Source organism: Anastrepha ludens, chromosome 2 (assembly GCF_028408465.1).
Source record: "Anastrepha ludens isolate Willacy chromosome 2, idAnaLude1.1, whole genome shotgun sequence".
NCBI classification, from domain to species: domain Eukaryota; kingdom Metazoa; phylum Arthropoda; class Insecta; order Diptera; family Tephritidae; genus Anastrepha; species Anastrepha ludens.
This window is the reverse complement of record NC_071498.1, coordinates 181,672,283-182,796,410: the sequence shown is the minus strand read 5'-3', so window position 1 is coordinate 182,796,410 and position 1,124,128 is coordinate 181,672,283. Positions and strand designations below refer to the sequence as shown.

General features: G+C 36.5%; 56 protein-coding genes and 8 long non-coding RNA genes across 117 annotated transcripts; 26 read left to right on the top strand and 38 right to left on the bottom strand.

Annotated features, from left to right (window-relative positions):
* Nucleotides 1–12,754: 12,754 nt before the first annotated feature.
* LOC128856052 (retinol dehydrogenase 14) lies at nucleotides 12,755–28,076 on the bottom strand. Of its 2 annotated transcripts, XM_054091409.1 has the most exons (4): nucleotides 27,968–28,075; nucleotides 21,687–21,824; nucleotides 13,737–13,875; nucleotides 12,755–13,663 (listed from the first exon to the last, which is right to left on the bottom strand). In XM_054091409.1, exons 2-4 carry the CDS (start codon nucleotides 21,822–21,824, stop codon nucleotides 12,933–12,935), a joined length of 1,008 nt encoding a protein of 335 aa, XP_053947384.1. In that variant the 5' UTR covers nucleotides 27,968–28,075; the 3' UTR covers nucleotides 12,755–12,932. The 2 variants fall into 2 exon arrangements, with proteins under 2 accessions (XP_053947384.1, XP_053947385.1); XM_054091410.1 differs by lacking the exon at nucleotides 21,687–21,824 and having other exon boundaries at nucleotides 27,968–28,076.
* A 2,025-nt stretch (nucleotides 28,077–30,101) lies between these two features.
* LOC128856051 (uncharacterized) lies at nucleotides 30,102–33,661 on the bottom strand. The gene is made up of 5 exons (XM_054091408.1): nucleotides 33,440–33,661; nucleotides 33,237–33,377; nucleotides 33,054–33,184; nucleotides 32,761–32,950; nucleotides 30,102–32,667 (listed from the first exon to the last, which is right to left on the bottom strand). The coding sequence occupies exons 1-5, from the start codon at nucleotides 33,625–33,627 to the stop codon at nucleotides 30,351–30,353; spliced, it is 2,967 nt and encodes a 988-aa protein (XP_053947383.1). The 5' UTR covers nucleotides 33,628–33,661; the 3' UTR covers nucleotides 30,102–30,350.
* A 2,426-nt stretch (nucleotides 33,662–36,087) lies between these two features.
* LOC128856050 (V-type proton ATPase 116 kDa subunit a1-like) lies at nucleotides 36,088–39,363 on the bottom strand. 2 transcript variants are annotated; one of them, XM_054091407.1, is made up of 6 exons: nucleotides 39,245–39,363; nucleotides 39,026–39,180; nucleotides 37,073–38,938; nucleotides 36,764–37,010; nucleotides 36,519–36,690; nucleotides 36,088–36,460 (listed from the first exon to the last, which is right to left on the bottom strand). In XM_054091407.1, exons 2-6 carry the CDS (start codon nucleotides 39,140–39,142, stop codon nucleotides 36,367–36,369), a joined length of 2,496 nt encoding a protein of 831 aa, XP_053947382.1. In that variant the 5' UTR covers nucleotides 39,143–39,180; nucleotides 39,245–39,363; the 3' UTR covers nucleotides 36,088–36,366. The 2 variants fall into 2 exon arrangements, with proteins under 2 accessions (XP_053947382.1, XP_053947381.1); XM_054091406.1 differs by having other exon boundaries at nucleotides 39,026–39,161; nucleotides 39,245–39,362.
* Nucleotides 39,364–42,722: 3,359 nt separating this feature from the next.
* On the bottom strand, nucleotides 42,723–51,494 carry LOC128856049 (V-type proton ATPase 116 kDa subunit a 1-like). 2 transcript variants are annotated; one of them, XM_054091404.1, is made up of 6 exons: nucleotides 51,418–51,494; nucleotides 45,696–45,830; nucleotides 43,767–45,632; nucleotides 43,494–43,704; nucleotides 43,257–43,428; nucleotides 42,723–43,196 (listed from the first exon to the last, which is right to left on the bottom strand). In XM_054091404.1, exons 2-6 carry the CDS (start codon nucleotides 45,810–45,812, stop codon nucleotides 43,103–43,105), a joined length of 2,460 nt encoding a protein of 819 aa, XP_053947379.1. In that variant the 5' UTR covers nucleotides 45,813–45,830; nucleotides 51,418–51,494; the 3' UTR covers nucleotides 42,723–43,102. The 2 variants fall into 2 exon arrangements, with proteins under 2 accessions (XP_053947379.1, XP_053947380.1); XM_054091405.1 differs by having other exon boundaries at nucleotides 51,347–51,431.
* A 2,313-nt stretch (nucleotides 51,495–53,807) lies between these two features.
* On the bottom strand, nucleotides 53,808–70,183 carry LOC128856048 (V-type proton ATPase 116 kDa subunit a 1-like). Of its 2 annotated transcripts, none has more exons than XM_054091402.1 (6): nucleotides 70,035–70,183; nucleotides 56,938–57,083; nucleotides 54,904–56,790; nucleotides 54,613–54,838; nucleotides 54,359–54,530; nucleotides 53,808–54,282 (listed from the first exon to the last, which is right to left on the bottom strand). In XM_054091402.1, exons 2-6 carry the CDS (start codon nucleotides 57,052–57,054, stop codon nucleotides 54,189–54,191), a joined length of 2,496 nt encoding a protein of 831 aa, XP_053947377.1. In that variant the 5' UTR covers nucleotides 57,055–57,083; nucleotides 70,035–70,183; the 3' UTR covers nucleotides 53,808–54,188. The 2 variants fall into 2 exon arrangements, with proteins under 2 accessions (XP_053947377.1, XP_053947378.1); XM_054091403.1 differs by lacking the exon at nucleotides 70,035–70,183 and adding an exon at nucleotides 69,671–69,777.
* Nucleotides 70,184–83,642: 13,459 nt separating this feature from the next.
* On the bottom strand, nucleotides 83,643–88,820 carry LOC128856047 (CUE domain-containing protein 2). The gene is made up of 4 exons (XM_054091401.1): nucleotides 87,999–88,820; nucleotides 87,700–87,937; nucleotides 87,186–87,352; nucleotides 83,643–87,109 (listed from the first exon to the last, which is right to left on the bottom strand). The coding sequence occupies exons 1-4, from the start codon at nucleotides 88,310–88,312 to the stop codon at nucleotides 86,923–86,925; spliced, it is 906 nt and encodes a 301-aa protein (XP_053947376.1). The 5' UTR covers nucleotides 88,313–88,820; the 3' UTR covers nucleotides 83,643–86,922.
* Nucleotides 88,821–90,573: 1,753 nt separating this feature from the next.
* LOC128860825 (uncharacterized) lies at nucleotides 90,574–91,169 on the bottom strand. Its single transcript, XR_008454302.1, has 2 exons — nucleotides 90,840–91,169; nucleotides 90,574–90,774 (listed from the first exon to the last, which is right to left on the bottom strand). It is a non-coding gene; the product is annotated as an uncharacterized LOC128860825 (long non-coding RNA).
* Nucleotides 91,170–93,752: 2,583 nt separating this feature from the next.
* Nucleotides 93,753–94,490, top strand: LOC128856046 (uncharacterized). Its single transcript, XM_054091399.1, has 2 exons — nucleotides 93,753–94,104; nucleotides 94,165–94,490. The coding sequence occupies exons 1-2, from the start codon at nucleotides 93,986–93,988 to the stop codon at nucleotides 94,448–94,450; spliced, it is 405 nt and encodes a 134-aa protein (XP_053947374.1). The 5' UTR covers nucleotides 93,753–93,985; the 3' UTR covers nucleotides 94,451–94,490.
* A 980-nt stretch (nucleotides 94,491–95,470) lies between these two features.
* LOC128856045 (eukaryotic translation initiation factor 3 subunit A) lies at nucleotides 95,471–99,832 on the bottom strand. Its single transcript, XM_054091398.1, has 5 exons — nucleotides 99,638–99,832; nucleotides 98,238–99,322; nucleotides 97,391–98,179; nucleotides 95,860–97,327; nucleotides 95,471–95,808 (listed from the first exon to the last, which is right to left on the bottom strand). Exons 1-5 carry the CDS (start codon nucleotides 99,684–99,686, stop codon nucleotides 95,759–95,761), a joined length of 3,441 nt encoding a protein of 1,146 aa, XP_053947373.1. The 5' UTR covers nucleotides 99,687–99,832; the 3' UTR covers nucleotides 95,471–95,758.
* A 1,509-nt stretch (nucleotides 99,833–101,341) lies between these two features.
* On the top strand, nucleotides 101,342–103,865 carry LOC128856041 (tRNA (guanine(10)-N2)-methyltransferase homolog). Its single transcript, XM_054091395.1, has 7 exons — nucleotides 101,342–101,492; nucleotides 101,550–101,612; nucleotides 101,680–102,066; nucleotides 102,119–102,308; nucleotides 102,374–102,586; nucleotides 103,170–103,368; nucleotides 103,423–103,865. Exons 1-7 carry the CDS (start codon nucleotides 101,427–101,429, stop codon nucleotides 103,760–103,762), a joined length of 1,458 nt encoding a protein of 485 aa, XP_053947370.1. The 5' UTR covers nucleotides 101,342–101,426; the 3' UTR covers nucleotides 103,763–103,865.
* On the bottom strand, nucleotides 103,849–104,950 carry LOC128856042 (putative lipoyltransferase 2, mitochondrial). 2 transcript variants are annotated; one of them, XM_054091397.1, is made up of 2 exons: nucleotides 104,877–104,950; nucleotides 103,849–104,701 (listed from the first exon to the last, which is right to left on the bottom strand). In XM_054091397.1, exon 2 carries the CDS (start codon nucleotides 104,646–104,648, stop codon nucleotides 103,980–103,982), a length of 669 nt encoding a protein of 222 aa, XP_053947372.1. In that variant the 5' UTR covers nucleotides 104,649–104,701; nucleotides 104,877–104,950; the 3' UTR covers nucleotides 103,849–103,979. The 2 variants fall into 2 exon arrangements, with proteins under 2 accessions (XP_053947372.1, XP_053947371.1); XM_054091396.1 differs by having other exon boundaries at nucleotides 103,849–104,722; nucleotides 104,877–104,948.
* Nucleotides 104,951–105,059: 109 nt separating this feature from the next.
* LOC128856044 (uncharacterized) lies at nucleotides 105,060–107,130 on the top strand. Its single transcript, XR_008453784.1, has 4 exons — nucleotides 105,060–105,265; nucleotides 105,390–105,479; nucleotides 105,597–105,743; nucleotides 105,825–107,130. It is a non-coding gene; the product is annotated as an uncharacterized LOC128856044 (long non-coding RNA).
* Nucleotides 107,131–108,554: 1,424 nt separating this feature from the next.
* LOC128856039 (leucine-rich repeat protein soc-2 homolog) lies at nucleotides 108,555–119,776 on the top strand. The gene is made up of 4 exons (XM_054091394.1): nucleotides 108,555–108,708; nucleotides 114,203–114,765; nucleotides 114,829–115,402; nucleotides 115,485–119,776. The coding sequence occupies exons 2-4, from the start codon at nucleotides 114,357–114,359 to the stop codon at nucleotides 116,353–116,355; spliced, it is 1,854 nt and encodes a 617-aa protein (XP_053947369.1). The 5' UTR covers nucleotides 108,555–108,708; nucleotides 114,203–114,356; the 3' UTR covers nucleotides 116,356–119,776.
* Nucleotides 119,777–122,319: 2,543 nt separating this feature from the next.
* LOC128856040 (uncharacterized) lies at nucleotides 122,320–123,435 on the bottom strand. Its single transcript, XR_008453783.1, has 2 exons — nucleotides 123,337–123,435; nucleotides 122,320–123,248 (listed from the first exon to the last, which is right to left on the bottom strand). It is a non-coding gene; the product is annotated as an uncharacterized LOC128856040 (long non-coding RNA).
* A 7,151-nt stretch (nucleotides 123,436–130,586) lies between these two features.
* Nucleotides 130,587–133,231, bottom strand: LOC128860817 (putative flavin-containing monoamine oxidase AofH). The gene is made up of 3 exons (XM_054098578.1): nucleotides 132,424–133,231; nucleotides 132,148–132,330; nucleotides 130,587–132,090 (listed from the first exon to the last, which is right to left on the bottom strand). The coding sequence occupies exons 1-3, from the start codon at nucleotides 132,834–132,836 to the stop codon at nucleotides 131,226–131,228; spliced, it is 1,461 nt and encodes a 486-aa protein (XP_053954553.1). The 5' UTR covers nucleotides 132,837–133,231; the 3' UTR covers nucleotides 130,587–131,225.
* Nucleotides 133,232–135,561: 2,330 nt separating this feature from the next.
* On the bottom strand, nucleotides 135,562–138,651 carry LOC128856038 (organic cation transporter protein-like). The gene has a single exon (XM_054091393.1). It carries the CDS (start codon nucleotides 137,623–137,625, stop codon nucleotides 135,916–135,918), a length of 1,710 nt encoding a protein of 569 aa, XP_053947368.1. The 5' UTR covers nucleotides 137,626–138,651; the 3' UTR covers nucleotides 135,562–135,915.
* Nucleotides 138,652–146,481: 7,830 nt separating this feature from the next.
* On the bottom strand, nucleotides 146,482–148,634 carry LOC128856035 (uncharacterized). The gene is made up of 2 exons (XM_054091389.1): nucleotides 146,591–148,634; nucleotides 146,482–146,531 (listed from the first exon to the last, which is right to left on the bottom strand). Exon 1 carries the CDS (start codon nucleotides 148,141–148,143, stop codon nucleotides 146,731–146,733), a length of 1,413 nt encoding a protein of 470 aa, XP_053947364.1. The 5' UTR covers nucleotides 148,144–148,634; the 3' UTR covers nucleotides 146,482–146,531; nucleotides 146,591–146,730.
* Nucleotides 148,635–151,298: 2,664 nt separating this feature from the next.
* On the bottom strand, nucleotides 151,299–157,723 carry LOC128856034 (organic cation transporter protein-like). Its single transcript, XM_054091388.1, has one exon. It carries the CDS (start codon nucleotides 155,758–155,760, stop codon nucleotides 153,919–153,921), a length of 1,842 nt encoding a protein of 613 aa, XP_053947363.1. The 5' UTR covers nucleotides 155,761–157,723; the 3' UTR covers nucleotides 151,299–153,918.
* A 4,232-nt stretch (nucleotides 157,724–161,955) lies between these two features.
* LOC128856037 (ferrochelatase, mitochondrial-like) lies at nucleotides 161,956–165,143 on the top strand. Its single transcript, XM_054091392.1, has 6 exons — nucleotides 161,956–162,081; nucleotides 162,157–162,547; nucleotides 162,609–162,710; nucleotides 162,774–163,095; nucleotides 164,286–164,402; nucleotides 164,455–165,143. The coding sequence occupies exons 1-6, from the start codon at nucleotides 162,054–162,056 to the stop codon at nucleotides 164,647–164,649; spliced, it is 1,155 nt and encodes a 384-aa protein (XP_053947367.1). The 5' UTR covers nucleotides 161,956–162,053; the 3' UTR covers nucleotides 164,650–165,143.
* A 205-nt stretch (nucleotides 165,144–165,348) lies between these two features.
* LOC128856036 (ferrochelatase, mitochondrial) lies at nucleotides 165,349–167,179 on the top strand. Its single transcript, XM_054091391.1, has 6 exons — nucleotides 165,349–165,539; nucleotides 165,624–166,014; nucleotides 166,076–166,177; nucleotides 166,241–166,562; nucleotides 166,632–166,748; nucleotides 166,801–167,179. Exons 1-6 carry the CDS (start codon nucleotides 165,512–165,514, stop codon nucleotides 166,993–166,995), a joined length of 1,155 nt encoding a protein of 384 aa, XP_053947366.1. The 5' UTR covers nucleotides 165,349–165,511; the 3' UTR covers nucleotides 166,996–167,179.
* A 4,587-nt stretch (nucleotides 167,180–171,766) lies between these two features.
* LOC128856030 (solute carrier family 52, riboflavin transporter, member 3-A) lies at nucleotides 171,767–176,818 on the top strand. 2 transcript variants are annotated; one of them, XM_054091385.1, is made up of 6 exons: nucleotides 171,767–172,042; nucleotides 172,093–172,380; nucleotides 174,585–174,700; nucleotides 174,773–175,127; nucleotides 175,351–176,029; nucleotides 176,106–176,818. In XM_054091385.1, exons 2-6 carry the CDS (start codon nucleotides 172,115–172,117, stop codon nucleotides 176,304–176,306), a joined length of 1,617 nt encoding a protein of 538 aa, XP_053947360.1. In that variant the 5' UTR covers nucleotides 171,767–172,042; nucleotides 172,093–172,114; the 3' UTR covers nucleotides 176,307–176,818. The 2 variants fall into 2 exon arrangements, with proteins under 2 accessions (XP_053947360.1, XP_053947361.1); XM_054091386.1 differs by lacking the exons at nucleotides 171,767–172,042; nucleotides 172,093–172,380 and adding an exon at nucleotides 174,345–174,369.
* LOC128856033 (uncharacterized) lies at nucleotides 173,889–179,455 on the bottom strand. Its single transcript, XR_008453782.1, has 3 exons — nucleotides 179,295–179,455; nucleotides 174,494–174,592; nucleotides 173,889–174,324 (listed from the first exon to the last, which is right to left on the bottom strand). It is a non-coding gene; the product is annotated as an uncharacterized LOC128856033 (long non-coding RNA).
* LOC128856031 (uncharacterized) lies at nucleotides 177,118–178,496 on the bottom strand. The gene is made up of 2 exons (XM_054091387.1): nucleotides 178,341–178,496; nucleotides 177,118–178,231 (listed from the first exon to the last, which is right to left on the bottom strand). Exons 1-2 carry the CDS (start codon nucleotides 178,363–178,365, stop codon nucleotides 177,267–177,269), a joined length of 990 nt encoding a protein of 329 aa, XP_053947362.1. The 5' UTR covers nucleotides 178,366–178,496; the 3' UTR covers nucleotides 177,118–177,266.
* A 1,008-nt stretch (nucleotides 179,456–180,463) lies between the features above and the next one.
* LOC128856029 (uncharacterized protein DDB_G0287625) lies at nucleotides 180,464–212,925 on the top strand. Of its 6 annotated transcripts, none has more exons than XM_054091382.1 (12): nucleotides 180,464–180,908; nucleotides 183,705–183,830; nucleotides 183,900–184,120; nucleotides 184,186–184,490; nucleotides 187,704–187,884; nucleotides 188,190–188,456; nucleotides 188,520–188,797; nucleotides 188,867–188,997; nucleotides 189,178–189,703; nucleotides 189,799–190,248; nucleotides 190,312–190,410; nucleotides 211,060–212,925. In XM_054091382.1, the coding sequence occupies exons 4-12, from the start codon at nucleotides 184,262–184,264 to the stop codon at nucleotides 212,499–212,501; spliced, it is 3,603 nt and encodes a 1,200-aa protein (XP_053947357.1). In that variant the 5' UTR covers nucleotides 180,464–180,908; nucleotides 183,705–183,830; nucleotides 183,900–184,120; nucleotides 184,186–184,261; the 3' UTR covers nucleotides 212,502–212,925. The 6 variants fall into 6 exon arrangements, with proteins under 6 accessions (XP_053947357.1, XP_053947358.1, XP_053947355.1 ...); XM_054091383.1 differs by having other exon boundaries at nucleotides 183,679–183,830; XM_054091380.1 differs by having other exon boundaries at nucleotides 183,647–183,830; nucleotides 183,965–184,120.
* Nucleotides 190,748–193,938, bottom strand: LOC128861026 (uncharacterized). The gene is made up of 3 exons (XM_054098900.1): nucleotides 193,930–193,938; nucleotides 193,509–193,858; nucleotides 190,748–191,897 (listed from the first exon to the last, which is right to left on the bottom strand). The coding sequence occupies exons 1-3, from the start codon at nucleotides 193,936–193,938 to the stop codon at nucleotides 190,748–190,750; spliced, it is 1,509 nt and encodes a 502-aa protein (XP_053954875.1).
* LOC128861020 (uncharacterized) lies at nucleotides 197,407–201,798 on the bottom strand. Its single transcript, XM_054098887.1, has 2 exons — nucleotides 201,002–201,798; nucleotides 197,407–198,562 (listed from the first exon to the last, which is right to left on the bottom strand). The coding sequence occupies exons 1-2, from the start codon at nucleotides 201,796–201,798 to the stop codon at nucleotides 197,407–197,409; spliced, it is 1,953 nt and encodes a 650-aa protein (XP_053954862.1).
* Nucleotides 212,926–217,599: 4,674 nt separating the features above from the next.
* Nucleotides 217,600–224,721, bottom strand: LOC128856028 (bromodomain adjacent to zinc finger domain protein 1A). The gene is made up of 5 exons (XM_054091377.1): nucleotides 224,214–224,721; nucleotides 220,549–223,720; nucleotides 219,903–220,483; nucleotides 218,208–218,840; nucleotides 217,600–218,147 (listed from the first exon to the last, which is right to left on the bottom strand). The coding sequence occupies exons 1-5, from the start codon at nucleotides 224,333–224,335 to the stop codon at nucleotides 218,057–218,059; spliced, it is 4,599 nt and encodes a 1,532-aa protein (XP_053947352.1). The 5' UTR covers nucleotides 224,336–224,721; the 3' UTR covers nucleotides 217,600–218,056.
* Nucleotides 224,722–226,943: 2,222 nt separating this feature from the next.
* LOC128856026 (probable enoyl-CoA hydratase) lies at nucleotides 226,944–228,845 on the top strand. 6 transcript variants are annotated; one of them, XM_054091373.1, is made up of 3 exons: nucleotides 226,944–227,086; nucleotides 227,166–227,961; nucleotides 228,039–228,845. In XM_054091373.1, the coding sequence occupies exons 1-3, from the start codon at nucleotides 227,033–227,035 to the stop codon at nucleotides 228,167–228,169; spliced, it is 981 nt and encodes a 326-aa protein (XP_053947348.1). In that variant the 5' UTR covers nucleotides 226,944–227,032; the 3' UTR covers nucleotides 228,170–228,845. The 6 variants fall into 6 exon arrangements, with proteins under 6 accessions (XP_053947348.1, XP_053947347.1, XP_053947346.1 ...); XM_054091372.1 differs by having other exon boundaries at nucleotides 227,145–227,961; XM_054091371.1 differs by having other exon boundaries at nucleotides 227,142–227,961.
* Nucleotides 228,846–232,668: 3,823 nt separating this feature from the next.
* LOC128856024 (probable enoyl-CoA hydratase) lies at nucleotides 232,669–239,013 on the top strand. 2 transcript variants are annotated; one of them, XM_054091369.1, is made up of 3 exons: nucleotides 232,669–232,891; nucleotides 232,956–233,699; nucleotides 238,535–239,013. In XM_054091369.1, the coding sequence occupies exons 1-3, from the start codon at nucleotides 232,768–232,770 to the stop codon at nucleotides 238,720–238,722; spliced, it is 1,056 nt and encodes a 351-aa protein (XP_053947344.1). In that variant the 5' UTR covers nucleotides 232,669–232,767; the 3' UTR covers nucleotides 238,723–239,013. The 2 variants fall into 2 exon arrangements, with proteins under 2 accessions (XP_053947344.1, XP_053947343.1); XM_054091368.1 differs by having other exon boundaries at nucleotides 232,670–232,891; nucleotides 232,956–233,720; nucleotides 238,535–239,012.
* Nucleotides 239,014–241,169: 2,156 nt separating this feature from the next.
* On the bottom strand, nucleotides 241,170–284,822 carry LOC128856023 (acyl-CoA Delta-9 desaturase-like). Of its 6 annotated transcripts, XR_008453781.1 has the most exons (6): nucleotides 284,619–284,822; nucleotides 247,964–248,274; nucleotides 242,970–243,306; nucleotides 242,721–242,906; nucleotides 241,839–242,604; nucleotides 241,170–241,737 (listed from the first exon to the last, which is right to left on the bottom strand). XR_008453781.1 is itself a non-coding variant. In XM_054091362.1 (5 exons), exons 2-5 carry the CDS (start codon nucleotides 248,253–248,255, stop codon nucleotides 242,286–242,288), a joined length of 1,134 nt encoding a protein of 377 aa, XP_053947337.1. In that variant the 5' UTR covers nucleotides 248,256–248,274; nucleotides 284,619–284,822; the 3' UTR covers nucleotides 241,170–242,285. The 6 variants fall into 6 exon arrangements, 5 of the variants coding, with proteins under 5 accessions (XP_053947337.1, XP_053947339.1, XP_053947338.1 ...); XM_054091362.1 differs by having other exon boundaries at nucleotides 241,170–242,604; XM_054091364.1 differs by lacking the exon at nucleotides 284,619–284,822 and adding an exon at nucleotides 261,711–262,043 and having other exon boundaries at nucleotides 241,170–242,604.
* On the bottom strand, nucleotides 243,253–247,926 carry LOC128856025 (uncharacterized). The gene is made up of 2 exons (XM_054091370.1): nucleotides 245,388–247,926; nucleotides 243,253–245,310 (listed from the first exon to the last, which is right to left on the bottom strand). The coding sequence occupies exons 1-2, from the start codon at nucleotides 245,703–245,705 to the stop codon at nucleotides 244,597–244,599; spliced, it is 1,032 nt and encodes a 343-aa protein (XP_053947345.1). The 5' UTR covers nucleotides 245,706–247,926; the 3' UTR covers nucleotides 243,253–244,596.
* Nucleotides 284,823–286,695: 1,873 nt separating the features above from the next.
* On the top strand, nucleotides 286,696–290,034 carry LOC128856022 (uncharacterized). Its single transcript, XR_008453780.1, has 5 exons — nucleotides 286,696–286,831; nucleotides 286,956–286,998; nucleotides 287,057–287,828; nucleotides 289,609–289,847; nucleotides 289,919–290,034. It is a non-coding gene; the product is annotated as an uncharacterized LOC128856022 (long non-coding RNA).
* Nucleotides 290,035–290,264: 230 nt separating this feature from the next.
* Nucleotides 290,265–296,978, bottom strand: LOC128856018 (venom acid phosphatase Acph-1). The gene is made up of 7 exons (XM_054091359.1): nucleotides 296,562–296,978; nucleotides 296,252–296,347; nucleotides 294,747–294,935; nucleotides 294,631–294,684; nucleotides 292,605–292,742; nucleotides 290,537–290,938; nucleotides 290,265–290,472 (listed from the first exon to the last, which is right to left on the bottom strand). Exons 1-7 carry the CDS (start codon nucleotides 296,709–296,711, stop codon nucleotides 290,308–290,310), a joined length of 1,194 nt encoding a protein of 397 aa, XP_053947334.1. The 5' UTR covers nucleotides 296,712–296,978; the 3' UTR covers nucleotides 290,265–290,307.
* A 7,299-nt stretch (nucleotides 296,979–304,277) lies between these two features.
* Nucleotides 304,278–325,860, bottom strand: LOC128856017 (uncharacterized). 9 transcript variants are annotated; one of them, XM_054091357.1, is made up of 6 exons: nucleotides 312,808–312,938; nucleotides 312,693–312,719; nucleotides 310,152–310,291; nucleotides 307,540–307,655; nucleotides 306,978–307,188; nucleotides 304,279–306,623 (listed from the first exon to the last, which is right to left on the bottom strand). In XM_054091357.1, the coding sequence occupies exons 3-6, from the start codon at nucleotides 310,240–310,242 to the stop codon at nucleotides 305,989–305,991; spliced, it is 1,053 nt and encodes a 350-aa protein (XP_053947332.1). In that variant the 5' UTR covers nucleotides 310,243–310,291; nucleotides 312,693–312,719; nucleotides 312,808–312,938; the 3' UTR covers nucleotides 304,279–305,988. The 9 variants fall into 9 exon arrangements, with proteins under 9 accessions (XP_053947325.1, XP_053947332.1, XP_053947328.1 ...); XM_054091350.1 differs by lacking the exons at nucleotides 312,693–312,719; nucleotides 312,808–312,938 and adding an exon at nucleotides 312,075–312,427 and having other exon boundaries at nucleotides 304,278–306,623; XM_054091353.1 differs by lacking the exons at nucleotides 312,693–312,719; nucleotides 312,808–312,938 and adding an exon at nucleotides 325,770–325,860.
* On the top strand, nucleotides 320,915–324,598 carry LOC128856014 (fl(2)d-associated complex component). The gene is made up of 3 exons (XM_054091347.1): nucleotides 320,915–322,306; nucleotides 322,364–323,793; nucleotides 323,859–324,598. Exons 1-3 carry the CDS (start codon nucleotides 321,117–321,119, stop codon nucleotides 324,509–324,511), a joined length of 3,273 nt encoding a protein of 1,090 aa, XP_053947322.1. The 5' UTR covers nucleotides 320,915–321,116; the 3' UTR covers nucleotides 324,512–324,598.
* On the bottom strand, nucleotides 324,807–325,171 carry LOC128856020 (protein chibby homolog 1). The gene has a single exon (XM_054091361.1). It carries the CDS (start codon nucleotides 325,155–325,157, stop codon nucleotides 324,831–324,833), a length of 327 nt encoding a protein of 108 aa, XP_053947336.1. The 5' UTR covers nucleotides 325,158–325,171; the 3' UTR covers nucleotides 324,807–324,830.
* On the top strand, nucleotides 325,407–330,542 carry LOC128856016 (putative leucine-rich repeat-containing protein DDB_G0290503). The gene is made up of 10 exons (XM_054091348.1): nucleotides 325,407–325,485; nucleotides 325,569–325,641; nucleotides 325,811–326,002; nucleotides 326,065–326,178; nucleotides 327,531–327,687; nucleotides 329,005–329,384; nucleotides 329,443–329,583; nucleotides 329,659–329,723; nucleotides 329,776–329,841; nucleotides 330,348–330,542. Exons 1-10 carry the CDS (start codon nucleotides 325,442–325,444, stop codon nucleotides 330,391–330,393), a joined length of 1,278 nt encoding a protein of 425 aa, XP_053947323.1. The 5' UTR covers nucleotides 325,407–325,441; the 3' UTR covers nucleotides 330,394–330,542.
* Nucleotides 330,543–330,643: 101 nt separating this feature from the next.
* LOC128856019 (vacuolar-sorting protein SNF8) lies at nucleotides 330,644–332,611 on the bottom strand. The gene is made up of 4 exons (XM_054091360.1): nucleotides 332,121–332,611; nucleotides 331,179–331,308; nucleotides 330,973–331,119; nucleotides 330,644–330,913 (listed from the first exon to the last, which is right to left on the bottom strand). Exons 1-4 carry the CDS (start codon nucleotides 332,458–332,460, stop codon nucleotides 330,772–330,774), a joined length of 759 nt encoding a protein of 252 aa, XP_053947335.1. The 5' UTR covers nucleotides 332,461–332,611; the 3' UTR covers nucleotides 330,644–330,771.
* Nucleotides 332,612–337,551: 4,940 nt separating this feature from the next.
* Nucleotides 337,552–338,082, top strand: LOC128860809 (uncharacterized). Its single transcript, XM_054098567.1, has 2 exons — nucleotides 337,552–337,658; nucleotides 337,721–338,082. The coding sequence occupies exons 1-2, from the start codon at nucleotides 337,586–337,588 to the stop codon at nucleotides 338,002–338,004; spliced, it is 357 nt and encodes a 118-aa protein (XP_053954542.1). The 5' UTR covers nucleotides 337,552–337,585; the 3' UTR covers nucleotides 338,005–338,082.
* Nucleotides 338,083–351,676: 13,594 nt separating this feature from the next.
* Nucleotides 351,677–359,312, bottom strand: LOC128856013 (serine-arginine protein 55). Of its 2 annotated transcripts, none has more exons than XM_054091346.1 (9): nucleotides 359,175–359,312; nucleotides 358,823–358,968; nucleotides 358,616–358,686; nucleotides 358,455–358,559; nucleotides 356,088–356,169; nucleotides 353,152–353,225; nucleotides 352,787–353,086; nucleotides 352,574–352,729; nucleotides 351,677–352,306 (listed from the first exon to the last, which is right to left on the bottom strand). In XM_054091346.1, the coding sequence occupies exons 2-9, from the start codon at nucleotides 358,946–358,948 to the stop codon at nucleotides 352,201–352,203; spliced, it is 1,020 nt and encodes a 339-aa protein (XP_053947321.1). In that variant the 5' UTR covers nucleotides 358,949–358,968; nucleotides 359,175–359,312; the 3' UTR covers nucleotides 351,677–352,200. The 2 variants fall into 2 exon arrangements, with proteins under 2 accessions (XP_053947321.1, XP_053947320.1); XM_054091345.1 differs by having other exon boundaries at nucleotides 356,088–356,184; nucleotides 359,175–359,311.
* A 3,800-nt stretch (nucleotides 359,313–363,112) lies between these two features.
* LOC128856012 (heterogeneous nuclear ribonucleoprotein 87F-like) lies at nucleotides 363,113–365,844 on the top strand. Its single transcript, XM_054091344.1, has 5 exons — nucleotides 363,113–363,354; nucleotides 363,738–364,274; nucleotides 364,344–364,767; nucleotides 364,829–364,944; nucleotides 365,172–365,844. The coding sequence occupies exons 1-4, from the start codon at nucleotides 363,307–363,309 to the stop codon at nucleotides 364,933–364,935; spliced, it is 1,116 nt and encodes a 371-aa protein (XP_053947319.1). The 5' UTR covers nucleotides 363,113–363,306; the 3' UTR covers nucleotides 364,936–364,944; nucleotides 365,172–365,844.
* Nucleotides 365,845–369,191: 3,347 nt separating this feature from the next.
* On the bottom strand, nucleotides 369,192–370,225 carry LOC128860799 (non-structural maintenance of chromosomes element 1 homolog). The gene is made up of 3 exons (XM_054098554.1): nucleotides 369,980–370,225; nucleotides 369,447–369,922; nucleotides 369,192–369,395 (listed from the first exon to the last, which is right to left on the bottom strand). The coding sequence occupies exons 1-3, from the start codon at nucleotides 370,080–370,082 to the stop codon at nucleotides 369,279–369,281; spliced, it is 696 nt and encodes a 231-aa protein (XP_053954529.1). The 5' UTR covers nucleotides 370,083–370,225; the 3' UTR covers nucleotides 369,192–369,278.
* A 5,165-nt stretch (nucleotides 370,226–375,390) lies between these two features.
* LOC128856010 (cyclin-dependent kinase 20) lies at nucleotides 375,391–382,344 on the bottom strand. The gene is made up of 6 exons (XM_054091343.1): nucleotides 380,766–382,344; nucleotides 380,508–380,696; nucleotides 378,170–378,409; nucleotides 377,997–378,103; nucleotides 377,812–377,935; nucleotides 375,391–376,363 (listed from the first exon to the last, which is right to left on the bottom strand). Exons 1-6 carry the CDS (start codon nucleotides 380,964–380,966, stop codon nucleotides 376,337–376,339), a joined length of 888 nt encoding a protein of 295 aa, XP_053947318.1. The 5' UTR covers nucleotides 380,967–382,344; the 3' UTR covers nucleotides 375,391–376,336.
* A 99-nt stretch (nucleotides 382,345–382,443) lies between these two features.
* Nucleotides 382,444–400,757, top strand: LOC128856009 (gamma-aminobutyric acid type B receptor subunit 2). Of its 2 annotated transcripts, none has more exons than XM_054091342.1 (16): nucleotides 382,444–382,513; nucleotides 383,934–384,089; nucleotides 390,179–390,282; nucleotides 390,348–390,829; nucleotides 390,922–391,102; nucleotides 391,159–391,377; nucleotides 391,970–392,110; nucleotides 393,152–393,306; nucleotides 394,129–394,492; nucleotides 394,769–394,879; nucleotides 394,965–395,189; nucleotides 396,683–397,016; nucleotides 397,928–398,033; nucleotides 398,099–398,432; nucleotides 399,621–399,771; nucleotides 399,832–400,757. In XM_054091342.1, the coding sequence occupies exons 2-16, from the start codon at nucleotides 383,945–383,947 to the stop codon at nucleotides 400,434–400,436; spliced, it is 3,657 nt and encodes a 1,218-aa protein (XP_053947317.1). In that variant the 5' UTR covers nucleotides 382,444–382,513; nucleotides 383,934–383,944; the 3' UTR covers nucleotides 400,437–400,757. The 2 variants fall into 2 exon arrangements, with proteins under 2 accessions (XP_053947317.1, XP_053947316.1); XM_054091341.1 differs by having other exon boundaries at nucleotides 394,965–395,201.
* LOC128856011 (uncharacterized) lies at nucleotides 389,046–397,257 on the bottom strand. Its single transcript, XR_008453779.1, has 3 exons — nucleotides 397,126–397,257; nucleotides 394,189–394,351; nucleotides 389,046–389,120 (listed from the first exon to the last, which is right to left on the bottom strand). It is a non-coding gene; the product is annotated as an uncharacterized LOC128856011 (long non-coding RNA).
* A 2,533-nt stretch (nucleotides 400,758–403,290) lies between the features above and the next one.
* On the bottom strand, nucleotides 403,291–412,379 carry LOC128856007 (protein dispatched). Its single transcript, XM_054091338.1, has 12 exons — nucleotides 411,870–412,379; nucleotides 410,887–411,690; nucleotides 410,645–410,827; nucleotides 410,383–410,474; nucleotides 409,276–409,553; nucleotides 408,941–409,208; nucleotides 408,628–408,860; nucleotides 408,403–408,557; nucleotides 408,060–408,313; nucleotides 406,984–407,967; nucleotides 406,616–406,902; nucleotides 403,291–404,287 (listed from the first exon to the last, which is right to left on the bottom strand). Exons 1-11 carry the CDS (start codon nucleotides 412,005–412,007, stop codon nucleotides 406,638–406,640), a joined length of 3,654 nt encoding a protein of 1,217 aa, XP_053947313.1. The 5' UTR covers nucleotides 412,008–412,379; the 3' UTR covers nucleotides 403,291–404,287; nucleotides 406,616–406,637.
* LOC128856008 (uncharacterized) lies at nucleotides 409,600–410,376 on the top strand. The gene has a single exon (XM_054091339.1). The coding sequence runs from the start codon at nucleotides 409,665–409,667 to the stop codon at nucleotides 410,319–410,321; it is 657 nt and encodes a 218-aa protein (XP_053947314.1). The 5' UTR covers nucleotides 409,600–409,664; the 3' UTR covers nucleotides 410,322–410,376.
* A 1,129-nt stretch (nucleotides 412,380–413,508) lies between the features above and the next one.
* On the top strand, nucleotides 413,509–427,012 carry LOC128856005 (evolutionarily conserved signaling intermediate in Toll pathway, mitochondrial). Of its 3 annotated transcripts, none has more exons than XM_054091336.1 (3): nucleotides 413,509–414,569; nucleotides 414,662–414,984; nucleotides 426,927–427,012. In XM_054091336.1, exons 1-2 carry the CDS (start codon nucleotides 413,621–413,623, stop codon nucleotides 414,970–414,972), a joined length of 1,260 nt encoding a protein of 419 aa, XP_053947311.1. In that variant the 5' UTR covers nucleotides 413,509–413,620; the 3' UTR covers nucleotides 414,973–414,984; nucleotides 426,927–427,012. The 3 variants fall into 3 exon arrangements, with proteins under 3 accessions (XP_053947311.1, XP_053947312.1, XP_053947310.1); XM_054091337.1 differs by lacking the exon at nucleotides 426,927–427,012 and adding an exon at nucleotides 415,054–415,984; XM_054091335.1 differs by lacking the exon at nucleotides 426,927–427,012 and having other exon boundaries at nucleotides 414,662–415,047.
* Nucleotides 416,074–426,260, bottom strand: LOC128856002 (GTP-binding protein 2). 13 transcript variants are annotated; one of them, XM_054091332.1, is made up of 4 exons: nucleotides 426,150–426,250; nucleotides 417,391–418,137; nucleotides 416,484–417,314; nucleotides 416,074–416,413 (listed from the first exon to the last, which is right to left on the bottom strand). In XM_054091332.1, exons 2-4 carry the CDS (start codon nucleotides 418,132–418,134, stop codon nucleotides 416,144–416,146), a joined length of 1,845 nt encoding a protein of 614 aa, XP_053947307.1. In that variant the 5' UTR covers nucleotides 418,135–418,137; nucleotides 426,150–426,250; the 3' UTR covers nucleotides 416,074–416,143. The 13 variants fall into 13 exon arrangements, with proteins under 13 accessions (XP_053947307.1, XP_053947303.1, XP_053947306.1 ...); XM_054091328.1 differs by having other exon boundaries at nucleotides 425,965–426,236; XM_054091331.1 differs by having other exon boundaries at nucleotides 426,088–426,236.
* A 118-nt stretch (nucleotides 427,013–427,130) lies between the features above and the next one.
* On the bottom strand, nucleotides 427,131–430,402 carry LOC128856004 (protein VAC14 homolog). The gene is made up of 13 exons (XM_054091334.1): nucleotides 430,196–430,402; nucleotides 429,986–430,136; nucleotides 429,702–429,932; nucleotides 429,415–429,635; nucleotides 429,230–429,350; nucleotides 429,046–429,169; nucleotides 428,784–428,986; nucleotides 428,608–428,731; nucleotides 428,432–428,540; nucleotides 427,991–428,281; nucleotides 427,583–427,662; nucleotides 427,332–427,494; nucleotides 427,131–427,273 (listed from the first exon to the last, which is right to left on the bottom strand). Exons 1-13 carry the CDS (start codon nucleotides 430,291–430,293, stop codon nucleotides 427,135–427,137), a joined length of 2,055 nt encoding a protein of 684 aa, XP_053947309.1. The 5' UTR covers nucleotides 430,294–430,402; the 3' UTR covers nucleotides 427,131–427,134.
* Nucleotides 430,403–431,498: 1,096 nt separating this feature from the next.
* Nucleotides 431,499–435,395, bottom strand: LOC128856001 (DDB1- and CUL4-associated factor 10 homolog). Its single transcript, XM_054091319.1, has 6 exons — nucleotides 434,950–435,395; nucleotides 434,766–434,879; nucleotides 434,334–434,703; nucleotides 434,005–434,160; nucleotides 433,654–433,942; nucleotides 431,499–432,468 (listed from the first exon to the last, which is right to left on the bottom strand). The coding sequence occupies exons 1-6, from the start codon at nucleotides 435,144–435,146 to the stop codon at nucleotides 431,711–431,713; spliced, it is 1,884 nt and encodes a 627-aa protein (XP_053947294.1). The 5' UTR covers nucleotides 435,147–435,395; the 3' UTR covers nucleotides 431,499–431,710.
* A 1,707-nt stretch (nucleotides 435,396–437,102) lies between these two features.
* On the top strand, nucleotides 437,103–438,139 carry LOC128860791 (26S proteasome non-ATPase regulatory subunit 9). Its single transcript, XM_054098542.1, has 3 exons — nucleotides 437,103–437,321; nucleotides 437,413–437,748; nucleotides 437,814–438,139. The coding sequence occupies exons 1-3, from the start codon at nucleotides 437,214–437,216 to the stop codon at nucleotides 438,033–438,035; spliced, it is 666 nt and encodes a 221-aa protein (XP_053954517.1). The 5' UTR covers nucleotides 437,103–437,213; the 3' UTR covers nucleotides 438,036–438,139.
* Nucleotides 438,140–439,767: 1,628 nt separating this feature from the next.
* On the top strand, nucleotides 439,768–441,059 carry LOC128860784 (uncharacterized). Of its 2 annotated transcripts, none has more exons than XR_008454298.1 (3): nucleotides 439,768–439,959; nucleotides 440,034–440,193; nucleotides 440,326–441,059. It is a non-coding gene; the product is annotated as an uncharacterized LOC128860784 (long non-coding RNA). The 2 variants fall into 2 exon arrangements; XR_008454297.1 differs by having other exon boundaries at nucleotides 439,769–439,959; nucleotides 440,302–441,059.
* Nucleotides 441,060–446,880: 5,821 nt separating this feature from the next.
* Nucleotides 446,881–476,221, top strand: LOC128856000 (two pore potassium channel protein sup-9). The gene is made up of 6 exons (XM_054091318.1): nucleotides 446,881–447,649; nucleotides 458,382–458,664; nucleotides 460,038–460,228; nucleotides 462,488–462,675; nucleotides 467,997–468,157; nucleotides 468,320–476,221. The coding sequence occupies exons 1-6, from the start codon at nucleotides 447,523–447,525 to the stop codon at nucleotides 468,519–468,521; spliced, it is 1,152 nt and encodes a 383-aa protein (XP_053947293.1). The 5' UTR covers nucleotides 446,881–447,522; the 3' UTR covers nucleotides 468,522–476,221.
* Nucleotides 476,222–485,225: 9,004 nt separating this feature from the next.
* Nucleotides 485,226–487,871, top strand: LOC128855999 (G2/mitotic-specific cyclin-B3). The gene is made up of 2 exons (XM_054091317.1): nucleotides 485,226–485,334; nucleotides 485,400–487,871. The coding sequence occupies exon 2, from the start codon at nucleotides 485,523–485,525 to the stop codon at nucleotides 487,221–487,223; it is 1,701 nt and encodes a 566-aa protein (XP_053947292.1). The 5' UTR covers nucleotides 485,226–485,334; nucleotides 485,400–485,522; the 3' UTR covers nucleotides 487,224–487,871.
* Nucleotides 487,872–494,857: 6,986 nt separating this feature from the next.
* LOC128856015 (pupal cuticle protein Edg-91-like) lies at nucleotides 494,858–495,310 on the top strand. Its single transcript, XM_054091352.1, has one exon. It carries the CDS (start codon nucleotides 494,858–494,860, stop codon nucleotides 495,308–495,310), a length of 453 nt encoding a protein of 150 aa, XP_053947327.1.
* A 276-nt stretch (nucleotides 495,311–495,586) lies between these two features.
* Nucleotides 495,587–497,290, bottom strand: LOC128856006 (homeobox protein 2-like). Its single transcript, XM_054091340.1, has one exon. The coding sequence runs from the start codon at nucleotides 497,288–497,290 to the stop codon at nucleotides 495,587–495,589; it is 1,704 nt and encodes a 567-aa protein (XP_053947315.1).
* Nucleotides 497,291–505,390: 8,100 nt separating this feature from the next.
* Nucleotides 505,391–505,921, top strand: LOC128855997 (uncharacterized). Its single transcript, XM_054091316.1, has one exon. The coding sequence runs from the start codon at nucleotides 505,487–505,489 to the stop codon at nucleotides 505,793–505,795; it is 309 nt and encodes a 102-aa protein (XP_053947291.1). The 5' UTR covers nucleotides 505,391–505,486; the 3' UTR covers nucleotides 505,796–505,921.
* Nucleotides 505,922–520,061: 14,140 nt separating this feature from the next.
* Nucleotides 520,062–521,832, top strand: LOC128855998 (uncharacterized). Its single transcript, XR_008453778.1, has 2 exons — nucleotides 520,062–520,680; nucleotides 521,415–521,832. It is a non-coding gene; the product is annotated as an uncharacterized LOC128855998 (long non-coding RNA).
* Nucleotides 521,816–535,076, bottom strand: LOC128855996 (ectopic P granules protein 5 homolog). Of its 2 annotated transcripts, none has more exons than XM_054091313.1 (29): nucleotides 534,939–535,076; nucleotides 533,978–534,882; nucleotides 533,496–533,616; nucleotides 533,214–533,387; nucleotides 532,840–533,139; nucleotides 532,627–532,784; nucleotides 532,326–532,553; nucleotides 532,036–532,259; nucleotides 531,777–531,952; nucleotides 530,907–531,724; nucleotides 530,690–530,833; nucleotides 530,449–530,623; nucleotides 530,173–530,391; nucleotides 529,941–530,116; nucleotides 528,518–528,682; nucleotides 528,318–528,441; nucleotides 527,962–528,257; nucleotides 527,546–527,854; nucleotides 527,333–527,486; nucleotides 527,060–527,263; nucleotides 526,414–526,966; nucleotides 526,133–526,351; nucleotides 525,896–526,068; nucleotides 523,364–523,698; nucleotides 522,969–523,304; nucleotides 522,527–522,901; nucleotides 522,254–522,454; nucleotides 522,126–522,185; nucleotides 521,816–522,067 (listed from the first exon to the last, which is right to left on the bottom strand). In XM_054091313.1, exons 1-29 carry the CDS (start codon nucleotides 534,963–534,965, stop codon nucleotides 521,818–521,820), a joined length of 7,599 nt encoding a protein of 2,532 aa, XP_053947288.1. In that variant the 5' UTR covers nucleotides 534,966–535,076; the 3' UTR covers nucleotides 521,816–521,817. The 2 variants fall into 2 exon arrangements, with proteins under 2 accessions (XP_053947288.1, XP_053947290.1); XM_054091315.1 differs by having other exon boundaries at nucleotides 532,627–532,775.
* A 1,086-nt stretch (nucleotides 535,077–536,162) lies between these two features.
* LOC128860778 (trafficking protein particle complex subunit 1) lies at nucleotides 536,163–537,062 on the top strand. Its single transcript, XM_054098520.1, has 3 exons — nucleotides 536,163–536,346; nucleotides 536,401–536,543; nucleotides 536,626–537,062. Exons 1-3 carry the CDS (start codon nucleotides 536,248–536,250, stop codon nucleotides 536,819–536,821), a joined length of 438 nt encoding a protein of 145 aa, XP_053954495.1. The 5' UTR covers nucleotides 536,163–536,247; the 3' UTR covers nucleotides 536,822–537,062.
* Nucleotides 537,063–540,347: 3,285 nt separating this feature from the next.
* Nucleotides 540,348–718,858, bottom strand: LOC128855994 (sodium-coupled monocarboxylate transporter 1). 6 transcript variants are annotated; one of them, XM_054091309.1, is made up of 14 exons: nucleotides 718,170–718,858; nucleotides 698,101–698,427; nucleotides 634,756–635,149; nucleotides 590,510–590,769; nucleotides 588,010–588,157; nucleotides 556,807–556,981; nucleotides 553,872–553,914; nucleotides 553,670–553,762; nucleotides 545,019–545,178; nucleotides 544,716–544,934; nucleotides 544,121–544,394; nucleotides 543,798–543,908; nucleotides 543,595–543,722; nucleotides 540,348–542,959 (listed from the first exon to the last, which is right to left on the bottom strand). In XM_054091309.1, the coding sequence occupies exons 4-14, from the start codon at nucleotides 590,718–590,720 to the stop codon at nucleotides 542,473–542,475; spliced, it is 2,049 nt and encodes a 682-aa protein (XP_053947284.1). In that variant the 5' UTR covers nucleotides 590,721–590,769; nucleotides 634,756–635,149; nucleotides 698,101–698,427; nucleotides 718,170–718,858; the 3' UTR covers nucleotides 540,348–542,472. The 6 variants fall into 6 exon arrangements, with proteins under 6 accessions (XP_053947284.1, XP_053947285.1, XP_053947283.1 ...); XM_054091310.1 differs by having other exon boundaries at nucleotides 698,101–698,424; XM_054091308.1 differs by having other exon boundaries at nucleotides 718,174–718,858.
* A 2,142-nt stretch (nucleotides 718,859–721,000) lies between these two features.
* Nucleotides 721,001–721,971, bottom strand: LOC128856003 (uncharacterized). The gene is made up of 3 exons (XM_054091326.1): nucleotides 721,899–721,971; nucleotides 721,631–721,811; nucleotides 721,001–721,576 (listed from the first exon to the last, which is right to left on the bottom strand). Coding segments are annotated over exons 1-3 (759 nt in total). The 5' UTR covers nucleotides 721,901–721,971.
* A 91,929-nt stretch (nucleotides 721,972–813,900) lies between these two features.
* Nucleotides 813,901–829,702, bottom strand: LOC128855995 (putative tyramine receptor 2). Its single transcript, XM_054091314.1, has 3 exons — nucleotides 829,697–829,702; nucleotides 829,463–829,621; nucleotides 813,901–815,824 (listed from the first exon to the last, which is right to left on the bottom strand). The coding sequence occupies exons 1-3, from the start codon at nucleotides 829,700–829,702 to the stop codon at nucleotides 814,667–814,669; spliced, it is 1,323 nt and encodes a 440-aa protein (XP_053947289.1). The 3' UTR covers nucleotides 813,901–814,666.
* Between the last annotated feature and the right edge of the window lie 294,426 nt (nucleotides 829,703–1,124,128).

The window sequence follows — 1,124,128 nt, the reverse complement described above, 5'->3', positions numbered from 1 at the left end:
TTGCCGACGTTTTCATTCGCTGAAGACGTTGATGCGCGATCAGATCGGGGCAAATCGTCCACGATTTCTTGGCCCTTTGCAAAAGCCCTATACCACTCGTAGACCCGTGTTTTTTGATAAAGCACACTCGCCGTAGGCTTTCTGCAACATTAGGAACGATTCGGTATAAGAAATCCCGTTCAAAACCCAAATTGAAAACAAATTTTTTGTTGGATTTTTTTATCCATAGTGAAAATCGCAGAGCACACCTACGGATGACTGGTACAATTAACTGCCAAAAACAAGCTATCATTCAAGCAGATCACGCTCAAACTCTGCGACACTATAGAGGACAGCATTCCATCAAAAAAAAATTTATAACGCGCGCTTTTTAAATGAACAATTCCAGATATTTTTTTAGCAAAATATGTAAATTGTGCCTTCGTCATGCCGAAACGAATACATAACGATTTGACTTCTTCATATTAGTGTGTCATGCATTAGTCGAGTAAAAAAATGTGTTTCTAGTTTGCATTTTAATTTCACGAAATTTCAAAAATTTCAATTTTAAAGTATATCTCAACATAAAAATATAAGCAAAAGATCATTTCAAAACGCTTAGCGCCCGACAATGTTTTGCGCTTTGATTTTAGCAACTTTTATAAATAGGACAGAGAATGATTATGAGGAATTATTGCAGTTCACAGTTGTTTCACACAAATTCTGAGTTTTTCTGGCCAGTCAAATACTCGTATTAGTCGCCTTTAAAACTCAGCAAAAAAAATTGCGAAAATCTAAGCGATTTTTTTAGCCATTTTGCATTTATTATACCAAAATTCAACAAGCTACAAAACCGCTTAGACCAAATCTTCAAAAATTCTGATTAAAAAGTAAGTAAAGTAAAGTCATTTAACACTTTACAATACACATAAAGCTGTGTATTAATATGTTTTTATTATTACTAAAATAAGTAAAAATATGTACAACCATTTTCGATTTACACTTACCGACCAAGTATTAAAGAAAGCGCATGCAAACATATGTATGCATGCATGCACATCTGTATGTTTATAGGTAAGCAGTAAAATTCTCTCACAGGTCCTTTCACACTTACATTTGAATTTCGACGAAGTCATTTGAGCGTAAAGGTATTCTCTTGGTGATCGAACTACTCACGGTCGTAAACACGTACAAGTATGATAGTTACGTTGTCACCACGTATCAAGTTGCTTTGTGGGAATTGTTATTATTTTTTCAGCAAGTAACTACAAGAAATTAATTGACCGGTCAAAGTCTTGTATGCCGATACAAGCGTAACGTCACCAACAAATCACAGACCATCGGCAGGATCACTTTTTACAAGTACTTTGATTCTATATATATACGTATATGTATATGTATGTATGTGTGCATATTTATATAAGTTTATGCCTACACTCAAGAAATGAAAGGTTTGAATTGAACTTTTTTTTTTTCTGCATCGGCCAATTCCAGCTATAATTTTATTGGGTTGTTGCAAAGTCGAAAGTTTCATCACAACAATAGAATGCGATTTTGCTGGTTCAAATTTCGGCTGCTGGTTCAAAGCGACTAATTTACCATCTTCTGACCTTATATATCCTCAAAGAAAATAATCTAAAATCGCACGAACGAAATGGCCAATTTTTCAATCGGTTAATAAAGTACCCCAAGCTGTTATTCATTCTGGATGAATTGTGTTTCAGCAGTGGCCTGTGGATTATCATCGCGAGTAGAACCATGGCTTTCAAAATAAATTTCAACCTCACACCAAATGTAAAATCACCTATGCAAATGAAGACTAAACGGCGTTGAAGAACTTGCTAGAAAATTTTTCCAGTGCATATACTTTGAGTTGTCTTTTTTTTTTTGATATGTAATGGAAATCACTACTTTGTATTGTGCGACCATTTTTAGAACCAGTTTTAGGATGCATCGATATGCATTGCAGTATACGATTTACATGCTAACGACATGCAACAGACTAACAGCAGCAGCAGTAATATTTGCTTCTGATTGTCATAACGGATTAAAGTTGATGAGCTGATGGCTTGGGAATTTACAGTTTGCACTTTTTTCTTAGGCATATAAAGTAGGAGGTACATAAGTATCGATAACATTTCTTGGAAGTTAAACTTGGGAAAAAAAGCTTGCAACTTTTGTTTTGATTCTTCTTCTATTGACGGTGAAATGCGAAAAAAACTATTGAGTTTACTTAAATATTTAAGTATAACAATATGAGTCCTGTAAATACCTGTAAATATAGGTTAGCCCAGCGCAATAAGACCTATTCTCCAGCTCGATAGAGTTGGGGAAATTTAGTTCTCCATGTTGATAACTGCATAAGTCAACGTTCACATAACTGAAATAGTTCTCTTTGATTCAGTAGTTCACTTTTGTGTTCTATTATTCTTATTCTGCTGAACTATAGAGGATTTGTTATTGTACCAATTTTTTATTTTATTTGTAATAAGATCAACATTAACAAAAATATGAAAAGGGGATTGTTAACAATTCCGTTCCTTTTTGTACATATGCACACGTACATACACATACGTAGGAAAAAATTAATCGAAAAATTAACATAAATACTTGAAATGCTTAAAAGAAAAAATGCTCAAAATAGTTATCACGTTGGTCTCATATGAAGTTACATTACTGAGCAAAAAAAAGCTACGTTTTCTACTTTGCTTGATTTCAGCAGAGGTCTCATACTATAGGGTGGGACATGTAAAATTTGCCTTTTGAATCGGCTATAAAAAAAACTAATCAATATTTTTTCAAACTTTTTATTTTATTTTGAAGATTGAACATTGTCATTTATGAATGAAAAATAATATCGTTCAAATGACTGCCACGACTGGCTTTACAGTAGGCCATTCGATCAACCCAATTTTTAATCAATATTTTTTCAAACTTTTTATTTTATTTTGAAGATTGAACATTGTCATTTATGAATGAAAAATAATATCGTTCAAATGACTGCCACGACTGGCTTTACAGTAGGCCATTCGATCAACCCAATTTTTAATCAATATTTTTTCAAACTTTTTATTTTATTTTGAAGATTGAACATTGTCATTTATGAATGAAAAATAATATCGTTCAAATGACTGCCACGACTGGCTTTACAGTAGGCCATTCGATCAACCCAATTTTTAAAGCACATTTTCGATTGTTTGGGCTCTAATTTCATAAATGGCAACTTCGATTTCGTGTTTTAAAGCATCAATCGTCTCTGGATGGTTCGCATAGCATTTGTCCTTAACGGCTCCCCACAAAAAATAGTCCAACGGGCTTAAATCACAGCTCCGAGGCGGCCAATTGATATCGGAATTTCGGCTGATTATTCGATTTTCAAAAACGGTAGTCAAAAGTTCGAGTGTTGTCCTGTTGAAACCACATGTCGTCCATGTCATCCTCTTCAATTTTTGGAAACAACTCGTTGAGCATGTCACGGTAACGCTCGCCGTTTACTGTAACCGTGGCTCCTCGCTCCTCCTAGCCACCTATGTGAAAATCAGAAAAGAAGAAGAAGACTCACCACTTTGGAAATAGGTTTTCAATATTTCCCAATTTTGTTCAAGCGTATAGCGTCCCATTTCGTAAATGTCAAACCTTTAAGTAAATTAAGAACACATTTGACATGTCATTTGTCTTACCATTCTCAAAAAAATGGGTGGTTCAAAAAGCAAACGCTATATGGCCCACCCTTTATTAGTCACCAACAATAAACAACTTTTGGGATGATTATGATAGTTTAAAGTTAACCTCGTGCTGTTCTTTGTTTGCTCCTTTATGATGTGAGTTACAGAGTGTAAACAATGGAGGTCAAAAAAGAGAAAATTGGGCACATTATACAGTTTTTCTTTAATAAAGGCGAAAACGCAAGCCAGGTCGCAGAAATTGTGAAAGGACATAGTTTTAAACCAAATAATATTTTGGACCTCCCAGTCATAAACATCCCAAATATTTTTTATAGTTGGGACTGTTAAGAAAAAATAGCGTTTTCTTATCTCGACAAAAAGCTTCCGCGCGCTTGTAAGCAATACTCTGCACTGTCATTTAGCCCGTGCATCAGCTGCGCGAGCGGTCTAAAGTTGGTTACTCTTCGAGTGCCGAGCCCTGTATATATTCTGCTTTTCAAATTATTCAGATTCAAATTCAAATCCCAAGTGGCCTTGTTCGGGTCTATTCACCAATTTTCAGTTGTAAGCGCATCAGGTGTCAGCTGGGTCAATATTTTGTTGATCTAAAAACCGCAATTTTAATTGCTTCGATTAAGTCATAAGAACACATCGTCTCTTAAAGCCAGTTGGAATAAACGTGTAACCAGCAAACCCAATGGTTGCGAAGCAACGGTTGCAGCAACACCCTCTAAACATCATTGAGCCAACCAATTTCAGCATCCCCTCTTTAAAGGATTTCAACAGAACAATTAAGTAAATCAAACGTAATTGAGTACATTCGCAAACATTACAACCCAGAAAGGTAAATACTCGCATGAAAAGTAGAGGAAACCAATGAATGTACCGCGACACTTAAGCATAGCGAAGATTCGCTTTATGCTCGACTGAACTGTAGATACCTGTTATCGCACACACAGCCTTCGACACAGAATTTATGTGGCCAGATTAGGAAACACGTGGTTTTGTTTACAAGAAGGATTTTCAAGAGCGCTTATTTTTCGTAACTGAAATTATGAGCACAGAAAACAGCAAAGACACACAAAGTTGTCAATAAATAGTTCGCGCACTCATTCACAGCTGCATAAAATAGTATTAATTAGTGCAGTATACTCGTACATACATATTAATACACACATATTGCAATATATACATACATACATGTGGGCGAGCATACATATTTTCCTTAAAGTAGACACTCGTGCCTACTATTTTCCCATTTAATGCTAAAAATCAAAAAATCTAACAACCAACAATTGTCAATCTTCCACTCTCGTAAGCCGATGCCATCCCTTGCACTTCAGCACTCCTCGCCCAGAAACTATCCAATAGCAACATTTTCCCCAATTATAGAGGCTTCAAAAATCAATGAAATACTTTTCTGGCGGCATTGCTGGGGCTTCTTGCGGCCAACGTCGACAATCCGTCGTCTTTAACAACTTTTGCGCAAAACCAAAATGTACAAATTCACCAGTACATGCATGCATATCAATGTGTAAATGCAAATAGTAAACGGCAAATGGTGAATGGGGAATGGGGAATGGAAATAGAAAACACACAATAACTTGTGAATACAAGCCAAGCATAAAATTGTTTATGTGTGTGTGTGTGTTGTTGGCAATCACAAAACCGATGACATGAAAATGGCAAAATGGCAATGGCCATTGGTGACAATTGGTTCGATGCTTGGTGGACGACGACTTCATTGAACTTAACGCCCTTAATTAACCCGCCTTATTACAATTAAATGACTTTCTATTGACTAATGCTGATAGTGAGGAAATATATATGTGTATAATTACTACTACTTTCCGATTTCTCTCAAGGATTGCCTGCAGTACCGGTGTTAAATGATTCAAATCAGCTCTTTTGGTGATCAGTTCCTTTAGCCTTCAAAATTATAATAATTCCAATTCAAATTTCTTTACAAACTATTTGTAGTGTAACACCAGACATGCCAAGCATTCATACGAGTATATGCCTATATCTACCAACCGGTATTTTTGACCTGCACGTCTATTGAAATAAAATATTTATTATTTAGATTTACTGTTAATCAGGTTATTCATTTTTTTATTTTCTATTTACAGAATTTTTATACATTTTATGATGAATTTAACTAATAGTAATTTCATTTTTAGCTTTTATTAACACTATTTATGCAAAATGAAATTTTTTTAACGCACATTTCCCATAAATATACAAATTCCTTGCAACCAACACAGATATGTGTGGTTTTACTTTCCATTTTGACAGCATTTTCTTTTATAATTTTCAATTCTATCTATCCTCAGTAGTTCATTCAAGTTTTCTGGTTCGAATAAATTTTATAGTCCAGTAGAGAGTTATTCTGCTAATTGAAACAAAAACTCCTTCCTTTGTACAGAATCCAAGAATTATGTTAATTCCGTCATGTCGGAGATATTAAAAATTGCTTGTGAAGGCCATCTCCGAGATCCCGGCTTAACAGAGTATTTTTTAGCCATAACGGACATATATAACGGTTGGTATATCTAGGGTTAATTTGCAAATTAATAACTTCATATTTATACCCTTCATTTTGAAAGTGGCCTATTCCTACAAGATAGTTAAGGATTTGCAATTGAATCAATTAAAGAATATTTTTTTATTGTAAAGGGTGCTAAGTTTTGCACTAATCCTGGGCAAACTTGATTTTCTATTGCTTCAAATAACTTAAACCAGTTTCAAAATCATCTAACCAACATATAAATAATCCACACCAACGAAATATGAACTTTATTAGGTTCTTAAAATGTTTCTGAAAGATTAAAGGAATATAGCGAAGGTACCAATCATTTTATGTTTTTAAGTTTTCTGCTGACACTGGCTTCCTGGTTGAATACACATAATGAAAATAAATCAATATATTTTAGTTACGAATTAATTAGACTTTTTCTTTTAACTTAGACTATTTTCATAGTGAACAATAAATGACATTCACTTACTGTTGAAATAACAATCACTGCCCGCAACTTTATTTTCGACGTTCCCATGGCAATCGGCTCTACGTTACCGGAACGACTCAGAGCATTCTCCAGCAGCATTCCCCGACCATGTATGTGGAATGTTTATGCTGCTACAACAGTAACAACAACTTTATTTTCGACAATTTCGTAAAAATTGTAGTGAACACAAAAGGTGGCACAAAATTAATCACCCTATCGAAAAATTTATAATTTCTGCAACTCATGCCGTATGTCAATCATATTTGAGACTTGTAAACCAGACAGCTACAGTAAACAAACTGGCAAGCAATTGAGCGCGTAAAAAAGTTATTCAAAATTAAAATTGGGGGATTAATTAAGTTAAGGTAGGGTAGTTAATAAACACAATGTCAAATGAATAATAAACAAATTTACTTTCACATAGTCAGTTAGACGTCTATCAAAATTAATAGGCACATTTGTTAATTCCAATTATTTTTCATTATATTCATCATTTTCAATTTTTTTTTTTTTTGTACAAAAATGAAAATATTTCTTTATATTCTCTTTCCTATAGTCTTCCTTTCTTATATTGACCTATCCTTACTTAAAAAAAATAAATCTTAGTACAGTGTAGACCGCTTATGATGGCACTCCATTTTAGCCATCAAAGGCGTCTTTCATTTATCCATTAGTTCCTTAAAACGCTTTCTGTGTAGTGAATTTTTGCCTCGATCAAAAATTCGTGATGTATACTACCGTTGTACTCCACAAAACCAGTAAGCAACGCTCTCTTTTTGACTGCAAACGATATTGTTTTTTTTTTGTTTTGGTTCATTCGGAGCGCTCTACTCTCTCGACTGAGGTCTGGATTGCGTGCCGTGCTCGTTTCCAGTAATGATGTGTTTGATAAATTTTGAGTCGGAATTTTCGCCTTGGAAAACATGTATTTGGCTATATTAACGCAGTCCCTTTTTTGCATGAAATTCAGGTTCTTTGGACCAACTTTGCAGTAACACGTAAACCCACATCATCAATTGCAATGTCCTAAATGGATCCATAAGCAATGTTCAATGATGTTTTCATCAGTTTTCGATGTCGACGGCCTGCCACTACGTCCTTGACGGACTCACGATCTCTTATGAAGCGTTTATGCCACTGGTTTCCTTTGAATGTAAAATTTAATATTGGGTATGGGAATAAGTTTCCGCCCTCGTAAAAGAAGTGTCGCTGCTGATACTATTTTTGTGTTCGCTCTAGTAATATTCTGGTGATTTGAAGGTGTATATGTGAGGTCTCGATCACTGTAGCTGACATTCGTTTCAATAGTAAAGAACCTTTTTTATCTGACGTCAGAAATGTCTACGTTCGTCCCGAAAAAACAGCATTTGCGGGAAGTCATGCTTGATGATATGTTTAAAGAGTTGAATGTTGATAGATCAACCGTCGGTAAACGTTGGCACACAATATGAATGGTCCAGAAAGCAGGTAACTAAGAGAAGGAGAGGGATATCGAGAGACGTTTGGTGGCGTGTGAGATGCTTCTTGAACGGCAGAAAAGAAAAGGTTTTCTGCGTCGCATCATCACAGGCAATGAAAAATGGATCTATTAAGATAATCCTAAGCGTCGAACCAGGTGAACCAGGTCCATCGACAGCGATAAAAAATATTCATGCTTCAAAGGTTATGTTGTGCATCTGGTGGGATAAGAAGCGTATCATCTATTATGAACTTCTTAAACCATCTGCTACTCGTTTTACACCCCTGAATCCATTTTGAATGTAAAATTTAATACAAACGCATTTTTGCAAATTCAGAGCTATTTTTTGAATTCGTAAAAGTTTTAAAACCCATGCAGATGTAGATTTACTCAAGGCGAGGTAACTTTAAAAAAAGTCAAGCAATGGCGGTAAAAGCTTAGTAGGAAGTTAATCACTAATATGGAAACATAAAAACAAAAACCAAAACTCAAATCAGTTGACTTGGAACGTCACCAGGCGGTTGAACTTTTCGATCAAGTAGTAGTACCATTGAAATAATATAGTACAAATACTCATATTTGTAGTTGTACTAAATTATATAAGAGATTGTATTCATGATTCTGCGTCATTTTTACTCCCACTGAGCGCTTGCCTTCCATTGAGTAATGCACCACAGATTTTAGAATTGAAAGTTTTGAATCCTTTTTAGAAGTGGCTTTTATTTTTATAATCAGAGAATAACATTTTTCAAATAAGTTTTGTGTGAATTAAACCCCCACTGATTGAAATTTTTGAATTTAAATAAAATCATATACTTTGTTGTTATACTTTTTTACACTGATGGAGCGTAAGTACAGATACTTATATCAAATGCTCTGTTTTATGTTTTGAAGAAACAGAGTTAAATAAAAATAAACTAGCAATTAGAAAAACAAACACGTCTGTGTTAATATACTCTCATACGCACCATCTGTGCATCATAACCCGTTGGCTCATTGGCTCGTTGGCTACCAGTACGGAAGCAACGGAGAAGTATCAATGACCATTCCTAAGACACCCACAATCTGCCACTTAGCTGTGGTGACAGCTGGTCTACGCGCGCGTTGCTATTGAAAACAACGCATTCATGCCATTTTAAAACCGCAATATGTCCTGTACTTGATATGGTATTTCCTCGTTATCCACCTTCACTCGCAGGGCAATGTTATTTTGAAATACTCGGCGTGTCAAACTGGCACTTGGCAGCAAAGGCGAGCGGACATTGTGACAGTTGAAAAGAAATCGTGTAATGTCCATCGGCCGAACTAAGCAGGGATATTCGTCCAGCAATCGCGCTTCTTAAATTACACACTCAACGAAACTAAAAGCAATATGTCGTTGTGTTGTTCTTTATTACCAGGCGAGTACCCTTAAATTAAATGTAATGCGATACTTTCTCAACTGTGTTCTCAGGCGCAGAGGCGATGTAAGCAATCGATTGGTATTGAGGTTCATTATCCTGATGAGGCATTTATAACGTACACTTTCTACTGCAAAAAACCAGCCATTGCTTAACTGTTGGTAACTTGTATACAACATTCAAATGTCTTATTGATTATTATAAACTTTTTATTCATTCTCTCAAATCTCACCTGAAAAGGGTACATTAATGCATATCTAAAAGTAGCAAATGACACTCCTGCAGCGCATACATACACACATATGTTATGTATGTTGATCTTCATGAGAAAATTATTCATCCCGTGTAATTGTTGCCTTCGTGGTTGTTGAAGCTTAATCCCAGCAATCTTCATGTACCAACTACTTTATTATACAACATTCATCATTGACACCATAACACCAAACTACTAATTTAGTAATCCTTTACGGAAATATTAAATTTCAATTATACTCATCAAATTATTATCAACAACCAGCGTGGACGGCTAATATCAACAACAAATAAGAGCACAAGATTTGGCATAAGATTTACCCATACATGCATTTGTGTGTATGTATGTATGTGCATTGATGCAACTCACAGCATTTACTGATCTTATAAATACCGTTTGCCACGTGCCGTTACTGCTGCCTTATCGCTCTCTGCGGCATGTATGTATGTAAAGGTGTAAGTGTGTTTCAGTTATCATTATCAGCACTCTGTAATCTACCGCAATAAACGACGTGTTGAAAGAGGGCTGCGCATCGCTCTCACCCCTACGTTGGTCGACTTTTGCCAACCGGCAAATTGTGCAATTTTATCAGATTAAGTGCTCGTCCTTCTGTTTCATGTCTCATTTAATGTCCTCTAAGAATATCTGTCAGATTTCGGTTTGACTCACACCGAAGGGAAATATTTTTAATACATACAGACACAAGCAAGCGTATTTACATATTTTGGTGTAGCTGTTCAACAGGTAGGGGAATTTTACGTGGTCAAACATATTTATTTACATCGATCGAAATATGGTAAATGTTAGAAAACAGTTTTTCATAAGATCTGTATCTTTTTTGTTTTTTAGTGAGTCAATTTGAAATGCATGCAGGTGAAAAACATTGCAAAATATATTAGTTAAGGGAAAAAGAAATTCATTATTTTCCCGGTAGATGGCTGTAGAAATCGATATCTCGTAAAGTATCGATCAAAAAATTTAAGTTTATGCTCATTGTCAAAGTGACATTTCACACTTAAAACATATTTTGCTATTGTATTACATTTGTAACAGCCAATTACGTGCAATTTTGGTTTGTTCGATTCCGTTCAGGCATTTTTGATGTTAAAGAAAATATCGATAATGTCAAAAATGTTGATAAAATCACGGAAATAATCGAAGTTGACCCAGAAGCTGCGGATCGACCGAAATAATTTTAAACCATTTGCGGATTAAATAATGAATTTCTTTTTCCCCAAACTAATAACATAATATTGGTTTAGTAAATCACAAAAAATCATATTACTTACATATCACTTAAAAAGTCCATGTAAAGTCAGAGTGATGGCACTACTGCACGTATCGAGATTATATTTAGTTAATAACATCTCTTGGAAAAACACACACAAAGTTTCAGGCAGATCGATATATTTCTTTGTGTGTGGCATTCATTTCAATCGAGGAAGTTGAGTGGTTTTCCTTTTCCATCACAACTCACCAACTCACGCCTCAGCAGTTGTGGTTGCAAAATTAATGAAAATATTGTCCCAACTCGTTTCACATCCTCCCTTTTCGCCAGACTTGGCTTCCTCGGATCCCTCGGACTACTATTTGTTGTCCAATTTGAAGAAATGGCTGGCGGGAAAAAGATTTTACTCAAACGAGGAGGTGATTGCAGAAACAAATGGCTATTTTCCAGACTTGAAAAAAGCCTATTATTCGGAGGGGATCAACGCAAAAGAACAGTGTTGGGCGAAGTATATAAGCCTAAAAGGAGATTATGTCGAACAATAAAAAAGGTTTTGCCCATACAATTAAGTGGTTTCTTTTTGCATGGACTTTTCAAGCGACCCTTGTACATATGCATGTCTATTACGCAGCACTATATGGCCAGTGGGCTTCGATAATAAGCCGTGTTGAAGGATTAACAAACCTATGCATGTACAGGATGCAAACACGGTATATTGAGGCCCTACATATATATGTGGCTTTATCTTTCCGCAACCATTATTTGTCTTTGCTTCTTTTCAGATAAGACATTAAGGACTGCAACCTTACGCTTCATATTACTTAAAAATGAAGAGACATGCAGTTATCGTCGGCCTTTGATCAATTTACATCGATTAAGAAATCTATAATTTTCTTAAGAGAACCCGTTCATACGGTTCGCAAAAAATACGAGGAACGCCCTGACACTGTCCGATCTGCAAAATTTATTCACATTTGAGGTTTCTGAGGCTCTTATCCATCAAGTGGTCCATGAAGATCTCCGGTATAAATCCTACGTTATTCGCAGAAGGAAGTTCTGTCTGAGCAAACATGAAAGCAGTTATCCAATCAAAACGCTTTCTAAACAAAATTAAAAACCTTGAAGCGCCTTAGATTTTATGGTTTTTTCTGAATAAAAAAAATTGGATAAGGACCAAAAGATAAAACTAGCATTCGCCCTACAAACCTTTAGCGCTTTTTAGCGGTAGTTGTGCGGTAGTTGGTAAATTCACCAAATAACTTTATGGTAAAAAGCTCTAAGAATGGCGGAGTTATTGTGTAAAAATATGATGAATTACATTCGAGATCCTGATAACTAAAAATTAATTTCCTTTCATTTGATAAGCTAAGATAACTTTTATAAGTTTAATTTTGATTAAAACCACTTTGTATTTGTAGCTTCTTCATATCGTTACCATTATATATTATAATTGTATGCGTTTAATAAGTAAGGCAAAAACGAAAATTCCAACTTACCAACATTTCCAGCTCTCACATATTTCTCGAATGAAAATATTTTCAAAAGCAACCATATTAAGTGGCGCTGGCAGCACTATTCCTAGCTTTCATTCGTAACATTATTTTGCTACATTAACATTCTCTGTCCAAACTAACTCACAAAGCTAACAGCGAAATGTTAACGCACAAATTGCAAAGAACAGTCAGAGCTTTTCAGTTGCTTATATACTTACACACACAAATGTATACACATGCAAACAAATGTTAAAAGAAAACACGAAGCCAAGGGAATTGGCGCATTTCACTTGTGTTTCATTATTCCATCAATATTGCGTATTGCACACTATGAAGCTTAAATTATGAGTACATATTTGTATCTTATAGAAATGTATATTATTTCACTAAGGATTGCAAAAAATATAATATATATATGTTAGCCAAATTATTCAGTGCCTTTTGGCTTATTTAGATCTTTGGATCTTGTGGAGTCAACTTGGCAATCTTCAGCGACTCTTCCCACAATTTCCTACCCTTTTCCTCATCCATAGCCGCTGCACTTAGAGTAGACTCTTTGCAATCCATAAAGTACTTGCCCGACACATTAGCCACTTCGTCTGAGGTAGCCAGGTAAATTGTTGTTTGTGCACCTGCCTTGGGTGTCTTGAAAAATCCCTTCGTTATAGCCATCATAGGCAAATTGAGCGGGAAAGGTACATTCCGCCAGATGCCCGAATCAATCATTCCGGGATGCAAAAAGTTCACCGTCACACCGCTGCCCTCCAAGCGTTTGGCCAATTCGCGTGCAAAGTAGATGTTGGCGAATTTCGACACGTAGTACAAATAGGCAGCCGGGAATGAACCGATCGGATTGAGTTTATCCAAATTAACCGAAGCAAAGCGATATAATTCGGAAGCAACAATAACTATACGCGATGGTGCACTCCTCTTCAGAACATCGATTAGCAAATGGGTAAGTAAGAATGGACCATAATGATTGGTAGCCATGGTCAGCTCAATGCCATCTTCGCTGGTTTGTCCGCGGAATGCCAGCGCCATACCGGCGTTATGAATTAATACATCGATTTTCTGTTCATTCTTCACGATATCGGAGGCAAATTCACGTACCGATTTCTGTGAGCCCAAGTCCAATTTCTTAACAATCAATTTGTTGTTGCCAGTCTCTTTGGTGATTTCCTCTGGAAAGAGATATCGAAATGTATTTGATTTCAAAACTTATACACAGTTTTGTACATTCAATTACTCTACTACCTTTAACAGCGTTAGCCGTCTCCAGATTTCGGCAAGCCATAATGATGCGAGCTCCGCGCTTAGCCAGATCGCGTGCGGTTTCTTTGCCAATGCCACTGTTGGCGCCTGTGATAATGACGGTTTTTCCTTCCATTTTCGTCTGCAACAATTGAAAAAATGCAATTAAATATTTCAACAAATTCTGAAGAAAAATATAAATAACTGGACATTAAACTTAAAGTGGAGGATTAATAACAAAATACACTCTACGGGGACTTAAAGTACTCTCTAGTATTCTCTAGTTGCCTAGTACTTGATACATATATGGAATGAGGGAAGAGAGTAAGTAACAACACAGTCAAGGATAGGTGGCGCAGAGCTAACAGAACAATGCATCCACATGCGCCCACAAATTACATATCACAATTGCAACTAATGGGTTTAGTTGTGAAGAGTACAGTTTCTGTCCAAAGAACTACAAACAGTAATCGCGCCTTATAAAATGATATATAGTATACCATAAAGAGTAAGAGAGTAGAAAGCTAAGAGCTCCAAACCTGAAACTTAGAGATTCGATCTTAGAGTTTGTATTATTTTCTTATAGTCCATAATTCATTGAACATATACTGGAACTACCTGTGCATGATGTACCTACACATGTCCAAGAACATTACACTGTAACCTCGATATACCTTTGGATTTCCTCTCATTTGCGAAATGCCCCTTGGTTACTTGATTCCTATAAAAATTCCGATGCCTATCACACCCACTCCAATATTCAAATTATCTCCTTTTTTATAATGTCTATATGGGTTTTAAAGTTAATGACTTGTTTTCCAATAACAGGTATTATTGGTGAATGGATTGCGCTATCGTGAGATGATTAACTATTTTTTATGGCCGGAATTGGATAGTATTGATCTGGACAACGTTTATTTTCAACAAGGCGGCGCTACGTGCCACACAAGCAACGAAACCATTGATCTTTTACGGGAAAAGTTTCCGGACCGTGTTATCTCTCGAAGAGGTGATCACAATTGGCCACGGAGATCTTGTGATTTAACACTTTGGGACTTTTTTCTTTGGGGCCACTTGAAAGAGGAGGTCTACGCCAGCAGCCCAGGGTCGATTCAAGACCTCAAAGATGGAATTCGTGAGGCTTTCGAGGACATAGGGCAGCCACTTTGCAATTCGGTTATGGAAATTTCATGAAAAGGATATTGCCCTGTAAGCGAGATCGTGGTGGTCATTTGTCTGATGTTATTTTTCTCTATTAACGGCATACCTTCCTCTTGTAGTGAAATAAACATCAGATTATTTATATAAAAAAATAGCATTTTTCTTTGAATATAAAAATAACACCTCTTATTGGAAACCCCTTTACTAAAAGTAATAAATGTGTAAGAGTTCTCCATCAGTTTCCTTACTTTGCCGAATATTGCTAAATGTACCCACATAATTTCACATTCTTTAACTCCAATCAATTCCTACTTCTGCTACTACATACTATTGTACTATTTTTTAATATTTCATGTAATACCATCCCCAACTTCAACTTTCTTACAACCACTGCATTTTAATATCTACTGTAATTTTATTGTTAATTTTTTTAATCTAGAATTTAAATATGGAATAATATTCTTAAGTTCAATCATTGGAAAAATAACCTATGGCTTGAATAAATGGCAAGTTTCGTCAGAAAAAATACTTGTAATCGTCTAATTTTCAGGCCGACAGGGTAGCCTTAGCACTTAAACACCTCACAACTAATGGGCATAAGGCACGACACAAATTTCGTTACAAATTGCGCCAATGAATTTATTTATGTGTCTGATTACTTAATACATCATCTTCGGAGGGTATTGAAATATAAAGTCAAAATCAGTCAAATAACTCAAAAATTGAATTTTTCGTCACAAACGGAGACGGAATAAAAAATTCTCAGCTACCACTTCAAAATAAAAATACACCACCTTGATCAAAGAGTTCCGGGAACAAGCCAGGTGGCGCCATAAGTCAACTGATTTGAGTTCTGTTTCTTTTGTTAGGCTGCCACATCTGTGATTAACATTCCTACCAAAATTGTATCGCCATTGCTTGCCTTTTGTAAATATTACGCCGTCTTGAGTAAATCTAATCAAAAACGAGTTTGTACTAAATTTTACGTTAAAAGTGGATTCAGTGGAGCGAAAACCTTAGAAATGTTGGGAAACTGATTCGGTTATGATACCCTAGAGAAAACAGTGAAAGAAAAGTTTATCAATAACAGCAAATTAAACATTAGAGAGCTGACTTGAACATTGTTTGTTGATCTATTCAGGACATTGTAGCTAAAGACTTGCTGCAAAGTTAGTCCCAAGAAAAAAAGGACTGCGTTGATATCGGCAAAAATATGATTTCCAAGGATGAGTCCAATTCAACATTTATCAAACACATCATTACTGGAGACGAGTCGTGGGTTTGTGAGTACGACATGCAACCCACACGCAGACATCAGGCGAGTAAATGGAAAGCTCCGATTGAACCAAGACCAAAAACACGTCGTTTACAGTCAAAAACGTTATTGTACACCATGAATTTTCACCAAAAGGTCAGTCAGGTAATAAAGACTATTGTTTGGACGTTATGAGACGTTCGCACGAAGCAATACGCCAAAAAAGAAAACATTTGTGGGAAAACCACTCGCAGGTTTTGCACCATGATAACGCACCTTCGCATAGTGCCATCATTATCCGTGAATTTTTTACCAAGAACGAAACGAATACCATCCGCCATCGAATTCATCTGATATGGCTCCCTCCTTTTTTCTATTTGATGAAGTCAAAAAACCACTGCGAGGAACGTAGTTTAATATTTTATACGCCGAAAGGAAGTAATGAAAAAAATTGCGTGCAGCGTAGTACACATAACAGGAGTGAAACTTTCAAGGCAGAAAAAGAAGGAGAGAATGAGAGAGAGAGAGAGAGAGAAAGAATATACATATATCTAAATAAATTCACAATATTTGCAGAGAATACAAATAGACAAAATTTACAAAAAACGGAGAAGGGTCGACCGGTGTAGGTAAACGCCGGACACAAAAGGTGGCAACAACGCGCACTACTCCGAGCGTTTATCACCCGCACAAACGCAGCGGTTCCAGGACCGCAGCAACGGCACACATTACCCCAAGGTAATATTAATAAATCCGAGGCGGGAATGGATAGCACTTTATAGTACGCACAAGCACTAACCAGGAAACGGAAATAAGCGCCAAAAAGTAGGTCTAAAAAAAACGCCAAAAAAATTGGGACCAAAAAACGCTCTAAGCAGTAGACACCAAGGAAATATAACGCCAAAAAGTAGGCACCAAAAATATATTTCCTACAAGTTTGCACCAACAAAAAAGTGTCAAAAAGTAGGAAGTGCTATTTCTCAGTAGAAATTAGCAACCACAACGAAAAACTCAGGAAAAATAGCCTAAAGTGTATCAAAGATACATATATCTTTATGTATAAGGTGTAGATAGCTCTCTCTCTCCTTTTTCTCTCTCGCGGAACGAAAACGCCCACAACGTTGCATGGCCTTGAAATTTTACTCTCCATTCTCGCTCGTCTATCGACGCCTAAGAAGTTCCAATTCAAAAATCGGAGATGGCTCTGACGGTTAAATTGAAAATAGAGTGCCAGAAATGTTTCGAGAGCTGGATCAAACGCTAGCTTAAGTGCGCTGTAGTTGATGGAGAGGAAGGAATACTTTTTGTGGAATAAACTTGTATTTTGAATTTTCTAAATATATGGGAACTTTTTGATCAAGTTGGTATATTGTTTGCTTAAGGTTAAGCGCCACAGTAAGCCATTGCAAAACTCTCTGAATCATTGGCATCGTTATTTTGTTTTTTATTACACTTTTAAGCGCATATGCAATTATTAATCTTATTGTTATTTAATAGTAATTTTTAATTGCGCGACATATTAAAGTAAACTCAGCAAGTTTTCAATATCTCAGTGACAATTATATACAGTAATGAATTAAATAGTATACGGCTCTATTTGTACTAATATATTTTGCGAGAACAAATATGACTTAATGTAGTTACAAAAACTTCCCTGACGTCAGGTGGGGCAATCAGGTAAGTATAAACACACAAGCACACCCATGTACACTAGGGTGTCCCGTCAATGTATGAAATTTTTTATTTTTCAAGATATCCAAACGCAAGAGTTGTCAAAATTTGCGTAATTTTACACAGATTACGAATATCATAAGAAAATTTGAATTACATATTATCTTGAGGGCTCTACAGAACGTTAAAGTTTATTAAATCTTACATTTTTACAAGAATGAACCATATGCCGAAAATAAAACAAAAGTTAAATTCATAAGCTGGTTTATTATGCAAATTAGTGAACTACAGAACAATAAAATAAAATAAACGAAGTAAAGCGGTCAATTAATAAAAGAATCTTAATATTTAAAAAGATTTTTGTGCCCAAAATTTGGCATTTCTGCCCGAGATTGTAGCCTGGTTCTAATGAAACCATCTCTAGAGCTTGCGGCAGTTACACGTTGTGAGGCCTCTGTTACCAGTTTTACACACCTTTCCACTGATTGTGTATGACAAGGAAAGTCATCGATTTCCAAGACCTTATCTTTTGCCATGTTTTTTAGCTCCTCGTCTGAAATGTGACGAAGAACAGGGGGTGTTGTAGTTAGGCATTCGTCCCATAGAATCATTTCAGTGTAATCTCGGGCCGAGAAGTTAAGTTTTGGTGGCCTGAATATTCTGAGTTTTGTTGAAGATTCATTTTCTCTAGCTGTTATTATTTTCTGTAATGCCAGCTCCCGAATGTGATCCCTCTCATCAAATAACATACTGACAAGTAGGTTTTCTGGGTGCGCATAAAAGGCGTTTCTTTCGATAACAGGATGCACAACAGATTTCAAATTTTCTGGCAGAAATCGAGAGTACTGAGTCAATTGGTAAGTATGCTTCGCGCCATCCTTAAAAGAACTTTGTTGCTTGATAAGGAACCACATCGGGGCGTATGCTTTAACAACATAATTGACAAGCAGTTTCAAATTTTCTGTTGGATGAAGAGTACTTATATAAAGTCTGAGTATACGATTAGCAGTAGTAAGCCATCTCGAGTGCGCCATTTTTCCAGGTTGACGGTTTGCCAGCTCAGGAGCACATAAACCAGTTGATACAGCATTACTCATCTGATAAAGGTATTTTTGATCTGTACTAAGATCATCGATCACATTTCTCGGCAAGTCAGGCAAATTACCAGCCACCGCACAGAAAGACACGGGGGTTTTAGTTTCACAGCCAACTAATTGTTTTCCGATAGGTCCAGAATATTCTTTAGGCCCAGAAGTGGGACCATCTAAAGTAGAAAATAGATGACGAAGCGGTAATTCGTTAGCATGAAGTAAACAAACACACCATTGGAGTGGCCGTTTTAAATATTGCTCTAAATTTTGAATCACGCCACCCTTCCAACCGGTATTAGTTGCAGTTCCGTCACATCCCACGCAAATCAGGTCATCTAATTAACTTCCAACGTTGTCCTTCTAATAAAGTTGTGATCGAAATCTGAATTTCCTTCCCAGTCCCACGATTCGGCGTTGTGTGACCTAAATAAATTGATCCAGGTTCAGCCAAAACTGAGACGTGTTCTTCTAAAACTTCTTTGCGACGGTAGCGATTCCCTATTTTCTCATTTATCAGAGTCTTGTCCTTACGTCCATCAAAGTAAATGCTTTTTATAACGGTGCTTCCAATATCTTTTGAGGCTTCGGTCCGGGCTTTAGATACCGCTCTGTGGATCTTGTTTTTATCAATAACCAGAGTTAACTCTTTGGTAGAAACCAAGCCAACGTCTGCCAAAACCGCCGAAGTTACAGCCGCATCAGATCGCAACGATAAGCCGTATCTGTCACAGACTTTAGCCACGGTAGGCAACGGCAGTGTGTTTCGATTTGCCGTTGAAGTTGATGGCGCCTCTACTGAGGGCATGCTGGTCGATGATCCCTCTAATATCGGATTTATTTCCAGACAAGATTCACTCATCGCATCTTCATAACAGGCTGAGTCCGAATAGGTTTCTTGAGTAGAACAGAACTTTTTTGTTGCCCTTGTTGATTCTTCTATTTGTCTCTGCTGTCGTTTCATTAATCTAGTCGTTTCCTTCTTATCAATTCCGCCAATAGCCATTTTCCTGTAATTTCTCTGATCCAACATAAAATTTCTTTCATTGATGGGAACTTTTTTAGGTTTTAAACATGAACAAAATTTGAAAGAAGTGCATTTACAAGCAGCAACGTCGAAGAGTTTTTCTGATAACACTGAAAAACATTTCAGTTTATTTTCATAGCTATCACTTCTTTTGTTTTTGGGGTATCTTTTTAAATGGAGATATTTTTCGAAATGTTGTTTTTGTAATTGAATAATTCGTTCTTTTGTTACGATTGGAATCGAAGCTTTGGTCCAAATATCGCATATTTTTTCAGAAACAATCGCAAATGTATTTGAATTTGATGGATCTTTTCCATTGTACTTCAATTTTAGATCGTGTTTTACGAATAAAATATATTTAATGACGTCCTTTATGGTTGGTAGCTGTCGATCGCCAAGTTCTTCGTAAGGTCCCAATATAGCACAAGTAGTTTCACTACGCCTCAAACTCATTATTTAATCCACTTTTAAAAATAAAACAATCGCAACTGCACTTTAACGACACAAGAAACTGAGTGGCTTTGAAGAAAACACTCCCTAGTTAAGGTAAGAAACACTTCGAATTATGTTGAAAATTGAGGGTATTTGCAGGTTGAAACCTAGCAAAGATTTAGTGATTGGGAACTTGTCAATGCATGCGAATTAAAATATTATGTTTACATTATACTTGAATGTAATAAAAAAGTTAATATTTTTGTATATTCAATTCAGTTCAGCGAAATTAAAAAATGCGAAAAATTACAAAAAAAGGTAAAATATTCTAAAGTTTGAAGATCGGTAGAGACCTGAAGATATAATTTCATTTTTATTTAAAAATTCTTTTTGGAATCTACAATTAATTACACAAATTTTAAGAGGTCTTGCGTTTAGAAAAACTAAAAAAAAATATTTCGGGACATCCTAATGTACACATACTATATAGTATAATTTTATGTAAGCTTTTATGTAAGGTATAATGTAAGAATTTGGGGACTTACACTAAACGACAGCATGCATTTTGCGTCTCTTTTACGATTAATAAAAAGGTATATTAAAAATTTTTGTCGCGTGCAGAACTGGTTATCCCAGCCGGCGGCTTGAACTTGCCTAGGTGCTCGTGCAAGTGTGCACGGGTTATTAGGTTATATGTTTAGTCAGATATTGAGTTCCACGCGTGTCTTACCGGTATTTTTTTAATGCAAACAAAAGCTCATAACTTCATAAAATGACCTGGGGCTCAACGGCAAGTACGCAGTAATCACAGTCTTTACAACTCGCGTTTAGGTAATTGTAAGCAAATAATTAAAAAGGCCACACTTGTTTACATGTAATTATTAAAACACACATACATATGTGCATATATATATATAAGTATATCTCTGGACTTGTGACAAAGCCACTTACATCGAATTTGCCCTTTCTACCTCGCCAGCACTAATTTTCTGATGCTTAAAATATTAATCATTCACGGCAATTCAATGAAATTTCAATTAATATATAAATTTTTTTGTGAATGATCAGAAATTATTTATCTAAAAATAAGCACAACTAAAGGCAAATACTCAAATAAGTTGTCGTGTCAGAAGTGCACTGAAATATTATATAATTATGGAAGCGTGGAGCGAACTAAGACAGGTTAGCGGATGGACATTTGTGGTAGAGATTAGTGTGTTGAATAATGTATGCATAAATGCTTATCTACATATGTATGTATGTATGTTTATATGGAAAGGGTTGGGCCGAGAGGTGAGAAATAATATTTTAGCTGTTACCTCAGTGAAGCATCTGCCGGCTGTAATGCGCAAATAGAAACGAATGCTCAGCAGAGTGGCAATGATGGCCGAAAACAGGGCCAAGAGCAGAATGTCACGCAGATAGTCAGCGCTCGGTAACACACTCAACAAACCCATCTAAAATAATAGATATGTATGGAGGCGCGTAAGTTGTTATGTGAGAAAATCAGTTGATTATTATGTAACATATCAAATAGAGAAATGATAAATTTATAAACAAAGAAGAAGACAATAAAAACACGTTTGACTAAATATGCGACAAATACGCAAAATGCAAAAATTTTTGGCTTTTTTTTTTTGTTGAATTTAATAGCCTCGTACAAAAATAACATGAAAACAATGGCAATACAGTGTTGTCTCTCTTAAGCGGACACCTAAGACTTTGGGAACATTTGTTTTTATATTCTTTAAGATTTGTGGTATGTACTGGAAAAGTGTATTAAACTAGCCAGGAGTCAATGTTTTCGGCTGAATCAGTGGCTAAATGCGTTTAGATTAAAGCATTTTACCCAAAACTCAGCTTAAAAACCCAAAGCATTATTTTTCGCAATAAGCTGCGCAATCGACTAGTAGACTCGCACACGGTCAGGCAAATCTATAAATTCTGCTAAGGGTCGATGGGAAAGGTATTTACACTTATTTTTAATTATTATGTTTTTTTTTAATGAATGCAAGAATATTTAAATTTCAAGTCGATCGGAACCAAATTTACGTAGTTATGAGTATTGCGTCAGGTCAGATTTCTATGCTTCCTTGACTTTGAGGCGATCTTCTGAAACTTGTTATTTGAAGTCTATGCGCCTAACAATCTCTACTAAACCAGATGAGAATCTTTGCACAGTTGGTTGATTGGTTAAAGTGGTGATTCTTCCAGAATCCAACTAGCGCTTCCGCACCATTTTGTTGCCACATCCACGTTACCAAACTTGTTTAACGGTTATTCACAGCATGACTATATCCACTCTGTGCGCTTTAAGAACCTTATTAGGTTGTTGACGTCTAAGCCAGATAGTTGTTCGAGACTCTCGAACTGCGGTTGGCCCAGGGTTAACATTCTGACCTTCCATAGGGCAGGGCATTCACAGAGGAAATGGAAGACTGTTTCCTTTTTCTCCGGTTGTTTACAACTGTGACAGTAGGTATGTATTGTGAGAGATACCCATTTTGGCTGCTTGTTCTCCGATAGACCAAAAGCCAGTACTTCTGTGCATAATCCACCAGGTATTCATGTGACCTTTTTTTTAATAATTATTAGCCTTCCAAGTCTATGAAAAATTTAAAAATTATAAATTCTCTCAGAGATACCTCCAGAACCATCTGCTTTATTTAATAAATGCATTTTAATTTTTTGGCTTCTAATGATTATGTTGCGAGTTACGTACATACAAAAATTAATTTTTTTCGAAGCACCTCTGGAGAATCACTTGCTCAATTTTACTCTACAATGCAATTTAGAGAAATATATTTGTATTGCTTTATTTTGCATTATTATATAGAAATTTACTGAAATGAATTCTATCTTTTGTACTGTATTGGCAAAATACATTTATAAATCACGCGACAAAAAAGTTTAGAGATAATTAAACTGCATATTTATACTTTTTTCATACCGAAACAAAAATTATGATTACTGCAAATAAGACTGAGCTTAGCTAAATGTGCAACCATTTCATATGCAATTGAATTATTTAACATATTCAATAAACACTTACATTTGTCGTAAATTAATACGAAATCCATTTTCTTAAATATGCAGTAAAGCGCTGGATGCTGTTTGTACATTTCATTGTATGCCACTTTATTTTCACGAAAGATCTTAAAAAATGAACTTTGTTCAAAGTTGAAGCTAATGAAATGAACGGAGCAGAGGAAAAGTTAAAAAGAGTCAGAAAAAATATTTAACATATGAATTAATAAATCGTCTCTATGTTAGTGGAACACCTCGAGTCTTTAATTAAACTGTCTTGAGTTTTATCAGCAAGCGAAGTACAATATCTTATGCGAGTGTTTGCTTTTGAAGCAATACAGTTGTGTGTTTGTAGGTCAGGGCACTGCAAATGAATGCTGTTGAATTTATTTCATTAACTTATAATTTTAAGCTGCTTGGCATTGCAATTTCAAGAGAATATTGTCTTCCACACAAATAATAAAATAAATCCACAATACCCCCAAATAGGAGGAGTAGCTCGGCCAAACACAAGCCGAAGTGCACGCGCCAATTATTTATTTATTTATTTTAATAAAATAAATCCATGAGTTTTTTTTTATTTGAGTGCGATTATTTGATACATACATATGTATGTACAATGGATGTATACATTCTGTGAGAAAAACCAAATCGACAATAATCATGAAAACATGTCCATTTCTATAATTTAATTTCCGCCTTCAATAAGTGAAATATTTTACGTTTTTGAGATATGCTTCACTTAATTCATTTTATATATGTATACTCGTATATAAGTACATATTTTCCACTTGTTCCTAGGTTGATATGCTTTAATTAACTTCTGTGTTTGCATTGAAAATAGGTAAAAGCTACCTAAACTATAGGGTTTTGTAATAATTTCACTTGGTACCCATTTTGTAGTGCGTGCCTATTTATTTATTTTAATGAAATAACGAAAAATTTGAATTAAAAATTATTTTCGGTGGCAACCCTACTCATAAATATTTCTGCCTCCGTCTTTTTTAACTTGTGTACTAACAGAGGTGTTTTTTTTTTATTAAAAAATCCATTAAACATTTTAAAAATTATAGGAAGTGACAAATCTACTCATAAATATGTCTGTATTGTAACGTATTTCATTTGTGTATTTAATTTTTATTTTACTTTATTTTTAAACAGGTGGCAAACCTGTTCAAAAATGGGTCTGGAATAAAGCTTTCTCACTCATCTTTCGTTTGATACCAATATTACACTACAACAGCTGATTTTGCGTTGTCATTGTCAAAGTAGCGAACTTCTTTGCTTTGTTGCTTCGTTTGTTTGTTTACATTTCCATAGAAATTTTGACATTCAGTACACAAAATTGCAAAAACAGAATACATGTAAATGTTATTTTTGCTCTAGTGCCACGGCCTTTATAGATTCGCCTTGGTAGAAATACACTGCATGTCGAAGGACGACCGGACCCTACCGAGTGGTAGTCACCTACAAACCCATTCGACTACGGCGGCCTTCAATATTTATATTTTTATTTCAATTATTTCTTTATATTATATATTAACTCTATTTTTCTCTATTATCTATTCTATTTCGACGGAAAGCGCACAGTTTACGCTTTCCGAGACTTCACTATAATCTACAGTTTATGAGCGGAACCGGTTGAGATTTGTATCCAACAGAAAATAATATTTAACTTTATGCAAATATGTACACACATTCATACGCAGATATCAAAAATGCTGTGGGCACAAAATTGCCATTGAGAAGCAAATTGAAGAACATTTTTTAAATAAATTTGGTAATTTGTATAACCAGCGACTCCTAAGTGTTTAATACGCAGGTCGTTTGAATGGCATGAGCAAAATAAAAACTACTTAGTTACTTAGAGTAATCCTTTTTTTATTTTCGACATAGTCTCCTTTGAGGCTTATACACTTCGTTCAACGCTGTTCTAATGGATTTGTGTAGAAGAAATCCATTATTTTGCATTAACCCCTTCCGAATAATAGGATTTGTCCAAGTCTGAAAAATATCCATTCGCCTCATCTTTTGAATAAAATCTTTTTCCCGACAGCCATTTATTCAAATTAGCGAACAAATAGTAGTCCAAGAGATCTGAGGTAGCCAAGTCTGGCGAGTATTGAATATGTGAAACCCTATTTCCATTAATTTTGCGTCCACAACTGCTGAGTCGTGAGCTGGTCATAATGGAAATGAAAATCACTCACCTTCCTCGATTCAGATGAACGCCAAGCACCAAGAAATATACCGACCTGGCTGAAACTTGGTGTGTGTTCTTTCAAGAGACGCTAATAATTAAACATAGCCTCGATAAGCACTAGTAATACCATCTCTCTGACTTTGCACGGACTGTTCAAGCCCTCGTACATTTTTAGATAATTTCGTATTTTTCATAATTTTATACTTAAGGGGTAACACCACTGTAGAAATTTCAAAAAATTGATTTTTTTTTTATAAGCTTAAAAAATTCTTTGAACCTTTTAAAATACAGAACAAAATGTTTTATACGTTACCGAAGTTTATTTCATAAATATTTTAAGCTTTTAACCAAGCATTAGTGACTGCTACCTAACGACTTCTCCAAATTTCCAAACTTTAAACGCGTTTTTCTCAAAACACGTTTTCTGAAATTGGCACGCAGCATAACTCAAACCATTTTAAATATTTTTAATCAGGTTTTTCACTACGTCTGTATAATAACCTTCTTAAAAGAAGAGCGTAGGGGATTTTCGATAGATTAATTTAAACGATTGTTATAATTATTTAAGTGCCGTTTTTTTAGTCCAAAATAGAGTTTTTTCCTTCAAATGCTTGCTAATTCCAGAAAAATAAATATTTTTTAAATCCCCTACGTGTTTCTCTAGCTATTCTTATCTAGATTAAGAAAAAAAATGTTTCTTTGTTCCAGATTAAAATTGGCACCCTCTGTGCTGCGTGCCGCGGAGCTCCTTCAAGAGAAACCACATTACAAAAATGTTTCCAATGCCGCCATTTTGTAAAATTTTTCGATCAAACTTTGTAGTTTTGTATTTTAGTATATAAGTAATAACTTCCCAAATCAGAGTGATTGTTTTCCCTTTCCTTCTATACAAAAAAATTCTTTAAAAATCGTGTTCATTTTACGCGTGTACAGTGGTGTTACCCCTTAAATCTTTGCGTTCAAAATAGCGCACATAGGTCATTATAATTTTATTATTTTACTTTTTTCTATTAATTTTCATATGAAAATATTATATCAAATATACAGAACAAAGTTATAAATAAACATTTTTTTATTTCTATGTTGCAACACCTCTCAAAAAGAATCATATTAGCCAGAATAAGAATCAAATCTTCTAAACAATTCCTAGTCGTTTTATTGGTTCTCACGTTTTGAGTACCAGGCCGCCACTTCAGAGAATACTATTTAATTATGGTCAGCTTTGCAGTTAATTGCTGCTTAATCAGATTTGAAAACAAAATCTTTAAAATATGCATAAATTACATGCGCGTATGATACACACATACATACATATATCCATAAATCTTGCTGCTTTTACATTCATATTATTATTATTTTTAAGTCCAAAGTCTGTGTAAGGTGAAAGTTAATAATTTTAGTAAATGACAATAATTTAGTTTTTCTAAGTTAGTCGGCGTATTTAACTTTAAATTTAAATTAATGATCATTGAGCAAAAGCAACTAAAAACAAAAAAACTGTATACAAAGAGCGTACGCAACAGCACTTTCACCTTTTTATACAACGCAATGGCCGATATTATCCAACCGCTGCAGGTGAAATAGCGAAACAAAATAAATAAGTTAAATCTCACATTAATCAGATTTAAAGACGCTTTCGAAGAGAAGAGAACGCGTTGTACTTTCAGCAGAAGCATTAACTTTTATGAGCAAAGAATTTAAGTGCGGCCCAAAAGAACTCTATTATCGTTCACTTTTGTGCACCTTCTTCTTTCTACCACGTCATCAAAACGAGAAAATCAATGCCTTTGTTAAAATGCTGCCGCTACATTCTTATATGCATGTGCGCTCTATAAACGGAAGTATACTTACAAGCACGAAGTGTTAACAAACCTCCATACGTTTTTATGTCAGCTCAAGCTCGACAATTTTTTGCTACTAAGGCCCTAATTTTAATAAGCAGAAGTTAAGAGCTACTTTCGTAAAATATGTTTGTGCATACGCGTAGATATTTCTTCCATTGTTATGCCCGTGTGCTGTTGGGAAATCGCTATTGCTGCTCAATTCTTATTGCAAGCCACAACAAATTTTTCAATTTCTGTAAAAAAGAATTGCAACAGACCCTTCATATCGACACTACACAAATTCCATAGGACAGTATGTGCGCTTGAATGTTTATTGAACGCTATTTTCGTCTCTTGGGCACTGAAAACTTAAACTTTACACACACACTCACTAACTTGCCAACCAACCAACCAACCAGCCAACCACTTTTTCTTGCCCAATCAGCTTTTTTTCAGCATTCTGTGCATTTTTTACAAAAACTCAAATCATAGGTAAAATAATACATTCCCTACACCTTAAAATAATATTCGCTGTACTGGCACCTACCTTTTTATAAAACTAAAATTTTGCTTTAAAAACTGTTTATTTATATTTTATCAAACTCGCTCGCGCACAACCTTCGCCTTGAACGATTGACTTGAGACTGTTCGAAGTTGTTGTATCAGCTATCTTGAACTGATCGTCGTTTTGGTTTGCTGTCGGGAGTTGTTGCTACTCTTTCTTTAACCTAGCCACACTCACACTTTAATATATGTTTTATACAGGCAGGCGGTTATTAATGTACGGCTCTGCATCGAGCGCGCATTGCATTCGTGTATAATTTTATGTACTCCTTGTTTTGTTGCTACTTTCTCTCGATTGAAATAAATATTAACGCTGGTGAAACGTAAAAATGGAAACTAATAGCAACAACATGCTTAATATTTACTTCTCTATTTGAAACGAGAGATTGCTCAAGATTCCAGCTGAGAGGCTGTTGGCTGTTGTACAAAGTTTGTGTCTTAAGTCTTCTGTGTTTTGAAAAACAATGTCGTAAAGCACTACTCATTTATTTGTTTAGGGACTTTCTTTCTGTTTCGCTTCCAAATTCTGTTTCATGGTACAAAAAATCAGTGCTCTCTCTGATCGAGGTTTTTAAAAAATTTACTAACTTTGAGGGCACCTTTAGTGTCAGTTCTCTTAACCTCCATTTTTCCTAGTTTAAGATTCAATAAACTACTGTCAAATGCCTATTGTAACCCGCAATACTCAATATCATAATATTTATTTTTTATCGTTCCCACGCGAGTCGGTTCTGTGTTGCCGGAACACCCGAATTTATATCCGGCCAAGGACTGTCACTTCGCAGCATTACCCGTGAGTATGATTTTTATGCTGCTACAACAACAAGAATAACAGCAACCATAGGTTAGGACCAACTTACTTAGACCATACAGGACCGCACAGTGCGGCCGATTCCCAAAAAGCTGGCCAAAAGTCGAAAAAAAAGTTTCTAGATAGAGTTTTTTTGTCTTTGGGTTGGCTACAGTAATGCCTTGAGTAGTGAAAACCGTTCATAGCAACGTCCTGTACCCTAAGTATCCTCTGTATTTTCAGTCGCAACGTGGCCTTCGTTTGAGCATCGTATTACTGTCGATGAATAGTGAAAGTTGTACACATTTGAAAGATTTTGTAATGGAGTAAATTGAACAAAACCAAATGGAATCATCTTCGGAAGGTTAGTAAAATACGAGAAATCTTTAGTACATATAAATACCTCGACACAAAATTTTTAGCTGCAGCAATACGTAGATAAATTTTTTGCAATTTTTTTTATAAAATTTGAGTTTTCAAACTGTATAGTAATACAACGCCGTCATATGCTGCTTTGAAACCTATTAAAGGTTACTCAAAAAAGTAATGGTTACTGAATAAAACAAGATTCAGCTGCTACCACTTGCTAATCAGCGACCCCGAAAACATATAAATTTACATGCATCTTGATTATGTTCTTGAATATACGCTATTTCACGTGAGGGGGTGGATTTTCAAAATTTTAAGATCAAATTCGTAATCAGTGACCCCGACAACCCCCGAGTAAGAAATTTTGAATCAATTACTTAATTTTTTGAGTTTTGGCCAGCTTTTCGGGAATCGGCCGCACTGTGGACCGTGGTGATACCTCTATGCTGCACGGGAACTCCATTTAACTTCCTTCGTGGAACCATTTTGTGGTTCTTATGAGGCGTAGAATTGATCCCAACCCCACGCCAGACAGCTCAGAGAAGTAAAAAAGTATTTACCTAGACAACCTGCTCTGATTTTAGCTAGGGTTGGACTATTGCAAAGGAAGTGCTCAACTGTTTCTTCCTCATCTCTACAACTTCTGCAATATTCATGGGAGAAAGCTCCTAGTCTTGAGGAATGCCTGCCGAATAGCCATGACTGGTTAAACAAGCCACGACCTTCGAGATATTGTCCCTTGAGAGACTAAGCAGTTCCTTTGCCATTTTCTTGTTCTTCTAAACTCTGTTTTTCCTAGTAAAAAAAACTTTTTAAATCGGCTTTTGTCTAGATGAAAGTCGCTACGTTTTCTGTTTTCATCTCGAATTCTGGTACCGACCTACATACAAAGCACATTTAATAAATATTTCTAGGGCAAGTTGGTCAAGGTTGAAAATAATTGCATGCATTTCAGGTTTTATATTATATTTAACTTTTATTTTGTACACATTTTCAGCCAGATTGCCACACTCATGAAGACCTCTGCAACATAATAAATTATTTGCTTGATTAAAACGTCTTGGAAAAATAGCTTTTCTTCGTTTTTTGGTATTCGTGGCAACTCTCTCGATCATTATTTCTATCTTTTTTATAAGTAATCGTTTATTGACCTCGCTCTCTGCCTAATTTATGGTTTTCTATTTAAAAAATCACTTATTTTTACAGTTCAATTTCTCCTCCTTCCTCTCGTTCTTGGCTGACTATTATCCGGAACCATCTTTCCATCCTCTACAGGTTTTGTGATTGTATTGTACCATTCGTTTACATGCCGCGTTAGTATATCCACGAAGCTGTTTACTCTCTTTCTCATTGCTTTCAAATATCCATTCGAGTTGTTTTTTTGAGTATCATCCTCTAGTTGCAATCTATTCGAAGTTCGTTGCTCCGTATCCACCAACTGTTTCGGTGTTACACTGCCCAAAGGCAGCAAGTCTACATCCTTGGTGATCATATTCGAAGCCCAATCATCTTCTGACAGCTCATATCGCAACGCACGTGGGGAACGTCGTTTACGCAATGAACTCAAATTCCACCAAGGTGTTTCCGTCGTCGTATCAGCAGATCCCTCTAAACTCTTTTGCACGTCCACATCGCCCACCCTGCCGTGCTCACTGAAATAGTTTTCCAAATTTTCTGTCAAGTAATCGATGTATTTGTTACGTAACGATTTAATTTTCTTTAACATTTCGTCATCATTGTCTACGACCGTTTCACTAACTTTTTTTTTGCTAAAATTATTGTCGCTCTCTCTCTCATCTTTCTCTTCGTCTTCTTTCTTGTTGTCGCGCAAAAAAGAGCGGGCAAGTTCTTCTTGTGCGAGCAGAAAATCCTCCGCCAGCTGGCCAGCGGTCTGAAATTGCGCTGCTCCGACGTTTTCAACATCAGGATCTGCATTGTTTGTTATCGAAGTTTCATCGAGTGTGTTACTCTTGGTTGTTTTTTTGGTGAAGGGTTCAGGAAATAGTAGAGCGTTCCAACTCTTACCCTTCTTCGGTTTCGTTTGGTCTGAAGTTGGTAGTGGCAGTGCTTCGTAGAACTCAGTAGGTAGCAGACGCAAAGGTTTCATTTCGTTTCTAGTTTCTTTTCCATTTGTCCTGTGTATTTTCTTAGCTTCCGCTTTTCTCTTACCTCTCTCATCGGAGTTATTTAGATCTTCACCGTCAACATTAGTTATATGTCTCAAATGCACATCACCCTCCGGCACTCGTGCCGATTCGGGTTCACTTTCTGAACCCATTTTCTTAAAAAACTCCTCCTCGTCAAAATGTTCAGGATCGTATGAGGGTTTAGTTGATTTCTTTTCGGGTTTACGTATTTCTATAATTTTTTTAACTACAGGCGCTTTCTTCCTACCACCATTCGCCCCAAAGATAGCGCCAAAGTAATCATCGGTGCTACGAGTATTTCGCTTAAGTGAAAGCAAATCTTCCCGATCCTTCAGAGCTGTGTCGAGTAAATCCTTAATCCACTTGAGTGCAGTTAACCGTCTATACTCTAACACTTCTTCTCGTTTCTTAGGTGTCTTTTCCTCTAAGGAAAGTGGCTCAAAAAGTTTTGTTAGTGTCTGCGTGTGTTCACCTTTGTCTTCGAGCACAATATGCCTTGCACGATTTGAAAAAGTGGCATAGCGACGCCTACGATGGTCGTGTTTCATTGAAGCACTATGCAGGAGCGCCGTCTCGTGTATTAGCTGCTGCAACAGTTTGTCCGACGACGAAATGTGCCTCTTCATCACATTCACTTCATCCTCAGCCGACTCCTGATCCTGCTCCAAATCGTCAACATCGATCTCTGTGAACTGGCAATGCTCCAACTCAGCATTGGGCAGCACCCAAAAGCCGACAGATTTCGCCGGCGCATTCAACTGCATCGCCTTATTTGGACTCCTCGTCTTCACTTGTGGTTCCAATGTGGAATTTATAGTTAACTTTTCACTATTCAAATATGCGTTATTCTTTTTAAATGTTAGGATGTACTGCCAGTACTCTTCACCCGGTAGCTTTGAGTTTGACCTTACAGACACTTGTTTCGAATCATCATCATGATTGACAATCATGAAAGCCACACCTCCCGAAATTGAATTTGCACAATGTGTGTACAGCTTATTGGTACGAAGAAATATGGCGAAGGGACGAGCAGGGAAAACCCGTGAGCCCATCACTTTCTTGAAGAGCATTGTCACAAAGAAACTTGGACTAGAGTATTCCAAATCATCTTGATCTGTGCGACGGAAGACCGCATCAAAACCTGAGCTCGCCGCCTCTCCCAGCGTCTGTGCCCAACGCAGCGCATCGGTGATGATCTCCGCATTCGTTTTGCTAATGATGCTGGGGGTGCTACTCCTTTGTTTGGAGTTTTTGGCACGATCCTTAGGAGTGAAGTTCAACCAAACAGGAACCTTTTCAGAGAACATGGCACGTAAAATGCGATCGTGTTCATAGGCTGAGCCGATCAAGGGGTTTGACGTTGAAGGATCTGCGGGTCTGTGGGCATCAAATGTGATATGCAAAACAGTCAGTGTAGACAGTTTTTTATATAAAAGATGAAAGATTGTAAAAGTGTTTTTAAAAACTTACTGCAACCAGTTGAAGGCAGCACTAAAATCCTTAGATGACTCAATATAGCGTTTCACCTCATCACTAGTGCTGCCTAACGGAATTTCAGCGCCGGTTACTTCCCAGTCATCGACGTAAGGATTGAATGAATCCACCATCAAGTTTAAAGTATTTAAATCGTTGAGATATTCCGTGACACTTGGACCAAACTCTAGAAATAAAAATTGCTTAGAATTTGTTTTTTTGGTATTTCGGTGCTCAATTTGATCAAAATTTCAGAAATTCAAAATGTTCAGCTTGTGCTCACTTCTCACCTGTACCCAACTGCCATATGCAATCAGTAATACCCGTTAAATAAGAACTGTTTAATATCCTTAGGGACTCCATAGGGTCCCATTCGCCGTCATTATATGGCATTGGGATAATCATCGTCCAATTAACAGCACTGCGAAGTAAATCAAGTTTTAAGTTTGTTTTACGTTCATTTCCCCACTCACCTGGTCCAGCGATTGAAACCCTTCCATATAGTTTTTGTTGGATTTCGATATTTCGTTTCAGTATCCGGTATGAAGTTATAATCGCTAGCGAATTTGATGTAAGAACTGCCAAGCAGTGTGGCCATATGCGTTAAAGATTTCCTGTAGGGAAAATTCAGGCTTAAACTCATTTCTAAAAACCACTTTTTATTATACTGAAATACCTATTCGGGCCATCAAGCGCCCTATACAAATCCGCCGGCTCCACAGTAAAACTAACAAACTTTTCATTCACATCATTGAGCGGCCTATTCAGATTTACTTGTACAAATACTTCGGCGTACACGGAGGACACAATAATTGTGATTATTAAAGATATCACTCCCGAAATTGGGGTCTTAGGAAAAGTCATTTTCCTCAGATCTATTAACCGTGCGCTGCGAAGAGTAAATTTTGACTGGTTGTGAAACTTTCTGATAATGTTGCTAAATAAACTATTTTCATTAAAGAAAACAATTTATTTCGCTTACTTTGAAAATTTGAATTAATTCTTTTAGTTTTTTTCTTTTTATTTTCCAAAACAATGGTAGCTCCGGCCAGGTGTTTGCGTTTGTTCAAGTACTTTTGCTGACTCCAAAAATTCTTGAGATTAATGAATTGCTGATTTTGCAGTCGCATTTAGAAGTTCATGGAAATTTTCAAAGAAAGCAACTGTTAAAATAAATATTGTAGGTATATGCGTGTGCTTTTGTGTGTGCATGCAAATGTTAATATATGAGTACGGTTTTTAATACTTCTGAAGATTTACGTAGTACAATAAAGTTATGTGGCCGTCGTATCAAAGTAGGTTTGTGCGTGACCACAACTCAGTTGGGCCGGGGTTGAGACACACTGTGGATATAAAACAACAAATGATAGCAAAAGTTTACTTTTACTAAGGTTGCCCCTCGACAGGCAATTGCAGACATCCAACTGCATCTCTGCCATAGAAAATAGTAAAGCTTGTCGTAAAACCCATCTTCCATTTTCACTCAGAATTTAAAAAAAAAATTTCGGATAATTAGTTTTGTAGATCATTAAATTTAAGTATATTAAAGAGCAAGGTTAAAGTAAATCAAAAATTGAATTCGGTTTTTTTTGTTTTGGTCGCTTTCTCTATTTAACGCCTACGCCATTTTTTATATGGAAGAAAACACCAAACACCGTCAGCAGAAAAAATTGTCAAAAATCCACGCAGTTTTTGCACCACTTGAAATTACACTTTAATATACTAAAATTCATAGATCTATGGAACTGCATACCCGAAATTTTTCTGAATATTCTGATGAAAATTTGTCAAATTTTTACAAATTTTTCACAAAGTTCGAAACTTTGCTTCACATGGTTTTTGCTGTAGTGTGAACAATATTTTCATGAAAAAATAATCCAAATTGCAGAATAAATAAATATATAGTATTTTTCTTCTTTATTTGCTTATTCAATTTCGAGTGTTAGTGGTCATACAATAATTATTTGTACATTACAAATTTTTACTACTTACAGTAATTTAATTTAATTTACATTGTTCACATTACATGTCTCGATAAGAATCACGATTATTAGCCTTATTCCATAGTCCAGCTATGTCGCCAAGGTCTGAATAGTTCCTGATGTTACGCAACTACAAAAGCTGATTTCTGCCAACACGTCGTTTTCCTTCAATTTCGCACTGTAATATTAGTTTAGGCGAGTTTTAGCAAGTCGTTCAACCTTTTGTCAACAATATGCTTCAGGGATGAAACATATGCTGATCCTAGGCACATCTGTCGGGTCCTACAAAGAGCAGGACAGTGTATTATTAGTAGTATAAACTGTATATAGCTACCTGGCCAAGGTACGTCGTTTTGCAACGCTTGTCTGCAACGTAATACTTCCATATTAGAGACATGCTCCGTCCACGGAAAATTTAAAATTCGTCTAAACGCCCACATTACAAAAGCCGCAAGTCTGTTCATAGCAGCAACTTTCAGTGTCCAACATTCCACACAGCAAAGAAGAATAGACCACACGTAGCACTTTATAAAACGAATTTTGAGTTTGGTGTTAAAATCATGGCAGCTGAAGACTTTCTTAAATTTGCAGAAGGTGGATCTTGCCATTTTGTCAATATTGTCCTTTTTTCAGCTGATTCCTCCCAGTTTTCATTGCCTCAACAACCAACATAACTTGAAAATTTTTCTATCGCTTTGTCCTTTATAGTTAGTGTATCAGGAGTGATACAGGTTTCCTGCTGACGTGTTTTTTATGTTGAATTGCTGACTGCTATTGGTCACTTTGTTCAAAAATGTCTAATCTATGTACTGATGCGTTCCAAAGAGCTTCTAGGTAAACTTTTTCGGCGTATATATCAAAAAGAAGGGGTAACAATACACAGACGTAAGGCAGCTTCAACGATATTTATGTCTTTGGTATTTTGATCGCTTACTCTGACCTGTGCCATTAAAGGTTTTTTAAGCAACGTAATCCCTTGTCATCAATTCCAATAGTTTCCAAAATCTGAAAAAATATGTCGTGATGCACATTGACGAAAGCCTTTTCATAATCCGAGAAAAACTTATCAATAAATGGTGTACACTTTCTTTTGACGCTCACACTATATTATATAAATAAAGCTCAAAAGTCCTCGTTCCTATAGGCAATAAACTGCGATTTTTTAAGGTGATCCTTGGGGTGAACTTTTCACCAGCAAAATCATTCGCCCAGGAACAGATGAAAATCGCTTGGTGCCAAGACCGGATTATAAGTTGGAATTTAAGATTTTTTTAGATATTTGATTTTAATGTATTTCTGTTCAAAAACATCAAAAGTTTCGAATAAGATTTTCAATAATAACTATGAAGACATCACAAGCAATCTGCTTGTATTTAAATATTTATTAGTTACCAAGGCTTTCGGTTTAAAGTTAATATATATTACGATTATGGACCGAATCGGACCATAAATACGATTTCTATAAATTTCTCGGCACCAGCACCACCTAGCGGATTCAAGTGAACATAAATTAAAAACAAAAAACTTCTTTTCATTTATAGGTAAGATTTTGGGTACATCGATTTATCAATATTTGCAATTCTTCCGTTGCAGTTTTTCAAACATATTTTATTGGAGATGTTTAATCCTCATCGGTAGCTTCTAAGATGGCCTTAAAGCTGAATGGCAGAAAAGGATACCCAGTTCCGGCGTAGAATTTAGACATGAATTCAACCCTAAAATGTTAATTATCATCAATCAAACTCACTCGGTGTGAAAAATCATTTAAATTACCAATGCAAACGCAGAGTATGCAGAAAAGCAGAGAGACCTTCCATAAATATCATAATGGCTATGGTTAATAAAGCCCAAGCCCAGAAGATGATGTACACACCAATAGCACCAGGATAGCCCTTGAAATGGAGACCTTTCTGCATCACCATAAGCCATAGAACATAAGATAATTCTGAAACAGATCAAAAGATAGTGGAAACAGAAAGGTAAAAAATAAATGCTCAAGTAGGCAAATTAAAACTCACCCGCGTGCGCCAAAGACAGGGCCCACAAACGCAGATACGACGCTGTATGCGAGATGGTACTGAGGATATATTCAATTGTATGAATGCCCTGATGGATCCAAATTTCACTCATTGGTTCCTCCTCCTCCTCATCTTCGCCCTCGTGATGAGCATGCGGTAGAGGATCAGTGAGAGTTGCTTCAATAACAATGTCGCCTTCTTGAATCTCTATCTTTTCTACATAGGGCTCCTTAGATTTTGACTTTGCCTGTGTAATTGTTATGGTGAAATTTTGTTGAAAATACAATATGTTTTTCTATCATCACCTACCTTAAATAACCGTTCGCATTGAATGTACAGTGGTTTGCCAATCAGTAGCCATGGGATGCAGAACAATGCGACAATCCAGAAAACTCGCTCCACTGTTACCTGGCTATCGAACATATACATGTCACAACCAGATAATTGTGAGGATGCCTTGAACAGAATCATGTTAATAAAGTATATTAGAACCGAAGGAGCGCAACCTGCCGAATTCGGCTCATAATCGGTGGTCGCAGAATATTGCACCCATTTGTAGAACATCATGAACGACATATATCCGAACAACAGAATTAGGAAGAGGACTTGAGGAAGGAACTCCAGCAGGATATAAGCTTTTTTTTTGAAATATACCATATTCTCCACGGACAAACACACTCCGAAAACCATATGCAAAACACCGAAAATTATGGACAGTTTCATTTTGTAGGAGTTATAGAAAATGATTTTGTTTTCCGCCAGCTGCCAAATGGGATCCATACCCCATGGATAGGTGCCAATAGTAGCTACACTGGGATTGAGTGTCAGGTAAGTATTAGCCAGCACAGTAGAAGAATTGTAATGTATACGCCATTTTGAGCCAAATACATTCAACGATTTTGAAAAGGTGTCATTATAGGTGAAGCCGGTGTACATGGAGAAAAGACCGAGGAGCATGATAATATAGCGGCCGCCAAACATGATGCGCCAGATTTCACCACCCTTCTTTCGGAGCAATCGTTGTTCATCGATTACCATCCAGAAGCCAATCAAGAACATAATAAAGCCGTGCCCCAAATCTCCAAACATGACCGCAAAAAGAAAAGGGAAACTTATGCAAGTATAAAGAGCAGGATTGACTTCGCGATAAACGGCCATGCCGTACGCATCAATCAAATTTTGGAAGCCACGTGTGAATTTATTGGTACGATAAAAAGTGGGTGGGGTCTTCTTTGTTTCCAGTACTGTTAAAAATGAGCTCATACTGCTAACACCAACCGAACTTTTTGCAAGAGTTTGTTGCACCAATTCCAGATCCAAAGTCGGAACCCAACACTCGCCAATCAAACATTTGCCCGTCACATCCATATTAAAATAGTTCAGTGTATGGTAGATGGCCTTCATTTTTGTAATCTCAATAGACCAAATAGGCAGATGCTTGGCTATACCCGCCAATATACAATTACGTTGATCCTCTGTCTGCTTTAGCACCACCTTCAGATCATCCAAACGTGTTTGCACTCCCTTCAGCATGTCCTCGCGTTCCTCATGAATGTTCGGGCAAGGATATAGCGAAGCATGGAAGCCGGTACATACCTTTTTAATACGAGTATTCAGTTGCTCGCCCTGATAGAATACCACAAATGCCGTCTTATAAATCATATTGCCCGTGCGCGGGTCCTGCAGTGGCTCTTCGATATCAGCATGTTTCACTAAAATGTTGCCACGAGAAATACGCCACAACATGCGCTCGAAGGCGTACACACGTTGACGTGGAAGCACACCAGCTACGAAGCCCAAACGACCACGCTGCTCCCCGGTAAAAGTGCCACTGTTCGCGTGTTCTTCCATATTAATTACTGTTTGTTCGGTGAAAAATATTTGAGTCTTTTTGATCACTTCACAAAGTTCCGTGAGTTCCTGCAAATTGGACTTCAAATTAATGTCATTCTCCGACATCTCACGTATTTCGCATTCGGATTTCTCCAAATGGGCCTCCAACTCGGCTACCTCACGCGGATTCGGGGCACCAGGTATATCGTCATAGATATCTTTCATTTTAATTCCATCCGCTTCCAGTTCCCTAGTTATAAAACGGATTTGACGTTCCATTTCATCGCAGCGACGCACCTCAGTCACAAATTTACGCTGAAACGCAGTAACGTCCTCATTTAGCTGCAGATACGCAAGAACGCATTGACAATTAATATAAAGAATAGGTGCAGTTATATACAAATTTAAAAGTACTTTTGCTCAACCTACATCACGAAATTGTACGCAACCGATTTCACCCAAATCAGCCATGTTATTGTAGGCCGTTTCCGGTGCCAGGAAGATTTGACATAAAGTCATCTTTTCGCTGCGAAAGATGCTACCCATGTTTGTAAGATATATCTACCTGGTGGTAAGAAGATTTACTTTTAATTTTAATTATTTTTTTTATAAAGTTTGTTTCTTAGTAGCTTTCAATGTTCTACTCACTGTTGGGCAGCGTCGTGCGAAGTGATGAATTACCAGTAATATCCACTGCAACTGCCAAACTAGAACTGAAATGCCTTGAGTATATTTGTTCTATCGTGAAGTACTGCTTGTGGTCTGTCATATAGTTTTTGGGGTCATTTTAGACAGTGTGCCGCTAATCAATCAGTTGGCATTAAATCAAATTCCTTATCGCAAGATCTTTAAATGCAGGTGTAGGTATGTACATATACATAGGTATATATGCACTAATGTAAGTTACATATGAACATGTGGTCACTAAATAGAGTCACACAGCATAGCATAGCAGAACTGATGAAAATCAAACAAATTCACTTACAAGAATTTAACAGCACCAGTTGTCGAAAATCGCCGTGAATTGGCCATTTCAAAAGATGATTTGGCAGAGCTTATTTGCCGACAAAGGCTTAGATAGATGGTAGATGAAAAAGACCTGGATCATGAAAACACACCATCCCACAAGGCTATCACCTGAACAAACTTCTTGCTAAGAACTCGAATGAACATCGTCGAGCAAACAAAGTAGCTGACATTAATTTTTGGTGTCGGTTTTCACATAAAAGAGAATTCGAGCCAGAGAATTCGAACATATTTTGATGATTGGAATATTCATTCGTTGGCATGTGTTCATTAATTCCAAAGGAACCTACTTTGAAAGTGATGTAGGTACACTTCTATGTTGTCGTTCTCACGGCAGTAGGTTCTAAGTTACCGGAACGACCCGAATTTATATCCGGCCAAGGACTGTCACTGTCAAGGACTGTCACTCCCCGTATATATATGAGAAATGTTTATGCTGCTATTAAAACTTTTATTTTTTTTTTTTGGCAAAATGTGATCGTCCCTAAAGCTCCTTGCGAACTACACAGAAGAGGGAAATTATTAATAATTAAAAATTAGTTTTAGAGTAGAAGAATTTGAGAGCAAATTAAATCATTTGAAGGATTTTAGCTCAAGAGTATTAAGAACAAAATTACTTCATGATTCCGTTAGCTTCTTTGCGGAATTCTTAAATCAAAGAAGTGAAACACGAAGGAAGAATCAATTGGTTCCTGACGAATGTAGAATGCCAAATGTGTGAGAAAGAATACTTCTCCTGCTGTGTATCGATTCTAGACATGGTGGAGAGAATACAGAAAGTGGCGACATCCGCGAATCGCTATCTCACAATCAATGAATTTCACAGAATCACTTAACTTACTGACGTAGTTATTGTGCATTTATGTTCACTTTATTGTTGTGTTGCTTTTTTATTGTTATTAACGAGCAAATTTATCGTTTTTTGCCGTTCCCTTTCATTTAACCGAGAGAAGTAGAGATTAGAGAAAGAGAAAAATGTAGACTAAAGTGTTTGCCTATTGAAGAAAAGTGGAATTTAATAAAAAAATCGAAAGTGGAGAAAAGAACAAGAAAGTGGCTGAAAAATATGGCATCCTAGCAAGCACGGTTTCTTGAATTTTAAGGAATGAGGAAAGCAACCTTTAAAAGTGTGAACAAACCTATCCCAGAATGCCAGAGATTACTTCAGAACTTTGATTTTATATTTGCGAACGAATGAAACTACCACTGATGATCGCTTTAAGACTTTAAACAAATTATAATCTCTTCTCCCTGAAAACTCCAAAAGAAAGTAAGGCTTTCAGTCACTAATTTCAGAATAATTCAGTTCATTGTAATCGAAACATATGAACTTCGAATTAATATGTAAATATGTTTATTGTTTAAGATGAACTTTACATAACTGTACCATCTTGAACAAATTCTATAACGCGAACTTGTACTCGAGTTATAGAAGTTTGACTGTGTGACAAACAACTTGCAACTTAAAATGCTACTCTAGAGAACTTTCGAATGCACAATGAAAGAATGGAAAGAAATGTTTTGCCCACCTTGACATTTCGATGAAAGCCTTAAATACTACATAAGTATAACATTGGGTCTGTCACAAAATCTACCAGACGGATGCAAATTTAGGAAAACTTAAAAGGATTTGGTATTCAAAATAGTAGGAACTCTATAAAACACTTTACACCATCAGTAAGCATTCGCTCCCACGACAGTCGGTTCTACCTTCACGGAACGATGGACGTCGTCGGCCTTTGAATGTTTTCAATAACGCTTTTATGGTCAAATATAATGTTTCAAACCTTAAAAAGTATCACGGAGCTAAATTAGGCGTATATGGGAAGTGGTTTTTGGTAAAAAATCCGTTATTAAAGTTGAACAAGTAAAGCCGCGAGAGAACATAGCATTGACCGCTTGGCCATTCCATATAAGCCAATAAAGATTTCGACACTTTTTTATGAATTTACGAACAACTTCAACTTTTTTTCAGTTCACAGCAGATCGAAGATCGTCGTCTCCCATAATTTTCTCATTTTTTTAAATCGTTTAAACCACTCAAAAGTAGAGGTACGAGTTGAACACGTATCAGCTTTTAGAAGTTTTTAGGCTTTTTGCATCATTTAACGCGTCTGCCGTTACTGGTTGCTGAGATATGCAGGAAGTCCTGGAACTTTTGCGAGTACAAAAGGCAGTACAAATATTTTTCACAATAAATTTTTAAAAGTAAATTAGTAAAAAGTAAAAAAAATCTAAAAGGGCTTGAAGTAGAGTACAGGCATGGTTTGATTTGTATCTCAATTAAAATTCCTAGCTAAATTTCGATATAAACTTAATCCAAAACACAGTTTCCTTAATCCTTAACGGACTAATTTTTTCAATAACACTCATTCATAAAATAATTAAGCCATAATTAAGAAAAGAATTATCTTTATACGTTGATTGAAAAACATCGCTAATCCCGCTGATTGATTGACTGCCAAAAGTCGTGCAGGCGCAATGATAAGGCGGCTCATTAGAAAAGTGGACTATGCCGTCGAAATCCTCAGTCTTTACTAGGAGAATATTTTGTTAAGACGTCCAAGAGTAGCTGCTAGTGTTTTGTAAGGTAAGTTTCGAAGAAAAACACTTTTTTAAACAAGTTCCAAAAGTTCATGTAATAAGAAAGTGCTGAAAAAAGTTTGTGGAAAAAATTGCTATAAACTAACTCGCAATCTTGTAAGGCATTTGGATTTAGTTATATTGAAAGGTCATAGGTATTAATGAATGTTATATTGTTTGTAGAAACAAACGATTTTCTTTCCGGACTTTTTCTTTAGAGGGTTACAAAAAAATTTCAGATTTTGAACGTAAAATAGTAAGGTAATTTTGTGGGGCCCTTATGTGATTTCGACCAAGATTAAGTCACAGATTTTTTGCTTGATTTGCATAAGAATACTCCAATGAATTTACATATATGATATAAGCTTAAAGACTTTCTTAAGAATGGAAAATAAACAACATTTCTCAAATTTAACAGAAAAACGGGTATATAAACGAATTAATATTATATAATCTATAAACGTTAAGCGAAAACACAAGTCAAAAATATATGCAATAATGGGAAATCAAAAAAAAACAAGCACTTCAAATCGTTAGTAATTGTCTAATTTGGATTTAAATTTTACAATAAAAAATGTATTCCCTGGTTATTTTTTTATTATGTTATCTTATACAAGTTACTCGTGAATTTCGGAAATACCTCGGCAAGCCACTTAATTTATTATAAATTCTTCACTTTTACGTGTTAATTAAGGATTATTGCAGGTGTCTCATCTCACCGCGTAGTGTAAAAGCAGTATTAAATTTGCTGACTCTTTAAAAATATCTAATAGAAGAAGAGTCATTGAAGAGAAGAAGTAATAGTATTCATGATTTTATTGCAAGCCAATGTAAGATGACAAATTTATAGCCATCTGCCGCTGATACTTGAGAATATTTAAACAGCTGTAATAGGCCTTAATCGTCCTCATCACTCCGCAATAACAGTTTGAAACTGAATGGCATGAAGGCATATCCGGCGCCATAATAAAATTTACTCATAAATTCAACCCTAAAAAGATATCGTAACTTAAATACAGAAATATCTAGAGAATATATTGTAGAATCTTACCAATGTAAGCGCAAAGTGTGCAAAAAGGCCGACAAACCCTCCATCAAAATCATGATGGCGATTGTCAACAAAACCCAGGCACCAAAAATGAAGAACAAAGCGACCGCTGCTCCGTAGCCACCGAGTGTAAGGGCCTCCGAAAGCACCATATTCCACAGCACCTCAGAGAGTTCTACAGCACGATTTCAATACGAAATATGATAAACACGAAATAAGCATTTCGAGCGATTAACCTACCCGCATGCGCCAACGATAGAGCCCACAAACGCAAATAAGAAGCTGTATGCGAAATAGTGCTTAGGATGTACTCAATCATGTGTATAGCTTGGTGTATCCATATTTCGCTCATCGGCTCATCGTCTTCTTCATCATGTTCGCCTTCCTCTTGTCCGCCAGCTTCAATTTCTCCTTTACCCAAAGACGAGATACCCGCATGTTGCCGCTTAGCCTTTAAGAATCCAATAAAAGTATTCTAAAAGTTCTTTGCAATTCTTTATTTAGTAAACTCACTTTGAGTTTCCGCATAATCATTATATACAATGGCTTGCCCACCAGAATCCATGGAATGCAGATTACTGCCAATACAACAAAAATCCTTTCTAGCTGCGGCTGTGCATCAAACATGTACTCATCGCACCCTTCCAGCTGTGGGGAACTGCTGAATAGCATCATATTAATGAAATATATTAACACCGATGGTGCGCAGCCAGGTGAATCGGGTAGATAATCAGTTTTTGGCGAATATTTCACCCACTTGTAGAACATCATGAAGCACATGTATCCGAAGAGCAAAATCAAGAAAAGTATTTGTGGTACGAATTCCAAAAATATCAGCGCATACTTCTTGAAGTACATGAAGTTCACCACCGACAAGCAGACGCCAAAAATCATATGGGTCACACCAAGAATAATGGACATTTTCATTTTCAAGGTGTTGAGAAAAATAATTTTATTATCAGCCAATTGCCAAATGGGATCGACACCCAAAGGGTACGTTCCAATAGAGGCCACCGCTGGATCTAACTGTAAGGTGGGATTTTCCAGTACAGTGGTGGTGTTGTAGCGTACTCTCCAAGTAGAACCGAAAACATTGAGGGACTTTGAAAAAATGTCATTATACAGAAAACCTGTGTACATGGAGAAGAGTCCCAATAGCAAGATAATATAGCGACCGCCAAAAAATATATTCCAGATTTCACCGCCACGCTTGTGGCTTAAGCGTTTCTCATCCAAAACCATCCAGAGCGCAAATAAGAATATGCAGAAGCCGTGTCCCAAATCTCCAAACATAACCGCAAATAGGAAAGGGAATGTAATGCAACTATAGAGCGCTGGATTTACTTCACGGTAGTTGGCCATACCATAGGCGTCAATTAGATGCTGAAAACCGTTCGTGAACTTGTTGACACGATTAAAAGTCGGTGGCGACTTCATCGGTTCTAGTTCATTCATAAAAGCCGGCACTGTACTCCCGACCGAGGCCGAACCATCTGCGAGCGCCTGCATAACTTTTGCCAAGTCGTTCCTCGGCACCCAACCCTCACCTATAAGGCACTTCTTGGTCACGTCCACATTAAACATATTCAGCGTGTGGTATATGGCCTTCATTTTCTTCACCATCATCATCCAACGGGGTAAATTTGTAATAGTGTTCGAGAGCATTAAACGTCTGTGGTCAGCAGTTTGACTTATAACCAGTTTCAAATCTTCCAAGCGTGTCTTCACGCCCCGCAACATTTCTTCGCGTTCGCCATGATCCCCAGGGCAGGGGTAAAGTGAAGAACGAAAGCCATTGCAAATTTTCTTGATACGAGTATTCAACTGCTCGCCCTGATAGAATACCACAAACACTGTCTTATACACCTCAACACCGCTATGAGGGTCTAAAAGCGGTTCTTCCAAATCAGCGCGCTTCACATAGACATTCCCGCGTGAAATGCGCCACAACATGCGTTCGAAAGCGAACGAACGCTCACGATTTAGTACACCAGCCACAAAACCCAATTGACCACGTCCCTGCGGATTTGTCTCATCAGCGCCTAAATTCGACGAAGCATCCATGACATCTTGAAAGAAATGTTGTGTCTTTTCCAAAACCATGCGCAACTCGGTCAGTTCAGAGTAGTTCGACTTAAGATTTATGTTATTTTGGGCGAGCTCACGTATTTCGGTCTCCATTCTCTCCAAAGTGGCCTCGAGTTCACCAATTTCACGAGGACTCAGTGCACGTGGAAGATCATCGTCTATCAAATCCTTCATAATCACCCCATCCAACTTCAGTTCACTTTCAATATAATTCATCTGCCGCTCGAGCTCATCGCAACGCCCCACATCATTGACGTAACGTCGTTGGAAGGAATTGACAGCGTCATTCAACTGAAAATAGAGTTTTAAATTGGTGTGCCATTAAAAAAAATGTAGAACACAATGAAAACTCACATCACGAAATTGTACACAACCGATCTCGCCTAACTCGGAGACGGTGGCATAAGCAGCTTCCGGTTGAATAAATAATTGGCACAGGGCCATCTTTTCACTGCGAAACATATCCCCCATGGTGAAGATCTGCTAAACCTTAGAGAGAACGGAATGTGCATGCTTTACTACTTTATTACCTTCTTAACAAAAAATTTCAGTGACAAAAAAAATATTTCCACGGGCTATTTCCAAGAAAATGTGCGTAGTTTTAGAACAGTGCAATGCCTCTCAAATTCTCAAGTGTAATAGCTACTGTTTTTGCGATAATTATTTGGCTGGTTGATAAGTGGTTGGGTGGGTAGAGAAAAGTAAAGAAATATTATATATAGAAAAAATATCTGCCGTTAGGAGTCGGCTTAAAACTGTAAGTCCCTCCTTTTTGAGAAACAACAACAAAACGCACACCATAAATAGGAGGAGGAGGTCGGGCAAACTCGAAAGGATGTAAGCGCCAATTTTATATAAATATAATAAAATGACTCAACGAGTCGAGATTAGTCACATTTCTGTGAAAGAAATTATTGCAAGACTCAATCTAGTAATTTCGCCATCTTCCTTTATGTTCTTGTTATAATTCACACTTTGTTTGTTGTATAGTATATACTCACACTTTTTAAGGGTAGATAAATGACTGATGATGAATGATGATTCGTGATTAAACAGAAGAGGCTGACATACTAGAATAACTTAAGATTACTGATTACTAAGCACCATGGCTAAAACATAAAGGCAAATAAAGGTACCAAGACCTTTACAAAAAATGTTTTCCAAATTATTTTTCCACCATGTTTCCTTACTTAAGTAAAAAAAGTTACCAAAGTTAGAACATTTCGTGAATTAGAATTGCTTCACGTACGAAATGGTTCTAACTTGTGAGCAACTACTGTATTCCCATAACTCAGCAATATCTATAGATTCAAGTAGATACTTTTTTGTTGTCGACGACCCAAATTTGCCCCAGAGGGTCATAACTGGTGATGAATCGTGGATTTATGCTTATGACGTGGAAACTAATACTCAATCATCTCAATGGAAGCTGCCGCACGAACCAAGACCGAAAAAAGCACGCCAAGTTCGGTCAAATGTAAAAATTTGGCTTACCGTTTTCTTCGATTGCAGGGGCGTCCGCCCGGATTTGTGGAAGAACGTCATGATAACGCCCCTGCTCACACATCGTTGTTTGTGCGCGACTTTTTGGCCAAAAACAACACACTAATGATTCCACAGCCACTGTATTCCCCAGGTCTGGCCCCCTGTGACTTTTTCTTGTTCCCAAAACTGAAGAGGCCAATGAAAGGCCACCAAGAAAATGCGCCGACTTATTCCGCATGGTATGTTACTCGTAAGAGATTTCGGAGCATTCCTAGTTTAAGCTCCTAAGAAGCTGACAGAATAAGTATTCCAGCACTGTTTCGAACAATGGAATTAAATATGTATGAAATCAGAACAATATTTATTAGCCGCATACAGGTTGTGCCGTTTGACTTACTCACAACATTGAATTCCGGAATACCAACAAATTTAATAGACTTTAAACTAACTGCACTCTCCGAATATACTTATAATTTCAAAATGACAAAATAGGAAAAGCATTTTTTTCATAAAAATCATTTGCCGATAGGTGATGGCACTAAACTGTAAGACCAATACAACATCCTCCCCATGAGAGTCGATTCTGCGTTATCGGAGTGACCCGGACTTATATTAGGCCAAGGACTGTTACCCCAGCAACATACCCCATATATGTTATAACAACCAATACAACATTAAATAGAGGGAGAAGCTTGGCTAAAACACAAAACAGTTACATCTGCTCAAGTTAAAGTCCTTACATCTCTTCATTTCTGCGAAAAAGGGCTTAAGACCGGAACAAAAGTATACCAGGAGGATGATTAGAAGGCGTGGTGAAGCAGTTTAGCAGTACTCTCTTTAATGGAGAGCGTTGGATCTTACAGCAAGATTCCGCTCCAGCCCATAAGACAAAAAACAGTATTTTGGGAAGATTGGCCTTCGGCAAGCCTAGATTCTATTGGTGATCCATTGGACTACAGTTTGTGGTCAGAATTGAATAACATAACCTGTTGAATGCCTCACAGAAATTTGGAGAGTCTCATGGAAACCGTGTGTGCGAATGAAAATTAAATTTTTTTTTTTAATATTTACATGATTAAGTCAAACTAACTTCATTAAAAAAAGAGGTTGTCTGTAAAGTCGGTTTACTGACGATAGTTTAACGTGACAACGTCAGAAGAAAATACTGATGTAATGGTTGTAATTTTCAAAACAAAATTTTATTTTTATTGTTATTTGTTTGATAGATATGAAAAATTACGAAACATTTATCAAATTCATGAAAGATATCTTCAATTTCGAGTGTGCATCAGACGTTAATAAGTCAACAACACTAAGAAGCAACATCATCGATTTGCCTTTTTCAAGACACATTACACTCGAAACACCCTCTTTCATTTCCTACTTTTCCTATCATCGTCCTATTCTCAACAGAGAAATGGTTCATTACCATGCACACAGGAAGAAGGTATATGCGAATACAAATACATATGTGTATTTATTATATATACATATGCGCATATACATACATATATATGCTCACTCAAGTCGGAGAGAGCCAGATGTCGAACGGTGCCGAACGAGGGGGCCGATTGTGCTCTTTGTGTTCGTTCCGCGCTCTTACTTACAGTTCAAGCAAGGTAACGGCGCGTGAACAAGATAACGACGATTGAGCAAGATAACGACACATTTTTTCGTGCGTGCAGCCGGCTAAATCGAATTATAAGACTTTATCACGTCAAAAAGAGCTTTATAATAATTTCATATCTATAACGGACTTAACTTGTAGCAGAACTTATAGCAGGACTAAGTATGTATATTTACTTACATTCTCTATTGTAATCACCATTTTTATTTAAATTTAGAACTTTGACGTAATTTGCAAATTTGAATTCGTGTTTATTTTTACTTTGCGATCAGCTGTTTTCGTCGCATGCAAATTCTTACAAGTAAAAATTTATCCAGTAAAAACTTTCAACTTCCCTCAAAATGAAATGTCATTTTGCTCTCTCGCTTTCTTCAACTTTGCAAGTTTCTTGGACACATGAACACCAAAACTTGATAATTTGTAACAATTGCTCCAAATTAATTGCTTCATGAACAGACCTATTAATTTGGTAGTATTCGAAATTTGATTCCTGTAAATTTTTGATTTCTCTTACCTTACTATTCAATTTTATATAATAATATAATAGTGTAATAAATTGAAAAAAAGTTCCTGTTCATTGGCTTGGGTTAAAAATTTAAAATATATTATTTTCTCAATTCTTTTGTAATAAATATATATATATAATTGGCGCTTATGCCCTTTTTCGGAGTTTGGCCAAGCTCCTCCTTCTGATGTGCATACCGATGCTTTATCCACAAATGGACAGACCTACAGTTTTAAGCCGACTCTGAACGGCAGATATTCTTTATAAGGAGATTTTTCATGGCAGAAATACACTCAAAGGTTTGCCATTACCTTCCGAGGGGCGGCTGATATTAGACAAAACTTTTTCTATCATTTGGTTTTTCATACACGGAGATTCGAACCTACGAGTGGTAATCACGTACCAACCCATTCGGCTACGGCGACCGCATAGAGTAACAGACATGGCCGTTTGCTCATAACTACGATTCGATTGAACCGACTAACAGTTTTGTTGATTAAATAAAGATTAGAAAAATCGATATTTCGTTAATGGGAGAACAAGTGCTGATACATATAAAAACTTTCTCACTGCTCATTCCGTTTTTTTTCGCCACGATTAGAAATCGGGATCAGAAGATATTCAGCCAGCGTAGAGAGATGATTTCATTAAGGCTGCCTATTTTAATGTATTCCCACCTTTTTTATTCGTACAAAGTTATTGTTTAACAGTTGTCACTGTTTAGGAAAGGACATTAGCTCATAACTCCAGAACAATTAAGCCGTTGGCAAGCAGTCATGTTATTGAAAACACGTAAAAAGAAAAATGTCACCAAAGTATGTTCGATATACTCGTACATGTAACTAATGAATGTTCACAACACTTTTGAAATAAACTATACATTTTTTTCAAAATTACGAAATTCATTCATATGTACCATATGTAAAGGGTAGTTAAGTTTCAAAAGCCGGTGTTGATTTTTAATAAAATACAATTTTTTTAGGAAATTATTGTCATTTCTCTTTATTATGATAATATTGGTATGGCTCAATTACGTATAGAATAAAATATTGGCCAAATGGCCGCCGTGGCCTCGGCGGCACAACTCCATCCGATAATCCAAATTTTCGATGACGCTGAGGCGTAATGTGCCGAATTATCTCATCCTTTAGCTCTTAAATTGTTGCTGGCTTATCGACGTACACTTTTTCTTTCAAGTAACCCCAAAGAAAGAAGTCCAACGGTGTTGTTGTCGTTTAGGTGTGGTTCACATTCAACATCGGCCCTTGAAATTTAACCACCCTTTATATACACCCAACTCTCTTTTTACACAAATACATTTTTTGCACCTAATTTTTGTTCTTGCACGAATCTCAAAACAAAAAATGTTTTTCTAAACAAAACATAATTCCCAAAAGAATGCCTTATTAAGTAAAAAATGTTCGTGTAAGATTAAGTAAAGATTCGTTCATATATATGCATGTTTTTACATGATGCTTCTCGAACGTTGCAATAAGTACATTTTGCAACTAACCAAGTCCGACTGTGTATTAATATTTCATCGAAATATTTAGGCTACGTGTGGCTGGACAACAAGTATTGTACAAGGTGACTCAAAAGTAATCATCCAAATTTGTTTTTGAATCATTTTTTACTGGATAAAATGAGTAATTTTGAGTAATGAAATCTTTATTTCACCTTTACACACTTCAATTTACGAACACTTAGTCATTAATTTTGCGGCACCTCGTATAAACAACTCGTGAAAGCAAAAAACAGTCGTTAATAACAGACTTTGTTACAGCGAAAAAAAAACTAACAGAAACCGTTAATAATTTTAATTACTTCTTTTGCACGATTTTATGGGAAAATAATAAGTGTTTTTTCAACTTGCACGATTTTCTAAAGTTGGGGAACATAACCCCAAAATTGCCATGTGTCGCATGTTTTTTATGGGATTTTTTTCTTTGCATACTTTTCTAAGGAACGTATCTAGTAGAGAAAAAAATCGTTGGATGTAGCAGCATAAATGAGAAAATAAGCTTATCTGTAATATTCCAACCCTGCAAATCACATTTAATTTCTGCTTTTAGTATTCATTCATTACGACGATAATTGCAGCCAATTCTAACACCAAGTATTCGGACTACTTCTTGAAGCATATACGGGAGGATTTGATTATGCAATACATACGAATATAAGTAATACATACAATATGTACGTAGATAAATTAAGTTTTCACGATTGTGAAAATCATTTTCGAAATTTTGCAAACTCACAAAAATCAGAAATGTAGAGAAATTTTAGTGAATTGGATTAAATTCCTTACTCCCGTCAATAGAAATACTTGATTACCACTATTCAAATAACTCTGTGAATATTGTGCCTTGATTTAATGAATGGTCTTACCTTTCCTTCGAATATTTTAATTGAACTGTTTCATGGGATTTGGAAAAATATATAATTCATCAAAAACTTACTATTGAACTCAATCACTTCACTCTGCAAGGCAATTTTCAAATGGAAACTGTTGCAGCAAACACCTCTTCAGGGTAGCCAATGGACACTGAATTCATTTTCTGGACTTAACTTCGCATCTTAAATTCCAATTAAGGCAGTCACATTTCCGGCGAAATCAATCATGCCAAGGAATATTGGAAATTATCACGCATTATACATTTTCTCAAAGAAAATACCAAGAAAGTTAAACTTTGTGACGGACTGGTATAATTGAGTGCTGTCAAGGCGCCATTGGCCTTAAAATGTAATTATTGGAATATTGTAGAAGTAGATAATGCTCGACGAACGATATTTGACTTAGCGAAGCTTTGCCAAAAGGGGTTTGTTAGAAACACGTTATCATTTATCTTTGTATCTATCATACATATATATATGTATGTATCCTCTGTGGGTACCTCGATTTTATTTAAAATATCGGGTGTTTTTATGAGCTTGAGAACTTGGAATAGAAAACAGAAATATTTTTGGGATGAATTCTTTTTTATTAGAATTTCGTAGATAGGACACTCGGTCACCCTAAGGTCCATTGCGATACCTGCTTTTGATTTACATCCCCTAACTAAGTTGCTTACACCACTTTGATCTTTCTAAGAAGGTAACTGGTCCCTCCAGTGAGACATTTTGCAAATTTCCCAGGCTTCAAAGAAATAATCGCCAATTTCTTCTTCATCTCCACAACTCCTGCAGAAGGCATTGTGAGGTACTCCCATTCTACTTGCTAAGGTGCCAATAGTGCAGTGACCTATTGTACCACCTGTGAGAACGCTGGTAGCTGATCTGTTGAATCCATTCAACCATTTTGTTCTTTCAAGATTCAGTTTTGGCCAGAGCGTTTTAGGTACTCTACAGTTAGTAGTCAGAGACCACCTTCTATTGGTTTCGGCGATTACGATCAAGTCAATCGCAGTGTACAGTTCATTTAGAGGAATGCTATTGCCTCTACCTCTCGCTGAACATCAAGCTCAGGGCACACTCAACCGATCTATCATTTCCCTCCACCTCAAAGTAGCGGGGGCCCAACGAAATGTGGTGTTGTGTTGTTGGATAGGCGAGAGCGACCTCTTCATTCTTTTACAAAGGTTTCAAAGGTGACAATCCACTGATCCGAAGAAAGAGATAAATTGCTCACTGAAACGACGAGGCAGTAAATCCATTGTTTCACGGGCTGTATGGCACGCAGCGCCGTCTTGTTGCAACCAAATGTTATGGAGATCGCGGGCTTCATATTCAGGCATCAAAATATTGTTTATCATGACGCGATCAGTTATCCGTCATTAACTGTAAATTAGCGCCAGCCTCGTCTTTGAAGAAATATGGGCCGATGATTCCTCCAGCCCATAGACCGCACCAAACTGTTGCTTTCAATGGATGTAATGCTGCTCTTGAATGGCTTTGGGGACTCTTCAGCACAAATACGGCAATTTTACTTATTGGCGTAGCCATTAAGCCAAAAATGGGCTTCATCGCTGAACAAAATTCGGGTGCCAAAACGCGGATCTTCGACGAGTTTTTCAAGAGTCCAACGGCTGAAATTATGACGCTTTGGAAGATTTGCTGACTTCAAATCTTGGACTAACTGTATTTTACATGTTTCCAAACCAAGATCTTTGCGTAAAATCGCCCAAGTGGTGCAATAAGATAGGCCAAGTGTTGAGATCGGCGCCGAATCGATTCTTCCGGGTTCTTCTCATTTACAGCCTCAATATTCTCTTCTTTTCGGGATATAGGTAGTCTAATCGGTCGAATATCGTCCAATTGTGTAAAATTATACTCAATTTTGCAGTTGGTTTGCCGAATAGTGCGCTCGGTAGAACGGTTATGAACGCCATAAGTTGGCTTGAGATCGCGATGAACACTTCTCAGAGCGTCCTTTTAAGCCGACTCTGACACTTTTAAGCCGACTCCGAATGGCAGATATTTTTTATGAGAAGCTTTTTCATGGCAGAAATACACTCGAAGGTTTGCCATTGCCTGCCTAGGGGCGCACGGCATTAGAAAAAAACTATTTCTATCATTTTGCTGTTGCATGCGCGGAAATTCTTACTTATCAAACCATAATTATCATTATCAATAGTTGTCACACAGCTAAAAAAACACCCATTGTATCAAAGAGTAATCGATCACTGCATTGATTGATTGATAACAGTTTCTAAATATTGAAAACAAGTGGACAAGTGAAAAAATAAACGGAAAGATAAATTCAGTTTAATTTGTGAACTCTACTCAATAACACCATCAGAAACCATTTTGCTTACATTTTTCATTTATTAATTTTTTACTAGAAGTTCTATGTGCTCTACCAAATTTCTCTGGTGAGTTGATTTTAAGTTGAAATAAAAAACTACATCGATACTCTTTGCTTTATTCTCTTCTACAAACTTTATTAAACAATATTATCATACCGATGGACAGACACACCTACATAAATTATTCGCATTCTAATTTCGTAATATTATTATTACGAATATTATTTTGCGAATGCGAAACAGAAGGTTTATGTACGTAGTCATCACTTGAACAAACTAAAAGCATTTAAATAAAAACAAGTACTTCTGTACGTATAAGATCTGTAATAAACATAATGACACAGACAGACAAGAAAACCACAACGGTTTAAAACAAAAGAAAAACTAATTGGAAGGCACTTTAAGGTGTGGGAAGAGTACCACAATACTGATATCGCATAAAATTAAGCGAATACATAACAATTTTAGAGGACGCAACGTTTCGTTTATTCCTCCTCTTCGCCGTCTAATATTGCTTTGAAACTGAATGGTTGGAAGGCATAGCCCAAACCTTCATAGAACTTGCTCATGAATTCCACCCTGAAAGCAAAAACCAAAATAAATAAGTTAGGAATTAGCAAAATCGAAAATGCATTTCTTAGTCATTATCATTTACCAATGCAAACGCAGGGTGTGCAAGAAGGCCGAAAGACCCTCCATCATGACCAAGATGGCCAATGTGAACAAGGCCCAAGCGCCGAAGATGAAATACAAGGCAATAGCGCCTGTATAGCTCGAACTCTTCAGAGCCATCGCTAGAACCATGTTCCACAATACCTCGGACAGTTCTGCATAGAAATAAGAAAAACAAACATTAGTTTGGAAATACATGGATCGCGGCCGTTTAAGTAGACGTCAGAGGTCACTTACGTGCATGCGCCAACGATAGAGCCCACAAACGCAAATAGGAAGCCGTATGCGAAATTGTACTGAGCACGTATTCAATGGTGTGAATGGCCTGATGAATATAGATTTCACTCATGGGTTCTTCTTCGTGTTCGCCGCCGCTGTGATTGGCCTCATCGAGGCTTGTCGGTATCGGTGTTTCACCTTCGGCCAGTTCGATATTGCCAGTTAAATCGCCATTGTGTTTGACCTTTATGAGGAAAAGCGGAAAAATATTGCATATTATTTGAGATATTTTGCAAAAAATCCACTTACATGCACTTTGTTTTTGCGTGTGAATTTGATGAAGAGTGGCTTGCCCAATAACATCCAGGGAATGCACAGCAAACCGATATAGACGAATAATTGCTGAACGTTCGGTTGTGCCGGGAACATGTACTCATCGCAGCCATCTAATGGGGGCGTACTCTTGAATAACATCATGTTGATGAACATAATCAGAACAGATGGTGCGCATCCAGGAGTATCCGGTTGGAATGTGGCCTTTGGTGTGTATCTCAGCCATTTAAAGAACATCATGAACACCATGTATCCGAAGAGTAACAATAGGAAAAGAATTTGCGGGAGGAATTCCAGAAATATGCTGGAATAACGTTTGAAGTGCACAAAATTCACTACGGACATACAAACACCGAAGATCATGTGTGCCACTCCCACAATGATGGACAACTTCATTTTGTAGGTGTTGAGGAAAATAATCTTATTACCGGCTAATTGCCAAATCGGGTCCAAGCCAAGAGGATAGACTCCGTATGTGGTGTGATTTGGCGATAACTGTAATGTGGGATTTTCAAGTACTGTAGACGTGTTATATCGTACTTTCCAAGTTGATCCGAAGATATTCATCGATTTGGAGAATATGTCATTGTAGACAAAGCCAGTGTAGCACGAGAACAGACCCATCAATAATATGATGTAACGACCGCCGAAGAAAATATTCCAAATTTCACCGCCCTTCTTCCTTTGTAAGCTCTTCTCACACAATACCATCCAGCCGCCAAACAACGCCAAAATCAAGCCATGACCCAAATCACCGAACATAACAGCGAACAAGAATGGGAAAGTGATGCATGTGTACAAAGCTGGGTTAGCCTCACGGTAGGAGGCTACACCATAGGCATCAATCAAATTCTGGAAACCGCGTGTGAACTTGGTTGTACGATTGAATGTTGGCGGCTGTTCGTTAGTATCAATCACATTCAAGAACGATGGTATAGTACTGCCCACGGCAGCTGAGCCATCCGACAAGGCCTTCTGCACAACTGGCAGATCCTTGGTCGGCACCCAGCACTCGCCAATCAAGCACTTCTTCGTGACGTCCATGTTGAACAAGTTCAGTGTGTGATAGATGGCCTTCATCTTCTTAACCATAATTGACCAAGAAGGCAGGTTCTTGGATACGGTAGCCAACACACGACTACGATGGTCTTCGGTCTGGCTCAATACCAGCTTCAGATCTTCTAAACGTGTACGCACACCTTTTACCATCTCTTCGCGTTCGGTATGCGAACTAGGGCAAGGATACATGGACGCATGGAAGCCTGTACACACCTTCTTAATGCGATTCTTGAGCTGCTCACCTTGGAAGAATGCCACAAAGACGGTTTTATATATCGGATGACCGGTAGTGGGGTCCTTAAGTGGATCGTCCAAATCGGAACGTTTTAGAAAAACGTTACCACGGGAAATACGCCAAAGCATGCGCTCGAACGCAAATACACGCTCGCGATTGATCACGCCCGCAACGAAACCCAAGCGACCACGATTCTGTGGACCGACCTCCTCGACGGCATTCGGACCGCGATTGCTAGAATCCAAATTAAGCACTTCCTGATCGGAGAAGAAACCTTGTGTATTCTCGAGCACCTTACGCAATTCGGTCAATTCCAAGTAGTTTGACTTGAGATTAACTTCATTTTGGGCCAACTCGAGGATTTCATTTTCGGTTTTCTCCAAATGAGCCTCCAAATCAATGATTTCGCGTGGATTAGGGGCGCGTGGAATGTCGTCGAGAATGTCTTGCAAGACAATACCATCCTTCTTGATTTCCGCCTCAATGTAGCGTATTTTGCGTTCGAGTTCATCGCAACGGCGCACCTCGGTGACGAATTTACGCTGGAAAGCATTGACGCTGCTGTTCAGCTGGAAAGAAATAAAGATATCACTGTCAAGGGTATTTATAAAAAATGGATGACAAAACATTTCAATACATATATATACATACATGCGTATTTGTTAAATAATAATTATGACGTAAAAACAGATAGCAGCTCCTAGAGCAGTACTTACATCACGAAACTGCACACAGCCAGTCTCGCCCAATTCCGAGACAGAAGTGTAGGCAGCCTCCGGTTGTATAAACATTTGGCATAGCGCCATTTCCTCGCTGCGAAACATGTCCCCCATCTTGATAAAGATGTCTCGCCGCTATCCCACTGCAAAAAAAAATTTAAAAATTTAGAAAAAGAAGACAAAAATAAACTTAAATACGACAAATTAAAAGATGCCCCGAATGCCCAGACTATTTACATATATATTATACTTTTTGCAATACGTATTGGGTATACAAAAATATGTGCAGACCCAGACCTAAACAAAGAAACGTCGTGGCAGAAGAACTTTTTCTCTAATTTTTTCTATGCAAAAAACACATCCCGCTTAATAAAAGTGTATTTGTATTTATATGCACATTTAAAAATATTCACTTCTGAAGAATTTTAAATTTTTTTTATTTATTTCACACATCATAAATTTCCCTGTACTGCGTAGATCTGACCTAGACGGTCTGGGAAAGACAAAAAAAATGTATTTAAAAACGAATTTGTCTGTTGGCATCTGTTTTGGCATTTCATAAAATAAAATTCGCCATTAAAAGATTTAAGAAGTTCATCCGCTGAAATGTATCAAACGTAGTCAATGATTTTAATAGCGCTATATAAGGCTGAACCAGATGCCTGTACGATCGGTGCATGTGCAAGCACCGGTAAAATGTGAATGCCAATATTTCGCATGGCATAGAAAGGCTTACGTCAAGTACTGGTTCCAGCAACAACTCTTCAAATGCCTCAAATACTGAGATATGCATCTTAGACCTGTGTAAACCATCGTCATTCACAACCTGGTCCATTATATCTTGCATCGGATGATATCTTCTTAATTGCTCCAAGTAAACTTCTGTAAGTGCTAAGCTTACAAGTAAGCAACAACAACAACAAGTGTGCTCACATGCTCATATATCCTACTAAAAATAAAAACATTCGTTATTCGGGCGTTTACTGAATAAGGAAGCCGAAAACATTGAAGTAATAACATTGAATAATATATTAACATTTTTTTGCGCTAAAGGTTTTTTAAAAATTCCAGAGAAAAATAGTTTTAGTAATATTTTTCTGAAAAGGCCCAAATCAACCTGTACCATAAGGAGGGCTATTCAAATCGAGAAATTTGGGTGAAGAATAGAAATATCAGAGGCGGTGGTGCGCTCTTTTTTAAAAAAGGCAATAAAAACTGATTAACCGCCAGATAAACCAAATTAAAAAGGAAGCCACGAAATTTGTTTTTAAATTCGCCTCAAATAGAAGAAAGGTGGCAACCAGGCCATCGCACACATTTTACGCAACACAGATTACGTAAAACGGAAAAAACCAGTGTGCAAGCCTGTGTTGAAAACGCATCACAGACAAGTGCGTTTTGACTTCGCTCAAAATCAACATGCAGTGGAAACTGGGTGGGACAATGTTGTGTGGCCGCGTTATGATGTGGGCGTCATTCCCATCACGAGGAAAATCAAATATTAGCTTTGTGTCGAACAAAATGAATTTATGGACAAAATGCGAAAGGACACCAGTATAAGACTGTACCAGAGCTCAAATTGGCTATTAGGCTACAAGAAGCAATCGGCATCTAAGTTTCTCGAGCCGCAAATAATGGGCGAGCAGCAGGTAAATGTTATTAAAAATAACAAACATTTCTCTCCTGAGAGAAGCAAACAAATCTGCTATCCAATACCTTCATTTTTTACCATTATTTCTAAAGGTAGACTCACTCCGCAAAAATATTTATAAACTACCAAATGCCAAGCAAAACCAATTTTAATTATTAGTTTCATTGCTAACAGAAGTCAGTTTTTTATGGTTAGCAGTCCAGAATCGTTCTTGGCTTATTGATATTTGTTCACTCACAGCATCATGATCTGTCTGAGGTATGTTTGTTATGTACATAACATATATTGTAGAAACGCTAATTGCTAAGCTAATATATGTATACATATAATATATTGAAATACGCCGGGTGCTTCTCAAACAGAAAAAGCCAGAGCAAACACCACAGTTCAGCTTTAGAAGCTCGTATATCTCCGCGCTGGAATTATTGCGAAAGTATGCATTGTTTGTTAAATTTCACTGAATTTGGAATATTAGGTGAGTTGTGAACTCGTGTTATAACCCAGCAAGGAAAAATAGTGGTTATATACAATATTTCTGAAATCATCAGTTTGAGACTAGTCAAAATATGAAACAAATATCAATTCAATTCAATTTAAGCATTTTAAAAATTCTATTCTCATATGAAAAGTGTATACGAAATTTGATTTTTCTTAAAATAAATGAAACCTATTTCAGGTACAGCAATGGGTTAAAAGTTCAAAAATTGGTTCAAACTTACACTATAAGTAAATCCTAACAAAATGAGATAAGCTCTTTAAAAAAGATAATAAATAAATAAAATATGAGGTATTCACTTTAGGAACATAGATAAAATTAATTCAAGTTAAATTTTGCACTAATTTTTTATGTGTCTGGTTGCGGAGAAGATTTTTCTACGAATAAGTAGAGAATCAATTGCTTCAAGTGCCTGCAAAAGAAATTTAATGGTGGCAAAATAGTGAATATTACATTATTAGACAAGTATATATAAAAGTATTCGTACGTTAGCCGTTCCTCCAATTCTACTAACTTGTGATGTGAGGCTATATATGAAGTGGATAAGTTCATGCAAATATTGGCCTTTATTTGATAGACTTGGATATAGTGTTTTCCCAATACAAAAATGTATATTAAAATATAAATTTTTAATAAATTTACCAGTACCTATTTTTTTAACTAAACCTTAACTGTATTATATAAAACAATCAACTAATTTGCACATAAATTGATCATTTCACTACTGGTGTTATTCCAGTCAATGACGAACTAGTATGTTTTCTTCAATTTAATACCAGTGAGAACATAATTAGCAACCAACATCAGTGCTCGGCACATTGCACTCAGCTGATGTCACAGAACACCATTCAGCGATCATGTGAACAATAATGTGGAACTAACGAAGACACATACATACATACATATGTACATAACTCGTCGATCAATCACAATAGACAGGCAACGCCTTGAGAAGGCGCTCTCCAGCGTACATTTTGTTTTGCTTTATTATCTTTGTATCCATGTATTAGTGCGTGAAATGTTTACGATACAAACACATGCATAGATTGGAAAGATATATGAGTACTTGCGTAGTCTTAAATTTTATTTATTAAGAACTATTTCATTAAATTGGCACACATGGCTTCTCATTTTTTACAGGTTTCGAGCAGTAGTACGCACAATTACATATACGTAGGTGTCTTTGCATGTATGGAACTACTCGTGTTTGACCGCGTCGACAGCGATGCCAAAATGCAAACGCATGCTCAAAGTGTTTTGACTTTACGGCATTGATGACGCGTTCACGCCCCAGGCAAATTAAGCCCCATAGCGCTGTGTATACACACACATATACATACATATGTATGTATGTGCATAGTGTATGTGGTATTCTGAGGCCCAGTCATTCGATTTTTTGCGTAGACTAATCTTGCAAATTGTATGTATATACATATATATAAATTAATAAATAAATAAATATATGTTTATACAAATGCTGCGAATGAAATGACATTATTCCAATGGCAGTAGCACCAGAAATAGCAGCAAAGCCGCAACTTGCCATTAGATTGCTCGATTTTTTCGCATGACTGCAACTATTTTTACGTATATTTATACACACATAAGTATGTATGTACGCAGATAGCTCCCAGCAAACATAGGAACAAAAATCTTCTCCAAAGTTTGATAAACCCTTAGTTCTCTTGTTGAGTTTCATTTTCTCAAATCTTATTCCTCAGCTTGTGCTGAAGCTCAGGAATATTTGAAAAATCATTAGAAACATTCCCACAGCATTTACATTTTCCTTGGAATTTTAATTAATTAAAAAAGTTGCTGATATGTATTTTGGTTCGGCGCATACCTCAGTTGTTTATTTGCTTTCAACCCTTTACCGCATATGGGCCCATATATGGGATTGCAGTTTTGATTAAATTTTATTTCCAGATTAAGTATAAATAATTCAAATGCATCAAATGTTGTTCCACAAGTTTCTGCCATGATGCAGCTCCTCATAAAAAACCATTTGCCGTTTGGAGTCGGCTTAAAACTTTAGGTACCTCCATTTTTGGAACGACCATCAAATATAGGTATGTATAGGTATATAGGTATGTATAGGTAGGTGAAGGTTAAATATATATTTAGCAATAATAAAACACGAAAAAATTGTCTATAATTTTATGACATTTCGAAATAACCTCACTTTTGTGCAAGTGTGTGAAAAAGCAGAATTGAAGTGCAAGTGATTCGTTTTCGAAAAACGATAACAGAATAAAACGCAAATATTTCTTGACAAAAAAAATACTATTTTCATGGCATTGATATACTCATCTTTCTCGACGGATAATAATTTCGCCTTTTAACTGGTTTCTATAATTTATAACTAGTTTTTATATATGGTTCCTTGAAAAAAAAATAAAACTTTTTCATAATTTTTCTTTTTACATGTCTTTACTGATATTTTCATAAAGCAATTTCTCCCGTGAAACAGATTTTTTTCATTGCTAAGCAAATGTACATTTTGTTTAACTTATATCAACTTCATATCAATTAAATGTCGAAAATTAAATAAATTTGATATATAAAATATATACACATAATTACCTTTTAATCTAAATAATTCATTGAAAGTATTGAAGAAAATGAGAAATTAATAAATAAACAAAAGTGATTATTTTATTTGACACCAATCGCCGAAATCGCATTGAGGTCAAGGGGAGAATTACTAATTTCTTTAAAGTTGGGAACACTATAATCCACTTGATTTGATTTTTAATTTCGTAACTTTCATCCACTTGATGTATCGTAAAATACTAAAAATTCTTCGTGATACAGCCTCATTTTTAATAACAAATAAATAAAGTATGTGCAATCATTTACACGCATAGGCCAGCCACTCCAGCGTTGAAATCACAATTTCCGTTAAGTTCCATACATAAGAAATCCATTAAATAAGCCAGAGATAGCAGAGGCGATTATAAATTAATTTGGGATCCCACATACACACGCATATACCAGCAAACAATTGTTTTATGTATATGTGTGCTTATATGTACGTGCATAGTGTAGTTACCCTGCAGGGAAAATCTAAACTATGATAAAAACCCTATACTTCAGATACTGGTAATTGAAAGAAGTAATCATACTATTTCGCCATTGACTAGAATATGTTTCTTCTTCTTGATTGGCGCGATAATCGCTTAAACGATTTTGGCCGGGTCTAAAAAAGCGCGCCAGTCGTTTCTCTCTGAACGATGCCAGTTGGAAACACCAAGTAAAGCCGAGTCGTTCTCCACCTGATCTTTTCAACACAGAAGAGCACCAATTATAAAATGATCAATTTGTGTGCAAATTAGTTGACTTTTTTCAGATAGAAAAGTTTAAGTTTAGTTAAGAAAATCTACCAGTATCTACTGATAAATACATTTATTGGAAAACCCCTATATCCAAGTCTATCAAATAAAGGCAATTAAAGTTTTTTACAGGCACTTGAAGCAATTCATTCTCTACTTATTTGCAGAAAATCTTCTCAGCAACCAGACACATACAAATTAATTCGAAATTTAGCTAGCATTAATTTTATAAATGTACTGTAGTACAATAACATATTTATATTTTATTATATTATATTTTATTTCTTTATTAGTTCCTTTAAAAAAATTTTTTTTTTAATTTTTAATAATAGAACACAAACTGATTGACCTGAAAAGTGAATAGGCAATATTCTAGTTCACAACTAGTATTTTTCCTTACAGAGTATTTAAGAGGCATTTGTTGCGATAACATACAGTGACGATAGAAGATTGCGATAGACCTCAAAGCATACATATATTCGTATATATGTACATATGTCTGATACATGAAAAATTATTTTATAAGCGTACATACGAATACATTCGTACATGCAGTTTATCATTTATCAATTATTCCCATATACTGTGAGCAAGCATATAAACACATACATACATGCATTGGTGTGTAAAACAAACAAAGTTATTGCTGCTTTTGCTTAGCAAGCCTAGCAGTGAGTTGATCGCTGATCGCCTCCTCATTCAAGGCTGCGAAAATCAATTAAAACCCCGAATACAAATTATCGCAATAAATATGCGTACGTATGTATATAGTAGGTGCATATGTATGTGTGCATTATTTATTTTAATTTTTTCGCTAACGCAATTTCCGATTTTTATTCAACTCGCTCTACAACTCGTGCAGTGAAGTTATATAAGATCAGCTTTTTGCTTGTACGAGTACCGAGAGAATTCGAATATTTTCACATCACCTGCTATTATTTAGCACTTCGTGTGTTTAATTTGCACATTGCCAACAATAATAATTTCTATCACTACGTACATGTGTATGTACTTTTATACATATGTATGTATATAAAATGTATACATTTTTATGTGTTATATACAACATTTTAAGCTTTATTTACATTACTAGTCTAAATAATTATTTAAATTGACACCCAATCATGAACCTACAAAGTGGCTTCCTTGAACACCTTCAAATGCTTTTGTATTCAAACAAATTGAAACCAGCTCAACTTCACAACGTCAACTATACTAAATATAATCATTCGTTTTCTGGCAGTTCATGCTGGAAATTTGGCTGCTGGTCAACCAGTTCGCCAGCCAACACTCAATCTCCATCGCATCAAGCAACACTGTCTCATTGAACGTCGCCAAAATGAAATATCATTCTACCATACTTTCTCTGTGGAAGTATTTCCATGCATGTATGAATGTATGTATGTCCACATATTCCGGCTTGGCTCGTTTTTGGCGTCACAGTGTAAAAGTTCAGTATTGCGAGAGCTTTAGCTAAAACTTTACCTTTAAAAAAATGCATTAAATGTTTTATTATGCCAATATTTACCGAATTTCAAGATTTTAAGGTTTCCAAAAGCAGGCAGGGTAACATCTAGTGCTTTTCAAATAATGGGCCAGCGCGCATATCAAAATTCATTAAGTCAACTCATTTGGGTGCGGCATGAAACAAAAACAACAACAACAAAATAGCGCGAAAAATGTGAAACATGATGGTTACCACACCTGCAAACCACGTGAGGCGAATTTTTACAAATAAACGCTTAGCGACAAGCATTTCTACATATGTATATAATACTAAATACATACATACATATAAGTACATATCGAAATATGCGCATGGAAAGTGTTCAAAATGTTTGCTGTCTATTTTTTCCGAAAGTCTTCATTTAATCACTTATTCTATTAGTTCTAAGGTATAAGATACGCTAAGATAAGTAGCAAATAGTGTAAATTCTATTCATCAACCGCTTTGATATGTTCCCTTGGAATGAAATTCAATAATGACTTCTTTCGATGCCCCTTAACTGACCCTTTAGGGCTAAACCTGGCTGGCATTGCTTTAGATCTTTACACATAGCCATTCAAGGATGTTAAATCGGACTGATCTTATTGAAATTACATCTGGATACGTGCATATTTACACAGCGTGGCATACAATCACACGCATATATATGTTTGAACGTGTTATACAAAATTTCGCGTTCTCGGAAGCGAGCGTAAAAGTCAGGAATGAAATTGTATGCCCTCAAAACAACGCGGAAGAAATGTATATTCCTAATTTAATTCAAGGTCAGGTGTGTTAATACCCACTCAGCCACAGCCTTTTAATATTTAGCTTACGCGGAAGTATATGAACAGTGGTGGCTAAGTCGTGTGCAACTTTTGCCATATTAAAGAATAATTACATTTTTTTGTGTTTAATTTTGTAGAATATTGATTGAAAGTAAAATCATTTTATTTTGGTATGCGTAAATGTTTTCAAATTAACCCTTTTGTATCATTAGACGGAATAAACCACGAACAAAAACCCTCTCTGATCAGCAAGAACGGAATAGTCCAAAATAAACAATTCTTTTGTTAAAGTTTGAAGAAAATAAATATTACCAAAAATAAAATAAAAACCTGTAACACTCTTTTTCGTTAGAACAAACAGTAAACGTCTCGCCGATTTGGGGTGCATCGCGCATTTCCAGCGGTGATGCAAAACGGTTAAACAGAATCCATCCGTAGAAAAACAAATAATTCATTTTTTTTTTTTGTAACAAAACAACTTGAAAAGTATGCTAAACTAACTAAAAGTATGCTTTATAACAAAGCCATTACTTTTTATCACTGCTTCACATCATCTTGACATTTAAATTATCAATGGAGTTCAATGGCTGCCTCGTTAAATCATTTTGTTTTAATTGCAAATCCATTGATCTGGCTGAAACTTACGAGTATATCCCTAAGGTCATCAGTATCGTCCAAGAACAATGAGCCAAAGTATCTAAACCTAGTGGCATGGCACGCAGGACAATGACAGAGAAGAAGTCTGACAAACTCTTCCTCCTCCTCATTATTGCAGCTCCTGCCTTAGTTGAAATGAGGTGCATTCAATCTTTGAGCATGTCGACCTATGAGTGAGCGTCCAGTGGCAACGAAACAGTTTCTAAGATATTTTTTAGTGATATTGGTCCATAATTCCACTAATTTCATATAAAGGCCCAACTCGGCTTGCTGAAAGGCAGCCCCACACCAGTATACTACCAAACGACGTTACCCAAAACGACCCGGATTTATATCCCACCAAGGATAGTTCCTCCAGCAACATTCCCCGTACATGTATGGGGAATGCTTATGCTGCTACAACAACAACAACATGATGTTATCTCCATCGCCCTTTACTGTTTTCTTGCAATAACAAGGATCTATTAAATTAAATTCAGCCTCATCACTTAACAGAACAGTTTTGCAATTGCTAACTAACAAATACGCGGCCGCCATAGCCGAATGAATAGGTGCGAGACTACCATTCGGAGTACGAAGTTTCAAATCTCCGTGCATGAAATACTAAAAATTAAGACAAAGTTTTTGTAATAGCGGTCGCCCCTCGGCAGATAATGACAAACCTCCGAGTGTATTTCTGCCATGAAAAAGCTCCTCCTTCTCTGACGTTCGGAGTCGGCTTAACACTGTCGGTCCCTCTATTTGTGGAACAACGTCAAGATGCACGCCACAAATAGGAGGAAGAGCTCGGTCAAACACCTAAAAGAGGTGTAAGCGCCATTTATTTCTGCTTTTTTTATTTTTAACTAACCAATCCGGATGGGATTGAGCAAGTTTTAAACGCTTTAATTTGTTTTTTACAGATGTCATAGGTTTTTGTGTTGATTTCAATCTCGTAATGAAGCTTTTAACAGGCGCGTTCGGGCACTACTCGTCGATATTTGCAAATTTGCATCTTTAATGATGGCGATTCAATTTCCGGATCCTTTTTTTTGCCTGTTGTACTTTCAAGGTATCAGTCCATTAGCTAGTTTTGCGGGGGCTACCGTGGTCCATACGTTTTTTGAGTGGTTATAAAAAATGTTACTATGTCTATCTATGAATAAGGATGGATTTTGTTTAATTCGGAAACATTTGAAACTAAAATAATTTTACTTTCAATCGACATTGTACAAAATTAAAGTAAAAAAATGTGTCATTATTCTGTATTAGGTCAATAGTTGCCGTGATTTAGCCACCACTGTATGTGATTGCGTACAATGCGTATATACATATCGCTCATGTGTTGCTCGAGGGACGTAATCCAAAAAATTTTGTTCTAGATAAATATGCGGAAAATAGCACAAGCTCTTCTTTGATGCTATGTAGAAAATTCATGGCGATATCAATTAACAGTACATCATTTGATGAAAATAGGTATATACGTTTACTTTTACTCCGAACAGCAAATGGATTTTTCCATGAAGAGCTTTTTCATGGCAGAAAAACACTCAGCGGTTTACCAGTGCCTGTCGAGGGCCGGTCGCTATTAGAAAAAACTTTCTATCATTTCCTTTTTCATGCGCGGGCACTACCGAATAGTAGTCACGCACCAACCCATTTTGCTTCTGGTAGGGAATTGAAAACATTTTGAAGCCGTTTTTCTTGATATGTTTTTTAATTTGCGTCCTTACCGATTAATAATACACATACATATCTACATAAATGAATAAGAAACTTGCATTGCCAATTCGAAGGAAATGTACAATATATAACTATGACAAATAACCGCAGAATGCGCTTCTGGACAATCGAATTCATAAAACATAACTAAAATAAGCTTTCCAAGAAAGGAGAAAAAATTTGTTAAAACAAATTTATTATATAAAACAAATCCTACTTCATATTTAAATATTTTGTATACGATATTGTTAATATTATAATAACAGTGGGGCACATAAGAACAGCCACAACTACCAGCTTGTGGGGGTTTTATTCGCTTATTAGCTTATCTTATCTATCCAAAATTGCTCATTTTATGAAATAACTCATGTTATTTGTATGTACTGTATTTAGAGACAAAATAAGAATAAAATACTTAAGAGATAATTTAAAAATCTAATTTTAAAGATCCGTATGCATATATACTTATGTGCAGACATCATTGGCATAGCGATTTATGGGTGTTAAATTTGTACCCTAAAACTCTTCTCGCCAACTGGCTAACGCCTGGCTCACTGCCCTTGCAGCGAACGTTAACCTCTAAAAGAGCAAGCAAACACAATCACTACGCCTACATCTGCCACATACCCAGGCGCACACAAACAGTTTGCTAATGCAAAAACTAACGAGCCTTGCGAACCACACTGGAAAAAGGAAAAGCGTACAAAAAATAAAAAGACAAAATAAAACTTTGAGGGACCCCAAAATGCAGGCGGCAGCAACAGCACTGGGACGGGTATTCAGAGAACTTTCATTCTCTATCAATTATTGGCACCCAGCTGAAAGCCAGCAAACTCACGTACAAACAACATTTGCGATTATACTACACTTTTTTTTTTGCTATTAGCGAACACATAATTATTTATATGCTTGCAGAGAACTAGTTCTAAATTGCTGGTTTCGTGAATTTTTTGTAACTAAACTACTAAACTAAGTAGTGAAAAATGGATATATAGCCATAAAAAAAATAGCATTCAAATCATTTGCTTGGGACTGTGTGACGTCTAGTACAGGTCCAAAAGAGATTAGTTGCGAGCTAGTTGGAAGCGGTTTGATTTTCTGCAAGGAGTTAACCTATGTTTGTAATATACGTATATATGTATCTGCATATATATTTATGCATATTTCTATATGCAAACATAAGAACATACATATACAAATGCAGCCACCGAGACTTTGCATTGGAGAGCAGCTGTAAAGTCAAGTACAACCGGCTGAGAGCCAACAACTACCAGATCACCAGTATCCATTAGAACGCTCAAAAAGTTGCGAAAGGTTTCACAGTCACTCCCGGTGCAAAGGCATACGAGTACACATAAAAATACTAAAAAGTCACATGAACGGTAACATCTGAGCGCCGCCTATCGGCGCACGTCTGCTGGTCATAATTACGATGAGTGTGTAAAGCTCAGTAGCTGAATATCAGCTTGATTAGGCTGGTAGGAGAGCCACTTGGCGAAATGGAGTAACATTGGGAGTGTTATTGGATACATATGTGTATATGTATGATTATCTGTCACACGGCGACAATTTGCGACCTCACATGACTACATGACTATAGTAGTCTCGTAAGTAGCTGTTGTGTGAGACATCGAGAATATTTTTATGTATGTACATATATAGCACATATCCATATATACATATACATAGTTAGTGTGTTTGCTTAGTACATATATTAGTGCTTATAACCACCCGCTGATGTAAGTGACGATCACGTGCTACTAATTTTTCGGCAAATTGGCTGATTATTTTCTTATCAGCAGCCCGTTTTATCTTTTCTGATCTCATGACAACTCACGAATGGAATTCCATGAAAAACTATGTCATTCAATACTTACGAAAACCATAAAATTGTAGATAAAAGTGTTTTAGAAAATTTTTAAGATCGTTTCAAATTGTACTTTAGCGCATTTGCTTGGATATAAATTTAAAAAACATGCACACTTATTATATAAGTATATTACAATAATATTGTATTTACAACGTTTGCAGTATTAGGTGGGAAACACAAAGAGCGAACCACATTTACCTTCTTTATTAATTGGAAATACCATAAATGCGCAAATCTGAATTTTTGTGTATTTCTCTTGTTCTATGTAAAAATGTTCAATACATTATATGTACAAAGCCAAAACCCAAACATTTACAAAATTATCTTTCATTCTAAAAATAAGTTCAGAGTGACATAAAACACAACATGTCGCCTATGCTGTAATAAACGTGTAAGCCTGTTGAAACAAAAGGTCCATTCACAAACGCAAAGTATTATTTGATGAAGCACTGAAAGTTCGTTAAATTCGAAAATACGAGTACAAGAATCGCCTTGAAACGCACAGGTGGAAACTTTGCTACATTTTGCCATAAGCATTTCATCTTATCTGTCGTTAATTGTGCTCTAGTTCACATTAAATTAAATGATTTTTTACACTTGTTTGTTTTTCCTTTTTAACTTTTGCCTTATATCCATTATAGGCATATAACATTTCCAATTCTGTTATTTTTAACATACATATGAAACACACTGCCCGCGCACCACTCCGCAAGGGGAGTATTGACTTTGTAAATACTTAGTACACACACCTATAGATAAATAAGCGAATATTTCACTCAGGTTGTGTTGAATTTTGAGTTGAAGCTGATAGAGAATCGTCTGACTATTACACTTGCTGCCTCGTGGCCTCGTTAGACCAGGTCGATTGTTATTGGTTTGTTTATTCATTTGCTTACTTGTTTTGCTCAGTCACTGTGTGGCTGTTAGCTTTTTATTTTATTTTATTTTTTTGTTTCAAATGCACTAGCCGCTCCTGCATGGCTCAAATATACTAAATATTTTTCTGGTTTAACGATCGACTCTTTTGTTACTTGTGTACGTACATATGAATATAAATTTTACGTATTCTCATTCTAATTTATAGTATATTGTGGTATGGTCCACCTTGCTTACCGCTTCAATATTTTCAACGTACAAAAACACAAAAAAAATTTGTTGGTACACAAATTCTGTTTCCGACGACGTTATATTTAGAACTTGTCTCGTCGGTAATATAAAGACGTCTGCTCGTTCAATTTCTGCTCTCGCACTTTTTACCCCACTATGCAATCATCATAGGCAATTGAGTGCACAAGCTACAAAATGCCGCAGCCTGATGTTATCATGCTTACTAAGCACTGACTAAATACAGAGTTGCAAACTTTAGTAGTTAACTAATTAGACTTTTTTCTGATTAGAAAATTTAGTAGAAACTTTTTGTGGCATTTTTTTTTTTATTTTCTAAACATTGTACTTTTAATTTAATATATATATGAATGTATGCTCATTCTGCATAAAATCGTGTAGTATTTTGTTGAGTTACCAAGGGTAGTTCCTGTGAAGGCTTAACATAGAAGTTCACTAGAACTCGTCAAGTGCAGCACGATATTTCACAAATCCATGTTTACTATTAAAATTGGCCCAAATTCAGAATATCTATTATTTACTCCCACTAGGCGGTGCTGTAACATTCATTTATGGACCAATTTGTTTAATATTCAGAATGAGCATATAGATATTAGTTATCGATGGAGCGATAAGCACACTTCCAAAATACGGCAGAGTACATAGATACCAGGCACAAAAGCCAACATAACACACAAGTCCATTAATACTGTACATACATTAATCAATACAAAATTGTTAACTACGAGTATCCAATTGACTTTTTGAATGAAGACGAAGTTTACCGTGGTCACACATCCCAGTGTTTCTAGGGGCGGTTATGGTTACTTTTCAAAAGCCTTTGTACAATAATTTCGGTGTCTTTTGGGGCATAGTAGATACTACAAAATATATAACAGATCCATATACATATATAATGCGCGCTTACACCCTTTAGTGCGTGTTTGGTCAAGCTCCTTCTTCTATTTTTGTGGTGCGTCTGATGTTGTTTCACAAATGTAGAGACCCAAAGTTTTAAGCTAACTCCGAACGGCAAATATGTTTTGTGACGATCTTTTTGATGGCAGAAATACACTCGGAGGTTTGATCTTGCTTGCCGAGGGACGACCGCTGTTAGAAAAAACTTTTTCTATCATTTAGTGTTTCATGCACGCAGATTCGAACCGGTGCACTTAAAATAGAAGTAACGTGTCAATTTATTCGCCTATGGCGGCCGGTTTCCCATATAGTGCTTATTAAGTGGTTCTTATATCATAGGAAACTTGGGAAAAAACATTGGAAAAATCAGGTTGTTGCACATATAAGGGGGAGTCTTTGTTATCATAAGTCGGTAAATAAAAAATCAGTTTCAACTTATAGCCTTGGGATAGTCTGAGATTCCACAAACCAGTAAAGAAATTTGTGTTATTTCGGAAGTTCTCCTACTAAATACTCCACAATGAATAATAAATAAGTGTTTAGCTTAAGGCCACAGTAGCCATATTGTATTGTATGGTTAACTGTAAATACGATTGTCAATCTATAGATATATATAAAAAGAAGTTACATTTCCTTGGTAATCTTATAACTCAAGAACGGGCTCACCTATCCAAACCAAATTTTTAGGCTTTGTTTGGACTATTCAGTAGATGGTTTGTGTTTTAAAATTTTAAGAATCGGATACCAGGGTCTCGAGAAATAGGCCAAAACGTGAACCCGGGTAACCCTAGGATGTGTTTGTACAATATGGGTAGCAAATGGAAGATGTTGATGATTCTATAGTATAGAGTATTTTTGATGCTGCTCCGTGACTAGGGTCTCGAGATATCGCCCAAAATGTGGACCCCGATAACTTAAGGATGTGTTCGTACAATATGGGTAGCAAATGGGAGCTGTTGATGATTTCTATAGTATAGAGTATTTTTCATACCGTTCCGTGACTAGGGTCTCGAGATATAATCCATAACGTGGAACCGGGTAACCCTAGGATGTGTTTGTACAATATGGGTAGCAAATGGAAGCTGCTGATGATTCTATAGTATAGAGTATTTTTGATGCCGCTCCGTGGCTAGGGTCTCGAGATATTGCCCAAAATGTGGACCCCGATAACTTAAGGATGTGTTCGTACAATATGGGTAGTAAATGGAAGCTGTTGATGATTTCTATAGTATAGAGTATTTTTCATACCGTTCCGTGACTAGGGTCTCGAGATATAATCCAAACCGTGGACCCGGGTAACCCTAGGATGTGTTTGTACAATATGGGTAGCAAATGGAAGCTGCTGATGATTCTATAGTATAGAGTATTTTTGATGCCGCTCCATGGCTAGGGTCTCGAGATATCGCCCAAAATGTGGACCCCGATAACTTAAGGATGTGTTCGTACAATATGAGTAGCAAATGGAAGCTGTTGATGATTTCTATAGTATAGAGTATTTTTCATACCGTTCCGTGACTAGGGTCTCGAGATATAATCCAAAACGTGGAACCGGGTAACCCTAGGATGTGTTTGTACAATATGGGTAGCAAATGGAAGCTGCTGATGATTCTATAGTATAGAGTATTTTTAATGCCCCTCTTATGGATTTAATTGTGAAGTTATATGTATTTGTGGAGGTGCGTTGCCATATGTACTCCATCGAATGGCAGAAAAGGGGATTGCCGCACGCACATATACTAATTTGGCTGGTACATAAAATAACTCCGGATCAAATCGATAGCCTTATATCAGCTGAAATTCCTAACCACACTGCTGATCCTGGGTTATTTCAAGTTGTCGTTATATATTACATTTCCTTGGTAATCTTATAACTCAAGAACCGCCGAACCGATTGACACAAAAATTTTAGAGTTCTTTTCTATCTTTGAGGAGGTGGTTTGTGTGAAGTTTGATTGAAATCGGTGCAGCCGTTCCTGAGTTATGACATTTTATGTGAGTAATGGTTTCCTCTCATACGAAATGCCTGTATGGGAAAAACAATAACAAATACACAGCCGCTTATGAGCGTTTCTGTTGTACTGTTGTGGTTGTAAGTGTATTATGTTAATATTAATTTTGGGCGAAAATATAATAAAAACTGGAGCATTCAAGGAACTGGAAAAACCTTTTTAACTTTATTTATTTTAGCATAATTTATTTAGCGTAAAAAATTGAAATGGAAATTAAAGAATCAAAGTTTAATTACAAGTTTTTATCGGCTCTTTCACCTTACCTGTATATAGGTGACCACCACAATCAAATTTTAAAAAAGTACAGAAAAGGCTATTGTGACATCTTTAGAAAGTATGTTGAATGAAAAAAATCAACTAATTCAACTGTTTAAACATTTTACGAGTTCTATAAAGAAACTTAATATGAAAAATTTCTTGCGATGTAAAAAAAACATTTTATGTATGGTGGTGCGAAGCCCACTGGGTGATGCTAGTAAAAAATAAAAAAAAATTAAAAATAAGTGAGTTTAAATATGTGTACATTTTTTGTATATAGTGAAAAGTATTTCATTAGTAACCAAACAAAAGCCAATTGTTAAATGTATTTGCATTTAATAATAATTGAACGAGTGCAAACTTAATCTCAATTCAAGCGGAAAAAGCGAAAAGTAGTAGACTTTAATATATGTCAATTTATATAATATTAAAATAAAAAATTAAGTATATAAGTCAGAGTTACCTCTTTACAACAGAAACGGCAAATGTACGAAACAAAAACAAAACCGCTTAAGCACATCTATGGTATACCTATTTGCTAAAAAGTTAAAGTCAGGCTGCTTTTTGTGCTAGAAATCCCTAAAATTGCGGGATTGTTGGCAAATAGGTCCGAGGTTTCTGAAGCTTAATAAAGACTGATATCCCGGGTTCCGGCGATAGACATCGCTAGTATATGTATATAAACACAGAGAAAATAATGACAAAAAGTACCATTAATACCGCATACGATAATCTATGACTCTCCCATGGCTAATTGATGTGGCGAAGTGCATCATCATCATTTGGCGCTACAGCTCTCTGTGAGGTTTAGCCAGCCGCACAAAATGTCTCTATTTGACCCGATCCTTGACTGATTTCTTCCCGTCGTTGACCTTGAGTGTTAAGATCGTCTTCTAGTCCATCAATCTGTCTTGATCTTGATCTGCCTAGCTTCAATTATTTTTCGTTGAGTTCACATGGGGTCCATTCTCATAGTATAGCCGGTCCAGTTGTTGAGCTTTGTTGAACCAAACAACATTTTCTCCTTTCTAAGTTGATTCAGTTGTCTTTGATTTGAAGATTTGCCTCAAAGTGTATCTCTCAAATATGTGACGATGTTATGTGTCGGAAAACCTTTTTGTTGTTGTTGTTTGCGCGACTGGGAGACACTCAATGAGCGTCTAGCCGTTTAAATACCACAAATCTATATTCTTTTGATAGTTGAGCTGTAAATGCTACTTTCTATAGTATTTTCGTTGTGTATAGGAAGGGAAGAAGCCTAAAATTTCGGTATGATTATTGTAGAATAGTTTGCCAAAAGTTCGAAATAGTTGTCTTGATCAGCTCGGACAATTGCAGAGATAGTGACGAGGAGTTGCAAATAAGTGGGTTGTAGATAAGTGAGTTGAAAATAAGTGGAGGGGGAGCTCTCTAACAACTGTGGCACATATTGTTGTGTGGGATATTTAACCTCGCCGTGTGCTTCTCCACCTTCCAATGTGCTATGGTTAGCCTTGGGATGTTGAGTTGTCCACACCCGTGTCTTCCAGGACTTGGCACAGGTTGGTAGTGCCTTCCTTCGTCCACTTGCGTGCTATAATAGTGAGACTCTAGTTCCGTCTTAATCCAGCTGAAGGAACTTCTACTTGCTCCACTTTGGTCGAGCTTAAGGAAGATCTATCAAGTTCATCCGCTGATGCTGGGCAAGTTGAGTTTCTGAGTAGTGAATCCTTGTTGCATATGATTTGTCAGCACTGCATTTCTTCTGTTTTGACAAACTATTATGTGACCTTTTGCTCTTTTGCAGACCATTACTTCCACAACTACGGTTCCCCTCTCCGATCGCTCCTCTACTATGCCTTTCCAGTTTGTGATCCACATTTTTCTCAGTTCGACCTCATCAGCCCAGCGTTTACTTAGTCTCCCTCGACCTCTCTCCGTCCAATTGTGCGGAATTCAACCCAATGTATGAGTTGGCATATATTTTTTCAACCGATCAATAATCACGCCTTCTTCTTTTATGAAGTATTATCACCATTTTTGAGGTGTTAGGAATGATATTGAAAAAATAAATTACTGTATTAAAAGGATTTGGCAGCGGTCATTTTTAAGCATGCAGCAAATACATACTTATATCACCAAACTTCTTGCACTATTTAAATCCGAGGCTAAACCTAAGTTTTACAAAGAAATTTTACCTGTTTTAGGAGGCGTCAGTAGTCAAAAGGAAAAAGTTTTTCCAACTCAGCTTCTTACAACTCTCTGCTCATATTTGTAATATCTCAACAGAAATACACGATCTGACTCGGAATCCTTCATTCTGCTTTTATTTACGTTCAAATTACTCAAGAAATGAAAGCATCTTTATAAGCACTAAATGAATTTGTTTATGTTTCTTACAAGTAGATATAATTCCTCATTTAATAATATTTTTGTTATACAGATTTATACATACTTTGGCTAAAAAAATTGTATAAGTAAGCCACCTGATTTTCTGGTTTCTAAGTTTTATATTAGAAATTTGCATAACTCCAATCATACTTTGAATGAACAACAGGAATTCATGAGTTCGCTTTATGACCCGAGTCAAGCGCAACTTTTGAGTTGTAAGGCGTCGCTTGTTTATGGAGCGAACTCTCTCATGCAATTGCTATAACTCACACTCACTCATACAACTTGCACTCACACAATTCAGCACCGATGAGGCAAAGCGAAAAGGGTTATTACTTACTCAATAATTGCTGTGAAATTGGTTCTATGAATGGATACAATTTATTGCTTTGTGATGAGCACTTTCAGGCAAACTAAAAGATACTATAGTTAAAGGAAAACCACTTTAGTGCAATCACACTGAAATTTCATTAGCCATTGTTGTGCTGAATATCATTTGATCGTTTAGTTTCAACACATTTACTCTAATTTTACAATGGCAGCTTTATTTTACCGTGTGACAATTGTTGTTTTTTTCGCGAATTTTTACCTATAGCAAATTCCCAGTTTCGATAAATAACATAATTTTTTGTTAACACATATTCGTGCGGTAATTTTCTACACCAAATGCGTCCATTTTTTCTTACTATCATAGGAATGATAGAAACAACGCATCTTGTTAAAAATCATATATTTTTGAGTGACATTTTGTAAAATGATATAAAAAGAATTTGTCCTTATATAGGTTTTTAACTTCAAATTAAAGTTTTTTAACTTCAAATTAAAGTTTTTTTTTAAATAAAAATCAAAGTTAATGAAATATGATATGATAATTTATTATTATTTTCCAAATATGTTTATTTTGCTGATAATAAGGTTAAACACTTGTTTGAAGTTTAGCAATTGCAGTAATCACAAAATAAAACTTTTTTTGCAATCGCAGTAAATGCAAAGTCCTAAGTTTATGATAATGAACACCAATACATCACCTGAAGAAGTAACTGTTGAATATAATACATTATCGTCTAATAATGCAGGTCACAGAAGATTCTGATGATAGCAATTAAAAAATGAAGAGAACTTACCTATTCCTCGTTGCAGGAACCGAATGTTAAAACGAGTATTGACATTTGATAAAATGCTATAAAGAAGGTAAAGCAATAGCAGAGTCAGCAGAATTAGCTGGAATTAATAAAAGCACAGCCACTTCTATAATTAGAAGGTATAAGAAGGATAGACGTGAGATTATTGGTGGAAAAAGAATTGTTAAACTGAGCGATGAGATTTTAAACTATGTGGAGAAATCAACTGAAGGAAACCCATCAATTACTTTAAAAAAAAAAAACAATTTTTCTACAAATAAAAACGGCAACATGACCACAACAACGGTATTTAATACATGAAAAGCTTTAAAAATAACATTAAACACCGCCACAATCAACCTGGACCGTTTAAACTCTAAATCAACAATTGAACAACGCAAAAATTATGCACTAAATCTTTCACAAAATGCTCCACAAACACAGGAGAAAATAATTTTTATGGGTGGATGAATCCGGTTTCAACTATCATCTTCGCAGAAATAAAGCTCGATCGAGGATAAATACTTCAGCCCATGTAATAGTTCCAACAACAAGGAGAAGAAATGTTTCATTGATTTTAGCCATGAATTTAAATGGTATTGTACATTCTCAAATAATTTCTAACTCAACAGTAAATTTAAATGCTTTCATTACATTTCTTGATGGATTATTTAAGGGGTTATACCTATACCTTGTGAGCCCGGAAAAATGGACGATTGTCATAATTTTTTTTAAATATGTTTTAGAACTTTTATTCAAATGAGGCATATACATATCATACTGAAGGGTAACTCTCGAAGAATACATTTTGGTGTTTTTATTTTGAAATGTTATTATTTATTGTTGATATCGCCCCTCACCCGAAACGCCGTTTTTTAGAAGAGGCTTGCGGTGATCACGGTAGCGCATGAGCAGCTCAACTGAAATCAAAAAAATTAAATGATTATTGTAGAAAAATGTTTTTTAGTGAATCTGAACGGTTTATTTACCCAAAAAAAATTTTTCTCGATATGAAAACCGCTTTGCACCAACAAAAAACGATTTTTGAGGGGTTGAAAAATTAAAAAAAAAATTAAATCCAGCGAACTATGCAAATATCTATAAAAAGTGAACCGTTCAGATTCACGAGGTTGTAACTTCGAATAATTAAAAAAAAGTGAATGAAAATCGGTCAAATAGATTTTGATAAATAATGATCACCGCGGCGGTAATTTTCAAACAACACGATTTCGAGATAATCGCGTCTAAAGTTTTGCGTACACTTCATTTATGGATAAGGTTGCGCGCTTCCACGGTTTATAACTTTCCTACTAGTGCTCCGATCTTTATGATTTTTTGAATTTATATTTTTAAGAAGATGTACTTTTAGAATATGCCATAAAAAAATTGTCGATTTTTAAGTCCAACACAAGGTATATGTATATCCCCTTAATAAACTTGCTAAATGTAACATCTTAGAAGCATGGTTGGTTCTGGACAATGCCAGAATCCATAAAACTCGCGAAGTACACGAAAAGATTAGTGAGACTAATCAGACGTTAATTTTTCTGCCACCGTATTTCCCCATGTTAAATCCTATAGAAAAGGTATTTTCAAAAATAAAATTGTCTGCACGAAACTTGTTGACCGATCCACAAAATAATCAAAATTTGGTACAGATTATTGAAGACCACTGTTACTTCTACTGATTGCAACAATTATTACCACTGGCTGTAGGAGAACAACCGTTGCATTAAATGATTTGTCCAAATAGTTTTTTTTAACTTTTTTTGATTCTTATTCTTGTTAGTATCGATTTTTTATTGTAAATATTCAATATTACATTAATAAACTTTAATTTAAAATTAAAAATCTTTAATTTGAATTTAAAAAAAATTAATTTTAAATAAAAAAACTTAAATTTGCATTTAAAAAAATTAAATTTCAAATTAAAAAACTTTAATTTAAAGCTAAAAACCTATATATAAATTTTTATTTATTTATTTTTTTTTGCTTTCTGTAGTTAAAAAGAATTAAATTCACAAAAAAGGAGAAATCAATTACTGAAAAACACAATTACAATAATAAAAAACAGATTATTAGATGCAGTAAATTGCAATACTTCCGAATCTTCAATTTATAAATAATTAATAGTTCTTCAGCGAATGGCCCAGTATGAAGGGGAATGTTGCAAAAGTCACATACATGGCTAGATCTACTTTTTTTGTTGTGAACTCTAAAAATGAGAATTGAATTTATTTAAAATTAAGAGAACAAGAGTCAATTATTTTGTGTAATAACAACGAGTTTTCGTCATGTGGACAAATACGATATAATATGTATTCAGAAATATTTGCCGACCAATTTAATAAAAAATGATATTAATTCTTTTGTAGGCAAAACACAGAGTTTTCATTTAAACTCTCAAATTAATGCCGCTAACACAAAACATCGAGGTGCGTCATATCTTAATGAAAGGTACTTTTGGGTAACTGCAATTGACGATACGCTAATGCCAAGAAAAAAACGAGAAAAGCTTGTCTTGATATCAAATATGCTACATTATCTCATCGGTAGGCGTTCAAGCTTATCAATCCGCAGCAAATTACTTATTTACAAACAAACATTAAGACCGGTTTGGACTTACGGTATACAGATTTGGCGATGCGCTAGCCAAAAGTACAACACCTCTATCCAACATTTGCAAACCGAATCCTACGGAGCAGAGTAAACGCGCCATGCTATATAAGGAATAGCGATCTTCATCGTTATCTTGGTGACTGAAGTAACGACGCAATTTGCCATAGGTCACAAACACTGACTAAAAAATCATGTCAATAATACAGTATCCAGCTCAACGAAAAACCAGAGGGATCTACCATGCATGAGTAGCGCTCTTGCAGTATTCGGTATTCACAACAGTGGGTGAGGTCAAGAATATAATTTCCTTAAAATACCTCCGAATCGCGGAGAGACCAGACCTACAACCTCAAACAAACGTCAACATTGACACGGCAGTCACAACTGGCTTTTGGTGTGCCGCAGAACAACCAGCCAAAATGGGCATCCCTCACAACACACACTGTCACAGTTGTAAACAACCAGAGAAAAAGGAAACAGTCTTCCATTTCCTCTGTGAATGCCCTGCCCTATGGAAGGGTATAATGTCAACCCTGGGCAAACCGCTGTTCGAGAGTCTCGATAAACCGTCTGGCTTAAGTGTCAACAACGTAATAAGGTCCTGAACCGCACAGAATGGATATAGTCATGCTGTGAATAACCGTTAAGCAAGTTGGTAACGAGGATGTGGCAACAAAATGGTGTGGAAGCGCTAGTTGGATTCTGGATGAATCACCACTTAAACCAGTCAACCAGTCCTTTTATATAATATATACTAAGGCAATTGTACAACGATTCTAAACAATTGAAAATAATCATTAGTACAATAAAAAACAGAATTTAAGTTTCTTATTATTTATACATTTGAAAATATTTATGCAATGTTGGAATAAAACTTATTTACATATAAAATAGGGAAAATGAAAAATGTAAATAATATGTACTTGTACATTTTGATATTATTAAATACCTTAAATTCACAAAATTATCATTTTTCGTTTTCTTCTGAGATAACTCAAATAACTGGTGCTAATTTTTTCAGTTGAATGAAAACTTTCCACCCTCAGCATGAATTCGTAACAAAGCAAATGGTGGCTTGTTCGAATGCGGCAGGTTCAACGACTCATCGATATTCTCTCCAGCGGCATTTAGTAGCTTTCTCACCCATGCATGTGCTCACCTACGCTAATGGAGCTAATGAGTGCTGAACATTTTTGAGAGTGATTCATGGATAACTTAATCATGCACACAACCAGAAGTCTTATTTATAGATGCAAGCGTGTTGTATATAAGTACCAATGATTTGAAGCGTAGATTCGAAATATGATGTAAAGCCGACAGTAAATTAAACTTAGAGTCCAACTTTGGTCCGTAAGGCCAGCATATGATTTGCGGAATGACTAGAACTAAATTATATGGACTGTACTATCGATTTACACAAAACTTTCATGCATTTTTCTGAATTTTACGTGTGTTTTTTTGAAAAACTTTCCTATAACTCTTAAAAAATCACCCTTTGTATGTTAAATGGTTTATCTAAATTGAAACAAAGAAAGAGCAGAGCAAGAGAACCGAAAAGGCACAAGTCAGAAAAGCAAAATTTTAATCTATATGCGGATTACGATTTTTCTGAGTTGTATAAAAAAAGAAATAAAAATTATAACTATTTCTTTTAAGCAAGAAATAAAATGAAAATATAAATACTCAATATTATAAATCAGAAAATTACTTACCGTTAATTAATAATTGACTTTTTAATTATATTTTTAGCTTATATTTATTCAAATCGTCAAATGCAGCAGTTAATTGAGGGAAAGGAAGCGCCCCAATTTGCTCCTTAAAAGTAAAGCTCAAACATACTTCTACACATACCAAGGAAATGTTTTTTAACTGTTGCAACAAAAAAAGCTGCAGACCTTCATAAATGACTGCCTTAGAGCCATCCTGCGCAAATGTTGGCCCAATAACTGGGTGTCAAATGATGACTTCCTCACCCGAGGTAGGCAAAGACCAGTTGAAATAGAGAGCGTATGTGGAGATGGATTGGTTGGCTACTATCAGCAGAATGTCCTTACACTGGAGTCCACAAGGCTCACGCCATAGAGGTCGGCCCAAAGGATCGTGGAGTTGAAGCTTGAGCGTTAATTCACGACAGCTGACCACACGCTGATATGACCGCAAATAAAGCTTAAATCCAGGGATCGATCCCAATGAAATGTATAGCATGAACGCTGGCTGCAATTACGGTGGACCCAGACCTGGGTAAATAGAATTGGTCGTTCATGGATGCCGTTCTGCGCCCTCCCGAAGTAATGCAGAAAGTACTCCCGGCAAGGGCGTCTCCCCAAGAGAGGATGAATTATTTAAGCGGCCACACCACTCAACGCAGTAAACGAGGGTCGCTGTAAGGGCAAAGGCATTTTGAACCCTACTTCGGAAAAAAATCCCAATGGAATTTATTTGTTTCGGCAAATTGCACCCCCAGCTGACGCTAACAAATAATAACTGAGTGGCTATTTTATTAATATCGCGCAGTAAGAGGTTCTTACATCTCCCAGAACGTTTATCAGAAGACGATAATAATTTATGCACATACCAACTTGCAATAGTTACTTACTGAAAACTTAACTACAAATTCATTTAATTTACTAAATATGTTCATATTTGACGCAAAAAACATTAATTAATAATCGTCGATAAAATATTTGACAGTGGGTCGGTTCTACGTTACCAGAACGACCCGGATTTATATCCGGCCAAGGATTGCCACTCCAGCAGCATTCCCCGTACATGTAAAACAAATGTTTACCCTGCTGCAACAACAACGAAAATACCTAATACTTTTTATTAGCAAATTATGTTAAGGGGAGAGCCTGGTTTATAAGGTCAAAAAAATCAAATTTTTTTTTCGTTTTAAGCGATTCCTAATATATAATATTTCAGAATATTCACATAAAGTTACAGAGCCTAAGTCTCAATATGTCCGTAGATACAAAGCCAAAGGTAGGCGAGCGTTATGTAGTTATGCTGTGACCGGACAGCTATAGTACAAACTTTATCTTCTTTTCTCGAATTTTCATTTTTATGATTTCTTTGAATTGGCGTACATGAATGAAAAAAAAACTAATGAACCTTTTGAAATGAATCATAGCTTGTTCCCTTCAGTATTAAATTCTCTTCTATTTGAACTAACAAAATAGATAGTTTCCACGACAGTCGGTTCTACGTTACCGAAACGACCCGGATTTATATCTGGCCAAGGACTGTCACTCCAGCAGCATTCACCGTATGTAAGTATAGGGAATGTTTATGCTGCTACAACAACAACAACATTAAAAAAATCTTTCAAGATTTTTATACCAAGTTGAAGTGAATTTTTTTTTTTTTATAGAAAGGCATTTTTTTCTTTAAAACCTCCAAAAAGTTGAAATTTTGGAATTTCTCTCAGTTTTCTTAGTTCATCTAGAATAACAAATCATGATAATTAGAAATCCATTTGAATTTTTTGCTTTAGATAATAATTACGAGCTGTATCTTGTACGCTAGTTGGAAACTCCAGCGTTGCAGCGCTCCACTAATTTCTATGTTAAACATTTTTTTCAACTTATGTATTTTAACCAGTACAAATTTTTTTTATTCTTTTTACATGTTCATTAAAAGATAGAAAAAACTTTGCAGTGCTAAATTAATTTTTTCCTTAAAAAAAAATCGCAAGAGAAGCAATTTTTAGACCTCATAAACCAGGCTCCCCCCTTAACAAATGAATTTAACTTAATTACCGAAGCTTTAAATTTTTACATTTCTGGATATGTAAAGGTACGCCCCCACGTCTTTTTGACAGACGCGTAAAGGCACAATTAGAAGGAATTTATGTTGAAGTAAATGTTTAAGTAAAATGGTAAAGTAAATAGTTTTATATTAAAGTAAAAAATGTAGAAAAATAAATGCGTTAATAAATAACAAATCTTTGTTGAAATTTCTTTCGATTAAAATAAATGGTAACAATAGTGCTCCAGTAGTTTTAGAAGCGACGGTAAGTTTAACCAAACTATTTGTTGCTGGAAACTGACTTATTTGATAAGGTGAATTTATTTTAACACTTGCCCCTAATTCTTCCAAATCTTGATTTTTGTCGCTGATTTATTCACAGCTGTTACTTACCGATTTTTTCTTGTCAAAATGTAACAAAATTAAACCCCAATTTTATATGTAATACTCATTTTAATGTTGATAGTGAATTCATTGTTACTTTTTTTATTTTTGATGAACTGGTTCAAACATTTTGCTTTTTCTATAGCGAGTGGATAACTTTTTAGGTAGATTACTATATATGTATGTTTCCATTTTTATGTTTATGGTATTAGGCCAAAGTGTATTAATTTTCAATTGTGATGAAATTATACTAATATCACAATAAATATAAAAAACTTATTAAAAACTAAAGTTGCCTCCAAAATAAATATATGTGAACGCAATGTATGCCAATTTGGCAAGAATATAGCATGCAAGATAATAATTTATATAAATACATACATAAATGGTGGATGTGCAAAGATGGTGTGATTTGACAAATATATAATATCAATTCAAGTAGTATTTAACATCAATTTAAAGTTTCCAAAATGAGTCAAACTTTAATGTAAAACCAAGGCGATAGTGGCCGGCTTTTCTTAAGCCTTTTTTAATAAATTATGCATTCGTTTTCTAATGTCCCAATGCCTACGTACTCTTATACAAATTGTTATTGTACATACATATATACTACATATGGGTTTAGTAAATTATGTCTGTGAATTCGCTTTGATTCCAACTTAGATTTAGTCAACGATTGGATTTGTTTTAAAAAAAATAATGTGTAATTTTAAATATGCCAACTTGCAATTAAAAAAAAATAAAAATTTAAAATTCAATCAAATCCCCAAAAGAATGTAATTCTGTAGAAAGTGGGTAAATTGCCAAGGAAGCTCCTTTCTGTAGTAATAATAATAACTTGGAAGTGTTCCCATTTTTTATAATTTATGGCAAAAAAAAATTACATCTTTACTGAGCTAAAATATGTTGTGTTTACCATATATATTTCAAATAATTTATATTTAAAGAAATAAAACATGTGATTAAATATATGCCATTCGAACCGCATAAGCCTAACTTAACATAATTTAACGAAAATTTCGATTACATCAATAAAAATGAATGTAGATTGTACTGTTAGTAAATGAAAAGACTTTTAGGTGAATAAAACTTGTGCATAGTTGAATTTTTTAACTTAAAAACGCAACTTCTGGATATAGTATTTTTCATTGTTTATGTTTTCGTTTGTTCTAATACACTTTAATATGCCTACGTTAAGACTTTTTAGATTCATTTCACTACTTTGCTTGACTTGAGTTCGAGATAAATATGTATGTAATATGTATATAGGTAAGTTCGCATTTTATGTAGCTTACTAGGAATTACATTGAAGCACACTAAGTTACAACATTTAAATTTTAGTGAGTTTGGATTTTCATATATCGCTTGCAAAATGTAAATGCGTTTGCCATTAATTCATATTGTTAATTGAGGATTCTTGTGTGTTGCTGTTGTGTATGTGTAAGAATGGGTTGCATGGTAAACACTATATCGAAAATCCGCTTCACTTCACATTTCGTATTCGTTCAATTCTTCATTCAGCAGAAATGCCAGTTTGCATTTCTGTGCACCTAGATGTGAGACTAGTATATTTAGGATCATCGACTTTTCATTTATTTATTTTTGGCAACTGCTTTGATAACTGAGTTTCAACTTTTGGTACAAGTGTTGGAACATTTTCTCTAATAGCCGTTTTCTTTCAACCAAGCAGGCATTTTCATGTGCGTGTGCATACCACAATCATCATTTAGAAAAGCACTAAAACAAAGGTTTTTGAAATGATTCTAGACGTTCGTCCACAAAAAGAAAATTTTTTTTTCTGTATAAAAGCAGTGTAAACACACACAGAGCCTTTCTAAATGCTGACGACGGTATATAAAAAAAAGTACATGTTTTCGACGCATAACATAAAAGGCTTTACTTTTTTCTAGAGTAAAAACTAAAACAAAATAATTTTAATAAAACAGTTCAAACGTAAATTGTACGAATTATTGAATATGTATGGCATGTAATTCTCAAAACTGTCTTATATTTCATCTTCATTCTGAACTTTCATCCATATTTTCTTAGTAGTTCGATCATTCAATTCAAATACACATTAAAATACAGTATAAAATATTATTTTGAAGAATTACAATACTCGCGTTATAAACATAGATTAGGTAAATTCATAAGTCTATTTGAGCTCGTATGTCTTAAAGACGTGTCTTCCGGCCGTATTTTCTACCTACGATCAATTCTATACGAGTGGTGCGTAGGAAAATTAAACGCTGGCTTTAGGCAATTCTAATCCAAACGTAATTGAAGTGAAATGTAGCTCAAAACAGTTTAGTTTGAATTTTTTAAGATGCTAATTAAATATTTGTTATTACTTTGATTGACTTCTTTCCGCCTTCAAGTAATTACCAATTGCATTTCTGATATTATTTACCATTGCACTCGAAAGCCGTCATTTAATTAATCTTAGGCACCAAATGCATTGCCTTTTAAAAGTTATTTCTAATTTTGTATAACAAGACTCATGAAATTACACATAGTTTCGCGGATGGTTTGCTTTCTTTGTTGAGTGCACTTATCACTGTGCTACCTTGGCGCAAATCCATCAGCGGACCGACATCGTCATAATTTCCTATTAAATAGTAGTAGTAGCAAATATCGACAGTTGTAAAATCAACTTATTTCTCTTAACGAAATATTAACTCATAAAAATTTTAATTTAACACTAATTTGTTGTTCTTGTCGCTTTCCAAAAACAGTGTATATTACTAAATAATAATAAGTTCTTTGTAAAATCTTCCGCGCTGATTCACAACAAAAACTAAAAATTAAATTATAAATAATAAGACTAAGAATAAAAATGTCGAAAACATTTTCATGTTTCGCTTGCAAATTATTCGATGAAAATTGGCAGCGAAACGCAAAATCTTTATAGCTTTGATGTTTGGTGTACAACCAATACTCAATTATCTCAGCAGCACTTTTTGAAGTCAAAAAAGTTTCACATCTGGAGTTTACACTCGAAATACACTTGGCTTTAATGTACTCAGGTGCGAATACGGAAATGATACCGAATTCAAAATGGCATTTACATGTTGCCATGTTCTGTGGGATTAGTGGATTTAAATTGTTACCAACCCCACTCCTGTCTACTAAATAAAATTTTGTTGGCAACAGTGATGCTAAATTGATTTTAAGTATTGCTTCATTAACTTTCTGAATTTCTTTTGAGAACTTTACTGTTGCAGCTGTTGATTTGGTTAGTTTTGGAAGTGGTGTTGGTTGTTTTAGTGTTTTTTGCAGTGTTGACTCTTTCTTATGTGCAATTATTAGTGATATAGTGGTAATAATTAGATTCAAATTTTTTAATATCAAATGGTGATTCAAGCGATGAAGCTGCTGCTTGTTATCTCTTCCTTGTAGTTTTTCTTGTGGTGGTCCTAGCAGCTCCAACTTTTTTATGAAATACTTATAGCAGGATTTCAACAACTTTAGTTACGGTTGAAGTTGCTTTTTGGGTTTTTTTAACTCAGCTTCCTCGTCGCGCTTAACTTCAGTGTACCGTTCGCCTTTCAAAGAAACGATCTTGTTATCCCGATAGCGAACCAATTTTTTCGGTTCGAATTTCGGAACCATTGGCTTATATTCCCGCTGAGTGGCGTTTTTGTCAACGTACGAGTATCTGTAGTGAAGTAAAAAGTAGTGCTTTAGATCTAAAATGTTACCTTAAAAATTATAGGCATTCATCGCTTTTTAACCTCTCAATAATACGGTTTTTCAACTCGGCATCATCTACAACAATATTTTTGCGTCCAGAAATAGAAATAGACTTGTCAGTCAAACTCTGCCCAGTCTCTTGGCGATGTAACAAAATTTGTGTTGCGCTGTCTATATCTCCTTTAGCTATAGCAATGCAATGCTTCACCTAAGTAAAGATTTCGTATTTAAAATAATTCAGTTTAATTTTAGAATAAACGAAATATTATTTAATTATATCTTATAACATAATATTAGACTACAATTGGAAAGCATAATCATCAGAAGGCATTCCATAAAGATCGAATATTTCCAAAACACTAAATTAAGCCGATTACAGGACGGTGTAATTGCTTTTGTACTCGCAAAGATAATAGTATTAGAAAAATAGTTTCATTCGCGGTTTGAAAACCTTTCATTCCATTATTGAATCATCGCATTTGTTATTGAATGGAAAGTTATGAATAATTATCAATCAAATATCAAATAATCATGTATCTTCCACAGTTTATTTACCTCAACGTAAGCCGTGTCTGGAAACATTTCTTGTAAGACTTCAGCTTCGTCCAAATAATAATCGCAAGTCGAGCTATCAGTGGAACCACCGTCACTGGTCTCCGACAAATGCTGCGCACGTTTGGTGCCGACCCCACCCGCACAACAGCCATTCGAAGAGAACTCATCCTTCTCCGAAATGGAAGCATTACGAGCACGTAACTTCGACTCGGGTATGATGTCTGAAAGGCTTAGAGAACTGAATACAGAAATGAATTATAATTTAATTAATCTCTTCGAAAATCTAATTATAAACATACTTCAGCGATAAATTTACAGAATTGCGATTCCCTTGATTCTTTTCCATTTCATTCAATTCGCTTGCCAATTTGTAAATCCATTCGCAAATGATTCCTTGATCGATAGAAGAAAACTCGGCAAAATAGGCGCCCATCATTTCAACGAAACCATCTACATCGAAACAAGGGTCCTGTGAAGCTTCCTCCAAAATGGAAATAATATACTGCAAAACAATCTCGTCGACTACGCTGAAATCAGCCCCTGGAATGTGCGCGCTAACGAATTGCACCAGACTACGTTTTACCATTTCATGTTGTTTCTCCATGTTGGTCATTGTGAAACTATTTATTTCTGTGCGAAAAAACCTTTGCACTATTGAAATTGCAAAATGTATATATGAACCTCGAGCACTGCGACTTGTTTATTATTTTAAATTCTAAAGTTCTCGGGAAAGAACACAGTTTATGCCGAGATTTTCAAACAAGTCTGTATACCAAGAAATCAACGACGACGCCTGAAAATATCCCTTTCCTTTTTGTTTTTTTTTTTCTATCTGTGAGTTTCGTCGGCACGTCTTTCCGCTTCTGTACCTCCTTTCACCATTCGCTCCACAACTTCTTTATACACCGCTAACAATTTGTAACTTTCTTCTCATACAAGTTCAATTTTAATTAAAAACTTCGACTTTTCCCCTAAATCAACCCAAATTCACAAGAAAAACAAAAAAAGCTGTGTTAAAGATCTTTGGTACTTCCCAAAGAAGTTTATGAATTAATTTCGTTCTCTTTACGTTTTCCGCAACTAAACACAAATCGATAATAAAATCGCTAAACCATGGAAGTAGTTGTTGTGAGAAAAGTGCTGCCACATTCTTCAACTAATCGAATAGAAAGAGACTAATAGCAGAAAAGATAAATCTAGGAGGGATAAAATTTAACAAATTTGTCATAAACACAAGCCATTTATCATATCGTAAGCCTAAGTGGTTTAAAAGAGCATTTTAGTGGTAGAAGTATTAGAGAAATAGTTAAAACCAAAATTATAAGCAAGTTAAAGTTTTCAATTCAACAGACCATATAAGGCCTATCACAATCAGTGATGGTAAATGTAGGGAAAATTCCCTACATGTAGGGATTTTTGTCGAAAAATGTGGGTGTAGGGAAAAGAAGGACAGATTTTTTTAAATTCTGTAAATGTAGGGAATTTTCAAGATGGACAGAAACAATTTTTAAATAGCGGGGTAAAATTAAAAAAGTTCATTTAAAATAAAAATCCGCAGTAAGATTTCATGCCAGACTTCTTTTCCTTATGGCAGCATACTTTTAAAAGCGTTAATATGGCAACATTGCCGTTTTTTTCTTCGTTAACGCTAGAACGATTTTTTCTTTGCGCGGAAATTGTTAGTTGTCCCACGTTTTCTGGTGCTTTTCACTTTTGAAGTATGTTTACAATTATTTTAGTTTTGGCTTTTTTTATATTTAAAATGCATATATTTTACAGAAATGAGCTCCCCCTCTTCGACTGACTCTTCGGAGGACCAGGAAAAACAATGCAAGTATCGGAAACAAAAGTTCAATAACAAGTGGCTTGACGACGAAATTTTAGTGGCTAGTTTGAAGCTGTGGCTAACGAGCAAGTCTGATTAACAGAAGCACGCCGAAATAAAAATGCACCAAAAAATATGAAGGCAATTAAAAAGACATCTAAAATAAACAGCTTTTTTTAGAAAAAGCGAGTAAAGCAAATGGTTAAAAAATTTCGAAATAAGACTTAGCATGTTCTTCGCTGAGCATAATGTTGCGCTGCAAGTGGTGGACCATTTAATCCCACTCTTAAAAGAAATCGTGTCCGATTCTGAAATAATAAAAAACTCTGAGCTCGGAAGAAAGAAGTGCACCAACATAATAAAAAATGAATTGGCAAAAGAAGAAAAAGACAATTTAGTTAAAAAATTAAAAGTAAACAAATTTTCCATAATGATCGATGAGAGCACAGACATCGGACTCAATAAGCTTATGTGTCTCATGGTGAGATTTTTCGGCGAGGAAAGCGAGCGGCTTGTGGTTAAGCTGCTGGATCTAATTCCAATAAGAACTGAATGCACTGCAGAAGCTCTGTACGGAATTTTTAAAAAATCTTAAGCAAACAATTAAATTTTGACTTTGCAATTGGCTCATTATAGTGTAAACACAGGAGAAAAAAATGTAGGGAATTTCGTAGGGAAAATTTGTTGTAAGCGTAGGGAAAAGTAGGGAATTTTTTTGGGTTGTGTAGGGATTTTTCAAAAAACCATTTACCATCACTGATCACAATGCATCCATTGTGGCAACGCATACCACTGTGTAAAAGAGCAGCGGTACCACAATGAAAGTATTGCTGCATATATAAACAAAACAAAGAAGTCCTTGTCGTGAAAGCAAATAATATATTTCATTGAGTAAAAATAGGTTTTTGTTAGTTATGAAATGTATTACGTATGGTGTATAAAAGTAATGTGGCCGTATGGTGGTCGTAGACGGTGTATGCGAACACATTTTTTCAGGACAATATGGTTAAGTCCGGCTGTGCTCTTTCAAGCTTTTAAGGCTTACTACATTAATTTAAATTCCATTTATTTTTGAAATAATAAAATTTGATCTAGATTAGATTTGAAAATTTTAATTTAATATAATCAAAACACCACCGATAAAAATGTGCGCGGGCAGTTGTCATTTGCGCCGTACTTGCCGTACAGCAAAAACAGAAAGTCGCCAGGTTTTTTGCACTCCGACATGGCGTACGGCAAAAACACATAATCTATAAGACACAATATTTTTTTAACAACGAAAAGGTTTAAAGAGAAGAAGGCACACAATTTTTACCATTTAAATCATACCATAAATATGTATTTCCGGTTAGCCTAAACTCCACTTAACTTAGAAAACATAAAGAGCTGGAGGTTTTAGATTCCAATTTCAAGTGTCGTTCTAAATCATGATTCAATAATAAAAGGTTTGCTCAGTAAGCAGCTTTCTCATTCCCTCTTGCCAAATCGGCTCCCTTAGCAAGACACTGGGTTGCTAGCTCTAGAAACTTTGACTAAAAGTGGAGGAAAAGTAAAATTTGTAGAAAAAACATTTCATGTTCATATTTTCATATTGGCTGTGAGCACCCAACAATTAAAATAGCAAATATAATTGAAAATGAGGACATTTTAGTGCACCATGTTTGCAAAATGCGCTAAATTTATTGATTCCATCTCAGGGATGGAAATGAGGATGAAGAGCTTCAGCTTCCTCGTGAGACACGTGTAACACTGGCACAATTACGTTCTGGATATTGTTGCAGGTTAAACTCCTACCTATCCAGAATCGATCCCGACACACCAAACATATGTCCGGCATGTGAAGGCATCCCGCACGACACTAACCACCTTTTCACATGCCCCCTAAAACGGACTCATCTAACATCCCTCTCCCTCTGGACCCATCCCGTCAAAACAGCATGTTTCCTAAGCCTACCCCTAGATGAGCTAGACGATGACAGGTGATATACCCTACACTGGCGGGGCTACTATTACTGTTAACAAACAAACAAACAAGGAGGATATCACATTGACTTTTAGCATAAACTAACAATTTGATAAGCAACATATTTGTATGTCCCGAAAACACTGGATTAGACACAAAGTGTGGTCAATTCGATAGTAACAGATCTCGTCAGACAGTCTCTGTTGAAATCGAAAAGTGCAACTATGGCCCCTATTACATAGCATAGCATAGATAACTAGATGTGAAACTTATTCATTTTGAGAGAGAGCGCGCCCATGAGGACGTTTCAAAACTTGGCAGCACTCACACATTATGGGATTTTGAACAGCTGATAGGCGAAATGGCAGACTGCCAGAAGAAACGCGCCAAAAATAACAGACGAAAACAGTTCGTTTTTGCTTAATGGAGAAATGACGTGTTGAAATGTTTATAATTATTTGTCTTCAAATTAATTCAATTGATATGTAATAATTTGAATTTAAGTGAGTTTGTAGAATCCAAAGCTCGTTATATCCTTTTCGACTTCTACTTTTAATTAGTCTTATGTACATAATGTAATTTTATTGAAAACTGTGTGTTGGTTTATGTAAATTTGTATATACGTAAATATTCTATGGTTGAAAAGCGTAGGTAAGGGAACTGAATTTGTATTTGAGATATTTTACAAAAATTAAAGGTAATCTGCTTTAACTTATTCTATTCGTTGTTTGAGAATTTTTTTTTTGTTACCCAATTTCTGTGTTATATTAAAAAATCGCAATAAGTCATGTTTTTAAGTATAACTTATATTTTTCGCGTTCATTACTTTATTATTATTAAATTACTTTTGTATTTCAGTTTTAAATAATTTCATTTACATATAAATTTTTAAATTTTTTGCTTATTTATGTACATATTTCATACGGATTGTGCTTATTTTTAGTATATGTAGGTGTTTACGAGTGATATAAGGCTATTGGGCAACCGCACACTAAATACTAACCTCAATGGTGGCGTGGAAACTAAAAATTCCAGATCTTTGGTTCAAAAATACCCAATTCATGTTTCTACCGGTGTGGCAATATTGGGAAATGTTATAAAAACCAACCATTTGCTCTTCGCAATAAATTTAGTGCTTTTTTATACCGAAAATGCGAAAATTTAGAAGTTTCGTGTTTGTTTCTTTTTTTTTAATTTAAAGCTACCGAAACTTTAGGTTAACAAAAAACTGTATTATTATACAAAAGAAGTTTAAAAACGGCCACTCTGAGAAGATTTTAGTACTAAGGAAAATAAGTTGCATCTTATAAAATTTGATATTTTGAAAGTGTGAATTTAATTTTTTGCTCCTTTTAAGGTTATGCAAGAATATTACATGTCCCTCTCTCAACTCTTCTTAAGATTGAAAACCTTTTTACACATTTTAAAAGGCGTTTGAATTTACTGAATGCGGATTAAAACCATAGAGGTGTAATCGTTTCTTTCGGCCATCAATCCTTAGTGAGACGAGACAAAGGACATTAAGAGTTGCATTCATTGTAAAAATAAGCAACAAAATACCAGAAAATACTAAAGCATACGAAAGAAAATACTGACATTTTTACAAAAAGAGTACCTTATCTAGTTACATAAATTCAAATATAGCAAAAAAGTCGTTCCCTTAACAAAAGAGTCTCGCTTAACAAAAAAAACTCATAAATTAAATTGTACATAAGCATAACACATTTATTTAAAAAAACGCACATTTTAAAGACAATTTGTCACGCATACAAAGTTCTTTAAGTGATTCAATAAAAACTGGGTGTTTTATTTTTTTTTAATGGGCATTTTAGTGCGTTTTTATATCCAAAGCTAGGCAACACTGCAGTAGCGAGAGAGAGATTTGACTGCCGAAAGCAGAACACCAACAACACCTGCAATCGCGGGCAATGCCACCAGAAGTTAAAAAAAAGTAAAGCTAAATAAAACTGGGTGAATTATTTAAATAATTATTAAAAAATGTTTATTTTACAAAATTATAAACATTACATTTTAATTAGAACAGCAAGAAAAATGTCATGAAGAAAGAACTAAAACTCCGAGACAAAAAATAATAAAAATAACAAAAAAAAAAATGCTAAATCAAGTTACGAAAATGGTAATCTGGCCATACTGGAGCTAAAATCACGTAACTAGTTGTCAAATTCGCTGAGCGCAAAGTAACGGCACCACGATAGGCGCCATCTCATTATTCTTTCCATCATGATCTATGCCCTATTATGAGCAACATTCGATCTTCGACTGTAGTCGAAAGTGCTGATCGAACGAATTTTCATTTGGTATTATGGTGCTCATTCGTTGAAGAATAGGACTATTGTGAATTTCGATCGCTCGACGCATTTACAATAGATAATTTTTTCTCAGCTGATACAGCAAATCAAAATAAAAGAAAAACCGATTGTGTTGAAATTCTTTGCTAACATTATTTTTAAAAGGTAAAAAAAGTATTTTTTGTGAAAATGAGTACAACGGAGTTGTGGTTCGACGATTCATCGGACGATGAAAGATTAGTGGAACTAGCTAGAAGTAGGAAACAGTTGAGGGACGCATCCAACCACCTAGAAATGGCTTCCACTGAGTAAATTTAGAGCTTTCAAAATGTGTTGACGTACTTAATATTACTGAAATTTCCTTACAGATTTTTAAAAAACTTTAGATTATCTAAAGAGCCGTTTGTGAACCTACTGTCCAGTACAGAAAACCAGTTGCAGCAGTGCACCCGAGCCAAATTGATTCCAAATATTTTAAAGCTAGCCACAGTTCTGCGAGTTTGTGCTCAGGGATCGTACCAATTGAGTATTGGTAATGAAGGTATGCTAGGACTTGCTCAACCCAATGTGTACGATGATGCTGAAGATATTGAAGTGGAGTCAAATAACGGAGAATTAGAAAACATAAGAAATGAAATTTTGAGAATATTATAGAAAAATCTAAAAAGTATTAAATAGAAACCTTTACACCACACTTTCTGTTTTATTTTTGTTATAAATTTTCTTTATTCAATTATTCGTCATTCGAAAAAAATATGAAAATGTATTTCTATAAACACCACAAAAAAAACCATTATTAAACTTAATCCATTTTGCTGCCGTTCTCACTGGTGGTCCCAAGCAATTCAGCTCCGTTGTAAATTCCTCCCATTTTTTTGCTGCTCGAAGTTTGGGGCAAATCCCTTTTGCGAATTGTGGATTCGCCTTTCTAATTGTTGTTTGGTACTCACGACTTTCGCCCTGCATAATATTAACAAAATTAGTATATATTTATTATTTGGTTACTATAAAACCATAAATAATCGCAAACAACTTAAACTTTAACAAGTTTTCCCACTATACGCTACACGATCGAAAGCAAAATTGCATTCGACTCTAAATTCGGTAAACAACGAAAATTTCGATAGGGTTGCACCGCTCATAATACCAAATTGACATTCGATTTTCGATCTTCGACAACTAGCGAATATCGAATACAACTCATAATAGGGGCCTATATCTTGTCGGCCATCAAGGATCACGTCGCTGGTTTTCGAGTCAGAGATGCAAGTTTTCTTTTCCAGAAGATCCAGGAACGTATCAAAAACGGTAGTTTTCCAGCACTGTTAATCTGTTAAAAAAGCTAAGCTGATACTTTTCTGATGTTGGGCACCTTTTTTGTATAGGTCTTTAAAGATGAATATGCAAATAAAAATAGTGGTTATCTATAAATATATACTTGACAATTTCAATATTAACGGTAACTTACTATTCAAAATAACAAATAAAAGAAAGGGCAAACAAAAATTTTACGATACCAAGCAATGGAAAAGTATCAACTTGGTATTCACCACATCATTAGAAGCATTTACTTAAAAGTGCTTGAACCTTTCCTCTTTCTTCAATACGCAGGTATCTTCTAATATTATTATGCATTTCAATGATCGTGTTCCGTTCCAGTAATACAAATATAAGTTCATTTATATATTTATTGATAATTAAAGACTTTGCAAATATTTTGTATACCCTCATAGTATATTAAGGTTACAATACGTAGGGCAAGCGCAGCATTTGTTTATGCAGTTAACATTTTCGCAGAGTACATAAAAACGTCAATTATTAATAAAAAATATTTTTCCTTTACCGGCATTTGATATACAACATTCCAATTGTAATTTAGTTTTATTTTGGAATTACGTATGATTTTGAAATATTCAGTTTCACTCTGATCTCTACTTATTTTACAAAATGCCTAATTTCCATCTAACGGCGCCTTACGTTTGTCCATTCCCCATCATCGCCACTCTTGTTTTCTGTAATGAAAAAGTTAACAGGAATTCACTTATTAAAACTCAAATTCAAACCTTTTTCCTGTTGCTCGCGTTTAGGTGCGCTTCTTTCTTTATCTTCGCGCGCAGAAGGTCGTTCTGTTCTCCAATTTCCAGCATCTTTACCGCCGCCACCAATACCACGATCACGATCGCGTCGTTCACGATCGCCCCTATCCTCGCGACGTCGATTTTCACGATTATCACGATCGCGTTCGACACGGGGCGCGTCTCGCCAGTTACCGCCCCCTTCTCGATTTTCTCGATCATCACGCCTAGGAGCGCCGCTGGCTCCGCCACCTCCACGACGCCACTTATCACCTCCTTCGCGGCTATCGCGGCCATCTCGAATTTCACGATTATCGCGACCAGCACCTGAAGCAGCTGCACGTGGTGCTGCTGGGTCAGGCTCTCGACGCACACGCCAAGAGTCGGATGCGCCACCTTCCCCTTCTTTGCGCTCGGGTCGTTCCCCGCGCTCAGAACGTTCTCCACGTTCCGGACGCTCGCGACGCCATTCCGAGTTAGATGCATTACCACGTTCTACACGATCACCGCGTTCGACACGATCACTGCGTTCGACACGATCGCCACGGTCGATACGATCACCGCGTTCGATACGATCACCGCGCTCGATACGATCCCCACGTTCGATGCGATCACTACGTTCTGAACGATCACCCCGTTCGATGCGATCACTACGTTCGCCGCGATCACGTTCACCGCGCATGCGCCATTGGTCACGATCTTTTTCACCAGCCTTATCCCGATTTTGGTCACGATCAGTGAACTCCCGAGCTAAGCGTTCACGGTCTTCTTGAATACGGCGTTCAGCTTCCTCTTCCTTGGCGCGTTGTTTTTCATATTGAATGCGACGCTTCTCCTCTTCTGCCTCACGTTCCTTGCGCAACGCTTCGGCAATAACGCGTTCTTCTTCCTCTTTTACCCTACGGATTTCTTCCTCTTTGCGCAGGCGCTCTTCTTCTTTCTCACGCAGCCAATGACGACGACGTTCTTGTCGTCGCATTTCAGCGCGATGTGCTAACAAACGTTTACGTTCCTCTGCCAAAGCGACTTCAAACTTCTTCAGCTTTTCAATATACAGGGAAGCACGCTCCTTTTTAAGAGATTCAAGGAAGACATCTCGATCGTCATACATCCGTTTCAAGCGTTCTTGCTGGGCAACGGCGTCTTTGCGTTCAGTAATTGCATTCTCGATTCGTGTTTGTTCTTGAGCCTCCCAAAATCCTTTGTCTTTAACTTGTTTCTCGGCCAAATATTTTTCGAACAGTGGAATTTCCTCCATGCGCTTAGCACGTTCGAAGTAATCAATTTTTTTTTCTTGGGACTTAAGTTTAGACTGGAGCTCTTTGCGTTCGCGCTGAAGTTCTTCCGATTCTCTAGCTGCAATCTGCTCTGCATCCAACTTTTTAATACTTTCTTCATCCAATTTTGAAAGCATCTTTTTGCCGTGAGCTGTTTGTGAAATTTGCTGCATTTTATCCTAAAAAAAAATTGTTTGTTGCTATGAGATATATACACTCGAATGCATATAGTATATACCTACCTTTAAACTTTTAACCTTTATAGCCTCAATCTCATTTTGGTGACGTTTTCGTTCACGTTCTTCATTTTCCTGCTCCAACCGTTTTTGCTCGGCTAATTTCGCCTTGCGCGTCTCTTCTTCCAAACGACGTGCCTCTTCTTCTTCACGAGCATTGTTTTGCTTTTCTATGAACTCCTTGCGATCTTCGATAATCTTTTGACGTTGCAAAATCCGTTGATGTTCGCGATCCTTAATTTCATGGTAATGATACACCATCTGGGCACGCAATTTAGCACGTTGGTCCTTCTCCCGATTGGGATACACAACCGATACAGCCCGATTTAAAACCGTTGCCATATTCACTAACTGGGATCGAATTTGTTCGGAAGGCATTGATTGCAGCGTTGGACCATCGGGGTGATCTTCCCTCTGACTCTCGGTTAGATCAGTACCGAAATAAATGCATCGCATTTGATGATCAATACGAATTTGCATGTCATTGTGGCGCACAGATTCGACCAACAACTTCTCGAGCTCAAAGATATTACAGAAAGATGCTAATTGTAACAATCGGCAAAATTCAATACTCTGATAAACCTGTGAAATCTGTCTTATCAACCGCATGATGGTAACATCCTTTAAAGATTTAATGTACGGAGCCAGTAAATTGTTCTCTGGAGGAACACCTTCAATTACATCAATAATAGTTTGCACACGCTTGCACAAATTCAATGGATTGAAGTCAACTTCAAGCCAGTTATACAGATTCCTGAACTCTTCTGAAGCTAATTGTGGCACATTAAGTCGAACCTGTAACACAACTCAAAATTAATGGCTAATAATACTTAGATATTATTATCATACTCACAACTTCTTTAATTAATGACGCCCTGGTAGGGGGTTGTTGCAGACCGAGCAGCACAGCTAATTTTTGTGCCTTTTCAAGAGGACTCTTATCAGCCTCAATGAAACGATCGAATTCGGGATGTGCTGATGGCAGTGGTATTGACAGAGTTGCAATAAGAACATGAGAAGCCATTCGCTGCATGTCGTCCTTGGTTAAATTCTTTTTCAGTTCACGGGTCAACTGAAACAGCTTCAAAAGAGCTGCAGCATGGAAAAGCTGATTTCCAGCCTTAGAGAATACCATTGCTAATTTTTGATAATAATTTGCCATAGTTTTGGGAACGGGCGTTTTCTTCGATAAGGCCATAAGTCCATGAATATCTTCAATAGCTTTATAGGCCTCTTGCCATAACTCCATTTGAATAGCCGAGTCTAGTTGATAAAGCCTAGTATCCAAACACAATTGTTGAGTTTCAAGCTTAGTAATTGACACGCCAGTAGTTTGGGTAGTACTTTTACAAATATCTTCTAGATGTTTTCGCAACTTATCGCATAAACGGCGAAATTCACTTTTGCGGTTATACTTTAGACAAAACTGAAATGCCATACGAGCGATATCGTGGTATAGGCCTTCACAGTGTGTATTAAGACGCAACAATTCCAAACACTGGCAGTAGGATTCCCACAGAAACTTTACCCATGGCAATAGAATTGTACGATCGGAACGATCTTGCGCATCCTCGCCGCATACAGCGCTCATTAAAATGCTCTCCGGCGTAGCGATATTGTCCAGATCGTCTAATTCTAAAACAGCAACAGCTGCCGACGATTGAGCTTGTGCAGCTTCAGTATGTTCTTCAGCCATACGCAAATATCCACGAATAACATTTTCCAAAGAATTCACATTCACAAGCTGGAACATGTTGCGATATTGAAAGAGACCTTCTTTGGCAATGTGAGATTTTTTCAGCTCTACACATAAATATAAGTATTTGAACATCAAAGGTTCAATAATGGTCTCCGAGTAAGCATAATTCCAGCGCTTATTACGGAACACCTCCTGGAGAGTATCCAAAGCCCGCAACGGCTTTCCAACTTCGATGAATTCTAGATAAAAATATATTAAACCACATCATTTTTTTATTATCCATTTTCAATCATATTATTATTTATGTCTCATCATAAACGTATATGAGGAATGTTGCTACAGTGACAGTCCTTGGCTGGATATCAATCCGGGTCGTTCCGGTATAATAGGACTGTCTGCCGTGTGAACATATATGTGCATTCATGTATACATATTTTCTAATAATTGGGCTGTCCTCTTGATTTTGACAAATCAGCGCCTCGTCACCCCTACACTATGGCTGTGACGTCGATAAAAAAAATAAGCGTGGCTACTACCTTGCTACTAACACTTACCATTTGCTCTTTTCAGAGCATTTTCTGGACGTTGAGTGTAACGCGCCATAATTATTTGATATTATTTCCACAACTAACTTCTACAACTGCTAATTTTTAATAATATCGCAAAGAAGCTGACTTTTCCAACAAAAAAATTTGGGAAACTCGTCGGCCCGTTCTATACACCGTGGAAATTTCAGCAAAATGGCCGAGTGCTATTTATCGCAGGGTTGTAATACCTTAATGTAGGGTCTATACTATTCAACTTAGCATTCATCATCCGCAAACCTCAACTTTTTTCTTAGCTCATTTAACAGGCGACGCTAGCAAGTTAAATAACACTTACTCATTCCTGAGTATATATAAACAAGGAGTTTCACTTCAATTTGTTTTATTTTACATCAAGTGATGACGCCAATCAGTTATCAAAATAGCGAAAAATTCACCAGCTGTTTTTAGAAGGTGTAGGGTGTAGAGCATATGTATATACATATATCGAATCAGTATAATTATAATGAGCCCATGAGGAATTCCTGACAATATCAATTATTGATCAATATTTGGAGCAGGAATATATTGATCAACAACGAAGGAAAATATGGTATCAAGATTTTTATTTGAAAAGAGATGAATTTTCGCATATTAATATATGTACTAACATGTGCGGAACAAACGTTTTTTTACGAATTTTTATAGTCTTTTATTAAATATGATGGAGCTATTGTTTATAAAAAAAATATTTCAATGAGGAATTCTATGACCAATCTTCTGTTTGTACGATTTAGGGCATATGTACTCTTCTGCAGCCCCAAAATAACTGTAAAGTTTTTTCCCACATGCCTCAAAATCCAAAAATCTTAACAGCTTTCACCTTAACTTCAAGATTGTTTCTAATATGCCCATACACGAGTAACACTGACCGTAAAATTGCATGTTTGTAACTTAAGTTAAAAACAATGTTCCTTGTGTTTACCACACTTTAGTTTAAGAGTTTTATTAGTAATCCAGAAGTAACATATGAACCCAAGGCGAATCTATTAAAGGTGATATCAGTAGCCCAGCTTATTTTATTTTCTTTCGCTGTGTGAGAAATGAAATCGCACCATCATCGCATGTTTCTAGTTCCCATTGCATGTCGGCTGTTCAATGTAGTTCGTTCTTTTCTTTTTTTCTACTTTCTTTTGTCTTTATTCTTATATAAGGTCGTCTGGTGCAGCCAAAATGCGAATTGAGTACTGAAGGTGGCGCCATTAAACAACAGGTACTTTTCTCTGACGTCAGCTCTCTTCGCAATACAAAACAAACAAGAGTAGGAGAAACTACATGTTTGTGAAAATTCAGTGAATATGTAATATTGTAATTTGTGAGATTAAAACTAAACAAACTTATGCAAACGAAGTGCCGCGTGTTATATAGTTAAAGCACAAATGAACATAGAGCCTGCAAATGCAGTTTTTTGCGTTTTTATGCGGAAGACACCGTGGCTAGAAAGGATGTGTACGTGCGTATAATTTCTCGTGTTTGGTTGTTTCCATAGCTTTCGCATAATCTTCTCTTCACAAACAAGTAATTCCCTTCCTTTGTTTGTTTATGGATAGACTCTTACGACACGGCGAATTCGGAAGGCGGAATCTTCTTTTCCATCATTCTTGTATGGAAGGTACATTCCGAGTGGAGCGTGTTCCATCGATATCGATTGTTATTTTTCTCAATCGAATTTCGCGGTATTTATGACCGTATAGGGCCCGACTTAGACCAATTTTGAGGAGTGCTTCACAATACAAAAACATAAATATTATTTTCTACCATGACGAACAATTGGAAAAAATATATTTTGTGGTTTGCTCAAGAACATTTAGATTTTCGCTTTGCTGTGCGTTAGAATTTGCTAGGTTTGAAACAAAATTAACTAACATATATGTTCCTTTAGGAATTCGACTCAATCCTTAAGCTCTTCGGACTGAAGCATCGAATATCAGACACTAATTTACTGGTAAGTACTATTTTATCTAAGCGAAAAATGGATTTATATATACACATATATTTTCACTTGTTTACAGAAACCTTTTTGGATAGTCGAGTTTCCTAATGACGAAGCTGCTTTAAAGTTTGCATCCCGTTGTGTCAGCCTACGAAGTGTATATGAATTATGGTCTCATTCGAACACCCTGGAGGGCTTTCACGAAAAGTTGCAAAATTTCGTTAGAAATAATAAACAACTCATTGAGCCTTACAGCAAATGTACGTTTAAAATTGCTGTCGAAACCTATAATAAACATATTTCGCAGAAGGAAAAAGTGGAAAAAATAGAGACATTAGAATACCTGCCATTTCAAGGTGAAGTAGATCTGAAAACACCTCAAGAGGAATGGTGTTATATCGAGTTCTACGGTCTTGACCCAACGCAAGTTCCACTTGAACCCGATGAAGTGCTTTTCGGACGTTTGGTAATTAAATAGATGTATTTTTGTTGGATTTCTCTACGATTCTGTTTTTAAGATTGCTAATGGGCAGCGTGATCTCATTAAGTTGCTATCATTGAAAAAACGGAAGTTTATCGGAAATACCAGTATGGATGCACAACTAAGCCTGCTAATGGCAAATCAAGCACTGGTTAAAGAGGGCGATTTAATTTTTGATCCCTTTGTAGGTACGGGATCCTTGCTGGTGAGTGCCGCAAAATTTGGTGGTAGGTTTACAAATTGTTATGTTTTGGTTCTATTACATATTTTTGATACATACATATGTACATAGGTTATGTACTTGGTGCTGACATTGATTTTATGATGCTCCATGGACGTTCACGCCCAAGCCGCATAACACAAAAAATGCGTGAAAAAGATGAGGGAGTACGTTCCAATTTGGAACAATATGGATGTGGAGATCGATACATAGACGTTGTTGTATCAGATTTTTCCAAAACTCTTTGGCGCAAGGAGCTCAAATTCGATGCAATAATTACAGATCGTAAGTAAAATATTGGAATAGGATTTATTGTGCCTACTATATATCCTGTTTCGCAAAATTAACTGAAATTTGAAATTAACAGAAATGTCGAATTTCATTCACAAATTATTTTGAGAACTTGGAAATTAGTTCACTGTCATTGGTGTTTTTGTTTTTTTAAACGTAAATGAATGAATTAGTAATTTTTGGAGTGCTTTCACTGGCCTGAAATTGTAAGATATATTATGAAGTTAACCCCTTCGGTACGGATTAATTTGAGTAAATATTAGCATGTGGAACAGATTTAAATTTTGGTTGCTCGGAGTAGTCGTCAGCAGACGTCAAATGTACCCAAGGGGTTAATATACCTTTATACCAAACCGATATTGAGAATTGTCAAGACATTGAAAGTGCAAATAAATACGGGTTTGTTCATTTATCTATTATGTTTATAGATCTCCATATGTGTACTTTGTACTAAGCTTCCAGTTTTCGGGCTTTTCACATAATATTTTTAAATAATAATGGCGCGTCAATTTCGGACACCCTTTATATAATAGTGTAATAAGGATTAGTTGTTTACTATTATCTTTTTTCTATACAGCACCATATGGCATTCGTGAAGCTACTGAAAAGGTAGAGACGAAAAAGGCATTAAAGGAAAACACACGCACCAAGGATATGCCTCATTATCCGTCAACCTCACATTATGCGTTACAACATCTTTACGTTGATCTCCTTAATTTTTCGGCACAGCATTTGAAAGTGGGCGGCCGTTTAGTGTGTTGGCTGCCGTATCATCGGTTTGTCCTTATTCATAACGAAGTTAACAATATTAATTTTTTTTTTTATTATAGTGAAGACTACTGTAATGGCATGATTCCGCAACACAGTAGTCTAATGTTGGTAGCTAATTCGGATCAACCACTTTCAGGACTTACTTCACGTAGGTTGCTAACTTATGAAAAACTTGATGTGGCTCATACACAAGATGCTGGGCAGCTTGCATGCACATTCTCAAACTCGCTAGATTTTCGGGACCGTTATTTTAATAATGCCGTGGAATCCCGTTCAGAGAGACGTATTCGTAAAGCTGAGCTACGCGAACTTGGACGAATTGAGGCGCTTAAAAGAGGAAAAGTTATTGTTGATAGCAAAGAGTTAAAAAATAGTTTAAATAAATCACGATTTAGTTAATAACTAAATTTTAATAAGAAAGTAGGAATAAATAGAGATACTAGAATATTCAATCAGACATCATATGAGTAAGTAAATTTGTGGGATCTGTTTAGTGATCTTATAACACATTTCTTCAATTTATTTTTTGACATTTGGTACACTTTTGTTTTATTATAATATATGAATGAATACGTACACTTTTAAAAACCTTACTCTTATCTAGAACAAAATTAATTCAAGCCTCATCAAGCACTTTGCATTCAAAGTGTTCCATAAAACATTGAACAAACACACTCGCAGTTTCTTCTACAGAAACGTTTCTCTTCAGTTCCTGACTCAATGAAGTTACTCCTTTTCCTTCAATACCGCATGGGACAATATGCTCGAACCAGCGTAGATCTGTGCAGCAATTAAGACCAATACCGTGTGTGGTGACATACCGAGAGCCATGCACCCCTATAGCACAAATCTTGTTATTTCCTACCCATATGCCAGTGTCTGATGTAGTTGTTGCCTGCAGAACACCCATCTTTCGACAAGTGGCAATAACAGTCTCCTCCAATGTTGCAACATACCAGCGCATCTTAGGCTGGAATTGACGCAAATGTATTACAGGATATGCAACCAATTGACCCGGTCCATGAAAAGTGATCAGTCCGCCACGATTCGTTCGATAAAATTCAGCACCCAGTTTACGTAAACGTCGTTCATCGTCTTCGGAGTAATTCTTGGTACGAATGCCTATGGTATACACAGGGTTATGTTGCTGCAGTATAAGGTAATTGCGAAAGTTGGCCCAATCTTCGGCATTCTGTGCACTCAATTGTTTTTGTAGATTTAAGCCCGATAAGTATTTGTGCTGACCAGCGCGTACTACAGCAACGACAGGTATAATCTTTTTCATCACTGACCGTGTTAAAAGCGTCTACTACTACATTTTGTCAACTTGTAGTTGTGCTAAAAACGAATTTATATAAGCTAGCAATTATAAAAACATAATTTTCACGTGTTTTGTTTTTGCAATTTGGTGGTTCGAATGTCGAAATCAACTGATTATTATCCATGAATTCCATAATCTGAATGTTAACAAAGCATTATTTTGACATTCAAACCACCAACCAAAAAAACTAACCAGCTGTTTCAGTAAAACTTTTCCCGAATTCTCGATTGTCAAATTTCTTTTAATGCGAGGACGTCACAGTTGTTCTAGCATGATAATCAGCTGTTGAATACGGTAGTAGAATCGCTCCATTGTGAATAATATCTATTAACCCACATCTACATCTTCTACTGAATTGATTTTGACCCGTTTTCTCATGTGGCCAGTATGCTGTCTTAAAATTTCATTTTCAAAATGACGCCTATCAAATCAATGTATTTGCGCATGCAAATAGCGCGTTAAATATAACTGTCAAACTACGAAATGACACTTGATGTTAGTACAGTGAAATTCGCGGTCTCCACTTAACATTTTTGGAGCTCATTTTTATTACGGAGCTTTTTTAACATAATCTAAAGAAGGTGAAGATATGGGGTTACAAGAGATTCCTCCCACAACTCACCCTCAATATCAATAGTTTGAGAGCAATTATGCACGGCATTAAATTTATGTTTACTTATTTCTATTCCATGGCCGTTCTTCTAGGTGGGCCATGCAAATTAATTTTCCTTATAATTTCCTCCCAACGCTCCTCTACATTTTTTTCTATCCGATTCAAACACTGACTCTGGCCAGGTAAGTGTTTCTACCATATTTGTGATTTGATTGGAAAATGAAAATAAAACGAACAAAACTTATTTTAATTTAATTTCATTTATTTAATTTCACGGACCGGATTTGTATCCGGCCAAGGACTGACACTTCAGCAGCATTGGAGAATGTTTATGCTGCCACAACCACCACCTTTTAGTTCCATTTTGTTCTAAGGCTGCAAGGAGCCATAGCTGCGGCGAGGGAGTTTTATAAAAGGCAATAGATGGAGCCGAAAGCGCTTTAAAGGTAGGATTGTCATATCTCTAATAATTATTATAAAAAACAAAAATAAATTATATTTTGTGTTATTTCTATCTTTTAAAACAGGACATTTTGCAACACAAACTTTAATAGCAACACGCCAATGGAGGATAACTTGTTACATTCGACGTCGGTTGTTATTGTTGTTGTAGCAGTATCTTCGCCCTGACAGTGTAGTGTAATTACCGGTCGTCTTCGTCTAGTTCATCTAACGGTAGGCCCAGGAAACTGGCTGTTTCGACGGGTTGGGTCCAGAGGGAGAGGGGTGTTAGATGAGTGGGTTTGTTGGGGCATGTGAAAAGGTGGTTAGTGTCGTGCGGGGTGCTTTCACATGCTGGACATATGTTTAGTATGTCGGGGTCGATTCTGGATAGATAGGACTTTAACCTGCTACAATATCCAGAACGTAATTGTGCCAAGGTTACGCGGGACTCTCGGGGAAGCTGGAGCTCTTCGTCTGCGATGGGTGGTGTTTGGACTCCGATAACGGCATTCGGGGGTCGGGAGCTTAAGAAGGTGGTAAGGGTCTCCCGATGGATGTCGTCGGTCTTTGGGGCTTACTCTCATGAAGGGTATGAATTTCAGCGATCCATCGTTGAACACTCGCCATCCATCCCAGAAAACTCGTCATCACCATTAATTTGTCATGAAAAACAAACAACCTCCAGCACAACCACAAACAAAAGCAAAAGACAGAGGGATGCGAATTGTCTGGATACGCTATGTGATGCTCTTGGCAAGTGGTTGAAAAAAGATTAAACTCCTGCAACAATAAATAGCAATGCTGATTTGTTAAGGTATTGGACATCTACCTTATGAAGCATTCAGAAAATACCCAAGATCAACTTAAAGTACAAACTTTAAATTTAGTTTTAAGTGGTGGCAAAATGTGTGGATGTGATTTGTTTAACATTTCAATGGATTGTGAAAGTATATATGTAGGTGAAAGTTATATATTTAAATTTTTTACTTTAACATGTTAATATACAATTTATGAATTTATGAATTGCTATTTAATGTTTTTCATCTCAATATTTTAAAAAATGTTGTATGTATGGTATGAATTTGAATGAATTAATGAATTTTTATTTATTTTGAATGTATTTTGTAATGAAAATATCTCACTGGAATGAAAGGAATTTGAGTGGCTTTTTTATGTTTATAAAATAGAACGAACCAACATCCCTTTATACTCAACGAAATGTAATATTATATACAATATTAAATATATCAGAAGAACGAGAACATTTGTTCTTTTTTTTGATTGTATTCGGCAATACTTTCATTGTGAAACCACGGAACGTTTACACAGTCAAATACGTTGCCGCATCGGACCCATTGTGACAGACCTATTAGCAAGTTATCCCTTTATAACCAAAACTGTATTTAATTGACGTGAGTAGTTCAATAAATTTATGATAAATTAATAAAATTCCTTCTAGAATTATCAGAGTAACTTTGGCTGCTACGTCATAGTGGAATGGACAGCCCAATTGCGCCCGCTCATTTCCACGCTTTCAAATCAGGCGTTGTTCAGAGTATGGAATAAATTTCAAGAATGATAGAATATGAGATGACGTCAGTACAAAAAATAAACCATCAAGAAGAAGAGGAAGTATAATATAAGCGAATGTGAGTGGAAAGCCAAGAATATGAATTGCATCGTATACACAACTGCGTGTGTATACATTTGCACTCAAAAGTTTGTTTATCTTCTGTGCCGATATCTCTCAATAGTCTCGCCGAAAATAAAGTACCAGTTTTCGAAAGCACCACCTTCTGTACTCTCTCCATCGTTTTATATTATTGGCTTTCACTCACTTTCGCTTATTCTTCCTCTTCTTCTCGTGTGTTGATTTTTTGTTCTGATGTCACAGCACATGAGAAGGCACAATAATTCTATCATTTTTGTATCTAGATAGTAAATTACAGTTTTGACATTTATAGCGCATGCGTTCAACATATCTCGTCTCTCGAAACTTTGATACTTTTGTATGGGAATTTTCACATTCTCTAAAAATTTTGTAGACACAAGTTTTTCGTTAGCGGATAAGTGAAAGTGATTAGGTATATCAACCGTTCAAATGATAACCAAGAATATTGTGAATAATAATACATTTGTAGATTTCTTTTTCTCTTGAAACTAAAGTATGCATTAAAACACTGTAAATATTAAATACCAGAGGTACTGATTAGAAAGTGGCAATGATATTATCTGCAAGTCACAAGAGTTCTGAGTGTGTACAAAACGAAAAATCAATTATTGTGGGCAATTAAAAGAAAACTGCTATAGATGCAATCGAAGTGAATTTAAAATAAAATGTTTAACTAATTTATTGGTAATTATCGAATTCCGTTTATTATATTATACTCTTCATAACTTGTGAATTAAACAAACCAGGATAGCAACATAAAAAGTGAAAATACGAACCAAGCTTACGAGAGCGGATTGCCTAGCAAAATTATCCAATTCTAATAAGTCGTAGTAAATATTTTCTATTAAGCAAATTGAGAAAAAAGTAGAGAGAAGTATAATGGAGGTAATACTTTTAAATGAAAGTTCAACGTGATCTAATCATGGGGTATTTAAAAAAGTGTGCCAACAAGTTTGATGCAAGCAGATTTGAAATTTCCTAATTTTCATTTTTGAAAAATGAGCAGATTAAAAAAAAAATGTACTGTTTAATTGCCAAGTCTGCGTACTGGAAACGAATTTCATTGCTACCTGGCACTTTTTGTACCATTACATTGTAGATCTAATGAACTTATGTAGCAACCCTACATGAAAGACAGGAAGAGAAGTGTCAAAATAGTAGCACTGGCCAGAACTGAAGAATACTAACAAATATAATATCTGCAGTGTTTTATTTAAATAAGCTTGCGAAAATTGTACTAATTCTTTATGAACAAACTGTGCGAACTAGAAGTTTAAACAAACAACTAGATTTTGGTAAGATAAGAACAACAACGTAAGATATATTGCCGTAACACAAATTTATGCATCAGAAGTATGCAAGAAGTTTTACACTTTACATATAAACAATTATTCATATCTGCAAGGTGCAGTATGAATTGAAGATAGGCAAATTTTGCTGTGCGCTTTGCTTCTCGTGGTCTTTTATAGTTTTCTAAGGAATCTGTTGCTGATAACTTTCTTCAAATTGACGAATTGTGAAGTGTACACTCTCGTGAACTTCAAAGAGAGAAGCATTTTTATTGGTTCATAATGCATCATAGTTGGACACTGATGATGAACTTTCAGTCCAACTTGTGTGTTTGGCTGTGGTTAGGGAAAATGTTATATAGATGGCTCGCGTTTAGAAAAAGAAAGAATTATCTTCTAAATTCTAAAAGCGAAAAATCCTCCCTTGGGCACCGCCGGACACCTTAAAAATAAATTATATAAAGCACCTTAGAGGATAATAAATGGATTGTGAAAATACATTAATCGTTCCCATGACAGCCGGTTCTACTTACCGGAACGACTCGAGTTTTTCTCGACCAAGGGCTGCCGCCTAAATAAACTAGCCTTGTCTAGTGCGCTGAACCTTAACCCTCAACTATCGTCACTGGATTAGTTCCATGCAGCAGGCCTGATTCCAACCTCAGGGTTGGCATTGAGCCTAACCTTGTACTCGAAGTTTATTTCCGCTGTGTTTGCCAAAGACGGCTCCATCCAAACTCAATATATTAAAGGGTGTGTCCACACGGTATACGGCCACATGTTGCTCCCGACAGCCCGCAACCAACCAGCACCATAAATAGAACCTTCACGGTTCCACGGAGATCACCCGAACAACAACACTCCCCATCCCCAAAGTTCCCCTCAAAAAAGTTTTCTAATATCGTTTGCACTGTTGACTTAGCACGACCAACATTTTAAGCGATGGAATTTAAAGAATTTCCCCTCTTTTCTTAATCTTATTATTTGCTCGAATTTTCCCTAAAACTATATTTGAGACAACCGCAAACTTCGTCAATCGAAACAAAACTGAACTCTGAAGCAGCCTCATACAGATTTTTTTGGATAACATGCGATATTTGAGAGAATATCGCTCCTTCGTTGCGTAGGCTTACTTTCTGTGCTGCAATATATGTTACACACACGGACAAAATTATTCACACAATGCATACTTTTTGAATAAATAAGCTGTATCTTGGAAAAAATGAATATAATTGAAAAAGATATCCTAAGGAAAATCTACGTATTTGTTGTACATTTACAATTAACATAAACTTAACAAAACTTTACTCCATGAATAAAATATTAACAAAAATATTATGCAAAATTAAGTGGCCGTTTTCGGAAGGCGCCGCCTTCTGTATTCTGTACACTGTGGGTTTTTTTAGTTGACTGTTAAACCGCTTATTTGATTGCGAGGGATTTTACTGAAGAAGAAGGTTTGCTTGGTCTTGCTAGGTGACGCTGTGGCATTATGTTAAATTGTATGTTTGGTCCGATTCAGTCGTACCCAAAATATGTCTTACCTACATAAAAATAAATACAGGGTGGCTGATGAAAGCCGCTACCAAAAAAAAATTGAATAACTTTTTTTCTTTTTAAGTTATCTGTTCCATTTTTGTTTTAATTTGCAGATTGATCTTTAAAATTTATTAAAATGGATAACTGGGACACGCAAACAAGAATTTGGATAGTCCGCCGCTATCACGCACTGGAGTCCGTAGTTTTGGTACAGAGAGAGTACAGGCGGATGTTTGGCGGCGATCCCCCGAGCAGATGGACCATAATGAGACTGGTGAATAATTTTGCTGAGCAAGGAACAGTCGCAAGAAGGCCTTATCATCGAAACCCACCAGTTCGGACGGAGGAAACGATCGCTGCTGTAGCTGCAGCTATACAAAGCAATCCAAGGGTTTCAACAAGAAGCTTATCTGCTCAACTTGGTGTCAGCCGACAGTCTTTGCAAACAATAATGCACAAAGATTTAGACTTATTTCCCTACAAAATTCAAATGGTTAACAAACTGAATGCAGCAGACTTGCCGATTCGCTTGGAATTTTGCCAGAAGATCCCGCAAATGGTGGAAGAAGACCAACACATGTTAAACTGCCTTTTCATGTCTGATGAGGCCCATTTCGATTTAAACGGCAATGTGAACAAACAAAATTGTCGAATATGTAGTACTTCTAACCCACAGATACTCCACGAGACGGAATTGCATCCTCTTCGCGTGACAGTGTGGTGTGCGGTTTCTTCACGCTGTATTGTCGGGCCTTATTTTTTTTGAAGAAAGAAAATGGTCACACCGTTACGGTTACTGGAGACCGTTATTTGAAAATGAAAGAATTTTTCTATCCAGAACTACGCCGAAAGAGAATTCCTTTCAACTCTGTGTGTATGTGTGGTTTCAACAAGATGGGGCAACGTCTCACATAGCCCAGACTGTTATGACAGAGTTGCGACGAAAATTTCCCAATAAACTGATTTCAAGAAACTCCGAATTTCGTTGGCCCCCAAGGTCGCCTGACCTTACTTTTTCTTGTGGGGTTTATGTAAACAAGAAGTTTATAAAACAAAGCCAACAAATTTGGATGAACTAAAAGAATCCATTCGGGCAACAATTGCGGCTATTCCTGTCGCAACTCTCAAAGCAGCAATGAACAACTTTTTTACTAAGATGCCGCACTTGTGTCAACGAGCATGGGGGGCATTTAAATTCAATTATTTTTAAAACTAGTTAAGCTACATTTAATAAAATTTAATGACCTTCAACTTGAAAAAAAAAAAATAAATGAATTCCATACACTAAAAAAAAAGTTATTTGAGTTTCTTAATGTAGCAAAATTCATCAGCCACCCTGTATTTTGGAAAGAAATAGGGGTATATTCAGAAACGCATTATAAATGCGCAGTAATTGCAGCGCTGGCAGCACTGCCAATGTGACAAGTGTTGCAATTGATAGATTGGCAGTATTAAAATTTTTCCTGCAAATAATGCGCGACGTTCGATACAAAAATGGCGTTTTCGAACGCGATGCATTTGCAGTACTGTCATATTTGCATTTCTGAACGCATTGCCAACACTGCAAAAGTACGTTGCGCATTATAATGCGTTATTGAATATACCCTAGACCTAGATGAAACGATAAATCATATATATGAAACATACCTGTTAAATTTTCATTACGATTAGCAATCATACATTTTTTTGTGTGATTGGTTTGAAATATTCTAAGTTTCGTTAAATTTTCGAGAGGTTGAAGAGTAACTTACATACAGCACAAAATGTAATAGTTGTTATTGTGGTGTGCTTCATAACATCGACAAAGAGCGAATTATGAATTTCATGATAATGCTCTGTTGAAATTGTGTAAATTTGAATTCTTAATAAACGGATTCTAGTCTCTGACTCTTGCATAGTCAAAGAGAGACTATTCTAAAGTCTTATTCTGTTCGTACATGTTAACCCTAAATCAGATAGAATTTGCTTATTTATAAGGGAATCGCATTTTAGTCGTTTATTTATTACACTAATTTAGAGACAAAGAAACTAAAGCACCATGCCATCAAATTCCTATTTAAAATCGGTCACCGAGTCCGAAAGTCCACATAATATTTTTTTCTGCTATGCAGTTTTCGAGATATATCCTAATAACCCTTTTGAAACAAAAAAAAATGTTTCATACAAATTTCTAGTATCTGGTGAAACGTTAACTGATCAAAACAAGGTGATAAAATTCGCTCTTTTATTCCTAAAAAATTTTCATTCATATTAAACAATTTACAATTTAAAAAACGGGATTTTACATAGGATTTGAATGAGATTAAGTAAACAAATTATTAATTACACAGTCCAACAATTTTATAAAACTTTAATTCAACACGAGCTAATGTTAATAATTATGAAAGAGGATGTCTTTCACACCAACTTTGGTGACGACAGTACTAGTTCAGAGGACAAAAAAATTACCCTAAAGGAAAACTTTATTAGGGCTTTATTAGATGCCGTTGTGTTATACTGAATGAAAAACATTTCACTGTTTATTATGAAGCACTACTTATTTCGATTCGATGAACCCAATTATTCGGTGCATTTGCCATCCTAAGTGAGGTTTTATCATCTTTTGCGATATACCCTTAAATAGTTTTGGACTAAACACTTTACGGCCGAGCAATTGCATTTCACTCTTATGGATCTTAGGCTACAAGGGCGCAGACGGGAACGATGTAATTGATGAATTGGCTAGAAAGGGAGTGTACTGCTTTTAACATAATAGGGTCTGAGTGAGTCCTGGCGGTGGGACGAGATACCATAAGAAGAAATTTAAAAGAGGAAAGGCTACGGTGAGAGTATGCCGGGCAATGTCATAACATAACTCGGATATTTTGAGCTGCACAGAATTCATTTCATTTTTTTATTATCCAATAAACAATATAGCTACGGGCTATTTGATAAGTATGATACATATGTACATAACCATATAACAAATGTAAATAAAGAAATATTATAACAAGTAGCCACTTAAAATGAGCTTAAAAGTTAGTTTAGAAGAAGACAAATCCAATTCTAAGGAAAAATAATAAGAAATGAATTGAGATAGCAGTATTCTTAAAGTAGCATTCGTGCCATTAGAATTTTAGGCCCTATTTTTAGATACAATTGGGGCGCTTATCTCTAGATAGGTCTTTGCCCAAGTCTCTACCCCGATTTGCGGCGTGCATCTTGATGTTGTTTTGGTCTTCAGTATCTCTCTTCATAGAAGGATGAATATTCGAACCTACGTCTTCCGAGTGGTAGTCACGCCCCAATCCATTCGGCTGCAGCGGCCTATTGACACATAAGAAGAATAACTAGAATGAACACTTGACAGCCTGTATTCCCTTCAAAGGGGATAGTTGGCAACAGCGAAATGTAAAGACCATGTCGCTTTGTAAATCTCGCCTCGTCAGATACCTGAACGCTTGTCTGCGTCTTGCGCTGGCAAATCGTAGAGAATTCTGATAAACTTATTGCAGTCCACAGGTTTTTTCACACGCCCACCAAACCCACTCATCAAACACCCCTCTCCTTCTGGACCGAACCTGTTAGTATTGCTGCTGCAGCAACAATAACATCACAAACCCTACACTGAAGACCTCACAAGGCTGGATCCACTGGATCAAAAACGTGATTGGAAAGTAGACGTTTTTCAGAGGTTTTTCTAATCTCACTTCATAAAGTGCATTAGTACGGGTGACAAGGAATAACATAAGGATTTAAATTTGCCATTTGTACGATAGTCTGATTTATGTACTGGATGATCTGTAATGAAGTAAATTATTGATTATAGTTTGACTGAAAATTTTTCGACTTTCAATTTCAACAGTTTCCAAACTATATTAAATAGTGTATAGAACCATAAGGTTAGCAGACCTCAGAGCAATGGTTAAGCCTTCCAAACCTTACTAAATAATACTTGTTTTACTTGTTTCTTTGAATACAGCCTAACTGCAATTGCTGAATCATCGACCTTGATTCATTCTCAAGTCTACACACCAAATTTATATTGAAAAGAGGCAATCTACCTTATTGAACTTAAAAAGTTTGCAATTTTGGGCAATAAATTGTCGCCACCGATCGCTACGCTGGGAAAAATTATGAACTTGTGCTCTTCTGCTGGCGCGACTGCATCAACATCCTCTTTGGCATCGGTAGACGAAGCTACTATTGGCGGCCATTCAATCGCAAGCGGCAGAAGCGGCGGTGGAGGTGTCTTGACCACACATTGTTTCGGCAGCAGCAGCAATAGCAGCAGTAGCTGCGCCGCAGCTATAACGACGAGTCTCACAACTAACCAGACGCATAGCGGCAGTGGCAGTGCCTGTGGCGGCGGAGCCAGTAGCAGTAACGTTGGCAACAACAACGAAATGCCACCGGAAACACGTCCCAAGGTGGTGACAGTTAAACACCCCGAATCTAACAAACCTAAACCAACGACGAAGAAAAGTAAGCCTATACAAGCTGATCAGGATGTTGTTAAAGCACTTCAACGTTGTCGCGAAGAAGGTAAGCAGGTTTATCAAATATTTCGATGCGTACATTTATAGTAAATGGTTTTTCGTTATTAAGGCATTAAACGTTTGGATTTGAGTAAGTCGTCCGTCACAGTTATACCAACATCAGTGAAGGAGTGCATTCATCTCACAGAGCTTTACTTGTATAGCAACAAAATCAGTCAACTACCTACTGAAATAGGGTGTTTGATTAATTTAAAAACACTTGCATTAAACGAAAACTCATTAACTTCGCTGCCAGAGTCATTGCAAAATTGCAAGCAGCTTAAAGTGCTTGATTTGCGGCACAATAAGCTCGCTGAAATCCCCTCGGTCATATATCGCCTACGTTCGCTGACCACACTCTATCTGCGTTTCAATCGTATCATAGCCGTGGCAGCCGATATTCGCAACTTAACTAATTTGACAATGTTGAGTTTGCGGGAAAACAAAATTAGAGAGCTGGGTCCTGCGATTGGTGCATTGGTAAATTTGACTACTTTAGACGTGTCTCACAACCACCTGGAACATTTGCCCGAGGATATTGGTAAGTGTGTAAATTTAAGCGCACTGGATTTGCAGCACAACGAACTCCTGGATATACCAGAAACAATTGGCAACTTGAAATGTTTGGTACGTCTGGGCTTAAGGTGAGTAGAAGAGCGTGCATATTCAATATGTAGTACCTGTGCATCTATTTTTATTTCAATTTCAATTTTTTGGCGTTTTCAGATACAATCGCCTTTCCAGTATTCCAGCATCACTTAAAAATTGCAAATGTATGGACGAGTTTAATGTCGAGGGTAACGGTATAACGCAATTGCCTGACGGTCTCTTGGCTAGCCTTGGCGCCCTCACCAATATTACACTATCGCGCAACTCTTTCACCAGCTATCCGACCGGTGGGCCTGCACAGTTTACTAATGTGTACAGCATAAACCTTGAACATAATCGTATTGATAAAATACCATATGGCATATTCTCACGCGCCAAAGGTCTCACAAAACTCAATATGAAGGAGAATGTGCTTACTGCGTTACCACTAGACGTGGGCACTTGGGTCAATATGGTTGAACTTAATTTGGCAACAAATGCATTACAGAAGTTGCCCGATGACATAATGAACTTACAAAATCTTGAAATTTTGGTGCTGTCCAACAATATGCTCAAAAAGATTCCGAATACCATAGGTAATTTGCGTAAATTACGTATACTTGACTTGGAGGAGAATCGCATAGAGGTGCTCCCTAACGAAATTGGACTGTTGCATGAGTTGCAAAAGCTAATTTTACAAACAAATCAGATCTCGATATTACCGCGTAGCATTGGCCATCTAAGCAACCTGACACATTTGTCAGTGAGCGAAAATAATTTACAGTACCTGCCGGAAGAGATTGGCTCACTTGAAAACCTGGAAAATCTATATATCAATCAAAATCCTTGCTTAGAGAAGCTTCCCTACGAGCTGGCCCTCTGTCAAAACCTAAAATATCTAAATATTGACAAATGTCCTTTGAGTACTATACCACCCGATATACAAGCCGGGGGACCATCGCTGGTTCTTCAATGGCTGAAAATGCATTCCCCCTACAGGCAGATGTGAGTGAACAGTGGTGAAGATCCTGCCGCTCAGTGGCGTACACTTTATATGAGTAATGACTGCTACTTGGAGTTTGAATTAGAAGGGGAAGCAGAAACACACCGACACTAACAACGTCGGGCTTGGAAATGCACTATCAGTTGAGATGAATAGTTGAAAATGTTCGGTAGTGCATTTCCGACAATCGTTGGCAATGCAAACAAAAAGGAAAAACAAACCAAGGAATAACATAACGACTATTAAACGAAACATACAAACGACGAATATAGTGAGTAGTGCATTGCAACTGCAATGCTACCATTAAAAACGAATTGTAAACAATATTTTTGTTGTAAAAATTATGTTAAAATTGTGTGATGGTGAAACAAAAAAATAGCTTTAAAAATGCTTCAGAAATCGATTATTTAGTTGCATAAAGATGTATGTACATACATACATACATACATGACTACAAACGAACATACAAAATAAAATACAATTGTGTGAAAACATTAAAAAAGAGAAATTATGTTAAATGCTTATAAATGTTATGAAACGTGTTGCTGTTAATTAAAAAAAAAACAAGAACTTTACTGCCCAAATTATGTTACATATTAGATTGGAATGTTGGAGGAAGTATGCAAAACTAAATTTTCGAGATGACAGCTGAAAATTAAGATTGTTCGTACATATTTAGAGATACACAAATTTGCGGGCATAGTACTCGCTTGCTTGTGTATAGAACTATTTGTAATTTGGAATAAGAAGTTGTATTTGTCAAAAAATAAAGCAAAGATTCATGTTTTTTTTTTGTCAGCAAGCAGCTGAGAACTACCCTATTCATGAGGGTATTAGCGGCAAAAAATTACATGTAAACGTAAACATACATTGAAAAAATGTAATAATTATAAATGTAATAATGTGTGAAGTGTTCTGTACCACTAATTTTTGTATTCATGATGAAAATTTTATCTTATGCGCCTATATATACTAAATGTTCAAATCAAAATATCCATTTCATTTAAATTACTTCAAATCGACAAACCGAACACAAAAAATTCTAGTCAGTATTCATTCTAAGTTGTTGCGAAACCGCTTAACCGAAAGCATTCGAAATTTCCCTGGTTATTGATTAAATACAATTATTTTTTAATAAAATTTTATAATTTTAAAGGAAATGCCTACTTATTCGTAGTTATGTAAATTTTTCATAATTTAAAAACGTGAACTTGATAAAACAAATAGAGTTTAGTGATTATTATGTGCCCCTATTGAGTTCGTCGAAGCAAAGTTTTCTCCATATTTCGGGTTTTGAGGCATAAGAAGATTCAAATGTATATGTATTAAAAGAACTAGTATGATTTCAGTTATTATTTAAATTTTATACCAATTGACATCTCTCTGTTATGAAATTCCAGCATTTTTTACTGATTTAAGCTTGATTTTTCAATGCTTACCTTTTACCTTTTGTATAAATATTTATATTAAAATAAACATTTTATAAAGAAATAAACATTATACTTACATTTACGCATAATAAGTTTAAGTTTTTCATTCTTTTTGGACAGATATAAGCCGGTTTTTTTAGTTTTAATTTGCCAGCTGCATGGCATAAAACAGTTTTGCAGACCATGTCTTGAAAGCATAACTAAAATCTATAAACTAAGCGAAAACCAGCCGATTGATCTACTTTGGTGGGTTATTCGAAGGTAAACTGCTACGCTTTCAGTCTAACTGGTTTAGATTTAGCGATATTTACGCTGTATGCGTAACACGTTTAAAATTAGTCAAATCTCCTTGCTCATAATGATATGCAGTCTTTTGCTATACCATGATGCAGCATTTATGTGCCCAACGGATGAGGTGCAGAAAGTTAGAGAGTGTAATAATATTTGCTACTACACACATAAATTGATAAAAAAATGCCACCACTGATTTGATATGACTAGGGCAACCTGCTCGAGTATGTGTTTTTTCTTATACTCTATGTATTGCAAAATGCCTAAAATAGAATGTTAGTTGTAAAAAGACAAAGCGCTTTAGCCATTTTTGTTAGATCACATTTCCCAATAAATTAATTGGCATATTTTAGTAATAAATGCTAATTTAGTGCGTATTCAATATTTTTTTATATAGCATAGTAATTATTTTGAAAGGTTTTATTACTCGTAAGAGGTGCGTGCCTATGTATGAAAAAAAAAACAGCTAAGGGAGATACTGAGCTAAATCATGCACACTTAACCTTCGGTAGACACACCTACCTAAACGAAACACTGGGTAAATTTCACCCCAATTCATATTTTTTTTCCACAAATAGAGTTAAAGTTGTTTTTGTAAGTATTGAGGTAGTTAACGGTATATTTCTAGATGTTAGAAATAAGCAAACTACAGCCCATCAAATATTTGGGGGGATGACTCACACCTCAGTGTGTCTACCGAAGGTTGATTGTGAATATTCACAGGCACCTAGAGTTTTTGCCACTTTTTAGTGCTTCGGTTAGTATAGATGCACCATCTATGCAGATGTAAATTCCGGGAGCTTCAAAATAAATGAGATTTCAAACTACAGAGTATATATTTAAAAATATGATTTTTATGAGCAATTAATATTAATTTTTAAATACGATTTGCGAAAATACGTACAGATTTATGTTATATCCAATATTAAATAGTGAGAAAAAAATTTGCCCCGTTAAATCTGAAAACTGTTACTAGCTCAAGGGTGATAGATTTGTCACCAACACAATCTTAGTTTTTTCATAAACAAACCGCTTCGTAACATAATGTAGCTGATTCTGTCGAATTCGCTGAGAGCCGATTAATGGCCAGATCTTGGTCACATCTGTAAAAATGTTTTCACGAAGTTAGTAGCTGTTGCATTAAGAGCAACATTATTAAGTCTGAGGTAGATCATCTTATTTGAACAATTGTATTAAATTACTGCTTATTTTTTATGTATGAAAAGCATATTTGTTATTTTAATTATTTCAATTTTATAGCTAAGAAATTTTTTGCTGACATTGAAAATGTTTAAAAAATATGCAGAACTAAGTAAGAAAAAAAAAAACAAATTAGACGTATAAAATAATTAAACTCAAGCGCCAAGGAATTGTTTAAAAATATATTTATAAATTAGTTGTATTCTGTATAAGGGAGTTGTAAATCATAACTTAAAAATTCAATGTGCATGTAATTTTAGTGCGCAAGTGTAACTGAGTAGTGTTCGCGGTAAAGCGAGAATTGTAAACTAACCCGTGGTGCGTTGTATAAAGCCTGGATGATTTACACATACATTTGTAAATACATACACATATACATACATACATACGTACACATACATAATAAATATACTGCTTGCATGCATTTCAGAATTTATGTATATGAATTGAGTTTCTAATTGGTGTAAAATAACAATAAATGTCGTATTAATTGAACTAAAATGAAATGTGCGATTTATTTTATTTTTTATGTATTCAAAAATCTTTCGTTTTTATTATATTTGTATTTTTTTTTGCATTAAAACCTCACAATTTATTTGAAATAAAATAAAGTGCTCTAAATTAATCGATTGGCTTCCGTTCATTACTGCCGTCATTGAGAATTGGGCGTTTGGGATGGTGAGCAATTTAAAAGATACAGTCCGGTTCACTTGATTAGTTGCAATAATTTTTATGGAATAATGGAATGGAATAATGGTTATTGAAGCAACCGTTTTTGATCTGATAATTCAAGTTAAAACGTTACTTTGCTGGAAAATAAACATGCACCAAAATGTTATTCCACCTAACGGTATTTCGCAGGAGTAAAACTTCAGTAGTTGTAATACTGTGCTTGATTTATTGGCTCACTTGAATGAGGACCTAACCAAATAAAAGAATTATAACAAATATAGGAAATTTTGTGTTTTTACATTTATTATTTAAAGCTTAAAGTTTGTGCTGCCACTTTGTTTATAAATTACTTCATAAATACGTTGATGAATGGATTTGGATAGATTCTCCAGTATATACATATATGTATAATTGACGCGTACCCCCTCTTTGGGCGTTTGGTCGAGCTCCTCCTATTTGTGTTCCACAAATGGAGGGATCTACAGTTTCAAGCCGACTCCGAGCGGCAGATATTTTTTATGAGGAGCTTTTTCATGGCAGAAATAAACTCGAAGGTTTGCCATTGCCTGCCGAGGGGCGACCACTATTCAAAAACATTTTTTTTCTTCTTAATTTTGATCTTTCACCGAGATTCGAATCGACGTTCTCTCTGAGTTCCGAATGGCAGTCACGCACCAACCCATTCGTAAATTCTCTAGTATGCATAATGTAATTCCAGGTAGTTTTAGTGAGTCGAATTAAAGCATTTTCGCCTTCAAATTGTTTCCCATTCCATACCCCTTACGAACAAGCTCCATAGATTTTAAATAATAATCCGAACTGGCGAATACGGTGGCTATGATAAAGTTTCAACGTTTTGGGACGCAATCCATATACTTCAAGTGATGATTCCAAAAGATGATGATGATGAAAGGATGATTTCAACAGAGTTTTGTTGCTGTTGCCCATCATTTTGTAGTCTACAATTTTCAATTCGAACGTGCGCAAGTACGATATTACCATAACACCACCTTCACGGCTGGGAAGCCGGCTCAAGTACCTTTCCTCATTTTTTAAGTCATAGAAATTGCATACATCCGTACCATCCAGATTGAACTTCTTCTCTTCAGTAAATACTACTTTTTTCCATTCACCAGGAACGTTATTTGTAACAGAACTCCATGCCATGTGGTCCCTTGCAAAATCGAGGCGGCGTTCTTTGTGAAATTTATTCAAAAGTGTTTTTTGTTTTGTAATTTTTTATGGTGCAGATGTGACGTTTTGGAATAGTTCTTCGAACAGTGGATTCGCGGGCCGAAATATTTGCCATTTCTTTATGTTTTGCGATTGAATGGTCGGTATTTGATGCAACCCTAAGATTTTTTCCTTCAGTGTTAAAGCCATCACAGCTCTGCTATTGTAGTTCTTACCATAGGAGGCACCTTGTTTCACGCAACGATCCACAACAATTGGACTTCGACCAATCTTATTGGCCATTTGGCGATTCGAAAGCACTCTGAGGTCAACATATCGATTTGTCTTCTTTCGCGATCTGTTAAACATTTCTGCTTTCAGATTGAAGAAGTTTTCGGACTAAACACAACGAATGCCTAAAAAACCCGAGCACTTTTCACAGCTTTAATGCGCAAATAATATAGGCAAACTGAGTGTCTCTATTCATGTGAACCAATAAATCAAGCACAATATTACAGCTGCGAAATGCCGTTAGGAAGGTTCTAACCTTGAGCCACTAGATCAAATACGGTTGCTTTAATAACTAAATCATTGTCTCTAATCAAGTGAACCGTACTGTATATACTTATATGTATATATCTAGATGAACAAATTATGCAGGAGGTTCAGAGCATTGTAATATTGAATATCAGCACACACATATTTAGATTCGAGCGCATAACGGAAAAAAATTGTAAATATATTTATTTTGCTCATTAATACAGCCCCTATCAAACACTACTTCTACTGAAAAACGGGAACCTGGATTGTAATAAATAATACAATAAGTAATATGTAACTATTTGTATATGTATGTATGTAGGTTAATTTAATAAAAGAACAATTATAAAAAAGTATTAATGTACATATTGAAACATTTAAAAACAAGAAACGAAAAGCTAACTATGCATAATACAAATATCTGAGAGATTCGAGCATGCCTATGTAAATATGTACACATCGATATTTACTTATGTATTTATGCTCGTAACACATACTACTTCTCACGCATGTATGTACAACCGTACATATAAGAAACGATATTATAAATATTCTGAACCGCAAATAAGTATAATACCAATAAAACTATCATTTATGATCAAAAATGCCAAGCAAATGGTATGGGAGAATACGCACAGGAAAAAGAAACAAAAATATATGTACATACATATATATGTATTTTTTATTTGCATAGAAACATGAATAATTCAATCAGAAGTAACAAGCAAAAACAATAGCATTAATAAATAGATCATTTATCTCAGTCTATATGTATGTACATACTTGCATGCATCCAAATAAAATTTCAATTACACGCGGGCGACTGAGCTGGCCATTCCATAACCTCAATTTTGTTTGGGCGAAACCTATTTTTGGCCTTTCGACTCGGGTGTTTTGGATGATTATCCCGCTGGTAGACCCATTTTATTGGCATTTTGACACTGCAATATGCCAACATAACATTCTGTGTCATTTCCACATAAATACTGGTGTCCATTATGCCATTAATTTTGTGTATGGGGCTATAATATGCGAAACATCCCCATACCATTTTTTCTGAGCCCCCATGTTTAATGGTTTTTAAGGTGTATTGGGGCTGATTTTCGGTGCCAGGAGAACGTCTAACATATTGTCGTGAGCACGTGCCGCCATACAAAACAATTTGGACTCGTCATTCCATAAAATATTACGTCACATGTCAGCTGTTCAACTACCAAGTTTTCTTGCAAATTCCTAACGTTTTGCCCTGTGTTTCGTGTCCGGAGTAGCCTTTTTCGTGGGCTGCAAGTTGCTAATCCAGCTTTCCGTAGTCTTCTACATACAGTCACGCCAGAAACATTTAAGTTTACGTCTTTTTTAATTTGTATGGTTGACTTCATGGGATTCTCTTTGGAGCACCTTACAATTCTGCGATCGTCTTGCAGGGGAGTTCTTCGTTTTCCTCCTCTTTCTTCCGGCTTTTCCACAAATTTGATTGCATTTGAAATGATTTTTGCTGAACATGAAACAATACTTTATATTTCTGTGGAAGATCTGCTCTTAATTTCAAAATCTGCTTTCGTTGTTTTGTGGTGCAGTGTTTCGCTCGATCCACTATAGTAGAAACATGAAAAATATATGTATGCATGACACTCATCAAGAAAAAAAAAAATATATATAAATAAATATTAAAAAAATATACTTTTGTCTAAGTCTGTGCAATATTTTATTAAATTCTTTGTATACCCTTAAAAAACTGAAGGCACTACTATATATTTCAATGTTGCACTTAAAAACGTAACGACGCCAATAAAGAACCGTTATTTACGTAGTTGCCAAATTTATTCAGATAAACTACACGTCTGAAATCTCTTAACACTTCGTAGACATTTGGTATTAAATTTTTATTTTGTATGAATTATACGAAAAAAATAAATGACTTCCAAATTATTTTTTAAGGGTACTGCTATTTTCATGTTCACAACTGTGTGCACATTTTTCCACGCATACAAATAAAATTTCGATTAAGATTACGCATCCTGGAAAATGCACGCAGCAAATTCTTTGTTCACTAAAATGAATTGGACTGATCCGCCTGATGAGCTACTCAACTTTGACATATCAAACAATCAAATTATTTGCTTGTGCTAAATAAATTTTTTATACTTTCAAGAATACTTCAAAAGTATAACCGTTGAAAAAGCTGACGTCTTACTGTTTTTTTTTTTGACGGAAGTACCTTTTCAAAATTGGCTGAAATAATTCAATATTTCCCTATCTTATCGCTTGTGTTAATTAATAGTTTATATTATAAATAAACAAATAAATAAATAATTGTTATTGGTTCGATTCATATATTATGTTTTAAATTTTTAAGTTAACTGCTAATTTTTAACAATTACAAAATATCTATACTCTATCTTACAATTCCGCCAGAACGAATACGTTGCGGCTGTTCCGGCGAAGTATTTTACTCATGTAACGTATAAAAAGTGGAGAAGCGATGCTAAATAAAATAAAAGCAAAGAATTGACATAAAGTAAATCATTTCAGGGTGGCGTTTTGGAGGAAACAGTAGTTGTTAATTTGCCCAGTTTCATTAAGTTTAAATTCGATTTTTATTAAAATAAATCACAAAATTACATTCATTTAGCTGAGTAATCTCCTCACTTGTCATAGACCAAAGTGTGGGCGTTACGTAAGTGGCATTCCATACAAATTTATATAATCTACCTTATTAATAATGCTAGAGAGAGTCCTGCGACGTTGCATTCATGCATCTCCTTCAATAATTTGAAGCCAATGAGAAAAAAATATATTTTCCTTTTTCAAACAAACAAAAAGGGTTTCTGACGTGCTGTCTGTCTGCTTGATGGCACCAGTCGGTTGTCTACATAAAAATACACACGAATTATGTTTGGCTTTTAATTAATTCTATTTATTGTATTGCATCTATGAATAAGTTCATCCGACTTTTAATTCTACATTTTCAAACATGGATTTCCCATACCATAATATTTTTGTTTTTAATAATTAAAAACCCGCTATTAGACAAACCTTTTACTTTGAGGGTTCAGGCAATCGTACTTGTCTACGGCGACCGACCTTCGAATGCTATGGGAATATGTTATGAAATATATTATTGATTATCCTTGACAAAAATATATAAATCAGTACTTTTCAAAAAATGTAAAAGTAATTATTTTTAAGAAAATATGTAATAACTTTAATTTTTAAGAAAACAAGTAGGAAAGATAATTATTGATTACCACAAAAATTTGATCATAAACTTTATCATTAATTGACAAAAATACATATCTGTGTATTTATTTGCGCTTAAGGGTTTTATTGAAATTAAAAAATGAGAAAACGCAATAAGTGATAGCAGAAGAGTTAACTTTGCTGAATATTTCGGAGACCGCCAAATTTTCTCCACAACCTCAGTTTTTAAACTGTACCGATGGCCCAAAATTGTTTAATAATAGATGGATTTCTCCGAGCTTTGCACTTCGACCGCATGGTTTTTTGTGCCCTCTGCTCACCACAGTACTCAATTCCCTCCTTAAACTTAGGATAGAATGGAGTTGTAATGAGCGCATGCGCCTTTCTTCTGACTACAGTTGGTTGTCTCAACCTTCTGTGCGCTGTAGCGCAACATTCAAGGAGAAAGTGCATTGGAGTTTCCTGGGATTGGTCGCAGAAACGACAAGAATCAGTGGACTATATTCCGATTATGTGCAGATGACTACGCAGTCTGCAATGGTCTGTGGGAATGCCCGTGAGCATTCTCAGTTTATCCTTGGGGAGGGTAATGAGCCCTTTAAACCTCTTTTTGTTGTACACTTTCAATAAGAATTTCGCCTGGTATGGCCCCATAGTTTGGTGCCAGCAAATCTCCCTTAGCCTTAGCTCTTTACTCCTCTGCCTCTCCTTGATGGTGTGTTGTCCTATGGCAAGGACGAGCTCGGATCCTATTAATAGCGAGACCGCAGGATCTATCGCCAATGCGCCCGTTAATTCGTATCCAGTTGTACGTATAATATTAAAATATTTTGCTTTTTTCAGCCTATCCTCAGAGTTTCAGCACAATTTTTGTAAAAATAGAACTGATTCTATTATTCATTCCATTTACTGTATTCCACAGAGTCCTCTAGTAAAGTAGGAAAAGGTGATATACTCCATCTAAAGTGGGTGGATGTGTATTATAATGTGAATTTTTTTTTATATAAAAAAGACATAAACCGCTGCACTCATGTTATTTGCGTAGCAAATAAGTACGATTAACTCACCTGCTGCTTTACCATGAATACAATTCGTTATTTACTAGAAAAAGTTTTATTTCAAATAATTCTATTCCCTCTCTGACGTTGAATATTTCTTTAAGATCGTTTGAACCATGAATTAATAATTACATATATATGATGTAAAATCTCTAAATTTCACCCTGTGTCGGCTATCTTAAGCTACTTACTAAATCCTTGATGTCTTGGCCTTTTATTTCAGAGCAAATTCTAAAGAAGAACTACTTAAAAGCATAGAAATGGAAGCTTTTGCTAAAGATTTAGTGTATGTACATGAGATATTGGATTTAAATTTTTGTGCTCAGCTGTTTTGGATGATGAATTTTTATTTCTATGTCTATAATTTCGATCCGATATTTCATTTACTTTCAAATTTGCCATATTTGTTGTTAGTTAGTCAAACAAAGTTTTAGAGTTTGCGGATATTCTCGTATAATCTGATATTATTTGGTTTAGACCATTATCACTTAATATATTTTCAAGATTCTGTTTCTATAAATGGCTTTTCTCCTTGGGTGGTGGTTCCTCCATCACTTGGGAGTGGCCAGGACGATTCTGCTGCATATGGTTCAAGCCGCTCACAACTCGGGGGACTAGCCCAAGTATCCTCCGTTCGGGAGTGAGCCAATGTGAGAAGGCGAACCATTCCAGGATAGCTGGTTGTGCGCTGGGTTTGGAACCCGCCACTTAAAAATCCCCCCCAATGAAAACAAATGAAAACACAAACAAAGCCTCGGAAGAGAACTCACTTCACTGATGATGACCCCTGCAAACGATCTAAGGACTACGATTTGAGGGCATGCTCCTAAAATGTCCGGTCCCTTAATGGGGAAGGTGCCTCTGCCCGGATAGCTGATGTCCTCGTGAGAGTAAAGGCTGATATCACTGGCATTCAAGAGATGCGAAGGACGGGGCAAGTCAAGACCCTGCGTTTTCTACTACTGCTGCCATGTAAAGCAGCGCAAATTCGGTGTCGGACTCGACTCTCACTCCTGATCTCAGAAAGTACTGCCCAACAGACCGGCATGCACGAGCAAAGAAGCAACATTTCTCGTTCTCTACGTACCGCCGCCGAAGAAGAAATCGTGCTATTTTGAACTACGTAGGCAATTGAGTAGTAAAGTCCTTTCTCGACGAACAAAACTAACACTCTACAAGACTCTCATCATGCCCGTCCTGGCGTATGGTGCAAAGGCGTGGACGATGAGAGCAACGCTTGTAGTTTTTGAAAGAAAGATTCTGCGCAAGATTTTTGGATCTTTGCACGTTGGCAACGGCGAATATCGCAGGCGATGGAACGATGAGCTATATGAGCTTTACCACGGCATAGACATAGCGCAGTGAATAAAGATCCAGTGGCTACGTTGGCTGGGTCATGTATCCGAATGGATACAAACGCTCCGGCTCTGAAAGTATTCGATGCTGGTACAAGCTGGTGGTAGCAGAAGGTGGAGAAGGACTTGACTTCACTTGGTGTGTCCAATTGGCGCCGTTTAGCATGAGAAAGAAGCGACTGGCGCGCTTTGTTAAACTCGGCCATAATCGAGTAATCGGTTATCGCGTCAATTAAGAGAGAGAGAAACGGCTTTTCTTCCAATCTGCATTTAAATTCTCTGTGACTATGAATATCAGGGGATATTTCATATTCTCTTATTTCTCAGAAAAGCGTAGTACAGATGGAACCTATTTCTTCGTGTTCTATTTCGAAAACCCTTTGGCCCCATTACAATAGACGCAGAAAGTTCTGATCACTCCTCACCAGTCTACTTCTAAGCTCGTAGCTTTGTTTACTGGTCATTGGACGATCGCCACACACGCAGAAAACATAGGTTTACCATTTAATCTGCATTGTAGAAGCTGTGAGGACATTTTAGAGAAGCAGACTGTTGAGTATTTTCTCTGTGAATATCCGGGTCTGGCAGCTAGACGATTAAGTTCACTGACAGCTCCTTTCTTCGACAGACTGGGACAGTGCTCCAATCTAAGTCCCATCAACCTTCTCAATTACATCAACAGCTCTGGTTGGCTGTAGATATCTGCCCGTTGGAAGTCTCAATATGGTATCCAAACGGGGCTTTAGTACTACACTGCCCAAGTAGCACTGGTACTTCAACCATTTCACCTACCTACCTACACTATAATTTATTTCAAATAAATCTGCACTTACGTATTATTGACATCTACAAACGATTATATAGCCTTATATTATTGTTGTACTACTGAAATCGTGAATAGTTGCAATTTTTTTGATCTTTTAGTAATGTTTTTGCACCGCAAAATGCTCTCATACCTATATTTGATTAAAATATATATTATTTACATTCATACATGCTTACAATTTCGTGATTGATAGCAGATTCTATCTCATACACGTTCACGTCTGCACAAATTCAGTCACGCATGATTATAGAATGACCCAAGTTGTCCAAGTTCAAGTTCCTTTTCATAAAATGAAATAAATTAAGATTAGCAAAAATTAATTTTTTTTTCAACATACACTTATTATGATTTTATTAAACATCTATATTTTCATTATTTATGGACATGTAGCTGATTCGGCTGACTTCGCTGGTTTCTGTCTCTATTCCCGTCTGGCTCGTACGGTATTTGTCATAAGGCCTAGATTCTGAACCTCCTCATCCACATTTCAGGACTCCCCATAAAAAGCAGCAATAACATTTCAACGTTGCTCGAGTGTAGACGATTAATTTGCTTCCGCAGAAATATGATCCTGAATATCAGTCAAGACCTTGACTACGAGAGAGCTGTCAATGCCAAACTAAAATGGTACAAAATCAGCTTCACTTAAAATTCAGAAATATGTAAATGATATATAAAATTAAACTACTTTTGCTTTAATTTACTGTGAATAGTGAATTCTTCTTCTTCTTAATTGGCGCGATAACCGCTTACGCGATTTTGGCCGAGCTTAACAAAGCGCGCCAGTCGTTTCTTTCTCGTGCTAACCGGCGCCAGTTGGACACACCAAGTGAAGCCAAGTCCTTCTCCACCTGATCTTTCCAACGCAGAGGAGGCCTTCCTCTTCCTCTGCTACCACCAGCTGGTACCGCATCGAATACTTTCAAAGCCGGAGCGTTTGTATCCATTCGGACGACATGACCCAGCCAACGAAGCCGCTGGATCTTTATTCGCTGCGCTATGTCTATGTCGCCGTAAAGCTCATACAGCTCATCGTTCCATCGCCTGCGATATTCGCCGTTGCCAACGTGCAAAGGTCCAAAAATCTTACGCAGAATATTTCTCTCGAACACTCCAAGCGTCGCTTCATCGGATGTTGTCATCGTCCACGCTTCTGCGCCATACGTTAGGACGGGCATGATGAGAGTCTTGTAGAGTGTTAGTTTTGTTCGTCGAGAGAGGACTTTACTGCTCAGTTGCCTACTTAGTCCAAAGTAGCACTTGTTGGCAAGAGAGATTCTACGTTGGATTTCAAGGCTGACATTGTTATCGGTGTTAATGCTGGTTCCTAAATAAACGAAGTCTTTTACAACCTCAAAATTATAACTGTCAACAGTGACGTGAGTGCCGATACGCGAGTGCGCCGACTGTTTGTTTGAAGACAGGAGGTACCTCGTTTTGTCCTCGTTCACCACCAAGCCCATTCGCTTTGCCTCTTTATCCAGTTTGGAGAAGGCAGAACTCACAGCGCGGTTGTTAAGGCCGATGATGTCAATATCATCGGCATACGCCAACAATTGTACGCTCTTATAAAATATTGTGCCTGAGCGATTAAGTTCTGCGGCTCGTACGATGCTCTCCAACATCAGGTTAAAGAAGTCACACGACAGCGAGTCACCCTGTCTGAAACCTCGTTTGGTATCAAACGGCTCGGAGAGGTCCTTCCCAATTCTGACGGCGCTGCTGGTGTTGAGCAACGTCATCTTACATAGCCGTATTAGTTTTGCGGGGATACCAAATTCAGACATAGCGGCATACAGGTAACTCCTTTCCGTACTGTCGAATGCAGCTTTGAAGTCGACGAAAAGATGGTGTGTGTCGATTCTCCTTTCATGGGTCTTTTCCAAGATTTGGCGTATTGTGAATATTTGGTCGATGGTAGACTTTCCAGGTCTGTAGCCACACTGATAAGGTCCAATTAGTTGGTTGACGGTGGGCTTCAGCTTTTCACACAATACGCTCGCTAGAACCTTATAGGCGATATTTAGAAGACTAATCCCGCGGTAATTGGCACAAATTGCAGGATCGCCCTTCTTATGGATTGGGCAGAGCACACTTAAATTCCAATCGGCAGGCATGCTTTCATCCGACCATATTTTGCATAGGAGCTGATGCATGCACCTTACCAGCTCCTCGCCGCCATGTTTGAATAGCTCAGCCGGCAGTCCGTCGGCGCCCGCGGCTTTGTTGTTCTTTAGCCGTGATATTGCTATTCTCACCTCGTCATGGTCGGGTAACGGAACGATAATTCCGTCGTCAACGATTGGGGTATCGGGATCTTCACTTTCTCTATGACATGCGCAGCTGTCACTGTTTAACAGGTTCGAGAAGTGTTCCCTCAATAATTTAAGATTGCTCTGTACGTCAGTCACCAGATCACCGTCTTTGTTCTTACAGGAAAACGCCCCGGTCTTAAAACCTTCTGTAAGCCGCCGAACTTTCTGGTAGAATTTTCGGGCGTTGTTCCTATTGGCCAGCATCTCAAGCTCCTCGCACTCACGTATTTCGGCCTCATGTTTCTTCTGTCGGATAATACGTCTCTCTTCCTTTTTCAGCTCTCTGTAGCGATCCCACATGGCTCGCGAATAGTGAATTAGGCCACCAAATAAAACCCTGGCTACGTCCTGGGTAGATGCATTCCTAACCTAAACTAGCAACTTATTGATCTATTATAAATTTCCTAAAGAATATCACCCCAATTCCAACCATATCCGGACATCCACAGAAAAGGTGTTGGTGTGTTCCAGCATCTACCAGATTCAATCCGCATTCTATCTCATCCGGTACAGATACAGCCCCAATGCAGTTGATTATGATAGTTTTCGAAATAAAATAAAAAAAGGACATCCAAAAAAACTTTACCTGGCATGCAATGGTCTAGGTACCAGGCGAGCTGCTATGGAGCTCAGTACCAGATCCATATTTGTCTGCGCGCGTTTTCTCGTTTTGTGTAACAAGTACACATCTAGGGTAAAAAGTTAGGGATTGACCTCTTCAATATTTTCGGCCAGAAAACTTGAATGGAAATTTTAGTTAAATTATGATAAAATTTACAACCCAGAAGTTGATAATAAATAATTCTTGATAAGTTTTAACCAAATTTTTTATAGGCGAGTTGCAACGCTACAAGTACACTCGATGCATATAAAGAGTAGTAGCCCACATTATAGAGGTTGAGCCCACTCATCCACAATTGTAGCACTCCAATACTTTTAATGTTTGGGCAATTTTGACAATGTACATCGGCGACGTCCGTCCAGGTCACTGTCTGTGGTCTCACTATTAATAGCGCATTCATTGCAGCCCGCAGCCCACTTTGTACCGCACCACCCAGGAAGCCGCGATAGCAGGTGGACGCAGCAGCCGATGATGACCATATGACGCGATGCCAAGGCGTCGTGAGGGGCACATGCGCCAAATTACTTAATTCAAATGTGTGTTGATTGTAGCTATGCGGCCTTTTCATTTCGTCACCAAAGTTTTGTGCCAAAGCGTCCAAAACAATTGCACGCACCAATGCATCCATAGTATTATCATGAACCATCATGCCCACGTAGACGTTGGGACGGTATTCGTAGCCTAATATAAGCGGCTCAGTTTTTAGGAAATTGCCTGAGTAGCCGGCTTTCCGCCAGTGACCATCACTGTAACTAGCTATAAAGCTGGTCACGCTTTTCTCCGCTTTCAATTTATTGTTCATAACTTTGCGCAGCTCCACGGGCACTGGCGGTGCGATGTTGATCTGTTGTAAACAATTTAATGGAATTGCGAAGATAAGAGCATCGGTTGTGTGGATATCTTGTGTAGAGTCATGCACCTCAACATAGTCTTTGTAATGACATATAGATTTCACTCTTCGCGAGAGTAGAATTTCTGTATGTTGCAATCTTTGTGTGAGTGCCTTGAGTAGTTGCGTGCTGTCGAACTCTAGCAAAGTATTCGGGCATTCCAAGTAGCTAAAATGGGTCTATCTAATTTTGTTCTAAGCAACAAAAATGTTATATTGAGCTTACATATTGATTATATTTTGTAAGCCACCGCAACCATAACAAAGGCTCATGAATTCTTTGTAAGTGATATTAGTCGCCTTCGATCCGCAAACCAATTCCACTAGATTCGTCATAAATTTACGGGATTCATTGAAAAATAACCGGTTTTTTATATGTCTCTCCATTTTAGTTGAGTCTTTTCTTATGCTATAAGTATCCAATGAGGTTATCGAGGAAAGGTAAGTTGTGAATTTTAAATTGGAACGTTAGCTATCTATACACACAGACAATTGCGCTTACCTAAAGCGTCCTGGCTTGAAGAAGGGTGTCTTCAACTGCAATTCCTTTATGTAGCGTTGCAGTTCGTATTTGGCCAAATTTGCGGATACACTTTCATCCAGTTCCCAACAACGCGGCAATGTTTCATCTACAATTGTCCGCTGCCGCGTCGACACTCCCAATCGATGAAGCAACTGGTGCATATGTGTTTGTGACTCTTCTAACCATTTGGCGCCGATTTCACCCAGAGGTGATTGTAGCAAATTCCCACCAATGACAACATCTGCCTCCAGTATTCTGATTCGTAAAGAGGGATCTTTTTCCAAAAGCCGATATGCCGTCACCAATCCAGATATACCCGCACCCACTACTAAAACATCCACCTTTGGAGAGCGTTCAGGTGGTCCGAGTTGTATTTCACATTCAATTTCCATATTTTAGGCGAATTTTCAAATAAACTGTGACTTCTGTCAAAACTCTGTTAAAATTCACAATGAAAACGTGAAATACAAATCTGATAGATTGATGCCCACAAACGTAAATATCGTCGGTGATAATGAAAAACCGAGTTTGAACAATTTTAAAAACCGCATTTCTAAATTCCATAAAGTAGCTACTTGAGATCTAGTACCCGCAGGCTCCAAGCGTTGTTCTGCTCTTATTAGCACCATACCACGAGATCTGCCTTGCCAGTTACCGTGAAAACAATAATACCCTTCAGCTATTGTTATTGAAATGGCAGCAAAGTAATGAATCTTTAATGTGACTAGAGAGTGTCTGAAAAGGAGAAGGCGCCTCCTCGACGCATTCCAATATTATTTAGCTTAGCTTTACCTTTAGCTGCTCTTTGGCAGGCAGTAGAAAACCTTCGAGAGTATTTCTGCCTTGAAGAAGCTTCTCATAAAAAAACATCTTCCGTTCGGAGGCAGCATAAAATTCCCTCCATTTGTGACGCATACCACAAATTGGAGGAGGAGCTCGGCTAAGCTCCCAGTAAAGGATGTTTGCGCCAATTAAATTTACATATAATGTATAGAGATGAAGGGGCAGTCAAGGTAATCAAAGACTCGAAACCCAATTTATCAAGTCGCTTCCAGTTGTTTTACACGTATGCACTATCCGAGGATGTAACTTTCACTCGGATCACTAACTTTTTACACCAAAGCTCCGCCTACTCCTCCATATAAACAAAACGTTACAAGGCATCAGGAATAAATACAAGTATTTATTGGGAATGGGAAGCCATTCAAGAACAGCTATTACATCTAATGAAAGCAATCGATTGGTGCGGCCTCTGGGCTGGAGGAATAATCGGGCCATATTTCTTCAAAGACGAGTCTGACGCCAATGTAACAGTGAATGGCGAACCCTATCGCGCAGTGATAAACAACGTTTTGATGCCGGAAATTGAAGCCCGTGATCTCCAACAAGACCCCGCTGGTGTTACTTGCCATACAGCCCGTGAAACAATGGATTTACTACGTTGTCGTTTCGGTGAGCAATTTATCTCTCACTTCGGACCAGTGGGTTGGGCACCAAGATCTTGTGATATCACACCTTTGGACTTTTATTTGTGGGGGTATGTACCAGCTTCGATTGAGACGTTGTAAACCTACATTACTAAAGTTATACATGAGATACGGACCGAAGTCCTCCAGCAAGTCACTCAAAATTGAAAGGGATTACCTTTAAAAAATAAATGTCATGAATGGTTCTACTCAAAAATAATAAAGATTACCCACCCAATCAACTTTAATTTTAGTTGTTTTATTTCAATTTATAATCCGATACCTCTAAATTGATCACCCTTTATTAACTTCATAAAACAAACATAACTAACAGAGTACAACTAGACCCATATTTAGAATTGGCTAAAATAATTATTTGTACGCATTTAAAATGTAACAGCAAAGCATTGTAAAGCAGAGTCTTCTAATATTGAGCTGGCCCTGTTAGATACAAAACCTTCGGATGGCGCGTCGGATAAATTATAAGTTGTTCGATGTAAGGAAGTCTGCCTAGATTGATTTACTAAATTATGCAACCTTTTCTAAAATTTTCTATTTCGCTGTTATTAGTGACCCTGTGGGAATATTCGTTTAAATCTACTTCAAAAAAGTCTGTAGTTTTGGAAGATAGCTTCAAGCTCTGTCTTGAAAAAATTTGTTAGACAAATAACATAGTCTGACATAATCGTTTTCGAATTGATAAGTGACTGCCCAAGAAGGCGTTTACCACTGAAAGAATAATTGCAAAATATTAAAATACTATTATGATTCAAGACAAATAGCTGCCAACTGTATGCAGTGTAAAAAAATGCATACGATATCTAATAACAGTATCTCGTTAAATGAAATGTGTTTTACTTTTACTAAGGGCGGATAGTAAATTGAAAACTTTGAGGCCGTTTTTCTCGAATTTCGAGGTTTCTCAACTTTGCCGAGTTTCCAGTAAATCGAGTATGTACATATGTAGAAAAATAAATACTTGGAGTATTCGCTAGGGTGTCTTAAGTGTCGCATTGCGAATAATTCGTGGACGATACTTTTTTAAGTCGTATTCGATATTTGTCAAGAAGACAAGTGAACAATTTTACACCAAAATTCAAATTCTAGAAACTTATTATATATAACAACATATAGCAACATTTTTTTGGTGGAAATAATCGTCCGAATGAGTTGACAGTTGATAGAAAGAGGTCTATCATACCAAAAACTGCACGTTGCTACTGAGCGCAACGTTTTGCTGAACAACCTTTAACACCGATATCCCAACTTTCTCAACAATTAGACATTCAAGAATGGATTTTTGGCGGATTTTACCCGTAAACATGCTCATGGTGAGCTTTTAAATGATGACGTTTTTGTTTTACTCAGAGCCGTATTTTGAATAAAAATAATGAAACCTAAAGAATCTAAATTTTTACTTGTTTTACTTTAAAACAACAACTAGGTGCATCTTTTATATGGCCTTGTCGTCAGTTGATTAATTTGCACCTACCCGTTTTCGTTTGTGCACATCTGATGCCCAGTTGTATTTTTCTTGTGTCAACTTGTTCAGAAAACATGAGAGAAGGACAAAAGAGTGCAAAGGTCTTCAATATAGGGGCAGTCTGATATAAACACATAACGTGACGATAAGTAGCTCAATTCAAATGAATATCTTAAAACACAACACCAGAACAACTGGAAAATATTTATTTAGCTGGTCTATACTTATCTAAGGTGCAATTATTATGAATTTGAGCTTTGAATAACTTCAACAAGGAGAATTCAATTAGTTGAAACCTTTCAATGAAAACCTTATTACGGGCAAGGACCGACAACAAACCTTTTGGGTGTCGATGCATAGATTGCCAAATCAGTTAATTTTGCTTTGGACCATAGAAAACAATTTCCAGTTGTGAAAGTACTGCTTTTTTAATATAAAATTATACATTAAGTATTTCTATAAATTTCAAATCAACTTAACTAGTTCTAATAAAATAAACACAAGAAAACTTTTGCAATGCCATCATTTAGTTTTCCCGTTTGAAACGTAATTTGCTTTTTCTTGGGATACGATTCTTGTTAGCTCCTCACCACCACTTTCGACTACCTCATCTTTGAGAGTACGTTTTCCGAAAAGCTCACCATCTGCTATCGTTTCTGGCATTGGTTTGTTAAGCGTCTCCGGCAGCATTAAAGATAAAAGACCTGCAATGAAAGCCAAGGCACCACAAATCATTAAAGGCAAAGGACGCCATATTTCGCCCAGTAAATTTAAATAGGGTGCCAAAATGCCGCCTATACGTGCTACCATTGATGCGGCTCCTATGCCAACATTACGCACCACAGTTGGAAATTGCTCCGCTGAGAAAATATATATGGTTCCATACGATGCGGTAATGGCCAGTTTGCCTACCATAGCACAAAGTATAATGATCCAGTTTTTATCGACAGGCACAACTATGGTGAGCAGTAGGCTGACACCTGCGACAAGCATACAACCACAGAGAATTGTACGCCGGCCCCAGCGATTAAGTGTGAAGAGAAGGAATGAGTAGCCCGGTATTTCAACAGCTCCCGAAATCATAAAGTTAAGCAGTACATTGCCGCCGAGATTATTTGTGTTCCAAGATAGTCCATAGTAGACACCGCTGTTGACAAACCAATCGAAGAAAATTAGCAATGTTTTTCGTCGCAAATTTGGATATTTTAGAAGATCGAAGACAGTCGATGCCTTTTCATCTGCATTGTCGGCCGAGCTCTTCTCTATTTTCTCTCTCTCAGCCGCTTCATCAATAAGATTGTCATACACTTCGCTAGGTATGGTGACACGATTTATACGTGCCGCCTTTTCTATGACTACAATAGCCTCCTCTTTTCTACCCTTAGAGAGCAACCATCTGGCCGATTCCGGTATGACCCAATGATAGCACATGAACAGCAATCCTGGTAGAGTCAGCGCTATTTGTAACCAACGCCAATCGTGAATGAAGTAAGCAAAACCAGCAGTTAACATAAAACCAACTGAGAAGAACATTTGTACAGCTACTCCTGCGAATAGACGATATGAGGAGCCCACCATCTCCATAGCAATGACATACGCCACCAGAAAGACACCGGACGTCGTTGCACCCACAATCATACGAGATATTGTGTAGGTAAAGTACTCAGGAGCCACGCCAGCTATCACACCGAAGATAACCTGTATGACCAAAGAAGTGAAGAAAATCGGCTTGCGTCCATACTTGTCTGACATCTGGCCAAATATAATACTGCCTAACAACACGCCAAGCATGAAAAGGCTATCACTAGTGGCAGTTAATAAGCCACGACTGCATACCATGTCCCATTCAGTTACGGCGCTGTTCTCATATTTAGACCGGTCGTATACATAGTGATTGCATTTTACAGTGCCGTTCTCCGTGGCCGGCGAGGTAGCTGTTTGTAAATAGTCCACTGTATAATCCACATCATAGTATTCGCATCTCTGGTATTTGCCGGTAGCAGAGTCGAACGGATAAGTAAGATTCCAATGGTCTTTCGGAAAAGAGTCGTAAGTTGCATTCAATGCATTCTCAAATGGTAATAGACAGCGAAATTCTGGGCGCGCTAAAAGGAAGACACCAGCAAGCTTATGGAAGGCGCATGAAATGGCAGGTAAACAAAGTAGAAAATAAATTTGTTTCTGGTATTTGCCAAAATCGCCCAAATATGTGATGACGTCGTCGTAACCCATCCTAACGGCTTTTATATGTATCTATATGCGAAATCAGAGAATACCTCGCCCAACGAATCCAGCTAAAATCTAGCAAAGTATTGTGCTTAATTTCTTTGCCAATTTTGTTTTTATATATATTTTGTATGTGTCTGTGTGCGCACGTACGTGACACATGAACAATAGCGTGGTAGATGGTTCGTAAAGAAGTTGACCTTAAGACAACGCCGTTGGTTTAAATGACGGCAATTTGTAACTCGAAAACAAAAGTGTCTAATTCAACGAAGTAGAAAAGAGCTTCACTGAAATGTTTGCCTAAAGTAATGAAATGCTCTTCATTAGCCATTAGCGAAGAACAAATTGTATATGTAGATTTGTAGTTAATTGATTGCTTTTTGTCGCTTCTGTCATCAGCGCTCGGCCAGCAAAATGTTTGGCTTTGGTTATAAGTTTTAGTCTCCGTTAACTGTATAATGGAGCGCTTTATGGAGTAATGGTAACACCGCTTCTTATTCTGCTTACATAGCTTATTCCGTTTTTTTTATTTTCAGCCGAAAGTCAAAAAGGTCTTTGGTTTTTTATTTCTAAAAAAAATTCATGGTTCTGCTTCGTAGTTAATAATTCAGTTCTTAGCAACGAGTTATACATTTGTATGCATACAAGTGTGTGGTTATCGCATTGAATTCATTTCACGTTGCGTATACGTCACCACTCACACGTTCAAAGTCTATGCAACACATGCCGTTCATATATGCAATTATACTTCGCGCAAATAAATAATTACCAACTGTGCACGTTTAGTTTTTTAATAAAATTTTCTATTTTTTTAATTAGTATATTTGCTTTAGCTGACAATAAACAACAATGCCGTGTTATTTGATTAATTTCACATCGAAAAGTCTTGTACCAATATCAGGAATGAACTGAAGTGTTTCGAAATTATGACTTTATGGTTCCCGCGCGCCGTGTCAATCAAAATCACAAAACCCACAGCTATCCGAATGAAACCATTCGCGATCTCTGCCAACGGACTACTAACAGCAAGCTCTTTAAGTGAATCTCCAAAAGCCTTCTGATGCCGTTAAAGCATTTGAAGTCAACGCTGTGAGTCATTTTCTCACATTCAACGCCATACTCACTTCCGATGGCGGCAACGGATATCTGTGTTGCTCAGTGGTGGATGGCTGATTTACAATGCTAAGACAAATACTCTCAATCGCTCGGTGCGAACAGACAGCTGACAAAGTTCTGCTCAAAGTACTCAAAGTTTCGTCATTGCCATAAACAACAATTTCTCAAGCAAAACGTGATGCAATAAATAAATAAATAAATAAAAGCAAAGCAATAGCGTCATTATCTCTAATGCCGAATGCCTAATACCCTTCCCAAGCTCGCAAATTACATATACCCTAGACTAAAAATAATTTTTCAAAAATTCTGCTGTTACTATCATTATTTGAATTTAAAATCAATTCTTAATTTTAAAAGCTAAAGACGTGCATAAAGTACAAAATAAAAAATAATAATAAATGGAGATGCCGTTGTGAATATAAAAAACTAGAGAAATAATTGACTCGTACACTTCTATTAGATGTTTGGCTGAGCTCTTCCTCCTATTTGTGGCGTGTGTCTTGATGTTGTTTTACACGTTATGAATATAGTAAATGCTAAATTGCTGTTGGGATAAGAGTTATATATTTTAATTTCATAAAAAATTCATTGTAACTTTGTAATTAAAAACTCGATTCCTGATATTTCCGAAAATCTTGGTTATAGTTTGGTCTTTGTATGCCAAAAGGTCAACAATACTTTTCCGATTACTCTCAAATTAGGTTTTAAGAAGGCAAGGTTAAGCGCTTGAATTAGGCGCATGTTGTCTACTATAGAATAACGACACAATTTTGTAAAGTGTGACTTTAAAGCTGGAGGCAATCATAAAATTACTGAAGCTTACTTTTCAATAATAAAAGGGGAAAGCGACGGTATGAAACTCTGTTTATTTGCCTTAAGTTTACGCAACGTAAGATATGGTGGAACGGAACTCGGCTGATGGTAAACATTTGCGCCCGCACATCATTTAAGCAAATATTTTGTGGAGAAAATCACTGAATGTCGCAGGAGTCTATTTAGACCTTCCATGTTTCTCATACGATCAGTTATAAGTCGTTTGCTCACGGTTTGCTCAAGGCGCATTTATTGCAGGTGACGGCACCAGACCAACAATAACGTATTGTGCATAGAAATATCACGACAAAAGAAAGTGGAAAAGTAAAAGGAAAGGACGAACTATGAAATAAGTATACGAGTACAACGATAGTGCAAATGGAACGGCTTTTAGTCACCTCATTTTCTGCTGACATCCGGATGACCAGCTGGTTTACCGATACCACCTTTAATAGATTCGCCCTGGTTCTGCTACTCGTAACTACTCATACAGTTTTATGTCGCGTTGTAAAATAAAATAGTTTTTATTAGAATTTTTTTTAAGCAGAAACGCATTCTGTGACTTAACATTGCCTAGAGGGCCTAGTGTGTTAGAAAAAATTCTTCTATAATTTCAATTGCATGCTTTATGGTAAATCCGGTACCAAGCGAATCTTTGTTATTCGATTATGTTATGACAAACTATTTATGGATAGTTTATGAATTTAAGGAGCGGAACTAAGGTGACATCTAGTTTTAGCTAATTATACGATTAAACTTATATAACGAAGATTTAAGTTCGGAATCATAAAAAGTAAAATTGAGATTATAATGAGCGCTCAAGCAGTAATGCAAGCAGACAATATATATGTATATATATATATATTATATAATAGTATTATATAATAGTATTATATAATAGTATAATAGTATTATATAATAGGACTATGAATAAGTTCGTGCGGGTTTTTTTCGAAATTTGAAACTTTATTGACGTAAAATGGTTACAAATTTAATATTCAAAATATTGTCCATCGCTTACTACTACTTTTTCCCATCTTTCTGGCAATTCACGGATTCCCTTTGTGAACAATTCGGTCGGTTTTGCCGCAATCCACGAATCGATCCATTTTTTGACTTCATCGTAATTACGGAAGTGCTGGTCAGCCAGGCCATGTTGCATCGATCGGAAGAGATAGTAATCGGATGGCGCAAGGTCTGGACTATACGGCGGGTGGGGTAGGACATCCCATTTGAGCGTTTCTAAGTATGTTTTGACCACTTGTGCAACATGTGGCCGAGCATTGTCATGTTGCAAAATAACTTTGTCGTGTCTATCGGCGTTTTGCGGCCGTTTTTCTCGCAGTGCTCGGCTCAAACGCATCAATTGTCGTCGGTAGACATCCCCCGTAATCGTTTCATTCGGTTTCAGTAGCTCATAATACACAACACCCAGCTGGTCCCACCAGATACACAGCATAACCTTCAGGCCATGAATATTCTGCGCCGACGTCGATGTTGAAGCATGGCCAGGGTATCCATACGTTGCCCGACGTTTTGGATTGTCGTAATGGACCCACTTTTCATCGCCAGTCACAATTCGATGCAAAAAACCCTTTCTTTTGTGCCGTTGAAGCAGTTGTTCGCATGCCATAAAACGGCGTTCAACGTCTCTTGGCTTCAATTCATACGGCACCCAATGGCCTACCCTTTCGGATCATTCCCATGGCTTTTAAACGTTTGGAAATGGTTGATTGATCAACTCCCAAAGTTTTTGCAACCTCTTCTTGCGTTTGAGCCGGATCTTGATCGAGCAATTCCTCCAATTCGGTATCCATGAACTTTGGCGGCGCACCCTCGCGTTCTTCGTCTTCCAAGCCAAAATCACCACTTTTAAAGCGTGCAAACCACTTCTGGCACGTTCGCTCAGATAGAGCATGCTCACCATAAACTTCCACCAAGATACGATGACTTTCGGCTGCTTTTTTCTTCATATTAAAATAATGAAGAAGAATTCCTCGCAAAAACACATTATTTGGCACGAAATTCGACATTTTCAAGTGTGGTAAAAATATTGTTGTTTACGCTTCAAATAAAAAACTTATACTGACGTTTGTGCCTTACGACAGTAGCTCTCCAATGAATGTTTGGAAATGTGGATCGATGGAATAATAATCAAGTTACGCCATCTGTTGTAAAACCGCACGAACTTATTCATGGTCCTATTATATATATATATGCCCTTTATTGGGTGTTGGGCCGAACTCATCCTCTTATTTGCCGTGTGCGGTTTTATGGGGATCTTTTTCATAGCAGAAATACTTTCGTAGGTAAGCGGTTGCCTGCCGAGGGGCGTCCACTATTAAGAAAAAAACTTTTTCTATCATTTGGTATTTTATGCACGAATATTCGAACCTACGCACCTCCGAATGCTATTCACGCACCAACCCATTCGACTACGGCGGCAGCCTCATTTCATTTCATTAAGGGTATAGTACCCATAACTTGTAGCTACATTTTTAGCGCCAACGAAGTGATTTTCTTGTTGATAAAAGCCGGTTGTTGCCGCTACTGAGCCATATGAGCGTGAGTTGCCGAAATTGGCGAATTTTCACATTTCAACCGTTTACCATGTCATGTAATACACTGTTAAATACATAGCATACATATTGATATATATATAAAAATCCACTATGTACATATGTACATCATTATTAAGCAGGCAAATCGTTTAATGGTTTTAATACATAGTAGATACATACATATGCGTTTAGAACGTACTATACATACATACGTATTTACTCGCACATGAGGACGCGTGCTTATAATAAGCGGCTATGCATTAGCGCCAAGTATTAGTATTGAGTGCAGTACAATTAGCTATTGCATCAAAACAAACGAATTAATTTTTGTACTGCAGTTATGAATCTAATCTGAAGTCTGTAATATAAGAATATATCTACAAAGTAAAGCTACATCTACATATATTCTCAGTTCGATCCAGCTTGTTAGGGTTCGTTTAACTCTGGACCGTCATCCTTCGTAACAAAAATATTTAAGGGTCTCGTTTGCATGAGTGATGCCCAAATTTTGCCATTGCCCACTTCAAACGAAGTCAATTGCTCTATCCTCAATTTACTGTTTGATATTTAATTGAATGCTGTTGACAAGCATTGTGCCTGTATATGTATACGTTGAAATTGGAATAGTTTAATTACATAATATTGAGTATTTGCAAACTTTTTCTCAAGTGAGCTACAAATAATTTGAACTAATTGTAAACACGAGTATGAGAGTGGCAATTGACGATTGTGTGCATACTTTTTATGCGAGCCTTAACTCAATGAACAGGGTCTTTCAAATTCGAGTGTTTAAAACAGCGTCTCTTTTGGCAAATGTTAAGTAGAAAATCTACAATTTACTAAAATCAATTCGATTTAGTTCGAGAATTTAAACAAAAGGTACGAAAAAGATGGAGCTGTGGAAATTGCACAATCGCAAAATTATGGATATTTCGAGGCCAGGATAAAATATTTTATCAATAAATTGTAAACGACTAGTTTGGTACATGACAAAAACAGCAGTGCGTGTCCGTGTTACTGTTTTACTTAACGTCAACGAATTTCTATATCGAGATATGTTAACAACGAGTTTTCTTGTTTATTATTGATGGAATAGAATGGAATGAAACGATATGTGGTTTCAACAAGACGGTGTGACATGCCACACAGCCAGTAAACAATGATTTCACGATATTCGGCAGCGATTGGGGAGCCATTCGAACGATTTAAAGTCTTTGGACTATTTTCTGTTGACCTAATTACCCCATTTATACCTAAATTTCACTTCATTTTAATGATCAATAAATAATAATAATATAAATATAAACATTTCTAAGCAGCAAAAATAAATAAATAAATGTTATAACAAGTGTCTAACGAAAATATGATTGAAAGCTAGTTTAGGAGAGAGAAAATCAAATTCTATGGAGGAAGAACAAGATTTAATTTGTGATAGTACTTTCCTGTCATAGCATGGCATAGCACAACAAGAATATGTACATATGTACATTGAAAAACTTTAAAATAAATGTTAAGAGGAAGGTAAGGTCCATCAATATTACCCAAAAATAAGGTGTGCAAATTTCAGTGAGTAAAAACAGTAGAATTTACATCTGCAAGCATAAATTGTATGTAGACTCTCGACTATATTTACTTACTTCTTTTATATTTCTTCTGTAGTAAAACACAGATTTTAGATCAATATATTTATTCACAAACTTCTATTAATCAAACATTAATCAATATATGCAGCGAAATTTTGTCGCATCACCATTATACCTGTTGAAAATTGGATATGTACTTCGCTTGAAGGCGGCCGGTTTTACAATGAAAAATCTATCGTTCCATTCGCATAGTCAATGTCTTTTGTTGGGCATATTCAATGCACGGCGATCGCAGTCTCTTTGTTATGTAGAACTTGTTGTCTTTATTGGGCCGGTTATTCATTTTCCATATTCGGCCAACCTGCGCGCTAATACCTTCGTGGTTGTCAACCTTTTCAATAGTGTTGATGCTATTCATCTTTTTCATAATTATGTATGGGCCAAGATATTTCGGCTTTAGCTTTATCCCCATATAGCGTTCACTCAATGGCTACAAGCTCGCATATAGCATACTCGGGTTTGATCGCCGTCGATAACTTCATTACCCAATAATCCTTGTACTTCTCAATACTGTAGCAATGAGTATGCTACAGTACGTCTGTATGTTCCTTGGCGCATTCGCTGCTTAATTAAAGTTAGCGGTTCGCATGCATGCACTGTTGTTGGTCATTTGGTGTAATGTGACACTGTTTTACTTTGTTAAAGTAACGCCCTATGTAGTATTTATTTAAATGGAGTGGCTAACCAGTATATCGTTGTGGGGTTTAGTCTTTTATCTGTTGAAATTTATTTTAAGTTAGTGTGTTTGGAAATATACATACATATGCATTTTCTTAACAGTTTTCTTATCAATAATAGTCACAATGTATTTTGTTATTGTAATTACTAAGGTTTGACATTGACTGCCGAGTAGCGACCACTATTAGAAAAAGCTTTTCGTCTGTGTAACACGGGAATCTCAGTATTTATTCATCATCGGAACCGTTTAGACACTCTTATGAAGCCTCCTAGAGAATATTTTTTTTTTATCCCTAATCTGCAAGTTGGAACTCCAATATTGTATTTATTTTTAAGCAGTGGAAGACTAGTACCCCTTATGGCTAGCTCATCGGCCTTGCAATTTCCTTCAATATCTCTCCCGGGACCCATATAAGGCTGGCCTTGAAGACGATGCTAATATCATTTATAGCTGCCAGGCATTCCTGTGCAACCTTTGATCTTAGTATAACTGCCTCCATTGATTTGATGGCCGCCTGGCTATCCGAGAAGATACTTATCGTAGTTTTTGCTACGGCGTCTGAATTAAGTTACACAGTAACATTCTTTACCTATGGTTAAAATTTCGCTACAGTAGTCCGGAAGTCGGGCAGTTAGGCCTAATTGTTTTGAAAAAGTTTCATAGAATACTTTTTTTTTAGCTTGGATCCATCAGGGTAAAAATTTATTTTCCCTCTTCTTCATGGTCTTTGAGTTTATCACTCTCTTCTTGACGGTTTGTTAGTCTTGAAAAACCTGGCGAAGGTGGGTTTAGGGAAAGAGTAGTCGATTTCTTGATTATAACTACTAATAGTATTTAGTATAGAAGCGTGGCCAAACCGCTCGGTCTTCTATAGTATCAAGTCTAAGCGCTGAAACGGCGGATACGTGTTTTCCTACCAGGCAAGAGGAGTAGCACCTCGAGCACTCTATTTGGGTAGTCCTTAAAGCGCCGGTGATGCATAAAAACGCAGTTATTTTAATCTCGCTCAGCAGTTTCATATAACTTGCCTTTTGAGTTGATGGCCAACACACAAGTATTCCATAGCAGAATAGGCCGAACTACAGAAGTGTAAAGCCAATATGTTAATCCCCATTTGATTCCGACCGCTGTGTGCAATGCAATGTTGGCCTTTGAACCCTATTCTCAATATTAGGGTTTCACGTAGTTTCCTCTCTAATATAAGTCCTAAATATTTAACCTTCAACGGAATCTCTACACCCTTGAAAATTTGTGTGGCCTTGTTAGAGAGCAGAGTATCCATAAGCGAGTTGGGATACTTGCCTTTAAACGCAATCGTTAGCGTAAGCAATGACGTGGCAACCTCCTCGTTGTGTTGGGGAGAGCCTGCTGATTGGTATAATGCCCCGTAATGAGACCTAAAGATTCCTTACTTGAAGTGGTCCACGCATTTCCCTTACCCTTGAGATAGCCTTAGCTACATGGTGTCTTTGTAAGAATTCTTCTTAATCTGGCCGCTTCTGTAGTTTCTCCAATTACCTTACAATAATTTTGCCACGACTCGCGTTGCGCAGTTCAAACTGCTTTTTTGAAAATCCTTAAGTTAGCTTTGTAGGCTAACCAGTCTTCCGACCTTCTCGTGGCCTTGTCCAAATTGAATAGAGTCCTATTGGATTTTTGCAACGAGGTTATTTGTTTTTTCCACCAAGGTGGTTTTTTCTTTCCTTTGGCGTACAACCGGGCACCTAGCTTCTAAAGAACTATTCATGGCTTTCGTTACATGATTAACCAATCCGTGGGTATCTTTAATTTGTTGAATACTCTCCAGTCGGTTTTTCAGATGTTTCTAAACTCATTGGGGAAGCTTAAGATCAATAACAAATTCTATGTAATGATGGTCAGAGCAAAATTTTCTCTCAAGACTCGCAATCTCTTAACGTGAGTAGAAAAAAGGTCAAAAGCCAGGGTAAATCCAAAATTTCTGACCAAGTTTTTGCATCAAAAATCGGCTCTGAACTTAAATTCAAGACACTAAATTTATTTTCTAGAACTAAGTCCAATAATAACTCACCTCTGCCATTAATGTCGGGACTTCTCCGCCACCAAATCGCCGCTGCTAAGCTGTGGAAGCAAGAAGATGTTTTTATTATTTTTTGCTAGTATACGATAACGAATCTTACCCATGTGCTCACTGGCAATCAATTTAAAGCGCTTCACTCTCAAACCGCAAATTTTGTTGCCATTGATCCACGGCTCTTTGATGAGAGCTACATAATGTCCGCCGGCAGCCAAGCGGGCAGAAAGCTTCGCAGATGCGAGCCTAGAATAGCGGAGATTTATTTGGAGCAGTTTCACATGAATCTGCCCACTTAGTCTCCACCATGGGGGCGTCAACGTCTTCCTCAACGACCTCCTCACAATCGGCCTCGACAGAGAGAATATTATCTTCATTAAACAACGGTTCCACAAGCCTCTCTGAATCGGTCGAGTACTGGCTGCTGGATAACCGTTCTTCGTCACCGCTGTTCAAGTTAGATCTATCGCTCTCTTCACCAAGTTTTAGAGCTGGCTCATCATTTCGGTAAATCCGAACGGCTACGTCGACGAACCCAAATCGGACCTTCCATCCTTTTCCCGCCAGTGGGGCGAGTGTTTCGGCGTTGAGAAGCAACAACACCTGTCTTCTACCATCTACTGGCTCCTCAATCTTCCATACTTTCCAATTATGGGTTGGCAGGTCACCGTTGCAGGATTTAAATATCTGCTCTATTTTTTCCGGCTCCGCCGGCTTGGCAGGAATCCGTATTCGAGCTCTTGGTCTGCTTGGAATTTCTTCCTTGCTGATTGCTACGAGTTTGGCCCCCGGCCAAACCTCACCGACTTTACTGACGGCCACCCTGTAGAGCTGAGCTGACCTATTATCCTCACAAGCGATGAGCTTCGCCCTACCTTGGTACCAGCCGTTATCGTGACAGAGCGGAGGAGGTCCGGGGTTTTCCTCTAGAACCTGGAGATAGACTTCAGCAATAGCATCCTCAACCGACTTCCATTTCTCCTTGGGAATAGCCCCTTCCTCCTCTGCTCTGTCAACGATGCCCAGTACCTCACCGCCACTGTTTACCACTTCGCCAAATATCGGGTACTTATGGCCCCCTATTTTTGTTTTTTTGGCGACCCCTTCCTCTGTATGGTCAGGTGTACTTTGCCTTTTTGGAGCAGTATCCACCGGTTTTCCCGAGCTGGATACCACCCCCTTTGCCCATTCAACAGACCTGGCCTGTTCCACTGTTAACTGATTCGCTGGCACATCTCGTAACCTAGATAAGACCTTGATGGCCGCCTTCCTTTCGTAATAGGCCCGCTTCGAGGGACGGGCATGCTTACGCCCTCCCTCTTTACCTACATTTGCAACATGTTTTGAGCTGCCTGGTTTCTCAACAACAACCTGCTGGTTAATCCTTAAAGCAGGTGCCTCTCCCCACCCTCTGATAGATGTTGGGGTGGAATAGGGCATGTTTACCCTAGGCGGAGTTGACCCTATAACTCCTGCCGTAAAAAGGCTAAAGGCCGGTTTTCCCAGTCCTCCTCTCCACCTACCAGCCCTATCTCTGAAGGTCCATATTGCCCCTGACGGTGGTTTGACCACTGCCGTGCTCGAGGCCGAAGCCACCGCCGTCGGTTTTTTTGGAGGACCGCCCTCCATTTCGTTTCTTCTATTTAAATTTCTGTTCATTTGTGGTCCCACGAGTGTCGGACAAAAGAGGTCCACCTGCACAGAGGTCCGTGTGCACAGGTAAGGCTAGATAGAACCGGAGGTCGCCAGGTATCCGGAGCACTCCGTTCGCGACTGGGCTATTTTTTAAATCTGGGTCCCCAGCCAGGCTGAACCTCGGCACGGATCGTATTACACCTTGTTCCAACCCAGAGCTTTTTTAAGAGGTTTGCTCCTCCGATTGGTAGAATTTGGTCATCGTTCAAAAAGGCAGCCGGAATCATGGGAATGGAGTGAACTCGTTCAATACTGGAATGTACGTAAACGAACCCACTATCATCCATTGATAAGGTCTGATTAATGATTCGACTAAGCCCCCGCACCACGACAAGGTGCCTACCTTCGCGGAGGATGTGTAAGTAAACATGCAATAAATTATAAATTCTACGTGATTCATTTTGATTTCAATGAGAAAGGAAGAGCTAAATTCGCTCCGAAGCGAACTTCACATACGCGCACACATTTTAGTAAAACTTACTTTGGGCGGGTAAAATACCTATTTATGTTGAATCTAAATGAGGTGGGGAGCAATACTATTACCAAGTTCGGGCTAGTTTTATTGAGTCCTTATCAAGATGTACGCATTTATCCAAAACGGAGTGTGGCACCGCTCATTTTGCTAAAATGTTACTGGAGTCTTATTTTGTTTGGGTTCATCATTTATGCCCAATTTGAAAAATTTCGCATCATTTATAACATAGATATCAAGTTTTCTTCTTTTTTGAAAAATAATGTTATGGGGGCGTGGTTATAGACCGATTTTGCTCTTTTTCAATAACAACCTACCTTGAGTAAACAGTAATTTCATCAAAAAACAAAAACAAAACTTCACTTCAGCCAAGCAGAAAAAATATTCGTACATTGGAATATACGGTTAAACTATGCATATTTAATAAAAATAAGGTGTTAGTAACTTGTGGGATAACCTTTCCGCTCAAGTCGATGTGGTATGGAATGGACCAGTTTAGAAGTATCCTCTTTAGCAATTTTGCTCCATTCATTAATTATTACGTTTTTAAGCATTTCCTTCGAGGTTATACTGTACTTACTATATACATAAATGCTCAATGGGATAGAGCGTGCGAAATTGGTGATTTGTGTTATACTGTTGGGCGCTTTGTATCAGGCTAGCCTTTAAAATATTTAAATAAGAAAATTTATCCATTGTTGACTCTTTAAAAACAAGTTTTCCAACTCCTTGTGCCACCATGCACCCCCAGGCCATCATCCAATCAGTCGTTGTTCAGACGGCAACGAAGTGCCATTAGTTGATTTTTTTCGTTAAAACATTCCAAGTGACGTCAGCTCATCAACTGATTTTGTCAAATTTGCTCAGAGCCGAATAACGGTCTGTTACATAGCACACCTCTAAACACCTTTTTATCAAGATATATAATATATCTGGACTTTTTTATGCCATTACATACAACCGTTTTGTGAACACAATTATAATACCGTTGGGCACAAGTGCGCGGGTATAAAAAGAAACTCAAGCCTGAAATACCCTGTATAAGGCTTATAACGTTTGTTTAGTATTTTCTTGCTGCCATTCAACCTAATTGATGAACTAATTGTGGGCACATATTTTTATCAAGCAGTCACACATACTCGTCATGCTGGCTCTTAATTACTGCTCAATTACTGCTCCGTACATTAGTGCAACTACAGCCCATGCTAACAATTGATAGCAAAATTTAAAAAAATGTTCTTTTAATTTAACACAGGTAAATTTCTTTTATATGTTCATACAGTCTGTGGCAGAAAAAAGGAACCACGATTTTTCATGAAGTATAAAAGATATATCGCACCCTAATACAAAAGAGTCACAACTCTAAATTTTCCACACTCGAGCTTGATTTGTTTACAGTAGCACAGAAAACAAACTATGTGACATATCACGCTGAAATTTGCCATGTAAGCTTATAACAGTCCTACCAAAAAACAAAAAATTTATTTTTGCCATATGTCATCCGCGGACCGTTTTATTGATAACGTCTCGTTCATATTTGAGCAGAAGGTACATTTTGAGTTGTGACCCTTTTGTATTTAGGGTACGATGTATTTAAAATTTGTTTTACATACATGAAAGTATGCAAAAAGTCTCAATTACTCAATAAGCCGTGTAGTATCCATCGTTGGAGTATATCCTGACATCTTCTCGGCATGCTTTGAACCAGCTTTTCTGCGTAGCTCGTCGACCAACAGGACTAGATTTTGCGAAGTTGACGCACGAGTTACTTTAAGGTACTTGACCACCTTGGAAAGCTATATTAAAAAGTACAACATATTCAATAATTTTTTTTTCATGTTCTGTATAATATATTAAAATAAATTTTTTTTTAAATTTTTATTTAGAGCTTATATAATACAAAAAAAAATTGATTTATTAAAATTTCTTTTTTTAACATATATCCAGGAGGCGCCAAAGTCGAGGCCTGAAGAAAATCATGTCTTGCGGCGGACAGTTAATCTTAGAAATGGTAATTCTAAAACAAAAGAGAGAAACAAAATTTTCAAAAGGAAGGTTCCTTGCGTGAGAATTTACCACAAACTGACAAAAAAAAAAAATAATAAAAAAATGGCGGATGTTTGAAAAAAAGTTAAGAAAACACCCCTGTTTTTCACAATGTTATGCTTAAAAAGCAATACTTTATTAACTTTTTTTTTGCAAAATGTGGTAAATTGGCATACAAAACATCTTAAAAAATAAAACAAGACCAAAATCATTAAAATCGGCTAAGCAGTTTCGGAGATAAAGTGTCCGCCATTCGAAAAAAAGTAATTTCTGGAAAAACGCGTTTAAAGTTAAAACTTGCTATTTTCTTTCAGCTGAGTCAGCAAGTAATGAGTGCAGGATGCGCCTGTACATTTTCACTGATTTCACTTTGTTAGAATTCGAATTTAAAAAAACAGTTTCAGGTGATGATTTTTAAAAGTATAAGGATTGAAAAAATGTAAAAAAAAAAATTTTATTTTTTGAAACTTATAAGGTGGTCAAGTACCTTAAATCAAGATGCGTTTTCATAGCTCACCACACATTTTCAATGGGGTTGGCGGCTGGGGACTGGGAAGGCCAGTCCAATACTATGACGCCATTTTCTTGTTTTGTTGTTTTTCAATTTGTTTTTCTGCGAGCAGTGGTTTGACGAAATATATCTTGAAGTTACAAGAAAAAAACCGGATCTTTTCTTCTGACACAGACTGTACTTATTTATTTTACGGAAAAATATTTTATGTCATAAATAATTTTTATGCTATAAAAGAACAGAGGCTGTAATCATCTGCCAGCCACGGAAGCGTATGAATTAAATGAGCTTAAATAAAAATAACGGTACTATTAATAGGTCAAAGTCATGGCTATATGTAAGCATATGCATGTATGTGCGGAAGTATGTACCTGGTCTTTCCAGCTCAATTTTTTTTTTATTCAGAGTAATTGCACACATATTTTCAATGGGAATTCATAATCCTGTTATGTATGTATGTAGTAGACAGTCTACAATTTATGAATTATAAATTGTATTTTCCAAATGTCCCCAGGTTTACGTGTACTGATTCTTCTGGTGAAATTTTCGAGGGTATTTAGGCGCAATGGGGGTTCAGCTGAACTCTAACTTTGAGATGGCTCGACCAAAAATAGCCCAAAGACATTGAATCGGCCGATCTTGGGGCGCAAATTGCTGCAGAATACCGTTTGAAATAAATTGATTGCTCCATTGGCTATGTGGCGTGTTCGGTGCCGTATCGCCAATATCGGTACCGTTCGTAATAGACAAGCAAAGAAAAAATGTTGTTAACATATCTCGCATTTCCAATAATTTGCAAATTTAGCAAAAATAAATACATCTACTAACAACACGCTTAATGTAGCTCCTAAAAGGTTTTGTTATAATACAAATAATCCAAATGTGTACACGCAGTACCACCGATATGTAATACATAAGTAAATTTTTACGTATGAATTTATAACTTTAGGGTGATTCTTACTTGATACAACTTTTTTTTATTTTTTGTCACATGTCATACATGTGCGACAGAACAGAGCCAGCAGGGAGTACCAATGCGTGTGGGGCCGCATTAGAAGATGTTCAGTGACATTATTTATTACCATCATTTATATGCATAGGTATATGTATGAAATTGGTGCTTACACCCTTTTTGAGTGTTTGACCGAGCTCCTCCTCCTATTTAGGTGCTGCGTCTTGATGTTGTTCCACAAATGGAGGGACCTACAGTTTTAAGCTTTTTTCATGGCAGAAATACATTCGGAGGCTTGTCATTTCCTGCCGAGGGGCGACCCCTAAAAACTATTTCATTTTGATGTTTCATGCTTCACATTTGTATAACGGTTTTATTAATACAATTTCCATATAATACTAAAATTAGTAGGAGAACGAGCACTAGCTGCCAGAGCTTACTTATAACTAAATCAAGTGTTTCACAAATTTTCACTATAACTCTGTCTAAACAAATACAAAGAAATAATGTTTCTGATTTTAGCTGATTCATTGAAGCGAATGGTGAGTTGACTACTTTTCGAAAGATGAAAAGTAAGCAGCACCCTAATATACTTGTACTTGCATTTACAAATTTATGAATTTATATATGTATGTACTAATCTTGAAAATATTTTGTCTTCCTACGCACGGAATACGGTACTTACTTAAACAAATTTCCGGCTGAATAATTTTAATACTTTTTGATAAATGTGAAAAGGGCAGTTAGTACTCGTAATAGTCTGACTAACACTCTTAATGTTGTGTAAATAGTTATTTCGAGCATATTTTAATGAAAGACACGAAGTGTGAAGAGCTTAGGTACACATTTTAATGAAATTGGAGTCTCAAGTAGTGATTCGCAATTAAGTTTAAAAAATTAAGTGCTTTCCTGTTTTAGAAGATATTTAGTGCGATGTCAGTTTTTTATTGTATTGACTACTGTATTGCATTTTTTACCGTGACAACACATACTGTGTTCTGCCAGCATTTTATTCTTCGTCTCGTCCATAAAAATGAATCATTTCTTTGAAATTCTGAACTGCTCCAAGTCCTGAAGCAGGGAGGGCGCGACTCATGTACTAGATCTAATTGGTTCGAGTAAGAATATTTTTGGACACTTAGTCGACACATGATTTTCACTTTCTCTCCGATTGTAGAAAATCCGAGTCTGAGAATTCCCCACAAATGCAAGCCCCGAAATCCTTAAAAACGCAATTTGTTTTTTTCAGCTTCTGAATAAACTTTTATTTAGAAAAAAATCGATCGACTTAATTATTTTGCCACATGTGTAAATACTTATACCTTAAAGCATTAATTTTTAATAAAATGTAGCTATAGGCACCTACAAACATACATATGTCGACAATTTAATATATAATCTATTTCTTTTGCTTCGGTTTCAGACGCTACAGCAAACAAAAAAAGCTTTACTAATAAATAATCAAGTCAGCTGTGCATGTTTGACATGGGAAAAGTGTTTAATTCAATTCGACGTTCGTTTCTTTATATGGGTATTAAATAAACGACTTAAGAAGATCAATTGTGTATAGATATTTCTTCACATCGACGTGTACTATATGTATGCATACATATATATTTATATAGTATATCACAAAATTTATAATTTAGACAAACAAAGTTTACAAAATTACATATGTACATTTGTAAATAAGTATGTGCATTCAAATAATTTAATTTCACACCAGTCGTCTACTTATTTTAAAGCAAATTAAAAACGTTAATATTTTACGCAAATCTCGTTTTTGAATTGTTCATTTATAGATTGGTCACGATTTCCATTTAAAGGTATATTTTCATTTTCTATTGTATCTTGAACATGCATTTCTTTATCTTTACTCGCACTATTCTCTCCCTTACCAAAATTCTCTCCATCATCTATCGTTTCAAGTGTTGGTTTGTTGAGAGTTTCAGGTAGCAGCAGCGACAGAAGCCCACCCATAAATGCAGCACTTCCAAAGATAATAAGTGGCAGCGGTCGCCATACATTGCTTAACATATTGATGAAGGGGGCTAGTATGCCACCAATACGTGCCACCATCGAAGACGCACCTAGTCCAACATTTCTCACCACTGTAGGAAATTGCTCTGCTGAGAATATGTAAACAGTGCCATAAGAAGCGGTGATAGCAAGTTTTCCTATCATTGCCAGCACAATGATCAGCCAGTTCTCCTCTTTGGGTACTGCGATGGTCAGCAGCAATGCAAAACCGGCGACCAGCATACAGCCGCAGAGTATGGTGCGTCGTCCCCACCGATTGAGGGTGAAAAGTAGGAAAGTGAATGCTGGAATTTCAACAGCGCCGGATATAACAAAATTCAAGAGTATGTTGTCACCCAATGCATTTGTGTTCCAGGAAAGTCCATAGTAAGTGCCACTATTTACAAACCAATCAAAAAAAATTAATAGTGTTTTTCGGCGCAAATTTGGATAGCGCAATAAATCAAACACGGACACGGATTTAACAGGGGTCGTCGCAATGTCGTTTTCCAGAATTTTGGATTTCGTTTCTTCCATATTGCCATTATCATTTAATAAACGATCAGTTGTATCAAAATCTAAGTGCACTTTGTTAAAGCGAGCAGCTTTTTGTATGTTAGCAATTGCAGCTTCTTTTCGGTTATTCGATAACAACCAACGCGTCGACTCTGGTATAATCCAGTAGTAACCGAGAAACAAGAGCCCTGGAAGTGAGATGGCTATTTGCAGTGTACGCCATTGGTGAATGAAGTACGCGAAGGCAGCAGTTAACATAAAACCCACGGAGAAGAACATCATAAGAAACATACCGGCATATAAACGTTTTTTCGGCCCCACCATCTCCATGGCAATTACATAGGCAACAAGAAACACTCCAGACGTTGTGGTACCGATTATGAAGCGTGCAATTGTATAAGTCAGATAGTCCGGTGCAATGCCAGCTAATATGCCAAATGACACCTGAATCAGCAGTGATATAAAGAAGACTGGTTTGCGCCCACATTTGTCCGACAGTTGTCCAAAACCAATACTGCCAACCAACACTCCCAGCATGAATATCGCGTCACTGGTGGCGACCAAAAAATTCCGATCGCAAACCATATCCCATTCAGTGACGGCGCTGTTGGTTATTACCGAACGGTCGTAAACGTAGCTGCTGCATGGAACGGTGCCATTAATTGCAGAAATATTTTGCACCAATGATAGGAAACTTATATTAAATTCCTGATTGCTTGAATTAAACCTTTGATAGAGTCTATTATCAATATCAAAACGGCTGCAAGCCTCATAACGCCCTATTTTCTGGTCTGCTGTTTCCGCGGGGAACGATAAGCGCCACAGTGGCGCCGGTATTTCAAAGTCGGTTGCATTATAATGTTTATAATTGCTGTTATTTCCACCACCATCATTCATCTCATTCTCAAACGGAAGGAGGCAACGGAAGTTCGGTTTGGCAAAGATAAATGCACGTGACATTTTGTGAAAGGCGCAAGAGACTGCGGTAAGACCGAGCAGGAAGAATATAAGTCGTTGGTATTTACCAAAATCTCCCAAGTGCACAAGTACATCATCGTAACCCATTTTCGTGATATTTTATTAACATCCGCCTATCAGTTGCTGTCACGCTTTCTTCAAGAGCCAAAGAAAGTTCGTTTATGTTTTATATGCAATCAAATATTCTCAAAATCCGGCACTCTTTAAAATTTAGTGTTGAATGTTATTTGAGCGGTAGTTTTACGCTCTCTGTGTGGAGCGCTCCGTGCTTGTAAAGAATCTCACGTATAAAAAGTGATTCAACAACCACGCCACGGGCAGATTGTTGAGCGTCACTACGCAGACGAATCACCTCATTTTCGGTATGTGCTTGTGCAAAATTATGTTTACACACATGTACATACGTCACTTCTATAATATGCGTGTATGTGCTTGACCGATTCGTATGTGCTGGCGGGTTAATGGTCGGCCCAGTGGCAATAGATTTTCAATGGCAGATACGTATTCACGTGCGAACAGATCATTTTAATATATGTACGTATATTAAGCTTTAAAGCGGTAAAGCGGTAATTATACACTATGCCACTTATAAAGTTTAAATAGAATGCTGCAAGTTGGGTAACCGGATAACTGAGTGTTTGTGTTTCTACGTATGGATGTAAATAGCTCTGAATATTTTTGTTCTAACTTGTCACTTTTGTACTTCGTGTTAAGCTCTCGAGTACAAATATGTATGTCATTTGCCGGTATATACATATGTGGATATTTATTTATGTTAACTTTTGCAATTTGTCCTAAAAATATTAATTATCTCGCTCCACCTCAACTGTATTCATTTTTATAAACGCGCTTTAAGTTGCAGCTATGTGTGTATGTATGCAATAGACAAATGACTTTTAACAATTTTCAGAGTTCTGTTGTAAAGCAACCGCATATGTGCGGCCGTTTGCGTTTCACTGTAGCGATCTGGGTGGTTAGAACTCGAAAATGTGACTGACGAATTTTCGTTTACTTCGAATTTGTAGAGCGGTTAGATATGTATGAACATATGTGAATTCATTTGCGAATGTACAGAAACGTTGTCAATGGGCCATGAACACCACATGCCGAAATAAACTCAACAACACAGTATTATATGCTCGCATATATATGTATAGGTACATACAGACAATTTACCTTCCAGGGAGTAGTCAACATTGTTAATATCGTTGCTTGATTGCAAATTGTGTATTTGTAGAACGCTTTCACAGCAGTAATCATTTCTTTTGTTGGAATTGGAGCTCAAAACTCACCAGAGAGCGACATATTGCATAGCGCCAGCCAACTCATACATGTAACAAAGAGCTGCAATTTGATATACATACATACCAGATGTACATACAGGCAAAGCTAGGAGTTATGCCTTATTCGGCCTTTATAATATAACAACATTCACTCAATGACTGAAACCACCCTTGCCAGTTTCCAATTAGGAGAATACATCTATATATATGTATATATATACATATATAAAGACATACATAGGTATTTGCAAGAGAGCATTTTCAAGTGTTTACTTTCCTGTTGCTCAATATTTCGGCAATGTTACGTACAATTATATTTCATACAAATTCGTAGTGAGCTTTTAGGTAAAGAACATGTTTTTCATTTCGGACAATAACAGAGAGTTTTTATACTCACTATTTTATCATTATGGAGGGAGGTAAGCTATTTACACTTCATATTTTTTACTTTTTTAAAAGAATGCATGATATCTCCAGAATAATGTGTATTTCAAATCGTTCGGAGCAAAATTGGCGTAGGTATGGGTATTTGAGCAACCTCCTGCCAGGAATAACTCGAGTTACATACACCCTTTAACAAATACATTTGGATTTTTATTTTTTTTTTCATTTATACCGCAAAACCACTTTTTCGAGGCGAATCAGGAGATTCACTGCCATTCGCTCAATTTTAAATATATTGTACTGAAAATTTAAGTATTGTTGCATTATTCTACGAAAATTTGCTGAATAAACTAACAGTATCTGTATACTTATTTACTCCGAGTGGTATTTTTTTAGAGCATAATATTTACAGGAAGTTATCAGACAATTTCTTATCTGTTGAATCTGTTTTTAGAAAACTGGAACGTACAAACATACATACACGTAAAATATAAAAACTTTGTTATGACCCACGCACCCGAACTGTTGCGCAATGAGCTCTAGCTAATAATTTTTAATTTTACTTGATTACTAAAACAATTTTATTGAACATCAATTAAAATCCGTTAATTATATCAATTATCGTTTGAGGCGCACAGTATGTAAAATATCCAAATATGAATAAAACCGCAACCTGCTATCGAATTCATGAATTCTGGCTGTTACATCAAATGCAAATAACACATGAGCTGAAAAGTCCCGGCCTAACACATAGATATCACTAGTTTTATTGCATTCACCTATTTTTCAGTTAGTACTAACCTTAAAAAGACAACCGTTAAAATTTCATAATATTCCATTCATTAGTTCGAGAGTTATTGTGCTAAGAGTGACGCTACTTTTATTGTTTTCAAAACAATGGCTCAAAAAAAATTCCATATTTTAATTTTAGACTGCTTTTTGATGGGAAAAATGTCATGTGGCGGTAACCCCAGAAAACATAAAAAAAATTCTGTGCAAGGTGGGTGCCGCGTGTGATCACTTTCAAGACGACGCACCGTGTCGCAAGTCAACCAAAACAATGGCAAAACTACTCGAGTTGAACTTTGATTTGGCTTCCAGCGACTACTGGCTGTTCGGAGGCCTAAAGAAATGCTCGCCGGTAAGAAATTTCGCTCGTTCTACAAAATTGGTAGGTAAAGAGCTGCGCTGGAATGATTGCGTTGTTCTTGATGGAAAATACGTTCATAAGTAAATCTTGAATGAAAAAAAACGTGTCTTCTTTGTTAGGTCCGGGACTTCTCAGCCCATGTGTTATCCATACTCAATAAATTTTAATATTATAATAAAATTTCAAGTGCGGAAGAATGTAGCCTAAGCGAATTCATACAAGGTGGTAGCAGTATATAACCAACATTTTTAGGTATTCAGTTTTTGCAGTTTGGTGATTTAAATATCAATCCAGTAATCTTTTGTTACTTTCTACGAACTCCACAACTTTCAAAAAGAAAGTAAACAGAACAGATCTGCTACACTTTTAGCCGACTCCGAAAGGCAGATGGTTTTTATGAGGAGCTTTTTTATGGCAGAAATACAATCAGAGGTTTGCCATTGCCTATCGAGGAGCGACCATTATTAGATAAATCTTTTTCTATCATTTTGGGTTACATGCACAGAGATTTGAACCTACTCACATCCGAATGGCAGTCGCGCACCAAGCTACGCGTCTACGGCGGTCACTTTGGTATACAAACCATCAAAACCACGGCGAATTTATACAAGGTGAACTCACCAGCTCATCAACATTTACAATTTGTTTTTGCACTTATGTGAGTTGAAAGTTGAAATTTCAATCAGAATGGAATCAAATAAACAACGCAACAACGAAAAGCAGATCACTTCGACATTGTAACCACCAAATCGCAAGAAAAAAAAAAAAGAAATGAGGTTCTCTAGTAACAACACCTTTTATGGATTCGTTTTGGCCTAAAAGAAAGAAAAAAAGCAAATCAGTTGTTCTACTGCTACCACCTTATATGAATTCAATTTGAGGGTAGCACAGGTTTATTCAGCACCAATACCTAATCACCACGGCAGTGATGATACTAAGTACCCAATACAATTTAAACCATCCATCAAAACAATTAAACTCAATAAAAATTTATAAATAAACGACGCAAATTGGATTCAATCAGAACCGTTGAGCTCGCTTGGAAATAATTGAATATTAATAATTGTAACTTTTATGTATCTATTCAGATTGAATTCATATCTATTAATTTCCTTATTAATTCTATGAATCACTAATTTCGTACAGACTATTTAAGAATTAACCTTAAACTATGGCATCGAATTAAGGATATTAGTAAAAGTTGTTTTAGAGAAAGAAAAATCAGGGTTGATAGATGTTGAGATTTGAGATATTCTCAAATTACCCTGCCGGTAGAAGCATTGCGGACATAATTCGACTGGCATATTTCGTTCTAATATTATCAGCATAGAAAGGCAACGAGGCACAAGATGCCTCCGCAGACCATTAAAATTTATTATCTCCACAAGTCATAGACAGTCACGAACTCCTTAGATAATGCAAAACATAAAAGTATAGATAATATTAATCTTCTCTGGTTTAGCGATTTGAAATTGAGCACCAATAAACGTGCACTATGAAGGTATAGCTTCCGAGGAACGAAACGAACATTAAGTATGCTATTAATATGGGGCTGGGGCCTTCTGATTATTATTTCCATGGTGGTCAGTTCTACGTACTGGAATAATTAGGACTTTTCTCGATCAAGGGGTAACGCCCCAGTAAACTAGCCCTGTCCAGTGCACTGAATCTAATCCCAGTTTATCACCAATAGAGCAATTTTATGTAGCGAGGCTGCTCCAAATATTTCTCTCCAGGGCTGGCAATGAGCCTAATTCGGGCTGTCAAAAACAGTTCCCTCGAACTCAACGTAGGTTAGATGTAACCTGTGCAACTAGCAGTGCCGTCTTCAAACCTGCTCAGGTTTTAAGACTCACAGGGAGTGGACCATACAATTTGTGGCCACATGCTGCTCTCGACACCAGGCGTCTCTAGCCTCTATGACTTCTACTTCGCACAGTGTACCGGTGCCTTCGTTAGGTACCACAGTCGTAACTTCTAAAGCTCCTTGGAACGGAATACAACCTTACGCATATGCGAATGCATGCCCTTCGGTTGAAATTTAAGTGTACTATGCCCAATCCACCGCCGTAGACAAATGCGTTACTACGTGACTACCATTCGGCATTCGGATAACGTAGGCTCGAATCTCCGTAAAACACCAAAATGAAGAAAAACATTTTGCAAATAGTGGTAATCGCAAATCTCCGAGTAAATTTCTGACATGAAAAAAAGCTCCTCATAAAACAAATATCTACCTTTTGAGCCGAGCTCCGCCTCCTATTTGTGATGTGCGTCTTGAAGTTGTTTCACAAATGGAGGGACCTAGAGTTTTAAGCCGACTCCGAAAGATATATATATATCCATAAGAAGGGTGGTCCTGAAATCTGAGCCAACTAAAGCGAAATTCTTCTAAATATCGCATACAAGATTCTATCGAGCGTATTGTGCGAAAGACTGTAGCCCATCATCAACCAATTGATTGGACCTTGTTAGTGTGGCTTGGAAAATACCCATGAAAGGAGAATCGATACACAGCATTCTTTCGTCGATTTTACAGCCGCAAGCGATAGCATCAACCCCTTTTCATGCCGCGATGTTTGAATTCGCTATCCCCGCAAAACTAATACGCCGATGTAAGATGGCGTTGAGCAATACCAACTGCTTCGTCAGAATTGGGAAAGACTTCCCCCTACCATTTGATACCAAACGAAGTATCAGACAGAGTGACTCTTTGTCAAGAGATTTTTTTAAAAAAGATTATGCGAGCCGCAGAATGTAGTTGCTCAAGTACCATTTATTATAAGGGTGTACAATTTATGACACATTCAGATAATATTGACGTCATCGCTTAAGAATATATAAATATAAGGGAGAGAAATTACATACATACACTTTCTTGCCATGGCGCCATCGCCAAAACGAAAAACTGCATTTGGAGGTATTTTTATAATTCGTGCTTTCACTTTGTTTAATTTCAAAGTCACACTTTCAAATTCAAATACACTTCTCTCCCTTTCCTATGTTTATTCGCAGCACTGATCTTTGATTGGTTTAATAATCACGAAAAACTAAGTAGTGGTTTCTAGAAGGCACCACCTTCTGTAGTCAAAGACTATTCTCGAAAGATCTGGCCGATTTGTATTCTCATTTAAGTTGTCATCCTAAAGAAATTGCGAGGCGAATGTATTAAATAGAGAGTTGAATTCATAGATGACTTCGGTATTGCCACGGTGTACAGACAGTTTTATTACTGCAAAAGGATATACCTCAAAACATTAAATGCAATAGAAACCCACATTTTTCTAAACAGAATTTATTTGTCCAATTATTTGATTGGTGTGGAGAACCGTGTACGGCATAATTTTTTTCAGTTTAACGTCTAAACGAATTGCCACGAATTTAAATTTCGTGGAACTAATAAAGTATAAAAACTTACCAGCAATTTGAAAAGCCCAGTGTTTATTATCCGATCGGCCGATTGTATTTGATCGATGTGGTGCATTCTATTAGCTATTTAAATTTGACGCTACAAAATATAACTTTTTATATTTCCGGTACTTTGTGTCATAAGAATTGAGATCATGTTACTTAAAGGAAGGATATTAACATGTGAGTAAAACCCTTTTAACAGTAGATATTTATCTATGTGCAAATTGTTTATCTTGCCTCTTTTATCATGTGCAGTGAAACCTTTCACCTCACCTACATCGATGCGGTTTACTGCCACTGTTAGCAATCCTAAGACCGCTATTCTTATGTTAAATATGGGCGGACCACAGCATACGGATCAAGTACCTGAGTTCTTGTTACGAATTATGACTGATCGAGATATGATCCAGTTGCCTGTGCAAAGCCGTTTAGGCCCTTGGATTGCTCAGCGCCGAACACCCGAGGTACAGAAAAAGTATAAAGAAATTGGTGGTGGTTCACCTATTCTTAAATGGACGGAGTTACAAGGTGAATTAATGTGTAAAGATTTGGATCGTATTTCCCCGGAAACCGCGCCGCACAAACATTACGTGGGGTTTCGCTGTGTTAGCCCACTAACTGAAGATGCACTGAAGCAAATTGAAAAGTAAAGTAATGTAATTTAATTATTAAACATTTGAATTATATTTGTAAAATTTATTGTGCAGGGAAGCCCCCGAAAGAGTAGTATTGTTTTCCCAATATCCGCAATATAGTTGTGCAACCTCTGGATCCAGTTTTAATTCGATTTTTTACCACTACCGCCAACAGTTTGTATTCAGATGATACTTTGATGACGAACTTATTTTAGTAGTTACGCGTTTTTATTTCAGTTCCCTTCCAAAGAATTTAAAATTCAGCGTAATTGACCGTTGGTCGACACATCCTCTTTTGATAAAAACATTCGCTGAACGCATACGTGAAGAGTTAAATAAATTTTGTGAGACAAAACGCAAAGACGTCGTTATACTCTTCACAGCACATTCGCTGCCATTGAAAGTTGTGAATCGGGGTGATCCATATCCCTCCGAAGTTGGAGCTAGTGTGCATTTAGTCATGCAAGAACTAGGGAAATCGAATCCTTATATATTGGCCTGGCAATCGAAAGTGGGGCCCTTTCCCTGGCTTGCGCCATCTACTCGTGATACTTTAAAAGTAAAGATATTAACAGTTCATAAACTATTTATTACTAATAAAATATAAATTTTGGTAATTATATATATTACGTTATGGAGTATATGGAAAAATGTATCAAACAAAGTGAAGAAGAGTACCAGTATTGACCCTAGTATTAATAATCTGAAGGAGCAAAATTAAAATTTTTTTCGCTGAAAAGTTATTACCAAAAAAAAAACGTTTGTTGGGTGCTCTTTTCAATCACTAAATATGTACAGGAAAGTTAGTACACTTAGGGGTCAAACTTCACTTTCTCTTTACACAAGGTAATATATTTAAACTGTTATCCACCAAGACTCGGTAAATATGAACATTAACTTTGTACAATGTTTGTGACACGAACCAAAAATGAACTAAAAGAAGCTTGGTATTGCCATTATATTGAATTGTAGCGATAAGTAAATTTTTTTAAGATGTTAGCGGGTAAATTCTTAATATTGCGGAATTATATATTTACTAATATATTGGCGGTAAAATTTGGAATGGAGGCATATCTGAGACATAATATAAGATCACAAATTGGAAAATCAAAATAATAAAAAACTTTTTATAAAAAAGCGCCTATAAAATAATGTTTTACAGGATATATATAGGCAAATGAATATATTAGAAAAATATAAAAAAAGTGCCGCAGGCGATTTGGAATAAGAAATCGCGGGATTTGCCTTTATAACTCAATTATTCCGAAAATTATAAGTTTTGCAATTATTTGCCTTCAAAGCGTCCTCGGGAACTTCACTATAGTTTGGAATAATATATATTTTTCTAAACTTCACTTAAGTTGACAAAATATTCACTCACATGCGCGTTTTTACTTATTTTTATACTTGTATTCCAAACATTTCAATGAAAATTAAATTCATTGGAATTGACAGCAGTATTGTGTTGCCGGATGTCTGCAAATGAAAGAAAATATGATATATTGAGTATTTCAACGCCAACTCTTCGCTAAACTACACAACTTTAGCAATAAACTTCTTAAAAATTATATGACTTCGGAAGATTCGGGTTTCACTTTTAAGATGGGGATCTCAATGCCCTCTTAACATGCTTTTTATTCAAAGCGTGTTGCAGTATACTAAATATATCCCAAAATTACCAAAATATTGATAATTTTTTCCATGTACTCTATAAAGTATATAATCACTAAATTTATTTTACCTATTTAGGGTTATGTAAAACAAGGACTCAAAAAATTTATTTTGGTTCCAATCGCGTTTGTAAATGAGCATATTGAGACGTTGCATGAGCTGGACATCGAATATTGTGATGAATTGGCTAAAGAGGTAATAAAATTGTAAAGAAATTATGAACTTTGACAAACTTTATTTCTCATAGGTGGGTGTTGAGGAAATAAGACGTGCCGCTGCACCAAACGATCATCCACTTTTCATCAAAGCGTTAAGTTCAATTGTAGCAGAGCATTTAAAGGATGAGAAACCGGTGAACCCTAAATTTTTGATGCGCTGTCCAATGTGTGTTAATTCACGTTGCATGGAAAGTAAAAATTGGTATAGACATATTTGTGCTTAATCAACGTACATGCTTAGGTGCATTTGAAACGATATAACAAATGCATATCGGATTTTTAAGGAGTGTCTCATTATTGGTATAAGGGAATATTTAAATTGTCTTCAAATACTTAGTTATTGTTGATTTTGAAAAGGTTATAAAATATTTTAGAATGATGTTACGAATATAAACAAATTGTTTTAAGCAAAGTGGAAACACATGTAATTTAAGGCGGCTCTACGCCAGCGTTGCCAATATATGTTCATTTATACCAGTTGCTCCATCCATTCGCCACTTGCAACCGCTTAGCGAAAATAAGAGGCCTTTTGTAAAATAGTGAATTATATCAGTTGTATGAGGTATAACCATACTCGCATACTCGGTGAACCTTGTTCGATACATATGTTGTTGCTTTCGCATGCTTAAAATTACATGTATGTAAAATGTATTCATATATGTCCACAAAACGAAATAAAAGTAAAAGGCAAAAAGGATGTAAAAGGCTTTGGAAAGTTCTAAAAACATTAATTTGATTTATTGCGTTTCAATTGAGTTTATTTTAAAGAAAATAATGTATAAAGATGCAAATTGAACATTTTTTCCATTAACGTAAAAACGAACTGTTTCGTTATTTTTGGTGTCTTATATCTGGCAGCCCGCCATTTCGCTTATCAGCCGTTTATCAGGCCACGGAGTGACAATGCTGCCAAGTCTGGAATCCTGTTCCTAGGCGCGCTCTCACACAAAACGAGAGTTTTGCATATTTTTATTTATAATCTAGTATATGAATTCGTTTTGGTGCATTCTATTAGTTGTATAAATTTGACGCTACAAAATCTAACTTTTTGTATTTGCGGTACTTTGTGTTATAAAAATTGAGATTATGTTACTTAAAGGAAGGATATTAACATGTGAGTAAAATACTTTTTAACGAGGGTATATTTATTTGTGTGCGAATTGGTTACCTAAACTCCTGTATCTTTTGACATGTACAGCGAAACTATTCACCTCACCTACATCGATGCGGTTTACTGCCACTGTTAGCAATCCTAAGACCGCTATTCTTATGTTAAATATGGGCGGACCACAGCATACGGATCAAGTACCTGAGTTCTTGTTACGAATTATGACTGATCGAGATATGATCCAGTTGCCTGTGCAAAGCCGTTTAGGCCCTTGGATTGCTCAGCGCCGAACACCCGAGGTACAGAAAAAGTATAAAGAAATTGGTGGTGGTTCACCTATTCTTAAATGGACGGAGTTACAAGGTGAATTAATGTGTAAAGATTTGGATCGTATTTCCCCGGAAACCGCGCCGCACAAACATTACGTGGGGTTTCGCTATGTTAACCCACTCACTGAAGATACGCTGAAGCAAATTGAAAAGTAAAGTAATGTAATTTAATTATTAAACATTTGAATTATATTTGTAAAATTTATTGTGCAGGGAAGCCCCCGAAAGAGTAGTATTGTTTTCCCAATATCCGCAATATAGTTGTGCAACCTCTGGATCCAGTTTTAATTCGATTTTTTACCACTACCGCCAACAGTTTGTATTCAGATGATACTTTGATGACGAACTTATTTTAGTAGTTACGCGTTTTTTTTTCAGTTCCCTTCCAAATAATATAAAATTCAGCGTAATTGACCGTTGGTCGACACATCCTCTTTTGATAAAAACATTCGCTGAACGCATACGTGAGGAGTTAAATAAATTTTGTGAGACAAAACGCAAAGACGTCGTTATACTCTTCACAGCACATTCGCTGCCATTGAAAGCTGTGAATCGGGGTGATCCATATCCCTCCGAAGTGGGAGCTAGTGTGCATTTAGTCATGCAAGAACTAGGGAAATCGAATCCTTATATATTGGCGTGGCAATCGAAAGTGGGGCCCTTACCTTGGCTTGCCCCATCTACTGATGATACTATAAAAGTAAATACCTTAACAATTCATATACTATTTATGACTGTTTACAATACTAATTTTCCTTTACCTATTTAGGGTTATGTAAAACAAGGACGCAAAAATTTCATTTTGGTTCCAATCGCGTTTGTAAATGAGCATATTGAGACGTTGCATGAGCTGGACATCGAATATTGTGATGAATTGGCTAAAGAGGTAATAAAATTGTAAAGAAATTATGAACTTTGACAAACTTTATTTCTCATAGGTGGGTGTTGAGGAAATAAGACGTGCCGCTGCACCAAACGATCATCCACTTTTCATCAAAGCGTTAAGTTCAATTGTAGCAGAGCATTTAAAGGATGAGAAACCGGTGAACCCTAAATTTTTGATGCGCTGTCCAATGTGTGTTAATTCACGTTGCATGGAAAGTAAAAATTGGTATAGACATATTTGTGCTTAATCAACGTACATGCTTAGGTGCATTTGAAACGATATAACAATATGCACTATATGATTTTCAAGGAGTGTCACAAATATTGGTATAAGGGACTATTTAAATTGTCTTCAAATAATTAGTTGTTGCTGATTTGGAATGGTTATAAAATAATTGGAATGAACTTATTAAAAAAAAATGTTTTAATTAATTGCACAAAATATGTTTTCCCCAAGTGTTTTATGCTTAACCTCGAAAATTTGTTAAATTCTAGAGCCCAGTTTGTTTCCGGTAAGTTGATAATAAGTACCTACAAAAACGAAGCTGATGGCATAAAACAGTTTCCACACTGGAACTTAAACCAATCATCATTTATTTTGGAATTAGAGAAATTTCCTAAAGAAAGTACTAACAGTGCCACCTTTAAACAATCCTTCCTTAATATAATTGAACCATACCGGAAGAAAGGGTGGAATTTTTTATACACTGACGGTTCGAAAACCGGTTATAGCACTTCGTTTGCAGTTTTGAGAAGTAGTGGCACGCTAATTACCCGAGGAATCATTGACCAACATTGCTCAATATTTACAGCCGAAGCTTTAGCCTTAAAATTAGCTACCGATTACGCAAAAAAAAAAAGGGGAAATTTGTAATTTGTTCCGATAGCAAATCCGCAATCAATGCAATACGCAACATAGGCAACGCTAACAATATCGTATCCGAAATCAGAACGACATGTATTAAAAACAGCAATAAAATCCGAATCATGTGGGTACCAGGGCACAAAGGTCTAGAAGGAAACGAACTCGCAGACCGCGCTGCAGACGATACACAAGCTAAAATTTAGTATAATGTATATCGCTTTGGAAAAAACGGTAAAAAGGGGGTGATAGAGGGGTGTATCCCCATCTTAAAACTGAAAACAGAACCTGCCGGAGGCTTATAGTTTTTAAGTAATTTAATGTTAAAGTTCTATAATTTAGCGAAAAGTTGGTGTTGCCATACACCTGAAATGAAAACGAAGTTCGCACGCAGGGATGTTCAGTGGAAGGTTCATTGTAAAACTGCAGTATTTTTGCTGTAATTTAAAGTTGAGAAATAATTTTGAAAATAAAAACATACAACTCATTTAAACTTAAAAACAATGATATTAAGCGTATCACAAAAAATAATGAAGTAATTAAAATTAAATTAAATTAATTAACACAGTATTTTTGCGTGGAACTCCTTATCGCGTAGGCGGCCTTCGGCCGCGCTTCAAAAAAATAACCCTTATCAGTCCAACTCCGGCTACGCAATCCACAGTATTTTTGCGTAGAACTCCTTTTCGCGTGGGCGGCCTTCGGCCGCGCTTCAAAAAAAATAACCCTCATCAGTCCAACTCCGGCTACGCAATCCACAGTATTTTTGCGTAGAACTCCTTTTCGCGTGGGCGGCCTTCGGCCGCGCTTCAAAAAAATAACCCTCATCAGTCCAACTCCGGCTACGCAATCCACAGTATGTTTGCGTAGAACTCCTTTTCGCGTGGGCGGCCTTCGGCCGCGCTTCAAAAAAAAATAACCCTCATCAGTCCAACTCCGGCTACGCAATCCACAGTATGTTTGCGTAGAACTCCTTTTCGCGTGGGCGGCCTTCGGCCCTTGATAAACAAACTAAATGGCTTAATTATAATAATAAGTACACATTGATTAATAAACATGGAGAAAAAGCTATTTTCCCAAGCACATCTACTCGACAGCAAACACAAACATTCATTCGCCTTCGTATTGGCCATACTCACCTCACACATGAACACTTATTACAAAATTCACAACGTACAGCGTGCCCCTTTTGCAAGAGCACACTGTCCACAGAGCATATTTTAAACGACTGCAGTCAACTAAATGTCTTTCGACTAAAATTTTTCGGAACTATTTAACCCAGCACACTTCTAACTACTATAAACCTTGAAAACATGTCTAAATTTATAAACTATCTTAAAGCTTATAATATACTACATAAAATCTAAATAATTTTAAACTTTGTACTTAGATATTAAACACAATACATGTATATGTACATTTTACAGGATTAACAAAAACGCAATTTTAAAAGGGAGTCGAAGGCCTTGGCTGCTAGCACTCCTGTTAGTTATTAAGTATAATAATTGTATTATTGTACCTAATCATAATAAATAAATAAAAATACCTACAAAAACGAAACTGATGCATAAAACAGTTTCATATATTTTTCCAGTGTTTCATAGGTTTTCCACACTGATGTTAAGTCCAGTGATTTCATAATTTTCTCAATATACTTATCTATTACAGTTTCAAATGATTTGTAACATCCAAATTAACATAACAGATATATTATTTTTTAAGCAAAAGGGGTATTATTTTTACTGTGTTGTTCAGTATTTGTGGCCCTATTTCTCAGTGTCCACATTATATGGAGAGATTACTAAGGGAGAGATCATAGATAATTCATAACATATCTACACCTCCCATAGATTATGTTAAAAGAAAGTTCAGGTGAAGACTGTCAGTATACTGTTACAATAATAACAAGCGTGAGTTTCACTGCTAAAATATATCTGTTTTACTGAATATCTGGCATAGCTGTCTTAATATCTGCTGCCAGCTCGTAGTTTGACAATTCAATTTTCATTTTGCCGCACCATTTCTATTCGCGAATACATCAATTTGATTTGTTTGATGCCGTTTTGAAAAAGAAATGTTAAAACAGCAAGGTGTTCACATGAAACCGGACAAAGTCAAAACAGAAATTTGACAAACGTTAAAGCACATTTGTTGCAAGGTGTAGATATGGAGTAAGCTGATGGCAATTTTTCAATATTCACAGTGGTAGAACTAACCCGAAGAAAGCTTAAAGTACGTTCACATATGCATTAATTACCAATAAAAAAGAGGTTGTCTGTAAAGTCGGTTTACTGACGATAGTTTAACGTGATAACGTCATAAGAAAATACTAATTGAATGGTTGCATTTTTCAAAAGAAAATTTTTATTTTATTTGCTTGATAGATATTTTGTATGGATATAGAGAATGAGTTAACATTAACATAACATAATATACTTTAACATAACATAACATAACATAACATAATATAACATCACATAACATAACATAACATAACATAACATAACATAACATAAGATAACATAACATAACATAACATAGCATAACATAACATAACATAACATAACATAACACAACATAACATAACATAACATAACATGCTGTTCAAGCAAGGTAACGACGCATTTTTTGGTGCGTGCAGCTGGCTACATAGAATTATAAGACGTTATCACGTCAAAAAATAATAATAACATTAAAACAACAGGTATTATTAACAAACCTGGTTTTATTTTAAATTCTTCAAGTAAATCAAATTAATAATAATCAATAAGAAGGCATATGCAAATACAAATAAGTGAATTTATATATGTACATATGCGCATATACATACACATATACGCTCACTTAAGTAGGAGAGAGCAAGATGTGGAACGTTGCCGTTCGTTTGCTTTGTCGTTCGTTCCGCGCTTTCGCTTGCAGTTCATTCAAGGTAACGGCAATGAGCAAGGTAACGGCAATGAGCAAGGTAACACTAATGAGCAAGGTAACGACACATTTTTTCGTGCGTGCAGCCTGTGAAATCGAATTATAAGTCGTTATCACGTCAATATACAAAATTGATCTACCCGTTCACATATGGCAGATTACCTCCAACATTGGCAATCAGCTGTCAATATTGTTGTGAAAGGTTTTTCGTCATCGAAACTATTTTGGGAAAATATTTCGGTGTTTTGTATGTTTAATTATTATTAACCATGAGAAGGGAAGAAAAGGAGAAGGGATAGCTAATTTAATTGTGTAATTAGCTGCTAATAATAAGCTGTTGGGGAAATTCAGCTGACAGAGTCTGTTTAGTATTATGTTCTGCTAAAAGCCGACTTTTTTCAAGCTTGTACAAAACTTTTATATTACTTATTGCTGTCACCAGAGCAACTTTAATATTTCAACGTTCTGGCCAAGAAGAAAGAAAAAATGTACAAACTTGTTGCCACTGCCTGTTTAAAGTGCCTTAGTTGGGGCTATTTATGTGTTATCTGATCCAATTTCCTTTCTTCTCGATATAAAATGGAGTATCATACATAGGTAACTTACTGAAATAATTTGGCATAGAGTAATTTAATTTTATTTTATTTATATATGCTTGATCAATTTATTAATTGTCTGGGATAATTTAATTTGACAATATAATAACTTTAATTACACCGGGTATGTTATCGCACATATTGGCCAATTTGCTCGATCACGATTGTTGATTTAAATCCATTCTGGATTTATATAGTCATGGTGAATGTTGTATCCCTTACAACACCAGCAACAAATTTTCGAAAACTATTGTGATTGGAGGCAAATAAAAAAGAAGAACATTAATTTAATGCAGCTGTTTTTTGTTTATATTTTTTTTCATCCATGCTCCAAAGAGTTGTTCGGTTGCGAAACACTAATTGATTGCCCTCAAGAAATTTTAATTTGAGAGACATTTGTGGAGAAGCTTAAGGCAAGGCTTAATTGTAAACTGGAGGCATAGAGTTTTCGAAGAGAGCTAATTGATGCTTAATTTGAATTTTATTTGCATTTACAACTATGTAGAATAAATTGCCTCCAGCAAGTTACTGAATTGATTGATTTAATTCGAAATCGATCAAAGAAAGTCCATATATTAATTATTATTAACTACGTATAGTCTCTATTTTTATATTTAATCAAATTTTTTTTTCAGACGATCAGAAAAGCTTTGAACACAAATTCGTTTTTTTTTTTGCACAAATTCAAAGATTACATCACTGGTGCTGTATTGTCTCTGAAGATTTTTATATTCGACTGTCCACTTTTGCACAGATCAGCGTACTGAGTTTAGATAATTTGTTCCTGAAATTATAAGTTCCTACATACAACGACCAAGTATTAATCTTATCACCATCACGGTAAACAAAACGGTCATAAAGAGAGGTTATTCCAGCTTCAGCAAATCAAATTGGAGAGAAATTTTGATCCATGTATGTATGCAAAAGAATACTGCTGGCATTTTTGTTAACCATTATTGCAGTATTAGCTACAATCGCACTGGTATGAGTGAATATAACGATATAGTCAAGTCGACATATAGGCAGGAGTGGAGTGATCTTAGTGACTACCACGAACCAGAACAACTCTTGTCATCAGTAATACAATTACACCATTGCGGAAATGATAAAAGTGAGAGGGAAACTAAAAACACGAGGGGTTTTGGTGACGACGCAGCTCTTTCAGTGTGCTTGACATCGCAGTCGGAGAGGTTGGCGGTTTCGCGTTTGACTGGAGGCTATGATTTTGGCAGCAACTACTTATTAAACAGGTATGTGATTTTTTGTAGAATATTATTATATCAGTTTGCTTGCAGCACACTTTCTACTACATTATTCACTCAATTTATAGTCCACGAATATACTTAATATTGTATAATTCTTCGTAAGTAATATTTTGTTTATTAAACTGAAAAAGGCGATTTACGGTTTAAGCTGAAAGGAGTTTCTATCCCAAATTTGCTATGAGTGTATATGTATGTATGTATATAAATTGCATGAATTAGAATTAAAGTTTTATTAAAAATGTGTATGCGGCAGCTTGAGCTTTGATGTGAAGCTAAAAACTAAAAATTTAATTTCTAAAGCTTAGCTTTGCACTGCAACTTACGTTAGTAGTTTACTGCTAGCGCTGTGCCTTACCTGTTAGTGTGAGAACGGGAATTTGCCACGAGTGGACTTTTATTTAAGTTTAGATACCTCGCCCACCCCAAAAGTAGTGTTCAATTAACTAAATATTCCTCGAAATTCATACTGTTATAAAGTGCAGGAGCATCATTACTTGTTTTCGCGCTTTTTCTTTCTTTTAACAGCATACACCATTCTTAAGTCTTTAGGGATCGTATGGTTTAATCCTATGACAACAGAAAACGTGCTATTTCGAGAGATTGGGTCCAGAGGGAGAGGGATATTAGGTGAGTAGGTTTGATAGGGCATGTGAATACAAGGATGATAGATTTAAATTTAAAAATATTTTCACCATGATGTGAATAGGTGGTTAGGGTCGTACGGTGTGCCTTCTAGTGTGCTAGTTTAAACTAAATTTAAAGGGGAAAACATTATACAATTAACATATCCAAGTGAATTCCTCCTCCAGCTAATGAAATTTAAAAATAGTAGAAGCAAATATAAATACAAAAAACGACCCGTTGCCACGACAGTCGGTTCTACGTTACCGAAACGACCCGGATTTATATCCGGCCAAGGACTGTCACTCCAGCAGCATTCCCCGTATGTAAGTATGGGGAATGTTTATGCTGCTACAACAACAACAACAAAACGACCGGACAGCCGGTTCTACGTTACCGAAACGACCCGGATTTATATCCGGCCAAGGACTGTCACTCCAGCAACAATCCCCGTATGTAAATATGGGGAATGTTTATGCTGCTACAACAACAACAACAACAAAAAATTTATATCTTTCACTTCAGTGTTTCATATTTTTAATATTTCGGGGCATCAAATAAAAAAAAAATTATATCTTTCACTTCAGTGTTTCATATTTTTAATATTTCGGGACATCACGGCACTAATACAAAAGCTGGAATCCCAGGGTTGACATCCCTAACACGCGCGTACATCTACATATATAACATTTATGGCCTGCATAGAAAATGTCGTGCTGATATCACATAGTACATATACATACATACATATGGATGTACAGTAAAACCTCCCACAGCCTGACACTTACGGCTCCACAATTTCTACCCGATTTTGGGACTGAAGAGAAATACTTTAATGAAATATTTTTTTATATTAATTTTTTATGGCACTTTTTATTTATTCCTTGTTTATTACAAAATCAACAAGTCCTTATTTTCCTTCAAAATCTTTTTCAAAGACAATAGTGTTGATGTAGGAATGCCCTCTACCGAATAGAAGTTAGAAATTTCAATCGGCGTTCATTAGAGTTAAGCGTTAAACTTTTTTACCGTTGTTTTTACCTCCCATGTTTTATACCTATGCCTGTCTCTTTTCATCATTATCATTATCATAATCATTAATCTTCCAGTCATTGGAGTGTCCGGTAATAAAGGTGGAATTTGTTCTACAAGCACAACCTAAACCTTGGTTCCCGAATGTGTGTCCCTTTACGAGGGGTGTCCGCAAGTAGAGGATTCACTGTATAAGTATTATATACATATTTACACATTAATTTATTAATGACGATTATTGTGCGAGTGCTCCAAACTTCGGTTCTTGGTAAAGAACTGAAAATAAAAATGATTTTTTGGATTTCTTAAACAATTACTATGGTTGTTAATTTGTATTACATTAGAAATACATTTTTAAAGAGTTCATTTCTAAAAACATAATTTTATACATATTTATATGCATGCAGTTAAAACAAATATAAAACGCAATGGCTCTTAGCATTACCGTTCAGATTATAAATATCACGTGCAGATACTACACTTTTCCGTAAGCGTGATGAATCAAATTTAATTGAAGTCTGTTTGTTAATTTATAGAAACCCACCTAAAAAGAAATTCATAGAAAAGATGACGGATATAATAAAAAGTCGTAACTTCGTAGTGGATATATTGGCGATATTTTTTGGCATAGGCACATGGATTGGTGTAAACGGTAAGATTTATGAAATTAAGTATTATAATCGTAAATGTATTACAAGTAATGAAAAATCGTTTTTTTATATAGGCATTTTCATTGAAGTACCACTGCTGGTTAAGGAGGCACCAGAAAGTTGGAGTTTAGCTTCGTATCTTAGCGTTGCCGTGCAAATTGGGAACATAGGTCCGATAACGTATACTTTGATACAGCATTTCTCAAAGAGACGCATAAGTGACGCATTGTTTATTTATGTTATGCTGGTGGTAGGGACATTGTCGGCCTTATTCACCAGTTTTTTCTACAATAAAACATTGGTTTTATTTGGTGAGGAGCGCAGTTTAGCTTTGTATATTCTCAGCTTCTCATCCGCCCTCACGGCTTGTACAAGTTCGGTGCTCTTCATGCCCTACATGGGTCGTTTTAAGGAGATGTACTTAGTGACGTAAGTAAGAAATTAATTAATCAAGTTTGTTTCTAAATACTACCGTCATTTGTAAACCATCTTTCGAATGCTAAAATATTTTACTTTTGGAAATTAAAGAAGCGTTTCACTGCTTCGTAGTATTTGGACGTTAAATCATAGATGTTCATATACATATATCTAATATTTTCATTGTACTTACATATATGTATATTATATATTTTTTTTTTTTTGTTCCACTTAGTTATTTTGTAGGTGAGGGTTTAAGTGGACTGTTACCAAGTGTCGTATCACTTGTGCAAGGTATCGGCAGTGACTCCGTATGCGTCTTGGTGAATACCACCTCAACCGGCGAAGAGGTCTATGAGAAACAAACACTTCCTCCGCGTTTCGGTTCAATGGAGTTCTTCCTGATTATTTTTGCATTGTTTGTATGCAGTGTAATTGCATTTACTTTGCTGGATCGTCTTCAAATTTCGAAACGGGAATATGCTGTAGGCCAAATCGGCGTTGGAAACAATTACAAATATGAAGAGAATAAAACAACTAATGATATGAACAATGCAGCGATGAAAGAGACATCAGCCAATCCGGATAAGTCAATCCAAATTTCATCCAACGAATATGTTTTACTATTGCTGCTTATCGGCTGCTTGTCATTCTTTGCCAACGGCATGTTCAACTCCATACAATCCTACTCAAGTTTGCCTTATGGTAGCTCAGCTTACCACCTGTCAGTGACATTGAGTGTAATTGCCAATCCTTTGGCGTGCTTCTTAGCGATTTTTATACCTCATACAACGTTGCGGCCTATATATGTGTTGTGCTGTTTATGTGCTGCTTTAACTACGTATGTCTTTGTTACAGCTTGCATGAGTCCATCGCCGCCATTGCATGGCACATCTGCGGGATCCGTAATCGTAGTAAGTTATTTCAAGATAATAAATAAATCTGCATGTGATGACGTTTTATTAACAATGATTTCATTTTATATTTTAGATCATTAGCTGGGCTCTATTAATTGGTTTGGTGAGCTACACTAAGCTGTCGATTTCGTCGGTTATGCGCGCTCAGGGCGGTCGGTCGCTCGTTTGGACTGGCGGTCTGACACAGATTGGTGCTTTATTAGGTGCGGTGCTGATATTTATTTTAATAAACTATACAAACAGTTTTCAAGAAGCGGAGAGCAGTGATTGCTAAAATTCGTTAATGTGTATGCAATATTTAAGTATGTATGTATGTTCATGTACTTAAAGCCAAATGAATGAATGTTTTTATAGAAATGTACAAATTTTGTAATTTAATTTAATTTTAACTTTGAAAAAAAATTTTGTGAAAATATGTATTGTATGCTTCAGTTATACCTCAGTCGAACTTTTAGGTCACAAACTACATTTAGGATATCTGGTTTAGAAAATATGCATTTCATGATATTTGGATTAATTTATTACAATTAACGTATAAATAAAATTGCCACCTATGTAAAGTTTTGAAAGGAGAATGTTCTTTACTTCAAATCGAAAGGCGTATTTGAGGGCACTCAGAGGGTACCATTTCCAGGAGCTGGTGGTATTAGAAAAAAACTTTATTCTTTGTTTTTTATTTGTATTGAGAATCAATCTGCGATAATTGTTATTTAATAATGTTAAGAATATTTACATACCTATGTTTTTTCACGCTGAAACCTATTAAAAATAAAAAATACATTCATATATGCATATTTTTTTCTTTTCTTTCGTGAAACCGAAGTTTATAGTAGGTAAAACGTACTATAATAGTATTTGCTATCGTTGACAGATCACCTGGCTAATATTATCAATCTCTGAGTGCAAATGACTCATCATATCAAATTTTAAACGTATTCGAAGCTTTTGCATTTCAATATGGTGCTGTTTATAAAAAATGTATTTCTGAAGTCAACACATACGAGTTTTGAAGTTCTAAAACCGTACGTCGTAGACATTTTGCGCCACCTATTTTTAATTGATATTTTAAAACAAACAAATTCCTCGATATGTACATTTGGATTTTTCGAGCTTTTATTTCTAGTATTGTTAAATACATTTTGCAATGTTTCATATTTGTTATTTTCCATTAGTTATAACGTTAATTCACAACGCTCAACACTGGTTGGACATATCACTAGTAGCGTTTCTACCACTACTGATTTGCGGACGAAATCTTGTTTCTCTTCCGCTTCAGAGCAAGCAAATCATACTCACTATCGTCATTGTCCCCCTCGTAGCCAATTTCCAATGCGTTAACTCCATTGCTCTCATTTTTATACGTTTCTTGTTGGTAAACATTTTCTGTGGATTGATAGACATCCAAGCTCGTTACACTGCTACAACAGGAAGCATAGCAGGAGGATAATTCCGTTGGCTTATGTGGCAGACGATACGCTAGCTTCGCATTATTAAATATATTTATTCGATCTTTTATGTTGGAATTGCTATTTGTGGACATTTGTGTTCCAGTGGCCGTTATGTTAGATGGACTGGTGAATGAGACAGATGTATTAGTTAATTTTTCATAGCCGTGCGCTGTGTTGCTGCGGTCATTGTTAGCAATGGTGTTTATGATATCTAAACTGGGTTTCGGTGAAGCCAACAACTCGTCATTGGTGTTATCGATCTTCGCAACTGTTGTGCTCTCTCTTGTTATTGGGGGCTCAGTGTTCGGTTTGTCTACATTCGCAGATTGAGTAATAACATGTTCCAAGTGCGTACCGAGAAATGTATCGATTTTCTCGAGTGACTCTTTGGCGCGTTTGAAAAGCACAAGGCTCTCCTTAAGTACGTGGCTATCGTTTAGTTTTTCAAAATTTTGTAAAATCTTACGGATGTCTACTTTGCTTTCGATAGATATTGGTGCCTTTGTTGAGTTAGATTCTCTTGCAGTTTCGAACTCTTGTATAAGCTGTTTTATTTTGGCAGCATTGTGGTTGGGACTGACCCCACTGTTTTGTGGCAGCAATAGCTCGGAGGAGACTTCATCAATCTCTTTTATGATATCCACTGAATTTTGTATGACTTCATCATGTTGCACACGCAACTCCTTCAGTCTTTCTTTTAGATCGTTCAGATAAACTTCAACACGCTGAGTTTTGAGCGTCTCCTCGGATACTGTGAATCCATAAAGTAATTTTCAGGACACATATGTATATTCATATATAAGGACACATGTACATATATACTTTTAAGTATGTGAATATTATAATTAGTTAAAGCTTACAAAAAGGCATTCTAACGTTATCCATGGTTCCAAATCGGCAACAAAAAATTTTGAGCAATATAACCAAATAATTATCAAAGTTTGAATTTTTTTTCGTTATTTTAACTGAAATTATTTCGTAATTTTTTTTTTAATTTGAAAAGTTTTAAATCAGCACCTGAGACCAAATTTGTATATTGTACCGACAGTCGGTTATACGTTATGGGAAGGACCCGGATTTATATCCGGCCAATGATTGTCACTCCATCAGAATTCCCCAAACACGTATCGGGGCGTTTATGATGCTACAACAATAACAAAAACAAGAGCAACCAAATTTATAAATATTTTCGTTATTTTAACTGATTGCCCAAAGAGAAGATTTCGTCCCGTTTGCAAGTTATTGTTGCTGTCGCAGCCAGGGTTGGGCATAGTGTACTCAATAACTAATGCAGAATGCAGCGGATAGAAAAACACTGATCGATCCTCATCTTCAAGTTCATCTAATGGTAGGTCCAGGAAACGTGTTTTTCGACAGGCTGGGCCCAGAAGGAGAAGGGCTAAGTGAGTGGGTTTGAGAGGGCAAGTGGTGGTTAGTATCGCGTGGGACTCCTTCACATGCCGGACATATGTATATTAAGTATGTCGGGGTCGATTCTGAATAAATAGGACTTTACCCTGCTATAATATCCAATTCTACATACCGGGATGAATCGGGTTTCTCCCGACTAAGGACTACCGGCACATGTAAGACATATAATTCTATATTATCATGTTTATGCGAATGTTTCAAGGCGGTGTCTACTAATTATTACTAATATTACGGACTCGTCCATGCCCCGCAAAAAATTCCTACATATTTGTATTAATAATTATTAAGCCTCGCCAGATTCTGCATGGATACTGTATATAATATTAGTTATTAATATTCTAGTTAATTATTTATTATTGTTAAAACTAATTATTTTTTATTACGTTAAAAAACGTTTGTCTTCCTTTGAGGTGCTTAAGTATTCACAATATATTTTTTGTAATATATTTTTACTTTGAACTTTTAAAATGTCAAGTAATTTTACTACAGAAAAACTCAAGAAATCCAAAAAATACCTCGAATGAAATTGCCTCACCACGGCAAACATGCCACATACGAAACGTAAACAAAAATCAGCTGTTGAAACAACACAGTTGCATCTCTCTTTCTGGCCGTAGAGTCAGCTGATAAAACATAACTTTTCTCTCGTTTTAGCATTGCATTAAAACAACTCACAGTGGTTAGAAACATAAAAAATAGTTACACAAAAAAATTTTTGTTAATCATTCAAATACTTGTAGAATTCACTTTCTTCAAACTTCGGGCAATCGGTTAATGCTTCGACATTATCTGTTCTTCGATAAAAATATAATTTTGGTAAGAAATTTAACTAAAATACTTCGTATTCTCCCAAAGTGTAAGTTTTCCCAGCCAAGTTTTCAAGCCAATATTTGGCTCAGTCCTGAGTTAGAGTATTTTTAATATATTTAGAATTTACTTTCAACTTAGTTGGGCACAAAGTGAAAAATGCCCATTTAATACTTCGAAAAATCTATAAAAACATAATTATGTTTAATAAATATTAGAGAGAAAAGACGCTGCTACCTGCTAATTCTTTCAAGGTCAACTTTTTTACAATTTTCAACCCCAAATGAATTTATAAATTTGGGTGTTACTGCTGTAATAATTGCAGCAGTGTTTCTTTGTATGAGATAGCATCTCGTTCTGTCTCATAATTGTTGCAAGAATGCCACCGCCACGCGTTCTGTCAGTAAAATGTTGACAATTTGCTTATTGCGTAGTACAAAATTTTTCACCTCGGAGTAGAAATTGAAGAATAAAAGTAAGTTTTTATTTAAAAAATTGTACTTTGAAGTTTATCATTGTTTTTAAAATGAATGATCCACATTTTCAAACAACGCGTTCGGCGCGAAGTAACTTCTGCAATATTGTCGTGGCTAATCAGCTGGTCGCAATATTGCTGTAATTATTGTTTGCAGCGAACACAGCCGGAGTTTTTGCAAAGGCAAGTAAAAGATTTGCATAGTTAAAGTATGTCATGTCACCACTGTGCAATCAACAAATCCCAACAATCAAGTTGGCTCCACAGCTGAAGCGATTGCTGGCTAGCTGGTTTCGTCGTCGATGTTTGTATATATGCCGTTCCATTCTGTATTCTTTCTTAAACAGCTATTATTTTCGCAATTGTTCGTGGTTGGAGGAAAATGGAAGTCTGACCTGTCAAATCGTGGATAGCAAATAACTTTTTCGTCTTAATTAATAGTCAATCAGTGAAAAGTTGAGTATAACAATATATGTAGATTGCGGCAAATATAAAAAAACTTCGAGTAGTCAATCTACAATTACTGCGGTATCAAACGTCAGCAACGTAACTTTGAGAATTAAGCAGTGTTAAATATAATTATACGAATGGAAATCGCTATTTTTCTAACCGTGGAGAGTGAAGTAAAGTGAAAAAGTGAAAAACATGATACTGCCCCCAGGAAGACACGAAACTTAATGTGCAGCTACAAAAACAGGACTGAATTTTCCGAATAGTAAGTGCATAAGCTAGTCAAAATGTCGAGTAATCAATATAAAATTAGATAAATCGAGACTGCGAATTTTAATAGACATGTATGCAACTATTTGCATATGTATTTATATTTAAATATGTGTGTATATACCCGCAAATGTGTGCTGCAATAAGTCATACCTAGAAACATATATGTATATATGTGCGTATGTATGTATATATCTGTATATTTGAATTTATGTATGTATACTGTAAGTTGTGTTTCTGTTGCAGAGAGTGGATGATTCGAATACAGTACTCGTACAGAGGCCAGGATCAACAGCAACAATAGTCTACTTTGGCCGCCTTCACTCCACCTATGTATTCCCAAGTATACATACATATGTACATATGGACATATGTTTGTATACATGCATATACATATGTATATGCCATTCATTGTAATGTACATTCATTGCCCTATATTAAAGTTTATTTACTCAGTTTCTGGGCTGTAAGCCTATCAGTAGAATTGCGGTGAGAATAGCACTACCTGCCATCCATATGTTACCGCGATACGGATCGCTATGTTGCATTATAGCTTCAAACAAACGCACATATAGTACATATGTTGTCGGAACTCTTCTAAAACCAATACGAACTGATCAAAAACTTTCGATCAAAAACAACATCACTGATTTCCACATGGTTGAAATGTTTTAAAAAGAGGATTGAAGAATTATATATGTACATATATATAATTGTCGCGTACACCCTTTTTTGGTTGTTTGGCCGAGCTCCTCCTATTTGTGGTGTGCGTCTTGATGTTGTTCCACAAATGGAGGGAACTACAGTTTCAAGCCGACTCCGAACGGCAGATATTTTTATGAGGATTTTTTTCATGGCAGAAATACACTCGGAGGTTTGCCATTGCCTGCCGAGGGGCGACCGCTATTAGAAAAATGTTTTTCTTAATTTTTGGGTGTTTCACCGAGATTCGAACCTACGTTCTGTCTGTGAATTCCGATTGGTAGTCATGCACCAACCCATTCGGCTACGGCGGCCGACGGATTGAAGAATTGCGCACCTAGAATGGCGACTCTTATTATGTGTATTCAAATGGTTTTAAACTTCTCTTCTTGCAATAAAAGAAAAAAATATAAATTAAATAAACCTCGGCGTGGAATGGTTGATTTACACATATCACTATTAGGGATCATCGGAAGATGAACAATATCGTTCGCATACAAATGAGATGTTTAAGAATCGTGCTATGAGAAAGCTCGTTTTTTGCGATATGTTGTTCGTGTTAAATTGTACATCTGTCTACTTGACAATCATTCACATTCTCTGTAAAGCTGGCCACAAACAGGGCACAATTCCCAGCGATGTGTTACAGTTCGAGGAAAAACCCTCGTGCATGGCGAAGTGCGGGCACACCTCCCAAGTAATTGAAAGTTTTCATTTACCTGGGATTTGTTGTTAGTTTGTGGCATAGTTTGTGGATTTTCTCATTTTTTTACTGACTGTCGTCGAGGTAAGAGTAAGCGGAAAGAATTTATAGTGTTTCAAAAATGAACCATCATTACGGCAAATGAAAAATGAATTATTCAGAACACGTTTTTTCATTTTTTTCTTAATGCACATGTAAATACCATAACTACAAGAGCAGTCAACACCCCTCTCCCTCTGGACCCAAGCCGTCGAAACAGCAAGTTCCCTGGGCCTATCGTTAGATGAACTAGACGTAGACGACCGGTGATTTACACTGATCGGGCAAAGTTACTGCTACAACAACAACTGCAAGAGCAATCGCGTCATCCGGTTTTTTGTATCGCATGTTAACAGTACGACGATCGCAACGAAATGATATTTTATGGATATGTGTACGTATGTATGCTACGGACTAGGCAAAAATCGCTGGGAATTGTGCCCTGTTTATGGCCAGCTTTACGTCAGCAAATCAACTGATTGCTTCAAAATCGCTGAGATTTGACGTTAGCCACTCCTTCTGAGTTCTCTCCACCTGAAAGTATTCGTTGATCTCGCAAATTTTCTTTACCTTCTACTCGCAAGTGGATACTTCGTGGTTGCTCGGTTTTATTATTTCCAAAACTTCTTCGGGATCCGCAAGGCAGTTTATAACCCAGGCACTGAATCTTGGCCTATTGGCTCCCTTACCAGAGTATATAGATCAACTGACCATTGAAGGTACTACAAAACTTTATACCCAGAAAAATTGTAAAAATTCGTCTTAAATATTTGAAAGTTTTGATGAAATTGGGAAATATTCTGTACAAAGTTCAGTGGAATTCTTCCTCAATATGTTTTTAGTAATTTGACAATTTATAATGATTTTGAATAATATAAAAAACCTAAGTAGGTAAGATATTTGGTTAGCACAAGGACAGAGGGACTCTGGGACCTAGAATATTCTCTATCAATATCTTAAGACTCGCTTTGAGGGTCAAGAAGTCCATGGTAGCCGTATTTCCATCAGTAATTTTTCTTCTTCCTCTGCGTATCCAAGTTGGACATTCGCACTAGCAAATGTTATATTGAGCTTAGCCTTACGATTGTACGGTCATATTATTAATTATATCATCGAAATTGTGTCCGTTTGCCGCTCCTTCTGTTAGTTCACCTATTGTTTTGAGATTTGTAATTTTTTCCTACGTTCGTCCCTTGATGTTGTATCCAACACTATATATCTGTAAATATTACAATTATATCAGCCATTATCCTCTTAAAATAAATACTTAAGTACATATATCTCTAAAGATCTAGGCAAGGCTGCTCATTGTCCACTAAAGTTTTCATCCCTTTCTATCTCTTTGAGTATACCCACTCGGCGATCAGAGATCTAGCATTGGCCAGGTACTCAGCACAGTATTTGTATGCTTTCTTTCACTGTAGTTGAATAGTGCTGCAACAACAACAGTGTGGGGTGCAGGTTATGTGAATGGTATGTTATGTTTGTTAAAATATTGTTATTGGAATTAATATAATAAATTATATAATATTATTTTTACAGTATTTAAACTTCATCGGAATAATTCGTTCCTTTTCAATTATAATTTATTTTAAATTGATATTTAGCATGTTCATATGTACCCTAAAATTCCAAGCTAAGGACGTTTGACATATGTACATATGCAAGGACTCACATCCGTATATGCGTTTAATTAAAAACATTCACCTTTGCATCGCTCCGATAGTAGCTACAAATCTTGAATGGAATCTATGTATACATAGGTGGGATTATAATCGAATAAATTGAATAACTGCTTACAGCTTAATTTTTATTTCCATGCTTACAGCTTTATATGAGAATAAAGGGATTTCTTCTCAAAATATTGATCGGTCCAAAATAACGCAGAAGAAAAATTGTTCAATATGATGAAATCAACTCAAACAACGCATTGTAGCAGTGCAAATCTCTACTATCAACTATTGCAGCGAGAACTGAACTTGTGGCCTCAACGTAATCCCAGAATTTTTTCAGGGCATTTGTATACGGAGCGCTATCGAGTGGCAAGGAATTTATTCAAGACTGATTTGCGAGCTCACTATGGTTGCGTGAATGCAATCGAATTTTCGCATGGTGGAAAATATCTCGCATCAGGTAAAAATGATGTATATTTCGATAAATAACGTTTACTATAAATTGGCTTAGGCGTTTATTTCTCCGCCTTCTGACAAAATGTTGAGGAGTGAGAATGATTTTCTCATTCAAACACAATATATAAAATTCAAGCTCAAGATTAGCGTGTTTTCTTGGATTATCCAGTTCAGTGTCTGGGTCAACTCCCACGGGAACGATCCGAACAATGTTCAAAAAAGTTAGTAGCAATGCTATAGAACTTCTGTTTTGGATGCTATAGAACTTCTGTGTGGATGTATTCCTCACAACATATGCTGTTTGAAATATGACAACATTGAAGAAGAATGTTTAATAAAATATTAAGGGCCTGCAAATAATACATATTTTCAAGAAAACGATGTTTCAGCTGAGAATCGGCGTAATATACTTTTTCAAATGGTATCAATTTGGAGTTGTCGTTGCTGTTGTAACAGCATAAGCATTCCCCATATATGATTGGGGATTGCTGTTGGAGTGACAATATTTGGCCGGATATAAATCGGGGTCGTTCTGGTAAAGTAGGATGGTTTATGCCCAATGACGTAGCATTATTCTTATCTCTGAAATAAAAGCATATGTGTCGCCAGCTAATATAGAGGAATAAAAAGGGGTATTTTATTTCTTAATATTTCATATTGATAGTTTTAACTGAACAGACATTCAGAAGTAAGGCATTGTTGGTTAGTATTAACCCATTCAAGTCTAACGTTGCCTGAGAGCAACTTCGTATATTTATAGGGTTATCGGCAGCGTAATTTTTGTATTTTGTTTGATGAACCATAATGATCGCGGCAGTTATATGCGTCTGCGCTAAGAGGGATCAAATAGTCACTCATGTTAGACCTTTAGCAAGGAAATAAAAAAAAAAATTCAGCAGTGTTGGCGGATACTTTTTTTCAGAATTTACCAAGACGTTTTTGACGTGATAACGTCTTATAACTCGATTTAGCTGGCTGCACGCACGAAAAAATGTGTCGTTACCTTGCTCATTAGTGTTACCTTGCTCATTTGTCGTTACCTTGCTCATTGCTGTTACCTTGAATGAACTGCAAGCGAAAGCGCGGAACGAACAAAGCAAACGAACGGCAACGTTCGACATCTTGCTCTCTCCTACTTAAGTGAGCGTACATATATATGTATGTATATGCGCATATGTACATATATAAATTCAGCTGCTGCGTATTTGTATTTGCATATGCCTTCTTATTGATTATTATTAATTTGGTTTACTTGAAGAATTTAAAATAAAACCAAGTTTGTTAATAATACCTGTTGTTTTAATGTTATTATTATTAATTAAAAAATGTATGGTAATATTTACCACATACCTTATAAGATATGTTGTATACTATTTAATATATGTATATAAACATGCATATACAATTTCGCGCAATTTTCAAAAAGAACAAATCTATATGTAAAGATGCATACAAGTCATATGGCCATATCAAATATACGAATCTATTCCGTACGCAAGCAAATGTAAGCTAATGTGCTTGAACTGCAAGCGAGAGCGCGGAACGAACGACAAAGAGCACAATCGGCCCCCGCGTTCGGCAACGTTCGACATCTGGCTCTGTCCTACTTGAGTGAGCATATATATGTACGCATATGTATGTATATGCGCATTTGCATATAAATTCACATACTTGTATTTGCATATGCCTTCTTCCTATGTGCATGGTAATGAACCAATTCTCTGTTGAGAATAAACGATGATAGAAAAAATAGGAAATGAAAGGGAGTGTTTCAAGTGTAATGTGTCTTGAGAAAGTCAAATCGATGATGATGCCTCTAAGTGTTGTTGACTTATTAACGTCTGATGCACAATCGAAATTGAATTGTAACTTGACCTATTCCATTGCAATTCCATTTACCCCTCCTCTATATCCATACAAAATATCTATCAAGCAAATAAAATTAAAATTTTGTTTTGAAAATTGCAACCATTCCATCAATATTTTCTTATGACGTTGTCACGTTAAACTATCGTCAGTAAACCGACTTTACAGACAACCTCTTTTAAATATACATTTTTCCCCAAAAATTACAACAAAAATGATAAATGCTTATAGGAAATACAATAGTTTTCAGCAAACGTTGAATTAAATATTTACTCAATGAAATACTGTTGCGAGCAATTTTTGTACCACCCTTTCTCAATTTTGTGACACGTAACTTCCTATAGCACACAAAATATTGAGCGTGGCGACATGAAATTTTGAATAAATATAAGTAAAAAATTTTAAGCTCAGCAAAAAACAAACAAAAAACAAAATTTGGTTGGAAGGGTTAATGTGGAAAAGACAACACTTATAATAAATACTTACTTCAAAAAATAATACCTAAATAATAAATTAAGGAAGGAAGGGTAAATTTGGTCCGGATCAAACTTTATACCATATATCCGCGTACATTTAATAAAAGTGTTATTTGGGCTGGCTGTTAATTTTGGATACAAACTCTTAGTAACATTAAAGTTCTAGCAAATAAAAAGTGGGCAAGTTTAATTCGATCTCAATAATATAATATTTGTGACGTATCTTAATGAGGTGGGGATCAATACTTGTATCAAATTTGGGCGAGTTTTATTCAGTTGTTATCGCATTTACCCAAAAGTGGGCGTGTCACCAGTCATTTTTTTTTTTACTTTCCCTTGCATCGTATTTATTTTATAAAATTATTTTTCATCCAGGGTATTAGTAGAAACCACGGAGTACAGACATATCTTGAACAGCATTCTTTAAAATCCCATTAGGCATTCACAAATTCACGCCCCGTGAATAACGCCATCGGAAACCAATCATGACGGATCACATACGAAAAGCTTCGCCTGGCTCGTAAGATCCGTGTCACTCTATTAAAATTGTATTGTTGCAGGTTCCTGCGAACTCCTGCGATACTATAATAGCCGCCGATATACTCATGTGAAAAACCTCATCTTTACACTACCGATCTCTTCATACACCCACTTAAAAAAACTCATCTAATACGCCTCTCTCTTTGACCCCACCTTATCGAAACAGCTCGTTTCCTGGGCCATCGAAATGGAGTCGATGATTAAATTAAGTATGCAAAATAAAAAAAATTCTTGAAACATTATACCTATACTGGCTTTGAATGAGCCTATAAAAATATTATGCATTATGTACCGATGTAAATTGTTTGTCTTATAATATCCTTTATATTATGTAGGTGGGGACGACAAACGTGTTCTTATATGGGATGTTGAGAAAGCCATCGCCCATCATGGCCGGCCACGGGTGCTGCAAACGGAGCACACAAGCAATATATTTTGCTTAGGCTTTGAACGTTGCAATCGTCTTATCCTGTCCGGTGGCAATGATGATCTGGTTATAGCACATAACTTCGAAACGTAATATTGAGAGCGGCAATTTAATTATCGTCAAAACACACATCGCTCATTTGCTGCTAGAATTTTATAATCCAAAAAATCAAAATGTCGAAAAAAGGGCTGCAAATTTTTAATTTACTATGCCTTCCTAAGTTAAAGTAAAAAGATATTTTCATCTAAATAGGTACTGTTAATTGATAATGTCAAAGCTCAAAAAAGAGCTTATGGTATTATCTACATACTTATCTAAAATAACTGTTTTTGGATTATGACACCCTCGCAGCAAATGAGCGATAGATTTTAATATTTTGTCATTATTCTTTCAGTGGAAAACTTATGAACGTCTACAAACACAATAATCCTGTATATGGCTTATCTATCGATCCGAGAAGTGATAGTATTTTTGCAACAGCTTGCGAGGATGGCCAAATTTTGGTATTTGACCAACGTGTTGGCGCGGACGATCCTTTAGTGGTGGCTCAACAACAGACCTCATTTCATGCAGTGGAATTTCATCCTGCCGGTGGATATTTTTTAGTTACCGCTAATTCCAAAAAAGGTGCTGCCTTCTGGGATATACGCAAACCGCATCAGTATGTATTTGTATACATTTGAATGTGCACATTTAAATATCCTTTAATTTTTTTCTCTCATAGTCCTGTTATACAATATGGAGGTTATGTTGATGAGCCACCCAGTTGCATGAGTGCACGGTTTAATACGAATGGAAGTCTTATATTGGCACTCCGACGGCGTTTGCCACCCATCCTTTATAATACACAATCACCTGAACCAGTGTGTACATTTTTTCATGGAAATTATTATAACTCATGTACCATGAAAAGCTGCACATTTGCGGGGGAATACGATGAATTTGTGTTATCTGGTTCAGATGACTTCAATCTCTATGTGTGGCGTGTATCTGATGTGAATTGTAAGTGAACATTTTGGTGTCCGGCTAATTGTGTAAAAAATATCTCAAACTGAAAATATTTTTCTTCAGTGGAGAGAACTGATCAGTGGGTGGAGGGTACGCAAATGGTCCTGTATGGGCATCGTTCCATTGTAAATCAAGTACGTTACAACCGTCAAAAATGTCTGCTGGCCTCTTCGGGCGTTGAAAAGATTGTGAAGGTAAGTTATGCTTTTGTTAAAGAGAAAAATTTAATATAATAATATCTAACAGATTTAATACAATTAGAATGTATAGCTTGTAATGTATTTCAGCTATTTATAGTTTAATTAGTTTTTTATAGTTCAGTTCTTAAATGCGTTTTGTATATTTATTCTCGATTTTTCTTTTTATTTGTTTAGCTGTGGAGCCCTTTTGCGCAGAAGGAGTGGTCGGGTTCCTTACTTCAAGAAGCAACATGCCCTGAAAATCCGAGAGAATTGTATTCACCTCACAATTACACTTCAATGTCCACATCTCCACATAGTTGGTCGCATATGTCACATGACTACAGTAGTCGCAATACCAACGAAGATCCACGTATGATGGCGTTCTTTGATACACTAATCCAACAGGAAATCGAAGGCTGGAATGCGGACAGTTCAACAGACGCATCGCATAGTTCCGTCGGCACTCATTCATGCTCCAGTTCGAATGATAATTCAGATAGTAGTCCAGATGATGAAAGTGATGACGATGATGACGATGACGATGGTGGAGATGGTGTTAGTGTTGCCGTTAATGTCGGTGTGAATGAAGATGTCACAGGAATTGCCGAAGAAAATATTGTTGAAAGTAGTATTCCTAATGGAAATGTTGTAGTACGGGAACGTTCCACAAATCGGGCAAAGCGACGTTTCATTAGGGAATGTATGCAAGGTAATTCAAGTAAATACTCGTCCATATAGTGAGTTTTTATAGTATAGTAATTTATTTCCTATTTTACGATTAACTAATTTTATACATTTTTATAATTTTTGCAGAAATTAAACGTTGTCAATCAATATTAAGAAAAAAGTCCAAGCCTCAGCGTTTTGCCAACCGCATCGCCTACTTAATTGCCACAAAACGCAATCGCCTGCGACGCTTAGCAATAAAGGGAGCTTCCTTGGGTAATAGACGACCTTACAAAGTTGTCAAAGTACGTAACCATAGTTCTAGAAAACGCGATACAAGCTATAGTAAAACGATCCGTACACGGTCTCAAATCAAACGTCACCAGACGTCTCATCGCCAGAGTCTCAGCTTTTCACGCAGAAATAATATAACTACTGATCCAGGTGCGTCAAATGTGGCTATTGCGTCTACCTCGAGAGCAGCGGCATCTATCCAGGCACTGAGTAATATGAACTCAGAAGTAACAATGATACCAGCGAGTACAGGAAACAATCACCGTTATCAGCGTAGAAAATACAAAAGGCACTGTGTCTATGGTATGTTAAGTAGCACAAACTCTCAGCATAGACATGTTTTTAATTTCAAAATAATTTTTATAGATACATCATCAGATGATGGCAGAGAACTTTCAACGTCTGTTTCAGCTATTCCAAGTAACGCTCCTAGTACAAGCACTGGCATAACCACGACATTGAAAGGTGAGTACCAATTAAAATAAACACGACGTAAAACTCCTTCGCGTCTACCCCATCATGACAGTGTAGTTGTTGTTGTAACAGCATAAACATTCCCCATAAATGTTTGGGAATGTCATATTATCGTAGACTCATACGCTGTTTTCCCTTCGATTATCTGTAATTATCTAGTGGTAAAATTTTACTTGTGAAACAAAAGCAACACTTTTATAACTGCCCTAATACGATAGGAAAATATAACAAGTACGACAAACAAACTTGTGAAAATTAGGAATCAAAGGCATTTAAGCTAACTATTAAACTTATTCACTGTGTGAATCCACATTGTTTTTTATTCATCCTACGATTTCTGCGTATTCCATAAAAACCTATTTGGCTTACATTGCAGAATAAGTTCCAATAACAGCGCTACTGTTGATAATATACTGCCAAATAGAATTGTGTAGAAGGCCAACTGCAAATCATTTAGGGTTAGAACTTTCCATTTGTCTCCGATCTCCTCCTGGAACTCTGCAAAATTTCGCGATCTTATCTTTGCTTTGTATTTCATATCCCCAATCCAATGATCAATCAGTCCTGCGTGCACGATTTTCAGCAATAATATATTTATACTCTTTTCCAAAGGCGAGTTATTTGGAAATATGAAAGCTATGTGATAGTTCTTGGGGCATTCTGGTATTTTGTGAATTTTCTTCTTTATGAAGTAGTATATATCATCGAGCTCCAGCGAAGAAGCTCGAGTAACTGCCGCAAGTTTACCCCCTCTAGCCATTATGTCAATAAGACGCTCCTCCAGTTCGGCAACCAAAAGTAGTTTTTTTTCCAAATTTTGGTATATATAAGAGCTATGACCGTAAAAAAGGTCGTCTCTCATAGCGGCATGCTTTATATATATCCGTATATTCGCTTCGTCTAATTCCTTCATCGTATTAATGTCCTTGTAGTAAAGTGGGCGTATGTATACTGTTGCCAAACTAGATTCAAAAAGTGCTCCAAAAATCACACTCACCAAACAGAGCGAGACTATGAAGATGCGTTCTGAGATAAATGGTGGGTAACATACGATATTGACACGTACCCACATCACCCAAGTATCCAAATAAATGCGCATGTATTGTAGTATATGCTTCTGAGTTAGCTGGCGACGTTCCTGGGGCTGCAACGTTGGCAATTGTGAAATTAATGAATTACTTTCGATAGCGCCCAAATTTACATGCCTCAGCAGTATCCAAATAAAAGGACTGAGTAGTCCCACGATTATAAAAGAAACCCAAATGTCGAAATTTACAGCAAACAAAGGTAATATTGATTGGGGTATACGACTTGCTTTCTTCACATAACAACACAATTCGTCCATGTATACCGGAGCAGAAAATGCCAGTTTACGAGTCAAATAATCTTTGATGAAAAACCCAGTTAATATAATGTCGGTTTCAAAGCGTACTATTCGTCCAACAGCTCCACTGTAGCTCCCATTCTTGGTTCGAGCGCTGCAAGTAAAATAATAATCGATTTTTATTCACTGCATTGGTGCCCTTAATTTTTCGTAAAATAACAACAAATTCACGTTTCCTATATTTCTATATTGCGGCTGCTAGAGATCGAGTGTCATTACAACTTGTGCAATATTTGGAAATATACATACACTAGTCAAAAAAGTTAACGTTCTGGGCCAGTTTCATTGTTTTTTTTGTCTCCGAATGCTAAAAACCGCATGAAACTTTTTTAAACTTAATTGTCAAGACATGAAATTACTTAATATGATAGAATTATTGTCCCAGGTCATAAAAGAGCCACCTTCGCAGCTCGCGAATATCTCTCCAACACTTCTGACACCCGGATTCGTTTTTTTACACCGCTAAAAATTATGGATTGCCATTAATCATATCAGAACTTATGATTATAGGCGAATTCAAGTCTAGCTTCAATTCGGCTAGCCTATTTGGATATTTTAAATTCGAATCTTTACTCAAAATTTGTTGTCTTCTTTTCGTAACATTGGGAGAAAGTTCACATCTAATTTGGTTAGGGCTGGTGTTTTTATTATCTCTCTGTTACACCTGTCGTCAATCTTAGGCCTTGGATTAGTTCTTGTAATCTTTCCATAACCAGCAAGATTTTTCAATAAATTGTTGATGGTATTTTTATTTCGATTTACTTTTAGCGCTATTTTGGAAACTGAGACTCCCGATTCACTATAAGCTAGAATACTGGCACGCTCCTCGGTAGATAGCTGCATAGTTTCATAAAAAGTTATTTTCCCCGCGTGAAAATTATTTATTTGCCAATGGAAACTACTCAACTTACCTTAACGAATCTTTTGAATTGTGAAATGTGTATAAAAATATCACGCAATTTCCACAACAAGAAATAAAATCTTAACGAAAGTACTTATCTCTTACGACTATTTCCTTCAAGAAACTCAAATTCCAAGCTAAGTTCAAACGCACTTATTCCATTGCAAAGGAATTGAAGATTTATCAGATACAAGTTTGAAACCATTTGCATAAGAATAATTATAATTATGTTAATTTCATCGTCGACATAAAGTGAAGAAACATAGAGAACTTTTTACTTCACCTAATGAGAATGCATCCTATTTTTATTTAGGGATAAGTTCACATATCATGAAAAGTATAAAATTGTCCCATACATTTTTGTGAAATGCTACTGAAGTGACAGTACTTGACCGAGTACAAACCCGAGTCGTTCCGTACACAGAGATTGTGGCACGGTTAAGAGGGTAGCTTTATGAAACAGCTGTTGGTTAAAATTTTCTTAGTATAACAACTCGCACTCCAATTGCATTGCACTTCTGGTGGACTTTCGGCACAACCACTTTTTTGACTTTGATAGTTTAAATCAATAAATTCTAAATTTTCTAGGCTATTGAAATAAATTCTTTAACTATAACTTTAAATGCTTAGACAGACAGGTAGAAAGTACCAAGTCGCTTAAACACGTGTTGTGAAAAATCCACGGATATTATATTTTTTTGATATGCATCTCAAATGTCATACCGGGTGTAATTTAGCAAAATGTTCACTTCTAGATTTTCTGTTTGATCAACATTAATGGATTGACGGGCATTGTTAACATACCCAAAAAAATCATTATCGGGCCATTGTAGATCCATTGTGAAATTCATTTTTTGTGCTAACAAATCAGCTACTTTGCTATCAGCACCGGTAGTTCCAATTATTTTACTTGTCGTCTCGTTCGTAAAATGTTGGATATTCGAATACACAGAGCTAAAAATGTATGTTCGTAGCGGATAGCCATGGAGATTATGAAAAATACTCTCGTAACTTGAATCACTTAATCGAATCATTTCTCCATAGTGCGCGCCATTTTTCGGAAAAGGATTCAGAAATAAGCAGTCACTACTGGTATTGTCACTGTTATTTGGAATGATATAGTAAATTTGTATGGCGCCTTTTTCGGTCCACATCTGTCGAGCCAAATCCAGTAATTGTTATTTATTTGGTTGATCTAACAAAATATTAATCAAGATTCCCTTACGTGAGCCATATTTACTTAAATGCGTTGGCAAATTTTTACTGCTCACTACAAAAGCCCAATGCCGTTGATTGGCGTGAAAGTGAAGTTCTATTTGGCCCACACTCAGCTGTAGTGGACAAAACGACTGTTGTAAAAGTTGCTGTACGATGCTATTTTCAAAATATTGTGATTCAAATAAATGTAAATTGAGAAAGTCCACGCCACGCAGAAGCTCGCTAAAAGTGTTAAAACCAAGTTGAGTATTGTTCTTGTAAGAGCTCGCTTGAATTGTAACTAACTCCAAAAGCGGTTGAGTTTCTTGGTATTCTGCCATATTAAAAGCACAAAAACTTATCATTAAACACCGCTTTAAAAATTCTGACATTGCGCGTCCTTGTTGAAATTGAAATGAGCTCTCTCGTGTGCTAATGTCGTATTTATTGCAAAGTATTAATAATGCTGAACATACTCTTACATACATATCAGGTTGATGATAAGTGCGTGTTCCATAATCCAAGACACCCCCTATAATAACAGTGCTTGCACTAGAGAAGTTTTGCAAACAAATTTTTATGTTGACAATTAATTGACAGGATCTTTGTTTGCCTTTATACAATGTGTGTCAAGTGTCAACTCTTGTCAGAGGACTAATACTCCAAACTTAGCTGCATAGTTGTTATCAGACAATAAATGTCGGTTGCATTTTTACCACCCATAAACGCATATACTTAGGGTTTTGTCAGTCAGCTATTCACATACTCGATACTTGCGTATATTGATAAATGAATTGCGGACGCAGGTGGGCGGCTTTCTTACTGCCCATAATACGATAGCGATAGTATCAATTTAGCTTTACCTACACGTTTAATTACATTATTTTGGTATAGTGACAGTTGTTGGGCAAATCCAAAAAGATACGAAGGATATTTGAGCCTAAATTTTTGGTACATGCTTGTGTGTGGTGTGCCTGCAAAGGGTCCTGGTTATAACAGCTAATGCGGACATGAAACATGAAATTGATTAGTAGGTCTGCATATATATTTTTATTAATTTATCTTATATATAAAATAAAGTAAACTTTTTGTGTGTGTTCGCTAACCGGCCGTGTCTTTGCACCGAATTAAACCAAACTTACACACATTGTTAAGAAGGTATTGAAGATGGTTTCCGTACAGTTTGGATACCTCTTGGTGGATAGGGTTCGAGATATAGGTCAAAAAGTGGACCCGGGTAACCTTCGGATGTGTATGTACAATATGGATATCAAATTGAAGCTGTTGGTGAATGCTTTAGTATAGAGTATTTTTCATGCCGCTCCGTGACTGGGGTCTCGAGATATAGGTCAAAACGTGGACCCGGGTAACCTTTGGTTGTGTATGTACAATATGGGTATCAAATGAAAGCTGTTGATAAGTGCTTTAATACGGGGTAATTTTCATACCTATTGATGACTAGGGTCTCGAAATATATGCCAAAACGTGGACCCGCCGTGTCTTTGCACCGAATTAAACCAAACTTACACATATTGTTAAGTAAGTATTGAAAATGGGTTTCGTAAAGTTTGGTTGTAATTCGGAACACTGGCAACGGGTACAGCGTTCTTTTGAACCGGCCATAATGTCGTTTACTTTTTTAACGCTTGGGGCGGAACTGAACTGTCAAATTGACAGTGTGAGTTACAATGTGTCAATATTTCTTTCTTATTTGGATGCCATAAGGAGAAGACGTAAGGGCAAAGTGTAAAAATTGTTTGTGAATTTTTTTGGAGTGGATTTTGGAACAGTGAATAATTTCTTACGAAATTTGAGAATTTAATGTGAAATCCGAATGTTCAAATGAAATTATGTGTTCGTGGAAAAAAAAAATTTTTTCGTTTTTTTTTTTTAAATATAAATGGATATTGGTTAAAAAAGCTCCAATGCTTAATAAAACATATAAATTGAAACGAAAAATTCATGGATGATCAGGAAAAAAGACGATTGTTTCTTAGTTATTCATTTGCGTTGATTTGAAATTTAAAAACAATCTTCCTTTTTCCTGATTTTCAATTTATATTGTTTATGCCAAAGCGCTTGAATAAAGAATAAAGAAATATATAATATGAAAACCATATCTTTTCTGTTCTAAACCATATCTATTCTATTTTAGTGTGCCCAGCGAAGCGGGCCAGGTTTGCTAGTTATTTATATAAAATAGTTATTTATTTTTATTTAGTCTAGGAACAGAAGTTTCTTACCGACTAATTACAACGATACGTAAAAGAACTATCGAACATGATTTAAAACTTAAAAATAGATTATACTTGTAAACTACTTAGTCCTGCCATAAGTTCGGTTACAAGTTAAGCCCGTTATAGATATGAAATTATACCTCTTTTTTTAATTAAGTTAGTTTCATTTAATCATCTAAAGATTAAAAAAAATTCATTCGAAATGGTCAACATTTGTTTTTACGACCACACAAGTCTTCAAACGATTAGGACATTCAGCTACTGCAGCACCCATGGTTTCCATGGATATTGACGTCGTTCCTCGAACTAAAGATTGTTTGATACTCTGGCAAATTTCTGTGAGGTCTTCGACAGGCCTTGACACCCCTATTGAAACTAATACACATCAATTTAGACTACACTGCCATATGCAAATAAGTCTAATTTTAAAATGAATATTCTTGTATAGCTAAACTTAAGGGTTTCGGCTTTCACTCTCAATTTCTTAAGTGGTTAATTTCCTATCTTAATAATAGACTATGTGTCGTTCGACTCAATAATGTATCGTTGTTGTTGTTGTTGTTGTTGTTGTTGTTGTTGTTGTTGTAACAGCATAAACATTCCCCATACTTACATACGGGGAATGCTGCTGGAGCGACGGTCCTTGGCCGCATATTAATCCGGGTCGTTTCGGTAACGTAGAACCGATTGTCGTGGAAACGATAATGTATCGTCTTATTCTTTTGTTGCTTCATCTGGTGCCCACCAAGGTAGTGTCCTAGGTCCGTTACTATCTATTCTCTTTATTAACGATATTTCTTTCTCTTTTTCTATGTGCAATTTTCTTCTATACGCGGATGATCTGAAGATCTATTATGAAATTAAATGTCCAGAAGATTCAGCCACTCTCCAGCGTTGGTGTGTGCGTAATCGTTTGTTCCTCAACATTAGTAAATGCGACTATACCTCTTATGCGAAAGTTTTCAATATTGTTCCAACATCTTACTGCATCTCAAACTCGCCATTAAAGACAATTAGTGAATTAAAAGACCTGGGTGTTTATTTTAACTCTAAGCTCAATTTCACCCACATAATCTATATTCTTTCTAAATCGATCGCAATGTTAGCCTTTATTCGTCGAAATAGTTCGTTTTCTGATGCCTATACTCTTAAAGTATTGTAATTCGGTCCAGGTTAGAATACGCGGTATTCGTTTGGTGACCGTTTCGTTGATCCCATTCCGCCCTATCGCTCTCGTTGCTTATTAATAAATCTAATTTCTTTAGAGTCTAGGCGTGCTCTGTACACCTAGATGACTCATAAGATCTCCACATTTTGCTTATCCGTGGATGTCGGCGTTTTCTCAAACTGTTGAGACAAAACTCAGCGATGAGTGATAGAACAGCCAGTGTGTTGCCCATCAACACCACATAGAATGCTAACTGCAAATCGATAACTGTGAGCACTTTCAAAGTATTTGTGTCTTCGATATCCATGCCTTTTATCATTATATCGATGTCAACTTCAGTTTTCATATCGTTAATCCATTTTGTGATTAGTCCAGAAGAACAAAACGCCAGCAGCAAATTATTGATGGCTTTCTCCCAGGGCGCATTCTTTGGAATGACATAGGAAATGGTGTAAAATTTCGGACATTCAGGTACGACATAAACTTGTTTGGCCAAAATGAACTGTAATGATTCGAGCATTATTGAATTTTGCCGCGTGACACTTGCTTTTCCGCCATTGTTTGCAATATCCAATATAACGTCAGCGTTCCAGTCCTGTAGATGCACTAATTTTTTATTAAGACTTGCAAATAGTGGGGATGTTTCACTAAAAAACAGATCGTCAGCCATTGAGGAGTACTTGTATATGATTTTTAGATTACTTTCGTCTAATTCCTGCAAGGTGTTGATATCGTTATAATATAGTGGGCGTATGAATGCTGTAGCCAAACTGGACTCGAATATAGCGCCAAATATGACACTCACTAAGCACATTGATGCTATAAAGATGCGTTCCGAGTTGAATGGTGGATATCTTACAATATTGACGCGCACCCAAAGTACCCATGTGTCGATATAAATTCGGATGAATTGACACCATTGGCTTCGATCCAGTGGTGTGTCAGTACATTTTCTAATATTCAGACACAGATTTAGGCGACGAATGAGCCACCAAATAAGGCAACACATGAAAGCAGTGAGAAGGAAACCCAACCAAACGTCGATACCAACCGAAAACAGTGGCAGTATTGATTGAGGAATGCGTTGAGCTTTTGGCACATAAATACACAACTTATCATCATAAACCGCTACTGTAAAGTCCATGTAATCCGACACTAGATAATCCTTAATAAAGAAACCCGTGAAGCATAAGTCGACCTTATCTTCGATAATTGAACCGATTGCACCATTATATGTACCATCTTTTGCTCGTTCACTGTAAAATAGGAAAAGAAATTAAGTGTTCCGTGGGCATATATAATATGTATGTACAAGCATATAAAGGGTCTTTCAAAAGTGACGCCTTCATGTAGACAGATACACAATTGTACACGATAGAATAACGTTCAAATGATTCAAATATAATATATTGTCAAAATAGTCGATCTTTAAGAAGAACATATAGCAAAATTCGTAATTTTTTTGGTAGAAATAATCGCCCGAATAAGGTTCGCAAAAATTTTTGAAGAAACTCGTTCTGTCGAGAATAGAAAAAGAACTGGCAGACGAATCTGTAGACGTGCTCGTGATGAACATTTAAATTAAGTAATTTTTCACATATATGTAATCGTCAAGAGACGTATTTTGAATATAGGAATAAAGAAGTAATAAAAGGTCTTTCAGCCGTTATTACATAATTGACGATCATTTTACTGCAATGGCAAACCTCTGAATGAATTTCTGCCATAAAAAAGATTCTTATAAGAAACTACTGCAGGACATCGATACGCACATCACAATTTTGAGAAGAAGCTACAGTCTGGTTCACTTGGTTAGAGGCAATAATTTTTAGAGAAGAAAATGGTGATCTAGTAATCTAAGATCTTTTGATAATTCAAGTAAAGATTGTATTTCACTCAAAAATAAAGATGCATTAAAATATTATAACGGGTGATTTTTTAGCTATTATCTTTTTAAACAGTTGGTTTAAACAGCTGACGCAGCTTTGGTGTTTTGTTTCACTGTCAAACATCTTCAGTTTGCTCCTTAATTTAACCATGAATCGTTTAACAAACGAACACCGCTTGCAAATCATTGAATTGTATTATAAAAATGCGTGTTCTGTTAAGAAAGTTTATCGCGCGCTTCTTCCATTTTATGGTCAGTTAATCGACCCACTAAAGCGGCTGTTCGAGCTATTGTGACTAAATTTAGAACCAAATTTACATTATTGGACATCAAACCACCAACACGCCTACGTAGAGGGCGAACTGAAGAAAATATCTCAGCTGTATCGGCCAGTGTTAATGATGACCATCAATTATCGATTCATCGCCGTTTGCAGCAATTGGGCCTCTGTTACTCAACAACGTGGGAAATTTTGCGAAAGGATTTAGATATGAAGCCTTTCAAAATACAGTTGGTGCAACAATTTAAGCCGAACGACCTACCGCAACGCAGAATTTTTGGTGAATGCGCTCTTGGAAAGTTGCCCGAAGATCCACTTTTTTATCGAAAAATTGTGTTCAGCGACGAAGCTCATTTTTAGATCAATGATAACGTAAATAAGCAGAATTGTCGATTTTGAAGTAAAGTTCAGCCAGAAGACTTGCAAGAGCTACCAATGTATCCAGAAAAGGTCACAGTTTGGTGCGGTTTATGGGCTGGAGGTATCATTGGACCGTACTTCTTCAAAGATGCTGCGAATCGTAACGTAACTGTGAATGGTGAGCGCTACCGTGAAATGATATCCAACCTTTTTTTGCCCAAAATGCAAGAACTTGATTTGCATGACATGTGGTTTCAGCAAGACGGTGCCACATGCCACACAGCACGCGTAACAATGGACTTGTTGAGAGGCCAGTTCGGTGAACATTTTATTTCACGTTCGGGACGTGTCAATTGGCTACCCAGATCGTGCGATATAACGCCTTTAGATTATTTTTTGTGGGGCTACGTTAAAGCTCATGTCTATTCAGAAAAGTCTGCTTCAATTAACGCATTGGAGGACAACATTAAAGCATTTATATGTGAGATACCAGCCGAAACATTGAAAAGAGTATGCCAAAATTTCACCAAGCGGATGGACCAGTTGAAGCGCAGTCGCGGTCTTCAAACATTAAATTATATGCACTGTACTATTGATTTAAATAAAAATTGCATGCATTTTTCTGAATTTTATGAGTGCAGCTGTTACGCTGTGCTTGATTTATTGAATCACTGCGATGCAAGTTTTGGCCACACTTGAAATGTGTACAGGGGCATTACCCTGTTGAAAGATCCAATTAATAGGTCCAAATGCTTCACGAATGTCGGGAAAAGATGATTCCAACAGAGCTTTATAGCTGTTTCCTCGGGAGGCAATGGCAAACCTCCAAGTGTATTTCTACCATGAAAAAGCTCCTCATAAAAAACCCTTTGATGTTCGAAGTTGTCTTAAAACTGCGAAACAACATCAAGATGCATGCCACAAATAGGAGGAAGAGCTCGGCAAAACACTTAACAGAAGTGTACGCGCAAATTATTTATTTTATTTTTATATAAATTCAGTTCGGACCGAATTTTCTTACTTGTTTTATTTAAATTTATTTTCCTATCTTTCTCATCTGGTCATCCTATAGCTACTGCGAATGTGTTTGTAATATCAGATCTTATAACAAATGTATATGTGCTTAATTTGGATAAAAAAGAGTTTACTTGATGTATAATAACCTACCCGAAATAGTTAGGATCTGGATCTTGTAAGACCATTGTGAAATTCATTCGCTGCTGTAGGAGCTCTGCCACTCTACCATCCACCCCGTAAACGTCCTTTATTGATGGATTACTATTATTTATAAATGGGCGCGCATATACTGATTTAAAAATTTGTGTCCGCAAAGGATAGCCTTGCATATCGCGAAACAATACGCTTTCCAGCGGTTCGGTACTATTATTTCGAATAATTTTGCCATATTCTTGGCGGGTAGCATCATACTCGAATGGGTTGTAGTAAAAAATGCCTTCAAATGTAAGTAAGAAAGATTTGAAAGTCCTATACTTAACCCACAACGAATGGAAAACGTTACGCAACTGGGAGCGATTTTTCGGCAATCGAGTATCGGAAACGATGAAAAAAAACACACCCGCCCGATGCACAAGACTATGTGCGAGATCATGTAATTGTTGAAAATCGGTGGCAATAACGAAACTCTCACGTTCCTTATCTCGCGTTTCCAACGACTCTGTTTTATTTATTTGGTATGTGTCATAGGCTGTGATCATCACCGGCAGTAGACTACTCCGAAGAAACCATTGCACGTAAGGATTGGCGGCTTCGCTTTGTAAATACTTTGCACGTAACAACACATTGAGATAAGGTATCTGCGAGGTATATCTGTGAAGTTCTTCGCCGATTTGTATCAAATTAAAATCGTTGTTTGTTGTATTAGAAATCATACGAAAATGCCACTGCTCCTGAGCTTTTGCCACAATGTAACACATAGAAATCAGCAGGAATAAGTTATAAATCATGATTTACGATTTGAATGTTGTTTCCTCTTAAAAATACGAATGCGCCAAGTAACGAGAACAAGTAAGCAAGTACACTGTCAGGTTGTAAATTTTCTCTATCCTTTTATAAAGGCAAATTTATTGTGGTTTGCAATGTGCTTCACATGTTTGCACTTCTACCATTAGACATTTTCGTTTGCTACACTGAGTATGAGTATTGCTCTATAAACAAACAAACGAATGTTTTCTCAGAATGCTTTGGGGTAAATAAGGATGGCCTATTCGTAACATTCGGGGCCATACGAGTTTTCAAATATTCTACTTCGTGAGTGGCTTAATCCTCTTGAAGCAATTGTTTACAAATATTATATAACTATTTGTTGACACGTTGTTATGTTGATTCTTTGATTTATAAGCAACCGCTCATTGTGTTCCCATATTTACATGTGGACACGTGTAGCTACATAGGAGTTTCACTTTCCGTGGTAAATCAAATTCAATAACACAAATTTGTGGCCTATTTTTGCAGGTATGTGTGCATAAGCATTTGCACACATACACAACCTTGATGAAAAAGTTCCTGAAATATATTCAGAAAATTCCAAATACAAGTTTATTCCTCAAAGAAATCCCTATCAACGGCAACGCACTTAGGCCAGCATTTGATCCAGCTCTCAAAACTTTTCTGGCACTTTATTTTCGGTTTTTTGACTCGATCGAACAGAAATAAATCGTAGGGAGCCGCATCAGGTAAATCCGATGGCTATTCGAAGGTATTCGTTTCGTTCTTGGTCAAAAATTCATAGATAATAATGGCACTGTGCTACGGTGCGTTGTCGCGGTGCAAAATCCACGGGTGGTTTTCCCACAAATCTTTTCTTTTTTGGCGAATTGCTTCACGTAAACTAAATAATAGTCCTTATTAACTGTCTGGCCGATGGCCGCCGTAGCCGAATGGGTTCTGGTGTGTGTAGGCTCGAATCTCCGTACATGGAACACCAAAATGATAGAAAGGTTTTTTGTAATAGCGGTCGCCCCTCGGCATGCCTCCTCATAAAACCACTTGCCGTTAGGAGTCGGCTTAAATCTGTAAGTTTCTCTATTTGTCGAACAACATAAAGATGCACACCACAAATAGAAAGAGAAGCTCAGCTAAGCACCTATAAAGGGTGTAAGTGCCAATTTTTTTTTTTTTTTTAATATCTGACCTTCTGGCTAAAATTCGTGGTGTACAACACCGTTGTAATCCATAAAACCGTGAGCATCGCTTCCTTTTTTGATTAAAAACGACGTGGTTGTTTGCCTTGGTTAATTCGAAGCTATCCACTCACTCATCTGATGTCTGCGATTGCGTGTCATACTCATAAACCCACGTCTCATTTCCAAAAAGGAGTTTTATATGTTTTGGGTCGTCTTCGGCCTTGGAAATCATATCATTGGTGGCATCAAGACGGTCCCTTTTTTGCATGAATGTCAGGTTCTTTGGGGCCAACTTTACAGCAACACGGCGCAAACTCGAATCATGAACTACAATGTCTTGAAATGTTCTAGTCCTCTGCCAGCTCCCTAATGGTTAATCTGCGGTTACTGATCAACTTTGCTCTCACTTTCCGATGTTTTCATCGTAACGACGTAACTTTTATAAATGTCAAGTAATGACAAAAAGTTTGGAAGGAATGTTAGTCACAGATGTAACAAAAAAAATTAAATCAGTTGACTTAGAGCCTTACCTGGCGGTTGTTCCAGGAAATTTTTGAATGACGTGTTTGATTGCATATAATATGCCGCACGCAACTACGGCTGTTTTGTATAAAATGCTCTCATAAATATTAATATATAAAATAAGTAAATAGTTGTAAGTTTTCTTACAATACTTTATTTATAAAACGTGAGGGAATCTTAAAAATATACATTCATACATACATACATACTCGTATTCAGTTACATAACTACATACGAATAGAGTATATACATTCATTAGTGTCATAACTCAGAAAACCAAAATGATTGGAAAAATATCTCAAAGTTTCCAATTTTCTGTTTTCTATCTTAAAGTCTATCGATAGTATTAGTATCGATATATGTTTTTGGCTCGAAATTTATTGGCCTGACCTCCAGTACCCGTTGTAGTACTTTCCGTTCGTATCTCAGTTCTTATCACTCTAACATCGGCAGGAATAACTTACTAAAACGATCTCTAATTGAATGATGTCTGGAATAGTGCCACTACTACTCTCTTACTTTTCTATCCCGCGAATATTTTGTTAACCAGACCAGATACTCATCTATACGATAAGCGTGCAGCGGCCCGCAGGGAAAAATGGGACGCATTCATCAAATGTCCGGCCCACACTTCAATTATTTCATAAACTTCTAGGTAACTCATATTCCAATACGATCGATTAGATCAAATTCAAATTGTCTGAGCCGCCCGGCTTGCAGTTCTTCATGGAGGACCAGTAGGAAGCCGTACAATATTGAAAATATATAATCGAATTACTTACCAAGTTGGCATAAGGCAGAAACCTTCATTTAACGGTTTTCTTTCCTAAACTTAGTTATTTTCATAGCGTATAAATGTTATTCTCAAGGCAATGAGCGTTTTGCTTACGTAGTTCATATACGACTACGAAGTTGGGATGAAGTTTAGATAATCTCGTAGGTAATTTTGTTATTGTAGCAGTTCATCAAGCCTTGTCGGTACGGTGTAATCATCAGCCGTCAGCATCAATATCATTTATCGGTAGGCCCAAAGAAAAGAAAATTGTGTCGACGAGGTGGGAGAGGGGTGTTAGGTGAGCGGGATAGAAGCAGCACATGGATAGATAGTTAGTGTCGTGCAGAGTATCTTCACATGTTGAGCATATATCGGAGTCAATTCTGGATAGGTAGGAGCTTAACCTACTACAAGATTCTGAACGCAATTGTACCAAGATGGCGCGGGTCTCACAGCTGGAGCTGTTCATCTGCGATGGGTAGTGGTTGGACTCCGATGATGGCATTCGGGAGGCGGGAGTTTCGAAAGTGGTGAGATAATCCCGATGAATACCATTTAACACCTGTCTATAAACTGTTGGTTTCAGTAGGTGTTTGTAGTCCTTGATCAGACCTCTCTGTTGGTTGAGGTAGCTTCGAGAGATAAGATGTTGAAAAACAAGGGTGAAAGGACACCACCCTGCGGCACTCCTTGTTTGATCCTCCTCTATTTTGAGTTTTAATCCCGAAATATTACTGACGAGTGTCGACATACATATACAACTCTTCAGTCCCGGCCGGAAGATCGACTTCGGAATATGATTTAGTTCTGGTTAAGTTCGAGATTTATCTGCATGTTTATGGCGTTAAGTTGTATTGTATAGTGGTGATGTGCCCTTTGTTCAGGTGTTTAGTAAAGAATCGGAAGAAAAGCTTCAAGTGTCGTCACTATGGAGGGTTTCCCAGGTTTCAATGCTGAATGAGACCACTCTCTCTATTTTCCACTTGTCAAGGATGATGAGAATAGCTCAAATTTTTTAACATCAGCATGTTGATTCCCGTCGGGACCAATGGCTTTGGAAACTTTAGCTTTTCTGATGGCCACCTTGACATCTTCGCTGGAAAAAGTAAGCGGTGCTCTGTTGTTTGCCAGATTTTGCACCGTCTGGTAGCACGACGTTTAGATCTGTTGACCGAAGGATGCACTATACATTGTCGGCTAAAATAGTTCGGGCATCGCTTCGCGTCCGACGAAACAAGTCCACCAAAGGTGATTGATTGCCACTCTGTTATTATTAACTTCGTCGGGGTCGACAGCGACCTTACGGCGACAAGAGTCTCTTTACGCTAAAGATGGATAAGCAAATTGAGATCTTTTATCCGAGGATTTGCAAAAACATTCACGAAAAATGTGAAACGCGTTATCCTTATCATTCCTAACCAGTATGAGCCATTCAGAAACTTTAGGATATCCCTGATTTCCACAGTATTGAAGTCTTCCAAATTGAAAAATTACTTACCTAAAATGGTGAATCTTCGTGTGGATAGAGCAGGACAGTGGAAAAATCTGGGTCTGAATGTCCTGTCTAATACTCAGACCCAGATTTTTACACTGTCCTGCCTGCTCTATCCACATTAACTGAAATTAGTATGCTAAAACTGTACATAGTAGCTTACATATTGTATTTAATCCGTGTTATATTTGCAATTTTTAATATTTTAAACAAGTTCTTTTGCATTTAATAAATACTTACTTACTTAATTGGCCGTAACAGCCCATTACCGAGTTACATCCTGCCGAGTAATGTCTCGCCAGTTACTCACGCAAAGAGAAGTCAGACAAGAGAAAACAAGCCCTCCTTATCGACCGCCAATTAACGTCTCAAACAGCTTCTTCGCCGGAGCAGTTCCTTCTATAGTCGTCCCTAACCCAGCCACCTAGTCGCTGCAGGGTGGCTCGTTTGACTATGTCGATATCTCCGTAAAACCGTAACCGTCACCTACGCCAGCAGGGCCAAAAATCGTACGAAAACTCCAAGAGCGGCTGCATCTGATTGTTTGACTGTCCAGTTTTCATCGCCATAGAGAAACACCGGGATGATGAGCGTCTTGTGGAATGTTGTTTTTGTTCGTCGAAGAGGGCTTTCCTACTCAGATGCGCACTTAGCCCAAAGTAGCACCTGTTGGCAAGAATTATCCTTCGCTTGATTTCACGGCTGACATCGTTATTGCTGGCAATAGCGGTACCAAGATATATGAAGTGCTTGACCACATCGCATTTATAGTTTTTAACTTCGATCTGCGGTTCAAGATGCCGCGACTCACTGCAGGACGCCAGCATATACATATTTAGGTTTAACCCTCGTTTACCGGCAGACTCAATTGTGCCGAATCCTTTTCAATAGCGTAAAAGCGGCGACGATATCCCGCTTAGTCTGATGTCGATGTCATCAGCATACGCAAGGAGCTGGACACTTTTATAGAAAAACCTCCGTTTGGTTCCACCCCCGCGTTACGGACAAACTTGAAGAGATTTCATGGTAATGGGGGATATGACATGAAACCTCGAATGGTTTCAAAAGCTTTGGAGCTTTGTGTGCTGCTCAACGTCCTTCTGCCGTATCAGCTTAGCAGGGAATCCGAACTCAGGCACTATGCTATATAGTTTTATAATTAAACAGGCAAAAATAAGAGTTGTACGCCAACTGAAAATAAAAAGGGAATAGGAATGCCATATTGCTTTCTTCTTTTTTTAAAATGGATGTAGGAAAAATTTTCAAATTGAATTAATGAAATCGTTGTAGATGAATTCATATAACTACGCATTAATTAAAAAGATGATTAATAGTTGTAGACCACTGTATTCATCGGGTAAATGGCAAAAACCACAATGGTAATCGTAATGGATTGTTTGCATTCCGCCCAAGTTATTTGCCTTTGCGGCGCAAACAATCAAGAGGCGGTGGATCAAGGTGATTATGGTGTAAGTTTTCTTGCGATTTAGAACGTTTTGGCGTAATGTTAAGATTGGATACCGCCTTTTGACAAATATTTATTTGAGAAGTTGCGGAATGAGCTCATTTGTGTTAAAGCTGTAATTAGTAAATATCAGTGGAGAAGTCTATTGGTTCACCACTGTATATTTTATTTTTGTCCACTTTATGAAGCAGTTTAAATTAAGAAACCGAAAGAAAATCAACGCAAAAGCTGAAATTGTTTAAGAAAAACGTTAATTATTAAGATGCCCAAAAATGTTGGTAGCCTATTGCAAATTGCAATTTGTCTCGAATTTCCCGTGCCTTACACTTCGTACTAATGTAGATTGATTTCTATTAAAAAAAGAACAATCGGACGTAGACTAATACGGTGGTTATAAAACCAGCAGCCAAGCACTTTGCTTGTTTTCTTTTCGAAGTGTATCTGCCTTGATCGATGAAGAAATCTGCACTTTTCTGTAGTCATAACATTGCTAGAAATCAATCATAAACCACCAAATAGTTCTGAATTGGGTACAAAACGAAGTTCGAAAATGTAACAAAAAAAATTCATTTGGTGGAATTTCCAACTGTGAGCTGTGAAACATTTTGAAGTGAATGATTACTCATCATCATCATGACAATTACATCTCGGGGTGAGCCAGTGATCCTTTTCAATATCTCCCCAAACGTCTCGGTTCATTGCATCGCTCCTTCTAGTGTTTATGCGTATTCGTAGGTATTCTTGAGTACCATTAATCCATCTTGTAAGGGGTATTCCGCGTTTCTTTCTTCACATAAAAGTTGAAGATCTTTTTCTTTTCAGTTGTTCTTCTTCGTTGTTTTATCTTCTCCCATCAGCTTCTTTTAATGGACCAAATCAGTATCTTTTGCTCAAAGCATAAGTTACTATTGATCTTATTAGGCTCTTATAGATTTGCAGCTTACACGGCCATGAAAGCAGTTTGTTTTTGAGCAGTTTAAGATGTGTTACTTCTCTGTTGGAAGCTTGGATTCTATCGCTAACGTACTATATATTAGGTGGTCCGCTGTTCAGTTAAATTCAGTTATAAGTCACAATGTAAAAAAGAGTAAGAGTAATAAACAAAATTTATGTATTCAAAATTTAAATAACTTTTATATAATAATTGTTGTATATTTTTTATTTTATTTGTGTATTTAATAGGACTATGTATTAATAGGACTGATTAAGTCTTGTCGGCAGTATAGCCCTCTACCCTTTTGAGTAACGTAAAATCCTTCTAGGCTAACGATCTTCTATTTGTTAATTGTTTGGATCTTTAGTTTTTTCTGCATTTAGCTTTTGACGTTTCTTTAAAATGTGTTTCCGTGGTGTTCTGTAAATGCATCATCTTCATCTTGTAAGATCGTGGTTCTTTGCAATTTTCGTTAATCATTTCGGAAAACCAAATTGATTAGGTTTGATTATATTTGCGCATTGTACTTTCGCAGCCTTGACTGGTAAAAAGTAACTTGTGTGTTCTGGAATTTTCAGAATAAGTCTTATATTGATGTTTATTTATGCGTTTTGGCTTCAAAATTTTATTAGCACTAATGTTTTAGTGGTAGTTAAAATAAGGGTTTCCTTATCACTAAATTTTCAGTTTTTTAGTATTTTAACTATCCGCTTATTGATTAATTACTTAGTGCACTATGCCCATCCCTGATTTGTGGACGGCATTTTGGTTTTCTGTAGAAGCGAAGTTCGGCCGGACTAAAATATTTGTGCCACTCAATTTTGATTTATAAAAGCCGATATTTGGAAATGGATTATGTGGTCGAAGTATTTATTGCCTTATTACGCATTGAGACCCTGAAAAGGATCTTCACAGCCTATCTTGCACTTGGTTATATACCATCCCAATGGCGAGGTGTAAGAGTAGTATTTATTTCGAAACCAGGAAAAGACGATTATTCCCGAGCAAAAAGTTTTAGACCAATCAGTTTGACATCGTTCGTGTTGAAAATTCTAGAACGAGTGGTGGAGAAACATATTGCCGGGGTATTGCCGAGAAGTCCACTTAGTAGAAATCAAGACGCTTACCAGAGTGGAAAATCATGTGAATCAGTCTTACACGATCTTGTTAGAAAGATTGAAGCCGGGCTGGAAGCTGACGAATACACAATGGGCGTGTTCGTGGACATTGAGGGGCTTTTGATAATGCCACTTTCAGCTCAATATGTTCTTCTACCGAACGACACGGAGTTAATCAAGCCATTGTAAAATGGATATATTCCATGCTCTCTGAGAGGCTGTTAAGTGCTGGTGGGAACAGTGACGAACTAATCACCACCAGAGCCAAGCAAGGATGTCCCCAAGGGGGTGTTCTTTCTCCGCTGCTGTAGTGCTTGGTCGTAGACTCTCTAACAGCGGAGATGCAGGAACTCGGTTTTCTTGTCCAAGCATATGCGGACGATGTCTGTGCGCTAATATCAGATAAATCCCTGAGGAGGCTTTGCACGATAGTGGAGAGGATTCTGAACAAAATCGATGACTGGTGCATGAGACAAGGTCTTTCCGTTAATCCGAACAAAACAACCATTGTCTTGTTCACGAGAAAACGGAAAATAGACTCAGTCTTCCAACACTGAAAGGTGTAACACTTGTTCTTTCCGATAAAGTTACATATCTAGGAGTAATCTTGGATAAGAAGCTGACTTGGGAGACACACGTTTCACTGAAGGTGAATCGCGCATTAAGGATTTTTCAGCAATGCCGCAGAGCCTTTGGTAAAACCTGGAGTCTGAAACCTGCTGTGGTCCTATGGATATACACAGCACTTATCAGACCAATCATCATCAATGTAGGTTGCAAAGAAATGTATGTTTATGCATCACGGATGCTATGAGTAGAACCTCTGGTGATGCCCTAAATGCTATGTTTGATTTGCTCCCCCTGGATCTTAAGGTACAACAGGAAGCAATGTGTAGGCTCCATAAATATGGTTTCTGGCACGAAGACGGAACTTCGGGACACAGAGAACTCTTTAAATTGCTATCTGAGCAGTATCCACTGTTTTTGGCACCTAAAGACGACCTGATACCCACAGTTTCATTTGGAAGGAAATTTGATGTCATTGCTCACGCAATGGAGCAATCCAGAATGCATGCAGGGAGGTTTGACGTATATTTTCTTTACCGATGGGTCCAAGAATGAAATAGGGTCTGGAGCCGGATGGTACTTAAACGATAGTAATAAGTATCACTATGCTATGGGGAAAATGGCAACTGTTTTCCAAACGGAAGTTTTTGCCATCCTGAAAGTAGCCAAATGGATTATCGAGAGGAGATGGAGCGGGAAACAGATTGGAGTTTTCAGTGACAGTCAGGCTGCACTGAAGGCCCTGGAGAACGCGCACCAAAACTCAAAGATTGTTAAAGAAAGTAAGAAGAAGCTTAATTCTGTCGCAAGACGAAACAGGCTTGTACTTTTATGGGTTCCAGGGTACTCCGGTGTTCAAGGAAACGAAATTGCCGATGAATTGTCCAACTGAGGATCAGCGGTTCCCCCACAAGGGGACCCGATATCTCATTAGATTAAATGGTAAATTGAGGCGCCGATTTTCTCGATTTAGTAATTAAAATATTAAGCTATCACATCCTTCCAGCAAACGAGCGATATACAATATTGCATATGTACATACATAGCACACCTTTCCGCAAAGCTTCATAATTAAACAATTTCCATCCAAGTAAAAGTGTTTACGTATTTGAATACCAAGTACTCGTACAATATAGTAAAGTTACAAAATGTTTTCAAAATATTCGTTTAGCTTTGAAATGAATTTACTATTTAACTCTTTTATTTCAGACGACATTATTCGTTTACGACAACAGCAGCAACACATCATCGATTCTGACGAATACGAAGACGATAATGAGCCATCGTCATCTTCATCGGCACGGCAACGACGTGGGCAAAACGTAGTCGAGGTAGAGGTCGATCCAACCGTACAACCAACAAAAAAGTTGAATGGCGTGCGTCGAATCAATGACGCTGCCGTTATGGAGCGCAGTAATAATCGTAATGAATCGAATATTAATTCAGAACGTCTGATCAGTTTTAGCGTGGAACGTGTGATCAGTGGACACTCTCCCACCCAATTAGACTCTAGTTTGCAAATTAGCACTGAAAATCCGCAAATGTTATCCAGCGACTCATCTTCCGCGACACCAATCATAAATAATACTGTGTCTGGCGCAGTAGAAACAACTCAACTACCTCAAATGCAAAGCACAGAATCAATATACAATATTTGCAATATTAGTGATAGCAGTATCAACAACAACATCAACAATAACAATAATAACAGTAGCGGCAGCAGCATTAGTCAAATGGTCATACCAAATCGTCGACGCCGCGCACACCTGGCTCTTTTGGACAACTACTCGAGTCATTCGAATTCCAGACTTTCTAACAGTAGTTTTCCAGACGATGCAATCGAGTCGTCAACCTCATCTTCATGCTGTGTCAACGACGTGGGTTCTGGTGCGAACGAAAACGGTTCGAATGTCACCAATGGTGGCAATAGTGGCAATGACGATAGCAGGCATGTCACACACATTTATTCAACACCTCTGAAACGCCGAAGGATTGCTGTTGTCCCTACACGTGACGACGAGGCTGATTCTGATCCCGATGTCGATGTAAAGTGGAATCACCATAATAACAACAACAATATAGTGCATAATGATCATGACTATCCGATTAGTAGCAACAGAATCCGCAACGTCAACAGCAGCAACAATTTCCATCTCAACACAATTGAATCGAATGGAATATGTGAAGGTGCCGAAACATCAGATACGACTGATCCTCTCTTACAGAAATCGCATCATATCGGCATTAACAACGGCAGCACTAACAATAACAATGCTAGTCACCATAGTTATGAAGTAAACGGTGCGCAAAGTACCTTTTCAATGCACCAGCAAAATGTCACTTTATTGCTTCGTACGCCGGACAGCGGAATTAGTATAGGTGCCACTGTGACACCTGGGCAAGCGAGCATCATATGTCCCAATTCTAGTGATTCGACGACTAGTCATTGGCATCACAGTAACGGTGGTTTATCCAGCAGTGAAGGCGGCGCCACACCGACCAACAACAATGGAACTGTGAGCACTCATCGTATGTTGCCACTTTGTGACGAAAACGCGAATACGCCAATGGGATTGTTTCAGCAGAAAGTGGCACGTGTACGACGCAATTATCGCCAAAAATTTTGTGAAGAGTCTGATGAAAGTGATTAAATAGAACTGAACCAGAAATAGTTACAAAAAAGATTAACAAATAAACAAAAAATCATGAAATTTAATCGAAAAAAAAGATATGCCCAAACAAAAACTAAGAGTAGTAGAGACTAAGATTACCCTTTATTTTTATTCAACCACAGTTCGCTAGAAGCGTCTCACGTTTTCCAAGTACGCACATGGCGTCCTGAATTAAGCAAGATTACTTAACCTGTACTTTATCTGTAGACTATGCAGCAACTCATTAATATTTACTTACATACAAAAACATACTTATTGCATAAGAACAATTCAAAATTTATGACATTTTCTGTGAATACCTAAAATCGTATATACATACATACTTACAAAATCATTAAGCATTAGTGAATGCGTATTTCTATCAATAAAATATAACGATAAGTTCGTTCTATCAAAACAAAAATCTATATATGCATGCATTTCGGATATTTGTATTCCACATCTGATGGGTTTTTATTTTGTAAAGCTACACCTTTTCACTTCACCAGATCAATGATTATGCACACATCAATGCAGAAGTATTTAATATATACATACATATCTAGAACTCTATCCATGTAACGACGTTCAAAATAAGCAAAAAGGATAAACCGAGCTACACTTAAGAGACCGTACAAGAACTGTACTTAAACTACGATACTTCAGTACAAGTCTACTATAGCATTTATAAATTAGTACAACACACTACAACTTCTAAATAAGTTGTAAGGGTTTGTTGTTGCCATTGTGTAATGATGTAAAGTGTAGTGGTAGCAATGACGGTATTTTTCAGTGCGCAGACTTGGCAGTTGTACGGGCGAGCGCTATATTTTTTCGCATAAAATTGCCACCGAAAGCGTGCCGTCTCGTGATGAATTTCGCTGTTCCGTTTTCGTTTTCGCACGATTTTTGCACGTTTCAATTCGCAACGGCATGGAATCCAGAAGACGAAATCGCCATTTTTCCATTTTGAAATCACGAAGAAAGAAAGAATCATAAAAACATACGCAAAATCAAACGAAATTTTATTAACAAATAAAAGGGAAACACACTAAAAGAAATATAAACCCATCGATTCAAAACAAAAATGATTCAACACAATTTAAAAAATAAGACAATGTAAATCATAAAAAACCAGCAGCTACCGTAATAACGGTAGTCTGTACAGCACAGTTTTACGCCAAAATACAGTTTGATCTCACAAACGGAGGAGCACCCTGGCGTTTTGTGGATTTTCATCAAGCCATTTGAAAATTAGAAACAAAAGTTTGAAAAGTGCTATTATTTATTTTCGGCAGGCTCATCACCGTGGCCATGGTATCATAATAATCATTCTACAAATCAACATATATTGTGAGAAGTACAGCATGCGTTGCCTTAACAATTTTAATAACTTTCTGTGGAGTATAACAGGACAAAACAATTTCCAAACGTTTAAAGCGACTTTAAAGCAGTCCCATTATTCTTTCAACGATCTTACTAGTCTTGCATGTGTGAGAAAAATTTATACTAATTAAATTGAAAACAAAAGAATTATTAGCGATTTTCATATTGCGCCCTTCCAAACATGTTCGACTTCGGGCACTGTGTCCGCCCTAACATATTTAACGTTTCTTTTAAAATTCAAGACCCCGTCGTCCTATATGTTAAAGTGCAATATGTGAATCCTTTCCGATGAATCGTTGCAATCCTGCTTCCGCAAGGAATCTCAGTGTGGTTGCTAATTTCCCCTCAGCAGACATGGTTCATGCTTAAAGGGTTATATACAGTTAGAAGGCAAAAAAAAGCGAATTTTCCAGAATTTTTTCTAAGAAAACTTTTAAATTTATTGATCTAAAAATTTCTACACGTTTTTTTTTTTTTATTTTTTAACTGTATTTTAAGACTTATTATTAGTAAAAATACCTATATGGAAAGGAGCTACAGCTGATCTCCGGGAGCTCCTCTCAAAAAAGACGTTTTGCGGTGACCACTATGTCTTTGAACTGGATCCTCTGAAATTAAAAAACCAAACAGATTTTGTTAAAGCAATGTTAAATCTAGTATTTAATAGAAGGAATAAGTAAAATAATTTTTTTGTCAAAATGGCGGTTTCTAAAAAAAAAAACGATTTTTGACCAAATTTTCGGCCTTAAACTGTTTATAAAAAAAATATTTGTCGGTGAGAAAAAATCTTCGATGAAGTGCTAAAAAATATATATAAGAAGCTCGTTTTAAAATTTTTGACTAATCGGTTTATCCGTTTTCGAGTAATGTTGGTCACCGACTTTGAAAACACCATTTTTTGAAAAACGCGTTTAAAGTAGGTACTTTCTTGTAGTACTTTCAAGCACTCTGAAACGCCTTTTCAAATTTGCGTGTAACTTCGAAAATATTCACCGGATCGATATTAAATTTTCTGTATGTATTCTTAAATATACATATGTACATTAAGAAAAAAAATTAAAAAAAAATCGAGTTTTTGAAAATTCTAGCTGTATATAACCCCTTAAAGCCTTTATATCGTTTATAATCCTATGCAAAATAAAAACACCTGTAGTGCAAAACAAATCTGCGAAAAATTTCGTACTTCAATGTTGACAAGACAGCTTTGTATATGTACTTACACAGGCCCCGGAATCTCCAAAGCATTGGAGTCGTCTCTTAGAAGACGTTGCTCAACTTTCATCACATCCCAAACTAATTCGTGCTTAGTGCAATTTCGGTTTCTGAAAAAAATCGCGTGATCTCCAGCTCATGTCCGATAATCATTTTTTTCCTTCTGCACTTCTTCGTAAAATGTTTAGCCCACTTGAAGAATATTCTTTGAAATTTAAAATTAATTAAATAAAAAAAATATGTCTTACACATTTTAGAATTAAACACACAAACCATCGTACGGTTCTGGAACTGTACAATGAATAAAAAAACAAAACATTTAAATTAAATGAGTTACTGAAAAACTTAATACAAAATAAAAAAACAAGCTCGAAACTGCTATTTAAATATGTATATGTTTTTGTTCTATATGAATATTGATAAACTATAACTATTCATTGGTTTAAAATCAAAAATTAGTGCAAGGAAGAATGTGTCCGAACTATAATAATTGCCGCAGCATTACTTTTTCTGAGGTGGCATCACGTTCCGTCAAAAAAATTCCGCAACAATGCCAACGTTACGCATTCTGTTAGTAATATGTTGGAAAGCAGACAGCATTCACTAGCTAATCAAGTGCAAACAAGTTTTCACGGAATTCAAATAGAAGGGAAAGGTAAGTTTTTATTTAATAAATACTACTTTAAAGTTCAATGTTGTTAGCGCAAAATAAAGTTCAAAGTTATTGATTCGTAAAATTCCATATTTTCAAACAACGCGTTCGGCGCAAAACAACTTCTACATTAGGCCATCAAAAAAGTAACAGGGTTTCGGATGATAATCGGCTCTCAGCGAATTTGAAGAACTCAGCTGATTTGCAGACGTAATAAGGGCTATTGCAGCAGTTTTTTAGCAACACAGATGGACAAAAACTGAGATTGTTTTGATGATATACGAAAGAACTCAACGCAACCCTTGCCCCTGGTAGAGCCAAGGCTTAGACTTACCTTAGTCTTCATAGAAACCTAGAGCTCGTCCTCCTATTTGTGGCGTGCGTCACAAAAGGAGGGATCTAAGGTTTTAAGCCGACTCGGAACTGCAAATGGTTTTTTATGAGCTCTTTCATGGTAACAAAACCAAACGGAGGTTTGCCATCGCCTTTGCAGAGACGACCGCTATTAGAAAACATTTGTTCTACCATTTTGGTGTTTCAGGGAGATTTGAATCTATGTACTCCGAATGATAGTCACGCACCAACCTATTCGGTTACGGCGGCCGATATAGCAGCACGATTTTCTCACGGATCTCAATTTACGTAAAATACATAATTTAAGAACTTAAAACCTTTTCCAAGTTAAATTGAGTAGAAGCTAACCAGAAACATGTGATGCGTCTATGGTAGGTTGACCTAAGTTATGTAAAATTATGTCCAAGTCTTAGTTAACAAAGGTTTTACTTCGCTGCCGTCTGAAAACCGACTGATTGGAATTGTGCTGTCAAGTCTCCAATGACGTAACAGCCAAAGTTACCTTCACAATTTTGCTTTCACCTCAATTTTTGAACACACCTCGTATGCTTTGTAAAATATATAAAAATTAAAAAAAAAAAAACTTTTAAAACGAAAAAAAAAACTTCGAGTATATTTTAGAACAAGGCAATTTAACAAAAAGGAAATTATTAATTACTAATTCTATTGAGTGTTTTATAAATATAAAAAAAATAAAACCTTTCATATAAAACAAAAGAAACTTTCACTTTCTCACGGTGTTTTTAAAAAATTGGATTTTTATCAACACTTATGAGCACTTTGTTGCCTTAAAAATCGTGGTCACCCTACATGTCGTGATTTAGAAGTGAGTAAAAGAGAATACAAACAATATATAACAGGGCGAGTTCATATGAGCTAATGATAAAGTTCTTTCGAATTAAAAAATGCCGATCAAAACTGCGAAGTAAAACTGCAATGGAAATTTGTTTTATTTAACGAAAATTTGTTTTTATATAAACGAAATGCGACTGGGGCGGCATCCCTTAATCGGGAAAAACCCGAGTCATTCCGGTAACGTACAACCGGCTGCCATGGGAATGCTGAGCCATCTGTGACAGTTCGCTCCCCTTTCCGGATTGATCATGTCCGAGACAAGCACTTCGTGAGCAACTTGGCTATCTGAGTAAATTTAAATATTATTTTTTTAATAACGTTTAGTCAACATCATGTCAGCAGCTTATTCTATTGTCACTAGTTCATTCAGAAATCCGCTGCAGTGAGTGAATCACCAAATGACGCTTGCATCCCGAGTTGGTCAGCATCTACATATACTGCTCCCTAGTTTGGATCAATCAGTGTCGAACCAAATGGAATCATGTGAACATGCACTAAGTATAGAATATTTCGGTTCTGCCAGAATTGAGACACATTTTTATTTATAGAATTTTAACTTAGATCTCAAAAGGTTTATTTATTTTAGATATAAATATGCAAACTTATATGGTTCCAATAATTTAATAATAGACGTGAATATACTTGTCTTGTGGTAACGTGATAAAATTAGTTATTTTTTTATTTTTCAATTTGAAATTGTTCTTACTCTAGGCTTAAATACGAGTTTTCTTAAGCTTACAAAATTAATAGCTATTTTTTGCATTAGAGAAGCATTATGTGAATTTCTTAAAATTTTCTAAATGCTCGTAACATTTTAAATATATGAGACGGCTTTATCCGAGTGCTATTTACTTCGAATTTCGTATCTTAATTAAAATGAAAAACGAAACGTAAAAAGAAAACACTGTACGGGATTTAGCACTAAATGTATATAATAGCAGTAATAGATAACCAAAATATGCGTTTATAAGGATAATCATTTTTATAATGCAGACACTAATTAAAATTGCAGCAGAAAAGTTCACAAAACAATTTTTATATGAAAAACTCTAATTTAGCATTAACAGACATTGCCATTCTAAACTGATTTTTATATTTATTGAGAAGAATTCATGTCGCTGGGTTTAAATGGTAAATTTAGGCATTTACATTGCTCTATAACATACTTCTCCAACGTAGAACCAGCGCTGAAATGACAAACATTTTCAATACGGATATACTACTTTGAAATCCATTGCTTGACTTACTTGTAAATTTCATTGCCTTTTACATTGTATTCATCGCAATTTTGAAAAATCAATTGAATATCTTTCATTACTTCCTCATTCAGCTGGTACGCGCCCATATTAAGCTTTGACTTCACCTTTGCCAAATCCATTGGTGTTTTTATAATCTTGTGATAGTCCGGTACTTCTGCCTGCGAAACCGGGCGCGTAAACGGCCACGCATCTTCATGTTTCATTACATCATCGAGAAGCTGATATAAGGCGGCACTATTCAGTGGTAAATGGTCACCGGTACGACGAATTGAACGTCGTTGTGATGCCGATTTAGCTGCCTCGCGAGGGCTGCCGTGCCCATTCTGCTGCTGATAACCAGAATTACGTAAAGACGACCGTGACGGTCTTGTGCGTTTCACAAGCGGTTCGGAATCATCATCGTCGTCATCGTTTGAAGAGTCTAGAATATGCTTACTATTCCTTTTTATGCTCCTCGGCGAGCTTTTGTCGCTTCCGTTTACCGATTTACATTTTGGACATATGAAATTGTAACGAGGTGCTCTCTTCATATTGATGCACTCTAAATGGAAAGTTTCCTTGCAGCGTATACACATTAGATCACTTCCATCGTATGAGCAAACAACGCAAACATTGTCATCTCTGTTTGGAACAATAAAGTTAAAATTAAATTAAAACAAATGTTTAAATAGTGCAGATGACTCCCATGACTTTTATGACCGATCGGATTTGTAGAAGTAGTATGAATACTTGAATTATTATATAACATTTATAACTAAATAATCTCACAACTTTTAACAACTTGTGCTACATTCAGATATCATCACTTATTTTAATCTCTACTATTCAAGTTTTGATATTGGGTACGTCCCTTTATTGGATGCTTGAAGCATATTATTAGCATTAGCTTTGATAAGGAGTAGAAAATAATGATTCGAAATTCTAAACTTTACTATATCTAGTCTTTAAATTTAAATTTGGTTGTAATTTTTATTGAAAATCCTTAACTTACTCACCCAAAGACCCACCGACAAAAAAAATTAAATAAAATGATTTAACACATCTAAGAAGAGGACCAAAAAATATTCGTTATTACAGAAACATTGTAATGAAGAGTGTTAAAGTACTACTCGAACCCGATTCCAATTTAAATAAGTAAACATCACTATTGGAGACGCTATATATAAGTGCACACATTCTACGTGCTCATCCGCATTAGCGTTGCAATCCCACGGAAATTGGGATTTTTAACAAAGCCAACTGAAACAGACAGGAGTTATGCATTACCGGAGCGACGTTTCCACGACAGTCGGTTCTACGTTACCGAAACGACCCGGATTTATATCCGGCCAAGGACTGTACTCCAGCAGCATTCCCTGATACAACAACATTACCAGAGCGACCCGGATTGTCGCTCTAGCAGAATTCTCAAACATGTATGAGGAATATTTGCGCCGATACAAGAACAGCAGTCGTCCACATATTCCTATCACACGAAAATTGCTAACGATATACCATGTTGCGCATGACAACAACAGACGAAGCGATAGCCCTAACTACAGCGCTAGCGCAGAAACACTGGGAGCAACAATGACATTAGCTGAGAATTGAATAAACTACTCTCACACAATGGAAGAAATTAATTTTTGGAAAACAAAAAAAAAACTTGATTTATTTTTACTTAAGCAAGGTATAGCCACTTACTCCTCTTGTTCTGTGCCATCCTCAGATTTCTTCTTATCAGCCTCATCATCTTCAATATCTTCGCCTTTATCACTACCAATTTCTGCATCATCATCCAAGTTTTCACTATTATTTTCATCAGCGTCAGAATCACTATTGTCATCTTCATCACTGTCTTGCGCAGCCTCATCATTGTCATCTTCCAATGCTTCTTCGATTTCATTCGTTTGCAAAGGCTTACTACTGCGGCGTCCACTACTGCGTCCACGTTCGCCATCTTTAGTGCCATTTACCATACCGTCATCAATATTATCATCAATATTGAAAGTACGCTTCCGTCTTTGAGACGCCGATTTACTATTTTTTTCTTCGTTTTCGTTACGTATACCCAAACGTTTGACGCACCGTGCGCAGTACCAATTACCTTCAGGAACTGTCTTCATCTTAGGTTTCATACAGAACATGTGTGTGCCACCATTGCATTCATCACATAGCAACATTTTGTCTGGATCACTTCCTCTGCGACATACTTGGCACAGGGATTTGTTCGTGGAACGAGCCCACAAAATGCAATCATGCAGAATGTTCAAATGAAGGAATACCTGTGTTAGAGTGACAAAAAAAGTTAAAAAAAAGAAAGTGATGTCAAAAGAAATGATAAACTCACTTGTGAGAAACTTGTGCTCTCTACTAAGGACACCTCCCATTGTTTCAATCGAGCGAGACCCCATTTTATTTTACGTTCCAAAAATTCTTTATCCTTTACATCTTTTAAGGGTGCACCAAACGGCTCCTTAATGAAACGCCGTTCTATTGCCTGTTCTACCTGTAGTAGAGCATAGGCGCAATTCTGTACATTGGTTCGGATTGTGGGCGAATCATGTAAGGAGATAAGCTCATCACCACTGTCCTCCGAGTCAATCTCGATTGTGTCACCCAACACATCGCCGGGATCCTTAAAGGGTCTGGTTGCGTATTTTCCACCATCTTTTGCATCTACCTCAACATCATCTTCTGCATCGTCGTCAGCACCCTCATCGTCATCCCCCCCATCTATGGCGACTTTTGGGCCCAACTGCAATTTGACTTGTGGATCATATTGGTTTGATTGAAGGTCTGACCGCCATTTTTCCATATCCTTCACCTTTAACCGACCCAAATCACCCGTATAAATGTCGCTTTCGAATTGTATTATTCGATCAATCAGCGCCGCATGCATTACTTCGTTCAGATCCACGCCCTCGCCAAAACCAAAGTTCGCTTTACTATACTTTCGAGAAGTTTCAGACATCATTAACGATTTGAATTTACGAACTTGCTGGTTATCATCTAATGTAAGCAATTCTTCTGGACATTTTTTGCAATGGTTAACAATAAGTTGACGTAGAGTAGTTAGTTGCTCCTTTAATTGAGACTCACGCTCTCCTAATGGATTCAGTGCTGCAATAAGTGCATCGATATCTTCTTTTTCGTAGATATAAGTCCATCTCTGTCTGTCAGCGTTCCGTTCATCATGAACAATACAATTTCTCGGGTTGCCCGTACACATATATAATTGATATTGTGATGGAGATTCTTCGGCTTCGGATTCAATTACTTTCTCCTCACTCTTTGTATCGGGCTCGTTTCCTTCGGTAACATCTTTACCATTAGTGATACCATTTACTAGATGATTTTCTTTATCTTCCTTGTTTTCCTGGGACCCGCTGAGGGAGATTGTATTTTTCGGAGCCTTAGCAGCTTTATCGGCCTTAGCTGCTTCTTTATCTTCATCAGTATACATTTTCAACAAATATGCACGTATGTCCTTGCGATTTTTTGGCAAGTTTGCGATATTTGACTGTATAGAATTTCCTCCTAATACATTTTTGGGAGGATCACTTAAACAAGTGTCTAAAGCATCGGGTGCATGCTCCACAAAAATGCCTGGCATCGATTCCAATACGTAGTATTTGCGGTATGCACGATCCATGCCAAGATAGACAAGAAAATTAAATAAAGATGAATTGAATCCTTCTACCTGCTGCTCGTATTTTCGACGCTCACGTTCAGACTGTGCCAACAGCTCTGCAATTTTTTTATTCAATTTTTCTTCAAGCTGCTTTTTCTTTTCTTTGTTGCTTTTTATTTCATCTTCCATTAATTGCTGATGAAATTCATTAGTAATATTACGCTTCTGCGTTTGAACATTTGATAAACGCGTATTCTCCATCGTTGTTAATACTCGTAGCTCCATCCGAGTCGTGGACATTTGCTCCATGCGTTCTTCAATAAGATTTATGGGACTTGAGTAAGTCAATATCTGCCCCATCAGACAACGCGCAATACGCACAATGTCAGTAAATGGTAACTGATAGATAGTGTACAGCTTGAGAGAACGCAAAATATGTGGATATCGCATACGTAGCATAAGTCCAGGATCCTCTGAGGATGAATAACCATTCCGATACTTAATGCGCCATTTTTCCGCACGCTCTTTGACTATAGCTCCAGACGACAACAAATGCAAACGCAAAACTTCACTCAAAGTCATCGAATCTATTGGCAACTCGTTTATCTTGAAAGAGAAATGTCGCTTTGCATACTTATGAGCCCGGGCCGCTTCACTCATCGTTATTAAAGGTTCTCGATTTTTCAGCTCGGAACGCGCACGCAAATATTCAACGCTACAATCTTCCTCTTCTTCTTTCTGCATATCAAAAACAGTTCCCAGAAGTATCAGAATTATGTCCGACAGTGGTCCAGACACTTCACGAATACTAAAGGCACGAGACATTTCAAAAAAACTCAAATTTCCACGAAAAACTTCAATGCCTGACAATATGGTTGGGAAAGAATGAATGAATTCTCGAATCATGAATGCATCGCCGACTAGTTTAGCTGGAATATAAGTTTTAACAGGTCTATATAAGGGCAGTAAGCGTTGGTCTGTGCGCTCCAAGTCATCCGTCTTTGTAAGCAAAGCGTTACATTCGGCATTAACTCGTTCCACTAACTTCCGCTTCTCCTCTTTCTGTCGTTCCTGCTCAGCAATGCGTTTCAGTTTATCAGCCAATCTAGCTTCTTCTTCTTCAGCTTTTTGTGCCCGTTTTTTCTCTCGCCTAGCTTCTTCCTGCTCACTTAGTTTTCCATCGTTCTTTACATTATTTTCATTTTCAGTTTTCCCATCTTTAGCAAAATATTTATTCAATGTGGATTGCTTTTTACTGCCTGTATCTTGGGATGGACGTTTAATTTTTGCGGGTGTAAAATGTGGCATTTTGCCGATGAATATATTTTCGAAAGTGATACTTTGATTTGTCACATATTTTTGGTAAGACTCCGGTTTTGGTCGTAATATACCATCCACACGAGTTACATTATCTTTCACGAACATTTGCAGATTCTCTGTAGTGAACTCTTGTCGCTGACGACGGATATTTTCAAATGGTATAATTACTTCTGCCTCATTTTGTCCTTTCCGACGCAACTTGTACTGAAGTTTCTCAGTTTCTTCATACACGCCGTTGGCGGGAGGCGTGTTACTAGACGGCACAATACCTAACACTGTGTAGGCGTTATATGTAGAAGTTTTATGGCAGGCAGTTACTTCTTCATTGATAAAAAAACGCTTGCGCAGAAATTTGCATAAAATTACACAAAGTGTGTTCAATGAGGATTGCTTCGAGTTTTCAACAACTAGCATTACCGGTGCTCGAAGACAGTACTTAAATAGTTCCAGTTTCTTGCGCGCTCTTCGTTCACTACGTAATGCCTCTGCATAGGTGAGATTATCGCGACCAGTGGCTTCGCACTGCCAAACAGTGGAATTTATTACCATTACATGGCGGAAGTAGTCCCTGCAAAAATATACACAATTAGAAAACATTGAATTCGTTTACAGGAATAATAATACTCCGGATGGTTCACATGGCAAATCTTAAAAATACAAAATTTATCCGACACCAAGAACTTTGAATAAAATAACAAACCCTAAGTCCCATTATTTTTGGATAATGATATTTATTTTATCATATCCAAGTTATGGCTCAAATAGGGTTCGATCATGGCATATACTTGGCAACACTACACGCGTGCGTTGCTCGCGAATAAGTTCCCGCCAACCGCTTTCCGTAGCAGCTGGTTGGACGTTTTTGATTACATTCTCAATTACGCTTTAGCGTAAAATTTATTTGTCTTCTTTTAGTTCCCTGTTTCTTTTTGTAGCATCGTTTTACGCAAACCAATAGGGCAACGGCTAATACAAAAAAATGCGAAGCTTAAGAAAATGCAAAAAATTGGCCATCCCTCATCATGTCATTGAATTTATATAGCAATAATTATGATACTTACTCATAGTCGCGAAATATCTCCCTTGTTACTTCACAAAAGAAAACCTCGTCGTTGTCATGAAAAGTCTCGTTTCGATTACGGGATGGCATATTATCGAAGCCATCTCGTTTACAGATAGGCATTTTCCAAACAATTACAAGTGTATTTTATATGAATAATACAACGGTGCACTTTTGCGATTCTTTTTTGCAGCACAGAAATAGAGGAGTTTCGGCAAATTGCTCTAGCGAGTGTTGGTGGAATGGATGAAAGCCACAAACACTTTATACACGACGCGAATTTTCAAATTAACAGTCTGCGTATTCACAGCACTTCTCCACAATTCCTGCAGCATAAATATATTATCCGTAAACCCACTTCGTTTTATCTGATTATTTCACAAGTTATATTTAGCAAATTAATCAGAAATTTAAAGGAGTTTGCACTTTTCACGCGCCAATAAGATTTTTACTTCTTCTTCACGAGTTGGTTGTCTCACGCTTTTCACTTTTCACTTTTAGAACTCAAACATAGATAACACTCAGAGTTGCTCTGAACTTCTACGGAAAAGACATACAATAGAAACGTCAAGACTGTGTGGTAAGGCGAATTCATACAAAAGGTGACGTCTTCCTATAACAGTTACTTCATTTTTCGGGGGATTCACACGCCTGCCGTCAGACTTCTTTCCAATACATGACAAACAAAAAGACGAGAAATTACATGTTTGAGAAAATTCAGTGAATGTATTGGTAATATAGTGAATTGTGAGATTAAAACTAAACAAACTAATGAAAACAAAGTGTCGCGTGTTAAATTGTGAAAGCACAAATTAATATAAGGCCTCCAAATGCAGTTTGTTTGCGTTTTTTATGCGGAAGACGCCGTGGCAAGAAATTGTGTGTGTGCATAATCTAATCGTGCTTCGTAATTTCTATTGCTTCTGCCTACCCTTCCCATTCACAATCATTCCTTTTGGTAATAAAATGCGAAACTCTTTCATTTTGAGTGATAGCGCGCCCATGAACTCGTTTCAAAACTTAGCAGCATTCACACATCACGGGATGATGAACAGCTGATAAGCGAAATGGTGGGCTGCAAGAAAATATGCGTCAAAAATACCTATCAAAAACAGTTCGTTGGTGCCTAATGGAAAAATGACGGGATTGAAATCCTTATATCCTTTTCGGCTGTATACATGTAATTTTATTGAAAACTGTGTGTTGGTTTATGTCTATAAATATTACACGGTTGAAAAGCGTGGGAAAGGGTAATTGAATTTGAGTTTGAGATATTTTAGAAACATACTTTTGCTAACTATTTTTAAGTTATAAAAAATTAAAGGTTATCTGCTTTAACTTTTTCTATTTGTTGTTTCAGCATTTTATGTTTTTTTACCCACTTTTAGTTATGTTTTCGGGGTTCATTACTTTGCTATTATTATTATATTACTTTTGCATTTAAAATTTTAATACTTTCATTTAAATATCAATAATAGCTTATTTATGTATTTAATACTGATTGCGCTTATTTTTATTATATATATGTAGGTGTGTACGGGCAACTGGGCAACCTCAATAGTGGTGTGAAAACCAAAAATTCCCAATTTTTGTTAAAAAAATACCCACTCAATGTTTCTTCCGATGTGGCCTTGCTGACGAATGTTAAAAAATGCATATATTTTATACTTTTTCTATACTTACGACATAGCGAATTCGGAAGGCGCAACCATGTATTCTATCATTCTTGTCCAAATGCAATTTTTTTCGTTCTTATGCGGAAGACGTCTTGGCAAGAAAGTTTGTGCGGCTAGATAATTTCTTTTGCTTCGTAGTTTCTATTGCTGTCGCCTACTCTTCCTCTTCACAAACAAGTAATTCCCCTTCGTTTGTACCTCAATGTATGATAGAGTACAATGTTACTCCTGAAGGTTGCACCTTCCGAATTGGCTGGGTCATCAGACTCTGTAAATAAATAAACAAAAGAGAGCGCCATGTAAATGAAAACTCATTACCGTGTACTTACGACGGTACATTTTTCGTATACTTTGTTTATCTCACGGGAAACTGATGCTGAAAACAGTGAACACCGTAAACTCAATCCCGACGCAGCTGTTCCGATCAAACTTATGAGAACCCCATGTAAATGAAAAGTTTCTTCCTTCCGTATCGTAGTACCGTAGATTTTATTTCACGATTGTTAAAAAAATCCCGTAATATCGACTCAGCTGATTGCTCTCTCACCACACAGTGTTGCCAAGCAGTACATTTCGAAATTATTTACAAAATAAACTTAGAAAAATGATAATTTTTGTTAGAATAGCTTAAAAATACTGTTGAATAATGTTAATTATAGATAAATGAACTATTGCATCTGTTGGTTTTTGGCTTTGGTTTATTAAACAATGAAAAATTTTAATTGATAACGCGGATGTGTGAAAAAGTGTGTAAGCAAAAATATCAATGGCAACATTGTGTAGATACAACCAAACACATACACACACACAAACCGATGTATTGTGTAAATATGTAATTAAAAGAACGCAGTTGCTCTCGGGGGTGAGTTTTTGTGCACGGTAAGGGACTGCGGTAAGGGATTCCGTGCGGTCTTCACTGTTTTCAGCATGACACTATATACGGTAATGTTGGTGTATGTGGGCACTGTAATTCTATGATGTGCTGTTTGCTACAGGGTATGTACCCATTCGAAAAGATTACACTTTATCGAGTATGCTTTACTGATAAGCAATTATTGGTATCGGTCATCTCTACTCTCAGCTGAGTTTTGTTTAGGAAATTTTTAATTAATTGGTTCTTGTGGCTTTGCTTTCAAATGAAATAATGGCGAATATATTAAGACAATATAGATCTAATAGTTTGCAGAAGCTACTAGGCGTAAGTTTATAAATTTATATATAAATTTATTTTAAGGCTAACCTTACGATTAAAGCAGAATATATGTTTACGAAAAAAGCAATACTTTTCAACTGAAGCATCAGAAAACAACGGCAAAGCTGGACCCTTGGTATTAGTTGATAAGGATGACCATATCACGTTAATTGGTTTAAATCGACCAAATAATCGCAACTCCATTGACAATAAAACAGCGCGTTGTTTAAGTCAAGCCCTCGCCAGTTTTGAAGCGGACGAAACGTCGCCGGTGGCAGTGATTTATGGAATAGGAGGCTCTTTGTGCACAGGTCAAGATCTGACAGAATTAGAAGCGCGTTGCAAAAAAAGTGATTTTAACGAGAATTATAGTGCGCTATCTAATCATAATTTTTTACATAGGCATTCGAAAAAACCAATTATTTGTGGCATTAATGGTTATTGTGTGGCCGATGGGCTAGAATTGGCGATTTTTTGTGATCTTCGCATTATGGAGGACACTGCAGTGTTGGGATTTTTTGGCCGATGCATTGGGCTTAATCTAAAGTGTGGGGGAACAGCTAGGCTACCTGCTATAATAGGATATTCACGATCAATGGATTTGTTGTTAACGGGTCGGCGCGTGGGTGGCCAAGAGGCTCTTCAAATAGGGTTAGTAAATCGTCTAGTAGCTACAGGCACGGCGCTTGGGCAGGCAGTAAATTTAGCTTTTTCCATTGCGAAATTTCCTTTAAAAGCCCTTCAAAGAGATCGTAACAATTTATATACAAACCATTACGAACGGCGCAATGGTTTTTGCGCAGCGATAGGCCATGAAACTGTCCCAATTCATTCTAATATTGTAAAAGAAATTGGAGAAGGTGTAACAAGGTTCAAAAATTGTAAGTAATATTTATTTAGAATCCCATTAACCACGGTCAAATAGGTCCTTATGATACTTATTAAAGTTTTGTTTCAGCAAAAACAAATGGATCGAAGATAGAATCGTGGCAGGTAAAGCCGAAAGCTTTACAAACTTGGGAAAAAGAAGAAGAACTTCACGAGAAACGGTTTGCATCAAACGCAAATACGATTCAGAATAATTGCTGACTAAAATGCATAGCTACATTTTTCACTCAGTAGTCTTGGAATTGGTCCAAGTTACATTTCGGCTTACGAGTAAAATATAAGTATCTACCTATACTTTTGAAGCAAATATATAATATAATATAAAAATAATACACTTGTTGTTACCATAGAGAGGTTTCGAATTTTTCGAACAAATACTTGCAAGTATTTTACTATTAGTTAAAAAAAAAGAGTTTTAAAAAAATGTTTTCCTTTTTTTCTTCTAAAGGGAAAGTATGTATGTCCCGTTCCAAAATATGTACGTGGTAGCCAAATCATATGGTATATTTGTCCATGCATTTTTGGAGTTATAAAAAATTTAATTATATATAACGAAGGAGTTTGTTTGATTTAAAAACGTTATATAAAAGTACACATATCAAACCAAAATAATTCTACTTTCAACCAACATTGGACAAAATTGAACGAAAAAAGTATGTGATTATTCTATAACAGTGTAGTAGTTGTATATGATTTTTTTATTTATTTATTTTGTTTTATCATTACTTATTATTACTAGTCAAATTCTCATTGACGTTTACGACACCACGTTGTTTAAAAGACGTTTTGATTGTTACTGTAATATTTGTATAAAGGCAAAGTTTTTTAAATTAAACAGTTATTCAATTGTATGTGTACCAGTGTGTCCACCATTACAGTCAATGGCTTTGTGTATTCGAATTGGCGTAGATAATATTCGATAATCCTACGGCAGGTTTCTGTGGGAGTGGAACACCATAATTCTTTTTTATTTTTAAGAAGAATAATTTAAGAACCAACCCTTCTTATTTTTAAATGATTTCTTTCCGATTCGCTTTAAATCTCCCCAAAGGTTTTCAATGGCGTTTATTTCGGGTTGACTGGCTTGGTCAACCTATAATTTTAACATTTGTAGTATTTTGGGTCATTATCTTGCATAAAATGCCACGGAAGTGGCATATTCTCCTCAGGAAATGGTAGCATCTTTTCTTGAAGCATGGCCTTGTAAATAAATGTGTCCATTTTATTGGTTACTAGCTTTAACCCGCGGCTCCGCTCGCGTAGGAGTAGTTTTGAGGGATTTAGGATATGTATTGTATATAAAAGAATTACAAACGATAATTTCATAGAAAATTTTTTTTTATTAATAACCATAATATTACAATACCCGGCATCCGTTGCCATGCCTCGTTGAATAAAATCAAAACAACCAATCAGAAAAATATCAAGCAAAATTGTTTTTATTAATTTTCTATCTCAAACCGTTTTTGAACTTTGCATTTGGGTCATAGTTGAACAGCTTATGCGGATTATGAAGTCTGGAGTGTGCTATAAATAGTGGCATCCGTTGCTATGCCTCGTTGAATAAAATCAAAACAACCAATCAGAAAAATATCAAGCAAAATTGTTTTTATTAATTTTCTATCTCAAACCGTTTTTGAACTTTGCATTTGGGTCATAGTTGAACAGCTTATGCGGATTATGAAGTCTGGAGTGTGCTATAAATAGTGGCATCCGTTGCTATGCCTCGTTGAATAAAATCAAAACAACCAATCAGAAAAATATCAAGCAAAATTGTTTTTATTAATTTTCTATCTCAAACCGTTTTTGAACTTTGCATTTGGGTCATAGTTGAACAGCTTATGCGGATTATGAAGTCTAGAGTGTGCTATAAATAGTGGGAAATAGGAAAAAGTAAGATTTTGTAGATTAAATTTAAGCAAATATTCGATTATTAGTGACGAATAAGAGTGGTGGCGCGACGTGGGGGCTGAGGGAAGAGAGTTCCATCATAAACACATGCCTATAACCTTCATTGGGTGAAAATATGAATGTATAAAAATTTTTACGTCATTTGGTGTTGTCGTTTCGTAGTGTTGCGAGGACAACATACAGACATTCACCTTTATAGTATAGATGAGGTGAATAGAATTTGAGGGTGCTTCTCTCCATACCAAGAGAAGCATCATATTATCATGTTGCCGCTACCGCGATTGAGTTTTTTTTTTTTGTTTTTGTGAACCGCGGTGAGAACTTGTCCCTTTTAGGATGGCTGACATTTTGCACAGCATCATTTCCAAATAAATTTATTTTTGTTTCTTCGCTCCAAAGTATTTTGTACTATTTCTTCATACCCTCTGGTCCCCACCATGACTTGTGCTCTTGAGCTAAATTTTTTCCTCTTCGTTAAATTGCTTGTTTCAACAGAGGAACTTTACAGCTATTCTACCTGGAAGGTTCATGTTGTACAATCGACGCCGTATTGTTCTAGGTGTAATTCCAGCAGCAAAGGCCTCTTGGTACAAGGCACAATTAAGTTATCAGTAGTGTAAGTCGTTTTCTTTTTATCACCACGTAGTTCATGGATTTTTTGGGCTTAATGGCTTTTAGAACAAAATTTTTGGACCGTCCAAGTGACTCAGCGATATATTTGTACGATTTTTTTTTGTTTTTGAAGATTGACAATAAGCCACCGCTCCTCCGGCATCTTTGAAAGAAATTCATATTAATTATTATTTATTTATTTGTTATTAGTATTAACACCACTTTACATTTCTTACATTAATTTTTTTTTATTTAAAAATTGGAAAAGTAATGAATTACAATCACAATGATTTGAAAGCATTACATTAAATTATTTCTCTTATTCCTAATGAATTCTACACAATTTTTGTTCAAATACTATATATCTTGCTTTTTTATTTCCGTTGGTAATGCATTGTATAAGTTCAGGTCAATATAAATCATTGAATGTTGTGCTTTATAGCTCTGTCTATATCTAATTCTAAAGTCATTATCATTTCTATTTTTGCGAATTCTTATTTTGTTACTTCTTTTACGTAATCTATCCTATCCGCTAAATACAATAGTGCCTTTTTATTTTTAATTTTGTGAACTACCCTTATGGAAGTATATATGATCGTGGATATTCAAAATGTGGTTAATCTTGACATTATATATTTTTATTGCGGTCACTACATCTACTTTATTGCGAATTCTTCGAAAGTATGCTAATTTTTCACCAATCTTCTTGCATATACATATGTATATTCAATATCCTTAAATTTTAATTCCTTGTCAATAATTACTCCTAGATATTTGATTGTGTTAATTTTTTCAATTTTGTTGTTGTTTTGTTTTTGTCTTTTTTCATTTAATTTAAGTTTCATTTTTAACCATTTAGTGACCTCGTCTATATCAGCTAATATTCTATTTTTACATTCTTCCTCGCTTTCTCCTTCAGCATAAATCAGGGAGCCATCAGCATATAGTACTATTTTACATCTCTTTATAACCTTCTCCAAATCATTTATATACAAAGTAAATAGTATAGGTTCCAAAATTGATCCCCATATTCCGACAACTTACCATTTACTGTAGTTCTTTGGTGTCTATCTTCTAAGTATTCCTTAAACCACTTCTCATTTTTGTAACAAAATATTATATCTCTATCCCTCTTGAAATCTAAAAAAGCCAATAATTTTAATTTGTTTTTCACCGGTTTTCCATTCATCAATGATATAATTTATTGCTGTTTTATATGAATGATTTTTAGGAAACCCCGATAAAAGTTCATTAACTTCCAAATATTCTATTCATTCCAAACATTATATTCAAAATAAGTTGCTGTTTCACTGCGCTTTCCAAAGTCTTTTCAATAGTTTTTAATGTATTAATAGGCCTCAATTGTTCACCACTTTTTGCTTTATTTATTTTCTGGGCCGGAGTTATCATTCACTCTTTCAGTGAATTTGGAGGTACACCTCTCATTATTGACGTATTTACCACGACCAGCAGTAAGTGCTCCAGTTATCTGTTATCGTGCTCTTACTTATTCCAAGGAAATCTGGTTTATTTTCCACAGTTTTACACATATTATAAAGTTTACGCTTTTTATCTCTTCAACGTAATTTACATATTGTACATACTCAATTAACAGATTAATTTCTTCTATATATATGTACGTACATATTTATATATATATATACATATATAATTGGCGCGTACACCCTTTTTTGGAGTTTGGCCGAGCTCCTCCTCCTATTTGTGGTGTGTCTTGATGTTGTTCCATAAATGGAGGGACCTACAGTTTTAAATCGACTCCGAACGGTAGATATTTTTATGAGGAGCTTTTCCATGGCAGAAATACAGTCGGTGGTTAAAAATAGTTAGCAAAAAAGTAGGTTTGTATGATAAAATAACTCCAACTGAAAAGGTCACAACTTAAATCAATAGGATTACATAGTTACATGTATGCAAAATGTATCGAGTGAAGTGTGAAATTTGGCACACCCCAATCAATGTTTCTTCCAGTGTGGCATTACTGACGAATGTTATAAAAAATGCACATTTTGACAGCGCGCGCACAAGGAAGAGCTCGCATCTAGTCATCTATGGTTACTAATGCCCTTTGGCAACAAGGTAATTCGTGAATTATGTGCCGTGGGAACATAGCATAATTTTAAGCTTCTATGTTCAGTACTTCAAAGTCGATTTCTGTTTGTAATCTCTATTAGCACTACGGTTTCATAGATGACATAGTTTGCTACAAAAAGAGTTTGTTGTGATATCATAAGTTTATAACTTTAATAATTTGAGTTATGTTACGACAACTGGTTCAACATCTTAGCAAAAGGGGCGTTGTGGGAGCTCTCTCAGCCGACGTTAGAAATATAGGGGCAAGAAGTATTTACACTACAGATTGCCTGCAAAAAAATGAGAAAGGTGTGCCACCCCGTTTTCGAAGTGACATAAGATTTGTGTAAAAGCTATAATTTTTGTGTTTTAGGCGGACAAACTGCAACGGATATTATTGTTGACAAAGACAAGAATGTCACATTGATAGGCATAAATCGACCACATGTGCGAAATGCTATTAATGCTGCCACTGCCACACAACTTTGTGAGGCATTCAATGCTTTTGAGGCTGACGAAACATCACCTGTAGCAGTTTTGTACGGCATTGGTGGATCCTTTTGCGCTGGTTATGATATCCTAGAGCTTGGAAAAGATGGTGGAGAACAGGTTAGCATTGACATTTTAATGGCGCATGAAGGGTCAGTGGGGCCTACTCGGCGCCATATACAAAAGCCGGTAGTGTGCGGTATCAGCGGTTACTGTATAGCTAATGGATTGGAACTAGCATTAATGTGTGATCTGCGTGTAATGGAGGAAACAGCAGTACTTGGTTTCTTTAATCGACGTTTCGGAGTCCCTGTTATCGACGGTGGCACAGCGCGCTTACCTGCACTGATTGGTTTTTCCAGAGCATTGGATTTGATACTGACGGGACGGCAAGTTTGTGCCGACGAGGCACTCTCTATGGGTGTTGTTAACCGTGTTGTTCCACCCGGTCAGTCATTAATTAGGTCTGTAGAGTTGGCACAACAGCTGGCGAAATTTCCGCAACGTGCTCTTAATCACGATCGAAATTCGTTGTATTCAGCCGTTTTCGATGCAGCAAACTTTAATCAGGCGGTGCAAAATGAGATTATGTACACATCAAAAGAAATAATTGAGGAAATGCAGCAGGGTATTAAATGGTTTATACAAAGTAAGCAAGATATAAAATATAATATGGTATAATTGGCGCTTACACCCCTTTTTGGGTGTTTGGCCGAGCTCGCTCCTCCTCCTATTTGTGGGACGGATACTATAATGTTGTTTCAGAGACGCAGAGACCTACAGTATAAGTCCGAATGGCAAATGGTTTTTGTGAAGAACTTTTTCAGAGCAGAAATACACTTGCCGAGAGGTGACTGCTATTAGAAAGAACTTTTGCGCTTCCGAATGGCAGTCACACACCAGCCCTTTTGGCTACGGCGGCCGCCCTAAGTAAGATAATTCTTTAAATCGCTCATTTAATGCTATTATTTTACGTTGTCGATAAGTTTTCCAAAACACAGATTGCCATACTGGAGCGAAAATAAATTTACAGTTAACAGTTAAATGAGCGTTTTTTGAAGAAAAAGAACATCTTGGTCCTATGCTCCAATGGGAGAAACAGGAACTGATGCTGATGGAAGAACATCCTAAATTTTCTACGAAATGCAAATGCCTGAATCAATATGGAATTTGCCAATATTCGAGATTTGAAATTCTAAAATTAACTTTTATCTAAAGTCTGTTACAAATGAACCTAGTTGTGCTAGGAGTTAGAGGACAGTTATCGACAAAGTAAAAGATATTTCATAATAATAAGTGTAAGGAGACAACAATTTTATTTTAGTTGTGCAACTTTTAGCTTATTTTTGTTACCATGTATTTTTTAAACCGCAAAAAAAGAGCAGCTGATTGAAATCCCTGCATACTTATCTAAAAAAATATTTTTTTGTAGCGATGATATATACAATGAATCAAAAAAAAAATTATCCGGCAAAGAGTTTTGTCTTTGACTTGCATTGCCCATAAAGTCATTTAAGCTTTTAGATTGCAACCACAAGTATATACATATGTGTATTCCATTTCCATGGCAGCCGGTTCTACGTTACCGGAAAGACTCGGGTTTTTATTCCCGACCAAGGGCTGCCGCCCCAGTATACTAGCCCTGTCTAGTGTACCGTATTTTACCCCAAATCTTTCGTCACAGGAGCAACTCATTGCAGCCAGTTTGCTCCAAATACTTCTCTTCCGGGCTGGCGTCGAACCCAACCCCGGACCTGAAGTATTCTACTGCTGCATTTGCCACAAACGGCTCCACCCGAACTCCACCTCGGTTAGGTGTAACCAGTGCAACGGGTGGTGCCATCTTAAGACCTGCTCAGGCCTTAAGACACACAGGGAGCGGTCCACAAGGTATGTGGCCACGTGTTGCTCCCGCTCACAGGCGGCCCCCGCGTCTACGGCTACACTGCCCTCAGTGCCGGCACATCACGCTGCCGCCACTAACAACACCTCAACGGTAAGGAGCCCCCAAGAGCAACACAACTCCCTCTCCAACCCACAACCCTCCTGCTCCTACCCCAGTGCGGGGACAAACCAGCAGCTCTTGGTCCCCCGCACAGTCTGCTCCGTGTGTCAGACCGTAGTTCCTCGGAACTTGACAACTGTTCAATGCAATTCTTGCAGTGGCTGGTGTCATTTTCGGAGGTGCTCCGGCCTGCACACCACCCGTGAGAGGACACGCGACTACGTTGCCCCCTGCTGCAGAGCTCTGCACCCGCAACCGCCCCCAGTGGCGCGGCCATCAGACAACATCAGGCCACTACCCATTTTGCGGAACGCACAGCAGGACCAACGCAGACAACATCACGCATCCCTCACCCCCCGAATTACGACGACACTCCCGCGAAGCTTCAAGCTTCTGCAACTAAACTGCAACGGACTCACGAGCAAGATTGACGAGATAGTCGACTTCATGAGTCGGTTCGGAATCAAGATAGCTGCGGTCCAGGAGACAAAACTGCACGCTAGCTCCCCCCTGATTACCAGGGACGGCTACAATATGCACCGAAAGGACCGCGAGCGAGACAACGGTGGTGGCCTAGCGTTCATAGTACACCATTCAGTGCAGTATCGTCTTATTGACGAAGGCATCGACCGCAGGGACAGCACCTTAGAACGTCAAGGTATAGCTGTCCGTTCAGGCGATGCCGAGCTCAAAATATACAATATTTACATACCCCCTGTCACCTGCTACCCAGCAGGATATCTCCCCGATATTGGTGCGTTCATCAGGGGAGAAAACCGAATGGTAGTAGGTGACTTTAATGCGCATCACGATCTTTGGCATTCAAGCCTGCCAAATGATCGTAGGGGACAACTATTGGCAGAGCAGATAGACGATTCGACGTTCAGCACTGTACTATCGCTTGCAGACCTATGCTATCGCTTGCATCAGACCACTTGCCCATTATCATCTCGATCGAGAGACCTGCCGACTTTGTTTCCGCGGATCACCGGTCATACATAAACTTTAACAAAGCTGATTGGACCAGATTCGCGGAATTTACTGAGTACATCTTCGCAGCCCTACCCACTCCCACCGATGTGCGCGCAGGCGAACGCGCATTCCGCAAGGCGATTACAGCCGCCGCGGCTCGCTTCATACCTGCTGGACGGATCCGGGAATTACGTCCCAACTTCTCAGCCGAAGCAGTCGTTATGGCAAACGAGCGTGACCGCCTACGCCAGGCCGATCCCGGGGATCCTCGTATAAAGGATCTCAATTCGGAGGGTGGTCGCCTGGAACCAGTGATACGCAGTGGACGAAGCTCCAGACCTGCCAGAATACTGCCATCTGGACCGCGACAGGATGTCTCCTGATGTCCCCTATTCAACATTTGCATGACGAGGCGCACATGCTCCCTGTTAAGGAGCACAATAAAATGCTCGGCAAGCAGTTTCTGCTTGGGTGTCACCGTAGGCCTCACCCATGCAGACACCTGCTCGAGCCTGAGCCACCTCCCAGGCACATCAGGAGGCACTTCCTCAACTACGTGGACGAGATCCTAGACAAAACAGACAGACCACTCCAGGATCGGACAGTGTATAGACAGGCCATAAACGACATTCATCGGGAGACCCTTACCACCTTCTTAACACGTTCCCTGTCCCAATACAAAAATGCAAAATTGACCGACAAGTCCAACAGGGTTTTTTGAATAATTTGTTTTTTTTGTAGTCATAGGATAGCTTTAGTAATAATATTAATTAAAAAACAAAACACGGATGTAGGGTATTTCTACCTGAAACACATATGGTCCATGAGCGTAGAGGGACATTTTTGCTTCTGCACGTTCATGAAACACATGTGGTTCATATATCCCCTGACGCACATATGGCTCAGGAACGTATCAGTGCTTATCAGGCGCACGTTTACTGAACCATATGTGGCTCAGCGGACAGGGAACGTGTTAAGCTACCGACCCTCGAATGCCGTTATCGGAGTCCAACCACCACCAATTGCAGACGAAGAGCTCCAGCTTCCCCGAGAGTCCCGCGTAACCTTGGCACAATTACGTTCTGGATACTGTAGCAGGTTAAACTCCTACTTCCAGAATCGACCCCGACATACTAAACATATGTCCGGCATGTGAAGGCACCCCGCACTCATCTAACACCTCTCTCTCCATCTGGACCCAACCCGTCGAAACAGCCAGTTTCTTGGGCCTACCTTTAGATGAGCTAGACGAAGACGACCGGTAGTTACACTACACTGACAGGGCGAAGATACTGCTACAACAACAACAACATATGTGTATATATATATAAGATATATATATTTTTTTTATTTTGAATTATTCATTATATTGCTAGACGTGCAAAAAAATGTAGGCAACTGATCTTTTGAAGGCCATAAACCTGTACATTTGAGCTAGAAAGGCTTTAAATGCATTTATTTAGTAAGCAGCGTTATTTTTTTTCACTATTATTTTCGTGTTGTGATTGTGTGAGTTTTTTGCATTGTGTGTGACTTAAACTAATGGCTTTAAAGGTAAATTATTCAGTTTATGGTTAGTTTATTAAAATTTATCAAAAAAAGTCAAGGGGGGTACTAATAGATGCATATTGGCCCCAATATTAATAAACTGAAGGAGCGAAAGGATTTTTTGTTTTTCACCGTAAAAAGTTATTTGTATAAGGCTATAACTAATTATAAGCATTGCTCACAAAGTCCAGACTTTAATCCCATTGAGCAGATGTGGGCGTGTGGGCAAAGTGCGCGAGCGCCACGTAAATGTTTTTATGAATAGATACTGTAAAGTTCTTTGATCCTCGAAAAAGGAGCTATTTTTGGTTTTTTTTTGGAATTTTGGGTAATAAAATCAATTTTTTCTATATACTTATTGAGAGAGAATAGTATTTTACTTACTATTGTTTAAATTTTTAAGTTTAATATTGTTTTAGAGACAATGCATGTCAAAGACAAAACCCTTTGATGTACAAGTTTGTTTTTTGGTTCATAGTTGTTGTATATTATTATATTATATATATTGGGTTCCTCAGTGCAGTTTTCAGCTCGGTGCTATTTCCGACAAGAATTTCGTGCTTTAATTATGGCGGTTAATCACAATATTCCAAAAATTAATTCTGAAGACCTAGCCGCCGTAGCCGAATGGGTTGGCGCGTGATTGTCATTTGGTAGTTCCTAAATTATATTGTAGAAACAGTTTTTTTTTATTAGCGGTCGCCTATTGGCAAGCAATGGCAAACCTCCGAGTATATTTCTGCCATGAAAATTTTCCTGCCGTTCCGTTTGTGGAAAAATAGGAAGGCGCACATCACAAATAGAAGGAGTAGCTCGACCAAATACCCAACAAAGAGTGTAAACTCCAATTATATATACAAGTCGCCCAAATTCTATTTGTTATATGCATTTATTTAAATCAAGTTAAGAATGTAATTCCAATAAACGTTTACTTCCAGCATTTAAAACCGATACAACGCATTCGTGGTTAAAGCGTGAAAAGTCGATGGCGGACTGGGATGACAAACAATTGGCTGCTGCAGCTGAACAAAAAGAGGCCGAAAAGCAGGCAGCGGAAGCAGCGCGTATTGAGGATGAGAAAAAGTCGAAGGAGGCAAAACAGAAGTCCAGTGAAAAAAAAAAGTAGTGTAGGGAGTAATTGAAAGCATAAGGCATAAGAATTAATTGACAGCTTTAAAAGAAACCCTTACATTATGTTTGAGTCAAATTCTAAACCTTTATTCGTGTATGGTATATAATTTATTTGATTTATGCTACCTTCATATGTTATATATGTTAAAAGTGGACTGAATTAAATTAATTTCCTTAAACTCAAATATTAGTAAATAAATTTTTGCTTAATATTTTTATATGCACGTTCGCAATCAAATGTTCAACGTCGCGGGTACAGGGAACCTGTTAATTTTGAAGTATAGAAAAATAAACTTCATAAATTTTGACAAAAATAAGGTATTTTCAGTTAATATATATATATATATATATATATATATATATACCTATATAATTGGCGCGAACACCCTTTTTGGGTGTTTGGCCGAGCTCCTCCTCCTATTTGTGGTGTGCGCGTCTTGATGTTGTTCCACAAATGGAGGGAACTACAGTTTCAAGCCGACTCCGAACGGCAGATATTTTTATGAGAAGTTTTTTCATGGCAGAAATACACTCGGAGGTTTGCCATTGCCTGCCGAGGGGCGACCGCTATTAGAAAAATGTTTTTCTTAATTTTGGTGTTTCACCGAGATTCGAACCGACGTTCTCTCTGTGAATTGCGAATGGTAGTCACGCACCGACCCATTCGGCTACGGCGGCCGTCAGTTAATAGAAATAGAAATAATAAAATAGTTCTTATTTAAAACTAAAAATGTATACTAAACCTACAGTACTATGGAAAACTTATTTAGGGTAATTTGATCCCTCATAGTACTAAAAATAGTATGTACAGATGAATATATTTCAACACTCTTCAGTTACTCTAAAAATTACTGCGCAAACCACTAGAAATTACTAATTTAATTATTGAAAATTACTATGCAACATTTTTCTAATAGCGGTCGCCCCTCATGCAACTCAAGTTACTTTTTCTTGTGCAAACAAGAACCTGAGACGCCTCACAGGCACGTCAGGGGGCATCTCTCCAACTACTCTGACGAGATCCAGGGCATTTACAACTACTGCTACTACTAAGCTATTCACTCTAGTGTTGAAGCTTGCTTCTAACAAACTAAATTTGGACTGCCTCAAGGATGGAAAATTTATGGTGAATACCTGAGCCACTTGCGTTTTGCTGATGATATTGTGTTGATATCCGAAAGTGATGCGACAGAAATGATAATAGTAGTCGCAAGAAGCTGCAGGCAGCGTTGGCTTAAACATGAACGTGCAGAAAACACAGTTTATGACAAATTTAGTAGCAAATGGTAATCTTTCAATAAATGAAGGTGTTGAAGTGCAGCAGATTTTTAAATTACATATTATATTTCGTACAGGAAATTACAGTCGACAAAGATAACCAGACTCAGGAAATATCTAGAATGAGGGGCTTTTGGAAAGCCCAAAGAAATTTTTAAAAGTGATTTGCCTATATGCCTTAAAAGAAAGACTTATTTATGATCAGTGCGTTCTACCCGTTGGCTGCGAAACATCTACTCTTACGAAAAGTACTGTATAGAGATGGGATGTGGGTCGAAGAGCAATGGGAAGATCCATACTGGTCATAAATAGAAGACACAGAATTTCAAATGCAGCTCTGACAAACTCGAAAGTGTTACCAAAACAAAATGGAGATGGGCTGGCCACATAGCGCGCGCAGAAGACAAGCTCACAAAATGGAGCGACAAATTGGGTAAAAAGAGCACAAGTCAGAGAAAATTGGAAATCAATGGAAGAGGCCTATGTTCAAGTGGCCGCAAACGTCTGGATGATGATGATAATCTAGATTCTGTAAAATTCTGGTTCCAATATAAATAAATGAATGGCATCTGATATCACATCGGTAATCTGTCAGGCAACAAGTGCCGCACAACTGTCTGTACTACGCAAAGGGTCATTCCTTTAAAAATATATAGGGAATGGTTTATGCTGTTACAACAACGACAACCTCAACCAATTCAAATAAGCGTTGCTAAAAGATTAAATGAAATTGAATTTCGGATATGTATGCTCATCTTAATCGTAAACATTTTTGATTGTTGTAAAACTAGCGTGGGCCTGTGTCTGGTACAAGTTCGTGGTTTTCCTTTGATGCTTCGGCGACACGCTCATGCATTTGCAGTCCAACAGCTTATTTGTGTGCGTGTCGGGTGACACACGTACTTGCTTCGTGTCCCACATACTTGTTGTCGCTGCTGGACAGCAAATGCATGAGAGTGTCGCCGAAGCATAATACCGCTTCAACTCAAATTGCTTCAGTGATGTAGGGATACAGGGTTGCTGTTGTTGTAACCGCATTCCCACCGCTACATGCTAGCAGGAACTCTTTGCTGAGCGTTGTGTTATACTATAATGTAAACAAATTTGTTGTTTGGCATGCATACTTACCTTCGGTGTAAAAGCCCGCTTTAATAAAACCTTAAATTATGTTTGTTTTGTTTTGTATTTAAATTTGGTTCACATTGGCCAACATATTTATATGTAAATAAGGATAATGGAATCACTATAAGAATTTAAAAAATAGTCGTTTGTATTCTTTTAGTATTAACCAACAATTTATATGCAATAGTTTATATTTATTTTTAGAAATAACATATTTTATATAATATTATCTGTTTTCATTAATAAATACTAAGAACCCCATTTGTAGTATAATAAAGTTTCTAAATAGCGTGTATCGTGTGGTATTTAGCGTACTAATAGTAATGATTTGGACCACTGAATTTGGAATTAATAAAATTTATTAATATATAAATTTCATTGCAGTTAAGGTAGTTCATGGAACGGCTTAAGGTTTTTGGTTACAATGCTATCGGAATTAAGCCTGGTTTCTGAATTCATTTAGTTTACATTTTTCTCTTCTTTAGCCGAATTATCAATTCATTATGCATGCAATTTCAGCACTTATATTTATATTTGTATGATTGTATTTACATATTAACCTCCGGTGCTTACGCAAGTAGGTCCTTAGGTCAATGCGATCTTCACACACCTTGAAAACACATAAGTTAAATTAAAGAGATGTGGAAGAAAAAAATGTCTAACAGCACATAGGTATGTATAACATCGATAATTCATAAGACAATTACTCACAGATGTAATGGACTATATTGTGTTTGCGTACAATACACTGATCACTGATCACTTCACAAAGATTGGTTCAGTTAAGGTATTTGTTTACATTAGAAAACTTAAGTTGCAAATTAAGCTATTTAATGCCGTGCAATATATAAACTTTTGTTTGTGTCTGTTAGCCTTTGAATATCTAGAAATTTGCTATTAGATTGATTCCGGTACTCCACAGACTCAAATGATTCCATTTCATCATTTTTTAATGCATTCCAAATCGCTATGTACATACTTGCATTATTATTGCCAAGAAGGCAACTGACGACTTAGCAGTCGTTTTCCATTCTTTTCACTTGTAATTCACCCACCCACATTTTTCCAAAAATTTTTACCAATTCTCACATACACACACGATTACGTTCATCTGTTGATCTTCGCTGGATATTTATTTCTTTGTTCATCTTTTTTATTCTACTCATCTTTTCTGTGTGTGATCAACGCATCCGCCATTTCTTCTTTAGACTGATCCTGATCACCCCAGCCCCAAGTAGCATGTGAACCATCGCCTGTACGCTTGACACGTTTCTCGATAATGTCGTGAGACACCTGTTTTAAATCGTAGGCCCAGCCGATCTTGGCGAAGAAATCAATAAAAGCCGTGGTCAAATTCAGGGAATAATCGCCAAGTTCAGCTGTCTTGTAGTCCCATGGAAATACATGATGATAGTTGTGCCAGCCTTCACCGAAAGCAAAGAACGCGACCGATTTATTTTCTGATGGATTGATAAATCTGTATAAAAATGGAACATGCGTTACTTGAGAAGTCAGTTGTTATGTTTAAGTGAAAAGCAAAGTTGTATATATTTGGCTCCATAGTTTATGTTTCACATATGCAAATGTATTTACCTATCGTACGGTTTTCCGCCAAATTTATGGGCAGCGCTATTCACTAGCCAAGTTACATTTAAAGTGAAACACCAGCGGAACATAGCGACAACAAACCATGAATTAATAAAACTTTCATTCCATAAGTACATAGAAGTCAGGGTTGGCACCAAGAAGCATAATATTGGCATGAGAATCATGTAATATCTAAAAGATAAAAAGATACAAAATTAAGTTCCTATTTACTATTTATTTAAAAATTGTACTTACTTCTTCTGGAACATTAAAATGGGGTCGGCGCGCAAATCAGACAAATCCATACCTTTGCCTTTAGCTTTCACCTGAGGGTGTTTTTTACACAATAGCCAACCCATGTGGGAGAAGAAGAAGCCTCGTGTAGCATTATGTGGATCAGCATCAGTTTCCGAATATTTGTGATGTACACGATGGTCACGTGCCCAGTGGTATGCAGCATCCTGGAATGCGATTGTGTTGAAAATCATCAGAATCAGACGCAATGGCCATTTGGCCTTGTAGGCGCGATGAGCCCAGAGACGATGTGCACCCGCAGTTATACCCAGGCCAGAAATCACATATAAGGATATAGCTGTGAATAAAGTCAAATATAGAAATCTAAAATAATTTAATATTCAGAGCTCTTGACCGGACGCAGTATTTGTCCATATTGTATCTTTTCCAAAAAAATGTATGTTTCCAAGTATTGCTATTTGAAAGTTTGATGGATGAATCTAAACTCTAAGAGGTACACACTCAGTATTAAAGAACTTGTGAAGAGTCGTTCGAAATTTACTAAAACAAGTAAGAAAGTGCCAAATTCGGTCAGGACCGAACTTTATATACCCCCGCATGTTTAATCAAATCTAATTTGGGTTGGATGTTAATTATTGGAATCGGACTAACTCATAGACACTGAGAGTTATCGCTTGTAAAATCAAAGGGACGGATGGATATTTAGTCTTAACATATAAACGTTGGGCGGCGTGGTTTTTAGTCTGTTCATGTTTTAAAAAAACTAGGGGAAAATGAGAGAGCAAAATCCCATTTCATTTTGAGGGGAAGTTGCGAAGCAAGTGAGAAAATTTCTAAATGTAAATGGAAATGGTGATTAAAATGGAGAATGTAAGTAAATATTTATATTTTAGACAAACTTTATAAAGTTTATTTGAAGTCATATATTAAATAGAAATCGGCCAACGAACCACAGCCTCCAGTCGCCGTTACTGCAGTTTCCGAAATATAAATCGAAAGCAATGAAGGTATCTTCTGTGGTTTATGCTTGTACTTCTTGGATAATTTGGCAATATATGTGTGTTCTTCATCTGGCAGCGATGATGAAATGGAACCAATTATTGTGGACGAAAGGAAATCATGCGATGTTTTTTTTTAATTTAATACGAGGTAGCCCAACTGAGTTTTTTTTTACTTTTTGTGATTTTTCCCGCCAATAAGCTGTTAGTGAAATTTTCAAATTGTTACTGATTTTGCGTTCATATACTTTCTTGATATTTTTCTCTTTGAGAGTGGATTTTCGGAAATTAAGTTATTGGCAAGTTACTGGATAATATTTATATGAACAGACCTTATGTATAACAGAACAGCCAGCATGTCCTTTAATTGAAATAGTTTTAGAAAATGATAGAGTTGGAAAGTCCCATATGTTATTCGGTATTAAGAAACTACACTGGGAATTCAGTCCAAATACAAAAATAAAAATCTCATGCTGATTCCATGATTCTATTTAAACAAATGAAGCTTTTCCACTCATTTAATATTAATATCTATAAAATATTATCTTTCAATAGAAACTACTAGTCGTTGCTTTAGACAAATAACATGTTGAACTCGTTTTTTTTTTCAGTTAAACATTCACACACTATCACTTTATATAAGACTGCGTGTAATCAGGCAACTGAGATATAGACGACTTTCGTGAAGTAGCAGCAACCGTATTAAATGTGTTTATTGTCTGTCTGGACACACACGATTTTGACATTTGATTTTGATTAATTGTAGTTTTGCTTGAGGATGCTGCAGTCTTGTAATCAGAAGCTGACGTCGACAAGTCCTGTGTTTGAAGATCTCTTTCCTCATTTTCTTGCAGTTCATTTCTTCCATTTGTGCCTTTCATCTCCTCATTCTGCTCTTGTAACGGTGGTGTCTCGACTATTTTGCGAACATCCACAATGTTTTTTACAGATGTAATTTCAGATATCTCCAGCGATGGTGTGGGTGTCACATTAGCAAGCATAAAATCCAAGTCCATTCCAAGTGGGTATTGGTAGCCTCTGGAAGGACAACATTCCTGCAATTGTGTGTGTGGGTGATGTAGTGAATAGAGGTCTTGAAAAATCAGAGGTGTATCGATAGATGCATTTATATGGGACATTTGAGTGGTTGAGCGGTTATGTTTGTGTTGACGTACACGTGGCAGGTATGCCCAACGACCGGTGTGTCGCACCTTTTTATTATTTGTGCGCATGCGCTTGCGTGTGCGGTCGATGTCATCACCTGAAAGAGATTCCTCATCAGTACAAGCACGCCCACGTTTCGTATTGGGGTCCAAAGTACTTCGACTGCACCGCCGTGGATCCTAATCCCAAGAGATAAGAAAAGATGAGAATAGTATTCCTATAACCTTGAAGTGTAAACTTTGACGAATATGCTCACAGTGCCGCGAAACACTCGACGATCTGGAGTTATAGAATTAGGTTGTGCATTGGGGCTTGGTACGACAGCAGCGCAACGTCCAAGAGCATACCTATACGTGCCAAGTCGCTCAATCAATCCAACTTCGCTTAGGTTCTTTAATGACTTTTGCACAGCGCTCTCTAGATTCGGCACAGGTACTAAGTTTCGCATCTGATATTTGACTTGGTTTATTATATTTGAAGTGATGATGACCTGATGACGAGAACCGCCACTCAAAACACCCAATGCCTTCAATACATGCCGGTTCACTTTCTTAGGTATATTAAAATGATCCATCGCGCACACTTTTTTTTATAATTTCAATCTCGTTTTCTAATTCTACGGGCTAAGCGGCTACCTCGTTTAATATGAACTCTCAATAACTCGAGAGAATACACAAAAATTTTGCAAATATAAACTAAAAACAAAAACAAAAAATTTTTCAAACAACGCGAATACAATTTTTTTTTGGAATACAGAAAATAGAGATTATAAAAAATAAAATGCTAAATGAAACTTTTTGTATAAATATTCCAATGTCTGACTGAAATGTCAATTCAAACTTTGATTAAATGATATTTTTTATAATTTTTTTTTTGGAGTAGGTCAGATCGGAGTGCCTGCTGCTGGTAACAATGGCACACATTGGCCAAAAGTAACACACATTGGAGTAAGTTGTTTAGAACTACTAGTAGCCAATAAGTTTAATAAAACGGTTGCGTGTGAAATAACCTAGGACGGTAACTGTTATGCTTTTTTCATAAGAGTCAGTAAATATTGTTATTTTTCCAGAAATAACCTAGGACGGTAACTGTTATGCTTCTTTCAGAAGAATCAGTAAATAATGGCTATTTTTCCAACAAAAATAAAAGTCAAAATGTATCTGGCAAGTGCCAGCGACACAAGTCCAACAAAATTTCGGCTTCAGACGCCTTAAAAATGTTGCAGACAACCTATGGGGACTCTGCTCTATCGCGTGCACGTGTTTTCCAGTGGTACAAATCGTTCAAAGAGGGCCGTACATCGGTTGAAAACTTGCCTCATGAACGTCGTCCAGCAACATCAGTAAACGACGAAAACATCGGAAAAGTAAAGAAAATTATGGTTGAAAATCGCACAAATCGCAAAATCGGTTCAAGCTGAATATTATTTAGACGTTTTAAGGCGTTTGCGCGAGAACATTCGTCTTAAAAGGAAGGAATTGTGGGACAACAAGTCATGGTTCTTGCATCACGATAATGCACCAGCTTACACATCACGTCTTGTTCGCGATTATTTGAACAAAAATAATGTTAATATCGTTCCGCAAGCACCGTATTCGCCTGATATGGCTCCATGTGACTTTTTCCTGTTTCCCAAGCTCAAGTTGCCGCTCCGTGGAAAACATTTTCAGACAATTGAAGTCATAAAAGAGAATTCGAAGAACACACTCGAGCTTGACTTGTTTACAGTAGCACAGAAAACAAACTATGTGACATATCACGCTGAAATTTGCCATGTAAGCTTATAACAGTCCTACCAAAAAACAAAAATATATTTTTGCCATATGTCATCCGCGGACCGTTTTATTGATAACGTCTCGTTCATATTTGAGCAGAAGGTACTAACTTTAAGGGAGGGGTCTAGGGTTTGACTTTCAAAAAATCGATTTTTTGGAAATAGCTTTTTCTTATAGTAAATCATTTCAAAAATATTGTCCCAAAATTTCAGCTCAATCGGAGCAAAACTTTTGGAGTTATAGACGTTTTTGTCCCCACTCCTCTGCGACAGCTGCGAGCGTTTGGAGCGGAGCGTTACGCGTTTTTCTCGAAACCACTTTTTCAAAGTCCGTGACTATTAGAACTTCAACAATATTTAACCGATCCTTTTCAAATTTGGTATACAACTTCTATATATAAAATACCTCCCCCCCCACTGAGAGATTTTTCACTTTTTTGTTTTACATTAAGGGCGGTTTCCACTTATACAGCGAAAAAATCAGTGAAAATCGCTCTTTTTGCTTCAAAAACGCGCTGGCAACGTAAAAATTAAAAAAAAAAAATAGGAGCCAGTGGGGGGGAGGTTTTGGTGATAATTTAACCAAATAATTCTGTTTTTTTTATTTCAGGTGATTCTACAACTAGATACGATAGTCACCGCAAATCACCTTTTGGAAAAGGCGTTTTCGGAAAAGTTGCCTCACCGGCTTATTTCCCGATATTTTCTTACAAAAATTTAGTACAATATTGTTGAAATGATGCTTTATAATGTACAAAAAGTTTAAATACATTTTCACTATTCATATCTCTAAAGCAAAGTCTCAAAAATTCATTAAAAAAAATGCTCAAACCCTAGACCCCTCCCTTAAAGAACACACCGCACGGATGATCAGATTTTTGAAAATTAGGTTGACAGGATGCGCTACTGTGGAGTCAGCGGCGCCAACCAGATGAATAAAATCATGTTCCATAGATAATGGATAATTTTGAGTTGTGTTCCTTTTTTATAATCGTCACTTGTATTTGGACCAATACATAATGCAATGATCAATCACAAATGAGCCAAAAAATACTTACCAAACGCAATAGTTGGCCATTTGGCCGATGTCAACATAAGCCAAAGTCCATAAACTGCTGCCAAATGCACGTAGACGAATGCGATTATATTTCGCCAAACAAGTTTTAGTCTTCGTTTCTCAGCTTTCTTCAATTTTTCAATGTCCTTCACTAGGCCGCCATCATAGGTCTCGGCATCTTGTTCGAAGAGTACACCAGTAGAGTTATCAGTCAGAGTCTTTGAATCAGCACTGGCGTCCGTAACCAACGAATTGGTTATGGATTGTGTATTTGCTGTGGCGTTTGGTGGCATGATGTTATTGTTACTTTAGCTGCAATGAAAATTGAAACAAATTCAGAACTAAATCTTTGGTTTATTATTCGGTCAGTGATGCCAAAAGGGGGCCAAGATAAACGATTGAGTAGGACGTGCAAATAATGAAAATTTATTATTATATTATTGGTTGAGATCATGATTATCTCTCGAGAATGTGACGTAATTGACCACCAAAAACGTGCAATTTGTCCCGCTAAATTTTTTCATAGTAGATTTTCAGAAGTTTCAGGTCTCTCCAAATAAGCCGCAACCGACCGATCACCTCAAAGTCAACATAATCTACGTCACTGCTCAAATTCAGTGGGATCTATGCAGCAGTCATTGAAAACTGAACTCTTCAAATCCATGATTTTGCTTTATTTCATTTCGAACCGAGCTTCTTTTAAAACCTTATAGTTAAAATGAGGATTCATAGGGAAAATTTAATTTGGGACAGAAGCAGATGTCTAATTCTTAATGTCTAATGGACTCGTAATATGTATGCAATATATGTATTTTCTGAATAATTTCACTTTCGACATACAATACTTACAATCGCGATATATTATACACTTTTCCATATACATATACATACATATATACGTGTATATGTGTATGATTTTAGGAAATCAAATATGTACTTATGTAGCACGCAGAAAAAATCAATAACAATATGTCCTTGTGGAGGGGTGCTAAAGCAATGCCCTTCGATGCGATTTCGCCGCGTCCCCTGCGTTGATGGTCAGTGGAAGCCGGCTCCCTGGAAGCTGCTTTGACAAGGTAATAGACTAACTTAGTATGTGTGGGCTATTTGGTTATCAGAGCGGCGTTGGCGCAACATGCGTTTGTGGCCTATGTTGTTTTCATTCCGGTTATGAATGTTTTTGTTTTAATATCGTAGGTATTAAGGTTGTAAATTAGTTATATTGACAGTCTCAAAACTATATTTTTATTTATATATGTAATTAGACATTTTTCTGTAGTTACTACTGTTAAAAATTTCGAGAAGTTCAGCAAGAGCTGGAGTGAAAAGCTACAATGCTCTTAAAAAATCAAGTGAGATATTTTTTTTTATTGTATTGCAATTTACGGAAATATTTGTTCACCCGTAATTCACGATAAGCCCAAGTACTTTTAACATTTTCTAAATTTTTTTCTTCAAATCTCACATTCCTGGATAAAGTTCTCAATATTTACAGCACAGCAGCGGCTTTAGTGATGGTCGATTCTAACAATATTCCAAGTAACTTATAATTTCATTTGATCTTTAAATAAAGCAACATTTCTACTAAGCACAGTGGGAACCATTTTACCATATCTTTGTGATTATAGTTTCTTAATCGCGCAGGCTATGACCGAATAGGTGGAAGTTGTCAGGTATCAAACAATTTTTTTTTATTTAGCATGTTTTTTAAATTCTATTTTTATAATATAGGGTATTTATTTATACGAATTTTTTTTTTTGATCTGGCAACGTATGTATGAACACTTCCCTTGTGAGCAAAATACGGCACTTTGTAGTACGAAAAGTAAACTATTGTATTTAAGCCTGGAAGCAGACACATTTTCCTGCAGGGCGAATTTTAACATTTACTCAATTAAATCTTATGTGTTTTTGTTTTGTTAATAATATTTACATTGTTTTAGTTGATTAAAATTGGAGATATGTATGTCGATTTCCCCACAGTAGTAACAGTATTCTATATTTTTTTTATGGATTATCGCATTTTGCATATTACGTGTTTAAGCAATGACAAGTGACTCGAACCCACCGGTCACATAACTGTTAATTACTGCTACAAATTGTATTTTACAACTGAAGTTAATAGTCTTGGCAATTTCAAGAGGGAGGAAAGTTAATGACTACAACGGCACTTAATTTCACAACACTTTACTAGGTTCCGTATCCTCTGACACACATATTCACACGTATTGTTAAAGTATATTTCCATGAGTAATATGGTATAGCTTAAATTGTATTAAGGATTTTATGTGTCAGTCACATCAAATTTTATTAGGGAGGCAACTTCGTATTTCTACTACACCAATTAATGTTAAATTTACGAACCTAGTTGAAAATTAACTACGAAGAATTTATATATGAATTTCCCGTTTGTTTAATAATTTTGTCCAAACTCTTGTACAACGCTCCCAATGAACTCAGCGACTGGTTTGAAAAGTTAACTTGCGATTTCAAGTATTTGAGAGAGTACAATTGGTTAACGCGCTCTTTCTCCAACTCAGTGGCACCTGCAGGTGGGTGGCAGAGAATACCTAGAGAGTCAGGGAAACACTCTCAGTTGGCAAGTCACGTATTTTCAGGCGCCATTTCCCCAATGAATTACAGCTACACAAATGTTAAATATTGTTGCATATTTATATGTTTGCATCTTAAGGTCAAGGCCTTTCAACTTCGCATGTAAAACGAGTGCGAAATTTACTACATTTCTACAATACGACATACATATGTGTGTATGCAACAAACTTAACAGTGGCCAAACTACGAAGCGTGATATAGACGACAAATTCTGTAGGTATATCAATGGATTTGTTTTGCATTTAACGAATGTCTACTTGCTAGTCATTATATTAACCTTTAACTCATATAAAATTAACAGACTCCAACCTGATGTACGTACAGTCATACACTTATAAAATGAAAAAAGTATCGTTCCTTGGTCTTGAACAGAAAAGCACAAATCAATTGAACACGCAAGTCATTATGCGCAAAAGTCATAACTGTGGGAGAACAGGAATGTTTTTTCTCTGTTTTGTATACGAAATTGTAAAAGCCGGCAAACAAAAACTGATGAATATCCGAGGCAGAGTTGCTCTTTAAAAGAGTTTATATTTATAGAGAATTTGTATATATAAGACATTTTGTTCTCTTTAATATGCAGAAATCTACATATATAAAACATGAAATAAGAATTAAATGCCAAAGTTGTACGCTAATTACGATACGAAAAAGCACTCAATAACTTTTTACAATTGTTTAAAATTGTTAAATTAAATGTTCCATAAAAGGTGTACAATATTGAACAGAAACTACCCTTCTATAAATTACATTATACCGACCAACGAACAACTTGTTTAAATAACAATGGTTGCTGTATGAGCTTTATACGATTTTATTTTGCCATTACTTTTTTAAACGATTCTTAGTAAGTTATGCTATATGTGGACGTTATGTGTAATGCGCATGCCGTAGAAGTAGTGCTATGTGCTTTAGCATTGAATAAGACTGATACGTGGTAGTATTTTATTAACGTTAAGAACATTGAAAGTACTTCCGCATGCTACTATACTTTAGACTCCAAAGCACATTCTACGTATTAACCCATTTACGCTCGCTTTATCTTATGGGCTGCGATTGAACAAAGTGTTTCGAAAATTGGTCCAAAACGAATGCAAAAGTGTATTGATCCTCATGTTGAATATTTTAAAACACAATTAAATCGTTTTTAATCACTATTGCTAATTTTTAATTTGTTAGGTTAGAAATACCTATAAGTAGCAATGCTCAAAGTGCTACATCAGGCAATTATGCTTTTTATTTTGGAACATAGAAAACATCTTAAATATAGAATATTTATTTCTAATATTACGTCCATGATAAACAGCGTTATGCAATACTCGGCGGATAGTTTGGGTACTACATTGTTTTCCAATTCCACTTCAGATTTCAATTTGTGGACGCTTATCTTAGAATTTTTACTTATTTTGCGTATGATTACACTATTTTCACTGTCACTGAAGGCCTGTGGGTGGATCTTATTAGAGGTTTTTCCCGCACTTTTTTATATTTTTTACCATCTTTTGAATCGTAGCATGACTTTCATCTACGAAACGACCGTTTTCGCATAATGGTTTATTCTCTTTGTGATATTTTACTATCAAACTTTTCAAATCATCAGAAAGCTCATTCGTGTGCATATGAAAGAGTGTGCCAATATGCAAATGCTATGTGTAAAAACTTATGATTACATATTGGGAAACGCGTTCCAAAAACAGAGCTGGTATGGTTAACTGTGGGTATTAAGTATAATGAAACTAACATCTCTACCCGGAATATGAATATTAATAGAAAAATATCACGATAAATTATTAAAATTGTTTTAATAAAATTATGAATAAAATATGCCTTATATAAAAAAAACATAGTCAACATGCACAGTAATGTTAAATATATATATGCCCTTTTTCCTCATGATTGGTAATTGATTTCCATTCTTACCTGTTTAGCAACTACCTTACCTTAATTTTCGTGTAACTTGGTAACCCCAAAATCTGAACAAAAAAAAAATGCTCTCATAATAACGTCAAATAACCGGCGAATTGTGTAGAGCCGAATCATGCGATTCAGCCGTGAGAGCCAATGACGGTGTGAGCTTTCATGCACATGTTTATGCATACTAGAGATATCGATTCCAGAATCCCGGCATTTGTGTGTATATATACAATGGTTCAATAAAGAACTCGGACACCCAAGTGATATGGTTTTAAATAAAAAAAAAATATTTATTAAACTGCACATCTAATGCGTTTGTAGGTCACATTCATTTTCGTTCTTCAAGCGTATTTTTCAAAACAACAAAAAACATGAACAAAACTCAACTTATTCGCACATAGAAAATACCAACATAAAAACTTTGCAAAATACATGACAAAGAAGAACTCGAAAATATTCAAGAAAAAACAATATAAAGCATTCAGTCTTCTCGGCATGGATTCGACCAGTTTCTTGCATGTCAAAGGATCTATCTTCTCCCACTCTTCTTTAATAGCATATCTTAAGTTTTTCTTGTTTCTAATAACATGCTTTTTCAGTGGGATGTCTGGGGATTATGGAGATGTTTCAAGAACTTTAGGGCAGTTGTACATAAGCCATAGACGGACATCAAGTGCCTTATGCTTGGTATCGTTGTCTTGATAGTACTGGAAATTGCTCTTAATTTCTAACTTTACAGCACTTTGGACCAAATTTTCTTTCATAATTGTTAGGTATTGTTTGTGGTACATATCGCCGTTCATGAAGTACACATTTCCAGCACCAGCAACGGACATGCAACCCCATACCATTACCGACCCAACCCCATGTTTAACTGTCGAACGCAAGTTTTTTTTCTAGCAACTCTTCATTAGGTCTTCTCCCCACATATGATTGTCCATCTGACCTAAATATGTTAATCTTGCTTTCATCAGCAAATATTACATGCTTCCAGAACTCGAAATCCTTATCCCCATGACGCTTTGCGAATTTTATTCTCTTGTGCCGGTTAATCTCGTTGATGAAAGGTTTTTTCCGTGCAACTCTTCCATTATAATTATTCTTTCGCATCACTATGCGTATATTTTTGGGGTTGCAGTTAATATTAAGGTGTAGGGCGAATTCTGTTGCGAGCTTAGGAGCGCTCAAATTTCGGCTTTTCGACAACAGATTTGGTCGTCTCGATTTCTTCTTATTTGCACGGATTTTGTTTCTTTGAAACGTTTCATCACGTCGCATACAGTCGAACGGGGTCTATCTACTATTTCTGCGATTTCCAAACGGTTTTACCCTTTTCACGATGACCAATAATTAAATTTCTGACTTCAATTGAGCTTTGTCCACGCTGTCTACAAATGTTTATAATTTAGACTTTTATTCATCAAAACACGACTGATATTTTATTTTAATTTATTACGTTTGGTTCTTTCTTTTCACTATTCTACCCAGAGTAAATTAATGGTGGCATTCCCCGTTTTAAAGCGCCAAACTATCGCAATAATGCCAGATGTCCGACTTCTTTTTTGACAACAATTATGCGAATGCTGGATTACAAATTTTTTATAACAAGGAGGCAATAGATTTGTATATTATTATTATTATTTTTAGAATCTTATTTGAATACCCCATAGAAAAATATAAAAATAAAAATTATTTAACTTGCATTTCAAAAATTTGGAATTTAAAGCTGCATGCTATGTACATATGTGCATATACATACGTGTATACATATATAATAAAAAGTATAATATATTTAAAATCCATTTATTTATTACTTATTATATGGTAGGAGCTTGTATCATACAATATTGATGAATTTTTCGAGTTAAGTTGTTGCTAAATAATGACTATCTAAATACAGGGACTAGTCCCGAAAGATCCGGGATGGTAAAATTCGAAAAGTTAGCAACCCTAACGTATGTACGTACGTACATATAGTACACTGCTGTACCGTGAGCGTTGAAAGATGGTGGGCTAGAGGTTTGGGGAAGCTTCATATTGAAAGAAAAACAAAATCTATGCAATAGCAGATATGAGAGCAAAACGAAACTAGCAGGAACCACATGAAACCAAATCGGAGCGAAAAGTATAAAAAACAGCAAAATTGAATTGAATGTTTGCATGTATGTAAATGTACCTTAAATTGAGAGGGCAGATCGAAGAAATAGTAAAGCAATGATATTCGTATACATACATACATGCATGCGTATACATATATGCACGGAGGCCAAGTTCTATTGCTCTCTCCAACATGCGAATTGCATCATCTGTGTGTAGACTGTATATGTAAACCAGAGGAATCTATTTTAGTTCTGCATCAAGAATACAAATTAAAACGACTAAAACCATTTTTAATTTTGCAATCTACAACCTTGACAATGAATTCGTTTGTACTGCTCGATGCTGATATTGGAGAATTAGCAATTGTTGTTCAAAATTAGCGGAATTTACTTGCAGTAGGCAACAACACTATGAAATAGGTGAGGAACTTAATTTAATTACCTTTTATGAACTGATCACTAGAAGCGTTAATGTATGCAAATTTGTATGTACGAGTACATACATATGTATGTAGATAAGGGAACAAGCAAGACTTCGAAAGTTTCACTAACGTAGTTTAATTGTACATATGTACATATGTCTGACTGATGAAATTTATTTAGGATCATTTTATTTTGATGCAGACAACTCTTTCATACGTTGCTGGTTTTATGGCGAAATGTATAATCCCATAACAATTAAAGCCCTTAAGGCGAATATCGTCTGAACTAGTCGAGAGGTAGACCCAGAAACTATAAAGGTCATGAAAATTCGGTTATTGAAAGGGCGCGCAACTAAGAACAACCAGCCGATGCAATGAAAACTTATTTTATTTTTGTGTTTTTGTTTTAATATTTGTGTTTTTGTTTTAATAAATACTGAAAAATAAATTATTTTTGTTCCTCATTTTATTTTTTAAATTATTAAAAACAAAATCGAAATAAATAAACGTCAAATGTCGTGATTCCCTAAATAAGCGTTCTAAAACTTTTCCAAACTGTTCTTCAAATTTTTTCTAACAGCGAATTTATTGGTGTGCCGGTGAAAGACCAAAAGGGTCCGCAGAAGTATCACTTGAAGAAGAGAAGTGTTTTTTTCGAAGAAAGTCTAAAAGTGCGTAACACCCGAGATTATCTGAGGTTTCATTCTACAGGTTGGTTGAAACGTATTGAAAGCGTCACCTATTATTCAGTGGAGAAATCAAAATTTCCTAGGTACATATATCAAATGAATGAGTAATAGATATTTCACATTACATTGTAATTTAACAAAAAGCTGTGCAGCCGTATTTGGCAGAGTGTCCAGAAAATCATTGCGGAGATGGTACAAAATTATTGGAGGATCATTGGATAAAAAATTATTTCATTTAAAAATGCACAATTCTTCATTCCTGCTTTCTTACTTTTCTACGAATATGAAATACACTTTAGTGAAGCACTTTTGAACGCGTGATTGTTATGGAGCTCACACTCATCAACGTATCGTAGTCCCTTTCCGTTGCCCGTAGGATACACAAAATTGTGCAAAACTTATCCCGTAGAAAACAACTGCGCTCTTTTAATTACATATTTACACAATACATCAGTTTGTGTGTGGTTGTGTTTGGTTGTATCGACACAATGTTGCCATTGAGATTTTTGCATACGCACTTTTACACACATCCCCGTTATCAGTTACTATTTTTCATTGTATAATATGCCAAAGTCAAAAACCACCAAATGGAAATATTTATATCATTTATTTATAATTAACATTAATTCAACATTATTTTTAAGTTATTTTAATAAAAATTAAAATTTTTCTAAGTTTGTTTTGTAAATGATTTCGAAATGTACTGTTTGGCAACACTGTGTGGTGAGAGAGCAATCAGCTGACGCGATTCTACGGAAACATTCCACAATGCACGTCAAAGATCTACGATGCTACGGAACGAAACGGGGGGAGAATTCATTTACATAGGGCTCTCATTAGTTTCATAGTGTCAGCTGGCACGGGCGTACGTTTACGTTGATGAGTGTGACCACCATTAGGCAGCTATTGGGTAATGCCGTAGTTATAGGGTAACTGAACTGGTAGAAAAAAGGGAAAACGAATTGTTGATCTTTTTATTGATATGGATTTAAATATGTATGTGTCCAAACAAATTTTTGGCTTTATCTAAACAAAAACACTTTCAGCCATTGGGATATGCTATACATATACACAAGCATTTTTCTAAGCAGACGTGCGTATGATTGCACCATTTAAGTATTATTAAGCCATCATTATACTTATAGTTTCCCTCTGTAAACCGCTTGCCAAAGATCAAAGTTTAATAACTTAATTGGAATTACGAGTTTGTATCGAACTACTTACATGCAAATAGGGAACCAGTTTTTTTAATATTCAGTTCATAAATGCATAACTTTGCCACGTAGCTGTTGTTTGTAACAATACTAGTTCTAAAGTTAGTGTCGATACACTATTATTAAGCTATTTTTATAAGCATTTTTGAAAAATCTACAATTGACTAACTTTACGAGTTTCCTATACAGAGACTTTTCCCATAGCATACGTCATTTACAGTGTGAAAATAAACTTAAACAAATGTATTTAAGTAATTTTTATTTCCAATTCTTTCCATTTTAAATGAGTTGGCTCATGAAAATTGCCTATTGTACAACCACTTATAATAAAAGAACATAAAAACCTCATTAGACTACGATTATCCGCTTTTGTTTTTTAGCTGTATGCATTTCCAATTTCGCTTGACACATTTCAAATAGTTTTAGCACTAATCTTTGCTTGAGTCACTTGTTAACCCTTAACGGTCCGGAAGTATTTCCAATTTACTTCCCACCAGGACCAACTCCTTTTTATACTAAGAGAAGATGGAGATTTAATATTTTTATAAATTTATAGGAAAGAAAATATTTGTATTTTAGTGAAACATTTGTTAATATTTAGAGTAATTGAATATCAAGATGCTTTAAATTTTATATTTTTTAGATTATGATACGCTCAAAGCACTCTTGGATAGGAATCCTTGGCTTGAGAGGGTTTCTCTCTTGTCAAAGCTTTTCGATACGAGCATTCTGTGCAGTTTTTTTAGTTCCACTGCGAATGATCCATATCCATTCTCCAGCGCGTTAACTGCAAATACACTATAACGTGAAAATATGCATATGTATATACAAAAAGATACATAATAACGCAAGATAATAAAATTATATTTCCCGCCATAATCGCGGCATTAGATCCAATAAGTAGTATTGTCATGCCGCTCATAAAGCGGTCCGTTAAGGGTTAATATGTGTAATGAACCTGCATATGCACGTACTTACTTATAATAACACTACTACACACAGTAAATACCCCGTCATAGTGGGATCACATATCAATGAACTGCGGGAGAATACTTAATCGACAATACTATAAAATAATTAACCATATGGGAAATTTAATAGGAGTCGATTAGAGGTGAGGAACTATTTAAGTTAAATATGTATCTATGCACTAAAAAAGACTTTTAAATGTACACTGTGTCTGCAGTTCAAAGTTTTTAATTTGTATATACATATATATACGTACATATGTATATTCCAATGATTCCTCTGTGGAAATACAATGTGTATATTTTATTGGAAATATGTGCGTTTGTACGTATGTAAGTATGACGACAAATGTCGATCGCTTACCTAGCCAAACGCGAATTTAGTGCATTTACGAACGTTCACGTTTTTATTTGCATGTACTTATCATATTTACATATATGTTTTTGTGCGTATTTCTTTATAAGAAGGCAATTCGAGAAAGCTCTTAACGTATATCATTGAGCTAAGTTAGCTCTTGGTGACATTCTTCCCTCAGAGGGTGTCTGTAGAAATACTGTCAGGCCCATTCGGTCGTCGAACAACCGCATTAAATAGTGTTTGGTAACAGTGCCTATCATTGATCCAATGGGGGGGGGACGATTAAATTGTTTAGGTTTGAGCTGTCAGTATATGTAACAATAAAACTTCAGTCTCCCTGCCAGCCGGTTCTACGTTACCAGAACAAACCAATAGTAGAGATTTTATTAAACTAAATTAAGGCTCAAGTAATAGGAACATTTCGAGCATAAAGAGATTTTGAGAGACAAATGTAGAAGAACTCCGAACTACGCAGAGCTCTGGCCGGAATATTAAAGGAAATCCTCTGAAAAACCACCGGGCAGTCAACGGCACCACGGATCAAATCGAAAATTAAAGACAGAGATAGGATTATTCTCCTGTTCTGCAATGATTTTAAGTTAATCAATCAGCATGAAGCTTCATAGATAGGGATAGGATCCGAAAAGTGTAAATTACGCACCCGAAATGTAATGCAATTCTATCAGCATGGCACGTATCATAGGAGGCCAAATGCAGCATTCAAACGACGCATACAAAAGCTTCAACGTATAAGGGTCGGAGAAAGCGGAGCTATGACGCCTAACAAAAGCAAGCATGGCGTAAGATTTGGTAATCACTAGCAAAAGTAAGCTTCGAATCAAATATTACACGAGCCTTTCATTTTACTCACACGTGACAGGGGCGTGCTAGATATGTGATAGGAGGTGTCGATGACAGTGGCACGCTTAGAAAAGGTAATTCGCACACACTTATTTATGTTCAGCGATAGACGATTATTGATACACCAGTTACTGAAATTATCTAAATCCATTTGCATCAATTCAGAATCGAGAGAGCTAGTGATCGCCGAATAAATCTTAATGTAATCGTAGCTGCATTGCAGCTGGCTTGGAGTTTATCATGCAGATATTAGTACAAGCTCCAGGGATAATCGCTTGTTTGCTTTTGTTCTGGCAGCGGCTTACAGATGCCTGTTTCGACAGGGTAGAACGAAAGGGAGTGGAGCGTTAGATAACAGATCACTCGTGACAAAAATAGGCGCTACTCGTTGCCCCTTTCTATTTTGCTCCTAGATGTAGTGATACCGTAGAATAAAAGGAACTGAAAAGCCACCTGTGCGCGACTTAAACGACCAGCTTTTGCCACCAGCTTCTTTAGATCCGTTTCCAGTATACTCGTATGTTTCCCATTCTACTCTACGCTGCGCAGTGCGATGTTCTTTGGATATGAATTTTACTAGAAATGAAATTCTATTGAAGCCTGCTTTCAATTGAAAACTGATATTTTGAAACTTCATGAATGTTGTATACATAACCTTAAACCCTTTATCTATACTAATATTATAAAGAGGAAAACTTTGTTTGTAACGAATAGGCTCAAAAACTACTGGACCGATTTTAAAAATTCTTTCACCATTTGAAAACTACATTATCCAAGAGTAACATGGATTACATTTTATTTTGGAAAAAATAGGGTTCCGTAAGATATTTGGATTTTTCGGACACAAACTGAAAAAAATCTTATATATAAAATAAAGTCAACTTTTTGTGTGTGTTCGCTAACCGGCCGTGTCTGCACCGAATTAAACCAAACTTACACACATTGTTAAGAAGGTATTGAAGATGGTTTCCGTATAGTTTGGATACCTATTGGTGGATAGGGCTCGAGATATAGGTCAAAACGTGGACCCGGGTAACCTTTGGTTGTGTATGTACAATATGGGTATCAAATGAAAGCTGTTGATAAGTGCTTTAATACGGGGTAATTTTCATACCTATTGATGACTAGGGTCTCGAAATATATGCCAAAACGTGGACCCGCCGTGTCTTTGCACCGAAATAAACCAAACTTATGCACATTGTTAAGTAAGTATTGAAAATGGGTTTCGTAAAGTTTGGTTGTAATTCGGAGCAGTGGCAACGGGTACAGCGTTCTTTTGAGCCAGCCATAATGTCGCTTACTTTTTTAACGCTTGGGGCGGAACTGAACTGTCAAACTGACAGTGTGAGTTACAATGTGTCAATATTTCTTTCTGATTTGGATGCCATAAGGAAAAAACGTAAGTGCAACATGTAAAAATTGTTTGTGAATTTTTTTGGAGTGGATTTTGGAACAGTGAATAATTTCTTACGAAATTTGAGTATTTAATGTGAAATCCGAATGAAATTATGTGTTCGTGGAAAACACAATTTTTTTCGTTTTTTTTTTTTGAAAAATATAAATGGATAATGGTTAAAAAAGCTCCAATGCTTAATAAAACATATAAATTGAAACGAAAAATTCATGGATGATCAGGAAAAAAGACGATTGTTTATTCATATGCGTTGATTTGAAATTTAAAAACAATCTTCTTTTTTCCTGATTTTCAATTTATATTTTATATTTACTCAAAAACAAATAGAAAAACAAAAAATATTGTTTATGCCAAAGCGCTTGAATAAAGAATAAAGAAATAAATAATATGAAAACCATATATTTTCTGTTCTAAACCATATCTATTCTATTTTAGTGTGCCCAGCGAAGGGGGCCGGGTTTGCTAGTTCCTCATAAAAATAACATCACAAAGAGCCCCAACGGTCTTTTGCATGCTGGTGGAATTGTCAGGCTATTATCTTTTAATTCTAGTTATTCAAACAATTTAAGCCCTTCAACATTCAACATAAAAGATAAATAATTTGTGAATGCCTTCAAGGAGAATTAAGCGCCAAACAATGTACTTGACACAGCAAACACATATGCACACATAAATACTATACATAGTATGTGTGTGCCAATGTATACATTCATCTTTATGCATTCACATGTTTATTTAAATAATTTAAAATACCTTGAACTTTTTTTAGCGCGTTAATGAAGAATGAAAAACTATTAAGTATACATTTTTATGCACACACTTCTTTTCCTTGAATATTAATGAGAGGAAGATGCCGCAGACAAAACTGGTTACTGAAAAATTCAGTAATATATTAAACTATTATTGAAGAATTATGGTTAAGCACTCATGGTTCACTCGATTCAGGCGCATTGGTAAATAGTAAATCAGCCCGAAATTAAAATCGTGTTATGTTGTCGACAAAATATTGCATTTATTCTACTACTCTGTAGTTGTCAAAATTTCGTCTTCTTCTCTCAAACGGTTTTCCTATTACCCCACAAAACCACCGTACCTTTTTAACCTCAACCAAACGTACTTATTAGCGTTGAATTGATACTTTCATTATATTTTCTCCAAATATTCTTTTAGTTTGGATTTTCACAAGTTCTACTAACCTTTATTTAGTTTCCACTACGAAAATATCACACAATAGTATTTTTGTTTATTTTGTTCTCTTTTCAACAATCAAGCACTTATTTAAGCTTTAAAAAGCGCAAATACCAATGGATATTTATTTTCAAGTTAATTTTCGGTATGAATATTTTAATTGTTGCCTTTATATTACAATGTTATGCCGAAGAACAACACTACCGGCGTTTGAGTGCTATTCTGGAATGTTGGTGCCACCACAATCGCTAATCCGCAAGACGTTTGTCCCCTTTGCGATTTCTACTCGAACTGATCTTGTCGGCGCAGAGTTTGTACCTATAGGCAACAAAGAGCTTTGCGAGTGCTTAATAGATCTAGCGGCGTGTGTGTTCTCGCTTGCTTTAGGTGACTTCCCTTCTCTACATCCGCGCAGAATGAAGCGTTATATGTGAAATGAAATTCAGCAATGTTTAGTTTACTCAAGCAACAACAATACACACCAGGTTTGTATAGCAAAATGTACCTTAATAACATTCGATTTTAATGCCGTAACATGCTGTTATGGCGTTCCTTGAATTGTATTCCCTTATCGCATTGAAAAAATAAACGAATTAATACATATGTACATACATACATATGTATGTATGTTAGTATGAATGAATGTGTGCGAAATTTATACATATGTATGTGCCGACTAATCCAATTATTAGTTGCTATTCCGTAGTTTAAAATTTGCAAATATCATCACCAAGTTAATCGATGATCGTGTACTTAATCTTCAATTTTGCTAATTTTGTACTACATATATGTGTATTGTTGACGGTCAACGAGAACGAATGAAATGCGATACGCAATAAAAGTTGCATGTTTAATGTTAACAATCTTACAATTAATTCAAGGATGATTCACGCATATGGCAATAATTTTTTGGCGAACGCAATGAACTGCACGCACTATGCATTTGTATACATACATACATACATTTTGTATACAATATACATAAGTATATAAGCCAATTTGGAAATTACAAAAATTGTGATGAGCCTTTTAATGTTTTCCTGTAAGACCAAAATAACTGGTAACATAACAACAACAAAGACTTCGTGAAAAAATAAATGAGTACGTCTAAAATTTGACAGACGAATGATAAAAAAGCCAATTGCCAAAACCGTGAATACTGTCAAGCTAAATACATACTTTTTTCAGTATTCATTGAGACTTGCGCCTCAACAACGTTTACAAATTGTACAATAGTAATACGAAAATCGACGCTCTGTGAAAAATTTTCATCGCGCGCTCAGGCCAACTTATGGCAGCGATGAGGCCCATTTTCGGCTTACTGGCTACGTCAATAAGCAAAATTTTCGTAATTGGTCTGATGTGCAAGTCGAAGCCATTCAAGAACAGCCATTACATCCATTGAAAACAATCGTTTAGTGCTGCCTGTGGGCTGGAGGAATCATCGGCCTCCTACTTCTTCAAAGACGAGGCTGGCGGCAATTCAACAGTTAATGGCGAACGCTATCGCGCCATGATAAACGACTTTTTGATGCCGGAAATTGAAGCCCGTGATCTCCACAACATTTGGTTGCAACAAGACGGCGCTACGTGCCATACAGCCCGTGAAACAAGGGATTTACTGCCTCGTCTTTTCGGTGAGCAATTTATCTCTCGACTCGGTCCAGTGGGTTATCCACCAAGATCGTGTGATATCACACCTTTGGCCTTTTATTCATGGATTTTTGTGGATAAACCAGCTTAGATTGAGGTATTGGAAGCCAACATTAGAAAATACATTCGGAACTTTTTCAAGCCACTATTATTATTTTTCTATTACTTGGTGTTTCGTCGTCCAGGTTTCGAGCCTGGTAGCCACGCACTAACTTATGTATGTAAATGTGTCCGGATAAAAAACGATTGCGCCCACAAGTAGAGGTACTATATTCACTCGCATTTTTGTTGTTCTCGGACGCTCTTTTACTGAGTTAAAATAAAATATATGGCGGCCGCCGTAGCCGAATGAATTGTGAGTGCGTAATAATAGAAAAAGATGTTTCTAATAGCGGTCATCCCACGGCAGGCAATGACAAACCTCCGAATGTATTTCTGCCATGAAAAAGCTCCTCATAAAAACAGAGGGGACCCATTTGTGGAACAACATCAAGACACAAACCACAAACAGGAGAGGAGCTCGGCCAAAAGAAGTGTACGCGCCAATTATTTTTTATATCCTTTCCGAAATAAAATATATGCACGTAATATTGGTTCTTTGTTCAAAACTCATGTTTGACCGATGGCTTAAAAGTACAAATGTTATGAAATTTTATTACAGAGATATGTAAGAAGACAGTCCGGAAAGTTTTGCAACAGACTCTGTTTTTTGATTTTTAAATGTATTTTTTATTTTAGTTTGAGTTGGTAAATTGGACTTGATTGGGTTGGAATGATTTCTAATAGTCTAGAAACACTTTCTTACTTAGAAACACTACCATGAATTTTTTCCAGTGGGCTAAAAGGCAAATTTATAGATTTACATATTAGAATTCAATTTATGATAATATTGTATTATAAGAACGCATATATTCTCGCAATGTGAGACTGAGCTCAAAAGGCACTGGAAGTAGTTATAAACAACTTCCTCTTTTTTATATTATTTGTGTTATGTTGGGAATTAAATGCTTTGACTTTCAAATGATATTAGTACCTACTCATACATTTCAAGCGTCATTTGCTTTTCTTCCAAGTTCAATAAAAATTATAATATAGAAAATATGATCTTAGTGTTGTTATCTGTTAATGCTGACTCCTAATTTTTTTAACGTTTGACATTTGAGAAATACTGAATATTAAGTGCATAATAATATAATAATAAAAAACAATAATTTACTACAAGCCACTATACAAAAATTTCCTCAGCTCAATATATGCATATATACATACATACAGCGTGTACATACGTAATTTAGATGCATAAACAACTGGTTTCTTCCTCTTGATTAGTGATAAGCTTAAGCGCCTAGGTGATTTTGACCGATTATCTGCCAACCACTTGAATTTTATTGTATTTTTGGTATTTTAACAATGCAATAAGATACGACCAATTTATAAGCTCTCATAATATATGTACATATGTATTTGGTAATCAACATTGATAGATTGACGAAATTAATTAGAGGGAAGTTTTTCAAAAATTGCACTATTCTCTATCTTCTGGCTGCTTTAGATTATAACAACAAAACTATTATTTCTCATCACAACTTTTCCATAAACAAAAACTGTGTTCCATTTCATGTGAAATAATCTGGCAAAATCCATATAAAATCAAAGAAACGAAAAATGCCTTAAACTTCACAATAAATTTGCGCAGTTATACTCTGTTTACGCCGTTTTACTCTGTTTTTACTCATTTTTTTTTAATATTTGCCGTTTAAAATAGCGTTAAATTTTATTAGAACTTAAATTTACCAACAAACTATAAGAGCAAGGAAAGGTTTTTTGTCAAAACTAATTAATTTTATATAAAATAACTACTTTCCGACTCAGCTTTGTTGCGAACGTTCATTTCGTCTGTTGGTGCTATGGTATAGCCATAAACATACATACTTACACATGTACATAATACGAAAAGGCATATTTTGTTATGCTCATCAAATTAAAGGATTCGATCCATAAAAGCGCAATAAGGCTTTGCTTTTTCGTTCAATTCTTCAGATTTTTCCAGACATCGGAAATTACATCATAGTTTTCTAATACTGAAACCCCATAAGGTTTAACGATAATGCTTGCTATAATTTTAGGCGTCACCAATTATTTGATAGCGAATTTGATGAAACACACGAATTATTTTGTTTCAACACGATTTTCAATATTTTATGAATTATTCTTGACTCTCATAGAGCAAATAGAGTGAGATTTTTCGACACCTGTAGGAAGCGTTTAAATTAGTTCCAGGAAAAGTCTCTGAGACTTTGATTGATTTTGATTTTGCACTCACCGTTTATTAATTTATTACTTATAACATATTTAATGAATTGAAATGTATCAGCACGAAATTAATTCTTAAGTGAACCCTAAAAGAATTTTTTAATGTTGTTTTCATCTAATTCTCTTTTTACACGAATTTTTTGGGAAAGCGTCTATCTTGTAAAAAGATAATTAGGTATATTCCCCTTTTGATGTACTTAATCAAAGCAACAGGCGTTTTGGAAAACGCATATTGTAACACAAACTCAAAGGACAATTGGTGTTTTGAATAATAGTCACGCACCAACCCATTAGGGTAGTATTAAATTAATATGTTGTATTGTATTCCTTTTTGACAATAACAGCAATTCCTTTTTTAAAGTCTTTTTGAGGACGGATTGATTTTTTTGTTCGACTCTCTTTAAATAGAACCGACCGCAGGTTCTTAAAACAATACACATTGTGCGATTGCGCTGGCGTTTGAATGATAGGCGGGCGATTTCAAATGATCCAAAATAACTAAATACATTTGCCTATCCATATTCTTCTTGATTGGCGCGATAAACACTTACGCGATTTTGGCCGAGTTCAACAAAGAGCGCCAGTCGTTTCTTTCTCGTGGTAACCGGCTCCAGGTGACAACACCAAATAAAGCCAAGCCCTTCTCCACCTGATATTTCCAACGTAGAGTAGGCCTTTCTCTTCCTCTGCTACCACCAGCGCCGCATCGAATACTTCCATCCATTCGGACGATGTGACCCAGCTGATGTAGCAGCTGGATCTTTGTTCGCTCCACTATATACTTGATCCTGCCATAGGTTCTGTTACAAGTTATGTCTGTTATAGATATGAAATTATAACCCTTTTTTTTACTGGAATTAGTTTTATTTAATCATGTTAATATTAAAAAAAAGTTTACATTTTCATTCGAAATGGTCACAATTTGCTTTTACCAAAGCCTTCAAACGATTAGACCATCCAGCTATTGCAGCACGCATGGTTTCCATGGATGTTGACGTCGCTGTTCGAACCAAGGATTGTTTGAGACTCTCCAAATTCCTGTAGGGTCTTCGACAGGCCATGTTATCCAATTTTGACCACAAACTGTAGTTCAATTGATTCACATCTGTACTTCCAGACGGCCAATCTTCTGCGGCTATGAACCCTCTTGGACTGGAGCGGAATTTTTCTGGAAGATATAACGCATTTACATGACACTCCCCACCAAAACATTACGGAGGTTAGACAGTGGCCATACTGAACCCTTGGAACAACATTTTTTGCGTCTTTAGAAGTTTGAGTATAGATGTTGTCGTTTTGCTTATCCAAAACGCCACGGTCAACATTTAGAGGAAGTAATTAAAAAAAAAAATTCGCACTTGTCGCCTTTGTAATAGTTATTGAAATGAACTTTGGTCATTAGTAATTATTTTTTAATTTAGCTTTGAATTCGTAATTCTGCCATCGAACTGTAAGTTATATGTGAGTATATAAATATTTTACGTGCATGCTTTGATATGTTTTTACTTTATATTTTAGCTTAATATTGCCACAAATGAGTTTTTTAAATCAGTTTCTCTCATAATCAGTTTTAACGAAGCGAAATGAAAATTTTACTGTTAGACACAAGTTTGCTTGGTTAGTGATTGGATTAGGTTAGGTTGTAGCTGTTATCCACTACGGGACACGCGGGCTCATAGCCCATTGTGATGCCGTATGGGGTACTTGTCCTGATCTCCCTAATGCCAATGTGAACTTTTGAAAAACTCTGGAGTTTAAAGAACATCCTTTTGGCGTTTGTCGAACGCCAAACATATTTCCTGTAAAGGCAGATCAGTGAAAACTGAAGCATACTGTATATTGTGTCATTTTCTCAGAAATAGTTTACAGGGGGCGACATACTCGACATTGAGAGGGGTTTCAACAATGCCCTCTTGAAGGCAATCACTAGGTCTTTGGATAAACTGGGGATCGCAACCGACATTATTAGGGTTTCCTATAGAATGCTTAGCGGTAGAGCGGTCGTGGGGCGGCGCGCTTTCCTTCAGCAGATGAGTAGGCGCACTACTGCAAGGCGGTGTTCTCTTACCATGACTCAGGCTTGTGGGAGGAGCAGGAGACGAGAGGCTGCAGAACGGTTGCCTACGCGGATGACGTGACACTTATTGTTTGAGGGAAGTTTTTAGATACTCTGTATGAACTGATGCACGGCTACAAAAATATAGTGACCATGTATTGCGGCTCTTATTCTCTAGGAGAAAATACTATTGCAGAAATACGCAGAGCTCAACTCCCTCGGTTGGACGCTTCCGAAAGACAGATGGTTTTTTATGAAGAGCTTTTTCGTGGCAGAAATATACTCGGAGGTATGCCGTTGCCTACCGCAACTAAAGAAACCCTTTTCTATCATTTGATGTTAAATGTCCACTGTGGGTTTCGAGCCCGGGCTCTACCGAAGAGCAGACACGAACGGTACTAATATTAAGACCAAAACAGTATTAGTGTCGCAGCTTAATGAATAAACATTTTTATCAACAAGCAAAGCAGTGAAGTTTCTCTAGGCGAACAAAGCTCACTTTTAACACCTAACATCAGAATAAAGAAGTTACTCGAACGTAATTTAATACATCCGCAGTAATTTTATGGTAAATATGCAGTATCTATTCAATAAAATACGATACGAATCTACTATAAAATGTAACATTATTTACAAGAGTAAACTTTCGGAGGCCAACTCGAAAGGATGACAAAACAAATACAGGGTGGCTGATGAAAGCCCCTACCAAAAAAAAATTGAATAACTTTTTTTCTTTTTAAGTTATCTGTTCCATTTCTGTTTTAATTTGCAGATTGATCTTTAAAATTTATTGTATTAAAATGGATAACTGGGACACGCAAACAAGAATTTGGATAGTCCGCCGCTATCACGCACTAGAGTCCGTAGTTTTGGTACAGAGAGAGTACAGGCGGATGTTTGACGGCGATCCCCCGACAAGATGGACCATAATGAGACTGGTGAATAATTTTGCTGAGCAAGGAACAGTCGCAAGAAGGCCTTATCATCGAAACCCACCAGTTCGGACGGAGGGAACGATCGCTGCTGTAGCTGCAGCTATACAAAGCAATCCAAGGGTTTCAACAAGAAGCTTATCTGCTCAACTTGGTGTCAGCCGACAGTCTTTGCAAACAATAATGCACAAAGATTTAGACTTATTTCCCTACAAAATTCAAATGGTTAACAAACTGAATGCAGCAGACTTGCCGATTCGCTTGGAATTTTGCCAGAAGATCCTGCAAATGGTGGAAGAAGACCAAAACATGTTAAACTGCCTTTTCATGTCTGATGAGGCCCATTTCGATTTAAACGGCAATGTGAACAAACAAAATTGTCGAATATGGAGTACTTCTAACCCACAGATACTCCACGAGACGGAATTGCATCCTCTTCGCGTGACAGTGTGGTGTGCGGCTTCTTCACGCTGTATTGTCGGGCCTTATTTTTTTGAAGAAAATGGTCACACCGTTACGGTTACTGGAGACCGTTATTTGAAAATGCTGAAAGAATTTTTCTATCCAGAACTACGCCGAAAGAGAATTCCTTTCAACTCTGTGTGGTTTCAACAAGATGGGGCAACGTCTCACATAGCCCAGACTGTTATGACAGAGTTGCGACGAAAATTTCCCAATAAACTGATTTCAAGAAACTCCGAATTTCGTTGGCCCCCCCAGGTCGCCTGACCTTACTGCACCTGACTTTTTCTTGTGGGGTTTATGTAAACAAGAAGTTTATAAAACAAAGCCAACAAATTTGGATGAACTAAAACAATCCATTCGGGCAACAATTGCGGCTATTCCTGTCGCAACTCTCAAAGCAGCAATGAACAACTTTTTACTAAGATGCCGTACTTGTGTCAACGAGCATGGGGGGCATTTAAATTCAATTATTTTTAAAACTAGTTAAGCTACATTTAATAAAATTTAATGACCTTCAACTTGAAAAAAAAAATAAATGAATTCCATACACTAAAAAAAGTTATTTGAGTTTCTTAATGTAGCAAAATTCATCAGCCACCCTGTACATTGGCTGCGACGAAGATGCTCTTAGTGGACTCATCTGCACACCTTTTCCATTTTGGAGGAATGTAAGATTGTCGAAAGATTTTTGTATGTGGCCTTGTATCAAAACAATGAATTCCTTCTTATTTTTAAATTTTTAAATGATATCTTTACTGAAGAATTCCATCTTGAAGACGTAAAGGAGGTAACGTACATACGGAGAAGAAAGGGGAAATGTTTTAATACTGACTGTCTTCTTTTGATACTCAAAAATTCACCTTCAGTGATGATTTTGAGCTATATTTACGGTAAACAATACAATCCGACTAGTGCCTTGGGGTGAAGAACCAGAACAATGTTTTGGTGGCACCTCTAGAGTTTAAAGAACATCCATCATTATTATTCACCAGACATTTTTATGCAAAACGGTGCACCTAATTATTCATTCGGAGCAGTCGCGTGCACGAATAAGTAAATAAATATGTTAACTATACAAACAGATGTGAAAAGTGAATCGCGGAACATTGCCTTAGCAGACTTTACATCTTTGCATGCACTTGGTTCGATTCCATAGGTTTATACGTTGCGCGACAGCAAGGCCAGCAATGATTATCGCGAATATACATATATTTATTTTTTCTTATTAATCCACGGGCGGCCGCCGTAGCCGAATGGGTTGGTGCGTGATTACCATTCGGAATTCACAGAGAGAACGTCGGTTCGAATCTCGGTGAAACACCAAAATTAAGAAAAATATTTTTCTAATAGCGGTCGCCCCTCGGCAGGCAATGGCAAACTTCCGAGTGTATTTCTGCCATGAAAAAGCTCCTAATAAAAAATATCTGCCGTTCGGAGTCGGCTTGAAACTGTAGGTCCCTGGATTTGTGGAACAACATCAAGACGCACCCAAATAGAAGGAGGAGCTCGGCCAAACACCCAAAAAGGGTGTACGCGCCAATTTATATACAATATATATATATATATTATATATATATAATCCATTATTAACCCATATCTAACGGCTTATGCATTCCATCCATCGGTTTATACTTTACCGATATTTAAAAGTCACATTGAATTTCACAAAAACTCATTGACAGCCGTGTGTTGGTGCAGCCTGTTGAGTGTTATAACGTTCCGTAGTGGAGGTATAGTGGAGAAAGCGATACATTCTTCAGTACCACTGCGAGCGACTAAAAAAATATGTTCGGTTTATTAAGGCACACTCTGGTAGACCAACTATCCACAATACCGACGAAATGTGAAAATCGTTCCAATGCCAAGGAACTGCCTCATTTGCATAAGGCTGTCCTCACACAGATGTTTGATGTATGCGTGTCTTGACGCAAAATAACCTTTTGGGCCGAATTGACGACTGCGATTATTTGCTAAACATCACGAAATCGAGTAATTTTTGCAGCAGATGGTGACTGGCAATGAAAAAGGGGCCACGTAACAGAAAATTGTGAGAGGAACTTTGGCTGCCACGTCCCTTGGGGGTTTGGGACGATCATCTCACATGCATTCACACATTCGTCCAATCAGTCGTTATTCAGATAGCACCCAAATATCGTTAGTTGATGTCTTCGCATATCACCAACACAATCTCAGTTTTTTTGTAAACACATTCGAAGTGACGTGAGCCCATCAGCTGATTCCGTCAAATTTGCCGAATAACGGTCTGCTAAATAAAGGGTTTTCAAATAAGAGGTGCTATTTTGATATTCAAAGAAAACTGCTATTTTTTAATATATAAGTGATCGGATGTTTATTTCATTATAAAGAGGAATGTATGCCGCTAATAGTGGAAAACAACATCAGGCAAATGACCACCACGACCACGCTTGCAGGACAATGTCCTTTTCATGAAATTTTTCATAACCGAATTGCAAAGTGGCTGCCCTATGTCCTCGATAGCCTCACGAATTTCATCTTTAAGGCTTTGAATCGACCCTGGGCTGTTGGCGTAGACCTTCTCTTTAACGTGGCTCCAAAGAAAAAAGTCACAGGGTGTCAAATTACAAGATCTCGGCGGCCAATTGTGATCACCTCTTCGAGAGATAACACGGTCCGGAAACTTTTCCCGTAAAGATCGTTGCTTGTGTGGCACGTAGCGCCGTCTTGTTGAATATAAACGTTGTCCAGATCAATACCATCTAATTCCGGCCATAAAAAATACATGTTATTGGAAAACCCTTTAGCGAACCTCTAAAAATCGTTTTACCATGTCACGGAGTGCCCTTTGTGAGATGCAGAGATCTGCTCGGCAAATGAAATTATTCATAGTTACAGGCGGCCAGGAAGTGCGGAATAGCCTTAAACAGGCTAGTCAAGTTTTTTTTACTAATAGGGACGTGGACTTCTTCAATTGCGGAATTATGCAATTATCTTCAAAATGAACAAAAGTTATTTGATCTAAATCTAACTAAATTTCATCGTGCCTATAATATTATTAGTCTCCAATATATGTATATATTCCTTTAAAATTACATTTGTCCTTTTTCAAGCTCTTCCTCCAATGCGATCTTTATCTTTTGAATCCTGAAAATCGCAGGGGATTAAGACCGGTGAATACAGTGTGGACGCACTTAGTAAGTATTTTGGCCAAGTTTCCAATTTGACTTTGTCCTGCAACTTTCTGAAGCCACCTTTATCTGGCAGATAGTTTTATTTATTTATTTGTACGCTGGCGGACAGTGCACAGTTCCTCTTTTTTTCAAACAACCGAATAACAAAGAAACAACGCCTATAAATAATAATAAATACTAAGAAAACTTTTAAGTAATGTTTAGAGTATTATTAAACATTTCTAATAAAAAATCATATCGTTGGTTAAGAATTTAATATACAAATACACGCGGGTTTCAATCAACTCATATTTCTATGATCCACGTTGGCAATAATGTACATATGTACATATGTATGTATGTATGTACATATCTACAAGTACATGCACATATGTACATAATTATAAATATTTCCATGAGAGTAAGAGGTTGAACTACTGTAGATAACACAAGTCCTACGCCGTCCTAATTTAAGATTTAAACAGGGTATTTTTTTTGGAAGTGATTTCTATTGTCATTTCATTAGATTTTCTTGTTTCTTAAATATGATGTAGGTATATGTACAGTTGTCCACATAATAATAGGAGTGCCAGCATGGAAAATATTCCAGGCTAAATTTTCAATAAAAGAACGGTTTTATTCCCAATTTTTTTTTTTTCATGTAATAAATAACATAAGTTGTATTTCTCGTTCCGCAGTTCACATATTTCAATCAAAAGTAAACAAAAATTCAAATTTCAATTTAAGCAAAACGAATTAAAAAACAACGCTCCGGCTTTGAAAGAATTCGATACAGTACCGCAAGACAGATGGAGGTCTGTCTCATCGTGTGCCATTTCAAAAGCACTATGACCTCAATACGATATAAACAGAACGCTTAAGGTGATGGGAACCCCCCGCCATTCAATTTCCAAACTCATTGCGGTGATCACTGACCACTGGGTGATCGGCACTCAAGCGGAGAAGCTTGGAATTCCGTACAACCCCCATTGCAGAAGCTGTGGGGATCCTGCAGAGAAAGAGACTGTGGAACACTTTCTCTGCAGATGTACGGCTTTGGCGGCTGAGTGCTTGAGATTCCTCAGCGTCCCCTTTGGGGGTGACTTGATGAAATTCTCCAGCCTAGCTCCCTTTTCTCTCCTCCGCTACATCAACAGCACTGGATGGCTGTAGACGGTTTTATCTCCTCCCTTAATCCTTTCACAGGTAGTGGTCCACTTTATGGTATCAAAACGGCACGTAAGTGCTACTTGTAGCGTACCTGGGGTACTCTTACCATCTTACCTACCACCTGGTGGTGGCAGAGGAAAGATCACTTGGTGTGCCCAACTGGCGGCGATTAGCACGAGAAATAAACAACTGTCGCGCCAATCAAGAAGAATAATTTATATAATAAAAGCTCACTGTAAACTGTTAGCATCAAGGCTTTACCAAACAACACAAAAAAAGAGCAATACTTCGTTGAAGAGCCTCTACCTTTTAGCTGCATCACATTTTTGTGGCATAGAGTCTATGAGATCCTGACAAAGTTTTGATGAGCAACAGTTTTTTTAATGTCGGTGCACAAGTTTTCTATGCGGTTGCGCGGGACATTGAGCAAGCGAACGCATAACATCAATTTCGTTGACGCTAAACCATTATTTTGCGGCCTTGCCGATTTGTATGTTTGGGATTATTATCCTGCTGATATAGCGGCAATTTTCGTGGACTTCTTGGGAGTAATTTTTGTGGCGCTAAACGTCTACGCGCAGTTTCCGCACTAACTAGCACACTAAGTTCGTTGTTGATGATCCTAGCTGATGCAAGTGGATTACTTTTGCAGAAACGTATTATATTACAATCGTCTTTAGCGGATATTTTTTGTGCTTTCGTTCGCGAGTTTCATGCTTATTTTTATAATTTAGGGCACTTGCTACCATTTGAGCATAACATTAAATCTTGAATTTTTCTGGTATATTTCCATGTGTTTTTTTAGCTTTTGATCATTGCTTGCTTTTCCTCTTTACAGTGCTTTCCTCTAACCACTAGGATCAAAAACGTTAGCACCACTACTATTTTGTCTCAGAAAACAAGTACTTCTGCTCTAAGATAACTACCGCAGCCAAGAATCATAGATTTACCAGGTTTGCTCTTTAACTATGGTGAAAAACAAAATTGTGAGGGGAACTTCGGCTGACACGTTATTTGGGAGACTCAGTCGAATTCTGCACGATCGCTTCACATGTATTCACACACTCGCCCACTTGTTCAGATAGTAACGAAGCAATATGAGCGAAGACTGTGTTGATTTTTTTTTCGTATACCACTAACACAATCTTATCACCAGCCGAAATATGCACAATCAATTCACACATATTCACACATCGTCCAATCAGTTGTTGTTCAGACGGCAACGAAGTGTCATAGGTTGATTTTTTTTTTCGTATATCACCAACACAATCTCAGTTTTTTTTGTAAACACATCCCAAGTGACGTCAGCCCATCAGCTGATTCTGTCGAATTCGCTCAGAGCCGAAAAACGGTCTGCTAAGAGCACTCTAGAAATATTTTCACCAGGTACCGCAGCAATAAAATTTTGCTTCAGTCGTCTCGTTAGAAGCACTGCTATGGTGCAGCGTCACTTACATGTATTCCAAAAAAGCTAGGCTTTCGTGTACATTTTCTTGCCGCCACTTCTATTATTTTGTGACGGACTGTTGGTGCACACACGTACATATGTACTTCTCCACGTTTTTCTTTTACTTTGCTGATACATTCATATTTCGCATGAAATCACGCCATGACTTGAACGTTTTAATATACTCTTACCCACACACATATATGTTACATATTGAATAGGTATAGGCACGGAAAAAACACTGAGTCTCTATATAAACTATAGTTTCTTTCAAAAGTACACAAACTTATGAAATTTCTCCACATTTTTACTTTTAAAGTGTTTTATTTTAACTAAACTAAGTCATTAATTTATACGAAATTGGTAAGCTTTTAATTAATATAAGCAACAAAATTTAAATTTATTTTATTGTACTAGGTTGTTCAATAAATTGTACGGTTGGATAGGAGAAGTCCTTGCTACTAGCCCAATTTTTATTTTTTTTCATTGGTACCCTCTTCATGTCAACGTACATATGAGAAGTTTCATTTCAATCTGTCAATTCCGTGTTTGTTTACAAGTCATTTAGTATCGACGTACCAGAGTATTTTCTACAATGGAAGAAATCAAGTATCGTGCAGTGATTGAATTTTTTTTAGAAGGTTTAAAAGCAAAGGAAATTTATGAACGAATGTTGTAAGTGCATAAGGACTCTTCGCCATCAATTATTATAGTAGGAAAATGGGTTGCTGAATTTAAACGTGGTCGTACAAGCCTTGTGGATATACAGAAGAATTCTAAGAATACCCTGGACAGATAGAGTAATAAATGCTGAAGTATTGCGTAGAATTCAGCATGATCGACAATTACTAACCACCATAAAAAAAAGAAAAGCTGCGTATTTGGGTCATATTATGAGAAACGACAAATATCATGTACTTGAACTAATCCTGCAAGGAAAAATAGAAGGCAAACGAGGCATAGACAGAAAACAACTATCCTGGCTGAGAAATATAAGACATTGGACTGGAATCGGCAATGTAGGAACTTTATTGGAGACAGCGAGAAATCGAGACCTTTACCATGAAATTATAAAAAATTTATATTAAACGTAAAATATTTTTGTAATTCGATATTTAATTGTAATATATATTGTATAAATTGTATGATCGCCTATACTCGGAATCGAATTGGCAAATAAAGAAGAAGAAGTAGAAGCCTTGAAGATGATCCACGTCAAGGATGGCCAAAACCAACAACAACTCCAGAAATCCTAAAAAAAAAATACTGGGTTTCGTATTGGAAAATCGTCGATTGACTGAAAATGATTTGGTAGAAGCCCTAAGGATCTCATTCGGTAGGGTAAGCAATATTTTGACTGAAGTATTGGGTTTCAAAAAGCTGTGCGCCGTATTTGCTAGCAATGGAACAAAAACGCATTCGAATGCGACTTTCTCACAATTGAAGTTCGAATTGTTGGGACATCCGCTGTATTCACCAGATTTAACCCTTAGTCACTTCCATCTGTTTCCAGACCTTAAAAAATTCATGCGTGGAAAGAGTTTTTCTTCAAATGGTGAGCGTATTTTACAGCCCTTTCAGATTCTCAGTTCAGGGATGGAATTCATAAATTGGAATATCCTTGGAACAAGTGTATTGTTGTTCAGGGAGACTATATTCAATAATAAAGTGTAAAGAATGTAAAGTTTCTGGCGAGGTGCCACATCTGATCTGCTGTAGGTCCGCTACTCTGGGCTTTGAGTTAGCGCAGCAAAAATCGGAGCCAGCGTTAATAAGCAGCAAAAAATTGGGCGAGATCGTAAGTCGAGGGACACAAAATCCCCTCTAGACTAACTTTCAAGACACATATTGGATATGCAGTAGAGAAAGCTGAAAAAGTAGCAGCGCCGTAACCTTGGCGTATGGTGAACAGCGTAGGCTGTTGTACGGAAGCTATCATGCTTTTGTACGGTACACCCATCTGGTGCGGATAAAACCTCATGTGCACTCGAAATGAGATGATTGTACCGGCTCTGCGGTATAAGAGTGTGTAGCTCGTTCTGAACTACATCTGAGGAATCAGCGCTTATAATACTATCCTGGCTTTGCCCAGACGACATTAATGCAAGAGAGATGGCTGAATCCTCAAAAAATAAGGTGAGGAATTTGTCTATGAGTAATTCACCGAACGGACATTAGGCTTTTCGCTTAAAGGGATGAACTGAGCAATAAGGTGGGGAAGCCACTTAAGGTTAACAGCCTGCTGGATATTGTGCTTTAGTCAAAGTAAAACCGATCTGTTGTTTGCAATATGGAAAAGAAAACAATCACATGATAGTCATAATTACGTCATGCGGAGCTACTCCGCAAATCTTTGTTGAAAGGCAATAAGCCGGTCCCTCTCTGCACACACAGAAAAAAGATGGCAAGCGGGATAAGTTTTTAGTGCGGTGAGCTGGAAGGCAAGTCCCACATTTTGGGTTTCAATGCTTTGTGCCACCTCTACAAGCAAAAACAAACAAACAACAAAAAAGCAAACAAAACAGGAAAAAAACAAAATATTGATGAATCTGGGTTCGAAGCATATTGTGGGTATGAAAAAGTTTTTCTTAAAAACCACCTGTCGACTGTCCAAACATAAGTCGGCAAAAAACTGTAGGCCCCTTCATTTGTAGGCAAACGTCTCTTACGCATATCACCAACTGTGGCCGCATACCGCCAACCGAAGAAGAAGCTCGGTCAAATACCTAATGAACGCGCCTCTTATATATGATACATCAGGTGTTTTTTAAGAGCTTGAGAACTTATTGTAAAATGATAATACTAAACAGAAATATTGTTGGAGTGATTTCTTTTTATTATAATCTGGTAGAAAAAATTCATGGATATAATTTTTTGAATATGACATCCAACATACATACATACATTTGTATGTCCGCCGCGACTACGAGTTACATGGACCATTCGATCAGTCCTATAAATCGATTATTAAGCGCGCTATATGGGAAGATTCATCGTCTTGTTGGAACCGAATGTCGTCGATGCTTAGCTGATTAATTTTTTGAAACAAAAATTCAGTTGGTATAGCTCGATAGCAGTCGCTATTCACCATAACGGCAGCTAGTTCTTCATTGGACTAACTTCGCGAAAGAGTTTCAAGTTTCAAAGCAAATTTCCACAATTTGGAAGCGTTGTTTGGTGTTAAACGATTCATGATGACTTGTCAAACCTTACTGAACAGAAATGTCAACACAATTTGCCATTCTCGGCTGCCAAACCATGGTTACCGATATGCATGAGAACTGCAGCTAAAAACACGTAAACTCGTATACATATACAGTTGTTAGTTTGTCGAACTTGCAAGGTGTGCGAGTATGCAATGGTTTTCGAGCTCAGCAATTTTATTCCAGCTAAATTATTCTTAGTCACTTCACTTTTAATTTTTATTTATTTATCTGAAGATTTCTCAAACTTTTAATGTTCGCATTATATAATAGTTTTTTATTTTTATTATTGTATACTCGTATGGACAAGCTGAACAAAGTATGTAAATTTTACCGTTACATTGCTTTGTATTTTCTCATTTTCTTTTACGTTTTTACGTTCAATTTTGTTGTTGAATAGTATAATAGGCACTTGTAAATTAATAACAAATATTTGATTTTGCAAATCGCATTAAGTGCAGTTTAAAATACAAATATGTGTCTAGAAAAACTACATACATACAAACATACATACAGATATTGGCGGTGAAACATTTATTCGCGTAGGATCGAAATCAGTTCTTTTTGCATGACATTGAAGACACTTTTTAGCCTCCTTAGAATGATCCAACTTAGAGACCCTTGCCTCTATTGGAAAGGTGAATTTTTCACCAATAAAATCATACACCACAGACATGAACAGGTTGTAATCACTCAATGCGAGGCCCAGAGTATAAAAAGAATGCATAAGAACCCCTAAGCCAAGCTCTCGGAGCTTCTGGCTCGTCACTATCGATGTGTGCGACCTGACGTTGTACATTTTAAACACGGTTCTTCTCTCATTGGCCAAAACTGGCCGCTTCTGGTAAATTTCTTCCTCCAGACAGCCTGATTGTTGCGATACAGGCCTCAATTAAGAATGTGACCGCAGAAGAGAATCTCCTAATAGATGATTCCCGGCCAATAATATCATACGCACGGCACAACCAATTCAACGTTTCCGTTGACTCACGGACGATTTGGTTAGAATTCTGAAGCACTCCGGGCTTGACTTTTTTTATAGGGAAGTATTTTTATGGGTTAACTCTCCATAACACATAAACTCACACAACTATAAACTCATCCTAATACATATGTATGCTTTACCATGAACACATGAGGTGGGATTAATTCCAATTGAATTTAAAAATAATGTGACTAAATAATGGCTCGATAGTTATATTTTCCACATATGAATGCTACGCCCCATTATACATATACATATGCTCATCCCCAAATAACTTGTATGATCAGGTTCACTTTATTCGGAAAAAAGTATTATTACTTACTATTAAGCATACCACGCAACATGATGCCAGCAAAATTGTTTCACACCAACTTAAAATGCACATATCATTTAAAGTTGAGCGAAAACTGGCAGTTCGTTAAAATTGACAAACCATCGTGAATTCTAGATTTTCACAAATCGCTTGATGTTGTTTAATTAAAAATATCTACTTTCAAAACTTAAAATCAACCGTTTCTTTATTTTGTGTATAGCGGAGAACTCAGCAGCCACCATAAAAAGGACGAAAACACAATTGAATAATGAAGAGAGGAAAAATGACTAGTTACGGTTAAACAATTTCCATGTATTTGAGACAAGCAGCGAAAGGATCACAGCAACCGAAATGCACTATCGAGCGCTTTGTACAAAACCGCCCATATCGTCGGTAAACCTTGTAACTTGTATGTCTATAGTGCATTTAGTTTACGCAATGCCAACATTACAGAGGAATCTTGCAAAGCAGCGTGGAAGAGCATCAGAGACAGCAAGCGGTTCTTTGCTAGCAAAGCAAACAAATTGGGAAATGCGTGCGGAGGATCTCAACTTCAAGAGTGAAGTGCCTGAGTCCGAATACTCCGAAAACATGCCGTTTTTCAGCGAAGAGCAAGCAAATCTTTATATTTTGTTTGTGCCAATATACACGTATGCTAATCTGATTAATATAGAACATTTTCAAGCATGGATAGTCCAAAAGCAGACACCAGTATCGTTCATACCCGGCTATAATTATGTAGGGTTTAATATAAGCTTCGACATTTTTTAACATAAACAACTTAATGCATGGTTTTCCCATTCTATTTTCAGGCGTCGATACCTAGTACATCCGCAACACGCTCCAACAGTTCTAATGCCACTCTGCAATCTGCAGCAGAAAATTGTGGAACAAATGAACATTGAATTGGAATTAAGAAAAACCGAGATGGCTCCAAATTCCAAAATGCCCAAGAGGCTTAAGCAGCACTTCTGGAATAATTGCCGAAAAGCAGAGAAAATATGTTGGGTGTAAAATTCACGCAGTAGTAGTAATGAAATTTAATTATATTTATTTTTATTTAGTTTGACTTCATTTTAATTTATCTCATTATGATTTATTTGATTGTAACAGAATTTAATTTATATTTATTTACTTTATTTCATTTAAATTAAATTTATTTTTTATTTATTTTCTGCCTGGGTTTTTCAATAAGAGCGGGTAGATGTTGAAATGGAATAAAATGGCGTTTGCTATGTGGCACGTAGCGCCGTCCTGCTGGAACCACATGTCGTTTAGGTCCATATGGGCCATAAGAAATTGGAAGGGCCACCACGTATACCGAAAAATGGGCGCAATGCGCGCAACGTTTGCCATGATGATTTGGCATAAACAACTGAATAATAAACAAAAGATTTGACAGATGTCACCAAAACAAAATGGCTGCCACAGGGCGCCAAAATCGACCCGCACCAATTGAAAAACCATTTATAAACATAAGCGAAATCAAAGAGAAAATTAATGAATTAAAACTTATTTCGATTGGGATTTTATATTTTGCTTTAAATTTAAAGAACGACCAAATAAATGTGAATTTGGGCATCTTCATCTAACGTTGTTGACATCTTGCTGTCTCCAAAAGTAACAAAATACTGATAAATGTAGTAAAACCTGTTAAAAAGCATGCAATTAGTTATATTATTATATTTAATTCACTTTTCTCACCCAAATTTGCCAATTGCTTCTGGGGCGATACTCATAACTTCGTTTGTTTTCATTTGTATAATTTTCTTTCCTAACAACATTTCACAACAAATAAAATGCATGTTGCTGGCGAAATATCACGGCTGTGAACTTAGTACTAGCCTTTAGAGGGTAATCAATAAACATAGAAAATATTTAGTACAATATTTATTTTTTTTTTTGTTGAAATTTTCAAATTTCTGGGCTCGGGGTTTGAGAAGCGCTTTAAAAAGTTCTTCGTCGAAACGGCACGAACATGCTAAAGGAGAGTGCGATGATTTAGCCTTTAGAAAGGAAGAAGCTGAACAAATTTACAATAAGAAAAATATTTTTGTAATGGTCACACCTAAAAAGGCAAAATCAAATGCTTTCAAGCATGAAAAAAGTTCGCATTTCCACCTGCCATTGACCCGATTTACACGAGGAGACATCTGGAAGGGTAACATTTTGTTCAAGGGCGAAGGACGGTCGGGGAAGAGAGAAGGGATTTTGTCTCCCGTACTCGGCGACACGCTTTGCTCTTCTTATTCGTATTTCTTATCTTAAAGCAATTTTTGACAGTTGCTTCATTCGTTTTCTTCTTTTGTGGAAGAAAGTTCTAAGTTATGTGTTGGTTTTCAATCAAACAGAAGATAATAAGGATGGCAAACATCCGAACGCTGCTTGGGAAATGCACGATTATTTTTGCTAGTAAAGTAGGTATAATTTAAAATAGGTATGGGACATGTTTATGTTGATTTCTAATTTTTCCCTGCATTTCTAGATACTCAAGTTAATTTTAAGTTAATTATTTACATATGAAGTATTTTTAATTTAATTTTTTTTATTCAAGTATAAGAATTTATAAATATATTTCAATAAAAAAACAACAAATTATTTATTATTTAACCAGTTTGCATTTTTCATTCATATATTTAAGAAACTGTTGTCGAACGCTCTCTGCTTTACATGTAAGCGCGTGCTAGAATACATCCGAACCAGACGATGCTAAAGTATTAAATGTCAAAATGTCGCGAAAACATTTTTGCCCGTGTGTGTGCGAATGAAACATCAAAAGAGAATTTCCAGTGTCTCCCTTCCAGATGTCTCCTCGTGTAAATCGGGACATTGCGAGAGAGATAAAATCTATTTTTAAGAACACACCCAAAACTTAATGGTATGCTTGGCCCAAATCTGACAACGTTGTATTCACAACAATTTTAAAATAAATATATAAATTATTGCATTATCAAATGAATTGGCGATACTTTTGGCTTGGCACCATGGATTTGTGTTTTACTACTACCAGTCCACTTTCTTATTATTTAAGAGCACGCGACAGTCGCTCGCCGCGTGTGCAGTTTGGATTTTTTTACTTTCGTAGATAAGACGAACCGAAGAATAAAAATAAAAATATTTATTCAGAGAAATATTATTAATGACTACGGGAATAAAGTTCTAGAACTACCTGAAAAAAGTATACAGATGATGAAATAATACGCAATAATTTTAAGCTGCAAGTATTGTTTTTGTTCTAATACAGGTACTTTTGGCAACGAAACACCGTTGAACTGTTAACTGTATTTTGTACTTTAAGATGACTTTGTACGCTTTTAGACCTGGTCGAGAATAACACAAACAATGTTCCACATTTTCCTATACCTATTCTTTATTTGTTGTTAAAAAAAACTGTTTTTCGGTACTTGCTGCGTTAAAAAACCGATAGTTTCGCTTTTTTTGCTCAATTAAAATTTTGAGACGCTTTTATAAAGTGTAAGCTTTTGAAGGTTGCAATCAAGAAAACACTAAAATTTTGTCTTTTTTACACTTTTACAACTTTGAAGATTATTTAATTTTCATTTTTGTAATTTTATTGTGAAAGTAGTTATATGTACACTTTCGAAATACATATGTAATCTCGAATAAAACTAGCGTTATTCCAAATGAAATTTCTATCTACCTAATAATACCTTCTGCTCAAATATGAACGAGACGTTATCAATAAAACGGTCCGCGGATGACATATGGCAAAAATAAATTTTTTGTTTTTTGGTAGGACTGTTATAAGCTTACATGGCAAATTTCAGCATGATATGTCACATAGTTTGTTTTCTGTACTACTGTAAACAAGTCAAGCTCGAGTGTGTTCTTGTAATACAGTCCAGTAACACCGAGAAATTTAACGTTGAAAAAGTAAATACACGGCTCAACTATATTTTAAAGCTAAACCATTATCAGTAAGAGATGTATAGTCGAATTTCAAGCACCGGTTCAATGATATTTATTGTTGTATTACATATCGAAAAACCAACTATTGGTCCTTAGGTCTATTTGATCCTGGTTCAGGTAAACTTAACCTACATATCGAAAACATTATTAAATATGTGATCATTCCACTACCATTCCATTTACTAATCTAGCACCATTTCATTTGACAAAAGTTTCCCATTCAATTTTACCACTTAAACTGCAGTTCATTGGTTTACAGTGTTTCTTTAATATGGATAAAATCTTGTTTCTGCAATAGAAATTGATTTGTAGAAATTGAAAACTGCTAGATCTTTGCAGCAGGGAATAAAAACTGAACTTCTCGAATCCACGCCACCATGTCACGCCACGGCGGACATTTGTACGATGTCATATTTCATACATAATAACATGCAAGGTACTTTCAAATAAAAATCTCGTTAAAATTTTTTTGATAAAATTCCAAATATTTTATGAGTCCATGTATAATATTAGAAGAGCCCTTTTTAAGTGGTTCATTCATTTAGTTATCATGCTAGTAAGAGTTTAAAAAAATTCGTCTGTTTTGTTCTTCACCACATTAAATTTTTCTTCGCTTTTACGCTCATTATAAATTTGAAATAATTCAAAGAAGAATTGCACAGTCAGCTATATTTATTTTTGATTGGATTGGTGAATATACATATATTGATTGCTCTGATCTATTTGAGTATATAGGTTTCAATTCCCATAGAAGTTTGTTTTTCAAACACCTTTTCATCTTAATGCTGTCAAAGCAAATTATTCTCCATTTAAAATTTTCCGCTACTCATTAGCATCTAATAACCTCCCGGGGCGGATTAATATTAATTTTCTTTACCACGATCTTTATTCAATTTCTTGCGTATTGTAATCTGTTAATAAATGTCTGAATAAGTTTGAATTAAATTTATAAAAAGCGTTGTACATATGTACAAGGAAAATAAATTAAATGTGAAACGAGTCGTACTTTAATAGGGAAGCAGTTATTTGCACAAAGCATGATTTTAAACTTGGTCTAATGTTTTTTTAATAACGCTATTTATGCGGTCCGAAAATCTCCTTTATGAATGCAAGCTGTCGTTGGCGTCGTGAAAATTACAGATACATTGAACCATGATAAGGCTCAGAAAAGATGGTAATATATAGTCGGCACTATTTATTGTAAGCCCCAAAAAACAGTTAGTTTTTTGAAACTCAAAATTCTTGTTTGCTACGAATTTTAATGAATTCCCTTTTTTTTTTGTATTTGCGATTGGCTTACCCAGACTCGCAGAATTTAAGTTTGGATTTGATCCTTCAGTTTTGTTAAGCTCCAGCCTCTAGTCTTTAGGACTCGATTCCCGTAAGTAATAAATTGTTGTTTTCGACTATTATTACAATTTGTGCTTCCAAAATAACAAGATAACTCCGTTGCTTACAAATGAACAAAACCAAAACTTCCTGCAATTCCCGTTCAAAAGAAACAAATAAACATCTGATTTTATATAATTACCTTTTTGCCGACAGGACTCAGGCGTTGCCATATATCTTAACATTTATTATTTACAGGTGAGTTTTAAATATCTGCATATGGATAGTTGTTCTCTTAGCGGATCCATACAAGGTGATATCAGTAGAATAGATTCCCGTTGGTTATTCTCCCTCAAGGAGAAAATTTTCGAAATTATAGGCGTGTTTTTAGTAGAATGTTTGTTGTTTTAATTTAAAAGTTTGAAACGGAAAATATTCAGAAATTGAACGTAATAAATTATCGTATGTGCTGGGTACTAATTTTCGTTACTTTCTTTATCCTAGTTTTGCCCTTAGTATGACGAGGGATATATACGAGTTCTCTGGACATTAACTAATTCCTCCACCGGCATTAACTATTGTAATTTGTTTCTATCTATTTATTATTTTACAACAACAACATACAAAATATGAACTTGATCATTCATATTTTGTTGCTTTTGTAAACAAGTATTATCAGAAAATTACCATGCAATATGGATGACGAATGACAAGTATGAATAAAATATATCTATATAAGTGTTTTTTTTTATTTCACGCTTTAAAACAAGATCAAAACCTGATTCAAATTAACAATATTTTGATTAATGTCGAGTTTAGTAAGCTAAATACTTTAAGTTGTGAATGCCTTTTAATATTTTTATATAGCATATGTAACTTTAATTGTTAAATTACTGCTTACTCTTAGAAGGGTCTTCAGTAAATCTTCAATCTGGGAAATCCGCTAACCAAAGGGAGTCTTATCGCTCGAAAGCCTCCGTTCCCCAATGATGAAGTCACCCGAGATCCTTCTATTTCCGTTCTTTACGAAACACCTGGCCCCGCTACACATTTGCATGATTTCCGCAGCGTGCAGAGTACCACCACATCACTCACTGCCGTAAACACATATGATGGCTTGTACCCGCTTAAGTACCCGCGCAATTTTGGCTCAATAACGTTCTGGATACTGGAGCTGGTACTCACGAACAGAAGCAGTCGGTTTTTTTTGGATTGACTTTCATTAAAAGTTTAATAGCATATGTTGGAAAGCTTTTTTCAGTTTAGGTACCGATGAAAGTACTTCCCTGGTTTTCACTGATTTGAATTATGATACTGGCAAGCATTTTAAATCACCAATTTATATTATAAATAATTCGCAAATTTATTTTGTATATTATTCGTTTTTCGTGTTTTGGGTTTTTTTAATCAAAAACTTAGCAACACTGATTGCGTTGAAATTCATATAAAGTCACGGTGTTTTGTTATTCTTGATATAAAGATAATTAGGCGTCTTATTTAAAGCAAATTCGTAGAAGGCGAGTTCCCAAGAACAACAATATTTACAATTTGCAATTTAGTTGGTAATCAAAACGAATATAAACAAACAAATATGACAATAACCTAGAAGCAGGTCATTTGGCATAGCAACCAGGCAATCGCAAGAAAAAATATCAACTTGCTTTACCGAATTCTCCTCGTTCGAATTCGTCATGTCTTATTCTTTTATTTCTAAACATCCATTTTTAAGTATAAACTTCGGCTACTTTCGGCTCAAGGGCCCAAGTAATAAACAGGTAACGACTTTTTAAAATCCAGAATTCTTTTTCATATTTTTATCGGTGCAGAATAGGCCTGTTAAATTTAGTTTAAACATCCGTTATTACAAGGATGAATTAGAATTAATTCCATCAAGTAATACCACAGTCTGGCAACAATGCTTATGCAGGGTGTCAATAAGCAGCTGATACGAAACACAAGGTGACACAAATTCAAGCGAATGCAATATAGTGCTTTTTCACATAAAAGGCGAACTGTTTGCGCCCAACAATGCAAATGATAATCAACAGTTTAACATGACAAACGTAAATTAAATTGGACAAAATTTGTTAATATCTAGATTTGTAATGATTATCAGAAGTCTCGTGATTTGAACAACAAAATAATCATATCTTTGAACAATATACGTTTTAATTCGAAAGAAAGGTAATTCAATATAATTTTTAATGAAATTACATCTAAATTATATTAATTGGGGAATTAATGGGGGGAAAAAAATCTTTTCATGTAACTTTTTGTCGTATTTTTCATAAACATGCTATTTTCTCAGAAACTTACACAAAAGCTTAAGAAGTATTTACATCAAAAGAAAGGTATTTTAATTGTTTTCCAATGATGTACTCGGTTTTTTAATATCTCCTCTATTTTTAGTTTTCGCATAAAGTACTGTTGTAATCAGCATATAAAATTCTATCGAACCCTATTTCTGGTTGTTAGCTGACTGAAATTTAATTATATACATATGTATGTACATTTACTCTTGAGCGCTCAAGATAAAAATCGAAAATGCAATATTTTTGTATTTATTGGTAACGTTGTAGTTCCGAGCATCAACCCCCAAATTATTTTAAATAGAAATAATTTTTTTTATGAAGAAGATTACTGGTATTACCACTTAAATTAGTTGGAAAGTGAATATATTGTTTCACAATGTCTTTGACAACATATGTATATGTATATCCACTCTCGGAAGACCTATGTTAATCCATGAACGATTTTTGGAGAGCGTTTACTTGCAATAAAATTTAATACATATACCTCGATTAGCAGTAAAAACATGTAAATGAAGTTATTTGATGACAAACTCCACATGCACGTAATTTTCACATAATTGAAAGATGCGAAAGTCAAAACAAAGCAGATTGGGCAAAGTTTTACTGCCTTCTAACTTTTTAGCAAAAATTTTAGTTTCTATGATTTTTAATACTTTTTCTTTAGAATTTGTTCTGAAGTAAATATGATCTGGAAGGGGACCGCGCTAGCTTCGTTATTCGTGCGCGTTATTCACATGGGGAAAACGTTTTCAGAGGTGTGGCCAAGACCAGACCGTTAATTGGCTCTCAGCGATTTTCAAGTAATCAACTGATTGGCTGACGCAACCGGAGTCATGACTGCGAGGCAATATTGGAGCGATTTCGTACAGGTAAACACTATCTTTTGGAGTGATGAAGCCCATTTTCAATTAAATGGAAGTGTAAATAAACAAAATTGCGGTTACTGATTACCTATTATATAGGGTTTTTCAGTAAGAGCGCTTCAACTTTTGAACTTTTTTGAATAAAACACAAACGGTTTGACTTTTTTAACTAATTTGGGTTTTATTATCGAGTTTGAACATATACATTGAAGTATGAAATTCGATTTCTTTTGCATGACCACCGCGTGTACGTTTTACGAAGTCCAATCGTTGAACCCAATTTTCGACCACTCTTTTGTATAAATCGCCGAAATTCCAGCAATTTCGCGTTCAATATTGGCTCTGAGCTCACAAATCGTCGCCGGCTTGTTACTGTAGACCAATGACATCACATAACCCCAAAACGGGACGGCTTGTTAAATGGACCGTAAAATGGCCGTAATGCTCTTAAAGTAGCAGCAACAGAACGATTATTTTCATAAAAAATTTGCACGATTTGCAATCGTTGCTCAAGTGTGTAGCGTTCCATGATGAAATGTATACTAATGAAGTTTACAAATGACAAGCGAAAAATAAAAAATATTGCGTCGTTCGCCCTCCCTATCGGAAAAAAGTTGAAGCGCACCTATTGAATAACCCTATATATAGGGTGGTTAAGTTTCAAGGGCCGGTATTGATTTTGAATAAAATACAATTTTTTTAAGAAATTATTGTCATTTCTCTTTATTATGATAATATTGGTATGACTGAATTACGTATGGAACAAAATATCGGCCAATGACCGCCTCGGCCTCGGCGGCGCACCTCCATCCGATGGCCCACATTTTCGATGACGCTGAGACATTGAGGTTCTATGCCGTTATTGTGCCGAATTATCTCATCCTTTAGCTCTTGAATTGTTGCTGGCTTATCGACGTACACCTTTTCTTTCAAATAACCCCAAAGAAAGAAGTCCAACGGTGTCGTTGACGTTTAGGTGTGGTTCACATTCAACATCGGCCCTTGAAATTTAACCACTCTTTAAAAAAAAAAAAAATAAATAATTGGCGCGTACACTTCTGTTAGGTGTTTGGCCGAGCTCCTCCTCCTATTTGTGGTGTGCGTCTTGATGTTGTTCCACAAATGGAGGGACCTACAGTTTCAAGCCGACTCCGAACGGCAGATATTTTTTATGAGGAGCTTTTTCATGGCAGAAATACACTCGGAGGTTTGCCATTGCCTGCCGAGGGGCGACCGCTATTAGAAAAATGTTTTTTTTTTTTTTTTTTTTTTTTACTCACTATTAAAACATCTGCAGCCACTTTACTGTCAAAAAGTTTGGTGTGCATTCTGTTTTTTTTTTAACTATTATTTAAATGGCGAGTTAAAAAGCTACAAAACGCCGTGGTAGTTAACCGTCTGTGAGATCACTATTTGAGTTTATATAGACCAGCTTAACGGTGTATCTCGACAAGGAACTGCACTTGTCTGTACCGTTATTACGGTAGCTCCTTATTTTTATTTTTAGGGTTATATTATATTATAAAAATTAGTTGAATGGCTGGTTTCACATTTCTTTCGTGAATTTCGTTTTCATTTATTAATTGAAATTTCTTTTGATTATTGAATATTTTTATCTTGTATGAGCTCGGCTTGGAAATTAATTAATTTCGGCAAACATTTTCTTTTTTTTTAATTCGGCTTTCTTTAGGCATGACTTCGAGTTTAAATTCATTTTAACATGAAACTTTTCTTATATTGGCGAATTTTTTCATTTCACTTTCTTTACATATAAAAAAATAAGCAGTGGAAAAATTATACCATACATTTTTGAAAATCGTCGAGCAAGCAATCTCTGTGGGCAGTATCTCTTATTGGTGTATGTTGAGCGACATGGTTTCAGGAAGATTGCGCCACGCCGCACACGACCGGAGTGACCATGGCGATACTGCGTGATTTCTTCCATAACAAACTGATAAGCCGTTTCCCCACACAGGTCGTATGATCTTACCCCTATGGACGTTTTTCTGTGGGTGTTTTTCAAAAGTAAAGTCTATGAAACAAACCCAGCGACTAACTCAGCACTAAAACAAAATATCGTTCATTTTTTATTTTAGCTTTCAATTCCTAATTCTGCCACCGGACACTTCGTACAACGAAGTCATACGGATGAAAAGAGTACAAAAAGATTGAATACCTATTAGCACTATGAAAGAAAAAATAGAGGAAGCGTCTAGGAAATTATTGCAATACTTATTAAAGTTATCAAGCAAACCTCATGCTTTATCATTCTTATTACTGCCCTAGAAAGATTGAGCACAGACGAATTGTATGAGATACGATATTAAATAGATTTCCTATATTGTAACCTTTTACAACGTAGCATTATAACTAAATTTTAAATAATCATTTACACAAGTCTTTCGGAAGATTCACTTTCAGCATGAGAATTATTTCCACATATTTACAATCGTATATGTATATGCATATAATTTGTTTTTCAATTCTATGTTTTGCATTCTGTCTTAGGATTTTCGCACGTGTCATCGTAATTGTCCAAAAGAAGATTATTTATGGAATTACTGAATTGTGTGAGCGAGCAAGGCGCGCTACAGTTCGGTATATGGATTTCTTTTGGAAACTTGTCGTCACTGTTATAGTAATATACGATCTATTAGAGAAAAAGATGATCATTAAATTATTTATGCACATTTATAAAATATTGTCAAACTCACCTTCACTTCGAAATCTTCCTTAAACAAAGAACTATGATGCAGTTCGAAAGATAGTGCAGAAGCATAGCTTGGTAAGGTATCAGTCTGATCCAGAATATTCAAAGTATTCATAATATTCACCAATGTAATATCGTGGCCAGAATACAAGAATATTTTACGATCGGGATTCAAATTCTTTCTCCGCTTGTTCTCCATCTTTTTAATTATCTCGGCTAAGAAAGCACCACCCTTTACTTTTTTCATTAGATTCGACTCAGTATAAAGTGAGTAACTGCGTGCCGCTAGTGCTTCCAGTTTATCTGGATAGATGTTTTCCGTCCAGTCAGGTAATACCAGACCTGCTTCAGATTCGACTTTCAATGTAGTGTAAAGCATTTCGACATCCATTAGCGTAGAAATATTCTACGTAAATGCATTGAAATCAAATAGAAATTTACAAAACATACACATGCATACACATACATATATATTATATAATAGAGATATTTGACTCCTCTACATTATTGCTCTATAAAAAAATGCGAACATGAATGTACTGCTAATAACGGCATAATCCATTTTAAGGGATTCTTAAGTGCTTCAGCTATGCACTATCGAGCTGTTTTAATCAGCATAAAGATGTGTGTAGGCTCGCATTCACTCAAATGCGCCATTTTTGCACTAATTTTTTATACTTATTACGGCTGCGCAAACTAAAAAGAGTAAGACGATAAGCTGAACAGTTTATCTATTTATTTTTATTTTTTTCAAGAGCACAGAGCAAGTCACGATAATAAAACACGGTGGAGAGAATTCAGAAGGTGTGATCAACATCAGACTGTTAACCGGCTCTTAACGATTTTGAAGGGATCAGCTGATTTGCTGAGTTAACAGGGTTTGTCTACGACAAAACTAAGATTGTGTTTTTGATATTAGATATACATAGTTAACCACAAATGCAGCACAGATAGTGAATAACTTAAGGTAATATACTTTGATATTGTGATTGACAGCAATTTCAGCTGTTGTTCTAACTGCATTTTACAAATGATATACAACGCTGTGCGTTTTCTATTCCAAACTACAATATAAGCTGCTGGGTAGGTGCGTCTGCCAACAAATTAGCACCGCTAAACCCTGCAGAGGATTCCATTAGAAAAATATTTATTTACTTGCCTAAAATTCTCGCGAGCTCTAAAATTATTGTAGAACTTTTAAATTCTTCCTCTAAGAAATTTATACTTTTATAAGTTTTTAAAAATATTGTGATAAGAACTTATTACATACAAAGCCATTGTTCCATTAAATACTACTTGAGGACCAATCCTACAAACTTTTGGCTCCAGTTCCTGTCATTGCCAACACATTGTCGTAACTTCTACACTTTTGTGTGATGTAATCTATTTAACAGTCTTCCTTCTAGTATTCGTACCATAAGAAACATCCTCATAAAAAATATCTGCCGTTCGGCGTCGGCTTGAAACTGTACTATAGGTCCCTCCATTTGTGGAACAACATCAAGACGTACTCCACAAATAGGAGGAGGAGCTCGGCCAAACACCCAAAAAAGGGATTTACGCGCCAATTATATATATATAAGAAACCTAGGAGAATTTCTCCTGCAAGTGAAAGCGCTTTCAGTGGATCTTAATTACCATGAAATCGAAATCTTGCTAAAATCAGTCATTTAATTAATTATTAGTTAACGAGTAATTCAATAAGTTATTTGGTAACTATATTTCTTATCTATTTTGGTTTGCCGAGTTAATCATTTATAGTCGACGACTGACCCCTTTTGTTCATGTTGGTATATATGTACATTATTCTTGTCAAGTCACACGTCACTCATAATTGCAACTACATTTGTATGTATTTCTATGTAGAAGTGACATTTAAAACGTATGGCTCTGTTTTCAACCCGAGGCTCATATAGAATACCCTAACTGGTGATATCATTTTGGTGTTGTAATTCCCACTCTCTGCTTACATTTCGCATGCCAGTCCCAACAAAAAGTTAAACCTTTGCAGGGTTATTACAATGTTAAACTGTAATTAAGTACATGTAAATACATTGGCTAACAATACACACCTTGCCTGAATGTTTTGTGAGCAATTTGAACAGTTCCGTATTTTCTTCGTTAAGCTGCCGCAATTCGGGTGGTGGATTCTTATACAATTTTTGCAGAATTGTGTCATATTTCGCACATGGTTTCTTCTGCGCCAAGAGCTGCATAGAAGGTAAGAAATAAGTTAATGTAATTAAACGAGTAAAAAAATGTAGATGGTAATTTTTTTTTTCTCTTTAGATATATGTATACATATGTATTTATGCATGTCTAAATGAGACAGAAGTAGTCTAGGTTATAATCATACAAGAACAACTGATTTGTTGTCCCCAGAGCCCAAAAGTATGGTATTAGAATTTTGTTCACATAACAGGCGGATGTAAAAACATAAAAGAATCAAGCTAAATAATTATAAGCATATTTATACCAAAATGCTCAAAATAATGATCGGAGTCGATTCTGCCAAGTGGCTGAATATTCAAAATTTTTAGATTAAAATTTCGCAAATACAGTGCACTCGCGATAACTCGAACTAATTAAAACAGGCGCTGTTCGATTTATCGAATTTGTTCGACTTATCAATTGAGTGTGCTATGTTAAAAAAACAGTCATCCATATCGATTTTTTTCAATTAAATTTATTTATTTATTTACATATGGATATGAACATGAATATGTTTAAAATAATTAATTCGTTTCAATATTTTTCATCAAATATTTGGCAGTCTTTGTGTCAGTTACACAAAAAAAGTCAGCTTTAACAGAAAAGTTAGGCCGAAAAGAAAGTTGTAATGTGTGTTTGTCTTTTCTTGCCTGCAGCAATGTTGAATATGACTTTTTCACGCAACAATTGAAGAGTGTTAACCTTTGCGGGGCTTACTTGTTCAGTTGTGGCCCACTGAATTACCTTATTGATAGAGCTAACTGCCTCCTCAGATGATATCCGCTCACATGTCTCAGTTGTGTTGTTAAACTCAGACTCAGAATCACTAGTTTCAATTATTACTTCTGTGTCGGTAAATTCGGCACCATCATTCCATTTGTTAACATCATAAAGCGTAAATTCGAGCTGTAAATTATGTTTTCCATGTTATGTTCTTTCAAGATGAGTCCACTTATTGGGTAATTCTTTTTTCTTTGGGACAGAAACCATTTGTATAAAGCGGCTTTCATTTTAGGAAACTCAGAAGCTTTTAAAGTTCTCCTCTTCCCAGGACCCAAAAACGTGTTGTTTACTGCTTTTAAAATTGCCTTGTCTTTCTTTTTTATAAGACTTATGGTGGACTTGGCTACCCCATATTCCTTCGCTAGAGAAGTAACACTACATCCACGTTTAATTTTGTTAAGGACTTCAGCCCTCTCTTTTAATGTTAAACACTTCAACCTTTTACGATCCATTACTGACGTGCACTGATATACTACAAATGTCAAATTTAAAGCAATTTGGTCAATGCAAGATGTTGTTCCCAGAAAACTAACGGGATATTAACGCCGAAATATTCATATGGACAATACACTAGTATACATATAATTTATATACATATACTATTACATATGTATGTATGTACAAAATGTACATGTTTGAAAAGAATGTGTGTACAAATAAATTTGTTTTTTTGTTCGAGTTATAGCGCTTTTTTATTGTTCGAGTTACAAAGAAGTCAATAGGGGAAAAAATGTGTTCGAGTTAGCACGTCGTTCGACTTAGCGGCTATTCGAGTTACCGCGAGTGCACTGTATTTGCAAATTGTTTATCTTTGCCATGTTAAAAAGTTTGCATAAAAATTGAATTTATTTTATTAGAAAAAGAGAGGAAAATAGATTTTTGATGTTTATTTATTTTTTTTTTTGCTCAAGGCCAATCAGTAAAAGTCTGTGAGCGAATTCTGGATAAGCAAAGTCAAAGTATAGTATTTCCCAAAGCGTTGAAATAGCGTACCCACTTAAAATATGTAGTATAAAAAAAGGCACACAGCAAAGCGGGCAGGTGTTTGCTAGCGTATTTGTAAGGTGTATAAATATTGGCCAATACGGAAAGCCAAAAACTTACTATGTCTTCACTGCGGGGTATTACATTTACGGCTGCCGGCTGCCAAGCGATCGGCTAAATGTAAAGAGAGAAATTTTTAAATAAACCATAATTCACTTTGCTTTGTAGTCACTCACCAAAATGTTATTGTGGTCCAGCGGTGGTATAAAGCCTGCTAAAACACTCTGCGCACTCATAATACAGCGCTCAGCCGCTGAGCTAAGTGTGAGCACCTGCTGCTGCGTATAGATACCGTTGGGCGGTAATAGACGATAGTAACGCATGCGCAAATTTTTCCCCAGATTATAAGCCTGCTGACTGCCTTTCTAAAAGGATTTATAAATATTTATTCATATATGTATGTATTTATATACATTAGGGTGCATTACTCTTTTGTTTTATAAATAAAACTGGTTTTTGAAATAATTTTTTTCAAAAAATTACCTCAAATGATAGATAGTTGACGCTTAAAAGGCCAAAATAATAAATAAAATAAAATAGTATTAAAACTTTCCATTTTTCTAAATAGTTTTAGTTTTTGGAGCAAATTTTTTTTAAATTTATTTGTTAAAAACAAAGATTTTTCTAAATCTTACATACTTAAAAGCTTACGGAAATCTTAAATACTGAAGCCTTAAATTATAATGGCGTACAGTCATAGTCGAAAATAAGGCGGTTCTATATTTGGTAAACAGGTTTAAGAGAAGCCATGGTTTATTTAAACTCGGCCAAAATCGCGCAAGTGGTTATCGCGGCAATCAAGAAGATAGTTTATTTTAATCATAGTCGAATTAGTACCTGTTATTTAGCTCAGAACCGGGTTTAGATTTAAAACCACCACAAAAATCAAATGAAATTTACGAATGTATGTGCACCTAATAAAAATGTTACATTTTCAGTTGAAAGAGATTTTAATATAATAAACCATGAAAGATTGGTAAGAGACCCTAATCCATTTGAGTAAAATGAAAATGCTTTTTATCAACAAACCAATATTTTCAAAAATCAACGCAAATTCGAGCCACTTTAAATTGGCACTTTACTGTACCTAAATTTAATGGGCTATAAAACTGCTTACCACATATTTTTATGAAAATCCCATTTAAAAATTTGTAAATTTTTAAGAAAATCTTTTACATTCTTCAAAATGTGAAACTTTAAATTATGATTTTGTTTTATATATTTTTAATATTTATATTTATATTTATTTACATTTAATATTTTTATGATTTATATTTATGTCGCGTTGTCATTATCGTAAACATAGGTGTGCATCAAAATTAAATACACAACTTTAATCGAAATTTAATGATTGCTTTTTGCTATTCTGCCGTTTTTAATTTTCAAAGTTAACAACAAAACTAAAATATTTGAATGTTAACTTATATGTATGTTTGTATGTCAGATGACACTAAATGTAATAGACTTGTATCAAAACTGGTTCTTACTAAAACAAAATAGGTACTAAATTGACTATGATAGTAAAGAAAATAAACCCAGTTCTAAATTTTTAGTTCTACTTTAACTTAACCTGGGTTTAAAGCCGAACTTTGATTAAGCGCCAATAAATTGTATTATTCTGGTCGAAACCACGCAACATTTTTTGGTGAAGTACCCCAATATATTTGAATGAATTTCTTACCTGTGTCAAGGCCCCCAGACCATACGACCAGTCATGCAGGGCATGCGGATCGGTGGGGTAAAAGGAACTTGGCGTCTTCTCACCATGCCGAAAGACCTATTAATAGAAAGCACAGCCGTAACACACTTTATTGCTTATATACATATGCACATAGGTTTGTTGGAATGTACATTAGTGCGATATTGTGTTCATCTATCTGTTATCTTTGGATCATTAAGCTAAATTATCACACTTTTTTATTGACATTGGCATGTAAATATTTACGAACGCATGAAAACAATCTTATTTGTTCAAAGTGATGAAAACTTACAATGGAGATCATTCTTAAATTTCGCAAGCCCTGTTCATCGTTGTTATCGCCGAAAACGAAATATGCCATCATAACGGTGCAGAGCGCACCACCTAAAATAATAACCGATATTTTGGTGCTGCGTCTCGACTGACAATCAATGTTGACCATCTTGATGGATGGGTGATTTTTTAATTTGAATTTTATTCAAACGTGTATGCCACAAATTTTATGCAATCACACTTTTCTTACTACAACATGTTTTTTTAAATCCAAAAATAATAAATGGGCCTATCTACATACATATGTTCATACTCGTATGTATAAATATGTTGTACTCATACACTTGTATATTATTTTGCGTTATCGTTTTTCTTATTTATATGTCTGAATATATCTCATGAGATTTGTATTTCACGCGGCGACCGCAAAAAATTGACTGATTTGCCTGAGTGCAGGAAAAGTGAATTCATAGAAGTCGAGTTCGCTAGAGCAACAACATTTACATGTATTTTATTTTTGTGATTTGGATTGTTCAAATTTCAATGAGAATGTTAACCAAGAATGATAGAATATAAGCAATAATTGTTGCGTCTTCCGAATCAGCTGAGACATCATCTCTTCAACTAAACAAACAAAAGAGAAAGAAAGGGAAATTACTTGTTTGTGAAGAAGAAAAAGCGAAAGCAATAGAAACGAAACAAATACAAGAATTATACATAAACACTCACATTTTCTTGCTACGGCGCCACCGGCATAAAAATGCAAAAAAAACTGCATTTGGAGGTATTTTTATAATTCGTACTTCCCCAATTTCATACGCTGCATTTCGTTTGATTAGTTTGCTTAATTAAAAAGTCACAAATCTTCAAATTGCCATATTAACAAGCCATTCACTGAATATTTACAACAAGTAATTTCTCTTTATCTTGTTAGCTATCATTCTTGCATGTGCATAATACCATCGTAATTTTTACTAGATGTGGCAACTCATTCGATCGGTATTGCTGCCAGACGTTTCGTGAATATTCATGTTCAATGAATGCATGCATTTCATATTAAAAAAAGTTAAACGAATTACATGAAACACACAGTGGAAACAGTTACTAATTCTTTGAAACCCAAAATCTGCCAAAACTCAGGGCTTGTCTTTCGGGCAAACATGTTATATATTAAATGGACATACAATTTTACGCTACTTCCGAATGGCAAACGGCTTTTTTATGAGCAACATTTCTATGGCAGCAATACACTCGGTTTGCCATCGCCGACAACACCCTTAGATAAAAGTTTTTTTTTCGAATAAAAATAAAGAATCAAATGAAAAAGAAAATTTTCTCAACCCAGCAAATTGAAACACACCATCTTTTGGTGGCTTCTAAACCGTTCCCTTACAATGTCATAAGTAATATTGGTGTCCACGAGAAATTCGCATATTGAACGTTCAAAGACGTAAGCTATAAAATTAATTTTTAATTTATTTTTTTCTATTTAAGCTACTTTCCATAATACCTTTTTCTCAGATAAATTTAACATCTTTTCGTGGAAACCATTCTTTCAACTGGGCCGCAAGAAAGCATGGGTACATTATATTTGATAACAACAGGCTGCTTCAATGACTTCATCTATTATTTAAACAGATTGTTAGAAAGTTTAGAATTTTTTTTTATTATTTATGCAAAAATATTATTTTTGAAGATTTTGTGAGCATAATTTCTCAAATCAGTGCTAAAGTTTTGCAACAACTTCTCTCAATTCTCTCTCTAAATTAATTTCTGGCCTGGTCGTGGCAATAGCAAAAAAGCCACTCTCACACCAGTCATAGTATTGAAAGTAGGATATTTGGAATACTTTGCTTCGCAATTAAAATAATCTCTTTGTTTAATCACAGTTTTAGACTTGAATCGCATGGTAGTTCTAACGGTCCTTACCAAGTACAGATTGGAATGGAGTCGATTAAAATGGCTCTTTCCCAGTCGTATTGATCAAGATTTCTTTGAAAAATTTAGTATTTGATGTCGATTACTTTTGGATTAATATCATTTGCAATCTTTCCTTGTTCTAACTCTTTTTTGCTTTTGCACCATGCCAACGTTTTTTTTTTTTTTTTTTTTTTTTTTTTTGTCGGGACAGACTGGCAAGTATATCACTCAGACACAATTAAGTCCTTTGTACTGCCGGATTCCCTTTTTAATTTTCTTTAAATCTACTCGACCTCCGCAGACATCTGAGTAGGTCTTGTGGTGCCAAGGAGCCAAGGTGGTCGCTTCTACTCATCAGACCACATAAAGTGGTCCGCCGTCTCATCCTCCTCTCCACATGCTGGGCAGAGTGCACTGTCTGCGATGCCCACCTTTTCCATGTGCCTTGCCCATAGAAAGTGGCTCGTCATCAGTCCAACCAGCCTCCTACAGTCGCCTCTGTTTAGTGACAGGAGGAACTGTGACAGTCGGTCGGACATGACAGGTAACATAACTTTTTTTGTCCATCTGCAGCTTCTTTCAGCCTGCCAAGCACAATTGTGGGTTAGAGTAACCCGTTTGTTAACCGTGGTTTTGATGGCTGCAGAAGGCAGTGACAGAATGGGCTCCGGGCCAAGGAAGTTGGTCTCAGAGCCCATTCTGGCTAAAGAGTCATATATCTCGTTGCCCACGAAAACCACATGTCTAGGGACCCATGTTAGCATCAAGCTATTACCAACGTCTACTGAAACTTTTTTCTGTTGCTATTTATTAATATTTATTTGTTTAAGGCCTTTTAAGCAGCTGCGATGAAGGTCAAGCAAGGCACAGCTTGAAACCCCCAGGCATAAACAATAAGTGAGAGTGCTTTTCTACTCCTTCCGTTCTCGCGGCAGTTGGTTCTACGCTATCGGAATGACCCGGATTTACAAATATCCGACCCAGGACTGCGACTCAAGCACCATCCGATAAATATCTATGGGGAAAGTTTATGATGATACAACAACAACAACAGTTATTTCCTTCAATAGCTGGTCTCCTTGCTGCTTTTGTCTAGTGATCTCCTTACGTATAGTATCAAACACAAAACTTTTTAATTTAATACAAATCTCTTAGTAAACATCGACAATGGTTACATTCAATAAAGTGTTCAAAAATATACAGACAATGCAGTGAAATAAATCAATATAAGTTACTTTTCACGCTAATTCTTTCTTTGTAACTACAGTTTCTGTGTCAGCGGGCTCTTCCACATAATAACCATGCTCGGCTATATCGGCTTCCACTTGTGGGTCGACCACACATTTTTTGTCAGAACTAACCTTTTGAGAGTCCCCCGGGAGTTCCTCTTCCGATTCTTCAACATCATTTTCATTTTCAATACGTTCCCGTTTTCGTGGACTGATAGCCTCACTCTCATCTTCTTCAGCGACTACCTCGCAGTCATGCTCATCAAAATAGGTGGGTATATGGTAAACAATATCCGTGTCGACCGTATTGTTTAGAAACTGCATCTGATGTTCAAAATCACTGAGATAATAAACTATCCCGTATGTATCCACCACATAAGTGGCTGTGTTGCAGGCTGCCGTCCATTGAGGGGCATATTCGTGCAGATAGGCGCATGTGTAGGGTATGACATGTGGCACCGCTTGTGGCACACAATAACACCCAGGCCGATAATATTCTGATTCGTATTCTTCAATGCTGGGATATGGTGCAACCGAGTGTAAAAAAGCCATCGATTTTCGATTGGCGTTCCGTTTCCTTGACATTTCACCCGACTTGACGACTTTCAAACCTAGGCTTCCAACTGTTCGGGCGCCTCTATTGGCTCCAATTGATTAGCGACGTTGATGCAAATGCGTAAATAAAAAATATGCACTTGAAATTGGCGCATCAAATAGAAATTTAAATAGATTTCCAATATCATCAAGCGGCAAGGTAATAATTCCTTATATATACGTGCATATATGCATATATATACTTATAAAATAGATAATATTTGAATAATTGACAAGGATAGAAAAAATTTTGAACTTGTCCGCTAAAAATTTTGATTTTTGAAAAACTTCAGCAATGCTACTCTCGAATTGATATTTTTTATGTTTTGATAGTTTGATTTTAAAGGCACTACCCAACAAACTATTTCATTTGGTATATATACAATAAGCGTCCAAAGAGAGTTAATATAGAAATATTTTTTTTTAAATATATTCAACATTAACTAAATTTGATTAAAATTTTCCATAAATGCTTACACGTCATAGTGAAAACATTTTTAGAGGTGTGCTTTGTGGCATAACGTTATTCGGCTCTCAGCGAATTTGACAGAATCAGCTGATGGGCTGACGTTACTTTTAAATGTGTTTAAAAAAAATGAGATTGTGTTGGTGGCGTCAACACAAAAATCAACCAATGGCACTTGGTTGCCGTCTGAACAACGACTGATTGGACGAGTTCTCGCTCATGTTGCGAGTGTGTGATACATGTAAAAAGATCGTGCAGAATTCAGCTGAATCCTCCAAGTGACGTAGGAGCCCAAGTCCCCTCACAATTTTCTTTAACACCATAGTTAGAGGGCAAACCTGGTATATCTATCGTCCTTGGTTACACGTGGATCTTTGTTAGACTACGTGGAAACTATTTTTCTCACTTTCATTGTATTATTTCGGTTGGCGCATCCATTAGAAATTTTTTAATTTACAATTTAAGAAATTATTTTTATAGAGCTAGCCCATATAAGATAAATGTTAACTAACTGAAAACAAGTCTCAAATTCAAACTAGCACTTTATTATACTGAAATGCAATGGCCCTAATGCTTTGGATTCTGATTAAATGTTGGAAATTGTGATTAAAATGTTTGAAATTTCGATGAAAATTTTTTGAATTCTTTGTTTTTTTTAATTTACACAAAGTTTGATACTTGGATTTATATTGATTTTGCAGGGGAATGAACTATATTTTCAAAAAAATAATGGTTAAAATTAGATAAGGAATTTCCAAAACGTGTCAGTAAGTCCTTGTGTTATAATTATTAAGCGCACTGTATCGCCACACAGGGAGAAAAGTGATATTTCCATACATTATGTATCTATATATAAAGGGTTTTTCAATAAGGGCGGGTAGATGTTGAAATCGTCAATAGTGGCGTTTGCTGTGTGGCACGTAGCGCCGTCCTTCTGGAACCACATGTCGTCTAGGTCCATATGGTTCAATATGGGTCATAAGAAAATGGTTATCATGGTTGTGTAGCGCTCACGGTTGACGGTGGCCGCCTCACTAACGTCGTTGTCAAAAAAATACGGACCAATGACGCCGCCGGCCCAAAATCCACACCAAACGGTAACTTTTTGAGGATGCATTATCACCTGCTGAACCTCGTGTGGATTGGTGTCGTCCCATATACGGCAATTTTGTTTGTTAACACAGCCATTCATCCAAAAATGCGCCTCGTCACTAAAGATGATTTTTCGCCCAAAACTGGGGTTCTCTTCCAAACGATTCGAAGCCCAATCAGCGAACAAACGGCGTTGCCTATGGTCATCAACTTTGAGCTCCTGGGTCAGTTGGATCTTGTACAGGTGTAGGCCCAAGTCCCGACGCAAAATTCTCCAAGTTGAAGTCTGCGAAAGTCCAAGTTTTTGTGCACGGCGAGGAATAGACTGCCTCGGGTTCTGCTGTACACTTTCACGGACCGCGGCAATGTTCTCGGCTGATCTTGCGTTCCTTGTACGTACGGGTGTTGGCTGATTGTTTACTGACCCGGTCGTTTCAAATTTGGCCACCAAACGTTGAAGAGTCGACGTTGAAGGGCCACCACGTCTACCGAAAAATGGGCGCAATGCGCGCAACGTTTGCGTTAATGAACACTCATTTTGATAATAAAGTTTTATCATTTGAACGTGTTGTTCAATCGTGTAACTTGCCATGATGATTTGGCATAAATAACTGAATAATAAACAAAAGATTTGACAGATGTCACCAAAACAAAATGGCTGCCACAGGGCGCCAAAATCGACCCGCACCAATTGAAAACCCCTTTATAAGTTCTTTCAAAAAACGGTACCTTTTTTTATAACATCTTTGACATTTGTAAAGTATACAGTCATACGAAAGAGGCCTTAATATTTCATACAAGAAACGGATTCATCATAAATTAAGTTGACTAAAACAAACTTTCAACATACTTACACCTTACTTTGTTACGTTTTTCTCACGTAAGTTTGGAGTTTTTAACCTCAAGGCACGATTATTCTTATATTACTAACTACTTGCGCTTCGGCCTATAATGTATTCCATCGCGCCTTCGTGGAGCCTATCCTACTTCTTCTCCCTATTTTAGCTCTTTGTTGATTGCTAGCTCATTGTAAATCGTGAATTGAATCGTGATTACATTTAGCTAAATGGATTCTTTTTGGTATTTTACGTAGTTTTAAATCAGTCAATAAACCAATTTGATTTGAAGTTCCTACTAGACTTCCGCACCCTATATTTGGAAGGAATCGGGCTGAGATTGAGAAAATGTCCATCCTTCGCACGCATGATGACAAGACCGTTTGCAAATAAATTATGCACTTTCAAAATGCTGGTATCCCGCAAAAAATTTTAAATAGTATACCTTTTATTCTTATCATAATTACAACTGGTTTCCACACTCATTTAGGTGTGTCTCATGATTCAATGATAAAAGGTTTGCTCAGTAAGCAGCTTTCTCGTTCTCTCTTGACAAATCGGCTCCCTTAGCAAGGCATTGGGTTGCTAGCTCTAGAAATTTTGAAAGAAAGTGGAGGAAAAGTAAAATTTGTAGAAAAAGCATTTCATTTTCAAAATGGTCTGCTTACGAGCAGCCACTCGCTCAAGAGTTTTTATCGGTATGTTCAGGACTATGGTAGTATGACATGGAATACATACCGCTTAAGTTAGGGCATGATAGACTATTTGACATAATCCAAGATCGATGAGTGGAGAATTTACAAAGCTTTATTTCTTGTGATATGTTGATTTAGAAGGAATTCATGTTTTGCTAGCATTTCCCAAAGAATTACGACAGGGAGAATAATTGGATAGTCCCGACGCGACCGATAGCATTGCATACTTCATTATAAAAAGTTAGGATTGACGAAGCTTGTTTCCAAAGAGACCACCTTACCATGAATGAATGAAGTGTCCAGAGGAGGCTTAGCAGAGCACAGTACCAGAATGAAAAAGCTACTTATAAAAAACCATCTGCCAGAACCGTCTTAAAACTGTAGGTCCTTGCATTTGTGGAACAACATCAAGACACGCGCTTCAAATAGGAGAAGGAATTCGGCCAAACACCTAACATAATTGTGCGTGCCAATTACTTATTTATTTTTAACAAAATAGTTTCATATTGGCGAAGCTTCGCAACTTCGCGATCGCTTTTAAATTTAATAATAAATTCACAAAATAAAATCTTGGATTAAGTGAAATAATTTCTTGTTTTAATATTTGACGCAATTTCCGCTTATAACTTCTGTTTGTACCGTTATTTACATTCAAATATTAATTAAAATTAATTTTTTAAAGCGTTCGCAATTTGTTTCCATTTAAGCAAGAAAATACTTTTTTGCTACCATTTTTACCAAAAAGGATTTAATTTGTTCCACTTTATTCACATTTTTAAATACAACCTTTTGTAAGGGAGTGTCAAAAATCGAATGTCACTAGTGAGCAAACCTTTAATTATTGAATCATGGGTGTGTCTCAGTCCCACTCTTAGAAAATAAAAATATTGAAAGAATTTAATTTTTTATTATTTTGCTTTTATTTGGCATCTGTCTTGCTCTCTTGTGTGCGTAGACAAGCCAGGTTTGGTTTATTAAATGCTACTACGATTTTTTCACTATACTCACTAGAACACTACACGCACTGGTCATCGAAAAATCCCCACAGCTGATATCACCTGATTCCAGTACGCTCTTTTATGTAACTGGCTAAATTTCCTAAAAAATCGTACCAAAAAATTTCGTACAAATTCAGATATTTCTGAATAAGAAAGCATTATTATAGCTAATAAATATATTAAAGATATTTGTTATTGTAAATTTTTCAAGTCCAAGATATTATTTTGTATTTTTTTTGTCGATATTCTATGGTTTTTAAGGGGGCCTCTTATCAGTCGGCTTCAAAAAATCGATTTTTTTACTGCAATCAATAGATATATTATAGGAGAATATGCCCTCAAAATTTCATAGCGGAACTCAAAGTGATTTCGGAGTTACAGGCCTGTTAACCGTCCCTCGTGTGAGTATACTGTCTACCTTCTGAAAACTTTGAAACACGTTTTCTCAAAACCATGTTTTTGAAAATGGCGTGTAAGATTAAAAAAAGCGACGAAAGTTATCATTTCAAACCGATAATCTATATAAAGATAATTAAAATGCCCAACTAATTAACTAACAAAATACAAAAAAAAAAAATCATTTTTTAATGTTATTTAACACCTTTTTGAAAAAAACACTTTTTTCAATAAATAATTGTGTGTTCATTTTTTCATATTTTGATACAAGAGTAGTCTTTTATATGAGGGAAAGCCTTCTGAATAAGACAATATTTTTCTTTTATGTTTCAGGTGAAAACTACGACCGCAATCTTACACACCGTTTTACTATCGCGCAACGAGAAGCTGTGCGAGGTCCCTCATATGTCCGCCATTTTGTTTTTTTATTTATGTTAACAAATTGTTTATTACTCTTCAATCATGTCTTCAAATAAATGCAAAAGATTATTCCTGTGTGTCGCTTTTTTCGCCTCGAAAAAAAAATTGAGAAAAAAATCTTTTTTCGAAGCCACTGATAAGAGGCCCCCTTAATGCTACCATAAAAATTCTAATTTGGCATAGCAACCCCGCCAATACGCTCAAGCAAAAATACCAAGCACTCACACTATTACACACCTAGGCGCCTGCCAAATTCACACCTGTGGCTGTTAAAAACATAGGAAGAGGGTTTTTACTTGTATATCTGTATACATACATTCATTTGCTTACAATGACAGTTAACAGTTTGGTTCAAATATACTTAAGTACATACACAATTATTCTAAACTTAAATCAAACTATTTTTATAAGCGTATCTGCCTTAGTTTTCCAACAATTAGCCAATAGTCAATAACCAAAATTAATCTAAGTTTTAAAAATGTGTCTTGGCCGGTATTTTAATATACCGGAACGAATGGCCATACATATGGATTGTATTTACATATTTATGTATGTAGAACTGAAAGTGGAAAGGCTAAAAGCTAAAAATAATCAGAAACACAGTTTTTACAAGTGATGAATAGCAGAAACAAAAATTTTTACTTCCACCAAGGGAAATCTGAATCTGGGATAAATTCATAGGCAATGCTATTTCAGCTAATAAAAACTAGTAACTTAACTAGAATTAAGTAGAATTACATTAAATATTATATCCTTATGTAGTTCAAACCTATACGCGGCTTCACACTTTTCACATATTATTATACTCTCAAAATACAATTGTCACGCTCCGTGAATTCATCAGCACAGCCGCGTAATTCCCTTTTGGATCCCGCACCTGCCAGACGTCGCTTGTAAGCCAAATAGCTTAGCCAGACCATAAGCGGAAACATCGCCAACCCTAATGGCATCAAAAATAGCATCCAAAACTCGCGTGGATCCGTATAAGCTTCCTCGTTGGCGTCATAGTCCGACCAATATTCAATATTCGCCTGGTTATCAACTTGCAAGTACGCCTCGCGTATCTTATAGCCATAATAACTAAAAGCTACACAAGCATAATAGCCCTCATCTTGCAGACGCACGCCGTTCAGGATCAATTTACTGAGATATACCTCGTCCCCAACATGTTTCTCTTGCGCCGTGTGTATTAATTCGTAGGTATGTCCGTTGTAGTTGACAATGTGAGCATTGAAGTTATCGTTGAATACACCTAAACCAATGCCGGCAGCAGATTCCAAACCAGTGGGATTTGACGTGGATTTGCGACGAAACCACTTTATGGTCGGGTGTTCCTCGCTTTGCACACGGCACTGGAACACTGCTTGGGCACCAACAATTGCGGTTTTATTCAAAGGATAAGCATCAATTAATTTTGGTATAGCCAAAATTTTATCTGCAAAGAAGAATATTCACTTAGATACGTATTCACTTAGTAACGTTTAGTGGAAAAATTTGTTCTCCAATAGTTGTTAGCTCAACAAATTTGCAAAATCCAAAATTACAAAAAAATAAAAAGTAAAATAAAATTTGCTAATAGGTACAAAAGTAATTGACTAATAGGTGGTAAATATAAAGCTATTCGTCAATTCATCAATGGGGGAACGCCTGAATATATCAATCGGTAACATTTTCAGGCATTGGAGAACAGTATTTTTAATTTAGAAAAAGATGGGCTATGTTAATATACCTACAATGTACAAATGTATACCATATGTACATGTGTATGAGTATGGCAGTGTCCACTTACTTTTCACATTTAAATGATAAATTCTAACTAGATGAATATCAATTGCTTGACCAGATCTGTACTCTAATGGCACCATACTGCATTTATATAAGCCAGAATACTCTTCGGTGACATTGAGGAGTAACAAGTCAGACTTGCAAAAGTTCTCTTCACAAGGTAGCTGCATCCAATCGTGACATCTGCCACCGCCTACTGTTTTTTCTCGACATTGCTGCAAACATAATTAAATTATTGACTTCGATAAGAGATATTTTACAAGCAGTCGCATCCTGTGATTCCTATGAACACATGTATGTACATATACATACATGCACTACAACTCCATACATGCAAGGAGGCGCAAAATTAGCCACCCTATCGAAAGGTGTATAATTTTTTCTAATGGTGAACTAGACAGCTGCAGTGTACAAACGGACAAGCAATGGGTCGTATACAGGTCAAAATTAAGATTTCCATCACTCAAAATCTTTTTTTTTTATTTAGTACAAAAAATTATTAAAAAACACCACTTTGCGCCACCTTGCATTCTAGATATTTAAATTACGTGCAAGTGCATACCCACCTTAAAAAACCAATAGATTTTTGTGTCAGCCTCAATTTTCTCGTTTACCAAGCCTTTGATATCACATTGTAGTAAAATATTATATCCAGCCTCTTGCTGTATGAACTCAGTATTGTCTACAAAAATTTTAAATTAATTTAAAAACATATATAATATTACTTTTTACATCTAATTTTTTTCCATTCATAACTTTATAATGAATATTTCGTTCAAAAATAGTGTCAAACAAGAATGACGAAAATTTCAAAAAATCCAGGACCGAAAATAAATAAAGGCCCGTGCGCACGGGGCGGTTTGCAGGGTTCAAACCCCCGGAGAGCAGCCTTGCTTAACCCCTAAAACTGTCCGAAAGGGTTGTCTCAGCTGTCCGTCCCCCATTGTAGGATCTTTTCATTATATTAGTTAGCTCTGGTGAGATACCGCGAGCTTCTCTTCTAAGCGCTCAAAGGCTTTAACATAGTCGATAAAGGTCGTGTCGTGTGTAAGTAGAGTAGCATTGAGCTCCACAGATTGTTCGATGATGATGCGCATTTTACTGATATGATCTATACACGAGTGATTACGACGAAAGCCGGCTAGGTTTTTTGCAATAGTGGCATCAAGGTGTCTACTACTCGAGTAAGTTTGGCCCACTGCTAATATTAGAACATTTATAAAATGTCTGAACTGTAAATCAATTAATTTTCGAAAAAAAGGATATTTGCCATTTATTGAGAGGCAAAATTTATGTATATATGTACTTATAGATATGTACTTTTATTCACTAAGTGCAATTGTGCAACGCTTCTAAAAATGTATAAGAATCGTTAATAAAAAAAATTAGTATTTTCATACTGGGTAATCAAAATCATATAACTCATGTCCAAACAAATAATCGTATAAAACTGGATGCCCTTAAAATAGTACACAAAACTCCATGATTAGTATTTTTTGGTTAATCCTTTCGCCTTTATTTCAGCATCTAAACATCTTGGATAGATTCTACCAAATTTTATGCCTGGTGAAATATTGAAACATTCCTATTTTTCAACGAGCACTAAATCTAGTGTAAATCTAGTAAATCACCAAATTGGTAACTATTATGGCTAGATGTTTCGCGAGAGTTCATGATTCGTCACAATTTGTATCTACAAAAGTATCGCCTTCATTTATTATTTTGGTATTACTTAGGTAAGTTGGCGATAAACTCAACACACACACCACAAATTTGGTTTTGTATTTACATATAGAATTATTTTAGATACAAGATTTATAACCTTTTCATTTGACGTCGTACGTCAATTATATTTCACACTGGTGTACTACAGGGTCCGGCACTCGAAGTGTAACCAACTTCAGACCGCACGAGCATCAGCTGTCTGCTAGTTGGCTAAATGACAGTCCAGATTTTTGTTTACAAGCGCGCGGAAGCATTTTGCCGAGAGTAAACGGAAAAAAGATAATCAGTAATGGATTTCAAACGTAATAGTGTGATTGCATTATATTTGTGCGAAGTGCCAATCAAATGACAAAAGAACTGAAAATATCTGACCGTAGCATACGCCGAATACTGAAAAATGGTATCAAAGTCAAGCCTTACAAAATCCAAAAGGCGCATGATCTCACACCAAAGCAGCAACAAGTCAGACTTGAAAGAGCAAAGGAGAAGAACAAAGTTGCCGAAAGCAGTTAGTTTTCGAACGTTGTGTTTTCTAACGAATTTTTTTTTCAATTGAGCAATAGGGTTTTTTTGACCAACCGTTCATATGAGAATTTGAATCATCGATTGGCCACCAGGCGACAGCACCCGCCAGATGTACTGGTTTGGGCCGCTGCAACCCCAAAAGGGCGCTCTCCAATAGTTTTCATTGAAAGTAGTCTGGAGGGTGCTTTCAAACCGTGGGTAGACAAATATTTCGGTGGCAGACCATGGACATTTCAACAGGGCTCACAACACAGAAATTACTATTGGAATAACGCAGCACATTAGCGATGCAGTCACAGATCCGTAGCAGCGCACTGAGTGCATTATACTTAGCGGTAGGTCAGTTTCTTTGTTCGGTTAGATGTCCTGGTAATCAGGAGCCAATACAAAAGTACGTGCGCCACCACTCGTAGTAAGCTGCAGTGAAAAATCACACCACCATATATCACCGTTTTATTTTTCGTTTTCGTCACTCACCCTTCTCTGTCATCGCCCACCTACTGCTAATAGTTTTTAGATATATTCATTCTTCGCTTGACCGCGTAACGCACCTGTGCTTTTAATTCCAATTAACGCTTCTAGCTCCAACAGTGGTCATATCGAGCAAAAGTAAATTGATTCTGAATATTATATTGTATTATTTTCACACATTTTTTACTTTGAATTGAATAAAAGTAATTTTCCAAACTCTATTTATGGCCTTTTTAATTGGTTGCAATTCGAGTGCCGGACCCTGTAGACAGCTGCAGTTTACAAACAGACGAGCAATGGGGGCTTAAAGGTCAAAATAAAGATCACTCAAAATTATTTTATTTATTTAGTAAAAAAGTTATTCAAAAGCAAAATTGGATGATGGAATTGGATGAAACTTGATAATATATATGTAGTATAAACTCAGTTTAAAAAAATATTTTTTTTATCCACTTACCTGAGTAGTCCAAATATAAGCCATAAGTTTTTGTAAACGCCGCTGGTATCAAAATTGCTATTAAATACCAAAATAGTTCACTAAAATCCATGGCACACTCCCTACTGATGGCAATTATCCAAAATGGAAATCGTTTTATGCTGAAAAATTTGTACTTCATTATGATCTGATTTTCTTAGTAAAGGCACTTATTTATTCTCAAATTTTAGCACTTATTAACTTTCTTAAAACCCTAGCAGAATGAAATTAACTTTTATTGTACATACAAGTATACATACAATACATATTTTTAGTTATAAGGACATACATATTATATATGGATACGTATGCGCATGCATATGTATTATATATGAAAACGGTACGTTATTTGAATGCTATTTGTATTTATTTGCCAAGTGTATTGCTTGAACGCATATTTATAAATAATAGCATGAAATTCCAATGCTACCAGAGTAAGTCGTACGAGTTCATGCCAAATAACGCCTCCACGGATATCTCTAAATACATAGTTGTCAACAAAAACTATAAGCGCCTGCACTCGGACTCTGCAACCGCGCAACTGCGATAAAATATTTTTTTTAATTTCGCACAACTAAATAGTTGCAGCACTTACATACATACTTACATCATACTTACGTATGATAAAGCTTTTTACGATCGCATTCGCTTTTTATCTTTTTGGTATCAAACTTTCCTTGCGCCACTTGAAGAACTTCAATTTGATTCGGACATAATGTATGCGGACGTACATATATGCTAGAACTTGGTGCAGAAAACGACTAAGTTTATCCGATAAAGTTAACCGTAATCACTCCATCAGAAGAACATATGTAAATAGATTATGGATCTTGAACTTCCTGATATCTAACACTTTTTATCGCACGCAATCATTGCAGCGCCTCTTTAACATTTCAATACACTTTTGTAGATCGAATTTCTTACCGGCGAGATTTTTTTTTAGTTCTGCGAACAGCCAGTGGTCGCTGGCCAAATCTGGCGGATACGGTGGATGTGGGAAGATCAATTCATGTAGTTTTTCCATTGTTTTGATTGACTTGTAACACGTTGCGTGGTCTTAATGACACAAAACAGTGAGCAAATGCGAACCCCACTTTGAACAGAGCTTGATGCAATAGGTGGATGCAATAAAGCTTTAATTGGCGCGCACATTTTTTTGGTGTTTAGCCGAGCTCCTTCTCTGATTTGTGTTGTGAGTTTTTTCTGTTGTTCCCCAAATGAAGAGGCGTACAGGCAGGAATATACTCGGAAGTTTGCCAAAGACCAATAGTAGTTACGCACAAGTCCGTTCGGCGGTCCGGCCGCCGGCACCAAATTACATTCCTCACATAAACGTTAGAAAATCCAAGACTCTTTTACCTTTCGTGCTTCTTCGTGCTAAACTAACAAGACAGAGACCCTATCCTCTCGGATTGTAATTGGATGCGTGTATGTAATAAAATAACCTATTTTTAGGGAAAATAAATGTAAAGGAATTGCCATTAATAAATGGACAGTAATTAAATTCAGAGTTTTAAGCTGACTCCGAACGGCTGACTGACATAGCGCGACCGCTATTAGAAAAGACTTTGTCTATTATTTGATGTTTCATGCCCGGAGATTCGAACCTGGGAACTTCCGAATGTTAGTCAAGCCACAACCCAATCGGTTACGGCGACCACATATATACTTATACATACATATTTATTTGTAAACTTGATGTTTGCAAAATATTCATGAACGACTTTATTTTTGAATTGAAAGTTTACTCAAATTTTCACATTCTCGTTTTTGGTTTCAGTTGCAAGTTTTTCCGAGTAACGGGAGCAATAATGTATGCGCGCGTTATTCGTATTTATTTACTTATATTATATATATTATATTCGTATATTATTTACTAAAAAAACATAATATTTCGATGCTCACAAGTACAAGTATATTGGGTGTTCAAGTAAGACCGCTGATTTTGAGTTTGTCACTATTTTCTGGATTGAACAAGGTAATTGTTTAACAGCTCGCATGTTCACACAAGGGGTTTATTTATTGTGAATTGCAATGGCCTGTCATGGAAAGACACTTTGAAAACTCAATACCGGAACGATGAGTTTCCGAAGACGGCTCAAACCATTCATATTTCAAAACACAGCCTTCGACGAATGCGCCATTGATTACATTGAACCTATAGTACTGGCACTGGTACATTGTGTTCTATACATAATCTACATGTATACTGCCTTTATTACAATAAAAACATAAGAGTTTTTAAAATAAACACTGTGTGTTCTTCCAAATTGCAAACTCGGCTGTCTTGATGGGACACCCTATAGTAAATTTGTTAAACATTTTCACACACCGTTTTGCGCCCGATTTACTTAGTTGTTTGTTTACGAGCAACGTTGTGTTTCTTGCTTGCCTGTGCAGAAATCTGAAGGTGCATAAGTATGTACATGCATTGGACATTCGGCAATAAGTTAACGAATTGACTATGACCGTGAAGTTAAACTCAAATGATTAATTACTTTTCACGCCACTTTGTTTATTTACCCGCCGATTTGTTGATGATTTGTTTTACTATAGAAAATTCAAAACCAAAATAATTTAAAATTTAAAAAAGCTTTTAGTTCTTTTGTAATTTGAAAGCACTTTTAAAATTACATACGTATATGCTCCACACTCATTCTATATTACTATATTACATAGAATGCTTTTAATGAGTCTTTTCGAAACGAATTTGGTAAGACAAATACGCTCGGCTACAAATTTATGTGTTTCAAAAATACCATATGTATGCATACGTACAAAATACTGTTACGAATATGTTATGTTTTTATCGAAATAAAGCATCTCAGAATAATTCCTCTGAGTTCGATCACAGGGCTGTTAAATAAAGAGTCACAAACTAATGGCAACAGAACTTGCTTGCTCGTGTCAACAACTTCACTTATCTGGGAAATGATTTCATAATACACTGCGTAAGCCAGTGGCCGACATAAGTACCTAGGATGGGGCTGGATTAAAACCCACAAGGATTGAGCCGCTAGGGACCACGTAAAGGTTCTTAGCCTTAATGAGGAGACGAATTGAATTACAATTAAAAATTAACGTATCTCTCTTATGGACTCAAATTTAGACGAAAGCAAGAAGTAGACAACATTGGCGGACGAGCCACGCCAACTTTTTGTTTTTTTAAGAGATGAGGAGTCCACCTAATATAAATTATAAAACCTTACCTAAATGCTAATATTTTAAGGTATAAGTAAAGAAAAAGTACTGATTGGCTTGAAAAAAAAAATCTACTTCGATAGAACTTTTTCGTCGTTTTTAAAATGAGTGAAATTGTTTGACTTTCGATAGATCGATATTTCCATAAATAGTGAAAATTTGTACTACAAAATCGCGTGATTTCGCTCGGACAAAAATTTTCGCCTGAGACGCTTATTTGTTTTTAAATACATACTTATCAAGTTTATGATAAAACCACTTTTCATAAATATTATGAATTATAAAACCTTAGTTAAATGCTTGCTAGGTTAACAGTTGCAGTATACATTTCTCTTTAACAATATTTCAATTTGGAACAACAAGTTTGTATTAAATTTTGTGTTAAAAATGGATTTAACGGTACGTAATCCTTAGAAATGATGGGAAACTGTTTCGGTAATGATACTCTAAAGATAACAGATGTTTGCGAGTAGCATGAACGCTTCAGAAGAAATGACGAATGTAGTCGCAGGCCGTTTGCATCGAAAACTGATGAAAACATCAATAAAGTGAGAGAAAATTTGATCAATAACCGCAAACTAATCATCAGAGAGCAGACAAAAGACTTCAACATTGCTTATGGATCAGGAAATTGCAGTTAATGATTTGGGTTTGCGCCGTGTTGCTGCAAGATTGGTCCCAAAGGACATGAATTACATGCAAGAACTGACATAACTCCTAGGCTGAATCCGACCCAACATTCATCAAGAGCATCTTTACTGGAGACGAGACGGGGGCTTATGAGTACGACACACAATCCAGCCATGGTAAGAAGAGAGAACCACACAAAAAAAATTCCCGATATTTTCAGTCAAAAAAGAAAGCGATGTGCCACGAATTTTTGCCAGAAGGTCAAACAGCTAATAACGACTATTATGTGGGTGTTATGATATGTTTACGTGAAACGATTCGCCATAGAAGAAAGAATTTGTGCATTCCGATAACGCAGCGTCGCACGGTGCCATCATAATCTGTGAATTCTTGGCCAAGAACGAAGCGAATACCATCCAACATCCATCGAATTCATTGCGATTTTTTTGTTTGATCGAATCAAAAAACTACTACGGAGAACGCGTTTTAACAGCCGAAAAGAAGTAATGGAGAAATCGAAGACGGCTCTGGTGTTTATACCGAAAAAAAGTTCCAGAAATTTTTCGAGAGCTGGATAAATCGCTGGCATATGGTAAGTGCGTTGCAGTTGATAGGGAACTTTTTGAAGACGATAATATCACTTTCACAGATATGTATGTATGTAATTTCTTGTTTCTCGAGAATGACGTAAATGGTAAATATTAGTATGCATTGTTCACATGAAGTTCCACACGAATTCAATCTGGGTCATTATATATTAAAAGTACTTTCTCTAGCAAACCAAAAGTATTTTTCATACACACACAACTTCAAGCCCACAATTAACGTACACTATGCACATTTTCGCTTCATCACAGTAATATACTTATGTATGTACATACATATGTACAAATATACATATTTATGTTTGTTCAACTGGCACATATGGTAACCCAACTAAATTACTGTATATTATACGGATTACAGTATAGTTGAATGATTAGAAGAACTACCAATTACATATAAGTCATTTACGCACCAGCATTAGTCGAAGATTAAATGCTCTATGATTCAGAATTTGAAATTTTATTTTCATTTCTTTTCACTGAATCCCTTCGTACAGCAGCAGATTTTATTAAAGTACACAAGAAAGCACTTTATCCCACAATTGCTCCGTAGTTAATGCGCTGATAAAACGGAAAAATCAAAATTAAAAATACCCCCGAACCCAGCCGTTCGCGCATAAATTACACATCTACTTTCAGCATTGGAAACATTCACACGCTTACAAAATATTTCTGAACTAAAACAAAAATTTCATAAAAATCCTATAGGTACCCCTTAAATTTACCACACCATTGACAAATATCAAAGATAAGTAATTGCAAAATAAATGTATACAATTACTTTTTTGTGTGTAAAAGTTAGTAATAGTTGTAGCATAGCGATATGCATTACCGGCACCTCAAATGGCTAAGACGAACGTTGAATGGCAAATCGGTGTGCAAGGAGGAGCGCACTCATAGTATACGTTTTACACGCACTACAAGTGTTGGCAGTTTGATAGAACAAACAAAATCGTAATCAGCACATACAGTAGGCTGTCAACAACTCGATACGAAGGCACCGTGTACGGTGTACAGAATACAGAAGGTGACGCCTTCCGAAAGCCGCTATTATACTTTTGGCGAATTTGACAATTGAGTGTTGTCAGTACAATAGTAAACAAACCTGTGCAAATGTATTCAAATTATTAACTGTCTTGGAACTAGACCAACAACAAAGTGGATAAGTAGTAAAACAAAACCGTTATTCGTCATTTCATCCTGTGTTGACATCCTAATGTACAAAAAAGCTAACGAGACAAATTCAAGGCAAATCACGTTCACACTCCTCATGGACTCTTTCCCTCCAGCAACATTGACACTCGTTGCCAAATACCACAAACTGATCGAGCCAAACACTTAGTTGTTGTTTTTGATTGTTGACTTACGTGGCGCTCCCACATATTCCTAAAACGAAAGCTTCTTGGGTTAAGACTTCGTTCACTATACTGGCTACTAGCTCAAAGTTCAGCAGTATCACTGGAGAATAAAATGCTTCTATATAAGTCAATACTTAAACCTATATGGACCTATGGAATACAAATATGGGGCTCAGCTTCAAACTCAAATCTTGAAATCTTACAAAGATTTCAGTCGAAAGTGCTACGCATGTGTGCCAATGCACCTTGACCTAAGGGTTCTAACTATACGTGAGGAAACTAGTTTTATTAGTCGCATATACAACAGTTGGCTTGCAACTCATCCAAATCCTCGCGCATCCAAAACGCCAACATTCGACGTAGGTTAAAAAAACATGTACCTATTGGCCTGCCATAAAGATTTTAATAAAAAAATAAAAGTAATATAATTCGATAATTCAAATAAGTCAAATAACGTAAATATTGTTTTTTAATGTAATGTAATGATCTCCGAAGGGAGTTCTTACTCATGCTATTTTCTTAGAATGTATAATCAAATGTAATACTGAATGTTTTGGATTGACAGATAGTATTTAATAAATGGAGATAAAAAAAAATTTTGTAGTGACGGCACTCAATTGTAAAATTCGCCAAAAATAAAGTAGCGGTTTCCGGAAGACACCACCTTCTGTATTCTCGACACTGCGAGTTCGCTAAAGCAACAGCGATATTTGCACCCAACACTTCTTTTACACAGTAGATGCGTTCCTTAGAAATACGTGCAAAAAAAATCGTGTGAAAGAATTCATGCGACATATGAAAACTTTTAGAAATCTTGTATGATGAAAAAACTCTCAATAGTTTCTCAAAAAACCGTGCAAAAGAAGTAATAATGAAATACCGTCGACGAATTGCCCAACTCTCTTTTTATATAAAACACTGCCACTAGCCTTCAATGAACCTTTTCTTCCATTGATTTAAAAGAAGCTTCTTGTCTTCCTCGATTTCTATAAAATCCAAAGCAGCATGCGCAATATAAAATAAATTGTCTTTATCACGTTTTTCCTATAGAGAATTTCGTCAAATAAAAAAGTATTAAATGACTGAGTTAACATTGCCATATTCACCTTTCTAAATTGATAACTTTTCACACCTATTTTATTTTTGGACTCAAAAGAATAGGAATTATTAAAAAGGTCCTCATAAACACGCCTTTACATTATACAATTTTTCGCAGAGCACGTTTTTATGACCAAAGGAACTTTTCTGGGGGAATCTTGCATTGTAAAACAAAGTTGCAAAATAAGGTCAGCCTTATTAAGTTATTCTCTTGTTATAAACTCACATATATAGATTTTTGTTGCATGCGCGAAAATTAATTTAAGAAATGTTTTCTTATAGCAATCGGCCGTTCAATACCGTATAAAATGTAGTAATTCCCATTTGTAGAACAACAATTGATGTAAATAGGAGAAGAACCTATTTTATGGTCTAATATTTAATATTTTTAATTACAAGTATAATTAATAAATAGAGGTATTTTTTATATCAAAATATTTCTTAAAATGTTAACTTGTTTGGAACTTTCTAAAATCCTCTGTTGATCTGAGTTAATTTGTGTAATCAATTGCAAGTAAAAGTCCACAGTAGACTACAAATACAACATTTCAACACATACTCGTACATACAATAAACAAACGCTTATAATGCAAATATACATAAGTAAATGTAAAAATGCGCAACGCCATGACTACCAAAATTATTATACTTATATTTTATCGAAGCATTTTACTACGAGTACCATAAATGATTTTTGGTGGCTTATCAGTTTATTATCAATGGAACTAGTAGCAAAGGCCTCAATAGCAGCAAAATATAAGGGCACTGTGGCTAATGGTAACATTGGGTCAGTAGCAATGGCTGTTATCTTAACTATTCGAAACTGAGTTATGTGCACGTCAGTCGCAAAATGACAATTATAAATTAATGAAATGGGGCATTGACAAAACGTAGTCGAACCAATGTTACAACCTCAAAAATATTTGCCTGCCAAAATTTTGCTAAAGAAATTTACTAAGCCTACAATACATAACACCTTGATCAAAAAGTTTCTGGATATATTCAGAAACTTCAAAATACAAGTTTATTTCTTAAAAGTGATATTATCGTCTTCAAAGTGTTCCCCATCAACTGCAACGCTCTTACCATATACCAGCGTTTTGTCCAGCTCTCGATACATTTCTACAACTCTATTTTCGGTATAAACAACAGAACCGTCTTCGACTTCTCCATTACTTTTTTGGCTGTTAAAACGCGTTCTCCGAAGTAGTTTTTTGATTCGATCAAACAGAAAAAAAAATGCAGGGAACCATATCAGGAGAATTTGGTAGGTATTCGTTTCGTTTTTATCCTAAAACTCACAGATAATAATGGCGCTGTACGACGTTACGTTGTCATGGTGCAAAATCCACAAATCCAAGTAATGTTCCTTATTAACGGTTAGACCTTCTTGTAATCCATAAAAACCGTGAGTATCGCTTTCTTTATTGATTGAAAACGACGTGGCTCTTTTGGTCTTGGTTCAGCCGGAGCTCCACTCACTCGCCTGATATTTCGATTGCGTGTCGTAGTCATAAACCCACATCTCGTATCCAGTAATAATGCGTTTGATGTATGCTGGGTCGGATTCAGTCTTAAAAATCATGTCTTTGGCGACAAAGAAACGCCCTTCCTTTGTGCATTCATTGCAGCAACACGGTGCAAACCCAAATCATTAACTACAATGTGCTAAACGAAATCTTTAGCAATGTTTAAGTATTTTTCCTGCTCTCTGATGGTTAATTTGCGGTTATTTCAACTTTTCTTCACTATATTGATGTTTCCATCAGTTTTTGATGTCGACGAAGTGCTACTATGTTCGTCATTCCCGATGGACTCAAAATCTCTTCTGAAACGTTCATGCCACTTTAAAGTATCATTACCGAAACAGTTTCCCAACATTTCTAAGGCTTTTGGTGCCTTTGAATGTATTTTTAATGCAATATTTAATACAAGCATCGAAGCTCTAAAATTCTGCGGAAACATTTTATATACAGACAAAAGTAAATTTGAAATATTTGCTGCAAAAAGCATCCAAAACTTTGGCGAGCAAAGAATGACGCTGTTCTCGACAAGTGTGTTACAAAAACTCGGAAGATGCTCGGCTTTGGTGCGGAACTTTATGGAGGGAGTCGGTAGCCTAGTTTTCATTGAGTCAATAATAAGTAAAATAGACTATTGAAATTTTCGATCCAAAGCATACACCCAAAATTGTTAAAGAATAGTTATTATTCCAAACTCCAAACACCCTTGATCACCCTCGCAGTCGCCAAACTTAGACCTATCGAGAATCTGTGGGGCCATCTTGTTAGAAAAACCAGACAGAGGACGATTTCCAACAAGGACAACTTAAATGAACCTTTAACTAAATAAATGAGAAATTTAGTGAAAGTGATGCCTAGAAGATTAAGTGAGCTTAGTCGCTTGAAAACTTGGAAACTTAAGGTGCATTCACGATGTAGAGAATACAAAAGGTTGCGCTTTCCGAAAACCGTTACTTTATTTTTGGCGAATTTGACAATTGAGTGTCGGCAATACAGAAAATAAACAAACTTTTCTGTACAAATGTATGCACGTGTAGATAAATGTGCGCACGATTTTCTCTATATTCTTGGCTTCCACTCTTTCACTTACTCTTCCTCTTACTTTTGTTTGTTTATTTTCTGTACTGACGTCAAAACGCTTGGGAAGGTGTAATCTTATCATTCTTGAGGTGTACTTGTTATTTAGCAGCCAATGTTTGGCGAATTGCCGTCTGATCTTCCTCAAAGAGATAAATAATATTCAAAATTGTAAGCAAACAGAAAACCAGTAGAAATTTCCAAATTGCACTGCTAGCTGGTAGTTGCTTAAAGTACGTTCACATAGCCATTAATTACCAATAAATCCACAAAATTAATCTACCCGTTCACATATGGCAGGTTACCTGCAAAATTGACAATCAGCTATCAATACTGTTGTGAATGGTTTTTCTTCATAGAAATTATATTGGTGGAGTTTTTCGGTGTTTTTGGTTTGTTTAATCATTATTAACAATATGAATAAAAGACAAGGAGAAGGAATAGTTAATTTAATTGCTGAATTGGCTGCTAATATTAAACAGTTGAAGAAAGTCCGTAAAGGACGTTTACTGAGGTTTCAAAAAATTATGGCATACGAAATTCGATATTACATTTTATAATAATAATAAGAGGACACACGCTTTTTTCTGTTATATAAGTGCACAGTTAATAATACCTAACAAATATTTTATTAGAATTATATCTACAAGCCTGTATTCTCCAGCATCTCCGGCATCCATTTTATTTAGTTTTTACTTTGACGTTTTTCTTTACACTCGCAAAAGTAATGATTTATTACACATAAAATACAGGGTTCTATGTCAAAAAGTATGGTTATTATCTAGGATTATTTTATAATCTAAGATTATGGGAGAGAAATTTTCTACGGAAAATCTCGCTTTTTAATTACGGATTGGGAGTTAAGCACGAAAAAGTAGATCATCTACTTATACGTGAACGTATTATAAGGGACAACAATACGTCGATCAGTGTGCGCACTATAACGAGCTCTTTCTTGCTGTCATCAAGGCTACATTTTTTTTTTGTGTTTTGGTATCTGGTTAACTATTGTTGCTAGTCAGGTCGCGAAACTTCAGCGTTTATAAATATATTTATTTTTTATGGCGTTTCGAAATTGGCTGGTACCACAAAATAGAATTAGACGTAGTTTATTGTCTAATGTATGTCATGTAATTGTCAGTATGTAGAAAGGCCTTAAGGTTTTGGGAACATTAGTTCCAGTGCTACCAGACCTTTTGTACTTAGTGTTTAAGCGAATCGGTTAATTTTATATTACAATTCGGTCAATCTGGCAAACAAGTGTTACACGAAAAATAAAGTCGCCTGCGTAAATACAAGACAGATTTTTTCATTTATTTGGAGTTGGCGTTATAGCTCTTAAGTTGGCCAAATAACTCTTCAATCTTTCCTCAGAAACATTGAAACAACCTAAACCACAAAAAAAGGAATACAAGACAGTACAATTTGTAATAATTTATCATTTGCATAGGAAACATGGATAAGCGATCTAAAGAGTCGCTGCGGCGTTATAAGAAATCCAGGCAACAATCCAGTTCTGATAGTTCCAGCAGCTCTGAGTCTGATTCTTCTGGAAGTTCATATTCAAGTTCAGACAGCGAACGGCATCGACGAAAAAAGGCTCGCCAAACTACTGCTGGCACGTCACGTCGTTCCAGTAGCTCTTCTACAGAAGAACGAAGAAAGCGGGAAAAGCGTGAGCATTGCCAAAAAAAGCTTGAGGCCAAACGTATTCATCTAAAACGCAAATTAAAAGAAGCTAAATTAAAGAAAAGGGCCGCTGCCGCCGCTGCAGCTTTAAGCGGTCACATCGGCCACAGATCGCTTTCACCCACCACACAGGCGAAATTGAAAAAACTTGCAGAACGTAAGCATCAACGTGCTGCAAGCAAAGAACGAAGGGAACGTGAACGTGAAAAACATCGCGCTGCTGTTGCAAGAGAAAGGGAACGTGAGCGGGACCATCATCGCACAGGGTCGCGTTCACCTACCAAAATAACGAAAATTCGTATTCACCAGGACATAAAACGCCAGAAGAGCCCACCTCGAATGCATCATACGATGATGTCACGCGAGAAGATTATAATTCAGACTCGAACTCGAGAACGAACACCTTCGCCCACAGCTGAGCGACAACGGCATGATCACAAAATGCGACATGAAGAGTTGGTAAGAGAACGAGAAAGACGAGATCGTGAACGGGAACGTGCTGAACGTGAAGCTGCACGCGATAAAGAGCGGGCTGAGGCTTTGGCACGCTGTCAAGAACGCCAACGTGAAAGGGAACGTTTGGCTAGGGAAAAACTACGAAGGGAGGAGGAGGAAAAAAAATATGTTGGGATAAGTGGTGAACGTGGAGAACGATTATTGCCACGACCCGCAGAAAGAGAACTGGCTATGGCAGCATCTCGTGGTTATAATAGTCGTGAGCGGTCCTTGGAAGCTATTGAGAGATCCCGTCATATGTCAAAACGTGAATTAGATGCCTATGAAAGAGAACGAGAATATATGGAAGCCGAAAGACGTACTTTGCTTAACCGGGACGATTTGCGACGTGAACGTGAATATTTACCTGTACGGCGACGCGAATTGAGCCCAGTAGGTGAACATTACTCTGCACGATTGAGGGACCCAAGGGATGTTTACCCCGAGGAAGATCGGGATAGGTATGTATAATAACATGCCTCAACTATTTATTTTAACATAAACTCCATTTCTCTAAGGGTTTACAACCGAGCTTATATTGAAGAAGCGCATCATGGACGAGAGCGAGAGAACGCTTGGCCCCGCGAAATACGAGAACGAGAAATTCATGATTTACGCGAAGCTAGAGACCAACGAGATAACCGGGATCCTCGCAATTTTCGAGAAATGGAGCCCGAGCTTATTTACCCTGATGAAAGAGAGCGGTTGATTAGGAATAGAGAACGTGTGCGCGAGGAATGGAAAGGTGAATGGGATGCTAGCAGGGAACAGGAGTGGAATGACACTCCTCCAATAACTGGACGTGGCGGTTTTGTAGGTGGTCCGAAAAGGAACGCAGCCATAATAGGTGGCGGCCCTAATTCAGGGCCTCCAAAACTGGCACCACGTGAACAGCGAGCCCTCTCAGAGCCTGATTGGGATACAGATGAGGTACAGAAAAATGTAGTACCTAATATAAGTAAGGCAGATGGATCTAGTTTTGGTATAAGTTCGGGACAACGCGATACATGGGGGGATCATGATCATCTGGAGATACCACCAAAACGTGAGAAAGCAATAGCACCTCCTCGCCAGGAAGGATTAGATCGGCGTTGGCAAAATGAATGGCGCGAAGATGAAGAAACCATGCAACGGGTTGGCAGCGGTGGTAGCGGAGGAAATGTAACCGCATCCCTACATCACCATCGCAGCGAGCGTGGCGGACGAAATTTTCGAAGAGGAGGTGGTGGCGCAGTGGGCCAAGACCACGCAGATCGGAATGCGCAAGGACTCAGAATGCATCCACCACCTCTAATGACACTGCCCGTTCAACCGCCCGTAGCAGGTTTTCTTGGCGGTAACCCAAGATTTCCCAACAAAAGCAAAATGACTTATACAAATCCAAACCTAATTAAGAAACAGCATGCTGCGGTCGCAGCCGCAAAAGCAGCTGCCCAAGCAAGTGCTGTAGCAGCGGCGAGCACAGCTGTTGCAGCCGCTAAAGCAGCAGCGCAAAGTGCTGCAAATGCCACCACAAATCCAAGCATACTGGGGCAAGCTACCAATCTAATACGACAACAAAATGAACCATTTATTATTGATGATAAGCCGGAATCTGGTGAGCTTTTGCACGAGACTGATGGTAATAAAAAATTGGATGGGGCCACTTTTAAAAAGTGTGATAACTTCTCAGTACTAGCCAATCCCATAGTCAATGACGGAAGAGCCAGTGGTGAGCTAAGTGAAATTAGCGATAGCGATGATGATATTCTCAACAAAGGGGAGAAAAAGTCTCGAACAGAAACAGATGACGACTCCACCATGAAAGTTGATGGTATTTCGGAACAAGAGGATTTTATGCGCGCGAATGACGACGCTGGTATTGTGGATGACAAGCATGATGATGATGAAATGCTCGATTTTGAAGAAATTTCAGACGGAGAACTGGAGGAAGATTCTCGAAACAAAGGTTCGTATAGTGTCTTCTTATATGCACATTTTTAAATACTTATATCCGCAATTTATTTTTTGCAGGAGTTGGCGATGCCTTAGGTGTTGACTGGGCCTCTCTAATTGCAGAGACGAAGCTTCAAGCTGAGAATGCTGCTCCTGGAGCAACCGAACAACTAACTACAGCAAAACAGAAGTGGCAACCACATCGTATTATTCTAGAAATGGGAATTTCGCTGTGTATGGCAGGAGAAGACTACGCTCAACAATTATTAAATGAATCTAAGCAGAAGCTGGCCGAAGAATTAAAAGAAATAAACCAAAAAACCACTTTGGGTAGTGACACCGATTTAAAAACAAGCGATGTGGCTGAAAGCAAAGGTGGTACCAAAGAGGATCTAAAAAATACTAATTCTACTCCCAATATAAAAGAGGAAACGGTCCCACAAAAGTCGGTGGATGAAATAGACGACATTTCGTTTAACTTAGAGCGTTTGCAGTCACTAGCTTGTTTGCAGGTAGGCGAGCGTATGCAGCGTTTGGAACGACAGAAGCTAATATTAAATGCTTGTGGTGCACATAGTCGTGCTCTAAGCGCTCGGCAAGACTTAAAATTACGTAGGCAGATGTGCAATTTACCGGCACGCGAGTATGGCTTCTCGCTCCCTGTGCCTATTAATGCCAAAATCAAAGCAAGGGCTTTGGCGGCTTTTCAACGCACATTAGAAGTTAAATAAAATATTATAATCGTATACATACATACATATGTCAGCAAAATTGTGTTTTTCGGTATAAAATAAAGTTCAAAATATAATAAACTCAAATTTATGTTTAACATTTACAATCGACTAGACAGTAACGATCAAATCAGAAACATTATTCGCCAGTCCATTCATGGTATACCTGCTGTCATCAAACTGCTCCTATTCACTCACCTCCTAATACATACATGCATATGTAGACGCCGAATACATACTTACGTGTGGTAAATGATGATACTGAAACAATATTTGTAACTCTTATATACCATACGGGTAAAAAAAACAACAACAAAATTTATTTATCTCTCGACTTAAGAGCATTCAATTCATTTGTTTGCTCAGCCAACAGGTCCAAGAAGATTTCCATTTTTAAATTGCACATATTGTTCTCTTCTTCAAGAGTTTTCAAACGCCGATTCAAGCGCACGATGTTATCAGTGTCCGATTTACGCGTAGAATGTATCCAAATACCATCGGCGAAGCGCAACTCTTTATTGCCCAAATTAAGTGAAATATTTTGAAAATCATCTATGTCCTCACTTATGGCCGGACAGCTAATATTACAGCGGGCCGAGCGAGCTGGTATGGGTTTTGATTCAAATTTTTTCATAAAAAGCGGCATGACTTATTGTAAAATGTGACGAATTATTACTAACTATTTACTCACTAGTAAAGTTAGAATGTATACCGCAGTACGTTACCATAACGACGCAGTTAGGAAAAATCAAAACAGTCGCTCCTTTAGGGTTGATTATGTTTATGGTTCAACCTGGGTAGGTAGAGGCTTTGTCCCCACAGACGGAATAAGGAAGTCGTTTGCCTAAGTTCTTAATCGCGTATAAACATTCGAATGATAATCAAAGTACTTCCTCGCTTTTCCAAACTTTTTTATTTGCATGCACCAGAATGCCGCATGGTAAAAATGATGTTGCGGCATTGGACGAGTATCTGTAAGTAATGGATCCATACATTTATTGAACGTCAATTTCAATTGAAACACCTTTTTTAGTGATTGTCATATATAATGTTTCAGGCATTTAGCGGAAATCAAGACTACCTGTGAAAATTTAATCAGTCAAACACAAACTGACTTGGAGCTTTTTAAGGTATGTATGTCAAACACGACGCTGTGATATCAATACACTACGATTAATACCATTTTTGTGTTCCTTCAACAAACAGACATACATACATATGCATATATGAGTGCGTTTTAATTACATTTTTCTCTTACCATTTTAACCTGACAAATGCAATCGTGGATCCTGCATGCAGAATGAGCAACATCAATTAAGAAACAAAATCGAGGAAATATTGGTTGAGAATCAAACAATAAACACTAAACTGGACGTTCTTAAAACAAACACTAATAAAATAACGGAGGACTCCAGAGATGATGCCACGAGGGAAAGATTTACGAACGACGCGTTATTGAATGTTAAAAAGCAAATTGACTCTTTAGAAACGGTATGTTAAGATTAAGGAACCGTTATATGTACTAACGCACTGACGTACGATTATCGTTTCAGGAAAACCGTGAATTGCGATCACTAAATGATATCTCACAAAAAACAATACAAAATCTCAAAAATGAAATACAAAATTATAGAAATCATTTATGCAAATCAAGCAACGTTACTGAGGTAAGCACAAGAAATTGCCATTTTATCTGTTTATAATAACGAGTTAGCGTGGAATATCAACCATTTCTTTATTTTTTTGACCCATACTAATTAATGTCGATTGCTTTACATACATACCTGTATTTATGTGTTTACTAAAGTATGGATGGTGTATACGTGCGTAAGTTCCTACCTCGTACATGTATATGTAAGATTACCAATCCAGAGATGTAGTTAATGTTTTCTTCATACGATTGTTATATATATATAATTGGCGCGTACACCCCTTTTGGGTCTTCATGTTGTTCCACAAATGGAGGGACCTACAGTTTCAAGCCGACTCCGAATGGCGGATATTTTATGAGGAGCTTTCTCATGGCAGAAATACACTCGGAGGTTTGCCCGAGGGGCGATCGCTATTAGAAAAATGTTTTTCTTAATTTTGCTGTTTCACCGAGATTCGAACCAACGTTCTCTCTGTAAATTCTGAATGGTAATCACGCACCAACCCATTCGGCTCCGGCGGCCGCCGTTTTATCTTATCAAAATACAGAAATTTAACTCACAAAACAAAAATCTAACCAATTTCGCTCTATATTTTGTTTATTAAATTATTATTTTTTAAATTGTTCCAACACACATGAGGTCTTCATCTTGGCCTTCTACACGAGCAGGCACTGCATCGGCTACTTTAACGGTTGTAGGGTTCGCATCCATTTGCACAACATGACATAGCCAGCGAAGCCGCTGCTCTATATCCATGTCACAGAAAAACTTATACAAATAGTTGGCTCATCGGCCAAACGTTTTTATCTGACGCTCTGAATTACGCGATCTTAAAATGTATCCATCAATTGTAGATATAGCATTAGTCCAATTTACTCTTCAGATTTCAGGTAATTTCTCACTCGATATTAGCTATGAAGCTACATGTAAAGAATAAACTAGAAAAAATAATGTTTGTAAGTTTGTGCAGTAAGTGGACTCTACAGCAAACTAAACATGAAAAGTTCTTGCCTGCCGAGGGGCGACCGCTATTAGAAAAAATATTTTCAAACTTTCTATAATTTTGCTGTTTCGTGCACCATAAAACCAGAAATGCATAATATAATGGGTCCTTCAAAAGTGACGCCTAGTTTTTTATCTCCAAAGGGGTTTCGAGAGACTTTGTTATTAAGCCTTTTAAAAAATGAATGCAACAACAAAAAATTAATATAATAAGCTTAAAGAAGGAATTTCTTAATATTATTTCCTCGCTGGATGCATACTTTTATATTTGTATTATATGTTAATACACGCACGTACATACACATGAATGTAAATCACAGTAAGAAGAAAAATTGTTGACAAATATTTGTATACTCGTATTTCAGATCAAGCAAAAATATTACACTACCATGAAATTGCTCGAAAGTACCATCCAAACACAAGATACCGAAATTAAAAAACAATCTCGAATCATCGAAAAACTATTACAGCAAAAGAAACAGCTGAACGATCACATTGAAAACCTCGAAAAAACTTTGGAAGGTATGCTGATCGGCCAATGCCAATTATTATTGTTGATTATTTAATACGTAAGTTGGATATTATATGGAGATTAGTTATATAAGTGTATATTGCGAGCCTTGGTAATCCTAAAAATCACAACAGGCGCCTCAGGCGGTCTAAAACAGTTTTCAATGGGCACGGAAGTAAGAGTTTACTTCCGCAGTTGCAGTTGCAATTAAACACCATTTATGTAAATATATATGTATATATTTATGTCAATATGTACATACAGACCGGTTTGAGGTCGGTACAGTACCACTTGTTTGTGAGGTGCGTTATACCACAAAAATGCGTGCTGTTTCTCTCTCACTGAATGAAGCAAGTGATTTGACAAATAGTTCAGAAGCTTTAGACTGGTCAAAACACTGCCATTCGGACAGCGACGGGATGTCTACTGATGTCCCCACTTCAACGCCTACACGACGAGGCTCAGATGCTCACTGTGAAGGAGCACAACAAACTGTTTAGCAAGCAGTTTCTGTTAGGGTGCTACCGTAGGTCCCACCCATGCAGACACATGCTTGACCCCGAACCGCCTCCCAGCCAGGTCAGGAGGCACCTCAACAATTACGCCGACGAGATCCAAGACAAAACTGATCGACAATTACTGGGCCAGACAATGTACAGACAGACAATAAACGACATTCATCGGGAGACACTTACCACCTTCTCAAGCTCCCGGCCCCGAATGCCGTTCATCCATTGCAGACGAAGACCTCCAGCTTCCCCGAGAGGCCGCGTAAGCTTGGCACAATTACGTTCTGGACACTGTAGCAGGTTAAACTCCTACTTTTCCAGAATTGATTCGACATACTAAACATGTGCCCAGCATGTGAGGGCACCCCGCACGACACTAACCACCTTTTCACATACCCTATCAAACCCACTCATTGAACACCCCTCTCCCTCTGAACCCAACCTGTCGAAACAGCTCGTTTCCTGGGCCTACCGTTAGATGAGCGAGACGAAGACGACCGGTGATTTACACTACACTAACAGGGTTAAGTATACTGCTACAACAACAACAATAACAACGAATGGTTCAGACGTATACAGATGGTATACATGATAAATCACAATATTTCCAAAAACAATAAATACTTTTTTCAGTAACAAATTACTATATTACTAAACGTAGAAGATTTTTATGTAACATTTCATGATTATGGAACGATTTCGCGTCCAACTCCTGCGGGACAAATTTTATAATTTTCTTTGTTCTTTTATATTATGCGATATTTTTACCGGCTTATTACGATTAATTAATTATACTAAGATTTGTTTTCTCCTTAAAAGAAAAAGCGCGCTCTTTAAGTAATGAAGTTACCACTGCCACAATAGAAAAACTCAAAGCCAAACTTAATGAATCAACACGTCAAACGAAGGAATTACAAATATCACTAAAAATGGCAAAAAGTGCAATTGAAGAACGCTACGAGCGGGAAAAATGTGCCCTGCAAAAGGTGCAAGAAGCCTTGTCGATCGCTGAAGCAGCAGTGGCAGATAAAGAAGATGCACAGAAGCGGGAGCAAGTTGTCAAAGAGGAATGCGATAATTTGGCATCTACCATTGGTCAAGTGATGGACGAAGCGGCGAAAAAGGTAGAAAAGGATATGGAAGACTTGCGTAGGAAATTTTGTGAAAAAGAGCGCTTCCTATTAGAAACCCAAATGCAGGTAAATTGCAAAGACCATAAAAAGAGTTATCGTTTGACTACTTGTGATTTATAACCAGATGAAGGAGGAAATCCAACAGCAGAAGAAAATAAATCAAATTCTGGAGACACGCTGCAATAGGCTCCAGCAAAAACACAAATCCAGTATGGAGGAGATCGAAATACTAACGCAACAATTGGAGAGTGCTGTTAAAGCGTTGGTACGTTAATGACAACATGCATTAAAAATTAATAATGCTCACGAAATATTTATTGATTTCATTGATTTTTTAAAGGATGAAATGGAGGTGAAAATAAGCAACCAAGATTGTTTACTCAAAGAACAAAAATTATTAATGAGGTAATGAGTTAAATATTATTGTTAAAGCAAGACATTAATGTTTATTATCCAGACGTGCTGAGGAAACTGAGCAAGAAATACAACATTATGTTCAAACAAATCGGAAACTGAAAGAAAAGTAAGCGTTCAAAAATTAATTAGCAGCCCCTATTGCCCTATCCTCTTTTGTTATACATTTATATTTCATATTATACTATTTTCATATTATATTTAGTGAATTCCTTGTATTAAATTGCAACAAATTTGAGAAACTGTAATATATGTATTGAAGTGTATATTTATAAAATATACATATGCGTCCAATTGTTTAACGCAATTGAAAATTTATGCAAACGCAGCGTTAAGCCACGAATTTCATTTATGAATGCAGAATATAAATATATTTTAGCGTTGTCACATCCTCAAACCTCACAACAAAAATACAGACAATTGTCAGCAATTAAGCTTTCGGATTTACTTGAGCATACATAATTAGGGCTACTGTTATTCTTGTAACAATTGTTATTACGGTGAGTTCTGAAATTGCGTAGGAATAGGGCTGTCAATACAATACCACATACATATACTAAGTTATTTTAGTAAAGTGAATATGAAACATAATAAACAAAATAACTGTATTTTTAGGTACCGAAATGCACTGTCTGATTTAATAAACAAAATTGAAATTTAAATCTATATCTACAAACTCAAAATGCGAAACTTAAGGCTGAAAATCAGGATATTTAATCATAAAAGCACCGACGATGATTAATATAAGTACCACTCACCTAACACCCCTCCCCCTCTGGACCCAACCCGTCGAAACAGCATGTTTCCTGAGCCGTGATGATTGGTATCTACACCACACTGGCAGGGCTTAAAGAACTGCTACAACAACATTATATTGCTAACAAATTTGTACGTCTGCAAAAAAACGTGTCTTTGGTTGTGATTCATTATACTTATGTTTTAGTAGTATTGTAATAATCCATATTTTTTTATACGTATTAAAATATATAAAATAAATGTTACATGTACATATACACTTATGAGCATTTGGAGGCATGCTTCACAAATCAGACGCATGTGCATATCGACCGGGAAATAAACTTGGAAACCAGTAACTATATTCTCCATTTTGTTCGTCTATCCAACACAAGCCTTCACTTATTGTTTTATCAAGCGCCTGTTTAGCTCGAAATTCATTCCATCTGTAGGTCAAACATTTAACTTTAGAAATTTAGAAAAGGAGGGAACTTTTTAACCTTACCCGAGCTGCTCAATAATCATTTGAAGGGTTACGTAGCCCTTTTCTGTATTAGAAGCAGCCGTCAGTATTTTGGATTCTTCCATACTCAACTCCCCTGGTATCGATTGCACCATGTATTTTCCTTTAGCTACTTTATGAACCACAAATCTGTTAAAGTTTAGATTATGGTTATTTAATTCAAATAATATGCATCAGAAAACACTTACCCATTTCCAAAAATGCTTAACTTTTTTGCGGCCATTAAAATGTCTTCATCCGTTATTTCCTGATGTACTGAACTTTGACCACGAGCAGCTATGAGACGCCTACGTAACTCACTCAACCCCATTAAACCTCCTTTAAAAACCGAATAGTTTAGAATTATTACTCACTTTTCAGTATTTCCCACATAAATGTACTTAAGATCATTAAAAACAGGATACCATTAATAAAAATATCCACATCATTATAGCATCCAGTCTTTACTCTTTTGTTTTAGTTTTTCAATCTAGGACGTGGTTAGGAAACAATCGACAACAGCAATATTACATTTTTGAGTCCCGGTTAAATACAAAATTCAATGAAACCATATAATTTTCAGCGTTTGGAATTTATTACTAAGCCTAATTAGTCCCTTTTCTTCTCAATTCTATGATTTTAACATGGGTTCCAGCCAAAATACGTTCTCTAACTTTGAATGTTACACAAAGTTGAGGTGTTGCTGACAAGTAAAATTTTGATACGATGCCGATGCAGATCAAAACATATACATATGTACATATTTATTGTAGGTATGTGAAGTTGCCGCTAAAAACATAAAGCACTGCCTTTAATAACATGCTGCTGCAGCAGATATTGAAACCATTATAAGGATCCGAGTTTTGTTTTCAAATATAATTAATCACTTCATTAGCTTCTACGAAAAATGTTTTAGACAAGCAGTGCCCCTGCAATTTCTCAAATTAAAGCGATTGGTTTATCAATTCAGAAACTGAATTGCAAATCGCACCAAGGAATGAATTTTTCAGTCCCCAAGTACTGTTGGTTTGTTGGTGAGTGAAGCATTTAGGAAAAGGAACCAAATATTTAGGTTTAACAAGTCAAATTTGAGTTTTTTAATATACTTAATCAAGATTATTTTGCTCTTTAAATTCGTTATGTGTATGTACCGGTTTTATGATTCGCTGCCAAGCATACTTCCACTACCTGTACACCCAATTCGTAATAAAAATCGCCCATTCCAAGGACACTCCAAAAGCCCTTGCCAGTAGCAAGTGGATCGACTCCGATAGCTGCACACATTTCCTGGAACTGTTTACGAAACTGAGAGTTTTTCCGGATATCTTGCTTGTGCTTAACAGCGAATTCCTCTAGTTTAATACGAAATACTTCCATTTGTTTAGACATTTGCTCAAACTGCGATTCCTGTATATCAGTACCCTTGTTCTTGTACTTTTCAGCAGCTAACTGTTGCTGTTGAATAGCACCTAGACCCGCACGTCGACGCATATTTACAATAAACTCTGTATTAACTCCGATTTAAATTCTATTTATTATGACTACCATATATTTACTTCAGCCAAAATAATTACATTTTATTTTATGGAACTCAAGGCATTATTGTAAGTTGGTTGCAAGGCAAATTCATATGTGGATCCATAGTATTCTCATGTGGATATGTGGTCCATAGTATTCTCAGTAAAATCAAAGGCGAATTAAAACCATAGGTGGTGCCTTGCCAAAACAATGAATTTCTTTTTCACGATTTGACAAGTCTGACGTATGCTCCCTTTCCAATACAAAACAAACAAACAGAGGATAAATAACAAGTTTGTGAAAATTCAGTGTATGGCCTGTTAATATTGGGACTTATGAGATTTAAGTTAATTTATGAAAACAAAAAAATATTAAGCCTCCAAATGCAGTTTGTTTGCTGAAGACGTCGTGGCAAGAAAGTATGTGTGTGTGCTTATAATTTCTTGTGTTTGGTTGTTTTTATTGCTTTCGCTCTTCACAAATAATTGATTCCCCTTCCTTTTGTTTACCATGTTTATTCATGGGCTCTGACGACACAGAGAATTCGGATCATTTATGTCATCCTTGATCATGCACCATGCAGAGAACGTTAATAGCAAGGCAGATCTAATCTAGGTAGAGGCAACATTATTTAAATTAGAATTAATGGAACTCTGCCTCGCGTATAAGAAAGCGAAGACGGAAATCGTTACAGGAGTTCCACAATGGGCCAAACGGAGGTCATCTTTTTCTTCTTCTTAATTGGCGCGATAACCGCTTAAGCGATTTTGGCCGAGCTTAACAAAGCGCGGCAGTCGTTTCTTTCTCGTGCTAACCGGCGCCAATTGGACACACCAAGAGAAGCCAAGTCTTTCTCCGTCTGATCTTTCCAACGCAGAGGAGACCTTCCTCTACCACCACCAGCTGGTACCGCATCGAATACTTTCAGAGCCGGAGCGTTTGTATCCATTCGGACGATGTGACCCAGCCAACGTAGCCGCTGGATTTAAATTCTCTGCACTATGTATATGCCGTCGTAAAGCTCATACAGCTCATCGTTCCATCGTCTGCGATATTCGCCGTGGACAACGTGCAAAGGTCCAAAAATCTTACGCAGAATCTTTCTCTCAAACACTCCAAGCGTCACTTCATCGGATGTTGTCATCGTCCACGCTTCTGCGCCATACGAAAGGACGGGCATGATGAGAGTCTTGTAGAGTGTTAGTTTTGTTCGTCGAGAGAGGGCTTTACTACTTAATTGCCTACTTGGTTGGAGGATGGTTCCATATGTAGAAGTCCACGCAAGTAGGGAAAGTTACTGATCGCCATTCACTTGGGAGTGGCCAGGACGATTCTTCTGCATATGGTTCAAGCAGCTCACAATTCCCGGGATTAGCCCAAGTATCCTCTGGGTAGCTTCCGAACACCCGCTCGGTAGTGAGCGAAAGTGAGAAGGCTAGGATAGCTGGTTGTGCGCTGGGTTTGGGACCCGCCACTTAAAAATCCCCCCCAATGAAAGCCTCGGATGAGAACGGAAGTCACCTTTGTATTACTAAAACATTGGAGAAGATTAAGGAAGAATCAGTTGCCGAAAGGATTCGAAATTGCGCGCAGTGTATGATAACGAAATGTTCAAAGGGGAGAAGTCCTGGAAGATTACAGCAGTACAATACGGCTTTTCCATTTGAGCAAGTGGTCATGGATGAGGAGGGTCCGTTTCCAACAAGTGACTCCGTTGGCTCGTTGTTATGTACTTCCTCAGTAAGTGGCCAGAAGTGTATGCTCTACTAACCAACTTTGTACTTATTTATAATCCGCAAAGAAAGACAGGGGCTTCTCCAAAACTGCAAGCGTCCTTGGGAGGAATTAGTAATAGTTTACCTGGAGAGATTGGCTCTATTTGGATCGAACGATTTGTTATCTAATCGGGACGGTAAAAAACACGAGGGCAAAAACACGAAAATTCACGAAACGACTGGCAACAAAACCGAGCAAGGCGAATTTATAAATCCACGTTGATACCGAGCGAACGAGATACTATAGACAGAAGTTGCCAGAAAATAAGATTTGCTACATCTAGAAATTACAATAGTTATTAAGCACATGTACATACATATATAATCGGGGGTGCATGCGCACAAAGTAATCAGCCTTAAATTTAGCGTGAGAACGTGTAAGCGTAAAGTAAAGTGATTAACCTGTTAACTTGGTATGACGAAATATTTCGTCATACATAAAAGCCTTCTGCAATGGGCATGACAAAATTGTTCGTCATGGAAATTAATCGTAATATATTGAACGCATTACGTTCTACGTTGTTCTTATCTATTAAATCTTAAAGTGGTTATATATATTGAATACATATGAATTATAAAATATTTTATCAAAATAAATAAAAACCATAAGTTAAAAACGATATTCCTTTATTATTTGAGGTGTGATATTACTTATCGCTGCGAAGAAAAAGTCCCTATTCTGAAACGAGTTGAGCAATAGCTAATTCCCCGGTTAACAGGTTAAGCATTGAAATTAAATAATGCAAGCAAATTGTATCTAACGGCAACACTTGTGAATTTTACTTAGCAATCCAATGGTCGGAACTCAGCGTAATTATAGAGATACAGTGAATCACAGCTTATTTGAAAAAAAAGTATGAAAAAATCAAATATATTTTATAGTGTTTCCATTACAGAAAAAAATTATATATATTTTTTATTATTAAATAATATGTTTAATTTAATAACAAAACATATTTCTTCATAAGAAAGATATGACAAATTAAAATAATTCAGTTACAGTTTTGAGGTCACAGCTTAAATGATGCACTTAATTAAAAGTATTCAAAAAACATAAACACATTAATATATCGATTTAATGATTACTAATACTTAGTGGGGTATCCCTTTTTATTCAGAACAGCTTTTAATCGGGAGTTCATAGTGCCTGTTTCAGTCCAGAAGCATTAGAAATATTGTGATTTCTTATTTTATTTTCCAGCACTGACCACATGTGGGCAGTTCCAGATAAGCCAAGATTTTACAATACCAGACGTATGCTTGGGATCGTTGTCTTGGTAGAACTTAAACGAATCCCTAATGCCTATTTTATCCGCACTTTGTACTAAATTATCTTTTAGCAGATCCAGATACATCGTTTTATTAATGTTTCCTTCGATAAATGTTAAATTTCCGACGCCTGAATATGACATGCGACCCCATACCATCAGACTGCCCCAGCCGTGTTTAACTGTAGAGCGCAAATTACATGGTTGAAGCGCAGTGTTTGGTTTTCTCAAAACGCAGGACTTCCCATCTGACCTGTAAAGGTTACATTTGCTTTTATCCGCAAAAACAACGGACTTCCAGAACGAAATGTCTTTGTTCTATTCTTTGTTTTCTATTACGAGCATTAATCAACGGCTTATTTTGGGATGTCCTTCCATGAAAATTTTCTTCGCGCAGAGCTCTACAAACAGTTTCAGGATTACAGATCTTGCCTAATATTTTTCGACTTCGTTCGTTAATTTTGGAACGCTTAAATCGGGTTTTTGTTTAACTTTGCGAACAATCCACCTCTTATCTGCATCATTAAATATTTTATTTGGCGCAGATCTGCCCTTATCTTCTGTACTGTTTTCGTGGCGAAACCATTCTATAATGTGCTGGAGAATTGAGGAACTAATAGCAACAATTTCTGCGATTTTTCGTTAGCTTTTGCCCTCTTTATAATGACGAATAACGTCTTCCTTTTTTCAAGTGAGGTCCATTTTCCCATTTTAAAAAATTAATATTTTTTCAACTTTTCTTTGTAAAAATTTTTTGAGAATGCCTTAAGACGCTAAGCTAAAATACATTTCACCGTTATTGCAGTCTCAAAGAAAATATAAAATACACTGCATATTTTAAGCTGTGACCATAATTTGATGAGAAAACTAAATATTTGTTTCTATATTTTTTGAGCAAGCATTGTTTTTGATATTGTTCTTTCTGCAGTGGTAAACAGTTTACGTTACGTATACATTTTTTTATTAAATTTAATAAACATCGAGTCAATTTTTTTTTTCTAAAAAAGTATTACCTGTAAAGTATAGTAAACGTAACAACCTCAGTGCCACCGCGACTAACGTATCATGCTATTGTGGCTGAGCCTATTAATGTACCTATTTTTTTCAGCACTTTCTGATAAAAAAAATTGTGTTGTCCCGCATATAAACGTATTTGGCATTGTTGGAATGATTGAGAAATAAAAAATTGTAATCTTACTCTTAGTCTTAATTCAGCCGCAAATATCAAAGCTATGAAAAAAAAATTGATTTTCGCGTTCAGCGTGCTCTATTTCATATTTTTGTCATTGTGAGATAGTACCCGTCGTTCCTCGAATTTTAAAGAATAATCTGATTGGGTACCGTAACACGAGGATAATAGATTTTAAGGTTTGCTTGATAGGTATGGGGGGAAAAAAATGTCGAGGGAGCTTTGGATATGTTGGACGTGTGAAATGGTCGTGCGGAATTCGCCTGAAGAATCCCCCATGACGGGGCAGGCGAAGTTCTCCTCACAATTTTCTTTTGCACCATAGTTATTGTCCAAACCTTGTAAATCCATCATCAGTGGCAGTCGAAGTTACTCGCTAAATTTCGTTTTTTGCTGTAAGTGATGGATAATTTTTTGGCGTTAACCAGCACCTGCTTTCAAAAATTAGGAATAACTATTAAAAATTTGTGTTAACGAAAACGACTAATTACTATTTCTACGGCAACAACGCGCCGGATGCCAACTAATGTTAAACATGTTTTTAACTTTGAACTCGATATTTTTAACTTGATTATCCAAAATGTATTTTATGTAGTAAATGGCTTACTAGAAATTTAAAAAACTGTTAAAAAAGAACGAAATATTTTAACAACCATCAATTACCATTTACTTACATAATGAAATGATTGATAAATTTAATTTATTTACATATTGTCAAGTGGGCCGACAATATCCTATCGCTTTTTTCGTTCCAATGTCTTAATGCATTTTCTATGTAATTACATGTGTACTTGGTACAAACTATTTCAACTTTTGTATGATGTTTGAGCTGAAAACATATATAAATAGTGCATTATTTTGCAGTTATGAGTGAAATCAGTTTTTGTCATCAGTATTTTGAGCAACGTAAAGCCGTTATGAAAGGAAATATTTGTAAAGGTAAGGAAAATACCACGAAGTACAGAGTATGTATTTTATATGCTCTTTATTTTCGTCCAAAGTCCTTCTCTTGGTAGTTTTGTTGGTGGCTACCGCCACAGCACTTTTAATATCTGGAAATGGGCGACCTAGTTGTACCACTCAAGAAGAAATCAATATTCGTATATTCCGTAATAACTGGGACCCTACTTCCTATTGGAAATGTGAAGAGCTTAATGCAGCGCCCGTACTCGAGAGATGTCCAGAGCAAATGGCTTATTTAGATGGTGTCAAAAACTGTGTTGATTGGGCGGAATGGCATTGGGAAGAACCAACTGATTCTTTGATCATCGAAAATCAATTATAATTTTAAATTTGTTGATGTGAAATTCGTATATGAAATAAAAAAGCGATTTCGAAATATAAAAGTTTAAACTGCACCATATATGCATGTAATTTTGCGCACATTTAAAATGCTTATTGTCGGGTTTAGTATAATGCCGCAGGGGCAATTTTAGGCAAAATAAAACGATTTATTTAAAGAAACTTGGTGGAGATGTTAAGGAATGGTTCTTAAACAACATTTATAACTCCCAATATTCCGGGAATGATAGTTTTGCACCTATGTATTTGTTCTCAAAGTTCCTTTTACAATTTCATTTTTTTTTAGCGCATTAGAATATATTTTTTTATAAACTTCACTTAAATTCACAAAATATACAGTCACATGTGTGTTTTCCCTGGTTTTCATACTTGTATTTATAATCATAGATAATTTATAATATTTCAATGAAAATGAAATGCACATGCATTTATGAATATCATCACATTCCAATTTTAAACGAGAATAACAACTCATTGGAATTGACAACAATATTGTGTTGCCGGATGCCTGCAAATGAAAATACGAAATATTCAAGTAGTTATTTGACATACGTCCGGCTCTCATCGGTTGTTGTTGTTGTTGTAGCAGCATAAACATTCTCCATACTTACATACGATGAATGCTGCTGGAGTGACAGTCCTTGGCCGGATATAAATCCGGGTCGTTTCGGTAACGTAGAACCGACTGTCGTGGAAACGACGTGGGGGAGGGAGGCTCTCATCGGTCATCTGGAGTAGTTCACTTCTGACATACCTATGAGATGACTCAGCTTCCGGCAGAAGACTGTCGGGGTGGCTCATGCTGCAGCAGCCCATCAGAAACTGCTTGCTGAGCACGGGACTTATTGTACCACTGTGTTCCATGGTTAGGTTAGGTAGGTTGCCCATAGAGTGGGCCCACTTGGACGAAAGCCGTTTGGTTCATCCTTTGTGATACCATTGCAAGGGGAAAAGAGGTGAAGGAAAAAGGACAAAAGGGAAAGGGGTGGGGAGGTTTGAGTGTTTGTGGACTATGAACGGTGACTAGTCTGCGGTTGTGTTAGCCTCTTTATGCTGCTGATGAAGTTCATCAGATTTTTCTTATTAAGACCTGCTATATCAGCAGGCATAGAAAAGAAGTGTGAACCAAGATGCTTGAATCTTAGACCCGCGAGCGCTGGACAGCTAATGAGCAGGTGCTGAGATGATTCCACCTCATCCTCCATACAGCTGACGCAAAAAGGACTCGAAGTAATTCCGAGTCTCACAGCATGTATACCCCGCGGGCAGTGCCCCGTGAGGATACCCACGAAATTTGAGAGATGAGATTTTGTCATCCTCAGAATATCCCTCGAACGCCTCCATGTTCCATGACTTTTAAAGTATTGTGTTCGATGTGGAGTTCTAGGTTCGAAGGTATTGCGTTCTAGTACCGTTGGGTTATTGTTGTCAAATATTGAAAGCTTTGTTTAACTAAATATAGTATTTATTATTATTTCATTATACTTTAATTTGCTTTCGAATGTTTTTTTTTTTTAACAAAAGGGATATGCTTCACGTTTCTTATGGATACAAGTTTAAAAACTAAATCTAAGTAAAGCTAACAAAAATTAAAAACTAAAAATAAAGCATGAATATTCAAAGGTACATTTCAAACAATTTTCTTAAGTAAAAAAATTCTATACATATGCATCAAAACATATTTATTTGTTTAGCATTATATATGTACTAGCGTATCCTCGCCCGCTTCGCTAGGCGATAAATTCAATGATTTGCTGAAAGAGAATAAAATTAATACGAAACAAAGCAAATTCTTTGATACAATTTCACTTTATTGTAACACTTTTTGGTAGACAACGTTTTTGGTTTTTCAATTTTTCGCGTAAATGAATAATGACGATGGTTTGCCTACTCGTGCGAAAGCTACATACATACAATTGTACATGAGAAAAAATTGTGTATTCTAAATTAATACCGCACATTTGTAGAGACTGTCCTTGCGCCTTATGAATTGTCATAGTGAAGGCAAGGCGAATAGGGAACTGCAAACGTTTGAAATCGAATGGTAAATCCGTCGGAATCAGTGGAATTCTGGGTATCAATGCAACTATGTCACCAGGTATTTGATCCAAAATAGCTGCATTTATATCATTGATGTCCTTATTTTTCCCAGCTAAAATTACTCTTTCGCTGAGCCAATCATGGTTTTTGTAATGTTGAACTATGTTTGGAAATACACTCTGTATCAATGCCTCTTTAGACTGTGCAAAAGTGCAGAAATTTTTAGGCAATGTAATCATTCCTGTTGGATCGACAGACATTTGGCCATGTCCGATTTTCAGTAATTGGTGTGAAAATTCAGCTGCTGACGGATCGTTCTGTAGTTGAACACGTACGTTTGTAGCAAATGTAAGCGTGTTTATATGTCTCAATAAATACAATGATTTTAAGCATGCATTGATTTCATCTGCAGCCGTAAATTTGGGGATCACAGGTAAGGTTTGCCTGAAATCTCCAGCCAATAAAATCATGGCACCTCCAAAGACTGTTTGGCTCTTCCTCGTAGATCTTTCAAAGTTCTATCAAGTGCTTCCAATGGTTTCTTGTGTGCCATAGTACACTCGTCCCATACGATGAGCTCACATACTTTAAGAACTTTTGCCATTCCAGATCTTTTCGAAATATTACATGTTGGTGTTTCATTTACCTGCATATTCAAAGGCAACTTTAATGCAGAATGTGCTGTGCGACCGCCTTCAAGTAGTGTAGCCGAAATTCCGGAAATAGCGAGTGCCAATGCAACGTTATTATCCGATCGAATTGTTGCTAATATCAATGAAATCAAAAAGGTCTTTCCTGTTCCCGCAGGAGCATCCAAGAAAAACAATCCACCAGTTCCATGGCTAACATTATTCATGATTGTATCACCAACAGCAACATAGGTCATTCAATTTCGTTAAATTTGATGTTACAAATGTGTTTAGTTCATTACAATCATAATGGTATTCACGCTCCAGTTGTCGATTGAGAACTTCGGATTGTGTTTTCGTTTCGTGATGAACAATCTCCATCTTTGACTCGTTGTTCGTTGAATTTTCATCTGAAGCAACAATCACATGGTCCTCATCGATTTGGAGTCCCATGTCTTCAAACACGCTCATATCGTTGGAGTTATCTGAAATTTAATATATGTATTCATGTGTTCATCCTCTTCGGTAAATAAATCCACAACTTTATTTAAATCTGCCATTCCGAAAATGTATTGTTATTTTTTTCAATTCGTATCAATCTGGGAACAATGTATTCTATTGTAATCTTATCGATGTACGTATCGATACTCTCAGAGAATTTGACAGAAGTTGTTTTTGGGTTTTCGTCAAACGAGGCAAGGATAATAGATTTACCAAGGTTTGCCAGACAAGAAACAGTTATTCGGCTCTTAGAGAATTTGACAGAAGTTGTTTTTGGGTTTTCGTCAAACGAGGCAAGGATGATAGATTTACCAGGTCTGCTTGACACTGCAAAAACAAAAAAAACAAATTTTTTCTGCCACATCACATGGGGAAAGATATAAAGTGATGTGCTCTGGTGTGCGGTATTCGTAAACAAACCGTTTGAACATTTCCTTTGTTCTTACAAAATGTATATCTCGTTTGACGTAAACCCAAAACAACTTCTGTCAAATTCTCTGAGAGGCGAATATGTAACTGTTTTCTTGTCTGGCAAACCTTGGTAAATCTATCATCCTTGCCTCGTTTGACGAAAACCCAAAAACAACTTCTGTCAAATTCTCTGAGAGCCGAATAACTGTTTCTTGTCTGGCAAACCTTGGTAAATCTATTATCCTTGCCGAAATAAGAAGTACATATGTATTATACGTTTTAAAGCTGCCGTCGCGATCAGCTCTCTAAGGGTGCGAGCAGAGTGAGCGCTGATGCCGAGCGGAGCCGAGCCGAGCTTATTGACGCTTATTTTCATGCGAGAAGAAAATTTGTATATAAGGGTGCGACCAGAGTGAACGCTGATGCCGAGCGGAGCGAGCCGAGCTTATTGACGCTTATTTTCATGCGAGAAGAAAATTTGTATATAACACAGAGAATGCAAGAATCAGCGCTGAAATTCTGTTTATTCCATGTGTTTTGCTCTTATGTCATTTAGTTTTGTTGTTCATTTGTGTTTATAAAATTGCTGTACGGTAATGGATTCATTTGATGAAGAGTATTTTGCTTCTCCTAGTGTGATTAATGCAATTATTAACACAAAAGAGTTTGGAAAACATCCAATTACACTAAAAAGGAATGAATTTGGTGAATTTCATCATTTATATAATGATTTAAGAAAATATCCAGCTAAATTTCAACAATATACCCGAATGAAAATTGAAACATTTGATTACATTCTGGCCGGGAAAAATTTCACATATTATTTGATCGATACCCATTTATTTTTATTGTTAAACTATTAAAAAACACAACTGCACTCTAAAAAGTAAACATCAACAATGCAAAAAAGCGCCTAAAACGTTTTGAAACTGTTTTCTCGCACTCATCGGCTTTGCTCTCTGCTCTTGCAGAGAACGTTAAATATAGAGAATTCTCACGAGCTACGAATAGTGTGAATTGTCAAAAATGAAGTGAAACCGCGAACACTATTTCACCTCGCTTAACTCGACAGCGGGGAAGTTCTTAACAGAGCTGATTACAGTGAATTATATACAAGTACATTGGCTCTGCTCAGTTTTTGGTTTCTGTATGAAATCAAATTGACGAATGCCGACGGCATTTTGCAAGGCATTTGCTTGTGTATTTTTATGTTCGCTTGATAAACGAAATTTATTCAATCTACATATATTTTCAAACAAATACAACCAAATAAAGATTTAAAATCAAAGTAACTTTAATGTTTGTTGCTTTAATTTTAAAAGAAGAATTTAAACAAAATACATTATAAAACGACCTCACATTTTGTTGTGTGCGTTTTAGTAAATTTGATGAAAATTTTTACTAATTTTTCGAGTCGAAATTAATTTTAGACAAGAATTCAAAGAGCATATTGGTATATTGATGAATATATGTATATGTACATATATCAATATATGTATATATACATATATTTTGTTAGTTATATTTGTGCAAAAGTTCAATTGCATCTTCAATTCTTATAGTGTTACAAATGTATCTGCACACCCACTGCAGCAACAATGACCTATCTCACGACGCATTGCCTTATCATATTTATGTGCATTTGAATATGCATTTTTTGTTCCTTTGCCAAACGAAATTTTTTTCAATTTACATATGTATGTACATATATTACAGGGAATAATTCATATATGTATGCATTTTATAGATAGTACAAAACTTTGAAAATTTAAAATAAATAAAAGAAAACTTCAAAGGAACGTATTTTCATACATACATATATGGGACAACTAAGTTCTATTGCATCTTTAATAAATATAGTGTTGCACGCATATGTATGCACTGAAGCAACATGACCTACCTCACGAGCATCAATTCAATAATTAGGGTGTAAATATTCGAATGATCGAATTCCTGCAAATGCTAAAACAACTTCTTCTGCATATGCATCGACGCATGTGCATGTGCGTATGTATATGCACACTTGATCCCTAACTATATCTATATATCAATCAATCGATCAAATCAAAAAATTCTGTATACAAAACGCTTCATTACATTTTCATTACCAGGCACACAGGAAGATGACATATGCAAATATAAATATGTGAATTGAATTCAACCAAAACAATGCTTATTAATATACACATATGCATGTACATACAACCACACACACAGGGCACTGACTTTATTCCTCAAAATGCGTATGTCGTTCAAAGCTAAAATTCTATGCCTAGCGACTACAAGAACAAAATGCAGTCTTAGGCGCAGGCGTAGCGGCCATCATTCTAGTTGACATAGCGCTGAACAGTCGCGGCGGCGCCGAACAGTTTCAACTATTGTACTGTGCAACAAAAACTCATCATCAAAAAATTCATTGATAAATTCGAGCTCATAGTTCTAAGAGCAAGTACTTTCATTCATAAAACGAGCCGCCCATATGCCAATTTTCTCGACAATTCGAAAATAGTCAATATTGGAATATTTCGCGTAGAATTATTTGCCAATTTTGATAAATCTTCAATTTTTGTCAAGTCGAGTGCCCGCGGCTTCGTACATATGTATGCATCAATATATGTACGTAAATATGTGTATATGTACAATGCTGTGCCTATGAATATGCGCTGCGCCATGAGTGCGCGCTGGATTTCTTGCGAAGTTTTACCGTTTTATCTTGAGCTGTGGCTGGTGAGCACACATACACACAGCATATACATATGCGCAAATGTATATAAATTCACAAATTTACATTTGCATATGCCATCTTCCTGTGCGCCTAGTAATGAAGCGTTTTCTATAGAGGATTTTGATTCAGTTGGAAGGGATTCAACAAAGTTTTACAGACACCAGACAGACAGACATAACATATGTATATAATTTTGGATGATTTGGAAAATTCAAATATATAGGTCATATCAAAAAGCTACCTAACATTCTATGCTTCTAATCACCAACAAATCCTTATCGACTGCTGCTAAATTTACATAATTCAGCCCCTTACTGTTAACTTTGGTGAAAAATGTGGCTGTGGTGAAATTGTCTTCGCGAGACGAGTACCCCTCGAAATTCCATACGTTCCTGTCATTGAGACTTCTCTATACATTAACGTTCTCTGACACAAGCTTATTTGTATTGACTTGTATGTAATCAGTTTTATCGCACTGACAATCTCGGCTCGGCTTTCAGCGCTCACTCTGATCGCACCCTAACAGCCGGTTTGTACTTCGACCCCTTCCAACAGAGATGCAACGCCAACTGTAAAAATTTCGTGAATATATTAAGCGAACCCATTTTCACTTTTGGTGTTTCTTTTCGAGTGCTTTTAAGAGTCTAGAACAAGATGGAAGTCCTGAAAAATGGTTTCCTAAAATTTTTGGCAAAGTGCCCGTCGCAGCAGTCGTTACGTTGTTCTTAATGGTCCACGGCAATACTACTGTTTCCGTGGCGCCGCAATTTAATGGCGGATTCTTATAGAACTCGACAAAAGAAAACGAAATGAAGGAGTCAAATTTTTGGCAGCGTTTCAAAAAAATAACCCTCATCAGTCCAACTCCGGCTACGCAATCCACCGTATTTTTGCGTAGAACTCCTTTTCGCGTGGGTTGGCGAAAGTTCCAAAGTTTCTTTGTGTGAAGTTCCAAAGGGCATTTTGAAGGCAAATAATTATGAAATTATTATTTCCCGAATAGTTTGGAGTTATAAAGAGTGTTCCTTAACACCTCACTAACATCTCCAGCAAGTTTCATTAATAAAGACATAATAGTTTACCAAAAATTGCCCAATATATGTACATTATTCTAAATTCCAGCCTTTTTTTTTTATTCAATATCTCGAAAACTAAGCGAGATATCAAAAAATTTTACTCTCTCATTTCGTTTTCTTTTGTCGAGTTCTATAAGAATCCGCCCTAAGATTGCGGCGCAACGGAAACAGCAGAATCCCCTAGTCCATTTAGTTATGTACAGTGGCTCACAGCTTATTTCGTGTGGCTGTATGTTAAACTAAAGAATTGTAAACTTATTTTTATTTGATTTATTTTAAAAAAAATTTAAATGCACAATCAAAGATAAATTATTTCTAATTACAAACATGTATAAATGCATTCAAATTTTTTCTTCTTTAGTAGAATATTTACAACAAAAACAGAATACTAGGTAAATTGACGTCACAGCTTATTTCGTGTGTTCACTTTTACCGTTATCGGCGCCAGTAAACCGGTTAGCAATTATAAGAAATTTGTTTTGCATAGTATATTAGATTATATCCTTATTTAGTTTACACATTGAAAGTAGTCGGTTGTCCAGCTTAATTTAAAAATACCGTGATGGGTCGTCGTACGTCGATTGAAAGGCGCGAACTAGTGATTACGCATTACAAAAATGGAAAGTCGAAGATAAAAATTGCTCAAATTGTAAATTTGAGTACTTCCACAGTACAGTACATTATTCAACGCTTTTCTCGTGAAAAAAGAGTGGTTGACAAAGGCCGCCAAGCTCCAAACAAAATTTTTACAGAAGCTGATGAAAGGTGGATATTAAGAAAAATTAAAAAAGACCCACGAATTAGTGCGCCAGCTTTGACAAAAGAGGTTGAAAAAGTACTTGGTAAGTCATGTAATCCTGAAACAATAAGAAGAATTCTGCGCAAAGCTGATTTCCATGGTCGTACAGCTCGAAACAAACCGTTTGTTAATGAGCGTAACAGAAGATTAAAGGTGGAGTTTGCCGAAAACCATGTTAATAAAGACCAAACATTTTGGAATAACGTTATTTTCGCCGACGAAAGCAAATTCAACCTCTTTGGTTCCGATGGAAAGTCTTTCGTTTGGCGTAAGCCCAACGCGGAGCTGGACCCGAAGAATCTGCGTGGTACAGTAAAACACGGTGGGGGCCATGTAATGGTTTGGGGCTGCATGTCAACAGCTGGTGTCGGAAACTTGGTTTTTATCGACGAAATTATGGATGAAACAGTTTATTTGAATTTATTAAAAAATAATTTACTACAAAGTGCTGAAAAATTAGGCATTCGGGACAGGTTCAGGTTCTATCAGGGCAATGATCCGAAGCATAAGTCGGAATTAGTGCAACGGTGGCTTATATGGAATTGCCCTCATGTGGTAAAAACGCCAGCACAATCACCTGTTCTCATTGTAATTGATAATTTATGGAATATTCTGGATCAAAAAATTAGAAAACATAACATAAGCAACAACCAAGATCTAAAAACAGCATTGCAAGTGGAGTGGGAGAAAATATCTCCTGAATACACTGGAAAACTTGTTAGCTCCATGCAATCCCGGTTAAAAGCTGTATTAAAATAAAAAGGCTACCTCTACAAAATATTAGATTAGTAAAAACTTAATAAATTTAAAAAAAAAAATCATGTTTTTTCTAGTTTGGTTAAGCACACGAAATAAGGTGTGACGTGGATTTACTTATAATTTTGATTTTGCTGTAAATAATATATATTACTTAAGAAGAAATAATTTAAGTTTATTTATGTATGTTTGTAACAAGAAATAATTTATCTTTGAATGTACGTTTAAGTTTTTTTTCTAAATAAAGTTTATACAAAAATATTAAACTTTTTTATTTTGATAAACGGGCACACGAAATAGCTGTGAGCCACTGTATATGTTATCGCAAGTTCGCAGCTTCAGTATCGGGCGCACTATCATCCGTTTCATAGTTTTCGCTGCTACTCTAGTCTCAATACCTTCACTGTACCTTATTTCTTTAGAAGCTGTGCGACTGACACATGGCCGAAGGTTTGTTTGCAACGTTACTCCATTCAAATAGCATGTTCACAATTTGTTCACTCTTCCTTTTCAATTTTTTTTTATTAATTTGTCAATAGTTTTGAGTAGTTAACCCTGGATGACCAAATATTTGTCTAATATTCTAACATATTCCCGTCCCACCACCTTACTAACAGATCTTTGTTTGAAATAAAAAAGGAAATATAAACATATACTTTTTCTTAATTTGTAGTTTGTGAGACGAATGGTTAGTGACATAGTAACATTCACACAACTTTTCACGAACTCGTTTTACTTATGTTTGATGGTAGTGGTGAGTGATACAGCATGCCGCACAATTAATTGATAACTCTGACACTTATTACAATAGCGTTATTCGGGTGTTTTTCTTATCATTCTCCGGCCTCAAAAATACGTTCACATATGCGGTGATTAGCAATAAACCCATAAAAATTAATCTACCCGTTCACATTAAATGCAAAATTAACAATCAGCTGATAAGGCTGGTTTGGGCGGTTTTTCTTATTAGAAATTATTTTGGTGGAACATTTTATTGTTTTTGATTTGCCTATAGAAGCAATAGTTAATTTAATTGAGCAATTTACTAGTAATAGACCGTTGGAGGAAATCCGTAAACGACGTCTACCGAAGTTGTCTAAAAATTTTATTAGAATTATGTCTACAAACCTCGTTTCTTTGTCACCATTTTATTTAGCTTTTGCTTTTACGTTTCTCCTTACATTTGTAATAATTATCGATAACACAGAAAATACAGGGTTGTACAGCAAAAAGTATATTTATAATACGAGATTATTTTATATTCTCGGATTTTGGGAGAAATTGTGTACGGGCAACACCGGTTTTACATTACAGATCGCGAGTTAAGCTCGAAAAAGTAGATAATCTAGTTATATGTGAACCTATAGGGTTTTTTAATAACAGGTGTTATTTTGATATTCAAAGAAAAATGCTGTTTTTTGATATAAATGATCGGATGTTTATTTCATTATAAAGGTATGCCGTTAATAGTGGAAAATAACATCAGGCTAATTACCAACACGACCACGCTTACAGCACATCCTTTTCATGAAATTTTCCATAACCGAATTGGAAAATGGCTGCCCTCTGCCCTCTGCAACATAACTCCACCCTCTGAACCCTAACGACCTTCAATCCACGTGCGAGGGCCGATCAAACAGCTTTTGGGCCCCCCACAGTCTGTTACGCGTCATACCAGAGTACTTCGAAACCTGGTATTAGTCAAATGCAAACCTTGCGATGGCTGGGGTATAATCAGAAACGCATTATAAATACGCAGTAATTGCAGCGCTGGCAGCACTGCCAATGTGACAAGTGTTGCAATTGATAGATTGGCAGTATTAAAATTTTTCCTGCAAATAATGCGCGACGTTTGATACAAAAATGGCGTTTTGGAACGCGATGCATTTACAGTACTGCCATATTTGCATTTTTGAACGCATTGCCAACATTGCAAAAGTACGTTGCGCATTATAATGCGTTATTGAATATACCCCTGGTTGGACTTTCGGAGATGTTCTGGCCTGCGCACCGTTCGAGATTGGACACGTGACTACGTTGTCTCCCTCTGAAGAGCTCTGCACTCGTAATCGCCCAGCTTGGCGCACCTGCTTACCACTATCAGTAACAAAGTCGCAACATTGCGACTCTAATTGAATAATTTACTCACTTTTCGCATAGCTTAATATGGACCTTAACAAAATATAACGACTTTTACGTGTTGCTCAGACGAATAACTTTGTTATCATTTCTTACTATAGTTCTCAGGATATTCGGGTACTGTTAATGTTACCGAAACACTCCAGACTTACATCCTACGAAAGAGTGTGACTTCAGTTGATTATATTAGAGCGACGACTGTTATGTTGTTGTTGTTGTTTTAACAGCATAGTTAGCCCTGTCAGTGTAGGTATATCATCTGTCGTCTTCGTCTAGCTCATCTAGGGGTAGGCACAGGAAACATGCTGTTTCGACAGGTTGGGTCCAGAGGGAGAGGGGGGTTAGATGAGTCTGATTAAGGGGGCATGTGAAGAGGTGGTTAGTGTCGTGCGGCATACCTTCACATGCCGGACATGTGTTTGGTATGTCGGGGTCAATTCTGGATAAGTAGGAGTTTAACCTGCTACAATATCCAGAACGTAATTGTGCCAATGTTACACGAGTCTCACGGGGAAGCTGGAGCTCTTCATCTGCAATGGGTGGTGGTTGGACTCCGATTACGGCATTCACGGGACGGGAGTTCATGAAGGTGGTAACGGTCTCCCGGTGAATGTCGTTTATTGACTGTCTGAATACTGTCCGGTCCAGTAGGTCTCGGTCAGTTTTGTCCTGGAGTTCGTCAGCGTAGTCGAGGAGGTGTCTCCTGACGTGCCTGGGAGGCGGCTCAGGCTCAAGCAGGTGTCTGCAGGGGTGAAACCTGCGGTAACACCCCAGCAGGAACTGCTTGCTGAGCAATTTGTTGTGCTCCGCGACTGGGAGCATTTGTGCCTCGTTGTGCAGGTGTTGTATGGGTGACATCAGGAGGCACCCGGTCGCTGTCCGAATGGCGATATTCTGACATGTCTGAAGCTTTATCCACTGCGAATCACTAGTACCAGGCGACCAGACAGGCGCAGCATAGTTTAGAACCGGCCGGCCAATTGCCTTAAATGTCGAAAGCAACAGTTCTTTGTCCTTGCCCCAAGTGCTGCCGGCCAGCGATTTGAGGACCTTGTTGTGATTTTGGACTTTAGTGGCAATTGCGGTTGTGTGCGCAGAGAAGGAGAGCAAGCTGTCAAAGGTTACACCCAAAATTTTGGGGTTATTCACAGTCGGAATTGGTGTGTCGTCGACTTTTACCTTAAGGGACAGCTTGACCTCCTTTGTCCAGGTGGTGAAAAGGGTCGCCGTGGACTTGGTGGGGGAAAGTTGGAGATTCCTCGCAGTGAAAAAGCGAGAAAGGTCGGTGAGGTAGTTGTTCACTTTGGAACACAGGCCATCGATGTCATTGCCCGACGCCATTATCGTGCAATCGTCAGCGTATGAGATCAGGGAAACTCCCGCTGGTGGTTGGGGGAGCTTCGAGATGTAGAAGCTAAAAAGCAAGGGTGAAAGGACACCACCCTGCGGTACGCCTTGCTTAATCTTCCTCTGCTTTGACATTTGATCTCGAAAAATCACTGACGAGTGCCGACCGCTCAGGTAGTTCGCGGACCACCTCTTCAGCCCTGGCGGGAGTGTCGACTGATAAATATCATCTAGTAGCGTGGAATGGCTGACTGTATCGAAAGCCTTCTTTAGGTCCAACGCTACTAGGACAGTCCTCTCGCAGGGGCGGTTTTGGTTAAGCCCGCGATTTATCTGGGCGTTTATGGCGGCGAGTGCCGTGGTGGTGCTGTGCACTCGTCGGAATCCGTGCTGATGTGGGGCTGGGGCCAGGTGGGTCGTGAAGAGTGGGAGTAGGAGGGTTTCAAGTGTCTTCACTACTGGGGAAAGGAGAGTTATCGGCCGATAAGACTCCCCTTGGTTGGCGGGTTTCCCAGGTTTCAATAGTGGGACCACTCTTCCTGCTTTCCACTTGTCAGGGATGATGAGAGTGGCCACAGACAAATTGAAGACCCTTGTGAGGTATACTACTTCCAGGGGTCCCAGATGCTTCAGCATCAGCGCGTTAAGTCCGTCAGGGCCAATGGCTTTCGATGATTTCGACTTGTTGATGGCCCCCTGAACCTCATCACCGGAGAAAGTAAGTGGCGCACTGTCGTTCGTCAGTTTGTGCAGCCTTCTGGTAACACGACGTTTGGTTCTGTCGCCCGGAGGATGCAGTGTAAACAGCCAGCTAAAATAGCTCGCGCATCTCTTCGGGTCCGACGAAGTACAACCGTTGAAGGTGATAGCCACCTTGTCGTTGTGTTTCGTCGGGTTCGACAGGGACCTAACGGTGGACCAGAGCTTACTCACTCCGGAGGTGAGATTACAAGTCTTCAGGTGATCAACCCATTTAGTCCGCTTATGTTGATTTACCAGTTGCCGGATCTCCAAATTGAGATCCCTTATGCGGGGATCCCCGGGATCGGCCTGGCGTAGGTGGTCACGCTCGTTTTGCTAAACTGGCTGCTTCTGCTGGGAAGTGAGGACGGATGTCCTTATAACATCCAGCTGGGATGAAGCGGCTGTTATAATCAATGCAGCCATTACAAATTGGCCGTTAAAATCCAAACAGTTTATTGTTGGAAATTTCTACAGAAAGCAATGTTCAATTATATTCAAAAGAAATTTATTAAGTTATATATTTTTCCCATAGTATTATTACATAGAATTAGAGAATTTTATTTCATATAAAAAAACATTGTTGTCAATGCCGATTGCTTTTATACCATGGTCTTACATAACAGAGGAATGCGTACATATGTATCAATTAGGCGCCTTTAATCTAATCCGGGTAAACAAATTTAATTATTTCGAACTTCATTTTAGAAATATCTCATCTGATCTACGTGAAGGTTAACAAATTAATTTGCTCGCATTATTTTATACACATCGAGTACCAACTAAACGGCGAAATTATTAATTTCAAGCAATATTTGGTTTATATTTTTTTAAATAAACCGAAGTAATAAATTACAATTACAGTTTAGTTTATTTTAATATTTTATGTGGCAAACTACATATACATAATTTCATACATAAACGTTACATACTCATAGTTGAAAAGTTTAGTAAAGGTTGTCGGGTGAAGGGGAATAATAATAGTAGTGGTTACTTGAAAATGTTAAAAGTATGTCTAATCGTCCATACTCTCATTTCTGTCAGGTGAGGCATTTCCATTTTTTGGAGAAGCTGACCGCGAACGGGAACGTGATTTGTTGTCCGGTGATGCGGAGCGGTCGCTGAAACGTCACGAACATAAAAAATGTTAAAATTAGCAGGGATGTTTCTTTAGAATTTTGAAAAAGGTAGTGGCACAAGTTAGATTAATTTAACCAAAGTAGTACTCGAAATTAAATGCTTTTCATAAGATTTATTTATCGGTTTAAAAGGACAGCAATCCAAAATAAACGAAAATAAGATAAAAATAGTAATAAGAAAAGCGAAATAGAATAAAAACAAATTAATTGAATCGTTAAGTGCGTAAACAAATCGGCGTAAATACTTACCGTGAACGAGAATCTCTCCGTGACTTAGATCGAGAGCGGGAGCGTGACTCGCGTTTTGAATTTGACCGAGAACGTGAACGCGAATCACGTTTAGGAGAGCGTGAACGCGAGTGAGACCGTGACTTAGATTTAGACTTTGATAGCTCTCTTGATTTGCTATAAATAAGATTAAAATGTAATAATAATTATCAACTTTAATAATAATATACTTACTTAGAGCGAGACCGCGAACGTGATTTTACTGGAGATTTAGACTTTGAACGTGCCCCACGTGATTTGGAGCGACTGCGAGACTTTGAGCGTGAGCGCGATGATCGGCGGGACCTGGAGCGTGAACGTCTGCGAGAGCGAGACCGCGAACGAGAACTTGACGAACGAGACCTACCGCGCCCTCCACCACTACGTCCGCCACGGCGATCTTCAACCAAACGTATACGACGGCCATTCAACTCAGTATCGTCCAACTTCTCAATAGCAGTCTTCATATCCGATAATGAAGCGAATTCCACAACACTGTTAAGATGGAACAAAACGGAAAACTATAAAACGGGAAAAATTATTTTTCTTGTATTTTGTACCCTTCATTGCGTCGCTGCTTGTGTGCATCCGCGTAGGTAACTTCTCCAGCTTGTCTCATATAGTCTTTCAAATCCTGCGCACCAACAATTGATCAATTTTTTCAATACCGGAAAGGGAAATACAAGAAAAATCCATTTAATAAATCATTTTAAATTATTGTTTTTTTTTTCAGGAAAAGTATATTTAATAATTTGCTGAAGTGTATTTTCAGCGAGTGTTGTAGTGGTTGGAAGTTGAGTCCGCTACTCCCCGTTCACATGCCAACCATAATGATGATGAGACAGGATCAACCACTCCTTCATTCTCACTCTGTAAAATAGGCAACTTCGTAAGTCAGTTGGAGGCATACACATCTCCCTCTTTGGCCATGGTTTAATTCCAGTAACAACACTCGTCTTCGTAAACCTTAGAACTTCAGCAAATTACACTTGATCTCATCATGTCCAAAGAAATACTGAACAGATAAGAACAAAATGTTTTAAAGTGAAATTTTTGCTCTTAAGTATAACACTATAGCATATATAAAATAATACGATAAAAGTATTGCAATCTTACTTAATATCATTTGAACAAAGTCGCTTTTTGTCAGTAATACTTTCACTGTATATCAAATGTATTTGTGACCTCTCAGTGACCTCAATATAAAGCGTGATTTACGTCGACAGCGGTTGGATATGTCGGATATATTGCGTGCGTATAGGACCCTCAGATGTGTATTCAACTTTTCTCAAATGTGTACAATGGCATTCCGGCAATTTGCCACTAATTAAATTCGCAAGTCGAAAAGTCAAGTCGCTTAACAAAAGTTACATCCAATGGATACGTCAACGCATGCATCTTGTCTACCAGAACACCAGACCAAATCAAGTTGTCATCTTTCGTGAAATTATGTACAATATGCTTATCTCACGTTGACATTCTGGGTAGTAAATATACTATACAGGCGATAACCGTCAAATCGAATCAATTTAGTACTTCTTGAAGAGAAGCATCTGAACATGGAGACTGCAAGTGCGCAGGCCATTCATGCGCATAATCGGTATAAAAAAGACCTCCGGTGATCATTAATGTAAGTGCACTTCGCTGCATCGTTGATCATGCAAACAGAACAACCCAATTTACAGAGGGCTTAAATCTAGGCCGTCATAAGACATCAGAAACCAGTTTTGGCCGTTTGTGAAATTATTTGTTCTTCTACTGTAAATAAAGGGAAATGAGTTCACACCTCCGGATCAGAGGCATGATGTTACATTCTCCTGACTGCCACCACCCGCCAGCATCGCATAAAGTTTGACATGTTGGTTGGCTGATACTTTCTACGGTCCCTTATCGCCAGAAAGAACTATCGGTGAGCCGGCTAGGTACGGTTCAGTCGACGACATCGATGTTCTACATTAAGTACCACCTAAGCAGTAGAGTAGTTAGGACATCTTTTGCACATCGCTACATTTGGACAAGGAACAGACACAATAGCCATAGCCAGAGCATACAGAAGCCTGCAAGCACCATTATTTTACTGAAGCCATCAGAAGCGTCATCAAGAGCATCAGAAGCGTCAAAAAAGCACCACATCGCACACCATTCGTAATCGCAATCGGTTTGAAGCTTCGTCCGACGCACGTTCTTGGTTGGTACGAGACTCTGGGATTATTTGCAATCGCTATTCGCTATAAGGAATTCGACAATTCTAAAATTAAATCATTTTTAATACATTTTACGTTCTTAATAATATGTACCTAATTTTAAAAACCGAACGCATTTAGTTTGTCAATCTAACATTTTCATCTACATCGCATCAAACTATACGAATGTCACACTGGCAGAAAAAAATGTTAAATTGAATTCTTTGCGTTTAGTGTCCGCTTCTTCAGCTCAAGTGCGTTCATTAGGTTGCTCTGACATCTGCCACGAATCTTGTGCCTTTTATTTTATATTATAGCTGAATTATTAACCCTATTTCATTTGTGCTTCATCATTTTGGCTAATTTTGTTATTTAAGTGTTTAGATGTTTTTTATTCCTTGTTCGAAGCCCAGAAACCTTATCAGATGAAAATCATTTCCATATTCGCTTTTGCACTCGTTCGCGTAAAACAAAAAATATCATGACCAGCTCACGAAACGGATGAATGTAAGCAATCTACCTCCAACAATCGAATTTTTCGTCCCTTCATATCATTTAGTGTCGGTCTCTTTTCAGAATGGGAATTGTAATGTGATTTTTACGATCGGGATGAGTTCATTTATTTCTCTCTGCATTGGCCGTATCACTTATCACTGCCTTTGAGTGGATGAGGTCGCACGAGCTTTCAGGCGAGCGACTGAGCGGAGAATTAGGTTTGTGCTCATAAACTGGTCTCATGAACTCTTCTCAAATTAAGCCTCTTAACTTCATCATTCAACCAAGGTGATGATCTGTCAACCCATTAGTGGCATTTCTTTCGTATAGAAAAAATAATTTATCGGATAACACCGGTCAATTAGGCATTCATAAACATACGAACTAGTTGATGAAAATACAATTTATTTTAAATGTAGGTAAACAAAAAAGTAAATTCTAAATACGCAAAGGTTGTTAATAAAAAAAATTAAATCAAACGAAAAAAAGGCCTCTAATCCTCTCGATCTCAAAAATTCATTAAAACGTTATTAACAGTAATATGTATATTTTAATATATTTAAATATTTTTTTATAACATTATAACGTTTTAATGAAACCACCCGACGTCCGTTTCCAAACCGTTATTTAGCAACTAACTTAAAGCTACAGTTAATGTCCCTTACTTGAATAAACGCTAGGTTAATAGAAATAAATCTGACACACTTTGTCCCAAATACGTAAATATTTTTATATAAAGAATAGGTTACGGCGAAAACAAAAAATCAGTTCAGAACTCTTAAACTTTTGTTGATTTTTTTTTTTAATTATCGACATACCTGCCAACTCACGCGGCTTGACAAATTCTCCACAATCAGGCGGTACTCGGTACGTAGCGGCGGCCCATAACGAGAAGATGATCTGGAATTTTTGTTTCTGGTGAATAATTCAATGAATATATAATTAGTGGTGACACTGCTGCTATTACTAGACATGTATTTTTTTCTGTTAATATCGACATTTTTAGTGTTATTGACGAATTGTACTAAAAATGTGTATATAACAAAAGGCAAACAAATTGATTAACTGAGCTTATAAGTGAATATGTAGTTACTAAACTTTATACTTTAAGCACTCCGTTATAAGTCACAGAAATGTTCTTAAAATATTTTTCAAAATTATATTGTATACATACATATATATGTGTATATGGGTGATATAATTATATATATATTCTAACTTCAGTAAGGCACCGTTTGCATTTCTCAGTGGTGGTGTGGGAACTAATTTCCAATTTTTCTTTAAAGAATTCGTAACAATTAAATTTCTCCATGTGTCCCATAAGCTGGATAAATATAAATCTGCCCTGATAAGAGAAAAATATTTTATACTGAACTTAGTGATATTAAAAAAAGTACTGTTTTTTGTTTCTTAACTCGCTTGACCAACCTTTTTATGGTTTTGTCCGTTTTCTTTCCCCAAAAAATTTTATTTTTGAGTTTAATTTCTATTTAAAAACATCTGTGATTTATAACGGAAATATAAGTAAATTATATAAGAAAATTCATGTCAATGCAGTATCAGTGTCTCGTAAGTAATGAAGAAACCAATGGTGGAGATAATATAGAACAGAACCAGGAAGTTTGCATTTCGATCTAAAGATCATTTGTGGCGTCTACATATCACAATACCTCATCCAAACCCCCTTCCCACAGTAAAACTAAGATGGAGTTGGGTTGGACTGAGCGAATGTTCCTACTTCTCGCTATGGCATCGCATTCGATAAGGTATAATGGAGTTTCCCGGGATTGATCGCAGACACCACACGGTTTGGTAGAGAATGGCTGCGTAATCTGGTTTATCTGGACGAGGTTTATGAGATTCGTAAATCGCTTCCACATACATTTTGTTACTACCCCAAATATGACTTATTTTCCAGGTCATGCTTTTACCCATTTCAGAAATGCAAACAGCAAAATTCCAAAATACTTATAAAAACATGCACTCAAATTTTAATGTAATTCTAGCAATAATCTACTTTGTGGGTTACATAGAAAAATGTATCAAAAAAGTGTTAATTTTTTATTCGGTACTCAAACACGGTACTCATATCTTTTAACAATTATATATACATATATATTTTTACACCGCAAATAGGAGCTCGACCAAACAATTATGCGCCTTGATGTTCCACAAATGGAGGGACCTAAAGTTTCAAGCTGACTTCAAACGGCAGATATTTTTATGAGGATGGAAGAAATACCCTCGGAGGTTTTGCCATTGCCTGCCGAGGGGGCGACCTCTATTAGAAAAACTTTTATTTGATATTCATGCACGGAGATTCGATACTACGTTCTCTCCGAATACCGTGGTAGTCATGCACCTACCAACGCCTACAAGGGCCGAATTAATTGAGTTATTGCCAACATTTTCCAGGTTTTTACAGAAAATACAGTTAAATAATGTTACCATGTGTAATAGAAAACAGCACCATTTTTTTAACAACTCTTACAATTAATCCCCTTATCTGGGTTCATGGGTACAGGAATATAGAGGGAAATGAAATTGGCGACGAGCTTGCCAGGAAGGGGGCGACAGAACCAGTTTCAGCTGTCTCCCTCGCAGACATCGGTGTCCCTTTGTCCGTTGTTAAAGGGAAACTACATAATTTCTTTCTAAGAAAAGCGCAAGACAGATGGAGGTCTGTCTCATCGTGCGTTATTTCAAAAACACTATGGCCCCAATACGATAGAAACAGAACGCTTAAGGTGATGGGAATCGCCCGCCATTAATTTCCAAACTGATTGTGGTGCTCACTGGTCACTGGGTGAACATTTTCTCTGCAAATGTCCGGCTCTGGCGGCTAGGCGCTTGAGATTCCTTAGTGTGCCCTTTGGGGATGACTTCAAGAAATTCTCCAGCCTTTTCTTTCTCCTCCACTACACCAACAGCACTGGATGGCTGGAGAAGGTTTTCTCTTCCCAATAATTTTTCTTTGTACTGGTTATAAGCCACATTATGGTATCAAAACGGCACGTAAGTGCTACTTGAAGTGTGCCTGTGGCACTTTTGCCATTTTACCTACCCTACCCTTACAATTAATAATACGCGTATTAATCGACTTTTTTTATAAAATTTTCCCCCCATATGCTCCACAACGTAGATAATTACCGCAATTCGTTCTTATAATCCAAAATAACGCTTACTTGTCATTATAACGACCACCTCCACCACGGCGACCTCCGTATCGATCATCATATCGGTCTCTATGACTGCCACGAGCTGTACCTCTTGCCGGTTCAACAACCACTCTGTAAGATGGAAGGAGTAAAGACTTAGCCGACAATTGTAACTACAAAAGAAATACCTTTCCCCTAGTAACTCTTTCCCATTTAGCTCATAAACTGCATCGTCCGCATCTCTGTAGTCTTCAAATTCCTGAAAATCAAGTTTAATTTAAAACCAAATTTAAGAGCTTTTCTACGTCGGCGCAGATAACAAGGCTTTCCTTGGTATACATGATAGCCAACCTCAATATTGATTTTAACTCAATTACAAAATATTTAATACTTACAACGAAGCCATAGCCATTCTTTATTAAGATATCGCGCGTTCGTCCATAACCTTTAAAAAACCGCTCCAAATCTCTTTCACGAACTCCATACGGTAATCCACCGACATAAACTCTTGAGCCGACCATTATTCTGTACGTATTTCGTTCTGTTTTATAACAAAAATTATGGTACACACATTACTTCAATTTTTATACACAAGTCATCACAATAGGCAGTTTGTAGAAAAATTAAACACATTAAGCAAATATAATCCAAAATGGCGTCATGATGGGAAAATTGCAACAAGCGGATATATGTTCGATATTGTAAAATTCCAAACAAAAACATGTATACTACAATTCCTCAATTTACCTTTAAACAGGCGTTAATCAAATGGTGTTACAATTTCTTTAACTCCACTTATATATATTTATTACTCCGTCCTGCAAAAGAAAAACACAATCAAGCTATTCGGCGACTCAAACGGAAATAATTATTTTTCCACTGAACGGGGTGTATTTGTAAAATGGCGGCTTTTCGCTTGGGTTCATAGTTGCCACTTAATCAAAATTACTAATGCAGGTCACAGACGGTAAGCCAATCGAAACAATCGGTTGATATTTCAACAGATTAATACGTATGCTACAGCAGTTGGTAAACACTTCGAAAAGTTTAGAATTTTTTTTGCAACTTACTTTGACGCTTCGAAGTAGTTACATGAGCGGACAAATGGTAACATTAAGCTAAATATTGTTACGAATTTTCTTACGTTAAAATTCCAAGAACCACTCACAATAACTCCTCTGAGTTCCATCACAATATTGTCAAACAAAATTAAAAAATTATGGTAACATGCTTGCTTTACTTTATTTCCAACACCTTACTTTATATGTACACGATCTCTTTAAAACTGAACCACTCCATTATTTTTCGTTTGTACTCTTCCACGTTTAACTTACTGCCCAATACTACATGCACATGCAACAAGGTTTATACACATGTGCTTAAAACTATCGTAATTTTTAGATCTGGCTGCTCATATCTCGTGGCGAGTTCTGTTGTTATAGCAGCTAACTTAACCCCGTCTGTGCGACGTAGTCAACTGTCGTTTTCGTCTAACTCATCTAACGGTAGCCCAGAAAACGTGCTCTGTCTCGATATCTGCTGTTGCCATCGTTCGCTATTGTTGCCACTCGGTTCGCGAAACTTAGGAATTACAACAATATTTATGAAGAACTCATAGATTCGCTTAAAAGCCAGCCATCACTGCGAAAAAATAATAGCGAAGATTATAGAGACAGAAATATATTATTAAAATCGTGGTAAATTTGATTAGAAGAGTATAAAAAAGTACACAAAAACCCTAATATAGAAATTGTGAAAAAACTCTTCCTATCGCCCCTTTTCAAGCCCAAATAAATATCACAAATGACAACAATTTTCTTACCGCATTCCATGATCTAAATTCGTCGACATGTCCACACGTGTTCTAATAAGCCTAATTAAAAAGCTTTAATATAGATATAGTTTTTGAAGAGGTTTGTAGTCCGAGGGAGTGGGTGGAATATTTGTCAAGAGTTTGAAGTCCTCGTAGCTTTGCCCTGCGGCAAGATATCTTAAAGTAGCGGATAATCTCTCGCTTGGCAAATCACGTCACGCATTGATATATATTTTTTAAATTGCAGGCGTTACCGATTCGAGAATGTATACATACATATGTAAAATTTTGACGTGATAACGTCTTATAATTCGATTTAGCCGGCTGCACGCACGAAAAAATGTGTCGTTACCTTGCTCATTTGTCGTTACCTTGCTCATTGTCGTTACCTTGAATGAAGTGCAAGCGAAAGCGCGGAACGAACGACAAAGCAAGCAAAGCAAACGAACGGCAACGTTCGACATCTTGCTCTATCCTACTTAAGTGAGCGTATATATGTATGTATATGCGCATATGTATATAAATTGACATACTTGTATTTGCATATGCCTTCTTACTGTGTGCATGGTAATGAACCATTTCTCTCTTGAGAATAGGACGATGATAGAAAAAGTAGAAAATGAAAGGGAGTGTTTCGAGTGTAAAGTGTCTTGAAAAAGGCAAATCGATGATGGTGTTGTTGACTTATTAACGTCTGATGCACAATCGAAATTGAAGATATCTTTCATGAATTTGATAAATGTTTCGTCATTTTTCACGTTTGTGTAAATGTAACTTGACCTATTCCATTGCAATTCCATTTACCTCCTCCTCTATATCCATACAAAATATCTATCAAACAAATAAAATTAAAATTTTGTTTTGAAAATTGCAACCATTCCATCAATATTTTCTTATGACGTTGTCACGGTAAACTATCGTCAGTAAACCGACTTTACAGACAACCTCTTTTTTTTTATAATATCTAGAACCCTACAATTCAATTTGATTTAGTAGTTTTACATGGTATCTTTCTTATTCTTTTATCAGTCAAGCATTTACATGTCTGTGTTGACAGTTATGATTTCGAGGTTGTAAAAGACTTCGTTTATTTAGAGTATTAACACCTATAAACAATGTCAGCCTGTAAATCCAACGTAGAATCTCTCTTGCCAACAAGTGCTACTTGGACTAAGTAGGCAACTGAGAAGTCAAGCCCTCGCTCGATGTACAAAGCTAACACTCTACAATGCTCTCATCATTTTCGACCTAACGTATGGCGCAGAAGCTTGGACGATGACAATATCCGATGAGTCGTCCCTTGGAGTGTTTGAGAGAAAGATTCTGCTGAAGATTTTTGGGCCTTTGCATATTGGGCGAGTACCGCAGGCGATGGAACAATAAGCTACATGAGCTTACGACGATATAGACATAGCGCGTCGAGTAAAGATCCAGCGGCTTCGTTGGCTGGGTTATGCAGTCCAAATAGATACAAACGCTCCAGCTTTGAAAGTATTCGATGCGGTACCAGCTGGTGGTAGCAGAGGAAGAGGAAGGCCTCCTCTGCGTTGGGAAGATCAGGTGGAGAAGGACTTGACTTCACTTGGTGTATCCACCTGGCGCCGGTTAGCATGAGAAAGAAACGACTGGCGCTCTTTGTTAAATTCGGCCAAAATCACATAAGCGGTTATCGCGACAATTAAGAAAAAGAAGAAGTATAGCTTTATTAAACGCGGTTATTATTTTTTATATAAATTTTGGTAACTTAATTATGCATAATTTGCACATTTTCCAACTTACAGCTTTCGCTGACACAGCGTTCATTGTCACAAGCAATCAATAATGATAGAATGCAAGATTGCACCATCCCAAGAGCCTTGACGGCTGTACAGGCAAGAAATAAAAAAATTAAATTCAATAAGATAATCAAAGTAATTATGGTATGCTGTTAGAGAATGTAAAAATCGAATTTTTGAATTCCATTTTAAAAAGAATACAATTAACTACGAATGGATTGGTGCGTAACAACTATTCGGAAGTGCACAGGTTCCAATCTCCGAGCATGAAATACCAAATGATAGAAAAGGTTTTTCTACAAAAACATCACCCGGTCGGATTCATTTGATTGTAAGTTCCGCAAGAAACAGCGTAAAAAAAACAGCATAAAAAAAGCTACCAGTTCTATAGTAAAACTATAGATACGTTTCAAGTGCTAAGAACCGCATAAATCTGAAATAATGTAATAAAATCGCATAAAAAAGGGTACTAGTCCCATATTATTACTATAGATACGTTCCATAGACCGCATGAATCTGAAATAATTAAATAAAATCGCATAAACGAAAAATTTTATTTTTGAAAATTATATCTTTTTTTAAGAAACGTCAGAATCGAAAAATAAACTTACATCGTCAGAAATAGAATCAGACAATATCCGCATGTTGCGCGTTCGTTTAGGATTTGGCGTAAAATCATTTTCGTCACTTGAGGAAACGTACACGTCTGATCTAGATGGTTTGCAGGCGGTTCCATACTTGTAGGGTTAGCATTTGTGATGTAATCTGTGATGAGTTTTAGCTTAGCTGGTTTAGAATCTTGTTTATACAACTCCCGATAGGTCATGCATTTTTTTATTTTTTTAAAAGCCGCACTATTTCAAAACCGCCTAAAAACAGAATCTACTGTATTCCACTTTTTAACATTTACGTTCTTAAGTTCTTTGTATCGATTTGTTCACTCGTACGACTTGCAACCAACTCTGATATTCGATTAACTAATTCATGAGTAAGTCTTTCCGTCTAAGGGATACCTTAAAAAGCATTTAAAAAAGGGAAGGTGGCAACGCAGGCGATATTGCTTTCGAAATATTTCCAACAGTACCGGCGAGGTCGTGTTTCCTTCTATCTTGATTGCGTCGCCATTTTCGCAAACTACTACCACAGTATCGATTGGGTACGCATCAAGTGTGATTAAAATATTGTGCTTATAGTATTAAATTATATAGTTAGTAGTTGCGATTGCAATTTTAAAAACAGTTTCAGAAGATTTATTTCCAAGTACCCGGTAAGCAAAGAAATTTTGAGAGAAATGGCTGATGTGGAGAATGGAAACTCGAACGGCAATTACAACGACGAGGTAACTTAGTTTCTAATTTTATATTTCATTTTATGTATTTAATATAGCATTAGGTTTATTAACTATTGATTTTTAAAAAAAATTATTAAAATAAAGTTTGACATTCTCACGGGAGGTTTCAAAATGCCGCGTCATTTATAAGCATCACATGGGCAAACAAAATGGCGGACGCTATACGCTATCATAACGGCTTCGTGGTTTCTTTTAGTAATAATTTTTGTTTTAAAACTAAATTTAATTGGTTTGGTTTAATAAGGAATTTCAATAACGTGCTAAATACGCTATCCATTTTATTTTAAGTGTATTCATAAAATTAAAAGAACATTTTGTTTAATTTACACGCTTTACTTAAACATGGACTTTTTTTCTTTGTAAATTTACAGCCTATCACTGAACCTGAACAATTAAGAAAGCTTTTCATTGGTGGTTTAGATTACCGCACCACTGACGATGGCTTGAAAGCCCATTTTGAAAAATGGGGCAATATCGTGGACGTGGTTGTAATGAAGGATCCCAAAACAAAACGTTCGCGGGGTTTCGGCTTCATTACTTATTCTCAGTCTTACATGATTGACAATGCCCAAAACGCTCGTCCTCATAAAATTGATGGACGTACAGTGGAACCGAAGCGTGCCGTACCACGCCAAGACATTGATAGTCCAAATGCAGGCGCAACTGTTAAGAAATTGTTTGTTGGTGGTCTTCGCGACGACCATGATGAAGAGTGTTTGCGAGAATACTTCAAGTCATACGGTAACATTGTCGGAATAAATATTGTTGCAGACAAGGAAACTGGAAAGAAACGTGGATTCGCATTTATAGAATTTGATGACTATGATCCCGTGGACAAAATTATTTTGCAAAAGAATCATACCATAAAAAATAAAGTCCTCGATGTAAAGAAAGCTATCGCCAAACAGGCAAGTTTTTAAATAACTATATGAAAAAAAATCCTAAATATATATATTTGATAATGAATTTTAATGTAGGATATGGAACGCCAAGGAGGTGGTGGTGGAGGCGGTGGACGTGGTCAGGGTGGCCGAGGCGGCGGTCGTGGTGGAGAACGTAATAATCAAGGATGGGGTGGAAATAACAGACAGAACGGTGGAAATTGGGGCGGAAATAGTTTTGGAAACAGTGGTAACTTTGGAGGAAACCAAGGTGGCCCTGGCGGACCTGGTAGCTGGAATAGTCAGCCAACTCCTTGGAATAACCAGGCTGGTAACGAAGGAGGTTGGAATAATGGTGGCGGATTTGGTGGTCCTGGCAATAGCGCCAATAATGGATGGAATGGAAACAACGGTGGGGGTAATTTTGGTAGTGATTACCAACAAAGTTACGGAGGTGGTCCACAAAGGGGTAACAACTTTGGGAATAACCGCTCAGCTCCCTATAATCAATACAACAAAGGTAAAAAGTGGCATCGTACAACTTAATTAAATAATTTTGACTAAAATAAAATAAATTAAAGGAGGTAATCCCGGCGGTGGCCAAAGTGGCGGTTTTGGCGGTAATAATTATAACAGCGGTGGAGGCCCCAGTGGTGGCAATATGGGAGGAGGAAACCGAAGATATTAAACTTGCGAGGTATGAAGTTTTCCCATTCATTATGTTTAGTTATAGTTACTATCGTACATAATAGCATCGGTTGTATTACTTTATTTGAAGTTTCTTAATGTTTATTTCACCAGTAGCAATTTTTATGCAATTGTTTTTGGTTTTCGAATAATAGCGGCAATCTATTGCTACCTAAATATAGTTATAAGTATATACTAAACTAATTTAATTACAATAATTTTTCTTTTTAAAAATAGGTAAAGTACATAGTACAATACAATTTCAATCAGAGACAGACAGGCAGTCTAGGCACAGGCAGGCAGGCAGGAAGAGAAATGAAATCAGATGAAATAAACAAATATTGCAGACAACTGCAGTTCAACCGCTAAACTATTATCTACATTTGTGTAGGCAAAAAAGGAAGTTTATACAGATAAATTAATAATTTTAATTCATATTCACACGAGTACAAAGGAAACAGAAAAGCCGAACCTTGTAGTGAACGTATTTATTTTTAATGTTATCGAATGCATATATAGCACACATGGCTATAGAATATCCCATAAACGAAAAAGTACGCATATTTCGTACATTTGATTATCTTCGTAATCTGTGTATTTAAATACCTGTCTTAACTTTCAACTGTCTAATTATTTTACTTGTAAGAGACATTTATAAGTTTTCATAAAAGCATTTAATAATTAAAAGTATTAAATATAATACAAAATAACTTTGAGCCAATTTAGATAAAAATGAACATCATGAATAACTAGATCTACTTGACATAAACAAAATGAGTTACCCCTATAAATCTAGTAATAGTTTTAAATTATAAACAAAACGCTTGTGGAAGCAGTGTAATAAATTTATGTAAGCCTGAAAAAAATAAGGAAGACTTCTTTTCAAAAAATTGTATCGCATTATAACAGATTTTCCAAGCATTTTAAATTGGTATTACAAAAATAAGAAATTATCGATACAACTATTCCTTCGATTGAACATCATGAACAGCAAAATAACAACGAATCTAAGGTAGCGCAGTGACAGCAAGCCATACTACCCAGTCTTACAAATGAACCACAGCAATAAGCAAAGGGCTTTTAAAACCTAGTTTGAGTTAAAGCACCACATTAAATTTGCAACAAGTATCCTTAGATAAACGCTTTCAAGAGTTACTAATCATTATATCCGTATTTTTTACAAGATTTGATGTGCAGTGTGCGCATGTTGCTACAGGATTATCAAAAAATTGCGGTTACTGTGACACTTCCGGAGTCTGGCATTTATGGAGGATACCGCAATGCATTCTACGTATCGAGTACTATATAAGGGGTTTGCATTTACACCAAAGGTAGGTAGTAGATTTAAACATTGTGGGCTTGGTCGAGCTGCAGTTATAACCGCTGTGTTGCACGATTTTTTTTTTTTTTATTTCTTTTAAGTATCACGGCCGATGAACAATTCTGGCAACTAACTTTGCCAAAGGTATAGCGTTCTAACAGTCAGAAATTCTGTTATTGTTGCGCGCATTCTATTAAATAAATCGGCATCATAAAAATTTATTATAAATATATTATCAAGGAAAATATTTAAAGAAAACTCAGTGTATGAGAAAAGTATCCGTTTAGCATTTGCAACAGTGCTGCAATACTACCGTTTTATTCCGTACCTCGAACAAGCCCATTAACTCTCATGTATTTTATGAATAAAGAATTAAAAAAAAGTCGAATTTGTGTTTTGTTTTACGACATATTTACATAAGCTGCAATTAGCAAAATATTAGAAGTTTTCTTTTAAGATGCTCTGCTTGGTGCTGGATCGACTATGCTCAATTTTCTATTAGAGTTCCAATAGATTATGCATGTCATCGACCTGACGGTGCTATGCTTTTTTTGATTAGAAAAATTAAGTAATCTCTGGGCTGCCTGGCTGCTGGTCAAAAATTACAAAATGGTATAGTAAAAATTGCAGCTCTAACAATGCCTCCAGAAGGCTTGTGATTTAAGAATATTGTGTATTCGAATGCCATAATTTGTATCTGCTGTAAATTGCTGTCTGGTCTGTGAATGACCTGATATAGCTATCAAGAGGCGGAAGGTGCTGACGATCAAATTTATGACAAAAGGGATTAACTTGATGAATTTTCGGCTTATTTAAGGGTTGAGATTGGGGATATACGCGCAGATTCTGTAATTCCGAGGGAATTTTTCATATTTTTTCATTTCATCTTATTTAATTACACTATGGCTTTAACAACCATTTTTCAAATTAAATTAAGAGTCCAATGTTTCAATGTTCTGTCTGAATCACATCTCATAGACTAGACAAAATAGGGTATAGAATTAAAATTAAATTAATTTATTGCTCAATCTAATAAAAAAAGAATTTGAACGAACCTTTTTGCGAAGAGAACTAAGTCTTTAATCTTTGAAACATTGAACTCATTAGAGATTTCAAAGATTGGAGTGAAGGAGAAACAGTCCACTTTGGAGCATTAACATATAAAAGAATGGAAACGCAAAGATTTGTGAGGAGCATAGAAAACTGTCTGGTCAAGAAGATTAGGACAATCAGTGCCACCAGAGATTGGATCAAAGGAAAACGGTGAAGACTGGTTAGTTCTTCCAGTGCCGTGAGACTAATAAACTTACGTGTACTATAAGATGGAAGGTGCTCATACAAATTAACACTTTATCGACCGGGGATTTTTGCTATGAACCTGTTACCGGGGGATATTTTTATAGTTTTTAGCTCGTTTTAGTCAAATATGATTATTTCATATATGACGCCAATTGGCGTCCCCGGTCGATAACGTTAGTTTTGGTTAGGACACCAATTGGCGTGCCCGGTCGTTAAAGTGTTAAGAGGTTGAATAATAACACGAATGCTATTTTTTGCACTTTTTCGATTCTGCTTGCCAATTTTGAGCAAACTAATGTATTAGAAAGATGATGCAGAAACTTCGACGATGACAATATCCGAGGGGGCATCCCTTGGAGTGTTTCAGAGAAAGGTTTTTGGACCTTTGTTCGTTGTACGAATATCGCAGGCGGTGGAAAAATGAGCTTTACGTTGATGTAGACAGAGTACAGCAAATAAAAATCCAGAGATATTTTATATGTATATGGGGGTGCCAGTACTTCTCAAATACGGACCGGTTCACTTGATTAGAGGCACACATTTTTATGGGAGAAAATGGTTATTAAAGAAACAATTTGATCTAGTAATCCGTGGTTATCTGATAATTCAAGTGAAAACAGTGCTTTGCTCGAAAATAAAGATGTATCAGAATATTATATTATTCCATCCAACTGTACTTACCAGCAGTAAAATTTCACCAGATGTGATACTCTGCTTGATTTATTTGTTCACTTGAATAGAGGCACTAACCAAATAAGAAAAAATTATAAATACAGGATTTTGTTTTTACATTTATAATTTAAAGCTTAATAGTTCGGCTGTCACCTTGTTTATAAATTACTTTGTAAACACGTTGATGAATAGATTTGTACAAATTCTCCAGATAGCCTTATGCAATTTCAGACTAGGCCTATTTAGTGATTCGAATTAAAGCATTTTTGTCTTTGAATTGTTGCCCATTCTCATAGACCTTACGAGCAAGCTCTATAGATTTTTAATAATGTTCAGATCTGGGAGATATGATGGCTATGCTAAAGATTGAACATTTTAGGACGCAATCCAGGTTTTAGCCACACTTGAAGTGTGTACAGGTGCATTATCCTGTTGAGAGATCCAATTAATAGGTTCAAATGTTTCACGAATTTCGGTGGAAAAGATGATTTCAACGGAGCTTTATAGCTGTTTCCCGTCATTTTGAAGTCTATAGTCACTTGCTGGCGCTTTGCGGAAAGAAAATACCTACATTAACATAAAGCAATTTATTTTCTCGTATACTCTTTTTTTTTAGTTAGATGCCGTCTACTCACTATCTATTATTGCAAAACAAAAACACGAAATCACCATAACTAAAATTTTATGCACCAATTCGAACTTACAGTTTATGTACAATTTCCAACACACAGTACAAACAATTAACAATAATCTCAAACCCGGGACTTGGCTTTTGGTGGAAGCCACAAGTCTTTTGAACTGTATTTCGTAGCTGGGTATTGTTCCTACTAAAAATGAGAAATGGGTCAGGACTGAACTTTCTCAATTAAGTCAATGTTCACCGATTTAATGTAAATGCGGAATTTTTCAGTGGAATTTATAGAGAACTGGCGCGATTGCGTCGAAGATTCTAAAACGGTAAACAGTTTTTGTTTTAAACATTTATTAACAGGGATAAGTAAATTTCACACAACTTTATAAAAAACGCAACTAATAAATAGATACTCAGTTTCCTAAATCAACGGTGTGCTCCAAACTCGACTGCAAGAGGGACAATTTGAGTTTCGCTTTAGAAATGTCTTTATACACTCCTTGTGAATTTTTACGTCACACATCGAACATTTTATATCCTGCATATAATTAAATTAGTTTTCGTTTATAAATATATTTACATTTCTTACCCATAAAACAATCTTTTTGCAAAGTGGACAGTCTTTGACATATTCTGAGTAATGTGTTTTTAGATGGCTTGCATATTCCACTAACATACGTGGACCAAAATATATTTTATCATCGATTTTCAAAAAGTATCCCTGATCAGTCCATTTTTTTATTAGATTTTGGATGCGGGTCTTTGACAATTGCTTCTTCGCAGTTGGCGTAAGATTCGGGAGATTGTAAATTTCTACCCACGATATTCCGTAATCTCCTTGGGGAGCTATTGCTTCGACTAATTTGGCAAAATACATCTGATCTGCTTCACTATAATGGCGCTGGAACTTGCTGGCCGACGTTTCGAATGTAAGACCAAAAACCAAAAACTCCTCACCCAGTAAGGGATGATTTACAAAATTTAACTCTTGATTCAATTCTTTTAAGTCGTCATTTATTTCCATTACTAATTTTTTAAGATCTTGGAGTACATTGTCGGCGCCATCTATAACAACACAGTGTAAATTGCATACGAAAAGTGGGCTTAAAATTGTGTACTAACATGCTTGACCAATTGGCGTTAGGACATTGCCAATTTGCTCCGTGCTTAAGCATCCATGGTTAATGCACGTTTGCAGGAAGGCTGTTTTCACTTCACTCCGCATTCCGAACAATATTTACTTCCTTATAACTATTCTCCGTTACAAATATATTTCTGGATGACTGAATAAAATTGTACAATTCAGAAATACGCCGAGGGTGGGGTAAATGATTATTAAGCGGTATAAACAATCCCAAAAATAACAATAAATATGAAGTTGCCACATCGCTAAGTATAAATACTAAAATATTAGGTAAAACTCGCGGTGTACAGAATACAGAAAACAACAGTTTCCGACGATTGGTACATTTTTTTCGCGATTTTGGCAACAAATGACCACAGAGCTGCAAACAAAACAAACAGAAGAAAGACAAGTGGCTGGAATTTAGAACAATGTATATTTGGGAATTTTTGGCAAACTATAATGTTTTTTTTAATGAAACTTGGTGGAGATGTTAGTGAGGTGTTAAGGAACACTCTTTATAACTTTAAATTATTCGGGAAATAATAATTTTTTAATTATTTGCATTCAAAATGCCCTCGGGAACTTCACTATAATTTGCCACATTACACTATATTTTTTAACATTTCACTAAAATTCACCAAATATACACTCACACGCGTGTTTTTACTGATTTTTATGCTAATATTCTAGTTATTTCTATTAAAATTAAGGGCAAATTCATTTGCCCATGCAATCACTTTCCAGTTCTACGCAAAAATACTGAGTTAATTAATTTAATTTAATTTTAATTTCTTTATTATTTTTTTATTTGAAAATTGGAAAAGTAATGAATTACAATCACAATGAATTAAAAAGCATTAGCGACTAGGCCATCAGCTTTCCTTTATTATTTTTTGTGATACGCTTAATATCATTGTTTTTAAGTTTAAATGCGTTGTATGTTTTTATTTTCAAAAATATTTCTCAACTTTAAATTACAGCAAAAAAATACTGCAGTTTTTCAATGAACCGTCCACCGAACATCCCTGCGTGCGAACTTCGTTTTCATTTCAGGTGTATGGCAACACCAACTTTTCGCTAAATTAGAGAACTTTAACATTAAATTACTTAAAAACTATAAGCCTCCGGCAGGTTCTGTTTTCAGTTTTAAGATGGGGATACACCCCTCTATCACCCCCTTTTAACCGTTTTTTTCAAAGCGATATACATTATACTAAAGTTTTCCCCTAAAAGTATATTCACATACTATATACATTAGTTTCCAATAAATCCACAAAAATAATCTTCCTGTTTTTCAACATAGAAATTATTTTGACTGCTAATAATAAACAGTTGGAGGAAATCAGTAAGCGACGTATACTGAGGTTTCAAAAAATTATGGTAGCAATACTCATTCGAAATTCTATATTACTTTTTATAATAAGTGATAAGAAGACACTTGCTCTTTTTCTGTTGTATGAATACATAGTTTATAATACCTAATAAACATTTTATTAGAATTATGTCTACACACCTGTTTTCTTTGCGGCATCCATTTTATAGCTTCCGCGCACGCTCATGCATACATGTCCAGCAGCTTATGTGTGTGCGTGTCGGGTGCATGACACTTGCCCGCAAACGTTCATGCAAAAAATGTCATGCGCCATTTGAATTGAGTGTTCGTAGCGTGCGCATGTAAATATGTCGCCTTCGGAAGATGATTTGCTGCTGCTTGTAACTGTAGCAGTTTCACTTGAATTTCTTCCGCACACTTATTCATCTCGAATGTCAGCACAAACTAAAACACTACTGCATGTCATGCAGACTGCGACACGGTCATGTAAAGCGAAAAAAACTAACATTTTTGATTTTCATCACTCAAAAGCCGACAACAAGTATGTGTGACACAAAGCAAGTACGTGTGTCATCTGACACGCACACATATAAGCTGCGGGACATGCATGCATGAGCGTGTGCCGAAGGTATTATTTAGTTTTTACTTTGACGTTTTTTCGTGTATACGCGTAAAAATAATGATCTATTACACAGAAAACACAGGGTTGTGTGTCAAAAAGTATGGTTCAAGGTGGATTTAATAAGGTGACAGCATTCACCCAGCTGAATTTTTCGCCGTAGGTATGGCTTACGTCAAAATGATATGCTTTGTTTGTATGTATTGGTATGTTTACATTCGTATGTTTACATTTGCTTGCTGATTTTGACATGATGCTTGCACCAAACGCAACAACAAATACATGTAGGGTTTTACTTATATGTGTTTGCTGTCACCTGTAATAAATTCGCCTTGGTATGGTTATTATCTTGGATTATTTTATCTCAGATTTTGGGAGAGAAATTTTGTATGGGAAATCTCGTTTTTTAATTACGGATTGGGAGTTAAGCACGAAAAAGTAGATCATCTACTTACATGTGAACGTATTATAAATTAAATGGACGCCAGCAAAGAAAATAAGTCTGGAAACATAATTATAATAAAATTTTTTTTAAAATTATTAATTATGGATTAATTTTACAGAAAAAAGCGTGTGTTCATAAACGTTTTGTCCGCTTATTATTTATTATAAAATGTTAGAATACAATTTCCCATGCGTATTGTGGCCATAATTGTTTTCAACCTCGGTAAACGTCGCTTACTGATTTCCTCCAACTGTTTATTATTAACAGTCAATTGCGCAATTAATATAAATAAGCTATTTCTTGTCTTTGTCTTTTCTTCATATCGTTAATAATAATTAAAAAATACAAAAACACCGAAATATTAAACCTTTCACATCCGTATTGACAGCTGATTGTTAATTTTGCAGGTAATCTGCCATATGTGAAGGGGTAGATTAATTTTTGTGGATTTATTGCTAATTACTGCATATGTGAACCTACTTTTAGTTAATTACCAAGGGCTTTGGGTTACTGTGTCCAAATGTGTGAAACGATTCAAAAATTTTAACACACACTTGAAGTCAATAGTCCAAACATTAATTTAAATTCAAATGATAAAACATTTCTGTATACTAATTTATTAAAAAACTCAGTTAGAAAAATGAATTTTTGTAAATTTCGGAAATAGGCATACATTTATTACTCTTATTGGTTGGGGTTAAGTATAATGTCACATGGGTAATTTTTGGGCAAATATAATGATTTATTTAATGAAACTTGGTGGAGATGTTGGGTAGTTCCTGAACAACCTTTATAACGGCTGGAGTTTAGAACAGTGCCGATCTTGGAATTTCTGGCAAACTATAATGTTTTTTTTAATGAAACTTGGTGGAGATGTTAGTGAGGTGTTAAGGAACACTCTTTATAACTTTAAATTAATCGGGAAATAATAATTTTTTAATTATTTACATTCAAAATGCCCTTGGGAACATCAGTATAATTTGCCACATTACACTCTATATTTTTTAACATTTCACTATAAATCACCAAATATACACTCACACGCGTGTTTGTACCGATTTTTATGCTAATATTCTAATTATATCTATTAAAATTAAATGCAAATTCATTTGCCTATGCAATCACATTCCAATTTTAAGCGCGAACAAGAAGAAGATTGGAATTACAACAGTATGGTGTTGCCGGATGCCTGCAAATGAAAACAAAAATTAAGTACTTGAGTTTAGTGTTAATGATGGGAATGGGGGTTATTGTGCCTGCTTACTACATACACGCATATGACGTTTTAATTTTGGGTTCAATGGTTTTAACACGGAAAGGAGTTTTACGCAAAAATACTGTGGATTGCGTAGCCGGAGTTGGACTGATGAGGGTTATTTTTTTGAAGCGCGGCCGAAGGCCGCCCACGCAAAAAGGAGTTCTACGCAAAAATACTGTGGATTGCGTAGCCGGAGTTGGACTGATGAGGGTTATTTTTTTGAAGAGCGGCCGAAGGCCGCCCACGCGAAAAGGAGTTCTACGCAAAAATACTGTGGATTGCGTAGCCGGAGTTGGACTGATGAGGGTTATTTTTTTGAAGAGCGGCCGAAGGCCGCCCACGCGAAAAGGAGTTCTACGCAAAAATACTGTGGATTGCGTAGCCGGAGTTGGACTGATGAGGGTTATTTTTTTGAAGCGCGGCCGAAGGCCGCCCACGCGAAAAGGAGTTCTACGCAAAAATACTGTGGATTGCGTAGCCGGAGTTGGACTGATGAGGGTTATTTTTTTGAAGCGCGGCCGAAGGCCGCCCACGCGAAAAGGAGTTCTACGCAAAAATACTGTGGATTGCGTAGCCGGAGTTGGACTGATGAGGGTAACAAATTTACAAAAACCCTCCTAGTCGACGCTCCTGTAAAATTCAAAGGAACCTGCGTATGTATACGCGATAAAGAGTTCCACGCAAAAATACTGTGTTAATTAATTTAATTTAATTTTAATTACTTTATTATTTTTTGTGATACGCTTAATATCATTGTTTTTAAGTTTAAATGAGTTGTATGTTTTTATTTTCAAATTCATTTCTCAACTTTAAATTACAGCAAAAAATACTGCAGTTTTACAATGAACCTTCCACTGAACATCCCTGCGTGCGAACTTCGCTTTCATTTCAGGTGTATGGCAACACCAACTTTTCGCTAAATTATAGAACTTTAACATTAAATTACTTAAAAACTATAAGCCTCCGGCAGGTTCTGTTTTCAGTTTTAAGATGAGGATACACCCCTCTATCACCCCCTTTTTACCGTTTTTTCCAAAGCGATCGGCACTATACTAAATTCTAGCCTTTATAACTCCCAATATTCCGGAAATGATAGTTTGCAATTATTTGTCTTCAAAGTGCCTTCGGGAACTTCACTACAGTTTGGCAAATTATAATATACATAATTTCTTCTCAGCTTCACTTCAATTCATAAAATATAAGTTCTATGCAAAAATACTTTGAATGGCGTAGCCGGAGTTGGACTGATTAGGGTTATTTTCTTGAAGCGCAGCCGAATGCCGCCCAAGCGGAAGGATGTTCTATTCATTCTCACGACAGTCGGTTCTACGTAACCGGGATGACCCTGGCATTATTCTCCATATGTACATATGCGTAACGTATGCGGAATGTTTATGCTGCTACAACAAAAACCACGAGGAGCTCTTTGTAAAGTTTATCGAGCAATACAATACACTCATAAACCGTACTTTTTGGTTTTTAATTACTTTATTTTTTTGTGATACCTTTTGTATCATTCTTTTTAAGTTTCGATGAGTTATATGTGTGTATAACGTTTTTTCCATATAAAACAATGTTATGTTTCTCAATTCTAAAGTAAAGCAAAAAATACTGTAGTTGTACAAATATCCATCCAGTGAACGTAAGAAATTATTTACATATACATGTATCAATTATTTAAATAATTATAATTGGCAGTTTCCACATGTTTTCGTTTACTCTTCCTCTTCACAAACAACTAAACTAACTTCCTTTTGCTTGTTTTTTCGCAGTAGTGACATCACGGCGGATTGGGAAGCTGCTATCTTAGTAAAAACTTTTACATGTATTTTGTTTTTATAAAAAGTGATTCTTATTCACGGTATACAGAATTCTAAAGGTGGCGCCTTCCGAAAAGCTCGACTCTATTTTTCGCTATTTTGACAACCAGTTGACGTCATCATGTCAAATAAACAAACGAACAAAAGAAAGAAAACGTACTTGCTTGAAAGTATTCAATGAAGGACTTGCTAATATTGTGATGTTAAGGTTTTTGAACTTAAATTAAACAAACTAATAAAAATGAAGTTCCGCGTATAAAATTTGGAAGCACTAATTATAAAAAAATACTTCCAAATGTACTTTTTTTGCGTTTTTGTTTTTCGATGAGACCGACCTTTGCATGTGCAGCTATTTAACTTTACTATGTCGTAGAATAGACGTGAGAAGAATGAAAAAAAAACATTTTTCAGGTCAAATAAGAACCACCCTAATATAATAGTTATACGACGTTCGCCGAATTGATTGACATTTGTTTTTTATTTGAATAAAAAGTACCATTGGGTTCTCAAAATATGTGCATATATATTTTTTTTTTTGTAGTTTTTGTTTACTAGTTATGTTCCTACATATACTTTAATTAAGGCGGTCTACAATTTTTTTTACTTTTTTATGTAATTATTTTTAGTTCTTAACTTAAATTATTATTTGACTCTAACTTAGTTTGTTATGATCACTTAAAGTTTATGATTCAAGTTCAGTTCTAAACTAGCGCTTTGTAAAAAGGTAGCATTGCTGTTAATAGTCCACAAATAAGCTTCATTGGCTAAGGAATCAGTGTATAGTAATATGTCGAATACAATTGAATATCCACACTCGGCTACACTAATTTTAAAAGTTTTTGGTTAATCAGTGCCCATGGAATCCGTCTCCTTTGAGCTCATTGGAAATAGTCATGATTTAATGCCTGAAACCCAAAAAAATTATATGTAAATATATATAAAGGACATACATATTTAATGACAGCTAAAACAAATTCCGCTGCTGAAAATAGCTGAAGGTTTTAAACTCATGAAATTTCTGAATATTTTCTTTTTAATATAATAATGTACTTGAAGTGTTTTGCTTCAAAAAGAAAAGGGTGTTAGATACATAAATGTATGGAGAATGTTTATGCTGCTACAACAACACCACTTTTTCTACTTAATCTCTTAATAATTCTAAAGTATTACTATTTACAGCATGATTCCAATGAACCTATGTACAGGGTGTTTTGTCCATATTTGATGCATGAGAACTATGAATAATTTAGTGAAAAAAGCATCACTTCCGATTTCCTTCGATTAAAATTTTACTTGATATAATACAATTTATTGGGTTGACTGTAATGTGACCGTAACAATATCAAGAAGATGTCACCATTTTCAGTGATGCCTTTGGGCCCTTTTTTCTGAATTTTTTACATGTTTTGAAAAACCTCATTTCTGAGGATATGACGTTGATTTTCCTTTCCTGAATATTGACCCTCATAAAGTCGAGTGTTTAAGGTTTATTAGTGTACAGTTTTCACTTTATAAACCCTACAGGAAAGAGTCCGGCACTGGGGAATTTTTTTTAAGTAAATTCATCGACTGCCACGCCGTATGGCATTTACACAATCCAGCTGGAACCTCGATTTTCAACCCGCATTTTCCTCGTTGAATGACTGCGAAAATTCGGTGATCATGGACCGATATCAGTCAACATTGGCAACTAATGTATGGCCTTTGTCATCCTCGAAAATGGCCCCCTAGTGTTCGTAGCGCCGTTGAGTAAATGTAACTCAATAGATAAGTTGCATTTGTTGTAATATACAATAGTATACAATATTATCAGACTCTTCAGTACCGCCACGACTAACGAATCATGACATTTCGTCTGCGCCTATGAATGTATTTTGTTTTTGTAGTCACGAGGCTTAGAAATTGTATGGATTTTATACTATGTGTGTTAACATACAAAACTTAAATAAATAAAAACTACAAAAATAAAAAAAATCGACTCTAAATCATTTTTTTTGGTGTTTCAATTTTGAAAAGACAGCAAATCTTGTGCATAAAGCATCAAATTGGCAACTATGCCACTGAAGGCGGCTGCGGTAATTTCGCCGATACACACATTGAGTTAAATTGCACGGCACAGATATTTCTAAAAAGTTATTGAAGAAGCAAGTTGAGGCGCAAGTGTTAAATTTTTTTAAAGTTCTCATGTATCAAGTATAGATGGAGCACTCAGTACATGTACATATTTATAGGTATATTTCTATTTAACTTTTTTAGGTCTTCCAAGACGTTTCAAATGAGTACAGCTTTCAATGTAATTCATACCAGTAATTATTTTTTATGCATTGTACATATGCATATCATATTTACGTACCTCTGTGGCAGTTAGGCGATTCTTCGGATTGTAGACAACTAGGTTCGATACCAAATTGATTTCGACTGCATGCGTGCAACTAGGAAATAGGTTATCCCAATGAACTCCAACCGCATTTGGGAACCTTAAAAATAAATTCCATTTAAAAGGTATTTTTTTATTGCAAAATAAATATTCAAAGTTACCGTATTTTGTTATAATCCGGTAATGAAGTAAGATCTGGCCACTCATTGAGCCTTGGGTTGCCTAATGTCCTTATAACAAGAGCCAATTGTTCGATATCGGTTGCACCCTAAATTCAAATATATTTTTAACTGAAAGTAAGTATGGCTTAACCGTTATAATAATGCTTGGTTACAGGAAACAATGGAACTCCCCGAAGCATTTCAGCGAAAACACAACCGGCTGCCCACATGTCAACAGCTGGACCATACTTTTGACTTCCCCAAAGTATTTCTGGTGCTCTATACCACCGCGTAGACACTTGAGGTGAATATAACTTATTTTCTTCTTTTGGAAAATACAAACGCGCCAAACCGAAATCAGCTATTTTAAGAGTTTCGTCTTCGCTTATGAGCATATTGGCTGGTTTTATATCCTGTAAATTAGAATGTAATTAGAATGAAAATTCAGATTTTTTTGAAGCTACTTAATACTTTCATTTTTTGAAATTTGCTTAGGAAAACCCAGTGTCTAACTGAAACATTCTGGTTTTTTCTATTGTAATAATATGGTAAATGGGCATAGAAAACTATGTATTATATTGGTAATGTTATGAGGAGAAAGAAGGCAAAAAAGGAGGAGCTGGAGGCATAAACTATTTCACAAAAATGTTCCCCGTTCCTATATTTCCAAGTTCACACAGTTTCCTATGCCAACTTGCCATAAGTATACGCAAAAGGGGTAAACAAGTTAAATTTTGTGGATGCATAAATAGCAACTGTTATTTTTACACACCGGTATATGATACCATTTTTGGCTTAGAGGACATTATCTCGAAAATTTGAGAAAAGAACTTTTGGCGCCACTTTCCAGTAGTACTAAAAAAAATGATTTTGTTGCTTACAATTTCAGTACGTCACTCGCACCTTATTTGATACGATACGATTTTTGCGAAAATGAAAAAAAAGAGTATGCATGAATCTTATTTATTTGCTTTATTTCATTTCGCAACATAAAATGCAAAAAAGTGTCCACTCATTCTATTGTAATGCAAAAAAAAAAAAAAAAGATACACAGAGAATTCACGACGCAGCTTAAAGTGTTGTGGAATGTAGAACATTTTACGAAAACATCGTATCTGTATGAAATAAGGTGTGAGTAACTGTATGTACGAGTATGTATAAATATTTTATTTCATTTTTTTTTTTTATTGTAGTATAATATGAAGTTAATGTGATTTTAACAGATGAACCTTCATTTATTAATAAACAATTAAATTGTTTTAATAATTGTTATATAGTTTTTGTATACTTAAAAATAATTCGGCTCGATTCGGTTTCGGTCGAGCATTGATGAAATTGACTGAAGTTTGCTTCATTTGGACTTCGACCTGGGCCCCGAAAAGTGATGTTCATTCGATCTCTAATAAATTAGCAATAAGTAAAGTAGTTATAAAGAAAGGTTTGCATTGCCTGCCGAGGGGCGACTGCCATTAAAAAACAACGTTTTGGTGTTTCATGCACGGAGACTCGAACTTGTGCACTTCAGAATGATAGTTACGCATCAGCCATTCGGCTACGGCGGCCGCCAATATTAATATAGTATGTATATATGTATGTATACTATATATATGAACGTATGTATACGATATATGAATATGTATGAATGATGTTCCTTTTTCTTTTTAGCATATCAATGAGGCCAATGGAGATAATACAACAGCGTCAAGCAATTGCAGTGTAATTTTATCCTGGAGGCCTAATTCTTCCGATACCTATGTATACGAAAGGCGATGCTCAACGAAATGTATCTACTTATATTTTAATGCAAAGTACGGCAGAAGAGTCCGAAAGTCTTGTATTCTAAAGAGTAAAGGAAGGTGGACAAAATAATTATACAAGCAATTACTTTAATTTCAGTTTAAAATAAAGCAAAGATTTGATATACATATAACATACATATTACACTTAGGTAGTTAATAAGTTGCGCTATTTGTCTTATTTGCTCTATTTTGCTATCAGGATAGTTGTATTAAGCGTCCGCCTTAGCCAAGTGGGCTTCGGCGTGACTACCATTTGATAGAGTTATGCTCGTTTTCGAAATTCACAGTGGGTAAGAAATTCGAAATGAAAAAGGTTTCTTTTTAATAGCGGTCACCCCTTGACAGTCAATGGCAATGCTTCATTTTCTGTCATGAAAAAGCACAATAAAAACCATCTGTCGTGCGGAGGCGACATACAACTTTAGACCATTCTATATATATATTTGTATTAGGACATTTTTAAAGTGAAAGGTGTGAACACACTATTTCATGTACTACTATTTTTATAGCCAGCACTATTCCTGCAAATATAGTACACCTTTCAGAGTTGTATTGTGAGATAAAAATTTTGCTTGTGAAACAAAAATAACTCTTTTACAAAGGTCCTAATACAATAGCATTATAGAACAGATACGACAAACAGCACAACCTGTGAACTCCCTAACGATCTAAGAGCCAGCGCGGACTTGTGCCAAAGGTCAAATTCACTTACTCTATGCATTATACCGATGTTGTGCAAATATTCGATTCCCTTAAGCATCATTAGTGCGAATTTTCGTATTTGTTGTCTACTTAGTGGATTCATTTCGTTCCTCAATTTTCCGTATAAGGTTTCAGGCATGTATTCGAGTACCAAGGCCAGCCCGGTTAAGTCTGGATATATATCAATAATTGATACTATCTGAAGTTTGAAAATATACATGTGTATATATGTATGTAAGTATGTATATATAAATATTCGTAGTCTTACATATTCCGATTGGCATAACTGCAGTGTTTTGATTTCTCGCAAAGTATTCAGAGAAATGTTGCCGAATTTATTCTTCAGCGCTATTTTCTTAATAGCCACAGGTTCTTGCCGTTGCAGATCCATTGCTTTGAAAACATAGCCATGCACTCCTTCGCCAATCTTTTCCAGCATTTTATAACGACTTGGTGCATAGTCTTCCATTCTTTAAGATACATTGAGAAATGTACAACGGCTGTTTTTTACGGGGGTCCTTTTGCTGTTGACAACTTTTTATGAATGCTACCACGGCAACCTTTTAGCAATTTTCATATGCTTGGCATATTGTGGATGTATGCCTATACACCTTTTAACAAACATATACATATTTATATATATAATCCATATCCATTCAACCCCTCAATAAAATCAACTCAATTTCTATGTATGTACGAGTATATGTTGAGGAATTCAAAATGAATGTGAATTGAGTGGTAAATATAGTTTTTTCGATCTTTATATGCCCAACGAATTTTTTTAGATAAATTTAATAATATAATTTATAATTCTTATTTTTTATTATTTTTATATTTTTTTTATTATTTTTATAATTTTTATTTTATTTCATTTTTTATAATTTAAAATTTTTTGTTTTTCAATTATATGATTGGTTTACTGTTATGCATTTTTGACGTGTACCACGAGTACATACGGTACGATACGTTGATTTTCGATTCATTCATTGTAAATTGATTCCTTTGTGGTCCATATCTACATACTTACATATGTCGATTACATTCGAATATTTTTTATTTATGTATTTGCCCAAAATCACATAAGTTTTACAGATTATTAATAACTTTATAATTACCAACCACGCCCGCCACAGTGGCCGGATGGGTTGCTGCATGACTACATACTTTCCGGAAGTGCGTAGGTTCGAGTCTGAGTGCATGAAACATCCAATGATAGAAAAAGTTGTTTCTAATAGCTGCCGCCCCTTGGCAAACATCCGGGTATATTTCTGCCATGAAAGAGCTCCTCATAAAAAATATTTGCCGTTCGAAGTCGGCTTAAAACTATAGGTTCTTCCATTTGTGAAGCAACATCAAGACGCATACCACAAATAGGAGGGAGGAGCTCGGAGAAACACCTTACAGACGTGTACACACCAATTATTTATTTATGGGCGAAGTGAGATAGTATTGTGAAGAGGACGAAAGCCAAACAGGTAGTCTTCCAAAACTCAATGTTCAATAGCACTGATTTAATTCTATCTAGCAAGAATTAACGCAGTAGTTTGCTGATGTTGGATAGAAATATTATTGGGCGATAGAGCCAGGATTTGCTTCGTTTTAAAAATTGTTTTATTTTATGGTTTAACTATGGCTTTCTGAATATAAAAACAACAACGTACATATGTTGAAGTGTTTTTCAGTTCGTTTTTATAAAATCTCTTTAAAATATAATTACCCTATACTTGAAAGTGCCTAATACCACCTTTTAATCTTTAAATTCTGAACTTCTAAGAGACTGAGTTAATAGCAAAATAAATTGTATATAATACAAAAATATTATTTTATACAACAGGTTGTGTAATAAGTGAATTTCTAAATGTCAAAATCCTGCGCATGCGTTTTCCACGACAGAATATCCTTGTCGATGGCTGTCAGATGAAAAGTATACACACATTTTCATTTATCCGTCATGTAGTAAAGTTTCCTTCGAAGTAAAATGTTAAAATTGCTAGATTTTCTTAAACAAAATAAATTGTGAGTGAACCTGTTTAAAGAGTATCTGAGCCTAATGTTAATTTTTTAAACCAAATATGATTTTTTTGTGTTTTAAATGGCAAAACATGCACATACGTATGTAAAGATCTCAAAAAGGCTTAATTTATATAATTTACCCCATTGCAACTTTTCTGAAAATTTTTTAAAGGATAAGGTTATAAAAATATATAAATATACATACACATGCACATATAATAATAACATTTATTTATTTCCTTACAAATGTGAAATAATAATACAATTATTCTTACATGTAAAAAAAGGAGCACTGGCTGCCAGGACCTTCAGCTCGATATATAATATCATAATAATAATGCATAACTGAGAAGAGCAATAGATATTTAGCATAGAAACTAAATGAAAACAATAATTGAGAAAGTGCCAGCTGGTAATTCTGTTTGCGGTTCACTTTAATGGTAAAACTAACATATTTATTTACAGTATTGGCCATTGTAAGATATACACTTTTACTATTTCTCAGGTAATTTGTGCAAGTCTTGTCTTTCTTAAAAAACGAGGTGTTGCATGTTTTGTGTTCCATCAATGTATACCTATACATATGTAAGTGGTAATTGAATGGAGCTAAGTCTAGTGAATGAGCCACAAGAGCAGTGTTTCTTTATAATGTGTGGACAGTCATATCCGAAATGTTTCACGTTTGCTCTACACAACCACAAAACCTGCAGTTCGTTTCATCATCATTAACATATTATGAATTTATAGAAAAATGTAGATGAAGAAATCCATTTTTGATAGAACGAATGTCGGAGCTGAATTTTATTTCAACAAAATCACTAGAAGACTGTACAACAAGTAAAAAATACCGTGGTAAATCTGTATCTTGGCTGTGAATATAATGGTTGAGATTCTTGAAAAATTAACCTTATAAAATGTTCTATAAAACTTCTTCAGATGATTCTAAATTCCGTGTTTTGGATCTTTCACCTATAAGAGGAATACCAAAAATATACGGAAAAGTTAAGATACTTTCACTAAACACCGCTACTAGACCAGTTGGTTCTTTTCCTTGTTCACTCCACTCGGGATCATAGATTCCACTCGACAAGACTCAGCCTTGCGTTGGTTTCGTTAATCTATTTTGATTTCTGGCAGAGTAGGTGATTAATTAATTAAAGATTAGTTAGTTAAAGTTTCAAATAAAACATATATTTATTTATTGTTGGCCATTTATGGCGGCATTCAGTTAATTTTGAAATTGGTCTAAGTCAATTCCAACTTTTAAAATAACATCTTCGTATAAAAATTAGGACTATTCTCATTAAAATTGTCGCATAATATAAAAATATAAAATACACCTGCAATTGTAAAGGATGTATAATAATATAAATAAAATGTTTACTTGAAATATGTATGTATGTCTCTATATTAATTTTTTAAGGGCTTACGAAAATGACATGGAAGAATAAGACGTTGTACGCTTGTTTGTGTCTCTTAGGATTGATATATTTTAGTAATGGAAGAACTGCGAAGCGTTCGGATGTTTATATTGCTGGCTTCTTTCCATACGGGGATGGTGTGGAAAACTCCGATACAGGTAATTGAAATCGACTTCAACTAGAATAGCGTGGCAACCTTAGAACGTCGAGCAAGTGAACATTTAAGCGAATAATTAAACATTTTAAAATCACTGTGTCTAAAGTGAAAAAATTTCACAAAGTTTGTACTAATTCGAATGGTGAAAGAATCCTCATTCGGTAGTGTGTGAAGTTTGGTGAAAATATCGAATAGACAAGCATTTCTTGCTGTTTTAATCATTTGGCGCTTGAAGTGAAGCAGATACAACAACAACAAAATAAATAATTAAATCAACAAAGAAGAAAGCAGCTGAGTCACAAAACGCAGTTACTTTCTGAACTCAGCCAGCTTAATAAGCTCGGCCTAAAAATATGCAAAAGTTTTGTGAACTCCTGCACATTATAGTTAATTAGAGTGGCCGGATAAAGTTATCAGCGAATAAATAAAATCAAACAATTGTTCATATATTACTACAAAAAAAAAAAAAAAACAAAAAAACAAAAAAAAAAAAAAAAACAAATATATAGTGAAAAGTGGAGCATATGTCTTCTCAAGAGGAGACTACTAGGCTCAGTACGAACGGCAGAAATGCATATATATTTCTAAATTCCCAAGAATTGCAAAAAAATCAAAGTGATACGAATATCAATAAAAATTATTTAACGGTAAAACCAGCTAGAACACGCTCTTGTTCTCCCGCGTTACTGTTATGTGAAAAAGAAACAGAATTACAATCAACGCACGAAATCATGCAAAAACAGTGTTTGGACATTACACAAATCAATGGGAATAAAAACACACAAACAACTACAACAACGGTGTCTAAAAATAAAGAAATAAATATACAGCAAAAAACAGAGAAGAGCATAACAAGTGAGAAATTAAGTATCGATAATACCAATAAATCAAAGGGTGCAATACCAAAGGTTCAATCTGGTATACTACGTTACATCAACATAAATAAAAGAAATCTAAGCCCTGAAAAACAAGTTCCAACTATGAAAAAACAAAAGGTAGTCGAAGGCAGTACCAATAATAATAGCAACAGGTTTGCTATTTTAAGTGAAGACAACAATGATAAAGTTGTAGATGTGAATGAAAATAAAAAATCACTTAAACCACCGCCAATATTCCTTCGTGAACATAGTTCTAATAATTTGGTGAAACAAATTATTGATACAGTTGGGAAAAATAATTTCCACATTGTTCCGATAAGAAAAGGTCATATCCATGAAACTAAAATAGTCATATACAACGAGGTTGACTATAGGAAAATTTCGAAACTATTGGAGGAAAGCAATAAAAATTTTTATACTTACCAATTGAAAAGTAGCAAGGGACTTTCAGTTGTTTTTAAAGGTATTGAGCACACTGTGGACTCCAAAGAAATCAAAGAGGCCCTGGAAGAGCTCGGGTATAAAACCAAGAGCGTCGTTAACATTTTTAACAAAAATAAAATTCCACAACCAATGTTCAAGGTTGAGTTGGAGCCTGACACAAGGAAGTTGAAAGGGAATGAAACGCATCCCATTTATTCCTTGAGATATTTATTAAATCGAAGAATACACGTGGAGGAGCCCCTCAAGCGTAATGGGCCTGTACAGTGCGGAAATTGCCAAGAATTTGGCCATACAAAGAATTACTGTACACTACCTGTAGTGTGTGTTGCATGTGGTAATCAGCATGGTTCTAACGAATGCACTGCAGCTAAAGAAGGCCTAAGTAGAAAATGCGGAAACTGCGGTGGTGATCACACTGCAAACTATCGAGGGTGCCCCGTTTATAAAGACTTGTTGAAAAGGTTAAACGAGAGAAAGCAGCAAGCGAGAGGAGAAATTGTTGAATTTAGAAACACAGAAGTAGCAACATCTACCAGACCTACAAGCGTTACAGTTTCTGGTATCGGAGGAAAAATTCAGCAACAAAATCAAGAAATTCCACTCCAGTCAGGAGCCATCTCATATGCCAATATTGTAAAATCAGGTACCCAACAAGCTAGTGCTCCCCAGAATTTTGGAGGTTTGGAGGGTATAATGTATACACTCACCCAAAATATGAACGCTTTTAACCAGAATATTACCAGCATTATGTCTTCCATGCAAAATACTCTTCAAGAGCTTGTGAGAACGCAGAACCAAATGCTTCAAATACTATTGGCAAAGAAATGAGTTATTTAAAAATGGCTTTTTGGAACGCAAATGGTTTAAACCAAAATAAAATAGAAGTTTGCCATTTTTTACAAAAAAATGGTATTGACATAATGTTGATATCTGAGACTCATCTCACAAATAGATATAATTTTAATATTCCTGGATATATGTTCCATTTTACAAATCACCCCGATGGTAAAGCACATGGCGGTACAGGCATCCTAATAAAGAATAGAATACGACACTACGTTTTAGATGCATTTGCAAAAGACTATCTGCAGGCAATATCCATTCACCTTGAGGTCGGATATGGTGATTTAACAATTAGCTCAGTTTATTGTCCACCAAGATTTGCTGTTACAAAAGAGCAGTTTGAGGAATATTTTAGCAGATTGGGGAAACGTTTTCTAGCTTGTGGAGACTATAATGCAAAACACACGTATTGGGGCTCTCGATTAGTGAATCCCAAAGGTAGGCAGTTATATAAGACTTTAATTGATCGAAAAAACGAATTGGATGTCATATCTCCCGGACATCCCACCTATTGGCCCTCTGATCCTAAAAAAGTTCCTGACCTCATAGATTTTGCTATATCGAGAAATATAAATCGAAACTCAGTCACTACAGAAACGTCGTATGATTTATCATCAGATCATTCCCCAGTAATATTAACCTATTACGCTAATATACCTGGCTCTGCAATTGACTCTAAATATAAAACAAACTGGTTGAAGTACAAAAAATTTATTAGCAGCCACATTAACACAAATCCTGTAGTTCATAGCGAGGCTGAAATTGAAAAATCTGTTGATGACTTCACGTTTGTGATGACATCAGCTTTAGATCACTCTAAATACCAATTAAGTCCAAAATTTGCCACAAATGTTTCCAACTCTGAAATTGAAGGACTACTACTGGAAAAAAGAAGGTTAAGAAGAGAATGGCAACAAAACAGATCCCCTGGTGCTAAGCAAAGGCTGTCTGCTGCAAATAGAAAACTGCGATGTGCACTTCACTTGGACGAAGATCGTAAAAACAAAAACTATATTGAGAGCTTATCCAATACAAAGCACACAAATTTTTCTATATGGAAAGCAGCTAAGACCATTAAGACGCCAGTAGAAGTACAAAGCCCCCTAAGAAAATCTGACGGTACATGGGCTCGTAGCGCTGAAGATAAAGCGTCGATATTCGCCGATCATCTGAGTAATGTTTTCCAACCAAATTCTTCTGCAAATGAACAAATACTAGAAGAAAGTAGTGGCAACGCATCGTTAAACTCAGAACCAATCAACATAGCTCCTGAAGATATTCAGGCAGTTATTAACAAAAATCTTAAGGTGAAAAAGGCGCCAGGTTATGACGCAATAACACCATTAATGATAAAAAATATACCACAAGTCGCTATAATTGTGCTGTCTGTAATATTTAATGCAATCATCGAGGTAGGCATTTTTCCAAAGAGCTGGAAAACGTCTTTAATAATAATGATTCCTAAGCCGGGCAAAGACTTAAATGTGCCATCGTCCTATCGACCAATCAGTTTGTTGCCGTGTTTGTCAAAATTATTTGAAAAAGTTTTGAGAAACAAAATGATGCCGATTTTAAACGAACGTAATATAATCCCTCCACATCAGTTTGGTTTTCGAGAACAACATGGGACAATCGAGCAAGTAAATCGGTTAACTGCGGAAATAAGAAAATGTTTTGAACTTAAAAAATACTGTTCAGCAATTTTTATAGATGTGGCACAGGCATTTGACAAAGTTTGGCATGAGGGTCTCATACATAAAATAAAACGCTGTTTGCCACCTATTACACACAAAGTTCTGGAGTCGTACTTAACAAACAGACAATTCAGAGTAAAATGCAACGATTATGTGTCTCATGAATATGAAATTGAAGCTGGTGTCCCTCAAGGCAGTGTACTAGGCCCAATTTTGTATTTAATTTATACTTCTGATCTGCCCGAGTGCGATAGTTTGACTATATCTACATTCGCTGACGACACCGCTGTGCTTAGTTCTCAAAATGATCCGTCTCTGGCATCTGGAGAGCTAAATAAATATCTCAGACTTTTAGAAAAGTGGCTGAAAAAATGGAGAATAAAAGTGAACGAAATAAAAAGTAAACATGTCACATTTTCGCTTAGAAGAGGAGACTGTCCCTCGGTTACCCTTAACAACGTATGCATACCACAGTCTGATCACGTCACATACCTTGGCGTTCACCTAGATAGGCGTTTAACATGGAGACGCCACATCGAGGCAAAGCGGCTTAATATGAGAATCAAAGCTTCAAACCTTCACTGGCTAATTAATGAGCAATCAAGATTGAGCCTTGACTGTAAAGTCCTCTTGTACAAGGCAATTTTGAAACCAATTTGGACTTATGGAATCCAATTGTGGGGAACGGCCAGCAGTTCCAGTATCGATCTTATACAGAGAGCACAGTCGAAAATTTTAAGAACCATAACTGGAGCGCCGTGGTATATAAGAAACGACAACATCCATAGGGACCTAGATGTACCGATGGTGAAGGAAGTATTCAAAAAAGTTCGTGAAAACTATCAGTTGAAATTGCAAGATCACCCGAACCCGTTCGCACGTCAACTCCTGAGTACGCAACATACGACCAGGCTTCGAAGAAATGACCTACCACCCCGATGAGTAGAGGGCCATTTGATAATTATTTATTGTAGAAAATGAGATAAAATAAAATTTTTCTTTTTAGTTCTAAGATTTGAATACTTATTGTGAGGCCTTTGAAAAGGCAGATTCAATAAACAAATAAAACGTTAAAAAAAAAAAAAAAAAAAAAAAAAAAGGTAATTGAAATAAAAATTATTTGTATGTATAGCATTTCGAGTGCTTCTTTATTAAACCAGTAACCAGCTAAGCCTAGAAATTGTTAAAAATTAATATAAATGTTTTCAAATATATCTAAAACTGAAGTTAAAAGTTACAAGAGACTTACTCTATGCACTTATGTCACATATTTACAGGCACATAAGTAAAGAATGTCTATAATACATATGTGGGCGCATTCAGGTTGCTCAATAAGTTTTGCTCTTCGATAAGAGCGGGCGTTGCTACTTGCCTAATTTTTTTATATTTTTTTCAAAGCAAAGGAAATGTATGAAAAAATGTAGAAAGTGTATAAGTAGTACGGTAGAAAGATGGGTTGCTGAATTTAAACGTAGTCGTACAAGCCTTGAAGACGATCCACGTCAAGGACGCCGAAAAACAGCAGCAACACCAGAAAGCGTAGAAAAAAATCCAGCATATCGTATTGGAAAATCGTCGCTAACAATGGAACAAACACACATTCGAATGCGAATTTCTCAGCAACATTTAGAGTGTTTTCGAAAGGATAAAATGGATTTATATCAAAATAAGAGGCTAAAGAGTGGGGTTTTTGGGATGCGAAAGATTCGTGAAAAAGATCCAGTTTGCAAAAGAACAAAACAAATTTTATATCAGGACAATGCAGCATGTCATAAGAGCGTTTTGACAATGACTATGAGCCATGAATTAAATTTCGGAGCATCTACCTTATTCACCAGGTTTGAACCCTAACGGCTTCTACCTGTTTCTAGACCTAAAAAAAATTCATGCGTGGAAAGCGTTTTTCATCAAATGATGAGGTCATAACAGTTGTGGAAGCATATTTTGCAGCCCTTCCAGATTCTCACTTCAGGAACGGAATTCTAAAATTGGAATCTCGTTTCAACAAGTTCATTGATGTTTAGGGAGACTATGCTGAATAATAAAGTGCATTTCAAACCATAAAATTGTGTTTTTCTCATCGAACCGAAAAACTTATTGAACAACCTTGATTTTTTTCTGATTTTATTTAATATGAGTAGTTCTTTTTTTTGAATATGCTGTACTATATAATGAACAGATATGTATTTTTAAGCTATTTTGTTTATTTTTTGTTATTTCCTCACACTAAGGACGTGGAGTAATGCCTAGCGTTAAATTGGCGCTTTCTCATGTGAACGAACACCCTACAATTTTGGTTAATTACCGGCTACACATGTGGTGGAATGACACCGAGGTAACTCCATATATATGTAGTATTTGATATTTTTTTGCTAAAATAATTTTTTTACGATTTTGCAGTGCAATGCAGCCGTTGGGGTCAAGTCTTTTTTCGATATGATGCATTCTGGCCCAAATAAGTTAATGCTCTTCGGTGCTGCCTGCACGCATGTTACCGATCCCATAGCAAAGGCCAGCAAGCATTGGCACCTCACGCAACTGTCTTACGCCGATACACATCCCATGTTTACGAAGGATGCATTTCCCAACTTTTTTCGTGTCGTTCCATCGGAGAATGCTTTTAATGCACCACGTCTAGCTTTGCTAAAGGAATTCAATTGGACGCGGGTAGGCACTTTGTACCAGAATGAACCGCGTTACTCGTTACCACATAATCATATGGTGGCCGATCTGGATTCTATGCAGCTAGAAGTAGTCGAAACACAAAGTTTCGTCAATGACGTCAACGAACCACTGAAGAAATTGCGGGAAAAGGATGTTCGCATTATTTTGGGCAATTTTAATGAACATTATGCGCGGAAAGTTTTTTGTGAAGCTTATAGGTAAGAAAGAGGGAAAGCCCCATATACATATGTATGCATGTAAGTATGTACATACGACTACTAAATCTTGTAATCTTTTTGATTTGCCTTAGACTGGAAATGTTTGGTCGTGCTTATCAGTGGCTAATAATGGCCACCTATTCGACTGAGTGGTGGAATGCAACACTCGACACTGAGTGCACTGTGGATGAGATTTCAATCGCACTAGAAGGAACAATACTCGTAGACTTGTTGCCTTTGTCGACCAGTGGCGATATAACCATTGCTGGAATTGTAAATTCCCCCTAACATTCAATAGAGGTTCTATTAAATTTTATTTTAAAATTTAGACACCCGATGAGTATCTTTCGGAATATGACAGCTTGCGAGGCACCGAGTACTCCCGCTTTCATGGATACACTTATGATGGAATCTGGGCAGCTGCTCTCGCTATTCAATATGTCGCTCAAAAGCGTGAAGATTTCCTAACGCACTTCGATTATCGTGTAAAAGATTGGGAGCTTGTCTTTCTGGAAGCACTTAGGAACACTTCATTTGAAGGAGTTACGGTAAGGCCGATCAGAAGACTGAGGAGCGATATAAAAGTTTCGGTATCCTTTAAAAAGCAGTTAGTAAAAAAAATGATGTTTTTTTAATTAATTTTAATTTTTTAATTATTAATAGATTTTGGCATTTGTAGAAAATTAAGCATATTTTTTAATTTCAATCCGTAACACAGAGAGTTAAAACTTGATTCGGAACTAGTAACTTCTTTATCTATTTTTGTATTGCATAAAGTCAATAATTTCAATGTAATTAGTTACGTTGCCAATAATGGAACGTCCATTAGGCTTGGTTTTCTTGGATGGTTTTAGTTTCGGACTTTTGTTCTGTTGTTCCCTCCTAATTTTAATTGGAAGCAAGCAATGGAATTGAGGAATGAGGATTGAATTGAATTGGTTTTCGTTTTTTTTTTTTAATTCAGTTTTAAAAGTATTGAAATTTTTCGGAATATCGAGTTTTTCATATCTTTCGGTTTGAGATGGGTACGGGAATACGAATTACATAGGTGTCCCAGTCGAGAGAAAGCAATACATTAGCACTAAAAGTTGCATGTTTTCAACATTACTATAAGTCTACTTTCTTTTTATCAATTCTTAGGGTCCCGTACGATTTTACAACAATGAACGCAAGGCCAACATTCTAATTAACCAATTCCAATTGGGTCAAGCAGAGAAGATCGGTGAATATCACTCGCAATTAAGTCATTTGGATTTAACGCTGGGAAAACCAGTGAGATGGGTAAGCTATTGAAAATGAAAAATTCTGTACAGAGTAACAGCATATACATATGTGTTTGAAGGTATGTGTGATTGACATGAGTTAGTTCCGGAGCAAGGAATATTTTTAAGCATTTTTTTAATAATTATTAATTATTAAAAATAAAATAAAAAGCTCTCATACCTGGTTTATTAAGTTAAAAACCCTGAGCTAATCGATTGGCTTAGTAGATTTGGAGTTATGGCGTACACAGGACTCCTCGCCATTAAATTTCCAAACTCGCTGTGTTTACCGCTCATTGGACGATTGGTACTCAGGCAGGAAAACTAGACTTACTTATCTGCCCGTTGGAGGTCTCAAAATGATATCGAAACGGCGCTTTAGTGCTAATTTGGGAGTGCCAGCTGGTACTTCTGCCATTTCGCCTACCTACCTACCTACCTAAACGGATTTAAAAAATAATGCTTTCATAAAAAGGCTTTAAGATTGAGCAGATATAAAATCTCGGCATGGAGCACAACTTCGTCAATTTTGCTCCGATCGACTTGAAAACTTTCACAATATTTTTGAGATATTTATAGTCTTGAAAATAACAAAAACAAAGTTTTTATACCTTAACCTCCTTCAAATTAAGGAAATGACCCCACGAGATGTGAATTAAGTACATCACTGAGTAGTTAGCGTTGAATTCAAAACTTTAAGAGGAAACTTGGGTTGAAATGTAAAAATAGAACATATACAAAATCTTTACGACTTGACCAAATTAAATTTAAAGTCGAGGCCTAACCAATACCCAAAGGCCGGATCAATCCCGCCTATAAATAAGTCTATCCAAATAATAACTAATTGAAATCAAATAATTAATATTAATTAGAAAGGTTTAGTTTATTAATAAGAATGGACCCAAATTAGCTTAAACCAAATTGCAGCCGAAACAAAACTGTGATAACCTTTTTTCTCATAGACTCTATTTTGATGTCCGTTACACAAGTAGCAATTAATGTTCGTCAATGTGTGCTTTATTTGCTTAAGTATTGAATTGTATATTTGTACATTATTTAGGTAGGGAAAACTCCTCCCAAGGATCGTACGTTAATCTACATTGAGCACAGCCAGGTGAACCTAACCATCTACATAGTATCAGCCAGTGCATCTGTGTTTGGTATCATAGTGGCCTGCGTCTTTTTGGCTTTCAATATAAAGTATCGAAATCAAAGGTAAGTTCAAATTCAAACATTTATGTTCTTATATACATATATTTACATACTTAAATATATGTATATTAAGATGTCTCAGAAGCTACGGTTTTCCATGGGAATTATAAAATTAATTTTTTAATACCAAACTATAATATTTCGGAAAATTTTTAAGATTTACGTAAGCTGAACCGGTTTGAAAATATCTTAAAAACCAAGTTTCTATGAATAAAATTAGTTTTTTTTCAAAAAATTAAATCAAGTAAAGAAGAGTTTAATCTTAAAAACTGCATGCAAATGTTTAAAAATTTTATCAACGGAATTAAAATATTAATATAGGACAACGACAAAGTTACTGTTTACGCTGAAGCCATCATTGAGCCTTTATAAGGTTCTAAAAAAGAGTGCATATACGAGTATACCATAAAATTGTAAAAAGTATGAAGTCTGTTCGAAACGTACTCTTACTTATTTACTTATACTTATGTGGCCTGATCAAGGATCACAACCCGTTACCGGAATAAGGTCAAAACGTATGTTACTCTAAGATACAAAAATTTGTTTTCTTGACCTCCTTTATATTCTATTAAATTGCAATCAGATAAATGATTTTCAACGAATAATTACAAAGCAAGGCGCCAAAACGGAAACAGTGTTGTCGGCCATATATACTTATAGTAATTAAATTTATAAGTTTTTCTTTTGTTTTCAAATAAGGGAGTCGATTTGTGAAGTGGGCGCGTTAGAGCTGCTTACTAACCTTTAATGGTTGAATCGTGTATCTGTACTGTAGATCACTTTGTGATTATTTATGTTTATTTTTGTTTATGTTTATTATTGCAGATATATAAAAATGTCAAGTCCACATCTTAACAATCTCATAATAATTGGATGCATGCTCACCTATATGAGCGTAATTTTTTTGGGCTTAGACACCACATTGAGTAGTGTGGCAGCATTTCCCTTCATATGCACAGCGAGAGCCTGGATACTTATGGCAGGATTCAGCCTGGCATTTGGTGCGATGTTTTCGAAAACTTGGCGCGTACATTCCATATTTACCGATCTGAAGTTAAATAAAAAAGTAATAAAGGACTATCAGTTGTTTATGGTTGTGGGTATTTTATTGGTAATTGATGTTGCCATTATAACGACGTGGCAAGTGGCCGATCCATTCTATCGCGATACCAAACAATTAGAGCCAAGGGTAATAAGTAATGTGAACATTTGGTATTGGCCCATAATTACAGAGATATACTTACATATGTATGCATGTAAATATAGCTAAAGATAATGTTTATAAGTTATAAAATGTGCATATTAATATGGAATATGCTTTTTACTAAATTTGGAGTAAACTTTGACTAAACAAGTAATTATGCGCCAATGCATTATTATATGTATATTTACCGACATAAAAAATTAAAAAAATTAAAAATTAAAAATTAATTTACTTCGAAAATGCTTGTCCTCACAAATTTAGCATCATGAGTCAATGGATGATGTATTGGTTATACCAGAAAATGAATACTGCCAATCAGAGCATATGACGATATTTGTTAGCATAATATATGCCTATAAGGGCCTATTATTGGTAAGATTTCTTCCATGACGATTTTATTTTAATTTAATGATACTCGTATTTGAAATAACAAATAACTTTTATTATGGTTTTTAAGGTTTTTGGTGCTTTCCTTGCTTGGGAGACGCGTCATGTCTCAATTCCCGCCTTAAATGATTCAAAACATATTGGATTTTCTGTTTATAACGTCTTCATCACGTGCATCGCCGGCGCCGCCATTTCGTTGGTTCTCTCCGACCGCAAGGATTTAGTTTTTGTCTTACTCTCATTTTTTATAATTTTTTGTACGACAGCAACTTTATGTTTGGTGTTCGTACCGAAAGTAAGACTGGTAGTAAGGAAGTTTTGTAGTTTTTGTAGCTGTTTTTTATGTACAAATTTTAGATTTAAATAATATGTAAAAAAAAATTATGAATAGCCTGAGGAAAATATGTGCTATACACATGTAGATTTGTAAGAAAAAATTCCATATTTAATAATACATTGCAGTGCAATTAAAAACTACAGTTGTATTTACACCGAACCAAAAAATCTTGACTGTGATAAAAATATTTCTAAAATGGTTTTACGGGCTGTGAACTTTTTTCATAGGTATTTCATTGTCCCATGGTCACAGACCTAATATCGATCTAAACTAGAAAGGAATAACTGCATGTATACAATTTAAAATATACTTTAGTTAATTTTTTAGCTTATGAATTTCTGTAGCTTTTTTTGTGCTTTCGCACTTACGCGACCGCCATGTACTGCGTGGATTGGGGGACCTCAGTGGGACTCTCTTTCTCTTCTTGGGAGACTCCCTTCCCGGAACTACTTTCTGCATTACATCGGGAGGACCCAGAACGACGTACATGAAATGGACCAGTTCTATTCACAGTCATCCGTGTCCACCGTATTTGTAGCCAGCTTGATGCTATAGGCTCGTCTTCCTATGTCTTTATCTGTGCCGCGTTTGCGTGTATTGGCCACAATTGGTTCCTGCGTCCAGGGTCCTCTCCTTTTGATAAGAACTTCTGTAGTTGAGTATATTTGTGCGCGCCTACCATTCGGTTAGTCCCGGGTTCAATACCCTACCTGGATATGAAACTTAAAAAGATAGAAAAGTTCTAACCAATATCGGTCGGCTCTTGGCAGACAATGACAAAACTCCTAGCACATTTCTGCCATGAACAAGCTTCTCATGCCGTTTGGATACTTCATAGAACTGTAGGCTCCTTCATTTGTTGAACAACGTCAAGACGCACACTCACAATGGGAAACGTTCGGCTAAACACCTAGCCATTTTCCGATCTTGATCAGCGATCAAGTTTTCGAATTTGGTCATCAACGGATCCGGAAATAGTTTTGCTATGGTTAAGTAATTATATTCAAAAACTTGAAATTAGTGCATTACTGGAGATATTCTTATTATTTTTTAAGAGTTTTTTGGGCTCTTGATATTCTTGGAATGCAGTTAGATCATTTGTATGTGAGCTATAGTCAAATTTTTATGCCAACAATAGTGGAAGTTGATTTTTTCTCTTGGATACAAGAACTCCTATTTTAGATCTCGGTGTAAACATTGCTTAATATTTTTGGTGTATAGCACTTATTTTCATCAATTTATATGTGTGTTGTTTCAAATTCGTTTCGTCGACTGAATTCTCGCTTAACATTATTCTATCGCTTTTGCTTCATGTGTTGATTACTATTATTTGCCTAGTTACAACAATTTCAAAACTTTCAATCTTTATATCCGCAAACAACCCGTTGTATATGCACTGTTACGATTAAAAAAAATTCTGAAATTATTTTCCTTTTCGCTTGGCTATATAGTTGGTTGAACTGAAGCGTAATCCACAAGGTGTCGTTGATAAGCGTGTGCGCGCTACTTTGCGTCCAATGTCAAAGAATCGACGAGATTCCTCCGTCTGTGAATTGGAACAACGTCTGCGTGATGTGAAAAATACAAATTGTCGTTTCCGAAAAATTCTTATGGAGAAAGAAAATGAGCTGCAAGCTCTTATACGAAGACTCGGCCCAGAAGCGCGTAAGTGGATTGACGGCGTCACATGCACGGGTAGTATCGGCGGTGACACTGAGCCCATTCTGAACGAAGCAGCTCGATTGTCGGCCCCACCAGTGCGTCGAGAAATGCCCAGTACAACAGGTAACTATTATTTGGTAATTAATATTGGAATGAATGGAGAATAATTGTAACTTACATACCTATATATCTGGCCCGAACAAATTAAGTCGATTTGGCACTTTCAACTTACCAAACACTAAATAGCTGAGTTCAATAGTTAAATCACGCAAGCTTTAGCCATTACAATTTTTTGTATACAAATATTAAATATTTCTGTGAAAGCAAACCCTGACTTTAGTCAGAAAAACTGTTTTGTCAACCAGCTCACATACTTACAGTTAGAATCAAAAATTTGTACTCGGTGCCTACTTGTAAAGGGTGTTTCAAAAGAGACGCCTAGATGTCATTAGTGAATAATTCTATACGGTACTTTTTATGTGAGCTTTAACATTTGCTCATTTCTAATACTATCCATTTCTATGCCAACGTCGATATGAGTACCGAGTTACTCCGTTGCACAAGCGTATGGGCGAAAGGAATTACCAGCATGGCTGGTATGTCCAATTAAATAATTCACTCTTTGAAAGTGCGGCCGCCGTGGTCGAATGGTTGGTGCGTAATTACCTTTCGGAAGTGCGTAGGTTCGAATATCCGTACATGAAACACCGAAATGATAGAAAAAGTTTTTCTAATAGTAGTCGCCCCTCGATAGGCAATGGCAAAACCTCCGACTGCATTTCTGCCATGAAAAGGCTACTCATAAAAAAACCATCTGCCGTTCAGAGTCGATCCCTCCATTTGTGGAACGACATCAGGACGCACGCCACAAATAGGAGGATGAGCTCGGTTAAGCACCCTAAAAGGATGTTACCACCAATTAGGTATATATATGTGCATATATATATTACGAATATTTACCTATAGATTGCATTCGATATTTACTTTTCTATTAAACTACATTATGAATCACTAATATTTATTTGGGTTGACAGAAGTAACCGAGCTGACATCGGTGGACAGTGTGACTTCTACGCATGTGGAAATGGATTGTTCTATGGTATCAGTACAATCCACTACAATCGCCCCATCATTACCACCGTAAGTATTTGTTTATGTGAAGGCTCTGGAAGGCTGGAACAAATTCTCATGAGACGTTTATTTAGCAAAAAAAAGTCCATGAAGTCGTTAACTCAAATGCAGGATGGTGTGATTCAATCTGTCGGCTCCGTCGCCGGATCCCATTCACATCAGAAGCAATCACAAATTCAGTCAATTCAGCCAATTCAACAGCAACTACAACAACAACTGCAACAACAACAACCACCATTACAGGCAGTAAAACATGACGATCTCACTTATCGACGACCGGTAGAAAAACGAAACTCTGTTTCGGCTCAAACCGATCCCATTCCGCCTATAAAAAGATCTGAGTGCAATAACATAAAACGAAGTGATGAATCACAGCTTCGGGAGCGTCGACAATCGGTAGCATCTAAGGTAAGAAGTGTGGGGTAGATTATTATGTAATTGTACCAATTCATAGTTACATGGAAAAGTAGCCAAAGTTAACATGAATACATCCCGCATAACGACAATTTTCAAATTTCGTGAATAATTTAAATTGGTTAAAATTCAAGGCGAATATATTAGGGTGGTGTTGGTAAATCAGCTGATTTGTTTTTTTTTTTTTTCTTTCGCTGTGTCCATGTAGCTGTCAGCACAGAATAAAACAAAGCGAACTAATTTTTCTGTTTTCTATTTCGCCAATACCTTGACGTAACAATCAAACGTATAAAACATTGTTGTTTGTCTAGTGCCACGACCTTCAATAAATGCGCCTTGTTAAAATAAGGAAAAAATTGCTCACATTTAAATTTGAGGAAATATTTTCAAAAATAATGAAGAAACGTAGAAAAAATTTTAATTGCCGTCCGTCCGCGCCCCTCTATGTAACTCATGCATAGAATATAATAACTCATATTAAATGATATACATATTTTTAAATTTCCAATTTTCTGCCGCCGTAGCCGAATGGGTTGATGCGTGACAATCATTCGTAAGTGCTCGGATTCGAAATACGCTGTGGGTAGAAAATGCCGAAATTATAGAAAATATTTTTTCTAATAGCGATCGCCCTCGGTGGGTAATGGTAAACTTCCGAGTATATTTCTGCCATGAAAAAAGCTCTTCATAAAAAACCATCTGCCTTTCTGAGGCGGCGTAAACTGTAGGTCCCTCCATTTGTGGAATAACATCAAGACGCACGCCACAAATCGAAGGAGGATCTCGGCCTAACAATCAACAAGGAATGTAAGCGCCAAGGCATTTGTTGCTCAATTCCATTTGTGGAATAACATCAAGACGCACGCCACAAATCGAAGGAGGATCTCGGCCTAACAATCAACAAGGAATGTAAGCGCCAAGGCATTTGTTGCTCAATTTTATATAATTTTTCCAAATAATTTTAGAGTTATAAATATCGTCCTTATATGACTTCAGTCCCGCCCGAATTTAAGATACTTCTTTAGAAATATTCATGAAAGGGTATATTTTCATAATTTTATATATACTTAATAGATTTAATAAATATAGGAGAGGACAGTGGATTTCACTTTAATATGAAATTTATTATGTTTAAGTTTAAGTATGAGTTCTTGGCTCAAAAAAATTTTTGTTTTGTTACAGCACTACGATAGTGGTAGTCAGACCATAACGGCAAATGCAAAGTATTCCCACAATCATAAAAATTCGTCAACAAACATTTCAAATTCAAATACAGATTTGAACGGTACTTGTCCACATGGTCCGTATCCGAAAAGCAATAACATCATTAAGAGTGAGTAAATGAGCAGTCTCCTAATATTTACATCATATTTTAAAATCACTTTTTTTTAAGCTCCGACAGCATCAGAAAATCGCCGTGGAACCAATGCGCTAAAATCCAACTTTGTAGTCTCTCAAAGCGATTTATGGGACACTCATACACTGTCACATGCCAAGCAGCATTCGCGTCAGTCACCACGTAACTACGCGAGTCCCCAACGTTGCTCGGAGCACAGCCATATCATACCTTATGACCAGACTACATCGCCCATACAGCGTTCAGTGTCGGAAAAGAATCGTAATAAACATCGCCATAAACCGCAGAAGGGTACAGTATGCCAAAGCGAGACTGATAGCGAGAGAGAGCGTGAACCAACACCCCCAACCACTCAGTGCATTCAGCAGCGTAAACTCAACAAGATGAATATACAACATGCTGCTCATCATCATTCCTCGCCTAATGTGGCCCCTGAGAAGCAACGTAAGCACCGAAATAAAGTGGAATCGTCGATCTATGGTGCCAGTTCCGAGACGGAATTATTGGATGGCGAAACGGCAATATTGCCCATATTCCGGAAGTTACTAACTGAAAAGAGTCCTAACTATCGTGGTCGCAATGTTGTGGGCCAGAGCTGCCCGAACATATCCATCAAATGCGATATTGTGGAATATCTTTAAAACGACGGGACGAATGGGTTAATCAATGTCACCAAATTGTCGCGAATAGTGATCTGTAGAAGTCGATTTTAAATGTAATTTAACTCGGCCATGCAGGAGCAAAAATGGTTTGACGAAAAACTAATACGTTTTAAAAACAAAAAATATTTTGAATCTGCCTACTCACATACGACGATTGTACTAATATAATATATGCGATATAATTAAATAATAAATAAAATTACATTTAACTTCACTTTTTTCCTTGCTTGGGTTGTTTTCAAAATTGTATATAAGTAAATACATATGTGAATATGTACGTGCGTATACCTAAAATAAAGATTTGAATAGTCGTGCACAAATTTTATACTGTTAAAGCAGTGGATTAATTTTTATTTTGTTCGGAAGTTTAGTTTATCAAATTTAGCTGTATTATGCCATGCGACTTCTTTTACCGTGACATAGATCTTTTTCCAGGTGCTTGTTGCAGCAGTTCAATCATCGTCAGCCTCATCTAACAGTATGCCCAGGAAACTTACTATCTCGACCGGGTTGGACGAGAGGGAAAGGAGTCTAGATGAGTAGGTTTAAGGGAACACGTGAATAGGTGGTTAGTGTCGTGAGGGTATGTACCTTCAAATGCCGGACACACTTTAGGTACAGCTGCCAGCAAAAGGTAGTCCGTATTTGCATCGTTTGAATTTGTTTGATGAGGCGTTCCATGAGAAATAACTTCGCATCTCTCAGTAAAGCAAAGTTATTGCAAATGAATCACTTGCGTATATCTCGAAGAAGTTTGTCAACGGTATTGCTGGTGATGTTTCAGCTCTCTGTGATGCTTTTGCTGTCGTAAAATATACTCGTTGTCCGTTTTCATGGGCACAGCTAAATGGATCACAGAGGATGGAATTCGTGTATAGGAAATGAAAAATGCTCCAAACCGCCTCATTGTTACTGGCAAGCCTTCCCATCTGGTGGAGATGCCATTCCACTTCCTTTTGTAACATACTTATAGACATGCTTTATGAATTTCACAAAATTGGGGTGCTCAACATTCCAAAATTGACCTTTTATTTAACTTTTAAGGTATCGTTCTGCCGTTATGCCCTACAGAGCGAAGACGATATAGGGGGTAACTATCATTACTTACAACTGTGTCACCCACCAAAGCACGCAGAGCATAATTAGAATTAGAAGATCAACCAGCAACTATAACAGCATAACAGAGCACTGTGATTGCCGCACGGTCAACGAACCGTGTGCTTCGTCACTATTTTGACCGTTTCGGAATCAGGGATTTCTGACAAATGAAAGCGAAAATTTCATCCATCCGTCCAATCACCAGTAACGCAATTAATTCACAAAATTGTGATCCAAAGTGGTGTTCCACAAGTTGCAGCTTCATCTTCAATAGGTATGGCGACATGCTGTTTAGTAGATGGATGTTGGTGCGCAGGTGCGTGATGCGTTAAATTAGCTGCTGACGCTGCACATCCTTGGTGTGGACGTTCGTATCGCTGGCTACTCTGAGCGGCATGGTGCAACCTGAGTTCATACTCATGACAACTTGTGGTGCTAGGATAACCGACTCGAAGGATCAGGTCTTTACCAACAAACAAAAATTGTTGGAATAAATATCACAAAGCGCATCTCAGGTCCCGCTGTTATGCAGTTATCACGATATAAGAGTGATAAATGAAGAGAACGTTGCCAGGTGATAAGAAGGGGGCGCCTTATACCGCACCGCTGTGCAATGCTGCTGAGCCCTTCTCCGTTCTTTCCATTCCCACAGATCGCGCGTTAGCGAACGCGCTTTCCTCAAAGTGATCACAGCTGTTTACACCTGTTGGACAGCTCAAGGAAATTCGTTCTAATTTCTCAGCAGAAGCAGACATTTTAGAAAACGAGCGTAACCGCATTCGTCAAGTCGATCCCGGGGTTTTCGGATAAAGCAGCTGGTAAATCAACATAAGCGGGCCAAATGGGTTGAACATCTGAAGTCCTGTAACTTCACCTCTGGTTCACCGTAAAATCTAATACGACTACACACAACGGCATCCGATAATTGGGAGATGTGTTGTGCGAGTCTTTGGATAATTTATATTGCACTATTCCCCAGAACCAATCGTCCTGTTACCAGATGGTTGCACAACCTATTAAATAACATTGCAACTCTTGCTTCACCATCGGCAAGAGTCAGGACTTCAGAAGAAGTCAAAAGCTTCCAAAGCCATTGTTGTAATCACGTTGATGTTGGAAAACATGCGTCCAACGGCATAAAACAATCGACTCTCCCAAGGTGTGAAAAGGTGGTCCCCAAAACACCTGTGTGGTCGACGCGCATTAGTAGCATTTCGAAATCAAATCGGTAAACAGGAGAGGATAAAGTAAGGGGTCTCTTGCTTTTCAACTTCTATATTTCGCAGCTTCCTCAACCACCAGTAAGTGCAACCAAAATATATGTAACAATTTGTGAGTGAATTTGACAGAGCTGTCGTAGCAAAAATTTTACCAATTTTAATTCGTTTGCTTTTATTTTTTGGAATAATAGTCCCTTAAAAGGGAGCCGTACTGAGTTAACAATCTCGTCTTATTTAATACACCTTGAATGTTTCTTACACCTTACTAAGGTCCAAATTATAAACCGCAAGAATTCTATTTGTTTTTTTTTTATATATAATGGCATTGGTGTTATACTAGATATCGTTCCGCAGATTTTGATATCAGATCGTGTTTTGGTGTTTCAACCCCACAGTGGGTTTCGAGCACGGGCCCTACCGCATACCAGTTACGCAGACACCCATTTAGTTACGGCGGCCATACATTCATAGATAGATGCCTGGTTTACTAAAATAATTCGAATGATTTTGCTCAATTTAAATGAACACTATCTTTATTAAAAATTTTCATTATTACATACATATACATAAGTACATAAATTCTGGATTATATTCAATTATCGGTAATTCAACTTTTATCTTTTATCATATCACAGTTAACTTATTATAATCCGTTTATTATTTGTTTCTTTTGACAGTGGAAGTACATTGAACTTAAACTCTTAACTTAGCTATATACGTAGATATTTCTTAAACTTTCTATATTCGCATATATTAATATTATATATTGTAAACATACTATTGACTTTTGCACCTTTTGTTCACAACATTCCTTAGTCTTGATCATGTGATTTATATGTGTCTGGCCATTAACATCAAAATATTAGTTGTACGTAAGGTTTCATGCACATATAGGAATGTATTCATAGCGTATAAGTGTAGGTTTGTTAGATAGATTGAATAACCTAATCCAACAATTGCTTGATTTGAAATTATCCCTAATTAATACCATCAGATATTTATACATTTTACATAAAAAACGCTTATTCAACTTACATTAAAATATCTATGCTTTTTCTCCTATGTGCATCTGCACAAGGCTTTATAATTAACAACATACCTACATATATTGTATAATGTATCTATATGAACATGCACATGCACTTTATACATACATACATACATGTATATACCTATGCTTACTAGAAGTACATATGGATATCATTGTAAATACTATAATTTGTGGTGTACAATATATTTTCACTTTGCAGGTTTCCCATTTATTACAATTACAGCCACACCAGGTGATTTTTATTTACATTAGAAATGTTTAATAAATAAGTGTACATATCAACACCAAAATGCACCAAATCGAAAAAGTATTTTTAACAATTTCAGGCAGCCAATACTAAGATACCCCAGCACACGTTTCCACGACAGTCGTTTCTACGTTGCCGGAACGACCCGGATTTATATCCGGCCAAGGACTTTCACTAGATCAGCATTCCCGTACATGTATGGGGAATGTTTATGCTGCTACAACAAAAACATTAAAAATATTGGCAGAGTGTTTGCGAATTTTGATACTATATGTATGTAAAAATATTGTAATATAGAAAAATGCAACAACAATTAAGAATGATATACTACATACATATCTTTCGTATAAAAAACTTAAACAAATAATAAAAAAGAGCTACAAGCTACCTCAGCAAGTGATTAAGAAGGCGCTGTGACACTCACAACAAATATACTTGAATTAGCAGAAACAGGTAAACAAATAGCTGTATGACATCGAAAATGCTTAATTTTAATTTTTTTGTATTTCATATACCTATCTAGTTAAAATATTTGATGCATTTACGACACTTAATTCTCCAGTACTTAACAATATGGCTATACTCTGATTATTATTAGTTAGCTAACCATAAATTTTGTTTCGTTCATGTTGGCATGTGTCTGCAATAATTCAATAATGAACTCAGCAATAGTAGACTAATAGATACAATACGGGCGCAATAACATTAATATTAGGTTGTCATAATAAATATTTTTTTTTTGTAATATATACCTATATACTTAATTAATTGCATAACCATGATAAATTCTAGTAACTACTATGTAAAATTTATACGTAATAGTATATACAGTGGTTCAAACGTCTAATCGTACATGCAGAGGGCTCATCTTAAATATTAGTTTTAAAAGAGAAAATTTGCTTAATTTAAAATAATATACACTGATTTTATTTCATAATAACCTAATTTATTTCGTCATATACAAAAGTTTTAAGTTTTCACAACCATTTCTTAAAAAAAACAAAAACAAACAAAACAAAAGAAATTCATGTCCAAACGAATAATCGTACATAAGTAGACGTCGACTGGATACCGTTATCCTATAAGCATTTTTTTCAAATTGCGTTTTGCACTGGACTATAAATAAATTCTTATTTAGTTATCCAGATTGCTTTAAGTGATAAACTTAATCGGTACGTAATGGCACCTTCAGGAAAACAGACAACGGTAGAAGAACGAAAATTAATAATTAAATTGCACGAATCGGGAAAAACTTTTAGAGAAATCGCAGTTTTAGTAAATAGAGCTCATTCTACCGTGCAATATATCATTAAAAGATATAAAAATGACCTCTCTATTGTAAATAAAAGTCGTGTTGGCCAAGGCAAGAAGCTAAGTGACCGCGATGAACGTTTGATTTTAAGGGAAGTGAAAAAAAAATGCTTTTGTAACAGCAGTAGAAATTAACAGAGCGTTAAAAGAAAAGACTGATAAGATAGTTTGTGATGAGACAATCCGAAATGTTTTGAAAAGAAACAATTATCATGGCAGAATATCACGAAAAAAGCCATACATAAGTCCTAAAAACAAAAAAGCTCGCATGAAATTTGCTACAGACTATATTACAAAAGATATTAACTTCTGGAAAACGGTAAAAATAAAATAAAATTTAAATTATTGGCACTAAATTTCTTTTTTGACAGGTATTATTCACAGACGAAAGTAAATTTAATTTAAAAGGGTCCGATGGAAAGTGCTACGTATGGCGAAAACCCAATGCAGAATTTGATTGTAAAAATACAAAGCCTACTGTGAAACACGGTGGTGGATCAGTGATGGTGTGGGGGTGTGTTTCGAGTTCAGGTGTTGGAAATATTGATTTTATTGAAGGCAATATGGATAAATACAAGTATTTAGATATTTTAAAAAATAATGTGAAGCAAAGTGCCGAGCGTTTGGGGATAATAGACAATTTTGCTTTCTACCAGGACAACGATCCGAAACATACATCAATGGTTGCGAGGATGTGGCTTATTTATAATTGTCCAAAACTACTCCAAACCCCCGCACAATCACCTGATCTTAACGTAATTGAGCATGTATGGGAGGAATTGTCTAGAAGATTAAAGGACAAAGTCTTTCGAAATGTTAATGAGTTGAAAGAAACTCTACGAACTGAGTGGTATAATATTTCACCAGAAGTATGTAAAAACTTAGTAGAATCGATGCCAAAACGGTTGAGTGCTGTGCTTAAAGCTAAAGGACTCTCTACTAAGTATTAATTTTAAAAATATTTAGTTTGAGAGCATAAATTCAGTATTGTACGATTATTCGTTTGGACATGAATTTCTTTTGTTTTGTTTGTTTTTGGTTTTTTTTAAGAAAACGTTGTGAAAACTTAAAACTTTCGTATATGACGAAATAAATTAAGTTATTATGAAATAAAATCAGTGTATATTATTTTTAATTAAACAAATTTTCTCTTTCAAAACTAATATTGAAGATGAGCCCTCTGCATGTACGATTAGACGTTTGAACCACTGTACATATGTATGCACTTTACCAAAAATAGTTGTGTAGGCATCTTAGTTTGTAGCATGTAACTCAGACATTGAACTTTCAACAGACGGACCCTTGTGATCAACTATGGATGATATATCAAGTTTATTATTGAAAGAGTGCTCGAAATCAGCACTGAGGGGATGAGAACTTTCAGTACCAGAAATCGTTTTAATTAAGGAACTTGATGTGAGCGACTCAAGTTCGTGTGTTTCCGAATTAATGAGCTCGCCGATTGCCGAGCTCGATGGTGTAAGCAATTGCTCGCTGGCAATAACTTGGCTTTGTTTCCTAGAAACGTTTGTAAGTACCAAAATTAATAAATTATTCAGATGTACATGTGGTTTGCGGCATGCCTCTGTAAACGCTTACCTTTCATAATACTTATTGCCACTAGTTGACGATCCTTTACTTATTAACGGGTAATTGAACTGCATGAAACCATATTGCGGCCCGGCTGTTTTCAGAAGACTCATTAGAAAAAACGTTCCGAATAACCAACTGACAACCATCACAATAACTAAAAACAAACCGATCTGTATGTACGGCAGTACGTTGGAAGCTAGCATTAAAGCACCAGCAACACCTGTAGTGATTGCGGCCATCGATGTTGGACCCACAATCCGTGATAAGGTAAATTGGCTAGCGGCCCGACGTTCTCTCGTCGGCGACATTCGGTAGTGTATACCGTAGTGTAAACTAAAATCTACCGCTAATCCAATCGCAGTACTCACGGTTATACTTTCCAGCACATTTAGCTTCCACCCGAGTAGTATTAGTATGGATACTGTCGTAAAGATTGTGAGCAAGACAGTTACAACAGCATACAGCGATACCAAAACGTTCAAGGTGACCAGTAGCAAAACAACTAGCGAAGCACTCATTGCCACAGTAATCGCCACTAAGGTATCGTGACTCAGCGTGCCTTGTGTGTCGAAGAATTTAAGTTCGCTCGTAAACCAGCCGCCCTGCATTTCGGGCGGTGCTGAGTTCAACTCATCCCTTAGCCACTGCTCAACAGTTTCAACAAATGTTTTCACTTCTTTGTAAGCCGTTGTGTAGGCGACATTCGATTCGAATTCGATCACTAAAGCTTTCACTTTTGGTGGAGGCAGCGTACTAATTTGCGAAACATTGTTTGTTGCATCCTCGTGATGGCCATGTGACATATCAATGGTTTGCTTCTCCGCCAAGAATCTTGGTCCAGCAACACCTGGTGTATAATATTTGCGCGGTGTGGCGTAGAGCAAGGACATACTTTCTGGCAAGCAAATGTCGAAAACTTGGGGCTCAAAGGGAAACTTTGATACATCGCAACATGGTGTGCGGTCATTATTGTCCATTCCATCTATGCACCTGGAATTGTTCAATTAATATATATATATAATATCGATAGTATTCGTAGTAGGAGTTATTATATATGTATGCTATTAACTCATAGAACTCACATGCGATCCATTAATGAAATAAAATTTTCAATGAAACAATTTGATAGCAATAAACCAAAAGTAACTTCATAAAATGGTTGTAGTCTTATTTTTTTGCAAAAATTTAACAGCCAAATTTGTGCAGCCTTCGTAGATATATTAAAAGTATTGTCATAATATAAGTTTCCACGGGAAAATGGATCAGTATAGTCTCCATCATCGACCGCTTGAATGCCCCACACGAAGCGTAGTGGTAATTTAAAATTTTCATAGGCCTTGAAATTATAAAAATAATTAAAGTTACTATTACCAAGACACATACTTATATTTTATCTGTATGTAGGTATAATTGAATCATGCTTACCGACATTGATTTCTCAAACCAGAATTCATTTTTCATTTTGCTATTATAAATTTCAAATGGATGTTTACTTGCGAACAATTGAAAATGCGAGGTCTCTGGCAACTGTAGACCTGGCGCGTATAATACAATAACTGAACTAAATAGTCCTATCGCGCCTACAAAGAGAAATCGTAAAACATCGGAATAAATATGTTTGTATATATTTGATCTGCAATTCTATATTACCGAATGAACAAATCCATATTGTAGCATAATTCATCACAGCCCTTGTAATAAATGATTCAAGAAGATGACTGGACTTTGTAATTGACTTATTGAACATGAGCAGAAACTTCTGCAAGGGAAGTTTGCTATTGCAGGCCGTACAGGCAGACAAGCGTTCCATTATGCAGACGACTGCAGGTAGCCAAGTTATCATAAGCAAATAATTGGTAATAGCTACAGTTCCAGCAAATACACTGCAAGTTTAAGAAAAAACAACTAATTTTAAAATACTGCTTGACGCCAAGTTATCGTATCCATAGATACATAAACATACCCAAAGCATTTAATAGCCGTAATGGAACTGGTGTACGACGCAAAGAATGCGGTAGCAGTTGTTAGTGAAGACACAAACATAGACAATGCTGAATGATGAAATGTGGACGCCATTAAGCTTTGCAATGTCTCTGTATGTTCATTTCCACCATCGGCAACTGACGTGGCGGTATGAGACGCGATTGTTGCTTTTGTAGATTTTGTAAAACGTTCTGCTATAACGCATTGCCAAATTTTCACAAATAGAAACGCATTATCAGCTCCTATGCCTTAAATTAAATAGAAGTAATTTAGTAGGTAATCTGTAATTTGGATATGACATTAAAGAAATGCTACCTATGATTACAACCACAGCAAGCAAATTCATATATGGAAAGAATGCCATCTTGAATACAAGAGTATAGACGAAATAGGCTAAGCCCAACGAAAAGATCACTGCCACACAGACCATCAATGTTATAAATAGCGAAGTTGTATACAGCCAAATACAAGTCATAACGAAAACTCCGCCCAACGACACCAACCAAACATCTGTGAGCAAAGACTCGTTAAAAAGTTCATTTTCGAGTCCCAAATCCATCGACATAACTTGCACAAGTTCATTTTTCAAATCACTGAAAATGAAAACAAACATAAAATTAAGCTATAAATTTCGTTTATTTATTTTTTGAAAGAATACATCAAAAGAAAATCGTCTTTCCTCTTCTATATTCTTTTATTGTAAAATGTTCGAATGCTGCGGAAGCTATCTTACCACATACAAGCGTAACTATAGAGCAAGGAAATCCCCTTTCATTAGAACGAATGCGAAAATCGAACAGTGTGATGAGCCGCTCATCAGCAATCATTTTTGGTACCCCCTACAGGTAAATGGGTCACAAGTGAAAAGCAAAATATGGCCCAAAACAAAATTCGGCGTAGAAGAATACAGAGATTTTGTGAGCCGTTTGGAAAAATGCAAGAAGGAATTGTATAAAATGAATTTTCGATGTCCTGTTGTGGATACTAAATTAATAGAACAAATGTTAAGGGATTTAGAAAAGAGCACCTACATGGTTACTTACTCTCCAAATTGTTTTGAGTCACGAAAGGAGTCCCGACGTTTTTTAAGAAATGCACATGAAAAAAGCAATATGAAATATTATGAAACCACTTACGGTACATATTACAACCGCGTTAAAGAATTGGATCGTTTTAAGGATGCACTCTATGCTGTTATTTTCAAACCCGAAAGGAAGGATTGGCAGAATGAATTGAATAAATTGTTTTTAACGGGTGTCACTATATATCAAACTAGCTATGATATTCCTGCTATAGAACAAGCGAAAAAGAAAAAAATGAGGGATGGACCTATAGATCGTTATACTAATAGGCGTTATTGATCAAAACGAGTAAATAACGTGGCATATCTGCATTCTTGAGTAGAGGATGCTATGTACTTACGTATCTTCCCATTCATGGAACAACGGCAGGATTTTTGATGTATAAGCCACAGGTACAAATATCATTGCATATTTCAAAAATACGGTTGTGTCCTGATTAAAAATTATGTTAAAAATAAACAAATATATAGAACATTAAATATTGAATACGCTAAGAAGAAAATTTTTAAATTTATCAACTTTTTTTTTATCAAACTTTATGTTTTAGCAAGTATTGTATTTACTTAATTTCTTAATATAATATAATATATTTATATACTTACATTCATTCGTATGAAGTTGACGTCAGTCAAATAATGTAAAATATTGAAAACAATGTTGCCGCGTGTGCATTCGGCTGGAGCTGTACACGGGCTGAATTCGCTGCAGTCGTTACTCAACTTCAAATCATGATAGTACTCGAAACACATCACCAATAAATTTTGAAGCATAACGACGTCCTCAGTCTGAAATAAAATCAAAACTTGTACATGTTCTGCCATTAAGTGAGTAACGTAATCCATACATTCAAATCAAAACAGGAACTCTTATTGACTAGCAGTGCAGCATAATTGGGTAATGACCATGGCCGACAACAAGTGTCAGTGAGTTCTTCTCTCTGACAAAATTCACCATAACTTGGTATAGCAAGAATTTGATTCTGTAATTGACACATTGCTAGCAGTCCATTAAGGTCGAAAAGTGAATCCGTGGCATTAGGTCCAATACGCTCAACAACGAAATGAGAGTAATCCTTAGATGGCGAATCACAAAAATAACCTTCCACATGTGGACCATCTAGACCCCAAGAGGGTGGCATTGGGGCCTGTTTGAGTATGTTCCAGGTACTCTTTTTAGTTTGAACCTTTTCGCGGTGGTAGTCCTCGTCGACGGACGTCGTATTACGTCCATACTCAAAATGTTCGCTTCTATTCGACTGCTCCATGGATGACAAGGAGTCATTCGTAATTTCATAATCACGAAAAACACCGCTATCACCATTCCATTGAGTTGGTAAAAGGTCGCTTCCATTATTTTTTCGAGTTGTTATATTGAATCGGTTCTTCAGAAATAAAACCTTTTTACTTAAATGTAATTCTTTATTTTTGTGTTGTTTCGGATTTTTTGGTTTTCTTTGATTCTTGCGCTTATGTGCTCGATTGTGGAGTTGATGCTTGCGCTTCTTATTCATGTGGTGATGATTAATGGTATTGTAATGGCGCAAATCATTTGGGTCGGTCACAAGGCTGCCAAATGGGCCTGTTTCCTGTATCAGGTTATTCCAGGCGGTTAGACGCTTTCCTAATACTGTACCCCGTGTTTCAAAGCCCTACAAGAAATTTAAATAATACCGAAGTCAATAAATTTTATATGCTTTCAGTATTGTTTTTGTTGGAGTTTTATATCTACTTTATTTGATTCAAGATATACAAAAATCGTTCAAATTCCCTTACAAACGTTACATTTTTCGTTAAATATATATAAGTTAGGTAATAATGGCGCGCATACCAATGTGGGATCACTAAAATCCGGTGCTGTGTTCATGGTCAAGGACACTGTGATGCAAGCTGTACACAAAACGGCTACGGCCAGGACCATTAGATAAGGCCGCCGCACCAAGAAGTTGTAATACCAAAGCATGTGCATAACCACAGTATAAACCGCAGACAAATACAATTTTCACTCACGACTAGTCCATAGGATTTCTTATATTGCATTTACATCCTTTTTTACATATTTATATGTTAATCATATTGTCATTCATAGTTTCATGTAAATTTTTTCTGAACCTTTTTTCTCCAAATATCCCTCTTAGCTTTCCATTTGTTTCTACTAATTATAAGTTTTATATATCACGACCGTTTACACGCACTTATGGCCTCATACACTTTTCAATAAGTTTAGATGTGTATATAACATTTGCAAATTTATATGAAAATACAACAAAAAACAAAACGACTACAGGTATTTACTAAGCAAATAATGCGAGGACAATAAGCACTGCCCATATCCTCTATTCCTTTTTTATTAATAAACAATTTGAAAAAGTGCAACACTGATTTTTTGCCTCTATGTTTTACTATTACACGCTGTCCCCACGAGATATATATAATTGTTTGTTTTTCATTAATTCTTATATAGAATTCCTAGCTATTGCAATAATAATGTATTAATAATAAAATTTTTCCTTTGTTATTCGTTACGTAGTACTTTTTTAAGCCCATATTCTGTTGTATTAAACTTTCTTTCGACCTATGCTTTTTCTCCCTAAAGGGTTTATCAGATAAATGAGCAAATAACAGAAAAATCATAATATTAAAGACTATTTATTGAAGTATGTGGCAGATAAAACTGTTAAATTTTTTTAGATTACCGCGTAAGCAGGTATGTATTATGCGTGGTGTTGTTTGCTGTACTTTTCGGCAATTAATGTCTTTAAAGGCATGACCCAGAAGTGAGGTGAAGTTACTGACATCAACTTATTAACATTTCTCTAAGTGCCTCTTGTAATTTGGAAAACTGAACTGAAGTCCTAATCGCTTGTTTATGACCTCCCTGTGTCTCGACGTGCGAACGCTGATAGCATGCAAATCTCATACGATATAATGCTCATCGTAGAGCTTATGTCATGAGATTCATCGCATGCCACTTTGGTGTTTTGACAGCTATGTTTTTATGTACACGAAGTCTTTAAGGTGCGGGCCCACTGTCTTTCATTTAATTTCATTTGTTTTAGCTGCATTTGTGTGTTATGAATACTATGTATTGAGAAGACCTACATGGTTAATAAATACTTTGATCCCGAAGTGTGATCCAAAGATTGCACTATTTATTGATCCTGTAGGTTTCGGCTTACTGTAGTAGAATATTCCGCTAAGCGGCTAAAACCATACATAGAAATTTTTCACTTGGCGAGCAATGGAATTATTTAATTTTTTTCTTATTTGCTAAAGTAATAATAAAAATTACTCCATGTTTACTTCAATGGAATTATTTATTCTTATTTGCTAAAGTATTAATAAAAATTACTCCATGTTTACTTCACAAACGATGGCACAGGTAATTTTGATATTTATGTTTAAAATTTTTTTGTTTTGGTTTTTATAGTGTACAGGAACAAACCTATTATAACAACTCTGATTTTACTCAGCTGATTGCTCGAAATTGCTCCCAAAAGCCTGGTAAGCTGTCTGAAGCAAAAGCCGGGTTATTTAATCGTATTGTAAGTGATATTTATAAATGGATATTTTATAGTAGTGATGCTGCGTCAACTTTCAAATTTACTTAGAGGGCAATTAAAAAGTAATGGTAACTCCTTCAAGATTTTTACTGCCACATCGTGCATGGAATGTAGCCGTGGATTTTATTGCACAAAAGCTACGAATGGAGGTGATGGACAAAGTAACAGCAATACTAGTGGAGATGGGGAAAAGCAGAAAATACGTAAACCCCCGCTACCAGCAGTTCAAAATCCTTTCGCCAACGTAACAAACAAAACTAGAGAGTCGTACCTGGTTATGTTGGAACTATTCACTGAGCGTGACGTTCACCGTCGCAATCATGTTGAGTTTATATATGCTGCTCTCCGCAATATGGCTGATTTTGGTGTGGAACACGATATAGAAGTGTATAAAGCTCTAATCAACGTTATGCCCAAAGGAAAGTTTATACCCAACAATGTTTTTCAAGCTGAATTCATGCATTACCCCAAGCAACAGCAGTGCATAATAGATTTGTTAGAACAAATGGAAGATTTGGGTGTAATTCCTGATTACGAAATGGAGGCTATGCTGCTGAATATATTTGGACGTCGAGGGCATCCGTTACGAAAGTACTGGCGTATGATGTACTGGATGCCCAAGTTTAAGAATTTATCGCCATGGCCGCTACCTAACCCAGTTCCAGATGATACACTGGAGATTGCTAAGATAGCCATAGAACGGATGTGCACAGTCGATGTACGGTCAAAGGTTTCGCTATACGAAACTAAAACTGTGAAAGATGCCATTGATGACACTTGGATTGTAAGTGGAATGAGCGTGGAGCAGTCTCAGCTCTTACGTGTTCATGAGCGCCACAAAGCCATCTACATAGAAGGCCCGTTTTTGATTTGGTTGCGAAATCGCTCTATTAACTACTTTACTTTACGTGCTGATCCAGATCCAGATTTCCTACAGAGTCTACAAGAAGATCAAGAAGATACAGATGGTAAGTAAACATTTACTTATAAAAATATGTAAGTTATATCCTTAAACTTTACGACTTGTTTGAGCTATTTGCTGACATTCTGCTATTATTAGATGTTTCAAAATTAGGGACGCCTTTCTTTGGCACAGCGATGCCACGACCTCAGAATCAAGTTGGTAAACACCGTTCAGTTCATCAGCAAGAAGACGGTACAATATTCGCCATATGCGCCACGGGTACTTCAACCAAAGATTCGTTACTATCCTGGATACGATTGCTGGAGATTAACGGAAACCCAGCGTTGGGGGAAATACCAGTACTATTTAGGTTTACATCTGCTGTCGCGGCGAGAGCAATTGAGATAGAGAGTCCAATGAAATCAGACAAAGACAACGAAAGTCCAAGCAAAACAGTTTCCGATTAATCAGTCAAATAGGTAGATACAACCCATATCCTGTAAACTAAAATATTATTATTGAGTATAATAAACATATAAAATCTGTAGGATATCATCTTCCATTTTTTATTGGATAGTACTTTCACACATCAGAAAATCAGTAGTAAATAATCTGAACTTCCAGCTCACCAGCACGTGAGGAATTTTTTAAAAAGGACTTTTAAGTTTAAGTATTACCATAATGATTATAAAGCATTTGGAACCAAATGGAATATGAATGAAATTTATTTTTTTATTTACACTTATCCTTTTTCAAGCATATAAGAAATGCTTTTAAAAGATTAAACCTAAACATTCGTGAAGGTTTTCTCTTAGCCTCAGCTTTTAGTAAGCAATGGGAAAATTCCTCGTATAATCTATAGCTTTTAAATCGGAAATAGTAAAGCTGATCTAAAGGAATATATTCTCAAGATTTCTCATATATTTTATTATATTTATTTCTCGCATTATTTTATATGGTAATCGTATGTCCGTTATTTATTCCGATCCTAAAGGATTTCTGACGTGCACTACGCTTATTTGGGTTTTGTCTCACGTGTGATTAAAAAAACTAAATTTGTCGCACTATGTATTAGAATAAGCAAAAGAATTAACAAAAAGCACTGCATCCTGTCATATATACATATTACACTTAAATAGCATTTACAAGAGTTGGCTTTCTGTGAACACGCAATTTATTACCTTATATAAATCCATAAACAATTAAGGACTTTTAAATATTGAGAGCTCAACGATAGAACGCGGAATAAATTTAACACTCATATTAAAATACATATTGAATACATATGCAGATTCTCGTTAATGAGGTATCTGTTCATCAAATCTAATTTTATGAGAATTTTCAAGGATAACACTCTTTGTATATGTGTTTGGAGACGGTTAATCACAGTAGTATTGTTTCATATATGCATATGCAGTATATACGAATATTGCACAGATAAGTAATTTTAACTATGGCTATGACTAGAATTCATATTTCTACAAAGTCAAGAGAGCTAATTCACAAAGTGAATTCACGTTGAATCATAGATTATAAAAACGTATTTATGTATATGATAGTACTTTAAATAAAGTTAAGTATAATATTTATTAAATCTCGCAATTAAGTAGTTTAGTTAATTTACATTTTTACGCAATTTTACCCGGCGGATTTGTTGAGAGGAAATACTTTCGTTACTACACCAATTCCTTTACTTGTGCCCTCGCGAAATAGCATACGCATGCCTGGTCGTACATATTCAGGATGTCCAAAGAATTGGAACAAAACTGAAGCGCTGTCATTGGTGCCCATCTTTTCACGCTCTTCGATCGCTCGTATAATTGCTGTTTGACGAATACTGCCTATATGTATAGTGGTCTGGAAACCTACGTAAATTGCGGTCGCATGAAACAGGACGGACACTTCAGCCTAACAAAAAAACGGCCAAAATTCAACCCATTCGGTACTATTAGGATGCACAGTGAATTTAATATCTCACCTGGAATAAAAGTGTGCCGAATGGTTCGTCGTCAGGATCACCAGTATCGGCCAACAGTGCCATACCACTTCTAAGCTGAGGAAGATACTGATTGGGAGTGAAAGATAGAGAAGCGCTTTGGCCCGCACGCACTACACGGCACGGTGCCTTGTTTCGATGAATTGTATGTACATTAACGGAATGAAAGCTTCCGTCTGGCAAGGGACCAATTTTCATCTGCATATTTTCTGTGAGCACGCCTTTTACTAGCAAGCCACCAACTACAGGACCAACTTCGGTTACTCGAAAAATTTCGTCTATGTGAAATTCACTCGACTCTTGTTCTAAACGCTCTTTTTCAAGATTACTTATACTCGGCGATAGAACGTAGAGAAATTTTGTAACAAGATTGAGTCCAGCACCAGTAACGTTTGAAACGCAAAATATCGGTACAACGTTTTCCGAGACCTGATTTGATGCTGCCGAGATAGCTTCATCTGCATTTGTAATTATAAATGGCACCTTTCGGCATCCTACCGAAGTAAGAAGTTGGCGCAGCTCCTGCACTGTTTGATCCGGACTAGTAATATCCGTCTTGGTGACCACGATAAAGAAGGGCATATCCAAAGCGCGGACAATAGAGAGATGTTCCTTGCTAGTGCCGGTACATCCGCTTCCAGCAGATACGACCAACATAGCGTAGTGGGGTGAATAGCCTAATAGTGCCTGCACTGTTGTTCGCATATAGCGTCTATGACCTGCCAAATCCATAAATGTGACCAACTTTGTAGAGCGATCGCTAATTTCCTCGGCTGTCATCATTTCATTGTATTTGTAGTTGATAATTGTACCCTATTATTGAAGGAAAGTTAAAAAAAATTGTATTGACTAATTGCAACTAGAATTTTAGACTGAAATTTCATGTTACCTCCGAATCGAATCCAAGAGTCTCGTGTGATATGCTTGAAGTGCGACCCGATTGAATTTCGTGCATATGTCTAAACATAATAAGCCGAGCCAAGCCACGCCCATTGTCAAATTCGCCCTGTGTAAGCACACCTAGCAGTGTGGATTTGCCAGCCTCGGCGCCACCCAGCACTGCAACTCGAATCTCAATATTATGTTGATCGTCAGGTATTTTGCGAACTAAAACCTCAGCCACCGATCGACGTGTAGCAACATACTTTCGTCGTAAAACTGAGGTACTGGCGCCTAACTTTTGGGCCATTTGTTTAAGTGTGCTCAGTGAAGCGTTCATATCCTTTTCGTTAAGTCCGTGTAGATGCCCGGAGTCAGATACGCCTATTTCGTAAACTGCTTCACCATTACCTTCCCGAAGTCTCCATTTCATTTGTGTAACAAGGTGTTCAAAGCGATGCTTAGATGGACTGATTAGTTTTAGTTTGTACTCAATATTTCCTAATTGCGGTTCGGGTGGCAAAATACCACGATCGAAATCAATAATAATTTTGTTATTCTGCATATCTAATTCTCCTTCGCTGCTACTGCCACTCCCGCAATCACTGCCCTTTTTATGTGAGCTTACTTTTGATTTTCCCACGGACTTGCGATTTTTTGCTTCACTTCTCCGAGTTGGACGGTTGTTATTTGTTTTGTCGATATCATGAATTCCCTCATCGGGATCGAAGAGACTTAAGAGTCCACAATCCATGCTCTGTAGAACAATTGAAGTTATCATTAGTAATGTAAAGATCGAGGAATTGTGGTTGACCAATTAAATAAGCATTCTGAAAAATTTACTGATTGGTACGATTTGAGGGTAAGAGGCATTAGTGGCTTCAACTTTTTCACTATTGGAGATGAAACCAGCATTACTGTTAATATCGAACGTTACAGGTAAATGATTTGCAACTGCCTGGGTTCTCAAATCAAACTAATCCCCTAAGTGCTAAATACCTCCTGTAAGGAATTACCGGTGGAGGTAACCGAAATATCTAAAGAACTGAAAGTTAACGATTATTTTTGTTTTACTTTTCTTACTAAAATTTTCTTCAAAATTTTTTTTTTGAATTTGGTATTCTATCTAAAAATTAAGTGGGTCATGATTCAAAGCTACGGCTGTAAAAATGGTAGTTTCCCCATCCTAAATACTCGTTTATTTTAATTCAAGCTTAGTATTTTCACTACTAATGAAAAAAGCATTTTAGCTAAATACTTTTATAAGACAAAATTATTTAGCTTCTTAAAAAGTAACTCACGCTTAGTTTTTTTAAAGTTTATTTTATTTTTTATTCCTATCTACCCTTAATAAGTTATGTCCTATTACATATTTTAGAAAAAAGTGCTTCAGTTTTGCACAATCCTTTACATATTTCTTCAATCGGCGCATACATTATTTGCTAGGTGCTGTTGAGAAGCCTTTCTTGTAGAAATACTCTCGGAAGCAGGCTTGTAATTGAATGTCAATGATCGAAAAAAATGTTTCAGCTATGGCGAACGCCGTTGGGCAGGGGTCCGAAAATAGTTTTATTTTTTCCTTTAAATTTATTTTTCGACACTTTGACTATATTCTATTCTTTTGTTCTATTACTGGTGAAAACAAATATTTAACAGTAGCAATCTTATTGTTGTTGTTGCAACATTCCCCATAGATTTTGTAGAATGCTTTTCGAGTGCGCAAATTGAAACACAAAACTTGAACGCACAGTAACGTAGACCCGATTGCAGCGAGAACACTTCGGCACAGCCCAAAAAAATAGACAATTTTTTTCCGCTTAATTTATTTTTGACTCGTATACTTTTTTCAACAGCAGAATAGCAGAAAAAATCTATCTTAAATGTTGTTCACATATGCATGTGTCCATGAACTTGATTTAAAAGCAAAACACTGGATATACGAAAGAGCGCTTTTACCAAATTCTTACCGCCTGATATTTTACGGTGATTGTTTTTCTTTATGCCAGCTATGCGCACACAAATATTATGCACATTATAAAACATTCGTATGCAATATGTAATCTTTTGCTTTCATGGATGAACATGATTTGGTTCACAAAATTTCGCGATTTGCAACAACAAAAAACAAAAGTACATAAATGTCGAAAACTGATTTCAGTCACTTTGATGACCTTGACTGTGTTGGGCTTGTTTATGTTTAAAGCGAAGCATACCACTATTCTGCTTTTCTTTGAATTTCAAACTACATATCCGCTTGAACTACATACTGTATATGTACGTGTGCTTAATTTTCCTTCTTTCAATCGGCCAATAAATATATATACAAATATTTTTTGCCTTTATCTCTCGTTCAATTTAGTCTAACAGTATATCTTAAGAGGAAGCGCTTATGTTTGTTTTCAAGAAACTCTTACTCGTATAACTAAAAATCGATTTATTGCAACACTGCTGTAAAACCAACGACTGCAAACAAGACAATGTTAAGCGGTGAAAAAATTCATACATACATAACTAACGGGTGTTTTCTTAAAGTGATTTCTTTTCTTGGAAAGAAATCTTTCATCTCTTCATATGTCGATATTACGAAAATATTAGCAATCGCAATATGGAAACATAATATTAGAACAAGAAAAATTCAACACTTTCACAAATTATATATTTAATATAATAATAAATAAATATATATATATATATATATATATATATATCAATATCAAAAAATAGAGGAATGTGGTCATCAATATATATATATATATATTTCTTATTTGATGATATACATATATATATGTATATTGAAGACCACATTCCTCTTATTTTTGATTTCATTTACAATGGTTTTGTTGATATTTGCATTTTCTCCTCTCTCTGATTTAGTGGACACTTTTTCCCTTCAAAAGCTTTTTTTTTTGTTCGTTAAGGTTCTTAATTAAAAACAATTCGTTTGTTCATTATATGCGATTTTCGTATAATCGAATACAGTAATTTTTTATTAACGAGGTTTACTTGGACAGAACTAAAAAAATTTGATTATTCGATATTTTTCAAGTAAAGGACGTTCAAAAAAAAAAAGTGCACAAAAATATCCCTTTTTTCTACGAATTCCTAGCTGGAGCAGCAATTTTTTTTTTGCTAAGAGATTTCATAATCGGTACACAGATTAGTACGTTTTTAGTTCGATATTATAACAGAGGAAGAAAAAATGACAGCAAAGTTGTTTTGCCTTAAATGAATATTAAGCGAAAAAACTCAAAAATATTTTAATTTTTAAAATAATTCTTCAGCAAACGCTTTGGATTCTTTCAAAATCACGACGAAATTTTGTAAAACTTTCATCATTGGGCCCAGGAAACATGCTGTTTCGACAGGTTGGGTCCAGAGGGAGAGGGGTGTTAGATGAGTCGGTTTTAGGGGGCATGTGAAGAGGTGGTTAGTTTCGTGCGGGGTACCTTCACATGCCGGAATAAGTATACTAGCCCTGTCTAGTGAACTGCATAATTTCGAGCTCTGCAGCTTTGCCTAAGTTCGACGAAAGTTGAACAGTTGAGCAGGAGCTATCGCACTCGTCCTCAGTTCAGCTCCAATGTCATGCGAAAACGTAATAATTTATTTATTTATTTAACAAACGCCAATCGGCAATATACATACAAATAAAAAGAGGGTACAGAAACAGAATTTATAGAGGGCTGGTTAGTAATACAATGATAAAGAAAATGGGCCAGAAGGTTCTTGAGAAAAATCTATAGGATGATATTTTTGGCATTTCGCAGAAAAGTATCGTAGGTTCCACCATAGAAGTCGAGAACACCATGAAGTGAGTTGACACTGATGGCTATTCTATTGCACGGGCCGTGATAGACGTAGCTTTTGTAAGTAGCGACTGTTTTCAGTAGACGACTATTCCTAAGAGTGAGACCAGCCGGGGCAAGATCGAAGGAGCTGCGTACTTCCGGGGCATCAATAATACCATTTACCACTTTATAGAAGAACGCCAGATCAGTTATGCGTCGGCGAGCCCGCAGACTGTTGATGTTGTACCGAATGTAGATATCTTCTGTAGTTGAAGCGGTTGATGATGAATGTCGGAAGGCTAAGGTCTTGCAGAGCTTACGCTGCACTCTTTCAAGTCTAGTAATGCCTGCTTCAGTGTATGGAGACCAGATTATGGATCCGTACTCCAGTATTGGAAGAACTTGAGTTTTGAAAAGACAAATCAGGGAGTAGGGATTCTTGAAGTCCTTACTATTCCTAGTTATAAAACCGAGTATCTTAAAAGCTCTCTGAGTTATTCCGTCTATATGCTTGTGGAAAGTTAGTTTTGTGTCAATCGTGACACCGAGGTCTTTGATGTCATCCACCTCCCTTATTTTATCACCATTGAGTGTGTACACTGCAGGTAAGGGAGTGCGCGATCTCGAGAAGCACATCACAGCACAATTTTTAAAGTTGAGATCCAGTTTGTTCCTTGCACACCAGCCAGAGAGATTATCGACGTCCTGTTGTAGTAGATGACTATCCAGCACACTAGTGATTGATCGATAAACTTTAAGATCGTCTGCAAAGAGTAGGTATTCCGAGTTGAAGTCGTTACCAATATCATTCACGAATATGCTGAAAAGAATCGGACCGAGGTGAGAACCTTGCGGAACACCCGAGTTAGCCACATATTCATCGGATAGGTGGCCATCCACTTTGACCTGCAGGTGCCTACCAGCTAGATATGACCTAAGCCAGTCTAACGCTTTGCCGCAGACGCCATATTTCCTGAGCTTGTATAGCAAGATGTCATGGTCAACTCGATCGAACGCTTTTCTGAAGTCAGTATAGATGCTATGAACACAGGTGTTGGTATTCAGTGAGTTCAGTAGATAGTTGGTGTAGGCGAAAAGGTTAGTTGACGTTGAACGGCTACTAATAAAACCATGCTGTCTTGTGGTAATGATTGGATCAAAAGCAGCAGAGAGTTTTGGTAGGATCAGCTTTTCAAAAAGTTTAGCCAAGGCCGACTGAATGCAGATTGGCCGATAATTCGTGACTGTATTCTTTGGACCTTCTTTATGAATGGGGCTGATGTACGAGAGTTTCCAGTCTGTAGGAAAAACACCACACTGCAGAGACGATTGGAAAATGTGTGTCAGCGGTTCACAGAGGCCATTGGCGCAGTTCTTAAGAAAGGCATTCGGTAGGCCATCAGGTCCCGCACCTTTACTAGGATCTACGGAGTTCAGTTGCTTGAAGACATTGTCAAAGGTAACCTCAAAGTCATTTAGGTTTACCGATTGCGTGTAAGGGTGTGAGTGTGCTAGGGTTACGCTATCGTCAGACACCGGTGCATATATGCTTTTAAAGAACTGTGCAAATAAGTTACTGATCTCTACGCCACTTGATGCTGATTGATTATCCCAGACCATGGATGCTGGAATGTCACTGTTTCCTCGCTTCTTATCCTTGATATACTTCCAGAACGCCTTGGTATCACCTTTCAGTGACCCTTCTACCCTATCAACATACGCATTATAACACTTGTTGCAGAGATTTTTGCACTCTTGCCTCAGGTTACTAAAGAGTGTGTAGTTTCGCCTGGTTTTCTGTTTTTTATACTGTGCGTGCGCTGCTTTTTTCAGGATGATTTTCTCAGTTAATTCCCTAGAAAACCAAGGTGGAGATCTACTGGGTTTGCTGAAGTAAACCGGCACGAATTGGGTAACACCTTCCTGAATAATGTTGTAGAGCCAACGCAGTTTATCATCAACAGATTTTTGCTGGTATAAATCTGTCCAATTGGTTCTCATAAAAAAGACATTCAAGCTGACATAGTCCGCCTTCTTGAAAGCATAGTTAGGGATACCGACCGGTGTTAAGCTAGGCTGTAAGTTGAGCTGACAGGCTAGGGCCGGGTGATACTTGTCCTCAGGAACCAGAGCAACAGTTCCATACGGGATTGTGTCAGTGTTGCTGAAGCCAAAAGTCGAGTAAGTTTCCCTGCTCATTGAATACACGATTGCATTGCTTGCATCCGGATGTAGAGTAGCTGTCGTATAACAATCTCGTGCATTCATTTCTGGGTGAGCTACTTGCCATGTTGAAGTCACCAAGGACCAATAGACTGGCATTCTGGAAGCTATCGGAAAGAAAAGAAATAGCAGATAAGTGCGTGTGATAGGCTTCGTACGTGGTATGTGGCGGTATATAGACACAGCCTAAAATAAGATTGCCATTGTTAATCTTAATTTTAATAAAGAGTTCCTCAATATTGTTTTCCTTGATTCGAATCGATTCTACTTGAATGTGCCGTTTTGTAGCTATGAGCACATCTCCACCACGCTGACAACCACTCGTTGCCTGGTTACGATCTCTGCGATAGATGTTGTAAGTGGGGTCCAGTACTTCACCGTCATGTATAGCGGGCTGTAGCCAGGTTTCGGTGATGCAGATGATATCGTAGTGACTAATTGACGTGGCTTTGAGAAATTCACAGAGTTTTGTGCGTAGACCGCGAACATTCTGGTAGTAGACGGTGAGATTTGTCACTTTCCTCCTCCTCTCTGATCGAACGAAAATTCTTTGTTACTATTTTCGGTATGCCATTCACATATTTTATTGTCTTGCTCAAATCACCATTCTTCTCAAGGGAGGCAAGGTCAGATCGTAAGCTCTTCAGATATTCCTGCTGTGTTGGAGTGAGATCCGGTTTGAAAGATATCGTGGTGTTACCATCAGCTGGCTTACCTTTGAGTAAGGTGATTGCATCCGTTGCAGTTGGGGTCACTACAAGTAGTGGACGGGAACGACCTGGTGTGTGTCGTCCCAGTCTACGAAGTTTTAGACCAGTTGAGTCACAAGATAACTCTGGTGGCAGGATAGATGACAGACTTGATCTATCATCCTCCAGCCGCTCCTTTCCAGTTGCTTTAGATGATTCAGGGACGTTGAACGCAATGACATTAGCCTCGCGGCGTTTACGTTCGCTCAGCTCTACGAAAACTGCTTCATTGGATGCCGGTAAGCTCACATGGGAGTTAATCTTATTCTCGACTAACGTTAACCTGTCATCAATTTTTGAGCATTTATTGGAGAGGTTAACATTTTGTTGGGACAGCTTACTAACCTCTGCTCTGATGTCTACCAGATTGCTTGTAATTTCGGACCTAAAGGCCTCAAATTTTTGCTCATACTGCTTGGTGAAACGCACAAAGTGTTTATCCAGCAGACTATCGAGATTGCCCATCGGATCCCGTATGTCGTCCTCCTCTAATAGATCGTCGAACGTGCGGACGCAACCTCACTTTCGCACGGATAGCAATGCCAGGCTGCTTCACCTTTCTTAATACGGTTTGCCAGATTCCTAAAATCAGCGGTTGAGAGATTGGTACATTTATGATGAAACCAGAGACGACAATCTGTGCATTGAATACTAGATGTTCCCTCGCGGACAATTACGGAGCATGAATATATGTGAAATATATGTGACAAAAAAAGGCAAGCGAGAGAGTTAAAAAAAAATGCCTCGTTAAAATGAAACCAACTCTATTTGCTAGAACGGAAAACTACAGTATACCGTTGACAAACATAGTATGTACATAGCTGTTCAAGCAGTATGTTGTTTAAAATATTTACAAAGCATTTTTGCGAAAACAACCTTTATAATTATTTATGTATATACATATATGTAATTGGCGCGTACACCCTTTTTGGGTGTTTGCCCGAGCTCCCGCTCCTATTTGTGGTGTGTGTCTTGATGTTGTTCCTTATTTACCTCACCTTAAATAGATGGGTACCTAATTAATGTGTATATCGCTCGTTTGCTGGAAGAACGTTATAGCTCAAAATACCAAATATTCGAGAGATATCGCTTCAGAATTATTAGATATTTTAATACTTTGTGTGTAAATCTACCACTTTGTTTTGGAATCTGCAATTTTTAGGCCGACTACAAAGTTTACAATCAGTTACTTATCTAAACAATTTGTTTGTAGATTATGCACCTCTTGGTCATCTATGCCTCTTGCAGTAACGATTTGAGGTTCCATGCACTTGGCGTCAACTATGTACATATGTACGTATATGTTGCATACATATGTATGTATTTCATCATATTTTGGCATTTTGACAAACAAGAGAACTCAAAACAAACACATATGTATGTATATATATTCATTTTTATAGCTATTTCTCAAAAATGCTTTTCTTTTATTTTGATTAAGATTCGCGTCTTTCTTTTACTACAATATTTAATAGAATTGTTATTGTGCATCTGTTAAAGAAGCGTTGACGTTTGTTTTATCTCGGGCCAATTTTCCTTAGGCAAACAAAGAAATCTTAAACAATGCATAAAATACTCAGTCATTGCACAATATAACATAATTTGGTTTTCTATTAGCATACCTTTCGAAATTTCTTCATACTATAGTTTCATAGATTATTTCATTTTAAAACAACTGAGTAAACTTATTTTACAAGAGGAAATAAAATAAAAAAATACTACAATTTATTGAGAAAGTTTGGACCAGATAAATTCTCTGAACCCATGAACGGGAGCAATAGATTTTTCAGGCCGCAGTGCTAAATCCCCAAATAATACTAATACCGTTTAACGATTGTCAAATGTCTGACGCAATTTCGATCCAAAACTAGCTTAATTTCGTGAAATTTTGCAATAACATTCACATCATTGTGGGTTTTAAATTTTTGTAATGATTTAAACACGCACAAATTATATATAAACGGCTTTATAAAACTTTATATTGTCATTTGAGTATTTCTATATTTTACTTTGTATTTAATCTGTACAACGAAGAACTTTTATTTATTTCCCACAAACTGACGTAAAACTATTTCTTGAAAACGCGTCAACAAATAGCAGAGTTTCCCAGTTTACTTTTCTTTCATTGCAGGGTTTCATTCGGACCCTGTAAGGCAGACTTCACACGACGCAATTTGTTTACGATAATGCTGCTATATCCTAATAACAACCACCGAATTGTGCAAAATTCATTAACGGAATAGTTTATGATAGATGTGATGGTTGACAAATAATTCGTTTTTCAGAACATCAAAACTGAATTTACTCGGCCATTTATATTCACTTTCTCTGCGATTCTAGAACCTACCTTTGTATCTAATCTGCCATTGACATTTTCACTGGTACCACTTTTATTGAGTGATATTTTAAGAATTTATGCTTGTACATGTGAAAGCAGCAATGAAAATATAAATTTCGGAATTTTATCATTGGGAAAGCATACACAAATGGTCACGGATTTCAAGAATATTTATAAGTCAGTATCATATAGTAAACTAATTCGACGGGTGGACCCCGGCGAAGAACTGCCACTTCAGCAGCATTCCTTGTATATGCATGGATAAAAACTAATTCGCCTGATTTTGATAACAATTAACATTTGTGTATATTTTTCTAACTTACGAATTTTGGATAAATATATAAAAATTGTAAACCACAAGACTGTAATCTTAATAATTACTATTGTTTAGTCTGAATAGTAAAAACATATGCACACACACTATTTAAATAAGTATTTGTTTTTGCAGTATTTAATGGAATGATGTATGTACTGATGCGCGTAACTTACACTTTTACAAACATTAATCAACAGTATTAATATGGTACATATATATTGGTTTATAATTAATATTTCTGCAAGATTTGTTCTTAATCAATGACGCAAAGTAAGTATTCCTACAATAAAATTTGTTTCCAAAAAAACTATATGATTTAAAAATAATATCTTATTTCTTCTTAATTTTCCTCAGGTAGAATGATATTCCGTCTCTGTTGAATCCGTAATGCCCGTTGAGATTCTTGAACCTTCTTAAAATGTTGCAACAAGTTTTCAAAATTGATTTTGCTTTTATACTGCAGTGAATTCTTTTCATCGCTGTTAAAAAATATTGCATTAAAAAAAGCTAAAACGGTACTTAAAATTACAAACTTACATTGGCGTTTGACCCCAATAGTTGGGTACACATTGCAAGCGATTCTTTAATAAGTTGAAAGCATCCGTTTGGGGTAACAGCATGAGAACACCAAATAGCGCGTGTGCCAGGTGCTGCGCATCTGCAGAGTTATTTGCTTTTGAAACCAACGTGAGACGTAAGGCTGTTGAATGTAAAATATATTATAAAGGTATATGGGTGGTAGTAGAAATATTAAACAAACATATAAATATGTGAATCTTATTTCTTACGTGCAAAAATCGGCGATTCTATAAGCTGTACTAATTTGTCTAATTCGCTCAGTAGTTCCAAAGTTATTTCCACATCACCGCTGAAAATATACCATAATTACACTATATAACAATTTTAAATTTAAAATTTACATAAACGATGGAGAGATAAAAAAAAAAATTCGTTTCGTTCTGGTGGTGCTGAACAGACTGTTGTGCTTGTCTCTGACTACATAAATAGTCTGGATAAATTTTTCCAAATCAATCGTATCTTCTGTAATTATCTTTTCTTCGAGAATCTGTAGCAGTTAAGTATGAGGGCTACTAGAACAAACCCACATTATATTCCCAGGGAGTTTCTCCGGAAATATTTGGATCTTGACCGAAGTATACTAGAATAGCTTTAGAAAGTTATATATGATTACTTACAACAGTACTACAAGTTGTGAAACATGTTGATAATTTTGCGCCAGCAGGCATAGAGATAGTGTGGAGACAGGACAGTGGGCCCAACTCTTATAAAGACATTTAAATAAATCCGCTGAATGTTCATTTGTAATGTCTCGTAAAGAATTCCGTAGTTCAAAGAGCTCGGGTGATGTCAACAATATCATGTTAAGTAAGCGTACCATTGTCGAGGCAAATTTAGTAACTTCTTCATCAATAATTTCGGCGAAGGTACGATAGATATACTCCGCATTCAGCAATACGCATAATTGCCTGCAATAAAGAATCACGTGAAACTATTTACATGGATATTTTTAAAACACCTCAATGCAAAGCAAAAATCGCCTCTTTTTTTAGATCGTTAAACGACCAATGTAATTTCACATTAAAAGCCGCTGTTGCTTCGTATCAATCAGAATCTACCTAATTATAAGACTTGCACGATTGTCCAAAAACTTCTTTTCCTCGCCAAATAAGTTGATCAAACTTAGGAGGAATTTACGATAGTGCGCTTTATTGAAGTCACTGGAGTCTAATATGGATGAATATATTTAATTATAGAATGGTTTGTCTTGTAGGAGTTCGCTCAATGCACCTACCTTTACTATAAGTTGAATTTAAAATTTCCGCTAACACCGATAAGCACTGAAGTACAACCTCGTCCGAATTGTCCGATAATATGCCTAGCAAGTTAGTACTCAAATTGTTTGCATGCGGTGACATCTAAATAGCAAGAACTCAATATATAGCTGAACAGAGAGAAGGGTGCACATACCTCGTTGGGAAAATGTGTAAATAGATGGTGAATCCATTTTAGCACGGCAACTTTTGTATGCACCGAGTTATGTGTCAAATACTGCGAAAGCACTTCCATGACAGAACGTAAATCTATTTTCTCAATATTTTTCGACTTGTGTTCTTTAGCTGATATTAATAACATTATCGAGGTATTGACAGAAACTGCACACTCCTTGATATCTGTAAAATTTAATGATAAGAAGAAATGAACAGTGTAAATACCACATTTGAATAGCTACTCTTCTTAGATTCAACGTTGTATTCCAGACACGGTAAAATTGCAGTAAATATCCCGCTGGCATAAGGCAATACATTTGGTCCAAATATTTGAACGAATTCGCGTATCCAGGTTATAGCAATTGACTGAAGTTGGATAGTAAGCATTTATTTATCACGTAAATTAAAACAATGTATTGTAGTTACTTTTATAAGTTCATTAGGCGACTGTGCATGAATAATTAGAATATTTATTGTATCCTCCATCCGCACAGAAGTCGAGTCGATTCTAATGGATTTCAGAAACTGGCTTAGCGTTGTTTCGCACCTATAAGAATATGATGTGATAACAAAGCATTCATATAAGGGGAATGCTAACAGAAATTATATACATGCGTTGAATTTCTAGGGTGTTGTCCTCCAACATTGTAAAAAGTCCATCTAAAATGTCTGTTAAATAAATAACCATATTTATTTCGGGAACTGCGTTCAAAATCGATATCCACGATATAACGTATTGTCTAGCAAATGAATTTGTTGCGTAAACGCGTTCTTTTAGAAGTGGTATAAATGCCTCCAAATTAAACGTCTGCGAAGATTCAGTGACAATATCCTAGATAATATTCGGAGAGCAGATTATTTATATTTTATCCATTATTTCTTTCTTTTAGAAAATTACCTTTAGCAAGCGATCCAGCAACTCACTGCCATCCTTTACCATTTGATCAGAATCAGCTACCAACCGTGATAATGCAGAAAATAATTCTGGAAAGAAAGGTATGATAGCTGCTCTCGCTACTTTAACTACATTGTATAAAGATTCGCAGGCGAAATAGCGCACCCGAACATCTGGGTCACTAAGGCAGTTCAGAATAGGTGTAACCAATTCACTCACATAACGCTCCGAATCCTATAAATTAAAAATATCCGTGTAAAATTTATATTGGTACCTCAATGACTCACCTTTCCCAGTCCAAGGCTGGTTGCTGCTAAACCGATTAATCCGCCCTTACGTCGGTTAGGGTCTCGGGACGTCGCGAAATCATTTGAAAGTACTTCTATCAATTTTCGTATCTGTACAGAGTTCTTCTTCATATTAAATTCCGTCACCATCCTGCAAGAGTTCTTCATTTATTTAACAATTCTTGTTCCTAGGGAGCAACTTCAAAATACTTTTCTATTTCCTGTGAGGCTACTTTACGCTTTTCGTAAGCCTTGTCCGCCAGTGCCTTGGCGCAGCTTTCGCTTAAAGGGGCGTATGGGGATTCCATTTCTTACCGCAATGAATACTTTATTATTTCCACTGTCTCTTTGGAGATATCAAACGGAACTTAATCCCATAGAAATGTCATCAATCCAAAATATAATCGCTGTTGTCAAATAACAATGCTTTGTTGTTGGGTTGTCTTATCGATATATCGATATTGCCGATATTTTTTATTTTTGGTTGATGTGTGGGTTCAACGACACAAATAATCTGCACAAACTAAAATTCATGCAGAAATTATGTACTATATCCAATAAATCCATGGTTGAAATAGATAAATTTACGTCAATTTTCGTGAATGAAAAAACATACGAACGAATAGCTAATTACAGTGACGAAATTCGTGTAAATTTTGCTCTTGTTTGGTTTCTTTAGAAGTTTGAGGAAAAATTGTAAACAATTTTCATATAAGTGCTTTATAATATTAATTATCATAATGATTGGCGCTTACACCATTTGTTGAGTGGTTGATGATACAAATTTAAATATTTTATTAAAGTATAGTAAAATAGCACCTGTAATTAGCTTACAGCGTTACCATTCTTTGCACCAATTTTACATACATACATACGTATAATACCCACCTACCCTTAATATGAGCAATTCAGTACTCGCTAATTGTGCATTTTATGGTGGTAGGTTCCGTGGTAGGGCCCTTGTTCGAAACCTATTATGGGACAGAAAAGGTTTTTTTTTCTTCTTCTTAGTTATTTGCACACATTATTTAAAAATAACATTTTACTAAACTAGCCTAAAGCCACAGTAGACATGCTATAAGCGTATTGTTAACATATAACTGTTAAGCTCATGTATGAAGTCTGTATTGCTGTACGGAAGTGAAACATTGCTGGTCTCCAACACCATCACACAGAGGCTACAATCTTTCGTCAACAAATGCCTCCGCATCATATGTAGAATATTCTGACCGAACACCATTGCTTAGAAAACCACCAGATAGGAAGGGGCTTGGCATTAGATGAAGACGACCAGCAGTGGCTAGTTCCATTGTTGTGTTTGTAGCAGCATAAATATTTCCTATACATATACGAGGAATGCTGCTGAAGTAACAGTTCTTGGCCGGATATAAATCCGGGTCGTTCCGGTAACGTAGAACCGACTGTCGTATTAACCGCTTCAAGCTACTGATGAATTTCACGAGGTGTGTGACTATGTAAGTATTTATTAATTATAAAAATGAGGAAATAAGAGAACACTGGTATTTTGTATTAAAGTTATTTGTGTTTTATTCATTTGGAACAAATGCAAGCCCATGAAGGTCCTTCTTGTTCAAAGCGCATTCAACAGTTTATAATACAAGTCCTATCTTAGAAAAAAAACTAGTTCGTATTTTTATTCTCATTTTGTAATTAAATAACCAATGCATTATATATGTTTTGGATACTTTTTAGAATATGAATTCTTCAAAGATTTGGCTGATACCAGACTATTTTACCACTGCGACAACCTGTTACTAATAGTGGTTCCCGAGGGCTGAATCTCGAACTTAAAACTATTTCTGAGTGAGCTCTCATGGTAAGAATCTCTGACAATGGCTGCGATTTTCTATCTGAACTTGAAACATTTTGCGGATATGGATAAATTGAGCAATCGTCAGAGAATCCCAGCAGTCGCACTCCTGTCGCAAATGGTGAGCAAATGATGCGACCATCTGATGAAAAACATGGTTCCTTTATGAATGTTTTCTCTTTGTTCAATTCTTTTATGTAATGGGTCAACTTTTTTGGGTTTTGAAAGATTTTTCTATCGGAATGATTTCCGGTTTGTCTTGATGATGCTGTTGATGATAATGATACAGGCGACAAGGGACGGTGTCTGCTCCTTAAACGGTGATTAGGCGGTGAGTCATCACTTGAAGTACTACTTTCGTCGCTGCTCGCATTTACTGTGGCACCACGGAGCAATCTAAATCCAGAATTTCTAGACATAGGCAATGAGGTAGTGGAATCTCTATTGGGTGCTGCTGCAGGCAGTACACCGCTGCTTATTGCATACACAAAATTGTAAAGATTAGTTGAATTCGTTTCGCGTTCTCTGTTCTGCCGCAAAGCTCGGTCACGCATAGTGACCTCGGCGGCCCAAATATCGGGAACAAATACAGGCATTCCACCGCTACCCGATGCCGCATCAACTTCTGCCGTTGCAAACTGAGTAACAGGATCTGGAACGTAAATTTAGTACTTTATTTTTTATTTAAATCATTTTTGTGTATTACAGTTGTAATAAAAGTAAAGTAGTGCCTAAGTTTGAGGTGAACCGAATTTTATAGATCCATGTATGTTTTTGGTTTCGGCTAGTGCGTGTATAAAGTGCACTCCCCGAAATTATTACAAAGGCACCACATATTGACGAGTTTTGACTATTTACTTACATTTTTTGAAATAATTTTTTTTTATAAAAATATACATATATAGTTCAATCTATAACTAAGACCATAATAATGCAAGTTTTAAACTTTGCACAAGATTTAAAAAAATTGGCCAAATGTTCAACAAAAGTAAAAAAAAAATTGGGTACGCAGTTGTTGTTGTTGTTGTAGCAGCATACACATTCCCCATACATATGTTCCGGCAAGTCTGGAGCTTTATCCACTGCGTGTCACTAGTTCCAGGCGACCAGACAAGACCAGCATTGTCAGCAATTGCCTTAAATGTCGATTTCAACAATTCTTTGTCTTTGCCCCAAGTGCTGTCGGCAAGCGATTTGATGACCTTGTTACGATTTTGGACTTTAGTTGCAATTGCGGTTGTGTGCGCACAGAAGGAGAGCACACTGTCGAAAGTTGCACCCAAAATTTTGGGATTGTTAACACTTTCAATCATTCCCATTGAAGGACGTATTTTAATTCTGCTTCTATATCGAGAAAGATGTGCCGGGTGAATTCTTTAAAGACAACACCTTTTTGCTCCTAGAAATGATCGCTTGGAGCACAGAGCTGTTGTCGTCGTAGCAGCATAAATATTTCTCATACTTGTTTGCAGTGACAGTGCTTAGCCGGATATAAATCTGGGTCGTTCCGATAACGTAGAACCGATTGTCGTGGGAACGTGGAGGTGTATACTGGCTTACTTTTTGATCTGAAGTCTAGGCACCGTTCGACTTCTAGATGCAGTTTGCAATCGGGGATTTTCCCCGAATTTTCCCAAAACTACTTTCAGGGCTTCAAATGGACCTTTTCAAGAGTTTAAAGGCTTCTAATAAAAATAACAAGACCCAGTTCATTTAGCTAGATAAAAGAGCATCCCTTCTTACGCTGCAGAGATTTTGTACATAGGCAGAAATAGCGTAACATTTTTTTTCTTAATTAACAACTTCTGTATCCTATTATATGAGAGCTACTACTTACCTGTAAGATTTGATCGAGGACCACGCAACCTACGATTAACATTTAACAATACATCCTCTGTGTTTTCTCGACTACTGCTTGCTGGTTGACTTTGATCTGCTTCGCCTTCACCTTTATTTGTAGCAGGGGATCGTTTACGTTTTCGTCTATTAATGTCACTTTCATTAATTTTCTTTTCAATTTCAGTAATGTCTTCAGATTCTTCCTCCAAATCATGCACTGTCAACCATTCTGTTGCGCCATCATAACTTATATTCCGGCTAAGGAAACAATGTCCCTTCGGATGTACCTTAATTTAATAATAACAAATAAGAAATATTTTATAATCGTACTATCTAATATATAATATACCTCCAATGCCAAAATAACCTCAGCATCATTCTCTTCTGGAAAATCTGTAACCAATTCAACTCTGTTCTTTTTCTGCTTTTTCGAAAATACATGATCAAACTTGGCTGCTTGAGGTATATACTGTTTGCCCATCTGCATCAGCCTATATATTATAGGCTTTTAAAAATCAAAGCAAAAATATATATAAATATTGGATTATATGTATATCCAAGAACGCATATTCAATAATGAAAGTGCTATAGTCACTACTCGAATAAAAACATGTATCTCTACATCATGCCTCCAAACTAAATTCATCGTTTCTATGACATGAAAAGAGCATTACTTACACGAAAGCCACACAAATCTTTGTGTAAGGTTGTTAAGTCTAAATCGTGTATGATCATGAGATATCCGCCTGTCGTACACAAAACAAGCTTTGAACAATCAGGTGATATGCGACATCGCATTAAGCCACTTGTATGGAAAACTTTTTGGTATATCAGTCCTTGTTCAGTATATGAATTAATATCCCATGTAAAAATACTTCCATCGAATGCAGATGTTACCAGCAGATTATCTTTTTTTGAGTATTCTATGCTTTTCACCCAATTCGAATGCCCTTGAAGGCTGCGCATCTTCGTTTTCATGAAGCGTAAATCCCAAAGAGCGATAGTCGTATCATCGGAGCACGTGGCAAAATGCTTACTGTCAAGGAATCTGTAAAGTTAAATCAATATGCACATATTATAACCATTTAATTCAATGCCTGATCGTCTTACTTGATGCAGTTCACATTTGATGTATGCGCCTCCATGATTCTCTGTGTAGATTGTCTGCTGACGACATCGAACAGTACGATTGCCTTTTTTTCACAAGCGGCAACCAATAAATTCCTTTTTAAACGAACACAATAAATAAATTAAGAATCTTTTGTGACATGACTCAACATATTCACACACACACCCTTCTGGAGAGAATTCCAAGTTGAATACGCCGCCAACGTTTACTGTTAAAGGACTATTATTGGATTTATTATATTTGTCATTCCATTGGTATAAAGGTCGCATTGATTTATATATGCGGCGCATAATAAAATCCTGATCGCCATGACTTCTTAGGATCCCATTTTCCCGTCGCAAAAGCCAACTATGAAAACTCATTCTAGATAGTGTTTCTATTCACTCTTCACAATATTTGCAATGTTTACACGTTTTATATATTGTTTAAAGCCGTACTTGATCAGCTGGAGCTGTGTGCAATGTACACACAAGTCACAAGGCCCAAAAAAACCTTTCTTTGATATTTTTGTAAGCAGTCGAAAACACAATTTTTAAATATACAATGCTTCTTCTTTTTCTAGTGTACACGCAAATTAATGGTACTCATGATGTCGACGCTCACCGATGTTACTGTAGTCTCTGCCTGTTGTCCGTGAAATTTGTGCCCGTAGAAAACATCTGTTTTCTTTTGATTGCTTATTTACACAATACATCGGTTTGTGTGGGTTTGGATTTGGTTATATCGACACAATGTTGCTATTCATACATAATTTTACACACATCCGCGTTATCAGTTACAATTTTTCATTGCATAATAAACCAAAGTCAAAAACCAACTAACAAATAGGTCGTTTATCTATAACTAACATTATTCAACATCGTTTTTGAATTATTTTCATAAACATTTTAATTTTTATAATTTTATTTCGTTAATGATTTCAAAATGTACTATTTGGCAACACTGTATGGTGAGAGACCAATCAGCTGACACGTGTTTCAGAAACAATACAATTTTTTTTAAAATGACGTAAATGTACGTTCCGTGTTATGGTGCTCACACTCATCAACCTGAACGGTCGCCCGTATCAGATGACACGATGAAACTAATGAGAGCCCTATGTAAATGAATTCTCCCCCCGTTTCGTTCCGTAGCATCGTAGATCTTTGACGTGCATTGTGGAATGTTTCCGTAGAATCGCGTCAGCTGATTGCTCTCTCACCACACAGTATTGCCAAACAGTACATTTCGAAATTATTTACAAAACAAACTTGGAATAATTTTAATTTTTATTAAAATAACTTAAAAACAATGTTTTATATTAATTATAGATAAATTAATTATTTGCTTTTGGTGGTTTTTGACTTTGGCATATTATACATTGAAATGTTTTTATTGAAAGCGCAGATGTGTGTAAAAGTATGTATGCAAAAATATGAATGGTAATATTGTGTCGCTACAACCAAACACAAGCCCACACAAACCGATGTATTGTGTAAATATGTTACCAAAGAAAGCTACAGTTTTCTACGGGCACAAGTTTTGCTCAATTTTGTGTATCTTACGGCAACAGACAGGGATTACGCGTGGATGTGGACACCATAAAAGTCACGGTGTACAGAATATAGAAGGTGGTGCCTTCCGAAACCCACTACTTTTTTCTTCGCGATTTCCACAACCGATAACGTCATCTCTTCAACTAAACACGCATAGAGAAGAAAAGTTACTTGATTGTAAATATTCAATGAATTTGTTAAATTCTGAAAGCTCGAATTATAACAATACCTGGAAAGGCGGTTTTTGCCGATGATGCCGTGGCACGAAGCTAGTACTTTATCTAAGAAGAAGGTGCGAAATTAACCTATTTGAAAATAAGCTTACCTGTCATTTGATACAAAACGCTATATTTTTAAGCTAAAATTTGGAAAACACTCTTTGACTCCGTCCGTAGAAGTTCGAACGACGGGTTTCAGGAAAATCAGAGCATAATACTGTTGTCGAACTTCCTAAACAAATCATATATCAAATAAAAGGTAATTTTAGATACTTGTAGAATGATGCTGAGTTCATAAAAATCGCCTCAGTACTTTACGAAATATACGTATTTGATGTTTTGAAATTTCTTTTCTTCGTTCATATTATTTATTTGCTAGATTCTTGAAATTTAAATGTTATCCTTCAAATCAGAAGAACGTCGCTATTCTGCATTTGTTCCATTAGAAGTCGAAACAGGTTTAAATATCAATCACAAGGGATTTTTTGATAAAAAAATTTAAATTAATTTTTTTATTGTGAATATATACAAAGCTTTTGGAATACTAACTGTCAAAAACATATGGCATTAACAAAAATGTATTGTCATTTATTAGATTGGAAATGCAAATCTTTATATTTTTGTAAATACGACATTTACTCTAAAACTAAACGGACGAACATTTATTTGTATTAAAATGGTTGTGCCGATGCCAAACCCAACCAAAGACTTGGTTCTTAAACTTATGGCCGAAAAGGAGATGCTCGAATCCAGAATATCGGAATATGGTAATATTTTAGCGAGTGTAAGTTCTTATTTCACATACAGCATCATTTGTATATATTGTATTATATGTATATGCACAATTGTGTTAATCGAGCAGTTTGCTTTTGTAGAATAACAATGTTGGAATGCAAGGACCTTTGTTGGACGCTGATGGCTTTCCGCGGAGTGATATTGATGTTTGCCAAGTGCGGCAAGCGCGCCAACAAATAATTTGCCTACAAAATGACCATAAAGCGTTGATGAAGGAAATAGAAAAAAATATGCATAAGTTGCACGCAGAAGCAGCGGAAGAACAGTCACAAAGCTTGTCACACAAAGCAGCTGGGATGCACTTGGAAGATGATAATGAATTGTCCAATACTAACAGTGAACACAGTGTTTTGCCAACAGCGCAAGTTATAGTCAAAGTGAATATGATAAGTCGTGGCTCGCCGGCTGAAGAAGCTGTAAGCTGTTAATAAGTTTATACTGGTATTAAGGCAACAAATAAAATAATTTAATTTTTACACAGGGTATTCAAGTTGGTGATGAGATATTGAAATTTGGCACAGTTAACTCCAGGAACTTTCAAAAGGATCTTAGCCAAATCGGCGACATTGTACGCCACATGCAAAATCAGAGAATTCCATTGAAAGTACAGCGTGCAGGTCAACACTTGGATCTAATACTAATACCTAAAACATGGAGCGGCCGCGGACTTCTGGGATGTAATATTGTATTACCAGATGCTTAAATGGCTGCTAATACCTGTTTTGCATTACTGAAATTCTATGATATTAAACAATTTATATAAAACTCAAATGCTTATAATATATGAATTCAAATATTTACAAGCAATGGGATTGTTTGGTTGATTGCTCTAAATTCAATATTCTAACTAAATAATGAATTTTAAGATGAATATACGTGCCCTTTTAATGTTTTTAGCGGCTGGAAAATTTGATAGTTTTGAAACTAAGTTCAGGGTTAAAGCAATGACCTCGTTTCATTTCATGAAAATTGATGTCAGTTAAAAGCTTGAACTTTTAACCTTAAATTAATTTAACATTAACTTAACCTTTGAAAAAACGATAACGAAATGTAGAACAATTCAAGAGAATTTCGGTTAAACCACTTGAACATTATTCATAGCTTGTAGGATTTTAATACATAATTTGCAATTGTAGATAGATTAATGAATATGCAAATAGAGGTGTGGACTTCAACCTCTTCTATTTTTCGTTATGGCATCATCTTTGAGGGCATAAGTCGCAGAATCGACAGTAAGAATACTTTTGCGCATTCTTGGCTTGTCTTTATGAAGGTTTATGAGCTGTGTTTGAACTACTACCCATTCACACTTTAAATATCCATCCAAATAATCCATCTTAATAAAATTTGAATTACAGTGCACTCGCGGTAACTCGAATAGCCGCTAAGTCGAACGACGTGCTAACTCGAACACATTTTTTCCCCTATTGACTTCTTTGTAACTCGAACAATAAAAAAGCACTATAACTCGAACAAAAAAACAAATTTATTTGTACACACATTCTTTTCAAACATGTACATTTTGTACATAGATACATATGTAATAGTATATGTATATAAATTATATGTATACTAGTGTATTGTCCATATGAATATTTCGGGGTTAATATCCCGTTAGTTTTCTGGGAACAACATCTTGCATTGACCAAATTGCTTTAAATTTGTCATTTGTAGTATATCAGTGCACGTGAGTAATGGATCGTAAAAGGTTGAAGTGTTTAACATTAAAAGAGAGGGCTGAAGTCCTTAACAAAATTAAACGTGGACGTAGTGTTACTTCTCTAGCGAAGGAATATGGGGTAGCCAAGTCCACCATAAGTCTTATAAAAAAGAAAGATAAGGCAATTTATGGCTTGCACTAACGCTACCGGCAACCATAAGCTTAAACTTCTCGTTATTGACAAAGCAAGAAATCCTCGTGTTTTCAAAAATTTTAACTGTCCGGTGGAGTACAAAAATTCCAAATCAGCCTGGATGACTTCGGCGATTTTCAAAGACTGGTTTCATAATTCGTTCGTGCCGCAGGTAAAATCCAGATTCATTAAAACAATTTTTTTAACCAAGTTAAATGACTTTAATATTTAGGTAAGAAAAAAATTGAAAGATGGGGATTACCTGAGAAGGCTCTTCTTCTAATTGATAATGCCCCATCACATCCCAACGAAATCGAATTAAAGTCCGAGGATGGTTTAATTTTAACTATGTTTATGCCGCCGAATGTGACACCATTGATCCAACCAATGGACCAAAACGTAATTCGTATAACGAAACTATACCACAGAAATTTTCTACTGGCTTCCATTTTCAACAATCGATCGAAAAATCGATATCGATGACTGTTTTTTTAACATAGCACACTCAATTGATAAGTCGAACAAATTCGATAAATCGAATTAATTAGTTCGAGTTATCGCGAGTGCACTGTATATGAAAATTCAAAATTTATTGATCCAAAGCGAACTTGAAACTGAAAGTCAAGAAATTTATTTGGACAATAAATTAAATATTCTACAGATACAACACGAATTGCAGCACTGACGAATTGCAAAATTTATGCGAAGAAATTTATGAATTGCTCTAAGCGATTGTGTCAACTTCGTCTAAAAGGATCAACCTCCTTCAAAAAGGTAGACATTAATTCGAAATTTTTCCAAAATCTCATTTCAAAATCTCTTATCGATGTGTACCTATTGTTTTGCAGATGAGGTTGTGCCAAGGCGTAGCGGGCAAGTGTCGCTCGAGGATCTTTGTAATAGATGGGCATGGGTTTTAATTGTATGTCCAATCCGCATACGAGTAATGGCACGGAGAGGTATGCTTGGATCGCACACTGGCCTCTTTCTGCTCGGGTTGATTGCAGAGTAAATAATTTGTTTTATTACTAGTCCACAAAAAATACTCAAAATAATTAATTAAATTCATTTCATTAATTATTTCATTTTATCGATGCTTACGCCGCATATGACCAGTTATGTGTTTTTTATTTCCGGCAGTGTTCACTGCTCAAAAAATTTGCTACGTTTACAATTATCTGAGATGGCGGAGAGTATTTGGGGGATGAAAAATCATTTGACAGATTGCGCTCACATTCAATTCAGCTTTTGCTTTTGCTGAATTGATGGTGCTCTTCGAGAAATCAAACATCAGCATCAACAACAACAACCGCATTAGCAACGTATAATAGCAGTGAAGAAGAGTGGGGTATGCTGTGCTCACAGGATGCAAAATATAATATATCCGTTTTAGTAATTTTGAGGGGCCCAAGCGCGTGCATTTCTTACGAGGCAACAGCGATAGTGGACGCGATGTGACACGACGACAAGATAACTTCATATATTTAACAAAAATTATACATAAAAGGATATTAAGAAAACATATAAGGAAAAAATGATTTTGCAATAGTGAGCAATATAACTTTTGGCGTGCGTACCTACGTATATGTGCTGCCAAACTTTACGTTTATATATGTATACATGAATGTGCTGTGCTTGTAAAATTCAAGTCGAGTGAAATAAGAAAAATCGAAGTGAAAATTACATACCATAGCCTATTCGGGATGCGAGGAAAAAATTAATGAAGTAATATTTCAACCTCGGAGTGCTTTTAATTTGTTATAAACTTAAAAATAAACTAAATCTACAATAGATATTTCTTTAATCTGAAGAACCAGTTAGGAAATATTGTGGAAGAATAGCAACTGTAATGAGTGATTGTGTGTATGCACTTAAATATAAGTATGTAAATATAATACATCTGTCCAAATGTATGCTCACACACACATATTCCCGAGCTTAAAAATTTCGTGCATTGCACACGTTTGTGTACCGTTAAACTCCAAAGACTTCTTCAGAGAATTGAAACAATACTAATAGATACCTACAGAGAATTTAAAGTAAATATTTTGGGATTTTCTCAAAGCTCGACTTGATCAATGTTCAGGAACGTCTGTTGCATGCATGCATACGTACGAGTTTATAATCATGTGCTTAGAAACATTGTAGTGCTCTTAATTTAAAAAGGATAATAAACTCAATGACAGCAAAGTCTTCAAATTTAGACTCTACCAATGTTAAGCGTCAAGAGGGAAGAAAAAATCAATGCACATTAACGTTGCGAGTTGGCTTTTCTTTTGCCTCTTTTCGGTATCATAAAAAGTTCTACTTGTTGATACCTGTAACAGTATTTATATACTTTCGGCACCGATCTTGATCGACTTATGAATTTTTATTTTATTCCATGCTGGGTTTATTCCCCCGGTTAACTTCCCGAAACCTGAACAACTGAAGTTGTGGGTGATGGATACGAATCGCCCTTTTGGCTAAGTCCTTATATTTTCACGTCTTGTTGTTTTCCATTCTGATTAGTTGAGCATAGGAGTATCTTAAAGCGCGTCCAAGTTGCATTTGCAAATATTTGGCCGCAATATTTTAAAGCTACATTATTATGGGTTTGTTATCTTGTATCGAGACGCGTCCTTAGCAAATGAAGAATTATATAGTTGGTTGGTTAGTTGGTTGTAGTTCTACCCAAGTGACTATTCGTTAATCAATTAGCACATTGGTCGTCACATTGCGTTTATCGTGTAAATTAATGCCCGTTAGATGGCCTACCATATATTTTTGGAGCATCCTATGCCATATGAAGAAATATTGAATTTTCTCCCTACCTTCTCAGCAACAGCTGGGGTAGGATTCGTTGAAAGGAAATCCCCATCTTGTAAGGCACTTTCCTGACGGATAATGTCCCGTGGTACTTACTACAACCTAAACACCAAAGGCCTTTTCCTCTTTACCACGTTTCAACGCCTGCCCAACGCTTCTAGGCAGTTCAGTTTTTGAATTAGGCATTCCAGTGCTCCGACCAGATGGCAGTTTTATCCATACAATTCATTTTGCATTGCTAGACTATACACACCTGATCTGTAATTGGCGCGTACTTCCTGTTAGGTGTTTAGCACTGCTTCTTCTCCCATCAGAGTTGTGCGTCTTGATGTTGTCCTTAGAATGAGGCGTCTTACCAACATACGGAGATAGGGCATGTCAAACATGCTCACGGATGGCTCGAAGTTGGACAGAAGATTTGGTGGGGCAGTATTCTGAGAGAAGCTTCCAATCAAGCTCAAATTTAGGCTTCCGAACCACTGTAGTGTTTTCCAAGCGAAGGTAGTCGTTACTAAAGAAACAGTAGATTGGTTGCTTACTTCTGTAATTAAGCACATTAATATCTACTCCGCCAGCCAAGCGGCAATTAGGGCATTGGGCTTGTTATTTGTTCGTTCGAAATTAGTCCGGGAATGCTTGACTTCTCTTTCGATTGCATCCGAATACTTCGATATTATGCTCATCTGGTTTCCCGGTCACAACGACATAGAGGGAAACTGCTGCCCTGATGAGCTGGCTAGACAGGGGACCTTGGAGACGGTTTCATCTCAAAAACGGGAGGATTGGAGTTCCCTTGGGAACCTCGAAAGATGGCCTTCGCGAAAACTTACCGAGTGCTGGCTGGACTAGTGCGCAAACGTGCAAAGTCCTTCTAAGGCTAACTGAGCTGAAGCACTTGAATTTGGTAACTATCCTTATTGGACATTTTCCGTTAGGTGCACATGTGGCGAAACTTGGGATTGCTTCAAGTACTTTCTGGAAAAACTATCTGGAGATGAGAATACTCTCAGCACGCTAGGTGAGATACCCTGCTCTTGTAGGACAAAAATTTAGACATCTGGGCTCTCACCCGTGAATATTGCGAACATAATTAGCCTTTTCCAACAGACGAATTTTGAGTATTTGACCTAGTGGGCCTCATCGCATGGGCAACCATTTTTCCTATCATATCCCTCAGTTTTATACCGCCTCTGGATGTTTTGTTTTATTAATGCCTACCAAGGGCGGCCACATTATTTCATGCCCACATTAGTCTTCGAAAATCGCTAACCGCAAAGAATTATTGCAGTAGATATTCTAGTTAATAGAACTCTTTAACTATCAATACATATTGATGATCTATTTCTGCTAGTAAGCCTATCGCTTGGAAGATGTGGTTTACCAGCCGTTGTGATTGAATGGCTTTAAGTTTTTATCTCATCAATGCAGAGAGCATCCAGCAGTTCCTACTTTCTGTATTGGATGGAAAACGTACTTGAAAGCACACGTCCAAATTTAGGTTGGTTACCAAGATTACAAGACACTAATATAAATATACAATATGAATATACGGGTGGTATGCAAATAACATGGTATAATATTTTGTGTAAGCAAATTTAAATGAGAAATTAAGTAAAAATTAAAAACTTCAAGGCAACAAATGAAAAGATGGAGCATTAAAATAAGCTTCGAATAGATTGGTGAATGTACATACATACATAATAGAATGCTGCTTATTACTTTATGCTCTAATAAATACATATGCACATATGTATGTATGTGTTGATACCAAATCATGCAAATACAGTTCGCTAAAATGTTACTGAGCGTATGGATTTCGCTCTCGCATGCAGAGATAAGAGAGCAGATTTTCATCATTTGTTCAGCCACTGACTTTTCAGCAAGTACTTGTACATGATGCAACTGTCGCTGTGAGTCCTTTGCTCGAAGACGCGATAAAGTTTATAAGTATGCCTAATGGAGTACTTGTGTATTTATGCGGCTATAGCGAAGTAAAATCAGAAGGGAAGGCTGGCAGATGGGCAACGGTAGATAAGTGCTTAAGTTGTTGGAAACATGTGCAATTGAATTAGTGATATTTTCTCAAGAATTCCCGTAATTCTGATACTTGACAAAACAAAAGCAATAACAAGCAAGTGGATTGTTTATAACAAAGAAAAAACTCACAACGCGTGCATAGTGCGACTGAAAATATGCATATGTACATACGTACATTTATGCATGTGTATACATTAAGAAAAGGTCCTGGGAAATAACTTGTCTTAAAATAGGCAATTACAAGGTTAATTATACACAAATACACCTTTTTACGTATGCTTGTATGTATATATGCATGCATGTTCCCAACTACTTACATGTCGCCGATAGAAATAGAAACTATTTTTGTTTTGTTCTATAAATTAAAAAGTTAAGAAATACAACAAAAAATAAAAATAAAAATAGGGCAAGTGCATATGTATATGTATGTCTGAACATACTTGTAAACTTACAGTGAAACACAAGACTTGTGGTACTAGCGAAACGCCGATGTCCTCGTGTATAATTTCGTCACAGCAGTTGCGTCGTCGTAATTGAACTGGTCCACGACCGTTTGTTGGCAAGGATACGTCAATTTGGCGATGGCGGTACGGTGCTGTGTTACCAAGATGAACAACAGTGAAACTGTCACTAAAAACCCACAAAGGAACTCATACCTGTGCTGAAACTTTACGGTAGTGTTGTTCGTGATTGGAAGCATTGCCGCTAAGGTGAGCGCCAATACCAACATTCATAAGGGGTTTTTAAAGATGTGGCGTGCATTTGTGTACTTACATACTTGCCAACCGCGTGCGCGCTTAAAAATAACACAAGGTCGCCACAGAGTGCTGGCGTAAATGATTTTAGTAGCGGTCCGAGCGTTAGACATTAGAACCTACTGAGATAACAAATGAGATCTAATATTTTTTTAATGAAACCGAAACTCAAGTTACAGTTAACTTCTATTGATACTAGAAAGTTAAGAGCTTGAAACTTTTTTAATTTTATAGCGCCGAGTTAGCTTCTTTTTTTATTATTGCCTGCTTATTTTGATGGAATAAATGGATTATTTAAAAAATATTTCGTCGCCCTTATACCAGAAGAGTTCATGTGCAAATTTTCTTATTTCGAGTTAATGGGTCAAGTCAGATTAACCTTTGAATGTTCCAAAAAGCAAGAAGACCATGGGTACGAAGAATTTAAAAATAACATTTTATATCAGAAACTAAACCTTCTAATTATTTGTGAGTAATAAACATTAAAATTTGATTTCACAAATTTTTAATTTTTATACATTCATGTTTAATGCGGAGCACGATATTTTCTATTAAATGAGAACGCTTGACTTCCACCCAAATCTATTAAACGTCGTAGCAGTAGGCCAGCTAATTTGATTTTTTTCTTTCGCGTGTACATTCGGATGTCAGCACGAAATTGAATTACGAACAAAACGTTTACTCACATTCAAATTAGTAATTTGAAATTTTGTAATGAATTCAATTTCCAAAGTTTTTATGAACATTTTAAAATAATTTCAATATGACAAATAAGATGATTTTTTTCTATTTTACCTTCACAAAAAAAATCACTTCTTTTTTTCTACTTTGACGTGACATTCTAATATAAAAAATGTTGTTGTTGGCCTGGTGCCACCACCTTTAATGATTTCGCCTTGCTTTCACCATCTCTATGAAATTGCAGGGAAAGTTTAATTTTTAGAAAAAATATTTCATTTGCAAAAGAGTGTGCTTATGAGCAACAATTCGCTTAAGGGTTTGTATCGGTGTGTCCAGAACGTTAATGCCAGCGCCGACTTCAAGAAGTTTTTTTTCAAAACAAGAATGTATTAATTAAAAATTTACACAAATCAATTGGACATAAAAAAAGACCTAATGCCTCACAGTTGGTGATTTTGTGTTCCATAGATTCCTCTTCATCACAGCAGAACTTGCATGATCTTGTGTTAAAGTGTAAGTGCTCCACAGAGTAATCTGAGGCCCTTTTTATCTAGGGTTAGAGCAGATTTTGCTCTTTGGCATTGAAGTTCAAAGACTTTTTATAGTGATTAAGGCCGCTTGTGCCGTTCCAATATTCCCTGATTTTTGTTTGCAACCATTTTTTGGTTTCCTGTTTTATATTATTTTTGTTAAAACCGAAAAATGGGGTTGTTCGAATAAATGGCCTTCTGCACCTTTTTTGGCATACAAGTCTGCCTTCTCGCTTCCTTTGTGTCCCTTATATCCTGGTACCTAAATCAGTGAGATCTGATTATGAATGGCCAGTTTGTTGTGTACCGTGTACCGCATTGGTACACTCTATTAGGACTTTCACTTGAATGTTAAGCTATTCAAAACTTTGAGAATCTATTGGCTGTCCGAAAGTATTTCATTACAATCGATATTACTTCTAAGCCGAACCGTGTCAATGTTCTGCTACATTAGGATCCTCCGAATTGCCATTGTAAATGCACCTCTGAGTGCCAGAATAATGAGTAAAATCAAAATGGCCGCCATATAAAATTGAACGCTTCTATCTTTAGTGGAAAAGCTTGATTCCAAATGTCTTCGTCTGAATCCCTAGATACAGCCATAAGAAGTGTTGAATCGACTCCTTGTCTTCTTCACGTTGATGCATTGCCAATGATTACGACTTCTATTTATAAGAACTCTTTTTCAATTATAAGCACAGCCCGCAAGATTGGTCCGTAAATAAGTTTTCTGGAAGTATATTCGTACGTACCCGTCGACTTTCAGCAGAAGCATTAATATTTACAAGGGTACCAGATAAGAATAATAGGAAAAGAAATTTAGATTAAACAAAATTGGTATGAGATATCAAATAGATACCTGCTTTATTCGTTACTTGATTAATTCAAAATTTTCTCGAATAATTCAACCCAACACCAAAATAAGAAAATACTTTCTTTTGTTTTAGAAAAAAAAAAAATAATACAAAAATAAAATTAATAAAGGTTTACAAGTGAGATGCTAAGACAAACGTGCGGATGGACAGATTGACGGATGGGCATGGCTACAGTGAGATTTATTTGGTCATTTCGGTATATTTGTTGGATTAAAAAACAGCAAAGTGCTCATTTGAAACATTTTAAGAAACAAATAAATGCAAAATAATCATCGCGTTACTATCATTGAAACGGATATCACTCAAAATACCTAAAATATGCATTCAAGACTTTGTGTGAAAAGTTCAATGTCGATGTGTCGAACAATATCTGTGCCGATAATTAACTCGGATTCACTGCTCGAGAATCAGACTGTTGCAAACAGTTTCGTATGAATTATATAAAATGATAAAAACCTATTCAGTATGGACTAAGGTGAACACTTACCTATACTTACAAATCGATATTTACTAAGGCCGTTGAATCCTGTTGGCTTTGAGCGCCTTGACGTCGATTCGCAATGCATTTTCAGTATTCCATTATAAGCTATAAGAATTCATTACAATCGCAATGATAAAGAAATTAAAAACAAAACTCCGCCTAAATGAAGAATGAAGAAACAAAATGTCCGCACGATATCTTTGATCGTGTGCACATTTACATATTTACTAGTTGGTGCTGCAGTATTTGACTCACTCGAATCGGAAACGGAAAAGCGGCGCTGGGAAGCACTGCAAGGTGAGTACTTACACTCATAGACATGAATATGTTTATGTGAAGGCGCCTAACTCTTGGCATGCATACACACATAAATGCATATGTACATGCATACGAGTATATCGGTAAAAAGGGCAACACAAGTGGCCCACTTTCGTAAGCGCATTAAATAAAGTATAAGAAAACGTTTACACTTGTATAGACACTTGTGCTTGTGCTTAGGTGCTCTCATGCATGATAGGGTTACGGATATAGCGTCACACATTTAAATTGGCGTACTACATACATATACATATATATGTTGTATATGTGTGCAGTATGTTTGTGTACATTAATCTGCATACGTTGTGCAATAGTAGCTTAATGTTTGTTTTTCTTTGAAGCAGAGTTGACGTCAATTGACAATAAATATTGATGACAATTACCCACAGTGAAGTGAGTAATAATTGGCTTGCAGCGGAGAAGGGAATCACGTTTGGAGATTAGAAGTTTGTTTTGTGTATCAAATTTATACGAACATTAATATTTTGTGCTTTCGAGGGGTATTATGCATACGTATTTTATATTTTACTAGCAAACCCGGCCCCCTTCGCTGGGCACACTAAAATGGAATAGATATGGTTTAGAACAGAAAATATATGATTTTCATATTATCTATTTCTTTATTCTTTTTTCAAGCGCTTTGGCATAAACAATATTTTTTGTTTTTCTATTTGTTTTTGAGTAAATATAAAATATAAATTGAAAATCAGGAAAAAAGAAGATTGTTTTTAAATTTCAAATCAACGCATATGAATAAACAATCGTCTTTTTTCCTGATCATCCATGAATTTTTCGTTTCAATTTATATGTTTTATTAAGCATTGGAGCTTTTTTAACCATTATCCATTTATATTTTTCAAAAAAAAAAAAAACGAAAACAATTTTTTTTTCCACGAACACATAATTTCATTCGGATTTCACATTAAATTCTCAAATTTCACAAACAATTTTTACATGTTGCACTTACGTTTTTTTCCATATGGCATCCAAATCAGAAAGAAATATTGACACATTGTAACTCACCCTGTCAGTTTGAGAGTTCAGTTCCGCCCCAAGCGTTAAAAAAGTAAGCGACATTATGGCTGGTTCAAAAGAACGCTGTACCCGTTGCCAGTGCTCCGAATTACAACCAAACTTTACGAAACCCATTTTCAATACTTACTTAACAATGTGCGTAAGTTTGGTTTAATTCGGTGCAAATACACGGCGGGTCCACGTTTTGGCATATATTTCGAGACCCTAGTCATGAATAGGTATGAAAATTACCCCGTATTAAAGCACTTATCAACAGCTTTCATTTGATACCCATATTGTACATACACGTCCGAAGGTTACCCGGGTCCACGTTTTGACCTATATCTCGAGACCCTATCTACCAATAGGTATTCAAACTATACGGAAATCATCTTCAATACCTACTTAACAATGTGTGTAAGTTTGGTTTAATTCGGTTCAAAGACACGGCGGGTCCACGTTTTGGCATATATTTCGAGACCCTAGTCATCAATAGGTATGAAAATTACCCCGTATTAAAGCACTTATCAACAGCTTTCATTTGATATCCATATTGTACAAACACATTCTAGGGTCGACGTTTTGGTCTCTATCTCGAGACCCTAGTCACGGAGCGGATGGAGATACTCTGAACTAAAGCATTCACCTACAGCTTCCATTTGATACCCATATTGTACATACACATCCGAAGGTTACCCGGGTCCACGTTTTGACCTATATCTCGAGCTTTATTTCCAAAATAAAATATAATCCATGTTACTCGTGGATGATGTAGCTTTCGAATGGTGAAAGAATTTTTAAAATCGGTCCAGTAGTTTTTGAGCCTATTCATTACAACCAAACAAACAAACAAACAAAGTTTTCCTCTTTATAATATTAGTATAGATGAGAAATTCGGACCAGGATTCGGAAAGAATCTTTTCATATGTTATTCGTTGTTTTTGAAGTGAAACTTCTTATGCGTCGAAGGACGTGCGAGAATAGAGAGTAAAATTTTAAGGCCATGTAACGTTTTGGGCATTTTCGTTCCGCAAGAGAGAAAAAAACATATAACGTAGAGGAAAAGGAGAGAGATACCTTATATACATATATCTTAGATACACTTTAGGCTATTTTTCCCGAGTTTTTCGTTGTGGTTGCTAATTTCTAGTGAGAAATAACACTGCCTACTTTTTGGCGCTCGTTTGTTGGTGCAAACTTGTAGGAAATATATTTTTGGTGCCTACTTTTTGGCGTTATATTTCCTTCGTGCCTACCGTTTGGGGCGTTTTTTGGTCTTAATTTTTTTGGCGTTATTTTTTGTGCCTACTTTTTGGCGCTTAGTTCCGTTTTCTGGCTAGTGCTTGTGCGTACTATAAAGTGCTATCCATTCCGGCGTCGGATTTATTGGTATTGCCTTGCGGTAATTTGTGCCGTTGCTGCGGTCCTGGAATCGCTGCGTTTGTGCGGGTGATAAACGCTAGGAGTAGTGCGCGTTGTTGCCACCTTTTGTGTCCGGCGTTTACCTACACCAGTCGACCCTTCTCCGTTTTTTGTAAATTTTGTCTAATTGTATTATCTGCAAATGTTGTGAATTTATTTAGATATATATTCTTCCTCTCTCTCTCCCTCTCATTCTCTCTCCGCTCTCTCCCTCTTTCTTTGTGTGCCTTGAAAGTTTCACTTCTGTTATGTGTACACGCACTTTTGTTTTAATAAAAGTATTAGTTAAATTAAGTTTGGTTTATAAAACACAGAATTTGGGTATAAACACAGCCGCCCGTATAAAGCACAGCGAAATTTACTTAAGGCATTATCCGCGTCATAAAGACAAATATGTAGCTCTATTTTCCAATTATTTTTAAGAAAAATATGAATATGGTAATGCAGGTATTGTAAAGAAATAAAAACGGGTGTATTTCTTAAAGAAAAGTCACAGCTGAGCTGCAAAAAGTGAGTATTTTGATGAAAAATATTCAGTATAATGCCGCACGCTTTGACTGTCCTTCCGGAGGCTTATAGTTTTTAAGTAATTTGTTGCTAAAAGTGTGTAAATTTAGCGAAAGGTTATGTTGCCAGGCATCTCATAAAGGCCGTATGCTGGTAGAATTTTACAGGGCCGTTGACGAGAAGGGAATTTTTAAATTGGTAGAATTTTTGCGTGGATCAAGTTTCCGCGTAGACGGCCTTCGGCTGCGCTCCAAAGAAATAACCGTTTTAAATAAAAACATTATTTGTATGCGTGCCGTATCATCACCATCATCAACACTGAACTGAAATAAATCATTTTTGTTAGTATTTTTATTTTCATTTGCAGGCATCCGGCAACACAGTAGTGTTGTCAATTCCGATGAATTGTTATTCTCGTTTAAAATGGTGATAAATGCATTTGCATTTCAAAACAAGTAAAACACGCGTGTGAATATTTAAGTATATAGTGAATATCACAGGCACTTTGAAACCAAAAAATTGCAGAACCATTATTTCCGGAATATTGAGTGTCATAAAGAAATTGAAGAATAGTGTGCATAGATTGTTACAACCATCTAATGGATCGGGAAAATAAAATATGTGAATCTATGCCATTCGGTATGCCAATGAGTTGGACTAATATTGACTTGGACGAACCTTGGACTAAACTAATTCTATCAAATTGCTGCGCTTCTAAAAGTAAAGGAACCACATTGAGAAAAATGGAAAGAACATCATTCGGTGTTCCAAGTTCCGAACCACAGGGCTCAAAAAATGCATGCAAATAAATAACAATGTAAAGAAGCTCACTCAGATGTTCAGGATCATTCCTGCTATCCTCCATATCCCCGCTTTCCTTAAGCTAATCAAATACCACCGCATCATTCGGAAGTCATTCCTATACCAAAAATGCCGTAATGTTTTGAGACAGGATATCGAAATCTTCACCAAAAAAAAGAAACAAAGATCTAGAGTCAAATGAGTGAACGATTCTAAGTTTTTTAGCACTGCCTGCTCAATATTAGTCGAGTCGACTACGATCTAAAACATACATATAACTAACGTATACGAAATATCATTGGCAATGCAGAGTTAAATAAAATTCCAATTTTTTTAGAGCTACAACTAACTCTTCCGATACACAGTAAAACATGAAGATATTACAATGGAATATCAACGGTCTCATTAATAATTTTCCTGATCTTAGTATACTAATAAACGAGTTTTCTCCTGAAATTATTTGCCTACAAGAAACGCATATTCCACATAATAAATCTGCTTACTCACCACTAAAATATGTTAGTTACTATTACAATAGTCCAAACAACAACACTTGCAAACAAGGTGTTGCCCTATTGGTAAAAAAATCCCTCTTTCACAAATTCATCCCTATAGTATCCGATATTCAATCTCTAGCAATTGAAGTAGATGTAGGCTTCAAAATTACTGTGATTTCATGTTATATCCCACCTCACCAAGTTTTTAGCAGCAAAGACCTAATCCACATTCTAAACTCTTTCTCCACGCCTTTGATCTTGTTGGGTGATTTTAATGGATGGAGTCCCCTTTGGGGATCATCCTCCACCAACAATAGAGGAAAAATTATTGAAGACGTCGTTCTCGCAAAAAACCTCATCATCCTTAAGGATTGTTCCCCGACCCACTTTTCCACCCACAAGACTTTCTCCCACCCTGACATTTCCCTCGCCTCCGCATCCATAGCACCAAGATTAACAACTAAAACATTAGATGACTTACACAATAGTGATCATTTCCCCATAATAACTTCCGTTTCTTTACCTCAAAGTTATCAGGTTAAGCCTAAGCCAAAATTCAATACGGAAAAGGCGAACTGGGAAGCTTTCAATGCCACGTTGGTATCCTTAGCACACAACATACCAGTCTCTACCAACGTAAATAAAGAAGCTGCGGCAATCAAATCTCTCATTCGGTCAGCTGCCAATGTTTCAATTCCACAGACCAGTACTAAAAAATATACAGCCAGACTTCCTTTCTGGTCTAACTTGCTCTCCATCCTAAGGAAAAATAAGCAGACCTCATGGACTCAATTTAAAAGAAACAGGACGGACGAGAACTTCATTGCGTATAAGAGACACAATGCCCTATTCCGGCGTGAGTTGAAGTCTTGCAAAAGACAAGCACTAGAAACTCTCACAGCTAAAATTACACCACAGTCCAACCCGAAAAAAATTTGGGCTGACATAAGAACTCTCACTGTCTCTTCCCAACCTAACCATATCCCATTTATTCATTTCCCAGTAGGGCCAGTTTATTCCTCACAAGAGATAGTTGAAAAATTCGCAGGCCCCTGGTCAAACTACTCCCACAGCTCAAACTTTCACCCCGACTTCAAGAGAAGAAAAGTCAATATAAGCGCTTTTAAATACCATAACCCCTCCCCTTCCTCCGATAGTGTAGCAATAGATTCACCATTCACAATAGAAGAATTCGATTTAACGCTTTCTTCTCTGAAGGGTAAGACTCCCGGTGGTGATAGAATTAACTACGCGATATTAAAAAATATTCCTTCCTTCTTAAAATCCCGACTCGTTAACCTATACAACTCAATATTTAGTCAAGGATTATTCCCTCAAGCGTGGAAAACTGCCGCAATTATCCCCATCCCCAAACCTAATAAACCCAACTCCCTCATATCTAGTTATAGACCTATATCCCTTCTCCCTTGCATGTCAGAAGTTCTAGAGAAAATGACTTCCCGGCGAATCATCTGGTTTGCCCAAAAAAATAACCTACTTAGCCCACACCAGTCTGCGTTTCAAAAAGGACTTGGTGTAATAGATCCGCTTCTAATATTTGATCATTTCGCTAACTCAGCACTTGCCGATAGAAACCATGTATCTGTGCTTAGCTTAGATTTTGAAAAGGCATACGATCGAATAGGCTCTCACAATGTATTGGAAGAGCTAAATCGCTGGAAGATTGGGGAAAAAATATATAATACTATCAAATCGTACTTATGCAATCGCAAATTTTATGTTCGTGCTAACAACCATGAATCCCAAATCCTTCCCCTCTTTAATGGTATTCCTCAAGGATCACCTCTATCTGTCATTTTGTTCATCATAGCTTTTAATGCAGTTAACTCTATAATATCCAAACATCTGCATGTCGAACACTTCATTCACGCAGATGATATGGTAATTTTTTCAAATACCAAAAATTTATCAGAAGTTAAAAGTACATTTAGCGGTATCCTTGCGGACCTCGAAGTTTGGTCGCAAGCTTCGGGAGCCAGTATTTCTATGAATAAAAGTTCTACATTCCATATATGTCGCAAGCATAAATGCATATTCCCACCTATATCCTTCTCCAATACCTTAATCCCCCACACCAGCACACTTAAAATATTAGGCATTATCTTTGATAAGCGACTAACTTATAAGCAACATTGTGAATACGTTAGGTTAAGCCTATTATCTAGACTAAACATAGTTAAATACTTATCCTCAAAGCACTGTTTGATACATACAAATACATTATTAAGTATCACTAAATCTCTAATCTTATCTAAAATTGACTTCGGACTGGTTATATACGGACACTGCGCTAAAACTCATCTAAAGCGCCTAGAAGCACCTTACCATGCTGCAGTCAGGAGAAGCATCAGAGCCTTCCCCACTTCCCCCATAACCGTTACCTTAGCGGAAGCTGGACTTCCCACCATTACGGAAAGGGTGGCCAACAATACAAGGACAAGTATTTTGAAGATAATTCAATGTAGAAACAGACTTTTGTTTAAACACATCAACTGGAGTACTCAAAAATTAAACAGAAAGGGCCGGGAATCAACAATCTCCATCATTCTAAAAGAAGCCGAAAAACTGGATATCATTGCTCAGCCAGTACTTGTAGAACCTGCAATACATCCACCGTGGGTCGTTCCCAACTCGATGATTTTGAACAATCTATCCAAACATTTAAAAGATTCCACTAATACAAACGAATACAACCAGACTTTTCTCGAAACCATTTCCCCATTAAAGAAAGATTGGGAGATCATTTTTACCGACGGTTCAAAAACCGACACCTGCACATCGTTTGCAGTGACAAACGCAGAAGGTGTTACCATCTGTGCCGGAATTTTGCCAAGATTCACTTCAATATTTACAGCTGAAGCAGCTGCGTTACTTGAAGCAGTAATCTTTGCCGCCCAGAAATGTAGCAAGCACTTAATTTGCACCGATAGCAAATCCTCAATCGAAGCTATCTTAAACCCCACAAATGACACCCCGTTGATAACAAAAATCCGCAATATAATTTCAATACACACAGGTGCAATCAAAATTATGTGGGTTCCTGGGCACTCTGGGATAAATGGTAACGAAAAAGCTGACAAGAGAGCGAAAGAGGCGAATAAGGAACCTCTACACACATTTAACTATATCACTTGCAATGACATAAAGATACTAGCGAAAGAACTTGCCGCAGATAATGCAGCAACTAAATGGAACACTTATCAGCATCCTTATAAAAACTTTAACCCCTTTGGGGAAAAAAATACATACCCTCCGTCTGCATTATGTCACCAAGCAAAAACCTTTACTCGACTGAGAATCGGTCACACACTCATGACACATGCCCACCTGCTCAGCGGTTCACCGAAGCCTACATGCCCTTTTTGTGGCTCCAACGAATTTACTACACTTCACCTGATAGATACTTGTCCTTCCCTACAAAATATCAGAACGTCCTTTTTCTCAAGCATCAAACCATCGGAACTCCTCAAACAGACAACGGTATGCAATTTAAATAAGATTTGTGATTATGTATCTAGATGTAAGTTAAGGCTATAAGATACGCTGTCATTTTTTATTATACTAATAGCCGAAGGCCATAGTAGCCAGTGCTTTAGCTCTTTAAGTGGAATAGTTATTTATAATTGTTACTCTTTTAATAAATAAAATAAATAAATAAATTTACTCAAATACGCCTTTTTATTAACAGTTAATTTTTTAAGATAAATATATTTTTGCAAGGATATTTATTACTAATAGGCTACTTACGAAAATATGGACACTAAGAAAATTCTGAACAATGAACCCTTTTCCAATGCACAAAAAATGCAATTACCGACACAGGTATCAGTCAAGAATGATAGAGAAAGAGATTGCGCCTTCCGAATTCGCTGTGTCCTAAAAGAGCAAGAATAGACCAACAAAAGAAAGGGGAAGAAGAAGAATAGGCGAAAGCAATGGAAACAACCAAACACGAGAAATTATATGCACACACGCATACTTTTTAGTCACGGCGTCTTCCGCATGTAAACGCGAAAACTGCATTAGGAGGCTTTATATTCCTTTGTGCTTTAACAATTTAGGACGCGGCAATTCGTTTGCATTATATTGTTTAGTTTTAATCTCACAAATCACAATATTAGCAAGCTATTCACTGAATTTTTACAAGCATGTAATATCTCCTCCTTTTGTTTGTTTTGACCTCAGACTTGTCAAAATTGTGAAAAAATAAAGTAACTGTTCTGTTAAAGTGCCACCGCCTTGAATATCAGCTCTGTGCATTCGCAACCTAAAGGTCAATAAAACGAATAAAAAATGTTGCATATCTTAAGGGGAACTGGGGATCTAACTCTCTAGCGACCTCACAAATGCAATGTTTCGCAAATTTTTCCAAAAAAGGTTTGAAAACATCATACTGTGTATGGTTCTGTTTTAAATAAAACATGTAAATATTTATATGCTTTAGTTTCAGGTTTCCCTATTTTTATTCAAAATACCTCTCTTAACAATTATATGTACAAAATGACAGGATTTAAATACTTTATACTTCTATTCTAACTATGTATTTATGTATATGTGTTGGCTATTTAAACTGGACTTCAACCTAATTTTTTTACATGTCACGCAAGCAATTACTCAGAAGGTTTTAAATGAGGAATAACATATACATATATGTATATTTCTTTAAGTTCAGATACAGGGTGCGTACGGTATTTGAGCACTACTTGAGAGTTATTGAAATTTCGCGAATTTTTTGGATTCTTATTAGTTTTACGCTCAATTACGCCCCAAAACATGTCGTTTCTCGCCCACAACACCTAAAACATAACAGCGACTGGAAACTTCGAGTGTATGACAACAGGATTGGAACATAGCAATTTGTCATTCTTGTGATTTCTGCGGTTGGTCTTATGGTCTTGGTCAAAATTTTTTCCATCAGAAGAAACCCATAACATCTCAGGCGCTTCAGATTGTTTAATTTTGTTTAGAAGGCGTTTTGATCGGATAACTTGTCGTGTTTGCTGCGACAGAAACTGTTTTCGGCGCATATACAATATACAGTATTGGGCAAAACTGTAGCACTCCCCTAGTGCATTTTCTGCAATTACTGGCTTTTTCAAAACAATGAGATCAGAGATAAAAATTTGATGCGTTTTATTTTTGCTTATACATTCCTTTTTAATAAAATAACATACTTGTGACCATTATTTTTATTTCAAAAGTTTAACTAAAATAGTTCATTGTCGTCAATAATTCAATGGACAAAACTAAGGCACCCCTTTATAGTGTAAACCAATACGTTTATATGCTAATATTTTGTAGAAAATCCCTTATTTTGCATAACTGCAGCGCATCTTTTAGACATTTTATTAAGTTATCAGTAACATCTTGCAATAAGCCTTCCATACTCCTTTTACAGCTTCAAACAGTTCGTCCTTGGTCTGGTCTTACCCTATTAATTTTTATACTAACTTTAAAACGTCTATGCCATTACGTCGCAACAAAGTTTTACATCTGTTAGACGTATGGTCAATAGCATATCCTCTTCAGCGGATGGCAGCAACACGCTTTGTAAATTGTCGCTGTATATGCACCGGCTCATTATTCCTATAGTTCGATGAATTGGTCCGATACCTTGTAGAGAATAACAACCCCATACCATTATGTTACCACCACCGTATTTGGTAGTTGCATTGCAACACTTAGGGTTGAGTCCATGCCCTTTCGGTCTTCTCACATGCCTTAGATCAACGGAATCTTTTATGTTGTACTTCGATTCATCCAAGAATAAAACAGTCTTCCACCGAAGATGAGCTTTCGCAGAGTTTAGTCTGGCTTTTCTATTTTTTGTTGAAACCACCTACTGAGCAACCGTCTTTCAACTGCTCGCCTTTTAATTGTTCGTTCATAAACTGACTGATTTGTTGATCCAATATTTTGAACTCATTCTATGTCGACATATGTAAACTATTTTTCCCCATCACTGATTATATTGTCATTAAAACTTTAAAATCACGTGTTCCTTGCCATTTATTTGGCGCGTACACCCTTTTAGGTGTTTGGCTTAGCTCCTCCTCCTATTTGTGGTGTGCGTCTTGATGTTGTTCCACAAATGGGGGCACCTAAATTTTTCATGGCAGAAATATACTCAGAGGTTTGACATTGCCTGCCGAGGGGCGACCGCTATTAGAAAAAACGTTTTCTTCATTTTGGGTATTTCACCGAGATTCGAACCTACGCTCTCTCTGAATTCCGAATGGTAATCACGCACCAACCCATTCGGCTACAGCGGCGGACATTTTTACTAGTCTATAAATTATATTATTTCTATACTACAAAAACAACATTCTGTACATAAGTATAAGAATAAGTCAAAAAAACAAATACCCACTTAAAAGTGCAATTATTAAAAACTAAATAAAATAGTAATCCTTTTGAAATTTAATTGAATTTCATTTGTATTTTTACAGCTGTCGAAGATATGATAATACGAAAATACAATATTACCCAAGAGGATTTCAAAGTGATGGAGACTGTTGTGCTCAAATCAGAACCACATAAGGCTGGCCAACAATGGAAGTTTACTGGTGCGTTTTATTATGCCACAACAGTGTTGACCACCATCGGTTACGGCCACTCAACGCCAAGCACAATCGGTGGCAAACTCTTCACAATGTGCTATGCGATTGTGGGAATACCACTGGGTCTTGTGATGTTCCAAAGTATTGGAGAAAGAGTGAATAGACTGAGCAGGTTAATTGAATATTTATTACTTTCAATGTCTCTAAATATAAGTATATATATGAGGTTTGTTAAAAAAATGTGACTTCAAGTTTTGCGGGCCACGTGTATGTGGTGTTGGGTTTTCGATTTTGGTGTTTTTTGCTATGTAAGAGTTTCATATGGCAAAATAATTAATTTTGTTGATAAGTGTGCAGAACGGTTGTGAACCTCTAAACTGGTGGAACAAAGCAGGAGTGGCCATACCACTTTGAGCGAAAACCATAACGTTACCTTAATCTGGGTCCCGGTGCATCGGTACATCGGTACATTGAAGTAAACGAAAAGCAGACGAACTGGCAAAAGGAGGATCTGCCATGGGTAACATTCTTGCTGCAAGATTGCAATCTCCTCCTACTCAATTCTCAATCTCTGGATATAGTCGTGTAGGAATAACACGTGTAACTTGTTGGTAGCGAGGATGCGGCAAAAAAATGGTGCGGAAGCGCTAATTGGATTATTGGTGAATCACCACTTAAACCAACCACCCAACCAAGCAGAAATGACCACCAGTTCCCGTTTGCTGTAAACAAAATCAATCTAATTAGATTTTTAGGGAGGCACATAGAATTTTTTTTTTTTCGAGTTATCGATCTTTTTAGTTTTGGCTTTTTTTCAGCTCACGAGCGATGTGTTAACATTATCAGCATTGTTGTATTTTTAAATAATTTTTGACAGACATACTTGGGTTCTCGTACACAAACGTACATATGTGGAGTACATCTAGTGGATCGAGTATTCTTCGCCTAGTTGTCTGTTGCACCTTTAAACTAGTAGTACGAAAATCGCTACCAGTTGTCACAGCTCCAACATAAATGTACCCTTAGGTGAGCTTCGGTGTTTTTGACGACTCTTTGCTATCGACAAATTTCACCTATTTTTAATTAAAGACAGCACTGAAACTATGCCTAAGCCATGTATTTACCAGATTTTGGCCTCCTACGATTTTCCTGTTCTTAAATCTGCAAACAGACTTGAATGGACTGAGATTGGCACGATTAAGGAGAGAAAACGCGCATCCTCGAGATGCGCATGCTCCCAAGGACTTGCCATGTAGGCATATCAGAACAGCGTTGAGAAAATATATATTGACGAATAAATAAATATTTTTCGAGAAAAATAAAAGGTCACCTTTTTTTGTACAAGCCTCGTGTCTATTATACGTCATACATATATATTATCTTTAATAATTTTACTAATATACATTATTATTATACAATATTAGTCTAAAATGCGCAAAGAATTAATTGTGAAATTATTTGAATTTATTTTCTTCGGTTATTCATTCAACGCATGGCTTTCATCGACCATCTGCGCATGCACTTTTTCGTCTTGATCCACTATAGCTATGTTATACAAGCAGTGAAGAAGTCACTACGTTGTAAACGAACTGCAGCTTCTGAAGTAGATTTAATATGCGTTGTGACAACGCTGAGCTCTCTAACGATAGCTGGTGGTGCTGCAGCCTTTTCACGCTACGAAGGTTGGAGCTATTTCGATTCAGTATATTACTGTTTTATTACTTTAACTACAATAGGTGAGTAAGATAAAAAGTGAACACATTTATTTTTATTTTAAATACATTCAGTTTGTCAAGAAAATGTTTCAGCGTACTAAAATATTCACGTAATTTGCACCTCTCTAATTAACACAATCGCTATTTATTGAATTTGGACAGTCTTTCAAGATTATTCTATTAACTTACGTAGTTATCAATTTCGTAACGGTAAACTTTTTTAACTCACCAAAGTAAGCAAAACAAAAGAAAAAATAAAAAATAACAAAACAAAAAAAATGTTTCTCTCAGCGGTCAAGAAAGTATTTTTACATACATATCTATTTTCGGCTTCGTTTGATAAGACGATTTTCCGTTATACCATTTTCTCATTGAGATATTACACACTCGTCACAATGGGTTCATTGCGTCCGTTGAGGCAAGGAATTTGATTGACAGCAAAATATATTAGGTGTATTTGAGTTGAAAGCGCCACATACGTACCGTACGTCATGATGGAATGCACAAAAACTGGCAACTTTCTACTTTTACCGTACGGGAAGTGCGACGAAAATGAGAACTGTTTATAGGAGAATAATTTTGTATCGCGCAAATTTTTATCGATGTTTTTTGTATTATATCAAATCAAATGCAGAAAATAAAGGAATATAAATTAATTGAGCCAATTCAAATGCACTATTATATTTTCAATAAAGCTTGAAAGGGTAGGGAAAAGTATAGGTTTAACCAAATAGTCCTAGAAAATGAATGTGCGTCCCGATCTCGAAGTTGTGATCACACCCACCGTCTACGACTACCATAAATTCTACTTCAATAAGCATTAAAAAAAAATCTGTTTTTGTTTATATACGTCATGTCAGGCAAATGCGTTCCCGCAACGGACCCATTGTGACAGCCCCATTAGTCATCAATCAGTCATAAAGTGATCGTGAGAGTGATTTCTTGATCAACATATCAATTCGTACGTAAATATAAAGAACGCAAAAATAGCTGGAAAACGACATCGTTTGAGGGGATTCAGTTGGTCCATTACAATTATACAACAGGAAAAGTTTGCAACAGCTATCAGAAATGTTTTATTTCACCCGACAAACTATTTAATCAAAAAAGTATTGGCACACTCGAAAAATCAAAGTTCTCAGTGCTATAACTTTTCTTCTAATGAAAGTATAAAAAAATAGAAAAGGGTAGTTTCTAAATGTACTAATTTATTACGTGTTTGAAAAAAAAAAATTATTTCGACTTAGATTTACAAGCCTTGAAAAGTAAAATAAGACACAAATTCACATCAAAAAAGTATTGCCATTTATATGGCTTTCGTCAAATCTTTTGTGCAGCATCTGACTCAAATAAATTGAATTTTGATTCATCTCTAAATATGGTGGTGCTCCAAAAAGGGTCGGGCTTATTTAAATGCTGTTTAGCAAATTCTAGCCTCTTTTTCTTATTTACCTCGAAATGAAGGGATTGCGGGGAGAAACCCTTCCATGATACCCAGCCTTATATAGGGTGTTCCGAACAGTTTGCGGGTTGAAATTGATTTCAAATAAATTTTGCAGGGTCTCGCACAATTTGACAGCCGAAGTTTGTGCAACCGCGGACACAACAATTCACTCCAGTCGTTCGGTTAATTTTTTTGGGCGACCAGATCTTCTCTCCGAGGCTATTTTGCCAGTATTGCAATAATGCATAACGACGTTTCGAACGCTGGACCATGATTTATCGACAAGTTTGCCAATTTCGCGATAGGTTTTTTTTTTCTAAATACAGTTTTGTCATTAATTGACATAGTTCTGGGGAAACGCCCATTTTGGTCTATAACCTTTGAAATCGCGATCAAAAGTGATTGCGGCCATATGCAATTCCTAAAACGTACGAATAAGTAAAAAAGCGAGAGTGAAAATAACGGGAGTTCACCGTTATGACGCCAAAAGCATAACCTAACATGAAGAATGTGCCAATACTTTTTTGATGTGAATTTGTGCCTTATTTTACCTTCCAAGGTTTAGCTTGTAAACCTATGTTGATATAATTTGTTTTGTTCAGATACATAATAAATAAATACATTTAGAAAATACCGTTTTCTATTTTTTTATACTTTCATTAGAAGAAAAGTTACAACACTGAGAACTTTGATTTTTCGAGTGTGCCAACACTTTTTTGACTAACTGTAGATAAGCACATAAGAACATACGTAATTCGGCAAGTCAAGGCAAATTCATACGAATAGCCTTGACCGTTTTTGAAACTTAATATTAAATTTCGTATTTCATTTGTTAGGTTTTGGAGATATGGTTGCTTTACAAAAGGATAATGCACTTAATAACAAACCGCAATACGTAATGTTCGCACTGATATTCATATTGTTCGGTTTAGCAATTGTTGCCGCCTCGCTGAATTTGCTAGTGTTGCGGTTTGTTACAATGAATACGGAGGACGAGCGAAGGGACGAAGCTCAAGCCATGCAGGTATTGCATTCTAAATTCTTGTGTGTAAAATACTATTAAAGCTGAACGAAGCTGATTTAAATGCTTTCATTATAATTTATTCTCGTATTTATTATTAATTTAATGCTTTAATTGTCTTGTCATGCCTTTGTGTCTTTTTACGTAAGTTTTATTGTATGATGCATAGATATGCCTTTTATTGTTGTCTATAAGTAGTTGCATTCAAGTAAAATTATACCACTTTAAAAAACTTTGTCAAAATATCGCTTAGCTTCATTTATTCAACAAATTTATCTTATTCGGAAGAGTTGACATTATTGCACTCATCTTATTCGAAATAGTGTGACTCGCAGCTGCCAAATCGCAGTCGCTCTTTGACCAGGTTGAGTAAGAGCATATCACTCGATCGCTTCAGAACGGCATAACTAAAATGATTCGAGTGAATTGGTTTCAAAGTTTTCAATTTACTATATGACCACAAGTAAAAGGAGACATCATCTAATGAGATACAGTCAATAGATATCGCCATAAATTTCTTTCGCAGCGTACAAGCCATACAAATTAACTTATATAAAAACATTCATTGCATGGGGATCAAATCTCGAAAATACAAGCAGCTCTCGAGTGAGACAGCCAAAAAATTTATTTATTTTTACGAACGGTCGAAAACCAATATATGTACCTTGCGATCCGAAGGCGTTATGATACAATAATTTATCTTTTAAGCTTAAGGCCATAGCAGTCACAGCTCTTACCTAGGCTATAATTTTAAAATTATTACACTTAGGTCAAAAAAAAAACCTTGTCTTAACGGCAAAGCAGCGTATGCCTTGTATTTGCAAGAAAACACTTTTCACACAAAAAATATGTGGTAGCCCTTAAAAAATTTTTTAACTAAAAATATAAAAAAAGAATTTAATTAAAAATATAAAATATAAAAAATTTTTTTTGCTCAAACATATCTGCCCCGGCAATCAGACAACAGTCACTGGTTCGTAAGAGTCCATGAGTAGCTGCAAATTGTTGCCTGAAAACCGGAAATATAGTAATTTTCAATGCACGATTTATGAGCTTATAAGTACATAGACATTTACATATTTACGTACGCTAGATCTTAACTTTTTACATTGGTTTTACATTTTTATAATAATTTGTAGAATACAACTGAGTTTGCTACTTTTTTATTATATTGTATATTACATTTTTCGAAAACCTTTGAAAATTAATATGTATTTAGTATCTTACAATAATTATTAATGCTTTTTATTTAAAATTGAATGAATGTCTAACTTAATTTTTATTATCCCCAAAAAGCGCTCTTCCAAGTAACCATTCAAGAATTGAAATACTTCCAACACTTTTTTGAGTAACAAAATTTCTCTCATGCGCCGAATCAATATACGAATTAAAATTTGGCACTTAATCGCATGCCATTGCTTAAACAAGTTCCGATCTAGACTTATTTAATAACTCTTTTAAGAAATATAATATTTTTTATGAAATAATAGTTCGAATTTGCACACTTTGCCTTTGAAACTAAAATTTTGTATATCACTGTGAAAATCTCGCCTAAAGTTCCGAACTTTTTTTTAAATTCCAATTAAAATGATAATAAATGGTAAAATAAATTTGTTTTCTTTTGATTTTCTTTACAAAAATATTGGGCAACGAACAATACAATAGTTTATGACCAAGTCCAATATTTGGACAAAAGAGGTGATTGCAGTATTCCAATTAAAAATTTGTTTAAACGTATCAAAAACATATAAAGACAATATTTGCAAATACTTAAAAATACTTAAACCAGAGACTCAAAACCACTTACCTCAACTTTAAAGTGAAAAAACTGAAAAATCTATATATCTGTTCTGGAACTAACTATTTTAACTTCAAAAACACTAGCAAAAGCTCGCACTCACCACTATTACTTGGTTATTTGTAAAATACAACCACATATTTTATGATCTTCAAGCGGGGAGTACAAAGAAACGTCGAAACAAAATTTAATAGTAATCTCTTTTTCCATATAAAGCAAAACTATTTTTCTGAAATTTGTTGTTCACACATCGATCACAGGTTGCTAAATAAAAGAAGGCAATGATGAAAATTAACAAAACATTTTACATACAAAATTTAATGAGCATATTTTTTGGAATATTTTAACTTAATATTTATTACCATCGTTGGTAAATTTGACCCTTTTTTTTAATATGAAAAATATTAAATTTCTAGGGTCGTTGAAGGATTAAAATGTTGCAGAAAAATATGCCTCGAAAAATTTCAGTACGAACTTTCAGGTAAAAAAGGTGCGCGACAACGGACAAGAAAAAAACATTGATTTGTTTCCAACACTGTTGGACCTTTCGTACTCACGATCTTCTTCAATAAGTACATACACCTACCTTTTTTTAGTAGATAAGCTTCTTAAAAAAACGTGCAAAAACAAAAAAAAATCGTGCTAAAGTATACACGCGACATATAGTAAATTTGGGAATATGTTCCACAACTTTAAAAAATCGTGTAATATGAAAAAACTCTAAATGTTTTCCCAACAGAACGTGCAAAAAAAGTCATTATTACTTCCATATTACCATATTACCTAAGCACTCGTATTTATTAAAAATTGAAATTGAAATTAGGGGAAAAATCAACTTTTCCACTATTCATCGCTACTTGATTACAAGCGTGGACGGACTGGACCAAAAAAGCAATCAGTAGATGCCATATGTCAGATAATAAGTCAGATATGTCCAGCCCATCTGTCGGGCTTTATTCAAATCATTAAATCATTTTCGTTGTAATAAAGTCTGTTATTAACGACTATTTTTTGATTTCTAGAGCTGTTTTTACATGGTGGCGCAAAATTAGTCACCCAGCAGAAAATTTATAATTTTTGCAAATGACGTCGTACGTCAGTCATATTTGACACTCGTGAACTAGACAGCTGTAGTATATAAACAAACAAAATAAACAAACAAAGGAGCGCGTAAAGGTCAAATAAAGATTTCCATCACTCAAAATAATTTTTTTATGCAGTAAAAAATGATTCGAAAACAAAATTGGATGATTCATTTTGCGACACCTTTGTACAATACTTATCCGACTGTATTGACTTGGTAGTGCTAAAATGTACTCGAACTTATTGCATCGCTTTTGAAGAAACATATGAACACAAGTATGTATGTATCTTTACTTAGGTTAGGTAAGGTATATCTGGCTGATCTGAATAGATCTCACATATACCATAGTTCGTGATACATGTCTTGGCGAGTTTTAATAAATAGTTTAAACTTTTGTCAGCAATATCCTTCAGAGATGAGAAGTATACCGATCCCATGCAGTTGCACGAGTTCTGCTTAGAGCAGGACAGTGGCAAAGGAGGTGTTCTAACGTACCCCTTTAGCTGCGTGATATGGAGGGAGCCAATGTCTCGTCTGTACTCCAACCAATATTTTGCATTCCTTTCTTGGTAGTTGGTTGTTTTCGTGTTGCAAGTTCGTAGCATTATTTTGGCAATCCTGTGGGAGGTCGAGGCTTCCCATATAGACTGTGCCTCCAGAGTTAGTTCCTCGCCTAGTTCCGCCTTCAAAACTGAGAGTGAGGGGTATATGTTCGACGTACTCATCCTAGGCGAGTGGGTGCCTGCCTTGGCAAGCTCATCAACTCCCTCATTCCCTCTATTCTCTTGTGCCCTGGTACCCATCCGTCCATTTTCCATCTACAGTGTTGCAAGCATTCCGAGCTAGTCATAACAGGTATTACTGCTTTAATAGCAGCTTCACTGTCGATAAAGAAGAACGCCAATTCTGCTGCTCTGGTTACATCATAGATTTCAGCTTGAAATATGCTGCAATGATTAGGAAGCCTGGAAGACTTTTGGAGCTCAGACTGCGGGCAGAAGACAGCCTACTCCTTCCGTAATTTTGGATCCATCTGCAAATTGTTTGCATGGTAATCGGGTTCTAAGCCCTTCTAATGGGTCTTCCAATAATAGGTATTATGCGCTGAATGGATTGCGCTATCGAGAGATGATTAACGATGTTTTATGGTCTGGACAACGCTTTTATTGATTTTTATTGATCTGGACAACGTTTATTTTCAACAAGACGGCGCTACGTGCCACACAAGCAACGAAACCATTGATCTTTTACGGGAAAAGTTTCCGGACCATGTTATCTCTCGAAGAGGTGATCACAATTGGCCACCGAGATCTTGTGCTTTAACACCTTGTGGCTTTTTTCTTTGGGGCCACGTGAAAGAGAAGGTCTACGCCAACAGCCCAGGGTCGATTCAAGACCTCAAAGATGAAATTCGCGAGGCTATCGAGGACATAGGCCAGCTACTTTGCAATTTGATTATGGAAAATTTCATGAAAAGGATGTTGTCCTGTAAACGTGGTCGTGGTGGCCATTTCGACTATTATTTTCCACTATTAACGGCATACCTTCCTCTTTATAATGAAATAAACATCCGATCATTTATATTAAAAAATAGCATTTTCCTTTGAATATCAAAATAACACCTCTTATTGGAAAATCCTTTATTACAAAAGCAGGCCTCTTGCCAAAGTTTACTTGTGGAATAACGTTTATGTCCTGTGTGTTACTATGACCAAAAAGCCTTTGTGAGAATTGTCTAGTCATCAGGATCTTTATTTAATTTGTCTCATCTTTTTATTTAATAAGGCATTATTTTAGAAAGGTATATGTTTAGAAAAACATTTTTTGTTTTGAGATTCGTGAAAGAACGAAAATTTCTTGTAAAAAATTAAAAAATGTCCTTATTTCGTATAAAAAAAGGTATGTGTACATATGCTTTTCCTTTACGAGTGTTAAAAGTTCTGGACTTAAGTGTTTGTGTTATAATTAGTATTTCTTTATTTTGATTCGGCGAGACTGGGGCTGGATTAGCCAAAATCGTTAGTATTCGAAAATTCAATTTGTTTTCTTTCAATTCGTGTTTTCGTGGTGGTCACGTACAAGCGCATTCGGCTCTTGATGACGATGACCTCCACGAACGAACACAATACAAACGCTTATGTGAATCCTTGTTATTTTTCCCTAGTCGTGCCTAATTACTGTTTAAAAAAAATAAATTGAGTAATTAATTCATGAGTCCCAATTTGTGTAGCTTTGCTCCAAATAATAATGTGATTGATGTGTGAGTGATTGTAATTGCCTTTGTATTCCCTGGCTAAAAAAAAACACGCTTTACATTTAAGCAAACAAAAACTTGTTTACTACTTTTATTTTCCTGCAATGCCAAACATACTTACATATTATATAGCTGTACATTTAAAAATTTACTTTACTAATAGTTTCACTTTTGGGTAAATTTTGCAGGCTCTACAAGTTGCCGTTAAATTGGAGGGCGACGTCATTACAGCCAATGGATCCATCTTAAGTGGATACGAGGGCCATGAGGTTCAGTCAAATAGTAGTTTATCAACTACATCCATGTGTTCATGTAGCTGTGCACGTTTTAGTGCAAATCGTCATAAAAAGTGAGTTCACAAGGTTCCAGTTGCTAATATATGAGCTTTTATTCATTTTTTAACACTTGCTTGTGCGAGTAGAATTTATTGGAAAAATATTGCACGAAAAATAGTGAATTTCCTTTTCAAATTTTGTGTTAATTCTCTTTCTATTTACATTGAATTTGAAAGGCAACAATTTAAAGCGCGTCGTTCGCCCTCGCACATACGTCATTTATTGCCGGAAGTTGTACCGATGCAGGATCTAAGTTACGACACACACAGCCTGAATACGGACGGACTCGATATCGTGGATACATCCTCAGGCTCGCCTTCGAAACCGCACAGACAATTACTCAAACGCAATGTCTCACTACTCTCTTTTCGTATTTAAAATACAATTGCTATTAATTCAAGTTATTTAAGTATCAAAAGTCTTATGTAGTTATATATACATATATATAGGTATGCTTAAATACAATAATTTATAATTCGCTGGTAAATAAAGCTTTTCAAATCGTATTATTGTATACTAAGTCCATGTGTGTGTGCACAGATGCATACATGCGTATGTATGTATGTGTGTGGTGTACATACACATTTATGAATGGTCGTTGAGGCGACCTTAATTTATTGTAGAATTTACTATTATAAAATATGGTAGTCTCTTGATTTTTTCTTGTTTGCAAATATGTATGTATGTAAATAGATTCGAAAAATTATATGAAATAATTTATTACTTAGTAGGTAGATAGGTATTAAAGCTTAGCGAACGCCTATCCATTTATAGAATATCTTCGCGTAATATACAAATAGTATTTGAGCTTGTTACAGTCGTTTAATTCAAATCCCTTTTATTTATCTCCTAGGTCCAAACCAAAAATCGGTTTTTACGCTTTTCCATACCAGCCACGATCCATATATACGAGGCTCGTTTGAAGCATCCGTGCAAAAATAATAACTACTTAATTGTTTGCGGCTGCCATAGCAGAATGGCTTGGTGCGTGACTATCATTCGGGAGTTCGTAGGGTCGAAACTCCGTGCATGAAACAGCAAAATGAAAAATAATTTTTTAATAGCGTTTGCCCTTCGGCAGGCAATGGTAAACTTCCGAGCGTGTTTCTGCCACGAAAAAGCTTCTCATAAAAAACCATTTGATGTTCGGAGTTGCCTTAAAACTTTCATTTCATTTGTGGAACAATATAAAGTCTCACGCCACAAATAGGAGGAGGAGCTCGGCCAAACGTCTAATAGAAGTGTATGAGCCAATTATTTATTTATTTTAAACATTTTTTTAATTTTTGGGCATGCGCTCCTTTAAAGTTTATACACTTCTTTTAATGTTGTTTTAGTTTCTCGATCCCTTCCGAATAATAGGATTTGTCCAAGTCTGAAAAATAGCCATTCGTTTCTGCAATCACTTACACGATGGAATAAAATCTTGTTTCCGCCAGCCATTTCTTCAAATTGGGGAACAAATAATAGTTCGAGGGGGTCAAGTTAGGAAAATAAGGGGATGGTGTGTGCTGGCAAGATGAAAAAGGGAAATCACGACTTCCTCGATTCAAACGGAGCTAAACACAAAGAAATATACCGATCTGACTCAAACTTGATGTGTTCTTCCAAGAGATGCTACTAACGAAACGTAATCTCGATGCCAGTAGTGCCATCTCTCTCACTTTGCGCTGACTTTTCAAACGAACCAGAATGTTAACAAAACAGATCACTTTGATCACACCTCGTACTTCATTGCTTTTTAGTATTGCATATATATAAGTGATTTATTTTCATTTATAAAAAATCACAAAATGTAAATTTTTTTTCAGTTGAGCTACCTCGTATTAAATAAAAACAAAAATAAAGCGAATAAAATACAAAATAATGAGCTTAGGCGTCACATGATTTCGTTTTGTTCAGAATAATTTGTTCCATTTCATCATCGCTGTCAGGTGAAGAACATTCCATTAGCCATTGTATTGTTGTGGCGATCACAGCTTTCTTCATATTTTCCTTGCTTTCGTCTATCCATGGATATCTTACGATTGTCAACTTAGTTAATAGCATCGAAGTACAAGTGTAGTACTCCAAAGATACCTTCAATGCTTTCGATTTGTATTTCGGAAACTGCAGTAACGGTGACTGGCGGCTGTGGTTCATTGGCCGATTTCAATTTAATATTTTAAATAAACTTAATAAAGTTTATCTAAAATATATTTACTTATATTCTCCATTTTAATCACCATTTTTATTTACATTTAGAGCTTTGACTCAATTCGCAAAATTGAATTCGTGTTTATTTTTACTTTGCCATCAGCTGTTTTTTTCACTTGCAAATTCGTACAAGTAAAAATTTATCCAATAAAAACTTGCAACTTACCCTCAAAATGAAATGCCATTTTGCTCACTCACTTTCCCCTACATTGCAAGTTTTTAGGATACATGAACAGCAAAACTCGATAGTTTGTAACAATTGTTACACATTATTTGTTTCATGACAAAATTGAAGTCATGATCAATCAGCTGATTATAGAATTTGTGCGAGATACAGATCTGCATTTTACATGTTGCGCATTTTATGAAATCTTATATACCAGATATATAGTACATTTAACTAAAACATCGCATAAATCGGTTTAGTGTTAAAATATCGTCAGATAAATTAAGACTGGTCCAAATTGATCTAAGTGAAAATTTTTCAAACCTGTTGAGTAACAAAAGCACCGTGAAAGTCTTGGCCGCATTATAACATAAATTATAATCATATAACACAAATGTAACTGATAGGCTGATTTCATGTTAATTATACTCATAAGGTTGCTTCGGATATAAATTTGTAGAAGAGCATAAATGAAAGAAGCGCATTATATTATATAATTACTACAAAAGCACTCGATAAAAGCAATTGAAAAACCAATAAATGGACTTGCAATTAAGCGGATTTTACTGAATTTCCGCTGGTAGTAGATGATAAGAGATTAAAACTTTTCCACTTCATCACCTAGTTAATGGAAATTATTCTTACATTTATACAATTATTGGTCATCTTTTTTTAAATCAAAGTTTTAATAATATGGTGTTAACACGTAGTATATAAGTATGAATGAATGAGTTTTCTCAAGGCTTGGTTTGTTCTTTTATCAATCAGCCTTTACATTTTGTTCCTTATCTTTTGTATCGTTACGCATTTAAGGAAAACGTAATTGGTTAAGTATACAAATGTATCTAATTGCAAATCACATTCTTCTCATCAACCATTAACAAGTTTAACTAACATCTACACTTCCACGTACATATATTGTACATATGTATATGTATACATAGCATATCTACGCCAGTCACGATGTATTTGTAGCGAATGTGAAAGAATTAGCTGATTTGCTGACGTTACGGGGGTTGTGCCAGCGATTTGGCTACAGCAGAAGTCGACACACACTGAGATTGTGTTGACGATATACGAAAAAAGTCAACGCAGTCATTCCACATGTTAACTCGCTGCCGTCTGAACAATGGATTACTAGAAGCGAAATTCGTTATCTCGTGAGAGCTCTGTGCAAATGTGCTTTTTTGTAACTTTAGCCAGTGATGGCACAGCCTATGTTTATAAACAAAAGAAATAATTATAAAGAAAGTATTGTAATAATTTTAATTTAACATAAAAAAGCTGGTGCAAAACAAACAAAAGAATAAGTTGAAGCAGAATAAAAATAGAAATAACAATTAACAAACGAGCTTCTGGGCGCGAACACACTTAAAAAGAGAGTCATCTATTTTTCCATGGTTCAGACAGAAATGAAGTAAATTTTTTCTAAAATGAACAACACAATCTCACTTTCTGGCGGTCTGACAGCTGCCATTTGATTTATTATATATATATAATTGGCGCTTACGCCATTTTTGGGTGTTAGGCCGAGCTCCTCCTCCTATTTGAGACGTGCATCTTGATGTTGTTCCACAAATGGAGGGACCTACAGGGGAGGGACCGAATCCGATCGGCAAATATTTTCTATGAGGAGCTTTTTTTCAAAAATACACTCGGGGTTTTGCCATTGCCTGCTGGGAGCGATCGCTATTAGAAAAAACCTTTTCTTCCTGTTGGTATTTCTTCCGAATGGTAGTCACGCACCAACTCATTCGGCTACGGCAGCCGATTTATTCCAGCGCAAAAGCTGATCCCTTCAAATTCGCTGAGAGCCGATTAACGGCTCCATATTGGCAATATCTTTGCATTCTGTACATTATATGGTTTTTTTTAAACTGTTGTGCTCGCACCAGGTGAAAGTGTGGCGTTTGTACGAGTATCCCCTACAAAAAGTGGGAGTGAGCCTTGTTCAGCAATTTCTTTTTCAAAATTCAAAATAGTTGTACAAAACTTTAATCGTTCTAGCTTTTTAAATTTAATATATGTACATACAATATTTTATTATATTACATTAGATATATAATTTGTGTATGTGTGTATGGATTTGTTTTGCTCTATTCTCATATGAATAATGAGCCGATATTTTTTTCGCGAAAAGAAAACACCATTAGTTTGCATTGTGGAATTTAATGTCGCTTTCCTGAATTATAATTATTCAATACATTAGATATTATTTTGTAATCATACGAGTGTTTTTTACGGGAAAGTGCGAGGTGCAGGGACTCCTCGTTCAGCGTACCGAGCATTTGAAAGAAAAAACAGTAGGGGCTTGGTCGCCACATAACATTGCCGCCAACAGCAGACGTAAAGTGGTCACCAAATCATTTGCAACGATTGCTCTATTCTTCGCACTTTTGTTTAATATTTGTTTTTGTTAAACCAAATTCCTTTCTTATAATAAGTATAATAAGTAATTTCATTTTTTATAACAACTTGAAAAATGTGTGGTCTAATCCATTATTTTTGTGTAAAATTTTTGTGCATATGGCTTAAAAATGTTTTATAGTCGATGGTATTTAGCTCCTGGCCAATGCTACGACTGCTAACATACCGGCCAACTTCTATTATTTCTGTGATTTTATCGATATTTTCTTTAGCATCAAAAATGCCTGAACGAAATCGACGAAACCAAAATTGCATGTAATTACCTGTTACGGTATAGGCACCATAATCACCATTCACAGTTTCTTGCATTTTCGCTTTCATCAAAGAAAAACTATAAAATGTACCAAATTTCTCTTTATTGACTTTCATTGTTAACACCCTGTAATTCGCAACTGAATGGAACAAACAAAAAATAGCCAAGAGAATTTCTTTAGTGTGAAATGTCACCTTGACAATGAGCATACACTTCAAATGGTTTGATCGATACATACTTTACGAGATATCGATCAATACAGCCATCTACCGAGAAAATAAAGGATGTCTTTTTCCCCAAGCTAATGTAATAAGTAGAGAAATTGTAAAACTACCAACACTGCCAATCTCATAACCTGATAATTAATTCCCTGCCCTGAATATTCTATATGTCTAACGTAGTACCTAAACATAATTTAAGCCCTAACCTCATCATTGTCATAATTTAAAATGCCGGTAGTAGGTTTAGTTCCCAAGAAGACGCCAGTGTTTGTTTTTCAAACTCTTTAGTTGATTGGTTTTTCCCCACAAATAACTAATTTTACATAGAAATTTTGAGAAATAGAAATACGTATCTTCCGTTAATTCCGTGATACCCGCATTTTCAGCATCTAAAACTCCTAGGCTTGGGCCTTCTTGATCCCGGAATTCGAATATTGTTTATTTCAATGCGAAATCAATTTCAAGTCTTTCTTTTAGTACTTTTTGCTTTCACTTACAAAATACAAATACTGTTTCATTTATTTTTTTTCGCGCACTAAATCCACATGCAGATATAAAATTTAAAAATTATAAATTCTTACCGACAGTAAAAATTCCAGTGCTCTGTAGAATTGTTTTCGTTTTTGTAATTAATTATGTCATCCAAATTGCAATGAACGTTAGAGCTTCCGTATTTCAGTTAGGATAACGCGAATACTATTTATGTGCTGAAAAATGCTCTGCCTCGGGTATGCTATTTTTTTTTTTTGCACCTTCCAAAGCAATATCAAATATCCGCGTAGGTTTCTGCCTTGGAAAGCTTCCAATAAAAACCATTTGCCGGTGCAGAACTGAAGGGACATTCTTAAAGAAATACCTGTTAAGCATAGTACATACAATTATTATTATTACTTTTAATTTATCATTGTTTAAATTATTTGAATGAATTTTGAGGACAAATATTTGTCGACAATATTTACGTCTTAGGTTTTTAAATCAGAATTTTAACAAAACGATGCTCAGCTGATTTAATTATGCGTCTTTATTATTGTCTTATTTACTTAGTTCGGAAAGATTGCATGTAAAATGCACACATACATACATATGTATAGGTATGAATATAAGTAGTATTTATTCCATTATTACTTAAACATGCCTGGCTTTATTTTGTGTTTCTTGTTTGAAAGAATATGGAATCTTTTCATCTACATATTTCATAACTAAGCACTAAAAGGTAAACATTCATGGGAATAATATACATACATACATATGTAATATAATTTATACATCCTCAATCATATCATTTAAGGAGAAAAAGTTACCTTCAAATAACCTTATTACCTACAACATATACACAGTGCATGCGCACGCATGCAAATACTACAGTTTTACCTAAATATAATCCATTTGTCATGTAGTTCTTCCTTAAGGTTTGTCAGATATCGAATTTATTTATTCGAAATTCATATACATACATACATACCAACATACTATATTAGTAAGTGTTATGAACATATACATATGTATATAATGTATATGTATGCCCATGCCAACAGCTTGCTTTTGTTTATAGTTTTTTTTAACATTTTCATCTTTACCAATTTTTGAACCATTAGGAATTTATATTTTTTTAATTTATGTAGCTTAAGTCCTACAAATTACGCTAAGTAGATATGAAAACGTTATTTGTACTTATATGAATATATTTGTGAACTTTGGACAAAACTACTATTTAACTGTAGCAGGCCACTAGGATTTTCATAACGTTTTATATACGAGTACATATATATTCAAGAATATATTAGTTTGGGCGAAAAGATATTCATTATTTTCTCGGTAGATGGCTGTAATGATTTATATCTCGTAGAGTATCGGTCAAACAATTTAAAGCTCGTTGTCGAGGAGGACAGTTTTTCTTTGATGAAGGCGAAAATGTAAGCCAGTCTGAAATTGTGAATGGTGTTTATGGTGCCGATACTGTAACAGCTCATTGCGTGCAATTTTAATTTCGTCGAATCCGTTCAGGTATTTTTGATGTTAAAGAAAATGTGGATAATGCCGAAAACGTCAATAAAATAACAGAAATAATCGAAGTTGGCCGTAGTAGTATTCGTAGTAGCCGTATCATCGCCCAGAAGCTAAAGATCGACCATAAAACAGTTTTAAATCATTTGCGCAAAAGTTTTACGTTTAATGGATTTATTTTTCCCCAAACTAATCTATTCACATATGAACATCCATTGATTTCTTGGAAACGTCACTAACCATTCGAATGAAAGCTTTCATTTACTCAGATGATGTTTTACTTTTTGAGGTTATCTTTGTGTTGTTTAAAAGCCATGAAATATCATATTTGAGTGCCATATTAAAAGCATTTCTTGCATCTTTAATTCAGACATATTTTTGAATAGGCGTGGCGTGTAATTTTTAAAATAATTTTTTTCATTTAATTAGTAATTTAAAAACTTAATATATGAAATACCGTTGTAAATACCAGATGTAAGATGTTATAGCAACATTAGCTGGAGAGGCGTGGCTCCAAACGCGAAAGCCGTCGAGCAAAACTTAGCCGCCCACCTACTTACATACAACATTACTACTTTAAATAATCCTTCTGAAACCAGCTCTTCAGTGATTAACAGATATAAAATGAGCATAAGTTGTTTTGTTCAAAGTCCGCAGATATATATTTGTCACTACAGCCCATTTGGACCTAGTTATTGTATACTATATGCATTTAGAATTGTAATGCGGTACTCGCAAATGAAAAACAAGTTTTTTTCTTATTTTTAAAATAAGTATTAAAATCCGTTGAAAGACTTTGTAATATAAAGAAACTCGAAAATAAAAATAAATTTACAAATATGATAAAATACTCATACATTGTTTGATCTTCTATCCTTCGACTACTTGCGATATCCACCAGAAGTTTTAAGTTTTATTTAAAAAGCTGCTGAGGATGCAAGAATGGTGGAATGAAGTGGAAAACTGAGCCTAACTTTGCCATCACCAGTTAAATTCACTGATAATACTTGTTTACAGAAAAAAAAAACAAAAAACAAAAACAATAACCAGACCATCTAAGGGTGCGACCAGAGTGAACGCTGATGCCGAGCGGAGCCGAGCCGAGCTTATTGACGCTTATTTTCATGCGAGAAGAAAATTTGTATATAACACAGTGAATGCGAGAATCAGCGCTGAAATTCTGTTTATTCCATGTGTTTTGCTCTTATGTCATTTAATTTTGTTGTTCATTTGTGTTTATAAAATTGCTGTACACTGTAATGGATTCATCTGATGAAGAGTATTTTGCTTCTCCTAGTGTGATTAATGCAATTATTAACACAAAAGAAAACATCCAATTACACTAAAAAGGAATGAATTTGGTGAATTTCATCATTTATATAATGATTTAAGAAAATATCCAGCTAAATTAGGATATGCAAAATTAGGTGTGAAAAATTTCAAGTCGATCAGATTTTTAGAAGCCAGTGAAAATTAAGCTCAAAGATTCCGTTACATACATACATACATACATACATATGTACATATAACCCGACCTAATAAAAGTGTGTTAAAAACACAACTGCACTCTAAAAAGTAAACATCAACAATCCAAAAAAGCGAGCAAAACGCTTTGAAACTGTTTTCTCGCACTCTTCGGCTTTGCTCTCTGCTCTTGTCGGCGCTCACTGTGTTATACACAAGCTTATTTGTATTGACTTGTATGTAATCAGTTTTATCGCACTGACAATCTCGGCTCGGCTTTCAGCGCTCACTCTGGTCGCACCCTAACTACCATGTAAAATCAGTCGGCTGAGATTGAAAATCCGTATAATTTTTTTCTGTTATGTAGTTTTCGAGATATCGTCAGATAACGGGTTTGTATTAAATGAAGTTAAAATAAGAAAAAAAGGTAGATGTAAGTCCACTACACGATCAAAACAAGTAGGGTTTCTCATTTCCCGTCACATAATGATTCCCGGGAAACGAGAATATTTCGAAAATATTCCCGGGATTCCCGGGAAAATCGAGTTTTTATATTTACTAATTAAAATAAATTTATTAATTTAAAAACAATTAAAAAATTCATTTTCACATATTTTATTCATATTCACAAAACAAAAAAATTCATATTTATTCAAATTCATAAAACAAAAAAAAAGTTATTTATTAGAAGAGTTTTTAAAATGAGTTCTGAGACAAACTAGCGCATTAACTGAATTGTCGTTGAGTCTTGTCCTAATTTTGGTGACAAAAAGGCCAGCAGTCGAAAATACTCTTTCACTTTCCACTGAAGTTGGTTTAATGCAAAGAAGAGCATCTAAGAGCATTTTCAAATTTTTGGTTAACTTTCCACTAGCTTCAAATAAATTAAATTCTTTTAATATAGTCTTATATTCTGTATCTCCAGTACTTTGTTTTTTGGCGCTCATACTATTTATAGCACTTTCAAGCTTTCGTTTCAAAACATTCGCGGGCATTTCTGCTTCTATATTGTTTTCCGTTTCGGAAATCAATACGCTTTCTTCATTTTCAAGTACAGTGGTGTCTTCAAGGATATTAACTGGAAATAGGCGGTGTAACAATTCTTTAGATAATTTAACCATTTCAGACTTCGACGACATTTCAAAAAACATATCATCTTGATTGGAGTACAATAAACTTGAATTATTTAGGTACTTTACCAATGAAATTAAAATTTTGGATCTTCGAGTTGTCATACGGAATTTAAAATTTTGTAATAATTCTCGAGATATTGAATTATCTAACGCATTTAACGTTTCTATTAGGAACGATAGTATTCCCTCACTCTTTATTAAATCCATATCACGTCGACATAATGCATCGGACGCTAATTTTACTGGACGTAAACAAGTAATTAATGTGCTTACAATTTGGAACAGCTGATCTTCCTTTTCAAGTAGATGTGTAGCATTAACTTCGCATAGACTTTTTTTAATCGGAATTCTTATTTGCTCAAATCTTTCCAACATATCTAATAAGCTATTCCACCTTGTCGTACAGTCTAATGATAGGTTTAATTCTTTACCATATTCTAATTTGACATTTTGCTGAAGAATTGTGTTACGTACTGGCGATTTTCTGAAAAATGATGCTATCTTGCGGATTTGTTTTATTGCATCCTGGATATGAGGTTTTAGATCTTTGAATTTAAGGTCACTTATATTTGTATCATGTTCATATGACATCCCTTCAAATGTTGTATTTTCGTCTTTGTCAAGACAATCATAATTATCAATGTCGCTATCATCATCTGAATCTAATAATTGGTCTACTTGGTGCTGCTGATTTTTTTGCAATAATAATTCTGTCTTAGTAGAACCAAAAAGGGTATCCAGAACAGCCAAATGAATCCCATGTGTGTAGCATTGTAAATGGAAGGCAGGAGCTAACTTTCCAAATTTCACCATAACGGCTGCTCCATCAGTTATGATTGCAATAATATCTGTAGATAAATTCAAGTTAAATTCCTTTAACCGCTCATTAACTAAATCTAATGTTTTTTCAGCTCCACAACTTCCTTCAATTCTTATTAATCCCAAATTTTCAAATATCCCACCATTGGACATAACATTGATATTCATGTATCTACGATTACGGCTGCTTGTCCACTCATCTACAGTTAAGCAAAATTTTTGATTTGCATTTAGAATAGTTGAAAATCTATATTTAAGTTTTGATTTAACTTCGGCATAATAGTTGAATATAAGATTCATTATGTGTGAAGGATTTTTAGGAAGAAAATATCCTTTCGCACAAATAGATTCACGAATGAACGTACTTTTCGAAATAACATTGATGGAAATTCCATCTACAGCTGCTAGTTTTGCAAGAATTTCTTCCAATGATTGTTTCTTTACATATTTTAAAATGGAATTTTGATTTCCTGAAATTGATTTATCAGATTTGTCCGGCGATGAAGTACTTGGAGCGTCGAATTTATTGTTCTTGGTAACCAAATCTATTCCATGTTGGATTTGCATATGACGATTTATTCCACTTGTGGAACCTCCCTTTCTCATAATCACTTGATTACATTTATTGCATTTTGCTTTGTCCTTATTAGTAGAATCAATGGTAAAATAAAATCTCCAATTTCTTTCTGACGACATTCGTATTTTTTAATAACCCTTTAATTTTAATATTTAAAATATCAGTGGAATAATAACTAATTGTTATTAAAATTCAATTAAACTTACTTTAATTCACAAAGAAATCTTTTAACCACTTTTAATATATAACTTTTTAAAATATAAAAAGTAAAGACACCCAAACGCTATGACTTTTCAAATATTTGTGTTGCACAGCTGTATAATCACGAAAACAAGAAAGTCAATGCTTGCTTAGCTTACTTTGTTTTTGAATATTTTTAAATAAAAAAAGTAATTTGAATTTTTCATTTTAAATGATAATAAATGTTAAATAATCCCGGGAATTTACGTTTTTTTTTCGGGAAATCGGGAATAGATATTTTTGCGGATTACCCGGGATATCGGGAACGGGAAATCCCGGGAGAGAAACCCTAAAAACAAGTAATACATCAAATTAAATGCAATTGAATGTTCTAAATTTCTCATACTTCATTCTTTAATAAAATCGAATGTTTTTAAGACATTTACAAAATTAATAAAATAAGGAATTATATAAGAAAACGCCATTTATTTCTTTTTTAAAACTAACACAACTAGAAAAATTTTAAGTTATAAATGCAAGAATGCAAACCCATGAGAATAAAAGTAATTCGCGTTTGCATTCACCATACTTAGCCTAAGATTACTAAAGTTAAGAGCTGATTGAACTAACATATGAAGTTTACACATATTTCGTAGAACAGTTTTTCTCTTACTTCGTTCGATCGTTTAATCTCAGTTGCCGATGTTATCTTATTGTATGCAGCAATATCATTGCCGAAAGTGTTGTTGTTTTGTAATTACGAAGCACGTGTTAGTCGATTCGACTAATAATTAACGTTTATGTAACTTCATTTATGTAGCCCTCTTTTTGGCAACATTTTGTTATCGAGTTGGAGGTAAAGAGCTTGTGTTTTTTTTGTGCTTTTGGTAGTACAGGTTGGAAACATCAGTTCCAAAAAAGCTTAACCTACGATTTTATTATAACAAAGTGCAGTCGTTTATATGTGTCATCTATATGAGCGAGTGCAATAAAGGAGTTGAAGCCTGGAACAACTGCTCTTGAAATTAAAAACATTTAAACTCATTTATCTTAATACAAATTAGAGGTATACATGTACAATGCATAATATATGTATTTAAATAATCACCCTGTCGGAGGATTTATAGCTTTTGCAAATGGCGTCGTACGTTGGCCATGTTTGCATTGTGAACTAGACAGCTGCAGTATGCAAACATATAAGTGATGATTCTAAATCTAAAATTGAAGATCTCTCGAAATTAGTCAACATAACAATATTTCTTATTATTTAAAATTCTTTGCCAGTTTGCCAATACGAGCATTTGGCGTGTCATGAATTTTTGTTGTAGTGAGTGCGCGTAGCTCCGTATATATGTATCTATGTATGCACCCAAGGATGATAGATTACCAGGTCTGGCTTTCAGCTAAGGTGAAAAACGTTACCGGATATTTGGCAAGGATGATAGATTACCAGGTATTGTCATCCAATCAGTCGTTGTTCAGACGACAACATGAGCGTGAATTGTGTTGATTTTTTTCGTATACACCAACACAATCTCAATTTTTCGTAAACAAACCGTTGTCATGACGCCAGTTACGTCCATGATAAAAATAATTCAGAATTTATGGCTAAGATCAGACCGTTTACCGGCTTTCAGCGAATTTAAAAGAATCAGCTGATGGGCTGCCGTCACAAAAACGAATCACGTAATCTCTTTTATACAAGGTGGCGCAAAAGTAACCGTGCGATGTTTTTGGCTGTAATTAAAAAAAAAAAAAAGAAAAACTTTGATTCTTCTTGTGGATTATTTTTATTAGGTCTTTTAATTTTTTTTTACATCAAGTCGAGAATATGATGCCATGTAAATGGCCGCCGCCATAGTTGATTGCCATTTGAGCCCTTTTTATGGTATTTTCCATCACTTTGGCCAAAACTTCCGGCGATAGGTCCTCACATTCTTGACGGATATTGTCTTTAAGAGCTGCAAGAGTCTGATGCTTGTTGACATAAACCCGCGACTTCAAAAAGCCCCACAAAAAGAAGTCTGGAGCGGACAACGGGAGATTAGGCGCCCGGGAAATGCATCTTCAGCATATCGGTTGTGGCACGTGCAGTGTGTCCAAAGTCACCGACCGATTATTGGTCAAATAAATAGTCAGCAATATTCCGCGTTCTGTAGCAGTGTAGCGTAATACTGTTTATTAACGTGTATTTCGCATGTGTTTACTACACAAATGTCAAAACAGAACTGACATTAGGGGCCAATCGCAAAATTTATAGCATTTTCTGATAGGAGGATGTCTTTAGCGCCACCTGTTATCTTCAGATATGAAGAATGAGGTGAAGAAGAAGTTGGCCCAGAACAAAACTGGGTTCGAGGACTCTTTTTCAAACCACAAATTACGCCGACAGAGGAAACTACAGTCCGCATTTAAAATCGAAAAGCAGGTAACATGCGTTTCTGGCCTTCCGTTTGGTGCGGATAGCGGCGATGTTGAAAATAATGAGGAAATTTAGATGTTATGCCATCGACATCAAAACGAGCAACAGATTCTTTAAACCTGAGCAATATTTCAAAAAGAGGTTATTACTTTTTATTGAGGTCATTACTATCATGTTGTGATAGATGGAGGTTTTAGATGTATGTATGATCCGAGGACCCAATATCGACTCGGATCATTTCCTTGTTGCAGCCAAACTACGTACACGCCTCTGTGCAGCAAAAAACGTACATCTAACTATGCAAAGAATGTTCGACACCGAAAAGCTGCAGTCGCAACAGACAGCCAGAAGATTCGCCACTCGACTCCCACTCTTGCTCTCAGAGAGTACTGCCCAACAATCCGGTATGCACGAGCAGTGGAGCAACATTTCCCGATCTCTATGTACCGCCGTCGAAGAAGAAATCGGATTCCGGCGAGCCCGAAAAAACATTTGGTACGACGAGGAAGAAAGAAAAGATGCTGCCTATAGAGCCACGCTGCGATCGGTCGTAATGCGAGCCATGTGGGATCGCTATCGCCGAAATACGTGAGTGCGAGTAGCTTGAGCTGCTGGTTAATAGGAACAACGCCTGAAAATTCTACCAGGCTTACAGAAGGTTTTAAGACCGTGGCGTTTTCCTGTAAGAACAAAGGTGGCGACTGACATCCAGAGCATACTTAAATTATGGAGGGAACACTTCTCGAACCTGTTAAACAGTGACAGCTGCACATGTCACAGAGAATGTGATGATCCCGATACCGCAATCGATGACGAGAGAACTGCCGTTATCCGATACCCGACCATGACGAGGTCAGAATAGCGTTAATGCGGCTAAAACCTAACGACGAAGCCGCGTGCGCCGACGGACTGCCGGCTGAGCTATTTAAACATGGCGGCGAGGAGCTGGTAAGGTGGATGCATCAACTTTTATGCAAAATATGGTCGGATGAAAGCATACCTGCCGATTAATATTTAAGTGTGCTCTGCCCAATCCATAAGAAGGGTGATCCTGCAATCTGTGGCAATTATCGCCGAATTAATCTTCTAAATATCGCCTATAAGGTTCTAGCGAGAGTATTGTGAGAAAGACTCAAGCCCACCATCAACCAACTCAGTGTGGCGTTAGATGGGGAAAGTCTACCATCGACCAAATATTCACAATACGCCAAATCTTGGGAAAGGCCCATGAAAGTAGAATCGACACACACCATCCTTTCGTCGACTTCGAAGCTGCATTCGACAGTACGAAAAAGAGTTACTTATATGCCGCGAATTCTGAATTTGGTATCCCCACAAAACTAATACGACTGTGTAAGGTGACGTTCTTCAATACCAGCAGCGTCGTCAGATTTAGGAAGGACCTCTCCGAGCCCTTTGATACCAAACGAGGTTTCAGACGGGTGATTCACTGCCGTGTGATTTCTTTAACCTGATGTTGGATAGGATCGTACGAGCCGCAGAACTTAATCGCTCAGGCATAATATTTTATAAGAGTGTAAAATTGTTGGCGTATGCCAATGATATTGACATCATCGGCCTTAACAAACGCGCTGTTAGTTCTGCCTTTTCCAAACTTAATAAAGAGGCAAAGTGAATGGGTCTGGTGGTAAACGAGGGTAAAACGAAGTACCTCCTGTCATCAAACAAACCGTCGGCGGTCTCGCGTATCGGCCCCCAAGTCACTGTTGACAGTTATAATTTCGAGGTTGTAAGAGAAACCAACGTTTATTTAGAAACCAACATAAACACCGACGCTCAAGCAATTTTGGCCGAGCTTAATAATGGGCGCCAGGTGACATCAGGTGACACCAGTTTCTTCTTCACCTGGTCTTTCCAATGCAGAGGATACCTTCCTCTTCATCTGTTACCACCAGCTGGTATCATATCGATTGATTTCAGAGCTGGATCTTTACTCGTTGCGCTATGTCTATGTCATCTAAAGCTCATACAGCTCATCGTTCCATCGTCTGCGATATTCGCCGTCGCCAACGTGCAAAATGTCCAAAAATCTTGCGCAGAATCTTTCTCTCAAACACTCCAAGCGTCGCTTCATCGGCTGTTGTCTCCGTCCAAGCTTCTGCGCCATATGTTAGGACGGGCATGATAAGAGTCTTGTAGAGTGTTAGTTTTGTTCGTCGACAGAGAACTTTACTGCTCAGTTGCCTACTTAGTCCAAAGGAGCACTTGTTAGCAAGTGAGATTCTACGTTGGATTTCAATTGTTATCGGGGTTAATGCTGGTTCGTAAATAAACGAAGTCTCTTATAACCTCGAAATCATAACTGTCACCAGTGACGTGGGAGCCGATACGCGAGTGCGCCGACTGCTTATTTGATGACAGGAGGTACCTCGTTTTATGTTCTGAATTTTACATACATTTGTTGTGAAAATAGTTTCTGTTCTCCGTTTGTCACTGCTGTGGTCCCTTAATATTTTTCGTTTTACTTTGTCGAAATTTCCCCCTCCATTTGGAAAATGTAAGCACCTATTTTTATAATTACGAGCAGAAAACAGTGATTATTGTATGCCGAAATGGACAAAAAAAATGTTTGGACTATAGTCAAGAATTGTGTGTTTTTGAAACTGGTTATCTATTTGAACACAATAACACGAAATCTTTAGGTTAGGGCTGGATTGCGGAAGTTGGGTCCAAGACGTATCTGCAGAAGGTGATGTGATTAGAGTACAGTAGATTCTGTTTTTATGCGGTATATACGTTCCGCAAAAAACAGCATAAAAAAAGCTACCAGTTCTATAGTAAAACTATAGATACGTTTCAATAAATAAAATCGAATAAAAAAGGGTACTAGTCCCATATTATAACTATATATACGTTCCATATCTGAAATAATTAAATAAATCCGCACTATTTCAAAACCGCATAAGAACAGAATCTACTGTAGTTGATTTCCACTTCTTCCATTCGCCTTTAATTTAGGAATTCCAGTGAATGGAATCACCAAAAGTTGTTGTTGTGTTGTAAATGTGCGACAAGCTAATTTTATGTACTTGTCATTCACTCCATTCGTCTCTTCTCTCGTTTGACATTTATAATTTTAAAAAATGTTGTTGCTCGAATTCTACCACCTTCCATTATTCTATTTTCTTTCACAGGATTGCAGTTTGCTCAATTTTGAAGACAGAATACAACTCTGCATTTAAAGAATCACAACCAATATCTGTATGTGTAGCTTCCATGCAAATGCATATTTGTGTCTTTGAGAACGCCGTTAAGCGTAGAGCGGCATAATTTCTATCCAGGTGTTTTTGAAATTGATCTATTGTTTGGTGAGTGGTGTTTGGTGTTTTAAATTATTTCTGTTCGAAATGTAAAAGTTTCCTTTTTTTGTTAGAAAATTGCGAAAAAGACATCTGAAATTTTTTGAACTGGGTGGAAATCGAAAAAAGCAGCCGCGGAAGTAAATAGTTCTGAATTGAGACGCTTATTACAGGACGAAAACAACACGCAGAGTAAAATGGCGCCAACAAAGAATACCCGTGCATCCACTAAACAGGCTGCAACGACAACAGTGTCCACATTATTGCCACTAACAAGAAAAGGACTCACTCGGCGGACTGCCATAAATGTCGATGATCAAAATGTGGGTATAACACAGACGCGCGGCAAACGTAAAGCCGAACATAGTCCTGCCAAGAATGATAAAACCAAACGCTCGGCGCTTGGTAACCTCACGAATAATGTAAAATTAATGACAATGACGACGAAGACTGTCCATTCCGAGGATGACACTAAGCAAAGCACACATTTTACGAAGAGGAAGGAAAATCAATCAATCGGAACAAAGACGCAAGTGCTCAAAGAATCTCGTAACACAATAGGGAATACTGATGTTAGTACGCTTCAAAATCCACCGACGAAAATCGCAACAAGAGCAACAACACGAAATGCGAATGCTGTTAATACTTCATATAAAAATGTTTTGGAAGAAACAGGTAACAAATTAGCAATACCAAGTGTAAGTACCTTAATAGCTACGTCGTCCGTGAAATCTCGGAAATCGGATCAAGCCCAAATATTGCCTCCGCTTCCTGCGGCTCCAGTTGTAGCAGCCGTGGCAACAAAGCAATCACAGTCTAATAAGCCAGTAAGACGCATTTCTAATGAATTCAACAAGACTGAAGAAAGTTTGTACATGTCGGCGTTGGAGGATATTTCTAGTTGTGAGTCGATGCGCCTATCTAGTAATTTCGAAGCAGCTAAGCGAAGGTCGGCCCTATTATTACAAGAGAAGAGCAAGTCCGAAGGTGTACCAGTTGATGAAATTAGTGAAAAGCCACCGCCTGCAACAATACCGAAAGGCGTGGAAGATTTCGACAAAGAAAATTGGAATGACATATACCAAGTGTCACAATATGCCATGGATATTTTTAATTATTTGAAATCTCGCGAGGCGGAGTTTCCTATAACTGATTATATGGTAAAACAAATACATTTGACCAAGTGGATGCGAACATTGCTCGTAGACTGGATGGTTGAGGTGCAAGAAACTTTCGAGCTGAATCATGAAACGCTTTATTTGTCAATAAAAATAGTTGATCTGTTTTTGTGTCGTGCTGTTATCAACAAGGATGTGCTGCAGTTGCTTGGTGCAGCTGCGCTCTTTATTGCATGTAAGTTCGATGAACGTACTCCACCACTGATTGAAGATTTTCTTTACATTTGCGATGGGGCGTACAAACATGATGAGCTTACCAAAATGGAAATGACTACACTACGCACTATCAACTATGATCTAGGCATACCATTGTCGTATAGATTTTTGCGACGATACGCTCGTTGCGGGAAAGTCCCAATGCAAACGCTAACGTTAGCACGTTATATTTTGGAGATGTCACTCATGGATTATGCTGTTATTCAATTTAGTGATTCGAAAATGGCATGCGCAACTTTGTTCATGGCTTTGCGCTTACATGGCGATAAAAAACCGTGGACACAGACGTTCGAATACTACACCGGATATATATTGACTGATTTTGCCGAAATAGTACCCATACTAAATGCTGGTTTGCATCGTAAACCAAAAGTGAGGACAATACGCAGTAAATACTCGCACAAGATTTTCCATGAAGTGGCCAAAGTCCCGCTACTCACAACGGAAGAACTATTCGAGAACAATTTAGACCTGAATATTAGCATAAAAATTGAGGATTCCTGAAATTTATTATATTTAAAAGATAAGCCAATTAACGAAATGAATCTAGCTAAATTAAAAGAATACAACCATTCATTAACCTGCCAACATCCAGTCGAGCACATACATACTAAACGCACACATTATATCATACCTCATCAACGTCAGGCGTAATGCTTTTAAGTTTAAGTGACCATAGATGTTAAATTAGTCTATATTTTTTTAATGTTAAAGATATTTTCATAAAGCAACATAATCTTCGTTTATTTGATAAACATGTTTCATATACAATTTGTAATTTGCATTTCATTTATAATTTCCAAACGGATAAATTGTACCGGCCAGAATGGACTGCATTGCTACAAATCTGCCTAAAGTTGCCTAAGTCACATTAATTACGCAGACGCGTGTTTAGCAGTGTAATTGAAGCATTCTTCAAGCTATACATCGGTAGTGCTTTTGATTGCACGGCTCAGCTAGCAAGAGCACAATGTGACACCGGCGCCGTGAAATATAAAAAAATGTAAATTAAGGACGTATATTTGAAATGATACTGAATACGCTTACAAATGCGATTACCTTAATCAGATCTAACATAATTCAATTTTGTCAAACTACCCTTTACTATTTTCTATGCCAATTTTAATAAAGAATCAAGTAACTAGAACGAAATTGTGTCCTTCTAAGCATTTATTTTGTGCTTGATAAAGAAATACTTGTGTTATAAGTTTTGAATGTATGTTTTGTTAAATTTACCGTTCGTTGTATGTTACGCTTAGAAGCCTTCGCTTGTTTATGTTCTACATTTTTAATAAAGTTATGTGTCAAATACAAGAGTAGCACCTTTTATATATGTATGTTTGTACATTGCGCTTTACATGTACATCTGTCATACATATTTAGTTTACCTTCAGCCGTTAACACTAACAACCGGTGTAGCTCAAGGCGAATTTAGTTTCTCTATCATTGTTGTGTGTGTTGTAGTAGCATGGATCGTCTTTTTAATTTGTGGTGGTGTTTAGATGTTTGTGCCCATCTCTGTTAGTTTGATCTGATTTTAGCAGTGGCTTGCATTTGTTGTATTTGTATAATTTTTGTACATGTCGTAATTCGCATCTCCTTTGCAGCAGCTGCAAACCATTCCATTTTCTATATGTCGCATATTGAGGGAAATACTAAGGTTGCAGACAAGGCGTATCTATTCATATTCATTACAATAGATTCGCCTTGGTTGCAGACAGAGTGGGAGCGAAGTCGACAAACAGTGCCGTAGTAAACGTATGAGGGCAAGCGAAGCCGAACACAAAGACAGAGTATTTGCTGATACAACAACAACAACAACAAAGACGAAGACGTTGACTAAGCGGCCAGCTTGAAACTATTCGGTATTGTTTTCAAAGACGAATCGCTTGCTGCAGTTTACATTTCATTTAATTACTTGCCACTGTTGGGGCAGGTAACAGCTGCACTAATTATTACCATTACTCTAGTTTGTAAAAACTAAGCATTTTTTGATATTGTCCAGTGTCGCTAGCCTGTTTTTTCAAGAGTTTCAATCCTTTGTTGTTGTCGCATTATCACTCGCCTACCTGCTAAAATGTGTGCACATGAATAATTTTGCAAGTAGCGCTCCGGCCGAATAGCGGAGCAATTTCAATTCCTGGTAATAACAATTAAAATGGATTCGTCTTTAGATGAGCAATTATTTCTAAATGAAAACATTTTTTTAAAGGTAAAACTAAAAGAAAAAAAGCAATTCACGAAATAAATTTGTCTAGGAAAACTTTTGGAGAATTTCCCTTGTGGGTAGAGTTACGGCAAGATGAACGGAAATTTTTCCGACTATTTAGAAATTTCAATACATTTGATTACATTTTGCCAAATTTTAGCCTTTTTTTGAAATATAATGCACAAATTTTAATGAAACTCCAATCATGGCCGCTGAAAGATTATTTGTGACCTAAGGTATGTGAATATCCAAATGGGAAATGTTTACTTATTTGGTTGTTGTAGCAGCATAAAAATTCCCCATACACGTGCAGAGAATGCTGCTGGAGTGACAGTCCTTGGCCGGATATAAATTCGGGTCGTTCCGGTAACGTAGAATCGACTGTCGGTGGTCACTTGTTGGCAGTTGGCGGAGGGGGAAGATGTGTAAAACTTTAAGAAAAATAACCCTGTGGACCGATTTGAAAAAGAGACAGGAACTCATTCACAGTATTTATTTTAAACGAAGGTAGTTTTTATTTTTTTTAACTTAATTGTCATTAATACATTGTTCTTGAAAAATAGGAATATCGTCTGAAACCTTTTGTACTTGGTCTCGTGGATTCCATGAAATCTGCGTTAGTTTCGACTCCTGGATGACTGGCGCTTAATTTTATACCTGCGTTCTGTGAACTGCACGCAACCTCACCTCAAAAGTTCTTATGCTGTTTTCAATGTCGTGATTTCCCTTTCTACCTTCATCGTTCGATGTTTTATAGATATGCATATCTATGTATACCGTTGTTGTCATCTTTCGCTTCAATATAATTAAATTCTTTAAATGGGTTTTGCTGAGTCAGATTCTCCGTCGACTTGTGACAATTTAGCTGCTCTCTAATAAAGAGCACTGAAGTAAAATGCACCCACTGAGCCTGGATCACCTCAAGTTCAGGTACAATTTTTTTTAGCCTGGGCTCTGTTGGACGATTATAAATAAAATATCCACAATTTTTTGCGTTTCGCAGTTTTCACAGAATTCACATTTTCATAGTGGATTTTAATTACTTTTATCTCACTCTCGAGCGAAATTGAATATTTTGTAAATAAAAAACTGCTAATTTTCTGCTCAACACAGAACTGTGTTAACTGACAAAACAAAATACTGCTAAAAAGGAAACTCCAACTTGGAACACCCTGTGCACAAATATTTATACATATAAGTTTGTAATGCATGTAAAGGGGTCTTCCAAAGAGCTCTTTATTGGGGGTTTCGTTATGTCTCGGGTATGCTTACTCGGTAAAACTTTCTAAGTGTGAACGGCCATTTGCTCTTCTTTCTCGTCAAAATGATAATGAATCTTGAAAATAAATTTACAGATGAATTGTGTCCAGCCGGTGTTTCAATTAATATTGAAAACAACAAACAATAAAGTAGTTTGCAAAGAAAAGTATAACAAATGTATTTTAAAGAATTACACAGATTGAAGGTAACTTCCACGTTTTGAGCGAATACGAATATTTAGTGGATAAAGTACTTGACGAATTCAACGACGATTTATATGGGGAAAATAAGAGTCGCCGAACTATTATCAAAGCGCGCCACAATCGATTTGCTGCCACGAGGATATTTTAACGCATTTAGATGGCAATCGCTTTTGAAATACACTACAACTGTAAAATTTAAATAAATTTATGATACAAAAAATACTCGTACACTTAACTATTCTTACTCATTATTTGTATGTCTATGTTAAGTGCAAATAACCACTCCGGATGTGCATTTCAAGATCTTAGAAGGGAAAACAGGAAGAGACTTAATTCCTACAATTTTTTTGGCACTATTTTCAATTCGTGTGCATTAGCTTAGAAAATATTGTTATTTCACTTATTGATGTGCCTAAAAATCGCCATACGAATCGAAACAAGTAAAGTTGGTTTTAGAAAAGTTTTCACTTTTTATCTCGTGAAATAGCTACCAAAATCCATATACATTTCTTGGCCGGAAAATATGCGTGAAATTTCTTAATAATTTCCGAACAAAGTTGCACCAGAGAATGTTAATGAAATTAGATCTTCAATTTAGAACTAAAAAAACTCATTCAACATTTGCGCCTTCTCATTCCATTAACATTCTCTGGTTGCACTCTTTTCAGCCGCACTCTGAAAAAGCTCTCAACATAAAACAAATAAATAATTGGCGCGTACACTTCTGTTAGGTGGCGTGCGTCTTGAAGTTGTTCCCCAAATGGAGAGACCTATAGTTTAAGACCGACTCAGAACGACAATGGTTCTATATAAGGAGCTTTTTCATCGCAGAAAGACAATACACTCGCAGGTTTGCCATTGCCTGTCGACCGCTATCAGAAAAAACTTTCGCTTAATAACTTTGCTTTAATAGAGGAAAATGTAAATAATGGAAATAACTAGAGAATGTAAATACCATTAGCATCGCGTTCGGTCATGTTCGGCCATAAAATTTCATTTCTGTTTCGATTCGGCTTCGGCCAAGTAAGAGCAGAACTGCGGCGGATACTTCTGTAAATTTTTTCGTTTAGAAATTGTATTAACTTTCAGTTTTTGTAAATAGCATTTTTTGAAAACTTCTATACCAGTTTAAAATTTTATTGCAAATTATTTTAAATTGCTTTGAAATATCTGTGCTTCTTCAGAGCTGCAAGTTTACTCTAGACGATGAGCTAATGCCTTTACAATACAATATAAAATTAGTCAACTTTGAGTCTTGAATAATTACTATAAGCACACATGTAAAAATAATATTGTTGTTGTTATTTTTATAAGTAAAGGGCCTTTCAAAAATGACGCCAGTAGGGATGTAGTAGTGAATAACACCTAGACGGTGTCTTTTTTACAACTCCTTTGACATTTGCAGATGCACAATTAATCAATTGCGATTGAAATTTATTTATAAAGTCATTGCGTGTTTATTACTTGGCCCTTGGGTCGGCTGAAATTAGTTAAAGCTGGGCACGGCCTTAAAAGTCTATATTCGTCGTATAAAATCTCAAATAAGAGAAATTAATTTTCATCGCCTTAATATAAATTACCATCCTTTCTGCAACCACTATGCAAGCGGCAGAAACTGCTATCAAATATTCACGGGAAATATAATTAAGTTTTTAATATAACAATAATTATTACCATGGAACATTGAACCGGTAGTAGAAATAAAGCAGCTGATATTATTTGTTTCTTTTTATTTGTGCTGCGAATTGTTATATTTTGTTTAAATTATTCTAAACTGTCAATCTTTGCGAAAATTCTATCCAAAAAAAAAAAAACAAATGCGAAATGTTAGCGAAAGAAAACTCAGCAGTTCTTCCTCTGTACTTTAATATTGTATAAGTACATTAATTTGATTTACTTTTTCTCACTTTAGGTCGGCTCATGTAACAATTCTCCAGTAACTTAATTTCCGAGAATTCCCTCTCAAAGAGAAAAATATCAAAAAATTTACAATACATGAACGCAAAACCAGTAACAATTTGCTAGAACAGCTGATTAAATTGTTGGCGGGACAAATCACAAAAATTAAAGTAAAAAAGATTTCAATTGAGCTACCTCGTATTAAATTACACAAAAAAAAAATTAAAATACCAAAAAAATTGCTCATAGAATGCAAAATAACGTGCTTAGCATCACATAATTTTATTTTGCGCACAATAATTTGTTCCTTTCCCAACGCTTCCATTAGCAATTGTATTGTTGTGGCAATCTTGGAACTGCAACATCCTTTTAAAATGAAATGTCACTTTGCTCTCTCACTTCCTCCGGATACATGAACACCAAAACTTGATAATTTGAAATAATTGTTACAAATTATTTGCTTCACCAACAGACCTTTTATTTCAAGTACCAACAGACCTTAATTTTTTACCCAATTCACACAGTTGGAACTGTAAAAAGTGCAGAATTCAGTTGTTTCGAATTTCGAATTTCCTACTCCCAATATTTGGATGAAAAATCCTCTCCCCCGGGAATAGGTACGCGAGAATATATAATTTAAAACTCCTGCTGTTTAAATGGAGTTATTTATAGAAAACAACAAGTTAAAAATGCTAGAAAAAAGGTCAAGTTAGCATGCAGAATGAGTTAAAATTATTTTAAATCCTATTCTACTGATATCATCTTATTTTTTTACATCATGGAGTTAATGGAGTAGAGATGGAGATTTCCGGTGATTCCGACATCATCAGCACCTTTCGACACTACAGTTCCTTGTGAGCTGTGACCTGCTGCACGTGGCACCTTCATACATCTCGATCGCTTGCGACTGTTTTCCAATTCCTTGTCGCAAGCTTATTGATGTCCTTCTCTAGTTTGTCGGCCCATCTTGTTCACGGTCTTCCTCTTGCTCTAGTGTTGAACGGTCTGACTTCTACAATTTTCTTCTGCGCTCTCGTACCGTCCATTCTTGTTATATGACCCAGCCATCTCAATCGGTACGCTTTGATAAAACTTGTAATATTTTCCCATTTATAAGCTGGTCTTGCTCGACGTTCCACCTTATACGCCACTCACAGTGATTTTTGATTGTCTCAAAAAAATTTCCGAGTATTTTTCGTTCGAAAGTTTGCAGTTTTGCTTTATCTGCTTGAATTAGCGTCCACGATTCAGCTCCATAGCGTAAGGCTAAACTAATGATTGTTTCGTACAGAATCAATTTGTCGGCTTAGTAGTTTCGATTTGAAGAGCTTCATTAGTGAGGCTTACGAACTGTTAGCTGCTTGGATTCTCTCATCAATGGTGAGAACAAAAATAAAAAAAATAAATAAATAAAAACAATTGTGGCAATTCCTCGAATGTTGACCATGTCTGACAGAAAAAAAAAGCGTTTCTATTGGAATATTCCCATATTTCCAGTTACAGTTGTTTGAGACTCTACCACCTATCCTAAAAACGACTCCTTTTGACTTGGCAGAGGGTGTCTCCGCCAATAGGACCAAATCGTCAGCATACATTCGTGTTTACAATTTATATGCCTACTTTTAGTGTTTCGGTGACGTAGAACCGACTGTCATTGAGATCGTTTAGGTATAGTGATAAAAGTCAGGACTTGCCGGATGCCCTGATTTACAGCAAAAGTATCTGAAATTTTGCCATTAAACCAAACCCGGATATAAAGCAAGCCGACCATCGCAAGCTTGTAAAATGTCATGTTACGTGGAACAGTGTCGAAAGCGCAAGCAAAATCGACGAAAAAGACAAATGTTTTCTTCTTTTATACTTCCTTTTATTTTCGCGTCGCTGCAATTCTACGAGTACCAGCTGCAATTTCAATATCCGTGAAGGTTTTGGATATGGCGTGGATGTTTTTATCCCCTTGTCCTACTCCAGTTTTAATTCTGACTCCGACATGGTACATCGAAATATGATTTAGTGGCTGTGGTGGCTTTGACCAATATTATAAATCCCATCTAGCAAAATATTTATTTAACAATTTTTAACTATGCACTTATGTATGTATGCGTGTCTCAGAAGTAGAAGACTATTCCCAATATTGTTAATGCACATAAATATGAAATTTAATAATAATTGGCTCACCAAATTTGCCAAATAACTAAATAAATGCATATAAGTACATATTTATTTATACATATAAGCACACATTATTGTATTTTTGTTTACTATCGCCATTGGATTTATCCTTGAGCAAGTAATCATTCAAGCAAAAAAAGGGAATTATATTATCAGTGAAATGTCTACTTGAGCTTATCTCGGGTAATTCCAAATAAATATTTTGAGTTCATACGTATGCATATGTGTATATATACATTTTTCGAAAAAGTACAATATATACATATATAATCTTACATTTATTTATATAAAAGCTCAATGAATTGAAATACATCAGTTTATTGGATGCTGTGCTTTGATTCACTATAAAATAAATTAATTGAAGTTTATAGACACACAGAAGTAATATTGACAATATGAAGACTACCGTTACTTTTATATTTATTGCTGCTATTACCACTTTGACATCTGCACGCCCCACATTCGACAAAATTGCCGAAGCTTTGCTGGAAGTTGTTGACCCCAATCCATACCCGAGATATCCGTCAGGATCCGCCAACTACCAACAGGGTTACCATCAACACCATCATGATCATCATTATTATGGCAATGGCGCCCAACCAGACGGTTACTATCAACAGCCTCATGGGGGCTATTATCCCGCCCAAGTCTCATATGTGCAAGGACCAGGACCCTATGCACCCGGACATTACCCTCAACAGCATTATCCACAGGGGCACTATGCACATGGAAATTACGGCGGCAACGGCTATGTACATCCTGAACCGGCTTTATCGGTGGGCATTACTGCTGGCTATGAGCCATCAGGATATGCGCGGCATCACTCATATAAACAACATGGCTATTAGGCTATTAGCGGTATTGACAACACACTTTTTTGAAAATTACGAAGTCACTATTTTATTTAAAATTTTCACATTAAAAAATATTAGTAGAAATCATTTAAACACAAATTTTTCATAAATGGTATTAATCAAACTTAGTTTAATAAAAGTATGTATTTGTATTGGAATTTACTTGTTTATTTGAGAGCTGCGTGCGGAGTGTAATTTTTATTTTATGTTTTCAATTCGCAGCCGTTGCTGTTTACGGTTATCAGTTAAGAGTTTCAAAGCTATTTTTTTCTAGCGTCTTCTTATATCTATAAGTTGTTGTGCGCTAGAAGTTGTTGTTGTAGGATATAGCAAATCTGGAAATATGATCGCACCCTTTTTAATGAGCTCGTTTAATGCTGGGCTGATAGTTGGAGCCCGTATAGCAGAACTGGGCGTTACAATAGACTGAGTTGTGCTTGTTGAGCTCGTACTTGGCGTCGACGAAATATTTTCATCGGTTTGTGACTTGATCACGTTTTGCGTGCCAATCTGTGCTGAAGTACTGACTGCGGGTACTCTTTGAGTGGACATTTTGTTTGGAATACTTGTCGTGGGATTGAAGGGAAAGTTCGGCATAAATGGCATGAATGGATCAGGTGTGCGATCCGGTGAGGGCTCGGAAGGAGTCTGTATAGGGAAATTTGGTATGAAAGGATTTGATGCTACAACAGGTGTGTATGGGTTTTGCATGGCATAACCGGGATTCGTAGGCTTGGGTGTAATAGTGTGTAGCCAAGGATTTTGTGTCGATTCGTTATTCGGTACTAATGGGATTTGATTCGAAGGATTTGGTAAGCTATGATTTTGGAAAAACGGATTTTGCATAAAAGTGGGTAGTTTAAAGAATTTTTCTGCAGATGAGGTTTCGACATTCTGGTTTCTGAGAGGTTGATATTGTAAAAAGGGGTTATTGGAGACACTTCTTCGAAAATGTAACGTACTCATATCACCGGTAGCTAATCGCGGCGATTTGGTTGTGGGTGGCACATGATTTGCTATGAAATTAGATACTGTATTAATATTTAGTAGTTTCGTATTCTGTGGAATGGGTTGCTGGACGGGTGTAGATGTTGATGGCAGCGTATTTTGTATGCCTGCAATCGATTTCAGAGGAAGTCCTTTTTGGTCGGCGGGTGTTGATGCTGTAGTTGTCATTGTTGCAGTTGTTGCTGATGCCTTTTTAGTCGTCGTTGCCGTTGCGGTGTCTTTGATGGCGAGTTTTGGGATGCTACGTGGCGCACTGTTGGCATCGCCATTGATATTTTTAGCAACATTACTGGTGTTAATATTATTTGTTTTGCTCATTGTGAAGTTGTTGTGATAATTATTTTTAATATTGCTGTTATTTTGATTGTTTTCATGCACAATCCCAAACTGATCGTAGTGTCCCTGAACCCCTCGATGTTTATTGTCATTCCTTTTATTACTTCCATTGCTTCTATCAATATGATAGTTTACGTTGTGGTTGTTATTGTTATTATATTGCCGATTAAGCTTGTAATTTGGCTGGTGTTGGTGGCTCATGTGTTGTTCTGCTGGGCCAGTTTGCTGATTATTTTTTGGCATCTGCCGATTATTAGCTATAATTGTTTTTACTGCTTGTGGTCGTTGTTTTTGCTGATGCTGTTGACATTGATGATGTTTTATGTCAAGTTTTTGTTGCTGTTGTTGATCTTGATGATGCTGTTGCCGGCTGGAATGCGGCTGTACCATTCTACCATTTGTAGAGCCGTGCAGAAAGTGCGCACCAAAAAATGGAACTGCTGGTTTCTGATAATTTTCTAAATCACCAAAATCCCTGCCGCCTGACTTGAATTGTGACCGCTGCGATCGCTGGGAATGCTCTAAATCCTTATCAGCAGTGTGCTCTGCACTGAACGATCGCTCCAATACTCCATTGCAATAGTAAATTTGAGCGAACGCACTAACAACAAATACTAGTACACATTTCATTTCGAATTATACCGAAATATCTAAAGAATTCTCATTTCTCACTTGAATGTGTGTCTAAAATTTACGAATACGTACGAAAAGATGATGTGCATATATCTGCGCTCCGTCTTAAACTGGTCGATTGAATTGTAAAAGACGACCAACAACTCATCTCTGCTTCTGAGCATTCTAAAACGCCACCAAAAAAAAAAAAAGAAAAAATGGTTGATCAAGACTGACATTATTAGTATTGATAATCATAAATAATTATCGCTAAAAGAGACCTTTAACGATGCCACTCAAAACCGGATTTCAATGCAATTCATTTTTGCTTTACTTTTTAGAGCCCATTTTTATGGCCAGCAAAATAGCGGAACAATTCTCTTTACATACATACATGTACTTACATATTGCTCGATTGCTGAAAGAATGTCACAACTCAAAAAACCAAAAATTCGAGAAAAACCGCTTAAAAATTTTCGATTTGTTATGCCTCCCTAAGTAAAAGTAAAGACACATTCTCATCTAAAGAGATACTGTTAATTGATGCCGCCATTTACAGCCTAAAAGAAGAGTCTTACTTATCTATGTTTCTATGTCGGTTGGATGTAATAGCATGGAGAAATCGAGATAGGTTGCCACATCTGTGGTTAGCATACGAAAATTTGATCGCCGTTGCATGACATTTGTAAAAGTCACGCCATCTGGATTAAATCTATTTACCTCTGCACGTGTATTCTATTTTTTACAGCTATAAACAATTTCAACAACGAATTTGTATTAAATTTTGCGTTAAAAATGGATTAAATGGTGCGAAAACCTTAGTAATGTTAGGAACCTGTTTCGGTATTGATACTCTAAAGAAAACAGGCGTTTACGAGTGGCATGGACGCTTCAAAGAGATCATGAGTTCATGGAGGATGGCAAACGTAGCTGCAGGCCATCGACATCAAAAACTGATAAAAACATCAATAAAGAGAAAGAAAAGTAACCGTAAATTCATTCATCCATGAGAAAGTTGGGAAAGGACTTGAACATTGCTTATGGACCCGTTCAGGACATTGTATTTAATTATTTGGGTGTTCGCCGTGCAGCTGCAAAGTTGGTCCCAAGGGACCTGAATTTCATACAAAAAAGGGACCGCATTGATATCGTCAAAGACATTATTTCCAAGGCTAAATCCGACCCAAGATCCATCAATCGCATCATTACTGGAGACGAGACGTGGGTTTATAAATACGACATGCAATCCAGACATCAGACGCGTGAGTAGAGAGCTTCGAAGAAACCAATACCAAGAAAACCACGTTGTTTTCAGTCATAAAAGAAAGCGATGTTTATGATTTTAAGGGTTAAAACTGTATTGTACCCTACGCATTTTTGCCAGAAAGCCAGACAGTTAATAAGGACAGATATTTGGACGTTATCGGACGTTTATGTAAAGCAATTGACCTTAAAAAGAGGCAGGATGTGTGGCAAAACAACTCCTGGATTTTGCACCATGATGACGCATCTTCGCACAGTGCCATCGTTATCGGTGAATTTTTGACCAAGAACGAAACGAAGACCATCCAACAGCCATCGAATTCAGAAATGTTTCGAAAGCTGGGTTAAACGCTGGCATAAGTGCGTTGTACGAGTAGTTGATGGGGAGTGCTTTGAAGGTCACTTTTGAGGAATAAAATTGTATTTTGAATTTTCTGAACATACTCCGGGTATTTTTCGATAAGGTTGGTAAATGAATGGTAAAAGGAATACGAGGCAAGTAACATTTTGAAAAATGAGCTGCGCCACGCCCACTTTTGGATAAATGGGTGTATCTAGATGCGCTCAGTAAAACCCGACCAAACTTGGTACATGTATTGCTCTCCACCTCTTTTAGAGCCCCCAAAAATATTGTTGAGATGAGATAAAAACCTCGGTTACTCTTCTACTTATGTAATAAAGTATTATTTTAAGATTAGATTTCCGTTTATCAATTTAATGCTATAAAATTATAACTCTCATTGACTATGAGATTGTTTCATTCCAAAAATGAAGTGCTAGCACAAAGTAAATATTACTAATTCGGTCCGGACCGAATTTAGCCTTACTTGTTTTGTTACCACATATCTGTATATCTACTTTAGACAAAAGTTCAAAATAAAAATTGAACAAAACTATAAAATTTTTTATGAGCGGCTAGAATTTATTGTTTCTAAAGCAAACTCTGCTGATGTCAACTAAGTTGCTTTGCAAAAGATCAACAAATATTTGTGTTGATGTCCATCACTGTGTACTTATTACTTAGCTGAAAAGGGAATTTTTTATTTAAATTTTTATTCAAACATTCGTTGTGCTCAATCAGTAAAACATCATTTATTGATTATTACATAGACACAGGCAAAATAAAAAAATCAAGGGGTATGCATTTTATCATTGGAAATGATTTAGCGCTCGAAAATATGCAAAGGCGACACACCATAAAAATCGTTACTCAAGTAAAATAAGTCAATCTATCAAACACTAAAACCTGATAACTACCAAAATTTAATTTTTGGTTTGACCATGTAGAATTTTAGAACGCGGAATTTTCAAAATGTGTAGAATTTTGAATGCGTGAAATGGAGTCTTGGACATAGGTTGCATTGTTGAATACATTCATAATTGTCAGATGTATAGTTTTTATATTAGTTTTATTTAGTATTTTACAGTTTCGATAATTACATGCGTCAGATAATTGCGAAAATTCCATCGCAGCATTATATGCCTATTTGGTATGGAAACCAATATGTGAACATTTACGGAGGATCATTTGGATACATTCCAAATAGGTTTTTAAATTGATTCAACCTATACAGATTTTTCTAAGACTTTTGATAGGGTACCTCACCCAATATTAATAGCTAAACTTGAGTGTTTCGGTTTTCATTCTCAATTTCTTAAGCGGTTTATTTCCAATCGACTTGATAATGTATCGGCTTTTCTGTTGTTGCTTCGTCTGGTGTACCTCCAGCTAGTGTCCTAGGTCTGCTACTATTTATCCTCTTCATTAACGGTGTTTCCTTCTGTTTTGGCTGTTCTGTTTTGTGCAATTTACTTCTATACGCGGGTGATCTGAAATCTATTATGAAATTGATTCAGCCACTCTCCAGCGTCAGTTGAATAACTTATATAGTTGGTGTGTGCGTAACCATTTATTTGTTCCTTAACATTAATAAATGTCAATATACGTCGTATGCGAAAGTTTTTAATAATCCTCCCACAGCTTACTACATCTCAAACTCGCCGCTAAAGACAATTAGTGAATTAAAAGATCTGGGAGTTTATTTTGACTCCAAGCTCAACTTCACCACCCACATAAACTATATATCTTTTTAAATCGTTCACAATGTTAGCCTTTATTCGTCGCAGTCGTTCTTCGTTTTCAGATCCCTATACTCCCAAGTTAGAATATGCGGTATTCGTTTAGAGACCATTTTCATGTAGTTTATATTAATAGATTAGAGTCTGTTCAGAGAGCTTTTGTGCGTTTTGCTTTGCGCTTGATGAAATTCGTTGTTTTCACTCCTTCGTATCGCTCTTGTTGCTTATTAATAAATCTAAAGTCCTTAGAGTCTAGGCGTGTTCTGTTGTCGATGTGTTTTGTCTTTGATATTTGTGCGGGTTCAATAGATTGTCCGTATGTGCTCAAAAAAATTAATTTTAAAGTTCCCTTACGCGTTTTCCGTTGTAATGAATTTTTTTTTGTTGGTATTGCTAAAACTGTTTATGGAATGAATGCCCCCTTTAGAAGGACGCTAGCTCAACTTAATGCGTATTCCTCTTTCTTAGTCATAGATTTCTCTTACTCTAAGCGTACTTTTAAGAAGTTACTTTTAAGACTCTTGTCATATGGTTTTTGTTTTTGTATCTATCTAAAGGGTTTTCCAATAACAGGTGTTATTTTGAATAGCCCGCTATTTCGGTAGATGTCACTTTTGAAGCTGTCATTTTTTGATAATTGACAAGTAAATAAAAATGGAGCGAAACGCGCCTAAACAACGCAATAAAATTATTACAATTCACTATTAAAATGGTGAAACTTTGGCAGAGACAGTTCGTAAAACTCGAACATTTTTGGGTCATCACGTTGGGTCCTTCTTGCACCTTGTTGGACCGCAATACAGAAATTGGTGAACAAATTCGAGCTTTTGGGACAAGTTAGTGATATGAAGAATAAAACCCGTGCACGTCGCTCAAGAAGAGCCGAACATATTGCTGTTGTAGCCGAAAGTGTTGAAGAAAACCCAGGTTTGTCCATTCCTCGTCGATCCTTGGAATTAGGCATTCCACAAACGTCATTACACCGTATTTTGCATAAAGATTTGGGTCTTAAGGCTTATAAAGTCCTGTTAACACAAGAACTCAAGCCGGCCGATCATCATCAACGTCGTTTTTTGCTGATTGCGTTGTTGGTATGCATGAAAATGATCCGGAATTCCATCGATAAATGATCTTCATTTCTGATGAGGCCCGATTCCAGAGGCTTCGTCAACAAGCAAAATTGTCGGATCTGGGGCTTAGAAAATCAAAGAGTTATTGTTGAAAAGCCTCTCTATCCTCAACGTGTGACTGTTTGGTGCGGTTTATGGTCCGACGGAGTCATTGTTCTGTTTCTTACTTTTTCGAAAATGAACAGTTAGGGTGAACGGATTGCGTTATCGAGAGATGATTAATGATTTTTTTGGCCGGAATTGGATGGTATTGATCTAGATAACGTTTATTTTCAACAAAACAGCGCTACGTGCCACACGGAACAACACCTCTTATTGGGAGACCCTTTATCTCATAGACTGCTTGCAATTATATTTATTTTAGTGATGAGTTTTCGGCTATAAGCTTGATTTTTAGAGCTAGAGGCGGCTTACTACAGCTTAATGCGGGAAACCTTACTAATGCTACATCGTGAACTTGTACTGTTTGTGTAAAGTGTTTTGGTGAGAAAGTTTTGGATCTACCTCAGGTTTTAAATATCTTAAGAGGAAATAACTATTTTGTTCTTTATAAACACATTGGTTTTTTAGGTATAGAGAACTAATTCTGAATGGATTTACTTTGTTTCAAATTGAAGTGCTATGCAGACATACTACCGCAAATGTTAAATGAATATGATGTTATTAAATAAAAAAATATACTGGAGAAATACGAATACAGAATAAACAATAATCAAATTTAATTTCATTCCATTTAATATTAATTTTGTTAGTTACTTAGAGTAATAAACTATTTTGTAATAATATTCTAATTTACTCATCTATGCATTAATTAAACAAAAACAAAAACATGGAAATAACCACCATTCTTATCAATTTCAACTTCGATATCCTAAGTATCAGCCCATACACGCACACGTACACACATATTACATCTATTCTCACACTACCTATTTTGTGTGCCTTGCGTATTAATTTTGACATGTCAGACTTTAGATCTGTCATAAAGCTAAATAACTAAGAATATCTTTATTTACGCCATATGAATGAGATAATTTGTTTTCAGCCACATTTGTTTGCCACTTAAATACAATATATAAAAATTCATTCATAAATACTAAATTTATGTAAGCGTTTTTGTACCGCATCTTTCTGGCTTTTAAGCTGTGCGTGTGTTGGGTGTGAAAAAGTTAGGTTTCTGGAGGTAGCATACCTAACGTCTTGAAATATAGCCTACAAATGTGAGTTTGAGTAATAATGAACGTGCGCGAGTCAATAAACTCTGAGGAAAACCGCAAAGCGACGTTTAAATTCAAATACAGTCTGCCTAATACAAGCGTAACTTTGAAACTATTTGACCAATTCGATTGTAACAAACTGCATTGTACGGGCTAATAGCTTCACCACCATTAGCTTCACATCTTCGAATCATAATTTGGGTTAATTTCTACGCAAGCTGTGGAACTAATCGTCTCCAAATCAGAGGAATTTGCCCTTTGAGTTTTTGTAAAATCAAAACATCCAAATTAAACATCTTTACAGCTTAGTATAATAATGCTTTTTGATAAATTTTATTCATTAAAACAGATTGTAGGGTTTGTATAGGTCAAACATTTCACGTATCACTACAACCCATACAGGCCATTGGAAAGTAGGGGATCAGGCAGCTAGACTCAACCTTCCCTTTATTTCCATCTGCAGAAGCTGTCAAGCGGAAGGGGTGAAGGGAAGTCTTTTCCACTACCTATGTGAATGTCCAGGGCTAGTTAGGGCACGTCTTCGCTCCTTCGGTAAGCCTTTTTTACAGCAAATTAATGAGATCTCAGACATCGAGATAAATAATTTGCTGCTATACTTGGCTCTCACTAAATGGATCTGACTTAGAACAAAAAAAAACATCATCACACGAGGACAGTGGTAGTAAAACGGTGCTGGTCACTAATTAGAATTATTTCAGTGGAAATACTCAACCACTTCAACAACAACAACAACACAAAAAAAAATTGCCTGACTTCATGCTGACTTTAACAACTTACTAAATACCTTAAAACTTAAAAAATTAGAAATGAATAGTTGCTCTTTTTGAAGTGCATCATTTAAGCTGTGGCGTATATTTTGGACTTCTTGTGTTATGAAATATTGGCGCGATAACCGCTTACGAGATTTTGGCCAAGTTTAACAAAGCGCGCAAGTCGTTTCTTTGTCGTGCTAACCGGCGCCAGTTGGACACACCAAGCGAAGCCAAGTTCTTCTCCACCTGATCTTTCCAACGCAGATGAGGCCTTCCTCTTCCTCTGCTATGCGAAACCAGCATAATACCTTCAGTTTCGGATCTTTATTCGTTGCGCAATGTCTATGTCGTCGTAAAGCTCATACAGCTCATTGTTCCATCGTCTGCGATATTCGTCGTCACCAACGTGCAAAAGTCCAAAAATCTTCCGCAGAGTCTTTCTCTCAAACACTCCAAGCTTCTGCGCCATACGTTAGGACGGGCATAATGAGAGTCTTGTAGAGTGTTAGTTTTGTTCGTCGAGAGAGGGCTTTACTACTCAATTACCTACTTAGTCCAAAGTAGCAATTGTCGGCAAGAGAGAAATATAGAACAAGAGATGAAGTATAGAGTACTTTACAAAAAAAATTGTATCTGTATCAAATAAGGTGTGCTTGACTGTATGTACATTTGCACACATTCTTTTTTTTATTTAAGGCAGGTACATACATACATACATACATCGAAGAGATGCTACAATCTGGTATGAGTGTACGCATGTCGAATAGAAGTGAGTGTGAAAATGGAATTTGTAAAAATTAAGATAATCGAAAAGAAGTGAGTACTGAACAATTGAAAGGCGGATCACCTGTCGGTAATGTGCTCAGGCTTCCGTTCAATTGAGGTAGTGCGCAAGCGCAACTACTTGGCTGGTTTAATTCAGTAAGAAATGCCAAGAAGAACAGCAGCAGAAGGGCATTCGATTTTTTCCTTTCAAGTTTGTCGTTTGCAGTCGTTACGGCTCACGTGATTAGAATATATATTATGGATTGTATTGATGGTAGGTTCGGGATGATTAATTCTACAAACAACAGCAACAATGCGCAAAATATAACTTTTCGAATCGTGAACGGCGCGAGGGAGTGGGTTTAATTGGCTAAAAGACATGCAGCTAATGGGACGCGTCCACAATGCTCGCAATGCTGCTTACCTAGGTGATTTTTTATCTCATATATTTTTATTCTATTTATTCGTATTCAAATTGGCTGGGCTGTGGTCAGTTGTTAAGAGTTGGCAAAATGCCACATAAAACAAAAAAGCACACGCTTGCGTGTTGAAACGTCGCTTTGGAAAAATATATACATACATAAGTATGTATGTTTGTATGTAGAAATGTGCACAAATAGTTTTTGTGGATTCCGTCGCCAGAACCAGCAGCATTAACCAATTATGGAAAATATGTGACTCCAGACACATTTTTGTAAATTGTAATTTTTGAATAGCTTATTTTTCCTTTACGTACACATACATACATACATACTCGTACATACTCATTTACACTTCTACAATATTTAAAGTGTGCAATAAAAGCCAACAGTGAAAAATACAGAAATAACCGCGTAAGTTATTATCGCTATGCGGCGGCAATTTCTTGATACCCATATAAATAAGCTGCAAATTTATACGTTGGCCGATAGTTGAGAAGCTGCTGTGATCTTGAAAAGTACTATTGCGAGCAGGTTGCTACACTAAGGCAAAAATACGCAAATAAATATGAGATTCGAGTTGTTTACATTTGTGCTGGTGTTATTGGTGTGTGTTGCGGAAATTTGTTCCGGATATTCAAGGCCTTTTGCGGAGGCTTTTAGCGGTTATCAAGGGGTCGGCAGCTATTACGGTAATAATCAGGGCTACTACGGCGGCCCTCACAGTGCAGGCGCTTACTATGGACGTGATAGGCGTGGTAGCAATCGTCGTTCCGGTCGAACGTACAGTGACATTGCGCGTGTTGTAAATCCACAGCCGTATGCCTTTGTTGGTGCGAGACCTTTTCCTGGACAACCGTTCAACCCTATTGGATAGCCGTGGACATGCAATGAAGTTTAAATTAAGGGATTTTGTGATGTGATATGAAAAATAAATATTTTAGTAATAATAAAAAGTGCATAAAAAAGTAGAAGGAATAAAACGCAGTTTTATGTAAAAATGTGACCGTTTTTATTATTAAACAGACAAACAAAAAATGCAAAACTCAAATTCGTACATATTCAAAATTGGTGTTCCTTAAATAATTAAGAAAACATATTTTAAATTCGATTTAATATTTGGTAGGATATCCTTTCCGTTTTAAAACTGCTTTAAGGCGACAGTTCTTGTGGATTCCATAAGTTTTTCCGTAAGATTTGGAGATATTTTTGTCCATTCTACCCTAAACATTCTTTTCAGGTCCTGAATGTTCCTTACTAATAATTTCTAAAGGGTTTGTGAAAAATTTACCACAAATTCTCTATAGGGTTCAAATCAATTCTTTGTGGTGGTGTTTTTAAATATTTTGGGCAATTATATACTATCCGGATATGGGTATTCAACGCGGTGTGCTTAGGATCATCATCTTGCTGAAAGATATAATTGTGTTCCGATCCCAAATTTTTAACACTTCGGGGTAGATTTGGTTTCATAAAACCAATATATTGCTTTACCTTCATAATTCCATTCATAAAGTGTAGTCTCCCTACACCCGAGGCACTAAAACATCCCCAGGCCATCACCGATGATAACCGTGCTTAAATGTGGGTCTGAGATTGCGTCAACATAAAATAGTGTTAGATTTTCTCCATCTAAATCCGATTTTTTGAATCTACTTATAATTTCGCACTGTTTGAGTGGTAACACTAATCTCGAACCGCGATTGTAAATTTGCAACAAGCTTTAAAGCACTTAAGTAGGTAAGATCTTTTGTAATGTCCCATCGATTAAGAGATTGCATTCGCCAATTAAGGAACAACCTGTTCTGATTTCTTACTTTTTTATTGATTCGCCCGGAATTTTTATGTATTTTACTATTGACTGAATGTCGGTGTGTTTTTTTTTAATTTATAGCGGATTTTTTTTCTCAATTTACAAAGTATACCTACTTGTTGATGAATAAGTTTAGATATCAGAAGTATGAAATTATTATGCAATGCATATTTATTCATATTAAGGAAGTCTGTACGAATATAACTTTTGCATACTGTATGCATACATATATAAGTAGGTATAATAATAGTTGCCTTATTAAAAATTGTAATTTTTTTAATTTCGTCAGGTTTCTATTATCATTTCTAGAATTTTTGTAACATCCATTCTGCACTGTATTCAATTTAAATGTTTACTTTTTGCCTAATGACAGCAGCTCATAATGTGTTACGAGGGTTACTAAAGCTTTAAAATAAAGAAGTAGGTAGGTAGGTAGGTGAAATGGTTGAAGTGCCAGTTTTGCCTTCCTCAAGTAGCACTAAAGCGCCGTTTTGATACCATTATGAGACCTCCAACAGGCAGATATCTACAGCCAGCCAGAGCTGTTGATATAATGGAGAAGATTGATGGGGTTTAGGTTGAAGCACTAACCCAGGCTGTGGAAGAAAGGAGCGCCTAGTGACCTCAATCGTCTAAGTGCTAAACCCGGACATTTACAGAGAAATTGCTCAACAGTCTCCTTCTCTGTAAGGCCCCCACAGCTTCTGCAATGGGGGTCAAATGGTAGGCCAAGCTTTTCCGTGTGTGTGCCGATCGTCCAGTGACCGGTAAACATGTGATACTACGAGTTTGGAAATTGATTGGCGAGGAGTTCAAAGGACTTTCTTAGTTCTCCGTATATCGTATTGGGGCCAAAGGGTTTTCGAAATAGCACGTGAAGAAATGAAACTTTATCTTTTCCGCGCTTTCCTGAGAAATAATTTGTGCAGTTCCCCTTTAACAACTTTCAGGGGGATGCCGATGGCCGGGTAGGAGGTCTCTGAGGTCAATTCAGTCCCCTTCCTCATCAGAAATTTTATTTTCCTCTATGTTCCTATGTCCTGGAATCCAGACAAGTAATAGAATTGAATGCGTCACTTTGTCAAATGCCTTCAAGAAGCCTGTATAAATGTAATCGATTTGGAGTCCTTTGGACAGCGGCGACATATAGAATTCAAAAAACAGCAAGATTAGTAGCTGTGGAGTGACCAAAGCCAAACCCACGTTATGCAGGATTGATTAAAACCTCACCGCAAATACATCTTGTCCTTTACAATGCACTCGAAAAGTGTTGAGCTGCTTGACAGTTTGTAAAATCGGTCTAGAGTTGCGAACCTCTTAACGCTCACTTGTGAAAAATGGTGTGATGGTAGCAATTTTCCATTAATTCAGAAAAATACTAGAGGATAAGGATTTATTGAAGATAATGCCAAGAGAAATTGCTAAAGCCGGACAGTTTTTGAGCAAGATTGCCGAGAGCCCGTCAACATTTGCCCCTTTGGTAATGTCTTCAGATGAAATATGGTATGCAAGATGCCAAAATTAAGAAATGAAGATATTTCAGAAGAAAAGTCTGAGGGTTCCTCAGTGTTAGAAACTTAATTCGACTTCGGATTAGATTTAATCTTCATGAGTTCGTAATTTCACTATCGTAAAAATTGTTGGACAGTGATGCCAAATATTTTCACAGAATATAAACAGGAGTCGATGTGCTTTTTTTGCTGCGGCTACTATTACTTTCAAATAACCGTCGAACGTTGATCCGCCTTCAACAACAAAATGTTCGAGATCTGTTGTTTGTTTATGACGAATATATTTTTACCCGGCTTATTTTGACGCCTAATTATATTCTATACAAATTCACGCATACTTAAAAAAAAAAAAATTAAATAAACCAGTTCGCGAAGTTCATAAAGGGAAGTGTTGAAGAAGACGCCGAAATATCGTTCTCAACTGGTTGGCCTGGCTACGTGCCTATAAAATACAGATCGTGCAAGAATTGAAGCGTCGCATTTTTGCTGATTGGGCTCATTAGATTATTTATCACACTACAATAAAAAAAAATAACTCAAACAATATTTCTGTTTTGTATTACACTGTGCGGCAGTGATTTTATACTTTTATGGAGACCTAGTACAACTTGTAGGTATAGTAAAACTAAGAAAAATGGTATAGGAGAAATTTCCAATACACCCCCAAAATCTCGTTTTATGGCCATAAAACCGTTTTTCAGTAGGTTGATGTAAAGAATCACTCCTAACTTCGCCAATTTCCATCCGATTTCGAATTAGTTTTTTTAGTTCGAAAGAACAAAAACAAGCCTTTTTGACAGTGTGTTGACAATTTTTCTGAAATGACAACTGACGAGACTGTAGGCGGAAGTATTTGGAATTTTTTTTATTTTTTCTCTATTTTTTCAACTTTGACATAATTTTTACGATATTATCCGATATTGAGGATTTTTTTAGTACACTACTGTTATAGTAAATTTAATTTTTTAATTTTGCGTCGAATGAGCTATATTTGACTGTAATTGAATTAAAATTAATAGAGTTGTGTGAATTTTAAGATTTTTTTTTTTTTACTAATTTGGTATGTAAGTATAACTTACGCTAAATGTTGATGCGTTATTATAGATACGTAATATTTATTGGAGTATATATGTACTGTACTGCATACAACAGAACTGGTTAAAATTTACGAAAATATCTGACATATTATCACACATTTTTTTTTTTCAATAGAAATATGAAAAAGCTCCCAAGTGTACCATAGTTCACACTGTACATTGATTAACAAAAGAAGTTTGTTATTATAATTTAACCTTATCAAAACGTCAAAGTTTTATTGTTTGTTTCATTGAAATTCAAGACATATAAATCAAAACGTTGCCAGAAAAGTCGAATTTCTCAATATTCTCCGATGATGTGGCATCATCAGCCTTATCATAAACCAGATGATTGTTATTTTTATAAAACGGACGTAAACGGTCATCATTATAAAGCTCGAAAGCACATAAAGTATGCTGATGTTGCAACTGTTAAGAACCCCGTAGTCTTGGACGATATGATTGACTCAACTGCAGGAACTGAAGAAAGTTTAACTCATTGCTGATGATGATCAAACTGATAACAATAAACTTGATGATGAAGAGTACTTTCCGTCTGGTTCTAAGTCTTCAGAACGACACATTGTATCAAAGTTAAGTGCGTAAGTTATACCTACATACCAAATTAGTAAAAAAAAAAAAAATCTTAAAACCCACACAACTCTATTAATTTTAATTCAATTACAGTCAAATATAGCTCATTCGACGCAAAATTAAAAAATTAAATTTACTATAACAGTAGTGTACTAAAAAAATCCTCAATATCGGATAATATCGTAAAAATTATGTCAAAGTTGAAAAAATAGAGAAAAAATAAAAAAAATTCCAAATACTTCCGCCTACAGTCTCGTCAGTTGTCATTTCAGAAAAATTGTCAACACACTGTCAAAAAGGCTTGTTTTTGTTCTTTCGAACTAAAAAAACTAATTCGAAATCGGATGGAAATTGGCGAAGTTAGGAGTGATTCTTCACATCAACCTACTGAAAAACGGTTTTATGGCCATAAAATGAGATTTTGGGGGTGTATTGGAAATTTCTCCTATACCATTTTTCTTAGTTTTACTATACCTACAAGTTGTACTAGGTCTCCATAAAAGTAATATATATTTAATTTTGTTTTTTTGTCACACAGTGTTATCAGTTTAAGTTCTAAAGCTCTTAAAAAACAGCTCAATAAAGAGTTTAGCCTTTACTGAATTTATGGCCATGATCACTGAGATATAGTATGCAATTATTCCAGTTAGCGTTTTGTATTCCCAAACTGTAGGTAAACTGAAATAAAAAAGCAATTAAGAACAGCTATAAAATTTTTTAGCAAATTTGGATCATAACACAATTAAATAGAAATGAGTGAAAACAATAAAGAAAATGTTTCATTCGCCCGATCAAAAAATCTATTAAATGCAAAAACGAATCAGCACATGTACTTAAATATATATACTTTTCTCATTCCCAAAGGACACTGATTCGTATTGTGATTTAAATAAATTATAGTATTTTACATGCTGGAAGTGCTGGCTAAATGACACCTCGTGGCTTTTCCTAAAATTTATACGCTGAATAACCGATACCATCCATTTTTCAACGTATTTAAAGGGTGATTTTTTAAGAGCTATAGGAAAGTTTTTCAAAAAACACACGTAAAATTCAAAAAAATGCATGAAATTTTTATTTAAATCGATAGTACAGTCCATATAATTAAGGGGTTAGGTGGGTTTCAAAAGCTCAAAATAGGTACATTTTTATGAATTTTTTTTTATTTAATCAACAGAATATTTCATTCCATCAATTTAACACATAAAAGGTTCATATTTTATAAGTAGTTTGTGAAATTTTCATTGAAAAATTTTGAAAATTAAGGCGTGGACACGTCGTCTCCTATGACCCCTCAAAAAAAAGTTCTCTCGGCGTAGTCAGGATAACTCATGACAGATTCATCTGAAATTCAAAAACAAAAAATTTTCTGTTAGTAGATGTTTCAAACTCGTGCTTGGACGAAGGAAAAAAAAAAACAAAAATTGCATTTTTGGCGGCGTTGAAAACAAAAAACCCTTATTTTGAGTAGAATTGGCACCCTTCATGCCCTTGAAAAATTACTTGGAATAGAAAAAAAAAAAATTCCTTCGTTCAAGCACGAGATAATGTTATTTTGAAGAAGTGTGCAAAATTTGAAAGAGATCGGTTCATAAGTTTTCGAGAAATCGTGACTACCGATTTCAAAAATGTAGTTTCAAGAAAAACGCGATTGAAGATTGCTAATAGCTAAGCAGCTGCCTCGATATACCTGCCAATCCAAAGGCTATATCTCTTAGAATATAACTCGGATCGTTTTAAAATTTTAAAGGAATATTCTCAACATATTCAATTATGAGATCAGCAAAAAAAAAAAAAAATTCGATTTTTTGAAATTTTGAAACCCACCTAACCCCTTAAATGTTTGAAGATTATTTCATGCAAATGTTGACCGCGACTGCGCTTCAAATGGTCCATCCGCTTAGTCCGATTTTGGAACACTCTTTCCAATGTTTCGGCCGGTATCTCACATATAAATGCTTTAATGTTGTATTCCAATGCGTTAATTGAAGCAGGCTTATCTGAATAGACATGAGCTTTAACATAGCCCCACAAAAAATAATCTAAAGGCGTTATATCGCACGATCTGGATGGCCAATTGACAGGTCCCGAACGTGAAATAAAATGTTCGCCGAACTCGCCTCTTAACAAGTCCATTGTTACGCGTGCTGTGAAACCACATGCCATGCAAGTCAAGCTCTTGCATTTTGGGCAAACAAAAGTTGGATATGATTTCACGGTAGCGCTCACCATTCACAGTTACGTTACGATTCGCAGCATCTTTTGAAGAAGCACGGTCCAATGATACCTCCAGCCCATAAACCGCACCAAACTGTGACCTTTTCTGGATACATTGGTAGCTCTTGCAATTCTTTTGGCTGATCTTCACTCCAAAATCGACAATTCGGCTTATTTGCGTACCCAGTGATCGCTGAACACAATTTTCTTAGTTTTGTTTTGTTTCCTATGTACATAAGTACACTTGAAAGTCTTATTACCAGCAAAAGCTAAAATATGGGGGCCCGGCGATTTGCTTATGTATTCTTTGTGAATTACCACATCAACGAAACGTGCGATGAATGTTACGAAATGTTGCGGTCCGTTAAGTGGTAAAAAACTAAATCAGAGTAAAAATAAATGAATTAACAACCAGAGTGTTTACAAATTGTTAGCGAAGAACGCAACAAGAAAAATATTTGTGTTTAACCACCAAATTCGGTAATTGTCTCTGTTAGTAATGACTTAAAAATAATGGCATGGCCGTTCATACAAATGGGCAATGGCTAAATACTAAGTTCCGCAAATATTCAGATTAAATGCATTTGAAGCAGCATGCACACATACACGCATATGCGCATTTACAAACAAACATATCCAAGCAGGAAAATTCACCAGCATCGAGTTGGTGCATTTCCAGGGAGTTTGGAGCCGTGACTAGTTAGCGTAACTTCTCTTTTCCATAAAACAACTGGTGGATTTTACATGTTTTCCAATTTAATATCCAAACCAGTGGTAAATTCGAAACATTTTATTTGTATATGAGGAACCAGCTCACTTTGCTACTGCTGTCGCAATGGTTGATAGAGTGGAGCCTTGGCGTACCATTCGTACCATTCAACTTAGGACGTTCGATTAATGTAAATATTTAGTGACTAGCAAACCCGGCCTCTTCGCTGGGCACACTAAAATAGAATAGATATGGCTTGGAACAGAAAATATATGGTTTTCATATTATTTATTTCTTTATTCTTTATTCAAGCGCTTTGGTATAAACAATATTTTTTGTTTTTCTATTTGTTTTTGAGTAAATATAAAATATAAATTGAAAATCAGGAAAAAAGAAGATTGTTTTTAAATTTCAAATCAACGCATATGAATAACTAAGAAGCAATCGTCTTTTTTCCTGATCATCCATGAATTTTTCGTTTCAATTTATATGTTTTATTAAGCATTGGAGCTTTTTTAACCATTATCCATTTATATTTTTCAAAAAAAAAAACGAAACAAATTTTTTTTTCCACGAACACATAATTTCATTCGGATTTCACATTACATTCTCAAATTTCGTAAGAAATTATTCACTGTTCCAAAATCCACTCCAAAAAAATTCACAAACAATTTTTACATGTTGCACTTACGTTTTTTCCTTATGGCATCCAAATCAGAAAGAAATATTGACACATTGTAACTCACACTGTCAATTTGACAGTTCAGTTCCGCCCCAAGCGTTAAAAAAGTAAGCGACATTATGGCTGGTTCAAAAGAACGCTGTACCCGTTGCCAGTGCTCCGAATTACAACCAAACTTTACGAAACCCATTTTCAATACTTACTTAACAATGTGTGTAAGTTTGGTTTAATTCGGTGCAAAGACACGGCGGGTCCACGTTTTGGCATATATTTCGAGACCCTAGTCATCAATAGGTATGAAAATTACCCCGTATTAAAGCACTTATCAACAGCTTTCATTTGATACCCATATTGTACATACACAACCAAAGGTTACCCGGGTCCACGTTTTGACCTATATCTCGAGATCCCAGTCACGGAGCGGCATGAAAAATACTCTGTACTAAAGCATTCACCAACAGCTTCAATTTGATACCCATATTGTACATACACATCCTAAGGTTACCCTAGTCCACGTTTTGACCTATATCTCGAGACCCTATCCACCAATAGGTATCCAAACTATACGGAAACCATCTTCAATACCTTCTTAACAATGTGTGTAAGTTTGGTTTAATTCGGTGCAGACACGGCCGGTTAGCGAACACACACAAAAAGTTGACTTTATTTTATATATAAGATTTTTTTCAGTTTGTGTCCGAAAAATCCAAATATCTTACGGAACCCTATTTTTTTCCAAAATAAAATGTAATCCATGTTACTCTTGGATAATGTAGTTTTCGAATGGTGAAAAAATTTTTAAAATCGGTCCAGTAGTTTTTGAGCCTATTCGTTACAACCAAACAAACAAACAAACAAACAAAGTTTTCCTCTTTATAATATTAGTATAGATGGAATACAAAATTATTTTATTTTGTGGATTTACGTAGAAATTTATCTGAATTTCACTGAGAGCCTTAGCCGAGACCTCTCAACCGAGTACTCTCGCGATATTCAACCAATTTTAATTTGGGTTTCGGATTTTTAATTTTAATAACACATATAATATAAGAAAATCGCTCATTGAAACACAAATACTGGCATGGTTCGTCATTGGGAAAATAGTACTGGTGTTGACCCAGACTTTGTTCAGGTTTCAACCACAGGGTAAATATAGCCTTCAACTTAATGGTGCTGTGAAATGCTAATCGGTGCTTTGGCTTAGTGGTAGGTATCCATGCAGAAGTGTCTTGATAAACGTTACTTTTGATACTTCCTGCAGCTACTTATACATACCACCTGGATCAAAAAATTTCCAGAACAACCGCCAGGAAACACTCTAAGTTCATTGCTTTGATCTATGTTTTTTTGCTAGGTTGCCACATCTGTGATTAACATTCCTAGCAAAATTAAATGACCAATTACCACAAATTTAATCAATAACCGCAAATTAATCATCACAGAGCTGGCAGACCACTTGAAAATTGCTTATGGATCCGTTCAGGACATTGTAGTTAATGATTTCGGTTTGCGCCGTGCTGCTGCAAATTTGGTCCCAAGGGACCTGAATTTCATACAAAAAAGGGACCGCATTGATTTCGTCCAAGACATGATTTCCAAGGCTAAATCCGACCGAGCTTTCAAACGCATCATTACTGGCGACGAGACGTGGGTTTATCAGTATGACACGCAATCCAGACAATAGGTGAGGGAGTGGAGAGATCCGTATAACCTAAGACCAAAAAAATCACGTCGTTTTCAGTCAAAAGCGGTGCTCATTGTTTTTATGGATTACAATGGTATTGTACAGCACGGGGTTTTGCCAGCAGGCCAGACAGTTAATTAGGACAGATATTTGGACGTTATCGGACGTTTACGTGAATAAATTCGCCAAAAGGAAAGGGTTTGTGGGAAAACGATTTGTGGATTTTTCAACATGATGACACATCTTCGCACAGTGTCATCATTATCCGAGAATTTTGGACCAAGAACGAAACGAAGACCATCCAACAGCCATCGAATTCACCTGATATTGGCTCCCTACGATTTTTTTCTGTTTGAGTGAGTTAAAAAAGCACTACGGGGAACGCGTTTTTGCAGCCGAAAGGAAGTAAATTTGAAATCCAAGACGGCTCTGAGGACTATACCGAAAACTGAGTTTCAGAAATGTTTCGAAAGCTGGATCAAAAGCTGGCAGAAGTGCGTTGCAGTTGATGAAGAGTACTTTGAAGGTCACTTTTGAGGAATAAATTTGCGTTTTGAATTTTCTGCATGTACTCCGGGAATTTTTAGATCAAAGCATCCACTTTAATAATTCGTAGATGGGCAAATTTTAAAAATCCGTTCCGGAAATATTTCCAGTTTTCTTCCCACCAGGTTCAAGTAATTTTTAATACCAAGAGAAACTGTGCACTCAATATTTTGATAAATATGCAGGAAAGAAAATATTTATAAGTATATTTTAGTGAAGCTTTTATTAATACATTTCTAGAGGAATGGAAAAAATATATTTTATTTCTTATATTCTATGGAAAAAAAGTTTTTCATTTTATATTCTTTGAGGGTATGATAATCTTTTAAGTTTGATATCTGTGGCATAAGAGTGAAATATCGCAAAAAAATCTGGTTTCTCGTCTTCTCCCCGAAGCATTTCGTTACAGACATTCTATGTAGTCTTTTTTAGTTTAACTGCGAATGATGTGAAGCTCCCATCTACTCCCCTTTTTCAGCTTTCACGCATCCTTGAGGTACAGAAAATGCCAAATGAAACCAAATTTGGAGAAGTGAGCTGACACAATGCTTTGCATGTTAATTGAAAATATAATATCACAACAGTAAAAGTAATAAAAATAATGAAAATTATGTTATATTTCCCGCCAGACATGGGACGTAGTAAGTGACATTGATATACCGTTAATATGGCGAGGTTCGTTTGAAAAAGAAAGCAGGCAATGGCTAACCTCCGAGTGTATTTTTGCCATGAAAAAGCTCCTCATAAAAAATTTCTGCCGTTCGGAGTCAGCTTGAAAGTGTAGGTCCCTCTATTTGTGGAACAACATCTAGACGCACACCCAGGCCCGACGAGAGGGGGGGGATCGGGTACTTTTTCCCCAGGGCCCGGAGTTTTCAGAGGGGCCCGGACTCGAGATTATACGTATTTATATGAATTAGACATCATTTGAAAGGGCCCGCATTTGCAATTTTCCCCCGGGGCCCGGATTTTCCCCCGGGCCCGGATATGCTCTCTACGGCCCTGCGCACACCACAAATAGAATGAGGAACTCGGCCAAACACCCAAGGAGGGTGTACGCACCAATTAAATTATATATATATATATATATATACCATATATAGTATAAAGGGCAGAACTCACTATTAAACCATCAACAGCCACTTCACAGTCCCAAAGTGACGGTTGGATGTGTATTGTCTGGCAGTGGAATAATTCGACCATATTTTTTTTTAAATCGTCGAGGGCAAGCTATTTCTGGGGACGGTGTCTTTTATTAGTGTATGCTGAATGATTATTTTTTACCAATAAAGAGAGAATATCCTTCCTTCAGTACAGTGGTTTCAGTAAGATGGCGCCCCGCCGCATGCATTCAGAGAGATCGTAGCGATACTGCGTAATTTCTTCCCTAACAAACTGATAAGCCGTGTCGGTGGAATATTCTGGTTATACATGTTGCCCGATCTTACCCCTATGGACTTTTTGCTGTGGAGGTGCCCCAGAATTAAAGTCTATCAAACAAACTCAGCGACCATCTCAGCACTAAAAGAACGCGAACGATAGCGAGGTTAAAGGCATCGCTACATCACTTCTCATCACCGTGCGACGTAACAGCCAAAATTCAGAGCAAATAATTAAAAAATAAAAAAGTCCACACTTGTCTCCTTTCTAATAGTTATTGAAATAAAATTGTATTATGAGTAATTCTCTTTTAATTTAGCTTTTAATCTAGACATTTTACATAACAATATTTAACTATTTCATTTTTGAAGTGGATTTCGAAAGTATTTATTTATTTTTATAACAAACCAAACTTACTCTATTTTTCCGCTATTTATGAAAAAAAAAAATTATTTATTTAAAGTGATTTAGAAAAAAAACAATTAAAAAAAGATCTTATATTCGGCACTGCCGCAAATTTTTTTTCACATATTAACAAAATAGAAGATAAAATAAAAGTGCATGACTATTTTTATGTTAATATTTGGTGTGACCACCTGCAGCATCTATTATCGATTGTAACCCCCTGGACATTGATGCAATTGGACAACGTATTAAGTTGTTTTTGTTTGTAGGACACATATTACAACTTCCTTTTGAAATGTGACAATAGGCTTTCAATTTAGATGGGCTTTGGGGAGGAGCATCTAGAAATTTTGAGCATTATCTTGGCATAATTTCAATAACAATTTATTTGGATTTTCTACATCAATGAGTCCAAATTTTGGCACACTTTTATTTTTTATTATTTTATTATTTATTTTTGTCGCATCACAAAAAACAAAAACATCCTAATATTCCACTGAGTGCGAAAAGTACGTTTTTTTTCTTGCATTTCTTGATGAAAATTTGAGTTTTAAGAGAACCCCTCGGACTGTTTCGTGACCTTCTTTCGTATCCTGAATGTCTTTTAAATCTGTGGCTAACATTCTAAAGCTGCACTGCGATTTTTCGTCTATCTGTTTTACTATTGACCTTCCCATCCTTGGTGTGAGCGTTTTTGCCTGCCACAGGAGTGTTTAGAATTAAAACGATCTTCGTTTTCTGTGCAATTCGTAATGTTGTACACCGTCCTTGCATTAATAGAAAGGATTTTAGCAATTTGATTTGCGGATTTACATTTATTACAATAAACCAATTGTATACTACAATAATTTCACCCGCACGATAACCCGGCATTATTGCAAAAACTTTTTTTATTGAGCAATATGAATCACTCAATCAACTACTTGACCCATCAGCTCTAAATGCAGCAGCTACCAAAAAAAGTACAAAAGAAAACATGGCTAGCGTTAAGCTTCTGGTGTTTTTTATGTTTCTCGGAATTGAGACAACGCAGAATGTGACGCATTTTGGGCTTCGTTGTTGTTTTTGCATATTGCACGTTCAAATAACTATTTTTCTTTACAGGATAAAATAGAAGACTTTAGCAAAATGTTCTGCTACAAAAAAAAAAAAAAAAAATTGAAGTAATATCCAATAATTGAATCTACTAAGGACGTAATAATACTTCACAATATTTCATTGGGAAAAGGAATATGAGACATGTCCTTTTAAGGGGGGCATCTTATCAGTGGCTTCAAAAAAGGTGTTTTTCACAATTTTTTTTCGAGGCGAAAAAAGCGACACTCAGGAATACTCTTTTTCATTTATTTTAAGGCATGATTGAAGAGTAATAAACAATTTTTTAACATAAATAAAAAAAACAAAATGGCGGACATATGAGGGATCTCGCACAACTTCTCGTTACGCGCTAGTAAAACGGCGTGTAAGATTGCGGTCGTAGTTTTCCTCTGAAACGAAAGAGAAAAATATTGTCTTATTCAGAAGGCTTTCCCGCATATAATAGACTACTCTTGTATAAAAATATGAAAAAATGAACACACAATTAATTATTGAAAAAAGTGCTTTTTTTTCAAAAAGGTTTTAAATAACATTAAAAAATTATTTTATTTTTGTATTTTGTCAGTTAATTAGTTGCGCATTTTAATTATCTTTATATAGATTATCGGTTTGAAATGATAACTTTCGTCGTTTTTTTAATCTTACACGCCAGTTTCAAAAACATGGTTTTGAGAAAACGTGTTTCAAAGTTTTCAGAAGGTAGACAGTATACTCACACGAGGGACGGTACACAGGCCCGTAACTCCGAAATCAAATCTTGAATTCCGCTATAAAATTTTGAGGGCATATTCTCCTATAATATATCTATCGATTGTAGTAAAAAAAATCGATTTTTTGAAGCCGACTGATAAGAGGCCCCCTTTAAGGAATTTTGTTTAAGAGGACGGTCAAAGCAGTTTGAATGGCTTCAATTGGGTGATCGATATATTCAGCGTTTGTCAGCAATTATACGCATTATGCAGATAGTTATCGAATGACTAAACATTCCCAAGGCGTATAAAGATTAGCCTTGGAATATCCTAATGGCAAGCCAGCGTCACATTCGCAAAACTTTCACAATATTAGTTGTTAATGTATGAGTGTACACCTGATGCAAATTAAAACAGGTAGTAAAATTCATACCATCCACTTACATCTAATCTGGGCTGATTGAAAACAAGTAGCACAAATGCTACTTTCCCATAAAAATTATAAAAAAGGGGGAAAAATATGCTGATCCACTAATTTTCTCATTTTACTAAAACGAGAGAGGTTTTTCGACCAAAATTTGAAATTTCTCTATTTTCATAACAAAAATAGTCAGAGTATAAATTTTAGTAATGAAATTATTAGAGTGATTGCTTATCCATACTCGCCATCTGTTATTTATCATCCACAATTTTTAGTACAATTTTTTTATTTATCTTTTTAGAGCCATCCTCACTTGTTAATGCTACAGTGCGGGATAATAACACGACAAGTGATAGTTAATTTTATGAACGTGCGGAGAATAATTAAAAGATTAAAAGACGAACGTGACAAACGGAAAGAGTGAATGGCATAAATCAGAACAGAGAAGCATAGGAGGTATTTACTCCTATGCATTAACGTGCGTAGAGTCTTAATTTTTCTTAAGTGCAAAACACACGCACGAGAGTATAATTAAAACGGTACTACTACTGGCAAAAAATAAAATAAAATAAAACAGACCTTTTTGAGAGCGAAAAACTAGTGCAAGTTTAAGGCTAAACAATCGGCGTGTGGTTAAACATTAAAATTATGTGATGAGATCATGAGAGCATACTTTGTGGAAAAGGGTATTAGGATGTCCAGAATGTTGGAATACAATATTGCGAACCACCTCCTACGCACCTCCAAAATAATGTCATCCATATGACCGATGAGAGCCAGACATATATCAGACTACTTTTTGACTCGAAGAGCTACACAGATTGGCTTTAAACGACATTCACAGAATCTTTAACCGCCTGTACTCGCGAAATGCCGTTATCGGAGTCCAATGTGCATCGATATTAGACAAGAGCTTCAACTGCTTTGTGCGACCCTGGTACATCTGCTTTCTGTATACTGTTTTAGACTAAACTCTCTCCTGTTCAGAACTGACAACGACATATACATATATAAGGTCTCGCTTTATGCGCACCAATTTTATGCGATTTTGAACTTGTGCGGTTTGTATTTTATTTAAAAATTTCTCGGACAATCATCGCAAAGTTTAATTACTGGTTACATTGCAAGACAAGCAAAGCCTTTTTATGCGAATTTTTTATATGCGCTTCTTGGATGGTATTGACCTGGACAACGTTTATTTTCCACAAGACGGCGCTACGTGCCACACAAGCAACGAAACCAATGATCTTTTACGGAAAAAGTTTCCGGACCGTGTTATCTCTCGAAGAGGTGATCACAATTGGCCACCGAGATCTTGTGATTTAACACCTTGTGACTTTTTCTTTGGTGTCACGTGGCAGAGAAGCTTTACGCCAAGAACCCAGGGTCGATTCAAGACCTCAAAGATGGAACTCGTGAGGCTATCGAGGACATACGGTAGCCACCTTGCAATTCGGTTATGGAAAATTTCATGAAAAGGATATTGTCCTGTAAGCGTGGTCGTGGTGGTCATTTGCCTGATGTTATTTTCCACTATTAACGGCATACCTTCCTGTTTATAATGAAATAAACATTCGATCATTTATATTAAAAAATAGCATTTTCCTTTGAATATCAAAATAACACCTCTTATTGGAAAATCTTTATATCTGAAGTTTACATCCTTTTTAGGTGTGCGTCTCCAATAGGGGTGTGCGTCTTGATGTTATTCCACAAATGGAGAGACCTACCGTTTTAAGCCGACTCTGAACGACAAATGGTTTTTGTGAGGAGCAGAAATACCCTCGGAGGTTTGCCATTGCCTGCCTATGAGCGACCGCTATTAGAATAAAGCTTTTTTGTTACTTTTAGTTCATTTTCTTATTTATTTATGAAAAATATGTATATGTGGCTTTTGTAATAATATACTAATATAGTTTGAATAACTATATATTAATTAGGATATTGAAAAAGATATATTGTATGAATTTATGTAATTTATGAGTTTATGTATAAGTAAGTATGAAAAATATTTGTATAAGCAAACTCCCCCACATTTTACTTTATAAAAAGCTTAACCGTAAAAATATAGAGTTCAAGTAAACCTAGACTCAAATTCCCATAATTCAGAAGCAGTCGCAAGAAAATCATTTTTATAAAACACGCCAATGAGCCGGGAAATTAATTGCGGCACGTCACGTAAAGAGGGAGTGCTTTCGTCCTTGATAATGCCGATAGCCGTAACTATTTGTGGTTTGATATCAGCGAATTTTTTATTAGCTAACAACACAGTTAACTCGTGCAAAGAGAACTCAAATTCGTCACTTGTATATGGACCAGTGGAACTGTAAACAAAATACAGGATGTGGGAATTAAATTTTAGTTAATAAATTAGCAAATTACCTCGTATGTGGAAATAAGGAATACAAAACACACGCCAAGCAACGAGCAAGTGCTTTGCGCCTGCAAAGAACAATAACAACAATATTGTTTTAGTTTCAAGTCTCCCCAAAAATCAACATCGAACATACTTATTCGTCACAAAATCATTCTTCAAACCAATTGCGCCAAGCAACGTATCACCCCAACCCTCAGTTTGCGTTGACGTCAGGCACATGTAGGAGGCAAACATCATTAACACCTTCCTGGCAGTGGCTGTCTCACAGAGAAGCTGGCAGCCGCGCGAAATAGCCGCACCCCAGACTAAAGCTAAGCGTGGCTCCGTGAATGGACTAAATAGGGAAGATTGAATTTCATGCGGTACATAAAAACAATGGTAAAATTCAAAGTTGTGGCGTACTCACTCAGTCTTCAAGCCTTCCAGCAGTTGACATACGTCTTGCAAAAAAGTGATTTTATCACTAGAGTTTGTAATCTGGTCAATTTTGTAAAGGAAAAAAATATGCAGGGTGAAGTAGAATGGACCGCGCATGATGGGCATCATATCCATTTTCACAACAGATGTTTGTAGTATCTGCCACAGTGCTTTCCAGGTTGGTGTGTGCCAATCTTTTGATTCTGCTGATGAGCGGAAATAATGCGAGATGGTTGACTCTAAAAGTGGATATACGCCAGTAACAAACGTCTTCATGTGCCCAATAGCGTTAAGAGTGCTGCAGAGCAGGAAATTGCCAGTGTCACACTGCGCCTGCCATTGAATGATTGTATCCACAAAATTGCTAAAAATAGGAGCAGAACTTTGTTAAAATCAACTATCCGATTAGTGGGCAGCACTTGGGTATTTACTTGGAAACCTCTACGCTCTGCGTTTGCATAGGCACCATTATTTCCACCATCAGATTCAAGGCTTCGCGTTTCTGTTCGTCAATGGACTTTACGCCGCCAGTGGCGCGTATAGACTTGTCCATTGTGTTGATCAGGTCGGTGAAGGCGTTATTGAAGGCATTTATACCCTCCTTTGTGCCCAATAGCTTGTGGTTCTTCGCCGCGGTGAGACACAACAAACGCACGTAATTGCGTGTGTAGAGTATGCGCTTCGCTGTTGCGTAATGTATGGGCTGCATAATGGCTTGCCAAGACGTGGCTTGCTCGGGCATCATGGCACAGCTGAGACGGAGTAAGCTGAAGTAAAAACAAAACATCTTAAGCTTTGATTTAACTTTAACTGTACAAAAATTTACTCCAAGACGGCTCTATCGGCGTAGTTCGTTTCAGTTGGTATTTGTAGTATGATTGGATAATCAACTGCGGTTACGAACCACTTGAAGAGATCCTCCAACTCCGCATAATTCACCATATACCACGGATACTTGATGGCGTCCTCCAATATTTTGCTAGTATTTATGTTTATGTGTATATTCGGTTCGAAAGACATTTTCACAAAAACCGTAAAGAGTCGCGAAATAACTGACGATTGCGTGTTGGCCGGTATTGTTGGAAAAGTCTCCTCAAACCAGGCGTTCCAATTGATGCGTATGAAGATGTGTCCCAACATAGCATGAGTGCAGGGTAAGAACTAGAAATGAGCGAAGACGCAAATGAAAAAATATATACAGGCATGTATGTACATATGTATGTATGTATGTATATAATAAATATAAATTCAATATGGGAAATTAAGTGCCCATTCACCACCAGTGCAGACGTAAAGCAAGGCCTGCCGCCCTTTCTCTTCCACATCGTCCTAGACGACGTCATGAAGCAATTGACCCTGCAGAAAAAGAGGCACCGGATGGAGTCTCACCAGACATCTTGTGGATCTGGACCGATGACATCTGCTTCCTCTATCACAAACTCACTGACTGGAGGTGAGCATCGTCAAGACGAAGGCTATGAGAGCAAGTCATATAATCGTTCCCGGTGGAATTTGTCGAAAGCTTCTGCTACCTCGGCTGTACAATCATGGCAAATGGCGGAGAAGACTAAGATGTCAACTGCAGGCTAAACAAAGCAAGGGCGGCGTTCGGGCGAATGCATAGATTATGGGCGAGTTCGCAAATCTTCAGGCGCTCTAAACTGCAAATATTAAGCTCATGTAGAACATGCCTGGTTTCTAACACCCACACACAGGGGCTATACAGTCTTTCGTCAACAAGTGCCCCCACATCATATGTAAAATATTCTGGCAGAATAGCATCAGCAACGATGCGTTTACATTTCCATGGAAGTCGGTTCTACGTTACCGAAATTACTCGGGGTTTTCCCGACCCCGTAAACTAGCCCTGTCTAGTGCACCGTACCTTATCCCTTATCTGTCGACACAGAAGCAGACCTATGCAGCAAGTCTGCTCGAAATACTCCTCTTCAGAGCTGGCAACGAACCCAATCCTGGATCCGAAGTTTCCTACTGCTGCGTTTGCCCAAAACGTCTCCACCCGAACTCTACATTTGTTAGGAGTAACAAGAGCGACGAGTGGTGCCGTCTTAAGATCTGCTCAGGCCTTAAGACGCACATATTTGGGTACATGTTGCTCCCGGCATCTGGCGTCATCAACCACTGTGCTGGCACTGCCATCCACCACCATAAACCAAACCTCGACGGTTGTTAGGAGCTTAAGCATGTGAAGGCACCCCGCACGATACCTACTCACCTAACACCCCCTTCCCTCTGGACCCAACCTGTCGAAACAGCTAGTTTCCTGGCCCTACCGTTAGATGAGCTAGACGAAGACGACCGGTAACTACATTGCACTGACAGAGTTTAGTAAGCTGTTATAACGGGCTGTGGATATCAATGAATGCGGAAGCCATTCTATGGCAAATCAAACGTAGAAAGTGGTGATGGATGGATCACACACGCTTAGAAAACCACCAGAAGCATCACGAGAATGACACTGGACTCGAACCCACAAGGGAGCGAGGTGTAAAAAAGCAACCCAGAACCATGTACGATGTCCTGTCGAGGCTCTATGCTCCCGAATGGAGTGGACAAGAAAAAAAATTAAATAAGTGCTATATATAAAATTTCTTTGGACATGTGGACATCATGGATTTTATGCATTTGCATAGTCGAGATATTTAGAAAAATCATAGCTACAAAAAATCAATTTATCAAAAGCGGTTTCCTATGTATTTCCAAGCAGTTCTGATATAACTTTTCGTGAAAATAAAAGTGTTTTTTTGTAAAAAAAAAAATGATCACATAATAAATCATCAGTAAGATCTATCGAGGCAAGTAATTTTATTATCTCCAAAACGTACATTTTACCGATTAAAATCGGGGTTTAATGCTACCGAAACTCCTCTGCTATGTATGAAGCCAACCCGAAGGAGTTATCAATTTTATACTATGGTGCGCAAAATTTAATCAAATTAAGGGAACATGAAATTTCATCTTTTTATGTGCCCTTTCTCACAGGTTTCCTTGATAGAGTTTGACACATTTTCAAAATTTTGCATGCACTTATATTAGAATTAAAATATTTTACTTAACCCAATACTTATTTAGATTAGATTATATGCTTTAAGAGGCTTGCACTTCGACCTCATGGTCTTTTGTGCCCTCTACTCAACATTCCAAACCATTCTTTTGTGCCCTCTACTCATCACAGTACCTCATCCTCACCTTATTTCGAGATATGAATTCAAGCTAATTCAGAAAAAAAATTTGTTGGCTCCCATTGTTGTTGCTAAAAAATAGGCATTTGCCTAGATGTTCTAGTAATTATGTAAATCTTCGTAATATCTTCTAAATGACTGTTACCCATACATACTTTTTGTAAATTCTCACGAAACAAATCTATTTGTGCAGGTTGCGGCTTAAATCGCTCCCAGGGTAATGCACCCATACCCTCGTGTATATTCACATAAACATGAAAATCGATGTTCGGAATAGCGAAGTAATGCACGTACCAACCGAACATGCGCGTAAGGATCACATGCGAAACTGTAAGGTATTAAAAATTAAAAACAAGTTCGGGTAACTGACTGCATCACACAATAACTCTTACTTGGCAGATTCTCCAGCACGAAACTGAAAATGTCTATTAAGGACTTGATCATGACTTTGCTTTTGGGCGCATGCTGTTCACTCCAAGGCGACAATGCTTTATCTTTTACCGTCAGTTGGCGGATCCAGTTTGCTGAGAATTTTTGTAAAGCATCTTCAGTGTATGGTACTAGCCATGGCGAATAAAGTTCAATAATTGATTCGAAAACAACATCGCTTACTGTAAAGAACAATTGATGACAATGAATTACTTATTTATTTTATTTACTGCTGAATGCTTACTCTGATCCGCCAGCAAATCTTGAAACGTGCAAATCGCTGTAACAATGACGACATGCCCAATACATGAAAACCACATGGCAAGTGGATTACAGTAGTCCTTATGCTTCGGATATAGTCCGTGCAGGCCATGGTGCAATCTCTCTTTCTGGAAGTGACGCGCGAAGAGCAGCACAGTATCTGTCGCGCCTTTTAGGTTGAAAAGGTTTTGCCGGCGTGCAAAATCAATTGAAATGTCCACTACCTCAGCGCTTTTGGTGTTAGCTGACATGGTTTTACAGTTGAAGCGTGCGAGCAGCGAGTTTAGCAAGTCCAGCAGCACAATTGGCATTAATTTCTGCTCTGAAATTCTATCCAAAACCATTTGCAATACTTCGCCGTAATGTTGGGGGAAATCATAATCGAAGATGCGCACCAAATGGCGTCGAAACTGATCCTGAAGAAGGCTGGAGTCGGGCTGAGACCAACATTCCAAACCTTGCAATACCAGCTGCAATAGCTCGTTAATATCGCTAAGTTTTGGTTGTGAGTTTTCAAGCCATGTTACCAAGTCAAACTATAGAATGCAGAAAAATATGTAGATAAATGCTGGGTTATTAAACGAAAAGAGCATACAAATAAATGTGCAATAAAAATGATTAGTATTTACTTTCGACAACAACACAAAAAGTATTTTTTTATCACAGCGTTTTAAATACGATTCAACCAGGAATTTGTACATTTGCAGGAATTTTTGCGGTGCCGTTCGGAAGGGGACAAATGCAGCTGCCAGCTGCTTTATGAGATTGGGGTGTTTCAGTGCAAGCTCCAGTATACTGAGACCCTCGTTGTCTTGGTTTTCATGCATGAAAATCTGTATGTAAAAAGAAATGCATTGCAACAACAATATATGTTTACGTTCCATGCGAAAACTGCTGCTTACGTTAAGCTCATACAAGAGCTGACTATATAAGTCGTTGGTTGGTTGGAATTTGATTGTAACGTCAGTAAGATTTTCCACAACAGCATAGAAAAAATGTATGCCTGTGTTGGTGACAACAGTGGTGTGCTGTACCGAATTGGATGCAATCAAGATGCTGAAAGTATAAACTCGTATAGATAAATATTAAGAAGTTAAAGAAGTTCTGTGCATTACCGCATAATGCCGCTCAACTGCTCTACACAACGCGCGAATTCTTCCACATTCAGTTTAAGCATTCCGTTTATAATCTTGTCGTGACGTTCTATGTATTTACTTATCTTTCCTGAGACCTCGTTGTCCATGCGTATTTGTTCAAGTGTTGTAATGATGCGCGCTGGACTGCTGCATTGCCGTTTGAAAAGCAGGGAATTGCAGTTTTTAAATTTCACTTCCTCATAAGGCACCATTTTGTACAAATTCAAAACCATATCTAAGTAGTTTCGGTTTAGCGAATTCAGTTCACTGGTTTCGTAATGAAATTTGCTGGAATAAATAGAAAAGTATTGAACTTGTAATGATTGCATTGACTTTATGATTTCAGGAAATTAAAGAAATTCGGTACTTAGGTTTCTTTAATTATCACATCTTACTTTGCCATGCTGTTAAGTGTTTTTAACATCGCTTTAAGTTCTATGAACGTAGACTTTGTTATTTGACTTGGAATGCTAACGACGGACTTCGTATATTGAGGCGCCTCTACCCGCATATCGTACGAAGTTAAGAGTTGTTTGATGCGCTCGGTTGGTTCAACGTGCACCTTGGGTGGCAATGGTGTGCGGAGGTGTTTGATCGACTTGGAACGATGACATTTTCGTGCCCACTGCTGGGATTGATACTTTTGTTGTTTTCGTATATCGGGCAAATAGAGAAATTCTGTCCAATGTGACTGCGGATAAATTAAATAGGTTTTGTAGTATTCAAGAATTTTGGTGGATAAACTACATACCGTATTGCCGTTTAATATTTCCCGCAGCTTTGAATTGTTATACTGTGGTGGAAAATTGCAATCATCTTTCGTATGCTGATTTATGGCCGTTTCATGCAGCCACAGGTCATACGATTTCATTATCCTAAATTAGTAGCGTTAATACACTTTTAAGCTAATGTTTATAAATGTTGACACTTATTTTTAGTTTTGAAACTTACTTCGAGCAATCACTGTAGAATATGCTTAAACTTTCTTCAGCTGCGCGCTTAGTTGCTTCGTTAGTGTAGAAAGCATCAGCTGCCTTTAGATTGGTGCTAACTTTCTTCATTAGGGGTACGTTGAAGTCATAAAATTTGTCTGAAACGCCGTAAACGCCTCCAAAACTGTAAGGAATAAAAGAAATATATAAAATACAATTAATTAAATAAATATAACATTAAATTTATTTAAAAAAATATAAAACAAAATTAATTTAAACAAAAATAAAATAAAATTAGTTAAAAAAAAAACAATTAAACAATAATAAAAATAATTAAAAAAAAAAAAAAAACAATATATAAAAATAAATCCATTATTTTCTCGATAAATGGCTGTAGTGATCGACATCTCGCAAAGTACCGATCAACAACTTAAAGTTTATGCTCATTTCTAAGGTGACATTTTACATTAAAATAGTTCGTTTGCTATTTTTTGTTTCTTCCATTCAGGTGTGAGTTACAGGGTACTAACAATGGAAGTCAGCAAAGAGTAAATTCGGTACATTTTAGTTTTTCTTTGATAAAGGCGAAAATGCAAGTCAGGTCGCTGAAGTTGTGAATGGTGGTTATGGTGCCGATACTGTAACTGTAGCTAATTACGTGCAATCTCGGGTTCGTCGATGCCGTTAAGGCATTTTTGATGTTAAAGAAAATGTCGACGAAATCACAGATATAATCGAAGTTGACCGGCATGTTAGTAGTCGTAGCATCGGCCAGGAGCTAAAGACTGATCATAAAACAGTCTTAAACTATTTGCGCAAATATTTTACGTAAAAATAATGGATTCCTTTTTCCCCAAACGGACGAGCTTCTGTTCCTATTTATGGTGCGCGTATGATGTTTTTCCGCAAATGGAGGGACCTGCAGTTTTAATCCGTTTGACACCATTTTTAAAGCCTTCGGTTGGGCACTCGGGCCTGGCTTTTTTCGTCCTGTTCGAGGATCATTTTTAAAAGGTTATATCCATAAATCGATAGAAAATTAAATTTTTGGAAACCACCTGGAAACTCAAGTCCTTAGCTATAACAGAAATTGTTAAATTCCCGTCCAAAGTCGAAAAAGCCTGGCCAGACCCGGGTGGCCAATGGAGGGTTAAGTCCAAAGTCGAAAAAGCTTTGCCAGACCCGGGTGGCCAATGGAGGGTTAAGTCCAAATGCTTTTTTACAAGAAGCTTTTTTCATGGCAGAAATACATTCGGAGGTTTGTCATTGTCTGTCACGGAGCGACCACCATTACAAACATTTTTCTATCATTGGTGTTGCGTGCCCGGGGATTCCCACCTGTGCGCTTTCGAATGTGAGAGTCCCGCATCCACCCATTCAGCTACTGCCGCCGCCATAAAGTAATAGCAAATAAAATATTATAAGAATAAAATATTATTCACCTGTATTCATCGCATTCCAATGGCACTCTGCTTAAATAGAGTTCAAAAAACTTCTGGCATATAATTGGAAATACAGGGTGACTAATATCCATGCCTGCGATAACATTCGCATATTTGTATATCACAAGCATTTGCGCCGGAAACGGGTTGGACATTTTCAGCAATGTTGAAGTTTTCTGTTTAAAGAGAGCAAATAAAACTTAGGTTCCAATATAAAAAAAATCACATTTACCTTCAACGCAGTCTCCAAAGTACCTTTACTATTGCTAATAGCTAATTGCCGTAAAAATTCCGGCCAAAAATGCGCTTCCTGGGTTTTGAATTCAATCTCCAGCAGCACCAGCGCTAGCCAGCCATGAAGCGGTGAGACTGTTGGCACGCGTAATTGCACGGAGCCGAAAAGTGTTTTTAGAGTCGACATCTTACTGATGCCCTTCCATTCATCACAGCCCTTTGTGAAATATCCACATCATTAAATATTACTCGCAACCATGTAAATGTTGCTTACCTTGAAATAGTTGTGAAAGAAATCCACTGCTTGATAGCGTGCGTCCGAGAACTGGTAAGCAATGCGCAAAATCATGTCGAGCAGGTAGACCACGCTTGTGTTTTGCCAATTGGGCAGAGCGGTAAGCAAATTCAACCAAGCGTTTATCAAATTCATAGGTGTGGACAGACCGTAACTGCGAGGATGGTAGCAAAGAAGTTATACGGCATATTTGTAATGAAAAAACTTATTGAACACTCACTCAGTGTAGCTCGTTATTTGATGGTGAATCATGTTGTCGAGCAGTGCTAGCACAGGCCCAATTGAGTTTGGGTAAATTATGTCTTTTGCCATTTTCAAATAAGTGCGATCAGCAGTCAGTAGAGAATTCAATACAGCATGAAAGCTAAAATGTTGCAAATAAATATAAAAACGTGATACGAAAGAAAAATAATTTTTTGCTTCTTTGCTTAACTCACTTTTCACAGTTTGCTAAAGTTTCTGGCGATTCCAAAAATAGCGGAACTATTAATTCTATGCAGCGTATTACCGCGGCATGACGATAATCGTTCAAAAGTGACTTCAACAGCTCTAAACCTTTCTGGCAAATCAGAGGTATCGTATGCCCATGCAGGCTAACGAGAATGGCAACATATACAGCAAGTGGCCTATTCTCAGTGACACCTTGATAAATTATCTCGATATGTTGCAATTCCGGCACAAACATTAGGGCCTCCATAGGATTGCGTAGCGCGCGCTTTATGGCTTCAGTGCCTTGATCCATCAGATGTAGGCGTAGCAGCGACACCATCGTCCAACACCAGGTTGTGAACTGTTCTTTTGTGGATTGTGAAAAATCAATAAGATTGGAAACTTGCCGTACACTTTCGGATATACCAGATAAACCAATTATTTCGGGTGCATGTTTGTTCAGTGATTCAGTGATCAGGCACGCCATGCGCACATGTATGTTATGCGGCAGAAAGAGGCGCCCGTCGTAATCGAAACCCCAATTCAAGTGGCTTAAGACAATGCGCGCAAGCATATTTTCTTCCGATGTATAGTCGAAATGAAGTAGCCAATTTGACAGAATTTCAAAGCTATCCATGCCCGGTTTCCAGTTCTCCAAAGGCAGTGACTTGATCAGATATTTACTATTTTCAATTTCATTGAAACGTATTTTCAGTTGCAATAAGAGGCATGTAATTAGATCTTCATAGGAAAGAGTTAGATTGACGAGCATATCGCGCGCAGTTTTATAACAAATTTCGCGAGTGTTGGCGTTTACGAAACCAATCTAAAAATATATTTTTATAATAAATTATATAATGAAAATAAATCAGACTTACATTAAAGATGTGGATACATATGGTTTTTATCAAATCCCAATCCTTGGCTCTATCCCGTTCGTTGGCCATTTCAAAAAAGGCTTGCAGCAGATAATACAAATCTTCAGCGGATGAGTCTGCATTAGCAACACTGAATTTTTTCCAGAAATCCGGCGTGTTTATAAGCTCACTATAGTCTACAAGTATTACAACAATTTAACGCGGATTAAAAAGCCAAGGAGATTATGTAGACTAAAATTTTTGTTCGGTAGTATGGTACCTGTTTGATTTGTCGTTAACTCCGTTGAAAAACCGACATTTAGGTAATAAAATATTTGCCAAGCAATTTCTGAATCGAGCGAGTGGAAAGGTAGCGATGAAAAATATTGCCAAGTGGCCAAATTGCGAGCTCGATAAATGTAGCTGCACGCTTTGAAGAGCAGTGTATTCAATTCCACAGAAATGCGTTCGCATGTTCTTACATCCTTTGGGATTTCGTTGTGCCTGCAAAGTTGAAACTCCTAGCCATCAATGTGATCTTAATAATTATTGGTAGCATAAGTTTCTTACATGAATAGCTCATAATAATCGGTGCTGTATTGAAGCGTATGCCTTATGAGGCGTCCCAAACGCTTTGCTAGCTGCTTGTAACGCTCCGTATTATATGTCAACATACCTTCACCGAAAATATCCACTAGTCTGGAAAAAAATGTTATAACGCGCAGGACGTCATTGGCCAGTATGAGATCCGTGGAAACAATATAGTCATTCAGGAATTTTTCAATTTTCAATGCGGAACTAAAATATGTGTTGAAATTATCTATATTAACAAAAGCTACAAAACTGAATTCCAGGTAGAATTTATACTCACACAAACATTTTCTCAAATGGTATTTGATTTAGCAGTGCGATTAAATCACTCTCTTTTAGGCCCACGCACTCACCATTTGCATTGTGACTATCCTCACCATCTGAGTCTACGAGTATCCAGCGTTCTTCACGCGCAGGATCCGAAATTTCCTTGTGAGACTTTAAAAATGTTATAAATTGTAATAGGCAACTTTATCTGAAGGTGAAATCTAACCTTTTCGAAGTCTTTTAGATATTCATTTCGTTTTTTTACGGGCAAAAGTAATATTTGCAATGTCGCAATACAGTGATTCATTTCTGGCGAATCGAGATCTAATGGCTTCTCCCTGTCTAGCGAACCGGTTGCTGTGCTGGCGCCACAAGGAATTTGAAAGAACTTTGTTGCCCAATCGCCCACACCATTTGGACAGCGTAGAATGTTGAAAAGTAAAAACCAGTGATCTTCTTTAGTTGCAATGAGCAGATGTAGAGCCACCAGCTTGTGAAGCCATATTTTTAAATCGGTCGAAAATTCCTAAAACAGTACACACGATTTTTTCGTAGTTTTTTATTCATTATGCCGTTAACATTAAAACGGTATATAAAAACCTTATTTGGACTCAGTTTGCGCATGAAATTAAACAAAATCGATATAGAGCGTCTTAGGTGTGCCATATAGGGAATGACAGAGGCATCGAACACCTTTTGTAAAGTAATTTTTTCCCTCTGTGCAAGCATAACCAGACAATCGGGTGAAATTATATCGTCAATAATTTGATCAATCTGCAAAAGGGTATACATTTTTAATGCCCATAATGTGTAGGTCAATGCACAGCTATTTATGCTCTCATGTTATGTAAAATATTTAAATTTTAAATTTGTTTAACACACCTTTACTTTAGTAATTTTTGCTGCTATTAAATTTGTTGTGTATGTGTTGCAGACCAAATCGTAGAGATTATTCAACGCTGCCGAAGTGGTCTCCAAATTTTTGCCATCTACTTGAGCAACTCTGGAAAAAATTAAAATGCATATATTCAAAGTAAGCAACATTGATTTGCGGAGTCACATGAAAATAATTTTGCAAAGAATTTAGTTAGAAATATATCTAAATTTCTAGATTAGAACATTTTATTTATACGAGTATAATAAACGTAACCCTTCATTTAGAGTACCTAAGTACTTTCATTTGAAACTGATTTGCTTTATAATATTTAGTAGAATTTTCAAAAATATTTAAAAACAAACAAATAAAGAGATACACTTAAAACACCAAGGAAACGCGATCGTCTTATCACAAATTCTTCACAACCCAATTATTTAAAGTTTTATCCACATGCACATTTATATCTATTTTTGTGGTAAGAACTCACTTGTATGTAACAGACTCCTTCACTGTAACTTTATCGCCACATGCCGCTGAAAAAGTCTTTGTGATGGGGACCTCAATCCAAATTTGTGACTGTGACTCTGTCACACATTTTCGTGCTTTTTCTACATCATAAAAATTCATTGCGAGTTTACTTTGCAGGTTGTAGTACTCAAGAAGCGCTGCATAAAGTGGATCATTTTCGTAAGTCTCCAGTAGGGAGTTCATGAGAAAATCCAATTCAAACTGTTTAACTAAATCTAATTCAGCACAATAATAGAGTTGTTTTTGTTGTTCCGCTGTAAATGGTAACAATTGACTGTTGGTGAAGTAATATTTTGGTGATGTGGTTCTTTTGGTTTGATAAACCACTTTCGACTTAGTTTCTACCAGTTGCAATGGCATAAGATTTGGATATTGGAGGAGCGGCAGATTTTTTTCTGGCCCAACAGGTGCTGTTGCATTTGTGTTTACATCTGCTGGTGGTGCAGTCGGAGTTTGCGGCACCTCTTCTACAGGTGAAGGTATTGCTGCAGCAATCCCCTGGATTAATGCGTTTACTTGGGCATGTTCTTTCGCTAGCGGCACCTCCTCTACAGGTGAAGGTACTGCCGCGGCAATCCCTCGGTCTGATGCTCTTGCCTGGGCAAGCTCTTCAGCCAGCGATAGCTGCCCTGGTGACTTCTCGCCTGATATTATAGTATCTTCAGTTGGCTCGACATAATCAGATGCAATGGAGCATTCTTGGCATACAATATCATGTGTGCTTGTAGTTGCAAATTGATCAAAGTCCACATTTGACGTGTTTTCGCTTGCTGCCCTGTCCGTTACTTCCACCCATGGGATGTCGATCTCAGCTTGAGGCACGGTGTTCGCATTTTTATGTTTTACTTTAGATTTCTTTGTTCTCTGTAATTTTTTATACTTTATAGGCGTGTTTAAAATAATAGAATTTTCAAATTTACCTCTTTAGTTTTTTCCAACGTAGCCATCTCAATATAAGTTTCTTTATCTACATGCAACTTTTGTAATATTTTTCTACGCCTCAATCGAAAAGAAAAAATTCGCTAATAAAGCGAAAATCCCCTAATAATAAATAAAAATATAAAAAACATCAACTTCGATCAGCTGGTTGTCAAAATACATATTGTTACCAGGTTTTTCTGAATGGAATTTGAAATAGCAGTAGGGATGCTCATTTATGGAAAGCAGTTCAACATTTGTGTTGAGGGATATTCATTAACATGGAGCTCTAGTTAATAGATTGTATCAACTGACGTGAAACCAGTGTTGCCGTTTTGATTAGGTTTAACCAAAGATGGTTATTTGTTTTTCTTTACAAGCATTTCGGTTTTTATGTATCTAAAGTGGGTACTGTACATACTTCGTGCAAATGCATAGTTGAAATTGTTTAATTGCATCTTGAAATTGGATATTTTCATTTCACTCTTTCAATATCAGAAGTGATTGACAATTACTTTTAAATTTGGGAAACTGAACCGCCATAAATGTATAAAATAATGCATATGTGTTTGATACAACTTAATTTTTTTGTTGTTAAAATTCACTTCACAATATGCTTAAATAAATATTTATTTGTTGGTAACTTTTTTTCAACAAAGTTTGGTAATTTTTCGATTCACCACTGCATGGAATGTTTTTACGTCAACCGGCTGCCCGTCCACATAAAAATTACGCGATGCGTTGACTTTGCATCATTCGGACATCTCACTTAGAATATAATGACATGTACGGGACTGAAATCAACGGAGTGTGCTTTCTCTTAATTATCTGTGTAAAATGAATGAGGATGGTGTGGATGGTAAGGATTTGTTCGTCCTAAGTTCATGAGACTATTACGCCACGGACAGTTGTTTGTTGACAAAAATTGGAGGCTCTAAAAGCGAAAGTAAGTTTTAAATTGAAGAAAAATTTAAATTACTTACAAAAATTAGCGATTTGGTTGGGGGATTTATTTATGAGATACGCTGACATGATTTTCGGGGTGCTTAAGTCAAAATATTCTTCAAGATTTTTGAATAGAAGGCAGAAGTATCGTTTTTATAAAAAAAGTGAAGTTTTTGCATTTAATTAGTTGGGTGGGAGCATTAGCCTTAAGCTGTATTGCACTATTAACTTTCTGTTCAAATTGTGTATAGCATGGCAGCACTGGTAAAACAGCTGAGAATTGCAGTTCAACTTGACACTTATCAACGTAAACAAAATTGAAGTTGTTTAGTTTTTGGTAACAATTTTCTTTTATTACAGTAAACTATGACTATATATCATTTATACATTTTCGATAAATTCGGCAATATGCTGTACTACGCAGAATGGAACCGCACGAAAAAGTCTGGTGTTAGCAGAGAAGAGGTTGCTGCGAAAGCTTTTAAGTAAATTTCTTTTATTGAAATGTTTCTTTTGCAGGAAGCTAAACTCACGTATGGCATGCTTTTTTCAATTAAATCCTTTGTGAGTAAAATATCACCTCATGATCCTCGCGAGGGATTTCTCTACTACAAAACTAACAGATATGCCCTTCACTATTTGGAGACGCCCTCTGGTCTAAAGTAAGTGAGAATTAATATCTCCTGAGTTATATACTTATGTATGAGTACATTTATTTATCCCCAAATTTGCTGTTCTTTTTAGATTTGTGCTGTACACCGACACTGCTGCACTGAATGTAAAGGAACTGTTGCAGCAGTTGTACAGTAAAGTGTGGGTAGAGTATGTCGTGCGCGATCCACTGTGGTCACCTGGCACTCCCGTGACATCGGAACTGTTTCAAACAAAGTTAGATGAGTTTATAAAGCAGTCATCCCTCTACGGCATTCGTAATATTTGAAAGGAGTTTTCTTATATCTCCATATCCGTTACCAAGAGTATAGTAGAAGAGTATTTGCTAAATGTGCTGATAATTAAGACTGTTATATATTTTTTCATACATTGCTCATATTTGTATGTATCAAGCAGCTTTAATTACCGAGTGAAGATGTTGTAAGAGATATTTTTGTTTCAATTCGAGCTCTTTCTGTCAGATTAATTACTTATTTCTTGAATTAAAAAATTAATTGATTAAAAATTAATCGGTACAAATTATCATTTAACAATTAGTTCTTCATTTCGAAGGACTGGATATCCATATTTTGTGTTCCCTCAATGATATGCCACAGCCTTTTTGCGAAAAAGGCGATCCTCACATATTTAGTTGATTTAAAAATACCACATACTCCTAATAAATGCTAGAATCCATTCTTCGCTCAAACAGCTTAAGAAATATTTCTATTTTATTAATGGCGTAAAATGCAGTTTCACTCGAGCATATAAGCTTTACTAATTTTAGCATTTTTCACGAATTTTAGCATTTTTATAATGCAGACTTCCGAACTAAAGCAAGTATTGTTCGGGCAGTTCACCTGCTTGACTTTTTTTTTTATATACCATATAAGCAGATTACCCCCTCTATAAAGTGTGTAAATTTAGTTGCAAAATACTATACATATATTATTTCCTTCTAAGTTAATTTGCTTGTGCTTAATGTAAATGGGTCTTCTTATTTCTTAGTTTGTTCTAGTCTGTATATAGTCTGTACTGCAAAATAAAAGTTAAATGAATAAATGAGTGAATAGGTAGAAAAGTTTAGTAACAAACGTTTCTGTTCTCACTTAATGATTTTTTACCACGAAGTAACTGAAAAAGATGTAGCCCCTACGACGCTTTTAATTGGACCATGCTTTGTACTGCAGATTTATGTAAAATAAATAAATTAAAAAATACAAATAAGTATTTCAAATATTCTCTTACAGTTTCAACAATTCAATGACGTGTTGATTGCTGTTGTTAAATAGAAAATTTACAATTCACTCAGGAATAGTCTGAAAATAGGGAATAGGAATAGTCTGAAATAAAATTGGGGAATATGGCGCTAGAGTGTGCACATTTTTTATACCCGCGCGCATTTGTGCATAAGTTTATTATATTTTTTCCTATATAACGGTTGTATGTAACGTGATAAAGGAATTCAGATATATAAAGATATATTTACGCATACATACATAAATATGTATACACCAAGAGACTAAGAATGCCGAGCCTATAACAGGAGAAAAAATTAATATATTGCAATGGAACCCATATTACTCTTGGCCAAAAATGGGTCAAATCAATCAACCATGCCTATCTCTCATTTTCTCAGAAATAAACGACATATCTCTGTTACTGTCCCGTTCAATCGGTTAGCGGTAATAATTTGTGTGGAAAAACATGATTATTAAAGCACCGTAGTAATCTAACGTTTGTTGATAATTCAAGTGAAGACTGCACTTTGCTAGAAAATAAAGATGCATGAAAATATTATTTCATCTAACGGTATTTCGCAGCAGTGAAACTTCAGCAGCTGTATTATTTACCTACTTTGCTTGATTTATTAGTTCACTTGAATAGAGGCACTAACCAAATATATATTGTATATATATGTATATAATTGGCGCGTACACCCTTTTTGTGTGTTTGGCCGAAGCTCCTCCTCCTATTTGTGGTGTGCGTCTTGATGTTGTTCCACAAATGGAGGGACCTACAGTTTCAAGCCGATTCCGAACCGAAGATATTTTTATAAGGAGCTTTTTCATGGCAGAAATACACTTGGAGGCTTGCCATTGCCTGCCGAGGGGCGACCGCTATTAGAAAAAACTTTTCCGAGATTTCACCGAGATTGGTTCGAAACGTTCTCTCTCTGAAATCCGAATTCTCCAGATAGCCCAATGAAATTTCCGACCAGGCGGTTTTAATGATTCGAATTAAAGCAATTTTCTGTTCAAATTGTTGCCCATTCTCTTAAACCTTACAAGAAAATCATCACCATAGATTTTCAATAATGTTCCGATCTGAGGAATACAGTGGCAATGCTAAGGTTTCAACGTTTTGGGACGCAATCTAAGCTTTGACCACAAATGAAGTGTGTACAGGTGCATTATCCTGTTGAAAGATTCAATTTATAGGTCTATATGTCCGTATGAGTAAATGTGAATAAACGAATCTCGAGAAAAGCTGATTTCAACACAGCTTGATAACTGTTTGTCATTTTTTAGTCTACAATTTTCAGTTTGAATTCGTCAAAGTACGTAGGTAGGTGAAATGGTTGAAGTGCCCGTCTGGCACTCCTCAAGTAGCACTAAAGCGCCGTTTTGATACCATTATGTGACCTCCCTCGGACAGAGAAAATGCTCTACAGTCTCTTTTTCTGAAAGGTTGTTGTTGTTGTTGTATCAGTAACTTTGCCCGGCCAGTTTAGTGTAATCATCGCTCGTCTTCGTCTAGCTCATCTAACGGTAGGCCCAGGAAATAAACTGTTTCGACAGGTTGGGTCCAGAGGGGAGGTGTTCTAGATGACTGGGTTTGATGGGGCATGTGAAAAGGTGGACATATGTTTAGTATGTCGGGGTCGATTCTGGATAAGTAGGAGTTTAACCTGCTACAGTATCCAGAACGTAATTGTGCCAAGGTTACGTGGGACTCTCAGGGAAGTTGGAGCTCTTCGTCAGCGATTGGTGGTGGTTGGACTCCGATAACGGTATTCGGGGGTCGGGAGCTTAAGAAGGTGGTAATGGTCTCCCGATGAATGTCGTTTATGGTCTGTCTGTACACTGTCCGATCCAGTAGCTGTCTGTCTGTTTTGTCTAGGATCTCGTCCGCATAATTGAGGAAATGCCTCCTGACGGGCCTGGGAGGTGGCTCAGGCTCAAGCAGGTGTCTGCATGGGTAAGACCTGCGGTAACACCCTAGCAGAAACTGCCTGCTGAGCAGTTTGTTATGCTCCTTCACAGGCAGCATGTAGGCCTCGTCGTGTAAAGGTCCCCACAGCTTCTGCAATGGGGATTAAATGGTAACCCTAGCTTTTCTGCGTGTGTGCCGATCGTCCAGTGACCGATTAACACAGCTACGAGCTTGGAAATTGAATGGCGAGGAGTCCGAATGACTTTCTGAGACTTTCGTATATCGTATTGGGGTCAAAGGGTTTTCGAAATAGTACATGAAGAAATGGAACTCCACCTTTTCTGCGCTTTCCTGGGAAAAAGTATGATATTGCTCTCCATACCATAACACCACCTTCATGGCTTTGATATCGAGTCAAGTACCTTTCCTCCTTTCTTACGTCATGGAAATAGTAATTGTATCCATCCGGCTCATCCAGATTGAACTTCTTTTTGTCACTAAATACTACTTTTTTTAAATTTCTTTAAAGTTGGCTCTTTTTGTTTGCTTCAGCTGCGGCGCTTTTAGAATAGCCCTTCGAACGGTGGATTTGCTGGCTATAACATTTGCCATTTTTTTAATTTTTGCTGTCGAGCGGTGGAAATAATACTCCATTCGCACTAATTTCCTCATTTCTTAAATGAATTCCAATTCCTTTTATTTATTCTTCAAATCAGGCTTTGCCTTACAACTTAATTTATTTACTTGAGTATGATTTTTTTTAATACATAAGCTTCATGTACTTATATACCTATATATATGTATTTATAGTAATATTTGTCTTTGCAATTCATATATGCGTAAATTTGTATGTGTGCACATGTATACATATGTACTTAAAGTCCTTCAAAAAATGTACAAATGACTTTTGTTTAAGGATAAAAAAATAATATACATTTTATTTCCGAAATCTTATTTCTAATGCATGAATACATACTTACATGGTATATATGTATAACGGTTTATATAATATTAATAAATAACCATATTCGGATTGCATGTATGTTTGTATGCATGTCTGTATTTACATTACGGCGGGTCAATTTGTAACGAATTATTTTGTTCGACATCGTTCTAAGAAAGAAAGCCCAATAATGCAATGCCAATTTCGATCACCACAAATTCAGAGACATGCTACATTTGCGCTCACAAAACTAAGTCACTTAATCTATTTACAATTTTCGCAATAAATTTTTTTTTTTTGATTTTTGATACAAAAAATCTTATAAATAAAAGTTTCAACTTACTGCGAAATTTAGAAATTAAACAAATTTCAAGAAATTGTCATCAACATTTGTTTTATCTCATACAAACTTTTAGAAAACTTTTTCAATTCTAATACAATAAAGTGAACATTCAAAACCGCTTAACAATCGCATTGATATTGGATATTTTTTTATACACGATGTTGGGAATTTTCTTCCATATAAAGCTCGTCATCGTATGCAACGAAAAAAATGTATTTTGGACATATAGTTTTCCATTTAAAGAATCGCAAGATCGCGCTACAAAGTAAATTGTATTTTTATATATTTTTTAATCTTATTTTTTATCGAACCATTCTTCATTTTAAATCGACCAAAAGCCTGCAGAAAATCACAAGAAAAAAAAAAACTTTTAATAGTTAGCGCCATCTTGAGGTTTTTGAAATAAAAATTTTATATACAAAGTAAATTCTTCGTAACAAAAAACTCTTTTTTAATCTAATTTTTTATCGAAGCATTTTTCATTTAATTTAAATCGAACCACGCAAAAAAATCACAAGAAAAAAATTTTAATAGTTAGCGCCAAAAATTTATATACAAAGTAAATTCTTCGTAACAAAAAAATTCCAAGTACAATTTTGTATTAAACAAAAAAACAAAACAAAAAAAAAAAAAAAGTAACTGTCATAGTACTAAAGTAAATATTAGTCTCCATATTAGCTTCCTATTAATTAAATATAAAAATAAAATATATAATTGGCGCTTACACCCTTTTTTGGGTGTTTGGCCGAGCTTCTCCTCCTATTTGTCGCGTGTGTGTTGGTATTGTTCCACAAATGGAGGGACTTACAGTTTTAAGCCGACTTCGAAAGGCAGATATTTTTATGCGGAGCTTTTTTATGACAGAAATACACTCGGAGGTGTGCCATTGCCTGCCGAGGGGTGAGCTTCCTTTAAAATTTTCGGGGCTCAAAAGTGGCTTTAGAGCTATGGTCTAGTGGTTTTTTTTCTTATTCTATGCATAATCTGAATTTGCTAGGAATGATGTTAAAAAAATTGATCCGCCCTAATGAATTTACATATGAACATATTAAATTGTTTTTACTCCGATAATACTTATGAACGTTTAACTACATAATTAAATGTATATGTAGTGAGCATGTACATACATACATATATATGTATGTAGTTTGAATTGCTCAGTATATGTAGGTAGTCAATTTAATTAATGATCACAGTGTCTTCATCATCGTTTCGCACACTTATCGCCATCCATTTAAAATGACTTAGCTAACTAAGTTTTTAAACATACGTTTGCATTCAAATATTTTATGGTATTTGTAGTACAAATGTAGAATTACGACTAACAGTTAGTTTAGAATCTTTTAAGTTATTTGTAACTTTCAGACTTAACCATTACTAACACTAAAGTTCGTATATTAGCGAAGGCCAAAATTAATTAAGGTATTAAGTAAATTTGCTTAAGTCGCTATGATGTGAATATCAATGGTCACACACTCAGTGCGTTCGTTTTAGTATATCACACCGATTCCTTTTCTTTGAACTGACGGTAGGTGCCATTCTCGCCGCCACTGGGGGGTGTATACAATTCGGCCGCCCTTGCCAGGTTGCCGGTGGCTATGCAACGGTCAGCAGTGTTGTCATTTTTGTGGTCACTTTGTCCGTTGGTAAACATAACCTCTATTGGGTTGTGCTTCTGTTTTTCATTGGTGGTGCCTATGATGGCGTTGGCGTCATTTTGAACATCAAATCCGTGATTTACGTTTGCACCTTTTCCTTTATCCACCGTTGTCAAATCGCTGGTGGCCTCACCTATTATGTACGGTTTATCACCGGGAAAACTTTCGCACCAACGCAATATGACTGGATGCAAGAGTTTGGCGTCGTAAGCATCCTTTGGATCGCGTGTGAGGTAGCTGATTATAATGCCAACACCGACAGTAATTACAGCTCCGAGCAAACTGTAGTACATGTAGCTCACGGAGTAGAAGGTCTCCAATGGGGTGCTGCAGAGAATGGAAGAATTAGTAGTTGGAAAAGTATTTATTTATTATGAAGTAATTTAAAACTTAAACTTAAATAAAATGTTTTATGAAAAAGGTTCCTAATATGGTTTCCTATTGAAAATAATGTAATAGGAAATAAGAAGGGAACAAAAAATAAATGTTAATTACTTCAAATTTTCCATAATTTCCACAATGGCTTAATGAAAAAAGTTTTCCAATAGACGTTTCCGATCTTTACAGCCTATTTGATTTTTTTCTTATTCGAAATAAGGCCACTAATGTTGGGTTTGGTTGCTGAAAATTGATTTCATCTATATAGAGATTTAAACGGGTTCTTGAAGGGTATATGGAATATATGCATCACGCAATACTTTTGCAGCTTAACACTTGGTTGTATTTATTTCGGTAGCCCCACGGAAAGGACACGCTTTTTAAAAAATGGTAAATGGATTTTACTCTTATATTTATATTCAAGGAAATAGGAAACGTTTAATAACTTATTAGGAATTATTTACTTTTTAAATGCCTAACTTTGCCTTCTTGCTTTAACTGAGATAACTAAAGCGCTTTTGCTTAAAATCGAACATTTTTAAAATAAAACTAAAAGCTAAAACTAAAACACTTTTTTCTATTACCGTTCAGGTGCTACGATGGTTTGCTGTAGAGGTGCAGTATCGTTGACAAGCGAATGCGAAAGTAGCCACGCTGCTCCGAGTTCATTAGGTTTTGTGATTGATTGTGAGAAAGTTGTGTTTGTGCAGCCCTAAATTACAGAAACAATCCAATTATATTAGCATTCACATAAATTTGTTGTTTCAATCTGCTTTTTGAATTTTACCTCTGTGGATGTGGGCAGGAAAGGATTCTGACCACTCTTGTCGACTGTAGCGCTGCCAGTGATAATCCAAAGCACGAAAGCGCAAGACGAAATCATGCCAGCTGAAGTACCCTATGTTTACGAAGAAAAATGAAAAAACAAAAAAATATATAAAAATAAAATTAAAATAAAATTAAAATAAAATTTTAATAAAATTACTGTCACATCGCGCTTTGCACACTTATTAAAATCAATGCTAATGGACGAGTACACATTGCGCGTCAAATCGTTGCCGCATCCACAACGCACTAGGCACTTTGATTTTTGGATAACAAGTTAATTACCTTCCAATTAGCAATCGGCACCAACATAGCCAGCATAAAGCAGCCCAATAATGGACCAGATGTGGCCGAAAATGCCAATAACGATGATTCAATTACTCCCGACAGTAGGCCTACGCCAAAAGCGACACCCATGATGATTAAGCCACAAATAACGGTTATGACTTTGAGGATGAAAAGCTGTTGCTTATCGCTGAGCCCCTTGAATTGTGGCAGTTGTGAGATGAAATCCTCCCAGCAAACGGTGGCTAATGAATTTAAATTCGAGACCATCATGCTGTTGGACAGTAGTGCAGTGAGAATGGAGCGCGAAGTTGGCCATCAATTAATTGGTGAGGAAGACGTAGTTGGTACAGGCCAATACATATAAACAAAATATAGAGGAAGTAGAGTAAGAAATTAAAGTGAGGTACAATGTGATTAAGTGCTCATAAATTGCCACTAAATGTGGAGTAATTAAAAAACAATTAATGTTAGCAGCCGCGAATCAACAGCCAAATAATAGGCGCGCAGTGAGTGTAGCATTCGAACTGGGATACTTATCTGCACCAATAAATATGTGGTTGTACTAATTTTGAATGAATATGAATATACGCACCACAAGGCCCCATTGAAGAGCATTGCCATGAAGATGCCCACGAAGCCGGGAATCACCGCCAATTGATCCTCCACAAAGAAGGGTAAAATCTCATCGGGTTTACGTATATAGCCCTCAGCGTAGGGATCACAGTTCACATAGGTTGCATAGATAACCATGCCCGATATCCAGGAGAGTGAAAAGAATACAAAGACGATGGGTATATTTGTCATCATTACCCTGAAAAGACAAAAAAAATGAGTATGAGTTATGAGTAGTGAACAGTGAAAGGAGTAGCGCCCAGCCACTGCCCTGGCTACTTACCGGCGCACCTGACTCATGGACTTCAGCGAGACGTATCGTTGCATGAAGTTCTGCTGACAGCCAAATTGTGACAAAGACATGAATAACTGACCCAGCCAGGCGGAGAGCGTGTCCACACGCACAGTCATATCGCCAGAGACGCTGAAGAATTTTAAACGACCTGTTGATGGAAAAGAAGGTAATAGTTGTTATCAGATACTTGAAGGAACACCAAAGATTTATATTTAAGAGTAATAAACTGCGAGTAATAAACAAGTTTTCTATAAGAATTCAGGGTTAATTAGAATAATTCTATTATTGAAGGTTAATTATTGTAGAATAATTCTATTATATTAAGGGCACATCAATTCCAAATGTTTGGCTACACCACTTTGAATGGCTAATAGAACGCCTCGGGAAAAATGAGTACGATGTGAAGAAACGCACGCACTATTCACACAGATAGGTGTTCGAGGGGATGAAGATAACAAAGTAACCTTAATCTACGTCCAAGAAAGGCCAGATGACGTTGTTCAATACCAGCAGCTCTATCAGAATTGGGAGGTACTTCTGCCGTTTGATACCAAACAAAGTTTCAGACAGGGTGACTCGCTGTGGTGAGACTTCTTTAACCTGATGCTGGAAAAGATCGTGCGAGCCACGTAACTTAATCGCAGGCACTACTTTTTATAAGAGCGTACAATTGCTGGCATCATCGGTCTTAACAAGCCTAGTTCTGACTTATCGAAGCGAAAGCGAATGTGTCTGGTGTTGATCGAGGACAAAACAAAGCCAGCGTTCTCACGTATCGGCACCCACGTCACTGTTGACAGTTATGATTTTGAGGTTGTAAGAGACTTCGTTTATTTAGGAACCAGCATTAACATCGATAAAAATGTCAGCCTAAATAAGTCCTACTTTAGACTAAGTAATCAATTGCCTAGTAAAGTCCTCTCTCGACGAACAAAAGTAACACTTTATAATACTCTCATCATGGCCGTCCTATCACAGAGAGCAGAAACTTGTTCGATGATAATATCCAATGAGGCGCCCATTGGAGTGTTTGAGAGAAAGATGGCGACGAATATCGCAGGCGATGGAACAATGAGCTGTATGAGCTTTACGATGACATAGGCATTGCCCAACTAATAAAGATCCAACAGCTGAGTTATGTCGTCCAAATGGATACAAACGCTCCGGCTCGATGCGGTACCACCTGCCGGTGGCAGAACAATAAAAATCCCTCCACTGCGTTGGAAAGATCAGAGGCCGAAGGGCTTGGCTTTACTTGGTCTCTTCAACTGGCGCCGGTTAGCACGAGAAAGAAAAGACTGACGCACATTGTTAAACTCCGTCAGAATCGCTTAAGCGGTTATCGCGCCAATCAAGAAGAAGAAGAATGATTTTGCTCAACAAACAAGATTTGGGCACGAATTGTGTTCCTTAACCGGGGGTGCACTGCATCGTTATTCCAAGCTATTTGGCATACATTTCTAATTATAAAAAATCTTCAATGCCCCTTACGAGTCAGATGAATATTTTACGTGTCCACAGAACTCTGATTTTTTGCACTAATTCTTTGCTTCATGTGATAAAATGACCTTTGTTGTGAATTTTATGCAAAATTTAGTGAAACGTTTAAAAAACTCCCACCTTCCCCGTTTGCAAACTTGGATTGAGGGCCACTGTATGCAGATGCCTACGTGTTTTTATTTTACTTTTGTTAATTTTATGTTCTTCTATTTTGCCTACCGAGAAGCTATGTCTGGTTGTTAGTCATTGTGTGATGGACAGCCCATACGTGCTACTATTTGAGGCAAGTGTCCAGCATAAACAAATATCCTTGCCACAAGTTGATATCTATTTATTGTGGCACACACATAAAGCTGCAACCAAGCATGGCGTCTAGTTGCCCACATTTGAGTTATTTCACACGAATCGGATATGAGGCGGCGTGTGTGTATGTATGTGTGTATCTCTCATTCAACAGATATTAGTTGACCAAACATAACCATCTATCGAAATTAGAACGTAAGCAAAAGTGCTCTTCCAAAGAGCAGAATAAGCAAAAAAATTATTGTAACAAACGTAAAATTGCAAGAAGCTTAAACATCAGCTGAGTTTGTACACAAAAATTTTAGTTTTTTGTTGTTAAATTCTTAGTTTTATCGTTTTTTACTATGTTAGGTTAGGTTAGGTTCGAATGGTTGCCCATAGAGAGGACACACTTGGACGAGAATCAAAAATCCGTCCTTCGTGATACCATTGGAAAGGAGATAACAAGGCTTCACAATCGAAAGTGAAGTCACACATTCCTTAAGGGGGGATTCTACTGTAAAAATCAAATTTTCATGGATTTTGTTTTCATACTTGTATTAATTTAATTAGTAAAAAAAAGTTTAGGGTTACATAAACACAGGTCTTGAGTGTACAAAAAAATTTTTTAAATTTATTTTCATTTCAAAATGGCAGCTGTACAGCCGCTCCCCCGAAACGCCTTTTGAAATCTGCCCACACTGTCGCGCATTTAAAAAAAATCTGAAATGAAAAAAACCAAATTTTTTTTATTATATATCATTATTTTTAGTTGTTAAGCCTATTACTTGCAAAAAAAAAAATTTTTTGTAAAATTTTTGAAGTTTTTTAAAAAATCGACATTTTTTTGTTGTCATTTTGTTATTAAAAAAGGGGTTATAAATAATAAATTTTTTCCCACCATAGCTTTAAAAACTAGTAAATATTGTTAAAAATATACTATCAAAGTTTGAGCTTGATATGTTAATTTTTCACGGAGCTGTGATGTGGGCAATTTTGAAAACGTGGTTTCGAGAAAAACACGCTTAAACAATTTTTCATACTTACAGCATATGACCGTAAACCGCTCGAGCGCTCAGTTTATACCTGCTTTGCTAAAACTTTTATAACTTGAAAACTATTCAAGATTTCTTTTTAAGATTTTCATGGAACATTCTGGAGTTGTTTCTGAGTATGTTTCAACAAAAAGTAAAAAATCGATTTTTTTTAAGTTTTACAGTAGAGGCCCCCCTTAACCAGTTTCGAGTGCCCCATCATCAGCAACCAATCAGCTGCTCCTTTAATTGCCGCTACCTCTGCTTGGAATACACTGCAGTGGTCCGGTAACCTGAACTTGAGCCTGGGAACTCCTTGCCAACCTTTCTCCCCAGTTTTGGACTATAAGTTGCACATTTCACACCAGGCCAGATTCTATAAAAGTAGACTTGTTTGTTCACCTAAAGTTTATTCAAATGCTTTCAGATATATGTTTTCGCAATGTATAATTTTTTCTGGCCTTTTCTCTTCCGTCGAAATGCCACTTTTTGTCTGATGGATAATTTTTTGTCTTTAACGAGCACTTACGTGCAAAAATATGGAAAAAATATTACAAATTTTTGTTTCCCGAACAAGGCTATTGGTTCAATTTGTTTCCCCTCTGTCCCAAGTTCAGCACAGAATAGCACAATCTTTTCGTTCTTACGACTCATCACGTTCGCCCCCACCTGAACTCTGTTTGCTTTACGTATTTACATTCTCACTTTGCCTTTTACCCGATTTTCGTGGTTAAATTATAATAAAATAAGTGCAAAATCGGTTTTGTACATTTTAGTCTCACCGCAAACATTCACTTGTGTGTATGTCTGTTTGTATTTGTTTGCACACGAACCTTACCCATTTGTACTCGCCCGTACACATCGTCTGCCACTTGTATGTATTTAGTGTTGGCCTTTGGACGGATCTACGGTTTGAGTGTTGGATATGAGTGGCACTTTCTGAGGCAGCAAAAACAACTGTATCAGCAGCTTAAGGATGATAAGGTTTGAATGGATAATAAGGCATAAAATGAATGATTTGTCAGAATGTCTGAGCTTGTTGCTAGCTTTATTGTTGTTGCTGCTTTTGTAGGCCTGCAGGATATTGCCTTCAAAATTGTCTCCCATTTAAATAGTAGGCGGCTAAAAGGCACATATGTATGTACTTCATATCGGTGTTTATATGTATGTACATACATGCGCATATATACGAGAATAAACGACAAACTTCGTCACGAGATAAGAAAAATGAATTGGAGTTACTGGAGTTTCTTTGCATAAATAAGTAATTTAAATAAATAAATACTGCGCTGTCATCTTTTTAAAACGCAACAAATTAATACCACTCCATATTTTCCAATGATTTGTGTTTTATTAGGAAGAGTTAACCTTTCAATTAAGTATTGAATATAATTTAATTCAAATAGTTATCTCGATCGGCCCCGTCCCACAACAGTCGCTTCTACGTAACCGGAACGACCAGGATTTATATCTGGCCAAGGACTGTCACTTCAGTAGTATCCCCATATAAGGGTTATGACTCTACCCCACGTGTGGCTCGGCCTATATTCACCTTGAATGTTTGACTGATTTCTGGTTTATCCATTTCACATCGATCGATAAAAACAACCTGTCATAATAACTGTAACCGCAGCTTCAATACCACCGTGGCTTATGAACATCGCCCTGATGGCTGAAAACACGATTAGTGCCCAGTGATGTAGATTGTGTGGTAGCCTGGGCTGGGTTTTGTTAAAGCAAATTCTGTTCATATCTTAAATTTTTTCCCATAAAAAGAAAATATTTGGAAAATTTGCTTAAGCGATCCATTTGGTACGGCGGACGTATTTGACTGACTTCCAGCCACTTTTTTGAGGGAGAAATAGTTGATTGTTATTATTATTAATTTATTTAGGCAAAATAGATGCCCTTGTGGGTCTAAGTGTTTGTAGTAGTGTGTTAGTATGTTGTTGTTAGATTTTCGCAGAAAATGTCTTTTAAATTAGAATAAGTTTCATAATTTTCAATATTGTAAGTAAACATATTTTTGTTTTTATCTTGCAAAATGTTGGATGGAAGAGCAGGAAATCCTACAAATTTTATTTTTCTTGTAAGTAGTTTCACTTGCACTCTCTGCTCCAAAAACATAACTCCTTAAAAAACATATGGCATTGAGTTTATATTCCGGATGCAAATTTACGAGTGACACAAACAATTTCAATCGGTTGAACAAATGTTTAGTATCGACGATATCGATGCCTTAGATGTCAAAGAAATCGTCTCCAAAAACTAAGAAAATAGAATTGAGGATTCCACAGAAAACTGTGTATTATATTTCGACTGAGTATTTAATTCTTCGTAAGCCAAGAGTTGTGAATGAATTTTTAAAATTAATTCCTTTCACTATTCATAATATTTGCCTGATTTAGTACCCTCCGGCTATTATCCACTCCTGACATTAATTGAAAGAATCCATTCAAGCCGCTGTGATCACTCTCCTAAACAGCATTCTTTAAACGGCTGTAGATAGGTAGATCGCTTGAGAGATAGCTCATTTTATAACTTGGAAAAGCGTGCTGAACTGTGTATCAAAGAAGGTGGTGAACATAGTTTTTCGTAAAAAATATTTGGCGCAAAACATACAAGAGTTGTTTGTATTTCCTAAAAATACGGTTTTTTTTGGCATAGAAGTTGTATATTTAAATACATACAAAAAATATTAAATACTTCGTAAAAAGTCACTTATACGCCGCGTTGCCCATAATAATAGATTTCTATCTGCTTTCCAAGCGCAAGCATTTTAATTCATTTATTAATTATTCTTTTATAAGTTATTCTTTGGTAAGTTAGGAGCTCGTAGTGCCAGTACGTACGTAAGGCAATTACTTGACTCTAAATATTAAATCAAGTGTTTGAGCGTCCTAATCACAAGCGACAATCGCGCTAGAGAGCATTCAGGACCGAATAATTGCTGCAAATAAAACGTACTTTGGCCATATGCACCTATTCAAATCGAAGATGCTATCTGGGCTTGCAAACTGGGTATATCTAAAACAATAGTGAGACCGTCTTGCTACATATGGCTCGGAAATGTGGTCCGTGACAGCATCCGAAGACGAACCTCTCAGAGTCTTTGAGAGAGTATATGGCACCAGGCTAAATGAAAAATGTGATTATATAATACGAACCATTTCGAGGAGTTACTCCAATTTATGTTTAGGAAATTGTCAAATTCATCAAAGCGCCAAGGCTAAGTTAGATAGGACATGTTCAAATAATAGAAGTCACGCGTGCTCAAAAACTAATAATGCTGCACAAACCTATGATAACGAGAAGTAAAGGTCGTCCGCATAGGCGACTAATGGATTGCTTAGAAGAGGACCTACGAACGCTCGAAGTAGCCTACTGGAAATATCTAGCAAGAGACAGAGAGGCCTGGGGAAATATCTTATAGAAGGCTAAGACCTACCCCGGGTTGTAATGCGAAATGGTGAAGGTGGAATATTAATACATATACATGAGGATGTCCCACAAACAAAAATAATATTTCTTGATGTTACGCACCCTGAATTTTTTCTATGGCCAAAAAAAGAATCACTGGAATGAATTCACTCTCCGTATATTTTGTGTGAAACATTTGGAGATCGATATTACTTGATCTCTACTTTCTACTTCCCTTCACGAACGCCTATATGTGATACCCTAGGTTTTATTAAAGAAATAAAATAAATTTAAATGTTTGTTATAGTGATCCAAAAAATTCATCAAAATTTAAAAAGATATTAAAAATTAAAGAAAAATATATTAGTCTCCTTTCTTTACATAATTTTTTTGGCATTATAATCGGTTTTGTGCAATTTCTACATACAAAATAAATATTGGAAAAATGCATAGCACCAGTAAAAATCAAAATTATTAAACATCAGCGTAAAGTTTTCGTAACTTTTTTGTATAAATGTTACTCTAACAAAAAATGTCGATCTAACGAAAAAAAAAAAAAAAATAGCTCAAATTAGTTGACTTAGAGCGTCACCTGGTGGTTGTTTGACCACAGTGGTACTTCAGAGTAAAGCAAGTGGCGCCGAAGTCCTTACCAATTTATTAGTTGATAGTGTAAATTGCTTGCTGCTCCTAGTTAAGCAATCGTTGCCAACATAACCTAAAAATCGAAACCTAGGATTTAATGATGGGTTAAGACTTTAATGCGTCATACAACTGGCAGGATTTGTAAAGCTTATTATTTATGAACACACATCGAGTCGTTGAACGCTAATATTTCTGGGTGTGGTTATCACTGCGGTGCACAATGCATTTGGGCAACGGTGGATGATTTTGAGAATTCCACGCGGGCTGGCGAGAGTTTTTTGTTTGCCAATAAATTAAGGTACTATTTTTTTTATTTTTCATATTTTTATTTCACTCCGACGACATCGTGCTGCTTTATTGGCACTCACTTATTTCGAACAGTACGCAGCCACATCAGCATGCAGCATCGTGATTGATAGGGCAACGCATTCATCATAATGTATATTCACATTCAATATAAAAAAATTGAGTCACTTATTCATGACGGAGTCGTTTTTAGGCCGCTGGCAAGAGGAGATTGAGGATTGAGTTGAAGTCTATGAGCAATGGAACGAAAATTATATGCGAAAGAGATTATCAGAGCAAACAAAAATTCCATTCGAGCTCTCAATAAACAAAAGGGTCCCTGTGGAAGTTTCGTAGGCGTGAATGAGTTCGTGTGCAATTTTCACAGAGTTTGTGTATCAACAAAGGCTTCACACTCCAATAAATATATTTTTACTATAGTTTACTAAGTAAACCATTTAATGATATGGGCTTAATGCTAACTTTCGTTTCAAATATTGTACAATAAATAGCTCAATATTATAATATGTACGTAGGTACATATATATAATACGAATATTTATTATTTATGGGTTGAAGGGTGTCAACAAATTACTAGAAAAAGATAGGAGAATTGACGAGTTATTTCAATCATGAGTTATAAAAAAAAGAAAGAAAACTGTAATTCGAAATTTCAGGATAAAAAGTTAAGGGAATGGGCGAAATACTATATATGTAAAATTAAGTATTTTTAATAAATAAACAAATATTATATTTCTAATAAAAACTAAAATATTTTTAACAGAATATCTTTAATATTAAAATATTAAACACCATTTTAAAAAATTTTAATTAAATGAAATAACTTTAATGTATTAGATAAAAGAAATAATAAAAACATTAAAATCTTAATAAGATTTAAATTAAAGAAATACTTTTAGTAAATAAATGAAAGGCGTATTTCTAATAAATATGAATATAAAATAAAATAAATAAGAAATAAAAAAAGATATTTAAATAAAAAAAAATATTAAGGACATTTTTTGCTAATTGAAGAAAAAAAACACTAGATTGTTATTAAAAATAAAAAGATTGTGAGAAAAAATATATTTTTAATAAAATAAAAATATTACAATACAAAAATATATATTTAAAAAAAGCTATATTTTTACTAAACAAATATTATTAAAAAATATTAAAAATTTTGGATTTAAAAAATATAATATTTTAGTAAAAATAAAAATAAAGTTAATATCAAAATACTAAAACAAATGTTATATTTTCAGTACGAATGAAAATAAAATACATATACAAGTAATAGATTTTCGAAACAAAAATTAAAATACATATGCAACTATTCAGCTAGGAGAAGGCCCTACAGAATGTTACCAAAAATTAAATTACCTCAATATTTCCATTGAAGTTCGATTAAGTATCAATTTTAAATGGTAAACAAAATATTTGCATTAATACATATTTTCATAATTAACTCACCATGATCTCGATTCACTTCGTAAACGTGTTGCGCGCCACCACTCGCCATGAGACCTTTCACAATAACTGCTAATGTCACCACAATCACCGTTGCTATTGGTGAAGAACGGAAAAATAGAAATAAAGTGAGAAAAAAATTGATTAGTTAATTGTATCGCTGGTAGTGGAGTATATTTTGCCATTGCGGCAGGTAAATACTCACCCGTTTGTATGACATCAGCGTTGATTGCTGCCTTTAGCCCACCCTGTTGTTATGGGGAGTGTAGAAAAATAGAAGAAAGATAAATTGAAGTGGTGCATAGGATTCTAATAGAAATCATATTTTGCCAGCACATGTATGTATATATGTATGCACGCGTAAATGTGTACAAATCTCGCATTGAATTTATTACATTATTATTTACGTTCACACGCTCGAACACCCATCCAGGAGATGGACAGAAATGGGGAGAAATGGGCAATCAATTTCATCCTTAGCAGCAGTGAAAACAAATGAAAGAGCAAAAAAAAAAAAAACAATATTCAACTTCAAATTGATCAATAGCAAACGGGAGGTGTAAGATGGGATAGGTATTCCTATAGAGAATTTATCTGCATAAAAAGGTAGTCACAGCTGACTATTCTGCACAAAGATTCTAATTTTCTTTATTTCAAACAACATAGGTAGTTCAACAAGCAAATATTTCTTAGAAAAATTATTTCAAGAATTCTGTGGCTGATTGCATTTTATTTTTGGTTTATCGTATTGAAAAATTAGTCATCCAATTTGTTTTTCAATAACTTTTATATACACATATATATATAATTGGCGCGTACACCCTTTTTTGGGTATTTGGCCGAGCTCCTCCTCCTATTTGTGATGTGCGTCTTGATGTTGTTCCACAAATGGAGGGACCTACAGTTTCAAGCCGACTCCGAACGGCAGATATTTTTATGAGGAGCTTTTTCATGGCAGAAATACTCATACACTCGGAGGTTTGCCATTGCCTGCCGAGGGCGACCGCTATCAGAAAAATGTTTTTCTTAATTTTGGTGTTTCACCGAGATTCGAACCTACGCTCTCTCTGTGTATTCCATATGATCACGCACCAACCCATTCTGCTACGGCGGCCGCCTACTTTATACTAAATAAAAACTTTTCTACTAAATGAAAAAAGAAGTGGTTTTGAGTAATGCAAATCCAAAGCTAATACTTATACAACTGCACTTTAGACTGACGGATCCAAGATGGATTGCGGCGTCGGCGCCGGTGTATATTTGAATTACCTCTAGACTTTTAAGTCTTTTCGCCTTAGCTTTATAGTCACCTACAAACAATTCAAAAACAGTCACTCAGTGTAAAGAAGAAATTAATGCTTTAGCGCGCCCGACAGACATCACTCTCATCTGTGTACGATAGGAACATAGAAGAAAATGAGAAAGCTGATGAACTGGCAAGACAGGAGGCATCCTTTAATGAATCCGAAGCGGTAGAAATAAGCTGTTCCCAAGGCGTGCGCAAAAGGGAGGTCTTCTCGCTATTCCAGAAGTTGACCGTTGACAGATACCCAAAATAATAATATAATAAATAAACGTGACCGAATTTCAAAAAATCGAGAACTGACGAATTGTTGAGAAACACACAAGCAGAAATATTCAGAATTACGTCAACAATAACCGGCCACTGACCTTTGGGGGACCCTGCCGGGAAGAGGGGGTGGCCTTACAACGATAGATGCAGTGTGACATCGGGTGCTCTACGACATCGTATGCTTTGCGAGTTCTCGATGGTCAACTTAAAAGAAATTGCAGAAAACAAAATAGAAGGCACAGGCAGATTCATAGTCAAATCAAGATGGTTCGACTGATAAAAAAACAGGGGCTCTACACCCAGGCATCTTTCGTGCTAATTGAGTCTGGGCTGTGTCACTCAGACAACACCTCCACTATGAATTCAAATCCTAATTTGGACCTGTACTGTACCTGTCTAGTTCATAAGTGTCAAATATGATTGACATACGACGCCATTTGCAAAAATTATGTATTTGCCGAGGTACCTGATGGGGATACCAGAGAGAAGGGTAGGCTTACTATTTTCGTGAATTAAAATGTTAAATTAATTTTTAAAACTTTCAAAGGGTTAAATGAAGGTAAAGTTCTTGGGTGAATGAGGAGTGAGGGGCAAATACTTCTAAATATTATTTTATACTTAGAATCAGTTTTTCAAGGCAGTTAATGGAATGCGGTTTATTTGAAAGCAGTGGCAGTTGTTCAGGCTGCGCTTCTCCGTTTTCTGGCATTGCTTTACAAGTAAAGGTTAGAAAGCCTTCGAGCGAACGTTTTTACGAAACGCTCAAAGTGAGTTCGGAAGTAACTATTTTGCTTAAAAAAAGAGAGGATTTTGAATCCTTTCAGTATGTATAAGCCATAGGGATGGAGTACCCTATAGCGGAAGTGGTGCAAGAACTTTCCTGGTATGGTGAAGTCCTGCAATCACACTTGGAAGACTCTCCCGAAATACTATGGGCCTACATTGCAGTGAATGGCACCAGCTGTGAGTATTGCAAATAAAAAAAAAATCTGGGACAATAATAAAAAGTTAAAAAATGTTATTTGCTTGTAAAAAATTATTTGTACGCCCATACACTTGTAAAAAATCCGCAATATTTTTATACTAAAACTTTCTCCATATACGAATCTTTATTGCATTGAAAGCAAATTCAAATTGAATATGCCATAACTGCAATGCAATGGGTTAATTACTGCGGGTGCTGGGAGTGAAGCGCTTAATTAAAACAATTTCCGTATGGACATAGCAGCGAAAGAAGTGTTAATGTATGCGCACATACATACGCGTTGTTTGACAACATTTTATCAATCTATTTGTGGGTGGCGTTAGCGGTGGTCAACCGCTTGAATGCCGCAAATAAAAAAACCTATAAAAGAAACGTATAATAAAATGTAGAAACACTTTCCAAGTGGATTAAAACGGCAGTAAAAACTGTAAATCGGTTTATTTATGCGCAAAGCGATAAAATAATGGCACACATATTCACACCAACACTCACACACGCGTGCTTTTATACGAATATTTGTGTTTTTCGTTTGTGTGTTTTTGGCTTTTGTTTTTATTTTAAATTTGCCCCTGTTGAACTTACCATGATGGTGAAAAATATGCAAATCACAGCCATGCCCACAATGGATGCCCAATAGGGAATGCCAATTACGGTCGACAACGCGACGCTGGGAGTGTAAACGGTAATGCCCAGATTGCATATTTGCCTCACAATGTAGGTAGCGGAAGCCAGGCAGCGCACCAGTCGACTCTTAAATCTAAAAGCAGAAATGAGAAAAAGAGAATGAAATTTTTTATTTTGATTCAAAAGTTTATGGATATTGCAGTGATTGCAATAAATTGTTAATGGTGTTTTTTGCGTATAACGCAGCCTTAATTAAATTAAATTCAATGAGTAAATGTATTTGTGGTGGAAAGTCCCAAAGGGCGAGGGTAAGAGCAATAGGTTCAGCCTTGTGAATCTGCAAATTAAAGGCTTAAATAAATTTAAGTTTTTACAGATTTTTTTTGTTTTTGTTTTGGTTTTGCGCTACTGTAGCTATATATTTTTTTATTATCCTCAATTTTTTCACGACTTTAAACTCGTGGCATACCATTGGTTGCTTGAAGTCCGACATTTCCTCGCTTTTACTGCTGTTCTAGTGATTTTTTTTTACTATTTTTAGGTTGTTGCACTTTTTTCAATTTATTTTAGTGCTTTCACCTATTTTTCCTGGCCAACGGAACACCTAGCGCGCTTTTTTACGACGGTACATTTTGCTTTTTTACGCGCCACTTCACTGCGCTCTTGATTCTTTTAATTAAACAACAACAGTTGCAACAAGAGCGTCATAACTCTAGAATGGTAATGCGCACTCGAACTATGCTAAGTGTGTAAAAGTTTTTACGAGCGTATACACGCACATACCTACACACATAATTACTTGCAAGTGTTTCACAGTTGTGAAAATATTCCATAAATGAATAAACATGAACAATTAGTGGAGCTCGATATCGAACAAATTTAAATTTAATAACTGAAAAAGGAAGAAAGCGCTGCGGCAAAAGTGAATCTATACATACAGGGAACCGGAATAATATAAAATATATACAAATATTTGATATGGTAGAGCTCTTAACTCTGCTCTAGAGTTGACGAAATTGTGAATGAAGTACAGGGTCTCGCAGATTATAGATGGAGATACCAGACGAAATGCAAAATCAGCAGGACGTTATGGCCCACCTACAACCTCAAACAATCGTCGACATTGATAAACATGAAACGACGGGACGCCTGTAGACTAACGGCATTAATAACTGGCTTCTGGTCTATCGGAGAACAAACTGCCAAAATGGGCATCCCTCACAACACATCCTGTAATAGCTGTAAACAACCGGAGAAAAAGGAAACAATCTTCCATTTTCTCTGTGAATGCCCTGCCCTATAGAAGGACAGAATGTTAACCATGGGCAAACCGATGTTCGAGACTCTCGAGCAACTGTCTGGCTTAGACTGGCAACCAGCAGGGTCTTTCAGAAGACGCGTTGTTGTTAAAAAAAAATTGAAAATTTAGATTCTTTCAGGTTTCACTATTGTTGCCCAAAATACGGCTCTTAATAATTATATGTGAAAAATAACTTAGTTTAAATGTCCACCTCGAGCCCGTCTACAGGCTGTCATACGGGAATTAAAATTTCCAAGGACTCGCTCAAATATTATCGCATTGCGTTCAGCAATCTCGGTCCGAGCGTTGTGTTTTAGCTCTGTAATCGTTATTGGCTTATTCATTTTTTAAATTTACAATTTACTTTACTTTTCAAAAACCCCCGGTTGTTGGAGGGACTTCAACCCGCCCCTTATCATTTTAATGCAAATATTGTTTTTTTTATTTTAAAAATGTATATACGCATATACTAACATACGAGTATTTGGGTTTCGCAATGGCTTGTGCAAAGCAAAGTCTTAAATTATTACAGATATTGCTACTTTCGTTTCTTTACAGCCCTAAATTTCCATACTACAGTCTAAAAAACATACCTGTTTCTCAAAAGTCCGCCATTTTGTTATTAAAAAAAAAATTTCGCAATTTATTTTCTTAAAAAAAAATTCCAAAAAAATATCTATGAAAAATGAGTATTTGACCAGACCTTAACCCATTCAAGTGCGAATTTACACGAAAGTAATATCGCGTGTTAATGAATGTTTGTGCGATGAACCATGATGATAATGAAAGGTAATCAAATAGTAATTAATTTTAGAATTATTTAACAAAGTTATTTTAATAGACTAAAAAATCAAAAATTGCTAACCAAATTTTTCCCAGAATTCAGTTAAACGTTTTTGAAAATGTATTTGTAATGTAAATGTAAAAAAAAAATTGATTGCTTCAAAAAAATTTTTTACAAACACATTTTTAAAGCGCCCACACGGACGGATTGGGTGTATCGGAAATACACTACAAGACACTTTTAAAATAAATATGAAACAATTAGATACTTTTTGTACTAATTTATTTATTCATTTACATAGTACACCTAGAAATACACGATTTCTTACAGACTACATAAAACTAACAGTTTTTGTAAAATATCCATGATTGTTGTTCCTATTTCGTAACTATTTAAAAAACTTAATGAGTGATGATTTCAAATTATATTTAGATAGCGATAAATCTAAAGCCAAAGAACTTGTAAGCCCAGTTATTCCCTGCTTGGCAACTTTCGCTAATCTGTTTATTTTTGAGCATACGAAAGATTGATTTTAACACCCCAGTTGGTATTTTTTTTGTATATTTTGTGTGGATCCACACACAAGTTTAAGCCGTGTCAGCTCCCGTAGCCGAATGGATTTGTGCATGACTTCCTTAGGTCTGATTCTTCGTGCGCATGAAACACCAAATTATAAGAAAGTTTTGTTTTTAATAGCGGCTGCGCATAATAAGACGCAACCACAAATTGCAAGTGCTGAGCCTTTTCCCCCTGATTGTTGGATAGCCTTTTGTGTTCGACTCATAAGAATTGGCTACCAAACTTGCTAGCTTATCGTTAGCTTTACAGCTGTACAAAGTCTACGTTTCTAGAATCCAAAGCTTTGTTCATCCTCTGCATGAAGTACTCTAGATTTTTTGCTTATATCAAAATTTATAAAAAAAAACATAAGTTGAATAGAGCAACAGCGCTTTTACGCAGTCAACTCGAAAAAGAGGCTGGAGAGTGGTGCGAATATTTGCTGTTTGCTTAGCCCCACCTACAGATTTCTTAAAATGTCAAAATAATATTTGTTGCCATGTTAAATAGTTGCGAACCAATGCTAGGATTTATGTTGTTTGGCATTATTCAGCATTAGTGCTTTATAGTTACTCACGCATGCGGCCATGGGCAACTTTGTAAGCACATACATACATATGCAGAGGGATAACAGTCGCATATGCGTAAATGCGTAAATGCAACGCAGGTTGCGATTTCGTGGAAAACTAAACGCCTGCAAAGCGCTGTGCATAGTAAAGTGGTAGCACACACGAAAGTACGCGATGCATGCAACCGGCCAAACCATAACCGAACTGCGTTTGTGGTACGCGGTGACAATGTAGAGCGATGGCTGCGGATACGCACGGAACATTCGGGGTTTTTCGGTAAACTTACCGCGGCGCCCATAACCGAAAACATAGCAGTGCTGCAGGATATAAACCCTTGAGTGCTTTGGTGCGCTCACGCTTCAGTAAACGCCATTAAATGTGCAAATACATGCCACTTTACAGTTTGCTCTGTGCGTTGCACTCGAATAGTGGCACTACTAGCCGCAAATACACGCAATAATCTGCTTTTATATCTTCACGTGCTCGCAATTTCAGTGTAGGTGCACTAAAAATTCTTACTTTTTTGTTGACTCGATCCACTTGCGAGTAATTTATTTGCTTCTTTGACAATTAAACATTTCATGCGCTGCGTGGAAACTTGCATACCCACTGCGGTTTTGCGAATAAATTATACTTTTCTCTGTGCAATGGCTACTGGTTTACTTCTACCAAATATATATAAGTATAATAAACTCCCTTAATATGCAATTGTGTACATGTATGTGTGCAAGAGAGTAATAAACCAAATATGCACCTGCACTTATACATATGTATGTTTGTATGTTAATATATTTTATATAAGAAATAAGCAATAAATTGTCCGGGTCTGCTTGTCTTTTGCCATTTAATCAAATATCCGTTTGCTGTCAATGCGTGAATGCACATAAAATGCAACGAAATGAAACTGCATCCTCCTCGTCGCATCTGCGTCGATGCTCTGCTGCTGGTGTGTGAGTGCCCACGTTCTTTTTTACAGCTGTGCTGGTGTAGTTTAATTTATGATATCACTTTAATATACCCACATGCTGATGCATAAGTAAGCGCACCTGTATGGGCATTAAAGTTTTTCTGAGTATTAAAATGAGTAGAAACGCTTTTGATTGGATAGACTAAAATATCACTTTCGAACACCAAAATGAATAACATTTTGTGAAGTCTTTAAATCAAGAATATTGCAATAAAGCTGATGATACTTTTTGGGCGGCTTCAAGCTAAACGTTAAGGTAGATAGTGAAATTCAGGGAAATAACTGTAAACTGTAGTAAATCTAAACCCACAAGTACGAAGTATATTCCTACCTACAAAATACTCAGAAGTGACATTATGGCCTTCAAAGTACTCTTCAACAACTGCAACGCACTTGAGCCAATGTTTCTCTCGAAACATTTCTGGAACTCTATTTTCGCTATAGCCATCAGAGCCGTCTCCGACTTTGCCCTTACTTCTTTTCGGTTCTTAAAATTGGTGTAGTGGGTTTTTGTCTCGATCAAACAGAAAAAAATCGCAGAGAACCGTATCAGGTGAATTCGATGGTTGTTGGGTGGTATTCGTTTCGTTCTTGCTCCAAAATTAACGGATCATGATGACACTGTGTGATCGTGCGTTGTCATGGTGCAAAATCCACGAGTTGCGTCTAATAACGCCCAAATAATCATAATAATCATCATAGCATTACACTCGGGCTGAACTATGGGTTTCGTTACAATTCGCCTCCGCCTCCACGTCACTCGGTAATTAGCTGTTCATTTGATACCAGATATGCCCATAGCTTCAAAGTCGCCCTCTCGCATCTCTCCATCTTTTAATCGGCTGGTCTCTTCATCAGCCACCCAAATAATAATCCTTTTTATCAGTTAGACTTTCTTACAAAAATTCGTGGTGTACAATGCCGTTATAATCCAAAAAAAGAATGTGCCCGCTCTCGTTTTTGACCGAAAATGACGTGGTTATTTGGTCTTTATTCTTTCGGAGCTCTCCATTCACTCATCTGATGTCTGGATTACGTGTCGTACTCATAAACTCCCGTCTCGTATCCAGCAATGATGCGTTTGATGAAAGTTGGGTCGGATTCAGCGTAGGAAATCACGTCTTTGGAGATATCAATACGGCCCCTCTTTTGCATGAAATTTAGTTCCTTTTGGTTTCAGGTTCAACACGGCAATCCCAAATATTTAACTATATTGTCCCGAACGGATCCGTAAGCAATTTTTAAGTTCTCTGGTTCTGATTAATTTGGGGATTTTGACCAACTATTTCCAACTAATGTGTCCATCAATTTTTGATGGCGACGGCCTGCCATACGGTCGTCATCCTCGATGGACTCACGATCTCTTCTGAAGGGTTCATGCCACTCATAAACGGCTGTTTGCCTTAGAGTGTCATTACCGAAACAGTTTCCTAACATTTCTAAAGTTATCGCGCGTTTAAATCCATTAAAAAAATTTAATACAAATTCCTTGTGGCAATCTTAAATTCATTTTTAGAACTGTAAAAAATCGGCATAACTTGTAATGGCGATACAACTTTGGTGAGAATATTAATCACAGATGTGGCAATTTAACAAAAACAAAAAAAGAATTCAAACCAGTTGACTTAGATCGACATCTGACGGCTGTTCCGGGAACTTTTTGATCAAGCCTGCCTTATGGATGCAGCGGCTTTCAGGCTGAATTGATAGTAGTAAGAGGACCACTAGTTGTCTAAAAATCTACAATTTACACTGACAGTAAAGTCGCCATTACATTTTTACAAAAAACCACCTATCTATCTGGTCTAACAGCTACCTATAAAATATAGAATTTATTTACAAGAAAGGATATTTCTCAGGAAAAATACTTTTAATATTAAAACTAAAGTCAAATTTAAATATTTGTAACATATCTTCTTTGATACATACACATATACACGTATACACAGAATTCAAAATAAAGTTTAACAAAAAACAAAAAAAAATACTCATCGAAGATGGTTTTTGCATAAGAAAAGACTCTGAATGAGTTCGCCATAGTGACAACCAAACTGCGCTTCAGTTGTGCACATAATAAAATATACAAATTTATTCTTCGGAATTTTTGTATCAAGATTTATTAATTTCAATATTTTCATGCAAATAAGACCATGCAAACAAATCTGGAGTAATTAGATTTTGATCACAAAGCTCGAAGAAAAAGCTTACATCGCTAAATCGAACTGAGTTTCTTTCCCTTCGCTCAGTAAAATAAATATAAATAAATTGGCGTATGCAATTCTGTTAAGTGCTTGCCCTAGACGTGCATTTTGATATTGTTTCACAAAATGGCAAATCCGAAGATCAAATGGATTTTTATGAGGATCTTTTTCATGGCACAAATACACTTGGCGGTTTGCCTGCAAAGGGGTGACCGCTTTAAAAAAAAACATTTTCTATTATTTGTTGTTTCATGCATGGAGATTCGAGTCTACGCACTCCCGAATGGTAGTCCTGTATCAACCCTTTCGGCTACCGCAGCCGCCTTCCCTTCGCTCAAAAGCCGTTATAAAAAGAGGAAGCTGTCTGCCTGTTGAATATTGCCTCTGGACCTTCGACGCCTCGCTTTAGCTTCAATGGAAATACTTCATTGCTTGACTAGCGGACCTAAAGTCGTTCTTTGAAGTAAAATTTCGGCTAAAAGTGTGTTATCAATATCCATATCCATGTGTTTAGACAAGCTCAATCATGGTTTACTTATTTGATGATTCGCCCAATTCGGCATTTCATTTAGTGAGTAAAACGTACGCACGTTCGAGTAAATTTAATGAGCATGTCAGCCACAATAATCAATCATTCAGAAGACACAAATTCGTCAAGTGAGCCCCAACTTATGCTGCACGAATATCAGAAAGCTAGTTAACACACAACCACACACACGCGCAGCAACCAGTCTATTAAATTATTGGTGGTTCATAAATACTGGTGCGGCTGCTTGCATTTGCATGGTGTGTGGGTATGTATGTAGATGTGTGTAAAACAGCACTTATTCGTATTTTTCCACCAACCGACCGCAATTGACAAACTGTTACCGAACGCCTTCGCGCCACACCGTCCCTTTTCGGTCAGGATTTTTATAAACAAACACATCTGCATACTGGTACGTACATACAAATGTTTGCTGTGGTGAGCGTTGAGTGGCTGTCGGCGGCTTGTTTTCATTTTAATTTTTCCTTCTGCATTTCGTAATTTGTTGTTGTCATAAATGGTGTAAATGTAGGAAAGTGTGCATGTGTGCGGCTGTAAAAATGCAGTTACACTTGTTGTGCGTACTTTACGCTTTACTGGCGCTGGTGGGTGGCACAACTGACAAGTGGCGGGTTTTTGGCGGATATGTTTACAGAAATACGCTGAGGCGAGTGTAAATGTATGCTAGTATGTGAACATGTAAATGAGCAAGCAAGTACCCACACACACGCAAACATGCACAGAATAAATGCCTATGCAAATCGATGAGGTGATCATAAATTGCAGACATTGTCTCCGGCATTTTGCAATTCGTTGTGGTAAATTTCTTCGCTTTTTTTATTATCATTTTCCAATTTCGCCGCATCCATCAGATGCACATTTAATATTGGCATATTTGTTGGCATGCCACTTTCGCACTCACCATCATTAATAAATGCTATCAATTTGTACACTCACGCCCCTGCGTGTTCGTATGTTTGAGGATGTTAAGAAATGTTCGGCCGCGAACGCAGCGTGTAATAATTTGTTTACGACCACAGACAGTTCACCGCAAAATGCGCAACGCACAGCGCATCGCACACACATGCAAGCAGCACTTCTACCAGTTGAGAGCAGACGCACTTGAGACCAGAATACTCACGCACGCATTTAGCCATTTCGTATGTGAAAAAGCAAATACGCATTAAACACATAGCATCGCATATGGTGCCGTTAAATACCGTAATGATAAATTTTAATCTACATTAAGCCACGTTTTAAATTTTAATTTCATACGCTCATGCCCAAGTGTAGCGATCAAGAGCAGGAAGTACCATAAGTGCTGAAAAGCGCATCATTGTATTGGACAGCGCATGTGTGTCATAGAGACGCCAATCTTTCCGGAAATATTGGATGCTGGGTTTCGGGATATTTTTACAGTAATTTTGAAATCCCGAGCTTCGTCCCGCGACTCTCCTTGAGACATATTTTTTTAATATGAGTAAAACTTCAATAATTGAAAGCATTTAAAAATACCATGAAATAAAATCATTTGAAATTGAAAAAAAATTGATATTAAAGACCACATTTTTATTAAGACTGTATGACCATTGATTGAGTTGACGTATTTGTAAATTTATTTATTTCTTTAATTTATTTGTAAATACTAAAGGTGCTGTTTTCAATTCAAATTACATTATAATTCATTCAAATTGCATAACAATTCAAATTATAATTCAATTTACACTAAGAATTAAAAAGCTTTTTTTTAATCAAAGTTTGTAATAAATCAGTTTACATTTTTTCAAATCGTTACTTAATATTATTTTGATATAATTTGGCTATATAAGATTACACGCTTACTATAATCAAAAATACCAGTATTCCGGAATTGGCGTCCCTAGTACCGATTAAGAGTCATATGGACAAGCAGAGCCACAGACATTCATGTCGATGTTCGCGTTTTTTCCATAATGCTTGTGCAAGATAATTAAAGTTTTGTTGGCGGCTCGCTAAATCATTATATGCAAATATGTTATGTACATACTTACACATATGCAATTTTTTACTAATATATATCGAACAACATGTCATATGAGTTACGTTAATAGATAATATTCAGTGATAAATGAGTTAAAGGGTCTTTCAAAAGTGGCGGTACCTCTTGTTATGCCATCTTTAACATTTGTCAAGTAGACAGATGTGCCATTTTACACGATAGAGCAACGCGTTAAAACTATTGAAACTTATAATAGTATGAAAATGGGCGATCTTTTAGAATAACATAACGGAAAATTAGCGATGTTTTGGAAATAATCGTCCGAATGCACCGAAAACTGAAAGATGGGTGAAACAATTTTAAGAAATTGGTGCTGTCGAGACTAGCAAAAGGACTGGCAGAGCAAAAACTGGACGTTCTTTTGAGAATATTGCTGCTGTAGCACAAAGTGTGGCAGAACAACCTTCAACATAGATATAGTATCTCGAAGTTCTCAACAATTAAGCAGGCATGAATCGGATTTTACTTGCAGACGTGCACGTGGTGTAATTGTTAATTGCTGTTTGAATGAAAATAGTGAAACCTGAAAGAATCTAAATTTGTATAGGTTTTATTTTAAAACGACATCTAGGAGCGTCTGTTGAAGAACCCTTTATTTCTTTATTGTATTTATTTAATATATTTATTTATTTAAGGCAATAGTGACAACCTTACTGACTAGACTTACAGGGTTGCATAACAAAAACTTAAGAAAATAAATTAAATAGATAATTTATTTGACAAATAATAAAACTCAACTGGTGGCTTAAACAGATACCTTGGCATCACAAAATCAAGATCAAGTCTTCTAGGAAGTCGATAAAACTCTTTGAGTGCTCTTACTGGAGCGACATTAAGATTAATTAGATCTGGAACTTCAATATGGATTATAAGAGCGAAATTGTCTGATATAAACATTGAAGCTTATTTGGCCGAGTAGATCACAATATCCCATATTATATCGCATATAAGCATTAAGATTTGAACAAATCGTCGGATCTTAGGTGATAAAAGATTGATAAGCATATACCTAGCACTGTAGGATGGCAAGGGACTAACAAAGTGTAAAGGTTGAAGAGCAAAACGTACAAACTTGCGTTGAGGTGGTCCTTCAATTCTGTGCCTTCGGAATAACAGAGTTATTCCGGATAATGAATGTGAAAGAAGAATCAAAAATAACACCAAGATCACGAAGTTTATTTACTGAGACCAGAGTTACACTTAAAACATAATAAGTTGAGGAAAGTTCATGGACTTGGACAATGTCATGTGATAATACTTACTAGTATTTGCATTGTAAAGCCCAATAATTCAGAGCACTCAAGTCTTTCCGTAATAACAATGTATCCGATAGAGATTCGATTCTGCGAAAAAATTTCAATTCGTCTTCGTAGAGTAAATATGTACATAGAATACTTTAAACAACCGCCAACGTCATTAATGAAGAGCACAAACCAGATGAGATCAAGAATGTTACCTTTGGTGGTCCAGAAGCTGATACATTTGTATGGGATTTAGTATTCCCAATTTCAATAAGTTATATTGTATTTAATATTGAGCATCGCTGTTTGGGGAAATTTACTGTCACTTAGTCCAGCTTTTGAGTTTAGCGGTTGATTTTCGATGGAACTATAGAGGAGTCAGAGCAGAGTGTAAGACATTTTTGAAAAATAATAAAAATAATAATCACTCATTTCCAAGCTAACAAAATCTTATTATTCGGTATAGATGAGGAGTTTTCGACTTGTTTGAGGCTGCCAACGTACTCGAGGATTAAACTAAAAAAAACATTTCCAGTCGTTGAGAAAATCAAGCTTTATTATCTATAAAAATATTAAACTTACTTATTCATTAGCAATAAATTTGGTTTTTTTTTCTATTTTTCCTTCGCTTTGAAGACACACTCACCTCTTATGCAGCCATGGAAATATCTTTACGCATTGCTTTAAATAAAATCAAACCATTGGCTATGAACAATTTACAAAAATTTAACTTCCAGTCATAAAAAGCTATTCAGATCTTAAAAGTTAATATATAGGAATGAAATCCTAGCAAACGAGGGCAATTATCTGAATCAATGACTTCACTATGGTTTCCACGCAAATTCGTCTACAATCTGCATACTTAGATATGTACAAATATACAAATAAGATGAAGAAGCGCTACAGAAGTACCCACTTGGCCCTTAAGAGTGTGCTTAAGAAAACGGAAAGTGCGTAGATAACAACAGCGAGCAAAAATAAAATTAGGGGTTGATCAAAGGTCGTACCCGCAACACCCGCAACTTGCAGAAAGCGTCTGTGCAAGGCATTGTGTGTGTGAATGCTGCTAGGTTGAAGTTCGAGGTACTTCAGAACGCTTTTATCGCACTTGCAAGAGTTCGCCATCACCTACACAACGCACACACACACACGCCGTATATAAATGGCGCACACTTCCGCTACCAGGTGTTTGGCCCAGCTGCTTCTTCATTGAGTGGTGTGCGTCTTCATGTTTCCTTGTCTCTAAATGGCAAATGAGTGCTATGAAAAGATTTTTCATTGCAAAATACGCTCGGAGGCTTGTCATTGCGTACCGAGGGGCGATTACAATAAGAAAACACTTTTTTACCAATTTGATGTTTCATGCCCGCAGTGGGTATCGAGCCCAGTATTAACTGAATGGTTGGCCCGATGAATACAATTCGGCTGTGACAGCCACACACACACACACACACACCCATACATACACACACAAACGGTGAAAGCATGCAGGAAGACATATGTATGTATTTTGGCAAACACTTTGAAATGATAGTATTTCTAACCGTTGAGGGGAACTAACGTGTCTGAAACTTTATTTGCGTGTGAATATGTGCATGTTTAAGGTGCTTTGCGGCACTGTCGCGAAAATGAATTACAGCTCTAAAAGAGCTTATTGCGAATTTAACCTCAAGGACCAATGAGCGTTTCTATGGTTATGGCTCCTTGAGGGCCGATTAAAGTGTAGTTTGTATGAAATCTCGACTCGATAAGCAGATTTCTTTCCAGTTCACGCAGAAGGAGAGTTAGTTCGTGTGCATATTATCTATGTGAGTGCTGCCAATGAGTATACCACTGCCATGCAAACGTCATTGGAAACGATTGCACTTTGTAGTTGCTAACTGGAACCGCTTCCCAATTTACTGAGTATTTAGATGTGTTTGTGGAAAATCTATAGAGATATCACTTAAAGTGCGTTCTGTATTTGCCCGAGCGTCTTTGCATCAAATGAAGTATTCTGCAGGTTGCCTGACAATGAGGTGCTGTTTAAATGGAAATGCTTGGTTGTCGATAATTTATTAAATCAAATAATTATTGTATTGTTAAATGGCATTTTATTCTATTTAAGCATATCTTTTATGGAAAATTCTCAGATGGGAATAAAGTAAATGAGTACCTGACGAAAGCAATAATAAAAGCCGTGAAAAGAAAAGCTCATGAAAATAATAATGGAATGGGCTCGTAAACAATTCTAGGAAATTATTCATAATAACTAATTGTATGTATGACCCATTGGGTTATCCTAAAATTAAAACCCTGTGGTACGCCAACTTCTATTAAATTGCCTGATAAAAAAATAATAAAAATAATAATTTGGCTTTATTGCCCTTCAAAGCACATTCTCTTTCATGATCAATACGCGTTTTAATGAATTCAAATCATTTGACATCATTTTTCCATTCTGACTCAAAAGCTACCGGCTTCTTCTGCCACAACACGTGACAGAAATGGGGATGCTGAGGGAGGCCTGCGGCGAACACGAAATAGAACGACTTTATTCTTGGTTGCAGCAAAGTCGCTTCAATTAGCGCAAAACTTAAAGAAACTCGCCTTCGCTAGTACGGCCATGTTAGAGAAGACCACAGGACCAAGCAGTGCGGCAAGTGTTGCAAGGCAAAAATGTGTAAAATTTCGAAAATCGAAGACTGGAATACAATAATATGATTGGGCATCTATAAGTACACGGGCATCTCGTATATAAAGCACAACGCCAAGACAATACAAAAATGTGGTTTCAATAAACTTTGACCAGGCTGATTTCGGCAGTTAATGAGTTTCATTCACATTGTACAGTCATGTGGTGGACCAAAGGTAGCTTAAAGCAGCCAGTGGCAATGTTTGCTGCACTCTCAATGAACTATGATAACACGTGAAAGAAAAATTCATGAAATTACTGCATACCAAAACTTGATCGCTTTATATCATCTAGAAAAAATGTAAGGCTAGAAGCGAGAGGTAACAGAAATGGTTGAATATTTTGAGCAATTGTATACTTTTAATATTTACATTAGAAGTAACTTAATTCTGCATGTATTTTTGTGTAGTGAAGTTTGTACAGAAAACTTAGATCTGCCTAATACACTTCAAAAGGCTGAATCGCGAATCTTCAAGATACGCGGCATTAGCATCGAAGAAGTGAACGAATTCTGCTATCTCAGAAGCATCGTCAACAAAACCGGCAGGTCAGCAGCTAACATACGCAATCGACTAGCGGAAGGTCATGCTGTACGAGTATTTGGTATGTTATAAAAAGTTTGTAGATCTTCATATAATATATATCCAGGCGTACGAAACTAAGAGTCTTTGTGTAGAACGTGGAGTTTGTCATTCTGTATGCATGCGAAACATAGCACACTCATTCCTTGACTGTTGGGAGCGTTTTCTCGATATTCGTCGTCGAAAATGGAAATGGATTGGGCATACATTTCGATAGTCTCAAGGCGATATTGCAAAAGCAGCCTTAGACTGGCACCACAAAGGAAGTCGCAGGTGCGGGAGACAATCCATTACGTGGAGGCAATTAGTTGAAGCAGAAGCGCTACAAGCAGGCCGCCCATGGAGGTAAATACAATGCCTTGCGTTAAATAAACCTAACTTTCACCTGTTTCTTGTGGCCCTTTGTTCCTCCCAGAAACCATGAGAAATATATATAATACACTTCACATTGTTATGAAAGATTTTTGAAACGCCGCGCCTGGATGTTGCATTAAAATAAAACAGTTTAAATTCTTTAGATTCAGCTTTCATTTCATTTTATTCAAAAAAATTCTCTTAGCAATTATATGTGAAAAACGACAACATTCAAATGTCAATTCCTTGCGCGTCTACAGGAAACACCCGATTCATGAATTCCTAATTGTTGGGATCGTCGATATATCGATGTTGAAGGTTGTTCACCAACACTCTGCGCTATAGCATTGGAAAAATTTGCATAGTTTCTACCACTAAAATATTATAAGAAAAAATTGGTCACTCAATTCACTCACCATTGGAGACGCTCTAGACGGATGCGAGTGCCATATAAAGACAAAAAAGTATGAAATAAAAGAAGATAAAATTCGTCATTGGCTGAGAGTGCATATATAAGTGTGTGCTATTGACTGGAAGACATTTATAAAAACGGAAGCAAGTGTCAAAAATATTCAGGTTGGCTCTCGCCGCTTTTACTTTATGCTATTTTGCCGTCATAGTTCCGAAGATTTTCTATTCGCCATTAACATTTATTGTTTTACGAGCACACAATGTCAAGCCAGCTAACCTTTGCCATGTTAATGCCATGAACATTCACCAATTAGTTTTTTTTTCCTTTTGTTATCCAAACTGTGAAATATGCTGAATATTTTAGTTTAGCTGACTGCTTATGCAAATGACATGACTGCTAGAGCGCGTCATAACTTTTCACAAATTCTAAAGTTGAAACAATGTGTCAAAAAATGGAAAATGTATAAAAAGCGAAGCTTTTACCTAGCCACTCAGTATTCATAATTTATTTATATGTATACGAAAGTATATGAAACGTAGCTGCCACCAAAAACTGTGACATTAATCTAAAAATTAAAATTAAAAAAAGAATATAAATGACAGAAACGATTGCGTTGAGCACGGCAATCAAAGCGAATAGTGCGCGCACCTAATGAAATTATAGGCACGCAAATTGCTTACCTTAAGTGGCGCCATGAATGGCTCAGAGAGGAAGCTTCGTTAAGCAGTTATGCGTTGTGTGAAAAAAATTTATTCGCGCAGTTAGATTTTTGCGGAAATGGCACGCACCCACGAGTCAGAAAGTCATCAGCGTGCCAGATGTACGGATCACACATACCCACACACATAGCGAGATGAGATGCCGAGTGCGTTAATGCCACATGCCAAAGGACAATCAAAGTTGCGTGAGCCTACACACATACATGTACTATTCTATATATGTGCTATGTAATGGTTGTTTTTTTATGAGTATAGAACTTATTTTCAAAAACAAAAAAGAGTACAACAAAGTAATTAGCAGCTTACATTCTTAATAATATCGCGCCTGTGGTCTCCTTCCCTGCCACTTCTGAAGCCCATCCAGTTGACCCACTATTGCCCTATCTTTCCAAAATAATCGGCCTTATGTCGCTTATAATATGCAGAATGTTTGCTTCTTAGTCCTCAGTCAAAGCAGTGGCCAGACACGCATCCACCAATTATTCCAAAAGAGTCATACCAAATGACTTAGAAGCCCATTGATAAACTAATTTCTTGAAATATTGTAATCATTGTAAGGCATATGACACGAACTTGCTGGAATCGCTTAGTACTTAGGCGATTGGTATTGTGTTGATTTAAATTTAAGTTCTGAAAAAGTATGGACCAATGATGTCTCCGGCATGTGAACTGCACCAATTATTAAATTTTTTCGAGTAAATATCATTTACCGTCGTTTAATTTTTAGCCTGTTTTAGCGAACGCACGTCACAAACGGGTACAGAAGTTTCAACCAAGAACCTCTCCAAAGCCTTTAACATTGTAGACAGGTAAACGGAGCTGTAGAGAATGCCATGCAATCCACAAATTTTTATCCTTGATTACGTTGACCTCTCTTAAGGGGGGAAAAAGCTTCAAGATTATTATCGAAAAAGAATGATGGCGTGAGGGGTTTAGCTCCAAACACAGTTTACTTAACCTTTGGGCGAATGGTTCTAAAATGACTAGTGGAGCCAGCGCTAGGATATATTGTGGAGAGTTAGAACTAAACAAGCCATATAAGCTTCCACATCGCTGCAGTGTATTGCAGGCTGAGTTTTTCGCATTTCGAAAGGCAGCAAACGTGGCTTGTGATATTACTGGGACCAACTCCAAGGCTAACTTTTACAAAGATAACAGACAGCCATTAAATCAACTACATCGTCCAAGATCGTTAGTCAAAGCAGGGGGCAGTAGGATGGTTGGTAGCTTGCAATACGAATATTATGCAAGGAACTAGACAAAAACCTGATCAGAAAATTTAGGACAAGATGGGAGAGCTTGTCTACTTTTACTTGATTTATAGTATACTATCACTAACACGAAGAAGTTGCAGAACTATGATAGGCCTGCTGACGGGACGTAGCCGGTAGCCTGTAGCAGCGTATGCTTACAAGTTAGGACTCTCGGATGCAAGGATTGCGGGAAAGCAGGAAATGTAAAGAGCAGGGCTCAAGGGAAACTGTAGAACTGTAGAATACTCTGAATATATCTGGGAGCCCTACAGTTTGATGTATTGGAAGACATCTCAACAGTGGGCTTGAAATGTCTCCTTAAATTAGCAATAGAAACAGGCACCAAGCGGGTGGATTACTTCAAACCACAAAACACATAGCTAATGAACTCCATCTAGTATCGCTTTGGACCAAACCGCTATATGAGTGATTACAAGTAAAACAGGTTCATCTAATCTAACCCACCTACCTAAAATGGTAGAAGGCGCAGAAAATTGGAAACTTATTTAAATAGACAGATTTGATTAACCAAGAGACTAACTTTCATCTTCTTATCTAATTAGAAGATGAGCCGATTGCACTGGCTTTAAAACTGGTGACCCTGGACGCAGGGAGAGTAGAAGAGACAATTTTTATCAAAACGCCTACTTGGATCTTTTCTGTATTCGATAAAATGTTACTGCAGTTCCGGAGCAGAGGAAGAGGAGGACACACCACTCGACGCAGCAGACGACGGCCGCTGTAAGTGCAAAGGTATTTTAAACTTAACCTCACCGCCACAAAAAACAAAAGCAAAAAAAAAAAACGAGATAAAGTTGGCCTCTTCGTTACGTACAGTATGAACCTGTTTTGAAGGAATATTATCCACAAGAGTACAAGAATGTAAATTGAACTTTTATGCGTGTATATCTGAAATTTTGAAATTGAGCAGATATTTCCAAAATATGCGATTGCTTTGGCAATTGATTGCCACATTTACTTCACCAAAGTGTAAAAGAGAACACCCGTTATAAGCACATGTAATTTTGTATATCTGTCAGAAAGCTGCGCGTTCGTCACTCACAAGTACACCGTTTGGCAGTTGTTATTCAATGGGCGTGGTAATGCTCATATGGCGTGCAGCGAATCATCAGCTCATCACCTCATCAGCCCGACGAGCAAATAAGTCAACACAATTGAATTGTGAGGAACTGTGGCGCACTGTACAACTGCAAGATGACAAATCTGCTGGTCAGTCATACACTTGTACATATGTATATATGTATATGCACCATTTTATGTGTATGATAACAGATAAGTTGTGGTAATAAATCATAAGAAATCGTGTTGTAAACTTCTTTCATTGAAAGCTTGTAAATTGACGGAATACTAAGAAGAGTTTGCCACGAAGCATCAAAAAAAAAATAATAATAATAATAAAAATAAAACACGAATATACTCGCATACATCTGCACATGTACGTACTCATACATAAGTAGAAATTCTATGTCATCTGGTGAAAATCTTCTCCAATTACGCTAAGTAGAATATTTCATTGCTCTGCTTTCAGCTTTCAGCTTTGTTTTTTGTTTTTGTTGACCTCACCTCTACAACGGGAATGAGTAATGCCAGAAGATGTATTAAGAGACACAATAGTTGTGCTGCTCTTCATTGTTCAAATAATTTTAGTGTCAGCATTTTAGCTTTTGAGGGATAAGATGCGCAAAGGTGATTTACTTCCGAAATTGTAGTTTACTCGAAATTGTTTTTCCTTTTGATTTTGCGCTTTTTTAATTTTATGTCTTGAGTTTTCGTATCCTGGGGTGTGATTGATATGCAAGCTGGGTTTTCTGGGTATTTTCTAGCTGAAGAATTACAATTGGGAAGTAAGTTGACCTTCTGGAGGCTTCCAGGTTAAAAATTCATTTGAGTTTGAGATCAAAATTGCTTTGCGTTTTGTTAGTAATTGATATTTCAATTATTTCATTACTAAACAAATAGTTATGGAACATTTTTTATTTCCTAGTAAATAAAAATAACCTGGGGCTAAACAATTACGGAAGTCTAAAAACCAAAAAGAAAAGAATAAATAAATTTGAGCTATTTTTATATTTACTAAAAATTCTCAGAAAGAAAATTTAATAAAACTCAGTTTTATCAGTATGCACGTGTGTGCTTGTAGTTTTTCACTTTGTAAATGGGTTCATCAATTTTAATTAATTTTGTTTCTGTACCTAGCTGTATGAGCTACATAAAGCAAATATTGTATAAATCATAGGTTAGGTAAGGTGGAAGCGGTTGTCCATGTGGGATACACTCAGGCTCGTAGCCCATTGTGATGCCACGTGGGGAGCTTGTCCTTTTCTCTACTAAAACAGTATATCCTTTCCAAAAAATGTGAATATCCCTGATTTCCACAGTACTGAGATCTTCCAACTCATTAAAAAATTGTCCACCCAAATGGTCTTCCTCGGCTCTTTTTCTTCCTCCTCTAGACAGCTTCTGCAGAAGTGATGTGTTTGCACGCCTATCCTCTAGGCATGCCTGCCGATGAGGCAGTTCCCGTTATAACGGAAATCATTGGGCTAAGGCTGTGCTTGTTTTGGCTTAGCAAAAATTCTGTGCGTTTAGCATTGAGATTCGGCCACAAGTGTCGGGCGATTCTACAGGTGGTTTCATTGCGCCATCTTTCGGTCACTGCTCTTATAATTTCCTCAAAATAAGTAACAGTCAAATCTGTGAAGTTGTCTGTGCTGTTGTCTGTGTATTCATCAGTCAACTTGGTACCCGAATTTCGCTACTACGCTGGCGCTACAGTTACCCTCATTGTTGCAGTGGCCAGAAATTCATGTTACCTTTAGATGAAGTGACTCCGCCATCTCACTAAGAGGTGTGTACCTTGGAGGTTGTCGATTGTTTTGTGAGGGATTTTATCGCCACCTGGCTATCAGTGCATATTTAGATATCTTTTGCAAGAATCGCATCACTCTGTATTTTAGTCGTGGTTCACACAGTTTTGGGCCGTCTTCGAAGGCGAGATGGTTTTATGAGGAGCTTGACATGAAATATACTCAGAGGCTTGCCATTGCCTGACCGAAGGGCGACAGCTATTAGAAAAAAATTCAACTATTATTTAGTATTTCATGCCCGGGATTTCGAACCCGTGTACTTCCGAATGGTTGTCACACATCAAAGCATTCGGCTATAGTGGCTGCAAAGTTCGGATTCTCTCATTTCGTTACCATAGACATTTTTGTAAATATCAGTGCCAAGTATGTATGCGCATATATTTGTGTAAGTATGTATTTGTGTATAAACTTAAGGTAAATACCTATATTATGTTACTGCTTCTATGCTTTTACTTCGTTAATTGTCAACTTATTCCACTGCCTTTGTGAACGTTCCTGCCCATGACAGCGATGAGCAAAGCCAGTCGCCTGAGAGCTTCACAAGTAAATGGCCTGTATTGCTTATTGCAAATATGTCAAATCATATGGCAAAGCACAAAGGAATGCAAAACTAATATGCAAACACACACTCACACACGCACACAAACTTGTCAAACAACCAAAGCATTACAGATTAATAATACGAAGTCGCCCGCATCCAAACGCCAACGAATAGGAATCAAAGTGACATGCCATGATATTTGCATAGATATGTTACACATAGACACACAATTTTGGCCAGATAATGAACATTTCGATATTCTCGCAAAATAAAGTAATAATAGAAAATAGTAGCGAAATGATAAGTCAACGCCAAATGGCAACATGTCAAGATTTACAAAACTGGGAAGTGGGAGGCGTGTGGCGATCGAAGCAGGCATCAATGTCTTCAAATGCATATGTGGGTGGGCTAACAAAGGAAAAAGAGCAAATCTGGTTGTATGAATGTCTGTGCGTTATTTGACAGACACGGGGTGTTTATTTGTTTTGGTGTTAATAAGGTTTGAGTACAGCCATCCCTGTGCGTGTGCAGTTGTATTGCTGACATTAACAAGATGTTGTAATAGAATTCGGCTTGAGGCAGCGCCATTTATCATTACATACATCTAGCAGGGCGACTGTCTTTGCCACCCGAGATCGACTCTTCGATTTTTTCAATTTCATTAGCAGATTATGAAAATGTACGTGGTGGATTATCTTGCTATAAGAGCCAAGCTTCCTTGAGTTTTATATTTTCTTTGTTATTAAAAGGAAAAAAAACTAGAATGGATTTCTGCTCACCAACAAGTTATGGGGGTTTTTAGAGCATTGGGAGAAATGTCAATCAACATAACACATTTCCTGCTATTGTACCCATGACTTGTTTATTAATTTTATTCTGTAATAAAAAATAACATTTTATAATAACATTTCTTAAGAATAAATAAAGCTTCAGAACCATTCTTTATGCTCTCTTTAAACTTCTTATTGATTGCGTAAATTTTGAAGCCTAATATATGAGCAGCAAACAAATTGCGCCAGTTTTAGTGCATATGCGCTTCATTTTAAAAATAAAAAGTCTGAATTTTTGTTCCGAAAATAATGAGGAAAAACATTTCAAGCAACAAGAAACAAAAATTGTTCGGCTTCGAATAATTTTAAGTCTATTAATATTTATTTAATTTAATATCTACCAATAACCCTAAATATATATTACACTTACTTCTATAATTGACACTTACTTCTCTTTGTGGGTGGTTTTTTCCCACTTCCGGTGTGCATCCTGATGTTGCTACAAAAACAGAGGGATCTACAGTTTTGTGGCGTCTCCTAACGGCATCTGGGTTTATATGAGGCGCAGAAGTACACTGCCAAGTTTGCCATGTCTGTCAAGGGGCCCGCTATTAGAAACAACTTTTTCTATTATTCCATGTTCGAATCTTTGAACCTGCGCACTACTGAACGATAGTCACTCACTTTTTCATTCGCAGCCCCTACAGCGGCCATCAAAACTATGCTTACCATAAGAAAAAAAACTGATTCACAACAGCATCGACCAACATTCCAATGGTGAACCGAAAGTAGCGGTACACCAACACAACATTTGAATTCTAGCATTTAGTTTACTGACCATTTCGCTTCTATAATTCCGAGGCCACTTAAAAATTAAAAAAAAAAAACCTGTTACCTTGCATTTGTTCACCGTTGCGTATAAGCAACATTTTAGCACATGAAAATGCCTAAATAACTCATACGCCCCATGGTGGCACGCCCGAAGCGCATTGTTTTATCAATTATTTTTGCAAACCAAATCAACACAATAATAAATCTCGCAAAATTAATGTTATCGTGTGCGCCATCCACCAATCTCTAGTGGGCAATAAAGTTAAAGCAGATTTGGCAATTTTTCGCTTAGGTTTACTTTTAACTGAGTTTGTGTTGCTGTTGTAGTTATCAGCGGACACTGTGGTAGAGCCAGCAGCTTAACTGCCCCTCTCATTTGTCGGCCATTTGCGGCATTTGTTACCATCATCTTTTATCAATGGAAATACAAAACAAATTTGATTCTATGATGCCCCAAATGTGGCAATTTTCTACAGCACATTTTTTTCTGGCTACACTTAATACATACATACATACATAAATCTTTGAAATATAATGCAGAGGGAAGATAAGTTGAAAAGCCTGCATAAGCGGGTGTAATGTATTACACCTTCTGTGCATGCAGGCAGAGAAGGGGCGAATGCTCTGGGCATTTCAGGCTAAAAACAGCAATTTTGCTTAAGCGGCTGTTGCTGCGAATATTTATCAAGAGCTGTGAATTGATTCATACAATAATATCTTTAGTTTTAGGGCGAGCATTATTTTGAGCCGCCTACAATTTATAATATTTTCTTTCTTTTTCTATTTTCTCGGACTTTCGGCATGCCAAAGCAATTCTGAAGTCAAGGCGGGAACAGAGCAACTTTGTCAGAGAATACTTTAAACATTTGAAGTATAAAGTTTCAAAGCGTTTTTTCAATCAAAATAGTACCCAATGATTACAGCGCATTTATAAATACTTTCGAATCATAGTTACAAGTGTTGTTGGCATTTGCCCATTGAGCTTTAGTGATTTGTTAATGTTTTCCTCAACTCCCTCAGGTGTTGAAACAAGACACCAAATATTTCATTTCTAAATCATTTTTTTTTCTTTCACTGCGCTTACCGCCGCTCCTATCTATGCAATGTTATACAACCCTGGGTTGGTGTCTATATGAGTATGTCCGCTCATGCATGTGTGTGTGTGTGTTTCTCCGCTCTTGCCTTTTTGCTAAAGTTTTGCAGCTTGTGTGGGAATTGACGCAATGTCTTTCCTTGTGGGAGAATGGGAATTGGTTGGATTAAAAAACTATTTGCGCTTATCCATAAAATATATACATAGACACAATTTAAATACGTACAAATGTATGTTCTATATGCACTTATAAAAATTGTTTATGATCCACTTGGACGCGCCACCTGTATTTTCAGCTGGTTTCATATTTTGTGTCTTAAATAATTTAAAATAAATTTCCTTTCCTTCTTTGCTTGTTGCTTGATTTCTTGGATTTTTAAAGCCAATACTGTACAGCAATGTTTGCTATTGCGGAATATTTGTACCTCCTAAAAGTATGTTGCATAAACGTGAATTGCTCTCGCATCAACACGTCGGAACATCTACGCGCATCTTTTTAATTTATATTTCCAACAGATCCAAATTTTCGCTTAATGATCAACAGCCAGAAGGACTTGAATGCTTTAAAAAATATTCAAATGCAAGTAATACCATTTACAATGTCTTCATAATCAAATTACAGTTTTTCCAAAAACCCTATTATAGCCCTGTCACAAAAATAATTTCATATACTAATTTTCTATTTCGAATGGGTTTAGTACAAACTGACACCAACTATTCAATAAAAGCGTAATAAGAATAATTAATTTGGGCTTACAAAATTAAATCTGGTTATAGGAAAAATGCGAAGAATATTATTTACGAGGGGGCTAACAAAAGTTCGGTAAGTTGAAAAATTTAAATTAAAAAAATTTTAAAATGCCATTAGTTTTGTTACAGTCTTACGATACTTCATTTAAAATTTCAAAAAAATCAATTGGAATGGAGACGAGAAAACGTAAAATAATTGATGTAGTGGCAGTAGGAATTCCGCCAGAGGCAGAGGAATACTCAATACTATGCGGCTTTCGACGTCAACTCAAGCAAATGGAAATTTGTGACGAGTTCAAAGCTGCATATAAAACCGACACCCCATATCTTAGGACTATTTGTAAGTAATATCAGATACTCCAGACGGCACATTTTTATGAGGAGGATTAGTCTCAAGAAGGATGCCCAAAATCTCCGACTGACGAGTTAAATGTGGTCCTGGTGAAGCGAAAAATTGACGGAGACCCATGAATGACACAGGAAATGATAACCGTATAGGAATTGGGCTTGAATGCCATGCCAGTTTTGAATGAAAGTCAGAAAGAAGTTGGAGTAAATTTTGCTTAATATTTTTGAGAAAACTCGAAAACGAATAGACTAGCAACTTTAGTATGATTGTAGCATATGACTAAGCTTGGCGTTTTAGGTATGGCTTGGAACCCAAACAGTTATCTATGGTATGGAGCCAGAAAGGAGCAAATCGTGCTGTGAAAGCCTTCACCAGAGCAAAAATTCTTGCAGCTATTCCGTTAGATTCTACTCAGATAGTAATTGCCAAATGATATACTGAAAACTGCTGAAATGATAAGTAACTTCATAGCGCTTTCTGGCTTTGTTTCCACCGCCATTTTATCTGGTTATTTCCAAACATGAAAAAAAATCTTGAGAAAAAGTTTTTGGTAGCAATGAAGAGATAGTTGATGCGGTTAGATTAGATTTGTGGGGGTTGGGCAAGTCCAAGAACTCAGTCAGGAAGACCATTATACTACACCCGGATAGATTATTGAGAAAGAAATGGAGGGACAGGATAGATACAGTATGGGTGGTAAGATCACAGGCGTTGTGCCTTGTGATTACTCCCGTCAGTACTTTCTACTGCGTTTTTTCGCTAATTTCCATTTTGGTTCTTTCACAAAGCACTTGGGTACTCTGCAGGGTCTAACTCAGTAATGCGGCAATATCCAGGCACTTATTTGTATGTTTCAATACTGTTCAGTTTTGCCTTATATTCATCGACTAATTTTGCAGGCTGACTGTCACTAAGTTCAATACTACTACTCCGCTACTTTTTCTCAATTAGCCAATTCGCTACATTCAAGATGGCATAGACTACCGTTAAGCATACCGTAGCCATCTGTCCTGTAGCGTAGGAGTACTTAGTGTCTTCATCTAAGTAACAGCCAGATCCACTACCATCACTGGTTTTGGATCCGTCGGTGTAGAAATTTTAGTAGAAATAAATCTCTGCTAATAGGTGCTCTGGACTTAACCATTGATCTCTATCTGAGTTTAAAACATCCTCCTAACGAAGCAAACATAAGGCACCCGATTGTCAGCTGCTATCGAGAACAGTGAGCACTGCTCCGACAACTGGTGGCTTATCTGACAGTGACGAGTGTTCTCTTTATTTTCCCAGACTCTATTTATTTTGAGTCTGAACGCCGCCTTCATCACTTTCTTTCGAATTTGAAAGCGGCTAATGCTGAATTTAAGTCGCGATTTTGAAGACTGTCTCCAACAGTGGATTTACAGATTAAAGAACGCATTGAAATTAATGGTGATTATATGGAGGAGATAAAAATAATGAAAATTAAAAATTTAACGCAAACAATGCATCCTTTCTTCAACCCAATTTACGGAACTTTTGTTAGTACCCTCGTATATATACAAAATCCATTTACGCAATAATGCAGAGGTCTAATAATATTTAAGCTTCAAATGAATTAATTAAAGTTTTCCAAAAATCTAAATATCTGGATTGAATACATATGCATGCTTAATGTGTGTGTAGGGGCGGCGGATGTGGAGGAAGGATTAAATATATAAATATATTTTAATAATAACTAACGCCATTATGAATATTACGCTTTTATTAGAGGTATTTGCAGTCACTTTGTTGCAATAAATATGTATGTCACGCATCGAATAAAAATTGTGCTTTTTTATATAAGTGAACATACAAATGCCGGAACACTTAATCAGATATAATGTAAGTGTATGTGGGCATTTAAAGGCTTACGCCAATTAATACATACATAAGCACATACGAGAAGATAAGCGTCATCGGCATATAGAGATATATGAATATATTTGCCTTAAACAATTTTGTTGTCGAATAAACAAAAGTGCAACCAAACCGAAATCACCCCAAGCACTCGAGCACAAACGCATACCAGTGTGAGGACACACACATAGGCTTTTGTTGTGTTTACTTGTATATGTGGGCGTGCGTATGCATTCTATGCATGAAGGTCTATGGAGGCCTATGGAGCGGAAGTGAAGCGCGAAACGAGTGCGGAAATTGACGCTTTAAGCCATTAATGTCAATTTAAGCGCATATAATTGAATATTTTCGCAGCTAGCAGAGAGATATTAATAATAACACAGTCAGCGTGTGAAAGCGAGTTACGTGAAGTATATGAGTGCGGAGTGTTTAGCTGCCAAATAGCGATGATGTAGATGTGCTCCAGTTGATTGATTGCACACCCTGAGATGTGGGTGTTTCGCACACGATTTCGCCACGCGCATTGCAATATACTGTTTGATTTTTTCTTTACCTTTTAGTCCCTTTTGTTTATAAAAAACTTTGTAAAGTGTATATCAATACATATTTATGTATGCATGCGCTAATATTGATGAGGTGTACTTAATCAGCCACAAGTATTGTGTTCGGCATGCCTGACGTAGTGCAAAAGAAACATGCCGCTCAAAGTGGTATTTAAATTAGCGCTCAGCTGTATCATTTGTGGTGTACCACGCAGCATATAATTTATTTAGATTGCGTTTTTTATGTATGTTAAATATACCTGCGTATGTATGTACGTACTAAGTCTTTGTTGCTCCTTGCGGCATACATTTAAATTTCGACGTCTCTCGCTGGAGTACTTAAGAAATGTTTTATGAGATCAACAAAATCCATTTTTTTTTGCTTCAATCGATTCCTTATTTATAATATAAATAAAGTTACATAGTCTGATTCTCAATGTCTCCGCGGATGAAAGTTAAAAGGAGACCAGTGCTAAGTAGATAGCGAGCTTATCGAACACTTTAAGGCTCGTTTTCTCGAATTTTCAGTTTTATTTTTTTCTCTGAATCTGCTCATTTTAGAATAAATATGACTTGTTTTCTCCAGTGCAAAAATATCTTCCATTTCGACTATATATTTTTTTATTTACGATTCTTATTCAATTTAACTTGTTTTCGAGAAAAATTCAGCCGAAGCAAACTGAATGCTGCCCTGTGGACACGATTCGTTAGTCGTAAAAAGTCAAATAAATCGATAAGAAACACTGTTTTGAGACAGTCTTAAGCAGGCTACGGTGACCGCCAAATGGGTCGGTGCGTAACTATCATTCGTCATGAAGAGAGAACGTAGGTTCGAATCTCGGTGAAAGGCCAAAATGAAACAACAGTTTTTTCTAATAGTGGTCGCCCCTCGGCAGGCAATGGCAAACCTCCGAGTGTATTTCTGCCATGAAAAAGCTCCTCATAAAAAAATATCTGCCGTTCAGAGTCGGTTTGAAACTCTAGGTCTCTCCATTTTGTGGAACAACATCAAGACGCACGCCACAGATAGGAGGAGGAGCTCGGCCAAACCCCTAAAAGAGGTGTACGTGGCAATTATATACATATATATAGTATATAAAGCAGACATCCTCCCTTCTTAGTCGAATCACTTAATAAAGTGATATTGAAGGAATTGAAATGCAAATGTTTCTTTAAAATACAAGGTGGTCACGCTTGTCATTGGCTGTCGTTTGCATATCGCAGCTGTGAAGTGTCAAATATGAATGACGTACAACGCCATTTGCAAATATTATAAATAGGGTGATTAATTTTGCGCCACCTTGCAGAAACTTTTGCCGAAATTTTACCAAATTTCTGTACATTAGAGAATATTGGAAATTGGTCAACAAAAAAAATCACGGTTTGTAGGATTTCTTATTTAAATATTTATATTTTAGAATTTGAAACAATGATTCCAGAACTCATTTCCAATTTCATATCATTGAGATTTCCTGCGTCAACAAATGTCACCATTTGGTGCGAATTGACGTCACACGAGCACCATGTAATAGAGTCCCAAAATCTGCCTAGATAATTAAAGACATATAATAAAAGGGCCCAATTCAACAAAATCCTCTCATTATTTAGCCAGATGGAACATGGGCAAGACGAGTGCTGAGAAAGCGGACTGCTTTGCTAAACATCTCTCTCAATTTTTTTTTCCCAACTCAGACGAGCACCACATATATCCAACTCAAAGTTTCTTCACTCTTAGATGAAGCTCTCCAAATGGATTTGCCAATAAGGAAGTGGTCTGCCTGCCTCATCAATGGTATCAATATCCCACAATCTAAGTAAAACACAGCAAAACTAGGTATTTAGGCATCGATATGGACTCAAAACTCAACTGGAAAACTCATATTCTCGACAAAGGAAAAGCTTTGGGTTAAAAACTTACTTTTCTCAACTGCTTACTAAACAAAAAATCTTGTTTGTCACTGTATAACAAAATTCTCCCGTATAAGACCATTCTCAAACCCATTTGGCCATACGATATCCAGCTATAGGATACTGCAATCAACTAAAATATTAAAATACTACAGAGATTTCAGTCCTCAGGATGATAATAAATTGCTCGGGGTATGTTTCCAATGCCCACATCCACAGGAATATCAAAATAGCGACGGTTTAAGGGGAAATAAAAACACAACAATCCGCCATAAAAGGAGATTATTCTTGCACCCAAATACTTTGGAATTAAGGCTAATGAGAGACGATAGTCTTTACAAGAGGCTTACAAGGAAAACCTCGCTCGAATTACTTTACAAAGCTTATATTTTTGTTGGCGATCACTGCATGCATCCGCATGCATTAATCATAAGAAATTTAGTTGTCTGTCATAATTTTTTTTTTCATTTTACGACTGAATTAATATTATTTTAAAATAAGTTTTCAAGTATTGTAGATGTTTATTAGCAGCAATAAATGGAGTAAAAAACATGTCGACAGCAGACTGCGACTCTTCATTTATGGGTCGTGAAGAATCTGAGTTAACTAGACGAATGTGAAACGCGCTAACCAAATGACTCTCATACAGATCAGGAAGCAATATTTGACCTTGTATGTACGTATGGATTACATGTTGCGATCCGTAAAAACTTCAAGTTGGTTCAGAATGAAGTTTGAATAATATTTCCTTTCCGCTACATTGCGCTGAAGCTGTGAACACAGCCAATCTACTACTTTCAGCTAGTCTAGGTGATGTATCGAAAAACCGCCGACATCCACAAACACCCTACACTGTTCACTAGTGGTGGGACTATTCGAATAAAAATTATTCGCATAATAAAATCTTTTATTCGAGAGGTATTCGTAATTCGAATAATATTTATTCGAATTTTTTATTCGTTTATTCGAATAATACTATTCGAATACCTCACTATTCGAATACCTCACTATTCGAATACCTTACTATTCGAATACCTTACTATTCGAATATCTTACTATTCGAATACATCACTATTCGAATACTTCACTATTCGAATATTTTTGGTATTTACTTAGATTAGCGGACTACTAATCGGTTTCTGTACAAGTGCATGTGCCTATGTATGTAAATTCAAAAACCACGCAAAGGCTTACATTAAATGAAAATACTACCTACTTTTTATTGTGTCGGCGTCTAAACACAAGAATTGTTACGAGGGAAAACCAAATATTTTTTTAGACACGCTCTGATGTTTTTATGCACATTTAGTTATGCACATACATATAAGTATGTATACCTGTCGATGTTATATCAAGAACAATACCAAAGAAATCTTATCATATTAGCTAATTGAAACATGAAGTGGTCAAATCAAAAAATCACAATGTTCAAAAATCGAGAAAAACTGATTAGCACCATGAGAAGGGCCAATGTAATTTTTATATTTTTAAAAGCATTTTCTCCCTGATATAAATGAATATATAGTGAGGTATTCGAATAGTAAGGTATTCGAATAGTAAAGTATTCGAATAGTGAGGTATTCGAATAGTAAGGTATTCGAATAGTGAGGTATTCGAATAATGAACTATTCGAATTATTTGAAACGAATAGTATTATTCGTTTTATTCGAATAATGTTTATTCGAATATTATTCGAAAATAATCCCACTCCTACTGTTCACCGTTCAACTGCAGATGTGTTTAGTAAAACTGTATGAAATAGAATCCATTCGTAAAATGAGCCTTCACTTCGGAGCATGGCTACCAACAATTCTATCTGGCCATTTAATTTCAATTCCAAATGGTAATGCGAACGACGAATGCGATTTGTACTGTGTCAGAGTGACGGTGACGAGTCGACAATTAATTAAATGTACACTAAACACGCAAACATTTGATAACAAATTTGTTAACTAATTTTCAATGCGAAAGCAATTCAGTGACAATTTTATGTATTTCGCTCTACACAAATTAACAAACTCATCCACTCAGATAAAGAACAACATGCGCCGATAGAAAGGACCTGCGCCAGTTTGCCACTGGTCAGAACTGGTGTTGGTACCGAAGACGGAGAGTGGAGAGTGTTTGTTGCCTGCTCACTTAATGATATTTAAATGTACGCACAAAATAATTTAAAATTTGTCAAATGTTTGTGTGTTTGTTTTCCTGTTTACTTGGGTTGCACAAACAGCGCTCCTCTGGTACTCCTGCGTGCACTGGCTGTTAGTGTCCGCGCTTTTCTTGCGCTTAATTAAAAGTTGTCGCCAGCACATTTGAAGGTTTTGTTAGCGCGTTGAATGCTAGTTGCTTGGAAAGAACGCAGTGTATTAACCAGAAGCTGTGCACAACAACAAAAACACACACACACACAAACACAAATAGGTAGTATAGCGTGACTGTGCCAGCTGACATTTAAAACTTGGACTATGAAAAATTTAAGAAAATTTAGAAAAACCTCTACCGGTAACAAAATTCGAGTAACAAGAATGGCTATGGTGTGAATGCCTATAATCATCTGGGCCACGTTTTCGATATTTTCTTAAAAATCAGAGATGTAGTCCTTTTTGAACTCAAAATAGTGGAAGAAAACGTATCGTAAGATAGATGCTGTGTTTTCGAAATTTATGCAAGGAAAAAGGTTTTGGAATAATAATTCCTAGAGATAATTCCTAGAGAGTCCAAATTATAAAGGAGGATTGTTCCATGTGTAGAAGTCCACTTAAGTGGAGAAAGGCCCTGATTGGCTTTCACTTGGGAGTGGCTAAGACGACTCTTCTGCATACAGTCCAAGTAGCTCATAATTTCCGGTTTCGGCCAAGAATCCTTTAGCAAGCTTCCGAAAATTCGTTTGAGAGTGCGCCAATGTCGGAAGGCAAAGCAACCCAGATTGTCTGGTTGTGCGCTAGGTTTGTGAACCGCCCCGTAAAAATCATCCCGCAATGAAAAACAGCACTCCCACTACCAAGTATATAAAACAGTACAAATACGTAACTGCACGCTACAGATCAAACGAATATATTCTTTGTAAAGATATTTTTAAATATATGAGCCATAAATGCAAATTTAAGGGGATGCAACTGAAGTGACAACGTCTGCATAAACTCGAACCGTTCTGGTACTGGATGCCTGAATTTCGAACTGGGAACAAACTTAGTTACATACTTTGGACTACTTTCGTAACACCCTATATCCACATAATTTGTCAATTTAGTTTGCTTGTCTCTAATGAGTTTTGCTGAAATATTCAATTTTGCAGTAATTTGTAATTAAAGGCAGGTAGAAATCCGATTGCTTTCCGACGCCGATTGGTGCAGCTGTTCCCACGTCCACCAATGGAATTGATTACGCTCATGATGCTATGAAAATAGTTAAGAATTAAAGAAAAAAATACAACTTACCTTAAATCTATATACTGGTAGACGGACGTTATGCCCAGATTAAAATAAACTGGCACAAAAACGAAGCACACAATGGGATACGCGCTGACCATTCCGTAGATAATCTCCCACATTGCCGAGCCGCGGTAGAACAGCTCACTGGGATAACCTGTAAGCAATGAGTGTTAGTATATAAGTTACTTAAAAAAAAAAAAACAAAAAAAAAATGAAAAATTAAATTATTTTGTTTTTAATTTCTTAGTACGGCCGAAGGCCACCGTGGCTAGCGCTGCGAGACGTACTGTATTTGTAGAATATTTAATTGATTGTGCAAATAAATAAAAATAAAGAATTAAATAAACAATAATAAATAACTTCGTAGTAGAAGAGAAATTTGTTGTAGTAGTAGGTGGTGTAAATGTAAAATTAAATTTACAAGGTGGTAGCCAAGAGTCGAGCAGTTACTTTATTTGCATAATTTGCATGTAATCTCTTGAAGTCCGTACAAGCGTATTTTGGTTGGCTAAATTTCAACTTTTTTATCAGCAGTGGCACTTCTAACTTGGGTGGAGAGAAATGTAGTTACTCAAAAGGTACTTAGCTCAACAAGCTCAACAAATCACCGGATTAACATGAATGTGTAGTAGGTAGCGCCGACTGCCTCGAGTGCGCGAAAGCCCAGAAAACTTCGGTTGTGCTAACGCAAGATTCAGATAGTGGGGGGAGGGCGCACGGATATGCAAACAGCGATCTCATATTTCCGTACGTGAATTGTCTCATAGTTGGCGTTATTCAGCAGCTAAAATTTACACTTAAGCAAACAAGTAGCGTAGACCTTTTTTTTCATTAGAGTAGACATAATAAATGGCAAAATAAAACAGTGAAGAAAATATTTTGTTTAGCTAATGATTATTATTTACATATACGCTTTTTTCTTTCTTAAAAAAACGTTAAAATCAATTTCGTTATGAGTATTTGTTTTGCTCCACTTAAAAGGGGTCCCGCATTCTTCCATTTCCCTTGTAAGATACATGCCAGTGAGATTATTTAAGCCATTAGCCAGAAAAAAGAGATTATAAAGGATTTCAGCTATTTAATACTACGTCCCGAGAATATAAAGTATGAGAATAATATGAATGTTAAGTTGTTCAAAAAGTCTTGCGGTTCAAAAAGAGTGGTCGTTGCTTTTAGTCCAAATTATTTCTGTTTTGTTGGTAAACTCTTCGTATTAAGGTACGGGAAGTTTCATTTCAATTTTTGAATTTATTTTTTGTTTACAAGCCCTTTATTATCGACGACTTTAAAATCAAGTATCAGCAGCGATTGAATTTTTATTTTTGGAAGGTTTAAAATCAAAGGGAATTTATGAACGAATGTTGAAGGTGTATAAGGGCTTTTCGCCATCCATTAGAAGAGTAAATAGATGGGTTGCTGTATTTAGATGTGGTCGTACAAGCCTTGAAGACGTTCCACGTCAAGGACGTCCAAAAACAGCAACAACAGCGGACATCATAGAAAAAACACAGGCAAATCGTCGAGTGACTGAAAGAGATTTCGTAGTAGCCCTGGGCATCTCATTGGGTAGTGTAAGCAACATTTTATCTGAAGCATTTACTTTCAGGAAGCAGTGGGCACAATGAGCGCCGCATTCGCCAACAATGCAACAAAAACACATTCGAATGCGACTTTCTTAGCAACATTTAGTGCGTTTTCCAAAGGATTAAGTGGATTTGTGAGTAGACCCATTACTACGAATGAGAGTTTTTTGGGACGCGAAAGGAATTTTGATTGTGGATTACTTGCAAACTTGTAAAACAGTTAATTCAGATTGTAACATTTTAGACCAGCTGTAGGAAAAATTCGTGAAAAAGACCCAGTTTGAAAAGAAAAAAATTCTTTTCCATCAGGGCAACGCACCGAGTCACAAGAGTATTTTGCCAATAGCTAAAAATCATGAACTAAAGTGTGAATTGCTGAATCATTCACTGTATTCACAAAATTTGGCCCCCAGCGATTTCCATATGTTTCCAAAGCTAAAAAAACTCAAGCGTGGAAATCGATTTTGATCAAATGATGAAGTCACAACAGCTGTGCAGCCCTTACAGATGCTCACTTCAGGGACGGGAAGTTAACCCTTTGCAAGATACTTATTTTGAGTTCTTAAAAGACATAAAGGGGGTAAAATATTTCCTTATATTAATTTTCGACAGCCTAATTTGGGGTAAATTCCAATTTTCATCGAACAAACCCTTTTTAAGATATCTCAGCATCAAAAATACAATTAGAATTATGATTTAATACTCCTTCTTGGCCAAGATAGAGGCTTGATGTTAACTTAAGCCAAACAAATATTGGCCGTACACCAAAGCGGCCGAAGTACTTTGCTTTAAAGCATCATGAGTTAAATTCCTTAAATCCATATTGATGGGCAATACCCAGGTGCCTCCATCTCAAAATATAAAAGGCACACCTCGAAAGCTGTATTTTGTTATTTTGCTATTAACTGTAGTATAAAACTTACCCAGTACCGTGCGTACGCCCAGCGTGCCACGTGCAATTGATAACATAATTGCCACAATGGATATGCCACCTGTGGCAAAAACATAATCAGCCTTGCTGCGTTCTTTTTTCTTGCCAAAAATCCGTTTCCAAAGTGGGCCAAAGACGGTAATTAGAATGAATAATACAAACATGAAGTAGTCCCAACCAAGTGTATGTAGCTCTTTAGCCATTTTTGTTGTTGTTGTTGCTTTCGGTTTGTTGCTTTAATAATTATAGGAACTGTAAGAGAAAAAAAGAAGAGAAATTAATACTAGGATGTGGGATATTAAGAAAACAAAGCAAATGTATTTATTATAAAATTAAAGTTGTTGTTACACCTACAATGTGCGTATGTATGTATGAGAAATTGGAACGGCCAAAATCAGGATCTGCAGCTAAAGTGGATGGTTTGGAGCCTATCAAAAATTATGGGATTAAGTAATTCATAAATAATAAAAAATAACAGAAGACTTCTAAAATTGAACGGATTTATGTCTGAGTTGAAACGGCATTCCAAAATTTTTTAAAAATTCTAATTAGTTCCTGATGAACTGAGGTCCAAAGAAGGTAATGTTAATGCCGATAGCCACCCAGCAGATAAGATTGCAAACATCCAGTGGCATTGCTATAAATCGTATGGTTGATTAATTCAAGAGTTTCTCTCAGCAAGGAGGCTAAGAGTAGATTCCTTAGGTTGCCTGTTATACTCTTGAATAGATGGGACCTAGTTCCGCTGAGCCAACACTTTGATATGTGTGATGTAAAAGTTAGTTGCCCTTCCTTCGCGAGGTTAAGATTCAAAAATTTGCTTCTACTTTATTAAAACTTCAAAAGAGCTATGAGAGGTGGATATTAGTCGCATGTGGAGCTATGTACTCTACTTATGGTGAAGCCACCCCTAACCTATTCATCAGCACAAATTAACATTTAATTTACAACCATTATCGCTAAATATACCTCTACATGCATATTTTTAACCTACGAAATTTAAAAGCTTGAGTATTTCGAATTTTTCCTACGAACTAATAAATGTAAGTAAATTTTTTAGTTAGTGTAGAATGGTCCTTTATCGTTACCGCATTTAAATTCTCATATTTCCTTACTATTACCTCCATTTGTAGCTATATTCATGCCTGTAACTACTTAATCCCTTTTGTACGCTAAAAATGTGTGACCTTACGGGCACAATATGAGTTTTTTGCTGGCTGCTCTATCAGCATCGGACACAACCATTAAGTAAACCAACTAAACGTAGCAAAATGAACTAAGCTTTTAATGCTATAAAAACCTGCATATTGTAGGATAAAATGGACATATTTGTGAAAATTACACTCACAGTATAAGAAAGGAGTTGGAGCTGAATCGGTTGGGTCCAATAGTTAAGTAAAATTTAAAAGCCAAAGCGTGCTTGTAATACCAGATAAAATAGAAAAGCGTGAGGTAAATTTGAATTAATTTTTTGCTGCATATAAAATCAATTAAGTAGTGTTTACTATGGGAGTGTTTGATGTTAACATTTATGCACACAGTGAATACAGTGCGTATGAGTAACATTATGGATTACTAATGTGAGGCTATGTGGAGTTGTAAGACTAGGCGTATGAGTGACTAAGACTTTAGTTAGTTTTCACTCGTTTTCTAGTTGGAATGTAATCTTTTTAGCAAAAATAATATTGCTTCCATGCCTAATTGCAAAAATATATTGTAGTTCAATGCGTTTAAGCTGTCGATCAAACACGAGTTCACAAACACGAACAAGACTTGTTATTGCGTGTGTAATTGTGTATTGCGCAGCGACACGAGCTAATATTTTCAGAATATTAAGCATTGTGCCTCACTTGAATACTTATGCTTCGATACTTATGCTAGGTATTTTATTTAAGTTATTTAAATTGAAACGTTTTTCCGTAGATTCTACTGATTGAAAAACTTCTCAGTCGACAGTGCTCGTATGAATTGCAGATCATAAAAGTAAAAAATAAATAATTGACGCGTACACTTCTCTTAGGCGTTTGGCGAAGCTCCTCCTCCACATATTTATGGCGTGCGCCTTGATGGTGTTTTACAAATGAAGGAACCTAAAGTTTTAAGCCGACTCCGATCGGAGAAGCTTTTCAAGGTGGAAATACTCTCGGAGGTTTTCCATTTTTCTATCATTTTGGTGTTCATGCACGGAGATTCGAATATATGCACTCCCGAATGATAGCCTCGCACAAATATAACAAGCTTATTCTTTACAAATCTGTGCTCAAAGCTGTCTGGATTTATGGAATCAAACTATGGGGCACAGCATCAAATTTAAACTTCATAATTCTGTTCCTTTTCAGTTCAAGACTCCACGCACTCTGGCAAATATGTATTTCACGGGTTACAGATATTTTCCACAGTTAATATTATAGAAAAACTAAATGTCAAAGAATTCTTGGTATTTTTAAACTCAGCCTAAAAATCTTCATCTCACAATTTGTATCCTAGGCTATTACTTACAAACATCAGCTATTTCAGTGCCGACTTGTCTGTTTATGCTATAAGTCTGATCTTTCCGTACAAGAGGAGGGCTCCTTAATCTAATTGGCCTTTTAAAGAATTAACTTCTACCGCTTGTCCAGTCTGTAACTTGGATGTCCCAGAGAGTATCCAGCACGTTATTGGTACCTGTCCTGTCTGTCCAACTGACAACTTCCGTGATAGTCGTACATTCTGTTATTTTTTATTATATCATTGCAATGGTTTGAATTTAGTATGAAAATTTAGTATACATATGAGTATAAATATACAATACATATGAGTAAAATTGTGAATTGCAACTAAGTTTTTTATTTTTTTCACTGTTGTTTTATGTACTTATGTATGTATGCTTGTCAATATGACTGTTTTCACCTCAAGTACATAATACATCACAAACGCATAAATGATTGATCGTTTCAACAAATAAGGTAAACTCAATTAGTGAATTCAAAACTTGTATTTCTAAAAAGCGTTAAAAGTTCTACTAGGTTTTGCGCCAATTTGCATTCATTCTGAGAACTGCAGATGGCATAAAGTTTATATTTTTTAAGTTTAGTTCCTTTTAAATCATGTTGCTGATTCTTTGGCTTCCCATATCTTCCCTTTGTATTAGCTACAGGAAAACTTTCATTTTAGCCCTTTTACGTGTGCTCAAAAAACAACAAAAAACAGTCAGTTATACCTGTATAAGTTGGCGTACACAAATACTATGTCACAAGGTTTTGTTGACACATGGCTCATGCACGAACATTCTGTATAAAAGGTATCCAGGTAGGTATATAAATTGGCAAACGCTTTTTTTGAGGCTGAGTAGTACGAATTTGCCTTTCGCTGAATTGATATTTTTATATATGCATGTAAACTTGAATATTCCTTCTGCTCCATAGAGAAGGGCCCAACAAAACTCTTAAATATTTCCCTAATCAATGACATTATTTTTATTTAGTTCCAATTTAATTACCATAATTTTATTTCCTTCTCTAGCTGTGGGTTCGATGGCTTGCTTTGTAATATCTTGAGCTGGTTTTCTAAGCGGGGGACCAATCAAATTGAATTTTATTTTCAGAACATTGGTTTTGATGAATCATAGTCAATTCACACAGCCTGTTTGCTGGATATATCGTCCCCTTTCTATGTTAACATCGTAATTTAATTTTTTTCGAAATTGAGGTTTTTAGTAAAAAACTCTCAATAACACTCCTCTTACGTAAAACAAAACATACAATGTTCATAATGATTATAGAATTTTTTTATAGAGCGTTTCGATTTTTCTCGTATCTACATGTTCGAATTCAAAAACCTCGTATCTATTATAAGCATCGTATCAAATAAGTTATATCTTTTCATAGAAGTTAAGTAACTCTAAACATTTTTATCGATTTACTGAAAATTATGATTTTGTAGATACGAAGTTAACACAGGCGTTGTAGTTTCTGGCCACCTTATCGTTAGTATACGCCTAACGATTTGTAAAAGATTGCACGCTGTTTTAGAGACATTGTTGTGTTCCACTTAGTATACTCGGGCCGATTCGAGTTTGCGTACCATGTCGTCATAGTTGTGCACAAAGAGGCAAATATCATCGGCCTAATCGAGGTAATTTACAATTTTGACGATTTCGGTGTAGTCAGGGGCTATGTCTATCTGGGATCCAGCATCAACATAGACAAAAACGTCAGTCAAGAGATACAGTGAAGAATAACTTTTGCCAACAGGAGCTTCTACGGGTAGGGTAGGCAATTGAAAAGCAGGGCCCTCTCTTGACGCATGAAAAAAACGCTCTATCAATCACTTATCCTCCCGATCTTACCGTATGGCGCTGAGTCCTGGATACAGTTATTAAAAGCTTTCGAGAGAAAAATTCTTCGCAAGACCCATGGTCCGATTTGCGCGAATAATGCCTACCGAATAACGTGAATAAGCTTTATCTAATACTTTCCTGTGCTTATTAAAGCTATAATACAACTTCTGTATAATAAAACATAGAGGATATCAGTTCTAGTCCACTTGCGATGGAGGTGGATTTGATTAGTCGTGGGCATACTCATATGTATTTGGCCTTTACTTTCGTATCAGCTTAGCTTGAATGCAACGCAAATGATTGTAGTGCAAATTGGAGAAACGTTTGTTTATCTACACAATTGCAATACTTTTAGCACAGAATGTAAGTGAAAATTAAACATTTGCAATGTTTCCGTAGTCACCGCATGCTAGAATGGCAAGCCGGGTAATACGAGTAATCCTTCATTTTCAGTTTTCCCTTAACATATTTCTAGTAGACTCTGGCCAATTTTGCTTCGTAAGCAATCAGCCAGGCTAAGTTTTTATTTATTAGTTTCGTCCCTTTATCTAAACTCTATTTTGTTTGTGGTTAGCAGAAATTCGTGTCAGTGACATAGAAAGTGGTGCAACACAAATAAATAATCTTCTTTGTCATTGTCAACTTTTGTAGGTACAAAGGATGTACAATTTCGGGATTTTACTGATTGCGAGATTTTACTGATTTCGAGATTTTCGGGATCGCATTTTGTAATCCCAGCTGTTTTAGAAAAAAAGTTGTTGCAACCGGTTTCCGTGCGGAATTGTTGTCTGTCTCCCATTGGCGGCGGATTGGGGAAGGCTCGACATTATGCAAGGTAAATGGGAAATAAAATATCACTCGAGGATGAAAACAGGCAAACATCTGCTTGGAGGAGCGGATAGTTTATCTATTACCAAGTTAGAGTACCTAAAACACAATATGCCATCAAATCGTCAAGCAACCAGCCTAGGATAACAAAACCAATTCAATCGTCATTTGGTTGCCGTACAAGAACAAAGGTCGGACTTGGAATGACAAAATACCTAGAGATAACGATAATATCGCAAATAGTACAAATGAATGCGAGGCTTCAGAAAGTCGAACGTGAATTGATGCGATATGGTATCAGAATTATTTGCTTAGTGAAGCGCGATGAACCGGCTCTGGTAAATTTCTATCTGCTGCCATACAGTCCTACTATACTCTTGCAAGATCTCCGGTAGTAGACACAAATTGGAAGTTGGCGTCCTGTTTAACAATGAAGCTAGACTGGGCCTAATATCATGGACACCAGTGCCAGGCAGGATTATATGGACGCTTTTTAAGTCTCGATCTGATTGGCCGATTTTTTTTATACGATTTGTGTTTCTACCTCGAAAATGGTAAGAAGCTTTGGGTGATGATATTTGGAAATGATATACTCGTAAACTAAGCCTCCCTTGAATTGCGATTCCTCAGGCCACAGAATATTCGAGCGAACTTCCTCCACAAAATGTTAGTCTCGGTATGTTCTAAACACTTTATCCGATTTGTTTCTGAAATCCACGGCTTCTTTCTTTGCATACATTTAAACCAGCTTTCAGAACTCTTCTTCTAGCTGTTCGAGCACTAACGGATTTTCTAATTTTTTCCGACAGAGCAACTGCAAGGGTTGAAGAGGACTTTTTACGATCCTTGGGAGAGTCGCTTATAAGATTTCGGTCTTCCTGTACACTAGTGAGGCGTTTTCCACTTTTCACTTTCCACTTCTTCATCCACTTTTTGATTTATTATGGAGGGATTTTGTGCCAATAGCTTAAGAGCATATTCGACTAAGTACCGCGCACTGGTTATTTAGACGTGCTCCTCCTCCTACTTGTGGCGTGTATTTTTTCTGTTTTCCCACTAATGGAAGGACCTACAGTTTTATGCCGACTCTGAATCGCAGATAGCTTTTTAGAAGGAGCTTTTCCATGACAGAAATGCGCTCGGAGGTTTCCATTGCCTGCCGAGGGACAAGCGCTATAAGAAAAAACTATTTCTATCATTTGGTGTTTCACACACGCAGATTCGAGCCTACGCGCTTCCGAATGGTAGTCATGTACCAACCCATTCGGCGCCGGTGGCCGAACTCTCGTATATACCTTCTGCTTAAATATGAACGAGACTTTATCAATCCGCGGATGACATATTTTTTGTTAGATGGTAGGACTGTTATAAGCTATAAAAGCCTTACAACTCAATCAATGTTGCAAAGAGTGTTTTTTCTCCCAAAAAGACAGAGTTTTGTGACGAGATTTTATACTCCATAATTCGGGATTGATATCCCTCGTAGGTGTATATGTAACTACTTATGTAATGCTTATGCATGGATTCGTTAGATATCGCAAACGTTCTGTGCTGCTTGAATACTCTGCTGTTGTAAAATAGTTGTGAGTTATTGCAACCACCTGCAGACATTTGTGTTCACTTTCTGTTGCACCAATAAAAGTTTTTCTGCCCGCTTTATCAATGCAATTTGTATTGTTTTTACCGAAAATAAAGTACGAGTAAAAGTTATATTTGCTTGCAAACAATGTTCGCTAAAGTTTTGGTGCATTTTTTTCTGTTTGTAAAAGTAAGTCAAGTTCAGTTTCACGATGTAAAATTTTGTACCAACTACATTTTAACTTCTACAGCATCTTTTGATATTTGATTTCGAAATTTGTGTTAATACTGAGTAGGCGAGAACTTTGCACTCGATTATTAAAGTTTCTAATGCGTGCATTTCAACTTGGCATTCTGGCATTCTATTAAATCGATTATTTTCATTTATTAGTAGGTGGCTGAGTCTTAAGCTCTTACATAAAAAATTAAAAAAAAAATTTGAGCGGAAAACAAATAAAATATTGTGCGCCTTGCAGTATGCTAAGGTAAAGTAGTGTCAAATAACTTAAAGCAGGCTGTGGTTATTTAAACTCAAACAAAAGAAAAACAAATAGTTTGAATAAGTGGCCACAGCATAAAGCTATCACTTCCTGACAACGCTAATAAAAATATCCAAACCACAACTACTTGTACTAAAAATAAATTTCCCAATTTTCCGAGAACATGCAAAGTGCAAGCCAATGTAAGCCAACTAGTAGGCCAACTTGTAGAGAAACCTAAAAGAGACCACAAACAGCGATGCAGAAATCTACTTGTAAATCACACGAATCGTCGCGGCCCGTGATTTGGCCTGCAGTGATAACCGACAAATTGAATATGCCGCTCTTGGCACACGAGCACACGAGCTGAGTCGGCTGGACTGACGGCAACTTAGAAGCAAGCACTTTTTGTTGCTGTTTGAAGCAGTTGTTTGTTTTGCCTGTCGGTTGGCTGGCTGGTTGACTGTATGGTTGGATGCCGTCCAACAGTGGCATCAAGGTGCCAGCCTAGAACGTGAAGCATCTGCATTTAGCACACTTTGCTATGGCTGCTTGCTGCCACATCAAAATTTTCTGGGCCAAAACTCGACTACCTATCTACTCATCTATTTCAACTTTTGAACCATAACCGACCACCTTGAATGCTTGCCACATGCTGTGCGGCATGCTATTGTTCTAATGTACATATTTATGTTTGGGCGTGAGCCTGCCAAGCGGCAGCATTTGCGTTTCTCATTCAACATTTACTTCTATTCTTTCTACGAATATTCTATTGTATTCAGATTTTTGGCAGAAAAAAATTCAAAGCATAAGTCCTCAACAAGACTTGTGTAATTGAATTACTTTTTTGCTGCACTTCACTCCTCGTTCCCCACCACTTTCCTTTCACTGCTCTTCATTTTTTTTAAGTTCTGTTTAGGTTTTAATCGATTTGCTTTGCCATTGCAATAAGGAGAACAATACAAGAATTAAAGAAAAAAAACCTGAAGAGTACTGCATTTCCAAATCCTGGGCAAACGAGCTGCCAAAGAGTTTATAGTACTTTTCCCATTGTGGTCAACTCTTTAGTTTGTGTTAGATTGCAGCAATTCATGCACGTGTAGCTGTGAAGGGGAAGAGGGGCAATCGTTGAATGTTTACTAGATAATGGCATGGCTCGACTGCCTGCTAACTGCTTCCTATTGCTGCTGCTGTAGGTCATTTCACAATTTTTCCACACTCATACGCAAGCAAACATAAACCTATTCATGTATTTGCACACATACGCAAGTGCTGGTTTCCAATGGCTCGCAGTTTTCAACAAAAAATGTACGCAAAGCAAGGAGTCCTGTCCGACAAATGAAATGCCACTTGACATTGGTGCTGCAGGAAAAAGTTTTGACATTTGTCTCAAATGTATTTGATTAATAGAAATAAGCCAAATTAATGGTGTACGAGTACTTGGTACGCAAATGTGGTTGAAAAGTGAAAAGCAAAGCTACTAGAGTTAACTATTTTGTGTTCATGCCATAAAATTCACTAAATTGACATATTTTACCACTTAAAGTTGGTACTACCTAGGCTTAAGTATAGACTGGGCTCTTTGATGCTCGACACAAAAATTTGCGATGAAAGTATAGAACTTTATTTCTGAAGTGTACTTCAAAGTATGAAAAGAAATACTTCAAGGTAGAGAACGATAGATGGTGTACCGAGCTTTTCTCTAAAACTGACAATTATACTCGACACCTTGGTAAACGCTCAGGCCCACGAACTACAGGCGCTCGACTTCCATTGAAGACTTGAAGAGGTTCTCCTGTTTCTGAAATTTTTGTTGCAATAGTCTGGTAGTCGAACGGATAGTTTCAGTCATAATTCCTTCGAAAATACTCCATAGCCAACCCCCCTCTCCATGGCCTTGGTGTCTGCCACTCCCTTCTTGACGGTATACTTGTCTTGAAGAGCCTTTCGAAGGTGAGCTTAAGGATAGAATAGTCGGAGACTGCAAAATAGAAGCGTAGCCAAACCACCGGTCTTTCCATAGCGCCATACTTTTACTATACAGACCAGATTTCCCATTGAATTCGTAGCCCATTATGGTATAAAAAATCTGACCAAAATTTGCAAGAATATTCTTAAATTTTATTTTCTTCGTTGTATTGCGTATGAGAAGGTTTAAAATATCTAAATCATCCTCAAAGCTGCCGTCGCTGCAATGGTATGTTTGCAGACTAAAAAACTCCCCCTCGTTTGGAACCGTCGCTCACCCTGGGACCGCTCTCGCATTACTTCAGAGTGGCGTTTTAGCTTCATCACTTACTAGAATATGTCTCCTCTATTTAACGATATCAAAGAAAATTCTCGAGCTTTTTCAACTTTTGCGTGAGGAAGAACCTTCGGAAAGGAGGTATTTTTCTATGAAGAGGAATGAAAATATCTCCCCATGCAACATAAATTCTTGGCACCATTTCCAATTTGATAATAATTGCAGATAAATTTTCAAGATTTTAGAGATCACTGTATACCGCCCGAACATGTATGTACAGTTTATTTGGAGCTCTCGATGACGCAACCATTTTCAGAAAAGCAGTACAATGTAAGCATTCTAAATTTTTGTATATTTATAAGGGAGGTCTTAGGGCTCTAAAAGTAAATTTTCATTGATTATAACTGAAAATCTTAATATGATCATATTTTTTTTGTAATAAAAAAATATCTAAATATTCAGCCGATAAGCTTTGATGTCCTGGCCTCGCTGCAATGTAATGGAAGAAATTTTCATTGTAATGAGCAAAAATAAAAAGAAACATAAACAAAAACATGCGCATGGAAATTTGTTTTCCATTGCGCTTGTATTTGAAGGCATTTTAGTGAAACCTGCACCAAAAATATTATGCGGTCAACTGCGAAAGGTGAAGTGCTTTATATCTACCCGAGCTTTACTTCTGCTTCACTTTTTTGCTTCCAGAAAACAATTAATAATTAAACAGCTGCCATTAGGGAATACCAAAGTGCTTAGCCAAGTTATCAGCCAATGAGCAGCATAACCTATGCTGAGGTGGCCAGCTAAATTGCCATGAACAGCTCATCCTGTATGCAAGGTGGCAAGTGGTAAATTGCCACAGAAGGGTGCAAGAAATTACAGCTGTAACAAACCGGAAAGCATTTGAATAAAACATACAGAGAGTGAAATTATTGGAAAATTGCAATACAGCAAAAAAAGAAAAGCATTTCCAAAAGTGCTGTTAAGCATCTATTTGAAACGTTCGCTGGCACTTTTCAGGACATTATTATGCCGCTACTTATAGTTTTTGTTGCATGGTGAGAAAAACACATAAGCCAGTAGATAAATACATATATAAGAAGAAGAATAAGTAGAAGGAGTATTTATAACTAATTAGCATGCGGATGGATGGTTGGCTGGTTTTTAAAAAGCGGCTGAAATTACAATAAAGCCGCTAAGTTCAATCAACTCAGGTAGGGAGCTACGCAGTCAGAGGTGTTCTGGTGCATTGAAATTTGGTTATATTATTCATAGAAATATTGAACATTGTATTGAAAGAGTATTAAGGTATTTTGAAATACTGTTTTCTTCCTACCAATTTCCCCTCTCTCTCTGACGCTCTATGTATAGATATATATTGAAATTTACAAATACATACTAAAGCGGACTAATTAGTTGCTTGCTAAGTAGTATTAGCCAACTTTAAAACTTCCTCAACTTTTTCTACTTATATGCAGACGCACATACATACATACTTACAATACAACACTTTAAACTTTTATGCCAAAAAAATAAACTGAGTTTATTTTCACTTTACCCTAACACCAGTTGTTTGGTTTTTGTTGGTCTTTAAGTTTCAATTGGTTTCATTTATTTTCAAGCGCATAAAGTTTTCTTTCCGCTCGCCATTCACTATCCGCGTTGGCCATATTCCTTGCCAATGTTCGGAGCGCTTTTATTGCCACATTATTGCCTTGCATGGCGTGTCGCAAGTTTGTGACGCAGCTATTACCAGAGCCAATGCGGCAACTGCAACAGCGGCTGCTGCCTTGTTCTTTAACGGTACACTTCGGAGGAGTGGCAGTGGGTAGCGTGTCCTTGCACACCACGTAGCCAACTATGTGTTGCTATATTTCTTATAACTACCACCACCGCCATGACCACTGCAAAATATAGTAAAGCCATTCTTTTGTGCGAAATTCTGGTAATTTATTTTGCGTTTTGGCTTAAAGAGTAAAGTGAGAAATTGCTAATGTTGCACAAGTTTTGTTTAGTTAAAATTAATTTCTAGCGTACGCGTTCTACAACTAAGAACAATAGGCAGCCGGAAAGGGGTTTTGTGAGCGTGGCGGAGGTCAGTACCACCCGTGCCGGCTCCCTTGTCGAATGAGCGATGTGCGCGGAAATTGCAGAATGCATACGGAATTAAGCAATGGTTAGCGTAGCGGAGACATGCCACAAGCGTTTTGCGATAGTGTAATGGGCTTAGGAAGCATGAAAAATGTGAGTATTTTTTGTGTGTGTTGGTGTTTTGTTTTGTGTAATTTAAAATTGTGGTTCATGAGAAATGTTAACTGCCAGTAAAATTTGTATTTATGTGCTTGAAATGGTTGTGGCAAGACACCCGGTTCAAAAGTTGTTTAGTTATTTGTGCAGCAATAAAAAAAAACATAAAAATATTAGTTTCGGGGAAAATAAATCCAATCGATTATTTCTGTGATGTCATTGACATTTTCGACATTATCGACATTTCCGTTAATATCAGAAATATCTGAACGAAATCGACGAAACCAAAACTGCACGTAATTAGCTGTTACAGTATCGGCATCATAGACACCATTCACAGTTTCAGCGGCCTAGCTTGCATTTTCGCCTTTATCAAAGAAAAAAGTTAAAATGTTCCGAATTTTCTCTCTGTTGACTTTCATTGTTAGCACCCTGTAACTCACAACTGAATAGAACAAACAAAAAAATAGCAAAAATAATTTGTTTTAGTGTGAAATGTCGCCTTGAAAACGAGAATAGGCTTTAAAATTGTTTCATCGATAGTTTACGAGGATGTCTTTCCCCCCAAACTAATATTTCTTATATCCGTTATGTATATATCCTATATAGGGTGCATTTTTAATATGTAAATTGTTGTAAAACAGGGTTACCCTAAACTAAAGATGACGAAAAAGCAGAAGAGTTTCCCTTAAAAAATTGTTTTGCATTTCGGTGCCACTTCACCCGTGAGTTTGGCAAAGGCCACACCCCCAAAAAGAAATGAACAGAAAATTAAAAGGATTTGCGTTCGAACTGTAATCCAAGCTGTAACACCACCGCAACGGTGCCACAGAAAGTTCCTGCACTGAGTGACTGCAAATTTTAGTAGGAAAGCGTAAAAAACATTTGAGTTTTCGAAATGTAGGTAGAGCCTATGTTGTGGCACACATATATTCACATACCTATAAACTATCGCATGCTTATTAACTATAAACGTTGAAATGACAAAACCGCTGAAACCCAACCGCAAGCTGGCGGGCTTTTGGGAGAGCTTCAAATTAAATGATTTCATCAAGTCAACACGTACTGTCAGTCAGGCAAGTGAATAATTTCGCAAGTATTTATTGATTCCCCGCAGGAAAAGTGGTTGATTCCCGTTTGCGTGTGCACCTTTCATGTATTTTTCAACGAGTTGGGTAAGATATATGAAGATAAATCTATGTTGTTCTAAAACAGTTGAAATAAGCCCGTTTTGTGGTATTGAGGTGCAATTTTCCACAAGAGCTTAGATTTGAATAAAGGCATTCCGTATGGGGTATATAGTTAGTCCTAATGAATTACGAGACTATAATAAAATTTAATACTTTTTTTCTATATTCATTTATTTACGCTTTTTGAACTCAAATATTTTACACTTTACAGTGTTGTTATAAAAAAATAGTAGAGCTACAAATCAGCGATTCTCTTGCATTTTTTAATTCAATAAAAGGTGGAAATCCGGATGTTCGACCCCTTTTACTGTCCAAGTTGCAATGATAACTTCAAAATACTCCATCTTTATATAGAAGCTATTTATATTTACAGTAGAATAGGATTCAATAATTGTTCGTTTTGTTTATGCAGCGACTGCAGTTAGTCTACTGTAATTATTCTTTGTGTGCTGGGATATACAGAATGCCCAATTTGCATTTATATCCACATACGTGTCAACAATTTTGAAGAGGCAACACCACCAAATAATACTTTCGGTGTGTACTCAAGCAACAAAGTATGACCTGCTCGTTTTGTTCTGCATTCAATAGATAAATTCTGTTATTGCATTTCTTCATATGCCTGTGCAAACAAACATTACCAACTACAAACTTCATTCATGTGCATCAGTGCACTTCCTCTGGCTTCAATTTACCAATACTGCCCCAGGCCCTCAGCCGCAGCCTACTGCTGACAACGTCATCATTAATTATTACAAGTAGCCCTCGAACTTGCATTGATTATATATTTGTATGTACACTTAACGTAGTTCCATGGCTACCTGACTAAATGTTATTCAGACACACTAATTGATTCAGTTATGTTACTATTCGTAAGCGTATGCCATTTGTTATGATATGATATATCCCAAACCAATTCTTCCAACAAACTACAAATCGAAGCAAATTTTGAAACCTTCCTCCTTCTGCATATATCATAAATATCAAATCATAAAAATCGATATGCATTTTTTTATATTTTATCCGCTAGCACCATTACTTTCAACCATAGCCCAACGAAGGTATTAGAACAAACGATTCGATATTTTCTACTTTTTATTAATATTATATATTTATATTATATTATTTTGTAAAAAAAGAAATTCGATATTTTCTAGGTAGACGGTTGAAGTGGTCGATATCTCGCAAAGCATCGATCAAACAGTTTAAGGTTTATCCTCCTTGTTAAGGTGGAATTTTACTAACTAAAAATTTCGTTTGCTATTTTTTGTTTGTTCCATTCAGTTTTGGGTTACAGGGTACTAACAATGGAAGTCAACAAAGAGTAAATTCGGTAAATTTTAGTTTTTCTTTGATAAAGGCGAAAATGCAAGCTACGCCTCTAAAACTGTGAATGGTGTTTCTGGTGCCGATGGTGTAACAGCTAATTATGTGCAATTTTGGTTTCGTAGATTTCGTTCAGATATTTCTAATATTAACGAAAATGTCAATAAAATAGTCATAGTACCGCCCGGGAGCTAAATATCGACCATAAAACAGTTTTAAGCAATTTGTGCAAAAATAATGAATTTCTGTTTTTCCAAAAAAGTATTTATTTAGCAACAATAAAAATGCAACCAAAAAAAATTTTGCTATGTGCAAATGAGTGAAAGAGCAGCATTGAAGTGCTAAATGTAAGTACATTTTGTTAAAACAAATATTTTTATGAAGTCGATATTCTCATTTTTCTTGTTGGATAATAGTTTTTCCGCTTTTCAACAGTTTTCTATAATTTACAACTAGTTTTATTTATGCTTCCGTAGAAGAAACCGGAATATAAAACTCTTTCATTATTTTTCATTTAATATGCCTTAATTAAATGAGGCTATTTCCAATTTTTGTTCAACGCTTTATTAATTCATATAGTAAACGGTTAAGCTTAATATAAAGTGCATGAAAAGCAAAAAATAAAAAAAAAGTTATTATGAAGCAGCTCCCCATTTTCATACAACTGTTGCAGGTGTGCCCTTATGACCTGCATGGTGCATGACCAGCGCCATCAGTTTCACCTCATCTTTTGTCACCTTATTCAATAAAAAGCAGCGACTTCTATATTTCCCTGCCATTTTCTTCTGCCATTATCTGGAAAAAAACATATGTTTTCTGTTGTTCTTTGGCACATTGCCTCTTCTTAAAGCAAATATCGAGTTAAATTGTTCCCTTTGGCTGTGCAACACTAACACCAGCAAACCCATCATCGTCGTATATTTTTGCGTTCACGTTTTCACCTAAATGCTGTGCTGCCCATCCTCCAGTTCCACGCCGCGGCGTAATTGCGTCAGTTACGCTGGCGTCTGGAGTGTTGCCAGCCAGAATGCGTCATGGTGCGCCAGGACACCAGCGCCGCCACTAGAGCACTGTAGTGCGCACAGCGCTTTTATACATACAAATACACGCACATATATGTGTACACGTATACGAAATATGAAATACAAACACACGGGTAGTTCGTTGGCAAATTGTTGGCCGGCCTTGCCAATGCAGAAATTAGAATTTATTGTCTGGATTAAAATGAAATTAATGTAGTGCAAGGATATCCGCTGCCAGTCGCTTGAGTACAAGTTGAATGCTGTTGCAATGTTAAGTGAATATTTGTTACTATTCGAGCAAGGCGATGAGTGGCAAAGATTGATTTATCGGTATACTTAGTTATTGTATTTGCATTAAGAAATGTACAGATACGCGCACACTTAAATGGACAGAGTAAACATTTTAAAGCTTTCCGGCTGTGTAGTTTTAAGCCCGGTTCTTAAAGGATTGAAATATTTAAGTTATGGCAGCAGAAGAGGAAGAATTAGAGACAATAAATGGCGAAATGAAAGTTCGAACCGAAGTTGGAATTGGATTCGGTGAAAAGTGGGATGAATAAATAATTTATTTTCAAACAAACAGAAACACACAGAACATCTCGCGATATTATGAACTGATGTCCATAAGAATTTGAATTGTAAAAAATTAGCTTAAGTTGACCCTGTCTTTCTACATCTTTTTAATGGCGTAAGTTTATAAAATAGGCGCGTACACCCTTTGCTGGATGTTTAGTAGGTCCCTCCTCCAATAATTAAATAAATAAATTCATAAAAGGAGTGGCTTTCAGTTTTATGCGAAGATTTATGAGAAGATTGCGTTCCGAGGAGCGACCACTATTAAAAAATAAAAAAGACCTTCATTGAGATTTGAAGTCTCCTGCCAATAGTGAGCTTTGAATCTGAGGCAATCGAATTTCAGATACACACAAATTCAACCGGCTACAATGATTGCTGTGTTTTCGGTTAATGCGGTTGAAACTTTTTTTCAGCGATATATATAAAATAATATATAGTAATGCTTTGTTTAAGCAATATTTTTCTAAATTCTCATTGAAAAATATTGCAAATTGTGTGTGAGTGACAGTGAATCTTAGGATGCACCACGAAAAAAAGTTCCTTTGCAGAATAAAACATAACTCCCAACAGAATTTTTTAAAACATTGGCTAATTTGTTACTGTAAGGTTAATACGAATTAAAAATAAATAATGGTTTGGCATGTTTTTAGTGGACGTCAAAACTGTCAGTCTTGATATAGTAGACTTCATATTAAGTTTCAGAAAAACGGTTTGGAATCGGTAGAGAAATCCAACGGACCCCAAAAGACTTATAGCTTCGCCAGTTTTGCTCAGATCGATCTGAAATTTAATAAAAATGTTTCTAAGAACTCATAGTCTATTAGAAAAAAGTAAAAACTGTGCAAATAAAGCTTAAGTAACTTACTACTCCTAGGACGTCAGCCAGTGCTTCCTATAAATCTTATATTTAGACTATCAACTAAAGTTTAGAATCTGGCCCGAGTCCCAAGGAAGGTATGCTTCAGAGCTTATCCTATAACGCCAGGCAGCTATTCCCCGTAAATCTTAAATTTAGACTAACAACCAAAATTTAGAATGAGGACCGAGTCTCTAGGAAGACATGCCTTGAGAGCTTATCGTGGGATGCCATCCATCTACTTCCCGTAGATCTGAAGTCTAGACTATCAACTAAAATTTAGAATCTGGAACTAATATCTAACGTTAAACTTGCGTTGAAATATGGGCAAACACTGGTGAAGAAGGCTAACCAGAATATACCACAATTCCCTTAGCGTTTACCATAGGCTAAAGAGGTACATGGGATAACCGCATGATAAATGAACTTGAATGGCAAGCTATGGCCATTCAGTTTCATACTAAAAAAACGCCTTAAGATGCCTGCAAACAATCTGATGAAAGCTCGATGCTTCGAAGGCATCGAAAGTCATTACTTAAGTGTGCATCTCTGAAAGATGAGTAGATAACTACCATCATTGAAGCTGTTATAAAGCATTGCGTGCTGGAAAGCAAGGCAAGAAGCCTAGTATTGGTTTCTAGGACCACCTTTTCTAGCCTATCTTAATCAAGTGGGGACTACCACCTTTAAATGCTTGGTGAAATTCATGAGAGACACTAGATGCTTCAACAAGGGATGCAAATAAATAAGTAAACTAATCTAAACTGTCTAACAGCGATGAGTCTCAATTCTTGGCCTAAGTTGCCTGCTAAAAAATTAAAAAATAAATCACAGATAGTAAATTTATCTTCAATTTTGCTCAATGCTCGGGCGCTGCAGTTATTTTGATGAAATATTATAGTATATAAATCTATTGAATATTCTAGCGAATTTTACTTGAATCATTTTAAAGAAGCTCTTTGAAAGAATTTTGTTTGCTTCATCTTTTCACGGCGACATCGCCAGTAGCATTCAACGTTTTATATTTTAAGGAGTGTCAGCAAATTCAGCGAAATTTGTCGTTGCTACAAAATTTGCTAATGAGTTGCAGTGATGCCATTAAAACTGTCAGTTGGCGCAAGACGATTGTGCGAGTGCACCAACACGAATGTTACAAGCAAATACAACGAAAACTTGTAGTTGCTTGCAAGCAAGTGGTTTTATATCAAAACTACAACAACAATAACAAACAAGGATAGCAACAATGAGGTAAGCAACTTCAGCGTAAAAAGTAAAACTGAAACTAAAACAACAGGCGCCCGCTTGTCTGTTCAAATTTCACACTTCACAACAATACAAGTTGTGGCAGTAGCAGCCAAAGCAATTGCAACCGACTGTTTAATGTACGTAACATTTTGTGTAAGTATTCGTATTTATTTAAATTGCACGAAATATTCTGAAGACCAAGTTGTTACGATCATTAGATTATGTGGCAACACTTGCTGCTGGTGCTGCTTTTGCTGTCGGATGTGAGTAGGGAAAACTCAGTAACACTGACAGTGGTGCACAACACCTCATACACACTAATACACATAAAGTATAAGAGCGAACCACACTAATAACATAATTGCGACAGCTTGCTGCAAGAGTGGCTACTACAGTCAAATTGCCAGCAGCATTAACAGCATCATCAGCAGCAGTTAGAGAATGGGAATGGGTACGACAAAAGTTCTCGCTGCTGACAATGTCAACAGGCAGTAACAAGCAGATAACTTATTATTCTTGTTGCATTCCCCTTACAATAGCCTTGGCTTATGAGCTACGAGTGAGTACGATGTACTTTGCTTGACATTAGTGTCACTTACAAGCTTTTTGCCATCATCATTCCGATCTGCAAATGACTATGTCAAAATTTTTGTTAGCTGCTTGTAAGAGTATGATTGGCCCTCCTCTCTGACCTCCGAACAAAATTCATTATAATTTGTTTCCCATTAGTTGAACAAACTATTTTCTAATTATTTGTTATATGTAGGTGCGTATGAGAAATTGCGATGACGCATGCAGTTGTATGGAGTTGTTAATGCAGCTTTACAGTTGCCACATTTCATCATTTCCTGTACATAAATTCTGTTCGGCTTCTTGCTTTCCATTGTAGTTTATAAGCATTTCCGTGCGAATTGTGTAAAGGAGAAAATACATACATGTAATAATTTCACATATGCTCATTAGGGAGACCCAAAAATTTTGTTTCCTAATGCTTCGCGTACTACTGTCGCCAACAAATAAGTCACTAAATTTTTTTGAATATTTATCCATGCAGGCAATGCTTTAAAAATTACCGCACAATGAATTTTTTCGTAAATTTGGCATAAAATTGGCAAATTTGGCACAAAACTCTGTTTTAATTAAAACAAAAAAAAAACTTGAACTATTTTTTAAAGTGACCTTGCAAAATTTAAAATATGTTAAGATGGCCCTTAAAGATTTTTTTTCTTGTTCTACGTTACTTTAATCCTTAAATTTAACTGTAACATTAAAAATTACCACTGAATTCCCAAAGGGAAAAATTAACTTTCCCGTAATTTTTATGTAATGTTTTTACAGCGCGATACTTAATCTCCTCTTTGAATTTCCCTTCACAAATGGCCAAAAAGTTACATCCTATGCTTTAATTAGAAAACATAGCTTGAAAACCCCCTGAAACTTAAAAAATGTTAAAAATTAAAAATATTTTTAGTGCGCATCATTTCGGTAAATTACAAATAACACATCGGTCAATAAGTCCCGAGCCTGGCCTCTAGATGGCGCCACTAATACCATATCGATTTTGTTATTTAATAGTGCTAACCTCTAAAAGTGTACTGTCAAAATTTCAAGACATTCGGTTTATTATTTACCAAGTTGCAGTGCTTTAAGTGACGTTACTTTTGCTATTTTTAAAAACAATGAATTCAATGCAATTTCGTGTGCTGATTTATCATTGTTTTCTATGAAAAAAATACCGTTGAAGCATAGCAATGGCTCGGTAAACGTTATCCAGACTCTGCTCCATCGGAAACAACAATCAAACGTTGGTGTGCCGTACAGACACCGATGATGCTGAACGTCCTGGTCGTCCAAATGAGGCAGTTACTCCAGAAAATATTGAAAAAACCCTCAAAATCTCCATGGGTAATCGCAAAGTGAAGTTGCAAGAGATAGCTGACATCCTGAAGATATCAAAAGGCAGTGCGTCCACTGTTTTGCACGAACATTTGAGTATGAAAAAGCTGTTGTCGAAATGGGTGCCGCGATTGCTCACGCCGGAACAAAAACAACAACGAATTGATGATTCAAATCGCTCTTTGGACATTATTAAGCGGGATAAGTCTGAATTTTTTCGTCGATGTGTGACAATGGATGAAACATGGATCTACCACTAATTAATTAATTCTGATTATTACTGTGAATTATTGGAACAATTGAATCGCAGAAATACGGCCCCACATGAAGAAGAAAAAAATTCTCTTTCACCAAGACAATGCACCCTGTCGCAAATCGATGAAAACGATAGTCAAATTGAATGAATTACGTTTCGAATTGCTTCCCCACTCACTGTATAGTCCAGATTTGGCCCCCAGCGACTACTGGCTGTTTTCAGACCTCAAAAAAATACTCCAGGGAATGAAATGTCAATCAAATAAGGAAGTTATCGCTAAAACTGAAGCGTATTTTGAGGCCAAAGATAGATGTTCCACAAAACAGGCATAGAAAAGCTACAAACTCGTTGGAATGAAGAATTTTTGAAAATAAATGTTATTTTCTTATCCAGACCCGGGACTTATTGACCGATGTGTTAAAACAAAAAAAAAGTCCCGCGTTTTTCGACATAGAACCAATTCAGGGATTTCATGTGTATGAAAAGCAAAATTTGGTTTTGAGCCTAATGCACATAAATATAAGTACTGCAACTCGAGCAGTGAATACAAACCTAAGGGACTGAGTTCGAACTGTGAGTAAAATTTGGCTGATGCGATCATTTTCTAGCGTTATTCCCTGTCACCCATTTACTTAGAAGCAACGAATATAAGTTCTTAGAGTGCTCCGAGAGACTCCAATTATTTCTGAAAGAGCTTGCAAGCTTCCAGTCTCCACGGAACTCTTCGCACATTTACCTGTACTGTCCGCATACAGCAAATGCTCAAAAACTTGAACTTAAACTTAACTTGAAAGTTCTCTGAATTAGCAATTATTTATTAAAGGATTCCAGTGGCGAAAATTTCTAAATACTTCTATGATATTTCAAAGCTTCTCTTTTAACACGTCTGCTTAATCGTCAAGTTTGTGTATACTTGCAAGAGTAAGGGGAAAACGACTCTTCCTACAAGTATTTTTTCTGTATTTTAGAGACATGCCGCAATGCAAGCGTCAGAAAAAACGTCAATCACCACTAACGTTAAGAGTAGCACGGCTTTTTTGCTTTGTGGCTTTACTGTCACGCACAGTTAGTTGAAAAATAAATAAGAAAATAAATCATTGGCGCCTCTCCTATTGGTGGTTGCCGGACGGCAAATGGTTTTTATGAGGGGTTTTTTCATGGAAGAAATACACTCGGCGCTTTGCCATTGACTGCCGAGAGTCAACCGCTATTAGAAAAAACTTTTTCCATCATTTTGCTGTTTCATGCACGGAGATTTGGGCCCACGCACTCCCGAATGGAAGTCTCACATCAACCCGTTCGGCTACGGCAGCCGCCAAATTTTTCGAGTTTTCCCAAACCTAAAGAAATTTTTGTAAGGGGAATTTGAAATAATAAATACAAAATGTTGAGTTTTTTATTTGACTTCTTTTTGCACTTATATTTTAGAAGTTTTTTTTAATGTGTGCATAACTGCTTAAAGTTCAAAGACGAACCACAAAAAAAAATATTTCTGAGATAACTCATATGAATTTCTTGAGTTTGGTTTCCAAATTTTGTAGTTGCAATTTTAGTAAATTAACGTACGTAAATGAAAAATATTTTGTACACATAAATTATTAAATTCCGCAATTTCAAAGAAGCATGTTTTAAGTACATAATAAAAAAATATTTAAGCATTAAAAATTGAACTGCGTTTCTTTAAGTTATAATTTTTTTAATTCTTTAACTGACATATTAAATTTTACTTTACTTAATTTTTTTATTATGGAATCCAGTCCGAAAAAAACAATTTGTCCAGAAGAAATTGCTTGAAGTTTTTAAATCAAACTTTATATTTATGTTCGTTGAAAGTTGTGCGTAAAATTCTGACAAATTGTTTATCCGTCACCATTAATTCTGAGAAAGCTGGAATTGGTCTGTTTGAAAAGGTTTAAAACACAGAATTGGGTTTCCGAAAGTAAATAGGCGTATGTAAAATTTTGATTGTTCCCTAAATTTTCTTACATCTAAAATTGAGTTAAGTCCTGCTTTGGAATAATGCTGAAATCAATACCACTGAAATTAATGCCTTTTAAAAAATTATAGGAAATGGAATGCTGTGAAAAATGTTATTAAAAGTGACAATGAAACTGACTTGTTTTCTATATCATAGGTACATGTTTTGCAATTCTTGTGTATCAACATTCTATGTACATTAATTATTAACTACATCTTCATCTTTATCGCATTCTCATCTACATCTGCGTCTTTGTCTTCATCTGAGTCTTCTTTTCATCACCATTTTCCACTGCTTTTTTAATTTATATCCATTGTATCGAGGTAAAACTTTGTCCTTGCGCCACAATACCGCAACGCTCTTAAACTCCTACTAACTATCCCCCATATTTCTTCTCTTTAGCAGCCTCATTCTGCAGTTAAACTCTTTTTATTTACTAATTCAATTAAAGTTTTAATTTTGCATCGATGATGCGTCCCAATATCGTTTAATGTGTTGACCGAAGCATCAACTCTTTTTTATTGTTCCTACCTCCGTTAGTGGCGTACCAAACTTGCCAGGGTATCGCGTTGAAGTGTTGAGCGCTCAGGCCCATCATTGCGGATGAGTAACCAGTAGTTTTCCTTTGCTCGACTTTAATTTTCCTAGTAGCAAAAAACTTTGTAAGAAATTGTTGCTGTGGCAAAGACTAGCAACACAACCAGCAACATAACAATCGGCGGTATCGTCATAAACTTAAGCATCATTCATTTACTTCAAGTTGCTCGGTTGTTGGATGGCTGTCGGTGGGTCGTTTGTTTGCTTGCTTGGCTGTTCAAGTTAATTGAAAGTGGCTGCTTCTGTGTTCAGGTAAATTACGGTTGGCTGACAAGCTGACAATTGCGGGTGGAAGAGAGGAATATTTACACTCACTTTGACAAAAGAATGCATGAAATGACACAAAATATGTCAACAATGTTGCAACAATTAACACAATTCTCAGCTCTTTACGCATAAACTTTAAAATTTTCAAGGACTCGAAATCACATCATTAAATTCGTGCAATCAAATTAAGATTCTAACTTAGCTATGTTGCAGCGCTCCCTCTATATAACATATATATATATATATGTATGTATGTACGAGCCCATACAAATATAGCTTGCATCTGAATGAGTAGGTATGCATTTTTCATGCCACCCATTTTGTGTATCCGTAAATTAAAAATTTTCTTAATTGAATTAAAAGCAGCTCAATGACTGGGCACGAATGCAAAATGTTGCAGCTCGTTCAACGTGTTGTTACTTGTTGCCAACTGGCTGTGTATGTGTATAGGTGCGTGTGTGAGTCTGACTGCAATGGCTATATAGATGCCTAGCACCGAGAAAGCTTTCAAGGTTGAGCTTCGTTTCAGAGATGAGGAAGGGGTTGTGCGTCTATCTGGTACTGAGTGGTGAAAATTAAAAATATTCCCCCACAGAATGTCCGTATCGAAAAGGTTGGGGAGTGAAGGAAGTTTCATATTGGAACGCTATAAATAAGGATTGATTTCTTTAGGGTAGCATAGACAATTGAATTGCTCGGCGCTCCAAGAATACAATGAATTTTAGTAAAATGGCAATACAAAAGTGATTCCTGTGTAAAAGAAAAAATTTATTTGGATTATAGTATAGTGAGAATGTTCAAAAAATTATTCCAAAGCAAGAGCAATAAAATTTATTTGCATTTTTGCATTTATAGAAAAAATAGAATTTCTTGCGTCTATTGGAAAGTTTTAACGACCTGTGCGTGAACCTCAATGCCACAAATTTAATTTAAGGCAATTTGTTTTGTTTTTTTCTTTTTGTGCTCATACAAAGCTCGCATTTGTTTCAAATACAACTCACTAATCGGGCTATTCATATTTTAGTTGTAGCTTTTTTTAATCCCCTAGGAATAGTTACGGAAAAGTGTCTTTAAAAATATTGGTTTCAAACCATCTGTCCGAGCGAATTATAAAAAAATAGTGGTTTTAATATTCGAGTTAATTATAATGAAATTAAACCACAAAATAATTATGGAAATTGTGAAAAAGCGCACGCACACACAACACCAACACGAAACACATAAAATACTTGACACGTACGTGCGGTGCAAATAAATGGTTTTGCGATTAAAAGCAAATATTATTTTTAGCAAAACAATATCGCGTGAATTTGTATTAATCAATTTCCAGAAATAGTAGAGAAGAGGGGCACAAAGAATGAAAAACAAAAATAATTAACAAAAAATTTAATTATGCATTAGCAGAAATGTGTTGGGAATATTTATGCTTTTGTGGCATTACAACTGTGGCCTTCACTTTTTGTATGAAAACTAGGACGGGACGTTAGATTTTACTAAGCTGCAATGGATCGAGCTGTGGTGTGCAAAATGTGAGATACCATCGAAATTCGAGATTAAATCGTAGAAAATAGAGATAAAAATAAAATAGTAGAATTTTGAAAAGTAAAAATAATTCGGTTTCCTTTCATTTCTTCCGGTAAAAGCGATTCAATTTTGCGCCTCAAATTTGGGGCTGGAATATATTTACTCTGTTGTACATATACTTTGTTGTACTCAGTAGCAATGTAAACATATATATCTGTGTAAAAGTAACAAATTTTACTTTAGAGAAAATTGTTGGATTACACTACAAAATATTGCTATACGAAATTTCATACCATAAATATCATTCAAGTCTCATCAAAACTCTTGTTTTATATTACTGGATATTTCTGGACCTCTATTATTAGGAAGCGTCCAGAGTTTTTTCATTAGAATCGTTTGCGTGGTCATCCCCAATTATTTTTTGGAAAAAATCCTTAACTACGTGAGTTAAAACCAAAAATAAATATTTGGATTAACAATTTTTTTATTCTTATGTGGAGTTCAGTTTGTGGTTCTTGGAAACACTTTTGATTAAATAATAATAAATATTTGTATATCTTTGGATTAACAATTTCTTTATTCTTATGCGGAATTTAGTTTGTGGTTCTTGGAAACACTTTTGATTAAATAATAATAAATATTTTTATATTATGCGAGTAAACGCGTCACATTGACTGCTCCATCGTTAAGGCAAAGTATGTACGAGAGAGTAGTGGGCAACACAATAACAAATCAGCAGACATGGAAATCCATGGAGAAAAAAATTCAAGAGTTGTGGCAAAGATCAGAGCGTTAACCGGCTCTGACGTCACCAAGGTTATTTGTTTACGGAAAAACTAAGATTGGTTGCCGACTGAACAAGATTGGAGGCATGTGCAAATGATAGGCAGAATTCAGTTGCCGAGTCCCCGGTGACGTGGCAATCGAAATTGTCCGCACAATTTTGTTTTACAAAATAGCCAATTGGCCAATGATGATTGGCCCATGGTGAAATGATTTTAAAGGAGAGTTCTTTAACGTACCTCTGAGCGAATTGGACAGAATCAGTTGATGGGCTGTCGTCACTTGGGGTATGTTAACAAAAAAAATTAGATTGTGTTGGTAATATACGAAAAAAAAAATTCATCAATGACACACTTGACGAGTGTGTGAATATGCGTGAATTAATTGTGCAAATTTCGGCTGGCGATAAGATTGTGTTAGTGATATACGAAAAAAAATCATTACAATCTTCGCTTATGTTGCTTCATTGCTACCTGAATAAGGCCTGATTGGACATTCGGCTGCCGAATCCCGAAGTGACGTGACAGTCAAAGTTCCCCTCATAATTTTCTTTTTTGCTATAGCTGAAGCACAAACTTTGTAATCGAATCTTTCTTCGGCTTAGCCAGGTAATATATCAAGTGCTCTCCTTAATAGAAATCAGTGGGCACACCATATGTTAATTTTGCATCTTTGCGTTGCCTGCTTATTCCCGCTTAGTGGAGTTCGGTATAAAAAGAGAACAACACACAAGCAAGAATTTTCTGATAAAAATGCTTCTTTTATCTTCGAATAGGAAATAATTGGTATATTTGATCAATGCACAGAAGTAGTAAATATTTCGAAGTGTTTTAGTAAAAAAAAAAACAGCATTCCAATAATTGAGTCAATTTTGTTTTGTTATAGTTTCAAAGTTATTTTTATGATTTTTTCACATATTTTGGCTTGTAGACACGCCACTTCTGTAAGTTTAAGCAGTTTATACTTAGCAAAACTTTTCAAGCGGAACCAGCTTTAAAATAAAAAAATCTTGTACTAATCGGATTATTCTGTGTATTGTCATTTGCGTACATACATACTTTGCGGCTTTATTTTATCAGGCATAGAGACGTGGATAGAGTTTGTTTTTGTTTTATGCATTAATCTATTAAATAAAAAATAATTTGAACTTTTTTAAGTAAGCAATTTTATTTATTTTACCCTTAGATGTTCATGAGGAATGAATTCTGTACTGTGAGAAAAATATTTATTTGCCGATCTTCAGAGCCTCCTGAGAGTTACACTTTCTAAAAAACGGGCAGATTTGCTAACTTATTCATGCGACTGTTAAATCTACAGAAGAAACGTTTGTGCTTTAGAGCATTGCAATGCATTTTCATTAAGGGATCTTTCATTTCGGAGTCGGAATTGGCACGATTAGATTTACCTATCTGATGCTTAGGGATAGAATTGCCATGGTATTGTCATGTTAATGAATCGTCTTGGGCAGTAAAAGAGTCAGATGTTACGCTGATTGATTAAATGACGAGAGTAGAAAGAGTTTCATTAATATGGAACAGTTTCTGTAGACATTGCAGGTACATTTCTGCCGCCACTGACGAGAACATTTTCTATTTTGAGAACTTCCAGGTGAGCAGAAAATTATTTCAGGTTTACAGTTTTCTTTAACATATTTGCTTAAATTGAAACAGGTAAATATATAAATTAACCCATCCTAATCAGTGTACGAGTTGTTAAATATTGTACTATAAATAAATAATATAAATAATAAAATAAAAAATAAAACAATGTAATTTTTCAAGTTTTTGTGCCATTCACATTGACTGCTAATTTAGAAGAACTGAGTTTGTAACTATGTTGTATATTTTTTAATATTTTTAGTTGCTGAAAAACTGTGGAAAATAAGGCTTTTATTTAAATATAAAATTTATGCATACTGACGTTTTTACGCAGCGCTGCAATTCAAAGTCTGACAAAATTTTTAAATTGCATCTACCACAAATCCCAAAAGCCAATGACATGTGGAATTGTATCAGCTTTATAAACATATGTATGTATGTAGCTACATATCTATACACTTGTCTATAACTGTGTGATAAGCGTGTGAGCGATTCGTGAGCAGTAGAAGGCTAAAGGTTAACATCCTAAAAAAACGTGCTGTCTCTGCATTCATCGATAAATTTTTTGTTGATTGATTTCGCAACTGAGTGCATAAAAAGAACGAAATAAAACACGGTGAATATGAAAGCAAGCACAAATGAGAAAAATAGGTATTTATTTTAGGAAACTGAACAAAAAGTGCTAAAGCCAATTTTCATGCAAATCGTATTAGTTGCGCTCGCTGACAACTTGGCTTAGTTGGAGAAACAGCAGTTGGCAAGAGCAAAAAATAAACAAAATCAGCCAATTCAGTGCAATGAGAAATTGCGTGCAAACAATAAAAGGTTACAAAATATTATCACTTCAGCTAAAAAGTAGAAAGTTTACAAAACAAAGCGCACTCAGCATTGTTCTATTCGTACAAAAGAAAAACGAGTTCTTAAGTCTAGACTTTTTCGGGCATTAAGGTATTTTTTGCATAATTTGGCAAACATTTTCTACGTTCCATATTTTATTTTGAATGATAAAAAGTTTACTCACATTAAAATGTAGCATTAAAATACACAAGACATGAATGTCATTGCCTCTTAAAAGGTGCCTCCGATTGTCGCTGTTGTGGTAGTAGGAGGCTCAGTGCTCGTGCGATGTAATTGTTGAAGGCGTTTCAGTGCTCTATTGAAGAATGGTATGCATATTGGGTATGCCATTTCCATTTATTTACTATATATGGAGCGCACTATTTACCGTTGCATATACAGAAATAGGAGTACAGGAATTTACTTATAGTGCAGAGTTTCTTTTTAATTGAATTAAGTTTCTGTATTGCATTCTCACCGATTTAAGGTATGGCATCGCACATTAACATTCAAAGTACGAGTATCTATATGTAGATGTAATAAACGAAATTTAGAATAGGAAAATATGAAATAAGAAAAGAAATTATGAAAGCTCTGGTTTATAGAAGAAATACGAAGAGGAGTAGAACTGTGAATTATAGGAAATTTCCAAAGCATTCAGGCAGTATGAGCTATTATATATATATATATACATATATATATTCATACATATATGTAATAGGTGGTTGAAGGTGCAGCCTACTCCAGTCTGGAGAAGGAAGTAGAGAAACTGAGTCTTGCGGTGAACGAGAGTACTTTACCTGTAGGTAATTGAAAAACGAAAACAACGTCTTTGTATACGGCACAGAAGCTTGGTAGATGAAGCTAACTGATGAGAGAGCACTAGGAGCGTTCGAGAGAAAAATTGTCCTAAAAACCGTTGGCCCGTTTCTTAAGTTTCAGCTCTTAGGTTAAGTTTCAGTTTGTCCAGATATTATTTTCTCCATATTTTTAATTTTTATTAATCTATAGTTTATGTCAGATTCCGTTGCAATTACGCTTACAATAGCAAATTAATAGCAAATTAATAGAAAAAAGTGGCATCAAGATCTTGAATCCATATTCATTTTCCTCGCTCATTTCCATTACAAAATAGCAACTCCTTTTGATATTTTACCAGTCCTTCTTTGAATTATAAAATTTTTCTACCAAAAATATTAATTGAACGGTTATGCTAAAGTATTTCTGTGTACTAAAAATATTATTCTCCTTCTATTCTCTCTGAAACTGTCCAATTTCAACGTGAAATAACTGACAAAACATCTGAGCCTATGAAGCGTGACTTTTGCTACGTAACCATAAAAGGATTATTCAAAAGCCATTTTAGGAAATCTTGAAAAGGAATTCAAGTCAACTTCACACTTTTTGTATACAGGTTTCTCTATTTAACGCACATGGGTACATTTTATTGTACATTTCATTTTCTGCACTTTATTACAGATGCAACATTAGGCTTAAGCCCAATTATTCTTATTCAATTCGCAAAATCGAGCCAGTGGAGGTTTTGTCATTGCATGATGAGGAAAAGTAGATTATTTGCTTCCAAAGCAGAAAATGAGCTCGCAGCTATTCGATTACTAACCAATTTGCCACCCACAAACACACTCCGTTACGGTGGTGATTGCTTGGTTACTTTACTACTACAAATTAACAATAAACACCTGATGCCTCTTTTCTACTCATTCTCCTTTTGCATTACTTTCTACATCACGTGTTTTGTTCATGCGTTGGCCGACGGTCGCTTCGAATTACCTCTTTAGTTAATTGGACAAATGAATTGTTTGGCCAAATGGTCTATTATGTGTTCCAATTAAACTGCCTGCAGCCATTTCGGGTTGACCAATGAAGTTATTTGCTAGTCGATAGTTGTCGTGGCTTTCTATTGAATGTCGATGCAAGAATTGCTTGGAGCACAGGTGCACTTCTTTGTATAATTTATATATATTAGTTCACTCAAATTTGGGCAAATATTGTATTTAAGGAATATTTAAATACTTGTTTATTCCATTCATCTTTTACCTGAAAATGGTAACAAATAAGTAAAATTGCGCATTTCTTGCACGCTAGTTTTTTAGTTACAGTTTACACCTTTACTACAAACTGCACATGACCATGCACATAAAATACATCTTTCGAATACTCACTCAATTATCACCCTTGTGCTCTGTGGACTGGCCCGATCGTGGCCGGGTCAACTACGACATTTATTGTGGGTGTTCATGACTGGGTTAAAAATGATTCAATCTGGGTAAATAACACCAAATAACACCAATAATTAGAGAATAAAGTTCAAATCAGACAAAAACGGTATTGCGCTATCATTATTATTACCCTGTAAGAAATTGAACCATACATTTTTCACTTCTATTTCAAAGATGATTGAAAGCAAAGCAATGACAAATGAGATTTCTGTTTTCAACTAGCAACGACAAAATTTCTAAAATGTTGACGATATAAAAACTATTTATTTATTTTTTTGTTGAGAAGTGCTGCAGAATTTCCGCTGTTCCCTAAAAATGTATTTATTTGCAGGTTTTCCAGCAGGGCTTAAATCAATTACTGAATTAGTCACTCGCTCTTAGCGCACGGCATTAACAATTCCATAGGTGCAAAGGAACAATTATTTACATACATCCAAACGATGGGTGTAATAATATTAGATAATTGTGAATAATGAATACCAATGCTGGCTTAACACACACACACACACAGTTACGAATAGCCTATACACGTCCATTGCACCAATCACAGCTACACCGCCTAAATTGCTACATTGGCGCATTGCACAGCTAAACAAAATAATTATTTTTTCTTATGCCTAGTTTTTAATAGGATTCCTGTTTTATGACTTTTCACACGTCAGGTATCCGATTGAAAAGTTTGTACGTATCTAAAGAAATTCATGAGTACGAAGTACAACATCTTCAGAATTTCCGAAAATATTTAATAATTTGCGCCTATTAAAATTTCTTTAATCCGACCAACAACCTATATGCAAATAGCTACATAAAATTATATTTAATATAGCGGACATAACTTTGGCATTTGGTTGAGCTTCTCCTCCAATTTGTGATGTGCGTATTAATATTGCCCTTTAAATGAGAGAATTTAGAGTTACATGCAGCATATAGCTTTATCGGGCGCAGTCTTGTGGATTTTCTCCATGTAACACCTACTCCACATTTTTTTATATGGAAGAAAACACCCAACATCGTCTGCAGAAAAAATGGTAAAAAATCAACGGGATTTTTGAACCACTTGAAACTTACACTTTGTGCATAGAATTCAATGTTCTACAGAACTGCATACGCGAAATTTTTCTAAAAATTCTAAGTAAAAAGAAACTTGATGGTTACTAATTTTTATAAATTCTATTCAAAGTTCGAAACTTTGGTTTATGTGGTTTTTGTTATAGTATGAATTACAAAATATTAAAAAAAAAAACTAAACTTACAAAATAAATAAATACATAAATAGTCCATATGTCGTGTACACCTTCTTTTGAAGCTGACAGTGTAAGCTGCCCCTGAACGGCAGATGTATTTTTGTGAGAAACTTATCTTCAAACTAACTCTTCAAAATATACCCACAGTCAACGGCAATTTCTCTTGTCTGAGTTCTTGGCCATAGTAACATCAGGCAAAACGACAGAGTAGACGATTATCTAGGGAACTTTTCTGTAGGTAAAAATATACCCCTATTTCCTTGAACTAGCAAAATAGAATTAATCGAATTGCCAAATTATGATCAAATAATTTGAAAAAGAGGTCAACGGATCTGCTAAATACTATGGCAAATAATAATACAATATATTTGAAATTGTAGCATTGGTTACTAGCCTGCTGCAAGGAAAGTCTGCTGAACCTTTTAGCTGGACATGAGTGTTCGTTTGATAACTAGGATTAGTGTAGAAAGTTTTGCATTGAAGCAGAAGTCATACAATATTTGACATCAAGTGTATGAGGTTTATGCAAAACCTATGGCGAATTTTTATTTTTCTCCAAATACATTGATTTATTACTTAAAATATATATATTTTGCCCCTCATGTCAGTCCCCTGAAATATAACACCTTGTGGGAACGCTTTTTCCAATTCTCGAATTACCTTTGACCAAAAATAGCTTTGCTATGGCCTGAGCTTTTCCAATGAGCTCTTCTCTGTTGTTTCTTTCTTTTGTCACTGGGGAAATCCTAAAACAGCTCCCACCAACTACTCTGACTAAACTAACCAAAATTACGAATGCTATATTTAAATTGAAGCAAATTCCTATACATTGGATAACTGCCCAGATGATCATGTTCAACAAGCCAGGAAAGCCAGCACACGATGTATAAGTATATGGGTCTATATCACTTGTACCCTACCCCTAGTTTATAAAAACTATTAGAAGCATTACTTGGCAAATTTCTTGCCTTAACAAAGTTATTGATCAGAGGAACTTGATACCAGCGCATCAATTTGGATTTCGGGCAAAGCATCCAACAATCGATCAAGTCCACAGGCTAACTCAAGTTATGAGAAATGCCTTCGAAAAGAAAAAAGTGTGCTCTGTTGTTTTCTTATATGTATCCAAGGAGTTCGATAAGGTATGTCGCGGTGGCCTTCTCAACAAACTAAAAGAGAATTAAATACGACGACACGTATTCTAACCTGAAAAAAAATAAATTGGTGTCCTACAGGGTAGCGCTTTGGGACCCATAATTTACATAATTTTCACACGCGATTTGCCTACCGGTCAGAACTGCGGCACAGCAACGTTTGCAGACGACATCGCTATCTTTCCAGTTGGAAATACACAGATTGAGTTAATCGCAAATCTCCAAAACATTTAAACAGAATCGTACAATTAACTGAAAAAAGCAAAGAAATGCTAAAACCAATTTAGACGTATGTGATCCAACTATGGGGTTGCTCAAGTGCCAGCATCATACTTCAAACTAGAGATCCAGAATAAATGAATGCGATCTCGACAAATGCCCTATCTCATATGAATAGGCTATCTCGTCACGTCAAAAATAAATTTTGCGAATGGTGTAGAACGTCAATCATAATTGACACTTGTGTACTAGACATTGTGGTATACAGCAGACAAGCATTGTAGCGCGTAAATGTCAAAATAAAGATTTTCAATTATTGCATTACATTAAAATCGTAAAAGCATTAAATTCAGGTAGAATAGTGTAATTTTCAATTGAGAAACTGTTGTGAAATGCAGTGGAAATATTTGAGGCTATTATAGTAATTGCGCGTGCCATGGAGGCGTGGGAATAGTACGTCAATGCACAAATGAACACAGGCATACCTACAACTACAAGACATATGTACATATTTACAATTAGATGTATGCATCCGTCTAAATGCGAGTTTACATAAAATAATACAAATCCTGCTGTATGCCACAGGTATCATTTGTTGTGGTTTTACTCATTCTGGTGTAGCAGACTGCAATTATTATTATTACAATAAATACAAATGGCTGTTGTTATTGTTGCAAGCAGCATTAATGTCGAAATATTGCATGTGGCTAGTATTTGGCGTCGGTTAGCGTTCAAATCAATTGCCGGCGTAAATGTTGCTGCCATTAATTCATTTCAGACGTATATTGAATTTTGTTCGATGGTTGCGGCCATCTCGCTAATTAGGTTTGAGTGGTGGTGGGCAGCGAGCCGATGTGCGCTTGAACGTACTTGTATGTGTGTGTGTCTACTTATGTGTAAAACTTCATTCATGAATTCGCAGGCTAATATGCGGCGTATGGTGAGTTTTGCATAAATTACAAATTTCTAATTGAAAACGAGTACGCTTAGGTATTCACACACACACAGCGACATGCACAAACAATGACATCGCAGTCATAAGGCAATCACTGTTTGTGTTAGCAGGTGAGTAATGCAATCCATTTAAGTGTGTGTGTGTTTGTGTGTTATATTAATGTTAATAATGCTTTATAAAATATAACTGGTTTACGCATTCCTGTAGCTGAAATGCATTTAGGCGAGGAGTTGTTGTGATTTGGTTACGCCAGTACCGTATTAATGTATCGGATGTTTTCTTAGCTGCGTGAGAACTATGGATATCGATAACTATGCTTTGACAGCTGAGAATCGCAAACTGGAATCATCAGGAATTGTTTAACGGCAGGACAACGCTTTCAAATTGTGGACATTTTTTTAAAAAAAAAAAAAGAAAAATCTGTTCCCGAAGTTCATAGAGAGCAGGTGGCATAATCGGCCCTTATTTCTTTCGAAATGAGGAAGTAGCTACCGTTACGGTGAATGGCGATCGCTATCGAGACATTATAACTGAATTTTTATTTCCAAAATTAATCAGATAAACCTCGACGACATTTGGTTCCAACAGGACAGCGCAACTTCCCATACACCGCGCTTAACAGTCGCTTTACTTCAAGATTCAAGCCACCACTGAGCCATACGGAAAGATTTATTGGAAAAAACATTTGCTTTCATTTGAAAGTAAATATTAACTACACAGATCATTTAATCAGTAAAGAAAAGTTATCGCCTGCGCCCACAGCTTTGCTCCTCACTGCGTTGGGGGTGTTTGTCTCTGCTAAGGGATCGGAATAGTCAACCTTAAGGGGTAACACCACTCTACACGCGTAAAATAAACACGATTTTTAAAGAATTTTTTTTGTGTAGAAAGAAAAGGAAAACAATCACTCTGATTTGGGAAGTTATTACTTATATACTAAAATACAAAACTACAAAGTTTGATCGAAAAATTTTACAAAATGGCGGCATTGGAGACTTTTTTGTAATGTGGTTTCTCTTGAAGGAACTCCGCGGCACGCAACACAGAGGGTGCAAATTTTAATCTGGAACAAGGAAATTTTTTTTTTTTAATCTAGATAAGAATATCTAGAGAAACACGTAGGGGATTTAAAAAATATTTATTTTTGTCGAATTAGCAAGCATTTGAAGGAAAATACTCTATTTTGGACTAAAAAAACGGCACTTAAATAATTATAACAATCGTTTAAATTAATCTATCGAAAATCCCCTACGCTCTTCTCTTAAGAAGGTTATTATACAGACGTAGTGAAAAACCTGATTAAAAATATTTAAAATTGTTTGAGTTATGCTGCGTGCCAATTGCAGAAAACGTGTTTTGAGAAAAACGCGTTTAAAGTTTGGAAATTTGGAGAAATCGTTAGGTAGCAGTCACTAATGCTTGGTTAAAAGCTTAAAATATTTATGAAATAAACTTCGGTAACGTATAAAACATTTTGTTCTGTATTTTAAAAGGTTCAAAGAATTTTTTAAGCTTATAAAAAAAAAATTTTTTTTGAAATTTCTACAGTGGTGTTACCCCTTAAGGGGTTTGTTTGCTTCCATTTAAGAAAATATTGAAACAGCTGTTTTGTTCTACAAATATTTGCACATGTTTTTCTATGTGCAATACTTGTTTATAAATTAGGGTGGTCCAGAAAAAGTCGGAAGGCAGAATATTTCAAGCGACACCACTTATAACTATTTTATGTAAATATTATAAAATGATGAGATGAAAAATGTTATGTCGTGCATTGCTTTATACTCAAATTAGTCTATTAATTAACGATACTTTCATTTTCATTTTTTTTTTTTTAATTTTCCGAGTTTTTGAGTATACATCGAGTTGCAATTGCGTTCGTATACAGTTTACTTTTGTGTATCTTTCAAATCGGTTCAGTATTTCTGAATTCTTGAAACCTTATTTGGCAAGAAATTTATCAATAATTTTATCGAACTGAAGCTCTACAAAAATTGAATGGTAACAAAATGGTAAAATTAAAAATATTGTTTCCATTTTTTGTATTGCATTATTGCGATCTAAATTTCTCGGTTGATTAATTCTATTTGGAGACGTTGCTATTATTTGAATTGAACGAGTTCAAAAAGTTATTTTTAAGTGGTTCTCGCTCCTCTGAATTTCTCTGATCCTGTCCCTTCATATAAACCTCGTTTACTTCTCATTAATCTTTAGCTATTTAGAAAGGATAAGATCGATTTTGCCGCTCACTTTTTTATTTAACATTATCAGGTGAGAGATAAACTGTCACTCTTTTCTAGAAATTGTTAACTTTTCGGTCCCTAACAAGGCCTTACGTAATAGATATCCGCTCCATTTGAATAGGTGCAGAACAAATTATGCCTGCAATACTCCTTTTGCTCGCTCTCTTCATAAAAGAACCTGAATTTGTACATGTTTTATTTTAAAACAACATCTAGACGTGCCCTTTAAAACACCCTTTACAAACCATCAGAAATAATTCGCTTTATTTTTTATTGTTTCTTTATTTTCGAAATCTTTCATGAATACCAAACTATTTCGAACGGTGTTGTGCGACAAAAGTTCTACTACCTGGATGTGTGCATTGCGTTGAGTGAGCCAGGCACTCGACCGCTAGTCAGATGCATTTATCATACTTATAAGTCATTAATTAAATTGTATTTCGAAAATGTTGTGTTAGTGCAGTATTGTTTTGACTGATTGTGACTCAAGTTGAATTAATCCTATTTAGCTGAGATGGAATGGTTGGCAGTAGTGCGGTGCGGAGGAGAGTTTGCTTTGTATTCATTCCGCAGTGCAGGTGGGGCGAATTAGAGAATTTGTGGCTGCTTAACGGAACTGTAATTATAATATGAAGATAAAGTGAAATGCATGATTTGTTGATGTCGCAAAAAGGGCACTAAGCTCGAGACAATTTACTTAATTTAGAAAATAGTAACGATGAAGTATTATACAGAAGTGCCACAGCTTTGATCTTGAGCTCTATTAAAGTCAAATACGTTTAGTGTAATCCGCTGCTATTATGAACTACTCATATTGATATATATATGTGTATGTGTGTGCTGAGAATTTTGTTTCTGATGGACTAATTGAGAATAATAAGGAGTATTAGCTAGGGATGAATACCTTAATATTTGCCTAAGAGTGTGTATGTTTAGTTTGCACACAATAGATCATAATTTTGAAAGTTTCTATTTCATCCGGAATAATAGCTTAAGGAAATTCTATTTTGTTTGTTTACTATAATTAAAAAAAATCCAAACAATTGAGGGAATTAGCACAAGGGATTCAATGAACTTTATCAAATCGCTAGCAACTGTTGATATCGCATATCAATGAAGGCCTTGTCGATGAATTTATTTCAACACACTGAATAAACAATTACGACTTATATTTAACTTCGGACTAAATTGGTGCTTTTGTAGTAAATCGCATATATAGATTTCTAAACAATCATTAGCGAGTATTATACGAAACTAAAACCTATGTGAAAATGGAAAGTGCAAAACAGGCTGAATTAGTAGTTGTTTTGTTAAATAGGCTAGCGCGTGAATGTCTCAGTTTGTGTTGCTGTGTTTAATATATTACTTAAATTTCTTGTCTTTCAGAAAACTCGAACCGATTTCGTTTTTTAAATACATCAAACTCCTTTTGAGTAGTAATAATAAAGGGTGATCAGATTGGAGGCACTTTTTCGAATAGGGGTTTTGACAGATTACCCGAGACTACTGTCAATACATAATTTCTCAGTATTTATTAACATTTCATTATGGAGAGACCTTCGTCGACGTTTACAAATCGTGCATTTGTATTACGAAAATTGACGCTCTGTGAAAGGTGTTGCCCGCGCGCTCAGGCCTGAAATTTGCTCAGCGATGAGGTCCATTTTTAACTTAATGGCTACGTCAATAAACAAAATGCCCGTATTTGGACTGAGGAGCAGCCCGAAACCATTCATGAACAGGCATTACAACCATTGAAAATAATATTTGGAGCTGCCGATGGGCTAAAGGTAGCATTGGTCCATATTTCTTCAATGACGAGAAACAGAGAATGGCGAACGCTATCGCGCCAGGATAAACTCGCCATGACCTTTTGATGCCGGAAATTGAAGCTCGAGATCTCCAAAATATTTGGTTGCAACAAAAACGCGCTAGTTGCCATGCAGCCCGTGATGAAGCAATGGATTTACTGCGTCGTCGTTTCGGTGAGCAATTAATCTCTCGTCTCGGATCAGTGATTTGGCCACCAAGATCGTGTGATATCACACTTTTGGAATTTTATTTGTGGGGCTATGTAAAGTCTAAATGCTTTGTAGATAAACCGGCTTCGATTGAGGAATTGGAAGCCAAAATTACTGAAGATATTCACGAGATACCGACCGATCTCCAGCGAGTTATTCAAAATTAGTGTATAATGACCGAATCGCGTCGCAGTTGCAATCAACATTTCAAAGGGGTTATCATTAAAGAATAAATGTCAGCAAAGGTTCTACACAAAAATAATAAAGATTGCCCAAATAATTCGAATTTTCGCTGTTTTATTTGAATTTGAATTCCGAAGCGTCTAAATGCATGACCCTTTAGTAGGTTTTAATTATATTTTTTTCAAAAAAACACTTTTTCGGTTTCGGTGGCAGGGAATTTTATTCGCGCGAACTAAGCAAACTTAAAATATATTAAGTGGATTCGCGTGAATGAGGTGGTTTTAGTGTACAGCTTTTATTCGCGCATATTTAGCCTTCTATGAACTTTTAATTTGCTTGCGCCTTTACTACTTTAAAAAGAAAAGAAAAGTGAAATATTTTGATTGGAAATTTCGCTTTTAAGACGCACTAAAATATACGACATACACGGTGGAGAAGTTCGCGGATAAACCACCAAGGGTTAAGTTAATCAATTTTAGTTCTGTTTTTATTTTTTTGTTAGTGTTAGTTACATATGTGACTATTCCTACCAAAATTTAAAATATAAAAATAAATTAAATTTTGCGTTAAAAATGAGTTCGTTAGCGCGAAATCGCAATGAGTTCCTTGCGGCATATCACATCATGCATTGGTTATGATTATAGTCGCAATAGGTCCAATTTCCACGAGTAGTTTGCTACCTTTTGAGAAACTGGCGAAGAACTTAAAGAGGTTTCATCTAATCCCATGATGTTCCAGTTTATACAAAAGTACTGCGCAGTTCACCTTGTCGAAGTCTTTCGAAACGTCTGTAAAAATTGAGTCTAAGTGAGAACAACCACGCACTTACTTTTAGATTTGTAGCTGAAATGGGATTAGAGCAGGTCAACCCGCTGGGGAAAAATCCATGCTGGCAATGAGATATAACCTTATTTATATGATCGAGTAACTTAGCCATAGTGCTGTGGCCTATAGTTACATACAGACGTCGTTCCTGATTTATATACTGGTTCAATCGAGCAAAGTTTCCATGAGCCGATGAAAGTTCCACTATTTAAAAACATTCTGAAAATCAATAACAAGAGGAGCTGAGAACATGATGAGAACTCCTCACTATGTGATCTAGCGCTGGGCTTAAGTTTAGAAATCGCTTGAAGCACATCATTATTATCAGCCTGAAAGGAGGCTGGTAGTTTGCAAGGGTGAAGCTGGGAAGGTAGGAAATAATGTGGTGTTTTAACTTTCATCGAGCGAATAAGTCACATGGGCATTATCAGAAATACTTCCATCATATTCTAAGCTAGCAGGAAAACTAGTAGTTTTCTTTCGGTGTAAATAAAATGCCAGAAGCTATGGCAGAAGCTCGTTTAAATAGATAGCACTACTTTGTGAATAAAAAATTGTGAAAGGAGTTGACCTCCATCGTCGTCTTAACACTCTTAAAGCCGGCACAGAAACATCCGTTTAAGTAACAAAATTATAAAATTTAAAGCTAATAACCAAAGCTTTAGGATACAAAGTATTCTTTGAGATTAGAGTGTTACACTCCGTACAAGTAGTTTCAGCAAAGCGATATAATATATACTTATATATAAGTGGCCTTATGGCAAGAAGTAGTGTTACGGAAGGTAGGAAGGTAAGTTTGCTCTCGGATGCTTATCGGATAATTTATTAGAAGTCTAATTAAATTATTTGAGTGGTGGACTCTATGCAATATATGCGCATTTAATGGTCCCCCATCCAAGTACTACCCGCGCCCGACGCTGCTTAATTTCGGTGATCGGACGAGAACCGATGTTTTCAGCGCGGTATGGAACTGGGTCAGGATGAGGTACTATGATGAGCAGAGGGCACAAAGAACCATGAGGTCGAGTAATCTAATCTAATCTACATTTTACGGCAAGCAACCAAACTATGCAGTTGATAAAAATTTTATTATTGACTGAGAAATTTCAATGCATTGAGCTGTGTGAGTATCGCTGGGAAGGCTTAGAACGCTACTTAAGGCCAAATATTTGATTAGCTGGCTTGAATTATTCTTTGCACCATTATTAGTGGGAAAATGAGTGCTCTTCTGGAAAAAGCGGATAAAGTGGAATAAAAAATATGGCTTAATTTGCATTTCGTGTACTCAAGTGATTTATTTGAATTTATTTGCATAAACTGTATTAAAATTTTTAATTGCACTACAGGCTGAGACTGATGATACATAATGGAAACGTGATGTTGACAAATTAAGTCGGTAGTTTATGAAACGGCAAGTGTGCATATTTTATAGTTTCATTTATTTGTCTATAGTTTAGATTATTTTTCCATATTCACGCTATGGCGTTGAGCAGGTGTGCCTTTGCATTTATGAATTCATTACATCCTATTATTATTTATTTAAATGATAACTGTACAATGTTGAAATACTGTTGCACAACAAATCTTTGCGCTAATCTCAGGCAGTTTGCCTATTCAGTAATTTCTCATGGCAAAAAGTGGAAATTTATTTTCATTTGTCTAGCCGACTTGAAGTAAAGCCAGTTTGCGTAAACAAATATTGCACGATCATAAAATTAAAATTTGAATAGATTTTAAAATTACTTCATATTTTTTGCTCAATACATGCACGATTTTATAATTAATATTTGTAAAACAGAAATTAATCTAAGTCTTTCTCAATGAATATTTAAAGGGTGTGCCAACGGCTGGTCACTTTTCGAACCTTTTTTTCTCACTAACTGCTATTTGACGCCCATACAAGGGCCGATATATCATACTTGGGGAATGTTTATGACATATGGAAAATTTATTATGGAAGTACTTTATGTGTTGCTGTAATGCGCGCGCCCAAGTGAAATCCGTTAACTGGAATATATTTATGTTAATTTAATTAATTTCTTGATTTAATTTTTTGTCGCCAGTATTCAGAATGTGGAGGTGTTTACAGTCATTTCAAGCCTTAAGCTTTAAATGCAAGATTTTGTATGAGGTTTGTTTTAGCTGTGTGCGAACTATCGATATCGATAACTATGGTTTGATAGCTGAGAATGGCAAACTATGTTGACATTTCTGTTCAGTAAGGTTTGGCAAGTCATCATCTAAATTGTGGAAATATACTTTGAAAAAATAAATCTATTCGCGAAGTTGATAGAGCAAAGTGTTGAAGAAAGCGCCGAAGTGTTGATTCGTCGTCATATTAAACTCATTGGCCTTTGTCTTTCAACTACGTTGAACATTTTACGTGAAGATCTGGGCCTACGTATTTATAAAATATGGCTCGTGCTAGAATTGAATCAAGTGACGAAATAGAAAACTGTACTAAAAATCGTATCTGTATCAAATAAGGTGCGGAACGAATAGAATAGAAAACAATGGAAAGAATAGGAAGAATTTAAAAAGAAGTATTTGCCGAGGTAAACCACCAACTACGTATAATTTACTTCACACTGTGAGAATTTACGAAAAATTATTCAGTTAATATACGACAGAAAAGCGTTCGTTTGGTCTGTTAAATCAAGCATATTGTTGTGGTTGTCTTGAGCCCCGTGATTATCAACCCACCACAAGCCCCAGAAGTTAACAGTAGCCGCGCTTACCAGAGGCAAGTGCTTCAGAAAATTCCCTGCATTTTCGCTTAATGAAATATTAGAAATAAAAATAATAATATAATAAAAATATGGCTCAGAAATTGAATGCAGATGACACTTGTCAATTTTGCTTTGTTATTACTTTGATATTACTTCTCCGTATGAGTTGTGAAGCATCACGTAAATGACGGCAATTTTGCTCAAAAAATCATAGTTTCAAGGTAATCACATTTTCATCTCTCTTCGGATACATTTCCAAGTAAAAGTACCGTGATTTCGCTTAGTCATAGAAAAGCCAGTTCTTGTCATACAAAACTTTGATACTAAACTTATCCACCTGCGTAGTAGCATAAATTGTTGTTATGCATACGTCCAGGCCAGCCCTAGCGCCCTTATGAAATAGTTAATTCATGCTTACTACGACGCGTTGATTAACCTTTTCAACTGGTCGAGAGAATGTAAGCGAATAGAATAATTTTTATCTGAATGTATTAACTATTAATTGATTGAGGTTATTTGATTCGGTGTGCCGATTGCTCACCTCAGACCAAATTACTCGCTCTATGTTTTAAAAATAATTAATACCATTTAAAAAATTATTGAAGTATTAAATATTCGTATAGGTAAGTTAGAAAATCTCCCATAGTGTCTGAGTAGACCAATAAATTAAATTACAACAACAATTATTTAGTCGAGCAACTTGATTTGTTAGACTGTTCGGTCGAGTCATTGGCTATGAAAAAATGATATAAATTTGCATTATTTACCATGTATTTGTAAATACCTAGAACTGGCCTTCTGCTGACAGAATGAAAGAAGACATCGCATACAAATTAATGTAAAAATAGTTAGTCAATTGCTTTATTTCATCCTTGAAGATTTAACTACGTGGCTATCACGAATGGATAGTTGTATGACCGTAAAGGTTACCCTTCATTTTCCGTATTCAATTAGTCCTCTCTAAATCTTTGCGTAAGTCTCTTTGCCCTAAGGATCTTATTAATTGTGAAACTATGAGTATTTCCACTTGCATATGGAATGCAGTAGTTGCGGATTATTATTATTTTCTAGCGCGCCGGCTGGGGACGCAAAATGCCAAAATAATTATTAACTTTCATTGGCACCGATTCCTGGCATTCAGTTTTGTTTGCGGCCATGTCAGCGAGACGTCAGATGTCGTGAATTTATCGTGCAGGCTTCTTCTCCAAGATTCTTCGGTCGACCTCTACGCTGCGAACCTTGTGTATTCCAGTATGAGAACATTCTGCTGATGTCAGTCGCAAGTTTTCGCAAAGTACGACCAGTACATCTCCATTTATACTCGTGAATCGCAATTTCAACTGGTATTGGCCTACATCGGGTGAGGAGCTCACCATTTGACACCCAGTAATCGATTATTGAATTTTAGTATAATGAAGCGCAATTTGAAGTGCAAGTCGGCAAATACTAAAATTATTTGCTTATTTACTGCATTTTGAGATTTAACAAAAGGTGCACACTCTGTCATTCTTTTAAAGGGTTTTTCAATGTAGATGTTGAAATGGAATAAAATGGCGTTTGCTGTGTGGCACGTAGCGCCGACCTGCTTGAACCATATGTCGTCTAGGTCCATATGGTTCAATATGGGCCATAAGAAATTGGAAGGGCCACCACGTCTACCGAAAAATGGCTGCCACAGGGCGCCAAAATCGACCCGCGCCAATTGAAAAACCCTTTATTTTATAAGAGGCGAAACACTGATTTACCTACGTCTACTTCTTTCCGGACTTGGTATTATATAAATACATGTCTTAGTAATGTGTAGATTTTCAATTAGAAAAATTCAAGAAATCCACCACACAATTTCTATGGTACTAAAACACAAAAGTAGGTGCATACAGGGTTTGATTGAAAAGTAATGAGCCTTCCCGCGCGGAGCGTCTGCCAAGCGATCAACCAAATCGGCTGGTGGGGAAAATGATCGTTGGACCTTCCCCTCCCACTAGAAACCGGTCCCAGTTCGCTGGGAACAGCGGTGCAGTCAACATCGGTCCGCGCGTGAAAACTGTTTTAAAAGTGTGTTAGGATTTTGCAGTGGCGATCGTTGGAGCAACGTTACTCGATCAAATTTTGCGTAAAGCTAAACAAAATGAGTACCGAAACCATTAGGCCACTCAAGGAGGCTTACGGGGGTCAATCTCTGTCCAGTGCCCAGGTAAAACGGTGGCACAAGTCGTTCAAGGAAGGCCGGGAGTACGTCGAAGACGAACAACGATCTGGAAGGCATTCGACGACGCAAACAGACGGCTTCCTCTGCACGTCTGCATTGACCAAGATTGGGGTTCCGGTGCTTCCCCCCCCCCTCCCTACAGGCCAGACCTGTAAGCCAAAAGGTTTAATAAAACTGCTTAAAATATTACTTTTCTCATTATTTGCTCATTACTTTTCAATCAAACCCTGTATATGGATTCATATGTGTGTAAGTTGTAAGCATAGAAATATTATTTTTTCTACTCTGACGTGCAAATTTCGTCGCTGACTCTTCTTGACTGCTGATAAGACTAGCTGAGCTATCATCAGCTTTAAGTCAATTCAAACAGCTGGGTCAACACTCGTTAGCAGTAGCGTAAAGGAGAAAGCGAAAGGGTGTTTACTTTGTGACCGTGAAAAATGAAAAATTTACTTACATTTACTAAGCAAACGTATACAATCATTTAAAAGGTGTCATAAATCTTGTGTTCCAATTTGATTATTTTGCGACGCGTTTGTGTAAATTATATTTTAGTGGCATACTCCGACTTACCCTTTAACACGTAACGATATCCGTTGTAATTTGATTATGGCTGATCTGCTTACGTTCGATAATGAAGTTGTTGTTTTTATAAACTTTTTCTGTGTCTTTGTAGTGGAAGTGTAGTTTCATGAGAGTGCATCAAAATATATACGACTATACATATAAATATTTTACGTATGTATTAAGGTAGCTTTCGTTGTTCTTCTCACACTGATTCCTCTGGCTTAATTGCTTAACTTTGTTCTTGTGTTGTAGTAAATTGTCTAATATGCCGTCGCTTAATAGTTAATTTAATCAATTTATATAATATTAATAGCATACAAATTGTGAGATTTCTTCCTTTAGCCAGTTTCGTCACTTTAATGACTTTCAATAAATAGTTTGCGTTTATTCGTTATGGAACCTGTAATTAGAGAAATAAAAAATAGTTTGTAAGTTTAAGGCTTTTGTATTCTCAGAAATTAAGGTATGAATTTAATGAAAAAGAATTTCGCGAAAAATTTTCCCCAGCAATTGTAGGCATTTAATTGATGTATGATGTAAAAGTTTTGGGGCTTCCCCATAACTATCGTAGTTGGATTAGCATTTAGATGGACTTTGAAAACTTTGAAGTTTGAACCGAATATATTATAGTACTTATGAGGTTTTAGTACTTAATAGTGATTGATTTCTAAATTTCTAGTTTGGTTAGTTTTCTAGTGAGCGGCTTGATTTTGTAGTCCAAATTCGAAGGTCATTTGAAAATTCATTGCAAAAATAAAAACTGCCACCAGCTATTTCTTCAAATTGTGAAGCGAATAACAGCCCGAGCGAGCCAAGTCTGGAGAATAAGGGAGATGTAAAACGAGATGGAGCCCTATTTCCATTTTGCGACCACAACTGCTGCGGCGTGAGCTGCTGCGTTGTCGTGATGGAAAATAACTCGAAAATAACTCGACTTCTTCGTTTCAAACACAAAGAAATACAGTAATCTGGCTGAAATATGATGTGTGTTTTTCTGAGAGGTGTTGCTAACTAAACATAACCTCGATACGCGCCAGTAGTGCCATCTCTCTGACTTTGCACGGACTTTTCAAGCGACCCTCGAAATTCGATGGCGAAATTTCATAATTTCAACGATCGCATGCTCATGAACTTTACTGTTATAAATATGTAAGCCATTGTAGTATAATTACAAAACTATTCCATAAATAAAAAATAAATAATTGGCGCGTACACTTCTGTTAGGTGTTTGGCCGAGCTCCTCCTCCTATTTGTGGTGTGCGTCTTGATGTTGTTCCACAAATGGAGGGACCTACAGTTTCAAGCCGACTCCGAACGGCAGATATTTTTATGAGGAGCTTTTTCATGGCAGAAATACACTCGGAGGTTTGCCATTGCCTGCCGAGGGGCGACCGCTATTAGAAAAATGTTTTTTTTTTTTTTACTAATTTTGCCTTCACCGAGATTCGAACTAACGACCTCTCGGTGAATTCCGAATGGTAATCACGCACCAACCCATTCGGCTACGGCGGCCGCTATTCCATACCTATTGAAAAACTCATTACAAATGTAAAGTATATATCAAGCTCAATTATGTTGGTTTGCTACAAAAAACTGCTATATGAAAAAAGTGGCAATAGAGGCTTAAAGTTGTAGCATTTTTTAGCTTCTGCTCGCTTTTTAGTTCAGTATAAAAATAACGCAAAATTTTCGATAAAAACCAAACTTTCGTTTTTCGCTTATCTTGATGTGAAATTAAAAACAAATTCTCTAACAACCGGAAATATGTTACAAACGAAAGGCACAATGACAAATTAGAATGGAAATTCCACGAAGATAATATTATGACTGGTACAAATTGCCTGGCAAATGCAATTTAATTCTATTGGAAATAGAATTTGTTTTTCATTGAGATTATGATTAAAAAAGTAATATTATTAATGAATACAAAGTTGTATAATCGGGGGGAAAAAATTGTTGAGCAATCATCAAAATAAAGTTTACAAATTTGTGAGTAGCAATAGATTTTGCAATTGTTTAAGTTTGACAGAATACATAGATTAATGCACCTACACATGCATATAAATGAGTGAAAATATAATATCGGACATGAACAATTAGTGCGAGTATGAAATAATTATATTTGATTGCGCAAATATTGTCAACAAAAAGACATTCTAATTGTTCGTGTAAAGCTGAACTATCAAAATATTGTAATAAATCAACAAATGAATATTCATGCAAAGAAAGATTGAAAGGTGCATTATTGCGGGATGTCTAAAATGCAAAATTTCAAATGATAATTGTGCATATGTATATAGTTACAATACACACATACACACATACATATATGCAGTATGCCTTTGTGCGACTGTTTGTCAGGTGCAGCTTCCATTGAAACGTTACGGGCAAGAATGACTGTGCAGATATTTAGTGATTCTTTACGCCCCCGGCAAAGATAGTCACTGCAACAATTATCTTAAATATGTAAATATGTGTATGTGTACCGACGTAGATATGCATGTTACTGTCATTAGTTGTTGTGTTTACAATTGTCTTGACTGTCTTTGCTCTACGTCGTCACTTGTCTGACAATATGACGTGATCATATGAGCTATGCTTCTACCGCATACAAGTTTATGTATGTTGATACAACTACAACAACTACAACAATAATGCGTGCAAAAACATGCACTGGTAATTTACAGTTATGAAAAGAGCACTTTCTCTACACACTTGCACACACACATGGGAAAGGCTATGCTATCAGTGACAGCAGCAGCTTGACAGAAATTGAAACAGATATTTGCGCTCTACGCCGAAGTGGCCATAAATACTTGTAATTTACCCCGTAGGCATCAATAACTCATAGCCAGTTGAGTTATTCGATTCAAGTGAAATTTCATAATTGACATTTATGTATTTCTAATTAGATCGCTTTTAGAGCATTGTGCAAATTCTTGCTTTTGTTTACGAATAGATAAATGGACAAAATACCTTTTGTTTAATGGAACTGAAATATCTCGATTTGCAGCTTTCTGCCAGAAGCTGTGCCAAGTATTTATTGAAATTTAAAATTATTGGCATCTTACGTCGATTGAACTCAAATGGAGTTTGCATAACACAACAATGCCTAAATTCCTGTAGTGAACCAAAGGACAAAAGCAGTTCCAGTTAGTTACAAATTAGAAATTTTCTCAAGAGAATTTTTAAAATGCATTAAAAATACATTCGTGGAGTTTTTTGCTTGAACAGAGAAGGTTATTAAAATTTGAAAATTGCATGATTTTTGGCTGAGTATTCATTTGAAAAACTGTATAACCCTAGTTCGGTTGAAGCTAGAATCTAATTTCCTATAAAATTTTGAAACTAAGAAAATTAAGTAGTAGAACCAAAATAATTTTTATAAAAACTAGAACAAAAAAATAACAAATGTTTAACATTTAATTTGTTTATAGTAGCAGCAAGTTTTTAATATTTTTGAAGTGAAGCTTCTTAGGCGTTGATGGACGAGCGATAATGGAGAGGAAAATTTCAAGGCCATGCAACGTTTTGGGCATTTTCGTTCTGCGAAAGAGAAAAAAGATATAACGTAGAGGAAAAGAAGAGCCTTATATGTATCTTAGATACACTTTAGGCTATTCACGTCTCCCTTTTGTGCGGTCCTTCGTTTTTTCTCCCACTCCTAATGTTCTAGTCTAAGTCGCACGACGTTACTTATACATTATATACAAGGCTTTAGAATATAACAGAGAGAGAAAGAGAGCGACGCGTAAACGTACAACACTAACGCCATATTACTATAGTATAGTGAAAGAGAGCAACTTATTGTTAGAATAGAATGGATAGTATTGCGCATGCGCGTATCTTGTCTATGCACGTTAGACTCTATAGACGCTATATGTGCGCACGTCTCTAGTTAGAATACGACATATCGTATTGGGCGATTTTTCGCCAAAGAAGAAAGGGGGAAAACAACTCCTAGATTTTGCACCATGACAATGCACCGTCGCACAATGCTATCATTATCGTCGAATTTTTGCTGAAAATGAAACGAATACAAGCGAATTCAGTTGGGCGATTTTTTTCTATTTGATCGAGTCAAAGAATCAATGCGGAGAACGCGGAGTAATGGAAAAACCGAGGACGGCTTGATGGCTGTACTGAAAATAGAGTTCCAGAAATGTTTCGAGAGCTGTATCAAACGTTGGTATAAGTGCATTGCAGTTGATGAGGACTACTTTTAAGGTGATAATATAACTTTTGAGGACTAAACTTGTATTTTGAATATTCTGAATATATTTCGCAATTTTTTTTATCAAGCTCTGCTTCCAACACTATTTATTTATTTCTTTATTTATCTCAGTCCACAGGGATATACCTATCTTCAAGCCTAGTATAATTAGTTAAATGTAATTAATATTGCTACTGATAATAGAGAAAACAAAATTTAATGGGAAGTAGATGCTTTTATTATAAAGTCTTCTACCATAAACTCTTCTATTATGACTGTAGGTCTAACAATTTCCGTCTTCCGATACATATTCTAGATATCTTCTGGCTATATTCGATACCACTTCTCTCTGAGGCAATGTAAGGTGACTTCTTCTGATGAAACCGATCATTGCGAATGCTTTGCACCTAAACACAGTTCTCTTAAGAAATCTGAAATTATATTAGGCTGCGTTGACCATCTGAGCATTTCTTTCAGCCACACCAGACCCAAATTTTTATGCTGCTTCTCGAGAAGGCATCACATTCAAGAAGCATGTGTGTTGGTGGCCATTGGACCATAATCCAACCCAATTTTTGATAAAGTAAGTAAATCGGCATGGGCTTAGAAAACATATTTTTGTTACGATGGGTCAACCTGCTGTGTTGTTGGTTTAAAGTAATTCTACGTATTTCTGTCTTTGGGGTATTTGAAGACACCATTATATATATATATATATAATTGGCGCGTATACCCTTTTTGGGTGTTTGGCCGAGCTCCTCCTCCTATTTGTGGTGTGCGTCTTGATGTTGTTCCACAAATGGAGGGACCTACAGTTTCAAGTCGACTCCGAACGGCAGATATTTTTATGAGGAGCTTTTTCATGGCAGAAATACTCATACACTCGGAGGTTTGCCATTGCCTGCCGAGGGGCGACCGAGGAAAAAAAAAACGACATTTGCCAGAGACCGATGTTTGTCTTGTGCAACAGGACTTCAATAGTCTTGTCATTGAATATTACCAATGCTTCCACATTTCTATTTTTGGGTCTAAAGAAGGCGGCTTGTGGCTCTGATTTCCAACACCAGCAAGCGCTGTCAAACATTTTGAATTGTATTCATTAGGATCGCTTGATGTATTGCTATAGCCATGAAGTTCACTGAAAAGTGTACAAGCGATTTTGATATATAACAATGATTTTTTCATTAATATTTTTGTAATATGCTGATATGGATGGGAATTTTTCTTAGCGCTTGGCTGAGCACTTATGAAATTGGTACAAACTCTCCAAGCCACACTTGGGCGAAAGCAATTTTTTTGAGTTAAATTCCTTGTATTTATATTTATATTAACATGATCGCAAAAAGAAATTAAAAAAATAAGTTTTAAGCTTTATTTTTTTAAGAGAATCGTAAAATGAAATAGCTTTCATTTTATTTGTGCCTACTTAAAGACTATTTCTTAAATAGCAATAAAAAACGAATGATATTAATTCCTCTGGAAATACTCTATGAAGAAAATTGGGCGTCACTTTTTTCGATTGAAATTTAGCAGGTAAGAATAATGAATATATTTCTATTAAAAATAGGCGTTAGACAAGTGCAAAGAGATACAGTCGACTCCAGAATTACTTTTGATACCTATACATTTTTAATTCACTCCTTCTGTCGGTAGGAGTTGTTGTGTTGTAAATTGTAAGTGGTTTCGTTTTGCTTAGTAAAAAAAAATTTAATGGTTTATATGTTGGAAAAATAACGATTTAGATGATGATTTAGAAGGCAAGAAGATAATTGAAAAATATTCCACTAAGAACTGTGAGTATAAAATAAAATTATTTCAACAATGAAGAAGTGTACAAGGTAATCAAAAGGTTCGTTTACGAGAAGTTGGTTATTAATCTTCACCTTCTGAGTTTCTCACTTCAAATCATCTTTTCTAACCTATGCACTACTGCAATATTTAGCTCGTGGGCTTCCAATGCCTACATTTATCTACATATTGGCGTTATGGTAAGATCATACTAAATACCAAGCAACATGAATGAAATGCGGTCGAAGGTTTCCACTCCACTGCCCTGTGTAGATTTGTATTGGCAGCAAAGGTATTTAAATAAACATGAATTAAGCCTTACAGTCGTGTAAAAACTATTATATTTACCATCACATTTGCATACTCACGCCTAATTAAAACTGTTTGTGAACTAGTTTTATTTGCTTTGGAAATTACAAATTTATGATAACAAGCCAACCCGTTTTATTTACCTAAAAGTCGACAAAATGTTTGATTTCAATTATTTCCTCCAATATTTTTTATTTCATTTTGAATTCATAATTGTGCAGAGGTTACACAAAAATGAAATGGTTCATCTATATTTAAATTAAAATTTGTTTTTTAGTAAAAAGTCTACTTTTTACACACAAGCAAGCCCAATGAAAAAGCTTAAATGTAAAAATATTTACTGAAGTATAAAAAAAGCTTATTGATTAAAAAAAAAAAATAAATCGGTTTTCGAAAATGCCTAAGGCATGATATTTTGTAGCTTTAAAAAGATATAATACTGAATTTACTAAATATTAATATTTTTTTCGCATTTGCTGTTGCTATAATAATTCAAAGGCAAGGAGTTTTGTGGAGTGAAAAATTCGCTCGCTTCCTTTTTAAGGAACATTATTCAGCTTCTGACCCAAGATAAAGCGACTTCCCCGATTTTGCTATCTTTTCATAGAGTACTCATCATGTTTAGTGTCTACTCTCTCTCTCTACATACATTTATGATTCAGAGGATACACATGCCGACTCCACATGCATATATATTCGCATATTTTTAGCCTTAGATTACAAGACTCAGAAGCAAAAATTTGTTTGGTAGCCGGTCAAGGTAGCTCTGATAAAAATGAATGAAGCTTTAAGAAAATGTAAGGATTTCAAAAGAATACGAGTATTTTCACTAAGAAAGCTCGGGTTAGATTCGATTCGATTGGTATGCTAAGCAGAGCTTTCAATATAAGATTTTTATATCTGGTGTATCTCTAAATTTATTTGTTTTTTTTTATTAGAAATATATTTATGAATAATTATATTACAATACGAAAGGCACTAGAAGCTGAGATTATCGGTCTAAAATAATACTAACGATTTTTTGCTTAATTAAAAAAAAAAAATTTGAATAAAATAAAATTGGTATCAAATCAATAAAAAAAATTATAAAAGACAAATTTGTCCAATTTGATATATAAAGTCATAAATATTTGACATATTTTTTAGAGAAATATCTTTTAATAAATCTGAAGGTTCCCTGCCTTTAAAGATGTTGTTGCTGCCTCTAAATTTATTACAGCTCTTTATAATGAATAGGTGGGAAATAACAAAATATGTTTTGTGGTGGTGTCTGCCATCAGCAGCCATACACTTCCTTTTATGAATTTTAGTATTTGTTGTATTTCAAACTTTTTTCCAGAGTCACTTTGTTAATGGGTATGAGTAAATACACTGCAGTGTCAACATTATAAAAGTATGATATTTAGAGGAAAAAATATCGTAATTCAACTGATGAATATATTTTGACAAAGGGCTTTTTATATAACTCAACCAAGTTTTAAACAAAGGATTGTTTTAACGTTAGCAATCATTAAAAGCAAATTTTTAGTTACAGTTCACGCTTTTCTACTAAGAAAAAGTCGACTATTGTGGCACACTATTTTATTTGAACTTTAATATCGCAGTATAACGATGACGTACCCAGCTGGTTTACTTACTCGAATGCGTACAAAAATAAGTTGGCTTGTGATAACATTTTTCAAATAAGCAACTGAAATATTTCGAAGAGGGAGGTAGGTAGGTAGGTCAAATGGCAAGAGTGCCACAGGCACACTTCAAGTAGCACTTACGTGCCGTTTTGATACCATAATGTAGCTTAAGCGTTTTGTTACTTTCGTATTGGGGCCATTGTGTTTTCGAAATAGCACACGATCAGACAGATCTCTATCTGTCTTGCCCTTTTCTTAGAAAGAAATTGTGTAGATTCCCTTTAACAACGGACAAAGGGACAACGATGCCTGAGAGAGGGACAGCTTAAACCGGTTCTGTCGACCCCTTCCTGGCAAGATCGTCGTCAATTTCATTTCCCCTCTATATTCCTGCGATCTTGAAGCATTTTGCATGCCTGCAGGATCGCGAAGATCTCTGCTTGAAAAACACTGCTCGTTTCCGACAGTTTAAAGCAGACTGAAATGCTGGCTGATTTAGGGAAACCAGATTCCATTTTGGAACCGTCTGTGAAAACAGAGGTACCTATATCCGTGCCGACTCTCACCTCCTTCCAGTCTAGCCTGCCCGGAAAGATATCCCTAGCACAACCTTCAAATCACAGTTTGCGGATGGAGAGATCAGTGCGAAGAATAGAGAAGGATGGGAGATCTGCTTCAACATGCTACTATGTCCTACAGGAAATTGTCTCCAGAGGCCAAGCTTCTTCAACCTGATAGCGCTCTGAGCAGCAATGGATTTAACCTGCAGATCCACAGGAAGTAAGTGCAGAATAACGTTGAGCGCAGCAGTGGGACATGTTCTACAAGCACCAGTGATGCCCACACATGCAGTGATGCCCCATATTGCAAAATTGGCAGAACCTCAAAGAGTTATATCCAAAGTACGTTACGTGGCTTGAGACCCCATTTTTTGCCGAACATAGATTTACAGGCGTAGAAAGCAATACCGGCCTGATCGAAGAGGGAAAGAAGAGATAATTTTGAGATATTTTTGCACACGTTTTCATAAAAATTATGAACTCAACATGGACTTTTGTGGGCCGTTACCAAGAAGAAATATTTTTTTATTGAGTTTTCATTGCGACGTTACAAAATATTTTAAATTAACGAGCAATTTGCAGTGAGTTTGTATAAAACGAAATAGTTTTGGGATACTCGTTTCTTTGGTTTGTTTTTTGAATTGCCCAGGTCTTGTAGCTTTTTGCGCTTAAGCCTTCTTCTCCATTTATTTGTGGCAGCAAGGATGGAGGTGGTAGCAAGGATGGAGGCCGTGTTTATTTAGTCCCTCTTTATGAGAATTGGCTATCTTCTTTATTTTGTCTGGAGCTGAATCAAGAAAAATCGAGACCAAAGATGGGCTGCCACTTTTTATAGAATACATTTTTCGATGTCTATGTTACATAACCTATATCAAATATCAATAATTTCGAAATTACTTTCTATATTTTCAAGCTCAAATAATTTTTGGCACTTAAGTATTCAGACACATAAAAAAAATTGCTAAATTTAGTAGTTTGCTAAATTTTGTAGTTTAAAGATCTCAAAATGGTAAGGAAACGGCGCTTTAGTGCTACTTGGTTGGTACCAAGTGTAGTCAAAAGTCAATTCTAACTTTCATAGTCGAGTTAGAGTTGATAAAGACAAAGTGTTTTTTGTTTACATTTAAGGGTGTTATTTATTTCGCTCCGACTGTGACTTCATTCTGACTATGCAACTATTTCCTTATTCAGCTCACACGTCTTGCTCACCTGACGCATTTTATGGGCTTTACTGGGTGGTAAAGTGCACCCAGTGGGCAATTACTTTAAAATCTCACAGATTTTTTCTATTTAATTTGATCTACATAGCTGGCATCCTGAGCACTTTACAACCGCTTAAATGAATCTAACATATTTTCCACTTATCGGTAAATGTTCCTGAACAACTCCTTTTCAGAGCTGAAGGATAGGCTAGCACAGTTCTCGCTCCTGTTACTAAGAAGTCTGCTCTTTCACTGGTTTTCATGCCATTTCATGCAGAAAAGCAGGAGAAATGCAATTTTCTTGCGTTGTTACAAAAATATTTAAAAGATTTCTCTGGAGAAAGTAATACTGTCTGTTTTTATAATCAAAAATACGTTATTTTTGAAATTGCACCCCTCTGTGATGCTTAAAATACTTTTAAGGGCTATATATTTATAAAAAATGAATTTATAAAAAATATAAATTTGAAATACTTACATTCCGTAACTAAGTATGTATGTGTGTAATTCCTGACGTTGGAAAAAAACGTCTACTTAATTTTCATATATAGATATGTAAGCATATAAAACAAAAACACTTTAGCCTCTGACGTATTCGAGTTAAATAAAAATCAAAAACAAAAAACAGAAATTATTTTGTTATGGGTATTATTTTACTTTAAAACTTTGCACCAGAATTTGAATCACATAAATTCGCTTTTCAAATAGCACACACAGTGAGAGCGTGACCCACTGTACTGTAATTCTTAAAATATGATATTTTACGTTCGCGTCGCGTCACTCACGACCGGGCGGCAATCTTTAAATAAATGCCAAAACTAAATGCTTTATTAATTTTATATAGCGCCAGCCATACATCCGATTAGATATACTGGTACACATGCACGGATAAATACAGCAGCACTCGCACACACCCGCACTTTACACTCATGCGTCGATCCGTTGAACCGTTGGTCGGCCGATGCTAATAGGCCAGCAGCAAGTTCAGGCATTGAAATCGCCTCGGAAGAAACGCTTAATTTTACGAGTATTTTTCTTCCCGCTCGCTTTTGATTTGATGCTCAGTGTTGTTTTTTGTAATTTCTTGGAATTAAGTACCTAGTATTTTGAGCAGTCGCTAGTATTGGTGTTGTTGGCTTCTTCGTTTACGTGCGCTCATATGTACGTGTGTATGTAAGCACTTTAAGCCGCGAGTAAATAACTCTTTTCACGCTCTTTATTTGAACTACTGAGGTGATGTGCCACTCACCGAGGTGTTGATACGTCTGTCCGGCGATGTTGGGATCTGATAAAATTACGTAGGACTAAATACGAAAATTACTCTAAGCTATGTGAGTGTGTGTGTATACCACAAGTGTTGCTGCAAGGGCTGCTTGTTGCCTATTGTCGAGTTTTCGAAAAAAAAAACAAATATTTTGTTAACATTGAGACTGCAGGGGCTATAAACTGGTAGACATATATGAGCGATACGTGCATTAGCGTGAATAATATAATATTTATATAAAATTTGAATAAATAAAGATCGTAAGTAGCTTTTTAATTTTAATGACATCGAAAAATGTGCACAGACATATCAAAAACTAGATTTACTTTGTAAATGGTGATCTGATTGGAGGCCCTTTTTTCAATAGGGTTTTTTTTGACAGATCACGCATGACTACTGTCAAACTAAATACATAATATAATTATTTTCAGTGTCCATGGATATTTCATTACGGAAAGAATTTCGCCCAAACAACACTTACAAATCGTACAAATGTATTACGAAAATTGAAGCTGTGAGAAAAGTGTGCATCGCGCGTTCAGGCCAATTGGTGCATGGTGATGAGACCGATTTGGGCTTAATGACTACGTCAGTAAGCAAAATTGCCACATTTTGGGCTAGAGGGCAACACAAACCCATTCAAGGTTGGAGGAATAATCGGCCCATATTTCTTCAAAGACGAGATTGGCGCCAAAGTAACAGTGAATGGCGAACGCTATCGCGCCAGGATAAACTCGCCATGACTTTCTGATGCCGGAAATTGAAGGCCGTGATCTCTACAACATTGGAATAACAAGACGGCGCTGCCGGCCATACAGTCCGCGAAACAATGGATTTACTGCGTCGTCGTTTCGGTGGGCAATTAATCTCTCGTTCGGACCAGTGGTTTGGCCAGCAAGATCGTGTGATATCACACCTTCGACTTTTATTTATGGGTTTATGTAAAGTCTAAATGCTTTGTTCATAAACCTGCTTCGATTGAGGCATTGGAAGCCAACATCACTGAAGTTAGTCACGAAATACCCAGCACTGTCCTCCAGCGCAGTTGGCATGAATTTACTTTATTTTTTCTATATGAGTTTTTAGTTGTAAAGTTTTCAGTTTAAAAAGGTAAGTAAAAGTATTTTGTAACTTAAAATTAACAGTTAAATTATAAACTATGATTTTTTGTTTTTTAAACGTGCTAAATATTTTTTTTTATTTTATTACGATTCCTCGAAAAAATATTTTTATCACCCAACCAACAAAAAAAAAAAAAAAAAATGTGGGTTCCACATTTAACGCGATTACGCTACAGACCATTTTTCCGAGAAATATTACGCTGAGCATTTTAAAACATATTTTTATAGTCAAGAAATTGGAATTCGCCATGTGCTTACAATTTATTTCACTCTGTAAACATATCCCAGTCTGAATGCTTCTTACCAGTTGAGGTTGAAATGTGCCACGAAAATATGGACCATTAAATTGTATCACAGACTTTTAATACAAATAATTTAGATTAACTTGCTTCATTAGCCTACCTCAATGTCAGCAATTATTATGACTTATATGAAATGGGTACTCGACTAGGTTTGTGTGCCTGCTAACCTTTTGGGATCATCTTTTAGGTTCATCATTGCTTTATCATCACAGCCATAAAGTGGTAGGAATTCCTTTTGTTCTAGTTCTACTAATGTAACGAACTATTTTTTATTGACATTCTCTTTTGGCCTTGTCTTTCAAGTCGACAATGATTCGAAAAGTTTCTTTCTATTTTCAAGAGAGATCTCCCCTTGGGGAATCAAGTGCACTTCTATTATGAAACAACTTCTTTTTAAGGCTTCCTGCTATTCAGCAATCATCATATGACTGTAGAAAATTTACATACATAACAAATATACGCTAAAGAGGACGTTGAACTTTAAACAAACAGTCTATACATTTCTATTCATCCCCAAACTGTGACTTGTGAACACCTACACGCAGTTGTATCCAGTTTGGCTCTTATTCAGTACACTCTTACATATATTTATATTTATTTGAAATGAGTTAGAGTTTGGTCTGCTATAAATCAAGGCTCCTGAAGGACAATATGCTTTTTTCTAATATTTATATATCTACTTTTGTTTTGTTAATGCGCCTTACCGGAATTTTCCATGAGTTTGAGTGTTATGCAGATGTAAGAGAATTAATCAGAAACTGAATTTAGTTATGCCATTTTAGAGAAAACCTGATCTGATCGAAAGAAAAGTTATCTAGAGGAACTAATTGAAAAATGGGAAATGAGAATATACTTGAATTATGTAGGTAAACAAGAAATAAGCAATTGAAGGTTAAACAACAAACAAACAAAAAGCCGAGAAAAAAATAGTTTGGATATACCAGTGTATTTGTGCTTCGGAGTAATTGCTCCGCAATTAAGTTAGGCGAGCACTACAAAACATATTTAATTGTCAATAAACTAAGAGCTGCCCTATAACTGAGCCAGCGAAATAGGCGCCGCAGTTGAATGAGTGAATTACTGGTCGGAAAGTTGGTTTGACTGCTGACTGCTTAGCTGAGACTCATTCATAAATGCATATTTGTTTATTTACTTATACATACACACGCACAGCGGGTAGTGCTTGTGTTGGTTGAAGTGGTGCTTGAGAATTTTTATTTGAAATCAATTGAGTTATAGTTATGAATTCGACGCTCATAAATAAATAACCAAATAAATTGAGAAAAATGCTAACCGACTTATTAGTAAACAATAAAAAGCTTTGGAATATTTTATGAAATTGGATTTACATAAATTCTTCTGTTATTCAATAGTTTGCCTAGGTCAAAAACATATGCAAATGCTTACTAGCAATAATTCTAATATCCCCACTTCAGATTTTTGGTTTCGTGTATATGAAATCTTAGAGAACTTAGTGAGGCGAATATTTCGGTATCGACTTCGGGACTGCATTTACTTCAAAGTAAAAAAAAATGTTAAATTTTAATGAGCAAACGAAGAAATGTTCCATGCATTATGTATGCCAAAATTTCGGGATTCAATTTTCTTTAAACTAGCAAATTTTTGATAATTTAATAGACAAAGGGAGCATTTTAGAAAGAAAATTAAATTGAATTGCATTCGTTAAGTGGTGTAATACGAGTACATGCGTTCAAACCGCTCATTTACTTCAATAGGTCTTAACTCAAGAAACCCAAATTTCGAAAAGAACGGCTGTAAGTTTTCAATTTATTTTGATTCTCAGTGTAAAAGTAAATACTTATTTTCATCAAATGTTACTGTTAATAGATATCGCCCTGAATTTTTGCAAAACCTAAAAGAAGTGCTGTGGCCATTTCTGCATACTCATCTAAAAAAAAAAATTGTTATGACACTATTGAAGTAAATGAGCGATATGTGAAATAAATCGATAGAATTCATCCGAAGCCATCAAAAAAAAAAAAACTTCCATATAAAATGTATTGGGTCAATATTTGTTAGGTCTATTAAAATAATTATTATTATTTGCTAGAGCACCGGCCAGGGACGCAAAGTGCAACAATCTTTGCGTCAATTGAATCTTATACGGGAATAAATGCAAATCAATGCGGATAATTCGTTGTAAAGTGGTCCGAGCAATGCCCAACTGCTGATAACGGCGATTTTGGGATATCCTTGGCGATGTCTCAACATTGGCCCGTACAAGAGCAATATTCTCATCCGATCGCCGCATGGCCGGTTTTGATTTGACCTATTTGGATTACAAAGAGATGCTCGACGCCAATCGAAAACCTTTCGTACAAACGTTTAATGGTGTTCTTAGAAGGCGCACTTTTCACATTATTTAATTTTTTATACGCACGTTGAGTTTTCATAATTGACTTATTTTGTTGAATGTAAATTTCAACAATTTGGGAGCGCTCGCGTGGCGTGTACTGTTCCATAGTAAAAATCTGCTTGGACTGACGCTTCCAACGCGGTATGTCATTAAGCGATCTGACGTCTCTGTCAAAAGATACAAGGTTGCCAGATGGGTCCGTCGAATATACGTTGCATTGGGGTCGGTTTGTAGCTTTCAATTTTATCAGTGACCACGTGAGCGAATCGTCAACAGTCGTGATTTCATTTAATAGGCCTCGCCCTGTGATCCTTTTGATCGTTCCCTACGACGAGAGCCTTGTGGGTTCTAGTCCAACGACCGATTTAAAAAATGCAATATCCAGAAAAAAGCATTTGAACTTTTGTTTGCTCCAAAACTAAAAATATGCATTTGTATTTAGACATTTTTTTCATCCTAATCTTAAGTATATGCAATTTTTAGAAAAAAAGTTTCCTACGGCGACTCAATGCCTAAGTTTTTCATAATTTGACTCCAAAACTTTGTTTGCAGATCTAGTAGATGTTTGTAATTCTTTTCTGCTTTAACTAGTCTGACTCGCGATGAAACTTTCGGTCCAAACATGAATCTGACGAGCCAGGCTCGTGTACAGATAGTCGGATCAAACATAAATATCACGAGCCTAGGTCGTGATTGAATGTTAGTTTTTATCTGTACGCCACCAGAGTTAGTCTCGAGTCTCATAATTGCTGTTACAAAATAGTTTATATTATTCTGATCTGTTTGCCACGCATTGACGCGTAAAACTTGAGCCCGAGTTTCGTCCAGGTAAATGGCACCGCAAGCAGTTAAGGTGATTTTTTTTGCCATACAACTCTGTGCAAAATATATATTATATCCTATTTTATGCTAAATAAAAGCTTTATCTAGAAATTTCTTCCACCTGAGACTAAAATTTTCACTACCAGAAAAAAATATAAATAAATATATGAACTGAATATAAAAAGTATTGAAATATCTTCAAACTTGTCTAATCATTTACCTTTTGCCTGGCATTTCGGTACTAATTAAAATATTTTTAAATATTTTTAAATACAAATTTTATTAATTGGACGCCACAATAGGATGCTTAACGACTTTTTATGGTATAGTATAGCGAATTGTTACTGCATTCGTCTTTGGATTCGAATTATTCTTCTTCTGGCTTGGAATTAGATAATGTAGGCTTTCACGCAGCTCTATTAAAATATCGGTGTTCAATTATTTTTCAAAGTTAAAAATTTCCGTTACTAAATTTATGTACCTATTAGGTGCGCAACTAAGTTCCCGCTGTTTGTCAATAGATGCCGCCAGCAGTGTGTGCTAGTCGATTCTAATATAACCTAAACGTCATAAACCAAGCTTAGACATATGGTAAACAAACTGCTTCGACTTCGACGCTGATTGCGCACATATCTCGTAAGAGGGTGCTGGGGGATGGTTGATGACCCAGGGCTCATCTCACCGCTGCTGCCACCGGCTTATTGTCAGCAATCATTCAGCTGTTTTTTGTACTGGTGTGGGCAGCGCTCCTTGCCAGTTATAGAGCCGATACATTTCATCTGCCAAGAGGTCCAGAAGTATCTTTCTAGCTATTACGCAGAATGCACCATTCGCCACCATTCTATACGCGCAAGCTTCACGCAGCGCTCCTTGCCTGTATGGCTGGGTGACTTCCCTGAAACAAAGTCTTGTGTCGATCCCCAAGATATTTGATCGCCTTTTTCGAGATTATACCTCAAGGCTCAGTTCAAAGGACTTTTGCCCTCCAGCACTTTTTGGAACTGCTTCGGTTTTGTGGCTAAATTTCGAGGCTAAATCTAACATAGCCTCGTTAAGCCATCGTTTAGTATGGAATTACAATTTTACAAAATATTCTACTTGAAGTTGCATGACTTTTGCTATTGTAATGCACAATATTTAAATTTTTTAATACTAAAAACAATAAATTCTGAATGCAACATATATTAAACTTCGCACATTCTTCATAGTTTGCAGAGATTTCTGTAAAATGCCCACTAAAATATGCACCACCAGCATTTCAGCTCGGACATTTCAGATACTCATAGAAGTATGAAGAAACATTTTCACCTAACCCTGTGGTGCTCCTCACGATGTTGACAATATCACCAGTGCGACAGAAAGCCGGTAGCAAATTTTGAAAAAATTAAATGTGTTTTAAAAACATGAATTACGTACTTATACAGGGTGGCTGATGAAAGCCGCTACCAAAAAAAAATTGAATAACTTTTTTTATTTTTAAGTTATCTGTTCCATTTTTGTTTTAATTTGCAGATTGATCTTTAAAATTTATTAAAATGGGTACTGGGACACGCAAACAAGAATTTGGATAGTCCGCCCCTATCACGCACTGGAATCCGTAGTTTTCGTACAGAGAGAGTACAGGCGGATGTTTGGCGGCGATCCCCCGAGCAGATGGACCATAATGAGACTGGTGAATAATTTTGCTGAGCAAGGAACAGTCGCAAGAAGGCCTTATCATCGAAACCCACCAGTTCGGACGGAGGAAACGATCGCTGCTGTAGCTGCAGCTATACAAAGCAATCCAAGGTTTTCAACAAGAAGCTTATCTGCTCAACTTGGTGTCAGCCGACAGTCTTTGCAAACAATAATGCACAAAGATTTAGACTTATTTCCCTACAAAATTCAAATGGTTAACAAACTGAATGCAGCAGACTTGCCGATTCGCTTGGAATTTTGCCAGAAGATCCTGCAAATGGTGGAAGAAGACCAAAACATGTTAAACTGCCTTTTCATGTCTGATGAGGCCCATTTCGATTTAAACGGCAATGTGAACAAACAAAATTGTCGAATATGGAGTACTTCTAACCCACAGATACTCCACGAGACGGAATTGCATCCTCTTCGCGTGACAGTGTGGTGTGCGGTTTCTTCACGCTGTATTGTCGGGCCTTATTTTTTTGAAGAAAATGGTCACACCCTTACGGTTACTGGAGACCGTTATTTGAAAATGCTGAAAGAATTTTTCTATCCAGAACTACGCCGAAAGAGAATTCCTTTCAACTCTGTGTGTCTGTGTGGTTTCAACAAGATGGGGCAACGTCTCACATAGCCCAGACTGTTATGACAGAGTTGCGACGAAAATTTCCCAATAAACTGATTTCAAGAAACTCCGAATTTCGTTGGCCCCCCAGGCCGCCTGACTTTTTCTTGTGGAGTTTATGTAAACAAGAAGTTTATAAAACAAAGCCAACAAATTTGGATGAACTAAAACAATCCATTCGGGCAACAATTGCGGCTATTCCTGTCGCAACTCTCAAAGCAGCAATGAACAACTTTTTACTAAGATGCCGCACTTGTGTCTACGAGCATGGGGGGCATTTAAATTCAATTATTTTTAAAACTAGTTAAGCTACATTTAATAAAATTTAATGACCTTCAACTTGAAAAAAAAAAAATAAATGAATTCCATACACTAAAAAAAGTTATTTGAGTTTCTTAATGTAGCAAAATTCATCAGCCACCCTGTATATAGAAAACCATGTGCTTTCCTGATATGTTAATTTATCGGCAAAATATTGTTTTATTGTCTGTACGCAACTAAAAGTTCCAAAATGCGCAATATCAGGTCAGTGTTAGAAGTGTTTACACAACCTTGTTCGCAATTTATCTAACAACTCATTTTAAAATATCGGCGTGTGTCTGTGTTTTCTGTTTGGGAAAACTAAAAAATGCAAAGAATTTCAAAAAATAGTTTTTTATGAGCACATAAATTTCAAACCGAAATTCGAGCTGCTATTAATTCTCTGTTCTGTTTCATTTTCTAGATGCCAAGTACAAAATAAATAATATTACAAATGACTATAAATAGAATTGATACGTCTGTGATTTGGATATAAAGGCGTTTTTAACTCAAGTGGTTATCGCCATAATCTAAGACTGCGTCTGTTTATCTGCCTGTTTACAGAAAGTATTATAGGCTGTATGAGGAATGTGAAAGGGAGCCACGAAATAATATCCACCTAAAACTACCTATTTTTAACATTTTCATCTGCATGGTTTTAGGGGCGTCGCAGTTTACTACTGAGATATGAAATACCTGCAACAGTTTTATGTGAAATACTGCGTGACTGATTTCTCTGCAACTTACTAACTCTCTGCTTCCTTCTCATTCTCCTATGAGAATGAATTGTGACTTTAGCGAATTTATACGTCTTTAAGTATATTAAAAAATAATTGGTTTATATTTTGCGCTCAATTATAAAAGTACAATAAAATAATAATGAAAATGGATTTAGTGTATTCTAAATTTTCTCCTCGAAAGTCAATACAATTCTGCACTCGCTTGAATAAAATTTCAGATCACCTTTGCCACTCAGAAGTGAGCTGTTTTAAGGCTTCCACAGCTTTTTCAGGCCTTGAAAAACGTTGATCTCGAATTTGGTTTTTGATGTTCGGGATCAATTATTATTAGGTGTCAAATCAGGGCTGTAGGGGGGTTGACCCAATAATTTGATCTTTTGGATGCTCAAACACTCTCTCGTGTCAGCCGATATGTTAGAGTTCGAATTGTCTCGTAGAAGAATGGTTCGTCTTTGGCGGTTGATTTTCCATAATTTTCGGAAAACTTCTGACAAAGAAATTATGTACCATTCAGAATTGAGACTTTTAAGTTTCTTTAGTGGTACAGTTGCAATATTACCAGATTTTCTGAAAGAACACGCCACCATTTTCGTTGAAGTGCTTCTTCTGCGAACAATTTTTGTTGGATGAAGCTCGTAGAAGCTTGTCATTTGCTGTTTCGCTTACGGCTCATATGCATAGATCCAAGAGTCGTTACCTGTTACGATGCCAGATGGTAGACGTGCTTTAAACACCCACGGCTAAAGTTTTCCATCATTTCTTTACACGAGCCCTTTTTTGGACATTTGCTAAGCTATGATGTATCCAACGAGAATAAATCTTCTTGACGACCAAATGTTCAATCAATATTGAATTTATGTCAGTCCCACTAATGCCTAAGTATATCTCTATATCGCGATATGTCACATGACAATCTTGCGTTATTAATTGATGGAGAGCACCGATTGTTTTTGGTACAACAACCAGTTTTGGACGGTCGCTTTTTCCAGTTGTTGAAAGTGGTGGGTCAACGTAAAAAGTTGCTGTCTGTTGATCAATGCATTCCTGTCTCTCGGTAATCGACGTCGAAAATCGTAATAAATCATCGCATGAAAATTTTTACGAGTTAATTCGATCTTTTGGGTGAGATCAATTTTTTATCCTACTAAAAAAAATAATAAAAAAACAATAAAGCTCTTAAGTGAAAATGTTATATGTAAGTCTATGCTAAAAGATATCAAACTTTTCGATAAAAATGCCGAATTACAGTACATCATACGTATTGCTGCGACAATAACAGAAGTGACAATTATCAAAGGCAACAAAAACGGCTTACCGCGGAAATAAGTTATTGTTCAGTAGAGATTTAGGAAATGCTCAATTGAGGTGCGCCAGGGAAGATAAGAATAAATATTCTTTACTACAATCCCCTCTCCTAAATACAAGCCCAAGAAAAATTAACGCTTGCTGAGCATTGGTCGGGATTAGCAGTTACACATACAATGCTTAAAATCCTGTTAGATTTGAACCTCAGTGAAAACCCTAATATGGAACATCTTCAAGTACAATGATAAAGCCAGGCGAATGAGGCAAAAGCTGGAGGGCCAGAAATTGGTTTCGATTCTGTTGAAACTTTGACATTTTTTTTCATTTATTCATTTATTAAATACTATGTGTCATAAAATAACATTCAGTATTACATATAATTAAAATGTTTTAAAGATGACCCGTGTAAGAACTCCCAATAGAGTCCTTTATTTAAAGTCTACATTTTAAATCTTTGTGGCAGATCGGTAGGCCTAAAAGTTTTAAGTATGCGTGAGACGTTGGTTTGGTGCGAATGGTTTGACGCCCGAGTATTTGAATGGTGAGCAAGGCGGTTGTTATATAAGATAAGATTAGGTGTTGCCAATTCCTTCACGTACCGATAGCAGACAAACCATGGCTCGTTGGAACACATGCGCCACTGTTTTCATTGGAACGTCTGTATGATGTCAAGATTTGATTTTGAAGCTGAACACTCAGGTTTACACTCCGTACATCCACATCGCTTTCAGTATTGCTTTATATATGAGTAGCTTGTTGTCCAGCGAAAGCTCTGATTTATGGCCAGGTAGCGAATAAAGGGAAATAAGTTTTATTTCAAGCTGCTTCCGCTTTGAAAATATTTGATCGATACCCTTTTGGGGTATCTCGCAGTTGCTAAGATGCACTGGGCACTCTTTGGCTTTTATACGCCATTTGTTAAGCCATGTGCTAAGGGTTTCAAGGTTTTATAGTGCTGTAGAAATTTTAGTGCTGTATCACAAAACGCCTGAATACGAGGTTGTGTTCAAATAAAGCTTGGACTAACAACTCGCATGCCAATGAAATATTCTAAACTTTTAACTTCAGTTGTGTTTTGTTAAATGGGTCTCGATGATGTTCATGTTTGATCAGCCAATATTAAGTTTTGCTGTGTTTGCAACTTTTTCCTCTTATTCACACAATGTGACGGCTTCCAAAACACAAACTTTTCTGCGACGTTTTCACTTTTATTAAAAGCAGCTCGAACTTTAAATTCAAGAAGCTGTTTCAAGCCATTACATATACATATACATACATCGCTTTGCTCATCACATGCGATTTATTGCTATTCTAACTTGGCTTTGCCATAAATTTAATTAAAATAATTGCAATCCGTAGAAGAATTCTCGTCACGTTGCATTACCGGATTTCATCGTGTTTCGCGTTGCCAAAAAACTCTCGTCTGGCATTAAGCAAAAAAAGACACTACGAATTTATTTATTAAACGAAAAATTGTTAATAATTACTTCAATGAAGAGAGAAGTCCATAAATCAGCTCAGATTTCATATTAAAAATAACAACGAAATAAAAATGTGAATCTTTTCAGTGGCTACCGCAGAGCTGCATAAATAAAAAGGCGAGATTTAGTTTGTTTTGCTCTCTTTAAAAAATGGCAATCATGAGAAACCTCATGTACTTCCATGTATTAAGATAACTTACTGCTCTTAATCTTTGAACAATTATAGTAATAATATAAAGTTTTTTGTGGAAAATTTTACCGTTTTATTTCGTCATATATATTTTATTACTTCTAAAGAAATCGCTTCACTTGCAAACAAACTAAATTTGAGTTCAGTTATTTGTGCTGGCGTCAACCCAAAGAACAGCTGATAAAATAGTCAAAGATGCAAATGTTTGCCACAACTAAGTGTTCAAGTGTTTCTACCTGAATTTATTTGCACTTTCTTTAAATTTCAGTCTATTTTTGGGCTATAAAGCCTGGAAACCTGAAATTTACGTCATTTGTATGGAAACGTGAGTAATTTACCGGATTAGAGCAAATTATGTGAATTATTCTTGATTTATGTTTACTGGATTAAATTTTGACTAGAACTAGACGTATTTCGCTGCTTTTGATCAGCTTCGAAAGTGCAGCCAGCGTTGTTACGTCAGTAAACTGGTGTAAACCAGAAAACAGACTTACGTGCGGTTTTAGGGCGACAAACATTTCAAGATAAGGAGTTGTTAAGTAGTTTTCCGAAAGTACAAAAAATAATACTAATAATAACACTTGGACCATTTCATCTGTTTGATTAGCCTTATAAAGTACTTCGGTTATTGCTTTTTTCGTGCAGGCTGAGTTGAGGTAGCAGGCTGGTCCGTAGAAGGTAACGCTTGTTGCCTCAAACTTTCCACTGGATACAACTAATTTATTTATTTATTTATTTGAGCCAATGAATATAATAATTTCTTATAGGCTAAGTGCACATTTTTAATGTTAAGAGGCATTAAAAAAAGTATAAATAAATTACACAGGCCGACAAAATTTAACCAACATTCAGACCCAGAAACCAGACTATATATTTCCGAAGGTTTATGATGCGCTGAATCCAAATCTGGCCTCAGAATTGCTCTATTAGTTTGAGTTTTCGAGATATCCTAACCTAAAAGTGTAAAAAACCCCATTTTTGCCCATATTTGAGGTTATGTAGCCTTGCAGATGTTTTCTTTCACCAAAATTAAAGGATGGCATCTTTAAATACAATCCTTCTTTTTTCAAATGGCGTTTTGTTTGCTCAAATATCATTTTTTTTCGCAGAGATATCGCATTTTGAAATTTTCATGTTTCGAAATTTTCCTACACCTGAAAATCGATTAAGATAACATAGACATGATATATTCGATTACTAATTTTCTTGAATTGAGTCTTATTTTTCTTAAAATTTTGTCTCACACCATAAGTGTGCTGACTCACCACATCCCTACACTATCTAACCTTTGGGTACCGAGTCACACACAGCCCTAACCCCTAGAAACCACCCCTATCATACCGCGAGCAGGCTAACCCACATAACCGCAAGCAGGCTTTCCCACAAACTCCAAATTTACATACTATTAATCCATATATTTCAGGCCCTCAAACCCAAGAAAATTAGTAAGCGACTATATCATGTCTATGTTATCTTAATCGATTTTCAGGTGTAGGAAAATTTCGAAACATGAAAATTTCAAAATGCGATATCTCTGCGAAAAAAAATGATATTTGAGCAAACAAAACGCCATTTGAAAAAAGAAGGATTGTATTTAAAGATGCCATCCTTTAATTTTGGTGAAAGAAAACATCTGCAAGGCTACATAACCTCAAATATGGGCAAAAATGGGGTTTTTTGCACTTTTAGGTTAGGATATCTCGAAAACTCAAACTAATAAATTAATTTTAGTTATCAATCCGAATTTTGCATGGACAGAGAAGCAGATATTAGTTTAAATTATTTCGGATACTTTTCCTTGTAGACTAGTGTTATTTATAATAAATATACAAAGAATTGAATAGATGAACATCAATAGAAAGAGATTGAAATACCAACATAGAAAGCTCCGAACTACGACGAGAGGATTATTTTGCTGGTCTGCAATGATTTTAAACTAATCAATAAGCATTGCGTTTCAAAGGTAGGCATAGGATCCGAGAGGCGTAAATTACGCAACGCAAAAATGATGAAAACTTTCTGGACTCGTTCAATTCTAGAGGCACGGTACGTATAATTCGGATACCACATTGAGGATGCATACTTAAATTTGGAACGCCGTATACAAAAGCTTCAGTGTATATGGGTCAGAGAAATCGGAGCTATAATGCTCAACAGAAGCAAGAATAGTGTAAGATTTGGTTATAATAAAATTTATATGACTAGCGAAAGTAAGTTTCGAATCAAATACTACACCCATTCATTAATTTCACTTACACGTGACAGAGGCGTTCTAGATATATGATAAGAGGTGTCAATGGCAGTGGCACGCAAAGAAAAGATAATTTGGAAACACTTATTTATGTTTAGCTATCAACGTTTATTGATACACCAGTCACTAAAATTACACTGTGCTACAAAAAAAAAAAACGAAATACACCTGACAAATTACACACTGTAGTTTGTTTATATGGTCGAATAATGCATACAAATATTTTTGTTATATTTTTTGTACCCTCCAATTTTTATTTATTTATAAAAAACCGTTTTTTCAGACTTTGCGCGGTAATCTACGGATATCTCAGTCACTTTTTCACCGATTTTCAATATTTTATATGTTTTAAAAATGATATTGTCAATTTATTATCTAAATCAATTTGCATTGTTTCAGAATCGAGAGAGCTAGTGATCACCGAATACATCTTAACATCATCTGCATAAAGAAGGAATATTTTTGATAAGCAAAAACAGAAACAAGCGTGCCCATAATACTACTTTGCGGAACCCCAGGGCAAGCAACGAAAGGAAGAGATCTAACATATGACACAAAATCCTGATTCCTTCACAAATACAAACAACCCAATATTTTTTAGTAATCAAATTGTGGTATTCGCCTTCTGTTTCGATACTCCTTTTAAACAAGTTAACAATGCCGTTTCTAAGGGTATTTTTTAGTTTAGACACAGAAGCTTCAATTGATTCATTGCGCTTTGCTCTTGTCGCCAAATGCAGTGACGGAAATAAATAAAAGTCGCAGATAACTCAGCAAGTTTGAATCCTTTTGAGTACAGTTAATTATATCTATCTCTGCACTCGCACAACACTCAATTTGATTGATTTGTTGTAGTCTGTCAGTTTGTGAGGCACAAATCTTGCATTGAGCTTAGGAATATCCATAACAATTGAACAATTGTTCAATTTTAATTATTGTATTAGTGTTTATTCATAAGTCAGGCATTCGATTAGAATTAGGTTAGGTTAGGTTAGCCTGGTTGGCATTAAGCCACGCATAGACCTTTTGATCCCTAGCGATACCAGATGGAGACCGACCTCTATGAATACCTAAAGTAGACATCATGTAGGATGGCAGCGCTTTTGGCGAATCTAAGTAGGGCTGGGAGCTCCGCTTTTGAGACGTCTTCCAGACCCTCTAATAGTGGGGCTTCCAGGTATCTTAGTCGCGTTTTTAATAATGCCGGACAAACGCACAGACGGTGTTCTAAAGTTTCCTCAACATCCTCTCTGCATTTCCTGCATTTGTCCGTGTTAGCAACCCCTATCTTGTAGCATGTGCAACCAATAGATTATTACCTGTTAGCATACCTATGATAGTTCTGCAGTCCTTTCGCGAGAGCGGAAGTACGAATTGAGTCAGTTTTTTGTCGTTAGTTTTACACATAAATTTTGCTGTTTTGCATGTGGTCAGATTAGTCCACCTAGCTTCCACTTGCCATTTCATGTGGTCGTCCATTTCATTGTATATTGTATTTAGCGGTTTTGGTATGTCGTTCTCTTGCTCAAAAGGTAGTCTAACAGCACTTTTTGCTATCTCATCTACCCAGTAGATATGCAGCTTACTGTGTGCGGCTAGCCTTTCTATGGCCTCCCTGTTCCGTCGAACATTTTGTGACTTAATACAATATGAACTTATTGCTTTTGTTGCTGCTTGACTATCCACGTATATATTAATTGAAGAGTTCTTTCTTGTTATAGTGTAGGCTAGCTTTGCGGCTTTCCCCACAGCAAAAACTTCCGCTGGGAAAATACTGCTGTGCCACAAAAATGGTTCCTCATAAAAAACTGCTTTTCAGTAGAGTTTTAAAACTACAGGATAAACAGCAATACATAGAATACGATTTGAAAAAGTGGTTTGGCATAAGATAGATTAGCTCAAGGTCTTTTGTGCCCTCTACTCATCACAGTAACTCATCCATTCTCTTATTAAACTTAAGGCGGCAGTTGGCCGAGACGTTTCAGCTTTCTTCGCGCTATAGCGTTGCGTTCAATGAGAAGGTATGTTGAGGTCTTCGGAGATTGGTCGCAGGAATGACAAGAGTCAGTGGACCATACACCTATCCTGGGTTTTGAGTTTTCTAAACTCCTTTTGGTTATGCTCCGTCTGATTGTCGCTCAGAACGGCAATTCGCTCATTCCAGAAGTTCTTGTCTAAATTTTTCTCTGAACATAGACAGATAGCATACACGTCCGCTTGGCACAGAGCGCTTGGTTCTAGGGTCATATATTCCAGCGCCTATTCCTTCGAGCCATCTATGGATCAATGCATGGTAAACTCTTGGAGTTTCTTTTCCAAATGCAAGTGTACTCCAGCTTACTTTGTTGTCCAGTTCAATTTTGAGCATCTTTTCAAATTTAATGACTTTAGCGATATCATCCCTGGTTACTGAGCAAGTGGGAGCTGCAGACTCAGCAAATCCATGTTCACTTCTTCTTTACCGAAACTTTCTCTAGTAATATTCAACAGGGTACGCTTGGCTTATTGCTGAAGTTATGTGAAGCGGTGTCAGCTCAAGACTCACCACCATCGCCGTGGTGCACACGCGTTTTAAGCGCTGAAGCTTAGTTAGTGCTGGCCCCACTGACGAGAGAGCAACCAATCAATCGCTTCAGCACTAGGTTTACTGAAGGATCGATTGCCTGCCTTTTAGCTATTCTGCGATGTGACCTTCTCAATGAAATGAACTAAAGATTTCTAGTTGTACTACTTTTTTACTAATGCGTAACACTAAACTGAGGTTTCTACTTTATAATAAATTATTTATTTTCGGAATTTTTTAAAATCATTAAATTCACCAACTATCATAACAGATGTCAATTGAAATATAGTGTCATATTTTTATTTCTATTTATTATTTCGTCAAATTTGCTGAGAATTTATGCTCTAAATTAACACGCGTAGTTTATGTGGAAACTTATCAAAGCAGTTATTTCTATGTTGAGTTGTTCTGAGCACATAAATAAAGTTGTTATTAATGTTTATGTCGTTTTACTTATTCAAATTAAAAATATCAGCGTTGTTTACCCCTTCAGAGATAAGAAGAAAGTTAGCTGTTCAGCAAATTTTGACTCACTTTTCATATTCTGTGCAAATATTATGTAAACTTGACATAGTTTCGGCTCACAAAATTGATGTTGCGTTCACCAATGTTATATGTTATGAAGAATTCTGGATTGGAGCTCCAAGTGTTGTGCTTTTATTAGGTTACATATCTGAATCGTCTCATCCCTGCATTCAAGTGAGTCCCGTATACGTTGACGATTGAGGCTATGAAATGCGTTTTCAAACTCTACAAAGAAGAATTCATTGCTCAACCCAAAAAAAAAAAACTTTATCCCTCCAATCCTTACTTCCGCACAAAAGTCAGCGCATTACTTTCATGGTGGATGCTAAAACAAGCAAAAAACAAAGAAAAATACAAATATTGCATCAGTGGCGCCAGCAAAAGGAAGCGGGCAATCGCGGTAATAGCCCAGACACACCAAAATGTCTTCCTTCTGACAGAAAAATGTGAAGCACAGATGGCACTCTAAACAGTTGGAAGGTGTTGTTCCTAAGCAACGACAGGTGGGTATGCCACTATTTAGGACTGATAGCAGCAGGCTAATCACCTACCCTGCGAGAAAGCAAAATAGAGTAACGAAACCAACGCAAAACTGAGTTTTGTCGAGGCCCTATGATCCCGAGTGGAGTGAACAAGGGAAAAAAACAAATATGGTGGTGGTGATGGAGGTGTTGTCTGAGAGACACACTCCAGACCCAATTAGCACAAAAAATGCCGTTTTGATACACCACCTTTAGAGACACTACTTTTTATCAGTCCAACCGTCTTGCTTTGACTGTGAGTCCGCCTATGTAGTTTATTTTTCTCTGAAATTTCTTTCAAGTTACCATCGAGAATTTCTCCAGGATTCTGTATCGTCATGCACCCAGACTTGGACACTCACAAAGATAGGGAAATACTATTTCCCTAGATTCTTCTAGATTGCAGCTTCTGCATCTATCGTTGTAAGGCCACCCCCTCTTCCCGGAATAGCCTCCCAAAGGTCAGTGACCGCTTATTTCTACCGGTCGGATTCGTTAAAGGATTGCCCCCTGTCTTGTCAGTTTATCAGCTTTCTCATTTTCTTCTATATTTCTATGGTCAGGTATCCAGATGAGAGTGATGTCTCTCCTGTGCACTAAAGTATTAAGTTCTTCTTTGCATTGTCTCACAATTTTTGAATTGGTTATAGGCAACTTTAAAGCAAAAATGGCTGCTTAACTGTCTGAAAAATGAATACTTCCGACGCAAGCATTCCTTAGCCCCAGAACATCTGCTACTATTCCAATTCCACAGGCGAAATTACTTGGAAGTTTCGAGGTCTTTCCGATATGGGTTAGCATTCCAAAAACCACCCCAGTTCTATATAGTTGCTTCATTTATGGATACAGATGTACCTGGAGCCTACGATTCTTCGCTGACAAATGCTTATACTTCTGCTCAAATATGAACGATACTTTATCAATAAAACGGTCCGCGGATGGCATATGGCAAAAATAAATTTTTTGTTTTATGGTAGGACTGTTATAATCTTACATGCCAAATTTCAGCGTGATATGTCACATAGTTTGTTTTCTGTGCTACTGTAAACAAGTGAAGCTTGAGTGTGTTTTTCGAATTTAACGATGGAAATTCAAGTTGAACAAAGAATTTGTTTGAAATTTTGTTATTCCAACAAAATTTCGGCTTCAGACGCCTTAAAAATGTAGCAGACAACCTATGGGGACTCTGCTCTATCGCGTGCACGTGTTTTTCAGTGGTACAAATCGTTCAAAGAGGGCCGTACATCGGTTGAAAACTTGCCTCATGAACCACGCCCAAGTAGCTCAAAAATTAAGGTTATGCTGACGGTTTTTTTCGATTACGAATGTGTGGTGCACTCGGAGGTCCTTCCGCAAGGCCGATCGGTTAACGCTGAATATTATTTAGACGTTTTAAAGCGTTTGCACGAGAACATTCGTCTTAAAAGGAAGGAATTGTGGGACAACAAGTCATGGTTCTTGCATCACGATAATGCACCAGCTCACACATCACGTCTTGTTCGCGATTATTTGAACAAAAATAATGTTAGTATCGTTCCGCAAGCACCGTATTCGCCTGATATGGCTCCATGTGACTTTTTCCTGTTTCCCAAGCTCAAGTTGCCGCTCCGTGGAAAACATTTTGAGACAATTGAAGTCGTAAAAGAGAATTCGAAGAAGGAACTGAAATCCATACCGAAATCGGTCTTCCAGAAATGCTATGATGATTGGAAAAACGTTGGCATATGTGTATCGCCTCCAATGGTGATTACTTTGAAGGAGATAAAACAAAAATTGAACAATAATTAACCGTTTGTGTTTTATTAAATCTGTCTCGTTCATATTTGAGCAGAAGGTATTTCGAAAAAAATTAAGATGTACGTGAGCTCATCCAATTTGAAATACTTCCTAAAATTGATTTTTTTGTAAATAAATTTATTATTAAAATATTTTTTAGAAAAATGTATTCATTTTAATGTAATGTTTATTACACGAAAGAGTATTTTAATAGAATTTATGGTAGTCGTAGACGGTGGAGGCGACCATAACTCCGAAATCTGGACGCACATTCATTTTTAGGCTGTCACCCGTGTCAGAAGTGCGATTCTTTACCATTTGCCACGAATTCTAAAAATTCACAAAGAATCTATTTAAATGAACTACGCTTTTAATACCCGAGTGAGAAAGCATGAAAAAAATCTCTATAAGGCCTCTGCGAACATTAAAATTATGCTTTTAGTCATAATTTTTAGTCTGAGAGTGGTGAAAAAGAGAAAATTTTCACTATCACTGTTCATATTTACACAAATTTTGTATTTTAAATTTAGCAGCGATGACACATAGATAAGTGCCTTTTTTGTATCACGTCGCTCGACACTTGAATCTCTGTCATTTCACTCATGAGATAAATGCAATTATCTTGGCACGCTTGTATGCTTAATATATTTAAACTGCCCATATTTATTTATTCCCATGTGAATAGATAAGCCTTAACAGCTCACACATTTTCTAACGAAAAATGGACAGGTGTAGGCAAATAATAATATTTACTCTAAATCATGGCATGTACGTGTATGCAAACAACATCAACAGTTTTGCTGTCGCTAAGTAATTGCATGACTCAGTTCGTTGAAGATTTTAGAAAATACCCTTAAAAGCCACAGCATCTATAAATATTTTGTATGCGTAGAGATGAACTCTTTAAGGTAATTAACACTTAGATTTTTTTTAAATTGATTTATTGAAGCTGAGCCGTAAGTGCTACATAACTCCATAAAGTGCACTTAACAGCCTTTTAAATTATTCATCGATATTAGTAGAGGGAGTGCTGCATTTATAGTGCAGTAGTTGGTGGTGCATAGCTGAATTTTTGACATGCAAGGGTGCCTTCAAATGGAAAATAAAACTTATGGGTTTCATACAAATGTTTCATAAATGTTTTTTTGCTCTATTAAATTTTTTTCATAAAGTGTTAAGTCTCATAAAATTTGATTTTTTTGAAAAGGAATGCGCATTCTTAAGTACGAATATATGTGCATGTATGTATGTATAAAGTGGCGCAAAATTACAATAATCACCCAATTATGTATTTGAATAACTTTACATTCGTCAATAAAATCTCCTGTAGATAATGACTTGTTGCATATCAACAGGAGAGGATAGGAAAGCGAACTGGTTGTTTAATAAAGAAATAAAAAGAAAAGAGTACGCCACCTTCCCTAGTATTTTTAGAATAATATGCAACTCTCATTAGCTCCGTTTGGGGTATCTGGCAATTTGGAAATTCAGGAAATCGGCACCACTACTTCCGAATGAAACCAAATTTGATAAACTCCTGTGATTAAGGGGTTGAAGTTAGTATTTTCAAAAAATCGATTTTTTTTAATTTTTTTCCTTAATATATCGTTCCGGTGAATATTTTTGAAGTTACACGCAAATTTGAAAAGGCGTTTCAGGGTGCTTGAAAGTACAAGGCAAACTTTAAACGCGTTTTTCAAAAAATGGTGTTTTCAAAGTCGGTGACCAACATTACTCGAAAACGGCCAAACCGACTAGTCACAAATTTTAACACGACTAGACTTAAGATTTACTTTAACGAAATCTGTGTGGTTTTTTTATTTCAGAGAATCCAGTTCAGAGATATAGTGGGCAGTGCAAAACATCTTTTTTGAGAGGAGCTCCCGGAGATCAACTCTAGCTCCTTTCCAAATAAATATTTTTACTAATGCTAAGTCTTGGAATACAGTTAAAAGATGACATAATGTATGCACAAATTCTTAGATCAATAAATTTAAAAGTAGTCTCAGAAAAAATTCTGGAAAATTCACGGCGTGGCTGGGCCAACTGAACATATTTTTTATATTACAAAATATACCAGAATAGCCTTACAAAACTAAAAATAACTTTTTCATGTATCGGTTTTTGTAAAAACCATGCCCGTTTTTTTAACGAAATTCAAAATTTTGTAAAACAAAAACTTGTCGAAAAATTGCTTACAAATAACTTTGTACAATACATCGAACAATCAATCCATACATGTAATGTCAGTGCATGTCAGCAGTTGTTCGAGTTCTAGAAGTAATTTTAAAATCATTTGTTTTTATAATTCTCATGCATTTTTTCAGCGCAGTATTTATTGTAGATAACTCTCGATCCCAATTGGGTAATGAAGAAATTTAATTAGACCACGTAAGCATTCTATAGGGTTTTCTAATAACATTTTTGGGTCATCGTGAAGCGCCTTGACGGACCGCAATACAGAAATTGGTGAAAAAATTCGAGCTGTTGGGACAAGTTAGTGATGTGAAGAATAAAACCCGTGCACGTCGCTCAAGAACAGCTGAAAATATTGCTGCTGGAGCCAAAAGTGTTGAAGAAAACCCAGGTTTGTCCATTCATCGTGTTTCTTTGGAATCAGGCATTCCACAAACGTCATTACACCGTATTTTGCATAAAGATTTGGGTCTTAAGGCTTATAAAGTCCAGCTAACACAAGAACTCAAGCCGGTCGATCATCAACAACGTCATGTCGCTGATTGGGTCGTTGAAATGCATGAAATGCACGAAAAATCATCCGAGTTCCACCTCGGTGGCTTCGTCAACTAGCAAAGAAAATCCAAGAGTTATTGTTGAAAAGCATCTCTATCCTCAACGTGTGACTGTTTGGTGCGGCTTATAGTCCGGCGGAGTCATTGGACCTTACTTTTTTGAAAATGAAGCTGGAGCAACAGTTACGGTGAATGGATTCCGCTATTGAGAGATGATTAATGATTCTTTATGGCCCGAATTGGACGGTATTGATCTGGACAACGTTTATTTTCAGCAAGAAGGCGCTACGTGCCACACCCGCAAGTAAACCCGCATAACAATGTCGTTTATTTTTGCTTAGTCAGTCTCACTACAACGTCAATTCAGAATATTTATTCAAGCTCCCAAAGGACATAATATGAACATTGACACCGTAAATTGGATAGTCAAGATTTTTCACAAATATCTCAATAGCGCAATTAATTCTTTTTCCAGCGTTGCTCTCACCGTTGCATAATTTTTTCATTCCTTTTTCAGTTCTTTCCTGTTTGGTGTAGGAATACGTACGAGTGCGAGTATGCAGTTACATAGATCGGTTTATCGATTACTTAATAGCAACCACAATTGATGGCAATCTGCATTTTTCGGTTACTTTGTTGTGGATTTAATGAAGCTTTTGTTTACTTGCTGCTCTTCCCAGTTAGAAAAACATGAATTTTGCTTTTCCAGCAACAGCTCACTGCCACCCTAGCTACATATTTCTTCGCTTTCACTTTTTCCCTGCTTCTTCAATTACTCTGCTTTGCTTCACCGACGTACATCCAGCGGTGCTGCTTTCATTTTATCCTTCCTATTTCTTTTCTACAATTCCTTCTACGCTGTTGCTACTAAATAAGTAAATGTAACTATAACTACAACATAAATTGCTATGTTATTTTCAATTTTACTCAGCTCGTTCATTCTATGAATTTGTGGTAATCAATGGTTACCACCAAAAAGTGTTGTTGATTTGGATTCTTATGCGCTTTGCAATTTATAGCCAATCACTTTAAAATATGCAATACAAGTGGAATTAAGAGCAAACAGTCCAAATAGCTGAGCGAAAATAATTTCGTATTCTATTAAAGACTAACACGACTTTCCACAAGAAGTGGAGAGTTCTGTAAAGACATGGATTGCTTATTAAAAAAACAAATTATTATTTAGCAAAATAGTCTCATTAAAAAAGAAACACCCTCCTTTAAAGCAAATCTATGAAGGAAATCGTATCAGAACAGGTAGAAGATTAGCTTTTGAGGAATTTCTATTCTGGTTTCTCGACGCTGAAAAGTTACATCGGGTATTTTTTTAAGATATTGAGAACTTAAAATTACAATATTAAACATTGTTTAAATGATTTTTTTATTATAATCCGGTAGATAAATTCGTTGCATTTATTTTTTGAATATAATATCCGGCGTATGTCCACCGCATCTACGAATGCCGTTGATGTTTAGCTGATTCTTTTTTGGAAACAAACATTTAGTCAGCAAGGGTCAACGGCAGCTCCTTCCTCATTTGGAAAGAAATAAGAAGCGATGATGCTGCCAATGATCTATGCACTTCGCGAAAAGATGTTTCTTTTTTTCAAAGTAAATGGCCACAATGTGGAAGCATTATTCTGACGTTAAACGATTCATGATGACTTGCCAAACTTTACTGAACAGAAAGCTAGGAAGCCAGATTACGCAAGACGGTGGTGCAAATCAAGATGTTGAGAGTAGAATAAGGGAAGCAAAGAGCACTTTTGGCACTCTAAAGTGGTACGCATATTTCGAAGTAGACCCAACGGCGCACTTCAAAAGTGAAATCGGTTTTGCGTTATGAGAGCGAAACATGACCCATGTTAGCAGAAAGCATAAGAAAACTTCACACATTGGTCAATCGATGTCTCAGAGTCATTCATTCGTATGTGGTGGGTACCAAACGACGAATCGCTCAGGCACAGTAAACAGCAACCAAGCCATTTGAACCAATTGAATTATCATCACTGTTTCCTTGAATCCCCAGTAAGACACAGGGCACCAACAACACCTACGCACCATCTCGTCCGGCTACTAGCTAACGCCTTCACTTACTCCAGTTTAGCCCGAGTTGAACCGTCTCGCGATCCACAGTTCTTTTCCAGGTTTCCTTGGCCTGCCCGGCGCTCTTCTTCTCGCTGTGAGTGGATTGAATATAAGGGGTACATCCCTCACTGAATCAGCCAACATTTTTTAAGTATGCCAATATTCAACGCTAGTCTGCTCACATTTATTTATATTTCACCCACATTACACAAAACTGTGTCACGTAATATGCTACATATTTACGTATGCACGAATTTGTATGCAAATCTGCAGGCGACCTCCTTAAACTCCTCACCAACGTCGCTTACTGGTTTCGTTACTTTCGTACTCGGAGTCAAAAGTTCATTATCCTTACTTTCAAATCAATTTCAGCATTCCACAGTCAACATGCCACTCAATTGTGCCACATTATTGTTGCTGTTGTTTTCTTTACATTACGTTCTTAGGTAATCATAAAAATCGACTTAGAGTAGCATCGAAATGGCAACAGAAACCAAATTGACAGTAAATTTACCCACTCTCCCGCTCAAAGTGAAATGAAATCAAGTCAAAATCAAATTTTTGTAGTCAACTGAATGCCGAAAAAAAAAATTTAAGAGAATAAAAAAAAAAAACGAAAAGCAAACGCCGCCATTCCATTCCATTTCATTCAATTGCAGTGGATTGCATGTTTGAGTGTTCGTGGAGTGAGTCGAAGGCACCCTGTAGGGAAAAATATCAGTTCAGAGCAAAGAGTTTGTCTATACTCAAGTGCTTTAAGGTTAGTGTCAGTGTAGTTGGAGCCAGTGATGGTTTGTTATTAATTAGTACAAAAGTCAATCATAATTATATAAATCTTCTTCTTAATTGGCTGCGATATTCGCCGTTGCAAAGGTCCAACAATTTTCCGCAGAATCTTTCTCTGAAACACTCGAGGCGACGCTTCATCGGATTTTGTCATCGTCCACGCTTCTGCGCCATACGTTAGGACGGACATGATGAGAGCCTTGTAGAGTGTTAGTTTTGTTCGCCGAGAGAGGACTTTACTGCTCAGTTGCCTACTCAGTCCAAAGTAGCACTTGTTGACAAGAGAGATTCTGCGTTGGATTTCAAGGCTGACATTGTTATCGGTGTTAATGCTGGTTCCTAAATAAACGAAGTCTTTTATATCCTCGAAATCATGATGTCAATATCATCGGCTTACGCCAACGCTCTTATAAAATGTTGTGCCTGAGCGATTAAGTTCTGCGGCTCGTACGATCTTATCCAACATCAGGTTAAAGAAGTCACACGACACCGAGTCACCCTGTCTCAAAAGACTCGGAGAGGTCCTTCCCAATTCTGACGGCGCTGCTGCTTTTGAGCAACGTCATAACCGTATTAGTTTTGCGGGGATACCAAATTCAGACATCGCGGCATACAGGAAACTCCTTTTCCTACTGACGAATGCGGCTTTGAAGTCGATGAAAAGATGGTGTGTGTCGATTTTCCTTTCATGGGTTTTTTCAAAGATTTCCATGAAGTTAGGGAACTGAAATTTGACACGAATGCATTATTTGAGGTGCCTGACAGTTCCCACTAAACTGAAATTTCCAAATGGCTTCTATCCGGATCCACAAAATCTAAGATAATGAAATTTGATACAGTTATGCAAATTACCATTACCGCCTATGCTAAAAGTAAACCAGAAGTACCAAAAAAGTACAATTTAACAAAATACAAAATTGTGCCATCTAAGAAGTGAAAGAAAGGGAAGTGAGTCGAAAACAAAATATGTTTGGATTTAGTTTGGCAAACAAAAATATTTGCTCATTAGCGAAAGACGATTTTATTTCACTCGTGACACTAGACACTCTTAATACAAATACACTATTCTACCTAGAACGCAAAACAAATACATTTTTTCTTAATGGGATTGAGTAAACAAATTCGAGCACTAAAGTGCGTAATTTCTTCGAGACAGAAACCTTTACCTGTTTTGCTAAGATCAATAAAGTAGAGTGTAAACAAGTGAGCCCCGTACGGATATACAACTCCACTCAACTTCATCCAAGTGAAGACTACACCCAATTGCACTAGTAAACAAGTCAATTCCATCCATCCACAATTCCATCAAAATCAGATAGATGCGTCGTTGATATGAGTAGAGTATTTTGCTGTGCATTATTGAATTGAGCTTCAGTTGAACTTAATGACATCGCCAAGTCGCACGTATTTTACGTAATCACAAACTTTGAAAATATACTAATTGTAGTGTAGTTTTTTATACATCACTGAAGCAAAAAATAGTTCACTTAAACTTGCTTTTCCTCTAAATAAAAAATACACTGTACCAAACCAGGAACAGGCAGGCCTACGTGTACCACCAAATAAATTCCCGTAAAATAAATTTCAAAAAAGTGCATTTTTTCCTTCCTTAGCATGGAAATATTTTAATTTTAGAATTTATTAAATTTATTCACATTACTAACAAAATCCAGCATTCGTTGCTCCGATTCACATTTTTCTCTTGTTGAGTAGTCCGAAAATTGTTTTTCCATATTACAGTCGCTTGAAGGACTTCAGCCAATTTGAACTTTACTTTAAATGCACTATTTCTCAACTACTTGCCGCTGATACTTCATCAACTTTAGTGACACCGCATGGAAATATCTATAATTTTTTGTATGTTTTTTTATTTTATTTTCAATGAAGCCACAGTAATAAATTTTATTTCTCCTGCCATAAATATTTACGTTACGTGCTTAGATTTTTTAAGGTTTCCGCTATTTAGGCTAGATAATAACTTAATTTCGCTGCATACTCTCGATTCATTCATTCAACTTTTCCTTATGGCGCTGCCAATCCGTTTTGAAGGGGAGAGAGTTCAAGCTATAGGCGGATTACTCGTACAATTTTTATTAGCCACCAAGCGATGCGGACTGTCAGCAGTGACTGCCATTGACAATCATAGTCACGGAGTAATAGGCCTGTCATAATGGGTTTGTTGCGGTAACGAATTTGACTGAGAGCAAAATAGAATTCAGAATTGCAAGACTATATTAGTACACTATACTATATGAGTATACTAGGTTGTTCAATGAGTTTTGCGGTTCAATAAAACAACATAATTTTATGGTTTAAAATACACTTTGAAATTCATTTGTTCCAACGAGATTTCACTGCAGTTGTGACCTAATCATTTGATGAAAAACGCCTTCCACGCAACAATTTTTTAGGTCTGGAAGCAGATGGCCACATTCAATGGAAAGTCAAGAATACGGTGAATGCTCCAACAATTCTAACTTTAATTCATGGATTTTAGCCATTGTTGAAATGCGCCTGTGACTCCGTGCATTGCCCTGATGGAAAATTATTTTTTTCCTTTTGCAAACTGGGCCTTTTTTCTCGAACTTTTTCCGTCAGCTGCTCCAAAAAGTTACAGTAATATTCAGAATTCATTGTTTTACCAGTTTGGAAGTGTTAGCTGCCCTGATACTAATATTTATTTATTTAAAAAAAATTGAAATTTCAATTTTTCAAACTGCTCCGAAATATCAAAAGAATTAATTTAATTGAGAAGGCGTTAGTGTAAACTAGCATAGCATTCAGGGTTCCTTGTTCTTCTGTTTAAAACATCAATTTTTTTTCATTCACAATAGATATTGACTGCCATTTTGCGGCAATGTTGCAATCGAAAATTCCCCTAATCCGCTTAAATTATGAGAGTTGGGTCTAGTTGTCAATTCACATTTGTTGTACTTGATTCCTGAGATATTTTCGAATAAAGTCGTTAATCCCGATTAATACCACCGTATGTCTAGTCTATAAGGGCCAAACAAAAATAACATAGCTTCTTCTGTCCCTACAAGGTGTCTTCTATATACATTTGCGCGCTCTTTTACTGGCCGAATATAAAAAATGTATAACGGAATATGCTTAAAAAGTCGACGAGGTACAAGCGGCAGCTATCTTAAATTCTATCGGAATCGAGTTGATGGCTGCGCAATAAATTACCAACCTTATTGGCAAAAATTCACTTGTGAAAGTGCTCTTCCCACCACCTGCATAGATGAGTTCACGAGTTCATAGTTTATTTGTTGTCGCAGCGCATGTAAGTACGTGAAAGGTATTGCAACTACCCTACAGAGAAAACCTGAGTTAATTGTCGGAATTTCTGGTTCGGAATTAGTGCCATCAGTACCTTTGCTAGTCAACGATGCAAGTAACGATAACCGGCTTCAGAGTGTCACGGCATCAGAGTTGATAAATATACGAAAGCGCGAGTAAGGTGACAATTTTTTTAGTAGGCATATTTTCTCAAATTTAACACCAAACTACCAAAAATTTTAGTAGTGCCTACTAGATCACATCTGTTAAATCTAGCACTGGCATTCAATTAAGGAAAGGGCTCCAACGGCCGAAATTTCATGCTTCGTAGGACAGCACCGTGTAAGGGACACCATTTGCTTATATGGAAAAGGAACGGATTACGAGTTCGTTATCGATATAAAGTAACTACAAACACACCACTTCGGTTGATTTTCCTGCCGTATATGTATCTATCCACATATGTCTGAGTGCGTATGTGCACTTGTGTGTAAAATATTGTCTGATTTGCCAGCCATTTAAGTATGTCACAGTTTAATGGAATTTGCACAGTAAGTTCGCGTGTTTTTCTCGTGACGTTACGGAATTTTATTGCACATTCGCGTTAGCACAAAGTATTACGCGATAACAGTTTTTTATTGGTGGGTATAGGGAAGAGGGTACAATTAGCTGGTTACTAGGTTTCACTCGAAAAGTGTAGCCGTTTCACAATCAGACTTAAAAGTATGGCGCTGTGGAAGACCCGGCGGTTCGGCCGCGCTTCTGTACTATATACTATGAACAGTTATAATCAAGAAATCGACTATTCTCTCCTTAAACCCACTTTCAAAAGGCTCTTCAAGTCTAACATCCCGTCAAGAAGAGAGTGACAAACTCAAAGAGCATGGAGAAGAGGGGGAATAAATTTGTACAGGAATGGAGCCAAGCTAGAAAACAATGCAGACTGTCGAGTTTGTTTCTAAAGAATATGAACTACTTTAGCGTCTACGTAACAGTTTACCTTAACACACACGCCGTAACAAAAACTACGATAAATATCTGCTCGGATTGCCGGGCGGCCATCAAATCAATGGAGGAAGTTATACTAAAATCAAAGGTTGTTCAAGATTGCCTGGCAGCTCTAAATGAAATCAGCACCGTCTTCAAAGTCAGTCGTATATGGATTCCGGGGCATAGAGATACTGAAGGAAATTGCAAGGCCGATGAGCTAGCCAGAAGGGGTACTAATCTTCCACTTCTTAAAAGCAGAGACAATATTGGGATTCTTATGGCAACTTGCAAATTAAGGATACAAAAATAATATTCTCTACGAGGCCAATAGAGATAGGTCATGGAGAGAATAAAATACGTGTGTTAGAATAAGGCTAATTTGGTCGCAAATAGATAAGAAAAGATTAGGAGAATTGATCAACCTCTCAAGAGAGAACATCTCTGAGGTCGTGGCTTGTGTCACCGGTCGTTGGCTTTAGATAGGCACTCTTCAAGGCTGGGAGTATTTTCTTATGAAATCTGCTGAAGGTGTAGAGACGAGGAGGAGGGAGAAACAGTAAAACACTTCCTCTGTAACTCCCAGCCTTAACTAGGCGCAGAGCAATGTTATTAGGAAAACATTCTCTGGACTCTCTTGCGAAACTATCCGGTGTTGGGATAAAACCCACCTACGCTTTATAAGAGCGAATAATGGTTCCATGATAAATAAATGCTTAGGTTTCCGTGTTACACAGTGGCACCACAACGGACCTGCAGTGTTTAAATGACTAAACCTAACCCAACCTAATGCTTGACAATACAATTAACGCAAAACTACCCTAGAAATGGAAGGGCGTGGGATAATAATAATTTTATAATCCCCAGAAATTTATGTAGATAATACATTGCCCATTAAGTACTGCTGAAATCTCTATTTAAAATTTCTGTTCTTCGGTAATTAGAGTACAAATGAGTTAAAACCTTTCAACAGTGCACATATACCAAATGGCTCTGCCAAGTTTTGTGTTTAATTTCCGAGTAGCGTCACCACAAGAGCTTGCGCAAGAGCTTCTGACATCAAAGTTTGTATTTAGGCCTCCAGATAATAATAGCATTGCCGATATTTGATGGAGGTGATGACGTTTTTTTAAACTGCGTATGCAATATTTTGCTAAGTACTACAAATCGACTTCTTAATCCACAAATGCGGCCACAAAAGAGTGATTTCACTGTGGTGTTGCTTCATGCGCCTCAAGGCTGGCCCTCTGGCAACGCGAACATTGACTTCTTATTTATTCGCGTCAAATCTTTGCGGCTGTGAGCTTTGCTATTTTTGCGTTTTTATTTACTCAGCTTTTTTTATTCGCTTATCCCACTAACTCACTTTCACTCAGCGCTATTTCTATGTTGTTGCTTCCTGCGCTTGTTGAATTTCCATAAAATTATTATTTAATACCAACAATAATAACCAAGTGAATACCTTTCAATTATCATCCATAATTGTTTTATTTATGGGCTCCTTTTTTTGTCAATTTCATTGCTGAGCTGATAATAGAAAATTGATGTAAAAATTGCGCAAATACGCAGTTATCTTTAGGCTTCAAGCCAGGCTTTGCTCGCTATTTTTATCATAGCAAGCGTGCGTGCATGCCGCGTGATTGGAAGCTCTCCCCTATTAAAAATGTGGGTGCGTATGTACATATTTATATGTATATGCAAATGTGCGAAATAATAAAAGTTTCTCTTTGCGAACATATTTTAGCGATGATGTGGATTTCTATGCTTTTGCCGGTCGTTAAATTATCGCTGACCGCACGCAAAGAGTGCAGAAATATCAGTAAAAAATTTATATTTAGACATACATACAAATGTACATAAAAAATAAGAAATATGTAAATTAATCGCTCAGAACGCCCCTAAAATCGCTTGTATTCCTTCACTTAAAAGTGTTAATAAAAATTAAAAATAAAAAAATAACTACGATAGACTAGAGAACAGATTAACAGAAATAATCTCCCGATTGGCTTGACTTTGTTGGTTTGGAGCGAAATAAACTAATTAGCTTAGAATTCTGATTCATGCAAATCTTGCTATTGCGGTATTTTATTACTTATTTATTTGCATTTCAGAACATTTGCTTTTGGTGTCATGTGATTGTGATTTGCATATCAAATTTTTAGCGCCATGGATGGGAAAAAATTAAAAAAACTGATTTGGTCTTTTCGGGATTATTTGATGTCGAATTTATTAAAATATTAATAGAAACAAGTACCAAGTACCGTTGATATAATGAAGAAGATTGATTGGATTTAGATTGACGCACTACCCCAGGCTGTCGAAGAAAGGAGCTCCAGTGACCTCAATCGTCTAGCTGCCAAACCCGGACATTTACAGAGAAAATGCTCTACAGTCTCCTTCTCTGAAAGTTCCCCACAGCTTCTGCAATAGGGGTTAAATTGTAACCTTGGATTTTCCGCGAGTGTGCCGATCGTCCAGTGATCGGTAAACATATGATACTACGAGTTTGGAAATTGAGTCCAAAAGAGTGTCCTTCATATTTCGTATTGGGGCCAAAGGGTTTTCGAAATAGAACATGAAGAAATGGAGCTCCATCTTTTCTGCGCTTTCCTGAGAAATAATTTGTGCAGTTCCCCTTTACCAACTGTCAGGGAGATGCCGATGACGGCTAAGAGGTCTCTGAGGCCATTTCAATCCCCTTCCTGGCAAGCTCATCAGCAATTTCATTTCCCTCTATGTTCCTATATCCTTGAACCCAGATCAGAGAAATGTTACCTGCACACCCAGGAAATTTGATCTCTTTGCATTTTGCGCGCCTGCAGGATCGCAAAGACTTCTGCTCGAAAAACACTAGCAATGTTCGGCAGTTTAACGGAGATAGATAAATTGGCTGGTTTAGAGAAAACCCCTGCTTCGAGTCCCGATTCCATCTTGGATCCGTCAGTGAAGACAGAGGTGCAAGCTTTGATGCAGATTTTGCCTTCGTTCCAATCCTGCCTATTTGGAAAGATTGCTCTAGCACGACCCTCAAACTCTAGTTTGCGGATAGAGAGACCTGTTCGAAGTTCGGAGAAATACGGTGTTAACTGCCCGAAAATCCTACCATGTCCCTTGAGAGATTGTCTCCAGAGGCCAATCTCCTTTAACCTGATTGCACTTCGCCCTGCTATGGAAATGACGGAAAAGTCGATGGGAAGTAAGTGCAAAAGGACATTCAGGGCAGCAATGGGGCAAGTTTTACATGCTCCGTTGATGCCAATGCATGCAGACTTTTGCACCCTCCACAGTTTATTGATGTTATAGCCCTTCCGAAGAGCTTATTTGGTACTCGGCGCGTACTTTAAATGAAATGTGAGTGGGGGTAGAATCCCCCACACTTCTTCTGTGTTGTCGAATATCTTTTTTTGTTTATTATTTTGTCGATTTCCTCTTGGAACACTAGCTTGATATTGATATCCTTTAGATTATCGGTATTCCATGTCTTCCTTTTCGAACTTTTGGTTTTGGGTACTTTTGAGAGTTTTTCACGAAAGTTAGCTTTTACTAAGACAGCGTCGCAGCTTGATCCTCTGGGGCTTTTCACGTTAGTTATATTACTTTTTCCTCTGGTGATGATGTGGACGGAATCACTTTGATTTGCATTATAGGTTCCTGGTGTTTCTTTATGAATCGTCTCATGCGGAAACACGATGAAGTAGAGGTTGCGCAATTACATAGCCGTTTGCCATTTTCGGTTGTTTCCTTATATAGCGATTATGTGCCAGCTGCGCGTGACGTAAAACTTTCTGCACCTATCTTAGGGTTTACGTCCCCTAATGCGACAATAGGGTCGTATTTGCTTCATTTAGTAATAATGTCTTGCAAAGCAGGATAAGTGTCTTTGCCATCTTCGTTTGCGTCCTGTATCCGTGCGGACGCCGATACAAGCGTTACGTTGCTGAATGCTAATTTTATTCTTAGTTTGCATAACCTATCATTAAGTGGTTCGAGTCCCAGAAATTTGTCTTTCATTCGTATACTCATCCAAAAACTAACGAGGTTCCTTCCAGCTTTGTTTTTTTGCCGCTGTAAAATAGTAATCCATTGAATGTCATTGAAAATTTAACAAAAAGTTGACGGGAGTTCTCGGCTTTACATTTTCGCGTATTGTAGAATATAACCGAACCAGTTGGCCGATTGTTTAAAAAATTAGTTAAAAAATATCAAAAATCAGGGGTTCATGAACTAGAGAAATGTAAAAAGAAGCAAAGAAGTAAAGATCTAAAGCAACGAATGTTGCCGAAGTCAATTGTGCCCGTGTGACCGCAAATGAAACGTCAAAATAGAATTTCCAGTGTGTTCCTTCCAGATATCTCTGTGTGCCAATCAGGACTAACTAACGGACATTTCAATGACGATTTATTCTACAATTACACTTTTGAATAAAGTCAAAACCTTTGAAAAATGTTGAGTGGTGTTTTGATAGCATTTTTAAAAGCACCCCAGCCGATGGCCTACCCTTTATACTTTCATGCAATCAAACTCACTCTGTATATACGTCAATGAAAGATTAATTTAATTGTTATGGCTGTGTAGGCGAAACAAAAGCAAAAGTAAATTATATAGTTTTTGTTATTGGCATTGGCTGTTTTGATTTATCTGAAACAAATGTCGTGCTTGTTGCACATGAACATCAATTAAGTTGATAAAAATTTGCTGAAGTCTTGATTGATAATGAGATGTGCCAGACATTTTTACATCACAAAGAATCGTTTATACATTTAAATTATTGAATCGAGGCTCTCTTGGATTGATCTCCGAAATTTCAATTGAGCGACGCTTCTGGGAAAGCAGATGACGGATAAATTTATTGCATGGTAAATTTACAGAAATATGTAAATCTGCGTAAAAAAGAAATTTATAATGGAAATAAAGGGATAACTAATTAAGTGAATTTAGTAAAATTTATTTAGAGCGCATTTATGCTGATTTCTGTTTATTTTGTTCGATTGATAAGGGCCACTCAAGCATGCAAATGTGCGGGCAGTTACAAGAACCGTATGCATGAATGTGTGTATGTATGTATGCATATATGTATGTATGTTTGTATGTATGCATGTATGCATGTATGTATGTATGTTTGCATGTTTGCATGTATGTATGTATGTATGTATGTTTGCATGTATGCATGTATGCATGTATGCATGTATGCATGTATACCTACTAACACATCCTCTAAACTCTTGCGCCTATCTTCAGCCAAAAGTGTCTGCTTGTTTTCTATAAAACACATAATTTGATAAGCTCAGCTTTGTCACGTGCTCAACTCTGTATGTACCCGCATTTCATGACTGACAATGGGTTGTTATGGTTGTATTTATACCCAATAGAGCTTTTGATTTCATGTGGTTTGCTGCTTTGCGGCTCTTGCATTTCATGTGTACTTCTGCTAATGGTGGACAGAGAGCCATCGGTTGTTGGTTTGCGTGCTTGAGGTCATTATTGGGTTTGCAAATACCCACACACACATACATTCATATATGTATGTGTATGTAAATGCGCGATTGATGGGAATGCTCCATAATTATATGGGGCGAACTGGGCAAGACCTTACCAAAAAGTACGAAAGAGAAGAAATTTTACTTATTGCAATGGAGATAAAAGCGTGAATTGACTTTGGTGCACAAATACAATGCAATTTCAAATTAACTGAAATTTAGAGCGGAATATCATCTTGGAAATTTATCCTACATACTATACATATTCATGCGTATGCACATATGTTTAAACATACGTATGAGCGTGCGAATGAGTAAATAAAAACCTATAGATTCGCATGCTATTAATAAATGTCTGTCCACAGTTGTTTCAATAAAACATTGTGTTCTTAAAGTAAACAAGTAAGTATATCCAACTTTTTATTTACACGGTAGATGACGTTCCTTAGAAAAGCGTGCAAAAAATAATTGTGCAAAAAAAATACATTTGGGGATATATTTCCCAATAAAATAAATAATATAATTTTAAAACTTTCAGTTAAGTATTCATAAAACAGAAACAATAAGTGTTTATTAAGAAATAAAAAAAAATAAAAATAATGTGCAGTGAAAATACAATTCATAAAACAGAAAACATTTAAAAATTGTTAGAAAAAAGGAAAAAATTGAAGTTAGGAAAAAAATGAATAAACTGGACCAAAAATGCCATCATCAGTAGATACCATATGTCAGATATGTCCAGCGATTATTTATGGTTTTTTCGTTCGTACAAAATCTTGGTTGGTTCTAAAATGCATGGATGTACGTATAGGTATTTCCTTCTGTTACTTTTCCCCGGAGTTTTTATTGAAGACTGGAAATTAACTTACATTACGGCTATTCTTAAAAGCGGCAATAAAAATAATATTGGAAATTATAGGCCGATTTCTAAACTATGTACAGTTTCGAAATTATTTGAGTATATAGTCAAAGACAAAATATACTAGTACTTTGCTGATAAACATTTTGTTATGTCCCATTCAACATGGGTTTATTGCGGGCAGATCTACATTAACAAATATATCTGTCTTTACGGAGGAATATTGGGAAACATTTCAAAGAGGTTTCCAAATGGATGCAATCCATCCAGATTTCTCTAAGGCTTTTGATAAAGTATCTCACCCAATATTAGTTGCTAAACTTGAGCGTTTCGGCTTTCACTCTCAATTTTTTAAGTGGTTAATTTCATATCTCAATAATAGGCTCTGTGCCGTTCGACTTGATAGTGTATCGTTTTATTCTTTATTGCCTGATCGGGTGTTCCCCAAGGTAGTGTCCTAGGTCTGCTACTATTTATCCTCTTCATTAACAATGTTTGCTCATGTTTTGCTGATGATCTGAAGATCTATTATGAAATTAAATGTCCCGAAGATTAAGCCACTCCCCAGCGTTAGTTGAATAACTTATATAATTGATGTCTGCGTAATCGTTGGTTCCGTAGCATTAATAAATGCTACTTTACTTCGTATGCGAAAGTTTTTAATAATGCTCCAACAGCTTACTACATCTCAAACTCGCCGCTAAAGACAATTAGTGAATTAAAAGACCTGGGAGTTTATTTTGTCTCCAAGCTCAGTTTCACCACCCACATAAACTATATTTTTTCTAAATCGTTGGCAATGTAAGCCTTTATTCGTCGCAATAGTTCTTCGTTTTCAGATCCCTATACTCCCAAACTGTTGTACTCGTCCTTAGTTCGGTTCATGTTAGGATACGTTGTTTTCGTTTAGAGACCGTTCCATGTAGTCTATATTAATAGATTAGAGTCTGTTCAGAGACCTTTTGTGCGCTTTGCTCTGCGCTTGATGAAATTCGTTGTTTCCACTCCGTCGTATCGCTCTCGTTGCTTATTAATAAATCTAAAGTCCTTTTTCTTGTTTTGAGATTCGTAAATAAACGCACAATGACTGCAGTTGAGCGCTGTTAAGGCTGTTCCCAATTTATCTTCAAAGGCGCGGCAATTTTTTGAAGGTGTCATAGGTTAAGTGGTTTCCAAACAAATTGCCAGTGGAGATGAAGAATTAATTGTTCAGCCAATCACAGTTGATGCGGAAGAGGTAGTTCGCTCGCCTGATTCGGCAAAGAGAGCACAAGAACGACTCACTGACATGTACTCCAGTGCGTCTTCGTAAAATTCATCGACGTCAAATAGTCTTCGGTTTATTTTATTGTTCACATGCATGACTATTTCGTTCAATTCATTGAATTCTACAGCGGGATCTACTCAATGTTAAGCCAGTTTTTCTATTTCGGTATTCTTTGCTAAAAGAATAAATGAATCATAACGTACCTGAACGTAGTAGTATAAACCTATCAACGCCGTATTCGTGACAAGTATTCCTCTCTAAAATGGTGTTGGACTGGTTTTCATTGGGGTAATAGGGTTTGGCCATTTCAATGGGGGTTGAAACCATTTCGTTTAATATATAAATCTGATTTTTAATTTCGGAGCCAAATGGATTCTTGAGAGCGGTGTACGTAATAATTTCGAGTTTTGTATTTAGGGTATCAAATACTTCTTTAACTGCATACGTCGTGCAAACTACGAGTAGTGAAATAACTGCGTCTTTGTGCTGCCAATTTAACTTTTTGGCGGTTAACATTCGTAACGGTCAAAAGTTCTTCCGATAGCTCAAACTCAATCGTTAAGTCCTTAAGTGCTTTTGCGCGGCATTTGTTTTTTTAAATTTTTTTTTTCTATTGTTTAAAAAAATTTGTTTTCAAAACTTCCACAACTAAAGAATAATTTCATTCCGGTTAATACTAATGACACTAAATAAAAATTTCAACCAATAGTCCAGTCAAAAGAAGATTTAACTTAGTAATTTTAGGAGTATGCGAGTTTATGGTTTTATTATGTAAAGCCCATCCCTGTGAACTTAAGTTTGAGTTTTCGGGGTCGGGGGTTGTGTCCCGCAGCCGCCATCTTGGAAATAAAGGTGCAACTGGTTTTTGCGATTATCTCGTGAATTTCGAAAGTTACGAAAATTTTATAAATTGCTTTTTTGTAGATAATAATATTATCTACAACTTTCATCCAAAACTTTTTATTGTAATATAAAATTAATAATAAAAAAGTTATAAACAAAATTACGCGAAAAATTAAGGGATGAATTGTTTTAAAGCGTAATAACTTTTTTTTTATTGATTTTATGGAAAATATACATCAGAGCTTTTTTATAGAGCATTCTTTTGTGAACATTTTTGTCTATTAGTTTTTTCCGCTATCTTTATTTAGGCGTATGATTTTGAGCTGCTAAGCGGAGCAACCAATACATTAGCGAAGCGCGTCCATGATTACACAGGCCGACAAAATTTAACCAACATTCAGACCCAGAAACCAGACTCTATATTTCCGCAGGTTTATGATGCGCTGAATCCAAATCTGGCCTCAGAATTGCTCTATCAGCTCTGGTTTTCGAGATATCCTAACCTAAAAGTGCAAAAAACACAATTTTTGCCCATATTTGAGGTTATGTAGCCTTGCAGATGTTTTCTTTCACCAAAATTAAAGGATGGCATCTTTAAATACAAGCCTTCTTTTTTCAAATGGCGTTTTGCTTGCTCAAATATCATTCTTTTTCCCAGAGATATAGCATTTTGAAATTTTCATGTTTCGAAATTTTCCTACACCTGAAAATCGATTAAGATAACATAGACATGATATATTCGATTACTAATTTTCTTGAATTGAGTCTTATTTTTCTTAAAATTTTGTCTCACACCATAAGTGTGCTGACTCACCACATCCCTACACTACCTAACCTTTGGGTACCGAGTCACACACAGCCCTAACCCCTAGAAACCACCCCTATCATACCGCGAGCAGGCTAACCCACTTAACCGCAAGCAGGCTTACCCACAAACTCCAAATTTACATACTATTAATCCATATATTTCAGGCCCTCAAACCCAAGAAAATTAGTAATCGACTATATCATGTCTATGTTATCTTAATCGATTTTCAGGTGTAGGAAAATTTCGAAACATGAAAATTTCAAAATGCTATATCTCTGGGAAAAAGAATGATATTTGAGCAAGCAAAACGCCATTTGAAAAAAGAAGGCTTGTATTTAAAGATGCCATCCTTTAATTTTGGTGAAAGAAAACATCTGCAAGGCTACATAACCTCAAATATGGGCAAAAATTGTGTTTTTTGCACTTTTAGGTTAGGATATCTCGAAAACCAGAGCTGATAGAGCAATTCTGAGGCCAGATTTGGATTCAGCGCATCATAAACCTGCGGAAATATATAGTCTGGTTTCTGGGTCTGAATGTTGGTTAAATTTTGTCGGCCTGTGTAATCATGGACGCGCTTCGCTAATGTATTGGTTGCTCCGCTTAGCAGCTCAAAATCATACGACTAAATAAAGATAGCGGAAAAAACTTATAGACAAAAATGTTCACAAAAGAATGCTCTATAAAAAAGCTCTGATGTATATTTTCCATAAAATCAATAAAAAAAAGTTATTACGCTTTAAAACAATTCATCCCTTAATTTTTCGCGTAATTTTGTTTATAACTTTTTTATTATTAATTTTACAATAAAAAGTTTTGAATGAAAGTTGTAGATAATATTATTATACTAATACTAGATAATACTATTATCTACAAAAAAGCAAAAACCAGTTGCACCCTTATTTCCAAAATGGCGGCTGCGGGACACAACCCCCGACCCCGAAAACTCAAATTTAAGTTCACAGTGATGGGTTTTACATAATAAAACCATAAACTCGCATACACCTAAAATTACTTAGTTGGCTATTTTTTTGTCTCTTTTGACTGGACTACAATACTTTCAATCGAATTGTCAGATAAGCATATTTACATTTGTTATTTTGCCTACATGGCTCACTGTATACACTGTGATTCATATAATCGCCAACGAATAAATGTTTTAAATTCTAAGTTTGAAATTATAAATGACTATAGCATAAAGTTGGCACATAATTTTCTGCAGCTAAGTAATAATAATAATAATTTTAGTATCTGTAATATCTGCCTAATGGCCGACACTTCAACCTAAAGGATAATTTGTGTCCTGCTACATGTTTTAGAAGTAGTTGATACTAGTCCTATTGACTGGCACGACTATTATTAACTGTACTTCATCTGTAATGCGATTCACTAACACATTTTAACGATATTCGCATTCCTCAATCACAATTTCAACGATTTTGCTATTCGATAATCGATTTTATAACGAACATCGATAAGACAAAATCAGCGGTTTGGTTAACACCATCGACTATAAACGGCAACAATTTTTTTGTAGTTAAATTAAACGAGCAACCAAGAATTAGTAGTTTGAATTAAAACTGTGAAACTTATTAAAACCACGCGTATATGTCGCGTTCGAGTATTTGGCTTATGACTTATCGCGTCGAGAGGAGGTAGTGAGGCCTCACACAGTGAATAGATGTTTGCTCCGGGGTGTGAGCAATCCTTGCGATTAATGTTGAAGGGAAGTTCCAACAACTATTCCTTTTCATTCTTCTTTTACAGAGGACCTAATTTCTCAGCTTGATGGTCATCGTTGAGGTTCCAGAATAAGAGCTATTCTGACTGAATAACCTTGAAGCTAATTGTAAATTCTGGCTTTATATTACTAGGTTCTAGCTGCACTGCCCGTAGTTGAGCAATGGGGAATATCCATGAGCCAGTCGTCCGTTAACCGTAGCATACATCGCGTAACAAATGCGATCAACCGTTTCATGTTTCGCGCAAAGGTGAAGTTTCCAATGACCTAAGTGGAGCGGCAAGCTCCAAAGAAAATTTAGATTGGGTGGCTCGTCTGTGGCGCGGTTCTTTTAAGAGTCGTCGATGATATCCTAAAGCAATACGCGTGTAAAAAGTATTGCGTAAATATTCATTTCAAATAAACAATTGCTTTTTACTTTGTGCAAATATCGAATCGTTAAAAGTTAGTGAATCGCACTACTGCTTCTATTTGCTCTAGATGTTCTCTGCCTCAGGCTGGAAATTGGGTGAATGCCAAATTCTTTCAGTAAATTAACCGCCTTGTGGACAAATATCAGAATATATGCAACATAAGCATTCTTGACTTCATTCGGATCCATTTGATCTAGTTTAAAGATGTGCGCTCTTGTCTTGTTCTTGCAGTTAGCGATGAATATCGTTATCTTTTTCAACAATGTACTTAACGAATTTTGTCGCTAAGGGTGTTTGTGTGATTAGCAAATTCATTACTGTAAGCCACAAACGTCGCTCTTAAACAATAAAGATTCTCGACCTCCAGTAATTTGAGAATCGACCTATAGAAATCTCTAAGTTTAGTTAAGAAAATAACAACCAGCAGAGCGTTTGCTTGTCTGAAAGTTAACTTTAACAAATGTGCATAGGTATGGACTATGTATAAAAAAAAAAAAAAAAATAATTGGCGCGTACACTTCTGTTAGGTGTTTGGCCGAGCTCCTCCTATTTGTGGTGTGCGTCTTGATGTTGTTCCACAAATGGAGGGACCTACAGTTTCAAGCCGACTCCGAACGGCAGATATTTTTATGAGGAGCTTTTTCATGGCAGAAATACACTCGGAGGTTTGCCATTGCCTGCCGAGGGGTGACCGCTATTAGAAAAATGTTTTTATTAATCTTGCTTTCACCGAGATTCGAACCAACGACCTCTCTGTGAATTCCGAATGGTAATCACGCACCAACCCATTCGGCTACGGTGGACTATGTATATATGTATTTAATATATGAATTTGAGCACGCTCTTGTACATCACACTAAAGTAGGTCCAAATTTATATCGGAATTCTATATTTATTTATTAAGTCTAAAATTCGTTTGTCCAACATATTAGCAAAATTTATCAGCACGCTCAAAGATAATACTTCATTCTCATACAAATATAAGTAGACATGACTTAAGAGTAAACAAACATACATACGCATGCATGCGCACTGAAAAGTGTTGACCCTGTGTTCATAAGCAAGTGAAATATATTTATAGCTTTTCAATTTTAACTGTAAATTTATTTACATTTACACTCGCACACAAATCAGTTATGTACACACACACACACACACACACAATGACACTAAAGCTTTGATTCTCATACTTAACGATTAGCTACAAAAAGCACGTCACAAATAAACGTCAGCAGCTCGCGTTTAAGTCAACTCATTTGAAATTTCCTAATGGGAAAATAATTGCAAGTCATTAAACGTATGCAAACACACACACATATACATATGTACATACCACAAAATCTGTAGGCCATAAAAATTTTGCGACGCACTCATGCAACATGCCCCATGCCACACATACGTTATGTGCAACGTATGGACGACGCCACTCAGCACTGGAATAGCATTAAATTTATTAAAATGCCAATGCGTTTGCTGTCAGTCGAAGTGGTCACGTGATCAGCAATGACAGCGGAGGCTGCCGAACGACTGGTTGGCTGTCTGGTCATCCTCTCAGTTCTGTAGGTTTATCTTGCATGTGCGTAAGTGTGCATTTGCCACTTAAGGTATGTGTGTGTGTAGGTATGTATGTAGGACCACAAACGCAAGGTGCAGATTGGTGTGGATTACGTCGCGGCTTTGCAGGAAGTTGATACTCTTTTACTTGTTGGTAGTTAGATGTGGTTGTGTTCAAGGGGGATAAGGGGTATGATGCACTCGTATGTGTAATATATAAACAGTTCTTGTTTATTTCGGGCGCAATGAAATTTGCATGAATTCGCATTCAACATTCACGCACATGAATGGATAAGAAGCATAGGAAGACAACAGTTTCGGCCAGTGAGACAAATTTTGTTGGGATGGCATACAAATAGATAGTGGGCAGTGGGATCACCATTCGAGATTCTTTTAGGATTGCGCGTTTTACGACTCAGCTCTCTAACGCCGGAGGTAGCACCAATCGAACGTGTTTTACGAGCTTATTGACGATCAATATTTTTTCAGCCAATACATTCACAGATTGGTTAGCCTTACAAGGGAAAAACATTTTCTTGATGGTATAAAACTGGCTTCAATGGAGAGTTGTGAAAATGGGCTGACTATTTTTTTGTCTTTATTTTTATTATTTTTTTACCAATAGTCGGCTGGTTCTACGTTACGAGAGTCACCTGTATTTAAATACGGCCAAGGCCTGTCACTTCAGCTGCATATCTGTTCCCCACAGTTTTATGCTGTTACAACGACAATAACTACAACAGCACTTCTTCACTCGCAGAATTGTGATTCTATTGACTTTTTTTGTAATCCAAATCGGATAGCTCAATACATTAAATCTTTTTAAGTTAACACTAAGCGAGACTGTTTTTGGAGTTTTAGAAATTCCTTTGCAGGACGATGGTGTCGGGCAGTCATATCAGAACTTCCAACCTTGAGTTGGATCTTCCTTTTGATTGAAAAATTAAATTTTCATTTTTGTGACCAAACTAGTTTCGAAAATTAGGAATTAACTTTCAAATATCAATCAGGCAGCTGAAGTAAATTTCAGTGGTAATTTTCGCGTAAAATATCTTGACCCATTATTATCACTATAAGCCTTCGAGATTTAACTTACGTCGCAGAGGCGCAAGTCCCACAGTACGGCTTTCAAAGCTTTGTGCCACCTACAACAACAAAAAAGGAGATATGTATGGAATGTTTCAGTCGCTCATTTCCTGCTGGGACATATACCAATTTCTTTCCAGCAAATACTTACTTAAGGCACCTTTGTGTGCCATAAGGATATTTTGCATGCTGGTAAGTGTATTTACATACATACATACAGACATATGTGCGTGAACATTCTGCACCACTGCGCTAAGTACTTGGAATGTGCCACAAGTGCTGACACGAAGTTAAGTCGCTCTTACCAAGCAAATATGCAGGCAAGTAAACACCCAATTCACAATCAAACTAATCGCATACGTGGCGTAAGCATCTAACCGATCAGCCTACACCCCCCTCCTTAGTCAATCCGCAATGCGACGATACTTAAAATCAAAATTTATGCTCGACTGAGTTGCAACTGTCGAATGCCAAGCAAATGCGGCAGGTAGATGATAATATGCAATGAGAAGAAGACTGGCTAATGCCCAAAGAGCAACTTGTAAGGGACAACATCAAACCCATTGCATGTGGCTCTTGCCGGTGTCACCAATGCAAGCGGTGCCACCGCACTGTATGGTTGAGTGATTTTGGATGCGAGTTCCATAGTCGGTAACGACAAAAGTGGTATTTGCCTAACGCAAATGGGAAAGAGCATTGAAGAGGTTGGCTGAGTCGAAGCAGTGGCAGATGGAGAGGAGCTGAGTGGGAAGCCAAGCAAAAGGAGCTCGTCGATGCAGTGAAAAAATTAACTGACGCCGTTTGGTTTGCGCCCCAATGCGGCACAATGGGTAAAGATGCTGCCTGCTGCACTGAGTAGCAGCTTGTTGGCTGCATGCTTCGATTGCGGGTGTTGTGGACGAATTGGGCTGTGGCTGGTTGTCAGATGAATTTAGTTGCGGCAGGGAAAGATAGCCGAGAATTGATGCTGCAATAAATGCGGCGGATTCTCAATCAAGTAGATGGGAAATATGCAATTTCCTATTGATACTGCCGCAATCAATGCCCGACCGCCCATTCGACTGTGCGCTGCTGGTAAGCTGTGAGAATTGTTAGGCTTATTGTTGCAGGTGTTGGCTATGCAGGGGCTGTTGTTGCAATTGCGTGTGTCGTTAAAGCAACAAATCGGATTTAAAGCTACAAACTAGCAAACGCATGCGAATACGTACATATGCACGTATGCATATATATATGTACATATGTATGTGTGTGGCTATGCTCATATGCGCAGTTTATTTCATTCGGGCGCATTCGTATGTATGTATGCATGCATGCCTGCGTTCACGTGAGCTGACGCGCGCCCATAAATACACAGCATATGACTTATTTATGTTCGCAATCGCATGTATGTGTGCACATAAGTGTGGATGTATGCTGTATGCTGATACCAACAGTGGAACCGGTTCACCACGGTCATTATTTGTCGATTGTTTACAACTTTTTTTTGTTCTTCTTTTTTTTTGTAATACATTTTGAGCTTCACACATTGTCTGCTCTTCCATTTTCTCCTTTTCATTTTTTGTTGCTGTACGGCTGTTGCTGCATTTTTATGCGTTTGTGGCTTACGCTATTTTTAGCCTCGATCAACAACAGTTCGCTATTTAAGTGTTGCAAGGCGCCTCTCTGCCTTCGTCAACTCCCCGCAACTTTCTTTTCGCTGCCCCTGCCCAAACTGCATGCGCCGACTGTGGCTGGTCGCTCTTCGCTCGCTTTGTACAATTTGCAAGTTGCAGATTGCCGGTGGTCACTACATCGTCGGCACACAAGCACATTCGTCCTTGAGAAACGTGCACAATTTCTGCGGCCGTAAACCAAAACAAGTCTGTAGAGGCGTGGTAAAAATGATAACAAAAATTTTAGCTAAAAATAACGACCACTAGAACTAAGACGGCAGTCGACTGTTACTGTTGCTGTTTCTATAACTGTTGTTGTTGATGTTGCTGGTGGTGCCGATGAGCCGGTACAAATTATTCGCTCGCGCCGCTCACTAACGCTCACTCCTTCCTCCCTTTGCCACTCTCAGCGGCCGATGGATTTTTTTATGCCATTTCATGCGATAACTCGAATGTGCGAGTGTTGTATGCTTATGTGCATGTGTATGTGCATGTGTGATTGGATGTGTGCATGCTTGTGCGCTTAAACTATTCTTGTTGACCATCAAAGTGCGCTGTGGTTATTTTTAAACTTTCGCACAACATGCAACAGCCTATCATTACGTACCTACTCGTACGCTGTATTCATGATTCTTTTTGACACACAAACAAAATTCGCATGCAATTGGCGTGTTCATCATCTTTTCGGCTTAGCTGCATCTATATAAGTACTTAATTACATACATACATACATACACACCTATGCCTGCACACAAGTGAAGATGATTGTCTCATTTTATGTTAATACTTAAGGTTGCTGTTGAACCTTGTGTGCCTTTTATTTGTATGTATGCATGCATATATGTTAGTGGAATACTCAATTATAATGATTTGTGTGTGTGTATGCATTATGGAATGCATTTCATTAAAATTACAAATAAGGTTTTTTACTCAATAGTACACTTCTTCACGCCGGCAAAGTACAAAGAAAAATAAAAAATTAACTCTGGCAGGTGAGTAGAAAATTCTTTACAGAGAGTTTAATTACCGGCATCTCAAAACAGCTAATATTTTATCTTTTGGATGTAAAGGGGAAAAATTAGGTAGAAATTGAGATCCGTATTAAGTCTTTGCCTCTATGGAAGGGTTTATTAAAACATTATTTATTTATGTTATTTATTAACGACGTAGGGGTATTTGAATACTACAAAAACAGAGTTCACTCCAAACGTCATATCGCGAAAACTATAATAGCTGTCTCACTGATTTTTCTTCTTAAGAAAATGTGATATAATTTATTCTTTCTGTAAAAAGCTATGAAATTTCGAACGCTTTTGCCGTTTTATTTTATCCAATATGGTGAATGGAAAAAAAATTGAAAACCTCTTTGCTCATTCGTAAAAATTTAACAGTTAGTAAAATACGAGTAGTAGTTAGAAGTTCGGAATCAGTTTATCTGTAGCATTTTCTAAACACAGCAGGAACCACAACTCGATCATGCTAATGAATTGGAAGTCTTGGTCTTATGTCTTAGTGGGGGTATTTAAGTAACTATAGCTGCATCAAAACTATTCATTAGCAACGACCAACCCCATTTCTTGCCACGTATCGTCGTAGCATTGAAGAGGCGGTCAGCTTGCACTTTTTTAAGCTTTTATTTGTCTGCATGATAAAGTAGCGAACTATGCTTTTGATATAGATAATTTATTTTCCCAGTTGACTCTTATGATTTTCCCTAATCTGCTCAGTTTTCATTCCTAAATTTCGGTAAATGGCTTCTCACTACTGAAAACATCTTTCCATCCCAGACTGATGTGGGCGGCCTTTCGGTAGTTCTCTTTAAGAAGTGTTCCATCATTGAAACTCCGCTAAAAAAAACATTTAATAACTCACTTGCCGGAGGAATGTTCGCTGATGATGGGAAAGTGACAACAGTTCCTTAAATCTTTAAAAGTGGCAATAAGAATGATGTCCGTAACTATAGACCAAAATCAAAGGTGCCCACTACTTTCGAAATCGAAACTATTAATAAAGAAAAATTGTACTTTGCTACCAAATGCCTAACTTCTTCCACCAGCATTGTTTTGTAAAGGTAGGTCCACTGTTTCACCCTGGCTGTCAGTGAATATTACATTGAAACATTTTCGTGTGGATTACATCTATACTGATTTCTCCAAGGCCTTTGACATGGTGTCACATAGAATTCTTTGTACACTGGGTCCTCTTGGCTTTCACTCGGTTTTCCTTTTATGGCTAAAATCTTATCTAATACGAAGGAATTGCCTCGTTGCAATTGAAGCTGAATCTTCTGCCCCTTTCATTACCACTTCTGGGGTACCTCAAGGTAGGGTTTTGGGCGCCCTACTATTCGTCTTATTTATAAATGATATTAGCAGATGCTTTTCATTTGCCAGTCATCTATTAAATGCAGACCAATTAAAAATGTTTGCCTGGGTGCACGTATTCATGCTCCTCTTTAGATTTTAAAAAATATTTTCAAGTCCTTTACTCTAAATTTCGTGATATTCCACAATCGTCTTAAATCTCTAATAATGCCCTCCAATCGGTAAATGAGCCCAAAGGTCTTGCAGTAATTTTTGATTCTAATTTTTCTTTCTCAAGGTATATCAATCGTGTGCTTTATTAAAAGTAATAATTCAAACTTCTCAGACCCTTACACGATGAAATTACAGTTTACCACGATTGTTTGATCCAGGTTGGAATGCTTCATTTATTTGGAGAACTTATCACCAGTTATCACTAGAATTCAAGGCGCGCAAAATATGTTTCTCAAATTTTTCTTTAAAAATTTCTGTCCCCTTTCCTTCCTATAGATCCCGCTTGGTTTAATAATGCCCTTAAGTGCAGAAAGCTGATTCTGTCGCTTTTTCTTTTGTGTTTAATTTAATTCAAGGTGACACTGATTGTGCGTTTCTTTTAGAACGCATCAACTTTCTTATTCCGGCGAGAACTTTACGAAGCTTTTACGGTTTTTATCCGAAGATATTGAACACAATTTCGAATCCAATGCATCTATTGCTCTGACTCTTCGCGAAAGGGTCTTGAACTTCATAGCGTTAGATTTTACAATTATTAAAAATTAATTGCCTTCTTTGTTGCATTATTTAATTCGCAAATATAATGGTTATTGTTATGATTACGTTCTATTTTAGTTTTAGCTCCTTTTATTTGCAATTTTATTAGGAAATTAGTTATATTCGCATTAAAGCAATAGTCAGCAAGAACTTTTGTGTTTTTTTTTATACTAAATGAAATAAATTCTGTCCAAAAAGTACCGGGAATTGTTCAATAAAACACAAAATAATTGTTGAGGCTCCATTCGAGGTAATAGTCCACTCATCAAAGCTCTTTCATCGAATTCTCCTTAATGGTCTCTATCGACTTAAAGCGGCGTCGCGGAGTGACAATTTAAGTTTTGGGAAAAGGAAAAAGTCAGATAGAAAAGGAAGCTAAATGCGGTGAATACGGTGGTTGTTCGATGATATTTGTCCAGTTTTTGGTCAAAAAAGTGTCCACAATATCAGCCTTGAGAGACGGTGCGTTATGATGGTGCAAGGTCCATGAGTTTACTTTCCACAAATCGGGCCATTTCCTACGCACATTCTCTCTCAAATGTCGCATAACTTAATATAATAATTTGGAACGAATTCCGAGGGCACAACACTATGATAATCAAGGAGTAGACTGAATTTCACTTTTGACCGACTTTGACTATGCCCACGTCTCATGACCTGTTGTGATGCGTTGGGGCCGAAAAACTTGCTCGAGTATGTCTTCAGCCCCCTTCTTTCGATGAATTTGTTTAAAGAAATTCAACTTCCTTGGAACGAGTCGAGCAGCCACGCGTCTCCGTCCCAATTGATGGTGTAAAATGTTGTGAGACACGCTAAGGTCACGGGCTACCTCCATCAAACTTAAATGATGGTTTTCCACCACCATTTCCTTGACTTTATCGACGTTTTCATCCATTGAAGACGTTGATGGGGGACCAGATCGGGGCAAATCTTCCACGACTTCTCGACCCTCTGCAAAAACCACTCGTAGGCCCTTGTTTCTCATTCAAAACACAAATTCTTTGTTCGATATTGTTATCCATAGTGAAAATCGATGAGCACACTTGCGGTTGACTGATATAATTAAATGCCAAAAACAAGATAACTGACAGATCAGGCTCAAATTCTGCCACACTATAGAGGACAGTTGCACCAACATTCCAGCAAAAAAAGATTTGGACTCATGTGTAACGCGCGCTTTTTAAATGAACAATTCCTGTTATTTTTTTGACAGAATGTATATAAATTAATAATGTCAATGCTATGAACAAATTTCTAACCAAGACACACAGACTTTTCTTTTACCCGAATTTAAAATACCACTTCAAAAAATGTTTTTGTTTTTTACTAATACCCATTATTTTTTTGACTGTATGTATACAACACAAGCACATTTCTCCTAAAGGCTTCTGATTAGAAACGAAGATGATGAAATCGATTGATGTGCCCTAAATGAGTTGGATAATGAATCATTGCAATAAAAGGAGAAGTGACTGCATTTCCTTTAAAAAAAACAAGACCTGTTCCTTTTTTTGCCTTATACGAGCACTTACTCATTCCAAATGCTTAAACAGTTAAATTGATCAACGCGAGTCGATAATCTTAAATACGACGTTAACTGTAAATTTTTTATAAAACAAATATGCATTATTCAATTATGTGATATGTCACATATTAAGTAACTGGTTCATATTTATTCACACGCATTAATTGCCATATGGGTAAATACTTAACAGTTTCATGACTGAATGCGGCAAAAGGAGCGCAGCTTCGAATTCATGATTACTCTTCCCCTTATATTTTGGATTATGGCGCAGTATTTAAGGCCGATATGAATAAAGATTTTTTATTTCGAGATGAGTGAAAATGTTAAATATAAAATAAAGTTATATAAAATCTTCCTAATGAAAGGTAATCGCTTATGGTAATGAGCAAAAACTAAGAAAATATTATTCTATACCAAATTACGGCACTAATTGTTGTAAAAAATAGCAATTAAATTACCAAATCAGTGGCGTAACTAATTGAAATCTATAAGGTCAAACATTTTATTAATCGCTGTTCATGTGCGCCATACTCGTGCAATTACTTATACGTACATATTTTTTTATGCAGTTGCGTACAGTAAAACCCTATGGGCAAAACGTTAGGTAATTACAATAGTTCAGCCGATGTTTTAGCTAAACTCCACCATTTGTTTAGTGCCATAATAGGAGCTATCGGTATTTGCCAAACCAATGCTTTTGGCTGTCCTATAGCTGTATACCAAACGTAAATTAAGGAGAGTTGATTCTCAGGGTCTTATGCTGGTCTGCATACCATTCCTGAGTGATGCTGTTATCGATTGCTCCGAAAGATTCAAGTTTTACTGAAGACACCCACAATGTGAAAATTCTTTAAAGGAATCGCTGTGTAGCGATAATATCATCTATGGGTGAAGGTCTTCAAGTTTGGTATACAAACAGCTTAGAGATGCTTAATACCTTGGAAGTCGGCCTATAATAACGAGCATAATTTTTCTTCCGCTTTTTAAAAACAATTGATGATTGTTAACTTTCATTCATTTAAGAAAGTGCTTGCAGATAAATATTTACTGGAAAAAACCTCAAAGGGAATTGCCAACGCCAAACAATTCTTGAGCAAGATAGCCGAAAGACCGTCAGATGAGATGTGCAAATTGCCAAAATTTAGGAATGGAGGTATAGCGGATGAAAGGTTATCTCTCATGAACCGAGACATAATTTGACCTAAAAAAATCTGCAAATAAGTTAACTGCTTCCTTGGCCGAATATAAATCCGGGTCGTTCTGTTTACGTAGAACCGACTGTCGTGGGAACGGTAGGTGTTGCTGCTGTAGTGTTCTGTTGAAATAATTCTAATTTGCGATTAACGCCATTTTACTACCACTGTTCTCGATTAATGTTGTTGTTGATGTGATAACGTCTTTTAATTCGATGTAGCTGGCTGCACGCACCAAAGCATGCGTCGTTATCTTGCTCATGCGTCGTTACTTTGCTTGAACTGCAAGCGAGAGCGCTGAACGAACGACAAAGAGGCACAATCGGCCCCCGCGTTCGGCAACGTTCGACATCTGGCTCTGTCCTACTTGAGTGAGCATATATATGTATGTATATGCGCATATGTAGGTATATAAATTCACATACTTGTATTTGCATATGCCTTCTTCCTGTGTTCATGGTAATGAACCATTTCTCTGTTGAGAATAGGACGATGATAGGAAAAGTAGGAAAGGAAAGGGAGTGTTTCGAGTGTAATGTGTCTTGATAAAGTCAAATCGATGATGGTGCCTTTTAGTGTTGTTGACTTATTAACGTCTGATGCACAATCGAAATTGAACATATCTTTCATGAATTTGATAAATGTTTCGTCATTTTTCACGTTTGTGTATATGTAACTTGACCTATTCCATTGCGATTCCATTTACCTCCTTTTCTATATCCATACAAAATATCTACCAAACAAATAAAATTAAAATTTTCTTTTGAAATATGCAACCATTCCACCAGTATTTTCTTACGACGTTGTCACGTTAAACTATCGCCAGTAAACCGACTTTACAGACAACCTCGTTTTTTTTTTTGTTTACTTGAATCAAATCCATTTCATGGGATCCAAGGATATCAGCAACGTTTTTATCTCTGTGTCTGAGATTTCATTATTTTGCTGTAGGAAAGGCTTACCGAAAGAGCGAAGTCTTGCTGTGGCTAGACCTAGAAATTCGCATAAGTACTGACTTTCTTTCCCTCAACCTGACAGCTTCGGCAGATGAGATTGAAAGAGTTGACCTGTAAGGGTTGCAGTGATAAGTGAAATGCATGGGCGAGAGCTTCTTAACAGATAATTCGCCCTCTGGATGCTGTACGATGGTTCTGTTTTTTTGTTGTTGTAGTGTATGTAGTTAACTCCTTCACTCTTTCTTAGGAGTGTGAAGCAATGGATGTTTTTATTGTGTTGAATGGGGTAGCAACTGCCATGGCGTCTGTTGTGGCTAGTGCTGAACGTTTTCTTGTTAGCTCATCTGTTATCTGCTATCTACTATCTTCTATATTCCTATGACCGGAAACCCATATCTGAGTAGTTTGAAGCCAATGACCAAGCAATTCTAGTTCCTCTCTACACTATAAAACTGTAAGTAGTTGGGATGAAACGGAAATGGAATCTAAGGTCTTGCTGACTGCTTAATTACAAGAAGTGATATAATAGTTACTCTTGCACAAATTTCTTTGCAATGTTGTAGTGCTTTGTATGCTCTCTGATTGCTAATAGTTGTGCCTAGATCACGCTAGCATAGTTAGCAAGTCGAATGGATTTGGATAATTTGAACGACTCCGAATAGAGGCCAGCTCTTACACCACAGTTCATCTTAGAACCGTCAGTGTTCAATGTAAACCTCAATGTCGAATCTACCAATCACCTTCCCTATCCTCCATTCGGATCCCGGTGGGAAACGTACTGTAAAGTCTTTCTTTAAGCTAAGGTCGGAGATTGTGAACTCTGATTTGTTTTTGAGCAGCGAGGGTCTCTGTTGGAGGATCTTGCTGTGACCGTATAATCTTGTTGTCCAGCTTCCTATGACTGTGAGTATCATCGCGCTGCATGTAGCGATTGTGTTTATGGATCGGCATGTGTACTTTTCATTTTACATCATTTTCATTTATCATCAAACATCACCGAAACCGGGATACTCGAACTCGACTTTTCTGTTTCAAAACGATTTCTGATTAGCTCTGATGTTCCCCTCAGTGCTAAGAATATAGTTTTTGAAAAGCGGTTTATCTAAGCAACTTAATTTCTTTCTGACCAAAATTCCAGAAAAGTCTGCTAAGTCTGACAGCCTACAGTAACCACACTTATGTATGTAAAACGACATAGAGGGTCGTGGGTGGCTGAAAAGCTCTTCTGAACCAATTGGGTCCTCACAACAAGATATCACTGTTTGTTGTTTTGGGGAGTTGTAAGAGCAGTCTGAAAATACTAAAAATGCAAACTCTACTGTCTAGAGCTGACTGTTTATTTTTAGGGTAGGGGTGATAAAGTTATATATTTAATTAATTTCAAATACTTCAAATACTATCATGATTAGCTAATTAAAATGGAAATTAAATTGTATAAAATATTCAGGGAATTGCCTGCTTATCACTTACCTGTTGTTGTTGTTTTTTTCAAATTATCAGTTCAAATGGGCAGCGAAGCGGGACAGGCTATCGATAAAATGTTGGCGGCTCTGAGAGGCACAGCGTGAATGCAAATCAAAACGTTTTTACTTTACACTACTGTGTGAATTCTTAACACTTCTTTGAGTTTGAAAATGTTGTTAAATTCCTTTAATTCGCAGTTTTTATTTTATTACTCTCGACACTTTTTCTTCACGCTGTTCGTCATAGCATTTCGTTTTTGCTTTTATATTTTGGATATTATTTTTTTTGCGTTCTTCAAACGTGCGATATATTTCAAGATCTCACAAATTGCTGCTGAAAAAAAAAAATATCTCGATTAATGAAATTCTCAACGGAGTTGCTGCTTTTGCTGATACAAATATGTGAATAATTATCGTAGCAATATTTAATGAAACCCAGCATATCGCCAATAAAAAAAGTAGCCATTATTCCTAGATTGAATGCGAATGTCTTGAAAGTGTGTCGCATGTGGCTGGAAGCGGTGACAATAGCAGAGAATGCCAGAATGGAGGTGTGAAATCGAAATACACACTTATTTATGTATATAAAAGCGCGTGAGCGCTATAAAATTAAGCAAACACAATAATTTTGTATTGGCTGAAATAATTTACAGGTCTGAAATGGCATTATAGTGACTTTTCACCTTGTCCCTTAAGGTGATTTTTTCTGATTTTATAATTTCATTTAAACCATTTATTTATTTATTTCATTCTGCTGAAGTGTTTTTTTTGAAGTCTTCGTAGAATAATTTACAATAAAACTACCAACAGTTCATTTCTACCCAACCGTTCATATTCTCCGGTGCGATATTTAGTGGGCAAAATAAAAAAAAATTAAAGAAAAGTTTTAAATAAAATTAAACATATTTCATTGTAATATTGCAATGCACATAAGATATACATCTATTTATTTATTTTTTATTCTTCTTCTTCTTGATTGACGCGATAACCGCTTACGAGATTTTAGCCGATTTTTTAGTTTAACAAAGCGCGCCAGTCGTTTCTTTCTCGTGCTAACCGGCACCAGTTGGACACACCAAGTGAAGCCAAGTCTTTCTCCACCTGATCTTTCCAACGCAGAGTAGGGCTTCTTCTTCCGCTGCTACCACCAGCTGGTACCACATCGAGTACTTTCAGAACCAGATCGTGTGTATCCATTCGGACGACATAATTTCATCCAACAGGTCAGCTGGATCTTTTTTCGTTGCGCAATGTCTATGTCGTCGAAAAACTCATACAGCTCATCGTTCCATCGCCTACGATATTCGTCGTCGCCAACCTGCAAAGGCTCAAACATCTTCCGCATAATTTTTTTCTCAAATACTCCAAGGGACGCCTCATCGAATCTCGTCTTCGCCCAAGCTTCGGCGCAATACAATAGGACGGGCATAATGAGAGACTTATAAAGTGTTAGATTTGTTCGTCGAGTGAGGACTGTACTACTCAAGAATCTACTTAGTCGGATTCGAAGTACGTCAAAAACCGATAAGAAAGTATTGTGCCTTCCAACGCTTCCAAACTCATCGCATTTTCTACAATCAATGTTCTCTTTATTACCAATTTTTGTTTCTCCAGTCTTAAGTTTGGTCCATATTTTGTTATTAAAACGGCTTATCAAAACCAGTAAAACCATCAATGAACAATATTTACCTATGTGGTGTGCAATGGAGAGAATTTCGATTATCTTTCAGCAAAAAAATGGGCACAGTCTCTTAAGAGTTAATTTGGTACAGCCTATTTCGTGACTTGTCTCAAACTAGTGCAAATTTGCTGCAGAGTGACACAGTTGGTGTTCGGTTTTACACTGGCAGTGTTGCCATCTAAACTGTTTATGTGTGATTGCTACAAAAAAAAATCTCCTCACACATGAGGACAGTAGTCTAGTGACATCACCGTCGATTCTGATGTTGACAGTTGCTAGCACTGGGCATATAGCGAGAGCCAGTGCCGGGCTCTGAAAAATGAGTTCGGCACTAATTTTTTGCTACACAACGTAGTTCGTTTTACTGCAGGGATATGCTTGCTTACTTAGTGGTGTTGATATTTTCCGCATGCTTACATAGGTGTATGAGTGAAGCAAGTTCTCAGTGACTTTTGCTCTTTTTTTTGTTAATTTATAATGCAATGTTTTTATTCAAACTGAGTTTTTGTTTTCCATAAACTTTCGATGTAGAACAAGCTGAGTAAACAGGGGAAGTACTCAAAGGTGGATTAGAAAAAATGTTTGCTTTTCGCGGGTTATCAATTGCAGAAAATGTTATGCCGATTACTGTACAATTAAAAGCCTTTTTTAACACAGAATAAGGTTAATATTCTATAAATTCAAGCTTTGGAAAAGTTTTAAAGAAATTCTTATTAATTAAATAAAGAACTGCACTGCTAGGGAACAAAACAGAAGCTTAAACAAAAGAGATTGACATCCGTTCTTGGGTATTTATTTGAAATTAGGTGGTTTTATATTTAATAAATATGAAAACTGAGTATTTCACAATTAAAAATATTTATATTTATTTATATTTGGTAGAAAATAAAATGTAATTATTTTTGATTTTCATTCTATAGTTATTCGGAAGACGAGCGGGTATACCGAAAAATGTTTATAATAAGGGTAAGAAATGCCAACTTCCTGCGATGATTTAGTAAGAACTAAAGTATAGTCCCCAAATAGATTAGACAGGTTAGCTTAACCCTTTATTGCTTGAATTACCATTTTTTAATTATCAATAAGATATATTAAAAGATAAATAATGAAAACGTTAGATATTTTGGTTTCTTTTTTACGGAACCTCAAATAAGAGTTAATTGTAAAGTACAGAAAACAGGGGAGAAGCGGAAAAGCGGAAAAAGGACCATCCGTCGAGTAAATTGAGTAAATCGACTGAATGAAAATAATTTTTTTTTTGCCAGAAGGTATTTACATTTTACTCTGTTATCGTTTTTTGAACATGCATCACTCGCACTTCAATTCTGCTTTTTCACCCACTTCCACAAAAGTGAGGTCATTTCGAAATGTCATAAAATCAATTTGTTTATTATTGCTAAATATGCATTGAATGGATTAAAATAGTTTGAATTATTTTATAGTACTTAATTTGGAAATGAAATTGAATTAAAAGTGCCGTACCGTATATGGGCCCATATGCGGTAAAGGGTTAAGGCTTGTAAAATTTCTTCAAGGTTTTTTGGTTTGAGTGACCCTCAAATGCCTGGCATAAACTACACGTGGCATGTGGTGTAAATGTATTTGAATATTTAAAGAGTCTTCCACGTGGCAATGCTATTCAAATACAAGATTTTGGTCAAAAGAAAAAAACAAAAATTCTCACATAATGGAAAATTTTGTCTCACCAACTGCGTCAGACGTTTTACACGTCCTATTAGTGTACGTTCCCAGTTTTCTTCTCAAGTGTTAGGGGTAAAATATGTGTTGACAATTGTCACATCTCTATTAATTTGCACACTTAACATTTGCTTTGTAAATACTACATTTTCTTTCTTCCCTTTGCGCCAGCTTTGTCGGAAGCAATGAAATATGCAATTTAATCATCATGAATTGGCGACAAAGTGCAATGTGCGGCGCCATTAAAGGAACGCCAAAAGAGTAAAAACATAAATAGCTAAAGTAAAAGCAAAACAAAAAAGCAAATAAAACGGAAAATGCAAATGAAAAGTCAACAAAGAATAAGGAAAAGGTGCAAGCGACAATTAACATCTTCAGCGACAGCTTGAGAGACTTGTTTTATGAAATAAATAACTAAGTAGCGTGCGTGTGTGCGTGTGTGTGTAGGTGTGCGTGTGTGAGCTGGGTCAGCTGTTTGTGTGTTTACGGGGTAATAAAGAAAAACGTTGCCTTTCGCTGATATTATTGTGCGATTTTTTCATATTTTTTGTATAGCATTAAAAAAAATTTTTTTTTTCGTATTCTTAGCTATAATTTAAAGTGAGCGCACGAGACGACAAAGATCTGCTGGCAGACAGCCAGCTACTATTTGTAAGCACATACATGCGCACATGTCTATATATATGTAAGTAAGTGTATGAGCATCCCGTGCCTACACGCTGAACAGCCACGTGAATTTTCACACAAAGCAACTGAGACAATTTTTAGTATTTTCATTTTTTTTCAGATGAGTTTGCTTTCATTGAAAGTGAATTTTGGGATGCTAATAGTTCGGGTGTATTAAATTCGCAATTTCCAATGCTAAATAATTACAATTTTTAATAAAATTCGGAAATTTTTTTAAAGAAAATTCCTTTCCATGAATCTTCAAAGCAATTTTTCGCGTTGGGTATTGAAAGATTTCCGAATTCAGAGCCTATAAAAGTCTGTATACCTGTCTGATTTTGACACCTTCTTTCGGTGGGTATTAAGGCGAATGTTTATGGCGTGCACAACTTATGGCGAGTAAGTAACGGGTGTTTTGTTTTAGACATATGAGATTTACAGTAAAATGCCTTTGACATTCCTTTCAGTATTATTCAGAATATTACCATGCAAACTGAAGGACGCTTACAATTCGCGAAAATAAATGGAAAATTGCAGCTTCTTGAGCTAAACTTAAGTATCGACTATCGTAATTATCTTATCTTATCGAAGTATCGTAAGTTATCTCCATTGGGGAGAGGTTTATTTTTCATAGGAACCGAAAGAAGAAAGACAAATTTCATTAACTGCCCAAAAAGATGCGGGAGTTGCCTTTATGCCACTGGTGTCATTGGATTCTACTTTTTCAAAACGGCATTTTTTTGTTTGGTTGGAGCCCAAGTTACGGTTACTGGTCAATGGTGGCAGATATATGCAAAATATGCGCGAGTTTTTGACTACTTACAATAACGTCAACCACAGGCTATGCAGTTTGATATATTGGAATTACTTTTTGTGTGAGTATGTCAAGTCATTGGCTAACGCTAAGGCTGGTGACTGCCAAGCCACTATTAGGAGCGTTAGTGGCAAGACACGACGGGAGTGGTTAAAAAAAAGCGATGCAGTCGATGTAACAAATATTTAGAAAATATTCAATTCTCAATAAATTTGCCAGCCATGTCCCCATTCCACCAACTCTTTTGTGTCTAATTTAAAAAAGTCCAATGCTTCTAAAAAAGCCCTCCTTATATTTACCCAATAAATCGTAAGTTTGTTTCTGTAATTTTGCCAAAAATCGCCACGGCCAAGGCGCTTAATGATGATGCTTCTGTTTTTAATTTTGTCTGTGATTCAAGAGTAGGTCTGGCACAGAAATACGTCGCAATTCTTTTGCTAAGGTTTGAATGGGGTCGTTGCTTGGCGGTAAGCGTGTACAGTTGGCTTTGTAAACGAACGAAAAATGATGTGGTGATGTAAGAATTTTTTTCAATTTTTGTTCGCATTTTTCTTTTCCTGTAATACCTACAAATTTTCTTAATTTAGAATTTTCTAATTTGCCTACAGTGCTCTCTTTCTCTCTCTCTCTTTGTCTTCCTCCCTCTCGTGGCTCCCTCCCTTGCTTTTTGCTGATATATGCTTTTGTAAAATTTTTTTTAATTCGATTATTCGATTCAGCGATTAATTTTAAATTTAAAAACAATTTTTTTAGGTGCATTAATAGTATAAATAAAAGTGTCACATGACTTTGTTATTCGCAATGTTAATATAATATATTGCTGGAAATCAATTGAGTTTTTTGCTTGTTTTGGCCACTTGAAAAAAAGTATTTCGCAATAAATACTTTTATAATATTTGCTGATTTAATCAAATGCAGTTGCTCATTAGATTTTATGAAATTAACTAATTTTGTTTTTGCGTTACTTAATATTTCAATTACAGAAATGCCTCTTCGGCGTTTAGTTGTGTTACATTTTTACACATTTTTCTGCGCCTCAGCATGCGAAACTCCAATTATTTTTAATAGGTGCGCATTTTGTCACTTTCGTTCGTACCCCATCTGCATTTGTAGTCACAGCTGAAGTGTGAATGAATCACATTTTTGCAGTTGTGTAAGTAATTAGGGTTTCATGTTAGCAATACATTACCTTAGTTGAAAGAAAAGCATTTGAAGAAAAAAAGTTCAACAATGGCATTCATGTAAGTTGTTTATCTAGTTTTGTGAAAAATAACTGTTCCCTGTTGCACTGCCACTCAATTTACAATAATTAATATTCAGATAGTTTTATTGCGCCTCCATTAGAATATTTGATCATCCAATGATTTAGTAACAAAATTGGAAATGGAACAAAAGTCCCGTGGCTAACAAAGAAAAACCATTATTTTGGTTGAAATCAGCATTATTCATCAACGTAATTCCCATCAAGAACAACGCAATCATTCCAGCACCGCTCCAACATTTCAGAACCACTTCGTAGAACGATTTACCTTTTGTCTTAAAAGAGACCTCAGTTTCAGCGATAATCTCTTCATTCGAGCGAATAGCCAATAGTCGCCATTGTTTTGATTGGCTTGTGACACGGTGCGTCTTGATGAAACAAAACAGTGAGCAATCGCGGCACCCACTTTGAACAGACCTTTCTAAAATGCTCATGAAATAGGTATAAAGCCAACACGAAAAAGAAGTTTTTTGATATCTTCACAATGCTAGTCAACTCACGCAACTTTACATTTCGATCATTCAAAACGATTTTTTTGGTGTTTTCTGGTATTGTCGCCTCATTAGAACGTCCACTGCGTTGTGCATAATTGTATTGTTATTTCTGATGGAGATTTCAAGCCATTGAAAAACGCTTTCCACGCATGCATTTTTTTTAGGTCTGGAAGCAAATGGAAACCAAATGTGGTGGATACGGTAGATGCTCCAACAATTCGAACATTAATTCATAGATTTTAGCCATTGTTAAAATGCTGTCATAAGGCTTTACGGATGAAAAAGATTTTTTCTTTTGCAAAGTGGGTCCTTCACACGAATTTTTTCCTTCAGCGGGTCTAAAAGATTACAATAATATTCAGATTTTTTGTTTTACCAGTTGGCAAGTAATTCACACAGAAATTCCTTTCGTATCCCAAAAAACTGATGCTAACACCTTCTTGGCTGATTTCTGGGCACGAACTCTTTTCGGAGTCGAAGAACCAAGCTCACACCACTCTTTAGCCTCTTCTTTTGATTTAGTATCATGGTGATAGACCCAAGTCTCATCCATAGTGATGATTTGACGCATAAAATTCACTTTATCATTTCGAAAACGCTCTAAATGTTGCTACTGTGTTGCACACAGCTTTCTGAAACCCAATACTTCAGTCAAAATATTGCTTACACTGCCTAATCTAGTCACCTCATCTCTTCTTCTACTAAATTTCTTTCATTCACTTGTCGATTTTCCGATACAATATTCTGTATTTTTTCTACGGTTTCTGGTGTTTTTTCTATGTTTGAACGTCCTTGACGTGGAACGTCTTCAAGACTTGTACGACCACTTTTAAATTTAGCAACCAATCTTTCTATGGGACTAATTGATGGCGAAAAGTCCTTATAGACTTTGAACATTCGTTCATAAATTTTCTTTGCTTTTAAACCTTCCAAAAATACAAATTCAATCACTGCGCTATACTTAATTTTTTCCATTGTAACAAATACGTCGATACAGACCGGCTTGTAAACAAAGAACGAATTGGGATACGTCCATATGAAGAGTGTACCAATATAACAAATGTAGGCTAGTAGCAACGCCTTGCCTTATGGAACCACATGATTTATTGAACAACCTAGTCCACAGTTTGCACATCAAATACAGAGCATAACTTTAGCAGCAGTTCTCTTTGGCTGTGACGAACCATATCTATCACTTGCCACGTAACAATACAGAATGAAAACCAATTTTTTTTTTTTGCTTTCAACTTACACAGATTTTCAATTTTCTGTCAATTGTATAAAATATTTAGTACCACTTTAAGGGGCAGGGGTGAGGTTGTAGCGTTGAAAAAGGAATGCTTTAAGAATTGGTTTTGCGACACAGGCAGTGTTAGATTATTCAGTCAATAGTGAAAATTGAGCGAATGCCAGTGAATCTCCAGGGACATTTATTAAAAATGGTGTTTCTCGAAGTATTCCTGTGACGATTTGCTACTTGATTTTTAAACTTCTCATACCACTTGGAAGCCCAGAATTTTTAAGATTAATAATTATTGAAGCAAATGAAAGAGCTAATGTGGACCGTTGCTTAATCATATCTAGAAATAATATGCATAATTTCAAAACAATTGGGTGAGTAGACTATGAAATTGGAACTTTCAAAACACGCTTTAGTGTCCAGCAGGCATAGAATCGTATAACTTCCTAAATTTTGCTCCAGGCAACTTGAAATTTTTGCAAAATATTCTTGAGACAAAAGAATGTTTAATTATCTTAACCTTCCGCTTAACAAATTTCCACTAGATGGACCGGTGTCATAGTTACGTAACAGCCCTTCAAAATACATCAGCTTCCAAGTTACATAACTACAATCAATACTTGCAATGCCATATTTTACAAATGAGAAGTTTAACAGCCAATAAAGAATTTAAATTCAATAGTATTTCAATAATATTTTTACAGCTGAAAGCTCTAAGGCCACCAGCGAATAATAAGCGAATAAAAGCGAATAAGTGGCAGATCTTGAGATGCCGCGAACAAAGATGAACTAAGTAAAAAAGAATGTTGCAATTTATTGAGAAATTAAGTAAAATTATTGTTAGAATAAAAAAGAGACAAAAAAATTTATATGTGAACTCGATTGAATATTTCATATTGAATAATGCAAAGCAAAAGATTTCTACCCAGGCTTAAAAAAATTGTAGAACTTACATTGTGTGGCAATAGGAGTAATAAAAAAGCAAGAATCCATATTTACAATAGTTATTACACTTACATGCATGTAATTACATAGCAAAAGCATAACAAAAATGTTGAAAAGTTTTTCCATAAAACTAAGTAGGTTTCCATTTTAGTAGTTTCAATAAAATTTTAGCATAAAACCAATCAGAGTTTTTATATGAACTGGGCGTTTACTGAGTTTAAGAAGCTACGAATGCAAATGAGCTTAAGAAAAACTGATGTAATACATTTTTTCTTTACTGATTTTAAATATATATAAATATTTTTAAATAAATAACACAAAAAAAAAAAAATTATAATAATAATGAGAAAACTCGCTAGAAATACCGAGTGGCTCATCTGGCCCATGGGTCGCCACGGCTCTTTGGTTGTGAAGGTGCGTCTCTTTAGTTCCAAACGCAAATATTATTTATTTTATAAAAAAAAAAAAAAATTTAAAAAAAGATTTAAATTTTTTACTTAAGTAATAATATATATGTATTATATAACTTATTGTAAAAAACTTTGCTTTTTATATGAATAAATAGATTTGTTTTCTTATGAATAAATATATAACTTTTTTTTTTTAGATTTCCATTTATTTCATACAATCTGTCATAACAATAACAATAAGTACTATTTTTACCTACAATTTTAAGAAGAATAACTTAGAGTAAGAACTCCCGGGGAATTCGTTACTTAATAATTAACTTCACATAACATATATATTATACAACTTTCTAACTTTCGCATTTACGTATATTACGTTTCAAATTTTTGCATTAAATCGTTAGGCTGACATTTTTTTAATCTTGAAGAGTAGTTTATCTTGGAAAGTTTATTTGCTCGGTTATTCGGATGAGTGGCAAGTCGGTTGTTATATCTCTGGCTGAGGTTGTTTATTTCTTCGAAAACTGTCGTAACTTTTAGGTCACGGTGCAATATCTGGTTTCGTACAAACCATGGCACACATGCGGAGCACCTTTGACGGAAATCTTTGCATAATTTCTAAATTTGATTTTGCAGCTGAGCCCCATAATTGAACACCATACGTCCGTATCGGTTTCAGAAAAGATTTGTAGATAAGCACCTTATTGTCTAATGTAAGTGCTGAATTGTACCCGATTAACCAGTGTAGTGATCGCAATTTCAGTCAAAGTTGCTTTCGCTTTAAAAATATATGCGATCGCCAAGTAAGACGCCGGTCTAATGGAATACCTAAATATTTGGCATTATCTGTTTGTGGTATTGGAACGCTGTTAAGAGATACGGCAGGACATGAGCCGTTTCGAAGTGTGAATGTTATCTGCGCCGATTTGCTTTCATTAGCTTTTATGCGCCATTTTTTCATCCAGTCGCTAACACGGTTAAGGTTTTCTTGTAGATGATCAGAAGGAATTGAGGGAAGGGTACCCCAGGCTATGACGACATTATCATCTGCGTAAGTGGTTGTATATGTGTTCTTTGATAGTGGCAGTTCTGCCGTGAACAAAGTGTACAAGACGGAGCCTACAACACATCCTTGTGGTACACCTGTTCTACTTTAAAAAGAAAATGTCTATTTTGCAAGTATGATTTTAAGAGCATATAACAGTTGTGCGGTAAACCCTGCTTAAGCTTGTATAGCAGGCCTTCATGCCAGACTTTATCGAAGGCTTGCATTATATCTAAAAATGCTGTTGTACAGTATTGCTTTTTTCTCAAGTGCTTGTTTAGCGAAATCATACACACAATTAACTTGCTCTGTAGGGGAGTGATACTTACGAACACCAAATTGGTGCGCTGGAATAAGACTCCTTTGCGCAATTATTGGATTTATCCTTTTTAAAAGCAGTTTAGCAGAAGAGTTTAGAGGCAACAGGCAATAAACGTATTGGCCTGTAATTGGAGACCGCGTTCCGGGTCTTCCCTGGCTTTTGTATAAGGATGATTTCAGCAACTTTCCACTGAGTTGGGAAATATTCATGTCTGATTATCCCGTTAAATATAATGGTGAGGAATTTGTATCCACATAAGGACAGTTCTTTTAAAACCTTACTAGTTATTAGATCCTAGCGCCATTATTCATATTATATTTACATTAATATTAATATTTTGACGCGATCATTACGCGGACGCGCATTTCCGGCGTAAAGGTCCACCCAGCGCTTTGAATGCAGTTGTTGAAAATCTCTACGGCCGTGTCGATTTTAGTGGAATATTTAGGCACAGTGAATCCTCGACCAGTTCTTTAAAGTATTCCCAATTTGCCATTTTATTGTGCAGCTTTGGTGGAGTTTCCATTTTTTGAAAACAAGAGTTTATTGTTAACAGCAAAGGAGAGTGGTCTGATGAGAGATCTAGACATGTGTCTTTGGGGACCTGATTTTTAGATACACCTTTGCATATGCAAAACTCTATAAGATCCGGTGTTTTATTTGAGTCACTAGGCCAGTAAGTGGGTTGTCCTGTCGAGACGTGGAATAATTTATTGGCCTGCATTGCTCTGAGAAGTTCGCGCCCTCTTGGAGTTACTAAGCGTGAGTCCCATTGCGGATGTTTCGCATTGTAGTGGCTACCTGCTAGAAATCTAGGTCTCAACGATTATGCGGTTACTATTTATTGATGACATAAAAAAAATTGCATGTACTGTAAAACTTTGGAATTTTGTACTTTCTAGGCGCCCATCTATTTCAGTTTAAAATTTCAAAACGAAAAGCGATCCATGCTGTAAATGTCTAAGCGTAAACAAAATTTCGGTCTCATCAGTAATGTTGTTTTAGCCGTTAAAGAAAAAAAAATTTCTACTTAAAATTTGAAATATTAGTTGGATCTCTGCTGGCTGCATTACTTTTTTGTCCAAAAAAATTCAGAGAGACTGTGCGGTGGAAAAGATTGATTTTTATACAACAACTTTTTATTACCACTCAAAACATAAGTAAACTTTACTAAACATATACGAGTATAATTAATTCATTGGTTTAGCGACACTATTTGTTATGCCAACACTCGCTCGGCCGGGCAGAAAACACAACTTGACTTGAGAAATTACGTAGTCAAGTCGCTCTTTTATTCAATGCACTAATTAACAGCACACAGCTACGCAGTGAGCTAGCTTTCTGCCTTCGGTATTTACATGTGGCGCTGAGCTGGCGCTAAGCAAGCGGTTGGCGGCTGGCTAGAGTACGAACGTTAGGCACTCGTGAGAAACATAGGCAGGCAAAAGTTTGCAGCAATCAACAAATAAAAACAGATTAATATTCAAAATAAAACAATAATATATTCAATTGCTTAAGCTTAACAACAACTAATGGAAAAGTCTGAATATTCACATAATATTACGGTACTTGCTTCCCTTAGTTTCTCATTCTGGCTTAGGTGCTAACAACAATTTCAGAGAACACGACACTCGGAGTGTTCGAGAGAAAGATTCTTTGCATTCGCATGTTGGCGACAGAGAATGCCGTGGATGGGGAAACGGAGCGCTGAATAAATTTTATGTAGTCGTCGACATACACTGAAGAGCAAAACTGTAACAAAATGTAATACTTTCTATTTCAACACATTTTTTTTTAGACATGTTTTAACAAATCAAATATTTTTTTTGCATAACTTTATTGGCATGTATGTACTCTCTCTCTCAAACCGGTTTGGTGTCAATGCAACAACAACAACACTAGTAGCAAGCAATAATGCAAATAAAGACAAATGTTACAGTTTTGCACTCAACCCATTTTTTATTTTTTACAATAAATAAAATAAATATTAATAAGATGTCCAATATCCTTTGGATTTTTTCAGCTCGTGGATACGATTGGGCATACTTCGTGTATACCTCAAGACAAAGTCAGTCGGAATAGCATCCCATACATCGCGTGTTCGCTCCCACAGCTCATTAACTCCACTGGGCGGACTTGAATATTCGGCAAGCTTCGATTTTACATGACTCCATAAATTTTCGATTGGGTTCATGTCCGGTGATTGTGGAGGCCACTTCAAGTTACGAAATTTTTGGCGTTGCATCCAATTTCGTACAACATGTGCGGTGTGCTTAGGGTCATTGTCTTGCTGAAAAATTACTTTTTCAGCAGCAAGACCCATACTTTCCACTACACCCGGCAGATTTTGTTGCAATATGGCCAGGTATTCCTCTTTCCGCATTATACCGTCTATTCGTACTAAAGGACCCACACCATTTTTGGAAATGCAGCCCCACACCATAATGGAGCCACCACCATGTTTTACTGTCTGCTTGATGTGATGTGGCTGGACTGCATTTGGGTCTTTAACCCAATACCAGGCCCGACCATCTGACTGAAATCGATTGATTTTGGTTTCATCAGACCAAATAACCTGCAATCGTTTTGAAATTTTATGAAAAAAGGTCTTTTATAATCCATTTATAAAGACGTACCTGATCCCAATCTTCAACTGTCCAGCTTTGGTGAGCCGCAACAAAATCCCGCCTCAACCGCACATGTCTTTTTGTCAGCATTGGCTTGGTTTTCTTCTCCGCTGCCTTTAGCCCCAGTTTTGACAGGCTGCGCCTGGCTGTCCACTGACTGGCATCAATATCCAGCATCTTTAGTGCTTCTTTGGGAGTGACCGCCTTGCTGCTTGTTACCAAATTTGCCAGATGGCGGGCATCGCGGTCGCTTATGTTCCTTAGCCGGCCTCCTTTGTTACTGGGAACAGCGTCTGGTACATTTTTCCGCAGCCTTTGCACAGCCATGTGGCTCACTTCGAATTTTTTAGCTATTTTTCTTAACTCGCCCTTCTTCAGCAAATCAATTATTTGGCGTTGTACTTCCCGATTTAACATTTTGTCTTATTCATGGTCACGTTTATAATAATTAAAAATCCACCAAATATATAATTACGAGAAAAATAACGGAAAATTTGAAAATTAAGAGTGAGTGCAAAACTGTAACATTTGTCTTTATTTGCATTATTGCTTGCTACTAGTGTTGTTGTTGTTGCATTGACACCAAACCGGTTTGAGAGAGAGAGTACATACATGCCAATAAAGTTATGCAAAAAAAATATTTGATTTGTTAAAACATGTCTAAAAAAAAATGTGTTGAAATAGAAAGTATTACATTTTGTTACTGTTTTGCTCTTCAGTGTAGGTGAACGTTTATGAAGGCCATTTCTATTTAAAATAAAACATGTAAAATTGTAGATTCTCTCAGGTTTCACTATTTTTATTAAAAATACGGCTGTTAACAATTATAGGTATATCAAAAACGGCATAAGTCCACCATGCGCACGTCTGTAGCTGAAATCCACCAAACAGTCGATTCATGAATGCCCAATTGTTGAGAACGTCCAGATATTGAAGTTGAAGGTTGTTCAGCAACGCTTTGTGCTACAGTAGCAATATTCTCAGCAGATGGTTCAGTTTTTAGTTTGCTAATCCTTTTTCTATCCTCGACAGAACCAGTTTCTTTAAATTTTTTCCCTAACCTTTGAATTTCCGACACATTCGGAGAATTATTCCCAGCAAAAAATCACAATTGTGCACATTGTGTTTTTAAAAATCGACCACTTTCATATAATTGCAACGCGTTGTTCTGCCGTTTAAAATTCTACATTTTCCTACATGCGTGACAAATGTCGAAGATGGCGTAGAAAAGATATCGTCTAGGAATTATTCACAACTAACATCCAGGGGTCATTTTTGAAATACCCTTTATAATTATTAGTAACCATTTCTTCGCTGCTTTGGTCAGAAAGTGACATATCAGGATCGAGTAGATAATAATACGGGTTTGTTTGCTCTTTCGTGTCAGCTCAAAAACAATATTTCAATAGCAGATAAATTATTTGATTTGTCACTTATCAGGCACGTGACATTGCTGCGTCGCATGTTTAGGCCGCATTAATGGAATCAGTGAATTGAAAGAGAGAAAACAGCGAAAAGGCAGCTCTCAAAAATATATACTAAGCATATCGATAACTGAAATAAATTCTAACACGAAATAAATACTAATAACATTATAAACAACAACAAAAGCAACAAACTTGACGGTAGAAAATTGATGCTGCTGCGGGCTTATCACTAATCTGGCTTTAGAGCGCCGCGTGATCGAGTTCGCTTTTTATGCCGCCGCTGATTGTTCGATATTCGTACTTGTACTATGTATTTTTCTATTCACATATATTATACTTATAGGTATACATGAAGTTATGCCGGCTAGTTAGTTCAGTGTTCATTCAAGAAAATATTAACGCTTAGAAAAGAGTTAGGTTAGGTTAGGTTGACTGCCCCGACAAAAAGGAGGGAGACACAACTAAACAGCTGATAAGGAAACTACCCATTGCGATACAGTTTGGAAGCAAGAAAGGGAAGAAGGGAATAAAAGGATCGTGATAAAAACCAAATGTTGAATAATATTGAAAATATATGTAAATTGAAGAAGGTTCTGTATGCTGCTGCAGACACCCATGCCTGAGTGCTTTATTTTGCTTTAGTTACTTGATATCGCTTTGCTAACTTTTCATTTACGAAATTCAAAACTTGTTTTTTTTCACATAATGCAAATATGAAACAATTGCAAAGTTATAGTAGATAAAAAAAAGTGTGTCGGAACTGCACGTTTTTGAGGCTATTTTATTTTATTTTTTCTTATTAAGTATTCATTGCGATTAGTTATAAAATATTTAAAACTAAGGAGCAATTTGTAGCGAGTTTGTCTAAAATAAATTAGTATTGGGATGCTCCACTTAAATATTGTGGAAATAATTAAACGAGTTTTTTGTTTTGTTTTAATTGACCAGGTCTTGTGGCTTTTTCTTAAACCTTCTTTTTCATTTATTTGTGTCAGCAACGCTCGGGGCCTCTGTGTGTATGAATTTATTCAGTCTCTCTTTATGAAAATTGGCTATCTTCTTTATTGTGTCTGGAACTGAATCATGAGCGAGCTCACGTTCGAGATCAGAGCGATGTATATACCAAGGACACAGCGGCACTTTTTAACCTTTTATTCTGAAACCTTTGGCTTAGTTGAATATTGCTTTGGATGAAACAACCCCATATCTGACCGCCGTAAGTCCATGCACAAAAATAAAAAAACGTTTTTCTCGAGCAAATTTTTTTTCCAGAACACGGATGATTAAAGAATATTATTCTTTCACTTTTACACATGGCATTCTGAACTAATTACAGTGGCTCTTCCAGTACTTCCTTTCTTCTTTTTTTCTATTTTCATCGAAAAAAGGGACTATTTCCGCACCTATCGAGGAACAAAATTTTACCTGCAAATACTTGTAATAATTTATTTGATTTTATTTTGCTTTAAACAATATAATACATGGAATTCGGAAATAGGGGTCCAAACACCAAAACTTCGGCTGGACCCCAGCAACTTTTTATACTGGCTGGCACTCCGGAGGCAATGGCAATACTTTGCAATGTATTTGACTATTAAACCGATTTAATCTCCGTAAGTGTGTCGAAACTTTCATTTCTTTGAACCACATGGAATTCATATCAGACATTATAGGTGAAGAAACTGAGAATAATTCGATTTGACATTGCTTCATAAGCCTTTGTTATTAAAAGATGAAGCTATTACTAGTTTCGCTTAAAGAAATTTTATTCCTGAACACTTTACGGCTTCACATAGCAATCGCGCTTGGAACATATTTTAGTGGTTTCCCACGCAGATGACGGAGCGACATCGGCCTGCTTGCTTCGGCATCACATCCATCTTCGACCCGATAGTGAGATGGGAGATGACTTTTATATTAGATATTTTACTTTTCTTAGCCGCTTTTAGGGAAATATGTCTGAAAATTCTTAACAGAGTTTAGATGGGCTTCTTTATTGCATAGTGATATTTTTACGTCCGAAGATCTCGAAAGTCAGCATATCATAAATTTAAATTTTAAATAATATTTGGTACAGTACATTTCCAATAACAGGTGTTATGAATGAATGGATTGCGCTATCGAGAGATGATTAACATTTTTTTATGGGCGGAATTGGATAGTATTGATCTGGAGAACGTTTATTTTCAATAAGACGGCGCTACGTGCCACACAAGCAACGAATCTATTGATCTTTTACGGGAAAAGAGGGGATCACAATTGGCCACCGAGATCTTATGATTTAACACCTTGTGACTTTTTTCTTTGGGGCCACGTGAAAGAGAAGGTATACGCCAACAGCCAAGGGTCGATTCATGACCTCAAAGATGGAAATTGTGAGGCTATCGATGACATAGGGCAGCCACTTTGCAATTCTGTTATGGAAAATTTCATGAAAAGGATGTTGCCCTGTAAGCGTGGTCGTGGTGGTCATTTGCCTGATGTTATTTTCCACTTTTAACGGCATACCTTCCTCTTTATAATGAAATAAACATCCGATCATTTATATTTGTTCTTATTGGAAAACCCTTTATATTTATATCGCTTCGAAGTTTTTTCTTGGCAGCATTGAAAATAGTCTGTTTCTTGGCTTGCTGCTATTTCGCATATCGGTGAATGTTCAGATTTTATGTTGCCTCCGCACGACAGATACGTTCTTTCCAGGATCTTTCTCTTTTCTACCTCTTGGCTGCCCACTATACACACATAAATATGTAAAAAATATTATATCAGTTTTCGCTGTCAGTACTGGGCTCACATGACCTCGCTACTGAATGGATTACAAACGAAGGCTGATTTGCTAGATGGATTTAGCTGATGCGTCTGCTGTTATTTACTTCTACTAGTCTAAGAATACAAATACTAGAGAGAATTTGGATTCTTTGTGGCTCCAAACTTCTTCTTTACTTCTCTTTTGTTTATTTTATTTATTAAAAATAAAATTATGAATAATTATATCACATTACCAAAGGCGCTACTAGCTAAAGTAGGCTACATACGACGAACATTGATTTTCGGCGACCGGCTCGCGCACATGTTCGTCGTTTGTGGTGTGATGCGCGAGCCTTATATTGAAAACAAAAACAACTAGATACATATCGTATTTTGCGTTGATGCTTGAAAAGTGCACATCGGCAAAAAATACAAGTTTGAGCCAAAAATTAATAGTGCAGTTATGTAAAGAAGTGCCAAAAAAATGAGCTAGAATTATGGCAACTATAAAAAAGTACGAGAAAACAGAGCATGGGAAGATTAAATGGCTTTAGTGCAGAAACAATTTTTGAACATGGGCTGGGGGGAAATATTGAATAGATGAAGTCCCGTCGCTTTGACAACAAGGACAACAATAGCAGGCATTACCAATTCGAGCATGTAGCTATAAGTCTGAACGTCCATATGCAAAAAATTATTCTAATTTCTAGAATCCGACGATACAAGACGATTTAATAGATATTTCTCCTTCTTCCATTAGCCAATCATTTACCCATATTTTTCTGAGTTTTGCTCTCTTTCCTTTTTTATTTTTAAACAGGCATAAATAACAAACATTGCAACCGCATCATCCCCGTTATGGCTATCCATCTGTACGCTATCGGCAGAAAATCACATATGAGCCGCTTGCCGTCTGTGACAAAATAAAACGAGCAGGTTCGTCGTCTGTAATCTACTAAAGACTGTTGCCCATACAATTGTTTACATATCCATGCTCCTGACAAAAGAAAAACTACGAGCTAACTACTTCAACTTCTGACTAAAAGACTAGTCAAGGTATTACAAGCTGACCAAATTCTGCAAAAGTCTTCACTAAAACTATACAATCTGACACGTAAGGGAACGTTTTATAATCCGATCATGAATCCGTTGGAATTCAAAAGAAAAAAACCAGTGAGATACGTTTTGCTATTCCGCAGGCACAGATGTAAAGTGGCTCCTGAGAAAAGTGAGCAAAAGTATCATCAAAAAAATCATTTTCTTCTACTTTTTCTTATCCTAGCGATACTCATTAAACAATTATGGATATTCATAATAGATGAGTCGTGATGAAAGACATACAGAAAGTACAAGTGCTTGTCAATAAGTGCTGTCGCCAAATCATGAAAATCTTTTGGCCCAATAAAATAACAAAAAACAGCCTGTGGCATTTGATACTACAGCAACCGATCAGTAAAGAAATTGTAAAACGTAAGTGGAATTCGATCGCTCATACGCTACGCAAGCCACCCGATGAAATCGCTAGACGAGCCATTACATGGAACCCATAAGGCAGCAGACGTAGAGGAAAACTAGCTCTTACCTAGAGAAGGCTGCTGGAAATCGAAATGGAGAGTCTCCAGCCAAGTTGGAACGAGATGCAAACTCATTCAGGCGACAAAACAGTTTGGAAAAAAATTGTTACGGCCCCGTGCTCTTTAACGGAACGATAGGAACTTTTATTTATTTATTTATTAATAATGAAATATAATTAAATATAAATAACTATATTACAAAAAAGAGGCACTAGCTACTAAGACTTTTTAAATTAAAGGCTGATTTCGGAAAGTACTTTACGTGACTTTACAATTAAACAAATAAATAAATAATTGGCGCATACACTTCTGTTAGGTGTTTGTGCTGTGCGTGTTAATGTTTTTTCACAAATCGAGTGACCTACAGTTTTAAGCCGGCTCCGAACGGCACATTGTTTTTATGAGGAGCGGCCGCCGCAACCGAATGGGTTGGTGCGTGAGTATCATTCGGGGGTGCAGGCAATGGCAAACCTCCGAGTGTATTTCTGCCATGAAAAATCTCCTTATAATTACTTTCTTTTTTAAACTGCAGTTTGAATGGCTTGCTAAAAGCACTTTTTTGCCAAGTCCGACAACTTTTAAATATTGTTTTATTTTCGAAACAAAGTTAAATTTGACTTGCAATGCAAAAAACTGTTCTGTCCAAAGTATACTCATAAGTATGAAAGTAACTGAAAGGGCACAATTTTATTTATATTGGAAACACTTTGTATGCAAACACATTTTATTATTAACCTTTAGTGGTATTTATGTTTTAGTGTCAAATTAACACCAGAATAAGAAAAAAAATTGTAAAAAAAATCCAGCGCAACAAAAACGAAAGGGAAGCTCGAAAGCAAGGTGTCTTAATCATTAATTGTAATTAAAATATTAATTAATCATACTAATTTCGAATATGTGAAAAAAGCCGGCTAACACCTTGGATCAAAACAGAAGAAACGGAAGAATCGTCAAACATGAATTTTGGAGGACGGTATTGCCATATCAAGGCTGCTCAAGCTGTGAACTTATATGAATGGATATTATTTACATATTTGGATTGGTTCTTGTAGTTTTTTTCACACATTTTCCACTTCATACGAGTATATTAGAAAATATTGCTATTACTTTTATTTCATACATACATACATAACTTGGATTATTCAATATTTAGCTCCAATGCACCATAATTTGTACGAATGTTTTGACATTTAAGTTTTATAACGGAAAAGTACTTTTTACACGCACACACATGCACATAATATTAAAAACAAGTTCACCACTTTTAAAGCAAGCTTTTCAATTATTTTCACACATTTTTGAGTTTTCCCAGCAATTTTGTAAGCTACACACATACATATGTACTTATATAGTAGCTCGAAGTGTTACGATTGTAGCGCGTCTCGCAGCGTTTCACAAACTAACCGCACAATGTTGGCACAATTCGCGATTTGACCGAAGCGTGCAAACTACGCCGCGCTTCAAGCGTTGTGTCGAGATTTGGCTTGTACTTAGTGAAGTGAACAATAGCCAGCACCAATAGCACTGAATAACCAACTTGCGGCAGCGCCAAAGGTTCAAATTTGACTACATATGTAGCTGATCGGATCGTTTTAGCTGAGATCTGACCACAGCGGAGAGCGAATCATTGCTATCATTGGTACTTGATTGTTTGTCTACATACACACAAACATACAAACATGCTTGTTGTTGCTGATGCTGTGCATGCCTTTTTGTAGTGCTCCCGCTGCGCATTTCGTTCGCCTGTTCATTTTTGAATTCCTCCTTCGGCTATGACGAGCTTTTATGGATGGATGTCCGCACAACGGGAAGGTTCGTCCGATCTTTTGGGTAGGTTATGCATGGCTTCGTTCGTTTATTTCAGTTTGTTTTCGCTGATGTTTGCTCATCTATTTTTCTTCTGCATAGTTTTTTGCTTGCTTGTTGACTGCTGTTGGTACTTTGTTGCTATATATGTATGTTTGTATGTATATATGTACATATATATACTACAATATTTACATATGTTGCAATGCGTTTTTTCTCTTTGGTCTTGTCTCTCGCATTCGTTGATGATGATTATTTCTTTCGCTCATCGGGCGCCAACTCTCCAACTCACTCAATCGGCACTCATTGGTTATGTGTTTTGTTTTGTTTTTATTTCGCTCGTTTGTAGTTTTTTTGCCGATCGTTCTTGCACTTGACCACTTTCTTGGCGAAGCGCGATGCCACTGCTGCCGCAGGCAGTGCTGCAATAATTTGAATGACTGAGACTACTGACCGGTAGGAATTTTTAAGCTTGGTGATATTTTATCGAAATAAGCGTCTTATCAGACTATTGGAAAATGTGGTCAATCTTAACAAAACAAACAGATTTTTGCATAGTGACCATAAAATGTGGTTTATTCGCGGAATAAAATTAAATTTTTTTTATAAATTTACACAAATAACAAGCAATTTTTAGTTGATAAAAATCGAAAAGAAATACTATCAGGCATGTTCTGAAAATCGCGCGATTTCAATTCGGATCCGAAATGGCAATCCGTACGATTTTGTTTTGGGTGTTCTGTAATTCGTCCGATTTCATTTAAATTCGAATTTAAGTTCGAAACAGCTGATTTCTCTTTGGCAATTAAACAAACCAAATGACAAAGAATTCGTTGGCAAAAAATACGAAATAATTTCAAAATAAACGGATTTAATTAAAAAATTATCATGTTTTTTATGGCAGCTTATGTGTTAAACGAACAGGAGCAAGATTACCAAAGTAGAATAGATAGGCGGCGTTTAAGAGCCCATTCGAATCCTCTCAGTGCACCGGATTCTACGTAAGATTAGAAATGGTTATACTTTGTGGCATTCATTAAGTTTTTCTACTTTAGATTTGTTTCCAACTATCGCCTAAACAAGTACGCTTTTTTAGAAGTGCTGAATGAAGTAAAATCTTTCGTCAAGGAAACGTCCATACCTATTTTATTAAAGCTGGCAGCAAGTCTTAGGTTTTTCGCAGAAGGTTCCTATCAACGTTCCGTCGGAAAGGATACAGATATTGCTATGGGTAGAAGCACAGTCTCAAAAATATTATCCGAAATGATCAATGCTTTGGAAAATGTTCTGTGCCCTAAGTGGATTAAGCTGAAAATGTCTGAAGAGGATTCTAGAAAATCAAAACTTCATTTTGTAGAAAAATTCGGTATTCCAGAAGTAATAGGGTGTATTGATGGAACACATGTGGCTCTGATTAAACCTTTTGAGAACGAGCGTCTATTTTTTAACCGAAAAGGATTTTTTAGCATAAACGCAATGATTGTAAGAATGAATTTAAATCGTGTTTCTAAAATTTAAAATTTACTGCCTTTATTTTACAGATTTGTGATATTGATATGATAATAAGAGCAGTAGATGCAACTCGGCCTGGTGCAAGCCATGACGCTTTCGTATTTAGTATGAGCAGTGCAAAACACTATTACCTATCGCAGTATGAAGCTGGTGACCGAGGGTCTTGGCTACTGGGAGATTCTGGTTTTGGTATAGAGCCATTTCTACTGACTCCATATAGAAACCCAGGCCCAAGATCAGCAGAACACAGATTTAACCAGCAGCATGCAAAAGCACGTAACATCGTTGAGCGTGTTATAGGAGTATTAAAAAGTCGGTTTCGTTGTTTGAAAACTACCCTGCCATATACGCCGCAAAAGGTAGTGAAGATAATAAATGTTTGTTGCGCACTACATAACATATGTAGGAGTAATCAAATAGATGACATTGAAACAGAAACCGTATTAGAAAACAATCCCATTGATGAGGAAATTGCTGAAAATGAGGGAAACAGTAGTTTATATAGTGTTGGCAGATATATTAGAGACTCTATTGCTAGAAATTTAATATTATGAAACATAAAATTTATTCATATTAAAAGTAAATACATATATACATAACAGTTCAATAAGATTCTTTTATATTTATTTTTCAGTCTCTATCTCAAGCATTTTAGTTTTACAATAATATTAACTGTTTCCTGTTGCAACTGCTCCATTTTGAGGTAATGTCTTTGCTTTTGCTCTATACTTTGAGTCTTCAAGCGATTTTGCTCTGCCAGCAATTCATTTTGTTTCTCAACAGCACGACAAAGTCGTCGAATCTCTTCCCTTTCATCTTCCTGCGATTTTGCAATCTTGTGTTGGTTTTCGCAAATGTTATCTAAAGTGGTGAATATTTTCTCCATACAACTAGATTGCGTTGCCATACACGACTGAAGGCTGTCCTGCGGTGACACTCGTGGCCTTTTTGCAGCTCTCGGGGTAGCCACCGCTTCCCTACTTGTTTGGGGACGTTCTTCCTCAGATTCGATAGCGCTATTATTTTCTTCTGTCCCAAAGCTTCTAGAATGGCTTATGCCCTCAACGGCTGCAAAAATTCCACAAGTTCTTGCAACACATTCTTCGTTGCTCGTCAGTACATGCTTATTAAAGTGTCCACCTCCTGTTGCCCTCGATTCTAGATTGTTATGGGAAACCTTTTTCCGAATGCACCCCTTCCAGTCAGACCATATCTTGAAAAAAGACAACTCAAAAATATTTATTTTAATATTTGACTAAATACTTACTTTTTTCCATCCATTAACATCTTTTTGGGGCGGCCCTTCTGCATTTAGCAGCGTCGTTAGCTCTTTCCACTTTTCCTCAACAGCAACTCTGTCGCCCTTCGAAAAATTCTTCGCCAAATCTGGATGAGATTCCATAAACTCGACTAAAATTAGCTCTTGCTTGGAGTTCTTGTGTTTTCCCCTAAAAGTTTTTGAATAAGTTTTAAATATTTTAAATAAACACTTTTATTTACATAAATATATGCAGTTATTTTGAGTAAATACTCACATTTTGATAAATTTATTTCAACAAACAGTTTATAAGAATGTCACAAACCGCTAACGTTTAAGTTGCCGAAAATAAAACTGGAAAATTTTAGCGATTTCGATTTCCAGAACAGGGTGAAAAAACGATTTGCTGATGTTCGAAAAAAAACGAAAACGGAACGATTTACAGAACATGTCAAACGATTTGAAAACGGAAAATGCGAAAATATTGCCCGAAAACGATTTGCAGAACATGCCTGTATATTTCCTTTCCGTCCTTGTCAAACTATAGAAACAAAAAGTATGTTAGTTTCTGTTAGTGATTAAATTTCTTCAATTACGAAACAAAATTATGGAAATGATTCGCTTATAACAAATAATTTCGTATGAAAAAATTCTGAGTTTAAATTTTGAAAACATCGGTCAAACCCATGATGGACTTTGCTCTCAACAAATTTGTCAATGAGTGACGTCGTACTACCACCAGTATGGCCAGATTATCATTTTCGTAATTTGGTTTGGCTTTTTTTTATTATTCAGTCCCGAAGTTTTAGTTCTTTCTTCATGACATTTTTCTAACCTGTTCTAATTAAAATACAATATAATATTTATAATTTTGTAAAATGTAAACATTTTTTTAAATTTAGTTGAATAATTCTCTCAGTGTTATTTAGTTTTACTTTTCTAACATCTGGTCGCATCGCCCACGATTGCTGTTATTGTTGGTGTTCTTCTCCTTTCAGCGGTCAAATCACTCTCTCGCTGCTGCAGTGTTGCCTAGCTTTGGATATAAAAACGCACTAAAATGCCCATTTAAAGAAAATAAAATACAAAATTTTTATTGAATTACTTAAAGAACTCTGTATGCGCGAAAACTGTGTTTAAACTGTGCGTTATGTTAAATAAATGTGTTATGGTTCTTACAAATTTAATTTATGAGTTTTTCGTTAAGAAAGACTCGTTTGTTAAGAGAACGACGTTTTTGCTATATTCGAGGTTAGGTAACATGATGTGGTACTCTTTTTGTAAAAATGTCGTTATGGCTTCTTCAGTATTTTTTGGCATTCTGTTTTACTATGAATACACCTCTTAATGCCCTGTGTCCCACTAAGGATTGATGACCGGAAAATGAGTACACCTCTATGGTTTTAATTCGCATTCAATAAATTCAAACGCTTTTTAAAATGTGTGAAAGGGTATTCAATGTTAAGAATAGTTGAGAGAAGAAGGTTTAATATTCTAACATAACCTTAAAAAGAACAAAAAATTAAACTTTATAAGAACCAACAAATTTTCATTAACCCTAAAATCTTCTCAGACTGAAACTTAAAAATGTTCGGATTTTGGGTATAAAAAACACTAAATTTATTGGTGATGGGCGCAATCTTGTTTCAATCATTCTTGAGTCAAACCTACTAGCCACGGTTGACATAATGCAATTGATTGTGGATATCGCGGCCCGCCTACCAGCTCTCGGGAGTTTGTCAGAGTCCGCTATTTAGCTGTCGGAAGCGTAGAATTCTATTTTACAAGGCCCATCTTCTTCATTATCGTTACTCAATAAGGGCTTTGGAGGAGGGTTGCCTCTTATCTTTTGCGCTCAGTAACGAAAAGACTGTAAAACATTAATGAAAGTGGCTTTATGTTGTTTAAAATATTTTTCTTGAAAGTCAATACAATTCTGCTCTCGCTTGAATACATTTTGGAAACACATTTGCCACTCAGAAGTGGATATCACCAACGCGAGCTGTTTAAAATATTATGTATATGTAATTTAATGCTAAAAATACCAAACTTTTCGATAGAAATATCGAAATATGCAAGGGCGAAAAATATAAAAAGCAGCCCTCGCATAAAAAAATATTCTAAGACGCTAAAAAACGACAGCAACTGTCTAGAAGGTCTTGGAAAATTGAGAAAGCGTGAGTATGCTGCCAGACTGGTCAGGCTGCCGAGTTCCATAAATAATGCGAATGTATAACGTTTCTATTAATTTTTTTAATAAAAATATCGAATCACACGCCCATCACACGTAGGATTGCAAAGGAGAAAAGTATAAAATGCAACTTTTGCAGCAACATAAACTGCTGGTCGAATTTGGGTCTAAAACTATTTTTTGGGACTAGGGGATATTCATAGCCAATTGACTACATTTTTGCTTCTGCCAAATTCATTGAGAGCGGATTGGCGGTTTGCTGACGCGGCCTTCTTTTGTATTATCTCCACCGAGCAAAGTTGTCGCAGCTATGGATCAGGAACGACGATAACGACAGTTAGGCGTATATTTTGTAGTGCGCACATAATTGAGCCACTTTTTTATTTATTTGTTGGTTGAAATTAAAGATATAGATTTGGGCTATTTGTAGTTTCAGTACGATGAACCCTTACTTATACTCATCAAATATTCAGCATTTAAGGCACTCATGGACTCCAATATCTGATTTGCCTTCCGTATTTTTTGTAGGGTTTCGTTAAAGATCCATGTAACCAAATGATTCAGGAGCTGCTATACGGAGAACGCAGAAAACATTCATACCCTTCGAGGCAAAAACCAACAATAAAGTGTTTAAAACGTGGTTTGACAGGTGGGTGCTGCGGTACCGCCTTATGAATGAAATCGTATTTGTATAATAATTGAAAGTTTTTTTAATTTCTATTTGTAATAAAAACAAGCCATTATACACCATAAGTAATTTATTTTTGTTTAATTTGTCTAAATACGCTCTATTTTACCGTAATTGTACCGGAATCAGACAATTAAAATACTTTTCCGTTCCGGATGTTGTTTCAGAGAAATTCAAGTAGTTTAATAAAATAGTTATGAAGAAAGTGTTGAAACAGTTGATTATGTAATTTGAGCAAGTTTTTTCACTTAAAAAACCTGCGGGTGGGAGACAATTGGGGAAATTAGCTGTTCTAATTTTGTGGGCACCCAATCGTAACAAAGTTTTTTCATATAAAAATGTATACATATTTTTTTGCTGTATTTAATATCAAATATTTTATTTAAACATAAGTCCATACATATAAAATTACATATATATATATTTTTTTCCCCCCTACATCAATCATATCTACACCTGACATACTGACATGTAGTACATTTTTAACACTTAGTTAGGAAAATTATAAAATATATTTCATCATGGCCAGTGCCAAGACGAATACAGGGATTACATTTTAGGACAGCAATTACATTTTACAGGGTTTGATTGAAAATAAATGAGCCTTCCCGCGCGGAGCGTCTGTCAAGCGATCAATTGAATCGGCTGGTGGGGGAAAATGATCGTTGGACCTTCCCCTTCCAATAGAAACCGGCCCCAGTTCGCTGGCAACAGCGGTACGCGCGTGAAAGCTGTTTTAAAAGTGTGTTTGGATTTTGCAGTGGCGAAAATGCAGCGATCGTTGGAGCAACGTCAAAACCATGCTGATCATCTTTTTCGCCTCTCGAGGCATCGTCCACATGGAGTTTGTACCTCCAGGAAGCACTGTAAACGCGGCATTTTAGGAAGAAGTGCTCCATCGGCTGAAAAACCGCGTCGCCCGGGTTCGGCCCGACCTCGTCAACAATTGGACCCTTCCTCACGACAATGCACTGGCGCACACCGCCTTCCTCTGCACCTCTGCATTGGCCAAGATGGAGGTTCCGGTGCTTCCCCCCCTCCCTACCACCCAAATCTATGCCCTCCGGACTTCTTCTTGTTCCCGCGCATGAAAAGAAAGCTGAAAGGGAGGCGTTTCGACTCCATCGAGGCGATCCAAAAAACTGTGACAGCCGAATTGAACGCAATTCCGGCGGATGAGTTTAAAAAATGTTTCCTGCAGTGGAAGGACCGCTATCAACGGTGTATTGACGCTCAAGGGTCCTATTTTGAAGAATATTAGTTGTATAAGCCAAAAGGTTTCATAAAACTGCTTAAAAAAAATAAGGCTCATTACTTTTCAATCAAACCCTTTATACAGAACAGTTATTTTAGCATCCAAAAATTCATATTTAATTTAATAGGTCCATTGGTCGGTTTCTCTTCAGACGTCGTGAAGTTCTTCTTTCAAGTTGTGAGAGTGTATTGACTTCTTTGTTTTTGTGTTGGTTTATTTCGTTAAAATATCTTGCTGATATCGCTTTTATCTTTTTTTGTTTACCTGTCGGACATTGTTATTATACGTAAGATTTTTGATTGCTATCGTTGTACTTTGTTTATGTGAGTTCTTTTGTCAGATCCCCACATTTGAAGTCCGTACGTCCAGATTGGTTTACTGACCGCCTTGTATACTAAAAGTTTGTTGAAATTACTGAGCTTAGAACTTCTACCTACTAGCCAATGCAATTGTTGAAATTTTTCCTTTATTTGTTTTATTTTCTTTTTGGTGTGATCTTTCCAAGTTAATTTTGAGTCCAGATTGATTCCAAGATATTTTGCAGATGTTTCAATTAGTATATTTGTATTATTAGGTAGCTTAATCGGCATAGCAGCAACCTCTGTTCCTGTCATAAATATTTCTTGTAGAGATTTGTCCCCATTCACTTTTAAACTCCATTTGTCAAACCCCTTCTTTACATTGTTGGTATACATCTGTAATTTTGTTGTTGCGGCAGAGAGGTTTTTGTCAGATGACAATAAAATTGTGTCGTCTGCAAATGTTGCTATAGTTGAATTAGTTGATGTTTTTCGTGTCACGTATTGGGCTAATTCTGTCACGTAAAATATTTTCTCCAATTTTAGATACAGTCGGAAGTAGGCTTATAGGTCGATATGAAGTTAAAGCTGTTGGGTTTTTACCCCGGTTTTGGTCGCGCAATGATTTTTGCGACTTTCCATACTATTGGGAAGTATTGCAAGCGAATCATTGCATTAAACACGTTTCTAAGGAACATGTAAGCCTGAATTGGTAGCTCCGTAAGTGCTTTGCCTGTCAGCATATCATATCCGGGTGCTTTTTTATGTTTACTTCGAGTTTTGATACATTATACCACTTCTTGAGTGCTTGTTTTTCTTATTTTTGTGATGGTATCAGTATTAACATTACTAATCATGTCAATTTGTTTATGTTCATCGTTCGATGGGACATTTTCAAAATAATTTCCCAACGTCGCTGTTTTTTCATCATTTGTAAATATATATATATAAATATATATGTATACATGTACATACATATACGAGGTAGCACTGACATTGATATATTTTTAGATATTGTTATGCTTCCTTCTGTATCGCACAGTTGTTAAGATGCGAATTTAAATTGAAAATTGTGTAAAACCGCGTAACATTCATTTAGAAATTAGCTTCAACAGGGCTATGTGTTCTGTTTGCGCAATCTGATGGCAGAGTGCGGGCCCCACATTGTGCTGCTTTTTGCCGTTTATGTTGATACCTGTACGCTACGGATTGTTTATTGCTGTAGCAAATTTGAGGCGCTATGCTTTTCAGATATTTTTTCATTATCCCTCGTCACGATTTTTATTTTATGCACTCCGTGCGGAGTGCTATTATATTTACTTCCCAATGTATTTAAGCACTGCTGATAATTTCAAATATATATTTTTTATGAAACGGAGTTCTAAATAACTCATATCCATATGCAGTTATATATTTAAATATGTACGAGTACGTACTAAGCATAAATAGTTCCGCATTATTTCCTAAATGATTGCCGAGCAGCTCTAAGAGTTCGTTTATTGAAAATGAGTTTTACAGCAGGTTTTAGAGCAAAACATGTGAATATCGAGTAACTCAAGCCTCGAAGATGCTTTTCCGGGCTGAGGTTGATGGCGAGCAGTAGGCCCCGCGCCAAGGCGCACAATTGATCAAATATTCCATCTCTTGTGTACAAGTTCGGTACTCGAGATATATGTAAGTCAACTTGGCAATATCAAATTACCGCTTACGACCTGAGATTTTAACCAAGAGCGACAGAATCAAAATTTACGCAGCTTTAAGGGTTAAGGGGTAGTCAGAGGCCCGAAAAAATGATGATTTTCAATAATTTTTTCTTGCTAGTCTATTGCTTTATTTTAGAAAAATAAAAACATAGCATTAATACATCATGTTTCGACTTGACTTAAGCAAAATTTCAAAAAAAACATTAATAATTGTAAGTGTTACCGGTGTTTGTGTGGAGCCAGTTTTTCCAGAAGTTCCTTGCGGTGATCATCACAAGTCGTTGAATACTCATCTAAAATCAATCGGACAAAAGAAATTAGTTTTATTAATAGATCTTGAGCCTGATCGAAGCTTTTGGTTTTTTCAAAATTAACAATATGGCGACCTCAGGAAATATTTTTCAGATTTTCGAAATTAAAAAAAAAATCCCTAGATCAAGCTCGAGTTTTTTTAAGTTTTTCAAAAGCAGTATACATTTTATTGTTTTTAAGTTACGGTGATCACCAGTTCAAAAAACATGGTTTTGAGGAAAACGTATTTAAAGTTTTTGTGGCTTATCCGGAGCGCCCGAGCGCCCTTTGTGAATTGTTGAATACCTCGAAAAGTATTTGTCGGATTCACTTCAAATTTTCACACAATATTTTTAAGTTACTATACTTTAAGAAAATGCTAAAATTTTTTTTGAAAATTCTGACTACCCCTAACCCCTTAAGTGGAATTTCACGTAATACGAGAAACTTGTCGCACCACTTAATAAAACATTCAACTCACCAACGAATCAACGACGGAGACGTGCAGCTGGCACAATCATTTTGGTGCACTTTGAAAGGGTGCTTCATGCGCCCTGCCGTGGTGCAGTTAAATTTTCCACTCAATGTTTCTGTAAATGCACTAAATGGCAGCAGGCAGCAGGCGGCAGGTGGCAGGAATGCGCTGACGGTACTTGTTGGCTGCTGTAAGGTATTGCCGTAGCACGCACATTTAACCCCGGCACACTCCCACACACACGACTACATATGCACATACAAAGTCTCACCCTTGCAAATGCGATAAAAACCTCTCACCTCTTAGACGCTTTGTTGCGCTACTTGAGCCGAATTGTTTTTACTTTTGTGCATAATTTGAAAAAGTGGTGGCGTAATTGCGATTTAATTACCGCAGCAAAGGTAAATCATCTCATTTAAGTCTCGTCAAGTATTTGTGTGGCTGCGTGTGTGTGAGTGTGGGTATTTGTGTGCGCTTATGCCAAGCGATTACCACAATTACACAATTTCGAGTAATGCACAAAAAATGAACAACTACAACAACAAGAATAACAACAAAGTACAGATTAACACTCAACAGCTTACCACAGCCGCAGTAAGTAATGGAAAATGCAGTTTCATTCATACAATAAATTCGTTTTAGTTGGATTTTTTTTTTATTTTTTATAGAATTTCCTCTGTGTTGCTCACTTCCGGCAATAATTTCCACAGCGAAGTGGCAAAAGTTTTGCATTAAATGCAAACATATTGTAAAACATTTCATAACATTGTGGGCCGTGCGGGTGCGTGGCAGCGAGCGGGCGTAGGTTCTTGTTGAGCTGAACTTAGCAGTGTTGATAGTGGCAGCTGCGGTTTGGCCAACAAACGGGATTGTGAAAGTATTCTGTTTATCCTTTTTGTTGTTGTTGCTGGCATTTACATTTGCTTATATGCAGTGGATGAGCGGATTGTCGGCAATGGCGGCAATAACTGTCGTGGTTTTGCCAGACTGCAATTTCTTTTCATACAACTATACAGTTACCGTTATCAACACCAGCATCATCCGGGAGTACTTTTAGCGCCGTTGGCTGTTTGCATGTATGTATGTATGCACGTACATAGCCTGAATACATGCAGACATTTTTGATTTGGTCGATAGGAAATTTTGAAACGCAAACAGAAATTTCAGTTTTCCAAAATCTGCCTTACATTTTTGCAGTCTCTCTAGCAGTTTTTTTATAGGCTTATAATTTCCTTTATTTAAAATGCGTAAATCTAAGTAAATAAGGTTACCTTAGAATACTATCCTGTATTTTTGCCTAAGACTATGCCTATGAGTATTTTGACGTCGGTTTCATCTCGTGAGAAAACCTACTTGAGATAGGAATTTTTCGCAGGAGCCAATTCTACAACATCTAGCTCATGGAGAATCGGTACTGTAGAATATACTTCCAAAAAAATCTTTAAATGCAAACCATTCAAAAATGTTTTTTACATTTTTGATAATTGTAGGATATATCCAGCCGTTGTACTTTGGCATTAGTAAGCATTTTTAACGAGGGCCGCAGTGGACTTCTTTAATTTAGCTCAGCCACAAAAGTTCTAAATAAATAATTGGTACGCCAGAAAATATGCAGCTCGAGTTTGAAAAATTGGCCATATATGTGAAGGAAGTAATGTTTATCAACAGGTGATATACAGCAATGCATATTTTTAGGCTCACCTTATTTTGTTTTTTTTTGAAAAATGTTAACTATTCTATTTTAAATATTTGAAGTTCAAAATTTTTAGCAAGCAATTTTAATTCGCAATTAATATTTGTGATGCTTTACATGTCGGGTGTTTTTATAAGAGCTTGTGAATTTAAAATGATAAAGAAAACAGAAATATTGTTGGAATTATTTATTTTTATTATAATCTGGTAGAAAATGTCACGGAATTTACTTTTTCTTTCAATATGATATCTGACCGCGACTACGAGTTGCATGGTCCGAATTTGAATAATAAATCTAAATGAGCCTTATCAGGAAACTGCGACGCAAACGCATGTACGAGCTTTATTTTATAGGCACGTCAGCCAAGAATCTTATGTAAAATTTTCCACATAGTCGAAGGACAATAAGTTGAGAACGATGACAAATCGAGAAATCTCTTTGCTCTTGGTGGCTCCTAAAACACTCAGGCTAAAAAGCCCATTGTATTTGAGCTCTGGAAAGAGGGAAGTTAATCAAGGAAGGAAGGAGAAAAGTATCAGAGAAAGAAATAGGAAGAATAGAGATAAAGGTAGTTAGTCCTGGAGAATTTTCCAGATTCTTTGGCAAATCTGTAAACATCCTCCAGTTTTAGAGAAAGAATATTACTCATTCTAACGACATCGGAACCCAAAACTCGTAGCCTTGCTCTAGCAAAGGCAGGACACTCACAGAGAAAGTGCTCAGTGTTATCCGCCTCCTCCAAGCAAGACAAGCACATTGGGTCCTCAATGATTCCAATGGTGGCCATATGTTGACCCCATGGCTTGTGTCCTGAAAAAATACCGACCACCAACCGAACCTGGTTTCTTCCAAGTTTTCGAAGAAAGTTCGAGAGTTTTCTGTTCAGGCTTGTCACAAAACACTTTCCAGTTCTGCAGTCTTCTAGACCAAACCATCGCTCTTTATGTAGGTATATTGCATATTTCCGTTAACAGATTTATTTTCTTTTTATTTCAATGTAAATTTTGAGCGATTCATGATCACTTGACTGCCCTTTTTGCCCCAGTTGCTCGAATACAGTTGAGAGCATAGAACATGTGGCCTTCCACTGCAAACGTGTCAGTGAAGAGCGAGCAGTTCTGGAAAAGACCTTCGAACATCCGCCATCTCATACAAGATTTATCCGGGATATGTGCTCGACCATCGCTAAATGGGATGCCGTAGAAACGTTCGCGGCTGCAGTCGTGATGAGCCTCTACCACATTGGCTGGATGTGGGAAGCCCAAAAGCAACAGCAGCAGTTGCAACTGCAGTAGCAAGAAGCAGAAAGATGTACTAAGCGCCTGAGTCGAACACTCACTACAGAATCAAACAGACGACAAGAGTAGTGTGTGAATATCGGACTAATGCACATTCTCCGATGCTCTATTTGAACGCAGTGGGCGTTGATACTATCGGTGGCGCAAAGTCTGCATACGCTCACAGGAGTGGAACCTAGACGCAGGAACCTGGAACCAGGAACGCGGTTCCATCTTGAAAAAATACTAACGCGGTTCGGGGATGGAAATCAGCCGAGGAGGTGGAATGTTATATTGTTAGTGGGAGCATACCCCACATACCATTGGTGGACATTGGACGACACCTTCGACATTTTGATTTCAACCTCCTTAGCACAAAAAAAAAAAAACAAAAAACAGAAACAAAAAGGTTGATTAACTTAGGCCTGAATAGTTCCGTTGTGATACCACAAGGTTGCCCTTTACATTTCTGAGTCTTTTTTGCACCAACCTGTGGATTTAATTAATTTTGTTAATTTTGGCAACCCTTTTTGTAAGACCTCTTCAATGCTGTCAAGGAAGTCGAATCCGAGCTTGGACGACCATTTTCTGTATAGAGCAATGCATGTACGCAGAAGGTGTCCCACGGTTTCCCTTCTTCAATATCTTGAGAGCTCAAATGACTTCGACAAAAGTCATTATGTTGTATCTCCAGTTTATTTGCATGCCTTCCAAAGCATTACATTTTTAAACAAAGCCACAGATAGTGTCGGCAGTAAGAAATTACATTTAGCACAGAATTCATTTTTAACAATTCTCACAAATTTTTGTACGCCAAAAAGTTAGAAACAACTTGCAAAAATAGAATAATTTATCCAGCTCGCTCAAACTACGAATAATTTTTAATTTCGCAAACTAATTTACATTTCCTGCAAACGATTCCTGCACACACTCCTACCTGAAAGTAACTTGGCTAAATCCTCATCTGTTGTGGAAATCATAACCGCATGTTGCTTGTTGCAAATTCGTGCAAACTTTAGCGGATCAAAAACACAGAATCAGTAATTGGGGAATACCAACAAAAACGTTTACTATAAAGTAGTAAACTATGAGGGAAACAAATATCCAAAGCAAGTAAGAGCAACAACTTTGCAACAGTAGCAGAACAGCAGAACTATGAGAGAGAGAGGCAAACGAGAGTAACAGGCGAAAATGTGTATATGCATGTACAAGGTGTGTTCAAAAAGCATTGCGAATTTTGTGTTTTTTCAAAAATTATTTATTTATTCATTCATATTCATTTTGTCCCCTTCAAAGTAATCCCCATGAGATATTATGCACTTGTGCCAACGTTTTTTCCAATCTTCGAAGCACTTCACAAAATCATTTTTTTTATCTTGTACAGTTCCTCCTTCCATGCCGTCTTTATCTCGTCAATCGTAGTGTAGTGTCGTCCTTTCGTGGGCTTCTTCAGTTTCGGCAAGAAGAAAAAGTCACACGGGGCCAGATCTGGGGAATAGGGTGGCTGTGGCGTCATTAGTGTGTTGTTGTTAGCCAAAAAGTCGCGTACAAGCAACAATGTGTGAGCAGGGGCGTTATCGTGATGCAAGAGTCAATTTTTGTTCTTCCACAAATCTGGGCATTTTTGGCGGATAGCTCAGCGAAAATTACACATAACTTGCAGGTAATATTCCTTATTGGCCGTTTTACCCTGTGGCAAGAACTTATGATGCACAACGCCCCTGCATTTGAAGAAAACGGTAGGCAAAACCTTCACATTCGACCGAACTTGGCGCGCTTTTTTCGGTCTTGGTTCGTGCGGCAGCTTCCATTGAGATGATTGAGCTTTGGTTTCTACGTCATAACTATAAACCCACGATTCGTCACCAGTTATGACACTCTGGAGCAAATTTGGGTCGTCGCGGACAGAGTCAAACATCTCATTAGCAATGTTCATGCGATGCTGCTTTTGGTCGAAATAGAGCAGTTTTGGTACGAATTTTGCGGCGACCCGTCTCATGCCCAAATCATTGAAAAAATCGAATGGCACGAGCCAATCGATATGTCTAGGTCCTCAGCAACTTCTCCAATGGTGATTCAACGATTGGCCAATACCATTTTCTTTACTTCATCAATTTTTTGTCTGTTGTTGAAGCGCTCGGGCGTCCGGCACGCTTTTCGCCGTTCACATCTTCTCGGCTTTCTGAGAACATTTTGTACCACCGATAAACTTTGCTTTGGTCCTAAGCTTAGCTTAGCTTCTCCATATGACACAGTCAACATTCGGAATGCATCCACTTACTTAATTTCGTTTTTCGCACAAAATTTGATACAGGTTCTTTGATTCATCTTATTTGAACAGGTAAAAATCGAAGACGAGCCGAAACACGTGCAAGCAAAGCAGCTGTCAACAATTAACTGAACATTCAAAATGGCCGAACTCGTCGTCGTCGGCATGAGTGAGAGACATAAGTACCAATATATCGGCACAAAAAAATCGGAATTCGAATATACGTTACCAGCGAAAATTCAAAAATCGCGATACTTTTTGAACACACCTCGTATGTACGTAGGGTTTGTGGCTTCGATAACACTCGCACTTACAATATTTGTTGATTTTAAGTTTAGCAAATTTTATGTCAAATGTTCCATAATTAGTTGCATCCACAGGATAAACTTATAACGAGCGGAGAATACATCAAATACAAACATCAACGTTGCGCAGATGTGGGTGCACTTTGCTGGCTTTTGTGAGCAGAAAGGAAATATTCGTCGCAGTTGAGTAAATTCAGAGACAGGTGATTTCCTTTGATTGAGTACCGTAACGTAAATAAAATAGATGCAGTGGGAAAAGATAAATATTTGTGGACATGGTTGGTAGCCTGCAAGCTATCAAGGCGAATATTGCATATTTCCCTTTCGGAGAACGAAGATAAGTTAACTTCGGTTCTAGCGGCGAATCGGACTATCTGAAGACTGTACTGGGACACCTTTAGTTTGTACCCCTCCAATACTCAGCAAACATTCCCGAATGAAGAGGAAGGGATGTGGATTTAAATATGAAATTATTTTTGCTTTTCGCTATCAACTCCTTTAAGCTTAACTCGTCGCCTGTTGTGTGGAACGAAAAAAACGCTTAAGTTTCAAAAAAAGTTAATATTGAATGGAATTAACTTACGGACCAGCCTATAGCTTCACCTGATGGTAAGCTAACATATTCAGTGTGGTTTCGCTCAGTTTTTGCGCCGTTATTATAAAAGCCAGTCACTTTAAATTTCATAGAGTGTTTTTTCGCCTTCGTTCCTACGTTACCTGCAACTGTTTTGTTTACAAGAAGCTGGCATTTTGCGGTGATTAGAAGAGAAAAACGAGGTCAAATTTATTTATGGGACAATTCTATGAAGAATAATTGATAATTTAAAGCATTTCATAATGTTTTCCGTAGAAAGTGGCAGTGAAAGTTCCCAGGCTGGCACTCTCAACTTTGGATAACAACATCGCCGCATAAAAATCTTCCACAAATTATTGAATTTTACAATCTTACAAAGGTGGTAAATCTAACTAAATGTAAACAGTAGCCCAGGTGGTCATTCCGTAAATTTTTTTCAATGCTTGATATTGGTTGTACAAAAAAGTAATCATTGAAGACGTATTACGGAAAAAAATATAGACCTCGACACAGTACCACAAAGGGAAGCCTCACTGACAGAGAGATGAGAGAAGATGAGCTTATAGCAGGAAGCTGGCTACAAATATGGAGAACGCAGACGTGGGTGAATAGAACTGGACCATTTCATGGACGCAGTTCTAGGCCCTCCCGAAGTAAGGAAGAACGTAATTCCAGGAAGGGAGCTTTCAAAGAAGGGGAGCAGGAATTGTTTTGGTGGCCACACCATTCAACGCAGTAGACGATTGTCCCGGTAAGTGCGAAGGCATTTTGAATCTTACCTCACCCAGCAAAAAAATAAAAAAATAAATGCTCATCTCATATGAGACACTTCGCATATGGAGTAGATTTTCATTAAGTCTTTGGTATTTTCCTTAAATGAAACCCATCTTGCTCGCCGAAGCACAATTAAAACATTGCGTCGAGGGTTACGGTTTCACATTCAGCGTTCAACGCAATGCTCTCACGAAGAAGAAAATATCCCAGAACCAGAAGGAAAACAGCGTAGATATGAATTCGAATTTTGTCCTCAGAATTTAGACATAAAATATACAAAAACGTGTGCGCTTTCAAACAATTTTTTTTTTCAAGCCACTGCTAAAAAATTTTTGTGGAATGTTTGAGTACAGATAATGAAGGGTATGAGGGTTAAAAAAAGAGCATTAATATGCTTTGGAAAAATAGTAGATGAGACGTTTGAGGAAACTCAGAAGAGAGTGCCACAATAGCGAAAATTGGTAAAACAATACGTTATACAAAGAGGGGGCTCCTCTTTTTTCAATACAACCAAATCTCTCAACTACTGAATCTGTGGAACTCACTGATAGTCGAGTAGAGGCATGATGCAAAGAATAATGAGATGGCGCCCATCGTGGTCCCGTTACTTTGCGCTCAGCGAATTTGACAACTAGTTACGTGATTTTAGCTCCAGTATGGCCAGATTACCATTTTCGTAACTCGATTTATCATTTTTTTTTTTGTTATTTTTATTATTTTGTGTCTCGGAGTTTTAGTTCTTTCTTCATGACATTTTTCTAGTTGTTCTAATTAAAATGTCATGTTTATAATTTTGTAAAATATACATTTTTTAATAATTATTTAAACAATTCACACAGTTTTATTTAGCTTTACTTTTTTTTAACATCTGGTGGCATTGCCCGCGAGTGCAGGTGTTGTTGGTGTTCTTCTGCTTTCGGCAGTCAAATCTCTCTCTCGCTACTGCAGTGTTGCCTAGCTTTGGATATAAAAACGCATTAAAATGCCTATTCAAAGAAAATAAACCAACAAATTTTTATTGAATCACTTAAAGAACTTTGTATGCGAGACAAATTGTCTTTAGAATGTGCGTTTTTTTTAAATAAATGTTTTATGCTTATGTACAATTTAATTTATGAGTTTTTTTTGTTAAGCGAGACTCTTTTGTTAAGGGAACGACTTATTTGCTATATTTGAGGTTATGTAACTAGATAAGGTACTCTTTTTGTAAAAATGTCAGTATGGTTTCTTTAGTATTTTCTGGTATTTTGTTGTTTATTTTTACAATGAATATAACTCTTAATGCCCTATGTCTCACTAAGGATTGATGACCGGAAGAAACGATTACACCTCTATGGTTTTAATTCGCATTCAATAAATATTCAAAGGCTTTTTAAAATGTGTAAAAAGGCTTTCAATCTTAAGAAGAGTTGAGAGAGGGGCATTTAATATTTTTGCATAACCTTAAATGGAGCCAAAAATTAAATTTGCACTTTCAAATTATCAAATTTTATAAGAGTAAAAAAATTTTCATTAGCACTAAAATCTTCTCAGAGTGGCCTTTTTTAAACTTCTTTTGTATAATAATACAGTTTTTTTTCAACTTAAGTCTCGGTAGCCTTAAATTAAAAACAAAAAGAAACAAACACCAAACTTAAAAATTGTCGCATTTTCGGTATAAAAAAGCACTAAATTTATTGCGAAGAGCAAATGGTTGGCAATACTGCACAACTCTGCAAACGTGACGTCACGTACGCTCTGATGGGCGCAATCTTCTTTCTATCATTCTTGCTAGTTACGTGATTTTAGCTCCAGTATGGCCAGATTACTATTTTCGTAACTTGATTTAGCATTTTTTTTTTGTTATTTTTATTATTTTTTGTCTCGGAGTTTTAGTTCTTTCTTCATGACATTTTTCTAGCTGTTCTAATTAAAATGTCATGTTTATAATTTTGTAAAATATACATTTTTTAATAATTATTTGAATAATTCACTCAGTTTTATTTAGCTTTACTTTTTTTTAACATCTGGTGGCATTGCCCGCGATTGCCGGTATTGTTGGTGTTCTTCTGCTTTCGGCAGTCAAATCTCTCTCTCGCTACTGCAGAGTTGCCTAGCTTTGGATATAAAAACGCACTAAATGCCCATTTAAAGAAAATAAAACACGAAATTTTATTGTGTTAAGAACTTTGTATGCGTGACAAATTGTCTGTAGAATGTGCGTTTTTTTTAAATAAATGTGTTATGCTTATGTACAATTTAATTTATGATTTTTTTTTTGTTAATCGAAATTCTTTTGTTAAGGGAACGACTTTTTTGCTATATTTGAAGTTATGTAACTAGATAAGGTACTCTTTTTGTAAAAATGTCAGTATGGTTTCTTTAGTATTTTCTGGTATTTTGTTGCTTATTTTTACTATGAATACACCTCTTGATGCTCTATGTCTCACTAAGGATTGATGACCGGAAGAAACGATTACACCTCTATGGTTTCAATTCGCATTCAATAAATTCAAAGGCTTTTTAAAATGTGTAAAAAGGTTTTCAATCTTAAGAAGAGTTGAGAGAGGGGCATTTAATATTTTTGCATAGCCTTAAATGGAGCCAAAAATTAAATCTGCACTTTCAAATTATCAAATTTTATAAGAGTAAAAAAATTTTCATTAGCACTAAAATCTTCTCAGAGTGGCCTTTTCTAAACTTCTTTTGTATAATAATACCGTTTTTTTTCAACCTAAAGTCTCGGTAGCCTTAAATTAAAAACAAAAAGACACAAACACCAAACTTAAAAATTGTCGCATTTTCGGTATAAAAAAACACTAAATTTATTGCGAAGAGCAAATGGTTGGCAATACTGCACAACTCTGCAAACGTGACGTCACGTACGCTCTGATGGGCGCAATCTTCTTTCTATCATTCTTGGAGTAGAGGCACTGTTTAGTTTAAGCTCCAGTAACACTCCGGCTCATAAATTCATGCCGTTTGTCGTTACACAGGCGTAGAACTCGCGGTACTTATCTTAAATGGAACTTAAAATACTAAGGTGATCATCGAGGATATTCAAAATGGTTCTAGCTTCAATCTTTTGTTTTTCTATTAAGCAATGACTATATATACATAGATTCTTACAGGCTAATTTGATATATTTTAAGGTTAATGGAATTAAAAGAAGGAAATTATTGTACAATTGAAATAATCATAATAAATATTGAAAAATTGCAATGGGCGATCTTTTAAAAATGAAAAAGGCCGTTAAGGCATTAGTAATAGGAGCATTTCGAGCATAAAGAGATTTTGAGAGACCGACACAAAAAAAATTCGGAACAACGAAGAGCTCTGGCCAGAGCACTGAACAGTCAACAGCATCACGAATTAAATCAATCATATTTGGCATTTGTTTATTTTGAGTGCTGATCGTGAAAAATATGTCTCTACTTTTTCCACTATGCTTGAGAGCACTGCCTCAACCAGTTAGGCTGATAGCTGATAGTCTGCGATTGATTCTAAACTTTGCTGTTTTTCCTAGGCATAGTAAGGGTCCCTGAGGCGTTTTTTCTTGCCAAGTGAGAGACTTAATCGCGACACGAAGATCAGTTTTCTTTTCAGTTGAGGGCTTTTCCTCAACTCGCCAAATAGTACTAAAAAATTCCTCAAATCTCACAAAATGCTTGTACATTCCACACAAACCACAAAGTAGAAATATTTTTGTAAATAACTAACCGCAGGGCGGCGTCCTCTCGGCTCTTCTTTGGCTAGTAGCTATTGATGGAGCTTTAACTAGCTTGAACAGGGGTGGGGTAAAGTTGGTAGCATATGCCAATGACTTGGTTCTAATGGTCTCAGGTCCCTTCCAGTAATGGCTGACATTTTGGAAGGTGCACTGGCTACACTCAATTTTTGGGCTGTCAGTTGCGGTCTCAGAGTCAACTCTGATAAAACGGAGTTGATGCTATTCACCAGGAATTAGAAGCCTCCACCTCTTAAGCTTCCAAAACTAAACAACCAGTGTCTTACACTCGCATCGGAAGTCAAGTATCTTGATGTAATACTTGACCCCAAGCTCCACTGGAAGCTGCACATAGAAAATCGAGTTAAGAAGGCCAGTATATTTCCTTCTACGCCTGTAAATTTATGTGCGGCAAAAAATGGGGTCTCTAGCCGCGTGTCGTACTTTGAATGCACAACTTAGTGGTTCTGCCAATTTTGGCATATGGTTGCCTAGTTTGGTGGGGGGTAGCTCTTCAGAAGGGCTACAACACCACTAAAGAGAGTGGACAGAACTGCATGTGTGTGCGTCACTGGTGATTGTAGAACATGTCCCACTGCTGCGCTCAACGTTATTCTGCACTTACTTCCTGTGGATCTGCAAGTAAAATCTATTGCTGCTCAGAGCGCTATTAGGTTTAAGCAGATTGGCCTCAGGAGACAATTTCATGTAGGACATAGTAGCATCTTGAAGCAGATCTCCCCTTCCTTCTTTGTTTTTCGCACTGATCTCTCCATCCGCAACTGGGTTTTGAGGGTTGTGCGAGGACTATCTTTCCGAGCAGGCATCCAATCTTGCGTGCACGGATATAGGTACCTCTGTTTTCACTGACTGATCCAAGATGGAATCTGGAGTGGGAGCGGGTCAGCCAGCATTTCCGTACCCTTTAAACTGCCGGAAACGAGCAGCGTTTTTCAAGCAGAGGTCGTAACGATCCTGCAAGCATCCAAAATGCTTCGTGATCACTGTTGGAAGAGAGACATTAATATTTTTTACGATAGTCAATATGCGATCAACGCTTCGTCGTCACCGTATTGCAGCTCTCTTCTGGTGAACGCCTGTAAAAAGGAACTCAAACGACTCAAAGGTGCAGGAAACATTTCCCTTATTTGTGTTACTGGGCACAGGAATATAGAGGGAAATGAAATTGCCAATGAGCTTGCCAGGAAGGGGTCGACAGAACTGGTTTCAGTTGTCCCCTTCTCAGACTTCGGTGTCCCCTTGACCGCTGTTAAAGGGAAACTACACAATTTCTTTCTAAAAAAAGCGCAATACAGATGGATTTCTGTCTCATCGTGTGCTATTTCGAAAACACTATGGCCTCAATAAGATATAAACAGAAAACAGAACGTTTAAGGTGATGGGAATCAATTTCCAAACTCATTGCCGTGTCCACTGGTCACTGGGTAATCGGTACTCATGCGGAGAAGCTTGGAGTTCCGTACAACCCCTTTTGCAGAAGCTCTGGGGATCCTACAGAAAAAGAGACTGTTGTACACTTTCTCTGCAAATGTTCAGCGCTGGTGGCTTGGCGCTTGAGATTCCTTAGCGTGCCCTTTGGGGATGACTTGAAAAAATTGTCCAGCCTAGATCCCTTTTCTCTCATCCACTCCATCAACAGCACCGGATGGCTGCAGAGGGTTTTCTCTTCCCTAAATTTTTCTTTTCTTAGGTAGTGGTCCACATTATGGTATCAAAACGGCACGTAAGTGCTACTTGAAGTGTGCACGGGCTACTCTTGCCATTTACCTACCTACCTACCTACCTACTTTGTTTATATTGACGATCTCCAAAGAAAGGCATATTTCTGAAATTTGTATGTAACAAAAAGTTTAGGCAGGTAATCAAAGTTGAGCGTAATAATAAAAAAAATATTAAGGATAAACTTTTTTCCCCTCCTCGTATTTGTTTGGCAACTATTCCCTTTATTTACACGCATAGTAATAAATTCGATGAAATCTTTGTCTTTCGATAGAATTTTGTGATCGTGTATTTAAAATAGAAGTGATTCCGTACAGGTATTTCGTTTGAAATGGAAAGTATTCGTTTGGTGACTTCATGATTTCATTATTATCATACAAAAGAAGTGGTGAAAAATTCGATTTATTTTTGGATTTGTTGTGATTGACTGAATTTACTCATTCTCTTGCAATTTTGGCAACTTTTCACAATCGATCGGTTTGCTAGTTTGCGTATGTGTGTATGTGCTGACGTGTGCAAGTTTTGGGAAAATAATACAAAACAAAAAAAGAAACAAGAATTGAATAAAATTAAAAAAAAAATTAAATAAAAAAGAAAAACCATTAAAATTGATTTTCTTCCTTCGGATTCATTATCATCCTGGTTTATAGGTGTATAATTAATTCTTCGCTTATCCTTTCACCTGTCAAACCTTTAAGTAAATTTCTGCCCATAAATAACCAGAAAAGTGTATAATAACTCTTCATTTCTTCCCGGTGTGACAAATTCAAGTTGTAAGATAGCAACTTAGTTTAAATATTTCATGTTTATGCTTTATAATATTATGCCTTCGCCAAGGTTCGGCACGGTGGACTACTCCATAAGCTAAAGATCTTACTTCCAAGGGACTTGTCGGGCAATTTATCTTCATATCTAAGCAATGATACGAGGTGTGTTCAAAAAATAAGGTGAATTTTCAAATTCCGCGGGCTACATACTTTCGACTTTCAATTATTATTTTTGTTATGCTGGTAAACTCGTCTCGAAAATATGTTCACGGGTTTAGCAATAAAGCATCTTTAGTTTGTTTGTGAGAGGCATAAATAAGATAAGTGTTTTGCGTGTTCGGCGATTTTCTGCTATCGAAAAAATGGATCAAAGAAGTAGAATCAAATTTTGTGTAAAAAATGGAATTAGGGCATTAAGTACTCAAAAATACTTCAAATGTTGACAGTGGCATTCGATGAGTGTACTCTGAGTCAAAAAAATGTTCTCAAATGGTGCAAGCTTTTCAAAGAAGGTCGAGAAGATGTGAATGACGACGCTCGCTCTGGACGCCCCAGCATATGAACAACCGATGAAAATGTTGAAGAAGTGAAGAAAATTGTTAAGAGAATCGTCGAATCATAATCAGAGAAGTTGCTGAGGATGTCGGCATATCGGCTGACTAATGCCATGCAATCTTTTCGAAAATTTTGTGCATGAAGTGTGTGGCAGCGAAGTTCGTTCCAGATTTGCTTAAAAGCGTCATAATTGAGGACGAATCATGGCATATGGTTATGACATCGAAACCAAAGCTCAATCGTTCCAATGGAAGAGTTCAGGAGAGTAAAGTTCGATGAAATGTGAAAGTTTTGCTCACTGTTTTCTTCGATTACCATGCCTTAGTGCACAGGAGTTCTTACCATAAGCTTGTACGGTAAATAAGAAGTGTTACCTTGAAGTTGTGTGCCGTTTGCGTGAAGCAATATGAAAAAATGCCCGGAACTGTGGAAAAAAAATTCATCATGATAATGCACCTGCTCCCTAATTTTTGCTTGTGGGAGATTATTTGGCCAAAAACAAGACCGTTATCATGCCTCAACCATCGTATTCACCAGATTTGACCCCCTATAACTTTTTTCTGTTCCCAAGATTGAAGAGACGCAGAAAGGATGGCGTTTTGCGAAGATTGAGGAGATGAAAACCGAATCGCTGAGCGAGCTCAAGGACATACTTACATACTCGTAACTCAGGGTCAAGCGCGGTTGCACTTATTCATGCCTTAATCCAATAAATGCCGGAGTTCCACAAGGAAGTATCAATGTGGATGAGACACAGTCCACTTGTAAGCTCCTTTGAAAAAATCATTGAATGGACTGGGAAGTGGAGTATAAAACTCAACGACACTAAATTAATCAGTGTAGATTTAACCAACAAAGAAATCCAATATCGGCCCGTTTACATCTCAGGCACGAAAATTCGCCACTGCAACACTGCGAAGTACTTAGGAATGACGTTTGACGCAAAACTCTGCTCGAAGGGGGACATTAAAATAAAACATGCAGAATTAAACTTTGAAATGCATGAATTCAGGAAGAAGTTCACCTCTTTCCGTTCAAAATAAACTTTCAATTTATAACCAGGCATTTAAGCCCGTGTGAGCTTATGGCATACAACCAGTGATAAATAATCAAAATTCAACGGTTTCAAAGCTAGTTTATAAAAAGCGCGAGGAACATTGAGTTACTTCGTGACCTCAAGTACCTGAAGTTGCTGCAGCTCAAACCAAAAGGCTCGAAAAACATACTTTGACTTCCCAAACCAGGTCAACAATACCGGAGGCTTAAACGAAAAAGCGTCAGGATCTTGTTCCCGAAATTTGAACAGATATAAATTTCTGTCTGCTGTTTTCCAGTATATTCATGTATTTTTTGTAATTACTGTCGCGTTCTTATTAATAGATTCCAATTGGCCGCCGTAGCCGAATGGGTTGGTGCGTGATTACCATTCGGGTTTCACAGAGAGATCGTTGGTTCGAATCTCGGTGAAAGCAAAATTAATAAAAACATTTTTCTAATAGCGGTTGCCCCTCGGCAGGCAATGGCAAACCTCCGAGTGTATTTCTGCCATGAAAAAGCTCCTCATAAAAATATCTGTCGTTCGGAGTCGGCTTGAAACTGTAGGTCCCTCCATTTGTGCAACAACATCAACACGCACACCTCAAATAGGAGGAGGAGCTCCGCCAAGCACCTAACAGAAGTGTACGCGCCAATTATTTATTTTTTTTAATTGAATATATAATAAGAATTCACAACAATTCAATAAAAAAATAAAAAAATTAGAGAAACCATCTGGGTTGAAGAATGGCACTTTTTAAATATTTTTCTTAAATAATATGCTTTTAAGAGGTTCTATTGGGAAATTTGGATATTACAGAGTTTGGTAATGTGTATAATACAGTCTGTGCCAGAAAAAAGGAACCGCGATCATTCATGAAGTAAACAAAATATATATTTAATAATTTTTTACATGATATTACATATGTACAAAACTACGAGTCGCAATTACTCAATATACTCGTTGTCGAGTATCTTCTTCATGCTTTGAGCCAGCTTTTCTGCGTAGCTCGTCGACAAGCAGGACTAGATTTTGCAAACTTGACGCACGAGTTGCCTTAAATCGTAGACTGGATTTTCTGCAAGATGTGTTTTCATAGTTCCCCACACATTTTTTCCCAATGAGGTTGACGTCTGGGGACTGGGAAGGCCAGTCCAATACTGTGACGCCATTTTCTTGTTATGTTGTTTCTCTATGTGTTTTTCTGAGAGTAGTAGTTCTGACGATGTGGGACGGTAGGATATGTGCGCCTCCTTCAGTTGTCGTTCTATGGTGTTGATACTTACATCTAACAAGAACTGATCGTGCTTGGCGTAGTCCCGCTTAAAAAGTTGGACGATCACTTTATCCTAACTTTTTGTCGTCACTCGCTTCAAGCCGCGCTCGGAAAAGTCATCAACATTTTTGTACACTTTGTACCGCTGATTCTACATCACAACAAACTTTTTTTATTTTTTAATCACTTTTGCAGCCGCAGCGTAGGATAATTTCGGCCTTTTCGAATGCGTGCAAAAAATGCCGCCCCGAAACTATTCGCGTACTTTTTACTCATTTTTGTTTGGTTGCGTTTACGGAAAAGTTTTGAACGACACTAACCTGAGTTAGAACTGGCGTCGTAGCGCTTGAGTGGGACTTTTATGCAGCAAAAAGCAGAAAGAAATATATCTTGAAGATTCAAGAAAAAACCGGTTCTTTTCTTCTGACACAGACTGACATCTTTAAGTATATAATATACTGTGAGCGTCAAAAGAAAGTGCACACTGCATATGGATCAGTTGTGACTATTTATTTATTTATTTTGTAATTCCAATAAGTTTTTTTTAACATATATTTCATACTACAACAAAACCCATATAAAGCAAAGTTTGTAACTTTATATAAAATTTGTAAAAACTCGGCAAATTTTCTTAAAAGTTTCAAAATTTTAATTCAGAAATTTCAGAAAATTTGTGGTTATGTATTTTTATATATCATTGAATTTTAAATAATAAAGTTCAGGTTTCAAGTCGCTCAAAAATTACGTTGATTTTTGACAATTTTTTCTGCTGACGGTGTTGGGTGTTTTCTTCCATATAAAGAAAATGTGAAATGTGAAGAAAATGCATTAAATGGAGAGCTATGAAATTTAAGAGCTGTAAGAAATTTGAAATTTTTTGGGAAATTCTGAGTAAAAAGTTTGAAATTTTGTTGAAAATTTGCAGAATTCTTACAAATTTTATAAAAAGTTCGAGACATTGCTGTATATGTTTTTTTCTTGCAGCTTAAACTATACGTTTATAAAAATAAAAACTAATTAAAATTATAAAATAAATAAATAGTCAAAACTTTCATTTGTCGTTCACTGTATATATTCGAGTCTTATTGTTGTAGTATTGCATAGAACTTCAACTCATTTTGAGAAAAAAAGGTGCTCAATATAAAAATATAAAGCGTGATATAAAATCTACATTTGCATGAACGTATTAATGTCATGCGAGAATTGTATGTATGCAAGGTGATTAAATGTACAGCCTGAAAGTAGGCAACATAAATTGTACAACTAAATTTATTTATATGCCACACTTTATTCGCATGCGTGATCTCATGCGTGGTTTATTTGCGATGCAGGGCAGTGTTCCCTTCACGCTTGGCTATACTTTGGGAAATTTGGTTGCCTGTAATAAATGCATATAGTATGTATGTACAGTTAGTAACAGAAGTAAGTATACACGGGACACGTTTTCAATTTTCCCTCAATCGATTCCTTCAAACAACCTAAGTTATAACAAAATTGTGTTTTATTTACATGAATGAAATACAAAAATCATATTTAATCCAAATAATGACAAAATTTTAAAAGGGAACAAAATTATAGCTTTTTATCTTAAACTTTATTAAAATTCTTGTCTCAAAAATAAGTATACAGTTCATCATATTATTAATCCTAGTATTTGGTAGGATAACCATTAGATTTTACAATCGCTTTAAGTCGTGATGGCATTGATTTCACCAAGTTTTCAGTTACAGCTGGTGGTATTTTATTCCAGCCACTTTGAAGGACGTTTTTAAGTTGCCCCTTATTTCTGATCGGATGTTTACATATTTGCCGCTTTAAATGTTCCCATAAACGTTCGATTGGGTTGGTATTCGAGGACTGTGGCGGTGTTTTCAGCTGTTTTCGCACATTGTATAACAGCTACTCTCGTACAATGTTAGATGTGTGCTTGGGGTCATTATCCTGCTGGAAGATAAACGTTCCTCCAAGGCCTAATTTCTTAGCGCTTTCTTTTAAATTATTTTTCAAAATATTTAAATAACCATATCGGTCCATAATATTTTCGATAAATACCAAGTTTCCAACCCTGTTTGCAGCCATACATCCCCAAACCATCATAGAGCCCCCTCCATGCTTCACAGTGCCCGTCATATTGTTTGGATCCAATTCCGCGTTAACTTTTCTCCAACCTTTTTCACGGCCATCAGATCCACAGATACTGAACTTACACTCATCAGAAAATATGACTTGGTTCCAAAACGTTTGGTCATATTTTGCATGATCTTTTGCAAATGGAATCCGTTTACTCCGATTGACACTACTCACGAAAGGCTTTTTCCTAACATTGCACCCATGATAACTAGCATTATGCAAAACCCGGCGAATAGTTTGGGTGATAAATTGTTTTCCAGGCTCATTTTCAACTTCAGATTTCAATTTGGGGACACTTATTTTGGGGTTTTTTCCTGATTTTCCGTACGACTAAGCTTTTTTCTCTGGGACTTAAGAGCGGGGACGCCCACAACGCTCTTTATTAGTGGTGCTTCCTGCACTTTTATATTTATTCACAATCTTTTGAACTGTAGCAAAACTCCGATTTCTCGCAATGATTTATGTTCCTTGTGATATTTTATAATCAGGTTTTTTAAATGATCAGACGGCTCTTTTCCTCTTGGTGCCATTACTAAAAATGTCGCAAAAATTAATCAATACAAAACGTACTTCCCTTAATTTTTATACTCTCTTTAATTATTTCCTTTTAATAGCTTTAACTTTTTTAATCAATACGTAAAAATAAATGTTATGCTAACTGAACAATCGTTTGCTGTATGCTAACTTTTGTGACATAAATTTCGCTGGCATCAAAGACAAAGCAAAGCGTGGATAACGGTGCCTAAAATTTACAGCTAAATTAAGGCGCATATGAAAGCTTATCCCAGTACACAAACATTTTGATTACATATTAAAGAAAACAGCGTCAAACAATTCCATATAGGTACTTATTTATATCCTGTATACTTATTTATGTTACTAATTGTAAACTTGAAGTTTGGCTGCTCCCGAAAAAAATTTTAGGAAGAATCTGCACAAAATAAAGTTCCATAGATACATAAACATTTGAGCTCACTTCCGATTGTAGTATCAGGTTGGTGTGCAGTGCTCCAGCTAGTGTTGCAAGCTATCGATGGTGTGACTTCATTTATTTATAATTTAAGAAAAACGCGAGAAATTAAAACTTAATTATTTTATAAAAATTCATTTGTATTTTTTGCGGCGCTCTAAAAACGCTGAAGTTAATTAAAAAGAGTTGTGACAAAGTTAAGTAATAACGCGTTAGAGTTTTTGAAAGAGATAAGGTAAACATATTTTTTTAAAGCAATGTCACGATTTTTTAGTAAAATTTGGGTAATTTGCTCAAAACATTCGCAGTTTTTTTTATACCTATGTATATAAATAACTTCAGTCTCATCAACGATGTTTTTTTGTGTGTGGCTATACTTGCCAAATCGCCGCTTCCTTGTGAACTAAGTAACTGCAGCTAAACAGACAAGCAATGAAGCGCGTAAAGGTCACAATAAAGAATTCCATTACTCTAAACCATTTTTATTTATTTAGTAAAAGTTATTAAACAAGGGTGATTAATTTTGCGCCATCTGTGGTAACTTTCATTCTTGCTGAAAATGAAAATTATCATCCGCGGAATCAGAATATTTCACATTTTAAGTTCTCACATTCACTTGGCAACCCTTGCCATATTATTTCTGTTGCATTGGCTTTGCGAAAAATCAATAATAAATACGTCATAGCTTCCTTGCGCTGCTATACATAGATACACACACACACACATATGCAATTACACACGCACTGCGGCTTCGTATGCAAATGAAATGCGTTGCTGTCATCCTTCGGGAATCACTTTTGTTCCTCACTGACAGTCCCAACCGGCGAATATTCGCTGTTGTTTTCTTCCATCTGCACATAAACATAAAATACGCACATTCCTTGCTGAATATTTTAAATTTATATTCGCATAACTTCACTTTTCAATGCACTTCTTAGTATTTTTGATTTAACTTTCGATTTCATTGTCGAATTGTCGTTGTGAATGTCGCTGCTTGCCGACGAATTCGCACTGTTGTATACATTCACCCACTGACCTGACCTTGAAATTGTATGCCTGGTTGCCAAGGGCATATCAATATAATTTAATTTTTTAAGTATGTAGTGCCTTCCAATTTATCATTTAAATGACTTTTTATCGCTTGAAAATTATTATCGATTTGTTGTTTTTATTGAATATTTTGCCGATAATCCTACATTCAGAATTTTTGGTATTCACCACTTTGACATACATTCTGTCAAAAAAAATATAGGAAATTGCTCATTTAGAAAGCACGCGTGTCACATACATTTTGTCAAAATGGTACCGGGAATTGATCAATAAAACGCAAAATGATTTTTTAATCATCAAAATTTATTTTGTCGCCTTCAGAATAGGCTACCAACGATTAGTCCAGTCATCAAAGCACCTGAAGAGATCTCCTTCGTATTCTCCTTAATGGCCTCTATCGACTCAAAGCGGCGTCCGCGGAGTGGCAATTTAAGTTTTGGGGAAAAGAAAAAAGTCGTTGGGGGCTAAATCCGGTAAATACGGTGGTTGTTCGATGATATTTGTCGAGTTTTTGGTCAATAAAGTGTTCACAATATGAACCTTGTGAGACAGTGCGTTATGATGGTGTAAGATCCATGAGTTTTCTTTCCACAAATTGGGCCGTTTCTTACGCACATTCTCTCTCAAACGTCGCATAACCTCCAAATAATATTCGTTAGTTGGAACGAATTCCGAGTGCACAACACCATGATAATCAAAGAAAACGAGTAGCAATGGCTTTCACTTTTGACCGACTTTGACGTGGTTTTTTAGGTTTCGACTCATGTGGATAGCGCCATTCAGCCGCCTGTTTGCATGTCAGACTCATATACCCAAGTCTCATCACCTGTTATGAGGCACTTGATAAACGAATTCGGGCGAATGGGTCCGAACTCACTTGCTCGAGCATGTCTTCAGCCACCTTCTTCCGATGAATTTGTTTAAAGAAATTCAACTTTCTTGGAACTAGTCGAGCAGCCACGCGTCTCCATCCCAATTGATGGTGTAAAATGTTGTGAGACACACTAAGGTCATGAGCTACTCCCTCAAACTTAAATGATGGTTTTCCATCACCATTTCCCTGACTTTGTCGACGTTTTCATCCGTTGAAAACGTTGATGGGCGAACAGATCTCGGCAGATCTTCCACGACTTCTCGGCCTTATACCACTTGTATACCCGTGTTTTTGATAAAGCACACTCACCATATTCTTTCCGCAACATTTTCAACGATTCGGCACACGAAATCCCGTTCAAAACACAAATTCGATTTTTCCACTACTTCCTTTCGGCTGTTAAAACGCCGTGTTTGGTATTCGCTTCGTTATTGTTCAAAAATGTACGAATAACGATGGCATTGTGTGACGGTGCGCTGTAATGGCGCAAAATCCTCGAGTTATTTTTCCACAAATCCTGTTTTTTGCGAATTGCTTCACGTAAACGCCTCATAACGCCCAAACGCCTTATTAATGGCCTTCTGGCAAAGATTCGAGGTATACAAATAGCATTTTAATCCATAAAAACCGTTACCATCCCTTTTTCCACTCAAAACGACGTGGTTTTCTTGGTCTTGGTTCATTCGGAGCCTCTATTCACTCACTTGGCGTCTGCATTGCGTATCGAACTCATAAATCGACGTCTCGTTTTTAGTAATGATGATTTTGGTGAATGTTGGTTCGCCTGATGAATGTTCAGCCTTGGAAATCATATCTTTGGCAATATCAACGCGGTTCCTTTTTTCCATGAAATTCAGGTCCTTTTGGTTTCAGGTCTAACTTTGTAGCAACTCGGCGTAAGCCCAAATCATTAACGAATGAATGAATGCATCCATAAGAAATGTTCAAGTCCTCTACCAGCTCTCTGATGGTTAATTTGCGGTTACTGATGCAAACAATTTTATCAGCATCTGACCGAAGGTTACAAGTTCAGAGTATCTTCTTGTTGAGATGAAAATGGGATACAAAGCTGACACTAAGATTATGGAGGGAACATTTCTCTAAACTACTGCCTGGCGATGATGTTGTATTGAAGAAAAGCGACCCTACTATATGCGGCAACTATAGGGGGATCAGTCTTATCGCCATAAGGTTCTGTCGAGCGTCGAGCGAGTCCTATCATCGCTTGGTGTAACAAATTGGAGAAGGCGCGCGCAAAGCTAAGACGCAGCAAACTATTTGAGCAAGTCGAAGCCGTTCATAAATAAATGGGTGTATTGGTATGCCGAAGTTAAAAAGATCGGATGAGATCCAAAATATAGACTTCTACGAAGCGGGATCCGAAGATCATTGAATTGTTTATGACTAAGCCGAAGTTATGAAGCTGAAGCAGTTTTAAGGAAAAAAATATTAGTGGTGTCAAATACACAATTCGATGACGGCGAGACTTGTAGCCGTCGGCCCTAACCGGTCTAATAGTAACGGGTTATGATCCTTGATCAGGCTGTAGAAGGTTTTCTCTGCCCTAAATTTTTTTCGTGGGTAGTGGTCCACATCATGGTGTCAAAACGGCACGTAAGTGCTACTTGAAGTGTGTCTGGGGTACTCTAGCCAGATAACTTACCTACCTACTTACCAGTATCTGAAGTCTCGGCGTGTTTCTATATATGTGACTTACCTTTTTTCTGAGTGAGTGAAAATGGACGACAATGAAACGATACACACACATACACATTATAACATGTATAGATTTTAAATAAAGTTTGCTTTATTATTATTTTTAATTATATGTTCTAGGTAAATTTAAGGTTTTACTTGTAGTTATTAGTGAGAATAAATTTTAAAACATTTCTTGTCTTAGTGTTTTTCTTTTGTTTTTTTTTTGAACATTTCACTTGTATGCATGTGCGCTTGTGTTTCACTTGCATTGCGATTACACACACATACTTACATAAAATATTGAAATATTTGCATCTCAGTGATTAGTGTTTCCTTCTTTAATTTCATATGTTTTTGTAGTTCGTACATTTTAAAAACGAATATTCATGTACGCTTAGTTGGAGTATTCTTTGTTCTTCTTGATTTTCGGCCTTTATTTTTGTAAATAATCTACAACTTAATACATAACATTTTTATTGTCCATGGCTTGTGGACACGCTTAGCTACTTACGACTGCATTTAACTTTCTAAAAAGAATTTGTGTTGCAATTTTTTGGGTTTTATAATTTTTTAGGAAAACTAGGTTTTTGTATGTATGTACGTACTTAAACTCAACAAGAATTAGAAACTAGTTGGGCGCATTTACAGTGTATATTGTTTACTTTCGTTTACTTATCTACCGAAGTTGGTTTTGTTTTAGTTGATTACATTTATTATAATATTTGAGTTTGTTTTGTGTTTGCGAGAACTTCACTTTTCATGAATAATGATATTTTTGCTAATACTAGTGGATGTTTATGTGCATGATTTTGTTGGTTGTTGGGTGTTTTCTTGAAAATGTGTCGATATATAATGCAATGGATGCTTATTTTGATTGTGATTTCTCTTCACTAATGCTAATCGTATGTATGTGGATGTGCGCGTTTTTAGCCCAAAATGGCGTTCCCCTCCGCTTACGAGTCCCTCTGATTGCATATAAAATAATGTTAGTGGATTGTTTTTTCTTTTGCTTTTTTTCTTATTGCATTCTATGATTGGGCGTAAAAATGTTAGCTGCACACACATTTGCAAAACGGCCAAAGTAAAAGAAAAGCTTCCTGCTGCTCTTTACTCTATTTTATAATCAGGCACCTGCTTCTAAATAAATGACGCTTAAGAATTATTACCATTTTCCTCTTATGCATTGCATTTTTCTGGTAATTTCTACTGGTAATCGCGATAAGTTTTTGGTTCATTTGCTTCTAGTATCACGTAGTATAAACTTTTTGAAGTGAAACTTCTTAGGCGCCGATGGACGAGCGAGAATGGAGAGTAAAATTTCAAGGCCATGCAACGTTTTGGGCATTTTCGTTCCGCGAGAAAGAAAAAAGATGTAACTTAGAGGAAAAGGAGAGAGAGCTATACCTTATATATATTGTAGATACACTTTAAGCTATTTGGCCCGAGTTTTTCCTTGTGGTTGCTAATTTCTAGTGAGAAATAACACTGCCTACTTTTTGGCGCTTGTTTGTTGGTGCAAACTTGGGGGAAATATATTTTTGGTGCCTACTTTTTGGCGTTATATTTCCTTGGTGCCTACTGTTTGGAACGTTTTTTGGTCAACATTTTTTGGCGTTTTGTTGGTGCCTACTTTTTGGCGCTTATTGCCGTTTGCTGGTTATTGCTTGTACGTACTATAAAGTGCTATCGATTCCGGCGTCAGATTTATTAGTATTGCCTTGTGGTAATTTGTGCCATTGCTGCGGTCCTGGAGAAGGAGCGTTGTTGCCACGGTTTGTGTCCGGCGTTTACCTACACCGGTCGACCCTTCTCCGTTTTTGTAAAATTTGTCTATTTGTATTCTCTGCAAATGTTGTGAATTTATTTTGGTATATATTTCTTCTCTCCCTCTTTCTTTGTCTGTCTTGAAAGTTTCGGAAGCGGAAGTAAGCTGGACGCAGCCAATTTGCCATGATTTTGTAGGCGCTGTTTTAGAGCTATGGAAAATCGTTTTGCCACTTCAGTGACAGTTAACATGCGAAGATCACCTTTTTCTGCAGATGTTCTATGACAGTTTTATACTTTAGCTTTCACAACCCCAGAATTGGATGTCGTAGGTCCAGAAAGGCTTTAAAATTTGTTTCTAAATAAGTAATTTGTTGAAAGTTTATCATTTGGCGCGCCATCCTATTAGGTAATGAATTTTTTTGGGTTTCAAATCGAGCTCGTTTCTTTTTTACGTGCGCTTTCCATTGCAGCTTTGCATCAAGTTAATACCTTGACAATTATTGGTGCATTGTTTAGCTTGATCCTCCACTTTTTGGCTCAGGAGGCAACCTGATTCACAACATCTTGAAGCTCAGTAGCAGCACCTTCAATTGTACGAGTATTGCGCACTGCAAGTAGCGCAGTATCATCCACAAATATTACAGTTACACACTGGTTTGCCGATGGTAGGCCTTGTGTGTAGAGGAGATGCAGCAGAGGATATAAGGTGCGCCCTTGTTGTACGCCGGCGTTTATGTTTTTTAAGGCAGAATAGGCATTTTCATATTTAACGCAAAAGTGCCAGTCATCGAGATATTATTATCGAAAGCACCCCGCCTTGTGCTGGCAGCATCGAATTCCGCTTTTGGAGTAGCCTTGCGTGCCAGACCTTGTCAAATGCTACTGACACGTCGAGACAAATGGCGGAACATACGTTCATCTCTTACATAGCATTTTCGATGGAGCTTACAACGCAGTGAATTTGGTCGATTGTTCAGCCAACGCTGGCCTGACCACATAAATGGGAGCGTTGTCTTGTTCAGATTGTCAGCTTAACAACTTGCTTGTCCAACGAGTCATATGTGATTCACGAGAACGTTTTAAAATATGTTCCTGAGTCATATGTTACTCATTTCTCTGTACAGTAACCAAAATAATATATAAATCAGACCATCACAGATACAACCTAGGCTTTCTGTACAAGCGATTTCTTCTTTCTTCTTTTTTATTTTTTATTTTCCATTCCATGGACTGTCAAGCTGTAATTTCTTCTCATCAGAAAATCTAAAATCGAGAGAGTAAAATCCAAAGCAAACTTTTGTGTCTCTCTATATTGGCTGATGTTAGCAAAGGCTTGTTCATAATTCTTTTGTATGCCAAGTATTAGCAACTCCTTTAAATTTGGTGAACTCGTCTTACTTCTAGGCTTAAATCATTAATTTTCAGTCTTTGTTTGCCGCGCAGACTTCAATCTATTGAAAGCATTACAAATTGAACGCCATTTTTGGGTTGTTGGTGCGGTTGATGGTCGGTCGATAGGTTTATTTTTTCTATAAATTTCACGAGAAATTTCACTAAGAAAACGTCACCCAATTTGGTTTCCGGTATTCATTGCTTTGTCAAACTGACAGTTGGAAATCCATGCGTTGAAGATCTAATAAAAACTGCGCTATAATTATTGTAAAACGGCACTACTGGGATCCAGAAAACATACCATTTAACGGTGCATTATATGAACGTATATTACAACAATGTAAACAGCAACGTTTAGGGTACACGAAAAAGTGATTGTGACTAAAGTTAGTTCCCATATCCAATAAGCAATAAGAGGAAAAATTAAAATAAATCTATAATAGTTAATATATATATATATATATAATTGGCGCGTACACCCTTTTTTGGGTGTTTGGCCGAGCTCCTCCTCGTATTTGTGGTGTGCGTCTAGATGTTGTTCCACAAATGGAGGGACCTACAGTTTCAAGCCGACTCCGAACGGCAGATATTTTTATGAGGAGCTTTTTCATGGCAGAAATGCACTCGGAGGTTTGCATTGACTGCCGAGGGGCGACCGCTATTAGACAAATGTTTTTCTTAATTTTGGAGTTTCACCGAGATTCGAACCAACGTTCTCTCTGTGAATTCTGAATGGAAGTAATAGTTAATAATTTATTATTAATTTATATACTTTGAAGTAGCTGCTAATAGTTGATTATAAAATAGACTAAAAAGCAGCACGAAATCTTTATTTTATTTGACTTTTCGAAAAGTGTTTGTGCGGCTGAAATTTTTTGCCCGGTGTGCGCTGGGTTTTGGTTTTCGAAAAGTTGGAACCATTAGTTGGATTTTCTTTTCGTGAATTGTATTCCAGCAACTACTATTTAACTAGATGTAGTTATACTCATATGCTGCTGATGATTTTCGACTCTAATATCTATGTGTGTGTGTGTGTTTGGTGCCTGCAGTGTCGGCATACGTTTATTCTATTTTAGGTTTATTTTTTAGTTGAATACCTCTTTGAATGCATTTGCAATAGTTTCTTCTCTCTTTGTTGTAAACATATACATATACAAATGTGTACGTAACTATTACTTGTATGTAAGTATACTTTTTGCCGCCTAAGGCTCGGTGTTTTTTAGTACATGAATATGCAATTAATGAATAATTATTCTGGTAAATTTTTAACCACTCGTATTTATATATATATAAATATTTATAATTTCTTGTATGCTGTAGCGTACGACTTATTTTTAATTTTTTTAAATAAAAAACTTTATTTAATTATATAAATTCACATTACTTAACGGTAATAACTTGTCTACATTTTCTCTACGTAGTATCTAAAAATCAATTCTTGGTGGCTTCAATTTTAGCTTACGCTTAATGTACAGGTTCAGAACTTCTTCTTGCATGCTGCTCCCTCTCTCCCTCTCCCTCTGCCTCTCTCTGGCTTCACTATTTGGCAGCATATACCCTAAATTATTATTTTTGTTTTTAATTTTCACTTTAACTATTGATTGTTGAACTAAACTTACGGCGCCTTAGCGCTTTCTAGTAGGTATTTTTTGCTAGAATCATTCTACTACAAATACTTTGCTTTAACCGCTAAACGAATTTCCTCGCATTGTTCTAATTGTATGGTTTTATGCGATAATCTCAATAAATTTACTATAATCAAAGAAGAGCAGGGAAAAGTATATGGTACATCTGTAGATTTTTACATTTATTATAATTTTTTCACTTTATTTTGTCTTAACTACCTTTTAATTAGCTAGAAGTTGGTTTTTACGTTTTATGTGTGTATGTGTATATATAATTTTTAATTTTATTAGAAGACGTCTTCTACTTCTTACTTCACTATACGTACCTCATTTCTCAACGTTTGTTGCACAGTGGTGTTGTCTACTTAAAAAATGTGTAACATTTAGAATTTTGATTTCATTTGTTTGCTTAATACTTGACTTGTACATCGTAAAACTGAATGCCTATTGTAACATTTTCTACATACATACAGCTAAATGTTGTTGTTATTGTTGTTATTGTTATCTTGTATGCATTAGTTCTATTAAAGTATTCAATATTTTCTATACATTTTTTCTTTTGTGTTTTTTGTTTTCCGTTTTCTGTCAATTCGTATTTGTCAATTTTGTAGTGTTTTATTTGTTTTCATGTCTGCACCACTACAACAACTACAAAACCAAGAAATCCATTTTGTTTATTGAATTGCGCTTGACGTTAAGTGATTGGCGTTTTTTATGGTGAAAACAAGACGATAAGGGGGCTCAAATTTATCGTGTTGACCACCTTTCAAAAACAGCAACAAAAACAAAAAAAAAATTATATTCATTTCAGTGATTATTACGCTGTAGTTACGCATTTAATTTGTTGTGAATTTTCACTAGTTTTATTTCACAAATACTATAATTATTTGTAGGAAACCGTTTTATATGTGCATCATTAATTTTTGTATTTCTAAAAATCGTTAAATAATTATTATAATAACTAAATGGAATACATAAAAAACAAAAAAAAATATATATTAATTTTGTATAGTCATGCAAACATATGTATGTATGTTGGTTGAGAAACTTATAGCACCATTAAATATTCGTTGTACGTTAGGCAAATTCGCAAATGCTTTGCTAATTCAAAACAAAAAAAAATATTAATTAAAAAAATTAATTAAAAGAAATAAAAGAATAAATAAATAAACAAATTAAGAAAAAATAAATAAATTAAGAAACAGCAATAAATAAGTAAACAAAGATATTCCAAAAAACAAAAAAATAAATAAACTAAAAAATATATACAAACTTTATGGTACTAAAACTAATAGGAAATTTTATTGAAAACAGAAAAAATAAATAGCATAAAAATAAATGAAAAAATTAAACAGAAAACAAATAAATTAATAAAAAAAGAAGATTCAAAACAATAAGAAAAAAAAAAATAAATTAATCGAATTGGACTAATTAATTAAAAATAATAAAACAATAAAAAAAAAATAAAAAAAATATACAAAAAAAAGGAAAATAGTGCGGCAATAGAAAACAATTCTGGTTGCTTGCATTCACTTGTGTACAAAGAGTGGTTAAATTTCAAGGGCCGATGTTGAGTGTGAACACACCTAAACGTCAAGTTCTTTTCTGCATTTGATTTGACATTTTTCAATTTCAGACTAACTCAGTTTGAACCATGGAAAGATACATAATCGAGCAACGCGTTAAAGTTATTCAGGCATATTATGAAAACGGACGTTGAAATCAAAATTCATATCGCGCACTTCGTGTAGAAAATCATCTTCAGTGATGAGGCACATTTTCACCTCAGTGGCTTCGTCAATAAGCAGAATTGCCGCATTTGGTCGAATGATAATCCAACAGTGATTGCCGAAAAACCAATGCACCCACAAAGAGTGACTGTTTGGTGCGGTTTATCGGTCGGCGACATCATTGGGCCGAATTTTTTCCAAAATGAGGCCGGTCAGGCAGTTACTGTGAATAGTGTTCGCTAGTGGATAGTGTTCGTGAGATGATAACGAACCTTTTATGGCCCGAATTGGAAGATATGGATCTGGACGATATGTGGTTTCGACAGGACGGTGCAACTTGTCACACAGCTAACGAAACAATGGCTCTTTTGCGCGAAAAATTTGATGGCCGAATAATCTCACGTCGCGGCGATGTCAACTGGCCGCCAAGATCATGTGATTTGACACCGTTGTACTTCTTTCTTTGGGGTTATTTGAAAGAAAAGCTGTACGTCGATAAGCCAGCAAAGAGCTAAAGGATGAGATAAATCGGCCCATGATCGGCATAAAACCTCAATTATGCCTCAGCGTCATCGAAAATTTGGACCATCGGATGGAGGTGTGTCGTCGAGGCCGCGCAGGCCATTTGGCCAATATTTTGTTCCATACGTAAGTGAGCCATACCAATATGAACATAATAAAGAGAAATGACAATAATTTCCTAAAAAAATTGTATTTTATTCAAAATCAACACCGGCCCTTGAAACTTAACCACCCTTTATATATATATATATATATAATTGGTGCTTACACCCTGTTTGGGTGTGTGGCCGCGCTCCTCATCCTATTTGTGGCGTGCGTTTTGATGCTGTTCCACAAATGGAGGGACCTACAGCAGTTTCAAGCCGACTCCGAACGGCAGATATTTTTCTTTTTATTAGGAGCTTTTTCATGGCAGAAATACACTCGGAGGTTTGCTTTTGCCTCTGAGCACATTTGACAGAACCAGCTGATGAGTTGACGTAAGAGGGGGTGTGTTTACAAAACCACTGAGATTGTGTTAGTAATATACGAAAATGTCACTTCATTGCTATCTGAACAACGGCTTATTGAACGAGTGGGTAAGTGCATGCGAAAAGAGTGTGCTGCCGAGTCCCCTGTAATGTGGCAGCCGAAGTTCCCCACAAAATTTTCTTTTTCACCATAGTTAGTAAGCAATACTTCATCCTTTGTTAATAGCCAATAGCCTTTCAGATCTTTTGATTTTAATTATCAATTCATTTAATTCAAAGAAAATCATATACGAACAGCTTCCAAATTATAGCATAGGCGCAAAGTCTAATTTTCCACAATTCCGTACTGCAAAATGTTAACAGTTTATACTGTGTACCAAAACGCATCCGAAAATTTATTGAAATTGGATTTATTTATTATCACTGGAGTGATGAATGCGTCCCTTCCCATCAAAGTTGATGTTCTGCTTGTTTTTGGTAGTGGTTGCAGTTTTAAAAATGCAAATTTGCGAGTAAGTTAATTATTATTAAATAAAATTTGTATATTAAATTATTCTCTAGCGAAAGGAAGTGCACGCTTGACCCAAAGAAGCCTTTTCTTAATACAAAGTGGCACTAAATTAAATTATATAATTTTGGCAAATGTCGTTGTGCGCCACTCATATTAGCTACTTGTGAACTAACAGCTACAGCGTACAAGTAGTCAACGCGTAAGGGACAAAATAAAGATTTCTGTTACTCAAACTCATTTCTTTATTTAGTAAAAAAGTTAATCCATATATATAATATATATAATATTAAACCTACATTGGCATGTGAAATTTCCTTTACCTGTATTAAAATTCTTATTACCGCAGTTCGCATTTTAATCTTAAGGAATAATTTTTTAACTATGAAAGTTTCTGACCGAAAGTCCTTCGAAAAACTTGCGAATTACTTGCGGGAGATTTCAGCTCCAAACTTCGATTAAGATTATATGAAAGTTATTAAGAAAATTTGAAACTTTTGCTGGCGGTTTCAAATTAAATTGTGATTGAGATTCCACGGAAGCTAAGGATGATGATAGATTACCAGGCAAGGATGATAGATTACCCGGTTTGGCTTTCAGCTATGGTGATAAACGAAATTCAGTGCGTAACTTCGACTGCCACGTCACCAGGTACTCGATAACAGCATTTTTCCCGATCATTCCACGCATGCACACACTCTTTCAATCAGTCGTTGTTCAGATGGCAACAAATTATGCGCGTAATGCTTATATGACGGATGTTTTCTTCACCGATGGGTCCAAGAATGAAATAGGGTCTGGAGCCGGATGGTAAGGTAAGGTAAATGACAGTAATAAGTATTACTATGCTATGGGGGAAATGGCAAACGGAGGTTTTTGCCATCCTGAAAGTAGCCGAATGGATAATCGAGAGGAGGGGGAGCGGGAAACAGATTGGGGTTTCCAGTGACAGTCAGGCTGCGCTGAAGGCCGCCCTGGAGAACGCGAAGTAAACCTCAAAGATTGAATCAAGGAAACGAAATTGCCGATGAATTGGCCAACCGTGGATCCGCGGCTCCCCCACAAGGGCCAGAGCCAATAATCGGAATCAATTCCGCAGCGATTATGTAGGCAATCTACATAAAGAGCGATGGTCCGGTCTAGAACTGCAAAGTGTTTTGTGACAAGCCCGAACAGAAAACTGTCAAACTTTTTACTAAAACTTAGAAGGAAATACATTCGGTTGATGATCGGTATCATTACAAGACATAATCCATGGGGTCAGCATATGATTACCATTGGAACCATTGAGGACCCAATGTGCCTGTCTTGCTTAGAGGAGGCGGATAGTATTGACCACTTTCTCTGTGAGTGTCCTGCCTTTGCTAGAGCAAGGCTACGAGTTTTGGGTTCCGATATCGTGAGAATGAGTAATATTCGTTCTCTAAAACTGGAGGATATTTACAGATTTGACAAAGAATCTGGAAAACTCTCACAGGACTAACTATCTCTATTTCTGTCTCTATTCTTTCCTATCTCTTTCTTTGATATTTTTCTCCTTCCCTCCTTGAATAGGGTAGCTCTTTTCAGAGCTCTAAATACAATGGGCCTTTTGCTGAGTGTTTTAGGAGCCACCAAATCTCCGGGTGCTCCTTGGCTCGACCTTTTCAAATTTCAAATTTCTATGCTTCTATTGCCCGTGCCTAGAATGCTTGACTTTTCGGTGGCAAAGAATGAATTTTAGGAATTTCTAAACTCTTTTTTCAATTTATTAGTTTAACTATCTGTAGTAATTTAAGTTCGTAAAAAAAAAAAAAAAAAAAAATGTTTCAGGCTTGAAATAAATAAGTAAGCGAAGTAACCTGTGTGTACTCTCTTGTGAAGAGGAAGAGTAGGCGAAGGTAATAGAAACTACCAAACATGTTTCCTGGACCCACCTTTAGATGAGGTAGACGAAGACAACCGGTGATATTCTCTACACTGACAGGGTTTGTATTACTGCTACTACAACAACAATCAAACAAAAGAAGTTATAGGCACATACTAAAACTCGAAAAAACTGCTTTTGGAGACTTTATATTAATTTGTGTTTTCACAATTTCACAACAGTCTCTTCGTTTTCATTAGTTTGTTTAGTTTAAATCTTACAAATCACAAAACTGCCAAGCTATTAACTAAATTTTCACAAACATGAAATTTCTCGTCCTTTTGTTTTTTTTTTCATTTGTTTTGTATTGGCAAGGGACCTGACGCCAGACCTGTCAAAACAGCGAAAAAAAGGAATTGTTTTGTGAAGGCGCCACCATCAGCACTCAATTCGACTTGGTCTAGTACAGTATTTGCCACGCCTTCTAAATTTTTTCATCATACATGGAAGCTACTGTGAAAGTTATTAAGAAAGCTTTTACTGAAGGAATTTTAAAGCTCTTCCAAGACTAAAATTGCAGTTTGCAACAGCTGTTTTCCTTATTTGCGCCGAAAACTATGACTGACGAACTAAAAAGAAAGACAAAACCAAAAAACCAAAATAACAACCCCAAATTTAATAGTAAGGGAAGAAAAAAAGAAAAAGTGAAACATCAACAACAAAAATATAACCCAAATAAAAATGACAGAAATGAAGGAAGCCGATAATTTTTATATTTTAAAACAATCTGAACTTAAAGTCAATTAGTCAGTGTAAAGCATTTTTGAAGTACATTTTTTTCTCTTCGATTACCTACATTTTAACTACTAGCATACAGACTACAAATAATTTTACATTTAGTCTTTGTATTTTTTCGGTTACTTGCCATATTTCTTAACTTCTACTTACAATTTTATTAGTTAGTTTCGTTTAGTGTACAGGTGTAGTTTATCAGTTTTCGAAACCATTGCTTTACAAGATTTACAAAAATTTTATAGCTCACTTGTATTTACACCTTAGGCATACTTACACAAATTTTTAATAGCCTTATGTTAATAATATTGTGGGTATTCACAAAACGTGCTCAACGCGGTTAACACTTATAAGAGCTTTGATTGTGTGTGTTACGGAATTCTAGGCTTTACATGTTTTGGCTTACGGATTTAGATATTAAAAAAATAAAATACATTAATTTCAACTTCTCGCAAATGTGTATGACATTTACTCTACGACGTTTTGTGAATACCCATATTGTACAGTATTGTTCTAAGATTAACTCTATTCTTAAATACAACTAAATCTTTTTGTTGTTTGATATTTTGCAGCATTTTTTCCAGTACTCACACTTACATATTTATAACAAGACGGCTGAGCGTTGCCGAATGAAGAAAGCAACTTTTTCGTTTAGCGCAAAAAAAGTCAGTTTCGGCCTGTACTTTAGTAAGGAAACAAAAGTAGTTTGTAATAAAACAAAAAAATTAAATTAAAACAGTAATGAAAATCTGAAAAAGAAGATGTTGAGTATGAAAATCATGCTTTATTTCGCAGAACGAAACAAATATCTAATAAAAGTTGCTTGTACGCCTGGGCCTGAAAACAATTCACTAACTCAAACGAATGTCTAAATAGAGAACTAAAATCATGTGACTAATAAAACCTTGACTTGATTTGCGCTAAACGAAAATACTTTTGAAGCCTTCACTTGGCATTAAGCTCTACCCTCGGAAGCTTAACAACTCAGTTAACCGATTTGAATGTGACTTCTTAACAAATACTCTATTTACAATGTTCGTCCTTGTATAGGTGTATATGTGTGTATGCATAAATGCGCTAACAGTACTTTGGTTTGTTTTGGGAGCTTAACTTAAATTTGAGTTCAAACAGCAAATGTGTAATCATAGTGGAAGACTTCCGCTTAAAATTAGATCACCTAAAATTACAGTTTTTTTTTTTAATTTTTTTTAAGAGTTAAATTTATATAGAGCACTTAAAGTAGCGGTCTTGCACCAAACAAATACATATTTAGAATACAAATTTATTTACATTACTTTTGGTTTGATTTAATATTTTGATAACTATGCCAAAGTAAGTTTTTGATTTTTTAATTACCATTTTGAACTTTTTATAGTGAAACGTCGAATTAGCATAGCTCACTGACACCACTTAATGTATGAATGCATGTAGCAGGGGTTGGGGGCTGCAAACGCTGCATGAATTTGTGCTTTCGCCTATTTTTTAGTGGTGTTATTTTTAATTTCGTATTTTTTTTTAATTTTGGAATTTTTTTAATTTTGGAATTTTTTTATAGCTAAATGTATGGGTGTGTAAATAAAAGGTCTACATGATATTTTTTATAGAAAGTTTAACTATTAAAAAATTATAACTAAACTTACAAATACTTAGGTTATTTTTAAGCCTACTTTGATTACAAAGACATCAATATTTTACACTAATTTAATTTTGAAGTTCATATCTTTGTAATATTTTACAATTCAGTCAATTTTTACACATTTTTATGCTTAACTCAATTACAAAATAGTTAAATTTAGTTATTATAATTACTTTTTATTATAAATTTTAAACATCAAATAGAATGCTAACTTTTAGACTATTATTTTTGCACACAACACAACAAAGTAAATTTTCTTTGCCTGTGAAGTTGTTTGTGTTTGAGTTGCACGTAGACACCAACTGTGCTCTCTCTGCCTTTGCTTTGCTTTGCTCTTTGGTTTTGCGGAGGCATACTTTAGGGCGCTATTTCCTTGAATGCAATTGTCTCATTTGAGTTTGCATTAGCAATTCAGGATTTACTCTCGTTTTATTAAAGTAGTGAAAGTACTGTAATTTCCAGCAGATCTTATTTTATTTACTTTTTATAAAAATTCTGTTCGGCTTTTTTATTTGCTTGGCATGTGCTGGAGTTTTGAAAATTTCGTTGCGTTAAGTACAGTACAATTCAGCAATGGATTTGGTTATCTTCTGTTGAGTTGGAGTGTGATTGTTGTTTTTAACGATTTGAAAAAGAAAATTTATGCAAGTAAGACGATTTTGTGTGCCTGTTTTGGTAAATTTGTAAGCCAAAATATTTTATAAACACCCACGACTGATTCGTATAGATGGAATAGTCAATTAAATACATGAAATATTAATACCAGATAGTCAAATTTCGTCATACTTGGTCTCAAATTAATAACGCAAAAATTAAAAAAAATTAAAAAAATTTAGATGCAAGTAAAATTTTTCAAAAAATCGAATTTAAGTCGTGAAATGTGACAAATTCTTCGAACCAGGCAGATTGCGCAGGCTGGGTTCTTCAAAGTCTGGATCAAATAAATAAAAGATATTTACATGCTTTTCCAACAATCTACATTAGTAAAGTAAATATAAAAAAATGTTTATTATCAAATTCATGAGTTCAATTGCATTAGTGTACATTTCATAAGATATGGAGGTCTATAACTTAACTCAAGAAATGAAGAGAGTTATTCGTCGCTTCATGTGCAAATTACACCGATTTAGAAATCTCCAATTTTCTTAATTGCGCCCTTTCATTCGTTTATAAGACTTGCTGCCGTGAATTGTAAACATCAGGCAGCAATGCAGAATCTGTTGCAAAACAAAAAAAAAAAGAGGAGGAACGTTCTAACACTGCCGGATTTGCAGAATTTAATCAACAAGTGCCAGCGATCATTGACGAGTATACTTTAAAATCAATGAGGGCCTTTGAGAGGGAGCTTATTGTTTCGGATGGTCTTATCGGTCGAGTTGTCCATAAAGATCTTAGGTATAAATTTTACTTTATGCGCAGAAAACAGTTTATGTCGGAGTAAACAAGAGAATAGCGAGTTATCTGATCAAAACGTCTTCTAAACAAAATTAAACACCTTGAAGCGTCCAAAATATTATGGTTTTTTCTGAAATAAAACCAAAAACCTAACGCAGAAAATACAGTTGGCTATGCTTTAACCCTACAAAGGCTCCTTTTGTCATACACATGAAGCTTCTAGCCCCTGTTATGGTTTTAGGTGTTGTGAGCAACAAGAGGCATGTCATGCCACCACATTTCTTTACTCGAAGATTTCGAGTGCATTTTGCTGCATATATCGAGGTTCTAGAGATAGTAGTGAAACCCTGCATTGGTAATGTTTTCGGTGCCAGCCTATACATCTTTCATAAGACTCCGCTCCTGGACACAAAGCGATGACGACACACACAAGTATGGCACGTAGTTGAGCGTAAAATCAATAAGCATTCTCATAACACCATTTTTTCACTGGAGGCTGCACTTAATACCGTTATGGTCAATAAGAAAAAGGCGCATTTGATTTAAGCAGTAGTGATTCGCTTCCAAACCCGGATCGAGGAGGTTATTGCAATGAAATTTTTATTGAATGATTTTATAGATATAAAATAAGTTAATGGTGCTTAAAAAATGTGTGAAGTTGCATTCAATGTTGTTCAAAATAAAAGCTAATTAGTTTCCTCTCAAGTTGCCCGACAATATCGTACGCATTGATTTTTAGCCGAAAAGTGGAAAAAGCCAAAAACAATCTATACAAAATTTTTACAAACCAATAAACTTTGCAAAATCGTACGATAATAAAATTACAAGTTAATTGGTGTAGTTTTGTAGTTTGAGTAATGGGTCCAAATAAAGTTTTGAGATAAACGCGTCACAAACGAGGACCATCGCGGACGTGCACCAAAATTCAGAAATCAGTACTTCGAAACGATTCCCGGAAGTACAAATTTTTGGGGACCTGAGAAACCTTTGGCAAAAAAGAGAAATTTTTTTTTTTGGAAGCAACAAACAAATTTTTTTTTAATAATTTTTATAAACAATGATAGAAGTTTTATTTGGTGATGGACCTTTGTTTTTGTTTTTTTTTAGTGCGAGATATTAGTAAAAAATTCCTTCAATCGAATACCCACTTTTTCCTTCGCTTTTAAACAAATCCTTTTAACAAAATGTCATTTTAGAATTCTGTACTTGCAAACCCTCCTCAAATCTTTACAGTTTTCAACGCGAAATTTATGCAAACATTTCATTATTGCGTTGCTAGCTTCTGCTGTTCCCACTAATTCCATTTATGGCCCTCATCAAAACATTTGTTCTTTTATAGCCTCATTTTGAAAAGAGGCGTATTGAGTTGGCCATCAAATTTTCAATGAACCGCAATGGTTATGCATTGCAGCAAGAACTTCATTCATAACTGCGACTACTACATGCATAAAAAAGTTGTGATGTCATTTAGAAATGTTTCCACCACCGCCATTGTCTACTATTTCTGCCACTACTACTGAATAAACGCAGCTTGAAAGTAGAATCAAACTCTCATAAACAATGAACTATGAAACTCTAGTGAAATTGGCAAATAAATAATAATGAGAAAAAAGCGCATAAATTGCATTAAACTTTTGACGCGACTCAATTCGATGCAAAATTCATGCGACATTGTTGTCGGTTTGACAGTATCGCCAACTCGGCGTGGCCTGTAGTTTGTTTGTCATTAATTACGCGCAGTTGTTGTGCAAACTCGATTATACATAGCATACTTTATGGCGCTGGATTGCAAACGTGACACGTAGCCTGGCGTAGTTGGCATTCGAGTGCTTTTGGGTGACTGTGTGCATTTTTAATTGCTGAGTCGCAGCCCCCCGTTTAAAACACGAACACGCTCATAAAATACATAGTTGTAGTGCATGCGTGTATGTGTGTGTGTGTTTCAGCGCGAAATCTTTGGATGGCGTGAGCTGTATCACACGACTGCCTTCACCTACAGTTTCTTCTACAACAACTAAGTTTCGAATGAGATATTTTATTGATTTATATTTACACAGTTCACTTACCGCGTTCGAATCCTTAGAGTGTTGGACAAATACGCACACCACTACACCTCCTACAAAGAGTTGGTGGATGCTTGGCCGACAGGGTGGACATTTATTGAAATTTATTGTGCGCGTACTTTGAATAATTACGCAAATTTATTCAGTGGACCACCAGTAGCTGCGAGAGGAAGCGAGTAAAGAGTGAGAAGAGAGTGGATGCCTTTTAAATTCCATAGCATCGTAGTTTGAAGAGAGCCACGCAGCGTTCAATGCTGTGGGTGGGGAATTGTAAAACATAAAAAGTGGATTGGGTGGAAAAATGGAAAGGTGGGAGGCAGAGAGGGCTGAAGTTCTGCTTCAATTTCATTAAAACGCAAGCGACATAAAAAAGAGCTAAGCATCTACGAGTGAATGGGAGGTATTCGCATGTGTGGAGAGTGAAGAAATGGGGGATAGCGAAAATGAGAAAAGAATTAAAGTTTGAGTTGGAATTGAAAAAATGCGTATTTGAATTATTTGTTTTCGCTGTTTGATGAAGAACTTTTGCAATAAGAGCGAATGCCATCTTTGCATACTCGCAGCCATAAAGAATAAAGTTTATGATATCGTCGCTTAATTGATTTTTATGAGTGTCATTTGCGTCATTAAGCGAATCACTGAGCGACAGACGCTTACAACCTTGCACATAAATTATTCCTTTTGGAGGGGAGGAAAAAAATTCAGCAAAATAATAAAATCTACGAAAAAGCATATTATTGCAGTCATAAAATATAAATTAAGGATTTTATTTAAATTTTAGAAAATCGAAAAAGCAATTTAAGTTCAACTCTTGTGACTCATCTAGGTGAATAGAGCCTCTAGTCGCCCGGTTTTTATGAATTTGGAAATATTATGCAAATAATTCTATGCTATACGGAGCATTTCATTTGAAAAATTGATTTTTTTGGCCAGAACATTATTTTTTGGTGATCGGTAGTATTTACAAGCTAATTTCTATATGAAAGTTCTTAAAATTTTACATTTAAAAAGCAAGATGTATCCGGGGATATACAATTTTTGTCTAAATTTTTTATTTTACTTCCCTAAACGGAGTAAATAACACAACTTTTAAGTTTCCCATTAGAAAGCTCAAGTCAAATTAATCCTTAAATTTGATTTTTAACTATTTGTGATTTTTACTGTATTCCTGTGGAAGGCCATTTGGAGAAAAATATAGGTTGGAATCCAGAATAACACATCGTTTCTGCATTTCTGTAGTTAGGCCAATTTTCTACTATGGTGTTGTCGTTGTTTGGATATGGTGCTATATCTAAAAGCCAAACAAGAAGTTAGTGCGTGGCTCCAGGCGGGAAATGTCGCCTTCTTTTCGCTGTACAAGGCTCTAGGCTCTAGGTTCCTTGATTCAGTCTAAGCCAACGAAGCTGAAACTCCTTGAAACAATAATTTGGCCTTGCGTTACTTATACTTCTGAAACCTGGGAGATGCCTAAGGCGGATAAAGAAAAGCTTAACATATTTCAGCGAAAAATTCCACGCCACATTCTTTGACCGGTGTGGATAGATCATGTCAACTATCGCCTACCCTACAACAATGAATACCTAGCTGAGCTAAATGACTTCCAAATCGCCGACTACATCAAGGTTCAGCATCTTAAGTGAGCTGGACCTGCTCTGAGGATAGCCACAAGTGAAAACGCAAAAGAGATTTACAATAGTAAGCTGTATGTGCCTTATAAAAGGGGTCGCCCAAGGAAAACCTGAATTGATCCGTCACAAAACAGTCGACAACCTCCGAGGTAGCCATGAAATGCCGCTTACCTCTGAACGAGTTGGTTAAGTCGTTTCGCCTAAAGGTAACATGGGTTCCTGGCCATTTCCCTACAGAGGGTAACTGCGGGGCAAATCAACAAGTGAGACTTGGCACCAAGTTGACTGATGAGTACACAGACAGTGGCATAAACGAACCCATACAGACTTGTAAGCTACTAATTTTTGAGTAGAATCGCTAATTTTGGCCGACTCTCAATGCTAAACGCACAGAACCTCTGCTAAGCAGACGGGACACTGCCTGATAAATAGGCACGTCCAGCGGATGGACGTGCAAGCTCGTATGGCTCCAAGCTCGACTGCCTCCAAGACCTCTTTATGTTTCTTTCTGATGCTTCCTATAGAAGTACTTTGGGGGAATGATGTACACCAACCAAAACTTTGACAGCACCAAGAAGGCTCACTTGGAGGCGATTTCGAAATGATTGCCAAAACGGCATCATTTAAGGGAAGAAGGTGAAATCGAGATGGAAATTGTCCTGAGAGTCAAGGGATCAAACAGGTTAGGTAACAAAAAAATTACTGCTCTTTCTACACGGCATCTACGTTCCTTAGAAAAGCGTGCAACAAAAAATTGTGTAAAAAAATACATGCGACATATGGAAATTTGGGGAAGCGTCCACAACTTTACAAAATCGCGTCAAACGAAAGAACTCTAAACTTTCCTATAAAATAAAAACCGTGCAAATGAAATAATAATGAAATCCACATTTCATAAGTATTTTAAAACAAAAACAATTCATTTGCATTACGAAAAAAAATTTATTGGCCCATAAGCACAAAAAAAAATTTAGCCCATAAGCACAAAGATATAAAAACTCAAATCGAAATAAAGAAAAAAACCAATTTTGTAACTCTTAATAGCTCCTTGACAAGCAGCGTGCACGTTTATTATGGACTAGACCAAAAATGCTATCATCATTAGATATTTCAGACATGTCCAGTCGAGTTTTGTTGAAATTATTAATATCGGAAAATTTATAATTCTTGTAAATGGCATCGTACGCCAGTCATATTTGAAGCTTGTGAACTAAACAGCTGCAGTAATACTTGTTATCCAGCTACAAAATTTATTAGTTGTTTGCTTATTTGTTATGTATTTCAAAATCGTGTAAAAAAGTCCGTGTAAAAAGAGAGTTGAATGCATTTTACGCTGAGGTATATTATACACTCGTGTAAAATCTTTGTCACAAACTAAAGAAGAAGTCTAGGCAATGTGCCCTGTAAATTGCCTCATTGAGCCTAAACCGGATCACCTATTAAAAACTTAAAGATGTTTTTTCTAAGTTTTTTCCTAGCGATGCTTTTTATATGCCTTTTATTCACAAATTGCTGGCATCCATAGTGTAGTACAGTTGTGTGAAAAAGTGATGAAAAAGTGACTGAAACAGCAAGTTTTTCACATTCTCGTCGAATCATTATAAGAAAGGTTGGGTATTCACTTTTTATTTCACTAAAAAATCTTTCGAAACAAATTTCTGCTAAGCCATTCTAAAAAAGTATACTATAATCGAGATGAGAAACTCTGTCTTAATCCTTAGAATTATACACACCACGCAACTACCTTACAATCATTATTATACAAGACATATAGAAATGTTTCAAACTTTGAAATAACTTCATTTTATTGTATATTAAAGTAAGACAAGTATTTAAAAAAAATAAGTTAAGTTGGTAGACTTTGGTTTTATGAGCGAAACAGCGAGCTTAGGTGTACTGTTGTTAGAGTACTGTTAAAATACTAAAGCACTTAGAGTATTGGTAGAGGTGGTGACAACCTCACAGAGAGTTTAGCAGAGCACTAACAGCAGGCTGTTAACTATTTCTTGAAAGCGGTAGAGGCGTTGACAACATCACAAAGAAAAGGTGTAAACAAGTTTTCTTATTTCTGGCACAAATTTAGTGCAAACAGAAAGTGAACCCACGCTATACTCATGTAAATAACAGACCTTTTTCCATTTCAGTGAGATAAATGGAACGATAATTCACCTCCTATTATATTTACTCACAGTTGTGTACGTTTGCCTCATAAAATCGTACAACATTGTCTTGTCGCTTTTTTTAAATTTTGGGTCACATATTTTTTAAAAACAAAATTTTGCATTTGCATAATAACAGTAGACGTGAAAGCACAAAAACGCTTAATATGCTTTGAAACGGGCAAAAACGTTAATTTCTTATTATTCAGCAGCTCGAAAAAGCGCCGAAAATGAGAATAATTTACATTTAAAAAGGCATATACGTACGCGTATTTGCTTAATGTGGGTCAACATTGCTTTTATTTGCAGGAAAAACATTTTAAAACGTGAAAGTGAATGGTTTTAGCTGCCACTGATAGCTTATTAAATATGGAAATTAATATTCTAAGAATTTTCTGAAAATAATATTACATAAAATTGAAATATATAACTTTTTTGCTCTTTGCAAAGGTCTAATTTTTATTGCTAACAAGCATGCATTTGCATTGCATTTAACAATTTCCACAACTATATTTGCTAAGGTTTTTTGCATAATGTGAGGTGGAATATAATTTCAAAGGTAAAAATGCCGCACACATATCTGTGCATATATATGTGTGTATGCATGCACAGGAGCTCATACATAATATGAGCAAATATAAAAATTGTGCATTAATACATTTGCATATCAAAAATGAGAGTTGGCAATAAAATGTAAATTTCACCAAAGTGATGGCCACTTAAGAATGCGTGGAATGCGTGCAAGTAAAGTGAAGTAAAAGAGAACAACGAAAGGCTAAAAGCGAAGATAAATAAAATCGAGTACATTAAGACGGTGGTGAGCGGCTTACTGTTTACCCATCCTATGGCGAGCAGCTACTACTTTGTTATGCTAAAAAGTTTCAGCCAAGACGCGTATGAAAAGCTCAATTTGTACTATTTGCTCGCTGAAATTGCATATGAACGCCATTTTGGGAAGACAACAAATGTTTCCATGCATTTTGTTTTAAAGCCAGCGCCGCCACGTAGCTTTGAAAATCGCACTGCCAGCTCAAGTGAAGCAGAAGCGTGCGAAGAGGGAAGGAATTACGTTTGCCAAATGCATAAAAAAAAAATTGGATTATTTGAAATGCAATAAAAGGAATGTAACAATAGAAGAGCGCTGACCAGCGCTGGCAAAAGGAAATGCCTAATAAATGCATAAACAGACATGCAGGGATATTTGCGTGCAGGAAAGTAACAAAAAGCTTAACAAAATGTGGCTGCGAATGGCATGTCAATGCAAATTTACTAAAAACTGACTTTTAAATACGCCATGCGGCCGAGGTGGTGGTGCATAGTAAAGAGTCGAGCTCAGATGTTTTGAAAAGTTTCGAAAGCTGCTGTGTGGCTAAGTGGCTGGTGTGTGGCTACATTTTGTTGCTGCATAATGCAAGCATGCACATACACACTTGAGTGTATTCACTCTAATACTTGCACACTAAACACACAGCGTCGCTGTAGCAGTTGTGCATTGTTCTCTCAGTTTGTTTCCTCACATCAACATTGCAGCAGTGTTGTTGTTGTTGTTGGCAATGCTGTCAAATTATGCGTGGCGCACAAACATTTTACTTTATGCATAATGCAGTTGCAATAGTTTAGCAGCAGCAGCAGGAGCGGCAGGAGAGGCAGAATTTTTCATTTCTCCATTGAAAGCCATTGTATGACCTACACTTGCGCTGAAAAGTGTGCTACTACAAACCAACATACCCACATATGGAAGAGCGCTGAAAAGTATGCTAATATAAGCAAACACACATGCACACGTGTGTGGACTGCCAAAGCTGCGGCTGATGCAGTTGAAATTTTACAACAAAGCAACTGAATGGGCAACGAGTAAAAAAAAAATAAAAAAAAAAAATAATGATTAAAACAAAAATGTGGTTATGAATGCGGGCGATCTTTTCTCTGCTGCACTGTGCCAAATAAAAACTAATTTCAAAGTTATTTGCATAATGTGCGGAAAGTGAATTTGTGTATTTATGAAAACACAGAGCTGCAAATATGCAAGTGTATATGTAAAGAAGTGTATATGTGCAACAAGTTTTTAGTATTTGCATAAAAACTTCGCAATGCACTAAAAATAATAAAATGAAACAACTGCAACAAGGAAAAAAGAGCGAACGGAAAATAAAACAAGATCCAACAATTTTTAAATTTTTTTTTATAAATTACATGAATAGGATAAAAATATGGTACATGCAAGTACGAAAACGAGAAAAAAGTGTTCACAAGGGGCACAACTGGTCAGGGCGGGCTAACAAGCTAACAAATGAGAACACAAACACAAGAACGTTTCCGCACATATGGCAAGCACAACGCAGAAGAAATTGGCCAGAGGGGGAACAGTTGTGGGCGGAATGGCAAGCACTGAAAAAGGCCAGAGCAAAACGGAAGGCACAAGCATTTGTTAGCCTCCCAAATGAGGTAGATGCAAACCCATGGGGTAACGCTAATGAAATGGTTACGAAAATATTCCATAATGGTAGCAGTAATAAGCTCGTACCACCTGCTAAAAAGCGTTACATAGTAACAAATCTCTTCCCGGATCAGGGTAGTCTATCGCGCTGAAGTGATTTCACTGATATCGGGGAAGAAGTGCCTGAAGTGAGGCACTACGAAATGAAACTGACCCGCAAAAGGTTTAAACTGCATAAAACATCGGAGAAGAAGAACTCGTGCAAGACTAGTGATATTTCGAAAAATGTGAACCAGTCAATTTCTGTTCAGATATGTACCAGTTCGTGCGAGCCAAATTGTATGTAAATTGTTAGCTCGGGGAAAGCGGCCACGAAAGTCGTCCGAGTTGGTATGATAGCTGGTTTTTTATGAGGAACTTTTTCAAGGTGGAAATACACTCGAAAGCTTGTCAATGCCGACCGCGAGATTTGACGTTTCATGCCCTCAGTGGGACTCGCAGTTTTGCTCTATCGAGTAGTAGTTACGCACAAATCCTGCAGTATACGGGTATATCAATTGAATTAAAATTTTTGACGTGATAACGTCTTATAATTCGATTTAGCCGGCTGCACGCATGAAAAAATGTGCCGTTACCTTGCTAATTTGTCGTTACCTTGCTCATTAGTGTTACCTTGCTCATTTGCCGTTACCTTGCTCATTGTCGTTACCTTGAACGAATTGCAAGCGAAAGCGCGGAACGAACAAAGCAAACGAACGGCAACGTTCGAAATCTTGCTCTCTCCTACTTAAGTGAGCGTATATATGTATGTATATGCGCATATGTAGGTATATAAATTCACATACTTGTATTTGCATATGCCTTCTTCCTGTGTGCATGGTAATGAACCATTTCTCTGTTGAGAATAGGACGATGATAGAAAAAGTAGGAAATGAAAGGGAGTGTTTCGAGTGTAAAGTGTCTTGAAAAAGGCAAATCGATGATGGTGCCTCTTAGTGTTGTTGACTTATTAACGTCTGATGCACAATCGAAATTGAAGATATCTTTCATGAATTTGATAAATGTTTCGTAATTTTTCACGTTTGCGTAAATGTAACTTGACCAATTCCATTGCAATTCCATTTACCTCCTCCTCTATATCCATACAAAATATCTATCAAACAAATAAAATTAAAATTTTGTTTTGAAAATTTCAACCATTCCATCAATATTTTCTTATGACGTTGTCACGTTAAACTATCGTCAGTAAACCGACTTTACAGACAACCTCTTTTTTTTATAAAAATATAGATCAAATGCATAAAATTTCAAAATGTTTCCTATATTATGACTACTACTAGATTAAGTCTTACAATTTTTGTGAAATCTTTTACGACTAATGCCCTAAAGGCAATTCCACGGGTTTGGTGAAAAAGAAATCCATTATTTTCTCGGTAAATAGCTGCAGTGATCGATGTCTCATAAAGTATCGATCAAACAATTTAAGGGGGGAAACCAGTTTAGACTGATCGAATTTTTTTGATTGTATAAATTGTTAGTATAACTACTCAAGAATATGTGGTAAAAATTTTAAGAGGAAATTCGCATTATTTCCGATTCTATGAACGCGCGGTAGCTTGAACGACGTTTTTCTCGAAACTACTTTTTTCAATTGGTAGGCATTCTAGCGTAAAAAGTTATCGACCAATCGTTCTAAAATTTTTTCGGGATTTTTCTTTATTCAATTCTTATCTATATGAACCTAATTCTGGGATTATATTATTTTTTTAAAATATGGGTTTTTAGCAAAATAGATGAAAAAATATGGTATAAAAAAAGTACTTTGTTTTCAAGCGCCTTAAAAGCATGCAATTTTCAATATTTCTTCACCACAATTAGGTTCTTAGGAAACATGTTGTGAATGAAAAAAAAAAATTATTGTTGATTACAGAGAAAATTTACAACTTCAGGAATGCCCACCAGCCAGATACTCGAATGGCGATCGTCCATGAACAGCATGCTCTAACGCCACTATTTCCGGCGGAAATAGCTTGAAAAAATTTAAATGTGTACTTAAAAATATGAATAAATACTCTCTAATTTTAAACGATTCCTGATTATTCCTTCCTTGTTAAAAAAATGCACGAAAAACACAAAAATTTCAGCCTCCTAAACCGGTTTCCCCCCTTAAAGTTTATGCGCGTTGTCAAGGTTACATTTCGCACTAAAAAATTCTTTTGCTGGTTTTGTTTGTTCCATTCAGTTATGAGTTTCAGGGTGTTAACAATGGAAGTAAGCAAAGGGAAAATTCGGTACATTTTACAGTTTTTCTTTGATACAGGCGGAAATGCAAGCCAGACCGCTAAATTTGGGAAAGATGTTTATGGTGCCGTTACTGTTACGTGCAATTTTGACTTCGTCGTTCAGGCATTTTTGATGTTGAAGGAAATGTCGGCAATGTCGAAGAAGGCAATAAAATCACAGAAATTGTCAAAGTTGACCGGTCGATCGACCATAAAACTTTAAACCATTTTCGCAAAAATTTTACGCGATAATAACGGATTTATTTTTCTCCAAACTAGTATTTTAGTTAAAAAGATAACATTTTTATTTAAAGACGAGAATATCCTCAAAATCTTTACATTTAATATTATTTAAATTTTTTAGATTAATTTTATTTTTATAATATTCAATCTTTGAAAAAATGACTGAAATTTTAAATATTTAAAATTATTATTTTATGAATCATTGATCAGTTGAAATTATTAGGTTAAGATCTTTTAGAGGAAACAGTGAATTTTTTTTGTTTTGTAAACTTGGTCTGTAAATTTTGGTCTGCTATAGTGATCCGTAAAGTAAGCAGTCAGAAGTCTTAGGCCTGTTCCATTGAGCGAAGGCAGTTATCAGGTGATCCATGAAATATTTGCAGTTATTTTGTAATATATATTTTGCTCTAATAATATTTTGCACTAGTTTTTGCTTAAAGGAACTAAAGAACTTTGTCTATACATAACTGCCTATTTAAATAGTTATGCCCATGTGTGTATACTGTATATGTACTTTTTTCCTGCCCACATAAAACATTTCATTTGGCATTTTCCAACATTTTAAGAATTTTTTTTAATGTGCTTCCGTTGAGCACTTTCCGAAACAAAAGCCAAATACAGTGCTTAGAGTGAGTGCGTTACTGCTGAAGCAGACTAATTCAGGGCTCAACAAATGTACAGTGGCTCAATAAAGAACGCGGAGATGCATAGCATGCACCTTCAAACTCAAAATTGTTGTATGAGATACAAGTTAAATATTTTTATTTTTATATTTTTCTATTGGGTATTCAAATAGGATTTTTAGAATAGTGATAATAATTTACAAATCTTGTATCTCCTTGATATAAAAATTGTATCATGCAGCATTCTCAAAATTGGTGTGAAAAACCAAGTCGCACATCTGGCATTATTGCGATAGTGGATGGTGCAAGGTGGTGAACGGTGGATAGTGCAACAAATTAAGAAAAAGCCTAATTTGAGCGCTCCTAAGCTCGCAATAGAAGTCACCCTACACCTTAACATTAACTACAACCCCGAAAGTATACGTATAGTGTTGCGAAAGAATAATTATAATGGAAGAGTTGCACGGAAAAAACCTTTCTTCAACGAGATTAACCGACACCAGAGCATAAAATTTGCAAAGCGTCATGGAGATAAGGATTTTGAGTGCTGGAAGCACGTTTTATTTGCAGACGAAAGCAAGATTAACATATTTAGGTCAGATGGACAATCATACGTGTGGAGAAGACCCAATGAGGAGTTTCTGGAAAAAAACTTACGTCTCCGACAGTTAAACATGGGGGTGGGACGGTAATGGTATGGCGTTGTATGTCCGCAGCTGATACTGGAAATTTGTGCCTTACTAAGGCCAATATGGAGCAATAAAAGAAAATTTGGTCCAAAGTGCTGAAAAGTTGAAAATTAAGTACAATATCCAGTACTATCAAAACAACGATCCCAAGCATAAGGAACTTTATGTCCGTCTATGGCTTATGTGCAACTACTCTAAAGTGAAAACACCTCTAAAATCTCCAGACATCAACGTAATTGAACACCTATAGACTCATTTGGAAAACCTACTGAAAAAGCATATTATTAGAATCAAGAAAGACCTAGAAGATGCTATTAAAGAAGAGTGGGGGAAAATAGATCCCTTAACTTGCAAGAACCTGGTCGAATCCATGCCAAGAAGACTGAATGCTGTGAGCAAAAAAGTAAAGGCTTGCCGACTAAATATTAATTACAGGGTTTGATTGAAAAGTAATGCGCCTTATTTTTTTTAAGCAGTTTTATTAAACCTTTTGGCTTATACAACTAATATTCTTCAAAATAGGACCCTTGAGCGTCAATACACCGCTGGTAGCGGTCCTTCCACTGCAGGAAACATTTTTTAAACTCATCCGCCGGAATCGCGTCGAACTCGGCTGTCACAGTTTTTTGGATCGCCTCGATGCAGTCGAAACGCCTCCCCTTCGGCTTTCTTTTCAGGCGCGGGAACAAGAAGAAGTCCGGAGGGCACAGGTCTGGGCTGTAGGGAGGGTGGGGAAGCACCGGAGCCTCCATCTTGGCCAATGCAGAGGTGCAGAGGAAGGCGGTGCGCGCCGGCGTATTGTCGGGAAGAAGGGTCCAATTGTTGACGAGGTCGGGCCAAAGCCGGGCTTGAATGACTTGTGCCATCGTTTTATCTGGGCACTGGACAGAGATTGGTCCCATAAGCCTCCTTGAGTAGCCCAATGGTTTCGGTACTCGTTTTGTTTAGCTTTACGCAAAATTTGATCGAGTAACGTTGCTCCAACGATCGCTGCATTTTCGGCACTGCAAAGTCCTAACACACTTTTAAAACAGCTTTCACGCGCGAAGCGATGTTGACTGCACCGCTGTTGCCAGTGAACTGGGACCGGTTTCTAGTGGAAAGGGAAGGTCCAACGATAATTTTCCCCCACCAGCCGATTCGGTTGATCGCTTGGCAGACGCTCCGTCGGGAAGGCTCATTACTTTTCAATCAAAGCCTATATATTGGTTTTTCTTAAATATTATTTGCCTAACTCTACTTTATATGAATGTCCGAGTTCTTTTTGTCATGTAGTTTGCTAAGTTTCTAAGTTTGTATTTTCTATGTACGAATGGGTTGAAGTTTGTTTAAGTTTTTTGTTTGAAAAGCACGCTAGAAGAACCTAAAGAAATGTGACACATAAACGCATTTGATTTGCATTTTAATATACATTTTTAGTTTTAAAACCATATCACTTGGGTGTTCGAGTGCTTTATTGACCCACTGTATGTACAAAGCATGCTTACATATAAAAAAACAAAAAAACAAAACAAAAAAAAAAAAACAAAAGAAAAAACTACACATCTGCGTAAACTCGTCGTTACTTTTTAAATTTATTTATTTGATGTGGCACAGCGTCCAATCCTTAGTTGCGTATAGATAATCCTGACCCCACATTAGTTGGCTGTGTGCGTTGGTTGTTGTGGGTTGCTTGGCCTTACCTTTGCTTTACTTTTCTCTACTTTGCGGTCTCAATTTGGTCAGTGATTCTTTTTGCAGTTTAAACATTCGTCTGACCGTAATCCGGATATGCGCTTCATTTAATTTAACTACTTGCGTTTAATGCTTAGAGGTATATGCTGAGCCTGCTTTAAACAAAATTTATTTTTTCTTTTCATGAACACTCATTCATGAAACTCACTCATGTTCGTCCTTTATGTGTTTTTCTGTTAGATAATAAATCATTTTTGTGCGAAGGCAAAATTTCTTAAAGGTTTTTATGGATAAGTTATTAATGATGAGGGAAAATGTTTGATGGATATTTGAAAGCAGTTGTATTTTTTACAATAGGGATTTGGGTAGATTTGGTTGTCTGCTTTTTCCATCAGTATCCCTGCTGAGTGTTGTCATGCCTTACAACTCAATATTTGCCACGCAATACGAACTGTATAAAAAGGTAGGCCAAATTGCAAAAACTGACTAAAATCAGCGCTGAAATTCATTCCATTTTTTTATCGTTTCTTACATGTTTTGTGGAGCTATTTAGAAGTTATGCTATTCAAAGTTATATACTTAAAAGAAGAGTGGACGTATTTCGAATTTTGTGGGTTTCTTTACCGAACATTGACCGGGGTTATAAATGCTGTGAGACTCGACATTGCTTCGATTCCTTTTTGCGTCAGTTGTATAGAGAATGGAGTGGACTCAACTCAGCACCTTCCCTTAGCTGCCTTGCTTTCCTTGCTTTTGTTCGGCTAGTATTTAAGTATCTTGGCTCTCATCTCTTGCCTACGTCTGCTAATATTTCACGAATTAATATTGAACACCTGATGAACTGTATCAGCAGTACGAAGTTGTTACCGCCACCGTAAATCAATCATCGTTCGGTCGTCTCTTCCTTGCTCCCTTCCTAGCCTTCTTATCTTCTTTACAATGATATCACACAGGACGAATAGTTTTGATTTTGTCCAAGTGTGCCCGACCTAAACAAAGAATTGGTAATATGACGAGTGATTCTATAAAAAATGAAGGCAAATTGGTGCGTGAGCGCCAGCTGAATGATTCTTGGTGGACCACAAACCGCGCATTAAAGTTAGTTACCATTTGCGAGAAACTTGAGCTGGTACCCCGATTATTACCTCACCAAAAGCAAGTGCGTGTCGAATTTGCTCGATAAAACATTGCCACGGATTGGAAGAAGGTTATAAAAGTAAAATGTATTGAAGAGTATTTTTTTAAACAGAAAATTATATCCTGAGCTAAGGATGGTTCTTAAATTCATGCGCAAATCATACGAATCTCATTAAAACCCCTAAGAAAAACATATACGGAAGACTTCTGAGGGGATGTGGTTACATTTTGTGGTTGCAGAATGTTGGAAGCAGATTTTTTTCCACCTACAGACTGTTGAGACTCAATGTAACTCAGCTGTGTAGTAATCAAATAAGCTCCTGAAGGCTCCTGAGGTGTTCGGACCTTGGTCGCTGAGTTCGGATTCACTCAATTCATCTTTTCGTGGTAATTCCTCAAGTACTGCCCGTGGGCTTACCGTACAGTCTCCGATGAAGCAGTAGCTGTACTTTCTACGTGGTTACCCATTGATCTCGAAGTTAAGGCAGCGGAAGCAACGTGTCTTTGCTGTGAACAGGCTGATCGGAATAGGAATAGACTTACAGAAACATACATTGATGAATGGCAACGGCAGTGGTGCGCAGCACAAAGGGGAAGATGGACACACTCCATAATTCCAGACTTGCGAACTTGGAGTGATCGCAAGCATTGGAAATTGAGTTTTTATGTGGCCCAGTTACTTTCTGGTTGTGGACGTTTCAGACAATATCTGTGTCGATTAAGTCGAACGACCTGAACACTCAGTCCCAGATTGCGTGCAATTCACGGAATTGTGGAGACTGGTGGAATGAGAACTGAGCTGCAGACTAAGTGCATATGAACTCGCTCGACAAATGCTGGCTCCACATGAAAAGTAGGAAGCTGGAAGCTATTACACAAAATTTGTAATGATAAGACTGCGGAAGCAGGATCAAACTGCACGAGACAATGACGTAACAAGCAGTTAATTTACCCGCCCTGCTCAGGAAAGCCTTGCTTATAGCATTGGCTACCTTTAGGAGATTTAACATACCATAAAAAACCTGCTTTGACTGAGAAATGCATGTGACGAGTAATATTATGAAGGAAAATGTATTGGGCGCGATTAGACACCTCGCGCTCGCTTAAAGGTTAAGTGACTTTTTGAAAATTTAGGTTTTTTGGGTTACTTAAAAGAATATATTTCCCAAAATATGATAATTTTTTCCGTACTTATAAGTGAGTGGTCTAGTCGCTTTATTCTTGAAAAAAATTGTTTCGGAGCGATGAACTGAGTTAAATCTTGCATTTAGGACAATTTTAGGAAAGAATTTCGACAAAGCTAAAAAACTCCAAGCGGCTAGAATTTCTAAATAGTCGATCTGCAGCATAAAACTCTCATTTGTGGGCAAACAGTCCCAGCAATGCCAGCAAGGAAATGCGAAATGCGTAGTGCAAATCCCAAGAACGATGTTGTTGCATCGACTTTGCTGTTGTAGTGCGGCCAAAAGGAAAGGATAAATGCTCACAAATACACAGCTGAATAAAAATAGCGACTAAATTGGAAAATATACAATAGTTTCTTCAAGTGAGCCTTATTTGTGTGTCATTAGAATAAATTCGCTACAAAAGAAGAAGAGTGAGTGCATAATACGAGCAGAAGCACAAACTTGGCCTGAAAAAGCGTTCGGTAGCAGAAGTTTTGTGCATTTGCAAACAGCCACAGCCACAGCGGCAGCAACACCAATTTTTATCACAAATGATACAGCATTGTGGTGGCTTAAATGTGATTTTGTTGTGTTGTTGTAGCACTTTTTGCTAGCATTTTTTTGCAGCTTAACGCCAACAAAATGACAGCGGCGTCTCGTATTGTGTCGCCGCAATGACTGCGAACAACAACAACGATGAGTGCAAAGCTTGTGCAAATTTCAGACCTGCTTTCTATATTTTTTCTTCTCTACATTTCTGTTCGCTTCATGGCTCTATGATTTTCCAAAATGTGCGGTATTTAACAACAAAGCAAATATACTTTGTGAAATTATTGCGTTGCACAGTGGGCTTCATGCCCACGCATGGACTTAGAATTCGAGGATTTTGTTGAGTAGTGGTGATTCAGTTGCTTCTATTTTGACTTCTTTGCAAACTGCTTTTGGTTAAGCCATATGCTTGAGGCTAGCATACCATGACGCCAACAATTTCTTAATGGATTTCATTCACTTTTACCCATAAATTTGAGGAACTGAATAGTGTTCTTGAGATTAAGGAATCCCTGGAGTTTCCTTGGGTTTCCATTCTTGATGCAATCGAATATATTTGTAGTGATTTGATAATATTATATTTTCCGCAGTCAAGCTGAAGTGAGACACTACTCAAGCTTATGTTCAACACTCGACACTTACACCTCCTCTAAGAAGTTGTAGAAAAAATTCGCTGTCGCGATAAGCATTAGACGGCATCGTTATCCCTGATACCTCTGAACTTATGGGAGTCGATATTTTCATCGAGAGTTAGACCGATTTTTCTAGCCACACGTTTCATTTTCAATGAAAATCTTTCTAAGCTAATTTTTGCAAGCCGATAATAACATTTTCACACTTTTGAAACAATACAATAAAGGCTGCTTTCTCAATACCCCACAATGGTATTGTTTTAACGAAGTGAACGTTGTGCTTGCGAAAATGAAAAAAAAAAAGTTGCTCGGATATCTTCTTCATCCTAGGTGACGTAGGCATTCTCTGTCTCACATCTCTTAACAAGATTGCTGCGGAAGTGTGACATAATAGTTGTCATTCTACAAAAACAATGGTGCTAAAATTACTATGGAATAGAACACTATCTGAAGATCTGGGAACAAGTCTTGGGAAAATCACCAACAACCAGTTTGGTTTTGTGAGTGGCAAAATGACTATTGGTGCTGTTCATATGCTCCGTGCTGTCATAGGAAAACACTGGCTTAACAAAAGAATTCTATTTGGAATTTGCATTTACTTCGAAAAGGTGTTCGACCGCGACCAGAGATCTCGTTTGGCAAGCATTAAGAAATGCTGACTATGTAGCCCTTCTTGCACTCGACAAAGACATTTTTCAAGAAAAACTGAAAACGTTGGTGCACGCTCTCGAATCTAACCAGCTACGAATAAGCTGCATAAAAACCGAAGCTATAGAGTTTCCTTTTGTAGCATTGAGTTGCGAGTGTCCAGCTCTACCAAACGATAGCACCCTTATGAGAATGGTAAATAGCTCTAAGTTCTTGGGTTCGCTTCTTAGTGAATATAGTACTTTCAAGTGAGAAATTTCAAAAGCTAAAACATAAAACTTACAAAAACTCCGAGTGCTGCAATCTAGAGCAGAAAGTGCACGTGGTATAAATGCGGATGCTGAGGTGAGCCTGCGGCTTAACACTGTTGGACAAGAAAAGGAATAACTTTATTCCTGGTAGCAGCAAAGTCGCTTCAGTTAGCGCAACACTTCAAGAAACCCGCCTTCGCTGGTACGGCCATGTTATGTGAAGACTACAGGACGTCGCAGTGCGGCAAGTGTTGCAGACGGAGGAGTAAAAAATAGGGCCAGGCAGGCAAGCAAAAGCATGGAAACATAGTATAAAAAACGACGTGTGATGCAGGAGCGTGAGTGAAGAGCCGACTCAAGGCCATGTCACATAGAAATATCGCACAAGGATAGCCGACCCGAAACAGGATAATGCCAGGTAAAAGAAGAGGAAAACAGAAATTCCTAATAGCTTTTTTTAATGATTTGTGTTTTCAGCATTTAACTTTAAAAATAAAATGAAAACAAAACTACTTTAATGCAATAATTTAATTTAATTATTTAATAGACCTGGAATTGAGAGTTTTGGAAAGTGAGCCTCCAAGTCCAAAATCACGAAATTTTCCAAAAAATAATCGCAAATGTACCGTTTTTTCCATATAGACCTTTGCAATTACAGCTAAATCAAAAACGTGTTCTTAATTTTAGCCAAATCTGTGTGATTTGTAATGAATGGCCCCTTGACATTACAAAAGAGAGAGAGACATCAAATGATTTCACGATGGAGGGAATAATAAGATGGCGCCGATCGTGGTGCCTTTACTTTGCTCTCAGCAAATTTGTCAGAATCACTGTGTGTGTGGCATTGTACTTGTGAAATTTGTTCGAGTGTTGTTTATGCAATTCCTTCTTTCTTTTTCATTCTTGTTCGCATTTTCGCATCTCACCCATTAAAGTGCACCAACGTGAGTAAAATATGTATTACATAACATTTTTTCGGCTCAGATAACGGTTCCTGCAATATATTATATATATAAAATAATAAAACAGTTACAAATAAAATTAAAAACGCTACCTTGAGGATCACAACTATTCAAGAAAAAATAGCAGCATTAGTTAAACACTTCCTGATCCTTTGAAGTTCAGTGTTAGTAAACCAATTTTTGTAGAACTTGAGACCAAGGTATCGGCAAAGTCCAGTAAACAATAAGAAAGTTTACATATTTATGAATTTTTTTTCTTTTTAATTTTTCTTCTAATGTGGAGGGTAGAAAAAAGTGATTTCTTTTAAGCAATACAAATGAAATAGAGTTATTTTTAGTAGGTTTAATTCTGCGACTTCCAAATATTTTTTAAGGTAGTAGCAAACACACACCGCATCTGGCAATAATCATAACCCGAAGCCAATTGACAGATAAGCACTAACGAAAATAATAAAAAATTCCGATTAAGTTCAATCTGCTTCAAGCGTTCTTGTCTCATCAATCCATTCGCGATGCAAAGTTTTATTCCGATGTTGTTTCGTATCACAATAATATTTGCGATAGAAAGCGGAGTAGTATAAACATATGGGTTTCTGGAATTAGCATCCAAAATCAACGAACTGAGGATCGCACCAAAGTGCTTATAGCTTTAAAGTAGGCAATATATGTATGTATATATGTATGTTAGCATAACCTAGTATACAAATCTACACTGTAACCAAACAAACAAACAAAATCGCTCTCGTTGCAGTGCATGCAGAGCCAATCATCAAATACTATGGATCGCGCATTTACAAAAACTGCTGACGATACGTCTGGTCATAAGACCATTTATTATTATTATTTTTTTTTTAGTCTTTCTTTCTAAAGAGTTTAACTTGTACATGGTGAAATCGAACTTATAGTTAAGAGTTCATTGTAGTGTGGAGGAAGTACTTTTTTCAGTCCCATTCCTATATGTCCTTAAATCATCCCAACATTTTTGATCAGCTCCAATCAGCTCCTTCAGTGCCAGCCCTGCAATTGAAAGGGTATCGCTCAAAGAGTCTGAGGTTCACACAAGAATTACGGAATGCGCTCTACCTAAAAAAACGCTCCAGTTGAAAAAATAAAATGAACTTTTTACCGCGAAGTTTTCGTGAAATCAACGACTGTGTATTAAATACATTTAAGAGAATACGAATGCGTTTTCCCCCACCTCTCCCTCCTACAGCGGGCTGTTCTGACTGCCGATGGTGTGTTGCAAGCAACATTGCCCAGATATTGTTGTCTGTTGCATTGCCATTTGCTGCAACAACGAACAATACTTTCTAAATAGCGGCGTTGTCAACAGTAAAAAATAACAAGAACTAAAGCCATTATGTGCAAATGCTATACCGACGAGCACAAAAAAAAAAGAGAAGAAAGCAAAAAAAATGCAGTAACTACATAACCGATAAAACCAAGAAAACAACAAAGATAAGTGTGAAAATAAAAGTAAAATTTAGAAAGTAAAGTAAAAAAGCGGAAACTTCGAAAAACACGGAGAAAGATAATATAAACTATTTTTTTTTAATAAAAAACCTATGTATGGAGAAATTTCGTTTTTAAGTGAAAACATAAAATAGGGATTATTTCGTTTTCTAGGAAAACAAAGCAATTTCAGACACCTTTTTAATGTATTTGATACTTTCACTTTCTATTCCTTTTTCATAACTATTTTATTTTTTTTTTTCATGTGGCCAAATAATTCTTTTTTTTACCCATTGCCAGTAGTGTTAGTCTTAAAATATCCTTCCATTATTATTTATATTTTTTATATTAATTAAGAAAATAAAAACTACAAAGAATTGAATATCTATTATTATTAATTTGGAAAATTAGCATTTTCCGTATGAACTTGAGGGTACCTATTTCATTGACCAGAAGTGTAAATAGCATCTACATTCCGACTTCCTCCTCCAATTTTTGATGTGCTTCTTCATATATTTCTGCAAACGGAAGGATTTACAGCATTATGCTGCATCCTAACGGCAGATAGAGGAGCTCTTTTATGGAAGAAATTAACTGGAACTCTTCTATTTGCCTGCCAAAGGCGACAGTTCTAGAAGAAATTTTTTATATCATATGGCGTTTTATGCCGCTGGTTTCGAACACGGATACTTCCGGGTTTAGTAAAACTAAATAGTCTACGAAACTGCGTATCCAAAAATTTTCTAAAAATTCTGAATAAAGAGTGTGAAATTTTGACAGAAATGGCATGAATAGTGAAAAATTTAGGACAAAATTTTAAATCTGGTTTCCTGTGGTTTTTGTTTAGAATTAAATATATTTTTATAAAAAAAAAAATTATTAAAATTATTTAAAAAAAAAGTTAGCAGAAAGCTCACCTCACCTTTTTTTTAAGTTAACTTCAATGTTTTTGAAGAAATATTGAAAACTTACAATATTTGGTCAGCTTATGAGCAAAAACGGCAGCTTTAATTGTGTGACTTCTTTTACTTTTGGTGTGACCTCAATTTATAATAAAATTCACAGAACGAACCAAGTTTTTAGTTTAGAGAAGCAGAACAGCGTAAGCAAAAAACCAAAACGTTGTTTTTTATTTTATTGTACAAACTTATCCTAGTATAAAAAGTTTGAGATATGCACTGTGATCTACTTATTGCAATGAGCAACTCAATCGCGGGATCATTCAGAAGCTAAGGCAGGCACTCCAGCTCAGTTCCTTTAGAGTCTTAAGATATTCACTAAGGAATCAACAATCCCCATCACGAATTCTATGTTATGTCTGCCATACAGAAGGAAACCGGTGCCATGAAGTGTTAATTTGTACTTTGGAAGCAGAAAAAAGTCAGCGAAAGTCAAAGTGGTAGTTGGGTGACATTTCTTGAGTTCTTAGCCAGAAATGCATCCTAATTAGCCTCGACAGGCCATCATCATCATACTTTTAATTTAGTTCCTTTAGAGCATAGGACTTCAATAATCATTTCCACCGGGTCCTGCTGTTGGCTAGCAATTTTAGTGCGTTCCACGATTTCCCGCACACATCAACTTCTTTTTGTAGCATTCTTCTTCATGTATTCCTATGTGGTTTTCTTGGTGGTTCCATTCAGGAACTTGTCGACAGACTTCTGTTGCAGCTTTTCGTAATAGACCACACTCTGGACACACGTCTTTTTATGGATGCCACCGTCTGCAAGTTGCAGTTGAGAATATGCCGGAGGCATCTGTTTACAAAACTTAGAATTTTTCCGGTTAGAAGGTCGGTTACAAGACAGGTCTCGCATCCATAGAGCAATACTAAGATGACATTTGATTTAAATAGTCTCATTTTAGTGTGGAAGGATACTTCTGATGAGTTCCAGATTTGGTGCAGCTGTTGCCAGTTGCTTTAATTATTATTTTTATTTATTTTGGCCTGGATAACGTTCCCGCTCTATTCTCAGGAGATAAAACACTGCAGGTAGGTGAAATCTTCGAAATCCTGTTCAATTTATTGGCAAGGAAGCATGAAATTGGTGCCATTTTTGGTGTTTAAGGCTAAAGGCTTTAAGGCAAATTTACCCAACTCGGCGCGAAGTTTTGCTTGCATGCCGAAGTGCTTTACTGTTAATAAGCAATGCCATCCGCACAAGCGAGGTCTTCCAGATGTTCGGTGAAGTTCCAGTAGGTACTTCCTCCCTTATCATCTGCAGAATTGTCTAAGATGTTATAAATAACAATACGAAAGAGAATCGGCGAAAGTAAACATCCTTGTCGAAAACCTACGCTGGTTGTGTTGCTGTTTGAGAGCTTGCCGTTGTGGAGTATTCTGCACTTGAAATCTGCATATTGTCTTCTGATTAAAACTATCTGCTTCTCAGGAACACCTCCAGATCTGAGCGCTTCTTAAAAACTTCCGCGGTGTATGCTGTCAAACGCCGTGCTATAATTAACGAAAGCAAGTTCGTTCATGAGCTCAACTGTGATGCGTAGGGGTATAGTCAATACACGAACGGTTTTGACGAAAACTAGCTTGCTGCTTTCTCAGAGCTTGGACAAGCTTTGGTTTAATGCGGTTTAAAAGTATACTGGATAGTACTTTGGAAGTGATGGGTAGAATCATGAGGAGAGGTGAGGCGATCGCGTAAGTTCATTAGCTTTTTTTTCAAATCTGATCTGTTTTAAAGAATTTCCTCTTTCAAATTTCCGCTTTCTTTAGGAATTTTGGCAATATTTTGAAGGTGCTTTTATGCGATTAATTCGCGGTACTTTTTTGACGGAATTGTAGATTTTATTGTATTGTAGTATTAATATCATCCTTTGCTTAGAAACTCCTTAACTGTTCACTACTTTTTTTTAACGCATTGACCCATCAAACTCGCAATGAGTTTCTTAAGCATATTGAAAAACTTATAAGTATATTTAGAACTTCCCTATTTTTCTGCCTCAGCGCATGCAATAACAAAAAAGCGAAAGGGAAAAGTGACAAACAGTTTTGTTGCTCCTGCAGCGATGTGCTAGTCAGTCAACGCAAACTGTTGAAATTTCGCATCTTGGGGGCGTTGACGAACAGAAATGGGACAATGGCAAATGCTTGAGTGCTTATGAGCAGTTACGTGTGTGCATGAAAATATACTAAATTCGCGCAATGTGCATATGCAAGTACTTGTGTGGGTGACACTGTTTTCTGTTTTTGTTGTTGTGGCGCGAATGACATTTAGCAAGCGGGATGACCTGCGAAACTATAGAAACTCATTGCATTGCCGCGTTTATGGCATGGTGAGCCTGTCCCAAGGGACTTGATAAAAAAAGTGCTGAGGATATTTTCACAGCAGTTGCAGACCCGCGCGAGAGAAGAAAACAATCATTGTTTTTGCTGAAAAATCATTTTCCCGCTAACGCCGATGGCTGCGACTTCGTTCTGCTATTCTGCGGTGATAGAATGACAACAATGCTGAGAAAAAAAAATATAAAAAAAGAAAATAAAAAAAGAATAACTACCGAATGGTTTATAAAAGTGTGGTTGTGTAAAATGGCCGCACTCTATAGCTGCAACTTATTCATGTCGATGTATGCGTATGTAGGTGTGTGTGTGTTGCGCTTGTGCAATGAGGCAGCAAAAACACTCATCCGCTACTAGCGCGCGCCCATGTGCCACACGTGTCTCTCCTGCCTCGTTCTGCGCTCAGTGCCACTAACACCGCTGAAATTTGTCGCTTCACTCAAGGACTGCTGCAATAGTCAATGCAAAAAAGAAAAGAAAAATAAATAAAACAAAAAAAAGGAGAATTACAAAAATATCTTTTGCATTTTACTCGATTTCGCTTTGTCTGTGCGCTGTGTGAGTGTGAGTATTGTTCTGTCGATATTTACATGCTGCATTAGGCGCACATAGCGCTTGAAACAGAATGCGGGGATTGTAAATAGACGGACGGACATACCGACGGAAGGAAGGAAGGAAATGTTTGTTCACATTTCATAAATTTCTTTGCTACAACACTTGGCGATTGTGCGCTGCGCATAAGTTTTGATTCCTACATGCACAGATATTTCGCTGCCTCCCTTGCCCCACCATTTCCATCAGCATCAGCATCGCTACAGCTGTACTGTCGCTCGGCGAATTCAAATTTTTTCCAATTCAATTGAATTTTCATAAAATTTGCTGTAAGGTTTCTGTGCACAGGTATATCTGGGGTAGGATGGTGGTGGGCGTATCTGTGTGCGCGCATTTGATATTCTAATTAAAATTTCCTTTCAGCTCATGTGTATTGATATTGCATATGTATGAGTGTGCACGACTTTTGTGTTGCTTTCGTCTTCTCTGCGTTTTCAATGAAACTTATAGTAAATTATGCGACTCACGGCTTTGACTTGTCTTTGCACGTTCACTCACGCATACTTGCACATACGCGCACTACTTGGGTACGTCTGTACGTCGGGATTTGTGCTGAAAATGCGCGAAGCAAATGGAAGGAAAGTATTAGTGCATAATTGCTGTTGGCAATACTTTGAATGCGTAGACACAAGCAAGATTATGCCGTTTGTCAAGAATTTAATTATTTTTCCCTGCAGTCAGTTATGTATATATTTTTGAGTTAATAGCTTCTTTTCTATATCCAATTAAAATTGGAAAATTTTGATTACTGGAATGCTGACTTTTTGTATGCTGATTTGAATAACTAAAACTTGGCACTTTCGGTGGTCGACCGCAGCCAGTGAGAAAGTTAAAGCGTTAAATAAAAAAAGTCTTGAAAATGAAAAAATATGTTCTTATTTCTATATCTGTACCTATAATAACCTATCGATTTGTATTCTCCTTCAGCGAAGTGAGCTCAGTTGCAGTAAGTCTGCATTTTTAATCTCCCCCAGCATTACAGATTTTTTTTAAATGACTTTAAGGTTTTGGTAGGGAATTAGAGCTTGGATTAATACTACACACACACAGCAAAGCGAATGGATTTGATGCAGAACGAGGACATGAAGAAGTACCTCCTGTCATCAAGCAAAAAGTCGGCGCACTCGCGTATGGTATATGCACCCACGTCACTGTGGACAGTTATGATTTCGAGGTTGTAAAAGACCTCTTGTATTTAGGAACCAGCATTAACACCGAAAACAATGTCAGCCTTGAAATCCCACGCAGAATCTCTCTTGCCAACAAGTGCTTCTTTGGACTTAGTAGGCAACGGAGTAGTAAAGTCCTCTCTAGACAAATACAACTAACACTCTACAAGACTCTCATCATGCTCGTCCTAAATTATGGCGCAGAAGTGTGGACGATGACAACATCCGATAAAGCGACGCTTGGAGTGTTCGAGAGAATGATTCTGCGCAAGATCTTTGGACCTTTGCACGTTGGCAACGGCGAATATCGCAGACGATGGAACGGTGAGCTCTATGAGCTTTACGACGACAAAGACATAGCGCAGCGAATAAAGATCCAGCGGCTACGTTGGCTGGGTCATGTCGTCCGAATGGATGCAAACGCTCCGGCTCCCAAAGTGGTACCAGCTGGTGGTAGCAGAGGAAGAGGATGGTTTCCTCTGCGTTGGAAAGATCAGGTGGAGAATGATTTGATTTCACTTGGTCTGTACAACTGGCGACGGTTAGCACGAGAACTGGCGACTGGCACACTTTGTTAAACTTGGCCAAAGTCACTTGGTTATCAGTCAGTGGTTATCACGCCAATCAACAAAAAGCAGAAAAGCTGTTGTAGTAAATCTACAATTTTCGGTTCTTAGATTAGGATCGATTAGGTTGAGTGTCTGCTATCCGACTCACTTAAGTCTGAATAGTCCTATTGAGATACCACTGAAGCTTGTGTTTAACACTCCTGAGTCTTCTCTGAATCAACCAGTGAACGGCAATCCTATTTGTTAGACCTCTTCAATGCTGTCAAGAGAAGCGAGTCCGAGCGTGGAAGGTCTTTCTCTGGATAGAGCACTGCATATACACAAGACCGTGCTCCACGGTTTCCTCTTCGTGAATATCTTGACAGCTTCGACAAAAGTCATTATATGGTACACCCAGTCCATTTGCATGCCTTCCAATTAGACAATGTCCTGTTAGTACCCCTTCCGTGTTTCCCATATCCTGCCTCCTAAGATTCAGTGGTGATTTTGTGCGGCCGTACTTCCATTCTGGCCAATTTTGCTTGCTTATTTGGTAAAGCTTATTGCTTATTTGCCTTCAACGGGCATTAGCAGCATTGATAGAGAGAGGGTTTATCTATTAATAATTTTCAAGTCCCAAAGAGAATCGGGGCTACATTAAGTAGGTGAATATTTAGTGCTGTACCTTTCCTTACTAGTTCATCTGGTTTACAATTACCTTGTATGTTTCTATGGCGTGGTACCCAGATCAGTTTTATTTATTGTGATAATATTGTAAAAATGTATGGAAGGACGAGTGGACCTTTCTGACGAGTATTTTACTGTCTCTAAAAGTTTTAAGAGTTATTTCAGAACTGCCTTACTATCGGAGTAAATATTTACTTCCTTTGTAGGTTGGGGCTCTTCTTTAAGAGCAATAAACCCTTTCATACAGCGATAATTTCTGCCCGAAAGACACTAAAGTGATTAGACAAATGAAAGGATGCACCGATGCTTAGGCTCTTAGAGTAAACTCCTACCTCTTCACCAAGCTTATATCTACCTCTTCATCGAGCTTATATCTACCTCTTCATCGAGCTTATATCTACCTCTTCATCGAGCTTATATCTACCTCTTCATTGAACTTATATCTCTTCAACATTCGGTAATATTGATATCGTTCCAAGTGGATTGCTTGTTAGCATTCGCTAAGGATTTGATATAGCCCTTGAGAAGATAATTTTCGAGTATTGATGAAAGTACGCCACAATATAATCCAGTTTTAAAATCTCTTCTTTAAAATCGGCTCTTTTCCTTGACAGAAATTATTTTTAATATGCAGTAAACCGCTTGGGTCTGAATAACCTTTATGCTCAGTGGAGGCCTGACATGGTGCACAATTGTAGATCTTTCCATGTGAAGGCCAAAATCAAAACATACACTATGACTTCGTGGAGTAGCTTGATGCATCTTAACCTGTTCTCTTTGGGATTTCTTCAATTAATTCACATGCATTTTCCTTTGCCTATAAATGATGCTGTCTAGATGTAAAATTAATCTTTATTATTGAGTGGGCTGGTTGACTGAAAACAATCAGTTGGAATGCGGAGATCAATACATATTCAACACCTAACTTTCCCCATTTGGAATCGTCCCCACCTTGGAACCGCTTTCGAATTACTTCAATTCTTCCTCGTTACAAGATCTATGCTCTCTATCCAGGTCCCACCTTTTTCATCCGGAGAATTATTTACGCGAAACCACAGATGATTTCCCACGTTTCCTCGCTGCGTAGCATCTTGCCGATTACATTTTCAGTGGTTATATGACCGACTGCAATCTCTAACGTTCAACGTTTTAGTTCTCATACAGACATACCAGTAACAAACATACATACATACATATCTAATGATCTAAAAATTTAATAATGAAAATATTATGAAATATTGCAATTTTAATTAGAAGTTCAAAAAATTCTTTGCCGGAGGGCTCGAACATATGAATTTTGTGAAATAATCCCTGAGTATCTCGAGCACTCACTAAATATTCTTCTTTCCAGATTTGTTGAAAAAGTAAAAAAAAAAAATTAAATTTTTTGTAAACTTTTAATGCATAAAATTAAATTTTCCATGCATTCGAATGCTTTCAATAAATTTGTATGTAGTGAACACGCGCCCAAGGCTATTGTGTGCTTTAGATTGGTGCAACAGGAATGAATAAAATCAGCGCAAAAATAGTGTGAGAATTAATGAAGCGTATTTCTCCGAATAAACACATACGCGTTGTTGCTGTGTATACATCCAACAACAACACATGCATCCAGTTAAGTGCAACATTGTGGTTGGTTTGAGGTGGCGGAAATGAAAATGAAAATTTATTACAGCCAATTTTTCATGTTCTACCCTACACGCCACACCCAGCCCCTGCGTGCCTCTAACGGTAGTGCGGTTGTCAGAACCCATGTGTTTTCAGATAATACTTAGGATTTTGTGAATTATTAATGCATTTGAATTTAAACAACAAAGCAATAAACTACGTTGAAGGGAGTGCTTTTCAAAGAGAATACTACATTTTGTACAACGTGTATGTGTGTATGTGGGCGCTGGTATATTTCCGACATGCTCGTATCACACACGTACGTGCATGTAGTTCCCACTTCCGACGGGGCGTATGAGTGATGGCGTTGACTGACGTTGCAGCGTTTTACAGGTTGATGCATTCTGTGTTTGGAATTTGAACTACAGCTTTTTTTAATGGTTGGCATTTAAGTTAATGGTTGGAAACTTACAAAATAAGTCACTTTTTGCGCTAGCAAAGTTGAGAAATATTACGAACGTTCGAAAATCTAATATTCAGCCGAAACAGTGACGTCAATTAGCTACCCGTAAGCTGAGCTTTCAATTCATTAGATTATTTTAAGTGAGGTCTAGGAATATCAATTCCAGAAAACCAGTATCCTGTGATCTCGGATTTGTTTGAGCTCCGAAAATTTCGATGCTAGTCGATTAAATCACGTTGAGTATAATTTTTTTTCATCAAATTATCTAATTTATCATCATTGTCTTTGAGGAAAGAAAATAAACTTTAGTTGAGCTTTATGTGCTCGCAATATCTTTTCTGTAAAACAGCTGAGCTTGCATTTTTTAGAACGAAGAAGAATAACAGCTAAAATGGCCGACACACTCAGCAGTTTGCCCGAAGGATAATTTGCATAGGGATTTTAATACCAGTTAAAAAACTGCTTTAAATAAAGGGTTAATGGTATTGATGAAATAATATATACTTTGTTAATGATGATGGTAAATTTTTATCATCAATACATTCCCATCTACTTTTGTTTATAATTTTTTACATCAAACTCAAACAACCGCAATTAAACTTCTAAAGAAAATACACTAATATATTCTGAATACAACAAACTCTATACTTCGTTTTATTGAGGGTCAGTACCGGCAACTCGAGAAGACAAATTAAGATCCCATTTGGGCACTTGGCACTAGCTCTAGACCTGTGAAAATACTGCTCTCAGGACAGACACACAAGATGCTTCCTGATGTCCCTCCTGTCACACATTCATAACTACATGCTTCCAGCCGTGCTCTTTGGGCATAGAAATTATCCGTGCAGACATTTTCTGGAACCTAAGCCACCGCCCAGGTGCACAGAAGGCACCTCTTCGCCCACACCGACGAGGTTCAGGACCAAACACGACTACAATTATTGGACCGGACAGTGTATAAAAGATGCTAAACGACATTCATGGACGACTCTTACCACCTTCCGAAACTTCCGATACCCGAATGCCGTGATCGGAGTCTAGCCATCACCTATTGCAAACGAAGCACCTCAGATGCCTCGAGAGATCCGCGTATTTTGGGCTCAATTACAGTGTGGATATTGTAGCAGCTTAAACTCCAACTTATCCAGAATCGATCCCGGTATGGTCAATATATGTCCGGCATGTGAAGGCGGTGACACGAACCACAAGTAAAAATTAATGAGCTAAGTGCCGAAACTCGCAAAAATTTACTGAAGAAGAATGGGTTACTGTATTGTTAGCCGTGAGAGTCACTTGAATGGCATTGAATTAGAGTTTTCAATGGAAAATTTACTCCTTCCAATAAAAAAGAAATCATGGAAAAATATTTCATTCGAATTGAATTGAATCACAAATGCTAAATGGCCCACCCTGTAGTACACGCGAGTTTGATGTTAGTACAACAAGTGCACGTTTTCTAAGCCTTTGAGTATATAATTTTATTTTTGCGAAGATAAATGGCTAAAAATACTAAATTAGAAACATGAAAGTGTTTCCTCTTCTTAAAAACAAACAAAAAATACTTAAAAAAAAAAATAAATACATAAATTGTATTTATATTATGCCACAGGCAAAAAAGTGTTAATAGCGACACCGTTAATCATCAGCAAAATAAACAAAACATGAACAATTGCTTGTTAGTTTTTTGTTGTTGTTTTTTGCTTGCCGTGCAAGTGCTGAAATTTATGACCGCTGAATTTGTAGTTTTTGATGTCTATAAAAAAATTGTTTTTTCCTCTTGTAAAGTGTAAAGTTTATGTTGTTAACACTCGCCATGTAAGCAACTGCAATAATAGTAAAAATTAAAAAAGGTTAATGAGGAGGAGAAAATATATAATAGCAAAAATACATTCACTATAAATTTGAAACCGCAAAAATTAATATGAGCGAACGAGAAAGAAAAAACGGTGTCATATAAATCTGAACGATTATATTTTTCATATGCCAATGAATACGATGATACCAAAATGTTGTTATTTTAATCTATGGTGCAGCTTTAATTTATACAACATTGTTGGTGGGAATATACCTATGTATCAGTATGTGTATCCGCATATGTGCAACATAATTTTCACTACAAAAACTGAAACTGAACAAAAGTGTTGCATTTGTATCGCGGGAGTTTCGTTGCAAAAGTTGAAGGTATCAAAGTAGAAAAATTACGCGGGCCTGTAAATTTAATCAATTTTTTCGCCAAAAGCCATTTCTGTTTTTTTTTTGTTAAGAATAAATCATTTTTTAATGCTTTTAAAAATGGCTACAAGAACAAAAAGCCCATACAATTCAGATTGAGAGGTTGTTTGAATCAAAATTAATTGTCATGTAAATGCTTAATGAATAAAGTAAGTAGGTATATAACAGCTTCGGATACTTTAATGTTTCATTCTCTGCATGATTTCTCACACGAAAGGTATTTAAAGATAAGATTCCTCTAATCCGTTATGAATTGCAGCCAAACTTTTTTATTTTGCTTTGGAAGGTGCGCCCTACAAGGACTAAAATTTTCTATGCAGAAGGGAAGTATAGCCCTGGATTGTGGATGTGGATTTGTGACAGTCAAAAAAAATTATTAAAAAAAAAAAACAAAAGAACAAAAAAAAAAACAAATAAAATTTGTGAAAGGTCGAAATAGCTTTGAAATAAAACTATTGAAATATAAATTGAAAGCATTTTTTGTATGCCTTGCATTTTTATCACTGAAATAAGTGAATTAAATTTGGATTATCCATTTCAGAAAAGAAAAAATAAATAAAATAAAATAACTAATGAGCTTCGCTTTCATTTTTTTAAATGTTTCAATACCAATTTAAATGCGTATCAACATATTTCTACTCAATGGCCACTTCAATATCTTCTTCAATATTTCCATACAAACAGAGTAATTTACATATTAAATGGTCTCACATTTCGCACATGAATTCATGTACATATACGTACATACATACATACATATACCAACACGTTTTCGCAATGAAAAACAGAACTACTCAACAAGCATTCTGGTGAGTAAAGTATTATTTGTTGGAACAAGTCCTACTAGTTCGGCAGTGACTAGAATTGTACCAGTTGCAAAATAACGATTAAAAGGTTAATGGAGTCTATTATTTGCGGAATGAAGCCCCAAAATGAATTTTTTATTTATTTTTGACTATTTTTTATTTCTATTTGTATATTTATTATATTATATTTCTCTCTTAGCTTCACAGTCTGTGGTGGACCATAGCTTCATCAACAATCCTCCTCCAATTCAGTCTTTCTCTTGCCTCATTTCTCCAATTACGAACGTTCATCGCTTTTAAGTCTGCTTCTACATCATCAAGCCATCTCTTTCTTGGGCACAAAGTAAACACCCTTTTTTGGATTCTTTCGTTGTGCATTCTTATGATGTGGCCAATCCATCTAATCCGCTGCACTTTAATAAAACGTATTACATTTTCACCACCAATAAGGTTTTCAATTTCATTGTTATGATGGATGCGATACGTACTGTTTTCAAGCCGAATAGGACCGTAGATTTTTCTCATTATTGATCTTTCAAATGGCAATATCTGGTTTATATCATTAGCTTTCAGTGTCCAGATTTCAGCATCATAAGTAAGAACCGGACGTATCAAAGTTTTATATATCTTGATTTTCTGCATTCGTGGTAAAACCTTTGATCTGAACAATTTTATATTTGCATAGTACGTCTTATTAGCAGTTTTAATTCTTTCATCTATTGCAATTGATGTGTCTTTACTCGCTGATAGAACGAATCCTAAGTATTTGAATTCATTTACACTTTCAAAAGCAGAGAAAAGTCTAAATATGAAGAAGATAAAACAAGTGATGCCAAGAAACAGCTAATGGAGAAAAGGAGATTGGCTCGAAAGTAGCAAAATGTCACTGAAATACGCAAATTAAAAAAAAATAATCTCTAAAGGAATTAGAAAATACACAAAAAACCCTCACAGATAAATCAAACGATAGAAGAAAACTGAAGTATGAAGATTATAAGAAAAATTTTCAAACTTAAAGATGAAAGCGGGCAAGAAACCACTAACCAAAAAGTGGTACTGAAAGTGGTCGAGCAGTTCTATAAAAACTTGCACAAATTGCAATAATCTAACGACGAAAATGTTGGACCCGAGGATCTATCAAAAGTTACAGTCAAGGAAGTAAAATGTTGCATACACCAAATGGACCAAGGAGAAGTTAAATTAGTTGTAGAAGCACTAAAAAGTGGAAGAGGTCAGCTTTTGCAAGCTATTTGAACAAGGGAATATTCCAACAAAATAGAAAAATGTCGTCACCATAATTCTGTAGAAAAAAGGTGACACAAGAAATCTGGAAAACTATAGACCGATCAGATTCCTAACTTGTTATGGTATTAAGAAGTGGCTGGATAATAAAAAATCAATTGTCTGAGCTCTGAGACAGACAACAAAAGTTACCAAAGCAAAATGGAGAATGGCTGGGCACAAGACGAACTTTATTGATAACAGATGTGCAAAGGAATCCTAGAATGAATAAGAAGTTATAAAAAAATACGATAGAAATAAAAAAAATTTATGCAATTACTGAGCCTCAATTTAAATTTCAAGAAATGAATATTAATTTAAACAATATTACGTCGAGCAACAAATTTTAAGATAAGAAAAATGTGAGAAATATTTAAATTTATGATAAAATATTGTATTTTTAAAACATACATATATAATTTTTGTTCACTTTTTTAACTCATCCAAAACCGATGGTTTTCGTCACAAATTGCACAAGCCTTTTTGGGTGTACTTTATAACAAACCAGTAGGTTTGACAGCCCGGGCTCTATGGTTGCTAACTTGCCTGTGCTTGTGAACTTTTTTCCAGCTTTGTTTGCGCTGGCTGCGAATTGTTGTCATTTTATGTGTCATTGGTTTACACACGTACAGGCTCATTACACACTTCCACATGCACGTACACTTTACACGAGCGGATTTTTGCAACACAATTGGTTTGCATTTATTTATTAAATTTACGTTTAATGACTTGATATGCAAATATCACTTTGCCGCACTCACAAAAATAATAACAAGAAAACCTACAATGCAGTCAGCTTGTATTTATTTATTGTTAATTAAATGTTTTTTCTTCACTTTTATATGCACATAAATAAATAATTAATTTTTTAATTTTTACAATAATGCCCATCTGCACGTGTGAACCTGATTGAGTTTGAGTTTGTGGTGCTTGTGGTTGAATGTAAGTAAAGTAATTAAGCAATTAGTAGGCAGTCGAGTATGTGTGATGAAGTGAGGGCTGAATGACTGATTCGCTAAAGTGAGGTGGAAAAATGGGTAATGAAGTGATAATAGAAGGAATACAAAGTAAGAAATTTATGGTGTTGTATGAGCTTGAAAACATCTTTTTTTTATTAAAATATTAAAAATACAAAATGTCTGCTTTATTCTGCTAAAGGGTTGTGCTTATTCGCGTAACATTTTAGAGGATGGAGCCTTGAGAAGCTACGCTCCTTACGCCGGACCTGGTAAGTCGCTGTAATTGGCTTTACCATTATTGGGGTCCGTCGATACGACTTCCCAAAGAAATAATGAACCAAATTTTAATACTTCCGCAAGATAGGATGCTTGGAATCGCTTGATGTTTGAAAAGCAGAACTATCTGTACGACCGAACTCATCACATGATTCATCATCTCATCTAGCATCCATCAGTGTTAAACGTTTTGAACAAAAATTAAAATTATTTTGTATATTTTTATTGTTACAAATTATAAATTGTTATAAATTACTATTATTAAAAATTCCTGTTGTTTGTATCGACAGCCGGCATAGACAGGTGCGCTTGTATGTAACCACCAATCGATGAGTTCCGGGTTTGATTCTCACTGGTGACATGAGGCATTAATTGAGTAAAAGAGTGTTTTCTAACAGAGGTCGTACTACACCAATGGCCACGTGAAAGGCATTGGTCACAAAAAATCGTACCATGAAAATCCTGTGGCATTCGAGGCCAACAGAAAGCAGTAAGCCATTCCACTGGACGGGTGATATCAAAACGTGCACCACGGCTTGGCGCAGAGGCTTGGCCACATTCTTAATACATACATAATTTTTCATCTATCCCTTAAATTTCCTCCTTAAATTGCTTCCTCCTGCTGGTAGCACTCTTCGAAGAATTTTCCACTATATTGAAAAGTATACTTCGACTTTCGAAGCAGCTTTGGAACTTATTTTCTAGTATTACATATGCATATAATTCACCCTTACACCCTTTATTGGGTGTTTATCCGGGCTCCCCCTCCTATTTGTGGTGTGCGTCTTAATGTTGTTCCACAAATGGTGGGACCTACAGTTTTAAGCCAACTGCGAACAGTAGACAGTTTCTTATGAAGAGCTTTTTCATGGCCGAAATACACACTGAAGTTTCCCATTGCCTGCTGAGGAGCGACCATTCAGGTATTATATTCAGTGCATTCTCGGTACTAGTTTCGGCTATTATTTTGCCGTAGAATCGGTTTCCTTTGAACGTCATTTTTAATCTTGGGAACACCCAAAAGTGGCCAAGAAAGTTCTTTCTGACTTTATTGTAAACTGATGGCGTTGCACAACTTTGTGCTTTGCTGCACGTGAACTAAGGTGTCCCCAGGAAAATTTAGATCCGTCAAAAATCTAAAGCTTAAAAAACAATGAATTTCGAAAGAAGTAGCAACTCCAAATTTTACCGTTAGCAGTACACATTTTACTGTTACTATAATATAAATATAAATTTAAATAATTTGGATAGCCCGCAATAAAACTGAACTTCCTCAACTCCTCCTTGGCATTTGTATATTTTTAAATACATTTTGTTTTTGTTTATGTATATGCATACTTCTTGAACTTGTTTTACTCTTTCCATATGATCTAGTTCGTAAATTAATTTTTTTGAACTAGTCCGAAACACCCTATTTATAAACTAGCTCAGAACTAGTTACTTTGCACCTATTTTAGAACAAATGCTCTACAGAAAGTGAAAATTGTTATTTCGCAAGAATTCGCCTTGTTGAAGTATATGCGTATCCACAAGGTGGCGCAAAATTAATCATCCAAATTGATTTTCGAATAACTTTTTTATTAATTCCAAACAGCAAGTGATGGAAGTCTCTCGCATATTGCAGCTGTCTGGTTCACAAGTGTCAAATATGACAGACGTATGACGCTATTTGCAAAAGCATAAATATTCTGACAGAATGATTAATTTTTTGCCACCTTGTATGTCTAATGCTTGGGAGAGGGCGATTACCAGTAGAGCCTGTATAATGAGATAGGCTTTGTACTATTTGTAGTTTTACTCCTAGTTCGGCTACAAACCTATTTAACAACTAAGGTTAGGTTAGGTTGCCCTGGTTGGCTGAAAGTCATCTCATACAGACCTATTGGTCCGTAGTGGTACCAGATGGGCCTGACTTTTACGTTTCCTTGTAGTAGGTTTCTCGTAATAAGCCTGCGCCTTTTGTGAATCTAAGTAAGCTCTCAAGCTCTATCCCCAAGAGCCATTCTAACCTCTCATATTGTAGAGCTCCTATATAGAGCTTCCCTCTCTTCTAGATCGTGGGAAATCTGCAGCTTCATTGTTTGTAATTCCCATCTTGTATGCGTGCGCCGCTAGCAAATTGTGGCCTGCCAGTATACCTACGGTAGTAAAGTGATGTATAATTTTTTTTGAAATTTTGAGATTTTCAAATTCTTCTAATTCTTGTTTTTTCCATGATTTGTGCACAGATAAGTTATACTAATGAATATAAATAAAAAGTTTATTATTATGACTTAAAATATGTAAATAAATTTACAACTCATAAATCTGGGCTTAAACATTTCATAAAAAGTGAATAGAACTTGCAACTGTCTCTAATCAAATATACATATGTTCGTACATATCCATCTACAATAAGATAATGAACGCTTTTCGATGCGTCGTCATTTTAACTTCGGTTCGCACTGCGCCTTATTTGCACCATGCAAGTCCCCAATCGAAAGTTCATATGATTGCATGTATGCATATATATGTATGTATGTACATACATATGCACACATACACCATGCTGATGTCGACATATATTGTCCTTCACCGAGTCAAGTAAAAGCAAAAAGTAAACGGATGCGTTGGCAAAAGTGTCAATGTCAATATTGTCTGCTCTTGCAAATGTGTTAATGTGTTGCCAATGGGAGTACACAAAAACCTACTCAAGAAGAGTATAAAGTGCACACATATACGTATGTAAGTATGTATGTGTAGGTACACATACAAACATACTCACAAGCGCATTGATAATTTAAATGAGTTTGTTTTCTCATTTGTGAAATTTCCAAGTCCTGCATATCTTCCCACACCCACTTGGGTTGTAAATTTTCGCATGGCACTGCTTCAGCCGCAGGCGACTGGCAGCCTTCTCAAATGTTATTTATAACACCTTTCTAACTAGCGTTATTTATGTAGCTATGCACATATGTGTGTGTAAATGGCTTTGTATTTATTTATATTTATGTGAATACGTATGCACTTTCGAGAGACTAAGCGGCAACAGTGTGAAGATGCACAAAAACTGCAAGGTTAAATGGTTGCTAATATTAACCCTTGGCTGACGGTGACTAAATGTTTGTGTAGCCTTTGCTAGAATAGAAAACGGCATTGACATTGGTTTGAAGGAAATACACATAAATAATAGCTGGTTTTTGCTGATAAGCACGAGGATTTGTGGATTCGCTTTCATATTCAAGTTTTTTATGTTAATTTTGGTAACCAGATATGTAAAATTTTTCACGAAATTTACTTCCATGGAAATAATGAAATTCTAAGAGCTTTCGATTACGAGAGTCGGAAACAGGTATCAAATAATTTTTGGGTTATGGCATTGAGCTGTCTCTTCGATTCTTGGTATGTGTATATAAGTACATACTTATGTTATGTGAAAGCAGCAAAGGCAAAAGGAAAATTTGTTTGAAAAATTCGAGTGTTCGTGAAGCTAAAGCGAGTACCTGCTTGAAAAACTAGGCAGAAGTTATTATATAAGAGGAAAATACCATGGTCACCTTGTGAAGGGATACGTTTCATGTGTAGAATAATGAAATTCGTCTTCTTAATTGGCGCTATAATCGCTTACGCGATTTTGGCCGAGTTTAACAAAGCGCGCCAGTCCTTTGCTACCACCAGCTGGTACCGCATCAAATACTTTCAGAGCCGGAGCGTTTTGTATCCTTTCGCTGTGCTATGTCTATGTCGTCGTAAAGCTCATACAGCTCTTTGTTTCATCGCCTGCGATAGTTGCCGCTGCCAACGTGCAAAGGTCCAAAACTCTTGCTTCAGAATCTTTTGTTCGTCGAGAGAGGGCTTTACTGCTCAGTTGCATACTTAGTCCAAAGTAGCACTTGTTGGCAAAAGAGAGATTCTACGTTGGATTTCAAGGCTGACATTGTTATCGGTGTTAATGCTGGTTCCTAAATACAAGAGGTCTTTTACAACCTCGAAATCATAACTGTCCACAGTGACGTGGGTGCATATACCATACGCGAGTGCGCCGACTTTTTGCTTGATGACAGGAGGTACTTCTTCATGTCCTCGTTCTGCATCAAATCCATTCGCTTTGCCTCTTTATCCAGTTTGGAGAAGGCAGAGCTAACAGTGCGGTTGTGAAGGCCGATGAAGTCAATATCATCGGCATACGCCAACAATTGTACGCTCTTATAAAATATTGTGCCTGAGCGATTAAGTTCTGCGCCTCGTACGATGCTCTCCAACAGAATAATGAAATTAGGTGTATTAAAATTGGATGAAGATTGAATAAAAGAGTAATAGCTTTTAGCAAATTACTTAACTAAAGCCTGAAACAAATTAAGTGAAAGAAATTACGAGCGGTAAGAACCATTTCCATTTAAGAACGCCACAACGCCTTTTTCTCCATAAGTCTTTCATTTAAAACTACCAAAAGCTAATTATACGAAATTTAATCAACATTAGAAAAATGCTCCCCTATTATTATGGCTTTTTATTTTAGTAAATCAGAAAAGGTTGGGGAGGGTAGTATCAGGGCTATAGGTTTGGTGCAGCAACATTGCAATGCTTTTTTCCACCAAAACTCTTGCGCAATTAACGAGGAATGGAGGAACGGAGCAATAAAGCGGCGCGCAGTCGTGGTACAAGATTCAGAAAGTGCCTACAAGTTCGCAAGGACGATATATTTAATGGTTTGCATGATAGCTATGATGAAACAAAATTTTGAAGGGAACTTTGTCTGGCGAAAAAAATCGGCACAACCAGTGCTCTTACCATCCGTGGCATTCATATATCCTTAGCATAAGATAAATTTTGTTAAACACATCCCTAGTGAGGTCAGCCCATCATTCGATTCTGTCAAATTTGCTCAGCAAAACGGCCTGCTACATAGACCACGTCTAAAAATCTTTTCAGCATGCAAGTTCGAGCTACATACGGAAAATGCGTTATGCAGCGGCTCCAGGACACCACATAGCGTTAGTTTGAAATTTTGAATCGCAAATTGAATCGCAAACACAGTTTTCTCAATTTTTGCAAAAACCACAAGCTCTGCTCCACTTTCGGACATGCGGCATTCACCATCGGGATCTGAACTGTGGGAAAATTACAATCCCTGGACCAAACGTAACCAGGTTTAGAATCGATGAAAAATTTTCAACCCACAGGCAAAGGCGGGACATTTAATTAAAGTACAGAAAGCTCGCTTGAGCCACACTGCATGTCTCTAGAGCAATTTACTTCCATTAAGTATTACGTATAAGATAGGTCTACTAAGGTGGGTTGGCTCAAAACTGAGTTCTGCATTCCTTTGAAGCAGTCTACACACTTACGGTTCTTACCCAAATAAGACAGTTTTTAAAAAATATACTCCACAAAAAGTATAACTCTTACTTGTGTGAGAAAGTTGGATAGCTGTAAGGTTGATGGTATAGTGAGCGCTACAACCAGTGCGATAATATGGCGCCACTTCTAGCTTTAAAATGCCGTATGTGTATTCTTATGGAAAAAGGCAAATGATGTCAGAGTAAGCAGCAGAGGCAAAATCGTCATTGAGCAATGGTTTAACCCTCGGCAGACACACATTTTTTTACGTAAAAGAGACACTGGGGTAACCATGGACCATATTTTTAAATAAAATTAATTAAAATTAAAAAATAAATAAATAAATAATCGAAAATTATCATTATGTGGTGTATACTTGCCTTTGCGGCTGTTAGAATGTACGTACATATATTTAGCTTAATTTTGTCAAAAGAGAATTTTTAACTGTTTTAATTCCATTTCTATAAGAAGTGATTTCCTTCTTGAGTAATAATGTAAAGTCAGCCTCTAAAGGAAAGCGAGGTGGAAAAATTTGTATCTCATATGGTTGAGGAAATAATTGATTTTGAAGACGATGATAGTGCCCTAGCCTTGTCAATATATGGTGTACACTTTTGACGTTGACTGTATATGCAAAAAAAGTACGCACACGCAAGTACGAGATCTGCATAAATTCGGTGTAACAGCATGAATTTCAAGAGTAAAATTGGCCTTGCAAAAATATAGCTAACGGATAACCAGATGTGAGAAATAAACAAACTACAATCCATAAAAAATTGTGTGAATGACTAACACCCAACTTCAAAAGTGCCTTTCTACGTGAGGCCTAATCGAATACTGCGGCATGCGGCAGTCGAAAAGACTTATAGATCCAGAACGGATAAAGGCAGACACAATCCTTAACCTAAGCAGAAAGGACATAAAACGTTACAGTAAACTACTAACAGGACTCTATAAACTTAATTATCACATGAAAAAGATAGGTGTTATAAAAAACGATTCCTGTAGACTCTGCGAAGAGGCACAAGAGACAACAGAACACGTTCTATGCGACTGCCCAGCAGTGGCACGACGCAGACTGAATTACCTGGGAACCTCCTGGTAGAAATTAAGCCTTCAGCAGCCTAACAACCTAAAACTGTTTGAGTAGGTTACATGGCTACACAGTAATCTTCAGGTCGCAGTGCACAAGCAGCCAATCAATAATAATAATAACACCCAAGTGTGTCTACCGCTGATTAATACTTGAACGCCCTTTAATTTTTCATGTTTTGTAGTTTTTGGTGACGTTTTCATACATTGAAAGTTTAGACTTCTGCTTATATATTCAAATATCCTTAACAAATCTGAACCCAAGTGTCATCAAAGTGTCCTAATTCTTAAGCCAGTTCTTTATCTCACTCTCCAAACCTTTTTCTTCTGCCGTGAGGCTTACTGCACACAATTGGCGTTTGCCCAATTATTTTCAGAAATTTTCAATTTTTTTTAATTTTATCCGAAATTGATTAACATAAATACATTCGTAGGTACACGTACATACATATAAGAATATATTAAATGTAATTTTAATTTAGCTTATTACAACCTTTTGCTTTTTTAATGAAATAATCAAAGTCACATATGCGATTATATAAGCGCGAGCCCTTGCTTACCCTATGCCTCTATTAATAGGAATCTTAATAAAACTGCACTAGTAAATATGTACGTATTTAGTTATCCAAATATTTATACAAAACATTTATTGATCATTTCCTAAGCGTTTTTTCTTGTTTTGAAGTTTCTTTACTGGATTATTTCCCGAGAGTCGCCCACCAGCCTTTCAATTCATGCGAGAAAATACCTTCAACTTCTCAGTTGTGCGTGAATATAATTATAAAACTTCGTATTAAAGTAAAATGAATTAATGAATTGAATGATTTACAGGAGGTATTAGATCAAAATGTTTGTAATTTATGTTTCTAATTAATTTATGGAGATTTTATGAAGATGAATGCCTTGACATTATGAATTATGCCCGCTGTAGTTTTTTGTTTTATGAAATGCCAGGAACTCTCAAGACAGAAATTATATTATTAAAAAAAAACGAAAATTCTTTTGCGTAGTTATTTAAGACCTGAGCACTTTCATAAATCTTGTCACATATGTTTGTATGTTTGCACAACAATACACATATTTACATACATAAAGTGCACATCTGCTGGGCGCATTTCTTTTATTAATAATTGTGTGGGTTTTGTAATACCCACATTTGGTGGACGTTTTATCACTTTTTCGAACAATGCTGCAAACTTATTGTTTATTTGTTTTTTTTTTAGCTTGGAACAGAAAGGGGCCTTATAACCCAGAAAATTTATTCTGAATAGATCATTGCTGTGAATTATGAGTAAGCATTCACGACTTCTGTGTTTTCAGTAGGTTAGGTTAGGTTAACCTGGTTGGCAACAAGCCACTAATTTACGATAATACCGGGTGCATACCGTATTTGAGGACAATAACTTCCCGAAACCATTATTTTTCTTTCTGCGCTTTTTCAGTTAAGACATGGAGGACTACAACTTAATTCAAGATATGAAGAGACATGCAGTTATAGTCGCTATATGTGAAAATTACATTGTTTTAGAAGCTTTCACTTTTCTTAAGTGCACCCGTTCCTTCGCTCACAAGGTTCGCCATGAATTGGAGGCATCAGGTGGCGATTCAGAATCTGTCGGTAAAGTCGAAAAACACAAGAAGCGTTTTGACAGTCTTCAACCTGCAGAATTTACTCAACAAGTGCAAGGGATTATTGAGGGTCTTAAACGTCAAGTTGTCTATAAAGATCTCCGGTATAAATCTTACTTTATGCGCAGAAGACAGTTTTTATATGACGGAGCAAACACGTGAACAGCGAGCTATCTGGTAAAAACATCGCAGCCTGAAACGTAAACACCCTGAAGCGCCTGAGATGTTATGGTTTCTTTCTGATGAAAAAATCTTGATCAAGGGCAATGATAGAAAGACGTACACCCGAAGTTTCCAGCTACTGTTATGGTTTTAGGCGTTGCGAGCCACAAAAGGCATGTCATGCCACCACACTTCTTCACTCAAGGGTTTCGAGTGAATTCTGCTGCATATATCGAAGTTCCAGTAGCAGTGGTGAAACCCTGGGTTAACGCAATGACAGCCCATACATCTTTCAGCAAGCGGTAGAAGTTAAGATGTCTGAAAAATTCTATTACCACATAACATTGAACTTATGGCCGCCTAACTCCACATACCTTAATTTCCTGTATTGCAACGTATGGAGCGCAGCTGAGCTGAAACTAATAAACATCCCCTTAGCAATATTTCTTCTCTGAAGGTTGCAATTAATACCGTTATAATTAATATGAATAAAAAGCATTAGATTCGGGCATCATTTCCCGACCCGAATCGAGGCTATTATTACAATGGAATTTTTATTGAATGATTTTATAGATATAAAATAAGTTAATGTTGCTTAAAAAATTCATGAAGTTTCATTAAATTTTTTTCTAAATTAAAGCTAATTAGTTTTACTCTCAAGTTGCCCGCAAATACCGTATGCACCCTGTATTTCCAACAGAATTCGAGTCACAAAACATTTTATATATAATATATAGGGATGAACGACGAAAATTTGGAAATTTATACTCACTGTCAAAAAAATAAAATTGGAGGTTGCAGATCGTAACTTTGTGCTACGGTCAGTTTCATGTGATCGCGTTTGGGTTCAAAAAATATTGTCGGACAGAGTCATTAGTTGAAATATCGTGTGGCATATTTTTTGGCGCTGAATGCACAAAAAAAATATTCATGCTGCAGTTTATATGATATACAAAGGCAAAGGTGAACCATTCGGGTGAGAAGTATATTTTTGTATCACCCTTTATATTCCAGAACGCACACTTATTTATATAGCACAGGGAGCATGTGCATATATTTGTTTATATGTATATATGTGTGCATGCATATGTATGAGTGCACCCGATATCAATTTATTTCCATATCAAGACACTCCACGAAACCAGCTGAGCACTAATCTCAACGTATCAAGCGCACACATGTCATCGTACATACATACACATACTCTTGCACTCTCATACACAAACACTCTTATGAATACTGTTATGTGATAGTAAAGCTTAAAGCTACCATTTATTCTAATGCACTGTCCCAGAGAATAAGTAGCCGACTAAAATGTATCGACATGCATTCAATGCGTGAGTGCGTGTGTGTATGTGCAACAGCCTGTATAAGATTTTAATTGCCGCTTTGTCCACTGCCTGGTGCCAGACACACTTAAAACTCGCCCATACACACGTGTTTGTATTTGATTCTCTGCGATGTATGCCAGCCTTCACTTCAAGAAATATTACGCCACCATCATTTGCAGTAGAGAATTATGATCTGGCCATTTAATATACAACTACGAGTAAATAAGTGGATTAGTACTGATAATAAAGGACGTTGTTTATGTCTTTGAAGTAGATAAGGGAAGCTTCTGTCAACATAGGTGTCCTGTGGTTTTATAATCCTTCACAAATGCATGCATAAGTTCAGTTTGTAACAGTATATGTGTATGTAAATAAATTATTCGGCATGTAATTGTATATTTTAGGATGTGTAATATTTTCAATGGTCTGATTTTCATATGCATTTGCTTACGCTAAGTGCTGAGGTGATGTGGCTGATGGAATAAGCCAAATATGAGGAATATAGTATAAAATGTTGTTGTCGCACACATTGACCACTCTTAGTTGAGTTGCATTTGTGGTGAGTGGTGAAGATTTGAGTGTCTGCTAATTATACCTGTCAATGTAATACCAACTGGTACGGAAATATGCCACAGATGAAAGCAGTATTTCAATGAATTGCTCAATGAAGAATATCCAACTAACGAAATCTCAAAACTATCGTACGTCGAGGGCCCATTCCGCAAATAGCATCCGAAGAGATTTAACCAGTGTCAACTAAAATCACAAATGATAAAGAAGCAGGGCCGAACAACAGCTGATGTACGGAAAACTTTGTGTCCAACGGGTACCAGTTACCTAAAATCTTTATGGAATGTTATACTCTTCGGGAAAATTCCAAACAGCTGACGCAGAATGTTCATCGGCAGATTGTGGCAACTTCAGATCAATCAGGTCAATGAGTCAATCTTTCAAGATTTGGGAGCGAGTGCTAAATACTAGACTACGTGAGTTGATAGAGATCAGTAAAAATCAGTGTTACTTCTTAGTAGGCAAATCCAAATCTGATGCTATCCGGGGAAAAAGAATATTAACCGAGAAGTATGGGGAAAATAAGCAAAATCCCTATTTTATTTTTATAGATCCAAAGCATTGAACAGAGTACCCAGCAAGCTATTATGCCAGACCCTCAAAGCACAAAATGTACCAGAATACTACGTCAAACTAATATAGGACAATTATGGCAAGTGTAACTATAGAAGTTAGAACAGTATCTGGCGAAAGGGCTGGGTTTGCTGTAAAAGTAGGGGTACACTAAGGTTCCACACCTAGCCATTTTATATTTTACCTGGTCATGGACTATATAATCGCCAACACTCAACGCGAAGACCTGTAGACTATATGTACTGTACTATTGTGCTAGTGGGCGAAGATTTATACGATATTAAAGCCACCCTCAATCAGTGTGGCTCATGTGTTGCGAGTATCCAATTCAACATCAAAAACCAGAGGTCTCCATGTTTAAGTACTTAGTATCCATTGTGTCAAATACCGGAGAAGTCAAAGAAGACGTACAGCATAGAGCTAAGTCAGCATGGTTAAAGTACTAACCGGCGTGCTATGCGACAGAAGGATGCCGCTCCATCTAAAAGATAATATCTTTAAAACGGCTGCGGACGCCACCCTGACATATGGAGCTGAATCATTGTCATTGTTTCCGTGAATTCCCAACGGAGCATAGGGCATCGACAACCCCTACGCGCCATCTCGTGATTACTCGATTACTGAATAAGGCCCTCACTTGCTATCTCGCGATCCACAGCTATTTTCCAGGTTTTCCTGAAGCGCCTGAGATGTTATGGTTTCTTTCTGATGAAAAAATCTTGATCAAGGGCAATGATAGAAAGACGTACACCCGAAGTTTCCAGCTACTGTTATGGTTTTAGGCGTTGCGAGCCACAAAAGGCATGTCATGCTTGGCCTACCAGGCCTCTTATAAGCGACTGATTAAAGCGGTGGTAATTTTACAGGTAGAGCTACTGTACAGCAGCACCGAAAAAACATTCGACTTTAAGAGCCTAACCTTTAAATTGGAAGTTAGGTTGCTATTTCGCCATACAGGCCACACTACCAACATCGCGAATGCTCCTTTGGCTTTTTCGATTCGGAAGCATATGTTTACCCCTGTGCGACCGCCCGGGACAACTCTGCTGTCGAGGTATGTAAACTCCCCCACTGTTTCGATAAGGTTGTCCGCAATCTCTTCATAGGTTCTCTATGAAGCGAGGAACCCATTTTTTTAAGATCGATTAGGCGATGTGGCAAGAGGCATATGCAGTCAGCATAGTCGCTGAGTTGTAGCGTGCTAATCATCGTCCATTTAAGACCGCAGTTGTGAAGAGCGCTTAAGGCTTCTTCGAGGACTCTTCTATTACTAAGAGGAATAACACGGGCGATAGAAACCATCTTTGGCGAACTCCGCTTCGAACTTCAAATGGTTCGGATAGCTTACCCTTCTCCGGCACACGGCATCTGGCGCCACCATACAGAGCTGAATGCTGGGCTCTAAAATAGCGCCACGAAAGAAAACTTCAAAAAGCAGAAAAGAAAATGCTGAGATGGACCACAATATTGAACAAAGTACCAAACCGATGCATTCGGGGAAGCCTTTAAATCACGCCGATTAATCAAAAAATACAAAAGCGCCATCTTCAGTGGAACTGTTGTGTCCAGAGGAAACCTGAAATCGAACTGATAAAGTCAGGTCTGAACATCATTAAAGCGCCGAGGAAGCCAGGGCGATCCAACATACATGAACGTAGCAGATCGAAAGCGACATGTAACGTGCGAATTTAAACACCGAGATGAGCCAGGATCGAAAAAATTGGTGATTGCTAACTAAAAGAGCTGACCCCAAGTAGGATGGTGACAAAAGCAAGGAAGAAGAGGAAGAATGAAGATGAATGAAACAATTAACAAAATGATTGCTTGTGTACACTTTTACGACATGGCATTGTTAAGCTCTGTTTTGGAATTGGACAAATCGCACCAGTTCTGAACCAGACTCTGGTTTCACCAATTCAGAGTTTTGCTGCGTAATAATTTTAAATCCAAAGCAACCAATACTTGAAACACTCTGGAAAATGCCATACACCATTTAGTCGCTTGCCATAGACGTTTAATTTTTTGAGTCTTCACTCCACATTTGGCAAGCAGATGCTCTTGGTCATCCTATTCTAGATTGTGGTAGATAAGCTTCAGAGTCTTGCATATGCCAACAATAATTTTCTGCCTAAAATCAATCAATTTTAAATTTTTCCTAATAGTTTCCTGAGCGTGTGGCCAATTCAATAAAGAAAGATAAAACATTTATCGAAATAAAAACCAACAAAAATAAATGCTGTTATTGTAGGCCAAGCAAATGGCAAATTGGCAGATGTAAATTTCTTTGGAAAATTTACAAAATTGTGATAAATGTCCTGTAAACTGCAATGAACGAAAATCGGAAATTCTTAGAATGCAGAAAATTGTCGAATTGTCGGTGGGAAAACTTTATTTTCTATATAAAGTCAATGAGTAGAAAAAAATGAAATGTTGCTTATTTCTGCATTTTTTGCTAGAAAAAGTTTAAGTTGATGGAATAGAGTTTTGTATGTATATGTGAACATAAATATGTATGGATATATGCATGTATGCATGTGTGTTAAGGGACAGGTTATTTTGCAGCTTCGCAAGTTTCCACTATTGTAAGTTGAATTTCGACACTGTGTAGAGATAATAGCAGTGAAGTTCCGCAGATGTGGCAAATTTAAGCGAAACATCTTCGCAAAGAATGCAAGTAAATCTTTTTTATATTTTATTGTAAAACAACATATTTGTGCCCAGCTACTTCAAAAGTCACAGAAACTCCCACTACCAATATTATCCATCGTGGCCCAAAATTAATCACCTTATTGGAAGATTTATAATATTTGTAAATGGCGTCGAGTTAGACAGCTGCAGTATACAACAAACAAGCATGGAGCGTGTAAAGGTCAGAATAAAGATTTCCATTGCTCAAAAACAAAATTTAATGATTAATTTTGCGCCAACCTGTATTATATTTAATTCGAAAAATAAAATCTTTTAAAAAAGCGAAAACCATTTTAAATTTTGAAGTTCCGATTTCCAAATTTTCAAAAACAAAATTGGATGATTAATTCTGCGCCACCTTGTATTATATTTAATTCCAAAAATAAAATCTTTTAAAACAGCGATCACCATTTCAAAATTTGAAGTTTCGATTTCCAAATTTTCAAAAACAAAATTGGATGATTAATTCTGCGCCACCTTGTATTATATTTAATTCCAAAAATAAAATCTTTTAAAAAAGCGATCACCATTTTAAATTTTGAAGTTTCGATTTCCAAATTTTTAAAAACAAAATTGGATGATTAATTCTGCGCCACCTTGTATTATATTTAATTCCAAAAATAAAATCTTTTAAAAAAGCGATCACCATTTTAAACTTTGAAGTTTCGATTTCCAAATTTTCAAAAACAAAATTGGATGATTAATTTTGCGCCACCCTGTATTGTATTTATTTCGAAAAATAAAATCTTTTGAAAAAGCTATCACCATTTTAAAATTTGAAGTTTCTATTTTCAAATCGAGTTAGGCAAGTAAGTATATTCGGATAGTCGTATGATAGGTTTTTAAAAAGTAATATTAATAGGGTCAAAATGTGTCCTACTACTCTTAATTGCTTCCACCTGGTATGCTTTGACTACTGATATTTACAAAGCGTATGCACATCCTGATATTTCATAGGTTTTTTAAGGTCACCATAACTAAATATTTGGCATCATAAAATAAAATTAAAGAAAATCGTGTTATGAAAAACAAATATTTTTATGAAAGCTCTTAACAAAAAAAAAAATGGTAATAATAATACTTAAAGTTACTTAAATTTATGTAGCGAATAATACGGTTTGAAGCTGTCGATCGTGGGTATTGATTCTCCATTTCTAGAAATTCATTTAGTTCAAAATATGGCCTTGCCCTTTATTTTAGTTACAAAATTGCCGTTCCAAATGCCTCGAGAAAAAATCGTTGTTTAAAATTTATTACAAAGTTGCAACATTTCAACTAAAGGTTAACAACTAAATTTCATTACAATATTCAATCATAAAGCAATATGAATTACTCATTGGATTCACAGCCATTCATTGCTTTAAAATGAGCACTAATTTTATATTCTCAACAATTTTCCTTATAACTACACATCATAATAATTTTTTACGCGCTTACGCCCAAACTGAAAAAGCAAAGCGACAGCAACAACTAATATTGTCAGAGTGCTAAACGAAGTCTTCAAAAGGCATTTGAAATAACAACCAGACTTGATAATTCTCAGACTAGACGCGGCATAGTAAAGCATAATTGCAGCGGTTATGAGCTCGCACTGAGTGCGAATTATGTTTTTTTTACCAATCTACCAGCCTACCTTCGTATACACATTCATGGTTACACACACACACTTGGCATGCGTAAATTGTAAGAGGGGATTGTTTTTAGTCAAGCTTGTGGTTTTTGTTGTTTTTTTAGCGCACAAAAGCAAATAACCAAACCTATCGCCTGTAATGGTACATGCCATAACTAATGGGTGTGCTGCCCATGGCACGTTCGGTGGCCTTCTCAATGCTCGCATGAACGCACCGATAACAGCACACATAGGCCAAACATCACTTGAATAGTATGCGTCGAAAGGCGCGTCTAAAGTCCTTATTGAAGATGGTGTAAATGGCCGGATTCAAGGCGGAATTCATGTAGCCCAGCCAGAATGCGATGGCAAAAGCGGAGTCTGGTATATTGCAGAAGCTGCCACAGGCTGGCACCAGTATGTAGAGAAAGAAGAATGGCAGCCAGCAGGCAATAAAACTGCCCATAATTAATCCCAATATGAGCGTGGCTCGTTTTTCTTTCTTCCGTGCGATGCGTCGTTTCTCCTTTTCGGGATCACGCGGCTTTTGCACCTTCGGTATTGCTGGTTCCAGTTCGGCTTTCACCACTTCGGAGGGTTTTAGTGTTTTCGATGTCGCCACTACTGTGGCCGTTGCTTTTGCCTCGTTTCGTCGTGCTTGGTTCGCCGTTTTTCGGCCGAAAATCGGTTGACACAGTCTGAATTTCAGCGGCTTAACCACTGCACAACGACTCACCACACCTGAATCGGAGCTGGATGGATCAAATTCGCTAACCATGTCGGTGTCAATGCCTACGGAGAGTGCACGACACCGTCCTACGATGGGCGATACGCGCAATTCGTTCGGCGATGCACCCAATCCCGCTGCACCACCGCTAGCATTCGGTGTGGTCAACGTCGCTCCAGTAGCGCTGGTATTAGACGCTGCGGCGCCGTGTTGCGCTGCTGTAGCCGTCCCACTTGTCATGCCATCTGTGGCCAACGGCGTCCCGCTATCGTTATTATTATTGTTGGAAGTTCCTGAATTGCCTGTCACTGCAGCGGCCATAGACGGCGGCACGGGCACATTTAGAGCACCTCGACTCGTCGCTATCGTACTTACTTTGAGTGTTTCCTTGTCTGCTGCGGATAGTGTGCAGTTAGGAGAACCGGGCGTGAGCATGCTGAGCGGGGACGGTACACTTGAGTTGCCATTGGGGTAGACGAGTGGATGCGGTTCCATGTCGGCTGCCTCCGATGTGGAGATGTCCGATGCGAGATCGCACGTAACAGTTGGTATCTGCATTGGCAGCGAGGCGCTGTTCGGTGGTGTTTCGATGGTGGCTATCTGACGCTGCTGATTCATTTGCAGCGCGCTTATCGCGCTGGACGAAGGCATCGGAATGGTGCCTTTCTTGCCGATAGTGGTGAAGCTAGTGACCTGTAAGAGAGAAAAGTAAAAAATAAGTTGTTAGAAAAAGTATGGCGAAGTGTAGGATATAATCTGTATGAAGTTGTTTGCAAGGAAGTATGAAAAACTGAAATATTTTTGGCAAATACTAGGCTTTTTCGTACTTATCCGAGTGTCTAATATATCTGATTATTATTTTTCAAAGTGGAACAAATACTTAAGTATTCGTAATATTGATGGCGCGTGGGTATTACCATTTTTAAATGGGAAACAGTGAACTAAAAAATTATTTAAAAAAAAGTTTTACTAAATGTAAATATTAACATTTTAAATATCAGTGTGGCCTTTTCTGAATCCACCGTCAATGTATCAAATAGTAGGAATTTTAGTAGTTTCAATAATCTCCGAAGAGTAATGAGAAATTTCTACTATATACTTCACCAATTGAAGCTACACTCATACCACGTTTCGTTTTCACAGAACTCCAACTCACAAAAATTTGCTCACTCTTATTGGATTGTTTATTATGCCGAGATATTATACACATATTAATATGTATGTACGTATTTATATTCATAATCTAGTACAAATAACTGTACATTAGATAACTGGGACGTGCTTAGCAATTATTACTAGAGTGTGTGAGCCTTCCTAAGGATTCACATACAAAATAAAATGAATATTTAATACATTGCGATTGCTTTGCAAGCATTCCTTCGGTGCTGCCATGTATGGTCTCATGAGAAATCACATTTCAATGTTTGGCGCTAATACTCTGCGTTTGCACAAAGAACCACATACATTACACATACACAACATTAAGAAAGTATTTTAGATTTACAAGCAAAAAAGACAGACGATAAGATTGCGCATAAGTAAACAGATTGCGCCACGAAAATGATTGAGACCTGAACTCATTCCTACGACAATGCATGTGTGTATGTATGTGTGATGTGTCGAAAGAAACGAATGTTTTACAAATTCCAATACTAGCAGCATGTCTTTGCTCGTTACTGTTGTTTTTTTTCTGCAATGAAAAGCCCAACATATCAGCGAAAATTCTCTGTATGAGCAGGTATTTAATACTGGATGGAGAGTGTTTAGAATTGTACCAGTTGCGGAGTAAGGGGTCACTGTATAATATAACGGCGGGCGCCGTAGCTGGATGGGTTGGTGCGTGACTACCATTCGGAATTCAGAGAGAATGTAGGTTCGATTATTGGTGAAAGATCAAAATTAAAAAAAAAGTTTTCTCTAATAGCCTTTCATTCACTCGTCGACGAATCAGTGCGTGCCTTCGCTTAGTCCAAGCGGAACATTCTCCACCCATATTCAATCAAGGGAGGAGTCGACCGGGGGCAAAACTTGGGAACAGGGCTTGGTTGACATATTCACGGATGGCTTGAAGTTGGACGGTAGGGTTGGAGGAGGAGTATTCTGCAAAGAGCTCCCCATAATACTCAAATTCAGGTTACCGGATCACTGCAGTGTGTTCCAAGCAGAGGTGGCCGCAATTAAAGAAGCAGCTGTCTGGCTACTTACTTGCGTAATAACTGTTAAGAAGGTAAATATTTACTCCGATAGCCAAGCGGCAATTAGGGCCCTAGGCTCTATTATGGTGCCTTCGAAACTGGTCGGGGAATGCCTGGTCTCTCTCTCGATTGCATCAGAATTCTTCGATATAAAGATAATTTGGGTACCTGGTCACAGTGGCTTTGCTGGAAACTGCGAAGCCGACGAGCTGGCCTGGCAAGAGACCTGTGAGGCGGTGTGCTCGCGAAAGGAGAGGATCGCGATGTCCTTGACAACCTGCGCTCTACTCTTGGAAGGATGTGCTTTGCACCAACTCAGCGAGCGCTGGGTAAGTACACGAACGTGTAAGGTGCGAAGTTCTTCTGGCCATGTTTGGATAGGAGGCATTCGAGAGATATTCTGAGGATGACAAAATCTCATCTCTCAAATTTCGTGGGCATTCTCACGGGGCCCTGCCCGCGGGGTATACATGCCGTGAGACTCGGAATCACTTCTAGTCCTTTTTGCGTCAGCTGTATAGAGGATGAGGTGGAATAACTTCAGCACCTGCTCCTCAGCTATGCAGCTCTCGCGGGACTAAGATTCAAGCAACTCCGTTCTCACTTCTTTTCTGCGACTGTTGATATAGCATGTATTGAAAACAAAAATCTGATGAACTTCATCAGCAGCATAAAGAGGTTAACACAACCGCAGACTAGTCACCGTTCATAGCCCACAAACACTCAATCTTCCCCATCCCTTTCCCTTTCGTCCTTTTTTTCTTCAGCTCTTTTTCCCCTCTTGCAATGGTATCACAAAGGATGAACCGAACTTCTTTCGACCAAGTGGGCCCACTCTGTGGGCAACCATCACTACCTAACCTAATAGCGGTTGCCTCTCGGCAGGCAATGGTGTATTTCTGCCATGAAATTGCTTCCATCCAGCTTTAAACGTAATAAAAATGGGTATGTATATGAAATTTCTAAAAATAAAATCATATATACTTGAACAACAAATTTTACGAAATGAAAAATAAAATATGTGTAATATTTTATTTATGCAAAATACTTTTAAAATGTTGATCTACACATTTTTGTTCTCTTTTTAAACTCATCAAAAACTGCTGCTTTTCGCTACAAATTAGACTAGGCCTACTGGTTCGTTAATTAAATGAATGAATGAAAACGAGGCTTGCATTACTCATGGCCTTTTGTGTCCTCCACTCGTCATGGTATCTCATCCTAGTTCCCTTAATAAATAAAAGTAAATGTAAGAACTGAGTTGGGCTGAGCGTAAGTGCTTTTTATCTGGTCGCATTTGGCCGAGATCCCTCAAGCTTCTTCACGCTTTAACGTCATATTCGAGAAGAAGGTGTGCTGTATCCTGAAAAGATGACTACGCAAACTTCTTTAAATGGTATGACCCTGATGCATAGGCGGACAATTGACATTTTGTAAGATATGTCCATGTTAAAAGAAACAGTTTCTGGCACTGAAGAAAGATAGAAGACGAATTACTTCAGCTGCAAAGCAAGCAGGTAGTAAAGTAGTTCAGGACCAGTGAATTTGCCTCCATGGTTCTTGCATTTCCAATTTACTGCATATAGTGTTAATACGTATGTGCATTAGGGTGATCATAATTTGTATGAGGCGAAAAACACATTCATTCCAACTACTAAATATGAATTTTGATTTTGAATTTTGAGGATTTAGAAGCTTTATATGTAAAAGAAAAACATTTTCTTTTTGGTTATTTTTCAAGATTTTCAGATTTCAGATTTTTTTGTTTATTTTTGTATAATAATCTAGACCACGCTCTGTAATGTCAGCAAGTTTGTTTGTGGAATCCCGATAACCTTTAAAGTTGTAGTCAAATGCTTTCGGCAAATCAGTGAAAAAAACAGTTTTTGAGAAGTAGAGGAGTGTTAGAGCTTTAAAAGAGTAGTTCATTGCTCTAATTTCCTGATTCACATCGACTTCTAGAGTCGTTATGCTTCTAACAGTTCCGATTATCCATAGAGTTTAAAACGTAAAGATCTAACAACAATGCAGACGTTGTTTGAAAAATAAAGAAAACTAAACATAACTAAAAAAAAAAAACATTTGCCGTTCGGAGTTGCCTTAAAACTGTGGAACAACATCAGGACGCACACCACAAATGGAAGGAGAGCCAATTATATATGCATATATTAGAAAAAAAGTAATATCTCGAACGTCGGGCTTAAGTTGGAAGCTTTGAATTTTATCCGATCTCATTCGGTAGAAAATACAGAAAAATGGTTTTTTGATAACTTACTTTTTCTAAAGGAAGAAATTTAAAATTAGCGACCATCCTAATTTACATACCAACGTAATTTACATTGACATTTGTATGTATGTACGCATGTGCGAATTTATATTTGAATATGTCGGTTTCGACCATAATGAGCTGCAAACACAAATTGGAAATCCATTTGACAATAAATACAGGCTTCATCGTGCAAATTCATTAATAATCCGCACAGCGAATACTCCAACAAAAGTTAACCATAAGCGAATTCCCTATGGCGGCAAAATGAATAAGAGGCAAAAAACACAGTAAGGAAAAAAAAAACGCCAAGCAGTACAAATGTATCGAATTGGAAAATTTCCGATTACAATATAATATTTTTTTCGTGGTTTTTTTGGCGTAGTCGATTTCATCATACTGCTGTAGTTGTTGCTGTAATTGACATATTACTACGCTTGGAAGTTCATTTATCAGCGTTATTCGAGTATGAGCGACTACGTCAAAGTAGCACGTACGCCATTTTTCATTACTCGTAGTCTCTGTCATTAAAATAAGCAAATAAAAAAAAAGAGCATAATAATGAGCTGGGTTCGGTACATATCGAATTCTACTCGCAGGCGAACTGCATGCAAACCCACAACCCGTTTTCGTTGCTCTGACGTTCAAATTCTTTTTGTGCTTCCATAAGATATTCGAATTCATTGCACTCATTTATAACTCTGTCGACATACATCCCAGAAAGGTAATGAAAAAATACAAAACGTAGCAACTAAAGTGTAGCTGACATGGAAATCCGTTTGCCACTTAAATGTTCTGAGCACTCGATTGCTAATCACCACTTAAAGTAGCATTTTTAATGGGAATACTTGAGTAGTTTTTCTTGCCATTTTAGCTGAGATTCGATTTGCCAAATTTTGCAATTGGTTTTGGATTAGCTGCTTCTAATATCGCTTACATTATTTTAAGTGGCTTCTAAGCTGTAATAAACTTTGGCCAATAAACTTAGATTTAGCTGCAGCTGTCATCAGGAGTTGTTTGAGTGTGCAAAGTTCTTAATTGCCATAATTAATCAGGATGACTTGTTTAGTACTCTAAATTGAAACTTAAAAAATTTAGCTTTTTCATACATAAAACCATAGAAAAACATCTAAATTGTCAGCATAAATTTCTTTGCAACTAAAGGATTAATTGGTTTTAGTTGTATGCGGTAATTCATGTTTCTCTAAATATCTCGGCCGTCTCAACCGAATGGGTTGGTGCATGACTACCATTTGTTAGTGCCTCCTTTTTTTATATAGTCACATACCTGTGCTCCCATTACCAACAACACACACCTCCCCATTCTCTCCTTACCTCTCCTACTTATATTTTTACACCTCTTCTTCACGTTTTGCTCCCTTACTAATCTTTTCTTCAACGACATTATCTAAACCAATCTTTTGGTGTATACTTTATTTTGACGCTGACGGCATAGGTTAGGTTAGTTTGACCTGGCACATAGACCTATTGATCCTTAGTATTACCATATGGAGCTAGACCCTTACGTTTCTTTGTAGTAGACATTTGGTAATACGTCCGCGTCTTTTGCGAATCTAAGTAATCATTGGAGCTCTATCCCCGAGAGGTTTTCTAACTTCTCATATTGTAAAGCTCCTAAGCATTTTAATCTGGTTCTAGCTAATGCAGGGCAAGAACATAGAAGGTGTTCTAGCGTTCCCCTCTCTTCCAATTCATTGCAAAATCTGCAGCTATCGTTGCTTGTAATTCCTATCTTGTATGCGTGCGTCGCTAGCAAATTGTGGCCTGTTAGTATACCTACGATAGGTCTGCTTTCTTTTCTAGGCAGGGCTAGTACGAATCGGACGTATTTATCTGCACTCTGTGTGTACATGATTTTCATGCCTCTTCTCCTATTGTTGTTCGGGATTTCTTCGTTTGGACCCTATAACTAATGCCTATTGAGCTTTGTCCGAATGTTTTACCGGTAAATTCTCCTGTCGCGCTGAGTCTTCCGGCAGATTCTTTCTTTCATTCTATTCTTTCAAGCGCTGCCGTTGGAGTAGTTCTCAATGCACCTGTTGTGCAGAGTGCAGCAAGTGCTGACGGCATTTACACTTAACGAAATGATGATAGGGTAAAATGAAGTGAATTAAAAATTTGTATTTTTAATGTCTGAAGAAAATGTATTTTTTTATTTTTAATATGCAGCTTATCTTAGTTCTTTGATTTAACCAAAAATCAATTATGGTGAATATTTAAGCAACAGAAATTAACAAAATAATTTCACGAAACGACACAAGGGTGATAGGGCCAAATACAAGAAACTGACAAGTTTTATAAAAATTAACCGATTAGGATTAACGCCAGCATTTCAATATTTTGTGGATGAGCTCTTGGTAATTATGACTTACTATAGTCGTCATGGTATTGAATCCATCGCTTCGTGACGGTGTTTTGATCAATCCGACACCACTAAGCTCGGATTACAACTTTCAATTGTTTAACATTATCAAGTTGTCACCCATTTTTGAGAAGTTAGGTTATTCGAGTAATGGGATTCCATGGGATTTAAAAAAAATGTAGCTTTTTTCTCTCTGTTCTGTGAACTGCTGCGTTATCCTGTTGAAATACGAGGTTTGTTAAAAAAATATCGCGAATTTTGAATTCTCGCAGGTTACGCATATTCGAATTTCGAATTTTTTGTGGCGATATATTGGTACTTATGTCTCTCACTCATGCCGACGAGTTCGGCCCTTTTGAATGTTCAGTTAATTGTTGACAGCTGCTTTGCTCGCACGTGTTTCGGCTCGTCTTCGATTTTTACCTATTCAAAAAGATGAATCAAAGAACCAGTATCAAATTTTGTGTGAAAAATGAAATTAAGTCTGCGGATGTATTCCGAATGTTGACTGTATCATACGGAGAAGCTACTTTGGACCAAAGCAACGTTTATCGGTGGTACAAAATGTTCTCAGAAGGCCGAGAAGATGTGAACGACGAAAAGCGTGCCGGACGCCCGAGCGCTTCAACAACAGATGAAAAAATTGATGAAGTGAAGGAAATGGTATTGGCCAATCGTCGAGTCACCATTAGAGAAGTTGCTGAGGACCTAGATATATCGATTGGCTCGTGTCATTCGATTTTGTTCAATGATTTGGGCATGAGACGGGCCGCTGCAAAATTCGTAACAAAACTGCTCTATTTCGACCAAAAGCAGCATCGCATGAACATTGCTAATGAGATGTTGGACTCTCTCCGCGACGACCCAAATTTGCTCAAGATGGTCATAACTGGTGACGAATCGTGGGTTTATGGTTATGACGTGGAAACCAAAGCTCAATCTTCTCAATAGAAGCTGCCGCACGAACCAAGACTGAAAAAAGCGCGCCAAGTTGGGTCGAATGAAAACGTTTTGCTTACCATTTTCTTCGATTGCAGAGGTCGTTGTGCATCACGAGTTCTTGCCACAGGGTAAAACGGTCAATAAGGAATATTATCTGCAAGTTATGCGCAATTTGCGAGAAGCCATCCACAATCTGCCTGAAACGCCTGGATTTGTGGAAGGCCAAAAATTGGCTCTTGCACCACGACAACGCCCCTGCTCACTCATCGTTACTTGTGCGCGACTTTTTAGCCAGTAACAACACACTTATCATGCCACATCCACCGTATTCCCCACATCTGGCCCCCTGTGACTTTTTCTTGTTCCCGAAACTGAAGAGGCCCATGAAAGGACGACGCTACGCTACGAGTGACGAGGTAAAGACGGCATCGAATGAGGAGCTGAAAGAGGAGATCGGAGATCCGGTAAATTTAAAGAAAATTCAAAGGGAATCCAAGTGTAGTACAATGGACTTAATTAATGTCTGAGTGCTGCACGTGCTAGTTGTTCCGACAAAAAAAAAAAAAAGAAGGAGCTGAACAAGATACAAAAAATGATTTTGTGAAGTGCTTCGAAGATTGGAAAAAGCGTTGGCACATAATGGGTTGAAGGGGATAAAATAGATTTTAATCAATAAATAAATAATTTTTGGAAAACACAAAATTCGCGATATTTTTTGAACAAACCTCGTATCTATTGCGGATCAATTACTTCATCCTCGAAGTCAATAAGGATCTCATCAGCTCTATGCATTTTTCGACATTCAATCGCAATTGACAGGTCTTCAAATTGAAGCTACTAAACAGACAATGCAAATTGCTCGGTACAAAACCAACGTCAGACCAGTCTTTTGCTAAGAAGCTGAATCGTGGACGCCAATTGAAGCAGATAAGGCAAAACTGCAATTTTTCGAACAAAAAATACTCAGAAAATGTTTTAGAGTAATTAAAGATACTCGCTGTGATCTTGCGTATATGGTGTAATGACGATATACACCAGCTTATAAATGGCAAAAATTCTATAGGTTTCATCACTGGATGGCTGGATCATATACCAAGAATGGACAGTACGAGGGCGCAGATGAAAACCAAGAACAATTTGGGCCGACGAACCAGACATCAAAAAACTTGAGATAAGGAATTGGAGAAAAGCTACTTTTGAGCTATTGCGCTGCAGACGATAGAATTACGAAATAGACATTCAACTCTCTTACTATGGACAGTGGACAGCGTGAAAGACCGCCAAAAAGATGGGCAGATGATGTTGATCCAGATTTACGCCTTATAAATGCTAGGAGAAGCGACTTAACGAGCCGACACGTATGGAGCGCGATTGGAAAGGAAGAATTGGTTCACCAGAGCTGTAATTGCTATGATGATGGATTTTGAGTTTTGAGTTTACATTGTATTGTGCTAAAATTAAGTTCGTAAATTTTGTAACCTCCATTCTGTAAATGTATTATAAAAGACTAAAAGTCTTATACATGCCAACATATCTTAGATAAATAAAAATAAATAAATGAATAATCCTAAATGTCTGTACCCCCCACCCTATATTCTATTTACATGTTCTTCCCCCCTCTTTGCCGCTGCAATCGCATCACAAGGGATTAATTTAATTTCTGGTTCAATGGGGCCCTCTCGTAGTCCAATCATCGTAAATATCGTTAACATAATGGAAAACGTTGAATCGGGCCAGTAGCTATTTATTTCATTACACCGAAACTAAATAATAGGCGGAAAACCATTTATGGTCCAATTTATAAAAAAAAAAAATAGTTTTGAACGAAAAAGATTGCCAGGAACAAAATAATGTTTGGTTCAAAACTCTACTCGTATTTGTACGATTGCAACGAAGCCGATTTAATTTGGAACGGGCGATGAAAAATGAATTGCATAGGACATTAAGACTCACCCGACTAAAATATTTAAATTTTAACCATTAGTAAAAGAAAATAGCAAAAATAACATCAATCACCATTATTCAAAAACTCTAGTTCCTGTTGAGCCTGGCTTGCTGTTCGCCATGAGGGAGGCTGCCAATATTCGTCTGTTGCTATTTTATCTAGCTAAAGTTCCGTTGCAACTAACAAATCATTTTGCCACCGAAGCAAAGCGTTTCCAATAGAAATCACAGCAGAATTTTCAACAGCTTTTCCAACAATATTTTCAACAGCTGTTTGACTTGCAGCGAATCGACAATACCTGCGTATACTTCTAGCCCTTGCTTACGTGATGGATGATTTGTATGCAGTTGCGGTGGCAAGTTGCAATGTCAGCTAATGCATGGCGATAACCCTATGATTCAGTAGTTTAATGCTTAGCTGTCGGCATATGCTGCGCTATGAAAAATTCAATGCACCAAATATGGGCTTTTTTTTTTTTTGAAAATCTGCACTAATAGCGGCAATTGAATGGTAGAAATGGCGCAACACCTGCGGAAATACCTCTACATATACGTTTCTAGGTTTGTATGCATAAGTGCGCATAAGTAGACATGTGTACCTATGTGTGCGTGTACGTACATTCAAAATGCCTACGGAGTCGTATGTGTGTGGTTGAGCAAATCCAATGTCTGTGTGCCTTGCTGATGCTGCTTATGCGTTGTTCAGACTCCATCAAGCGGGTGAATAATTGGAAAAAATGTTATAGTATTGCATACAAACTCTGCGATATCGACGTCTAATTTGTGCGCACCGGTTTACATGCTCGCGGCATAAATCGTTATGTGCATTTTTGGTTCGTTGCATTTGGCTTAGCAATTTTTGGCTTTTCGTGCGCGGAACTACGCTAAAAACGTCGGATTGCTGCAATAGGCTGAAGTGCCTTTAGACTTTCAACAAACAACCTGAATTTTAATGTAGTTGGCTGAAAATTGTGCATTATTGAAAAATCAAAATATCCAATAACACGAAAAAATTGTTTGTAAATATTAAACCCACATATTTATCCTCGTTTGAAATACGGAATCGCCAACAAAAAATGAGGTGTATGGATATGTGAGGTTACCCAAATTTTACCTCAGATGGCTGGGGCACATGTACAGAATGACCGAATGGCTACTAGTACAGCGTTCCATAGGCAAGTGGTTGGACGGAGAGATTGAGGGAGACCAAACAAACGCTGATTGATGAGGTCACAGCCGACTTGCGGAAAATGGGGATCACAAACTGGAAAGGCGTAGAAAAGGATCGATCGGAGATGGAGAATGGTGGTTGTGGAAGCAATGGTCTGCACAAGATTGTAGTACTATTGATGATGATGATGATATTATTGGAACTGTGATTTTAAAAAATTTTATGTTCGTTCGTTGCTTGCAGAAAAAAAAGGCAAGAAGCCTATAATAAAATACAAATAAGAGGAGGAAGAAGGGTAAACGTTCTCTTATTTCAAAACAATGCCCTCTTCCGTAAGGGGTTAGAGGTAGTCAGAGGCCCGAAAATGATGATTTTCAAAATTTTGTTTGCTAGACAATTGCTTTATTTTACAAAAATGCTATGTATTAATACATCATGTTTCAACTTGACTTTAGCAAGATTTCAAAAAAAAAAAATGTTTGTGGCTGTTTGTATGGAGCCCGTTTCTCCAGGAGTCCCTTGCGGTGATCATTACAAGTCCTTGGAGATTCATCTAAAATCAATCGGACAAGAGAAATTAGTTTTATTGATAGATAATATTGTGTCTGATCGAAGCTTTTTCTTTGAAATTAGGAAATATTTTTCAGATTTTCGAGAAAAAAATTGATAATTAATATTCTATCAGGTACGAGTGTTTTATGTTTTTCAAAAACAGTATAAATTGTATTGAAATCTACCAAGCGGTTTCTAAGTTACAGAGATTATCAATTCAAAAAACATAGTTTGGACATAAACTCATTTAAAGTTTTGCTATCGATTTATGGAGAATTATGCGAATTAATTAATTAGTTACACTGTGTCATTTATTCCTGGGCCATATAATACTCCTTCAGCCGGAATAGCAGCTTCTAAAATATCGATTTGCTGCTGCCTACGTAGCATTCTACCTTCTCGAGTATTATCGTTAGCGCGCGTATCTGCCACTTTCATGTGTCGGTTGCTTGCAGCTGCTGCTAGCTACTTGCCCTCGAACGCTCCGGAGCGCCCGAGCGCCTGAAAGCCCTTTGCTAATTGTTGAATAACTCGAAAAATATTTGTCGGATTCACTTAAAATATGCAATATACCCCTTATCCTATAACGCAAAACCATTTCGGGCTAGGTTTATAAAATGTTTTTTAATGGAGGAATGGGTAAGGCTTGGTCATTTTGGTCTCAAATGTCAATTACGCTTTTTCGCGCCTTAAACGTTGATGTACCCCCATGATGAAAAAGGTGAAAAGGGAATTCAAAATACAATTTAATTCCTCAAAAGTGATGGAATTGCCTTCAAAGTTCTCCTGTCAACTACAACGCACTTATGCCAGCGTTCGATCCATATTTCGAAACATTTCTAGAACTCTATTTTCGGTATAGCTATCACAGGCGTTTTCGATTTTTTAGTTACTTCCTTGCGGTTATTAAAATGAGTTCCCCGTAGTGGTTTGAGTCAAAAAACCAAAATAGCTCAGGTGAATTCGTTGGCTGTTGGATGGTATTCGTTTCGTTCTTTGCCAAAAATTCGCAGATTATGTGGCACTGCGCGACAGTGCTTATCATGAAGCAAAAGCCACGTCCGTTCCTATTGACACATTCACAATTTTAACACCCAATATTTCATTAATTATCATTTGGGAAAAAATCGATATGCAAGTGAAGCCATTCAAAAATAGAATGAAGCACATTCAGATGCAAAACAAGGAGTTTGGTTTGATCTGACTAGCCTGGGCTCGTTGCATTTATTGGTCTTCTTTTGGCCATGGGTGTAACTCACAATAATTGCAGAAAGCGGAAGTTTTGTTGCATTCGTATGCTTTGCCCATTTTTTAAGCAGCATTATCGTATCGTCGATTAAAAATGTTGACACGACATTTTCGTTTGGATAACGGTTCAACACGTGAATTTCTCTAAAGGACCGAAAAATCTGTGCCCGATCGTGATTTGTTGGGTTTTTTGAATGAAAACATCAAGGATAATTAGGATCCGCACCTATTGCAGATGAAGGGCTCCAGCTTCCCCGTGAGACCCGCGTAATACTGGCACAATTACGTTCTGGATACTGTAGCAGGTTAAACTCCTACTTATCCAGAATTGACCCCGACATACCAAACATATGTCCGGCATGTGAAGGCACCGCGCACGACACTAACCACCTTTTCACATGCCCTCTAAAACCTACTCATCCAACACCCCTCTTCCTCTGGACCCAACCCGTCGAAACAGCATGTTTCCTGGGCCTACCTTTAGATGAGCCAGACGAAGACGACCGGCGATATACCCTACACTGACGGGGCTTCTATTACTGTTAAAACAACAACAACAATCCGCTTGAAAATATGGCTATGGACGAGCAACTATTTTCACATCGAGGCCGAACTAAATTTACACAATATATTCCATCAACACCGGTGTGCCTGTGACTCCCAAACAAAATAGCTGCGCAAGGAAACGTGACAATGGTAGTACAATAACAGCCGCGAGATGAAATTTTTTTACGACTTTATCGAGCACATTGGCATCTTGCAAACATTGAAAATCTTATGAATAATCCAGCCGTTACTTCTCTATTCACTACTCGTTTGGCTATGGAATAATTTTTCAACAAACCAATTACTATGCCTGGGAATATTGTAGTCAACCAATCAACCGGAGATAAATTCACAGCTCACTGTAAAAATCCAGTATGTCAACAGCAATCAAAAATCTCTTATACATGTTTCACTAGCCTTCCACCGAATCAACTTTTTTTCCTTCAACCTTCTTCGAAATGAGTCAAAAAAAAAGAAGAAAATAAACAACAATTTTTTTCACAAATCAAAATATTGGCCAGACCCGTGTGTCCAGTCGAAAGTTTTAAAAAAGTGTCCAACGGAGGATTAAGAATATTCCAGCTGGTTGTGCATATTCCAGCTGGTTGTGCAAGTAAAAAAATTGCCTTGGATTATTACGTTGTTCTTAAAAGTAATTAAAAGGTACACAAAATTTCATAATTCTAGCACACATGGCAGTTGATTGAATTAAATTTCAACTTAAACTTAAAATTTGGTATTTTCATTCATGCAAAATAATTTGTTCATGATAATTTGCGGATGTTCAGTCGATCATCTAAGAATAAAAATCAACACAAAAGGCTTCTAGTTAAAATACCAGGCAACTTTAATGAGTTACTCCACAAAACGTCAGGACTTTGTTAGACTCAATTATGACCCAGCATTCGAACAATTTGCTTGCATCTATAAAAGTATGTAATATGGCCAGTTGCATATCAAATGAAAGCAAAAAGTGTAGGACATTTCTAAATAATTTTTGCCGGCAATTATATATTACTTCAAAAAGTTAGTATTTATCTCTAAGCGCGGCTTTATTTTACAAAAAAGTATATTTGTCACTCACCTGTTCGTTGTTTGTTTTACGCGGATGCTTTTTAATGCCGCGTCTCGCTCTCGCCTTGGCGGCAAAATAAATTCGTATGTAGACAAAAACCATTATGCAACTGGGTAAGTAGAAAGAGCCCAATGCAGAGTATAACACGTAACCGATGTCTTCGCTTAGCTGCAAATAAAAATGTTTTTGAGTAATTAGCGAAGATATTTATAACTATTGAATGAATATTTTCGATTAAATTACCCCCATAAACCTACCCTAACCTAAAGTTTTCTAACTCCACCTATCGTCTTTGAGTACTTCTCTTTATCTACAATTGGAATAGCGAAATATATCCACGCATACCAACAACTACTTTCAGTATATTGCAGCGTACTCAGAAAAAACAAAAAAAAGAAATACAAAAGCGAAAATGGCTGTGGCTTAAAGTAATCATTTTTTGAATATTTTAAAGGCGGAGCCATATGCAAGATGGCATTGCAGGCAATGCATATTAATTTACGTACGTATAGGCGTAAGAAATAAACTTGTGTGTGTATTGTTATACAAGTACATATGTACAAGCGATGACAGTGTGGCTGGATTAAATAATCGTAAAACTATTGTGGTATTGCAGACGGTGGCAACAGCTTTGCTTGAGGCAACGGACGAATGCGCTAGCAATTTGGCTTGAACGATAACGCATTTTATTTTTGTAGCAATTAAAAGTGTGTTTTATAACTGTTTTATGGTGTATAACTAATATACCTTTATTGCAGCTCATACTGACCACATTGCTCGCACACGAGTTGGATGCACCACGACTTCATATACAACAATTTAAATGGACGCTGGATTGGCACGTAGTCGAGCATAAGGAATAACAGAAGAGACCAAAAAAGGAGCAGCAACAACATAAAACGGCATATTTATTAAAAATTGCATGGCATGAAAATGAAATAAAATAAAATTAAAGTCACTCGGACACGTGACAACAGCACTGACAGTTTGATGAAGGCGAGTCGGAATTGGAATTGTATTTGTGGTAATAAATCTCGGCACCGGAAAGTGTACGTGGTAGAAAACACATAAAACAAGCAATAATCTTTGGGCTGCGCTTGTACGACGCAAAATAGCAAGAAATTAAGGTAAATATCCCTAAACGGTTTAAAAAATTAGATAGTGTGAAGCCACACACCGTTGGGTGTGCCCGTTAAACATTTATGGGCCATACACACACATATGGAAGAGCGTTTAAATAATTTAGGTGCATAGTTCTAAATTAGTTTGTATGTGAGTTTATGCACAAATAGTTCCAATAAACAGGACGAACGAGGAAGTGTTACCTATTCAAAGCACCATAACTTTTTTGTGTGAAATTAGTTTTTATTGACTTCCAAGACAAAATTGTTCAAAAAGGATTACAATTTTAACTTACATTCACTTTAGCTCGATATGATCACCTTTTGCCTTGACTAAAGCCTTCAAACGGTCAAAAAAAGAGTTGCATGCTGCTCGAATGTGATCTTGAGGTATTTTGGCCCATTCTCGTATAATCGCTTCTTTCAGCGCATCCATACTGGCATATTTTTTAGTCCTCACCTTGCTCTCCAAAATGGACCAGATGGAATAGTCCATCGAATTTGCGTCTGGCGAATTCGACCGCCATTGTGTAGACGAAATGAAGTTTGGGACATGATTTTTTAACCATTCTTGGTTCACGATCTTTATGAGACGGTGCCGAGTGCTGTTGGAACGTCCATGGTCTACGACCGAAATGTTTGCGTGTCCACGGCTCTAAGGCAGCTTCTAAAAATTTTGCCGATAGTAAGTCGCATTCACTTTGACACCAGGCTCGATAAAAACGAAAGCGTCCATCAGCGGTCACTGCGGCCCAAGTACTTGCGATGGGAAATTGCTTCGAGTGGCCATACGTGGGCTCAAATTCTCGTATGAGCGTTCGGTCAAGTAAACACGATCGTTTTGAGTGTTTATGAACTGCTCAACTGGGAAATTTGTTTCATCAGAAAACACAATGTTAGGAAATCCGCCACATTCGTGCAAGCGCAACAACTCCTTTGCTCTTTCGCACCGAACTTTTTTCTATAGAGGTGAAAGATCGTGTGCTTTTTGGAACTTGTAAGCCTTGACTTTGAGCTAATTTTTCAATTTTCGAACCATTTCTGGCGTTGTTGCGGTTTTTTTTGGTCCCCCTCCATAGCGTTTTGCAATGCTGCCAGTATCATTGCAACGTTTTATAGTGCGGTAGACAAACATTTTATTCACTTTGAGGTGACTGAGCTCACGAACAATGGTTGGTTGTGACTTTCCAGCCAAATATAACGCAGTCATACTATTACGTTTGAATTCCATCACAGAAAAAAAAAATTGAACAAAACTGAGACGCAAATGCTTTTGATGGCTTATAAAGTATATATTGAACTGTCATTGGAACAATTTTGACGTTGATGTCATGAGCTGTTTTAAAGATACAAGCAATGTGAAGCTGGTAACACTTCATATCATTCACCCTGTATATTTAAATGAAAAAAATTGGTTATCAAAAGAGGGAGGCAGAGAGAAAAAAACTATTTTTGGAAGCTGCCGGCCTTTTTACAGACTTTTTAAACTTTGCCAACTATAAATTTGTTGAGTTCGAATTGATTAAGGTTATAAACTGAAGAGCTGTGGAGCCTTGTTCTTTCAGTTCTTTCACAATTTATCTAGTGGTTTTTAAATTTGCGTTTGCTTCGAATTGGTTTTGGGAAGTTGACGTGCATCGAAATAACATTGAAAATATAAAAATATATATATTTCACCTAAATGAGAAAAATCGTAAACTACTAGAAGGTTACTACTAGTTCTCGCTGTTTTTTTATGAAAATACCACTTTATTCTGAAAAAATGGTAACAAGTGAATGATTGAGAGCATTGCCCATCGCTGGTTATTACTTTTACCCATCTTTCTGGTCGCGGTAAAGCTGTTAATCTTTTGAGGCTATCCGCGGATCAAGCCATTTTTTGATGTCTTCATATGAATGGAGCTGCTGGTCAGCTAGACCATGTGCCATCGATCGGAACAGGTGATAATCGGACGGCGCAATATCTGAAGAATATGGCGGATGGGGTAGGATTTCCCATTTTAGTGTTTCCAGGTAGGTTTTAACGGGTTTGACAACTCGGCATGTTATTTCACTTAAAGCAGCATCACCATAAACTTTTTGTAGCTCTCGATACGCTTGAGCCGCCGTTTTTTTCGATTGAAAGAGGGAAATCAACACTTCCCGCAAATGACGATTATTCGGATTATATTTATATTTATATTTATATTTATATTTATATTTATATTTATATTTATATTTATATTTATATTTATATTTATATTTATATTTATATTTATATTTATATTTATATTTATTTTTATTTTTATTTTTTTTTACAATACAATAAAGTAGTTACTACTAAGTTTGTTAGTTAGCCACTTCCGCTTGCATTACTGTGGATGCTTTAAAAGAGCAAATTGTATTAAGGCAACACTCATCTAAGTAGAGGGATATATCTCAGTGCATGTATGTGTAATAACAATATGTAACAGTTTCGAATGCTTTACTAAAAATTTAATTTACTTTTACTCGTATATGTAAACACTTTGAAGCGTGGATACTGTGAGCTCGACTGAAGTTCAACAAAACAAATACTGAGTTGCGAAATGAAAAGAAAAACACAACTTTGGATAGATGTGCATAATCTGCATTTAATTAAAACAGAGTTCGAAGAAGCACTGATGGCCCTGACTCTCGCCTCCACTTTACCACACCTAAGCTGCTCAACAGGCAGACGTTTAATTTTTGCTACACAGGAAGTTCTAGTAGATCTGCGTTGTTTCAAATATTCGATGCACGTAGTGAAGGGTAGAAACTTTACAATTTCCTAATTTGTAAATTCGCAAACATTCGCTTACTCGTATTGGTGTGTGTATGTGTGACTTCTGAGATATCCCGCACACACAGCATAGAAGCTGAGAAAGAAACTTTACCGAAGTCCGAATTCGGCAATAGCCAAGTGGCTACTTTGATATGAATGAATACTTGTTTTAAGGCCGTAAATCGGTATGGGTGTGTAGGTAAGTCAAAGCTTATTTGTGTTTTGTTGTGTAAAATTTTAATTACTATTAACCAGTGCGCTGGGACTGGGCAGTAGACACCCAGCAGTGGGATTCAAATAAGTTTTAAATGCTTACAATGTGAAATTTTAGCGTCCCTGTAGAAAATTCGACTGAGTTTGAGTTGACTTTACTGATTTATTTACTAATCTAGAAATATAAGGTTTCTTACAGTCTACGCGTAATTACGGAGTTTCTTATAAAGGGTGGTTAAGTTTCAAGGGCCGGTGGTGATTCTGAATAAAATACAATTTTTTTAGGAAATTATTGTCATTTCTCTTTATTTTGATAATATTGGTATAGTTCAATTACGTATACAACAAAAAATCGGCCAAATGGTCGCCGTGGCCTCGGCGGCACAGCTCCAAAAACCACGAAATGCAAATAGGTCCTTATCTAATAGTTAACAGTTATGCAAAAAATTAATTTCTTTATTCTGATGTGGCTCAGGGAAATGTTTTAGGCCTCCTTCTCTTTGTGTTATTTATCAATTGCTTCTCGTTAGCTCATCTCCTGTTGTATGCAGACAACTCAAAAATATTTTCAATTTTAATTAACTCAGCTGATGTATTCCGGCTTCAAGTAGATATAGTCATGTTTTTCATGTGGCAACCAAGCTTTTTAATATCAAAAATTGCTACCGACTTCAAATCGTTAACATTTATCAAACTTTTTATTTACATATTTGGCGGTTACACCCTTTGTAGTTGTTTGGACGAGCTCCTTCTCCTATTATTGGTAGGTGATTTAATGGAGTGACCTACAGATTTAATCTGACTTGGAACAGCGAATGAACCTTTATGACGCTTTTTTTTCAGAACAGAAATACACTCGAGGGTATAATTTAGTGTTTCATGCACGGAGGTCCGAGTATGTATACTTCCGAATTGTAGTAAGGCACCAACCGAGTTGGCTACATCGGCCGCCAAATTTCTTATAGTGCATCTAATATTGTAATTCAATCTGTTACATCCAGAGATCTAGATGTAATATTCAATAGTCCCTTTTCTTTTGACAGTCTCACTGATTTCATCTTTCCCAAATTATATTCTGTCTTGTCATAACAGCTCAAGTTTTATTGACGCGTATACCCTGGAACTGCTTGTCCCGGAATATATGTACTAAGATCATTAAAGTCTTCCACAAATTAGATTAGAAATGTCGAATGCCCATCTATGCAGTAGCGCTAGTCAGTGGCACTTTTTTTTTATTTGCTAGATAAGAAATGTTTCGTTTTACATCTAAGTTCATGTTGCCCAAGCCTTTTTAGTTGTTTCCACTTAGTGTGGGTCTTGGGTGATTATTGTTGCTAGTTTTTTTATTTTCCCTTAGAAAAGTGTCTAAACATTTGGATATAAGCTTACGAATGACTTTTCAATTTCAATTTAATTTGCCCCGAAACTTTCGAAGTAGCCGAGAAGCGTCTTTCATTAAATTGTTGACAGTGGGTTGTTGAGCCTGGAAAGGTTTCCAGATTTGCGTTGCATTTTCGCATTTAAGGGAATCCTCCAAATATTTGTTTAAGTTTTCCAAATCATAGCCAAACTCAACACCAGATAATGCGGTAATCACCACTTGGTCAGTGTAGTGGTTAAGGCGACTGCAGAACTCCCAGCAGGGGTATGCCTACAAATATTTGTTCATGTATTTGCGTTAGTGTATCAAATTTTCACCCATACTTTCACTTATATCCCACGGATGCTGATAAGCCCTTCAAGTGGGGTTTTCTTAGTTAATTTTGTATTAAGCCACTCCCTCTACATAAATGTTTTCCTATTAATGTAAGTCACTCACGTAATATAATATTAATTACATTACAAATGCATGGTAATTATTGTAAAATTACAAAACTATGAAATTGTGAAAATATGTAAATATGTACTCTTTTCGGTCAAAAAATATTTTCTTAATTAGTTCTTAAAACGGTTCCCTGCTCACACCTTTGCAAGATTATTTTCATGTTTAAATTTTGTAAGATGATGAACTCTTTTAAATATTACAGGGGTAATGAAGGTTATCAATATTGTGTTGATAAATACGGAAGGGTTTCATTTTAAATTGAAGAAAAATGTTTTTTTAATACTTTAATTAATATCTTATATTAAATATACCAATACAAGCTTACATTTTATATATGTAACTTGTATGCAAGCAGCGCTCACTTAAAAGGCAAGGAAGAAAATATAATGCCTATAGCGGGGTAAGCTTAGTCAGGTAAAAAAATAACTGCAAACGCGTGCATTGAGTTTTTAATAGATTTTTGCTGGCAGAGGAAGATATCTAGCCAGCTCGGTCTGAAAGATCGTTGACCTTTTGCTAGATATCTGCTCTTTTCCTCTATTTGGTCTTCAAATATCAGTATTCCAGTGCATTGCTTCTAAAATCCTACCACATCCTGATTTTATTTTGATTTAATTTTTTTTTATTTTATTTGATTTATTTGTTATGAAATATAGATAACTTTACACAAAAATTGTATCTGAACTGAATAGGGTGTGAGTACAGTATACACTGCAGCTGCTTACCATATTCATGAGCTCTAGATTGAAATATGCCGCATTTATTTGGAGGCCAATACAAGTAATTAGAAGGCACGAATATTTGAAGAGGTTCCCCCGACATATACACTAAGCTCATTAAAGTTTTTCTATCCGATTCCAACTGGTGCAACCCTTTTTCTGTTAACTAATTTCAAGTTTTTAGCAACTAGAAAATATTATTGCTTTTACACTACCAAGAATTCCTCATAACTCTCTTTCTTCTGTTGCTTACTCATACATATAATAATCATATGTGACGCTAATGGGTCAATAACGCCAAATATATGAACGAATATATTTCCATTACAATTCATGCATAAAAGTAGGTACCAAATGTAGTGTGTTTGGATTTGTTTTAATTAATTGATGTATCTGGTCGATGCCTCAGAATGAACTTTCCAAATGAATTTTTTGCAGCTAACCCATTTATAGCCATATTTTTTCTTGTTGGATCCGTTTGTATAAAAGAAGCAATGTCCAGCTGTTAAATTCGTACTTTGAGGCATTGTTTCAATAGTTTCTGTGCTATTTGGATAGTTTCTACAACACTTCTGGCTGGGCTGCTACGAGGTAAGGTAGTTCTGGGCGATATTTCATGATAAAGAAAGGCGTTCATTTCCAAGCTCTTCTATGAATGTACGACGTTAAATTTTTTATGTTCACTCAATTCAAAGTCTATTTTATCAAATTTTATCCAGCGTATTGTAAAACAAAAACTGACCACCGATTTGTGCTCCGAATATATATATGTACATATATATATATATGTAATTGGCGCGTGGTTCCATATGTAGAAGTCCACGCAAGTGGGGAAAGTTACTGATCGCCATTCACTTGGGAGTGGCCAGGACGATTTTTCTGCATATGGTTCAAGCAGCTCACAACTCCCGGGATTAGCCCAAGTATCCTCTGGGTAGCTTCCGAACACCCGTTCGGGAGTGAGCTAAAGTAAGAAGGCGAAACATTCCAGGATAGCTGGTTGTGCGCTGGGTTTGGGACCCGCCACTTAAAAACCTCCCCCAATGAAAGCATACACAAAGCCTCGGATGAGAACTTCCAACACTGATGACGACCCCTGCAAACGAACTAAGGACTATGATTTGAGGGCATGCACGTGGAATGTCCGGACCCTTAATGGGGAAGGTACCTCTGCCCGGCTGGTTGATGTCCTCGTGAGAGTAAATGCTGACATCACTGCCATGCAAGAGATGCGATGGACGGGGCAAGGAAAGAAAACCGTAGGATCTTGCGACGTCTACTACAGCTGCCATGTAAAGGACCGCGAAGTCGGTGTCGGATTTGTTGTGGGAGAGAGACGTCGTCGCAAAGTACTGTCGTTCACTCCGGTCCGGTGGACGAGCGTCTCGCAATAATCCGCATCAAAGCCCGTTTTTTTAACATCTCGCTAATTTGCGCCCACGCCCGACGGAAGAGAAGGACGATGCGACCAAAGATTCCTTCTATGAGCGCTGCCCCCGGCATAAAAATCATGTTTGGCGACTTCACCGCCAGGGTGGACCAGGAGGTAATTTTTGGTCCCACAGTCGGAAAATTCAGCCTGCACAACGAAACATCCGGTAACGGACAGAGGCTGATCGACTTCGCCGGGATCCGAAACATGGCAGCACCAGATTCCAGCATTAAAAGACACACCAAGCTACCTGGCTATATCCTGATCGAAAAACGCGAAATAAGATCCATCATGTTGTGATAGACTAAGAAATGAAGAGATACGCATCATCCGAAAAAAGAAACGAGAGGCCGAAATACGTGAGTGCGTGGAGCTTGAGATGCTCTAGGAGCAACGCCCGAAAATTCTGCCAGAAAGTTCGTCGGCTTACAGAAGTTTTCAAGACCGGGGCGTTTTCCTGTTAGAACAAAGACAGCGACCTGGTGACTGACAACCAGGGCAATCTTAAATTATGGAGGGAACACTTCTCGAACCTATTAAATAGTGACAGTTGTGCATGTCACAGAAAATGTGAAGATCCCGATACCCCAATTGTTGGCGACGGAATTGTCGTTCCGTTACCCGACCAGGACGAGGTTAGCGATAACGCGGCTAAGAAACAACAAAGTCGCGGGCGCCGACGGACTGCCGGCTGAGCTATTCAAACATGGCGGCGAGGAGCTGTAGACACAGATCACAGATAGTCGAGTGTTTCATTCTTCGACAGCCTAGAGAAATGCGCCTACCTACACCCCATCAATCTTCTCCAGTACATCAACAATTCTGGCTAACTGTAGATATCTGCCCATTGAAGGTCTCATAAAAGGTCTTGTGAAAAAGGCGATTTAGAGCTATTTGGGGAACATCACTCTGGAATTGAAACATTTCACCTATCTTCCTAGGAGGGAACCAAAGCACCTCTTTGATTCCCATGAGGAAGACCTCCACCTTCTAGCGCAAAAATATTTATAGGTACAATCTTGTTTACTAAATAGAAAATAATTATTATTATGAAGCAAATCTGTATTTCGACCGTTACGCACTCCATTGCTTGGCTATTTGTTTACTGCTGCGGTCTGGTTCACAAGTGTCAAATATGATTGATGTAGGACGGCGTTTGCAAAAATTACAAATATTCAATAGGGTGATTAATTTTGTGCCACCTTGTATACTTATAAACACATCCGTTATGCGTTTGTTGGAAGCACTTTGCTGCAACTCAGCGTTTCTCAAAGCAACTAAGCAGGTTTAAAATGAAAAAAAAAAAAAAATTAATTCCTTTATTTTATTTTTCCCACAAACCCCATCAGTTCATGATTGAATAAAAACACTTTTTGCATCCCCTCATTTTCCTGTTACTAGTCCACTTTCCTGTTGTATTTTTTTATTTATTTTTCATTTTTGTGCGCCATACATTGTGCCCCACTGCACTTGTTTCAAGTTTTCATCTTCTACTTGACTGACCCGGCAGTGGTTATGTCTACACGCTGTGTACATAAGTTGGGGCGGAGAGTAGCAGCACGACCAACGGGGCGTATGTGTAACATTAACGTTTAACACATGCAATAGGTTATTTTCTTGTACAGCCACTTCCCTTGCACCATTTGCACCATTTGCACATCCACGACCCGTATGCAACTGTTTGTTCTACTTCCTTTCAGTGTTCAGCGTTCACAGCTTTTGTTTTTTTTATATCTTTGTTTCTCATTTTCTGTGTTTCATTGTTGTGGCCGCTCCCAGCAACATTTCATTTATATACTCCCCCAAACGTGTTACCTCAGCGGGATGTGATCCCTACGTGCGGTGACTGACTAGATTCCACTTTACCGTAACTCGACTCAACATGACTTGACTTGAACGCTTTGTAGGGTGCAGTGAAAGCGCTTTCTTCGTAGTTGTTATTTTTTCTTTCCGTTTGCAAAGTGTTGTTTTTTTGCTGTTGCTATTTTTGAAATTAATGTGTGTGCGTTTTATGTATGTATGTGCGCATTTGCTTGCATTTGTTTCTTTTTCCTAGTTATACAAGGTGTCACATCACCCAGTGCTAAATTTGGAGTGTGAAGGAATGTTGAAATGTCTAGAATATTTAGAAAAATTTTAATGAACGAGATTTTTATTTTTTATTTTTAGGCTGAAGAATTAACAGCCTTTGCCAAACAGTATAAAAATGCAGAGTTTATAATAAATGCTAATAAATTAGTCTGAGAATTTTTTTGATTTTGCGAGAGCTGATGGCTTAATGCCGATTTGATTTCGGGCTGTATGAAAAATATTCATGAAAAATATTCAACACTGAGTAGCATGAAAATATTAGGTAAGCAACTCAGTTCTCGCTGTTTTTTGATGAAAATACAACTTTATTCTGAATAAATGGTTACAAGTGAATCATTGAAAGTATTGCCTATCGCTGGCTACTAATTTTCTCCATCTTTCTGGTAGATCTCGTATACCGTCGCGGTAAAACTGTTCATCTTTTGAGTCTATCCACCTAATGTTAAGAAGGCCTTAAGCAAATTTTTAAATTAATTTATAGCTCGAAAGTTGTTCAAGTTTATAGTTTTTTAGCAACTATTTCCGACTGATTGTATACAACTTTTACAACTCGCCATTGAGCTCACCCTATTTCTTCATGCAAAAAGTACGCACACACATACATAAGCACATAAAAAGCCGGCCAGGGGCTTAGAATGAACAGGCAAACAGGTAATTTGGTTAAATTTAAATTTGCATACTTTTCCTTTTATTTTTTTACAGCATTTTTTCACTCTTTCTTTTCTTGTTTCATTGCTTCAGCAGACACAGTCATACATATACAATCATTTGTAATTGTTGCTCGCTAGCGTAGTTCAGCTGTTACCGAGTACTTCAGTGCAATATTTTTGCCTTCCTTTAACATGCATTCATTCCTAATGTACACTCAGCCATTCTTCCAGGCCATACAAATTAGTTCCTCCAAAGTGGTGAGTTTAGTCTGCCGGCTTGCAAACAAAAGCTTTGTTCATAATAAAGAGATAATAACAAGAAGGCTAGCAATCTAGGTTAGCCGGTTAGTTGGCTGGTTAGTTGCTTAAAATAATGGAGGTGATAGCGAATGGTGGTTTGCTTGGGATGTGCGAAATGGTTATGATTGGCAGCGATGAAAAAATGAAAACATAAAAATACATTTTCTTTCCGAGTAGTATATTTTCCTCCGTGGAAGAGTTTGTCATGGTCTAACCAGATATATACACATTTCGTTGGGTTGGACGGTCGCCCTACTTAGGAGACATTTAGACCCCGGAACTTGTGTAATGAGAAAACTGACTAAAACCGTACTAAATTTATTAAATGTGTTACCGACAGTTTGCATGTGAGAGGGCATTCGCTGGTTGACGTTCGAAAAGGGTAGTCGTCGGTTCGTTGAATGTGCAGGTTGGATATTCCTGACACCCGTATACTCATATTTGTTTAAATTAATTATAAGTTTTCGGTTTGAGTTTGTAATAAAAGATTTATAAAATATAAATTTTAAACAGAATAAAGACAAATTGGCTATTCTTGACAAATGCTTTTTATTTTTATTTTTTTCCCTACAGTAAGGTAACTTCAGAAGAAACAGGTATCCATTGCGCATACTTCATTTCCTAGACGGAACATTCAACTATTTTTGTATGTCCTTATATAACAGCAGGAATAACGATGTTAAGGCAGGTATTAATATATATACAGTAGAAACTTTATTCTTGCCGGTAATGAAAGCCTAAGTCCAGGCAATTTTTTCCATACAAATTAAAATGTTTTTTCTTTTACTGATAGCAACCCAAGTTACACAAATTAAATACACTTCAAACAACCTTTGACCGCGTTTGGCATGACGGCTTACTGTATGAAATAAGAGATACGCTTCCAATAAATTATTACATATTTATGAAGTCCTGCTTTGAAAATCGGTATTTCTTTGTGAAACAAGGTGAAGAACAGTATGAACTAAGTGAAAGTTCAGCTGGGCAGTAGTATGGGCCTCATCCTACACTTGCTATATATTTACGATCTACCAGCTTCTGAAAAAACAATAGTTGGAGAGTTCGTGGATGACACTGCCGTATTCACAATTGACTACTACTACTATGTGGCCTCCCAAAAACTCCAGAAAGGACTTGATAAAATAACTCGTTGGTTGAATGTGGCGCATTAAGCCAAACGAGACAAAATCTTCCCAAAGTCACTTTTACACTAAATTCGTCCATTCGTTAAGCTCAATAATATACTCACTCCCCAAACTAACGTCACAAAATATCTCAGCATGCATCTTAATAGATCACTCACACGGCTCTAGGAATAAAACTCAGAAGCCTATATTGGTTACTAGCTAACCATGTGCCAATCTCTATCAACCTAGTTTTTTTTGCCCAAATGAAATTTTTCTAATATTCTGGCGTGTATACTGCTTTTGGGTGCTTGGCCGATCTCCTTCTTCCATTTGTGGCGTGCGTCTTGATGTTGTTCCATAAATGGAGGCAGCTTAAATTTCAAGCCGACTCCGAACGGCAGAGATTTTTTATGACGAGTTGTTTCATGGCAGAAATACATTCGGAGGTTTGCCATTGCCTGCCGAGAGGCAAGCGGTATTAGAAAAAACGTTTTCTTCATTTTGGTCCCCCACCGAGATTCTCTGAATTTCGAATGGGAGACACGCACCAACTCATTTGGCTAAGGCGGCCACCTTATTGATTGTCTTAATAAGGAAATAAATAAGCGAATAAAATACTTTTGATTTTGAATAAATTTTGTTTGCTGACTAGCCATTTTCTTTAAAAAAAAGATCGTCGAGCCTAATTTGTATGGAAGAAAATTTACAGCAAGAAGCAATTTGACCCAATTTATTTTACAATTGTGGGAAAAGTCTCCTTACTTAACAGTTTACGAGTTCATAATAAGAAATCGGGTCTTTCACTTCGACCTTTATGAGCCAACTCGTCAGTCTTCCAGCTATGGCACGTGCGAAATGTGGGACAACCCGATATTTCCGACTACGATTTTAGGCACCTTTTTAAAATATATGCGCAAACCCTTGTGTAAAATCTTAAACTGTTAAGTGTGCAGAAAAATTACAAAAGGGACTTAAAACAAATGAAAAGCTTCATTCAATTTGTCCTGTTACTTTAAATTCTCTCATTTAATTGCTTACTGCTGACACATTTTTCATTTGCATTCGATTCAATACACCGGAAGGCAAAGGGTAAAATAGGCTTCAGTGTCGGCAATCAAATATGAGTTCAGCTAAAAAATAAACAATAAAAATTGCACTGAAGAACAAAAAGGAAGAAGCAGAGTTGTAGAGAAAAGCGTGAATTATGAAATGTTGCTGGCAGCAAAAGTTGCAGGAGTATGCGTGAGCCAATTTCCTGTTGTTGTTACTGTAGTTGCAGTTCTTTAATTAAATGGTAATCGTATACCTTTTGCTGGGTGCTGCACGCAAGCCCACACACACACAAGCGCAGTTGTTGAGCAAACTCATTGAGGTTAAAGCGGTTAAAAGGCGAAAAAAGGAAACAAAGGAAGAAGAATACGGAGAAGAAAGAATGCAATGAAATGAGTGAGAGTGTTTATACACACATACAATACATGTATGTATTGGTGAAGGTGTGTACTTGAAAAGAGAAAATGGGATTTTCGATAGAAAATGAAGCAATTTTTTTGAGATGTACTTAAAAGTATTTCTACGAAAAAAGTGAGCGACAGGCGAGAGGTGAGAACTCTTTTAATAAAGTCAATTATTGAGGAGAAGAAAGGAAAACAGTGTTTGAAAAAATTGTTCCATTCAAGTGCAGCGGTAAGTGTGAAAATGCAATTAGTTGCTTAAGCTTACGCATTGAGTGGCTGACATAAGGAGTGGGATTAAAGTGAGTGCGCATCATCGCCGAAGTGGAATAGAAGCGTGAATATTATTCATAGATAAATGTATATTTTTTGGTATATATAAGTTAGCGCATTGCACACTTGCAAAGCTAAAACAGAGATTTGATGATTCCCTTGAATCACTCCCACGCTACTGGCTGTTCGTAATTAGATCGCACAGCTTACTCCTACGCCTGCCCGTCTTTTGGATTTTGCAAATAAACAAATCTTACAGCGGTCAAGCTGATCATCAATTTACGTACGTGACTTTTGGCAGCTTGAGGAATGCAGCTGAGAATGCATTCGTACCAACATACAAACAAAGCTGCCGGCGCAACTACACCAACACAAACTCAATAGCTACACCGCAAGTAGGGATTTAGGGTAGATTGTAAGAATATAGTTTTTAGTTGAGATTGGAGTTTAATAAAGAACGGTCGAAAGTTGAGATTGGAGTTTAATAAAGAACGGCAAAAATTAGAAAAGTGGCGCCCAACTAGCAGGACAACTGAACCCAACTAGCAGAATAACTGAACCCAACTAGCAGAATAACTGAACCCAACTAGCAGAACAACCGAGCCCAACTAGCAGGACAACTGAACCCAACTGGCAGAATAACCGAGCCCAACTAGCAGGACAACTGAACCCAACTGGCAGAACAACTGAATCTAACAACGAAGGATACAATCAACTATTTGTGGAAACGAAGGAAACCTGCACGGCAGAAATGATTGCAATACGTGAAATAATAATACTGTAAGTAATTGTTCGGTTTTGATCCAGTGCAATTAAAGAAAAGTTATATAAAGTTTTTGTAAAGCGAAATACCTTCGGCTCTTTCTTACCTTTTTTTTAAAAAAAAAAAAAAAAAAGCAAAACAAAATTAACATGAGTGTAACTAGGGAACAGGTAATAGAAATTTTAAGACAACAAAATGAGCAAAATAAAAAAGAATTAAAAGCCCAGTTGGATGAAGTGATGCAAACTCTTCGGCGCTTAGAGCCGCCATCCGCGGAGAGTTACATTCCCGTGGAAATAAATCCAACTGTGGTCGGGGGCAACACAAATATGGATTTAATAAAATCTATACAAGAATTTAAGGGGGATACTGCTTCTTATCCGGCCTGGCGTTCCGCAGCAGAATTCGCCATTGGCTACTACAAAGAGGGTTCAGAGCAATATTATGTTGCCATGGGGATATTTAGAAACAAGATAGTAGGCCCCGCAAATGCAACGCTCGCTTCCTTCTCAACTGTTTTAAATTTTAAAGCTATAATAGCTAGATTGGACAAAGCATACGCGGACAAAAGACCGCTACATGTTTTGGAAACAGAGCTCAGCGTTCTGAGGCAGGGCAGTTTGTCAATCTGCCAATATTATGATACGGTAGACAAGCAATTAACACTCGTAACAAATAAAAATATAATGACTCATTCAAACAATACGCAGCTTGCCGCCGCGCTCAATGATAGAGCTAGAGAAAACGCATTAAGAGTTTTTATTTCTGGCCTAAAGCGGCCGTTATGCGACATTCTATTTTCTGCCAATCCTAAAGATTTGCCTTCTGCACTGGCTACTGCCCAGGAGTTAGCGAACAACCGCATGCGTTATGATTTCGCCAGAACATTTGCGGTTAACAACGTAGCAACTACCACTAGCCCAAAATACCACAATAACTATCCTGGCAATCCCCAAATGCTCAAGGACACCCCTACTCCAATGGATGTAGACCGCGGATCCTCCGCATTCCGACGTACAAAACAGTCCAACCAGAGTTATAGAAAGGGAAATGCCGTGGGAGGGCACCCCAAAAGGGATGCTAATCAATACGTGAATAAACGGGAGCACAGAAGGGGAGATTCAGTAAATTCACGGAAGCCGAAAGTGCAACGGACCAACCATTTGGAGACAACCCCAGAGGTGGATCCACAAAAGAAAATTACTGTGGACCGTGACAGTGATTCGGATGTCGAGATCGCTTCCAATTTCGCGATGGAAGACGAGGTTAATTTTTTAGTATAAGGTCGCTCCTACCTTACATTACCAAGAAGGCGTCGGAGGGGCAGGAGCTTAGGTTACTGATTGATACAGGAACTTCAAAAAACTATATCAAAAATTTGAGCTTCCTAAAGGGAATTATCCCTGTGGAGAGACAGTTTACGGTCAAAACTATAAACGGATGTAATCTCATAGAAAAAAAATGTAAGGTTTTCGTTTTGGGGAAAGTCTCAACTTTCTTCATTCTTCCTAATATAAAGGGCTTCGATGGTATAGTGGGATACGATTTCCTTAAGGAGATAGAATCTAAAATTGATACGACATCCGGATACTTATATTACGAGGGTGGTAAGGAAAAATTAAATAACGTCAAATGTGAGCAAGTTAACTCCATATATTTGGACAAGGACTCGGTCCCAGCTCTTGTGAAAAACGAGTTTGACTCTATGATTAAAAAGAATTTTAAGGCCTTTGCCGAACCTAACCGCGCTTTGCCATTTAATACTAAGGTCAAAGCTAAAATTCGTACCACTTCCTCGGAACCAATTTACACCCGATCTTATCCATACCCGGTTTCGGCGGCAGGATTCATTAATAAGGAAATAGAAATACTGTTGAAAGAAGGAATTATCCGAAAATCTAATTCGGCGTATAACTCTCCGGTCCATGTAGTGAATAAAAAAGGCCTGGATGAATATGGTAAACAAAAGCTCCGCATGGTAATCGACTTTCGAAAATTAAACGAAAAAACGATTGCGGATAAATATCCTATACCAGATATTTCTACCATATTGGCAAACCTGGGCAGTTCCAGATTTTTTACTACTTTAGATCTAAAGTCTGGATTCCACCAGATAATCCTTGAGGAGAAGGACCGCGAAAAAACAGCCTTCAGCATTAACAATGGCAAATACGAATTTAATAGATTGCCATTCGGGTTAAAAAATGCGCCCAGTATCTTTCAACGGGCTATTGATGACGTCTTGAGAGACGACATTGGCCAAAGTTGCCAAGTTTATATGGATGATATAATCATCTTTTCAAGGGACGAAAAGTCTCATATTCAACATGTCGATAAGGTACTGGGGAAGTTGGAAAGGGCCGGTATGCGAGTTTCAGCAGAAAAGACTAAATTCTTTAAAGATAAGGTTGAGTTTCTTGGCTTTATTGTCTCTCGAAGGGGGATAAAAACATGTCCAAATAAGGTCAAGGACATAATCGACTATAGGAAGCCGGAAACACTTCGAGCATTACGCTCTTTCTTGGGTCTGTCAGGTTATTATAGAAGGTTTATAAGGGATTATGCGTCTATCGTCAAACCATTAACAAAGTATCTTCGGGGGGAGAATGGCCATGTGTCATCCCACAAGTCCAAACACACTAAAATAGTCCTTGATGACGAGGCCATTCAAGCATTTAAAAGGGTAAAAAGCATTTTGGCATCGGAAGATGTTTTGCTGTTTTATCCGGATTATGACAAAACATTCGAACTAACAACAGACGCTTCCTCTAGCGCTTTAGGCGCGGTCCTCTCCCAGAATGGTCGGCCCATTACAATGATTTCAAGAACATTATCAAAAACAGAGGAGAATTATGCAACCAACGAGCGTGAGCTCTTGGCTATAGTGTGGGCCCTTAAAAACCTTCGACATTACTTATACGGTATTAAAGACATCGTAATATTCACAGACCACCAGCCTTTAACTTTCGCTATTTCGAACAAAAATCCTAATACAAAAATGAAGCGATGGCGTGCGTTCATAGAAGAATTTTCGCCTAAATTTGTTTATAAACCCGGCAGAGACAACGTCGTAGCAGACGCTCTGTCCCGTCAGTTTTTGAATAATATGACTGATACAGATGCTACAGCACATAGCGAGTCATCGCTCTCAAACACAATTAAAACTATCCAGTATCCAGTAAACCAATTCAAAAGACAATTCATTTTGACGAAGGGGGATCATTATCACCAAAGTACAAAAATAATTTTTCAGAAAAAAATTCGTTATACTATAAATTACGACACAATAGTAAATTTGTTGCATAATCTTAAGAAACTCGTAAACCCTAGCGTTACAAACGCTCTTTGTTGCGATCTTCCGACACTATCAGAGATCCAGGGACCTCTTGTCGAAGCATTCCCGGGGGTTAAATTTATTCATACAGAAAAATTTGTAATCGATCTAACGAATCCGAACGATCAACAGGAAGCAATAGCAACGGAGCATGCCCGTGCCCATCGATCTCTGTCCGAGAATTTTAAGCAAATTCTATCAGAATACTACTTTCCCGACATGAGGAAAATGCTCAGGTCAGCTGTATCAAATTGCAAGATCTGTCTGGAAAATAAATACCAAAGAAAACCACCAAATCCGGAAATTGGGAAAACTCCAATCCCAGAGCACCCAGGAGAAATTCTCCACTTAGACATTTTAATTACTGGAAAGCAGCTATTCTTAACTGCTGTTGATAGGTTTTCAAAGTTTGCAATTGTTAAACCTGTTATTTCAAGATGTACCATTGATATAAAAGAAGCTTTATTAGAGGTATTAGGTATGTTCCAAAACACTAAAACAATTGTCACAGATAACGAAAGAGCGTTTACTTCAAATTTAATTAGAAACATGCTACGCGATCATTTCTCCATAGAACAGTTTTTCGTACCCACCTTACATAGCGAAAGCAACGGACAGGTCGAAAAGTTTCATTCAACCCTTTTGGAAATAGCCAGATGCGTGAAGGCACAGCAGCAGATAAGCGAGGTTAAAGATCTGATTTTGCTTGCTGCTTACAAGTACAACAGAACAATTCACTCGGTTGTAGATTCGAAACCAATCGAAATTTTGCAGAACTGCCCAGCGGAGAAATTTGGGGAAATTAGAGATAAATTAATAAGAGCCCAGAATTTAGTATTGAATAGATTGAATGAGAAAAGAATAACCAAAACATATCAGCCTGGTGAAAGGGTGTTTCTTCGACGAAATAAGCGATTGGGAAATAAATTTGAGAAGGTGTTCGTGGAAAAAATAGTAGAAAGAGATTTAGGTACAACAGTACAGATAGAAGGCAGGAAAATTCATAAAAGTAATTTACGATAAAATCAATTTCAGATTGCCGCTTGCCCTAGTCTTCGTCACTAGAGCCAATTTAATTGACTACACCTCCTCACAAGTTATCACCATCCCTCGGGGAAATGTGGCTATTTATAATGAATTCATTTACCTCGTGCACGCCACCAACCTAACAGATTATCGCCAGATAGCTTACGAAAGCCGATGGTTCACATCAAAATCAAAAAATCAGGTAGTGAACGAAAATATTTTGAAACAGCAAGGTGAGGAAATACTACACATAATTCGCACTTTGGAAATACCTAAGAGAATTGCAAGGTCAATAGATTTTCTGGGGTCCGCCCTGAAATTTATAGCCGGTACCCCGGACCACGAAGATTTTGAACTGCTCTTGACAAAGGAAAGCATACTAATAGAAAACAACAATAGGCAGATTAGAATTAACTCCGATTTACAAAATAGAATTAACGAAATTACCAACCTAATCAATACACTTCGCGGAAATCAAACGGATTGGATATTAAAAGACGAGGAAACATTGCTCTGTGAAAATTTGGTAAGAAGAAATAACCATATAATCAGCCAACTAAACTGACTAGCACTCTCCATTGTGTTGGCAAAAAGTAATATCATAAATCCACTTATTTTGGATGACGAAGAGATGGATCAAGCGTTCAATTCCGAACAATTACCCTTTAGTTTAAGTAATTTACTTTTAGCATCTAAGGTAAAAATTTTGCAAAGTTCTGATGTTATTTACTATATTCTTAAGGTTCCTAAGGTTACAAATTTCTGTCAATTCCTAAAAATCTATCCTGTAGTCCATAATAATAGTATCGTAAAGCTAGAGACCACGCTTGCGGCAAAATGTAGCGATACGTTTCAACCACTCGAGAACTGCAATGACACTCTGGTAGCTAAAGTGTGCAAACCGGCTCACTCAGATTGCTTGGGTCAGATGCTAAATAATAACACAGCTAATTGTTCATCAGAATCGGCATATCACATACCATCAGTTCAAAAAATAGAAGAGGGCATCATTATTCTTAACAACGTGCAACCAACGACAATATTTGATCAACGAAAATTGGAAATAAGGGGAACGTATCTGCTTCTTTTTCGTGACTCTATCACCATAAATGATACAACTTACGTGGTAAAAAGAGAACCGACTTATATCCAACCACATCCTCCAAAAACCGTATCCATTAATTACTTGGAACACCATACGAGTTTGTCCCTACCATATTTGCACCAAATTTATATCGACAACATCTCTCGCATTCACGAATTGAAGGAGGGTATATCTGTTCATCGTAATTTGTTCTGGACGATTTTTTCTTTTCCTCCATTATTATTGATCGCAATAGCAATTTTTTTCATCCACCGCAGAAACAAATTAGCAAGTAATAAAGTAAAAACTCAGAGGGCAGTAGAGGAAATTTTGGCACGAGTCGAGGACGGCTCGTCTTAAGAGGGGGAGAAGTTAGCGCATTGCACACTTGCAAAGCTAAAACAGAGATTTGATGATTCCCTTGAATCACTCCCACGCTACTGGCTGTTCGTAATTAGATCGCACAGCTTACTCCTACGCCTGCCCGTCTTTTGGATTTTGCAAATAAACAAATCTTACAGCGGTCAAGCTGATCATCAATTTACGTACGTGACTTTTGGCAGCTTGAGGAATGCAGCTGAGAATGCATTCGTACCAACATACAAACAAAGCTGCCGGCGCAACTACACCAACACAAACTCAATAGCTACACCGCAAGTAGGGATTTAGGGTAGATTGTAAGAATATAGTTTTTAGTTGAGATTGGAGTTTAATAAAGAACGGTCGAAAGTTGAGATTGGAGTTTAATAAAGAACGGCAAAAAATAGAAAAGTTATATAACAGAAATATGTGAAAGAAATATTGGAAAAAAACAAATATTTATAACAGATTTTTACCCACCACAACCAACTTTGCGAATACAATACTAGTCCTGAGGGTATGTGTCTTTTTTTGTTTTACAGAGTATTTAAATTTTAAAATTTTGTATGATAGTGCTAATAATTTATTGAAGATATTGCGCTTTAAACGGTTTGAGTTATAATTTCTGGTTTCAGAATTTTATAATAGAATATATTGTAACCTCCTGCCTAAATGGGCATTTTTGATTCTTTTTCAAAGATATGGGAGAAAATTGGGTTCAATTTAATTAGATTTTCCCTACTGCTTGTAATTGTTGGTATTTGCAATGTTTCTTTACCGAATGTCTTAGTAGTAGCTTGGACAAATCTTTCTTGAGCATCATCTTAGGCTGTACGAGCTTTTGCTCTTCGGTGACCCCCAGTAGTATTACTTGCTGAAAACTTCCGTGGAACAATATAATTTTCTAACTCCTTTTTTAAGGAATCCTTACTATGCATATTTTGCGAAAGTGCCTAAAATGCCTCTTGTGGTAGGCGATTGAAGGTTACAAATTTGTACTAAAAAAAATAGCGTGTAGCTAGTACACATAACAGAAGGGAAACTTTCAAGGCAGACAAAGAAAGAGGGAGAGAAACGAGAGGGAATGAGAAAGAGAGAGAGAGAAAGAATATATATGTAATAAATTCACAACATTTGCAGAGAATACAAATAGACAAACTTTACAAAAAACGGGGAAGGGTCGACCGGTGTAGGTAAATTCCGGACAAAAACCTTGGCAACAACGCGCACTACTCCGAGCGTTTATCACCCGCACAAACGCAGCGATTCCAGGACCGCAGCAACGGCACCAATTACCGCAAAGTAATACCAATAAATTCGACGCCGGAATGGATAACACTTTTTAGTACGCACAAGCACTAGCTAGGAAACGGAAATAAGCGCCGCAAAGTAGGCACAAAAAATAACGCCAAAAAAATTAGGACCAAAACACGCCCCAAACAGTAGGCACGAAGGAAATTTAACGCCAAAAAGTAGGCACCAAAAATATATTTCCTACTAGTTTGCCCCAACAAACAAGTGCCAAAAAGTAGGCAGTGTTATTTCTCACTAGAAATTAGCAACCACAAGGAAAAACTCAGGAAAAATAGCCTAAAGTGTATCTAGGATATAAATAAGGTATAGCTCTATCTCTCCTTTTCCTCTACGTTAGATCTTTTTTCTCTCTCGCGGAACGAAAATGCCCAAAACGTTGAAGGGCCTTGAAATTTTACTCTCCATTCTCGTTTGTCCGTAGACGCCTAAGAAGTTTCACTTCAAAAATTATTGCTGAATTGTACTGTAGAAATTTTAGAATAAAAGTTTTGTTTGAAATTTCGTTCAAATTGTGAAAACAGTAAACATCCGTAAAAAAACTCAGGCCCTTTGGACTAGCGACTAGAATGCAAAATTTACCCTCTTTCTTAATTATTGAGTAATGATCATATCAAGTACAAGGTAGCGCAAAATTAATCGTTCAAACTTATTTTTGAGTAACTGTTTATTAAATACAAAAAAAAAAAAAATTAAGTTAGTGGTTAAAATTTGTAAAATTCAAAAAGGTGATGTGGTGAATATGTTTCCAAAATGTTGTACATTTATATGAAGTTCAGCTGGTATTGCCAAACAATTTCTCACACTATTTTGAATTTTTATAAACTGAATTTAGTTTTATATTCATCTAACCCGAAAACACCAAAACGTACGATTTGGGTAGAGAGTAATAAATTAGTAAAAAAATAATTTTATAAATTTTTCTCAACTTTGACCAAAGAATCAAAAGACTTAAAAATTCAAGAACGATTTAAATCATTGTTTTACATATTTTATAACTAACTTCAGAGTAAGTGGATCCGCGAAGGAGTTACAATTAGAAAGAAAAAAATATCGCTTAAAAAATATTACATTTAAGTTAAAAAAACTCTCTGCCACACCCGCATTAAATACCAGCTCGTAAGTTCCTTGCTTTATAATTTCCTTTCTGCGTAAGTTCCTTTCAAATTATTTCTCCGAAGAACTTTCATTACAAATGTAAACTGTAAATTCCTAAATGTAAATTCCAGCAGAAAAATTCCAAGCAGTCCGCACAGCTGGCCACTGCGGCCTTCAACGACATCGAACAATAGAATACAATAAACTGGCGCATTAACTTTTTCGCACACGCGCACTCGGACTTGCCATTCGGCCGACCGTAGAATAAAACTCTTAACAATGACATACCGCAAGTCAGCAGCTGCATGGTAAGAAAATGTGCGAATTGAATGAAATATTTCTATTTTTTTAACAAACAAACCTACCATTTAATATGAACGCGAAAGCTAATAAACTGCGAGTTAAATATAAAATGCGATAACACAAGTTAAGGAAAAAAATGTTGAAGTATGAAAGAGTAAGAATAATGCGGCTATGCTGCTGGCAGAGAGTTTGTTATGCTATGAATTTACAATCATCGGGAATGTGTTGCGGAAACAGAAGAATTAGCAAAGTAGTAAAGTAGAGGTGCATCCAGGTAACTGGCGGATGCAGGGACGCATGGCTAGGGCGATTCGTGGAATGAAAAAAGTTTTGAAGTATGAAAAAGGTATTTTGAGAGAATGGTGGTAAGTATTAGCAAGGAATGGGGTATACTGCTGGGGTTTCTGTGCACCTGTATATATGTTTTTAGATATAAAAAAGGAAAATCCTGCTGCAGCTCCTATAAGGTTTTATAAAACTAAACAAACCAAACGACAGTCGGTACGAGACTACCAACATAACGCGGAATTTGATTTGTGCTCATCCTTATGGTGTTATGAATAAAATCATAGAACAAGTTAAAACAGCCGCCTTGGATTTCCGTATGACAACTGGGGAATTTAAAAACCTATGCCTCGCAATCGATGCAGAGTTGATAGCAGAAAACGAAGACGACCTGCAAAGATTACTAACAATAAGCCAATAGAAGAAGTCATAGAGTTCTCAAATCAACAGTAGTTGAAAGCGTGGCTATGAACCGCAGAAGAGTCCACACTGGACCCCTCAGAATTCACTGAACTACAGTTAAATGTATCCAAATAGATTGTTGTAAACACGAATTTTACTAAGTAAATAAAAAAGAAGAATATCTTTAAGCGTTCAACAAAATATCGACAGGAAAGTAAATAAAAAGAAAGATTTGGGTTTCATAAGCTGAGAGCCGACGATGATGTCAGCATCTCATCGTTCAAGGTGTTTTAATGAAAATTCAGATTTGTGTACGGCATTTTGACAAGAGTTTCAATTATTTCATTGCATCATTTGCAGTACTCATCTGGTTTAATACTTTGCGTCTATTATCAATTCCCTCAGCTACATTCATTTGGTGATAAAAAGCAAACTTCATGAATTGATTGAATCCATTCCAGCTATTATGATTACAATCGTTGACAAAATTTACGACAGAAAGAAGTTATGAAGAACAGTTTAAAATTTAACACATCAAATTAAAGGAAATATTTTGTACTTTATTTTTGTAAATCAATTCACATAGCAAAAAAACAAAAAACACCCTAAACAAACAAAGTTCGTTCCACACAACTAACCGGAAAGCAACAAAAAGTACGATTTCGCAAGTAACGTGACTTTCAATTTTTGTGAAACTTCATTTGACTATTCTGCTTTAAACAACAATAGTTACTGACCTTACTGAGTCTATGGGACAGCAACTCATTAAGGGGTTACATGGATTTCGTGGATTCAAAGAATCGATTTTTGTTTGCTTATTAATTTCTACAACAGAGATACAGTCTTTGAAATGTGTGCGCTCCAAGCCACTTTAAACGCGTTTTTCTCGGAACCATGTTTTCAATGTCAAATGTTCTCGAAAACTACTTAACCGATCTTGATGAAATTTTACACAGGTGTTCGAGATACAATTTACTCGTGCTTGAACGAAGGATTTTTATTCTCCTTAATTACAACTATTTAAAAAAAAAACAAAATGTCAATCAAGTTTGACCGAAATTTTAATTTTTTGTAAAAATGTCTGCCAAAACTCCAATTTTTACATTTTTTTCTTTCCTTCGTTCAAGCACGAGTTTATGGTCTTAACGAAAACACTTAGTTTTGCTATTTCATTTTTGCTGATCCTGTCAGAAGGTATGCTGACAACGCGGATGCACCTTGTTTTCGAGGTGTCACCGGAAATGACGTCGCAATGGAGGAGATTTAATTTTTTTTTTTGAAAATTTCAGAAATTATTTTCTAAATATGTATCTGTAAGACAGAAAAAAGTTTGAATTAAATAAATAATTTTTTACCTTGAAAAAAAAAAAAAAAATTGAAAATAGGCCTGTTTTTACCCGACGAAACCCATGTAACCCCTTAATATCACACTCTTTCCTACTCATACTTTTTTTTGAATTTCGAAAGCTGCGGACAACAAAAAAAAAAATCATATATCGTTAAAAGGAGCACTTGAAAAGTTCATAATATATCAAAATGTTTGAGAAGGAGAATAGGGTACATAATATTAGTAGGGAGGGTCAAAGAAAGATACTTACACAAGCCGAGGAGAAGTTTATTCAACGAGTTGTTGGAGACTACCTTTTCTTTGTCGGAAAGCATAAAAAGTATACTAGAAAAAGAAAAAAGGTATCAGCAGAAACGATTCGTCGAACCCTCAGAAGCTCTAGCATGTATAGAGCAGTCGTGAAAAAACCATGCATATCCGAAAAGAACAAATTTCACTTATACGGATCTGATTCCGTTGTTTTGTATGGCGACGTCCCAATGAAACTCAGTTGCCAAAATATACCAGAGCAACACTAAAGTATGGTGGATTAGTAATGGTTTCGTAATAAATGTCGATAGATAATTACTTCATGTAATGAATACCCCTTCTCAATCCTCAGGTTGCAATATGAAGTGTAGGAACTCAAATCATCTATTCTGGCAGGAATGCACTTTTACCTGAGTTTTGCCTAAATTTTGTAAAATTTTTACCAAGGCGAGTAAAAGCTGTTATTTCTGCCAAAGGTGAGCCATGTAAAATTTGCTTTTTGAATCGGCTATAAAAAACAAAAACTAATCAATATTTTTTCAAACTTTTTTTTATTTTGAAGATTGAATATTGCCATTTATGAATGAAAAATAATATCGTTCAAATGACTGCCACGACTGGCTTTACAGTAGGACATTCGATCAACCCAATTTTTAAGCACATTTTCGCTTGCTTGGGCTCCAATTTCATGAATGGCAACTTCGATTTCGTGCTTCAAAGCATCAATCGTCTCTGGATGGTTCGCATAGCATTTGTCCTTAACGGCTCCACACAAAAAATAGTCCAACGGGCTTAAATCACAGTTCCGAGGCGACCAATTGATATCGGAATTCAAAAACGGTAGCCAAAAGTTCGAGTGTAACTTTGGCAGTGTGACAAGTTGCACCGTCCTGTTGAAACCAAATGTCGTCCATGTCATCCTCTTCAATTTTTGGAAACAAAAACTCGTTGAGCATGTCACGGTAACACTCGCCATTTACTGTAACCGCGGCTCCTCGCTCATTTTCGAAAAAAAAATTACCCGATGATGCCGCCACACAAAAATCCGCACCAAACAGTGACTCGTTGTTGATGCACTTGCTTCTCTACAGTAACGTGTGGATTTTCTGAGCTCCAAATCCGACAATTTTGCTTATTGACGTAGCCACCGATGTGAAAATGAGCTTCATCAGAAAAGATGATTTTTCGGTAAAAATGCTCATCTTCGGTCAAACGATTTTCTGCTCATTAAGCGAACCGAAAACGCATTGGATGGTCATTAGGCTTCAGTTCTTGCACCAGTAGGAGTTCCTATTTCGTAAATGTCAAACCTTTAAGTAAACTATGAACACATTTGACATGTCATTTGTGTTACCGTTCTCAAAAAAATAGGTGGTTCAAAAAGCAAACGCTATATGACCCACCCATGTATATGTAATTGGTTAGTTCTATATAGTCGTAAGAAAACTTGTATTTTTAGATTTACTAAAATAAATATCATCAAATATTTCACGCTTTGGAAAATTACCTGACGCTAAGTCGAGATATAGAAATTTTATTTAGTTGCCATAAATGTTTTTTTCGATTTTTGTTTTTGTTAATATAAGACCAATACATTTTTGAAGAATAGTAGGGATTATTGAAGTGAAAATTCTTAGGCGTGGATGGACGAACGAGAATGAGGGGTAAAATTTCAAGGCCATGCAACGTTTTGGGATTTTTCGTTCCGCGAGAGAAAAAAAAGATATAATGTAGCGGAAAAGAAGAGAGAGAGATATACCTTATATATATCTTAAATATATTTTAGGCTATTCACGTCTCCATATTGTACGGTCCTTCGTCTTTTCTCCCACTCTTACGTTAAGGCTCTAGTCTAAGTCCTACGACGTTACTCGTTTTTTAAAGGCAAATAGAGAACAACTTATACATTATATACAAGGCGTTAGAATATAACAGAGGGAGAAAGAAAGTGACCCGTAAACGTACAGCACGAATGCCATATTACTATAGTGTAGTGAAAGAGAGTAATATATTGTTAGAATAGGATGGATAGAATTGCGCATGCGCGTGTCTTGTCTATGCATGTTAGATTCCATAGACGCTATATGTGCGCACGGCTCTAACGCCACGCTAATACATCGGAGCGAGAGAGAGCAACGCACAGTTAGAATACGACGGATCGTATTGTGGCAGTACGCATTGGCGACAGACGCTATATATACGCAGTTGATATACCACGTGCATTATTTTTTGTGAATTTTGTCTACTTGTATTCTCTGCAAGTGTTGTGAATTTATTTAGATATATATTATTTCTCTCACTCTCATTCTCTCCTTTCTTTGTCTGCCTTGAAAGTTTCACTTCTGTTACTACACGCACTTTTTTTAGTTTTTTTTATTAAATATTGTTTTGCAGCTATTTGTACTCGGGTTCGACGTGGCTCATGTGAAGCGATGAATATTTTTTTTATATTACCTGTAAGCCAATGCTTCCGATAGCAATAATATATCAAAAAAAAGCTAATTTCGTGAACCTGCGAACTGAGAGCATACAAATTGGTATAATTCTCTCTGTTATTAGTCAAAGAATACTAAAGCATTGCAAAAATTTCTATAAACAAGTTCTCTGGAAAAAACAAAAATTAAATTTTTCTTTAATTTTTCCGTCTTTCTTTTACCCAAACATTGCAATAAAACGAAAATATGCTGCACATACCAAAGCGCAAATGCAAATGAAACACTTGGAAATTATTCTCGCAGCAGTCGCGTACTTGCTTGTATTTGTGTTGTGTATGTGAGAGTGCATAAATATGCGTGCGCTGCTAAAAAAGGTATGAAAGAAATATTTGAATTTGAATTTCGAAAATGTACAATTCTTACAAAACGCAAGGAAAGCTAACAAACAGCGCTGACCGAGGAGAGTATACGCAGACACAAGCCGAGGCGACAAACGTCAAAGCAAAGGCAGCGCGAGAAGTAATACTCGAATAGGAAAGAAAAATAAAAGCTTCAACAAAATCAGCCTCATAAAGCAGGAGGGGGAAAATTAAGAAGTGAATAAGAATGTGAAAGGGAAATGCTTTGAAATGGAATTTTAATGGATTTCCACTTGGCATTCGAGTACGCGCGTGCATTAAGACTACCCAGTGGGGAAATTTAAGCTGATGATTCAGAACTCCGCTGATTCAAAACTAATACAAGCTTGGCAGGCCAGTTGCTAACCGCCGATATATGTGTGTCAATACTGAAAAATGCAAAAACTTATAGTGAAAAAATTTACTTCTTTGAGCCATGTTGGAAGTTTGTGTGATTTTTCAAATTCAACAAATATGAGAAATTTGTGAAATGTTCACGTTTTATTAAAATATCATAATAAACTGAAATTTTATTAGTTCCTTATAAATACTCGTATAACAGAGAGGGAAGAAGGGTTTTGTTGGAACAGAGATGATAGAAAAGAAAACAAATGCAAACTCGTGATTACTCTTAATGTGCTTCAAAATTATTTGTAGCAGTTTTTATTGCAGGCTGTTCCTGTGTTCACTCACACACATGCACACACACCTATACGCTTACATACAATGCGCCTCATACTTCCAAGTAAATACTTACACACTCACACAGTTCCCTCAATGCCCTTTCATTTATTTGTATTTTTCCTTTTATTTTCTTCCTTCTTGCTAAGTCTCAGTTGTAGAGCAGGAAGCGAGCGAAATGACTAAGTGACTGACTAACTGACGCTACACAAGCCATGTATGTGCGTATGACTTGTTGCCTTTTTGCTTTGTAAGTTCTGCCATAGCCAACACCAGCACCGCCATTGCTGTTGCATATTTTTGCGCGCACTATGAAATGGCAAAATAACTTACATACTTCGAAAGTTATAGGCAAAAAATGCAAATGTGAAGAATGAGGACGTTAATATATATGTATGTGTATGTGTGTGTGTGTGTGAATGCGTGTGCTCCAGCTCTGGTTAGAGGATTCCGCTATTTACATATAAAGGACCAATAAGTATTTTTGCATGCGAATATAAAAGAAGAATTCATTTGTGCTCTCTCATATAATATACATACATACATACATACATACATACACACCTACATATATGAGAGTGCATATTTTCACGTAAAGAATCTATATTTTGTTGGGGTGTGGGAAAATTACTTACTTAGATGCGATGCGACAAGCATTTTTGGAATATAAAAAATATAATTTCCCTTTTGGCAAATAGTAAAATAAGAATAAGAAATAAAGTATGGCATGCACGAGCAAATCCTTAGCAATTATTAAGGCCGAGCTTGCCATTAAATTTTTGGTGGATGCCTTCAGTTTTTTTTCCTACACGTAGAAGACGCCACAATTTAAGAAAGCCTTTGAACGAGTGTTGGCTTTTATGAGAGACCTACTCATGGAACTCGAACTCCGATATTGCCTGCCGAGCAGCGATTGATGTTACGAAGGTGAACGCGTATTGCTAGACCTATTGTCGATATGCCATGCACAAATAAAACAGAGCCACTAAATTATAATTAATTCCCATTTAGGCAAGGCTATAAAATAAGTTCACTATGGCCTAACGAACTGAAACACAATGCGTGTGGAAATAGTTTAAATGCTTCGAATTGCATTTTTTATGGTGCGTACGAATAACGTAGCTATTTATTTACTAACATATTTATAATAATATTTAAATAAATAATAAGTAAATATAAATTATAGGCCCAGTTCCCGAAAGATATTACACATACACCCCCCCCTTTGGCAATTTCAAAGCTGGTTTTTATAGCATGAAAATGAGCTGCTTATAGATTATGCCGCTAATAAGAGTTTTGGTGTTCCTGCAAACCTAATATAGCAATACAAAACTACATTGACCAACACCACTAACTCCATCAGATTTTGGAAGTACCTCTCCAAGTCGTTTGATACCAGAGGAGGTTTCTGGCAAGGTGACCGTCTATCGTGCAATTTCTCTAACCTGATATTTAAGAAAAACGTGTTGCAGATCGGAGCTGAATTGACACCATCTTTTACAAGAACGTGCTATTACTGGGGTATGTCGATGATATCATTGAGCTTGAGAACAATGCTGTTAGTTTTGTATTTTCCAATCTGGATATAGAAGCCAAGCAGTGGATTGCACGCTGAATAAAGGTAAAACTATATATCTCCTATCATCTCAAAAAAAATTCAGCGTATACGCGCCTTAACGAGTCAGAAAACCCAAAAAAATCCAGCGAGGTCGAACCGCATGATTTTTTCTTTTTATTTTATTTACTTATTTATTGTCTTTGAATGGTTACATTCTTACAGACTATGTTAAGCTTATGCACAATAGTTTAGTAGTTACTAAGAAAAGAACGATTGAAGATGGTTGACTAAGATGCCATACGGCCATGTAAAATCAGCACTAGAAAAATTGAAAAACATATTTAAATCTGCACAAGCCCTAGGAATCGGAGCATTCACCCCATAGTTGGTTCTCGAGAAGTCAATTTTAAAGGTTTCGTACAGTCGGAGCCTCATATTGGGTATATTACATAGAATTTTACTTAAAAGGGAAGGACAATCAATAGATCCAGAAATGATACGAATACGCCTGCTATCAATTGGTTTCAAGTCAATCAATAAACATCGAGAGCGGTACGATGGTACAGGTTCAGAAAAGTTTAAAGATCGGAGCGCAAAACGAAGAAACTCTCTGAACTCTCTCAATCCGATTAGACAGACCTATTTGGTACGGTCTCCAAATAACAGCGGCATACTCTAATCTTGATCTAACAAAATCACAATACAATATTTTGAGAGTGTGTGGGTTGGTAAATGCAGAACAATTTCGCATATGATCGTCTTATGACGTGGTTAATATGGCTAGAAAATTCAGCTTAGAGTCGAAAATAACGCCTAAGTCTTTAATTTCCTCAACGGATTGCAAAGGTAAGCCAGGAATACTAAACGAAGTATGCAAAGTGTTGTTTGATTTAGCATATTTTACGTGAAAGAATTTGCTTATATTTAGTGACAAACGGTTTAAATGGCACCAGTTCCGGACATTGTGCAAGTCGGTTTGCAATTTTTCAGGGTCACTAACACTGTTAGTCAAGTGCTCAGCAAGAGAAAAGTATGAACCAATATCGTTAATAAAGATAATAAAGAGAAGGGGTCCTAGAATACTTCCCTGGGGGGCACCAGAGGACGCAATAAATGCACGGGATGTTGTATTATCAACGGCTACAACGCAGTGCCTGTTGGACAAATATGATGTTTATGTTTATTCAATGACGCAAGCTTCGACAAGAGTATTTGGTGCGATACTTTGTTAAACGCTTTAGAGAAGTCGGTATAAATTGTATCAACTTGAAATCTGCTCTGGAAGGCTGAAATGCAGTAATCATGGAAAATATACAAATTAGTGACAGTTGAGCGACTTGCACCGAAACCATGCTGGTTGGTAGATATTAGGCCCTGGACAGCAATATAATTTCCGCCAAATCAACACGGTGACAGCTGATTGAATTTGAAGATGTATTAATTATTCTGCTGTTTCATAGAACTCTGCCAAAGTTAACGTATTCAAATTCATAAAGTTGGTTGCAATTGCCATACTCACTGGTTTGATTTATAATAAATAGTTTCTGAGTGAAAGCACCAAGCAGTACTAAGGTCGCTGGGTCACTTACCTGGAAAGAAAAGATTTAGACAAAATTAATTAGCTTTCGGTTTTTTCCAAAAAATTTATTTGGTTTCATAATTTTAAGGATCTCTGAAAATGTATGTGGCATTCTCAACTGACCAAAGGTAAGTATATTTTTTCATATATTACTTTTGTTATGTTTTAAATTTTTAGACTTATTTAATTTTTATTGATACTTCACGACATATGAAATGTGAAAATTAAAGGAAAAAATAATCAAAAACATTGAAATCAATTAGATCGACTCGCTCAGCGTTATTGGATGCCCTTCCTAGTAAGTGAAATGAAATAACTTTGAATGTATCTTCATTACTTATACACAACAAAGCTCACAGTTTATGGGGAAAAAACATCCCTATTCAGTACTTAGTAGCGGTCAAATTATTGTGGAAGTCACTTCTCACACATCACACAAATGACACATATAATATTTTTATGATAGAGGGCATGGAATTAAAAAAAAAAAACATTTTACAGCATCTATTTCTAAGCAATCACTATGGCTTTGACTAGTTATATATGTATATAATTGGCGCGTATACCCTTTTTAGGTATTTGGCCGAGCTCCTCCTCCTATTTGTGATGTGCGACTTGATGTTGTTCCTGGCAGAAAATACACTCGGAAGTTTGTCATTGCCTGCCGGGAAGCCTTTAAATATCAGGTGGATGCGGTGCTTGCACGATGGTATTTACTTGGTGTTTGTTCAAATAATCCAGCACAATTTAGGTTCGGTCCGATGGTGCGTTATCATCATGCAAAATCCAAGAATTGTTTGCCCACATTTCCGGCCGTTTGCGACGTACACACCTTCATTACTTACCCTCACTTTATTGGTAGGAATTTTAAGTTTACTTTTAAATTAAAATATTTATAAATTCGACTTTTCAGCGCAGGTTTCATTATTCGTTTAAAGAAATAACCTTTTAACACTGTTACAGTCAGAATTTAGATGTAAGCTAAGCAGTTATTCCGGAAAATAATTGGCGACATGAGTATACAACTGGGCAACGGCGATTTTACTCTTCTTTATCTTTTTTATTTTTCTTAGCACTTGACTTAGTATACTTTGAATTTCTTTAAATATTACTTTGGGTTAGATTTGTTAAACTTTACTTTGCTTTTACTCAAAAGGTGATGCAAAAACTGCCTCTTCCAAATATCGGATCATGGAATCCGGCGGGCCGAGATGTTCAGTGCTTGGTACGCTTTAGCTTATAGTTTTTGTAAATTATGTATTTTCTATGTGTCAGTAAGTCGATGTCTGCGCGTGTGATGATGGCATCCAGTCTGTATTTGTATTTGTCTAGTCGTGTTGATTTTGGTGAGAATTTATGCTTTAGAATTAAGACTGACTTGACTGCAATTTCGCATTGGGGCCGTGCTATTGGTCTTTGCCTTAATGCCGCTAAGTCATAGGTGCGGACCGTTAGCAGTAGCACAATGGAAATAGCGTCAATTCCTATTATTACCCACGTTTTATTATCTTAATTTTAGGAAAATTTTGTTGTTTTCTCTTTGCTGTTTTATTTATATTTTTTAATGAATGTCAACAATAATTATGCCTTCTTTTACCTCCATTTCAAAAAGTAAATAAAATACTCGGTTTTTTTCAAATTTGGCAACCGGCACGGGAAAACCGACTTCATTTTTGAAATAGGCGTGGGGTTATTCTTCTAGTAGTACAGTGCAGGAGTACAGTTTCAACAAATTCCGACCACTTTTCTCATATTAGTCTATTGGAGTTGGAACACTGTAAGGTGTAGAAACCCCTACTCCATTGCCCAAGAACTGAAGATTTGCATGTAGAAAAAAATTATTTAAATTATGTTAATTTGTTCATCGAAATAAAGCGAAAGAGCGCTCAGAAATTTTTACTTCAGATACAAAAACAAAAAAAAAGAAGATATTTTACATTTCGATATTACATTTTATCTTAAAACTAAAAGGTAGCTTGAAATTTTTCACTTTCTCACTTTTCATGGCTTCATTGCCGTCGCCGCTTCCACTAATAATGACTACGAAGAAGTCACATCATCATTTTATTTGACTGGCGCTGGTTTTATTGATGCCATTTGTTGATTGAGTACAGCCCATTTGAATTAATGGCTACGTGGCGATATGAAAACGTTATCTTATTTTTATGAATTACGAGTTTTCTTCTTATCAGCTGATTCATTTATATATACTAAGGAAACCTGACATAACAGTGATATTGCGTTACCGGAAGGTGAATGCTTAAAAATATTCTAAAAGGTATTTTATTTCAAGCAAATTGAAGAGTAAGAATATGAATGTTGAAATAAGTGCGGCATCAAAAGGTAGGAGATAAAAGGTCAAAGAGAATTGTACCAAAATGTGAAGAGGAGTAGTAAATCTATGCACAGATTTTGCTAGATTTTGTTAGTAAGAATGTCGAAAGTCAAAACACCAGTAATGAAAATTTAAACATTAAGCTGTAGTGCATGGAAAATCAAAAGTGCGATATGAGAATTTAAACATTCGGCGTTCAACGTTTGCACGAAAACGGGCCATTAACAAAAGTTCCTTCATCGTCATGAATTTAATGCACCAGGCCAGCTCAGATTGTTACGCATTCCGTTTATGCGGAGTTCACATTCAAATTGTTAACTGCCTAAATAAAACAAAACACATATTTCTATAATGGAATATTCCACACACACACACACACACACACACACACATACACTCACACCCTCCCATATAAACTAATGTATTTGAAATTGTACCAACAAAAATCGTTATGCTTTTACTTGCACGTATACAGTCTTTGCTCTTCGAACCAATGGGCCCAAGCGCTTTAGATCTGAGGCCAAATTACATTGTCACTCGTGTGCGCCTAAATGTATGCTTTAGTCATGCAGTTAGTTGTAATGAAATAAACTCTGCTGGCTATTTACTTAGTGAAATTGCGGCGTATAAAGCGCTAAGAGCGGAGGTATGCGACATTTTGTGATTACTGTTATTATTACCGTTGCGCTTGTCAACACATTGCTTTTGTCGTCGCACACGTGCAAAGAAAGAGAAACACCACCCACACATTACGTAATTAAGAGCGCTTAGCTGTCATAAACACTGCACTAAGTTACATTATTTTATTTAATGAAATATTTAATTTTCAATGGAGGTTGCGCTTTACTGTTGCTGCATTCAGGTGTGACCATTATTTGTGCTTTACCAGTTTTTTGTTGAGTTAAGTTGTTATTTTGTTGGACTAAATTGTGCTGTGTACATTTACATGTCCATTAGGGTGGTTCAACGCCGCAGACAAACATTTGACGCAGATAGAGGGTAAAGGTAAATATTGAAAAAACAGGAAGTGAATGAGCGTTATTTTACGGCGATTCAACCATGAAGCGCTAGTTAGTGAGTATGTAGAATGATTTAGCATAAGCAATTTACTACTATATAAAAAGAGTTTTGAATAAAAAAAGTTTGTCTAAGCCAACATTATTGAGAGACATAATGACTACTATTTCGGATGCATTTTAGTAATTTTATTTAACTAATTAACCTCTCAAGTCTTAATATTCAATACGTTCAAAAACTTTTGACATACCTGTACTTAATTTTTTTTAAACGGTCCCGATAGCGCTGATTTAATAGTCAAAATGTAGACCAAGGAAAATGGCATAATGGGTCAAATCAACTTCATACTTTTTATTCTAAAATAGCGGCATAATATTTCATTGAGTTGCCTTTTAATGTATTTGAATGTGGGCGTGAACTAGTGGTGGTGGTGATGATGGAGGTTTTTGACACTGCCAATACCCAATTAGCACAAAAGATGCCATTTTGATACACCACTTGTAGAAACACTGCTTTTTTCCTATGTCGTCTATTTCCTTTCTGCAATTTCCTTCAAGTTACCATCGAGAATTCCCCCATCATTTTATGTCGTAAAGCACCCAGACTTGGACACTCACACAGTTAGTGAAAGCCTGTTTCCTCAGATTCTTCTTGATGACAGCTTCTGCAACTGTCGTTGTACGGCCATCTCAACTTTCTAGCCTGGTCTCCCAAAAGCCAGTGGCCGGTTATTGTTGACGCAATTCTGAGGATCGTGTCTTCTGGATTTGTTGAAATTGGTTTAGTTTGTTTAGTTATTTTGCAACGGCTTGCTTCTGGAACAGCGCATGCTTTGGGGACAGGCTTTTCTACCGCTTCGGATCCGTTATAAGATATTCTCTGTCGTGCCAGTTCATCAGCTTTCTTATTTTCTTTTATGCTCTTATGGCCAGGTTCCCAAATAAGAGTGATGTCTGCCCTGCGCGCTAAAGCATTAACTTCTTTTTGCATTGTCTGATGATTTTTGAATTTGTTGTAGGTGTCTTTAAAGCTAAGACGTCTGCTTGACTATATGAAAAAATAAATACTCCCAATAGTTGTTGTGAATAGTTTCTAATTATATGGCAAGATTCCCTTATCCCGAAAATGTCTGCTTCCAAATACTATTCAAATTACCTAGGCGAACAGACTTGGAAGTTTCGAGGTATTTCCAATATACAACGGCGTCGACGCCGCAATTCATTGTGGATCCGTCAGTGTAAAGTGCAGTTGTAAAGGGTGATCAATTTAGAAGTATTGGATTTCAAATTGAAATAAAACAATGAAAATTCAAATTGATCGGACAATATTTAATAATTCAAGACGTTTATTTCTGAAAGGAAAATTTTAATAATATTGGCTTTCAATGTCTCAATTCAAGCTGGTTTATCCACAGAGCATTTAGACTGTACATACTCCCACGAATAAAATTCCAAAGGTCTGATATCACACGATTTTAGTGGCCAATTTACTGGTTCGAAACGAGAGAAAAATTGCCCCCCGAAACAATGACGCAGTAGATCCATTGTTTCATGGGCTGTACAGCAAGTACCTCCGTCTTGTTGGAACCAGGTCCGTGCTGTAGAGATCACGGGCTTGAGTTTCCGGTATCAAAAAGTCGTTCACCTTGGCGCGGTAGCGTTCGCCATTCACTGTTACTTTGGCGGCATCCTCGTATTTGAAGAAATATGGGCCGATGATTTCTCCAGCCCATAGTCCGCACCAAACTGTTGTTTAAAATGCATGTAAGGCCTTTCCTTGAATGGCTTAGAGTTGGTTTTTAGCCCAAATATGGCAATTTTGCTTATCAACGTTGTTGAAGCGTAAGTTTTTCATGATGTGATATCAATGAATACTGAAAAAAATGATGTAGTCACGCGTGATCTGTCAAGAAACCCTATTGGAAAAGGTGCTTCGAATCCTATCACCGCGAGGAATAACTTACAGTTTTACGTGTAAACTATAAAAACTATTTATCGAAATGGAGAAAACCGACTGGTTACGGCGGCGTGCACGTTGGACTTGGAGCTGCAGAATTTGGGTTTATGGTAGAACTGAAACTGTGTTTAGAACTGAGGCCCTTTGCTCCAATCGGGACAAAAGGAATGGAGTCTAAAAACCGATTTTTTTCTAATATGTGGATATTAAGGATGTAGATGGAAAAAGTGTCTAAATGCTTCTATCTCCAGTTTTAATGCTCTCAGTCCTACCTTATCGAAAATTTAACCACATTTTTTTTCGAAAATACATTTGTCCAGACAGCCGAACTCATTACTCAAACAAATCTTGATTGATTGACTTGGCATATTAAATGTATATTACCCGTTAAATTCTATGAGGAAATACAGTTAGTTGTTTCCTTTTCGATATATATAAGCCATTTGCAGATGATTTTTTCTTTTGAAAGCAATCAACTTGTTTTAGAAAAGCGTCGTTTTTTGGAAAACTCTATGTGCTAAAAAATTTTACTTGATTTTTGTAGCTGGCCCCATTTACATATAATTGAATCCCTCAGAAGAGAAAATCACCCGGCATTTTCTTTCTTATTATTTTGAGAAAAATAATGAAAGCAATAAAGCATGCTTTTCAGGATTTTGATTTATTTCGTTGTGCCGCAGAAAATATTTTCCAAAATACACCAAATTTTTCCGCCGTTTAAAACGCCATCCCCTTAACAGTATTAAGAGTATTTTCGGTCTAGTGGAGTGCCCGGGGGTTTTCACCTCGGATCTCTGAGGGACTGAATGAATTGCCATGTAACCATCAGGATTTTCTTTTGTATGCTCTAAATTGTAACTTCTACCAATATTATATTGTGCAATTAATTTTTTCATTGTTTAAACAAAAACATATGAAAAATTAATATATTGGAGCATAATATAATATTTAGTTGGAAATAATTTTTTTAGTTCTACGTTAAATTTTACTTATATTAAATAGATAAAGAAAAACATCTTCCCAACGTTATATATTATTGGTTATATTATGGCTGGATGTGGGATAAAAGAAGTTCTTTCTACCATTTATGCAGAAAATACGATTGATCACATAACGTCAGGACGTGCCTATGCTAGAGCAGTACGTGCTCATACCTTATTGCAGCAGGCTTTATCACAATTAATTCTTGAAGATCTTAAGGAAAATAATGCGGATTTTTTAAATGTATTGAATGACGAATAAATATCGATGGTTTTTGAAATGTTCAATTACAATGAAATTACAGAAAATCAAGAATTTCAAATGCTGAGTAGAATTTTTGAAGATAAGTTAGTTGAGCTTGAAAATAAAGATAAAACATCAAAACTATGGATTACGTATTTTCGAATGGTAACAATATTGAAAGACTTCATTGCTGCCGACCTTATGGGGGATTGGAATTTACATCTACATAGTACTGAGCTGATGATTCCACTATTCGACGCATCAGGACATTTTCCCTATGCGAAGGCTGCACAAATTTATCTGCAAGATATGAAGGAATTACAGTGTAAAATGGATCCAGCAGAGTTCGAAAAATATACAACAGGATATTTCACATCTAGGCGATCAGATATTTTTTTTCTGGTATTGCAAGTGATCAGACTTTAATGAAAGGAATAAGCGTCGAAGGGGGTCCTTTTGAACGAGGTGCCACTGAAAGTGTAGTTTATAAATGGATCAGAGGAGTTATTTATAGAAAAGATATTATTGAAAGCATAGAAAATTTTTGTGACATATCTTTCAATAAAAGTCATCAACGCAGTGATTCTACAGGTGCTAGAATTGAAAGGGATGGTATCGATGTAAAAAGATTGGTAGACTTTTTCAAAGAACACAGTCGTTTTCCTGATACAGATGCAATTATGTCAATTGCCACTGGAATTACCGGTGATAAAAGTATAAATTGTTACAATGCTTTTGAAGAAGGTTTAAAAGTTATGAAGAAAATCGAAGGAAAAATGTACGCGAATTGAAGTTATTAAGGAAAGATAAAATAAATAATGTATTGGCTAAAAATAATAAAATAAAAATTCATGACAATGTTATTCCCGTTGATCCATTGTTGCTGTTTCAACGTATTTGTGTGTTGAAAAAAACAGATTATGAACTAAAAACTTATATGAATTATGAACTGGCACCATATCCACTTGCTCTGTTTGAAGATGGCCAACTGCGAAAAACAAAAAAAATCAACTTTCTACGAATTATTCCCAGAAATTCAGATTAATTTGAAAAGCTTAGAAAATGTTCATTATGTTATTGATGGAGGCATGTTGTTATATCGTTGCAAATGGCAATTAAATGAAACATTCAAAATGATATGCGAACATTACGTAAGATATTTGAGGAATAATTATAATAACGCATACGTGGTATTTGATGGATATAAGGAGCACGGTATTAAATCTGCTGAAAGGAATCGTCGCGCACTAAAAAATATAAGTACAGATATTGAATTTGATGAAAATATGCCGTTAGAAATCGCTCAAGATAAATTTCTAACGAGTAAAAAACATAAATCTCGCCTAATCGAAATGTTAAGTATAAAATTAGCTGATAACAATATTTTTACATGCCAAGCGGAAAGCGATGCAGATAAAATAAATGTTGATACAGCAATTAGTTTAGAATCTCAAAATATTGTTGTAATTTCTGAAGACATTGACGTCTTGGTTATGTTAACGTCATTGGCGCCTACTGATCGTGAAATATATTTTTTAAAACCATCCCGAGGCAAAGTTAACCAACAAATATTTTCATTGAAAAGTTTAGAAAAATCTCTACCAGCATCTAAAGAACATGTTCTATTTTTACATGCTTTCACGGGCTGTGATACTACTTCTGCGTTTTACAATAAAGGAAAAATTAAGTTTATCAAAAATTTTGAGAAGCGGAATGATCTACATGACTCAGCAGCAGTATTTAAAAATGTACATGAAGATGCAAATAATATATTTCAAGCTGGTATTACATGTATTTTGGGACTGTATGGTGCTTCGGCAAAAATTACAGATTTGAATACATTCAGGTTCAATTCTTTCATCAAAGCAACTGCCAAAGACACAAGTGTTCTTTTATCTTCGTTACCTCCCACATCTGATGCAGCATTTGAACACTTTAAACGGGTTTACCTACAAATCCAGTTGTGGTTAGGGAATGATTTAATCATCGAAAATTGGGGATGGAACTATTCCAATAATACCTATCATCCAATATTTACGAATCAATTACCTGCTCCGGAAAATTTATTAAAAATGTTATTTTGCAATTGCAAAAAAGGATGTGGAGCTGCATGCGGATGCCGAAAAAGTGGATTATACTGCAGTGTAGCATGCCTACAGTGCAACGACGACAGCTGTCTAAATGTAGCGCCTATGATTAACATCAGTGAAATTGAAGATGATATTTGAAAAAATGTTAATTTTTCAATAGACAAATTTTTTTGTTAATTCATTTTTTTCTTTTAAATAGTCATAATTTTTTTGTTTTTAATAATTAATTCGATTTTACTTTTATGCTATAATAACAGAAAACAATTTTTTATTTTTTTTTGTATGCTAATTATTTAAATAAACGAATAGTTTACATAATATTTTTTTTTTTTAACATTTAATTATCCATAATCTATTTATTTTTTCATTTGCTTCCACTTCTGTTACAAAAACAATAAATTCTACAACGTTATTTGCATTATAGCACATAAGTTATTGCAATCATAAATTTTTGCTATTTAAAAATCAAATGCACAACTTTTAAATAGGTAGAGATTATTATTTATGTTATTCACAACACATTTTCGCAAAGATAATTTAATTTCATCTAGTCCCTGAGACATCCTAGGTTTTAACGTTTTTAACGCTCCAGACACTCCACTAGTCACCTTAATGTATTTTTATGTACGTTTATATACAGTGATTATTTTGTAATAGGACTATGAATAAGTTCGTGCGGTTTTTTTTCGAAATTTGAAACTTTATTGACGTAAAATGGTTACAAATTTAATATTCAAAATATTGTCCATCGCTTACTACTACTTTTTCCCATCTTTCTGGCAATTCACGGATTCCCTTTGTGAAAAATTCGGTCGGTTTTGCCGCAATCCACGAATCGATCCATTTTTTGACTTCATCGTAATTACGGAAGTGCTGGTCAGCCAGGCCATGTTGCATCGATCGGAAGAGATAGTAATCGGATGGCGCAAGGTCTGGACTATACGGCGGGTGGGGTAGGACATCCCATTTGAGCGTTTCTAAGTATGTTTTGACCACTTGTGCAACATGTGGCCGAGCATTGTCATGTTGCAAAATAACTTTGTCGTGTCTATCGGCGTATTGCGGCCGTTTTTCTCGCAGTGCTCGGCTCAAACGCATCAATTGTCGTCGGTAGACATCCCCCGTAATCGTTTCATTCGGTTTCAGTAGCTCATAATACACAACACCCAGCTGGTCCCACCAGATACACAGCATAACCTTCAGGCCATGAATATTCTGCGCCGACGTCGATGTTGAAGCATGGCCAGGGTATCCATACGTTGCCCGACGTTTTGGATTGTCGTAATGGACCCACTTTTCATCGCCAGTCACAATTCGATGCAAAAAACCCTTTCTTTTGTGCCGTTGAAGCAGTTGTTCGCATGCCATAAAACGGCGTTCAACGTCTCTTGGCTTCAATTCATACGGCACCCAATGGCCTACCTTTCGGATCATTCCCATGGCTTTTAAACGTTTGGAAATGGTTGATTGATCAACTCCCAAAGTTTTTGCAACCTCTTCTTGCGTTTGAGCCGGATCTTGATCGAGCAATTCCTCCAATTCGGTATCCATGAACTTTGGCGGCGCACCCTCGCGTTCTTCGTCTTCCAAGCCAAAATCACCACTTTTAAAGCGTGCAAACCACTTCTGGCACGTTCGCTCAGATAGAGCATGCTCACCATAAACTTCCACCAAGATACGATGACTTTCGGCTGCTTTTTTCTTCATATTAAAATAATGAAGAAGAATTCCCCGCAAAAACACATTATTTGGCACGAAATTCGACATTTTCAAGTGTGGTAAAAATATTGTTGTTTACGCTTCAAATAAAAAACTTATACTGACGTTTGTGCCTTACGACAGTAGCTCTCCAATGAATGTTTGGAAATGTGGATCGATGGAATAATAATCAAGTTACGCCATCTGTTGTAAAACCGCACGAACTTATAAATAGACCTATTAAGTAAAACACTGTTCCTAAATGAGCAGCACCGCTTTGTTTAGAAATTTGTATGAATTAGTTAAAGTAAATGGCGCATTGACACGCAGTCATGGTCAGACATAAACAGGCCACGTTTGACCAACACCGTTGGCTAATGTCAAACCTAAACCGAGCAGCCACAATGTGCCGTTTTGTTATGCCATAAGTTCCATTTAATATTTCTATTTAATCACTGCCCAGATTGGCTAGGGGTGTATCCAAACCAAACCCTCTTTATTTGTTAAGTTCAATTGGTCAAACAATCACTAATGAAAAGGCGGATTGAATATTTGCCTGTATTTGTTAACAATGTAGCTAAAATTTTTTAACATGCCAATATATATGTAGGTGTATATTAGGGGGTCAATTTGGAAATGGATTCCTGCTCGTTAGATACAACTGCTGAGAGTATGACCTTGTACAAAAATATACATTGCTGCTAAGAATATCGAAGGTGAGTAGGAAATAAATCTGTTCGACATTGGGGAATTAGTAAGTTGGAATCTCCAGGAATATCACTCGCATATCCAAAGAAACCTATAACACACTTTTTGTGTTTATATATGCTTCCATAAAATATAATATTACACTCGTCGTGAGGCAATAATAGAAGAACGAGTGATATTGAAAGGCCATTGCCTACAAGATAATTCAACAAAATAAACAAATCATTAATAACTTTAATAAAAAGAAGTAAATACGGCAAATTTTTGCAGTATGATTTTATAATTAGCCTATACAGGGCCCTGCTTTAATGCGCGTGCATCAGCTGTCTGTTAGTTAGCTAAATGACAGTTCAGAGTATTGTTTACAAGCGCACGGAAGCATTTTGCCAGGAGTAAACGCGAAAAAAGCAAATCAGTAATGGATTTCAAATGCAAAAGTGTAATTGCATTATGTTTGGCTGCAAAATCACAACCAGCGAGTGTTCGTGAGCTCGATTACCTTAAAGTAAATAAAGTGTTTTTTATCGCACCATTACTCGTTACAATGATACTGGTAGCATCGCGCAACGTCATGGAGGTGGTCACCAAAGACTGCAATGATTCAAAAAGTGAAGAAGCGACTTGACGAAGTGCCAATCAAATGGCGAAATAACTGAAAATGGCTGTCTGTAGCATCCGCCGTAGCAAAGTCAACAAGTCAGACTTGAGAGAGCGAAGAATTTGCTTCATTTGCCCGAAAGCGCACTTCGTAAACTCCCAAAATGATAGGATTTATTTGGCCGACCATTCATGCAAGGATTTGAGTTAACGATTGGCCACCAGGAGGCAGCACCTGCAACAGGTAATGCTTTGGGCCACTGTAACTGCAGATGGGCCCGCTCCAATCGTTTTGATCGAGCCTGGCGTCAAGGTAAATGCGAAATATTATCGGAAAAGTATTCTGGAGGTTGCTTAGAAGCCGTGGGCAGACAAACATTCCGGTAGCAGACCATGGACGTTTCAACAGGACTCGGCATCGTCTCACAAAGCTCGAGTGAACCAAGAATGGCTAAAAAACAACGTTCCGCACTTCATAACGTCCACAAAATGGCTCTCAAATTCCACACATGCAAATCCGATGGATTATTCTCTTTTGGCCATTTCGGAGAGCAAGTTCCGAACTAAAAGATTCGCCAGTTTTGAGGCGGTGAAAAAAGTGGGCGAAAATACCTGCAAGTCACATTCGGGCAGCTTGCGAATCGTTTCTGGATCGTCTTAAGGCCATAGTCAAGGCAAAAGGTCACAACGAGCAAAAGTAAATAGATTCTTAATTTTGTATTATTTTCACTCATTTTTTATTTTGAATTGAATGGAAGTAATCTTCCAAACTAAATTTATGGCATTTTTAATTGGTTACATTTCGAGTGCAGGGCAATGTAGTACATATATTATATTATGATATGCTATATCTGCTGATGTCTTTCATTTTAGCTCATCATAGAATTTCTGCGCGTTAGTCACCTGCTTACGTGCCCTCTGCCTGCGTTTTTTATTGGCTCGCCAATTACATCGGCCTCAAGATAGCAATGAATATCAATATTTTGTATAAACCACGGCTCATTAGTGCTGGTTTTAAGCATTCTAGGTTGGACTCTTTGCAGTTTACTTAAGTTTTATTTATGTTTTTGTTTTTATATTAACGCATCTTGTGCAATTTACTTAGACGTTATAATATTGCAACTATTTAGTATGGAAATTATAATACTAATAAGAAATTTGAATTTATAGCATTTTATATTTTAAGTACATCTCCGAAAGACATACCTATTACTAAAAGTAAAATGTATGCTACTCGCTTTGCATGCGGTCTACGACTGTTATGCTTCTTAGCCGTCTTTGCGTAGTATTCAGCTGAAGTAAGCTGGACGCAGCCACGTTGACATGGTTTTGTAGACGCTGTTTGTGAGTTTTGGCTAAAGTTTGATTTAGAAACAGTGCTCCATTTCGCATTTTCTTTAATCCAATTTAATTTGGAGCCGATTGCTATGCCGGGATATTTGGCTTTATTGTCAATATGTTCGACCAAATTACCAACCCTAATCGGTTCCATCGTTGTGTTTTTATTTGTGCAGTTCACGTGTATTGTTTAGCGCAGGCAGTTAATTTCGATGTTACATTTTTAATTCAATTTACGATTATATTTAGCGCATTTCGTAGATTTCCTTTGACAGCTTTTGTGTCTTTATTGAATACCATTTGGACTTAGTCATCCGCAAACGTAACAATCATGTCTTTTTCTGACTTCGGTGTCGGTAAATCGGTTGTATATAAAAGCCACATAAATGTCATGTAAATGTCACCATAAAGTCCCTCGATGACTCGCTTTAATAACGACTTAGTTAAGTTAAAACGAAACCCTTCTCGATTGATAATCTCTCTGAATAGTGGCAGAGTGTTTGACAGTTTGTGTCGATTGTCTGACACGGATTTGCCTCCACATCTGCCCTTAATACGTCATTGTCTAAAGTTGTTGGTCTTCCTAATCGATGTGAGTCGAAAAGAATGAAATTACCGGATCTAAACTTAGAAAACCTCCTTTAGCATTTACGAACATCTAAAGCACTTGGGTAAACATCGCAAAGGTTCCAAAGCTGGGAAAATGGGTTCCGCATAGAGAGTGAATGTGTGTTCTCAGCTGCTGCCACGGCTTGAAAATGAAAGTTTTTTGAACCGTATCGTTACTGGTGATGAAAAATGGGTCCTTTACAATAATCCTGTTCACAAACGCCAATTACCTTCTCTGTGGATGGCTGTAGTGGTCGATATCTCGCAAAGTATCGATCGGACAATTAAAGTTTATGCTCGATGTCACGCTAAACAATTCAAAAATAATGGATTTTTCTTTTTTCCCAAATTAATATATTTAGGTATATTTTAAAGATAACAGCAAATGAAAAAATACTTTCTTGAGAGCTGTGCCTGAAGTGTACATTGTTTTTATTTTTGTGTTGCTTTTAAACGGAATGACTGTATTATCTCCTTTTGGCTTATATGAAATATTTCTTATTTTAGTCAAATAAAACCAAAAATTGAAAGAAAACCACAAAAAAAGTTCTTTGTTGCGTAAATTACTTTACTGTATATCTGTGAGAGGTCATGACTTTGATTTCGCACATGTCTTGAACAGAGAAATATGTACCGATAGATTATATTAAGAAATTCCAGAAATGATGAAGCTGCGACGCGTGTGATTAGCTGTGCGGGAGCCTCAAAAGCGAGCGCAGCGCGTTAAGTTGCATATAAGGCTGGATAGTTTTTCCCTTTTGCAGGAAAGATGAAAAAGTAAAGTAATTATTGTTAAGAAAAAAACATATTGACAACTTTAATTGACTTACGTAAGATTTTGTTTGAGTGCCTTGCTCTGCATTACCAAAAGTAAAGTTTTTGTTTGTTTTCTTAGTCACATAAAATCTTTTATTTCTATTTCCTTATTCGAGACTACTGATTTAGGAGCTTCTAACACAAGCAAAGAGATGCTTTTTTATAGTAATTTTTTAGTTCTTCTACAAAATGTCAACTAAAAGAATATTATCAAGGAATAAAAAACAAATCATGCCCTGACTTTTATCTGTGTATTCGTGCACATAAACACATCTACAAAACCAATTGCCGATAAAAATATAATAAAGCCATCAATGCAAATTGGGGCAGTTTGTGATTTCACACGCTCTCCACACGGCGAACTTAACACTTCACCGTTACGACCATACCTGTGCTATTACCGAACAAATAAAGCTGTTGCTTAATTATGGGCATACACCGATATGGGCCTGCTAATAAGTACGCAGTTGCATGAGTGTAAGCGTGAAAGCGTCACGTGATGTTTCGGTCACGAAATAAATTCTTACTTTGGTGTCTGGGGCGTGCGCTCCCCAAAGTTGCAACACAGTCGGATAACCTGGCTCATATTTTTCGCATTTTGACCAAATCAAATATATTAGTTTCCAGCAACTGCTGCCACGTACTTGCTACTATAACTTGATCAAGCAACTTACGTACGTGACTATGTACAGCCAAGTGTGTTTGTGTGCATGTAGATGTACGAGGAATATTGCCGAAAAGTTGCAAAGAGTCGGTAAAAGTTCACCGCAAATTTTCTCTTGAGCGCGAGATGGTGTTCGTGCGCACACAAAATGCTGCAACTTGAATTCGCACAGGAAGTTGGTAATTTACGTGGTAAATGACGGTTATAAAAATAGTAACGGATAAGCAAAAGTTTGTATGTGGCGCGAGTACATGGGCTCAAAGGAACGCAAACACGCACACACACATATATTTCACATAATTTATATCCACTAGTCAAGACGGATTGTGGAAGTGAGGCGGCAAGTTTTAATTGAGGATTTAGTGGAAACAACCACACCAAGAAAATTGAGATTATATTGCATATTTATTTAGAAAGAAGAGTATTTTGTGGCCAAACTGAAACACAAGAAAAAGGCACGAGGCTTTGATTTGATCCGTGATATGTTATGTTATGTTATGTTATGTTATGTTATGTTATGTTATGTTATGTTATGTTATGTTATGTTATGTTATGTTATGTTATGTTATGTTATGTTATGTTATGTTATGTTATGTTATGTTATGTTATGTTATGTTATGTTATGTTATGTTATGTTATGTTATGTTATGTTATGTTATGTTATGTTATGTTATGTTATGTTATGTTATGTTATGTTATGTTATGTTATGTTATGTTATGTTATGTTATGTTATGTTATGTTATGTTATGTTATGTTATGTTATGTTATGTTATGTTATGTTATGTTATGTTATGTTATGTTATGTTATGTTATGTTATGTTATGTTATGTGCATTGTAATGAACCATTTCTCTGTTGAGAATAGGACAATGATAGGAAAAGTAAGAAATGAAATTTTTATATATTAGAAAAATAATAAAGTGAAATAAAAAGCTTGTGAATATTTTCAATTTTTCTATGAAGTATAAAACTTGAATTTATAGTTAATACTTTTCAAAATGTTGATGTGCCATGTTTTATCACGGGCTGTATTTGGTCTGCACCCAGTGTGACTTTTGTACCAAAAGAACTGTTGGTTTGATGTAATCACTTACACTATTCAAAAACACTCCGTACTACGAAAAACGATATGTTGAAATCAGCTATTCTATAACTTTTTCCTTCGTTTCTAAATTTGTTTTATTTTATTTTCTTTTTGAAATACGCCTTTACAACGAACAAGTCACCATGCAGTGCAATAAAATCGTACCTTTTTTGTAGCAAATGAAAAATGAGCTACCCATGCGAATAATAGATGAAAAATATAGTGGTCGAATCGTGTTGAATCGCCTCACAATGGGGATTTTCCGGCTAATTTTGTTCAAGAATCCTAGAGAAAGTAACATTCGACGGATTTTAATATTAGTTTAATATTACAAGTTAGTAACCTCGTAAAGGAGGTGTAGCTGCGTGCTGTTTTATTGCTCGCTCTAGTAATACACTGGTGATTTGAAGGCGTATATGTGACATTTGTTTGAAGTGAAAAAATCCTTTTTTAACGCAAGTCAAAAATGTCTACGTTCGTCCTGAAAAAACAGCATTTGCGGGAAGTCATGCTTTCTTAATACCGTTTAAAGAAAAGTGCAACTGTAACTAGTCGCATATTGATCAACATCGGTCCAGAAATATTTAGAGGGACTGAATTAGGAAATCTCGCCCCACCCGTCGTATTTCCCAGACATTGCACCATCGGATTACCATCTGTTCCGACCAATGCAGTAAGCTTTTATTGGAGAACGGTTAACTTCTTATGAGAGCATCGCAAACTGGCTCAATGAATGGATCAAGCCAAAAGAACTCGAGTTTTTCATCAGAGGAATCCGTATGCTGCCCGAAAGATGGAATAAGGTTGTAGCTTCCTATGGCACACACTGCGCATAATATTTTTTAATCGTTTAAATAATTCGTAACTTTGGCTAAGAAAGTACGGAAACTTATTCCTATATCCAATAATTTTTTTTAATGCTTGTAAATGATTTTCTGAAAGATTTTCTGGGCCCGAATCTATTGTAAAATATTGTTTTATTAAATCAAAACAGCCGTGTATAGAAGAACTTGATACGGAAAAATTCAGGAAAACTTTAAAATCAAAAAATTATATGCACGAGTATTAAAATTCGTTTTGACATTTTTTCATTCAGTCATCACCAGTTCAATCACATCAGTGCAAGTATTCAAATTTTAAATGCCTCTTGAGGGGTGAAGTCATGGCTTAATAACCTAAAAAATTAGAAACTAATTTTTTCCATGGAGAAATTTAGAATATTCACCAGAAAAAAAATAATATATACTCGTATACGTTTTTGGGGTTGCTGAATTCAAATTCATTGTTCTGTGAAAATGGGCCCAGATTGAAACAGGCGCTCGGTCAGAATTGAAGCACATGAAAGTTGCTAAGTTCCATCAACACAACATCGGGCCGCATTCATTTTAAAAGATGCCGTGTTAAAGCCCCAGGAGTTTGAATGGGCCACTTAATGGCATCCATCGTCTAGCCCAGACTTAGCATCAAGTCACTCGAAGATTTTTAAGAATTTGTAGAGTTTGCTGTTTGGTAAAAAACTTACCCGGAACGAGATTTATGGGAATGAGTTAAATTGACATAAATTGATTTGAGGTATGCACTTAGACCTCCTGATATGTTCTGACCTTGAAAATGAGTTGGTCAAGTCTTTTACTAAACGGCACGAGGTTCGATTATCAACAAAATTTAGTTGATAAAATGTCCTATATTCGTTTCAAATCAGATAATTTTAACTACTTTAGTTCCATTGCTGAAAAAATGCAAAAATTTACTCGGAACTTTGTATTTGATCTCGACTTAATATAGTTTCACAAATCATTCAAAGCAATCATTGGGTTTTTCTTGTTTAAATTTAAGTTGAATTACAGTAATTGAGCTCGAGTGCCTATTCATAACAAATCGCCTGATTTGAACATAAACAATTTTTATTCTCCAACGCTCTTTGATTTATATAAACTGTTGTGTGTTCTCGAGTGGTATAACTTTAAAAATTACCTTTCGAATCGAGTTTCATTCGAATCAGATTTACACCCGGAACTACTACTTCAACTAACCAACTTCTCTTCACAGCAGGTTTCTATTCAGAATCATGAGTTCTTTTAAAAAGTGGTTTGTTATATTTGCGTAGCGCAAAAAAATAAAGAGCTGTACAAATACATGCACACTTTCATAGATGTCAACACAAGAAACCACGCGCGAGCGTTTGCCATAATTTGGTATGCACCGTTAATCTTGAACAGACGTTGCTGTTTGCTGTAGCCCGCATGACTTTTGAAGGAATTATGCAAAAACACACACAAACATATTCGTATATACCTGCATATGTGTGTGCGCAAAGTAGTAGCAGTATTTGTAACCTAAGCTGACCAACGCACGCCAGCACCACCACATACACCAAACCAACACGATTGAAGCTTATGCTTGTATGTATGCGCGAATGCACCGCGCCGTTAAAAAAGGCAAGCTGCTGGTTTCGCTGACCGTAGAGTTTTTTTAATGAATTAAATTTATTTTAATTTATATACTGGGTAAGAGAAAATGGAATGTAAGCCAAAGCAGTGCAACAAAAGAGAAATTAAAAGTGAAATGTGGAAATTGAAAAAAAAAAAAAAAGTTTTTTTTTTGCGCGCCACGACAGGCTTGTCCTCTCAACCTAAATAACTGCACATTCCGGCGCACATAAACGCACACATGCAAGTGCACGAATGCCCACATTTTAATTTGACGATAAACTGCGGCGAGTTGGAGAACTGGCAACTACATTGCGGTACTTCGGCTGCGTTGCTTGAAATAATTAAAATGTTTGCTTTGTGCAGCGAAAGCAAACCAGAATGTGGAGATGGTTAGCGAGCTTACATGTGTGTGTGTGTGCGTTTGTTTATTACTAGCAGCTAACTAAAAATGTGCGCTCGTGCATAACAAACTGGCTGCATGCATTCACATGCATTTATTCATACACACGCACGCACACACACACGCATTAATACACTCTTACATGCACATGTGCACTTTAATTGGAAATCATAATGAACAGCGGTCGGATAATTTTTGAGAACATTCAAGCGCCCTACACCGACCACACACACAAACACACGCACGTCCCTTTGTATAGGTATTCACTTGGTTTCTATTAGCACGGGACTGCGTTTGGGGCATCAGTGACTGCCATGTTGAGGAATTTCGCTATGCAGCGCCTCTGATAATAACAACAACTCAAACAGCAATACCAATGTAATAGGTAGTAGGTATTTTGTGTGTGTGTGTGTGTGGGTGCTGCGTATTGTATGCGCGTGCAAAATGGCCTGTTGACCGTATTTGTTTAACATGTGGTCAACATTTGTATGCACATTTATATACACACATACATATGTATGCATTGCATTAATAAGTTCACATGTAGCTGTTGATATGCTTTTGCTGCTGTACTGCCAATGCATGGCCAGTGGTACACCAGGGCGTATACGTGATATCTGGCAATACTGTCATTTGCACTCTGCACTCAACAACCAACCAAGGAAGAGCTGCAATGCACATACATATACATATGACTTGCAATGCGACACTCTGTTATATTCATTCTGTTATACGACTTTTCATATTTAGTACGCATATCTATGCAAATATTTACCATGCACACAAATGTGAGTCTTATTGGAATACACACACATATATGCTCATACATACATTCGTATATTCTCATATATAAGAGTTTTCTATGCCGTTCTGTGGCATTTGCTTTAATTTTCAAGCGGCACAAAGGCTGCATTTGAAAGTGTGGTTTGCCTGTCGATCCGCACATGAGATTATGGCTGCATCAATGGACCGACGAAAATGACAATATTTTTGGTTTTACAGCAAACTAATGGCACAACACTTGGCCTTATTTAAGCGGAGAAGATGTGCAGAGATGGGGAAATGTAAGAAATATAAACGATTTAAGGGTTAATTTGAAAATATTTAAATATTATTTTTGAAATAGTCAAATTATAAGTGATGCCTTAGACAAAATTTGGTTTCAGTTTTACGATATTAAAATGAAATTTCCGATATTATGTGAATAATAATGAATCAATTGAGTTTTACAAAACACAAGGCTGCATAGGCGACGGTTGTTAAAGGTTAATTACACTGGACAGTGCAAAAAAAAACAAACAAAAAAATAACATGGTTCCAATTCTGGTGGAGAAGACATGAAAATGTATGTGTAACGGCGTTGCTGAGTTTATATCTGATTTTTTTGTTTTATAGTGGGTCCAAATGTGTAAAAGGGAGAACACGTTCTTAAGGAAAATCAGCACCGAAAGCTGTGTGATCGTAATTGTATTCACCAGTTCTATGTAGAAAAGAACAGGGAACCTTTTTGTTGCATATTCTAATTCTCTGACTCCTCAATAGATGTACCTTTCTTGTGCCTTTTGTGAGGAAAGTGCTAAAAATAATAGGACTATGAATAAGTTCGTGCGGTTTTTTTTCGAAATTTGAAACTTTATTGACGTAAAATGGTTACAAATTTAATATTCAAAATATTGTCCATCGCTTACTACTACTTTTTCCCATCTTTCTGGCAATTCACGGATTCCCTTTGTGAAAAATTCGGTCGGTTTTGCCGCAATCCACGAATCGATCCATTTTTTGACTTCATCGTAATTACGGAAGTGCTGGTCAGCCAGGCCATGTTGCATCGATCGGAAGAGATAGTAATCGGATGGCGCAAGGTCTGGACTATACAGCGGGTAGGGTAGGACATCCCATTTGAGCGTTTCTAAGTATGTTTCGACCACTTGTGCAACATGTGGCCGAGCATTGTCATGTTGCAAAATAACTTTGTCGTGTCTATCGGCGTATTGCGGCCGTTTTTCTCGCAGTGCTCGGCTCAAACGCATCAATTGTCGTCGGTAGACATCCCCCGTAATCGTTTCATTCGGTTTCAGTAGCTCATAATACACAACACCCAGCTGGTCCCACCAGATACACAGCATAACCTTCAGGCCATGAATATTCTGCGCCGACGTCGATGTTGAAGCATGGCCAGGGTATCCATACGTTGCCCGACGTTTTGGATTGTCGTAATGGACCCACTTTTCATCGCCAGTCACAATTCGATGCAAAAAACCCTTTCTTTTGTGCCGTTGAAGCAGTTGTTCGCATGCCATAAAACGGCGTTCAACGTCTCTTGGCTTCAATTCATACGGCACCCAATGGCCTACCTTTCGGATCATTCCCATGGCTTTTAAACGTTTGGAAATGGTTGATTGATCAACTCCCAAAGTTTTTGCAACCTCTTCTTGCGTTTGAGCCGGATCTTGATCGAGCAATTCCTCCAATTCGGTATCCATGAACTTTGGCGGCGCACCCTCGCGTTCTTCGTCTTCCAAGCCAAAATCACCACTTTTAAAGCGTGCAAACCACTTCTGGCACGTTCGCTCAGATAGAGCATGCTCACCATAAACTTCCACCAAGATACGATGACTTTCGGCTGCTTTTTTCTTCATATTAAAATTATCTTTTTTTCTAAAATTGTTTTACTGTCGATAATGGTACTTGGTAACTGTAAAATAAAACAATTGTGATTTTGCCTTATTCAGTTCTTCCGTGAGTTTTGCAGAATACTTCCATTTTTTAGCTATTTCTGCTATTTTTTCGAGGTTGGTTTGTACAAATCTTTGCCGTTTTGATTTTTATCTATATATATAAAAATTAAGCCGAAAAAAAGTGTGCATTTGTCCGGGGTAATCTCAGCAACGCGTTTAAGGAAAACAATGAAAGTTTCACACATTGTTGGTGTTGCTTTGTCAAAGGTTTCTGTGAAGTATGGTTGAGATCCAAAAACGCGTGTGTGTGCGGTGCGTCGGTTAAGTGAGTGTGTTTTTGCTATTTGCCGCACGTATTTTGTGTACCGCACATAGCATTCATTAGAATTGAATACATTTTGGTCGTGTGTGTCTGGGCGGATTATTATGAAATTTGGTATATATATATATTTTTCCACGGTGAAGGTTAGTATAATATGCTTATTGATTCCATTCGCCACCAGGTGGTGCTGCCGAAGGCCAAAACGAGGACCCTGGTAACCCTAGGATGTGTTTTTACATTGTGGGAACCAAATCAAAGCTACTGATGAGTGCTTTAATACAGAGTATTTTTTAGAACTCTGAGTGACCAGGGTCTCGAAATATAGCCGATAAGGTGGACCAAGGTACTCTTGGATGTGTTTGTACAATATGGGTATCAGATGGAAGCTGTTGATGAAAGCTTTTCAGTGAAGTAATTTTTACTGCCCGTTTCCGGGATAAAGAAAGGAGATGGAAGAGGAAAAGGAATAGCTACAGGAAGAGGAAGAGGAAGACCACTTATTATTAAAAATTAAAAAAAAAATTATAAAAAAACTTTAAAATGTAACATATACGCATATACATATACGCATAAACGTTAATCTGAAGTCAGTTATAGTGAAAAATTCATTGCATTATTGCCGGCGTGATTGGTGATCGTTTCCTTAATTTTTTGCAGAAAGGTTATGCTAATATGAGATATTACCTATATCATTCATATATTTACGTATTACCTGTGTACTCACAAATATACGGTTGAAGCAAATATATGCCAGTTTTCTTACTTCGCCTGGAAAAGTTTATATAAATTTAAGAAGAGTAAATAGAACTTATTTTATATCAGACTTCACGCAAAAAAGTCATTTGCACCTGAACACATAGCTGCGTTAAAGCGGAGGGGAATAGAACAGTTCCCTTCTCCTTCTCCGCTTTTTCGTACACGACGAAGTGTATGTATCATACGATTGATGTTGTTGTTTATGTGTAAAGGGGAGCGCATCTATGCACATGCTAAACTTGAAAATAGGAGCACCGATTATTACGTTGAGAAACGTAAATCAACCACGACTATGTAATGGCACTCGATTAACAGTTAAAAGATTGATGGTTAACGTCATTGAAGCTACAATTTTGAATGGAAAATACTCTGGTGAAGACGTTTTAATAACGCGAATACCAAAGATACCATCGGATATGCCATTTGAATTCAAACGTCTTCAATATCCTGTTCGCCTTGCATTCGCGATTACTATTAATAAGTCACAAGGCCAAACTTTAGAATACCCATGTTTTTCTCATGGCCAACTTTATGTTTCATGCTCAAGAGGTGGTAAGCCATCGGTATTGTTCATTTATTCAACAACGCATGGAAAAACGAAGAATATTGTATACCAAAGAGCATTACAATAAAAAAAGTAATAAAGTAAATCACATCAAACATTTTAATTCCTACTACTATTGAAAACTTCTTTCATTACTATTCATGCGCGAGAATTTTTATAAAAAACACACAGTATTTTTCGGCTTAATTTAATTAATTAATCTAGATTTTTTTAAAGACGACCAGCGGAACGGGCGGGTTTTCGCTAGTATATTTAATATAATTCTAAAAAAAATGCCCAAAAAAATAGATAACTTATTATGCGAAAGTGATGATGGCTGCGATTTGGCTAAACTGAAAGATTACCATCATCTAATATGAATTTAAGGTTGAAAGTGATAAATAAGTAAATGAATAAGTCTTTAGAAGAATAAAAAATAGAAATCGTGCCACACGCCTTAGTAACAGTGACGGTGTTGTTGTCATGAAATATATAGGGCGTTTGAGTTACGTACAGTTTAATTCATCTAAAAGAGCTTGATTTGGGATAAAATTTTCCAAAAATTTGCGAAGCAAAATCGGGACTCTGTTTAGGTTTTAAATTTTCCGCCGGCGAGACAAATGCAGTTAAAGGGGAAAGCCCGCTTTCGAAAGTAAAGTTATGGACCTGATGGAACTATTTTTGGAGAAAGGCTACACTTTATTTATTGGCAACTCCAAAAAGAGAACAAGCTTTGTGGGAGCTGTTAAGAGATTTCTAAAAAATATGCCGAATAGCTGCACTAAAGCTTAAAAAGGTCAAAGTCGCTCATCTCAAGGTTTCCTGTGTTTGAGATGGCACAATAAAAAAGATGTCACTGTTCTAAGTACGAAGCATTCAATATGATAAACATGAGAAAAAAAAGGTATAAGAAAGATGGTGGTGTGGAAAATGGTGTAAAGCCTGAATGCGTAAATCAATACAATAAGCGAATGTTAGGCGTGAATAAACAAAACCAAGTGAAAGCATGTTGTCCCATGATGCGAAGGTTTATCAGAGGACATAAAAAGATATTTTTCTACAACATGGATGCCGCGCTTTATAATTCTCATGCATGGCAAAAATAGTCTTACGCAATCATACTTGGTGTTTCCATAAATTCTATGACAATTCCTTGTAGAGAGTAGAAAATCATGTGCAGGGAAATTAATGTATCGACCAGAAGAAAATTTGACAGATGCAAGCAGCTTCTTCGGTGGCACGCAGTCAACGGCCATGAAACTTTTATTTTCACAGCTGAGAAAATGTTCACTGTTCACAGATGTTTTTAATAAGCAAAACGACAAAATCTATGCTAAAACTTGTAAAGACTCAAAAAATGTTGATCCAAGGGTTCATCGGGGTCACCATCCATCCTTCGTAACGGTTTGGTGTCTTGTAAAGGCCTTACTTCTCTTCATTTCTGCGGAAAAGGGGTTAAGATCGGGCCAAAAGTGTACCAGAAGAATGTTTTAGAAGGCGAGGTGAAGCAGGTGAGCAGTACTTTCTTCAATGGAGAGCGTTGGATCTTCCATCAAGACTCCGCTCCAGCCTGTAATGCAAAAACCACCCAGCAATGGGTAAAAAACCATTTTCCTGGATTCATAGCCGCATTAGATTGGCCCTCTGGAAGTCCAGATCTGAATCCATCGAACTACAGTTTGTGATCGGTATTGTATAATATGGCTTGTCGAATACCTCACAGAAATTTGGAGAGTCTCAAGCAATCTATAGTTCGAGCAGTGACGCCATTATACAATATAACTTATTGATTTTATTCCCTGTACTTTCTAGTTCGCCTATGCATTTTTTTTTTTTTTCAGTTTCGTTGCTGCTTGAAGCGGATATTTTTGGATTTTTTTGATAATTTCTGTCATTATTTAATAAATATTTTAGTTTCATTATCTGATAACTCCCGCATCACTTAAAATTAAATAGTCTGAAAACACTTGTTTCTTCGAAGTGCTTGAGCACAAACCAGGAGGAAAAGATATTTTCGTATTTCATAAACCTATGAACGGTTTATTAAAGTTTGGGGGCAACAAAGTAGATTTAAAATAAAATTCTAGAAGAAAAACTAAACTAGGATAATTAGTATAGTTTATTTGAGATATTTCTCTTAGAACGCCCTCTACAGAGTGATTAATGCATACAACAACAACTCGCAACGGCGCAGGTATATAATGCTTGTTATTTGGAACAACGAATCTGCTCTGTTTGCTATCGAATATGTAAATATATCTAAAATCGTTCATATTTGTTGAAATATTAACCAAAATAGCTGCTTATGTTTTCCTAAATATAACAAAGGACAATGACATCCTTCAATAACAGCCAATAAACGCTTTCCTCATGCCCTTACCCATTTCCTAGGAAATCAACTTAGCTTCGTTCCGAGCAATCAACTAAATTGCCTCCTAAACGCTCCGGCAATCATAGCCAGCTTTAATCATTTGGCATTCGATGACACTTAGAAAATCAATATGATTCATGGCTAGCATTGGCATTAGGACTGTACATACAAACACACCTACATCCACATTTACATTGATATGTTACAATTGGGCACACAAATGACAAATATCAAATGTTTTATGAATTGTAAGGCATTTCGTGATGGATAGTCGTCATTCGTCTCTCAGCACTTGTTTATTTTTAGAGCATTTATTTATATATCTATTTATGTATGTGTATGGGTGTGCAATACTGCATGTATGTATATGTGAGTGTGCGCTTTTCGTAATAATGCCATCACTTGGCCCAATCTGGTCTCTAATTAGATTGTATTTGTGTGTGCGAATCGGTTGACTGCTTATTATTACGGGTAGCAGAGTTAAATTAGTAAATACTTTGAAAGCCACAAACTAGCTGAGGATGAAGTACCGTTGCATGATGTTAATTAAGTACATATGGGTGGTTACCCTGTAGAGAGTCACATTGTATTGGCACTAATGCCCTTTTATGTCTAGAACTAGTTAGTTTGCGAATTTATTCGAATCAAAAAAGTGTCAATTGTGTGGCTTAATTATTTTTCTGTTTGCACTAAAGTAGAGTGCAATTTGGGAGAACTGCGAAGAAGAGGCTGCTGGGTGATTGCTTACGCGGCTATTCTGGCTCTTATTGTTAGTGAAAAATTACGGAATATTCGGTGTGAGCTGAATGAGAGGGCCGTGTATCTGGTTGTCAACTACCCACTGATTGCGGACTATGTGCATTCATTTTCTTAAAACGGATTTCGTTAGCTCCTCTAGATCGCGTATGCCTCAGTAGTGTGTTCTGACAAGATTAAGTATCTAAAATAGAGCAAAGCACCTCGTGTTGACTTAATAAAACTATGGCATCGTTCTAAAAAGAGATTTTTTTAAATACACTGGAGAAGGTTTCTTGTACAAGCAAATTTGTAGTTGTCGCACAGGCTTACCAAAATCGTCCACCTTTGATTTTAGAAAATATATTTTTTCCTATTTTCGAATAGAAGGTATTGGGGAGTCAGGTGACTAACTCAAAAGCACAGGTCTCCATTCTCTATTTTGTTGTTGTTGTTGTAGCAGAATTATCATTCCCCATACAACTAGCTGGAGTGACAGTCTTTGACCAGATATGTATCCGGGCCCCGGGTTGTTTTGGTAACGCAGAATCGACTGTCGTGAGAAGGTCTTCGCGATGAATTTTAGTACGATCACGCAAAGGTTTATGGTTGATATGGTAAGGTTTTCATTAAACACTAAAACAATTTTTTGATAAAAGCTTTTAAAAAAATTTTAATTTTAATGCTTTTTAATGCTGTAAGAAATTAAAAAAATGTATTCTTTTCGAGCCTGGAGAAATTTTGGAAATTGAAGGAAACCATGCGTTTTTGAACCTTGTTTTTTTTTTTGTTTACTGAGTCGAGTCAAACATTTGTTGTAAACTTTGCCAAAAAGATGAATACGAAGCCAAATAAGGTCGAGCCATGGCCAATAGGTAGGTAGGTGAAATGGTTGAAGTGCCGTTCTGGCACTCCTCTAGTAGTACTAAAGCGTCGTTTTGATGCCATTATGATACCTCCAACAGACAGATATCTACTGCCAGGCGGAGCTGTTGATATAATGGAGGAGATTCATTGGATTTAGGTTGGCACACTGCCCCAGTCTGTCCAAGAAAGGAGCGCCCAGTGACCTTAGTCGTCTAGCTGCCAAACCCGGAAATTTACAGAGAAGGTGCTCAACAGTCTCCTTCTCTGAAAAGTCCCCACAGCTTCTGCATTGGGGGTTAAATGGTAACCCCAGCTTTTTCGCGGATGCGCCGATCATCCAGTGACGAGGAGTCCAAAGGACTTTCTGAGTCCTCCGCATATCGTATTGGGGTCACAGGGTTTTCGAAATAGCACATGAAGAAATGGATCTCAATATTTTCTGCGCTTTCCTGAGAAATAATTTGTGCAGTTCGCTTTTAACAACTGTCTGGGGGATGCCGATGACCGAGTAGGAGGTCTCTGAGGCCAATTCAGTCCCCTTCTTGGGAAGCTTATCAGCAATTTCATTTTCCTCTACGTTCCTATGTCCTTGACCCCAGATCAGAGAAATGTTACCTGCACACCCAAGAGATTTGATCTCTTCTTTAATCTAATTTCGTTCTGCACCATGGCGCCGTCAGAGCCTTAATCGCGGCTTGACTATCGGAGGAAATGTTAATATCTCTCTCGCTCCCGCATTCCCTAAGCATTTTATATGCCTGCAGGATCGCAAAGACTTCTGGAGTATTCGGTAGTTTAAAGGAGATAGATAAATTAGAGAAAATGTTGAGAGATTGCCAGCAGAGGCCAATCTCCTTTAACCTGATTGCACTGCGATGGAAATGCCAGAAAAGCCAATGGGAAGTAATTGCAAAAGGACATTTAGAGCAGCACTAGGGCAAGTTTTACATGCTCCGGTAATGCCAATGCATGCAGTCTTTTGCACCCTTACTAGTTTAGTGTTATTATAGCCCTTCCGGAGAGCGTCCTATCAAACCAGGCATATCTATACGTTAAAATTAGCAAAACCACTGCGTTGTACATCCACAGCACGACCTGTGGTCTGAGTTCCCATTTTTTACCAAACATAGATTTGCAGGAGTAGAAGGCTATACTTGCCGTGTCTACTCAATTTTCAATGGAGCTTGGAGTCAAGTATCACTCCAAGAAACCTAACTTCCGATGAGAGTGGGAGAACGTGGTTATCTAATTTGGGAAGTCGAAATATATAAATAGCACCAGCTCTGTTTTGTCAGAGTTGACTCGAAGGCCGCAAGTGGCAGCCCAGCGACTGAGTACAGCCAGTGCCCTTTCCAGAATCTCAGCCATGACTGAGGGAAACGGTCCCGATACCATCAGGACCAAGTCATTGGCGTATGCTACTACCTTAACCCCACCCTTATTTAGTATTATTAGCACTTCGTCAAAAGCAGCAATGGACAATAAAGAATCTCACAAAATTCTTGTTAAAGGAGTGAAAATAAAGACAGATAGAAAACGAGAAACTGTATTTTTAGTTCCCAAATATAGTACGAGGGTTCCTATTTATATATCCTTTCTAACAATGAACAAATGAAGCGTAGTTGAACACATTTTTAATGCCTTTCAAAATATTTTCCATAGATATGAATGCGCTTTTGCATTCATTCAAATAAATTTCCGAAACAGTTTGCCCTGTCGCGATTCCAGAACGTATTTTGTTTTTAATTGTTAAAATTACCACTCATATGTATCACGGCAATACCCAAAGATGCCTTAACTTCTTGGTATGTGACATTTCAAATAAAAATTTTGTGCACAAAAAGTCCAGGAATATTTTTTTTTTGGTTAAGATTAATTTGACTGATATTGTCCTGAGGCGTATTGTGGTATTCGGATTAGAGTTGGAAACATTTACAAATTATTTACAATAAGATTCCCGTTGATTAATAGTGACCAGTACTTCTACTTTTCGATATGTAGTCGACTACAAGAAAACTGATCAAAAAGTAACCAAGATTCGGTTGTCATTAAATTTATTTGTTTTTAATTACTTGTCAGTATTTTGGGTGTTTTGATTAACTTCCATAAATTTCTGAGCATACATATCTTGACGTTCTCAACAATTAGGCATTCATAAATTGACTGCTTGGCGGATTTTACTTCTGGACGTGCTCATGGTGGATATTTGAACGATGCGATACATTTTTTCACATTTAATTGCTAAGAGCCATATTTTGAATAAAAAGTAGTTACACCTGAAAGACTCTACATTTTTACATGTTTTATTAACAAAAAAATCTAAGCACGTCTTTTGAAAACCATTTATTTCAATCACCCTTTATTATGCATTACTTTGAAAAAGTGGTTAAAAACAAGCCACTCATTTCATGTGGTTTTGCCTTGTTTAACTAGGTAGCAACTTGCATTATTCCACGCACACACTCAACTACAATTGACATACATAAGCGAAAAGCTGGACTCATTAAAAAGTGCACAGACGCTTTGTTACGTATACGACGTGTGGTCTCAGCCGGATTTTGTGGCACTAAGTGTAAGTAGGCGATTATGTCATGTTATGTTAGACACATATATGGGTAAGCAAACATTAGCGTGTGTTCATGAAAAGTTATGCTGGTGTGTGTGCCTGTGTACGCATACATAATTTAATTATACTCTTCACATAACCAGCGAAGCCGCAACTAATTTTCTACGCTAATAAGCGTAATTAAAATTACATAAATTGTCATTATGAGCGCATGTTCATAAATACGTATATGTATGTGAGTGTGGGTTGTGCTTACATATTTTATTATTTTCATCGTTTTTTTGTTTTTGTTTTCGTACCTACCTATACACCGAACGACGGGGTTGCGAAAAATATATTTTTCTTTTTCTCATTCGAAAGTGAATAACTAGAATGAGTGGGTAGACATTTTAAAAGGATTCGCAATATTTTGATAAATTGCACTCAATTATCTTTATGTTAGATTTATTTATACTAATGAGCTCGTAAGCGATCACAATTAAGTGGTTTACTTTTATAGGCTCAACGTGTATCACAACTTAACTCCAAGGTGAAGGCATTTAAGGCTTAAAGTTTAGAACTTTATTAACCCATTTTCCGCAGCTGGTCGATTTTTCGACCACCAACTTCGGACTCCAATATCTCAAAAACTATATTAAATGCAAATTTATTGATCAGTTTTCACAAGTTTTAAATTTGGAATTTAGTTAATTTCTTGGGCATAATTTTTTAAGAAAAAAAGGTTCAGGGCAGATTTTTGTAAAATAATGAAATTATCACTATTTTTACGTGCAGATGAAAAAATAATGAAAAACAAAAAAAACAAATAATTGTTACCAATTTATTGTGAAGAGAAAAGATGAAATTAAGAGAATCAAAAAAGTAACATATCGATATTGTAATAATTTTTACTGTTTCATGGTCGTAAATCGAGAAATCGACCGCTGGCCAGGAACTGTCATGTAGGATAAAACAAAATCTAGCAATATTTTTTTCTTATTGAAAGAGATGGAAGTGAGTATCTTTGTGGAAGAAATGTTTTCTGAAATTGGAAGAAATGTTTTCTGAAATTGGAAGAAATGTTTTCTGAAATTGGTAAGCAATCAATCCTTTTTGTATACGAATATATAATTGCACCATTTTGTAGGGTCAAAATCCCCCTATGATCTCTTTACATTGTTTTTTAATAATAATAATATCACAAATATTAACACTTTCACAAATGAGTATGCAAACCCACACAGTGCTCCAATTAACATCACGCCAATCGAAATACGTGAAATATTGTACCTATCGGGGTACCATACTTTGCCACACATTGACCACTACTGGTCTGTTCGACCGGACCGGTTTAAAAAAATTAAGCAGTTTTTCCATCTCGCTGACAACACGAATTTAAACGCAGCAGACCGTTTTGCGAAGGTTTGTCCTATTACTGACGCTCTCAACAAAAAGTTTATGCAGCTTGGAGTCTTTAGCCATAATCTCTCTATAGTCGAACAGATGATTCCATACTTTGGACGCCACTCCTGCAAAATGTTTATCAAGAGAAAGCCAATCCGGTTTGGGGTTAAAACATGTTGCTTATGCTCTGAAAGTGGGTACTTATTTTCTAGTTCATTGTATGGGGGAGCAGCAACCCCTCACGATATAACTATTGGTCTAGGCGCACTAACAGTCTTAGACTTGCTTGCCAACGTATCTGACCCTGAGTGCCACATCATTTTCTTTGATAATTTTTTCTCTTCATACCATCTAATGAGCCTTCTGAACGAACGTGGATTTCTTGCAACTGGTACTATACGCGAAAATAGAATGGGCGATTCTCCTTTGAAAAATTTAAAAAAAGAAATACGAGGAACATTTGACCAACTACTTGATCATCAGCAAGAAATATTGACTGTTCGGTGGAATGATAATGCTGTAGTCAATGTTATAACTAATAACTCCACAGTCAATCCAATTATTAGCACTAAAAGATATTGTCGGAAGAAAAAACAAACTATCACTATCCCGCAGCCAAGAGTTATTCAAGAGTATAATGGGTGGTGTGGATCTCCATAATAATGCGGTGGCAAATTATAGAATATGTACGAGAGGAAAAAAAAGGTGGTGGCCAATATGGACAAATGCTCTTGGTAACGCAATGGTCAATGCATGGAAACTTCATTGTATGATGGCAAAAATTGAAAGGATTAAACCACTCTCCAAATTGGATTTTCGTTCCAAAGTCACAAAAGAATTATTGAATTACGACAAGGACGAGGACGAGTATGAAAACGAACATGGAGATGAAGGTCCATCGAACCTTCCTCGGATCAATGAAAGGGTACACGCCGTCATGAGAAGCATTGAAAACAAATTTCGGCGGTGTAAATTTTGCAAGAAACATTCTATTTTTACTTGCAAAAAGTGCAATATTCATTTACATACTAAATGTTTTGATGATTATCATACAAATTTGTAAGCTGACTTTTCTATCAATAAAACAACAAAAAAATATTTGTATTTGCAATAAAATGAAATAAATTGACTTCGTGTGCTAAATTTTTTTCATAAATGTTGTATTTTTTTAAATATATTTGACGGTTTTTGGCCAGCGGTCGATTTTTCGACCAGTCCATATCTAAAACACCGATGGTCAGAATTTTTTTTTTTTTTAATTTTTCTTGATTATGGTGCTATAAGCACTGACTAAAAAGGAAATGGAAAAATTATGTCGAATTCTTGTAGCGGACGAAGATGGGTTAAAGCACATAAACTAAGTAAGTGAAGAAATGAAAGAGAAAGCAGAATTATTGATATAAATGTGGAGATTTATAAGTGAAAATTCATGAGTGGTTAATTAGAGGAAAAGAGGCTAATTAGAGGAAAAGAGCATAATCAGATATTTAGTAATGGGAATTAGCTGTAAGTGCCTATGTTAACGGAATAGTTTGCGATACAACCTTAAAAAAATTGGTCTCCCTGAGATATTAACTAAAAATCTGAATTATTAACTAGAAATTTATAATATATTTTTTATTAATGTCTTGCCCCAGGAAAAAAAGGCTGCACCATTTTGGTGATAGCCCCTCGCGCTCATATAAATTATGGAATAATAAACCCCAGAATGTGCTAAAATTTGTAAAAGCCCTTAAACTATAGGCTACCTCAGCACTACTTTCCTCAATAGATCTCTTTTGGACGCAGTGCTCAGTAGCATAATAATAGTAATACTTTAATAATAATATTAACGAAATACCAATCGCACCCTTTACCAGTAATAGTTTTTGGGGTCCTTCAAAATACAATCAAGTCTGTGCATAACACACAAAATGTAGTTTGTTCCCAACTTTTCTAATGAGATGGTGAAATGATAAGCTTCTTGCCAATGCATATTCGAATTCAAGTGACAGTAACTTCGAAGTAACGTGCGACCCAATTAACAATAAGCAACTAATTAAATTACTGTTTTTATTTATTTGTAGATATTTCGACCTCAATTAGAAGTCATCTTCAAAAGCTCTTGCCTGGGCCCAGTCCTGCGTTTACAAATTATATCCGAGAACTAAATATTTGGAGGCCACTTTAAATTATGGGCATAAGGTAAATCAATATTACCTTGAAGGAGAGATTCATCTCAAGAATTACTAAAATAATTCGTATTTCATATTAGGGCCTCGACAAGATTCCTCCATCGTATACGGTTCTAGGTTATTGTTTATGCGCCGTCCCATGTGATGTTGGCACCTGCTAGCTCGTGTAACATCGGCCTTCGCCAAGTGTTCTTTGGGCCTCTGCCCAACCCTTGCGGGTTCCAGTCCAGTTCCATTCTCGTGATGCTATCGGGTGGTTTTCTAAGCATGTGGCCTAACCATCGCTATTTTCTGCGTTTAATTTACTATAGGATGGGTTCCCCAATCGTTGATCTCCGCAGCGCGTCGTTGCCGATGGTGATCAGCCAGATTATTCTATAGCCGATACGGAGGTATTTGTTGACGAAAGATTGTAGCCACTTCGTACAACAATATTGACTTCACACATGAGCTGAATATTCGCAGGTTTGAGCGCCTGGAGATTTGCGAACTCGCCCGTGCTGTATGTCTTCGCTCGAACGCCGCCTTTGCTTCGCTTAGGCTGCAGTTCACATCTTGAGCTGCTCCCCCGTCTGCCCAGATAGTGCAGCCCAGGTAAAAGAAGCCGCTGCTTTCAAATAAAACATGCAAACATTTAAATTCTTTCAGGTTTCACTATTTTTATTCAAAATACGGCTCTTATCAACTATATGTGAGAAAATATATCACATGATTTAAGTGTTCACCATGGACACATTAAGAAGTAAAATCCCCCAAAATGTCGTTTCATAAATGCCTAATTGTTGAGAACGTCGAGGTATCGATGTTGAAGGTTGCTCAGCCACACTTCAATATTCTCAACAGAACGTCCAGTTCTTGGTCTGTCAGTCCTTTTCCTATCTTCGGTAGAACCAGTTTCTTGAACTTTTTTCATCAATCTTTAAAGTCGATTCACTCAAACGATTATTTCCACGAAAAAAATCACGAATTTTCCGATTTGTTGTTTTTAAAGATCGGCTATTTTCATAATTTTAACGCGTTGTTTTATCGCGTAAAGTTGTAGATCTCTCTACTTGACAAATGCCAAAGATGACACAAAAAAAAAGAAAAAAAATTAGGTCTAAGAATTATTTACTATCGAAATCTAGGCGTCACTTTTATAAGAACGAGGAAGCGAAAAAACTGAGTGCTTCAGTGGCAAGACGTAAAGAAAGTTAAAGGAGATTATAACTTTATTGCGATGCATCATTCCCCCTTTTCCTACTATCATACAATTTATGTTGGCATCTCAGTGAAAAGAAATGGGAATATTTAACCCAGTGAGCTACGATATGCTTTGCCACCTTTATCTAGAGCTACTTTTGCTGTTTTTCTTTGTTTTTGTTTTTCTGTGCCTAATTGCAGAAGTATGTTTACTTTTTGTTTTTTGTTTAGCAAAACGAAGAAAAATAGACTTGAGAGTATAGGAATCACTTACATTTGTTAAGTGAAAATAAAGATTTTCCGAAAAAAACATTCCCTTGCCGCTGTGTTTGCTAAGGATTTTAGTAAAATTTTAACTAAGCAACTGCAAACTAAATTTCACTATTCGAAATCTATTAGCTTTTTCAGGTAGAAGCAATCCCGCTAGAACTATTTTGGATGATGCAGTAAAGATGAAATCTGACTATTTTTCTGGTATCGCGTATTTTTTCAAAAGCTTGAGGAAACAGGAATATTTTTGGATTTCTTCTTTTAATTTGAATTAAAAATATTTCATAAAAATCAGCTCAATAGTTCCGGAGTGCAGAGGGAACACATAACTATACAAGCATATACCCGTTTTTATATAATTCGATTACTAAGATTTTACAGTTTGTTTTTTTCTGAAGAGCAGTTTCATTTGCTTATTGAGAAATATTAAATTTTAGGAATTTAATTACATTAAAGAAATACTTAGCTTTTATTTTTCTATGTAGAACAATTCGGTAGAAAACCTGTACAAATATTCAGTACGTGGAATTTTTGTGGCTCATCCTCGTGCATTTACTCTTATTTATTTACTAACTCACTTAAAATTTACCTAGAAATATTGGCGATCTCGCACCCACCAAAAGCTATGTTCCGAGGCGCTCCCATTTCCTTAGCAGCTCATATTTTTCTTCTGTCAACCAACCAACTCATCTCTCAACAACCTCTCTCCCATCAACGCTTCTCTTTGCTACTAGTCATTTCAAATTTTCAACAAAGGCAAAGGCCTTTACGTATTGCATTCTATGCTCACACTAAAAAACCTCTCCCAACACCAACACCACCCGCTTTGTTTGAATCATCGTCGCTGCTAACATATCTGCAAAGAGAGCTGCTTAAAGGGTCAAAGTCAGTTGATCAAAGAAATTCGTACGGGGGACAACATTCGCCTCGTATTTGCTCATTGGTTTACCATCCAAAATTTAATTAACAAACAAAGTTGCTTAGTTTTATTTTATTAAGAAAGCGATGGGAAAAGCTCCGCATGCTCTGCCAAATAGTATTAGAGTTAAAAAGCAGTAGCGACCAGTGCGGAGTAATTTTATTTAAGACCCGAGACCTAAAAAACTCCGTCAAAAACAATTCAATTCTATCGTAAATTTATTTCCTTTTATCTAATAAATTCGCAAGGGTATGCGCGTTTGAGTTTATAGCCTTTTGCCATCGATCGCCGATTTGGTGAATCCATAATCATTGTAACTTGTTGTAAAACATGCAGCAGGTACTTAGTTGGCTTGTTGCCAAGCTTACCATCCTACCAGCCTACCAGCGTAAAGAAGTAATTCACCTGTCTGGGATGACTTAGTGTCGACGCTCACCTCTTCGTTTCCTAATATATTTGGTCTGTCTGTCTGCCCAACTTAAATGCCATGTTTGACATCAAACGCCAATTTGCCAGGCGCTTCATGTAATTCTATTGCACTATGACTATCAGCGTTGATTTACCGTTGGTCCTTCTCACTTTCCCAGCTGATTTCTGCGCATGTGACTGGCTTTACGTCTCCCATTCTTCTTATTTGCCGGTAAAATTTGGTACTTTAGCCGCCAATGAAATTATTACCTTTTCGACGGATGTGTGTGTCTGTTTAATATTGGCATCGTTTGCCAAAGCTACACACAATGAGCCATGAACTTGAACTATTGGCTTTTGCGAACGACTTTCAGCCCCTCAAAACAAATGGCCCCAAACATAAAAGCACTAGAAAAAATATCCACAAATTTCCTCTGTCATTTAGCAACTCAGCCAAAGGCGGTTTTAGTTTCGCCCTTGTAATGTGGCACGAACAGCCACACCGTGGGTAACATGTGTTTGCCTGTAGCGAGGTCGGTAATAAAATAAAATGTAATGCTAATCTATACCCAATCCCCTTCGCGAACACAAACCACACAAGTCTAATTTACAATCACAGACATGTGTGAATTTATTGTGTACATGTAATACATTCAGACGTAGGCAGCTATAGGCATGACGAGTAGATGCCACACATTGCTGGCAGTTTGGCTATGCGCCTAAAAGTGCGCTGCACACTAAGTATACATTTGACCTCACGACCGAGTTGTATTTGCTAATTTGTGGCTGTTGATTTAGGCTGACTCTGACTTCCACTTGCCTGCACTAATGTCAGGAGGTTTGTTTGTTGTATTTCCAAAGGTTCTATTTGTTTATGTGCGTGTTAGGTTCGAAAAATCGCCACTACCCTACTGCTTTCTCGATGTTTTGGGCTGATTAAAGTTGAGAACGAACAGTGTTTTTGTTAACTAAAACCGCAAAGTGAATTACTATGAATGAAAAAGCGTACAAAAGATACAGGTTAGGTAAAAGTAGATGCTTTCCTTTGCCTAAAATCACCAAATGCCATTTGTATCTTTAGTCATCGATGCTTTACATTTCCAATTGCATTTATTTGTTTATTTTATTTTTATAACTTCCACTACAAATTACTTTACAGACTAGACTAGACAAAAATCTGAGAAAACACAAGCCAAATTTGGCAACTAAAGTATTAGCAATCCATATAAATACAAAATTAAGCAACTGAATTTAAAATTTTTACAGAATTAGTAAAGCAAAATCAAGTTAAAATGGCGTAGTAAACTGTAATCTCTAAGTGCGCGAACAAAAGGTGCATTACTCTTAAATTTAGTTTTAAAGTTTCGCCCATAAAAAGGGTAAACATTGCGAAGACTTCTTTGTGGAAAATTAAAGCTTATCCACTCAAGTAGAACTGGACAGTCGACGATGCCATTAACAACACTGAAAATAGGCGAAAGTGAAAGGACTGTCCTTCTCTTTACTAGAGATTTTAAATGAAATAGCTTTAGCCGAGAATTTTAGGTTGGCCCAGGGGCCCTAAGTCGTAGGGAATGTAATGCCTGCTTAAGAAATATTTTTTGAGCGAGCTCAATTCCAATTACGAAAGTTCAAATGACTTCAACTGATAACAGCCCACTTTGGGTGAGAACGAACAAGAACCGTAAACAGTAGTGTTTAGCTATACGCATCAGAAAATTCAGTTGCATTGCGATGAGTGAAGCCTCGAAGCAAGAACGATTTTGAGGAAAAATTTTGTATTGAATAAGATTGCAATATCCTTAAACTCTGTTACACTTTGTAGTAAATAGATTCCTAGAAAAGGTGCAGGATGTCAGGAGAATGTCAGAAAAATGTTAAATGAAAACCATTTTTAATATTCAAACACACGCAAATTAATGTACCATCGATGGAGACTGTTCAAGTCCAGTTGAAGCTTCTAAGCATGCACTAAGTCCTTTACAAATCATAAAATTTATAACTCATCCACGAAGAGCAAGAAATTCGTAAAGGAAAAAAACATTTGCTTAAGTCATTGTCGCGCGACACTTTGTCAAATGCCCTAGAGAAGTCAGTGGAAAAGCAAGCAACTTGGAGTCTTTTGGGAAACGATGAACAGAATTCACTAAAAACTTCAAAATTAGTAGCTGTAAAGCGGCTAGTTATAAAACTATGATGGTTTGGTTTAATTAAAAATTTAACTCAAAATATATTTTTCTCCTAACAATGCATTCCATCAGTTTAGCACAGCTTAAAAATCGGCCTACAATTGCAAACATTTTTTTTTTTCAAAAGAATTGTAAATTTGGAATAAATGGGAACTGCCAACGCCGAACAATTCTTATGCATGATAACTGAACGCTTGTCAACATTTTTATGTGACGAAGGTTTGAGAGAAAGCTTACCCTTGAAAATGAGATGTGCAAATTGCAAAAATTAAGGAACGAAGATATATGTATCAGATGAAGGGGCAGGAGACGCAGTATCAATCGAGTCACAATTTGACATGATAAAGTCTGCAAATAAGTTAGCTGTTTCGGCAGATGTACTTGCAAATGTACCATCCAACATCACCGAAGCAGGTATACTCGCACTCTGCGTTCCCCCGACAGTCAGTTCTACGTAACCGGAACGACCCGGATTTATATCCGGCAAAGGACTGTCACTTCAGGAACAACAACCACAACTCGCGCTCGACACTTGACAAAATTCCAAAACTATTTCGGATTATCTTTGATATTCCCTTTTCATGTCGCACTTTTCCAAGAATATATGTTTAGTGCTTCGTGGAAGCTCGTTGGGATCGTGATGACATCAAAGTAGTGAGTACGAATCAGTATTAACCGTCAACATTATGCGTTTATCTGAAAGACTTGAAGCATGCTTGCTTTCGGGGTTACTATTCAGATGACAAAGTCCCGTAGATTGGTGGATTTTAATGTGATCGCACTTAGTGCTATATACAGAAATGTTTCTGGGGCTGATCAGTGGAGATTTTAATATGAACGACGTGATTCCAAACTCGACTTTCTCTCACACCAAGGCAGCGTTCATGACTTGGAGTTCAGCCGATTTAAGATGCCCTTTTTAGTTTGATATGCCCAAAGAGTTTCTAAGCTGGTGATGCTAGCAGTAGAGGCATTCATCTTGTGCACAAATTTTTATGCTGGTAAACCAAATATGTTTGGAGACGAGGAGCCGAGCGTTCGCAGAAAGTCATCCCATTTGGTGTATTTCTTCTTTACGCTGATAGGATGATGGACTTGGCAACAAGCTAACCTGATTTAATTTAATTCGTCCATTAACGGTACCAGTAAACATGGAAAGGAGGGGATATTTAAACGATGGCTATTTGGAATTAGGGCTGTTAATAAAATTCTTTAGATACTAAATATCTAAATCTGATGACTACTGTAATATACATTCCAAGTTATGTTGGCCTTCACCTCACGGTAACCAATTGTGCAGTACACGTTTAAGATGTTCACTTGCGCCTTCGGTAGTCTTACCACATCTAGAAGGGGCTAGAATCCTCTTACGATTATGCAAGTTTGTGTATTTTACTCATTTAGGTAGCCAAGGGAACCCCAGTTCTTTCAGTATACACAACCTGCCAAGTTCGCTTATCAGTAGTACTGTAAGGTCTTGTGTCCAAGTGATTGATGAGCATGCTAACGACGCGTTCTGAAGATACCGAAAGGAAAAGAGAACCTCTTTCCTCTTTTTGTTTTTTTTTAGCACAAAATTAATGAGCTAAAATCTTAATTACTGTATGTACCGCCCAATTGACATAAGGAGAGCAGTACGCAGCAGTAGAAAGACCATCGTCAGTATTTCTTGAGGGTGGATGCAATCATTTTCTTGATGGTAAAAACTGAGATCGATATATGTATCAAAAGTGTTGAAGCGAGACTTAGAATTAAATTTTTTGGCGTACAGATCGAAGTTGAAGCTCGAGAAGCCAAGTTAAGAAAATGAAAGTTGATAAGCTTTAGAATATTAGGGGACGGTGGAAAATGATATAGTGAGTCCTATGGAAATTCTCTTAAGGAGAAGAGTAAACATTTGTTTGAATACATTATAGCTTATCAATATAGATTTTATGATGGGGCTTCCAGAATATCGCACCATCTACCAGCACCAGTTGTAAAAAGCATTTTAGTAGTATGTATAAATCACTGAATTTTGTGACTACTGTGGGTATCGAAAATAGGCTATCTGGTACACAGGATTGATCTAAATAAAGACTATAAAATACAATTACCCGACAGGAAGGGTTGGAAGATCAGAGTCATATCAGATGATAGTGTCACCATATTTATACTAACTCCTCAAAGATAGATAATGGCACTGGATTGGGAGTGTACTCGGAACAATTATTTTTGAATTGCTCCTTTAGACCCTGAGACTCTCAGACAAGCTGAGATCTACGCTATAGACAAAGCAGCAAAAGCGGTAAGACTAATGAATGAACGTCTGGCAAACCTTACCATTTTTGTTGATAGTCAAACAGCAATCAAGACACTGGCTTTAGTGCGCATCAATTCAAGCTGTGTTAAAGAATGATTATACAATAACACAGCACCACACTTTATTGGGTCCGCGGCCACTCTGGAGTGGAGAGAAAGGAAAGTCTCTGAGCTTGACCTTCACTGCGTAGTAGAGGACCTAAGCATTTTTCTAAACGAACTGTGCACTGCGATTGACTTGAGCGTTATCGCGTAAACCGCTAGAAGCTGGTCTCTGACTACTAACTGCAGGGTCTTCAAAGCGCTGTAGCCTAAACTGAATCTCAAAATATCTGCATGGATTCAACAGAGCAACTACCAGCGTCCTAACTGGTGTTATAACTCGTCACTGCACTATTGAGACCCTATCCAGTAGAATAGGTGCACCTCACAATGACTTCCGACATATCTTGGCGATTATTACTTTGAAGATCTGGGAGGTTTATCTACTTAGTGAGGGAATGGAAATCAAATGCAGTCATAACAGTTTGCCTTTTCTTAGGCAAACAACCTGGCTAGACTAACTAAACATAACCTATAAGGATAAGTGCACTTCTTTATCCGAAACCAGCCCAATTCGGCTACAAGTTTGCGGGTTGCTTTATCTCCTCCATATTATACAATCTTTGACCTGGGGTTCGGGCATGAAATTTTAATGAAACTACCACTGTGGCGCAGGATGTGCGGTATTGTACACTTACAAGTCGTAAGTGAAGCCTATTTCTATGCGATAAAACAATTTGACTACATTTTTCGCGCTTTGCTTTTATTATTTTTTATTTTAGTTTGGGTCTCGGAGGCATCGGAGTGTTCATGGAGTTGTTTGAAATGAAAAAAAATATGTCAACCTTCTACATTCCCAATCCCATCAAAATAATTGTGAGCTGAAGGTCAGCGAGTTAATTTTAGTTAGTATTTTTTTGTGATTGTTGTTCGTGTTTATGTTGATTTGGTCGCAGATTGAAATCGTAAATTTTTATTACCTCCATAGAGTACACTAAATGATTTCATCCAGCCGCACACGGAATGCGCACTTACACATCAACAAATGGGCTTTTGTAAATAAGTACTCACATATGGCTGTAAATGGGTGTGTGTGTGGTATGTAAATGTATGCGTAAATAGTATGCACATTTGCTTTGAGAGCAATGCTTGAGTTGCGACATTGATTGTGTGGAACGGAAAGAAGGAAGAACAACCGGCGACTTAAGGCAGACACAAATGTTTTCATTCAAGAGTAGAGCAGAACTCGTTGTGCTTTAATTCGATGCTGCTGCAAAAGGGGTATTTACTTAGAACATTTAAAGTAGCTGCTGGGCCTTAAAGGAACAACGTCGCCGGGAGTTATTGTCCGGCTCAGGATTACCGATTTATGCAAGGCGACACAGTTATTTTGCGTGGGCATATAAGGAAGCGCGGTGAAGGTCCTATAATAAAACGTAAAAAATGTTTTGATTGGATTGTGTACTATGCCAGATTTACGTGCCGTGAGCGAACTTTACTGCGTACGGAAGGCATTAAAATGATAGAAAAATGTCTTTGTTTTAGCAAAGTCAGGAAATGGTAAGCCTCCGAATGTAGTTTTGTTGTAAAGCAACGCCGTATAAAAAGCCATCTGCCGCTTTTTTGTATTTATATATTTAGTTTTTTCTTATGAAATTTATATATTTACGTACTTTTTGGTTTATCAACTCAAGCTCTCCAAGTGAGTGGGCATTCCAGATTTTTCTTAACACAAAAAATGCCACATTGCGCTTTCCACCGGCATCTTCACCCACCCATTATAGAAGCTGAAATGAGTACATCTTCTCTACAAAACAAGCTGCTGAAGTTGTTTTTGGAATGCCACCACAACTTGGTTTTCTGAGCCTTGAAAAAGCCTCCAACTGCGAAGCTTTGCGCATAACTGAAATGATTTATAATCAAAAATTACGCCAAGGCATTAGTAGTGATTGTGCGGATGAGCTTTGCGGCTGTTTCATTCGCTTGTACTTACTTGCCAAAGAAGCTTCTTTACTATTTCGCTTCTTACCGGCTGGACGTTTTAAACTTCTTTTGAGGCTTTGCCTTCTTAACAGCGACGCCACCTTTATGCTGTTCCTGTTATTTTATCTTCATAATTTTTCAGTGTCAGCCTTTCTTAGGCTATTCTATTATGTTTTGATTATGCTGTAGCTTTGCACTTGTTTTTGCTTTTTCTTTTCTTTTTGCTTTGCGCAATATTTCTCTCTCCTAGATGCTTTAGCGGAGTTTATTTGTAATTCGCTTAAAGTGTAAAAGCGACAAATGAGCAAATGAAATTACACGGCGAAATTACATCTCTGCTATTAACATGACTGATTGCATAGAAATCCGCAGCTGTAAATAGGTTCGTGATGATGTCACTGATGGTTATGTTATTGCTTTGGAATGATTATACGATGTTTGCTATCTTTATTCTGCAAATTGTTGTATAGTTTTTGTAGATTATCTGGATCGAAAAAACGATTAACACGTTAAGTGGAAAATGTCAGAAAGGACTTTTACAGTAAGTTTAATAGAATTCCATGGCAACTTGCGAATTAGGGATAAAAAAATAATATTCCCCAGAAAGCCAGTAGGTCATGGAGGAATGAAAATACTTGTGTTACAACGAAGCTAATTCAGCCTGGTAGTATACAACTTATCCTACACTTCATAAGAGGGTCTAAATGGTTCCATGATGAATACACACTGAGGTTACATAGTTGTACCTCAACGGACATACATGCCCTAAGTGAGTTGGCTATTCTCAACCGCCTGCCACAAAAACTTAGCCCAAGTCTATAAGCATGACCGCTTAGAAACTTAAAAAGAGGTTGTCTGTAAAGTCGGTTTACTGACGATAGTTTAACGTGACAACGTCATAAGGAAATATTGATGGAATGGTTGCAATTTTCAAAACAAAATTTTTATTTTATTTGTTTGATAGATATTTTGTATGGATATAGAGGAGGAGGTAAATGGAATTGCAATGGAATAGGTCAAGTTACATTTACACAAACGTGAAAAATGACGAAACATTTATCAAATTCATGAAAGATATCTTCAATTTCGATTGTGCATCAGACGTTAATAAGTCAACAACACTAAGAGGCACCGTCATCGATTTGCCTTCTTCAAGACACTTTACACTCGAAACACTCCCTTTCATTTCCTACTTTTTCTATCATCGTCCTATTCTCAACAGAGAAATGGTTCATTACCATGCACACAGGAAGAAGGCATATGCAAATACAAATATGTGAATTTATATACAAAGGCGCATACACATACATATACATACATATATATGCTCACTCAAGTAGGGCAGGGCCAGATGTCGAACGTTGCCGAACGCGGGGGCCGATTGTGCTCTTTGCCGTTCGTTCCGCGCTCTCGCTTGCAGTTCAAGCACATTAGCTTACATTTGCTTGCGTACGGAATAGATTCGAATATTTGATATGTCCATATGACTTGTATGCATCTTTACATATAGATTTGTTCTTTTTGAAAATTGCGCAAAATTGTGTATGTATATGCACGTTTAAATACATATATTAGTATACAACATATCTTATAAGGTATGTGGTAAATATTACCATACATTTTTTCCTTCATATATAGTAAAAAAATTAATAATAATAACATTAAGACAAGTAAATCAAATTAATAATAATAAATAAGAAGGCATATGCAAATACAAATACATACGTGAATTTATATATGTACATATGCGCATATACATAATATACATATATACGCTCACTTAAGTAGGACAGAGCAAGATGTCGAGCGTTGCCGTTCGTTTGCTTTGTTTGCTTTGTCGTTCGTTCCGCGCTTTCGCCTGCAGTTCATTCAAGGTAACGGCAATGAGCAAGGTAACTACAAATCAGCAAGGTAACGACAATGAGCAAGGTAACGACAAATGATCAAGGTAACACTAATGAGCACGGTCACGTCAAAACTATTTGATTCGATTCTTAGAGATTGTATTGTATGGACTTGTACTATTTATTACGCGCAACACTTTCTATATTTTATAATCTATAACCATCGGCGTTAGTTATAAAGACTGCACATCTTTGTGTCATACTTTGGGTTAATTTCTGCGCAAGTTATGGAGGTTCCAAGTTAGTCGAATTAACGATATTTTGATATGATTTCCGTAAAAAAAAAGTTATGTTTCTTTTATTTGCTGTTTGAAAAGATCCTCTCCTTACTTATCTGTGAATCTTAGCCTTTGTTTTCTTCTCTCGATAAGCTGATTCTCCTGATAAGCTGAGTTAAAGAGGATTTAGATTTTCTCTCAATAAATATGAAAAAAATAGTTCAGTGGCAAAAGATTTGAGTCGGAAGAAGGTCATCAATAGAACAAACACTTATTTAGGTGAAGTGTATTGATTTCGAAGTCGGTTATGTCGAAAATAAACTTAAAATTTTTAGCCTAATAGAGAGCCGTTTATTTTAGTTTTCAAAAATTCTTAGATCCACCCTCATTTTGTATGTTTTTCACACACGCTTTATGCATATTTTCTTCTACAATAAAGAAAACAATTTTTCCATCTGCTAAAGGACAAACACTTACTGCCCAAACTTACAAATTATTCTCGTTGACATTAAACTGATAATCAATTTGCATTAAAATAACATATTTCCAATAACTCTGACCATTCGACAGTTGGCTCTTTTCTGGTTGCTATGGGCTCAAGCGCAACGCAGTAAAGCTGTACTTGTGAATATGTAAATTGTGAGTTTGTATTTGGGAATATATAAATCGCCTTAAAAGTATTCTGTTTAGATGATTGTGTGGTTACAACAACAAAGAATGAAAAATATGGAATCCTAAACAACGAAAACATAAAGGAAAATGTGTTATTTTAGGGCAGCAGCGTTGGCAGTTTGGAGCTTTAGAGACTTTTTTATCTAAAATTTAAAAATATATTTTTTCAAATATTATTACTTCCGAATGTTTCATTTATTGAGAGGGAAAAGTAAACTTGTCGGAGGTTCACATACAGGGTCTTTCAAGGATGTGTCTTGTTTCTAGTAATGTTTCCTTTTAACAGCTGTCACAGTTTAGAAGACAATACGGTAAGTTATCTAATTGTCACCCTATGTTGATCATGTGGACCAAAATGGTCTCTGCTTGGCTTCGGCCAGCCAGTAAAACTTAACCAATATAACTTGTACCGGAAAACATGGTATAAGTATAAGTATAAGTATAAGTATAAGTATAAGTAAAAGTATAAGTATAAGTAAAAGTATAAGTATAAGTATAAGTATAAGTATAAGTATAAGTATAAGTATAAGTATAAGTATAAGTATAAGTATAAGTATAAGTATAAGTATAAGTATAAGTATAAGTATAAGTATAAGTATAAGTATAAGTATAAGTATAAGTATAAGTATAAGTATAAGTATAAGTATAAGTATAAGTATAAGTATAAGTATAAGTATAAGTATAAGTATAAGTATAAGTATAAGTATAAGTATAAGTATAAGTATAAGTATAAGTATAAGTATAAGTATAAGTATAAGTATAAGTATAAGTATAAGTATAAGTATAAGTATAAGTATAAGTATAAGTATAAGTATAAGTATAAGTATAAGTATAAGTATAAGTATAAGTATAAGTATAAGTATAAGTATAAGTATAAGTATAAGTATAAGTATAAGTATAAGTATAAGTATAAGTATAAGTATAAGTATAAGTATAAGTATAAGTATAAGTATAAGTATAAGTATAAGTATAAGTATAAGTATAAGTATAAGTATAAGTATAAGTATAAGTATAAGTATAAGTATAAGTATAAGTATAAGTATAAGTATAAATATAAGTATAAGTATAAGTATAAGTATAAGTATAAGTATAAGTATAAGTATAAGTATAAGTATAAGTATAAGTATAAGTATAAGTATAAGTATAAGTATAAGTATAAGTATAAGTATAAGTATAAGTATAAGTATAAGTATAAGTATAAGTATAAGTATAAGTATATTATAAGTATAAGTATAAGTATAAGTATAAGTATAAGTATAAGTATAAGTATAAGTATAAGTATAAGTATAAGAAATATTACGCATAAGAAATCTATCTATCCTTCTCTTGTTACTGTGTGATGTATTGTTTGTACTTTGGTAATGTCAATGACCAATTTTTCTTCCAAATAGTAGTTAGAAACGCGCTTACCATCAATGGATGGCTAGGCGAAAATATAACGTTGTCTTAGCCTATATTTTATGGTGTCCACGCGGCAGTTAACACCATGGAAAGAATTAGTTGCAAACGACACGTTCGGGAGGAATGATTTAAAAAAAATTTTTTTTAGTTTTCTTTTTTTTTCTAACGAATTTCTGGACATCTTTTTGAAGCGTTGTACAATTGCAGCTCGGTTGTTTGAAAAGTCCATGCAGAGATAAAAACTACTAATTGGTATTGCTTGGAGTAAGCCTCTTTTTTTATTTTTCGACATAATCTCCTTTTAGGCTGCTCATCGTCCAACGCTGCTCTAGTTTGTTGATTCCTTCTGAAAAATAACCATTCGTTTCTGCAATCACCTCTTCGTGTAAATAAAAAACTTTTCCCGCCAGCCATTTCTTAAAATTCGGGAACAAATAGTAGTCCAAGAAATCCGAGAGAGGCAAGTCTGGAAAATAGCGATGATGGGAAAAGAGTTGGAACTCTATTAGTATTCACTTTGCGACCAGAACAGCTGGGACTTTTCCGAAAATCACTCGACCTCTTCGATTCAAACGAATGCCAAACACAAATGATGTCACGATATGCTACATTCATTTGCCAGGGAGGAGTAATTGTTGGACTATTTTGTGGGGGACCGTTGCAGGAATGGAGTTCATTTATTTCATTATTTCCATTGGTTTCCATTATTAGGTTTAAATATCTGCGAAAAATTCAGCATTTGAAGCAATATCTGCAAGCAAGTGAATGACAAATATTTTGAGAATAATATTTGCCATTTCTAAATCCTATGCCTCCCTACTATGTACGTCGGGAAGCAGACGTACTCGCATTCGGAATATGCATTTAATTTGTATGTAAAAATAATCGCACTTGAAACCCCCTTTACTTTGTAAGTAAAGAATTGTTAGTAAAGAATTTCTCAGAAATGTCTCGATAGTTCGACTTGAAATACCTAAAAACTGTCATAACGTCACTCTTAAAAGGCAATAATATATAAATAAATTTTTCTTTAGCTGCCCATGTAGACAAATCGTTACTAAATTCAAAAATGTATGGCAATAAAATTTCAGGCAATAATAAACGACAATAAAAATCATATGGACTGCAGGAAAAGCTTCAGCGGCAACACCCATTTTGCGCTCGCATTGTGCACTGTATGTATGTATGTATGTATGTGTGTGTGTACTCGTATATGCAAATATGCGTAATTTCACTTAAAAAGGACAAAACAGCATTGCTGTCAAAACACTGTAACATGGAATTCAATAAATTCTCGTCTGTCAGCCTGCACAAGAGCTTTCATGGAGAGTCGTACACACAATCATACACACGTACGAGTATACGCCCGAATGCATGTGTGTGAGTATGCATATTTGGGTATTTTAATATTTTTGGAAAATTTTGCAGCTCCCGTAAAATCGCCCAACATTTCAGAGTGAATAGTTAAATGCGCACTTCCGCAGATTCTCTTATTTTTGGCAGCAAACCGATGCCATTTCCATGCGCAAATACAAATTTCAATATAAATATACTGTATATACGTACATATGTGCGTGTGTATAGAGTAGTAAAGTGCTGCCGGTGTCATTGATGACCGTTGCTACCATCACCATGCACGTACACAAGCGCACAAAGGCGCACACACACACACACACACACATAAATGCCAACAATAAATTCAATATGTGCACAGTTAAATTTTATTGCTGTTCTATCTGACACGATGCTGTGAAAGGCAAATGAATGAAGAGGCGGCCAAGAAAAATAGAACAATAGTGCGAATGTATGAGTATTGTTTGTATTGTTGTTGTGTCAACAATTGTATGGTGTTTTGTTTATATTGTTGACGCCACCACTTTTCGCTTTTCGCATTTCGCTGTGAGGTCAACATTATTATACTCATTTCATGATTACCGCAGTTATTTGTTTGCTTTTGGGTTTTAGCCATAATTTCTTTTATTTTCTTTTTTTTTTGTTCTGCACAATCTGAACCTGGTACACCATTGCGTATGCGTGATATGGGTGTTGTATGCAGTATGTAAGTGCCTGCCTCGCCTTGTATGGGCGATTGTGTGCATACGAGGGTTGTGTCACTTAAATTTTTTTATTTCTTCATTAATATCTGGTTGGGCTGGAGACCAACCGCACTTTCGCATAGGTCTCGGCTTCGGCCAAATTCGGTCACAAAAGATTCGGTTTCAGTTCGGCTTGGGCAAAAAAAGGAGGCTTAGTCTAATATTTTTTAATTTTCAATCTTTTGCTCTAGAAATAACCTATTATCCCTAGAGAGCGCATCCCCAGGTGGCGGATAGGGGAAGTCCTTCTAGACATATGTAGGTGGTAGGAAAATATCTCCCGCGAGCCTCAAAGCTTGAATATGTAAACTTCAGTGCAAAAACACGTGCAACCCAAGGTGTGATGTGACCCAAACCTATTAGGTGGGTTTGACAGCCAGGCGATTAAATAAGGTTATGTTCTAACGGAGCTCTCCTGATACCAGGCCGCTTCAGCTTGTAGCGGAGGCCTTGCGATGGTATGGGGCGGTGCCATGGTTGACCGATTGTTTCCCTATTATCCTCCTTGGTCACCGAACATGGCGTCAAACGGATGTAAGCTAGTAAACTGAGGAAATTGGAATCTCCCTCAGAGGATTAGCTCTTCGATTCTAGTCAAGACATGGTTGATGGCAAAGCTGTTGGCCACAGCACGCCATCGACTCTAAATCAACCTTCCACATCTGCTAATGCTAAGGGCAAAAGCGGTAAAATTGGGAAAAAACCCGTACAGGTGGAAGCTTTACCAGAGGTTTCACTCTCGTCAGAATGTGCAAAAATGTGGTATTTGAGAAAAAATTCAAAACTCCCTTTGAGCTTTGCATGATGGTGATAGGGTTTACTTTTTTGAATGAATTTTTAAATATTCTTTGCTTGTTTATTGCTAGAGTCCTCTAAAATGCTGTACTCGTTTTGGTTCGGCCTTAAAAACTGATGCTCGCTGATTATCTTATTTGGTCCTTTACAAAGAAACCCACTTCAAATACATTTCGCTTGTGCCAGCGATTTTTTCAATCCCCGAATCGATTATTCGTATGGCTTTGAGTTCTTTTAGCGATGTTGTCTTAATCATTTTTGTAAATATTGGTCTTTTCATTGGGCTTTTCTGTTTTAGCTCACGTTACGTTAGCAGAAATGGCTGTCCTTCGACGCACGTATGCCAGTTAAAGGTCCATTGTGATATCACCGGAACTATCCTATCTTTATTCTACTTGGTATTCTGTGGCTGAGGGTTTTGTTTCTGGCTAAAAAATATTTCAAAGTTATATTCCTTATTAAGTGTACGACGTTCCGGCATGCGTTCACGATGCACAACATCATTGTAATATCTTGACACTTGACCGAACTCGGCGTGATTTTGCATTGTAATGATTGGCCTGGGCTTCAACCTTCTAGCTACATACGTTGCTTCCTCACTATTTATAATCCTTGGCACAAGTCCGTAGCGTCGTAAATGCCGTTCAACAACTCCTAAATGAGGCGGATAAGACGATTAGAAAATCCCCAAGCACCCCAAAATACATCCTAAATTTACATTCGACAAAATCAGACTACAAATGCAGAGAGCTGATAATATTAAACTATTTTATGACAATGCGTCCCGAATATAAAACAAAAAATTCAATCCCGAATGCACGTGGTTCACGAAAGTTGAAAGCCACCCTGGTTCTGCACAAAGCTCATACATATGCGGGTGATAATTTATATACTCCTTTGCATATATGTCCTTTAAGCGTTGTTGGTGTACAAACCATATTTCTTGTTCATTATGAAAATTTGATTGCTGCAACGCTGCCAGAAGGCTCAGTTAAGGAGGCTGGCTTACTTTTTTATTTCTTATGCCAATACAACTTTATGTGCCGCTGCAGCTGCTCGCTTTTGTTTTTTCTGCGTATCCACTTCTTCCTTTTTTTCTTTACAAACAATTTTCTTATTTTATTGAGTTTGGCGGAAGCTGGCATTGTTAGCATTTTATTGCAAATGTAGCAGAAATATTTATAAGCATATATCATTTTAATGAATAAATTAATATACAGGGTGGTTCCTCTAGTTATGGGTATCTAATTTATTGCGGCTATAAATAAAATACGGTTGCTTTTTCTTACTCGTAAGAGCAAATTTTTTCATCAAATATGTCACAATAGTACCCCAGGCGAGTTTATTAAAGATAATAGTAGCAGACTTGCTGATTTGCCTTTTTCTTTCGCCCTGTGCATTAGGATGTTAGCATAAAATGAAATGACGGAAAGTCGTGCCATCCGCACCATTGTGGTACATGTCGGCTGTTCAACGGAGTTCGCCCTTTTCTTTTCATTTGTAGTTTCTTTTGTAGTTCTTTGTCACGTGCCACCGCCTCTTATGAATTCGCTCTTAATATTTTCTTTAAACAACTTTCACGACCTGATTTCCAGTAGCTCATTCTGTCTAGCTAAAATCTTCAGTACATTTTCTTGAGTCTCGTTATTTATCTTATTAGAGGAGCTTTTAATTTGGATATATCTTTAATAATTCTCAACTTTTTACAAATGAAAATCAACTCAGATTGTAAACGCCTAAATTTAAAAATCTGAATATCGCTGATGTTTTTTTATCGGGCATCTCAAAAATTGGCATTTCAAATTCCCAGTGCCAGAGGGATCAGCTTGTATTTATTGACTGGTATTAATAATTAATTGACTCAAGGCTATGCTAAGATGCATTGATATTTTTTAAAGTTTTATTGCAAAGATTTTTTTCTAACATTGTAAAATTATAATAAAAACAAAATCCTCCAACTCGCTATTCCACGTTTTGCCACAGCTGTCGGTAGTGAAATACACCGACGTTCCTGATTAGGGTCAATGGCCACATTTACGGTCTAATTTTGATTTGTTGTAAACCGATTTCCACGAAAATTCTATAAAAAGCGTATTTGGTGCAAGGAATGAAGAGCATGAATCAATAATTAAAGGCGATGTAAGATGTATATATCCACCATCTGCTGATCTCGTATTGCTATGGTCCAATCTGAATGGCTTCGGTCAGCTAGTTTAACTTAACCTTCACCTTATGTCAGTCATCTTGTGCTACTCAATAAATCCGTGATGTCCTCAAGGAAAAACTACTTTTTTTCAAGGCAAATTCAAAAACAAAAAAAAGTACTCAAAAGCATAGAAATGAAAACTTTTGCTAAAAAGTTAGCAATACTGTTTTTGTTGTACCATAAAACGTAGACAAAATAGGGCTCGTGTTCCAAAAGTTTGTACATATCCCAAAAGGCAAAATGAGTCGGAAGGATTGGGTAAAATATTGCGGCACATTTTGCCATGCATTTCGTGATCAAGCCAGATCAGAACAGAGCGAAGTTGTATAATGATGTTTTTTCGACGCCTATTGCGGCCGCCGTAGCCGAATGGGTTTGACGTTTGTACTCAAAAATAGAGTTTTATTTAAACTTACTTTGCCGTACATTATATTCTGATTGATATATATTTACGAGACTTGTGAAAATTGGAATACCACGCAACAGAAACTGTAAAAATAAAATAGCTGCCCTTTGACCCCTTCGAAGGATATGAGGTAAAACGCTCGTGCAGAGTTTGATTACAGGAAATATATTTTTTGTTGTATATTTAAAATCCAAAAATAAATGCAATTTTAGTTATTTATGTTTAATTGACTTTCCATACTACTTTCATTGGTTATTCTTTCTGTTCTCTCTGCTTTCGTCTGTGTAGGCTAAAAACTAAATTTATTTTTAGATTTGTTTTTCCGGTAGTTTTATTTATTTATTTAGTCTAACAAACAATCATAAATAGTTTTTATATAAAGTGTTTTTTAATAAGAGGTGTTATTTTGATATGCAAAGAAAAATCAAATTTTTTAATATAAATGATTGGATGTTTTTTTCATTATAAAGAGGATGGTATGCCTTTACTAGTGGAAAATATAATAACATCAGCCAAATGACCACCACGGCCACTCCTGTTATTGGAAAACCCTATATATAACAGACTTCAGACCTTGATCACATAGTTTAAACTTAAAGTAAGAATTGAGCCATAAATTAAACAGAAATTAGCAGTAAAATTGTAAAAAAAGTAGTAGAGAATAGTGATTAAATTACTGGTAGTAGCAAGGGTTAAGTAATGAAATTCTGATGTGCATACACTAAGTTGAGAGGAAGTAAGATACAAGGCGAAATATAGAGGGGAAAAGTAAAGTTCGTTGAGTAGATCCAGTAATATGTAAGGCTCAATCAGTTATTATCTTCTGGAAAACCCACTGACGCTTGGAAACTCGCTTCTATAACTTCTATATGCAAAAGTGGTAATAAGAGTGATATATATAATATGTACAATTATAGTCCCATGTTGATGCTCACAAATGCAGCTCAGTACTCTCTTCTGGGTGCCAAGTTAAGTGCATTTACACCCACTTTTCTAAAGTTTGCTCAGTTTATAGAAGACATCGGTTCTTGTTTCGCCAAATTTCTATTATACACCGACGATCTGCAGATTTAGTCAGTTGCAATACCGCAGATATGTTGAAGATTTGAAATTTTTTTTATCCTGATTGGAGTAATAGGAATGAGGAGCATAGGCCCTCTATAAGACTTTTCCAACGGACGCGATTAGATGCTATCGGCTTAGCTATCCTACGTACGAGGCTACTTCAATTGGTTACTATAAATAAAGTAAGTTTTCTGGCAGAGTTTGTGATTAGATAGGTAACTTATATTCGATTAAAGCGGTGAAAGTTCAGTCCTGATGTGACTGTCATACGCCGCTTCAAAATCAATGAACTGCTTTGTTGACGTATTTTATTCACGTATTTGCTCAAGTATTTGACTCAGCACAAACATCTGATCCATGAAGAGGGTAAGAGGGTGGAGTAGGGAATATGTGATCAAAAATTGATGTTGAAAATGCCCTGAGTTATTGAAGTGTGAATAAAGTACAATTATTCTACTACAGAGAGAGGGAAATTGTGGGTGTGAGAAATTTCAGAAAATTCCAAAAGCACTAGTCTTGTTCTTGATATTTCTTTTGCTATTAGTTCTTGTAGAATATTTCTTATTTTGCGGATGCTGTTGGTATTTAAATTGGATTCATATCCTAAATTGAAGAAAGTGTACTCAGAAAGTATTTGCGACTTTGATAGTTCAGTGCTCTACATTTGGTTTCATTGGCCTACATTATGGACCAGAGAGTTTCCATTTAGACAAGATTTTAATTTATTTATTTATTGAAAGAAATATAATAATACAATTAAGGATTAAAAACAAATTAATTCTACTAATTTTTAATTAACTAAGCTCTACTAATAATAGAATTATTATTTTACAATACGGAAAAGAGGTACACTACCTGCCAGGGCTGTAAATTACAGTCCACCATCTATCATTAAAAAATTAGGTTACCTGAACTCCTCTTACTGCCATTCGAGTCTTTCCTGAAGTGCTTAACAAAAATAAACATAAAATAATAAAAAGTATTTTCCTCTCACCGATATTTCCATGAAATAAAAGGTAATTAAAAATACTATTTACAACATTTTAAACAAAAAATCCGTTATTCGCTTTTTTAAGCATTCGGTAAACTCTGCGAAGGAAAGTGGTCACATACTACTCTGTATTGGAATTGCCTTATGCAGACAGTGTTGCTTCTAAGAAAAAAGAAAGACATTTAAATGGTAAAATCATAATTTTATCCAAGTTTCGGTAGACTGCGCTGAGAAATCAATCAAACCTAGCTCTAATCATGGTAGTTCTCAAACAAACAAAAAAAGGACATACATATTTATTGACTACAAGCAATCAAGGATTTTTCTATATTGTAATATTTAACTGCCTTTCAGGAATGTTTTCTCCTTTCAAAATGACGAACTGACAGGAAAATACCAATTTAGCATTTTAAGCATTTGGATTCCATATGACATTTTTCAAATAACCAAATGCCATGAAACATATAATAGAAGCCCTTAAGCAGAATCTTTGTGGCGTCCTTCGAGAGCAGTAGCAGGTATTAGCAAATATTCTTGCATACATTTATGTATGTATATATAATATAAATTCCGTGCCCCTTTCCACATACATAGACACCGGGTGTTTTTTTAGCTTCAGGAGAACTATCGATATCGATTACTAACGTTTGACAGCTAAAAATGGCAAACTGTATTGAGATTTCTATTCAGTAAGGTTAGGTAAGTCATCATAGATCGTTGAAAATCAGAACAACACTAAATTTATTTTGAAAAAAAAGAAATTTAACTGGCGGCATCACCCGTCCTTATTTCTTTCAAAATGAGGAAGATGCTGGAGTTACGGTGAATGGTGAATGCTATTGAGCCGTGCTGACTGAATGTTTGTTTCCAAAAATTAATCACCTAAACATCGACGATATTTGGTTCCAAGATTTCTCAATGGATGCCACACAGTCAGACTTATTGGAAAAAGTAGTGAAACATTGGGTTGATCGAATGGACTATGTAACTCCACGGCGGATATATGTCGGATATCTTATTCAGAAACTAAATGCCATGAATTTATCTACTATATTTATCTACTATGCTACTAAAAATTCATTCCAAAAATACTTGTGTTTCGTACTATCATTTCAAGTTCCTAAGATCTTAAAAAAATACCCGATACATAACCACACATGCATAAGCATAACAGATATGCTTAACGGCACAGTGGAGCAGCAGCCTGACCGTCACTTTGGGGCCACTCTACCGCACACATATATTCACCTACTTTCAGATCAAGACGAACGTACATTCATACATACATACATTTATATTGATATGTGACCGGCAAGGGCTTGGCATAAAGCCACACACTGTATGGAAACTTGGACAGGTTGATTTGAATCATGCGATTTCATGCGATGCCAAGAGTTGAGCTGAGTTGAGTTGAGTTGAACGGACAGCGGATATTGTGTGGGATATCAGTTGAGCGCTTTCAGCGACCAAAGCTGAGCGCGTCATTGACATGGAACTCCTCTGTCATTGTGGTGTGCCCTCATTGCTAGCCACAGTGCCACCACATAACGAGCATTGCAATGTCATTTGCTATACTTGTAAATAGTTGCGGCAACACTCGTGGGAGTGCCACTTAAATGACAGCGACGGCGACGCCAAGTGGCGCGAACGACGACCACATCGAGTATAACAACAACGATGCATGTAAAATGCGCAGAAATTGCTCTGCACTGGACACTTGAGCGCTCGCTCATCTGTGTGCGTCCCTGTTGCACTTCTTCAGATGCTTCTGTTATGGTTGTAGTGGTGTGTGCAATAGAAATTTCGCACGACCATTGTGGTTGCGCTGAAATGCAATTGTAAGTGACGTATCAATGTCGTTGACAATGACTGTCCTCGTTTGCCATCAGCAATTGGTGAGCGTTAGGGGAGATTGAAAGCTTGAACAGTGCAATGACTCTCACACATAGAAGAATATAACTGTATGTACGTACGTAGATTGACATTTTCTATGCATTCGACCCTCTTCAAAACTTTAATTACTTTGAACCAAATGTTTAGATGAAAGAAGTTATTTTATACGTATCTAATTATTGTGTATATATATACAGATGTGTACGCAGTAGCATAATTTTGCTAAATATTTACTTATTTAAATGCAGAAATCATTCAAATTAATAAGGAGAAAACACTTAAATAGGTGATTGATTCACCAGACAAATGTACTAAAAAAAGAAATTTAAAATTCGCTACCCAGATTAATTAATCTAAACAAACGTTTTCTGAAAACAAAAGAGGAAGGGGAAGGGCCTGACAGGACATCTTGAATTACCTTGAAAAACCTGTGAGTGGGCTTATTTTAAATTATATTTATTTTAACTTTATAGTTTTAGAGGTCTGCTAGCGCACACCAATGCGGTCGTGTTAATTTTATTAAGCCTCTTAGTACAGCCACTCTCTGTAAGAGAAGAGTCTGAGAAGAGTCTGAGAAGAGTTTGATGCAAGCAATTTAACATATAAAAAAAATTTGCTATATGCAGCGACTTGTTAGACAAACAAGAATGTCAAATGCTGCATACCTACAGGCGAGAGGAATACTAATCCCTGCGCGCTTTAAGAATAACAATATTTTAAATTAGGAGGTTCCTTTGAAAAAGCCATGCAAAAATAAAAACTAGTAAATTGTTTGGGGCAAACCTTCTTTTATTTTTCGACATGTTTCAATGCTGCTCTAGTTCGTTGGTCCCTTCCGAATAATACGATTTGTCTAAGTCCGAAAACGGTATTCGTTTCTGCAATCACATCCTCGGTAGAATAAAATATTTTTCCCGCCAGCCATTTCTTAGAATTAAACAACAAATAGGAGTCCGAGGGAGCCACGCCTGGAGAATAGGGGTGATGTAAATCGAGTTGGAACCCAATTTCCATTAATTTTCCGATCACAACTAGGAAGGTGTGAGATGATTTGTTGTCGTAACGGAAAGCAAATGTTTTGAGAATCTATAGGCCTTCGCGATTTAAACGAATGTCAAATACCAAGAAATAGGCCGATCTTCCGAGAGATGCCACTAACTAAATATAACCTCGATGTGTGCCCTTAGTGTCATCTCTCTGACTTCACACGGACTTTTCAAATATGCAACATTTCATAATAACAATTTGTTTTTGTTCCGACATCAAATGAATTAATCTTTGAAGTATGATACATATTCTTGTGGTCATGCTCCTCCTCCTATTTGTAGAGTGTGTCCTTTTTAAGTTGTGCCGCAAATGGAGGAACCTACAGTTTCAGTCCAACTCCCAACGGCAAATAGTCTTTTACGAGGAACTTCTTCATGGTTGTCAGAAAAAACCTGTTTCTATCATTTGATGTTTCGTACACGGAGATTCAAACCTGGAGACTTTCGAATGGTAGTCACATACCATCCTCTTCAGCTAAGGCAACCGCCTTCAAAGTACTGGATGTTAAATTTTGGAGCTTTCTTTTCAGAAGTTCCTGAACTCTGCAAGATTTTCTCCCACTGTAGTGGAATTACCTAAAGTTTGCCTATGGAATTTAAGTCCGGGCTGCAAGATGGTCATTCTTACACTTAAATGCCCTTAAAAGAAATATATAAGGCTTTGTGAAGTAAGCAGAGTTGATTGTAGTGGTAAGTAAAACATCAATTCAAATGTTGTCTTTAATTTGGGCAGCCAAACTACGAACCGATTACTAACTTTTTCATATGAAAATATCATTAGCTTCTTCCCATCGTCCCGAAATTATTATTTTTTTGCAAACCAAAGCCACCCGTTTACTGGAGTTGCTGATGATGAGAGCATAATCGCCGTTTTACATGACTGAGCTTCAAGTTTTTCAATATTTATTCAAAGAAGACATACAAAGAGATCTGCTTACATTCATATTTCAAGGGAACTATTCGCTTTGACTATCCTCTTTTTTGATACCGCCGCATTTTCAGCGGAATTCTAAAACGTTATTTGCTACCTCTTCTAATATTTCCTTTTACTTTATCAAACATTTACTTTATAGCGAGACCCGACATGAGAGCCATAACTTGCTTCACAGCTCGTAGATCAACCGTTGTTTAGGTATGTGTTTACAGTACGCCAAGTCTTAGAAAATATCAGTGAGAAAATAATCAGCACGCCTCATCTCTTTGTCGATTTAAAGTCACCTTTGGCAGTATGAAAACTTTTGCACGTGCCCAAGTGACTGAATTTCGTATCCTTACAAAACTAACACAGCCATAAAAGAATGGCATTGTGTAATGCCTGTGCTGCGTCAGAGTTGGGAAGGATCTCAGCGAGCTATTTGATGCGAAATAAGGTTGCAGACAGGCTGATGGCCCTGCATGTGAATCCTATAACTTAACCAACCGAAATTGTCTGCTAGGGAATATGGACAGCCAATCATTTTCTGCCATTATACAAATAGTTGGCACACTTTCTTTGTGCTGCCACTTTTGAGAGTTACTATTTGGAAGTCAGCATTAATGAGCTTCGCAGTAACATTAGACGGTTAAGTCAATCACTCACTATAGTATCCAACAGAAGATAAGACAATAGTTTGTAAGTATCGGACCATTGCACATTTTCCAATGTTTCATTTCCTCCACAACCGCCTACGAACGCAAGGGAAGGAGTGGATACTATCGATTTCGTCAAGTCTTATAAGAGAGGAACCTGGACGCAGGAACCTGTTGTAGCCATAGAAGAAATGCCAACGCGGCTCCAGGGTGGAAATCAGCTTATGAGGAGGAATGTAATAGTGTTAGTGAGAGCACTCCCCTCAAACCACTTGTGAGACGGTACCTGTGATAACGATTCTGGCAGTTTGATTAAAAAAAGACATAGTAAATAGATATTTGACATTTGCCGCCACTCAGCTCAGTCCACTGCGCACCATACGAATACTTAAACTTCTTTTCCTTGAAACTACTATTTTCAAAACGTAATTAAAATAAAAACATTTAAAAAAGAAAGATTTGTTTGTTTAAAATACTAACTCAAATTGCCCATCTCACACAATTGCTATTTTTCGGCGTATTTAGTTTTCCGTTACTACTCCGACATGTGCGCATATACGCAAATACTACTCGAGCATTCAAATAAGCGATTGTGAATTACTGCCCGAGGCAAATGTCAAATACCAAAAGTCAGTGGTTTTTTCTCCCACTACATAATTTTGTGAATTAATTATGCGTATGGACTTAGGGGAAAATCTGTTTTCTGGCAAATGTCTGAAATGTATAAATTTCTGCGTTGTAAGCAAGTCGGCAGAGGTTGGGGAGTATTGCGTAGATCACGACTTGTCATTCAAGTAGATCCAAACAAAAAACAAACTCCGCCAACGCCAATTTCGCTGTTGTTGACAATATTTGTAAAAGTGTGTGTGACAAGTAAAAGGCACGCCGTCATACAAAAGCAGCAGTGATGTAGTTGGGTTTGAGCGAATGTGTGTGCAGGAGATTTTGTTTGTGGTAGCCCATATGCGTCACTGCTGGTTCTGTTGCCGTTGAAACTTGGTTGTTCAATTACTGAAATATGCGTATCACGTTAAGAGTTCACTTGTCAAGAACTTCCCGCTCACGCTTCCAGCCACACTCGATTCAACTTTGCATACCATTGCCTGCGCGCCGCCTCTGCATTTTCTGCTACATATCAGTTCAGTACTTTGTTGGTAGAGTTCCATTGACTCTCTCTTCTTATTGACTCGCTCTTCTTCTGCCTCTACTCAACTAAATTTCCTGTTAGTCTTGCCAAGTTTGTTGCTTTCACTTTTGCGTGATAAATGCGTGCGTCGCCTGTCACTTCGACTTGTAAGTCTGTTTATTCTAGTTCTCTTCTTCTTCTTCTGCTCTTACAAGCAGTCGTGCCAAACGTACAACAGAAGCAAAACTACAAATATACAAATGCGCTTACAAGAGTGTTTATGTGAGTAACTGAGTAACTGAGTATGTGAGTACGAGAGTATGATGGTATGTGAGTATGAGAGCAAGCGGTCATTGTGCGAATGACAGCACTACAGAACTCAATAGCAGCAGCATTTCCAAGCAGTGCTCTTTCGAAAGCACGCAGTTTTTCATACTCTTTCAAGGTTTGTTGCGGTCAAGCTTGACTCGCACTTAATGCACACGACTGCAGGCAATAAATACTCGTACATACATGGGAAAAAATATGTCACACATGCAAACTTAGTATTGCGCTCTGCTCGTACAACTGCCTGACATCCTATTCTTGTTGTCTATTTATTCCTAGAATATATTTATCCTTGTGGCATATTTCCAAACCATTCTGTGAGTCGTGACATATTCAAACATTAAATCCTCTGCATTTGGGCCTTCACGTTTTCCCTTGCTTGCTCTGCTTTTTTTGTTTTATTTTATCAAATAAACATAAACAACACTATCACGTGCCTCGTCCTTGAATTCATTTGAGGCATCACGCGCCGCTTAACTTTCAGCAGTTGTCATTGTCCGAAGGCGGCCGTCAGTTCAGATAAATTTCTTTTATTTGTTGCAGCAAGCATGCGTGTGTGTGTATGTGTGGGCATCTACATATGCGTTTGTTTTTGTGTACATTTGTTATTTGTGTCATTTGGCTCTAACATGTATTTGGTGAGGAGAATACGAAATTTGAAACTCGAGATTACTTTTGGGTTTGACTTTAATGAAATTGTGTGGTTTCAGTTTAACTTTATGACACTTTGAAGATTAGGCGGCTAATTTAATGTGTTTCATTATTCTGAATTTCCATATGCGTGGAATGTTAGCGAAACTTTTCTGCAATATCTTCGAGTATTTAACCAAAATGAGTTTATTGCTTGTTTATGTGTATTAAACCCCAAGTTTGTTCTGAGAGGGGTGGAATCAGTGTTGGTAGTTGTGCAAAATGTGCCATACACAGTTGCAGTAAAGAGAACGGCTGCACGGTGCTGCCAAATTCTGCTTCACAGTACTCCGCGACATATAAATACTACTACGTGCGCAGATGTGCAAGCTGTTCCTGTAAAAGAAAGCTGCATCTCGGTGATTATGAAATACAATAACCTGCGAGGGATTACCAGCAAAAATTACTATCAAAATTTACTAATTATATTAATATAATATTAATATTTACTGCAAATGCTCTGTGGCGCAAGGGTCGTAGTTAGTAGTTATGAATAAGACCGTTTTACGAGAGAGTGGACAGGGTTATGAAGAGTTATAGGGCTGTCACAATGGGTCCGTTGCGGCAACGCATTTGACTGATGTGACGTATAAAATGAAATGAAATGTGGTGCCACAATGAAAGTATTGCCGCATAAATAACACAAAAAAAAACGTATGTTCTTGTCGTGAAAGCAAATATTATACTTCGTTGTGAATAAACAAGCTTTTGTTGGTTGTGAAATATATTACAAAATTAATCCTAATTGAAGTGAAAGATGGTTTTAATATAATTTATGGTAATCATAGCTTGAAAAAGTAGAGAAAAGACTAAGCTTATCCAAGTTGTCCTGCAAAATGAATGTTCGCACAGATCCCGAAGTTACGGTCGCACGCACCGCCTATGACTACTCTAAATTCTATGCTCTCACGAAAATAACATCAGCTGCTTTGTGTTTATATGCGGCAATACTTATAATGTGGTGCTACGGTACGTTTTACACGTCACGTCAGTCAAAGCGTTTCCGCAGCGGATACAAAGGTCTTATTGTGACACTAAATTGCGCCATACGAAATTGCTCTTCTTTAAACAGTTTGCGCAGCACTTGCCGTACGGTAAAAGTAGAAAGTTGCCAGTTTTTTTGCATTTCGGCATGGCGTACGACACGTATGTGGCGACTCAGATAAACGTAGCCGCAGCTGTCGCAATGGACCCATTGGGACGGCCCTATTAGTAATACGTGAAGCAGCAGGTGAATACACTACATCTGCGCTTTCGACAGTTGCAGCAGCATCAGTACTTGGAGCGTAAGGGAGAGGTGTTCCAACGGATTAAGGGTGAGCAAGTTACATTCTGTTACTCTAACAGCGTTGTTATTTTTCTATGTTAAGGCCCCACTGTTAAGGTCTTGGCGGGCCCCGTAGCCGAATGGGTTGGTGCGTGACTAGCACTCGGTATTAGGAGCGAACGTTGGTTCGAATCTTGGTGAAACACCAAAATGAAGAAACAGTTTTTTTCTAATAGCAATCGCTCCTCGGTGGGAGTGCAAAATTTCCGAGTGCACTTCTGCATTGAAAAACCCCTCATAGAAGAAAAAAAATTTGCCGTTTGGTGTCGGCTTAAAACTATAGGTCCCACCATTTGTGAAGCAACATCCAGATTAGACGGGGGAACTCGGCCAAACATGCAAAACGGGTGTAAGCGCCAATTATATATGTTAAGGCCTCATTTAGTTTTAAGCTAATATTGTAATTTTAATTTTGAGATCACTGTTGAATGAAGTTCAAGTTCAAGCTACGATCTACATTTTTTTCACATTACCTGCGCTGTCTATCAAATAGACTTCAGCAACAGCGGCAGCTTGGGCGTAAGAGAGAGGTCCGGTCAGAAAATTAGCAGCTTCGGAAGTCACCATACCACCTTAAGCAACAACAGTAGTATTAGTGTGTGGAGTGGTCGATCTTTATTGACAGGGGGAGCTACTTAAAGAGTTTTTAGCGTTATTTTTCGTTGGGAGAGCTGGCACAGCCGGATTGGTAGTTAAGCGAGCGTTGTTAGGTTCATCGGCCTTGGCATCGAATTGTTACATTTTATTATAAGCAGCATTAGCGTTGGTGTTAGAATTCATATTAGTAATTGAATTGACAAAGTCTTTAATATTATTTAGATTGTTCATGACTTCGTCGATTTTTGACTGGCTAATGATAGTACGCGATCATTGAAGACATAACACCTGTACACCACATTGAGATTGCGATTGATTACATTTGTACATTCGTTAACAAAGCAAATGACTGCCATGACTGGCTTTACAGTAGGCCATTCGATCAACCCAATTTTTAAGCACATTTTCGATTGTCTGGGCCCCTCGTGTTTTAAAGCATCAATCGTCTCTGGATGGTTCGCATAGCATTTGTCAACAAAAAATAGTCCAACGGGCTTAAATCACAGCTTCGAGGCGGCCAATTGATATCGGAATTTCGGCTGATTATTCGGTTTTCAAAAACGGTAGCCAAAAGTTTGAGTGTAACTTTGGCAGTGTGACAAGTTGCACCGTCCTGTTGAAACCAAATATCGTCCATGTCATCCTCTTCAATTTTTGGAAACAACTCGTTGAGCATGTCACGGTAACGCTCACCATTTACTGTAACCGCGGCTCCTCGCTCACTTTCGAAAAAAATGGCCCGATGATGCCGCCAGACCAAAAACCGCACCAAACAGTGACTCGTTGTGGATGCATTTGGTTCTCTACAGTAACGTGTAGATTTTCTGAGCCCCAAATCCGACAATTTTGCTTATTGACGTAGCCACCGATGTAAAAATCAGAAAAAAAGAAGAAGACTCACCACTTTGGAAAGAGGTTTTCAATATTTCCCAATTTTGTTCAAGCGTATAGCGTCCCATGGATGATCGTTCCATGTGTAGAAGTCCACGCACGTGGGGAAAGTTACTGATCGCCATTCACTTGGGAATGGCCAGGACGATTCTTCTAAATATAGTTCAAGCAGCTCACAACGTTCGCGATTAGCCCACGTATCCTCTGGGTAGCTTCCGAACACCCGTTCGGGAGTGAGCTAACGTGAGAAGGCGAAGCATTCCAGGATAGCTGGTTGTGCGCTGAGTTTGGGACCCGCCACTTAAAAAACCCCCGCAATGAAAAGATCTGCAAAGCCTCGCATGAGAACTGCATTTACTGATGACGACCCTTGCAAACGAAATAGGGAATATGATTTGAGGGCATGCACCTGGAATGTCTGGCACCTTAATGGGGAAGGTGCCTCTGCCCGGCTGGTTGATGTCCTCGTGAGAGTAAATGCTGACATCACTGCCATCCAAGAGATGCGATGGACGGGGCAAGGTAAGAAAAACATAGGACTTTGCGACGTCTACTACAGCTGACATGTAAAGGAGCGCAAATTCGGTGTCGGATTTGTTGTGGGAGAGAGACTTCGTCGCCAAGTACTGTCGTTCACTCCGGTGGACGAGCGTCTCGCAATAATCCGCATCAAAGCGCGATTTTTTAACATCTCGCTAATTTGCGCCCACGCCCCGATGGAAGAGAAGGACGATGCGACTAAAGATTCCTTCTATGAGCGCTTGGAACGTTCCTATGAGCGCTGCCCCCGCCACGGCATAAAAATCATGCTTGGCGACTTCATGGTAGTCTGCAGCACCAGATTCCAGCATAAAAAAATCCACCAAGCTACCTGGCTGTCCCCTGATCGAAAAACGTACATCTACCTACGCAAAGAATGTTCGACATCGAAAAGCTGCAATCACAACAGACAGCCAGAAGATTCGCCACTCGACTCTCACTCCTGCTCTCAGAGAGCACTGCCCAACAAACCGGCATGCACGAACAATGAAGCAACATTTTTCGTTCCCTACGTACTGCCGCCGAAGAAGAAATCGGATTCCGGTGAGCCCGAAAAAACAATTGGTACGACGAGGAATGTCATGCTGCCGCAGTAAGAAAGGATGCCGCCTATAGAGCCACGCTGCGATCGGGCGCAACGCGAGCTATGTGGGATCGCTACAGAGAGCTGAAAAAGGAAGAGATACGTATTATCCGACAGAAGAAACGAGAGGCCGAAATACGTGAGTGCGAGGAGCTTGAAATGCTGGCCAATAGGAACAACGCCCGAAAATTCTACCAGAAAGTTCGGCGGCTTACAGAAGGTTTTAAGACCGGGGCGTTTTCCTATAAGAACAAAGACGGCGATCTGGTGACTGACGTACAGAGAAATCTTAAATTATGGAGGGAACACTTCTCGAACCTGTTAAACAGTGACAGCTGCGCATGTCACCGAGAAAGTGAAGATCCAGATACCCCAATCGTTGACGACGGAATTGTCGTTCCGTTACCCGACCATGACGAGGTGAGAATAGCAATATCACGGCTAAAGAACAACAAAGCCGCGGGCGCCGACGGACTGCCGGCTAAGCTATTCAAACATGGCGGCGAGGAGCTGGTAAGGTGCATGCATCAGCTCCTATACAAAATATGGTCGGATGAAAGTATGCCTGCCGATTGTGTGCTCTGCCCAATCCATAAGAGGGGCGATCCTGCAATTTGTGCCAATTAACGCGGTATAAGTCTTCTAAATATCGCCTATAAGGTTCTAGCGAGCGTATTGTGTGATAGGCTGAAGCCCACCGTCAACCAACTGATTGCACCTTATCAGCGTGGCTTTAGACCTGGAAAGTCTACCATCGACCAAATATTCACAATACGCCAAATCTTGGAAGATACCCATGAAAGGAGAATCGACACACACCATCTTTTCGTCGACTTCAAAGCTGCATTCGGCAGTACGGAAAGGAGTTACCTGTATGCCGCTATGTCTGAATTTGGTATTCCCGCAAAACTAATACGGCTATGCAAGATGACGTTACTCAACACCAGCAGCGCCGTCAGAATTGGGAAGGACCCCTCCGAGCCGTTTGATACCAAACGAGGTTTCAGACAAGGTGACTCGCTGTCGTGTGACTTCTTTAACCTGATGTACCTCCTGTCTTCAAACAAACAGTCGGCGCATTCGCGTATCGGCACCCACGTCACTGTAGACAGTTATAATTTCGAGGTTGTAAAGGACTTCGTATACTTAGGAACCAGCATTAACACCGATAACAATGTCAGCCTTGAAATCCAACGCAGAATTTCTCTTGCCAACAAGGGCTATTTTGGACTAAGTAGGCAACTGAGCAGTAAAGTCCTCTCTCGACGAACAAAACTAACACTCTACAAGACTCTCATCATGCCCGTCCTAACGTATGGCGCAGAAGCTTGGATGATGACAACATCCGATCCGATCATCCGGAGAAGGACTTGGCTTCACTTGGTGTGTCCAATTGGCGCCGGTTAGCACGAGAAAGAAACGACTGGCGCGCTTTGTTAAGCTCGGCCAAAATCGCGTAAGCGGTTATCGCACCAATTAAGAAGAAGAAGAAGTATAGCGTCCCATTTCGTAAATGTCAAACCTTAAAGTAAATTATGAACACATTTGACATGTCATTTGTGTACCATTCTCAAAAAAATAGGTGGTTCAGGAAGCAAACGCTATATGGCCCACGCTGTATAAACGAGACTAGTGCCCTGTTTACTCTCATTTCCGTTAGCGAAGTTGTAATAGCCTCCGGATATATTTTAAACGCATACACATATTATTAATAAAATATTTTAAAAAATAATCATTTAACTAGATTCCAAGTATTCTTTAATATTCTTTTTAAATATGAATTGTTACATTTTCATTCATTAATATGAAATAATCAACTTATAAGCTTAACATATTTTTGGTTGACTCGTTTAGTATTAATCTGTTCATAGTCTGCTTCATATAAAAACAAGAGATAATAATTTACGGAATTTTTATAGTCTTTACAAAATTTCAAGATCAATTATCACCACTAACAATAGCATTCCTAGCCATTACCATTCAAAGCAACCAAGCAATACTTGCGTTTTAACATTCGCATCGTTGTTAAGTTAGAAAACACTTTTCAAGTGCACATCACACATTTCCATAAACTTTAGTTCCATTCCCAAAGCGCATTATTTCTGCTGCATAATCGCTCTTGATAAATTTTCATACTCTTAATTAACTCGACATTCTATATGAAATGTGTTAAGGAAATGTACGAGTGCGTAGATATGTGAAATAGGGTGCGCATTTTGGGCACACATCTGATAAGCGCTGCATGAAATTCGGCAAATCTGTATCAAATCGATATATAAAATATGTAGAAATACGAGTTTAGCGATTTTGCTGAGAGTTTCAAGCTATAAGTTTTGTTCATTTTCTTGACTTCCTCAGGCAGTAATAAAAAATGTTCAATTTCAAAAATACCTCTGCCACTACATTTATCAACGCCACTGAACTTTAACTTTTTTCTCGCTCTATTATACAAAATAATAAAAGAAGTTTTTTAACCTACTATACACTCAAACATCGTAAAGTCTAAAACGAATTAGAGTAAATATTTATTGCATCCTCTTGAAGTCCTGACTCCAAATATGGGTTAAAAGTTGACTAATTAAAAGTGGTGTGATTTTTTCTTGAAAATGGCTGTTTCTTGCCGAAAACGTACAGTCTGGGACTTTCGAGTAGAACACAGACAGAGTACAACTCAAGAGATTTTGATTCAAGATTTCGAATATGTCAATTTGGAGAGGATCCTAGGCAATATACTTTTATATATATTAGTTTAAGCCCCTTCAGGTACTTAAAAGTTCTAAAAAATAAATAATGCCTATTCAATAAGGCTTCAGGTTATGATTATTTCTATAGCTGGAATAGATATGTGAATATCATTATTATTTATTCCATACTCCCTTAGGAGCGTGATGATTCAAAAAGAGTTTTTTAAATATTTTTATTTTTAGTTATAGGTCTCCGTTCATAAATTAATTATCCTTTACCGAGTCAAGGTTGGTATGCCTCTTATTCTCGTTCCTTGCGGGTTCCAAATCAAGGCTGCATGCGCTATTTCATCATAAGGCTTTCGCAGAGTATCCCCTACCCAACTCAATTTGGTTTTTTTATTTCTCTGAGTAATGTAAATATATGCAGCCGTTAAAAGATTAAGAGACCTTTCATCTTGTTTAAGTTTGATTTGTTTCGGGAGTTCAAGATTAGAAAATTGCTGACATTAGAAACTTTACAACTACTTCTTATGGCCAAAGATAATTTTAGATAAAATATTAATTGCTTTTCACTAACATAGATGTATGAATTTAGTCCTTTCCTTATTTTGCCTGAAGGGAAAAATATTTGTGAATTTTGTAAGTCTAAATGTATCTGACACTGAATGTATGTATGTAAATATATCTACGCATTATTTGTAAGTTTGTTAAGCTTAATAACCGTAGTAGGCTAATGAAGCAACCTTTCAAGTTGTGCAATTACTCTCATTCGCCAAGCATCCATAATAATTGCCTCAGTAATAAGTAATAAATCAATTAAATGCTAACTTGAAAAGCGTGAATTGCATTCAAGTAAAATTAGATGAAGAAGCAACTAAGTAAGTGCTTGGGTTGTAAATACAGTTAAACACAGCCTGTCATGATTCAGCGCTCTGTATTTATGAGTATTAAGACTCAAGTCGCATGCAAGCAAATGGAAATTAATGTAAGCAAGAAATAATGAGATAAAATATGTAATCATATTTAAAAGCCAGCAAGTAGAGCGTGAATCTATTGAGGGCAAACTTACATTTTCCCTTTCACACGCACACAAGCACACTTTTGGACAAGACTTAGTAAAGTTATTTTTGTATATTTTATGTTGAAACAATAGTGCTATTTACATTAGCTTGGTGAAAAAATCTTTTATTTTTGCGTAAAATTTCTATGCAAATGGTTTAAAACTGCTTTATGGTCCATCTTTAGCTTCTGGACGACTACTAATAACTATGTCGGTCAACCTTGATTATTTCTGTGATTTTATTGACTTATCGACATTTTCTTTAACAACAAAAATGCCTGAACGGATTTTACGAAACCAAACTTGCACGCAATTAACTGTTGCAGTATCGGCACCATAAACTCCATTCATAATTTTAGCCGTCTGGCTTACATTGTCGCCTTTATCAAAGAAAAACTGTATGTAGAAAAAATGTATGGAATTTCCTCTTTGTGAACTTCCATTGTTAACACCCTGTAACTCACAATTGAATGGAACAAATAAAAGTAGCAAAGGAATTTTTTTAGTGTGAAATTTCACGTTGACAACGAGCATAAACTTTAAATTGCCCGATTGATACTTAGCGAGACATCGATCACTACAACCATTAACCGAGAAAATATTGGATTTCTTTTTCTCTAAACTAATATTTATTTTTTGACGTGATAACGTCTTATAATTCGATGTAGCCGCACCAAAAAACGCGTCGTTATCTTGCTCATGCGGCGTTACCTTGCTTGAACTGCATGTTATGTTATGTTATGTTATGTTATGTTATGTTATGTTATGTTATGTTATGTTATGTTATGTTATGTTATGTTATGTTATGTTATGTTATGTTATGTTATGTTATGTTATGTTATGTTATGTTATGTTATGTTATGTTATGTTATGTTATGTTATGTTATGTTATGTTATGTTATGTTATGTTATGTTATGTTATGTTATGTTATGTTATGTTATGTTATGTTATGTTATGTTATGTTATGTTATGTTATGTTATGTTATGTTATGTTATGTTATGTTATGTTATGTTATGTTACGTGCATATGTATATAAATTCACATATTTTTATTGGCATATGCATTCTTCCTGTGTGCATGGTAATGAACCATTTCTCTGTTGAGAATTGGAAGATGATAGGAAAAGTAGGAAATGAAAGGTAGTGTTTCGAGTGTAATGTGTCTTGAAAAAGTCAAATCGATGATGTTGCCTTGTGTTGTTGACTTACTAAAGTCTGATGCACAATCGAAATTGAACATATCTTTCATGAATTCGATAAATGTTTCGTCATTTTTCACGTTTGTGTAAATGTAACTTGACCTATTCCATTGCGATTCTATTTACCTCCTCCTCTATATCCATACAAAATATCTATCAAACAAATGAAATTAAAATTTTCTTTTGAAAGAGGCAACCATTACAACAGTATTTTCTTATGACGTTGTCACGTTAAACTATAGTCAGTAAACCGACTTTACAGACAACCTCTAATTTTTTTATATGTTTTTTTGGAATTTCAGACCCGCCATGCGTTTTCTGCTAATGCCTATTCTTTCTACTCTAAGGGGTGCCGAAACTAAAGCCCTATTTTAAGCATATTAATTATTTGGAAATGGAAATTTGCCAAAATATTTGTAAAATACTACTTTTCCAAACTTGGATAAAATACTTTAGTTTCTAGGATAAATGTTCGCAGTTTTTCTTGAGCCGGACCGCAAGTACAACTTTCTGGAATACCTCGAATACAGCACTGCCTATCAGACACTGTTTTCTGAAGAAAAAAATTAAATTTCAGTATTTATTCAGCATATAATATAACATCTGAGTAGGAACTGAACCGGTTCATAAATAAGATTTGTGTAAGTGAGTGTATCTTATACCTCAAAGCCACGTGATGGCTCCAAAACAACTTCTGAACCCTGATCTACTCGCTAGGACTGAGCAGAACTCCATTACAATGAACACTAAAATAAAGAAGCTTTCAAGAGTGATGCCTAAATGTCAGTAGTGAGTAATTCCTAGATGGTACCGTGTTTTTTATGTCATCTTTGTCATTTTTCAAGTAGACTCATTTTTTATATGATGACTCAAAATTTTATATGATGCATTGAAATTATATAAACTCATTATGAAAATAATTGATATCTAAGAACAACATACTTAACAAAATAATCCTCCGAATGAGTCGACTTGGACTTTCCATCGAGAATATTGTTGCTGTAACGCAAAGTGTTACTGGACAACCTTCAACATCGATATCTGGACGTTTTCAGCATCAAGATTCATGCCCCAAATAAGAGGAAACCAAAAACCTAACAGAAGTAAACGTACCAATTATTTATTAATTTTTTTAATTATTCACATAGAATTGCTAAGAGCCGTATTTTGAAAAAAAGTAGGAAAACGTTAAAGAATGTAAATTTTTACATACAATGTTTTATTTTATAAAGGATTGAAGTCAGAACAAACGAGTATCCCGTTTATTTTTGGCTCACTGTATATAAAAATCAAATATTTCCAATCACAAATCTTTTTGCTCAGGAGTCGAGCCTTACACGATTTTGAAACGTACTTTGGACCCTTGCCTTATTGAAACTTGCCTTTAGCGGACTGATATCTGATATCTGTCGAAAGGTCCCTTAAATTATGTAAGAAAATTCTAGAAGAAATGAGAAAGAATAAAGTGGGTGTTTCGATTTAAGGTGTCACCATATGTTCGTTACCTTAAAACTGGGTCTAGAAAAGGCAAGAGAGGTTTTTCGAAAGAAGATATGAACCTCTGAAAGTGATTGATTGGCGGCTCCGTCCGATAGATGATTTCATTTCAGTGGTTTGCTTGAACTTTAGTTATGAAATTTTTGAACGTCAGGTGTCCTTGTTTTTGGCATAGAAAGTTTTTTAACCTTTGGATTGACTACCTTTTACCTATTAATAGATAAACATTCATTCACTTGTTTGCAGCAGTTTTTTCTCTCAGCTCCTTCATTTCTTCATCCATGTGCCTCTCTTCATTCTATTCTCAGGTTCTTTCTATGAGTTCCTTTCATTATTTTTTCTTTTCTAGTATTTTGTACGCTTCTGTCTCAGTGTAATAGCAATTTGCATGGCTTTTCATGGCTAGGGGATGATATGCATTTTTATTTTTATTTTTATTTTTATTTCTATTTTTTCTTGTTGCTTAAGCGTTTTAATTGTGTACTCAATACAATAAAAACAGACAATGGCTTGCGTACAAATTTCTATGCATTCATGGACATGCACATGTGTTAGTGACTTATTTTTTGTAGCTCATAATTGTACAATATTTGCGAGCAGATATGGCACACCAGCACTTGCATCCATTTGTTCTGCCATTTGCTTTTATGATAATGTAAATAAATGAGTTTGTTGCATGTGGCATGGAAATCGCAAATTGTTCTGGCTGAATTGCTTAATATGCACGATTATACAAATCACTTTGCGCACACCCCGTAACTTCTGCCAGCCTATACTTTTACATATATGGATTTAGAGCACAATCCCTTGCTTATGAGATACAGTTATAACCTATGCTCATATGGCAGTGACATAAATAATTGCGCTATCTTTGAGAAACAATTTAATCTGAATTTCTTAGACCCCCGCAGCGCGCGCAGTATAGTAAACAGCCATGTAAAATATTTGAACTTTGAATTTCTTTGTAAGCATTTCAAATACTTTATGCAATTAAATTTATCATCAGATGAGTCAAAGAGCGCGGACAAAACTAATTTATTTTTAAATATAACTTTTCGTATTCCTTGCTGGTTTTTTTATACCGAATTAGTCCTATAGGGGCTCGGCCATCCATCGTTTGATATACTCATAGAACCTCTCGAATTGGAATACCTGTATAGAACAGATAGAAGTAACAATGAAATAAATGCTAGGAGTGGAGAATATAATCTTAAAATTTTTGGTAAACGTTGAGTTAGTATCTTTTGAAGGAATATTATTTACTAGATTGTGCAATAAGTTTTCCGATTCGACAAGAAAAACAAAATTTTAAGGTTTTAAATACATTTTATTATTTATTACAGTCTCCCGGAATATAAACACTTTTATTCAAACGAAATTCCAACTTATGAATTCCATCCTTGAAGTGTGAATTTGGAGCGACCGCAAAATACGCTTCCACAACTGGTATGTCCTCATCATTTGATGAAAAACACTTTTCACGCATTTATTTTTTTAGGTCTGATGGGAAGATGGAAGTCACTAGGCGCCAAATCTGGTGAATACGGTGGATGTTCCAACAATTCATACTTCAATTCATGGATTTTAGCCCTTGTCAGCCATTGCTCTTGTGTCTCGGTGCATTGTCTTGATGAAAAATATTTTTTTTCGTTTGCAAACTGTGTATTTTTTCACGAATTTGTTGTTTCAGCTGGTCTAAAAGATTCAAAATTTATTGTTTTACATGTTGTAAGTCATCCATAAACAAAATTCCTTTCGCATACCAAAAAAGTGATGCTAATACCTTTTCTGAACACGAACTCATTTCGAAACTAAAGAAGTGGGATCACACCATTATTTAGTCTTTTTTTGTTTCAGATCACGGTGATATACCCACGACTCATCCTCAGTGACGAATCGACGCACAAAACCCACTTTATTTTTTCGAAAGCGCTCTGAATGTTACTGAGAAGTCTCACTACAAAATCTCTTTCAGTTACTCTACGATTTTCCCATACATGTTGTTGCTGTTTTTGTACGTCCTTGGCGTGGATCGTCTTCAAGGCTTGTACGCCCACGCTTAAGTTCAGCAACCCATCTTTCTACTGTACTAATTGATGGCGAAAAGTACTTATACATTTTCAACATTCGATCCATCCCTACTATCGCTGAAGTACCAAAGTCTCATGGAATACGAGTATAATAAAATAGCAGACATTTTTTTGGAACGAACCTTTGACTTACGCGGGAGCTTTCTAGCTATTTTGAGCGGTTAAATAAAAATAAAAACAGAAATGTTGTCAAACATATTAATATGCTTTATATTTATTTGAAACGCATTATATTTGATTTAATTTATATATTTTTCGTCCTTATTGGAAATAGTTTTTTGGTTTTAGTGAAAAGTAATGTTTGAGTTTTTAGGCACTTATGTTTGCTTGATTAATATATATATCCATATATATGTAATAGGAGCTTATATCCTTTGCTGGTTACTTGGCCGAGCTCCTCCTCTAATTAGTGGTGTGCGTCTTGATATTTTTCGACAAATCGAGGCACGTACAAACTAATGCCGCATCCAAGGCAAATGAGTTTATGAGCAACTTTTTCATGGCAGAAATACACTCGGAAGTTTGCCATTGCCTACCGAGAGGCGACCACTATTAGAAGAAAACTCTTTGTATTATTTTGCTGTTTCACGGAGACTGCAACCTATGCACTCCTGACTCGTAATCAGGCAGTAATCCATTCGGTTACGGCGGCCCCAGTTCAGCTCTTGTGGCGACAATAACTCGTGGATGGTAATTAATGCACAATCTATGACAATTTTCTTTCACTTAATATTATTAATTATTATTGATTGGCTGTTTGTGCACTGCGACCTGAATAGATCTATTGTGCAGCCATGTAGTCTACTCGAACAGTTTTAGGCTGTTAATAAATCTTAAAACTGCTGTGGGCTTAATTTCTACCAGGAAGTTTGGATTTATCGCCCCATTTCCCAGGTAATTTAGTTTGCGTCGTGTCACTGCTGGGCAGTCGCATAGAGTCTTTGCAGAGTCTACAAGAATCGTTTTCTATCACACCTATCTTTTTCATGTGATAATTAAATTTACAGTGTCGTGTTAGTAGTTCAGTGTAAAGTTTTATGTCCTGTCTGCTTAGGTTAAGGATTGCTTCTGCATTTATCCGTTCTGAATTTATGAGTCTTTTCGACTGCCGTATGCCCGATTGGGCTCTCCAGTATTCGATTAGGCCTCGTGTTGCTGCCCACGTAGAAAGACACTTTTGACACACACCTATGAAGGGTGTGTTTGCCCTCTTTTTCGCTAAAGTGTCCGGAATTTCATTCCCTTCGTGCCCCTCATGTCTCGGAACACACATCAAGGTAACAAAGTTTCTTGATGCTAGGGTGTTGAGGTTTTCAAAAATTCCCAGACCAACCTTAATTGGAATGAGAAGCTATCCAGTGATTTTAGAGCTGCTTGACTGTCAGAGAGAATGTTAATATTGGCACCGCATGTGCCTTTCCGTAGACATTCTCTGGCACACAGCTCTAAGGCGTGTACCTCCGCCTGGAAAATGGAAGTGGTTTTTCCCATTGCAACTGCTTTTTTAAAATGAAGTCCGACAATTCCAGCCCCGGCACTGCCGTCTTCCATTTTGGACCCATCAGTAAACTACACACGGCGGCCGCCGTAGCCGAATGGGTTGGTGCGTGATTACCATTCGGAATTCACAGAGAGATCGTTGGTTCGAATCTCGGTGAAAGCAAAATTAATAAAAAACATTTTTCTAATAGCGGTCACCCCTCGGCAGGCAATGGCAAACCTCCGAGTGTATTTCTGCCGCTGAGCGGTCGCTAATGACCACTTTGAATTTCTTGGAGAGTTCTAGTTTCCTTTCCATCCTGACGTGGCGCGGAAACGAGTCCAGTGACTATTCCTGAAGCCGCTGTGGAGCATGTTCGCATTACTTCCGTAACGCTCGGAAAGGCTATCCTGTATGAATTATCCTTGTTAAGTATTATCTGGGCCTTAGTTTGGTCTACTTTTGGCTACCATACCAGAGAGGCATAGGTGGTCGATCATTCGTACTATTATTGTCTTATAAGACCATGCCATCATCTTTGGCCGCAGACCCCATGTTTTACCGTAAAGCCTTTGTCATGGGTATATTGCTCTCAAGGCTTTGTTTACGATGTACGATAAGTGATTTTTCAAGGTCAAGGTTTTATCAAGGATTACTCCCAGATATTTCATGTCCCCAGATAGAGTTAAGTCGGCGTCCCCTAGTTTAAGGGTCCCTAGACTTAATTTCTTCTTCCTTACTTAATATAAACTTACATCAATGGTATTGAGTTCCAACTCTCGGGGATTTCAAGACCGGACACATTTTGCCAATGTGAAAAATAAATATTTAAAAATTAGATTAAATTTTAAAATTTGTTGGTTTTTTTTTAGTAGAAAACGTAACCAATAAAATGCGTGTGCGTAATGGCTGAATGCAGGAAGAAGAATTCACTTTTTAAACTGAATATTTTAATAAATAATAAAATTTTTTCGCCTGACAACAATTTTTTCGGTTAACAACATTAACAATTTAGTAAAAAAGTATGGATAACAAAGTACGATGGTTGCTATTTATATTTATGGCCTTGGGCAGTTGTAGGTCCAGCTGACGTTTTCATTGGAAAATCGTATATATTTACCATAAACGTACTCAAAACGTTTAGATTTGTTAAACCTATTAGTGATGTTTGCAGTGGCCATGAAAATTGATCTCTGCAAAACACCCACGACTACGATGAATTGTGACTGTTTTTTAGAATTTTCAAAGTGGATTAACACGACAAGAATGTGTCAATGAACTAAAGTCGTTACACGGCGAACAAAATTTACAAAAAAAAAAATGTTGGTCGCTGCTTGCTTGCCGTAGAAGTGCGAAACGAAGTCCAAATCAGATGATGCACATGAACTGCGAAATGATCGAGCCAGGTCGTCATGCCAGATTGAGGTATCCTTGGGCATTGGTGTCATACCATCATTAATAAAATTTAGCATGAGAACCTTGTGGCAGGAAATGCGGCTGGGTAAAGTGCTTTCAAACTTTATTCAAACTTTATCATCATTTAAAATGTTTTGAATAACAATAAACCATTTTCAACAACCAATATTCGGCGAGAAATGTAAATGGTAACTCTCATATGTATATGTAGATACAAATTAAAGAAATTTAGTTTTTAAATTATATTCGTTTCCAGTTTAATGGACCTTTGTAATATTTTTCTGAGAGTCTCATGAGTATTGAAGTAATTTTTTTAGTCCGGTTTGGTTTTTTTCACAAACCTTCTCAAAAAATTACAGATTCCATGTACAAGTTGTCTTTTAATGAGTAAATGTGACTTTTTTTAGAAAAATTCAAAAAGTAATTTTTAATAGGATATTTAGGATTTCATTCCATGAAAATAGATTTTTTTTCCTTGTTTACTCCACCCGGGAGTATAGGGCCTCGACAAGACTCAGTTTTGCTTTAGTTTCGCTAATCTATTTGCTTTCTAACAGGGTAAGGGATTAACCTGCCGCCTCCAGTCATAAGTAGTGGCAATGCCCACCTGTTGTTGCTTAGGAGCAACGCCTTCTTACCGCTTGAAGCGCCAACTGTGTGTCACATTTTTCTGGCAGAAGGATCAAACATATGGTTGGGGACTTCGCTAAATTTAGTGTGTCTGCGCTATTTCCGCGATTGCCCGCTTCCTCTTGCTGGCGCCACTGATACAATGTTTAACTGTGCCTTTTTTCTTTGTTTTTAAGCGGGAGAATTGTTCTTAGCGGGAATAAGAATTGGAAGGATAAGGTTGTTGGAGTTGAGGAATGCATTTTTTTTTAATGCGTGTGAATGCCCTGCCCTATGGAAGGACAGAATGTTAACCCTGGGCAAACCGCTGTTCGAGAGTCTCGAGCAACTGTCTGTCGTAGACGTCAACAACCTAATAAGGTTCCTAAACCGCACAGACTGGATATAGTCCTGCTGCAAATAACTGTTAAACAATTTGGTAACGAGGATGTGGCAACAAAATGGTGCGGAAGCGCTAGTTGGATTCTGGATGAATCACCACTCTAACCAACCAACCAACCAGTAAAGTAAGAGAGTTTGGAAAAGTGCGAGGACCGTGCTTTGAGTGGGACTCGAACCTACAACCTCTGGGATGGCAGGCTAGTACACTTAAGCTAGATTACCGCGGCCGCATATTGTACTTCAGTTTTAAGATATTTAATTTTTTTCCAGCTTTTACGTAAAAGCTCTGCAAGGCCCTGAAAATGCCATCACTTCGCTACAGTTTCGCATAAGTCGAAATAGCACCAGACAATTATTTCACTTGTTCATTGCACTAACTTTCCTCCTTTTTTTCTGCCGGATTTACCTAAGAATTTTTAATTTCCGGTCCTTTTTTCACAATTATACACAAAAAGCTTTTTTCGCTCTTTTTTGAAAAGTTCTCCTTCTGGCTGCTTGCTTTGCTGACATAATCATGACCACATATGCAATATTCGATATTATTGACCGTAGAATGGCGACTTTAAATTGGCCATTGCGATGCTGGAACCTTGGATTGTGTTAATTGTGTTCCAACCCGTTAGCTGACTATGATAACTACAGCTCGTGGCAGCGATTGCTAGTTTTGAAATGTACTTCAATGTTACGGCCAGCACTTGGCAACTGAGGTTCACATGGTACTTTTAACGAAATACAGTGAAAATGGCCAATAGAAATTAACAGCAACAATTTTGGCTGCATGATATCTACTAAGCAGCATAGTTTTGGTGTATGGTTGAGATTTGTCCCTTTGCTGCTTGTTTGCCGTTTCACCACCTGTTTGTTTTGGGAATATGCTTTTTTGTACCTTCGTTCGCTCTTATAATCAGTCCATCTTTCGCATGCCATAACTTGGAAGTAAGCCGTGCTTCACCCTTTCTTATTTTCGCTTTAATTTGCTCTCTAAGTAGCCTTAATGTTTTCTGTTAGCTTTTCACCTCCGCTAACTTATTTCAAGGTTTTCTCTTTCTTCATCTTTCTGTGTATTTTTTTAATTTTTTTATTTTTGTTATGCATACAACGAGACCTCCGTCACGGGAATTATAATGGCTTTTAAATGTTTTTTTTTTTTGTTTGTTTGCTTCTTTGTTTTGCTAGTTTACAGTTCAGCTCTTCAGCTCTCCCCCCATGGTTCTGCATTCACATTCTATTTCCGCTACGCCTGTTTAAGATATTTAATTTTACACTACTTTTTTTGCATTTATCCTACTTAGCGACCTCTCCACGCTACTTGGCTTTGTAAATGGAAATTAAATGAAGGCAGTTATTTTTCTAACCCTGCTACTCAACCTTATTCTCCTTTTTTTGCTGTCACTTTGGCGCTTACTGACACTGTTTTTTTAACTTTTCTTCACTATTTTGCTACCTTTCTCAGGTACCTGGCGCTTTTTCATCATCTGCTTGCACTTCCGTTTCTCATTAAATATTTTTGTTAGTTCTTTTCCAATTCCTTTGTTTTCCTCATTTGGGTCTGAAATTCATTTGGTTTTGAAAAATGATGTTCTGTGTGCTTTGTAATTGCGTATTTTGTTATTGTTGGGCTGCTGCGCTGCTGCGCTGCTGTGCTGCCGTGTTGCTTCATTGTTGTATGTAAGTCTTGTTGGCGTACTCTGGGTGTTCGTGTTTGTGTTTGCACGGGATTCCGTGATTATTTACCTTTGCTGTTTGCAGGCTTTTAATATTCTTAACTTTAATGATTAATTGCCTTCCGCTTGACTTCAGCTTCAATAAATGCTGAGTCCCGGATTTACTTTCCAATGCATTCAACTTTTTCTCTCTGCTTGTAATTATGTGTGTACAGCTTTGCCGACTGAGTGGTTTTCTCTTTGTATTGTTGTTCAAATAACGGTATCTGTTCTTTTGTGTTATTAATCTTTTTTTAGGTTTCTTCTTAAACAAACCTCGTTATAACATTTTCCGAGGTCTTATTATTACTTTTTTGTGCCTTTTTCTTAAGTCTAAAGGTTGACGAATAAATAAAAAACTTCAAAAAACAAAAAAAAAAAATATATATATATAGCACTCTCGCAGTTGTTCAATATATGTTTGACACCCAGGTTGTAGTTTTGCTGAACGGTTTCGTACGATGCAATCTGCTTAGCTAGCAAAATGTCTCCGGGCAAATGAACAGAAGACGTTGTACTGGTCGCAAGGGCCCAAGCAGACAGAGGAACTCAAACAAGTAGAACATTTTACCTCAATAACTGAATACCAACTGAAATGGGACTAGTTACCAAAAGGCCGGTGGATGCACAGGTTGATCCCACGGATTAACGAGTGGCTCTGTTGAAAACACGGAGACGTCGACTTTCTCCTGACGCAGCTATTAAGCGGACACAGATGTTTTCAAAAATAGCTCTATTGCCTAATCTTGGCTGGTAGTCCTTATTGCCCAGAACGTTTGGACGAAAAGGAAACTGGCGAACGTGTGGTATTTTATTGCAACAGGCTCGCTAAAGAACGTGAAGACCTACGAAAGAATACTAGTGTGTTCTTTATTAATAATATAATTCCTGAAATGCTTGAGTCGGATGAAAAGTTGAAGACAATGCAAGATTTTGCAACACGAATTACCGTTCAACTTCGCAACATTGATTGGAGGCGCAGGAATGATGCTAGATGGACGCAGCAGCAAGAACAACTATCGTATTGATCTAATGCAGCAAGGCGAACAGCAGACAGATGGAACTGACGATTGAGCTTATTGCTTACGACGGCCGCCAGACCTAATTACGAAAACGGCATACCTGTAGGCTGAACCGTCGGACTTGAGGTGGCGTTAAAGGAATAAGTCTGTAGTAAAATATTAAGTATCTTTCCAGATGTTTTAGGCAAAGCTCCGTTGATAGGTGGGTAAGCGAGAGCACTAGCTAACGGGTGATTTTTTAGCTATTATCTTTTTAAACAGTTGGTTTAAACAGCTGACGCACGTTTCGTGTTTTGTTTCACTGTCAAGCATATTCAGTTTGGTCTATAATTTAACCATGAATCGTCTTACAAACGAACAACGTTTGCAAATCATTGAACTTTATTATAAAAATGCGTGTTCTGTTAAGAAAGTTTAAGATACACTTTTTCATCGGAAAATTGTGTACAGCGACGAAGCTCATTTTTGGATCAAAGGGGTACGTAAATAGGAAGAGTTGCAAGAGCTAACAATGTATCCAGAAAAGGTCAAAGTTTGGTGCGGCTTGTGGGCTGGAGCTATCATTGGACCGTACTTCTTCAAAGATGCTGCGAATCGTAACGTAACTGTGAATGGTGAGCGCTACAGTGAAATGATATCCAACTTTTTTGTTTTTGCCAAAATGCAAGAACTTGACTGGCATGACATGTGGTTTCAGCAAGACGATGCCACATGCCACACATCAAGCGTAACAATGGACTTGTTGAGAGGCGAGTTCGGTGCACATTTTATTTCACGTTCGGGATCTGTCAATTGGTCACCCAGGTCGTGCGATATAACGCCTTTAGATTATTTTTTGTGGGGCTATGTGAAAGCTCATGTCTATTCAGACAAGCCTGCTTCAATTAACGCATTGGAAGACAACATTAAAGCATTTATATGTGAGATACCGGCCGAAACATTGGAAAGAGTATGCCAAAATTGGACTAAGCGGATGGACCATTTGAAGCGCAGTCGCGGTCAACATTTGCATGAAATAAGCTTCAAACATTAAATTATATGGACAGTACTATCGATTTAAATAAAAATTTCATGCATTTTTCTGAATTTTGAGTGCGGGATAATTTTATGTGGCAGATCGTGCATGCGTACCAAATAATAAGTACAGGTAATATGCACAGTGCTTTTTTAGAAGCTCGGATAATATTTGTTAGATGTGCTTGCTTTGTAACAGTTTTGAGTTAATAGTAACCACTCGATACTTAACCTCTTGAGAAATTTTTATAGTGATACTTTTGAGCATACATAGATTGAACTAAGTAATCAATTGCTGCCCTTCTAGCAAATATAACACCCAACTCTTTTTTGTTGGGTTGGCTAGTAAATCGCTTTTTGTACACCAAGCGTTAATAGAGTTAAACGTTACTTGCGCCATATAGCAAACTGCCTTCAGCGATGAAACCACACATCAACGTCTTCGGCTCAAGTCTGGCAGTAAACATCAGTTCGCTTTACCGAGACCGAAGCGTTCCAGCCGGATAAAAGAGAAAACAGAATTCCACTTTGAATGGACTTTTTTCGCATCTAAAATAGCTCTAATCGAAACCCACTTTCGCTGTCATCGTCCGTACTTTAGCGTTGGACATTTAGTCTGGCTAAAAATAAATCCATTAGTTTTGCGTAACATTTTTGTACAAATGGTTTAAAACTATTTTATGATCGTTCTTTAGTTCCTACGGCTACTAACATGCCGGTCAAATTCGATTATTTCTGTTATTTTATTGACATTTTCGCCATTGTCGACAAGTAAACAGTTATTACAGTATTGGCACCATAAACACCATTGACTGTTTCAGCGGCCTGGCTTGCTTTTTCGCCTTCATCAAAGAAAAACTGTAAAATGTACCAAATTTTCTCTATGTTGACTTCGTTTGTTAATACCCTGTAATTCACAACTCAGTGGCCCAAGTAAAAAACAGCAAACGAATTTTTTTAGTGCAAAACGTCGCCTTGTAAACGAAATTTAAATTTAAATTATTTCATCGATACTTTACGAGACATCGATCACTACAGCCTTCTGCCGAGAAAATAATGAATTTAGTATGGATTAATAATGGATTGCAACGTTTTCGGGTGTTCGGCAAAGACTAGAACATTTTTTTTTATTCCAAAGTGACCCTAAAGCCCATAAATGTTTATATGCGCATATTAGCGTTTTCATCCTTTTTTGGTTGTTTTTGACGAGCATATCCCCCTATTTGTGGTGATCGTCTTGATGTTGCTCTACAAATGTAGTGACCTACAGTTTTATGCAGCCTTCGAACGTCAAATAATTGTTTATGAAGAGCTTTTTCATAGCAGAAAAACTCTCGGAGGCTTGTCATGGTCTGCCGATTAGAGAAATATTTTCGAACCTGCGGATTTGTGAATGATAGTCGCGCACCAACTCATTCGGCTACGGCAAGTGTCATGTAATTAAGCAGCTTATACAAATACGCCAAATCGTCTAGAATCTCTGACGTAAAGTGTCCTCAGAGTAGTTCCAGAAGATTTGCTACGCTGAAAGGTGTAAACTAATTTTTCATGCCTAGTGTCAAATGACTACCCTACCAAGCTAAATTATGTTGCTAGTTAAGTATTCCGAAAATACAGTTGCTAAAACTTCGTCCTTTTTACGTACTCAGGAATAGTAGCTATTGATTTTTTGGAGCTGCCACTGACACAGGGTCTTTGTTCGCCTCCTCCGTGACTTGTTATTTGCTCTAGACAGGATATACATATAATAAATATAGGCCTGCTGAATTAACTATAAAAATCATGTTGGTTATTTCGAAAAGAAAAACGAATTCCAAGTTCTAAAAAATGTTAATTTTCAAAATTTTGTCTGGACATTGTCGGAGAAATTCTACAAAATATTCACATTCCTGAATAGCCAACGTGCGAAGGACTGGTTTAGAAAACACACCATTGCGTTTGCAGGGGAAACAGTGGGGAGATTCACCAAGAAAAATCCCTCCTACACAAAGTAAACGCCTCAGCGCAGATGTCAGGTATGCGGGAAACAAAATAGTAGCAGTGAAACTGTATGGGAATGTAAGAAATGTCTTAGAAATATTTATTATTAATTTTATTTATATTCATTTAAATATTGTGACTTTATGCATTTGTTAAACACACCTGCTAAAGCTTAGAAATATAGAAATTATTCCAAGCAAGAGCTCGTTGTAAATTGGTTTGCACGATACAGTCACCGGTTTTTGGAAATTAATTTCCAGCTCAAGAGGTTCATATTAGTTGTTGCATCTGCTGCCCAAAATGTATGGCCATACATCAAAGTAGGCAGCGTCTGTTGCGTAACTAAATTTTCATTTTAAAGCCGCCGTTTCATTGTAGTGGTGTATCAATTTTTAGCGCATACATACGCTCAAATTTACAGATACATACGACTACACGTGCCCAAATTTTATTATCTCTGGCATATGCATGCGTGTATGTGTGTGTGTCGTTGGGCTTTAAGAGCAGCAGATATTCGCACACATGTGAAATTGGCAGCCTTTCTTAATGTTTTCACAAAAATACGGTTTACTTGATTTCAGGCCAAACATTTATTATATGTACATTCACACATACACGTGCACAAAAAAGTTGCACAAAAACAAATCTAATTAAGTAAAGTTCTTAAGTACCCAAAGATTAGAAAATGAAGAAATTGTTAAGCACTTAATGCAGCCAGGTGAGTTGAGTGGCTAAAAAGATTTGGTTATGTGTTTATTTATATATTTTTTATAATGGATATGCATGTAAAGGCGCCGCCGTAGCCGAAAAAGTTGGTGCGTGGCATAAAACTGTAGGTCCGGGATTTGTGGAAAAGACGCACACCAGAAGTTAGATGCTAAGCTCAGCCAGAACAACCAAAAAAGGATGTATATTAATTTACATGTATGTATATATACGGATATGCAAACATTTATGGGCTTCAAGGTGAGTTTGAAATGAAAAAAATTGCTCGAATCTTTGAGTTAATCTTTGAAAGTTTGAGAAATACTTTTCTGACAATGTTGCTAACACCCATACGGACACACGTATCTATATATTTACATGCACACATACTTTATGACAAAGAGTTTAGGGTATAGTGAAACGGGTTGAATATGTAGGTATGTCATATGCCGAGTTCTTATAGCTGGAAGCATAACGGCAGTGAATGTGAACAGTGCCTATTAGAAGCTTGTCAAAGGACTTTTGCTAGAGGGCGGAATACGATTGCGGCATATCAAATATTAACTTTTTTTACTAACTTCAAAAACGGATTTGAATCTTTCGAAAATAAGGAAATAATTTTATCCCTCATAACATAATTTTCTATACATTTCTAAGCGCCTTTTTAGCACTTCGGGGGACCTCATAATGCATCTTAGAAACTTAAAAGTTGTTTTTGAGGGATATAATTTTAGAAAATAACAATATCTTTATTTGAAAATGAAATCATAATTTAAGATAATAGATCCGAGTGAACGACGTAGAGGATTTTCGATTTGCTAACTTAAGCAACATTTAATGAAAAATGGCTGTTCTTTTCTGGGGAAAATTTTAGAATTCTTTTCAAACACCTGTCAGTTAAGGATCCGTAGTTATAAAGCAGTTAGCCCTTAATAGACTTCAATGATTTTATTATTTCTGTAATTGACTATTTCCATATAATTTCAAGTAAGCCATATTCAAAGGCAGCCAAATTAACAAAAATCAATAAAAAAATACCTCTAACTAAGCAAAGATTATTCGACATCGAAAAGCTGCAACCGTAATTGACAGTCAGAAGCTTCGCCATTCGACTCTCACTTCTGCTCTCTGAGAGTACTGCCCAAAAATCCGGCATGCACGAGCAATGGAGCAACATTTCTTGTTCTCTACGTACCGCCGCCGAAGAAGAAATCGATTCCGGCGAGCCCGAAAAAAACAGTTGGCATGACGAGGAATGTCATGCAGCCGCATAAAGAAAAAGTGCTGCCTATAGAGCCATGCTGCGATCGGGCGCAAAGCAAGCCATGTGGGATAGCAACAGAGAGCTAAGAAAAGAAGAGATACGTGTTATCTGAAAGAAAAAACGAGAGGCCGAAAGTGAGTGCGAGGAGCTTGAGATGCTTTAGGAACAACGTCCGAAAATTCTACCATAAAGTTCGGCGGCTTACGGAGAGTTTCAAGGCCGAGGCATTTTCCCGTAAGAGCAAAGACGGCGATCTGGTGACTGACTATAAAAACAAAGAAGGAAAAGAAGGAGAAGGAGAAGAAGAAGAAAAAGTAAGGTGAATTTATTTGTCAAACTTCGCGGGATTAAAATTTCGCTCTAGTTATTTTTTTCATGAGTTGGCAGCACTGTTAGGAACATCTGGGCCAACTTTCATGTGAATGTCATTATCAGTAATATATTTACGCTTGTGTGTACCAAACGATCTAGAGTGCATTTTTCGATTTTTCCAATGTCTGATTTGATTGAGCAGAGAAGTGCCATCAAATTTTGTTTGCGGAATGAAATTTTGGCTGCGGAAACGTTTAGCATGTTGCAGAAGGCATTTGGTGATTCGACCATGTCGCAGAAAAATGCTTATAAGTGGTACAAAAACTTCAAAGAGGGTCGAGAACGTGTTGATGACTTAGAGCGCTCCGGACGACCATCGACGTCAACAGATGACCAACACGTCAATAAAGTGAAAAAGTTAGTGCTCAAAAATCGTCGGTTGAGTGTTAAAGACCTTACTGATATGATCGGAATATCAGAAGGATCTGTGAAAACCATTTTGAAAGACCATTTGGGCCTACGAAAAGTCAAATCTCGTTTGGTACCGAAAACTCTCAATTTCTTGGAAAAAAGTCGTCGCGTTGATGTGTGTGAAACAATGCTTTCAGACTATCAGGACAAGCTCAAATGCATCATTACGGGAGATGAGACTTGGATTTATGCTTACGACCCTGAAACAACTGACCAATGAAGCGAATATCATGCTAAAGGCGAGGCCAGACCGAAAAGAGCACGCCAAAGTCGTTCAAAAATAAAGGTCATGATGACAGTTTTTTTCGATTTTCGTGTTGTGGTGCACTATGAATTCCTTCCACCTGGCCAAACTGTTAATAAGGAATATTATTTGAGCGTTATGTGTCGTTTACATGAAGTAATTCGTCTAAAAAGACCAGAATTATGGTCACACTGCACTCGTTCTTCGTGACCATTTCGCCAAAAATTCAACGCATATCGTTCCGCAACCACCGTATTCGCCTGATTTGGCTCCGTGTGACTTCTGGCTATTCCCAAAACTCAAGAGACCACTCCGGGGAACGCGTTTCGAGTCGATTGAGGAGATAAAAGCTGAATCGAAGAAGGTGCTGATGGCTATACCGGAAATGGACTATTTGGCATGTTTCGGGGATTGGAGAAGTGTATTTCAGCGAGAGAGGATTATTTTGAAGGGGATGAAATTGATTTACAAGAATAAATAAAGAGTTTTCATTTTACAACCAAATTCACCTTACTTTTTGCCCACAATAGTATGTATGTAATCTGTAAGGTTAGGGTAGGGTTAAAAAAAAACTAAAATGAAAATTAATTAGAGTATTTTTACTCATTAAAAAGTCCGATCGCCGATTGTTTAATAACTTTGCGCAGTGGTTTGACGAGGCAAAAAGTTGGCAGAAGTATTTGTGTGCCTCCAAATTCTCGGTTGCCTAATAAATTAACAACAACAAATGAAGTGAATGTCTGTCTCTTCACACGTCTGTGTCTATCATCTTTATAGTAGGGGTAATTTCTTGGCGGCTGTCTCTGCACTAAACACATGAAGAAAAGCAGCTTAGCAATCGTGTACTAAATCCTTTTGAAGCATCGTTTGGGCTTTGTTCGTTGGGCCTAAATGTATGCTTTACGCTCGTGCTAGGGAATGATAATGACTGTCATGCTGTGCTTTGTTCAAAGTGCAATACAGCAACTTGCACACCAACATACATACAACATACATACTGACGCATAGGTGTAAGTGCGTACGTATGCGTGTGTCTCTGGCGAATTGTTTGAAAGTTTCCAACGAATTTTAAAGTCACTCACGAGGTCTTCATGGTAAATGCGCGGTTTACCATACTGATGTTGACAGGTGGAAGTTGCTGGTAATCAGTTGTAATGCAAAATTAGAGAGTTACAAATCCACAACCACAATTACTTGTACCGTTTTGTTCTGTTCGTGAAAGCTTAGTTTATTTTTGGGCACGTTTGCGTGAGCGAGTACCCACTGGTATTTGGTTATGCGAATGTGTACACTTTAATATGTCAAAGTTTTACCACATAATTTCCAAGTTTAGTAGAACTGTTAAGGTGAGCGGCGAACCCAAAAAGAATATAAGATATAATTAGAAATCCTGCAGGTAATCGCAAATGTACAATAGACTCTTTCGAAAATTCGGCAAACTTACGACCGCAAACGGCGGTAGATGGTAGTTGCCATACTAAATTTATATTTGCATTCGCAAAGCACGAAGTTGAGCCAGAAGTATGACCTCAATATGTTCTTACCCCTCAGCATAGAGCAACCGAATATTAATAAATTTATTTTGCGAGTTTATTTGAAAATAGTTATTAGCAAGGATAATCTAAAAGGCGATATTACAACATTTTATATGTGCAGTTGTGATTCTTAATACCAAAATTTCCATGAGAATGTAGGCAAACAAATCAAGCAGCAGGAAAGAAGCAGACCACTTTGACAATCAATACACAAAATGGGAAAATCAGCTGATCCAGTGAAACCACCTTGAATGGAGTCACCTTGCCTAGGAATATGTGTTTTAAAATATCTTTTTTTACTATTTTTTAATAAATAAAAAAAATTCTTTTGAGTAATGAAAATCTTCATTTGGACCCTTTCTCTTTTAAGTGGAAAAAATTATCAGATTAATTATCATGGGGCAGCTACCTCAGTCTTGACATTCCTCTGTGCTCATTGTATCATATTTTGTACAAATTTCTGCAAGATTCCTGGTGATAATTGTTAGTATTCTTGTCGAATATTCCGCTTTAGAATAATGATAATCTGGGTGTTGTTGACACAAATCAGTAATTTCAAGTAGACTCAAAGAAAGAAGACTGGGATGGTTAAATCGGGTGATCTTGCGGGTCATGGCAGACCAGCAAAATAGGAGATTATGCGACCAGGAAATTATTTCTTTACAATATCCATTGTGGCCGTGCTGAAACCTCATGGCCCACACTCGTCCAATTGCAGCAGTAATTAGAACGCATTTTCAATACCCCAAAATGGAAGAATTTGCTTATTAACGCACCCGTTGCAGTAGAAATGCGGATGGCTTAATAGTAATTCACACGCAGCTGACGAATAGCAGTCATTAACTGATACATTGAGTGCACTTTGTATGAAAAAATGTGTAAATATTCTACTAAAATTCGCTGCAGGATCTGTCTGGTGATGCGTGGCCTGTCGTCTGGATGATGTTTCTTCGTTCATAGCGAAATCCGCAACCAAAGCGGCGATATTCTCGGTTGAACGACCAGGTGGCGGCCACGCCTTGAAAGGTCGCGTGTGTTTCCATTCTGTTCGAGTTGAGCAGTTAAGCGCTGAGGTGTTGGTACGATACGATTAGGTAATAGGCGTCGACATTCACTCTACTTGAACAGAGGCGACCGATTATGGTCGAAAAGTCGACATAATAATACACGATCTTACGGAATATAGCCCTGCATTGCTTGTCTGTTTATACAAACATTGAATAACTTTGAAAAAAAAAAACCGATTTGTATAAGTGAGGTATTTTTATTTGGTTTGGTTATTTGCAATTTATTATAACTATTTTTTGAATACAATATCAATAAAGTGACAACCTTTATTAGCAATCACAAACTGCGATCTTTTTCTTGCGTTTGTCATCACCTTGTGAAGCATTTCGGGTTTTATAGCGTCGATTTCGGCACGAATGTTTGCCTTAAGCTGGTCAATAGTCTGCGGTTTGTTCGGGTAAACCTTACTTTTCAGATAACCCCACAAAAAAGAAGTCCGAGGGGGTTAAGCCAGGTGATATGGGGGCCAGTGGATATCACCTCTTTTTGACACTAGACATTCCGGGAATTTTCGGTGTAGAAATTCAATTCTTGCATTCGCAGTGTGGTATGGCGCACCGTATTGTTGAAACCTTTCTCACGCATGTGCGGGCAGACATAATGAGCCAACATCCATCGATATCAGTTTCCATCGACCGTTTCGTTTCCTCGGTAAAAATATGACCCAATGATGGTTTTGGCGCAAATGCCGGCCCACTTACTTTCCGGTCATGCAATGGCGTTTCATGCATTTCGTAAGGATTCTCAGTTCCCCAAATGCGGCAATTTTGTTTATTCTCGCTGCCAGAGAGGTTAAAATGTGCCGCCAGTCATTAAAATTTGCTTTCAAAAATTGGGTTGAGTTGGAACAATAGAACGACTATTTTTGATGTATAGCGTCACGCGTTGTTTCGGTGGTTGAAATTGTACTGAATTGACGCATCGAAAACACATATGTTCAAGTCAATCGGTTGGTAAATGACAAAGTTATTCAGCGTTTACATACCGACATAAAAGATGGCGCACCCTATATACTGCAGTGTCAAGTGTCGATGGTGTCACTTGTAAAAATTTTAATTTGGAGAAATATATTTATAAGCCTGTATGCGTTATGAAACATATATTTAGTAATTACTTGAAAATATTAGCATTTCCTTTAGCATGCAAAGAGGTTTTTTTAAATCAAAATATTAAGTTAAAACTTCCCAAAATGTTCCATCAAGTTCTAGTTACAGGGATTAGTTTTTTAATGACAAAGCTTTCCATAGGAATAACTGTTAAGATCGCTGTCAGCCGGCACAGATAAATTGGCATTTTTATTTATTAGTTTAGTATTTCAGGATGAAAAGTTTGATAGGTCAATGGCTATTTCGAGCATTAGTAAGTATTCTTCTATGCAGTGCATTAGTCGCCTAAGCAGGCGAACTTACTTTTCGTTAGCTCTCCATTCTTAGAACATGTCCATTCCACTTTAGCCTTTGCACTTTGATGAATTTGACAACATCCTCGAGGAGCATAAATTGGAGTAACTCTTCATTGATTTGTATTATGTAATCACCTATTTCGTTTATCCTGGGGATTCAAGACCTTTCTGAAAGAATCTATAGAGTATTCAGCACAGATGTGGCTTAATACTAACGGATTATTTCCTGTGGGGATGTACTAAATATTGGTGTACGCTAACAAACCATCAAAAATTGGAGATCTGCAAAAACACATTTATCAAGTTATATTTAGCAGAATTAAGACCACATTTACTACAAAAGCTGTCTAAAAACTAGACTGATAAATTTCAGCTCGTTAATGAGCTCACCAGAAGCGGGCATAGTTCTATAATCGTATTTAAACTTCAATGGTATGCAATGAATCTTGCAGTAAAAATGTTCTTTGTTTTTTTTTTATATTTAAAGCTTCCATTCTCTTATACTAAGCGCTAGAGCTGTCAAACTAGCGATCAATGGTCTCAGATGGGTTTCGATAGTTGATTCGATATATTATCGATACTACCGAATAATAAATCAATTATATATTCTGACTGTAGTTACATGCATATAAAGAGTCTTTCAAAATACGCGCCTAGATGTTGTTGAAAAAGAAAAACACGTACAAATTTAAATTCTTTTAGGTCTCACATTTTTGTATAAAAAATTAGGGCTCTTAACAATTAAATGTGAAAAAGCATATCACACCATTTAAATGCGCACCATACGTACGTCTACAAGTAAAATCCGTCAAACAGTCAATTGGCCTAATTGTTGAGAACATCGAGATGTCGATATTGAAGGTTATTCAGCCACACTTTGTGCAACAACAGCAATATTCTCAACAGAAGGTGCAGTTTTTGTTCTGCCATTACTTTTTATATCCCCGGAAGATCCAGTTTTTTGAAATCTTTTCACCAACCTTTGAGTTATCGACTCATTTGGATGATTATTTACATTAAGAAAATCATGAATTTTGCTATAAGGTTTTCTGAAAGATCGACCATTTTCATTTTCAGTTTAAAACATTTTAACGCATTGCCCTGTCGTGTAAGATTGTGCAACTGTCTACTTGAAAAATGTCAAAGATAGCAATAAAAAAGGTACGGTCTAGGAACTATTCGCTAATAACATCTGAGCGTCACTTTCGAAATAGCCTTTATATTAAGTTATGATTTTTCGGTAAAACAAATCTCATTTAAATTTTCTTTGAAGGAAAATTTGCGCACAAACAAATTTAGGCCTCAAGCTTTACTGCAGGTCATTTATATCATAGGTACAAGAGAAAGTGAAACCTACTAGCGATACTATCAGCGGTGGTTTGACAGCCTCACTAAGTACTAGGCACAGCTGGACAGTTTTTCAGAATTTACTTTTTCAAAAGCTTTGCATTATATTTAACCCTTGTCGAGAATTTAAGAGTTCAACTTTGATTTGTTGTAAAAAAAATCCGTGAAATCGATTGATATAGACCACTTTATTTTTATTTTCTTTTTATATTTAAGTTGTATTTCAGCCATAAAAAGGAACCACTTTCAAATAACGGTATCTAATTATGTTCAGGGCTGAAATAATTGCAGTCGAAAATGTTATGTTTATTGGTCTTGTTTGTTTTCTGCTGAAATTGTTTGTTTTGGTCAATAGTATCAATCGTACAGTGTTTGACGCACTGACGATAGGGTGAAAAGAAGATATGCTATGTAAAACTTATGACAGAGGCAGAACTGTATAATATTCTTGAAAGAATCCATGCATTTTATTCAAATGCTTGATTAACAAGCAGTTCCTTTATAAGAAAAAAAAAATCTTCTAATTGCGGTCGCGCTTCGGCAGGCAATGCAAACTTACGAGTGTATTTCGGCCATGAAAAACTCCTCATAGAAAATCATTTGCCGCTCGGAGTCGGCCACGCCGCAAATAAGAGCTCGACCAAACACCCAAAGAAAGATGCAAATGCCATATATTTTCTAAAATTTACTAAGTGGATATCAATAACTCTGCGCTATTAGTTTTATAAATATTTTCGAGATCCTACATTCAGTAACTTCTTGAGATAAAAACTCTAAATGCGCATTTGTTCTACTTCTATAAGGAGCCAAATATAAGTACTTTATTTTATGAAATAATTTTTTCTGCGTTACTATTTAATTCATGTTCTGGCACACTTAACGGTATACGTACGCACACATAAACACACACACTTGTTTCGTCCTTGCCAAATTCGGCAAAATGTAGGACATCCCCGCGACACCGACTTATTTTTACGGCAACAAACATTACCAGTGTCGAAGTTAATTGGAAATTATGCCACCAAATGAGGCAGTATGCTAATACTGTCGACTAATGCGTACCAGGATGAATCGGCAACAAAGGGAAAAAGCACTGTTGACAGCATTTTCCTGTTTATTAGGCTATATGCGCACGTACGTATGTAAATTCGAGTATGTATGTGAATCTTTTTGCATAAACACATACACACGCACCTACATATGCCCATTCGAAAGTATGAAAATAGTAAATGAGTGCGCATATCTACATTCACACGGACAAATAATGCGTATTGTAGTAGATGCTTACGCTCTGCTATGCAAACAAACTTCCCCTTCTGTTCACACTACAGCCAGAGCTGAAGCTCCTGCCAATGCTTAGTGCCAAACTGTGAATTCAGTGCATACGAATGGGGTATAAAATCCAAAGCAAACAAAAACATTCGCGAATGTCTGTCTGTGTATGTGTGCGCATACTTGTAAGTATATTTGTACGTGTGTGGTAGTGATAAATTTAACAAGAAAGTGCCTCATCTTATTATTCAAATTTGATTCATTTGAATGCAGACTGTTTTTTATTTGTGTGCACTACGCTGGTGCTTATGAATGTGAATGGCACTTGATTGGCTAACCACGCGCCTCTCACATCCGGTCGAAGGATCCTAACCACTTATCACGGAATTTTCGCAACCGTTGTGCGTACTTAGCACTTCCTTTCCTACAAAATCTACACCACACAATTTCGTTTATCTTTTTGGATCGTCCTTGTGCATTGAGTGCTGAGCGCACATACACAAATGAACAGGGTGATTCAATAAGATAGCAGATTTTCTTTTGTAAATAAAACACAACAAAATTTGTCGTAATGACTTTGTTTTTGTTCATAATGTTTTCTGGTTCATGCTACATATCTTTTCTATTGCGTGCTTGGCCGAGCTCCTCCTCCTATTTGCTATTGCCTGCCGGTGTTTTGCCATCGCCTGCCGAGGGGCGACCGCTATTAGAAAACAATTTTTCTATCATTTTGGTGTTTCATGCACTTAGGTTTTAACCTGAGCATTTCCGAATGTTGATCGCGCAGTAACTTTTCCGGCTATGGCGACCGCGATACCTTGCGTTGAAGTGATCTCGGTTTCATAAAACTTGAGATCCGCTCTATGTGACGTAGACGTCCAAGGCAAATCAAATGCCATTTGTGTATGAAACATAAAGTCTTTTGAATGACACAGCGACTCCTCTGGGAACACAAAATGTGCATATACAAATTTTCCATGTCTTTTAAGCATAGTTCAGGCTGTATAAATTAGTAAAATACTTGTTTATTTTATTTATTTTAAAAAGAGAGGACTATGTCCACTATATGTTTTATTAATAAATTATTGAATTATTTGCCGGAAGACTACGTCTTCTTAATCGGACTTTTTCATTAATACTAATTGTTACATTTTTGCCGGAAGCCTATGTCTTCTTAGTCGGACTGTTGATTTATTATTGTAATAATTTTGTTTCTTACTAGCAACTTAATGTTTACTATCGAACAGCAATCATCACGTTGAATGCAACGTGAGCTTATTTGAGGTCGTCAGCACTTTGAGTTAATAAAATAATTAAATTTGGAGCGAGCGGAACTGAGTCAACAATTGAATTGCGACCAGGGGTATTGAGATTTATTAAAGTGAATATTTTAATTATTAACTTATACACACTCTACTTCTCGTATTTTCTCAGAGATAGTAGTCCAATGGCATTGAATCGCATTCTTGCGCCTTATGGCAGGTGGTGCCATGTCGTTGAAATCATTTATTGTTCAACTCCATGACTTCTAATTCAAGCCGTTAAAAGTGTTTTATTATGTCACCATATTTTATCATTCACCGTAACATCCTTACAGGCTTCATTTTCGAAGAAGAACCGTATCAGCTAAGACTCCAATAGTCTGAAAGGCACACCAAAAGCAGTGGCTTCATGTGTCACACAGCTTTTTCTTGAGTGATATCTGGAATATCTCTACTACAAATATGGAAGTTTGCTTGTTAACGTATCTGTTTAGATGTGCAGAGTTTAACTTAGAACTTATGGAACAGGAACTTGCGGGATGAGCGAATTGCCATTCTGAGCGATAGTCAGGCGGCACTCAGGGCTCTGTCATCCTGTGAGGTTAAAGTCTCACTGGTTCTGGAGTGTTTTCAGAAACTAAATTTAATAGGAACGCTCAAACGCGTCCAGCTGGTTTGGGTCACCAAGGCACATTGGTATAACTGGGAACGAAGTAGTGGACACATTGGCAAGAGAGACGGCGGCCTCGTCATTAGAAGGACTCCAACCCTTTCTTGGTGTGGCCCAACACAGCGTAAATAAGAAGCTTAGGAGTGAAGAGCTAAGGCTTTGGGGCTACGCTAACCGAAATCAGAAAAACAAGTGATGTTTAAAAACTTATAACTCTCCCCAAGTGTAAGCAGAAAATGCTCGCTGTCAATCTCACAGATCTTTGCAGACTGCGCAGTCATTTGCACATAATCGGGATGTGGTCCACTGATTCTTGTCATTTCTGTGACCAATCCCAGCAGACTTCAATATACCTTCTCCTTGAAGCCGGCGCTATATCGCGGAGAGGGTTGAGACATCTCGGCTATTTGCAGCCAGAAGAAAGGCACATAAGCTCAGTCCAACCCAGCTCTAATTTCAATAAGGGAACTGGGTCTGTATGAGGTACTGTGATGAGTATAGGGCACACAAGACCATTAAAGCGAAGTGCAAACCTCAAAAATGTCCAAATCTAAAATTTGTTTAGATGAAAATGTGCGTCATCGTTGTGCGTCAAAATGGGGTTTGGACCATTTTTTGCTTTGTTCCACTAACCATCAATCGCTCCATGACTAAATTTGCCAAGCTTGTGGCATGAATTGCCTGAAAAAACAATAAGCATTAACACGTCATAGTTCCTGTCAAAAGTCTGCATCACCATTGAATCACCCTGTACGTGTGTATGACTCCGTTCGCAAGCCTGTCTGCGCGTGTGTCGGCGGCCAATGAGTGAGCGCTGCAAATGTGTTGGCATTTTAAAGTTCGCCATAAATTATGCTTATTAGCTAATTTATTTTGGCTGACATCTTTATGTCCTATTTGCACAATGAATTTCATTTCACTCCATTTCATTTGCTTGGCCGCATTCATTTGATCCTCATCCCAACTATGCGCCTAGCCAAATGTGCGTACGTATGTTTGTATGTTGTGTATGTGGTATACTTAATTAATACATTTTGCCGAATTGGTAAAGCGGTTGCATGTGATTTCCGTTCTTTGCCGCATTCATCCATTCATTCATTCAATTTAAAATATACAATATTATTTCATTTCCGGTGTGGGCAACTTTGCTGGGCTATGAATTTTGATGACATACTTTGTTTGCATAAATTATTTGATTAATTATACAATGCACGAAACCCGTTATTTATTATACGAAAATATAAGAGTGACGAAAGAGTTATTTTGTCGAAGTGAAGGTATGAGGGCTGCGGAGATAAGGAGAATATTCCCATGAAGATGGTTGTTATGAATTGTGTGCTGGTTCATTATTGGAGAAAGATTCGCAGATTTTTTCATTGGCCCAGTATATTCCTCCATCCATTTAAGAAAACAACTATTCCTTGTTATTTTTTTATAGCCAAAATGCACTTACCAATTTATACAGTTCATTTCTAAAACAACAATAACTGCGATAAATTTGTTTTCGTGTCCACTTACCTAAAAAAGAGAAGAGAAAAGAAATATTTGTAGAAGCGTATTTTTATTAATGTGTTTTCCAATTTATAAATTAGATTACAGGCTGATTAGAAACATAAAAAACAAGTACAATAGGGTGATTAAAGTATTAGCAAAAAATTAAAATACCTTAGTAGGTCCCAAAATTTTATCTGGATAAAACAAGATTAAGCAGGTGTTATATTAATTTAATAAAACATTAAATTCCTGAAGTGCTCGAGCGATAGGTGTGTATTCGCAAGCTTAGTCTTAGAGTTTATGGTATCGTTTATGGGGTAACATTGCAAATACTTTTTTGTAGATCATTTAAGTTTATCCGTGTCATTAATATCATTGAGAATCAACTAAACTGAACGGATCGTCCTTATCATTTCTAGAGGGTATGTGCAGATTAATTAACTTTCAGTAGACACACCTATATATTTTTTTTACACGTAAATGACATCCTGGGCTAAGTTTCACCCCAATTCATAAACTTTTTCCCACAGAGTTAAAATTTTTATTTACACCTTTTTTTACAAACCTTTTCTTTCTCGTGCTTACTGGCACCAATTGGACATACCAAGTGAAGTCAAGCACTTCTCCACCTGATCTTTCGAATGCGGTTATCCCAGCTGGGACCGCGTCCCATACTTTCAGAGTCGAATTGTTTGTATCTATCCGGATGGTATGATCCACACAACGGGGCCGCTTGTACTTTATTCATTTTTTATTTTATCTTTGTTCCATCGCATACGATACTCGCCGCAACCAATTCCGGGATTGTAGGTAATAATAAACACAGACAAAGCCTCGGATGAGAACTTCCAACACTGATGACTACCCCTGCAAACGAGCTAAGGACTTTGATTTGAGGGCATGCACCTGGAATGTCCGGTCTCTTAATGGGGAAGGAGCCTCTGCCCAGCTGGTTGATGTCCTCGTGAGAGGACGCTGCCTCCGCCACGACATCCCAGGGTGGGCAAGGAGGGAATTTTTGGTCCCACAGTCGGAAAATTCAGCCTGCACAACGAAACATCCGGTAACGGACAGAGGCTGATCGACTTCGCCGGGGCCCGAAGTGGTAGTCTGTAACACCAGACTCCAGCGTAAGAAGATACACCAAGCTACCTGGCTGTCTCATGATCGGAAAACGCGAAACCAAATCGATCATGTGGTGATAGATGGAAGACACGCTTCTAGTGTTTTAGATGTACGTACGATCCGAGGACCCAACATCGACTCGGATCATTGCCTTGTTGCAGCCAAGCTGCGCACACACCTCTGTGCAGCAAAAAACGTACATTTACCTACGCAAAAAATGTTCAACATCGAAAAGCTGCAATCACAATATACCGCCAGAAGATTCGCCACTCGACTCTCACTCCTGCTCTCGGATAGTACTGCCCTACAAACCGGCATGCACGAGCAATGAAGCAACACTTCTCTTTCTTTACGTACCGCCGCCGCAAAAGAAATCGGATTCCAGCGAGACCGAAAAAACAGTTGGTACGACCCACCGTCAACCAACTGATTGGACCCTATTACTGTGACTTTAGACCTAGAAAGTCTACCATCGACCAAATATTTACAAAACGCCAAATCTTGGAAAAGGCCCATGTATCATCTTTTCGTCGGCTTCAAAGCTGCATTCGACTGTACGAAAAGGAGTTACCTGTATGCCGCGATGTCTGAATTTGGTATCCCCGCAAAAATAATACGGCTATGCAAGATTACGTTGCTCTACAACAGCAGCACCGTCAGAATTGGGAAGGACCTCTCCGAGCCGTTTGATACCAAACGAGGTTTCAAACAGGGTGACTCGCTGTCGTGTGACTTCTTTAACCTGGAGAGGATCGTACGAGCCGCAGAACTTAATCGCTCAGGCACAATTTTTTTAAGAGCGTACAATTGTTGGCGTATGCCGATGATATTGACATCATCGGTCTTAACAACCGCGATGTTAGTTCTGCCTTCTCCAAACTGGATAAAGGGCAAAGCGAATGGGTTTGTGGGTGAACGAGGACAAAACGAAGTATCGCGTATCGGCACCCACGTCACTGTTGACAGTTATGGTTTCGAGGTTGTAAAAGCCGCGTTAACACCGATAACAATGTCAGCCTTGAAATCCAAAGTAGAATCTCGAATGTCGAATGTAGGTACCCCGTGAAATTTGAAACCTTCACCTTAATTTTTGAACACACCTCGTATATTTGCTTTCTTATATTTGTACATAAAAGTAAAGATTTGTTTGTTTGTACGTATTTTCAAAGCTGCCAAACCAATCATCGGATTGAAGTGAAAGTTCATTAAGCTATTGCCTGTAATTGCCGGAAGGATATAGGCATAGTAAAATTTATTTAAAATAAGGGAGCGTAGCATCGCCCATGCAAACTAATTTTTAAATACTGTATTCAATATTAATGTCTTGATATTACCGAAAAGTCATCGAAAACTGATAAAGTGAGAACCACAAACAAAAAGTAAGTTCTGAAAGAATATAACCCAACAATATTTAGTTTCGACATGCACACTATCCTACTGATATGCGATTTCAAACGACTTCCCCTTTCGACTTGCGTTTTCTTCTTGCATTCACTAGAATTAGTTTTTCTACGACAGCAACGCGCTGTGTAATATGTAAGCCAATGATATAGTAACACCCTTTCAAACATGCAAGCTATTATTTTTTTTAGAAATTTGTTAGTATGATAGGTGGTGCAACGCACCCACTTACGGAATCGCCAGGCAATTGCCGCTATATATGTATGTTAAATGATTTATAGACAATTTCATAGTTCATAAGGGATAACATTTAATTTTGATAAAAACTCTTGTGACTGACGCTTCCACTTGAGTGTTTGTGCAAACGAATTCAAAGTAATTTGCTTCCCGTTAAAAACACAATTTTGAACTCTTTCAAAGAGAGTATACCAATATGTATTCAGGCACGAAATGTCGTGATCATCATCACGACAACAATTTATTAAAAATAAATAAATAAAAATTGGCGTGTACACTTCTGTTAGGTGTTTGGCCGAACTGCTCCTCCAATTTGCGGCGTGCATCTCTGTGTTGTTCCTCAAATGGAGTGACCTACAGTTTTAAGCCGACTCCGAGCGGCAAATGGTTTTTTAGGAGGAGCTTTTTCATGGAAGAAATACACTCAGAGGTTTGCCATTGCCTGCCGAAAATACATTTTTCTATCATTTTGCTGTTTCATGCACGGAGATTTTAACCCACACACCCCCGATTGTTAGTCACGCACCAACCCAATTGGGTAAGGCGGTCGCAATTTATTAGTGCTTATGAAATGATGTCACAGAGAAAAGTATGTAGAGAAAATTTTTTTAATACTTTTGTAGTTTTTATATCTAACATAGAAAATAAGCCTTTTCAGTCAAACTAAATGAAATGCTGGTAGACTAAAAGAAATGTTTTCATTTTTTTGATATTTGCGCGACCTTTTGCCAACGGGACCATCGTCCTTGAAATAAGCCAACTTTGTCAACACTTTTTTTAGGAGACAGGCGACTTAAATTTCTTTACCCACATCTCTGTCAAACTGAGCTGATTAACTTTCAAAGAGAGTTTTATGCTTAAAATTCATGTTTAAAATTTATTTAAAATTCACTAATAAAAGCAACCCTTTTCATGGTGTCCGTTAAAAGAGTTTATGGGTAAATAATGTAATATTTTTCAATGAAAGCAGTGGCTTAATAAAATAAGTACGCAATTTAAAAGAAAAAAAATTTCAAACAAAATTGTAAGAAAGCGTCCTTGAATACTGATTTTTTGCTTTTTTCGTGTGGCGAAATGAATTTGTCTAGCCTCTTTATCAATCAGTGGAAAAATAACCAGTAGTAGTCATAATTCGCGAGTAAAAATACAGGAAAAATATTTATTTATTTATTCATATGAAAGCAGCAAAACCTATCGGCTTACGAACATAGTTTCCCCAACACAAACAAACAAATACCGCCATAACTGCTGACCGGAATATTTATTGCTGTCTTAGCCTTTCCGGCATCCAGACACAACACAGTACCAATTGCTACATATTTATTTATGAAAACCTGTGCCTATTTAAGTTTCTTTAATATGAAAACGATTTAGATTTAAATCTCATTGAAATAGATTAAGGATTTGCAGAAAATGTTACACAAATCAAAATGTTCTATTTTCGGGTTATGGGTTATGGCCGGCAGCCCCCTTTTGGTGCCCCCTACCTACACTTATAAATATACAAATACATATAAAGCCACAAGAATGGACCTAAAATAAATAGCAAATATAAATTTGGCTCCATCAACGATAACGTATCGCTCAACTACGTGTTGCTGCTGCACAATCAATACTAGCCACAATCACACTCGCCCACACACATATGTACTTATATGTGTATGTATATTGGAGCTTACACACCCAAGCTTCCAGCATCTCCGAACAAGGAAAAAAGTAAAAACCAAACTGAATGCTTACGCCCCACTGCGCTGCTCACAAAATAGTACAACTGCAATTCCTCCCAACACCCCCCGCACACGACAAATGCAAACACTTAAAATAATATTTGTCACTGGACTATTCGACCCCTTGCACAGTGAGGCAAGGAAATTAAAATTAAAATAAAGATGAAAATGTAGTACAGAATCCATAGCCTGGAAAAATTAGATAGATTTTTCTGCTATTCATCGCATGAGCACAGATAATATAAGAAAAGTATAAAGCCAATGTTATTATATTTAAATTAAGCAAATCGAATTCTTGGGGTTAGTTTATAATTTGGAGCTTAGTAATATGTGTTAGATACTCCTTTGATTGAACTTGTTGAAGTCGTCAAGTCATCGTTTTGATTATTATAATTTTTTATAATATTTTGATAAATGTTTGACCTAATCGTATGACGCACTAAGCCCAAAGCGCTGTAAAACTGTTTTAAATTTTTAAAGACCGATTGAAAAAATATTGCCCATACATTTTGATTTAAGTTAAGGCTGGAGGCAGACCATTCTAAAACTGGTACTTTTCTCGCTGCGTTGTTATGCTAGAAAATCCACTCCTTACCGAAATTGTGATCAAAAAAGTAATAAGTATTTCGCCTAGAAGTTCTATAAGTATAAGTATATACTTGACGCTATTCATTTTTCTGGATATGAGGAACATAGGTATTTTGACTTTGACACTAATAGCTGCCAAAACCATGACAAAACCATCTCCGAAATTACGACCCATTCTCTCCTCCTTTTTCTTCCGTTTATCATGCCAATACAGTTGGGAACCATCCCTCCAGATTGATTTTTTTCCATCGGAAAAAATTACTCTTTGCCATTAGTATTTTCCATCAAAATTACAGTTTTGCTTCTTTTTAACTTTGAAGCAATATTTCGCTCTGTAAGGCTTCCACCTCTACAGTCACATAAACATTTAGAAAACGAAAAAATTTTCTTAACTATCAATGATTGGAGAATTCCATGTTGATGGCGCTGAATGCCCATTCTTCCAATGCATGCATTGGGAACAAGAAAGTCGAACGCTGGAGAATGCGGTCGGTCACATAACCACCGAAAATGTAATCGATAAGATGCTACGTCGCGAGGAAGCGTGGGATACCATCAGGAAAATTGAAAACCATCCTGAAGTATTGTGAAAGCGGTTTCACGGCGGTTCACAACGAGGGGCACTTTTTAGTCTCCGAACATAGCATTGTTGCGATGGCGGCTTTGATGATGCATTAGGCATTTAAAGCCCCCTCATCACACAAAAAAATTCATTCGGCTATGGTGACCTCTTAGATTAATAGGAACCTAAAACTATTGTTGGCAACTAAGTAATTGCGGATTTCACTCATAGATGGCTCCAGTTGAATTTTAAGTTTTCAGACGTAGTGCAAATGTAAAACAATTTTGTTGTTTGATAGTTGGCAGTTCAGCTTTGAATCATTAAAAAAAGTTTTTTGATCGATTGCGTAGTTTTCGTTTGGCGTTCGTTGAGAAATGGATAATCAAAAGGAAAACTTTCGTCATATTTTGCTTTTTTATTTCCGCAAAGGGAAAACTGCATCGCAAGCTCATAAAAGTTATGTGCTGTTTATGGTGACGAGCCTTAAAAGAACGGCAGAGTAAAAAAAATTGGTTTGCCAAATTTCTTTATGGTGATTTTTCACTCAAAGATGAAAAAAGCTCTGATCGTCCAGTTGAAGTTGATGACGCCCTAATCAAAACAATAATCGATTCGGATTCGTGAGATTGCAGAGAAGCTTCATGTATTACATACATACATTAAAAATCACTTAAAACAACTTGGCTATGTTCAAAAACTCGATACATGGGTTCCTCTCGAACTGAAAGAAACGCATCAACTGCTGCGATTTGCTAAAGAAACGTAATGAAAATGATCCATTTTTAAAACGACTGATAACTGGCGGTGAAAAATGGGTTGTTTACGATATCAAGCGGAAAAGATCGTGGAGCAGGCCAGGTGAACCAACTCAAACAACATCAAAAGCTGATATTCATCAAGAGAAGGTTTTGTTATCAGTTTGGTGGGATTACAAAGGAAATGTCTACTTTGAACTCTTACCACCCAACCGAACGCTCAATTTTGATGTCTGCATTGAACAACTAATGAAATTAAAAAATGCAGTTGAAGAAAAGCGGCTCGAATTGACAAATCGAAAAAGTATTATATGGAAAAATGTCAGTAATCATGATGATCTCAAATCGTACCCGGTTCAGTTTTTGCTAATAAAAACCAGAAGTTTTATGAACGTGGGATTATGATGCTGTCTGAAAGATATTTAGTTCCATGAAAAAATTGTCTTTGATTTTCTAAAAAAATGCGTAATACAATATACGTAAAATTTACTTACGTATTTGGACTGAAAGTACGATTGAAGCAAACATCCAAACAAAAGATTAATTTAAATGTGACCGAAACACTGTGCCAACCAGCCGGTATGCCGTGCATATGCGATTACTAGCCAACCAATTTCCTTTTTATCAGATTCGCACGTGTTGTGGCACAAGCTCTTAGTAAGCGAACGATGAATCCAGTTGCATGCTCATTTTATTTCATTTTGCAATTTCCGTCCTAATGACACAAAAATGGCAAATGCTTAAACGCCGCCACAAAATACTTGTCGAGTATCACCTTCACATACAAATACATTCTCTTCGCAGAATAGCGTTCAACTACCCAGTAGAAAAAACACCTGAAATTGCGATACACTTGCACATACATAGGTACTTATGTGACCAGTAGAGATATTTCAGTTCGGAGTGTTTTTTTTTGGCTTCAAGGAGGTTTAAATACACGAATAGCCTGTGGGACACGCTCCCACTAATACTATTATAATCCTCCCTCCTCGGCTAAATTCTACTCTGCGACTACAAAAGTATAACATCTGGGTGGAGCGGCGCTTTTGTCGGAAGACACAACATGTACTGGCGGCAAAGTTCCTCTTCTTGTGGCTTATAAAAGCTATATACCGTCGATAGTCTCAATTACTTCCACTCTGTTCATAGGTTGTTGTAAAGTAAAATAATTGCATTGTTTTATTAACCCCCTACCGTCTTATCTTCTGTGCGGTATTGTAGATAGTTAGTGTTTCACTCAAAAGCCTGTGATTATCGTCGGTTAGCTATAAACCGTTCGCCTTCACTACTGCTGCCATTTCCACGACAGTCGGTTCTATGTTACCGAAACGATCCGGATTTATATCCGGCCAATGACTGTCCCTTCAGCAGCATTCCCCGTGTGAAGGTATGGGGAATATTTATGCTGCTACAACAAAATCAACAACTACTGCCGCCGCATCGCCTTGCGTTCCCAATCAATATGACGAAGTCGCGTCTTGCTTTTAGCTGAGAATGTTTGGGCTGCCTTCCGCTTACAGCTGGTTGCACACAAATCTCTTATAAGGGCGCTGGGGGATGGTTGATGACCCAGAGCTTGTTCGAGAATAGCTCGTTCCTCTCTGAAGTGGTCGCAATGAAAAATCACGTGCCTGCCAGCTTAAAACGTTGCCAGTATTCCCGAAAACAACATATCCGCTGATCAAATGCAAAAAGGGAAAGCCGGTGTATCCATATTTTCTTCCTAACCACTAATGAACAAGTGAAGTGTAGTCTCAAAAAGAATGTAAACTTAAAAATTGCACTAAAAATTAGTTTTTCATATTTGGAGGCAATTAATATTAAACTTAGTCGCAAAGGTTATATTAAACACATGGGCATAATCTTCGATTCAGGACAGACGTTCTCAAAACATGTTGATCACATTGTCTTCAATTTCTCCCTTTTTATGATTGAACTTTTACGCCGTAATACGAAAGATGAAATTTTGATCCATTGCCCTGGAGAGCACTCAACGTCTCCTTACTTCGCAGCCGACTAGACAATGTAATCATTTAGAACTAGACTAGAACTAACTATGCCTTCAATGACCCAATGGTGGGATGCATTAGATTCTGAAACAACTATTCTAACCTCGATTTTAGTCTAGGTGGTGGGGGTGCTGGAGGTGTTGTCTGACTGACACAGCACAGACTCAATTAGCACAAAAGATGCCATTTTGATACATCCCCTGTAGACCCACTGCTTTTTATTATTGGCACCATCTTGATTGGACTATAAACCTGCGTGTGTCGACTGCTTTATTTTCTACATTTCCTTTCAAGTTAACCGCCGAGATTCCCCCAGAATTCTTGGGTACTCACTCACAGATAGTGAAATACTGTTTCCTTAGTTTCTGCTTGAGTACAGTTTCTACATCTATCGCTCTACGATCATCCCATGTTCCTGGAATGGCTTTCCAAAGGCCGATTATTGTTGACGTAATTCTAACGCTCCTGTCTTAACCAACAACCACCAGAATGTGCGCCAATGCTCCACTCTATCCATTATAATGATAGCGAAGACAGCGGCACTTCTCCTAGAAGTTACGTGTCCAATTTATTACTGGTTCAAAGCTATCGCGAAACTAATGAAATGCTTGCTAAATCTTATCTGTAGAATTTAGGACTAAGAGTAGTTCAAAATTACCAAAGAATGGCGCACAGCGGTGGACTATTCACGCTTCCTTTAACATCACAATGAAAATTTCGAGTGGAATTCCCTGCAGGGCGATAAAGAACGGATACCTATCCGTATATATAATATATATATATATATATATATATGTGTGTGCGTATGTCTGCTTACACCATTGTTGGTGACATTGCGGTGTAAAATGCTCATTTATTATTTTACGCTGTAGAATTCGTTACTTCAATGCATTGAAATATTTTTGGTTCTGACCCTTTGGTGATAAATTTATTGTTGGCCATTAAGTTATTTTGCTGCTTTCACGAGATTGCTGAGTTTGTGCATTGTTGCTTGGTAGGATAGAGAATGGAAGAGGGCTTAGAAAATTGCTTTTACTCAACTTACCTCGCAAATTTGCTATTTACACTTGCAAGTTATTATTTCATTTATCCCTTTTTGTGGCATGCGAGTATTAATGCGGTTGCACGTAGCTTTCGACTAAATTACACACACACACTCGTATGCGTGTATCTGTGCGTGAAGGATTTATTCCTGTTTATTTTCGCAATCAGCAATTTAATTGAGTAATAGGCGAAATTTAGTTTTACAAAACGTATTAACCAAAACCACAAAAAACAAAGAATGTCCGTGGATGGTAAATATTGGGTGGTGCGAGCGGCGAACAGGAGTTGCTTAACATTCTACTCTACCTCTTTAAAAAAGTTGTTGTTATACGAATTAGAGATATGGGTGAGTTATGACTTGCTTCAGGGATGTTCGTCTTTGAGCGACAGATGAAGAATTAGTTTTATGCATTCATAGAGAAAAAATGTGGGTAGTTAAAAACAAAAACAAAACATTTTTATGAAGCTTCATGAGTTGCGAACCGTACGAGTAGCTTTGCCACTTTATTAATACTGTACAACACAAATTCAAAACAAAAAGAAAAAAAAACACAAAATGGTTCCGACAATGGATTCACGATAGAGAAGACCAAAAATAAAAATGTGTTGGCGACTTGAAGGTTTGACTTATTTAAGGTGTTAAAGTTGAATTTTGAATTTACAAATAGACAAATGGACTAACAACTGAATTTTATGGCAAATATTTGTACATTTAAGCTTATTATAACCCTCTACTATTAGTAATTTTGCCCTTGTCCATAAAAGAGACAAAAACTGCCCATCTATTGAGGAGTTAGAGAGTTGAAATGTTAAACAAAAATGTTCTTTGTGTTCTGCTTCATTGCTTTCTGCATCGATAAAAATGATCTTAAGGGTGAAAACTGAGCTAAGTGTCATAGTAAACTGTCAAGTACTTTTGCTTTATTGTATTTCTTGTTTAATAATTATTAATTCGATTATAATCGAACGTGAATGCAGTGCGCTGTAACTACCGCTGATCCTCATACACTGGTTCATCTAGTCACTAATAACGCTGATTGGTAATCAACAAAGCACATGTCATCAACATGGCTAACTCCGGTGCGAAAATCTTCATCCTCCCCTAAAACTAGAGTAGCAGAGAGACTTAATAATTGAACAGTTGACTGCAGAAGAGAGGGTTCTGTATAAGATTGATGAGCTACTTGCTGAAGAGTAATGCTGAAAACAGTGACCGACGTAAACGCAGTCCCCTGTCAGCTGTTACGATCAAACTAATGAGAACCCCATGTAAATGAAAAATTCCTTCCTTCCGTATCGTAGTGTGTAAGCAAACATATCAATGCCAACATTGAAATACATACACACACAAACCAATGTAGTGTGTAAATATGTAACTAAAAGAACGCAGTTGTTCTGTACGGGATGAGTTTTGCTCAGTTTTGTGCTCGTTAGGGGACTACGTACGTCGGTCACTGTTTTCACCATTACAGCCATTAAGAAGAGCGTCACTGCAGTTGAGAATGCGTGCTCTGCTGTTCTCACTATTCGAAGTGAATTGCCCGCTGCTAAGGCTCAGCTCGGCGCTTTCGAAAGCAGCGCAGTTTCAACTGATATGATTATCAACGAGACTCCTCAAGTAGCTAGTGAGTCTTTGCCTGAGATTTTCCCTTGCGTAATGCTTTCCTTTGGAGAGGACAGGATATCCTTGAATTTGTGAAGCTTGTGCTACTATGTATTCTAGGTGCTCGAACACATATTATAAATCCCTGCTTCACAACTTCATGTTTTCCAATTGAGTGAGAAAAGGTTATCATCATTACTAGCCGAAAAGAGTTTTGCTACTAGCCTTGTAAATTTCATCATATATTTGTGGTTTATATTCATAATATTCATAATTTTTATTTATAATTTATTTATTCATAATTTATTGTCCCCACTCCAGTCTGGGTTTAGACCTATGCATATCTGCTTTACGGGTATGATAAAAATACTTCTCTCTTTGCAATTCTGAATGTCTCTAAGGCTTTTGATTAGGTAAATCCTGACGTCTGTTGGAAAAGGCTTAAACACTTGTTTGGATTTTCTGACAGCTTATGGTCAGCTACCTTTCAGAAAGAACTCAACAGGTAATGTGCAAGGCTGACCCTTCTACGCCCTGTTTTTTGGCTCCGGTGTGCCGCAGTGTTCTGTTCTTAATCCCTTTTACCAGATATATTCGTATGAAATGCGACTTGCGGCTATTAGTTCAGTTCATTCTTTGTTACGTTTCATACAACAATGCATTTTTGTCGCTCGAATTCCATGCCTTCAAACTACGATTTGCGGCCATCGTTGATTTTCTGTTATCAATTGAAGAAAAACGCTTCTCAAGCTCATTAAATGCTTATAAAAACTTATAGTGGACATGCTCTAAGTAGAGCACAGCGCTTCAGGTGGTTTGAAAAATTCCGAAGTGGTGATTTTAGCGTGGAGAACGAGGACCGTGAGTTTGAGGACGCCGAATTGCAAGCATTGTTAGATGAAGATGATGGTCAAAGGCAAGAAATGACGGCAGAGCAGTTGGGAGTGACCCAAAATACCATTTCCAAACGTTTGAAAGACATGGGCATGATTTTAAAGGTCAGAAGATGGGTGCCGCATGAACTGACAATGTGCCAATGCACCGCCACATCGAACAAGAGCGACCCGGGAATTGGTGGAGACGTACGATTGGGAACCGCTGGTGCATGCGGCTTACTCATCAGACTTGGCGTCTTCCGATTATCATTTGTTTGCATCGATTGGCCACGCACTTTGCGAGCAGCGCTTCAATTCTCGAAGCCAAAAAATGGCTCGATGATTGATTTGCGGCCAAAGACGGCCAATTTAGTAAAGTAAACCAATGCCTATGCTTATACTGCTGATATTCAGTATTTGTTCAGTAAAATTGGTCTAGTTTAGGTCTAGGGATTTGTGTTGTAAAATTAATAGCGACCTGTCCTCAATATAAGTATTTATTTATTTTTTCACTGCTTTGTATTTATTTTTGAGAGCTTAATGTCCTTTTCAATCCAAAACCTGTAGAATAGCGGTCAAACAAAAAGAACTTTGCTCTCTGTATTTCATCAACTTGTATAATTATTTGCTATATATTTTCATATTTTTAATTAACAAAAACTCTCACGTTTTTACAAAAAACAATGTAACAGTGAGTGGCAAATGCTATCGCGCCTTGATACATGACTTTTTGATGCCAGAAATTGAAGTCCGTGATCTTCACTATATTTGGTTCTAAGAAGGCTTACTTACCATACAGACCGTTAAACAATGGATTTACTGCGTCATTGTTTCGGTGGGCAATTTATCACCCGTCTCGGACCAGTGGTTTGGCCACCAAGATGGGGTCATATCACACCTTTGAAATTTTATTTGCAGGGGTATGTAAAGGCATTGCAAGCCAACATCACTGAAGTTATTCACGAGATACCAAGGGAAGTTCTCCAGCGAGTCATTCAAAATTGGAATTTACGGATGGCGGAGTTATAGTGCAGTTACGGTCAACATTTGAGAGGGATTTTCTTTAAAAATAAATGTCACGAATAGTTTAACACAAAATTAACAAAGATTGCCCAATCAATGTGAGTCTGTGTTGTTTTATTTCAACATAAACTCCGATACCTCTAAATTGATCGCGCTTTGTAATGTATTGTATATACAACCAGTGTCAAAAGAAAGTAACGTTAAGTGTATGTGTGAAAAGTTACTCTAATATATGGAGGAAAAAACATACCCCCGTCAACAGATGAATTTTTTTAAAATCAATGTAATTTGTGTGCCACTTTAAATTTGCACCTTGCAATGGACTACGAAATTGCATACATTAAATTTTTCCAGGAAAAGTTTGGAATTTCGATGAAAACTCGCCTAATTTTGATAAATTTCGTACAAAGTTTAGAATTATACGTTACACGTTAAATGATTTTATGTTTTAAAATAAATTACAGTTTTACAAAAAAATAATGGAAATTCAAAAATAAATAAATAAATAGCCAAAACTTGTCAAGATGTGGTGCACATATAGCATTATAATGTAAATATATATTATATATTGTACATAAAGGATGGTTAAATTTTAAAGGCCGATATTGAATGTGAACCACATATAAATGTCAAGCTTTTTTCTGCATTTCATTTGACATTTTTCAATGTCAGATTAACTCAATTTGAACCATGTAAAGATGCATAATCAAGCAACGCGTAAAAGTTATTCAGGCTTGTTATGAAAACGGGTGTTCAAATCAAAATGCATATCGAAGGAAATCATCTTCAGTGGTGGGGCACATTTTCACCTCAGTGGATTTGTCAATAAGCAGAATTGCCTCATATGGCGAATGATAATCCAAGAGTGATTGCCGAAAAACCAATGCACCCACAAAGAGTAACTGTTTGGTGCGGTTTATAGGCCGGCGGCATCATTGGGCCGTATTTTTTCCAAAATGAGGCCGATCAGGCAGTTACTGTGAGATGATAACGAATTGGAAGATATGAATGTGGACGATATGTGGTTTCAATAGGACGGTGCCACTTGTCACACAGCTAAAGAAACTATGGCTCTTTTGCGCGAAAAATTTGATGGCCGAATAATCTCACGTCGCGGCGATGTCAATTTGCCGCCAAGATCATGTGATTTGACCCCGTTGGACTTTGGGGGTTTGGGGTTATTTGAAAAAAAAAGTGTACGCCGATAAGCCAACAATAATTCAAGAGCTAAAGGATGAGATAATTCGGCACATTAACGGCATAGAACCTCAATTATGCCTCAGCGTCATCGAAAATTTTACCATCGGATGGAGGTGTGCCGCCGAGGTCGCGGCGGCCATTTGGCCGATATTTTGTTCCATGCGTGGTTGAGCTATACCAGTATTATTATAATAAAGAGAAATGATAATAATTTCCAAAAAATATTGTATTTTATTAAAAATCAACAGCGGCCCTTAAAACTTAACCACCCTTTATATATATTTGAATGCACACATATAGAGGCTATCAATTCAGCAGCATTCATTCCCCTAAAATTCGTGAGAAATGTTTTACGCTGTTACAACAACAACCTTCGTTCTCATGTCATGTTTTAATGTATCACAGATGCAATTTTTTGAGCTAAGAAACCAATTTGTCAATATAATAATTCGGTGGAAAGGACGCTTGCAAAAGCATGAATAATACTTGTTTCCGGTTCAAAAGCTCCCAATTATTTTTATATTTCATGATTTCTCATATTTTCCAAATATAATTTAAATATTTGCAAAACAAAAGTAAATCAAACTATTCAAACTCAACCTTTTTACTTTGCAATCGGAATTATTTCACATGCATCTATGCACTAATATGGACCCGCCACAAGCTACACACATACACATGCATGCACAGTTCAGATACATTCAAATGCATATCTATTTTTTAGTTTTCATCTGAAGAAGCATTTTCCAAGCGAATGCACCACAAAATGGTTTCCGCGAATGAACTTCTACTAACAACTTTTTCATCAGTTAAATAGGCAAATATAATAGATGCAACAGGACTTTCACCCTCACCAACACAACCCCGCAGCTCGTATGTACGCTTATGTGAACACGCTTTTGAAATGCAATTGCGCATGCGAATCGAGACTATGCAAACAGAAGCCTTGTAAGCTTTGCAGCAATGAAGTTAACTTTAAAGCATACAACCATTCAAGTGTGTGTGCGTGGACATATGTATATGCATGTGTATGTAGTTGTATTTTTGCATATTCGCGCGCTTGTTAACTTCCAACTTGGCGGAAGCATTGCGAGAATATCATGTCCGTGGTTGCCTCATTTGTGTGTTCACCTATTTAGTGGAGTGGCAGACATTGATGAAGCAGCTTGCGAACGTGCGAGTGGAAAGCAGAGCTGAAAGCATAACTGTGTAACGTGCAGAAAACTATGTATCTGCATCATTGAAGCACCGGTTGCATCGACACTAGCAATGATAACGGAGCCAACAGGGTATGACGACGAAAAACTTTCTGCAGCAGCAACAAGGAGAACGCAGAAAAAATGCTTAGCAACAGCAAGCATCTTTCTAAGTCTCTGCCATGTTTGAACGCTTCAATATCGTCGGTCGTTGGTCGACTGTCGGCAGCCGCCAGAGCCCTATATTGCTCAAGATCTGCTTGAAGTGTTATAGCGTATATCCTGTGGCAAGTGCCAAAGGCTGCGAGCTGCGAGCTGCGCGCTGCCAACTAACTATTTGGCTACCACTTGTTTGAAGTTTATGGCCCTTGCGTAAATGCTGGCATTGTGTGGATGTGTGTACACGTATAGAATGGTGTACGGGAGGCGGCTGATAAGTTCACGGCCTCGGGTACTCAATGAGAGAAATGTATGGTTTTATACTTTTTTATATTGGAAAGCTACCCGCTTCAAGTGACTATAATATAAGCCTAAGGTAGCCAGGTTCGGACCCAGGGTGGATGGTAGTTTGTAAGTAAATTACCATATTAATTTCCTTTTTATTAAGCCTCTTGAGGTGAGGAATCAATTAGAAAAATTACCTCGCTATCCCATAACCTTCGAGTCCGACTTGTCCACTTTTCCTTTATTCGGTGGCCTTTCACCCCTTTTTAAATACTGCATCGATTCTAGCTTGGACTTCAAATTATACTGAAAAATCCAAGTTTCATTAGTGAGAAAAATTAGCACGAGTATTATTCTGAGTTCACTTTGACACAACTCCAACAATTCTGTACAAGAACACCCCATCGAATTTCTGTCACGGTGAGGTGAATATTCGTGGCCCCTTATTATTATGTTTATTTCTTTGGGTGGATGTGTGCCCAATGTAAGTAAAATCTGACAAATTCATTCTGGGTTAGTCTATAAATCTTCCACTATTCAATCCAAACTAATTTTTCCATATACCAGCATTCATTTTTTGAGATTTTGGTAATTTTCTTCGGTCACTACCACTACTGGTTGATCTGGGCGAAGGTTGTCTGCCCAGGTATATCTTTTTGAAACAATTTGTTTGACACTTACACTCTTTATTGGGTATTTGACTGAGCTCCGCCTCTTATGAGGACATGTAAGGTGTTTTCCTCGCAAAATACGATGATCCCGTAGACTGATGCAGACTGCTCCTGGAGAGGGCTCCCCTCCAACTCAGCGAGCGCTGGGCTTGTACACAACCTTGTATGGTCTCGAAAATTTTCTGACCATATGTGGATCAGAGGCGCTCGAAAGATCTTCTGAGGTTAACAATTTCTCAGCCATCGAAGTTCGTGTGTGCCCTTACAAGACATTGTCCGCGAGGTATGCATTACTGCATGAGACTCTGCATTACTTCGAGTTCTTTTTGCAGCCGTTCATGAAGGATGAGGTGGAATCATCTCAGCACGGGGGGCTAGGGTTTAGGTACCTCATTGCTGTGCTTACTGATATAGCAGGCCTTGATATTCAAAAAAGTGCCTGCTGTCAACATACAAATAGTGCTAGGGCCTTGGACAACAAGTCAGTGTTGACAACCGCGAATTTGAAGTGGTGAAGGAATTCGTTTATCTAGGTGCCAGTGTTAAAAGACAGAAAGACGTCAGCCTAGAGATTAAATGAAGGATTTCTATTGCCAACAGATATTACTTAGGGTCCAGTAGGCAATTGAGAAGTAGAGCCCTTTCTCGAGAAACAAAAACAACGCTGTACTAAAGCCTTACTATCCCCGTCGTTGTTTATGGCACTGGGAGCTTTCGATAAAAAAATTCTCCGAAAAATCTTTCGCTTTCCTCGCGTAGACGAGAATGAGTTCCGTATCCGATAGAATAGCGAATTGTATGAGCTATACCGAGATGTGGACATAGTGAAGCGTATTGAAATACAGAGTCTGCGCTGGCTCAGCCAAGACTCGAGGATGAACAGTAGTTCTTTGGCACGACAGTTCTTCGCGAGGGAACCCACTGGTGGACGACGTGGAAGACTTAATCTAAGTTAGATGGATCAAATGAAGCATTCCTTGACAGTATATGGACAGCTATATGGCGCAATGTTTCAGATTCGGCCTAACCGACATTCGCTCGTAGTGCCATCTAAGTAAGTAAGTAAATGATATTAATATACCCTTTATTAGCGAAGAATTCATACACAGGGCTTTGCTCCAAACTAGAAATATTTCCACTTTACGTTGAAGTGGAACAGTCAGACTAGAGGTGTTACCAGCATCGAATTCATATGCCATCTCTATGCACCCAAGTTCCCAGCATTATCAGTCGCTCCTCGTATGTACAAGTATTTATGTATGCATGTATGCATGTGTGTATCGATATTGGTGTGCCATATCAATTTAAGTGCACTCAAAAGGAAATTTGTTGCGCTGTCCGGTTCAAAAAGACATCAGAAATGCTACTTACTTACAAGCACACAAAGACCACCAACACATTTTTTTATTTGTGGCAGTTAACTCTATTGCTTGCGTCTATGTGGGTTGGACAGTTTTCGCCTCGTTCTTGTCAGCACAATTCCCGCATTTTGTGCCAAGTGCCACATAAATTTACTTCCTTTGCGCGACAAGTGATTTTTTATTATTTTTTACTTTGTTAGTTCAATGTTCCACGCGTACGAGTATAACGGCAAGTTTAAGAATGTTAAAATTTGTTTTTGTTGCATTCCGTTTGTATGAGAGCTGATTGACTTTGAAATTCGTCAACTCATGCTTGTAAGCGAGGCCCATTTTAAAGTTTGGAAATTATTTATTTATATAAAAAGTAAATTGGACTGCCGGAATGTGAGCCAATTAAGGAATTTATGAATTTTTTAGTTTGAGAAATTGTAAGAGCATTCGCACTCTGTGGATTTTGTTCCTTGCACGAACACGTATGGAGGGACGCACTGGTAGGAAGTTGTTTAAAAATATGAAGTACAGATTACTTGAACAATGCAAAGACTTATTCGCTTGGAATGGTGTCAGTTCTATTGAAATTAGAAAAAGCTTCTCTAAAATTACAAACAGTTAAAAGGTTAAATTAATTTCGCGCATTTGCGGTACAGCTTATAACCCCTCCTTAGGATCACTAAAAATGCGCACGGACATTCTCACAGGTCAGCGCAAATTGCATAGTCATTTGTATAGTATTAGGATATGGCCCACTCACTCTTGTCGTTTCTGCGACCAGTCTCCAGAGACTCCAGCACACCTTCTTTTCGAATGTGGCGTTATAGCGTGAAGAAGGTCAAGACATCTCAGCCAAATGCGGTCTCAAGAAGGGCAAATACGTCAGGTTCCGTTAGGTATATCTGGCTCTTATATATCCCACAAGAGTCCGTAGTGTTACCAGTGTTTTCGGAGTCAAGTTAAACACAGTTCGTGATATATGTCTTGGCGAGTTTTAATAAACAGTTAATACTTTTTTCTGCAAAAATCTGAAGAGAAATGTACCGATCCGAAGCACTTCTAACGAGTTCTGCTTAGAGCAGAACAGCGGCAGGGGAGATTTTCCAACATACCCGTTTATTTTTCGCATAAGTTATACGCGTTGTTCTGGACCAATCCCTTTTAGCTGCGTGATATGGAGAAAGACAAAGTCTCGCCAGTACTCCAATCAGCATTCTACATTCCTTCCTTAGGCGGGGTAGAGTGAAGTTGGTTATTTCCATATTGCAGTTTCGTAGCATTATTTTGGAAATCCAGTGGGAGGTCGAGGCTTCACATTTAGACTGTCCTATCAGTATTAGTTCCTCGTCTAGTTCCGTCTAAAAACTAAGAGTGAGGGATATGTGCTCGACCTACTTATTCTAGGCAAGCGTATACCAGTCGCGGCAAGCTCGCTAACTCTTAAACTTCACTGTATTCCCTACTGTCCTGATACAAGGTAAATTGTGACCTGTCTATTCTCACAGACGATAGTTCCATTTTGGGTCTACAGGGTTGCAAGCACTCCGGGTTAGTCATTGCAGCTCAACCCAACTCTAAAAGGCAACTGAGTTTGAATGAGGTACTGTGAAGGGTAGAGGGCACAGAAGACCATGACGCCGTAGTGCATAAAAATCAACGATATTGCCTGTGTTGCATGGACCATGCAAGTTATGCGAGCAACTAGGTCCAATAGAAAAACTCTTTCTTCGGTGGACTTTGCAGTAGGCGGGTAATACAAGTAAGAGCGCTTGCGAATACAATGAGGAAGCAACCTCTGAATGACCTACATGCGATGAGTAATAAATGGCACAACTTCGGAATGGGGTAAAGCCACTGGTGTTTTTTTTATCTCGGCTCAAACCGCCAAATACTTGTAAAGTCACATGGGAAGAAAAAACTGCTGGAGTTTCTGTTTTTCTTGTTATGTGTTTTCCACTGGATTGTGGTTCAAGTTTCGGGGGATGTGCATACGTGCGTACGTTTAAGTATATACGTGCATGCATACGCATACGTTTGCATGACTGATATTTACTTATAAAATTTCATTTATTTGCACATGTGCTCACTTTCTCTCACTATGCCCTTCTCTATTGACTTATCTTACTGGCCATGCATCTCTGAAATCTAATGCAGTGAAAGTCTTCCTTCCATCCAAGTTCGATATTAAATTAAATTTACTAAATTCTTTGGGTCGCATTTTTTTCAGAAACTTTTCAAACTTTGACATTCCAAAAGTTTTCCTCTGTTTTCGCTGCCGTTTTACAGTCAAGGCATGACAGCTATGAAATGAGATAAACAAATAAACGTGGTGAAGGCAGCAACCATAAAAATCTTGAAAGACTTCACACATTTTGTGGAAACGGAAGTCTGTTCCGAAAGAGTTTGCGAAGAAATTCAACAAATGAAAGAGGGGTTGTGTGATGGAATTTTTTTTCTTTTTGCCATTTATTTAATTCGGTTTTATTTAACTGGATATTCACTTAAATTAATTGGGCCACTTTTGTATAAAAAAAACTTCAGCTTGCTATAATAAGATTTTAATTATTTTAGAGGAGCCCAACACCAGTTTTGGATGCGGGTACGTTGCTGTGATGGAACAAGACTTTTACTTGCTCTTTGTGCCTCCACTTGTCTCCTGTTTTTTGTATGTAGTTTCGGATTTTTGCAAATATTGAATCATTATAATTCCACCGGCGTACGAAAAACATACGCCAAAATCGTTGCCACAAGCTTGAAGCTTTGAACTTTTTGAGGGTTTGTAAGAAACATTTCTTCTACGCTTCAAGGACTGTTGATCCGCCTCAGGATCGAAGTGATGTTCCAAAAGTTCTTTCATGGTTGTAAATCGAGTAAAAAGAACCTGCGGAACACCTTTAAGTGTTACTCGACACCTTCGCTTAAGACTTGTGCTTTCATGTTCTTATGTTCTTCGTTTAAAATTCTCGGTACCCACCGCGTGGAAACTTTTGTGTATGCTAATTATCGGTAATAGTCCGGGAGTCAGGGGTCATTTTGAACTCATAATTTCATGCCGACTGATTTTAATACTGAAGGCAGACGCCATCCAACGGATGACGAAACCAACCGTCACCTGGTCCAGTAGCGGTGGAATAAATAAAAGAATAGTCAGCTGCGCCATATTCAGCTGAACAGGCGAACTTGTAAAAAAAATTAAAAAGTAAAACTACTTTATGCCGATTGCAATTTTTTTACATAATTTAGGATACATATGAAAATATAATAATGATGGTCAGCTGCGTTTGTAGCGGTGGGAAGACCGTCAGCCGAGGCAAGAATGTATCATTGCGTTCAGCTGACGTATTTTGCCCCCTCTACGGCGCAGCTGACTAATCTTTTTTATTCTACTAACTCTCAAAAATACACAAAAAAAATTTCAGCCCGTATTTAATCAGTTGGTAGACATTTTTTTCGACACGTTTCGTACCCTCCCACAATCACACCCACCGCGATCCGCCAGCTGACGTTCACTTTCGTTATTCATGAAAGCTAAATCACAAGTATGGTCAAGAATTAAACGGTATAAAAACGCAATCCAAAATCGACCCGGACTATAAGGATACTCCGCAAAAAGTTCGATGGCCACTTGCCGACCAAATAGAACACTCTTTTAAATTTGTTTATGCCCAGAGCGGCATTCGCCTTTAGTTGATATTAAAGTCCTTAAATAAACTTACGTAGACTTCATCCCCGTTTATAGCGACTCAGCGCATTACTTGCCGATCGATAGATTTGGTGGTTAATTTGAAAGGGTCTTTTGTTTTTCTTTTGCTTACCAAATTTTCAACCTCGGAAATAATTAGATTTTATGCATTTTTATGTGGGTAAACCAAAAGAAAATCAGTTTTTGCACACAAAAAGTGTTCACAGGCTCCGAGTTACAGTTTTCGTAAAAAAAGGAGCCATAAACAAATTATTATGCTCGAAAAAGTAATTTATTAAAAACGTCACAATATCCAGGATTTTTTCATAGGTTGCTATTTGTGCATACGAGATATCGATAGACTTAATTCTTTATATTGTAAAAAAATTTTTTTAAGTTCATTCATTTTTTAATTTTTTTCAGGAAAAATATTCTTCGAAAAAGGAAGTTTAAAGAAATTATAAAAGCTAGAAAGATTTTAGAATTAAAAATTTCTAGACATTATTTTTAAGTAATTTTATAATGCATTTTTTCAAATCTTAATTTTTTTCTTGAAAAATATTCATAAAAAAAAGTTTTACAAAAATACTAAAAATAGCTAAACAAATTTTATAAGTTAAAATTTATTGGATTGTAGTTTGTAAGTAATTGTGTAATGCATTTTTTTAGTTTCAATATTTCACTAAAAATATTCTTCAAAGGAACAAAACAAAACGCTTTAAAAAAATAACAATACAATTTAGGTAGACAAATTTTAGAATTTAAAACTCAGAGGCTAAATTTTTAGGTATTTTTATAAAGAATTTCTTTTATAACTTAAATTTTGTCTCAAAAATATTCTTAAAAAAAGTAAAAAAAGTAATGTAATAATAATAGGTAGGCAAATTTTCGAATTAAATATTTCTGGACTCAATTTATAAGTTTCTGTAAAGAGTTTTTCTTAAGCCTTAAATTTTTTCTTGATAAATATTTGGTTCTTAAAAAAATTTATTTCAAAAATATTTCTTTAAAATTTTCGATCTTCACGGTTCCAGGCAAATTTCGAAAAAAAAAATTTTTCTTTCATAAAATGTTAATGTAATCCTTTAAGAATATGTAAAAAAAATTTTGGAATGTGTATTTAAGTATTTCGCGTTCGAGCGCTGGGAGAGGTATAGTTACGTTGCCGACTTTAGACGCGTTTTTCTCAAAACTATATTTTTCGGATTGGCGTACACGATAACTCGAAAAGTTACTGGCTGATATCCCTGAAATTTCGAATACATCTATTTTATGATATTACTTTCTATGTGAATTTACTTTTTCAAACATTTTTCAAAAAAATAATTTTTTCGAAGCAAAAATAGTACGAAAATTCGCCCCAAAATTCAATTTTTTTTAAGCATTTTATTCCGCGAATTTTGTTTTTCCATTTGGTTTTAATTCATATAGAAATTATGTCATTAGTATACAAAAAAAATGTTTGGTGTTTTGTATTCTGACGCCGCACAGTACGGCCGATTCTCGAAAAGCTGGCCAAAACTCAAAAAATTAAGTAATTGATTCAAAATTTCTTACTCGGGGGTTGTCGGGGTCGCTGATTACGAATTTGATCTTAAAATTTTGAAAATCCACCCCCTTCCACCCCTATTGGCCACACCCTCACGTGAAATAGCGTATATTCTAGAACATAATCAAGATGCATGTAAATTTATATGTTTTCGGGGTCGCAAGGTAGCAAGTGGTAGCAGCTGAATCTTGTTTTATTCAGTAACCATTACTTTTTTGAGTAACCTTTAATAGGTTTAAAAGCAGCATATGACGGTGTTGTATTACTATACAGTTTGAAAACTGAAATTTTATAAAAAAAATTGCAAAAAATGTATCTACGTATTGCTGCAGCTAAAAATTTTGTGTCGAGGTATTGATATGTACTAAAGATTTCTCGTATTTTACTAACCTTCCGAAGATGATTCCATTTGGTTTTGTTCAATTTACTCCATTACAAAATCTTTCAAATGTGTACAACTTTCACTATTCATCGACAGTAATACGATGCTCAAACGAAGGCCACGTTGCGACTGAAAATACAGAGGATACTTAGGGTTCAGGACGTTGCTATGAACGGTTTTCACTACTCAAGGCATTGCTGTAGCCAACCCAAAGACAAAAAAACTCTGTCTAGAAACTTTTTTTTCGACTTTTGGCCAGCTTTTTGGGAATCGGCCGCACTGTGTATGATTTTAAAAAAATATATTGACTTCTTCATTTTAAATAATTTTAATGAAAATCAGGGAAAATATGGCCATTTACAGGTATTTGTCCCCTTAAACCATTTTTTTAACTATTATAATGCATTTGTTTTACGTCTTAGCTTCTTAATTGAAAAACTTTCTTCACAGAAAAAAAATTATATTACAATAAAAACAATTATAATAATGACTATACAAATTTTTGATTTTCAAATTTTTAGACTAATCAACAAAAAAAATGTAAATAATAAAATCTATAAAAATGTTAGAGTTTTAAACTTTCCGACTGAACAACAGCGAACGCGCGCTTGAAAGGTATGGCTGGTATGCAACTTTCAATAAATGTAATTATTTTGTATAACAAATTAAAGTGGTTGTTTAAGCGCTGCCTCTTCGCATACGACATTTCACTTCATTGCGCAATAAATGTTAGCAATCACGAATATTATCGCGTTTCCCATAATTAACCTTACACCCATTAACTACGCCAATTTTCACACGCTTATCAATTTGATTAGCGATTGCCGCTCAATTAGCTCATTAGTCACAAGGTTCGAAAGTTCAGCAATGGAATAAAAATAGAAATTCGAGAAAATGTCTCCTGAGAACATACACACAGTTTTATGTAATTAGATAAATACTACAGTTGCACAGTTACTGAATAACCAGACGAGCATTTGTGCACAACTAAATTAGCCTGTCAGCAGCAATCAATAATCAACAGAAAATTCAATTCTAAAACGAGCACTTCAACGTGTTGGTAGCGCAATAACGGAAAAGCGAGCGATGCAGGAGCAATAGAAAAGTGATAGAAAAGCGATAGAGCAGCAAATAGAATTGCATGGGGCCAGCGCTTGGGATGTAAGCGGATGAGTGGAAATCGATCAAAATGTCTACGGAGTGCAATTAAGAGCGCACTTCCGTTGCAGCAGGTTGGTGGCGCGTTAGCAGCACAACAACAACAACTAGCTGTAGCAGTGGCTAGAATTGCTATGATTGTATTGCCACACCGCAGCAGCAGTTGCAACATCAAATGTCAAGCGAAAATTGCGCTGTCACACAGATAGAAATGCGCCGATAAAGGCGGCAAAAACAGTTACTGCCACTGCTGCCGCTATTGCCGCTGTGCATTATATGTGTATGTCGATGCTGCCACATCAACAGACCACAGCCAGTAGCAAAGACAGGCGATGAAGGAATTTAAAACAGCAATTGCAGCGCCAACAACTATCTGGGTGGTAGTAAAGTTGCAAAGTTAATTGCACTGCTGCTGAGGCCACTGGTTGCTGTGAGAAGTGTGTCCCTTTGCTCATATGAAGTGGGATAAATGCATGTGATGAAGTTTTATATATGCAAGAATGTGTTAGGATGGCCTTTAAAAATGGTAGACATTTTTGTGCCCACGCAACTGTACACAAGGCATTATGTTTTTATTGACAAGAGCATAAAGAAATAAAGATCGATAAGAAGATGCGCATATCAAAATGCTCAGAATGATGAGAGGATTGGATTTAGTAATGTCTGTCTTTTCGTTCACTGACAAAATTATTCAAGTTTGGTATGAAATGACGCAAATAAAATTTGGAAAAAAATGGGCGATTCCACGCTCGCTCTCGTAAATACTTGTATTGCGATAACGACTCGACAGGTTGGATTTTTTGTTTCTTACATTTTGAGCAAGAATTCGTAGAAAATTAGAGAAAACCATACGGAGATTATAACTTTAACCGAACTACACTCCCGTTCATGCGGGTCACAAACAGGTAACAATTTATGAGGTTACAGACAGAGGGAAAGCGTACACTTCAAAATCGCCGCACACACCGACAATCGATTGCAAGGAAAACTAAAAAAAAAAGTTCAACCTATATTCATGATTCTTGATGGTGAACCAAAAATCAATGAAAGTAACCTGCTCCTTTCAAATAAATATACAGATTGGCAATACTTCAAGACTAAACTAGACCCATATGTAAACACGACAAATGAAATCGATAATGTTGACGAAATTGAGAAGGAAACAATAAAGCTGTCAGCACAGATACAAAAAGCTGCTTGGTTAAGTACACCTGTAAGAGTCCAAAAAATTAATCGCCAAAGATATCCTTCGAATATAATTGAACTCATAAAGGAAAAAAGAAAAATCAGAAAAAAGTGGCAGTCGATTAGGTCTCCATCACTTAAAACACAATTAAACAACCTCACCAAAACAGTGAAATATGCTATTCAAGAAAATAAAAACAGAACTTTAAATATAAAGCTACAAAACCTATCTGCAGATAAAACCTCTGATTACTCTCTATGGCGGACTACGGCACATATGAAAAGACCAATTCAACATAATGCCCCAATTAAACAGCCAAATAGCAACCAACCTTGGGCAAAAACCGATTCGGAAAAAGCTGAGTTATTTGCACAACACCTCCAAAAAATTCTTAAGCCATTTGAAACGATAAATTACACTTTGTTTCCCCATACTGTGCAAGAATCTGTTGAAATTACAAGTTTTACCACTGATGAGGTAGCAAATGAAATCTCCAAACTAAAACAAAAGAAAAGTCCAGGATTTGACTTAATCACAGCCGAAGTGCTAAAGAACTTATCTTACAAAGCGCTAATCAAACTCACTTTAATAATGAATGCATGCATTGAATTTAAATACATACCAATGCATTGGAAAATTTCTGAAATTAAAATGATCCCAAAGCCAGGGAAAAATCCCAACGAAGTCACATCTTACCGCCCAATAGCATTACTCCCAGCCATCGGAAAGCTATTTGAAAAACTATTTTCCAAACTATTAAAGGATATAATTTCTAATAAACAATTAACACCATCTCACCAATTTGGATTTCGAGAAAAACATTCAACGATAGATCAGATACATCGTATAGTACACATCATAGAAGAGGCCATAGAAAACAATCAAGTGTGTTCAGCAATATTCCTTGATATCGCACAGGCGTTTGATAAAGTGTGGCACGAAGGTCTAATTCGTAAGCTCAGAGCGATGCTTCCATATCAATATACTTTGCTATTGGAATCATATCTCACAGACAGATATTTTAGAGTGAAACAAAGACAAGCATACTCAAACATTAAAAAAATTGAAGCTGGTGTACCACAAGGCAGCATTCTTGGGCCAGTACTGTATTTGCTCTATACTGCAGATCTACCTGTTTCAAATACAAGTAAGATAGCCACTTTTGCTGATGACACGTGTATCTTAGCCTATGGAAATAACGCAAATGAATCAACTAGAAAGTTACAGGCATCGATAGACGAAGTTGTCGCATGGACTGAAAACTGGAGAATCAAATTAAATGAAAGCAAGTCTGTTCACGTAGACTTTACAAACAAGAAAATAGCCTATAACCCAGTGAAAATATCATCTGCTACTGTTCCATATAGTAATACAGCAAAATACTTGGGTATGACTTTGGATGCAAAGCTCAAATGGAAAGAACATGTCAAAATTAAAGCAACTGAAATCAACTTAAAAATTAAAAAAATGAAATGGTTAATTGGCAGAAAGTCTACATTGTCAATACAGAATAAATTATTAATATACAACCAAGTAGTTAAGCCGGTATGGACATACGGCATTCAATTATGGGGATGTACCACTAAATCAAACATTGAAGCTGTACAACGCCTGCAGAATAAGATTCTCAGAGACATGGTCAACGCACCTTGGTATGTGCGAAATCACGACCTGCACAAGGATCTGTCGGTGAAAAAAGTCGCTGATATAATCCAAATTCTTGCAAGTAACCATGAAACCAGGCTGAAAGAGCACATAAACCCGGAGGCCGCAGAGCTTACCAAAACAGTCTGCACAAGAAGACTTCGAAGAACTAAGCCACGAGATTTAGTCGCCAACGCTGTATAATTGTTTGTAAAATATTTATAATTGTTTTTAAATTTCAATGTTAAGGATAGAATAATGTTACTTGTTAGCTTATGCTAGGCGTAATACCATGAAATGTATACCAATTTTATAACGTTTCAATAAAAAAAAAAAAAAAAAAAAAAAAAAAAAAAAACCGATTCTTATGATTGGTTTTGGGTTTGTGGCGCGCGTCAGGGCACTTTATACTAAGGAAGGCTTAAGAAAATGTTACTGCGGAATTTGATGCTATGGGAAGTCGTCAACGTTTTCCACTTCACTATACCGCTGCACCCATTTATTTATGAATGTCTTGTGCTTCTTCAAATATTTTGATGCAGCTACACGCGATATTTTTGGTGCTTTAGGGTGCGAGCATAGGAACATTGCTTCAAAACGTTTTTCATGCTCGAAACTCATTTTGTAAAACCAACGTACGCTTTCTAAATTTCTCACAAAACTAACAAATTGCACAACGAATATTGTGAAAAAGGATACTAAGCATTCCATTTTTTTTATAACGGAACTGTAAGTTCAAATTTGCCAGTTATGTTTCTTATAGACGGACAGAGCTTAGAGCTAAAGATGCATTGCTGTTTTTAAAAAGTATTCCTTCCTTCATTTTTTTCTCAATGACGAGAATTTGGAAACACTTAGCGAAAAATCGTAAACTCAAAACTTTATCAAACAATAATTTTGAACTGTCAGGGCTTGGCTCAAACTCTATTGATGCTTTTCAAATAAAAGTAGACAAAAATTGGTCCCTCGAACTAACATTTAAAAGAAAGTGGACACGCAAGCAAACAAACATTTTTTTTAAATAAATTTTTAAAATTTGATATCTCAGAAATTATTAAATTTTGACCATAAAACCAAATTAATCAGAAATGGCCAAAATAATAGTGTCCTTAAATACCTGGGACAATTGTACGGGTAATCCTGTATGTATTACATATAGATATAATACATACTATGTGTATGTATGTACGTATAATCACATAAGAAGTGCAATTCATCACTTCATAGTTAAGTTTTTGTAACTTTTCGAAACAAAGTGATAAAGCTACTTTGGCAAAGTTTTGTGCTGAAATACAGCAGACTTAAGTAAAGTAAAGATTTAATGCGTTGCTAATACATACATACACATACATAAATAAGTACATATGCTTCCTATTATGGCAATATAATGTATCGGCGTACTACTTAGTGGGGATGGGCAAATGGAACTTATCTAATTTTCTTAAAGCTTTCTTCCCCAACTTTCTCTTTCCACAGCAACTGTGCGAAACTAAGCAAACGTGTTGAGTTAAGCAGCCCGAGTGCGAAGACCTGCCAAAAGTATGCAATGAATGACACACAAACTGCTCAGAGCAATCACAATTAATTTAATAAATAAACAACTAACATAAAAACTTTTCATTTCACTTCAACGTCCTTTCGATTGTGTCAGTCTGATGTTATTCTCTCTATCTCACTCTACACATTGTTTTTTATTTTCCTCTTCATCCACTGGTTTGGTTGCGCAAATATGCCAAAAGCAGATAAGTGAAGGCAACTTTTTACTATCAAACTGGGATATGGAGCGGAGACGGAGGCGGAGGCGGCGTCATCAGCCGACAGGCATCAGCAAACAACAGCCGACAGATAGGGCGATGGAGCGACAAAGCGGCAATAGGCAAGCGTCATTGAAAGTTGTGTGAGTAGTAATAGTGAGTGATGGCAGTGAAAGCACTGAAAAAAGAGAAGCTTCAGATGGTTGAAAGCGATAAGTTGATAGTTTGGGCCTGCAAGGCAAATTTCTGTTGCCACAGCAAAGCATGGGAAAGCGGCAGAAAGGGTTTGACGATAAATGATGATATGTAGAGACTTCAACTATAATATGGTTAAAAAAACAAAACAAAAACAACAACCGACTTAAATTTATCTCTATTTAAAGGATATGGTCGAATTCTTATCAGCTTTTTAATTTTGAAATAAATTTTGTTCAAAGTAAAAGCTTTGCCCTACTTATAAATATTTATTTAGCAACGGATATATGAGAAAATGCATGAAAATTATTTTTAATATAACAAACAAAAGTTTGCAAAAGCTTTGGGGGACAGAGGAGCGAGCTAAAGGCACATATATATCAGCACACATACACACCTACATTTTCACACGCAACTTTCAATACTTAAGCAGCTACTTATGAACTTCTCCGGCGAAAAAAAATTTTTGGATTTAAGTTAAATTCGGAATTCAAGGGGAATTGAGCAAAATGAATATTTTTCTGGAATCCGTATATTCATACGCTTACATATAAACGTATATGCCTTCATTCAAATTCAAAGGATTGCATATTCGTCTTTGACAGCACAGCTGTGGCTATACATAAACATACATATATATTCTCGCACATATGCACACACTTAAGTAAGTCATCGGAGCTCGAATTAAGAGCGTCTGCAGTGCACGCCGCACAGTGGTACGGCATATTTCTTGGGAACATAAAAGAAAGGAGTGGTCCTAGGTTAATGACATTTTGTAGGCAATGCAGTTGTAAGCTAGTTAAGAAACATTCATTATCATTAAGTCATCAGCTTTTCAGTGTTTTAACTATGCGCTTACTGCATTAACTAGTAAGTGCACCATGCCCAACCCTGCGCTAATCCTATGGGGATGCAATTTATACAAAAGTATGGACTGGCCTACATTGTGGAAGGCCTTCGAAAAGCCTGTATAAACGACACTATTTGATTTGTAGCTAAAATGAGATAAGAACAGGTCAACTTGCCGCGGAAAAGTCCATGCTGGCAATGAGATGCAACTTTATTTATTTGAACGAATAACTTCATTTGTATACGCCGATAGAACGCTTCTAGTGTATTAGATGTACGTACGATCCGAGGACCCAACATCGACTCGGATCATTACCTTGTTGCAGCCAAGCTGCGCACCCGCCTCTGTGCAGCAAAAAACGTACATCTACCTGCGCAAAGAATGTTCGACATCGAAAAGCTGCAATCACAACAGACAGCCAGAAGATTCGCCACTCGACTCTCACTCCTGCTCTCGGAGAGCACTGCCCAACAAACCGGCATGCGCGAGCAATGGAGCAACATTTCTCGTTCCCTACGTACCGCCGCCGAAGAAGAAATCGGATTCTGGCGAGCCCGAAAAAACAATTGGTACGACGAGGAATGTCATGCTGCCGCAGAAAGAAAGGATGCCGCCTATAGAGCCACGCTGCGATCGGGCTCAACGCGAGCCATGTGGGATCGCTACAGAGAGCTGAAAAAGGAAGAGAGACGTATTATCCGACAGAAGAAACGAGAGGCCGAAATACGTGAGTGCGAAGAGCTTGAGATGCTGGCCAACAGGAACAACGCCCGAAAATTCTACCAGAAAGTTCGGCGGCTTACAGAAGGTTTTAAGACCGGGGCGTTTTCCTGTAAGAACAAAGACGGCGAACTGGTGACCGACGTACAGAGCAATCTTAAATTATGGAGGGAACACTTCTCGAACCTATTAAACAGTGACAGCTGCGCATGTCACCGAGAAAGTGAAGATCCCGATACCCCAATCGTTGACGACGGAATTGTCGATCCGCTACCCGATCATGACGAGGTGAGAATAGCGATAACGCGGCTAAAGAACAACAAAGCCGCGGGCGCCGACGGACTGCCGGCTGAGCTATTCAAACATGGCGGCGAGGAGCTGGTAAGGTGCATGCATCAGCTCCTATACAAAATATGGTCGGATGAAAGCATGCCTGCCGATTGGAATTTAAGTGTGCTCTGCCCAATCCATAAGAAGGGCGATCCTGCAATTTGTGCCAATTACCGCGGGATTAGTCTTCTAAATATCGCCTATAAGGTTCTAGCGAGCGTATTGTGTGAAAGGCTGAAGCCCACCGTCAACCAACTGATTGGACCTTATCAGTGTGGCTTCAGACCTGGAAAGTCTACCATCGACCAAATATTCTCAATACGCCAAATCTTGGAAAAGACCCATGAAAGGAGAATCGACACACACCATCTTTTCGTCGACTTCAAAGCTGCATTCGACAGTACGGAAAGGAGTTACCTGTATGCCGCGATGTCTGAATTTGGTATCCCCGCAAAACTAATACGGCTATGTAAGATGACGTTGCTCAACACCAACAGCGCCGTCAGAGTTGGAAAGGACCTCTCCGAGCCGTTTGATACCAAACGAGGTTTCAGACAGGGTGACTCGCTGTCGTGTGACTTCTTTAACCTGATGTTGGAGAGCATCGTACGAGCCGCAGAACTTAATCGCTCAGGCACAATTTTTTATAAGAGCGTACAATTGCTGGCGTATGCCGATGATATTGACATCATCGGCCTTAACAACCGCGCTGTTAGTTCTGCCTTCTCCAAACTGGATAAAGAGGCAAAGCGAATGGGGCTGGTGGTGAACGAGGACAAAACGAAGTACCTCCTGTCTTCAAACAAACATTCGGCTCACTCGCGTATCGGCACCCACGTCACTGTTGACAGTTATAATTTTGAGGTTGTAAAAGACTTCGTCTATTTAGGAACCAGCATTAACACCGATAACAATGTCAGCCTTGAAATCCAACGTAGAATCTCTCTTGCCAACAAGTGCTACTTTGGACTAAGTAGGCAATTGAGTAGTAAAGTCCTCTCTCGACGAACAAAACTAACACTCTACAAGACTCTCATCATGCCCGTCCTAACGTATGGCGCAGAAGCTTGGACGATGACAACATCCGATGAAGCGACGCTTGGAGTGTTCGAGAGAAAGATTCTGCGTAAGATTTTTGGACCTTTGCACGTTGGCAACAGCGAATATCGCAGACGATGGAACGATGAGCTGTATGAGCTTTACGACGACATAGACATAGCGCAGCGAATAAAGATCCAGCGGCTACGTTGGCTGGGTCATGTCGTCCGAATGGATACAAACGCTCCGGCTTTGAAAGTATTCGATGCGGTACAGAGGATGGTGGTAGCAGAGGAAGAGGGCGGCCTCCTCTGCGTTGGAAAGATCAGGTGGAGAAGGACTTGGCTTCACTTGGTGTGTCCAACTGGCGCCGGTTAGCACGAGAACGAAACGACTGGCGCGCTTTGTTAAACTCGGCCAAAATCGCGTAAGCGGTTATAGCGCCAATTAAGAAGAAGAAGAAGATAGAATAACTTAGCAATAGTGCTCTGCTTGGCAGTAGGCTCATAGTTACAGACGTTTTGATCACCTGCTCTATAGACTGGATCAATCAAGCAAAGCTTCCATGAATCGATGAAACTTCCGCTATTTAGGCGCTGCATGAGTTAATAAAGCGTTGGAAAAAAAGTTTTCTCTGTTTATTTCGCACTATTTAATTATCAATAAGACATATTAAAAGAGAAATAATGAAAAAGTTTAAGATTTTTTTACGGAAAAATTTACAAAAACTAGTTGTAAAGTATAGAAAATAGTTGAAAAGAGAAAAAAGTATTATCCAACCGGAAAGATGAGTATATCGACTCCATGAAAATACTTTTTTTTGACAAAAAGTATTTTCGTTTTACTCTGTGAATGAGTCACTCGCACTGCAATTCTGCTTTTTCACCCATTTGCACAAATTTTTGGGTATTTCGAAATATCATAAAATCACAGACAATGTTTTTTTGCGTTTTATTATTGCTAAATATGTATATATTTGATGGATTACTTATTTTATAGTACCTAATTTGGATGGAAATACAATTGTATCAAAACTGATCAGTAATCAATAATAATGCCGATAGCAACGAGTTAGTAAGTCGGCTCAAGATTTAAACAGATTTGGTGAGAACCCCTCATTATCTGATCTATGGGTAGGCTAATTTAAGAAATCGCTGGGAGCGCATCATCATTATCGCCCTCAAAGGAATTGATAGTCAGCAAGGGTGAAGCTGGTAGGCTAGGGAATAATTTGGTGTCATACGTTTCATACACTTTCTAAAAAAAATCACACGAGCGTTGTGCATCATCAGAAATATTTCCATTACAATCTAAACTAGCAGAAAAACCAGTTGTTTTCGTGTCAATATTCTACGAGTACAATGCCAGAAACTAGAAGGATTGGACTTAAGCTTCATTTAAATAGGTAGCAAATATTGTGTGAATAAAAATTTCAGTAATTAGAAAACAGAAGTTGTTCGAATTCGATGTTTGGATTGATTACCGAGGTTTCTATATGTGAATGCATGGTTAGTTTACGGTAATAAAAAGATCCCGCTTGTTTCTACAGTAAATATAACTAAATTAAGGGGACGCGGTGGTCTAGAGCTCGAAACATTAGGGTATTTTCAGGATTTTTTTTTACAATAAAAAAAATTAAAAACGATATTTAAAGTTTTTAGGCTTTTTAGTCAACTTCTTTTAAATACAAAAACAAAATTTTTAATTTTAGTAATTTGGCGCTGAAATTGACCCTCCCGAAAAATTGGGCCTGGGCTGTGTTGTCCATTTTGGCTATTCTATTTATCTGAAACACAAAAATCAAAAAAACTATTTATCAGTATGACTGTTAGTTTGGGGTACAGGAAAGCGCGGACCGCTCTCTACCTAGTTAATGGGCTGTAGTAGCTATAATATTGACTATTTTCGCATGAAATATAAAAAAAAAAAAAAACACAAAAAAATCGATTTTTTGAAATTTGCAGACCACGGGATTTGCAAGATAAAAATATATAAATGTTGAAATAGAAATATTAATAGTATTGGTTTTTTTTTTTATTTAGATATCATTTCTTGACAACCGAATCTAGTTACAGTGCATATTTATGGGGTTGACCCCGTGAATTTCTTTGCAAATCATTTCAATGCCTGCGAAAATTACATAAAAATAGCTGAGAAACATTTTCGGTAACCGATAGAAAGTACTCCAGCCCTTAATTTTCCCATATGTAAAAGGCGGAGGAATACCGAATGAACAAAATTTTTACACATCAAAAGTGTCAAAGCGGTCATTTAAAGGTAATAGGACTATGAATAAGTTCGTGCGGTTTTACAACAGATGGCGTAACTTGATTATTATTCCATCGATCCACATTTCCAAACATTCATTGGAGAGCTACTGTCGTAAGGCACAAACGTCAGTATAAGTTTTTTATTTGAAGCGTAAACAACAATATTTTTACCACACTTGAAAATGTCGAATTTCGTGCCAAATAATGTGTTTTTGCGGGGAATTCTTCTTCATAATTTTAATATGAAGAAAAAAGCAGCCGAAAGTCATTGTATCTTGGTGGAAGTTTATGGTGAGCATGCTCTATCTGAGCGAACGTGCCAGAAGTGGTTTGCACGCTTTAAAAGTGGTGATTTTGGCTTGGAAGACGAAGAACGCGAGGGTGCGCCGCCAAAGTTCATGGATACCGAATTGGAGGAATTGCTCGATCAAGATCCGGCTCAAACGCAAGAAGAGGTTGCAAAAACTTTGGGAGTTGATCAATCAACCATTTCCAAACGTTTAAAAGCCATGGGAATGATCCGAAAGGTAGGCCATTGGGTGCCGTATGAATTGAAGCCAAGAGACGTTGAACGCCGTTTTATGGCATGCGAACAACTGCTTCAACGGCACAAAAGAAAGGGTTTTTTGCATCGAATTGTGACTGGCGATGAAAAGTGGGTCCATTACGACAATCCAAAACGTCGGGCAACGTATGGATACCCTGGCCATGCTTCAACATCGACGTCGGCGCAGAATATTCATGGCCTGAAGGTTATGCTGTGTATCTGGTGGGACCAGCTGGGTGTTGTGTATTATGAGCTACTGAAACCGAATGAAACGATTACGGGGGATGTCTACCGACGACAATTGATGCGTTTGAGCCGAGCACTGCGAGAAAAACGGCCGCAATACGCCGATAGACACGACAAAGTTATTTTGCAACATGACAATGCTCGGCCACATGTTGCACAAGTGGTCAAAACATACTTAGAAACGCTCAAATGGGATGTCCTACCCCACCCGCCGTATAGTCCAGACCTTGCGCCATCCGATTACTATTTCTTCCGATCGATGCAACATGGCCTGGCTGACCAGCACTTCCGTAATTACGATGAAGTCAAAAAATGGATCGATTCGTGGATTGCGGCAAAACCGACCGAATTTTTCACAAAGGGAATCCGTGAATTGCCAGAAAGATGGGAAAAAGTAGTAGTAAGCGATGGACAATATTTTGAATATTAAATTTGTAACCATTTTACGTCAATAAAGTTTCAAATTTGGAAAAAAACCGCACGAACTTATTCATAGTCCTATTATAATTTTTGTTTGCTTCATTTTTTCTCTATTTTTTCAAGTAACTGCTATATTTCCATGTGAACTTACAACAAAACAATAAAAAAAAGGTTCAAGAAAGGTATATAGCTCAGGCGCACAAGAAATTGAATCAGTTTTAGTTGATTCGATTTCTTCTTTTGACTAGCCGTACTTTTATTTTATGTAAAATTGTCAATTCCGTACAAAGTTTTAACGATTTTTTTTATTCACCCACTACATATTAAGACTAAACTATTGAAATATAAAAACTGAATGTTCAAAACACTGCATTTTTTCCACCGAAATTATACTGTGCGCCGTGTAATTGCATAAATAAACATATACGTACAATACACACGCACAGACACACACGCATGTACTCGAGCATGCCCTTAAACTCGTGAGCAGTTTGAAAGCAAACAGACAATCAGCATATAGCGCCATAAATTGTCTACTTTACGCACACACACTCACACACGCAAATACCGTTACCAAAGGAGACATAAAAGACGGTAAGGAAATGTAATTGAAGGCAAGAAATTTCGCACTTATCTGCTTTCAGTGTTCGCTAAGTACAGGTGTGTGTATGTAATATATATGTGCATACATATATATGGAATAACGGTATAATCTGCAAAACCCAATAAATAAAGAGTAAATAAAGCAACAACTCAAATCACAGACGAAAAAATGTCTCTGGTGAGATTTGCGTTCAATAAATGTAAATTCCCGCAGAAACAAATTGGCGCACGAACATGAAAAATAAAAAATAAAGCGAATGCCTACTTATATATTCCTACGTATGTATGTATGTAAATTTAGAAATTATGCATGCGTGAGTGTATGTATGTTTGATAATAAGAATGCCATAATAAATGTTTGCTTCTATGAGCAAATTCTTTAGTAGAAGTTTAAAGACTTGTTTAAAAATATGTGTACATACTTACATGTCTATGTTTATAAGCTCAAGGATGCATGAATTCTAATTTTCATGTTTTCTAGACTGGTTTTTGGCTGGTTTATTATTAAATCAAGTGAAATTTTGATTTTCACTGATAGCTATTTTAACTTCTAAAGTGTGATACAAATTTAATGTTATGCTGAACTATTTTTGAAATATGGTATAGAAAATTTAGAATTCAAAAGGTCAAATACTACGCATTTACTCAAAACATATCTTGGACGAGGCACATTTTGCTCGGCGGCTACGTTAACAAATACAATTTCTGAATCTGGTGATCGTTTCTTGTATTAACCGGCGCGAGTTGGATAGTCCAAGTGAAACTTAGGCTTTTTCCACCTGATATTTTCAATCTCTTCCTCTTCTTTTACTACCACCAGCTGGTATCGCATCGAATACTTTCAGAAACGGAGAGCTTGGACAACTTGACTCCGACAACGAGGCCACTGGATCTTTATTCGTTGCACTTGTCTATGTCGCAATAAAGCTCATGCAGCTCATCGTTCCATCGCCTGTGATATTCGCCGTCACCAAGCCGTAAAAAAACCTTCCGCAGAATCTTTCTCTCAAACACTCCAACGTCGCTCATCGTATGTTGTCATTGACCACACTTCTGCATCAGACGTTACGAGGGGCATTATGAGAGTCTTATAGAGTGCTAGTTTTGTTCGTCAAGAGAAGATTTTACTACTCAGTTGCCTACTTAGTAGCACTTGTTGCCAAGAGAGATTTTCCATTGGATTTCAAGGCTGGCATTGTTATCGGTGTTAATGCTATTTCCTAAATAAGCGAAGTCTCTTACAACTTCAAAATTATAACTGTCAACAGTGGTGTGCGTGCCGATACGTGAGTACGCCGACCATTTTTGTGGTAGTACGTGGGGTACTTCACCTTGCCCTCGTTCAACCGCCCGTTTAGCAGAATGATGGTTCCGTGTGTAGAAGTCCACGTAAGTGGGGGAAGTGTGTGCTCCTCATTCACCTGGGCAGGACGATTCAAGCTGTTCATAATTTCCAGGCTTCTCCCAATTATCCTCTGGGTAGCTTCTGAGCATCCCTTTGGAACCCGTCACGTAAAAATTTTTCCTCATTGAAAAAGCAAGCTAAGTCTTAAAAAATAATACATGCAGACTTCAAAAATATACCTTTGACATCGCTCCTACAAATCTTTCTTACATGTATCCCTTTTTGTAATAGAGGATAACTTTTTGTTGATGTATTTTCCACAGAAACCTCTGAGTGTATCATAAAAGGGGTCGAAAGTATTTCCATCAACGCACTGAAATCACTCTCAGCGGGGGACTTCAATTGTTATGGTTGAACCTATGCATATAAGTCGATGAAATTTATTTAATTCTATGCTTGCTATTCTTTGCCTTGTGGCATTTAATCCTCTCTTCGTTCCAATATGATTATCTCTTTAATCGGATCTCTCACTACATAATTGTACACACAAATATCCGTTAGTACAATTTAGTCTTTTCCTTTTGCCCCTTTTTACAAGTTACTATGTAAGCTAGTAAGTAAGTTAAGTTAAGGAGAAAGGTAAGCGTTAACTTGCCTTTAGGTTATGGGACAAAGCCATTGTAGCCGTTAAAACATAAACATACTTAAGAAACTTTTTTGAGGTAAACAATAACATAAATAAACGAAAATGGCGACATCCCCTCGTTTCTTCGACGAAACATTTTTTGAAGTATGCGCGCAGAATCAAACTTCAACTTTCGATTAAAGTTATGTGCGTGCAAATAACTAATGAAGTATATGGGAGTTTTTGATATAATGATATTTGCAGAATTAATAAAAAAAAAGTATTTCCATTTTTCAACAAACGAAAATTTAAAACTCTCAAACCAAAAATGTTTTATCACTATTCTCATGAAAAATGTGCTTAAAAGTATCTATACAGCTCAAATTTGAAGTCAATGAGTAAAGATTCGTTTTAGCAAGGAGTCCGTCCGATTTTTTCTTGAGATTAAAAATAGCAGTGGTTAGACATTTTTTTCGCCTAAATCCTTTGCGTGTGTTCGCTTAAGTGCTACCTAAGTGCATCTTGTGAGCAAAGCAAAAACAATTTATTTTTGAATCTTCTATTATAGCCTTTTAGCAAAACGAATTAGGTCCTAAGAAATGAGATGATTGAGCCTTTATTATATTTTTATTTTTTTATTTTACATTTTTCTTATTTTTTTTCTAAATTTTTGTTTGTATCGAAAAAAATACCGCTACAAATTGCGAACTCCATTGATTGTGGAACTAGAAACAGTGAGATTTGGCTAGTGGTGTTTGGCCACCATTATGTCGTCTGTCCTTTACTGTCTGAACTTTACTGTCCCACTCCACTTACATTCGAGCATTTTTTTTCACCCTAAAATTTTTGATTTGTGTGCACACATATTTTGGAAATAATAAATGCCACGAATTGATAACAAAACGATTTGTCGCTTTAGATGTCAAGTCCGCTCAAACTTCACCTCCGGTGCCCTTCAACCAGCACACCAGACATGACAGATGACAACGAGTTGCCTCTACACATGCAAATTTATACATACAGTGGCACATAAATGATTACAAGAGTTCTCGCACTTAAGTATATACATGTAAACTTGTGCGTGTGTGTGTGTGAGAGTGTGGGAAATGCGTGTTTGTAAACATGCGTACACCAACTGGTGTCAGCACGCACATTGCGTGAGTTGTATAGTTGATGGAATTGCAAAAATATTTCGGGCGTGCCAATCTCGCTTTTCAACATTCACTCATCCGCTGGAACACTCATCCACACGCACGCTATCGTGTGCACTGCCACATTTTCAGTCAATCAATATGGCTGCGTCAAATCAATACAAATGCGTGTGGATGTGCATTCAATTAACTTGCGATATTGCGCTGACACACAAACAACCACTCGGTAGGCAAATACTCGGCAGTCAATCAGACACGGCTGCTGTATGGAGCTCTCACCAGTGGTAAGCGTAGATGTTTGGATGGATGCTTGGATGTGTGTTTGTGTGAGAGTAGCGGCAAATATATACATTTTCATATGATGGCATTAAGGGTTACGCTTTTTCACACTTACCATTTGAGGTCGACAGTGAATGTATATATTTATTAAACAAAAATTACCTCTTCAATGAAAGGCATATGAAATATTTTTTTATTGGTAATTGGACAGTTAGGTTAGATTAGGTTAGGATAAACGGCTACCGTCGCGAGGGCCTCACTTGGTCCATTGTGTGAGGTGGCTTTGGATTGGAGGATAATGACCAATAGTGGCTATTGATGACGCTTCAACTTCATGGCTACTGATGAAATTCACCGGGTGTGTGAAAAGAGCAGGCGGCTGAAATGATACTATCCCATCCTGAATTCAGCATCTGCAGTAAGGACTTGAAGCAACCCCAAGCCTCACCGCATGGATACGTGACGGACAATGCCCCGTAAGGACATCCACCCAATAAGAGAGCTGTGATTTTTTTAGCTTCAGATATTCACTTCAGTGCCTCTGATCTACTCGTGGCCAGAAGGCTCCCGCGGTTTGCACGTTTGCGCGCTAACCCAGCGCTCGCTGAGTTGACTTGAGACTCAACTTTATAGGAGCAGATCACAGCTTCTTAAGGGATCCCTCTTCTCATTTTGCGGTTAAACCGTCTCAAGGTTTTCCAGTCTAGCCAGCTCATCAGCTCGGCAGTTTTCTGCTATGCTACTGTGACCGATGACGCCAATGAGCCTCACATAGGAGTAGGTACTCGGACTTACTTAGTTCCCTAACTAATTTCGAATGCACGAACAACGTGCCCAGGTCCCTAATTTTCACCTGGCTGTCGTAGAAAATATTCACTTCTGTTAGGTTATTGTAGAGATAAGCAATCAATCCACTGATTTTTAATTGTGGCTATATCCGTTTGGAAAACCCTACTGTGGTCCTATAGTCAAAATTTGAGAAACTCCTTATCAAGTTTCTCGCAGAATAGTCCCCTATCAACCATTCCGCCCAACTTCCAACCATTATTTGGAAGGTTAAAGAAGCAAATTTTGCTTATTTCATTAACACATTTATTGACTAAGAAACTTTTTTTGAAGTCACTCCAAATTCATCCACTCACTCACTCATTTTTAAATCAGCTCACGTCAACACTTATCCACTTAGCTTAAATTCAGCGGCGCATGTGTGGCTTGTCGCCCGATAATAATTGGATAGTAATGCCTCCTTTTACAATAAGTATAATTGAAAATAAAATAGGGAGGCTCGTACATTTACAAATACGAAAATGAACATCCTTGAAATGTCTCTAAATAGCAGTGACCTTGCAGAAAATATTTATAAGCGCTCGAACAGAGTCGACGGCTAAAGTTCAAAAAAAAAAAAAGGGAGTTGGTGACACATAAGGAAAAATAAAGCCAGAAAAGAGCTGCACAAACAAGTAGTAATGCAGTGGGGAAAAAGTTTTGAAAATAATGCTTTTAGCAGCTTCTAAATGGTAAACACTCAAAGCACGCGCACGAAGAGGATGAAGGCAAAAAATTAATGAAAGAAGAGTTTAAGAAATGAAGGCAAAAAAATAAGAAAAAGAAAGAGTGTAGCATAGAGATAATGAGAAAATGTGTTGATGACATTAAACTTCTGACCAAGTGAGGATAAATGGCCGCAAAATAGCAAACACGAAAAAATTATTTTAGCAAAATAAACGAAAATTTAAATTAATAAATATATTAATAAATATAACAGCGGATTGATTTTAAAAGAAACTAGCAAATTTGTATGTTAAAGCGGAATAGAGCAATAAATAACTTTGGGGGTCATAAAGGATCGTTAAATAGTGACGCCTGGCATTGAGTAATTCCTGATAATTTCTTGCACCTTTGTTTTATGTTATCTTTGACATCTTTCAAGAAGGCAGATATACAATTTCACTTGATAAAGCAGCGCGTTAATATTAACGAAACTTATTGTAAAAATGGGTAATTTTTAAGTAGAACATATCGCAAATTTCGTAATTTTTTTATTGGAGTTAATCATCCATATGACTCGGTTATTCAAAAGTTCGTCAAAAAATTTCATGAAACTGTTTTTGTGGAGAGTAGAAAAAGCACTGGCAGACCAAAGCTGGAAGTTCTTTGGAGAATATAGCTGTTGTAGCGCAAAGTTTTGCTGAACAACTTTCAACATCGATATCTCGACAATCTCAACAATTAAGCCTTCATGAATTGACTGTTTGGCGCATTTTACCGGTAGACGTATGAGCACGGTGGATATTTAAATGATGTGATATATTTTTTCACATATAGTTGTTAAGAACAGTATTTTTAATTAAAATAATGAATCCTGAAAGAATCTAAATTTTTACATGTTTTATTCCAAACCAATATCTAGACGTGTCTTTTGAAAGACTCTTTATAACTTTTTCAAAAAAGAGCCTGTCTTACACATCGACGAACATGTCTGCTAAGTAGGCACACCTTTTGTTCAAGGTGGAAATTGTAGGCCTCGCAGAACACAAGTATTAATGTTTAACTCAGCATTACGTACTTATATATGTATTATCCACGTGTGAAATTATTTTAAGTATACTGATATTTGAGAACAAACGCCTATGGTATTTGGTGAGCTTGAATCTTTTGTAACATTTTTTTTTAATTTTTTATTTATGTTTAGTTTTGTGTGCCAAGGTATTTTGTATGCCAACTTTTGCTTAAGAGGAATATTTAAAAATACTTCTCCAGCAACTCTCAATGACATTTGTGTGGCACCTAAATGAGGTGGTGTGCATTACGTTGCACTGATGAATAAAAAGTTGTGCTCGCTTTAGTTGTATTCGTGGCAGCCAAAACGACCGCCTCAGAATTATTGGTTGAAATTGTTTTGCAGGATTCTATAATTTTCATGAGTTACTAAAAAAGTGGTGTCAATGCCAAAGACAAACAGAAATGAATTGTAATTAACGGAACATTGAATATCATTTAACAGAGCAAGACAAGTCAACTGACTGGCAGTGTATTGCGGACAGCGGAGCGTATGAGTAACATTGCTGTAGATTTGCTTTTTTTTCATTCAGAGAAATAATGTTTAGTTTTTAGCCTTTTATAAAAGTGAATTTTAAAAATTAATAGACTGCAATGCCAATGACACTCCATAAATTCTCAATTAACAGTGCCGTGTGTATTGCATTCTTGCTTTATCATATTTTTTAAATTGTGAGACTGATGCAAAAGCCAGTTGGAAGTATATCCGAAAGGTGGGGCGCTTTATCAAATCCTTTTTTGTTTAATAAGTCAAATACTACCCCATTGATTTTGTGCATCCAATTTTACATTATTAATTACCTTTGATATATATGCACGCATTTCTTTATTATTAGGCTACTGCGCACTGTGACCAAAAGAGATTTATTGTGCAAAGCCTGCTAAGCTGACTACCTTAAGACTGTTTTAAGGCTTTTTAAATTTTTAGCTCGAGTTGGGGTTTATTGCTTCCCGCTTTATATAAATGTACGGCAATACCATCAAGGCGGTATAGCCTCTTATTGTATAGTGCAGAACATTCAGAAAACATTCTGCATGCCTTCAGGATCGGAAAGACTTCAGCCTGAAAAGCATTAGCAGTATTCGGCAGTTTCAAAGAAATATATAAATTGACTGATTAAGAGAAATTTATTGATTCCTTCTTGGAGGTGTCAGTGAAGACAGAGGTACCAGTATAGGTAAAGATTTTTCCCTCGTTCCGACCATGTCTACTTCCAAAGATTGCACTCGCACGACCTCAAAATCCAGTTAGCGGGTAGAGAAATCTGTACAAAGTTCAGTGAAGTGCAATGTTAACTGCCTGAGGATTTCTTATCACTTTTCAACTGCAGTGGCTTACATTTTATACACAACCTAAGCTACAAATATTTTACTTGTAATACTTGAATATAAAATATTTACTTGCTGTACTTCTAGCGGAAAATATTTCCGTTTTACATTTTCCCATTTTCTCTTGTATCTCATAATTCCCTGACTGTAAGACGCCAGTTGAAGTGCAGCAGTAATAACAGTTTTTTATGAGCAAAAGTGACACAACCGAACCCTTAGACTTTCGCGCAGTTGCGATTGTAACCTTGTGAAGGGCAAGTTCAGTAGCTTCTTACTTGTACATTGAGTGCGTTCCAATGCATGCAAACACACACCAGTAGATTGTGGAAATTATATGCTTTATGAGCATGAAAACAATAACAACTTGCTGGCTGATGATACAAAACTATATGTATATGTGTGTGTAAGTAGTCAACTGGCAACTCAAAAGTTTTGCCAGCAAGTGTATGGGGAAACCAGCGAATCTGTCAGTATTTGTTGTTTTTGCTATTTCGGTAGCTCTATGTTAGCATATAGTAGTGTGCGCCCGCATTCATTTGATGTCCGGCACGTATTTAGTTTGTACTTCCGTTAGTACTTTAAATGATCTGCTGCTTTTAATTTCCTGTACATTTCCTTAATGCGAGCGAGGAAGGATAGTTGGAATGGAGGTTGGTTTCTGGGTAATTTCGCAAAGTAACGAAACAGTGCTCGTGCAGCAAAAGTTTAAGTTGAAAATTGCAAAAGTACTAACATTCCAAAAATGCTTTGAAACTCAACTAATTTAAAATTGCGAGGTTCATATTTCATAAAAAATGCAAGTTTTCTCATATTATTTCGGACTTTAAAGAATTTTCTTACCTTTCAAAATACTAAAATTGTCCATTCGAGGCAGTATTTGCAACTAGATTGTGCTGATATTTCCATTTTATTCACATTTTTATAAACTGTAGTTCTCATCAAGTTATTTAAATTATGTTGTCAAATCTATTAATTATGTACTAGCTGATGGCCACGCAGGATGGCCAACAGGACCTCATCAATAAAAAGTATTTCAATGTATATAAATATGTAAGCCATATTAAAGAACGAGAGCGGATTTTAAGTAGATTATTATACATTTTCTGTTGGTTCCATTATTTATTGCTTCTGTTAAATGATATTTACTTTTTTTGAAGTTAAATTTCAAGGGCCGATGTTGAATGTGAACCACACCTAAATGTCAACGACACCGTTGGACTTCTTTCTTTGGGGTTATTTAAAAGAAATGGTGTACGTCGATAAGTTAGCAACAGTTCAAGATCTAAAGGATGAGATAATTCGGCACATTAACGGCATAGAACCTCAATTATGCCTCAGCGTCATCGAAAATTTGGACCATCGGATGGAGGTGTGCCGCCGAGGTGGCGGCGGCTATTTGGCCAATATTTTGTTTCATGCATAATTGAGCTATAGCAGTATTATCATAATAAAGAAAAGAGGTACTAATTTCCTAAAAAGTTTGTATTTTATTCAAAATCAACACCGGCCCTTAAAACCTAACCACCCTTTATTTGACACTTGTAAACTAGACAGCTGCAGTATGGAAACGAACAAGAAATGAAGCGCGTAAAGGTCAAAGCAAGCTTTTCATTGCTCATTTTTTATTTAGTTAAGAAGTTTTTCGAAAACAAAATTGAAAAAACACATTTTTGCGCCATTTCGTAATTATTTAGTTTTGCTTAATAATCTCAATACTTAAGTGTCAATTCTCATTTACTTATTGACTCGATTTAAATTGAATAAAATCTATGGAATGAGTTTTGTAAAAAATCTATTTTATTTATCTTCTTTTGTAAAATAATCATGTTTATATTATCTAATCTTCAACCTTTGACTTACGTTCTAGGGTTATTTAACTTATTTCTGCTTACTCATCTGGTCACACTGTTCACCTTCTAGCAGTACATCTGAATCTCAGCAGTTTTGCATAAGAGCTCTATGCTGGAGCTATCATTTTGCTCTTAGCTAATAAAATTTATGTACTCAAAAAATTAGTTGATTCAAAAGTAGAGATAAACACCCACTTTCACACAACTCACTTCTATTTATTTAGCTGTATTGCCAATAGGGGAGAGAGCTAAAAGGATTTAAGATATTTCCTCGGCCATTTCCTATGCACATTTAGCTGGAAATTGCGCAAATGTCTGCTTAAGTGAATTTTTCGACTATTCATCTCATTCACCAATCTGGCTTATCAATTCTGACAGCCGCAATCTCCAAACTGAGATGTTCGTCCTACAAAATTGCACTCCATAATATTTTAATGTTTCAATGTTTTTAATTTTTTTAGTTTTAGTATACGCGAAGCATTATTCATTAAAATGTGCCTTCCTGCATTTCCAGCTTATATTTGTTTATATTTCCGCTTTTTGTTTTATGGACCTTCAAAAGTGAGTAAACTTTTCCGCCCCGCTATAAGGCCAGCGCTTATTTTTCAAACACCCACGCTAGCTTTCGTTGGCTAAAGCGTTTCATTACCGTCACATTATCATGGCTTAATGCCAACTTTAATGAGGCGTACGGATGATGGTATCAGCTGCGCTTGTGTGTGCGCAAGCAACCGTCCATTTAAGATACGTGGGCGCTTCGGAAAAATATTTTAGAATTGTGCAATTTTCCGGCATTTGCATACATATACAACAATAAAAACATTAGGAAAGTCCATTGTCGGCGCGGTAAGTGCGTTTATTGGCAACATTCACGAAAATTGGATGAATACATCTTGGATGGTGCGAGCGCTGTTCGCCTCCCATTATCTAATTACTAAATTATCCCAATTCATTTTGCTTGAGCCACTGTGATAATCATTTATCAAATCAGTGTCAAACAATCTATTCAAATGACTTGCCTTTTTCGCTGTAATTTGATGTAGTCGGAGTGCCGGGGTCAAGGGGATGGAATGTGATAGCGTTTGTATAAGTATGTGTGTTTATTGTACAAGTACAAGAACAAGACATATGCGTGTACAAAATAATATATAAGTCGATGGTAAACGAAATTTCAATTTAATTTCTTGTACAAATTTGTGTTGAGTACAGAGAATTCGGTGCGTTCTTTTTCATTCGAACATTTTTCCATCGTTAGCCCTGATTTTATTCATATATCAAGCAGCATATGGATGCGATATTGGAAAAATCACCAGCCTTTTGAGGGATTCCACGAATCAGCTAAATTTTTGGCATTTCCGTAAGAAGTTAATTTCTGCTTTGTCAGGCCATGATTCACTATCATAAAAGTAGAAGTCAGAAGGAGTCATGCCTGGTAAATGCTATGTTTTGTGAAGAAAGATAACCGTTTGGGAATATAAGGGAGTTTGAACTTCAACTTCCACACCCCAACCCAGCATTTCAGTACTTTTTTAGACGGTTTATTTATTTTCTGTTAATAATATTAAATACTACAAAAACAATAGTATGTAATTGTGTGTTGTAAAATCTCACTAGAGCTCTCAAGTACCTACTTATATAATGTTGAGTAACTTTTTCTCCAATAATGAAATTAATTTCCCTTTAACTTAGAAGTTTTTAGAATATTTTATATCGTTGGTGCAGGAAAAAAGGGAACTAAAACGATGCTACTGATAACTGATTGTAATAAAAGGTTTAAAAGGAATAAAAGGAAATTGTCAGACTAGATAGATGGTGCGAGTTAGTGTTACGTGCCATTTGTTAACCACCAGCTCTTCTGAATATGTGATATATTATTGGCGTTTTCACTTTGTATGATATATGTTTAGCCGTTTTTGTCAAGGGGTGGGAAGGGTTCTGGAGGTACAAGTCCATTAGAGGAAAGAAGCTGCCGTTGCGGTGAATGACAAGCATTGTCGTGACGTGCTGACTCAATTTTTGCTTCTTAGTATTATATTAATCAGCTAAACATCGACTACATTTGGTTCCAACAAGACGGCGCAACTTTTCATGCAGCGTTTTACAATCGATTTATTGCAGCACCGAAAACTCCACTGACGCCATGCGGCCACATTTGTTGGAAGAAATAGTCAAAAATTGAACTGATCGAATGGACCATCTAACTCATATTCAAAAAATAAATGCCTTGAAATTATCTAAAAGATTATAATAAAAAAAAATTCCTTGGAATATTTTCTTTTCGTATTATCATTTTAAGTTCTCAAGCTCTTAAACAGCACCTGATATATAAGTAGTATAAGTAATAAAAATCAAATCGATTATCTTTGTCCATATTTTCCAAATTTTGTCTCGAACATTTTTTTTTTTTACTAAAAAATCGAAAATTTTTGTATGGCATATTCTAAAAGTGCATCATCTTAAAAATATTAATTCAAAAAATCATAAAGATCGGAGCACTAGAACGAAAGTTACAGACCGTGGAAGCGCGCAAATTATCCATAAATCAAGTACACACAAAACTTTAGACGCGATTATCTCGAAGTCGTGTATTTTGAAAATTACCGTCGCGGTGATAATTATTTATCAAAAGCTCTTTGACCGATTTGCATAAACTTTTTTCTTAATTATTCGAAGTTACAACCTGGTGAATCTGAACGGTTCACTTTTTATAAATATTTGCATAGTTCGCTGGAATTAATATTTTTTTTAATTTTTCAACCCCTCAAACATCGTTTTTTTGGTGCAAAGCGGTTTTCATATCGAGAAAAATTTGTTTTGGGTAAGTAAACCAAGAAATTGTAATTAACCTACTTTTGACGTGATAACGACTTATAATTCGATTTAACAGGCTGCACGCACGAAAAAATGTGTCGTTACCTTTCTCATTTGTCGTTACCTTGCTCATTAGTGCTACCTTGCTCATTTGTCGTTACCTTGCTCATTGCCGTTACCTTGAATGAACTGCAAGCGAAAGCGCGGAACGAACGACAAAGCAAACAAAGCAAACGAAAGGCAACGCTCGACATCTTGCTCTCTCCTACTTAAGTGAGCGTATATATGTATGTATATGCGCATATGTACATATATAAATTCATGTATGTATTTGTATTTGCATATCCCTTCTTATTGATTATTATTAATTTGATTTACTTGAAGAATTTAAAATAAAACCAAGTTTGTTATATTAATAATACCTGTTGTTTTAATGTTATTATTATTAATTTTTTACTATATATGAAGGAAAAAATTATGGTAATATTTACCACATACCTTATAAGATATGTTGTATACTAATATATGTATATAAACATGCATATACATATACAATTTCGCGCAATTTTCAAAAAGAACAAATCTATATGTAAAGATGCATACAAGTCATATGGACATATCAAATATACGAATCTATTCCGTACACAAGCAAATGTAAGCTAATGTGCTTGAACTGCAAGCGAGAGCGCGGAACGATCGACAAAGAGCACAATCGGCCCCCGCGTTCGGCAACGTTCGACATCTGGCTCTGTCCTACTTGAGTGAGCATATATATGTATGTATATGCGCATATGTAGGTATATAAATTCACATACTTGTATTTGCATATGCCTTCTTGCTGTGTATATGGTAATGAACCATTTCTCTGTTGAGAATAGGACGATGATAGAAAAAGTAGGAAACGAAAGGGAGTGTTTCGAGTGTAAAGTGTCTTGAAGAAGGCAAATCGATGACGGTGCCTCTTAGTGTTGTTGACTTATTAACGTCTGATGCACAATCGAAATTGAAGATATCTTTCATGAATTTGATAAATGTTTCGTCATTTTTCACGTTTGTGTAAATGTAACTTGACCTATTCCATTGCATTTCCATTTACCTCCTCCTCTATATCCATACAAAATATCTATCAAACAAATAAAATTAAAATTTTGTTTTGAAAATTACAACCATTCCATCAATATTTTCTTATGACGTTGTCACGTTAAACTATCGTCAGTAAACCGACTTTACAGACAACCTCTTTTTTGATAACTAATTTCGGTCCTGAAGCATAAATTGAAATGAATTTTGTTAAAAATTATGTTTCACTGAAAATTTAGTGGTAGTGAAAGAAAAATGAAGTACCATTAAGGGGTTTGGTTATTGCATCTGTTTTTATCAGTCAATAAATTTTTAGTAAAAATGAATTTCGTATTAAAACTGCTACTGACGTCTATTCAGTATTTAGTAGTATTGCAATTTAGGGGTAGCGCAAAAATCTCCTGCCCTGCTCAAAATCATTTTTTTACTTGTTAAAAAAATTATTCAACAATAAAGTTGGATGCTAAAATTTTGCGCCATCTTGGACAATATTCTCAGGGCAAACTTTTGCATATCTTGTAGAACCAGGAAAAGAGAAAATTCGCTTTCGGAATATTCGCAAGCTTAAAATGAGTCTACCGCATAATTCTATACGCTTCTAAAATCGTACCTCAACACCCTAGACACCTTCTTGTCAAAGTAAACTGAAACGATGAAACTCCCAACCCCCACGAAATTAAAGCAGGTGTACTTCAAGGAAGAGTCCAAGGACCCGTTTTGTACACTTTGTGCACAGCCGACCTACCCTTAACGAATATCACATTTACAGCTACTTATGTCGACGATGCGGTCATAATGACCAAAAGTAGCAGTGTCTCAATTTCTTCTGCCTACAAGAATGTTTCAGGTCATTGACAGGATGTTCAGGTCATTGACAGGAATGGCCTTCAGGATGTCGGTACAAGCCTTTTGGATGGCCTCTACGGGCGCAAAACGTGTTCCCTTCATGACCAAATGCAATTTTCCGAATACCATAGGTAGAAGTCACAGGGAACCATATCAGGCGAATACGGTGCTTGATTGATGGTTAAAATGCGATTTCTAGTCAAAAAATCAGTCGCAAGAGTGGATCGATGAGATGGTGCATTATCATGCAATAAGCGCCAGCTTTCGCCTTCGCGGTATTGAGGGCGAATTCGCCGAATGCCTTGCAACAAACGCTTCAAAACGCCAAGATAGAAAATCGCATTGACGCCCATTGAAATGAACTCATTGTGGACAATTCCCTTGGAATCGTAAAAACAAATAAGCATCGACTTGATTTTTGACTTCTCCAAATGCGTTTTTTTGGGTGGTGGCTCGATTTGGGCCTTCCATTCGGCACTTTGAGGGTTAGTTCCAGGTTCATGTTGGAAACACCACGTTACATCACTAGATACAATGTTGTAAAGGAAGGCTGAGGTTGGAATGGCTGAGTGAAGTTGTCGGACTACAAAGTTTCACAAGCGATTAGGCCTGAACGGTGTGACCCACATTTAATGATGTTCGATTGTTAAAAGCGGGGTACCTAAAAAGTTTTCGAAATAAAATTTTTCCAATATCCCATTTTAAATTTGTTCCCCATAACCAATTCAATGCCAATCAACCGAAATTCCTCAAAGTCAGCGATATTTTCCCTGCAACTCTCTACTCAATTTTTTCATTTTTCAGTTTTGCATGCATGAGAGTTTCGTGAGTTGCATACTAAGCATGCAGTTGAAGTGGTTACTCTTTTTAAAATTTTATTTTTTTGCGCTCTTGAAAAATACTCCAAACGTTTATCAGCTACAGTAGCCATCAGAGGTTCTTCAACCAGTGGGGCAAATGCTTGAGTGTGATACGCACACATGCAAAGTGGCCTTGTGTACGTGTGTGTTTGTGCAACTATGTACTATGTTGCATGCAAATATGCATGGGTATGCGTGCAGCAACAATTTAGAGACCATCATGTTTTGGCCACACTGAAATGATGCGCAGCGAATAATAGTAGAAGTGTTTGCATGTGTGGGTGAAGGTGGCGGCGATTTGTATGCATTGCAAATTGTCACGTATTTTCGCCACACGCCACTAGAACCACATAAACAAAGCATACAAGAAATAAAAAAATACAAAATAGAGATGAGAGAAAGATTTGAATACATTTGTGTGCCCGTATGCGTCTGTATGTGAGTGTGAATATGTAGGTGGCACCGCACACGAAATTCGTTTTGTTTAGAATATATGTTTGTCACTACAAATTGTGCAGTAAAAACATTGTCGTTTGTAACACACACTCACACGCACACATTCATTCACATTCTCAGGCATTTACCCAGTAGTAAAAGAAAGGCATACGGAAGATAAGTAGTCGCGATGACAAAGTAACCAGAAGGCTCTTTCAACGCGTTTCCATTTCTGGTTTGTATATAAGTTATTAAGGCGGCCGCCGTAGCCGAATGGGTTGGTGCGTGATTATCATTCGGAACTCACAGAGAGATCGTTGGCTCGAATCTCGGTGAAAGCAAAATTAATAAAAAACATTTTTCTAATAGCGGTCGCCTCCCGGCAGGCAATGGCAAACCTCCGAGTGTATTTCTGCCATGAAAAAGCTCCTCATAAAAATATCTGCCGTTCGGAGTCGGCTTGAAACTGTAGGTCCCTCCATTTGTGGAACAACATCAAGACGCACACCACAAATAGGAGGAGGAGCTCGGCCAAGCACCTAACAGAAGTGTACGCGCCAATTATTTATTTTATATAAGTTATTACTCTATGCATTATTTTTAAATTTTCCAGTATTTTTCATAGGCAACAGAGTTGCAAAAAACGGTAGTAGTGGCACGTAAATGCGTAAAGTATTGACAGAGCGGGCTGACTGCTTACTTGGAAGTTAATTCTTTAAAGCGGCTACTCGAAGTGAATTCACTTTTCTCGGCTCGGTGTATTCGTATCATACGTACATGCATACCTATATATTCATACATAAACTCGAGCCACCTTTCTTTATTGTCTATATTTGCTGTATTTGCTGGGTGTGGTCTACACCCGCACTCTGTTGCCAACAATTTGTTATGGCCATAAATACGCGAAAGCGCACTGCTATGCTGGTTAAAGTACGTATAAATTAGGGCGAGCCAATTAATTGTTTCGACATAATTCTTGGCAGATTCTATATATCATTCTAAGAAAAAAGAGCCCACTAGGCATAGCTCTTCAGTCCATTTCGAGTACCTCCAATTTTAATATCTTAGTGAAGTTATCTTAAACTAATGTGAAGTTAATGTAGAGTTTAACATTGACGAAAGTGTTGTGGATGTAATTTGTATAATACCGGGTGAGCTTAAGAGCTTAAAATGATAATAGATAATAGAAATATGGTTCGAATGATTTTTTTTTTATAATCTTGAATATGATATCCGACATATGTCCGCCGCGACTACGAGTTATATTGCCCATTCGATCAGTCCAATTTTTAACTACTCTTTCCAATAAATCTGAATAATAAATTTAAATGAGCCCAATCGACAAAAATGCGACGCAAACGATGATGATTTGGCTTCAATTCTTGCACAAACTGCAAGGCGCACGAAAGATCAAAGATCTTTACGTAAAATTTTGCACGTAGTCAAAGAAGGTAGACCAACAAGTTGAGAACGAAGAAAAAGCGACATTCCGGCATCTTCTTCAACACTTCGCGCTACAGCAGCAATATTCACTTCGTGACGCACATTTCTTTGTCTTGTTCATGGCTTGAATCGAGAAGAGTCAAATTAGTGCGAAAACGATCAATTATTGCATAAATTGCTTTTTCACTAGACTGATTGACCATAAACTGAACGAAAAGCTCTATGAACTTTGCGAAAAAGTAGTTTTTTGGTTTTGTCGCAGAAAATTTCCATAATTTGGAACTTGTTGTTGTTGAAGTGGTTGACCATTTATACAGAAATAATCGTAATTAGCGACTAACACCATTTTACTACCACTGTTCTCGCGTGATGTCTTGTTGTTGTTTTTAAAGTAACATTGTTTTTTAATCCTATCCAGTTTCTGAGATCCAAGTATAGCAGCAAACTTTTCATCTCTATATCAGAGATTTCATTAATTTGCTGTAAGATAGACTTACCGAAAGAACGACGTCTTGTTGTAAACCTGGACATTCGCATAAATAGTGGAAAATACTTTTTTTCAGCCTCTCTGCCTGACAGCTTTTGCAGATGGGACTGAAAGCATATCCCACTGAAAGCAAGGTTAAGTCTGGGTGCATGATCCCTTGCCTTCCGGTGACCTATAAGGGTGAGATGCTTGGGCGGGGCTATCCTAACAGGTACATCCAGAGGACGATGTTGTATGACGGCCATGTTTTTCTTGTTGTAGTGCACGCAGTTAGTTGATTCCACCCTCTTTCGGCTAAAGCATAGTAGTGTGAAGCAAAGGATGCTTTTATTGTGTTGAATGGGGTGACAACTGTACTTGGGAATTTTTAGTAAATACTTTGTTTAGGCCACACTCTAATATTTAATATAAATTTTTAGCCACCCTAATGGTAACTGCGCCTACCGTTCCGACTGTTGCTAACCACCGTTTCCAGTCGCTGCAACGTGAAGGCCGTTAACCCTGGCATTTCCCCGCCGAACAGTTAAAACGTTTACCGTGTTAAACGTTGTTCGGCGAGGTTACTTTCACTTCAATTTTAATTGTAACTTTCACTGCGATTTTCGAATTACTAGCATCAGGACGTGTCAGCCAACTAAAAGGTAACTAAATTATTAATCATTAATTTATATTACATATGTATTTCTATGTATATATCTATTCTATGCATATATCTATGTATATACTGCAAATAAAATGGTAATGACTATACACTCACACGCCTTTGTTCTTTTTATTTTTCGAAAATATATCATCGGAGCGACCGTGGAGGCCCCACATTTCTAAACCGCCCATTGCGTCGCACTCCGATGATAACATACTTTTTTAAAGAGGCTACAAAGCAAATTTTATATAATTTCTTAATATTCTAATAGCAAAAGTGACTGTTTGTAATTTTTTATATGTAAATCAAACTAAAACTTGCAGTAAACCAATTCAATTTTACAATATTTCAAAAATGTACTTAAAAATTTTGTTTAGAATCATTATCATGTTTTTTTCGTTTTTTGCAATTAACAACGTTTTTACATTTATTTAGTTTTAGCTCCTTTTTACTTTCAACAGTAGCTGTATTTCTTGTACTTTCTAACTTCATTGCTCAACTCCTTCTCAATTTTCGTATTAATTAAGGAGAGCTTCTTTGCAAAATTTATGGGCTTCGATAACTTTAGCGCTGTGCTCAAATGGTCTTTTATTCCTATAATGTCATGCAGACCCCGAATCTACTAGGAACGTGAACGGTGCCGAGAGAAACCGAGCCCCACGAATTGGCCCACCCTAATATACAAATATTTCAATGTGTGTTTATATTTTTATAATTGCCCCAAACACTGCTTTCGACTATGAACTGTTTACATTTTTCCATGTCTGTGTACTTGTGTGTGTGTGTTTGCTTGTTTTGATGCACTTTCACTTACCCACATTCACACTTCAGCATTTAACACAGTTTGTGGATAGATTCACAAGCAAATGTGCATACGCGTACACATCTACGTATGTATGTGTGTGTATATTTATGTATGTGAGTGCCTGGCTTGACTTGGCTCTCTCTCAGTACAGCAATCAGCAGGCGTGTTCATAAAACCGCAAAACAACAAACAGATCAACAGCATTCATGTGCAGTCGCAGTTATATTTTCGCCCGTAGTAGTGCGTTCGTACATATAAATGTGCATGTATGCAAACACACACAATGACATTCACAATTCTATTCGCACTCAACAGCACAAATAGCAATGACTAAAAGGCGTGAATGCTACTAAATAAAATATGTCACAAAAAAGTGATTTTGCTTTGGTGAGAAAACTGGTTTAACGCAATTGAAGGTCATCCGAGCCATATGAGGTCACTCTGTAGGTGGTGTGACATATTCTAGAGCCTGTAAATTGGCAAATTGGTGTTCCAGGGCAGATTTAATAAATTATCTGGAAGTTTGCTGTCTTTTCACATGCATACAAATTTATGGATATTTTTTTCTATTTTCCCTTTCCTCCTTTAACAAACGAATTTCGAAAAGGGAAAAATGAGTTTAGATAAAAGAGAATGTTCGTATTTTTGAGAGAAGTTTTGCCATAAATTTTAATGTAAAAAATATAGTAGGTTTATTTTTAAACACAAAGTTCTTTAAGTGAAAATTTCTTTTTATTTGTTTTGTGTGCTGAAAATTACTCAAGTTATAAAAAATAATAAATTAAAATTTGAACGAGATTCAACATGAGGTTCCTTTATTTTAACGGAAAGCGTGGGTAGAGAGGGTAGATAATATCACTTAGTGAAAAAATGTTTATAAATGTACGAGGTTCAAAAAATAAGGTGAATTTTCAAATTTCGAGGACTACGATTATTATTTTTTTTTATGTTGGTACACTCTTCACTTTGGTTTGTTTGTGAGAATCATAAATAAGACAAGTGTTTTGCCTGTTCGGCGGTTTTTCTGCTATCGACTCTTGGCTCTTCTGAACTCTTCTCGTGGAACGGTTGGGCTTTGATTTCAATGTCATAACCATTTACCCAAGATTCGTCATCAGTTTTGACCCAAGTATAAATAAATTGTTTCTAAAAGTTTTTATTTGCAGGAGTTCACAGACGCGCAAGTGCAGTGAAAGGTACTTTGTGGTATGTAGCGCTACGGTCAATTTCATGGATGATATTCAAAGTGCTATAGTTGACGGTGTAAATAAATTCAAGTGTTGACGGTTGTTATGTGCCTGGTGCCAGTTCTACTGAAATAGAGTTGGCTTCCGAACTGGCTATCTCCGCCGATACTTTATCCGGTATAGAATAGTATTCTGTACGTAGATTGAAAAGTGGCAGAATCGCCATGAAAAGTGTTTTTCTTCAGGGAAGAGCTTTAGAGCAAACCTGCCGACTAAAGGTTCGCCATGAGAAGTCTTTATTATCCTGGAAGAGCTTTAGAGCAAACCTGCCGACTAAAGGTTCCTTTTCAAATAAAAGATTTTTATTTAGTTAGGGCAAATGACTGCCATCCAACTACCAGGTTAAGACTGAACTGCCTGCCTTCTGATAGAATGGCTTTATTTTATACTTTCTTTTTGCCTTGTTATCAATAAAATATAGTCTGAGTCTATCTTTATTCGTGATAATGCATCGGCATTTGTGTTCATTTTGCCTTGCTTGTAGACTATTTCGAAATCATAGTCTGACAAATCAAGTCTAATCCTTGTCATCTTGGACGAAGGATTTTCGTGTGAAAATAAGGAGATAAGAGGTCTGTGGCCCGTTACCACGGTGAATTTTCTACCCATTAGGTATGGACGGAAGAAATTTATTCCCCAGTGAATCGCGAGTAGTTCTTTTTCTATGACCGATTTATTTATATAATGTTTTACTAAAGTTTTGCTTGCATATGATATAGGCAAATCTTTCCCTATTTCTCCTTGACTAAGTAGTGCACCGAGTGCGAAATTTGATGCGTCTGGTGTGAGCACAAATGGTTGCTCGAAATTTGGATATTGTAAGATTGGTGAATTGATTAGTTTTCCTCTTAGTGATTCGAATGCTTTCTGATATTCGTCAGTCCAATCAAATACTTGTCCCTTCTTTAAAAGATTATTTAGGCACTTGGTTATTTGAGCAAAATTGTGTACAAAACGTCTATAATAATTGCAAAAAGCTACAAATCTCCTAACCTCGTCACTACTTTTGGGTACGGGGTATTTTTTTATCACTTCAAACTTTGATGGGTCTGTTTTTATGCCATCTTGCGTGATCAGATGTCCTAGGTACACGACTTCGGATTTTAAAAATACGCACTTTCTCGCATTTAGTTTTGAGTTATATTTTCGCAGTCTTTCAAAAACTGCAATTAAATTACTGTTGTGGTGTTTTAGACTACAGCCAAATGCTATAATATCGTCTACGTATAAAAATGCATTGCTATCTAAACCACTCAGAGCTATTGTGAGCATTCTTTGAAAGCTATTGCTAGATATTTTGAGTCCAAATGGTAAGCGTTTAAATTGGTAATGACCTTGTCTTGTGGAAAATGCAGTCAGGTGTCTTGAGTGTGTTTGTCTAGCGTTATCTGGTGAAAAGAGCTTGTCATGTCGAGCGTTGAAAAATATTTTGCGCGACCCAGTTTGTCTAGTACGTCTTCTATTCTTGTCAACGGAAATTTATAATTACTAACACAGGCCTGCGAAATTTAACTTTTTTCAGTTTCTAGAATGGCTGTACTTGTTTCTTGTAGTTTTTTATGCGCTGAAAACGAATCTGACCTTCAAAATGCTCCATCACGTCAGGATTTTTGGTAAATGAAGCCTAAAAGGTCAAAAAATGGCCATTTTAGCCATTTTTGATAATTTTTTTTGGGATAGAAAATTTTTTTTTTTCAATTTTCGATGAAAAGGTCGCATAGTACAACTCTTTAGCTTTAAAACCCATTTTTTTAAATTATTGTGCGATTTTTTTAAAAAAAGTTATGACATTTTGAAATTAACAGTTTCAGTTACGCCAATAGACGTTACGTTGGGTATACGTGCCCACGATTGTACTGATTTCCAAAATTATTATTGTATCTAAAATTATTGTTATAATTATTTCTATTATAATTGTTATTATTAGCTCCAAAATAGTTATTTGCATTATGACTTTGTCCACGGTGTCCATGATTTCCTCTGTAATTATTTCCACGGTGTGAATTTTGTCCAACATAGTTTTGGTTAAAGGTATTACGTCCTTGTTTATTTGTGTTATTATGTCCTCTGTAATTGTTTCGTCCTCTGACATTGTTTTGACTAAAAAACATAATTTGTCCAGACGTACTGGTAGTCCTTTCTAGGTCTTTTGCCAAGTTTATGGCTTCTTGTAGTGTTTTCGTTTGGGTTAAGCATATCGCTTGTCTTAGGTTGTCGTTTAGATTATTTTTAAAATTGGTTAAGCCATATTTTTGATTTCTTTTAATGACGTCGTCTTTTCTTTCGTTCGTTACTGTTCCTTCCATCTCTGCGATGTGTAATGTATTCAATTCAGAAATAAGTTGCAGAATATGGTCACAGAATGTAGCCACATTTTGATTTCTCTGTGTATAGCAATTAAGTTTTGAGTACATTTCTGGAATGGTTAATGGATTCTTGTACAGCTTTGTTAGTTCAATTTGTAATTTATCAAAATTGTCAATTGGGTCTAGAATTCCAATTGCTGTTCTTACTTTGTTGTTCAATTTTACTACCCTAATAAATTCTATAAATGTTTTTTTACTCTGTTCATTTAATGTCTTGTAGATCAACTCTGTGATTTTTAAAAATGATGGTAAGTCCCTGTAGTTTCTAGTAAATTCTGGGACTACTTTTAACGAAGTATTTATATTGAATTCTGACAGGTTTCGTGTTGAAATATTATTTGAACCGCTCTGTTCTGATTTGTCTTGATAGTTTTTCTGTTCTGTTAATCGTCCTTTTGTATCAGGGTATAATTTCTGAAAATTTGTTTTTAAGATCGTGAGTTCTTTGTAATCTATGTCAGGGCTAGTTTCAAGTTTTTCAAATTCAATTTTCAAGTTCTCTATGTCTTTTAATTTTTGTATATTAATAAAGTTTCTACTTTATATTTTTTTGTTCCCTGTTTTTTTATGTTTTCTAATATCCCTGACAAAGTCCTTACAATTTCTTCAATATTTTCCATTTAAAATGTAATTATAGATTTCATTTTATTGTACGATATATTATATATTTTTTTATTTTATTAATGCATTTTTTTTTTTTTTTTAATTTTTACTTAGCATTTTTGTTTTATTTTTTTTTTGTCTCAAACTATCTGCCTACTTCTATTCAAGTGTTTGTGTAAGTATGTTTTATAATATTTATTAATTCTGTGTACAATGTATAAAATTATTATAAAGATAGTAAATAAAATGATTACATCAAGTGTTATTATTTTGTTTTCTAAAAAGCTGCTGTTGTTGGCTGCTGTTTGGTTGAGGATGATTTCCTCCTTCTTTTCTGTTGACCACCAGTTCCCCATAAACGTAACTTTTTGTATTTTCTATGATTTCCCAAATTTTATTTTTCCTCTGGTGTAGTTTTGCCTTAAGTTCTTTGTTTACTTGCTCTAGAGCATGGTCAGCTGCTAACGCTTTTGAGAAGTTATTGATTGCTTGTTGGTTTACTGATCTTCTTTTTATGTCATGAAGTTTAGCTTTTTCCACTCTAAGGCGTTTTGTATATCCTCCTCGGGTTTTAAGCTTCAGATTTTCCTTGGGGATAGCCACACGATAGGTATCTTTGTTATCTTCAATTCTATTTCTGTACTGATGTATAAAAAGCTTCTTTGGACCTTCAATGAAGTTGTTAAAAAAATTTCAAGTTTTTGGTTGAAAATTGAAAGGTATTTCAAAATTTAAGGATCATCCGTACTAATGATTTATTTAGCGTTTAGGATCGTCCAAACCAAACATTGTTACAAGTAAAAATCAATAACAAAATTGTAAACACTTAAAAATTTAATACAATGAAATTTTGCTCAGGTTGACTTAAATTTTGTTTAGGTTGACTTACTTCACAGTAAGCTATGGTTTTGCTTTGGAGTGAGGTATCATATGACAAAAAAAATGTGTTTGGTGTGTGCCATGTGTTTACTTATGTTTCGGGTTTCAAAAAAAAGGAAAAGAATTATGTCATTGAAATTAAAGAGTAGAGTAAATTGAAATGGTTTACATAATTTAAGTTTGACTATTAAAAATATATTTAAAGAATTCGAAAAAAGTTTGAAAGTGAAGTGGAGGTACTCTACAAGATGCATGTTCAAGACCTTCACGAGCAAGTCCTCCACCTTGTCGGACCACAATACAAAAATTGGGGGAAAAATTCGAGCTGTCGACGTCGGTCAAGAACAGCCGAAAATATTGTTGTTGTAGCCGAAAGTGTTGAAGAAATTTATTAGGCATTCCAAAAACGTCATTACACCGTATTTTGTATAAAGATTTGGGTCTTAAGGCATATAAAGTCCAGTTAACACAAGAACTCAAGCCAGCCCATCATCAACAACGTCGTTTCTTGGCTGATTGGGTCGTTGAAATGCATGAAAATGATCCGGAATTCCATCGAAAATTCATCTTGAGTGATGAGGCCCATTTCCACCTCGGTGGCTTCATCAACAAACAAAATTGTCGGATCTGGGGCTAGGAAAGTCCAAGAGTTATTGTTGAAAATCCTCTCTATCATCAACGTGTGACTGTTTGGTGCGGTTTATGGCCCGGCGGAGTCATTGGACCTTACTTTTTCGAAAATGAAGCTGGAGTAACAGTTACGTTGAATGGATTGCGCTATCGAGAGATGATTAACAATTAGTTATAGCCGGAATTGGATGGTGTTGATCTGGAAAACTCTTATTTTAAACAAGGCGGCACTACGAGCCACACAAACAACGAAACCATTGATCTTTTAGTGAAATAACACCTCTTATTGGAAAACCCTTTACAACTGTATTATATTAGAAATATATGAAATATTCAGATGTATTAGTTTTATGCAATTTGAATACATTTTCCTAACTCTTTCTAATATTAGGGACGCCAAGTATTGTACATTAAGATAGACAAACTTTAAACTTCGAACTAGTAAATCTGCAATTTCTGTTGCAAATAAAGACATTTTTCTACCACTAAATGTTGTATTATGATTCCAGCTCACTAAACTTCCGCTGCGGCAATGGCTTTACGGTAACTTATGTGCGTACGTTGCTATGCATGAAATACGAAATTAAGTTTTCTGTCGTTTCAGTTAAATTTTGGATTTTTATATAGAGTTTAGTGGTAATTATTTTTGTAGCTAATTGTACCCATTATATTCCTCTGTCATGACTATTCTTTGCTCTTTCACACAAAAGCGATATCTATTGAGGGATATATTCTAAAAGGTTCTCAGTTGCGTTTTACATGTCATGGCGGTCAGCTTTTCGGGGATCTAATAATATAAAACTATGTATGTAGGTCTGTTTCAAATCTTTCTCAATGGTTTGACAAGTTACTCTCTTTCTTGCCTCGTACAAGTAAGTTTTAGAAAATTTATTTTTTAATATCCTTTATTATTTCGATAAAAACCCTGAGTAGGGTAGGTGCGTGACTACCATTTGGAAGTGCACAGGTGTGAATCTCCGTGCTTGAAATACCAAAATGATAAAGAAAGTTTTTTTTTCCTTAACCCTCTGTGCTGTTGATGTAGTGAAGAGAGAAAACGGATCTAGGCTAGAGAACTGCCTCAGGCTATCTCCAAAAGGCACACCAAGGAACCTCAAACGCCCCGTCGCCAAATCCGGGCATTTGCAAAGAAAGAGCAAAGAAAGAGTTCAACGCCGTAGGAATACTGCAGAGAAGTATCTTTCTCTTCCCACAGCGTTGACATTGGGGTTGTATGGAAGTTCAAGCTTTTTCGTATGAGCTTCGATCATTGGAAATTGAACGGCGGAGCTCCCCAGCACCTTAAGAGCCCTGCTTCTGTCGTACTGAGGCCAAGTGGAAATAGAACTCCATCTGCCTTGCGCTTTTTTAAGAAATAAATTATGCAGTTTTTCTTTAGAAAGGGGCAAGGATACACCGATGCCTGAGATGGCGACAACTGGAACCCCTTTCTGGCAAGCTCATCAGCAATTTGATGGTGTATGGGGAGATATGTACGAAGCACAGAGGAGGAAGGAAAAATCTGCCTCATAGTGCAACCATGTTCTACAGGGGACGGTCCCCTCCTTCAACCTAATAGCAGCAATAGATTGAACTTGAAGATAAACGGGAAGTAAGTGCAGAATGGCGTTAAGGGCGGCAGTGAGATAAGTTCTACATGCCCCAGTGATACCAATACATACAGTCCACTGCACTTTCTCTAACCTAAAGCCGTTCCGAAGAGCTACATACCAAACTAGACAACCACATGTAAAAATTGGCAGATCCACTAAGTTGCACATCCAGAGTAGGATACCTGGCGTGAGCCCCCATATTTTGCCGAACATAAATTTGCAGGGGTATAAAGCATACGACCACCGTAGCCGAATGGGTTGGCGCGTGACCACCATTCGGAGTTCAGAGAGAATGTAGGTTCGAATCTCGGAGAAAACCCAAAATGAAGAAAAAGTTTTTTCTAATAGCGATCGCCCTTCGGCAGGCAAGTGCAAGCCTTCGAGTGTATTTCTACCAAGGCAAAACTCCTCATAACAAAAGTGTATACCGTTTGGACTCGGCTTGAATCTGTAGGTACCTCCATTTGCAGAACAATACCAAGATGCACATCACAAATCGGAGTTTGTAGTCAAGTATTACACTAAGATACTTCACTTCCAACGAGAGCGTGAGAAACTGGTTATGTCTACCTATTGTAACTATGTATCTACCTAGTTTTTCTAAAAAAACATTTCACTTTTTGAGGAAGCCGAAGCAAATTTTCATTTAAGAAATACATAATTTTGACAAACCGAATAATCGGAATCAATTACCAGCTGTGATAAACATTCCCCAATGAAAAGAAATTTCCTTATTTTCCATTTGAGTAGGAGTGATTTATTAATACACAATCATACATATAAATGGTCTACAAACGCTTCAAATCAAATACATTTTCCAAAAATAATTTTTCAACAGCAATAACACAGAGCCCTTCAAATTTGTCGAACACTCATTCATCTATGAGTCGAAGTGAGTGAGAAACCGCAGCACTTCAATTGTCTTGACGATAATAGAATTTTTCGATTTATTCAACACTTTTGCGCTTGACGAAATTTATTTTCACAGCACGCACAGTTGGCGCCCTTTGAGACCCGGTTTTTATTTGCCAAAAAAATATTTTTGTTTTAATATTTTCTTAAAGGTTTGCCTTTTTCTATTGTTTTTCAGTGTTTGATCTCATTTAGTTTGATTACACCTGAAGCAAGGCAGGTGAGAGGAGCCTTGACGCAGGAGATGCGGAATTAAATTCAGAGCAATAACTGCACACAAAATAATATTTTGATTTATTTCATTCGCTTTTGCTGGGCGAACAATCACTGCTTGTGCAGAGAACTTCATCTGTAGCATAAGCAAGTGCTTGCATGGATTTGTCGGCATGGCTTTAAGACCTTGCAGTCTGCCATTTATCCACTCAATCAAACGTCCCGCCATTCCGCAGTCCTACGATTCCACCATCAATCTCGCTGCTGATTCAACTGCGACTGCTCATCTCGTCTCGCTCATAACAAATCTTCTTACGAAATTCGTTGTTGCTGTGTTTTTTTTTCATATAATTTGACTGCTGTGCTGCTGGCTGCTGGCAAACTGCCATTGGTCTATGAGTTGAACTTCGTTGCTGTATTGCGTTTGTATTGCCAACTTTTGGTACTAAGTCTCTGCGCTGCACTATACTGACTCATACATGCATACATGTAAATATATACATGCACTCGCACGTGTATGAGCATATCGCAAATGCTTTAATCTACTGTCAGAATCTGGCGCATACTTGAGGAAAGTGTATAAACGCTTCACATAAATACTAACTACCTATTTATACTCACGCGAGTGTGTGTGTCCGTTCGAGTGTGTGTAGCTGAATTTATTATAGCAGCACATTCCAATAGCGTGGCTCATAATGCTGGCTCAAGCACGCACATATTTACGTGTACAATCATAAAATTCCATGCATTCAGTCATCGATATTTTCTCTGATGTCATGTCATTTCCCTTTGTCTTATTAAATTTTCTTTTTGGATTTTTCGAATGGGGAAATCCATCATTATTTATGAAATAATGGCAACAATATGATTCGGTATTATTGCATTATGGCAATATTCGCAGCACACTAGCGAACGCTTTTGAAGTAGCGACACACTCATATATTTGCACACACACACACATGCACAAAATAGGGCGTACGGCTGGGATGGCTCGCCTGCAGCACAGCTGTAAATGCTTTTAGAAATTCATTCATGCAATAAGGATATTGCTAATATATATAAGATACGTTTGATTGTGGCATCGAAACAATAGAAGCTGAATGGCAGCTGAGGAAATGAGAAATATATAAGCTCTGGAAATGTTGGAGGTGGAAAATGCGCAGCGTTGGGAAGTGGGCAAGCAATTTTATCGTCGGGAGACATGTTGGTATGAGCTACTGCACTTGGCCATTGCGTTCTTGGAATTTTTATTGAAAATACGTTGAGAAGAATTTTCATCGTGCGCTGGAGAAGTTTCACGTAAGTATTCGAGCGCAAGTTGGTGGACGCTGGAGGGGTGCAGCGCGAAACGGAAGATGTGTATGCGTTGCCGCAAATACTGAAGCTACTTGTTGGGTGTAATGCGTTGATGCGGAAAGTGTTAATAAAATATAAGGCAATATATCTCACTGCTCGTCCGCACATCTACTTACTCAGTCGATAAATGAGTGGCGCAGGAAGCGCGCTTTTTTGGAGCAGTAGGATTTAGATTGTGGTGGCGGAGAGCGCTGGTGGCGTATGAGATAGTGTTTGTGTTCATAAAAAATTTGCTTATCTTTAATTTTTATTTTTCCCCCTAAGATTCACGTTTAATACCTATCCATCTATATAAGCTTCAATTATTTTTATTTTTTGTACTGATACTAAATTGCAATCAGCAGCAAATGAGCAAAATATTTAAAAGTGAATATACAGCAGTGCCAGTAAGTCATTGTTTAAAGATAGCAAGTACAAATTACATTTTTTAAGTAAAACCAGTTACCAGCCGAGGCGAATATCCCTAATAGCAAAGGAAAGTACTTAGAAATATAATAATGAGAATATTTTAAATTATACTTTTGTTGCTCTTATTGATGCAGAAAATAAAAACCTTTAAAATAAAGCGTCGTTAATGCCACTTTGATTTTCACTTCATTCAAAAATGACTGCCTTTTTAAGTTCTCCAATATCGAATTTCTTTATCCTTAACTTAATATTTAATGGAAATCTGATAGAATGTTAGTGGTAGCACAAACCATGTTTCCTTAAGGGACCTGTAAGCGGCCATACTTTCCCTGATTCTCATTAAAATTATTTAAAATGAAGAAGTCAATATATTATTTTTTCAAAATTGGCACACAGTTTATTTAAACATTAAAATAATATAAAATTTTTTTTTTATTTTAATCATTTAAAATGGCGGATGTACACTTAATTCTTCCAGGAAGGTCACAGCGGGGCTTCTCAATCGGCGGGCATTGTAGCATCGGCGTCAGTGACCTGAATACAAAAAACCAAAAAGGTTTTGTGTTTAATAATGCCATAATTTCTATATGAATTAAAAACAAATGGGAAAAAAAGTTCGCGGAATAAAATGCTTAGAAAAAAATGAATTTTTTGGGGGAATTTTCCAACTATTTTTGCTTCGAAAAAATTATTTTATGAAAAAATTTTTTTTTTTCGAAATTTTACCTTAAAAAATTAATTTTTTATTTCTCAAATTGCAATAATAGTTTAACCTTGTAAGACATAAGATATCCGGAGGTTCCAAATTAAAAAAAAAGAAAGCAACAGCAAAGCGATGATGACAACTTTTACAGTATGACTGGCCAATCATCGGAAATGTTCAAAGAATCATCTCAATCGCTCAGTCGGACTAGAATTTATTGTCTAGAAACTGAGCAATAGTCGGGAGCGCATTTGGAACCATTTGCATAAGGCTAGCCTCAATACATGTGTGACATACGAATTGACGCAAAAGAAAATTAAATAAGCAGAGTAAACGTTTCCATTTGCCTTTACTAACAAGCAAAAATTACCTAAATAAAACACGAAATTTTGGTATTGTAATTTTATTGATACCGCAGTCATAGAGGTCTAGGTTTTCACTATGAACGTCTCACTTCGGACCAATTGCACAATTCGGTATTCTGATAACTGGCTAGATTGAAGTAGGCGATCAACGCCAGGAAGCACACAGAAAGAATGACACACCAGTCTGTGTACGAGTGTTTTTATGGAAGGCCCTATCACAACTGCGTTTAGTCCAGGCGAAGTTTTACCAGTCCAAATGGTTGTCAATTTTCAAAGATTTGTGAGATGTTATTGGTGGTATGCAACTGATCTCAAAAGAGGCTTAAGAAAATAAGTTGGGTAGGTTTTTTACGAATACAAAGCAGTGCCTATCAGTTAAGGAGGATTCCAGGACAAAATGTGGAAGTGAAAGCAAAAGAGATCAATTTCAGCAGAAGAAAACGATGTGACACTGTGTCAGAAGCTTTCGAGAAGTCAGTGTAGATTGTATCCACCTGAGGCCAACAAAAATCACTGAAAATAATCAGATGTGTGACTGTTGAGCGATTGGCGATGAACCCATGTTGGCTTTTTAAGAGCAAAGGACAATTTTCAGTTTTCAATTTCAAATAATTTTCGAACTAAGGATAGGTTTGAGAACGGCATATAATTGCACACACCGTTTATGTTGCCACTTTTAAAGACAGGGGTTACAGGCATTTGTTTTCAATCGCCAAAAGATATACTTGAGGCCAGAGAGTAATTGAATATAAAGTTAAGGGTCTCAGCTAGGCATAGACAGTTTGTGAACAAAAAAACTGAGACGAGTCCCTGTGATCCCCAATATCTTTAATTACAGTCTCAGTTGAAATGTTTAATGACCCAAAGTTTAGCGCGGATTCAGTGGGGTAAGTAGACCCCTGTAAATTGCAATTCTAGTCATTGACAAACTTGACGATGAAAGACTCGGGGAAAAAGTTTGCTGAGTCAGAGGCAGAATTCGCGAAATGACTATTGGGGAAGATGTTAGTTGGAATTGAGAAACAAGATTTCGTGGAGCCAATGGCACCTCAGAAGGACTTTCAATTCGACAATATATTGTCTTCGATGCTTATAATATAACTTGATATTATAGAAAAGCTCCTTGTTCACATAAGCTTCGTCACTAAAAAACAAAATGAACTTAACTTGCGATTCAGTAATGCCAGAAAACTCACTTCATTATATGGTCAACATTTTAGATATTGCAAATGTGTACAACAACCAATGGAAGCTAAAACTGCGACACAGTTGGTAGCACTTGGCACTCCGCAACTGGATGTTTTCCACCTTAGGATTGCAACTCCAGGGCTGCTTTCAAACGGATTAAAACTTGTTTAGATTTCTCGTTGCTGCACGAAACTTTTTTTTTTCAACTCCTTCAAATCTAATGAAAGTCAGCCTCACTTAAAGTCTCAGCTTGCCCAATGGAAGTAAAGTTTGGGTGCTTCCATAGACATAATATAACATATATGTATATTTGTGTGCATGCAAGTAGCTATATATATTATTACCGTTCCAATTCCTCGCTTTTATATTTTGTTGATCTCTGTCCCCTTTTTGCCTTCATTGATTGATTTCAATGCGCCTACTGCCATTCACTCAATTCCTTTTATCCAACTTTCCGCAAGTTCTTTCGTATTAATAATCTATTGTCCGCTGCGCTTTGCTACTCGCATCATTGTTCGAGCAGAAACGGCGCTAGCTACCGGAAAGGCAGCAAAATAAATGCTCAACTCGCTTGTGCGTCTACTCCGAGACAACTCATTCGATTTGAAAGCAAAGTCATTTTATAGGGTTACCGACAGTTTTTCTTATTTTTTATCGTATATTGCTTTTACTTTGCGCAAAATTGCAACGATAACATCGCTGTGCTAGTGCTATTTCAATAAAGTTCATTTTGCTATTGTTATTTGATGTTACGTCAGATTCTGCTGCCACGCCACTACTCTTGGCTGTTGGCCTCTGTTGAGATTGCTTTTTAAGATATTTGTTTTTGTTGCTGTTCTTTCTGTTCTTTGCTTTTAGCATATTTCTTAGTGTTGATATTTTCCTCTTTTTGTTGTTGTTGTTGTTGTTGCCACTGTTATGCCATTGTGTGGCAAAAATTTAATCGTAATTTGAGGATCATTGGATAAATTTTGCAGTTTATGGCTCTTGGAAATTCAATTTTCCTACGCCGCTTGGGCAATTACGGTTGTGCTTGTGGAGTGCTTTGGCGCCTGTGTGAGCGCGTCTCTGATTATATGCTTCATTTGCACACTCACATACAAACACTCACTTCGTATTATACGCATCATAAAATAGGATTTAAGGCGCTAAGAAAATATTTTCAACCGCGTTGATAGCATCTGATTGGGTTTAAAATAGAAGTATTCCGCTAGTTCGTTTATTTATTTATTTTTGATTTTCCTTTTCGCTGTTTTACATATAAATATGTGCACTCAAGAAACTTTGCTGAATTGATTTTCAGACATGCGGCAAGATATCCTGCCGGAGCATGTGTGTATGCATGTATGTGGGCAAATATTCGACGCATGAATGTTAGTGAGTTGGTATATTTGCATCACAAGAGCAATCGCAATGTATCAGAGTGGCCAGGTTTAGAATATCTATTTGTACAGGACCATCAGGTGTGAGTGGAAAATTGCTTTGTGTGCAGCTTTCACCTTTCGCAAATTTATTTCAGCAAAAATATAACACTAATAATCTACTGCTGTAGTTTTACAAGAGAGAGCCTTAGGAAGGATTTAAATTCGGTTGGAGAATGGATTAAACCAAGTTTTTCTGCAAATCGGGATTGTATATGGAAAAAAATATTTCTTTAATATGAACCTACTGCCCGCGGAGTAAATAAAACTAAAGTTAATAAAATATTTTTACCATCGAAGGATTCTTCTAGGGCAACCGAGTAGCGAGAATCTGAATATGCAATTTATTTTTAACAAAAATACGACCGCTAAGGTGTGCTTTGGTGTACAAATAGGGAAAACTCCATATTTATACAGAATTTTCAATTAAGAACGCCACATTACCAAACTCAATGTATGAGATTTTAAATTTATTTATTAATCCTCTTGATGTTGAGATTGTAGGTACACCCCTTTAAATCTACAAGTTGCATTATCACTTCAGCCAACACCAGATGTTCTACAATAAGTATTTGACCAGAATGTGACGTCAGGCGTTTCTAAATAGGCCAAGGGAAAATGTGTCTTTGTTAGTTGCCTTGATCACAAGCCACTGTATCCTATATAGCTCGACATGCTCAAAGATTGAACGTACCTCAGTTCAACTAGATGCTGCAAGAAGGAGAAAAAGGCTGTTATGCTCTGTACTGGCTGTTCTCTGTTACTGTCCCGCGTGACACGCCAGTAGATTTATATACCTTGGGTTATCGTTCTTGAACGATACAGATGACCTTAGATATATACTTAATCGTCAGTCGGATCATTGGGTGTGCCCTGAGAAGAAAATGGTTAAACGAGAAGTGCCAGCTAAACTGCTACTGTGGTATCTCAATGTATCAGCAACGGCCTAAGTGTGTTGGTTAAAATACCGGCTGCCACTTCCACCTATCTAGCTATAAGTGCGATACTAATACCTATATTTAATTTCAGAAAAGGCAAGCTTCAGTTCTCTCTAAAAAGCACACCTAAAACTTTCAAAGAAATATAGGCGTGGTTCGCAATGATGAAAGCTGTGTTCTCAAGAAAATAGAATCCTCATATCTTTTTACCCACTTTCACTTTATTGGCAAGAAATTCAAGTTTACTACAGTGTTTTTTATTTTTCAAGCCAACATTTCTATATTAAAATAGTTATGTTTAGGAAATTAAAGTTTCTAATTTATAAATTGCGCTCCGTAGCGCAGGTTTCATCATTCATTGAAAGAAATAGACTTTAATCCGCGGTACAGTCAGAATTTAAAACTAAAATACTGGACTACATAAGAATACAGTTGATCAATAGTGACTTAACTCTTCTTTGATTTTTATTTTTCTAAGACTTTTAACATAGACGTAGTAAGCCACGAATTTCTTTGTAGAAAGCTTAAATATTACTTTAGATTCTCTAATAGGTTTGTTAAACTTTTGAACAGCTACCTTGCTTGAAGAGCTCAAAAGCTGTAGCACACATAACGAACGCACTGTGAGCAGTGTAATTCAAACTTGACTGTTTCGTATTACAAAATTTACTTTGCGTTCAATAGAACTGGGAGTTGGGGGCTTGAAAGAATATGAGCACATCTCTTTTTGGAAAGACAAAAGTCTTCGCCGCAGCATTTTTGCATATTTGTTAGCTAGGAACCGTATATATATACAAGCTCATAGAATTCAAAGCGCCGAAATACCTGTATGATAAATTAAAATTATGTAAGTCTTGTAGACATTAAACACTGAATATCCCTTAATATTCCCATTTGTCCTCATCAAGGCTATTTGTTGTTAATGCTGTGAGGCTCTGGAATTCCATTTCTAACACTGCTAAGGCTGCAGTAAGTAGGGAGAGCTACTAAAAGGTAATATAGTACATACTTATTTTACCTCTGTACAATGAATGGAATTGCAGTTTAGTTCTTCTTTTTCCCCTATTATTACCCCATTTTCTGTCTATTTTTCTTTCGTGTTTTTGTACGAAACCAAATTGGATGATATCTACGAGTTTCTTATCCATTCATTAATACTAAGTTTTAATTTTAATTCTAAAATTAAAAATTTGTATGTAATTTTGTCACAATTGGTTGTTTTACATTGGATTTCCGAGCTTGATTTTGAGTTTTGTAATTGAATGCTTGTTGATGTACTTTAAATTACGGGGTCTTGCTGATATAACCTCCACCAATAAAGTCAGCCATAAACATAGACATATAAATGAAGAATTTTCGGTATAAACTAAATAACAGATTATCATTTACTTCAGTAGAAGAACGTGGCACGCACAAATGAAAATAGAAATTAGGCATTCCTTTGCTGACAAAAAACACCACATCTTATTTCCGCTCACGAAATACCTATTCACAAGCACACTAAATACTTTGCGCTTATCATGCATTAGTGGCATAACAAAATGAGTAAATTAAAAGCAAAAAAACAAAAAACAGGAGAATTAAAATAGTTGCAAAGTACTGCAAAACTGCTAACTTGTGACAGCGACATTCTTCATTAATTTGCATGCCAGCAGCAGCCATTTTGAAGTTACCAACTAATAAAATTCCCTATGGAACAACACCAGCAGCAGCGGGTACGAGAAATTCTACAAAATTCTTTCAGTCTTGCCATTTTCGTGCTTCGTGACACTGGTGCTGCTGTATCGAGTTGAGTGAATGATGCCCCACTGGGAAGTGCAGTTCAGTGAAAATGCCATAAAACTGCAATAATGTTCATCATACGCCGTGGATGCCACTGAACGTTAGTGTATAAGTATATCGATTCGACATTCAGGAGCGTATTTACTTAGATTATGAAACTGTAGGTGTTCTTCTAACACAAAAGAGAGGGGATAGCAAGAAAATTATGCATAACAATAATACATATATAGAAAATTTGCTGTATAGAGTAGGTGGGCCGCAATGAAATAAAATAAGCTGCGCGTGAAGGATTTCCGATATTTATTTATTTGAAAGGAGAATTAAAATAGTTGCATTTTTATTTGAAAATACTATATGTGTTATTATGTGTGAGCTATTACAACCTGTACCTCACCAATGTTTCTTCGCATTGTGGCACCAACTCGAGGGGCCGAGTTTTTAATGCCTCTGCTGCGCAAAGCATCAAAATCATCCATTGTGATGCCCTATAGAGAAAGAATAGAGGGGAACAAATGAAACCAAATCAAAAACTGAAAAGGGGGGGGAGGGGTGGGGGGGGAGAAAGTAGATGATGATATATGGTAATAAATTATGTTAACCACTTTAATCTGCTAATGAAATCCACAAGTTGCGTAATGTTTAAACCTGCTATATCCGTAGGTTTAGCAAAGAAGTGAGAGTACAGATATTTGAATCTTAGCCCGACAAAAGTAGGGCAGCTGGGGAGAAGGTGATGAGATGATTCCACCTCATCTTCTAAAAAGTAACTACAGAAAGGACTTTAGGCAATCTTAGGTCTCACCGCACGGTTACCTAACATACAATGAACACAAAATTCGAGAGCTACGGCTTTGTTAGCTATAGAAGCTCCCTTGAGACCCTTGACTTATTCGTGGCCAGTGGTTAGTGAGTTGGCGCAAGATCAATCCTTACAGAAGCAGTTCGTATGTTCTCAAAGGAACATACCTCTAAAAAGCTTACAAGTTTCTTCAAGTACAAAAATAATATGAGTGACTCTATGGGTTGGGAATAATGGTGCAGTGATTATCATTCCCATTATTATTTTTATAAAACATATTTAAAACTATAGTTAATATACACCATTAGGTGCTATTGGTATTATTAGATTAAACTCACAATAAGATATTTGTTTCAATTTCACAGCTGCACTTACTGGCCAGTAGGCGATCGGCACACTCTGTAAATCTTCTGCCTTGGCAGTTAAAGGATTAAGGTCATTGAGTGCTCCTTTCTTCGACATGCCCCACGAACCAAATTTAATCCTATCAATCTTCTCCATTACATTAACAGCTCTGGTTGGCTTTAGATATTTGCCTGTTGGATGTCTCATAATGGATTCAAAACGGCGCTTTTGTTGTGAGTGGCGGACTGGTACTTCATCCATTTCACCTAACTACTTATATTCTGCCGTTTAATGCTTTAAATATAATCATTTTTTGGCTGGTAATTTATTATGGATAGTTGTAATAATTTAATTTTTTCTACTATGATTTTAAGTTTTGCTTCAGGCTCAGTAGTAGTAAGAGCTTTGCTCATTGACTTTAGTGAATAAGTAAATAAAATTAAAAGGTGGGGTCCATCTCAGACCCGATACGATTGACAGCTATTTTGAATTGAGTGTTTTAAAACTATTTTATAACAACTTTTGTTATTGAGGTCCTATGCTCATAAAAACTTATTAATTTTACTTAATAAAAAAATGTTAAAGGAGAAAAGTTTAAAAATTGCAAAATTGTAAACACTACTTTATTCTACAAAGTTATTACAAATCCCAAATTAATAATCTTTTAGTTTTTTAACATTGGTTAACAGTCCGGCAGCCAATCTAAATTAAATCTATAAATTTAGAAAATCAATTTTAATATTGTTAGTGCATTTTTGTCTATCTAGAGATGGGAAGACATTTTTAAATGTCCGATAGACGCTGAAATGCAGTTCTAAATGGGTGTAAAAAGCAGCTTTGCCCAAATATTTTCTGCTTATAAAATTTTTTTTTTTGTTTTTTGATCTTGGCTTTTTGATATTTCGATATTTTTAACTATATTTTAATTTGTTTGTGTTTCCATTTCTTATGTAATATCTAAAGTTAAATATTTTACTTTTTTCACACAGAAGTTCAATATTTAAGAATCATATAATATAGATGAGAATGAGAATGAAAAGAAATGTTTGCTTGTTTGAACCTTCTACTACCCATAAATAACTCCTGCGGCTGCGGCCCTGTACACATTTATGGGAGTATATGAACGTTGTCCGCTAAATGGCAGTGACATGCCAAAGACGATACAAACTAAAGTGAAATTACGACACGTAAAAGGCGGCGGTGTACAATGAATTGCAAAAGAAAGAGAAACAAGAAGACTCTTCTCATTTCATAAAATATATTTAAGCTATGTATGAATGTGTTTGTATGTATATGCAACTTTGTAGCATTCGATCGCAATAGTTTGGCTAAAGGAATTGTAGCGCTGGTGACTGTTTAATGTACCAACATAAATTTCAAGTATTTTTAAGTGACTGCTCATAATTGGCTATTTCTTACAATAAATATTTCGGTGCGCAATGTAAAATGAGATATTGCGGTAGTAAAGGTAATGAAATTTGAACAACTAAGTATAACTTGGCGATTATGTTTTAGGTAATAAAAATATTAGTCCTTCCATGTGGAATAACATACGCTAATTCTCCGAAAATCGGTTATAGGTAACAGGGTTGGGCATAGTGCACTAAAAAATTAATGCAATAAGCGAATAGTTGAATTTTTTTGAATTTGAAAAGGTCGAGCCAAGGAGCACCAGCAGATTTGGTGGCTCCTAAAACACTCAGGCTAAAAAGCACATTGTATTTAAAGCTCTGGACAGGGGGTAGATAGTCAAGGGGGGAGGAAGAAAAGTATCATAGAAAGAGATAGGAAAGAATAGAGACAGAGATAGAGATAGTTACTCCTGTGAGAATTTTCCACATTCTTTGGCAAATCTGAAAATATCCTCTAGTTTTAGAGAACGAATATTACTCATTCTCATGACATCGGAACCCAATTCTCGTAGTCGCGCTCTAGCAAAGGCAGGACACTCACAGAGAAAGTGCTCAGTGCTATCCGGCTCCTCCAAGCAGGACAGGCATACCGGGTCCTCGATGATTCCAATGGTGGTCATATGCTGACCCCATGGGTTGTGTCCTGTAATGATGCCGACCATCAACCGAATGTCTTTCCTTCTAAGTTTTAGTAGAAAGTTTGACAGTTTTCTGTTCGGACTTGTCACAAAACACTTTGCAGTTCTGCAGCGTTCCAGACCGGACCATCGCTCTTTATGTAGATTGCTTACATAATCGTTGATCCAGTTCTTGATTCCTGCGGGACTGATTCCGATTATTGGCTCTGGCCCCTGTGGGGGCACCGCTGATCCACGGTTGGCCAATTCGTCGACAATTTCGTTTCCTTGAACACCGGAGTGTCCCGGAACCCATATAAGTACAAGCCTGTTTTGTCTTGCGACAGAATTAAGCTTTTTCTTACATTCTTGAACAATCTTTGAGGTTTGCTTCGCGTTCTCCAGGGCCTTTAATGCAGCCTGACTGTCACTGAAGACTCCAATCTGTTTCCCGCTCCATCTCCTCTCGATTATCCATTCGGCTACTTTTAGGATGGCAAAAACTTCTGTTTGGAAAACAGTTGCCATTCCCCCCATAGCGTAGTGGTATTTATTACTATCGTTTAAGTACCATCCGGCTCCAGACCCTATTTTAGTCTTGGACCCATCGGTAAAGAAAATATCCGTCAAACCTCCCTGCATGCCTCCTGGATTGCTCCATTGCTCACGCAATGGAAATCTGACATCAAATTTCCTTCCGAATGAAACTGTGGGTATCAGGTCATCTTTAGGTGCCAAAAACAGTGGATACTGCTCCGACAGCAACTTAAAGATTTCTCTGTGTCCCGAAGTTCCATCTTCGTGCCAGAAACCATATTTATGGAGTCTACACATTGCTTTTATTGCTTCCTGTTGTATCTTCAGATCCAGGGGGAGCAAATCAAGCATAGCATTTAGGGCATCTCCAGAGGTTGTACTCATGGCACCCGTGATGCATAAACATACACTTCTTTGCAGCCTGTATAGTTCCCGGATTGTGGACTTAACCATGCTCCGTCGCCACCAGACCACAGAAGCGTAAGTGATGATTGGTCTGATAAGTGCCGTGTATATCCATAGGACCACAGCAGGTTTCAGACCCCAAGTTTTGCCAAAGGCTCTACGGCATTGCTGAAAAATCTTCAATGCACGATTCACCTTCAGTGAAACGTGTGTCTCCCAAGTCAGCTTCTTATCCAAGATTACTCCTAGATATTTAGCTTCGTTGGAAAGACCAAGTGTCACACCTTTCAGTGTTGGAAGACTGAGTCCATCCAATTTCCGTTTTCTCGTAAACAAGACTATAGTTGTTTTGTTCGGATTAACGGAAAGACCTTGTCTCATGCACCAATCATCGATTTTGTCAAGAATCCTCTGCACTTTCGTGCAAAGCCTCCTTAAGGATTTATCCGATGTTAGCGCACAGACGTCGTCCGCATATGCTTGGACGTGAAAGCCGAGTTCCTGCATCTCCGCTAATAGGGAGTCTATGATGAAGCACCACAGCAGCGGAGAAAGAACACCCCCTTGGGGACATCCTTGATTGGCCCTGACTGTGATTTGCTCGTCGTCGCTCCCACCAGCGGTTAACAGCCTCTCAGAGAGCATGGAATATATCCATTTTATAATGGCTTGATTAACTCCGTGTCGTTCGGCAGAAGAACATATCGAGCCGAAAGTGGCATTATCAAAAGCCCCCTCAATGTCCACGAACACGCCCATTGTGTATTCGTCAGCTTCCAGCCCAGCTTCAATCTTGCTAATAAGATCGTGTAAGGCTGATTCACATGATTTTCCACTCTGGTAAGCGTGTTGATTTCTACTAAGTGGCCTTCTCGGCAATACCCCCACTCGAATATGTTTCTCCACCACTCGTTCCAGATTTTTCAACATGAACGATATCAAACTGATTGGTCTAAAACTTTTTGCTAGGGAATAGTCATCTTTTCCTGGTTTCGGAATAAATACTACTCTTACGCGTCGCCATTGGGATGGTATATAACCAAATGCAAGACAGGCTGTGAAGATCCTTTTCAGGGTCTCAATCAGCCTGCCTCCTCCTTTTTTAAGCATTGCTGGATATATTCCGTCAGGTCCAGGGGACTTAAAGTTCTCAAAGGAAGATAAGGAAAACCTTATCGATTCCCTTGTCACTATCCGACTAGCAATATACCAGCTATACCTAGAGGTTCCACCGTTGCCACTGTTGTTGTTCATGGCACTCTCAACTTCAGAGAGATTTCTACTACCCGGAAAGTGGGTTTCGAGTAGAGCATTAAACGTTTCCGATTTGGAAATGGTGTATGAACCATCAGGTTTTCGAATGGAATCCAGCCTTACTGAGCGGTCTTAATGACGGACCTTACAAAGTCTCGCTGTTTCCCTCATTTCTTCGACGTTACTGCAGAAATTTCTATAGGATTCAAGTTTGGCTTGCCGTACTTTTTTCTTATATTCTCTCTGTGTAAGTCGATGATTGGCCCAGTCCTCTTCTGTTTTGGTCTTCAAGGCCTTATTAAGAAGTTTCCTGGACCGTACACGAAGCTTCGACAGTTCAGGGTTCCACCAAGGAACCGCTTTCCCCTGTCTGCTTTGCCTGAGTGGACACAGTTCCTCAAAGCAATTGATTAAAGTACCTTCTAATTTCTTAGTCGCATCTTCAATCATTTCTGCTGATTTGAGTTTTTTCAGGTTTGGTAATCGCTCTGTTACAAGCTCACCATACCTGTCCCAGTCCACATTTCGAGGATTCCTACCAGAAGGTATTGATATTGTGTCAATTCCCAGTCGGAATTCGATAAGACGATGATCAGAAAGAGAGTCCTCTTCCAAAACTCGCCATCGGTTGATTTGATTTCCAACTGACCTATTGGTAAGTGTTAAATCAATCACCTCTTGTCTCTTTCTGGTCACAAAAGTTGGTTTGTTACCAGTGTTTTGAATGACCAAATCGGATGACAGGATAAAATCCAGTAACTTGAGACCCCTGGGGTTGCATTTGTTGCTTCCCCACACAATGTTCTGTGAGTTTGCATCACAGCCCACTATTAGCCCCAGATTATCGGATTCTGCGTACTTGACCACTTCTCTTAGCTCCCTTGAAGGAGGTGGCTGTAAAGAGTCGTAGGGTAGTTAGGCCGAAACTATAATAGCTTCGACACTGTTCCCACTTTTCAAGTACTTTATTTTTGCAGCAACGATATCTCCGGAGCATAGCTCTTTTAACATCGTGTGTTCGATCAACCTCGGCATGATAATACATGCTTGCGGTCTCACATTCCCTTCACAATGAAGTATTTGTCCCCACGACATAGCACTTAGACCACAGATACGCTTGTGACATACCCATAGTTCTTGTATAAGTATTATGTGTGGGTTTGTTTGCAGTTTTCCATGCCTACGGCACAAGAGAGCCGTAGACGCTTTGCTATGCTGCAGATTTATCTGTGTAAATATTACTTCAGTCATGAGACTGAGTATATTTACGCATTGTCCTCCACCTTATCCTGGACGCGAAACTGGATCCGCCCCAGATGTAGGTGGGGACGGCACCCGTACCAGTACCAGGTGGGAACCCGCCTCCGAAGTGGTAGCGGATTTCTGCCTGGTGCACGAGTATACTCTCCAGAGAGTCGTGTCAAGACCCTTATTCTGAACAAGGATGCGTGTTCCACCACGCTTTTCCCCTCGAAAGTCGGCGCGTCTTTCGACTCACCGATAGCTTTCCAAAGATAGCTGTCAAGATAGTCTTGTTGCCCTTTGGACAGTAGACCATCTTGTTTGTCGGTATGTATCTCCACCGTCATTGCCTTTGCTGCCATTCTCGCGAATGATTCGCCAAACGTTGACGGAAGAGTGTCATTCGACATTTGAGGTCCCTTAGCCTCTGCCTTGTCAGGCAAAGGTTTGTCTGCCTTGGATTGGGTCGAGGATGCAGGCATTTCCGAATTCCGATTTTCAACTTTCCTCTTCTTTGCCTTCCTCCTCTTCCCGGTCGTTGGCACAGACCCCGTTTCGTTTCCGGAAGAGCGTAGCGCTACAGAGGAATCCCCTGTTCTGCCACGCTTTCCCGTTTCCGTTACAGGTGTCGAAGTTGACGGAGCTTGAGTCCTTGCCTTAGCTAGTGCTTCGCCTTGCCTCGCCTTCTGTCTTCTTCGTTTGATCTGCCTTGCGGTTAGACCAACACCTGCGTTCGACTCTCCAATAACTTCAGTCTTTTTACCGGTACTTACCTGATTCACACCAGGTTTAACCAATGTCACAGACTTACTCGGTACCAGAGATCCGTCTGAGTCTACTGAGAGATTGTCCGCCATCTCCACATCCTCCACAACTTGTTCAGTTGCTTCAGATCGTTTCGATGGCGGTGTATCTCTCACACTCACTCGGCTCTCCATTGGCATGGCCAATGTGCCATGTTTCACCACTAGTAGTGCGTTTCCTCCGGAACCCGGGGTGTCAGTTCCGGTCATACGGGAATGTGGGGTTCGGGCCTGCACATCCGATGCCCGAGCCGTCGATTGCTCGACGGGAGGATTTCCCAAAAGTGGGTTACCTCGTGCAGAAATATCCTTATTTAGCCTCCACATTAAAGAAAATAAATATCCTTATTTAGCCTCCACATTAAAGAAAATAAATGCATTTTATCCCTCCTGCCAGGTTGTCGGTACGGTACTCTCCACATAGTACTTGGGTGGCCACCAATTCCGCCGTTCCGCGGATGAGTGGATACCCAATTCCTATATGAAGCTGCCCTCTTAGTTCGTGGTAAGTTAATCTCCATAGAATGGGGTTAACTCGCCACTTAAGCCTCATCCCCGCGGCAAGGAGACCGACATGACAAGGAGCGAATAGTTAAAACACTGAAAAACTGAAGGTTTAGTGATAATGAAACCCTTATTTTAACTACCACTTAAAAATTAGAGGTATCGCAAAATGCCCATCCCTTATAGGTAAAGTAAATTCCACCAAGCGTACTCAGTTCAGTTTGATTGGAACGCGAGCTCGAGACAACTTTGGAATGATCGACTTGGAGCCATGGCTGAGAGACCTTCTAGGGATCTTGACATTCATCTGTCCGAATTCTTTGCAGTATCCCTATAATTAGCGTATACTTTCACAAAATAGGTCATGCAGATTCACTATACCTGTGTTGAGAAATCTACAACCTTCAACTGCAAACTTCTACTACGCCAATAAGTCGTATATATGAGAGCCTAAGAAATCTGGCAAGCTTACGATCTTTGAATGATGGGCACAGAAAAGTGTTCGAGAAATGTTATTTGCTAGAGAGCATAGGGGGATTGCCCAGTAAAAACAACGTCACACCAAGTCTAATAGGAGGCACAAATAATATTTTTGTTGCTTTTTTCACCTATTTCCTTATTAGAATTAATATAAAATATTGAAACTAATACGAGAACGAGAACTAACTGTCAGGGCCTTAACTCGATAGTTTGGTATGTTTGTTATTATTACCAAGTCATTAAATCATGGTAGTTAAGTTATAATATTTTAAAAAAATTATTTAAAATAGTTATATTGGGGACAGAAACAGTAACTAGGAGATCAGCAAGTTCGTTGGATCCGATCTCTTTGCTTAAAAGATGATCAGTTCTTGGGTTATTACCGAAAAACGGGCATTGTTGTTGTGTGCTTCCTGGAAAGAAGTGTTGGTGTGTCGGTTTCGTGTTTTCTTTTCTAAGTCGGGCGCATTGGCTTGTTAAATATCGAAGTGTATTACTTGGGACGAGAGCTGGTTTGCGTATGCCGTTGAATGCACCATATCGATGATTAAATATATTCTATTCTGCTAGTTTAATAAAGTCAATGTATTTTATGTGTCTACTAGTGAAAACCCGCCCGTTCCGCTGGTCGTCTTTAAAAAAATCTAGATTAATTAATTAAACGTGGTTTTCTCTGGAGAAAAAATACTCACTTGTTGTTTGCTTGAAAATCAGATCAGAAAGAAAGTTTGAGCGCGTCGTTGTTCCGTTCTGCATTTGCATAGATGCGCTCCCCTTTACACATAAACAACAACATCAATCGTATGATACATACACTTCGTCGTGTACGAAAAAGCGGAGAAGGAAAAGAGAACTGTTCTTTTCTCCTCCGTTTTAACCCAGCTATGTGTTCAGGTGCAAATGACTTTTTTGCGTGAAGTCTGATATAAAAGAAGTTCTATTTACTCTTCTTAAATTTATATAAACTTTTCCAGGCGAAGTAAGAAAACTGGCATATATTTGCTTCAACCGTATATTTGTGAGTACACAGGTAATACGTAAATATATGAATGATATGGGTAATATCTCATATTAGCATAACCTTTCTGCAAAAAATTAAGGAAACGATCACCAATCACGCCGGCAATGATGGAATGAATTTTTCACTATAACTGACTTCAGATTAACGTTTATATAATAAGCGTATATGTTACATTTTAAAATTTTTTTAGAATTTTTTTTTTTAATTCTTAATAATAAGTGGTCTTCCTCTTTCTCTTCCTCTTCCTGTAGCTATTCCTTTTCCTCTTCCATCTCCAGCTCCATCTCCTTTCTTTATCCCGGAAACGGGCAGTAAAAATTACTTCACTTAAAAGCTGTTGATGAAAGCTTCCATCTGATACCCATATTGTACAAACACATCCAAGGGTACCTTGGTCTACCTTTTCGGCTATATCTCGAGACCCTGGTCACTCAGAGATCTAAAAAATACCCTGTATTAAAGCACTCATCAGTAGCTTTGATTTGATACCCACAATGTAAAAACACATCCTAGGGTTTCCCGGGTCCTCGTTTTAGCCTTCGGCAGCGCCACCTGGTGGCGAGTGGAATCAATAAGCATATTATACTAACCTTCACCGTGGAAAAATATATATATAATATATACCAAATTTCATAATAATCGGCTCACACGATCAAAATGTATTCAATTCTAATGAATGCTATGTGCGGTACAAAAAATACGTGCGGCAAATAGCAAAAACACACTCACTTAACCGACGCACCGCACACACACGCGTTATCGGATTTCAACCAAACTTCACAGAAACTTTTGCCAAAGCAGCACCAACAATGTGTGAAACTTTCATTGTGTTCCTTATACGCGTAGTTGAGATTACACCGGACAAATGCACACTTTTTTTTGGGCTTAATTTTTGTATATATAGATATAGATGTGTTTCTTGACGGCATAAATCGCGCTATTTTTTCTGCTCGCCTCGTATACCTTTATGGCTCGGTATCCACATAATATTGATTTCGTTTATGTTACGACTACAAATGACTCTTATTTTTTCATTAAGTTTTCTACTGTTAAAAAAATTTAATATGGCTTTGATGGACGTAGTTCACCTATATATTGGCTTCATGGTTGCGTGTTACAATTACCCGGAAATACTGTCTTACCTTTTTGCTCTTTAGTAAAGGCACTGATCAGCTTTTTTACTAAGAGGCACTTAGTTGTTTGGACGATGCAAAGACTGCACCAACGGTATCCGTATGTATTTTTTAAACGAAGTGGGAGATTTGCACAACGGTTTCTGCAAAATCTACAGCACTAACCGTCTCTGGTTAAATTGGGTGACTTACAGTTCGCTACTCAGTAGCTTAGCATTAATATGAGTTCAAGCTAGTTACTATTCGTGGAAAAATCTATGAGGTTCTACTCATAGGCTTAGCTACTCACGAGCCTCATATGCATATTTCTTGCCCGAAATTACTGAAAGTACCTGATGTGGTAACAGTTGGCGACAGCAGATGAAAAAGAAGGCCACATTTTGCAATAGAAAGATGAAGTGGGAAAGGCTTGGGCTCACATTCCGCCTTAACTGATTCTGGTTAATGCGTCAATCAACTAAAAGAATTACGGTAGATTAGACGTGTGGAGTTAACCTCGAATCTTAAACTTACTTCATTAAATCCGTTTCTATACAAAATTGTGCTAAAAAAATGTGCCTAAAAGAACCGCTTTTTGATTTTTGGTCGAACATATCCTACAATTTGTTATGTGCTCATTGTGGTGAAATGCCGCCTCCGAACGTTAAGTAGTGTTTATGAGCAGTGTTTTTATGGCTAAACATTTCAACTCAATCTTGCCATTGCCTGTCTTTTAGGTTTTATGACTGCAGTGAGACTTAGTTGTGCGATTGCAAATAACCGTTGTGAGCACCAAGTTGCATTTTAGCAGTACTCAAGAGTGACATACATAACTATGAATTATAATTTTTCATTTCTCCAATAAAGCTCCATTAAACAATTTAAATAATGCGAACACATCTGAAGTAGTGCATATGTAAGTATGCATACATACATACAAACATACTAAATACCTATTGCGCATACATAAGTGCATGTGTGTATGTGTGTGCATGTGCATTATTGCAGTGATACTATTAAACACATTAAAAGCACGTTTTGCCAATAAACACCACCAAATGTGGCACTTCAGCATACGTTTGAGCATTTGCTGAATTACCGTTTCACAACCATAAAAACCTCGCTCGCCCCACCAGCTGCATGATGCTAAAAATAATCACCGCAAAATTGTGTAATATTTTCGTGGCTGGGACGGCATTACGCACCGCGCTGTAGACAGCAGGGGAAAGGGCGCTGAACAATGAGAAACCACAATGAACATCAACAACAACAGCAATCAGAGCAGCTATGGCGGCAATGGTTGAATGCGAAATGCTGGCGTGAGAAAACGAGGTGAAAAAGTGAGACAAAAAAACAAAGCAGAAGAAAAATGAAAACTACAAAAAAGCCAGTTTAGTAAAGTAAGCAATTGTCCTACGGCAAGTGGCCATTAGCAAGAAAATCCCGGTATACTTAGGCACTAACAAAAAAAAGCATACGTTGCTCTATTTTTATGTTAGTGTGAATGTGTAAGAGTTAGAAAACAGTGACAGAAAAAAGAAGCGGCTTAGAAAGCAGGCCACAACACCACTGGCCCCAAGAACAGAAGAGACTACAGGAGATGCGAGTGATTGTAGATGAGGATGAGAGTGCGAAGAGCGCAGAGTGAGGGAAGAAACAGGGACCAGCAAATGTGTTTTTTCCTACAAAACCATATGCATGTATTTACGTATGTACAAACACATGCTAAGTGTATACATATGTGCGTAATGCGTAAACGTATGGATGTGTGTGTATGTGTACATGCAGCCACCAGGCACACAAGGCATTTGGCAGCGGAGTGTAGGTTTACAAAGCAACACTAGCAAGGAAATTAGAACAAAATAGCAGGAATAACGGCACACATGGGACACATACACAAAGCTGTGCGCACAATCACATACACAAAGATAAAACAAAAAGCTGGGCATAAAAAGTGGAACTATCAAAGGCTTGGAAGAGAATAAAAAATGCCAACGCTTGGCATGAGAGCTGCAAAGGATGACGGAGGCGTGCTTAATGGCTTACATTGAGTCTCGATATAAGCACAAGCACACAAAGACATACACACTCCCGCATAGAAGTACTGGATATGAATAAATGCGTGAATTCGACTGACTGTGTTTTTTTTTTGTTTTTTTTTCTTTAATTTTTTGGATTTGTGTGGTACTTTACATGAGCCTTTGCTGTTGTTGTTGTTAGTTTTGCGTTGGTATATAGTGGTGTCGTTTGCAACATTTCATACATCAGCATTCTACTGCACTCCAGGGTACTAGAAAACTGGAAAACTGCAACAGTTGCAATGCGTTGATGACACTTTTTAGGCCACCAGTCTCTGTTGTCTCACTAAACTTTTCCAGTTACTCCACATAGTCCCTCAGTGTGGCACAGAGCATTCCGTTAGACGGCACAATACACAATTGTAGGTGGGTATTTTTGTAAATGTTTGCTGACAAGATGTGTGACAACAATGAAAGGCTGAAGTTGCATTAACCGCAAAATCGCAGGAAGAAAACAATAAAAGTCGTAATGCTAAGCAAATAGAGGCAGTTTGGCAAAGGGGAGGGGAGACATTCTTAAATAGAAATCCACTCAAAATACACAAATGAACGAATGGAGTAACAAAAATGTATGTTAAGCAAATGCAGGCATAGTCAGGAGCAGATTAAAAGCGACTTTAGTAATATCCAAAAGGGACATTTGAACAACTGTTTGACCTATTTAGTATGAGTAGGAGTATTTAATTCACTTAAATGAGCTGGGGCTTACTTTATTAAAACATTAGTAGCCCTTCATTAGTTTCAATTAATTCAAGTAAAAGAGATATTTATCAAAATATTTCGAAAAAATTAAGGTTTGCGTGAGTTGAACAGATTTGAAATACATCCTAAAATTGATTTTTTTGTAAATAAGTTTATTATTAAAATATTTTTTCCAAAACTATATTCATTTTGCATAAAAATGTTTAAAAATTATATCAACGGAAACAAAGTGAACAGATTTGAATGCCTATTTTAACTTTTTTTGGATGATTGAGTAGGTAAAGATATAGTCCCAAACACTTAATTTTTTGCAAACGGGCATATTGATGCGATCGGTCGGGAGAGAAGAAGAGAAAGGCCATCATGATGAGCTCTATTGCTCGTATCTCCAAAAAGATACACAAGAAACGGTTCGTTGCGTCTGTTGTGACAACGCGTTTGACTGATGTTCGTTTGTTTTTGTTGTTGTGAAATATATTATAAAGTTAATCCTAATTGGAGCGAAAGAGGGTTTTAATAAAATTTTTGCACATTCATTTTTCTGGACATCTTGGTTAATACTAGCCCCTTCTCTACTCTTACAAGTCTTTACCGAAAAGATAATGGAATGAAAAGATGAAAACCACCATCAATAAACAACACCGCGATGCAAAACTGTTCTTTTTAATACAGTTCTTGTTACCGATTAATAATACAATCCCATATTAAAATTGTTTTTTGTACTATATTAATTAGACGAAAACTGTATTCACATATTTATGTACTAAACCTGAATTATCGCTTCATATATTACTAAAAAATTCTTTTGTAATAGTTACCAAAAAATGCAACTATGCCTGAACTGTAAACGCCGTTGAATTGACCGAAGCGTGCTTTAAAAGTCCAGTTGCTTACGGAAATTCAGACGCGTACGAGGCGCGACAATATATAAAAACCTCACTTCTATTTTCACGCAATTTATATATTACAATTTGTTAATCTTTATTAATTTCATAAACTTTAAATTCATTTACTTATAAAATATTTTTCATTAACAAGAAATAAAATACAGTGAACTTAAAGTGTTGTTTGTTATAATTTCGGAAGCCTCGTATTTTGAGCCATTGTTGCTTTTGCCTGCAACAGTTCTCATTTTTGACGTACTTGTCGTATGGCAAAAGTAGTAAGTTGCCAGTTTTTGATGTGAAACATCTATAGGCTCACTTGTAAACCGAATAGTTGGCGTGGCGACGGGTCGCCACGCTATACTAAGATATACATATATATATTTTATGTGTAGTAGTATGAGAAGTGCTAAGCCAATGTCAAAGGAACAACTCACAAATAATGTCGGTTAAATTGTGTTGGTATGTGTGCCATGTTAGAGAGACAAATGTAAAATTACTAAAGAGCGGCAAGTTGGATGCCCGTGAGTGCTTTTTGAATGTGTTCGGTAATTTGCTATGTCGATAATAGGAATTCGATTACAGAGAATTCATGTGAAACTGGAAGGCTGGCTAGAGAGGGCACCTTTGAGGCGCGCTCTCTGTGCGAAGAAATGACGAAGGTCAGTGTTTGAGTTGAAAAATATAAAAAGGTCACAGAAAGCAGAGCCACAGCAGAAAGAAGTTTCATTACTCAATTATTTAAACCAAGTGGAACTATTTTGCAATGCCAAATTTATTGCTTTATTAATTCGAAGTGCAAACTTATTTAATAGCAAATTCGAGAAATGCTAGCTCGTAATGAGCAAAAGTTGAAATTGAAATTGTCATACAAAGTGACACAAAATTAATCATGCTATCGGATTATTTATATTTTTTACAAATAGTGCAGTACGTCAATCATAATTGAAATTTGTGAAGTGTAGAGCTGCTGTATAAAAACAGACAAGCAATGGCGGGCGTAAAGGTCAAAAGTCATCACTCAATATAATTTCTTTATTTATTACAATATTTTTTTAATTTTATTTAATAATTTTCAAATAACAATCTGGATGATTAATTTTGCGCCACCAGGAAGGTCAAAAAATTTCATCACTCAAAGTCATTTTTTTATTTAATTTTTTTTTTAATTTTATTTAATAATTTTCAAATACAAAACTAGATGATTAATTTTGCGCCACCTGAAAATTCAAAAAATTTCATCACACAAAGTCATTTTTTTATTTAATTTTTTTTTTAAATTTTATTTAATAATTTTCAAATACAAAACTGGATGATTAATTTTGCGCCACCAGAAACGTCAAAAAATTTCATCACTCAAAGTCACTTTTTTATTTAATTTTTTTTAAATTTTATTTAATAATTTTCAAATACAAAACTGGATGATTAATTTTGCGCCACCTGAAAATTCAAAAAATTTCAGCACTCAAAGCACACTTCAAAAAGAATTTCAATTGCAAATCAACAACAATCCAAGAGAACTTACTACCAAATATGGAACAACCATAGGTGCTGTATTTGTGAGATATCTTGATAATTTTTCATCCAATACTTTTGAAACGTACTTTAGTTATCATCGACCAATCGTCACAGTAATACCGGCAGAGGAAACATCGAATATAACTATTACTGAAGTCACAGATGAAAATATTTAAATTTTGGCTTGATATTAATATCGAATTTTGATATTACATGTAAATAAATGTTTATTAAATAATGTTCCCATTTTCTGTAAGAAATTCGTAATACTTCATTTTTTCAATAGGCTATATTTAATTCCTGTAATAATATTATCTTTTATGCATATTACTTGTACACACACGATGTTTCACATCTGCCAGGCGTCCCACATTTTTTTGTAAAGGGAAAAGAACCAAACAGGAGGGAATAGGAAGAAGGGGCTTTGGATTAGAGGATGGTGCTGCGGCTTTGTTCGCCTTAGAATTTCCCTCGAGCGTCTCGAGACGTAAACGTCTCATAATGTCCAAATAAAAGTCTTGACTAACTGTCTGACCTTTTGACGACACAATAGCGTTGTATTCCATAAAAACTGTGAGCATGACTTTCTTTTTTCACTGAAAACGATGAGGTTTGTTTGGCTTTGATTCGTTCAGTAGTGATGCATTTGATAAATGTTGGGTCGCTTGAATATTCAGTCTTGGAAAACATGTATTTGGTGATATCAACGCGGTCCCTGATTTGCCAAAAATGCAGGTTCCAAAGGACGGCGCAAGCCCAAATCGTTAACTGTTTGTTCTGAATGGACCCGTAAGTAATGTTCAAGCACTCTGCCTTTCACTTTATTAATGTTTTGATCAGTTTTCGATGTCGACAGCCAGCCACTACGTTCGTCATCCTCCATCTCTTCTGAAGCACTCAAGCCTCTCGTAAGCGGCGGTTTTCTTTAGAGTATCATTACCAAAAGGGTTTCTAAATATTTCTATGATTTGCGTACCATTGAATTCTTTTTTAACGTGAAATTTAATACGCAAATTTGGGAACTCTAACAACTCAAAAACACGTGGTCAAGTAAATTTACTCAAGACGTAACTTTTACAAATGTCAAGCAAAGGCGATACAATTTTGGTAGAAATGTTAATCACAGATGTGACCGTCTAACAGAGAGCACAGAACTCATATCAGCTGAATTAGAGCGGCACCTAGCCGTTGTTTCGGAAATATTTTGATGAAGGTTGCCCTCTGAGTTAAATATCCTTTAAAATATTCCAAAAATCAAACAAATTTTTTTCTAAACAAAATGAAGATTTATACGAGCAATCCAAAATAAAAAAAGGTACCTATGCCGGATAGCAGTTTGCATACAAAAAGCGGTTTCACCACTAAAGATTGAGTTCAAAATGTTGCTTATTAAAAATGTTTAATTCCAGCGAACAATGCAAATAATTATAAATAAAAAATAGTTTAAAAAACTAAAAAACACGCTTTTATTGCTAATCGAACTAAAAAGTAGAAAATAAATTTTAATGACAAAGAGACCTATAATGAAGTAATAGCGAATCGAACGATCAGTAATAGTCAACTACCTCAGAACAGAATTATAACAAAAATTAAGATACAAATAGAGTAATTCAAATTAGAGTTAAAAGAGTGGGATGCTTGATATAGTAAATATTACAATCATTCTATTGGCAACTACCTATGTACAGAGGGTTATGAAAGTGAAGCAAAATGCAAAAAAGCGTGTTTTTAATTAGTTTTTTTTTTAAACTATTTTTTATTATGAATGAAAATTATTGTTATCATTGCAGTCAGTGAATTAATGATTCGATATATTCGTGTTATATAATATTTAATTCCTTTCTTATCGACTGTGAGTCTAAAGCTATGCAGTTATCGGCCGTGATAAAGAAGTAATCGGGATGAAGAACTTATTTCGTGGAGGGAGCCTGAGAAACTGATTTACAAGAATAAAAAAAGATTTTTCATTTTACAACCAAATTCACCTTACTTTTTGCCCACAGGTAAAAAAAAGAAAATATTAATCCTGGCAATCCTAATAAGGATAATGGAAAACTTTTATCAAATTATTGCATTGTCATCGGTCCTTGATAGGTGTGCAAAATTTCAAGTCGGTCAGATTTTTAGAAGCCAGTGAAAATTAAGCTCAAAGATTCCGTTACCTGCATACATACATACATACATACACACATACATACATACATACATACATACAACCCGACCTAATAAAAGTGTGTTAAAAAAAGATTTAAAGATTCAAATTCACCTTACTTTTTGCCCACAGCTAAAAAAAGAAAATATTAATCCTGGCAATCCCAATAAGGATAATGGAAAACTTTTATCAAATTATTGCATTGTCATCGGTCCTTGATAGGTGTGCAAAATTTCAAGTCGATCAGATGTTTAGAAGCCAGTGAAAATTAAGCTCAAAGATTCCGTTAAATACATACATACATACATACAACCCGACCTAATAAAAGTGTGTTAAAAAGGAACCGTATAGATTCACGAGGTTGTGACTTCGAATAATTAAAAAAAGTTTAGCGTGCAAATCTCGTTCCAAGAAAGGTCGCGCACTTCCACGGTCTGTAACTTTCGTTCTAGTGCTCCGATCTTTATGATTTTTTGAATTTGTATTTTTAAGATGATGTACTTTTAGAATATGCCATAAAAAATTTCGATTTTTTAGTCCAACACAAGGTATCATGTAACCCCTTAAGGTTATCCAGTATTTAGTCGAGATTTAAACTTATGTATCCAAACTGCGCAGATACTCATTTGTACATTCTAATAGTTAAACATTTTTCATTTTAATTTATAAGTCTACTGTGTCCAAAGCTGTCCAAACTGTCTACTAGCTGGGCGTTTTTAGAGTCAAAGAGAAATTGAAATATTGTCTGAAATTGGAATAATAACAACTCATGAGCCTTAAGCAAATTAGACATGACAAAATTTGCAAAGTTTTATCCAGTGGTTTCAGAAATACGCACATCTTTTTAAAAATGGGCGACGCCACCCTGTTTCTTAAAACTTTTAAACGGTCACATTTTTTCTCCCTCTTACAATAGTATTTTTGAAAAAGTTGCGGTGGATAATTAATTTTTGGACAAAAGGGAACAAAAATTCTATTCAATGAATGCACCTTTGGAAAATCTGGTAATCAATAGACGAGCTTTGAAGAATCAATTCATATCTTATTTCGTTTTTTTTTTGCTTTTCCGCTTTTTTTCACAATGCTACGGCACGAAATAAAGTCTTTTGTTTTCTAACAGAAAAGCAACCATATGAATACACTTACATACACACACACACATATGTTTTACAAGCCCATTGATACTCTTTGTTTACTTGTGTAAGACACTTAGTAAGTACTTGCAACAAAAGAAACCATGAAAATAGCTAACGAGCGTAGTCAACGCATTTCGCTGCCTAACAGGTGCACGCTTTTGTAAAGCAAAAAGTAAAAATAAATAAAACAAAGAAATGGGCCCTTAATAATAGAAAAAGAACTGAATGGAATTGAGAGCCGTCGTACAAATATTTGAGGGTGCATATGGAGAACTACTTCGACACATGTTTTCCTATTTGTACCTCTATTAACAATGCGGCATGCCACACGTCGGCGCAAGCCACCAGAACTGCGACCACCTAAAACAATGTTGTCCTTCCAACAGTGCGTGTGACTTACATGTTTACACAAGCATTACACCGGCACACAAAAAAAAAAAAGTGGGGAGTACTTTTGACTAGACCCATATACCCCTATGTATTTTGACGCGCTGAATCCGAATTCGGTGTCCGTTTTGCCCGTACACCCCCAAAATTTTAAGTAAATAGCGAAAAACCGTGAAACCCCATGAAAAATCGCTGAAAATCGCATTTATAGACGTTTGTCAATTTTAAAAACTTTTCTTATGAGTGTATTATACCTGATTTCAGTGTGTTTTGACGCACTGAATCCGAATCCGGTGTTTGTTTTGCCCGTACACCCCCAAAATTTTGATTAAATAGGCTAAAACCGTGAAAAACCGTGAAAACCGTGAAAAACCGTGAGAAATCGCTGAAAATCGCCTTTTTATACGTTGGTAAATGTTAAAAAGTTTTCTTACGAGTGTATTATACCTGATTTCAGTGTGTTTTGACGCACTGAATCCGAATCCGGTGTTGGTTTTGCCCGTACACCCCCAAAGATTTGATTAAATAGCGAAAGACCGCGAAAACCCGTGAGAAATTGCTGAAAATCGCATTTGTAGACATTGGTAAATGTTCGAAAGTTTTCTTGTGAGTGTATTATACATTCCAATAGCCCACTCAACAAAATTAAAAGAGACTTACGAAAACTTAAAGATAGTATTGGATAAGATAAAGTATTCAGAACACCAATGGCAAGTTTGTGGTGATCTGAAAATTGCTACTCTGCTTCTAGGCCAACAATCTGGTTATACCGAAAATCCCTGCTTTTTGTGTTTATGGGATAGTAGAGACAGGATAAATCACTATGTAAAGAAAGAATGGGAAAACAGAACTAACTTTATTCCGGGATCGAAGAACATTCTACACAAACCATTGATAGAACCTTCAAAATATCTGCTACCACCACTGCATATTAAACTAGGACTTATGAAACAGTATGTTAAAGCTTTGGATAAAGAGAAAGACTGTTTTCGATACTTGCAAGAAAAGTTTCCCGCAATAAGTGATGCTAAGTTGAAAGAGGGTATTTTTGATGGTCCACAAATTCGCCGACTTTTTGAAGATGCCAATTTTATTACAAGCACGGACAACACTGAAGAAGCAGCTTGGCGAAGTTTGAAAAATGTTTCTCAAAACTTTTTAGGAAATTCGAAAAGTAAGGATTACGAGAATATAGTTGACGGGTTACTAGAAAATTACAAAAACTTGGGTTGTTTAATGAACTTAAAATTGCACTTCTTACACTCTCACCTCGACTACTTTCCTGAAAATCTAGGAGATTACAGTGAAGAACAAGGTGAACGATTCCATCAAGACATAAGTGAAATGGAGAATCGGTATCAGGGAAGATGGGATGTCAACATGATGGCGGATTATTGCTGGATGTTACAGAGAGACGAAAAAAAGAAGAACAAGAAGAGAAATAGAAATCCATTACATAGATCGTTTGAAGAAAAAAGAGTACGTTACAAAAGAAGAAAAACAGTGTAAGAGCAGCATTTCTCACATATTTTTCCATCTCTATCATAAGCACTCAATGAAAAATAAATGAAAAAAATTTATCATTTTCTTTATGCAATCACAGTCGCATATGTACAGTTTATGCAAAATCTGTAGTTAAAAGCAAAACGAACACCTAACTCGTATTAGGCACATTAAAATGAACTAAAATCATGTATAATACACTCACAAGAAAACTGTCAAACATTTACCAATGTCTACAAATGCGATTTTCAGCAATTTCTCACGGGTTTTCGCGGTTTTTCGCTATTTAATCAAATCTTTGGGGGTGTACGGGCAAAACAAACACCGAATTCGGATTCAGTGCGTCAAAACACACTGAAATCAGGTATAATACACTCATAAGAAAAGTTTTTAAAATTGACAAACGTCTATAAATGCGATTTTCAGCGATTTTTCATGGGGTTTCACGGTTTTTCGCTATTTACTTAAAATTTTGGGGGTGTACGGGCAAAACGGACACCGAATTCGGATTCAGCGCGTCAAAATACATAGGGATATATGGGTCTAGTCAAAAGTACTCCCCACTTTTTTTTTTTTGTGTGCCGGTGTTATTGGGGAGGTATGCCGAATTGTAGATGTGGGTACCTGTGCCCAAAATAAAAGAAGCGGGATACGTGGGAAGTTTGGATCATTTATTTATTTTTTTATTTGATGATGACTTTGACTAATTACTTATAAAAATATACTTTATTCTACAAGGCTGAATCATTTAGAATCAAATTATCCAACTTTCAGCAAAATTTCAAACTTTTTATTCTGATTTTTTTTCAAATTTATTATTTTAAACGTGCATGAAACTGCCTATTCAGTTAGAGTGTAAGTTACAAAATATGTTAAATAATTTTTATATATTTTTGTTTTTCAGGCAGAGTTCGCAAGCATAAACTCTTTTTTATATGTAACAAAATATTCAACTCCATGATACTCACTCCATAAAAATTATCAAAAATCGGCCAAATGTCAATGGCATAAAAACCAATTACATTAACTAATAAATTAGAAAGTTTTAGAGTCTTCAACTGTGCTTATACTTTTGGTGCCACCTGTAGTAAAAAAAAATATGCTACAAAGCCACCTTAACTCACATTTACGAACTTTTAGATCATGCCAATACAGATATCCATACATCCATATGCACATACATACATGTGTTTGCGTACCTACTACTTACCATTCAGACCTTTTATTGTTGTTTGTTCCAGTCTACTTTTTCGGAATCTATTTTTACCGAGCTGTTGCTTTTGTCTTCTTCATTCTATTGTCTTTTGAATGGCTTTCTATTTCGCGGCTATTTCTTTCTCTGTATGCGTGTGTGGTTTTTATGCTTCAGACAATGAGATTTGAGGCATAAAACTAGGCGCATCTGCCCATATAAATTTGTTATAAATTGGTAGTTTCATGTTGACAATGCCATTGTTCGAGCATCATAAATGCGCAATGACTTACTGCTCCGGTGGTCGTCTCTAACGCGGCACAGTGGTACAGCTTCATAAATTTTTTGAAAAATTTAGTTAGAAGAATTTCAAAAATGGTTGAAATCGTTTACTTCCTAGGGGTCTTCCCTAAGTCTATAGCAAAAATATTTAAAGACATATGTTAATTTAAGCATCAAAAGGTTAGGTTATGTTAGCCTGGTTGGCATTAAGCCACGCATAGACCTTTTGGTTCCTAGCAATACCAGATGTGTACCGACCTCTATGAATACCGAAATAAGACATCATGTAGGATGTCAACGCTTTTAACAGAGCTGGGAGATTTGCTTTTGAGACGTCCTCCAGACCCTCAAGCAGTGGGGCTCTCAGGTATTTGAAACGCGACATCAAAAGGAAGAATTCAAGAAGAAGAAATCTTATAGAAATTCCTTACATAAGTTAGTCTTATGGAAGGAATCGACAGTGCAAACATTTTTGAAATCAGCAACAGTTGCGCCTACTTCTCATATCCCAATACCTTTTAAAACACAAATCAAAAGGTATTTCACTAATTAGATACAAGAAATCGTGGAAACTCGATAAATGGATTAAGTTCCGAGGTACCCATAGGTCTGTCGCAAAGTTTTGAAAAAAGAACTGGGTATCCCAAAGTTTAATGGGTTAATGGTTTTTTAAAACTTGAGTGCATGAAAGTTTGTCGCACAAATTCTTTCCAAGGAAAGAAAAAAAACAACAAAAATAAAAAAAAATCAATAGTCAAATCCCTGGATAATGGGATCTAATTCCAATATTAGGTTGACGTCTTATATATTTTTGTGAACCATTCCAACTTCTTTGAAAATTACCTAAAAATCGCTGCGAAGTGGGTACTACAGCTTTTCGAAACTCGTAGCTATCGTAGCTGGTCATTAAATGATTGGAACATAAGCAGAAAAGCTATGCTTAGCATTTAATCCCCATTGCAGAAGCTGTGGGGATCCTTCATAGAAGGAGGCTTTTGAGTACTTTTTCTGTAAATATCTGAGTTTGGCAGCCAGACGTTCGGGTTGATCCGTTCTTCGAAAGCCTGGGGCAGTGGGCCAACCTAAATCCCATCCTCTACATCAACGGCTCTAGTTAGCTGTACGTATCTGCCCGCTGGAGGTCTCATAATGGTATCAAAACGGAGATATCTTCGTCAGTTGGCACCGTGGTTTGAACTCGATAAATTCAGGCTCATTGTCTCCCATTCCGTTCATTTACAATTTCCTCACTTAAGTCTTGGTAGGAAAACTTAATATTGAAATGTTGTCTAATGCTCTCTACACATTCATACACATAAAGTTAAGTCTAAGACATAAACGCTCATGCATTCATGCAATCATGCAATTTTATACCAAACTCACGTCAAAGGTCGGAAATATGCGCAAAATGTTTTTAAGAAATCGATAGAAAGTATCTCAGTCTTTAATTTTCCTATAGCCAGAAGACGGAGGAAGACTAGGTGACCACAGTTTTTAACCAAAGAAAGTGTCAAAAGAAGTATTTATAAAGAATCATTTTTGTTTGCTTATTTTAATACAACTTTAGGTCGATTGCACTGATTTTTTTCTATTTTTTTTCCAGTCGCTTACCATATGTTTTCATACGAACTTTTTACAAAAACAATAAAACCAAAAGTTATAAGGAAAACACTCTGCTTAATTGAATCAAAATATCTAAGTAAAGCTAAGTCCTTCTACACCTGTTGTGTCCAACGTAGAGGAGACCTTCCTCTTCCTCTGCTACCACTAGCTGGGACCGCATCGAAAACTTGCATAACTGTGGCATGGTTGCCGATACGCGAGCGCGCCAACTGTTTGTTTGATGACAGGAGGTACTTTATTTTATCCTCGTTCACCACCAGACGTATTCGCTTTGCTTATTTATCCAGGAAAGGAAGAAAAAGGGCAGAACTAACAGTGCGGTTGTTAAGGCCGATGATGTCACTATCATTGTACGCTCTTATAAAAAAATGTGTCTGAGCCATTAAATTCTAAGTCTCGCACGATCTTTTCCGGCATGAGGTTAAAGAGGTCACACGACAGCGAGTCCACCTCTCTGGACCCTCGTTTGGTATCAAACGGCTCTGAGAGGTCCTTCCCAATTCTGATGGCGCTGCTATTATTAAGCAACATCGTCAATTAGTTTTAGTTGAATACAAATCGTCTGGCTTCTTTTACCTTCACTCTTCAATTTCATACAAAGTTTTAACGAAATTTCTAATATGGTTATTACTCTATAAGACTAAAAGATTCAAATATAAAACTTGAATATTCAAAAAATGCTATTTTTTCCACCGAAATCCCACTGTGCGTGGCAACAGTGGCTGACTTCATTTCAAAGGCACGCTAGCTTTCATATGTATTGGTATAATAGTCACATACACTCGTGTGCACAAGAGGATTGACTGGAACGGTAATGATGACGTAAAACATGCTCATAAAATGTTTTTAAAAATGCCTTAAAAACTCTGGTGATATTCACACGCACATACATACTGGCAGACAAACTCATTTACACAGCACACTAACATATATATAGCTACACATACATAAATCTGTTTTTTTTTTTTTTTTGGATGTATACATGTAGATATGGTATATTTGGGTATTCGTTTACTCATACAAATGCTTCAGTTCCCAACAAAGCAGCGAAATATGTTCGACACACTTTTTTGTTGGCTTCTTCACAAAAGTTTGACACACTGCGACTTTGGTCACAGGACAATCAGTAATTTTCATTTTTATTCGCATTTGTTGTTGTTGAAAAAATTGAATTTAAATAATCCATTCGAATGGAAAAAATATGCTGTTGGCGTGGAATAATTTGGTATTAAATCGCTTTTGATTTCCAATTTTATGGCACAATAGAAACATCAAGCATTGGTGAGGAAAAAATGGAGAAATTTTGATATCACATCACAGAGCAGTGCTCCTCATCGCTCCTCAGTCGTTCATTGTAATATACTAGATCCCACTTGTATGCAGCTCGATAATGTTTTTCGTAAAATATTTAAAATTTTAAGTGCGCATCAAAGATTTGAATTAAATTATATAAATTTATTAAATTTCATTAAGTGAACGTCCTGTGAGCGTCAATAGAAAGTGTACACCACATATTGATAAGTTTTGACTGTTTATTTATTTATTTTTTAATTTTAATTAATCTTATACAAAAGTATATACAAGAAAGGAATACGTAGAGCCAAGAGAGAATCTTGGAAAGACTTCTGTAGCAGCATGGAAGACACTAATGGAGTGGCTAGACTTAGGAAACTGCTATCCAAGAATCCGTCTATGCCAAGAACAATACGAAAAATTAACGGGGAGTGGGCTGACAGCTGCGCGGACTCTCTAGAAGACATACTCAACACACATTTTCCCGGGTGTGTGGACACTATAGATCTCGAACCTAGAAGAGATATTGTGTACGACATCCCGACGAACGTAATTACGACCAACAAGACAGAATGGGCTATACAAAGTTTCGACCCATATATATCGCTAGGACTGAATGGAATCTTCGCAGCCATGCTCCAAAAGATAAGACATCTTATGATACCATGGTTAAGAACGATATTCAGGAGATGCTTGACGTTCAGCTATGTTCCCTTATTGTGGAGAGAAGCGAGAGTTGTGTTTATTCCAAAAGCTGGAAAAAGCAACCCTCTCTACTCGAAGGAATACAGGTCCATTAGACTGACCTCTTACATTAGAGACATAATTACGCCTCACGTATTATCCAAGGACATCTCGCGCAGGGCTAGAGATAAACGCCGGAAAAAACCGGCCTGGTACTCTTTACCAGGAAGTACAAGGTCCCGGCGTGGAGCCTCCCGAAGCTAGACAACAACGAACTACTTTTCAAAGATCATGCAAGGTACCTCGGAGTAATACAAGAGCGTAAATTGCTGTGGAAGCACAATGTTGAGGAAAGGGTGAAAAAGGCCAGTAATGCTTTGTACCCAAGTAAAAGAATGCTGGGCGTTACTTGGGGTCTATCCCCCTCTCTGATGCATTGGTGCTACACGGCAGTAGTTAGACCCATATTGCTGTATGGGGCCTTAGTATGGTGGACTGCGACAACAAAACTGACATATTTAATGCCACTGGAAAGCACTCAACGACTCGCTGTTTTGTGCAAGGCAGGAGCTGTATATTTATTGGGTACCTGGTCACAAAGGCATTATGGGAAACGAAATAGTAGATCAGATAGCAAAAATTGTTGTTAGACTACCATTTGAACAAGAGAACGGCATACCAAAACCTATTAATATAATATACAATGAAATGGACGACTACATGAAAAGGCGAGTGGAAGCTAGGTGGACTAATCGGACCATATGCAAAACAGCAAAAGTTATGTGTAGAACTAACGACAAATAACTGACTCAATTCGTGCTTACGTTCTCGCGAAAGGACTGCAGAACTACCATAGGTATGCTAGCAGGTCATAATCTATTGGATGTAAATATGTAAAAGATAGGCATTGAACACGGACAAATGCATTGAACACTAAACGCGTCAAAAAAGCCTGGGAGCCCCATTGCTTGAGGGTCTGGAGGACGTCTCAAAAGCGGATCTCCCAGCTCTGCTTAGATTCGCCAAAAGTGCTGATATTCTACATGATGTCTACTTTCGGTATTGATAGAGGTCGGTCTCCATCTGGTATCGCTAGGGACCAAAAGGTGTATGCGTGGATTATTGCCAACCAGGCTAACCTAACCTAACCTTCACAAAAGTATGGTTCATAATACAACAAATTCGTAAGAATTCGACAAATGTTCACCAAAATTTCAAACTTTTCATACGGAATTTTTAGAAAAATGGCACGTATACAGTTTTATAGCTCAATAAATTTTGGTATAATAAACTGCAAGTTCTACAAATCGCGTTAATGTTTGACAATTTTTTCTGCTGACAGTGTTGAGTGTTACCTTTGAGTGAGGCTTAAATGGGGAAAAAGCACAAGACCGTGATCTACTTAAAACTTGCACTTTATTGAACTAAATGGCGAAACTAAAAATCAGCTACAGCTGGAACGAGTTGATAGAGGCGAATGGAGGAAGATTGTCGCCTTTTGCTCCTTCAGGGAACCATATAAAATTATATTTATAAGGATGCTTTTCATAATAAATTAAATGTTTTCATAATTTTTTTTTTGTTTTTGAAATAAATCCAATGTATTTTAAATTTCTTTCACATTACTGGTTTTAGAATTTTTCGAAAACTGTCACTTATCTATGGTTCAATTGCACTGTACATTACTTCGCCAAACCAAGCTTTTTCAATAGACTGATTCATAAGTAAATAAAAAAAAATTACTGTGTTTTGATGTTTTTCATAGCAGGCTATATATTAATTTAAAGTTATTGCAATTTTCTATTTTCCATTAATAAAGACCGATTGCTGTATTAAGAGTTAGTAATTAATTTTTTGTTAGATTAACTTTTTATAAAAAAAGCCCTTTTTTCATATTAGAAGCTTTTTGTTTCAACTTTTTTATGCAAACTATATAATTTCGCATATCAAAAGAAACAACTTTTAATTACTTTTACAACAACAACTTTAAACAATTAGTTAATCTTCGTTTAAAATATAAGGGTTTTGATTCTTCGGAGATCAACTGTAATAAAATTTTTTTTGCAAAAAATAAGTTATATACTATTCAAGTGAGCGGAATAGTTGGATCAAGATCATATTTTTACTACTTAAATTGTTTACACACCATTATTTTAATTAATTAAATTAAAGCCTCATTTACGAACTACGAATGCCCATATTTCAGAGGCTCCTTTTGAAAATCTTAGAAACTGCTTTTTTATTTATCAGTCAATCTCTAAATTTGTAATTAAAAAGCTTCTTGATGTTGGCATTCACGCGCTTTGGGCCTGCAGTATATTTCAGCGCTTGGAAACTATCCACCTTCTCCTTGATAACTCAAGTATTTTTATAGTAACTTTACCTAGTAAGTACTTCCGCAAATTATATTTGAAATGCATCGGCTCAGATTATTATGGCGTACTGGTCCTGGACATACCGATACAAACCCCTTCCTTATTCAGGTGCATTTAATCGAATATGATTTTATTTTTTGTATGGTAATTAAAATCCAGCTGTTTAAATATAACAACAACAGCGAAACTTGAGTTGTGCCTGTGGTTCGGTTGCCTCCCTGGAAACTGATATACGTCATCTATTTTGGTGCCAAAAACTGTGCAAGTAACTTTCTAAAATCCCTGATATGATTCCTCTTAATTAAGTGTCAAATTTGCGTCATATTTCTAAACTTCACTCCCAAAGGAATCGATCCTGGCAAATCATACCCCCTTGAATCCAAGGAAAGAAAATTTTCCTATTCGCGGGTTCACTCACCCTTAACCCTGCTACTACGTTAGGGTCTTTTGATGACCCAAATTGCATATAACATCACCGTATTTCTGGTGGAATATATTTGAGAGTTCTTACTACTCAGTGCATCAATTGTTGAAATATACTGAATTCAAGTAGTTTTATCACCATTTTAGGCTTAGACAATTTTTTATTGCAAGTGCTTACGCATATCATGTTCGGGTCATTTTATGACCCCTATCATATTTGTAAAACGAATAGTAAATATATAATGTAAAAAATTATAACTGTAAACGCATTCCAGCATTCACAACAGAGAGGTGTTCCAGACGATGACTCTGCAACAGGGTCAATAATTTTTGGTCAATAATTTTTGTATTCAATAACAACGAAACCAAACACTCTCAGTTCTGTGCTAAATATTGTAGTGATCAGTTGCTATTGTAAATCTAAGTTTATAGACGATAGATTTTGATAAAACATGGAATCTAGGCGTACTGTAAGTATATAAAATCTACATTTTTTTTCTAAATTCATACTAGTATTTATACGGTAAAATTCGTTGTTGTATTTACTTGGCCATAATGTCAGCGTGGACAAATGACTGAGCATGACATTGGTGCATTCTTGAGTGTCCTTGAAGACGATGCAAGTAATGATTGTGATGCTAATTTTGTACTTGAGGAAGACGAATGTTTATCTTCAGAACAATCCATTTCCAGTGGCACAGAAGCCTTCATTTCATTGACCGTAACTAATAGCACAGAAGTTTTTGATAAAGATCGGATGATAAAGTGGACAACAATACCTTCTTTGCAATGTCTAAGTCGTGCAGCAAGTAAAAATATTCTTCACGGAAAACCTGGAGTGACTCCTTATGTTATTCATCGTATTTCAAAAATTCGTGATACTTTTGATGTATGCCTTACAGAAGCTATGAAAAGGGATATAATTCACTACAGCAATTTGCAAGGAAGTGCTGTTTTCGAAAATTTGCAAGCTATAGATGCTACTGAGTTCGATGCTTACCTGGGACTTCTTATACTTATTGGTATTTATTTACAATATATTTTTCCTATTATAATTGTATAACGGACATATTATTCGTTTAGGAGTCTACCGGTCATACGGTGAAAGTCTTAACTCCCTGTGGGACGAGTTTCATGGACGTCCGTTTTTGAAAGCAATCATGTCTTTGGAGCGGTTTAGCAATATTTGTCGTGTACTAGCATTTGACGATAGGCAAAGAAGAAGATCAGAACAAAGAGGAGATAAACTTGCTCCTATTCGCACATTAAAAATATTTTTGAACTGTACAAATTTGAATTTTCTCAATAAAAAAATGTGGGGTCAAAATAAGACCCGAACATAACATGTGTATTTTTTTTCTAACATAGTAGCAGGGTTAAGTAATATTTTTATTCCACTCTCAGTAGAATTTCCCATTCGCGCCTTTAATGGATATGGAAACTGATACCCATAATTCGCATTTTTATTCTTCAGCTAATGGCGTTGAGCTAATGTTGTTACTATTGTTTGCTATTTTTTGTATATTTATATGCTTGAAATGAAAAATGATTCTGATTCTGTATTTTTAGTTTAACCTTCAAAGGTCTTGCATTCTTTTCCGCCTACATTAGTTATCTACAATAAAAGGTTAGTCTCAGGAGGCGTCGCATTGGATATTAGCTAGTGAAGAATTAATTATGTCTCGAAGGAATATAATTCTTGTGTATACGCATACACACACACTCATTTGCTCTTTAATTCGTAGTCAAATTCCTCTTATGAGTGCTTACCAGGCGGAAAGGAATTTATATATTCTAGTTATACTCACATATTTATAGTTGTTTTTGCATTTCTGCGCATTCCATAAATAAAAGCCAGAGGATATAAAAGTTAGAGTATATAAACGCACTTACCTATAAAGAAAAGAAAAAATGGTTGCTTTATTATAGTGATTAAAACTTTATATTAGTGATATAAAAACTGAAAGAGTAAAAAATGTAAATCGTTATTTATTATGCTACTATATTTAATTATGATAAGTACTAACGAAGTAATAATATACACCTTAAAGTAGAAAAACTTCGTTAGATTCTTTGGATTACTACATTTAATGAGAAAGGTCAAAGTAGGTGTCCCAAAAGTTTGCCCGATTAAGGAATCCAACAAAGTTTCGAATACAAGCGTTGGCTTCAAAAATTCCATTCTAAAAATATGGATGTCAAAGATGAGACACATTCTGCTAGATAAATCATCGAAAATGTGAATATGTTCAAGGAAACTCTGAAATATGGCCGACCCGCTGTATGAGAAATTATTAAGTTATCTAGAAACCCAAGATTAGTCTCAAAATCGTCTGAAACTATTTTCGCAAGGTTGGTCGTAGCACAATGCGGTATTGTCCTACGGATTTATGCAAATTAACCTTTTGAACCCACTTATCACCTGTTAAGGATTCTTTACTAAACGACCTGTTTTTGAAGCAGCTGTACAATTGTGATGAATAATAGGCCACACACAAGCACAACAGCCGAAGAACATCGTGATCGAATAGTGATAAGCCAGCTTGCACGATCGCTAAGTTCGGTCTAGGTGAATTTTTCCATGTGTTTGATGGGATTGGAATGAAATTATCCAATACGGACTCCTCGCATCGAACCGAATACTCAATTCGAATTCCTACAGGTCATAACTTAGTTTAAGCCAGCTTTCGCTTAGCGTTAACCTTTCAAATGCTACGTCAGGTAGTAGTCCACATTCGAGCGCCAAGTCTTCTGTAGCCATATCTTAGACGGAATTGTACACGGAGCGTTCAGTCCAATATGGCCACGCGGCTATTGAGACCGTTAAAAGGCACAAAAATTTGCAATGGAAGAGGCTATTGCCAATACATTTAGCGGTGAGACGCTCACGCCTTATTTCGTTGACACTCAAACTATGATGCTTGGCACTGTAACCTACTAAGCGCTCTACACATGGGTGGTTGTAGGCCGGCTAGTATAAAGCGCATCAAATACCACCTCTACTCTTCTGACGTATGAAGAATTTGCAACAGTTCTAATTGAAGTTGAAGCCTGTGTAAATTCCCGACCTACATATTTGTTGAATACCCTCTGACGCCAACGAGTTTGAAATGTTAAAACCCGGCCATTTTATGATCGGCGAACCATTCAAAGGTGTACCGGATCCTGACTTAGAGGTTTTTTAAGGAATGTTTCATCAAAGTTGGCAGTTAGTCCCATCTATAAAGCAAAATTTCTGGAAGCGATGGCGAGATGAATATCTTGCGTACCTTTGGTGACCCATAGAGTAGCTCATTTAACTAAAACAGGGACACAGGGACGATGTGGGGATTATCCATAACGACAATTCACCACCCACTAAATGGAAACTCGGCCGTGTTCTTGACAGTCATCCCGGTGCTAATGATCGCGTTCGGATCAGCAACTTACGGACATCCGAAGGAGAACTGTTGCAACCCAATTGATAAGTTATCGTTTTCACTAACGAAAAGAGACATTTTTTCTGTATAAATATTAATTGTACATAAATTTATTGCATTACTTTAAGTCGATTTTGAACAGTTGTTCAAGGCGGCCGCATAATTCGAAATCTTTGCAATTAGCCCTTAAATAAATGCAGCTAAGTGACTAGGTTGGCAGGACTATTTGTCGGCTGTCAACTTGACAATCATTTCATTTGTTTTTTCTATATTAAATAAATTCAAGCAAATTAGACGTGCCTTTTATTCATCCGAATAAATTGCCTTATTTTTCCGCAAACCATACTTTTAAACGTCCACATTTTGGACATTTTATAAAAGTAGTTACTGATTGCCTAGATACCTCGAAAATATTATTAGAAAAATATGAAGAATTTCTTTGAAATATGTAAATTAACTTTTCTCTTCAGAGAAAATAAATCAACTTTTATGGTTGCCTAAGTGGAGAACTCGCTTCAAAAATATTAACCCCCGTTTTAAACAACTCTCCACTATAGGTATATACTGGAATTATCCGCATCCTTTAGCGAGCGGCCAACACACCTTTCGAATTCGGGCAACTGACGCAACCACTCAAACTCACTGCCGATCATTGTTTAGGAATAGTGTTATTCTATTTTAATAGGGCGCTTGATTAGCATACATAAGTACACACATGCACCTACGCCTCAAGGATTTGCACTTAAACTTCGGCCAGCATTTAGATTACATTTTTTATGGAATTCAACCAAAACTTTTTGGTGTTGAAGCAAATAAGGGATCATTGTTGTTGCCTTCAACTTTGTACCTTTACCTTTTGTTTCCGGCTTAAGAGGAAACCTAAAACCACTTGTCAGAGGAAATAGGTATTTCATGTATTTCTGGCAATGATATGTACCAACAAATAAAAATATGTTTCTGTATTAAATTATTCAATAAAACTAAAAAAATTCGCAAGGGTCTGCCACTCCACTCGAATCAACTCATGGGTACAGACATCTACAGTTTTAAGCTTGTTAATTTGGGAAAGCATTAAATTTTCATGTGTTTACCGCCGCCACTCAGTGGTTTAATCTTTCGGAGGAACTTCTGGGTCAAAAACAAAAGAAAAGTTTAAAAATGTTGTGAAAGTTTTACTCAGTCAAGGAAAGTGGAGAGGGAAAACAAATTGCTTTTTTTGAAAAGTGCTGAGCGAGGCTTAAAAACAGTTAAGTTGTATTAGAATTTTACACACAAACGCACATCTACTTTACTCGTACGCACATATATATGTAGGTATGTGTATGTGTGTGGAGGAAGCCGCAACAAAGAATTCGCACACTCATACATAAATACCATATTCACACAGTCAACAACCAAAGTTCGCTTAGCACTTCAAGTTCAACAATGTCAGGCATTCCAACCAGCAGCCCAGACGCTGGCCCCATCCTCCGCTAATGCCACAAGAAGGAGGGTCGGCTGGCAACTCATTTACGTTGATCGCAGCAAAAGTCACTTTGAAGAATGTGCGGTGGAACTGTAGGCGCACGCTCAAATATTCTGGAATTATGATGATTGATGAAGTCGATAGATTGGCATAGCATTAACAAGCCCACCGACACTACGACAACGTTTGTTCCATACGAAATGGCTCTAAGGCGGTGGCAAGCAAAATTTAAATACATATAATATTTAGATATGTGAAGGTAGGTGTGTGTGTCTGCTGTTTGCCTGCTGGTATTTCACTCGTTTGCATTGGTATGCCAATCGTTCACTTTTTACGGAAGCTGCGGTGGCACACAGAATGCGATAAAAGTAAAGGAATGTACAAAATGAATTATTAAGAATTCATCAAAATGTACAAAACATGCAGCCATAAAGGCCGACACACAAGCATTCGCATATATGTGTGTATATGTATAATGGTGTGCAAAATAGTAGCAGTGTAAAATATTACAAAATATACAAAAATATTACAAAGATTTGAGAGAGTATTTATTCCATATTAATTTTTTATATACAAATATTATTTATACTGCAACAACAATTTTATGATTCAACAAACTTAAAAATGTTTAGCAATTTTTTATAAAACTGAGACATTTTACTCAGAGCCTGACCACACTCTTGGATGGCAGCCTTGTAGTTTACTGAATTTTTGTAGAATATTACGCCCACTCAGAGGGACTTAAAAAGTACGTAATTTTTTTGCTTTCTTTTTTTGTTATTGGCGGTGTTATGCAGTTCTTTTTCATAAAACAAATGCTGGAAATTTAAAAATTTGTTTCTAATTTTTTAATCATAAAATAAATAAATAAATAACTGGCGCGTACACTTTTATTAAGTGTTTTGGCGAGCTCCACCTCCTATTTGTGGTGTGCGTCTTGATGTTGTTCCACAAATGGAGGGACCTACAGTTTCAAACCGATTCCGAACGGCAGATATTTTTTATGAGGAGCTTTTTCATGGCAGAAATACCCTCGGAGGTTTGCCATTGCCTGCCCTGGGGCGACCGCTATATATAAAATACTTTTTCGATTCGAATCTATGCACTTCGGGATGGTAGTCACCTATCAACCCAGTGAAAAAATGTGTTCAAAAATCAATTGGAAGGGTTAACCATTTTCTCAAAATTGAATGGGTTACAAAACTGTGTATACAGAGTTTTCTAAAATATTGACGAAATTTTTATACAAATTTTTGAATTTTGAATTTTTGGAAAGCTTCAAACTGGTATAGTTTTTGTTGTAGTGCGATCTATTTGTTTAATTAACATAAAAGTAAAAATATAAAAAAGGAAATCAAAACTTGGCAACGTGTCGCGTTGCTATTATTTTGACCCCCATTTGATGTATGTGAATAATAAATATATATATCGGATTTTCTATAAGAGCTCGAGAACTTAAAAGGATAATACTAAACTTAAATATGGTTGGCTTGATGTTTTTTTATTATAATCTGGTAGATAATTGCATTGAGTTTTATTTTTTGATTATCATATCCGGCATATGTCCGCAGTGGTTATGAGTTACTAGCTCCAAACCGTTCAATTCTTGACTACTTTTTCCCATATATCTGGACTTATAGAGTTAATTGTGACTTGAATATGGCAATAAATCGCTTGCTTATCGCTATGTATAGCAAATTCCGCCTTCTTATTGGAGCCAAATGCCGTCGATGTTTAGTTGACTAAATTTTGGGAACAGAATTTCAGTCAGTGTGACGCGATAGTGCTCGCCATTCACCGTAACGGCAGCTCCTTCTTCAATAATCATTAAGAAAAGAAAGATTGCTGATACCACCAGTGCTCTAAGGACTTCGGGAATATACTTTTTTTTAAGTAAATTTGCCCAATTTAGAAGCTTTATTCTGGCGTTAATGAACAGAAATGTCAGCAGAGTTTGTTATTCTCAACCGGCAAACCATAATTGTCGTTATCGCTAGTTGAATGCAGCTAAAAAACACCCGGTATATATGAAGATTATATTATATTAGGTAAAATTATGTACTCGTATGCTAATATTAGGGTGTTTAAATGGTTTTCTCCAATCGTTTGCTGTGTGTGTTGTGGTTGGTTAGAGAATTACAACTCGGTGTGAGCCAGTGCTTCCTTTACAATAGGTTTTTAATGTTAGTGGTCACAACCCATACTTCATAGCCATAAGTTACTGATTTGGATATAGCTTACACGAAGATGAGAGCAGTTTGTTCTTGAGCAATTCAACACTTCGTTGGGCAACCAGATCTATCCAGTCCTTTTTCTATTTTGGACGTGAACCTAACATATTTCTTTTTAACACATTTTTTATAAATTTAATTTTCTACCGATTTATGGATAACATCTTTCAAAAATGTTCTTCGAACAGGACGAAAAAAAAAAATTTAAAAAGGTACACCTTAGGTTGGGCACCCGAGTCTGGCCAGACCCCTATATATTTACATGCGTTTCATAACAACTTTTTGTATTTGTAAGGAAGTTGATGTGAGTCGAAATTTTCTGACGACTTTGTCAAACGCATTGGTCCTTGCAAACATCGAAAATCGGCTGAAAAATCCAGCCGTTATTTCTCAATTCACTACTCGTTTGGTCATGGAATCATTTTTCAACAAACCAATTACTATCCCTGGGAATATTGTAGTCAACCAAAAAGCCGAATCCGATACACTCACAGCGAAGAGAGATTGTCGTCTGTGTCTGCAAGGAGGCGAAAAGTACCGTCGAAAAAACTCGTCTCTATAGCAGAATCCAGTACGGCAATAGCAGTCAAAAATCTGTTAAAAATGTTTCCTGAGTCCATAAATGAATATCATTTCATATTTTACCAAGAATTTCATTGTAATCAACTTTTTTTCTTCAACCTTCTTCGAAATGAGTCGAAATAAAGAACAAAACATGAAAATACTTCTTTTCACAAACCAAATTATTTCCGGCGATTATTTTGCTTCCGTAGGCAGCTCAAAACATTCCAAAACCATTGAAAAAGGTTGTTCGGAGCAACAGCTAATACCGTTCCACAATCTAGACACTTATTTCTTAATTATAACGAATATTTATAATTTCTGCCATAAGCTGGTCACCTTAAAATGTTATGTTATATTATTTATTATTTTTGTACATTACTTACTATATTCTCTTTCGCTTAACGACATACAAACATACCAAGCACACGCAGCATAACATATGTATACATAACATTGCTTCTCCTTTCGCTAGTCTAATGCAGTTACATATGCACATATATATATATGTGCACTTATTCGCGAATTGACATTTAGCAGTTCAACTTTTGTAAATACGGCCACGCATTCGAAAATTAAATGTAGAGTAGAATGGGGTAAGATAGGTAATTTTTTTTTGGAGAGCTCTTGCTACGGTGTTTTTGCATTGATTTTGAAAAATAAGCAAGATTTTGAAAGGTTATTTATCTGCTAACATTTTGGTTATACTGACTTAAGTTTGGCTAAATATTTTGGAAGCTGCATTCAATAAGACAAAGGTACTTTTTTTCGATATTTTCAAAATCGGGGGGCACGATAGGTCACTATATGTGAGGGGAAAAGAACAATGCACATGGCTTGGAAATTAACGTTTTAACATTTATTTATAGAGTATGAACACTGCACATGTTATAAAAGTTAGGAATTTTTCTTTAATTCATCACGCGAGCACGTAATGTTTCGAACGGAATTTTAAATTGTTTAGAGGCTGATCGAACACTAGCGCCATCTCGGACAGCCGCGATTGCGTTTTTTACGTCCTCTTCACTTCGTTTTGGCGTTTTTCGCACATAATTACGCACCATTTTGCTGCAAAAACAATTAAAATTTATTTTATTCAATTAAAAGTAGTGACCTATAATGCCCCCAGACGGCTGACCTATATTGCCCCCAAGCACATGTTTTATGTTAGTGTCGATATTTTTTTTAAAAACAAAAATATCAAAAAACTAACACATTATTCGTGTTCAGCATTATTTTCTACGTAAAATAAAACTCACCTGACAAATATTTACATACATTAAATGCACTGCACCGTAGAATAAAAAAAATGGTATGTCGGAGAAAAGCTCACAAAAAACTAAACGACGCCAGAACTAGGATAACTAATCAATGGTGACGGCCGAAATGACAGTCGCGAACGTTGTTCCCCACCACTATTCAATTCACATAAGACGAGTGACCTCTGCAAAAACAGTGCGACGAAAACCCCACCTACCTATTGTGCCCCCATACCTATCTTACCCCATTCTACTCTAAAATATAAATTATAAAGAGTTAAACTAGTTTTTTCTTTCGCGATATTGAACATAGCTACCAAAAAATATTGGAAGCTCAACAAAGGTAATAAATTAAAAATATATACTTGCGATGCTTAAAAATGAATAATAAATGTGTCGCATTTGCCACATATTTCCATATATTTGCATGTAAATACTAAAGGGTCTGGGGGCCCAACCGAAGGTTTAAAAAACGTGTCCGATGGTGGGTTGAGATATGAAAAGTAACTTCTCTTGGCAGCTTGGACTCTAACCTTAGGCATATTAGGGGGTAAACTATGCTGCTCAGGTTTATACGCAGGTATTTGAAGGTTCCCACTTTTTGAAAAGTATGTGGACCAACTTCCAGTTTGCGTAGCGAGTGGTTTTGATTGACTTTAAGAGGTATTTTGTCTTATCGACGTTAACTTTCAGAACCACTGACTTTGCGTTATTAATGACTCACGCCTGACTAATTCTTATTTCTAAGCCTTTACAAATTACGCAAAGAATCCAATGGCATTCAGCTTAGTACTTATGAAGCTTGGATAAAGAAATGAGATTCCAATAAAAGCAGAGAAAAAATTATAAAAAAATATAATATGTCATAAAGGAAACATCAGTAGGGGGAGCAAGAAATTAAGGTCAGCTATTTGTGTGTTTTTTTTTGTGTCGAGAAGCCATCGCATATATACCAGCATAATTAATAAAAGTGAAAATTAAAGGTAACCAAACGGCAAATGAATCGAAGCAGGAATATTTATGGCGCAGGAAAAGTTAAGCCATTGTACGCAGAAAAGTCTGTTGTGTAGTTGAAACGGCATTCAAGCGGATAAATTCTTTCAGAAATGCGTATTTGTCACTGTCGGCTGCAAAGATCGAAGTAAATAAAAGCACGCAAAAAATGTGTTAATGTATGTGTAGGTATATGTGTAGGTATATATGTTTGTACATATGCATATTTATATATGTACCCACTTTCATTGCTCTGCAGGCGACATTTTGTCCTTTTTCGCAAATTAACTTGAGAATCTGACCGAAAGCCATTGAATTTCTGCGGCAATTCAGGCGAAGCAATTAACTCGGCACACAAATAATACCGACATATGTCTTCTAATGTATTTATGTGCGTGTGCGAGTGTGCGTGTCACATAAGAACTAAATGCTGGCATTCCTCAGCTTCTCTGCTGGTCAGGCATTCCTTTATTTAGCCAACAATCAGCATATTTGTGATTTCAAAAGTATTCAAGTGATGCTCGAAATGCTCACACATACTCGTATACGCATTAATCCGTGAGTACACAAAAGAAGATATGCCAACCAAATGTTTTTGTTATAAGTCACCCGAAAATTTGTGTGTGGTGGTGATTCGCAAACACACTTCAAAATAGAACTCAAGTCAAGATGTCGGTGACTCTACATGAAAAGGTTTTATACGCACACTCACACACACAAGCATACGCACATACGCTCAGTACATGCCCTGCATAAGAAGCCTGAATTAGTCAAAAAAAAAAAACTGTAAATAGAATCAATCGTTTTCTACTCATATTATGATCGTGGCATTTCAGGTAATAGCCAGATGTTCTAATGTATGTTAGTAAGTTGGTACGTCGTGTCCTCAACCGCAAAGACTAAGGTTAGGTTAGGTTATGGTGGTCGTCGGCCTGGTAGTACAGGCTTTAACTTAGACTTTGCACGTGATACACAGCTATGTCAATCGGCCGCCAAGATCATGTGATTTTACACCGTTGGACTTCTTTCTGTGGGGTTATTTGAAAGAAAAGGTGTACGTCGATAAGCCAGCAACAATTCAAGAGCTAAAGGATGAGATAATTCGGCACATTAACGGCATAGAACCTCAATTATGCCTTAGCGTCGTCGAAAATTTGGACCATCGGATGGAGGTGTGCCGCCGAGGCCGCGGTGGCTATTTGGCCGATATTATATTCCATGCGTAATTGAGCCATACCAATATTATCATAATAAAGAGAAATTACAATATTTTCTTAAAAAAAATGTACCTATTTTATTCAAAATCAACACCCGCACTTGAAACTTAGCCACTCTTTATAAGCCACGACCTTCGAAATATCCTCTCTTCAGGCTAAGGAGACCTTTTGTCTTTTTCTTCTTTATTTGGGGCCACCGTAGACCAGCTGTTATGCTTGTGTCTTTATCTCTCGATGATCTAGTGGCCTCTTGAATAATGTTCTTTTTAATTATTAGGTTGCTCGTGGAAGTAGGTATCCCAATGGCGCTTCTAACGGAGCAGTTGAAGAATAGTAGCTTTTCTGACTCATCGGCTCATCGGCTTTACAATTTTCCTGAATATCTTTGTGTACCGGAAGCCAAAAACGGCGAACCTTAAATACGGTACCAATATCAATTAGGGCTGGGCGGCATTCTTGTACAACCTTTGATGTTTGTATAGCAGCATTCATTGATTTAATGACCACCTCATTGGTAAGTTCTGTAATCCACTTGCATCCGAATTTCATTGTCTATGTTTACTTAAATTGAAGTAGGATAATTTCCCATGGGAAAACTTTCGTTTTTCATTTCCCGATTTCAAAATTTAATTTAACTGGATAGAGCCGTTTCGATAAAACATCATAAACTTGTCGATGTGCATACAGAGTTGGCCATTTATGTGGAATTATTTGTTACTGAAAAAAAACCATCCAAAATAGGTAACGTTACATCGGCCGATCTGGGCAATCATTTTTGATATCAGGCGCCCTGGAAACAATATAACTAAAGGAATTTAAATAGGTTGTCATCATGAAAATGTGGTCCGACAATACAGAACCAAATTTAACTTCTACTCAGGAAGAGGCTGTTTTTCAAATAATTTACTGGCTGACAAATATTTCAATTTTTCACATAAGAAGTAATTATTAATAAACAGCTGAGCAATTTAAGCGCGTTTTTTTCGAAATTCACTATTGCGCTCTCGTATCCTGTCTCTTAAAAAAACTTTTAAAACGTCTGCTTATCTGGAGGACCTCTGTAAAATCGGTCCACCTACACGGATCTGAGACCTGACTCATTTCTGAGCAGACACCTTCAAACGTTAATTAACAAATGCCTTAACCTTCAACTGATGAGGTGAAATTTTTCAACGTATATGTAGAGGTGGTAGTAAATTTTACACCATTTTATTTATTTTAATAAAATATACATTTTTATATTAAAATCGCTAAATAACTATATAGGCCGATCTAAATTAATTTAAGCTACTGTAATTTAAAAGAAAAATACAAAAGTTTTTGTTGTTCAGTAAAAAATATTTATTTAATTTCAACAGCCTTTTTTACACAACGAAAATATAGAGGCACTCTTAAAAAGTTCATAAAAAAGTAAAAAAAACGTAAGGATAAATTAAATGGCATTTTTTCACAGCCCAATATATAAACATTTTTTTAAAATAATACACGCTTCGAGTATTCAATACTTAAAAAAAATAACAATGACTATATTGGTTAAATTTTTATGTCACTCGTCATATTCAGTATTAGTACAGTTAATACACAAGCGTTTGCTACAACCCATACACATTGGTTTTTTACATTCTAGGCAGGTGTGTGTTGTTTTTCTTTTTAATTTATTAGGACAAATGTAACATAGTTTGCTCGACTTAGGTTTTCCTTTTAATGTAATTACAGAACCCAATATCGTATGAATAATATCCCGTAAAGAGCGAGTTATCCTTTTGTTGTGTTCTCGTCTTTGTAAATGTGGAACAATCAAGTTTCTAGCAAGATCTTTTAAAAAATTGTCTCTAGAAATTTCACGGAAATTACGAGAAGATTGATTCAAAATATATGCATTAACTGCACTTATAAATACAGCTAAAGGCCAACGTCGTGTACGACGACTACTCGAGTAAATAGAACACTTCTTATCGAGCTCATCGACTCCACCTTTCGTATTGTTGTAATCGGCAATCATTTCTGGCTTATTTGTTATTGGATCAATTGCTTTGTGATGATACATCGAAGAAACTAAAATCACTGAACGATTTTTTCTTGGAACATAAGATAAAAGTGTAATATCTTTTGTAAACCCATACATAGAACTTTCGACTGGTCTACTTTTGTTTGGTAAAAATTCTGCAGGAATTTATTTTTTATTTCTTCTTAGAGTACCCAAATAAGTTAATTTTCGTTCTTTTAATATGTTTACTAATTGAATTGATGAGAACCAATTGTCTGCAGTTATATTTCTGTTACTTCCTTCTATATAATTGCATAATCTTAATACCGATTGAGTAGGCACTACAAGTTTTTTTTCGGAATTTGTAAGGTTTTTACCATCTGAGTTTTTTCCATAATAAATGTAGGCATTTGAAAGATAGTGTGTGCGAGCATCAGTTAAAACCATTCTTTTTATACCATATTTTGCGGGTTTCTGTGGCATATAAACTTTAAATTTACATCTGCCTCGAAATGGCACTAACATTTCGTCGATACAAGCGTGAGTGCCAATGGAGTAATTCTTTTTACAATTCTCAATAAATTTATAGAAAAGTTCTGAAATTGCTGCTAGTGGGTCGTGTGACAGCCTTTCTTTTCGATTAGAAGAATTATCAAAGCGTAAGCACGAAAGTATGGTGAGAAATCGAAGCCTAGACATAGTAGCCCTGAATATGTCTCTGCCTGTTCTATCAGTTGCAAAAATAAGTTCTGTGGATTCTCTATTAGATTTAAAAACAGCAGAATAAAGTAATAGACCTAAAAATGCCCTCAATTAAATTTTATCCAAAGGTTTCGCTTCAATTGCATTCGTAGACTCAAATTTTGCTGCTAATTTACGGTTGGTGTGTTCAATGATTATATTCTCGATGTCTTCATCAAAAATCCGAGACCAATATTGGAAAACATTTTCGGGCTCATCTTGGCTATGTGAAGCACCCACTGAAGTTGGTAACCTTATGATATTATGCAAGGGAGTCCTACTAAAACGCTGGGGTTCTTGTGACCCATTTAAAACGATTTTTTCCGTAAAAAGCACCTTCAGATCCCAAATTGTCGACTTCTTCTGTAAAAGATGTTCCCATTTCTTCATCGTTATCCGTTTCTGAGTTTGAGTCACCATCACTGCATATTTCAGGGCAAAAATTTGTATCGACGACCTCGTCATCAAATTCGCTTTCATCATCATAAATTTCGTCATCGTAAACCTCATCATCTTCCATTAATAGTCTGGTAATATCTTCTGTGGTCATATTTTTTGAACTTGCCATTATTTACTTATAATTGGAAGTTTACCTAAGAAAATACTAAAATGTGAACAGCTAATTTATAAAAAGACTAGTGGTAAACATTTTTTTAATTAAAATATACCGCTAACGTAGAGGTGTAGTAATTTTTTTTCTATGAATTACTTACGTTAACTAAGATGTGGTAGTAAAAAATTGTCCATGCAAATATTACACTTACGACAACGTGTGGTAAATTTTACACCGACGGTCTAATTTCTCCGCGTTACTCTTCCTTCCGATAAGCGAGATAACACTGATAATAAAAGCGTGCTAAACTATGAGGGTACTGAGAATATGAGGTTATAAAATTGAAATAGAGAGCAGTTAAGAGAGCAAAAAAAAAAGAGAGTGTAAAATTTACTACCACGTCGCAAGTTAAAGGTTAAGATTTTATTTTTTCGGCCATGCCGAATTGAATGAGCAATAAACAATACTAAATGAGAGCTCTTCCGCCTTATGCTTTATGAGATGTGTTTTATAGTCGCTTTACAGTACTTCTTGAAAATGTGATTTAAAGATATGTATTATCACAGAATAATCACAGTTCTTTAGTTTTTCTTAAAAATGTCATCTAAAAGATTGTATAGTCAAAGAAAAAAAACTGTTCCATGGTATACAATTCACTTAACTAACGCTTGTAATTTCATAAATAAGTGAAGCCATAGGTTTTATGTAGTAATGCCCCATACCCAGTTTTTTATTACCTCATCAGCTTAATTTTTTTAAAATTCTTTAATATTTCAACAGGGAAAACACAAGCAAAGGTATCCGTTGGTTACACTGCCCTGCATCGGTTTTGCGAATAAGATGGGATCTAGTGATCCCGAAGGGAATTTTCGCGCTGAGCACGAATCCGAGTTCAAAAATTTTCCATCACGTCAGGTTTTCAAAAAAAAGGGGGTTGAAACCCCTAAAAATAGCGTATTGTGGAGCAGAACCCTGACGTGCTACGATCTTCGTTATTGTCAGTAATTGAAGGTTGAACTTTGCTCTTTGAAATAAGCCCAAACCCAAATTGTTCGCATGCACCCTTAGAGTAGGGGGTGTTCTTATGTCTACGGGGGTAGGTTTATCAGGTGTGCGGTCGTGTGTCAGACGATGTATTAGATTTGAAAATTTATTCGCATCAGAAAACTTGAAATTTGCAGGGCAGTGTTATTTAAGTAATATCTCAGGCTGCAGTTGCCTGTAAAGTAACCAGTTAAAAGTCTTAAAAGTTCTGTGTTGAAATTCCCCACCGTGTCAATAAGATTCTGGCACCATTTTTGAGGTAATCAGTTGATAGAAAAGCCTTCAAAGCTGTCTGACTATCTAAAAGTACATAAATGTGGGTTCCTCTCATTTTCGTAAGTAGACATTCCCACACCCATACCTCGATGGCATGTACATATATCTGCCTGGAAGATGGTTGGGTCGAAAAACCCATTTTAATTCATATTTTGAATTTAGACCCATTGATTGCCTACACTGAAGGTGATAGAATTATTTCGTCAGTCCGTACGTTTATTAATAAGAACTTGAAAGTTCTTGAAGGGAATGCGTTTGGGTGTCATAACATCAACCCTATAAAGAAAAGCAGTACGTCGAACGTCTTCTAAGATCTTTAAATGCTTAACCTTGGAAGCGCTCAGTCGTGCTTCTTTATATATGGATCATAGCACCATATATAAAGTAGGTAAAATTTTCCACTTTGGATAATAAATAAAGGTGCTCGCCAAATTAGGCAAGTGGTCTGCTATACGAGCAGAAGTTCTCAGTGAAAGCTAGTTTCATGAGCTTTCTTTTTAATGGGATGGTCATATTACAAAGATCTAAGCAATCAGCTAAGTTATGACTACATTTTTACTTTTACATTGACTACCTTTCGTAAAGTATTTTTAAGCAATCAATTGCTGGTTTCTTGGTTGAAACTAATATGGGAGGCTTTACATTCCCTTTTGCACTACAATGACCCTAGTTTTTGTGACATGGTGAGGCCACAGGCCAAAGCCGAGACTGTTGAAACCACAAATAGACACAGAACTTATCTGAAATACTCGTATTTCCTTTTATTATTTTTCCAAGTGCTGCTAGCGAATATTGCAGGGAGACATTGACATTATAACTAAGGTAGGCCAGTGAAATCAGAGCGTACACTACATATTTTATGTAGATCAATATTTACGAGTGTGTGAATGTATATATGAGTGTGCAGGTACAACAAGCCAATTGCGGAAAGTCAGCTAGAATTTTGCTGACTACGAATTCAACACGGACAAATATACACAAACATTCATACAAATATGATTTGCATGTAGCGCACTACCGCCGGATAATTAATGCGTTTTGCCATATGTCGCCTAGGCTCGTACATAATATATACCCCATTTACATACATACTATATGTCGATTTGTCCAGAAATTCCATGTAGGTTCATATGGGGTTTGTATTGTAATATACCTATATAAGTAATATATACCATAGAAACCGAAAGTACTTACGTGATGCCAAAATTTCTTTCTTTTTATATTTTCTACATTTTCTGTTATGCGTATTTGTTGAAACACAGAAATCCCTACTGGGATAACGCAACAGAAAATTACCACTGGGACAACGCAACACATTAGCAGTGCAGACACAGAACCATAGCAGTGAACTGAGTTCACTATACTTAGCGGTAGGTCAGTTTCATCGTTCGATTAGATGTCCCGCTAATCGAGAGCCAATACAAAAGTGCGTGCATAAAAAATGTAATTTCGGCACGACAAACATCACACCACCACTCGTAGTAGCTGCAGCGAAAATCACACCACCATACATCACCGTTTTCTTTTCCGTTTTCGTTACCCACCATTCTTCGTCATCGCCTACCTACTGCTAAAGGATTTTTAATATATTCATTCCTCGATTGACCGCTCAACTCACCGCATTTCATTCTTCGATTGACCGCTCAACGCACCGGTGCTTTAAATACATTTAATTATAACATTAGACTTACAATCTAAATAAAGGTTAATAATATTTCTAATATAGAGCTAGAAAAACGCTTCTAGCTCCAACAGTATTCTTGCAGACAGTGTTGTTGTATTGGTAGCTGTCTCGTATTTAAGTATTAGCGTGCGGTAATTGAGTGGCAACACTTGTAGCAATTAAGTTCACCGCAGGACTTTACCGTTGGCTTCATTTCACTTTTACGCAAAATTTTTTGCTATCCTACGTACGAATCTGGTCGCCTAATAAAACAAGTGTATCGGTGGTTTTTTTTAGCCATCCAGCGCGTTTAGCAGCCGATTTATTGCACTGATCGAATGGACCCCGTAAGTAGTGGCGAACATATGCCGGACATCATTAAAAACAAAAAATTCCATGAAATTCTTATTTATTTTTTTCATTTCAAACTTTACAAATTCATTTCAACAACATTACAAGTTCTGAAGCTAATAAAACAACAAATATTTAGAATGTTATACAGGCGAACATGCAAAGGGTGAATGTATTGAGTTGGCAACTAAGTAATTGCGGATTTTTTTTTAGAAAATCAAAGACAATTTTTTCATGGAACTAATTAACTTTAATCTGTAATGTATTGCCCATTTTGACCAAAGACATTTTGTCATCTTTCAGGCAGCATCATAATTCCACGCTCATAAAACTTCTGATTTTTATTAGCAAAAAACTGAATCAGAACGATTTGACATCATCATCATTATTGAAATTTTTCCATACAATACTTTTTCGATTTGTCAATTCGGACCGCTTTTCTTCAACAGCAGTGTTTAATTTCGTTAGTTGTTCAATGCAGGCATTAGAATTGATCGTTCGGTTGGGTGGTAAGAGTTCTAAGTAGAGAGTTCCTTTGTAATCCCACCAAACTGATAACAAAATCTTCTTTTGATGAATATCAGCTTTTGATGTTGTTTGAGTTGGTTCACCTGGCCTGCTGGACGATATTTTCCACTTGATATTGTTGTAAACAACCCATTTTACAACCTGTCGGCTCCGTCACCATAAACAGCACATAACTTTTTATCAGCTTGCGATGAGGTTTTCACTTTGCGGAAATAAAAAAGCAAAATACGACGAAAACGTTCCTTTTGATTTTCCAACGAAACCCAAACGAAAACTACGCAACCGATCAAAAAACTTTTTTACGGATTGACAGCTCTTAAAGTACGAAAAACCCAATCTAGCAGTTCGAAAATAAGGGTCTTACGACCTTAACATAAACTCCGTTAACACTGAAATCGCAAAGATTGCAGTAACCCATTAAGAAAGCCCAATAAACCACATCAATGAAGCAGCACATAATTTAATTGAAACCGACGGATTAATACGAAAGCTCAGAGGAATTAAACATAGCATCCCCATACTTCTATACAAATATTTGATGCTATGTACTATAGAAGTGGGGAGTCCAGCCCCTGACCAGCAGTTCTATTCATATGAAGACATTAAAAAATGGCTTGATCCGTAGATAGCCTCAAAAGGTGAACAGTTTTACCGCGATGGTATCTACCAGAAAGATGGGAAAAAGTAATAGCCAGCGATGGGCAATACTTTCAATGATTCACGTGTAACAATGTTTTCAAAATAAAGTTGTATTTTCATCAACTTAGTTGCGGACCTAATATTTATATATTTACATGAGAAGTAATTATAAATAATTAATAGACTTAACAACAAACCAACTTATTTTTGATTTGTAGACCTTACTAAAGCTTTCGACTGAAGAAGTGATAGAGCTGCCTCAGAAAAAAAAATGTTGCCAAAATATCTAGGAAATATTCTGTGAGTTTAACAAGAACAACAAAGCAGCCATAAAAGTAAGATCAAAGCTAACATGTCTAATACCGATAACATCAGGAACTAGGCAAGGTGACAGACGACGCAGTTCTTATGGCTGAAACGACCTCCAGAGAGTTCTTCAAATTTGAAGAAAGTTAACGAAGTGTACAGCATGCAAATATCTGTTGAAAATCATATTGCTTGGTTGTATCCAAAGAAACCATGACATGCAAATTGGCAGTCAGCAACCGAGAGAGTAGGTTCTTGAATTTACCCATCTCGGATCAAGAATCACCAGCAATAGAGATCTAGGAATATAAGTAAAGCAAGTGGCAAACAAACCAGCATCGCTGGTACTGAGAAGTACTGTATGAAGAAACAAGCTCACGAGGACACAAAGCAAAGTAAGGATTTACCTATATAAGACCATTTCTCACGTATGTTGCGAAAACAAGGGCGGATGCGGCTGAAACGCAAAAATAATATTAAAAATAAAAACCAATAAGAGTCCAACATCGGATTTTCGGCACCAAAAAATGTATATAAGAAGATATATCACCGATTTGAAAGTTTACGTCTGAATTTGTTTTTAAAGTGAGTCAAAGATTTTTCACACGTTCATACATTCTTATCGTAAAATTCGGGGCATGACCAAGCATGAGACTTTGACCAGCGTGAAACTGGTTCTTCGGTTCCGCGCAGTTTACAAAAGAAAAAAATTCACTTTCATCAGGACAATGCACCGTATCACAAGAGCTTTTTGACAATGACTAAAATCCATGAATTAAGGTTCGAATTGTTGGAGCATCCACCGCATTCACAAGATTTGGCCCCTAGCGACTTCCATCTGTTTGCAAACTTTAAAAAATTCTTGAGGGGTTGAATTGAATTTGAAGAGGTCGAGCCAAGGAGCACCATGAGATTTGGTGGCTCCTAAAACACTCAGGCTAAAAAGCCCATTGTATTTAAAGCTCTGGAAAGGGGGTAGATAGTTAAGGAGGGAGGGAGAAAAGTATCAGAGAAAGAGATAGGAAGGAATAGAGACAGAGATAGAGATAGTTAGTCCTGTGAGAATTTTCCAGATTCTTTGGCGAATCTGTAAATATCCTCCAGTTTTAGAGAACGAATATTACTCATTCCCATGACATCGGAACCCAATACCCGTAGTCGCGCTCTAGCAAAGGCAGGACACTCACAGAGAAAGTGCTCAGTGCTATCCGTCTCCTCCAAGCAGGACAGGCATACCGGGTCCTCGATGATTCCAATGGTGGTCATATGCTGACCCCATGGGTTGTGTCCTGTAATGATGCCGACCATCAACCGAATGTCTTTCCTTCTAAGTTTTAGTAGAAAGTTTGACAGTTTTCTGTTCGGACTTGTCACAAAACACTTTGCAGATCTGCAGCGTTCTAGACCGGACCATCGCTCTTTATGTAGATTGCCTACATAATCGTTGATCCAATTCTTGATTCCTGCGGGACTGATTCCGATTATTGGCTCTGGCCCCTGTGGGGGCACCGCTGATCCACGGTTGGCCAATTCGTCGGCAATTTCGTTTCCTTGAACACCGGAGTGTCCCGGAACCCATATAAGTACAAGCCTGTTTTGTCTTGCGACAGAATTAAGCTTCTTCTTACATTCTTGAACAATCTTCGAGGTTTGCTTCGCGTTCTCCAGGGCCTTCAATGCAGCCTGACTGTCACTGAAGACTCCAATCTGTTTCCCGCTCCATCTCCTCTCGATTATCCATTCGGCTACTTTTAGGATGGCAAAAACTTCTGTTTGAAAAACAGTTGCCATTCCCCCCATAGCATAGTGATACTTATTACTATCGTTTAAGTACCATCCGGCTCCAGACCCTATTTCAGTCTTGGACCCATCGGTAAAGAAAATATCCGTCAAACCTCCCTGCATGCATTCTGGATTGCTCCATTGCTCACGCAATGGAAATCTGACATCAAATTTCCTTCCGAACGAAACTGTGGGTATCAGGTCATCTTTAGGTGCCAAAAACAGTGGATACTGCTCCGACAGCAACTTAAAGATTTCTCTGTGTCCCGAAGTTCCATCTTCGTGCCAGAAACCGTATTTATGGAGTCTACACATTGCTTTTATTGCTTCCTGTTGTATCTTAAGATCCAGGGGGAGCAAATTAAGCATAGCATTTAGGGCATCACCAGAGGTTGTACTCATGGCACCCGTGATGCATAAACATACACTTCTTTGCAGCCTGTATAGTTCCCGGATTGTGGACTTAACCATGCTCCGTCGCCACCAGACCACAGAAGCGTAAGTGATGATTGGTCTGATAAGTGCCGTGTATATCCATAGGACCACAGCAGGTTTCAGACCCCAAGTTTTGCCAAAGGCTCTACGGCATTGCTGAAAAATCTTCAATGCACGATTCACCTTCAGTGAAACGTGTGTCTCCCAGGTCAGCTTCTTATCCAAGATTACTCCTAGATATTTAACTTCGTTGGAAAGACCAAGTGTCACACCTTTCAGTGTTGGAAGACTGAGTCCATCCAATTTCCGTTTTCTCGTAAACAAGACTATGGTTGTTTTGTTCGGATTAACGGAAAGACCTTGTCTCATGCACCAATCATCGATTTTGTCAAGGATACTCTGCACTTTCGTGCAAAGCCTCCTTAAGGATTTATCCGATGTTAGCGCACAGACGTCGTCCGCATATGCTTGGACGTGAAAGCCGAGTTCCTGCATCTCCGCTAATAGGGAGTCTACGACGAAGCACCACAGCAGCGGAGAAAGAACACCCCCTTGGGGACATCCTTGCTTGGCCCTGACTGTGATTTGCTCGTCGTCGCTCCCACCAGCGGTTAACAGCCTCTCAGAGAGCATGGAGTATATCCATTTTATAATGGCTTGATTAACTCCGTGTCGTTCGGCAGAAGAACATATCGAGCCGAAAGTGGCATTATCAAAAGCCCCCTCAATGTCCACGAACACGCCCATTGTGTATTCGTCAGCTTCCAGCCCAGCTTCAATCTTGCTAACAAGATCGTGTAAGGCTGATTCACATGATTTTCCACTCTGGTAAGCGTGTTGATTTCTACTAAGTGGACTTCTCGGCAATACCCCCACTCGAATATGTTTCTCCACCACTCGTTCCAGACTTTTCAACATGAACGATGTCAAACTGATTGGTCTGAAACTTTTTGCTAGGGAATAGTCATCTTTTCCTGGTTTTGGAATAAATACTACTCTTACGCGTCGCCATTGGGATGGTATATAACCAAATGCAAGACAGGCTGTGAAGATCCTTTTCAGGGCCTCAATCAGCCTGTCTCCTCCTTTTTTAAGCATTACTGGATATATTCCGTCAGGTCCAGGGGACTTAAAGTTGTCAAAGGAAGATAAGGAAAACCTTATCGATTCCCTTGTCACTATCCGACTAGCAATATACCAGCTGTACCTAGAGGTTCCACCGTTGCCACCGTCATTGTTCATGCCACTCTCAACTTCAGAGAGAGTTCTACTACCCGGAAAATGGGTTTCGAGTAGAGCATTAAACGTTTCCGATTTGGAAATGGTGTATGAACCATCAGGTTTTCGAATGGAATCCAGCCTTACTGAGCGGTCTAAATGAAGGACCTTACAAAGTCTCGCTGTTTCCCTCATTTCTTCGAGGGGTTACATGGGTTTCATCGGTTAAAAAAGGCATATTTTTAATATTTTTTTTTTTTTTCCTATGTAAAAAATTATTTATTTAATTCAAACTGGACCTTCCAAAAGGTTGTATTTCCGAAACTATTTTCGGATCGACTTCGAAATTTAGTAGAAATGTTGTAGAAACGAAAGCCATGGAACCCCTTAAGTGGAGTTTTCATGCAGAGTTTTTCAGCAAAAGATAACAGCTGTGGAAATATAGTTTTCAGCTCTTCCAGATTCTCAACTCATAGATGGAATTCATAAATTGGCATCTCATTGGAGCCAGTGTATTGATATTCAGTGTGACTCTATATGAATAATAAAGTGTAAACCATAAAATTGTGTTGTCCTAATCGAACCACATTGACAACTTAGTAGATTTTTTTACATTTTTTTTTTGTTTGCTGATTGCACATATCGGTTATTTGGCAGAATAGTAACGTTTTTTGCCAAGGTTTTCCCACTTTTTGATTATCTAACAATTGGTATTAAATGATGGAAGTTTCTATAAATATTTGCAAACACGCTTGAAAAGAAAAAAAAACAATACAAGAATTTGCCCAACAAGGCATGACTAATTTTGAAATTGTCAAAAAATTCGAACATCCAAAAGTGCAACTAAAACTTTTCACTTAACTTTAATTTTTTTTTTTTAATTTAGATATTAGCTTTAGCTTTTTCAGTGTTCACATCACAAGGCAGCCAATATAAAAAACAGCAATCAACGCGCTTGTGTGTTATTCACTCTATAAAAACATATCGTAAGGCAATTGATAAATATTTAATTAAACTCGAAAGGCAGCCGTCACTTGCAAATGCGCTAAAAAGCTAATTAATTGCCAAATATTTAGTGGCATTTGCATTCCTTTCAACAGGCAACTCATGTGGAATATTTTTAGTTGCCACCAAAAAATTTTAATTTGTTCAAGTCTGTTTTTCAAGCTGCCAACTATTTATTACACATGAATAGGTGCTCATATATGTATATGTATGTATGCATGTATATATACAATATATATATGTATATTTTAGGATATAACTACAAAGGCTATATTTACACACACACACACACACTGGAATTCATGAAAATTTAATAACAGCTGCTGACCTTTACTAACAACAAAAAGTTGTCGGACTTTTTATTCTGCTGTACTTATTTCACCATTTGACAAACTTTGATGGCCAAATCCTTCTGTGAACATTTGATTTTATGTAAAATGAATCATTTGATATTTTATTTCCTTTTATTATCGCCTTCCCTTTCGGCACTCGAATTTGCTGATCATGCATTTTATGCCATTCAAATATTCATGGATGTTGTCACATGCGATATGTACACAAAATTATTATTTACATTTACTTAGATACAAATATACAAAATTTCAAATTATAAACAGGGTGGTCTATCTAGCTTAAGGAATTGAATTTAATTCAGCTATACATAAAAAAATTTATCAAAATGATTATATATATATGTATATATATATAAATATATAATTGGCGCGTACACCCGAGCTCCTCTTCCTATTAGTGGTGTGCGTCTTGATGTTGCTCCACAAATGGAGGGACCTACAGTTTTAAGCCGACTCCGAACGGCAGATATTTTTTTTATGAGGAGCTTTTTCATGGCAGAAATACACTCGGAGGTTTGCCATTGCCTGCCGAGGGGCGACTGCTATTAGAAAAATGTTTTTCTTAATTTTGGTGTTTCACCTAGATTCGAACCTACGTTCTCTCTATGAATTCCTAATGGTAGTCACGCACTAACCCATTCGGCTACGGCAAAAACTTATTCATTGCGAGTATAAGGGTTTTCCTTGAATGGCGTATGGATTTTCTGCAACATCCTCGAAACACCAAATTTCTCCGAGTAATTTCGTAAGTATCGGCATTTCTCTTGCCAGGACTTATCTAAGCAACGGCAACTGCGATTTCAGTTTTCAACTCTTGCATCTGCCACCGATGGTAGGCGTAACATATGTATATCCTAATAGCGCCATCCATGAAAAGATTTAATTAATATTCAGTTCTCAGCGCACCGAAGAGAGCATTTCTGATACTTGTCAAGTTTAAGGTTAAAAAGCCCCACTATGAAGCATGGCTACGATAATAATGAGTTAAAATATTTTACAGGCAAATCGATGAAGAAATTTTATTTTAGATGAACTAACATTTTATTTAGCTCACATTGATATTTTAGTTCTAATTTTCGAATTTTTCTAAACAACATCCGTTACAAATGCGAAAACTTAATTTGAAAAAAGAAAAGTAAGAAATAAAAATTTGTGGATGGATGGGTGGATCCCACTTTAAGCTTTGATATAATCACCCGACGACATCGCTCTGCAAAGGAATTTCCAACACCTCACACTTGGCTTTGAATTTGTCGCGCAATTTTGTTTGGTTTTCGAACATTTTCGAAAGTTTTTAATATTTTTCAGTACAACATATTTCAGATACGTTACTTTAGCTGTTAAACCCGAAAATACCGCTTGTAAAATACCAAACGGCATACAGACCACCCTGTATATGCACATATGCGATGCTTTAAATTTGTATGCATTTGTTACAATCACAATCGCCATCACATTACGTTTTGAATTCGTAGTCAATTGCTATTGTAGTCGTCGCAGTCGTGAATTTTGCATTTGTTGCAATTGAATAGAAATTTGCTTTGTTTACTTTTGCATAAAAATTGTGCATTCATAAATCACGCATGATTGAAGCTCGAACAAAGGAGCGAGCAAACGGCTGACCGACCAGCCAAGCATTTGCTCTGCGAGTATTTGCGCTTGTGTGAGTTGAGCAAATAGGAGAAGAAGAAGAAGAAGAAGAAGAAGAAGAAGAAATAATAAGAACTAAAATCAATTGATGAAGAGCATAAGTTTGAGCTTCTTTGCGAGTTGCGAAGGTAGAAAACATCTGCCAGCAAATCAATCAACGAAAATAAAACAAACGCAGATGATCAGTAGATAGTCGTCCTTGAGTTTGTTTCACGCACATTTGACTTAAGAAATATTCCAAGCAATTTTTTCAATAAAAAAATTATACTTAAAGACTTATGAAAAGTTTAAAGTAGAAGTCAAAACTATGCGATGCGCACCAGACAGTGGCTTTGCACTAACAACATATTTAGAGCGGGAAAAAGAAGTACAACTTTTGTACAAATGACCATAAAAAATAGGGCGGAACTGGGTTAGTGCATGAAAATTCGCTTTAAAAATAGCCTCCGTACTAGATTCGGAAGCTTCAGAGGCAATAATGATAGCAAAACCTGGCAATAGTCCGCAGGAATGGCCACCATACGGTCCAATCTTCTTGCCCCCTGTAATATCTAAGTTACTCGAAAAGTAATTATACAACAATTCCAGTATTTTATTCAAAACGAATGGCTTATTTGTTCTCACCAGTTCAGATTACGATCAAAGCACGCAACAATTTAGCAAGTCCATAGAATCACAAGCGTAATAGAAGCAACAATCGAAAATAAGAAAGTATGAAAAATTCAAATTTGAAAAGGTCGAGCCAAGGAGCACCAGGAGATTTGGTGGCTCCTGAAACACTCAGGCTAAAAAGCACATTGTATTTAAAGCTCTGGAAAGGGGGTAGATAGTCAAGGAGGGAAGAAGAAAAGTATCAGAGAAAGAGATAGGAAAGAGTAGAGACAGAGATAGAGATGGTTAGTCCTGTGAGTATTTTCCAGATTATTTGGCAAATCTGTAAATAGCCTTCAGATTTAGAGAACGAATGTTGCTCATTCTCATGACATGAACCCAAAACTCGTAGCCGTGCTCTAGCAAAGGCAGGACACTCACAGAGAAAGTGCTCAGTGCTATCCGCCTTCTCCAAGCACGACAGGCACACTGGGTCCTCAATGATTCCAATAGTGGTCATATGCTGCCCCCATGGGTTGTGTCCTGTAATGATGCCGACCATCAACCGAATGTCTTTCCTTCTAAGTTTTAGTAGAAAGTTTTCTGTTCGGACTTGTCACAAAACATTTTGCAGTTCTGCAGCGTTCTAGACCGGACCATCGCTCTTTATGTAGATTGCCTACATAATCGCTGATCAAATTCAAGATTCCTGCGGAACTGATTCCGATTATTGGCTCTGGCCCCTGTGGGGGCACCGCTGATCCACGGTTGGCCAATTCGTCGGCGATTTTATTTCCTTGAACACCGGAGTGTCCCGGAACCCATATAAGTACAAGCCTATTTTGTCTTGCGACAGAACATTACATTCTTGAACATTCTTTGAGGTATACTTCGCGTTCTCCAGGGCCTTCAGTGGAGCCTGAGTGTCACTAAAAACTCCAATCTGCTTCCTGCTCCATCTCCTCTCGATTATCCATTCGGCTACTTTCAGGATGTCCAAAACTTCCGTTTGGAAAACAGTTGACATTTCCCCCATAGCATAGTGATACTTATTACTATCGTTTAAGTACCATCCGGCTACAGGCCCTATTTCATTCTTGGAGCCATCGATAAAGAAAAGAAAGAAAGTATGCACTTGCATATTTCTCGATGTTGCTCAGGCCTTCAATAAAGACGAACTACTCTATAACCTAAAGATCCAAAGGAGTTTTCAGACATTTTAACTTCATATCTAAGCAATAGAAACTTCAGGAGCAAGCTCGACGGCACTTATTCTAGACTTAAGCCAATAAACGCCGGAGTTCCACAAGAAAGTAACCCTAGACCTATACTTTATGTGCCACTCATGCGACTTTCCGGTCCCCAAAAATATATACCTTCGCTGACGGTATGTGCATGTGAATATAAACTGGGTTAAATATCTTCGAATATCTTCCTTTTTACTTATCAGTCATGTGAATTCCACATTGCAACACTACGAAGTACTTGATGCTTGATGCAAATAAAATAAAATACACGGAACTAAACCTTAAAACGCATGAATTGAATTCTTTTATAGGAAAAAGCTCACCCCTTTCCATGCAAAATAAACATTTAATTTATAACGAAGCATATAAGCCCGTGTGGGGTTATGGCATACAGCTGTGGGGCTGTGCTAAACATACACTTATTGAAAAAATTCAACGATTTCAAAACTAGTTTATAAAAACCAAAGTAAGCCCGCATGTGAGGAACACTGACCTCACCTATATCGTGACCTTAAGTTTACGCTGCAGCAGCTCATATTAAAAGGCTCGAGAAACATACCAGCCCTAAGGCTCGGTGACTCCCCAACCCAGATGAGCAATGCTGGAGGCTTTAATGAAAAAAACCTCATAACCATGCTTCAAAAAATTTAACGGGCTAAGAAATGGAAATTTCTGTCAGCAGCCTTCCAGTAAATACTATCGCACTTTAATTAATAGAAAAATTTTTTTTGATAGTTGGTAGTTGGCTAGGGGTATTTGAAAGAAAATTATTTAAGAATTTATGAAGTTTCTATAAAAAACAGGACAGCCCCAAGAAATCAGAAAACTAGGTAACTGTCCGATTTTACGTTATCTGAAAAAAGTTAGACTTATTTCAAGCGATCAAATCAATCGTGAATTGGTTACCTGCTCAATAAACAAAATTTACCATAAACACCATCAAATGTTGCTTCATGGAAAGGGCTATTGAAGTCGTTCTGCCATTGTTAATAAAAAAATGTATGTGCGTCCTGTGCAATTTGAGCGATTCTATCCGATTTAAGTGCAAAATCATTTCCAAGAAGGTGGAGGTAAGGTAACTCCAGAATCCACTCTCACCAGGGACCCCACCACCTTCCAAGCGCAATTATACGCAATAATGGAAGTAGCAAACATCATGCAACGTAGAAACCACAAGAGAGTAAAGATTAGAATGCTCTCGGACAGCCAATCAGTTCTAAAAGCTTTAGATAGCTATACCTACAACTCAAAAACCCTCTTAGAATGCCACAAGGCACTCAATAACCTTATATCCAAAAGCAATGTCTCATTAATTTGGGTACCAGGACATGGGGGATATGACGGCAACGAAAAGGCAGACTTTCAAGCCAAAAAAGGGGCAGATGTAAATTTCATCGGACCTAGTCCAAAGTTTGGATTTAACAAAAACAGCCTAAAACAAAAAGTAAAATACTGGGCCAAAACTCTAATAAATCAGCATAAGAAAAACATGGAGGGTCTTAGACACTCCAAAAAGTTCTTAAGTTTCAATGCTAAAAGACTTACATAAATTAGGCATAACTAACACCAGTACCTGCAGATTTTGCTGCGAAGATGAGGAGTCTATAGAACATCTCATTATCGAATGCCCGGGGTTGACGCATAGAAGGAAAAGGTTTTTAAACAAGTTCATGCTTACAGATGAAGACCTTCAATCACTCCCTCAGAAGGAGCTGGTACAATTCATAAGCATACTTAACAGTTAATAGACAGCATAGGGTGCATAATAGATCAATATGGTCGCAGTACTAAAGGCCCATACCTTAACCCTTTACTACCATTAAGGTAACTCTTTGAGGAACCATGCCAAGTCACGCAAACTACGCTCAATGCATTGTTGATGCCAAGATTGACAAAGAAAAATATTTTAAATTCCACACAATTTATTGTTGCCGTTTGTTCAAAATAAATTTGATTTTCCAACAAGACAACAAAAGACATCAAACGGTAGTAAATGCAAAAGGGATTCAGAGAAGCCAAGACATTAAATTTCTGTAATGTCCTTTGATAAGTCCATATCTATTGGCGTTTAGTCTACCAGACTACTCTGAAGTTTTTATTTTTTTTAAGTGAATTTTGTGAATTTTCTTCAAATTCTAAGTACCTTAAATTTACAAATAATTAACGCAATGCCTTTCGGTCGCATACGAGTTGTACCATGTCACAATAATTGTAGGCTTTTTTTTAATTTTTTTTTTAGTTCGCACTTTTATGTAACGTACTATATTGTGTCAATAGACTTGGAGAGTTTAAGAAAAGTAAGCAGGAATTAAAAAAAAAGTATACTAGAACATGTGGGACTAATTCTGTATACATACAAGTTGGCGCGAAACTACGAGTACTCGCCCTATCGGAAGGTTTATAATTTTTGAACTGAACTAGGCAGCTGCAGCATTCAAACATACAAACAATAGAGTTCGTAAAAGTAAAACAAAAAAGAATTCCATAACTCAAAATATTTTTTTTTAATAAAAAAGTTATCCAAAAGCAACTTTGATGATTCATTTTGCGTCACCTTATATGTTTCATTTTCTTGACATTCTAGGGTTTACAGCTGGTGTAAGTGTTCTATGAGGAATTAGTGATTCGGAATCGCGGCATTTTTTGCTCTTTCGGAGAAATTCGATTATTGGATTAATTCTCCTTTTTGGAGGAGACTAGCTCAATTAGATGCCTCTCCTTCTTCCTTGTCTGTAAGCATCCCGTTTGTTGATTACTAAACCAATAAATTAATCAGTTAATCGAACCGAATGGCATCAATGGCAAAATGTAATGTAATCTAGGAAGAAACGAAATCGTTGTTCTGACGTTAAACGTTTCATGATGGCTTGCGAAATCTCAACAGTTTGCCATTCTCAGCTGCCAAGCCATAGTTATCGATATCTACAATTCTCATGCAGCTGAAAAAAACACCCGATACAAAGTAAAGTTAAACGTTAATTATATTGGTAAGGTGCGTGGATCAATTGGCGTCCGTCGTGTCCATTGGCATTGAGGTTGATTACTGAAAAATGTTGCCAGCAGCTTGTAGTTGCCATGTATAGTAGTTATTTAATGATGCCATGTATTTAGACACGCGAACAATTCGGGTGCTAGCACTAGCGTCTGTTACAAGAATTCTGTATCTTATCAATCTTGATAAGTCGGCTCCAACATTACAAGCCCGCCCCTATCAGTCGATCAGCCTCATAATTTGAAATGATTTTGTCAGCTTTGTTGTTTGTCATGTGAGTAACACCAAAAAGCGAATAAAACTTATTTCAGACGACAAGAATGTTGGCTTCGTGATGCATGCAGATTCTAAAAATAGTCACTCCTGGTTGACCGCTTGAATTTAGTGCCATTAAATTACCATTTAATTATCCAAACAAACAGAGCCATAAAAGCATCTGCATACTTGTAATAATAAAATAATGGCAGCTGAAATCATGTAGCCAAAAACGGACACTGCGTTGTCAGCGGTTTGAAATTTATTGCGGTTCAATTGGGCCAACCCACGCAGATTGCACGTGTGCGGAGAAATGGCAAACGTTGCTTGTCTCCACTTTCATGCAATTTTAACTGCCGTCTTGGTTTTACATCAATTTCGCCAATGGCATTTGCTCAACTTCTCCACATGGAATTCATTAATTTAAATGCATTTCCTTACATTTATTTTCCAACACTTTGGGGAAATCAAAAATTTTAACTGTACGCGCACGCACAGAACCGCGTTCGTAAATATTTTCGCGCACAAACATATCTTCAGTTTGTTTTAAGGGGACGCACATATCTTTGACTCATCCTTTTATCTGCTTTTCTGAACGCAAACTCACACACATACAACATGAAATAGCGGTTTCGCTTGGCTGGGCTCACAATTGTCATCATTTTTATTGTCTTCCTTGTGAGAGATCCCTGAATTGTTATCAACATTAATGTAGAAATAAGAATAACTTTCGTACCCTTGAGCGGTGCGGCATTTCCAGCTCAAACGGTGTCAGTTGCGTGCGGTGTTGGATGCACTTCGATAGATGTCAAATGCTGCCTGCTTCACCTAGTTTGAGATTTAGTTTCTATCGCCACTGCTACTGCATATCAATCGTTTGTTGGTCCCTTTTCGACTCTCTACGTCACACTCGTTTGCGACTTTTATTTGTTATTAGTCCATGCCAATTTTTCGCCCAATCAATTTTGCTGCTCTTAGTTATTTAATCTCTTTCTTCATAATATCAAAAAAAGCATAACTCTCTATAATGTTCTAGTACCTTAAATCCATGAAAAATGCCATGAAAAATTCAAGCCTAACTAGATTTCCATAGGTAAAATTGTCCAGGTTAGGAAAATAACGACCAAACTTCCATTTCGTTCCAATAAGCGAGTTAGTGCAAGTCGCCAAGGTTTTGAAATCTTGAAATATATGGAAATCTGAAATGATTCTGGGCTCATTCGTCCTCTCCTCAACAGATAATGTGTTAAAAAAATAGAACTGTTTACTTACCTTGAAAAAAGGAAGTGTATTATACATTTAGGACCGTGGCCAACGTAGCCAAATGGGCTTGTGCGTGACTACTATTCGGTGGAGCCCAGATTCAAATTCCACTGTGGCCACGAAACATCAAATGATAGAAAATGTTTTTTTTCTGGGTTTCACAAATAGGTTTGTGCGTGACTACCATTCTGGTAGCGGTCGCCTCTCGTCAGGCAATGGAAAACCTCCGAGTGTATTTCTGCCATGGAAAAGCTCCTCATAAAAATTATCTGCCATTCAGAGTGCGCTTAAAGCTGTAGTGGAACAACATCAAGACTCAGGCCCCAAATAGGAACAGGAGCTCGGCCAAACACCCACAAAGAGTATAAGTGCCAATTATGAATGTAATATCGGACTACATATCAACACAAGGAAAACGAAGTATTGGAAAAAAGATTTATAGTAGCACAACAATATCAACAATGCGGCCCTTGAACGGTTTCCAAATTTTAAGTATCTGGGACGTAAGGTAAATCAAATTTCGAATTGTACCGCAAAAATAAAGTGCAGAATAAAAATAGCTCGCAGTGATGTTTTTATTCAATAACAAAAAGATACTAAGCAGCCACAACATCTGTCTTAAAACCAAAATGCGATTTGTAAGATGCTATGTTTGGTCGGTACTTCTCTATGCCATGGACCCTTAAGTTGGCAGATATCAACAAACTTAAAGCATTTGAATTATGGATACGGCGAGTTCTAAAAATCCCGTGGGCATATCTTGTCACGAATAATGAGGTTTAAAGAGAATGAATTGTGAGCGAGAGCTGTTAGCAACCTTAAAGGGAGGGTTTAATACATCATAAGAAAAAATTGGGACATAGCATGAGAAATTCTAAACCTGATTGTTCCAACTAAATATCCAGGGAAAAATCGAAGGGAGACGAGGCATTGATCATGGCTACGTAACATTAGTCAATAGAACGGAATACAACCGCCTTGGCATGGCAAGGGCTTGAGTGCAATAAGCAGAAATAAGTCTAAAAGTTTTAAAAATTCGCTTATTTTAAATTTTCGAGTTAATATTCTATTATGTTTTATATATAATTTACATTTAAAAAAGCTTTTGCTGCCTCCGTTGCACTATCACGGCAGACGGCGGAGCAGATGCAGATGATAACTACAGACTAAACAAAGCAAAGGCGGTGTTCGGGCAAATGCATACAATATGGGCGAGTTCGCAAACCTCCAAGCGCTTAAACCTACGAATATTCAGCTCATGTGTGAAGTCAGTATTGTTATACCGAAGTGAAACATGGCTGGTATCTAGTACCATCACACAGAGGCTACAATCTTTCCTCTACAAATGCCTCCGCATCATCTGTAGAATATTCTGGCCGATCACCATCACCAACGACGCGCTGTGGAGATTAACAAATGAGGACCCCATTCCATGGCTAATAAAACGCAAAAAGTGGCGATGGATAGGTCACACGCTTAGAAGCCCACCAGATAGCATTACGAGAAGGGCACTGGGTTGGAACTCGCAAAGGAGTAGAGGTCGTGGTCGGTCAAAAAATATTTGGAGAAGGTCGATGTTGCGTGAACTAGTAGACGACGTCATCACACAAAATGACGCAAAAACAACAGCCTGGAACCGTGTTGGACGGAAGAGTCTAATCGATTTTCTATGCTCCCGAGCAGAGTGAACAAGGAAAAAAAGAATAACACAAAAATAAAATTTCTTAAGGGGGGAAGCTGGTCTAGAGCGCAAAAAATGGGCATATTTTATGAATTTATTTTGACTCAACAAAGGAATCAATCGAAAATCTGTGAAATAGGTTTAATAATATAGCTTTCATGGTACAAATACAAAATTTTTCGTCTGAATTAATTTCAAAATGGCCGCTGTCCAGCAGTTCTCCTAAGGCGCCTTTTTTTCTAGTGGGTCCATTGCCGAAGACGTAAACTCCTTAATTTTTGTCCTGGATCAAAAACTAAAATTTTTTTAGTTTCTATATAACAACAGAAAGAGACGTACGTAGGATTTTTTCGATATTTTGTTTTTTCGCGAAATGGTGCACGTTTGAACAAAAAGTTACAATTTTCACTATAAAGAACGACATAAAATTGTTGATTAAAAAAAAAACTATGTAATATAAATAAAAAATCCTACGTACATCTCCGGAGAAAGGTATTTCGAATGTATTGTCAAAATTTCGTAAGAATCGGTAAAGATTTGTTCGAGTTATGTCTTCGGCCAGTTTAAAAAAAGTGATTTCGAGAAAAACGCGTTTAAAGTTGTAAGTAGCGTTCGGGGCATACCTGCGAGGCACTGCCGTCGAATGAAAAATTTGGGCATTTAGACATTTTTGCTGGCATCCCTCATTTGGTATATTATTTCTAAGACCCTAAAGCACCTTTTAAGACAAAAAAAAATTTTTCGATTTTTTCAAAATTCTAGACCAGCTTCCCCCCTTAAACTTAAAAGTAAATATCACATAACATATCACCTATATTCGAAATCGAATAGGCAAATAAAGAAGAAGATCCATTCAGTTGAGTTAAATTTTCGAACGGGTGGCAACACTCTTCAAAAGTATTTTCTCCGCTTCCCTTTGACACGCATATTGTAATATTCCATAAATTTTATCAATCGAATTCAACTAAATTTTTTAAGCAAGTGCTTACTCCCGATTAGCGAACGAGTTACGAGTTTTGAGGATACTTTAGATGAGCACCTCATTTTTATGTACATACAGATATATATACTTATACATCAATAGATATAAATAGATTTATGTGTAATGATGTGAAACTGTTTATATTCTTTCCCTTATCGTTGTTTTCCGTTGTTTTTCTTTTTCTCAGTTTTTTTCTTTTCCTTTCCCTCATTTTTCTTCCTTACATTTCTCTCATTGCCACTTGACAGGCCATATTGTGAATTTTTCCAAAGTTGCCCTTTCATGGTCCACAGGGAACCATACTTAGAGCGTGCAAATGTGACAAATATTTTGGAAGATAAAAAAGCTCATATATTCCTTTGATATTACTAACGCCAGCTAGCAAGGCGACATACACAGCCACACACCCACGCTGACGAAAATCAAAGTTGACGGTTATGATGGCCGCTGCGCTTATTAAAGCTATAAATATCCATAAAACTCAACTGAGCACAAACAGCCGTCAGTCGTCTGTCTTCCTCTTCCGTTGTGAACAAATTTGTAAAGCACACACACATTCACATACGCACTTGCTTTCACTCACCGCCATCATAACCCTTTAGTTGTAATTTGTGCAGGAAATCCTGGCATATAAAAACACAAAGTTTGCGATATTGCCACTGTGGGTGTTTGTGTGTGTGTAAATGTGCACCTGCCAAATTTATTTACGATTTTATTAAGTAAATATTGCACACACGAAATAATAATAAATACGACGCAGTGAAAAATTTTCACTTCCACCAGCAGAAAACAATGTTAGTGGGCTAGTGAGAGCAATCTGCTGCATAAAAAGTAATATTTATTCAATATTCACACACTTTTCACTTCTCTACAGTTTTGCTCATTTCAATTTAATAAATTGTTTATTTAGTATGGCAAGAATTGAAGATGACTTGTGGCAGTAAGCCGTTGTAGCCAGCAGAAGACGCCCGTACGCACACCGAAGCTTTAAAATTATTATACATCTGCAATCAATGGCAAGCCAGCTGTTCTCGGTATTTGAATGCGAAATGCGCCTAAATGTATGCCTAGCATGAAGTACGCGTGTGCTTGAGCGCAGCATGTGGCCCCGCGTTGAGCGAGTTGATGTCGAGCACATGTCTCCATGCATGCTAACTTATGTAATGAAACGGAGTGGGGGTGTATTGGCGCCCCTTTGCACGTAAATAATATTTTTAGTAGTTTTGTAGGCAGCCGTTGCTTGATTTTCAGCTTCTGTCTTTAATGTGTTTAGGGAGCAAAAAACCTGAAGAGTTGTTAGTAGGAACTCCGTTCTCAAACTTTGTCACGAATCACGAATAGTATTGAAATTGTTGCCACGTTGCCATGTTGCCATTACACTATAGAATTCAGTAATTTATTTTAATGTAATTCCCAATAAATTTCTCGGAAATCGTTATCGAACTTTTACCCAGCACCAATGAAAAGTTTCGATATCGGAGTGGTGAGCGTACGCGCCAAATTATGTGGCCATTGAGAGCACAAACTTTGCGCAATAATTCCAATTAAGCGGCTGCCGTTATGGAGGGTTTGAGAGGCAAGCGACACCGAGTGACTAGAGAACTCGAATAGTGTGCGTTTGTTTCTTTATTTCACTTTTACTTTGTTGACAAAAAGCAAATATAATTTACTACAATGGCTTTCGGTTTTGACATCACCGAAGGCGGGCATAAATTTGCTGAAAATTCTCTTATTCCCAACGCAAGTCATTTTGTAATAAAATTATATAAATTATTGCTCACACTCAGAGTGCTGTTTGAAATCATAACTTGAGTGAAATAAAAAAGTTACGCTGTCATTGAAATGTAATGTTTGAAAGCGAAAATTAGAAAGTTATTCTTAAATAATATTCGGCTTGACATATAACTGGCTTTACTTTGGCGTCTGCAAAACATGCAGTGTTAGTTGTTTTCGTAAAGTTTCCGGTAGAGTATCATAAATATTAAAGTCTTTATCTTGATCTTGCTTATCGAAATAAGTCAAAATTTGGATGACTTTGAGGCTCTGTAAAAGTGTAGCAAATACATATTTTAAACACATTACCTACCGTGTGCACATATTGTATATTAATATACATATTAGTGATTTTCGTTAAATTTTACCAAACTCTCGTTTGCAAACATTTGAGAGTGCCGATAACCGTTAATTTTACTTTCGAATGAAATAAAATTAGATTCCCCCGTTTCAGCTAAAATTTTAGAGGATTACATTTATCAGTTCTTCTTCTGTGACGACTAGTCATTCTTTGTCTAAGGTCTCTAGCGGCATCGCTAGTGAATTAGCACATATTTCAATATTTATATCCGCTTTGAGTATATTAGGTCATAAAGAAATAGATATTTTTGTGCTAAACAAACAAATGTAATTTTAGGAAGCTCTATTGCAGCGCTGCCTAGATATGTCTCCTATGTTTATACCAGTTATTTCATCTACACGCTTGGCGAAAAGAAGTGGTAAATTGTGGTTATTTTTTAATCTCAGCCCAGGTAAACAAGTTGTTGAAAAATCGTTAATGTACAGATGTTTACATATTGCGTTTTTTTAGAAATTTTTTTGCTCGCACTTGCCGAGTTAGGGCTGTCTCATAAAAACGGCTACCCCGATCAAGATATGGACACTAATACATCTAGTACCTCTTTTCCAAAGTATTTCGGTTTGCAGCGAATGTTCTGCACATAAGACAAGAAAGCCAAGAATGCTTTCAAAACTAGCACACAAAAATAAAATACTGACTAGGAAAGGGTTCTCTAATAATAGGTGTTACAGGTGAATGGATTGCGCTATCAAGAGATGATTAAGGGGTTATATACCTTGTGTTGGACTGAAAAATCGAAAATTTTCGAGATTTTCATATTCTAAAAGTAATCTTCTTAAAAATGTAAATTCAAAAAATCATAAAAATCGGAGCACTAGAACGAAAGTTACAGACCGTGGAAGCGAGCGACGTTATCCATAAATGAAGTGCACGCAAAACTTTAGGCGCGACTATCTCCAAGTCATGATTTTTGAAAATTACCGTCGCGCTGATCATTATTTATCAAAAACTATTTAACCGATTTGCATAAACTTTTTTTTTAATTATTCGAAGTTACAACCTCGTGAATCCGAATAGTTCACTTTTTATAAATATTTGCATAGTTCACTGGAATTAATTTGTTTTTTAATTTTTCAACCCCTCAAAAATCGTTTTGTTGGTGCAAAGCGGTCTTTATATCGAGACAATTTTTTTTGGGTAAATAAACCCTTCAGATTCACTAAAAAACATTTTTCTACAATAATTATTTAATATTTGTGATTTCAGTTGAGCTGCTCATGCGCTACCGTGATCACCGCAAGCCTCTTCTAAAAAACGGCGTTTCGGGGGAGGGGCGATATCAACAATAAATAATAACATTTTTTAAAATAAAAACACCAAAATGTATTCTTCAAGAGATACACTTCAGTATGATATATGCCTCATTTGAATAAAAGTTCTAAAACATATTTCAAAAAAATTATCACAATCGTTTATTTTTTTCGGCTCACAAGTTATATAACCTCTTAACGATTTTTATGGCGGGAATTGGATGGTATTGATCTGGACAATGTTTATTTTCAATGAGACAGCGCTACTTGCCACACAAGCAACCAAACCATTGGTCTTTTACGGAAAATGTTTCCGGACCGTGTTATCTATCGAAGAGGTGATCACAATTGGCCACCGTGATCTTGTGATTTAACACCTTGTGAATTTTTTCTATGGGTTCACGCGAAAGAGAAGGTCTACGCCAATAGCCCAGGTTCGATTCAAGACCTCATAGATGGAATTCGTGAGGCTATCGAAGCATAGGGCAGCCACTTTGCAATTCGGTTATGGAAAATTTCATGAAAATGATGTTGTCCTGTCCAAGCGTGGTCGTGGTGGTCATTTGCCTGATGTTATTTTCCACTATTAACGGCATACTGTCCTCTTTATAATGAAATAAACATCCGATTATTTATATTAAAATATACAATAGCATTTTTCTTTGAATATCAAAATAACTCCTCTTATTAAAAAACCCTTTAGTATACTTATTTATTTTATTATAAATGCTAAAACTATATGACTAGAAATATTACTGAATTTTACGATAATAAAAAGCTGTTTTCTCAGACTAAACAGGATTTTATACAAGGTGGCCTGCTTTCCGAGAGACACATAAAGCTGGTTTATCTAAAGAACGGTTACATGTTAGTAGGTACAAGTTTAGGGCCAAATGAAAGGTTGCTTTTTGAGGTTATCAAAACTTGTAAGAAAATGTAACGATTATAGGGCATTAGGCGAAAAAATCGTAAAAATTTAAGACATTTCTTTCAATTTTTTTGAATTTTACGTGCCATAACTCCCTGCAGAAGGGATGCTTAAATGCGTAGATCAGCTATTAGGGATAAATATAAGCTTCATTGAATCTACACCAAGAACATTTTTGAGTATTATAAAAAATACAAAAAATTACAAAATCCCCCCTACCTTCGAAGAGAAGCATTTCACCTTTGCGCTACCACACGATTTCTTGTTCCTATCGCCATCCCTCCCACGTACATGGTCTCACGAAAAGCGGTACATCCTGTTTTTGATTCTTTTGAATTTCACCCGGCGCCAGAGGAACTTGTGTTAGTATAGCAATTTCGGTATATAAATATCGTCTTCCCGTTGACCAATATTTATACATTGTATTTACTTATGCTCCTCCTCCTATTTATGGTGTGCGCCTTGATATTGTTCCACAAATGGAGGGACCTACAGTTTCAAGCCGACTCAAGGCGACCGCTATTTGAAAAATATTTTTCTTTATTTTGGTGTTTCACCGAGATTCGAACCGACGTTCTCTCAGTGAATTCCGAATGGTAGTCACGCACCAACCCATTCGGCTACTGACTACTATGGCCTTCGGATAATATCCTAACCGGTGCATTGTGACTTATATGATATTCTTAACATACATCTAGAAACATAACCAGATATCTTAATTAAATTAGAATACATTCCGTTGTATGTTTGTGGAGTTCCGATGGTGTGACGCTTGAGAAAACGATGTTCTGATATTTTGTAGCGCAGAAAAGCATCCATAAGATCAAGTATAGTAAATTCGTTGAAGCCACAAACCAACCAAGGTTTCCGGTATACGCTGAGCAACTGAGCATGGGAGAGTGACCAATTTTCGATTGAGTAAAGATTTTTATTTCTTATTAGCCTATTTTGATCTTCTATCAGTATTTTCATTACCACATAATTTTGATTGCAACTTTGTTAGATCCAACTTTGTTCTCTCTGACCAGAAATGAATGAAATGATTTGCAACCTGGTGGATTTAAGGAGACTTAACTTCGAATAATCTGTTAATCTACGCCGACGACTTAGTGCTTTTATATATAGCTTTCAATAAATTTTACCAAGTCGAAATTCATGAGAGTGTAGCAGAATTGTTTGATGACGAGGCAGGCGTGTTAACGAATATAAATATCTGGGCGTGCTGCGATATACCTACTCTCTTATACGAAACACTTAGATCTGAAGCTTGCTGATTCTAAAGCCTGCATTTCAAATAAACTAAAACTTTATGATGGGTACTCAAAGTCGATTATGTTTTATTGGGCGCAAGTTTGGGGTGTCGACGAATACGATTCACTTCAGAAACTTCTTTCTACGTTTCTTTATGAAGAAACTATTTTTTTTCAAGCCAAATTCCCTGAGTTACATGATTTATATCGAAACAGATTTGCTTCCATAATATCTTCATACATTTTGAGCACAAATGTACTTTGTCTTGCGTTGTTGAATTATGCCAAGTCACAGGCTTCCGCGTATCCGTGCTGCCGCGACGATACGCCTTGACGCTCATTGGGTAAACGAATGGAAAGATATCTTGAATATCTTTTACTTCTGAGACGTGTCTTTGTTCATAACTTGTTTTTGTTTTCTTTTTGTTTTGCGGACGAGGGGTTTGAAGTGCCTAATGCAAAATTTATAAAAATTTTCGTTTAGAGCATTTTGGTGAAAACCCGTTAGTTTTATCTTATATTATTGAATGGTTTTGAAACGGAAGTCTTTGCATTAACCCTGCTCCGTCATCCTTCGTCAAAATGACTACGCGCGATTTTATTTTAAAATTAAAACCGGTTTTTTAGATTGTTTTGGTCTGATTTTTCTAATAGCGTTAGTTGGTTAGAAGCTGTTGGTGGACGAAGACGTACAGCAAACAACGCACATTGTAAGTATTTTTTTTTTCGCTTATAATTTTTTGCCGTAGTCAAAATGACGAAAGATGACGTTTGTGTAACTTCCAGTTTTGACGGGGTACTTTTTTAGTACGAATAATTTTATCGTAACTCTAAAATGGCTAATCAAGAATCACTAACAGATAAACAAATTGAGAAATTTCTCTCTTGTTGTGATAGCAACGATGAATTTGAAAGCGATGACAGTGAAATAGGTTGTGACACAGAAGTTGAGGAAGAGGATTTCGTTGCAAACACCAGCTCATCAGATGAAGCAACTGATGAGGATGAAGATAACGTTATTACATGTGAGAAAACTATACTTCGAGGGAAAAATGGTCATAAATGGTCATCAGTTAAAGGTACAACTCATCATGATGGGCTAAATATCGTACATAAAAGTCGAGGGCCTACCCGTCAGTGTAAACACATAATTGATCCGTTCGACTGTTTCAAACTGTTCATAACAGGAGATATCGTCGACGAAGTTGTAAAGTGGACAAATGTTGAAATAAATCAACGCCAATCAATCTTACTAGCAAATACGGATCAGACACAACGACGTAACACAAATGCAAATGAAATATATGCGATTATGGGTATATTGGTGTTGACCGCTGTTAAAAAAGATCAGCATTTATCTGTGGAGGAATTATTTGACAGGTGTTATTCTGGATCCATCTACGCAAGCGTTCTTACCAAAGCCAGATTTCAATTTCTTATGTCCTGCCTGCGGGTCGACGATAAATCTCTGCGCCTGCAATTAGTGGGTGATAAATTCGCACCCATCAGAAAAATATGGGAAATGTTTGTAAAAAAATGCAGTGAAAATTACAGTCCTGGTCCATACTTTACAGTGGACGAACAGCTTTTGGCTTTCCGAGGCAAGTGCAGTTTCAAGATGTATATCCCGCATAAGCCTGCCAAATATGGAATTAAAATGGTGATGCTATGTGATAGTGGAACCAAGTATATGGTGGACGCAATTCCATATTTGGGCAAAAATTCGAACAATACTACAATGCCTCTTGGAAAGTTCTATGTGAAAGAGCTTACGAAAACTGTACATGGATCAAACCGAAATATTACAATGGACAACTGGTTCACTTCAATACCTCTGGCAAAATCATTAGGGCAGAGCCCATACAATTTGACAATTGTCGGCACTCTTCGGTCAAATAAAAGAGAAATTCCAGTTCAGCTAAAAGAAAAAAAGGGTCGTAAGTGCGGCTCGGTCATGTTTTGCTACGACAGCAACTTAACATTGTTATCGTATAAGCCGAAGCCAAACAAAATGGTTTATCTTTTATCCTCATGTAACGAACAGGGCACTATCAATTCCAATACAAATAAACCCAACATGGTGGAGTTTTATAATAGTACCAAAGGAGGAGTTGATACATTCGATCAGATGTGCAGTGTTATGAGCTGTTCAAGAAAAACTAACAGATGGCCATTATGTCAATTTTTCGGAATTTTAAACATAGCTTTCATTAATTCATATATAATTTATACCCATAATGTGTTTCAAGGTGGTCAAAAGCCACTAAATCGCGTTAATTTTATGAAAAAACTTTTTGCGGAACTCATAAAAGAGCAACTAAAGGACAGGCTTGTTATGCCAACAATAACATCCACTGTGAGAAATGATATCGAGAATCAGCTTCAAATAAATAAATCTACAGAATCTGAAAACAAAATACCAAAACGTTCAACTGGAAAAAGAAAAATATCCGCAGTTTGTCCTTCTGCTAAACGAAGAATGACAAACGTCGTTTGTGCAAAGTGCAAGAAAAGGCTGTGCGGCGAGCACAAAATAGAAGTTTGTGACTCATGCTTTATATGAAATAATTTATCTTAAAACTAATGTTCCTTTTTTAGTTTAATGTATTGTACTATTTATAAGAAACTATAAGACTTAATGGATAAAAATGTGATTTATTTTTTATTTGAAATGTTATATAATAAGTTGTTTAAAAAACCATGCCAATTGAAAGAAGGCTATTCAATGTTAATTTTACGACAAAAAAATAATAAAATTTTATGAGTTTCGTTAAATATTAATTTTAAAGTATCTAAATAAAAATAACAAATTAATTTTGATACCTATTTTTGTTGACAACTTTTTTTACAGCTTTTTAAAATACATCGTAGTCAAAATGACGAAGGATGACGTTAGTGTACTATAAATAAGGATGACGTTCTAGGGTTAAAAATGATTAAAAATGTGCCATCCTATACTAATTTTAAATTATTCCAACTAAGAACATATGAATATTTTAGTCGTCTGTTCTGCTAGTTATAAGCAGGCGTTGTATATGTACTATAATAATTTTTTAAATAAGGAACATTAGAACGAGCAATCTAATTTTGATTGCACATTAGGAATTTGCCCTGAAACAAAAAGTAGCTTTTCAAAAGAACATCGCGAACTTATTAATTAGCTCAAGATGGCCGAAACAGGGTGAGAATTAGGCATCTAACATCACCTTTAATTATTGGTTTAAGCTATCCTTATTTTCTACTATTATTATTTTTTAGTCATTCCATAACATGTACGTATATTAATACGTTTTGTAATGGCATTTGGTCCTCCTTTAATTTTTAATATAAAGGAATGTCATACGTTTCTCTTATGCATCATGGAAAATATATTGAACCCAAACTTGAATTTAATGATAACAAGTAATTAAAAAAATTATAATATAAGTAAACGAAGAAAAAAATATTGATTTTCGAACTCGTATAGCATGCAATTTGTATAGTTTTTCACCTATTTATTAATTTAGTTGGCCTAAGAATCTGCCGTATTGCGTAGTTTTTCGACTAATCAAAATGCGATTTGCTCATTTTGTTGGTCAAAGGCGTTTTTTGGGTCTTTAAAAAGCCAACCCATAGCAGTTTTAGACAAATTATTCATGTGCTTAATTCTGCACCAAATTTTTCTACAAACTCTCATTTAATATCCTCCGCAGCAATCTTCGCAAGATCATATTCTTCCGAAGCTTTTTTATGTGCTATGGATCCAGTAGCTTAACAATCATTTAAAAGTTCGCCTATTCTAGGTTGCTGGTGCGATTTATCAAACTTTCATTCCCTGGGCTTAATGTAAAATTTCTCACCTTATCGCTTTCAGTAATTTTTCTACAACTTGACATTTTATTCATTTAACAAAGCAGCACCTCTTGAATAGCTGCAATTTGAAGCAAATTAATTTAATACGCGTAACGAAATCTCTATTTATATGCAGATAATGATTTAAATGGCAAAAAGGACGCATAATATTTATACGGCCCATCCACCGCTGTTGGACTAGCTTTCAACATTGCTATGTAAGCGCAATACTGTACAGCAAACAAACGGCCTTGATTTCTATTTGCAATGTGCAATAAAGGGTAGTTAAAATCCTGCCCAGCAGCGTTTAAGATAGAAATGTTCCTGATAAAAGCACATTACGTACTTAAGGATACTTTTTGTGTAAAACTTGCACGCCTTTAGCTATCCTTATATATATGCAAAATGCAATACGTATTGAAAGATGAACTTATTTCATTTTACTGGCGGACGAACAGTTTTCTCAATTATGAGTAAATTTTTATATAGGCGACTTTTGTGTATTCGGTAAACTCACTGACATTTCTTGTCTGTTTTAAAAATACTTTTTGACCTTCTCTTAAAAGGGGTTAAATCGACACACAAACGGTGAAGCTAAGGGTTACAATTTTCCTCAAAAACAATCATCATGGAATTCTCAAATCTATAATATTGCTAACATAAATTAATTTATAATACAGGGTGCATTCCGTCTTTAAGAACATGCATATACCCGTATAGTACGTGGCTTTAACTTCCCGAAACCAATATTTTTCTTTTTGCTCTGTTTCAGAAAAGACATAGATGATCACAACTTAACTAAAGAAATGAAGAGTCATGCAGTTATCGTCGCTTTATATGCAAATTACACCGTTTTGGACATCTCCAATTTTCTTAAATGCGCCCGTTCAATCGTTCATTAGGTTCGTCGTGAATTGGAAGTATCAGTAGGCGATTCAGAATCAATTCACACGAGGAACGCTCTGACACTGTCCGATCTTCAGAATTTATTCAACAAGTCACAGCGATCATTGACGAGGCCCTTCAAAGTCAATAAGGGCGCTTGTCCATGGTGATCTCAGATAAAAATCCTATGTTATGCGTAGAAGACAGTTTGTGTCGGAGCTAACACCAAAAAAGCTATGGTTTTAGGGCTTGTCATGCCTCCACACATCTCTACTCAAGGATTTCAAGTAAATTCTGCTATATTTATTGAGGTTGTAGAGACAGCAGTGAAACCCTAGATTGATAGTATACACGGTGACAGCCCATACATCTTTCAGCAACCCTCTACCCAGACCACTTCTCACCGAACGTATGGCCACTAACTCTCCAAACTTGAGTCCCTTGTTGAACGTGAAACAATTTTTCTTCTTTGAAGGCTGCTGCTAGTACCGTTATGAGCAATATGAATAAGGAGCATTTGATTCGAGCATGCAATCGTTTCCGGACCGGATTGAGGCGATTATTGCGGCTATTGGAAATTTTATTGAATGATTTTATAGATATAGAACAATTTAATTTTCTGTAAAAAATTGTAGAGTTTCATTAAATTTTATTCCAAATAAAAGCTAATTAGTTTTACTTTAAAGTTGTCCCCAATTATCGTACACATTCTGTACTTTTTATTATACTTTACTACTTAGAAAAACTTGTACCTACATCAAAAACTTTCGAAACTTTCAATCTCTTAAAAAAATAAGACGCAATAGACTTTGTTCAGAATTGGAACGAAGGAAAAATCTACACCGAAGATGGTACCTCTGTCTTCACTGACGGCTCAAGCCGCGATCAAGGGTCTGATGACACCATGGTGCAGATCCAAACTGCTCAACTCCTGTAAGCAGGAGGTCAAATATTTTGTATATGCAGGTAGCATTTCTCTGATCTGGATTCCAGGACATATAAACATAGAGCGAAATGAAATTGCAAATGAGTTGCCAGAAGGGGGACTTAATTGGTCTCAGAGGCCTCCCACCTAGCCAACGGCATCCCCCTGACTGTTGTTAGAGGGAAGCTACACAACTTATTTCTCAGAGAAGCGTAGAAGAGATGGAATTATATTCGCTCAAGTGCCATTTCGAAAACCGTTTGTCTCCAGTACAATAAAAGGAGGACTAAGAAGGTTTTGGGACTCAACGCCATTCAAACCTCAAACTCGTAACTGTGCTTACCAGTCATTCAACGATCTCGGCACATACATGAAAAAGCTAAACTTAATATTTAACCTAGATTTCAGAACCTGTCGAGACCTTTCGGATAAGACGACTGTTGCGCACTTTCTCTGGATATGTCCGGGTCTTGCTGCTAGACGATTGAACTCACCAGGTGCTCTTTCCTTTGTCTATGGCCTAAATCCCTCCATTCTTCCTATTACATCAACAGCTCTGGCTGGCTATAGATATCTGCCTGTTGGAGGTCTAAAAATTGTATCAAAACGGCGCTTTAGTGCCAGTTGGGGAGTGCCAGAGTGGTACTTCAACCACTGCACCTACTTGCCTACCTACACTTTGTCCTATAAATATGATAAACTCAGGAAGATTATTTGATTGCTTACGTGTAATATCATTTCACGAAATATTAGGCATTGAATCTTCCATGCACTTTCCAGTTTATGATATTTTTAAATAACAAAAATAGATATTCAGCAATCGAATTCTCATCTCGTCCAGATCCTTTTCCAATATTCTCACAGAAAATTATGGAAAATAAATATGAAAATTACAATCATGAGTATCGGCAATATTTGGAACAAGATTAGCACTAAGCGTCGCTTTCGGTAAACATTTTCATTTTTACAAAAAAAAAAAAAAAAATCGAATACAAAATCCTACTTCACTTAAGTGCAAATTGTTTGGTGAAACTCATTGCCTCAATTGCTGCAAATATTTAAGTGAGCATTCCTTGCCGGCAGAAAAAATATTTGCATAAAATCAACTTTTGCTATAAGTTGTTGAGGTTGTTGTTGTTGCTGCCGCAAGCACTGACCTTGTCGAGCACAGACGCCAATAAATATAAATTATGTGTATGTATGTGTGCAAGTATAAAATATGCGAGCGTACATAAAAATATTTGTGTATGCGTCTATGTGTAACTGTGTGCGTGTAAGCTGCTGCTGCTGAACCGCTTTTCGGTTCGATACGATTAGCTGCCGGAAGTCATATGACGACGGCGCCAGCGATGAGAAAGGAAAAATAAAAATCTAAAAAAAAAAAATTTAAACAAAGCACTGATAGACTTGAAGGAAAAGGATATGCGTAGAAAAAATTTAAACAAACACAAAAGCAATGGCGCTGAAGCCCGAACGAGTGGAATAGGAGGCCATATTCGTAGGGAAAAAGAAAACTTGAAATGTGTATAAGTACATGGGTAGATTTGTAAAACACTGCGACAAATCGGATTGTAGAGGGTAGAGAGTAAAAAGTTTGGATATAGAGCATCGCTGATTTTAAGCTCCGACAACTGCGACAATTTCGCACAGTTTCTACTCGTTACTACCCCTAGCTAGGGACGCACAGCCATATTGGATTCCATAGTTGAAATGCAATGTTTGCTTTGCACTGACTCTGATGCATTCTCTGGGACCGTTTTGCTGGAGTAGGCAGTAAGCGACTAATATGGAACTACTTCTTTTTACTAAGCCTATCCCACTTGCCATTGCAGCATACCATTCGATCTATTTAACTTTTTTTACAGTCGTGCTCATCGTACATCTACGTCTATACGACACTCACCAAATGCACAGCAGCAGCAGCGGCAGCGGCAGCGGCAGCAGTTGCGTTGCCGTTAAGAGAAAATTAATTCAAATCATTGCTTATTCAATTTTCTATTGTTTCTTTTCTATTTCTTGCCCAAGAACATTTCTCTTTTTTCTCTACTTTCGCTTTACAATTCGTTTGTCCTTTCGCACAACATTCTTCCACTGCTCGTTTGAAGTTTCTAGTGGAATTTAAATTTCCATTTTTTTCATTCTTTTACTCGCTTCTGGGTTTTCTTTTGTTGCTGCTTTTACAGCTCAGATTTGACCACTGAATTGCAAAGCACAAAGTAAATTTGCATGAATGCAACTTAAGTTTCAAAAGTTTTTCACTATTTTCCTTTGCTCGAGTGCTGTATAATCATGCGGAGAGCAGATTGCAAAAGGAAAAATAACAAAAACCTATATTAGCATTTTTTTAATTTAGTAGGTGAGTGGTTAAATGTTTACAAACTGGCATAATTAAAATGAATGTTTTGTATCAGAGAGCACAGAATGCACCTCCGTGGAATAATAAACCATTCCTTGTCCTTCTTATGTCGTTTCGAGTGGCCAAGAGTGAAGTCCAGAGATACCGAAGCCTGCTTTTACACAGAGAGAAGCAGCAGCTTTTTTTCCTTTCTCATCATTTTTGCATCTTCTATGGCATCTTCGGAAAGACACAGCCATCCTTTTCGAACGGCTGCCTATTGAGCCGGGTCCAATAAGCATTCCGATGCCCGTCGATATATCACCCTTATTCAAAGAGTACCCAACTCGTGTTCCTTAAAATTTACTTTCAGCTGCACTTGCCTTACAGTACGCAACACTGTGCTTTGTTCTACCTTTATTAAGAATTTTTTTAGTACCACTTATCAATTGATATGCAGCACACCTATGCGCTATTTTCCAGGTAGTGTCTGCTTAGCCGTACAGTTCCCTGCTAGTTCTTATGCCACAGAGTTTCCCTCAATGCACCTGTGATCCGTGAACCAAATAAAGTGGAGTCTTGACTATATCCAAAGGCGCTAAATATTGGCTAGAAAGTAAAGACAGTCCAGCATATCTTAAAGTTGAAAGTGCGAAAGCCCAGAGTTCTAATTGGTAGCTAACTATCACCAAACGTGATTATTTGTTATCCTATAGCGACGGCTCCGTTTTCTTATGTCAGGTTCCGTAATTTCTGATAAATCTTAAAGGCTTTTCATTAGGAATCATAATCCAATCACCTTTATACTAAATTCTATTGTTTAGTAGGGTTGCTACCCTATTAAGAAATGTGTTTGGCTAAAGTTTTTTCGTGTCCCACGGATGCATTGGGTGTGCTCCTGAACATACCACCGCTTCCAATTCTAATTGAAAGGGAAGCTCGCTCGAGTGACTTAAGACTAAAAGGTATATCTGAACTTAAAAGGGGGGTATGAAAGGACATTTAAAGATCTTAGAAGACTTCCTACATAGTCCCATTCTTCATAGGGATGATATACTATCACCCAAACCAATACTCTTCAGGAACTTCCAAGTTATAATCAATGAACGAACAGACTGGAGAACTAACTCTATCACTTTCAAACCTGGCTCCCAGCTATGGTTTACTGATGGGTCCAAATTGGAAAATGGTAGAACAGGGGCAGGAATCAATGGGCCCAAATTCAAAAAATCGATTCCGATGGGATCCTACCCAACAATATTCCAGGCAGAAATACATGCCATTGAAATATGTGTGAGAGAATGCCTTAGAAGGAAAATGAGAGGTACTCACATCTACATACTTTCAGATAGCCAAGCGGCTTTAAAAGCCCTTCTATCAACAACCATCACCTCTAAATTGGTAAACGATTGCCTAAACCTCCTAAACACGTTAGGAAACCTCAACACAGTAACACTATGTTGGATTCCGGGACATGAAGGACATGAGGGAAATGAAATGGCTGACGACCTTACAAAACAAGGAGCAAATATGCAACTTACTGGTCCTGAGCCTTTCTGTGGACTGACAAAAGGCCACATTAATGAATTCCTTAGGAAATGGGAGGAAAGAAAACTTGCCGCACACTGGCTAAACTGTGCCGGTCAGCGTCAAGCCAAACTATTCCTAAGTCCCAACAAAGGAATATCTGACAAACTTCTCTCACTAAACAGAGTAGATCTGCGTCTTTTAACCGGATACCTTACAGGTCACTGCAGCCTGAGGTACCATCTAAACAATATTGGTCTATCCGAGACCAATGTCTGCCGCTTTTGCGAAATGGACATAGAAAGCTCAGAACATGTGCTTTGTGAATGTCCTGCGTTGGGCAGATAAAGACTTCACCTTGGTGGTATCGTAGTATCTCCATGCAATCTTTGGAACAACAAACCCAAAACTGTGCTAAAATTTCTAAAAAGCCTAAAACTCTAGGGTTACAAAATAGGCCTTTCACAATAGATCAGCTATGGTCGCAGTGCGTAATGGCCTTCTAATAATAATAATAAAGTCTTTTCACGCAAATCTCATTTTATATTACATTGTAACATTTCAATCAACATATGTAATTTAATACTAAAAATTTTCCAGATAGTTGGCAATCCTATTTTTAAATATTTCTACATTCAATTATGCGGAATATCTTTTTGTTCTCTATTAATGTAACACAGTTTAAACAATATCTATTTCATTCCAAAATTATAAAATAGTTGGCAATCCTATTTATAAATATTTGTGTACTAAAGTGTTCTTTAACGACTTTCGTTTGACACTGATATTAATATATTTTTAAAAGTTTACATATTTAAATTAAGCAAATTTCTAGTTAGGTGGGAACTCTGCTAAAATATATATGCATATATGCATACGGAAATTCTTCTTTATCAACATTGAAATATTTTTCATATTTAAATAATTTTAAATTTAGATAGTTGGCAATCCTATTTATAAACACTTATTAATGAAGAGGTCCTCTCTACTAGTAAAATTGTTAACGCTTCCTGATAACATTTGTTCCATGTTACTATTGTGTATGTTGTATGCTCCCAAAAGTGGGTGGGCCGAGAAGCAGTAAACGCAATAGCATCATCACATCCACTCTGCTATATGCATCACCAGTATGGGCGAAGTCCTTGGAGATAAAAGCATATAGAAGACCATGCGGGACTTTGTACAGACTTTGTGCACTGAGGGTAGTAAGCGCATACAAAACCACCTCGGACGAAGCTGGAACGGTGGTACCAGGCATGACGTCTATCGAAATATTGGTGGAAGAACGAACGAGAGTGGCGGAAGAGCGAGCGAATGAAAAAGAGCAGGGTAACACTAACATATCAGCGATTATAAAAAACAAGAAGGCTAGGACCTATACGATAATCCAAAACATCGAAAAATGGAGCAATGAGGAGCTTGATTGCCAGCTAACATAATTTCTGACAGGTTGCCACCAGAAGTACCAACATCCCTTAAAGGTACGTGAGTAGCCTTTACGTCCAGTATGACATAAAAAGGAAGATGCAGGGCATGTGATTTTATGTGTTCACGATTTGCGATTAACAGATTTGATTTAAGCGACGACTTGACAAAGAAACAGACTCTTAAGTCGAAATGAGACAAGTCAGGTGGGAGAGGGTGGACAGGTTGAACTGAGGTGGTTTCCTTTGGAAATAAACAAAACTGTGGGAGGAATAAAGTACATGCAACTTTTGACCGACTGCTTGTGAAGAGTAGCTGAAGTAGAGCCTAGTGCTGCACGGTAGGGGGGTTCAGTTCGGGTTAAGGACCAACACTGACGGAGGCTCCTCCTCGTGCAAAAGAAGAAAAAGAAAATTATTAAGAAGGGACAGGTGGCAAATCGTTGTGTTGTTTTTCTTACAAGTACCAACCCGATTTCACAGCATCGATAATTTTTAATTTTTTTTTTTTTGGCCCAATCGAGTGTTTACATTTATACATTTTATTCAAACATGTTAAATTCCAATTAGAATTAGCAATTGATGCAATTGGTTTATATTCTCTAATTCATCAAACAATTAGAATGAGTTCAACTAATTCCCATTAGATAATTGAAATTTTTATTCCAATGGTAAAACTAATTGCAATTAGTTGCCATTAGCAAAAAAAATTGGTTTACCTTTACAATTAGAAATCTAATTGACTTCTGCTAATGCAATTAAATATTTAATTAGCTCGAATTAGAATTAATTATTTTGATAAAAATACATTTTTTGCAAAGAATTATTAAAGTGAACGAATAATGATGTAACTGGCATCATGTAAAAATTCATTCATCAGAATTCCAAAACAAGATTTGCCTCCCTAACACCACAGGTGCTCTAGCCACACATTAAGTCTTCTGGCTACGTCTGATTTAATAAAAATTTTGAAAGCCGATGAATCCCTATTCCAGCATTGTTCCGCTGTATGGTAAGAAATATTTCAGTTAATATATTTTATACTAGAATATAATTTATTTAGGTGTGCAAAAAATGTGATAATTTGTGGAAAAAACGCAAATGGCCAAAAAGTTCGGAAGTGATACGGGAAACTTTAGGTGGATGCCTCGTTGTGCCGGTTGTGACGAGGTGGAACTCGCTATAAGACGCCGTTGTTCGACTTCTCCAGCACAAGCCAAAACTGGATGAGTTGTGCGATAAATTGAGCCTGCCGCGTTATACATCCTGTGAACTATGATATTTGGATACATACAAGCTGATTGTGGCGTCAGAGTCTGGACTTTATGCAAGGCGAACAGAGTGTTGGATATGGTTGCCTTTTGCCTACAATTATCACCAGAAAATCGAGCATCCATTCTCTACAATTGCATTAGAGCTGGAAAAGCAATTAAGAAAACGATTCCGAGTTTTCTTTGAATTAAATGAGGAGGCAGATTTGGCGCTAGCTGCACTGATTCCAAACGTAAAGTTGAGCTGGCTGAAAATCTTACAAAAAACATCACCGCAATTTACATATACGCGAATAATGGAAAGGGTTATTCGTATCCATCACTGATTATGCAATGTAGCTGAACCTTCCTACCACAAACCAAAATCATAAATGTGAGGGTTCATATACTGAATCGACCTTTTATGATTTCAGTGATTGTGGTAAGTTCTGCATAAGTAACACATATACACATATGGTATTTTTAGTAAATCTGATTACATTTTGCAGAAGGAAGTACTGCTTCATTGTCAAAATTGACAGAGGAGGGTGAAAGCATGCATTTTATTTCGAATATGATGTATCAATATTTGAATGATGATGATGAAACTTCCAATATTTGGTCCAAATATCCCACATTAAAGGACATAGCATTGTTTTGCAACACGCCACTTACGTCTTCAGGCCCTGTGGAGCGACTATTTTCCTTTGCGGGCATTATTAATAGTCCAAGGCGGAGTCGGTTGACTGACTTTTCTTTTGAAAAGCTCGTATTGCTGAAAGCGAATATACCCGGTCATTCTAGTTCATAAACAGTTAGTTCATACGTTAAATAGATGTTCATGTATGTAATATACGTAGCACATATTATGTACATAAGTAATATATATATGTGTGAAATTCATAATATGAATATTTCGGTTTTTTTTTTGTTTTTCAAAATATCAAAATCATTGATTCTAATTCGAGCTAATTAAATATTTAATTGCATTAGCAGAAGTCAATTAGATTTCTAATTGTAAAGGTAAACCAATTTTTTTTGCTAATGGCAACTAATTGCAATTAGTTTTACCATTGGAATAAAAATTTCTATTATGTAATGGGAATTAGTTGAACTCATTCTAATTGTTTAATGAATTGGAGAATTTCACAAAAGAAGGTTAATTAGCAATCATTAGCATTATCTAATCATTATTTAAGATCTCTGATTTTATTATATATATTTAAACTCAATTACTCACACACTTTATTACCAACATTAGTTATCGGATGACTTTGGGACAAAAATTTAACCCTTTTCTTATATGAAGCCGCAAAGGAGGTTGGGTATTGGTTAGTCATAAAAAAATTAATTCGATATTCTTTTGGAAGAGTTGAACTTTAGTCGAAGTATTTTCACTAGAACTCGTCTGTATTTATCGACACCCGTCTGTATTGAGCACTAAAATTTTTTCTCATTTCATTTCCTCCTAGATAAAAAAATTGTGGAAAACTCGTATTTGTATTTTTCTGTAATTGTGGTTATTTGCTTATTCAAAAATGTAAGAAAAAAAAAATAGAATGGCTAATCAAGTCAGGTGTGTTGCGTTTAATCTCTGTTGGTTGGAGTGCATTTTTTTAAATTTTCTTTTATGTTTTCTGTTTACTTTCACACTTAAAATGCCAATTTGAGTTTCTTCATTCCAAGCCTCTTATTGCCTTCGGCAATGAAGAGATATCAAACTCAAGCAAAGGAATCTTGATTGGCTTGGGAAAGCAAATATGTCTGCACGATTCTTTCTCTTCAAACCTTCTTCGCCTATAAAAGCACAGACTTAGTCGTCTATCTGTTCCTATCTTTTTATAAACGAAACTGCCAAATTGAACGAATACGTCAGGTGTAAAAACTAAGCAAACACCCACCCATATACACACATAGGTATATGACTACATTGGAAGGTATGTAGTGCCTAGATTGGCATTCATAATTTGCTTTTAATAATTCCTTCGCACTTGATTTTAATTGCGTTTGTTATGATATTGTTGAAGTTTGAGACACTCAGCCATTTCACTAATATAAATTGGAATTTATTTAATTGAAGAAGTGCCGTAGAGTGCTAAGGAGTATGCAAGAAAATTATGATAACCCGTTTTTTAATTTTAGCTCACTGAAGGGAAGGAAACATATATGTAAATATGTACATATTTAAGTGCAGTTTGTGCAGTTTGGAGTTTCGACGTCTACTAATCAAGGAAAATTCAGGCATATTGCTTAAGAAAATATGTTTAAAAATAACACAAAAATAAAACGCAAAAACAATATACACTTCAAGCAGAGCTGCCCAGCAGACTTCTTTACATTTGCAGTTAAAAGCTTTAAGTTATAATGAAATGTGAACGTCCGTTTGCCATATAAATAATCGATTTTTGGACAGCACAGTCCTTAGGTATCTTGTGTTATTCGCACAAACTTACTGAATTACATATATCCTGACTTTGGGCTGGTGTATCCAATACTTCACTGCAATAAAAATAAACCATATTCTGTCCAAACGCACTATATATTTTGGATAGCTGTTCTGGTAGAATTAAAACTGAGGTTTATTACGAACAATGAAGCTAAATTCTGTTGCACTATTTGCCAAATGGTTTTACAGAATATTCAAATATTGTTGTGCAACCAACTTATCTTCCATAAACACCATATTACCATTCGCTTGCTGGACTGAAGTAAATCAGACTGTCGGCAAAGTGAATTTGATCAAGAAATAAATCTAGAAAGTGTGCGATTTCATTAAAAACAATAAGAAATCGTCTATAATAATCCTCAAAATGGAAGACTAGTCTCCTTAGATAAAATCCACAAGCTTAGTTCAATAATTTTATACCCAGATGCTTAATAAATTGGTAATGACATGGAGAATTGAGAATTTCTGACAAAAAGGCAAATTATTCTATTCAACACCGGCCCTTAAAATTTAGCCATCCACTTAAAATTTGTTTGTATTTTTAAAGGCTAAGTTTCTATTATTGTATATTAAATAAGATGCCGTAATTTATTAAATTTCGAATAAATACTCGTACTTATGCACATACTACATATAATATAATACGTAAACCCGACATTGCACCTCAAACTTTACAAGAGCCTGTTAAATGCAGCTAAAAATATTCAGAACCAAAAGAGTTGATTTCCAACTGCGGTTGAATGTAATTTGATAAACGTTCATTTAATTATTAAGTATTTACTTGCACCATCAAAGTTTACGCAAGAATAATGTTCTTTCGTCTTATTATCATTGGAACTTATATTTCCCAGTAGAAAATAAAACAAGAAATAGAAGAGTAGAGTCTTTTTGACTTTATTTTAAACTAATAAATACTTACCATTTTCGCTTTAACCCTTTACCGCAGATTGGCCCATATATCCAATATCGCAGTTTTGATTCAATTTAAGTTCCAAATTAAGTTTTATAACATAATTCAGACAATTTTAGTCCATTAAATATATTGTATATATATAAATATATATCGGAGTTCACAGAGAGAACGTCGGTTCGAATCTCGATGAAACACCAAAATACACAAAAAGTTTTTTCTAATAGCGGTCGCCCCTCGGCAGGCAATGGCAAACCTCCGAGTGTATTTCTGCCATGAAAAAGATCCTCATAAAAAATATCTGCCTTTCGGAGTCGGCTTGAAACTGTAGGTCTCTCCATTTGTGGAACAATATCAAGACGCGCACCACAAATAAGAGGAGGAGCTCGGCCAAACTGTACTTTTATTGGCATCAAAAGGACTTACACCAGTTTCAAAGTCAACAAATAAAAAGAATAAAAATCTTACATTTACAAAATATTATTTACAGGTTGAGATTACGGGTTGAATCAAACCAATCTTTTTATGAAATATTTTTTCTAGGACACGTTTTTTTTAATATTTTTTTATGAAATTTTTGTTTATGCAATTTTTTTAAAGACATTTTTTAACGAAATTTTTATAATATTCCAACAAAATTAAAAAATAAGAAAATACAAAGGCTTTATTTCAACATTTACTACTCAGCCAAAATTATTGATACTCTTCGGTTTTGGTTTTGGCAACCGCGTCGCACATCGAGACAGCGATGCCACTTAGGCCATGAAATGGGTCCGTTGTGAGCTTTATACTCTTACTATTAATGCATTTTAACTTTTTTTGATTATAATTAAGTTTTCGAAAATAGTCATGATGCACTAGAGGGATATCGAATAATAATTCAATCATATCTGTAAATTTTTCGAAAGTGATGCGTCAGGAATGATGACCTAAATGTATTGTACTATATTTCAAAGTTAAGTTCTGTAGTCTTCCCCGTGAGAGAAATAAATTTAGTCGTTTAAAAAACTCATATTCGCTAAATGAAGTTTTTTTTTAGCACAATTGTTGATTCAAATAAAGGCAGAATTTTTGTAGAACTAGCGGCTGCTGGTACTCATACTGCCACTCATTTTTTAAGAGAGAGTGAGCACCCACTGCTGAGCTGCAACTCACAGCTATTTTGGCTGCTACCCTATCTGACAAGAGTGGTGGTACTTAGCACTAAGCTAAGCACATTGATCGAGTTCATGTCTCATGTCCATGTCAGCTTGTTTTATTTCATGCAAAATACACTTTTTATATAGGCACTTATTTATGTTAATATAATAATCCTTAAGGGCCTACACAATTTCCTTTGTTGTTATAGTGCGCTCGATAGTTCCAAAATCAGCATCATTTGGTAGATAAGAGTGCTCAGAATATAAAAATGTATGGTCAATAATTTCTGTGCCGTTCTTGGGGGGCTCAACAACTCTAAGCCACATTAAAGCCAATTTCAAGTTTCTACTTTATCCAGTGCACTTATTGCAGTAGGCTATCCCAAGCTGCTGCGTGTTACATTTTCTAAATGCCGCCAGCAACAAGAAGTAATTTCTTGGGGGCTCTTGGATGACTTTATCTTCTATAATACACGGAGAAAAATTAAAGTTCCGGCAAAGTAGAACATTTTCATACCATTTACCATGTTGCCACACATATAAAAAGAAATTATGTAGTACAATTTTGAACTAAAAAGTAGTATGTATTTGAGGAAAGTGGACCATTTTCAAAGTAATTATATTTGTAACTTCAATAACTGCAAACATTTGTAATGATAAACAAAAAACAAAAATGTTAACAGATTTTTTTGGAAAAAGTTAATAAATAGTAAATTATATTCATCTTTAGCATTAACTGTTTTTTTTGTTGTGTAAATGGACTTACACCATTTTCAAAGAAAACATCTCACATATCCACATGCATTCCATAAGCGCTTCCAATAAGAGCAATACTCATTACGAGAGTCCCTCGAGCCGCTAGGCTCAATTAATTTAATAAAAGGTTTACGTTAACAGACCTTAAAGCTCAAATAAACAAATATGACAAACAAGCTCTAGCCGTAGCTCAGGCAACTTTAGTGTCCTCGGTTGCCTACTCTTCCTGGGCTAATCAAAGACTACTCTCTCATTACTTGTTTCTGCCGTACGAGGGCAGATTCTTCTGGGAGCATTTTCCCAAAGCCCATTTAAGAGGAAAAAGGGTATTCTTGTTTACTACCTCATTATTCATTTAAGAGAAAAATGAAGTTTTATCATTACTCGTCATCACAGAATAACCGGCATAAAAAGGAGTACACAAAACCACATACAAATACACGAAAGTAAAGGCAGCAATGGAAAGTGCTGGTATTACTGAGTTTTTTGTTTGCTTCCCATTGCTGGGTTAGGAGGAAACGTAAGGTTTTTTGTTTAGGAAATAATTATACACTCGCAAGGGAGTACACCGAGAATACTCGCACGATGATCCCAAGTTCTACTGGGCTCGTAGATTACTTCTTTTCTAGTTTTACACAAGTACAACACACACACATGCACACACGCAATGCCATATTTGTCTTTGACAAGGGCTACAGAAAATAATATTTGTGCAGTGTCAACTTATCATTCCACTTCTGTAAAACTTTGTCGTCTTCAGCCGAAATTCACTGCGAAATAAATTTGTAGGCCGACCAAATTTTGCATACGACCGTGTGTGTTTGTATGTGTGCACACACACTTGCATATATTTGTTTAAGAAACATTTAATATAATAATAATACGCGATGTATTTTCTTAGGCACTATTGAGCGACCCGCGTGTGCGCATACATACACGTCTACAGATGAGTGTATGTATCAAAATATTCAACCACAGTTATCGCCTACTTTTGCCATGCATTTCACACATTTTTGTGTTTCGTATATGTGTATGTGTAGTATGTATGTATGTATATACCAAGCAACACTTTGACACACAATTTTGCCGCCAACCTCAGTTGCAGTGGCGCACCGCAAACCAAAGCCAAGAAGATGCAACCACGGAAAACTTTATAATCTTACTAACTTATTTTCTACTTATAGAAAAGTTCCCTGGCCCATAGCGCAATTGTATGTGCATATTACACAAGCACATAAATACTTACATCCATATGTTAAATTTGTCTGTGGGTCGTATGTTATTCATGGATGAAAGTATGTAGGTCACCTAGTAAGGCAGTCAGCAATTTCCTTAATAGGAATAATTATTTCGCATATCCACAACCTCATATACATATTGTATGTATGTATTAATCCATTTGTTGAATGAAATTTAAGAACTTCATCATTAACAAAGGATAATCCAATTTAAAGAGGCTAACGACATTCTTTCTTCTCGTACTTATATGGAGCATTGGCAAGTATTCCAGATAAATGCAAATCTTTCTCCGAACAACCAAAAGCTAATTGAACTACAAATGCAAATTATCCCAGCTACGCATAAAAGGAAGGAGTAAGAATTTGGTGGCACAAAACGGCCAATTAACGAAAGGCGAGAAAAATTCAAATATCGATCTGCATGGGAACAAGTTCATAGACTATCTAAATAAATTTTTGAAATAAAATTAAAAAAAATCAAATTGGCCGCATAAACATTTTTCGAAAACAGAACTACTTCAAGCACATAAGGAATTGCTTTCTCGTTAACATTTCGGGGTCGTTTTTAGGCCTTTATTTTCCAGGGCGTAATCCGGAATGGAACGTTACATGAAAATCGTTGAAAATAATAATTAACAAATATTGGTTTTTTTTTATTACCATATAACAAATATGGTTATATTTATCAAGATGATTCATTTTTATCAAAATTATGCAGAAAAAACGACCACCAACGGTATAGTAACCCATCCGATTTTTCTTTAGGAAGTTTTATTAATTTTTTCAGAGCCCTGATATAAATAATTCATCAACAAAATTATGGTATCAATTACTTTTAGATTCTTTTGTTTGGATTTGTTGCCGCTCAATTTTCTGTGTTTGTATGGGTCGCTTTTGCTTTGGTCAGCTAGTCATCGATTTTATTGAAGAAGAGAAAATTGCAAATATTATACTTATTTGTTTGAAAATTTACATTAACGGTTTGCATTGGGGGCGGCCCTAAAAATGCTTTCACTGTACATCTGGCCGATGTTCTTAAAATAATTAACTGCCCCAATTATAATATCGAAAATAAAGGACGTTGAAAGTAGAGCTCTTCTACTTTTTAATGTTTTTAAATTTAATAATGCACATCTTGCGTTATACAAAGGTGTCACATCAGTGAAGTTTAAAGACCAAGTGCATAACGAAAAACATTTTTTTTTTACACAGTTCAAGTATTTTCCGTAACTTCGTTCCAGGTTCATCGACGCTGGTAAAGCTTATTATAGATTTTGAAGTCAAATGCATTAATTAAAATACATATATGTTACCTATAATGTAAATATTTATTTGATTATTTATTTATAAACATGAAATAATAATTCTACCACGTAAAAAAGGAGCACTGGCTGCCATGCCCCTCGGCTCGCTGATGTAAAAATAACAGATAGTTACCTTAAAGGTCTTGCAAGTAAAAGTGAGAAGAGAAAACTTAATTAATTCAGACTATGGTAAAAATATAATAACTACGTAAGGGAAGAAAACTTCAAATCCATTTTTTCAATCCTGATTGAACTAGAAATTCTGACATTCTTGATATATTTTCTGAGAAAATATTTCTTAACAGTGTAGAAGGTATTTGATTACGGATTTTTTCTGATTTGTGCTAAAGTCGTTGAGTAGATCGCCGTCCGACCGTTAAAGACGATGAGTGCCAGCATAGAGGATTGGAACCATTGACGGCATAGAGGACTGGAACCATTGAAAACGTATGAATGCGTGGCAATTATTTGCTCTAGTCGTGGGCGGACAAATGTTTTGATATCGTTGCAACGACAATTTAGTGGGTAGTTTGGTTGTTTCCTGTTGGGATTATTTACGATATTACGGTGGCCTGGAACCTATATGAGTTTCATTCGGTCCCTATTATCTAATAATTTGCTCCGCATACAGGAAATGATGTGCGTCTCGTTCATTGTCTTCATTGTCGATTAAAGTAAATGGCTGATTTGCTATCCGTGTAAATTACTGATTTCGGTAAAGAGTTTTCAACGAAGGTAATCCCATTAAGGATCGCTGCACCTTCGGCTGTATAAACGGAGGCATAGCCAAGGAGGATTTCTGCCGTGATTTTTTCTCCTTTCGAAGCTGAGGAGATGTGACTTCTGCAAAAATACGTTGGTAACCGATTTTTAAATATCTTAATATTATGTAAGTGTCGATAATCCAAAAAACAGCCTTGAAATTTGTATGCTCCTTGGGCTATTTTTTTGTTTTATGTGGGCCCAGTCTACTTTGTATTCCTTTGTACTCCTTATTGCAGAAATCTGTCAAAGATACACTTTATTTGCACTCTTGTTTTTTTAACCCTTCATTAGGCACGTGGTCTGCAATCGTAGACCACTTCTTTTCAAAGTCGTGCAACTCCTTAAATTTGTCTCTTAAATTACCTAAGCCTTTTAATAGCTGTTTATAATTAATCTCTTTATCCAATTAGTGTATTCAGTGCGGGTTTGACGTGCAGTTGTAAATTTTATCAAGGTCTGAACAGTGCTGGTCTACATATGTAGACCACGTGACTAACGACGTTACTTTTTCTTGCGGCAATATTACTTGATATATTAAATATTTGAATTAAGTTCAGGTAAGTTTTGCTTATTTTTTTTCAAAAGTGTGGTAATTTAATTAGTTTCAGATAATATTATGTCTGATTCCAAAAAAAGACGATGGAAAGCAGCAAAAATCCTGAAGTATGGGAAAGATGGCTCTCCGAGCTATCAAGTAGTGAAGAAAGTGCTATGGATGAAGAAAACGAGACGGAGGTTGACGAAGATACGGATATCAATGTGAATGCTGCTGAAGAGAGTGACCACGAGACCGAATCGGAACTAGAAGGATCAAGCGATGATGAAATTCTTTCAGACGATTCTGGTGCATCTCATCCCAAAAATTTCTATTTAGGAGAAGACAATGTCACTAAGTGGAAGAAAACCAGACGCAATTTGCAAGTTCGTATTCGTTCGCACAATATAATCAAACTTTTACCGGGTACAAAAGGTAATGCGCGCAATGTTGAAACAGTAATTGAGTGCCTAAATTTATTTGTGAATGATTCGGTTATAAGAATAATAACCGTTTCCACAAATTTGTATATTCAAAAAGTACGGGTTTACTTTCAAGAAGATAGAATGAATCAAGATGCAAGAGAAACCGATGTCACCGAAATTCGCGCTTTCATTGGGTAATTTGTTTTTGATTGGCGCTCTTAGAAGCTCGAAAAAAAATCTTCACAAAATTTGGGACAATTCCCAAGGAAACGGGGTTGAATCGTGCTACCTAGCGATGTGCGAGAAACGGTTTCGATTTCTGATAAGATGCCTGCGATTTGATGACAACAATACAAGACAGCAGAGAAGAGCAATTGATAAATTAGCGCCTATAAGAGAACTTTTTGTATTCCTGGTCAACTTTCAAAGTAATTTTATTGGTAGTGAGTTTCTTACTGTGGGTGAACAACTATATATTAGCATTTAGAGGACGTTGCGCGTTTAAGCAATACATTAAAACTAAAAGCAAGGCAAGACATTAAAACTTTCGCGATGGTGGATGCAAAAACGTATTATACTTTTAATTTGGAAACTTATGTGGGAACTCAGCCGGACGGACCATACAAACTTAGCAATAGTGCGGAAGGGATAACTCTTCGATTGGTAGAGCCAGTCGCAGGAACTAATCGCAATATTACTGGTGATAATTGGTTGAGCAGCTTATCGTTGGTTAATAATTTGCTAAAGAAAAAGCTTTCATATTTGGGAACTATGAGAAAAAATAAACGCGAAGTTCCCAAAGAATTCCTTCCCAGGAAGAATCGTAAAGAAAAGTCAAGTATTTTTGGTTTCCAAGAAAATTGTACACTAGTGTCGTACTGCCCGAAAAAAAACCGGTCAGTGATGCTGATATCATCTATGCACCATGATAACGCAATAGATGAGCAAACAAATGATGAAAAAAAATCAATTATGATAATCGATTATAATCACACAAAAATTGGTGTAGATCTTGTGGACCAATTATGCCAGAAATATAGTGTTGCAAGGAATACGTGTCGTTGGTCAATGGTAATATTTTACAATTTACTAAACATCTCTGGTATAAACGCTCTTTGTGTATATAAAGCAAATAATCCCCAAAATAATATAAAACGGAGTGATTTTCTTGAAAAATGCGCTTGGTAGCTCATTCGACCACACATTGAAGTTAGATCAAAGAATCCTCGACTACCCAGGGAAATGAGGCAGCGAGCCCACAACCTTTTGGCATCCCAAGCATTGCACCACAACCCACTCAATCACCAAGTAACTATGTCGGATGTTGTCATATTTGCCCTCGCAATCATCCCGAAAGTCGTGTCCTAAATCCTCTCAGTGAGGAAATATAAGCAGTTTTCAGAAACCACAACATATATATTAAATTTTGTACTGAACTATTATTCTTTTATTTAAAGAAGTGAATTTTACATATTTTTATTTTAAGTTTTACGAATAATAAAATCTCTTTTGTAAATCGTCCATTAGTTATAAGAAAAAACTTTTATGAATTGCAATAAATGTTAAAAAACACATACATTCATGTTTTTATTGAATTTACAGAAGATACACAAATATTTTAGTGAAAATATTAGTTTATATTCCTCACATTAAATCACAGAATATACTTATGAAGTATTATTAAGAAACACAAATGAATAACACTTTTAGTCATAATATTAAAATGGTCTACGATTGTAGACCACGTGCCTAACCACGTTACAAAAATCCACGTGCCTACGAAGGGTTAATATTGCACACCATCACAGTACGGTTTTCCGGTACCACTTTTTAATTCATCTTAATGAAGTACTTTGTTCCACTTAGTCTTTGAGTCTTCCTGAACCAACACCTTCTAATCATAGCGATGCATTAATGCCTCTTTAGAGGAGTCATAATTATTTACGCTATCCTCTTATCCTAGTGTAGCATAGCGCCGATAGACGAGTTTTAAATCTCTTCTAATGTGTTAACAAACTATAAAACCACAAAATAGTAATGCATAATTATTTTATCTCTGCCTGATGGATGTGAATGCCATTTAATTCTTCCCTTTTCCCATTTATATTTCTTTTTCTTTCTGTTTTCCTTCTTTTTTGCTTGTTTTTGTATTGTATTAAACCGAATTTAGCGACTGTTAATATTTATTATCAAATAATACGTTTGAATATTATTTTAAAATTAGCTATTTCTATGAAAAGGTTTCGCAGCTATTCGTTTCACGTTAAATTTGAGAACTTGATTTTTACTATTGCAATTTAATGATTGTTTATTATAGTACAAAATACTGAGCATTAAAAAAACAACCACACTTACCAACATAAAACGAATTTGTTATTTACTTATTCATTTAGAAGTAAAATAATTATTTTATAATTACTAACTAAAACACCAGCAGCTGTGGCTTTCAGCTTCACATTGTATTGCTTATCTATGTATTTGTAGGATATTGGTGAATGTTACAGAGTATATATTATATGTATGTAAGTGCAAATCTATTTTTGAAAGCCATAAATGATGAAATGTAATAGGATTACAAATTAAAGAGAAAAACATAGTAGAGAAACATTTATTAGGTAATTACTTTACTGGCTAGAATAAATTTCCAAATCATATCTAAACAATTTTCATCTATCTAAAGTGGATATATCCACAAATTGGGCAGACTGGTTTACGATTAGGAAATGGGGATTGAGGGGTAACGTATGACCAATTCTAATGCGAATTAGATTTGAATTTTGTGACACGGCGAATATCAATGACGGTTTATTGCCATAAGGGTTAGAGTTCTTTTAATGATGTTGATAATGAATCTAATTCTTACGAAAGCTGATCGTTGGAATTACTAAAAAATGTAATGGGGCTTTACCACCAGTCTCAGCTGCTTGATCTGCATACCCATAGATTTTTTATTGATTTTCTGTGTTGATAGAGAGTGCCAGAAGTTTTCGAAATTATATATGACATGTAGCCTGTGTTAAAGGTGGCTTCCATCCTCGGTTTGCTATCAGTGCATATAACGAAATTTCTTTGCTCTTTGGTGGCATATAATACTGTTTCTAGTAATGCGGTAGATTCGGCCGTAACAACCTAGCAGGTTAGGTAGTTTGTTATGGTATTGTGTATATTCCATTAAACTAGATTATTGCAGATGTTTAAGTAGATCACCTACGAGTACGGAAGAAGTTAATAAAATAAAATTTTGGTTTGGTTTTTCTCTCCATGTGCATATAAAGTCGGCGTCAAAAGAAAGTGCATCTACACCACATATTAATAAGTTTTGACAATTTATTTATATTTGTTTTAATTTTAATTAATTTTATACAAAAAAAAAGTTCATACTACAAGAAAAACCGTATAATGTAATATAAAATTTCGAGCTTTATTTGAAAATTTTAAAAATTTTGAAAATTCTCATTAAGAAACTTTTTACAAAAAATTCCTAGGAAGATTTCGGGTATGAAATTTTATAGATCACTGAGTTTTGGTATAATAAAGTGTAAGTTTCAAGTGGGTCAAAAATCGCATTGGTTTTTGACAATTTTCTCTACTGACGGTATTGGGCATTTTCTTCTATGTATATAAAAAAATGTTGAGCAGGCCTTAAATGGAGAAAATGCACAAGATCGCGACCGAAAAAAATTCCCAAAAAACAGTGAGATTTTTGATCTGCTAAACTTACACTTTATTATACTAAAATTTAATGACCTATAAATTGCATACTTGAATTTTTTGTCATATGCTCTGCTGGTGCCCCGTGCGTCAAGAAAATTCCATAAAACTAAAAGCAAAAATTTACAAAGGATTGATCAGGTCGACAATGACATATGCATCTGAGTGCTGGGCTGTATCACGCAAACTAGTGCTGAAACTGCATTCAGCAAACATGCGGATGGTGAGGTGGACCAGCGGCGTAACACTGCTGGACAAGATTCAAAACACCTTTCCTCTTATAAAGTTGCCTTC

Coding starts and splice junctions, on each gene's coding strand:
- LOC128856052 (XM_054091409.1), bottom strand. CDS start 21,824: ATGGGTTTGTTGAGTGTGTTACCGAGCGCTGACTATCTGCGTGACATT. Junction 13,876..21,686: donor CCGGCAGATGCTTCACTGAG/GTAACAGCTAAA, acceptor CAATTGTTGCAG/ACGAAAATGGAAGGAAAAAC. Junction 13,664..13,736: donor GACGGCTAACGCTGTTAAAG/GTAGTAGAGTAA, acceptor ATCTCTTTCCAG/AGGAAATCACCAAAGAGACT.
- LOC128856051 (XM_054091408.1), bottom strand. CDS start 33,627: ATGACTTTTCCTAAGACCCCAATTTCGGGAGTGATATCTTTAATAATC. Junction 33,185..33,236: donor GGTTTCAATCGCTGGACCAG/GTGAGTGGGGAA, acceptor TTTACTTCGCAG/TGCTGTTAATTGGACGATGA. Junction 32,668..32,760: donor GCTGCCTTCAACTGGTTGCA/GTAAGTTTTTAA, acceptor TGATGCCCACAG/ACCCGCAGATCCTTCAACGT.
- LOC128856050 (XM_054091407.1), bottom strand. CDS start 39,142: ATGGGTAGCATCTTTCGCAGCGAAAAGATGACTTTATGTCAAATCTTC. Junction 38,939..39,025: donor GTTGCGTACAATTTCGTGAT/GTAGGTTGAGCA, acceptor GCGTATCTGCAG/CTAAATGAGGACGTTACTGC. Junction 37,011..37,072: donor AATGCGAACGGTTATTTAAG/GTAGGTGATGAT, acceptor ACAATTACACAG/GCAAAGTCAAAATCTAAGGA.
- LOC128856049 (XM_054091404.1), bottom strand. CDS start 45,812: ATGGGGGATATGTTTCGCAGTGAAAAGATGGCCCTGTGCCAATTATTT. Junction 43,705..43,766: donor TGATTATGCGGAAACTCAAA/GTGAGTTTACTA, acceptor GGATTCTTAAAG/GCTAAGCGGCAACATGCGGG. Junction 43,197..43,256: donor CACACTTTGCGCTTACATTG/GTAAGATTCTAC, acceptor ATATCTTTTTAG/GGTTGAATTTATGAGTAAAT.
- LOC128856048 (XM_054091402.1), bottom strand. CDS start 57,054: ATGGGGGACATGTTTCGCAGCGAGGAAATGGCGCTATGCCAAATGTTT. Junction 54,531..54,612: donor TCTATCGTTGGCGCATGCAC/GTAAGTGACCTC, acceptor ATTTCTATGCAG/AACTGTCCGAGGTATTGTGG. Junction 54,283..54,358: donor CACACCCTGCGTTTGCATTG/GTAAATGATAAT, acceptor TTTTGCTTTCAG/GGTGGAATTCATGAGCAAGT.
- LOC128856047 (XM_054091401.1), bottom strand. CDS start 88,312: ATGACCAACATGGAGAAACAACATGAAATGGTAAAACGTAGTCTGGTG. Junction 87,938..87,998: donor TCTGTAAATTTATCGCTGAA/GTATGTTTATAA, acceptor TTCTGTATTCAG/TTCTCTAAGCCTTTCAGACA. Junction 87,353..87,699: donor CAGACACGGCTTACGTTGAG/GTAAATAAACTG, acceptor ATCTTTACTTAG/GTGAAGCATTGCATTGCTAT.
- LOC128856046 (XM_054091399.1), top strand. CDS start 93,986: ATGAGTACAACGGAGTTGTGGTTCGACGATTCATCGGACGATGAAAGA. Junction 94,105..94,164: donor CTAGAAATGGCTTCCACTGA/GTAAATTTAGAG, acceptor ATTTCCTTACAG/ATTTTTAAAAAACTTTAGAT.
- LOC128856045 (XM_054091398.1), bottom strand. CDS start 99,686: ATGGCGCGTTACACTCAACGTCCAGAAAATGCTCTGAAAAGAGCAAAT. Junction 98,180..98,237: donor CGTCATTAATTAAAGAAGTT/GTGAGTATGATA, acceptor GTTGTGTTACAG/GTTCGACTTAATGTGCCACA. Junction 97,328..97,390: donor TAAAGGTTAAAAGTTTAAAG/GTAGGTATATAC, acceptor ATTTTTTTTTAG/GATAAAATGCAGCAAATTTC.
- LOC128856041 (XM_054091395.1), top strand. CDS start 101,427: ATGACGAACAATTGGAAAAAATATATTTTGTGGTTTGCTCAAGAACAT. Junction 102,309..102,373: donor GAGTGCCGCAAAATTTGGTG/GTAGGTTTACAA, acceptor ATATGTACATAG/GTTATGTACTTGGTGCTGAC. Junction 102,587..103,169: donor CGATGCAATAATTACAGATC/GTAAGTAAAATA, acceptor TTTTCTATACAG/CACCATATGGCATTCGTGAA.
- LOC128856042 (XM_054091397.1), bottom strand. CDS start 104,648: ATGAAAAAGATTATACCTGTCGTTGCTGTAGTACGCGCTGGTCAGCAC.
- LOC128856039 (XM_054091394.1), top strand. CDS start 114,357: ATGAACTTGTGCTCTTCTGCTGGCGCGACTGCATCAACATCCTCTTTG. Junction 114,766..114,828: donor TCAACGTTGTCGCGAAGAAG/GTAAGCAGGTTT, acceptor TTCGTTATTAAG/GCATTAAACGTTTGGATTTG. Junction 115,403..115,484: donor TTGGTACGTCTGGGCTTAAG/GTGAGTAGAAGA, acceptor TGGCGTTTTCAG/ATACAATCGCCTTTCCAGTA.
- LOC128860817 (XM_054098578.1), bottom strand. CDS start 132,836: ATGGAAATTGAATGTGAAATACAACTCGGACCACCTGAACGCTCTCCA. Junction 132,331..132,423: donor TTCAAGCCAGGACGCTTTAG/GTAAGCGCAATT, acceptor GGATACTTATAG/CATAAGAAAAGACTCAACTA. Junction 132,091..132,147: donor TTACAAAATATAATCAATAT/GTAAGCTCAATA, acceptor GACCCATTTTAG/CTACTTGGAATGCCCGAATA.
- LOC128856038 (XM_054091393.1), bottom strand. CDS start 137,625: ATGGGTTACGACGACGTCATCACATATTTGGGCGATTTTGGCAAATAC.
- LOC128856035 (XM_054091389.1), bottom strand. CDS start 148,143: ATGAACAGAAATTTAAATAGAAGAAACGAAATGGAGGGCGGTCCTCCA.
- LOC128856034 (XM_054091388.1), bottom strand. CDS start 155,760: ATGGGTTACGATGATGTACTTGTGCACTTGGGAGATTTTGGTAAATAC.
- LOC128856037 (XM_054091392.1), top strand. CDS start 162,054: ATGTTACTTAAAGGAAGGATATTAACAT. Junction 162,548..162,608: donor GCACTGAAGCAAATTGAAAA/GTAAAGTAATGT, acceptor TTTATTGTGCAG/GGAAGCCCCCGAAAGAGTAG. Junction 164,403..164,454: donor GTGATGAATTGGCTAAAGAG/GTAATAAAATTG, acceptor TATTTCTCATAG/GTGGGTGTTGAGGAAATAAG.
- LOC128856036 (XM_054091391.1), top strand. CDS start 165,512: ATGTTACTTAAAGGAAGGATATTAACAT. Junction 165,540..165,623: donor TAAAGGAAGGATATTAACAT/GTGAGTAAAATA, acceptor TGACATGTACAG/CGAAACTATTCACCTCACCT. Junction 166,015..166,075: donor ACGCTGAAGCAAATTGAAAA/GTAAAGTAATGT, acceptor TTTATTGTGCAG/GGAAGCCCCCGAAAGAGTAG.
- LOC128856030 (XM_054091385.1), top strand. CDS start 172,115: ATGAGTGAATATAACGATATAGTCAAGTCGACATATAGGCAGGAGTGG. Junction 175,128..175,350: donor AAGGAGATGTACTTAGTGAC/GTAAGTAAGAAA, acceptor TGTTCCACTTAG/TTATTTTGTAGGTGAGGGTT. Junction 176,030..176,105: donor CTGCGGGATCCGTAATCGTA/GTAAGTTATTTC, acceptor TTTATATTTTAG/ATCATTAGCTGGGCTCTATT.
- LOC128856031 (XM_054091387.1), bottom strand. CDS start 178,365: ATGGATAACGTTAGAATGCCTTTTT. Junction 178,232..178,340: donor TAACGTTAGAATGCCTTTTT/GTAAGCTTTAAC, acceptor ATGGATTCACAG/TATCCGAGGAGACGCTCAAA.
- LOC128856029 (XM_054091381.1), top strand. CDS start 184,262: ATGATGAAATCAACTCAAACAACGCATTGTAGCAGTGCAAATCTCTAC. Junction 189,704..189,798: donor ATGTATGCAAGGTAATTCAA/GTAAATACTCGT, acceptor TAATTTTTGCAG/AAATTAAACGTTGTCAATCA. Junction 190,249..190,311: donor CAAAAGGCACTGTGTCTATG/GTATGTTAAGTA, acceptor TAATTTTTATAG/ATACATCATCAGATGATGGC.
- LOC128861026 (XM_054098900.1), bottom strand. Junction 191,898..193,508: donor CCCGATAATGATTTTTTTGG/GTATGTTAACAA, acceptor TTTTACTTGCAG/CGCTCGAACCAAGAATGGGA.
- LOC128861020 (XM_054098887.1), bottom strand. CDS start 201,798: ATGATTTATAACTTATTCCTGCTGATTTCTATGTGTTACATTGTGGCA. Junction 198,563..201,001: donor CCAGATCCTAACTATTTCGG/GTAGGTTATTAT, acceptor CCTATTTTACAG/TGAACGAGCAAAAGATGGTA.
- LOC128856028 (XM_054091377.1), bottom strand. CDS start 224,335: ATGCCTATCTGTAAACGAGATGGCTTCGATAATATGCCATCCCGTAAT. Junction 220,484..220,548: donor AGAGCACAAGTTTCTCACAA/GTGAGTTTATCA, acceptor ACTCTAACACAG/GTATTCCTTCATTTGAACAT. Junction 218,148..218,207: donor AAAGGCAATGAAATTTACAA/GTAAGTCAAGCA, acceptor TTGTCATTTCAG/CGCTGGTTCTACGTTGGAGA.
- LOC128856026 (XM_054091371.1), top strand. CDS start 227,033: ATGGCGAATATATTAAGACAATATAGATCTAATAGTTTGCAGAAGCTA. Junction 227,087..227,141: donor GTTTGCAGAAGCTACTAGGC/GTAAGTTTATAA, acceptor TTACGATTAAAG/CAGAATATATGTTTACGAAA. Junction 227,962..228,038: donor TGTAACAAGGTTCAAAAATT/GTAAGTAATATT, acceptor GTTTTGTTTCAG/CAAAAACAAATGGATCGAAG.
- LOC128856024 (XM_054091368.1), top strand. CDS start 232,768: ATGTTACGACAACTGGTTCAACATCTTAGCAAAAGGGGCGTTGTGGGA. Junction 232,892..232,955: donor CCTGCAAAAAAATGAGAAAG/GTGTGCCACCCC, acceptor TTTGTGTTTTAG/GCGGACAAACTGCAACGGAT. Junction 233,721..238,534: donor TATTAAATGGTTTATACAAA/GTAAGCAAGATA, acceptor GTTTACTTCCAG/CATTTAAAACCGATACAACG.
- LOC128856025 (XM_054091370.1), bottom strand. CDS start 245,705: ATGGATCATTTTAATATACCTAAGAAAGTGAACCGGCATGTATTGAAG. Junction 245,311..245,387: donor GTCGAGTGTTTCGCGGCACT/GTGAGCATATTC, acceptor TCTTGGGATTAG/GATCCACGGCGGTGCAGTCG.
- LOC128856023 (XM_054091362.1), bottom strand. CDS start 248,255: ATGCCACCAAACGCCACAGCAAATACACAATCCATAACCAATTCGTTG. Junction 243,307..247,963: donor ATGGCCAACTATTGCGTTTG/GTAAGTATTTTT, acceptor CTTTATTCACAG/CTATATCCTTATATGTGATT. Junction 242,605..242,720: donor GGCGGAAAACCGTACGATAG/GTAAATACATTT, acceptor ATTTTTATACAG/ATTTATCAATCCATCAGAAA.
- LOC128856018 (XM_054091359.1), bottom strand. CDS start 296,711: ATGGTCAACATTGATTGTCAGTCGAGACGCAGCACCAAAATATCGGTT. Junction 294,685..294,746: donor TGGACCACAATAACATTTTG/GTGAGTGACTAC, acceptor CTTTACATTTAG/CCGATCGCTTGGCAGCCGGC. Junction 292,743..294,630: donor TACCCCGCAGTGAAGACATA/GTAAGTTTTTGG, acceptor CCTTCTATGCAG/CTCTTGGCGCAGAAGAAACC.
- LOC128856017 (XM_054091349.1), bottom strand. CDS start 312,608: ATGTCCAATGCATGTACATACTTATGCACCTTCAGATTTCTGCACAGG. Junction 307,656..310,151: donor CTTATATTTGGACTACTCAG/GTAAGTGGATAA, acceptor AAATTTTTGTAG/ACAATACTGAGTTCATACAG. Junction 306,624..306,977: donor TTATCATTTAAATGTGAAAA/GTAAGTGGACAC, acceptor TCTTCTTTGCAG/ATAAAATTTTGGCTATACCA.
- LOC128856014 (XM_054091347.1), top strand. CDS start 321,117: ATGGATAAGCGATCTAAAGAGTCGCTGCGGCGTTATAAGAAATCCAGG. Junction 322,307..322,363: donor CCCGAGGAAGATCGGGATAG/GTATGTATAATA, acceptor CATTTCTCTAAG/GGTTTACAACCGAGCTTATA. Junction 323,794..323,858: donor GGAAGATTCTCGAAACAAAG/GTTCGTATAGTG, acceptor TATTTTTTGCAG/GAGTTGGCGATGCCTTAGGT.
- LOC128856020 (XM_054091361.1), bottom strand. CDS start 325,157: ATGCCGCTTTTTATGAAAAAATTTGAATCAAAACCCATACCAGCTCGC.
- LOC128856016 (XM_054091348.1), top strand. CDS start 325,442: ATGCCGCATGGTAAAAATGATGTTGCGGCATTGGACGAGTATCT. Junction 325,486..325,568: donor GCGGCATTGGACGAGTATCT/GTAAGTAATGGA, acceptor ATAATGTTTCAG/GCATTTAGCGGAAATCAAGA. Junction 325,642..325,810: donor CTGACTTGGAGCTTTTTAAG/GTATGTATGTCA, acceptor TCCTGCATGCAG/AATGAGCAACATCAATTAAG.
- LOC128856019 (XM_054091360.1), bottom strand. CDS start 332,460: ATGCGTCGACGTGCGGGTCTAGGTGCTATTCAACAGCAACAGTTAGCT. Junction 331,309..332,120: donor GGCAGCGAATCATAAAACCG/GTACATACACAT, acceptor CGGTTTTTAAAG/GAGGTTTAATGGGGTTGAGT. Junction 331,120..331,178: donor TTAAGCATTTTTGGAAATGG/GTAAGTGTTTTC, acceptor AAACTTTAACAG/ATTTGTGGTTCATAAAGTAG.
- LOC128860809 (XM_054098567.1), top strand. CDS start 337,586: ATGAGTGAAATCAGTTTTTGTCATCAGTATTTTGAGCAACGTAAAGCC. Junction 337,659..337,720: donor GAAAGGAAATATTTGTAAAG/GTAAGGAAAATA, acceptor TTTCGTCCAAAG/TCCTTCTCTTGGTAGTTTTG.
- LOC128856013 (XM_054091345.1), bottom strand. CDS start 358,948: ATGGTCGGCTCAAGAGTTTATGTCGGTGGATTACCGTATGGAGTTCGT. Junction 356,185..358,454: donor GGTGGTCGTTATAATGACAA/GTAAGCGTTATT, acceptor ATTATTCACCAG/AAACAAAAATTCCAGATCAT. Junction 353,087..353,151: donor AAGCAGCGACGCAATGAAGG/GTACAAAATACA, acceptor CCATCTTAACAG/TGTTGTGGAATTCGCTTCAT.
- LOC128856012 (XM_054091344.1), top strand. CDS start 363,307: ATGGCTGATGTGGAGAATGGAAACTCGAACGGCAATTACAACGACGAG. Junction 363,355..363,737: donor ACGGCAATTACAACGACGAG/GTAACTTAGTTT, acceptor GTAAATTTACAG/CCTATCACTGAACCTGAACA. Junction 364,275..364,343: donor AGAAAGCTATCGCCAAACAG/GCAAGTTTTTAA, acceptor ATTTTAATGTAG/GATATGGAACGCCAAGGAGG.
- LOC128860799 (XM_054098554.1), bottom strand. CDS start 370,082: ATGCGGAGTGAAGTGAAAACAGCCTTCCTGCAAACGTGCATTAACCAT. Junction 369,923..369,979: donor AACGCCAATTGGTCAAGCAT/GTTAGTACACAA, acceptor GTGTTGTTATAG/ATGGCGCCGACAATGTACTC. Junction 369,396..369,446: donor GCAAAAAGATTGTTTTATGG/GTAAGAAATGTA, acceptor AATTATATGCAG/GATATAAAATGTTCGATGTG.
- LOC128856010 (XM_054091343.1), bottom strand. CDS start 380,966: ATGGAAGACTATGCACCAAGTCGTTATAAAATGCTGGAAAAGATTGGC. Junction 380,697..380,765: donor AGTTATGCCAATCGGAATAT/GTAAGACTACGA, acceptor TTCAAACTTCAG/ATAGTATCAATTATTGATAT. Junction 377,936..377,996: donor CCGGATTATAACAAAATACG/GTAACTTTGAAT, acceptor TTTATTTTTAAG/GTTCCCAAATGCGGTTGGAG.
- LOC128856009 (XM_054091341.1), top strand. CDS start 383,945: ATGACATGGAAGAATAAGACGTTGTACGCTTGTTTGTGTCTCTTAGGA. Junction 390,830..390,921: donor GTTTTTTGTGAAGCTTATAG/GTAAGAAAGAGG, acceptor GATTTGCCTTAG/ACTGGAAATGTTTGGTCGTG. Junction 394,493..394,768: donor CCAAACAATTAGAGCCAAGG/GTAATAAGTAAT, acceptor TCACAAATTTAG/CATCATGAGTCAATGGATGA.
- LOC128856008 (XM_054091339.1), top strand. CDS start 409,665: ATGTTCGAATGCTGCGGAAGCTATCTTACCACATACAAGCGTAACTAT.
- LOC128856007 (XM_054091338.1), bottom strand. CDS start 412,007: ATGCACATGCTTTGGTATTACAACTTCTTGGTGCGGCGGCCTTATCTA. Junction 411,691..411,869: donor ATTTTAGTGATCCCACATTG/GTATGCGCGCCA, acceptor AATTTCTTGTAG/GGCTTTGAAACACGGGGTAC. Junction 408,558..408,627: donor AATATGGATTTGTTCATTCG/GTAATATAGAAT, acceptor TTCTCTTTGTAG/GCGCGATAGGACTATTTAGT.
- LOC128856005 (XM_054091336.1), top strand. CDS start 413,621: ATGCTGCGTCAACTTTCAAATTTACTTAGAGGGCAATTAAAAAGTAAT. Junction 414,570..414,661: donor AGATCAAGAAGATACAGATG/GTAAGTAAACAT, acceptor TGCTATTATTAG/ATGTTTCAAAATTAGGGACG.
- LOC128856002 (XM_054091321.1), bottom strand. CDS start 423,490: ATGCCAGTCTATTGGTCCTTGGTGACTTCAACATGGCAAGTAGCTCAC.
- LOC128856004 (XM_054091334.1), bottom strand. CDS start 430,293: ATGGAATCCCCATACGCCCCTTTAAGCGAAAGCTGCGCCAAGGCACTG. Junction 429,636..429,701: donor TGCTGGATCGCTTGCTAAAG/GTAATTTTCTAA, acceptor AATATTATCTAG/GATATTGTCACTGAATCTTC. Junction 428,987..429,045: donor CAACGTTGAATCTAAGAAGA/GTAGCTATTCAA, acceptor TAAATTTTACAG/ATATCAAGGAGTGTGCAGTT.
- LOC128856001 (XM_054091319.1), bottom strand. CDS start 435,146: ATGAGTTTTCATAGTTGGCTTTTGCGACGGGAAAATGGGATCCTAAGA. Junction 434,880..434,949: donor TTGGAATTCTCTCCAGAAGG/GTGTGTGTGTGA, acceptor TCGTTTAAAAAG/GAATTTATTGGTTGCCGCTT. Junction 433,943..434,004: donor AGGTTATTTTGGCATTGGAG/GTATATTATATA, acceptor TATTAAATTAAG/GTACATCCGAAGGGACATTG.
- LOC128860791 (XM_054098542.1), top strand. CDS start 437,214: ATGGTTGTGCCGATGCCAAACCCAACCAAAGACTTGGTTCTTAAACTT. Junction 437,322..437,412: donor ATGGTAATATTTTAGCGAGT/GTAAGTTCTTAT, acceptor TTGCTTTTGTAG/AATAACAATGTTGGAATGCA. Junction 437,749..437,813: donor GCTCGCCGGCTGAAGAAGCT/GTAAGCTGTTAA, acceptor ATTTTTACACAG/GGTATTCAAGTTGGTGATGA.
- LOC128856000 (XM_054091318.1), top strand. CDS start 447,523: ATGAAGAAACAAAATGTCCGCACGATATCTTTGATCGTGTGCACATTT. Junction 447,650..458,381: donor GCGCTGGGAAGCACTGCAAG/GTGAGTACTTAC, acceptor GTATTTTTACAG/CTGTCGAAGATATGATAATA. Junction 468,158..468,319: donor AGTGCAAATCGTCATAAAAA/GTGAGTTCACAA, acceptor TGAATTTGAAAG/GCAACAATTTAAAGCGCGTC.
- LOC128855999 (XM_054091317.1), top strand. CDS start 485,523: ATGGCGCCAACAAAGAATACCCGTGCATCCACTAAACAGGCTGCAACG.
- LOC128856015 (XM_054091352.1), top strand. CDS start 494,858: ATGAAGACTACCGTTACTTTTATATTTATTGCTGCTATTACCACTTTG.
- LOC128856006 (XM_054091340.1), bottom strand. CDS start 497,290: ATGAAATGTGTACTAGTATTTGTTGTTAGTGCGTTCGCTCAAATTTAC.
- LOC128855997 (XM_054091316.1), top strand. CDS start 505,487: ATGAGATTCGAGTTGTTTACATTTGTGCTGGTGTTATTGGTGTGTGTT.
- LOC128855996 (XM_054091313.1), bottom strand. CDS start 534,965: ATGGCTACGTTGGAAAAAACTAAAGAG. Junction 533,140..533,213: donor GCAAACTGAGTCCAAATAAG/GTTTTTATATAC, acceptor GTACTGTTTTAG/GAATTTTCGACCGATTTAAA. Junction 532,785..532,839: donor ATCTAAAAGACTTCGAAAAG/GTTAGATTTCAC, acceptor ACATTTTTAAAG/TCTCACAAGGAAATTTCGGA.
- LOC128860778 (XM_054098520.1), top strand. CDS start 536,248: ATGACTATATATCATTTATACATTTTCGATAAATTCGGCAATATGCTG. Junction 536,347..536,400: donor CTGGTGTTAGCAGAGAAGAG/GTTGCTGCGAAA, acceptor TTTCTTTTGCAG/GAAGCTAAACTCACGTATGG. Junction 536,544..536,625: donor GAGACGCCCTCTGGTCTAAA/GTAAGTGAGAAT, acceptor TGTTCTTTTTAG/ATTTGTGCTGTACACCGACA.
- LOC128855994 (XM_054091309.1), bottom strand. CDS start 590,720: ATGGCTAAAGAGCTACATACACTTGGTTGGGACTACTTCATGTTTGTA. Junction 545,179..553,669: donor CGAAGTGAATCGAGATCATG/GTGAGTTAATTA, acceptor TTCCATCAACAG/GTCGTTTAAAATTCTTCAGC. Junction 544,395..544,715: donor CTCTTCAATGGGGCCTTGTG/GTGCGTATATTC, acceptor ACTGTCCAACAG/CATGATGGTCTCGAATTTAA.
- LOC128856003 (XM_054091326.1), bottom strand. Junction 721,577..721,630: donor ATGTTAATGGATGGAAAAAA/GTAAGTATTTAG, acceptor TCTTTTTTCAAG/ATATGGTCTGACTGGAAGGG.
- LOC128855995 (XM_054091314.1), bottom strand. Junction 815,825..829,462: donor GTAAAACAAACAACGAACAG/GTGAGTGACAAA, acceptor TCTCTCTTACAG/GTCACTAGCTTCACCACTAT.